This window comes from Sus scrofa, chromosome 8 (genome assembly GCF_054392235.1).
Source record: "Sus scrofa isolate SSC_HxYL_T2T_F1_AM1 chromosome 8, Sscrofa_HxYL_maternal_Yorkshire_Landrace_v2.0, whole genome shotgun sequence".
NCBI lineage: Eukaryota > Metazoa > Chordata > Mammalia > Artiodactyla > Suidae > Sus > Sus scrofa.
The window spans coordinates 66,262,911-67,416,343 of NC_139390.1; the positions used below are offsets into that span (position 1 = coordinate 66,262,911).

At 35.8% G+C, this 1,153,433-nt stretch overlaps 1 protein-coding gene, 4 long non-coding RNA genes and 1 pseudogene across 54 annotated transcripts; 4 read left to right on the forward strand and 2 right to left on the reverse strand.

Moving 5' to 3' along the window:
* The first annotated feature begins 21,228 nt into the window (after positions 1 to 21,228).
* Positions 21,229 to 833,916, forward strand: ADGRL3 (adhesion G protein-coupled receptor L3). Of its 50 annotated transcripts, XM_084972346.1 has the most exons (31): positions 51,679 to 51,889; positions 121,179 to 121,269; positions 207,311 to 207,379; positions 216,323 to 216,356; positions 262,457 to 262,512; positions 317,041 to 317,261; positions 336,729 to 336,932; positions 401,356 to 401,569; positions 485,641 to 485,750; positions 544,976 to 544,990; positions 547,423 to 548,223; positions 593,874 to 593,954; positions 668,571 to 668,873; positions 670,810 to 670,913; positions 680,991 to 681,176; positions 684,391 to 684,429; positions 708,016 to 708,199; positions 709,142 to 709,264; positions 714,171 to 714,379; positions 715,073 to 715,249; positions 735,102 to 735,311; positions 737,941 to 738,161; positions 752,601 to 752,667; positions 753,938 to 754,029; positions 782,661 to 782,687; positions 785,207 to 785,375; positions 793,859 to 793,984; positions 800,859 to 800,955; positions 819,490 to 819,618; positions 824,403 to 824,420; positions 826,367 to 833,916. In XM_084972346.1, exons 6-31 carry the CDS (start codon positions 317,207 to 317,209, stop codon positions 827,167 to 827,169), a joined length of 4,764 nt encoding a protein of 1,587 aa, XP_084828472.1. In that variant the 5' UTR covers positions 51,679 to 51,889; positions 121,179 to 121,269; positions 207,311 to 207,379; positions 216,323 to 216,356; positions 262,457 to 262,512; positions 317,041 to 317,206; the 3' UTR covers positions 827,170 to 833,916. The 50 variants fall into 50 exon arrangements, with proteins under 50 accessions (XP_084828474.1, XP_084828475.1, XP_084828516.1 ...); XM_084972348.1 differs by lacking the exons at positions 51,679 to 51,889; positions 121,179 to 121,269; positions 262,457 to 262,512; positions 544,976 to 544,990 and adding an exon at positions 21,229 to 22,655; XM_084972349.1 differs by lacking the exons at positions 51,679 to 51,889; positions 121,179 to 121,269; positions 216,323 to 216,356; positions 544,976 to 544,990 and adding an exon at positions 21,229 to 22,655.
* LOC146400820 (uncharacterized) lies at positions 65,484 to 77,071 on the reverse strand. The gene is made up of 2 exons (XR_014812614.1): positions 77,003 to 77,071; positions 65,484 to 68,144 (listed from the first exon to the last, which is right to left on the reverse strand). It is a non-coding gene; the product is annotated as an uncharacterized LOC146400820 (long non-coding RNA).
* On the reverse strand, positions 409,652 to 412,866 carry LOC146400821 (uncharacterized). Its single transcript, XR_014812612.1, has 2 exons — positions 411,186 to 412,866; positions 409,652 to 410,516 (listed from the first exon to the last, which is right to left on the reverse strand). It is a non-coding gene; the product is annotated as an uncharacterized LOC146400821 (long non-coding RNA).
* Positions 609,141 to 615,950, forward strand: LOC146400822 (uncharacterized). Its single transcript, XR_014812615.1, has 2 exons — positions 609,141 to 611,330; positions 611,396 to 615,950. It is a non-coding gene; the product is annotated as an uncharacterized LOC146400822 (long non-coding RNA).
* Positions 622,587 to 626,612, forward strand: LOC146400823 (uncharacterized). Its single transcript, XR_014812613.1, has 2 exons — positions 622,587 to 622,750; positions 622,966 to 626,612. It is a non-coding gene; the product is annotated as an uncharacterized LOC146400823 (long non-coding RNA).
* Positions 833,917 to 966,204: 132,288 nt separating the features above from the next.
* On the forward strand, positions 966,205 to 966,679 carry LOC146400824 (large ribosomal subunit protein eL21 pseudogene; annotated as a pseudogene).
* The last annotated feature ends 186,754 nt before the right edge of the window (positions 966,680 to 1,153,433 follow it).

The following is a 1,153,433-nucleotide window of genomic DNA, read 5'->3' on the forward strand; positions in this document are numbered from 1 at the left end:
TGAAGTGATGTTTCTAATTTTTTATAGAGATAAAAGAATTTAAAACCAATTTAGATTTTCCAACAACAAAATAAATACTAGTCATGGTTTGAGGCTTGCACTGAAGGGCATGAATCTCAACACAGACAGAGATGCTGATTGTAAAAGCCATCTTGAAAGGCAAATACTAGAGGAAAAGTCAAACAGCTATGATATGGGGCAGGTAACAGGAACAGCCCAACTAAGTGGTTAACCTTCATGTAGATACATACTAGTACCTCCTACTGGACTTTTTTAGTACTATTACTATGCATGTGTTTACATGTATACATGTGTGTACATACAGGTATGCCTGCATACATATATGTAGCAATAGCCAGACAGACAGGCTTACACTCAGAATTGGGTCTGTCTAACCAAGGATAGATAGCAAGACCACCTATGTAGATTTGGCCTTTAGGAGGGCTTCAGTCTGGGAAGAAGAGAGACTGTAGAGAAAGGTTGTCAAGATAAAGAAACACTCCATTTTCAGAGGAAATGAAATATGAAGATATGTTGTCTCTTTTTTATCCCAGAAAAGAAAAGCAGCCATCCCAGCTACTCTGAGCTAGAGAAGAGCAAGAACTTGTTCGGTGAATCAAGACAGAAATCATTAACTCAAACTGAAGAAAACAGAGCAGAGCTAGACTTGAAGCAAAATTGATGAAACGTTAAAATTTCCTAGTTCTTCTCTTTCAGTCTCTTTCTCATCTTTTCATCTTTGTCTTCCTTAGCTTCAATAGGAAAGAGAGATATCAGACAAATTAAGGTCACACATGACAAAAGTATAGCGTCATTTAAACAATGACAACAGAAAAGTAATGACAGGAACAATGATCATCCCAAACAACAAAGTCTAGGGAACTATTGCTATTGTGCACAAAACCAAATGCTCATCTTTCAGGCATTCAATGCAAAAGAGGAATATAATAGGATACATAGCTCTCAATAGCTAGTAAGTAGAAAACCAAATTATCAGAAAAGAGACATTGCCCTAGCTCTGAAATCTGACAAGAAACATTGCATGGATCTACACTGAAACTTTTTAAAAAACCACATAGACAGTATTGTAATACGGTCTTTCAGGAGGACAAAAAAGAAGGTATTAAAGAAACTTTGGATAAAAAATGAATTCATAGAAATAAGGTAGAAAAAAATCAACAATGCAAGTGGAAATGAGACATGTAGAGGAGACAGGCAGAAATAATTACAAAAGGTAAAGAAGCACAAAGAAGATAAAAGCAGTAGAATCATTTTCACAATTGAACTGGACATGACAAAATACAGATTTCAAATGATGTAAAATCCTAACACCAATGTCTGTTACTGTAAATGTTTACACTATATTTTCCCTAGAAATATATTCATCATTTTCATATAGGTCTCTCTGGCAGAAATCATTGTTTCAATATTATTATTTTAATGTAGTGGCTACTAAATTAAAATTTCAGCTATTTTATAAAAATTCATTATATCGCCATTCAATATCTTGCTGAAAAAATCGCTCCATTATTCTAAAATGCCATATCACTTTGTAGAGCTGATCTTTTGCTAAGGTGAAGATGTAGATGGAGGAATATAGATTTTGGAATTAGATATCTTTAGTTTGCATTGAGCTCTTCAACTTATTGGCTGTTTGCCCTTGAGCAAGTTAGCCAGCCCTTGGCCTTTTAAATTTACAATATGAAGTAAATAACTCCTATATCTGTGAGGTTTTTTTTATTATTAAATGAGATCATGCATTTAATGTTCCCAGCCAGTTTCTAGGTAAGTACTAGATAAATAATACTGCTCTGCTCTGATGGGCTTGGGATGCCATATCTTAAATGAAATTCACCTGTGTTCAGGTAGCAACAAAGAAACCGTCAAAGGAATTTCCTACGTATTTATACAGTGAAAATAACTCTATGCCCATAGTTTTTAAATTGTTTCACATTCAACAGTGCATTCATTGAACATCTATTCAATATGAAAAGCATGCTGAGTAATACATGTACTAAAATAAATTTTACCTGCTTCCTCAACAGGTAATGGAGGACAGACATATTTAACTAAATATTGAGTATTAGCCACGTTCTGAGGAAAACACATGAGGCTATGGAAGTTAGAACAAATGAGAAATTTTCTAGTATTTCCAGAAAGAGCAAGGAAATAAGAAGGTTCCTGATCAACTGTGCATTTAAATATTCTGCATATTAATAAGTACATGCCACAGTATAATGATTTTGCCTCCTGTGCAGTAACATTTCTTCTCAAAAGGGTTTCAGCGACTTTATCCCAAGAAATTCATAAGTACCAGGACTCTTCAGTACAAAATAAGCAATATTTATACCACTGCAAGTTTAACTTCAGTTTTCCCAAATCAAATTGGAGGTCTGATCTCTCCTTTTCTAATAAATACAAATCAAATTTAGTCATTTTTTTATCCTTGCTCTACCACCTGAGACCCACCAGTTTTATAGAGTTTTTTTTTATTTTCATTAAAACAAATCTCTGTAATACGGCAACCACACTAGTTTAGTTCCATAAAATTATTTTAAGGTTTTTTCATGATTTATTTTATTACTTGGAAGATATTTCAAGATAATGGTTTCTCTCACGGTACCAGCAAACTTTTTTTCTTATAATTGTTTAAGGAAGTTTTTTTTTTTTTTTTTTAATTTCAACAAATGTCTCTCATAATATTTGTAATAACGTCCTGACAGAGCATAGAACTCTCCAGTGCACCAGGGTGGGCTACAGAAAAGTAATTCCTCCAGCTCACTTACCATAAGCTTCCTGCTGTTCCCAGGAGTTGTGTAAGGTTGGAATCCTGCTGCTAGTTCAAAGGCTGGTTGGCCAATTGCAGAATTATTCTTGAAGTTTTAAGTGTTGAAGTGGAAATAACAGCACATGCAAGGTTAAGCCACACAAACCAATTTCACTAAGGGAATGGAAAACTAATTCTAATGGAAAATGAAAACGATATTTTTAGGCATTCATATGTTCAGAAAATATTTATTGAACATTGCTATATGCCAGGCCCTCTTTTACTTGTTGGGAAAATGTCAATAAGAAAAACCAAAAAAGTTCTCATCCTCCAAAAGCTTATGTTCTGATGGGAGGACAGTTATAAATTGGGGCCAAGTTATCCATTATGAACAGAGCCTAAACCCACGATACCTCCAAGGGGCCATAAAAATATTTTAATTTATTTTTAAACCAGGAGAAAAATATGAATATTATAATAATGCATCCATCCTGTGTTATATTATTCTTTATACCAAGGCAGCATAAAGCCATAAAATATAAAATATTTTTTTATGGAGGAAGGGGCAAAAGTGCCTTTAAACCACTGAAGTCATATTGCAGACTTGTATAAACACAAATGAATAAGTAATTATGTAGTATATTATGAGAAGTTCTGTAGAGGAAAAAAAAGGAAGTGTGATAAGAGTGTTGGATAAAATTATTTGTAATTTTAAACAGAGGTTAGAGAAAGCATCATGAGCAATAATGTTTGTGCACAGCGTGGTCCAAGGGCAGAGAGAGGCTTCCTGGAATGTAGAAGGAACAAGGAGGTGATTATGACCATAGCAAAGTGACATCTGGGGAGAGGAGGTAAAGATGTGGCCCTTGAGGTGATGGGAGTCAGACTGTATTGTGCCTTGTCGGACACTTAAGATTGATTCTGAGCAATGCAGGGAACAACCAGGGGATTTAAGGCAAAGCCATTGTTAGGAGTTGAACAGCATACCCTCAAAAGTTATACTGATGTGTTAACCCCGGGTACCTGAAAATTTGACCTTATTTAGAAATGGGGTCTTTGTGGATATAATCAAGTTAAGATGAATGAGGTCATTAGGGCAAGTCTTAATCCAATACAACCAGTGTCTCTATAAGAAAAGGAAAACAACACATGAAGACAGAGACACACAGGGAGGACAACATGTGAGGACAAAAGCCGAACTGGGGAGATATAGCTGCCAACTACAGAATGCTGAGGACTGACAGTCACCCTCAGAAGCAAAGAGGCAAGGAAGTACTCTCTCCAGAGTTTCAGAGGCAGCAGAGTCTGCTGACATCTTGATTTCCAACGTCTAGCAGAACTGTGAGACAATAGACTGCTGTTGTTTTAAGTTATCCAGTTTGTGGTACTTTGTTACAGTAGCTCTAGGAAACTAATACAGTCAATTTATTCCAACAGCATGTCTCTGGCTGAGGGTCAGACTGAATGTCAAGACTACAGTATAGCAAGGGTAGGAACTAGGAGGCTCCCTTAGGTCACATGTTCTGAGAAGCTGATTCTAAGATCCACAATTGCAAACAGAAGGTTTATCCACAAGTGCTTTCAGGAAAAATACAGGGTGGGAAAGGGGGTGGCAGGGGACATAATCTTGAATGAGACGTCCCCCTACAGTAAGGGAAGGAAATATTTGAGGTACTGATCTGTGGGCAGCTACTTTCTTCCGGTCATGGAGATGAATACTTTTGTCCTGGGGGAGAAGGAATATGTAAGGTGCTTTGTATCATCTCCGGAAGATACTGCATTTATGAGAGAGAAATTCAAACAGCCTGGGAGAACATGGAAATCTGTGTGTGTGAACAGTGTAATTGTGTGTGTGTGTGTCTTCCTGTGTGTGTGTGTGTCCTAGCAAGGATCCTACATTTGCATAGCACTCTATAACACACTAAATGTATAATACACCAACCTTGTAATGCAGGTAGGACAGATATTTTAAAATACTAATTTTTCCAATAGATGAAATAAAACCTAGAAATATCATCTGACTTGCTCAATACTCAGTGAGTTAGTGGTAAGGACAAGACTGAAATATGGCCTCTGAATCCAAGGCCTGAGTTCTTTGTACCACGTCATACAGCCTAAGTATTACTTCAGTTATATAGCAGTGATCAAACTCCACAATTCTGCATAGTCTTTTTGTTTTGTTTTTTTTTTGTTTTTCGTCTTTTTAGGGCCGCAGCCATGGCATTTGGAGGTTCCCAGGCTAGGGGGTCTAATCAGAGCTACAGCTCCCAGCCTACACCACAGCCACAGCAAAGTGGAACTCAAGCCGCGTCTGTGACCTACACCACAGCTCACAGCAATGCCAGATCCTTAGCCCATTTTGCGGGACCAGGGATCGAACCCACAACCTCATGGTTACTAGTCAGGTTCATTAACCACTGAGCCACGACGGGAACTCCCTCTGCATAGTCTTTAATTATTTCAGAACCACCAAGAGAGTGTGTGCCAAGCACTGCAGAGTTGTTTATCGAACTCACATCCATTTCTTCCTGGATCTAAAGCTACACCTCATTTCCAACCTCCTTTACAATGTAGGCATATGACTGAGTTCTTGTGAATAGAAACTGAGCAGTGAATGATAAGAATCATACAGGCTCATAAATAAAATGCTAAGAAGTTGTCCCTCTCCTCTGTTGCCCATGATCTTCCCAGTACAATGACAAAAGCCAAGCATTGAAGATGGTGAGTGTCCATTAGTGTGAATCTCTGAATGTTTGAAAGGGACAAAGAGACCTGTATACCAGCCCCCACTACAGTGAAATAGAGTCCTAATTCAGGGTTTTTCCTAACCATTAGAGAATCAGAAACACAGTAGGCATATCTTAGTGTAAGATGTATAGCATAGGCTTGGAATTTTATTTCGTGATAGTCACATAAACATAACTAATATATCTTATTCAAATCCAATATTAAATAACAACAATATACCAAGTTGTTGACATGTACACACGTAATCTGTTCTCCATTTTGTGGAAAAAATATTACTTTATTTTTCTGGTTGTTAAATCCCTGAGACAGCTTGAAATAACATAAATACCTAATTAGCAAATAAATAAATACTTGAGGTTTATATCATTACAATTTGACAACATACCAGAGAAGGAGGGAAATTTTCTCTATTTAGTTGTTCATTATTTTAATTTACTTTAAATAAAATAAATATTATATTTTACTTTATTTATTTATTTTTTATTTTATGGCTGGATGCACCTGTGGCATATGAAAATTCCCAGGTTGGGGGTCAAATCGGAGCTGCAGCTGCTGGCCTTTGCCACAGCCACAGCAATGCCAAACCCAAGCTGCATCTGTGAACTGCACTGCAGTTTGAGGCAATTCAGGATCCTTAACCCATTGAGCAAGGCCCAGGATCAAATCACATCCTCAAGGACACTATGTCGGGTTCTTAAGCTGAGCCACAATAGAAACTCTCATATGTTCGTATTTTAAAAATTGCAGGGAAGGACTCTCAATAGTCTGGCTTAAGTCACATGGCCATCCATAACCAATCACTGGTGTAGAGCTGGTTACACTGTGTGATTTAGCCTGGATGATCTGCCTTCTCTAGGTGGGCTGGGTACCACAATGGGCAGATCATTACCAATATTTAAAGTGCAGAGGAAAAGGACACCCAAGGAGGAGGTATTATATTTCCAGAAGTAGGAAGAGGGAAATGACAGACAAAACCCATTGATAACTATAACAAAGTTATGCTGGCTTCATTAAAAAGGAGAATATGCTATAATACCTTAGGGGCTGTTTTCCAGAAACTAGGTACCATAATTTGTATCTGGATCTTAGGAAGGAAACAGAACCCAGGTCCACAAAGCTATCCAAAATCACTCTATGTATTTCATGTAGGCTTTTCATTCTGTATGTATTTTATATTTCTTTCTGCAGATTAGGATTCTCGTCATTTCTGCAGGGTGGCTAAAGACAAGTTCAACTGATGATAGAATAGTCCAGGTCTTCCATCAAAAGCAAACTATCTTTGAAGGAAGGATCAAGATGGCAGGAAAGTAAGATGTCGTGCTCAGCTTCTCCCACAAACACATCAAAAAAACACATCTACATGTAAAATATTTTACAGAGAACATCTACTGAATGCTGGCAGAAGAATTTAAACCTCCAAAAAGGGCAAGAAACTCTTGACATAACTGGGTAGAACAAAAGAAAAAAAGAGAGAGAAAAGGAATCAGGCTGGGACTAGCATTTCTGAGAGGGAGCTGTGAAAGAGAAAAGGAACCCACACCCTGGGAAGCCACTTAACAGATCAGGAGAACAGTTGAGGTGGTGGGACCTCAAAGTCACCAAGAAAAGTGCAACAGCGGGCCAGAGGAGGGCAAAGTAGAGTGAAAGCCACACAGATCATCTGAACCACCACCCCAGACACCGCAGCCTGAGACATTCAGGTGGGGGCTGGGCACTGAGATTCAGGCTCTGGAGGTCATTGCCAGAGAGAGGACTAGGGTTGGCTGTAGAGACAGCTTGAGGGGCTAAGGAGTGGTGTGTCACAGGTGGGGGGAAGTGTGCTCTGGGCTAGGGAGTGGAACCCCATGGTGGAGAGAACCTGGAAGGAGGCCTGGGCCCACAGGAGAAGCAAGGCACCATTGTTGGTGAGGGTGAGAGGAGGAGGGGTGGACTGCCATAGAAAACTCCCTGTGCACGTGCGCATGTGGACTCTCAGAGTGCAGTGTGCCTCTGGTGCAGGCTACAGGTGGCTAGAAATCTTCAGCTAGAGCTACAGGAAACCCAGCACTTCCTGTGCTGGTTATGGTAGCCAGGCACCTCTTGTATGGGCAGTGGGAGGCCAAGTGCTATGTGGTGCATCTTGCATGATCTACAGGCAGCAGGGACAGATCACAGTGGTCATCTCGGAGACCAGAGGAAGGTGTGGCCTGCCACCACCAGGGGCCTGTGAGTGGGCTCCAACTGCGGCCCCAGTCACCTCAGGTGTTGGCAAAAAAAAAAAAAAAAAAAAATATATGGCACTGCAACAAAGCACCACCCACTGTTGCTCTCACTCTCCTGGGAACACACCCACCCTTCCACCCTGCTGCCGCCACTGCCAAATGCTCACTCTGGGCAGTACCCAGAGGCTTGATCACTAACCCTTCCCAAGACCCTGTAACTAGGAGCAGCCTGTGCATCACCTCCTGTATGGGCTAAGCAGGATGTTGTGCTTCCTGCATAGTCTACAGGTGTCGGGGGCAAACCACTGCAGTTATCTCTGACTCCAGAGGTAGGTGTGACCAGCCACCACTAGGGGTCCATGAAGAGGCACCACTTGCAGCCCCAGTCACCTCAAGGGCACCACAGAGGAGGGCATTGTGACTGAACACATCTGTTGTTGCACCTGCACCCCTGAGAACACCCCAGCCCTGCTGCTGCCACTGCCCACATTCTTGATCATTGTTACTTCCCAGGATCCTGCAACTAGGAGCAGCCTGTGCAGCACCTCCAGTGTGGGCTAAGAAGGAGGAATTGCTTCTTACATAGTCTACCAGCGGCAAGGTCAAACCACCCTAGTTATCACTGATTTCAGAGGTGGGCGTGGCCAGCTACCATTAAGTGGTCCCTGAACAGGCACCACGTGCAGCCCCAATCACCTCAGAGGACGGCATTACTTTAGAACACTACATGTTGTTGCTCTCACTCCCTTCGGAACTCACACACCCTGCCACTGCATTGCCAAATGCTCTGGGCACCTCAGTAATCTGCCTAACGCACATTACCACTTACCAGGGCCTTGCAGCTAGGAGTAGCCTGTGCAACCAACCTGCAGGTCCTTGCTGCTGTTAAGAGTCCAGCAACCAGGCACTGATTACTAGCCATACTCATTGCCTCCTTCTCCCTGGAAACACACTCAGCACCTTGAAGATAACAGCCTGCTCACACCAAGGAAAGAGATGGAAAACATCTAAACTCCCACACCAAAAATAAATAGTAACCGCCCACAAAATACAAAAGGGGTGCTCTTGCATAGAAGTAGCCCTCCAAGACTACAGTTTGGCTTCCCTAAACTCACAGAAAAAGAAAAATGTAAGAAGATGAAAAAGCTCAGGAACCACTTCCAGTTAAAAGAACAGAAGAATTCATCTGAAGCAGCAAACAATGAAACAGACCTCTGCAGTCTGACAGACACTGAGTTCAAATAGGAGATAATGACAATACTGAAGAAATTAAAGCTGAATATCAAAGAATTAAGAGTGGATATGAACAATAATACAAATTACTTTAGAAAGGAACTAGAAAATATAAGAAGGAATGTGGAAAAATTATAAAATTCATTTGCAGAGATGCAAATTGAGCTAAAGGCACTAAAGAGCAGAATGAATAATGCAGAGGAACGAATTAGTGACATGGAAGATAGAATAATGGAAATCACCTAATCAAGACAGCATACAGAAAACCAAATGAAAAAACACAAAAGCAATGTAAAAGATCTATGGGATAATATAAAGCAGGCCAATCAAGACATAATAGTAATTCCAGAAGGAGAAGAAAGAGAAAAGGGGATGGAACATATATTTGAAGAAATTATGTCTGGAAACTTTCCAAATATAAAGGAAACTGATATCAAGATACAGGAAGCACAGAGGGCCCCAAAGAAGTTGAACCCAAATAGGACCACAGCAAGATATGTTGTAGTAAAAATGGCAAAAATAAAGATAAAGAAAGATTCTAAAGGCAACAAGAGGAAAACAAAACATTGAATATAAGGGACTCCACATAAGGCTATCAGCTGATTTCTCTACAGAAACACTATAGGCCAGAAAGGAGTGGAAAGATATATTTAAAGTGCTGAAAGGAAAAAATTTGCAGCCTATAATACTCTATCCAGCAAAAATATCATTTAAAATAGAAGGAGAAATAAAGAATTTCTCCAACAAACAAAAGCTAAAAGAGTACAGCAATACTAAACCCATTCCAAAAGAAATACTGAAAGGACTTCTTTAAGTAAAAAAAAAAAGGTAAGACGAAATAGGATAGAGGAAACCACAAATGAAAAGCAATCACCTAAATAAGCCAGCATATAGATCTAAGAGTGGACAAACAAACAAACAAAAAAAACCCAAAAAACTACTATAAAAAACAGAACAACTGGAAGACAAGGTTTAATGGCAATAAATGCATATCAATAATTACTTTAAATGTCAATTGACTGAATGCTCCAATCAAAAGACACAGAGTGGGAGATTGGTTAAAAGAGCACAAACCGGAGTTCCTGTCGTGGCGCAGTGGTTAACGAATCCGACTAGGAACCACGAGGTTGCGGGTTCCGTCCCTGCCCTTGCTCAGTGGTTAACGATCCGGCGTTGCCCTGAGCTGTGGTGTAGGTTGCAGACGCGGCTCGGATCCCGCGTTGCTGTGGCTCTGGCGTAGGCCGGTGGCTACAGCTCCGATTCGACCCCTAGCCTGGGAACCTCCATATGCCGCGGGAGCGGCCCAAGAAATAAGCAACAACAACAACAAAAGACAAAAAAAAAAAAAAAAAGAGCACAAACCTATAATCTGCTGTCTACAAGAGACCCAACTTGGGGCAAAGGACACATACAGATTGAAAGTGAGGGGACGGGAAAAGCTACTTCATGCCAATTGACAAGACAGGAAAGCAGGAGTTGCAATACTCATATCAGTCAAAATAGACTTTAAAATGAAGGCCATAGAGAAAGACAAAGATGGACACAATTTAATGGTAAAAGGATCTATTCAAGAAGAGGATATTATAATTTTCAATATATATGCATCTAATATAGGAGCACCCAGATAACCTATGACAATTACTAACACACATAAAAGGAGAAATTGATGGGAATACAATCATAGTAGGAGACTTTAACACCCCACTCACATCAATGGACAGATCTTCTAGACAGAGAATCAATAAGGCAACAGAGATCCTAAATGACACAATAGAAAAGTTAGATTTAAATGACATTTTCAGGGCTTTACATCCAAAAAAATCAGAATATACATTCTTCTCAAGTGCACAGGGAACATTCTCAAGGATTGATCACATATTGGGGCCCGATGCTAACTCAAAAAATTTAAGAGTATAGAAATTATTTCAGGAATCTTCTTTGACCACAATGGCATGGAACTAGAAATCAACCACAGGAAAAGAAATGAGAAAAAACCCCAACTACATGGAGACTAAACAACATGTTACTAAAAAACCAATGGGTCAATGAAATCAAGAAGGAAATTTAAAAATACCTCTAGATGAATGATAATGAAGACAAAACCACTCAAAATCTATGGGCTTCCACAAAAGCTGTGCTCAGAGGGAAATTCATAGCTATACAGGCCTTCTTCAAAAAAGAAGAAAGATCTCAAATCAACAACTTAACCCACTACCTAAATGAATCAGAAAAAAGAAGAACAAAACCTAAAGTCAGCAGAAGGAAGGAAATCATAAAGATTAGAGAGGAAATCAATAAAATAGAGATTCAAAAAATAATAGGAAAAAACCAATAAAACCAAGAACTCGTTCCTTGAAAAGGTAAACAAAATTGACAAACCTCTGGCTACACTCACCAAGAAGAGGAGAGAAAAAACCCAAATAAACAGAATAAGAAATGAAAAAGGAGAAATTATGACAGATGCTTCATTAATACAAAAAACCATAAAAGAATACTATGAACAAATATATGCCAACAAATGGACAACTTTCTAGAGACATACAGCCTGCCAAAACTGAATCAAGAAGAAACAGATCAACTGAACAGACTGATCACTAGAAATGAAACTGAATATGTCATAAAAAACACTCCCTACAAATAAAAGTCCAGGACCAGATGGCTTCACAGGCAAATTCCACAAAGCATACAAAAAGGAACTTTGTACATCCTCCTTAAACTTTTTCAAAAGGTTGAAGAAGGAACACTCTCAAAGACCTTTTATGATGCCACCATCACCTTAATTCCAAAACCAGACAAAGATTCCACCAAAAAAGAAAACTATAGACCAACATCTTTGATGAATATAGATGCAAAAATTCTCAACAAAATTTTAGCCAACCGAATCCAACAACATATAAAAAAGATCATACACCACGACCAGATGGGATTCATCCCAGGTTCACAAGGATGGATCAATATACATAAATCAATCAACATCATAAACCACATTAACAAAAGAAGAGTCAAAAACCACATGATCATCTCAAAAGATACAGAAAAAACCACTTGACAAAGCCTAACATCCATTCATGATAAAAACTTTTACCAAAGTGGGTATAGAGGGAACATACCTTAACATAATAAAAGCCATTATGACAAACTCACAGCAAATAAAATACTCAGTGGAGAAAAGCTGAAAACCTTGCCCACTAAAATCTGGAACAAGAGAAGGATGCCCATTCTTACCACTTTTATTCAACATGGTTTGGGGAGTACTAGCCACAACAATCAAACAAAAGAAATAAAATGTATCCAGATTGGAAGAGAAGAGGTAAAACTGTCACTGTATGCAGATGACCATATACTGTCTATAGAAAACCCTAAGGACTCAACCCAAAAACCACTCAAATTGATCAACAAATTCAGCCAAGTAGTAGGATAATAAGATTAACATTGAGAAATCAGTCTAATTTCTTTATACTAACAATGAAATATTAGAAAAGGAGTACAAAAATATAATACCTTTTAAAATTGCACCTGGGAATACACCTCACCAAGGAGGTAAAAGACTTACATGCTGAGAACTATAAAACATTAATCAAGGAAATTAAAGAAGATGTAAAGAAATGGAAATCTAGTCCATGCTCCTGGGTTGGAAAAGATAATATTGTAAAAATGGCCATACTACCCAAAACAATCTACAGATTCAAGCAAATCCCTATCAACTCACCCAGGACATTTTTCACAGAAATACAACAAACAATCCAAAAATTTATGTGGAACCACTAAAGACCCAGAATTGCCAAAGCAATCCTGAGGAAAAAAACCAAGCAGGAGGCATAATTCTTGCAGACTTCAGGCAATATTACAAAGTCACAGTCATCAAGACAGTGTGGTACTGGTACCAAAACAGACATACAGACCAAAGGAACAGAATAGAGAACCCAGAAATAAACCCAGATACCTATGGTCAATGAATCTTTGACAAAGGAAGCAAGAATATAAAATGGGGAAAAAACAGTCTTTTCAGCAAGTGGTGCTGGGAAAACTGGAGGGCTGGGTGTAAATCAATGAAACTGGAATGCACCCTCACACCATGCACAAAAATAAACTCAAAATGGCTTAAAGACTTAACTGTAAGACAAGACACCATTAAACTCCTAGAAGAGAACATAGGCAAAACATTCTCTGACATTGACCTTACAAATGTTTTCTCAGGTCAGCCTCCCAAGACAACAGAAATAAAAGCAAAAATAAATCAATGGGACCTAATCAAAGTGACAAGCATTTGCACAGCAAAGGAAAGCATAAAAAAAAAACCAACAAGACAGCTTACAGAATGGGAGAAAATCATTTCAAATGATGCAACTGACAAGGGCTTAATCTCTAAAATATACAAACAACTTATACAATTCAATAGCAAAAAAGCCAACAACCCACTTGAAAAATGGGCAAAAGACCTGAATAGACATCTCTCCAAGGAAGATATACAGATGTCCAACAAGCACATGAAAAAATGCTCAACATCACTGATTATTAGAGAAATGCAAGTCAAAGCTACCACCACCTCACAATAGTCAGAATGGCCATCATTAATAAGTCCACAAAATCAAATGCTGGAGGGGGTGTGGAGAAAAGGGAACCCTCCTGCACTGTTGGTGGGAATGTAAGAGGGAACAACCACCATGGAGAACCATATGGAGGTACCTTAGAAAACTGTACATAGAACTCCCATATGACCCAGAAATCCCACTCTTGGGCATCCATCTGGACAACATTTTCCTTGAAAAAGACACATGCACCTGCATGTTCATTGCAGTTCTCTTCACAATCGCCAAGACATGGAAACAACCTAAATGTCCAACACAGATGATTGGATTAGGAAAATGTGGTATATATACACACTGGAATACTGCTCAGCCATAAAAAGAACAAAATAATGCGATTTGCAGCAACATGGATGGAACTAGAGACTCTCATACTGAGTGAAGTAAGTCAGAAAGAGAAAGACAAATACCATATGATATCACTGATATCTGGAATCTAATATATGGCACAAATGAACCTTTCTACAGAAAAGAAAATCTTGGACTTGGAGAATAGACTTGTGGTTGCCAAGGGGATGGGGGAGGGAGTGGATGTACTGGGAATTTGGGGTTAATAGATACAAACTATTGCCTTTGTAATGGATTAGCAATGAGATCCTGCTGTATACCACTGGGAACTTTATCTTGTCACTTATTATGGAGCATGATAATGTGAGAAAAAAGACTGTATACATGTATGTGTGACTAGGTCACCATGCTGTACAGTAGGAAAGAAATAATATTTGGGGGAAATAAAAAAATTAAGTAAAATTTTTTTTTAAAAAAAGAAAAGGAATGAATATGTGTATATGTGACTGGGTCACCTTGCTGTACAGTAAAAAATTGACAAAACACTGTAACCCAGGTATAATGGAAAAAAATAATTAGGAAAAAAAAGGAAACGATCTTTGGTTCTTGAATTAAAATAGGGCCACACCTCAGCTTGTTGGCTCATGTGCCCTATTCACAGAAAGAAACAGTGACTCTCTCAACTCAAATCCCAATTTCTCTGGGAAGAATATTGATTATTCTGCTAATCAAGCAACTTATCTCCTCTCCGCTTCCTGATTCAAGGATCTCTAGCCAAGTCAGAAGGTTTTCATTGTAAAAACTTTCTTTTAGGATCTCAACCACTCTAGGCAGAGGTTTAGGAAGATACAGTTATCTAAAATGTATACTCTACTGAATAGTCATCCTTGAGAAAGCTATTATACTGTCAGAATAAAGTAGAAATAGTACCTAAAGTAGAAATAGTACCTAAATTTCTAGTTTCTTAGGAGGATTAGGCCTCACGATAGAAGGTGAGGGTCATTATTTAAAGGAGTTGTCTGAAAAAAAAATTGTGGGAAATTCAACCTCTCAGAAACGGACAAACCAAGTTAAAAAAAAATCAAAGTAAAAGTAAAGACATAGGGAATGAATAACAATAAAAAATAAATAAATTAATTAAGGAGTAGTCTGCAATTTATCCATATAAAATTAGTTATACTTTATTTATTTTGAACAAAATTTATTTTTCTTCTCCTGACTTGATAACTAATTAGATGATTTCTAAACTCTTTTTCATTGCTTTAGTGCAAGTGATTTTTGTTTCCAGTTGATATTAAACCATTAGAAAAAAAAATACTTTAAAAGCAAGAGATTTGGTAACATATTAAGGATATTGTAAAGCATGCTATAGCATAAAATTATTTCAAAAAGGTTCAGTTTATTTTGAGCAATGGCATCCTCCTCTAGTCAAGGTGACTGATTTAAATTTGGTAGCTCTCATACAGATGTATTCATTCTCTATTAATATATAATCTTAATAGACTGATATATTAATATTAATCAGATATAGTTTAATAGCTATACCTTATGTATTTTATAACATATAACACTTGCCTTGAATTATTTTATTCTCCAAACATTTGTTGAATATCTTGTTGAATACCTAATATGGTCTTGTGCACTATATTTTTAAATAGGCAATAATCATAGCTTTTCTTACCTATCTTCACTTTGCTTTTATAAGAAAAGAGGTGAGGTGTATGATTGAAGCAGACAATAGAAACGGGAAAATCATCTAACTGGGAGGACTGCAAATACCAACACTCTGAGAAGAATAATACAACACACCTCCTATGAGCTCTGCTTTTAGGAAAATCCAGCAGACAATCTTATAAGGAACCTAATTTCTTAGATATCACCATAATACAGATTGTATGTTACCACTACAACAACATGTCCATATAGAATGTTCCCTTTGTGTACATCTTATTTGGGAGTTTAGATACTAGACGCAAAAGAAAAAGGAATTCCTAATTAAGGCTAGTAATTTACACACACACACACACACACACACACACATTTTATGGCCTCACCTGCAGCATATGGAAGTTCCCAGGCTAGGGGTTGAATTGGAGCTGCAGCTGCTGGCCTCCGCCACAGCCACAGCAACATCAGATTTGAGCCGCATCTGCAACCTACACCACATCTCACGGCAATACTGGATCCTTTAATCCTCTGAGCAAGGCCAGGGATTTGACCTGCCTCCTCATGGATACTAGGTGTGTTCTTAACCCTCTGAGCCACAATGGGAACTCCAGGGGTAGTGATATTTTTAAAATCTGATTGTTTTCTTCAGGAAACTATCTCACTAAGTCAGATTTGACAGCACCATAGAGCAGCAAATGTAGCCATGAGCTTTTTCCACCATTGGGGATGGTGAGACCTTGTGTGGTATAGTCTGCAAAGTTCTAGAGAAGGATTCTAGTTAGCTAAGTGTGGGTCAGCTGCCCTTACCTGGACCAAACATGGCCAAGGGACGGTCCTACTAGTTTGGGCAAAGCCTCCTCATGCACACAGGTATGGAAACCATTCTCAGAGATTTGGGAGTAATTATGAGTCCAGTCTCTCCTATTGGTGTCCAGTATAGACTTAAAAGAATGAGGTTAAGGAGCAGAGCCCATCAGCGTGGCAATATTTTACAAAGGAACAAAGAGTCTTTCCCTTCTGTTGCAGGCCAAGACAGTCATTATTAAACATCTGGTTGAGCATGATATTTTCATTTGTAAAGTTTAAGCACATTTGCTTTCACAAGAGGGAGACCTAAAGAAAACAGTGTTGGGTTTTTGAATACTTCCGTATTTCTACAGTCCAGAGTCTAGACACTGTGATGTGATGCTTTTAAGGCACATATGTTTGTATGAGTGCTGAGTACTTCTCCAAGAATCAGTTTTCTATTGCTAACACTTATAGTAAGTGGCTTAAAACATTTGGTGTTGAACCTAATTTAAAGTTATGAAAGGTAATTTAATTGTGGGATCTAAGACAAAGTAGCTGGGAAAGTTACAGGAAAAAAAAGAAAAAAGAAAAGAAAAGCTTATTGTTCATTTCATAGTGGCCCAGAACTGGTCTGCAGGTATGCAAACATTAGAAAAATATGAAAAAGAGTTCTAAGCAGACTCTTCCCTTGAGAAGAAAAAGTCAGGATATAAACAAAAATGTTAAATACCTAATTAGGAGAAGATTTTCTTTTTTAAAATATCTAGATCTAGATTTATGTTAGTTCTGTAGATAAGCTATCAGGTCATCAAGAATGTAGAGTACACAGATCCTTTTTGGATGAAAAAGAGTAAAGGCAAATTTCTTGAATCAAGACGAGAATACACAATTAGAAATTAGCAGCACTATATAACCTGGGTAAGATTTTAGTCTTTTAAAATGGTTCCTTTGAGGTACATTCCAGGGAATACAGACCACCACTGAAAACGCCTTAGAATTAAACTATCCCTTAGGTCAGTCAAATATGTCCTGATAATATATACAATCTACATGAGTCATTATTCCAGGGAAGCCCAAACCTCTTAAGATTTTAATCATACTGTGGCATGCTAGGAACCTTAGTGCTATGCTGTCTGCTTTGCAGATGTGATTTAACCCAGCTTAACTTGTCAGTGTATCTAGACCCAGTTGTACCTAAGATAATAACTGTCTTCTGATAATTGATTGAGTATCAGAGAGTATTTTTTTTCCCCAATGACAAAAGCTCAGTAATCTGTAATCTTGTGAAAATTTATGTCTGGTTCAAATAGAAGGTCATTTCATGTGAAGGTGGCACTGTCTAGTGTCTGCAGCAGCTATTCATTAGGTTCCCGAAAATCTAAAGTAAGCATAGCTTAGCCAGGATGGTGCCCAATGTTAAGTCATAGGCTGAGGAAGAGCTAAATCACTAAAGAATTCTGATTTTCAACAGGACACATGACCGCCTGGAACAGTCAACATTTCCTTAGCCTTGTAGCGAACTGTTACCAGCTCACCATTTCTGAGGATGAAATGAAAGGGTAAGTATTTCTGCAACTTTAGGAAAATGTCCACGGGTGTGTGTATGCCTTTCTTTTCCTCCTTTGCTTCTTTGGCTCCTGCAATGTAGGCATGATTGCTAGAACTGGAGTTGGGAATAAAGGCTGTGGCTGGCTGAGCAAGAAGATAAAAGGAGGTGCCTGTTTCAGGCTGGAATGCTTTGTAGGGTCACAACAGCTCAGGATCACTAACTACTAGACTTTCACCTGAAAAAGAAATAAACTTGTTTACTGTTACTTCCTGTTTCTTTTGTTTGCAGCCAAAAAGAGTCCTAACTAATATAGAAATATGGATCATTCAAAAAATTTTTTTTTCTTTAACCAACTTCCCCCCCCCACTAACTGAATACCTACCAATTCCAATCAGGGAAGAGGGCATCTATTGAGTCTGATAAAATAAGATATCATACACACTTATTTCACTTATATAACAGTTACAACCGAGATTTGTATCACTGTACAAAATCCTTGTTCTTGACCCCTGAGGCATATGGAAGTTCCCATATGGAATCCAAGCTGGGTCCTTAACCCACTGTGCCACAGTGGGAACTCCATACTTTTGTTTATTTCTGAAGGAGTGATGTCTGTAAATAGAAACTGTGGATTAATGACATATATATTCTATAAGGAATAGAATGTCATATAATGTCAGCTTTATTTCCAGAAAAATTGTCAGTATATATCACTAGCATAGGAGCAGTCCTGTCTCAGCACACTTTAGTAGTAAGGAACAGCTACTTTTCAGCTAAATTCATGAGTAAAACATGAAACATGATAGATCTAGTAATTGTACAGATTTTTATGTGTTAGATTTATAAAGGCAGGATGTATTTCCTTTCATACATTGATCATTTGTACTTAGTTTGTGAACATGTCATCCATGTTCTTTTCCTAATTTTCATGATGTTAGATATTTTAGTATATTTTTATTAATTTCTTTTTGGTCAGGAAATTTTAAAAGTCATTAAAATATTTCAATTATGGTTATATTATTTGATTGGATACTCAGATTTTTAAACATTTTTGAGTAGGGGTTCTTTTCCATTTGATAAATATTATTTTTTTTTATTTTAATGGAGTTAAAGCCAACTGTGCAATCTTTTTCAAAAACCACTCTAGCAAAGAACTACCATGTATGATAGCATCTTTGCTCAAACATCATCTGTTATACTACCTTGAGCCTGAGAAGAAGGTATTAAATAGAGCTGTGTGGCAAAGAGGGCACAGTATTTTATTTGATTTTATTTTTTGTGGAAAGTTCACCTTAGAAAAATATTGGCAAGTCATGGATTTCCTGGCAGTGGAGTATTGACACTTTGTATCTTAAATCAAATATATAAGACTATGCCCATCAGGTTTAAAATGATTTTAAAGCATGAAATTTCCACCTAAAATACAGGTAGCTGCTGTAAAAATTGCTACCTTGACATTTAAATTGTCCAAACTAACCTACTATTTTTTTCCCTGCTTTTTGTTAACCATCAGTTATTTATTTTATTCACATTTTTTCCTTTTTGGTTCTTTATCCCTCATTATTCTGTTTGTAATTTTGCTTACTTGTGGTCAACTCCTCTGGTGAATACAGCTAATTATTCATTTCACCTAATATACTTAGTTTTCAGTTAATATACTTCATATTTTGATAAATACATCTACTATATTTTGAAATTTTATTCCTTTCACATCTCCTACCAGGCCTGCCATCTTGTGATGTCTGATTCTAAAAACTGGTCTATAGGTGCTGTTTATTTATATTTCTGCTGCTACCATTAATAACATTTAATATATATACAGCACTTTTCATTCTACCTTCTATTATTTTATTACTTTTCTACATATATCCATTTGGGAGATGAATCGATTAGTTTCCATTTTGCCTCCCTTACAAATAAGAGCCTCTTGTCACAATTGGCTAGAGTCTACTCTTTCCAAAATTATTTAAGTAACCAGTGACTCCAGATGTCAGCTTATATTTTAAGTACTCAGAGTCATGGATGCCCCACATTAGGCAATTCAAATAACCTACCTTGAGTCTGTGAACATTTAATTTGTCAGAATTCAGCAATACCATTAAATCTATTTCCCATTTTTTTCAAAATAAAAAGAATTATAATGTGCAAAGAGTAATCTTACACAGATGATTAAAATTTGCAATTTACATTTCAGGAAGAGCCTATAATGTGAGGAGGCAAGGAAACAAGCAGCTAATGATTTTAAAAGAACAAGAAAAAAGCAGAATGAAATAGGTGTTTTTGTAGTGACACTATTAAAGTGCTAGGAGAATATAATGGAAGGGGTTATTTATTTATTTATTTATTTTTGAATGGGGTCGGTGAGAAAAGGCTTTTTGGAGCAGTTGATAGTAGAACTGAGCTTTGAAGACTGAATGGGATTTTGATAGTCCCTTGTATTGGGAATGGTTTGTTAATTGGAATGAGGTTTTATGTTCTTCAAATGTGTTGGGGTGGATTTTTACCTAAGAACTGGCAGGACATTAGATCTTTCTGAATATATACATTCTCATATAATTTGGGTATAAGGTGCTTGTTGGATGCATATAATAAATCTTGGTATCTCTTATAATTGTAATCAGAATATACTGATAAAAAAATAACACCTTATTCATTTCAAACCATGAAATTTTAGAGCAGGAAAAGACCTTAGAAATTACCTACTTAACCCTCTCATTTACAAGGCAGGCATAAAAGGGTTCAGTAATTGACCAAGGTCACTCAGTTAACTTGAGCAGACTTTTTCAGAAGGCATTGCTTTGGAATCGGCACCTTTCTATATCTATTATGGGAAATTTTATTTATGTGAAATAAAATCATTGAATCCCCATATCCGCCTATCAGAGAAGGATACTTTAACGGCTGTAATGAACTCGCACGCTGAGGTAAGTTTAAACGAACATAAAATGGACCAAAGGCAGAAAACGCACTGGGACTCGGTACCTGCATAATGAAAATATGGAATACTCTGCACCTGTAAAAAGAGACCCAGGCAGTACTTTTCATCTGACGTCGCTTACTCACCTGAGGTGCAGAGAAGGGGGAAGAGAAGAGAGGGAGAAGGGGAGGGGGAAAGAAAGAGAGAAAGAGGGGAGACAGGGAGAGAGAAGAGGAAAGCTGAGGAGGGAGGGAGAGAGAGAGCGCCTGCCTCAAAGCCGCGAGGAGAGGTACCCTTTGTTTGACAAACCCTGAAAGGAAAGCCTCTCGTAGCAGCTCTGTTCCCACCTCCAAGCGTGTGCCGAGCTGCTAGGTGGAGCCCGCGCGCACTCCAGATCCGGGTTTTGCCTCCCGCCACCCCTTCCCCGGCACGAGCCCCCTCTTCGGCTCCCAGCGCGCTCGGCGCTCGCCCGCCCGCGGTTCATTCTGGCTTCGGCTCGGGCCCTGGCTGCGTCCACCGCACGCAGGCTGCACGGCCCCGGCGCGCCCGCGCTCCCACCGGCTTTCGGCGCGTCGCCCGGTCGTCGGCTCGCCGGGCACCGCTAACCCCAGTTCCCTAGAGCGGGGATGCAGATGCTGCCGCCAGTCCGGGTGGGCGCCGCCGCTGCCGCTGCCGGTTTTGCCCGGACTGCTCGCCGCCTCCGCTCCCGCAGCTGCCGCTGCCGCTGCCGCCGCCTGTGACTCGCCCCCTCCCCTTTCTTTCTTCTCTTTTTGCCTTGGTCCTCTTTCTCCGGGTGTGCGCGCGCGCGCGGGGTGCACGGTTGGCTTTGGCAGAAGCTCGCTCGTGTGTGCGCGTGTGTGAGTGTGCGTGTCTGGAGAGCGCCAGAGCCTTGCTCGCTCTCGGAGAGTCGAAGAAGAGAAAGAACCGAAGAGGCGGCGGCGGCGGCGCGGCGCGGAGCCCGGGGCCGCGCGATGAAGCTCCCACATGTCCGCAGCTGCCCAGCCCGGCCGGCCAGCTAATCAGCCATCCCCCGGGCTCGGGGCCCCGCGGCCCTTGGGACGCAGCCCTCGGCCGCCCGGCGCCCGCTCCGCCCGCGCGCCCCCGCGGTGCACCCGGGAAGGAGTTTGTGTGGCCCTCGCTCCAGCTCACGGCGCAGGTTGCGGGCGCGGGAGGAGACCCTCGGAGGACCGAGAACCTCGGGAGAAGGAGGAGGGATTGGCGGAGAAGAAGCCACCCCTGGCCCTCGCGGCTCCCCCTACCTATTACATCGCTCCCGCTCCCAGGCGGAAAGGGGAGGACGAGGAAGAAGAAGAAAAAGAAAGAGAAGGGGGTGGGGTGGGGGAACTGGATATAAAGATCGACTGGGGGGATGGTGGAAGATTTTTGGTCTCTTCAGCAGCGTCTTTTCTTAAGCGGCAGCAGCAGCAGGAGGAAAAGCAGCCCCAGCTATGACTGCCGCATGTTAATAGCTGCCGCTTGGGTCTCTCGGCTGCTGGAGACCGAGCCTGACTCCGAAGTTGTGCAACTGTGGACTCGGAGAGACATTTGAACCCTCCACTCTTTTTGCTCCGTTTTTACCCCCTTAGTGTGTGTGAAGCGAGGAACGTAAAGGAAGACAAGCATTTGGTTCTTCTCCCCCCACCCCACCCCCTTCCCCTTCTCCATGGCTGTGTAGCAGAAGAAAGGGGGAAGGAGAGACTTTTTGTTGTTTCCTTGGCTGGGGTCTCCACCCTCCTGCCGCCTTCTCTGCGCTTTGGTTACCATTCTTGGACGCGGGTGGTGGGGGTGTCTTCGCAGGGGCTGCTCGGTCTGCTGCCCCAGGCTCCATGGCTGGATTGTGGAAATTGCACCCGGCTGCAGGTTGTTGAGCAGCTGATGGGACGATCTCAGGGACCGGCGGTTGCGAAAGGTAATTTATTCTTCTCACTCTCCCTAATACCGGTGGCCCTGGCCGGGCGCAGGCGTCTGCGTCCGCGGGGCAGACGACCGAGGGGGTGCAGGGTTCACGCGTACTCACCCTCCCACTCACACACTCGCCCGCACACACACTCATCGGATCGTGATGCGGGGCGGGAAGGGAACCTCAAGGCTGCTGGGCACTGGGGGTTGGCACGGGTTCGAGGTTTTTCCAGCTATTGGGTGGTTTGTTGGCTGAGAGGGATGAGAGGGAGGGTGGACTGGGAGCCTTCGCAGTCCAACACTCTGGGGGGTAGAAATGGTTTCCACCCTGGGAATTTTCCCTCCTCTCTCACCCCGGTGTCATCCTTTGGTGGGCGCTGAAAGCAGACCAGGGGGCGCCTTCTCTCCGCCGGCCCGGAGCCGGTGCCTCTGGAGGCGGGAGAGGGTTGGAAGACCGACAGGGACCGGGTGAGGAGCTGGCTCAGGGGTAATGGGGACTGCCGGGCGCTCAGCCCGCCGCGATCCTCTCTAGACGCCGGCCTGGAGCATCCATGGTGGCTTCGTTTGCCCAGGTCGCGCCCCTGAGTCGTGGAGCCAAGCTCCTTCCCCACACCCCGCCCGTTGTGTCCCCTTCACGGCGGTTGGTTTGGATCTGCTTGCTCGGGCTTTGTTAGGCGGTTTCGGCTGGAGAAAGCTGCCACTTTCGTGGGTGGCCCGGGGCGGCGCGGTGTTGGAAGTGGGCACGGGGTTGGGGGCGGTGTTGCACGAATCGGGGTGGTCTGGGCACCGGGGAGGGGTGGGCAGAGCACTGGTGGCCGCGGTCGGCTGGGGTACAGGTAGGAAGGCAGGCACCCCTCGTCTTCTCACGGGAGAAGGGGAGGATCCGGGCTGCAGCGAAGTGTCGGTGCCGCCGCGCGCCAGCCGGCGGTCCCAGGTCGGAGCTTGGGGGTTAAACGCGTCAGGCCCCCTAGCAGTTATAGGTGGGTGGGTGTGTATGCAGGAGGCGGAACCTCTGCTACCAGGGTTAGTTGGCAGCGGGATTGGCGTGTGAGTGTCTGTGTGTGCGCGTTCGTGCGCCCGGGGGGTGGCCCAGAGATATTTGCGGGGATGGCACAGCTGATGCTACTTGAGCTGAGCTTGCTTATCAAAATCGCTTGGGATCCGCTTAACTGGAAAACCTGGTTTGAGGAGGCTCGGGAGCGCGATAGAGGTTATGAGGAAGCCTCACTGTGTCCCCTCTCCCGTAGTGAGCACCTCCGCGAGATGCGTGCGGCGCGTGAGTCTCTGGTGCAGCGTACGATGCACCCATAATTGCCCCTGATGAGGACCAAGGGATAGAGTCTTCTCTTGGGCAGATTAAAATAACAAAGTCAAGTCAGCATAAGCTCTGGTCTCTGGAATTCTTTGGCCACTTTCCGATAGAAACGTGCGCTACTTTATTTATGGCCAGAGATATCATAGCAATTGGGCTAACTCGAGGCGTGCGAGCCACCTCTGGGTGTCTCCTCCCTGTGCCTGTGTGTGATTCTGCCTGCGGTAGTTAGAGCACATTGTAAACAACGGTGTAAGCAGCCCTGCCACAGTCTCCTTTAGGGCCGAACCTGGTAATGTCTGTTGTGTTTACTTTCCTGGGTGGATTACTCATGAGGAAGTATAAGCCTTCTTGCACCTCTGATTCTACATCCTTTCAGCCAGCTGCTGGGGAAATGAGGAGACACATCGACTCTGGCAGGAAGGAAAAATTACCTTATGTGTTTTGCTCTGAAGTAAATAGGCGGTCTGCTAGTTTAGCGTCATGTGGACTATCAATACTAAAGAATGTCATTGCAGAATCTACAAGAAACAGTTCTTTAGTAATTTTTCATTTGGAGAATGCACTTTATTTCGCTATGAGAGTAAATAGAATTCATCTAGATTTCCCTGGTGTATTTGATAGTCTGTAATGGTACTCAGTGGCCTGGCATTCTGGAGCCCAGTTTGTTGGTCCGTGGATTACAGACAGAGTTGTCAGCTCTTTTTTAGTGTCAGCAAAAGAGATTTCCACATAATTTGTGTAAAAGTTAAAAGGATATTTGTATTGAAATCTCTCTCACCTTTGTTTCATTCAATTTTTTCTTTTTTCTTTTGGTAACCAAGGGTTAAAAATGTACAAAGATAAACAGCTTTAAAAAGTTGGAAAACTAAATTGCTTTTCAGTTTTAATAATTAAAAAGACATTAAATTCCTTAACTGAAGATTAGCTCTGACTGCTTTAGTGTTTTTTGCAAATGGCTATTTTTGTTGTTGTTGTTGAAAAAAGTATATCACTGTAAATGTAAAAGGGTACTTTGTTTCTGGGTGCCATGAATTCTACATTTCTTTCAATTTTAAGATCTTGACTTATTGAAAAAGCTTAGATTGCCAAAAAAATACTCAATCATTGATGCCTGATTTTGATTGTTACATTTTATGGGATAGTGCTAGTGGCAGTCATCTTAATAGAAAACTTGGGGAATTGTGATTTTACCCTTGAGAATCTAGCTTTATTTGTTTCTTCCCTTTCCAGAGGGTGTGTGTTAAAATCTTTGTACTTGCAGTATATCTGAAGATTAAAGAATACTTGCCTTCTTATTTTAGAAGATCTAGTCACAGTGATTCCCAATCCTTATTGTTAGAAGATTTGATCAGATCTGTTCTTTGTTTCCTAGCAGCATGTGTTTCCTAGCAGTCATACATTCCACAGGTCCTGATGTCATTAGAACTGTGTCTGTCAGTGTATTGGGCTGTCTTTAGCTGAAGGTGAATGTATCAGAAGTGCTCAAATGCATTCCCTAGCACTTCATAACCAAATGTTCAATAATCTGCTCCATTGGTGTATTGGTTGACTGGACTAGCTCTATAAACTTGGGGTAGGAGGCATGATTAGTATAAAGGTTTATATGAACTATTGAAATTTTTTCAATAGGCATGTTAGGCTGCTCCAGGCACCCTGGCCTGTAGAGTGATAAGCAGCATATGATTTGCTTGATGGTTAAATGCTTTTGATGTCTCATTTTAAGTTGCTTGGTGTGATTATCCTGCTGATTGAGAGCCCGTCACGAAAATGTGAATGGAAGGTCTTTTAGAAATGATTTTCTTGCTGATGATCCTCTTGCATTTCGGAGATTTAAATATTCCTTTCCACAGGGAATAATAGTGAGTATGAGACTTACTGGCTCCAGCTACTGTGCCTGGCATTGTTTCTAGTAATTAGAAAAGGCAAAATTTTTATGGACTGGTTTTCCTTTCAATCCCTTGGTGAGCTATCGCCAAACTAATCCTAAATAGAAGATCAAAAAGGTTATCAAATCAAAAGAATGAAGTCAATCAGACAATCAAACAATGTAATGCTAAACTGAGTTGTTTTTCAGATTTCATTTGGACCTCTTTAACTACTGGTTGAAACTCTCCTTGAAAAGAGCTGCCAAGTAGGAGTGACAGTCACTTTTAGAAGTGGGGCATTTTTGCCCAGAAATCAGCAGGGAAAACTGATTGTGTATTTAAAAACAAAGAGGGAGTTTGAGCAATGCCATGCAGCCTCAATTTAGCATGGTGTGAATGGCTAGAGCAGTTGAAATTAGAGGGAGATGATCTTTCCTTAAGTTTTGCAAATGGCTATTTTCCCTTTGATTTCTTAGATTTGCATTACATGCAAAATAAATGCAGTTGCTCACAGAGAGAGGAACCCTAAAGACAGAGGCTGTGTTGTAATTTAGCATTTATTTGCCTTCAAGGACATATTTATGCTTAGATTACTATTGCATTTATGTCTTTTTCTTTTATGCAAATGAATTTCTATATAGAATACCCTATTTTATAATAAAATGTAAACTAAACATTCAAATATGAGTAAGGGCCTCCTGAAAATTTTCCTTCCTTTTCGGTGTGTGCATGTGTGTCTCTGTGTGCAGCTGTGTATTTGTTGATCAATGGGAAGAAAAATCCAGATTTTTTGTTGATTGTGATTTTGATATTGATGCTTACTAGTCAGTATAAGAGAGTAGTGCAAACATGTCTATGAATAGCATTTATGAGACCAAAGATGTGCATTTTGCCCCCAAATATTTTAACGTCATTACCTGATCTGAGTGTCTGTGTGGCCCAAGAAAATTAACTCTTCTACCGCATAAGTAGTCAGGTGTCATTTTTTTCCTTAGAATTGTTAAGAGTGCTCATGCACTCACAAATACAAATATAAACACATATTAGCTGTTCTACTCTGAATTCATTTAAATTCTTCATTTGTTTTAGGGAGTGGGTGAGATGGTTGAGTTTCTCCTACATTTAATCATAACAGATCCAGTAGTTCTTAATGATTTATTTCTTACTAATGTCTTATTGACACTTAAAAAAAGAATTTAATATTAATGAATTTCTTAGTGAGAGTGGTTATATATGTATGTTATAAGTTAATATTTGGTCCATATTATTCAAGAACTTCAATGGAATCTTGTTGGTGGTTATCCTAATTGTTGTGAACATTATCTCTGTGATGGAAAATTAAATCAACCAGCTAAATATTACTCTCTGGTAAAACTTTTCTGTCAGTTATTCTGCAGAGCAGACAGTCCTCTCAAAGTGTGTTGTGGGAAAATCTGTGGGTCTTTGAGACCTTTTAAAAGGTCTATGAGAAGAAAACATTTTCATAATAATGCTAAGATGTTTTACCTTTCACTGTCATACTTTAACATGTGTACAAGGAAGTTTTCCAGAAGGTACATGATATGTCTTTGGCATCATTGCTTTGAGGACACATGGTGTGTGTGCTGGTGTATTTTTATGTCTTAAAATTTTAGCAGTTTTACTATTAATATATAAATATTGATTGTTATAACCAATGTAATAAAAAAGTTCCTTTAGGTTTCAATTTTCAAGTGGGTTAAAGGGTCCTAGAACCAGAGAATTTGAGAACCACTGATGTTGACTTTTCAAGATTTGCCTGCTTGTACTCAAAGTTCACCCCATAGGACCATATGACGAGCCATCCAGGATGAGAAAACAAGTAGATCGCTCAAGCTGTAAAAAGACACACAATGGATGGGTATTTTATTCATTATTTGACATGTTCATTTTTCTGTTCCCAATGCAGAAAGCTTGTTTTTTCTATTTTTGGTCCTCAATTAGTGAAACAGCAGTTTTAAACTGCAGGTCTCCATCATGATGCTTCTGGGGAAATTTAAAATCTAGGCCCCAGGTCTTGATATTCTGGTACCTGGAGAGTAGGAATGGTGTGGTGGTGAAGAGACATGACTCTGATGTATTTGCTGAGGTATGATAAGTTATTTGACTTTGGGCAAGATACTGGATCTCTCTATGCCTCCCTCAATTTCCTGATACATTTTAATGGGTATAACACATGTACCTAATCTATAGGTTGTTGTGAAAATTTAATGGAAAAATATATGCAGCGTGTTTAAAACAGTTCCAGGCACATAATAATAGGATTGTAACAATTTTCTGCTGTCATTATTATTTATTAGGTCTCATGAGGGTCTCAGGAAACTTTAGTCAATTCCCCAAGCGAATATGTGATTCAGATATGCAATTAATGTTTTACCTCATTTCTTGAGAGCATGTCTTAAAATGTTATTAAATTTGAAAATTTCATAAAAAAATCCTCTTGGCTTCATTTTACCCTTCCACTTGAAAACTCATGAAGAGTTATTGGGATTTTTTTGGGGTGGGGTATAGTAAGAATTCCTAAAACACCTTCTTAGCCTGGGCCAAGTCTGAGGTTTGGTAGAATATGACTGCCCAATTGAAAGTAGATTTCAAAGCCCCTAATTGAATATTTATGTATCTTGGGAATTATTAGGGAGGAAATCACTTTTCTGAAGTGATATCAAGAAGATTCACCACACTCTTAGTCTGTTAATCACTTTTAGCATCACAACAGGCCATTTTCAGGGAAAACCATCCTTGGGGTAATTATACATTGCAGTTCTCTTGGTTTGTGAGTGGTGATATGCCTAATGAGTAACTGAAGCTCCACAAGAGATTAGTTTTAATAGATGCTAAAGTTTGAAAATGACCCGTAATACTTCTGAATGGCACTTTTACATCATTTGAAAACTGTGTGTGTGTGTGTGTGTGTGTATCTTTGTGTATCTATCTTTCATGGCTAGTTTAATTTCTGACTTGGACCTGCCACTGTGAAATTTGTGTTGTAGCACTCTTCTCCAGCAGTTAGAGCTAATCTTGACTTAATATTGCAGAAACTAGTTATACTCCTTAGATGGGCATAGCTGAGCACTGCCCCTCATTATGAACTGCTCAGATATGGCCTTTGGAATGAGAGGCACTTGAATACAATCCCAATTCCACAACTTTCTAGCTCCATCATCTCTATTTGTGAAATAAAAGTGATAAAATTGGAGTTCCCATTGTGGTGCAGCAGAAACGAATCTGACTAGGAACCACGAGGTTGTGGGTTTGATCTCTGGCCTTGCTCAGTGGGCTAAAGGATCCGGCGTTGCCATGAGCTGTGTAGGTAGCAGACATGGCTCGGGTCTGGTGTTGCTGTGGCTGTGGTGTAGGCCGGCAGCTGTAGCTCTGATTAAACCCCTAGCCTGGGCACTTCCATATGCTGCAGGTGCTCCTCTAAAAAGTGAAAAAAAAAAAGAATAAAATTTACATTGCTGGTTTGGAGTGAGGAATAGGGAGTCAATAGAAAAGTACCTGATAGAGTGAGCTTTTAATAAATGGTACCTGTTATTATTAGTCATAGTATTATTAAAAATGTCCTTAATTGCTGGTATTACAAAGACCTAGCTAAATCAAATAGCATTTTTTTTATTGAAAAGTTGCTGATGAGCTATGAAAATAAATAGCATTTTTTAAGTAGTAGAGAAAGTTTTCACATGTATTTTTGTCTTTGCGTGTTTTTTTCCTCTCTCCTTTTTCAACCTTTTGTTAAGTACCTATTTCTGAGCTCTTCCTCATAATCTTAAAATGTTATGCTCTATTACTATTTCTCCCCACCAAATCCTAATCCTGACAGGAAAATATTTTTGACAGCTACCAAGGGCCATGTCTGAAGATTGACTTTAAATCAGGTATAAAATGAAAGTAGCAATTTAACTTAAGACATTTTAAATTAAACTCCTGATCATCTTTTCACATGGCATTAGCAGCTCTTTAAGCTTTAACTGCATCAGCATATTCTACAATGTTGTAACTACCTAAATCATCACAAACTTCTAAGATTTAGGATTTCCCATACTTTTAAAAGGTTTATAATTCCAAAGTTCAGGTCCTCATAAGATTGCTTTAAATGAAGATGAACCCTTAAAATCCAGATCCCAAAATTGCCTTAAAGACTGGAAGTATGGAAAGGGTTGCAAATAAGTGCAGATTTTAGAATTAACATCTGTATGTCAGTGACAGTTGCCAATAAGAGAAGTTATTAAAATGTGTGACTTTTAAGTGTGACTTTTAAGTCTAATCATTCAGCGTTTATGTTAAAACGGAAAGAGTACAACATGGTAGCTGGTAAAAATGAATGAAAAAATAAGCTGCACATTGGACGGCTGACTTGCTCAATTGTACCAGACTTAAGTATTTTAAAGTATGACTCAAGAAAATGAAAGCCAAGTAGGAATGGCACCCTCTTCTGTTTGATCAGCTTGTGTTGGTGTTTATGCATCCCGCAGAGGCAAAGTGTGTTACTATTCAAGACAGCCCCAGTGGCTCCACAGTAGCCTGAGCCTGTGAGAATAGGGGAGAGACTCAAGCCCAGTTTTTGATGTTCTGCATGGGTGGGTAACCTGAATACTAAAATGCATTCCATTGACAGCTGACCCTGTAAGAGGTTTTTCAAGTCTCTGGTTTTGTTTTTGTTTGGTTTGGTTTTTCTTCCCCTTTTCCTTTCCTCAAAGTTCTTCTGAATACTTTTGGGTGAGAGGAAATGGTCCTGATGGATGGTCATCTTTTTGAACGAGATTTTATTTCTGGCAAGAACAGAAGGGCTTAACTAGTTTACATTTCTGTCTTTTGTTTTTTCATATCTTCAGTGTTCTTGATTTGTCAATGGCTGATGGTTGTTGTTTGAACCTTTACTCAGAATACTGATCATGACTTCAAGGAGTAGACAAAGAGTCTATTGAGAAATAGTTTTGTGTTAACATGAGGCATGTGCATAGCTATAAACTTTCCCTCTTTATATTGGCTTTAACTCTTTAGCCAAATTTGTCTAATGAACTTTAATGATATTATTAACTAGATGTGAAGAAGAGCTTAGGCATCTATTTTCTTTAAAAATAATATGTGGTCTTTTTTTTTTTGAATTTTAGGCATGTTTAGTTAACTGTTTAGTTAAATTTCACTTTAATTTTCACTAATTTTTATGTATGACTGTTAAATATTATTTTGCAGTCATTCCAAAATACTGCATATTTTCTTATAACATCTCAGTTGTCATATGGATTTAAATTCAACTTAAAAGATTTAGTGAATGGGTGTATTCATTCTCTTTGAATTGCAAAGACCTCCAGCTAGCTTTAGGCCATAATGATTAATTTATTGAGAGGTTATTGGTTTTTCCTCTAAAGAATCTTGGGTAAGGATAGAAGTTTACCTAGAAATCAGGAACAATAGCACCTTGAATACCACTAGAATTCTGCTCCAGTTCCATGCCTTTTCTCAGACTACCACTTTTCCTTCTCACTGCGTCCTGATTCTTAACCTTTCACCACAGTCTGAATTAGGTACCCAGTTTTAGACCAATCTACTCTCACTAGCTGAGTGGAGGCATCAAGGACATTGTAGCTCTTCTGTGGATGGACAGATAGCTTGAGGAAGAAAAGCCTCAATTTTGAGAGGAATCTTGTCTACAGAGAAAGGTAGAGGGGCTGTCAAACCTGAATGTGTACTACTGTGATCCTTTGTTAACCCAGACGGATCAGGCATTAGGAGAACTGGTTAGGAAAATTATTAAAAGTGTGTGTACTCTTTTCCTTCAAGCAGCCAAAGTGATCTTGTTAAATGATTTCCTACTCACTTGACCCAGAAAACCCAAAACAAACATGCAAATCAAGGGATTCAAATTTTCAGAATCAAGAACACCTGTGAAACCATCCAACTTTTCAAGGCTGTGCATATCTGAAAATCGATCAAGTATCTGAAAGATGTCATTTACATAAACAATGTATGCCATTCCATCAAAGTTACCATCATACAATGTCAAACGGGAGCACTGAAGACAGGTTCAGTGTTGTGAAGGGTGCTGAATTTTTGCAACTCTTGCTTAAAAATGCTGATCTTACTGATTTAAGTGTTGATGGTTTAGGCATTGAGTACACCCAGGTGAAAAAGCCCCGAGATGTGCCATTGAGCATGGAACTCATAGTTGAATTAACTTAGGTCTGTGTTCCACCAGCCACGTTTAGGTGGTCCTTAATGAAAAGCAACAACTTGTTCCTAACCAAAAGTGGAGGTTTCACAGAAGAAAAACTTATCCCAACACAAACTGAAGAAACAAAACTTGGGGCATGAGAAAAAAAATATAGCATAAAATAAGTGCAAAAAGAAGGAAAAGTGGAACAAATGGATTTACAAATATGAATTCACCCATCTGTTTGAGACATCTAATTATCTCACACTTACTGGTATACTCATTATATTAGGTTGCTGATGGGCATATATGTTTATTCAAATAAGCCTTGTTTAGATGCAGAGTATTCAAAAGTACATCATGTAGGATATTTCAAGTAATTGAGTATGGATAACTATTAGCTAACAAATCCAATGAAGATATATTTCATCCTATCCAATAATAATGTTATTGAAATGACAGATATCTCATATGGATACATGATTACAAAAACTAGAGATGGGTAGTGTTTAATACTGACACTTGACCAGTTGAAGTTAAATGGTGCTTTTAGAGCTATTGTTTGTATAAGTTGAGAAACCTCTTAAATTTAGTATTTTTTTAAAAAATTTTTCATTAATTACAACAGAAAGTAGTGTTGACTCTTCATTTTGAATTACCAACTCAGTATAAAGAAGATATTTTGGGAGACTTTTTAAAGGTTAATAGAAACCTTAATTAGAAGAAATCCTGTGTACCTTCCCCATTGTTGCAAGTCCTTGAAGAAGAAAGACCCTTAAAAATTTGTAGGCTGTCAACATTTTATTTTTATGATTTGCTATTATTAAGCAAAGTTTGGGAGTATTTCTTTTTTTGGTGCATTTGATTAAATGTGTGATCTTATCTTGGTGAAATAGCCTACTGGGCTGCAGACAGTAGTGTTTAGAAATGAAATTTGCTTAGAGCCTCTGAGCAGACATTTATTCAATGAGACCCTTACTGAATAATGGATGATAGTGAAATTGCAGTAGTGTTTTCTTCCTTGAATATAGGAGTTGAGATAGAGCAACAGCAAAAAAAAAAAAAAAAAAAAAAAAAAAAAAAAAAAAAAAAATGGTGTATGAAAGAAAGCATTAGATTTATGAGAAATTAACCTACATTATTATAATGAATGAACTCTCTGTATGAAGGGCTCAGACTCACTGTCAGAGGATGGTGTGCTAGTCCACTGGCTTTGTTTTATTAATCTTGCTGAGTTACTTCCTTTTCTGCTGCTGTCTCTTAGCTTGGGAGATGCTATTCTGGGGTTTGTGCTACAATCCCAATGTATTTCATTTATATGTACACTTTTGATTCTACTTGGGTACCAGAGATAGCTGAATTTTGATTCCATTTCATTTTTCCCTATGCAATTTATTTTACATTTTCAATGATCATGTTTTAAAAAGTCATTTTTTTTTCTGATTGTAGTTTATGCCCATGTTGAGTACTTATGAAACATGGAGATACATAAAGTCAAAAATGAAATTGACTGGTATATCATAATACAATGGTATGTTGCACTGTTCACAGGGGTTATTCCACATATATATTTAGCTTGATCATTCATGTATAATTCTCTTCAGTTTCCCAATGAGATTAATTTTTGAGAACATCATTTTTAATATTGTGAAATCATAGTGTGGACACAATATGATTTATTTAAATATTTCCTTAAATAGGAACATAAAGCTTGGCTTATTCTCTGATGATTTCTGTAGCACAAATTCCTTGAAGTACAGTTATTAGGACAAAGAATGAATAATGACTGACTTTTACTACTTGGTGACAGTGATCTACATGCATCATCATCCGTTGGTCTCCTTTTTGGGAAATTTTTAAGAATTATTGACTCTCAGTTGTATATAGTTAGTAGTTATTAATGCTTCACTATTTATAATTAGTAAGGTTAGTCATTTATCAATTGGTAATTCTTAAGAATTACCAATTGATATCAAAGTATAAAAGCTAAGGTCAATAAAATAGTAATAAAAATAAAATGTACTAGATATTAATATTTAACTAGGACTGTGCCTAATGTCTTTGAATTTAATATAATATTAAAACAAAACCATACAGTGAAACTAATTTATGAAGAATTAAGACATCCACCGTCCACTTTATGTCCCCATAAATTTTCCTATAGTTTTGTTCTCTGTTCTGAGTGGACTTATCTCTTAAGTTTATCTGAAAACATCAATTTAACAAAGCTGTTCCATACCAAACTTCTCACGGAACAAGAAAATTGGTGGGCTTGGTTTGGACTGTTCTAAAATTTAAGGATGAAAAGGAGGAATAAATTGTCAATGAACACATTTATAGCAATCGAAGATCAGTAAAGAAAGGTAATGAAACAGAGCTTTATGACTCATAATTAGTAAACACGAACTCCAGTTTTGCTAGGTTTAAGTTGTTAGAGATCTGTCCATAGGAATAAGGGTGAGGTACAAGATAGTAACACTTAAATCAGATACAGAAGCTGAGCAGCAGGCATAGAATGCAACTTTTTAATCGTTTTTACAATAATGCCAGGACCTACTGAATTTAATTTCATTAGTTTGTTGTTTGCTCAGAGGGACTAACAGTTCTCCTTTAAATTCCATCTTTGTGATTTCTGTTTCCATTCCTAAAGATGTGTATTTAAGGTACGCTTCTAACAGTCAAGTCAGAAACTTTCTTACTTCTGTATTTTCTTTAAATCTGTACCAGAACATAGTTTTGGAACTGAGTTTAATGCAAGATTAATAATGAATGTATAACTTCACGAATGTGCTTTATGGACCTAGAAGAAACAATTGAACATGAAAGGAGTTTTTGAAGTTACTGTTGCAAGATAAATTCAAGTGCCATTGAAAATTGCTGTGAACCTGCATGTGGAATAATAAAGACATAGAAGGAATCTCAAAAGGCACACTCTTGCATACTTTGTTTCCTCAAAAAAAATTAAATTGTTGATTAGCAACTCCCCATTTACTAATCTATGGGTATAAAGTTTTAGTTATGCAAAATGAGTAAATTCTAAGGATTTTCCCTATAACATTGTGTCTATTGTTAATAATATATTGTCCACTTAAAAGCCTGTTAAGAGGGTAGGTCTCACGTTAAAGGTGCTTACTGCAGTAAACATCAAACAAAAAGTTAGTTATCAGAAATTGAACTGACCTGTGTAACGTAACGTGGTTGGTTTTTAGCATTTGCTGCCGTTTATCAAGTAGTGTCTTGGCCTTGCTCTTGAGAATTCTATTTTCTGATTTCAGACCTTGTCTCTTTGTAGCTATATCACATTGATCATGTACTTTCCTAGTTCCATTTCATTGTAAATATTGGGTAGGACCAAGTGTTCTTTCTAAAACATCCATGAGATAAAATAACATGGATAAAGTTCATTAGAATACCTTTATTTACAAATTAATTTTTAAAAACATTTACCTTAATAGGTTGTTGATTTTGTAAGAATGTTCATATTATGTTCTTAAAGAGCTAAGCTATTGCATGTGGTATTAACATATTTAAAAAAATAAAATAAGTTAGACATTCTTTTTTGTGAAGGTTTTAAAAAGAAAGGGACCTGATGAAGATACTTTACATTCTTTAAAAATGGTAAGGGATCAGAGAAAAAGTTTTTCTCCTATTTCTCTATATTCTATTGCCCTACTATTAAGCATAGCAATAAATTTTCTTTTATAGTAAATCATTTGGGGTTATGATATGGGATTTGATAGTTTCTTATATCAGCTTTCTTTCCCTGTATTTACATATCAAATAAATTCTATAGCCAGAGCTTTGGGCTCCCAGTACCATTATCTTGTATCAAGACAATTTCAACATCTCTTCATTTATAAAGCAGAAGTGTATACATTAATATACTTAGTGTATACTTAGATGTATACTTAATGTCCCTTTCACTCCTTTTTTAATCACATGGCTGAATTTATCTACATAAAGTTGTTACAAATTATTGTAGGGTTTAAGCATTAACTTGCATTTAGTTCTATATTATTGATCTTTATTCAAAATAAAAAACACACTTGTGGAAAACTACAAAATACAGAAATATAATGTATATTAATGAGAAGCAGAGAAGCAAAGTAGAAAGCAGAAGTTTGAGAGTTAGAAGTGCATTATTTCCAACCCACTCTCTGTAAGAGTTATTGTAAAGATTAAATGAGATTATATACAAAAAGCATAGAGCACACTGATAGCTTTTATGCTTTGTGTTAATTTTTTCATAGGTCTTTAAAGTGGATATCCTCTGTAAACTGGAATTCTAAATTGTTCTGCTTTTTCTGTAGTTGTTAAAAGTCTAGCTTTATGAAGTCATTAATTTTGTCATTCACTGTGTTTTTGTTAGCACCAGATGTCTGCAGGATGCTAGGGATGTGGAGCATAACATAACAGAGCCTCTGACTTTAGTACTTGCAAAATCATGAAAATAGATATGAAGCAATGTATCTACCAGGAATTATTTGTTAAAATTATGGTAAGTGCTACAGAGGTCAAGGCCAGGATCCTATGAGGTAGCAGCAGGATCAGACCTTGTCTGAGTTAGGGAGTGAGTGGGTCTGCAGAGACTTCCCAGAGCAAGTGACATTTGAACCGAGATACGAAGGTTGAGTAGGCAGCCTTAGAGAGGATACTGGTTCACTGCTCCCATCACATTCTGTCATCAGAAGAGCTCATCACAGACACAAGCGTGTTCTAGTGGAAAAGGTTAATAGAGGTGAGGAAAGGGAAGAAAATTGAGCGTAGTTACCTTGATGTGGCAATAGGGGCAATGCACCTGAATTTTTCATTTTACAGAGAAACTGAGTTAACACAGAGAATGATTTACTATCAGTTTTCTCCCTGTAATATTAAATTCAGAATGTCATAAAATAAACTCTCTGACCACAAACAATGATCAGGCATGGTAGATTTGAGATAAGAGTACGTAAAATCTACACAGATTTTGAAATCATGATTTCTCAGTTTCGCTTTAGAGATGTATATCTGTGTGTTTGTGACTGGGAAGGAGTTCTAGTCCAGAAAGTAGGTTTCTATTCACTTTTATCCTAACTTTTCCCCGTATCCACTGGCTTAGTTAAGTGTCTGGTGTCTTTTTCTGAGAAACTGTGGAAATGACAGAACTGGCTTTAGGAATACCAGCACTTAAGTTTAACAGTGTTAAAGTTTATTATTTAATTTTTTGATGGCTTTCCACAGTATGTGATGATAAAACTGATTTTATTGTTTTTGAGAACAGATCATTGAATGTTAATGAAATAATGGTAAAGCATGGTCTAGAAAACAAATGATATCAGTTTAAGAATCTATCGGAGTTCCCTTTGTGGCTCAGCGGAAACGAATCTGACTAGGAACCATGAGGTTGGGGGTTCGATCCCTGGCCTTGCTCAGTGGGTTAAGGATCCTTCATTGCCATGAGCTGTGGTGTAGATTGCAGATGTGGCACGGATCTGATGTTGCTGTGGCTGTGGTGTAGACTGGCAGCTATAGCTCCAATTAGACCCCTAGCCTGGGAGCCTCCATATGCCATGGGTGTGGCCCTAAAAAGACAAAATAAATAAGTAAAAGAATCTGTGAGCAAAAGGATAAATAAGTGTGGTTTAAGAAAATTATTTTAGCAGAATAAAATTTTTAATATAGGAAAAATAATAGAATATGAGATAATAAATTTAGAATCATTAGTCTTTTTCATCCATTTATCCACAGTTATTTTGTGCCTCCTATGTGATAAAATTTAGCACAATTGTGATAGAGATTAGAAAAAGGAAAAGAACGGAGTTCCCGTCGTGGCGCAGTGGTTAACGAATCCGACTAGGAACCATGAGGTTGCGGGTTCGGTCCCTGCCCTTGCTCAGTGGGTTAACGATCCGGCGTTGCCGTGAGCTGTGGTGTAGGTTGCAGACACGGCTCAGATCCCGCGTTGCTGTGGCTCTGGCGTAGGCCGGTGGCTACAGCTCCGATTCGACCCCTAGCCTGGGAACCTCCATATGCCGCGGGAGCGGCCCAAGAAATAGCAACAACAACAACAACAAAGATAAAAAGACAAAAAGACAAAAAAAAAAAAAAAGAAAAAAAAAAGAAAAAGGAAAAGAACAAGTTTTATGGGAATATTTGCCCCAAGGATCTCAGGAGCTCCAGATAAGAGGTTTTCTTATTGTACTGAGCCCTGGAGGATATGTAGGGTTGGCCAAGCAGACACCCTTCCTGAAGAAGGGAACCTGCAGTCTCAGGGCCCAGAGTAAGATGGAACTCAGCTTATTCAGCAACTCTGGGAGGTCCTAGTAGCTGAATGGAAGGGTTGAGAGAGGAAGTGGCCTGAAACCTGTCTAGGGAAGTGAATAGGAATGTGTAATGTTTCTTGTAAGTATTTTGGACTTTATTTTGGGAGCAATGGGATGTCACTAAAGGTTTGAAGCTGGGCAGGGAGAAGATCCGATTCTCATCTTATAGAGGTCATGTGGGCTGTTCTCCGTGGATGTAATTAGAGGAGGCATCAGGAGGGGTGTGGGGAGACCAGTGAGGTGAGAATCTGAGCTTCCCCTGCACCTCTTCTCAGCTGTGCAGTGTGGCCAGAGCTTCCTGTATAAGGAAGAAAGGGGCTTGTGTTAAATAATAGTTCCTTTCAGCTCGAATATGCTGTGCTCTGATTTGAGGGTAAAGACACGGGGGAGCTAGGTGGTAATGACCTTTATTTCCATTACTTTATCAGAGCTCGTTACTAGTTTTTACTCATCTACCTGTTGTTACAGTGTTATAATGCCACATCCAGGTGTTTAATCAGATTTATTTATTTATTTTATCTAAAAGTTAAAATCCATTCTTTTGGAGCCCTAGAATTATAACTCGAATTTTTAGATGTTTGTATTTTAAATGCTACACAAAAATCATAAAATGAGATGTTGGGAACTACATTTAATTTAGTTACGAGGGTTTATACCACAAAATTCATTTTGGTCAAAGCAGTTTATTTGTAAATCCTTATTACTGAAGTCATTCAAAGAAATTCCTGTTTTAGTGATACCTGAAAAGAGAGTAATGCATGTTTCTTGCAACGAATGCAGAAGAGTTGGCTGTGTATTATTTACAAATTTCTGAGACATTTTACCTCTTATATCTTTCATTAATAATTAAAATATTATATTTACCCCTTGTGTTCTGTTTTCTAATTCCCCATAACACCCTTTAATATCTCTTTTATGACATTTATGACTTTGTGCCATGGCTTTTGATTATTTCTCTTCTTGTTTGGTACTTCAGTGGAAATGTAATTTCATTGAGGGCTGATACTGCTTTTAGCCTTTTCATAACCTGGAGTACCTGATTATACAAATGGAGTTTGTGTTTTATGTTGATAGGTTAATTTTTTAAAGAAAGGGGGCAGAGTATGTTAGATAAGCATCATACATAAACTAGGTCTTGCATGATTTAAAAAATTAACAGCACAGGCTCTAATAACTTGGCTGTGTCTGTGGGACCTAGTGATTTAGAACATGGGCTTTAGGGTCAGATGACCTTGAGTCTAACCCTTGGAACAATATACCATGTAATGGCTGTGTGACTTTGCATCTTTTTCTAACCCTTGGTTTATTGTCTGTATCATTGGGCTAGTGATATCTATTTCATAGTGGGATTATGAGGATTAAAGTAGTTCCTGCAGTATAATGCACTGTCAGAAGTTCGGTTATTGTGTGTAAGAGTCGGACGGGAAAATAGGTTCTGTCACCCTTGTATGTAGCAGGAAGGAGTGAAGCATGGTGACTCAGGCCATCTCTTTTCATCATTGGCTCCCATGCTTTTTGCAAGATTGACATCACTTTATATCTGTTGCCTTCAATCTTCACGGACTAACATTTGGAATCATTTTGTCATGTTGCCTCATGGACATCAGACTTTCTTATCTTTGACTTATTCTGAAAGGAATGATTATCTAGCAATTTATGAGATACAAATGGAAACCTGAACACTTGCAGGCACTGTCAGATAACAATGTCAGAAATGCCTTTATTACTTCTTTCTGACACATTCCGTAGGCCTATCTACCAAATGCACAGAGGCTGTAAAATACCTTTTGTTTACTTAGTATTTCAGGGCAGACATAGTCTTCCCCTTTTCCCAATGTACAAGGACCCCGAAATCAACTGTTTTTAGAATTTATCCTGCTGTGTAGCACTGGGAACTGTGTCTAGTCACTTATGATGGAGCATGATAACGTGTGAAAATAGAATGTGTATATGTATGTGAAACTGGGTAACCATGCTGTACAGTAGAAAAAAAATCGTATTGGGGAAATAACTATTTAAAAAATAATAATAAAAAGAAAAAAATTGCTTATTTTAAAAGGGACATCATTAGAAAAGAATATTACCATCACAAAGAATTCACTAGTAAGAAGGCCAGGATATGAGCGCAGAGTCCTTTATCTTGAATAAACTTCTCTCAAGTTGAATGCAATACAGTTTTACAAAAACATGAACCAGTGAAGAATTATAATTAGGGAATAGTCAGGAGAATTATTGGGGGTTTTGAGAAAGAAGTATCCAGTTGGCAAACATAATAAAAGTAGTATAGTTTTAAAAAATATAGTTGTATAGTAGTATAGTATATATACTGTGTATATATAGTATATATATAATATATGTAGCAGCATAGTATATATGGGGTAGTATAGTATATATACAGTATTTATATAGTATATATAGTAGTATAGTATATATACTGTATATACAGTATATATTATATATAGAAGTATAGTATATATAGTGGTATAGTGTATATACTGTGTGTATATATTATATATATTATATATATAGTAGTATAGTACATATATTGTGTGTATATATAGTATATATATTATATATATAGTAGTATAGTAGTATAGTTTTCAAAGGTAATAGTTTTCAAAAATATTTTTTAACCAAGTATTCTGAAAGCAGTTGCAGCTGGGTGTGAACGAGGACTTGGTGCCTTTCTGCTTGGCCTCTGAGGACTTGCTCTTCAGAGACCAGCTTGCAGGGGATGGCAGTATTTGTGTCCTCTTGAAGAACTGCTCTCTCAATGTTTGATACTCTCTGTTCTCTAATAGTATGTAGAACAGATACAGTTCTCTTGACTGCTGAAAGGACATTATTAAAGAATATAAAAACGCTGAAGTTCTTGTTCTGGGTGATCACATATATTACTTATAATCCTGACTGCTCTAAAAGTGAATGAGTAATTTTTCCATGAATTTTGGAGTCTATTACTGGAATTAATACTTCCATAATTAAGTTGTTTTATTATTTATTTTCTTCTGAATGTTGTATTAAAAAGAACTGTTAAACACAGTGTGACATAGTTAAGCATATAAAAAAAAAAACCTTATTTTGAATAACTGTGGGTAATTGTGGCAAGCCAGATGTTGCTAAGTTCTTATTTAATCAGAGATTAAAAATATTCGCAATATAGTTTTGTCTAGCTGTCAGCTTAGATAAATGAATCCATTTCAGTCAGCATGCTCCTAGTGGAAAAGGGAGGGGATATAATAACATTTTTCTAGCTACATTTGCTGAAAATAAATATTAATCTTCTATGTGGTTAAAGCCATGCTGTGCCAATTTCATCATAACCATAATTGTGGAGAAGCTTTTTCGATTTTTTATTTTTATGAAGTTCGCTTCCTTTTATCCTCTGGAGGCATTGAGTTAGAGTCTACTTTTCATTTAAATTATACGTCCATGTAGGTTTGTGTTAATCTTATATTATCTTGAGGCTACTTCTTCAGACACTATTGGGTGGCTATTATCCAGACATAACTGCTGTGACATGGTCAAAACTTTTCTTCCTCCCATTCTAATCCTCTGTCTTTACCTTTCTTTAAAAGTTATTGTAAGTCATGGGAGAAATTTAAATATTAGTATTTTATAGATTCCTTGTTCTCTTTTGTTCTGCAGCATTAGTTGAGATAAACTGCTTCTGGAGCTATGCTGACTTCTCAGAAAATGGTGCATAAAATAAAACACTAAAGGAAAACAAAAACCAAACTAAAAACCAAAACAAAATAAAATAAAGCATAAAGCCAGGACAAATAATGCTCATTTCAAGCTCCATTAGAAATGCCAGTGAGAAGAATAGCAGGGAAGGATGATAGGTTCAGGCACCGAATTGGTAGGGAATGAGTTTCTGTATTTTTGTCTTCTTGTGCAGGGGGAAAGGTGGGAGGGAAATGTGAGACCAGCAACTGAATAATTTCCTCTTAAGCTAATATCAGCAGCATCACTTTTCTATACTAATAAAAGGTTTGAGTTTATATGCTGTCTAATGGGACTTTACTATTGTTGTCTACAGGGCTTGTAGTAGGGGTTTGATATCATGGTGGATATTGTTGATTTTTGTCAAATTATGGAAAGTTTGTAGGGAAAATTGTTAGCATAGTAGAAAACCACTATGAATTGTTATAATTACCAGATCTAATTGATTGTTCCAGTTTATGTGGATGTTTGTCTAGGCTATTCATCGAGGAAATATGGAAAGTGAAGTTTGAAGTTGGAATTTTATTTCTACTTCTGAGTACTTAAGGATGTGTCTCTGATTTTTTGTTTGAAAGTTAGACTATTACCTCAGTTTTATTCATACCCTCTTTAGTAAGCAAGTTTTGCAAGTGTTCTTAATTGGTAGATAGAAAATTGGTTGGACACATTTCACAAAATTCTCTTCAGAGAACAGAATGCCAAGGATGAAGGGGAAATCATCAGGATAGTTTTATCTCTTTTGCTTTTATTATGGCATTTTGAGGGAAGAGTGGAAAGCATATTTAATGTTCTCTCTGCAGTAATGGATGCTGTGTACAATATGAGCAGTGAAAAGAGAGTGATGCAAAATTATCCTTTTATGGATTTCTCATTGGTCTTCCTGCTTCAGTGACTTGATGAGAGAGAAATAAAATAATTCTTTCAGCTTCCTCTGGAACACAGTGGTTTTGACTGTAGGTGTAGAACCAGATTGGTGAGTGTAGTTGTCAGTCAAATGCCTCCACTTGTGTTTAAAATTTATGTGTCAACATTGTAGATGTTTTGCCCACACACTATGGGGTAACAACCTGTATTTGATTTTGATTTTTTTTCCTGCTGTGCTGAGGGTGTGTGTCCGAGTGTTTGTGACTTAGTAATTGTTCAGGCAGAAGAGTAAGTTGTTCTGAATTACCTTGTCATTCTTACATCACCTAGTTTCTGTCTGCCTTCCTATGACTTTTCTAAGCTCGATAGAGATGACAATCCAGAAGGAAACGAAGAGTTTCCAAGGACAAAGTGCTGACAGATCCTAGGCTTTAAATGTGTCATTTGTGGAAATCTTCAAATATTATAGTCAGAAATGTGAGTTCACAAAGTACTAGGTAAGTGTCTTTACATTGTTAATCTTTCATTTAAAATTCTTGCTGCATTTAGTGGTTAATAATTTTTCTACTCATAAAATACCTGTATTGGTGAATTAGAACTTATTTTTGCAATACCGTTTAAAATCATATTTTAATTTTTAATTTCCACAAGGAATCTTTGTCTATACCTGAGTGGGGTCTCAAAGACAGAGCTGATGAAAATTTCATATCTAATAAACTACCTTTATCATTACTCTTTCTTCCTGCTTTCAGAAAGCTTTAAATGTGTTTATTTTCCATAACTATAATTTTGAGGGTGGGCTTCTGTGTGTCTCAAGTTTATGTGTCTTTATTTGGGTTTTTTGGACATTAGTGTGGATGCCGTGTGAACATGGAGGGTGCTCTTTTATTCTTTTAAGACTGGTTACAGTTTTGATATAGTTGTGGTCAGAAAGTTGAAATGTATAGATGTCCCTTTGGACATCTATACATGTTGTGATCTTAGCCATTTCCTGGATGGTACTGTGAGCTAGTTAGTTCCCAGTCAAGCCCACTTCCCTGGAGCTGATGGTTCCACAGGTGAGAGGCTGTGTAAGACTGACCCTTTTAGAAACACGGCCGGTTTTATGAAATCACTGGGTAACGTCTGGCCTTCCTATTTCTCCCCTTGCTCTCTACTGCTAGGGACATTGTCCTTTCTACCTCATCTTCTCTAACCTCAGTGTTGTCCTGGAGCATAAATATAATATCATTTAACCATCAAGTAGTTGGACAAGATAGTCCTAATACTATAGTCCATATTTATCTGTGCAGATAACTATGAATATTTTCCCTTGTGGTTCAGCAAAATAAAGGTTAATGCTTTTCACCAGGTATCTGTTTAATAGGCATATTTTCTTTTGCTTCCTTCTCCTCTAATGGCATCAGTTGAATTCCAAAGCCGAGCTAATTAATTCATGGCCCTTTCTTCTGAGCCTTGGTCATCAGTCAAAACTGGTCCTTCAGTGACAAGCCCAGCTCATCCAGTTCTTTGGGTTCAGTCCTGTGTATCTGTTTTCTTTCCTGGCTTGGGGTTGGAGCAAAAATCCTGTGACTATTTCCCTGAGTTTCGGTTAACATCTTCTCCATCACTGCTTTCTACCTTCTTGTTCTCTGATTTTTTTTTTTTGTTGTTGTTGAAAGCTCTCTAGTTCTCATTTTTCTTTAACAGCCTCTCATAATGCTCCCCACCCCCAGTCTTTGTCTCCCCAAGAATTATCAGCTAGAATTTATGAGGACTTGTCCTGGGTTAGAGGTGAGTCACTTTGCCAAGCTTAGATTTCATTCTCTATTGTTCATTTTCAGCTCAAATATTAGCATAAACATGAACATTTCTATATCCAATTATAATTATCATACTTCCCATCAGATGTTAGAGCAACTCTTCCTTTTAGTTTGGTGAGGGGTGTCTCAGAATCTGTGTTTAGCTCAGTGGTTGAGATTAATTGCCACTTCTCTGAAAGAAAACACTGCAAGTTTATGTTAGCTATAGCTTTATGGACAATCTGTAGAATTTGTAACTGTAAATAAATCATTTCATTTTGAAATGTGGGAGACAAGGAAAATCTCTCTCTCTTTTTAAAGATGTCACCTGGCCTTCTACATTATCAGAAATCTCTTGTTTTCTGTGCATGTGTTATGTTTTAACTTTAGGGCTGTTAATAAAGCTGAGATTTTGGTGAGGAGTGGTAGTGGAAGAACATTCATTTTATGGGACTCTTTTTAGATTCTTGAAATGTGAATACCACTCCTGAGATGAATGATCTCTGAATTATAAAATAGAATATGTTTGACCTTTGTGTATGGGCCTCACTTTACGGGGAGATGAAGGAGGTCAAAACCCTGAGAGATCTTCTACTTCACATCGCCCAGTGAACAACTTGAGGAGTGGCTCAGGTGGGACAGGGGCATGGAGTTGTGATTTCCTCTCACTGTGGAGATATGTAGGTGTTAGTTAAAAAACTGATGGAAAGTGGATATTCTACAAAACCCAACTCTTCTACTCAGAGTAAATAAAAGCTATATGAAAGTAGAGCCTCATTATCTTCATAAATTGAGATTATTTACATTCTTTTTTGTAAATAATATATTTATATATTTATGTAAATAAATAATTGTATTTAATAATATATATTTAAATATGTATATTTCATTTTTTGGCCACCCCGCTGCATATGGAGCCCCCTGGGCCAGAGGTCAGATCTGAGCTGCATTTACAACCTAAGCTGCAGCTGCAGCAAAGCTGGACTTTAACCCATGGTGCTGGGCCAGGGATTGAACCTATGCCCCAGTGTTCCCAACATGCCACCCATCCCATTGTACCACAGTGGGAACTCCAGAGTTAAATTCTTAAGGAAGAAGAAACAAAATATATCCTACTAAGAAATCATACCTCACCTCTTGCAGATATTTAGAACTAGATTATTTTACTACTCTATGCTAAGTTGATATCTAAATCATCATAAAATCTTTTTATTTAAATTTTGTTTGCTAGAGCTCAACATGCATTGCAATGCCAGCACATAATACCTGCTTCATGAACGCACATTGCATGAAGGAATAAAGCTTTGTTTTGCCTTCACAAAGATGTCTGCTAAAGATGGCTTGGAAAATTTTTACCTTATGGCAGCATGTTTTCATGTAGTGTTTCTTATCTTTTAGAATTATATCACAGTCCTAACAGAAAGAATCATCTGTTTTTTAAATTTGTTCCTTAGCTAAGTCTTGGATTTTATTTTATTTTATTTTTTGTCTTTTTGTCTTTTGAGGGCCATACCTATGGCATATGGAGGATCCCAGGCTAGGGACTGAATCAGAGCTACAGCTGCCAGCCTACACCATGGCCACAGCCATGCCAGATCCAAGCCACGTCTGTGACCTATGGCACAGCTCACGAAAAGGCTGGATCCTTAACCCACTGAGCGAGGTCAGGGATTGAACCTGCAACCTCATGGTTCCTAGCCAGATTCGTTTCTGCTGTGCCATGATGGGAACTCCAAGTCTTAGAATTTTATAACTGATGGAAGACAGTGTTTTTCTTCTCAGGTTCAAATGTAGCACTTAGATTTTCCTTTTCATTCATAGATCTATCTTTGCAATACCATTCTTTTGTTAAAAATCAAAGGTTAATAAGCCCTAATTGTTAAACACAGTCAGTAGAAGCTTTGATATGCTGATAGTCTAAAGCTCTGACTATTTGAAATGGTCATCATTTGATGTTCTGTGACACCTGGTCTGTTTAGCAAGCTACTCTAAAATTTTATGTCAAAAGAACTGGGGATTTTTCCTAAATGTTTTATTTTGGATCCATTTCAACTTAGAGAAAATTTGTAAAAATAATTCAAAGAGTTCCCTTATACCCCTTAATTAGTGCCTCCTAATGTTAACACTTATGCAAATGCTGTGGTCTGAAATTGTCCTCTAAGATTCCTGTGTTGAAATCCCAGTGCCCAGTGTGATGGTGTTAGGAGGTGTGGCCTTTGGGAGGTCTCAGGTCATAAAGGTTGCATCCTCATGAATGGGATTAGTGCTGCCATGGAGCAGACCCCCAGAGCTTCCTAGTTCCGTTTTTCTGCCAGGTGAAGACAGAGTGAAAAACTGCCATCTGTGAACAAGGAAGCCCACCAAACACCGAATCTGTAGCACCACAGTCTTGGACTTTGAGCCTGGAGCATTGTGAGAAATCAATTTCTACTGTTCATAAGCCACCCAGTCTCTGTAATTTTTGTGATAGCAGCCTGAACATACTAAGATGGTACCTGTAGTTCAGTTATCAAAACCTGAAAATTAACATTGGTAAAAATACCATGAATTAATTCTGAGTTGCAGATCTTGTTCAAATTTTACCAGCTCTTTCACTAATGTACTGGGGATGTTTTAAAATTGGAGGAAGTTATAGTTGGAACTGTGTAAGACTGATAATTTTTGCCATTATTTATTTGTTAAGATAGTAACGGCATCATGCCTCTTTTATTACATGATAATGGTGTTCCTTCTTTCTTATCTTGAAGTTCATATTTGGATGCTAGTGTATGAGGGGGAATGCCATTATTATTTAGGAAATCATTAAATGTTACTGATGTTAACACTTTATTTGTATGACCATTTCAATGATCTTTTCCATAGCATGATAAATTCTGTACTTCAAAAAGTCATTGTGGCTATAGCATCAAGTTAAATACCCTAGTTTGATGTTTAGATGTGTACTATAAAAATTATATATTTCATCAATCTCATCACTCATACAACCCACTGTTCTTATAGTAGAATGTAGTAAGTGGTAAAATGTAAATGTTCCAGACTAAAACAAGACTGAGAGGAACTTTAAATATAACAAAACCTGATAGAGGAAAATTTTGATTATTTGTCAAAGATATTCTTAGTCCTGAACATGTTAACAGTCCATTGTATGGGGAAATTTCTCTTTATGTCTGATTGTATGCTACAGAATAGATTAAATCCCTCTTTGTCAGAAGAAGTTATTAATTGATTATCAACTCATTGAGGACAGGTTCATTTCCTATTTATCTTTACATGCTTCAGCCAAAGATGGTATCTGGAAAATGGACAGATGCAATGAAAGTCCCCCCACTTGAGGGAGATGATGAAGTGGAGGCAATGCCAGGGCTTTAGCCATCTGCTCTGATGCCTTCTAGCATGAAGGCCCAGCAAGCCTGAAGGCCCAGCTTTGACCATTTACCATGGTCTCTGCAACATTCTGCTCTCTCATCCAGTCATGTTAAATTACTAGCTGTCTGCCTACTTGTTCAGCATTTCATGTGTTCCTGTCTTTGCTTATGTTCTTGTTGATTCCTTATTTATCTGTTTATGAATAATGAGCATTTGTAAAGTGGCCTATGCCAAGTGAGTTGTCTAGCTAGTATATGTTTAAGGTAAATATTTCCAATGGGTAGCAATAAGGCAATGAGCAGAATTTCCCTGGTAGCCCTATCTATTACTTGCTTCATAAATATCATTTCCAGAAAACTTGAATTTGTGGGTGGGATTTTTACATTTGACTTTTAATGTGTATATTAGATGGCTGGATCTTTGGATTGACACTGTACATATGGCTTTTTGTTTTAACTTTTTTTTTTCTTTCCACAATACATTATTAATTTTTTTTTTTACTTTTTTAAATTTTTTAATTTTTTTTTATTTTTTATTTTTTTTATTTTCCCACTGTACAGCAAGGGGGTCAGGTTATCCTTACATGTATACATTACAATTACATTTTTTCCCCCATCCTTTGTTCTGTTGCAACATGAGTATCTAGACATAGTTCTCAATGCTATTCAGCAGGATCTCCTTGTAAATCTATTCTAAGTTGTGTCTGATAAGCCCAAGCTCCCGATCCCTCCCCATCAGGCAGCCACAAGTCTCTTCTCCAAGTCCATGATTTTAATTTGTAGATGCATGACAAAAAGCCAGGCTAACGTCAAGTGACTTTATGAATCAAAAATTAAGAATGCATTAAAAAATGTATTTCAGCATCTGATATTTAAGTGAGGGCTAAATAATGTTTGGAAGTCAGAATGTCTAGAGTGTAGATTTTGGCTCTAGTAGTTACTAGTTAAGTGATATTGGCACATTCCTGAGTTTCTCGAAAATTGGGGATACTAAATAGTACTTACATCAGTAGTATGAAGATTCATGATATATTGTATCTAAAGCACAGAGCACAGTTTGGTTCACAATAAAAATAAATATTAATTACTATAATTCTTTAAAGATGGCATCATTTTAGGATTTTAAATCATCATGTACCATATGATAAAATTTTGAGAGAGGATTGAGGATAAATTATCAGAAGTATCATTGTTAGGCAATTAGAAGTTACATTGTTAAAACTTATATCACTTAATTTTGGGATATGCTTGTTATTTTCATTTTGTCTAGAGAAGAGATTTGTTTACTTTTGAATGAATTTAGAGATTATCAGAACACATAAGTGCTTTATCCAAGAGTGGGTAGATAATCAGGCAACTTTAGGAATAAAGAAAGTAGAGAAATGGGAATAAACTAGGAGTAGTATAACAATTAGAGAAGAAGAAAGCTATTTAATAATGGTGACTTTAAATATATTTCCCCCTTACTACTATAGTAGTAAAAATGCTGCCATAGAGGCATGTCAATTTTTCTAGGCTCCTAGAATAAGACTATTACTGAGTTCTTGGAGTTCCTGTGTGGCTTAGTGGGTGATGAACCCAACTAGTATCCATGTGGATGTGGCTTCGATCCCTGTCCTCCTTCGGTGGGTTAAGGATTCAGTGCGAGCTATGGTCTAAGTTGCAGATGTGGCTGGGATCCTGTATTACAGTGGCTGTGGTGTAGGCCAGCAGCTGTAGCTCCAATTCAACCCCTTGCCTGGGAACTTCCATAGGTTGCAGGTGTGGCCCTAGGAAAAAAACAAACGAAAAAGATTATTACTAAGTTCAACAAAATAAAAGTCCATTTGAGATAATGCATGCAAATATGCCTGAACAGTTTTAACCAAATAGCTTGCTTTTGTTTATTTTTTCATGCAAAAATAATTCCAGAGGTGAGCAGTCCAAAACTCGTGTAGCAAGTTTGTGCTGGTCATGTTGCCCTTCCATCCTGTGCATCCTCGTGGTCATAACATGGATGCTGTCCTTTCAGCCCCTCACATTCCAGGTGCTCATCTCAGCTGTGGGAGGGAGGAGAAAAAGCTATGAGGAGGAAAACTTTCCTAGAAAATACTCAGCTTTTTGTCTTTGATCAGTGGTGAGTCACAGGGTCAGCCCGAGTGACAAGGGTGTCTAGGGAGTCCAGTCATTTTTAAATAAGTACATTGTTATCCTGAGCCATAGTAAGTTCCTGTTACTTAGAAAAAGGCTGGTGAAGGATAAGCAGTGGTAGTGTCTGCAGGAGCCCTCAGCGCAGTTCTTGGCACAAGGTGAGTCCCCCATGCCTGGTTTTGCTGTTGTTAGTATTGTTACGACACTGCTTTAGATCATGGATAGTTCCAAGCTGGTTAAATGAAACAGTGCCTAACAGAACACTCAACTACTGTAAACATTCGTCATGTTGTAGCCTTTCATCTTTTCTGAGTTTGTAATGTAGGGTTAATTGCAGAAGTTAAGAAGCTGTAATGAGATTCTACCCCCCCCCCATTTTAAAAATGTTTTCACACCCATTTTTTTTTTGCCTGTAATGTTTATAAAACTACATATTACTGTTGATCCCAGCCACTTGTCACATGAGTTTTATAGTAGTATAGCTTTAGTTACCCATTCCACAAAATATTTACTGTGCACTAATTAGAAGTTTATATCCTGATATGCCTAATACTATCTTTGAGGCTTATCAAACTTGTCCATCAGTCCCAAAGATTTTCATCTTAGATGAAAGCCACAAGTCTCCTGGGGAAGAGTGCTGATAAGAACTAAGCAGAGTGGTCAGGCAGGCTTCTGTCCTAGGCAGCCGTCAGTCCGCACTGGTGATGCTGCTGTTCCACAGAGAAACTGAGGTGATGGCCCAGTTGTGTGCAGTGGCCCAACACAACGAGGATTGATGGAAAGATCTCTAGGAGAAGGGGGTCTCAATGTGTGCAGGGCTGGACCCCCATGCGCTGACTAAGTGGTTTGACGCAATAAAAAAGCAAATCCACATAATGCCCGTGGGTGGACCGAAGCTGCTGATCTACTTGCAATCTTCTCTGGCAGTTGGGTGGAGCAGAAACTGAAGCTGGAAGACATCCTGTGATTCCAGGTGAGAGGTGTGAAGAATGGAGAGGCCAGCAGTTCGCTAGTGAGTCATTCACACAGGGAATCATTTATGGACGTTGCCGTGAGGGGACAAACCGGAAAACACATCGTCTCCCAGAACCGGCCCCGGGCCTTTCCTTTCTTTGGGAATACTGTAGTTCCGTCTCCCCATCCTTCCCTCCTCACTTGGTGATTTCCGGCTTAGGGCTCAGTTTTCACATCACATACCTCTGCCCCCCGCCCCCCCCCCACATCTGAGTAAGGTTGTCCTTTTCTGCATTTTCTTAGCAACTGCAGTCCTTTGCTATGGGACTTGGGGCTGTTTGTAGCTATCTCCTTGCTTTATTTCCCCCAACTAGCATCTGTGTTCTTCGTTTTATTCTCTGGGGCTATGTCACCGCCTGGGACATTGTAAATGATAAGCATAAGAGAATCAAAGATATCCGTCGTCTGAGATAGCTGCCCTGCAATGGATAGTCGTGGGGTAGGAGTGCATTGGCCGTATCACTCCGCGGGGCTTAGGACTCTGCTGTGCTGTTACAATGCCAAAGCAGCACTACGAGCTTAGAGGGGAGCGGTGCTAGACAGGTGGACAAGGAACATTTGGAGATAGGAACGTGTGCAAGTTCCTGCCCTCCCAGAGCCCCCATTTTCTAGTTTGAAAACAGTGGACGGATGGGGATAGCTCCCTCCTGCGAATGTGTGAAGATGAAATGTGATCCTTTGTTTGGAGAAACCAGAACGAGGCTTGTTGCAGAGTAAGTGGTCGGTTATTGCTGTAGGTATTCTATAACACTATCTTATTTGTTCTTATCTGTATTTAAAGAGAATGTCGATTCTAGAGTCTGTTTGCCTAGGACACTGGCAGTGTCACTTTGGAAAGGTACGTTTATTCGTCTTGAAACTGGGCGAATGATAGTGGCTGCCTCACAGGGCTGTTCTGAGAATCAAATGGCCTAAGGCATGTGAAGTGTTTAGAACAGTGCCTGGCATGTGGAAAAATGTGCTTTAAGATACTTAGTGATTATTATAGGTAAAGACTCTGAATATACTGTGTTAAGAGACAGGCCATTTGCTTTCATCAGGGCATTCCCCAGAGGTAGCCAAGGGAGGCCAGGCCGTGGAACTGCCGCCAACACCACGACTCACCCGAAGCTGTCATCAGTCAGGACCATCTTGCCTCTTTGTCAGCTTGAATGTGGGTAGTGGCAGTGTCTCAGTGGTTATATGATATAGCTCTATTGCTGAATTACGTGCTTGAGTATTATTATAGATGCTTAAAACACATGTTTACTTTATAATTAACACTAAAATTCATTATGAATAAAGTCAGCTGGTTTTTTTTAATACATTAATGAAAATATAAATATCCCCTAATAATTATAATAAAATCGTATAGTCAACATATTAAACTTAGTTTGATTTCAGTGCTTCCTGCACCCTTATTTCCACTTAGGACCATGCCATCTATTTAGACAGTTGTGAGTGATTGAAATGATGTGGGTTAAACTCTTATAGTTCGTCCTTTGAAATCTCCTTTTTCTTTATTTTAGTTTCCTGTGCTTCTGCCTTCTTTCTTTTTAAGGCCATTGCTCTCCCTGCTCTGCTTTATGCCATGCAGTCCTTTTAAATTTTTTCTTCCTTCATCCTTTTAGTTGCAGGAGTATTAGTAGTTCTTCCTAGGATAGTCTGCTAAAATAATACAGTGTATTTACCATCCAGAGGCTTCATTTTATAGACCAAGAAGTTGAAGTTGGTGAAAGGCAAAAATAACAGAGTACTCAGATGAGCGAACAACAATTATGAAGTTAGCCTGAAATCCCTGTGTCCCCTGCTCAGTCAGTAGCCCCTGTGACTGTGCTTTCTCTGCTGTGGGAGGTGGAACTCTTTGGACTGAGCTCAGGAGCCCTGGAGAAGGGTAGTGAGGGGAGTTCTCAGGGTGGCCCAGGTGATATGTGAAAAGATGCAGTGAGGTTCAGTCCTGTGGTCCTGACCATGGGAATATTCCTATGTTACAAGTATCATTGTCATATTCCTATTCTGCTTATTGTCAGGTAATGAGACAAACAGATGGGCTAAAATTGTGTACTCGACATTCAACAAATACATATTCGAGTACTTATTCAAAATCAGGCATTGGCCTGGTTATTTGGGACCATAAATGAATAGCAGCCAAAGATTGCTATCCTCCTGGAATGTTTTTCTGGGGAGGAGGAGGATGTGTACATATACACATGTATACACACATACACATTTATTTTTATTACATGTATATATATAATGCCTACTAAACAACACATGAGTAAATTCCATTGCCTTTTGGAAGGTAAGAAATGTTCTAGCAGAAAGACAGCAGAATAAGGAGGTTAGAGTGATAGGTTGGGGGGAATGGATGGCAGATTGTACTAAACAGTTTAGGCTTCAATGAGAAGATAGCATTTGCAGAAAGACTTGAAAGTTGTCAGAATATATAAGGTTTAATCCAAATTCCTATGCAGATTTTAACTGTATACAAGTTAGAAAATGAATAAGGAAATAAAAGCATGTTACTTCTACTCTCTATAGTTTGAGCATTGTGACACATAATCCATACCTATAGATAATATATAGACACATAATAACATGTATAGGCACATAATAACATATATACAGACACAAAATAACATATAGACATACAATAACATATATAGACAATCTATACCTATAGAAAAGAGGTAAGGTCTGGATGTAAGTAGTAAATTTCAAGGACATTTGTCAGAGAAAACTTTATTTTACCTCTACTAGGAATTTACTTCTTTTTTTTTCTTTTTTTGTCTTTTTGCCTTTTTGAGGGCCACTTCCCAAGGCATATGGAGGTTCCCAGGCTAGGGGTCTAATCGGAGCTATAGTCATCGGCCTACAGAGCTACAGCAACGCGGGATCTGAGCCGTGTCTGCAACCTGCACCACAGCTCACGGCAACACCGGATCCTTAACCCACTGAGCAAGGCCAGGGATTGAACCCGCAACTTCATGGTTCCTAGTCAGATTCGTTAACCACTGCGCCACGATGGAAACTCCTAATTTACTTCTACTGGTAGATAAATTGGTCTACTGAGGTTAAGAATTTTGACATCCTCCTTACTCCCACATTGGAAATGGTCTCTTTGGGAAGGAAACAAATGTTTCTTTTGAAAAAAATTACATTTTCTTCACTTTCATAGTACATTCATTATATGGTAAAATATGCTTTGTATAATGGGTATTGTATATATATTTTAATGATACTTGTGTCAATTTTGGTATCCAGTTGCACATGAAAGGCAGTGTCATGTTATCTGAGTGACCCTAAAGGCTTCCCTCAAGATTCAGCATCAAGTTTGTTTCTTGATGAGAAAGTTATAGAAATATGGAAGTGCTTATTAATTACTCTGTATCCACACATTGAGTATACATGGTCTGAGAAACATTAGCACCATACTGTTCATGTAGGTGTTCATTATCATCAGCTAAAACTGCAAGGTAATTCTCAAGTCTGGGAATAGTAACGTATGAGCCCTGTTATTACTAGCGGATGTAGATAGAAAAGCTTTTTGTGACAGTGAAGAACATGATAATAACATTCATTCAAAATTCTTTTTCTGGTGGAAGTTGTGGTTTGGCAGTTGTGGTTTGGTTGCTCTGAACTGGCAAAGTGAGAATTATATCTGCTGACACTTAACTGAGAGGAGAACTCTGTTAATTTAAATAAACATATTCTGGTTTTAAAACCTGTTGTGGATCAGGTCAGTCAACAAAGAAGTTGACATTGGTTTCTTGAGACTGTATTAAGCGTTGGATCAATGTGGTACTGATCTGAATATTGTGCTGAATGGTGTAGCAGAAAGAGGATGAACTTTTGAATAAATCGTGTGTATGTGTGTGTGTGTGTGTGTGTGTCTGGGGGGAGTGTTGTGTTTGTGGTTTTCGAGAGGAGTTGGGAATTCTGATGATTAAAGCTAGAGAGGTGGGTGGGAGCCAACTTCTGTGTCTTGACACTGTGATAAAGAATGTGAACCACAGTTGGAGGGTGCAGGATGTGGAGGATGGGTGGTTCTGCAGGGCCAGCCATTTCTAGATGCTTCTTGAAAAAATGTTTAAGGACTTAACCAGGCAGTAGCCATGGGAATGGTGAGAAATGTACTGATCTATGAGGTTATAAGGAAGTTAAATATTTAGGAGTTAATGACTAAGTCAGGGGTGCACAGTAAAAGAGAAGAAATCTAGGTTGATTTACATGTTATGTAACTGGGGGGGGGGTGGTGGTCTTAGAATAACATGACAGAATTAGTGGGAAAAGTATTGCATTCTGTATGGGAGATTTATTTCCTTTCCACATGGGTGTGGGTTGCTTTTGGTAATGGTCTGGCTATAGATTTGGAGCTACAGGGAAGATTTGGGCTAGAGATATAGATTTTGGCATCTCTGGGTGGCGTTTGAGGCCAAGGTTATGGTTGACATTACTAGGAGGAATCATACAGCGTAGGCATAGTGCATAGCCAAGGGTGAATTCATGGGGAACTGTAACATTGAGGGATCGAAAAAGGGAAACAAGAAGGAGTGGGCTTCTTTGGAGGAGGAACACTTTAATTTTGAAATAGAGGCAAAGAAAATATGTTTCAGAAATTCTTGTTCCCTTGTCATTAGTGACCTTTTTCCAGGGCAGTTTTAGTGAAAAGTGGTGCTGGCCAAAAGATGATTACAGTGGGCTGGTGATTGAATGAAGGGTGAATAAGAACAGACAGGGAGTGAAATTTTTTCCCCATTTGTTGGGAAGAAGAAGAGAAAACTTTGGCAGTGTCCAAAAGAGAATTATAGACAGTTGTGAGGGTTGGTTTTTTGTTTGCTGCATTGCTCACTTGAGCTTTTCAGATGAGAGAGCCTGGAAAGTGATGATGAGTTTAAGTCAGTCTGAAGAGAAAATGTGCATGAAAGACCCACTGAACTAACAGAGCAAGGGCCCAAAGACGGGGAAGGAGAGGGTTAGTTTATTCTTCTGCACATGGAGATAACAATGCTTACCCTGTGGCTGTCAGGAATGAATGAGAGAAGATGTTCTCATGTAGTTAAGTACCTAGTGGCAAGAGATACTCAGTAGATGTTAGGTCCATTGTCTCTAGATCCTCACTTCTGAACTGTGCCTTGCTAACCTGGAGTTTGTACTAGCAGCTATGTATTAAATGAAAGAATTCAACTATACTATGTGCTTACTCACCCTACGTTTTAAAAAGAGTGGAACTAGTCCATCTGCATTTTTCTTTTTTTCCACTGCACCTGAGGCACATGGGCCAGGGATCTAACCTGTGCCACTGCGGTGCTGATGCTAGATCCTTAATCGGCTGCACCACAAGAGAACTCCAGGTTATCTTAATTCTTAATTTGCAGTTCAAACCTATGATCTAACTGTTTTTTTTAAATTGCCACACCTTTTATGTCTATCACTGATTGTATAAAGCTTTCCAAGTATAATGCTTATAGTTCAGAATGATAGCGCAGCATGTGAGAGCTTGTGGACCAGTGTGGTGCTTATGAAGGTAAGAAAGAAAGGAAATAAAAATTCCTCAAATGGTGAGATAAGCATTGAATAGACCAAGTATAGATGTGTAAAGCCATTTCAGAGTGACTGCATTGCTGTCTAGCCTGAAGTTCTTTGCTGGGTTGATATGACTAGATGTGATGAAATACTGTGTCATTCGGAAGAAGAGCCGGTTAACTGTAGGTGTGCAGGAAAGAAATTCTTCTCCTGTTGGTGAGGCTGTCACTTATATGAGCTAGACAACCTTGGTGGAGTGCTTTAAATGTTTGAGTCAATTGATTCTCCTTTTCTGATTCTGGGTTGTTTGGCTTCCCCTGAATTCTGCCTTTAGGGAGAGAATGAACTGAGGCACAAGACCTCTAGTGTCTGGGTCTCTGTAAAGGTTATTTCTCCTTGTAAATTAGTAAGTTGACATTCTTTTTCTGTTGATCACTCTCTGTTGGCTTAGATATAGTGAATCTGCTCCTGAGAGACTTTCCCTGCCCACCAGATGTGCAGCTTTCATCTATGTTTTTCAGCATGTGAGAATGAATCTTGCTCTCTGCACTGTGGTCAATGAGGAGACAGGATGCAGCTTTTTCTTTGGTGAATCCATCAGCCATTTTTTTTTTTTTTTTTTTGCTGTCTGCATCATGGAGATGAAATTTATACCATTGAAACTTCTTATTTATTCTTCAGTATTATATGGAAATAGTCTTTAATACATATGAATATTATTCTAATAAAGCTTTTTAGGGCTTATGCATATAAAATGAATTTTTGTCAGCATCCATCAAGATTATTATTGCAAACTAATTATTTTTAGTGATTTTTAGCCTCTATAAGTGGAGGTCATTGTAAGATGTATAGGTTCCTGTGGTCTGTCTTATTAAGTTTAAGAAAAGCATGATAAATTCTCATAATAATTCCTCCAAATTACAGTTGTCACATGAAGTTGTTTTGGAAAAAGTATTATTTATTTCATAATTCAATAAAGTGAATTAGAGCTAAGTTTCCTCAGCATGGTATATATCAAGACTCTTTTTGTTTACTCAGTGAAATCATTATTATAAATCTGTCTAGGCCTGCGTTCATCCTATCTTCCTAGATAAACAAGTCTATGAATTTGACCTTCTAGTTCAGATTTTACTACATCAATATCTTTTGCTCTCTGTGTGAATTTACATGTAATTCTTTACTCATTTATTTTTCAAAATGAAATGTATTCATCTATAGTTGTATTCTATCTGAGTTTATAGTTTTATGTTTTACTTTATCGTTGTTGCTGACTTGCAAGAAATCACTTGTTTATTTTCTCTAAAGTTCTTTTTATTTATTTATTTATTTATTTATTTATTTATTTATTTATTTATTTTAATGCCTGAGCAGTACATTCTGAAAATGTTAGGAATTTTCACATGTTTCAAATATCTATTCATTGGGGCTGCTAGCATTTTTAGGCACATTAAATTTTTAAAATTTAAGAAATTGAAAGTATTATGTAATAAATTTTGTATATCTTACTATCTCATCTCTATATATATCACAATTTTTAGTTTTGCGGGGTGGGTTCCTATAGAGGGTTTAAATATTCTTTTGGCTAACAGAGCTAGGTTTGCTGCATTTTCCTCCACCAGGGGCACACGTGTGTGTGTTTGGGAGGGGGGATTGTGAGGAGTGGAGAAGGTGGGAGGGGGAAGCAGAGAGCCAGAGAGCACAGGTTCCTTTTAGTCTCTATTCTTTGACACAGGGAGGAACACAAAATGAGATGGAAGCGATTACTGCTAACAAAATCCTAGAGTATTTTGTCTGTGACAGCTCCATGAGAGAAGCTGAGAAATGCCTTTTTTTTTTCTTTTACCTGAAGTATAACCCCATCTGCATTTTAAATGGTCTGAATGTTGATAAAAGATCATAAAAGATAGACCTATTAGTTAGCTTTAAAAAGCAAAACAAAAAATTTAAACCAGATTTAAGACAATTAACGCAGCTGAGCTTTTCCTTTTATTTTGTTGTATTCTGGAAATATCTCACTAAGTTGCATTAGCTTTTTGAAAACTCTGCAATGTCTATTTAAAAAATCTGGTCAGTAATCACATCTCTAGTGCATTAAATGTAAAACAAAGTCTCCTTAAAAGCCAGATGATGTTACATATAAAAACAATATAAGTGAATGGTCAGGACGGAAAAAAGGAAACACAATAGAAAACATTTCTGAGTAACTTTTGTAACAATGTGAATCCGTGTAGCTGAGGCATATAAATTGACACTAGCTCTTTTGAACTCCTGAGATTGCACTGGTATCAATTCATCGGATGCTGACAACTTTCTCCTTTCAGCTGATTGATTTTGAATTTTTCAAACTGATTAATGTTTTCATTTGAATGGTAATGCTGACTTTGCAGAAGATGTGATCTTTTAATTAGCAGATGCTGAGATTAGCATTAGGCTGAACAGTAATTAGCATTTGTTCTTATAGTACAAGAGACAAACTGAGTGCTGAAGCAGATAGAGCCTCTGTGTCTTCTTTCCATTGCCTCTAGATCTTCTTTATGAGAGAGGTTAATAATTATTGAAATGCGTAATCACTGTGGTATTAAAAACATTTTAACAAATTGAGGATTCATTTCAGATAAAACATTTTCAGTTCCTTTAGATGTTCTGTGTGTATCTAGGACTCTGTTTTCAGGATTTACCTAAAAATTTTATAGTGAAACTTGAGCATTACTTTGTGAAAGTGTAAGTTCTTACTTATGTGTGTGTGCAGTAATTGGAAATAGTCTAAAGTCTTGGTTTCTAGACTGCACTCATTTCGGTAACACTCAGTCTATTTCCAAAGCTACTTTGGGTATCAGCTTAAAATTTTGAGTGTCAACTAGAGACAGGGAGTGACAGGGTTAATAATTGGGGTTTGGGTTCCAGCAAACTTAGACTCAAATCCCAGCTATGCAACTTCCTAGGACATATTACTTGACAGTTCAGTTCTCAGTGTCCTCAGCTGTAACATGAAGATTGTAATAGGATTGCTATTAAGATTAAGGCTAGTATTTTACATAAAGTGTATAGTGTACATTAAATAATGAGTATTGGTGTTTTTATAAACCTACTATGTATATTACGTAATACTCCTTATGACCTACATTTTAAAAATAAAGAAAAGAGGAGTTCCCGTCGTGGCGTAGTGGTTAACGAATGCCGACTAGGAACCATGAGGTTGCGGGTTGGGTCCCTGCCCTTGCTCAGTGGGTTAAGGATCCGGCCTTGCCGTGAGCTGTGGTGTAGGTTGCAGACGCGCCTCGGATCCCGCGTTGCTGTGGCTCTGGTGTAGGCCGGTGGCTACAGCTCCGATTCGACCCCTAGCCTGGGAACCTCCATATGCCGCGGGAGCAGCCCAAAGAAACAGCAAAAAGACAAAACAAACAAACAAACAAAAAAAAAAAAAGAAAAGAAAAGAGGTTTATCTTAGTTAAGCTTTGCAAAGAAAATAATTACTAAACATGTATAGGGTAACTAAACCCCCTTTAAATAAATATTTCTTCTTATTCCAGATAGGCAGGTTTTTTTTAACACTATCTTGTATGCATCATATAGCCTCTACCTCTTCTCCAGAAAGCCCTGTCCTGTTAGTCATTGTGTCCATTCTAGCTCTTTGTACAGGAATTCGGTACAGATAGGCTGAAGTGTCCTCTCTCCAAATGTAGCTGAGCAGTGGCAATTTTTGTTTTAGATTTAAATGGTTTCTGCAACAAATGATAGGAAAAAATCAAAGCGTGAATGATGAAATACTTACATAAATTCAAGGTGGTTTGTTCACATATAACATGTGGACTTTGATTTCAGGTTGAAGGCAGAGAGTGGGGTGATAGTTTATTTGAATGCTAATGAACACATGGCTGCCTGCTTAATGTATATCCAACTTCAAATTTAGTCAGTGTTATTTAAAGAGGAAATCATTGCTAGTTCCTATTGCCCAGACAGGCATGTTCCTATTACATTTTTTTTTTTTTTTAACTAGGGATGTCATGTAAAATAGCCCTAAAGTAAGTGCTTTTACATCTGTTACTGTGGATGTTACTATCTCCCAGGAGACATCAAACAGATCACTTAAATTCTGAGTGAAGAGAATAATTGACATTCAAATCTCTATCCTCACTGTTTGCTGCCTGCCCACTTAAGTACAAACACAGGGAAAGAGTAAAAAAAATGAGTCAAAGTAGATTTATAGAGAAGCAAAAAAAAAAAGAAGAAGCTGCAAGATGTAACACTTTATTTCTTTGAGAGGGTTTAAGTGGTACTTGAATGTAATGAAATTTTAACATGAAGAGAATAGGATTTTTTTCAGGGTATCACTTCCACTGAAAATAGGTAAACTAAATATGACATTGAAGTAGGAACGTTGTTACTTTAGAATTAGAAAATAGTTGAAAAAGACATTCTTGAGAAAGAACTGTCTGTTCTAAGTTCATAAACTGAAATATGTTTGCTTAAGTATGTATTTAGTTGAGTGGCAGAAGATAATAAGGTGACTGATTATTTGGCAATCACTTCCATTTTAAGATCTAACTAATTAGGGTGTTTTCCAAATAGATCTCAGAAGATTTTCTTTTCTGCCATCTTTACAAGACCTTCTGTTCTACAAGTTCAATATCAAGAAAAGTCTATCTTCAGCTGTATGTAAATCAGGGAAGTTAGAATACTCCCTAACACCATACACAAAAATATACTCAAAATGGCTCAAACACTTAAATATAAGACCTGAAATCATAAAACTCCTAGAGGAGGCTATAAGCAAAATATCCGATTTATTCTCTGACATAAATCATACCAGTGTGTTCTTAGGTCAGTCACCCAAGGCAATAGAAATAAAAGCAAAAATAAATAAATAGGACTTAATCAAACATAAACTTTTGCACAGCAAAGGAAATCATAAACAAAATGAAAAGACAGCCTATGGAATGGGAGAAAAATATTTTCAAATGATATAACCAACAAGGGATTAATCTGCAAAATATACAAGTAGCTTATACAGCTCAGTAACAAAACAAAACAAACAAACAAAAACCCAGTCAAAAAAGGGGCAGGAGACCTAGTTATTTCTCCAGAGAAGACATGCAGATGACCAGTAGGCACATGAAAACATGCTCAATATCACCAATTTTTAGATAAATGCAAATCAAAACTGCAATGAGATACCCCCTCAAACTGATCAAAATGGCCCTTGTAAAAATCTACAAATAATAGAAGCTCCCACTGTGGTGCAGTGGCTTTACGATTGAGTTTGTCTCAGAAGAGGCTCTGGTTTGATCTCTGACTGACGCAGTGGGTTGAAGATCCAGCGTTGCTGCATCTGTGGTGTAGGTTGCAGCTCTGGCTGGGATTCGATCCCTGGCCTGGGAAACTTCCATATGATGCAGGTGTGGCTGAAAAAGAAGCAAAAATCTACAAATTATAAATGCTAGTGAGGGTGTGGAGAAAAGGAACCCTCCTGTACTGTTGGTGGGAATGAAATTGGTGAAGCCACTATGGAAAACAGTATGGAGGTTCCTTAAAAAACTAAAAATAAAGTTGCCGTATGATCCAGCAATCCCACTCCTGGGCATCTATCTTGAAAAAACTCCAATTTGAAAAGATACTTGCACCTTGGTGTTTATGGCAGAACTATTTACAATAGCCAAGACTTGGAGTTAACCTATATGTCCATCAGTAGATGAACGGATAAAGATGTGGGTTATGTGTGTGTGTGTGTGTGTATGTGTGTGTGTACACACACACAGTGGAATACTGCTCAACCATAAAGGGTGGAATAATGCTATTTGCAGTAACATGGATGGACCTAGAGATTCTCATACTAAGTGAGGTAAGTCAGAGAAAGACAGAGACCAATGATATCACCTATATGTGGAATGTAATATATGATACAAATGTACTATGTACAAAACAGAAGCAGACTCACAGACAGAAAACAAACTTATGGTCGTCAAAGAGGAACAGTGGGAGGGAAGGATATATTAGGAGTTTGGTTGTACACTAGAAACTAATATATAACATTGCAAATCAACTATACTTCAATTAATTTTTTTCTTTCAAATAAAGAACTTACTTTAATGTACATAAAATAGATGTAAAGTTCTTAATCTGTAAATTTTTTTTTCCTTCTTAATGCTGAAATAAAATTTAGTTGAATGGGTGGTAGTTTTTTCTATGTTAACTGACTTTGTATTTTAATGGCAAATTTTAGGGAAGTTCCAGGGATCTGTAGAGCTATATACAGATTTTATATATATATATATTCTTTTTGCCTTTTCTAGGGCCGCACCTGCGGCATATGGAGGTTCCCAGGTTAGGAGTCTAATCGGAGCTGTAGCCGCCAGCCTACACCAGGGCCACAGCAACATGGGATCCAAGCCATGTCTGCAACCTACACTATGGCTAACGGCAATGCCAGATCCTTAACCCACTGAGCAAGGCCAGGGATCGAACCTGCAGCCTCATGGTTCCTAGTTGGATTTGTTAACCACTGCGCCATGATGGGAACTCCTATATACAGATATCTTGATAGGTATATATATACTCATGAGCTCTCAGGAGTTTCTTCATACATGCTCATTTCTTTCTTAATATTTGTCCAACATTGTAATAATTTTTTTCTTCATTTACTTATTTAATGTACATGTTGAAACTGAAGATGGTTATGATTTTCATGCTATTACATCTATACATAATGTATCATACTTGATGTTTCATCTTTCATCCATTATTTCCTTTAAATCATACAAATTATGTTGTTATACTTATTTTTAACATGGAAAACATGTATTTATACACACACATCCATACAAAACATGGTGAGATTTATAGTGAAGTAGTGAAAGTATGTCTTTGATAGGAATAATCTCGTAAGTTAATGAGTGGAGCAGATGTAGCTCTGGGACCTTAAAGGATGGAACTAGCATAGAAATGAGCTGAATAAGTAGATAGGATGGGTCAATAAAGATGACCAAGACATTTAGGGTAGTTTTTATAAGCATGTAGGGTAAAAGTTTTAGAAGAAGCTCGGTGGTTTAAGATAGATTACAGAAAATCTTAATGACAAGCATAGGAATTTCTCCCTCATGAAGAAATTGGATACCATGTGGATCCTTGATTTAGGCATCAATATATTGAAATTACTTTAATCAATACCCGTTTTAGTCAGATTAATCTCTAAGTGGCTCAGACATGCTTTTGAAAGGAGATGACTTTTCTTATTTTTAAGAGGGTTAGTATAAAGAAAAAAAATTTAAATCATGCATTATTCTGTATTTTGTTTTTATAGAATTTATAAGGTACTCAAAAGCAGAATCTGTAGTTTGAATTGGAAGCGACCTCACCTCCATGGTTGTCCGTGTTTAATCAGATTCTTTCTGAGATTTTAGTAAGCATCACCATACTTATCACTTGATTACAGCATACAGTAACATTTTTAATTGTGAGCACAAAAATACATTCAGATACACCATTCACTCTTAGCATAGTTTGAATTTTTTTTTTTTTTTGGCCATGTCCAGGATCCCAGGTCAAGGATCAAACCCAAGTCACAGCAGTGACAACACTGAATCCATAACTGCTAGGCCACCATGTGACTCCCTAGCTTAAATTTTACATTCCCTTATTTTGCTTAGCAATATACTACTTGAGAGAAATATATATTTAATAATATATGTACGTGTTAAAATTATTAAATTTGCTATGGCATGTGGCAGGATTTGGATTATTGGACTATATCTGATCATGTAACTCCTTGCTCACCTCTCTCACCTAAATTCTTTTTTTCTGGGCAATACTTAGTCATGATTTTATTGACTTGATTATCTGTTTAATGTTTAGTACTTTGCACCAATTGTAATCCCAGTGAGGATGGAATCTGTGTCTATTATGTTGCACTGCTGTAACTCCAATCCCTGCAAAGGACAGGGCATGTGTGTGTTGTTCAGTTAATATTTGTTAAATGAAGTGAGTGAATGCCTTCTAGATTGATGAAATTGTGCTTCAGCATTTTTAAACATATAGGATTGTTAATTGCCATAAGGAAGCCTATGTATAGCTATCAAGAGTGCTTTTGCAATTTTCCTTTCTTTTTTCTGTTCTCTCATACACTAACTTATTTTTGAAGCAAAGGGCATTTGCATTATTTAAAAAAAATCTTTTATCTATATGTAAGCATAAAATTAGGATTAATGTCTGAAATCTCAAGAAAAACCAAGGCCTAGGTTTATCAGTGAGGACTTTGCCAGTGAAAGTTGCATGCATTGTTCATGAACATTCAGAGTAGCAGTGCAGAAATTCCCAATGCACAAGTTATCTTCACCTGAAGGCTGTTGGCTAACAGTTTCCCCTGAACTATTTAGGAATGTGCTCTTACTTGTTGCATAAATAGAATATATATGATGATTTCATTTTTGCAGGCTGTCATTCTCTTCACACGTCATGAGTGTATGCTTAAGTTTAATATCTTAACAGGGAATATATGAATTTTAGAATTTAACAGTTATTGAACAGTTTTGTGCAAGGGACTGTTCAAAGAGCATACATTAATACAGTAATTCATTGTCTCTGGCTTTATTTGTCAGTGAGTGAGGAAATAGGGCAGGTGTTATAAGCAAACTGCAGAGTGTCATGGGAGCATTGAGGAGAAGCAGTCTCAACAAGGAAATCAATTAAACATTCACCGAAATAGTTGATATTAGACATGATGAGTAGAATTGATGAGTAGAATATTGGGTGTTTGGTCTAGGGAGTTCATTTTCAACCCAAATGGGAAATAAACACAAGAATCAGAGATCAAATTATCAATTTTATTATTGGTAGATCTCCATTAGAAACCATGGTCTAGACTTGCAGCTAAATGGTGTTTCAAGTATTTCTCCCCTGGAGTAAGACATATCCAGATCACGTGAGAAAAGAGACGCAGGTCATGCACAAACTTTGTACACCTTTTCCTTTGCTAAATTGAAATATGTAGATATCAGCGACCGACTCTCAAAGTCCTATGCACTGTGTAATCTCTGCTTCTCCCACGGCAGCAGTCACTAAGCAATGAAGAGATGGGCAAATGTGTTTTCCTCTCAGGAGTAGAAGTTTCTGCATAAGAGAGGGGATTGGGGTTCCCCGAGCAGTGTATATCTTCATAGAAACTAGCTTAAGTTTTTTTTTTTTTTTGTCTTTTTGTCCTTTGTTGTTGTTGTTGTTGCTATTTCTTGGGCCGCTCCCGCGGCATATGGAGGTTCCCAGGCTAGGGGTCGAATCGGAGCTGTAGCCACCGGCCTACGCCAGAGCCACAGCAACGCGGGATCCGAGCCGTGTCTGTAACCTACACCACAGCTCACGGCAACGCCGGATCCTTAACCCACTGAGCAAGGGCAGGGACCGAACCCGCAACCTCATGGTTCCTAGTCGGATTCGTTAACCACTGCGCCACGACGGGAACTCCCCTAGCTTAAGTTTTAAATGATACTTAGTGGCAATATTTAAATATAGTCTTGTTCTAATATTGGCTTTTCTTTAAAACTATCACTTTGATTTGAAGGAAAACTCTTTAATATCCATTTTAGTTTCTCTTCCTTCAAAGACTTGTAAAGGGAAGTTATGTTTGTATGAGTGGAAAACGTTGGCAGATAATATTAAAAGGCTGTTATGTCTGATTGGTGAATGAAACCCAGGGTTGTATTGACTTTAATAACCCAGTAAGTTAAAGGACATTATTTCACTGTGATATCTAATGAAGCTAACCACACTGTTAAAATTGATTTAAATTCATTTTACTTTACTATCAAAATATTTTCAGGAAATACAATGGACTTATGATTTTCTTCCATATTGAAGGTGAATTTGTATTGGCAATTCCAAATACAGTTCATTAATAGAATACAAAAATTAGGATCCCCAGTTGCTATCCAGATCTACCTAACTTTCCCAGCCTGTCATATTTTATAGAGCAAATATTTGTGGATTATGGAGTTCAGCATGAGACCTTTGGCCATGAAGGTTTATTAGCTGACTCCAGTTACACTGATTTATGCAGTAGTAAATATGATGAAAGGGGAGGAATTGTGTTTTACTGATCAGAAAACAGATTGGGAATTAAACTTGTATTTCAGGTCATCTATTCTCTGGGGAATATTTAAGTAGATGTTCATGTGTTTAAATAAATGTATGTATGTGTAATATGTATGACATGTTCTCTTATTTCACTTGAGTTTAAATCTGTAATACTTAGTAAATAAAACTAGCATTTAATCTTTTAGGATTATTGTGTAATAACAAAGTAAATTCATAAAATGTAGCTACAAAAATCCCATTCTTGGATTTCTTGCTGTGGAGGGGACGTATATTGAGTTGGTAATTATGACGACAGGTGAAATCATCCCCCATAAAAGCCAGTCTCAAGCCTGGTTGAACCCATGGGCTCTGGGAGAGATAGATGGATATTGGGAATATTGAGCAATGGCTGGAAGAGTAGGCATCTTGCTAATCCACATCTGAGGGTTTGCAATTCACACTGCAATGGGGTTTCTCTGGGTGGCTTCTGAGCCGTCTTTCTGATCCGCTTTTCTCCTCTCTTCTTGCCACCCCTCCTCTTTGCTTATTAGACCTGATACTGTGTATTTTTTTAAAGAAAAGAATATTTGTTCAGAGAGAAGTGAGAGATTTATTAAAAGGGGCTCTCTCTGCAGTTCCCATGTGGCTCAGTAGGTTAAGGATCTGGCATTGTCACTGATGAGGCTCTGGTTACAGCTGTGTTACAGGTTTGATCCCCGGCCTGGGAACTTCTGCATGCCCTGTGCCTGGCCAAAAAGAAAAAAAAAAAAGTGTGTGTGTGGGGGGGTCCTCTTGACGTAATCCTCTCCTGGCCCCGATGCTTCTGCAGGTCTTTATGTGAAGATCTGTCAACTGGAGAGGTGGCTGGGCGGTGGTGGATGCGGTGGCAGCATCCTGGGATTGCCTTTCTCTCTTTCTCATCCGCTCTCCTCTGAAGTATATTTGCTTTCAGTGTCCTTACTTCTGTTTTCTTTGCCCCACTGTCAAGGACAGCTGAAAAAAAAACCAAATAGACTCATGGATCAGTGCTATTACATGTGTAAGATTTTTAGCTGCCGCCGAACCTCAGCAAATCCTTCCTCTCGTCAGCTTCTTTTCCCATCTGTCATGCTCTTTATATTTGCATGTGCTATTCTTTTCCTGAAATGTTGTCTTAAAAACTTCCTCTTTAGGTCCACCCTAGTCATCCTTCAAGGCCTGCAGGAATGTTCCCTCAGTTTCTGAAGCTTTGCATTCTGCCCCTTCTTCTTGTCCATCTTTGCCAGGTAGTTTCCCCATCGAGTTACTGTCTTTCCTTGGCACACGTTTAGCATCACAGGTAGCATTGTCCTTGGTGTTCAAGCCTTTCTCTCCCACATGCAGATCCTGGAGGCCATGTCCTTGCCTCATTCATTGTCGTCCAGCCTGGTGGGTGGCAGATGGTTGACATTAGTATAGGTTTGCTGAGTCAATCGATGCCTGGCAATGGGTTGTTGGTCTCAAAATGCAGTCTGCTGGGGATGCCAGAGCCATCACTTCTTGACATTTATCACAAATATCTTCCTGTTTATAATTATCATACTTTAAGATACATCACTGCATGGTAATAGCATCAAGTGGTAAACAAATGGAAAGGTGAGGAAATAGTTCTAATGATAAGCTAGTTTTCCTCCTCTCGATAGGGCAATAAAATACTTTCAGGTGGATATCTGTTTCTTTCTTTCTTTTTTTTTTTTCTTCTTTTTCTTTTTTCTTTTTTAGAAAACAGCTCTTCTAAGATTATAGGCTCCCATGATTTCTGAGTAGTTCCTGCCATGGTGTGTTAGTATCGTTAGGGTAACCATTTCTGTGTTTCTTTTCTACCCTCATTTTCTCTTTGCTACTCTCTGTTGCCTCCTAACCATGAATCTCTTCTAAAAATTATAAAAATCTACAACTCCTTTCAGATCTCATTTTCGTCGGCCACCTGCCAGCTATTAAGGCAACAGCTGATTTTTGTTATGTAGTGAACGGTTGGGGCCAGTGGTTCACAGCTGCCAAGCTTCTGGTTCTTTTCTCTCACCACCTTGAAAACTCAAGTCCCTTGTTACATAAAACAGCCCAGCTGCTCTCTGTCTTGTAACAGGTGATTTGGGAAGAGTTTTCTATAGAATGATTAGTAGTGGGACTAGTTCTGAGGGAAGCTAGGTGATGCCTAGCTAACCAGAAAACTGTTAGAGCTCATCACTAAATTTGGCAAAGTTGCAGGATACAAAATTAATATACAGAAATCAACTGCATTTCTATATACTAACAACGAAAGATCAGAAAGAGAAATTAGGGAAGCAATCCCATTTACCATCACATCAAAAAGAATAAAATACTTAGGAATAAACCTACCTAAAGAGACAAAAGACCTGTACTCTGAAAACTGTAAGATGCTGATGAAAGAAATCAAAGATGACATAAACAGATGGAAGGCCATATCGTGCTCTTGGATTGGAAGAATCAATATTGTCGAGATGACTATACTACCCAACACAATCTACAGGTTCAGTTCAACCCCTATCAAATTACCAAGGACATTTTTCACAGAACTCGAACAAAATATTTTAAAGTTTGTTTAGAAACACAAAAGCCCCAGAATAGTCAGAGCCATCCTGAGAAAGAAAAATGGAGCTGGAGGAATCAGGCTCCCTGACTTCAGACTATGCTTCAAAGCTATAGTCATCAAAACCATATAGTGCCAACACAAAGACAGAAATATAGATCAGTGGAACAGTATAGAAAGCCCAAAATTAAGCCCATGCAGCTACAGTCAACTAATCTGTGATAAAGGCAAGAATATACAATGGGGAAAAGACAGTCCTTTCAATAAGTGGTGCTGGGAAAACTGGATAGCCACATGTAAAAGGATGAAATTAGAACATTGTCTAACACCATACACAAAATAAACTCAAAATGGATTAAAGACCTAAATATAAGACTGGACACTATAAAACTTTTAGAGGAAAACAGGCCAAATGCTGTCCAACATAAACCACAACAATATCTTGTCAGATCCATCTCCTGGAGTAATGACAATAAAAACAAAAATAAACAAATGGGACTTAAAAATTTCTGCACAGCAAAGGAAACCCTAAACAAAATGAAAAGATGACTAACAAAACTTATACAGTAGCATTGGGGTTAGTTTAGTCGTTCTACCCTGTGGCAATTTGGAGCTCTTAAAGGGCATTCTTTATGAAAAATTCTCAACCTTCAGGTCCTAATTATTTGCATCTAGAGTTGTTAGTTTCTCCATATATTTAAACTTAAATATGTATTTAGGTTGGAATTTAGCAGTATTGGGTTTGAAGATGTCCCAGTCTGATGCAGATTTCACTTTTTTTTTTGTCTTTGTCTGTTATTATTATTTATTTATTTATTTGCCTTTTTAGGGCTGCGCCTGTGGCGTATGGAGGTTCCCAGGCTAGGGGTTGAATTGGAACCGTAGCCACAGGCCTACACCACAGCCATAGCCACAGCAACACAGGATCTGGGCCATGTCTGTGACCTACACCACAGCTCACGGCAATGATGGATCCTTAACCTACTGAGAGGCCCAGGGATGGAACTTGTGTCCTGGTGGATACTGGTCAGGTTTGTTTCCACTGAGCCACGATGGGAATTCCCCTTTCTGTTATTATTTTAATTTTATTTTGTTCAGAACAAATGAAAATTTGTCCTAAATAATAGACTTATGCTAATAATCCTTTTCCTATATAATATTTTAACCAAGATGAGTTTTCAACTCTTTGGAGGGGTGTTGGATCAGAATTGGGGTGAATGCTTTTTACTTGGATTACCTATTATGGGGCATCAAATTTCATCATGTGCTTACAGGAAAGAAACTCAATTTACAGTATATAAGACAACACAATTGAGTGCACAACTGATTATCTTTCAGGCAAATATTGTAATAATATAACAATCTGATATTGAGATTTTTTTTTGAAAGAAAAATAAAACTTAATTTTTTTCTGTACGCATTAGTTTCACATATCTTTTTCATGAGCATATTGGCTTTTTAAAACATGATGGAAAGCAGTCACTTTTAGTTTTAGCTGAATTCATTGAGCCATTAATATAACATATAATGTTCCAGACACTGGAGCTACATCCTAGGGAGATAGAAATGATTACAGCCACAAAGAGCCTTCATTGTATTCAGTTGCAGTTCAGGGGTGCTTTTATAAATAGAAATCCTGCCTGTATACGCCCTCCTGTAGGCAGAACAAGATGCATATAGCAGTTTATGCGTTGTGAGTTCTCTAAACTGTTTAGCTCTTTTGTAAAAGTTCACAGGGCATTCACTTTCTGGTAGTGCAGACGGTAAAACGAAGGGAGGTTTTTAAATACCTCATCTGCATAGTTTGTTATGGGAGTTAAAAATACCTCAAAAGGCTTATTTTCCACCGAACTTCCTACCTAAAGCCATAGTTCACTGTTGTCCATTTCCCTGCCCCAGGATGGCATTTAAATAATGACACTTTGGGCAAATTTCAGTCAGTTGTCTGGGTTGAATAATGAAAGAATAATTCTGCTTTCACTTGCATTCTGCAGAGTTTTATATTTTTACTGCATTTTCACATAAAAAATCTGATTGCATCCTCCCAACCTCCGTAAAATTTATACCAGAAATTACTACTCCTTTTCTAAGATAGTACAGTGTTACTCAAAGATGTCATTAATTATAATAATAGCTGTCATTTATGATCAGGAACAAATATTTGTCAGGAACAGTACCAGGAACTATACATCATATGGGCCATAGAAGTTGGGCATTATTCACCTCCTTTCACAGGTGAGAAACTGAAGATCAGGCATGATAAACACCCTCTCTATTGCCTGGCTACATTAGGATTTGAACCCAGATCTGCCTCTAAAACTTGTTGGGAGTGTTTCTGCTGTACCACTGTGATCCCCTTGTATGAATTAATCAAGTCCTTCAGTCAATTATCAGAATTATCAGAGCTGGAATATCCAGATCTTGTGGAACATAATCTGGTGCATCCTCATTCACTGACTCATTATTCATTCAAAAATTAGTTATTGCATGCTGACTTTGTTCCTGTAACTGTTTCCTTGCTCACAAACTTAAGAGCAAAGAAACCAATTTGAATTTGCAGTTTATTAGTAATGCTTTAAAGAAACATGAAATGATTCAAAATAGAATTGATGTGATTTATGTTTCAGAGCTTTTCTATTTATTCCCAACATCCCCCACAAGGAGAGAAGCCACTTAGTTTGAATACCATTGAAAACTTTCAGAGGGGCAAACTGCTATATGTGTGAAATGCACTGTTGACTCTCTGAACTGAAACATTCTCATTTACTGGTCTTTGCTTCCTGAGCAGCTGGATCAAGTGGTACTGTAGAGTAAATTTTTTTGTCATTCTTATAGATTTTCAGATTATCTTTTAAAGCAGACCCATGGTGAGTTGTTGAAATGCTTCATTTTAGAAAGTTACATATGATTAAGCATGCTTCAAATTGAAAAGTTAAATTACTACTTATGTAACATTTCTTTCCAAGTGTGTGGACTTTGATTTCCATTCCTCAGCAACTCATCAGTGATTTTATTTCCACTGCCTTCGTCCATTTATTATTTGTTTAAAGTCCTTTAAAAAACAAATTTCTCTGCTGATTTTATAATCAGTTGATGAAATAGCAAATACTGGGTTAATACTAATATACTGATTGTTTTACCTTTTGGTAAAACCTAATCGACGTGATTTGTTTGTAGGTTGCTGACACATGGGCATAAATGGGTAATAGCTAAAGCATCTAAAATTATCTGTCTTACATTTGTCTAAAATACTCTTAGAGACACCAACCAATTTTTCTTTTAAAGCACAGCTAGTCAATTTCAAAAGTGAAGAAAAATAAAGCCTGGGTCAGTTTTGCAAATTATTCTCCTTGAAATGTTCTGAGTGCTGGAATTTATTTTACAGTTCTAGCTAAGCAGGCTTCTAGACTGAAAAGAAAGGGGATGAATAGTGTCTAAATCAGCTTTAGGAAAGAGGTTGTTTATTGAGCTACACCTCATTTTCCTTTATCTGTCACTGCCTAAATAATAGGTAGAATTTCTTGGTTGCTTGTACTGTACGTGCATAGCATAAAGCTCAGAATCAACTAACGATAGCCTTTCTGATTCTTCCTTAAGCCATCTTTTACTTGCTAAGCTCCCTTTCCCATCTCACCTTCCTGCCTGCAATATGATCCAAACAGAATTATGCAGTTGAGACAATTATAGTCTTTAGCATCTATGTTTAAATTTGGACATTCAGCCTCTAAATGAAGTATAGATCCTCTGCAGGATGAAATAGGAATTACGGTGAAGTAGACTCTTAGGTGGAAATTGATTTTAAATTTTTTTGGGAGCTTTCAACATTTGTGTTTGGCAATATTTTTCTGTCAAGGTAATACGTTAGTAAGGATTAGCTGTGTCTCATAGCATTTATCAGAAACCCCAACATATTAGAGGCTTAAACAGTATAGAAATTTCTCTCTCAGAAAAGAAGTCTATCAGTGGGCAATGCCTGGCTCTAGGTTGTCTCCATGGTCTTCAGAGAGCAAGGCTCCTGCCTCCTTCTTCCACATTTTGACTCTGGCTCTCGTGCCCAGGGGCACCTCATGTTCTAGCATGTCTTCTGGAGCTGAAGCTGTCTCATCTATATTCCCTATTGCAGTAAGGAAGGCTGCAGGGAGCATCAAGGGAAAATGCATTTTTTTCAGCTGAACCAAAAGCCTTCTAGGAAATTCTGCACAACACACATATCCCATTGGCCTGAACGTGATAACGTGGCCACACCTAGCTGAAAGGGTGCTTGGGAAACCTGGTCTTTAACTGGGTACGTTGCCCCCTTAAACGAAACAAAAAAGAGAATGGATTTTATGTGCCACTGCCATTGTTCATATACATAATGGTTGCTTTTCCAGTTTTCAGTTTTCTCACCTGTAAAATGGGCAAAAGAGTATTCTTCTAATGGTGTTTGTATGAGGGTTAAGGGCAATGCTGTGTGAATGATATTTAGTTCTGGAACAAAGTAAACATTATCATGGTTGCTTTTCTAATTCTCACTTCCCTTGTCATTATTGCAACATTAGAGCAGCAGGAAGTCTCAAGGCTTTATGGATACTTAAGATATGATGATCTACATTAACTTGTGAATTACCTCACTTTCGGGACTAATATGTGCTTTGTTTGCAATTGGTGTCTCCTTGTATCGTCTCTCTTCTATAATGCTTTACACAGCATGGGGCGGTCTGTCCCCATGCCCTAAATATAACTGAGAACTGGGGATTAGTCATCCTTTGAAGTGGAAAAGGATTAGCCACAGCAACGATTAATCTATTCTGAAATTTTGGGGACCACAGAGTTCACTGAAATAATAATCAGTCTCCTTAAAGAAACAGGCTGCTCCTTGGTCAAGGGTATAAATGAGTGTCAGAGAAGAAGGGCAGCCTTGGGAAAGTCACATAGCTAGTCTCCTTGTCAAAGGAGGCATTGGATAGGTTGATCCCCAAGATCCTTCTTACTTTTAAATAACTGTGGGAATGACTGTAGGAATCCCATTCTTTTCAGGTCTTTTAAGACCATGCAGGTTCCTGTAGTGCTTTCCGCCTTTTGTATGAAGATGGAGAGTGAAGATGAGCCAATCTAGTGGGCTTTATGGAGCCCTTACAGTTTGATAATATTGAGTTTGCTGCCTGAGATACCAACCTCTTAAATTAATTTTCCTCTCTTGTGTGCTAAGAATTGCAGGTGATTCCGAGTTGAGATATTCTAAGTAAATACTCTTGAGAGTGAAATAATTTAGTGATGCTTACCTTAATACTCTTCTGTTGTTGTAAAATGGCTATAGATTATACCTTCCTTTCCATTCATGCATTGTCAACATGCACCTTTGTGAAAAAGGAACTGGACTTTTTTTCCTCCCAAATTGGCAGTGCATTACTAACAACTAAATTCTTCCAAATAACTCCAAGCAGCTACATCCTTTGATACTTGTTAGTTCTGTGGCTTTGGGAGATGACTTACATTCTTACTTTGAAGATAGGAATATTTATTATACCTGTTTTATAGGTCAAAGAGGGTGAAAAATCATGCATGTGATGTGTTAACTGTTATCCAGAGCAAGAGACTATGTCAATTTTACTTTATTACTGGTAGTACTACTGTTACTGTTACAGAAATGGACTTTGATAGCTAGCTAATTTAACTAGGCTGATGGTCTACCTGTCTATTGATTGCTCCATCACAGACTATCAGTAACCAATGTGTTATGCAGTAACATTGTATTGTGTGGGCAGAATTTTGACAGGGCACAGTGGGCTTGTCTGTGCTGCACACTCATCAGGGCCTCAGTGGGGAGATGCCAAAGGCTGCAAGTGCCTCAGGACCGAGCCCTGGACTATCCTTCCCTCTGTCACTCACGTCTGGTTTCTGGGCTCTGGTGATCTGAAGGCTGTGTCCAGCTGCACGACTGACTAGAGAACCTATGCACAGCCTCTCCGTGTGGCTTGGACTTCTCCCAGCATGACAGCTGTGTTTGGAGGGGGGCATTCCGAGATCAAGTGTTCCAGGCGACCCTGGGGAAGCTGCCTGGCACTTTCTGACCTCACTTCAGAAGGCACATAGCCACATTCCTCCTTCAGAAGGCACTCCTGCCATATTCTATTAGTTGGCATGTTCACATACCCTCCCAGCTTCAAGGGGAGGGATGTAGACCTTCTGTGTCATTGGAAGGAGCATCAAAGGATGGGGGAGCCATCCCCAGTGCCCTACTGTTCTTATTAGAAGGATGAAAGGTGACAAAGAATAAACATAATTTGGCTTGAAAATAGTTTTTCTGTAAATTATCCTCAAAATTAATGAAACTTTAATCTGTCAACATTTAATACGACCACGCAGTTAAAGGTTTTTATCAAAGGCCTAAAATCATTATGAACATAATCCTAGCTTTTTATCCTGCTAATCTTGGACTTTATACTCTCAACTCTAGGATAAATCTTTCTTTTAAAAGTTTAAAAGTCATCGTGGTTCTCAGGCAGGCGCATTTTATTTTTCTCCCATAGGGATGATCTCTTCCTAAGGATTTTTTTTTTTAATTAAAAATTTTTGTTTAAATTTTATTTTGTGGCCACACTTGTGGCATATGGAAGGTCCTGGGACTGAATCTGAGCTGCAGCTGCAATCTATGCCACAGATGTGGCAATGACAGAGCCTTTAACACACTGTGCCGGGCTGTGAATTGAACCCGCACCTCCACAGTGACCCTAGCTGCTGCAGTTAGACTCTCAACCCACTGTGCCATAGTGGGGACTCAGGTTTTTATGAAAATTAAACTGCCTATTTTTAAAATGTTTATAACAGAACTGACTATATATACCAAAAGTACAAAATAAATGTTCATTACATTAAAAAAAATGCTATCCCCTTTTAAAATGCTATAAGGAATAATAGGAAGCAAATTATTCTTAAGTCAATATAGTATTTATCAATATTGCACTGTTAGGATTATCACTACAGTCTGTAACCAAAAGATTTGAAAAGCAAACAGAAATGACTGATAATTTGTTTTAAAGGTCAAAATTTATTGTCAACAAGTTAGTGATTCAAATTTTTTAATTACAGTGACTTAATATTCTTTCTGGGGACTGTGGTTACCATTATATATTTTGGATGTGGAAGTCCCATTAATTTTCCAACTTGATCTCTGTTATTTATTGGAAGCAACAGCATAGCATCAAGCTGAGTTTATAGCTCCCTTGTTCAGATATTTTTGAATCATTTCTTATTTTGGATCAACTATAAACTACTTATTTGTAGTTTAGTTGTCTCAAATGTAGGGAACATTTTTTTGAGGGGCCCCAAATAGCTTGTTTCAAGACCTGAGATTATAGCACCCACTGGTTAATGATGTTATTCTAAACTTACTAAAAGCAGAAAGCAAATATATTTACATCTAAATGACCATGCTCTCTTCTGCTCACTCTCAAGCCTGCTATTTCATATTTATTTATAGTGACCTCATACTAGGGGTACCTTGCATAAATAGGAATCTAAAAAATGAAGAGCCAGGATAAATATGTCTTTTCTTGCTGCTTGATTTCAAAGTGAAGTAAGGACACTGAGGTTGAAGAGTATCATGCACCTTTCTTAGTTACCCATTCTCAGTCGAAGCCAGGTATATGAGCAGCTCTGACAGTTAACTTTGTAAATCATTCAGAAATCTGACTGCTTTCTCAAAACATACCTGGGTCTTCAGGCAGGAGTCTCCAGGTGATTGCCTCTAGATGTTTGCCTGAAGATGAATTAGAAAATTGGTTGGAAGCTTTGCTTTTCCCTAGCTATCAAAAATTAACCTGCTCAGAAATTTGCAGACACAGCAACGTTATGTTAATGATTCTGTGACTCATCCACAAGACTTTTTTTTTTTTAAGCTGGCTATTCCAAATTCCAAAGATTCAGCATTTGTTATTCGGTAATTTACCTTTGCATCTGTGCTATGAATAGGACATTCATTATGAGGCTCCTAAACCGCCTCAAACCCTTAGGGTATTCAGTGTATTTATTGGAGGCAGGTATCCAGTGTTTTCTTATTCCAGTGGTGAAGCTAGATCTCATTTGCTGGGGAAAAACGAGATGAAAATTCTTTGAACCAGAGACTTAATTCCAAGAGGGACTGTTGTCTGATTTCCACACAGGCCAGTGAGTACACTGTGCTGCAGGATCCCCGTGGGTATTCATTAACATGTCCAGACTGGGTTGCAGCGTGAGAGCCCAGGGAGCTGAGAGGGGCCTGGTCTGTGACGTGTATCCAGCCAGGTCTTTATAGTCATATTCATTCATACATCTATGTATTGATGGTTTACTATTTAGGCATGGCCTTTTATGAAGTTATAAATTACAAAGTTCATTTCTAGAATTGTTAGGTACTTTCTACATGTTGCGTACTTTCTAAAGTCATCTCAAATGCTTTGAGATTTTGTGCAAAAGTTAATTCTTAAATCTGTGAGGGTTGAATCAGATGATCTCCAAAGGCAGTTCTAAATCCCTATGATTCTGTGATACTGATTGTTTGTTCTAAACGTGAGCCTCTACTTTTATTTTTTGTCTTTGCTTAACATTATCCTGATCAAAGTGTTGTACATGCAATCAAGTAGCATAATCAATATTAATGGTGAGGGGCTCCCTTGTGGCGCAGCGGATTAAGGATCCAGCATCATCACTGCAGCAGCTCTGGTCACTGCTGTGGTGCAGGTTCAGTCCTGGCCCGCATGCTATGGGCAGGGCCAAAAAAAGAAAAACCCAAAGAAGCAACACACAATTTTAAGGGTAAGAAAAGGAAAGCTTTCTACTTTTAGCTTTTCCTATTTTAACCACTTCTCAACCTCATTGTGCATTTCTTTTGTTCCAGTTATGGGAGTTCATTTACATTGAGAATCTTTGGTTTTAGTCAGAGTTCATTGTGTTTACTGTCCCGTCCCCCATTTGCTCCATATCACACAGATGGTTCAGGCCTTTGAAAGTTTGTTTTCTGGGATCATAAATGCAGAAGCTTCAAGGGCCTGGCAGATATTCTTAACGAGTTAGGCATATGTTGCCTAAGTGCTTCCAGACCCTCAAATTAATTTTTCTAGAAACCCAGATTTTTATTATTAAATATTCCATCTTCTTAGTGCTGTTTGAAATTATTTTAAAACTCTGAGGGAAAAAAAGGAAATAAAAGTGTGATATGACGCTGCATGACCAGTTCCAGTCATCTCGTAACTGCTCCTATAAAACCAGGCAGGCTCTTCAGCCTTGTTCTGACAGCTCTTCTGCTGTGGCTTCTTCCCCCAGATAGACCCCTCCCGGGGGAGTGCCCTGCTCACTGCCCTGCTGAACAAGTGTGAGCTTGCCTGGGAACTACAGTTACCCCTGGATTGTGACAAAGGGCCTTCAGTAGTAGTCACTATGCTGACTCGGTTCCTGTGCACATTTCTATCCCTTGAGCTAACAAGCCTTCCAGGATTGGTGCTGATCCCTGGGTTCTCCTCACGCTCAAACCTCTTCCTTTGTGTGAGTCGCTTTTCTCGCTTTCTTGTGGATCAGCCCACAGCTTTCCACATGTTTTCTGATGTATTCTTCATGTTTTTTTTTTTTTTTTTTTTTTTTTTTTTTTTGGCCGCACCTTCAGCATTTCTGTCTTAATGTGCAATGTATGGAAGTTCCCAGGCCAGGTGTCGAATTGGAGCTACAGCTGCCAGCCTACACCATAGATAGCCACAGCAACGCGGGATCCGAGCCATGTCTGCAACCTACACTACAGCTCACAGCAATGCCGGATCCTTACCCCACTGAGCGAGGCCAGTCCTCATGGACACCAGCTGGGTTCTTAACCTGCGGAGGTACAATAGGAGCTCCGTATTCTTCATCTTTGAGAGGTACTGCAGCTCTTGTCTCTGCCCATCTCAGCACCAGGGCTTTGCTTTACTTTTGTTACATTTTCTTTTCTTATCTTAATGTGCTCCTTCCTAGCACTCTTACCACTCTTGCACTTTTTACACTAAAATGGAAAGAATGGGTTGGGTAATATAAACAGGGTAGTTTTATGTATAACCCAAGTATAGTAACCGCACATGAGATCAAGAACCATGCCCTAGACTGGCATTAGAATGACACCACCTTCTCAATCCATTTGTCGTTGGCAGTCAGGCTTGAGACTCCGTTGTTCTTCAACACACACTGGCTCACTTCTGTGAAGTTTTTTAAATGGCATCTTCTCAAGAAAAGAGCTTCTGCGGAGTTCCTTTTGTGGCTTCGTGGTTTAAGAGGCCCAATTAATATCTGTGAGATGTGAGTTCGATCCCTGGCCTTGCTCAATGGGTTATGGATCTGGCGTTGCTGTGAGCTGTGGTGTAGGTTGCAGACTGTTGCTGTGGCTGTGGCTCTGGCCAGCAGCTGTAGCTCTGATTCCACCCCTAACCCAGGAACTTCCACATGCCACAGGTGCAGCCCTAAAAAGAAAATAAATAAATAAATAAATAAAGTCTTAAAAAAAAGAAAAGAAAATAGCTCCTGTTCTGAAGTAGCTCTTAATGGCACAGAAGTTATGGTCTACACAGACTGGTGCACCTGAGTTCCTGAAATGGTTCAGCTGGTCCTCTAAAAAGTTTTTTGGGTTCGTCTTGCTAAGCATTGGTTTGATTTTATCTCTGCATGTCCCAGGGTGTGGATAAAACTGCCATGAATGATCCTTCCAGTTGCTTCGTAGAACTTGTTACATGCAGTCTTCTGCATCTGCATTTCCCTTCTTTACATGTCTGGTAGGTTCAGAAAGGATGCTCTTGTACTTAGAGATGCCTTCTTTTGGTTATTTCCTCTGAGGAAGATGTGCATTATTGTCTTATGTTGTTGTTATGAAGATCTATTAAATACATTTATTTTTTACAACAGTGTTCTGAAGTGGTGCTAGTGTTATCATTTTACAAATGGGAAGCCAAGTTGTAGGAGTGGAAATGACTCCCCCAGATGGCACAGGTTATGAACTAGTCCTTGGAGCTCTCACTGTTAACCACTGCACTCTACTGTCTGTGTCTCATCACTTCATTTCAGGTAACTCATGGTTTGTGTAGCCAGAGTGGCCACTGGGAAACAACCAATCCTTTTCTAGGACCATCAAATCAATTCCTAATAAGTTTTTATGGAAGCTTTTAAAAGAATAATGTGAAACTCTTCTGTCAATATTTTCCAGAATTGACTGTTCTCATCTTTTGCAAACTGAAATTGCATTTATCTGAGTTGGCCTGCTGTCTTCCGGCCCCCTCTTCAATCTTTTAAGTTCCTTCAAAGATTATGCATTTTTTGGATCTATTTTGCAAGTCCTCTCAAAAAAGCTGCTCTTGAGTCTGATGGTCTAGGGATTGGACTACTTTTCCAACAACAGTGCATTTCTCAAAACACATTTTCTTATCTTTAGCTTTACTTTTCCTTCTGCTCTTTCCACTCAAGTGGTTATTCGCTGACCAAATTCTGAGATGGTGTGAACATTAGTTGTTTGGCCATCTTTAATCATGCTTTTAATTATCCCTTATTTCTTATACTGTTTCAAAATGTATGCCTCTTCTGTCCTTGTTTGTGGGTATTTGCCCGTTGCTTTAAATTATTGCAACACGTATTTAGTATTTAGTTGGTAAAGAATTTAAAAGTAAATCAGAAATTATCTTTATGGCAAGTTGAATAAATTTCCCTAAAACTCTAAGAGTTTTCCCTGAGGTAGTGTTAGTAATTATTAACGTTTTTTTTCCCTCTGCATGAGCCAGTAGAAGTACTTGACATTTTTAGGAACATCATTCATATCTTTCAAAATAAATCTCCAAAGTTTAACTTCTTTTGTTTGTTTTGTATGAAGAAGTATTGTGAGTTAATGAACACTAAATCAAACAGAGAAAGCACATTTTTACTCTGCCAATGATTTACTTTATGTTAATTTTTACCTTTAAGTAAGTGTAATCCAAAAGAAACTGAGTTTATAAATTCTAAGGATGGTGAGGATATCCAGGATAGAATCACATTTTAAAAATGCAAAATTGTTGAAGTTTGTGGTGCATTTATTTGACTATGTGTAGTCTCATATCCCGTAATTTGTATTTGTGGGAATAGAATCTATGTCTTTGAAAACCTGAATCTAGTATTTTTCTTATTAAAAATTCCAACATTTTTGTGATTACTTTTCTTATTTCCTACACAGGGAGTCTTTTACACACACACACACACACACAAAATCAAATGTTAGTATAAATTAAAATGTGAAAATGATAACATAATAGTCCCAGCTGAACACAAAAGCATACTGAAAGTCTTAACATTATGTTCCATAAAGCCAGTGACAAATTGTGCCCTTAGTTCTTTGAGACAGTTTCATTGTAAAATATATTCAGTGCTTTTATTTCACCTTTCAATATCTTGAATTCCTCAGGATTGAAATGCAGTATTTCTATTAGATCCAGGTTCCCAAGTCTATCTCTGACACATTTGCCCTCCTGTGAATAATATCACCATGGGCCATGATAGATCACAATGACAAGAAACTGATCTTGGTCCAATTTTTAGTTTTGTTGGAAAAAATAAAAAATTCTATTTATTTCCAAATTTTGAAGATAAGAAAAGTTACTCAAAACAATATCTTTAATATTTATTCATAATTTCTAATAGTGCTATTTATTTATTTATTTTATTTTATTTTTTTCCTGTGGCTTTTTCCCCCTAATTTATTTTTTTTGGTAGTGCAATATACATATCATAAAATTTACCATTTATAAGTGAACAATTTAAATATGTTTACATTGTTGTGCAACTATCACCACCATCCACTTTCATAACTTTTTATCTCACAAAATGGAAACTTTGCACCTGTTAACAAATAACTCTCAATTCTTATCTCCTCCCATCCCTGGAAACCACCATTCTATTTTCTGTCTTTATTAATCTGACTACTGTAGGTACCTCATATACATGGAATTACACAGTATTTCTCTTTGTGACTAGCTTATTTCATTTAGAAAAATATTCCTTAAGTTTTATCAATGTTGTACAGTGCATCAGAATTTTTCTTCCTTTTTAAAAGGTGAATAATATTCCACCATCTATGAAAAGCACATTTTCTTTTATCCATTCATCCATTGGTAGATACCTGGGTTGTTTCCACCTTTTAGCTGTTGTGAGTAATGCTGCTGTGACTATAGGTTGCAGATGTTTCTTCAAGATCCTGCTTTCAATTTCTTTTTTTCCACAATGTCATCTTTTATTTTTTATTTATTTATTTATTTTATTTTTTTTTTTAGTTTTTGTCTTGTATTTATTTTAGGGAGTAGGTAAAGGGGCAATACAGTTGCTCAGTATCAGGAAGCATGGGGGATGGGGGTGGGTATTGGTCCAGGACCACCCCTGCCCCCCCCTTGGATACCAAAGTCTGTGGATGCTCAAGTCTCTTACATAAAACAGCATAGTATTTGCATATAATCTATGCACATCCTCCCATATCATTTTATTTATTTATTTTATTACTCAAATGAATTTATCACATCTGTAGTTGTGTAATGATCATAACAATCTGATTTCACAGGATTTCCATCCCACAGCCCAAGCACATTCCCCCACCCCCCAAACTGTCTCCTCCGGAGACCATAAGTTTTTCAATGTCTGTGAGTCAGCATCTGTTTGCAAAGAAGTTCCGTCTGTCCTTTTTTCAGATTTCACATGTCAGTGAAAGCATTGGATGTTGGTGTCTCCTTGTATGGCTGACTTCACTTAGTATGATAGTTTCTAGGTCCATCCATGTTGCAAAAAATGCTGGTATTTCGTTCTTTTTGATGGCTGAGTAATATTCCATTGTGTCTGTGTACCACCTCTTCTGGATCCACTCCTCTGTCGATGGACATTTAGGTTGTTTCCATGTTTTGGCTATTGTAAACAGTGCTGCAATGAACATTGGAGTACATGTGTCTTGTGAGTCGTGGTTTTCTCTGGATAGATGCCCAGGAGTTCTCATATCATTTTAAAATCATCTCTAGATTACTTGTAATACCTAATACAATGTAAATACTAAATAAATAATTGTAAATACAGTGTAAATGCTATGCTATGTAAATTGGTGGCATATGGAAAAATTTGAGTTTTACTTTTTGGAACTTTCTAGATTTTCTTTTATTATTATTATTTTTTTTTTTTTAGGAAGAATGCCTGTTCTTTAATTTTTTTTTTTTACAAAATAAAATACATATATTTAAACACAATTACATCCACACAGATTATTACATCATGGATCTTAAGAAACCGAGTAAGTGACTCCCTCTGGAGAAGTGGAATGGAAAATATGCTGAGACAAATAGGAAATTTATTCTATACTTTATCCCATTTTGTATGGCTTTCATCTTTACTATTTAGTATTATCTATTACATTTCAATTTTTCTTTAAAAATTAGCACTATATTAAAATTTTGTATATTCAACTAAAATTTATAAAGAAGAAAGCCTTATATACCAATAAATATTTTATATAGCATAATAAAAAGAATAACTTAACTGGTAAGAATAACAAAAATAATACACCCTCTGAAAATAAGTAAAATATAAAATGCATAAATTGGTTAAAAAACAAAGTAACTATATAAATATGTCCTCACAATTTGTTACATCTTCTTGATTCTTCAATAATGGCATTACACCATTCTAGGTGATGTGATAAACAAGACATTATAGACTTTACATTGTACCATGGAGAGAAATGGTTATTAATAATACAATTGTAGAATTATATTATTTAATTATAATGATCATAAATTCTTTGATGGAGAGGAAATCAGAATCAGTTCCAACAAGACTTCAGTATTCCAAGAATGATGTCAAATGACCCTCTTAGTGGTGAATTATGCACTTATTTACTATGAGATATATTTCTTCTCCAGAGATTCCTTGTTTGTTTATCAGTTGTAGATTTTTGGTTTGCAGTTATTCTGAAGTTTTGATATAAGAGTCTATATGTATATGAGATTGTTTTAAGTTGTTCTCTTAATTGCAAGTTCATCTCCAGTGTTCTGCATTTGTACCCACCTCTTCTCATGATTTCTGATTGTGGTGGTATAGTCGTGCATGGATGATTTTGTATCTTTACTGTATATATACCTTTACTGGTGAGCCTTGTGATTTGTGGTATTTTTGTTTCCTGTTGCTGTCTTGTCTTTTCTGCCTAGAGAAGTTCCTTTGGTATCTGTTGTAAGGCTGGTTTAGTGTTGCTGAATTCTCTCAACTTTTGCTTGTCTGTGAAGGTTTTGATTTCTCCTTCAAATCTGAATGAGAGCCTTGCTGGGTAAAGTAATCTTGGTTGGAGGTTTTTTCCTTTCCTCACGTTAAGTATATCATGCCACTCCCTTCTGGCCTGCAGAGTTTCTGTTGAAAAATCTGCTGATAACCTTATTGGGGTTCCCTTGTATCTTATTTGTTTCTTTTCCCTAGCTGCTTTCAAGATTTTCTCTTTGTCTTTAATTTTGGTTAATTTGATTAATATGTGTGTGGGTGTATTCCTCCTTGGGTTTATTGTATATGGTCCTCGTTGTGCTTCCTGGATTTGAGTGAGTGGTTCCTTTCCCATGTGAGGGAAGTTTTTGGCTGTTATCTCTTGGAATATTTTTTCTGTCCCCTTCTCTCTCTCTTCTCCTTCTGGCACCCCTATAATACGGATGTTGCGTTTCATGTTGTCCCAGAGCTCTCTGAGACTCTCTTCATTTGTTTTCAATCTTCTTTCTCTTTTCCGTTTTGCATCCATAATTTCCACTAATCAGTCGTCCACCTCACTTATTTGTTCTTCTGCCTCTTGTATTCTGCTGTTAGCTGCTTCTAGTGAATTTTTTATTTCAGTTATTGTATCTTGCATCTCTTCTTGTTGAAGTTTTCTGTCTTGTATCTCTTTGCTCAGTGTTTCCTGTAAGTTATCCATCTTTGCCTCCAGTTTATTCCCAATGTCTTGCATCATCTTCAGCATCAATAGTCTAAAATCTTTTTCCTGGAGGCTGAGAATCTCCTCATCACTTAGCTGATTTTCTGGGGTTTTTCCTTTCTCCCTCGTCTGAGTTATAGTTCTCTGTCTTTTCATTGTTATAGGTTTTTGGTGTGGTGACCTTTTTACAGATAATAAAGTTGTAGCCTCTCTTCCTTCTGGTGTCTGCCCTCCTTGTGGCTGAAGTAGGTATGGGGGCTTGCTATAGGCTTCCTGATGGGAGGTGCTGATGCCTGCCCACTGGTAGGTGGAACTGATTCTAATCCCTCTGGTGGGTGGGGCTTTGTCTCTGGCTGGGATTAGAGGCAGCTGTGTGCCTGAGGGGTCTTTAGGCAGCCTTTTTACTGAGGGGTGGGGCTGTGATCCCACCTGGCTTGTTGTTTGCCCTGGGGCTTCTCAGCAGCTGATTGATGGGTGGGGCCAGATTTTCCCAAAATGGCCACCTCCAGAGAAAGGCAGCTGCTGAATATTCCTGAGAGCTTTGCTTTCAAAGTCCTTCCCTCACAACAAGCCACATTCACCTGTTTTCCCAGGATGTCCTCCAAGAACTGCAGTCAGCTTTGACCCAGATTCCTATGGAGACTTTGCTTTGCCTTGGGACCCAGTGCATGTGAAAGTCCGTGTGTGCCTTTTAAGAATGGGGTCTCTGTTTCCCCCAGTCCTATGGCACTCCTGAACAGAAGCCCCACTGGCCTTCAATGCCAGATGCTCCAGGGGCTCTTTCTCCCAGTGCCGGATCCCCACACATGAGGGTTTCATGTGGGGCTCAGAACTCTTACTCCTGTAGGTGAGTCTCTCTCTGTGGACCAGTTAGTTTTCAGTCTGTGGAGCTTTCCATCCGGGAGGTATGGGGTTGTTTATATCGCGAAATTGCCCCTCCTACCTCTTGATGTGTCCTCCTCTTTTTCTTCTGGAGTAGCATATCTTTTTTAAGGTTTCCGGTCCATCTGGGTGGGGATTGCTCAGCTTTTAGTTGTGAATTTTGTTGTTTTTAGGAGAGAAGTTGAGCTCCAGTCCTTCTATTTATTTATTTTTTAAAAAAACAGTAATCCTTTAGGAGCAAGTTTATGTTGTGTGGATCAAGGAATCTATTTAAGTTGATAGACCAGGTATGTATTTTAAAAGATCAGTGCTGTTCGAACTTGGTTTTAGTCACACTAAATAGAATAGCTCAGGGACACTTTAAAAGTATGCTAGGAGTGCCATTTTAAATGATGGAGATAATATTAAAATTCAATTAAAAATCCACTATATACAGTCACTTGTGATGGAACGTGATAGAATATGAGAAAAACCATATACATATATATGTGTTTAGCTGGTTCACTTTTCGTGCAGCGGAAATTGACAGAATACTGTAAATCAAGTATATTAAAAAATTTAAAAAAGTCTACTACTGGTGATAGCTACATAGTTATTTAGTTGAACTAGAAAACAAATAAAATATTGTAAGAATATTATGTTGTCACTGATGGCCTGTAGTTAGCTTATATGAAGTTATTCAAGATTATTTCACTTCATACCATTTTTGGGTCCATTTTGCTTAAATGGGGTAGGTGTGTGTGGTGCACGTGTGTGTACATTTGCACTCTTGGGAGAAGGCGCAGTGGTTTGTTGCGGGGGTTTGTGTATGTGGTTTGCCTTGCCTGTTTTACCCTAGAGTAAGAAGAGGTGTGTGAACAGGTTCAGGTTACAGCCCCTCAAGTTCTTTGTTTTAGCTATCAACCCTCTTGTTACCCTCAGAACAAATATTTTTTGTTAACCTTAGTTTGGGTGTTACAGTTTCTACCCCAGTGGGAGCTAAAATACTGGGAATCCCAAGGGATCTTGCTTGTTAGCACTGAATGGACTCATGGACTAGGTCCTTCGATAAAATTTGCTCTGGGTCCCAGTAAAAAAGGCCTCCTTCTTATAACATCAGAGATTCCCCAAATTAAGATACACTTTGCTCTGCAAGCCACCATGATTTTGGTACTGATGATAATCTTTCCAACTGTAATAGAATCCTCTCTACATATAGCTCTTGGAGTATTTAGGACTCACCAGAACCCCTGGGATGTGTAAGCAGGTGTTATATGTTACATCATCATAAGGTGGTTCATGAGACTTTAGGGTCAAGTTTTTTATCTATTCTTCTGGGATATGTGACCTTGGGGATGTTACTTTACCTTCCTGATCTCTTCTTGTAGTCGGACTATACAAATACCTTCTTCCTGATTGTTATGCTAAATAACAGAATGCACATCAAGTACTTAGTTCTGTATCAGGCATGTAGTAAGTGCTCAATGTTACTGAATTCAGTTAATTTTCAATGATATTCCTGTTGTCTAACCAGTGGAAGAGTAAACTCGAAGTGCTAGTTTACCATTCCTTGTAGCTCCTAAACCTATGACATCACTGTCTATATAAATAGGAGATAAGTTAACTACCTCAGTAGTAATCACATATTATTCATATGTACATATATGTATAATAAAAATAAAGTAGCTGAGTTTTGAAAGTATAGTTAACTAATATTGAGCATTGCAAATACAAAAAAAAAAAAAATAGCTGTTATTTACTTTGCTTCCTTAAATCCCATGTCTAAGATTAAAAGATACTAATTTGGCCTTTCTTCTGTGTCATGCCAGGATTTTTAAGCATTCCCACATTTGCCCCATTAGCTCCTAATACCACTTCCAGCATGCTTCTTCATCAGTTTCACTTATCTCAAAACTAATTGATAATGTATTCCAACAACGTCTTTCACCAACAGCTTCCCATTGTCACCATATTTAATTAATTTAAAATCAAGACAAATAGCATGACGTTTTGATCGAAGACCATCCCTACTCAGAGCTGATCAGGCTTCTAACTAAATGTAAGCAATTAAACAAAGCCATTTTTCTCACAACCTAAAGTCGTAAGGTTTATCCTCACAGTGTATTGCTTGGAGTCTCACTGAGCTTTGAGTTAGTCCTTGTCTCTCACTCAGGTGGTGAGAGAAAGGAGGAAAACTGCATCATTGACTTTTTGTATCTTTCTCATGTACTTTTTTTTTTTTTCCTTTAAACATGTTTATATTATGAAACATTCACTTTCACTGGAAATCCATGAGATGCTGTTATAAACTGATGCAAATCAATACAGACTCAAACAGTTTACCAAGATTTATGGCATTGATGTATTAGATTTCCCCTCTACAATTTCAAAAATCATTATTATTCAATTTAGGAAACATTTGAATAAATACTAATAAGTGCTTAGTATCTAAGACTGTGCTAGAGTCTGCAAAGATACCCAAAGGAGTGTAAAAATGATGCTTACAATCAAGGGACTTCACATTTCATTGGTGTTCAGGAGATGTGTGTGATTAAATGTTGAAATGTATGATGACCATAGTAGATATCAATACACACAAGGTCAGAGGTGGAAGAGATCAGACTGATTGTGATACTTGAAGACTGTTTCATTGAATATTAAACCTGTAAAGATACAAAACTTTTGAAGAGTGTTGAGAACCTGGTGATGGTTTGGCCATTTTATACTTTATGGCTGCGAAATAGAGTAGATAAAGGCTCAAATGAACTGTATACATTTTATACCTCCTACCAGAGTATTTAGCCAATAGCTGTTTATAGAAAGAACCAAGAGTGTGCCTTTCTATTTTTTCTTTTCCCTAGATTTACTTGTTAATAAATAATGAACATTACACAGTGTAGTGTAGTACAGTTTTATGTTAGAAGAGTTTAATGGTAAGGACAAAGACATGATGTAAACAATGTGATTTTGCTCTTATTTTTGATACTTTTCTGATTTTGGAAAAGTCATTTAATATCACCACGTCTCTTTTTTTTCTTTTTTCAACCGTAAATACTATTTCATGGGTGGGTGTGAGAATTAAGTAAGGTAAGTGAAAAGTGCTTAATCTAGTGTCTAGCATAGACTACACCTCAGTGCATACAAATTTAAGTATGACTTGCATTAAGAAACTTGCGTGAGAGCATTGTAATCTTGTGTAACCAAGATTGGTAAAACAGCAATTTACAAGACTTTTTAAGGATTTCAATAATTGGTATGGAAATCGGCCATGGTGTGTCTGGGAGAGTTGGGGGGCGGGGCAGATGTGTTTTTCCTCTGAAATTGACAAACACTATAGATCAGGGATCTTTATTTTTTCAAGAGCTTGTTTAGAAGTACAGTGCTGAATAAAAGATACAAAAGATTATATAATTGCAGTAAAGTATGATACAAAATAATACAGCGTTTTAATTTATTATTTACAAGGACCTTGAAACCAGCCAGGGTTGTCAAGGACAGCAGCTTCTTTGAAAAGATGTAACATCTAAATTGAATTCTGTGAGATCTAGGATTTGGCATGTAAAATGTGAGGACAGAAGTGCTGCAGAAGGAAAGAACAGGTAAGAGGTCCAAAGCTAAGAGAGGATTTTTCTTTCAGACAATGGAGTTTAGAGGGCTTGTTCTTAGACTTCTATGGAGGATCTAGATGTTAGGGAAGGATAGATTAAAGAGGTAAAAGAGATGTCAGGGAAGGGAAGCCATGGTGAGATGGTTCAGCTTTCTGCATCATTCCATGTTGAAGTAATCCAGGCTTACCTCTGAGTGTCATCTTTAATATGCAGTGGTTATGAAACTTATTTCAGTTTTTTAGCAGTGCCATGGATGCTGGGAAATCTGTGGTCATTCATAGCCATCTTTGTGGTGTAGTTGTTCAGCCAGCTCCAGGGATGTAATTGTGATATATTTTTCATTCTTTTGTATTATGTGCTTTGTTTTTAAAATGAAGGTCTTTATGAAATTTCAGTATATGGGTATCAGAATTCTCCCTGATAATAATAGCTCTCCATTAGTTTGGCATGACTTTAATAGGAATCAACACTTTACTCTGTAACTGCTAATTCTATTTTATGTCTGTTTCACTAATTGCCCAGAAGAAATATTGACTTCACCATTGTGCTAATTCTAGGCTTCATTGTTTTCAAAAAATTCAGGCAATTCTTGCTTTCCTATTAAACAGAATATCAGTGATCACCAGTATCAGATCTTCGACCAAGCTGGGCTGCTTCTTCCGTGGCCCAGCACCCTGGATTAAAAACTGACAAACAAAACTCCTTTGGTTTCTTTCCATTATCTTCTCAATTTGGGGCCCTAATCATATTTGTTTTATGATATTTAGTATCAGGACCCTCTACCTTGATAGTAAAAAAGAGGAAAAAAAGAAACATGGAGGATTTATGTCTCCTCTAAATTTGCCCTGTTCACCGAGAACCAGACTTCTTGTCTTTTTTATTTTGCATAATGAGGGACCAGTTTATTATTTTTGTCCTGTGATGCAGTACTGCCATTCTTAAAAACTGATACAACTCAACCATAAAATGGTATGTCTTTTAAAATATTTCTGGACAAACAACCAGCACCTCAACTTTCCAGTGGTAATTCAAGGAAAGATTTATAAAATAGTTCCCAGATGTATTAGGAACCGTATGTATTAGATGAGCTTAAAGTGTAAAGGTAAAAATTCCACATTTGAAGTTTCTGAAAATTGTTAAATACAGTCTTGATATAAATAGTCATTGAATAGATAATAGCTAAACTAAAAAGTTAGGTAAATGTAAAGTCATTGCAGAAACTACTCATCTTAAATTTGCTTTCTGCTGTATTGTTTTCTAAGTATTATACATATATCATTTTGTTAACGTTATTTAATGAAAGTAATTGGAATGAGATTGACAGTATATAAAATATTATTTAATAGAAACTGAGCTTTGTAGTAAAGATACCCCTCCTTTTCCTAGAAAGAAGGGATTTAAAATAATTCATTAAGTCACTTTGGCATTTAAAAAATTTAGGAAATTCCTAAAAGGAGGAATATGTCAGTTGAGGTTCAATCCTTTTAATTTTAGCTGTAATTAAATAGAAATTATAAAGCCATTGTCATTATATCTAGTATCTTAAAAAAGAACTGTGGAAAAGTCTGATCTCTTTGAATTTTTATCGATTATTCTAGCCCTTCATTTTGCAGGAAGAAAAAAATACTTCTAAAACTTTCTTATTTGGATGGAGGGTCTGTCTTCTACGAAGTGCCAGAAAAAGCCTTAAATGATACGTGATGTGCTGCTAGTCATCTAATGAGGCATTCAGTGCAGCATGATTATGACTATGTTACCTGGTCATTTCAGGTTCTATCCATCAAAACCATGGGGACTAGTTTCTTAAATGAATCAAGAACGTTTCCAGGGCTAGGGGAACACAAGTACTGAAAGAGTAAGGAACAAACACGCCATCAAGTAGCAGTGACTGGCCAACAGCAAACATAGAGAGTGTTGTGACTGTAGGTAAAGGAGACTATATTTATCCATCTTGGGTAGATTTTTCTCATTTGTTTCAGGTTAATTTTGACTTTCTTTGAAATAAATGGAAATAATTTTGAGATAGACTTGTGGGTATCCTTGATTATCTGTGTGGTGTCTGCAGGAAGGAAAAAACAGGTAGATTTCAGGAAGTTTCCATAACAGTTACAGGCCTAAGCAAACTGGCCCATATTGGGAATTCCTGTTCCATAAATAATTGTGGTTGGTTTCCAACTTTGATTTTATTCTCTCTAATAACAAGTGTTGCTCTAAAGATAATTGTTGATGCTTGTAGACACTGATTTCATTCAATTAAGCTGGTAACCTTTTTAAGAAACTGCCTGGGAGAAAGCCAAGAATTCCAGTCAACTGATTTCTAAGGGAACAGAATTGAAATTGTTTTAGCCTAGAAAATGTGCCATGTAGACCACATCTGTGTGAATTAACCTTTACCTTAAGCTGCCTTCTCTATGCACAACTCCAGATGGGGAGCATAGTGGAAGACCACGTTATCTGGGTTCAGATTTTGCTCAGGAGTGATGATAGAATAGGATAATTGACTGTTGACCTGTACTACCAGTACTAAAATTTTGTTGTTTATCTTTTGTGCTTTGCAGAATGGGAGAGAATTGAAGATATGTACATTATATCTGGGGGAAAAAAAAGTTTCTTTAAATAAACAAAGCACCAATACAAGCTAGGAATGCCAAGTAAGGGGCATCTTAATGTGTCATAGCTACAGCCAGTCAGCTATAAGGCTGTATTGTTGATCACGCTAGTTAGAGGCAAGAAAGTATTAATGGAATTTCATACCATCCATTTCTACCTGGGTAAGGCAGGAAGACAAAATGATAAATTCTTCAAAACATACTTATTTGAATGCTCAGGTAGTACTTGTTATCTTTATATGTAGAATATTTGAGCTATTTTTGTTATATCCACTTGATTAATATTTTTATATATCTGAAAAAATAGAGTCTACCAAAGAAAAGCTTGCTAACAAACCATTCCTGACATTGCTACAGATACTGGGTGTTAGTAAGTCAGGCTTCCTCATCTGCTGATGATCTTTGTTCATCAGGTTCACAATTAAATGTTTAGGTCCAAAGTGTTCGCCCTGGTTCCCTGGCAGGGTTGCCATGGACCTAACAATTCTTGGCTGTAATGTCTAGGTTTTGTGTGAACATCATGACAACAACAGTTGTTTCCTGTCTTTCTGGGCTAAGTCAAAGGAGGAAAAAGTAGTTGATGAAGTGACTTTGAACAGTGGCCCAAGTATGTATTGTAAGCAATTTATAATCTCTGTGGGTAAAAGCTAAGTAACATAAGATAAAAAGTATAACAACAAGAGTTTTGCTAAGGGGGGAAAAAGGAGATAATTGGTAAAATGGACAAGTTTTGAAATTGATGGAAAGTGCCAAATCAAATTGACTTTTGGATAATGTGGAGATGAGTCATTTCCAGTAAGTAGGAGGTCTTGGCACACACATGGTAAGATAATGTGAACAGTTAACTTCAGTCTAAGATTTTTGACCTTCGATGCAATTTTAGTTGAAGTTACAAGAGATTAACTTAAAATAATGGTCTTTAAAATTTGCATTTTGGAATTTTTCTTATCCTTTGTCCTTATAGAAGCACTTACATTGATGCACATAGATTTTTTGGGAAATTATCTACAGTGATGCAAATATAATAAGGAATTTAATCATATCAACTTTGTTATGTTGACATCCTTTTCTCTTGATGTATTTCCAAAGTTCTTATTCAGGCAGTTGTAATTTGATAACAAGTTCAACAATTTGTGCCATCTCAGGTTAGATTTTTGTTTTTGGAGTGAGGTTTATTTTATGGTGATCCCATTTTCAGAGCAGTTCTCTGCGCTTCCTCCTTCACGCCTGTTGGTGCCAACCGGCACAGTAACATCCTGAGGTGCTTTCTGCTCTGGACTTGATTCTCCATTGCATGGTCTTTCTGACTTGGGACTACTTTATACAGAGCTTCATTTTCTAGGCTTTTTCTGTGCCTCACTACAATATTACCTTTTTTGAATTCATTTAGGGATACTTTAGAAAGATTAAATTGTACTCGTACATATTCATAAGGCAGAATAAAGAACTGACTCTTACTTGGGGAGACTTTTTTAGGTAGTAGGGATTCTGGATACTTAAGAACATGCCATTCAAGTTCAACATTATTTCTTTTGGAAAAAAGAGATTTGTCATGTATTGCTTTGATTCACTAAATCCTTACTGGATGTTTTTAGACATCTTTGGACAAGAATTTGTGCACGGGGAATGTTCTGTGGTGGATCCCATATTGAGACTTGTGCTACATACATTTTTACAGATTGTTCTAAAAATGTAGGGAAAAGGATTTTAAGGAAGTAATTTTTCTGCTCTAGTTGTTCATTCTTATAGAATGAAAATGGTTTTATATGTAACAAGAATCTAATATTCCAGAAATATTTTATGCCTGACTCAAAAATTGTTTTGATCCAAATTACAGTAGTCCAGTAATCAGAGTAAATGGTGGACCAGTGTCAGAGCCTTTGTTGCACTTTAACAGTAACTCGTAGGAACATGTTTGTGGTAAGGCCATGGGGGTTAGGGCTCCAAATTGTATGTTCAGTAATGAAAATGCATTGGACTACTGCTAATGAATGAATTTTAATTTAGTTTGGAATAGTGTTTTTTGCAAATATTCTTAATTTTGATGTATTATATTTTGTCAAAGTATTGTAATTTTGCACTTAATAGCACTTTTGATGTGTTGAATGCCATATTTTAAAATGTATTTAAAGGACTTCAACAAACTCAAACAAGTTGCGTAAATGAAAGCAGTCACAGTTCTAATTGGAAAGTTAAGCTTTCAGCTCTGTTGGGATATGTTCATAATAACCTTTTCTAAAAAAAATAACCATGTTGTGTAATAAATTACTGGCCTGTAATGTTTAAGAGGCATCACTCAGGATTTCTTTTTTCACTGAGGGTCACAGCTGCAACTTAGCAAGCATGGAGGTCTCTGCCCCCTCCTCCTAAAAAGATTTATGTGTTTTAAGTAAGAGTTATATAGCGGAGTACTCGTAACAGCACTGTACCATCATTGATCCACTGATCACAGAGACTGGCCAACCTGCAGACCCCTTTCTCCTGTCTGTGGCTGCATCAGTCCTGGAGAACTGAGACAGCCCAGATTTGATGGATTTGCACCAGCAGTTTCAGATTTCATCATCTTCCTTTAGATTGTAGCTCACCAAAAACTTGTCAACGTTCCATGAGACCTGAAAGAACGTTTCAAGTGAGTTGATGTAAGCTGGTAAATAAAGATGCTATTCCTCTCCTAATATCATGGTTCAATACAAAGAAAAGAAAAAATACCTTCTTTTCTCTCTCCCTTATTCTTATGAACTGGCTCACAAAAACTGTGAGCTGCACAATTAAAAGGCAGGCTGTCCATGGACTAAATCTCAGTATTTGTTTCAGTGAAGAAATTATTGGCCTCAAATTGGAATAAGGCATGGAGTATTTTAGTTGTCTTCACTTTCTTTGATTATTTGGTTGAAGTATTGCAATTATAAGTAGGACACTGGTATCTACAGGGAGGTGTTGAAGTGCTTTTGAAAATATAAAAATCTTAAGTTTTGTGGAAGTACACGAGCATGCTCCTAGTCCAAAATGCAGGAAAATTGCTAGCTGATTTTAGAAGCTACGAATATGTTTAACTATCAGATTGACCACCATGCCATTATTTTAAATGATCCTGTGTAAATGTATGATTGATTTCCTAAAACATAAGGGATTCTTTTTTTAGAGAGGGTCCATAAAATTTAGTTTGCTACTCTTATGAATCCAATTTATTAACTGACCAAAATGAAAACTAGTATAATGAATTTAGGGAAAAATAAGTGTCTTAGTAAGATAATATTGCTTCAGTTCTTTTGAAAGTTATTTATATTTTGAGTGGACAAAGTCACCTTCTTAGTGTAGAAGTCACCAGGCTAATATTCCAGTTTGAAATAATTGCAGGTTTTATTCCCTGAATTCATTTTTCCCTCTTTGCAGATGCAGAATGGAGCACTTCATCTCAAAAATAGTTATCTGTTTTACTTGCTGATTTACCAAACTTCTATCTTCTCACTATCAGTTATGTTTTAGTCTAGCGTCTATAAAGTGTGTAAGAATTTATTGGGCTCAGTCATGTTTTTGGTGGCAGGTAAATTCTCTGATAATTCCCCATGGAAATGCCCTGTGAACTATTTAACATCAAGTTGTTAGCTTACCTTGTTAGTGGTAATAACGTACTCAAAGAAATGGCCTTCCTTTTCATTTTATTCTGGTGTGTGACATATTACAATATGATACATATTTAATTTTTTTTAATTTTTTTTTTTTTGCTATTTCTTGGGCCGCTCCCATGGCATATGGAGGTTCCCAGGCTAGGGGTCGAATTGGAGCTGTAGCCACCAGCCTACGCCAGAGCCACAAGCCACGCGGGATCCGAGCCGTGTCTGCAACCTACACCACAGCTCACGGCAACGCCGGATGGTTAACCCACTGAGCAAGGGCAGGGACCGAACCCGCAACCTCATGGTCCCTAGTCGGATTCGTTAACCACTGCGCCACGACGGGAACTCTTGATACATATTTTAAAAAAGACATTATGTAAAATTAAATGTTAGATTTCTTATCCATCATTTATTAATTGGCCAAGATAATTTCTTGAGAAACACTGCTACTATACTATAGAAAATATGATAAAAATGATAATTCTTTAAAAATAAGGACATTTATTTGGAGAGAACTTTTGGGAAAATGAATAATTTTGTCACTTCATTCATTATTTGACCTTTGTACTTAGAGTTTTAAGAAGTAAATGGTAAGTGATAGTGTACCCACTGCTTCTTGGGCATTCAGATAGTAACTTGTTCAATTAAAAATTCTTGTTAGGTCAGACATAATGGATTCTTGTTGTGACTTTAGTATTTATTCAGTGAAAGGGATCAATATTTTTGGCCCCAAGGGAGCCACACTGATAAGAGACTCTGCAGTAAGTGTCTCTGTTCATTATAAACGTTTGGCTGGCAGGTGCAGTGTCTGCTGTATGACTAATTTTAATTAGTGATCAAGGTGGAATAAAAATGCACACATTCTTTTTCTCCCTTTTTTGATAGTGCACATGCTTTGTTGGTGCATTTTACCTCTTCTCCCTGTTCTCTTGTGTGTGTGCTTTTTAGCAGGGATTTTCTGAAAGAATTTGAGAACAATGAGTCTGATTTTGAGAAATTTAACTATCATGCACTTGAACTCTGTACAGAGCCCATTTGTTTTGAGTTTGACTAGACTAAATCTTACCATGGTAATATACACGCTGGTGGTACCAGATAGGTAGAGAAGTAATCATTCTTCATTAGCATAGTCACCTTTGCCAAGCTTTAAATATATCTTTGTTTAAATTTAATGAAACTGATTTGTGATTTTTCTGAAGCATGGCATTAAATAAAGCTATAACAAAATCTATTTTGCTTTGCTACTTGAAGTACTCTCCAAATATGGCCTAATGCTCTATTCAAGTAATAATGTCATTTACAGAACAAGCTGTCAGATTCCACTAGCTCTAAATTTGGCAAGAGCTATTATTTAAAAAATTAAACCAAAATGCAAGTCCTTGCCATTCCCCAGCAAAACCTTACTCAGACCATCACATTTAATCTAATAGATGATTTATTAACTTGCCATTTAATTCATCTGAGTAAAAGATTTAAATGAGATCATCGATCTGAGCGCTGGCAGGAACCTTTCCAAAGCATTTAGTTCTGCTCCCTTGTTTTACAGATGGAGAAACTGAGACCAAGAGAAATTAAGTGGCATGCCCAAAGTTACATGTCAAATTGTTGCCAGGAAAACCAGTTGTCGCAACCCAGTCTTCTTTTCAAAATAACATGTCAAAGAGATTGGTTACTGTTTATAAGAAATGGTAATTGTTTAAAATTTATTTATGTAAACCAATTTATTTTCAGATCCCAATTTACTTAGAAATATCAGAGTGTAAATAATTTAGGGCTGTGCAGCTTCTAAAAACAATACTATTTAAAGGTCAGAATATGTAAAGGTTAAATGTTAGAGACCTAGAAATGATAGGTATAGCTTCTAGGCCTAAACTTAAAACTATAAGCTCCTGAGTGGGGCCACCCTGTTTACTTCTATGTTTTTATGAAATAAAACTTTTAGGGTTAAAGTACTTACAGAATGTTGTTGCATGGCTTATTAAATTCCATAGAAGGTAGGAATTTGAAAGAATTTTACATGTGACTAACACTGCTATTTCCCACACCAAAATCATATTGTTTGTATTACCTTTCAGTTACTATTCTTAATAAGAAAAAAATCTATTTATCAGATATCAGACATTCGTGGGAGCATCTATCTGTCTAATCATGAAGGTCCTAAACGTCTTAGAAGAGGGGCAATTATAGTAGGTTAGATTTGCTTGTAAGATAACACTGCATCAGAGGAAAGTATAAAATGCAAAGGCAGCTGGAGAGGTTGTCAGGAAATTGATGTTATCCGAAGCATGTTTTTGCTATTGCTGCCAATAGGCAAACGAAATGTAAGAATGGCCAAGAAAAGCAGAATGTCCTAAACACCTGCCATTTATGGCAACTAATACAGTAAGACAGCAAGCATTTCCTTAAATACAGAGTCCAGCCCTTGCTATGCTTGATTTTCTTTTCATGATTTCTAATTAATTCCTTCGTTGACCACAGTTGTGTCAAGACTTAATTTTGGGAGACATGATACTGCTGGGTTCTAACTCTTCATATCGTGTGAATAGGAAATGACAATATTTGTATGGTACATATATTCCTAGAAAACACTTGTGATAGACTGAGGAAACCTATTGTTAAAGGAAACAACAGAAAAGCAATAGCATTTATTGGGCATTTCTTAATATGAGAGGAATAAGAGACCTTCTTGTAGAAAACATCAAAGAGAGGTATTAGTTTTCTTCTTCTAAGAAAACCGAATGCCCAGGAAATAGTTGAGAAATAGTAGAACCAGAATTCAAATCCAGGTCTTTAGCATCTAAGTTAGGAGCCAAGAAAGCAAAACGAAACTGAAATTGGTCTGTGTGGCAAATCTTTGCTCTTCACTGTTGTATAGTATTGAATATCCAAGTCCTTGCCCTTCACAAATTTGACAGAGTCGAATGTTACCCAACTTTTCAAATATCTTATCTCATATGAGGTTATGCTATGGCATTAAGAAATCAATTGAGCTTTTGGTGGCTCAGACTAAGTATTGTTAAGCTTTTGTTCCTATTTTGGATATGAAAATGAATGAGGAAAATTTGCAAAATGAACTCTGTCTTATATTGATAGCACTTTCATGTACATATCAATGTGAAGTAGGTCTTATAAGATGGATTTTGTGGCATTTAAGGACAAAAGTAAATTACTAAAGTCTGAAATGAGTAAGGAAGCAGAGAAGCCTGCTTCTCTTCTGAACTCTTTGCTGAAGGCACCTGAGCCCCTGAGCTCGCTAATTTATAGGAGAATATTCACTTCTTTTGAGCTTCAGATCATTCCGAAGGAACATTCGAGGTCAGCCTAGAATTAATGTGTAAGTGACCTTTCTCAGAACCAGGGCAGAGGAAAACGTCACTTACCATTGGAAGAGGTAGGTTTTTAGATGTCATGAACCTCTCTTGCTTCCATTGGAGCTAAATGGTAGAAGGGTTTCCTTTTCAGACATGTTCATTTTCATTAGGGAATGAATGGGTGATATATAGTTCCATGTAATTCTGGATTGTTGCTGATCATTTGTGTGATGTTTAATTCAGAGCAAGAGGGGAGAAAATGATGTGTCTGTTTAACAAAGAACCTTTCAGTATGTATTAAATTTACCATTAGAGGTGAAAATAGGTTGTTTTTTAAGTGCTTGATCTTTGTGAGATCTTCAAGTAACAGGATGAATTCATAGTCAAGTCCATGCAATTTGGATATTTGGAAATTATTTAGCACATTTGCTTTCTCTAAGTAAAGGCATCCCCTAGGACCCTAAAACATTTTACTTTCTCTATAAATTGGTGCTTATGCTAAATTAGAGTGTCCACAGTTTCAAAAAAGAGATGGCTTTATGATTCTGAGTTTAAACTTTTTGTGTTTCCACTTTTGATTTACTGACAAACTTTAAAAATTTTAATGAAAAAATCTAATACTCAGAAATATAAGTATATTCAGAAGTTATTTTTAAAAATAAGCAAAGTAAATCTAAAAAGAGGGCAATAAGGTGATATCTTATTTTTCAAATGAAATTAAAGATAATTTATTGGTAAGATTAACATTGCATTTATTTGTATAAATCAAATATTGAGGTAAGCCCTGCATTTTATCTTATGATGTCTGCAGGATAGAGTTTACTTTTTGAATAGTCTTTTTAAATTAAAAAAAAATGCAGTCATGATTTTCATTAAGTAGAAATGCCCTATTCTAACATTTTCCCAGACAGCTTTGGGTGCACTGCTCATGAGAAAATTACTATGGCCTCTTCAAGGACTCTGGGATGCCAAATTGACTAAAAGCAACATGGATGCTGCTGTTTTTTATGGACATACGTAATATTTAGAATGAAAAGTATCTTTTCGAATGACCTTAAGTCTCAATAATATTGAATTTATTTTAATATTTGTGAGGCATGAACCTTCATTTAAAGTAAAGTTAGGAGTTCGCCTGTGGCTCAGTGGGTTAAGGATCTGGTGTTGTCACTGAAGTGGCTCAGGTTGCTCCTATGGCTTGGGTTCAATTCCTGGCCCTGGGAACCTCCACATGTCGCTGGTGTGGCCAAAAAAATAAAGTTCGGGAGATTCTGTGAAATGAAGTGCCCACTGAAGATCATGCAGACTGCTTTATGCAGTATATAAAACATGAGTTGAAGATACAATTTGCTTTGAACTATTACATGGTATTATGTTAAATGCTGTAGATTCTAGTGTCAGAATCTCTAGATGTGCTTTCTTTCTCTACATGTGAGCTGTGTGACTTTGAGTCAGTTGCTCAGTTTAGTCTGGATATCCTCATCAATATACAGAGGATAATTGCAAGATACACTTTTTTCAGGGGGTGGATGGAATGAGATGGTGCATGTCAATGCTTAGTACAATTTCTGGCATAAATGTTAACTCACTTTTTATTTTTGTTGTTGCTCTTGCTTTTAACAGAGAGTAAGGATGCAGGTTGACTCACTTAGGACCAGATTTTAGTTTCCTGTGTTGATTTTATTTGCTTTGGAAAGCAACATAAATATTTAAGGAAGAACATTCTCATTAGTCTGAGGCTTTCTTTTCCTAAGGAAGATACTTGAAGGAGATAATGCAACATAGTGCCTCTCAGCAGTTGGCAGAGGCGAGTCTCTGCAAAAAGGCCCTGTCGTGGATGCGGAGAGAGTGAGCCTCATCCTCTGACTCCGTGCGAGCAGCCGAGGTGCCACTCCTGCCCTGACGGTGCCTGGCACCTAGCCATCTCTGCAGGATTGGACAGAGGTCCTGTACTTGCCGAAAAAGATGCTTGTATGGAAAGGCCTTGTGCATATTTTGTGGCATTGAATTTCTACCATCTCTTTCTTAGTGTTGAAAGAAAAAAAGGCAAGTGGTATTAGAAAATGCAAGTGTAGTTTTCTAGAAGCCGAGGCGGAATTTTTGTTTGTGAACCACTCCCCACCCCATGCGCATGAGGGGAGAATGGCTTCCATGCTATGGTTTCAAATTTACCAGCTTGCGATGCATGTCGTAATAACATTTGGAGGTTTTAAAGACTAATTTCTCTCTTAACTCTCCCTGCAAGTGGAATTTGTGGTACAAATCTTAATGGTTCTTTGTTGCTTACCTAGCGTATATTTATACTAGGTTTACCTAGTATATATTAGTATATCTTGGTTATAGTGAAAGATGCTAAAATGACCTTCATCTTTTTAATAAAAGTGAAGCTACATGGAACATAATAAATGAGCAAATAATTACGAAACCGTAAAGTGCATATGTAGCAATATTAGAGGAAGAAGCTGCTATAATTTGAATAGCTTTGGCAAGACTAAGTTAGCTAAAGTGTGGAAGTCTGAGAAATATTTGATGACAGAGTTCTGGCATGAGTAGATTTTTCCTACCTTTCAACATGAAGAGCCTCTAACAGTTTAACGAGCAAATATAAAGATGATAGATGTTCGCATTATTGTATAAACCAGGGGAGAGACTGCCATCTCCAGTATGAAATTGAGGGGTTCTAAATTGTATCCCATTAGCAGAAGACAAGAAGGGAAGAGATGTGAGCCCAAGTTGCAGGCATCTCATTCCCATGGCACTGCATTTCTACAAGGGCATGTCTCTTGATGCTGTGTAGCAGCTTATATACCTAAGGTCTAGTCTGCAGTCCTCGGTCGAATGTGTTGATTGGGTGACTATCTTTATCAGAATAAATGATTTAAAACTAACACATATAGGGTTCATAATCCATGTTCTCTGTATGTTTCTTTGGTTATCAGAGTTGGACTGCTGATCAGTAAAAAACACGAGATGGACACTTAGAAATCTGACTTTGCTCCTAACTAGTTTTGTGACCTTGAACAAGTCACTTTCTTTTTCTAGGCTTTGCTCTCCTTCCTGGAAAACGATGGTCTAGAATTACAGCTGAGGACACTGTTGGCCTTCTGACTTTAAAAGAGGATAGGGTGAACCTGCTCTGCTGTCCCAGACAGCACATACTGTCCCTGTGGCTGGAACAGAGTAATGATTCTTTGCTGTCACTGTTGCCCGCCGTACTTTTTAAACTGGCACTTTCCTCCCTTGCCTTATCAGCTATCTCCTCCATTACACTGCAAGTTTGTCTGAGGCCAGGAATCTTGCCTTCATCAACCTTGAATGGCGCCTGTCATTGTGCTTTTTTATACCCGAGAAGACGCTTTCTTCACTAACAATAAAAAGGAACTTGTTAATAGTAACTTAGTTTTTCCAAGAGCATCTGACCCGTGTAGGAGCTGAAGGGTATTTGCTTCTCCTTTATCAGGCTGTGCACAGACTGGTTCATGCTGATGAGGGTCTACGATCCTGTCACTGTGTTATCGGAAAGGAAGCATGGAGCCTGTGGTTCTTCTCTATTCTCCAAGCATCACAGAATGTCTTGCAGGGTCTCTGCAGTCTGCAAAGTTTGTCTCTGGGTGCTCTTTACAGATCATTTTAATTAGATCCCCATGGAGGAGCATGCACACTTTAGTTTACCTTAGCTCTCACTGCTTCCCATTGCTTCTCCCCAGCCCACTTGACTCATTTATGTAACCTGCCTGGCTCCCGCAGGCTCTTGAGTTTGAACCTTGTCTAGACAGATGGGGTGGGCATTTAGTTACTTACATATCTAAAGTAAAAGCAATGTCTGTTGGCCTCAGGCGAGACCCTGTTGACTCTGTTCTCTTACAAATAGAAGTAAAAAGCTAAATAGGGATGAAAGAAGTAAGGGTTTGTGACTCTTTTTTTTTTTTTTTTTTTTTTAAGTATTAGGTCTGAGACTGGACCACAGGCCCAAGAGACAGAGCTTAGGGATTTAGGGAAGAGACAGTCAGCTGCCTTCCGAGCTCGTGATGTAAGAGTGTGGGCCCAAATCAGAAGGATGGGGGTTGTTCTACCAAATGAGGGAGTAGCACCTGAGGGAAAAGACCATTAGACCAGTGAAGTTGATTATCCTATTCTGCAAACCAGTACATTTCAGTAAAGGTCATGCTGCTGGGCAGAAAGGAATATATGATGTTATTTGCAACAGCTTTATAATGTTGCCATCCACAACAAAATGCTCTCTCCTCATCTTAACTTCAGGTCTTTCCCTGACAAAGCTCATCAACGGCATGTCATCCTTAAATCTAAACATTTTAAGCCATTTATGGTTAAAGGTTGCACACCTTCTTGTGTTTGCATGTAATGGTTGCAATAGAGAGAATTTATGTCTGTATTTGCTATATATTTATCTTTTTCAAACTTAAAAGAATAACACTCAATTCTACTATAATTGGCGTTAGTAGATACCTCTCTGCTAATTAGGATCTTACAGATTTTGACTATATTGTTTCTTTGTTTTTGGCTTTCTGGGCTATAAGGTATTTCATTCTTTAGTGGAGTTTCCACAGGTGTGTTTAAATAATCATTTTGTATTTTAGGTTTTGGAATTCTTGCTGTTCATTTCTAATTCCTTTTAGTCAACTTAGTTGGCATTGTGTAACATAATTTTATGTTGGTTTGCCTATTTTTCTTATTTAGATGCCGTTCACTTTTTTTTTTGCAAGCTAGTACAACTGTAAGATGGCAGCTCAAATTTAGAAAAAATTGTATTTTAAGTACTTTTTCTAAAATTTTTAACCATGATATCTTAACTTTTTAAAACTTTTTAAAACTACAGTGTACTCATCTATAAAATAGGGGTAACATATGTACTATTATATACTATTATATACGTAATATACAATAATAGGTAATATACATGATAGATATACTCAATATACATAAGGCACATAGCAGATCCTATTGTGAGACTCAAATGGTTGATGATTGTGAAAGAAACAGGAAACCTTGAAGTATTAAATAAGTTTAAATTTTTATGTCTTTTTTATTGTAGCTATTAGAAAAGATATCCCCTAGGTTTTATTTATTTATTTAAAAAATAATATCTGGACATTAAGCAAGTGTTTTTTGGATGGCTTCTGGCTTCCCGTGGGCAGGATTTATAATACATCACTTATATTTTCCCAGACTTTCCTCGAGTCCACAACTTGATGTCAATTTCTGACTTTGCCATAGAATGGATATGCCATTTTAGGGAAATAAGCCATTTAACTTCTTCAGCCTCAGTTCTACATTTTGCAGGTGATAATATAGGTCTGACCGAGTTCTTTGGGTTAGAGTTTTGCATATGAATCTTAGAATAGCACATGGATTAAAGTACCTCAGTATGGGGTTGATATTACTGATGATTGTAGGTAACATGTAAAACACCTGGCATAGGACAAGATCCAGCGAGGCATATATCAGCATCAATGTTCTCCTTAATGTTAAATTATAGCATACTTTTTTTTTTTATTTTAAATACCACTTTTTGGTTAAATTTCAGTTACTTAGATAAAAGTCAATGTCTTAGCATAGAATTTGACTAGACTCTGCAATCTAAAGTCCCAGGGATAGAGTAGAAGGAATGTTTGACTAGAGACTAGTCTCAAGGTCTCTTCCAGTGCCAGAGCCACTCCTTCCCAGCTGTGTTGTTCTGAACAAGTTACTTAAACTTCCTGGAATCCACCTCACCTTGAAGGTAATAATACCCATCCTGTGCACCAGCCAAGACTGTTGTGAAGATCAAATAAATGAATACGTGTCAAAATATATGGTCAGCTCCACAGCACTAAAAAAGTAAATGATGCCACTGTTCCTATTAGGTCAAGCAATGTACATATTAGAAGACAGACAGACCCTCACATCTATAGAAGAAGCAGGCATGGTCTAACCCTGTGAGGGAAGCCAGCCAGGAATTTATTCTCACTGGGTAAATTCTCAGTTGTAAGGCCTTTGACTGTGAGGAGTGAACAATTTCCAAGGGGAGGGTCAGGAAATTAAGAGAACAGATTAAAGTAAAATTGAGTAGTGTTTCTCCTGGTTCTTTGTACTTGAAAATTTTCAAGTGAGACGTAGCTGGTCCTTTCACTTTTTTTCTTTTTAAACTATTGTAGCAGGGTTTGGCTGCCTGTAGTCATGCATGAATCATGTTTATATTCTGAAAAGATAGTCTCTTTCATCTGCCCTTTCTCTTGCCCCACAACACTCAGCTAAGATCTAAAAGTATTTTTTTTTTCTCAAGGGAATTTTCTCAGATCAAAACTCGAGTTCTGAGCAAAGATAATTAATGAGCTAGTAACAAATTGAAGTTCAGCTTTTCTAGGACTATTGAACAATCTCTTATGTTATTTCAGGTAGTCTTTAGAAGTGAAAATAAGAAATGTGACATCAAATTGCAAGATATCTTAGGAAACATTGCAGTGATGTTTCAAAGGGAAAAAGAAACAGTTCATCAGTAAGAAATGGTTTTGAGTACATACACAAAAGAATAGATGTACAGTATCAAAGTCTGATTTATACCTTGGGTTTTGGTATGTTTTTCATGCAGACATGCCAACTCTTAATTCACACTGAACAAAACTCCTTTAACAATAAAGTCCTTATGTGGCTACAATTTAGTGTCTTAAGTGTGCTGCTGCTCCATGTCTGTTCATGATTATAAAAAACTATTTCAGACTCCAACAGATTGCGTTTGTCTAGACTGGGTTCAAAAAAGATATTGCATTATTTGATAATGGAAGTTGTAATATTTCAGCTTAGAGGCAGCTACTTTTAAAATATAGTTCTGTTTGGACTGAGTCTTGAAGCCAAAAAGGTAGTCACTTCTGGAAGTTAGTTTCTTGGTGCATAACTCAACTGTTGTATCAAAAACGTGGTGTTCATGGACCTTTCTGAGTGGTGTTTTGTTTTGTGTTTATTAGGTGAAAATATTTGTTTCCCTGGACTAGATTCCTTGCTTCTGATCAGCCAGCTGAATGTCTTCCGTTTCAGCCATTCAGAGTACAATATCCTGAATCCCATGTACAAATGGTATCGTAGGAGAGATTGCTGGGAGTGCGATCTAGGAACACATCTTTAAGTAGATGACATTGAAGCTCAGGCTGAAAACATCAGAGCTAGCCTCTCTCCTCTATAAAGCTGGACTTAGTGGTATCTAAGGTCACATCTGTGATTCTGTGTGTGCATGAGTAGTATAATAATCTCCTCTGATTGGCTCTACCATGCTTGTTCATGACTTTATTTTCCAGTTTAAGAACTTAAGAGTTTGTTGCTGCAGTTTTTATTAACCTCCTTTTCCATCTGTTATTTATTTTATCTCATCTCCCTTCTCTACAACCTGTCCTTGCCTTAAGAAAGCACTTGACTTTAGGAAATAGATGTCCAATGTGTTGTTCTTATATTGGTTTTGTTACTGAATGTGTGATTATAACCAAATCAGTCAGCCTCTTTGGGACAAAGAGGAAAATGAAGATAATTATGTGTTGTAACTACTTCAGAGTGCTAGAAGTTTATTAATATTTCAGTATTACATTTACATATAAAGGACCCTGAGAAGGATAAAATATGTGGGTAATATTGATTTATTGCTCTCTAAAGTAAGTTTAAAGTATTTTCTTAAGAAAAAAGATAAATTAATGGAAGTAAAGTAGGTTTCTGTATAAAGTGCTATTCGTTGTCTCTTAATACACGTATATACTATGTTGTCCTTCAATATACTCTATCACTTTGGGAGATATTAATAGGTATTAAATATTGGATAGTGGTAAATTAAAATCCCATCTCCAAAGTATAGCTTTTTATTATCTGAGGTTATTTTTCCTGAGCAGATTATTTCAGAGTTCATAGGTTTTCTAAATTACAGTGTTGTTAATTGTTTAATGATTAAAAAGGTATTGCATATTTTAACCACAAAAGTTCATGAGAGGATATGTATTTTAATAGCAAGATATCAGAATCAATTTATATGTCTAACAAAAAGAGATTAAATATATTGTGAGAAATTCACTTTGGGATGCTTTGCCACAATTCAATCTTTATGATGCAAAATTTACACCTGTTGACCTAAAAAATAGCTGCACTATTTTACCAAATAAGAAAGCTGGGTCACGTAATATGACCTACTTTTATAATAAAGGATATTGATATTTATGATAATACAGAAAGTTTTGGAGTATTGTGAATCAAAGCATTATTTTAATTAAATATTCTGGTAATTTCTGTCATTTTTCATTTTTATATGCCTTTACATTAGAGTTTTGAAAGTTAGTGACTACTGCTAACTTTATTGTTATAAAGCTATTTTCAGGTATTTTTTTTTTTTTAAGATGAGATTATTTGAATTACTTTTCCTAAATGAGGCTGTTATGCCAAAGACAAGTAAGAGTGTGATATTCAAAATCAAATTTTTAGCTATACTTATTGCTGCAACTATTTTTAAATTTTTACATGTAAATTTCCATTTGTTAGGAATCTGGTAGTATTTCTCTGACCTAACCTTTTGGCCCCTTAAGAGCAGTATCTCTTGCATGTAAAATTGCATTCTAATGGGGAGGTAAATATTTTAAGAGGACTTACGTACTTGGGTAGCTCTATTTTTTGCAATAAGAAATTGTTAATCATTAATCATATCTATAGGGACTTGATTCTTGGATGGGGCATGAGGTTACGACACGAGTGGAAAAGAAAGCAGGATTTAGAGTTTAGAATCTTCAGGGTGAAGCCCTTCTTCCATTTGTTTCCTGCTAAATGCCTTAAGGCCGGTGAGAATAAAGAAATTCTGTAGAATTTCATTTTTTGATCTGGGTGTGTTGGCTGACCTTGATGGAGCAATGGTTGTTTGTCTGGTGACAGTCTAATTGTATAGCAGTCCATTTTTTTTTTTTTTAACTGACAAAATGATAACATTAATTTGGGCAAAAAAATTTCTAATAGAAAATATGAGATTAGAAAAGTAGATATTTTTCAAGGTTTAGAAAAAATTTTCAGTTTGTTATTGTCAGTATCTTTCTGTTGTCACCAATGTGAACGTGACTTCCAAACCTCCATTTTTTTCTATTTGCTGATAAGGCCCTTGGCCCTTGTCTCTAACTTTGGGAACTACATAAAATCTATTTTTCATTTGCTACCTGGACTCTAAATTGGGTAGGATTGCTGCTTTTGCTTGCCTTCTAAATATGGAGCATCACAATAAAATAAAATGTAATAAAATAAAAAATGTTGAGTTCAGCTTCCTCTAATCATTCACTGAGATGAAGCTTGGGAATAATTTGCATATCTTGACATTCTAAGTAGCAGGTTTCATGAGTAGTTTGTAAAGAATACCATTAATATGCCTTCATTGTTTCTCTAAAATACTGGCAGCTGATAATCAACTTTTTCAGTTTAAGAGGATTAGTTTAAGGTAAGTCTCTTAATTTTAAAGACTACTACTTTCACGAGATTGAAATCAGGTCTGTATAACGAGGTTTTACGTCACATTACAAATCCACATTTTGTTATTAAATTGGTTGGTAATCATTTTAATATTCATATAAGATAATTTTGTGTGAGGGTTTTTTTGTATATGTTGTAGTGTAGCCTAGTGGAAAGTTGGCTTTGGGAATAAGGAAGTTATATTCATAATGCTTTTAAATTCATAACGTTTTATGAGTTTTTTGAGTAATTTTTTGGATTTGTGTCTTCATTACAAAGATTTCCACACCTTTTATAATTAACATTCTAAATCTTTTTTTTTTAAGTTCCTGTAGTTATACAGCTTTTTATCACTTAATGCTTAGAACTGTTTATTGAGGGTGAATATTGATAATAGTTTTGAAATAGTGTTGCTACAAATACAATCTGAGATTGCACAGTGATTGAGATTTGATTTTCATCTTCAGACTCAGAATTTAAATTTAATGAATAGTTGAAACCTGTTGCCTGGAGTGTGACAACCAGTAGTCATTTCATTCATTCACAGTAACTTAGCAGTTCCAAAGTTTTTGTTATCCATTGAAGATTTTGAAAGTGAAGAACCACCTCTTAATGTGAAACATAAATCTTCATACTAGAGATCAAGTCTGTTTTGTTGAATCATGGTCCAACTACTTTAAAAAATTGACATGGCTCTTCTTTGGAGTATGTTCTCCCGTCAAAGAGTCATAATAGAAGGTTGCATTTAGCTAAGTAGCCAGTCTCTTTTTGTAAGGGGCTTTCATAAGGCCACCAGTAATTCTATTACATACTGCCTAATATAATTTGGAAAAGTAAAAGTACTCCTTTTCTGTTTCTTTTGTGTTTATGTTTTCTTTACAAGTCCAGAAACAGACGTTACAACTTGAATATGTAGGAATTGATTCACCTTTCTGCTTTTGATAACTCGAGCTACCACTGGCTTAATGGCTAAAGCTTCGTCTTCCCCAGAAATTGCCATTAAGAACTGAAGTTTGTTTTTTTTTTTTTTTTTTTTTTTTCCCTCAGAGATTTCTCTTCAGTGGGGCTCATGAACAGAACCTTTAAGTTCTTCAATTCCAACTTTTTTTCTTTTTCCTTTCTTTCTCTTTCTATTTTTTTCTTTTTGCAATAGCTGCCTCTGGCGCTCATGACCCCATTGAGATTTGCCCTTGTCTGTCCTGTCACCTCTGCTTTTTACAAATACTCTTACTTTGTGCCTAGGTTCCTACGCTCCCTATTTGTACCTGCCTTTCAGAAATGGTATAGACTCTCTTCAATTCTCCAAAGTCTAACAGAGATCAGACTGCAGTAGTTTGACTTTCCTGGTAAAGTTCAGGGATAACAAAAGAAAAATAACACATGGTAATTTACAGATGTGAAAGAAGTCTCAGATCTCACAGGCTGAGGTTTATCCTCAGGGTTTTCCATTCTAGATCCTTACATGCTTTCCAAACTTAGGACAGCTTACTCTACCAAGCAGAGTACTTGCAGCACTTAACCTCACAGCTCTACATTCTGGTCTAGGTTTGAGGGAGCCATGCCCAGAGTCCTTGATCTCCTCTGATAGTGACATGATTCCTAGAGCTAAGGTCTATACTCAAAAGTGTCCCCTGCCATAAAGTCTTACAATCCTTTACCTATACCTGCTGATCTACAATTACACAGTCATGGTCCTAGTCCCAGTATGTCAGTGAACCCAAAGCATCCTGGATTGTTTATCCTTGATGACATATCCTGCCTATTTCAGTGTCTTTCATGGCCTCTTACTTGAGGGGAAGGGACACTGTCTTTAACTCCATATCTCCTATAAACCAGTACTCAAACAAGCAATAATTTTCAGTTATAGGGCTTTTTCCAGAAGTAGAAAACACCATAACATTGTCACACATTTATAAGTGTTAACTCATTTAAAGGTATAATGAATTTTCTTAGCTGAAGTCCGCTGACTCTCCTTCTAAAATATCTTGTATCAGGTGTTCTGCTGCTTTTAGTTCTCCCTAAAAGAAAAAATGGGCAGGTGCCTGCCTTATATTAACCTAATAGGCCAGAGGGACCTCCTCCATACATACAGAAAATGGTATTGCAGATATAAATAAAAGCTCAGCACCTACTCTTTACCAAGGCATCTTACCACATGATATTTATCAGCTGCATATGAAGGATGGATCCAGAGATGTATATTTCCTCTTTCTAAAAGTACGCAGTGTTTTTATTAAATTTTTTTGACTACAAAAGAAATTAGTTTCTTATTTATAACAATATTTTGATTTAATTAATACAGAAATTTTGGAAGTCCATAACTAATTGCTCATAAATAAGCTTGTCTAGCTGTGAAAATAATTGGAAGGAAGTGTTCAAAATTTTAACATTGGGGTATTCAATGATCATATTGCACAACAGAGAATTCTCATTGAAAGAATGTGTGCTTTCTTTAAAATACCTAAACAAATGGCTAAATTGCATCACATTGGAATAGGGTGGGAAATCAAACTGGAAAATATATTAGTATATCTGAACTGACAAAAATCATAGTTTCTGCTTCCTTTCCTTTCTTTCTTCCCTTTCTCTGTCCCTTAACTCTTTCTCCTTCAAATTATGCTTCCTTTCTTAGTCCTCTTTATTTGTGGTACATTTTACCAATGGCTTTTTAAATATTTCCTTAATTAATGACCTAAGTGTTCAAAAATATGTATTTGTGAGATGGTTGGCTATGGTTTCTGACAATGAGGGAGAATTTACTTAATCTGTAGAGAAAGAAATATGACTCTGGCTTTATTTAGTATAATGCTTTAACCAACGGGGATATCACACATAAAAATACCACATGGCTACAGCAGAAGGTTTTACCACCTATGCTGATTAAATCAACCTTTAAAAAATAAATTATAGGTTTATTCTATAGGTAAAAAATACAGAATATTTATCAACAAATGGAAGAGCAGATATATATGGTTTTAGTTCTCATTCCTGGTATACTGCTGAGTTTCAAGTAATATATATAATGAGGGGTAGCTGTGTATATGTCTTGTAATTTTCGTAGGTGGCTAGAAATAGTGAAGTAATTTTCCAGGTAATAAACTTGACAAATACCTGTATTTTCTAAAAGGCAAAATATTTATCAGTACTTCTTTTTTCAGTTTCCTTGACTGTGCACCTAGGTTGGTGATGAGTCCATTTTCTTGATCTCCTGTATTTCCGTTTTTCCTGGGCAGCACTGTCTCGAAGTCACGCTTTGCAAGTCCCAACGTCACTGTCTTGCCCACTGCTCTTCTGTGCCCCTTGGTATACTGTGCTTCAGAGGTGGTGGAGCAGGACAGGCATTCACTGTTGTAAGCAGGGGAAACCATGTGCTCCCTTACCTCCCTTTGAACCTGTTCATGCTCTACTTAGATGTTTAAAAGGAGTCCAGTCTGGAGCCCTGACATCGTGCTAAAAACTTGGAGTTTTGTGAAATGCTTCGTCCGTTGGTGCTCTCCCCACGTTCCAGTGAACTTGAATTTATTAATACAGTACCGTTAAGAACAGAGAGGGGCTAGTCCCTCTTGGGAAACTAAAAACAACCCTTTGCTTTGTCTTGACAGCTTTGTTTCAGGGTCTACTTTACCTCTTTTTTTCTTTGTTGTGTTTACGTGCAACTCTTGCATGGGAGGACTACAAAAGTTGGTTTAATTTCCTCCGAATCCTTTAAAAAAATGAAACAAGATTTTAAATATATTTAAATACTTTGATTTACTCTGCTGTAAAATTAATCCTCTTTATGGTCAACTATTTCACAGCGTCTTGGCATGGGGATATACAGCATGTTTTTAAAAATACAATTATTTGAAACTTATCTTTTTGGCTCAAATATGTGACCCCTTAGAATATTTCACATGGATTGCAATGCCAAATTCATGTCAACATCCTCCTGAACAGAACAATGAAGTTTGTTTTTTGATTCGAATATGGAGTCAGTTGTTTAGTACTTTTTTCGACAATTAAGATTTTCACTTTGTCATGAAAGCAAAGTGAAATTTTGCTTGAAATTTTAAAGAAAATTAGCAATGAAATTTTAAAGAATGTTTGATTTTTTTACAATCATCTTTCTTTTGGAAATAAAAGTTTTTTTCTCGAATATTTTAGAGCATTGAGATGGTGACAGAAGTAAATGAGAGAAGGTAAATTATCTGACACTTTAAGAAGGTGTCTGTGTAACTAAGGTAAGTTGGTAAATTATATATAACAGCGAATTGGGAAACTATGCAAATAGTTAAATATAATAATTCTGTCCAGCATGAATTTTTCCCTCATCTGTAGACCCAGATAAACTTTGTAGTTAGTTGTAAATTCTTATGTAAATTTATCATATTCATTGAATTTTTTTAGCAGTATGTTCTTTTTAGAAACCCTAATTTGAATAAGAAAGGGGAAAGAAGCCCTTCCAAATTCAGTACATATAGACCTAGCCATAGACACACACATTCTCTCTCTCTTTCCAGCTGTATAATATTTAGAATAATATCTCTTTCAAAGTTATAAAACCTGTAGTTTTTCATTTTAAATAAAGGTCACTAATTTTATGCACATTTTCTTTTTTTCAAATTTTATCCTCTTACTCTTCGTAAACAGGGCATCTGTATTCTCTTGTAATTTTAAAGATCAAAGGCCTCTCTTGATTTATAAGAAGAAAAGCAGTGTCCAGCTTTACACTGACCCATGTTTAATGATTGAACATCACCAACAAATATGGTGCTCTATGTAGTAGAGATTTTCTGTAAGTAGATGAGACCGTATTCTCTGTACTTGAGTAGAAAATACAATTTAACACACCAAGGTAGAAACAATCCAAGAACAAATTTCTTGTAGATATTGTAGTTATATTGTAGAAGTATAGTTGGGTAGAAGTTACACTGATGACCATTTGCTCACTTTCCCAGTTGAGGGTTTTAATAATAAGCAGTTGCTAATGTGGTTGTCTTCTATGCTGTGGTTTTACACTAAAAGCATAAATATTTTTGATATTATTAAGGTGACACATTCCATTCCAATACATTGACATTTAGTGCATTGTACCTGTCTTGAGAGGATAATTTAATATACTCTTGAAACTCTTAAAAAAAAATTCCCTGGAAAGTAAAAGTATCCACTTTAAGGGATTAGAGGTAATTTAACTCCCTATTTTTTTTTTTCTGTATTGTAGAAAAATGATTGTTTGAATAAATGTCACTGTTTTGTGTACATTCGTTAAACTGTATGAGATCAGTAAACCACTTTCTGAGTTGTAATAGTAGCATAAAAATATGGGCTACGTTTGCGTGACTTTTTTTTTTTTTTTTTTTTCCTGCTGCAAATCGTGGCATATGGAGGTTCCCAGGCTAGTGGTTGAATTGGAGCTACAGCTGCCATTGTACACCACAGCCACAGCAGTGTGGGATCTGAGCTACATCTGTAACCTACACCACAGCTCATGGCAAAGCTGGATCCTTAACCCACTGAGTGAGACCAGGGATCGAACCCACATCCTTGTGGATCCTAGTCGGGTTTGTTAGCCACTGAAGCCCATGTAGGGAACTCCTTTTTTAAAGGTATTGTTTATATCTCTACCTCTTTATGAGTAATTGATAATATAGGATTGTGGATTCAGATATTTTGTTAATTTAAGAAAAACTTCTCCTTGAGGAATAATAGCTGTCTTTTGACATATAACTTTAGTAAGCTAGAATAATTAATTAATCTGGATTAACGACATAAGTTTTGAGATATCATAGTTGAAGATGGCGATGACGATTTTAGGGAGAGACATCAGTCTGACCCAAATGACTTAATAAAATATGTGGATGTATTGATTTTACTAATGAGTTGTAAGGGCATGTCTGGCTTCCAGCAACAGCTTAAAGCAACATTTAAGAATATGATCAGAACAAAATTTTTCTTTCTTCATTTCTTGGTCCTGCTGCCTTAGTGTTGACTATTCTCTAGTGATCCAAAGCTGGTGGCCACAAACTCTGGGACTGCATGATTTCTCTTTACAATTTTGAGGGAAGGAGCAAAGTTTGTTTGCCATGTTTTTGAATAAATGTCCTGGAATCGATGCCATTGACTCTGACTGGCCTGATTTGGAAAGGATGCCTACCCCAGTCTGTGTGCAGAGCAGAGAGGATGGCATGTACTAGTTGACCTCTGTCAGTAAAGGCTGATGTGTACATGAGTGGAAGACCAGTTTTGTTATTTCAGAGTACTGTTTAAAAAAGGTACTGGATGCTGGGCTGGCAAGCACAGATGGTCCCTGCAATATTGTTTCATTTTTGGAGCTTTGGACTCTGAGACTATTGATGGGTTGAGAGGGTTAGCCATTATGTTATAGAAGGCACTCATTTAGAGATAAGTTCTAACATAACAGTTTTTTCTCTCATCCCATCACTTTCAGAACTTCTAAATCATTTTTTTTTTCAAACTTTCATCTAGGCAAATATTTGGATGTTGCTGTACTAAAGATTTTCATCCTGATTGTTTTCTTTGTTCAGGTGGGATAAATTTTTTTAAAAAGGAGTGAAGGCAAATTTAATGGTTCCAATATAATTTAAGGCGATAGTAATAGAATACCCAAGACAGAGTGTCTAGTCAGCTAACCCTGTTCATCACCATGTGATCCTGGGCCACTTACCTTAGCTCTTTGTTCCTTGGGTTGCTTTTCTATAAAATGACTGTTTGGAAGATGAAATTGAAATTATCCATAAGCACTTAGCATAGTCCTTAAAATATGATAAACACTTAATAACTATTAGCTTTTGTCATATTTAATCTGTAAAACTTGTGGAAGTGATACTTAAATTATATCTTGAGAAATGGATAATGAACAGACCAAATATACCTGCCCTGTGGTTACCAGAGAGGCATTGTGGCTCTTCATGTGTCCAAGAAATATTCCCTTGTACTTATGAAAAGATTTGAATACTTACTAGGCTCCATAATTATATTTGATCATTAAATGACATTGACTAGTACCTTATTTCTCATATCCATACATCCTAATCAGTTACAATTTTTGTAATTTTTACAAAGTGTGTCTGAGATTAATTTAGAGTAGATAACCTCTTGGAGTTGTTATTTACATATTATCACAGCATGCACTTTGTTTGGCCAATAAAACTTAAAAGATTATTTATAGAGGTCTCCATTCTAATTACATGACATCATATAATTACCATTTTAATGCAGCAATATACTTTGTCTCTCTCCCTATTTAACTCTCTGTGTTTACACACACACTCACATGCATTCACAATGTTAAGGAACATGGAACTATGTTTAAGTTATTTTTATCCTTATATGTGATTTTATTTACAATGATTTGGGTCTTGGCCAAGTTGACTATTTTTTTAATATATTTTTTAATAGTTCTTTCCCTAATACAATTTTTTTTTCTACTGTGCAGCATGGTGACCCAGTTACACACACATGTACACATTCTATTTTCACATTTTATCATGCTCCAACATAAGTGACTAGACATAGTTCCCAGTGCTACACAGCAGGATCTCAGTGCTAATCCATTACAAAGGCAATAGTTTCTATCTAATTAACCCCAAGCTCTCCAAGCACCCTACTCCCTCCCCCTCCCCCTTGGCAACCACAAGTCTATTCTCCAAGTCCATGATTTTCTTTTCTGTTGAAAGGTTCATTTGTGCTGTATATTAGATTCCAGATATCAGTGATATCATATGGTATTTGTCTTTCTCTTTCTGACATACTTCACTCAGTATGAGAGTCTCTAGTTCCATCCCTGTTGCTGCAAATGGTATTATTTTGTTCTTTTTGATGGCTGAGTAGTATTCCAGTGTGTATATTTACCACATCTTCCTAATCCAATTGTCTGTTGATGGACATTTAGGTTGTTTCCATGTCTTGGCTATTGTGAATAGAGCTGCAAAGAACATGCAGGTGCATGTGTCTTTTTCAAGGAAAGTTTTGTCCAGATGGATGCCCAAGAGTGGGATTGCTGGGTCCTATGGTAGTTCTATGTATAGATTTCTAAGATATCTCCATACTCATCTCCATAGTTGTTGTACCAGCTTACATTCTCACCAACAGTGCAGGAAGGTTCCCTTTTCTCCACACCCCCTTCAGCATTTGTTATTTGTAGACTTAAACATGATGGCCAATCTGACTGGTGTGAGGTGGTGTCTTGTGGTAGTTTTGGTTTGCATTCCTTTAATAATCAGTGATGTTGAGCATTGTTTCAAGTGCTTGTTGGCCATCTGTACATCTTCCTTTGAAAAATGTCTATTCAAGTCTTTGGCCCATTTCATGTTTTCTTAGGTGTAAATCTGTAGCACATCATTAATTCTTTTAGCTCCAGAAGTTATATTTCTAAATAAAACATGATGCAATAGATTACTATTGCAACATATAAATGGATAAACTTTTTAAAGATGTGAATGCTCAATTTCTTAGCAGTGGGCTGCCGCCTTCCCAAGTCACCTGGAGTCACTGGTGAGGATGACAGTGGAAGTATGATGTCATTTGTAGCAGAAAGGTCATTGCCTATATCATTATGTTTCCTTCTAAATAGGAATGGGGCTTATTTATTCTGAATTTCAAAGGTCAAGAATTTGAGCTGCGTTCATACACGTTTGTGTGTGTGTGTGTGTGTGTGTGTGTGTGTGTGTGTGTGTGAGTAAATGAATGAATGGTTTGATACAGAGGCCAAGACATAACTTCTCATGAGAGGTGCAATTTGTCCTTATGTCATTTTTGGTATATAAAAAATGACTACTGTTGTGACAGGAATATACAATGAAGACATAATAAGACTAATATAATGACTGTTTTCAAATTAGGAGATTTTGTCTCTTTTACAATAATCTGCATCCTTTAGACTAGACCTTTACATTGTTATGGCCAGTATTTTTTTTTTTTTTTTTTTTTTTTTGTCTCTTTGCCTTTTCTAGGGCCGCTCCTGCAGCATCCGGAGGTTCCTGGGCTAGGGGTCTAATTGGAGCTGTAGCTGCCGGCCTACACCAGAGCCACAGCAACGCGGGATCTGAGCCGCGTCTGCAACCTACACCACAGCTCACGGCAACGCCAGATCCTTAACCTACTGAGCAAGGCCAGGTATTGAACCCGCAACCTCATGGTTCCTAGTTGGATTTGTTAACCACTGAGCCATGACAGGAATTCCCCAATAGTTTTTGGTAGTTGAAAATATACTGCTTTCTACTGTTGAAAGTATCAGTTTTAAGGTCTGATGTTAAATAGTGAGAGCTTTAATCACCAGTAATTTTTACATCTTACCACTAAGAAGCGAGGAGCAAATATCGCCCCCATTAGAGGAGAGTAAAAGAGATTGGAAATGGTTTTTCTTCAGTGTCTGTTGACTGCTCTAGAGTTTGTAGGGTCAAAAGTATAGAGCCACAATGAATAATGTAGTCACCACGGACCTCAATAAATAAACAGGTGTAATTTATAGAGAGCCCAAATTCTCTTCTTAATTAAAACTACCATATGCTTACTGAAATATACTTATTTTTCATTATGGCTGAAGTATAAAATGTCATCCTGGGATATTTGATTTAGTTTGTTTAGTTCAAAGAAAAAGTCTTTTAAATTTGATGACAAAATGAAATATAATCACATAAAATAATCTCTGGCAGTTTGGGGCTATAGTTATAAGACTAATAACATTTACTATAGCTCATCTGGAAGCCACTGATGGTGTTTGGGAATCAGATTATTGTTCAACTAGATGGCGAGCTTGTACATGTTTGTAATCACCTTTTGTTTATATGGAAACATGCTTGTGTGTGTCTGTATAACTGTGTATCCATAATTTCAACATTAAAAAAAAAAAACTGTACTCTTCATACTGCCTTCAACATCATCTCTTCTTGAGGATGCAGTGCCTACAGTGAGAGCAAGGTAGTACTGGCATGAATAGTACACATGAAGAAGGTCGCCTGGGGGCTTTTCTTTGTTAATAGCAAAGTTAGAAACCTGGAACTAGAGGAAATCTTGAAAGTTGCGAGGGAGCTGGCAGGCAGGAAATAATTTAGCTGACAGAAGTGGAGAATTTTAGATGCTTTGCTATGTTCTCTGAGATGCCTGTTCTTAAAATGCTCCTCTTTCTTTGATTGAATCGCTGGGAAGACAGATAGAACCTCCTGACCAGCAACCAAGACTCATCATAACAAAATGTGTACCTGAGTGTCCTGACTGTATCTTCTGACTTGTAATTTCCTGAGATCTCCTATCTCATTTCAGGCCCCAACAGAAAGGGAAGGGGGTGGGGGGTGGGGTTCACAGATCATGCAGGTGAACCTTCTCTGCTTCCTCTGTTTCAGCCCAAACACAGCTAGTTAGTGATCAGACACTGAACACTTGCCTTAGCAAAGAAGCTAGAGATGAGCAGGCAACAGGGTTGGTGAACTGCTGTGGTGTCCTGTGTCGCAGTGTGGTGTTCTGTGGAGTGGAAGACATCAAAGTCAAACCCAAGCGCTGGTTATATTGAGGGAGGGACCATGGTGCCATCTCATCAGGCAGAAGGGTGAGGATGTCGGGAGTGGAGAGAGCAGCTGCATTCCCTTCCTCTTCTGTCTTTTAAGCCATGATTCTCAAGGGCTCTGCATGAGGCAGGATTTCTGCTAGATTTATATTAAATATGATTGTGGAATAAAGCTGTCTTGATTCACTTGCAAACCATATGATTTAAAGCAGTTGCTCAGACATTTCCAAATGGATTTATTTTCATTTCCTCACAATGATTTGAAACTCTACCTTTTCCTGTAAATGGAAGTATATAAATAGCTGAGGTACTCAGAATTTAGACTTATGACTTATTTTACTTATTATGATATACACAAGAGTGCTGAATATAATAGGATCCTGTGTGTGTATATCATAACTGCATTTGTTAATCAGAAATTAATAGATTCTTGAGTTCTGTGTGGCTCAGTGTGTTAAGAATCTGACTGTAGTGGCTTAGGTCACAGGAGAGGCCCAGGTTTGATCCCTGGCCCCGTTGGCAGTGGGTTAAAGAATCTGGCATTGTTGTAGCTGTGGCTCAGATTCAGTCCCTGGCCTGGGGAACTCCTATATGCCATGGGTGTGGCCATTAGAAAAAATAAGAAATTAGTAAACTCAGATAAGACTGTTCTGATTAATGCCATACCGGTTGATAATACTTAGAAGAAATGATAAAATAGAGAAGCATATTCTGTTGGCCCCAAATATTTGTTTACTCACTTTTAAATAAGCGAGTCTAATTTCAAGTCTGTTGATAAGAATCCAAATCTATAAAGCAGTGAGAACCAAGGAGGGTTCAGCCAGTGTGGGATTAATTTTAAATCCCAGCTCTGACCTTCCTAGCTGTGTTGCTAGAGCAAGTAGCTAAATTGCTCTCGTCCAGTTTCTCCACTTCCTAGATGTGAAAAGCTCTCTTGTGGATGTTAAGGATAAAGACGGGAGTGCACTTAAGAGTTTTGCCCGGTGACTGGAATATGCTATAATTTATCCATTCCAAGGCCCACATTATATTCATATTTTAACATACCTGAAAATGGATGCATCATAATATTTGATAATCTACCAATTTTATTGGCAACATGCATTTTTCTTTAGTAGTACATAAAATTATGTTCTGTCTTACAATCAGATGCATCTTATATTTTTTGAAATATGATTCATAAAATGGCATCCAAATTGATGGTCTGTCCTTTAATTAGTGGTGATATTGTTAATATTGTATGAATATGGAAATGTGTTCCCTGTTAGTTTCCTTTTCTTCTGTATAACTATTATTTGGTCTCCTCAGCTGTTGTTCAGTACTTTTGGCTATGTAAGTCACAATCTAGACTCCTTTTTTTTCCTTTTTTTGGGCACCCATGCAGCATATGGAAGTTCCTGGGGGCCAGGGATCTAATCTGAGTCACGGCTGAAGCCTACGCTACAGCTGCAACAATGCCGGTTCCATAACCCACTGGGCCTGGCGGGGGAACAAACTGGTGCCTCCACAGAGGCAAGCCAGATCATTAACCCACTGCACCACAGTGTGAACTTCTAGGGCCCTTTTATGACTTTTCAAATTAAATATATTTTTAATCAAAAATAATATATGTATAGACATCACAAGTGTACAGCAAATAATAAAAGTACTGAAAGTTTTGTAACTGAACAAGTTAATAATTGCTGTGATTTGGCTAAATATATTTCCAGACATCACCAAGATTCCAACAAAAACCTGATCTCTACCTAATACATAGGGGTTAAAAAACTGAGACTCCATCCAGTATCGAATTGATAGTATAAATGTTTTTAAATGGACTTTCCCATAGTTTCTCATTTAAGGGAGACTGCTTTTTGTGGCCAGATAGTATGGATGTGTGTCATTACTACATGCAGTAAAAAAAGGATGCTGTGACATAGAGGCTATTGAATTTTTCTGATAAGAAACAAAAGCACAGCTCGCTTAATAACACTTTTTTTTTTTCCTTCTGCTTCAGCAAATGATGTGATGAGGGTGAATTGAGTGCAGTGATGAAAAGTCAAGACCAGAACATGACAGGTTGAGAATCACAGGAAATGAAACAGAAGGTAGACCGCCTCTCTTAACTCAGAACAAATCTCAGGTTAACTGAAAGTCTGGGGCAGGGAACAAAGACAAACGCATTGCCCTTTCATGGTGAATGTCTTCAAACCCAGTCAGGAGGGAGCTTTTGATGCCCTGGTGTACCTTTCAGCAGATTTGTAAATTCATTCGATGTATGAAATAAAAATCAGCAGTTGGGAGTCAGTACCTTGCCTTCTATTTTGATGGATAAATTGCTTAAGGATTTAAAATCCTTCCACAGTAAGGATAATACATACTGGATTAGAATTAGGGGATTTATTTGGTCTTCTTTTCCCAGAAAACCAAGATGACTTCATGTCGAAACAGTGTCTTGAGAAAGTGTAAATAGCAAAAGGCTTTACTTGAAACTCCATTTGGAAATGAAGACTCGCATATTTCCAAAATATATTATCATTGTAAGATACGATTTTGTGTACCTATATTTCTGACATTAGGTACCTTGCTTTACACAAACAAAGCTTGTTAAATTGTGTTTATAAAATATGGCTTTGTGAAAGTAGCAATACTCAAATATGTAATTTGTATCTCTATTCTTTGGCCTATTACTTTCAAGTTATATTAATTATATCTAAGTAATTAAAAATGCATTAATGTGGTATAGTTGACATATTCATACTATTTGAAAACTCTCACCAAGATATTTGAAAAAGATAATATCAGTTTTATGGCAGCTGAGATTCCCCTTACTTGTCCTCAAGAAACTCTAAACAGGAGTTCCCATTGTGGCTCAGTGGTGATGAACCAACTAGTATCCATGAAGATGCGGGTTCAATTCCTGGTCTTGCTCAGTGGGTTAAAGGATCCAGTCTTGCCGTGAGCTGTGGTGTAGGTTGGAGACGTGGCTTGGATCCACATTGCTATGGCTGTGGTGTAGCCTGGCAGCTGTGGCTCTGATTTGACCCCTAGCCTGGGAATTTCCTTATGCATCACCTGTGGTCCTAAAAAGCAAAAAAAAAAAAAAAAAAAAGCAAAGGAAAAAAAAGACTGTAAACAACATAAAAACAGTGGATTGGTATATAGGAACATAACTGGTATTTATTGATAATTTCTGTTTTACTCTTTGATTGCATAAGTAACAGTTTATTTTAAAACTGTCTCTTTTATTTCCTAGATAAAATGGATAATTCTGATCTCAGAGTCTATATGCTGCAAACGTTTACTGAATGGATACCAGAGATAATTTTGGTGTTCCTTTAATTGCATTCAGTAGTCTGTGACCTAACCAGTTTGAGTTTGGCCCTATGTCTTCTGTGATGTATGCCAAATTACAGATTTCAAGCCTTTGTCAGTGGAATGGGAAGTTTATATGTACTCTGAAAAACTGTAGGACAAACAAACACTGAAAGTTCTAATTTATTGATAATGATGACAAAAATCTGCTACATTTTTAGTTTCTACCTTGAATTTTTGTAAAGTGTCAGTGTCCAGTTCTCATTCCTAACAAAAAATATTTTATTGAATCATATTTCTGTAGTTGAAGGCACATGATATCTTGGGGAAAAAGAGGGCTTTTGGGTGAGACAGAACTCATTAAATTCCCACCTTAATTTTTGCCTCAGTCAGGTTCCCCATTCTCTCATATCTGATGTGGGGGTGTAAGGGAAGAAAATGATTTTCTCTCTACCTTTATGAGTCCTTTGTAATGAAAGACTAACAAGAGAAAAACAAAAGTTTATTAACATGTGTAACTTGTATATGCATGGGAGCTACCCAGGGACCCTGGTGGACACTCCTCCAGGTGGCTTAGAATTCAGTCTGAAATACCATCCTAATAGAGCAGGGCAGAAGTAGGCCTACAGGTTGGGGAGAAGAGATGCTTTTTAGGCAAGATGGATGGAGCTTTACAAGAATAGATAGGAGGGATGGTCTTTAGTGACAAAGTTTGGGTGTGGTGTCGACTTCCAGTTTCTGCTGTGTCGAGTGTCAGTCTTTGCTGGTGATGAATCTCCCTGGAAGGGAAGGGGTTTATGACCCGGAGTGTCTTGTGGAGGATCTGTCTTTATGTAGATAAGCAAAGTTTAGAGAAAGCTTCTTCTAGCTTTTGCTGCTTTGCATGTTCGTTCAGCTCCAAGTGGTCAGTATTCCAGAGCAGCATAATTTGGGGTAAGTTGTCCTGAACTCCTTCAGTCATATTTTGGGGTGATATATTCTGCTACCCTCTGAGGGTTTGCTTTAATTATCTGAAGAGACTCTTATGGGGGTTAAGGGTTAAGATACCCTCTGGAATGATCCTTAATGCTTATATTACTCTTACCACAACCACCCAATTAGTAGCACGCTTATCATTTGCCAGGCTTTCTGTTATGTGTTTTATTTGTAGAATCTTGTATGAATCTGGAATGAATCATTAACCTGTCCATGCAAATTTAAATGGTTCCTATTTCTATGTGCTGCTGCTGTTTCTGCTGCTGCTTCTGCTACTGCTGCTTCTCCTTCTTCTCTTCCTCCTCCTTCTTCTTCTCTTTGCAAAAGCATGAAGATTTTAAGAAAGCTGTCATGAGAATATCATCATAATATTAAGGGGGATAGAATCAGATTAATTTCATTTATACCGTGTTAACCAGCCTGTATTTATGGTCCATCTACTTGTGCACACAAGCTGCTTGCTGTACTGCACCAGTACAGATAACCCTTAATTCCTCTCTATCCTGTTTTTGAATCATTTCATTAAACAAAAGCCTTTGAGTCTTCTTTTGTGGCTGAGAACAAATGGTTAGGCACTGTAGCTACTTTTGTTATTCACAAATTCCAGAGCCTTTCAGAATTTATCATTCACATTCTCAGCTCTGCACACAATCAGTCATTATGTCAGCAGCTGCCCAGGGAGCCTCACTTCAATTCATTCAGCCAAATAATAACCATCAGGACAACCATCGCTACATTAAAAATAATAATAAAATGAAATCCTGAAATAGCCGAATTCTTCTGTAGTTAAAAATTAATTACTTATATTCAGTAGCAATCCCATTGTACATTTTGACAGGAACGGGAAAAACAATATCTGTGTTGAAAATTAAATTGATGAGATTGATATGTTTTAATAACAGGAGAGGTTATAAAGGGTCCCATTTCCAAATAAATGGCTTCAAATGATTGATTACAGGGAACCATAACGAAATCAGGTGCTGGCTTTTGTTTTTGTAATTTGGTGAGTGAGCAATCAAAAATCGGTAACCATTTGAATAATTATAAATTTTGAAATGACTTTAGTGCATCCACATACTGTGAGATCACTTCTCTCCACTAGTGACAATGAGCACAGGACACGTCAAACATTTAGTTTGCTTTCGAGTATGTGACATCATCTATTTGTGATTAAATTATTCAGAAAATAATTATTTTAAATTACAACACGAGTGTTCTCGTCCATCCTTCTCCCAGTCTGCAAACCCTCCCCAGCCTTTTCTGTCTCTTTCCTGTGATGTGTCACTTCTGGCATTTCACAGCATATCACTGTTCAGAATGTTGAAGTGACACTTCGTATACTGCAGTCAAAGCATAAATACGAATTTATCCAGCATCACTGTGAGGCTGTGTCGGAGACACTACACAGAACGCATTTGTGTAATGTCAGGTTTTCCTTATTTTAAATGCCCTTGATCATTTCTTCCCTACTAGTGTCTTCAGTGAAAGCCCATGTTTTTGTCAACATCCTCACTTAATTTCCTTCTTATTCTAGAAATTTAAAAAATGAGATGAAAAATGATCAGTTGGCTGGCAGTTTGCTTTTAAGTCACAGGGAATATAGGCATCAATCTAGGTACTACCTTTTACTGAAAACTTTATATCTTTGGAAAGATCTGTTTTACTTTTGGAGGGACTTTATCTGGATTTAAATTCAGTTTTGATTATTTGAAAAAAGGTACACATATCAGGTGACCTGAAGACTTGTTTCTGTTTCTTTGATGTGTATGAGGACTGCTGCTAAGAGTCTAGATAACTTCCCTTGACAACTTATGCTGTATGTTTTCTCAGTTATTGGCAAAAGCTTATTAGTTAACAATTTCACTGTTCACTAACAAATCCAGTGTAATAAATGTGATTTCTTACAAGGCTCCCAAGAAAGTTCTGGTGTTGACAGTAGAAAATATATATATCATCCTTTTTTATTATTATTTTTACCTTTAGGTTTTCACTTGTCTCATTTATTATCAGGTATTGAGATCCAGCTTCCTTCCTTCCTCCCTCCCTCCTTCCTTCTTTTTAAGGCCACAACTGCAACATATGGAAGTACCCAGGCTAGGGGTTGAATCAGAGCTGCAGCTGCTGCCTACATCACAGCCACAAGGGATCCCAGCCACATCTGTGACCTAAACCACAGCTCACTGGATCCTTAACCCACTGAGTGAGGCCAGGCTTCAATCCTGCATTCTCATAGATACTAGTCAGGTTCTTAACCCACTGAGTCACATATATTTAGCTTACAATTATTAATTCTGGTTAATTCTTTTCTTTTTTTAGGTGTGCATTTTTTTATTTTTGTTATTTCCCCAGTACAATTTTTTTCCCTACTCTACGGCATAGTGACCCAGTTACACATACATGTATACATTCTTTTTTCTCCCATTATCATGCTCCGTCATAAGTGACTAGACATAGTTCTTAGCGCTTAACAGCAGGATCTCATTGCCAATCCATTCCAAAAGCAATAGTTTGCATTAACCCCAAGCTCCAAATCCATCCCACTCCCTCCCCCTCCCCCTCCCCCTTGGCAACCACAAGTCTATTCTCCAAGTCCATGATTTTCTTTTCTGTTGAAAGGTTCATTTGTGCTGTATATTAGATTCCAGATATCAGTGATATCATATGGTTTTTTTCTTTCTCTTTCTGACTTACTTCACTCAGTATGAGAGTCTCTAGTTCCATCCCTGTTGCTGCAAATGGTATTATTTTGTTCTTTTTGATGGCTGAGTGGTATTCCAGTGTGTAAATATACCACATCTTCCTAATCCAGTTGTCTGTTGATGGACATTTAGGTTGTTTCCATGTCTTGGCTATTGTGAATAGAGCTGCAAAGAACATGCAGGTGCATGTGTCTTTGTTAAGGAAAGTTTTATCCGGATATATGCCCAATAGTTGGATTGCTGGGTCATAAGGTAGTTCTATGTATAGATTTCTAAGGTACCTCCATATAGTTTTCTATAGTGGATTCTTATCCTTTTCTTATATTTATTTGAATGAAAGAAAGAACTTATTTAGTTGAAATTTAACAAATTCTTAAAAGTCTTGTTTTCTGAGTAGCTCATTTTTGTAATATTTTATCTCCATTTAATCTCAGGTTACTGGTGGCATAGCCTTCATTCAGTGTTTCAATGCAGATGTTTCTAAAGAATTACTATGATTTTGCAAATACTTTAAAATCTTCCAAACAAGTATACATGCTCTAAATGCATCAATCTTCCAAGCAAATCTGATATAGCATTAATATGAAACTATAATGGGCCAGCCTAATGAATGCCAAGCTTAATGTACAATCTTTTTTTTCAATAAATCATACAGGGAAATTGCAGAGTGTGTAAATTACATAGCCATCATCAATCAATATTCTTTAGATTTCACTGCCTTCGATAAGGGTAGCACTGCAGAGGCCGTGACATAGTTGCAAGTGAATGAGAGGAAAGCAGTTAAAGTGAGAGAGGAACACCCATTAAGGAAAGAAAATGCTTAGACAATTATAAAAGTTGAGTACACAAATTACACATTCCTGGGCACTGGTGACTTTAAGCTGAGTCCGTGGATGAGTGAGATGGCTCATGCTGATTTTCATTCTGTGACTGTTACGGAATTAAGATGTTTGAACTATTGCCACAAATGTACCCTAGTGGTTAAGAATGAGTTCTCAAGTCTTAGCACTGCTGATATAGTTCTTAATAAAGATTTTGTACTCACTGGTAAAACTATAGATCATGGTCTCTGTTCTAATCTCAGTTTGGTGTAAAAAAATTCACTTCCATGGGAGATACTGGTAATCTCTTAAAATTATGTCACTCTGGACCATCTAATCATTGTATCATAAAAACTTGCTTTGCTGTCCACTTTACATGATGTGTATTGACTAAATGAAGAAAAGTTTTAGCCAGCAATAAAAACATGGTGAGTATAAAATACCACTTTTTAAAATTTCATCTATACTGGCAAAATAAGTTTTGTGAAGAGATGTGAGCACTTTTTTAAAAAATGCTTTTTCACAGGATCAAATTAACTGCCAGGAAGTTTTGCCAAACAGATTTTAAGGGGAAAATCAGGCTATCCTAACTGTCCAAATGTTTTCTCACGTTTCAAACAAGCAGCTGCTGGGAGTTCGTGCCAGTAGTAAACCTTTCAGGCAGAATGTGAGCAGCTGCCAATCTTGTGTCAATATTTTAAATTCACTTACAACCATCTTAACTGGTGTAAAAATTTCTCTTTACCCCCAAAAGGGCCAACAGATAATTCTTTTTGACATTTTGCCTCCTTTTTCTCCCCAAGTGGTAAAATAGCCAAATAAGCAGTTTTGATAAAGAGAGATTTCTTTGAATATTAGGAATAAGAACAAATCTCAGTTTGCCTGTCAGTGAGGACATATCTGAGATAAAACAGTAACAACAATACAAAAAGTGTTAAAAATGATAATCTGTGAATAGTTCAGCAAATACTTGTATAATGCATTTATTTATTTAGCCCTTTATAGCTAGACCAATTTCGTTGAAGAAGAAAAGTCTAGAGTTTGACCTTTAGAAACTCAAAGATGGGCAGAGGCAAGAAATAAATGCCTAGAAATTCATTTGAAGATATTTATTAAGCTTAAACGCTGCTGGGTAATTATCTAGTTGATTGTAAGATTATATCATAATTCATGGTCTAAAGGAGTTTCTTTATATCTTTCTCTCTCTCTCTCTCTCTTTTTTTTTTTTCTTTTTATGGCTGCACATGTGCCCTGTGGACGTTCCCAGGCCAGGGGACGAATTGAAGCTGCAGCTGGGGCCTACACCACAGCCACAGCCCCACCGGAACCGAGCCACATCTGCGGCTAAAACTGCAGTTTGCAGCAACTCTGGATCCTTGATCCACTGAGTGATGACAAGGATTGAACCTTCGTCCTATTGGTCCTTAACCCACTGAGCCATGACCGAAACTTCCTAAAGGAGTTTTCTTAAAAGTAGATGCAAGTCAAAAGTGTCTGATGTTATTGCAAATCTAAATGAGAGGAAAAAAATGCCATACAAAATTGTGCTTGAGATAATATTGGATAAAATCTTTCTTTCCTAGAGTAGAAGCATTTTATTAAAAGCTTGATGAGTAATAGTGGAGTGGGACCAACAAGGGAAGAATTGAAGGAATAGCCAGGTGAGGCCGCTTGTTTGTTTGGAGAGTGAGAATTTGTCCAGAACTGAAGAGGGTGGAGTGGAGGCTACGAGCAGAGACTTTGAAACAAATGGTTGCATTCCATTCTCTTTGTGTTTTCATTTAATGAATAGATGTTGAGAATTTTTTTATTAAAAAATACAGTTATTACTAAAAAATAATATAGTTTGTGGAACTGTGTATTGTTTGCTTATCCTTGAATAATCTTTGATTTTTTTTTCTCTCCCCCCCTTTTTTTTTGCTTAGCCCTGAAAAAATTACTTTAGTCATGGGTATTTTTAATAAGATTTAATTTAACCTCTAAAGTTGTTTTGATTATTTATGTTCAAAAACCTCTAACATATATCGTTATGCCTATTGAGAATGATTAAAAATACCCATAAAACAAAATCCTAACTCATTATTCATGTTAGATTGTGAGATATAATTACATGGTAATGTGATTTTTAACACCAAACTTTCAGAATTGTTACAATTAATGTAAATAAGGCAATCTTTCATTTATTTACTAATTTTTGTCTTTTTGCCTTTTCTAAAAGGGCCACTCGCATGGCATATGGAGGTTTCCAGGCTAGGCATCCAATAGAAGCTGTAGCTGCTTGCCTATGCCAGAGCCATAGCCACGTGGGATCTGAGCCGTGTGTGCAACCTACACCACAGCTAACGGCAACACCAGATTCTTAACCCACTGAGCAAGGTCAGGGATCGAACCTGCAACCTCATGGTTCCTAGTCGGATTTGTTAACCACTGAGCCACGACAGGAACTTCAGGGCAATCTTTTAAAATAGTCATTTTGGAAGATGATGCTCTTATTCTAGTGATAACTATATTGCTAAATCATCTTTGAAACTTCTCACTGAAATTGTCTTTATAACCAATAATGGATAAAAAAGTAAAAACCACTGTTTTGTCAAAAGCATATGAACTATTTCTTTCTGTTACGTTGATGGCTTGGCTTGGCTCAAAATACATTTAGCTTTTCTTTCTTCCCCCCCCCCCTCTCTCCTTTTTTGACCCCACCCTTGGCCTATGGAAGTTCCTGGGCCTAGAGATTGAATCTGAGCCACAGCAGCCACCTGTACCACAGCTTGTGATGACACCACATTCTTAACTCACTGCCCTGCACAGAGATTGTACCTGCTGCTGCAGTCAGATCTTTAACTCAGTGTGCCGCAATGGAAGCTCCATATTTGGCATTTCAAGTAATGAAATCCACTCCTCACAGATAGTCATACACTGTGAAATGTAGTATGGATCTCATCCTTACTCCCAAAACATAATCAGTAATGTATATGAAAGTGAATTGTAATAGAGGTGCTAAATTGAAAAAGAGGTTCTAATATATCTTTTTCTTTAATTGGAAATTTTGCTGTATTATTCCATGCTTTTTTTTTTGCATATTTTTTTTTTTTTTGGTCTTTTTGGGGCCATACCTGTGGCATATGGAGGTTCCTAGGCTAGGGGTTAAATTGGAACTGTAGCTGTTGGCTTACACCACAGCCATAGCAACACGTGGGATCCAAGCCATTTCTGCAACTTACACCGCAGCTCACAGCAACGCTGGATCCTTAACCCCCTGAGCAAGGCCAGGGATTGAACCTGTGTCCTCATGGATACCAGTCGGGATCATTAACTGCTGAGCCATGCCAGGAACTCCAATTGCATAAATCTTTAAGGTTCATTGTAATGAATCATATTCCCTACTGTGTATAAATTCTAAAAGTTAGTTTATTTTATATCAAATCTGTGACTATCCAAATTTATAACTTTCCTTAATGGAGTTAAAAAAAAAAAAAAAGCAGTTAGCTTCTTGGGAGCATAGTTTAGATACTAGTTGCACAGTAGTTAGACACTCAGAGCCTCGGAGATAGAACTCCTGCTTGGGAAGCCTAGCTTCAGTGCTTACTTTCTGTAGGTCTTATGGGAAAAAAATCACTTCATCTTCTTGTAACTCAGTTTCCTAATCTATATATTGGGAATAATAATATTATCTCCCTTGTTGATTTAAAGATTCATAACTCAGTGCATGTGAAGGTTTAGGATGATGCCCTGAGCATGGAAAAATCTTATCTAAATGTTAATATTAATACGGATGCATTTGAATTTATCCTGTCTTTTTTTTTTTTTAATTTGTCACCAGTACATTTCATATTAAATGGTCCTATTTGTGATTTTTCACCTGAAAGTAGTTGTGATAGAAACTGTTTCTGGAAGAGTACTTCTTTATGATTGAACCTGTCATTTCTTTGGTTAATTGTTAGGAGTCTTACACTTTTATAATAAAGACCAGTTAATGAGACGTTTATACATTTTGCATTTCAGGTGGCATCCTTAATGTCTGAAATGTGGGATTTTTAAGGTTAGCAAAGCTTTCTTTCTCTGAATTTTTGAAGTATGTGATTCTGTGTTCTTAAATGTGAGTGGTGAATTTTGTGACTAGTTCCACAGACTACCCAGTATAGTCTGAGTCCCTCATTTAATTTAATAAATACTAAAGAGTACATGGCAGTCTTGGATGACCACATAAAACCTAGATGCAATGGAAAAATAAAGATATATTAAATCTTGAAAAAAATCATAATTTAACTCAACACACAATCTTTGCTCTGTTCATAAGGCATCATGTTCAGTATTAGCAGATGATAATAAATAGCTTGTTTTTCCAAGGGTGTGAACAGGTTCCTTCTGTGCCTTGGTTAGCAGCTGTGGCTGCTGTGCACAGATGTGACAGACTCTCCAGGTAAATGAGAGCTACAAGGTTGTTTGTGTAGCTGCTGCTGCTAATGTAGAATATTTGTGCAGTAGCCCTCCCACCTGGCTCCTCTGCTGAAATCATTGTGGTAAAGACCTCATTGGGTGATTTTTTTTTTTTGCCTTCAGGTAATTGATTCAATCCTTATTTTGTGTTTTGTAGTGAAATGCTTTTGATTTTTATCCAATAGTTGTACAATACAGTGGTATTCCCCACTGTACCATTGAAGGTGAAATTTTCCCTGTGCACTTCAGGTCAAGAGGCTTCTTCCAGCTTGTTGTTCATATTAGTGCATAAAGTGATTAACTACCCCATCTCACATTTGGGTTTTGGGTTATGGGTTATGCCACTGAAAAACAAACTCCTGACTTAAGACAGGTACTGAGGAGGCCTTTTTTTTTTTAAATCTTTAAACTTTGTACCTGGCTTTTTTTACTTTGCATATTCTTACACTTAGTAGTATCTGAAGGTTTTTTGGCACTTGTATGCTTATTAGTGCTTTCGTCATGTTATGTTTGTTATAATTTTCAGGTTTTCATTTAGCAGAGATGTAGAGAGAGAAAGAATGTGTATGTGTGTGTGGCTTCCGTGTAATAATGTGTTTCTGATTATGTCTGTTTTAACAAGCTCCTAAGGACGTTGGTATATTTTCTCCTGGTGTCTTATTTAAATCTCATAAATGAGTGTTACCAATACAGTGAGTGACTACTGAAATCCCAGAGCATTATGGACCTTTGATAGGAAGTTTGTTCCCATCTTAAGATGGAAATTACCTGAAATAATTCTGGCCATCTTAAAAGTGAATCAGTTTCAATAGTGAAGCACTTGTGCTTACCTTAGAGTCCATTGTCTTTGGATACAGCTTAAGTTGCTGTCAAAGAAAGCACAGTTCTGGGTCATATTCATTAATTGCTGAGACAAGATTAAATTATTAAATTATGAAGACGGATTTTGTTATCCAAGATCAAACAACTATCTGTCATAAATAAGCCTTGTGCCTTGGGTAAACCTAAACCGTTTGCAGAGATAATTTGAATCATTTAATTCTTTGAAACAGCAGATTTTGCAAATGACTTTTTGAACTGTTTCACTTTTGGTCTATGATAAACAAGATATACTTTTCCATTTTTCCTTGGAAAAATGAGTTTTAAGCCATATTTTTGTTTTTAGTAGTAGACATATGTATGAGAATTTCTACCTTATTATTATTGTTACAGAACTTATGTAGTATCCTGTGCTTCCCTCTGAGGTGAGTTCAAGTCTAAAGTAACAAAACAGATATATTATGTATGGTGTCATAGAATGGATTGTAACATCAAATCGGGGCTTCTGTTTACATAAGTATGTGAAGTTGGTGTAGGAAATGCTAGAGTTGGTAGAGCCTGAGGCCAACTGTCAAAGATTACCTTTCATTTACCTTTAGCGATTGTTTTCTTGAGGAACTGTAGGTTCATTCATACCAGATCTTCTAATTTTTATTTTATTTTTTGTCTCTTTGCCTTTTCTAGGGCCACTCCCATGGCATATGGAGGTTCCCAGGCTAAGGGTCTAATTGGAGCTACAGCTGCTGGCCTATGCTACAGCCACAGCAATGTCGGATCCAAGCCGCGTCTGCAACCTACACCACAGCTCACAGCAACACCAGATCCTTAACCCACTGAGCAAGGCCAGGGATTGAACCCGAAACCTCATGGTTCTAGTCGGATTCTTTAACCACTGAGCCACAACCAGAACTCCCAGATCTTCTAATTTTTAGCAGAGAAGTAGGGCATCTAGGAGTTACTGCTCTGGTGCATCAGGTTAAGAATCCAGTGTTTTTTCTGCAGTGGCTCTAGTCCCTGCTTAGGTGCAGCTTCAGTTCCTGGCCCAGCACAGTGGGTTAAGGATCTGGCGTTGCTGCAGCTGTGGCTAAGATTTGAACCCTGGCCAGGAACTTCTGTATGCCACAGGTGTGGCCAAAAAAAGAGAGAGAGAGGTAGGGCATAGAGGTTTCCAGGTAAATTTTCCTAGTTTTTAAATGTTGCATACTAATTCAAACTTTTTCCTATAATTATTTAATAATATATGGCTCATAGAAGAAAAGATAAACTGTAGCCCTCCATAATGTCTTTGGCTTTCTAACTCTCAAATTAGCCTGGATTTTGAAACACTCAGGCATAATTAGCATAAAATATACACAGCTAATGTGTTCTCTTCAATGATTTTTTTTAACAAATTTTACTGAAGTGTAGATGACTTACAGTCTTCAATGATTTTTGACACTTAGATACAACTGCATAACCACCACCTACAACAAGACTTAGAACATTCTCATCACCATGTAAAGTTCCCTGGCACCCGATCCCATCAGTTCCCCAAGTCTCACATGTTCAGCTGTTTTCTAGAACTTTATTATTTTTTTTTTTTTGTCTTTTGTCTTTTTTGTTGTTGTTGTTGTTGCTATTTCTTGGGCCGCTCCCGCGGCATATGGAGGTTCCCAGGCTAGGGGTCTAATTGGAGCTGTAGCCGCCGGCCTACGCCAGAGCCACAGCAACGCGGGATCCGAGCCGCGTCTGCAACCTACACCACAGCTCCCGGCAATGCCGGATCGTTAACCCACTGAGCAAGGGCAGGGACCGAACCCGCAACCTCATGGTTCCTAGTCGGATTCGTTAACCACTGCGCCACGACGGGAACTCCTAGAACTTTATTTTAAAGAGCAAAAAATCTCTGTCTACGCCACATGAAGCCCAAGGGCTATGACTGTCATTGGTGATCTCCTGCTATAAAGCAAAGAAAATGAACTCAAAATGAACTTCCTTTGGTCAAGAGAAGGAGGAAAAGGGAAATAATATTTGTTTAATGTGTAATCTGTGCTGACCACTTTATATCCATCATTGAATCCCCGTGTGCAAAATTCTGCAGTTTTTAAAGCATCTTGATGCAGGGATTGAGGCTCATAACAAAACAGTGAGTTGTCCATTTCAGTGAGTCACTAAGGTGAGAAAGAAAAACCGAAATCATAGGTTTAAAGATTTTCTACTACTATAAGCCTGGAAATGTATTTTTGAACGTTAATATAATAAAGAAGAATGGTTGTATGTGATAAGATTACCACATGATGACAATGGCATCTAAAATATCTTCATTTATTAATAGCCTGGCATCATTCTGAGATCGACCCCGCATTTGGATTTACGAGGTAGTATTTTTATTGCTGTTTCGTGGATTAGGATGTTAAGGTTCCAAGATGTTAAGTACCCTGACCAACTTCACATACAAAATGAATCATCCAGCCAGAAATTAAATAGGTATTTCTAAGGACTCTGCATTTATAAAACTATTTTATTTTTTATACTTTAATGGTTTAAGGTTACTGATTTTTATTTTCAAAGAAAACTTGATGCGTTGTTCTGTGACAAATACCTGTATGGATTACAGATATCCATTAATGGATATGAAGTATGAAAGCATGCAGACAATGTAAATGTTTTCAAAAGTGTGGAAACAGTATGGCTGAAAAATGATACAGTTTATGTATAAACATAACACAATAGTAAAAGAAAACCCTCAGTTTTTAAAGTGCATTTAAAACATATACCATATTTTACTGAAGGGTAAGATATGTAGTCCAGAGATTGAATAATTAGCAAATTCAACTTGTCCCATTGGTTGGTGGTTGAACAGTACACATTAATCACACGCATTAATCTCTCTTTCATTCTTCTTTCCTTCCTTCCTTCATTTCTTCCTTTTTTCCTTTCCTTCCTTCCTTCTTTTTTGCTTTTTAGAGCTGCACCTGAGGCATATGGAAGTTCCCAGGCTACGAGTTGAATTGGAGCTGCAGCTGCCAACCTACACCACAGCCACAGCAATTCAGGATCCCAGCCTTCTCTGTGACCTACGCCACAGCTCATGGCAGTGCTGGATCCTTAAGTGGGAGGGAGGTGGGCAAATCCCAGCTTCTCCTCGGAGGGATGGCCCTGAGAAGAGAGGGAGGGAGGGTCCCATCTTTATTAACTGTTGCTAATTGTTTTCTTGCACCTTGAGGTTCCACTGGGAATAACAGTAAAATGTTTGTGTACTTGTACTTCAATTTTTTTGTTTTTGGTCTTTTTGCCTTTTCTGGGGCTGCTCCCACAGCATATGGAGGTTCCTAGGCTAGAGGTCTAATCAGAGCTGTTGCTGCTGGCCTACACCAGAGCCACAGCAACGCAGGATCCGAGGCGCGTCTGTGACTTACACCATAGCTCATGGCAATGCCGGATCCTTAACCCACTGAGCGAGGCCAGGGATCGAACCCACAACCTCATGGTTCCTAGTCAGATTTGTTAACCACTGAGCCACGATGGGAACTCCCATGTACTTTAATATTTTTAAGACTTCCCTAAGGGATGCTTACTGACTGAAGTTGATTCACTTCAGTCAGCTGCTAGTGTGTTAATTCATCCTGGCACCATACCTGCATTTGAGTTGCACAAAGAAATAAAAACCATTAGTGAAGATTGTCAGTCAGTACTAAAAGTAAGGTCTGTAAAACTTGTGCTTTAATTAAAATAGGGGCTGTTGAAAATGAGAGATTAATGGAGTCATAAAGTAGAAAAATTAAAATGCATATGAAAAACTGAATGAAATAATAGTTCTGAAGATTTGCCTTGTCTTAAAATGTTCCTGTCATCATCAGATTGTGATTCTGAAGGTCAGGAAGTCAAGGAAAGAAGAATTTGCACAATCATTACTGGATTGATGATAGCATTTACAGTTTACTGTCTTACGTTAAAAGAGAATACAGTGGAAAATAGTATTATTTTGCTCTTCCACTTTATTTTCTTTAACACAAAGCGAATATATATATATATATATTTGTTTGGCATGTTCTTTAATTATATTGTTGCTGCACATGTAGACAAAGGAATACTCCTTCAAATTATATGACCTCAAGTTAATATAAGAGATCAAAATATTTTGAGTCATGAAAATGTAAGGCTTTAAATGTTGCTCATTTCTAATTGATTTTCCAGAGAGAAGAATGAGAGGAAGGAAGAAGGAAAGTCACACCTGTCAATTATTTTTCTGGAAATCTATTTGAATTCAGTAAATTAAGAGATAGCTTGGTTTACTATGAGGTTCAGTATCTGATGTCAGGGCACCCAGTACCCTAATGTGGCTCTGCCATTGTTGTACAGCGGGGGTTTGTGCCACATTATTTAAACACCATTCCTCTCCCCTTCCCACCAGCCAAGCCTCTACAAATTAAAATGCTGGCGAGTACAGGCTGGGGTATGTTGCTAGTGTCTTTTCTGTTCCTTGTCTGTGTGAAAATTAGCAAGACAGTTACTTCCAATGTAAATGCTTCCTTACTGCTCTGTAGCAATGATCATTCATTTACTAAAAAATCTCTTTGCTACGAACCCAACTCTAATAAATCATGTTTAGCATAGCTGTATCTTCAGATAAGAAAATCAACCTCAGCTTTAAAGAGGTGAGAAGGAAAAGGAAGGTAGATTGCTGATAATTCATTGGTTCTGAGTGTTGGTGTTCAGGTGTTTTCAGCCATGGACTTAAACAGATGGACATTCTCCCCAAAAACCTCCACTACTACAGCCTTCCACCCCCCAGAATGAAAGATATGATTCGGCTGTCCCATAAATCATCTTTCCAAGAAAGCGAGCTGTTCTTGCAATAGGATGGCAGATGGAACAGCTTTTTACCAGTGGGGGGTTTTGTTCTCTGCTGCCAAGGATATTGAGGAAAGAAGGAATTATGTTAATTTATCTGTTTTTCTCCTTTGCAAGTAATTTTACATGTATGAGGAGCTCACTCATTTTGGGATCTAAGTTATTATTTTTGGCACTAGGTAGGTAGCACAAATTGTGTGCTGAATATATATACACTGGTTAACCTTTAAAGAGATATAAATGCATTATACTGTTAAAGGGTCTTCTGCTTGTTGAATTTCAAAAAGTCATGGGAAGGTTAAGGTCTAGAAAACACTCCAGGCAATGTCTATTGCTGCCCAGTTTTTAGGATGTGCCGAATATGAGATCTCTTACAAAAGGAGAGATTTTCTTTTCCCTGGCTAAAACCAGATTAATATATAAACGTGGAACAACTCTTATTATCATTAGGCATTCAAGGCTTATTTATTAAATGACCAGATTTATAGAGGAATAGAATGCTTACACTCTTGGTAAACTTTGCTAATGGTTTTGACTTTTGCTGTATGTATAGATAGTTTTGCTGTCTCCCTTGACCTTATACCATGACTGCCCAAATGCAGATTCTGTTTTCTCTCTGTGAAGAACAATACCCATTTCCCATTCTTTGCCAAAGGCATCGGTTATTCCAGGGTGTGGTCAAGTCATCAGTCCTTTGGGATGCATAATTATATCCTGCTCTTTGGTGCCTTCAAAGAGAATATTTTGAGAGAATTATTAGTTTTCTCGAGCAGTCACACATGTATTGAAATAGCAAGATCAAATCCCCAATCCTTTGAGTTTTTTGGAATAGAGATAGCATGTGAAAATGATGAGTATCCTCATAACAATGACTTCTTTCTTAGCAACCGTTTTTCCATATCCTCTAAGAGCAGCTTAATATTTTTAGAGTTTCTTTCTTTCCTTTTCTTTCATCTGCTGTTTTTCACCTGCCCCACTTCAAGGGAAGATAATTGAATCACCTCAGGCTGAGTGCTTATGGACCTTATGAATTTAATGGCTCTAAATAAAATTAGGTATGTTAAATAACATTTAGAAAGAGTAAAATGGGTATATTCCAGTCTAGGTAGTACTTTCAGGTGAGTAGTTAATATTTTAGGTGTTTTGTATTATTTTGATGGAAAGGAAATTAATAAAATGATTATCCAGATAGGCCGGGATATTCTACTTTGTACCAAATTTCAACTTCAGGTAAAATTATGTCTTCCATGTTGTGATACTGATTAAATGATATTGATTCCATGTTCTCATACTAATTAAATGATACTGACCAAAAACCAAAACCCAAAACCATCCTACTGTTTTTAGTATATTATTCAGGATAGTATAAGCTATGTTGCAGTGACAAAGGTTTTTAACACTAAATATTTCTTGCTTGTGTCCAGTGCATATCAGGTGATTTTCTTGGGTGGTACTTCTCTAAGTCATGATATGTTTTTTGTTGTTGTTGTTGTTGTTGTTGTTTTGCTTTTTAGGGCTATACCTGTGGCATATGGAGGTTCCCAGGCTAGGGGTCCAATTGGAGCTACAACTGCTGGCCTATGCCACAGCTACAGCAACACAGGATCCAAGCCACGTCTGTGACCTACACCACAGCTCACAGAAACTTCGGATGCTTAACCCACTGAGCGAGGCCAGGAATAGAACCTGCAACCTCATGGTTCCTAGTTGGATTCATTTCTGCTGTGCCACGATGGGAACTCCTACATTATATATCTCAGTGTTCATAAAATGGTAAGAGAAAATCAGAACTGAAGACTGACACTACCTAATTTCAAGATTTTCTCTAAAGCTACATGAATTAAGATTACATGGTATTGGTGAAAGAACAAATTGTTTTTGTCAAAAGATTAATGGAACAGAAAAAAAGAATCCGGAAACAGACCCACACAAATATGGTTAACTCATCATCTACAAAGGAGCAAAAGCAATTTAGTGGAGAAAGGATAGGTTTTCAACAAATGGCACTGCAAAATTGTATGTCCACATCCAAAAAAAGTGAAACTAGAAACAAGTTTTAAACCTGTTACAAAGAATTACCTCAATAATGGATCAAAGACTTAAATATAAAACACAAAACTATAAAACACAGCATAATTTCTATATGACCATTAGTGTGGTGATGAAGTTTTATACACTTAAGCATGGTTTAGGTAAGAAAAAACATTTAAATGTAGGACTTCCTTAAAACAAAAAAAATCTGCTCTGTGAAAGACACTTTAGAGAAATGAAAAAAGGTCATATCTGGGAGAAGAAAATCTATAAAACCCATATATGGTATACAGCATATACAAAGAATTCTTAAAAATACAGTATAAAAGCAAATATTCCAGTTAGAAAGTGGCCAAGAGATCTGAACCAACAACTCACCACGTATGATAGTCAGTTGGCAAATAAGCATATGAAAATAGGCTGAGCATCATTTGTCATTAGGGACTTGCAAATTAGAACAATAATATGCTACTATACACTTATTAGAATGACTGAAATCTAAACTGACAACACCAATTGTTGACAAGGCTGTGGAGCAGCAGGAATTCTCATTCTTTGTTGATGGGAATATAGAGTAATACAACTACTTTGGAAGACAGTTTAACAGTTTTTTTTTTTTTTAAAAAAACTACATTATTACTGTATTATCCAGCATTCATGCTCCTTGGTATTTATCCACATGAATTCAAAACACACGTCACATAAACCTGCACACAAAGTTTGTAGACCCCTCATTCATAATTGGCAAAGCTTGGAAGAAGCTCTTCAAATAATGCATGGGTTACCTGTGGTACATGCAGGCAATGGCATAATATGTACAGATAAAAAGAAATGAACTACCAAGCCTCAAAAAGACATGGAGGAGTCTTAAAATGTGTGTTGCCCAGTAAAGAAGCCATGCTGTCTGCATCCATACTGTATGATTCCAATAATGTCACATTTTTGAAATGCAAAAGTTTAGAAACAGTAGAAGTATCAGTGGCTGCCAGGGACTCAGGAGTATGGGAAAAGAATCGAACATGTGAGCACAGGGGTAATTTTTAGGGCAGGGGAACTATTCTGTAGGACAGTATATTATGTGGATACATGTCACCATATACGTATAAGAGTGACAGTTCTGAGAGTGAGCTGGGGAAGCGTGTGGAGTGGAAAGAGCATTCAAAACAGAGCTAACCCTCTCAGAGATTGGTAAGAATTAGGCTAGACTTCCCAAGAGGAAGGATTGCTCAATTCCCTCCCAAGGTCTCACAGGTACCTTGTCCCTGGATTCCCTGCCTTACTTTTGATCTGGTATCTAGTCCCTTTATTGACTATGCACAGGATTTGCTCCTCCCTCTATCCCAGTTCCAGAACACAGAATTCATGCCTATTCTGTAAAGGTCCCCTCACCCCACTCACAGGTTGCGTGGAAGTTCTGATGTCTGACCTAGACCCACCACAAGCTCCGAGGGGGTGAGCTTCAGGATGTGAGGCGGGGACTCTGTACAGAGCCCCATCTATGTGGCCAGGGACTAAGTCTCCAAGGACAGTGCTAAAAGTGTAGTTCAGGTGATCTTGAAGGAGGGGATGCAGGGCAAGCACCCAGGCTGCTCTTGATTTTTAAGTCCTAGACACCTAGGTTTAATAGTACCTTCCTCCTACCAGCAACTTTTGGAAATCATGAAAGAAGGTGAAGGACCCAGAGACATGACAGGGGTCAGACTTGGTTGGATTTTGTGGGGCTTTTGACTGCTGTTTTCTAAACTACCATGAAACCATTTTCAAATCTCAGTCTAGAAACTAAAGAATCCTCAAGATGAAACTACTTTTTTGGCATCAAGTTGAATGCTAGTTGAACCTGTAGAATAGGTTTGTATCATTTTCTTCCCATTTTCCAGATATGTACCATATGTAAAAGTACAGTTTTGAAGTATCAAAATTTACACTTTTCATCAATATTTAATGAGTACCTACTGTGTCCCAGATTTGTATGAGGCACTGCAGTGTGACAGTAAGTGGAAGTTTACCCCTGCTGTCATGAAACTTTACTTGGGGGGACAGACCATGGAAATAATTTCTGAATAATCTAATGAATAATTCCAGATAGTATCAAATGTAATTAAAATAGTACACAGTAAAGGAACATAGAGTGATCCAGGAATGAGGCTCACCTAGGCACCATTAAACAATAAGATTTGGGTGAGACTCAAATATTAACAAAGAAAAAGCTTCTTGAGGATATGAGGGAGTAACAGGTGCAAGGACCCTGGAACAAACAAACTTGGCTTATTTCAGGGGCAGAAGGGGTTAGTATGGTTGGCATGGTAAAATAAAAAATTAAAAAAAAGGCAGAACCTCAAAATATATAGGATTCTAAGCTGCCATGGTAAGAAATTTGATTTTTCTTCTGCTGTCTTACAAGTCGTTTTAGGGAGTTATAGAAGGAAGAATGGCATATTGGATTTGCCTTGTAAAAGATCAGTCTGATCACTGGATGGATAATGAACGAGGGGTGAGTTGGGGCTAAGAGTTGAAGGCAGGAACTCAGTGACAAGACCTTTGTAGTTTTCTAGGTGGTAGGTAATGGCAAGAGCTAAAACTGTGTAGTGAGCTACAAAGAGAGCTAGTTTGATTCAGGAAATGGTTTGGAAGTGTCCCATTCAGCTGTGTGTCATTTTCACGTTTTTAGGAATCTTTACCCTGGGATCCTTTTAAATAATTGAGTACATGTTTGCCAACATAACAAGTGTCTTATATCAATATAACACATACACATATATGTACACAAATATACACACAGACACATACATATTTTGATATACATATATGCGCACACTCAATTATATACACGTGTGTATATGATATATACACATATATTAAAATGTGACATATTTTATTATACATATATACACACACTCAATTATATACATGTGTATATATATATATATATACACACATATTAAAAATGTGACTTCTTGCTCTCTTTTCTATATTTCTGGGAACTATGTAAAAGGAAGTAGCAAATGTTAGGCCATTTTGCTAATGTCATTTTTTCAAGATGTGTCATGTTAAAGATAGTAATAAAATTCCTGATAATAGAAAAACAGGAGTATAAATGATATCCTTTGAAATTTTTATTAAGGCTTTGAAACTTTTAAGTGTCCACCTAGACTTACCTTTTGGGGGTATTTATTTTATTATCGCAAAAGTCATGAGGGAAGTAAACTCTAAAACCTGTGGAAATGAAAGCACTGCTGATTTCCAAATTTCCTTAAACTCTGAAAACTTCAGTAACTTTCTGATTGTGTGATTGTTGTGTTATAATCGTGAGCTTGGGTTATGTGTTCCTTGAACTCATTGGTACATTTCTTAGCGCTAAATCTGTGAGAGGATCTGGAAGACCAATATACTGATATTTGCTTTTAAAAAAAGCAATGTTTTCACTTTTTAAAATGTGAAGCAGATTTTTAGTGCAAGCCTATGCAAGTATCCTAGTAGATTTTAAAACACTTTTGACCCAGAAATTAATGGGATCTTACAAAGGCTTTCACCATATTGTAATTTTAAGAATAGTCAGAGTGTATTCATTATGTACTGCCAGGATCCTTAAGGGGTTTTCAAGAGGGCTGGAAATGTATCTCCCTACATCAAAAGCTATTAACTTATTTTTTTTCCTTCTTCCATAAGGCATACATTAGTATTTTTTTAAAAAATGCATTGTGTTTGATATTTTTTGAAGGGCAAAGTAAGAATGGATTGAAAATGTGAATGCAGATTAGTGGATAGCGAAGTAGTTTATTTCCCAATCATATTTTTTGATTGGGGAGGAAAAGGCAGAAGTGCACAGTGTAGCTTCTATCTTTATGGAGTAACCAGGGCTTAGAGTCTGCCACACTAGCAATTTAAATAGCAAAATGCCACCTTAAAATCATTTTATTCTTTTCCATCCTGATGTAAACCCTTAAAATGAGAGCTATTATTTCTGGGTATTATAAAAATTAGGATATTGTAAATAAATGATTTTTTTTTTCAAATTCAGACTACTTAACTTTGGAAGATTATTAGAAACAGCACTGCGCAAGAAGACACAAGAGAAGAATTTTAGGAGTTCCTGTTGTGGCTCAGCAGGTTCAGAACCTGACATAGTATCCATGAGGATACTGATTCAATCCCTGGCCTTCCTCATAGGGTTAAGGATCCGATATTGCCACAAACTGTATAGGTCACAGATATGGCTTGGATCCAGGTGTTGCCATAGTTGTAGTGTAGTGTAGGCCTCAGCTGCAGCTTTGCTTCAACCCCTAGCCCAGAAACTTCCTTCCATATGCCACAGGTTAAAAAAAAAAAAAAAAAGTCAGCTTTGGTTTTGCTAATGGGCCAAAATTTTACCTTCTGAGAAATCCAGTTCCCTAAGCAACAAAAGGGCCATAGTCTTGATGTGAAGGCAAGGCAGAGCCTATTTTGAGGATCAGATGAGGTAATGCTTGGAAAATTTTGTGCATCATGAAGTAGTGTAATGTCATTAGAGTTCTCTTGATTTGAGTCATCACTCCTTTTCCGAAGAATTAACTGCACACCCTGTCTGTTGAAGTTTTGTCCCTCTGTTCTGTGGCGTTAACCCGTGCTGGTCTACAGACTAACACAGGTGCTAGAGATCAGCGTCACAGGCCCTCATCAGGATAATAGCCTTGCATCACCCTGGGGCACAGCAGCCACCCTGCAACTGGTGTTCAGTTTTGTCCAGTTACAGACCCCGGGATTTTATGGATATGACAGCTCCCTCAGTTTGAGTCTCAGTATGTGATGTTAACATATGAACAGTATGGCTCAGCAAGTTAAGGATCTGGTGTTGTCACTGCAGTGGCTCAGTTCGATGCTGTGGTGTGGGTTAGATCTGTGGCCCAGGAACTTCCACATGCTGCAGGCATGGCCAAAGAAAGGAAAAGTAAAATCCAAAACTCCTTTAATTAAATTTTCTCTCTCTCTCTTTTTTTTTCCTGGCAAATTTAATAGTGCAAAGATTTTAAAATATTTTAAATAAAATTATTATGTTGACAGTCACAATGCTACTTACATGTCATATTTATTTAGCAATTACTAGTGTCAGATATTTGGCAAGTTGTATGAATTCTCAAATTTATTCCTCACAATAGTCTTGCATTATTATACCCATTTTAATGAAAAGAAATATGATACTTAGAGATATTAAATAACTTGTGCAGGTTACAACTGATTCTTCTTCTGTCCTTTTGCATGTTGTAATTAAGAACATCTCCTCAGAAAAGAAAAACATGGACTTGGAGAAGAGACTTGTGGTTGCCTGATGGGAGGGGGAGGGAGTGGGAGGGATCGGGAGCTTGGGCTTATCAGACACAACCTAGAATAGATTTACAATGAGATCCTGCTGAATAGCATTGAGAACTATGTCTAGATACTCATGTTGCAACAGAAGAAAGAGTGGGGGAAAAACTGTAATTGCAATGTATACATGTAAGGATAACCTGACCCCCTTGCTGTACAGTGGGAAAAAAAAAAAAAAGGAAAAAAAAGAACCAGGCTGCCTTGTTTTAAAACATCTGCTGAGATACTACTTTGCACTATCCTCCCAGGGTCTCTTTTGGTAAAAAAAAGTCTAAGAAAAATTTTAGGGTAGAAAAGTGCCATTTTCAGAAACTCAAAATACCACTTAAGAAAAACACATGAGAAGTACCCATCATGGCTCAGCAGAATCGAACCTGAAGTGTATCCATGAGGACGGGGGTCAATCCCTGGCCTCACTCAGTGGGTTAAGGATCTGGCATTGCTGTGGCTGTGGTGTAGGCTGGCAGCTGTAGCTCCAATTCAACCCCTAGCCTGGGAACTTCCATATGCCATGGGTGTGACCCTAAAAAGACGCGCGCGCGCACACACACACACACACACACACACACACACACACACACACACACACAAAAGGAAAAGAAGATAAAAACACATGAAATGCTTCACTTTTTTCATTTTGGTGAAAGAAAATTTCAGTCATCTCTGCAACCACTTGGAATAGATTACTAGGTAGTGTGATAAAAATATTCGCATCAGTATTGCTTTCAGTCCAGTATGCCCAAGACATTTAAAGTTTATTTTATATTTCATTAGGGACCCTGGATATATTTACATGTTTATATTTGGGGCTGAGTAAAGGATGGAAAATATAGCTAAATTGACCTGAAAATTGATCTTAACATAATGTGTCAGTCGATAAATTATTCCCCATGTGTCATAGTTGATGACCAGTTCTGCATGTGCAAAGCCTATAACATTTACAATCCATAGGTATAGGTTCAATCCCAGCTCAATGTTTGTGAGACTCTAGCAGTGACCCACACTATGATCATGTCAAATGGGACTCAAAGTTTTTGTAATTTGTGTGAGAATGTTTTGTAAACTATCAATGATATATAAATAATTATGCTTTTAAGTAACAAAATACAGATCCCTAGGAATTGAGTAAAGTAAGGTACTCATATCTGTGTAACTTTCTTAAATTTTAAATACGAAAGCTAGTGAAATGTGTGCATATTCTTTGAAGAACTGTGTCTCATCTGCTGTGGGCTGAATTCTTCTGTCCTTTTGCATGTTGAGGTCCTAACCCTAATAATGTGACTGCATGTGGAGATAGGGCCTGTGAAGGACTAATAAATGGTAAATGAGGTCGCAAGTGTGGGGCCCTAATCAGCTAGGACTAGTGCCCTAAAAAGAAGGGGGAAGACACCAGTTCTCTCGTGGATATGAGGACACAGTGAGGAGGTAGCCGTTCTGCAAGCCAGGAGGAGAGTCTTACCAGAAGCTAAATAGGTTGGCACCTTGATCTTGGACTTCCCAACCTCCAGAACTGAGATTAATAAATTTCTGCTCTTTAAGCCACCCAGTCTGTGGTATTTTAGCAACCCAAGCTCACTAATATACCTTATTCAGTATACTCATACACCTAAGGATAGTGGTCCTGAAGAGAACTAGTAGCAGGTCACTAGCAGTAAGTTATGCTGCAGATGGTGAGGGGTTGAGGTTGATTGACTTCAAGGCATTGGCTTAACTGGAGAGTCAGGTTAGAGTTGGTATTATGGTCTTGAATCTCAAGGCTGGTCACCTAGAATTTCTGTGTTGCTGCCTAGAGGTAGAATATTTTATTCCTTGGCAAACCTTGGTGTTTACTCTAAAGGCTTTCAACTTACTATGTCAGGCCCACCCCTGTTATGAAGAATATTCTATACTTTAAGTCAATTGATTACAAATGTATATCACATCTATAAAATACCTTTCCAGGAACATGTAGACGAGTGCTGGCCAAACAGTTGGTCGTGATTGTTTGGCCAGGATAACATATAAAATTAACCACTACATTGCTATAACAAATTACTACACGTTTAGTAGCTTAAAACCACACAAATTTCTTGCCTCACAGTCTGGAGGTCAGAATTCTGAAATGCTTCTCAGTGGTCTAAAGCCAAAAAGTTGGCAAGACTGAGTTTCTTCTGGAGGTTCCAAGGGAAAATACACTTCCTTATCGTTTCCAATTTCTGGAGGCTGCCCTCTCGTTCTATCACTCTAGGCCACATTCATCTATCTTCAAAGCCAGGTATCTTCTGATTGCTATTTCCTTAGTTCTCTCTTACACCTTTTTCTTCCATCTGTAAGGGCCCTTGTGGTTTCACTGGCCCCTATGGATAATCCTGGATACTGTCCCCATCTAAGCAGATTAGCATCTTTAATAACATTTGCATTCTTAACTCCCTTTGCCATGTAACATAAGATAGTCACAGGTTTCTGGGGTTTGGGACATGGACATCTGGGGGTGTGTGGCATTCTTCAGTCAAAAGAGCATATGGTAATTGTTGATGCCAGACCTCTAAGTAAAACCACCTGAGCTGCCAGTCCTAGCTCTTCCTTTGAGCTCATTTGACAGGTGACTTCATTTTGTCACAGTTTGCTCATCTTTAAGTTGAACAAACAGTTGTGGAAAGGATTAAGTGGGTTGATAACTTACAAAAGCACTTAGAAGAGTGATTAGTACATAATCAAGAAATCGACTCATTTTTCTGTTATTATTTTGATTATAGATTTTGATTGTGGTTGTTTTAAGGAATTAAAAGTTATATAAATTGGTTAGAGGGGAGGAGAGATGTATAGTAATTATCACTTTGCTCCACGGCTTTGCTTTGTGTTTTGTGCAAACCAAGGTACTTTTTCTGTTTTATCTTGAAATCTAGAGACACAGTGATATTTTCTATATGTTCATATGTACCTACTAAATAAAAGTTACTTCATGCCTGACAATGGAAACAAATAGACACAACATCAGTGGGAAAGTTAGTGAATAGATTAAAATAAGAATTTCATTGAGCAGTTGATTGTGTCCTGACTTTCCTCTGATTTAAAGAAGGAGGTGGAATTTTTTTCCAAAAAAAGATAGTAAGGTAGGATTGATTAAGAATATATATATATAACCCTATAATTAAATATTAAATATTCTCAGAAAAATCAAAAGCAAACCCAGATTAGATTATAAAATCAGCTTTAGGAATAGATATGTGTGTGTGTGTGTGTGTGTGATTTTTATTATTGCAAATGAGAAGTAATCTGCCAGATATTTCACCAGTGAGGATCTGTCAACTCAACAGGCAAATATTCGAAGCAGCAAGTAAGATATATCTTCTTTACATTGAATTTGAAAATATTTACAGAACATTTTGGTATCCACTCTTTAAGTTTTTTGACACCAGTGGCCACATATTAAACTTTTCTGAATTTTTTTCTTGGCCTGACAATTCCTCCTCATGAAAAATATTGTGAATTTAGTAGTTACATTGGGAAAGATAGAAGCTAAATTTTTAACCAAGAACCTGGGTAATAAAAGACATTAAATCATACACGAAGTAGACTGTTAAATTCTGAAAGCCTCAAATAATAACCTTATTATCATAATTATAATGGATCTCTTATTGCGAAGTGTGAACTCTCACTTTACAGATTACATTATGCATTGCTTAAGAATAATGTATACAAAATTTATAACATTGAAGTTCCTGTCGTGGCTCAGTGGTTAACGAATCCGACTAGGAACCATGAGGTTGTGGGTTCAACCCCTGGCCTTGCTCAGTGGGTTAAGGACCCGGCGTTGCCGTGAGTGGTGGTGTGGGTTGCAGACGTGGCTCGGATCCCTCGTTGCTGTGGCTCTGGCATAGGCTGGAGGCTATGGCTCTGATTAGATCCCTAGCCTGGAAACCTACATATGCTGTAGGAGCAGCCCTAGGAAAGGCAAAAAGACAAAAAAAAAAAAAAGATTTTGTGCTGTTATTTATATTGTAGTGCAATATCTGGATATTAACATATGTTCATATTCTAAGGCAAAAGTACTATTGAAGTGTGAATAGAAAGAACTTTTCAGTAGCTTTTTAAAACATTTTTTTGTTATAGTTGGATTACAATGTTATGCCAATTTCTGCTATACAGCAAGTCACCCAGTCATACATATATATATTCATTCCCTTATGTTATCTTCTATCATAGTCTATCCCAAGAGACTGGATATAGTTGTTCCTTGTGCTATGCAGTAGGATCTATTGCTTATCAGTTCTAAATGCAATAGTTTGCATGTACTAACCCCAAACTCTGAATCCATTCCACTCCCTCCACCCTTTTCAGTAGCTTAATAGGAAACTATCACTTTGAAAGTTGCATATGAATTCTCATTTTACAATTTCTTTTCATTTTCCTTTACAATTTTTTTTCATTTAACAAATATTTATTGAGCATGTTCCAATATACGTTCTAGTTGTTGAGTACAAGTTAGCAAAACAGATTCTTTTCCTGTGTCTTATGTTCTAGCCTTAAAAAAAACACAAAAAAACTAATATGCTTTTGTCTTTTCCATTAATTTTATGGTAGTATTCTTTTGTTACTGGATATTTGAAATAAATTAGAAGAGTAAAAGTATATTTAATAAGTCACTATAAAAAAGTTAATTTCGAACTTATAAAATTAAATATTTTACTGTGAAATAGAAAACAAAGGGGGTCATTAAGTGAATAAGTAGTTGCTGTATTGCCTATTGCAGAGAATTATGTCCCTTTAGGAATACTAGAACCTGGTACATTGAACAGTATAACTTCCTTCTAGCACGTTAAGAAAGAGGGGCATATGGAAACTGGGACTTTACAGAATTAAATAGTTTGCCTGTGGTCATCCCGGTGAGGAAGCCGGGCCCTCAGCTGAGTCTGAAAACTGAGTGTATATTTCATTCCAACATGAGTACTCTTGACCCAAAGGAAACGTGTATTGGTTTATAAGTTACTCATTCTCTGAGCGAGAGGTTTTGGTGTCTGTATGAAGTTAATATCTACTCTGGTAGGAGGGGTTTGAAGTCTCTTTGGCTACCTCGTTTGTATTTATTTCACACAGAAGGAATCCCCTCTGACTTCAGAATCATTATAACCTACTGTAAGCCACATGGTGGTGAAAAGACAGATTCATATGCCTGCATCTCAGTGGGAATTCTAGGAAATACATGATTTGCATAGGCTTCAAATGAGCACTTAAATATTTGAGAATTGTATAGGAAAATAAACATTTATTATTTAATTGTTGCAGAAAAATAAATTTTCTATAAACTGTTTTTAAATCAAGAAATATAATTTTGAATCTCCATAACTGCAAAATCATTTTCTGTAGTTAAAATTTACCTCTATTTTTTATCGTTAATTTTCACATACATGCAAAATTTTTGTCAATGTAATAAATCTTTATTTTGTTAATATAAAAAATATCACGTACTAAATAAATAAGATCTTAAAATAAGCATTTCTTGAGTAGTTAGTATTTGCTGTGTGCTGAGTATAAGAGGATGAATTTACTGGTCTCTTTCATCAGGAGTGAAATATTTAGAGATAGAGTCATTTCATTTAAATGAAATTTAAATTAGACACATTAGGACATACCTAGTCATTTGCTATGTTTTATTATATATTTTCACCAGAGAAATTATTTATAATCATAACTCTTTTATAATTTTAAAATCATTGTAAAAGATAGAAACTAAGAAAAATTTAGATAGCCAACTAACTTTACTTCTAATAGTAGCTACAATTATTTGTTGAATGTGGCAGAATTCATGAATTTTTATTAGATTTTCTTTAGAAGAATTTAATTATAAATATTTCCCAGTGTTACTGATCTCCAGATAGATAGTTATTCCAGTTCAAAAATCTTACTAGAAAAAAAATGAGTTTGATATTAGAATATATTTAGCCAAGAATTATCTGAAAATGGGTTTTGTTTGAGAATGGTATTTTTTTCCAAACTATTTTCATATTTTATACTGTAAGCTCTAAATTCAAACATGAATTTAAATTTATATGATCTAAAACTTTGGAAAATATTTAAAACAGAAATTTGAAGAAATAAGGCACAAAAACATGTTTAATACTCTTTTTTGTATTGAAAATTATCCATTGTCAACAGGAAGTTGTATAAAGTAGTGTATTTTGCTAAGCACAAGACTGCTAAGCTATCAGTGAATTTTTTAGTGAAATTTCTAATTAAAATATTTAGAAGAGTTTCTCTATGAGGTTAATATTAATGGAGTACAGAGCCATTATTAAAATTTTCCACTAAATTACTTCATTTTTTCCTTTGAAGATAGAACAGCAGTTGTTGGGGGGAAATGTATATTCTGAGTTGGAGAATGGTGAATGGGTAATTATACCAAAAAAAGATAGATTTGTGTTAGAAAATTTTAAATTTTCTTTCTTTGGGGGAGCTTTTACTCAGATGCTTTGGGGTAAATTGTCAAAGCAGTATGTGTTGAGATTGAACCATGCAACTCTCACTAACGTTAATGGGAATCTCTAGGCTAAATCTGCTCATGCTGTGCTGAAAATGTACCCCCTAATGTTTAGTTTTTCAGCTATCATAGATGCTAAAATAGAGTGATTATGGTCCACAGTATAAATATATATTTAGATAGTTTTAAAAATATTTACTTGAAATACAGTTATGTGAATTGTTATATAGCGCTCCTATCTAATACACTATGGCTTAATATTGAAAATAGTGGTGTTCAGTGAACTAAATTACACATTTTACTTCAGCCTGGACAGGGATGCTATGCTTCATTTTGACTTCATTAACTCCTTGCTATGATTCTGAGACGAAGCCACTATGGCACAAAGTGAGTGCACCCAACGGGTTGGTTTATGGTATGCCATGCGCTAGGAGTGTTCTTAGAGCTTCCTCCCTTTTACCCTTTGTCCATATTTCTAATCTAAGGACATCCAAGGCTTCAGAAACCAGCTGTTACACTGAATTTTGCTTTTTTTCCCCTTCATTTTGCTGGTTGAAGCCAAGTACACGAGTATTTCCTATCAAGTGTGTTCCTAGCTTGTGTTCTTTTTCTCCTTAGGTACAAGTAGATGCTTTATCATTAAAATGCTTGCTATTGCATCTTTTTAAAATACTTAATTTAGAGATATCCATACGTATTATAACACTAATTTGTCAGATATTTGCTGTATTATATACTGTTTTTGGATGGTATTTTATAGTGATAGAACCTTGTACCTCTTTAAAGAATAAACAAATACAACTTTTTTTTTTTTGTTTTTATCATCAAAGAATGATTATAGAATGTTTCTTTTCTGGTTAGCAGGGATCAAGTAAGAAACATCCTAAACTTTGCTTGGTTAATGTTTAACACTTGCTTCAAGAAACCTTGATATAAGAAGATTCAGAAGAAATAAAAGAAGGAAATGGAAGCTGAGAATATACCTAAATTAAACAATATGTGTGTGTGTACACATATATCTCATAGTGATATAACATATAAAAGTAAGGAAAGGAAATGGATTGGACTAAAGTTTTTTTTTTTTTAACTTTGGTAGATGAACCAGACTAATTTCATAACTTTCCTAATTTTAAAAGTTGGGCTTTCCCTATGTTAACAGCACTTTCTCTTTCATTCACTTTATTGAGGTTATGGACTATTATTCTCTAGGGCTAAAGCACCATTACACTGTTAGATGCTCTCCAAATTAGAAAGATGAATAAAGGACTTGGATTTGGAGTGAGATTATACGTTTACGAGTGATGGAAACTAGTTTGGACTTATTAAGTTCATCACACCTCTATATGTCATGAAGAAGGATCTTCAGGTCAGATTAAAATTGAAAGTGTGGGGATTGGGAGAGGAAGCAGTCCATAGGACAGACTTTGGTGTCATGATCATAGAGGTGGAAGCTGTGATTCCTGGGTTAGAGTGGACCACTAAAGAATACAGATAAAACATATATAGAAAAAGAGATGAAAAGTCTGGAGAAATCATACAAATAATGAGAGAGAGAAACAGAGAAAGACAAGGAGAATGTGAAGAGCAAAGAGATTGTGAAACAATTTTAAGAACGATGACAAGATCAGATATCTACTGTTTCATATTGTTGTTGGCATATTGACTGAGAAAAGGCAATTTATTAATCTATGAGTATGTTCAGTAGTTTTAAGTAGATAGAACTTGAACTCTAAAATGCTGAGGTCCGAATGGAAAATGAATTGGAAGCTGCCATTACGACTATCAAAAATGATTTCAAGAAATTGGCCGTAAGAAGAAGTATGATGATCTATGATATGGTGCAGGAGTTACAGGAGGCTGTTTGGTTCTTGATTTGTTGCTTTTTCATGAGCAAGATTTGCATCTATTTTTCACAAGAAGAGGTATTAATTTATAGTCCAAACTGGAACAGAGAAAAGGGGCTACCAGTACTTCCTCTAGGAAGCTGGCTTACATAGGAACTGTGCCTAACAAACTGGGACATAGTATCTCCCTATTTACAGGGAGAGGGAATTCAACCTAATAATTTTCAATTCTAGGCTGCACAGGCTGGGGTAGCATAGAAAGCTTTTAGCATTATGGATGATACAGAAAGCAGAAACATTGTGACATTCATTCCTGGGATAATTGGATCCAGTGACACTTTCCCAATGATTGGATATAAAGCAGAGGCAAAACTTGTAAGGCCGATGGCAGCAGTTTCATTTTGTATTAAAGAGTCTCTTCCTTGCAATGAAAGGGAAAGAAAGAAAGATAGCATATCTCTAAACAGCTTTTACAGAGGCCTGTATACACAACATGTAAAAGAATATGACAAAGAGAATACCATCTGTTACAAAAGAAAATAGCCAGATTTGCAGGGTGTTTTAAGTTCAGGTTAACTTTTTGGAGGTATATTAAATGTGACTCTATGAGATTTAGATGACACTTTATTTGCATATTTTATTATTATTTTTTTTTCTAAAGCAGAATATTTTCCTGATCAGAATGGTAGGAATGTTATATGATATGACTGGCCTCTCTTTATACTAAGAGGCTCTGATTTGGTTTGGTTTGTTACATTATTGAATTATCCTGGACCTCCTCTTGTCTCACTGTGTACTGTTCTCCATAGTCCCTCAAGCTGAAAATTGATCTCCAGTCAGTAGTGTGCAGCAATTCGACCTGCTCAGTAATCAGTCACACTTGGTGAATGAAAGTCATCGTGGGAGACTTGATTCCTATCTCTGTTAGGACTGACCTGGTTGAAAGCCCTGTCAAGCTGCCTGAAATTTGGATGCTTTGGATGTTTGCCGTAAGGAATTCTTTGCTCACCAAAGGAGCTAAATTGAGCAGAGATGAAGGACTGGTGTTTATTGATTTCTTTTTCCCCCTTGCCTCTGAACGGCTTAAAGGACAGGATACACATTTAAACGTTATACCCTTAGCATTTAAGTAAAATATTCTCTACTCTTGCAAGTCTTCCTGATGTGGTTTCATATAAGTTTATCTAATAAGTTACATAGTTGGAAAAAAAATGTTCCTGGCTAATATAAATTCAAGTAAACCTTTGACGATATTCTATCATTGCTTGTACCTGCTCTTGAAAGCTGATAGTAATGACAATTTCCTTCCTATAGGGATCAAACCATCCTTTATTTGAAAAATCAGTCCTTTGATGTTTCACGGAACATTTTCTTGCTTTTGCTCTTTCCTTTTTAAAAATTTCTATTCTGATGAATTTTAAATGCAGCTATTTGATTTTTCCTCATTTGTATTTTAAAAAAAGATGCTTGGGGAAAAGCCAACACTACAGAAAATTATAGAGGAGAATAAAATCACCTGACATCGTTGCAAAAATTAATTTTTCTACATTTAGATCACTATCCTTTCAAGATATCTCTCAGTGCATGTATATTGAACTGATGGTGTTCTGCAAGCTGCTTTTATTTTACTTTTTTTTTTTTACTCAACTGTATGTTGTGACCATTTTTAAGAACAGTAACTATAGGTCTGTGTTCTCTTTATATGACTGTATAGGATTCAGATATTTAACTGATTTTCTAAAGGTGGATATATGGAGGTGTGTCCAGTTTCTTAAAATCATAAAGCAGAGGAGTAGCTTTGTCCTGTTCATTGTTTGGTGTCTAGAAGAAAGCTGTTCAAGTCGTCATCAGAGTACACGGGCCGGACGTGTTAGCAGGGGGACGCGGTGCCTCAGAGAACCTCAGGGTATTCGGTGCAGACGGATCTCCTTTAAAGCCCGGAATCAGGAAATAAATTGGGGTCACTTTGGGGCACATCTTATTATCTCTGCTTCTCTTAGGCATCTGCTGGCAGTCTGATATCTCTACTGTGGTGGGAACTATGTCTATAGTCTTATACATGCTCACAATTTAAGGTGGATTAAAGTTTTTATTTCTAGATTCTATGGAGAGGACCAGTATTTGGTTAGCGTGAGTCCCATGGCTTCAGCTTTTCTGATTGATTAGATTCGAGGAAAGGGGTAAAGGAGACTGTCCACTCAACAGGGACAATAGAGAAATCATGTGTGACAGTTTTCTAAAGAGAGGATGTCATGATGGTGGAGACACTTTCTCATGTACCTTAGTACTCATCTCATGATTACCCTGAGATAAACACATCAAATCCCATTTCAAGATTACAACACACACTTTAGGTTCTAACATACCCAGACAATTTGTTTATCAGAAATGTTGTGGGCATTCCTTCCAGTAGTACCCGAAATGCTGTTCTTCTTTGGGGCTTAGCTCTCAGTCTTTTAACTTTGAACCTGCACCAGAGCCAAAAGAGTATAGCCAACTACATTTTGGTAACATTTATTTAAAAGTGAAGTAAAAAGTATTTTACAAGAGTTCTCTTGTGGCACAGTGGAAAGGAACATGACTAGCACCCATGAGGATGCAGATTCCATCCCTGGCCCTACTCAGTGACTTAAGGATCTGGTGTTGTCTCGAGCTGTGCTGTAGGTTGCAGACGAGGCTTGGATCCCGCATTGCTGTGGCTGTGGTATAGGCCGGCCTCTTTAGCTCCAGTTGGACCCCTAGCCTGGGAATTTCCATATGCTGCCAGTGTGGCCCTAAAAAGAAAAAAAAAAAAAGTACTTTATGTATTGTCCCAGTGGTTTTTCCACCTTTTTAAATTTTCATAGATGAATTTTTCTATGATCATCTTTGGCTCAGTTTGTAGGAGCTTTTTCTTAACATATGGGTTATTAATACCTTGTCTGTTATTGATTAGAAGTTATTGCCCACTTAGACCTTGTTTATGATGGTTTTGCTATACAGGCATTTAACTTTTTTAATTAGACAATTATTAAGCATTATGGGATTTTGGGTTGGAGGACTATACATATCAAATAAAAACTAACTCTAGCTGTAAGTAATAGTTTCTAACATTGCTAGGTGAAAATTGCTAGTGCATAATCACTGGCAGGATTTAGTCATTTTTCTAACTCGAATGCACACATTGTAATTTCAGGTCAGTCTTCTCTTTCTTGATTTGGGGAAATAGGAGCACAAACATTGAAGCTCCCTTATGATTCTGTTGCTTGAAAAGGTGGGCACCCTCACTGCTCTTTCGGAGTGGATAAGTCACTAAGATACTGTAGGCTTCATTTCCCCTGCTCTAAAGCAAGGCATTTGGAACTGTAATTTCCACAAATGTGTATTGAGCATCTATAATTTATCAGCCTATTTACATGTACCCTTTTATTTATTCATCATTTCCACCCTGTAAGATAGGTGTTATCGCCTCCTTTTTATGTGTGGAGAATCTGAGCTTCAGAGAAATGAACTAAGCTTCCTTATCATCATGTAGTTAGTATATGATAGAATTGAAATGTGAATTTAGTTCTTTCAGAATTTAAAATCTCTTTTGTTTCCCTGATTATGTCACATATTTATATTAAAGTATTATAGATCCTGTCCTCCAAAAACTTGGTTTCGAATTGGGAAGAGGACATAGTGATTCAGACTAGTGATTCTTAACCAGAATTGTGCCATCCTTGGAGCATATAAAAGAAAGCACATGAGAACAGGAGTTCCTACTGTGGTGCAGCAGGTTAAGGATCTGGCATTGTCTCCGTAGTAGTGCAGGTTCGATCCCCGGCCTGGCACAGTGGGTTAAGAATCTGGCCTTCCCGCAGCTGTGGCTCAGTTTCAATTCCTGGCCTGGAAACTTCCATATGCCAAGGGTGCAGCAGAAAGAAAACAAAACAGACATGTGAGAACATTTTCGTTTGTCACATTACTGAGAGTTGGCATTTGGTGATTGAGGCACAGGTATGTTAGACATTTCGCTACACTTACCTCAGACTCCTCGAGAAAAAGAGTTTTCTCCCACATTTGCTCTGGGTGTCCTCGTTGAGAAACTGTTTTTGTTTGTTTGTTTGTTTGTTTGTTTGTTTCTCTCTGTGATATCCATGAGGGCAGGGGACATTCCTTCTTCTTGTGTTATTACTGCCTCGTAGAAAGTATAATGCCTTTTAGCTTTAGTTTCTTATCACATGTTCTGAAAACTTCCTAGTCATAGCCACACATAGGAGCAGTGTTATTATCATTTACCACCCAGCCCAGAATTTCAATACTGAGCACATTTGTTTATTAAGAGAATACTCAAAGCCTCATGGAGTTATAGGTTTTACACCACAATCTGCTCCTCAGTCTGACTTGTTCTCTGTTAGAACATCTCACCTCGCACTTAAATTCGGTTCTTGCTCTCTGCTCTTTCACCTTATTCTCTCTTGGGTCTTGATCTTTTCTCTGCTAGGAATGCCGTTCCCATTTTTATTTACCTCTGTGGATCTCACTCACCATTACTCAGTACAGGTATGCTCTCCTGGAAGCCTTCCCTGAAGTATGGGGTACTGGCGTGAGTGTTTCTCCTCTACGGTTCCCTCTTCACATTGCTGTTAAGGTGCTAACCATGGTGCCGTATTTTAGTTTTCTGTTCTTGTTTTCCCTTAGCCTGTCAGCTCTCTCAAGGTGAGGAACTGTGTTTACTTCAGTAGGTAAATGATCATAGATTACGTTCCCTGTAATTGGAGTTTAATGAATGTTTGAACTATTCTTGATGACTATAACACCAAGGTAAGAACCTTGAGAGCAGTTTTGGAACAAGCTGTTCTTCCACCAGTTCAGACTATGCAAACATTGGATTAAGTCTTGGCATTCTCTTCACTGGAATGAATCTTGTGAGAATCTTAGTATATGTCCTCTTCACATAAGAGGTATTTATATGGCTTTAAATCTATCATGGGTTTCTAAATCCATCGTCAAGTTTGGCAGGAGACACTTTTTTTTTTTTTTTTTGGCTTAATAAGGCTGAATTTTTGTTAAAATTTACTCTCTGAAAAGGCTTCATTCCAAAAAAAAAAAAAATTAAATCATTTACTGTAAATAAGCATTTAACCAAAGTAGAATATAATCACATATACTTTGCAAGTAAAGTAGGAACAGGAATTAACACCTATGAATAGAACACCTGGAAATTTATTATTTCTATTTTGTACTACCATCACAAATTGATTTAAAAGCAAACTATATCTTTTTTTTTTTTTTTGTCTTCCTACGGCCACACCCATGGCATATGGAAGTTCCCAGGCTTCGGGTCAAATCAGAGCTACAGCTGCCAGCCTACACCACAGCCACAGCAACGCTGGATCCAAGCTGTGTCTGCAACCTACACCACGGCTCACAGCAATGCTGGATCCTTAACCCATTGAGTGAAGCCAGGGCTCAAACCAGCGTCCTCATGGATACTAGTCGGATTTGTTTCTACTGTGCCATGCGGGAACTCCTTAAAAGCAAACTGTATCTTGATTAAACTCTAAAAAGAAACTTTTTAGTGGGCCTGTGCCACTATACAAAATGCAAATATTTGAAATTCATACTTGCAAGAAATCACTAATAAATGGAATTCTTGGGTAATTAAGTATTCTGATTTAAAGTAGCTTCATATTTGTAAAGTGTGGACTATTTACCTCAATTTTCCAGTTGTATTAAAAATAGTTCTAGGAGTTCCTGTCATGGCTCAGTGGTTAACGAATCTGACTAGGAACCATGAGGTTGCAGGTTTGATCCCTGGCCTTGCTCAGTGGGTTAAGGATCTGGTGTTGGCGTGACCTGTCGTGTAGGTGGCATATGAGGTTTGGATCCCGAGTTGCTGTGGCTGTGTCGTAGGCCAGTGGCTATAGCTCCGATTAGACCCCTAGCCTGGGAACCCCCATATGCCGGTCCTAGAAAAGAAAAAAAAAAAAGTTCTAAAGTTCTTTAACCTATTAATTTATAGGTGGAGAATTAGAAAAATGATATGTCCTCTTTGATAATAGGCTATTAGAGTACCTAAGAATCATTTTTTGAAATACCAGGTTGTTAATTATAGTTATGGATTATGAATGAAATTATGGGACAAATCTCCTGAGTCCAGGATATACACTGGGGGTAGTAATGTTTTAAGAATAGTGATTTATAGTATGTTTTCTTGTGATTTCTCTTTGTCTTTACAATTTTATACAATAAGAAAGAGTTTAACTTAGTTCAGGTTTTGTGGATAATTAAGGTTTTAGTGAATCTTTTAAATATAACTTTTTTTTGCTGATCATTGTTGATGACCAAAATGAACTATGGAAATATTAGTTCAAATAAGTATGTGGTTAAAGGTTGGGAGAGAAAATAAAATCATCACTAAATTAATGAAGTCCTCTTTCATATTATCATGTATATCTGAGCTTGCTTGTAGCTTATATATAGATATATATACTTATAGTAATGAAGAAAATCAAACTATTCCACAGTTTTATTAAAAATGATATATTATTTTATTCTATTTTTCATATAGTTAAATTGAAAAATGTATACAAACTAAACTTCAGTGAAAATAAAGCTGGCATCTTAAGCTTTGTAGCTTTCATCTTGAGAAAACACAATATTAACATGTTAGATCAAGGTTAAAGAATTTATTGTCTTTGAAGGCTCTGACAGTTGGGTTGCTGCATGGTAAAAGAATCAGTGTTTCATTAATGCGGGAACTCCTCACCCATGTGATAAATAGTATACTTTACAAAGAAGTAAAATGAAGAGATTTATTTCCCTGCTTTAGGGAAGTGAGGCAAGGTGCGTATGGCTGTTGTGACTTAAAAAGCTGTCTCGTATCAATAAAAATGGCTTGTTTGAATCCAATTCATAAGCACATGGTAACATTAAATTGAAACTTTGTTTTCTTTGGATTCATTTGTAAATTAAATGAAAAATCATACATTGTGAAATTTTAACTCTGATATAAATAATACTAATATCCCTGATAGAACTAATGTCTTCATTATAAACTAGATATATTATACGTCATAAATACATAGAACTGTAATGACTCAGGGGACATGATTTGAACTCTGGAACTTTTTTTCTTTTTTGGCTGTCCTTGTGGCATTTGGAAGTTCCCGGGTCTGAGCTGGAGCTGTGACCTATGCCGAGGCAACTCTGGATCCTTAACCCACTGTGCTAGCCTGGGATCGAACCAGTGCCTCCAGGGAGGCAAGGTGGGTTATTAACCCACTGTGCCACAGTGGAAACTCTTTTTATTTCTTTGAACTCTGGAACTTTTGAATCCATATAATTATGAATTAATGGGATTCTACTTAATATTTGCTCTGTTGTTCAGGGAACAGTTAAAATATCACACAATATATAGTACACTATCCTAGGAATGTACTGCATTACAAACGGATGATTTTATTTGGAAATGTCACTTAAATGTGTTTTATTTAGTCTGGATATGTTTAATTCTTTTTTTTTTTTTTCTTTTTATGGCCATACCTGTGGCATATGGAAGTCTCCAGGCTAGGGGTCAAATCAGAGCTGCAACTGTCGGCCTACACCATGGCCACAGCAATGTAAGATCCAAGCCATGTCTTGAACCTACACCACAGCTCACAGCAACACTGGATCCTTAACCCACTGAGCAAGGCCAGGGATCAAACCCACATCCTCATGGAGACAAAATTGTGGTGGATATGTTTAATTCTTATATAACCTTTCAACTTTATTAAACTTTATAATCATATTATTATCAAAATATCCTTCAATGTAAATTTCATTTGCCCAAAATTTTAAAAAATTCCCATAGTTTGCATTTAATTAAAATTTATTTCTTTTTTTGTGGATCGACATGGATTTTTTGGAGCATTGGGGAGAGAAGTTCCATCCTTGGAACTTTTTTTTTTTTTTTCTTTGTGCCTTTTCTAGGGCCGCTTCCACAGCATATGGAGGTTCCCAGGCTAGGGGTCGAATTGGAGCTGTAGCCGCTGTCCTATGCCAGAGCCACAGCAACTCGGGATCCGAGCCGCGTCTGTGACCTACACCACAGCTCATGGCAACACCAGATCTTTAACTCACTGAGCAAGCCCAGGGATTGAACTCGCAACCTCATGGTTCCCAGATGGATTCATTAACCACTGCGCCATGATGGGACTCCCATCCTTGGAACTTTTTGTAAGTTGCTCCCCTTCCTCTGGTGTAATCAGGAAAGTAACTCTGAGAGTCACAACTGTGTTGTGTAGAGGTCTTAACTATGGGTTCAAAAGGGTATATTTGACATGAAATGAAGTGAAAGCAAGCATTTTAAACTTTAGATACCCAATTCTTTCAAAGGAACAAACAGAGTGGTCACTATCAAGAGCCATCAGTAGGTGTTGTCGGGACAATTGTGCTTTCCTACATAAACTGTGATCCTCTCCCACAGGTCTAGGAAATTTGCCTTAGAAGCAAGGTTTTTGTAGTCATATTTAGGACATTTGGGAAGCTTTTACAGATATCTCTACTTGCATTTTACTATATCAATCTCCTTTTTTTTTTTTTTTTTTTTTGGTTAGGTACAGCAAACATGAATGGAATGTGAATGTGATAGATAGATTTTAAAAAGACTCCTAGACCAGACTATAAAATATAGTCTTTTTCAAATTGAGTCGAGTTAGATTTGTAAGACAGCTTTGGTAGCATTTTTCTATTCATCAAATTGGATTTAGAAAGAGATTTGTCATCCTAATTGGTTAAGTGGGGACACAATCTAGTCTTAGGTTGAATTCATTGAATAAAATTTCTCAAATTTATATAGTAGATACAGTATTTGCTTCCTCATTAAACATAAAAGAATGAGGAGTTGTGTGATTCAGTAGAAATGAACCTGACTAGTATCCATGAGGTTGTGGGTTCAATCCTTGGCCTTACTCAGTGGGTTAAAGATCTGGTGTTGCTATGAGCTGTGGTGTAGGTCGCAGACATGGCTGGGATCCTGCATTGCCGTGGCTGTGGTGTTGGCTGGCAGCTGCAGCTCTGATTCAACCCCTAGCCTGGGAACTTCCATATGCTGCACCTACAACCCTAAAAATTAAATAAATAAATAGATAAATAATCACTATTATTATCCATCTGACTTAAAGTCATAACTCTTCCTTTTAAATGCACATGTATAATTTATCTTTGCAAAAAGTTGAATGATTTCTACTTTTTCTTGGAAGAGATTGCTTAAAATAATAAAATTGTTTTATCGTACACTAATAAAATGTTCAACTACTAACCGATTATCTATTTTTTGAAGAAAAGACATCTGACAACCTCATCTCTTTATGAAGAATTTGTATCTGGGATTATGAAGCTGGATATGTTTCACTTTGTGTGGGATACCTAGAAAAGCATAGCTTCCTTTTCATTCCGTTTTCATCTTAAAAGTTATTCAACTTTTAAAGAAATATCATTACTCTTAAGATTATCCCTGTAATGAGAAATCACAGCATGCATCTTGAAAAATGGTTCCTCTTCATCTTTTCTCATTCATCTGCTAGTGGAATTATAAATGCACGCATGCAGAGTATGGCTATTCAGGTCAAATTCTCTTTCAGGACTGATGTTCCTGTTATACGGTTTATCCATCTATTAACATGCTGAAATGTCAAAAGCTTCATTTTTTTAAGAGTAGAATGTCAGTTTCTTTTTCACTGAGAGCAATTTCCTCAGCAACAAAAAGCAAGAGGTTTGACAGTTGCAGCCATCAGGGCAAAGACTGGCTAATGATTTGGGGAAATAGGAGTAAATGTTCAACTCTGTATCAGAGTGACCAAAGTTTAGATGTTTCTGCAGCAGTGCATAAGGTAGAAAGGAGAGAGTGTGAGCTAAAATGGTAGCACAGATGAGAAAGATCTGTGCCTGTGTATATAAAAGACTGCATCTCATTCTTTCAGTTTTTAAGACATTTTTCTTCATTCCTATAAACTCTTTTTTTCAAACTCTTAGTTGACTTTTGTATTGCAACCAAGGGTATCATTGTGATTGCATGACTATAGAGGAGTTTTTCATTTAACTATTGTTTACATCTGGTTATTTGAAACTGTGATTGGATGATTTTCATCGATAATTATAATTAAATTTATTGTATATATATATATTGATAATGAAGAATCCCAGGATAGCATATGTATGTGGAAAAGAAGTTGGAGAGTTCCTACTGCAGTTTAGCAGGTTAAGAACCTGACAGTGTGATGAGAATGTGTGTTTGATCCTTGGCCTCGCTCTGTGGGTTAAGGTTCCAGCATTGCCTCGAGCTGTGGCGTAGTCATAGATGTGGCTTAGATCAGGTGTTGCTGTGGCTGTGGTATAGGCTGGCAGCTGCAGCTCTGATTCGACCCCTTGCCTGGGAATGTCCATATGCCACAGGTGTGGCTGTAAAAAGAAAAAAAAAAAGAAAAGAAATAAAAAGGAACAAAATTGAATAGATAACAAGGAGTCTGTATTTATTGTAATGTATAAACAATATGTTACAATAAAGTCTGTATTGTAATATATAAAATGCATATTGTACACCATTGAATTACTTTAAACTACTGTAAATATGACTGTTAATTGTGGCAATCCTTTCACAGTGTACACATATATTGAAACATTACATTGTACACCTTAAAATATGTTTAAAATTTTTTGATTAACAGTATTTAGATTAATAAAAGACTACACAAGTGCAGCTTTCAAATTGACAGTAAAATGCAAACAATAATCTTCTCAAATCTCTGAAAATTCCCCTTTTGTGAGAGAATGGATTGGGGTGGCTATTTTTCTTTTCCATGTCAAAAATGATTTGGACCTGAGGATGGTGTGCTGGTTATCCACATTCCATATGGATCAAAAACACCGTCCTACATGCCCGCGTTATGGATTCCTGTGGGTCCCTGCAGTCATGTAAGTTATGTGAGGCTGAGTCTCAACTCTTTTCTTTCTCTGGATAAAACTGTGCTGTCTTGAGAAGGTTGTCTGTTTAGAGTTTTTCTCCCTGAAAGGGAAGGAAAGAGCATGGAAGCTAGCAGGTTATTTTGGAGGCTTGCTTGCCTCAGTGTTTAAGTGTGTGGGGAGGTGTGAGGGTGGCAGTTGGACTCATTATGCCTTTCAGTTTATTCGTTTGTTGGTCCCCTGTCAACCTGCCAGCCCTCTCTGTGGGATAACTGCCCTTTGTATCATAATCTGCCAACATTCATGGTGGTTGTATTCACTGTACCCGTTCTGCTGTGGAACTCCATTAACAACTGGGGTTTGAATGCAAAGCTTCATGATATCTGGATGTAGAGACAGTGTGCTCAGCCACAAAGACAGCCTTTGTACTTCTTAGGCTTCTTATAATCCTTTAAAAAAATACAAAACAAAACAGACCCCCACTAGCTTTGAAGAGGGGCTTTTCTGGGAATAGGAAGGAAAATACAGGCATTCACCACGCTGTTCCATACTTTCATAATGCAGTGTTTGAAGAGAGGGGAAGTTTCTAATTTGAAAACCTGATTTGTTTCTTTGGCTAAGGTGGGCTAAGTTTCAGACTAATGTTCTACCTGTGGAGGTGCGGGTGAATTGGTCTTTGTTTTCTGGCTGAAACCTTGCCTGGCAGGTGGCTACATCAATTCTTCTTGGCTTGTGCTCTGGAAGTGCCTCTCTGATCTCTCTAAGCTCCTGCTTTGTCTGAAGAATTCTTAACCCTAGAGTCCCTTCTCGAAGGAACATGTGCCTCAACCTCTTTACCTGCTCTGAGCCTCCTGATTATTCTCTCTTGCCTGTGGGAGTGTGAGGGGGGGCAAGAATAGAGAATGACAGGATCCTCAATCTGCAGACAAGTGACAGTTACAAATCAAAGCAGGAAAGCTTGTCTTCCTTTCCTCCACACCCCCACCCATTACTTGAGAGACAGAATTCAATACCTGAGTTGTGAAGACAAGCAACACTGTTGGGTTGATGCAGCAAACTGAAGAGATGCTGCACTTCTGCTTCTGTCCCTCTGCTCTGGCACAGGCTTGTGAGCCCTCAAGGCACTTTCTTCCTTGTTTCCATTTTGTCGAACCACTTGAGTAGGTGGAAATGATACCTTTACTCTTTTTGTGAAAAATCAGTGTGAACTGTTATTGAAATGATTGCAGTAGAGTGTTGAGCACTTGCTCAGAATGCTGCTTCAAATGTATTTTCTCATTTAACTGTCCAACTTGTATATGACCATGGAGGTCTGAGCTTCTTTTGGAGATCCTTTGTCTTTTTAAGAATCATAGGTCTATTCATATTACTGTATCCTGATGGTTTAGGCAGAGTGTTGACTTGCATAAATTCAGACACACACACACACACACACACACACACACACACACAAATGATAGCAATGCCTGCTAGGATCTTAATGAGTACAAATGAATACAAGGCAAGTCCTACATCTTTTAGCTACTGTAATCAAAAGAAGAAGAAAGTCCCTGTTATACAGTGGTCTCTCTAACCTTGAGTTTTCACATATCTTCAGAGTAGCATTTTAAGAACTTCCATGATGATATAAAATAGGGGAAACATCCTGTACTTCATGCTTGTAAGTGGTTCTCAAAATTTAGGGTGCACATGATTTACCAATGTTACAGTGTCTGCTAGAGACCCCATGAGGAGAGGTCAATTTGTTTTAACAGGTATTGTGGTGGCACAGATATAGGCATACTCGTGTAGCGATATCGGCAGAGAGATATGTATATGCATAGTTGATTTTCATACAAGAGACTCAGAAACCATTGTTTGAGGACCACTGAGAAGAGTAATCCTCTATGGCCTCTAATGTTATAAATGTATCATTGTGTGATGCATTTCTAATTTTGAGCACCAGAAGAACAATTTTATATATAATCATTTTTGTACATCTGTAGTTCAATATTTATATTTCAGATAACACTATACATTGTTTTCCATTCATAATTCAAAATTATTAAATAACTATTGAGAGTCCATGGATAAAATCATAATGAAAATTTTATATGAATGTGCATTATTGTAATCTGACAAATTTCAGGTAAACTAAAAGACTATAACAGTATTATGAAAGTATATCTTATATTAGTTAGAGCTTATCAAGTAACCCTATTTCCATGTGTCTGCAAACTTAACTCATGATCATTGTATTTCTCACGTGTGTAGTGATTCCTAATACACGCCACTTCTGACGTTAATGAGTCCTCATGGAAATATTGCAACGATTTTATTGTCTCTGTGTAGGCTCACCAGTATAGTTAAGTACATGCTTTTATCAGGCTACCTCTAGCAATGATTGATCAAGGTCACTCTTTATTCCAGATACTTAACTTCTCAGTACTTGTCATTAAACAATTATGAGAATAGTTCCAATTCATAGGTTTGTTTTGAGACCTGATGAAAACATATATGCACAGCCCTTAGCACAGAGCTTCACACATCCTAAACCTTCCATAAACATTTAGTTAGGTAGTCAGAAGTACCAAGGAAACACATACAGTTTCCAGATTGGTTAATTGTGGGTATCATCAGTTGTGTTTTATTTAGGTGTTTGTTAAACTCAACAAGGCAGTTAGATTAGTTTATTTTATAACAAAGGAGATTTTAGAGATTTTTAAGTAAATACCCATGCCACCATCTTTCATTTCAGAAACTGAGGAAGTATACAGAATAATGAATGAGCTGGCACTGGAATTGGTTTACTTGCTCCAGCTATGGAATACACAGCTCTAGACTCACAGTTTTTGTTTATTTGTTTGTTTGTTTTGTTTTTGCTTTTTAGGGCTGCATCTGTAGCATACGGAAGCTCCCAAGCTAGGGCTCAAATCAGAGCTGCAGCTGCTGGCCTATGCCACAGCCAAAGCCATGTCAGATCTGAGCCACATCTGCAAGCCACACCACAGGTCACAGCAACACTCGATTCTTAACCCACGGAGAGAGGCCAGGAATCTAACCCATATCTGTTGGGATACTAGTCGGTTTCATAAGTCTCTGAGACACAAGGGGAACTACCTCACTGTAGTTTTGAATATTAAATTATGGTGCCTTAACTCATAGAAGGTGAGTTACTGTCATCAGATAGCAACCATTTGAAAATCACTTTTACTATGTAAGAGATTTCCTGTGTACTTTAAATGTTAGCAAGAATATGAAGCCTTTTTATACTAAATTCTTAACATTTTTTCTTTTGAGTTGGATCTAGTAACAACATATAGCTGATATATAAACAGCCATGTAACTAAAACTGTCTTGCACTTTGTATATTAATATAAATTGGCAAAGCTGTTTCTGTAGTTTGGCAGTGGTTCTACATGAAGATGGAGACCATGGGGCAGTCTTAGATCTCTTGGTCCTTGGGTTTGTGAAGCTTAGGTGTTTTGCAGCCAGTCTGCTGCCAGCTGGCTTATTCTTAGAGGAGGTGTCCTGGCAGTAACTATTCAGGGAGATAGAAGCAGTCAGATTGGTCAAAATGATTGCAAACTAGTGTTACTAGAATCCTTATTAAGAATAATTCTTTTTAGCCAACCCTTGCTGCTTTGTAAAGAGGAGTATAGAGTTGGATTTGGCATCTAACAGTGCTTGTTCTGCACTTCATAAGGTAGCTCCATCTAGGATGCAGTCTTTCTTTTGGCAGCTGTGATGTGATGATTAGGCTTGTGTTTTAGATAGAACATGCATCAGAGCCATCATCCGTCAGATTCAAACTAAATTGGACATTTTGCTCTAGGGAATAATTCTGCTCTACTCACATCTGACTGCTTGCTGCTTACCAGAGGGTGGCCCAACTGGCCCCATTAATCCTCATTTTCAAGTCTGGGCCAAAATACTACCTTCTCAGTCAACCCTTTCTCACCTTCGCCTTTTCTGCCATATCTCCCATACTTCTCTGTATTATAATCACTAGTGTTTTTTTTCTCTCTCTCTCTCTTTATTTTATTTTATTTTTTGGTGTCACTTTTGGAGGGTGGGGGGGGGGGCGGGGAGTGAGATGGGTATTCTCATATTCTTTTGGCACAGCTGTATTTTTTCAAGTCCCCAGTACCATATTAGGCACATACGAAGTGCTTCATATGAGTGGGGTGAAAGAGCATGTCATTTGGATTCTTCCTTGTGAGGTAGCCTTTAGTATGTATCACTGGATCTGTGTGAACAATGTGGCTGTTGTCCGGTGTAACTAAAGTAATTTAGACCAGTTCATCCCTCTCAAACTATCAGGCGCTGAAATACGTCTACTCATCTTCAGAGTTCTGCTCAGCTTTCTCCTTTAAAGACACTTTCCAAAGCTGTTTTTCACTAGTATAATAGTAGGAGCCCAACAACATTCTTTAGGTTTGTTTGCTGGCTTTTAGAGTTTTCTTTTTCTCTCCCCTATTCAGTGTGTCTGTTTGTGAGGGGTGGGTTGAGACGTGCAATGGTGGCAGTTGTATTAGTTTGAGGAATCAAGGTATCTTTGAAGTGAGAGACTTAATAACAATATTTTAAAAAGAGATTGCTTTAAGTGCACCCTAAAGAAAATTATGGAAAAATAACTGAGGTTTTTAAAATGTATGTATGTTTGCTTCTTATATTTAGTATAATGAGATACAATGAGTTGTGAGGGGTTTTTTTGCACTTGTTTTTATTGCAAAACTATTTTGTTAAATGTATAATCTATTGAAATCAATTTAATGTTGAGGAATAGCTACATTTTATATTTTCAAAATTGTTAATCTAAAGAAATATTTTTTAGCATGAAGATATTAGTTACTGTTTTCCTCTGGTTACATTTTATTTTAATATAATGCATAATAACCACAAGAGTAATTTTTGAATCCTTATTAAAAAAATCAAGGACTACAGAGGCACATATCAAGTTAAGAATGAAAAACCCGAACTCCTCCTAATGCCCATAATTAAATATGGTAAATGATTTGGTATGTATTTTTCTAGACTTTTTTTCTGTATTTACAGTCATATGTAGGATAACATGTATACACTGTATTTTTTTTCACCATGTTTTTTGGACTTTTTAGGGTCCTATCTGTGGCATATGGAGGTTCCTGGGCTAGGGGTCGAATCAGAGCTATAGCTGCCACATCTGTGACCTACACCACAGCTCATGGCAACACCAGATCCTTAGCTCACTGAGCAAGGCCAGGGACTGAACTGCATCCTTATGGATACTAGTCAGGTTTGTTAACCACTGAGCCACAATGGGAACTCCTAGAGTGTATTTATATATGCAGTATATGTTTATGCATATATATGATAAAATATTCTTTAAAATTAGAAATATAGCCGTTATTCAGAGTGTTCTCAGATGTTTTTGTTACTTCAAAACTTATCTTAGAAATCTTTATTAGTGTATATAAATTTCTTTCCTTCTTTATCAGTTCTATAGTGATCTTTTTTTATATGCCAAGTCTGTAATTTAGTGATTCGATCTCCTTTTCTTGGCCTTTGGCATTATTTTCAGTTTTTTTCCTGTTCGGAACATTGCTGCACCAGACATCATGGGCATACTTATTGGTGCATTGGTACAAGCATTTGGGGGGATTATAATTGTGGAAATGGAATTATAGGGGAAATTTTGGCATAGATAAAGATGTTTTGCTAAATATTGCCAGAACACTCTTTAAAATGCAGGAGGTCTTTCTTATATGCGGTTATTTTAAAACCAGGATCTTGTTGTTTTCAAGTAAGTACATTTTTTTCTAATTATAAAATAATGTATATTCATTGTAGAAAATTTAGAATTATCGAGCTGTTAAATAATAAAAAGTAAAGCTTAGTAGTCCTACAATCTAGGAGTAGGCATCATTGCTCTTTTGGTACATTTACTTTCAGTCCATGTTTTCCTATGGATAATTTTCACTGTGTTGGTATCTCAGATTTTCTTATTTAGCTTTACAGTGTGTGCGGTTGTACCCCCATCATTAGAAATGCTGAAACACTGATATACTGATTACCTCATTGTTTATTGTACAGCACCAGCAGGATACTTTAACTATATGTTGAACAACGTAACTAATTTATGTTGACATTATACATGTCTCTATTTTCAGCAATCATAAATAATAAGAAATGCCTTTTGTATAAAGCTTTCTCTGTATTTCATATTGGTCTCCTAGTGCATATTAAAAGTTATATAAATATTGGGTTAAACAGTAGTAATAATATAATGCATTTCGTTGTCCTTTGCAAACTTATTTCCTACAAAGATGGTAGCAATTACAGTGCTCCTCTAGGATTTAAATATGCCTATTTCAGCATTCCCATGTTGCCGTTAAAGGGTTTTTATGATGCTTGGAGGGCTACAATCCCTTTCACTCCTTTGAGTCTCAGAGTATTATTTCTTATTTGTTGTAGTGACTTCTTTATAGTTTTGGTTAAAGTTACAACTTGGGGTTAAACCTCTTGAGCCTGCTGGTTGGCTCAAAATGACTAGTTACTTCATAACTTACTGTGTACTTTTACATGTATTGTGTGTGTGTGTGGTAACCAGTGATAAACTAATTATATAAATATTGAGTGGTGATAATGAAAATTTAGACTGTTCCCCCATAGAAATGTCATACACATAAAATTTGCTTTCAGCTTTGTGTATTTCTGGATGATCCCTGAGGAGACCATGTCTTCTGCATCCATTCCTCACACACACCGTGTACCTCAGAGAAGGAAAAAGGAGTCAGTATCTTCCTTGGTTGCCATTTCTCTTTCATAGTTATCTTATTTTTGTGACAAACTCTGTTCTTTTGAAGCTCATGCCATTGGGCTTTACCAACTTCTTCTCTCTTATTGCTGACTTGACTGATTTCATTTTCTCATTCAGGGAAACTTGTAGGGTCAATCTCATAATTTTACTCTTACCAAACCTTTAACTTTGAGCAGTTGTGGTTTAGCTCAGTTTTGAAGCCTATTGCCTGTAAACTTACCCAGCTGCTGTGAACATCCTGAATTGTATCATCACCAGATATTGCAGCTTTCAAAACCACCGACTGAAATCAGAACGACCTCTGAGCACAGTCTTTTCTTCTTCTAGCTTTCTCAGATCCTCTCACAGCATCAGAACTATTAATGCATTGATTTTCATCCTTATCCATGTTTGATTCCTGATCATCTATTTTCTTACAGCCTTGCATATATTCTCAAAACCTTGCCCCTCTCTCCATCATACTAGCCTGGCAAGATGCCTTAGCCTGTGTCAAAATGATGTGTTGGAAGGAGCATGGCAACATTAGGCTTTAGCCCTTGCTCTTGTGCTGACTAGCAGTATAACCTTGGCAAGTCATTTCACTAACCTAAGCTATATAAATTGTAGTGTTTGGACTAGATCATAATTTTCTAGAATATAATGGACAGTAGACCTAGATGTTACATGTAAAAAAAAATGAAACAGAAAAGAGTTCCACAGTCAAATGCATTTGGCAAACAACGTATCATTCGCTCTTACAAATTTACAGTACATAATATAAAGGCTCTGAGAATTCCTATAAGAAGAAGAAAAAAAAAATTTTTTTTTTTTTTTTTTGGTCTCCCTTTTTAGGGCCACACCTGTGGCTTATGGAAGTTCCCAGGCTAGGGGTCAAATCGGAGCTACAGCTACCTACACCACAGCCACACCAGATCTGAGCATCATCTGCCACCTATACCGCAGCTCACGGCAATGCTGGATACTTAACCCACTGAACAAGGACAGGGATCGAACCCGTGTCCTCATGGATACTAGTTGAGTTCATTACCACTCAGCCATGGTGGAAAGTCCAAAGAAATTTAACATTATTTATCCTGGTATTTCTCAAACTATTTGACCGTGGAGCCTCACACACTTAATTTATATCTGCAGAATTTGGGTTGAATGGAACACACTTTGGGAATTGCTAGCCCAAATTATCTTTGGCATTATTTACTTTCGATCTTTAATTTCCTGATTCTGTAACTCATTTTATGTGCTTGTTCTGTCAGTAGGCATATCTAGGATAGATACAATTTAGCATCTCCATAATTCAGCAAGATGGATTTATGCTGAATATCACAGGTAAATAAATAGTGCATTGACAGTGGTCCTTCTTTAAGAAGTATTCTTTTGAGATCAGTAGTATTTTATATGCTGCATCGGAGAGACAGAAGAAAACAATTCCTACGATTTATTAACTACAGTGTGGCAGGTAATCCCTTATTTCACAGCCATCTCTTAGTGAAAATGAAGGTTTCTTTAAGACCTTACTTCAAAGTCACTTAAATGAAAAGTTGAACCTTTTTTTTTTTTTTTTTTTTGAGGGAGAAATGCATGTATGTAAGAATTGCCAATACTGGCTTTGCATAATTTAGTGATTCTGATAGGTTGCTTGAGTAAGAACAAGTTAAACAGATATATGCAAGTACAGGATTGTAAAGTTCAAAGGAAATGCAAACTTGATTAACAAAAGTCACTGTCAGAGACTAATTGTAATTCAGCAGCATATGAATCCTTGAAAAATGTCCCCTAAAAGGTTAGCCAAAAGTCCTGCTTCTGTCTACTGTTCACTTGAGAATTTTCAAATTTAGGTATTTCCTGGCATCGTAAAAGCCAAAAGAGCTATGGGACATTTTTTTTTTTTCTTTTATACGTTACATCCCCTTATTTTTTGTTTCTGTATTTCATTGTCCCGAGTTTATTTTTTTTGAGAAAATTTTCTGAAGTTGACCTTTTTCATATATTGCATATTAAAGAGTCATGTGAGTATTATTAGTTATGCATTTTTAAATAATTATGTTGGTTTTATTATAAATATGGGATATAATTCCCCAAGAGCATGGCAGAAATAATGAATTAGTACTTACATATTTTTCTAGCTCTAATGATTAAATGATTGCTTCAGTAGTGTAATTTTTCAACTCTACATAATTAGTGACTCTGAATAAGCAATTAAATTATGTTTAATTTTGATAACTGTTATGATTAAATAATTACATATTTTGTTATTTCTAAAAATTAATTGTTTTATTGGCTGTGATGTTGACTGAGTTCTCACTTAATTTACTGATTTTTGTTTCATAGAAAATATTTTCTAAGTCAAACAAAAAGCCCATGATACAGGATGGCAAAATCTCTATATGTTTATTTCATGGCCAAGAAGAAAAACTCTGGTCCAAATGCAAGAAGAGTTAAATGCTTAACTGATTCATGAACTATACTAAGAGAATGATCATTGATATTTTCGAAGAGGAAGTTTTTAGTGGCATACTGCCCTTTTCTGTCTCTTTGTCCTCTTAGAAAATGTTCAACATTTTATTAATGACTTGAAGAAAGACATCAAAAGGGAATTTACCCAAATTTGTAGAAGACACTTGTGGGGAAGCAAAATATTATATTTCAGAAATAAATTACAAAATTAGTCCATTAAGGCTGTAAATTTTGCATGAGTTATAGAATAAGAGGTTTATGGTATCTTGTTTTCTTTGAGAAATCATCTGAGGAAATGCTATGTCATGGGTTAGGAGCTGCTCAGTGGGATAAGGCTGAGGGTGTTTTATTCATTTTCAGACCTGATTGAGCACTGACTACATGCCAGGTTCAGCTGCTTTTGTGCCCTGCCAGAGACTTACAGTAACAGCTAAAATAGAGGCACACTAATTAGTGATGTTTAATAGTATAGGTACACTGTCAACAGTAGCGGGTTTCCATAGAAACTGAAATCATTTTTTAAAATGGACATCTTTTGGAAGTTTGGGTTTCACTTTCTTCCTTACCACAGTGTGACATTGCACTGGTTATCACTGGGACAATTACTATTATCCAGAAAAAGGCAGTTATATGTGGTGTTGAAAGGAAAGAAACTTATGAATGGAGGCCATTCTTATAGACACTAATTATGAAAAATTATGATGGTGAAGAATGTCAGACTATATTATATAAAGAGATACTGAGAGACTCTTTAGCCCAAGGAAGAAAATATTTGGAGATATGGCAACTTTGTATTGATTTCTACAAATGCAGTAATCCAAAATTTACGACTCTATGCCCAGAATATATGTGAGAGTTAATGCAAGTTTCAGAGTACCCTAAATTATATACACTGGGAGTATTAGGAGCCTTAAGCTTCCCCACTGGTGTGTGAAACTTCCTTCAGCTGGTTATGAGGAGAATTGTTTAAACACTTTATGTACCTTTCATTATACCACAGTGAGTATTTCCAGCTTTAGATAGAAAAGAAAAAAAAAAAAGAGATAGATATATTTTTCCTGCTCTCAAGTATGAAGAAGTTATATTCAATTTCATTCAACCTGGTAGTCACTTCCTATAGCTGTAGGAAGGTGCATTAGCTCTTTCAGGCCAGCAGGCATCATTTAATGCATTATTCCCATAATAGAGCCCATTGTGTTATGAATACACCAACCTGGTTTTCACTACATAACCCACAACTGCTTAGAACAGTGTTTTGAACCACATAGTTCCTACAGTTTGATGTCTGAATTCACCCAAACAAACCAGAAAAGCCAAGGTAACGTGTGCCTGTGTTACACATCTTGATTCATGTGCAAAGTCCCAGAGGCAGTGATGATATGGTTCAAACGAAGATCTATCACAAGTACTTGAAAACCTTGCATGTTCTGTGAGAAAAAAAAAATGTTGAAGTTTTGTACTCGTGCAAAACAAGATTCAAGAGCTGGCTTCGCCAGTTTGGTCTGTGGTATATTTCTCCATTAACCCACATTTTGTACCTCTTATATATGGAGGGTTTGCATTTATTTGTGTAATGCAAAAAAGTGTGCTGGAAATACTTGTTAAAATATTATTAGAAAATTTATATCTTTATCCTTTCTGTATATATCTAAATAGACTATATTCAGAATTTTTCTTATTTCTCACAAAGACTTTGTTAGTGAATTATTCTGTCCATAGTGGATCATATCTTGTCTATCATTTATAAAGACAGAAAAACCGACTCATTAATATTTCTTCATCATTTAAATATGCCAGAAAATACTATTAGATAATTTTAGCACTTTTCTAAGCTTGTAATGAAAGCAAATATTATTGAAAATATATAAAATATGATTTCCAAAGAGAAGAAACTAAATCAAATCAAACTCCCAAACCCAGACAGACACTTTTTATTCCTAAATGCACATACAAATGTTTTCATCAAAATGATTATAAAAAGATTTTTTTCTATGTAATTGATTATTTTGCATATATCTATATCATGTCATTTGAAATTACTTGGAGGGTAGTTTTTGAATATGCATCGAGACATTTGTTAGTGTTTTTATTAATAAAAAAGCCACAGCTTGCTCTTTCAGTTTTTTTGGAATTACTCTTCCCAGAGTACTTCAATGAGATCATGTAATAAATATTCTTTATTATTGCAAAGCTGATCTTTAGGAAAAAACATGGCATATTCAAACGAGTATCCTGGCAGTAGTACTGCCAGAGCAAATGTATATTCTTAAAATGTTAACAAAACTTATATTCTTTGGAACGTGGATGCACAGTTCTCAAATTAAGCTTTTACAAGACAGAATTAAGGTTATTTAATGGGTGAAAATAAATTTCTATAATACCGAAAGCTTTAGTGTGAGAAAAGGACTAGTCACAGGCGTAAAATATGGTAGATATAATAATGCATTTAAAAACCTTAGTAAATCATGACTGTGCCATTATATTAGACACTGTTTCATAAACTAGAAGACATGACAATCTGATAAATCTGCCTTTTAATATTCAGTGGTTAATTCTTTAAATAAATTATTCCTTTGTCTTCTGCAGTAGTTCGCTAAATCTGTCTAAAGGAATGTGGAAGTCCACAGTCATGGCAAAGTAATAATACAAATGCCAGGAGAAAGTTCTGGACTTCAATCCAGAACTATTATTTTAACCAAACTCTTTAAATAATTTCACAAGAGAAGTTTGAAGTGAAGGTGAATGGGTTGGGAGGCTCGTAATTTAAGATATATACACTTCATTTAACGGCCTTAAAATAGTTATCTTATTTCTATAAGAACTGATTATGATTGAATGCTAAGTAAAAAAAGTTTTTACCATAAGTTACTAGTTTCACATATAAAATGGAAGTGCAATTTTTAAAAATAATGTTTTGAATCTTATAAAGTAGTGAAACTTAATAAATAAATAACCCTTTTATTTTGGCATTTAGAGACATGGCTTCCTTTCCTCTGTTCTCTGAATAGCAGAAAACAATCACAATTTTTAAATATTTTCATTCCATGGGGAACCATTTATGATATGTTTTTACTTTAAAGGTAATTAAGCATTTGGCTATTGCTTTTCTGTGAGTGATTATGGAAAAACAACACAACAACAACCACCTATGGTTATTTTAGCAATAAATCTCTTCCTAAAATGCTACACCACAATTCTCTATATTCTCTCATAAGATATAGGCCCACCACACTATAAGACAGAGTGTCCCTTTATAAACTTTGATCAGATCCAGACTTCTGGCTGCAATGTACACAAGGCTGTAAGATTTAACCTGTTTTACCATCTGTTAAATGGCATATTAGTACTTGTCTTATAGGTTGTAGTGAGGATGGATGAAATAATGCTTAACAAATACCAGTGCCTTTATGTGAAGTAAGAAGTCAACTTGTTAGATGTCATTATTTTCCATTAAATTATGGCGTCCATAGGGCTTTGTTCTCTATACTGTTTATCCATGACTCCTAAAACTGGACCATCTCTCAGTCATGGTTTGTTAAATGAATCAGTAAATAAATGAATTAATGTTTCATAGATGGCCTTTTCACACTATACCTCACTTCTACTTGTGTTTGAGTTTGTCACTGAAAACTTAAAACATGTATTACTTCTTTCATTTGTTCTGCAAATATTTATTGTGTAAACTCTCAGAACCAGGACACTCTCTGAGGCTGTCAGTCAGTTAGGATGTACTTAGTTGTTTTTTTAGGTTCATTAGTTTCACGAATGCGTATTTCGTACTTACCCTAGCAATTGGCCAGGTGTTGTGGAGAACGTTTCAGAGGGGCTCAGATTGGAAGCAGGGAAACAAGTTCAAACACAATACTGATAATAATTAGAGACAGTTATTTAAGATCTAACATCCATTGAGCATGAACCCATATGTATAATATTATTGTTTTTGGCTATGCCTAGAGCATGTGGAAATTCCCAGGCCAGGGACTGAACCCAGGCCTCAACAGTGACCCAAGCTGCTGCTGTGACAAAGGCAGACCCTTAACCTGCTGTGCCACAAGAGAACTCCCAATTAAAAAAAATAAAATTATAGAGTTCCCGCTGTGGTGCAGTGGGATCAGTGGCATCTCTGGAATGTTGGGATGTGGGTTTGATCCTCGTCCTAGTATACTGGGTTAAGGATCCAACATTGCTTCAGTTGCAGCTGTGGTTCAGATCTTATCCCTGGCCCATGAACTCCATATGTTGCAGGTGGCCAAAATAGAAAAAAATAATTGTTTTCAGTTAATACAGTCTTCATTTTTCTTTTTGGATTTTGAATTCTATATTGAAGAGTAATTATGAAGTAGAGAGTATAATTTTTATGAAAAGGTATGCCTCCGCCCAGATATTCTCATGCGGAGTATCTTTCTGTCTAGGCAAATCTATACCTTCACAATAGCTATCCTATGGAAATTAAAAGCAGTGATATGGTGTTCTTTCTGTTATTCACAATTACTACTTTAGTATGTTCAGGTACCTAATGATTTGAATCATAGTTAGGAACTGAAATTATTCAATGCCTGTTGGTTCCCCTACGTGTTGTTCAGCATGATTGGGAAGGACTGGAGTCTGTCCATCTCCTTGGTCCTGGTTCAGAAATCGTTTAGGTCTGGCTGGGTCCTGCAGCTTAGGGAGGACTTCCAAGAAGGAGGAGTTTGCTGATGTTCTGGGCAAAGTGATCCTGGTGATCTAAGCTGTCACTTATTGTGAGCTGTTTTGAATTGGTAAATAAATCTGTGGTCTGTGTATATATTTGTGTGTGGGTATATATATATATATATATATATATACGCATAATCTGCATTATTTATACATGTATATATTTGTGTGCATATGTATACGTGTATATATAATGTGTGTACATACACAAACATATATAAAATACTACACTGTGCTCTTTTACAGAGTTTCTATGTTTAATGCGTTTACATTATGAGTTGTTTCCATAGAAAATGTGGTTAAAAAGCCCATATAGTTGTTGTGATATTTATATTCTTGGGGATTTAAAAAATCAAGTGAAAGGACAGTTAGTATGTTCTCAGTTGTATCCTAAGGAGATACCTTAATATGTAGCTTTATCTTTCAAATCATTTTCATATAAAGGTCTATTTTACTTAGGCATTTTGTAAAATGTATAAATAATCTACTTACAACTTTGAGAGTATTAAAAGGGAAGCAGTTTATTTCTCCACACATTATTTTAATGTTTCTATTTAGATTTTGGTATTAAATTAGTTAATGGATAATAGGCACAGAAGGAATTTGATATGTGACATTAATGGATACAATTAGTGAGAGTTGCAAAATTTAAGTTATGGGTAAAAACAAGAAACTGTGTCTGATACTGTTTTGCAAAGTTGTTCTTTTGGCAGAAGTATTGAAATAAGTGAAAAACATGGAACAATTTTGAAAGGATTTATGATTAATGAGTCTGAACAAAATATATAATACAAGATAATAGTTGCTGGCTATGGTGCATTAATAAGCTAGTTAAGATTAACATATTAAAGGTGCAAGTTAAAAATGTACTGCTCTGGGAGGGGGTTTCTCCAGATTAAAAGATCATTAAAAACTGTACTTAAATATTGAATGTGGACCATTATTATTAGATAATTTTTGAATAAATCAGAACTAAAACACGATAAATTGAATAGTGGGTGATATTAAGTAGTGATTATTAAATCAGGTGTAAAGATAGAATAGTGGTTAAATCGAAAGCATTCTTATTTTTTGGTGATAGCGAATGAAAGACTTTCTGAGTGTAGTTAATTTTGAAATACTTCAGCCTCCAGCCACCATCCTAATAGATATGAAAAGGGAAAATACTTTGCAGTTTTTAATATGTAGATAATGAATATAAATGTATGCTTTGCATTTTTCTCTTTGCTTTTCTAATTGGAATTAATTTTTTTAAAGTAATGAAGTTTAGCAGTATGGTTTCTTACTTTCCTTTCTGATACCATAAATGAGTTTAATAGTCCCATTTTCATATTCTAGGTTGCCACTTCCCCCAGCCATATTTTGAATTTGTGTCTCTCTTCCTTTTTCTCTAAAACATATGCTGTATAAGTAATAACTGTGATAGCAAATCTTTATTGGTTGCTCCCAGTGTGCCCTGTGGTCTCAGTGGTTGACTTACGTTAAATCTCTAAATCCTCCTAACAACTCTGTGATATAAGTAGTGATATATATTATAACCTTTTCATAGGGAAATACACTGAGGTATAGACAAGTCAAGTGGCTTGTCTTAGGTCTCACAGCTAGAATTTGGAGCATCAGAGATGGGATCCTTGGCCATCTATATATATCGCTCATGCCATTAATTACTGAAGTGTGCTGCTCCTCTCAAAGAGTTTATTCCAAATACCTGGAAGTTATAAGTATACTACTACAATATAAAATGGACTTTCAGAAACAAAATTAAGAAAAATTATGTTAAAGACAATACAAATAGTTACAGAAATGAAGGAAGGGTCATTTTGAGAAGAAATTATACTGGCTGAGATTGTTTATTTGAGAAATGAAACATGATGACATATACATACTTCATATCAAGTCTTCTATTACCTGGACCTGATAAGATTTTGTGTGTGTGCTTTAGTGACCCAAATAAAATTCATGCTTTAAACTTTGACTCCATAAGCTATTGTAAGATATAGAACATTTTTGAAATTATTAATCAAGGATGTGAATGATCTGCCCATTGCCTCTGGGTTCAGAGAGGCCAGGGCAGTGAGTTCTGAAGAAATTAGCATGATTTATTTGTAGTTCCAAGTGGTATTCATTTCAATTTATCAGCACGACCTTGTTGAGGCTCTTAAAAAAGCTCCTAAGTTTCACCTTGAGTCTCTGTTCTGCCTTAGTTTGAACAGTGGTATAGTTTTATGGCCTCTTTTCTCTTTTCAGTTTCTATTTGCTGGAGCAGGTCAGTCTCTGGTTTCAACCTTTCCTCTGACACAGTCTGAATTGATTGGAATATTTAAGGTCAGTGGATCAGAATAATTTATCCTTGGCTCTTTCTTGAGTTCTTTAAAAGTTAAAATACAAAGACTAGATTTATTTTAGGAAAATAGGAGCATAGGGATCTCTTTTCTGTTGCCAGTTCTTTAACTGCCTGAAGAGTAATATACTAGATGAGGCTCTTAACTAAGGTTTGATGTCCTCATCTGGAAATTTGGCAAGATGAAATTTAACCTGTTTACTGTTGAGAAATAGAAAAGTCATTAAGATAAAACATTTTCACCAGCTACAAACAGATCCCGCATCACATCATTGTTATAACTGATTTTTTGTTAATATTCATGTGTTAATTTTTAAGCCTCATCTAAAAAGGCTTTCCCTCAAACACATATATTTTACTCTTAATATCCACAGTCCATCATTTTGGACAGTTTTTCAGTCCTTACATAATAATAAGGTATTATTCACTACACAGAAATTGAGATGGCTCCTATACTGTAAGTACAACTAGTGCACTTGGTTTAAATGCATTTTCTAACTTGGGTGAAGAAGGTACATATCAAACTATGGAAAGCTCCATGGGTAAAATAGAAGGGTAACGGTAATGTTTTTCTAAAAGTGGTCATTTGAAAATTAAATTGGGTGTTTTAATTTGTGTAGGGCATGCGGCTGAGCCCTTTGTGACCACGTGTCTGTAGACAGAATATGCCCTGGAGGTCAGAGCAGACGGTGGCCCATTCTCCTTAAATATGTATGCACAAGATTTTAGATGTTGCCCGTTTCACCCTGCAGCACAGTTGTGCTGACCTGCCTATGGGAATTATGTATCTAGCTGAGAAGAAGAGAAATGGCAGAATTCCAATAAATGCTGTGTTAAATAAATGAAGAATAAATTTATGTTTCAAGGATAGTCTTTTGGCTTCAGAGGTAAGGTTCATATTGATATTCAAGTTTTGAAGTATAATCCTGAGTATCTTAGTTAATGTGGTATTAACGGTTCTTTTTAAAAACCTAAATTAGAGATAATAATAATTTAATAATCATTCAATATAATTGTTAAGATATACAATCATCTCTGAGCACAAAGATACATGTGCAGCTATTTTTGCTGTTTACATGTATATGCTATTTAATATAGGAAAGCTTTGATGCCAGATTCATATATGTAGAATATGATATTTCTGACTGGTGGATGGAGGAGATTATACACATTTGACCACATTTTTGTTCCTTTTGTTATAAATTTCTTTTGTTTTTTCTAAAAATATAACATTTGGAGTTCCTGTCGTGGCGCAGTGGTTGGCGAATCTGACTGGGAACTGTGAGGTTGCGGGTTCGGTCCCTGGCCTTGCTCAGTGGGTTGAGGATCCGGCATTGTTGTGAGCTGTGGTGTGGGTCACAGACGAGGCTTGGATCCCGAGTTGCTATGGCTCTGGCGTAAGCTAGTGGCTGCAGCTCTGATTGGATCCCTAGACTGGGAACCTCCATGTGCCGTGGGAGTGGCCCAAGAAAAGGCAAAAAGACAAAAAATAAAAAAATAAAATAAAAATAAAAATATAATATTTGCCACTACTTACATTCTCATTGGTATCTAGATCAGGCTATAAATGTCTGCATTCCAAAACAGTGATGCTGGAAAAGAGAGCATTTAAGCATTAAGGAATATATTAAGTAGGAATGTTTTCTGCAAAAGAGTTGAGACTACATCAAATGCACTGTGTTCTGGCACCTCATTAATGAAATAGTACATTATTTCTGTTAATGCAGTAAAAATGAGTCCATGCATAAAGAGGAAGAATCCAAGATTATTTTTTTAAAGAGGAAAAAATTCAGTTATGTAACTAAAAACCATATTCAGTAGCTTTTTTCATTTCCATAGTACTAATCATAGTTTTTATTTCATTTTTGCAAGCATTTTGTAATACTCTAGTGATGCAAACAATTCATCCCATGTGAAATTTAACAAGTTCATTGCATTAAATGGTTTCTTCAGTTTTTGCTTCTTAATTTTCTTTGCTTGGTTTCATTTTAAATTAAAAGCAAACATTAACGTTTTCCTTGCAGTTTCTCTTCATGAACAAAATGGCTTGCAAATGCATTTAATCATTAATCATAGAAAGGAAAAAGATAAGTGTAAAACAATAAACAATTAAAATACCATGACTGCAAAGTCCTGCCCTGAAAAGGTCTATATTTTTCTGTTTGACTCAACTGGTCAAGACATTGGGCAATTCTTCATCCTTGAACACTTTAAACTGTATTTCAGCCTACTCATTTGTATTTGGCAACTTGCTGTTGCAGTTATATAGTGCTTTATATAATTTTTCAATAAATGTTGGTTGGGTTATATGTGCAAAAATGATCGAGTTAGTCGGTTAAGTGACATTCATTTTAAACCTTGTCATCACATATTCAATTCATTATCCAATGACACTAGGGAATTTTAAAGTTCATTTTATCATGTTGCTCTGGGGAAAGTATTGACCTATAGCTGCCTTTTTATCTAATAATTATATTTTCTGATTTTACAGTGTGAATATATGAAATTGCTTATTAAAAGTTAATGTATATTTCTCTTCATATATGATGTTAATTAAAATAGTGTGGAATAGAAAAGCTTTTTTAAGGGGATGATTTTCAGTATAATTAGAATTTTAAAGTACTGTAATATTTTTTGAGTTAAACTGAATGATAATATTAGAGCAAGTTGGTATTTTTCCATTATCATATTAATACATGTCTATTAAGGAACAAATACAGGAAAGAGGAAAATGAAGGAAAATTTTCACTTACAAGGTCATGAATTTAAAAATTTTTTGATGTATTTTATTTTTATAGATATTTAAAAATATTTTAATATTTATATATATCTACCTGGGTTTCCTACTTCATTTAGGTCACATTATAGTATAAGTCTTATTAGTTATTAAGTCTGTTTTTCATTTTTCATATTGAGGATAGTTTCATTTAGGCATCAAGACCCACATTTTGTATCAGTTTGGCATGAATAATCAGGAAGCCTCTTATTGAATTTGTACAAATATAATAAATTTCAGATGTAGATGAAAGTTGTCTAAACCCAATAAATACTGTGTCCTGTTTGGGGAAAAGCAAAACTGAATTAAGAATCCAAAGAGGTAATGTTAAATATGTACAAGGTGGAACATTTTTATAACAACAATTGCCTTAAAATAAATCCTAAACAGTTACTTACAAATGATGTGTGAAGGAAACCTCAAGGTTTAAAAACAAGTATGGTTCAGTGGTTAAGGTACAGACCTTAGTTCTAATTAAGACAGTTTTCTTAGCTTCAGTTTTCTCATAGAATGTTATAGTTATAATGGTGAAAAGTGCTTCATCTTTTTAAAAATCCATTCCCATTGTACTTTATTTAATCCTGATCTTTCTACCAACACTATTCTTTTCAGTTTTCGTGTTGTTAAATTGAGAGATAAATTCTAAGTTCTCATCTTGATGTTTCAGCAGCCTTGATACTGATCATCTCTCTTACTTGAAAAACTTTTTTCAACTCTCTTCCAGGTCATCCCATTTTCCTAGTGTTTTTCTGCATATCCCTCAGCTTTCTTCAGTGGTTTGTTTTCATCCTCCCTGATTCTCAGAGCTCAGTCTTTGCTTCTTAAGTCTTCTCTTTCCATTCACTTCCTTGGTTATCTATCTCTTGTAATTTAGCATTGAATATTATCTAAATGCTGGTTATTCCTGAATTTTATCTATAGCCCAAACATTTGCACCTACTCGATGCTTACATATACAGCAACTTTTTCAAACATCACTGCTAGGAATTTTATTATATACCTTCAACTTAGTAGGTCCCAAACTAAACTTCTCTCTTTCCACACACCTAAAATGAGTTTTTCTGAAGGCTTCTCTGAAGGATTCTTTCATCATACTCTCTAAACATGTGTAATTCTTATGCATTTTTGTTATCACTGCACACTGTGAAACATACCATATACCTTACTTATATTTTATAACCTAAGTTCTACAAAGTTAGGAATATTGGTTTTCTTTATTATATAGTTCTCGCTATCTAGAAAAATTGTTTAGCACATAGGAAATGCTCAATACATTTATTGACTTAATGAAGTATTTTTGAATGAATGAATTTTAAATCACTGTACATCTTCAGTTTAGAGTATGTATTATTGCTATCTGGCTCTCACTTTTATTATTATACATAGTATTGCTTATCATATGTATTAATCTTTAACTGTAATATTGGTTTTCCAGCTGATATTGCTTGGGACCTAGACACTTGTGATTTTAAGGATTATAAATATTTCTAAGATAGATTTAAATACTGTTTATAATATTCAATCCGATGTAAAAGGGATAATTTATTAGATGTAGGAATCCTAAAAATCACCAAAATCATTAGAAAAGATGATGTATGTAACATTTCTAAAGAAATTGATATTATTCAGCCTGAAGAAGAGAGATGGCAGCTTAAAGTATATAACAAAGTGTATTGACCAAATAGTTTCTATAACTACCAGAAACAGAATAAAGGAAATTAAGAAATTATATTTTGCCCAAATTGTAAACATTTCCTATAAGATAGAGTTGTTCAATATGAGTATATGTTACAAATAAAATTATCTTTCCATAATATATTTTTTTAAGAAAACTCTTTCCCTAAAATGGATCTATGGATTTAGGTTTTGGGTACATACAAATAGCTGCTGAATACAATACACTTCAGTGGAGTTTTCTCCCTTACAGTACAAGATGGTGCAGGCTAAAACCCTTTAGACATTTAATGAGCATCTTTTCATTATATACTGAATTCTGATATGCAACATTTTTGAATAAGTGAATTTTCAAATAGCTCTTCCAGTAGTAGATGCTAATGTCCTGTAAATAGCAATTATAATAAGAAAAGCATCTAAAATTTGTGTATCAGGCTCTTTTAGTGAGCATGTGCCTGTGTTATTTCATTTTCTCCAAACAGTACTGTGAGGTAGACACTCTTTATATGTTAGTACTCATGTGAGTGAAGAAATTGCAGCTAGGGGGTACTGTAGCCCACCAGAGACCATGAATCTAATGGCTTAAAGAGACCCAAATATGAGACCTGTGTTCCTCATCCTGTTATGTTCTTTCCAGTGGGCAGTAGAATATTGTGTGCTGTGCATGATGTGGAGGGCACAGCTTCTTAGATTGAGTTTTTAACAGCCCTGTGACTTCCTGTCACTTTTTAAATGCCTTTGGCCTGCATTTTTTACATTTATAAAGTGGGGATAATCATACTACCTATATCTTTGTGAGGTAACTCACATATAGAAATAGTGCCTAGCACATCACGAATATTTTAATATTATATAATAATATTTCACAAATATTGATAAGCATAAGGATCAGAGAATAGCTATATGGGATGAGGAGAGAGAGAAGCTTCATTTTGACTCATTGCCTGATTGTAAAAATACTTTTTTTGGAAATATCTGCTTTTTGATTTGAGCCTTGAAATGTAAATAGCATCAAACCAGTCAGTGAAAGTAGAGCAAAATGAAGTGGTTAAAAGCATGGCCTTTGGGGTTAAACGGGTTGGATTTCTAGTCTGAGCCCTATGAGTGGCTAACTAATTTCGAGACCTCTCTTGTCATATTTTAAAACAGGCAGTAATGGTAGCTACCTTCGTGATGTAGGGAAGATAAGTTTCTGTATACAGAAGTGCTTAGAACAGGGCCTAGCATATAATAAAGTTAGCTATTTTCATTATGAATTTTTTTTGTATTTTAGGACAAATACTCTGGAAACAATAAACAGTATGAATTGGCAGGAGAGTGGAGATATAGAAAATTGTGATAGACTTCTGCAAATTAAAATTAGCATAAAAACATAATAAATGTTATTAAAAATACTACAGAGCTTAGTGTTTTTAGAAAAAGATATGTATTGTGGAACATAAAAATTCAGTCATAAAATTGAAGGCAAATACACCAAAACAGTAAGGGAGTTATGAAATTAACTGTGTGTGAGCTGAAATAGAGAAGTTCTTTGAGGAAGGATGTATTTTCTTTTATACTACAAGGGTATATTTGAAAGTGTTATTTTTATTATATATAGATAGCTAGACAGATAGATAGATATCTAAGAAAAAGCGATTACTTCCTAGATTCTTCTGTTAATATTGTGAATGTCTGTTTTTCTAAGCTTTGTTTAGCTGTTTAGCAATGACATCTCATCCTACTATATTTTAATTCGGAGCATAATATATTGACATTAGTTTCTCATGACCAGTTCTTAACTACTTTTTCCTCTGACTTTAAGTCTGTATTATTGATACAACTCTACACCTTGAGGAATTTAAAATATTTCTTTTAGAAATTTATATTGAATGCCTATGATATTAGAATAGAAACTTCTCTATTTAAGAAGTCTGTGGTCATAAGTAGCATTTGTCCTAACATTAATATTAAAGGCAATTATTATGATAGTTGTCATGTAAGCCTAATGGCACTCTTACAAATCTCTTAGCTTCCTACTCTTGTGGGGGAGATTTTCTATTTCAGTAGTTGAAACAATTATTGTATTGTTGAAATTATTGTACTGTTGAAAGTCATTGTAATTATTCTTTCTCATTAAGGCTATAGAAGAAAGTTATTAGTATAAATTTAACTAAATGATTAATATAAACTTCATAAGAAACAAAAGAAAGCACATGATTTCATCTAAAATGTCATGCATTTTTATAACCAAATTTTATATGATATAGTCTTACTCTAAATGTTTTACAGATATAAATTAATGCTTTATAGGAGTTCCCACTGTGGTGTAGCAGAAATGAATCCAGCTAGTGTCCATGAGGATGTGGGTTTGATCCCTGGCTTCTCTCTGTGGGTTGAGGATCTGGGATTGCCCTGAGCTGTGGTGTAGATCACAGATGCATCTCGGATCCCATGTTGCTGTGGTGTAGTCTGGCAGCTGTAGCTCTGATTTGACCCCTAGCCTGGGAACTTCCATATGCTACCAGTGCGGTCCTGACAAGCAAAAAAAAAAAAAAAAAAAAAAAGTGCTTTTTGATAGGCATAATACAATATCATTGGAAATGATTACTTAATGTTCTTTTTTGTTTATTAATAAAGAGTGCAGTGATATCTGTATTTTATTTTTTCAGGATTACTGAGACAAGGGTCTCAATTAAAAAAAAAAAAAAAACCTCACATTAAAAGCGAGTTATATTTAGCTATTTAGCGTTTTTTGATGTTTGGAAAAATCTTGCTCTTTGTTTACTCTAGTAAGTATTTTTCCTGTAGTGATATACCGGCTTATCTTGAAATGTTTGGAATTGTGAGCACATAAATGATGATGCCCAACATAATACAAGCATGTCATTTATTTCTATCCTTTTTGAATATTATGGATATATATTGCCTTATGATTCTGCCTTTGAATAACTCTCTCATGTTGAGAATATTTTACATTCTCTATGCTTCAGATTCATCATCTGTTAAACAATGATAATATTATTTAACTTGTAAGTTTTAAAAAATCTTATGCATGTACAACATCAAGTGTAACATTTATGGCCTTGATAGCTAAAAAATTGTGCCTGCTTGTGCTAAAAACAGTTCTATGGTTTACTTTTCTAAATTTTCCCAATAACACTTTCCATAGCTCATAGTCCCATTTTTATAGATGAGCAAGTTGAAGCACAAACACTTTGAGTAATTTAGGTTCATGCAGTTAGTGTCAGAGTTGAATTTTTAATTAAGCAGCCTGGTTCCAGAGCATACATTTTATGTTTTTTTAAACTATTATTACCTAGATATTTCACATATGTGAAATTATGTGTAATCTGTGATAAATAATGGAGGAGTGATCAGACCACTCAATAAATGATATACCCTCTCTATAGGTTTATCATGTGGTGGATGATACATGAAATGCAGAATAGAGTATACGAGACAAGGTTATATTATATTTTTCTTGTATAAAACCCTATTGTGCATCTCCACAACATTTAGGGTTATTTTAAACAAAGTATATATCTCATGTTTTAAAAAATATTTATATGCATATTTCTTCCTCAGGATAATAAGCTTCTTAGTAAACATGGCTCCTGTTTTTTTGTTTGTTTGTTTTGTTTTCGTTTTTGTTTCTAACCACACATAATAGTGTAGCGACTAGAGCACAGTAGATTTTGATTAAATATTTTAGGATGACTGAATGAACCAATTAAGAAGCCATTGACATAATGTCAAAGAAGGACATTCTAAATGTGGGTCACCATATGCACAAAAAAGTTGGAGTTAGATGGGGACAGAGCATTTGAGAAATCATTGAAATTCAGCAATAATAGTAATAGTTTTACTATGATGTGACTTACAGAAGTCTCTTCAGTAATAACCATACCTTAATGTCATCATTTACATTTTAGACAGCTGTGTTTGCAAGATGTTGTATTAGATGGAATAAACAATCATTCTGCACTCAGTGTTCTTAAAACTGTTCTAGCAATCATGATAAGCCTTACTTTTAGCCTTAGGTTAAATTTCTAGAGGGAAGAGTAAGTAGTAGGATATTGAAAGTGCCTGTCTGGTAAAGGAAGTGGAAGATGAGATGGGTTTTGATGGGTATTGGTTAATCTGATATCATTATAAAGAAGCCATAAAAAAAGTTGATATTATGACTATCAGGCAGATGCCATTACCTAGCTGTCCTCCTAACTGAAGTTGGTTCCTCTAAACAGGGAAGGGGGAAAAAAGGAAACTTTTACTGGAGAGTTTCCTTGACTACTTGACTTTAGAGATCACAATGCCAAAAAAGAACCCTAAAAACTTGAATCTATCACTCAGTTTAACTTATTTTTCTGAAATGTAAGATCTCATTTTCTTTAGCTTTGCAGAGACTGCTGAAGAGATCAATAATTTGGGAAATGGTAGAGGTGTAGAGGAGACTCTCAGCAAACAGGCCACTTGATGTTCAAGATCATTTGAGCCAAACTGTCTCAAAAGGAAGGAATCCTTCCTGTCCTGGAGACAGGGGAGGGCATATTCAGTGCTGTCTTGCTCTCCTTTTTCCATTGGTCCAGAAGTGGTTTGTTGTGGTCCTCTTGCATGTCAGAAACTAAGTTTGGGGATCAGCAGAAGTTTTGAGGGGATACTTCATGGTAGCAAATCTAAAGTTTTCTGCTTCAAAATCGAGAGCAATGACTAGAACTCCTCAAACGTCCCACCCCTATATCTTCTTGTCTAAAGTGCGTAGAACTGTAAGACACCAATTAGTATCCTTAGAAGCTACAAATATTAACCAAAAAACTAAGTTCCTTCTCTTTTCTTTCTCCTTAAGTGCTAGGTGAAAAGGGAGTATTTCTGCTTTGTGTAGTAAGAGTTCTATAGAATGCCTGCAACACTTTCCATACAAAATGAATATAGATTGATTGAATAATGATGAAAGGACAAAAGATATTTGTTGGGTTGGGCTTAAGAAGCTCTTAATTCTGTCATGAAGTTCATTCAGTGTCTCAACAAATTAGACTGTTTATCAAATAACTTACTTGAACCAAGGTTTACAATTTACAGTCTGATGAAATGCGAGCTTTTTCCCCTAAAAGTAGGGTAGTAGTTTTAAGGGGGGCAGAAATTAAAGCATTTTATCTTTTAAAAAAGAAATAATGGTACTTCGTAGCTGCTTAATTTACCTCTTCTCCTTCCAATGTGTAGTAGAGTCACTAGAGATTCTGAGAAGATTCCATATTTCTGTAAAGCACAGTTTTATGGAACATTTACGGGGCAGTAGTTTGCCTAGCTTCACCACTAGCCACATACACATCAGGGTCTCTGGGCACGTTGTAAAGGCACCAGTGGAAAAGAGCCTGGCCTGCTGCTGTCTCTGCTGAGTTTTCATAGTGTGTCTCCATCGTTTTTTCCCAGTGGAAAAAAGAAAACAGGATGTTGCCCTGTAGTGGTTTTTTTTTTTTTTTTTTTTTTTTTTTTTTTTGTAACTACTGTATAATAAAATATAGCCATAATAAATAGCATCTAAGCAAATAAAGCAGATTTGGACTAAATCCATTTTGCCTTCATCACTTAGTGTAGCTCAGGCTTTTAAGCAGTTGGATATCCTAAATTGCTTAATTGGATCAAGTTGCATTTGACTTTCTTTGACTGCAGTGAAGTAGGGAAAGATTTTATTTTTATTTGTTATTTAGGTAATATTTTCAGTAAATTTTCCTTTGTAGTCTATGGTTCTGTTAACACACTTAGTCCAGGTTGTAATGTAAATTGCACTTTGATTAAGTTGGTTGACCTCTTAAGCTATTTTTGCTGTTGTTTTGATAATGTTACTCTTATTATTCTTATTCCTAATGCTAGTAATTAAACAGCTCCAAACCAAGATGTTGCGCATTGGTAAGAATCTGCACAAGTGGCTCTCAGTGTCCTGGGAGCAGGAATAATGTTTAATTCAGTTTTGTAGCTCTGTTAGCTAACCTAGCTTCAGGTTTTTAATGGCTCTGTTTATTGGTTTGATTATTGAATGAAAATGACTCAGAACAGATTTTTTCCTTGAGATCTAAATATATAAATATGTGTTCTTTTTAAATGTATTTAAAATTTTCATCTAGTTTAATAGAATGAAGGTTAAAATTATAAATTGAGATACAGAATTTAAAAGCTGTTGCCTCTTAGTAGGAATTTTGGTAAGGATTAAAAGAAAAAAATTGAGGGTGGTGAAAAAATTATTTCAGCCAAGTTTTTCAAACCTTTTCCTCTTATTCTTCCAGAAATGCCTTGTTCATCCTTGATCTTGATTTTTAACTGTAATAGCCATAACTTGCTAGGTTTACAGTTATAATACATATATGATAATCATGTAAGAGGAGATAGGTGTATGACTGTGCTTTCTATAAAGCATGGCTATTTAGTTTTAAATGCTATTTGAAGGAGTAAATGACATACAAAACATTAGTTTCATTAATAGTTGTAGATAAGTTTATATTTGTATATATTATCCAACATAACTTTGAAAATTTAACTTTATTTGTTAAAAATAAAAGTTGAAAAAAATTAGCAGCACTTCCTTCGTATCCCCTAGCGGCGTACTTCAGAGTAAATTGGTTGCATTCAGTAACAATGAAAACTAAATTCAGTACCAAGTGCCTTTTGTTTTTTTGATTTTTAATTTTTTGTTTTTGGCTGCACCCATGGCATATGTAAGTTCCCAGGCCAGAGACTGAATCTGAGCCTCAGCTGCAAACTATGCCATAGCTGCAGCAATGCCAGATCCTTAACCACTGGGATGGGTTAGGGATTGAACCTGCACCTCGGGAGTGACCTGAGCTGCTGCAGAGACAATGCCAGATCCTTAACCCACTATGCCACAGTGGGTACTCTACAAGTAAATTTTAAAAGCTCAATGTTTTAATTCAGTGATTTCCCATGTGTTACATTCTTTGACTTGTTATTCTTAAAAATACTGCTTCAGTTTGATAGACATTACTTTTTAAAGATTCGTATTGATTGCAAAGAGCATTTATTACTTGCAAAGGTCTATGAATAAGCACGCTTCCCCCATTTGCCCAAAAAAACAATTAAAACAAATTCTAGTGGATGTTGTTTAGAAGGAGTGATATGGATTTTTCCCCTCACAGGTATGTGATATTTAAGTAACTTAAAATGTGGGTTTATATGCTCTTCTTTTGATACATATAATATATAGAAATATAATAGATGTACTTAAAAGTAATGTCCTCAAAAGGGGTGGGTAAAACACACACACACACACACACACACACACACACACACACGTATCCTTTAAACTCTATCAAGAGTGTTAACTTTTAATTGTCTGTAATACCAGCATAGTTTGACCTTATTGATTGATCAATTTGAATTGCACATGAATAAAAATCCAGTTGTATAGAATCTTGTTTGGACAGGGTGTTCTTGGTGTAGGGAAAATTTTATGAAAAAATTGAAGCAAACTTCCACTCAAAGTGGCAAAGCTCCACATGTTTGATAATTTGAATAAAACAACTTCTGGGAGTTCCCGTCGTGGCGCAGTGGTTAACGAATCCTACTAGGAACCAAGAGGTTGCAGGTTCGATCCCTGCCTTTGCTCAGTGGGTTAAGGATTCGGCGTTGCCGTGAGCTGTGGTGTAGATCGCAGACGCGGCTTGGATCCCGAGTTGCTGTGGCTCTGGTGTAGGCGGGCAGCTGAAGCTCTGATTAGACCCCTAGGCTGGGAACCTCCATATGCCACGGGAGCGGCCCGAGAAAGGGCAAAAAAAGACAAAAAAAAAAAACAACTTCCGAAATTCTTTTTAGGGAGATTTCACTGTTTCTCCAAGCTCTGTGCCTGTGCGATGGTTGTTAGGCTGTCAGTATGTCCCTGTGCTGCCTCTCCAGATTTGTGCTTAACAGAATTCTACAGAAAATAAAGAATAACTAAGTGTTCACTGAGGGCCTCGCTGTGAGTCAGGTTCGTCGAGTTTTAGTGCACTGTGACTTTTTTCTTTTGTAAACATGTTTTTTGATTAAGGGCTGTATGTTAGATTGATCTGATTTCCAGATGGTGGAGCCTCAGATAAGAGACTTATTACTGTGGCATGGAAAGCACACCATTTTCAAGATCTCAGTACTGAAGGTTTTCTGCTTGAAATCTTACACAGAGTGAGAAATAAAGCTGCCTGCAATGAACTGCAGGCACTGTAAGAATAAGAAAGGGACAGAAAGCAGAGCAGCAGTGCAATGGAAATCTGATATTTGATATGTAAGCTAATCCTTTTTAGTCCTGCAGTGAGATTCCTTTTTTTTTTTTTTTTTCACTTTTGCTGAAGCATTTCTTTCTTTCTTTCTGCTTTTTGATCCCACACCCTGCCCCCTGCACAGTTGGAGTATCCCCAGAAGACTTTGGCAAAGGTCAGTTCTCAGAAGCTTTTTAAACTTTAGTTAGAATACATTTATTGATTTTTTTTAATGACCAGTGGAAGGAGGATTTTTGGAAAAAGCTCATCTTAGATTCAGTGTCTGTCTTGGCCATCCGAACTCTTTTTAAACCTTTGAGAACACTTCATTAGATGCCAGGTCGTCCTCTTTAGTAAGACTCTGAGGATTCTGGTATATTGGATTTTTCTCGGGATTGATATCAGCTGACAATTTGGCCTCACAGGCACAGGAGATAAAACTCATTTTTTTGGAACTGACATTCAGAAACTGCATAAGTATGTAAAAGTTCAATAACTCTTTTTAAAAAAAAATTCAATTGTGAGTCAGTTTAAAGTACTTGGTAGCATGAATTGGCACAATTACTTGTTCTTAGGCTATTGTCCTTATATGTAGTCATTTGATATTTAACTATTTTGCTTGTCTAAATTAGCCAGGAAAGGAAAATTCATTTTTGTGAACTGAAAACCTGATAATTAAGGATAGGATAACGTTTAAAAGAAAAATATCTTTTCATATTTTAGCTTTTCTGCTTCAATGCATTTTAAAGTTTCTGCTTTAAATTTTGAACTTGAAATAAAACATGACAAGATTTCCTACATCCATAATCCTGAGTTAATTCTCATATGTATTGGCCGGTTTACTCCCTAAGTTCATTTGGTTGATACTGTTCTAACATCCATGTTTCAGGTTAGGTTCTAGTCTTGGTTTGACAGGTGCCAAAGGAAGGTAGATCGATTGGTTGTAGAGAGTTTAGATAATATATGTTGAGAGTTGATAATTATGCATTGCATTGCAAAATGATTATATACCATATTTCAAAAATTATTTAGAGATCATTAAATAGCAAATATCTCTGATAACATTCAAAGTGATTTAATTCATATGCAATTTTTCAACAATACACATAAAAGAACAAGGTAAATGTAATTTTTTTCTTTTGTAAACCACCTTAAAATAGGAAACATTATGAGCTTTAAAAAATACATTCAAAGAAGCAGTTGCAAGCAGTATCACTTGGTTGAGGTATATTTTGAAAATGAATTCTGTATAATTTATGAATCGTAGTTTTATATTTTAAAAGGAATTCTGAGACCACATTTCTTAAAAAAACTTCTGAAGTACTCAATCATTTGTGTTTTCATCACTTAGAAAGCAAACTGTTCAAATTACTTTGAACTGTTCTGTCATAGAACATATAAATGTGTACATTTTTAAACAATTAATATTTCATTATATAAGTAGTAAAGTGGATTTCATTGCATTCTACCAGAAAAATAATTGTTTAAAATTATAAAGTAGACATTTTATTATAAACGAAAGAAGCTAAGTACCTCCTATCATTATAGAACTTGGAAACCACGATTAGGATGCAAGTATGTTATGTGTCATTTTTGAGGGTTAAAAACACAGATTAAGTTGTATGATGGCTTTTTCTGTTGATAACTTGAAAGCTGTTTTTTACACAAAGAAAAGAACCTACATTGCTTAGGAAATCGTCTTCCTGGAAGCCCACCACCTCTTAGGGTTAGAGCAGTGGGTTGCTGAGTACTTGTAATGCAGAGGTGTTAAAAGGAAAGTTGGAAACCTGTCTGCCCCCAGCCATTCATCCATCTTGCCCACACAGAGTTTCCATTATGAGCTGAGTCTTTTTCTAAGAACTGGTTCTAAACATCAGTAGTCACATCTGTTGTGTATTTTACCACCTTGTCTCCTATCATAGGAAGCTTCTCATTTTCCTGTAAAGGACAGATAGCTTGAACTCCTTCTAATGATGGATTATTCACAGTATGTCACATTTTTCTCCCTTATTATGCCTTAAGGCAATAATGGCATAGTTTCTTACATGGGACTAAGCTAAAGCATCTGTGACTCAGTTCTAGGCTAGCCCAAAGAAAGAGATGCTTGAAAACTCTGGGTAGTTCTAGATACTTGGGAGAGAAAAATATTCTTGACTTTCAGTATCGTTATCAAGGTCGAAAGAGTACAGCAGAAACAGATTCCTGGAGGAATTGCCATACTGTACAGTGTGTTAACCAAGATGGGAGTTTGGGTGTTATATATGCCATGAACCTCTGATTAATCAGAATGTTACCATTTCTGTGGGAGCAGAAACAATCTTCGTGTAATTGAATTATGAACTAAGTTAAAGGCTTATTCTTTGGGTTTGACTTTAACAAATAAAAACTGTTCTCTGTGTACACTATCCTAATCCTTGATATTTACCACAAAGGCTGGGTATACAGTAGACACGAATTAATGGTTCTTCCTTTCCCTTTTATTTGTCTGTCTTATCCTGTCCTACCCAATCCTACCCTCTGTGTGCAGACAACCAAACTAACTGTCACCATAATAATTTTTCCTCTTGCCTTGCATTAATCATAACTTATTTTGGTACTCATCTAAACAAAATGTAAGAAGTTCAGCATTTTATAAGTAAAAATACTGGGTGATACATTGATTGAGCCTTAAGAATATTCTCTATTTTGGATTACCTGCAGTCCTTTTCCTCTAATAAACTATGAGTGGTCCATGAAACTGTGTGTTATTTATAACCTTTGTAGATATGTTGGCTATTCTAAAATATATCAATTGTATTTTTTTTTTCATGGGGAGGAAGCTTTTGAGTAATTTATTCTAATTTACATTAAAAATGAAATTACTGGGAGTTCCTATTGTGGCTTATTGGGTTTAGAATTTGACTAGTATCCATGAGGATACAGATTCTATCCTTGGCCTCACACAATGGGTTAAAGATCTGGTGTTGTCGCAAGCTGCAGTGTGAGTTGCAAATGTGGCTAGGATCCAGCAGCCACAGCTCAGATTTGACCCCTAGCCTGGAAACTTCCCTATTCCATAGATACAGCCCTAAAAAGTAAAGAAAAAGAAAAATTAAGATACTAAAGGCTAGGAAAGGCAAAGGATTTTTCATAAAAAAGCAAATAATTGGTAGGAGTCTTTTCACTTTAACATTGGTCTTTGGGTCAATGTTATATATCCTTTCCTTTATTGTTCCCTTGTTTTTGTTAACTTTGCATTTAGTTAGCATTTTTTTACTTACTTTCTTTCAAGATAGAAGCTTTACTTATTGATTTATGAACATATTTTCTTTTATTATTATTATTTTTAAAAATTTTATTAGAGTATAATTGATTTACATTGTTGTGCCAGGTTCTGCTGTGCAATGAAGTGAATCAGTTTTATATACAAAAATATATATGATATATATCCTTTTTCTGATATTATTTTCCATCATGGTCTACCCCAGGAAAATGGATATAGTTCCCTGTACCGTACAGTAGGACCTCATTGCTTATCCATTCTAAATGTAGTAGTTTGTATCTGCTAACCCAAACTGCCAGTAGATCCCACTCTACTCCCTCTCCCCCTTGGCAACCACAAGTCTATTCTCATTGTCTGTGAGTCTGTTTCTGTTTTATAAGTAGGTTTATTTGTGCCATATTTTAGATTACAAATATAAGAGATATCATACAGTATTTGTCCTTATCTTTCAGATTTACTTCACTTAGTATGAGAATCTCTAGTTGTATTCATGTTGCTGCAAGTGGCATTATTTTGTTCTTTTTTATGGCCAAGTAGTATTCTATTGTATATATTTACCACTTCTTCTTAATCCATTCATCTGTCAGTGATCATCCAGGTTTTTTTTCCCATGTCTTGGCTGTTGTGAATAGTGCTGCAATGAACATAGGGGTGCATGTATCTTTTTGAATGAAGGTTTTGTTGGGATATATGCCCAGCAGTGGGATTGCTGGATCATATAGTAGTTCTACATTTTGGTTTGTGAGGAACTTCTGTACTGTTTTCCATGGTGGCTGTACCAATTTACATTTCCACCAGTGGTATTGGAGGGCGCCCTTTTTTGCCACACCCTCTCAAGCATCTCTTATCTATAAACTTATTAATGATGGCCATTCTGACCAGTGTGAGGTGGTACCTCATTGTGAACTTCTTTTCTGACATAGGTATTTGAAGGTATAAATTTGCTTTTAAGCACATTTTAGCTGTATTTTACCGTGTTGTGCTCCAGTTTTCTTTCAATTAAAATATTTAAAAAATTCTCTTGCATTTTCTTTTTGATGTATGGATATTTAGAAATTTATTATTTTATTTATTTATTTATTTATTTATTTTTGTCTTTTTGCCATTTCTTGGGCCGCTCCCTCGGCATATGGAGGTTCCCAGGCTAGGGGTCAAATCGGAGCTGTAGCCACTGGCCTACGCCAGAGCCACAGCAACGCGGGATCTGAGCCGCGTCTGCAACCTACACCACAGCTCACGGCAACGCTGGGTCGTTAACCCACTGAGCAAGGCCAGGGACCGAACCCGCAACCTCATGGTTTCTAGTCGGATTCGTTAACCACTGCGCCATGACAGGAACTCCTAGAAATTTATTTTTAATTTCAAAATGTTTAGAGATTTTTAAAACTTCTATTTTATTCTTTTTGAATTTAATTCTGTTTTGATTAGGAAACTCACTTTGTATAATTACAGTACTTTTAATTTGGGAAAGAGAGAGTAAAATTCTTAGGGAAAAGTGCTGCAGCATCCTCACTGTTGTTACCAAAAGTAGAGTAGTTTTTCTTCCATAAGCACTTAATTCATTGTATGACTAGTCAATTTTAATAGTCCTGAAACAGTTGTTTTTGGCAGTTTTGTCCAGTTTTATAATTGATTTAGAAGTCTGCTCTAAGGTAAGCCCTAAGTTTCCTTTATACAATGGCATATATTCTTGGGGCCTCTAAATTATCACATGTGGAAAATATGGTGCATTTAAAACTAAACTTCGTACCTCTGTTTTTCAAAATGCACCAGGAGTTTGGACATGTCCTTGTGCTCAAATTGTTGAAGTGAATTTCTTGTGAAGATAAGAATTTGACACAATATTAACATGGTGTTCAGGGCGTACATGTAGAGAAGTGTAGTGAGTGGACATTCTTGTAGTGTGGATTTATGTCAACAAGCTACTCTATCCACAGTAATCTAAGAAGCCAATATACCCTCTATGGAAAGCAGTATAGAGCCTCTGGAAAGCAATAGAGTGTTTTTTTTTTTGTTTGTTTGTTTGTTTGTTTTTTTAATTAGCAGAAATCCATCAGGAGGAAAATGAGATCTCAGATTATTTGGGCAATTATTTGCAAGGTAGAAGAGTAAGAGGCAATAGAATGGTCTGTAAGAATACCAAGGTGTTGTTGCAATGTGGCAGGTGTGGGCCAGTAATGACATCATGTAGTAGCAGGTGGCAAAACTAAGTGTCAAATGCTTTGGATTCTTATCTTGGCACTATTTGTTTGATAACCATGATAATCTTTATGAGTTGCAGCTTTCTTATCTGTAACATAGGAATAATTCCTCTCTGCTTTCTGCACATGATTGTGATGATTATGTTATTGTAAATAGAGATCACAAACAAATCTGAACACTCTACAGAGAGAATCACATGATGGTTATCAATAAGGAAATAAAGTAAAAAGTATTTGAAGGTAACTCATAGACTAGTAAATTGAGATAATGAAAGGGGGTGCTTGGAGAAGTGACTTGGATATCATGAATAAAGAGGCAGCACTTGAAGGGTTAGTAGAAGATAAGGTACTAGAATGTCAGAAATGCTATTAATGTATCTATTTATACATCTTTGTTTCATTTTCTTAACTTCCTCATAATTTGAAAAGGTAGATATGAAGGCCATATACTTCCTTTTACAGATAATAAATTGTAACACCCAATATTTATTTACTTAATTAAAAATGATTAAGGACTAACTCTCATAGACAAAATAGCTGCTGTATAACAATTTCTTTGCTTGATTTTATTTTTTAAAAATAGCAAATCTCGTTGATCTTTTAAAAATATCACTGTCATTTTAGGCTATAGACTATCTATTAAATGACACCCAAATTATCTTTAAAAATTTTTTTGTTGTTGTTGTTTTCTTTTTTAAATTTTTAAAAATTTTTTTTCTTTTTTCTTTTTTTTTAATTGTTATTTCCCCAATACAATTTTTCCTACTGTACAACATGGTGACCAAGTTATACATATATGTACATTCTTTCTCTCACATTACCCTCCATCATGTTCCATCACAAGTGATTAGATATAGCTCCCTATGCTATTCAGCAGGATCTCCTTGCTTATCCACTCCAAGTGCAATAGTTTGCAACTACTAACCCCAAACTCTCAGTCCACCCCCAACCTTGGCAACAACAACTTTGTTCTCCATGTCCATGAGTTTGTTTCTTTTCTGTAGATAGGTTCATTTGTGCTGTATATTATATTAACCATATAAGTAATATCATATGGTATTTGTCTTTTTCTTCCTGACATTACTTAACTTAGTATGAGAATCTCTAGTTCCTTCCATGTTACTACAAATGGCATTATTTTGTTCTTTTTTATGGCTGAGTAGTATTCCATTGTGTGTATGTACTGACCGTATCTTCTTAATCCTTTCATCTGTCGATGGGCATTTTGTTTTTTTCCATGTCTTGGCTATTGTGAATAGTGCTGCAATGGATATACGGGTGCATGTATTTTTTGAATGATATAGGTTTTGTCTGGATATAGGCCCAGGAGTGGGATTGCTGATCAAATGGTTGTTCTATATTTAGTTTTCTGAGATACCTCCACACTGTTTTCCATAGTGGTTGAACTAATTTACTTTCCCACCAACAGTGTAGGAGTGTTCTCTTTTCTCCATACCCTCACCAGCACTTGTTATTTGTAGTCTCACTAATGATGGCCATTCTGATCAGTGTGAGGTGGTACCTCATTGTAGTGTTGATTTGCATTTCTCTAATAATTAGTGTATTAAGCATTTTTTCATGTGCCTGTTGGCCATCTGTATGTCTTCTTTGGAGAAATGTCAGTTCAGGTCTTCTGCCCATTTTTCAGTTGGGTTGTTGTTTTGTTTTTTTTTTTTTTTGTTTTTTGCTATTGAGTTATATGAGTTTTTGTATATTTTGGAGATTAAGCCCTTATTGGTTGCATCCTTTGAAACAATTTTATCCCATTCTGTGGTTTGTCTTTTCCTTTACACAGCTTCTTTTGCTGTGCAATAGCTTGTCAGTTTGATTAGGTCCCACTGGCTTAGTTTAGTTTTTATATCTATTGCCTTGCAATTTTGAAGTCAGAGAATGTTTTGCCCATGTTCTCTTCTAGGAGTTTGATGGCGTCTTTCCCTATGTTTAAGTCTTTAAGCCATTTTGAGTTTATTTTTGTGCATGGTGAGGGGGTGTTCTACTTTCATTGATATACATGCAGCTGTTCGGTTTTCCCAGCATCTCTTACTGAAGAGACTATCATTTTCTCATTTTATATTCTTCTCTCCTTTGTTGGAGATCAATTGACCATAAGTGTCTGAGTTAATTTCTGGGTTCTCTATTCTGTTCCATTGGTCTGTTTGTCTGTTGTTCTATCAGTACAACACTGTCCTGAATACTATAGCTTAGTAATATTGTATGAAGTCTGGGAGAGTTATGCCTCCTGCTTGGTTTTTTCCCCCCCAGGATTGCTTTGGCAATTCTGGGTATTTTGTGATTCTATATGAAGTTTTAGATTGTTCTTTCTAGTTCTGTGAAAAAATGTCATGGATAATTTGATAGGGATTGCACTGAATCTGTAGATTGCTTTGGGCAGTATGGCCGTTTTAATGACATTAATTTTTCCAACCCAGGAGCATGGACATTTTTCTGTTCATTTGATTCCTCTCTAATTTCTTTGATTAATGTTTTATAGTTCTCAGCATGTAAATTTTTCACCTCCTTGGCTGAGTTTATTCCTAGGTATTTAATTTTTTGTGTGTGTGATTTAAAAAGGTATTGTATTTTTATATTCCTTTTCTAACATTTATTGTTAGTATACAGAAATGCAATTGATTTCTGAATGTTGATCTTGTATCCTGCTACATTGCTGAATTCATTGATCAGTTCGAGCAGCTTTTGTGTGGAGTCCTTAAGATTTTCTATATATAGTTTCATGTCCTCTGCATAGAGTGACAATTTTACCTCTTGTCTTCCATTTTGAATACCTTTTATTTCTTTTGTTTGTCTGATTGCTGTGGCTAGGACTTCCAATACTATGTTGAATAAAAGTAGTGAGAGTGGGCATTCTTGTCTTGTTCCAGATTTTCATGGGAAGGCTTTCAGCTTTTCTCCATTGAGTGTTATATTTGCTGTGGGTTTGTTGTAAATGGCTTTTATTATGTTAAAGTATGTTCCCTCTATACCCACTTTGATAAGAGCTTTTTCATGAATGGTTGTTGCATTTTGTCAAATGTTTTTTCTGCATCTATTGAGATGATAGTGTTTTTGGATTTTCTTTTGCTAATGTAGTGTATGACTTTGATTGATTTGCCTATGTTGGACTGTCCTTGTGTACTTAGGATGAATCCATCTTGGTCGTGGTATGTGATCTTTTTTATGTTGTTGGATTTGTTTGGCTGAAGTTTTGTTGAGAATTTTTGTGTCCATTTTCATCAAAAATATTGACCTGTGATTTTCTTTTTTGGTAGTATCTTTATCTGGTCTTGGTATTAGGGTGTGGTGGCTTGATAGAATGTCTTTGGGAATGTTCCTTCTTCAGTATTTTGGGAAAGTTTAAGAAGCATGGGTATAAGCTCTTCTTTGTATGTTTGGTAGAATTTGCCTGTGATAGCGTCTGGTTCTGGACTTTGTAGGAAATGTTTTTATGACATAGTTTCATTTCTTGTGATCAGTCTGTACTGTTGATCTGTTTCTTCTTGATTCAGTTTTGGCAGGCTATATGTCTTTAGAAAGTTGTCCATTCTCTAGTTTGTCAAATTTGTTGGCATATAATTGTTCATAGTATTATCTTCTTTTTTGGTTTGTTTTGTATTTCTGCAGTATCCATTGAGATTTCTCTTTTTTCATTTCTTATGTTGTTTATTTGGGTTCTTTCTCTCCTCTTCTTGGTTAATCTGGCCAGAGGTTTGTCAATTTTGTTTACCCTTTCAAAGTACCAGGTCTTGGTTTTATTGATTTTTTTCTATATCTCTATCTTACTGATTTCCTCTCTGATCTTCATGATTTCTTAACTTCTGCTCACTTTAAGTTTTTTTTTTTTCATATTTTTCTAATTGTTTCGAGTGGTAGGTTAAGTTGTTGATTTGAGATTTTTCTTCTTTTTTGCAGAAGGCCTGTATTGCTGTGAAGTTCCCTCTAAGTATTGCTTTTGTAGCATCCCATAGATTTGAATAGTTTTGTTTTCATTATCATTTGTCTCCAGGTATTTTTTAATTTCCCTGTCAATTTCCTCATTGACCCATTGGTTTTTTAGTAGCATGATATTTAGTCTCCATGTAGTCAGTTTTTTCTCATGTCTTTTCTGGTGGTTGAGTTCTAGTTTTATGGTGTTCTGGTTAGAGAGGATGCTTGAAATAATTCTATACTCTTAAATTTGTTGAGGTTCATTTTGTGCCCCAGTATGTGGTCTGTCCTTGAGAATGTTCCATGTGAACTTGAAAAGAATGTACATTCTGATTTTTTTGGATGTTATATCCTGAAAATGTCAATTAATTCTAATTTTCTTATTGTGTCATTTAGGGTCTCTGTTTAATTATTGACTTTCTGTCTAGAGGATCTGTCCTTTGATGTGAGTGGGGTGTTAAAGCTGTCACTATTACTGTATTGCCATCAAATTATCCTTTTATGTCTGTTAGTATTTGCTCTATGTATTTGGGTGCTCCTATGTTAAGGGCATATGTATTAATGAGTGTAATATCCTCCTCTTGAATGGATCTTTTTATCATTAAATAGTTTCCTTCTTTGTCTTTCTTTAGGGCCTTTGTTTTAAAGTCTATTTTGTCTGATATGAGAATTGCAACTCCTGCTTGTGTTTTCCATTCACATGGAATATGTTTTTCTATGTGTCCTTTGCTTTAAGGTGAGTCTCTTATAGGCAGCATATTGTAGGCTCTTCCTTTTTTTTATCCAGTCTCCCATTCTATGTCTTTTGAATGGAGCATTCAGTCCATTGAGTCCATTTAAGGCAATTATTGATAAATATGTATTTATTGCCATTTTAAACTTAGGTTTAATTCTAGGTTTCTCCTTTGTTCCCTTCTTTTTTTGGTTGGGTTATTTCCTCACCGCCCATAGCCCCTATCTGAGAATCCATGCTTGCGCAGAGAAAGATATTCCTATGGTGGTCCCTCCCTCTTCCTCTTGCCCTCCCCAACAATTGTGCCTTGTTTCTCCTGAGGGCCCATACCGCCTCCAGGTTCCCTCCTCCAGGTTCCCTCGGCTATGGCGATCCACTCCCCAGCCCTTGGTGCACAGCTTCCTCAGGTTATCTCCACACAGCCAACCCTTGTCCTCTCTTGGAACTGACCTCTAGAACCTGAGTCTCATCACCCAGCCCCCATCCAAGAGTCTCAGGCTGTAGTGTCCTGAGAAGTGGTACCAATGGTTTGTGTGATTCTCTCTCTGTGTCACCCTCCTTAGTCTGACTGCTGCTCTTTTCTCTGAGGCTTTGAGGTCCCTCTGTCTTGGCTGATCTCCCTGTCAGGTGGCTTCCCAGGTTATGGATTCCTTTCCTCTTTTACATCTCCCTTTCAGGATTGCTAGTCCTGTCCTGATTCCTTTTTCCTCTCTCTCTTTTTCCCCCCTTTTGTTCAACACAGTTACATGGAGGGTTTATGGCCCTTTTTGGAGATTTAAGATCTTCTGTCAGCATTCAGTAGATGTTGTGTGTGGAATGTTCTACATGTAGATAGTTTGTGTGTGTGTGTGTGTGTGTGTGTGTGTGTGTGTGTGTGTGTGTGTGTGAGAAAGAGAGAGAGAGAGAGAGAGAGAGAGAGGTGAGCACCACGTCTTATTTCTCTGTCAGCTTGATCCCCGCTCCCAAATGAACTTTTAAAAATATGTTTGTATGTATCACTTCTGTATGGCTTCATGAACCTTTCCTGGACAGTCTGAGTAGGAGATGTGAAATACTTTTGGAATTAATGTCACACAGACAAAGACAATAAAATGTCTTTTCATCTTAATTCCAGACTAATTTTACTGGGATTTTGTGGGATCTCTCTCAAATGTCAGAATGTGAAGGTGCTTTCTAATACTCATTAGTGTTTAAAAATTTTGAGATGATGATTTCCTGAAAAATTCATTTAAGGAAGCTTATTTTCTTTCTTCCATTATAAACATCCTTAGCATTTATGGATGGTAATAACCAGTATAATGCTGTTTGAGGTGTACAGATTCTGAATTTGGACTACTTGTATTCATATTCTGACTTCACCACTCAGTGTCTCAGAATACTTATTTGAAAAATAAAGAAGATAACATTAGTACCAAACCGGGAAGACTTTTATAAAGGTTGAGTATAAAAAATACTAAAGCTCTTAAAATATTTTTAAGTTAAATGAGAATATATAGTGTTAGAAATGAAGTATTTAAACTTGTTAAATATTTTTGTAAAAGTCTTAGGAAAGAAAGTCAAACTTTCTCTTTTTTTCTTTCTCTATTTTTCTCATTCTGTTCTTTTTCTCCATTGAGACTGTAAGTGTAAACTCTGTTAAGTAATATTTTTGTCTGTTTGACTCATTCTTGAATGCACAGTACTTAGAACAATGTCTTTACAGGTAGGAAATATGTAATTACTGAGTAAATGAATGAAAAGTTGCTCTGTTTTTAAACCTTGCCATCTCAGGATTAGAAAATTTACCTTGAGCATTTATCTTTATATATATATATATTTTTAGATTGGAGAATCAAACATTGTTTTATTATTTTCCATTTGATATCTTTTATATGTATTTATATTTTATCCAAAATGTAGATTAATTTTTAGTTAAAATAATCTAGTATTCTAACCAAAGTATTTTCATCTAATTCTTGAAATCTAGAATGAACTGCAATAATTGCTACTGATTGCTTTTTATATTATTTCCAGTAGTGAAAACATGAAAATATATACCTACCAAATCTTTATATCCTCCATGAGTGCTTTCCTTCAGTGTCATCACATTGCTCAAAAATAATTCTAATAGCTCTTTTAGGCAAATTTAGTAATTAGGAGAGGAATTCTCCTTATTACTTTATCCTGATAGAGCAGTATTGATATTGACACGTTTTCTTTCCCCTTTCTGCTTTCTTTTATATTCCTTTCACCTGTCTGCTCCTCTTTTCCTGTCCTGTGTTTTATCTGGGACCTGGCCTTCTTCCTCTTAGGAGGTTAAGGAACCCCATGTGTGCTTGCTCTTTCTCTGATGTGCTGTTAAGTGACTGTACACTGATTGTATACTGTGCACTGACACGGTGAAGAGCCAAACTGCCAATTAGAAAATCTCTGGTCTTCTGGATACATAGAGAAATGACCTGTAAAGATAGTCATGCAAACAAAATCAAAGATGTGTGATGGTGTGCTTTTGTTCTTGGTCTCAATTCATGTGAGGTCAATACAGACAATTTCCGATAAATAATTTTCATTTTTTTTTGTTACCTAAAAAACAATTAATATTTTGTTTACCTAGTCAGCATTTTTCAGACCCCGTTAGATGATTTGTTCTTTAGGAAGGGGTACTAGAAATTGAAGAAGTAGTCACAGTCCATGGTCTCAATCAGTCCACATTACAGTGTAGGGTTCAACAAACTAGAAGAATGCACAAAGAGGTAAAGGAGCAGGAGGATATCTGCCTGGTTCTGGGTCTGGTGGAGCCGTTCTGATGCCAGCTGGAAAAGCACTGTGGAATAAGTCATGTTTGGATTGTTGGATGTATTTCCTAAATGGGGGGAAAATATACGAAGGGTGAGAGAATATTTGGAGGACAACCTGTGCTGTCATCACTCATGATTGTTCAGCTATGTAGCATTTTTATAAGATGTGGCCTGCTTTTTCTTCAAAAAACAGAGAAAATACTTTATTGGTATTTTAGCCAATAATTTTTAAAGGAACATATTTGATTTGTTGAAAGAATAGTTGTGCAGAGAAATTCAAGAATTTGATTAAAATCTTGCTTTCAGTTGCCTGTTTAAATGGTCAAATATGCTATTCAGATATGCACTTAGATTGCTCTTGTGGTACAAAACCTCATTAATTGGCCCAGTAGAGACACTCACTAGAAAAAATACAGTGTGTTCCATTGCTTTAATATTTCAAAATCCTCAAAATGTAATGCTCTACTAGTGAATGCTTTTCCAATAATTTGTTTTCATACATATCTGATGGTAATCAATAGTGATTTTAGAACTCAACTTTAGTTTTATGCAAATTACTCTCTGCCTATATCTAACTCCTTTTCCATTTGAGAGACAAGATTCTAGAATAGATATTAGATTTTGTCATAGTTTTGGCACATAGCCAATTACTTAACCTTCTGCTAATAGCATAATATTACCAGTAGCATAATAAATACTAAGTAGCATAATAATTAATGCAGGTGATGCTTGTATAAAGCATTAAATGGGCTTACTGGAAAGTTCAAAATTTAATATGACTGGTTGCAGAACACTTAGAAAACACTGAAACCCCAAAGAAAATACTTTGAAGGACATCAACTCCTCTTTAAAACTTATTTTTAGGAGTTCCCGTCATGGCACAGTGGTTAATGAATCCGACTAGGAACCATGAGGTTGCGGGTTTGATCCCTGGCCTTGCTCAGTGGGTTAAGGATCCAGTATTGCTGTGAGCTATGGTGTAGGTCACAGACACGGCTTGAATCCCGCATTGCTGTGGCTCTGGTGTAGGCTGGCAGCAACAGCTCCGATTAGACCCCGAGCCTGGGAACCTCCATATGCCGTAGGTGCAGCCCTAAAAAGACAAAAAGACAAAACAAAAAACAACTTATTTTTATTTATACATTTTACATTATTCCTTTATTGGTAAAATGTTTGATGTATTGATATTAGTTCAGTAACAACAGAAATATGAAATATTATGGCAATTTACAGAAAATTAAGGTAAAACAACGCTTGTCAATCCAACATTTGAGTAAACTCCCGTATTATCATTTAATCCTTTCTAATATTTTTAGAATCTAAATTTTTTAACTTGTAATCACAGTCTGTATATTTATTCATAAAAACTCAGAGCATGGTCATTTTTTGTTTATGTATGATAAAGTAGTGAGACATGCTAAAGTTTTGCCCCACTTTTTTTTTTACTACAACAGTTCTAGTAATGAAAGTGATTAAACATATCCCAAAATCTTAACTAGAAAGGTCTGTTGACAGAAATGAGAAAATTTCTTAGAAATCTCTGAATTTATTTTAAAAATGTGCTAATTAGGACAATATTTAAATTTCATGACTATCAAATTCATTAACTTTTCTCAGTGAACATTTATAGTATATTAGCTGGAGTAGTAAGATAGGTCTCACGTAAATTGAATTCCATTTTTATTCATTTCTGTTGCTATGCTCCAAATGTTGAGAGTGGAAAATACTCTTGACAGGCAATAATAAATACATGAGTCTACTCAAATAGTCCTACAACTATAAAACCATAAAATTAAGTCTATGTTTTTTAATCATCTAATTAATTTTTTTTTACAGAAATGTTTAAATGTTCGATATATCGGAGGAAAAAAACATGGATTTTTAACAACTGAAGAGCAAATTAAGGTAATTATTAGATTATTGTTGCCAACCATAATTGTTAGTAATTTCAAAGTATACTTAATATATTTATATTCAAATCAGTACATGCTGTAATGAGTATCATCTTGAAAATTCAGCTTATTACTTAATGAGTTACTGAAATGAAATTTTACGTATTTTTAGAAAATAAATTGACATTTGTTTTGAACAAATATGTAAATAATATACTTCAAAGTATTTGGCGTTATAAGGAAATATACTCTAGCTGTATGAAAAATAAAATGGGTTCTAAAAATAATTTTAGGAGCTTTTTACCTCTTTCAAAACTCACATCATTATTTTACTGTCTTCACTAATATGGAATAACTATTTAGATTTTTTAAATATTAGTACATGTATATAACACAATTGACTAAATTAATTTTGTTTATTTTATTCCATTTGTTCTCAATTACATACCCATGACAGTGACTGTGAATATTAGGAAATAAAATATGTGCACTTTATAGACCAAGCTGATTAATATAAAGCAAATTCTTTTTAAAAGTAATGTTTTTATTTATCACAAATATATTTATGCAGTAAAACATAAGACTTCAAGGAGTATAACTTAGGCCAGTACACATACTTCCATCTTCTTCAGCAAACTATTTGAAGGGAAAAAAGGGCTTTATATTAATGAGTTATCAGTAAAATTAGAATTTTTTCTTCTTGAAATTATTGAAGTTAATTTTCTTAAAGTGATATTTGTAATCTCTAGAATGTAGTTTATTATATACCTACAGTTTAAATGTAGACATGTTAACTTATTTTTCTTTATATTAAAATAATTCATAATCATTTGATTTCAAATTGTTGATATAATTGGTATGTGTTATATAAACTTGGCAAAGGTTTTGCATTTTTCTTTTTACTGTAAGAATACCGAATGACTTGACTATTAAAACATTTTACTTCCCTTTGTAGGTACTCAAATTTCCCCTTAATATTCTTTCTTTTAGGTATTTTGGTTTTAATTATTTGTCACTGCTTTCTTTCTGCACACTCATTTACAAATACAAACAAATGATATTATCCCTCTTTCCACAATAGATATGATTGACTCTGCTTTATTTGTATATGCTAGCTTATCTATACATTGGCAATTTTACAGACATTCCTTTATAGACTTGATTGAAATGGGTTTTTTGGTACTTAGTGAAATAAATAAATATAAAAACAGGCTGATTCAGTCTTTTTTAAAAACAATTAATCCCAATGAAACTTGGATGTGCTTGCTTCTGAGAAATTCAATGCCGTTAGGAAAGATATGAAGCTCTGTAGAAAATATAGTATATATTTTAAAAGAGTTGATTTTCCCTTGTGGCATAGCAGGGTAGGTTAAGGATCTGGCATTTTCATTGGAGTGGCTTGGGTTGCTTCTGTGGCACAGGTTTGATCCCTGGCTCAGAAACTTCCATATGCCTTGGAGGTGGCCAAAAAAATTTTAAAAGGTCAATGGCAAACTGTGAAGGAAACAATGTTGGAAGCAGCTCACTTTTGCTAGAGACTCTTTAAACCTTCATTGAGGCTGTGAAATTCCCTTTGGGGGTTGTGGATTCAGGCATGTATGGCAGCCAATAGAATAACTTGTGAAAGCCTGCATAAAGGGGCAGAAAGACATGCCATTAAAGTGTTGATACTTCTGGTGTGGCTGTCACATGGTAGGACAGTGTTAAGAGATGAGTCTAGAAAGGTCGATTTGGAGCAGCCCACATAACATACCAATTTTACCGGACGAAAGCTGAATTTTCTAGCTTAGCTGTCTCTAGAGGGCTTACGGGTTGAGAGAAGAAATTTTGGAACCTCCCCTGATGCGAATGTTCTTTAAGAAATATTAGAAAGGATGAAAACCTTAAGATATTTTATGTAATGACTGTTACTGGCCCCCACATATGAAGCTTTTGGAAAATTATAGGTATTTTTACGGTATTAAATGATTGATGATGTTTACTTCCTTGCTTTTTAATTGAGATATAATTCATATACCATAAATTCATGCTTTAAAAATATCCAATTTATTGGTTTTTAGTACATTAACAAAGTCATGGAACTATCATTTCTATCTAATTTAGCAATTTTTTCTCATTCCTAAAAGAAATCGTACCCTCTTGAGCAGTACCTCCTCGTACCTCCCTCACCCCATCCCTGACAACCACAAATATACCTCCCACTGCTGTGGATTTACCAGATAAATGGAGTCATGCAGTATTTTTGTATGTTTTCAAGTTTCACCCCTGTTGCGTAAATCAGGATTTAGTGAATAATACTACTAATATCACATTTTGCCTATCCGTTTATCATATGATAGACATTGAATTTTTTCATACTTTTGGCTATTATGAATAATGGTGCTATAACATTTATATCCCTGTTTCTGTGTAGACATATGTATTCTTTTCTCTTGGACGTATCCCTGGGGTGGAATTCAGGGTCATTTGGTAACTGTGTGTTTTACCTTTTGAGGAACTTCCAAATCTCTTTCCAAAGTGGCTGCTGTATCATTTTGCATTCCCACCAAAGTGAATGAGTATTCTAATTTCATCATATCCTTGCCAAAAGTTATTGCAGTCATTTTGATTAGAGCCATCCTAAAGGATGTCACATGGTATCTCATTGGATTTTGATGATGCTATTTGTATTTGAGTATGTTAGTGTCCTGATGTTACATCCGTTTGGATAAGTACCCTAAGTGGGATTATCATCAATTTCAAGCTAAACTGGTTCTCACATTTATACAATAGATTTTATGAAGTTTAAATAAAATTTTCAAAATAAAGATTATTTGATTAATATATGCATGCGTCAATGATAAACTGCTACAACTAGCATTTTCTCTATTCCTATTAAGGGATATTTTCAGACTAATTATATGACACATTCTGATCATCTACTCAGATTTATTAAGGATAGCCAAAAGAGAATAATTGCATATCCTAAGTGATTAAACTTCTCCTAAGAACATACTGTCTTAAGGTATAAGTTGATGATACACAGCATTATTAATAGTACGATTTTTAATAATTTAGTATCAAGAACACAAATGTACGCCTTTCTGGGTTTTTCAGCAATGTTTAAAGTCACGCTCGATCTAGTCATTTACACATTTTCACAAAATTTATGATAAATGCTGAGAAGCCTTATTTGAGATTTCCTGAAGGGAAGGAATGAAATCATTGGAGAAACCCTAGTTCTTCCTGCTGTGATAAAAATGTTTGAATAACACAAGATAAATTATATGGCAACAAATAAAATTGTATTATTTTATCAGCAAATATTGTTGGAAGATGACATTAAAAACATAATTTTAACCAGTAAAATAATAAGTAGTAGAACAAATTATGTAGTATGAGAGGTTTTTCTGTTAGACAAAATAGAAGTATTTGCAACATATATCACTTCATGATATTTACTAGATTATTTATAATCAGGTTTATTTATAAATAATTTACAAATAGTAGCCACACTCTTTTAATGTACAATTCTATTTTGACATATAAAAAATGGGAATGTAGCACCAAAATTAAGATGGCCAGATATTCTTTTGTGCCCTTTTGTGATTATCTTCTCCCACCACTGTCAGCCCTGGGAACCTCTAGACTCTTCTTTAGTAATAAAATTCAAAAACAGAAAACAAAAACAAAACAATATCTATGAGGAAGCTGACTAGAAAGGTCAAGTTTTGAGTACAGATGTGCTGTATGACCTTCAGATGCGCTGTCTCCTCTCTGCTTCAGTTTCCTTAGTAGAAACATGGGACTGACAAAATGACCTACCACATATCATGTAGAATAGAGCTGGGGCATATTTAAGCACTTATAAGCACTTAGTATTTTTAGAGTAAACTATAATTTTTGAACTTGAAGGGAAGATATGTTTTACACAGTAAGTGACCTCTTTGAATTGATTCATCCGCAAGTATCAAATCATAGTTTTCAGAAAAATAAAGCCAATTGAAAACATCATGCTCACACAAGCTTTAGCTAATGACTCCATCCTTGCAATTTCTTAGCCATACATGCTTGGAGTGAAGCTTGAATTTTCTTTCACCTGCATTATATATTCATCAGCATATGTGTCTGATTACTGAGCACCTTGGTCTAAATCACAGTCCCAGGAGTTCTGGTTGGGGCTCAGCAGGTTAAAAACCTGACTAGCATCCATGAAGACGTCGGTTCAATCCCTGGCCTCACTCAGTGGGTTAAGGATCTGTGAACTTGTGGTGTAGGTTTCAAATGTGGCTCTGATTCTGCTTTGGTGTGGCTGTGGTGTAGGCTGGCAGCTGCAGCTCTGATTTGACCCCTAGCCTGGGAATTTCCATATGTCCCAGGTGCGGACCTAAAATCAAGACAAAACAAACAAATTGCAGTCCCTTCTTGGAGAGGGAATTATAACATTCTCCTGCTTCCTGCGCTCCACTGTTTTCACCGTACAGCTGGCACTGCCTTGTCCTCTCCTCAGCCTCCCCCGCACTCCAACTGCCTTGGCATCATTGCCATTGACTGAACACAAGAGACCCCTCAGCCAAGAACTCAGAGGCTATTGGTTCTTCTCCCGTCCCACCCTCCCAAGTTACCCCATGGTTTTCTTCCTAGGTTTCAGATAGTCTCTTCTCATAGCAGCCTTCCTTGAAAAACCTCCTTAAAATTGAAACTGCCTGGGGGTACCCCCTGCCCTCTTCTGTTTTATTTTTGCTCTAGATCACATAACACCACATCACACAGAATTCTGTTTGTCTCATTTCATTAGTTAAAATATTTTAAATATTTCCTCTTTATAGCATCCTTTTAATTTCCACCTTGATGTGTCTTTTTTTTAAATTATTATTATACTACTAGCCTTGCTCATGGATTTGAACAGTTAGAAAGTTAATTCTTGAGGCAGGCAGTGTGGGTGACTGTGACTAGGGGCAGGAGGATTATCTGGGGAATATTTGCAATATCTCATGTAAGGTATAATAAAGAGCTGGGGTTGGGTGGTAGTAACACATCTGAGAGCATGAATTACAAGTCTTAGGGACTGATTATATTTGAATAGTAAGAGTTGAAGTCTCAGTGGGACAAGTCTCAGGCTTGCAACTGCTAACCCCGTGGATGGTGGCACCATTTACTGAACCTTAGTGAGCAGAGTTCTTTGTGTGTGTGTGTGTGTGTGTGTGTGTGTGTGTGTGTGTATGGTTATTTTTATTTACAAAAATGATAAACTGGTATATAGAAATAATCATGCTTTTTTTTTTTTTTTGCAGAAATAACAGAGCTAGATGTTAATTTTTATCTCTAGGTCTCTCCAAATACAGCACCTAAACTGAGGGCCATTAATTGTCTCACTTCTTTACCCATTTGTTTGTAGAAAGTAAGAAAAAAAAAAGGAGTGTTTTGGTTTGCTATGAAATTACATTTTCTAATTAATTTCAAAACCATAGTCACAAAGTGCAGGATGTGAAAACTGGCCATGGGCAGAGTAAAAGCACATTAATTATTCAGACAGTCATCCCCGCTTATTCCATTCTTGGAGATATAGTGGCTGTCAGAATCCGTCATCTGTACAGTTAGTGCCCTTCAGAATTTACATGCATAAATGGTGACCTTTGGAAATTTGCATGAAGATAAGTCTAACATTTGAGTGATAGCTGCCAGTCAGTTTTGCAAAGCAAGAATTGTCAGCCACTATTTAAACCACAGGATGGGTGGTGAAGTGGGAATAGCAAGTGTAGTATATACAAAACAACAATAATACTTTCCCAACACAAAAAAGAGCCTGTTTTTAATAGAGTTATGTGAAGGCTAAGGAGTTATAACCAATTATTGAATATAATTTTTGTTTTAAAATATCAAAGCTTAAAATTTAATTATATAAAATATGAGAATTTAGATTATAAAATCAATGTAGACTCATTATGGAAAATTTAGAAATATTTCTTAGAAAGATTATTAATATAATCCTATACCAAGATGAAGCCGTGGTTAATGTTTTAGTGTAAAATCTTTGCTATTTTTTAAATAAATAAGTATACATAAACATTTTCATCACCTCAGAAACTGGCAAGTACTTATTACTGGCATTGTACTCTACTTTACTCATCATAGATACTACTGAGATGGATATTTAGATTGCTTCTACGTCTTGGATATTGTAAATAGTGCTGCTGTGAACATTGGGGTGCATGTATCTTGATTATATGCTGAATGGATAAAGAAGATGTGGTGTGTGTGTGTGTAAAATGTAGCATTATTCAGCCATAAAACGTAATGAAGTAATGCCATTTGAAGCAACATGATTGACCTAGATATTACCATACTAAGTGAAGTAAGCCAAAAACAAATATCTGATAGTATCACTTATATGTGGAATCTAAAAAAATGATGCAAATGAACTTATTTTCAAAATGAAAATAGACTCAAGACATAGAAAACAAAATTATGATTACCAAAGGGGAAAAAGGGGGAGAAGGATAAATTAGGAGTTTGGGATTAACATGTACATACTACTATGTTTAAAATAGATAATCAACAAAGACCTACTACTGTACCCCACAGGCAACTATACTCAGTATCTTCTAAAAACCTATGAGGGAAAAGAATCTGAAAAAAATGTATAAGAATGTGTGTGTGTGTATATATATATACACACACACACATATATATATATGAATAATTCTTACTTATATATAAGATTATGTGTAGTAAAACAGAATCACTTTGCTGTACACTTGAACTTAACAACATTGTAAGTCAACTACACTTCAATTTAAAAAAACAAAACAAAACCCAGCTCCTGGGTCACTGAAAAAAAAATCCAATAAATACTACTTAGTTAAACACATATTAATATAAATTTTTTGATACCTAAGTGATTATTTCCTTGAATAGATTTTTAGCAGTGGGATTATTGGGTTTATATTTATGACTCTTTTTAAAGCTTTTGATGCATATTGTTAAAATATCTTTCCAGAGGATTTCACTTCCATAAACTGTCAGTTTACCTAAATACCTCCTTCCTGTAATCCTTTTCAGATGCTATATTTTAAATAGCTAGCGAAAGCTTGCCATTTAGGGAATGGTGTGCTACAATCTATGTAGGGATACAGAAACAGACTCACTTCAAAAACAAACTTAATGGCTACCAATGGGGAGGAGGGATGGATTGAGGGTTTAGGTTTGGTATGTGCACACTGCTGTATATGGACTGGATAGTCAACTGGGACCTGCTGTGTAGCACAGAGAACCCTACTCCATGTTCTGTGATAGCCTGTTTGGGAAAGGATATGTGTACATGGTAGAATCACTTTGCTGTGCACCAGAAATTAATACAACATTGTAAATCAATTATGTACTTCAATAACATTAAATAATAAAAATTAAAATCTATGTAAGGTAGAAAATCTTTTTCACTTAAAAATATCTTTGATGGTTGTGACAACTTTCAATTTCTGTTTGTAGTGGCCTGGTGCTTATCACTTACCATACTTATCACCCTAAACCTAAAACATTCATATTTCAGAAAAGTGCTGAATACCTAAAATGAAAGTAAAATATAAAAACAAAATTAGAAAATAATTTTACAGAAATGGTGTGATAAGACAGATTGTCAGAGCAAGCAAAGTTTTCTCTTCATCTCATTTTTGGCAGGACGTCTCTGCCCATTTTAACACCTGTGACTGCCTGCTTTGGCAAACAAGGTAGTGATTGGTATAATATTGGAATGCAACCAGACCTCCTTTGTTTTTTTGTGTTTTTTTTTTTTTTTCATTTGAAAATACCTGAAAATTTTTTTAAACTTAGTACATAAAAATAGAACAAAAAGGCTAGTTGAGAATAAACTGTTAATGGATACACAGCTATTTTCCAGACATAATTGCTAATATTGAACTTGAGTTTGTGGGAAGTGTACTAGTCTAGTTAAACCGTTGGGATGATTGGATGCTCATTTTCCATTATTTCTTATTTTTATGGGTCACCTCTGAACTAGCAGTGTCCTGGACAGATTTTTGTGTCCTGATCCTTGTACTAGAGCAGATCTTCTTTCTCTCAAATTATCCAGTGTTGCTTCAGATTTATGACACTGAAAATATTATGATGGCTCGAAAAAGACTGCTCATTTCTGCCTGAATCAGGGATGGTACATTGAATATAGAGGGATCTGCTCTGGGCCGCAAATATTTATAATTAGGGTTTTATGCCATAGCCAAAAACTAAAAGTTGTTAATTATTGTCTATTGATTTTATTTACCTGCTGCAGGAGATGGATTTGTATAATTTTTAATTGAGTATATACATTTAAAAATTTTTATTGAGCACATATGTTTAAAATCCCCATTGTAATTACTGGAGGGATTTTTTTTTTTTTTTTAATGTGTATACCCATGCAACCATAACTATTATACGTCTGTCTCTTTATCTGACTATCTATCTCTACTTATAGTTATTCGTCTTGTCTTGTTTTCTGCATGCAATTCTATGAGATTCAAGACCTGTATAGAAATGCGTTTTTATCACCGCAAGTAGGATACAAAAGAGTTTTATCACTGAGAAATACCCTCTATGTTGCCCTTTTGTAGTTATTTTCTGCCTGTGCCTCTTACCCCTAGCAGCCTCTCTTCTGTTCTTTATGCCTAGAGTTTTAGATTTTTCAGAATACCATATAAATGAATAATACAGCAAGTGGCCCTTGGATACTGACTTTTTTCATGAATCATAATGTCTATGAGAGTCATCCTTGTTTTGGGGTGTCAGGAACTCATTTGCTCTTTATTGCTGGGCACTGTTCCTTTGTGTGAATAACTCTCAGTTCATTTATCCATCCCCTTGTTGGAGCCATTTGGGTTGTTTTTAATTTTTGGTGCAAATATAGTTGCTAGCAGCATTCATATGTGCGGGGTGTGTGTATGTGTGTGCATGTGTGTACAAATAATTTTTTTTATTTCTTTAGAGTAAATACCCATGAGTTGGATTGCTGGGTCATGGTAAGTGTATATATTAATTTTTTATTGTTTCTGTTTTGTACTTCTAGCTGTATTTTGTTCCTGTTTCTATTTTATTTATATTTTATGTGAAATTCTTATATAAATTTGTGTTGTGTAAAACCTTTAATCTTCAAGTGTTAAGTTGTTTTTAATACTAGCTTGACTATGGGCAGACCTGCTTTTATTGGTCTCTGAATTTAAGTAGAAAAAAGTTATATCATCCAAGTGGAAAATGCTGCTTTCATAACTTTACCTTCTGTGGTATTTTCCACTTTTCTTTAGGAGTGTGTCTTGTTTTCCTTAGCAAATGATCCCCAGACAACTAACCACAGGAACCACAGCTTAACTGTTTCTACAGTGGATACAGTATTAGTTATTTTATTCTAACCAAAGCATTTTTTTACTTATAAAACACTCTCATTGAGAAAATAGTTTATATATGTTCTGACAAATTTGGTGATCTAGCATTCAAGACCCACCAGATAAAAAGTTTAAAAATTATAAAAGTAAAAATACTAAACACGAATCTGTGTATTAAGGATGGGAACCAAATAACCACTGAAAATTGTCATAAAATTTTTAGTACATGTAGCAGTGTAGATCTATTACATGTCAGAGCAGTGTTTCCCTGTGTGTCTAAGAGCCTTTGAATTATACACATTTTACAAACATGGTTCCTATTAGGAATAACTGTGGATCAGGTTACCTTCCCTCTAGGCCTGGTCTTGCCATTAACTCGCTGTGAGACCCAGGGCACATCATATAATCTCTCTGGATTGTAGTATTCTCATTTGTCCAATTAGTGAGGGTGGTATGAGATTATCCATAAAGGACCTTCTTGCTCATAAAAAAAAGAATGGTGCAATTCTGTGGTGATCTTGGGTCATTGAGAAGAAAAAGTTCGGGTGTGTGTGTGTACTTCATAAACTTTGTTAGAAGGCAAGGCTATACAGTGCATTTTAAAAGACTTTAAAACTATTCATAACTTTAAAAAACAGTTTTGGTGCTTGGAAAAAATCTGCTAAGTATTCTAGGAGCTTGACTATTATAGAATCATTAATTTCCTTCTGTTTTTCAAAATTTAACTTGAAAAATTTTAGATTTTATATTAAGTATTTACGAGTCAAAGTAAATTGATAGGCTCAACATCAGTGTTGTAGATCTTTATTGAAAATTGTATTGTAACATTTTTCAGAATTCCAGAGGTCAATAAAAATTTATTGAATTAGTGCCTCATCTTAATTAGGAAACATAGGCTTCACAATAAATTCTTATGTTTTTCTAGAGTAAATGTGCTTTTTTCCTAAGCAATTTCAAGCTTATATAATCAGGAAAAAAGGAGACTGATTAAAAACATCATTTTTGGTTATTAAATTTACTTAATGAAAAATGCTACTTAGATTTCTTATTATTTTTAATACTACTTCATTAAGTAACAGAGTTCATATTCTAAAGAATGTCATCTTAAATCTTGAAGAGGAGTGAAGATTGAAACATTGATTTTAATTTGTTTCAAAAAATTATTTAGTCCGTATTATATTAGTTCCTGGTGTGGATAAGACCTCTGCTATGTTCTGGAGTGATGGTGTTGTCTTGACAGAGAGAAAATCACAAGTCCATCTGGGGACACAGACATATGTAGAACTAGCTGTACTATAATGTGCTAAGTGCTATAATAGACACATGAGAAAAAGGGAGGAGTTAACTCTGAATCAAAGGGCTTAGGAAAGCTTTGCAGAATTGGTCGCATGTGAGGATTTTACTCCTGGAGAACAGAAAATAGACATTCTAAGAGAATGGATATTCTAAGAGTATTCATCAGAAAATAGTAAATATTCTGTTTGGGGGAATATAATTTTCCTGGGTGATAGGTAAAGATACTTGAGGAAATTTCAGGATATTAATATATATATATATGTATATATATATATATAGTAGAGACCTAATTATACAAGGTTATATTGTACTATTGATAGGTAAAGATACTTGAAATCTGAAGATATTAAGAGGTCATTTTAATATTGATATATACATCGCTTTTATATATATATTATACACATATGTATTTTATATATACATACACACTCTATGTTACATATAGATATATCTATAGTAGAGACCTTAATTATACAGGTATTTTATGATATATATTTTTCAAAGAGTACCATTTATTTGAAACGTGAGAGTTGTATTAAGGTGGGATGAAGCCCTCAGATAAGAAACATGAAGTGGAGGGCTAGAGCTGGTGACTACTACGGTGTTCTGTGAACTGTTCACCAGCCCCAGTGCTCTCAGCATTGATACAGTTTCAAATCCAGAACTCTCTCCACTGAATTTTTACATAAACCTTTGAAATATATCCCTTTAGAACTTATTTAGCTCAGGAGGACTACATTTTTTCTTCTTTGAAACATTATAAATTTTATACTTAAATAAAAGTTTCTTTTAAATCTTTCCAATCCATCTCATATACGTTATATGCATTTTTTTCTTGAGTCCTAAAATGTGTTAGTGGAAGAGAATTTAATTGCTTAAGAAGAAAGAAAGAAATTGGATTTCTTGGTTTGGCTTAGTGCTGCCTTCAGTGTTCTGAGAACAATAATGCAATTAGCTAAAATGTTTATCCACAAAATTTAATTCCTGGGGAGTAACTTCTCAAATTGCCTCTTACAAGTGTAATGGAAGCAAGCAGTTGTTTTCTGGCTTTGTTGCCAAAAATTGTGAATGGTTAGATTCTTATAAAACTTGGTGGTAATGCATGTATAATCATGTAAACTCTCCATTGTCAATTTGAATGAAGAAACTGAATTTTGTGGACAAACACTTTTTGTTATATTGTGTCTCAGTGTTTTCAGCCATGAGTGAAGAAATCCTTGATGTTATTAATTATTCCACAAATGAAGTTTTTAATGGATTTCTTTTTCATTTCAATTTAATTTCATCCCTGATTAAATGCACTGAATTAGCAATATTTGTCATTTTGGGGATAATCTAGCAATAATTAGTTGAAAGTGAAAGTTTGATGTTTATTCTTGGCATATGTAAATCCAAATAAAATAAATGCTTCTTATCATTATACCTGTTTCAGTAAATATTATAGAAATAATTCTCTCTGATACTATCTTTGAAAAGAGTTGCTAATAGGAAAAGAGTAGAGAAAGTATATTATAAACTCCTTTGCTGAATATATAGCTTCTGAAAAGTTATTCCCGAGCAAAAGTTTATACAAATCATTTCTAACAACTTAGCTTTGCTCTACTATGTTATTTCAGGTGCTCTTTCTCTCAACTGGACTATTTTCTAGCTGCAGTTAAAGCATACTATTAGGTTAATCCTATACAATAAATATAATAAAATTATGTGGGTTATAATAGGTTATTAAATCCATTCAGCAAACTATCACAACAAATTAAAATTTTCATTAAAAAATAGCCAGTCACAACCCTTCTGTAACCGATAAGCAAGTGATAAGTTATTTTATCTGGCCTGGACTTGAGTAGAATGCCAAGGAATACATTTAATACAAAATAATTTGGAAAACATTGACATGGAGGGAAATAGCTCAAATGTTGGTTTAGAAGGAGTAATACTAAACTTTATTTTATCCAACTTCTTAGAGCACCTTGTGCTAATGCTGGCAAACAAACAAGGATAATGGAATCTCCACCAAACTACGTTCACAATAAATTGAAGACCATGTCTGAGTTGGGATCAGTTACAAAGTGAATTATTATAGCTCTGCTAGCTAAAGAAGGAAAGGATTCATTTGTTCAGTGCTACTTATGGTGTGCCTTTCACTCAAGTCCTGCATGGCATTTGATAGGAAGTGACAAAATTCTTTTAACTTCAATTGTAGCAGAAAATAAACTTCTAACAAAGTTTAAATTAATGAAATAACATTAGATTTTTTCCCATTAAATATATTCATCTCTAATATATTTAAAATGCAAACTCAAATTTCTGGCCCATTTCTGCCATTAATGATGATAGTCTTTAAAGTATTTTTAAAAAAAAAACATTTTTACTATCTTTGATAATGCCACACATCAGTAAAAATTGGGTACTTTGAAACTTTTTAAAGAATGTGTATATATCAAATTACATTTAAACACATTTATTGGGTTAATCTGGAAGGAAAGATTTCTTATTTTGACTTACATTGGAATGATATTGCCGTCGTAACTCATTGGAACTTGAGTATTTTTTCATTGGAAGGTCTTTGATGTCTGACAAAAGATAAAAATGAAGGCTAATCAACATACTTTTGGTTTTCCCAGTCACTGACTCCTCTGTCACATCCAAGTTTAACTCATCCAAGATGAAAACTTTTATTATTGTATTAATGTATAATGTAGCTACTATAAATTGACTGTAATTGTGTATTTTTCAGCTAATACATTATAAATTGACACTAATAGCATATTTATACAATGTTTTGACTGATGTTTTTTCATAGTTCTCACATTCAAATTCACATCTTCACCATGAATTGAAGACCATGTCTGAGTTGGGGTCAGTTACAAAGTGAATTACTATAGCTCTGCTAGCTAAAGAAGGAAAGGATTTATTTGTCCAGTAAGTGTCTATTATCCCAGGTACTAGTAGACATATTTTCATGAAATTTATTTAATAATTCACTGACCTTACAAAGAAGAGATTAGCACTCTTCACTGAGAAGAATAGAAATCTGATTTAGTAGAATAAAAGTTTTATATTTCATAATTAGTTTCCAATAGAAATTTGTTAAAACTTTAAAGTAATATATAACAACAATAATAATGCAGTTTCTAGGATTTCAATTATTTTGAAAAGTCATCATCATTCAGCAATTGTTACAAAATTATATAAAAGTTAGCTTTTTAAACAACAAACTTTTTCTTTCTTGCATATTAATATAGCCTCGTTGTTTTCCCCCATAACAATTTTGCATTCTTGTTCTCCTCACAGAACTTTCTGAATTTCAAATACCTTTACAAGAGAAATTAAGGAACAGGACAGATGTGACTGAAGCAGAATTACCCTCTATTCCTGGAGTCTGGCCAGCATTAAAAACCAAAAATACTCAAGATATACAAAGGGAAATGGGCCAAACATGGGATTATGAAAATGTGAAAGCACATGCTCTCTGGAGGTTTTCTATTTTAAAATTACTTCAGAGACCACCTTAATCCTACAGAGCATTGTGAATTTCACAGCATCTTTAGGACTTCCTGTCTCTTTCCCCACCAGCTTTTCTTCCCTCATTGTATTGTAGAGCTGGAACACTGGTGTCTCTAAGATGACAGGTTGAGACTAGTCCTGTTCTGTGTCTTATGTTTCCTGAGTGCCACATCTGAATACCCATCTTGGGAAAATTTAAGTAACTGCAGGAATTGCTAAACTCCAGTAAAACACTTGAAAGTAGTAACTGGTCTCTTCAGGCTCCAGATGTTGAATCTCTTATCTCTTAAGAATCATTTATTGAAGAAGAGAGCTTCTTAAATCTGAGTCTACTTCTTTTCTATATTTTGTTCCAAAGATGGTTTGAGTGTATAGTTGTGGAAATAGAATGGATGAGTAATAAATCAGTCACTGGAGAACCATACTGAACCATATTTTGAACAAGTAAGTAAATCTGGAACTGTTGAAAGCTCTGGAGTGAACCATTCTTCATATTATTTCAGAGGACTTTATCACACTCAGCAGGCAAGACTCTGAATGATGAAATAATAAAGTGATGTTAGTTTTGGTATATTTTATTTTGCCTTGAAAAAGAAGAAAAAAATCATTGAACAATGTTTCACTGAAAGGACAATCCTGAAAATTTGTCATTGTCCTTTGTGAAATGTTAAGAATTTAAATTAAGGAATAGTCGAATGTCATAAAGTAATTTATTAAGTATGAAATCAGCCTAAAGTTCCATGTACAGAATGAGATTTTACCCTTGAATTTTGGATTTTGATTGATTGAAAATAACCATTTAAGCAGACCCTTCATAGATATCAGAGGGTGAGAATTATCAGCCTCTGCAAAGGTATTGACAGGAAATGGCACCACAATTCAATGTGGACTCTGTATTTTTTTTATTGAAATAAATTACTTTATCTTTTTTCTTGTCTATTGATATTTAAAACATCACAAAAATTCCATTTTTAAAGTCATCATTTGGAATTAGCAAGTTTAATTCATGATAATCCTGTTCATCAGTTTTAATCTGATTCAGTAATACTAGAAAAATAACCTCTTTCTGCCTTTCCTGGCCTCTGTAGGTTAGCTGACACCTCTAGCTTTTTAGCTTCCTCTGTACTTTTGTCCTTTAGCACCGTATATGGAGGCTCTGGTGCAGAACACCTTTAAAACACAAAACAAAACAAAACAAACACACATTTGACTTCCTTGGTATACTCCTGAAATATGAACCAGTATATTCAAAGGGTCTGTCAAAATCTAATATTGTTTAAATAAGCAAGTCAGGTCTGATATAGAGAACATTGAAAGAAAGGAATCTCTTCTTTTTTGTCCTCTTTTGCATGTGCTTCTTCTCATTCCACAAGTGTCTCCCTAACCCTTGGCCTCCTTACACACACCACACACACACCACGCACACACACACACACACACCCAGTCCTTTTTTATCCTTTATTTTTTCTTACTGCAAAGGAAAGAATAACTTATATTAGGGTTACTTGAATTTATTCACATAGTCTAATTAGAAATAAAAGTACTGAGTGGACCATTTATAGGATAGCACAATCCCTTAGAAAATATGAAGAAATAGAAATTGTCCATATGATCAGACATTACTAAAATAATTATTTATTCAAATGTCAACATAGTATTTGAAGTGAAAATTGCTTACTTTAGTTACTATTCAGATCTTTGCTAATAGATAACTAACATCAAATGAACTGGTGAAACTCTCAAGAATAGTTTTTTATATTTTTATATTGATTTATTACTATTTCATCTTTTGGGCTAATGCCATTAACTTTCAAGACCTATTTTACATATGTATATACTTTATATTTTTTAAGTATTTACATTTGTAAATAAAAGTGGAAAAATGTGTCAACTAATAAGAGAAATGCCACTCTTTGTAATGAATAAAAATACTAAATGAGTAATTAAATCTACCAATACTGTTTCTATCACTAGATGTATTAAGGATAGGATTTTGTTTCCATGGACCTGAATTTCTGCCCTAAAATTTGAGAGCATTGGACTTAAGGATTAAGATATCTTCCTGCTGATAAATGTTTAATATTTAAAATCTTCCCTCTTGCTCTAAAACTTAAACTCTTTCCTTTGGGATTTTAGAATTGAGAAGGAACGTCATTCATGTTTGCTCTTATGCATGATAAGGTAGACAAGAAGCTCATTTGGAATGACAGGGTATAATTTCTAAATTTAAAATGTTGTGTTGACGAAAGCAATAAATTTGTACTTAGTTATGAGTAGAGGCAGTGAGTACTAGGCACATGATCCATGCAGGTGTGCCCCGGAGACAATATACTTTTCTGCAAATCAAAATAATCAGCAAGAGAGCATATACTCCCTTAATGGAGTACTGAGAATTTATCAGCTTCTATTAGAGTGTTCATTTTAAAAAACGAAGAAGGAGGAAAAGATCCAGTTGAATTTTTAAACAGTTCAATAAAAAGTTTGTGTGTATGTTATATATCTTAATCCTCTTGTAGAGGAGACTAGAAAGTCAACAAGAAATAATTTCTGTTTAAACCTGACATTTTGTAAAGAGAACCATCACTGTATATTGTCCATGAGAGCCTTTGTGAATAACTGGCAATGTGAGGCTATAGTAAGTAGTCAGAGCTCTTTCTTCCTTCCAAACCAGTTATTGTGCTGCTAATTAGAATTGGATATTGGTGGTAGTGGAAATGAGGGAGACTATCAATGTTACTTTGTGTTAAATTTTAATCACACAAGTTAGGACATTCAGAATTATGGTTTCCATGGAAACCACAACACTGAGCCCTGTGTGAAGGCATTACAGTGGGGGTCTTTGATTAAAAGAAAGTAAACCAGAAATGAAACAAAATGCTCCATATGTGCAGCTAAAGTTACAAAAAAAAAAAAAAAAGAAAAGTCCAGCTCCCTTGTCCTTAATTATATTTGCTTAATAGCATGTCACGTGTTTGTGCAATACACTGAAAGGGGTCTGTTGTAATTCTCATGAGGATGCTGTGTTTTCATTAGGTTTTAAATGAATATTTTTATAGCACCCTTTGCATTTAAAAATTTTCTTTCAGTTTATGATTTTCATGTTTTAATGTATCTGCAGCGTGACTTCAGGGAACTCACAATAATTTACATGGAAGAGGACATTTTTTCGCAGAATTTTTTTTTTTTTTTTTAAATGCACAGATAGAATTGTAGTCTGGGCTTTTTCTTATAAGCTTTCACTTTGAATATGTGGGTTAAGACAGCTATTTAAAATTCCATTTTTATTGAGTTAATGTTGATCATCAACACAAGAAATGTCTCAAGGAAGAAGTAGATTGACTAATTGAGTGCATGGAAGATCATTGGACCCGTAAAGAAATCGGTACAGTGAGAAGTAGTTGGAGATACTAATCACTAAAAAAAAAAAAAAATCTTATTTGGAGAAGATTTACTTTTGAAGAGTACATTTTAGTCAAGCATGGGGATAATAATTATTAAACCATTATGTTACATTCTTATCATTTTTGATAGAATTATAATATTTAGCATATATTAGAAAACAAATATTTTTCGTGCAATTAAATATGTATATATAAGCATAACTGGGTTATATTTGCTTTATAGAAACTGAAGAGACTTGGAGTTTTCTGTGGCACAGCAGGCTAAGGATCCGTCATTGTCGCTGCCGTGGCTTGGGTTCACTGCTGTGGCATGGGTTCATTTCCTAGCCCAGGAACTTCCACATGCCATAGGCATGTCCAAAAAAAGAGAGAGAGAGAGACAAGAAAGAGGAAGAAAAGATATCTGCCTAGATAAGGATTTTTTTTCCTTGTATTATGGTAGTGCTTTTTTGAACATCTATTATGAACTTAGTTATAAGTTTGTCATTATCTGAATTTATATGTTATCTGGTGACATTTTTGACAAGTAAATATAGGAACAGGTGTTTTTCTACATTTTTATCTTTAGATATAGAAAATGCTGTTCAGACTAATACTTCTCATAAAATAGTTCTAAAGCTTGTAACATATTCAAATCAATAACATAGATTAAGTACTTTTTTGTGAACACTTAGTCATGGAAGAATGCCAGTGGGTTAGACTTTCAAATCAAACACTTTTATAGACCATTAGTCTGTTGCAGATATCAGTACACGTTTTCCATAAAGGACCTGATAGTAAACATTTTAGGCTTTGCAGGACAAGTAGTATCTGTTTTAAGTGCTGAACCCTGCTGTCATTAGCGCAATGGCCTCTACAGTCAATATGTTAAAAAATGAACATGGCTCTGTTCCAATAAAACTTAAGTAGACACTGAAATTTGAGGTTCATATAATTATCACATCATGAAATCTTCTTTTAGCTGTTATAAAATGTAAAAAACCTTCTGAGCTTGTGGCCTGTGCAAAAACAGACTGTGTGGCAGATTAATCTTTTGGGCTGTAGTTTGCCAAACCCTGGTCTTTTTGACTTTCTGATTTTTGTTTTATTTTTTTTTGGGGGGGGTTTGTTTGCTTATTGAAATACAATGTATAATATCTACCTTCATGACAAAAATTAGTACTTAAATACTAAACATTTAATGCATCCAATGTCTTTTTTTTTTTTTTTAAATTCTACCTCAGTTTCCATTGATAGTCCATTCTGTTTTGAAACAATGGTAATATCACCTACGTGGGTTTGATAGTAGCACAGTTTTCCATATGAGAGGTTTAATCAAGGGGATAATAGGCAAGTATTTGGGTAGATGGAGATTAACATGTTAATAAAATGATTGGAGAAGGTAGTTTACTCATATAGCTGTGATGGGTTCCCTAACATTGCATCCCAGAATTAAGCCACATCAAGCCTAGAGGGATCCATGTGGGGTGATGCCACTGTAAAATTTACAGTATGGTATAATATATTAGAATCTGTGTTTCCTGTGTGTGCCTGGCTGCCCACAGATGGAAGGGGGAAAGAACCTAGACAGCTATGTCAGTTTCCTTTCTAAAACTCATAAGTTAGATGTCATGTTTTTTTTTTTTTTTTTTTTTTTTTCCCTTCAGCAGGGTGAATAAAGGCTGGCAAGTGCCAGAAAGAAACATCATGCTGGTTTTTGGCTTTTTTGTTTGTTTGTTTTAATGCAAAAATGAATTTAGAGGAAAGTTGTTTTGTTTTTCCTATTTTTTGATCAATTCACTCATCCAGTCAATCATTCAACACATCTTTTTAATTACCCTCTGTATTAGTCAGCTCAGACTACTGTAAGACAATACTGTAGTCTAGTTTGGAGGCTAGAAGTCCCATCTTGCAGTGCCTGTCTATTTGGTTCCTCATGTGGGGGCCCTCTTTCTGGCTTGTAGGTGGCTGCCTTCCTACTGTCCTCACATGACCTTTCCTCCAGACATGTTACTGGGGAGAGAGAGGGAGTGAGCACCTTGCCTTTTTTTTTTTTTTTTTGCAGAGACACTAGTCCTATCAGACCATGACTTTATCCTCATTATCTTATTTAACCTTAATTACTTTGTGAGAGGCCCTATCTCCAAATACAATCATATATGAGCTTTGGAAGGGGATGGTTTATTCCATAACACCTCCTCTGTGCCTGGCTCTGTTCTAGTTACTGTATGTAAGTTACTCAGTATGTTCCTGGTGCCATGGTGTTTACAGTCTGTTGGCAAAAACAGACATTACTCACATAATTTCACTAATTAATGTGTAATAGCAAAATGAAATAACTTCTCTAAAAAAACAATATTTTGAGACCATTATAATAAAGAATACATGTAATAAGTAATAATTTTAAAAAAACTAACATATAATGGTTTCAATATTTTGAGACCATTATAATAATAAAGACTATATATGTAACGAGTAATAATTAAAAAAAGCCTAACTAACAGCCTTCCTGGAGATTGAAGAGCAATATTCTAGAGAGAGGAAGAAGCTTGTGAAAAAAAACCCTTGTTACCATTGGGAGCATGCCTCTGTAGTCTTTCATGTTCAGTTACTATGAGAGGAACAGTACCTTGTTCTTTTCCCACTGCAGCTTTTTGTCCTGCAAAAATACAAGAATAAATCTATTTTCTGTAAAAATTATTTAATTACATTTGAAACAACTTACCTGTGTGTAGAATCACATAATTTAACATGTCTTTATCCTGGCTTTAATATTTATTGATAGATGATACCTCAACTGGGTGTTACTGCTAAGAAGTGGGAACATTATTTCAGTCCATCAATTTTTTATCATCACTCTGAATGAAATATAAAAGTCTTGATGGCATATGTAAGTAGTTTAGTCTAAGTCGATATGGTGTTCACATTTTTTGCTTTGCAAAAGGTGTCTGGTTAATATTGATCAAAGTGAAAATCTATTCATGTTTTCAATAATTAGGTAAAAAAAGTCATAATCATGATTTAATAGTAATTTAAATAAAAAAGTTTTTTTATGGTATAAGCCGACAGCTACATCTCTGATTCTGCCCCTAACCTGGGAACTTCCATGTGCCTCGAGTGTAGCCCTAAAAGGCCAATAAATAAAGAGATAAATAATTTTTAAAAAACTTTTTGTCTTTTTAGAATTCTGGAATGTTAGTATTATCCTAATGTTGCAAACAAATATAAAAATATTTGAAATTTTTATGAGAGTAACAGAAAATGAGGCCATATACGTATATAGATATCTGAGGTGTAAATAAAAATACATTAAATATGCTTACAGTGCAGTCCACTTGACCAGAATCTCGTTGATAATCTCTTTCCCTGACTTGGGCTTGGGTAGTTTTCATACTAACTACTTCCCTCTTTGAAAATAGATGAGATTAAATAAAGAGGGAACAAAGATGTTAAGAGTCTGTGGAAACGCTGCTTCTTGCTCATTATGGAGAATACAAAAATACTGGCAGTTTAAGAAACAACTTGATTTTACAGTGAATGAACAGTTCCATTTGGAAAGGAAACATAAAATTTCATAGGCTTTGATAAGTTTTTCCATGTGTGTCAGGAACTCAGCCTTAATTGCACTTGGTATTATAGTAACTCCTTCTTTCCTATTACTATATGTAAAGGGGCATAGTTCTGTAAGAATTACCATTTATAAAACTCCTAACATTTAATTTTAATTGTATCAGTTATGATCTACCTAGTCAAGATACATATCTTAAGTAATACCCAAAGGGATCTTTAATTTGAGATTTATGATGACAATAAAAACTTTTGTTAAGAGTGAATGAAGCATTCCCATAACATAAGAATATCCATTAAGCCCAGTGGAACGCCAGATTGTATTCTGGTACATATTCATTTCAGTTAATTCAAATCCTTCTAATTCTGAAGTAAAAAAATAAAATGTAAAATTATGAGTAAATACTAGTACTATGAGAGATTTGATTTTTAATTTAGGGATACAAAGTGAAATTTAGATTTTAGTCATAACTTTACCAAATTCTTATGTTGAGAGGCTCTTTGTATTAAATGCAAAACATGTTTTTCTCATTGCCAAATGCTAAGCTTTCTAAGTAATTAACATTACTCAGTGTAGTGGTCAGCCACAGCAGAAAAAGAATGCATTTTGATCTGTATAATTCAACATCTGGCCGTCACTCTAATGCTAAGCCTACCAGAAATACTCTTTGCCAGATGTGACTTATGGTTACATTCTATTTTGTTTAGTTCAGCAAAATATATTTAAAAAGAAGTCAAAGATATCACCAGGAATAAACAGCTTAAGCAGTTTATTCATTCATTCACTGAAATGGTAAAAAAACACTCATAATGGAAATATTTAACACATATTGAGAAAGACCTGCACATCTGCTATTTGCATATATAACAAAAATGTTCATGCCAACTGTGTGAGAACAGATACTGTTTGTTCTTCATGATGTAGATGAGAAAACTAAGGAAAAAAAAAATTTGTGGACAATCGCACAGCTTGTGGGCAAGGCAAGCTTTGAATCCCAGCTAAGACCAAAATACTACACAATACAGCTTCCAATCTATTCTACTATAGTTTCCAGTGTGACTTTTGAGCCTGCCCGTAAGAATAGTGATTGGTTAAATTTCACAGGTCAAATGAGGTATTTTCATAATGTTAATAAGGGGCTACATGATGCTCCTATGAATTACTAGTACATTTTAAAGATGAGATGTTATTGAGGTAGAGAATAAAATATTTTATTTTATTAAAATATTTTTCTCTGGCGAACATACAGGATTTTTTTGGGTCGCATTTAAAATTATTTTAGGAGTTCCCATCGTGGCTCAGTGGTTAACGAATCTGAGTAGGAACCATGAGGTTGCGGGTTTGATCCCTGACCTTGCTCAGTGGGTTAAGGATCTGGCATTGTCGCGAGCTGTGGTGTAGGTTGCAGACACGGGCTCAGATCCCGCTTTGCTGTGGCTCTGGTGTAGGCCAGTGGCTACAGCTCCAATTAGACCCCTGCCCTGGGAACCTCCATATGCCGCTGGAGCAGCCTAAGAAATGGCAAAAAGACAAAAATAAATAAATAAATAAATAAAAATAAAATTATTTTAATATATCTGTGTTGATAATCTACTTTTAATTTTAAAAAGTCATTTCCAGATTTATATTATTTTAAATTTAAATCTTTTTTCCTTTGCTTACTTATCAAAATACAGCAGCATAGATTATGTAGCTAATAAATCATTGGAATTATTAAACCTTCGCAATACTATACATTCATGTTCAGAGAGGCAAGAATAATTCAATATTTTAACTATAATATGCTTTCAGAAGAATGTATTCTGTGCAACTTACTCCACATGTCAGGTGAGTAAAAATATAAAACACTGTTTGTATTGTTCTTTAATAGGTGAGCTTATCTCATGTAATGGCTAAATGATGTCATTGGTATTTCCTTGAGCTTAGAACAGTATGCTGTATGCCACAAATTATTCTGTGGAACCCTTGTCATAGAATAGTGTGTAAGGTTTTATATTACAGCTAAAGTTAAAAATAACCAAACAGAATGTTATGGATATGATTACTCTAGTCATATTTGTATAGGTTTCATTTCATTCCTATGGCATACAAGTTAAGCAAGTAATTGTATAAGTAATTCAGCAGGACATCTGTACTTTGGTTTCAGTGATAAAATTTATATTCAATGCCTAAACCTGATACAAGGAAGCCTCATAATACTTTATTGTCCTTTTGCAGAATTAATAATAGAGATAATTTGAGGTGATTTTTTTTCCACAATGGCCAAGATTAGAGCCCATATGGCAAAAATTATATTAAAGAATTATACTATAGTAATATGCTTAAAATAATTTGCTTTGATATTACAGAAGAGGATATGTCATTAGTCTTTCACATATTGGTTTTCTCTTTGCTCAAATCCATAATCTGAGTAATAGTCCCAGCCCTTTAAGATTTGGAAAAAATCAGAAGGCATAATTCAATAAATATCATAGTTAATCCTTTAATTTCCTTTCTTTAGATCCTATGAAACCCTCAGGCCTCAAGGCTTGAAGTTCTCACAATCTTTCTTTATTCATAACATCTTGATGGTGTCTTAGATTTGTCCACAGGAACAAAAGAAAACACCAGCTGTGTAAACCAGTTTTTAGTTTACATTGTATCTTGCTCTATCTTCCAAATGAAGCTCTATAGTAACAGTTTCTCTGCCATCATTATAGAACATCTTGAAGGATGGAGAAAAGACAATAGAGAGTCAAATCCCAAGAGATGAATAAGGCTGGATTAGCTCATATGTCATGTACATACTATACCATTAATTTCACAAACTATAAGAATTTGTTTGACTTGCATTGTCACATCCATGTGTGTGCTCTATAATGAATGAATGAATTCATTAAAGAATGAATGAATAAATTAGTAAATGAAGGGATTCTTTTTGTAAATTTTGTGGACTGTATTTATGAGGAATGCATCTGGAAAAATAACCACCTAAATAGACATGATGGTGAGTTTTAAATTACATCATATTTTGGAAAAGAGGGCAGGGGGGAGGTGGGAGAAGGAAAAGAAAATAAAGTAAAAACATTAAATAAAGATTCTTAGTACTATTTATAAGATGGATCTATGGTTCTCAGAGAAGTTTTATAAAATTTAGCATTCAGCAAGTTTCTTTTGAAGATTGCATTAAGTTGACTATTATACTCTTTGGTATGCTTTCTTTTTGTGTAGATTTTCCCTCTTGTTGCCTGCAATGAATTCCAAATGTGCCAAGATTATTAGTTTGGTCCTTACTTCTCTTCCTGGGCCCCCGTTGGCCAATGAGAAGGCTATTTTAAACTACTTACCCTGCACCTGGGTGTTTGTAGCCCATGGGGGTATTATCTGCTGTCCATTTTTTTCCCTTTCTCTACTGCTTGTAAAACCTTGCCCGGTTGTAGGCTGTCCAGAGATTAATTTGATCATTTGCTGCTTATGAGAATAGGTTACCAGAAGGCCTACATCTATTTTACAGCTCTTACTGGTATGGGGGACTGATTTTGGATTGAAGCCTAGTTTTCTGCCTTAAGCCTGTGAAAATGTCCCCTGCTTACCAGTATTTAAGTTGGAAAGTTATTTTTAACTTAGATGATTTTATCGTAAATTTAGATCATTTATAAACTACAAATGAGTCAGCATTGGTGAATTTTAAGGTTTTTGAAACTGATATTCATGGTTTTAGATAGACTGAGTTTTAAACCAAAACTCAGTGATAGCCTGATTTTTTTTTTCCTGGAAGTTCAATAAGAAAATACTGAGTTTGTATTGCCTCTTGCTAAATCTAACATGATATTAAGCTTATTTCTAGGAGTTTGAAAAATATTCTTATAGATTAATTTAAAAGAATCATTAGTAATGAAGAAAACTGTTGATTCTTCAGCTTATTTATGTTGACTTTTAAGTCTGAAAGTCTAAATAGTGCAATTTCCTTATTAATTTTATCTTTGTGACTCTTAACATGTCAAAAGAATAATGATTTTGACTGTGGATTTCTGGTACTGGCATTTTATGCCCCAAGACTAGTTCTGCCTGGTTTATTACTTTGTTTTTCCAGTTATCTTTTAATAAACTCAAAGATATGCTTTGAGAAAGGTCACTGGGCATTCCAATTTTGTTGAAAACTTTTTGATTGCTCTGTCTTCTCTTGCCAAACTTTTCATATTTATCAAGCAGGATACGTAATTCTTTTTTGATATGTCTGAAAAATTAAGCATTGTGATAACTCTGATTAATTCACAATCCCCAACCCCTAGACCACTTGAACAAATGAAAGGCATCTAAAAACCATGCCGTATAGAGATCTAAATGTTTCACTTATGTACAAAGTCACCTCATTCATTTGTATTCCTTTTAAGTAATATCTAAGAAAAGAATATTACAATAAGCCCTTTTAACCAAAATTTGTGCTCAAAAATATAATATTATATTTTCTTTTTAAAGTGACTTATAAACTTGAAATAATATATCTTTACAAAGACTCTAAAATGATTGCACTGATTTTTATGTTTGATTTATAATATTAAAATAAAAATATTGACATTGATTTGATCGATAAAGTTAACAAAAAGGAGAATGGGTTTTGCTGTGTCTTACTTTTAAGAAGTGTTACCCTGACATTTTTAATGAACTTTTTGAATACTTAGCCTTTCATACAACTAAAAATTCAGTTTATTTATTTTTAATCTGTCCCTTTATTTTTTAGATGATGTTTATTTTTTTCCATTGTTGCTTTACAGTGTTCTGTCAATTTTCTACTGTACAGAAAGGTGACCCAGTCATACATACATACATTATATAAGTTCTTTTTCTCACATTATCCTCCATCATGCTTCATCATAAGTGACTAGATATAGTTCCCACTGCTATAGAGCAGGATCTCACTGCTTATCCATTCCAAAGGCAATAGTTTGCATCTCTTAACCCTATTCTAAATCCATCCCACTCCCTCCTCCTTCCCCCTTGTCAACCACAAGTTAAGTAAGGCACAGAAAGGGAAGTTTAGGACAGAGATAACACATTATAGTTACATTTTTGGCCTATGAGTATAGATTTACTAGGTTTTTACAATAATTAATTTAGATGAGCTTATTTTTGTGTGTATGTGAGTGTGGTCTTTTAAAAAAACTGCTTACATCAACATTTTGGAAAATGTAAGGGATGAAAATTAAAACTCTAAAAGTTATTTGTTCACAACTGTGCACTACTTTAAAAGAACTGATGTTGGACATTTTAGAATAACATGTTTTTCCAAAACTTTATATTTGTAATTCTTTAAGGCTGATAAAAATGAGTAGTATGAAGAGGTGAGCTAGACAGAATATGTATTTTTCCCTTCTTTTAATTAGACATATTGCAAAAATTACATAAAGTATTTCTGTATACTCTTCAACCACATTTCCCCAAATATTAAACTTTTACCAGTTACCACAGTTGCTAAAAAAGAGCACTTAAAAAAACAATTAGCACAGTGGGATGTACATGTTCTGTTGTCCCATAGGGCTTCATATGCAAAACACAAATGCAAAGATAAAATTATGAAGAATTTCAGGATGGTAACTGAAGAGCTTTTAACCCAAAGTGTTATTCTTTTGAGTATGTTGCTCATGTGACTGCCCTGGTTTTGTGCCCATGAAACCAGTAACCATGAGATTGTGGTTCAATTGCTCATGGTTATTAGTCGAATTTCTTTCTGCTGTGTCACAGCAGGAACTCCTGAAGATGCTTTTAAACTGCCCATATCCTTATATTTGAAGTTTCTTGTAGACAGTCTATCTGCCCATCTTTATTTTTTATTTGGTGTAAAGTTAAATAACATAGTTACTTGAAATGTTTACTTGATATGTAGGGCTTACATCTTTGATGTTTTTAATGTGTTTTTATATGGTGGTTTTAGGTGTTTCATTATATATGTGACATCACAGTCTACTGTTGTCACCATTTCACCAGTACAAGTGAAGTGTGGATCCCTTTCCCCTCCCTCATTTGCAATATGGTTGTCTTATTTTCTCTATATACATTCAGCATCAAAAATTTGCTTCTAATATAAAATAGAAATTTAAGAAGAGGAAGAGACTCTATTGTATTAATTATTATTTTTTCTTACCATATGCTTTTTTTTTTTTTTGTCTTTTTGTCTTTTCTAGGGCCACATCTGTGGCATATGGAGGTTCCTAGGCTAGGGGTCTAATCAGAGCTGTAGCCGCCAGCCTAGGCCAGAGCCACATCAATGTGGGATGCCAGCCGCATTTGCAACCTACGTCACAGCTTACAGCAATGCCAGATCCTTAACCCACTGGGCAAGGCCAGGGATCGAACACGCAACCTCATCATTCCTAGTCGGATTCGTTAACCACTGTGCCACGATGGGAACTCCTTTACTATATTCTTTTTTTCCTTCCTGAAAAAAATGATTTCTACTTTCGCTATTTTCATTCAATTTAGAGAACTACTTTCAGACATTCTTTTTTTAATAATGATTTTTATTTTTTCCATCATAGCTGGTTTACAGTATTCTGTCAATTTCCTACTGTACAACAAGGTGACCCAGTCACACATACATATATACATTCCTTATTCTCACATTTTCTCACATTGCTCCCTCGTAAGTGACTAGATATAGTTCCCAGTGCTATACAGCAGGATCTCTTTACTTAGCCACTCCAAAGGCAATAGTTTGCATCTATGAACCCCAGATTCCCAGTCCATCCCACTCCCTCTCCTTTCCCCTTGGCAATCGCATTCTTTTAGAATAAGTCTTTTGCATAAATAGGTATTGTAAGAAATGCTGTGATAATGCACATAGGGGCACATATATCTTTTTGAACTAATGTTTTCATGTTCTTTGGATAAATACCCAGCAGTGGGTGGATCCTATGATAGTGCTATTTTTATTTTTTTGAAGAAACTCCACACTTTTATCCACAGAGTCTGCAGAGATTTACATTCACATCAACAGTGTACAAGTGGTTCCCTTTTCTCCACATCCTCACCAACACAGTTATTTCTTGCCATTTTGATAGTAGTTATTTTAAAGGTGTGAGGCAGTACCTCATTGTGGTTTTGATTTGCTTTTCCTTAATAATTTGTGATGTTGAATATCTTTTCCTGTGTCTATTAGGCATCTGTCTACTTCTTTGGAAAAAGTCTGTGTATCTCCTCCACCCATTTTTTAAATTGGGTTGTTGTTTTTGTTGTTGAGTTTTATGAATTCATTATGTATTTTGGATGTTAAATCTATATTGGATAGAGCTTGCAAATATCCTCTCCTATTTGGTAGGTTGTCTTTTTTTATGCTGATGGTTGCTTAATTATTTGAATAGTTATTGGTTAAAAGACATAAAATTTGTCTTTCCAATTTTAGTCATCAGTATAATAATAATGAAGTTTTTATATTAGCATCTCAGCTTTAATTATTCAACCTTTCATGGAGAATATGATATTTAAGATCATAGCTTTCTGGTTGTTGTAAAAGTAATTGGAAATGTGCAAACCAATGTTCTAAGTAGCTTTCTGAATTGCATCCAAATGGAGATGCTATATTTTTACTTATTTCCTTATTTTTTGCTTTGACATTAGAAATTATCTATATATTTTAATGGAAATAGTCTTGAATAAAATGATAAAAACCTTAAAAAAGACATTAAGATATATTACTAAATGCTTGTAATGGTAATTATTTCCCAATATATATGTATATCAAATCATTATATACTTGTATACTTTAATACAAGTCATGTGTCACTTATATCTTAAAGCTGGGGAAAACCTATTTATTAGAAGTCATATGTCAAGAAATTTACAGTTATATTACTTTAGCTTTCATATAGTGGTAATTAATCATTGAAAAATATTATTTATTTATAAATAATTGCCTTAATTCCATGAATCCTTTTTCTTTTAGAAGATATTTTTCATGACAAACTAAGTAGTTACTGAAAAAGAGTTTTTTTCCCAAGATAGTGTATCCAAAACAATTTTTATAGCATATTGATATTAAATAGTAGGGAAACTTCAAATGTAGAAATTTATCTCGTGAAGGCAACAATGACTTTAAAATTGTACTATCTAGCAGGTCATTGTTTGCCTAGGATTGAGATATTGTTTTTATAAACGCAATAAACTTAACTTCTAATGAGTAATGGTAACTCATAAAATCGACCCTTGTTAGTTTATCTCATTTTCCTCCATTCTTTGTCTCCATTTCCTCTGACCAGTCTTTTCTTCTTTCTCTCCTTTTTCCTCTTTTTATTTCTTCTCATTTACAAAAATGATCTTTATTTAAAGTATCTGTTTTCTTTTTCAGTATGGTATATATTTTCAGCTTTTCAAATAATCACTTGACAGAACCAGAAATGTACATTTCAATAATATGGCATATGATTTCTCAGTTTAGGGATGCTAGATTGAGGATGTTTTTTCCCCACTAACATTTTATTCTTGTTTTTGAGCTATTCTTGCAATAACATTGTAGAACTTAGTGTAGTCAATCCCTTTTGGAGGCCGAATCTCTTTCTTTCATCTGTCTCTTCTTTGGTGAGTTAAGTGTTCATCAAGATTCCTCAATCCCCATTGTTAAGAAATTTAGGTTGTTCTAGGATGTGCTTTTCAGAATATCAAAAATACATTTTCAGGAGATCCCATCGTGGCTCAGTAGAAACAAATCTATCCATGAGAATGTATCCATGAGAATGCATGTTCGATCCCTGGCCTTTCTCAGTGGGTTAAGGACCCTTCATTGCTGTGAGCTGTGGTATAGGTCACAGACAGAGCTCAGAGTCAGTGTTGCTGTGGCTGTGATGTAGGCTGGCAGCTGTAACTCCAATTCAACCCCTAGCCTAAGAACCTCCATATGCCTCAGGTGTCACCCTAAAAAGACAAAAAAAAAAAAACCCATAAAAACAAAACAACAACCCCCCCATTTTCAGATATTTTTTCTGTGTGCTCCTTTTTAGAATAGGTAAAAATATGTGACATATTATATAATATGTTATTTGAAGTTATTGTTAGAACATTTTCACAAGTATAATATTGACTTATATCTGTCTCACTTTTGGCTGAGAACATATGACAGGAAATAAAGCTAGTACTTTCTCACTAAAAGTTAAAATTTCAGGTCTTTAATATTTTGTATCTATTAGAAAAAATTAATAAGCTTTGCTTATTTCAAAAGCCATTGAACATTTTTTTCTTCATCAAAACTTCCCTAGTTTCCTCAAAATGATATAATTTAATTCAGTATTGATTTGTGGTCAAGTAAAAAAGGTGATTGAGCCCTAAATTGAGTCAGAGTATTTAGGAATACTATTTAGAAAAACGTTTTTGTCTTCAAATTTAGATTCCAATACAAATGATTTAGAAAAGTGGGGAAAAAAAATGTATGGGCTATGATCAGTACCAGAGTACTAATACTTGCTTGTTTCAAGTGTGCAAAGCAAGGAGAAGTTGAGATTAAATTTTGGGAAATTTTTAGAGCAATTTGGTATTTGTTGCAACATTCAAACACAGGTTCAATGGGTTCATTTTGTTGAGAAGGATACACTTCATGAAAATAAATGGTCTATGACACACTGTCTTAAAAAAGGAAAAGTCCTTCACCATCGATAGTCTGTGAAGTAGTGGCTTAGAAAACAGTCCTTTTGTCTGGTTTGCTTATTCCATGTATGGCTGTTTTTGAGAAAATTTAGGAAAGTTTCCTTAATGTTAAATAAAATGTCAATAGGTGTTTAAAGTGATTTGAGCCAACTTTCTTTTTTTTTTTTTTTCATTGTTAGGAGAGGCGTATATAAATATAACTGAGAACCGAGTTTTGTGCTCAAATTGTGTCTACTCTGTGAATAAAACATATAGATTATGAAATTTGGTGGTGGGGGGGATAATTTTAGCGGGAAACCTTTGACTGTTGATGTAACAGGTCCAAAGGGATCAGATTGATTTTATTTTGGTGGTAGAGTGGTGAAGATTTTCGGTAAACATTCTTTGAATTTTTTTAGTGAGATACGCATTTTAGGCAAGTGTATCAGCAGTTGAACTTGGTCCAAATTGACTAAAAATAAGGTTTTTAATTTTTCCTCAGGTAGGTCATCCAGACACAGGGAATGGAGGCTGGTATGGTTTTGAAGGACTAAGCTTTTCTCTTATCCTTATGTGTAACTTTCACTCTAATGCTTGCAAAGTGGTTACTAACTAGGCACCTTATTCTACCTAGAAAAAGAGAAAGGCAAGAAGCTAAAGGCGCATTTCATAGAAGACTGCCATTAATTTTGGAGATTTTCTAGATGTTGTGCTTAGTAACTTTCTCTTATATTTCATTTGACAAAATGATGCCAAGTATTCTGCTATATCTGAAAGAATGGAAGTATAATGTTTCTTTTAGGTGAGAGCAGACCCTCTGCCAGGAGAAATGAAGTTCTAAGGAGGCACTAGAGAATGGATATTGTGTAACCACCTAGCAGTTTTTGCCATACCAATGATCTGATATTACACAGTTGAGTATATTTCAAGCACTGAGCCTCTGACCTGCTTTTGTCTTCAAAGTGGCAGCAAATTTAGATAAAATTCTGTTTGGGGTTATCTCTGTGCATTCTTTCAGTGTCTTGAGTATTGTCTTTTTTTTTTTTTTTTTTTTTTTTTGTTCTTGCAGTACTTTATTCTTCCTGACAGTTTTCCTACTAATACTATTTCATTCTTTCTTTTTGTTTTTTGTTATTTAGTCTCATTAGAGCTTTGTTCTTTCATAAAATAATACACATTGATAAATTCTACAAAGAAAACAACACTTTGAATGAAAAGAGACCATTCCAGTAGGGAAGCAGCATTGTGTTCAGAGTTCTCAGTAAGGCCCAACATCTGTTTTGTTCATTTTCTGGTAAACTATTCTATTCATCATTAATGTGTGTTCATATAATATGGCTCAATACATAATTATATTAACTGTGTTGAATATTCATGCTTTTCTTAAGAGGAGTTTAAGAGGAGATACTTGCTTGGAAATACAGGTAACAGAGTAAAATTTAAAGGCTCCATAATATGTTGGAAGAAAAAAGTGTGTTTACTTAATTCAGACCTTACTTACACATTGATTAAAATAGAAATCCTATGTCATACATTTCAATAGTTTACTTGATTTAGAGTGGTTTCCATGGCTTTACGGTTTTCTAAATTCATGGCTTAGATACAATTATTGTATTAAGCAGGTATGTATAACATGTGTATGTAGATTTTTAGTATATCACTATGATTATATTTTGGTGTTTTCAGAGAAGTAAAATATATTTAGATCCTTTGAATAATGACTTTTTTACAATATTGGATAGATCTGGTTGTGCATGACTACAAAGTTAAAAAATTTAAGGCACCTGTTTCTATTTTCTTCATTTTTTTTCCTTACATAGTATCTTTTACATCAGGGAGCATTGTGATAGGAATGTGCATTAGATTTGCTAATCAGTTTTTTAAAACATTTTGGTTTCTATAGATACTTGCATGGGTTAGCACTTCTTCATACATATTTTTATCATGATAAATTCTAAAATAATAAAATATTTGCGTTGGTGAAAAATTTAGGGATTAGTTTGAAGTCTCATTTTTAATGATGAAGAAACTAAAGTGCAGAGTAATTAAGAATCATGCCTAAGTTCAAAAAATGCCATTATTGGATGAGATGAATTAGAACTTCATTCTCTAAATCTTTCTTTTTCTGTCACCTATCTGAAAGAAGACATTTGCACACCAGATGAGAAATCCCACTCTAGTTATTTTGGAATACTAGTGGAAAACCTATATTCAAGTTTGGCTCTATCTTGAGAACTGCATAACCTGGGGTAAAATACTTTTCTATTATCAGTTTTCTATAAAGCTGGAAAATGCCATCTTACTAACAAATTCACACAATTTCTGTGAAGATCAAATGATATGCATGCGAAAAGCACTCCAAATCTTATAATAGTACCAACAACAAGAATAATTTCTATCTCTGTGGTTCTTTTAGAAGTACTATTTATTATTGCTCTACTGCCCAATTCATCTGATTCGGAGGTTTTTTTTCCATTTCATACAGAAAAGTCATGAAAAGTAGTTCTACATGCTATTATAGTAAATACAAGTATGAAAATTTATCACATGATTACATTTATTAATTTATAAATTTTCACATTAAAATTAATTTATGTAAGTATTGTTATCTATAGTATCAAATGACTAAATCTTAGGAACTTTAATTAGGCCATCTAATAATAGTTCCATAGGTGCAATTGGTACCCATTAGTCAAATACCTTGATGACATTGATTTACTATCTGTTTTCAAGAAAACAAAAATACATCTTGCTGCCAAGAGAAGCATCTCTCGTATGTCTGTGGCTAAGTACTATTCACAACATTTATAATTAAATATAGACTTTCTTCAGACATCATTAATTTTCAAGGCCATTCTGTCTTGAAAACATCTATTCATCCTTCATGTCTTAAACTGATACTACCACCTTTGTGAATAATTTCCTAATTTATCTTTTGATTTCTATAACTTTTATCATTTGTATAAAGGATGTAGAAAATGCCAAAAAGTCAAGAAGAATGTTACTGCTTGGCATTTTGAGGTCTTCCCATGTTTTTAGAGAATGGTTCATCAGATTTCAATGTTTCTATTTTGAGGGCACAAAGTTTTGAGACACTGTCATTTAAAGTAGACTTGGAGAACCTTAGAATTTGAAGGTATGTATAAGCCTTTTATTCAAGTATTAGCTTTAGTATCTCTGAAAAGGTTACCAACTAGAATATCCTCCTTAAAACATCTTTCTTAAAACATGCTTCAAGATTTGGTTTTTCTAAATAATTTCCAGTTTATTTGATTTCTTATCACATATTTTTAGCTGTAATTGTAACAAAATTATGTCATTATTATACTTGTCAATACATACAAACATATTCACAAACATATCATGTTTCTGTATATACACAGATAAGACAAAATGAAAGTATTCTGGAGTGTCTTATTTTATACTTAATTATATTATGTACTAAAGTTTCCAAGATGTTTTTTGTTTTTTTGTTTTTATGATAAAAATAAAATCAGTCCAGGACATTTTTCTATGTAGTATTTGCAAATAAGTATTTTTGAGGCTAATATAGATGCTTCAGAATATCTAATTCATTTGGTATTTTAAATGTTGATAAAATTTGTCATGGGGGTGTATCAAACTCTCTTATTAATTAGTAGATACTTGGTTATATGATTTTATTTTTTATGAATAGTTTTAAGAACTTACATATTATTAATATATAAACTGCATGTAAAATTATATATACTTAAGAATCGTTAGCTTATATAGATAGAAGAAAATAAGTTAAGTTACTGTCTTGCTTTGGCCAATTAGCATTATGTTAAACAGATAACAGAAAAATTAACAATTTTCATAGTGAAATTTTAATAAATATAAAAATAGATGAAACATTAAACCCTACCCTATCATTAAGAGGTATTGCTGAGAGTTCTAAGGGGACTGCTTTATGAGTTTTGAGATTTATTTTGGTTTTGAGGAGGCATGACAGTCTTTTTAAAACTGAGAGGAGCTATGTTTTGATATAAAGCTATATGGTTTGTCTAAGTTGATTAAATCTTGATTTCTGCTGGTTTTATAGTTTTATTTTTCTGACATAGTATTTGTGTTCGAGATAAACCTTGGAGTAGAGAATCAACTACCCTAGTAAAAGAGCCAGAAAGGCATCGAGTCCTTTCACCAAAAAAATAGGAAGTTGTTAAAATTCTGCTGAGTAGAGAAGTAAAAGTTGGAAACAGGACTCAGGGAACAGCATGGGTAAAGCCAGAGGCCAGGAACTTTCATTGTTTTCCAGGGAATGTGGAATCCGGTCCGGACATTAGCAAGAGATGAGCTGAAGAGGTACCGTGAGGTTTCAGGAGTTACTGGATGTTATGGTAGGGAGTTTGGATTTCATGCCCAGCAACATGAAGTCATCTGAGACTTGATGAAGAAATAGGGAAAGATCTTTTCAAATAGGCCTGACTGGCAGCAGTGTGAAAGCTAAGTGAGGAGTCGGGCAAGAGTTCACAGGCCCTGAACTTGTGGCATGTCAGAAATAGAATGACAAGGATGGTGTTAAGAGGTATTTTGGCCTTGGGTTAAAGGGATTCACAGGCTTCTAGGAGGAGAAGAATGTTCAAGGGGGAAATCTCCACCATTATTGCAGGATTTGTGATGTGGCTGATGGGAGCCAGGGATATTATTTGAATAGATTTAAATCTCAGGACGTGAAAGAGCTGGGCACTAGGAGAGGCTAAAGATTGAGGGATGATTCAGAACTGCTGGATGTCTTGGTTGTGTTGCTCATGATACGATTGGAAATGCATTGCTTTGGAATTTAGAAGCAAAGCCACAGTTAAACTGAGATATGAAAAACTGGACATAATATCTATATCAGCCAGAAGCCAAGGAAGTATTGTTAAGGAAAGAACATGTTTAAAAATGGCACCTTGATGAGCACCTCCATTTAAAGATGAAGTAGAGGATGAGGAGTCAGTGAAGGAAGTTGCAAAGGGTTGACATTGGAGATTCAGAAGGATGCACAGAGGGAGAGGACAATGTTACAGGTGTTAATATTGAAGAAAATTTCAAGAAGAACAGTCAATAGTGTCTGAGGTTCTAAGAGTTAGGTTTTTGAGGAAGTACAGTGTAGCCTGTTGGGTGAGAGGAGAGTCAGTGCAGGAACACAAGAAGTAAACTGAATTGAAGCTTGAAAAGTTTAAACTGAGATTTAGCAAAGGAAATTGTGTTGCCCAAAGAAGTACTTCCAGTAATGGCAAAGTAAAGACTCATCTGTTATCTAAAGAAATGTCACCCTCAAGTTCTGTCCATTGCACCCATTGTGCCTCCAGAAGAGAGAGGGTGGGTAGAAAGTGTGCTGAAAAGTTAAATGTTAAGGAAAATCAATCTTATATTAAGTAAATAGGTGGAGAGAGAAAATGCTTTGGACTATATTCTTCAGGAGTGTGTGGGTGCATGTAACATATATCTTTTAATATATTTTAAGGTGCTACATGTGGCAATTTTACACTCAATGTAATTTAATTGATTTTTACCCTTACTGCTCTTGTTTATGAAGGGGGGGATAGTTTTATCAGCTTCATCCCTTTTTTCTTTGAACGTGAGAGGTGGCTCTATAAATTCTCATGTGTACATTTCAAATAGGCCAATAAATAGTTTTTTAAAAATTCCTGTTTTGTAGGCAGTATGATTTAAGAAATTAGGGCAATAGCTTGCCTGAATATTGGATATTCAGAGACTCTCAAGTTATTATAAATTACAGCTCAGGAATATGAATGGGAAATAGTCATTTTAATTAGGAAGATACACTTGGAAATGAAGTAATTTTTTAAAGGTAATTTCCTTGGTGAGTGTTCTACTGATCACTTGAATTTAGTCACCACACAGACGTCACTATGAAATAGGTATTTATGGGGCAGTTTTTAATTAGAAATAATGACTTGTAGAGCGAAAGTGATGAATCATTTTATCCGTACCTTGGCTTAAGTGGCCGTAGTGAAAGATGATCCCTCTCGGCAGCTTTGGAGTATCCTAGCTGAATGCTTTGCCTTTAAAGCACAACAAAATCTGCCATACATTTATATTCAAAAGCTATATACATCCATAGTGAGGTACAAAGATAATCAAAGCATTACGCTGTACTTTGGAAACAAACAGGTAATTTTGCCTTTCATCATAACTGAAACACTTTATAAATTAATAGAAAAATAAGTTATATGGCTACATATTTCTGAATGTAAATGGGATTGAAAGCCAATCAGCCAACCTTGTCAAATTTATGAGCATGAGTGCAGTCGTGTAGCTGATGAGATGGCTTCACAGGTATGAAGGATATGTCATTCAGAAGGACACATTGATTCGAGTTAGTTCTTTTCTGTTTGTTTGCATTTAATTATGTCCTAAAAGGATTGGTATGGAGAATAAAATATACGTGAACTAGCACTTCTGATTTATAAAAGTGTATCAATGACATTTCAATTTCGAGTGCAACCTCTGTAGGGAGAATAAGATTGTACATGCAACTTGCATTAACGATATTGAATTCAAATGAAAATTTATTCCTATTTCTCATTCATCTTTTAGCCAAGATATTTTATCCCTACTGAAATGTACATTTTCACATTGCTTGTACTTAAAACCCACAATCAATAAAAGTCAAGATACCAAGATAAGTAAAATTTGAAAAATTATGTAGTTAATTTCATTCTTTGTTCATCTCTTATGAAGGTGATGTTTTTCAATGCCTCTTAGGTAATATGAAATTAAGAAATTGAATCTACTAATTAACTGACTATGGAAAATTAAGATTTTTCTTGTGAGTGCAACAGTACCTGACATGTTGCTATCAGAATATATTCTAGCTAGTATTTTGATATTAAGGATAGCAGAATTCTATTGGCAACATTAAAAACTGGAGATCAGGAAAGCCTCAGGGTGGTTGTAAAAAGAACAATGAGTGTTAAACACTAGTTTCAAACTCAGTGTCTTTGATGTTCAAATAGTCAGTGAATGCTACTAATATTCATTCTTCTTCCATTCATCTTTTTTTTTTTTTTTTTGTGAGCTACAGCCAGGGTAAGATAAACTGGCTTTCTCTTTAATTTTAAATTACTTGTCATTATCATTATTATTATCACTTGTAACCAAAGAAAAGAGGTAGGTTGGGGAGGCAGTCTCTGTATAGTTTCTGTCATTTTCATTGAAACAGTCGATCTCTGTGAGGCATCTGAGGTAACTTGCACCAGCCGTGAAATAGGATCTTGAAGGTGCTTAGACAATTGCTCTATAAGACAATACCAATAGATGTGAGGGCCATCTGGCCATAGCAGCTGTCCCCTGCCACCCTTCCTCAATGGCTGCCCTCATTCCACAGTAAGGATCCCTTCCTTTGTCAGGGGGAGCTGTTGTTTCTTTAGAGACTGGATACTCAACAGAAGATGACCTATTGAGATAGAGGACAACCATTTTTCTGTAACAGGACTCAGTCTCAGGTAACTGGAGCTGTTTATTACCACCTCTAGCAAGTTCCATTGACATGAAACTTCTAAAATTTTCTGTATTTTGCAGAGAACATGCTAAATACACTTGACCTTTGAACAACACCAGTGTTGAACTGCGCAAATCCTCTTACACGTGAATATTTTCCAATAGTCAATACTAAATTCTACATGGTCTGTGGTCGGTTGGAGCCACAGGTGTGGGCGAATGAGGGCTACCTGGACTATATATGAATCATATATATAATTTATATATGAGGATTAACCCCTGCATTGTTCAGTGGTTAACTGTATCAACAGAATGAATTGGAATATAACGAAGTTCTCTTGTAAAGTCACCATAAAAGAAATGATGGGGAAAGAATGAAAGCAAGGAAATCTGATAAAAGATTTTAATATTAAATCTTCTTCAGGAAGGAAGCTATTTTAAGTCATATTATTAAAGTCAGTAATAGCTTATATTTGTCTAATACTCAGTATTTTTAAAATATCTTAAATTCTTCATAAATTAATGGCAATAATATGTCCTGTCTCCATGACCAGAGGTAGGTTAATGAATTTATCTCTGCTTTGGTTTCATTATATGTGAAATATGGATAATAATATGTAGATTATAGTTTTGTTATGATAATAGAGCCTACAGTATATGGAGAATATTCAGAAGGGTACTAGCACAGAGTAAGTTAAATATTTGCTATTATTTTTAATCTTTACTAATAGCAAACTGGACTTATTGGTCTTTCCTTAAGCCTTTTGCAGAATCATTTACTTTGTTGGATGTATGTAAACCAATTGATCTTTCCCCCTGAAGAATTAGTATTAGACGAAGTTCTTGAAACTGGCTTGTTTCAAGATATAATTGAAATTGCACTGCCATTTTTATCATTCCATAAATGTCATAAATTTTTGTTTGTAGTAATTGTACAGATAAAAAGTTGACTCTTAAATCAAGCTAGTATGTCATATTAACCAGGTATGATTGTTCTGCCATGACATTATTTCTTCCTTGTTTATCCATTTTTAGTCCATTTTCCACATATGTATTGCCCATTATGCACTAAGATTATAAAGCAGGCTTTAACTTTTAAAAGGCAAGAGAAGTCTGATAAATAACAAGTTCATTGGCTCTCCTAATTCTAAATTAGTGTCGCAAGTGTCTCATTAATTATAATACTTTTCTTACTGATGCTTGGTGTTTTCTGTTTCTAGTGCTTCATCTAGGCATGAAGTTACTAATTTCCTAAAGCAAAAGATCAGAGTATGCTGCAAAACCAATAACCCTATAAGGTCTTTTTAACATTTAGAAGTGGCAATTCTAAAATAAAAATGCATAGAGTAGCAAAGTTAAGTGATTATTTTTCTGAATTCCAATGACCCCTGTATTTTACTATGCACTGTTGGTAGCTGGTATTTTCAGTGTTTCTTATGCATATTTGTATCATTATGTTCTGGGCTCCTTATATATGAAGATTACATCTTGTGTATTATTCTTCTTTAAATTGCCAGCTCACAGATTGCTTGTCACTTTGTAGAAATTTAATAAATGTTTGTTAGGTTTAATTTTTGAATGTATACATGGTGTATAAGATATCCAGCTATTATATTACATAGTGAAATGTTTACAAAGGAATGACTTTTGATAATTTACAGTGTCAAGATTGTGAATAGTTTTTTTTCTATTTTAATTAACTTATCAGGCTCCCTTGCTCTCTACTCATGCTATAACTTCTGTGTTGCCAAATATGATGGATAACTTCCAGTTTCATCTTACTCAGTAGTATTCAGAACACTTAATGACTCACTTTTTTTCTGCCTTTTTGTTTTTAATGTGATGAACCAAATCACATCTCTGGGCATTTCTTTTTCAGTTGTAAGCAATGCCATTTGATTTTCCTTCTTTCTGTATTTACTGAATTCTTTCTTTGCGTTGTCTATCCTACTTGTCTTCTTAGATTCCTATTCTGTAAATAATGATTCTCTGTCACTGGCTCAGAAATTTATATCTAAAGGGACTTGGTTCCAGATTCATATGTTCAGCTGCCTCTTGACATCTCAGCTTGGATGTCTCATAGGCTTCTTAAATTAACATTTGCAGGATTTTTTTTTTTTTTTTTAATCTCTCTCTACTGGGCTTCTCATAGGCTTCTTAAATTAACATTTTTGGGAATTTTTTTTTTCTTTTTAATCTCTCTCTACTGGTCTTTTCCTTATCAATAAATAAGACTTGCTTCATGCCAATGTTGAGTCATTGATGATAATGTCTGTCTGGCTCACTCCAGAAGCTACTCTTTCATCAGGTCCTACTGATTGGACCCCCCAAACATGTCTCAAGTGGATCCAGTCTTCACTATATTTCTTAATGTGATCTGCTTAGTCCAAACCACTTAGCTTTCTGATTAGTAGTCTCCTTACCAGAAGGTAACCTCTTATGGGCAGTAATTAGATATATTTTGGTTCTTGTTATTTTTCAAGTGATTAGGCCAGCACCTAGCTCACAGTAGGTATTGGAAGATATTTGTAGAATGAATGGATTGATTTGGGCTTCCTGGAGAAGGCTTTTTTAGAATCACTGATAAATGGTACCTCTTCTTGATAAAGAGGTCTGCCACAACCATGGTAGAAGTCTGCTGGCAAATCTTGTTTTAATTTAGAATGATATTATTGGAGGTAAATTCCAGTGCCTTTTTGATGAAATCTTCCTAGAACTTTGACACAGTGATAAGTTTTGACAGAGTGCATCATGACTTAGATAAAAGCAGTATTGTGAATGCCATGTGTGCGTGTCTTTTAATTCAAAATATTTGATAAACTGAAATTTGACACGTGGTAATAAAATGAAATGATATTCTAATTTTAATCCTTTGTTTCTATAGTCAGAATAGGTGGACACACAGAGGATAATTTCTTTCTTTAACATTAATGAAAGCTTAATGATTATCCTGAATCCTGCTGTTTAGAAGCTGTTCTCAAATTTGAGATGTAATAATTTTGAATCAGAAAGAGAACTTTATACTGCTGTGTTTAGTGAATATTTATCTTCTTATTCATTGAGTAATTCTAATTAACAAAAGTACTTCAGGTATGCCTTTTTTTAAATAGTTTTTGATTAGAGCTGATTTTAAAACATACTCAGTTTGGTTTTAACTGATGTAACTTGTAAAAAAGAAGATTTATAAAATTGAAGATGTACATGTCATCACTTTCACTTTTTAAATTAAAACGGACTTTGGAAATATTTTTAATATTAATTAGTTGATAATTTGCATTTATAAAACAAAACTGATAAGACTTTGCCAATCTCATGTTGTTCCTGACATCTGCTCTGGGATGAAGGGAGATGTTGTGGGTCTTGAGAAAAGGAAAGCTGCTCTGGAAATTACCAAAGCTGAGTTCTGGTACCATAGCTACTTCTCTGAGATTCAGGTTCTAGTCTCATAAGATGGGTAGTGTGTGGCTATCAGTATTTTCCAGTTTACTCAAGTTTACTCAGGTACTGTTTACTTACCTCAGTTTACTCAAGTACTGTTTTCATGAATTTTGTCAGATCTTTAAATAGCTTTCTTTCAGTTGGTTTACTTTAAAAATTTGCCCTCACTCTAAACATACAATGCGTAATACATGAGTTTGATGTACAAATCATATTTTATCTAAGTTTAGCTGAAAATAAACTTAACTATTAATTTTAAAAAAGAATTAATATGGTAACATGGCCAATGAGATTTAAAAATGATATCACTCAAGTTCTTTGAAAGTTTTCATACATTAAATTCCAGAACATAGAATTCATAATTCCACTTATTATAAATGATGTTGAGGTAAAAACAAAGTAGCTCACATATTCAAATGTGAGAATAAATTTGCTTTCCTATATATATTTTTGAAAATATTTTGGAGTTACTGTCGTGGAGCAGTGGTTAACGAACCCGACTAGGAACCATGAGGTTGCGGGTTCGGTCCCTGCCCTTGCTCAGTGGGTTAACGATCCGGCGTTGCCGTGAGCTGTGGTGTAGGTTGCAGATGGCGGCTCGGATCCCGTGTTGCTGTGGCTCTGGCGTAGGCTGGCGGCTACAGCTCCGATTCGACCCCTAGCCTGGGAACCTCCATATGCCGCGGGAGCGGCCCAAAGAAATAGCAAAAAGACAAAAAAAAAAAAAAAATTATCAGTAATATACTTGTTTATATGCAATTCTAATATTTTTGATGAATTTTGTGCAATACGACCATTTAAATTTGATATCTTTTAGGCAGATAGGAATATTGTTTTTTTATAGAGCTATAGCCCCTGAAATTAAATCATTGACTTGGCCATTTAATTGTTGTCTTGATCAGAATTATTTTTCATTTTGAAAAAGGGTTTGTGCTTCCTAATAAAAAGAAAATTAAAAAATAACAGTAGATGTAGACAGTAAAATGTAGAGGCCCATTTCCAATCCTTTGCTTAAATTTCAACTCCTGCCAGACATTTATGAATTCATCCTAAATGTCTTCCATTTTCTGTATCGATGCATTTCTTGGTAAATGTATATGCAGTCATTTTCAATGTGAAAATAAAAAAGTTGGTTAGGTTTCTAAGTATAGGCTCAGCAAGTTACTTTATATTCTATTGTCTATATAATACCTTCTCATTCTAAAATATGTATTGATCTGATTACTTTTCACTCTCTGCTTTAATCAGTGCATAATCCAATCTTTTTATCCCTCACCTGGACAACTGTATCAGTCTCCTTTCTGATCTTCCACCTTGTTTCTTGACAGTCCTTTCTCCATAGAACAGCAGGTGAAATCATCCCAGAAGCTAAATCAAATCTCATCACTTCTTGGCTTAACACTTTCAAATTAAACATGGTTATTTGGTTATTTTGGGAGGTCTTAAAAATTGAAGTTATTAATCAGCAATTCATCTTCATCATGTGAGTTTCATTCTTATAGTTAGTATTCATACTGGACATTTATTAGTATTCACTTTTGTAATAGTCACCATTATAAAATTTTTAAAATCTCAAGATAATCATTTTTAGCTCTGACATTTCTAGGAATATTTCAGGATAAATTAAAAACCTTTGCAACACTGGACCATTTAATATTCTTTTCCAAGATTACATAGCCAATTATTTTCATTAAATTACAGATTTCCCTTTGTAGTCTATTATGTCTAAACAATAGTCTTATGTATATGTGTGTAAATAGTTGGTATACCATAAAGTGTTGAGTTTATTCTTAAGCCATTTATTTCTAAAGGTGTTATATTGGTTACATAAAATATAGGAAATAACTTTGCTAGATTAGAAAAATTCAATTGGGCAAAATTAGATCGGAGAAAAGCTCAAGAATTATTTAAAAGGATTCCAATTTACATTTGTGACATCTCGTGAAAATACATGCACTTTTTTTGTTGTTGAATTATTGCCAGGACATTTATTTCTGAAGCTTATTACTATCATTTATCTTTTTTTCTACATTTTTTAACTCAAATGAATTTATCACATCTGTAGTTGTATAATGATCATAACAATCTGATTTCATAGGATTTCCATCCCACAACCCAAACACATCCCCCCACCCCCCAAACTTTCTCCTCCGGAGACCATAAGTTTTTCAATGTCTGTGAGTCAGCATCTGTTCTGCAAAGAAGTTCAGTCTGTCCTTTTTTCAGATTCCACATGTCAGTAAAAGCATTTGACGTTGGTGTCTCATTGTCTGACTGACTTCACTTAGCATGATAATTTCTAGGTCCATCCATGTTGCTAAAAATGCTGGTATTTCGTTCATTTTAATGGTGAGTAATATTCTATTGTGTATATGTACCACATCTTCTGGATCCACTCCTCTGTCAATGGACATTTAGGTTGTTTCCATGTCTTGGCTATTTAAAAGAGTGCTGCAGTGAACATTGGAGTACATGTGTCTTTGCGAGTCGTGGTTTTCTCTGGATAGATGCCCAGGAGTGAGATTGCTGGATCAAAGGGTAGTTCTATGTTTAGTTTTCTGAGGAATCTCCATACTATTTTCCACAGTGGTTGCACCAATTTACAATCCCACCAACAGTGTAATAGGGTTCCTTTTTCTCCACACCCTCTCCAGCACTTCTTGTTTGGAGACTTTCTGATGGTGGCAGTTCTGGCTGGTGTAAGGTGGCACCTTATGGTGGTTTTGATTTGCATTTCTCTAATCATGAGTGATGTTGAACATCTTTTCATGTGATTTTTGGCCATTTGTATATCTTCTTTGGAGAACTGTCTGTTTAGATCTTTTGCCCATTTTTTGATGGGCTTGTTTGTTTTTTTGGTATGGAGCTGCAAAAGGTGTTTATAAATGTTGGAGATGAATCCCTTGTCTGTTGATTCACTTGCAAAGATTTTCTCCCATTCTGTGTGTTGTCTTTTTGTTTTGTTTAGGGTTTCCTTTGCTGTGCAGAAACTTTGAAGTTTGATTAGGTCCCACCTGTTTATTTTTGTTTTTATTGTCAATAACTCTAAGAGGTGGATCTGAGAAGATGTTGCTGTCGTTTATGTCAGAGAGTGTTTGGCCTATGTTTTCCTCTAGGATTTTTATAGTCTCTGGTCTTATATTTAGGTCTAGAATCCATTTGGAGTTTATTTTTGTGTATGATGTTAGGAAATGTTCTAATTTCATTCTTTTCCATGTGGCTGTCCAGTTTTCCACACACCACTTATTGAACAAGCTGTCCTTTCTCCATTGTATATCCTTGCCTCCTCTGTCATAGATTAGTTGGCTGTAGGTGCGTGGGTTGAGTTCTGGGCTTTCTATCCTGTTCCACTGATCTATATTTCTGTCTTTGTGCCAGTACCATACAGTTTTGATGACTGTTGCTTTGTAGTATAGTCTAAAGTCTGGGAGCCTGATTCCTCCAGCTCCATTTTTCTTTTTCAGGATGTCTTTAGCTATTCTGGGTCTTTGTTCTTCCAAACAAACTTTAAAATATTTTCTTTGAGTTCTGTGAAAAATGTCCTTGGTAATTTGATAGGGATTGCATTGAATCTGTAGATTGCCTTAGGTAGTATAGTGATTTTGATAATATTAACTCTTCCAATCCAAGAGCATGGTATGTCTTTCCATCTATTTGTGTCATCGTTGATTTCTTTCATCAGTGTCTTATAGTTTTCAGAGTACAGGTCTTTTGTCTCTTTTGGTAGGTTTACTCCTAGGTATTTTATTCTTTTGGATGCAATGGTAAATGGGATTGCTTCCCTAAATTCTCTTTCTGATCTTTCATAGTTAGTGTATAGAAATGCCGTCGATTTTTGTGTATTAATTTTGTATCCTGCGACTTTGCCAAATTCATGGATGAACTGTAACATTTTTCTGGTAGAGTCTTTAGGAATCTCTAGGTAGCGTATCATGTCATCTGCAAAGAGTGATAGTTTTAATTCTTCCTTTCCAATTTGGATTCCTTTTATTTCTTTTACTTCTCTGATTGCTGTGGCTGGGACTTCCAAAACTATGTTAAAGAGTAGTGGCAAGAGTGGACATCCTTGTCTTGTTCCTGATTTCAGTGGGAATTCTTTCAGCTTTTCCCCATTGAGAATGATGTTTGCTGCGAGTTTGTCATATATAGCCTTTATCATATTGAGGTAGGTTCCCATTATGCCCGCTTTCTGAAGGGTTTTTATCAGAAATGGGTGGTGGATTTTGTCAAAGGCTTTATTGAGAGGATCATATTGTTTTTATTCTTCAGTTTGTTAATGTGGTGTCTCACCTTATGGATTTGTGGATATTGAAGAACCAACCCTTGCATCCTTGGTATAAATCCCACTTGATCATGATGTACAATCATTTTAATGTATTGTTGGATGTGGTTTGCTAGTATTTTGTTGAGGATTTTTGCATTGATGTTCATCAGTGAAATTGGCCTATAGTTTTCTTTTTTGTGGTATCTTTGTCTGGCTTTGGTATCAGGGTTATGTTGGTCTCATAGAATGAGTATGGGAGTTTCCCTTCCTCTGCAATTTTTTGAAATAGTTTCAGAAGGATAGGTTTTAGCTCTTCTCTAAATGTTTGGTAGAATTTCCTGTGAAGCCATCTAGTCTGGGCTTTTGTTTTTGGAAGTTTTTTAATCACAGTTTCAATTTCAGTTCTTGTGATGGGTCCATTCATCTTTTCTATTTCATCTTGGTTTAGTCTTGGAAGATTGTACTTTTCTAAGAATTTGTCCATTTCTTCTAGGTTTTTCATTTTATTGGCGTATAGTTGCCTATAGTAGTCTCTTACGATCCTTTGTATTTCTGTGATGTCTATTTTTACTTCTCCTTTTTCATTTCTAATTTTATTGATTTGAGTCCTGTTTTTTTCTTGGCTGTAGTTTTCTTTTTTTTGGACACTCCCAAACTCATTCTATGAGGCCACCATCACCCTGATACCAAAACCAGACAAAGATACCACAAAAAAAGAAAACTACAGGCCAAGAAAAAAAGAGGCCCCAAATCAGTAAGTCTGGCTAGGGGTTTTTCAGTTTTGTTGATCTTTTCAAAGCACCAGCTTTTCATTTCATTGATCTTTTCTATGGTTTTCATTTTTTCTATTTTACTGGTTTCTGCTCTGGTCTTTATGATTTCTTTCCTTCTACTAACTTTAGGTCTTGTCTGTTCTTCTCTCTCCAACTGCTTTAGATGTAAAGTTGGCTTGTTTATTTGAGCTTTTTCTTGTTTCCTGAGGTGGGCTTGTATGGCTATAAACTTTCCTCTTAGAATGGCTTTTGGTGCATCCTGTAGGTTTTGGAGTGTCATATCTTCTAGGTATTTGCTTCTAGGTATTTTTTAATTTCCTCTTTGATTTCTTCAGTGATCCATTGGTTGTTTAGTAGCCTGTTGATTAGTCTTCACATGTTTGTGTTTTTTCCAGATATTTTCTTGTTGTTGATTTCCAGTCGTATAGCATTGTGGTCAGAAAAGATGCTTGATATGATTTCAATTTTCTTAAAGTTACCGAGGTTGGATTTGTGCCCCAGGATGTGATCAATCTTAAAGAATGTTCCATGTGTGCTTGAGAAGAATGTGTATTCTGTGGCTTTTGTATGGAATGTCCTATAATATCTATTAAGTCCATCTGGTTTAATGCTTCATTCAGGGCCTGTGTTTCCTTATTAGTTTTCTGTCTGGTTGATCTGTCCATTGCTGTAAATGGGGTGCTAAAGTCCCCCACTGTGATTGTGGTATTGTCGATTAGCCCTTTTAAGGTTGTTAGCAGTTGCATTATATGTTGTGGTGAACCTATGTTGGGTGCATAGATATTTAAAATTGTTATATCTTCTTGGACTGATCCTTTGATCATTATGTAATGACCTTCTTTGTCCCTTAAAATATCCTTCAATTACAGTCTATTTTTTCTGATATGAGTATTGCTACTCCAGCTTTCTTTTGACCCCCGTTTGCATGAAGTATTTTCTCCCATCCTCTCACTTACAATTTGTATGTGTCCCTAGAAGTGAAGTGGGTCTTTTGGAGACAGCATATATATGGGTCTTGTTTTTATATCCATTCAGCCAGTCTATGTCTTTTGTTTGGGGCATTTAGTCCATTAACATTTAAGGTAATTATTGATATGTATGTTCTTATTGCCATTTTATTAATTGCTTTGGATTTGTTTTTGTTGCTCTTTTTTCTTCCCTACTTTTCTTGTTCTTTCCTCTTCTGGTTTGATGAGTATCTTTAGTGTTGTATTTGAGTTTATTTTTCTTTGTGTGTGTATCAATTGTAGATTTTTGGTTTGCAGTTATTCTGAAGTTTTGATATAAGAGTCTATATGTATATGAGATTGTTTTAAGTTGTTCTCTTAATTGCAAGTTCATCTCCAGTGTTCTGCATTTGTACCTTCCTCTTCTAATGATTTCTGATTGTGGTGGTATAGTCGTGCATGGATGATTTTGTATCTTTACTGTATATATACCTTTACTGGTGAGCCTTGTGATTTGTGGTATTTTTGTTTCCTGTTGCTGTCTTGTCTTTTCTGCCTAGAGAAGTTCCTTTAGTATCTGTTGTAAGGCTGGTTTAGTGTTGCTGAATTCTCTCAACTTTTGCTTGTCTGTGAAGGTTTTGATTTCTCCTTCAAATCTGAATGAGAGCCTTGCTGGGTAAAGTAATCTTGGTTGGAGGTTTTTTCCTTTCCTCACGTTAAGTATATCATGCCACTCCCTTCTGGCCTGCAGAGTTTCTGTTGAAAAATCTGCTGATAACCTTATTGGGGTTCCCTTGTATGTTATTTGTTTCTTTTCCCTAGCTGCTTTCAAGATTTTCTCTTTGTCTTTAATTTTGGTTAATTTGATTAATATGTGTGTGGGTGTATTCCTCCTTGGGTTTATTGTATATGGTCCTCGTTGTGCTTCCTGGATTTGAGTGAGTGGTTCCTTTCCCATGTGAGGGAAGTTTTTGGCTGTTATCTCTTGGAATATTTTTTCTGTCCCCTTCTGTCTCTCTTCTCCTTCTGGCACCCCTATAATACGGATGTTGTTGCGTTTCATGTTGTCCCAGAGCTCTCTGAGACTCTCTTCATTTGTTTTCAATCTTCTTTCTCTTTTCCGTTTTGCATCCATAATTTCCACTAATCAGTCGTCCACCTCACTTATTTGTTCTTCTGCCTCTTGTATTCTGCTGTTAGCTGCTTCTAGTGAATTTTTTATTTCAGTTATTGTATCTTGCATCTCTTCTTGTTGAAGTTTTCTGTCTTGTATCTCTTTGCTCAGTGTTTCCTGTAAGTTATCCATCTTTGCCTCCAGTTTATTCCCAATGTCTTGCATCGTCTTCAGCATCAACAGTCTAAAATCTTTTTCCTGGAGGCTGAGAATCTCCTCATCGCTTAGCTGATTTTCTGGGGTTTTTCCTTTCTCCCTCGTCTGAGTTATAGTTCTCTGTCTTTTCATTGTTATAGGTTTTTGGTGTGGTGACCTTTTTACAGATAATAAAGTTGTAGCCTCTCTTCCTTCTGGTGTCTGCCCCCCTTGCAGCTGAAGTAGGTATGGGGGCTTGCTATAGGCTTCCTGATGGGAGGTGCTGATGCCTGCCCACTGGTAGGTGGAGCTGATTCTATTCCTTCTGGTGGGTGTGTGCCTGAGGGGTCTTTAGGCAGCCTGTTTACTGGTGGACGGGGCTGTGATCCCACCTTGGTTGTTGTTTGCCCTGGGGCTTCTCAGCACTGATGGGTGGGGCCAGATTTTCCCAAAATGTCCACCTTCAGAGAAAGACAGGGCTGCTGAAGTTTCTGGAGAGCTTTGCTTCCAATGTCCTTCACAACAAGCCACATTCACCCCTGTTTTCCCAGGATGTCCTCCAACATCTGCAGTCAGGATTGACCCAGATTTCTATGGAGACTTTGCTTTGCCCTGAGACCCAGTGCACGTGAAAGTCTGTGTGGGCCTTTTAGGAATGGGGTCTCCATTTCCCCCAGTCCTATGGAGCTCCTGCACACAAGCCCCACTGGCCTTCAATGCCAGATACTCTAGGGTCTCTTTCTCCCAGTACTGGATCCCCATTCATGGGAGTTTGATGTGGTACTCAGAACTCTCACATACCTGTAGGTGAGTCTCTGTGAACCATTTAGTTTCCAGTCTGTGGGGCTTCCCACCTGGGAGGTATGCGGTTGTTTATATCGTGTAATCACCCCTCCTACCTCTTGATGTGGCCTCTTCTTTGTCTTCTGGAGTAGGATATCTTTTTGAAAGTTTCCGGTCCATTTGGTTTTTGATTGCTCAGCCTTTAGTTGTGAATTTTGTTGTTTTTAGGAGAGAAGCTGAGCTCCAGTCTTCTATTCGGCCATCCTAATCCCCACTACATGCACTTTTGAATCACTTCACAAGTGGATATGGATCTATACCAGCTTAGTAGTGTTTATTTTTCTTTATGTTTGTCTCAATTTTAATAAGGCCGAGGAGACTGAGTGTTGTATGTTTGTTATGTATGTTCATTCTTCTACATCTGCTGTTTTGGTAATAAATACATAAAATTACATTTTGATTTTTATCACATATATTGATGAATATATGTACTGTTTTAATTATAGGTTTTTGGTTGCAAGTCAGTTGAGAGAGAATAGTTATTTTTAGGAGGTATGTAATAAATATGATCTCTCAGACTGAGACATATTAACAGAATGCTTCTCATGTTATGAACATTTTCATCCTTTCTACTTCTAATGTGTTTTCTTTCCTTTCCTTTCCTTCCCTTTTTTTGACAACATCCAAGGCATGTGGAATTTCATAGGCTAGGGATCAAACCTGCACCATATCAGGAACCCCAGCCACTGCAGTGGCAACACTGGATCCTTAACTCTCTGAGCCACTAGGGAACACTCACTAGTGTTTTCTTATCCCTACTCATTATCTTTTTATTTCTCCCTTCAGTCTTCATGAATTTTCTTAAAATATAAAACCAAAAGGAACCTCTCAATTCTATGTAATCTAGCACATACACTTATTTATTTATTTATTTATTTATTTATTTTGTTTTTGCCTTTTCTAGGGCTGCTCCCACGGATGTGGAGGTTCCCAGGGTAGGGGTCTAATTGGAGCTGTAGCCACCGGCCTACACCAGAGCCACAGCAACATGGGATCTGAGCTACATCTGCGACCTACACCGCAGCTCACGGCAATGCCAGATACTCGACCCACTGAGCAAGGCCAGGGATTGAATCCACAACCTTATTGTTCCTAGTTGGATGCATTAACCACTGCACCACAGTGGGAACTCCTGTAATCTTGCACATTTAAAATAATGCATTATTTTCTTTTCTGTGGAAAGGTTCATTTGTGCCGTGTATTAGAGTCCAGATATAAGTGATATCATATGGTATTTTTCTTTCTCTTTCTGATCTGCTTCACTAATGGTGAGATCCTGCTGTGTAGCACTGGAAACTATGTCTGGTACCTTATGACGGAGCATGATAATGTGAGAAAAATGATTGTATTCATGTATGTGTAACTGGGTCACCTTGCTGTATAGTAGAAAATTGACAGAACACTGTAAACTAGCTATAATGGCAAAAAATAAAAATCATAAAAACATAAAATAAAAAATAAAATAAGGCATTAAAAAGTTACATTAAAAAGTAGCTCCTAATACATAATATGTATATAAAAATGTGAACCTTGCATAATAGATATTTTCTTACAAATTTGGGGTTTATTCTAAAATTTTAATTCATGTATAAATGCTTTCAGACCTGATATACTCTGAATAACTTCATTAGTATGAAAGGACAAAAATAATTAATTTTATTTTACATGTATTCAAGACTAAGAAATATGGGTACTGAGTAAAGTTTATGGTTTCAAATGTGAGCAGCCTGTATACAGTCCTTTTTCAGTAATGATTAGGACACCATCTTTAGAATCTATTTATTTTTTGTTTAAAATTTAGTTTTTTGTTTTTAGAAAAATTAAAAATAACAATTCTAATTCATTTTTTACTTCTCTTTGAATTTTAAAATATTTCTAAATCTTGATTTTATTTATGGAATACTTTTTAGGGATATGCAATTTGATCAGCACCTCAGCCTAAAAAAGCCATAAATTATAGATCACTGGTTATGCAGATAAACTCATTCTGATTCTTACATATTCATTCACTTATTTATCTGTGGACAGTTCCTGAGTCACTCTGTGTCTGTAGTAGTGCCTCTGATGCACATCTGGCTGTACAGTTTCTGTTCTTAAGCAGCTAGCAGTTGAGTACATCTTAGTGGATTTAGGAAGACAGACATAAATAAGTAGTTGGGAACATGTAATGAGCTCCTTATGAAATGTACATACAAGGGCATTGCTGAATTTGTGAGAGCAGCAAAATCTGCCCAGGTTTACAGAGGAAAGAAGCAGGTACTGGGAGATTGTGAGACCCACAGCATTTGCAGCTTTCCCTTCCCAGGAGACAGTATGATAAATCTGAGTAGTTTGAAACAGTGTGGTGGTGCCCAGAGTTTAAGTACAGCAGTAGGGTTGTCTCCCTGAAGCTGTTGTGGCCACTTTTTTGAAAACTCTAGTGGTAAGGTTTATAGCTGAGAAAAATAATGCCTCATATGAGATGCAGGGTGGATCCAAACCATTGTGCATATGTAAGATTCTTAGCATAATGCTTCTGAGTTTGTAATATTTGACATTGAAGAGAGAGGTCTAGGCTAGGGACGGACATTGGGATTGGTCAGCATGTGGGTAAAAGATAAAATTTGGAATTGCCTGAGATTTGCAGGAATCTTGAATTTTATAGATCTTAATACTTACTAACTTTCTTGTTTCTTGTTAGTGCATAAATATCTAAATATCGCAAGTAATACTGGACTAAACAGTATTGATAGGAACCTAAAAGTAGGAAAACAGAATATGAATTTACAAAAAATATTGTTACCTATGACTATAGAAATGTTGTTTCTGAGGTGAGGAGAATAATGACCAGTATACCATTGATCTAAAACTAACAATTTGGTATAATTAAATTTTATTCAAAGATGTGAAAAGACAAGTATACGCTCACATAAGACATATGCAATGTAAGGGATACTTTAAAAAATCCCTCTAGAGTTGATGTTAAAAATGTGAATACATCCTAAGAAATATCCATTTCATTTTTTGTAATTGCTAAGTTTGTTCCATAGCAGTCTTTAATATACCATAATATTACTGCCAGTAAGACAGACATTTTGCAGTGTTTTCCTGGCAATAATCATACATTTGACAATGCCTTTTTTTCCATACTTTTTCCCTACTCATCTCTTCAGTCACCATGTCTTGTCTGTTCCATTTGTAACAATTTTCTCCATGTATTTGCTTATTGCCATTGCTATTTGCATTTACATAAAAACTATTGCCTTCTAATTGTTGTAAATTTCCTCTCATCTTCCCTTTAGAACTGCATACTGGTCTCAGTATCTTCTTTGTAAAATAAATTACTTGATGTATGCCTTGATGTAAATTCATGAACAAGATTTCCCTCAAGCAATCCTCCCTTTTGGTACCGGTGTCTCCTATAACCACTGCCCCTAGAAGGACCTCCTCAGTGCTTAGTTCATGCTCTTTCCCTCCTTCTAATTTTTCTTATCTTACTCCTCCCTTTCCAATTCTTGACCTCACTGCAAGGTCCAGGTCAAATCCTCTGGTCCTTCACTCACCTCAGTGCTCTTTTCCTCTGAATTCCTTTGGAACTTAATCCAAATGAATGGTTAACATTATTAGCAAATTTCCATCATTGACTTCTCAGGCCTATGTACTTTGCTTTCCCTGGCTACCTGGAAAACTCCACTGGGGCTGGCTACACATTTTGTACTTGGAATTTCTTATACTGAGTGTTGTGTTACTCAATATATAGTCTTTCTTTAAGCATTTTTTTTGGGTGGAGTGATAAGGCAGATGTCCCCTCAGTGAGGTGATGAATATGAATATGACAGAATGGCAAGAAAGTATGAATATTTTAATACCCATTTTAGGAATTTGCATGCTGAGATGCATACAAAAATACAAAACTGTCGGTGAGTATTTGAGCCACTCTCTTACTCTCTTTCACATTAACTTATTTCATTTCCTTCCTAGTATGAAGTATCAGAAATGAACTTAATGTTTTTTAACCTATTTCATTGCATTTTTATCTAGTTAACTATTGGTGAGGCTCTGTAGGAAACATTCTTGTCTTCACTACTGTGTCTCCAGCATCAGCATAGTACCTGGAACTTTGTATATATTAGATGAATTAATTAATTGATCAATTAACTAGGCAAAAATATATAATGTTAATACTCTAAGATGAGGCCTACTTGATATATTATTCTCTATCACTGATTGTCAAATGGAAGGAAAGAGAAACTAGGATAAAGATACTGATCTAAATAAATTAGAGTGGGCACCACATTTAAGGTACTTGTGAAAACATCATTATGTTGTAGTATTCTCTTCAAACTTCCTTATTTGGACTGTGCTTGATTAGGAAGATTTTCTGTAAATCTACATGAGATGTATTGACTCCAAGGTCACTTTTCTTAGAAATTTCTGAAAGAGTAAAACAGACCGTAGGTTGTTGAAAGACAGTATGTGGTAAGAACAACTTTTTCTAAGCTTTTATTTCTGTCAAGATCTAGTCTCAAGTAATGCTTGAGAGTAACCATAGGTGACATTTTTCTTATGAAAGGAAAATATAAATATCATATTGGCTGAATTTTAATTTTCAACAGGTTTCTTTTTATCCTAAGATGATTGTTAGAGTATACATTTCAGAAATAATATTCTACTTTTTCCTTTTCTTCTTAGATTCATCCTATACCTCCACCTCCCTTTTTTCCTCCATTTTAGAAATAATATTCTACTTTTTCCTTTTTTTCTTAGATTCATCCTATACCTCCATCTCCCTTTTTTCTCCCTTTTTTCTTCCATGAGTACCTGTTTTACTCATGCATGTGTACATAGATATATACACACATAAATTTACTATGCACACATGTTAAATGCAATAAAATTATTGCAGTCAGCTATTTCTATTTCTATAGATAATGTACCTGTCCTATATTTCTTATGAAGTTTATAGTTCTTGCGTTTAGAATATTTTTTCACACTTCATTTGGAAACTGACAAAGTTTAAAAGAAGGACTTAGTAATTGGGTTGCTCAAGTCATGTAACAGGTGATTCAAATCCTATTTATAAAACACCATCTGTTGTCTCAAGGGACTTCTCAGATGTATCCACCATGTCAGTAGATTTCTTAGAGTTTGAGTGGCTTTTCTTAAGAGAGCATGATGAGGACAATTTCATAAGAGACTAACATCTGCAGATGTTAGAAGTTGAATTGCTGTTTGAAAATTTTAGATGGAAATAATGTATAATATATCACAATATGTTGTTGACACATGATGTTCCACTCATTTTTCCTATCATGATTTGCATTTTGCTACATTTTCCTGATTGCCATTGTTTCTTGCCTTTTCTCTTTTTTCTCTTATAGTGTTGGGGGTGACGATGACGATGATAACAACAGTAGTAACAACAACAAAAATAATGGTAAAAATTACAGTTAATTTACTGTGGTCCTATTATATAATAAGTCATGTGTGATTTAAACATTCTGTCAGTTGATCATCACGGTATTCTAAGACTCAGGTTAAATTATTTGTCAATATTATACAACTAGTCAATGACAGAACCAGATATCTAAATTCAGATCTCTTTGAGAGCCTGAGTGTGACCCTTTAAACTTTTTTTTCCTGTTATTTTCTCTTCTTTTGTACTTTAACTTTCCTGCCAAAATGATTCATTCTTGCTCCATCAATTTTCATCTCTTTGTAGGTAATTCTCAAGTTGAGATCTATAATCCCATTCCTCCTTTTCATCTGACTTCTAATCTATATCTCTAAATGCCTGATCAATGCTTTGGCCTGAAAATATTCTGGAAATATCACTATATTTCTACACTACTTACCCCATGTTCTTCTTGGTTAAATCATCAGTATCCTTTTAAATACCCAGACTCACAACATTCTCTTTGTCTCTCTTGTCTCTTTTAGTTGCTATCTACAAATGCTGATTTTTATCTTGTTCCCTAGTTTCCTTCATTATCCTATATCCACAGTATTCCTGCGACACATAACATTATTTCAAATGTTACTGCTATTCGGCATGTTCTAAAGCCTGCAAATAGCCTTACAGATCACTCCTACATTGTTACTGCTGAATAATATTTTGAAATAACTGTAAAAATTCTTTTTATGCTCTTAACACCTTCATTGCCTGCACATTTTCAAAAAGAATTGGGGCACAGTTGCCATATTTCCATCTTGGTCTTCACTCTCCTTCATAATCGTGTGCCAGCAACTGTTGGTTACATCCAGAAATCTCCTTCACAAATCATAAACATCAGTCAAGCTGGACAATTGTTCATTACGTATCAGTGTCCAAGTCCTTGTTCACGACTCTTTCATCTCCCTGCAAAGTCCTGTTCTCCCCACCCCCTTATCACCTGCCTTTCTGAATTCTTCCCTTCATTCATTCTGGGAAGATAACTTTTCCAATGGGAGGTCATCTCTTCCAGGAACAAGCTGGTCATGCCTGGTTAAGCTTTCTCTTTTTTGTTGTAGATGCTCCATGAATGTTTACTGAAATGAATAATTTTTATGCAAATTCCAAGCCTGGCTGTTAAGTTATAAATAATTGTATAGGTCTAAGTTCATGGGAATCATATTGACTCTGATTATAAGCATATTGTTTGAATATGTTTTCACTTTTGACTAGATAGTGTGGTTCTAGATGATGTTCATAATAACCTCATTTAAAAATTGAGAATATTTTTATGCCATTCAAGGAAAATTATGGGTGGTAGTTCCAACTAAAGAAATTCTTTGAGTTGCAGGGAGCAAAGAGCTGTCTTTATTAAAACTGCACATATTTTATTCCTTGTTAAAGTATCCCTTAACTCTGTAAAACATATTAATTCGATTTCTTTGAGCTTTAAAAAATATTTAGAGCACATAGTAGGTGTAACGTACTGGGTGCCTGGGAGATGAAAAAGAGTCCTTGTCTGTGCTTAAAATAGATTGCCAGGTATTGACAGAAATCCTTTGATAGTAACTATAATGCTAGTTCAAATAAAGTGTTTGAGAAATAGATACAGTTGGTAATTTCACAGCAAGTGGAGTATCTGCGTTGAACCTGGAGTCATGAATCTGAGTATAGGAAAGATACTACAGGTAAAGGGGAGAGTGTTAGTCAATTTTTGGAGGAATGACTCCTGCATTGTGAAAGAGCAAGAGAGTAGAGCTGATGAGGCTAATGCGTCAGATGCCTGGAAGAAAATGGCAAGAATGTAGGTGTAAAAGTAGTTTGGAATAAGTAGAAGAGAGCCATTGGATCCTTTTAAGCAGAGAGATGGCACAGTCATATTTATGGCACTGTAAATGCTGGATTGGAGCGGGAGAAGAACCGGTCAGCAAAATCGTTTAGGAACCACTTTCAGTAATCTAGGAGAGAATGTCGTGCTTGAACTGGGATGGGGAATAAGAAGGGAAGCTGGCAAGTGTGAGAATTCAAAGAAAGTAGTACTCCACTGGGTGTGAGTTTAAAGGACCGTATTACTTAGGTGTTCATCTTGAACACAGGGTGGGTGACAGTAATATTACCAATTTAATACAGAAAGCAGAGAGGTTAGGAGAGGGAGCAAGCATAATGAATTCATCTCAAGCTTATTAAATATGTAAGCTTATTGCTAAGTCCCTTGAACTAAAATCGTGCTTGTGCATCTTAATAATTCACACTTTAAAAAAACACAACCTAACCACGTATTTTTTATTATAATTCTCCATTCCCAAGCATGGGAAATTTTTAGGTTTTGTTTTTGTTTTTATAACAGCCAGATCAAGAAAGGGAATGTAAAATATTCTTATGCAAGGCACTCGCTGCTATGGGGCTTCTTTCAATTTGAAATCATTTTTGTTCTAAATTATGTTTAGTGTATTTGGGAAACACCAAATGGACTGAAGAGCATTTTAAATAGAAGTTAGAAGACTCAGATACAAAACCATTTTGTTCTAAACCCAGTGCACTGTTTCTGACCCCTTTCTGGTCAAATTCAGCCAGTTTTGGATCAGTGAAGTCATAGTTTTCTCAACTAAAGGCCACCGGTCTTTGTTTTTATGCAACACAGTCTGTTTACCAGCAAGTGAAGTAACTTCCCAAATCCCACTGCTGCATCCACAGCTACATTCTTTACACATTCTCTATTTATTCTTAAATGTTACATAAGGATTTACTGGAACTCATGCTCTAAAGAAAATTTCAGTACTTGTTACTCAAGCTTCCTTAGATTTGAGTCATTTTTTTCCCTTTTAAAGCAGTTGGAGCCGTGCTGTTTTATGATAAATGAGGATATTATTTATTATCACTGTTCCATTTTGTATGGTTATTTTCTTATGTAAGAAAGCCTTATAAAAAGTCCAAGTAAAGAGCCTATCAACCAGCTAATATTTAAATCTGTTTTTTTAAAAATAGTTCTTGAAATATAAAGGTATGGCTGACCATTCATCATGTACACTTCATGTGATCATGATTTTCCTTTCCTCTAGACCAGTGGTGTACGAGCGATGTCGAAATTCATTAACACACTTTGGCCCTCTACACTCTGTATTCCTCACTAAAAAGCCACCTACTAATTTTTCAAAGAAAAAGCAGAATGGAGATAAGCCCTCATTAAGTTCCCGTATGAAATTCTCTCACTGTTACTCAGCAAGAGCGACAGTAGGTACAAGCACAAATTCCACTATGAATTACACGAGCTTTATATGAAAAACTGATCAATTCCCTAACCAATAGATTTAGGTGGTTTCATTCTCAGTGGGCATCACTTTAAGTACACGGCAGATATATTTGATTCTGATGCCTGAGTCAAAGTGTGCTGTTAGGTGAAAACCAAGGACAGGAATTGACTTTGTTCCATGGGATAGGCAGAGGGATGCATTTGACTGGACAGAAGGGCACTCCTTGTTCGTAGTAGCAGGTCAGCTCTATGTATTTCGTAATCAGTTTAAGGGTGGAATGCCATTCCATTTATGAAGGCCTATTTGCATCACATCTCACTTGGTGTATTTGCTAGTTTCATGTGATTTTCAGATGAGCGGCTTTTAGGCATATTAGAGCTTTGTCTGTGGTCATAGGCCTTTGATTCTATTTTCCCAGCTTATCACTTCATGAATCCTTAGTCTTGTCTCTTTTCCAGACTCCTGGATTGGCCGAGGGAGTTGTCCCACCAACCCACCCCATCCAAGAACCAAATTTGATAAATGGCTTTTGTCTTGGTGTCTGAACACAGCCTCTGATTTGAGCTCACTTTGCCTCAACCTGCTTTTTGTTCCCTTCCTCCAGTCTGTGTGTGAGGGGATCCCTAATGATTATTTTCTTTTCTAATAACTTCCAGGGATCGTGGTTTTGGCAGTAGATCTTTCTTTATGGTGATTCTTGCATCCTGTATATTGTTTGCTTTTGTAGTTTGATCTTCTATTAGAGACATCTCTTTGGGTCGCTATTTCTCCATTCTCTCAACTTGCTCTTTGTATTTTATAATCTATTCCTGGTTTTCAGCCAGCCCAATGTGGCCTGTTTTGCGCCACAGGGCATCCCATGATTATAAGCTAATTGTGAACCAGGTTTCTTAGTTTTTTGTGTTTTCTTTGTTTTTTGTCTTTCCTTCACTAATTCCTCAATTTTTCAAACAAATATTTTAGATTAGATTACTGAACCTATGAGACAGGATTGACAACTGACACATTTCTGAATGTGCTGCTTCTATGCAGGATTTCATGTTTGTAGGTTCTGTATGTTAGAAGAAAATCTAGTGCCTAACCCAGGATCACTGCTGGTAACACTGTTCGTAGGAAAAGATATATTGTGCCTGTCCTGTCTAGGGTAGCTGGAGAAAATACAGATGAGCTTACCAAAAGTCAGAGAAGAATTGTATAAAGGCAAGGGCAATCTTGTTTGTATTAAATCCCCAGACTTTTCCTCAGTGGCCTGCACAGAGCAGTAATACATATTGGTTAAAATCACTAATAGTGTGCTGATAAAATCTTCCTCTGTTTCCTTCTCAGTTGTTGGCAGCGAGGTGTGTATTTATTTAACCGAGTGTAGGCCTAGTCTAGAACAACAACAAAAAAAATGTATTTGCTAGCAAATTGTGTGCTGCCGCAAAGCTGAAAATATAACCATTAAGGAGAAGTCGACATAAGGACGATAGCAAGAGATAAAAGACTTGGGGAAATAATTTTAAGCTACCTGGCCATAAAGATGAGCCTCTCCGGGGAATTTTGGGCAAGTGATTGTACCTGCGTGTGGTTCAGTTTTTGGTCTTATTTGTGGAATGAAGATCATAATAGTGCTGTATAGCTTCTTATGAGATATGAATAACAAAATGTACGTAAAGTGCTTAGAACACTTCTTGGCATATGTATCATTTGATTGGTGTTACACTTTCCCCTTGTAGACTTCAAAGAATTAAGTTGAAATCTGATTCAAAAGTATTTCATTAATAACTTTAAAGGAAAAGGATGGCACCTGGGGTTGACTCTGTTTTTCCAACTGCCCAGGATAGTTGGGTTTCATGGGTTAACTAAAGAATTCACTCAACCTGTACTGATCATGTAATAAATTGAAGTGTTTGCTTAGTCACTTAAATTTTTCACTAGAGCTAGATTCTTAATACTATTGATAAATATTTAGTAAAACCCCTTGATAAATTATTTTTAGAATTTGTAGTGATATTGTTTGAATGTGTCAGACCAGAGAATAATGTACATTTAGGGAAAAGTCATCTATTGTTTTTCCAGTCTTTTGGATTCTTTGAACGCAGGGATTTATAATCTGTAGAATGCATAGTTTGCTAAGGATAAAGGTGTATGAACTGAGACTTTGTCTTTATTTTCCCTAAAAGGAAACAAAAAGAAAGGATTTGAAAACCTATAGACTAGTATTATTTTTTCTTTATCTCTCTCTGCTGGTATTCTATTTGATTTTCCTCAAAGCAGTGCAATTTCAAAGCCAATAAACAAAAATATTTAATCACATGATATTTGGGACAACTTTTCATGTGCGTTGCTTCTTAATATTTGCAGAGTTGTTGTGTATGATGTATGGTTTGTTTACTGTACAAGTCAAGGAAGCAAATAAAGCCTGAAATCTGCTTTATTGTCCAAGGCATATGCTCTAGTATGGGGCTGAGTGTGCAGAGATGGAGCATCTTTTTCAATTGAATTTGCACAGAGTTGTCCTATGGGCTAACAGCAGCCCTGAATATTTGGGTTTGACATTTATCTAATGTAAGCATTAGGTAATATAATTGAGTTCACTGTCAGAGTTGTGTCATGTCCTAGATTTATTCAATGATGGTTTTAATTATTCTATGGAGATACTTTTCCAAAAGGATAAGGCACATCTTTATACTCATCTTTTAATTATTTGGGGGAAAAAAAACCTCTTCTTACACATTTTATTATTCTCCTATTAACTTAGACAAATGAAGATGGATAATGCCATTGCAATCATGACTAGAATTCCATATTGTAAAGCAGATCTGGAGTTGAATATTAAGATCACCTTATTTCTCTTTATTGCTTTAGATTGATAAAATATTCAAACGGATAATAATAAAGGTCCTAGTAGAGTGTTAAGAGAAAAATGTCAGATTATAAGGCATTAATGAGTGATTTGTTTGTGAGAAAATGGAAATCTTCCACATATGGTTTCTTTCCAAGAGAAGTGAAGAGAATTTAATCCGATCTGAATATATGAAGGAGTGATTTTTTTTTTTAACATCAAACTTTCTAGAAGGAATAGGAATCCTGTAGCTTCTTTACCTTAATTGTGGATATGCTGATTTTTCAGCCTTTTTATACCACTGCTGTGGTTTGATTCCTGGCTCACTATGTGGTGGATGTATATTTACTTTGTTCATTGCTTTTGCAATTATAAAAAGAGTGTAATAATTTCAGATACCACTTGGATTTTTGTAAAGTATAAATATCAAAGTGTTCATAAAGAAATAAGAACAATGCTGGTTGAAATGTGACATTTCAAAATGTGACATATTATTCCTATATTTATAATTATTGTTTTTAATTACCTCACTCATAGGTATTCATTTACTCTTTCATCTGTATATAAGCCAATGCTTATTTTAATATTTTAATACAATTTCCTATAGTAACATGATAGGAAAAAAATATATATATATATACATACAGACCTAATACATATATTTCATTTCAGTGTCACTTTCAATTTAATGATAGAATTAGAGTTTGGGAAGACTTAAATAACAATTGGATAAATGTGACAACCAACCACGCAAAGAATTCATTCTTTAAAAGGAGACTACTATTGCATTATCATTACTGTCGCCATAATCAGTTAGTAATTTATAATGGTATATATTCTACCAGTAAAGAACTAGTTTTGGTCTTATATTTTTAGAAACTTTCTAAAGCTGTATCAAAATTAATATTTAAGAAAGATCTAGTGGTTACTTAATTCAGGGAAGTTAAAAAAACGGTTGAACAAGATTACATTATAGATTATTAAAAACATAAACGTTTATTCTCAGAGCATTCTTTGATATAGTTACTGTCTACCACATTGTTGCTAGGCAGGAACTGCATACACAAGTCTGTTGGGCTTTTAAGATTTTACTGTTTTTCTTTGTTGGCCCCATTAGACTGCTTATTGATGAGCCATAAAAAAAATAAGACAATTATTATTATTTTAGATTAGCCAAATATCATGTTGCATTTTCTAGCAGACACCTTGCCTAGAAAAACATTATTATGCACTTTTTCTTGTAAGACTACATTTTCTAAGTTAAGTGTGGTGGAGAAACAGCATTGGCATGGACTGGCATTAATTTTTTCAGCAAAGGTTTTTAATATGATCTCTTTACCATTTCCTGGTTTCTAGAGTCATTATTTAATCAACTAAAAATTTGGTAAGCAAAACAATTTTAGCTAAAGAAAGTAGGTGTTTCTGTTCTCTGTGTGATAATTTGTTGTGTGAACACACTTTAAATAACTAACATCAAGTTAGTGAATGTTACGTATGACAGAATACTATATTCATAGTCTAGACTAAGTGTCAAAGAAGTTGTGTGACTTGGGGCAAGTCATATCACTTTATTGGGTCTAGTTATTTAGATAAATAGGTGGGACCCAATTAGAAGTTTTAAACTGTATCTTCTTACTCACACAGTCCTTTCATTTATGTTTTTCATCCAGATACTGCAAATCACTAAAAAAAAGAAAAGAACTATTACATTTAGAATGGATAAGTAATGGGGTCCTACCGCATAGCACAGGGAACTATATCCAATTGCTTGGGATAGACCATGATGGAAGATAGTATAAGAAAAGAATGTATGTATATATGTATGTATATACTGGGTCACTTTATATATTACTGGGTCACTTTGCTGTACAGCAGAAATTGACACAACATTGTAAAAAAGTATAATTAAAAAAAAAAAAGAAAAGAAAAGGAGGATAATCGCTGCATTAGAAGATATGTTTAGATCCCCATCTTTAAATTCTAAGTGCCTAAATAAATCATTTTGTCTCTTAATGATTTGGGGAGGGGCTTATTTAAAAGAGAGTAAACATAAATATATATTATTAACATGGTTTTCAAAAAAATCTCCTGATTATTACTTTATTAGTCTTTGCTATTAGTCTTTTTTTTTTTTTTTTTTTGATTGAAGCCTAGATTGGGAGTTTCATAGCTTAAAAAGTATAACGTTTAAAAAATTCTTTTACATTAAATTTCTAGTGTCTTTTTGTATAAATGTGTTTCTTTTTAAAAAAATTGTGTTTCTTCTTGTTAAATAACACAGTTATAATTGACAGTGTTTAGTTTAGCCTTAGATTTTACCCAACTTATCATTCTCTGCCTATTTAAATGGCATACTTGAGTCCACTTATATTTGATATTTGTTCATAATTCATCTCAATTTATCCCATTACTTTTTGTTTTCTCAGCTCATTTTAAATGCAATTATTTATTATTAAAATCTATGTTTAATAATGTGGTCTTATAAAAAAGACATAAAAGGAGTTTATGTTGTGGCTCAGTGGTAACAAACCAGACTCGTGTCCATGAGGAGGCAGGTATGATCCCTGGCCTCACTTAGTGGGTTGAGGATCTGGCCTTACTGTGAGCCATGGTGCAGCTTGCAGACATGGCTTAGATCCCTCGCTGCTGTGGCGGCTGCAGCTCCGATTAGACCCCTAACCTGGGAACTTCCTTATGCCACGGATCTGGCCCTAAAAAGACAAAAAAAAAAAAAAAAAAAGAAAAAAAAAAGATAAAAAGCTTTCTGCTATATAAGCTAAAGAAGCTTTCTTATGTGTAAGCTAAAGAATTTTGATTTTTCCTGTAGCAATTTCTGTAGACTGTAGATTTACATGTCAAACATCTATAAATAACCCTAATGAAAAGTATTTGAGAACCAGTTGAGTACTTATTGTTTACTATTTCATTTATTATCTAACTTAATGGTTTAAATATTTTTAAAGGACTCAATTTAATACAAGAATAGACAGAAAAATCAGTGGGATAGAATAAATAGCTTACAAACAGGCCCCAGTGTATATATATGACCTGATTATGTGATAAAATAGATGACTCAAATGTATAAGCAGGAGATTGAAGTATTTAAGAACTGTTCCTCTGATAATTTTAGTTACTTCTATAAAAATCCATTTCCTCTAGTTCATACCATATAAGTAATATAATAGATTGTTAAAGATACAAATGTAAAAGATATAACATTTTTTAAATTTTATTTTTTTATCATTTATTCATATATATTTTTTTTCTTCTGTACAGCATGGTGACCCAGTTACACATACATGTATACATTCTTTTTTCTCACATTATGTAGCATTTTAATGAAAAAAAAAAAGGGCAAAGTACAATTTACTCTGAATGGTGAAGAACTTTATGAGCTTGCAGGTAATGGAAAAATACCACCAAGGCTCTACAACCACTATGTTGAATGTTAATAGATTCAGCAATTTCCAGATTGATGAATAGGCCAACTCAGATACCACTAAAGTAAATAGAAGAGTTTACTTACATAATATGTTTTTAAAAATCTAAGAGCAATCTGGATGCACTGCAGAGAGATGGTTAATATTTTTTAGTATAAATGGACATTCAGCTTTGATTTCACACTCCTCACCAAAGCATGCGGAGGTTCAGAAAGTAGCATTTGACTGAGTGAGGATTATGTTATGTCTTCTGGAAGCCTGCTGTCATCCTCAGATTCTCTCTCTGTATGTTTACAAATGTTTTAGTATACTAAGGTTAATATATACCAAATTCTGATTTTGCATTACTTTATTTTCATCCCTTGCCTTCTACCTACATAAGAGAAAGCATTGGTCAGAGATGGATGTTTTATGCAGCGTCCTGATTCCCCTTCTCAAGGGTGGGTTTTTCCAATTGCCTGGAGTGTGGGTGCTTTGGGCTGACGACCAAATATCTCTGCAGTGATTTCCTTCAGGGCCATCCTGGCTTATACTCTCTTCATTAGTAGGGTGAGGTCTCTGCAGTCTTATCACCATTAACCCTCTGTTCAGCTCTGCTTTCCACACTCCTCTGGGGTTTTGTTCCCAGTAATCTTGCAGAAATACCTTGGACTCAGATCTGCTTCCCAGGGAATCTGACCTGGAACACTGGTCATATTCATGATAATATTCCAGATCTTTCAGATATTGCCTCAGTTTTTATTGATTTCTAGAACAGGAAGACAAACTTGTTTCTTAGCTGAACTTGCAATGATAATGTTTGAGAATCCTTTAAGTGTACCTTGCTTGGTGTTTGAAATTATCCCTAGCATCTTTTAAATCATTACCAGGGCTTTAAGTCATAAAGTATGTAAGACTAATTCTGTATTCTCCTCATTCTCACTACAATTGTGGGCATAGCAATAATGAATGTAGGTCCACAATCCATTTTGAGATTTGGAGCATCTGTAATGTGAAATCTCCTGATGTACTTTCACTAGATAATGGGCTCTTATTTAGTAAAATGCCTGAAACAAAAATGGCACCATGTTAAATTAGCTTGGCAATCCATGGGCAATTAATTATTATTATTTTCCTGTTTTTTAAAAAATTTCTGTTGTATAGACTGCTCAGGAGACATTCACCCAAAGTTTAATATTAATTTTGTGATAGCTCAAACTGAAAGACATACATAGATTGCATTTTTACAAATCATATCCTAAATTATAATTAAGTGATAAAGTCCACAGAAGTATCATAGTGTGATTGGGAAGGATTCATGAAAGAGAAAAGACTAGATCAGTGGTGAAAGATTTGCAAACAGCAGTGGAGAACATTCTGAGTGTCAGTAGGGTCATGTAAGATGTGTGTAGGTTATGAAAGATTTTGAATATTTTTCCAAGCACATTGAACCTTACTTTTTAGGCAGTATGAAGTTTTAAAGGATTTAAGGAATAGGTAAATATGAGAACTATGTCACAGATGAAGAAGTGATATGTAAAATGAACTTGTAAAGCAAGAAAATGGTAGAAGAGCTCTATTTGGGAAGTGATCTCATTAAGGTGAGTACAGGTCTACCTGATTATCATATTCTCAATGCCATTATTCAGAATTCTTACAAATTTATTTGTTTCATATCCCTTAGGTTGATTGTAGGGTTACAGTTGATATGGATTATCTCAGATTATTGTGTAACTGACAAACCCCTTTTAGGAAGTCGGATATTCATGCATTTAGTCACAAAGTTATCATTTTGGTTTGTAATGGATATTATATCTATTAAAATCAAAAGAATCCCTGAAGTCCACAGATTAAAAATATTGCTTTCTCCTTATCTACACTGCCTCTAAGTTTATCCCATGAGAAAATTAAATTGGTTGGGAAGCATGGCTTTGTAAAGTATGGGAAGCATACTTTACAAAGCCATGTTGGACCTACCTGGTATCTCATGCTTGTACAGATAATTGAAAATTGATTTGAACTTGCAGGTATACATTAATCTATAACTTACAATTATTGACCACTTCTTATACAAAGATTTAGTTTACCTCTAGACTTCTGTTATCTCCACTAACTTCCTTATTTCACTTAAAAAACATTATATTAGGTATAGAAATAATATTACCTGAAATTTGCATAAATACCCGTACACATACATATTTTACACACAATATGTGCAAAGAGATATACAGATATGTTGATATATGAGTATGTATGTATATATATGTGTAGAGAGAGAATTGCTTTCAAATGGCTGTCATTGATTGTTCATTTTAATTGAGTTAGTTTTAGTGATTCAAAAAGACAGTATTTCAAAATTGATCAAATTGTTGGTATCTGCATTTATATTTCACTTATTTTATATTCTGTGAACTTCACATTTGCTAAGAAAGCTCACTGTTTCCATGTGGTTGATGGAAATAAGTACTACCACCTTTCAACTAAGACAAGCATCATTCTAAAATAGACTTGGACCTTCCTGATTCCCAGCTATTTCATTTAGTGGTAAATATGACATTATTAAAAGCTGTATGACTTATGTAATCAGAGATCCCATTTATGTTAACAAAGTTTCATTTAGAGGTAACTAAAAAGTAAAACTTGATGTATTCAGTTGGCAGAACTGAATATTTAGATAAGTCAAGTTGATTATATCATTTCAGTTTTAGATTTATCATAGAGAACTAATTTCAGTTACATTTAATACTTACTGTTCAGAAATTTTACAAACGGTAACAAAACCATGAACTATATATATAGAGAGAAAAAATTTAAGAAAACTTATTCATTCTGTCTATTAACACTGACTTTTCTTGGTTTAATTTATATTGTGAAAGATATTAAACATAAATAGTATTATTGTTTTTAAATTATTTTCTTGCCTCAGCTTTCCTTTCTTTTTCCATATTCCTATTCTTTCCCCAAGTAATAATCTCTAGGGTCATTGCTGTATTTAGAGTGTTAGATAAGAAAGAGTTGCATGGATGACCTTGGTAGCAATTACTATAAAATCAGTTATCATTGAGAAATAAGATTTTTATGTTGAACACATAAAAGAAAGAATAAAACAAAACATAAGGTTTATTTCTGCAAATACATATGTTGTGATTGTTTATTTGCAGAACTTTTGCTTTCTTATAACTTGTATTTATTTTTATTTTCAAATTGTTATTTATCTTGAAAAATTATTTTGAATCAGTTTCTTCAATTTGAATATTATCTTTTCTGTATGGAGCGTGTGGTAGACTCTCACTCTGGGTTTGATTGATGAATTTTGTATTTATTTTTTAAATTTATTTTATTTTATTTTGGTGTTTTGTCTTTTCAGGGCCACACCCACAACATATAGAGGCTCCCAGCCTAGGAGTCCAATGAGAGCTGTAGCTGCCAGCCTACACAACAGCCACAGCAATGCCAGATCCAAGCCACATCTGTGACCTATACCACAGCTCATGGCAACTCCGGATCCTTAACCCACTGAGTGAGGCCAGCGATCAAACCTCTCTCCTCGTGTTTGCTAGTCGGGTTCATTAACCACTGAGCCACAACAGGAACTCCAATTAATGAATTTTTTAAATGAGCATTTTTAATTTTTATTACTGTAAGTTTAAATCTAATGAATATATTGTGTACTAATCCTGTGTAGTTAACCTTTATCACACACATGACAGTGGTTATATATATATGCACACATACATACAACTTATTCCTCCTACATAGAATTTTTAGCAATTGTATACATATACCTAAATACTTATATGGTAATCAATATAGTTTTCAAATGTTAATTTGTTACATGCATCATATATTTAATGTAAGTGATAAACACTTATAAAAAGCACATGCTTCTCAACCTTATAGATCAGCTGATTTCAAATCACTTCACTCTTCAATGTAAATTACATTTGTCTTTGTTTCTTGATTTATTATTGTGGCTTTCTGAAACAAGCTTTTTTGGAAGTTCTTTAAGATTTGAGATGATATTTATTTATATTACAACACATTGATAAGTGATTTTAAATCTACTGGGCAAACACATCACATATTTTTTACTGTGAATCTATATAAATAATGTTTATTTGCAAAATTTTATCTTAACCCCTTTCTTCGTCTGTCCCACACTTACAAGGAGGAAATGTTGCTAGACACAATGAAAATATTCATTGATGGAGTGTTCTAATTGGATTTTTTTTTCCTTCCGGTAGTGAGATTTGGAGTTTAAGCCAGGTTAAGCTGTAGGCTGCTTTCTTTCTCTGAATGATCATTTCTAATAACAAAAATAGAAAATTTAGATGATGTTAATGTATTTTAAAATTAGTAACCTATAACATAAATAAACTGACCTGTTTTGAGGATCCTGTGCAGCTGGATACTTTCTATGTGACCCTCTATGAGCAGGAGGGGGTGCTGTGAGCTGAAGGACAGCTGTCAGGCTTGCTATGACACTTCAGAGCTTGCTGTTTTCCACAGCTTCATCTAAAAACAAAGCAGCACATTTTATACTATTTTTTTGAACACTCCATTAATTTTATGTATAACCCCAAGTTGGAATTCAGAGTTATTAATGCTCACATTTGTTAATAGAATATTTTAGGCAGCAATTTAATAAATTGCTCTGAGGAAACTAACTTCCAGGATTTAAAATTACCTTTAGAGATAGTAGTAGCTTTCTCCTTGCAATTTATAGATCATATTGGAATAGTGACTGATAGGTAGACCTTAAAATGTTTTGAAGCTTCTTGTGGTGAGAAATCTATTATTGCTCAATTTTTCTGGAGAAGAAAGTACTTGAACATGAAAAGACCTAAAAACTCATGTCTAGACATGTCAACTTATTGTGAAGAACAGTTAAAGTAAGATATTCTTAAAAAGGAGCTGAATATGCAGGACAAGAGAAAGTTGAAACTGATATATAACTGGTAAGAAACATGCATAATGAAGAATAAAGTGTAGGGGAGTTCCCATTGTGGTGCAGTGGTTAACGAATCCGACTATGAACCATGAGGTTGCGGGTTTGATCCCTGCCCTTGCTCAGTGGGTTAAGGATCCGGCGTTGCCTTGAGCTGTGGTGTAGGTTGCAGACGTGTCTCTCGGGAGCGGCCCAAAGAAATAGCAGAAAGACAAAAAAAAAAAAAAAAAAAAAAAGACAGGTTTCAAATCTTTGTCCTGCCAGTTACTGGGTGAGTGGCCTTGTGCAGGTACTTAGGATCTCATTTCCATGGCTAATTTACATACAGATTAAGGACACTAAAAGAGTGTATACTTTCTAGGGTTGTTGTGAATATTTAGTGGATTCGCATATGTAAAGTGCTCAGCCCAGTGCCTGGTAGGAAGGAAAACTTCAGCTATCCAGATGGCCTACTGTTCTTCCTACAACTCTTCATCACCATGAGGTTTTAATTCAGTAACTCCTACAACTATAGCTAAGCCTCACTTAACTTAATGGCCTTAGAAAACAAGTTAAGAAAACCCGTATTTCTGCTTTCTGAATGCAGGTTTCACTGAGAGAAAGAAAAAAAAAAAAAGATGTATTTAAGAAAAATGTGTGCTTTTGGTCATTGTTTCTTGTGGTTTTTTAAATTATTTATTTACTTATTTACTTATTTTTACTTAAATTGTATTTTACTCCTACCTTTCTTTAAGGGTAAGTTTGAAATAAATTATAACATGATAAATATTTTGCATTTTAAATTCACTTTACAGTAATAATTTATTTTTAAAGCAAAACAATGAGAATATATTGCAGATAGGATGGGTTTTTGGTAAAAAAAAATATGGTATATTATTATATCATACTGGAGTGTGAAGAGCTTGATTTACTGTGGATAGTAAATATGAATAAATCATACATTATAACAGTAAGTCTTTCTGAGATTTAGAATACATTATTTTGCATAGAGTCAGAAGGAATTTGGCTGAATAAGTAGTAGCTTTTTGTGTATGTATGTATGAATATATGTACATACGTTTGTTTTTGATTTCTCTCTTTCTTAGGGCCAGTGCATATGGAGGTTCCCAGGCTAGGGGTCGAATTAGAGCTGCAGCCTCTGGCCTACACCATAGCCACAGCAATGCCAGATCTGAGGCATGTCTGCGACCTACACCACAGCTCAAAGCCACACCAGATCCTTAACCCACTGAGAGAAGCCAGGGATTGAACATGCATCGTCATGTTACCAGTCAGATGTGTTTCTGCTGAGCCATGTTGGGAACTCCTTACTTGCATGTGCAGGAAACTAATAACACTCTCATTGAGAGAGAGACGCACACTCTCCTTGAGAATTCTATGGCTGAATGATAGATACCAAAACAATGTGAGATTTTATTTTAAAATGATTTTCCATACATTTATCTTGTTTAAGACACACTTTGTTACTTCCACAACTAATTTCCAGTAATAAATCAACACATTAATTGTTTCAAAATTATCACTGAAAGATGCTGTTGCTAATCTTTGTCAAAGATTATCACAATATGGCCAATATTTTGTGTGCCACCCTACCTAAAACTTGGAAAGAACATATTTCTAGTGCAGACCTTGATTAGGTACATGGAGTATATATGTTTGCCAACAAAACCAACTAACTGTATGTATATACACCTATACTCTTTAGTCATTTGTCCATGTAAACTCATACACAAATATTTTTTAACCCAAACTAAGTCATACAAATATATGGTTTGACAGAATGGAAAAATTCTTCCCCCTAATCTGTAAGCGAGAGGAGTATTTATCTTTGGAATTTCTCTTGTTTAGAGTTCCCTTTACCTGGAAGGCATGAATGGTTTTCATGTTGGAAATCCTTCCTCAGTGACAGTGGTATTATAGATTAAAGATGAGAAATTTCATTATGTGGCTTGTAATATATTTTACCTGTTTGTTAAAGCAAGGAAAGTAGCACTCTTAAAAAATAACCACTTTATAATCTTGGACTGAAATTCAGTTAGTTCTCTTTTTGTGTATCTAAATGTAATCACTCAAAAGTAGTGGTGTTGGGGCTTGGGGAAAGATGTGTTTTAGATTAGAAACACTTCCAAGAGGTTATTTTCCAACTAGTGATGACTGTTGAAGCAGAAAAAATACCCCATGAAGGCTGGAGGAGTGGACAAGGCAGTGGGAAAAGTATCAAAGCTGTATTATTAAAAATGAGAAAGAAGAATTAATCATAACTTTGGAATATTTTCAAAGTTGAAAATATTTTTCTCTGATGGGGTTATGGATGAGGACACTTATAACTAGAAAAGGTAAAAAATATGGTCAGAGCTTAGCTATGTCTTTAGGCTGGATCCTGAGGCCAGAGTGTTCTAAATAAGTCATTCATTGATTCAACAAATTTACTGAGTATCAGCCATGTGCCTGGCCCAGAGAATGTAGTAGGTATGAACAGAACAGATAGAATATGTTGTTTCCCTGGGGGAATTAGACAATTATAAGAATAATAAATAGCGTTATTATTAATAGTCTATAACTATTCATCTATGCTATTCTACTCTACCTACCCTACTGTACTCTACCTGACCCTATTCCACCCCATCCCATCCCATCCTATCCTGTTCTATTCCAACCAATCCCATCCCATCCTATCCTATTCTATCCCATCCCATCCCATCCTGTCCCATCCCATTTATTTTATCCTATCCTGTTACATTGGTCTGATCCCTATTCTATCCCATTCTATTTTATACTATCCCATCCTCTTCCACCACATTCTATTTTTTACTTGAGTCAGAATTAAGAAATATTTCCAGATAATAACCCAACTCTACTTAAAGAAACACATTCTTTTTCATCACTGAAGTATTTGAAAATGAATAAATCTGTATTAGAATTTGATCAGTAACAACATAGAGATAAGTGTTTACTTATTTGTTAACACACACACACACATGCACACACAATTTTGACACAGCGACTAGGAGTTGTGGCTGTTTTATTCATTTGATCTCTATCAAATTGTCTATTAGTTTCACATGTATTTGTAATAAAATAAAAGCTATTTGAAGAAAATATTATAAAACAAATGCTAAAGGAACTCAGTGACTTAATAAAACAGCCTTTATTCCATACCTACTACCTTTCTTTACTTTGTAACTTAGGCAGATCAATTGTAGAGTAAAGCACCGTCCCTGGAGTTTGGGGAACAAGTAAGGACAAAGAAAATGATATGTGGATCAGGTTAAAAACTATGTAGGTTTACATTGGGGTCTAGAAGAGGTAAATAAGAGTTTTGAAATCTGTTGTATTGAGGTAAGTTTCAAAATAGGCATAAAAAGTTATCAGAGAGGATCAGTGACTTTCCATTTATTGGTCAAAATCTAGTTATATAGATTTTATTATATGGTAAATTGAAGGGTGTTATATAATTAATTTCTCTTCTAAATTCCTTTTTGATGTCTTTCTACTAGGGAATATCATTTATTCATACTTTTATATACTTTCTTTAAGTATTTTGAAAAAATACCTGTGATTTTTTTTCTGATACTTAAGGACAAGAATACATACACTATCTCTGTTTTTTATGTAAATTAATACATCATGAGGTACTCTCCTTTCCCTTAAATATCTCTCAGAATGTGATTCAGTGGCTCTTTTTATTATTTCTAAAAAACAGTTCCCCCTTTATTAATCCATGGTTTGAAAGTATATAATTGATCAAGTTAATTGTAATTTTTTCAGGTATAAATAGTTATTTAATAGTTAAGAAAGTTACTTTACTAGGTTGTGTGTAGTTATCCTTAAATATTTAAGTGTTGGTACCTGGTATTCTTAGTGCTTAATTTGGAAGATATTGGGAAAATTGGTATTAAAATAATAAAAATATGATTTTCATTAAATCACTCACCATCTAAAATATTAAGAAAAATTCAAGAGAAATTTAAAATTCATAAAATTCTGTCCATTGGCTTATTCTTTTTTTTAAATACAATTTTGGTAGCAAAGCTCTCAGCTGAAATCATGTAGTAGCCGTGTTCTGTAGTAGCTTAGTTTGAAAACCTCTGTTAAAATGCAAATTCATATAGTTGAATAGTGGGAATTTAATCAAATTAATGGGGCTTTAATTTACATTTTTCATCCCTTCTGACTTGTTTCTTGTTCTTTGTGATTGGTCAGATTCAGTATATTATTCTAGAATGAGACCTAAACTGACAATTAAGATTCATGGGTTCCCTTTTAAGGTCTTCTACTATATGTGTGAATTTTAGGAAGGTCATTTAATGTTTCTCGTTTTATTGACTTATAAAATGATTAGATTGGACAAGGTTGGAGTTTCTTAGTTACTCCTGAAGAATTTTTAATTTCTGTATAAAATCATGTGCATCTATATATGCATATATATATATATATATATATATAAAACACACGCGTGTGCGTGCGCGTGCGCGCACACACACACACACACATACATACATATATTTTGTTCTGGAATTCCTCATCTCCAAAACTGATTAAACAACCATTGATTTTTAAGACCTCTTGCAAATAAAGAATTCAGTTTTTCAGAGAGTCTTCAGATTTGTGAAATATTTTTCTGCCGCAGATTTGTCAAGCTGCTTTATTATTGAGTTAACATGTTTGTAGATAGTAAATATCTAAAGATAGGTTGCATATGATAGATAGTATTTTTCCTTGTGTCATAATACTTACAGTTATTTGTGTTATGATTTTGGACCACTGCTAATTGATTTGTATCTATTTCATGGGAAGTGCAAATAAATAACTAGTTATATCCATAGATAGAAATGCTACTATTTTAGTTCATAAAAATGTGATGAAAAATTTGTAAAGTATCTTTAGTTCACCTATAAAAATTCAAATTTATTTATTTTCAAAATCTGAGTTAAATTACTTTGCTTGATTTTCAAGTTGATTTCTAAAAAAGCAGTAACTAAAATTTTCATTAATACCTGGTCAGAAGGATTAATATAACTTCAAGACTAGAAATATGACCTCCAGTGATTTTTTTTGGTACTAAATATGTGCTAGATACATGATTTATAAATCAACTTAAGATATGAGTGATCTACTAATATTCTTGGTAGCTTTCAAATAGTGATTTGTCTTAGCAGAAATTCGAAAAATAAAAGGAATAGAAATAAATTCCTAAATTTTGATCTTGAAGACCCAGTTATTCTAACTTTTAAATAAGACCATATAATGCTTTCTTGCCAAGTAACTGAATTTACCTCATCAAATTATCCAACAAAAAATGTTCAGGTTACCTTATATTAATGACCCAAATTAATTAACATTAGATGGCAAATACATTTTAAATTATGAAGTATTTATTTCCTTTTTGGGAACCTGTTATCGGTAGATATTCTTGAGACATTTTATAATATTTACTTATTTATTTTTCTTTTATGGCCATCCTGTGGCATATGGAGTTCCTGGGCCAGGGATCAGATCGGAGTCTAAGTGGCAGCTGAAGCTATACTGGATCATTAACCCACTGTACCTGGCCAGGAATTGAACCTGTATCTAGCCCTCCCAAGACTCCACTGATCCCTTGCACCACAGCGGAAATCCCTTATTTTTTTGAAATAGTGTAATTGCAATATGATTTGCTTGACACTGGGATCTCAGAATTTCCGTTCCATGTATTTTTCTAACTCCTATTTGTCACATTTTCTTTTAAAGGATTTAATACATGTATAATATCACCAATAAGGTATTCATTCAAAAACACTGTAAACCAGCTATAATGGAAAAAAAATAAAAATCATTATATAAAATAATAAATTAAATAATCCATTTAAAAAACACATTAATATTGGAGTTCCCATCATGGCTCAGTTGTTAATGAATCCGTCTAGGAACCATGAGGTTGTGGGTTCAATCCCTGGCCTTGATCAGTGGGTTAAGGACCCAGCGTTGTGGTGAGCTGTGGTGTAGGTTGCAGACGCAGCTCGAATCCCGTGTTGCTGTGGCTCTGGCGTAGGCCTACGGCTACAGCTCTGATTAGACCCCTAGCCTGGGAACCTCCATATGCTGCGTGAGCGGCCCAAGATATGGCAAAAAGACCAAAAGAAAAAAAAATTAATATTTCATGACTTAACTAATGGTGATTTTTTTTTTTAGGAGCTCTGTTGAATGTTAAACACAACATCACATTTTAAAGACTAGATTATTTTTCTTCACATTCCGTTAAATAATATAGAGGGTAAATTTTTTTTAAAAAGTCTTCTCAAGTTTTAAAAATGTGTATTCAAATTATTTTTGTACAGAGATTATATTTTAGCTATCTTTGTATCCCCATTCATTTATTATTGAGTTAAAATATGTTTAATGGTATCTGATGAGATACTTTTTTTAGGTGCTTAGTTTTTATATGGGGTGAAGAATAAAATCGGTGTTCTCCTGGACTGAATATTCTAACTGGAGAGATAAAAATAAGCACTATATTAGAAATAAAATAATATGTCACTCATTGAAAAACTCTAAGGAGGAAACTTAGGTATCGAGCCTTATATGTAGGGTATTAATAAACATGCATTTACTAAACGGAAAGCATGAACTTTATATCACAGTCAAAAATAAATTTTAATTTGTCTTATTTAGCTCTTTTTCTATTATATATGACTTATCTTTGTAAATTTGTCTCATGAGATATTGAGGGCACACATTTAATCTTAAGTTTTAAACCCATTCTCACTCATTGACACTAAACTTTTAGGCACTTACCTTAAAACCCAGTAATAATTTTAGAAATTATTTGAAACTGAATTGTTGTTTCTTTTCAAGTCACCAGCACAGATCTTAGTGGATTTTTTAAAATAGATTTGTATATTACATTGTGTAGTGACAAATTAAATCTAGGCCTAATCAGTGATTTGCCTCAAGATTTCGGCTAGTTCTAGTTCCTTGCCTAATGGCTGGTGTGAGTCAGCTTAACAGTACATCTTTTATTTTTTTGTTATTCATTTGTTCAGTGAGGCTGTCTTTCCCTAATTCAAAAAAATAGTAATTAAAAAGTCAGAAAAACAAAAACATCATAAATGCCTAGGCATGTATTATTAATTGTATGAGGTGTAATAAAATATAATGTTTATATATGTAATTAAGTAGCATCTTGTTATAAAATGTATACTTGTCCCTTCATTTTTATAGCCCTTTTAGGAACCTGGTTATCTCCATTGGATGTGTTGGAGATAGGAAGAAGTATGATTTCATCAAGTGTTTCTAATTTGAGCTGAACTTAATAATAGGCGTAGTAAATTTTGTCTATATATTGTTATTTCAAAAGTGCCAGAAAGCCCTGGGATCCACTAACCTCTTACTTTGCTGATGAATTAAATCTCAAAATGATCAATTCTTGGCTTTTATTGAAATGCAGATATTCCTGGGAAGGATTAACAACTTGAGCCCTAGTAGAGCTATATGCTTCAGATAAAGGATCGTTAGCACATTGTTTTCTAAGTAAAGCAGGTAAGAAGAAGTAAGAGTTTGAGAAAAAAGTGCCTCTGAAGGAAAAAGAAGACATTAGTGTGGAGACAGTAACTTCAAAATAGAAGAGCCTGGGAGGCAGTCTCCTGGATGCTTTTGGCTTGGTTTGGCCCAGTTGACTGAATCTGTGGAAGAATTCATTATACACTAAAACCTAATTAGTAAAGCACATGTTAACTTGATAGCGTCCTTGTCCCTTGATAACCTGTTTCTTAAATGTCAACGGAAGGTTGTAATAGATCGGAGTATTTTAGAGAAATAAAAAAGAGAAAAGGAAGATAGTACTCTTGAGTTCTTTCCACCTTAGCCGAGTATATTGGGCCAATCAGCCTTGCCAGGGGTCACAGCCATTGACCAGGATGGTCAGGATACACAGCCATTGTTTGGTAAGTATAATGTTGTACAGACCCCACTTCTTGGCAAAAGATAGAGGGTCAAAGCCAAACAGCGCAATTCCTACACCAAGATTAAGGATTAGTCACCTTTGGACCTAATCTGAGCTGTTTCTTTTTTTTTTTTTTTTGTCTTTTTGCTATTTCTTGGGCCGCTCCCGCGACATATGGAGGTTCCCAGGCTAGGGGTCGAATCGGAGCTGTAGCCACCGGCCTACGCCAGACCCACAGCAACGCGGGATCCGAGCCGCGTCTGCAACCTACACCACAGCTCAATGCCAGATCGTTAACCCACTGAGCAAGGGCAGGGACCGAACCCGCAACCTCATGGTTCCTAGTCGGATTTGTTAACCACTGCGCCATGACGGGAACTCCCTGAGCTGTTTCAATGGCCCCCTGCTCAAATGTTTGCTTGTTTCCACCATCAGGGTGTTTGTAGAAAAATATAAGTCTCAGTTACAGAGCAAATATTCTCCCCAAGGTGGAATAGATTAAAAGTAGAATGACTGTAGAAAGGAAATGACAACGGAACAGACGTAGCAATTTTTAATTTTCCTTGCTCCCAGGTATGGTTAAAGGGGGCAAGAAGGGTATGTATGCTGACTTGCAATACTCCATACGTACTGATACTATTAAAATATATGTGGATTGTCTGAAATTCAAATTTCACTGAGCATCCTATATTTTTTACTTTATTCTGGCAATCCTCATTTAGGGCCCGACACTCAAAAACTTCATCAGTGACATATTAAAAAGGAAAAAGGGACATAATAAATAGAATAATGTGGTGCTTTATCTTGAAACTGAGTTCAAGTTTGTTGTGGAAGTGAATGTGAGCTTGTGAGTTAGTCTGGGGAAGGAGCAGCTATAAAGGTTATCTGAAATTGAATGCAAAGTTCCAATACCAGAGGTAGATAAACTGAAATTGCCAGTGGACATTTGAAGGTGTGTTTGTGCATTTTGTCTGTTCTTCTGTGGCAGCGTTCAGTTGAGTGTAGCCATTTTACTCAAGGGTTAGAGATAGTCTCTTACAATTACTCTACTCTACTTTTGAAGCCTGAAAGCAGTCATAGGCAATACATAAAAAGGTGAGTATGGATGTCTTCCATTAAAGCTTTATTTACAGGAGTTCCCATCGTGGCTCAGTGGTTAATGAATCTGACTAGGAACCACGAGGTTGCGGGTTCAATCCCTGGCCTTGCTCAGTGGGTTAAGCATTGCTGTGAGCTATATTGTAGGCCACACATGGGCTCAGATCTGGTATTGCCATGGCCGTAGCATAGGCCGGCAGTTGCAGGTCCGATTTGAACCCTAGGCTGCGAACTTCTATTCATTGTAGGATGGCCCTAAAAAGCAATCAAAACCAAAAACAAACTGTGTCTTGTTTTGGATTTGAGGACTGGCTCTTGAATGGTAAAGCCATATATATAAATTACATATGGGGTACATGTTTTTGTTATATAATCACAATTCAATAAGAATAAACCAACTCATTTTTTAATGTGAAAGCTGAAAGGACTTAACAGATGATATTAACATTTAAAATAATTTCCAATAACTGATCCCTTTCAGTCTTTATTTCTAGGTTATCTCATACACTAATTAGTCAGTATCAGAAAGCAAAGACTTGGGGAGATTTGTCATTTCTAAAATGATCATAAAATACATTTCAGTTCACCATATTTTTTAAAAAATTTTTTATTTTTTAATGATTTTTATTTTTTCCATTGTATTTGTTTTATAGAGTTCTGTCAACTTTCTGCTATAGAGCAAAGTGACCCAGTTCATGCATACATGTATACATTCTTTTTCTCATATTATCCTCCATCATGTCAATTCACTATATTATTTTCTTATGTGAAAGATCAGTTTTAAAAAACCCTAAACATTTTATATCATTGGTATTTCATATCGGTACCAAGAATCAAATGTCACTGGATAATTCTACTATAGAAATTGTCTTTGGTCTGGATTGAGTAGATAAAAGGGGATGCAAAAATCAGATTATGCATGAGTGTGTTTTACAGTACCTGCTTCATGCCATTTAATTGCCAAACAATGTATCTGGTACTATTTAGAGAATTAAATATCCTCAAGATATTGTATATTCTATAAAATCAGAGACTGCTGGCCTTGTTCCCCAGTCTTAGAATGTCTGGTACAGTGTAGGTTCTGAATATGTGTTGAATGAATGATATTTTCTTATGTTTGTTAAACCAACAGGGGTTTGATTAAACCAATAATCACTTAGGAAAATTTGTTATGTAAACATTAAGAAGCTGAATTTAATATCAAACAGAACCCAGCTTGAATGTCAGCTTTGGTGATTTTAGACAAGCACCTTTTCTCTTTTTGATCCTGAGTGGCTACGTTAATAAAATGTGGATGATGATACCTAAATTAAAAAAAAATATTAAAAAGAATGAATGATGGGAGTTCCCTTGGTGGCTCAGTGGTTAACAAATCCAACTAGGAACCATGAGGTTGCCGGTTCGATTCCTGGCCTTGCTCAGCGGGTTGAGGATCTGGTGTTGCCGTGAGCTGTGGTGTAGGTTGCAGACGTGGCTCGGATCCCGCGTTTCTGTGGCTCTGGCGTAGGCCGGTGGCTACAGCTCCGATTAGACCCCTAGCCTGGGAACCTCCATATGCCACGGGAGTGGCCCTAGAAAAAGGCAAAAAGACAAAAAAAAAAAAAAAAGAATGAATGAATGAAAAAATTCAGCTACGACACTTGGCACAATGCGTAGAAGATAGAAACCACATTTTAAAAGCACTTATTTTTTAAACTGTATGTCTGAACAGTTTATTCGTCAACCATGGTTGACGAACAGTTTATTCGTCGTCATGGTTTATTCGTCAACCATGTGATAATCACTTGCTATGCCAAGATTTGGTGTAGGTCCTGGGGATGCAGAAATGAATACAACTTAGCCAGGAGGTGTTCAGAGTCAAGCAGAAGCAACAATTATAAAAATAAATAATTACAATATAAATGTTTAGTGCCCATAATAGAGGTATGAACATTAAAGTGTTAATGGAGACGTGCATTTTGTCTTTAGATATGTTTTGTTCCAATGTCTCTTACTTATCAATATGAAAGCTTGATAGCTGCTTAAAGCACTTGAGAATATTCCTGTTACATTTGACTTCATGCTCTATTCTTAAAATTATTTTTATGGTATTGTAGCTCTGTTAAAGACTAAGTGGTTAACGTACCTCTAGTTAAAGAAATTCAGTGTCTGCTCTTCTATAATTAATTGCTGAATGGATGAGTAAATGAACACATCGATGAGAAGTTTGATCACATTTCAGGTGTGAACACACATATATGTGAAATAAAAGAAGACTGAGGTAGATGTTGGAGAACAATTCCTTGAAGAAAAATGGCAGTGAACTGCACTCTGATTTCAAGTTGAAACACTCTAGAATAGATGTGATCTCTGGTTTTCTTGTCACAGTTTGTGTGAATTTATGGCTAAATCACCTCCTAATTATGTGACGCCTCATTATCCCATTTGTGATTTTACAGATCGTGCCTTCCTTCCGCACTTTCCCTTTTTCACTAAAACAGTGTTTAATTCTCATTCTCCATTTCTCTTCCTCTCCCCCTCCTCACCTCCTCCATTCTTCTCACCTGTTTTTGATTTTTGGAGCATTAAAAATATTTATGAATACCCACATATATTCTCTTCTCTGTGTATGATCATGGCTGCATGCCTCTCTAGTTTTCTCTGTCTTTTTAATCACTGAATTGACTGGTATACCAGGGGGAAATATTGTAATTATTGTAGAAAATTATATTCTTGTTACCTAAATGTGTTTTGTCATACCTTTGGCTCTGTCAAAGGGAGGATAAATTAGACCTTGGGTAACTCGAGTATTCCGTGATATCTCAGGCAACATAGATTGAAAATGACATGGAAAGAACATGGTGTCCAGAGAAGAAAATGTGAGTTTCCCTGGGTTGGGGTGGTGAATTGGAAAAAGAAGCAGCTACCTTGGATGTGATTTATCAAGTGTTAGTTGGTAAACTAGTGTGAGACGAATGCTCATGTTTTAAACGTTGGAATAACTGAGCTGCTCAGATTACTTCTTTATGTGAAGAAGCCAGAGCTGTAGAAACAAGTCAAGAAACAATTTGAAGAAACTTTAAAACGGCAACATTGAATTTGATGCAAAAGTTCTAATGGTAACAGATTATTTGTCTTTATTTCTTTGAATGTCTCTTGCCATCCTCATAAAATATTGCTTTGTGGAGTTCCCGTCGTGGCGCAGTGGTTAATGAATCCGACTAGGAACCATGAGGTTGCGGGTTCGGTCCCTGCCCTTGCTCAGTGGGTTAACGATCCGGCGTTGCCGTGAGCTGTGGTGTAGGTTGCAGACGCGGCTCGGATCCCGCGTTGCTGTGGGTCTGGCGTAGGCCGGTGGCTACAGCTCCGATTCGTCCCCTAGCCTGGGAACCTCCATATGCCTCGGGAGTGGCCCAAAGAAATAGCAAAAAAAGACAAAAAAGAAAAAAAAATATTGCTTTGTAAAAGTCCTCATGTAATCGTTTTCTGCCATGTATAATGTACAGTAATTGAGAATTACGTAATTTAACACATACGAACTTTTGTTCTGACACATTCATACACATACTGCTTTCCTTTACTTGTGTGCTAAGGAGGCAATAAATTGCCAGGCTCTAACAGGCTGTCCCCTGTAGTCTTTAGCATTAGAAAAATTACTTCAGGCTAACAGCTCTCTAAATCATGGCAGCATATATTGCAACAGGTGCTGCAAAGGAATTAAACATAAAAGGAAATAAAGCAAAGACCCCATTGTTGAAAAGTAGTCATCACAGGCAGAATTTCTTCTGTCCCTTGCCCTAAACGGCTGCCCCCACAGCTGCCATCATCTCTTCAGCAGCAGTCAGGTAACTGTAAAACTGTGTCTGTGTTTTACTCTCTGGCATATAAATACAAGGTAGCTCAGCTTCAGGAGTTGTTCTCCAGATTTGTGGCTTTGGTGCATCATGCTGAGGTGCATCTGGGAGACCAGTGCTAGAGGACTAGAGAGGGGTCTCTTTTTTTCAGACAGGTCTGCCTTTGTCCAATCACCCTGGAAGAAACTATTTTTCTCTAAGAGACATTTTCAGAGTGTCCTAAATATTCTGTAATATAAGGATGAATAGAGTTTAGATAAGATTTTAGTTTATCAAGACTTTAACTGAATTAAAAATTCTTTCTCTTTGTCTAGAATATTAGTGTCTTATGAATCTGTGTGTTGAGAGCAAACTGACTCCTGGAGTAGAGACTGGGACTAGGATAATTATTGACTAGGATAATTATTAATAACCGTGAGAAGTCACTGGGTCTTGTTTAATGGACTTAATAAGAAAGGCTCTATTGTAGTGGCTCGTATATAAGAGGGGGAATATTATTTAGTAGAATCTACACTGCAGACTAAACCAGGGAAAGAAGGGCGGGACTCCCCATTGTGGCTCAGCGGAAACAAATGTAGCTGGTATTAGTTTATATGAGTATGCGGGTTATATCTCTGTCTTTGTCATTGCTGTGAGCTGTGGTGTAGGTCGCAGATGCGGCTCAGATCTGGCATTGCTGTGATGTGGTGTAGGTCAGCAGCTGCAGCTTCAATTCAACCCCTAACCTGGGAACTTCCACATGCCATGGGTGTGGTCCTAAAAAAGGCCAAAAAAAAAAAGCACGTAACATCTCTAGTTCAGTCATTGACTATCAACTCAACCACCCCTTGGTATTGACAGTTTCCCATTTCTCTAGTAGTAGGTAAAATAAACTAGGTTATGAGAATATGTATAAAATGTTACAATTAAACTCTTTCTACTTGTGTCCTTTGAGACAGACTCAGAGTTTGGACTGTCTGCTCTCCTTGGCTGGGCTTTGTCAGCTAACTCTTTCCCTCTGTCCCAGTGCCAGGGAACTTGGAATTTTTCTCTGTTCTTAACAGAGGTCTACCTGCTATTATACCTAGTTGACTCCTATTCAGCCCTCAGATCTTAGTACTGTTTGCATTTTGAATTCAGGTCTGGAGTCAGTCTGCCTAGTTTAAATCCCTTTTTTACTATGTCTATCTTTGTGAACAATGATGTCTTCCTGGGAAATTTTTGAATAGTTCTATGACTCAGTTTCCTCATGGGTAAAAATGATGGTATTAGTGTATAACTTAATTATTATGAACATTAAGTGAATTAACCTTTTGCCTCATGTTTTGAATGAAGCTGAGTACATAGTATTTATTCAGTATGGGGAAGGCTTTCCTAAGAGAAGACCTCTGTTTATAACCGCTCACACAGCCCCCCACATTTCTCTTTTTTTTTTTTTTTTGTCTTTTGTCTTTTTTGTTGTTGTTGCTATTTCTTGGGCCGCTCCCGAGGCATATGGAGGTTCCCAGGCTAGGGGTTGAATCGGAGCTGTAGCCACCGGCCTACGCCAGACCCACAGCAACGCGGGATCCGAGCCGCGTCTGCAACCTACACCACAGCTCACGGCAACGCCGGATCGTTAACCCACTGAGCAAGGGCAGGGACCGAACCCGCAACCTCATGGTTCCTAGTCGGATTCATTAACCACTGCGCCACGACGAGAACTCCCACATTTCTCTTTTAGAAGGTTTGTTCAGAGTTTGAGTTTTACCTTTGCGTGTGTGTGGGGGGGGGAGGGTCTAATTCAGCACTCTCTCTTCCTTTGAAAGCTCTGCTTTCAGACATTAAAAACTTTTCGTATTAAAACTTGTTTTTACATCATCCTAATAACATTTTATCCCTTGTAAAATATGCTTAGTCACTCTTTTGAGATTGAATTTGGAAAGAAAAAGAAATAAATAGTTTTGGCCATGTGAAGGTTCATAAGTTCTAAATATTATTCATTTTCAAAGCCAATTATAGTTTAGAGCATGAGAATATTGCACAAAATACAGGTACCAAGAGAATATATAATATGGAAATTATTTTATGGTATATTTATTTCTATATAAATTGAGAAATCAAATAAAACGACAAGGCCTCTAATTGTATATACCAAGGAAGGAAAAGAAAACAATGTTTTTTGTCATGGTTATGTCCCCAATAAAATTAGTTTCACTGTGTCTTCTTTGTTTAAACAAAAAAAAAAATATCCTAAAGGAGAGTATGCTTTCTACCAGGTAGGTGTTTTTTTTGTTTTTTGTTTTAAATTGACTATATATGCTGATTAGATAAGGCTAATTTCAATACTGCTTTCCATTCTGATCACTTTGTCACACTTTGAAATAGTACATCATCCCATTCTGGATGGCAACAACAACAAAAAAGACAAAAGACAAAAAAAAAAAAAAAAAGAGAAATGTGGGGGGAGAATTTTCAGTGAGTGAAGGAGACTGAACCTCGAATGGAAGTAGTTAGAGATTGAAGTGGCTGTGAGCTAATGGAACCACCATTTATTAGTTCCTAAGGTGAGAATTTTGGCAGTGAAATGAAAAAGACACACCTCCTCACTTCAAATATTGAGTATGTGTCTGTGTGTCTTATTTTAAGCATGAGAGACTTTCATATATTTCTAAGAAAGGTGGAGACCAGGGGTACAAAGGACCCACCCCTTCTCAGCTTTGTACCTTAGGTACTCTGTGCAGTGCCTGGAGCCAAGCAGACACAAGGCAAGGTCTGGCAGAGAAATGAAAGCAGCTTTTCCTTCTCCTGTCATCAGAGGCAGGGGCATATGGCTGAGAGTAGGCTCTAGGTTGAGACTGCTTGGATTAAATCTGGCTCTCTCACCCTGCTTCTTAGTTTGGTGACGTGAGCAACTTCCTTAATGTACTTGTGGCTCAGCTTTTCCATATGTAAAATGGGTATCATTCCAGATTAAATAGGAAATCAACAAAGATAGAAAAGATAAATCCCAAACATATAAGGTGTTTATAAACAGGGCTTAGTGCATGTTAACCCTTCTCATTAACCAGTTTTATTTGGGAAACAACATTTTCTGTCATTTCTGTGGGACCTCACCAATTCTAATTTCTTGGTTATCTGGAACCTCAGTCATTGACTCGTTCTATTACAATTTAGTGAAGCAGAAATTTATTGACCTTCTGTTAGATACCAAGCCTTGTGCTAGCTGATGCGAACATAAAAATGAATAAAATATGACCTTGTCCTTTTGGGCCTTATTGTCCAGGAGGAGAAAGACATATGTGAACAAATGAAAGTGCCAAAGTGTTCTTGACCTTGTAATAGAGTCATGAATAGATGTTTTTAGTAATAGTCAGGAAAGCCCTTTGCAGGGAAAAAAAAAAAAATCCTTGAATATTATACTAATAGGGCTTATTTTGTGATGGAAGAGCTTAATGAATGCATTAGCAATATAGATGATTAGGGAGCTCATGTCTGAATCTTCACTTTAACAATAGAACCTGCAGACAGAATAGTTTACAACAGTAAGTTTTGGTGTACAAGAAGAATGCTAGGAAAACTTGTGCAAAATCCCTCTAAAATATTCAGAATGTAGTCTTGGCACTTAAGTACAAGTGTCTTATATGCATAACAAAGTAAGGAAAAGAAAGGATGTGAAGATCCTATCACATTTGTGAATGTCAGTGAAAACAACCGATTTGAGTCTTTTCTGTGAAGGCTTTGTTCTGTGTCCCAACTATGTGAGGTTCTAAAAGTTAAGGGCAGGTGACAAACAAACAGCTCTCACTGAGTGTTATGATAAATAGCACTTTGGGGCCACAGCTAATTTATTTACATTATTTGTTGAATACAGAGATTCTATAGAACACCATTAATTTCCAAATTCATGAAACAAAAGCCACAGACATCATTGCCCTAAAGTATTGACAGTTTGTTGAGGGAAAATATGTTAAAATAGTCATTTGTCTGATAAGAAGGAATAGTGAGAACACTTCAGATAGCAAAATAAACTAAAAATTAGAAATGTCCTTATTTTGTTTCTCTTATAATTTTTTTTCACAATAAACACTAATGAGTATGTTAACTGCATGAGGAGTATAATAGATTTTATTAGCAGGCAAAGCCTGTATATCTCAAAGCTTTAGCACTAAGGAATTACCAGCTCTTTAGTATCCAAAGCATAAATTTATTTCATATAAGAGCTATTATGTTTCACTCTTTATCCAAATGTAGTGTAGCTCCTCGGAAGATAAATCTTTTTCCCCTACAAGATTTTGTTGCTGGTTGAATTGGTATAAATTACTGTCCACCTCTCATTAAATCACTGTTGCCCAATTATACCAAGTTACGTTTTTAATTTAAAATGATTTATCTTTCACCAAAGAACGTGTGCACCTCATAACAATCAGCTAAACTGTTTTAGAAAATAATGACTGCCTTCTGACTGTGGTCTAAGTGAACGTTCTGAACAGGATTTTCCCTCACTGGGACATATTCGTGTGCCTCTTCATTTACTGTAGGTTTGCTCCATGGTAGTATTTACTGCATGTCATAGCTCATGGGTCCCCTTACTTCTCCATGGAAAAAAAGATGGTATTTCTTTGAATCAAGAAATTTTAAGCATGTTTTATCAGAACATAAAGGAGATGAAATGAGTTGGAATGCTATTAACAAGACCATGTTACCTCAGCCAAGAGAAAAATTAATCCAGTCCATTTTGATGGAATTCAGAACTCGTTTCTGAAAGTGACAAAGATTTATAGTTTCTTTTCTGTCAGTCCCGCTTAGTCCCCATGGTACTAGATCTTTCTTGAAGTACATAAGAAACAGTAACTGCTAATGCAAGATATTTTCTATAAAGATGGATTTTAAAGGTGGATTTGGGAAATGGTAGCAAAGCCACTGTGATTTTTTGAAACAGTGATGAATTATGACTACCAAGTATAGGTCTTGATTAATATTCATAAAATATATCTTACATTTTCTTCGTTTTGTCAAAATACCTGCCAAGATCTTGTGTTAACTACGACAACCATAGAGATTCCTCAGGAGCCTTGATAATATTTCAAGGATTTAACTTCAATACAAGAATATTAAATAAGGGATAAATGAAACTTCTAAATTCTATTACCTCAGTAGATTTATAGACTATGTGCATTAGTGTTGAAATCTATAGACATCATCTTATGCACTGTGAAGCAAATCTGTAGATGCTGTACTGATGAAAGAGTAATGACAGCCTTTAATTTCAAAAAGTACATGACGTTACACAAGCAGTTAAGTTAAGAATTTAGACTTTACTCTTAAAAGATAAAGTGGCTGTTCAGAAAAACGTGAATGGATTAGCAGCATTACAGTCTGTCTTGGCACAAGGGCACTTTTGGGGGGTTCTGCTCAGTTTGTGTCATGGGATTCATATTTATCATTGTATTTTGTAAGTCAGATTTTTCTGTTGTGCAATAGCTACTATTCTATTTTCTAGTTAATTCCTTTCTAAAATAAGTATTTGAAAATCTTTGTTACCATAGTTAAGTATTCAACAAATATCCTTCAGTATCAGTAGTTTATAAGGGTAATTATTGTTGCTAGACATGTTCTTTCCCACCTATGCCTTTCCATTTTATTTATTAAACAATGGACTTGAACTCAGTTCATATGAAAGCACTGCCGAAATATACAGAAAGGAATGAAAAGATACTGCAACAAATCACTCTTTGTGGTTTGAAAAAGAAGGGTACAGTAATATATCTGGCACATAATTAAAAAAAACAACTTTCACAGATTTCAAGTTTTTCTAAACTAATTTCAACTATAATTTGGACCTTCATACAAATAATATAAAATGAAAGAGTCAACTACCCTAGAGAAATTAACAAGATTCCCCATTATTATGTTAGTGTTTTCATGTTCAGAATTTTTATCTGTCAATATGGTCAAGCTTTGGGGAAGCAGTCATTTCTAGTTTGTTATTATTAATCTGTAGTAGCTTTTTTTTAAATAGTGATACTTTATTCAAAATAGCAATGATTATAAAAATTACATCAAAAAACATAAAAAAGGAGACGAACCAAAAAAGTCTACTTTTTTTTGTAAAAAAAAAATTAATATTCCAAGACCGAGTGAATTCTCTGGACAAAACTACTTGGTACAAAAATGTGTGGAATCAAAAATTTGAACTGTACCTTTTAGCTCCTTGCAAACAGAAAGTTACTCCCACTTCTCTTTTACATTTTCTTAGTTTCTCTAAGATATTTGGCAAATGTATCCCAGCCCTAAGAAGTGTGGGTGGGGAGAGATGCAGAAGGCTTAGAGAAGTGTGCAGTGTAATCTCCTCCTCTTGGCTCAACGGGTTGAAGATACATGCGTACATGGTACTGCATGTAAAACAATAAACAATAAGGACCTACTGTATATACAGCACAGGGAACTATATTCAATATCTTGTAATAACCTATACTCGAAAATAAAAAGAAGATCTCTATATGTATGTGAAAAAGAAGATCTCTATATATGTATGTGTATATATAATATACATATATATAATTAGTTTCATATATATATGAAACTGAAAAAATTTGCTGTGTCCCTGAAACTAACCAAACATTGTAAATCAACTATACTTTGATGAAAAAAAGAAAATGTATTTTGAAGTATGTTTTAGAGTTGGAGTTACTACTTTCAGCCTTAATACTGTGGTCCTTTTGTATTATATTAAAAAGCTTTGATTATTTTGGTGCAAAAATATATTACTAATAGGGCATTCATTCAAAAAACTTAGCCACTTTTAAATTTTTCATGCAATATATTTCTCCTCTTGAACAAAGCTTGAAGATGATGATTTCGAGAGTTTTCCTTAGTTGTGACTACCCAAATATGGACTTTGTACTTTATATCTATATTAAACTATTTTAGTTAATTTCTCCATAAAATGTTTTAAGAGTCACATGTTTCATTTTTATTTCTTTATAAATTTTCTTGGAGAATAGGACATAAAATAATAATTACTTCATTTGGAATAGAATTTCCCAAAGCCAATAAAAAGTTGATCTGTGTCAGAGTAATTTTTATGGATATCTAGGATGAACTCTATGCTACAAGTATTAATGCTACATTTCTTTCCAGCTAATTTTGTATCTTCTTGTTAAATTTAAGATTCACACAGTCACATTGAGATATGTGTTTGTATAAAAGCATTTGCATCGATAGAAGGGTGATTCTGGTTACAGTGTTAGTGATCCTTGCTTTCTTGAATAGACCACTGTAGGTCACAAAAGCAAAAGAGAAAGAAAAAAGGAGACTTAGTGGGGTCACATCTGAGAGGAGCTAATGGATGCTTTTGGTTTAATGATATCTGATATGTATTTTTTAATGCTCCTTTAGAATTCACAGAAACTTTTCTATGACATTAACTGTTTTAATCCCTGGAAACACTGCCAATCACATTTCTTTTGGGTCTCTGCTATGTATCTTAATTTCTGAATCTTTAAAATATTTAGGGCATCATGCGTGGGGCTACTTTGGCTCTTTTTATATGAGATAGAATCATTATTATATCTGTATCTTGGATTTAGATAATGAAGATGTTTTATAGTTTGATATTTAGTGACAGTATTTAGCAGCTTTACCCAAATTTTTCTTTTTATTAGAAGAAAATTGATATTAATAAGCCACATATTCATCAGTTTAAATCAAATACCTATGCTAGGAAACTTACATGTTTAAAAAAGGACCTGATGAGAGGATATTTAAAATAATCTAATGCATAAACCTTACACATGTGGAATACACACACGTGCACAAATGCACACCCTGGTGGAAGGATAGATACTCAAAAATATTTGGTGATATTACCTACCTATCTTTCTATAGAGTTCCTTGGTGAAAAAGACACTAGGACCACAAGGCACTCCTCAAATCTGCAAAAAGGTAAAATGTAGGGTACCATTCTTTTTTGCTGACTGCTATTATTGACTCTTAATGGGATCTATCCTTTGGAAATTTTTAAAAATTGATTTATTATTATGAGTAAATAATAAAACATTTAGGAAAATAGAGAAGATTTAAACCAGAAACTATTTATTGAGCCCAACACTGGGGAAAACACCATGGTGCCTAAGTCTTGATTAAGGTGATAAAGGAGATGTGAAGGGTAAAATATAGTGTAAATTCACTGGAAACATGTCCATCAAAGATGAACTTACCATACAGTGTTTACATGACATTTTTAAAATTTGAGGTCCATATTAATATTGTTCCCAGTGATATAATTTCTCCTTTTAAAATTTTTTAAATTTTATTTAATTTTTTTGGCTGCACCCAACATGCAAAAGTTCCTAGGCAAGGGATTGAACCTGCATCATGGCAGTAACAATGCCAGATCCTTAACCCACTGAGCCACAAGGGAACTCTCTCCTTTAAAAAAAATTAACACTGTTGTTACTTTCCATTCGTGCAGAATTCTTAATTTTAAATCATAATGAGGAACTTTAGAAGAATTACCTTTTCCTCTGAATAGTTTTAGTGGTTAGTATTGATTTTTTTGTATATAAGTATAAAATTCAAATATACTTAACACACCTCTAGTAATGCAATGGCTATTGTCATGAACATTTACTTCAAAAAGCTGGAATCTGAAATGATATAATTGTCAGTGACAATAAATAGTAAGCTCAGAGATTGAGGTTTAATCAAATTAAAGGATTTTACACATTTCTTCATTCTGGCTAAAGTGACTTGGTGATTACAAAGTTTTCTTTGCACAATAAACATATTAAAGGATAGCAATAAACGGGCAAAGAATGGGGAGAAAAAGTAGGAGGATGCTCTGTAGATCGTATGAACTAATTCACCATGCCACTCTCTAGGCTTTGGTTTTTTCACTTTCCTCAGGTGTAATGAGGGAGTTGGAGGGAGATGAACTTTGGAAATACCCATCTCCAACAGATAAACAAGATCCACTGGAAATGTACACGTCCTTCATGTGGGAAAACTGATGTAGTTTGTGGGAATAAAAATATCCCTCATGACAAGATTATGAAAAGGCATTAAATATAATTAACCTATTGAGCCTTTATGTTAGGAATAATTGGACTTTTCTATTTAATTAAGTTCTTTTATCAAGACTGTGGGGAATTTTGAGAATATATTTATCTGTGACATTTTTCCTTCCAGTTTTATTGAGATATAATTGACATACAGAACTGTACATGTTTAAGATGTACAGCACAATGATTTGACTTGAATGAATCACGAAATGATTACAACAATAAATTTAGAGGACATCTGTCACCTTATACAGATATAAAATTTAAAGAATTTTTTTTTTAATGAGAACACTAGGATTTTCTTTGCTAGTAACTTTCATAACTAGTATACAACAATGTTAATTATATTCATCCTTGTATATATTATATCTCTAGTACTTAATTTTAACTGGACGTTTATACCTTTTGACCATCTTTGTCACCACACAAAGATCATACATTATTTTTGGCTATATTCACCATTCTGTACATTTCACCCTTGTGATTCCTTAATTTCATAACAGAAAAAATCATAAAGTATACACTTTTCTTAAAGGTTAAAAAGTAAGATATATCATAAAAAAGAAAGAAGAACCTCTTTCACTATTTTAGTTGACTAAATAATTGTACTGTTTCATAGAGAGAAATTACTTATCCACCTTTTAACAACTTTAGGAAAAAAAGGCAAAGGGTATAAGCTTTGTGTTTAAACTGTGTTGTGTTTCATGCATAGCATTAAAAACTTATTTCAATGGTAAATCTTCATAAAAGCAAGAGTGTGTTTCTTTGGACATGTAAGTTCTTAAGATATTTCAAGAAATACCTATTTTTAAAAAGTCGCTAAAACATACATTGAAGTCTCAAATGCAAGGAGAAATCATTTTTGGGGTACTTTCAACTATATCTTACTCAGTAGTCACAGACAAAGCCGAACCAGAAAACATAGATAACTGCTGACTCTTAAAAAGATAAAAGATTTGTAATTGTTCTAATTCGCAAAATCTTTAACATCTCCAATATTAGCACAGATATAGTTATTGTTTTAAAAGATGTTTTTAACTTCAAGCTGTTTCAGCATTTTCCATGATAGACAGTTATCTGCTTTGGCTCTTTATCTGCCATCACTGTGAAAGGTATTAGAAGAATATTTAAAAGTGAGTTCCAGATATCATTGCGTATAATAGCATGCTAGCTTGGTTGTTTCTGATGGATATTCCATCACTGTTGATCTGTGCTCCCTTACTTTATTTCTAGCTAGAGCCAAGTGTTGAACAATGACACTATACATCTTTCTGTACAATTTGCCAATTTTAGTTATTTTAGAACCTAGGTTCTCCTAAATTGTCCCTGTGACTCATTACCATTCTGCAGAGAAAGGACTGAACAAGGAAATGATTTATGTACTGAAACATCAATTTGATTTTTAAAATACATAACTCAAAGATATTTTTACCAAAGGCGGAGAGAAGGGCTTTTTTGTAGAGAATCAAAACAGTGGTACCTTTACATAAATAGGAGCCATTAAGTCATTTTAGATGCCTTAATCTTTAAGATAATCAAATTTTATGAGAAAAGCTTCTTACAGGAATTTGTCTTTAATAATAATATTTGCCAAAAAAATTGTGGACAGTCATTTTTGTACTACTCTTTTTCAGGTTTTCTTTCCTTGTGCTTTTCAGTTGCATAGTCTCTAGAATGCATTTCTTTTTTTATGGATGCACCTGCCGCATATGGAAGTTCCCAGGCTAGGGGTCCAATCAGAGCTGCAGCTACCAAGCTACACCACACCACAGCAACGCCAGATCTGAGCTGTATCTATGACCTGCACCATAGCTCAAGACAACACTAGATCCTTAACCCACTGAGCAAGGCCAGCAACAGAACCCGCATCCTCACAGATACTATGTTGGATTCTTAACCCATGAGCCACAATGGAAGGTCCCTAGAATGGATTGCTATTTAGCCTAATTTCATTTAAATATAACTTGGAGATAATTATATAAAATATCCTCTTACCTAATAGGAAATGGTAAACAGTAACCATATAGAAATATCTTGCTCAAATCACTGAGGTGATTTATTGATGTGTAAATGTTTTGAACACTTTGGAATATCTACCCAGAGTATGCACTGTAAAGACCTTTAGCTAGATGTATATGCTGTTTGTGTGATTAGGTCTTCATACATTCTACATTTCTTTTTTTTCCTTTTTCTTTTATTTTTTTAAAATCTTTGTCTTTTGTCTTTTTAGGGCCGTACCCATGGCATATGGAGGTTCTCAGGCTATGGGTGGAATTGGAGTTGCAACCACAGGCATACACTACGGCCACTGCAACGCCAGATCTGAGCTGCATCTGTGACCTACACAACAGCTCATGGCAACACCGGATCCTTCACCCACTGAGCGAGGCCAGGGATTGAACCTGCTTCCTCAGGGATGCTAGTCAGTTTCATTTCAACTGACCCACAATGGGAATTCCATTCTACACTTCTTAATGAACCTGTTCGTTTTCAAAAATCAAAAAATCAACGTGGCTATTCTTCCCATTAGCCAAGATTCTGATTTATTTTTGTTTTTGTCTTAAGTCACTGTATTTGATTGGTTTAATTATTTTTCTGTATCAGAAAATGTAGTACTGTTATTTGTGTAGACATATTTAATAGTTATTCATTTTAATTTTTGAAGGAGAAAGTGCTAGACATTATATAATTTTAGGTAGCATTTATTTTTACCATTATAACATGTACTAAATATACAGAAGGTACACTGAGAAATAGCAGTTGACTAATGATAACTTTCAATTATGTATTCATAGATGTTCTCTTGCTATAGTAGGTTACTAAAATCACAAGAATTTTAAGTTACAATATTTATTGGATAAAATATGAATGATATGATAAAAGATTATGATATTATAGTTAATTGTACATTTGTATAAATTATATATTATATATGAATGAACAGATTAATTATTAATAATTAGGTATAATAAGTTCTGTTATAAAGTTATTTAATTATGGGAATCTGAATAGGGCCTGACTTACATGTTCCTTCTCTAAATACATCTTTTATTATCATGTATTTAAATATATTAACCAAAGAATTTTAGTGACTCATTTTCCTTTGATGTACTATCACTAAGAGATTTGCCTTTTTTTTTTTAATATTTTCTTTCCTCACAATCTTTTACTTACATATCCTTAGATCTAATTGATGTTTTTTAGTTTTTCCTAATGCTCCAGGTTAGTTGCTACAGTAATAGGATTAGAAACAAGGTGAATGGAGCAGGAAGATGTTTTCATTCTGATTTTGTTTTACGTCCTGTTTGCCATTTTGCCTGTCAATTAAAACCCTAGAATTTGAGGAGATGTTTTTGATGTGAAAATGGGCTTCTTTAAACTAAACAGCAATGCCAGAATCTCTATCATATACTAGTTTTATAATTCCTGAAGAATAGATGTTATGATGATTGTTATTTCTACTAAATTATATACATTTTACTATAAAGATTCCATTTACATTAGGTACTTGTTTCTTCCCTATGAAGAATATTCTTTGAAGTCTAAACAGCCATCTTAAAAGTTAAGTATTGTAAAATGACCCATTTCACAATTTGGTAGCTACCTGTAAGTGCTAATTATCAAAGCATTACTATAAAAATGTATGGGTGCATTCATATTTTTAATCTGTGACTTGGGGTTATGCTGAACCTCACTATGGTAGCTATTGATGTTCAAAGCATAAACATGTATTTAGATAAACTCCCAGTCAGGCTAAAGTTACAGCTACATATATTGCATCATATGATACAACCTTAGAAACTCTCCCTTGGCAGTAATGGTCCCTGGCTCCCTTTGGGTATTTTAGGCATTGATACTCCATAATAGGCCATTAAGGAAGATGTTTAATTTGAGACCTACCCAGGTGCACCATACTGAGATGAGATAATTTCAAAACCTGTGTACTTTCTTTCCCACTGGTTACTACTGAGCCTCCAAGGAATGAAACATAGCAAAGTTATCTTCATATACATTATGAATCACAAAAGATAATACATTTCTTTCATAATATCAAGAACAAAGTATTTAAAATATATAGATATCCTTATGTGAGGAGGTTCTAAATAATTAGTTTTAAATATTATCTGGTATGTATTTTTTAAATTTTCTACTGTATTATTATTTTTAAACTTCTTTTGAAAAAGAGACATTGAAATTTTTTAAAAAACTGTGAATAGCAAGGGTTTCAATTTAAAGTGTTTATATGAAAGAGATGAATAGGACTGAATAGTCATGATAACTAAACCACAGCGAAACTCTTGATATAAACATCTAGCTCATAATGAGATTTAACTTCCTTTCCTCTCCTCTTGGTTTTGGGGAGCCTTCAAAGAAATTGTTAAGTAGATGCGTGTTTTTTTCTTATCTCCCTGAAGGAATTGGAATAGAATGAATTTGACATTAACGCTTCAGTTCTTGTAGCTTTTCTATCATAGGCTTTATTTTTAAGTCAGTTATTTAGTAATTTGTCATTGTTTTCAGAGAAATCCTGTGAAGAAATGAGATTTTCCCCCCTCTGATCCAGCCCCTGAACCCATGCTGTAGCTTGATATGATTTTGGCCATCTAATTTCACATTTAAAGTTCACTGTTCTCAGCTATGAAAATAACTGTTTCACCAGTCTCACTGTAGAGCTATCTGCATTGATGGTGATGCTTTTAGGATTTACTGCAGAAAATGTGATATGTTGGTTTTAACTCAAACCCTAGAGCTTCACGTATAACACAGACTCATACTTACGTGTTATATATTGTCATGATTGTCGATTATGAAGTACCCAAGTGATTTCAGCTGTAAAATTGTCAAAAAGGAAGCCAATTAAGGCAGTCCTTGTCTATCCTGATCATGAAACTTCAGTAGATAATAAAAATCCAATAAATATTAGAAATGTATGAGGTTAGCTTGATTGATCATTTGTTAATTAGATTCTTGAATTTAAAATAAGTGTGATAGATCAAAAAATAAGTATGATAAAGTCATAAATAACTCTACTTTGAAGATATATTTGCTGCTTCTTAGTAACATTCATAGTTCCCTTTTTGGAAAAATTACTGACGGAATTAAATAGTTATGCTGACGGGAATTAAATTGTTAGATTTAAAAAGCCTTCAGAATTTCATTTGGGAGATATTTAATTATTTCCTGTTTTCGATTTTTTGCATAATTTAAGAAGGGCTTGCTTAGCTCTTAAGAACTTCAAGATCATCATCGCTAGGTTACTCGCCTAATGGAGTCTGGGGTGTTGCTGCTCACTTAACCCTAAACAAGCATGAACGAAATGGATAATTGGGATCTATTCAGATATTCCAGAGATATATGATGCTAGGTAGTAATTATTCAGAAGTGAACGTAATGAAGGCCTTTGTTGATGGCATGATCTCTCCTAATCTGAAGTTTGTTGGAATATTTTAGTGTACCACCAAATCCTAGATCGTGTCTCACTTCCTTCAACCCATAATCACTGTCATGCCTAGCTAAAAGCTCCTTCCACTTATATCAGGTCTTGTCTTATCCTAGGCTGCTGCAAGAAAAATGCCATAGGCTGGGTATCTAAATAAACACATGCATTTATTTCTCACAGTTCTGGAGGTTGGAACTCCAAGATGAGGGGACCAATATGGGTGAGTCCCGGAGACAGTCCACTTCCTGATTTAGAGACAGCTGTGCTCTTGCTGTAAGCTCCTGTGGTGGAAAGAGCTAGAAAACTCTGGGGTTTCTTTTCTAAGGCACTAATCTCCTTCATGAGAATTCAGTTCTCATGACCTAATCATCTCTCAAGAGCTTCGCCTGTAAATTTCATCACATTGGGATTTGTACTCAGCATGTGAATTCTGCAGGGGAACTGAACCTTCAGTTTATAGTAGGTGTGCTATAGAGTCATAGAATCTGGGGTCAGTAGAAGTGATGAGAGTCAGTGGGCTCTAATGCGTGAAAGCACATAGCCTGGGTTTAGACTATTGAGGTGCCAGTCTGGGCTTGTTCATTTTTAGCTATGTGATCTCAGCAAGTTCTTTAACTTCTTGGTTCCTCGGTTTGTTTGCCAGTTAGAAATTATAATAGCCCCTTCCTTTGGAATTGTTATGAGATTAACAATAATGTTTACCTTGAAGCAATTATATGATTTATGTGGGAATAAATCATTTAAAATCAAAAGATTTATTTATTAAATTTATTAAAGAATTCATTTATTTAATTTGTTAAATAAACCATTTAGTTATGTAATTATTTATTAATAAAGATCATTTAATTAATTACATATAATTATCTTTTTGTATGTGTTTGCCATTTCTTGGGCCTCTCCTGCGGCATATGGAGGTTCCCAGGCTAGTGGTCACATCGGAGCTGTAGCACTGACCTACACCAGAGCCACAGCAACGCGGGATCTGAGCCTCGTCTGCAACCTACACCACAGCTCATGGCAATGCCGGATCCTTAACCCACTGAGCAAGGCCAGGGATCAAACCCGAAACCTCATGGTTCCTAGTTGGATTTGTTAACCACTGACCCACAACAGGAACTCCTACATATAATTATCTTTTAAATATATGTGGGAAACTCTTACAACAGCATGAAATACTAAGGGCTCAATAAATGTTAACTGTTGTTATGAGGACAGATGTTATTTTTGCCTCATGCTCTAGATTTTGAAATAGATTCACATGCTCCTGTTAGACATGGGATTATTTACTTTGAAGTAGAAACTTCTTATATTCTGTATGTGTTAACCATATCTTCCTTGTCTTACCTAATCTTTACTTTCCTTTATACAGAAATCAGTCCTTGGTTATAGATCATAAATGACATGTTGCAAAGCAGTTGTGGATTTTTTGAATATCCTTTGAAATAATGGCTATGTTCATTCAGACCTGTTTTTTTCACAGTTAATATTAATGGTAAAAATTTGAGGTTTTATGAGTATTTTCATTTGTGAAGAGCAAAGGATCTTTTTCACAAATAACATACATGGAAAGAGATTGATACTCACTTTTTAGTTAGTTGAACTCTCTCATTTCAGGCAATAGAGTTATTTTCCAAATTCGTTGCCTTAATGTAATTATTTATACATAGCTTAATTTTAAACTCATTGATTTCATTTTCTGTTGAACCTATCCATGGAGGAAAATGTTATCTTATTCATAGCCTATTGGAAATGAACTCCAACCAAATGCTTTGTGGGAGCTCAAGGAGAAGGTTAACTCAGGGCCAAGTCACAAGAAAATAATCCTCAGTAAAACATCACTCTATTTCAGGTTAAGTAGTATGCTGCCCTAAAGCCCAAAATATCATTGTTCATTAAATCCAACTTTGTTCCTAAACATTAATAGACACTTGTTAGACATAATGTTATGTGAAAGACAATTAGATGGGACTTTTACTCTAGAGAACTTTCTTATTAAAATTCCTTTCCTAGATTACTTGCTTTCTAACATAGCATCAAATTATGTTTGAAATATAGGGGGATGTGTGTTTTATTTAAGCAATAAAAAATATCGTTTGTGAGTGTTTCAGACAATGTGTGGAAATTGAGCGTTTCATTGCTTGAAAAGTGTTGCGGGTAACTTTTAACATGTTTTTAAATTGAATACAAATAGGTATTTCTTTGCTCTGATTGCTCTGAAAATTGTGGAGGAGAGAGTAGGGAAGGAATGAGAAGGAATGAAGACTTATGTCAAAGCTCCAACAGATGTGGAGTTTTATTCCTGAGCTGTTCTCCCTGCCTCTTAGTGGATTTGATTTTTCCTGTGTCTTCGGTACCCATCCTCTGTTTTCACCTTTCTTTTTCATCCTGATTTCTTTTTCTTCCACCCTGACCAAACATATAACTTTGATATTTCTGCCACTGGAAAAACTGTCTTGACTTTCTTCAGATAATCTATATTTTAAATCCCAATTCTGCTGCACTGGTAGGCCACTGTGAACTACCAGCGTATAACTCTGGCTAATGCTGTTACAGATATCACGAGCCTATTTTTCTTTCCTCCTCATTTTCCTTCCTGAATACCAGGACCATTTTAATCTTCAAAAAGCATAGTGTTTACATTGTACCTTCTGATCCTAGCCCCTTTCCCACCCACTCACAAATCCCTATCAAATGTTCTTCTGTCCCACTCACTATGGAATATAATCTCATTTACCATTTATAACCCTACTTTTATATAAAACCCTTCATTTAATGAGGGCAAGGGTTTTTCTCACTTATTGAATGCCCACTCTTGCCAGGAATCTTTATAGGTCATATAAATATATGTATATGTAAAGCTATTATTTAAGTCTTCTAGACATCTGGTGGAATAAGTATTAATTTTAAATATGAACATTAGGGCATAGAAAATTTAAGTAATCTGCCTGTAGTCTTACAGCTCACAGCTTGAAGAGCGAGGACTTCAATGCCTTTTCTAACTCCAAAGCTGATATGCCTTCTATTCATGCTGATTTTCATGGTTCTGACTTATGCAATGTTTAATACTTGATGACAGGAGCTTAGATTTTTTTCAAAATGTGCAGAAATAAAGGACTAAGAAAGATATGACCACCTCCAATTCTAGGTCAAGGCAAATACATATTTGGCGTATCTGAAATTTCCTCCTGGATGTATTTGTCTTGAATGTGTTATCAAATATGCATCTGTACATGCAAGTAGCACAGTTATAGTCTGGTTTTTTTTTTTTGGTAGAAATACACTGCCAAGTGCGCACCAATACCATTGTCTATAAAAATGTAATTTTCTGGAATCAATATTTGATCTCAAATAGCATAATGGCTGCTTAGCAATGTTATGCAAGTTTGGAACCCTGACAAAAGTATCATGTGATGAAAATGCAAAGATGTCATTATTTTTGTGTGATGTCGTGTGAGGTACTATCTAAATGATTCACTTAATATCTCTATTTCAACTTAATGTCTTTATTAACTTCGGCTCTTTCTTTCACACAAAAGATCACTTACACAAATTAAATTCAGAGCGAACTGTTCAAGTTTTCAGGAGCAATATAGATGATTATAAAAATTTTTAGCATATACTCACTATAAATGTCTACCCTCATTCTTAAAGTACAGAGTTTGCAGTGATTTTTATTTATTTCTGTAATTTGTGCTTTTAAAAATTAAAAAAAAATTCTTTACATTTTATAAAACTTATACCTGGAAACTGAGCAAATTTAATTCAAATTCCTGTATATAATCCTCAAAACCTTTCCTATTCTGCCCAATGCATCGTCTCTGTGATTTTCTCTCCTTCCTTACTTATTCAGGAGACCTGATATACCAGATAACTTGCAGTTCTGTCATTTGCTGTGTTTTCTACCTGCCTTTAACTTTTTTTTGTAACAAACCTCAACCCAAAATAATTCTTTTCCAACAACTGTTGGATGAAATTTTGTGTGTTCTTCATATTCTAGCACAAGTATCACTCTCTTGTTTCAGGTCTTCCAGATCTTCCAAGCTGTGTAATCGCCTTTATTATTTTAGCTCCCTTCCTTATCATGTTTGGATTTATATTTTATTATTTTTATTTTTTGGCATTATCACTTTTCCTCTTCTTTCCTGTCCCATTGTTGTCCTCCTGGTACTCCTTTTCCTCCCCTTCCTCCTTTAGTTTGAGGACATGCCATAAATATATATATATATGTATATACAAATACATTATATATACACACACACACATTTTATATATATATACACACACACACACACACACACACATATATATATATATATATATATATATATATATAATAGCATATCTTCTATGACCACAGTTCACATTATCTATATTAAATAACAATCTCCTGGAGCACATTGATGAATAAAAACATGCGTGAGTAGGAGTTGCCTAGTGGCCTAGTGGTTAAGGACATGGTGTTGTCACTGCTATGGCATGGATTCCATCCCTGGCCTGGGAACTTCTGCATGCCATGGGTGTGGCCAAAACACACACACACACACACACACACACACACACACACACACACCACACACACATGCAGACCCACACCTGAAATGGGGTTGACTGAACTTAATATTTCTTGAAAATATTAAGCAAGATGATTGAGAATTTGTTCTCTATGAATCTCCAAACGGAACTAATTCTATTTAAAAGTTTTCATTGCTAGAACATTCAGCTCCTTATTATTAGCAAATAGACTCAACAGTTAATATGTTTTAATAGTTATTTAATGTTATGTTCTTTGATTACATAAACATTGAAGAAAGTATGATCCTTGAGCCTTATTGTACTGCTTTGGTTTCTAGGGTCAAAATGTTGAGAAAGTGTTTTAAGTTTTAAAAAATAGGTCTGATCAATAGTAGGACCCAAACCAATAGTACTTTACAATTCCATAGAGCATGCGCACTGACTCTCAGTTGAAAAATTATATGTATACTTTTTTTAGCAAATAAGAATACTTTAGAACAAGAGTATGTTTTAGGTTATAGATATTGTAAGTTATAGCTAACATTTAAAGACATTGTATATTTTGCTCAATCTGAATTACTTTAAAACTTATTTTACTTCTACCTAGTGATCTTTATAGCAGTCATTTTCACATTTTATTGAGCAGTAATGGAGGGAGTTGTATTGTAGTCATCTGACTTTTCTTCTTGCTACTCCACTTCTTTCTTTAAGAGTTAATTATATCATAGAGCTTCCATTTACATCAGGATTTTTCCATGTATAATGACTTTTGGAAAGATTTTTTTTTTTTGGAAAATAGATGACATCCATGATTTTGGATAGCTTGAACTATGGAGCATTGACGTATATGTGCTTATGACTATGCATTTGTAGATAATGGAAATATTGCCATCTTAATTTGAATAATGAGCATTAGAGCTCCTCATCTAAGCATCTGTGCATAATTAAACATTCTAGTTGAATACATTTTCCATCCTTATTAAATGAATATTTCTTAGAAACATTTGGCCCATTTTGGTTAATATGGTTAGATCTTATTTATAAATGTAGCGAGCTATCAGCAATTAAGTAATGTTTACCTAGATGTTCTGTTATGATAGCACAGATTTGCTTTACTTGTTAAGGTGGCGACAAATGTTACAGTAATTAGGTTAAACTTTTTTTTTTTTTTTTTAAACTGTTTATTTATTTTTATTTATTTATTTATTTTGTCTTTTTGCCTTTTCTAGGGCCACTCCCAAGGCATATGGAGGTTCCCAGGCTAGGGGTCGAATCGGAGCTGTAACCGCCAGCCTACGCCGGAGCCACAGCAGCGCCAGATCCGAGCCACATCTGCGACCTACACCACAGCTCACGGCAACGCCAGATCCTTAACCCACTGAGCAAGGCCAGCGATCGAACCCCCAAGCTCATGGTTCCTAGTCAGAGTCGTTAACCACTGCGCCAGGACGGGAACTCCAGGTTAAACTTTTATATCACTTCATAAGTTATCATTTGTCAATTTTATATTGCTAAAAGGTTAATATTTGATTTGTTAAAGAATGTAATTTCAAGTCATTCAAATTTCAAATTCGATCAAACAACTCTGGAAGAATAACGATAGCACTCAAGTAATATTTATAAATACTTTTAAAGTAATATCTTTTTTGAGGAAATAGCTAGAATTTTCCTATTTGAAGTGAGGAAAAACATGCTAAATGGGAAACTGTGTTGTTATAATTAGCAATGAGGTTATAAGACTATATACCAATTAACTATTAAAATAGTGCTACAAGGCATTTTATACATCTGGCATGTGCCAAACATGTAAAAAACCCTCAAACTCTAAGAGTTATGTAGCAAAAACATGTAATATACAGAATGAAGTATGGTTTGATAAAAACTTGGAAAGTTGATATGGAGTAAACTTTGTAGTTATCAGAATTTGAAATGTCAGCATTTAATAGGTGGCAAGATGTAAAAATATTATAAAGATATCATATCTTGTCTAGGTTATTATGAGGGGAAGGGTATAATAACATGTACTTTACTTTGGGAAAAGTTTGAAAGTTATTTTACAGATATGTGATCAAGAGTAGGTAAAATCAAAGTTACAATTCCAAGATGAATGGCATTTAGATTCTAATAGTAATCTTTTTTAGACTGTAGAAAGAAAATAAATATAAAAGTAAAACAGGAGCTTTCAAATATGATTTAAGAAGAAAATACATGAAGAAATTAAATAGGAAAAAAGTCATGACATCAGAATTTTTTTATTTTCCTAAAAATTTTAGCATAACTGCATAGCACTCTGCTTTATGGAGTTGCCATGTTTTATTCAGATACTGCAATATTTAGCAGTTATAAACAGTCCTGCAATGATTAACCTTGTGCATATATATTTTTGTTTTGGTGGAAATGAATCCTCAAGGTAGAGTGGGCTTGCTAGGTCAGAAAGCAAATTCACATGCAGTTTTTGTCAACTGTAGCCAAATTCCCCTCCATAGGAGCAGCACCAGTTTCCATTATAATCAGAAATACAAGAGAGTACCCGCTTACTCACGGCTTCAGCAGCAGGGTTGGTTTTTATACTTTTTATTTTTTGCCAATGTGATGACATCTGAACTTAAGGTCTCAGTTTCCCTAAAGTAAAATCCATGTCTTAAGTTTAGAAGAACTTTTGTTTCAGCAATAAGTAAATTTAAAATAGTTTCAGAGTATACTTGTGCTATATGGTTGAATTTTAGTCTAAATGTATCAAATAATTTTCCATAGTTTTTAAGAGAGACTTTATTTACATAAGCTATTTGTAGGATATCTTTCCATGTTCTGATTGTTTTAATTTTTAGTGGCACTTGAGTCAAATCACACAATTTCATAATTAACTTAAATATTAATGATGTAATAAATTAGGACATTGTAATCAACCTCACTTTTAAAATTTGAGTATTTTGAAGAGTAGTGCAGTTAGTTGGTTTTGTTGGCAGACATATATACTCCATGTACCTAATCAAGGTCTGCACTAGAAATATGTTCTTTCCAAGTTTTAGGTAGGGTGGCACGCAAAATATTGGCCATATTGTGATAATCTTTGACAAAGATTAGCAACAGCATCTTTCAGTGATAATTTTAAAACAATTAATGTGTTGATTTATTACTGGAAATTAGTTGTGGAAGTAACAAAGTGTGTCTTAAACAAGATAAATGTATGGAAAATCATTTTAAAATAAAATCTCACATTGTTTTGGTATCTATCATTCAGCCATAGAATTCTCAAGGAGAGTGTGCGTCTCTCTCTCAATGAGAGTGTTATTAGTTTCCTGCACATGCAAGTAAGGAGTTCCCAACATGGCTCAGCAGAAACACATCTGACTGGTAACATGACGATGCATGTTCGATCCCTGGCTTCTCTCAGTGGGTTAAGGATCTGGTGTGGCTTTGAGCTGTGGTGTAGGTCGCAGACATGCCTCAGATCTGGCATTGCTGTGGCTATGGTGTAGGCCGGAGGCTGCAGCTCTAATTCGACCCCTAGCCTGGGAACCTCCATATGCACTGGCCCTAAGAAAGAGAGAAATCAAAAACAAACAAACAAAAAAACATGCAAATGAGATGGATGGGAGTCAGGCATATGGTCTCATCCTCAATTTTGAAGAAATTAAGGAAACAAAGAATTGGTGAATGACTGACATGCAGTGACAGCCATGCACAGTGATTGACATGACATTTCTGCATCAGATAGTCATCAACCTTACTGACAGTCCTTACCACCAACCTACGAGTTGAACATTGTTCTCTATTTTGGAGTTGAAGAAACTGAGGTTGAGAAAAATTGACCAACTTGCCTAGCACTAGAATATTCTAAGCATGCTTTTAAACCCCTTGCTGTTACATACAAATGGAAATATGGCAGTTTTTAAATGTTGTGTTTATAGAATATCTCATGTAACATATATCAATCACATTTTGCACAGCCTTGTAATTACTGTTGAGTAGCCCTTCTAGAATCCATATTTTACTGCAAGTTTTTTGAAAATGGCAATTGTATTTTGGACTCACAGCCACACTGTCCTCATTTGACCTATAGTTTTAGCACAGAGCTTCATGTGTAGAAAAACTAAAGACATTTTGTTGGAGATGGAAATATATGTTGAAATTGACTTATTAAGTGCTTGATATTATTAAGAACTCTTTTATATGAATAGTTATCTTGTCATAGGTGACTTGAATTGCTAATGTTTATTCTTGATTTTTCTTCTGTATTGTTTTTGAAGAGCTGTGTTTCAGAAATGAAGATTCCTTTTCTCTGAAAACTGATTGATTTGGTTAAGTTAATGACAACACATAAATTGGAGAAGAAATATCCCCCAAATTTTCTTTTTTTAGTGTTGACATTTAAAGAGTGGTGGTTTATGAGCAATAGGATCTTACAAGTTATCTGTTAACATTTATATAATTTACTTATTGCAGTTGTAATAGATATCCCCCCAAATTAGCCCATTAATGGAGCTGTGAATAGAGGTCCACAAGTGGCCAGGCTGAAGAATGAGAACTTCTACCCTCCTCATGTAATAGTGTCTATTCATTTAAATTCCTTTCCCCACCTCTGTTTACATAGCAATCATGAAAACCAGTTCTTGTGCCCAAATCAAATGCAGAATAATCGTAGTAGACATGGCCTCAGGCACTGCTGTGATAACTTAAAATAAGCCGTTATTGGAATTCCCCTTGTGGCGCAGTGGAAACAAATCCGACTAGGAACCATGGGGTTTCTGGTTCCATCTCTGGCCTTGTTCAGCAGGTAAAGGATCTGGCATTGCTGTGAGCTGTGGTGTAGGCAGAGGACACAGCTGGGGTCTGGCACTGCTGTGGCTCAGGCATACATAGGCTGGTGGCAACAGCTCTGATTGGACCCCTGGCCTGGGAACCTCCATATGCCTCAAGTGTGGCCCTACAAAGACAGAAAAGGCAAAAAAAAAAAAAAAAAAAAAAAAAAAAAGCCATTATTATAAATAGTAAATAAGCAGTTTCTTATCCTTCCTATGAAGTGCCTTTCCCCATTACTTCATCACGGTAAAAATATATCATATGAAATAAACTATTGTGTTTTTCATCAAAAGTAGACTTAAGTTAACAATAGTAGTACTCATATTTTAGTATGGAACTAATTTTCCGGTTACTCCAAAAGGTACAGTGCTATCATTAGGCTGATTTTCTTTCTAATTATGTCTTTCTTCTCCTTTTTCTTTGTGCCTCTACTCTTATCTCATACATCCATGCCATTCCCATGTTCTCCACTCCTCACATTGGGTAACAAACACAGTTATTTTTATTCTTTATTTTATTTTTATTTTTTTGCTCTTTAGCTCCACACACGGCATATGGAGGTTCCCAGGTGAGGGGTCCAATCGGAGCTGTAGACACCAGCCTACACCACAGCCACAGCAATGCAGGATCCAAGCCGCATCTTGCACCTACACCACAACTCAGGGCAATACCAGATACTCAACCTACTGAGTGAGGCCAGGGATTGAACCCACATCCTCATGGATACTGGTCGGATTTGTTTCTGCTGAGCCACAGCGGGAACTCCCTTTATTTTTACTTATTTATATTTTGGCCACATCTGCAGGATGTGGAAGTTCCTAGGACAGGGATTGAACCCGCACCACAGCAGCCCTCAGGGCCACTGCAGTGACCAGGTGGGATTCTTACCTGCTGAGCCATGAGGGAACTCTGGGTAATGCATTTAAACCAGGCCTGAATCTTGCTGCATTGTCCTCTTCCCTTGCATAATAATCCCCCTGGTTATGCTCATGTATTTTCCTGATAATTTCTACCACAGAGAATGGAAAGAGGACTTGTGTTGCAGTTAGATGTGTGGCTTGAAATCTTGCTGAGTGATATGTCTCATTTTCCTCCTCAGTAAACATGAGACCATATTATATACCTAATAGTCTTGTGTGGAGAATTAAATCATATAATTGTATAGTATCTAGAACACTGCTTGGCATATAATAGTAACTAAGAAATTGTCAATTATTCTCTTTATATTGGGACTTTACTTCCTGTGTTTTTTTTTTCCTATTACAGTGGGGCTCATGAGAAAAGTTGTTCTATTTTATTTGCATTCTCCGTAATATTCACCATGATAGACATTTAGTATATATTTTTGAAATAAAGAATAATTCATGGCCACTCTCCATTTTTTCTGTATACATTTATCTTATGTATATATGTGTTTTGTGTTGGTATACATCTATATACACACATATCTCTTGATGCCATAGTTACAGAGGGAAAAATAATACAATAATTGAATGTTAGGGGTGGAGTGATTGTTCACTTGTTGATTTATCTGTCAGTTTAAGTGTCCATTAATTATTAAATGCATCTTAAGAATATGATTTTAAATTAGCACTTGTTTTCAAATTTGTTTTCTGAAAGAGCTATATATGCTTATGGCACTTACGAAAGTTGAGTTGTAAATGTTTTCTTGTCTGAGCCAAAGTGTGAATAAAGAAAACAAAAGGAAAATGCTGCACATGATTCCTTTTCACATAGTCTGTTTTATCTCGACCACATTTTTCTTCTTATCAATGCTTTCCCTATTTGTAAAGTAAATCTCAGGAGAGTGTCTATTTACATACTTTGTTTTTTAATAATGTCTGTATAATTAGAATACTATTACATCTGATATTTCCAGATTCAGTGTTCTCTAAACCAACCTGCACTGTAGTGACTCAATAAATATTTGGAGTAGAATTATCAAATGGTCTTGGTTCACTCACAACCATGTTAAAGAGTATGAGTAGGATAAAAATTGAAAACTAATGAGATGCATAATAATTTTTAAGATATATAGCACATATCATGTACTAGACTGGGAATACATATTTTTATGTATTTCACATAATTAAAATGACAAATTTTGGCTCATTCTATATTCATATAACTTATGAATTATGTCATATTACTCCCCCACCATTAACAGACGGGAAACTATGGAACTGAGGGATTAAATGATTTCCCAAGGTCATAATAGTAGTTGAGATATAATTGAAATTGAGTCGTCTTGCTTCAGAATCTGTGCTCTTAATTATCATGCTATGGAATAGCAGGGACAGAAATTCAGATGTATTTGTGTAATTTTGCCTTATAATTAAGGCAAGTACTGCATAAATATTTTGGAATGTATTTTGGCAGAATTAGGCTCAATACAATCCTCGCTTAACTGTCTCTATTTTGAATATCCCTTTACAGAAAAAAATTTAAATTTGTACTTAAAATATGAAATGATTTTAGATATATACCAATCTCTGAATAGAAAATAGAAAAAGATAGAGAAGGAAAGAAAGAAATAAAAGGAAGACCCAGTTTGTATTTGGTTGATCAGTTTTAAAAATGCTGACTGTGAAAGACAACATCTTCAAAATTTGGGTCATGTTCCTTCTGCATTCTCACTTTCTAAGATAAATTTGTGCAGACTTTAAAGAGTGGGAAGCTATATTAGTTTGCTTTAGCAAAATAACATTGCAATGCTTACAGTTTTTAATGTCTTCCACATATATTTGACACGTTTAAGCAAGATTCCTCCTAATTTTAAGTTGTAATATCCTGGAGAATAGATTGAAAGGTTTACTCAGTGTTCTATAAATGTTCCTAGCCCAATGCTTTGGGTTTCTGTGGGCATTCAGTAAACTTCTACTGAATTAATTGACTATGGTTGAGCAGAAATCATTAACATAAATCTATGATCTTCAAAAATTTAATTGCAAAGATATTTAGAAAAGTAATATAGCTAATACGTAGAATGATTTCTGAATGATTATCAGTGCCTGGAATGAAAGTAAGTAAGACTCATACCTTTAACTTTTTTTGGTAATATTTATGGTAATGAATGATTTTTTAAACTTTTCTAATATTGATAAAGATATTTGTGGAAAATGTTTATGCAGAATAGCAAATCTATTTAAACATATTAATAAATTATAAAATTCATCATTAGTTATTATACAAATGAATATAATTTATTTATATTCATTTGTACAGTGAGACTGAATTATTTATTTCAGTCATTTTGGGGGCTGGGAAATGAAAACTTTGTGTTAATGTATATGTATAAGAATGTCCTTTATGTTGCCCATTTTTGTGTATGATGCATATGCATTCATTAAAATGAAGGGAGAAGGTATACAGATATTTTAGTCAGGAAAGAAACTTTCAAGGAAATAAGAAAACCTGTATTTGATAACCTTTATTTTTTGTTTGTTTGTTTGTTTGCAGGATTCGGATTTGAGATATTGGTGTTTCCGTTTTTAAGGAATATTTCTTTTTGAATTTTTTTTTTTAAATCATCGGTCTTGGAATACAGAGGAAGAACCTGAAAGACACTTATTTTGTTTCAAGTTTGCAACACTCTTGAGGCACTCTCACGCCCGGGTACACAACCATGTGGCCATCACAGCTACTAGTCTTCATGATGCTCTTAGCGCCAGTAGTTCATGGTAAGACCTTTAATTAGATTTCTGTGTGATGCTTAGTTTTGTCTCAGTTTTTTACACTTGATCCTTTCTTTTAAATCTTTGCTCTCCATTTTTTGCCCACTTTATATTAATAGCAGTAAGAAATGTATTTAAGCTGCAAAAGATATGATTTTGAATTTGATTTCCTAAAATACTGTTTAAAATGTATATTGAGGCAAACTTTTTTAAAAGAAATTTTGCATGTTTTTACCACACTTAAGGAATATCATCTGCATTGTTAATGATATCATTAATTTTGAATTTTTTTCCGTATGTATTTTTGTAAATAAAATAACTTTTTAATATAATAAGTATGCACATTTGAAAGAAAAATCCCAAAAATCTATTTCCCTGAACTAAGTAACCACTTGTTTCTGAGTGTTTACTTCTCTACTAAATTTTTTTTAATACATAGAATAAAAATCAAACCTCTCATTAAAGGAAAATTGTCATATACCTTCCAATACAGCAAAAAAAAAAGAAAAAAAGCAACATCAAACTAATATGAACTTGTGTGGAAAGGTAGTTTTCCTGAAACATGCTAATCTACTTGTAAAAGACTGTATACTTTGTCCATTTAAACATCTTGGTATACTTTGTCCATTTAAACATCTTGGTATTTATAGCATGAATATGTAGTTAAGAAATGATCTCCCTTTGCAAATTTTATAAAACATATAATCAATCAATAAAAAAGCAAGATAAATTCTATACCACTTAGTATAATATTCATTGAATCTTTCTAAAAATTGACAAATTAAAGTTTATATATATATTCCTTTACCACAGTTTAATGTTTTCCACTTATAATTGATTTTACACTATGATGAAAATAGCATACTATAGTCACTATCTCATACGTTAATGGTAATTAGAGCAAAGAAAAAGAGACACAGCTGTATTTGCCACTGCTTAGGAGGTCTCAGAATATTATACTGTAACAAGCAGCTGAAGTTAATTTTTAGCCTTTTCAGCTCACTTTTGGTTTTTAATTGACTACAGAAATCTATTGTAGTTCTTCAGTGATGCAGTTCTGAATTTGGTTTATATTCATATGTTTCAACATGAATTGCATTCTGCTGTCAGTGTAAAAACTGGATAAAACCACTTGTCTCTTTTGATGTTTTTCCCTGAAGTTCCCCGAATTTAACACCTTTATTTTAACAAATCAGTGTAAGATAGTGCTTTTTCTAAAAAAGGAAAGTAAAATTGTACAAACATCTAATTTCAAACAATGTAAATTTTTCAAAGATTTCAAAATTTCTCTTGAATTCTTATACGGATGCAGTGCTTACACATTCACACTTTTGGATACATGTAACATTTTGTGATATGGGAGAGTATAAAAATTACGTCATTTCATAAACAAGTGCTTTTCTAATTATCTGTATATCTAATAATGATTCTAATTAGGCTTTTTGATGTTATAAAAATGCCTCACTCAAGGTTATTTTGAAGATTAAAAAAAGAGCATATGATAAGAATCTAGCACAGTGTATGACAGATACTAAGTAATTGAACATGTTAATTTCCATCATCATGCTTTGGGCCCTTCCAGTTTATTTTTGCCCCAATAAATTTTAACAGCCAGGAATGAGCTAACCATTAGAGCTGTTACATTCGATGTTGATATTAAAAAAAAACTCACAACTCTATGTATATGTACAACTCGTGTTTTAAGAAGTCAGTCTAAAATTTCACTGTTACACTGTAGATAAAAAAAAATAGCAGGAATAGACATTGCAAGAAAAGACTGTCTTTTCAGAGGTGAAATTTCCAGTCTCCAAAACCTGATGCCTACTGTGTATTTTAATGGGTCCCAACATGGCTATGCCTTAGATCGTGGCTCTTGGTTTGGGGCTTGTACTGAATTCAAATAGATAGATGAAAAACACACACAGTCTCCAAGTAACTCTGAGAAGTTTTTAAAAACTCTGGATAGGGCACATAGACTATTGGCCCTGATATATAAAATATTTGGGGCTAAAAACTATTTTTTTCCATTTTATATGCACTATTTTATATTATTTTGACTTTGAACCACATCAGGCTAAACAGTATAGAAGATTTCCACCCATACACTTTACTCTTAGTACCTTCAAGCCGCACACCAGAGATAATGCAAGTCAGTTTTCTCTGCCTTCTATGGAAGGCTTTCTCCAATGCCTTTGTGACATGAATTCGGACTTGAAAATAAAGGCCTTCACAGGAGCAGCCTTTTGGAATCCAGCTTGCTTATGAACAGAGGGAGGTGTATAGCTTTGATCAGTGCTGAAATCTAATAGCATAGACATTTTTTTTAAGACTCCCCGCCAACTCTGGCTTAAAGGAATACAGTATAACTTGAAACCTTAGAGGAAGGATTCCAATAGGTGTATAAAAACCCTTATTTCCAAAACACCCCCGATAGCATCTTTTTGCCTACTGTGGTTGGTTGGGATGCTTTAGCTTCATTTGTGCTCCAACCCATAGAGAATGAACTTTTCTGGATAAGACCCCAATTGCTGGCCCTTTCTCCAGAATAAATAATAATGATGCCCACTGATTCTATAGCCATCAATACCAAATATATTGGGGCAATTATCACAGTATTCTCAGGGCTTAATGTTATTTATTATCATCATTATCATTAATATTTATGGTAAAATCATCAAGGAACCGAGTGGCCAAGGAACTTGACTGAAGTTACACGCGAGACCCAGAGGTTTTAAAATTACGGACTTGCTTTTAATGCCAGTGGATAATCAATTCCTATCAAGGCCATTCGTCCCTTCAGAAAACTCCACCTCAGCTCTCCTCGTCCTTTGGGAGCAAGTGAGGCAGAAAGGTAGATAGATTACCTGCCTCTTCCATGTGTGGGGCCCCAACAGGCTGGGCACCGAAGTCTGACGGACCTGAGGTAAAATTTCAGTTCTATGCCCTCAAGCTCTGTAACACTGTTACTTGGTAAATTAGGTAACAGATATCACAGACTGTGAGCCAGAAAACTGTACTGGCTGCTAAGATATGGTAATGAACAAAAGGTGCTTAATTCTTCCCTCAAGGGGCTTCTAGTAAACTTAAAAATTTGTAAGCCTATTTTTTATCTGCAAAAATGAACACTTCTTCCATGCAGCGACATTTTAAGAAATGGGTAGAATAATATATGTAGTTTCTAACGTAATGTTTGGCATTAGGTAAATCTTCTTTGTTTTTCTTTCCCTACCCCTAACTATCTTGAAATAGAATTAAACCTCTCAGCATTAGATAAGGAAAATGTATTATCCTTGTTGTTATCCTGGGAATTGAAATATTTTGCTACTTGAACCTTAACATTGAAGTTTTGCCAGAAGTTTTTAATACTAGTATCTAAACAAAATTATTACCAAACTAATATATAAAGGCTTAGTATATAATCATCAGTATATAATAGTATACTATAGAATATAATTGTCAGTGATGCAAAGATATAATTGTCAGTGGTAGCAGTATATAATTGGTAGTATACAATTGTCAATTATGCCTTTTTTGCATGATTTCTACATGGGTAAAATTAGAAACTAAGCTAAAGCATTAATTCCAGATAAAGTTTACATTTGTTGAATAATCTCCCACATTATCTTAGAAAGTCTGGCCAGTATTTTTTATAGGAAAACAAAGTTAATTAGCACATCCGTATTGTGTATAGATATATACACAATTTTAAAATTAGGAAATGTCTCTAGTTCTCTGTTTATCTGTCCATATTTTATGTCTCTGTGTACCTCTGTATTTCTCTTTTTCTGTTTTCCATGACTGTGCCCCTTTCCTTTACAGCCATAAAATCCTTATCTATAATGCAATGAGAGCTGGCAGAAGTAAAGAGAAGCAGCTAAAGCAGATGGCTAGTTCTTTTCTGTTAACAATGTAGCGTTGCATGAAGATAAAAGATTTTTTTGTTGTATTGATGTGGTTGGAAGTGAGGGAAAAGAAGGGAATTGGAGAATATAAATCCAGTGATAACAGGGGCATCTGGAATTCATCCTGATTGACAGTAAAGCAATACTTTCAGTTTAGAACTTGGACTAGTAGATCTGTTCCTGGGAGGGAAGTCAGCCAAGCCACAGTGAGGCTGGCAGTTAAGAAGGTGATTGAAGTGCTCAAATGTTTTAACTACATCTCATCTTAATTAACCTGTACTTAGTAACTTGTGTCACAACTTTTATGAAAAAAACAAGATCATTAAAACTTAGTGTGCATAAAAGGGAACAGTATTTATTATGGTACCTTTGCAGAAAAAAAGTAATTTAAAAGAATTAAAAAATTCTTCTATGATCACCTTATATACATTTTTCTGCAAGTCTATTTTTTCATTAAAGTTGCCTATGTATTTATATATGAATGCACTTTACAGATGAACCTGCTTTTTTATGTTCAAGAAGTTACTTATTATAAACAGTTCTTGGTACTCTTAGCACGGACAAAACAATGATCAAAGGCATATAAATTTAGTATTTTTGTCTTTTCGATAATTTCTGTTTTTTATTATTAATCTATTTTGACAGTTATAATACTATTTAATGTGTCAATGTTTTAAAATAATACCCACATATTTTTAGCCTCTAGTAAAATGTGAAGCATGAGAAAGTACAAAATTACTTTTTTAACATAACATCTTACTACATAATTTTTTTATGAAGTCATGTTTTATTATTTGTGAAAAAAACAGATTAACTTCTAAACTCTGCTTAACTTTGTTATTTTTAGAAATTAATCATGCTTTAAGGGTTTACAATATTTGCCAGCCTAGGTATTCTGTAATACGTTCAGTAATATCACCATATTTATGGTTAGGCATATTATACAGAAAAAAAATCTTTGTCGTCATCATGCTTGATAAGGTCACCACAAACATGTCTAACACCCTCTACATTAGCCTTTTGGTACTGAAATTCACAAACATGTCTAACACCCTCTACATTAGCCTTTTGGTACTGTATTTTGAAAGTTAATGATGCAATCTCTAATATCACAAAATTTACGACAAATATATATGCCTGATAGCTTTCTTTTGTAAGAATATGTTTAGCAGCCTTTCCTGCACATTTCGTATGCAGGTTGGCAATTAGAAAAGAATTTTCTTTTTGCCTTTGCACACACACTGCATGTTACATACGAAATTTTCTTGTTGTGATTTTTTTTAGGAACAGGTAAAATGCCTTGAGATTAAAGCAGCATTTTTTTAAATTTTCCAATTTTTATCTACTGTGACTAATTGGGGGTTTAGGTTCGTATCTTATTTTTGTGTTTCTTGGCTTGCAGTGGTGGACCTTGACTGCAGTAGGATGGTTGTTGTATCAGTGACAGTGAATGAATTTCAGAATATGTTGATATAATAAATAAATACTAGTTAGCTGTTTTCCTCTTCTTTGCATTGCGGTCTGCTTTCATTCTCAGTGTAAGAATAGAGTTCTTACATTTCTTACATTTCTAATTTCATATAAATAGCCATAGTACATTTTTCATACATTTATTTCCTTCATTCTGATTGGGAAATGATTCCTTAATGGCCAGTCACAAAATTGAAATATAGTAGGAAAGTGTCCTAATGATTTATCATGAAAATAAGGGATTCTATATTATATTATGATCTGTTTTAACTTGACAGTTTAGAATAAGGCCCTGTTGAAAAATAGAGTTAATTCATTCTCTGCTTTGTTTCAGTTTTTTAATCAATACATTGAAAACAAACTCTTTAAACTTTGTTAATAATTGTATTTTTGTTTTATTTGAATCTGTATTTCCCTCATATTACCATCATAGCAGAACTAATTTCTTTAAATATAGAAAATTGTCTTCCTATTAAAAATTATATATGAATGATTTAATCAAATAAGCTAGGATAGCTAAGGATTTGCAAGAGAAATATGTTAGCCATATTTACAAAAGTATTAGATACAGATCTTTGCATAAAATAGACTCTCACAGTGACATCTGATAAACTTTCTGTGTTTATTTCATCTTCACATAGTTCAGTCTGTTGTGATTTGAATATCTTGAAGTCAAGGTTGTAGCTTACTGATAGAATACAAGAACATGCTCTCATATATTTTTTTGTCATTACCAGTGTCACCTACTTTATTGTCATAGTAATTCTCTGCATGCAAATTTAAATCAGGAAGAAAAATCCAATAATCCCATGACCTAGTGGTATAATTAATATCAGTGTTCATCAGGTATTTCTTGCCATCATGTGCGCCCGTGATTTTTTTAAAATGCAATAATATTAAACATAAAATTTATATCTTTCACTTTGAGTTAACCTTAAAATTCAGACATTTCTAACATCACATTAAAGTTTCAAAAAAATATGATAATGTGTCATTTGGAGGAACTGTTACATATCTAACCCTGTGTTGATGGCTTAGCATTGAAGGTCATTGATACATTACCATTAGAAATAGCACTATACAGGAGTTCCCATCGTGGCGCAGTGATTAATGAATCCGACTAGGAACCATGAGGTTGCGGGTTCGATCCCTGGCCTCGCTCAGTGGGTTAAGGATCTGGCATTGCGGTGAGCTGTGGCGTAGGTCGCAGATGTGGCTCAGATCCCGTGTTGCTGTGGCTCTGGTGTAAGCTGGCAACTACAACTCCGATTAGACCCCTAGCCTGGGAACCTCCATATACCGCGGGAGCGGCCCAAGAAATGGCAAAAAGACAAAAAAAAAAAAAAAAAAAAAAAAAAAGAAAGAAAGAAATAGCACTATACAGGGAACACGGCTTGTATAGAAAACTTCACTGTATCTGTGTACCTATAGAAGAAGGTCTCATGAGGTATCAAAAGTAAAAGAATGATTCATTTTTAGGTTAATTCATAACTGTCTAAAATGAGTGATAATAAAAGATCAGTACAACCTTGCTTGTTATCACTACAATTTGTTTAAAACATTCCATGAGTTTTGGCTACTATAGTAATGAACAAAACATAAATAAGACTAAATATTCAGATATTAAGATGCAAATATTATGTGTAGGAGAATAACTGCAATGAAATGAAGAGTTAGGATATAGTATGAAATATATGGAAGCTATGAGAAGAAAACCCTGAAACTTATTGGGAGTTACAGAAGAAGACATACAGGAGTTCCATTGTAGCTCAGTGGGTTAAGGACCCAACATTGTTTCTGGGAGTACGTGGGTTTAATCCCTGGCCTCGATCATTGGATTATGGATCCTGCTTTGCCACAAGATGTAGCATAGGTCACAGCTTCAGCTCCCGTTTGACCCCTGGCCCAAGAACTTCCATATGCCACAGGCGCAGCATATAAAAAGAAAAAAAAAAAAAAAAGAAAAGATGATAACATGCAGTATACCATATTCCTGGATGAAAAGACTAGGAATGGTAAAATTTTAAGTCATTTCCAAGTTAAGTTTTATATCTGTTTGCACAACTGCATTCACAGTACTGATATGAGCTTTTCTATGGAGAAATTCAGTAAAATTATTCTTGAAATAAATGTGTATAGAATATTAACCGAGAAAAATTAATAAAAATGAAAAAAGTAATAGGAAGTTAAAAATTGAACATAAAATGTATACTATTATGTACCATAAAAACATAGTAATTAAAATGAAGTCTCAAAATTAGGCAAATTAATCAGTTATAAGAATGAGATCCCAGAAGTTTCCTTTGTGGCTCAGTGGTTAACAAACCCGACTAGGATCCAGGAGGATGCAGGTTTGATCCCTGTCCTTGCTCAGTGGGATAAGGATCTGGCATTGCCACAAGCTTTGGTGTAGGTCACAGACACGGCTCAGATCCTGCGTTGCTGTGGGTGTGGCTTATGCTGGCAGCTGTACCTCAATTTTGACCCCTAGCTTGAGAACTTCCATATGCCATGGGTGTGGCCCTAAAAAGCCAAAAAAAAAAAAAAAAAAAAAAAAAGAATGAGATCCCAGAGTTCCTGCAGTGAGTGGCTCAGTGATTAATGAACCAGACTAGTGTCCATGAGGATGCAGTTTCATTCCCTGGCCTTGATCAGTTTGTTAAGGATCTGGCGCTGCTATGAGCTGTGGAGTGGATCACAGATGCGGCTCGGATTCTGTGTTGCTGTGGCTGTGCTGTAGGATGGCTGCTGAAGGTCTGACTTGACCCCTAGTCTGGGATCTTCCATGTTCCACAGGTGCAGCCCTAAAAAGACAAAAAAAAAAAAAAAGAAAAAAGAATGAGAACCCAAAAATATCACTGTTCCCTATATGTTTGCGCTGTAATTTGATACGAGTGACTCCTTAGAAAATCAAATGTTTAAGACAAAAAGTAGTTAAATAGAGACCAGATCAGTTGTGTGTCTGTACGTGTATGTGTGTGTTTCAAATTATGTATTATGAAACTTCTGGAGAAAGATTATTTGAGTTACCTGCTTTAATTTCCATTTGAGCAATGTATCAGGATAAACTTAGGCTGTCATCACAATAAATTACAAAATGTATGATGACTTCTAGAGAGTATTTTCTTGTTTGCCAGACATTCCAAGACAGGTGAGTGTTTCTGACCAGATTCCTGTGTGTGTGAATTGCAGGGTGGGTAAGAGTGAGGGGATGTCATTCTTTTGCTCTCATAGTTATTCAGAGACCCACTCTCATGTCACAGAAATCCAAAAATCTTTCTGAGGGTCATTGCCAATCCTGTCATTGCCAATCCTGTCAACAAGAGGGAAGAACAAACATTAGGAAGATTCTAATGGAATCTAATGGAAAGTTTTTATGGATATGTTTGGAAGTAATGAACATTGCTTTTGCTTTCATTTCCGTTAATTAAAACTCTACCTCTACCACACCTATAAATGAGTCTGAAAAATACAGTCCTCTTGTGATAAAGGAAAAAGAAAATATTTATAAAAGATATCATGTATTTAAAAACTGGATCTGACACACCAATATCTCTTTTAATGTATACATTGAGATCAAAAAATGTCTTTACTGAGATACATTTAATATACCCTAAAACTGACCCCTTTAAAGTACTTAGTTCAGTGGATTTTAGTGTATATGCTTAGTTGTACATCCAACATTGTAATCAATTTTAGAATGTTGTCAGTCCTACAAAAGGAAATCCTACACCCAGTAGTAGTTACACCAATTCCTTTCTCCTTTTCCCCATTCTCTGAAACCAACAATTTATGTCTCTATGGGTGTTCCTATTGTTGTCACTTTGTATAAATGGAATCACACAATTTTTTATCTTTTGCAACTTGCTTCTTTGATATAACATAATATTTTAAAACTTTATGTCTATCATAACATATACCAATAGTAATTCTTTTCTGTTTCCAAATAATATCCTACTGTATCGATATACCAAATTATATTTATCAGTTGGTGGATATTTAAATTGTTGCTACATTTTGGCTCTTTTGTGTAATACTGTTAATAAAAATTCATGTACAGGTGTTTGTGAGGCCATATTTTCAAAACTTCTCTTGCGTATACACCTAGGAGTGGAATTGCCAAGTCGCATAATAACTACATTTGCATTTTGAGGAACTGCTAAACTATTTTACAGAGTTGTGGCACAGTTATTCATTCCCCACGGGAATATGAGGGTTCTTGCACCTCACCCACACTTGTAACTGTCTGTCTTTTTTTTTTTAGCTATTCTAGTCTAGATGAAGTCATTTCTCATGGTGGTTTTGATTTGCTTTTCTCTAATGCATAATATTGAGATTCTTTTCATGTATTTATTGGCCATTCGTGTATCTTATTTGAAGAAATAGTATTCAATGATTTATAAATTTTTTATTTTTATTTCTTATAAATTTTAATATTTTTAAATTTTATTTTTAAGCATTCTTTTTAAAAAAGATCTCAGGATACCATTGTTATAGTACATTTACATTTACAAATTCTTTAGACTGCATTTTCTAAGAGAGCTTTTTGCCTGTATTTACCCACTTAAATCTCATCAATTTTAAATTCACTTTGAAATTATGTATCATTTGTCTAGCCTACTCCATCTCTTCTTTTACTTACATGTTTGATTCCTGAAAATAGTTCCTTCATTTGGCTTTCATTATGATGACAAAAACTAGTAACTGACAATGTCTGGAACTTTATTCTGGTAAGAAAACTGTGGAGTGATAACTTACATACAAAGAGAAAGGTAATTCATTTGATTCCTCTAGTTAGTTTCCAATTATGTCTCCTTAAGAAAATGATAAAGAAAATTAAACTTTAAATGTCATGGCCTGGAATGTTTCTGTTTTTGTTCTAGTCTGAGTTCTTGTCCTTCCAGATTCTGAAAAATCCCACCTTTTACACTTTTTTTTGTATCATTGCTCAAATTCTATTATAAATATTGTCTTTTATTTTCATAGACTCCTTTTCTCTGAATGTTCTGCAAACAACTTGATGCCTCTTTTAATTCATTTCAAGAAAGTCATGCATGGAGTTCCTGTAATGGCTCAGTGGTTCACGAACCTGACTAGAATCAGTGAGGGTGCAGGTTCGATCCCTGGCCTAGCTCAGTGGGTTAAGGATGTGGCATTGCCGTGAGCTGTGGTGTAGGTCACAGATGTGGCTCAGATCTGGTGTGGCTGTGGCTGTGGCGTAGGCTGGTGGCTACAGCTCTAGTTGAACCCCTAGCCTGGGAACCTACATATGCCACAGATATGGCCCTAAAACGCCCCAAAAAAAAAAAAGAAAAGAAAAAAAGAAAAAAAGAAAAAAGAAAAGAAGTGATACAATTTGTTGTATTCTCTCTATCAAATCTACGTATTTTATATTAGTATCATCTGAACTCACTCATATCACATATTTAAACAAACAGAAAAAGATGAAAAATTGGAAAAAGACCTGAGTTTCTGTATGGGAAGGATGCTAGCAAACTTGCACTATTTATCCCATTGAGTTTATCCGTAATATTACTATTTGGGGAGAAAATTTGGCTAAATAAGATTATGAATGATTTATAAATGTTAATACTGAACAGCTCCTACAGTTTTAAGGAACAGTGAATAAAGGAAGATGTCACATATTTAGAAAGTAATGCTTACATGACACCCAGAATCTGAAGTTTACAGCATTTAGTTCTAATCTGAATTGCTTTAGAATCCTAATTTGCATGGTTCTGTTGAATGAAGTAGAAAGATTTCAAGCCTTAGCGTCTAATTCTAATTGTGTTACTTCCAGGAAACCTGACCTTAACCAATTTGAATAACAGTTTCCTTATTTGTTAAGGGGATAATTAGGCCTATTTTGTTATAGTATGAGGATTAAATAAAATGATGTATAGAAAGGCCCTAACACAAAGCCTCACACATTTAATCTTGAGAGAATGTGGTCATTAAAGCATACCTTTAGGAATTAGAACTAAAAACTAAACAAACTGGATACTAAGCAAAATTTAAAATACAGCACCATCTTGGGTCACTTACTTTCCATAGTGTTTTTCAAAGACTACATTGTATATTCTTAACCCTCAGATGTGACAGTTTCTCTAATTATGAACCCACACATTTGTACACACATTCTATCATTATATTCAGGACTCACCCACTGGACTGTAACTAAGTCTTTAATGAGTTACTAATGAACATCTTAAGCTTAGATCAGCAAAAAAAAAAAAAAAGAGTGTTGAAAAGCTATTCATAGTTAAGCTTGTTGCTTTTAATTAGACTGTAAGCCCAATAAAATTTCCTGTCTTCACTATTCTCTCTGGGTTTAAAGAAATTGAATAATGAGTGACAGATGTACATTCATTTTGTTATTATTAGTTTAATGTGACGTTAAAGGGGATAAATACATTGAGCAGAATTAAAGAATTTATTGTTTGATTAAACACAAAGATAATATGTTATCAGAATAACATTTTATAATTATTCTGTTTTTTTTCTTGGACTCAGATGACTTCAAAGCAGAGTAATTTTGTTGTTGCATTAGAAAATAATAGATGACATGAGGAAAAAAGATCCAGATATCATTAGATCATGTGGATTAAGAAACACAAAGACAAAACTCTCTATTTATAAAAGAACAAACAGCTTTCACACATTACTGCTTCTCTCCAAGCTGTTAGAGATACCACAAACACAGTGATCATAGACACTGCCAGAATTAGATCAGGACTATTCTTTGCTGTAGCTCTTGTTACAAATCAACAGTAGTGGTGACTATTTAGCAATGATCCTTTTTTAAAACAAATTCCTTTTGATAGTGAAGTTGGTGAAACCATGAAAACCTTAAGGGCACATGATTTAATAATGAAGGCAGATAATACATAAAATTCAAAGCCACAGGCTGGTATGATGCTTCCTCTGGGGAACCCTACATATTTGTTTAAAAGGAAGCCTTTTTTATTAGTCACAATGGCTTAGGACAGTTGGAAGAGCTGTGATAGCCCAGATGTTTTATGGGTTACAGGCTGCTGTTAGAAGCAGGTTCGAGGTCGTGCCTCTGCACACAGATTAAAAATCACTGTGACGATTTTTAAAAGTAGGGCTCCAGTAATAATCACACACGTGTATATATATATGTCACCCATATAATATAATTGATTGTTTTGACCTGTGAGCCTGTTAACATATCTGCTTTCTTGTGAACCAGCATTTAGTCATTCGTTTTGTCTGTGTGTTGAGGAGTGGGAGGAGGGCTAAATATCTTATTATTGAAAAAAAAATACATTCAAAACTTTCCATTCTTCTCAACCACCTTCAGAGATGCCAGTCATAATTAATCTAGGATGGAGAGAAAAAACGCACTAATGAAACAAATCTGTGTCAAACTATGTATGGTTTTTGCTCTTTTTTTCCCTGCTTTAAGTACCATTGGCAGTGTGGTTAAGGAAGAGTGTCCCATATCGTTATAAATATTTTTAAAGACATTATTTACTTTACAACATTCTGAAAGCACATTTATATACCATTACAATTTGAATATCCCTTCAGAGGGGAGCAGAGGAAAGGAGATTATAAGAAAGTCAGTATTCTCCAGAGAATAAATTCCAGTTTTACTTTTGTTATCATGAGTTGAAATCTGTTGGCATTATGTTTACCAAGAGACAGGTGTTTTTAGTTAGAGAAAAAAAACTATTTGTTATCACTCTTCTGAGGAACAAGATATATATAATAGGCATTTTGTTGAATTTAAATGGAAATAATATATTTTTGTCAGAAGCTGATTTTTTCATAAATTTATATCAGTGGCGGAAATTTTACTCACTGCTTACTCATTTTAACAAATCTTTGAAGTATTTACATTACAAAATTACAATCTAGTCCACTATCACAATAAATAAGCCACAATTTTTTTCTTCTATTTCTAGGACATAGAAGATGCCAAACTTGAAAGACAATTAAAAATAATCTTTTCATGTTGTTGATTTTATTTTTAATGCCAGGAGTTGAATTTCCCTTTAGTTTTATTCATGACAAGTGTTTGCTTCCTCCACTATTCTCAGAATATCTTATGTAGCATTTATAACTTGATTGTTCAGGTTTTGTATGCAGGTTGAGCCACATTATGTTTTATTTTAGTGTAACAAGCTATGCTGTAGAGAAGAAGAGCAAGGGACCAAGTTTGAAGGGAAAATTGCTAATCCACACAGGGCATACCAACACTTCATAAAACAATTCAGCCTAGAGAAGGAATCTGTTGAGTTGAATAATATCTCTGTTGTGAAGATTGCTTCATCATACACCTGTGGACAGTTCATCACTGCTGAGCCATTTTCTTATAAGACCCAGAATTAAAACAGATCTTTCTCTCTGTTAGAACATTCGTGATGTAATTTCTACCTGGTGGCATCCTCAGAGTCAGGTGCTGGAATTGGAACATTTATGATGATTGTCAGAGATTACTATCTAGCCTATAAAGGAATTATGCAGCTGTCAGGTTCACTTTAGGGGGAAATCAGGAAAGAAGTAATTTATTATATGGCCAACATGGAGGAACTGGGAGAAAAGTAGTCTTTCAGGTATGCATAAGGAAGCAGGATTGGAAAATGAGTCTTTACTTAAAAGAAATGAAAGCAAGGATCTCTCTCCCTCTTTGCCCTTCTGTTCCTTCCCTTCCTTTCCTAGATAGAGAGAGAGAGACAGAGAGATAAGGCACTCAAGTTGGATTAGACACTTTTTCTCATCAACCATTTGTAGTTATAGGTATTTCAGTTTAATTTCTGGCATTTATGTAGCACTTTGCAGTTAGCTCAACACGTCTACACACAATAGCTCAATAAATACTTATAGCAATCCCTTGATTCATAGCTAGTAGTATCAGTAACTTTAAGATGAAAAAAATAAACTTGAAACTGTCCGTCTAATGATATAGTGACATTTCAAATAGTTGTTAGAAGAAAAACTCAAGTCATACATCACTTAACCAGCTCACGGAGGCTTCTTCTAAAGGGATTTTAATAAACCATTGAGCATTGCCCTATTTCGTAGGCCTATGATTTATGTTAGAAATAAACCAAACAATATAGCATATAGAACAACAAACTAAAAACAAAAGAAAATAAAAAATGTAAACATGTAGTTTTGTTTATGAAAGAAAACAAGATTGTGTTTGTTTAAATCTTGGAATTAAAAAAGAAATCAAGATTTTAAATGTTTAGAAGAATTGAATTTTAATTTAAAATTTTAGATTTTAGTACAGAATATAAAGGAAATAGTGTGAAATTTGTTGCTGACTATATACATAGAGAATAGTTTAGTAACATTATGGGAAGTGTGACACTGGGCTTGCCGCTTGGAAAGCCTGAGCATTAGGGGGAAGAATTTCCTATTAAAGAAGGTAATTTAAATAAGAAATTAGGTAGGTATATATATAGAATAATAGGCAGAGCTCCTTAATTAGATAATTATTAAAAAGGTACAGTAAAACACTATCCCCAAACACAAAAACAAATGCCTTATGAATATGAAAGTTAAATCGCTTGTGATTCTGATAAATAACGCTCTGACAATGTCTTGTAAGCATTTCTCTCCCCTTAGAAATATCCTAGTACTGCAGTCCATTGCTCCGTCTAGATTCCTGGCTCCCTATTATGATCAATAGATGTTTGGAGGAAGAAGCTGAATAACTGACTGAATTACATAGCTACTCCCCTAAGGTGAACAAGAAAATAGAAGTGGTTGAAATTGGTTAGAAACCTTGCTTATTTAGTACTGTTATTATTTATAAACCGGTTTTGATCTCTGAAAGCACATGCCATGGACGTTTGGTATTTTTGATATTTATTTTAGTTATAAGCTCCATAAATAAGATGAAGACTCGGGTACAAACCTCACAAACACTTTACCCTTTACATGTTCATTATCTTTCCTTTTTTCACTTCTTCCTTATTTTCACCCACAACCAATACTCAGGAATTTTAGTGCTCTGATTGCCTTTGATGTTTGGAGACTACACATAAACAGAGGGGACTATTTCGATAGTTTCAGTAGTTGTGAGAAGTTAATTTTCATATTTCATGCTGGCCCCATAGGAGAGCACAATCATAGTGTTTAAATAGGAAAAATATCCAAATATGAAGGAATAATGTGGACAATTTAAGTATGGCAATAATTCACATTACTTATGAATATTTAATGTTATTTATGATTAAATCAATTCAGATTTTTAAAAAAATAGTGAATCCCTCTTTTTAAAATATGAAATCTTAATCAGATATACAGTGTTTAAAGAAGAGTGAAGTTTTTCTCTTTGAAGTGTTTCCCTCTATGAAGAAAGTCGGAAAGGAAGTAGAAAGATGTGTTTTCCTTATCGTTACTTCCTGCCCCAGAACCAAAATTACCTTTGAGACATCTTAAAATGACATACAACAAAGTTTGAAAATGTGGTCGCAAATGGAGGTGGGCTTGGCACGTAAAGAAAGGGCTTGCCTTCCTAGTACAGCTAATGTCACAACCTTGTGGGACATTTTTCATAGCTGATTTGAAAGAAACCTTTCCCTTTATGAATCTGGAGAAGAAAAGAGACATTTAGGATGTGAAGGCTATTTTCAAATAACTGAGGACAGGTACCTTTTTGCAGTACCTTTGTGTGTTTTGCATATAGTCCATTTGTATAGAATTTAGACAAGTGGGTAGAGAATGCCAGACTAGAGATGGCAGGCTTTTCTCAACATGAGGATGAATTTGCTGCTTCAGATGGAATTGGATGGTCCAAGAACAAAGTGCGTTTGGGATTGCGGTCTCTTCATGTAAAACTTGGAGATTTTTAACAGGGATGCTTTAAAGTTTCCTATCTATTGTGTGAATTGAATGATTCTTTCCAGATTTGAGATTCCATGCTTGTAATGGAACACCAGACTTTTAACTGTGATGTTTATCTTGAAAACCTATTTTTATAATAGCCTCAGGAAGACAAAATTAGATTCAGATTTATCACTCAAGTAAGCATTTCCCGAGAATTTATACAGCACCTTACATATAATATATACAATATTTTTGAAAACAGAAACTGAGATTTTGGCTCTGTTCTAACAGCCCTTCTCCATGTGGGCAGTGTAGCAACCTTTTTTCCTTTGCTTTCACTGGCTGGACACTCTGGATTCCTTTTATAGACTATGATGGTCAATTTAAAGAAGAGTCTGATCTATAAACAGACTCATAAGCTACTCGAGCTTTATGTAACATCGTGGAGTCTAATCTCCTTCAATGTAAGGGTCAAAATCTGCATAACTCCCTGGTATTTTTGTGTTCCTCAGTCTTACTGCATGAAATTGTTTTATTCTCTGATCCAAACCTATTCTTTCTAGGTCCCTAGACCTTGCTTCCTAGTTGTATCATTAATGCATTTTTTTGTTTATTTCTTAAGCTGAGATTCTTTCATTTAATGCAGACACTATTATATTTTTCAGTTGATGGTGATTCCACTCTATATGCATTTTAAATCGATTATAATTCTCTGCACACTCTACATGTTGACCTTTCTTGAATTAATTTATCTCTAGTTCAGGAGAGGTCATTATTCTATATGTTTTTCCCTATCCTGCCTAGTCTTTTTTCTGAGGAGCTTTATTCTGTATCCTAAACAGATGGTTGATTGTCCCCCAACTAAACTCTTTACCCTGGTTTGCAAAGCTTGTGATCTGGCTGTTGCTTCCCTCTCTACTCTCATTCCAGGTCCTTCTTCTCCCAGTCCACTATATACAGCTGGTCATTGGAATAGTTCTTTTTTTTTTTTTTTTTTTTTTAAATCTTTGTCTCTTTAGGGATGCACTTTGAGGCATATAGAGGTTTCCAGGCTAGGTGTCTAATTGCAGCTATAGCCACAGCTACAGCAACGTGGAATCCGAGCTGAGTCTTGGACCTATACCACAGCTCATGGCATCACTGGGTCTCCGACCCACAGAGCAAGGCCAGGGATCGAACCTGTGTCCTCATGGATATTAGTCAGTTTCATTAACCACTGAGCCACAATGGGAACTCCATCAGGCTAGTTCTTGAACAGCCTTGGCAGCAGACTGCCATGCTCTTTTACCCCTGATTTTTGTATGACTGGCAACTTCCAGTTTCACTGAGAACTCAGTTTAAATTTTACACACATAGATGAGTCTTCCATAAAAACCTAAACAGAGTATCCTTTACATATTTCCCTATTTTAATTTTCTGTAGATTACCCATATTTGTATGGTATTAAAATATTTGCATATTTGCATATTCTCTGTCTCCCATACAAGAAGGGGTGATTCACTCAAGTAGGTATATGGTCTGTTTTCTTCACTATACTCTCCAGCATCTAGAAAAGGAACTGACATATAATGGGAACTCAAAACATATTTGTTGAATGAATGAACAAATAAATGCTTGTTCCATCACTCCAAATGTCCTTATATGTTGATTTCACTGAGGGCAAAATTGTTCAAATTTAACTGAAGGTTGCAAGATAAATAACTAGCTTTATAGTCTTTTCCTAATTTTCTTCCATAGAATAGTTCTAAAGATGTTGAGGGGGGGGGAGGAAATGACTATATATATTCATGTAAGAATAATAAAAAATAATAGTTACATTGTTATTTTGGGTAACAAGGAGAATGATACTTTAGAACTCAGAAGATCAGAAAAGATGTTGCTGGAGACAGTTACTGAGAGATTTTGATTTTAACAACTTTTTTGGTCTTAAAACTTGTTTCTTTCTTTGACACCTTTTTCATTTACACAAACTATCAAAATAGCATTCAGATTACTTTTTGCCTGTATGTTTTAGTACATATACATTATAATGAGTTTAAATAAAAATGATATTTCAGAATGATGCCTTAAGAGTTATATTCTAGATTTTTTTCATTATAGATGGATTGTTTGACAGATTTCTTAGTATTAATTTTGTTTTCTATTAGAGCTATATTGTTTGTTATGTGGAGAACATGTTTTATTCTTAATTTGCAAATATTTTATATATCAAGTAATTGTAGCGCTACTGTATAAACTTCCAGTGTTAGAAATATGATCATAGAATTTTCTTGCTTTATCAAATTTCTTAGTTTTCTCTCCAGACTCTTGAATGGTAGCTATCTAGCATTATTGTCATGTTTCTTACTATGCATGTTATAATGTTAAAAATAACTGTGTAAAGCAAAATCTTTTTCCTTGTAAAGTCTTTTTCTTTCCTTTAGTAGCAACATTTTTATTATCATCCTATTTATTACCCTAGTGGCAATTAGTGTAGAGAAATGTGTATCGATGCACCAATTCACCAAAAAAACCTCCTGTACTTAAATAACTGTTTTTCATAGTATATAATGTGTAACTGTTTTGTGAATATTAAAAAATGTCGTGTGTGTACAATTTTATTTTTTCATTATTGTCTTGTTCCTCCATATATATTCATTTATGTAATATGTACCATTTGTTCGTAAAATCACTGTGTATATAAATGGCAAAAATGTATTATATCCTTTTTACCTTAATGTCCATCACAGGCCTTAATACAGCATCATTTAAAATGTTAAATGACCTAAGACATATAAATAAATATAAAACAATCCATGTAAATGTAAGAATACAAAAAACAAAACTAATAAAAAAATAAAAACCTCTCTGAAACTTTCTCCACCCATTACTTTATCAAGCTTTTCATGTGTAAAAAGTTTAATTCAATAACCAGTGTTTTTATTGACACAGATATTAATGCCCATAAAAGATAACAGAATGCTGTGAGTCTATAAAAATATAAATCACATTCTTTTTTTTTCAGATAGCTTTCTCTGATTTCATTAATTATATTTAATTATCTAATCATATTTTGGAATCAGGATGAGGTTTTTGGCTGACTTCAGATAGGGTGGAATTAGGACAGAGGTCCACGTCAGTATGACACCAGGGACCCCCTGAGCCACAGGGTTGTCTTGAGCGGGGCCTGGGGTGGAGGAGTCCGGGGCCCTTGGCCTGCCGCAGAGGGCAGACTTGGGAATAGCCCCCAACAGGGCTCCTCTGAGGCCGGCCTGAGCTGAGTGGAGTCTGATAGTGCGCCCTGCGGTCCCCGCAGGTGGCAAGCACAGTGAGCGATATCCAGCCGTCGCTGCTCCGCTGCGACACGCAGAGCGCAGCCCAGGAGGCGCTCTCCCTCCCAGACATCTGCTTCAGCAGCCATCTGCCGAGCGCGCTGCTGCTCATCGCGGACAAGGGCCCCGTGGAACTACCAGAGGAGTTCGTGGTCCAGGTGCGCCAGGAGCCCAGATTGCAGCCCAAGGTGCGGCCAGCGGTGGGGAAGGAGGGCTGGGGGCGGTGGGGCAGGGGCTCCCGGGAGGCTCAGCCCTGGGCAGTGGCCCAAATGCATGGCCTTATATGCCTAATCTGTGCAACCACTCTTTGTGGCTGATGTTGGCATTTGGTGATAGCTGGGCCTGTGTTTAACAATGCATGCTTGTCCTACTTTAAAGCCTCATCACTATTTCAAAATGTTTGACTTTAAATTTCTGATTGGGTTTGAAGTATCTTTGCACTATCACAAAAAGATTAAAATTACTTGGAGTAACAGTTTCAACTGTTGTAAATTTTGAATGGTTGTAAATGACACATTATTTCTGATCATCTGCTTGTTTGAAAAAAATGCATCAAAGGAAACTACCAAGATTTTGGAAAAGATTGTAACAAAAATGTCTTGGATAGGAATCATATACAGTCATTTAAAGAATAAAATCTGATAGGAAAGTGATGGTTACAAAAGCAACCTCATGTGGAGTTCTCGCTGTGGCCCAAGGGGATCAGTGACATCTTGAGAGCACTGGAACACAGGTTCAGTCCCTGGCCTGGCACAATGTTTAAGGATCCAGCCACTAGGTTGCCACTGCAGCTGGGGTCAAGGGTTGGATCTGATCCCTGGCCCAGGAACTCCATATGAGGCAGGGTGGCCAAAAAGAAAGAAAGCAACAACAAAAAAGCAACCTAATGTTCTTAAGAAAATGTTGGGATGTGCTCTATTTATAAAATTGCCTTTGCAGCTAGCAAGTACAGTGACATCCAGCCCTTGAAGCTCCAGTGAGGAGTATTACACAATATTTGCATAAAATTCAATGCTATTCTTTTGCTCAAAACTTATTTTTTTGTTTTAATCTTTACATAATCTTTAAGCTATACAATTTTTCTTTTTCCTCACCAAACTCCATATAGGCACTCATCCCTCCAATATCTCCCAGAGAGTGTTATATAATAAATGTATACATATACACACATGTATATATGTATATAAAATATACATACAGTATATGATATTCATATGTTATGTATTAAGTATGTATTATTTATATAAATATTTAAAATTGTCTTTGTGTGCCGCAACACGAAGAAGGCCTGAAAGTATTTGGCAGGTAGAAACATGAATATTGAGCCTTGTCCCAAAACATGGTCACCTCTCTCACACCGTAATGTATTCAGGAGGATATATGTAAGGAAATACTGCCAGAGAACATGAAGTGCCACTATATTAGATCAGCTTATCTTGTAAACCCCATTCCAGAACTCTCTAGTAAAAGAAGTTGGAATACTGTGTTTTAGTTCGGGGACGAAGGGTGATGCTTTGTAAGTCAACTTGAGATTTCAGAGACCTGGGAGAGGTTACCTCTTCAGTTAGAGCAGCCACAGAGAAGAGTGAATGAGAGACTCTGGCATTCACAGAGGCTAATTCAATAGTCTATTCACTAGTCACATTGTTGACTCATCAGTGGCCTAGAATCTTTCAATTCAGATCAGCATTTCATCCTTGGTGGTGATGATTGGGAGGCAGTGGTGGTGGATGAGTGTGTATATTTCCATAGAAACGTACAGAATTAACTCCAGCGTGCTCGGGAAAATCAGGGGAAATGTATACCAAACATTCTGTAGTAACTTCAGTGTTTTCTCTTGCATTACCATTTCAAACATGAAATTCTCTAAATGGAGTAGTCATATTCTTTACAAAATGTACCTCAGCAGTCACAAAGTTTCATTGTGATATTGGCTTTTGGTTTATATTGTAAAATAATATATGAAATTAATATTGTTTAATTTACTCAAAGGCATATATGTTCATCAACATTTCTAGTACTAATGACAAGGAAAACCAGAAATGAAGTTTAATTTTTGAGTAGCTGTTATAAATGTTTAAGTCAGCAACTAACATAAACACACACACACACACACACACACACACACACACACACATACACATAAATACATGCTTGCAATTCTGTCTTAGGACAAAAATTCAGAACAGCAGTCAGAATATTTTTTTCCTGTAATACATTTACTAAGATGTTGGCTGGACTTCTATATTCACCAACTTTTCTACCTTCCTAAGATTTATCTATATGATTAGCTTTTACTTTTTGCCATGTATGTAGCAGGTTACAGTGTAGTAATGGGATTAATTCACTTTTAAAAAAAATCAACTTAGAAATGGAAAAATTGCCTTGTATACTGTTGGGACAAAGACAAAAATGAGGGTGCAAAGCAACCTTCCTGTGATTCTCCTAAATGGAGACTGAGGTGAAGGTCATGTGACTTAAAAGGAGCCTACAGAATCATGTTAATCTGTTATGATGAGGCAATACTTTTTGAAAGTCGCTTTTGTGTAAAAGTAATTGTATCGGTGAAGTAGAAGGCAGCTAAAGGTCGTCTTTAGATGCTCCTTATGGAAAGACTAAAGAAGACAAAGTATATATTATAGGGGCATGATCTTTCTGGATATAGAAGATAGTACATACAGCCAGAGTGCTTGGACAGATTTTAAACATGAAATTAAAATAAGAGATGCCACATTACTTTGAGCTTTTCCAATTGAAAAGACATGGATGAATTCATTCAAACTAGAAAATGTAGGTGACCTCCAGTTCCCTCCCTTCCGCCCTCTATCTTTCTACAACAAAAACGAGTCTGTTATAGAAACAAGATACTTTCAGATATAGAAAACTCGGGAAAATACAAACAATAAAGATGGATATTAATGCAGTCTTTGATTGGAAAAATGAAATTGATTTTACTTTAAAAAGCTAAATAAGCAAATAGAAACGCAACAAAAACAGCAATAACAACATTAAAAAAAAACACCTTTTGTTGGTTTGAAATTAAACTTTGCCCTTGTATTTCCTTTTATCTTCATTTGAGTCTGGATAGCTAATAGCAGTTCTTGAGAGTTAACGCGTGTTTGGATTCACAGGAATTAGAACTTCACAGTAGAGCAGCAAAGCATGAAGAATTAAAAAACATTGTTCTCAGAAGACATGTTTCTCTTTAGCATATTAAGGCAGAAGGAAGTCTGAGGGCAGACTGCACAGTTAATGACTAGATATCAAGACTTTTTCTTGGAGCTAAAGTAATGTTAATGTGTTTTTTATCAGCATTTTCCTTGCTTTAATTGTGATTTTCATGCAGATGTATAAAAATTCATTGAGATCATCTGCAAATAACCCCTCTACTAGCCACACAGTGTGTGGGGTTCTTTCAGAGCACAGCTAAAGCATTTCAGTCCTGGCCAGTCATAAAAACTCTGCTGTCTGCCCACTTTTAAGCCTACCTTTCGCAAGAGCCAAAATGCTTTTCCCAGGGGCTTGTGTATGCTCTCAGTCTTCTTGGTGAATCACTTCCTACTCTGCCATCACTTTTTTTTTTTTTCATTTTCTCCCATTCTTGAGTTTTTATGTTTGTAGATAAGAATGCTTTTATGATAATTAAAGCAGGGAGAAAACTCCATTTGATTTTATTGCATTAAACAAAACCAGCCTTTAGAATTAATCTGAATTATTAACTACTGGTGCTTCCTTCATTCATTCTTACTCTCACTTATTTTGTCCAACTTTGGATTGAGTGCAGATACATGCTGGGTACTGCCCTAAGTGACAGGAAGGCAAAGATGGAGAACTCACAAACATTGATCTCTCAATGGATATTGGGAAGACAAAAATAGTACAGTATTGCAGACATTTGTAGAGGATGCCTCTCCTGTGCATCAAAGAGGCAAGAACCTTGTTTGTAAAATGGTAATTCACATACATCTTTGTGTCTATTCATGGGTGCATGAGTGCATATGTGTGTATGTGTGTTTGAATGTGTGCTAACTGTAGGAGCAGTGTATTAAGAAGATATAATTCTTATGGAAATTTAAGGACTCTTTAGTACTGGATCTTGGATATCAGTAAATAATACCAGGCATTTTTTTTTTTTTCCTTTCCTAGTTCTTCTTTTGTCCTTCTCTAACTTTCTTTGCACATTAACGTTGTAAGTGACTGCCAGCCCAGATTGTACCCTGCTGCTCTTAGCCACAGCACTAACCACCAGCTGGCACTTGTTGTCTTGCGTTTTAGTTTGTATTTCCAAAAAGAATTTAATCTCCATTGGGTTAGGCCAATATCCCTGATTTGATGATGCATGTCACTGGCCATCTCATGATCTAGGCCCACATAAAAGCAATTGTGTAGCAAAGAGGCAGTACTGGGAATGCCTGTTATAAAGGTGAATCACAGAACATGTAGAGGGACTATCCACCCAGTCTTGGAGAGTCAGAAAATGCTGCTGAAGAAAAGTGGCATTTAAGCTGGGACCTGACAAGTAGTCAGAGTAGAAGACAAAAGATGCTATTATTGACAGGAGGCCTTGTTCAGTGCGATTGTAACAAAGAGTCCAAAGGATAATTTCTAGTTGTCAGTCCAGAAATGATCTGGAGAAAAGTTGAGGATCTGATTAGGATGGCATGATATAACTTTATCAGGAGTTTAGGATTTCCCTGCTTGAAGTGAGGAAATAGTTAAGTTAATCTTAGAGCAATTAGGGGAGGAATGACCTGCCACCTGCATTTGAGAATAAACTATAGAGGCTTCAAGACTAGAAATGGGAGGTTATTCTTTTGATTCAGATAAGAAATGGTGGTGGCCTTGACTCAAAGTGTGAGTGACATTTGTGATAATGAGGACCAATGGACAGAAGTTAGAGATCCATTGGATACATGCGTAAGAGAGAGGGCAAACCCAAAGACGACTGCCAGGTTTCTGGCTTGAAAGGTTGCATGATGAATGATTAGATAAGAGAGATAAGTGGAGACAGAGAATGCTGCTAAGGAATGATGGTAATGTTACCCAAACATTTACAAATAACTTCTTGAACATACTGCTTTGAATGGAAACCCAACTTTCTGGCCCCAGGTTTGAGAACTCATAATTTAAATATAGCATATAAATCTGAAGAGAGAGAATTAAAAATTCTATTTGTTAGGCATGTTATTCTCATCAAAAAGAACAAAATTATCACTCTTTGTTAGGCATTCTATTTTGGCTTTGGTGTGACAAGATTCTGCAACAAAAGAGCATGTGCTAGGCTTTTCATTTCATCCTTCTTTCCACTTCCCAGTAATACTTAGCAGGGCTGTAGTGGAGCCCTGATTAGTTTGATTTTGAACTCTCCTGTGTTCCCATGAATCAGATGAAAGAATTCTTACTATATGTGTTCTTTTGCAATATATACTTTTCAGTAAGATGGCAAGGAGACACATTGAGGTTAAGACAGGTGATCTAAATATATTTGGCCTTCATTCACTTCTTAGTACAATGCACCAGGTCAAAATTTGGAAGGAAGTAGGAGACTAGTCTGTTCTTATTTGTGCTCATTAACAATGTAACATAGCACATGGCTTAATAAAATAAGAAGAAAAATAATTTTCATGTGTCTTGAAAATGTCTCAGAAATGAATCTTTATTTATACTCTTGCCTGATTATTGAAATAGACTATCCCTCGATGACATTGTAAAGTACTGTTTTGTCTTAAGGAAATGTTCAGTGTTCTCACTGGTTACAAGTCTAGGAAAATAAGTTGCACTCCATAAAATAAATACTTTTAAAGTCCTAGATACAAGACCCCAGTTGGAGAGTCACCTTATTATACATATGAAGGCATTAAAATAAACTGATAGAGGCAAGGAAGCTCATTTATTGGGATAGTTGTAAGACACACGTTTGGGATGGAGCACATTCTTTTGTAAACCATGAACTCACCAACATGATAGAGCAGTCATGGACACTGGAATAAATGAAGAAGAGGAAAAGGTGGATGTGGGATGCTTTAAAACCTATGAGCCTAAACTCTTACCTCCAGCACCTAAGATACATCCTTTTCTGACGTCAAACCACATCCTATGTCTTCTCCTCCAGGCCCATGGACGTTCTAGCAATTTATTAGACAAACCAGGCCAACTTCCCTCCACAGCTTTGGCAAATGAGATTATCTTTGCTGGTTGGAATGTTCTATACCATCCAAGTCCTCCTCAGCTCAGCTAAAAATTCAGTATAGGGTTGACCTGAATTGATTTTCCTCTGACTGCCCTCATCCTTGGCTCTGTTCTTGCCCAAACAATTTCCATCCTCACTCTGATTCTGAATTAGAGCGGACTTAGAGTTGTGTGTGTACTTTTGGTAAACAATTTCTCTTTACTTCCTTGTGGCTTTTATATTTTCATTTGCTGTCACTAATGATTACAGGAAAATCTGAGACTTCTTTACTCTTGACATGTTTTTAATAATGTTATTTATATTGACTTTGATGAGTTATCCTCTGGCATGTTCTCATGTTCTTACTCCCCTTACTCCCGAATTTTTGGAAAAGCTGGTTTTAATTTTGTTATCACATTAGAGTCTGAAGTGTCTAGGTAAAGTCTAGGAATTCATGGGGAGGTAGGGAGATGAAAGAGCTTGTAACAGAAGAGCAGAGATTAATGTTGCTGCACCAATGGAAACCCTCTTTTATAAGCCCAGTCTTTTGGATATAACTCTAGGTGCAAGAGAATAATTTAATATGGCCTTCAAAGTGTGTGTTAGCTTCTTATTTTATATGACCATGTAATATTATTTCAGATAAAAGCCCTTGTTCATATTTATTTGTGTCTTTCAGTGCAGTTTCAGTGAGGTTTGCCAGTTAGACAGAAATGTCAGATCTAATTGGTATGCAAAATACCTTATTTGGATATCACCTTTAGAATTCTTAGGCACATAATATTGTATTTTTGTGTGGAAAGAAAGATAACAGACATTTAGGGAAATAGGTAAAGTATTAAGGCTTAAAGTTACTAATAAACTTTGCTACCCTAAACATGATTTAAAAGCATTTCTTTAGGCTCTTGTTTACTTCCCAAATGGTTTAAAGTACCAGAATGACATATCCAATTGAAAATAAATGTGTTATTGATTTGACCTTAAGTTACTTCCAGAATAATTGTTTCTGTTGACATAAATTATGAATTCTCTCCTCTTTCCATCTGAGGAGTAAAATTTGAGTAGATTTTCAAAATGCTTTAGAAATTATATTTTTCACCATTGTATTTTTCTTATCACGAAGAATAGTGGGAAATAGATGCTAAACTTTGACATTTTGATCAAAAAAATGTTTTAATTCTTTGATTTAATTAGGAAAATGTAAGTTGGTTCATTAATTCATTAGCTGAGTATCTGCCACATAATAATCATTGTGTGTATATTCCAAAGAACCAGATTTTACCCTACCAATCATAGGTGCTTTTCAAAATATATTAATTACTAGGAAATCTCTTCCTTTTTCTCCTGTTTCCCTTCAACTCAAACAATGTGTGGTAGTAAAAGAGATTTAAAGTGTATCCCAGATACAGAGAGGAAACTTCCATTATATTTATGGAAGCCTTAACCCCAAATTAATATGAAAGGTAAGAGCAAAACAGATGTTGTTTTGCATAGATGTATGCAAGTATGTTTTGCATACTTTCATAGATGGTTTTATGTCTGTGTTTTTAGATTCTGCATTATTCACATAGGTCTCCAGAAATGCAAAAATTTGGCCAGGCACTCGAATTTATCCTTTTTCTCTTTCATATGTATATTTAATTAAATTGATGATTTCCCCCAACTGTTACTTCCTAAAGAAGCAACTTCTTTTTCTTGGTTATTAGATATATCTTTAACCCTTTACCATTTTGCTTTTATTAGTACATTGAGAGTACTATGGATTTACAGTTTGTGTATGAGCTTTGGGGTCAGACAGATTTGGGTTTATTCTCAGCTTTACTGTTTATTAACTGCCTTAACCAAGGCCAAAGACTTACATGTAAAAAATCTTTGTTAGCTCAGCTGTATAGTGTGATAATAAAAATACTTAACCTTGTTCTTATGATTAAGCATCATATGTAAATATATTAAATATGATTAAGTTCATAGTTTTGGAGAACTACTATGTGTTATCTGCTGCTACTCACCTTTTTTTTTTTCCCCCCCTTGGTTTTCTATTCTGATAATAATACCAGAGATATGCAATGGAAGATCCACAAATAATTTTCAATGAAATTTTTTACTTACTAATATTTTTGTTTAGGTTTGGAAAGAGACAAAGTGCTGTAATAAAATACTGGCTTTCTCTAAGGCTGTTTCTTTCCTCAAGGACTTACAGTCTGTTGCTGGTGAGAGAGAGAATAGGAAACCAGTAGGCATTTGACTTGATGATTTTGTGAAATGTGGTGCCATACAAATGCTGGGAGATTTCAAAGAAGGAGGGAAAGGCAGCCCTGGTATGGGATGAGGGTGGCGAGGGAGGGAGAATGAGGTGGGGGTGTTGGGGTGGGGTTGGGGGCTGAGGATGGGGAAAGCTTTCTTAGATGGTGTAGTATCTTAACCAACGCTTGAAAACTCCCTAGGATCATTTGTAAGCTTAGCTGGGAGGTGCTGGCAGAAGGAGGGTGTTCCAGAGAAGTGAATTATGTGAACAGAGTTATAATTGGGGAGGAACATGACATTTTCATCAAGCAGTGAACAGTCTGGTTTAACCGACAATAAGGGCATGAGGAAAGAAGTAGGGGGGCAGGACGTTTGCAAGGTGGTTTGTAGCCATCTTGTAGGGGGTCTTAAATGCCTGGCTGAGACTTTGTACCTAAATTTGGCCGTAGTGGGGATTCTTCGGAAGCTCTTAATCAGAGTTGCAGTTTAGAACCTGTCAGGATTATGCAGAAAATTTAGACTTAAACATGGAGAGATCAGTTAGATTGTTGCCGTAGGGCATAAGGTAATGAGTGTCTGAACTGGGGAGAGAGCAATGGGGACGGAAAGATGAGGAACCATGAGAGAGATGAACAGAGCCTGAATCTGCAATGCTTGGCTAGTAATTGGATGTAAGAGGTGAGGATGAGGGAAGAATCAAAAATGCCTAGGTGACTGGGTGGTCCCATTCATAGAATTAGGATGTCAAGGGGAAGCTTTGGTTTTCAGGAGAAATAAATGATGAATCTGGTCTTAGAAATATTGAGTTAGAGATGTCAATATGAAGCAAACTCTGAAATATTAAATTGAATATCAAGAGAGATGTTATTGCTCGTAATAGATGTTAGACATTTTTGACCTAAAGATGACCGTTAAGGTCACTGGGAATTAGGAGATTGTCAAAGCAGAGAAGAGAAGGATGGAGGAGAGAACACGGGGATACACTTTCATTTAGAGAAGGGAAAGTTACAAGCCAGTGCAGGTGATTGTATCGTGGGGTGATGAAACTGGTAAAGAAATGTTGCCAACTTCTGCCTTGTCTCTCTGGCAGCTTTGGCTAATGCTAATCCACAGAAAGTTCTTAAATAAGATGATGACTGGGCATGAGCTAAACAGATGAGGAAATGAAAATGGTTTTGATTTTCACTGATAAATATGGGATGTGGTGATCTTTCTCAAATACCTTCAAGCAAGAAGAACAAGTAATATATGATTAAGAGTGTAGATGAAGGAATTGGGGAGATATGATAATGTTTAGTGATTTTTCTTCTATTTTGGAATTATATACTTCCTTGTTCTTTTTTTGATCATTGGTTAATTGCAAATCTTCAGGCTGAAGTAGTGCTGGAATGAAGACATTTAAAAAGTATACAGAAGTTTTTAAAAGTTTAATTTCTGGAATGTTGTAATACTGTTTGAGATTAATAGAAAAGCATTGGGATATTTTGTGGTAAGACTTGGAAATTAACAATGAAGCTAAATATTGTATATTTTAATAAATTTTAACTGGATAATGTTAAATATATGCAGTCCATAAGCCAAAAAAAGTGAAGACATATACTTAAATCACTTTAAAAATTAAGAATTATACCAAATATATTGACTTAGTTTTATTTGAAACTGCTGGTCTTATAAACGTGATTTATTCCCACAGTTTCACATCTAAAAGGAAAAATATACCATTTGTTCATCTGGTATTTAAGAATTTTGTTTCATTTATATTAACTCATGTGCTTATTTATAGCATTAGGAAAATAATGTGATTATTTATAATGGGAAGATATTCTAGCAGAATTACTTGAATGGCCTATAAACGTATATATTTTGTTGGTTTATTTCTTATTTTTGCCTATATTTTGTTTTTCTTGCTATGCAGATTTGTTTGCTATCTTAAACATTTATGACAACATAGTATTGTTGAAAAGCTACTTGTATGAGATCTATTTTTGCATTTTTTACATTTTTAGTTGACATATACGTAAGTGCATATCCATAGGCTTAATATTAAAAATTACATCTGTGAAATTTAAACAAAATAGAAATGGTTAAGTAACTCAGAGATAAAACTAAATTTTAAATTAGATATGAGTACTGCTAAAAATCTTTATTTGTATTGCACTGCAGTTCAGAGAATATGGCATTTTTATAAAATATTGTCATAAATTAAAAGAAAGTTATCACTAATTGAAAATTTTAAGGCTGGTTTCATTTTCTGTGTTTCATGTCGCATGGTGTCTTCACTTATTTTCCCCTTATAATTTTGGGATGTAGACCTTTAGCTATGGGGCCATGTGACAAGGAAGGTGATAAGGTGTTTTGGTAAGGACTTTGGTATTCTCATTTTTCTGGGCTCTACCTAATTAAGCTGCTTCATCTCTTACAATTCCTCCTATCCATGCCATGTTTTAACTCTTGTGACGTCTGGCTGTTGTCGCGGTTTGGATTCTCACGTTACCATGGCCTGCTCTCCCTTTTATGCCTTTCTAACTCCCATTCATATTTTAGTTCTTGGCACCTGGGTTGATTTAAATTACACACAGTGTAATTTAGTGATTAAGGGTGATTTAGTGATTAAGAGGATAGTTTCCTGGGCCAGAATGCCTGGTGTTCAGTCCTAACTTCTCCACTTGATAGATCATGAACTTTCTATGCCTTCTTCTTCTTATTTTTCAAATAGCAGTTATAACAATAATAAATCCTAGGATTGTGCATTCAATGAATTAGAAAATGTCATGGCCTGCGGGGAGCAATGAGTGTCAGTGGGTCATTTTCCCCTTATATTCTGTTTTGTCCTATTCTGTATTCTTCCGTGTCACTTCCTCTAGGAAGTTCCCTTGATCCCTGGAGGCTGGCACTTGATAACACTATCCTATCTTGTTGTTTACTTGTCTGCTTTCCTTCTGGGACTCTGTTTAAGAACAGAGACTATTTCTTCAATTTTTATGTCTCAGGCACCCAGAGTTGAACTAGGTTCTCATGTTTGCTGAATGAGTAAATAAATTAATGGGAATTTTTAAAATATGTGCTACTTACTGTGTGGGAACGTATATCAGTGCAGTAAGAACCTCTTTGTAAACTACCAGGCAAGTCGTATCAGAGTTTATGACTGAAAGGCTCATGCACCAAGACACCAAGACTCTGGAATCCTGTTCTTTCTTTAATTCAAGAGCAGCCAAGGGCGAAGCTAAGAGGTGCGTTTACACAGTTAGGATAGGGTTCCATTGGATGGCTGGAAGGATCACACTTTCTTAATTCTGTTTTATGTAACACGGTGGTATCATAATTCGCTTTCTGCTTCATCTGCTCTTTCTGCTGTTGGTGTGGTTACAAAGACAGATAAATAAGGACGCCCAGGAGTTGGGAGGTGTCTGCAGGTAACACGAGCTCATTTTGTTGGAGAGACATAAGAATTTATACACCTAGCCACAGCTGTACTGTAGCTCACTGTTTAACATGTTGAGCTGCTATGGATTATATCTTTAGGGCCATGTGTGGCATAGGGAGGTTCCCAGGCTAGGGGTCAAATTGGAGCCTACGCCACAGCCACAGCCACGGAGGATCTGAGCTGCATCTGCGACCCACACCACAGCTCAAGGCAATGCTGGATCCTTAACCCACTGAGCAAGGCCAGGGATCAAACCCGCAACCTCATAGTTCCTAGTCAGATTTGTTTCCACGGTGCCACAACAGGAACTCTATTATATCTGTCTTTCTTAAGCAGAGGACACACGATGTCAGAAATAGGCCATAATGGGTGTTCCTGAGGAAGGGAGATTTAGAGGTGATGTGATCTGGGCTTTATGAATATTTAACCTTTATGGTCTTTACATCCCTTTCTAAGTAACACTCCATTTGTTCTATTCTTGTTATTGTTGTATTAATTCTGTACTATGTCTAAGAGTTACTAACTTACTCACTAGTCTTAGCACATTTTATGAATTCTGCCTGTATCTCCCAAGTTACTTGTCTGTACGTTATGTATATTTAATACATAGGTTTTATCTATCCTATTTGTTTATTGTATCTACAGCAGATTGAATATTCTCGATTGAAGGAGCAAATACAGGTTGCATGTGTTAGAGTTAAGCTCACCATATGGCCTGGTTTTCCCATAGGGACCTGGTTTATACCTGTTGTCCTCCAGTAATCCTTAATAGCAACCTCTTCCATTCTCACAAGTGCCCTGATTTGAGTGATAATATATAGTGCCACCTTAGTATTAATCCACCATCTGCTACTTGTAGAGCTGTGTAAATTGAGGTATATGATATATAGTATCTATCCATAAAATTAGTGGATTGGCTATTATTTGTAAAGCCCATGCCAAATTCAAAAACCTAATATTTGTAGAAAAAAATACAAGCTTTTTCCTCATAGAGTCTCTTCATGTGAGTACTATGCTGAAGATAAGCACATTTTTCCATTAAAACTGGACCTAATTTCAAGTTGCACAGAAATGTATGCATTAACTACTTCGAAATATGTAACATTGCAGTTTTAATTTATGTTTGGGGCAAAGTATTTGAGGCATTCTGACCATAGATTTTAAAGTGAAAAACTAAAAGCCACTTTTATTAATTTCTTTAAAAATGGAGTATATTAAATAAAAGCTTTTGAAATCATTATATGTAGTTTTTAAAATATTTTATGGCTGTGAGTTCAACCTATGCTTATATACCTTGAATTAAATAGTTGGCAAGGAATACTAGTTTCTGAGGAAGGTTTTAGTTTTCACTATGATATATTTTCAGATGACTGTGGCCAGCTCTGTGGAGATTTCGAGAATAATGGGAATTAAAGTAAATCAGATCTTTAGCAACAGATATGGATATCACTTACAGAGACGGAATCACACAGATATATGAATTGTCCCATAAAAGTTAGTGTAGCTATAGAAGGGAATTTGAAGAAAATCCAGTAGCATTTCTGACTCTTTTTTCTGGTCAGTTAATTCTTGCTTTGTGGGTCTTTCAAGATTGACAACTAAAACCCTTACCATATAGTAGCTGGATTTGGTTCACCCTCCAAAAATAATATTCCTAGAATATCTGGATATCTGAATTGTTTCATTTTCATGCAAAATTGCTTATTTTAGTTTTTGTTGTAGGTAGAAAATCCTATGTCCCAGCAGTGAGTTTGCTGAACATGATTGTAGGGAGAGAGATTTTGCCCTTTGAAATTTTGTACTTATATTGTTATTCCACTTTGAAGGGGATGGAGGTCATACATTCATTCATTATTCGAGTCTCCCTGCACCCTGCCTAGGTGATCTGACATCAGCGAAAAAATGGTTCCTACCATCCTGCTGTGATTCCATATTAATTTTGAAAATACCAAGAGATTTGATGGGTGATTAAATGACTTGAGTTTGGTGGGAACTTTTCTCATTTTTGTAGGTGGATGGAGAAGCAAGAATGATGGAAATATACTGGTCTGTGTATTACTGGCAGCATATAGCTTCTAGTGTAGGTGTAGATGGTGATACCTGGCCCTTAAGTTCAGTAGAGCATTTATCACACTATCATAGTAATATATGTATAGTTATATATTTATATAGTTATATATAGTTATATGGTTATATATGTATATTTATATATAGTTATATATATAGAGAGAGAGTTTTATATATAACCCTTTTCCTTCTTGATTATAAAAGTCTTGAGATCTGGAACAATGTTATTTATCACCTATTTGCCAGAGTTCTTAATATTAACTGGCATTTAACCAATAAGTACTTCTTTAATGGTGTATTAATTATATATAATGCAAGTAACAAAATATTTGTGATCAGTAGACTACCACCTATGAAAGCAAGAGGTAGCTGATAAAATATTGGGAGGCTTGTGTGGCATAGTGCTGGAGAGCCTTTTAAGCAAGTAAAATGAGTGCACGTGTTTGCACACACATCCTTTCCCAGACCTAAATCTCACTAAAGTAATTAGGTGTTTTGTTCCCACCTCTCTCCTGCCAGAGACAAGTTTTTCTCCTAGTTTTCCTTGCTTAATACAAACAGACTGCAGTTCTTGATTTCAGTTGTTTGCTTCCGGGCTTTGTGGAAGCTGCTCATTATTTCCTTTGGGGTTTTGGAGGGGAGGCCAGGTGAGCGCCTTGCATCATCCTGTGGTAGCCTCAGGGGTTCATTCAAGAACCTCAGTGGCTTGCTGAGGCAAGAGCAATGAACAGCCCTCTGGTTCCAAAGACATTATAATTAAAGCATTTCATTTCCTTCGTTCAGCAAGCATTTACTGTGAACCTACTGTGTGTAAATGAATGACTGTTTAGATAAATGATAGGAATGTGAAGCTCCTGCTTGAGAAGAAATGATAAACCAAAAGATACGATATAAGATGTAGCAGAGAGGAGAGTGACCCTGATTTAAATCATTATTGAGGGAAAGGAGATAATTGTTGGAAAAGAATTCCCATGTGTGATGTGCTCTCTAATTTTCTAATAGAATGCCTTGTGTTTCCTCCTGTCTGCATTTCTTTGCCCTTAGTAATTCTTAAGAAAAGCAGACAGTATATTTTTGTTAGCCTGTAGAAGTATATTATTTTTACCTCCCATAACCTAACTTGAATGTGTGTAATATAATGTCTGTGTTTCAAATGCAGGTGGTGTGTTTTCTACTACATGCATATAAAATAAGGAAAGGATCGTTGTGACTCCCTGGGTAAATTATTTATTTGATTCTATTTAGTTTGTTTTATAATACTGAGTAATTAACAGGCAAAAACAAAATGGTTAGCAGGGTTGATGATCCCTTTCCTTGGGAGAGATCTTGGAATCAGAGGTGTACTTCCATTCATAGGAAGGTCACCTGTATATACTGAGTGTGTGAGGAAGGGAGGTTGGCTGATATGCACGGCTCCATCCAGACAGGAAGTCTTGCATTTACAGCCACAGCAGCTCTTGCTTTATCTTCAACGTTAGAATAAAAAGCTTATATGACTTGGAGTAGGAAAAAAGTTTATCAGCAAGATCATTAATAACTTCGTACTCAGCTTTTCAAGTTACAATTAGCTGCTCAACAGCTGTGACCTTCAAGAACTACTCATTATTGTTGGTCCTGGTTGTTCACTCCCACTCTAGAGCTCTTTTCAGAAATAGTTTCTCTGACATCATTGACCCCAGGGGTCAGAGTGAGAAATGAGTCTTCAAACACTCATTTGTAAGACTTGTTTCTGCAGGCTGCTGTATGTGTGTGGATGTGTGTGTGTCTAAGGAATTCAGCCCATGGCTAATGCTTCATTGTAAATCCAGCTGTTTGGTCAGATCCCAATTAGGACAATGCCTCTCGGAAGAAGGGGCACTCCTGGGAGTAGTGAGAAGCTTTAGTGGCCTCAAAAACCGATGGTAACACAGGCTTCATTTTATTTAGATTTTTTTTCTTTAAAGGTCTCAGTGCACATCCTTGCCAGACTCTGTCATGCACTGTGTAGCATCTCAGTGGATCAGCAGGGATTTGAAACATGCTGTGTGTTTGGCATGCACTGCAACCCAAAGAGAAAGTGGGGATTAGAGACATTGTAGTGAAGTATGAAATGAAAGCTCAGCTGGAGAAGGAGGACTGGATTATGTTCAGCCTCTTTGCCTCAGTTCCTTTGGATATTAAGAACATGGGCTCTTAGGAAAAAGGGATTTGCTTTCTCAAGGTGTAGTGTGTAATTTCTGTGTTCTGAAAGGAGACTTAATTAGGCCAGAGCTATCTGTCATAAAACAAAGAATAAGCAACTCAACAAGAAGGCTGATAGAATTTGTTACTGAAAAGGACTTTTCTGGCCAATTAAGACTCAGAATTGTATCTTTTACCCTTTGGGGAGTCTGGTCAGTAAAAGGTACATTTAGTGAAGCTGGTGAACCTGCAGCCTTGGCAGCTTCAACCTAAGATCTCAAACATAGGAATGCCTTGTGACTCTGCAGAGGGGTCCCTACATAGGACAAAGCAGTCTGGGGTCTAGTTCTGACTCTTGTCCTTTCAAGCACACCTCTGGCCCATGTGCTTCTTACGTGTGGGAACAAGGTGGGACTGGAGTAGACTTGGATGGCATGTGAACTTCTTGGGAAACTGCAGTTCATGACATCGGAACCCCTCAGCACATTTGTGTTTCTCTGTCACCTTCCTTTTAACCATCTTCACTGGTTTCACTCTTCCTAGCTTGAGTGACTAAAGGAAGCACTGAATAAAATCTAAATAAATTTCGAGGGGTTTTTCCTTTGTTTTCCAGCATTAGCCTCTCTACTGCAATACTGTAACTTCTTCGCCATGTCTGATGTCAAATGGTTAGGTTATCTATTTTTTTTGAAATACATGAATTTTCTAGTATTATGATTTCTAAAGCCTATCTTCGCATTCAAATGCTTGATAAGTTTTATCTAAAACATAATTTATTAATCTTGAAATTGAAACCACTGTTGATACTTTTAGCAAAAAGAAGATAGAGATGAAAAAATAATAGCAATAACTTATTAAAAATGTACTGTGTACCAGGTACTTTTTGTTAAGTATGTCACATTAATATATGTACTTCACATATATTAATATATTTACTAGGATGTATGAACTGTTCATAACCAACCTAGGATGTAGGAACTATTATTCTTCCTTTTACAAATAGAGAAAGTGAGGCACAAAGAAGTTGGTTGACTCCTTCAAAGTCATGGCAGAAGTCATGGGATTTGAACCCAAGAAGACTATCACAAAGTCTGAACTCTTCACCTCTATAACCACACTAATACTGAGCGAACTACAGTGGACTTTCTTCAAGGAATCTAAGGTTTCCCTATGTTTTAGACATTAGAATTAGAAAACACATTCCTAAAACTGGGTTAAATATAGTAAAATCTTGAGGGAGAAGATTTGCAAGTCTGGCAGAATTGTCAAGTTCAATTCATTGTGCTTGAAGATTAACCCGAACTTAATACCAAGTTGGCATTTGAAAGCGACACTTTTAAAGAGATTATTATATCTGTGCATATTGGAAATCTTTCACAGATTACTACAACTGATTAGTGACAGGGACATCCTTGGATGTAGAAAAGAAGTTAAAATATACAGCATTCGTCTCACGAGACTTTTATCAAAGGTTACATTTGATAAAAGGGAAGTATTCCTCAAAAGGAAAATTAGCCACACCTCTTTATTCACAACATAATTAGGATGGGCTGTAATGAGCTGGGGACATAATGACCCAGAGGTGAGCAGAAATCACGAGGACATTGTTATCTGAGAAAGAGTAAGAGGAGCATCCCTCAATTCAGAGAAACTGCAGGCAGCCTGGAGAGCCGTAGGAAATGAAAGGCCCAGGGCAAATGGGCAGAGGAGTTCGTGGCCCCAGCAGCATAAAAAAAAGTACTGAAGCAGCTTGATTGCTTGGTCTTGGCTGTCTTTATTTGTTTCACCCCAGGTGAGAGTGAGAGTTCCTCCTGAGAGAACCAGGGCAGCAGGTGAGAAGAACTGAAAACAGCTGGCTGTTAGTGAGGGCAGGGGTAGAGCAGATGCTCTTTGCTGGTTTTCCCTGGCAACTGGGAAAGTCACATGTGGTTTACTCTTTGAGCCAGACATTGTAATCTGGCTAAAATTCTTATAATCCCATGCCCACCAGCCTGCCATTCTCTTGTGCTTGAAGGCTGATGTGTCTAAGGAAATATAAGTAAAGGAGGTGGAATGCTGTATTGATATTCTTCAGCAAGGCCGATTTGCTTCCAAACTCCAAGGTCATCTTGGCAGGAAAGCTGTCTCTGGAAAGAGGAAGGGCACTCCCAGCAAAGGCTGGCTACTCAGCTGCATTTCCTGGAGAGCAGGTCCTCTGCACATTTCCATAGGGAGCTCTCTGCTAAAAGAACTGGATGATTCTCCCAAGTTCCCTTGAACCCAAAAGTGTGTCCTTCCCTCTCTCTTCTCAAAGCAAACAATCTGTAATGAAAGGCAGCCAGCCAGCCAAGTGGATCTATTGAGACAGACAGACAGACAGACAGACAGACACACACACACACACACACACACACACACACACACTAGTATTTCAGGGGCAGTGCTGGTTGAGTTTTGACAACATTTTAAATTGTTTTTGTCTATCCATGGCTGTGACCGTATTTATTGATATAGGGCAATGGGATTAGGACAGATACATCCAAACTTTGACAAACTCTGAGAGTTTATTTTTTCTGATCATTTTTGTCTATGTAAACTACATAGATTTTTATCTACATAAAGATGACAATATGAAAGTAGAAATGTAATTTGTGTTTTGTCTTTTGTTTTGCTTTTTTTCTTTTTTTTTGCTTTTTGTTTTTTGCTTTTTAGGGCTGTACCCGCGGCATATGGAGGTTCCCAGGCTAGGGGTCGAATCAGAGCTGCAGTTGCTGGCCTACACCACAGCCACAGCAACATGGGATCCAAGCTGCCTCTGCACCCTATACCACAGCTCACAGCAATGCCAGATCCTTACCCCACTGAGCAAGGCCAGGGATCAAACCCGAAACCTTATGGTTACTAATCAGATTTGTTTCCTCTGTGCCACAATGGGAATTCCATTTTTTTTTTTTTTTTTGGTAGGAATGTAATTTGAATCTGGATATTCTCATAAAATGTTTAAGCTTGGCAGGACCATTTGAGATCATACCTACAATCTACTTATTTATAAATAAGGAAATTGTGGCCCAGAAGTTTCAAGTAGTTTTTCCATAGTTAATAGGCTGTGCCTATTAGTCTATTAGTCCTTAGTCCCTAATTGACAGTTAGGGACTCAGTTCCATTTCCAAACAAGTTTTACAGTTTCTTTACTATGAACACATATACATTTTTAAGTGAAATATTTCCGTTTTGATTTTAGTTATTTGAACAAAAACAATTTTGAGGAATCTCACTATGTCGAAACATTTATATTTCTGGAACTTTTTAAAAAATTCATGTTCATAATAGAATATTTGGAAAACAGAGGAAGTCTTTAAAGAATAAAAATCACTTAGACTGCTGAAAGCAACCACTATGAAGAGTTTCGTGTACTTTTTAATCTTTTTATCTATGTTATCTATGTATCTATATATTTAATGAAGTTCTGTTGTACTGTAATTTTTATCTTTCTTTTTTTTTCAAGTAAGATTTCAAAAACATCAGGCTCTTCTAAGGGGTTTAGAATAGTTGCATTTGCATGACATTCCATTAAGAGGATAATTTATGTGCACTCTGTTTTGTGACATTTTGTTTTTACTATTAGGAGATTTTTGCATAATACAAATACGTCTTGTTCTTTTGACACTGTGCTTTCTCACTCTTTCCCCACATCAAGTTCTTTCCTCAATCCACTTTAATCCTGCATTCTTTGCTACCATTGTACTCAGATGGTTTTTAAGTTCACCAAGTATTGCCATTTTGCCAACTGCAGTATTTGTTTCCTCTGTCTTTATCTTAATTGACTTCTCAGCATCGTTTGACACAGCTGACCACATCCCATCTAGTCCCCTTCTTCCTATGCTCTTTTAGGACCTCAGGCACACAGAATTGAGTTCATTTCCTTCCTCATTGATGTCACACTATCATCACTCTTCCCAGCTTGTTCAATCTTTGTCTTTATTTATTGTTATCTTTTCCTGAAGTAGGCAGAATAATGACCTCCCAAAGGCGTCCTCATTCTGATCCCTGGAAACTGCGAATATGTTACCTTGTGTGGCAAAAAGGACCCTGCAGGGGTGATTAAATCAAGGGCATTGCTGTAGAAAGAATATCCTGGATTATCTGAGTGAGTCCAGTATAATCACAAGGATCCTCAAGAGTGGACTTAGGAGGCAGAAGGAAAGGCAGATGGAGACGGGAGAAAGGTACACAAGGAACAACATTTGTTGGCTTTAAAGAAAGAGAAAACAGCCTCTAGAACCTAGAAATCTCCCTAGAAGCTCCAGAAAAGAACATGGCCCTACCAGCTACTTGGTTTTGGCCTATATAACTGCAGAGTAACAAAATTTGTGTTGCTATATAAGCTGTTTCATTTGCAGTGGTTTGTTACTGCAGCCATAGAAAACTACACACTTTTCATCCTCCTTTCTCAAGCTCATTCTCCAACCCCATTCTAGTGTATTTCATGTATATTCTTCCAGTCATACTTTCAAATGTACCTGTATCCTTAAAAAATTAGAACGTACTTTTAAAATATAACATAAATACATAGATGGTGTTGAGCTATTCATCTTCTCTGTTTATTACTTTTTCACTCAGTGCTGTTGTTGAACTCTATCCATATTGCTATGTTTGTTCAGTGATTCTAACATACTGTTAGATTACTCCATTGCTGTATCCTCTTTCATCGTATGCAACTACCCCACTTTATCCATCCAGTCTTCTAGAGATTCTGTCTGTTCATCTTAGTCCATCATGTATGTGGTTCACATTTTACTTAATCCAATGATGGGTAATTAGGATGCTTCTAATTCTTTGTGATCAAAAACTATAGCCAAACAATGCCCTAGAGATTTCTTTGTATATTAGAGTTTTCTTGGGGACACATTACAGAGGAGGTCACACTCATAGATAACTAAGTTCTCTAAGTAGGTATCACACAGATAACTAAGTTCTCTAAGCAATGACAGATTGCTTTTCAGAATGGCTGCAGCAGTTTTCATTTGAACAGACAGCTCAGAACTTCCCTTCTTAGCTTCACCAAGCTTAATGATAGAAGCCAGCTTTTTGGTTTTGTCTACTGGATGGATATTAAGTGGTATCTCATTGTTTCAATTTGCATTTCTCTGATACTAGTGAGATTGAACTTCTTCTTTCAATACTAATTAGCCATTTGCAGAGTTCCTTCTGGAAAGTGACTCTTCATAGTCAGACCTATTTTTATCTTGGGTTGCATTTTCCCCCCTAGGTTGTAAAGACTCTTGATAGTAAGTCTTTGCCATTTTTAATTGCACAAATATCTTCTTTCTCTCCATTGCCCTTTAGATAATTTTGGCCAGACATCTTTCATTGAAATACAGTCAGAATATTTCCTCCCTTTCAGTTTGTGATTTGCAGGTGTTTGAAAAACCATTCCTCACCAAATATCATACATATTTTACCTTTCACATATAGAGTCACTCTTAGAATTCCATTAGATTAACTTGAAATTTTTAGGTTAATAGTGAGAAATACAACATTTTTTGGATGTAGTAAGTCTTTTTTTTCTGTACACATTACCAAATAAAGCAAATTCTCTGCACTGGTTTGTAATGTTATTTCTGTCTAATAAATTCCTGTATACTCAAGGCCTCTTTATTCTCTTTCCCTGGTTCATTAGCCTGCCTCTAATTCAGTGTACCACCATGTCACTGAAATATTGCTTAATACATGCAGGAATAAGTTCCTTTTTTTAAAACTTCTTTTTCAAAATTGGCTTAAATATTTTTTAAACCAGATTGTCAGGTCCCTCCCAAATTTTATGATTGAATTTTGATTGGAAATTCATTGAATTTAGCTTGCTTTGTGGGACATTGATAAAGTGAATCATATTAATATGTAGTCACAAATCTAGAAATCCTCTGTGATTTCTCTTTCTGGCTGACCTCCCCCTCCTACTACATTGCCTTTAATATTTGTGAAGCTAGAACAGGAGTTTAAAAGGAAGACTGCATATCACATATCACAGTTAAAAGTTGTAAATTAACTCATCCTCAGTACACTGCCCATGTTTTCATCCTGAAATATGGAGCTAAGGAGATCCCTTCTTTGTGGGGCAAGTGCTAATAAACCTGAAAGTTGTACTCTTTTGCCAGCAGGAAATGGTAGGAAGCTGGGTTTACTCTGGATCTATCCAGAGGCAGGATTGCCATAACATAATCAAACTGTATAGGGAAACAAGAGCAGGCACTGTCTCTCCTCCATATCTCACTTTTCTAACTCAGGATTTCCAGGCAGTATTAGGCTCTTCCAAGCAGAGAGGAGGAGAGAGAAAAGTCTCTCTAGACATTGACTCCAGCTAATTTGATAAAGATAGGTGTAGGCAAAAGCAACCATTCGTTTCTCTGATTTTCTACTGCATCATCTGTGAGTCTGTCCTCTGCCCTCCCCTTCAACCACCACCCTCCCTCCGTTACTCCAGCTCTCAAATTTGCAAGCCCTCTGAAGACAGTTCAGCTCCCGTGTCCCTCCCAATAACTCTCCTTGGTAATTGAGCTTTCGAAAAATGTTCTTATGACCTGCGAAAGAATGTAAGAGTTTCTGTGAAAGTGATATATGGGTCTTAGTCTGATCTCAGGGCTATGCCACCTCCACCTCACCCCATCACTAAGTCTAGTCAAGCTACTTCCAAAACATCCTTGCGACAAGTACATTCTTCCCTGTTATTATGTCTCACCCAGGCTTTTACAGTAGCTTCTATCTGGTCTCCTTTTGTCTGTTTTTACCTTCCTGAATCAATTCTCCAGGGTACTGAGAAGGAATATTTTAAAACACGAATTGAGTCATATTTCTCTACTGATTTCAACTCTCTAGTAGTTTTTCCATATTCTTTCAATGAAATAAAAACTCCTTTTGTTGTTTACAAAACCCTTACCTGCAATGTCCCTGTTTACATCTGTAGCCTCACCTTATTTCTACACTGAAACCCCTGTGCTGAAATCAGCTTGCATTGACCTGTGAGAACCAAATTGTAAATTTTCAGAAAATTTGCAACCCAGTTGTTACAACAAACTATTAAAAATATTACATCATCTTACAATAAAGAAAACATTGTATGCAAATACAATAAATACTCTAAGCTCATCACTTCCTAATTTTATTACATTTTGCTATCATTTATGCTCTTGGGGTCTTTTCACATATAGTATATGTGTATGGTTGAAATATTAGTATTGTTTGCTTTTGCACATCTCTTCCCCAGTGTCATGGTGATAGCTTATTGCCAACTCTGGAGGGAGTACTTACACCACAGAAATGGGCAAACATTGTAAATATGGGCTTTCCTAGTGTTTTGTTGATTGTCTAGTCATAAAAAAGTGTTGGAGGAATTCGCTTTGTGGCTCAGCAGGTATCTGACTAGTATCCATGAGAATGCAGGTTTGATCCCTGACCTCACTCAGTGGGCTAAGGACCCAGTGTTGCCACAGTCTGTGTCATAGGTTGCAGATGTGGCTTGGATCTGGCATTGCTGTGGCTGTGGTATAGGCCAGCAGCTGCACTCAGAGATTCGACAGCTAGCATGGGAATTTTCATATACTGTAGGCGCAGCCCTAAAAAGAAAAAAAGAAAAAAAAGTTGGAAAAAAAGTATTAATGCAGCATAAACTTAACAGTGTGTTGTTTCTGTTACATTATGAATGACAGAAATTTGAGGAGATATTCCAGAATTTAGAAACTACTTTGCAGTACAGCAAAGAAGTTATATTACTGACAAACTAAGGAAGCTTCAACATTTGTCTTTATTGTTTTATTTTCATTTTGCTCATTAAACAGAAATATCAATCAACATTAACTTTGGAACTACATTTCTTCGTCACTTACTATCTAAACTTGGCTGTGAATATGAAAGCTCATTGAGTCAATGACCCCAATTCATGAAAATTCATTGGCTATGTAGAATTTATAACATACAGTATTGTGTATTACTGATTGCAGATTGTGTGCTAGACATCTTTTATATCACTAAAATTTGTAATAAATGTATGTTTCTATATGCACACATATTTTTCTGCAAGTGCAGTTAAATATTTATCAGCACATCACTGCTCTCCCCCCTCATCTATTAACCTCTCAATGTGGGGCCCTTGCCTTTGTTATACCATATGTCTAGATTGTTCTTCCTCCTCAGTTTTGCTTGGTGTTTCTCTACAGTCCTCAGCTTGATTGTCCCCTTTGTAGAAACCTTCTCTGACAAAAAAGTAGAATAATTATTTTTATCCCATCATCCTGTTTTAATTCTTTGCAGAAGACTAGATTTACTATTATTAATATTGTTTGTTTTGCCTCCCATATTCTATCCTTACCTCTCTAAAATATAAGATACTGTGAAATTTGGTATCTGGCTCAACCACTCTATATTCAAAGGATCTTAAACATACCTAGAATTTATTAAACACTAGGAAATGTTTAACTAAATTAATTAATGAAATTAAAACTAGATAGATTCTGTGTCTATTTGGTGATGAATAAATAATATCCCTATTTTGAGAAGTTGATAAACATTTTTTTCTTTCAGTAATCTATTGACATAAATTTAAACCTTTCAATGAATTCCTATATTTAAGTGAAATTGTCTTTGGCATTTTTCTCTTTTTCATTTATCATAGAAATTTTACATTTAAAGAGTGACTTTTGATTTTTAAATTCCATTTAAAATACTCAAATAAGGTGATATGTATCAAGACTAATATCAATTTAACTTGAGAATAATTGTAGACTTTGTATTTATCACATTGCAGTGACGTAGGAAGAGATTATTTACTGTACTGGGAATATATAGAAATATGCAGTACATCATTTGAAGATTTATTCTTTCTTAATCTGTAGGAACAGTCTAGTATATTTGTTGTGGAGGAAATCCACTGCAGTAGATATTGATGCTGGGCTTTAAATACATCAAATATGTTTGCTTCTTAAAATTCATAGAGTATCTTCATCTTTGCTTTTGATCAGAATAACTTTAATCTGGCATTCAGTTGAGGTCCAGAAGATGAGTAGATTCATGAAAGTAGATTGTTTTTCCTTCTTTTATGGTTTCTGGGATAGGAAAACTGAAGAGTGCCACAAAAGACAATACATTTATTAATGACAGAGTCAGCATGATAGATTAAAACAATTCACTTAAGTTAGAGAATTTAGAATTTGTGTACCTTTGTTGCCAACCCTCCTTGGTTGGTCCCTAGCAAGAGTCCTTCTGCCCTGTGTTGTTGGAGCCAATAGAAGGAGACTGAGTTTGATTCAGAAGCTTTATTGTTTGATCAGAGTGGAGAGGTGGAGGCTCATAGAGCACTTGCTCTGGAATCCAAGCTCTCCCAGGGCCTTGGGTGTGGCTGCTCTGTACCTTCTCCTCTGCAGGGAGGGGGAGGAGGGGGCGGAGTTCTTGCAGGGGAGTGCAGCCTGGCTGCAGCTGCTCACACTCAAGCTCCTGATTGTAATGCCTGGTGGAGCCTGGCTGCTCAGGACCCTCTGCCGCCTTCTTGAATCAAGGTGTTGTGTGAAGAGTCTCTGCGCATGTCCTGCCCAGCTGAGGTGTCAGGCTCAGCCACTTTGTACAAGGAACTGTGACCAGAAGGGCAGGGTGCAAGGAAGCCCTGCCCATAGCACCTTGTGAGCTCATACACCTAGACTAAAAGGAAAGGAAGGCCAGACTCTATCTTATTACCCAGATTCCATTTTTATTTCCCAGGCATTGTTAATAATTGTTAATTGTGACACTTTCTCAGGAAGAGGCATGCCTCATTTGTATAGTACTTCATATATACATGCACACATATGTATGTGTTCTTATTGGGTAGGCCAATAACATGTTATGGCAATAGAGATCACTTCAGTATCCTGTAATCTTTTGTTACTTACTTTATGAAGTGACAATATTTTGCCATGGTTAATTGTGAGTCAGTGACAAAAGGCAGCAATCAAGGGATAACAGAAGAAGGAATATAAGTGTGATTTCAGAAGTATTCTTACTTGCAAGGCTAATTGATTTTGAGAGGCTGGCTAAGCCATAGTTTTAGAGTTGTGATATATTTATTAATTTATGGGTCATTAATCTAGGGAGCTGGCCAACTAAGTAGTTACCCTGTTAAATAATGGCACTATAAATCCAGGTAATTCCTAAATACCTCACTATTTACATTATAAATTGAGCTAGTCATAGGACCTTTCAAAGCTCACCTGTCAGCTTATATGTATGTGTGTGTATGTATGCGATTAGACACTTGTAAATTTTTACATTGAAGAAATTAATCACATTGTAGCTGCATTGTCCTTTCTCATATCAGCTTAACTGTTAGTAGACTATAGCTAAACACTTGATCCCCGAGAGACACCATGCATATTCCTTTTAGATAAAACTAAGGATTCTGAGGATGTTTGAATGTTTTTCCGGCACCTGGCCTTGAGGCAGGTGTAACTGTTAGAAATTGTCTAGTAAATCCTGACTTCTAAACTTAATTATTTAGAAACTTGCTTATCAAGTATTAGCAAATTCCTAGTGATGTTTTGTGTTATTATAAAACCAGTTATGGTGCTTGTGGGGGAAGAAAAAATTTCCCTTCTTCCCATCTAGGCTCTTTGGCTGATCTAATAATTATGTTGATATAAAACAGATTAGCTGAAGAAAAACAAGCCAAATGATGTATGTGCAGGAGGCCCATAAAGATGAGAACTCAAAAGGCAGGCAGGTAATTGAAGTTCATATAACATCCTGAGCTAAGGAAAGGGGAGGGGCCTGGAGAAGCAAAAGAATGGAGGACCAAGCCCAGGAAGGCAGAGGAGATGTTAGAAAACAAAGATTGCCCTTTGTTTCAGATACCTTGCTTAGGTAAACCTGTATCTCTAGTAATAGCTCTCTTTGTGGTATAGACTCCCTTCCCAGTGGTTATCTAGGATGTTGAGGGGAAGGTGAAACACTGCCCCTCAATTTTTTGGGTTTTTGATTACATGCACTGAAAATAACCTCCAAGCCAAAGGGACATATTTGGGGGGGTGCCAAATCTGCTCTCCTTCACACTCAATGAAAAAAGTGGGTATACCTCAAACATCTTAATTAATCAGAAACCTTCATGTTTTCAGCTAGAGATACAAGTATTTAAAAAAGCATGACACTCTGGATGTGTTAATGTTAAAAAATATTTTGGTCATTTTCCTCTTTATTTTGCTTTCATCATAGATGAAAATTAGAAAGTGATAATTTTGGAGGAGACTGAAGGAACTGTGATAACTGAGAAATGCTAGAACATTTGATTCATAGGAGGTACCTTCAGCCTTTATATGAGCTGTGATTACATTCATATATAACACAATACAGTTGACCCTTGATCATCATGGGTTTAACTGCTCAGTTCCACTTCTGTGCAGAATTTTTCTATACTAAATGCTGTAGTATTTCACAAGCCAAAGTTGATTGAATTCAAAGGAGCAGAGCAGTGAGCCAGCTAAGTCATACACAGATATGTGACTGCCTGAAGGGTCAGTGACCCTAATCCCCAAGTCATTCAAGGGTCAACAGTGTATAAAGACTTAAATATGACTCCTTTGGTTAAGATAAGCAAGATCGTATTTTTATTCCTTGGCTTAGTAAATCCCTAATTCTAGGGTAATTTGTACAGTTTCTATAACAAGCATACTGAAGTTTTTTTAACATGTATCTCATATACACACGGGAAATTCTCAGGAAAAAGCAGGTGGCCTAGGCCACCACCCTAATACCATCTTCAGCTAAAGGTGGAAGGTGTCTGGGGTGGGAGAGGGGGGGTGGAGGGAGAGGAGATCCTTTAAAAGAAGTTACCAGGAAAAGAAGATAAACAAAAGTAGAGTGCTGTGCAGATTTTGGTTAGTGCCTCTCCATTGATAAAATTCTCTTGTGATTTAGGGAACATTCTCTTCCTGGTAGAGAGAAGGAGACACTTACAAGTGGAGATTTCCTGTATAAATGTTAATGTCCCGTACAGAAGAGTAACTTCTGTTTTCAGTGCTACTTCTGCATATGCTGTTTCTGAAAATAATGAGCCCAAAATAATCTTTATACCAAAGAGACACATATTTTGCAGTAGTGTATTCTGCTACCCTTCACAACTTTGCCCAGGCTGTAGACGTTACTAGTCCACTAAGGGAGAAGGAAAAACACCACTCTTTGTTAGGTGGATTACATTTACTTAACTTATATATTGATGATATGTTTGGAATAATGATTGTCTTGAGAATACACTCAGTAAATACAACAGCATCTGTTTAGGGACAACTGTTGACCTAAAACAAATGGACTCTCAGATATGTGACCACAAAGATGGACACATTCAGCATCAGCAGAGAATTGCAACCTGGGGTCTGTCACCCTGACCTTCCACTTGAATGCCTCTTGCAAGCCCCCATGGCAAGGGGAGGAGAGCACTTCCAGAGGGAGCAAAGGGAAGCTGGGGGGACTCAAGTAGACAGAATCCAGGTTTTTCATTGGCTGGGCCCTTGCCTGGAAAGAAGAGTGAGGCCTTCATCTTGGGTTCTTTAGGTTCTTTGGGTTCTGCTGTCCTCACAGGTCATATGAGCTCTTTCTTCCAGTTTCCTAACTCCATTTAATTGAGGTTTCTGTTTATTAATTTTTTTATACAGTAGAAGTTCCATAGATGTCATTTACTCATTATTTCATTCAAGTAAATTTATTAAGCAGCTACAGTGGTATCAAATGAAGTACTCTTTTGTCATAATCTACTATCTCAGCATTTATTACCAATTGCTCATTACTTTTTAAAAATTGAAGTATAGTTGACCGATGCTATTATTAGTTTCAAGTGTGCTTCCTACTTTCTAATCTGCAGTTTAGCTAACTGGTCACAGACACTTGATTCAGACATTTTAATTTCAATTCATCGATTTTTTTTTATTTAATAAAAAGGAAATCCTCAGAAGATTGCCAAACTTTTCATCATAGGGTAATACTACCAAACTGAATCATATTTTCTTTTTATCTGTGGAAAAACTTTTGTCACTTGTCTTTGTTATGTCAAGCCCAAGACTACATCATTAGACTTGTATGTTCAAGATATCAAAAGTTACTCCTCTGTCTAGTTTCTTTCCCTCCTGTTCTTGTTTGTTCTTCATATTCTATCCTACATTCAACTCCTCATCTTTTTCCCTAAATATTTTGAAGAGCCTGCAGTGTGTCCAAAGCCATGTCAAGTTCTGGCAAAGGAAGATGTATATACCATCAACTTTTATGTGATGGGGAAAGCCACACAGGGTTCCAGATAATTTCAGGGTAAGAAGAGGTGTTTGGTTTATTCCACCTGTTCTGTTTAAATTATAAGCAGCCTCCAGTCACTTTTAGAAGTAGGAATGGGTTATAAGTACATATTTCACATTTGAATATGTTACCAAGTTGGCCGACAAGCTTTCTCTTTATCAAATTTTATCTAAATGGGCTGTGGCAAAGTGAAATGGCTGTTATTTCACTTTTTTAGTTTGAAATTCCAAAGCCGAAGAGAGCATGTCTATGTACATAAACATTGCTGAACTTAAAATGTATAAACCAGATAAAAATAACAATAAAAATAAACATAAATACATTTTCAACGCAGTAGACAAAATGGGAAAATGGATTTTTTTAGGCAGGAGAGAAGTTTTTAGCTGGATAAAATAGCACAACTAATAATTATGCTCCTGCAAACAAACAATACTTCCCAGAATGGTAAATAAAGAAAGCTAAACTGTGTAAATAATTTATCATTAAAATAGATTCCACCTCCCCAGTTGAATACGCAAATTATTTAGCTTTCATTTTTTCCGCATATGGTCTTATCAATTCTTGGCTGACCTCACAATATAATAAAACGAACGATTACTTAGGTATTAAGAACAAGTGTAAGCATAAAAAGAAATCACAAGAATTCTAATTCATTGGGCATTTTTCTGTCAAGTGTCTGAAATAAATAGGCCACCAGATATTTCTCCAGCAAAGATGGGTTTATTAGGAATCAACAGAGAATTACAATTTGGAATCTGTAGCAGTGGTGAGCCATGGGTGAGGAGGGATGGTGGTGACAGGAGTGGGGAGGGCTGGGGGGGCAGGGGTGGGGGGTGTTGGGGGAACAGGGGTGAGGAGGGCTGGAGGGAAGGGAGTGGGGAGGGCTGGGGGGACAGGGGTGGGGAGGGCTGGGGCCAATAGAGTCCTGGCTGTTGATTGGTTGCATCTTTGCCAGGAGGAAAGAGGAGCCTCTTCCTTCTCTTGGGCTCTGTGAGCAAAGGGAGGCCAGAGAGCTCCTCCTTCTGGTCTCCTGACTCTCTTTAAGGAGGTTTCTATTTATCAATTTTTCACACTGCACTGTTCTTAACCCCTCACCTCACCCAGTGGAAGGATTTGCTTAATTAGTGGCTAGGCAACAGGATGTTTTGTAGACTTGGTGGAAATTTTCTAAACTTCTCAATTAACTTCTACAATTGACATTTTAGGGTTTTCAGATTCTCAAGCTCAAAGCCGACTTAACAGCCCATTTTTAAATTAGCTTATGCAAATGAAGAGTATTGGGGCTGAAGCAATCAGAATTTACATATCAATGTGATGTGGAATTTTCTTTAAGTTAGTGCTAGGGCACTAATTTAAATTAGTGCTTGTTGGAGGAGCACAAGCACTTGTTGGAGGACTCAGGAGAAAGTTTTTAAATGAAAACTATTAAAAACAAAGCAAACAAACAAACAAACAAAAAAACCCACTCACTTGTCAGTCGTTGTTTAGGAATCCTCATTAATTTGTCAGATTAAAGAATGCTTTTAGCCCAATTTGAAATGAAAGCTCATTAATAAGAATCTTAAGCTCATATTAGCTATCGACTTTTGCCATGAATTAGACTGGAATCTTCATTTAAATTTAAAACCTTTGGTTCTATTTACTTGTAAAAATTTTATCGTCTAATTTTAGGTTTTTAGTTCTGTCATTTATATTCACATTTTCTACCACTAATTTCCTAACCTGTCCTCTGAGTGTGTATAATCCTGAGGGAGAGAAACTGAAAGGAGAAACAGAGATGAAAAGATAAGAAAATTGATTTTGCATAGAAGTACTTAAAAAACAATTACTAAGTAATACAAGTTTTTAATTTTTTGGCATTTCTACATTTGAATTTCAGGGATACAGTGAATTAAATTTTAAGTTAATATTAACGGAGGTAAAACTTTCTGCTTTCTTAGATTCAGAGTTTGGATCCTCCACCTTAAAGTGGCGCAAAGCGTAGGAGAAAAGTTTTATTTTGTATGCATATGGGAGCATCACACAAAGGAAGTGAAAATCCATAAAATGAGTTGGACCTGGGGCCTTACATACATTTTACCAAAGCATGAAAAAGTGTGGATTAGAGACTTTTAGGGAAATGTTTGGCGGCTTCTGCGAAGGGAAAGAATTGTGGGAAGGTGACTGGGATCTGGGAGTGAGGGGCCCTTAGACAGGTTTGTTGTGCAGACTTCAGTCACCTCAGGTGCTAAGAGTGGCCTCCAGAGTAGTTCTCCTAGTCCCAGTAAAGGGGCAGAAGAGCACCTCTACAAATGGAAATTTCCTTTACAAAAGGGGAAGTGATATCCTGCTTTTAGGTAGAAAGTGGAAGGGCAGAAAGTTCCTCTTGAGTTTGCTGTTTCTTAATTGCTTTCTGCTCAAAATTACCCTTACCCTGGTGTAGCATATTTTGGGGTGATGTATTCTTTTTCATCTGCTTTAGAATGCCCATAAATGTCCAGTAAGAGAATTTCCTTCCAATGTGTATAGGCATGTTTTAATTTTAACATATTATGTACCTTAGGTCTTTGTTTCGTACCTACAAGGTTATAGAAATTTATACTTTAGGGACTGCACATGATAAATGAGGCTATTTACCTCAGTAAAGTCTGAGTTATATACATTCTATCTTTTTTCATTAAATATAAATATTAATTGACCATGCAGCAGGATTGAAATGAGTGACAGACATTTCTTGGATAAGCAGTCTAAGGGAACAGATAGAGAAAAGTAGAATTGAAATCTAGTTCAAAGGAAAAGTTTCCTCTCCCCTTCTACCTTCTCTTGGTATTACCAAACCTCACTTTGTTCTGCTTGCCTGATGCAGAGCAAAGTCAGCTTACTGACACTAGGTTGTGGTGAAGGAAAGTAGAGCATTTATTTGTAGGGCACCACCAAGTGAGGAGAGCAGGCAGTTCTGCTCAAAAGAGCCAAACTCTCTAATGGTTTTCAGGAAGGAGTTTGTAAACGCTCATAGACCTTTACCTGATTGATTATTGGTGAAGTTACAGGGTAATGTTTCTGAATCTTGATCATCAACCTTCTGGTTCCAACCAGTCTGGGGTCCGCACCAGATTGCTGTTTATCTTTTTAGTATAAACTAGGACTCTGTTTTATAGCCAAACTATTATTCAAGCTATCTTGCTTAACTTCTTTTCCTTTGCTTCTTCATTTCATCACTTCTCTAACTAGTAACTTCTTGAATCTGTTCTTTGGAATTCAGCAAAGACCTAGGAGACTGAAACTTTTTCCTACAAACTAGAAATAGGGGTGTGCAAGGATTCTGTACCTGGAGGGCTCCACAGAGACCTGTTTGGTTTCAGTCCCCTCTTTTCTTTGTTATTTCTTAATCCTGAGAAAGAGGATGAGCATCGGGGAATGGGAGAGCTGCAGTGGTGGGAGCTCATGTTGGGTGGGCTAGGAAAATGTTGTGGTTTGTGCACATGGGTTGGAAAAGAGTTTCTGGACTTGTACTGGGTGAAAAGAAAGTTTATTGAGTATGGCACGGTGGAGAAAAAGTAGGGTTTATTGAGATAAGAGATGCTGCAAGAGCAGAGGGACAGCTTTTGACACTCAGGGAGAGCTGACCCCAAAGAGAAAGAAAAGTTTAGATGAGAGATGCGGAAAGTGCAGTGGGACAAATTCCTGATGATCAGGTAGCCTAAGCCAAGCAGTGTCCCATTTGTTTTTATAGCCCAGGGAGAGGAGAGTCTCACCCTACACCACTGACCTGCTGATTGGTTGGGGAAGGGTGGAGGTCTGTGATACACTTGCTGGTTGGTTGGGCATATAATGCCCTATGGGGGGTGGGGTGGTGAGAAGCAGGCCACATACCTTTCCTAGTAAGGGCAGGAAGGAGTAGGCCAATTGCTCAAGGTGGGGGAAGGGGCATTACAATGAGACAGGTGGGGAGATGATAAGGATCTGGTAATTCTTGTCTTGGCCAGAGGCTTTGGGTTTAATCTTGCAGGGGCCTTGATGCCCAAAAGAAAATGAGAAGGCTTTGAGTAGGACTTCACTTCCCTGTTGCCAGGGATCTTCCTGCCTGCTCTGTAGAGGTGAGTGGGGAAGGGCCTCCTTATTTGGAAATGAAAGGTTTTCCTAAAAATGTAAAGCTCCAGTCAACAAAGCTGGGTGCCTACAAGGCCAGGAGGTAAGGTGAAAGAGTAAAGCTGAATAATGAAAGCAGCTGGGTGGTATGAGATAAAAAGCAATGGGTATTTAGCCTCAGTGAGGAGGTTTTTAGGGAGTGGTGAGGCTGAGGCAGATGAGATTGAAGGTGCCCAGTTTGGAGGGCCTATCATTGCTCACCTCCAGTTTTTACAGTGTAGTAACATGGACCCAAGTGTTGCTAGGTCTTCAGATTTTTTTTTTAAGAGAAGCCAAAAATATGAATTTTTAAATTAAATATACTGACCTTTAGATGTATGGTCACTAACTCATATTTAAAATACTCTGCTGTACAGCAGAAATTGATATAACATTGTAAATTAACTATAGTAAAAAATAAATTTTAAAAAATATTCAATAGTGCAATATTGTCTGGGTTGATTAAAGCATTTCTGAGCATAGGATTTAGCAGTCTTTAGTTTGCATCCTCTGACCTATTACAGCAAGATAAGGCAAGTAGATTCAAGACTGGTAAATAAGAGGTGAGACAAAAATGATGGGAGAAAAATCAGTCCTTATATTCTGATTTTTTCAAATAAAAGGCTTATCAGAATTTTCTAATAACTATTTAGTCTTAATCCAATAGTATCATCATTATGCTTTAATGATTTCCAATTTGCTTTTCAGAATATAATGATTTTTTTTTTTTTTTTTTTTTTGTCTTTTTGCTATTTCTTGGGCCACTCCAGTGGCATATGGAGGTTCCCAGGCTAGGGGTCTAATTGGAGCTGTAGCCACCGGCCTACACCAGAGCCAGAGCAACGCAAGATCCGAGCCGCGTCTGCAACCTACACCACAGCTCACGGCAACACCGGATCGTTAACTCACTGTGCAAGGCCAGGGATCGAACCCGCAACCTCATGGTTCCTAGTTGAATTCGTTAACCACTGCGCCACCACGGGAACTCCAGAATATAATGATTTTTAACACAGGCACAGTAGAATACGTCATCCTTAAATATCAGGAACTCATATATATTATCTAAAACAAATTTTCATTATGGATCCTTAGTAGATGCATGGTACGCTCATTTTTTTTTTCTTACACATATATCATTGATTCACAGACTTGTACCAAAAAATTGTTGGAATCTGTAGACTATGTATTTTGTTAAAAATAAGTCAGTAAAGGTCAAAAACCCATTTATTGTCAATGTTTACCTACCTAGAACTGGATATTTAATGATGGCACTGGCTGTTCCAGTGGACGGAGATGTCAAACAATGTCTTAAGTAATTATTAATGTGAAATTATCCAGCAGGCTCACTGCATGTCTTTTACTCTGTGATGTTACAGTGCTGTAGGTCCTGAGTTGTGGTTAATAAGAGCACTCGAAGACTAACTTTAGGAATCTCTCACAGGGTGTAGCTTCTACTTTGACTCTTTTGCCTTAAATCATTGATCAGATTTTCAGTAGTCTTTTTTTTTTCTTTTTTTTTTTGAAAATATTAAAACACTGTGATTGACTCCAGCAATCTTCCATGAGAAAGGAGTAACATGTTGTCTGGATAAGAATTTTTATAAAACAGTTGAGGTAATATGGATCTTTATCTTAAAACCCTGTGTGACGTCTAGGGGTAAAAATGGCACCCTTGATATAGCAGCTTTTGAAATATGATTTTAAAAAATAACTGAAGGTTGGGGAATATTGCTGTGTATATATAGGGGTGTGTGTCACATTTTATTAAAGTACCCCTTTTAAGTTAGTTTAGATTTTGAAGTTATTGATGTACATTTTTTCCCATCATGATATATTTAATTTTCTGGCTATAAAATCTGATGAATCTAGTTGAATGGAGTTTTGATAGAATTGTAATACTTGCACTTTGTGTTTATTTTATTTTATTTTATTTTTGTCTTTCTGGGGCTGCACCCGCGGCATATGGAGGTTCTCAGGCTAGAGCTGTGGCTGACTGCCTACGCCAGAGCCATAGCAATGGCAGATCTGAGTCACATCTGCAACCTACACCACAGCTCACGGCAATGCCAGATCCTTAACCCACTGAGCGAGGCCAGCGATTGAACCTGCAACCTCATGGTTCCTAGTTGGATTGGTTAACCACTGAGCCATGATGGGAACTCCTTTATTTTTTATTTACTTATTTTTTTTATTGTTATTTCCCCCAACACAATTATTTTTTTTCTTATGTATTCCTGGCGTCTTTCCTCATGGACTTTTCCAGTTTATGTTGGGTGCCTATTTTAAGGGCTAAGTTTAAAAAAAAAAAAAAAGTAACACTTTGAAATTGGTATTTAGCCCTTTGGTAAACTCTACTATATAATATTGCTCTTGGTTCTAATCTCTTTTACCAGTACCAGCAATAAAATCGATTTCTCTTTTTCTTTCTGGATAGCTACCTATCTGCACATCTATCTATCACTATCTATCTATCTATCTATCTATCTATCTATCTATCTATCTATCTATCACTGCCAGTAAAATTGCCTGAGGAAATTATTATTATTATTTAATTATTTTCCAGAAAACCTTTAAGATTGCTACAATGGAACTATTTTGTTTTGTTTTGTTTTATTTTATTTTTTGGTCGAGGATGCGATGTGTGGACGTTCCTGGGCCAGGGATCCAACCTGCAGCACAGCAGAGACCCAAGCCACAGCAGTGACAACACTAGATCCTTAACCCTGGAGGCCCCCAGGGAACTCCATGGAATCATTTTCTTTTAAAAAGGGATCCTGTTAAACTTCTGGCCAAATGGATACTATTTCTAGGTCACAAAGAACATATTTGACATACCCAAATCTTAGAAAAGTTCAAAGTGCTGTCGAACAGTGACTGAATGATTCGAACCTTCTCAGTCTTCTTTTCTCACTGGGAAATGCAGATTAGAATACCCTTTGGTTATCAGAAGAATTAAAAGAAAATACTCTGTGTACAACAATGAGTATATTGAGAATTAAATGAGAACAGGTTCTGCTGCAGAATAAGTGCTTAGTCATACTTAGGGATTATTATCATCACATGTTGTAATATGTAACGAATAAATGAGACAGGTTGTGTAATACATTTTGTGCTATGTTTGGCACAGAGCATGCTCTCTGAAACAGTAGCTTTTTATTAACCATTGTCATCCCTCCCATCACTATCCCTCACCATTTACACTTTCTTAGTACCTAAAATTCTGAATTTTATTCCTTGAATAATAAATAACATAATCTCTTTGTAGAAAAAGGAGACAGTGGTTATGAACTGATTTTTTTTAGTTCCCTTGAATTTTGGCATGTGACTTCAGAGTCTTCTGTCAGTTGCCCTCCCTTTGCCAACATAAGCCACTTTTGTTTATGGCTTGGCTGGATACTTAAATAAAAATTAGAAAATGAAAAAGTTTAAAAATAAAACCTTGGATTGCACCCACCATGGCATTTAGTGTGATTAGGCTGAATTTGGCTCTTACTTGTCTACTAATAGTCAGTGCATCTGACACATTGGCAGTAGGTTTTTCCAGCACAAATGTTCATGCTTTGTAATATTTTGTGCTTAGTGTGTGGACATATTTGTTATGTGTGACTTTTTTTCTGGCAGTACCATAAGGGGGATGAAAGTGTGACTAAAAATGTGGGAAACAAGAAAAGCATGAGTAAAATATTTGTGTCTTTCTTCTCTGTTTGCTTCTGTCCGTATTAGCTTGTATAGTCCACTGACTTAAAGAGGAAATAATAGGGCACATACGCACAGTTATAATCACAGTATTTTTTGGCTAGTGCTATATCAGTTTTATAGGGCAAAAATGAGCTTTGAAGGAATTGAAAAATTGATATGCTATTAGGTGCACTTGTTTCCCACACACACGCTATTTTCTTTCATGCCTATTCCCTCTATATGAGATTGTCCTCTTTCTCTTTGATCCTTAACCATCCCCCTTTGATTCACATGACAGACTCCTAATTATCTTTCAAGATTCAGCTTCAGGATTCATTCCATCCTAAAGAAGCCCTTTTGTGCTATTACTTCTTCCCTGGCCAGGCGGGATGAGAGAGCCCCCCACCCCTTGGTTCCTATGGGATCTGCCTACCTCTCACAGTTCTGTTATGACATAGCCTATTATATTGTTATTGATTATTTGCCTGAAGCAAAATAAAAGTACCAACTGGGGGGAGACTGCTAGACATGTCTTTCTGTGGTTTTAAATCTCTTATACCTCACATGGTGACTGGTTTTGATGTACAATACAGTGTTTGTTTCATGAAATAAGGCATGCTTACTATAATAGTTAATGAGGTATCTTTTATGCATTGAGAAATCACTTGCAATGTAACATCATTTCCCTACATTTCAAAGCAAGAATTGTAAAAATAATGGTAATCTGACTATATTTGACCTTTAAGTAACCAGGATAATCAAAATTTCCAAGGGTCAAATTATTATATAGTGAATTTGTTGTGGTGACTGGGTCTGTCTTTTGGGAATTAGTGTGATAATATGAGCAACTAAAGTAATTATGGTGAATACTCTGCCTTCGGAGGTCGCTAAGTGTGTAGGACAGACAAACCCAGCCATACCAAGTGGCCCCAGTATTCCAGATCCCACTGAATTGGCATCTATCTGTCTGTCTGTCTGTCTGTCTGTCTGTCTGTCTATCTATCTATCTATCTATCTATCTATCTATCTATCTATCATCATACCTACTTTAAAGAAGAGAGAATTACCTACCCCTTCATAATGACCTAAAGAAGTCTTTTATCTCCATCTGGCTGATTCCATGTGGCCTCCCGATTTAGGGGCCTGACATCTGTGGATCCCCCTTCCTGTGGCCCTAAAACATGGGAAACAGATATGCCCATTTGTTCTCCAGTCATAGGTTCGGTTTCATTGTCACTGAAATACAGATTCTTTGGTTTGTTTATGGTTGTAGCAATTTTCTTTTAGGCAAAATATCATAACTCGGGTTGCTAATAACTTAAAAAAATTGAGTAGGAAATAGGACCATAGATAAATAAAGATGGTACCTTTTATTTTCGCTTTCTCTCAAGATACTTAAAGCTATAAAGAAACTTTATTAATAATACTGATCAGTACTTGCACTGTAAGCTTTTATGTCAGTTTTTTTTGCCAACCAGGGAGGATTAAATCTCTGATTCAAGACTCATTTCTATTAGGATTCAGTGCTCCAGGTTGAATACCTTATCTGGCAGCAGATAAAAGAGGAGCTGATGCTACTAATCTTGCATTCTTTAACAATGACATTTTAAAATAATTTTAAAAGACCATATTCCATCCCCAATCTTCTGATTGAGGAAAATTGTTGAGAAAGTAATACATGTTTTGGATGGCAATAGACCTTTTAATTATCACGATTTAACTACTTCAGCCTATATCTCATAATCTCATTTAACTCTAGGTACATTAGTTTTCCTGGTACATCTTTTATCCAGGGAGGAAAATAAGTAAATTACTGTTTCAGGTGGCTGGGGAAGGAGGAAGGACTAAAGTCTCTTCAGGATAGTTGATCTGCTTTGGTAGAATTTTTGAGTATCTGATATTTCAGTAGCCTTATGCTCAATAGTATTGGCTAAGACCTTGTAGACAAAGCAAATGTTCTTTGCACATGTTTCTCTCTCTGTTATGAAACATACTAACAGGTTTCCATTTCTATTTCACAGAAACTTACAAAGTACAAACAATAAACCTCATAAAAATCTAGCAAATGAATATGTTATTTTAATTCTCAGTAAAGTTGACTTTAGAAATTATTTTTAAATATGTATCATAATGTTTGTTCTTATCTTGTCATCTCATCTGTCCTATGATTTTCTAATTCTAAACTCAGACATATCATCTTGAGAATTTATGTGTTGCTTGTAAGATGGCCTTAACTCTATGTTAGTGTTTTGAATAGTCTTATAATTTATATTTAATCACATATTATGTTGGCACTCTTGATGAGGATATCAGATTAAAAAATCTGTCTGATTGCCAACACATTGGAACTAAACTAGAAGGCCAAATCAATGGAACTTGGATATATCAGTTTATGTATGTGTTCTCTTCAATTTTCTATGATTTGGTGATGTATTATTAGCTATGATCGTGCTAAAATGATCCTTTCTTCCCCTTACTTGCTTGATTTTGTATGGATTTATAAACTATTTAATTGAGATTTATGATTTCATATATATATATATATTTATTTATTTATTTATTTAATTTTTTTATGACCGCACCCATGGCATATGGAAGTTCCCCAGCCAGGAATTGAATCCAGGCTGCACTGTGATTTATGCCAAAGCTGTGGCCAAACTGGATTCTTTAACCCACTGCACTGGGCCAGGAATCAAACTCATGCCTCAGCAGCAATTCAAACTGTTGTCAGATTCTTAACCCATAGTACTACAGCAGAACTCCTCCACATCAAAATTTTGAAAAGTCTAAAAGTATATTGTTTCTAAGAAAGTGAGATGAAATTTTCTCAGGAACATTGAACTGTAGAAAGTTTATTAGTTTATTAGGGCTGCTGTAACAAAAATGAGTGGGTTAAAAACCACAGAGATTTATTGTCTGTTCAGTCTGAAGACGAGCCTGAGATCAAGGTATCCCACGATTGGTTCCTTCTGAGGTCTGTGAGTGAAGGATCTGTTTCAGGCCTTTCTCTTTGGCTTACCCATATCTATCTTCTCTGTCTCTTCATGTAATCTTCCCTCTATGTTTGTCTCTTTGTCCAAATTTCATCTTATAAGTACTTCAGTCATATTGTATTTCACACTATCCTAATAACCTCATTTTAACTTGATTATCTTTGTAAAGATTCTGTTTCCAAATAACATTATATTCTGAGGCACTGGGGGGTGGCTTAGGACTTCAATGTAGAAATTTTGGTGGGGAGGGGGCCTAGTTCAACACATAACAAGAAGGAAAATTTTCAGGTCAGGAAAAAAAAAAAAAACAATCTGGAATTTTTTTTTTCTTTCCCAAGTAGGGAGCTACCTGCTATTTAAATTTAATTTTTTTTAAATATGAAATATTTGTCTTGATATCTATTAGACAAAATTTCAAAAATTATTTTGGCATAGACTCAATAGTTTTAGTGTGTCTGAGGAAGGCAAGACATGAATGTATTAAATAAAATTATTACATAGAATGCAATATGACAGTTTCTATAAGGAAGTTTGTTTTTAAAGAATATTTTAATAACAGTATAAAATATTAATAATTTTACTATCAGTAGCGATACACGTGTCCATTTTATTGTTTCCCTTGACTGTTGTTTAAAAACAATTCCCTTTTATTGTGTAAATCTGATCTACTTGCTCAACAAAAATATAACATCCTAACTTATGTAACATGGAATTACCCATGTTGTGTCATCAACCACCTATTGAACTTGGACTCTAAGTCTGTAGAACATTATTAATCATTTACTTCCCATGTTTTATGATAGGAAAATAGGTACCTGAAGCAGAGATGAAACTTGCCAAATGCTTTGCAATTAGTATAAAATATAGGACAGGAACCCAAAAATTTCGAGATAAAAATTCAACAAATTTTACAGCTTTATTTATTTATTTATTTATTTTTGCCTTTCTAAGGCCGCTTCCCATGGCATATGGAGGTTCCCAGGCTAGGGGTCGAATCCGAGCTGTAGCCACTGGCACACGCCAGAGCCACAGCAACGCTGGATCCGAGCCGCGTCTGCAACCTACACCACAGCTCACAGCAACGCTGGATCCTTAACCCACTGAGCAAGGCCAGGGACTGAACCCGCAACCTCATGGTTCCTAGTTGGATTCGTTAACCACTGTGCCACGACGGGAACTCCAAATTTTACAGCTTTAAATGAACTTTGAGTTCATCAGGTCTGTGATTTCCCAGACAAGGGAACTGAGGCTCAGAGAAGTTAAATGATTTGTCAAAACCATATAGTTAGATCAGTGGTAGTGCTGCCTTAACTGGTGCATTCATTTCTAAATCAGTTCAAGCCTGGTCACTGTTATGGGATGTTTTAGTGGGTATTGGGTAGCCTACACCTATCTTCATTACATATTCCTCCAAATAACCCTATATATAACTACTAAAATAGTTAACCAAATACATAGATAGGTAGGAAAATTAGGGAGAATATCTGCAATCCTAGGACTATTGAAGTCACAGCTCAATTTGTACTCAGTTGGAATAAGTAGCCAGTTATTAGGAAGCAAAATATACTAAGACTTTAGGACAAGTCCCTCTTTCTTCCCACCATTTAAATAGGCAGCTGGATCAACATTCCTTAGCCCCTTCTGCAGCCTCTGCTGAGCTCACCGATATGATCTGTACACCATTCTTGCAGAGGCAGTCAGTAAGTTCAGTCAGATTAATTTCTTTTGTTGTGGTTTTTCTACCTATTCCACTACCTTATATTTTTCCTTATTCAATTTTTACCTAACTTTTAATCTTCCTAATTATATTATTAGTGTATTATCTGACTTTACTTGAAAACTTCCTTTTCTATCAGCATTAATCAGTCTCCTATCATTTTTAATCTTCTTGCATGGCCCTGTACCAAATATTTAGAAACACCTTCAAGGCTTTTTCCAACAAGACATGCTCAAACAAGCAAACAAAGAAAATAAAGTAATAATTATGATAATTTCTAAAAGTCTCTACTACCATACTACCCTTCCACCTATTCTCTTCTGATACCTTTTCATCAAATCATACTAAAATTTTGTAACTAAATTTATTCTTTTTTACTAGGTTCAAATTCATGTTTTCCTTTCTTTCCCACTGTATTATAGAATGAATTCTTGATAAGTGGAAGCAATAGAATAAAGGCATTGTAAAATAATTGCTTACATTCATAGTTGAGACTGAAGAATTGAGAAAAGATATAATAATTATACACTTAAAAAGTGATAAAAGTCAGAATTCTATAACAAAGAATTTCCCCATAGTTTATATTAGTCCCACTATAATATATTAACACAAAGGCATTAACTAAATGTCAGTCCACTTGGTTTGTCAGTCCACAGTTATAACATAGACTGGGTGGCTTAAAAACAACAGAAGTGCATTTCTCACAGTTCTTTCAGGTAGGGAACTCAAGGTCAAGGTGCTGGCACACTCATTTGACCAGGACCCACTTTCTGGCTCATGGACAGCTGTCTTTCTGTGTCTCATGGTGGCGGAGGAGGGTTTCTCTGGGGTCTTTTTTATTAAGGCACAAATCCCATTCATGAGGGATCTGCCCTCATGATTTAATCATCTTTCAAAGGCCCCACCTCCAAACACATCATCATTGGGGTTACGATTCAATGTGTGGGTTTGGGAAGGAGGGGAAACCCATTCGGTCCATAGCACTAAAGTTAATGGTTTTTCTCAGTCTTCGTCACTGGAAATTCTGCATTATCCAATATTAACCACTAGTTCCTTCACAGCCCCCTTCACTCCATTTGATTCTGTGAAGCGTAATCATGGTTCTCCTCTTGCTTTAACAATCTTTTCTTTTCCCTTCATGATTCTTTATTCTATTTTTTCCAATTCTCCCTAATCCTTAGGATAAGCCTCAGCTATTTTATCTTCTCTAACATAGTGTTTTGTTTTGTTTTTTTTCTAACATAGGGATTATGATTGGGTTATAAAATCAATTTAATGGATTGAGACTAGAATTTTTTTCTGGCCTCACCCACAGCATGAGGAAGTTCCTGGGTCAGGACCAAACCCACACCACAGTAGGACCTGAGCCAAATCAGTGACAAACTCCAGACCCTTAACTACTAGGCTCCCAGAGAATGCTGAAAACCTAATTATTTTAATGAACCAGAATAGAGTACAATGACCCTCATATAGTGAACATTGGTATTGCTTGGCGAGACTTTGGTTTCCATTGTGTGTGTATATGAGTTTTATATTGCATTAAATATAAAAAATGTATTTATTACTATAGGGTCATGGTCAAAAAAGCTTCAGAAACATATCCCTATCTAGATTGTCTTCCTAGCAAACAAAAATAAAATAGTTTTATTTTAGAATGGATTAGCAATGAGATTCTGCTGTGTAGCACTGGGAACTATGTCTGGTCACTTATGATGGAGCATGATAATGTGAGAAAAAAGAATGTATACATGTATGTATAACTGGGTCACCATGCTGTACAGTAGAAAATTGAAAGAACACTGTAAACCAGCTATAATGGAAAAAAATACAAATCATTATATTAAAAATAAAATAGTTTTATTTAAGTGTAATAAAATTGGAGTTCCCATTGTGGCTCAGTGGGTTAATAATCTGACTAGTCTCCATGAGGATGCAGGTTCAATCCCTGGCCTCCCTTGGTGGGTTAAGGATCCAGTATTGCTACAAGCTATGGTGTAGTTCGCAGATGGAGCTCAGATCCTGCATTGCTGTGGCTGTGGCATATGCCAGCAGCTGTAGCTCTGATTTGACACCCAGCCAGGGAACTTCCAGGTGTGGCAGTAAAAATAAAAAAAAAAAGTCATAAAATTTATCCTGATAAAATATACAATTCAGTGATTTTTGATTAAGTTCACTGAATTGAGCAACTATCACCACAAATCCGGAATTTAGAATACTTTAATCATCACAGACTGAAAAACTATACCTATTAGCAGTTATTCACCATTTTTCTTCAAATTCACAAGACCTAAGAAACCATTAATGCACTTTCTTTCTCTCTAGAAGTACCTATCTGGAAATAAAATATAGGTACAACCAATTGTACCTATATTGGTACAATTGATTGTATTTTATGACAATTGGTTGTATTTTATTGCAGACTCCTTTGACTTGCACAATGTTTTCAAAGTTCATATAAGTTATAGCATGCATCAGTAGTCTTTTTTATTTTAATTTTTCTATTGAGGTGAAAGTCATAAACTCAAGCATTTAAAATTGTACACTTAGGAGTTCCTATCAAGGCTAAGCAGAAACAAATCTGATTAGTATCCACGAGGGCACAGGTTCGATCCCTGGCCTTGCCTAGTGGGTTAAAGGTCCGGCATTGGTGTGAACTGTGGTGTAGGTCACAGACATGGCTTGGATCCCGCATTGCTGTGGCTGTGGCGTAGGCTGGTGGCTATAGCTCTGATTCAACCCCTAGCCTGGGAACCTCCATGTGTTGAGGGTGCATGCCCTAAAAAGACAAAAAATCATTGTGCACTTATATTGCATTTAATACATTCACAATGATGTGCAGTAATCACATATATTAAGTTCTAAAACCTTTTTGTCACTTTCTTTATTTTTTATTATTGCTGGAAGGTCTTCCATTGTTTGAGTATTCCACATTTTGTTTATCATTCACACGTTTTTTGTTTTTGTTTTTTTTTCTCTTTTTAGGGTCACATCTGTGGCATAGTTCCCAGGCTAGGGGTCAAATTAGAGCTGTAGCTGCTGGCCTATGCCACAGCCACAGCAAAGCCAGATCTGAGCCACATCTCTGAGCTACACCACAGCTCATGGCAACACCAGATCCTTAACCCACTTATCAAGGCCAGGGATCACACCAGCATCCTCATGGATACTAGTCAGATTGGATTCATTACCTCTGAGCAACAATGGGAACTCCTCATTCATATGTTGATGGACATTTGGGTTGCTTTCATTTTTGGCTCTTATGAATATTGCTGCATAAGATTTATAGCAGCAATATATAAAGTTTTTCTTGCAACTTTTTTAACTCATGGACTTTGGGTATCATTTTTTAATTCAAGTGATTATCACTTATTATCTCCAAGATTTATATAATTACTTGAAGTTTAAGCGCTAAATAGTTATTGAAATCTTTCTGTATGTAAAGACCTACCTTAAAGTCAGCTTATCTTGTCTTATGCCCCATCAGTTTGAATACTTCTGACTTTCCCTTTTTCTCCTACTAATTCAGCTATCCCTCCCTGTCAACTTGGCTGTCGTCCTACCCTTCCTTCCCACATCCTGAAAGTAAACAGAATTTGAAGTAATTTTCACAAGTCTCTTAGGGTCACACTCTCATTTTTTTATTAACATTGTTATTTCTTATTATTTGGGTGATTGCAATTATCATCTTTTTATTTTTTTCTACTTTTTTTTTCTCTAAATCTTCTCCAATCCCTCTTGCTCATCTCAGACAGATTATTTTTCTTAATATGCAGTTATAACCAAATCAAGACTCCATGCAAAGATATCAATGCTTCATCTCTGAGACAGTTCCTTTTCCCTCACAGTCCATGTTCCCTGGACCCCAAGACTGCTGATGGCAGTGCTCTCAGCTTGGAATACCAGAGACATTCACTCAAGCCCATATTGCTTGCAGTGAGCCTCATTTCTGTCCTTGGCACCATGGTTGTGGCTGGACCAGCCCTTGTGGTTCTTACTTTGATCTCAGGATACCCTGCAGGAAAGTTCAGGGAACTCTGAGGAACAAGGTTTATTATTTACAAGTCCTGCAGAGTACACACACACGCACACACAAGGGCCGCACAGGGAGGTTGTATGTGGAGAGAGAGCAAACATGGACCCGGTGTTCTCTCTTTATTAGTGTCTTTGGGTTCACTCTTTATTGGCTAAGTTGAAATGTGAGTGGGAATTAAGGTTTGGAGAAAAGCAGGATCACTTATATGTCAAGTTTGCTGGGTAACATGGGGTTTTTGAAAGAAGGACTTTAACAGGAGGGGATGGCCTAGTTCCTGCTCTGATTGTTTTGCTAGTAGCTGTGTCATACACTGGCAATATGTTTACTCAAGATGGATGTCTTAAAAAAAAAAAAAAGATGGATGTCTTCTGAAATGAACACCTCAGCAATCAAATTTAATATCAGGCACTTACACTGCAATCAGAAATCTTAATGTCAGGAACATACACTACAGTCTTATGTTTTTTTGCCATTATACTTACCACTAGAGGACTCAACATAAATTTATGGTTCATTTTCTGTCTTCCCCAATCAGAATTTAAACTCCAAGAGGGCGATTTTTTTTTTTTTCTTCCCTGTTAGTGTATGCTCAGCTCTTTGGACTGTGTATAGGAGGTCAATAATTATTTGTTGAATGAAGTAAAACCCAAACTCAGTCCTGTCTTCAACATTACCTAATATATGTATGTATATTTTCTCTAGTAATATTTATAATTTCTTGTCTTATACCTGTAGCTATAGCAAAGCTAGAATATATTATGCATTTATTTTGTGCATAAATGTATATTTTCTTACTTCTGAGTTTAATTCAATTTAAACCAAATGGAGAAATGGGTGAGAATGGAAATGAATGAGTCTAGAGTGGTATGGCTCAGTATTTTGGGGGAGGGTTGGTCAAAGTGGTTCTGAAATTAAGGTTATCTCAAAAGACATGTTTAAGCAGTGAAGACACAGAAAAAGACATAAGACATGATATGAAAAAAAAAATGCAAAAACCAAAGGGAGTTTATACTGACATGGAGACCACAAACCTAAGATACTACATTTGTAGATGTCAAGGCAATGATTTAGAGGGCCTAGGTCAGAGGAATGTGGAGGTTTGGGGCAGCATGCATAGAGATAGTTGTTTTATTGGATGCCTGTAGGTACTTAGGGCTCCCACATGACTCTTTATGGCTTTATTTATACCACTTCATCTACTAGGAATGCTTTTGTATACAGTTCTCCTATTCACTTAAAATTCTGGCAACATCAAAATATACTAGGTGTGTAACTTTGATCAAGTACTTATTATGTGCCTGGCACTATGCTTGACAGTTGATTTATTCCTATGATGGAGGTTCAAATTATTATCCTCATTTACTACAGAAGAAAGATACTACTTAAAAGTTTGAGAAAGTTGCTCATGAATAAAGAGCTTTTGGATAGGAACCATAACATTTATATTCATTACATTCATATTCATCTCCCAGAGAATAAAGCTTATTTCTGGGCATGTAATAAAACTCAACAGCTGTTTGTTGAATGAATGGTTGAGTAGAGAGAGAAATAAATTGTATTAACTTACAAATAATAATAAGAGGTTCACATCAGATGATGTTTCCCAAATGAACTGCTTGAGTGTTTTTGAAGATTTTAATAATATTTGTTAGAGGGTTTTCAAAATTCTGTTGGCTTGTTTTAAATCCTTTTTCTTGGCAAAATTTGCTTTAATAGATTTAGTGTTATGGTAAACAAGCCCATAAACCATACAAAACACTATGATTATGCAATTCACCACTTTTTTAAAAGTGCAAATATTATCCCAGTAGAGGCTTATATTTTCTCTACAGAAACTGATCAGGGGACCACAAGTACAGAAAAAACTTCAGTTCTTCATAAATCCTATTTGTGCAATTACTCTTCCTTGTGTCATTTTTTCTTCAGTGAAAACCACAATTCACTTAGCTTTATATGGTCTTTGCTTTTGTTTTCTGAGCCAGTTTAGAGCCCAGTCTGTCCTTAGATTTAGAAGTTAAAATTCTTAGTTTATCCAGATGTTGTAATATGAGAAAAGAAAGAATTTATATGCATCTTTTTAAAAAAGAGCAATTTATGAGACATTGTGAACCCTCTAAGAGGCTACAGATGAATCCCTTTTAATATATATATTGAAAAATGCATTTACCAATCTTAGAAAATTTGTGGCAATGGCAATGCAGTATCTCAAAATACTATAAATTAAATAACATACCAGCAACTTGTGACTAATAAAAACCTCACTTATGTCGTAATTTGTTTTCCCCATACATAGCATTGCATTAATTTGTGTCATGTGAAGTTAAATACTGCAGGATTTATAAGTATTACACATGTGAAAATTCCATATGTTCTTAAGGCTCCATTCTGTGATCTGATGTCATCTTTGAGACCACCCAAATAAAGAAATACTTTTGACACTTTGAGTCTCTAAGGATCTTTATGTAAATGATCATTTTTGGCCAAAAGTTTAGATTTTTTTGTGATAAATTCTTACTGCATTTCTGGAATAAGATTTATGGGTCATCTGAGTGATGTCTTAGTGCCAAAATAAGGTTGTTGATTAGTGTAGAAAACTGGAGATATAAGAGCATTTATTCAATAACTGCATGCTAAGAATAGTGTTATATATTGGGGTCTGTTCTGTCATTTTTGGAAATATAGCCCCATAAAACAAATGTGATGTATATATGACTTATATTGGGCCTAGAATTTTACAATCTTGAATACTCTGGAGATTCAGATTTCTCTCAGTAACTTTTTCCAAGTAAGAAAATCAACTTAGATTTAAATGTTATCATTGCAGTGCATAGATTTTCAATAGATCTGCATCCCAGCTCCCTGGAGAGGAAACATTTTATTTTCATTTTTAAACTTTCAAATGTCTAAAGACATATCATACATCGTAAATAGATGTTTAATGCATCTTGAATGAGTGAGTAATTAAGTGAACCTGAATCTAATTTCTAGTTCTTCCAATTTTTCCTACTGTTCTTCTCAGAAAAACCGCTTATATTCAAAATATGATGTAATAATTTTTTTTTCCTCAACATTCATATAATACTATGTTTTGGTGAAACAGAAATCAAATCATTAATATTTTTCCATAAATTTATGAACTAGAATAGAACCTCTCACTTGGAGAGACTTTGGACAATAAAACTGTTCAATTAAATTTGATAAATACAAAGATTTATTTTAAATACCTCTACTTACTTTTATGTAACAGATATTTATAAAAAGTCTGTTAAATTGCATTCACTTGGATAGATGTTAACCAGAGAAAGCCTATTAATTGTCAAAAGTTAGAGATTATTCATACTTAATTATAGAAGGATACTTGACTTTTTGAAAATAATAAACACTGCTCTTTTTATTGAAAGTACATGTAGGAGAAAAAAAATCAATATGAAACTTTAGCCAAATAAGTGTACAAAAAAGAAAAATGAAGAAACACTGGAAAGAGCATTACTGTTTTCTTTTTTAAAAAAGCTATTTATTTAATAGTGAAATACTTTCTTTCTCAAACCAGGTGGCCTCTATCATTCAATCTAACTCTATTTTATGACTTGGTCATTTACCAGTACCCAGTTACCTTGAAAGCATACTTCAAATCAAACCAAAAGAAAGAATGTAGCTCCATCATACTAAACCATCAGCAGCACTAGAAAAAATCTTAAAAACTCACATTTTCACAAAGCAACCATATGTATGTATGTATGTGTATCTGTCTGATTTGTGATCTTTGTCTATATTGAAAAAGCAATCACAAGTAAATGCAATAATTACAAATGCAATAATTGCAATAATATAGTCCTCAATCATAAGTATCAATGCGTCACTTTTGAACTTTAAGAATTAAGTTCAAATTTTAGTGTTTAAATAATAAACTTGGCAAAATGCCTCCTGAATCACTGTCAGAATTCCATAAAGAAGGTAATTTAAAACAAAATGAAACAAAACAAACAAAAAAACTCCCTCAAATATCAAGAACAGAATCCTGTTCAAAGAATAGGGAACCATATCACCCATAGTCAACATTAAACCACGTTCTTGAAAATACTAGAGGATTCCAAGTGATAAATAAATAAGAAAATAGATGATCAGCAAAATATAATTAAAATTCAATTCAGTGACTCCAGTATGGTTGACAGAAAGACATGTCAACTTTGGAAATAATTTTGGATTTATATATTTTTAATGATGGATTTTTTTTCTTGGAACTGGGCAAATTCCTAGGCATTAAAAAGATTCTTTCTGTAAAAACAACTTTCATTTTACCTTGTAATTTTGAAAAGATGATTTGGTAACTTATTAAAATATGCAGGCTGTCTTTGCTCACATAAACTCTTTTAGAAAAAGATAAACTGGAAAATTTTTATTTGACTAACTCAATATATTATTTTTAATATTAAAAAGCTCCTCTAAATTATTTATTAAAAGTTGCATACATCTTTTTATAACTGCATTCTGAAGAATATATTACACTCTATACCAATTAAATCAAAGATCTGAAAATCTCTTTACAAATGTCAGCATTTTTTAAAATCGTGTTTGAATATATGTGTAAAATGATGTGCTTAAAGTGAGAAAATAATGCAGTTTATCCCTTCATTCGTTTTTGATATGAATCACAGAAACCCAGTTTTGAATGCAATCATCCTTTCTGCTCTCCACTTCAACAGCTTATTGATTGAAGTAAATGTAATATTTTCAAAAGCTTCCTCTGCTAAGCATTTGAGCAAGACTTAATGAATTAAGTCATTTTGAATAACATTGAGCATTATAATATTTTAAACTTGTGTTTTTAGTAATTTTAAAAACACTCTGGTTAAAATCATTTAGGCATGCCCGCCTTCCGTGGGTAGAGACAGACATGTGTTCAAGCCGCAACTGGTGAAACCACTCTTCTCTCAAAGTATCATACTTAGTCTTGTTTTGTTTTTTCATCATAGTTCTCATGGGTTAGTTAATCATTTGTACATTTAATCGTTTTTAATATTTATTCCTTTCCCCCATCTATGTTGTAAATTCCATGTTTTATTGCCCATTGAATACCCACTTCCTGGAACAGTGTCTGCTAATGCTCAGTTTATATTTGTTGAATGAATAGATGAAGTTAATCACTGATGTAAAGGATTGATACTGATCCTTCCAGCATGTCAGAGCACGTATTTCCCAACCATCACTTTTAAAATTAGTTTTTATTTCACAAATTATTTGTTTAAGGATTCAACGAAGTAGATGTTTGTTACTTTGATTTTAATCTATTTCATGAAACATTTTTTGAAATTTTTTACTGTGTGGCCCTAAAAGTGTATTATATTAAATTTTTCTATTAGGTTTTTTGTATATGAGAAAATTTTACTCACCTCAGTGGTACATTTTGTAGTTGAGCTGAACAAATACAGTAGAGGACTGCTCATACCCTATATGATTTCATGACAGTTTTCCCACTTATACAAATAATCCTGGGTAGGGCCTTTATCATTTGTTTTCCTGTGATATTTTAAAACATGATTTTTTTTTTTCTTTTTTGGCCACCCTGTGGCATATGGAGTTCTTGGGCCAGGGATCAGATCCAAGCAGAAATTGTAACCTGTGCTGCAGCTGCAGCAATGCTGGATCCTTTAACTCACTGAGCCCCACCAGCGATTGAACCTGCATCCTGATGCTGCAGAGATGCTGGCAGATCCCGTTGTGCCACAGCGGGAACTCCAAAACATGATTTCTCAAGTTAGTTCATAAGGCTTTTGAAACTTAACTTTTCTGCCTTTCAGAATATTTTTGTTTTTATTGTTGTTAGAGGAGAATAATCTGTTTATTCAAATAGAATCCTTCTGGCGGTTTTGCCTTAAAGCTGAGAAGAGGTGAGAATTCACTGATGAAACAACCCAACACAATTCACGTTCACTCAAAAGGTCTTCACTTATGTCCGGAATTTTCCAGTATGTGCCTGGTTTTTTGTTTCATGGTTTCATTTTAGCTAACTTTTTTCACATTCTAATTTTTTTTATTTTTCCTGCTTTGGAGAAAGAATTGTCATCAGTATTTATGAAAAAAAAATTTTCTGGCTACTCTTTTTATCATACAGTTTGCATATTTGCCAGATATCTGGATTTTCATAGGATTTGGTTGGTTAATACACTTATTTACTGATATCACTAAATAGAGATTTACTATACTTAAAGCCAAGATTTACATTCAGTATTTAGTATTTAGTCAACTTCTTAATGACTTTGTATTCATTTGAAAACATTGTTAATAAATGTTTTCACTGGGAATAAAGTAAAGAACCAGCATTTCATTTTGCAAGCAGCACTGTCAATTTGCATACTTATTCCTAACAAACACATTCTAGTGGAATGGATGTTAACTGTGGGCTTCTATAAGCAGGTGGTAGAGAACTTTGGCTAGAAGACATCAATGTGGAGATGCTGATTTGGTCAGGCTCTTTGTGGTTAGATTTATTGGTCTAATCTCAGGTGCATTGTGCGGACACTGATGTTCCACACTGATTGGGCAAGTTTATATATGTGAAAGCTGTTGTAAAGCTTGTGGATAAAGGATCTATAAACACTGTTGCATATATTTTTCAGTATTGAAGATTGCCAAAGAGGTTATTTACAAGGTCCTTTCTGCAGAAGATATAAGCTGCTGAATTAGAGAGAAATGTCTTAGCATTGCCTTCCTTAAAGATAAAACAAAACAAAACAAAACTTATAAGGCACTGAAAGGTCTTTATTCTTTTCAATGAATATAATGTTTGGAAGAGTATGATGAGGGGGAATGTGAGTTGGTGCTGTATGTATATTTGTGAATGGTGTTTGCAGTGCAGTAGAGTTCCTTCACTGTTTATTAATTCCTTCCCTTCAAAATTAAATATTGTTTAGTCTTGTGACGTCACTGTTTATTCAAAATGTTTATTTATCCTTCTCTAAATTTCCTTTATATTTCTTGTTAAAAATCTGTCCGACTATAGATTTTCTCTGTAGTATGACAAGAATAACATTAACTTTAATTTGGTGATTTATATTAAAGAAATGATGCATTTTTGTACAGCAATGAAAATGTAATGATTACATTTCAGAATTAATGCCATGTTTTAAAATAAAGTAGTGATTTTCCATCTTACTGCAGTAGATTTTCACACAAAGAGCATGTTCATACTCACTTTTGTGTTACAATATTAAACTGTATTAAAAGTTGGGAAAGAAATTTTGAAATTCCCAAAATAATAATAGTATCCTGTTATGTTTATGCTATTAAAAAAGTCACTGTCAGACAAGTAAATGGAATATTTAACCTTGCATTTCACATGTGGAAATTAAGTTTCATTTCACCAAAGGAATGGCAATCCATCAGCTTTATACTGTTAGTAACTAGTGTGAGATCCTCATATTGCAGTACGTATTTCCTGACAGAATTCTGCTCCCTTTGTTCTCTCTGTGATGCAGAGTCATTGCATCTTTTCTTTCACCTAAATGACTTTCTAGCTCATGCCTCCCATCTTACCATTCAGCGCAAAAGCATAGTTTCCTGGTGCACTAAATGGGGATGATGATATTGATAAGCTTTTGTAATTTGGAGTTTGAAATACAATAATACTTTAAAAAATAGAATGATATTTTTAAAATACCTGATCTGTATTAGCAGTTATCATTATCACATCTCCCTAAATAGTTTATTGCAGATTTGTCTCATCAGTTCCCAGACTCTGTTATCTTTCACTGTAACCCGTTTGACTAATCTGTTGGCTAACACTTTTTAAGATTAATTTCATTATTGTTATAACTATGTCATTCAATTATGCTATAATTTTCCACTGCCTATATAATCTTGACTATGTTCTGAATTTGATTTTAAGGCTCTTTCTGATTTGACTGTTGTTTAGTTTTGTCTGCCATCTACTCCTGAATCTCTTGGAAATATAAAATATGTCTCCTTTTTCCCAAGCTTATTGAGATATCATTGACATTTAATATTGTGTGTATTTAATGTGTACAACATGCTGATTTGATACACATGTATGTTGTGAAGAGATTGCCACAGTAGAGTTAGTTAACACATTCATCACCTCACATAATTGCCATTTATTTTTTGTGGTGGGAACATTTAAGGTCTACTCTCTCAGCAACTTTCAAATATCTAATACAGTTTTGTGAACTATAATCACCATGCTGTATATTAGATCTCTAGAACTTATCCATTTTATAACTAGTGGGAATTTAAACCCTTTAACAATTTACCTTAATCCCCAACCCCCAGCAACCACTATTCTACTCTCTGTTTCTATGAGTTTGGCTATTTTTGATTCCATATATAAGAGATATCATATAGTATTTGTCTTTTTATGGCATGACTTACCTTACTTAGCATAATGTTCTCAAGGTCCATCACTGTTATTACAAAGGACAACATTGCTTTCTTTCACATGACTGAATAATACCCCATTGTATATACCTATCACATCTACTCTATCCACTCATCCACTGATGGACACATAGGTTGTTTCCATTTTTTTGGCCATTGAGAATTAGGCTGTAATGAACACAGGGGTACAGAGAACTCTTTGAGACCCTCACTCAGGACTCTGAATATATTTTTCTTTGCTCAGAATTTCTGCCTGGAATATTTTATTATCTTTTCTCTTAGGTTTATGTATTATTTCACCTTAAATGAACATCTTGAGTTTGCTTCCTTCAGGAAATTCCATCCAAACATGTTTTATCTTTTCATTATTCTTTGTTTCACCTTTTTCATTGTACTTTATGATGGTTAAACTTTGCACAGTTTGTGTATTCTCTAACTATCTGCTGCTAGAGTGACCTGGAGACACTGAAGAAGATTCTCAGTACTTTGGCTCTGGATTATCTGTTCATCTTCTCTCCTCTGCTATGAATTTTTACGCATCTGATCTTGTTATCATTATTTTTAAAATTTTTTTATTTTAGTAAGCATGGATACTATCTTTTGGCTTTGGGGGTTTTGCCATATTCACATAATTAGGGTTTTCCAGATTGTTTTCCAGCTATATTCATGAGGGATAAAATTTCTAAACTGTCAAATTTCACATGTCACAATTATCTATATTATTTATGTCTGGATATCTATCTATAGAGAGAGAGAAAGAGAGAAATCAATATGAAGAGGTTTATTATGAGGGATTGACACACAATTATGAATGTTGAAAAGTCTCATGGTTGCTGTCTGCCAGCTGGCAGCACAGGGAAACCAATAATGTAGTTCCAGTCTATGCTGGAAAACCTGAAAATCAGGGGGCCGCTGGTATAAGTCTTGGTCTGTGTTTGAAGGCCTGAGGACAAGAACCACCAGTGTTAGAGGGCAGAGGATAGTTATTCCAGCTCAATTGGAGAGAAAATTTACACTTCCTCTGCCTTTTTGTTATCTTCAGGTCCTCCACAGCCAGCCTGAATTGGTGAGTGTGATTATTATTAGTCTACAGAATCAAATGCTAATCTTTTCCAGAGACATCCTCAGAAATAATGTTTTACCAGCTACCTGGGCATCGCTTAGCCAGTTGCATTGACACACAAAACTAACCATCACACACATGAATGTTTTGCATTTTCTTCATTTCGTACGATACTTCTGAAAGTCCTTCTGCAAGACTTTTGGAATCCATTTTGTATAAGACCACTCCTCAGCCTGAGACAATCCCCAGGGTGGATGGAGAATTTAAACAATATCCATGTCTTATGTTTAATAATTTACAGCAGTCACATTATAGTATATATATATATATACATATATATATATGCATACACACAATTAGAATTGAATTTGCATAGTTTTCAAAATTTATTTTGAATTGTATAATTCTTTTTACTGGGTTCTTATTTATCTTAAAATTATAATATTTACTCTTAAGAACACTTTGAACGGCCAGTGAAGTTTTTGACATTTAGAAAAAGACTGGGATAATTGTGATATGTGAAAGTTGACACAATTTTAGAAATTTTATCCCCCATGAATACAATTGGAAGACAGTGTAGAATATAATTTTTTTAAATGTTGAAAACTTGTAACAAGTAGATATGAATTCATTTATTCAAATACTAGCTACAATTTTTAGGAAAACTGCATGTGGACAAAACTGTCCACTTAAAGGTCACTGCTTTGTGTATATATATCCTCAAAAAGAAGCTTTATATTACAGTCATGCTGTAGCTCTGTAAGTCAAAAGGATAGCTTTGCATTGATTGTTCCATAATCTACTCATTGGAACATTTTTTTCCTATAATTTCAGGAATTCTAAATTTCGTGCTTTTCTTTTTGACCTCAGAACGTAATTACCTTTAGTTATTACTTTAGGGTGTCAGCTTTAGTTGTCGCTGTGTCACACTTAATTACATACTAAAATATTTAAATTATATGTATGTGTATATTTATATGCTTTGTTGAAATAGACTTGCTGAAATTAACTATATTAGATGCTTACTGGTAGTAGATGTACTTTTAAAGCAAATAGATGATAGGTTGATATTTCATTGGGTTTCCAGTGTTATTTTTGCTGCCAAACATTTGACTAGATTTTCAGAGTACATTTCTTAAAACTTGGATAAGTATATTGGCATGTAAAATGGCACAGAGAAAATATGTATATTAAGAAAATTATGTTATGGACTGCTGAAATTTGAAATGGGAGTATTTGTTTTTCAGCAGCGTTTAAGTAATGAAATATTTTTAAAAGGCATTGCTGATAATTTACTGTAGAAAGTAACCCACTTCTAGATATGTCAGTGTCCTCCTCCATCATTAAGAAACTCCTTTAAAATCATTAGCTTTGACTTACAATTATTTTAATTTACTTCTTTCTTGTAAGGAATCAGATCTATTTTCTTTTTATTTTAAAGTTTTCAAAAGAGTCTTTTTTTCCCCTTGTCATGATTTTTGGAATATATGGCAAAAAGTGCTTTTGACACCTATTAGTAATCTTTTTTTAGTGCTTAAAAACTAATTATTTACATGTTATATATAATATATAAAATGTAGTAAGTAATATAAAATTATATACATGTATATATATTATGTTACATTTTTAAAAACTAATGGCCTAAATGATGTTTAAGTAGAGGGGTGGTAATATTAGACTCTCTGTGTGCATGCTTCATAATATTTTTCTTTTATTGATTGGTTAATTCTTCAGTATCATCCAGCAGCTTCAATGTCTACTCTTTAACATTCCTTCAGGCTTGATTCTGCACTATATTAGTAATAAATAGCGCAAAACTTACTGGCTTAAAACAACAAACATTTATTATTGTCTATGGTTTTTTTAGCTTTGGAATCTGAGAGTAGTTTAATTTGTTGATTCTGGCTCCAAGTCTCTCATAGGGTTGCAGTTACCCAAAGGAAGGCTTTCTGGTGCCTGGAGGGTCAGCCTTCAATATTCCTAATGCACCTGCTTTGCCAGTTCATTTTGGCTGACAGCAGAGTGCTCTCCTTTTCCGGACCTCTCTCTCTCTGGGGCTGCTTGAGTGTTCTCAAGATTTGATGACTGGCTTTGTACAAAGTGAGTGATTCAAGAGAGAAATTAAAACTCCAATATCTTGTTAGTGAGTTACTCTTGGAAATTATATACTCTCATTTCTATCCAGACTATGTCCATTAGAAGTGAGTCACTAAGTAAAGTCCACATTTGGGGGAAAGGAGATCAAAATTGAGGTGTATCAAAGAATCATCATCATATTTTAAAACTGCCACATGGGGAGTTCTCATCGTGGTGCAGTGGAAATGAATCCCACTAGGAACCATGAGGTTGCAGGTTTGATCCCTGGCTTCACCCAGTGGGTTAAGGATCTGGCATTGCCGTGAGCTGTGGTGTAGGTCACAGATGTGGCTCGGACCCTGTGTTGCTGTGGCTGTGGTGTAGGCCAGTGACTACAGCTCCGATTTGACCCCTAGCCTGGGAACCTCCATATGCCGCGGGTGCGGCCCAAAAATACAAAAAGACAAAAAACCAACCAAACAAAAAAACCCCTGCCACATGGGCCTCTTTAACAAAATCCTTTCTCCTTCAAATTTGTAAAGATCTCTCTTTTAAGTCCTTGACCTGAATTCAGGTTGCTACAAGATCTTGTTCATGGCACTAGAAATGCATCACTTGCTTAAACCTAGTTGTCATTTTTGTCATTCCTCCTTTTCCCCTTCACGTCCAACCAGTCATCAAATCATGTAATTTTTTTGTCCCTAAACATAGATCAAATATGTTCTCTGTCATTATCCATGTAAAGTAACTATCTTATCTTTACTGCTACAAAATAGACTTTTAATATGCATTTTTTTATCTTTGCTTACAGTTTTTTCCTTAGTAAATTTAACTTTCTTTAATACATGGGATTTTGGGTAAGCAAAATATAAAGGTAAGGAAATGAAAAATAAATAAAAATGTAAACTATTGTTAGTGACCTTTAATATCACAATAAATACATACATAGGGCAAGCTTAATATTTTAGTTTCTACTAAGTGGAGATTAGACTGCAGCATTTATTTTTTGAGTAGATCATTGAATACGCAGAACATTTAATGGAAAACAGCAGATTTGAACAGTGCATTGAAGGGTTCGCCTGAAACTAAGTCCCTCCCCTCAGAGTAGTGGTCAGGATATTAGTCTATTTAGTCAAAATTTTCCTGGAATAGATAACATAGTGCTGTAGATGTCCAGCAACTAAATAGTATGCTCCTCTCCATTTCATCAGTGGCCACTGACGGTCCAGCTTCTCCACTTATAGTCTTGTACCTTTAAGCATTCCATGAGCTACTTCATGTTATTGATATGATATTAGTCTGTGTTCTCATCATGAATGTTTCTGAGTGTCATCCTGAAATCTTGAATTCACATCTTTAAAAACTTAATTATACAAGATTAATGCCCTTAACCAATCAACTGGCTGCATGCCTCTTGATCTGTGTTTAGTCTTTTACTTATTCTTATTGACATCCTTGTCCTAAAATCCTCTGTCTCAAGGGGCTCTTCCTGCTGTGGGCTCAGGGCCTAGAGTTATGTTAGCAAATCTTTGACCCTGTCCTTTGAATCCCAAGAGGAATCAACTGACTCTTTCTTCGGTCACCAGCTTTTATTTAGCACCTTGATACCCATCATCAGATGGTATCTTTAGTTGTAACCCACAATTCATTAGGAATTTATAGCATTTTGAGTCAGATGTAACCAAGCAGGATTGCAGTAGGAGAGCCCAAGGAGAGAGTAACAGAAAACAAGAAGTTTTAACAACAGAGTGGCTGAGGACTCGGAAAAGGAAGAATCAGAGTCATTTGCGCTGAAACAAGTGAGCAGGAATCGAGAGCTATTTTCTCCCATTCCGTAGGTTGTCTTTTTTTTTTTTTTTTTTTTTTTTTTTTATGGTTTCCTTTGCTGTGCAAAAGCTTGTCAGTTTGATTAGGTCCCATTGGTTTATTTTTGCTTTTATTTCGTTGCCTTGAGAGACTGAACTAGGAAAACATTTGTAAGGTTGATGTCAGAGAATATTTTGCCTATGTTCTCTTCTAGGAGTTTGATGGTGTCTTATCTTAAGTTTTAGTCTTTAAGCCATTTTGAGCTTATTTTTGTGCGTGGTGTGAGAGTGTGTTCCAGTTTTATTGATTTACATGTAGCTGTCCAGTTTTCCCAGCACTACGTGCTGCAAAGACTGTCTTTTTCCCATTTTATAGTCTTGCATTCTTTGTCAAAGATTAATTGACCATAGGTGTTTGGGTTTATTTCTGGGTTCTCTATTCTGTTCCTTTCGTCTGTATGTCTGTTTTGGTACCAGTACCACACTGTCTTGATGACTGTGGCTTCATAATATTGTCTGAAGTCTGGGAGAGTTATACCTCCTGTTTGGTTTTTGTTCCTCAGGATTGCTTTGGCAATTCTGGGTCTTTTATAGTTCCATATAAAGTTTTGGATTGTTTGTTCTAGTTCTGTGAAAAATGCCATGGATAATTTGATAGGGATTGCATTGAATCTGTAGATTGCTTTGTTTCAAATGATGCAACTGACAAGGGCTTAATCTCTAAGATATACGAGCAACTTACACAACTCAACAGCATAAAAAAACCAACAACCCAATTGAAAAATGGGCGAAAAACCTGAATAGACATTTTTCCAAAGAAGATATACAGATGGCTAACAAGCACATGGAAGAATGCTCATCATCACTGATTAGTAGAGAAATGCAAATCAAAACTACTGTGAGGTACTATTTCACATCAGTCAGAATAGCCATCATTAATGAGTCCACAAATAACAAATGCTAGTGAGGATGTGGAGAAAAGGGAACCCTCCTACACTAGTGGTAGGAATGTAAATTGGTACAATCACTATGGAAAACAGAATGGGGTTACCTCAGAAAACTAAATATAGAACTACCGTATGGCCCAGCAATCCCATTCTTGGGCATATATCCAGACAAAACTTTCCTTGAAAAAGACACATGCACTTGCATGTTCATTGCAGCACTATTCACAATAGCCAAGACATGGAAGCAACCTAAATGACCATCAGCGGATGGATGGATTAAAAAGATGTGGTATGTGTAAAGAATAAAATACTGCTCATCTGTAAAAAAGAACAAAATAATGGCATTTGCAGCAACATGGATGGAACTAGAGACTCTCATACTGAGTAAATTAAGTCAGAAAGAGAAAGGCAAATATCCTATGATCTCACTTACATCTGGAATATGATATATGACACAGATGAACCTTTCCACCAAAAAGAAACTCATGGACTTGGAGATCAGATTTATGGTTGCCAAGGGGGAGAAAAAAGAGGGAGGGAGTGGGATAGACTGGGAATCTGGGGATAATAGATGCAAACTATTACATTTAGAATGGATAGGCAATGATATCCTGCTGTATAGCACTGGGAACTATATCTAGTCACTTGTGATGGAATCTGATGGAGGATAATGTGAGAAAAAGAATGTGTATATAGGTGTGTGTGTGTGTGTGTGTGTGTGTGTGTGTGTGTGTGAGACTGGGTCATTTTGCTGTACAGTAGAAAGTGGACAGAATGCTGTAAACCAGCTATAATGGAAAAAATAAATCATTCTAAAATAAATTTAAAAGGGAACTCATGTCATAAAGCTTTAATAAAAAAGGAACCAATCTTAAAAAAAAAAAAAATGAATCAGAGCTAGTTCTCTTGTTGTTCATTCCCTGGTCAGGAGCACTTTAAATGAGGGATGCATTTGACATGGAACTTGGGCACCTCCTGAGGTTCTTGCTGTCTTTAGCCGTGAAGTTCAATTTCATTGGTGTCCCTTTGGCCCCATGGTCAGCAGGGAGGTCCAAAGTGCAGTATCCTACCAGACGTTTACCTGAGTTCACATCTAAAGTTTTTTGAGTTTATCCAGCCAATATCTTTTACACACCAAATAGGTGGCCCTCTCTTCCTGTTAAAATAGATAAACTCATGGAATCACAGTGGGAAGGAGCTCAAGAATATGCCTTCTTATCCCCATATTAGTTTTCCGTAGCCACTTCACAGGGTCCAGTGCTACATTACTCTGATAAAAAATATAATAGACTGTTTCACTATCTAACTTGCATTGAATTGTTGACATTTTCCATGTCTCAGTCTTTTCTCTAGTAACCAGAGTCCCTCCATTGTTAGCATGACAACTGAATGGTAAACAAAATAGCAACAAAAAACTTTTAACTTAAGCGTATTTTTCCACTGGACTTTGGTTGCTGATTAAAGCATTTAGCAATATGATTAAAAGTAATTTAAGTAGCTAATTAGATACTGTTATAGAATAGTTTCCAGTAATATATTGCTTTAAACAAAGCATTCATCATTTAGGAATGCAATTTATCACTGAGTTACTGGTGCAAATGCAATTATAAGTTAAATGGAGGAAAGCATCCACAAATCAACCCTGGTACCCTATAAAAAATTTCCATATCCATAGCTGTTGAATACTTCTTCTAGGGTCAAGAGAGATACATGAAAAATTTGGCCCTCCACATTTTAGTTGACTTTGCAACTGTCTAGTGTCTGATTCTAAATCATATTTTTGACAGTTAAAACCTGGATTAAAGCTATATTTGTGTACACATATTTTGACAAAACTGACTGATGAGTTTAATCAACCAAATTGTCCACTTAAACAAATGTTTTGACTGTATGATTTACTTATTTGTTTTTGTTTCTTTATTCAATTAACTTGGTTTTTTTTTTAACAATTTAACTTAATTGGTTAGGTTAACAAAATACAGCAAGATCAACTCAGTGTTTGGAAGCAGTTTCACTGTGATTTTTTTTTTTTTTAATGACTCTACGAAATTAAGAAACAAATCATATCTTAGGAAATGCTCAAAAGTTTGCTGTAAAACATTCTGAAAAATTCTTGAAAAAATTTTCAGAACCCTTTATAAAAAAGCAAACAAAAAACATCTATGATTCCATTTAAATTGACTGAAATCATGAAACTGGATTCCCAAATTGGAACATTTTTTATTGCAATGATTTTCTTACTTAAAATACTATATACATTAATGAAGATGTTGAATGACAACCAGAATGGAATGAACTGTGCAGTGCAGCTTGAGTGACTTGCCTGGAAATTATGTGTGAGGTCTTCAGGACATTTATAGTTTTCCAAAAATAGTATACAAATGAGGTTAAAAACTAATGTCATTCTCAATTTTGAAATACAGGTATAGTTTTACAAACCAGATCAATATTTTCTCTAAGTTTTAAGTACAAAAAATATTTATAGTAATAAAATCTCCCTCTCCCATTCCTACTCTTTTTGCACTTTCTTGCTTGTCTCCTTCCTTCTTTGCTTCCCACATTTCATGCTTAGTAAAAAAAGCATAAGAAAAATTGAATGTATTTATTTATACATTTTTATGTATGTGCACATTAGTAAGTAAATCAATCATCAATGCCAATTTATATCTATCACATAGAGATCTCTGTAATTAATGCTCTTGTGTGAAAGTCAACTTATTAGCTCTTTGGTAAATACTTAATTTCAGAATTTCAATTACATGGTTTTAAAAGAAGACGTGTTGAGATTGTACAATTAAATGTTTGACCATCTTCCAATAATGTACTGATTATGTTCACAATTATGAATGACAAAACTATTAGATCTGACTTGAAAAGATAGACAGTTTTCTGTATAAAAATGAAATATATATGCTCAACAGACATCTGAAACTAAACAGCAAACTAGAAAAACATAATTGCCACAAGTATAAAAGATAAGCTTTCAATTTCCTTGCTAGGCAAGGAACTTTAAAATAACCTATGCATACATGTAAGCAAGAAGTTCACAAATAAAATAAATATGGAACCTCAATAAACATATGAAAATATATTTCATTGTATAAATAAAATAGTGAAGAATAAAATACAGATGATTTTATCATTTTTTTGTCTATCACATTGTCAATATATAAAGGAATTAATAATATATAGTTTTGAAGAGGAAAGTACTGCTGGAGAAAGTGCCCCAATTTGTTTTAAGTTTTTGAACACCTAGCTGTTCATATCGCCAAACTTCAAATATAATTACAGTTTCATTTGTAGAAATATACCATGAAATATATATACTATGAAATATATTTGGAATAATATATTTGTAAAATATTATAGGCAAATAACACAGATATATTTATACTTCTCTGTAATATTATGATAAAAAAATACTGGGACATTTATAAATGTCCATTAAATGAGACCAATTAAATATACTATATATATACACACAAACACACACATACACATATACACAAACACATATATATAATGCAGCCATTAAAAATCAGGGATACAAGGTAGAAATGAAAAAATTTCTAGCATATATTGTCAAAATAATAGGTAAAATAAATCTAAGTATCAAACAATACCAAAGTATCAAACAATATGTGTACTGTGAAACTACCTGATTAATATTTACTTAAGTAAAATTAAAAGTGGGATCAAAAGAAACATGCAGTGTTTACTTGTTTTTTTCTGTAAAAAACTCTTATAGGAAAGTCACCACATTGTTAACTGGTTACCGCTTGACATTGGAGGGAAGGTGTGGGAAGGGAGCTGAAGGAAAACTTAATTTGTTTTCTATAAATCTGTTTTCTTAAAGAATAGTCACTATTTCTATAATTAACTCCTAAAAGACACTGATTATGTTAATTATTACTTGAAACAATGAATCTGTTTTAAATTTGAAATGTATTACTATATATATATACATATACATATATACATATACATATATATATACATATACATATATATATACATATACATATGTATATATATATACATATACATATATATACACACACACATACACACACACACTCAAGAACAGTGCTTTTTTTTTGGTAATGGTTTTCATAAAAAAACAAGACACATAATATTCCTGAGATTCATCTGAAAATCTCATTCTACAAACTGTATGATATTCTGTATAGTCTGTACCTCACATACCAGCCGGTGTTTTAGAAAATCCAGGGTGCTTTTTTCCATTTATAAGGAAGAAAAAAAAAGTGTCAGATAAAGTTTTTAAGAAATAATTGTGGTATTAGACTTTTAAAAGTCCTGTCAGGTTACTAAACTGAGAGCTATTCTATTTTTAGGTAAAATTATGAATCACACCGCTTTTTCCCTCGGTATTAGTATACCCCAGACGGGTACTTGCTTTGTAGGAAGCAGAGATGACTGATTTTCTTTTTCTTCCTGGTAGCTTTCAGCCGCGCCCCCATTCCGATGGCCGTGGTGCGCAGAGAGCTGTCCTGTGAGAGCTACCCCATAGAGCTCCGCTGTCCAGGAACAGATGTTATCATGATCGAGAGCGCCAACTATGGGAGGACCGACGACAAAATCTGTGACTCTGACCCCGCTCAGATGGAGAATATCCGATGCTATCTGCCTGATGCCTATAAGATTATGTCTCAAAGGTACGAATATCTTTTGTGCACTTAATATAAACTCAACATGCATCTCTGTGACATACTGAGTGTAGGTAAGAGCATAAATAATATTGTGTACTTTAGGATACCTTGAGCTACTTTTTCAACATCAAACTATTTTACATATTAAAATGCTGGTGCTAGAAAATTACAGATGGCATTTGGAAAATATTAAAATGTATTAGATTATTCATTGTTTCGCGGTCTACTCTGTGTTCTATAGAACTGAGTTTACTAGTTAAACTAAGTTTATGTTTCAACGGTTTTCAAAAATAGAATTTTATAATTTCTCCAGAAATTACAAATTATTTTACTGCTAATGCTGTTTTCCATCAATGTAGAAAAAAGAGTAAAATATAAATAAACAATTTTATAACCATTAATCAAAATATACTAGAGATGATTATTTGGCCTTAGAAAACAATAAAAAATTATTATTTTGATGTTTAGTATAGAAATTAATCCATTTAATATATTTAAACTATCTGATATATTAAATATATTAAATATATTTAAATATATATATTAAATATGTTAATATAAATGAGGATGCCATGAGATATCATTAGATAACTAAAAGATCTTTAATTTTAAAGAGACTAATCCAAAGAAATCCATACTATAGAATGTTTATATTAAACTTTCTTGATAAATTAGCTAAGTATTAAATCTCTCAATTATTCACTCATTATTGCTATGATTTCTAAGAAATTAGTGACAAAGTCATCCATTCACTATAAGCCTTTGTACTTTCTGACTACTTGCTCACAAAGTAATTTTTAAAATAATTAATCAGGGAGTTCTGTCGTGGCGCAGCAGAAACGAATCCGACTAGGAACCATTATGTTGCATGTTGGATCCCTGGCCTCGCTCAGTTGGTTAAGGATCTGGCGTTGCATGAGAACTATGGTGTAGGTCACAGATGTGGCTAGGATCTGGCATGGCTGTGGCTGTGGCGTGATTAGACAGCTACAGCTACAGCTGTGATTAGACCCCTAGCCTGGGAACCTCTAAATGCCGGGTGTGGCCCTAAAAGACAAAAAACAAAATAATACTACTAATAATTAATCAATAAATGATTTACTTAGTGAATTTGGTTTTTACTAGCATTTCCATTTAGGCACTTCTGTCTTTTGTTTCAGGATTTCTTAAAATATGGGGGAATCATAGCATATGTAAAAATAAACAAGTTGAATTATAAAAGCAAAAACAGATTTGAAGAATTGTCTTTCTTATGGCTTAAGAAAGCCTGTCTTATTTTAATCTTCTTGATATTTAAAATTCTGATATATACATATACATATATTCTTGTGTATGATAAATATATTGATAGCTAATATTTTTATAAATCACTGTTGTATAAATTCTTGAAAGAAATTATAACATGCCAGGATTATGACGATCAAGTCATCTGAGGAATCCTAGCAATCTCAATGGGCAAATCTGAAGGCATTTGTTTGTCTATTTCTAAAATGCTGGCAAATGCTAAGGTGAGTGTTAATGAAAAATAAGATTTTAAAATTAGGGATTCTGTTTGGTTGCATTTGGTTTATCTTGTGTGTCTCTCTCATTCCTGTGTATCTGATTGACATACATACCACCAACTATGATTCAATTCTCTGACATTATACTTAAAGGAAGTCTAATGATTTTGTTGCACATAGATATTGTAATCATCTTTCAGGAGGGGTTTTCCATAAGTAGTATGGAATGAGCACCATGACTAAATTGTTATTTTATTTGTTTTAGTCAGACCACCAAACAGAGGGTTCTTCAGATTTCATTCAGGGTGTGAGTTGAGGAGGATTTTCTTCTTTTCTGTGATTTAAAATGTAGCGGAAGCATTAACTTCACTACTTCTTTGATCTCTATATGATTTTCACCCAAAGTGTCTTAATCCTTTCATTGATATTATTAACGGCTCCCAAAATAAGCCCTTAATCTTATAATTATTGCAAAAAAATAGTTACAATAGATCCTCTGGAGCTATTGAGTTATATGGGATGCATCTATAAAGTGACAAATCTGCAGAGGAAAATTGCTTTAAGCACCCTGAGTAAATCATTTGTGCCAGCTCTCCTAGGGGGTTCTCAAGGAAGGATTGTCAGTTAGCTGAAATAACTGTGGTTATTTCTCCATGGAGGCAAGATACTAGCTTGTATTTGGACTGTTAAATGTACTACATTTACACGTGTCCAAAATAAATGCTTTGGCTTTTGGAGAGAAGAAATCTGGTTCCATTTTGTAAGCTCCCAGGAAATGGGAAGATCACATCCACCTGAGCTGCTTTTTAATGAGCTCTCACTTTCAAGCCAATGATAGCAGATTAAAGGATTCTCATAATTACTAATGAATACATCATATTAATTACTAATGGACATATATTAATTATGGTATGGTCAGTTTTAATAATGTGTTTGAATTTAAATCATATTCAAAAACATCTTTTTGTATTTCACATTATTATTGTGTTTTCTGTCATTTAAACTTCTAGAAAGATACTATATCTAAAATTTTTCATTATGTCTCTATAAGGGGGTATTATTAGGAAATACAAAAAAATTTATGTTGTACCACCTTCTTCATAACTTGCTTCAGTGTTATAAATTATGTCATAAATTACATCAATGTCACAGGTAAGGACAGACAGGAAATGTTAATTCGTGCAGATGTTTGAATCCGCATTGAATGGACACATAAATAAAACTGTATACTAACATGTTAGTTAAGTGTGAAAAAATTAGGCGCTCGAATTGAAGATTGGGGACTTGAACTGAAAAAAGTATGACATGTAATTCCCACATTTTTCCCTCAATAGAACTATGTAATCTGATATTTGCTCTAGAGAAGCCAGTTTTTTTCATTGTCTTTCAGATGGAGCTTGGTGTTTTCACATCCTGCCATTCTGCCCACATCCCTCTGTGTGTTCTGTGCTTTAGCTTTTTTTAATACTACTAGCAGGCTTGCTAAAATTTATTTATCCTTTTTGGACCTTCTGATGTCACTCACTTATTATCATCTACATCCATCTTTATTGTATCTAATCAGCAAATTTTTCATGTCATAGACGTCATAAAATATGATATATTACCACATTTTAGACAATTGCCTTGTCTAAAGTAAATTGTAAAGGGCAGACTTTCTGTTGATTTTACCTAAAACTAAGTCTGATATGGAATAATAATATATATGTGTTTATATATATATAATAAAATATATGTATAAATGAGGAAATAAACATACCACCCAATTTTGTCATGCCATTTAAAAGCTGTCTTAGGAGTTCCTCTGTGGTGCAGTGGGTTAAGGATCTGGCATTGCTGTGGCTGTGAAATAGGTTGCAGTTCCAGTTTGTATTCAATACCTGGTCTAGGAAGTTCCATATGCCAAGGTGTGGCTGAAAAAGAAAAAAAAAAAGCTATCTTAGCTTTATTATCTGAGTTATTTTTGTTTCTTTTTATTTTATGTTTATACACTTCAAAGTTTAAAAAATAGTATCCTATAGCTTTGGAATATAAATGTGAACAATGACTGTTGTCAGTTGATTACTGCAGAAATTTTACATTTTGAATAAGCTGAAGTTTCATGTTGTCTTCAGATATTAATGAAAATATGTCCATTTTTTAATTCCATGAATACCTGAAAGTCTATGATGTGAAGTTCACCATGACAATTAACTCTGGGGTTTGGTGGTTAGATAAGCCAGGCATGGTTTCTGCTCATAAAATTATAGTTTTTTGGCTGCTAAAAAAAAAGCGCTATATCATTTGTTCTGTAATTTATTTTCAGCCCGTTTATATTTGTTGAAGAGTTCAATACAAGAAGGAAAACTCTTTCACCTAGATGATATTAGGGATTGTTGACTGAGGAGGAAGTGTTAGGCTGCTCCTGGAAGGATCGCAGAAGAGAACAATGTTAGATGTTAGTTATATAGAGGTGGATGGACACCAAAAAGAACATGGTGGAGCAGCTTTTCTTTATCAACCCTCACCCTTATTTGTCATGGCTTCTCAAGCTTATTGGTGTCTGGTCAGCACCGTGTAATCCTTCTAGATCCTCTTCCACAGGTACCTGATGCCAGCCTCCACTACCAACCATCCTTATAGTCAGTGTACATGCTCTTATGATACCTTAATAATTCAATGATAAATTAGCTTGAATGCATTCCCTTATCAATAAAATCGCCTACCAGTCCCCATCTTATAAGTTGGACAATAAATTTCACCTAAATGTGGGTAGTTTGAATATCTCATATTATGACATCCCCATACCACTTTTTTAATGATAAATATTTTAAATATGTCACACAACAGCCTTGCTTTACATAGAATTGCCCATATTTTTAAGTTGAAAAGGAATTTTGAGCAAGAATATATATATGTATATGAATTACACTTATTTATTGAGGTATAGTACATATACTGAGAATTGCACACATTGTAAGTGTACACCTCAATGGATTTTCAAAAATCAAGCTCATCCAACTAACAACCAAGTGAAGACACAGAACATTAAGGGCACCTCAGACACACCACCCTGTGCTCTGTACCAGCCATAGAAATGCTCCTATTGGACTTTCCATCACTTTAAGTTAATTTTGCCCATTTTGTAAATTAAATAAATGGATTCATAGTGTATATACTTTTTGGTTTCTGGCTTCTCTTATTCAGGATATTCATTTTTAAAATATACCTTCATTGTAGCACTTTTATATATCATATAATTCACCCATTTCAAGTGTACTCTTGGTAAATTTACCACACAATGCAGTTATCACTACTGTGAATCAATTTTAAAACATTTATATCACCGCAGTGAGAGTCTGCATACTGATTGTTGTTAACTCCCATTTCCTTCCCCACCCTAGGCAATGACTACTCTATTTCAGTCTCTATAGCTATCCTTAGTTCATTATTTTTAAAGCTAAAACCTGAATATTTGAAATCAAGTTAGATTTAGTGGGTGTTTCAGTCAGGATATTATCAAAGAAATATGAGCAGTTATTTCTGAAGGCATGGACATAAATATATTGTTTGCCTTTTGAATTATCTTGGACTCAAAGATCATGAATTGAGACATTTAAAAAAAAAATACCGTTTAGAGTTTTCTACGAAGGGAAGATGTTAAATGTCTAAAATAGGAGTATTTTTCTTCTGTTTAAATGAGTGAATTAAGTTTTACTTTCGATCTCCCAGCAACATTTTAGCATATCCCTCATTTTTACGTGCCATAGTCATATCAGGAACATGCGGGGGGAAAAAAAGAGGCAGGGAGAGAGAGAGGGAATTGTTTCTCATCTTCCTGAAAAAGTTGTTTCAGTTTAAATGGGTACCACTGCAGGGCATTTTACAGCATAGAAAAAGGTCTTGTTTTTGCCATATCCAATCCTGGTGAAGTTAAGAACTCTTCCAATAGCAGCAGAAGAAATGGCAGTGGAGTTTTTGTATGTATGTAGCTGAGTCATTGTTCTGTGATAACTGTGTGTATAGACATGAATTTTTCAATGTGAGTATACTCCTTTACTCCTTTTACACACTTTTTTATGTTGCATCTTGTACTTCTCTTATGAATTATAACAGATCAAAAATAATCCTTCATTTTAGGAACTTTTCCATTGATTTATATTCTAATGCAATAAAATGAGTGAAAGAACAGATAAGCATAGAAACTAGAACTCATTTCCTTAAGTAATACTGTTTTTATGCATGTTTGTTAAGAAAACACAAAGAAAAGTGGGGCAGGAAATGGAAGAAAGAAGGGAGAGAGAAAACTCCCACTGCCAAAGTCCAAAAGTAGAAAATAGGGAGGGACTGGTAAGTTTCTGTCTGGAAAACATTCATCTCTTGCTTTCTAATATTTTGTCCCAGTTTAAACTTGAGAATGTACATTTGATAATATTCTACAAAAATACTTCCTAGTATTCCTTTCTATTAATTTACTTTTGAATGAAATTGTCACCTATGTATAGTTTGAAATTTAAAAATTTAGTTAATGATTCAAACATTTCAGGATAGTTTAGGATTAAAGTTAAAGGGAGTTGGGCTGGCTGTCTCTTATAGGCACCTTGGAGAGAATTAACCCTTTGTGCAGCTATTCTCTAAGCATCATTTATGGAAATTCAGAAACCCCAAGTCCTTTCTGGGGATTCTACAGGGTCAAACCTATGTTCATAAAAATACTGACATAGTATTTGCCTTTTTCATTGTATTTGACGTAGACATTGATGCTGAAAAAACAGTAGTAGGTAAAACTGCCAGCATCTTAGCAGGGATGAAGGCAGTAGCAACAATACGTTTTTTAAAATATCTCAGTTATTTTAATTTCCAATATGTTAAATATCGATAGATAAAACTCACATAAACTGATAGTCTCTGTGTATCTTAATAACTTTAAGTATTAAAGAGGTCATCAGACAAAAACTTAGAAAAATTGATGATTTAAGTTATTTTTCATTTTTTGTCCTCATTATTTTTATGTTGAGTAATATTTTGCTTATTTTTAAAATATCTAGACTTTCTCTATGAATGAATTATTTTTGAAGGAAAGAATATTTGTATGTTATATAGTAGCCTCAGCTAATATAGAACTAAATGAGAATTAGATCCATCGCTGGAAAATTACAAACATCATTTTCTGTCCAGACCCACTCACATGATTGGTCTTTCAAAAAATTATAAAAACCTGCTTAAAGTAAAAAATATGAGTTCCTGTGGTGGCACAGTGAGTTAAGGATCTGGCATTGCCTCTGAAGCAGCTCAGGTCAGTGCTGAGGCACTACTTCGATCCCCAGCCTGGCACAGTGGGTTAAAGATGTGGTGTTGCCACAGCTGTGGTACAGATTGCAGCCACAGCTTGTATTCAGTCTCTGGCCTAAGAACTTCCCTATGATGTGGGTGCAGTCAAAAATTTAAACAATTAAAAAATAAAGTGATTAAAACATTAGAAACTTAGAATATCTAATTTTAAAATGAAAAACACTACACAGGTTAATAAGTATGGTTTTGGGGGAGGGGAGAGACAGCCCTTCCATGATATTATTCTCAACACAAATATGTTGGAGGAACTAAATTGATAAGTGTGTACAATGGGAAAAATAGTTTTCATTTTAATGTGTCAGTTATGTCAATTTTCTTTCTGAAGAACAGTCTTGTAAAAACAGAGTTTAAGAAACTTTGGGCATCTGTTTCCTGGCATTCTTTATATTTTCTGAGTTCCTTTTAATTTAGCAATATTAGCAATAATTCCAGGGCCTGTAGCCATTAGTAAATGCATTGGCAAACAAACTAAACAAAATAAACCTTTAAAAACCCTCAATAAAAATAGAGTGAGAATGATAGATTTACCTGGAATTTGTCCTGTTTCACCTTTGATTTATGAAACAAAAGAATTATTTTTTTCATTCATAGTTTACGATCATCATAGTTGTTTCCCCACCTCTAGCTGTTTAGAAATTTTACATTCTGTGGTCAGAATGTAGGACTTGACATCTTGTATAAAATGTTTAGAAGATATTACCAGGGGAGGAAAGATAAAAAGTTTCTGAAAATTAGAGGATATAGGATAAAAATACTGAAGCAATTATCTTGAGTACAGCTTAAATTCAAATGGAAAAGAACTAAGCGGATTTGGAACATGAATGCTGTCACTGATTAATTGGCTATCACTGGACTCTGGAGGAAAATAAGTGATATTTAGCAGATATTTGGAATATATACTTCAATTTCTCTTTCATTACAATGATTTTAAGGATTGCTGAGGGAGTTCCCATCATGGCTCAGCAGAAACCAATCTGACTAGGATCCATAAGGACATAGATTTGATCTCTGGCCTCACTAAGTGGGTTAAGGATGTAGTGTTGCCATGAGCTGTGGTGTAGGTCACATATCTGGCATTGTTGTGGCTTTGGTGTAGGCAGGTAACTATGGCTCCAATTTGATCCCTAGCTGGGGAATTTCCATATGCCATACGTGGGTGCAGCCTAAAAAGACAAAAATAAACAAACAAACAAATAAGCAACATTGTTGAGGATATTGGGGGAGTGGCTTTAAAAGTATTTTGACTGCCTTTCATTTTCCTTTTTTTTTTTTTTTCTTGATGAAGAGGCTAAATATTTACACAGCATTAAGAAATTTACCTCAACTTAATTACTTATTATAAGATGATGCAGACACATATGCTTTCTTTGACTTCAAAGTCCATAATTCTCTCACCATGCTTTTTTTTCTTCTTCTAAGGCACCAAGAATTTTTTTTTTCTTGTTTTAATTGAAGTATAGTTGATTCATAATATTGTTAGTTTCAGGTGAACAGTAAAGTAATTCAATTATGTATATGTTTATTGTTACATTATTCTCCATTATGGGTTATTAGAAGATATTGAATACTGTTCCTTGTGTTATATAGTAAATCCTTGTTGCTTATCTATTTTGTGTATAGTAGTTTGTATCTGTTAATCTCATACTTCTGATTTCTCCCCCTACTCTCCCCTTTGGTAACCATAAATTTGATTTCTAAGTTTGAATCTATTTCCGTTTTGTATATGGATTCATTTGTGTTATTTTTTAGATTCCACATATATGTGATATTATATAATATTTGTCTTTGACTTCCATCCTTCGCTATGTTAATCTCTAGATCCATTCATATTGCTGCAAATAGCAATATTTCATTCTTCATTATGGCTGAGTAATATTCCATTGTGTGTTTGTGTGTGTGCATGTGTGTGTGTGTGTCCTATCTTATTTATCCATTCATCTGTTGATGGCCATTTAGGTTGCTTCCCTATCTTGGCTATTGTATATATTTCTGCCATTAACATCGTGGTGCATGTGTCTTTTTGAATATTTGAGTTTTTATCTTTCCCAGATATATGCCCAAGAGTGGGATTGCTGGGTCATATTTTCACTCTATTTTTAGTTTAGTTTTTTTTTTTTTCCCTGTCCTTTTGCCTTTTCTAGGGCTCAGGTTCCCAGGCTAGGGGTCGAATCAGACCTGTAGCCGCTGGCCTACGCCAGAGCCACAGCAACACGGGATCCGAGCCAAGTCTGCAACCTATACCACAGTTCATGGCAATGCTGGATCCTTAACCCACTGAGCAAGGCCAGGGATTTAACCTGCAACCTCATGGTTCCTAATCGGAGTCGTTAACCACTGAGCCACAACAGGAACTCCTCTATTTTTAGGTTTTTAAGGAAACTCGGAACCATTTTCCATAGTGGTTGTACCAATTTACATTCCTACCAACAGTGTAGGAGTTCCCTTTTGTCTGCACCCTCTCCATTTATTATTTGTAAACTTTTTGATGATGGCCATTCTGACAAGTGTGAGGTGATAGCTCATTGAGGTTTTAATTTGCATTTCTCTGATAATTTATGATGCACTGAGATATTTTTGGTCACAAGAAATAGTCTTTCAGAGTTCCCATCGTGGCTCAGTGGTTAATGAACCCAACTAGGAACCAGGAGGTTACAGGTTTGATCCCTGGCCTCGCTCAGTGGGTTAAGGATCCCATGTTGCTGTGAGCTGTGGTGTAGGTCGCAGATGCGGCACAGATCTGGCATTGCTGTGGCTCTGGCACAGGCTGGCAGCTACAGCTCCGATTGGACCCCTAGCCTGGGAACCTCCATATGCCTTGGGTGTGGCCCTAGCAAAGACAAAACAAAAAATAGTCTTTCACTTTTTTAATAAATCAGAAAAAGCAATTGAAATATTCAAATCCATTCACATTTTATGTAATTCAATATGTTGGTCAAACAAGAATAGGAATTTAATGAAAGCAACCTTACAAAATTGATCAATGTAGCCATTTAGTTTGTCTTTAGGAAAATACCCCTCTTGCTTTCTGATTTCACCTTTATCTAGAGTTGTAACATCTAGGATATTTTGAACTTGAATAAATAGGAAGCATATTCTGTTGTTACTAATAATAATACCTGTTAGCATGTATTGTGTGCTTTTTATTTGCCATAAACAAATAATTTACCTTTCATTATCTCATTTATTCCTCTCAATAACACTAAGAAATACACATTTTTATCTCTCCCACTATACTAATAAGTAATTAAAACACATAGAAATTAACTTGATAAAGAATTTATTTTAAGCCAATACATTTGCCTTATTTGAGGAATTTGGAGGTTTATTTACCCCAAGGATGATGAAATGGTAAAGTTTTAAGATTCATTGAAAACTGTGCTCCTGGAGTTCCCGTCGTGGCTCAGTGGTTAACGAATCTGACTAGGAACCATAAGGTTGCGCGTTCTGTCCCTGGCCTTGCTCAATGAGTTAAGGATCCGGCGTTGCCGTGAGCTGTGGTATAGGTCGCAGACGCGACTCGGATCCCGCGTTGCTGTGGCCCTGGCATAGGCTGGTGGTTACAGCTCTGATTCAACCCCTAGCCTGGGAACCTCCATGTGCCGCTGGAGGGGCCCAAGAAATGGCAAAAGAAAAAAAAAAAAAAGACGAAAACAGTGCTCCTGATTATGACCATGATGGTGAGACAAGTAACTCATTTCCTCTCATGGAAACACTTAATCAAATACTAGATTGGTTTGACTCAGGTTTTATTAATAGCCGGTTACAGTCATGCATGCATTTTCACTATTAATATTTTTGATAGAAATAATGTAATTGTTGTGAATCAGGAATTTTGCAGCCTCTCAGTCCCTTTTTATTTGAATCAACTATGTTTATAAGGTGTTTTGTATAATATTATGCTTCTTGGGAAAACATGCATGGGTATAACAAAACTGTTTACTAAATAGTCCAGTTATAACCATATATGAGCAGTATCTTTGAGAACTTTTATGAGCCAAACAGTGTTCCAAGTACTTTACATGAATTAACTCATTTAATTCTTCCTTTACTCCTGAGAAATGAATATTATTGTCATCCTTCCTTTACTGAAAGGGAAACTAAAGCACAGAGAGTTTAATTAATATCCCAAAGTTATATAGTTACATGGCAAAGGTGCAGTTTTAACCTGGGAAATCTGGCTACAAAATCCATGATAACTACTACAACCTATTGCCTAGAGTGCTTTGTCTAAAATATGTGCTATTTTTAATAAAAGGATTAACCCAGGAGACAAGGATGAACCAGTCACTATTCCTAAAAAGAAAGTACACATATGTGTGTGTATGTACAGTGTTAGTAGTTGGTTGCCATATTCACATATAAATAATGAAAACATGACATGGAGCTTGTTCAATTATATGACATTTATTTTCTGCCTTAAGATAAGTTTTCAGGAAAAATCACTCAAGTATGTATGATATAACTGTTAGTAAAAAAAAATTGAAACTGTATTTTGTAATTTTTTTAATGTTTTAGAGTTTAAACAATTTTCTATAGGAGTACTTCAATAAAGGTGAACTTATTAGTAATAATGGGGAATAAGTTGAAATTTGTATGGTGTATGGAAAAAACAGATATCACTTAATGTACCAACTTTAGAACAGTGAGAAACTAAATACATCACAATGTACTATGAAATGCTTGTAAATGAGAAAATGTATCATGCTGGCCTTTTGTAGTCAAACTTGAATATAAGTAACAGGGAACATTAAAATTTTTAATGTTTCATGTAACAACATTTATATAGCATAGATCTCTATAAAGCTTTTGATAAGTGTTATAAAAAAAGAAACAAGATCTTTATTTGTACTAATGTATGGTAACTTTATTTTAATAGAAAGTTTTATTCGTATTTAGTATTTCCATTTTATTTTTCATTTCCTGACAGATTGTGCTGAAAAGAAATGGTCAACTTGCCTCCATGCATACTCTATTAGACACAGGTTTTAACTAATTTATCGTTTCTTTATTATTAAGAATATGATTAAATAAAGTATAGTTAATAAACTACTCTTGCATAATATATTTTGAATCTTCCCATTGTGTTGGGATGATTAAATTAACTGTAAGAAAAATGTTATATCCTAAGGTATTGGGGAATAATCATTAATCTAATATTTGTTAATAGGAAAAATACATTAATTGATACCACTTTCTGTAGATTTGATATTTACTTTTTCACATGTGTTTCAGGAAAATATGTAAATCATATTTATACATAGCTAGGCTTGCCAAGTTGTAAAAGCAAAATATTTTTTTTTTCATGCATATGTGCTGATTTCCTTATATAAATATTTGTTTAAGTGCTTTGGCTCAAAAAGACTTAGGTCTTTCCAAAAATGCTAGTACCAATGACTATTAGTACTATCAACCTTGTGAAAATAAACATTTGGAGCTCTTTCTTGCACTTCTTAGTGTATTGAGGAATGAATATTTGGAAAAGAATACAATTCTACAAAAATATTACAATATAGAAAGAGAAATGCATGTTTTATTTTATCTTTTAATTAATTAATTTATTTTTTGCTTTTTAGGGCTGCACCTGCAGCATATGGAGGTTCCCAGGCTAGGGGTTGAATCAGAGCTGTAGCTGCTGGCCTACACCACAGCCACAGCAATGCAGGATCCGAGCCTTGTCTGTGACCTGCACCACAGCTCACTGGCAACGCTGGATCCTTAACCCACTGACAAGGCCAGTGATAGAAACTGTGTCCTCATGGATGCTAGTCAGATTTGTTAACTGCTGAACCATGATGGGAAAGCCAAGAGAAAAACCATATTTTAAAATTAATTTAAAAAGGCATTGCAAATAGCTATTTAATACAATATTACCTTTGTAAATAAACATGTACCTATACTTTCAAAAAAGTAATAAAAAAGACAAGAAGAGATGGTTATTACAAAAGGAGGAAACTATGGGTTTGAAGGTGACTAGATGATAATTAATCTTAAAAATAACATTTTCAGGTAAAATTATTGCTGTTGAATTATTTAGAGACACACTGAAGTTCCCAAACCTTCACCACTGATCTAAACAACTCTGTACATCTTAGATTTAATAAGTATACTCCTATAGATTTGAATTTATCAAATACAGTAGAGTAGTGTTATATGAAAGATTTATGACTCTTCTACCAATAAGAACATCTTATCAAAGACAGTATTCTAATATTATCTCCTTATTTTTTATTTCATAATAATAGTTTTTGTTTTAATTTCGTAATCATGCCCAACAAGGCCTGGCAGCGTGCTACATCCTTGAACATTTCTGTTATGAATATGTTATATGTGAGATTCTAATATATAATCTATATGTTTCTAACCTAGATACTGCTTTTTATTATCTTATTTCTCTCCCCAAACCAAAAATTTTGTCTTTCCATTAGTATATGACGTAAAAATACCTATGACTAATTTCATTGTTTACAACCTTCTAGACACTGTGAATTATATCTATGCAGTATTTTTGGAACCAGGTTCACAAAAATGTACTCTTTTTTCACAAAATTAGTCTCTGAAAAATTTGTCCTAATAAATACCCTTTCACCTTTCCAAACAATACAAGTAGATCATCCTTGTCTGAGGGGATATGATTCTGAATTACTTGCTAATAAGTTCAGTTCTCAGAAAGAAAGAAACAAACAGAGTCCTTCAGATGACTCTCCATTCAATTATTTCCTCCAATAACACTTCCCTGCTGTGGCATTAAAAAAAAATACCACACATATAACAACAAAATACGTATAATCTTTCAGTGCAAGTCATAGAAGTGGAAAAGCCTAAGTTAATAAAAGCAGCACAAGCCCACATGGATATTGGAATAGAATATGAGCCTCCTTCTGCAAACTGACAGGAACAATGTGTCTCAGTGTAAGTTGTGAGGTACATAACATATCTCAAATGCTACATCATTGTATGTAAAGGAAAAGATAGTTCTCCATTTGATATAATGAAAAATACATATTTGATAGCTGTAATTGCATTATAAAAGAATGTCAGCAACAAATGACAAAAAGGAGCTACACTCTAATTTCCTAGATCCTTTTTGTCTGTTGTACCACAATTTCTTGTGGAAAACAATTGAAAAACATGGTTATAGAATGAACTCAGTGTATCCTGAGAGTGGCAGCTTTGAAACTATTATGCCAGCAGTGTTTGCATATATATATTTATTCACACACATACACAAATACAAATAGATGAAAACATAACTTCATAATTTCTGAGTTACAGGTGTATAGAACATTTATGATACGTATTTCTTAAATGCAGATTAATTTTAAGGAAAAAGCAATGTACTTACCCTGGAGTCTATTGTTATCTAATGGTTCAAGGTTTCAGAAGATTCACTTTTTCTATCATTTATTAAGAAGTAGAGGAATATGTTTTTCATCCATTTATTTGATTGTTCAATTTTAAAATATTTTCTGTGTCAGGAAGGTAGAGCATGTTTATTTTAGTTTACTATTGGTGGTTGTGGTGCTTAAATAGATAAAATGATTAATCCAGGGTTGAATGTGGTCCTGCACCTTTAAGTCTAATTATATACACATTAATCTATTTTCATAACTATTTTATTTGGAAAGCAGATTGACTCATTTGGTATTATGAAATAAAAATATGTCTCTCATTTATTGTCAAGATGAAAAACACTTACTTTAAATTCTTTAGACTTTACATTTCAAAAATGAGATATTCAACATTGGTATAGAGGCTTTGTAAGAGAAAGGTGTCTCTTGCAAGAGTTCCAAAATGATGCTAGCTTTAGGAAGATGTTTAGAAACCGGTCCTGTACTCTTCAGATACATATGCCTCCTCTTGTAGGTTTAGAGCATGTGCTTAGAAATCTCGACAGGCACACTTTGGTTTGAAATCCAAGCCATGTGTCATGGTCCACCTCGCTTCTCTGAGCAAGTAAGAAGTAAAATACTTGCCTCGAAAAGCCTTGAGGATAGGAAAGTTTATGTTTTCTCCCATGCGTAACAGTGCAATGCTGAAGCAGTTATTTTTTTATAACTAGAGATACATGTTTTTAAATCATCCTCTATTGCTGAATAAGAGGTGTCAGTGTGGATTTTGAAGTTTGTTTTCCTATAAAAGTCACGAGAGAAGTGTTTAAAGAATCCCTGTCTCAGAAAGAATCTCTTTCCATTATGTATTTAGCAGTACATCAGCTGCATGTTCCAAAGAAATTTAAGATGCATTTACATTTGTAATTTTTTTTTGCTATACTTATTTTAATTTTTTTTTTAAATTTCATGACCTCTGGATGAAGAGTTTGGTTTTGGGAAATCCCTTAAAGCACATGAAGTTGAACTTTGAGTCAGAAAGTTTTTTAAATTTTATCTTGGGGCTTCCATTTTTTTAATAATGATTTTTATTTTTTCCACAGCTGCTTTACAGTGTTCTGTCAATTTTCTACTGTACAGCAAGGTGACCCAGTCACACATACATGTATACATTCTTTTTTCTCATATTATCCTCCATCACAAGTGACTAGACATAGTTCCCAGTGCTATACAGTAGGACCTCATTGCTTATCCATTCCAGAGGCAATAGTTTGCATCTATTAACCCCAAATTCCCAGTCCCTCCCACTCCTTCCTCCTCCCCCTTGGCTGTTCTCCATAAGTCTCTTCTCCATGTCCATGAGTTTCTTTTCTGTGGAAAGGTTCATTTGTGCCATGTATTAGATTCCAGATATAGTGACATCATATGGTATTTCTCTTTCTCTTTCTGATTTACTTCACTCAGTATGAGAGTCTCTAGTTCCATCTGTGTTGCTGCAAATGGCATTATTCTGTTCATTTTTATGGCTGAGAAATATTCCATTATGCATATATACCACATCTTCTTAATCCAATCATCTGTCAATGGACATTAAGTCTTTTCCATATCTTGGCTATTGCGAATAGTGCTGCAATGAACATACGGGTGCATGTGTCTTTTTCAAGGAAAGTTTTGTCTGCATATATGCCTAAGAATGGGGTTGCTGGGCCATATGGTAGTACTGTGTATAGTTTCCTGAGATACCTCCATACTGTTTTCCATAGTGGTTGTACCAATTTACATTCCCACCAACAGTGCAGGAAGGTTCCATTCTCTCTACATCTTCTCCAGCATTTGTGGACTTATTAATGATGACGATTCTGACTGGAGTAAGTTGGTACCTCATAGTAGTTTTGATTTGCATTTCTCTACTAATCAGGGATGTTGAGCATTTTTTCATGTGCTTGTTGGCCATCTGTATATCTTCCTTGGAGAAATGTCTATTCAGGTCTTTTTCCCATTTTTCCATTGGGTGGTTGGCTTTTTACCTGTTGAGTTGTAGAAGTTTTTTTGTATATTTTAGGGATTAAGCCCTTATCAGTTGCATCATTTGAAACTATTTTCTCCTATTCTGTGAGATGTCTTTTTGATTTTTGCTATGGTTTCCTTTGCTGTGCAAAAGCTTGTCAGTTTGATTAGGTCCCATTGATTTATTTTTGATTTTATTTCTATTGCTTTGGGAGACTGACTTGATAAAACATGTGTAAGGTTGATATCAGAGAATGTTTTGCCTGTGTTCTCTTCTAGGGGCTTCCATTTTTTTTAAGTTTTGGGACCTCAGGCCTCATTTCTCTAGTATGCATGGTCTTTTGTCCCTGCCCCTTTCCTGGCTTTATAGTCCTATGTAAGAATGCTGTCACTGTCTTACTTTGCAGTTATCTCTGAAGATAAGAATTATTCCAAGTTCAGGAGAAGCACATGCCTCAAAATGAGCCAAGGATGCTTACCTAAATTTTATCTGCATGTTCCTTACAGAGAACAAGAGAAGCAGATGCTAGAAATAGATTTTAGATCAAAACTACCCACTCTAGCTCTAAAGGCAATTCAGAATTTTATATGAAGTATCACAACATTATTTACACTTAATAGGAATAATATTAGGTGTCCTACTGTATAATACATTACAGATATAATCAAGGCTATTATTATTTCTTGAAAGTGTTTGCTTCCCTCTTAGGGGTTCTTCTACATACTTACAAGAGGCTGTGTTTTGAACCATGAAAAATGTCACCAGCTTGACAAAGACTGTGGCTTAGAAATGTTTTCACAGATTGTTTCTTTAGACTTGGGCAATGAGTAATCAAAGTTTGAAGATTTTCTCCCTTGTATATAAGTGATGTATTTCAAATAATCATCTCTGTGGATTTTTAAGGAGGTCTTGTGAGTTTGGTTTCAGCTGTGTCATTTCCTCCTGTCAATATTATTGAAAACATCTTGATAGACCACATAAAGAATAGTCACCCACACACTGTTTACATTAGAATTAACGGAGATAGAATGTTAGGAGGGATTCTAGGCAGTGTCATCACCCCAGCATTTTCCTTGTAATGAAGTAACCAGTACTGTGGGAAGCCAATTACATTTTTAAACCCAGCAGGCAAAACTGTGGAATAGAACTAGTTAATGTCAGAAGGAAGAGTTTGAACACAAAATTTGTTACTATTGAAAATGATAAATTCTCTTGTAAGGAAATGCCTCCTGGACAATCTGGTCTAGGAGCTTAGAAAAGTCAAGGAGTCTTTCCAAATTTGTAGCACCATGTGTTTTCTAGTATCACTGGACACTTTGTAGACCGAGTTTGTGAATCCTAAATAGGATCAAAATTCTCCTTCTCCATAAGACTAGGACCAGAATTATTTTTAAAAAGAAAAAACAAGGAACAATAGCCATTTGCAAAACTAAACTTGCTAAGACTAGGACCAGAATTATTTAAGTAGATACGTGCACGCACACATACACACGTGCGCACGCACACACACACACACACACACACCCCGTCTCATAGGTTTGGCAATAAAATAGCCATATCTCAGCACTGAGATATTTTCAGAAGGGAAAAAAAAAAGAAAAAAGAGGCTATGAAGCCTAAATAGGATCAGAATTCTCCTTCTCCATAAGACTAGGACCAGAATTATTTAAGTAAGCGTGCATATACACACTCACACACACACATATATACATACACCACACACACACACACACACACACACACACACACATACACACATATATATTCTCATAGGTTTGGGAATAAAATAGCCATACCTCAGCACTGAGATATTTTCAGAAGGAAAATAAGAAAAAAGAAAAAAAACAAGGAACCATAGCCGTTTGAAAAACTAAACTTGCTAACTCCAATCCCTCTTAGTTTTTTCCCTCTTTTCCCTAAAAGTCGCCTTTGGTTAAATGGAACCAATAGCTAAAAATGGTTACAAACCTGGGAGGCACATGACTAAAAATAAGAAAAGAATGCTCACCAAAAATAAATTTGTAAGTTCTTGACAGAAAACAAGAGAAATAAGTACTGGGGAGATAATCAAAACTATCAGTCCACTACTCCAAAGGAGTTCAGTATTTTATGTGGAATATGGTAAAATGGTTTTCCCTTTACTGGAAATAACGGGGCCCATCACAAAGACTGGGAATCTCAGGATCCTTCAGGTCCCTGCTCTGACCTCTCCCCCGCAAGAATCAAAGCAAACCAAAGAAGAGGAACATTGTTCCCACATGATAGTACTTCAATTTTGAAGGAAAGAAAAGCAGTGTCTCTATTTCAGTCTCATAGCTTTGGATGCCCTGTGATCTGACTGGAGATCCTGCATGGAAAAAGAGACTTTTGGCACTAAATTTGAATTCAAATTTTAGTGTTGTTGCAACTTTTGCTTAGGCCTTTGCAGATTCTCCTTCACTTTGTTTCTGACCTGAGGCTTAGGCGCTGCCTCTGTGTTGGCACCAGCCCTCCCTTCCAGGTAGTTGAGGTCAAATTGATGAAGGAAAATGGATGTGGGAAGCACTGGACAGGCTTCAAATGAACAACCTCTAAAATTAGGCATTTTTTAAAAAGTCAGTGAAAAATTAAAACTAGTGAATTCCATATCTAAAAATTTTAAATGTTTAAAATTGTGTAATATGACTTAACAGAAAAAAGTCTTAAAACAATGTGGAATCAGAAATGATTCTGTCTTCTCCCTACTCTAGTTCAAATTGCATTTTAAAATTTGATAAAACAATTCCATATGTTCCACCATAAAAATAATTGATATAGTTTTTATAGCATCCTAATATCTCTTATTAACACATATACTAAGTGTATCATTGTTAGATATTCCATAGTAAATGGTATGATTCATTTGTAACAGAAAAAAATATATATATATAATATATTGCTTTTAGTAGCAACCAAACACTTGAAAATGATTTTTCATATTAAAAAATAAAATAAAAATAAATAAAAATGTATTATAAACTCACAATGTCTATTAATCTACCAAAAATTAGGAAACTTGTAAACTGGTACAGCCACTATGGAGAACAGTTTGGAGATACCTTAGAAATCTATACATAGAACTTCCATATGACCCTGCAATCCCACTCTTGGGCATATATCCACACAAAACTCTACTTAAAAGAGACACATGCACCCGCATGTTCATTGCAGCTCTATTCACAATAGCCAAGACATGGAAACAACCTAAATGTCCATCGACAGATGATTGGATTCGGAAGATGTGGCATATATACACAATGGAATACTACTCAGCCATAAAAAAGAATGACATAATACCATTTATAGTAACATGGGTGGAACTAGAGAATCTCATCCTGAGTGAAATAAGTCAGAAAGACAAAGACAAATACCATATGATTTCACTTATAACTGGAATCTAATATACAGCACAAATGAACATTTCCACGAAAAAGAAAATCATGGACCTGGAGAATAGACTTGTGGCTGCCCTGGTGAGGAGAGGGAGGGAGTGAGAGGGATCAGGAGCTTGGGGTTATCAGATACAACTTGGAATGGATTTACAATGAGATCCTGCTGAGTAGCACTGAGAACTATGTCTAGATACTTATATTGTAACAGAACAAAGGGTGAAAAAAAAAATGTATACATGTAAGTGTATCTTGCCCCCATGCTGTACAGCAGAAAAATAAATAAATTTTAAAAAAATTAGGAAACTTACTAATTACAGGGAGAAAATACTGTGCACTAAAATGGAAATCAAGAGTTAACTATTCCAGGGAGTTCCCGTTGTGGCTCAGCAGTAACAAATCTGACACGTATCCATGGGGATTGCAGGTTTGATCCCTGGCCTCACTCAGCAGGTTAAGGATCCAGCATTGCCATGAGCTGTGGTGTAGGTCGCAAACACAGTTCAGATCCCAAGTTGCTGTGGCTGTGGTGTAGGCTGGCACCTGCAGCTCTGATTCGACCCCTAGCGTGGGAACTTTCATATGCTACAGGAACGGCCCTAAAAAGACAAAAAAAAAAAAAAAAAAAAAAAAAAAAAAGAGTTAACTATTTCAGTTTTTTGGAAGCCATTAAACTTGTCTCACTATGAAAGGAAAAGAAAGAAAAAAAGTCAGTCAAGTATTAGAGGAAAGAAAAAGGTATTTCTATCTAAAGCTCTGGCCTTTGAGAATGATACTCCTTAGCTACTTCCAAGTTACTGGTGTTGTTACCTCACTAACAGTCCAAGCCAGAAAGGGACAAGGGAAATGGAACTTTGCTTATCCTCAGGGAAGGGTAGAAGAGGGTGTCTTGTGCAGGGGAAAACTATAAACAAACACCTTCCTTTGACCTGTGTGCATCTGGCCTGAAACCGGTGTTTACAGCAGCCAGTCTTTGGCTGGTTTGTACCATCCTTCACTTCATCATTTCCCCATCAGAGATATAAATCATTTTAATTATAGATCCAAATAAATGACTGATAGGTTACATATATTGTGAAAAAATGTAAACTGGTGTATGCCAAACTATACGAAAATCATTGAGATCATCTACTCTTTGGGTCATCAGGAATTCACAGAAGATTAGGTAAAGAAACTACAATTTACTGAGGGCATTTTAATTCCTTGTTCCACCTCAACAGAACTTTTCCAGACTCTCCTCTTAACCTTTGTGGCTTGACTCTGGTTCTTTGTGGCAAGATGTGTGGGTTGGTAAAACATAAATGGAACAAATGATCCACTTAAGTGGGGAAAAAAAAAAAAAAAAGGAAAGAAAAGAAGGGATTAACTTTTGCAGAATTTGGATCTTCAAAAATAATATTTCTTCACTTTTTTTGTTTCTATGCATTGATTAAGGAAGGTGGTTAGTCTTGTTCTGTGAGAGAGAACTTGATGTTTCCTAAGAAATGTCAATTGAAAGTGTTTGCAACAACACTAAATAGATAACATGATGCTGCTTATTAAAAGGCTCTGGAAGCTCCATTTGAGTCATTTGTAATAAAAGCAAGAATAAGCACTCTCATTAATCATTTTATATTCTATACAAACAGTATGATGTACAAGTAGTTCGACTTAAAATCTAGGGATATAATTATATTATGGGTAATTCCAGTTTCCAGATTTCAATCTAAAAGCATAAGAAAAACCAAAAGGCTATTCTGTTTTTGTCAATAACATTACTTTGATACAAAAAGTGCCCCAAAAATGAAAGTTTTACTTTTTGTTGAGAAGAGTTGGCCATCACATGTGAACGTTCCCAGACCTGAGACTGAACATGAGCCACAGCAATGAAAATGCTGAGTCCTTAACCACTAGGCCTCCAGGGAACTCCACAAATTTGACTTTTAAAACATCCAACAAATACCCAGGGTCGACCAGTGAAGTCAGTCTTTATTAAAAGCTTGTATGTGTGAAGTGAGTATTGAAAACTGATGCTGAGCAAGTTTGGGCTTGATAGCACAAATATAGAGATAAGCTATTACTAAAGATGCTTCCATATACACTACTGTGCCATGAATCCTGCTAACTGCTAGGAACTTAAACAAGACTAAAATATTCCCTCACTATAAGGAGGTTTAGTGGAAAAGATTGCATAAGCAATTACATGGAATAAAATGTGGTAGATGCAGTGAGAGTGATATAGAAAACTATAAAGGACTAAATGAAAGGGTCCCTAATGTAGCCTGAAGTAGTCTGGGGAAAATAAAGGGGTGAGATCTTAGCTAAATCTTAGAGTGTATATAAGGAAAGCATCAGAAAGATATTCAAAGCTAAGGCCTAAGAGTGGACTAAAAAGAAAGATTTGATATTGCCCAGATTTGAAGGGAACTATTGCAGCTTGGTGATGCTGGAAGTTAAAAGTCAGAGACTAGGAAAAGATGAGGTCTATAGGCAAAATAGTGGCCTTGGCTTTCATGTTCAGAATGTTTGATGTTGTAATGACTATAGTAGTTTCCAAGGGCTTCAGTAACAAAACACCATAGACTAGGTGGCTTAAACAACAGATACTTAATTTCCCATCACTTTGGAAGCTAGTAGTCCAAGATCAAGGTGTAGGGAGGTTTGCTTTCTCCTGAGGTCTCTCTCCTTGACATCAGATGGCTTCTGCCTGTCTTCCCATGGCCTTTTCTCTGCACACATGCACTGCGACTCTTCCTCTTGGAAGAGTCCTATTGGGTTAGGGCCAAACCTATGACTCATTTCAATTTAATTACTTCTCCAGAGCCTCTGTCTCCAAGTATGCAGGTTAGGCCCTCCCCCATGTTATTTGGAGGGACACAAATCTATCTATACCAATAACCATAAAGAAGACCCACTGAGGATTTTTCAGTGAAAAAGTAAATTCTTTCTAGGAAAATCTGTGATTTTTTTAGATGTATCATGAAGATAGATATGAAGAGAGCAATAATGGAGGCCTGAGGATGAGTTAGAAATATATACCAACTTGTCCAGATGTGAGAGGCTTCTCTAGGACAGTTGTAGAATGGATGGAGAAGAGGGGGCTGAGTTGAGAGAAATCCATCATTAATTGGATGCAGAGGTTAAGGCAGGAAGAAAAAGCCCCAGCTTCTGTCTTAGGAAAACAGATAGTAGTTCTACCACAAAAGCACAGGAATTCATAGAAAGGGAACAAATACCAGCCTGCAAAGGTGGGCCAGTCTGCTCCATTGCCCACCTCCCACACAGCTTTGCCTCTGTGATCTTATCCCTTGTTCCTTCTGATCCAGACAAGAGGTGTCCTTGGACATGACAGACGCAAGCCACCTAATAGTGCTATTAGTTCTTCCACTGTTCAACTTAGCATAAATACTGTTCCCATTACCTTCCTGTAAATGCTGTAAACACTTTCAAAAGCATATGTAAAAAAATAGAAAAACCTTCTAAGTAGAGTCAACATTATAAATAAACTGAGAAGAAAAATCCCAAAATAATCAAACAAAATCTGAGGCAGAATTAGAAATTCAAAAAAGGAATAAAATAGCATGTTGCAGACTCATTCAGTTAAAATTTGTTTATTTATGTGTTGAGAAATACCTCAGAAAACTAAATATAGAACTACCCTATGACCCATAAATCCCACTTTGGGGCATATATCCGGACAAAACTTTCCTTGAAAAAGATACACGCACCTATATGTTCATTACAGCACTATTCGCAATAGCCAAGACATGGAAACAGCCTAAATGGCCACTGACAGATGAATGGATTAAGATGTGGTATATATACACAATGGAATATTACTCAGCCATAAAAAAACCAAAATAATGCTATTTGCAACAACACAGATGGAGCTAGAGACTCTCATATAAGTCAGAAAGAGAAAGAGAAATGTCATATGATATCACTTAGTACCTGCAGTTTAGTATGTGATACAAATGAACCTTTCCACAGAAAAGAAACTCATGGACATGGAGAACAGACTTGTGGTTGCCAAGCGGGAGGGGGAGGGGCTGGGATGGACTAGGAGTTTGGGGTTGGTAGATGCAAACTGTTGCATTTGGAGTGAATAGGTGATGGGAACCTGCTGCATAACACAAGGAACTATATTTAGTCACTTGTGATGGAACATGATGGAAGTTAATGTGAGAAAAAGAATGTGTGTGTGTGTGTGTGTGACTGGGTTACTTTGTTGTACAGTAGAAAATTGACAGAACACTGTAAACCAACTCTAATGGAAAAAATAAAAATCATTTAAAAAAAGAGAGATATAAAATCAAACTCTGGCAGCTTTGAGTGATAATGATAAGCTCTGTTAAACTAAAGATATGTACACTGTCTTGAGATTTGGTTTGGAGTGCTAGCCTGTGCAGTTTGACATATTTTTTTTTTTAATTTAAAAAAAGTCACAAATTGAATTTTAAAAAAATATCCTAAATTCAATTGTATCACTTAAAAAATTCACTATGTGGGTTGAACAAATTATATCTAAAGAAGGCATTTAACTTGTATTTGACTGGTGTCTACTAGAAGCCAGGGATACAAATATGAATTATCATGGATGATGATTATTACTTTGAGAAGTCAGTAAATAAGGTTCTGTTTAATGCATTTCTATCATTCAAGGATCTTAATTAGTATAAACAATCTCTCAAGTTCACAGAACCGACAAAGTCAGAATTTGTTTTGGTTTATTTTTCAAATTCACAGCATGCACTTAATGTTCCAAGGTTCTTTTGGGCGGTAGTTATGATGAGAGAGGCTAAAGACCATCAGGGTATAACGTTGTAAGACACACTGAAGTTATGTCAAAGCTAGATTTTCATAATCACATTTGGTCAGAGCCAGATAGTGAAATAATTATTATAGGCTTATTAGAAATGTTTTCCCTCAGACATGATGTCATTAGAATTGGTATGCCTTCACTTATTTGTAATTTGAGGAGAAGTTACCCAAGTACAGCAAATGAGGCAGGACAAATTGTCTATGATTTTCTTAGTTGAAAAATACAGAAACATAACTACTTATAAATTTCAAAATAAAACTTCATTACTTAGGAGCCAAGCACCTCAGATTTATCATAGAGATATTCTTTTGTTGATTTGGCTTTTTTTGTGGCATTTTCACGTATTTTACTCTATGTGCCTACATGTAAGGGTGAGAAGGAGGTGAGTTTTTCGTTCATTGGTTCTGTATTTTAAATATATGCCTATTTTAATTTTATGGGTTAAAACTCTTATCGGAAGCACCACAGGATCATAAACACATAGAATTTGCTATACCTTTTATTTATACTGTTAAGTGAGAATAGTCTAAATCATTGATATATTCAATAACATAAAAATACAACTTAGATCAGAACTATACTGAAGGTATTGTTAGTGGCATCACTCAGCTCAATCATGGGACATTATTTTAAAAACAAGTTTATTATCATTTTTGGGAAATTAACATTTCACTGACTTACCCATGAACTTGTAATATCTTGCTTTAGATTAAGATGAAAAAATTGCCTTTTTGTTATTTTATGTTTATTTAAGTATGGTTGATTTACAATGTGTTAATTTCTGTGTTAATTACAGAATAGTGATTCAGCTGTACATATGTATACATTCCTTTTCTTTTTTTTTTCTTTTTTCCTTTTGTCTTTTTTTTTAGGGCTGCACCCACAGTATATGGAGGTTCTCTAGCTAGGGGTCTAATTGGAGCTGTAACTGTGAGCCTACACCAGAGCCACACCAACGTGGGATCTGAGTTGCGTCTGCGACCTACACCACAGCTCACAGCAATGCCAGAACCTTAACCCACTGAGCAAGGCCAGGGATTGAACCCCCCACAACTTCATGGTTCCTAGTCGGATTTGGTACCGCTGAGCCACTATGGGAACTCCTACATTCCTTTTCTTATTCTTTTCTGTTATGGTTCATCTCAGAGTATTGAATATAGTTCCTTGTGTTATATGGTAGGACCTTGTAGTTTATCCATCCTGTATATAATACTGTATATAATAGTTTGCATCTGTTAATCCCACATGCCTAATCTATCCTTCCCAAACCCTCTCCTCCCTCTGCACATTGGCAACCACAAGTCTGTTTCTCCATATCTCTGAGTCTGTTTCTGTTTTGTAGATAGGTTCATTTGTGTCATATTTTAGACTCCATATGTAAGTGACATCATATGATATTTGTCTCTTTCTCATTTACTTAGTATAATAATCTCCAGGTCCATCCATATTGACACAAATGGCATTATTTAATTCCTTTTCATGGCTGAGTAGTATTCCTGTGTGTGTGTGTGTGTGTGTGTGTGTGTGTGTGTGTACACCATAGATTCTTTTTCCATTTATCCAACTTAAGTTGCTTCCATGTCTTGGGTATTGAAAATAGTGCTGCTGTGAACATCAGGGTGCATGTAAATTTTGAATCATAAGTTTGTCCAAATATATGCCTTGGAGTGGGATGCCTGGATCATGTGGCAACTCTAGTTTAAAAACGTGGGTTTTTTTGTGTTAGAAGTATCTTTTTTTGCACTTTACAGTTTAGCATTCTGTTAGAATGTGTGATAATACTTGATTGTTTGTGTTTATATAGATAAGCGTTATCAACTGTGAAGCTATTAACTATACCGAGGAAGTCACAGCAGCAATGAGGCAGGAAAACTTGCCAACAATATTCTTATTGGGTAGTATATTTACCGATTTTATGTGGAAAAAGATATCTGATTTATAAATTGTTTAATGTTGAGATTAATTAGAGAAATCTATACCCATGCGTTATTCCTCACTTTCTGAAATAATAAATTTTAATTCTGCAGGCTCATGCAAATACATCATTAACAAGCAAGGTACAATATGCTGTATATACCATTTTGGACTACCCCCTAAAGACTATTTTAAAACTTTTATTTGGTTTCATGAAGTCATTTAAGAGTAAGAATGTGCCTGATTAATTTTCACAGCTAGTAATATTTCATAGCATAGCTCTTAAAATTGAAGAAGTAAACATAGTTGATGGGGAAAACACCCAAAATATCTGGGATTCATTTTTAAAGAATTGTTTCATACTTTAACATAATATTTAGTTCAGTTTCTCTGTACGTATTTTGACTCTTTTAGAATTCTTACCCCTAAATTTTCTTTCCTGTATTTATTTGTACAATCCTGATTATGTAACCCAGTTTCACCTAATATTACTATGTCTTAATCCTTCCTTCCCTTTGGCATGCCCCATGTTATTTTCAAATGTGTAACATTATGATAACAAATATATCAAATTAGGACCCTCCAGCCTCTGATACGCAGTTTTGCCTGTGAGTAGTTGGTTTTAATAGACAGGATAAAATGAGCATAAATTATCCATGGTTATTTTTGCTACTTTCAATACCCCCCCCAAAAGCAACTGAAATGAAATAAATTTATAATTGTTACCAAAGCTATATCATAGGTAGGGTGCTGTGTATTTTTGTTTAAAGAAAGACCCTTTTGAAAGTCAAAGTGTACAGTTTAGTAATTATGTCAAGGTTATAGGCGAATACTGGGAGTCTCCTGGACTTACTGGGACACGCGTATGAAATTTAGCTCCCAGAACTATGTTTTTATGGGCATTTCATGTTAAAATAGAGAAGCGATACACATCTCTCTTTCATAAGAGGATCTGATTTCATTTTTAATGCAAGGAAATCTGTGATGCAAACATTTAATTGTAGAGGTATTAACTCTCTAACTTAGTACTTTTCTTCAAGACAAGTGTCACATTCCTAAAATCCATTTTTATTTTAAACTTATGTGAGTAACACATTGATTCTTCATCTTCATGGATCCTATTTCTAAAGATTGCCCAGGGGTAAGTCAGCAAAGTACAGTTGAGAAGATGTGTCGTTTCAAATTTAGATAGGTCACCTTCTTATATCAGATCTGATCTTTAAAGGATGTGATGGACAGAGAAAAATTATTTCCAACCTTGGTGAAAAACCACTTAGTGTTTTGATGCTCTAAGTGATCTGGCAGATTAGAAGAATAACGATTATGTCAGTATTTGTTGAAGAGAAATCCTCTAGAAATAATTTCACAGAGATAATAGTGAGATGGTCAAGTGATTAGAGCATATCATATTTTTCCTTGATTTTTAGCAAGAATCTAGGCAAACATTCAAATGTTCAGTTTATTCTTCTAATATTTTATCTGCTTGTCAGTGGAAAGAAAAAAAGAAAAAGATTTTAACCATGGGGAACAGAACCCCACATTAAAACATTGAAAGAGAAAGTCTTTTATTTCTTTTTGAATAGAAATTCATTTCTTAGAGTTCAAAAAATAAATACTAAAGAGATAGTGAGGTGAAGAATGTTTGCATATAATCAGCATTAGCAGTTTGACTAAAAAGTGACAACTACTTATCAAAATCTTTTAATATCCTTAGGCACAGAGAAAATATTCTTTTTCTTTTTGTTCCTCTCAAGTCCATTATGTCAAAGTGTCAGTATATGTAGGGCCATTATGTATCAGGGAGATGCTAGATGCTCTCATAAATAAACCACAGAATTTCAGTAGCTTAACACAAAGAAGTCTATTTCCTCTCCTTTTAAGATTTCAGAGTTGATGCTTTGGCAGGTGATTTTCTTTCATATAGTTATTAGAGGACCTAGGATCTCTCTAACTTGTGATACCCATTTTCACTAGGGCCTTCGAGTTTCCTGCATGCAGCTAGCAGGACAGAAAAGGGGACATGGACTAGATTTAGGGGAGCTCTAATAGCTCCTCAGAATCCTGGCCTGGAAGGTCACCCTTAGCTTCTAATTATGATCCAGGGGCAAAAACTAGTCATGTAGCCACACCTGTTAAAGGTGTTTTGCTGATCTATATTTTCTATAGGTGGCTACTTTCCACAATCCAGAATGAAGGAGAAACATTTTTATCAAATAACTTACAGTCTCTATCAAAGTAATTATAGTCAATTTAATTTGATAATGAAAGTCCATCCAAAAGATGAGGATTAACAGGTCATCCAAATGGTACCTCTAGGGACTTGAACTGGGCCCCTGAGGGGGGAAAATATCTTCCGGTAGTGTTTTTTTTTTTTTTTTTTTTTTTAAGTTTGAATTAATGTGCATGAATGTGCATGAATTAAATGACCAAGTATTAATTATATTTTTACTTTGTCTATGTAAGTTTAATGGAAAAGCATTTTAGTAATCAGTAACTCATCTATCCTTTTAGTGTAAACTTTATACATTTCTATTTACTTATTAGTATATTACAAAGTGGGAATTTGATCAGTGAAAGAGAATAAACATTAAGAACATGAAACAGGCTTTACTTAATTTTCCTTTTGGAAAAAAGTCTTGCTAATTCACAGGATGAAAAGGAAAAAAATCCCTTTATGCTTATTGGATTGAAATGTGGCCAGTTGAAGCATGCAATGAGTACACTAGAAACAAAACCAGATCTAGAACAACATAGTTGGCATGGTTTTGATATCCTTCCATCTTTCAGCCATGAGGTTATTGTGAATTTTATCAAGTGAAGCCTTTACTGGTGGAAAGCCTGCTTTCTTTACCTCTGAAAAATCTCCAAGTGATTCATTCCACTACAAGAGCCATGAGAAAACAGAAACCAAAGTCAAAGGCTCACCAGACACTCGATGGTTTTATCCCTGTGTTTTATCCTGAAAATATACACCTTTCCTTATTTGTGAATCAACTCAAAAGATGAAGTCTTTTAATCAGTTCTGCAGAGTTCCCCTTATAGCAATGACCTTTTCCGTACTTTTATCAGGTGGTCATTCCCCTTGGTAGAGATGGTAACACACTTCGAGAGAGAAGTCAAAAAATGAGGACACTCAAAAAAAAAATATATATATATATACTCCTTAAATGCAAACATCACTCTCTTTTTTCATTGGGAGAATGGATTATATTACTATCTACAAAAAAGTGATGGATTTAGGCCTTAGCAACCTAGTATGCAGAATGTAGGGCCATTTATAGATTTCACTACTTGGAGCACTGCTAGATTATTTATTGTTATACAAGGGATGTCTGGCACGTCATCCTCACCAGTTTAGTGTAACCAACATGAACGTGAAATTGACAGTCCCCCATGAGGCAACCTCAAGGACATGGCTGAGAGCTTCTGTCTCTTTAAGAGAAAAAGGAGAGAAGTCCTAAAACTTCATTAAATCTCAAGTGGGAGAATTTATTTATTTATTTATTTATTTATTTATTTATTTATTTACTTGTCATCATCCTAAGGCTTTGTAGAGGACATCTATGTACAGTTGAGACAAAGTCACTGCCATCACTGAGCTGAAGTAATTTAACCAAAATGTTAATGGAGCACATTAGCCATTAGTAATCATATTTTGTGTCTCACCATGGCCCTCAAGGCACACAAATAATGTGAACCCGAAGTCCTGTCCTTACCTCTCACCATGCCCCCATTCTGATCAAATTCCACCCGAATGTTGTTTAGGACCCTGGATTCATTCCTTTTAAGTTTTCTTTATACTGGTCAGAGGAAGCTTTGAAGTTGACTTACATGACGAACATAATTTTTATTTCTCTTTTCCTGCTTTTCTTGTTTTGAATATTTTACTACAAAGAATGATATATTTAAAACCTAGTCATCAAATTCTGAGTTCTTCAGAAAATTTTCACTGATGTCTTCTAAAGACTGTTGCCTCTTTTAAAAATTGGTTGAGAGTGGATCCTGCAGACATGCTGCAAAATTAGATTCAATTGTGATTATATAAGTATAGTGTGAAATGAAATAGATAAACTGAGATGCAAATATGGAAATATATCATGTGTAAAAATGAGCAATGGGATAGCAATGCTGCCACTTGGTACTTCTGCCTGCCCGATGCCAGCACTGAAGATGGAAGCACTTGTTAAATTCCTCAGTGGTCTATGCATCAAAATCATCAATGTGGATGTGTCCAGAATTTGTTAGTGAGGATGCTCTACGTTTAATGAATTTATTCCCCACATGTTTAATTTCAATAAAGTAGAACAAGGAGTATTTTTAACAAGGGAAATAAAATATCCAGAGCTTAAGAAAATATTGCAGAGTAAAAGGGTACTACTGCTAACTGTATTTGTCATATTCAGTCACCAGTCAGCACAGAAGTGAAAGTTATCACTGGAAGATTCAAAAGCTGCCAGCATGCTACTCAATACAGTACTCTCACTAATAACATTATGCATGCTTACATTGAGAATGATCTCAAAAAAATTGAATTTATCCCAAGTGGCAAACTTCAGAAGGATCTCTTTCCAAACTTTATAGCATGCAGTTCATGATCTTATTAAGCAACTGCTGTTGTCTGCTATGAGGCAGTGATGCTTAAGGTCACTCCTTATTCTGTGCGTCATTTATCCCTACTGTGAATATTTGCACTGAGGATGTGAGCCATCAACTGGGATCCTGATGGCTAAAGTGTAAAGGCTAGCTTCTGATAGTTTCAATAAGCCACACTAGATTTAAAGCATTGTTTGGCCTGGTAATCACCCTAGTGCTGAGAGAATTAAGATAAATTCATCAAGTGTAATGGAGAAAGAAAATCTAGGATGCCAGGAGATGACATATAGCACCTGGAATGATGCTCACTTCATGTAGTCTCTCCTTAAAACTCACCTCTTAAAGATTCCTTTTTTTTTTTTTTTCTTTTCTTCATCTTTTTAGGACCAGACTTGCAGCATAGGGAAGTTCCCAGGCTAGGGGTAGAATAAGAACTGCAGCTGCCAGGCTACACCACAGACACAGCAATGCCAGATCCGAGCTACATCTGCGACCTACACCACAGCTAACTGCAGTGCCGAATCCTTAACCCACTGAGCAAGGCCAAGGATTGAAACTGTGTCTTCATAGATACTAGTCTGGTTCATTATTTTTGTGCCACAGTGGGAACTCTTTAAAGAATCCTTTCTTGACCTCCATGTCTGAAAGAGCAGTTGACCCCCTGCTGCCAGGCATACTTATTTGGTCTCCTTCTGCTCATTTACTTTCCTTCATATATGACTACCAGTCCATGTAATTTATATAAATGTATGTATGTATATATGTATGTCTCACAGAACTGGAATTATCTTTAGGAGGGTAAGGACTTTGTCTTTTTTAGCTCACTTTAGTAGGCTGGTGTCTAAAACAGTGCATGTAATATAAAAGACACTTAAAAAAAGAGTTCTTTTTCTGGCTCAGTGGTTAAGGACCAGACACAGTCTGTTTGAGGATGTGGGTTTGATCCCTGGCATTGCTCAGTGGGTTAAGGATCCAGTGTTGCCCCAAGCTACAGGGTAGGTCACAGATGCGGATCAGATCCATTGTTGCCGTGGCTGTGATGTAGGCCTCAGCTACAGCTCTGATTAGACCCCTAGCTGGGAGCTTCCATATGCCACAGGTGCAGCTGTAATGTAAACAGAAAAATAAATGAATGAATGAATGATGTGAAAAAAAGGAACATATATATTATCCTGTTTTATCCTCACTGGAAACAAAGTAAGGAATTTTTGTAAATAATCTCAGAATTTGGAAAGAATTTTTCAGAAAACCTTTTTATAATGGAATGGAAGCTATTAATCTATAATATAATGATAAGAAATTATATTTAAAAATAAAAATTAATATTAATATGGGTATGCATAGAGATGAAGATTTTAAGAAATATAACATTATCTTGAATTATGACTGCTATACTTTGGTTTTTAATAATTATTAAATTATCTTTATGGTGCCTGACATTACACTAGACATTAGGCATAAGAAGATTAATAGAGCATATGTTCTGCCCTTCAAAGGCTCACAGTCTGGAGAGAGTTGAAAGCAGCTACACTGTATTTAAATCAATAATAATGTATGTGTTAAAAGCCAATACAAGGCTCTGTGGGAACAAAGAGTGGAAATGCCTTGCAATGTTGAGGGAAAGCTTTGAGAAGGAGACACTAGTTAAATTTAATTTGAAATATGTTAGAGATTTGTTGACTAATTAGACAAAAAGACCACAAGAAGTGAAGATGTGAGAAAAAATTTGTATATTGTGGTCAGAATTGTGTGTGTGTTTGCGTGTGCACGCGCCATGTTACAGAATGGCAGGATACTCTGATAGAGAAAGAGGGAGAAAATTATGCTATGAATACCAGACTAGAGAATGCTTATTAATTTAATTATTTAGGTTACAGGAAGCTGCCAAAGAATTTTAAGCAAGGAGATATAACTTGGATAGGCTTATGTTTTTAACAAATGATTTCTTTTGAAGTTTCTGTTGTGGCTCAGTAGGTTAAGAACCTGACCAGTATCCATGAGGATGCGGGTTTGATCTCCGGTCTCGCTCAGTGGGTTAAAGGATCTGAGAGTTACGCTGAGCTGTGGTATAGGTCACAGACGTGGCTTGGTTCGGATCTGGCATGGCCGTGGTGTAGGATGGCAGCTGCAGCTCTGATTTGACCCCTGGCCTCAAGACTTCCATATGCCACAAGTGTGACCATAAAGAAATAAAATAAAAAATGATTTCTTTGTCCAGGATGTGGTTAGTACATTGGAGTGAGACACTGTGGCCAGGCAGGAGATTGATATTTTATGTCTCCAGTGTTTCCCAAAGTTTGTTCAATGGAACACTGGTTTTAGGGGTGGCAACCATTCTCTCATTCCATTGAGAGAATGTGAAAAAAAGGAACATATGATCAGCTATGTTTTGGAAATATTAAGCAAAGATAAAGGGTTTATAATTTGCATTATTGTTTTATTACTATGAATATTGTAATTATCATTACAGAACTTCCTAGCAAATTCAGCACATTTATGTGCATCTCAAATCTCTAAGTAGAGGCTATATTTTCCAAATATGACTGACCACAGAACCATGCACCTTCCCTTCTCCAGTCAATTGCCATCTGCCCAATCTTACAACGTATGTCATTCTTTTTTTTTTTTTTTTTAGGTTTTTTGTTTTGTTTTGTTTTTTTTTGTTTTTTTGTCTTTTTTGCTATTTCTTTGGGCCGCTCCCGCGGCATATGGAGGTTCCCAGGCTAGGGGTCTATTGGAGCTGTAGCCACTGGCCTACACCAGAGCCACAGCAACGCCAGATCCAAGCCGCATCTGCAACCTACATCACAGGTCATGACAACGCCGGATCTTTAACCCGCTGAGCAAGGGCAGGGACCGAACCCGCAACCTCATGGTTCCTAGTCGGATTCGTTAACCACTGCGCCACGACGGGAACTCCAACATTCTTGAATCATCAGTAGGGCTACATAAGGTGGACTTTCTCAACTGAGCTTCAGCGAGAAAGTAAGCCCTGTAGAAAAAGGCTTATTCCAGTGAGTCTTTTGGGAGTTCTCCCAAGCCTGGTCCATAGGTGATACCATTCTAGATGAAGCTGATTCCTTAGGTACAGAGAATCCCTTTGAAAAAAAAGAAATTGATTCTTTAATGGGACCCCATTGAGAGGAACACACTTCTAGGGCTTGAGTTAAAGCCATAGGAGTGTCATTAAAGAGACTGCCTCATATACTTTAGTGAGTTGTTTTGGTTTCAGGGAGGAATTTATGGCTTGTATAGGAAGCTGTTGTCATCAGTTTTCTTTATCGAAGATATGTAAATAATGCACCAAAACTCTGGTATACAGATATATATGAATTTATAGGTTGACTTTTTTCTCCTCAGAAATACATGAAATTAAGGGCAAGTTTTATTCAAAGTGATTTAGAGACACCTTAATATAAGGAATGAACCTTTTCTATAGAAGAGAACAGTTAAGGAAAGTTTGCATCTCAAAGAGTTTGGAAACATACATTTCAGCAAAACTGAATACCAGAAAGACATAAAAAATATACTAAAGATCATACTGAAAATATTAGACACTGAGAGAAAATGGTCCAAAATATTTAGTTTTAAATGTTAACAGTATAAGTGGTAGGAAAAGAAAACATGGACTTGAATAAGTTATTCGATCAGAATGATTCATGGTTACATAAGAGCTGTGACATAGGGATATGGTGAAAACTAAAACAGTATTAGAAATAAAAATTAAAGCAGTGGCTTACTGAAAACGTTAAAGTTTGCATGGTAGATGCCTAGATGTCATATGATTAACATTTTTAGTCTAATTTAAGGCCATTTATATTTTTATGTTGAGAGTGAAAGCTGTTGAATAGTTGGGTGGGCAAAAGAGTGTTGTCACTACTGGAGATTAATTTTTACTTCAGTAGTCAGAGAAAAGAATGTACAGTTTTCTGTCCTTAAAAGATGTTGTGTAGCATTTTAAGCAACACAAAGCCTACAAGTGAAGGCTTCTCCCAAACAGCTTGATTGTTGGTGAATGATTTCTTTCTTTCTTTTCTTTTCTTTTTCTTTCTTTTTTTTTTTTTTTTGGAGTAATTAATGTTGTTTTTCCAGGGGGATAGATAATCTCTCTCCAGCTGTTGACGTCAACCTTCCCATGTTGACCAAGATCTTCTTTTTTTCTTTTAATTTTTTTTTCTGTGTAATCTTGATTGATATCTAGAGCAGGAAGGCTAGGTTTCTAATACTATGTTGTGACTTTCAGTTTTGCTATCTATACAATATGACCAAAAAGTAAATATAAGCTTTTATGTTGTAAGTGTATTCTCTTACGTTGGTACCCAGGATTAGAAAACCCCTAATGAACAAATTCTTAACATTTAATCATGATCTTACAGTTTATGATTTTTTTCCTGTAGTAAACTGTTGTCTTTTTGATACAGTGAATGTTTATTTTGTTTCTTCCATTTCATGAAAATCTGGACTTGGGGGTCTATTTTCATAGGGATAGGATTAATTAATGTTGATTTCTAAGAGGTTCAATCATAGGCACACATAGTCTGTGTTCATGAGAATGATTTTCCCCTATTTTAAATGTGTGAAAATGCAAACTTAAATAAAGCACATTGTGTTTTTATTTAATATAGTGCTTATCAATTATTATGTTGATGCTATTCAAGACAAATGCTGGCCTGTAGAGCTTTTGATGATTGCTTGAGTACATTTATATTTTCTTCTTTTTTATTTTTAACATTTCTGTCCATTATATTATTTACATTTTCCTAAGTTTCAAAAGCCAAAACACTTGTTTTCTCTAAGCCACTTCATGAACACTTTCTTTCTAGGTGTTTAATTTCTCTCATTATTTTTGGTGATCACTAAATGATTCTTCTACCACTTGCTTTTTTCCCCAAATGACTTTAAGTTCTTCCAGTAAGGCTAGCATCTTTGCTGCTCCATAAAAAAGAAGTACCTTCTTCAAAGCTGCTCCGTGTATAAAATGGGCAAGTAAGAGACAACCAAAAATCCAGACAGCATTGGCGCCTCTCTCAAGGGACTTTGTTTCTTGTTCAACAGATCTAGTTTTATTTCTTGTACAGTGAATCTTACTGATATGGCTTGTATTCTGAACACACACCCAGTATTCCCTTCCTGATGTAAAGACCTTGACCTATCGATTCTGTTAACTTTTGTTATAAATCCTACTTGAGTGTCTACTTCTGTTATCTACCCATGGTTTCTTTGACTGCTCTGAATCAGTCAAGTCAGAGAACTTGTACTAGTAGATTAAGCTCAGTAACATAATTCGGATATCTACTACTTTAAAATATTTAATTGGCCTCAGTGTTACAGGTCACTGACGCTAAGATGTCTTCTTGACTTTGAAGAGTTAAAAGTCTAGTAAGAGAAAAAGGCACATAAATGGATAATTTCAGCCTAATATTGTAAGCCCTGGAATTGAAGTTATGATCAGGATTCTTTTGGAATTCAGATAGAAATTCTTGACTTGATCCTGAAAAGAAGGGTAACTTCCTGAGAAAGATTCTATCTTGGAAAAGTAGGAAGATATTTCTAAGAGTAGAAGCCAAGTTATGAAACAGAATGACTATGAAGAAATCTATAAGTTTTGCATATATTTCTTCTTTTTTTTTTTTTGGCTACACCTGTGGCATATGGAAGTTCCCAGGCTAGGGGTCTAATCAGAGATCAGAGCTGCAGCTGCTGGCGTACATCACAGCCACAGCAACGTCAGATCCAAGCCACCTCTGCAACCTACTCCACAGCTAGTTTCAACTCTGGATCCTTAACCCACTAAGCGAGGATAGGGGTTAAATCCGCATCTTCACAGACACTGTGTCAGGTTCTTAACCCACTGAGCCATAATGGGAACTCCCAAGTTCTGCATTTTTATTTAATAAAAATTAATAAAAATTAATAATAATAAAAATTGTTGTATTATTTTCCAAATAATTATTTCAAAATGTTTTTACCCTTGTAAATTTTAATCAAAATAAGATATTGAATCCAATTACTGTCTCAGCTATTTCTATTTAACAAATCACCCTAAAACTTGAGGTCTTAAAACTAAACATTTATCAAATTCACAATTCTGTTGTTCAACTGTGTGGTTGTTTTGATCAGACTTGGCCTGCCAGCCTGTGCTGAGCCTTTGACAGTCTAGAATGTCCTCACCCACGTTTCTAGTTAGTGGCAGAGGGATTTGTTTGGTGAGAGGAGAGTTTGGGAGATCAGATGGAACTGATTATCTGTGCTTATTTTTTTTTTAATCTCCATTTCTCCAGGCTTATTTAAAAGGTGTCTCAAGGTTCCAAGGAGCGCCAATCAAGAGCAAGGTCCAATATGCTAGCACTTTTCAAATCTCTTCTTGACTCGTATATATTGAGTATATATATATATGTATACTCAAAATTATATATATATAATTTTTAAATTATGAACTATTAGTTAAAATAAGTCATATGGCAACCCCAGAAGCAATTTGTAGAGAAAGAAATTTCACCTAAGAGAATAGGTGCAATTCATGTTTTAGGCAAATTCATTAACAGGGATAGGAATAATCTTTGTCTGTCTGTGGAAATCTACCAGTCACCCTGTAGACTTTATAAAATTGTGTCATTTCTTTCTTTTCTTCTTCCTTCATTGTGTTGTTTTCCTATTGAAATGTGCATCCCATTTTGCCAGGGGACCAATTATTAGTTATAAACTTACAACAAGAAGAGCCAATCTGTTTTTTTGTTTGCTTCTGTTAATATTAATGCATTTACTTCCTCACAGATGTCCTTTTTGCCTGATCTTTTTCTAATGTAATCTTCCATAAAGAAATTCTCCCCAATACTTTTTTCCCCTAAAAGTCAGAGCAAGAAAATAAGTGTTTCCTTTGGACAGAGACATTGAAATTATTTTTTAAAGACATTTCTATGCTCCTCAGTATTCCTATTTGAAATATTCTATTTTTGTTGGTAGCTTTATCACTGGGCTTTTGCAGAGTGTGTTAGATATTGTGTGTGTGCCATGCTTTTAGATATATAGCAACTTTTATGCTATTTTTGATCCAGTTTTTCCCTGGTGCCCAAAATGCTCCTTGCTAGTAATTGAAACTCACAAGGCTCATTGCTGCTTTCTGGCCACCTGGGTGCTATTTAGAACAGAGCCAGTGGCCACTGCAGTTCACACTTGAAAGTTCTAGGGACTGAAACTTTGCTCACATTTTTCTTTCTTTCTTCACTCAAAATATACCAACTATTTCAAAAGAAACATATCCTGACAAAGGACTTTACGTTCTGTAGGGGGCAAATTTATTTTCTGGAGGTTACTGCTGACTAAGGAAAAATATGTTTCTCCTCATCCTGGTAAGAACAAATAGGTAACATTCCTCTGCATCAAGTTATGGTGGAGTTTTTAACCTGTGAAAAGAGTAAAATTATAATTAATGGTATTTAAAATATATTCTTAGGTAATTTTGAGTACTTTTCCCCCATATTTTATATATACATACATATGTATCTGTAGAGACGTATATACGCTTATATATACATATAGACGTGCTTGTACTGATGACAGTAAAGAGATTTTTAAGACAAATCATACAGCAATAGGAAGAACAGTAAAGGAAACAACTGACGATTTTGGAAGCTGGGAAGCAGATGGATGATGGATAACTAACTGAGCATAGCTGGGACTTAGCAGCTCTACACTGACATTGCAAAAGTCTAAAAGCAGCCCCTTCAGAGGTCTGAGGGAGTGATGGTGCTACCAGGTCCTTCTGAAGGTGGAAAGTAAAGAGATCTCATAGGTCAGCCTTGCAGGGATGCCTGATATGTGAATCCACACAGTGTCTCTGGGGTGCCTTTTACTCTGTCACTGTCTCTTATGCAGTCCTAGACAAAGAAAGAGTTTGGCTGCCTGCTTTTTTACTCTTGTGTATAGGAATGTAAATTATGCCTTCCTATAGAACAGTTTATTTCTGTAACTAAGTTAATGAGTTTCTTTTTTCTTTTTTTGTTTCTATTTTTCCTTTTTGTTTTTTATTTGTTTTGATTCAAACACTTAAGCCTTCCTAGGACTGTGGAATATTTCCAGCATTCAAAGAGTATATGTTGTTAATGAACAGTCTTAGGAGTTTAGGTAGGTTTTTCTTCTTCTTCTTCTTCTTTTTTTTTTTTTTAGGGCTGCACCCGCAGCATGCGAAGTTCCCATGCTAGGGTGAAATCAGAGTGGCAGGCAGCTGCCCGCCTATACCACAGCCACAGCAATGCCAGATCTGAGCCACGTCTGATGTACATCACAGCTCACAACACCATCAGATCCTTAACCCAGTGAGGCAGGCCAGGGATCAAACCTGCAACCTCATGAATACTAGTCAGGTTCGTTCCCACTGCACCACAGTGGGAACTCCCTTTTAGTTGCGATTAATGCTTTTTAATCCTTTTTTCACATTTATTCTGACTTTTTCCCTAGCTTCCTCTTTATGTATTTCCTTTCTCTAGTATATTGCTTATTTTAATAACATGGATGAATTGAAGCCTGACAATTATAATGAAATTATCACAGGTTAACTCCTTATCTGGCATTTAAGCTATAGTAATGATAACAAACACACAGTGATTTCTAAGAAAGATGTTTCACCACCACCACCCTCCAGGCCACGAGGAGACCTCATAATACAATTGGCTTGTTGTAAATTTCTTAGTGTGTATAATTGTGAAAATACTTTTTATGGTAAATTAGTAAAATCTGAAAGGAAAAGGAAATTTTATTAGTGTTTGACTGTTTTTCATTTAAAAAATCTTCAACGTTGGGATTTTATATGTGTTCATATGATAAACTCACCTGTTTAAAAATGTGCTCTTAATGAAAATCTTTATAAGTACATTAATCATTCTCAGTGTAACCAATATTACCATTTATTGCTCAGTGTGCTTAGTTAATTCTTCTAAACAGCAAATTTTGCTTTTACTTCCTGTTACCAGGACAGCAAAACTGATTAATTTGAATACAAGAAGGCAGTTTTTAGGGCATTTGGGGGTGATTTTAATTTTTGCTATGAAATTTAAAATTAAATAAGAAAAAATAGTTAGGCCTTTCATTTCTGGTCTTACAAAGGGAAAAAGACAATTAATTTCTACCTTTATAATTTATTCACATAATGACTAAGGGTAGAAGAAGTTCCTGTTTTCATCTACGTCTGTATTTGTAAGCAAAATTTTAGTCAGACAGTTAGACCATAGTAATTATTTATCAAGAGCCTGCCTGTATGTATGACTGTGGCTACTGTTGGTATATTTATATCAAACTACTCAGTATTGCTTTCAGCATTTTCTGAGCATTTACAGAACCAAGTTTGAGGCATCTGTACAAAACAAAGAAAATCTGGGCACTACATCTCTTCTACACATTGCAAAAAAAGTTGTCCTCTAAAAGAAAATAATATATAGTCACTGACAACATTTGTAAGCCAAATCTCTTCATTTTCATTCAAAAGTTTCTATAAAGTCATCTTTATTCATATTGAGGGTAGTTCGTTAGGAAATAAGCTAAACCAATATTAATATTAATATTATGGCTTTTGGGTTAAAAATTTTCCCTACGAAGTTCTCTGTGTGTATTATAAAGGGTTTATATCTTAACATGCTTATCCTCCCATTTCCCTAAAGCTTTTCTTACAAATTTATTCTGACCTAAAATATTTTTATACATGTGGCAGTATAATAATAACATAAAAATGAAAATAATAAAAATAAAAAACACTAATAATAATATGATAATTATGGCAAAGAAAATAATGATTAGCATTTATTAACTATTTGCTACAGGCAGGCATTCTGGTAGATGCATTTTGTGGATTATCTGATTTATCACTACTAAATAGATAAAATTTTGCTTCCCTTTAAAAATCTAGAGCAGGGATATGTTAAAATGTTCCCCAAATCCATACAGCTAGTAAGCAAAGGAGCTGAGATTGAAGCCAAAGCAGTTGTTTTCAAGAATTTGCTTTAACCATAACAGTTTCTTCTTCATACCCCTTAGTAATAAGTAGAGTCACGTCACAAAGTAACTATGATACTGCTGTTCTTCTCAGGAAGAATTATGTAACACTGAGGAAACCAGCTGTTCAGTTTCCAGTCTACATCTCAGAAGGAAAAAAGATTTGAAAAATTAATGCTTAATATCTGACAACGGTCATATCAATAGGCTAGTGAATAGGAAAATGTTGTAAAAGCTAATTTGAGATTGATTTTTTTAACCAAGTTATCACTCTTTCCCACTGTGGGCTAGAGTAACATTTCTCCACTTCCAGGAAATGATCCAGTCTCACCTTCTTCAAACCACATTCTACTCTCCTATTCTGTCTTCTCAACTTAAGGTCCTACCTTGTTCTTCGATGACTCATTTTATCCACTCACATCCTCCTAATAAAATAAGTCCATCAGTTAAAAGCAGTTCCCTGGTGGCTCAGCAGGTTGAGGATCCAGCATTGTCACTGGAATCCATAACCAGTGGCTCTGGTTACAGCCATGGTGCAGGTTTGATTCCCCAGCCCAGGAACTTCTACATGCCTTTGAAGTGGCCAAAAAAAAAGAAAAGAAAAAGAAATCAGCCCTTACTCAGCAGTCTTGATTTTCCAAGAGGCCAGCCCAGTCAGTGTGTGTTAGCTTTTCAAAACTAAAGATAACTTCAAAATGAAAAAGAAGAGGAATTGTATTCAAGCAGAGCTGTGTGATCACAACCCTATAATTGAAAAAATTTAATATGAATTAATTGTCTACACAAAAATCCTCTATAACCTTCTTTCATGAAGTTCGCATCTCCTAAAAAGATGTAATCCTTCTAGAAATATTTTGCAGATTTTTCCAAAGATAAAACACATTCATCCTTCAGGAACTGATAGTCATTCCCATCATTACCTGTATTTGCCTGTAATTGATATTCGGCTTGTCCCTGATCTTGATAATTTCAGCAAATATTTACTGTGTTCGTAACATGTGTTAGTCACTAACATTCAAACAAGAACCCCAACAAGTATATCACTAGGCTGATAGAAGCGCCCTGAAGAACAGGAGCACTGTTCTGAAGAGTGATTGACAAAGGAATTTGAGTGAGTCTGGGCAGTTGAGACGTGTCATGGAAAATCACCTTCAAAGGGACATGAGCTGAAACACTAGAAGGGGTCAGGAGACACATGAAGGTGAGACAGGAATAGGTTCCAAGAAGAGGAAGAGTGTGGCCAAAGGCTCTTTAAGGAACTTGGAGCCTCCCTGTAGAGTGTGCTCCAGTACCAGGTGGTGAATGAGTCCACAGAGAGGCTGGAGATGCAGGAATGTCTCAGGTCCTGCAAACCTGCACAATAGCATTTTGGTTTAAGCCTACAAACAGTAAAGATCTGTTGAATGGACCTAAGCAGTGACACAAAATATTCTGTTAGATTTGCATTTTGAAAAGATCTGACTTCGGAGTGGAGTTTTTTTTTATGATTTTTATTTTTTCCATATATACCTAGGAATAAACCTGACCAAGGAAGTGAAAGACTTATAGGCTAAGAACTGTAAAACATGAATAAAGGACATTAAAGAGGATTCAAAGAAATGGAAAGATATTCCATGCTCCTGGGTTGGAAGAACTAATATCATAAAAATGGCCATACTACCCAAAGCAATCTACAGATTCAATGAAGTCCCTTTCAAATTACCCATGATGTTTTTCACAGAACTAGAACAAACAATCCAAAAATTTATATGGAACCATAAAAGACTCAGAATTGCCAAAACAATCCTGAGGGACAGAGTGGAGTTTAAAGGCAGGATATTCAGTGTGAATCCAAATAGCTCAGGAAAAAGCTTCTGTAGATCATTAGGGCCTAAGGGAAGGACAGTAGCAGTTGCACAAGTAGTAATTGTTGAGATGTAAAATATGAGGCCATGGGATATGTTCTAGGTGACTGCCAGTTGTCATTTTTATTTTTATTATTATTTATTTCTTTGTTTGCAGGGGGTGGGGTGTTGCCTTGCATTTACATAGTAGATAAGAATAAAGAAGGAAAAACTAGGAGAGGATCCAGATTAGGGGAGAAGGTTTATTCAGAAAATATTTATTATTGACTGCCTTCTCAAGCCCTTCCGAACCTGGTTTCCATTAAAGAATTAAGCCCTAAATGACTCTCAGGCATCTATTGGGTGGATTGAATTACTTCTTTCTTATGTATGTAAAATGACACCAGTCTTGTAACATCCTTGGAAGAATTGAGAAAGTAGTCATCTGAGTCATTTTATGTAGTGTTTAATTATCTTGCAGAACCCTAGTTGAAAAAGATGGACTTGCTTCATGCCAATACTGTTTTATCTACATCTTGACTATAATGAATATGAGATGTCTTTAAGCATTTGAAGTGAAGAAAAATCATTGTCATGACAAGATTAAATACAACAACTTAGTTCTTCAGAAACAGCTTATATATTTAGTTATGAATAGATAAGAAATACCTTTTAAAAACTCATATAGCATCTCAAGATTACACTGTTATAGTAGATATGCATCATTAATGTACCCTTTTTCAGATGCTAAAAGATAAAATTTTTACTTTGTATTAAAAATGCAAATACTACATACTTACAATTCTTTTTAAAGTATGCATAGCTTACTATTTTAAAGTAGAAAAATGGAAGTTATTTTGACACATTACCCATATGGTGATAAAGACTTCAAATATTGAACATGAAATGTAGAAAATAAAACAATGGGATTTGAACTTTAAACTTTAGATGTTAATTACATTAAAATATTGTTTTTCATCCAGTCATTCAGGAGTTCCTTTTTTAGTGCTTGGAATATGCTGAGTAGTATTTATGGCACTGGCATTAATCAGTGAACAAACTAGATGAAATGAATGTTTGTGGGTAGAGTGGGCCAGATTGCTATGTGTATTAGGTTTTCAAAAAGATTCTTATAAAAAATCATAAATAAGATTGATAGTATGTGTTTCAAAAGTATATGGGCTTAGTTTGTAAACTTTAGGTACTTTTTCCTTTTGTTTTGTTCTCTTTTGGATAATAAACTCATATTGATTAGTATGTAGAGACCTAAGCAATGATTGCAATATATATTTAAAATTATTAAAAATCTATTTTTATACCATTCCTAACTTAGATGCTTCCATTATACATTTGAATATTTTCAAAGGTATATGTGGATCATTTGCCTGTTCCCAGATGTTGTAGTTGTAATGAAGTTCAGGCAGATATATAAAGATGCATAACACAAAACTAGGAATCTGGATGGGATCAACACAGGGTGATAGCAGATCACACTGATAAAGCTCTTGACTCAGAATGGCTGTGATGAAAGAGACTTCACAGAAAGAGGAATATAGTTAATTATAGATGTGGCTATGGGCACTCTAGGCATATCATTAAAACCAAGTTTTAACAGTAAATACATAATGAGAAGCATTGCATCAATTGACAATATTTTCCTTTGCTCAAAACTTTATGTGTTTTTGAATACCACAGAACAAAGATCAAGTGCTTTTGCACACAATAACTGTTTATTAAGTAGAATGCTTAAGTATTTGTAGAGTAAATTTAATGCTGTTAAATTACAGTTGACCCTGAACAACACAGGTTTGAAGTGCATGAGTCCACTCATACATGGGTTTTTTTCAATAACTGTATGTACCTTTATTGTTGGTTGAATTTATGGATGCAAAATCCCTGGACATGGAGGGCCAACTATTGGACTTGAGCATCGGCGAATTTGGGTATCCAAGCTGCATCCTGGAACCAGTTGCCTACAGATACTGACATACCACTGTACAGTTTCTCAGCATTTTGCAATTTAGAATATATGTTTACAAAGTCATTTACTTCAACTTCATATCAAATGAGAAAATTTTGGGTAGAAATATTAAATAATTTCTCACTTTAAAAATCTGAAGAGGAGTTCCCATTGTGATACAGTGGAAACAAATCCAACTAGTAACCATGAGGTTGCATGTTCAATCCCTGGCCTCGCTCACTGGGTTAAGGATCTGGCATAGCCGTGAGGTATGGTGTAGGTCACAGATGCAGCTCAGATCTTGTGTTGCTGTGGCTGTGGTGTAGGCCAGCGACTACAGCTCTGATTCAACCCCTAGCCTGGGAAGCTCCATATGCCACAGGTGCAGCTCCAAAAAGCAAAAAAAAAAAAAAAAAAAAAAAAAAAAATCTGAAGAATCAAAGAACTAATTTATTTTACATGATTGAATGGTTCATTTTATACAGAAATATTATCCTTAGTGATTAAAAAAGTCTTATACAAAATAACTTCGTAAAAAAAATTAATAACTTTTGTCAGTTCTATTTCCTCTCCTTCATTCCTCCTAATATCTATTTATTTGGATTAAACCATGCATCGTCATGTTATTCATGTTTTCATACAATTTATGATTCAGCATGTTTCTTCAAACACAGAAGCTAGGTAGGTACCAAGTTGGAGTCATTGCCTCTGTGCTGCTTATATCCTCCTCAAACTTTTTTAAAATATAAAACTTTTTCCTCTTTGATCTCTGTTGTATTATCCTGTTAGTATTGCCTACTCTCTTGCAAGGTTGAAGTAAAATTTTTTCAAGAGGGATCAGGAACAGCTAACAAATTAATCATGGATTAAAAATTGTGTTTCAGGTCTGAGGATGCTTCTTAATTTATGCTTATAAATTATATACTTTCTAATTCCATTTTCTCTTGTACCTAAGTGAAAGAAAATTCTAGAAGTAGTTGGAGCTGCTGCTCACAAGCTTTAAAGTGATATAGACCTAAGGTTAATAACAATTTTTATTTATCAGTGAAATTACCTTTGTGTAATCATCATGGTTGTTGTTGTCTTAATAGCTAAAATGGGAACACATATCAAATATATATTTTTTTATGAAAGTAAATGAAATATTGTATACTAGTCACTCTGAAATGCATCTGACATAGAAGTACTGCACAGTGATATTTCATTTTGACTTTTCATCCTCATTTATTAAATTAGACATCTACCATTATATTTGAGTGCAGTAATACACTGCATCAGTTTATGATTTTTTGTCTGGATATGTCCTTTTCCAAAGAAATTGGAAAACCCGTCTACCCTTTGTTGCATCTGATATTAAAGTTTTCATTATCATTTCCCTCATATATCAAGGGACATGATAATTCTGATATTTCATAGAATTTTGCATCTTCACTAGACCCTATATTCATTTTTCATTATTTAAAATACGTCTTTTCTGGAGTTCCTGTTGTGGTGCAACAGAAATGAATCCAACTAGGGACCATGAGGTTGCAGGTTCCATCCCTGGCCTCACTTAGTGGGTTAAGGATCTGGCGTTGCCGTGAGTTGTTGTGTAGGTTGCAGACGCAGTTTGGATCTGACGTTGCTGTGGCTGTGGTGTAGTCTGGTAGCTGTAGCTCCAGTTGGACCTAGGAACCTCCATATGCCACGGGTGCGGCCCTAAAAAGCAAAATAAATAAATAAATAAATTAATTAATTAATTAAAAATAAAATAAAGTCTGTCTTTTCTAATTTTACCTTCTGAAAAATAATAGTTGTCTTTCCCTAAGTGTTCACACACTTTCCTTTGGAGTTCTTGCATTGGTAACTGTGAATAACAAATCCTAAATCTCAGTATATTGGAATTATGATAATAGATTGCATTAGAAAAAAATAATGGCAGCATTGGGCTACTTTAAAGAGGACAGTATTCTCCTTAGACTGTTCTTCTTGCTTTTAGTGCCTTAGCTTTCCAAACATTTAAACCCATTTTTTTTGCATTAAAGTTTCTTTTAAAATATGAACACATTACTTTAAAGATTCTCTTGGAGTAACTATCACCTATTTTGTGATTAGGCAGGATAGGGTGGAGAGAGGAAAGGAGGACATGTGGACACAGGGGTACATAGGTAGTAAGTATACCTGGGTAACAGCAACCCTTAGACATACTTGGTGCATATTCCCAGTAGCTTCTTTGGGGTTAACTTGATAGCATGATAGGAAGAGGTACACACTATAATAATCATGATAAGAATAATAGAAGCGAATGCATTACATAGCTATGCATGGCTTCATGATTAGTAGGACAAAAATACTGCAGGTTTCAGATTTTTTGACAAAGTATTTGTTCTGAAACAAAGAAGTCTTGGAGAATAATGATTATTTATAATGTGGTTTACCCATGACTGAGTTCATTAAGCAATTTCATTTAGCATTATGCATCTCACTGATGATAACTTTAATTTAATTATAAATGAAGGGTACAAGTTTAAATCACAGTTTGACACTTTATCTTGCCTACTTGGAAATTTTCGGTATGTTTCCCTGACCTGAAAACAATTGCTTCTTTTCTCTCACAGGTTATTTTTTCCAGTTTTCATTGTTCTTGTTAAAGTTTTGAGGGCAGTGTTCACTTCTCAAAGAGATGGCTATAAGGAGGTTGGGAAGTGCTTTGCTAAAACTCAACTTTTCCTGCTTCAAAATATAGGGGCAGTCCTGTTTAAGAATCTTAGTATTAAAGAGAATAAAATTGGACCATGCTCTTTCAGGTAATATATAGAATGCACAGAGAGTAAGTGCTGCCACAGCATAGTAGTGGCACTTTCTGTTTACATAGTACCTACTTCTACAAAGCAAACACAGTCTTGCCTGTATGAGAGCCTCTGAGTCTCTAAAATGTGAGATCTTGCTACCTCACTCAGCTAACAAATCGATGCTGAAAACACAAGTGAGACTTTGGTGAGAATGATAGGATTTGCAGAGCAGCAAGGTGAAAATGAGTGAAACTTACCATACACAGATGGAGATTCTCTTTGGGAACCTTTTTGCCTTAAACATGTTCTGGAGATAGAAAAGGCTCATTTTCATTTCCTGAAAGGACAACTTGTAATATTCACAAACAATTGATGCTGATACTGTTTGAAATTTATAAGGCTAAAGGCATGTTTTCATGGCAATGTAGTGAGATTAGTTATTTCTGTCCCCACTGTGAACTTGTATTTTCGTTCAATAGCATACATCTTTCATAGTTATTCAGGGCCATAAATTATTAGTATCTGAAGTTGTACTGTATATTTTTCCTCCATCTTTAAAGAGTCCAAGTAATTTGAATCTATCCAAAAATCATAATGCAGATTGCCAGAATCAGAGTCATTTGCATTGAACATGTGTCCTAATTGATCCATGTGTGGGCATGATTATTCTGTAGAGACCGATTCTAGTCAATTCTGTCTAAACAGTTTGGATTTCTCATAAATTTCTGTGCTAAATCATTGACAGAATTCCTGCCAGTCTTTCAGCAGGTGTGTCCCTCTCCTGCCATTTTTGCATCCCTGAGTGAGAGCAGCATGACAGACTTCTCCATCTATGTATTCTGCATACCCACCTTATTGAAATGTGAAAGTGTACTCTGGGAAATTGCTCTTTCAAGGGCATTCTACTTTTTATGGCTTTTACTGGACTGCATGTATATTTTGAAACAGTATATTACCCTAGTTTTCTGAACTGAATTGGCAATTGAATTATTAGAGTATGTTTATACACATGAAATACTTAGGCATACTTTAACCCATCTAACTAATATGATGTTGTTCAAAATGCCAAGTAATTTTTTCACTGTTGACATTGTAATTTCATATGTTATGTTATTCATGATATTTCTGTTTTAATCATAGGTCTTTTGCTGCAAGTAATAGGATCTTAGTCAAAATAGCTTGATTGAGAAAGAAATTTTTTTAGAAATATACCGTATTGTCTCTGACTTCACATTTTCCTAGAATAAAGAACTATAAAGACTTCAGGGACTCAGAAAACTATGTCTTTCTCTCTTGCACTTGCTTTCTCATTCTTCTGGTTTTTCTCCCTTACTCTCTTTTTCACTTATTTTTCTCAATGTTAGATGTTTCCTACAGCTAATGTCTAAAAAAAAAATCCAATAGAAATCATGTTTACATGTCTGCGGTTCAAGAAATCAGCCAAAGCTGACTAACCAAGTATCCAGGCAGGAATATTTGGGTTGGGTTTTAAATCGTGGTCACAAAGTAGATACATGAATGTGTGAAAAGTGCATATATAAGGATGGAGCCTCTTTTATGGACAGAGATGTAGGTGGTAGTTGGGCAGACACTCTGAAAAATGGCTTCTTATCTTTTAGAGGATGTTTTATTCAGTCATTAAACTATGATGATTGAAATTGGATGCCAGTTTTTTCTTCACTAGCCTCTTTCCTAGTCTAAGTCATTCTGAATGCTAAATAAATATTTATTGTATGATTAAATGAATGAAGTGATGGATGTCAGGCATACCTATCAGTATCTCAATTTATGTTGATAATTCCATTATTTTCCCATCTCCCAGTTAAAAACCATGACAATTATCTTTGTCCTTTCTCTTTCAGCATCTTTAGTACTCCCTCAGCAGATTTTCTTGTTGCTGTACTTCCACTATGCTGAATGAATTTCTACCTCTCTCAGTATTTCCAGTGGCATCTCCCTAATCCTGACCTCCCCTAAATAAGCACTTTCTAAAATCGGTTTTGTGGAATAGTCATATCCAGTGAGATATTAATGAGTGTTCTGGGAAAAAATAATAAAAGACTTCTATGCTCAAATAAACTTGGGAAAGCTACATACTGTGTCACTCCTTGGAGATTCACAGTGCACATTAGTGCCTTATGAAGTTCTACAGTAAAGATACCAGTTTAGGAGTTCCTGTCGTGGCTCAACAGTAATGAACCCGACTAGCATCCATGAGGATGCAGGTTCAATCCTGGCCTTGCTCAGTGGGTTAAGGATCCAGCGTTACCATGAGCTGTGGTGTAGGTTGCCGATGTGGCTGGGATCTGGCATTGCTGGGGCTGTGGTGTAAGGCTGGCAGCTACAGCTCCAATTCCACTCCTTGCTTGGGAAATTCCATATGCTGGGGGCGAGGCCCTAAAAAGCAAAAAAAGAAAAGAAATCTGTTTAGTGGTGATTATCCTAACATTTCTTTAAACATTTGGCTAACAAATTATTTTATCAGGGTATTATCAGTTAGCATCTCGTGAGACTGCTATTCTATAGGTCAATATTTGGGAAATGCCGAGGTAGACTATTTGAAAGAGTTCTTAACCACTTTCTCTTGTTTATTGTCTTTCTGAGTCTCTGCATCCTATATCTTGCTATTGAAACAATTATTATGAAATAGCGCCATGTCATTAGCCTATAGAAAGTGGTTACTAATCCTGTCACTATATTTACCACCCAGAGAAAAAACAAAATGAGCTTAATTAAAATCAGAAATTATTTGCTAGAATGGAGCATTCATTAGTTATTTAAAATAAGGTTAAGGTCACTTCAGGAAAAGGAAGTTAACTATTACTGTTTTACCTAAAAACTAAGGGTTCTTTACATACCTGTACAGAAGGCGTCTGTAAGGGAACCATGAAGAAAAATGTCTAGACAGCTTCTTATAACGAACATAAGTATAACTCAAGCCCTAACAATAAGCCTTATTACCATTACTCAAAAGTAGTAAGTACTAATAGGACAAATCCAATTGTTGATTTTGATAATTGCTTCCTTAATTTTTATTTGCAAATAGATGTATTAATCTATTTCAATTGATGATACTGGGAAATGTTTTCCATTTTAAAATTCCTACCCAGGAAAAATATTTACTTATTTTTGTGTACTAGAAATTTTAAGGTCATGATTATATTTTTCATGTCAAATAAAATATTGACAGAAATATTATGAAAGTCACACAAAGAATGAAAGTATGTGAGTGTGTTAGAGTTCTCCTGTGGTGGAGCATGGCCAAAAAAAAAAAAAAAAAAAAGAAAAAGAATTAGAGGATGTTATTGAGTCTTTAAATCTCCACGAGTATTAGCTTGTTCTTTAAAGTTAATGAAAGGAAGCAACAGTCATCATCAAAACATGTATTGTTTAAAAATCAATGAAGGAACTGCCCTATATGTAGTTTTTTCCACTTTAATTTTTTTTTCTTCTGCCTATAAGCTTAGGAAGAGTCTTTGTTCAGCCTTTAATGTACAGTTTGGTGTCATGCCTGTTAAGTCCATGATAAAAATGAACAAGTATCCCAGATAACCTAGATACTGGTCCTTGATGTTTTATACCTGGAAGCTAATTATCATTCCCTTTTTCTCAGCCTCATTACCCCCAAGCAACTTTTCTCTTCTCATGCTTATTTTATTCTCTTGCTAAGGATAATTGCATATAGCTCTTATTGCTTCCTTTAAGGCCTAAATATAAATTATCAATACAGTGTAATTGTTGGCTGAGGTAAATGACCTTTCTGCATTTCCAGAATATTTTCACCTTAGTTGATCTACTTCTGGCATTGATGTATTATATGCTAATTCATAATTATTAACAATTCAAAAGGTTTGTTATGTTTTCCTTGGGAAATAACAGTGATAACTTTTGAAGTTTGGATCTTTTCAGTAATAACAGTGATGTTCACATCTTATATTTGAAAGTGATCTACAGGTTTGCAGATGTGTTTTAACATATATTATTTTGTCCTGGTAGCAATCCTGTGATGTCATAGATATTATTATTGCACATAACAAAGGGATGAACTGTATATTGGAGAGTCAATTACATTGTGTCCTCATATACATAGTAAGTTTTACACTTGAGACTCCAAAGCTAGTTTTTGTTACTCCTTTGCTCCTGATGTAGTAACTTGATAAAATTGGAACCATGTTGAAGTTTTAGCTTTTAAAGAATGGTTATTGTTTGGTACACCCACTTAGGCTTAACATCTCCTTCATGTATAGTCCTAAGTTTATTTTATATTTTACATGCTCCTTTTAAAATTCAAAAATTAAGTGAACAGAATCCCTTCATTAATCCTAACTGCAGATCACTTCTGTGTTACCATACTCTGAAGGCACAGAAAGGAAGCACTTGGAAGTAAGACCATTCTGTCAGTCAGACCACCTGGGTTTTAAGTCACTCCCTGCAAGCTCTGTGATCAGACTCAAGTTACTTAAGATTAATTTTTCTTATGTGTAATTGAAGTACCATTAAAGAGTTTTTCTTGTAGAATTGTTCTAAAAATAAATGGCATAATAATATATGTAATAGAATGTGTCTATTTAATAAACACTTGCTGATTGTTAGCTATGAAAAAAAATAATGGAATGGAGACCTCAGACTATATTGAGACCACTGGAATATTAAAACACACAGGCATGAAAAGAACAGGGAAATGAAAAGGAAGGGAAAGAGAGGAATGAGAAAGGGTAATTAAAAAGATGTGATAAGGCTGCTGTTTCTTTATAGGATGGACAGTGTTGCAAGAGAATGTCCCTCCTAACCTAACAGTGAAAACAAGATGAAGAAACTATAAGATCAGTTATTTTAGCCCATCAAAGAATCAGGCCCAAGGCAATTGAATACATTAAAATTCGAAATTTGACAAACCTCTCTTAGGATATGCAGTACCCATAGCTGCTTTCATTTTTGAAATGTGGGAGGAGGAAGTCACTAAAGATGCAGTAAAAATAAAGCAGCTGAACTTTTAAATTTTTAAATGCCGAGTGTGGGCTGTAGGATGTAGGAGTTTAGAATTCCCAGGAGTCCCAGATACCAGGGGATTCTTTGCTCTTTCATCTTTTCCCCGTCCGCCTTCCCTTGAGAGCTCATGAGAAAGGTTAGGGTGAGGTCAGGGGAACTCAAAGTCATCCTCTGAGGAGCAGGCACACCAAGTCTGCTGCAAGCTGAATGTGACAAATGAGAACTAGGAGAAATGCTGATACATTCTGGGGTTTGTGGTGAACAAGAGACAGTAGCAATCCTCCCTGCATCTGAGGTACATTGGCACAGAGCTGAACCCTAAGCTGAGGGAGGGTGTGGAGGGGAGGGGGCCAGAAGCTGAAACTTCCTATAGAGCCTGCTATGGTTCGAGGGCAGGAGAGAATCCCACAGGCCCTGCCCACTGACAGAGTCCATGTCTGTCTTCCACTAGGGGCTGGAGAAGAGAATTGATAGAGAAGTTCCCTGAGTCACAGGTGCAAAGACCCGGTTGAATGACATCTGAAGAGGGAGCAGGTAGAAGTGCCTCCAAGGCACTGGGTGTTGAGACCAGAACTGAGGGAAGCCCCACAGGCACTCTGGGCACTTCCCCGAGGAGCAGGAACTGGACCTATACCACTGGGACAGGAAAAGGGTTGTTAAGATACAGATTTGGGGCATCTGAAGATAGGGTAGGACAACTAAGATGAAACCTTCATCACTTAGATTCTAAAGGGAAATTTCTAATTTTACCCTCAACATTTAAGCCTGTGGTGAACTGGATTTAATGAAAACAACAGCAAAACCCTGGCCGGTGTATCAGTGTGGTAGGTGTGCCATGATGAACAGCTGCAGACTGAGTGAATTAAATGATGGAATTAATGTTCTCATGATTTTGGAAGCTAGAAGACTGAGATCAAGGTTGATGTCATTGAGATCAGATTGGTTTCATCTGAGGCCGTTTTCTTTTCCATAGATGTTGGTCTTTACCATCTGCCTTCAAATGATTTTCCTTCTGTGTTTTCCTGTGTAGACTTCCTCTTCTTATAAGGATACCTGTCATAATGGGTTAGGATCCACCCTAATGAGTGCACATAACCTCAGTTAACCATTTAAAGGCCTTTTCTTCAGCCACAATTATATTCTGAGCTACAAGGAGTTACAACTTCAGCATATGAATTCTAAGGTGACCTGGTTTAGCCTGTAACACATCTCTCAACCATACCAACATCCAGTCCACATGAGACATGTGCCCTTTTCTGTCTGTAAATATTAGTTACCTCAGTCCTTATTGCTCTTTCATACAAGGTTCGCATTCAACCAAAAAATCACCATACCATAAAAAGCAAGAAAATGTGATCCTAAGAGAGGAAAGAATCAATAGAATAGGATCCAAGATATTACAGTTATTAGAATTTTAAAATACCTCTAATAAATATAATAAGGGACTTATCTGAAAAGATGTACAACATGTAAAAGGGGAATTTCAGCAGATTGAGACTGTGAAAAAGAAATGTAAATGCTAGAGGTGAACCACACTGCTCTGGAGGTGAGTAGTTCTTCTCATGGGCTTATCAGTAAATCTGACACATGGAAACGAATAACCTGGCCAACAAAGAGCTATGGAAATTTGTCTGACTTGAAACACAGGAAGAAATGTAACAAAGTCACTGATTTCTGTAAGACTATGTTTAATTAGAGTCTCAGGAGGTGAGGAGAAAAAGAATGAGAGAAGAAATACTTGAGTAATAATTGATAATTTTCCAAAATTAATGAAAAATATCAACCCACAGATCAAAAAGCCAGAAAACTTCAAGCAGTATAAATACAAAGAAAAACATAACTAGGCATATTGTAATCACACAATGAAAATCAAAGATAAAGAAAACTCAAAGAAGCAACCAGAAAAAGAAGACGCATTAAATGTAGGGCAAGTGATTTAAATAACGTCCAGTTTTTTCATCAGATGCAGTGGAAGCCGTGAGATAATGGAATAGCATCTTTAAAGTTCTGAAAGCTAAATCTGTCAACCTAGAATTAATACCTCACAAAAGATATTTTTCAAAAAAGAAGCTGAAATGAAGACTATTTTTTCTAAATTAAAATCATTTCCTTTTTTTTTTAACAAATTATTACATTTGGAGTGGATAAGCAATGAGATCCTACTGTATAGCACAGGACACTATATCTAATCACTTGTGATGGAATATGGTGAAGGATAATGTGAGAAAAAGAATGTATGTATTTGTATAACTAGGTCACTTTGCTGTACAGCAGAAACTGACAGAACATAAATCAACTATAATAAAAAATTTTTAAAAAATCAATTTTTTTCTGAGTTTTCCACTACATATGTATTAAAGTTAAAATTTTTAAAGAAGATTCCTTAGGCTTTAGAGAAATGATACTAAATGTGAATCTAGGCCTCTTTGAAGTAAAAAATACCCCAGTGAATCAGATGTTAATAAATATAAATGAGCATATTTACAAATATGGAATATATACACATGAATATATATTTACACATATAGCAGTATGTATGTATAAATATATATGCATGTGTTTTTATATAATATACACATATTATGCTATCAATCTAGTTAAAGACATCTGTGTGATTAAGGAAAAATAATAGTGATATATTTAAAGCATATGTATAAATAAAATATGAGATAAGAGCACAAAGGATGGGAGGGTGATCACTGGAAATATACTGTTTTAAGATTTTCATATGTTTAAGTCCTAACCTCCAGTACCCCAGAATGTGCCCTTCTTTGGAAACAGCATCACTGCAGGTGTCATTAGTTAAGGTGAGATTATACTGGAATAGAGAGGATTCCTCTTTCAGTGTGACTGGTATACTTATATAAAGAGGAAATTTGGACACAGACAAAAACACACAGAGAATGCCATGTAAAGATGAAGGCCAAAACCATGGTGATGTTTCAACATGCTAAGAAACACCTTGCCAGCAACCAGAAGACAGAGGAAACACAGGACAAATTTCTCCTTCACGTTTGTAGGAAGGAACCAATCCTGCTGACATTTTGATCTCAGACTGCTAGCCCCTAAAAATGTGAGACAATTAATTTCTGTTGATTAGTCATCCAATGTGTGACACTTTGTTACAGCAATCCTAGCAAACTAATGCAGGCACAAATAAAAAGTCACTAGAGAAGATACGGAATACTAAAAATAATAGGTTAACACATGTCCAAAGCAGGAGGAAAGAAGGAAGAGAGAATCAAAATGCAGTTTGGATGAAACAAAATCAAACACCTGGATAGCAGAATTAAATTCAAACATTGCAATAATTGCATTGAATATAAATGGACCAAATACTCCAACTAAAAGGCAGAAGTTGTCAGATTGGATAATATCTGTTTCTCATGAAAATTAACATACATCAACTTTATGACTAATTCCAATCCTAAATATTTATCTATGAGAAATGAAAACACACATCTACAAAAATACTTGTACAAGGATGTTCTTACTAGCTTTAATGACAACAGCCTAAACCAGGAAATAGCCTAGATGTTTATCCATAGGAGATAGATAAACAAACTCTAGTCTATTGCTACCATATGCGATTATTCATCAGTAAATAAAGAACCAACCACCGATGCATACCACACAAAGGAAAACTCTCAAAAACATTGTCGAGTGAAGGAAATGGACCCTACAAAGTATGTGCTCTTTGATTTTTGTGTAATAGAAATCAGGTGGGTTGTTTTTTGTGTGTGTATTCCAGCAGAGAGGTGATTTAGTGAGCAAGGCATATGTGAGCCAGTTGGTAATGAGGATAACCCATATTTCATAGCAGTGTGGGTTAGGTGGATCTAGGCACTTGCCAAAATTGATTGAAAAACATCGGAGATCTCTTTATGTATGTAGTTTAGAAAACTGGGAATAAGAAACGCATTTACTTATACTGGCATGCAGTTGTTTCTCTGAGTTGATCTGTCTTTAGGGACCAATGAATACCATGTTTTAATCCACTAGTATACGACTACCACAAATATTTAATATTAATGTTTACACTAATATTAAACTTTGTAAGCTGAAACTCATCCAATGTGTGACACTTTGTTACAGCAATCCTAGCAAACTAATGCAGGCACAAATAAAAAGTCCCTAGAGAAGATACGGAATACTAAAAATAATAGGTTAACACATGTCCAAAGCAGGAGGAGTTTCAGCTTACAAAGTATTCTACATACATCGTATTTTATTCAGGCTTCGAAATCACTCTGAGTTAAACAGGAAAGGCTCAGCGTGATTATCCCTGCTTTATGGATACAATGATGTCACTCACGTTTATTTATCCAGAATCAGTGAGGTGATCAGTGGCCAAGACAAATCTTAGATGACAGTATTTTGACTCTGGCTCATTTCAGTGGATTTCTTCTACTGGAAGCTCAAAAGTACACAAATTCAGTTCTTCCTCCTCTCCTCCTCACTTCACCTGCCAGCTCTTATCTCATTTATGTGGAGTAGTTCTCTGAGCATTAGGTGGGATAAGGCTTGGCAGCTTGAAGAATTGACCCTGTGTCCTGAGTCAGTCATATTATACATCCGTGTCCCTGAATGAAACCTAGTTATTGAAAACAGCCAGGAGACAAATGACAAGAGTGAGATTGTTTCCTTTCTGCATATGGAGATTTAGAAGTAGAGGAAATGCCAACTCAAAATGTCTTTGTACTCTAAAATAGAAAATTTATTTGTTTTAACCATAGTTTTCTGCTAACCTCCTTCCCCCACATCCCCAAGGCTATTAGACATGTTAGATGATTATTAAAAGATCTGAGGTGGTTGAGGCCTTAGGTCTTTACCACTTTCTTTGGAGATATATGACTTTGAAATCATGTTTAATGTAGTATGTAAATAATGTAGTATTTAATAAATAAAATTACATGCACACATTTTTTTAAATTAGAAAATATATCTCCCCACATAGTATTAAACATTGCTGCTGTGTTCCGAAATTGGTTCTCAAAACTTATATACTTATGAGATCTTAGAAGGGACATTTTGAGAGTTACATTTATAACCCAGGAAAGGGTGAATATAAATTACAATCTCTCTGGAAAATAGGTTTATCATCCAAAATAGGACTGATTCATTAGGGATTGATTTTACTCAATTAATAAAATATAATATCCTGCTGAAGACTCTACGGAAGCAAGTATACACTGAACGAGCAGAGAGGTCATAAAATCTCATTACAAAAGATTTTAAAATTATAGTCTCAGTAGTGGGTTAAATTAAAGAAAATGAGTCTACATATTTCTTTCTCAGAATTATGTGTTCATAACCATAATTTTTAAACTTCAGTCATAGAGTCCATATTAAGTTCTAATTAATATTGACCATCTTTTCAAATAATTTTAGTATCTGTCTAGATTTTTACTTAATTCTTCATGTCCCAAATTACATGGAAAACAATTGAGACTATCTGTATTTCATAGAGGCTAACCAATACTCATATTCATTAAAGGAGAATGGGATTGTCTGAATAAATTACTTCTGATTCTCCTGCTGACATCTGGAATCTAGAGGACAGTTCAGAGTATAATATCCTTATCTCCCTAAGCAAGAAGTGGTCAGAATAGTTAACACCTCTTTTTATTTTCTGCAAACTTACTACTTAGAATCATTTCAACTGCTGTGATCACCTAGTCAGACGGGATCATGCCACTGCCACCAGCTAAATCTTTTCAAAAAGCAGAACATGGCAAAAGGAAGTAATTGCATACATCTTCATTTTGAATAGGAAAAAAAAGCAAGAAAAGTAATAATTAAATATAATACTTTGTTTTTTATCAGATATCATCTTTTGCGAATAAGTTGTGTACTTAATAAATCATTCTGCCTCTAACACTATGTGTTTTAGACTACTTTTGCCTTTCGTGTGTGAATTAAGTAGGTTGAGGGGAGTTCCCATGTGGCTCAGAGGGTTAAGGTCCCGACAGTGTCTGTGAGGATGCAGGTTCAATCCCTGTCCCCACTCAGTGGTTTGCGGATCTGGCATTGCCCCGGGCTGTGGCATAGGTCACAGATGCGGCTTGTGTTTGGTGTTGCTGTGCCTGCAGCTCTGCTTCGACTCTTCCTGGCCTGGGAACTTCCATGTACCACAGGTGTGGCCCTAAAAAAGGAAAAAAAGAAGAAGAAGAAGAGTGTTAAGGGTGCCTTACAGAAGATAATTGTTACATCATTAGCCATAACTGTCATTTTAGGGCACACAGTCTCATGATGTGGCAGTTTGTGAGCAAACTCTCCTTCACTCTGTTCTCCACATGACCTTATAATTGTGTCACATTCGCATCATACTTTTCAATCTATTTATCCATATCTACCTTTTCTCCATGGAATAACTGGGTGTGAAAACTCCTTATTAATTTATCTATCAGTGACAGCAATACCTGTCAGGACTTGACACATACTAGACACTCAAAAAATTTTTATTTGTATAAAAAATTTTTTTGTTGATTTCTTCCAGTCAGTACTAGAAAAAGAGACTATTTAAAATTATTCTTTACAGGTAGCAAGTCTTATTATCATTCTTGAGTTCCGCTTGGATGAGTTCTTCTTGTAAAGAAAAAAAATTTTTTTTTCCTAAAACAAACGTTTTATTTTGTGAATTAACCAGAGTTTGACAAAATGGACTTCTATTTAATTTTCTTAAATATTCAGTGTTTTGGATATATATAAATTTTTCATTTTTTAAAGACAGTTTTAGGTAAATAACAAAATTGAAAGGAAGGTAGAGATTTCCCTATATCTCCTGTTCCCACACATGTACAAACTTCCCCATCACCAGCCTTGCTTACCAGAATGATACACTGTTTTTTACCAAAGATGAACCTACACTGATACATCTTAATTATATGAAGTTCCTACTGTGTTTTAGTGTTCACCTTTGGTGTTATACATTCTATGGGTTTGGACAAAAATAAAATGACATATATCTACAATTATAATACCATACAAAATATATTTACTGCCCTAAAAATTCTCAGTAATCTGCCTATCAAACCCCAGCCTCCAGCAACCACTGATCTTTTTAATTGCCTTTATAGTTTTACCTTTTTAAGAATGTCATGTAATTGGAATTATACAGTATGTAGGCTTTTTAGATTCACTTATTTCACTTGGAAATATGCTTTTAAGGTATTCCTATGTCTATCATGGTTTGATAGCTTATTTCTTTTTAAAGCTGAATAATATCCATCGTCTGTATGTACCAGAATTTGCTTATCCTTTCACCTACTGAAGTCCACCTTGAAGCATGTGAATCTTGGGTCAAGCTGCTCTGTGTGCAGATTTTTGTGTGGACATAACTTTCAGCACCTTAGGGTAAATATTAAGGAATGCAATTGCTGGAACCTATGGTAAAACTATATTTAGTTTTGTAAGAAGCAGCCAAACCACCTTCCAAAGTGATTGTGTGTTGTACATTCCTACCAGCAATGTATGAGAGTTCCTATTGCTCCACATCCACATCAGCATTTAGGGTTCTATGTGTTTTGGTTTTTGATCATTCTAATGTGTGTGTAGTAGTATCTAGTTTCATTTTGCATTTTCCTAAGAACACATGATGTGGAGCATGTGGAACATCTTTTCATATGCTTGTTTGCTATCTGTATGTTATCCTTGGTGCAATCTGTTAAAGTATTTGGCTTATTTTTAAAATCATATTGTTTTTAAGAGTTTTTATATATTTGAGCTAACAATCCTTTGTCAGATGTTTCTTTTGCCAATATCTTATCCCCGTCTGGGGGCTGTCTTCTCATGCTCTTCACATTGTTGTTTGCAGAACAAAAGTTTTTAATCTAGGACTTTTATGATTGGGTTTTAAGAATTGGGGAATGACATCTGCATATATTTTTCAGCTGAAGACAACTCTTAATGAGTGACTTCCTGTTCAGCAACATTGAAAACATTCCTTTCTATGTCACTGTGTTAAACAACTTAAGTATTTGTCTCCATTACCATTTCTGTTGGTTACAGATATCATTGGGATTAGGAGAGTTTTCAATGGTTTTTTGGTTGGTTTCTGTTTTTTTTTTTTTTTTTTTTTTTTTTTTTTAAAGTCTTTGCTGATGCTGAGTAAGCCTCTTTCAAGTCTGTGAAACTAAATGTCTAATAAGCTAGGTTTCTATTCTCTAATTAGGGGAGAAAGAACAGCCTAGATATGACGCATCATCGCCTTTCACTAATGAGCAAGGGAGGAAAATGAGCAAACTGGCATTCGTGTAGTAGCTGCTAGATGCCAGATGCTGTTAAACACCTTACATATATCATTTCAATTCCTTCTCATCTAATGCAGTTTTTAAATATTGTCTCAATTTTATTGATGAAGAAATGGAGGCCTATCGGATATAGTAATTTTTTTTTCTTTTTTTTAATGGCCATACCCACAGCATATTTCAGGTCCCCAGGACAAGGATTGAATCCGAGCCACAGCTATGATCTAGATCACAGCTGCAGGAACACCAGATCCTTTAACCCACTGTGCCGGACCAGGGTTCAGACCCACACCTCCTCAGTGACCAGAGCCACTGCAGTGGATTCTTCTTTTCCTTTTGTTTAATTTTTTATTTTTATTTGTACAGCCACACCTGCAGCTTATGGAGCTCCTGAGCTAGGGGTTGAATCTGTGCTGCAGCCACTGGTCTATACCACAGCCATAGCAGTGCTCGATCTGAGCCACATCTGCAAGCTATGCTGCAGTTTCCAGCAACACTGAAACTTTAATCTGCTGAGAGAGGCCAGGGATCAAATCTGAATCCTCACAGACACTATATTGGGTTCTTAACCCACTGAACCATAACAGGAACTCCTAAAGTTGAATTCTTACTGTGCCAAAGCGGATGTGGTAATTTTTAAAAATAGTTGTACACCTTAAAAGTGCTAGGGGTATAATAACACAGTTTCCTATGACATCAGCCATTTCTTTCCCATATTCTATATACTATCTTTCTCTTAAGTTCTTTAAAGTATAGGAATAATATCTCTCAACAAAACAACATTCTAGTCCTTATAATTAACCACACTTAACAATTACATTTTAATGCTACATATATTCTTCATGTATAAGAAAATGGGATCTTAACTGATTATATTACTCTATATATAGAGCAATTAATAAATATTTGCAGTTAAAATAAACTTTGGAAATAAATGCTAGTAAAAATAGCGCCATCTCCTTTTTAATAGTTATATGTGGAGGCAACATCATTTACTAATTAATGAAAAAATCAAGATCGTAATTTATTATGATAGTATTTTAACAAGATATATATCCTTCTAGTATTTGGTATTTTATTAATAAGATGAAAGTCTATAATTAATTCATCCTTAGGAGGAGCAACATCTAAATTTGCCATTTTTTTTAAGGCTTTAGGTCTCCTTTGATACTCAAGATTGTTTATCTTTTATTTGGATAGCTTTATGCCTTACTAAATTTATAGATTGAACTTTGCTTTTTGTTTTTATATTATGCTTTATTTTCTAGAGGTCCTTTATTTCTTTTGCTAGATTTATAGGTTATTTATATACCTTGTACAGGGTTTAACCTTTTGTCATATGGCTTTATTTTAATGATTTATACATTTTTTTTTTCCTTTTTAGCACTAAGCAAAACACAGAATGTCTTTGGGCTAATCCTAATGATTGGTTATCTTATCATTTTATACCCTATGTTGTTTAACATGAAAGTTTTAGAGAAAGGCCAATCCCTTTCATATAGATGAGAAAATTAATATATCAATCTCAATGTTAACTTGTAACTAGCAAAGATAAAGCCAGAACCAAGAACTCTTTAGTCATTATCTCTAAAATGTATGGATCCAATCTCTGGATTTGAGTCCACATCAGACCTATTACAGCGATCCTTCATATTTCAGGAAAGAATTAGAACTCCTGTTCCAGTAAATGTGACTAAGATTTAGATCTAGTGATGTCTAGGCTTCACTGTGACCTTTTTCAAGATGGGCAGTTAGAGTTGGAGCTGCAATCCATTGTCTGATATCTTTTCTGCCCTTTTAGAAGAGTATTGTATCCAGTTAACAATAATACATATGTATTGTAACCAGCTAACAGTGTGAAAGTGGAGAAAGAATTTAGGGCCACTAAATCTACCAAGAGAAATAAATGCTTTTAATCTTTGCCTTGAACAATACTAAATGTATCCACATGGCCTATGTTATCAGGATGTACAAGAAAATTTTATTATAAGGCAGATAATCAATAAAATACCATTTTATAAACTGTAATCAAAATTAGACTTTGCTTGATTCTATCTCAAAATACTTATTACTTTAAAGAGGTAAATTATAACTATTGATAATGTATACTCAGTAACATTAGAAAGAAAAATGTATTGAATGGAAGTTTATTACAAGGCTTCCAAAAATTTTACCAGGTTCAGTATGCAAATATATTATCAGCAATCTTCATCTTGCTAAAGTTTCTCCATTGTGTATTTTTTTAATGATGTATTTCCTAAAACTTATAAATTCTGATTTTAATATTTTTATCACAAAGTTTATTTTAAAAGTTATGACTACTAGCCTTCATGTTTTTGTAATTTTTTGGTATTTTTATTTTAATATGTTTTATGGTAGAATTTTTTTTTTTTTGGTTGTCTGTTTTGGAATTTTGAATCATGAAGATGACTACCAAGTGAACTAAAGGAATAAGTAATATTAATTTGACCTGGATCTTTATCAGTTGAAGAAGATAACTTGAGTTTCTTGACTACAAGGTCATGATGGAGATCATCCTTCACCTTAAACATAGTATATAAAATAATTAAAATAAAATAAAATAATTAAATTAATTAAAATAAAATGAAAATTACTAATACTTCAATATTTAATATTCTAATACTTGACAAATATTTATATATGAAGCAGTAGTGAGCTTGCAAAATCAATTCTTGTGACAATGAATGAGAAACAATTTTTAGAAGGGTATTTTTTTGAATATCTATTTGATTGCCTGCTTGAGAAAAAACTAAAAAGAATAATAAAAAAAATACACACAGGGATCAACAAAAAGACAAACAATTAAATAATATAATCAACCTCAATCATTGTGATTCTTGAACAGAATGATTTTTTTCCTGCTAATTAGGTAGTTTTAAAATATTAGTGGAGTTCCACTGTGGCGCAGTGTAAACGAGTCTGACTAGTAACCATGAGGTTGCAGGTTCAATCCGTGGCCTCACTCAGTGGGTTAAGGATCCGGTGTTGCCGAGAGCTGAGGTGTTAAGTTGCAGACATGGCTCAGGTCCTCCAATTTGACCCCTAGCCTGGGAAACTCCATATGCCACAAGTGCAGCCCTAAAAAGAAAAAATATATCAGCAAGATTTCAGCTTATGGAGGCACTTTCCATGTATGAGAATGAGGTTAGAAATCTTAGCAAATCGTTAACAGTCCATTACAAAGCAGAAATGATTCTTTTTTTTTTTTTTTTTGGATCGTATTGCTAAGGCACTTGCAATCCCCAAACAATGCAAATATCAGCTGAATACAGACAAACTGATAAATGTACGCAATGACTATAAATTCCTATATCGCTAAAATACCACTAAATATATAAATATTATATATATATACTGTTTATTGAATCAGTAAAAAAAAATCACTAAATTTTAACACTTTTTGTCATTAATTGCTATTTGAATTAAATATACAGTAGCCTTATCCACCAACTGTAATTTTAAAAATATATTCTAAGTGGTAGTGCTTTTGAGATTTAGAATAAAAACTTTTCATAGGGAGGCCAGTGTTTTTTGGGGGGATGATTTGAAACTTTTACTGAGTAATGTTTTTAAAATAAATTACTTTTAGAGATAATTTTACTAATATTTTTAAAAATAAAAATTTTCTTCAAAAAATTTAAGCCAAATGAGATATTATTGTATTATTTTTTTTCTTTTCTTTTTATGTCTTTTTTGAGGACCGCGTCTGGACTAGGGGTCTAATCCGAGCTGTTGCTACCGGCCTATGCCACAGCCACAGCAACGCGGGATCCAAGCCACTTCTGCGACCTACACCACAGCTCATGGCAACGCCGGATCCTTAACCCACTGAGTGAGGCCAGGGATCGAACCTGCAACCTCATGGTTCCTAGTTGGATTCGTTAGCCACTGAGCCACGACGGGAACTCCCTGGATTATTATTTTTCAATCTTTTTGACAAAGCTTGAATATGCACATTAAAAAAAAAATTTCTTGCAAGTTCCCTGGTGGCTTAGCAGATTAAGGATCCAGCATTATCAATGCAGCGAGCGACTCTTGTCACAGTTGTGGCATGAGTTCAATATCTGGCGATGGAACCTCCACATACCACAGCTGCAGCCTAAAAAAAAAAAAAAAAAAAAAAAAAAAAAAAAAAAAAAAAAAAAAAAATTCCTTAAAACCCTCTAACAAAACTGGAAAATGTATAGGAGAGAAAACAATTTATTTATCTTTTTGCCAAGCACCCAGGGGATGGCCTTAGTCTAGACAACCTCAACGGAATATTGCAGACCATTGGAATGGTTCACTGTTGGTGGTGATGGCTTTGTTTTTTTGTTTGTTTTGTCTTAGATACCAACAAATGCATGGAATGCAAAGCTATATAATCTTAAATTGGAGAAAATGTTCAGTATTACTTAATGATGGTAAAATTTTAAATAAGTATTTTTCATCTTATTTTTTACCTAATCTGAAAGTTAACGATAGCTGTTATTGTTGAAATCAAAATAGAGGGTTCTTAAGATTGACCGATTAAATAAAGCAGGGAAGAGTCAGCAGTAGCCTTCATTCCCAAACTCAGCCTGCTGTAACACAACTTATTTATTTACTTTTTGTCTGTGAAGGCTTACTTAATAGTGATAATGAAAATGTTTATAATGAATGTAACATATTTCATTAAGAAACAATATTTGGGAGTTTCTGCTGAGGCACAGCAGGTTAAGAACCCAACTAGTACCCATGAGGATGTGGGTTCGATCCTGGCCTAGTTCAGTGGGTTAAGGATCCGGCCATGCTGTAAGCTATAGTGTAGGTCCTAGACATGGCTCAGATCCCTTGTTGCTGTGGCTGTGGCCAGCAGCTTCAGCTCTGATTCGGCCCTTAGCCTGGGAACTTCCATATACCACAGGTGCAGTCCTAAAAAGAAAAAAGAAAAAAAAAAAATTGAACTTTCTCTTAGTATCAAAAATTTAGTTATCATTATAAATACATTATTATATTAAATTGGATTCTCTTTTTCGTATTATCTGTGAAATGAGTTTTAAATATATACAGATGAAAATATAAAATTAATATGCTGTAAGATAAATACTGACTTGAAAATTAAACATTAAAATTATTTTAACACTTTCATATTTCTTAGAATTCTTCTCTATGTTCTATTGTTTCCTGAAGTAAAAATTATTATGAAATTTGTATTATGTAGTAAAATATCTGAGTCTACTCTAAAGAAAATATTATCCTTTAATTACTGTGTAAAGAACTATATGAAGAGGTTCAGAAAGGAAACAGTGGTTGTTTTTGGCCTCACACCCACAGCATGAGGAAATTCCTGGGCCAGGGATTGAACCCATGCACAGCAGTGACCTGAACCACAACAGTGGCAACACTTAGTCCTTAACTTCTAGGCCACCAGGGAACTCTAGGAAATAGTGCATTTTGAGAATATAGTTCTCCAAGAATCATTATCTTTTTAAATGAGCTGCCTTTCTTTCTTTTCTTTTCTTTTTTTTTTTTTTTTTGTAGTTCTTGCCATCAGCATTAGTAATGCCTACTTCTTTTAAGAAATTATCTTCTGGAGTTCCCGTTGTGGCACAGTGGTTAACGAATCCGACTAGGAATCATGAGGTCGCGGGTTCAATCCTTGGCCTTGCTCAGTGGGTTAAGGATCCGGCATTGCCTTGAGCTGTGGTGTGGGCTGCAGATGCAGCTCGGATCCCGTGTTGCTGTGGCTCTGGTGTAGGCTGGTGGCTACAGCTCCTATTCGACTCCTAGCCTGGGAATCGCCATATGCCGCAACAGCAGCCCAGGAAATGGCAAAAAGCCAAATTAAAAAAAAAAAAAAGAAAGAAATTATCTTCTTTGTGAGTAGTTTTGAGCTGGTACATAAGATATGATTTACCTCTTTTAATTCATATAAAAGCCCTAGGAAGTTATCTCCATTATACAGATGAGATGTTCGAGGCTTAGAGAAATTAACTTAGATAAACTTTGGTAAGTGATAATTGACCAACCCAGGGTTTATTCTCAAGTTTGCATAATTTTAAGTGGGTGTTTTTAATATATGCAAGGATGTCTCTATTGCCTCTGTCATGTAATTAGAAAATTATGCATTTGAAAAACATTATAACAAAAGCAGTAGTATATATTCATTTGAGTAATAAAAAAATGAAAATAAAAAAAAAATATGCTCTTCCAGTGCCCCCACAAAAAAAGCAATAGTATATATATAAAATCTTCATTAGCAAATCAAAATCATAAAGATTGAATTTAATAATATTCTGCTTCCTCAAGCTTACCGCTAAGTTGAGTCAGTATTAAATAAGATAAAAGAAATGAAATAAAAAATAAGACAGTTTTAAAAAGCAGAAATAACTTACATTAGGGAAAAATTAACCTGAAGTTGCTTTTATGCAAATGCACATCTTTCCTAGTTAGCATTTTTGGTTCCAGAGTGAGGTTGTGGTTGGTTAGTAGCAACTGAGATCTTCATTTTTCTCTAGATTGATTCAAAAACTTTAAATCAGTGATTTCTATAGATTGGCTAAATTATTGGCAAATTAGACTTCTGCATGTCAAGTTTCTTTCTTTTTTTTTTTTTTCTTTTTAGGGCTGCACCCGAGGCATATGGAAGTTCCCAGGCTAGGGGTCAAATTGGAGCTACAGTTGCAGGCCTATACCACAGCCACAGCAACGTGGAATCTGAGCCACATCTGCGACCTACACTATAGTGTACAACAATGCTGGATCCTTAACCCACTGAGCGAGGCCAAGGATCAAACCCGCATCCTCATGGATCCTAGTCAGGTTCATTACTTCTGAGCCACGACGGTAACTCCTGCATGAGTCAAGTTTCTTAATAAGATTTATTATAATTTTATTCTTATGGAACTCTAAGTATACAATTAACTTGAATTTAATTCAAATAAAACAAATATAATGTTGCCATAGCTTTAAATTTCAAGTAAAAACATATATTTCCTTATGATTTCTGATATTCTGGATATATGTAGACTGTATTTTACTAGCTGGTTTAAAAGAAAAATACCCTCTTTCTTGTCAATGTTAAAATTCAAGATCGGTGGTTGACTTGGTCCCAGTTGTTTGGTTTTCTCCAGTGGCTCTTGATGTACTTTTTAAATCATGTTTTTAATGTTTAAGTAAAGCGTTAAATGTTCACTTTATTTCCAAGAGGATTGTTATTGTTTTAGTGAGGCATATACTTCATCTTTCAGCAGAGACACAAATTTCATCAGTGTCCCTTTGGTGCCATGACTTGTATGTATAACTGTAAGTCAGCATCGTAAAATGTCTTTAAAAGATTAGTGTGAAGCGTTAGTTTTTCTCTATGAAATTGAACTTATATGTGACCATTTGATGAATGAAAAAAAATACTTGCAATAAATGTACATAAATTGCTTGGAACATACAAAAATATATTCTGTTACACCTTTTTTCATTGCTGCATGCAATGAACTCAAGAAATCCTTGAAGATCTGGATAAATATTTGTTGGAACCCATATCCCTTAATTTTGGAATCTGAATTTTAAAAGCACACATTACAAATGACTACATAAGTCAGTTATTTGGTTTGTGGGTAAAATATAAGTCAAGAAAAGGTTTTCTTTTTTTTTTATTTTACTAATTTTTAAATCTTGACAGGTTGAGATGTATGCTACACTCCTAGAGTAGGCCTCCACTGACGGAAAAACAACAGCAACCAAGTATAATTAGAGAGTATATGCAATGAATTTCCTTATGGTATCTGCCTCCTCACCCAACATATACTATCATGTTCATGTCCATTTAGGCATTTCAAATCCAGTTAGCCATTGTAGCTACTTAATTTTTATCCCCTGCTATTTCTTTCTTTGCTAAACCATTGATTTTCTAGTTGGCATGCTATTAATGGCAGTCTCCCAGCATTCTTTTCCTCTTGTAAAAGCAGCAAACATGTCCTTCAGTTTGGAAGTGCTTGTTAAATGTCTACTCTTTTAATACATTCTCTTTTTAAAATGTATTTATTTATCAAGTGGATTAAAAAGCTTAAAATATGGGAAGCAATATAAAGCATGCATGCTTTTCACCTTTGTTACTGTCCACTCCTGCACGTCTCCTTCAGGCTCCATTTTCTTTCCATCAGTTTTACGTAACTTGCTTTCAGCTGAGAAGCCATGAGAGCAGCTTTCCCTCAAGCTGACGCAAGTATTGCTCTATAATTAGACCATGGGGAATGCTGCAGAAACAGCCACCTTATTCCCACCTTTAGGGACTGTCAGTCATCTCTGCAACACATTCAGACTTTATAACCCTCAGGAGCTAATTCTGCAAACACACATGTATGCCTTAGGTCAATAAATGTTCATTTATAACTTCATATGTTTAAAAATTTATTGCCAACTAATAGTAACCCAAATCAATATCTGACAGTATGGGAATTTTATTCACATAGGTATTGTTCTCTCTGGAGACTCAATTTTTAAGACATGTTTAAAAAATTCCCCTTTAACAACAAAAACCAAGAAACAAAGTTGTCTTTTCATTCTGTAGCTAAATGACTGCCCAAACTACTTCCTATATTTGCTCTTCTGAGAAATGGGAGTCTTTATGACTCACTTGGAAACTGCCTTTTTCTTGGGAGAAAGAACAAACAACTACAATATCCAGTTTATGAATTTGTATATAGCACTGGAAATTGCTAACTATTTCATACTATGTATTAGAAACCCAAAGGATGGATCCGCACGTTATTTCTTTTGAAGTATGAGATTTAGGTTTATTTCTTAATCTGTTTAAAGACAACAGTAGACCCTGGAGAGCAAGGGACAGGAGTTTGTTGAACAGAATTCTGCTGTCATGCCACATTCTAGCACTGTGTAGCAGGACAACGGTGCTCCTGGGAAGGAGATTTATCAGCAGCCATTCAGAGCTCCTCCTGTATACACGTCAGCACAGAACCAGTGCTTCCTGTGTCATTTTCCTAATGTAGATCTGCCTTAACTTCTGCCCCTTCTCGTATCCTCTGCTTTTGTGGGTTCCGTCACCAGACATTCAATTTCCAAAGCCAGGGTCTGCCTTGGTTCCTCTTTCTTTGACATTCCAACCAATTATCAAGACTTTCAGTTCTAACATCTTAAATATTTTTTTTAATTCACCTATTTTCTCCAACTGTTATAGAATCCCTATGCCTGTATGCCTGTACCTCACAGATTCATTTTCTGCAACTGGCAGATTAACCTATATGAAAAGCAATGAGAGTTTATTGCTTCCTTGTTTATAACACATTCTATGATCCCACTTAACCAAATAGATCAAGTCTAGACTCCTTTAATTACTAGCTGGATAACTTTTACCTAAATCATAATTTCTCAAAGCCTTGCTTTTCTCATGTATACATGTGTATAGCATTATTAGGGTTATTGTGACGATCAGACAAGATAATGCATATAAAGCACTTTCCATAGTGCTGAACACAGAGGAAGTGATCAATATATGTTAGCTAACATGTTATACAACATCTCTGCATGTGAGCTTCTGCTTGACCCTCTGACCTGCTCTCTTGTCAACCAGAGCCTTCTGCTTCAAGAGCTCCAAATGGCTTCTGGGTCTCTGTATACCTACACTGTTTCAGTTTCCTTTCTCTTCTTATCTGCCTGAAATACCTTCTCTATTTCCCCATTAATTTCACCAAGGTGATTGCTGTTCATCTGTTAATAATAAATTCTGAGGTCATCTTCTCCAGGAAACTTGCCCTGATGTCCCTTATTCTGTGAAGGTTAGGTATCTGTATTAGTTTCCTGGAGCTACTGAAACAAAGTAACACAAACTAGGTGTCTTAAAGCAACAAAAATTATTCTATCACAGTTCTGAAAGTTGGATATGCTGAGTTGTCATTGGGCTATGCTGCCTCCAAGACTCTGGATAGAATCCTTCTTTGACTTTCTAACTCCTGGTGGTAGCCATCAGGCCTTGGTGCTCCTTGATGTGCAGCTGCCTCACTCTAATCTCTGCCTCTGTTATAATATGATGTTCTCCAACTGTATCCACATTCCCCTCTTTATAAGGATGCCTGTCACATTGGATTAAGTACGTACCCTACTCCAGTCTGACCTCCTCTGTTACCTAATTGCACTTGCTACAAGTCTCATTCCAAATAAGGTCACATTCTGAGGTCCTGAGAGTTACCACTTGTATCTTTTTGGAGGATACAATTCAACCCATAACAGTGACCTTTTTTTGTATTTTTATATCACTTTTACATACAGCTATCATTAAACCTAACTCATCGTATTATTAATGGTATTATATACCATTTCATATATCTCTTCTAATAGATTTCAAGCTCTTTAGAGCATGTGCCAAATCTAATCTGTCTTTGTCTTCCTAGTCCAGGACTCATGGTAAGCTTTTAATACATGTTGATTAAGTGAACAAACCATTGTTCACTATTTAAAAAATAGGTCTTGTGATACAAAAGATTACAAGAATCGATAATGTCACATAATACCTAATAATCTGATCTTTATTTTCTCATTATTAAAAAGAGAAAGGAAGTGGAAATACTTTGGATCAGGAACAAAGAGAATTTAGTTATTTTCCCGAGGTCCTCATTGTTACTGCAGCTTTGAGGAAATTACTTAATTTCTTTGTGCTTATCTATAAAATATAAATGAAAGAAGTTATAACTTACTGATTCATTTTCAGGTATTTATATTTTGCGCTTTCTATTCCAGAACCACCAGAGACTTGATGCAATCAGAATTTGAGGACACTTATGAAGAGCTGATATGTCATGTTTAGTTTTTAATTTGGGGGGGAACGAAGGGTCATGAAAACCAAGTGAGGATTAAGTGAAGATCTGGGCTCAAGCAGCAGTGGTGAATCTGGTTAAGAAGGGATACTGAAGTTGAGGGGAACACACATGTATGAGGCTGATTATATGATGAGAGGGAGGAGAAAGAGATTCAGGAAGCATTGTTGAATGAAGCTTTGAACCCATTATCAGATGCCAGATAAGATGCTGTAGATGCTGGAATCAAAAAATTCAGAATTTAGTAGAATGACATTTTTCAAACTATAGGGGGCTTTATGTGTCTTCCTCTGTGTTTCAGTGAGACCTCTACTGAAGTTATTTTACCTTGTAATTATAAAATATTTACACTTCCTTTCCTGTCCTGCACTTCATATTACCTTTGATGTAGGGAGGTAAAGCTCTATTACAGTTGTTTTAAACATGAGCAGAGTAAAACTCAGAAGGATAAATGGTTTGCTCACACAGTTCTTACTTTGAAAATGGTCTTTTTGATCCAGAATCTTTTTCTCAAAGCACATATGTAATTTTGGTCTTACTTTCTCTGATTCCATTCACATATATTCATTCCATTAACCACTAAAAATTAACCAGTATTTCTTTCTTAGACCTCCTTCAGGGAGGCCTCCCATGATAGTCGAAAATACCATGTGTATTTGGAGATGGACATGGTCTTAAAGTGCACCCAGTTCTCCCAAACCCAAACCAAATGGTTTCCTCATTTTATCTCTGTTAATCAAGAATATTTAATTAAACCATTCATAAGATCTAAAGGAATAGTGAAGTAAGGATCACCATATATGAATAATTTTAGTTGATGGCAATCCCTGTGAAGGAAGAAGAGTGAAGTGTTCAGTGCTCAGTGACTTCTTTTTACTGAGCAGCCTTTCTACATTGAACCCAGTTGTTCAAAAGTGGAACCAGGAGGTTTGGATATATGATGCTTTGCTTGGATGTTGGTGAATTAGCTTCATTTTATTTAGAATTCCAAATTAAAGACTTTTAAGAAAACATTTATTTTATTTTTTACCTGTTTAATAATTTAATTCTTTTTTTTAGTATAAATTACCATGTATCTTCAATTCAGTAACCTAGCATTTATTGAGTACCTATACTCTCCCGGTTACATATTGTGTTATCCTATGTATTATTAAGTCTTAAAATAATCATAGATTATAATTACAAGTAAACAGAAATTGAAGGCCTGAGAAGTTATGTCTTGTCTTGTTTCTTACAATAGTATAGGTTCAATTGTAGTCTTCTGAGATTAATTATAGAATATTTTCTATCTTGCTATTAATATCTAAACTCTTGTCCGTGGATTTTTTTAAGTACCTTAGAATTATTCCACATTATTATTATTTCAGGCATTGTCAGTAACCTGAATACTACCTTTGTACACTTTGCATCTTTTTCAAGCATGTTTAAAATTATTTGGAAAAAAAAAATGGAATTCCTGTCGTGGCTCAGTGGAAACAAATCTGACTGGTATCCATGAAGATGCAGGTTTGATCCCTGGCCTTGCTCAATGGACTAAGGATTTGGCATTGCTGTGAGCTGTGGTGTGGGTCGCAGACACTGCTCAGATGTGGTGTTGCTGTGTTAATGAAAAAATTACTTAATTAAAAATTATTTGAATAATATTCATCCATTTTAAAATAAGAATAAAATGATCACTTTCCATCATAGACTTTTAAAATAAAAAAACATAAAACTACAACTACTATTTTATGGTAGAAAATATCCTTTTTAAAAAGGAAGTCTATATTCTTAAATAAGTGAAAACCATTGGCTTACGTCACAGCATTTTCCTAGTTGCTTTATATGTGAATAATAAGAAGTCTAGTATGTAGTAGGCACATAGTAGGTATTCATTAAAAAAGAAAAAAGCTTTGGTCATTTTGTGTGTTTGTTAGTTGTTACAGGTAATTATGAAGCTTTCCTTTCTCTAAAGATAGCAATTCTTAAAGATCATGTAATGACTATTATATTGATATTTATTGATATATTCTTTCTCAAGTTTAAGATTTAAAGTAATTATTGTGTGTATTTCACTATAAAATTTTCTAAGATAGTGCATTATGCATTCTACTACACATTTATTTCATTTTATACATCTGATTTCATAATACTAAGGAAAATTTTAATAAAACAAAAGTGTTTAATCTTGTTTGGGTTTAGTAATACGAACTTCTTTCACTTAAACTTTAAGTTGTTTAGATTATTTGTTAAATATCTATCTATCTATGACTCTAACTTCAAAAAGAAACACCATGTACCCAATCACTGAAAATGGCAACCTGGAAACCAAGAAAATAGTTACGTTGTATTTACCTAACTGTTACTTTTGCACTTTTAAAGCAAGTTTTGTTTTGTTTTGTTTTGTTTTTTTTGGGTTTTCCTCTTTTCAGGGCTGCACCAGCTACATATGGAGGTTCCCAGGCTAGGGATCAAATCGGAGCTGCAGCTACTGGCCTACACCACAGCCACAGCAATGCAGAATCAGAGACACATCTGAGACCTACACCACAGCTCACGGCAACACCAGATTATTAACCCACTGAGCGAGGCCAGGGATCAAACCCACAACATCATGGTTTCTGGTCAGATTTGTTTCTGCTGTGCCATGACAGCAACTCCAAAAGCAAGTTTTTTAACACCAGATTTTGTTGTTGTTGTTCCTTTTTGTCTTTTACCACGAACCTTAAATTATTGATGGCTTTTCCAAACATGCATAAATTATGAAGCATATGTTCCAGATATTCATTGTATCAGACTGAGTATTATAGTATCACTTGAATATATTTCTCTTGGTATGGAAGAAGGACCACAACTTTGAAAAAGGCAAATGTGGAATACTCCCTGAAGACAGTGTCTGTCCTCATTGTAAATTTCCTGAGTTGTCATTAGAGTCATTCTACGATGAATCAAGTAACACTATTATCATCTTAAGGCCCTTAGCAACGGTAGTGGAGGTTATCCAGCTGTGAATGACATGTATCAAGCTAGATTTTCTTTGTGCCAGAGTTCCTAGGTGACCTATACTTGTACATTATCTCTAGAAAGAGGCTATTTCTCATTTCAATACTAAAAATAAGTGTAATATTTTTGAGGCAGAGAGATGTGCAATAAATATAGGAGAAACTTTGGAGGTGTTTTACAGAAATACAACTTCTGTGAAAACTGCATTGTTTAGATATTATGTAAAACTTTTAAAGAGTCAAAGGGTTATCATTTGAAGAAGTTATTGTGGATCGTCTTGAAAGAATTATCATCCTCTTTGAATTTTAAAAGCACTTTGGAATGATCATGCGATAGTAAATGGTCACTTTGTGTTAAAGAGGAGAAAAACTATTAAAAAACTGCAAAGTCGCAATTATTCTACATCTCTGTGATAATCACTGTTGCTACAAATCCTTCATTAGTATTCTCTAACTTATGCATACATACAGCATGCATAACTATTTTTTAATGCTTTCATTTTAAATTTCAATATGGAGGTTTTTTTTTTCAGCTTAATAAATGAAGAGTTACTTCATTATTTCAAATGGCTGTCTAGCATCACATAGTTGACATAAATTTTAATGTATTTAACCAGACTCTATACATTAGAATGTACATACCACATATATACTTTGAAATTAATATATTGTGTTTTTTTAATATATTTTTATTTTTACAGTTGCACCTGTGGCATATGGAAGTTCCCAAGCCAGGGATCGAATGGGAGCTGCAGCTCCTGGCCCACCTCACAGCCAGAGTGATGCCGGATCTGATCCTCATCTGTGACCTACACTGCAGCTTGTGGCAACACCAGATCCTTAACACACTGAGCGAGGCCACGGATTGAATCTGCATCCTCATGGAGACTATGTCGGGTTCTTATGCTGCTGAGCCACAATGGGAACTCCATAAATTGTGTTTTAAATTTGAAAAAAGACTTTCTTTTATAAGTCCCAATTTTTTTCTTGGTAACTGTGCCGAAGACTTTATAATATCTTAAATATGAGGTGCTTTTCATTAGAAAAGGGAACTTGAGAGAATAGCATGTCAGATATGTTGTTTGCCCACAACAAACCCAGCCTCACTAGCAAAATCATGATTTACTTACTCTCCTGTAAGTGGATAGTGCTTGCCAGAAGGCTGGGTGCCCCTCTGGCCCTGTGATGATGAACCTTCTTCACAGATAAAACCTGTCATGTGGATGTCCTTCCCCTTGTGTGATTGTTTTAGGCATAGGTGTTGGCTCATTTTGGTCATAGTTCTTTAAAGGCAGTCTGCTGAGTGGCTTGTTTGTGGAATGTCCTTACTCTTAAAATGAGACCCAAGATAGGAGCTTTGCTTTTTCTGGATTTTATTTTCTTGTAACATGTACAAGTGTAGTGGCCACGTGAGGATGGAAGGACACAATCCAATAAAATTTCATGGAATCCAAGTCATAGCCATGACTGTTAAATTTCTAAATTAACCAAATTGAATCAACTCATCTTGCAATTTTTCGTGTATGAGATGACACAGCCCTTGTTTTTAAGTGACTTTAATTTATGTAACTGTGTTTCTCAGCCTAAAGCATTCTGATATGAATAGAAATGTCTTTTGCATTTCTCTTGTACTTATTCCTTTCCAGTGATACCATGATTCAAATCAGGTAGGATATATGCTTGAGATGGGTCTCTATTTGAGATTATAACTGGACTTAATTCACCAGAGCCAGTCCAAAGAGGTCTGGTACCAGAAGTGAGAGATGAAGCATCTTAGATGAGAGAGACTCATGAGAATTATTGGTCTCCAGTCACTGACACATGTGGGCTTGTTTTCATAGTTTGTTATGCTGCGCCATGCACATTATACTTACAAAGCATGAAGATAACAAAAATTATTTTGTGTAATGTAAATTTTCCTACTGCACTCTTCAAAGAAAAATTTATGTATGAGGACAGAGTTAGACACAAATGTTTGTTTCTCTCTGCTGTATATTGTGCTTTGGAAGTCTCTTTATATGTATATAAAGGTATATATTCTAGTGTGTGCATGTGCACACTTGCGTGCATAACACACACACTCATAATTATTCACTTGCTTTCATTTAGCACTTTATTAAAAGCAGATGTGAAGAAGCCAAAGACATTTTCCCAGCTCATCTTATGTTGCTCCTTTCATAGGCTTTCATGTTAACTGGCTTCAGTAGCCACTATTAATAAAATTCCTCTTTCTTTCCAATTTTTTCCCCTCAAGTTTTGATTCTATTTATTTTTATTTTTCCACATACATAAATCATCTGCTTTGGAAATCACACATTGACAAGAAAAAAAGACTTAACTAAATGACTCAGTATGACATCTCTTGTCTTAGCCCTTTTAATACAGACAGAACATTCTTGTAGCTCAGGGAAGAAGAGTGCTTGCAGCATTCTTAGGAAATGTAATTATATTTGTCTCTGACCTAAAAAAAGAAAAAAAAGAATACATGTATACATTCCTTTTTCTTACATTATCATGCTCCATCATAAGTGACCAGACATAGTTCCCAGTGCTACACAGCAGGATCTCATTGCTAATCCATTCCAAAGGCAATAGTCTGCATCTATTAACCCCAAGCACCCCACCAATCCCACCTCCCCCTCCCCCTTGGCAACCACAAGTCTATTCTCCAAGTCCATGATTTTCTTTTCATGATGGAGCATGATAATGTGAGAAAAAAGAATGCATACATGTATGTATAACTGGGTCACCATGCTGTACAGTAGAAAATTGACAGAACACTGTAAACCAGCTATAATGGAAAAAAAAAATCATTATATTAAAAAAAGCAAAAAAAAAAAAGAATAGAACATAAGTAGTCTTGGAAAGTAGATTTATATATTAATGTCTAACTCTTAGCACAGTGAACGTTGTCTTAAGAAAAATACATACATATAAAATATTGTTCCTTTTATTTAGGAGAAAATAATAATACCTCTATTGGCTGTACTTTCAGATAATGCATTCAGACACACATTCTGATTTATTTGGTTAACCATACATGCAAGTAAAGAATGTTCAGCTCAGATATGCTGCTATAAGTAGATGGTAATAAACTAATACAGATGCAGTTCCAGTTATTTTTAAATGAAAAGGTTTTTTTCAGAATTCTATATAACCATTGTTATTGCATTCAACTACTAGTGGAAGATTATAGCTTAGAAATCACTGACACTTAACTCAGGACTGAAATATTTTCCCAGGCAATGATTGTAAACATGTTAATTTTAAGAGCACATTTTAATGTATTTTGAGCTCATGATTCTATGAATTGTATTCATGACTGACATAGCTCATCATTTTATTTTTAGAATGGGCTCCATAAATATTCTATGGATGCTGACTGATTATGATAATTTGTTCTATCAAACATTATCCAGAGATGTGTGGGATATTTGAAAACTGGACTTCCTTATGATTACCACATTTTCAAACATATTTGTGTTTTCACAAATTTTTCAGAATATTATTTTCAGAATATTATTAAGTCAATTTGAAAAATTTCCAAGAATAATTCCTTAGAGGTTCACAAACTTGTAAATTTATATTATTATGATAATCTGAAAAGGTTTCTATTTTTTAAACTGCCACTAAAATACTTTAGAGCTTAGGCAAATAATGTCTTTGTGGTGCAGTAGAGAATTAGTATTTTAAATTGGATTTTATAAAAATAGAATTATTGGAGTTCTCGTCGTGGCACAGTGGTTAATGAATCCAACTAGGAACCATGAGGTTGAGGGTTCAATCCCTGGCCCTGCTCAGTGGGTTAAGGATCCGGCCTTGCTGTGAGCTGTGGTGTAGGTCTCAGACGCGGCTCAGATCCCGCGTTGCTGTGGCTCTGGTGTAGACTGGCGGCTACAGCTCCGATTCGACCCCTAGCCTGGGAACCTCCATATGCCACGGGAGTGGCCCTAGAAAAGGCAAAAAGACAATAAAATAAAATAAAATAATTTATTTAAGTCTGGAAACATGAAATAGTCACTTGTTATTATGGAAATGTGTACTTAACACTGAAACATAAATTCAACTTAATATGAATGAATTGTGTTTTATTAATTCCTTAATGTTTTATATTTCACATTTATGGATTTTTATGTTTGATATTTCACATTTTACAAGAGTCTAAAATTGAAATAATGTCCCAATTTTTATAAAGCGCTTTAAAAGTTACATTTATTAGGCAATTCTAAATAAGTTTCTTGCATCTATTGCAATAAGCCTTATGTATTTAAAATTCCTTTATGATCAAACAAAACAAACATATAATAGGTTTTTTACCCAAAGTATAATGAAAGCATTTGTTTGTTCTGAAAGATAAAAATGTAAGTAGAGTCCTATGCATCCTTTTAATAAATAAAATTGTATGCTATGGAGAAATCATTAAACACCTTAGCCATGCTCAAATGTAGTGACATATATCTTCCTGTATAAGACTTTTTCACAGTGACCACCTCAGGAGACACAGTTTCAGTATGTCTTTTTGCTTAAGTGCTTGGGGTGGGCTGAATGATGGCTCCCCAGTAATTTTGGCATCTTTATCCATAAATTCTGTGAATTTTACTTTATAATGCTAAAAGAACTTTACATATATGATGATATTAAGGTTCTTAAGATGGGCACGTTATCCTGTATTATGGAAGCAATTTTATATGTCATCTCAAGAGTCCTTATGAAAGGAAAGCAAGAACGTCAACGAAGGAAAAAGGTAATGCCATGTCAGAATCAGGGTGAAAAAGGTGATGTGATGAGGAGCCACAAGTTAAGGAATTGAGGGTATGGCCTCTAGAAACTGGAAAGAAAAAAAAAAAAAAGGTAAGAAAACAGATTGTCCCCAGAGCCTCACTAAAGAACCAACTCTGCCAACATCTTTGTCTGAGCTATAGAAGACTGATTTTGAACTTCTATCTCCAGACCTATAATAGAATAGATTTGCATTGTTTTAAACCACTAAGTTTGTGGTAATTTGTTCCAGAAGCAACAAGAAAACTAATACAAGAACCAAGTTTCTGTGGTCCTCCTCACTCATTTTGGTCGTGTTTTCACTTGCTTGTCTCAAACTGCATTTTTTCTAATGTAAAGAATGTTTGTGCAATGATAAAAAAGAATACAGAAAATGAAAGACATGAGGCTAGAGAATCACATTATGAATCACAGAACTTGGCTTACATGCATTGTCACAATATGTTCTCTAAGATCCTACACTATTTTTAGTTTATGATTTACAATTAACTTTCCTTAAAATAAGAACGCCAAACTAGGGCCTTATCACGTGTTACTCTTCTTAAATTACCACTTAAATTGTACGTGGTAACACTGGAAAATTCCTTTGTGAATGCTAGGTGTAGAGCTATCATATTAGAAGTAGAGAATTTTGTAATATTTATAATGCTGATTTTTTTTCTCTGACCATTTAGCTCTCATTAATTGAGATCTACATGATTCATTTATGACATATACTACCATGAGATGTTGCTTTATCCTCTTCAGGCTTCTAAGTCCAAAAGAAAAGACATATTAGTGGGTTTCAGAGTGACAGGCAGAGGAACATAAGGAAAGTATTGCCTTGAGGAAAAGAGCACTATCTTGACATTGAGCAAAATGCTGTTGATATTCACATATGAGTTTATGGGTTTTTTAATATTATTAGTTCTATCCTGAGAATTAAAAATATCTATGTACTCTTCATTATAAAATCTGAAAACCATTTTCAGATTTTAAACATTAATGTGTTATGATGGTGGTTTGTTTTTTTGCATAAAAAGTATCTTTATTTTCCTCTTACAACATAATGCCTTATTCTTATATGATTCAAACACTGATTTGCCATATTTTAGATGCTATAAATTACTTAAGTATACTAAGTGGATACATGTTTTTTCATCAATCATGCCTTTGTATAAGTGCTATTTGATAGGTACTAATATAAATGCATATGGCTAATTTTGTTAACAAAAAGACACTCACGAAATACTTTTTTTACATGATCATATCTATTTTATCCCAATGAATTTAAGGTTTATATATTTACGTGATATGTATAATGAAGCATTGATCAAGTTTCTGAACACTCCTAGGATTGGAATTTTAGAGCATAGTAAGATTTTAGAGGAGTTCCTGTCCTGGCTCAGTGGAAACAAATCTGACTAGGAACCATGAGGTTGCATGGTCAATCCCTGGCCTCGCTCAGTGGGTTAAGGATCTGGCATTGCCATGAGTTGTGGTGTAGGTTGCAGACCCAGGTTGGGTCTTGCATGGCTGTGGCTGTGGCTCTGGCATAGGCCAGCAGCTACAGCTCTGATTAGACCCCTAACCTGGGGAACCTCCATATGCTGCGGGTGCTGCCCTAAAAAGACAAAAGACAAAATTAAAAAAAAAAAAAAAGATTTTAGAGAGTAGTAAGAGTATGTAATTGAGGCAGTTCTTGTTGTGGCTCAATGAGTTGGTGACATGATGTCTCTGTGAAGATGTAGATTTGATCCCTAGCCTGGCTCAGTGTGTTAAGTTTCCCACATGGCTGTAAGCTGTGGCGTAGATTGCAGATGTGACTCCAATTCAACCCCTAGCCGGGGAACTTCTATATGCAGCAAATGTGGCCATAGAAAGAAAAAAAAAAGAATATATAATTAAGTTAGATAATAGATAATCCTATAGATTACACTCCTAATACATAAATAAAACAGTATTTTATTTAAATTATTTTAATGGTACTGTATTGGATTGCTACAGCTTCGGAACCAAACGATAGAAACCATATAGGTCTATTATATCAAATGTTTTAAAATAGTTACATGTAAGATTCACTTGTATATGCTTCATCTATAAATATGTTGTAACTAAACAAGAGATAATGGAGTGCTAACTTTTATCTATATAATAGAAGTTTAAAAAAATCACTTTATTAAATTTAGAAGAGACTGATTATTTTATATATGACAACTTATTGAATAATTAATATGCACACAAACCTAGCAATATCATTTTTATTATATGCTGCAGTATGTTGTGGCAAATAAAGAAAATTTTTGCCAAAGAGATGGCTTTTTAATTATCTTATGTGACAAATTTTGTTCTTATACTCATATGAATCATATTGAAATTAATAAGTTAGCAGCATAAGATTCTCTGATTACTAACCCAGTGATTATCTGTATCTTCCCTAGCAGTCGTCGTAAGACATCATTTTAGGTTAAACAATACTGTTTTAAAAGTAGTGCTGATAACCAATAGCATTCGACATATTAAGTAACATTTATTAAATAATCTTTATCAATATATTATATAGATATAGATATAGATATAGATTTTATATATATATATATATATATATTGCCGCTTTGTATGTGGGTTGAATTAAAACAGCATTTGTTTTTCCTTTGGAATAGTCTATATATAAATAAATATTCATTTAGCCTATCACTCCCTCTACCTTATGTTCAGAGATTGATCTTTCTGATTGCTGCATGCCAGTTTGAATTGAGAGAGCCTGGTTATGTAATATTAATTTAAATTCAGCACCTCCTTAGAAAGCCTGATTCACAATATTACTGAATGAATCCTGGGCCAGCTAGCTACTTCACAGCTGGGCTTTACTTCTTCAGACTATCAGAGTATTCCTGACAACCTATAAGAGTGAATTAAATTAGTTTCCAGAGTGACCATGAAATGTATGACTCATACTCTCAGAAGACAATGGGATCATGGCCTTTAGGTCACTGTTCTGGAGTCCAGTGACTATTATTTGATTACTGAGAGTCTGAAAGTTATTCAACATCACCACAACTATTCCTTCCTTTGCGAAACTGGGAATAGTAATATTCATCTCAAAAAGAATTGGCAAGTAGAATATATGTGAGCATGTTTAAGGGGTTACCTTAAATCTCAAACTTCTGGTATTCCAGGTAAAGTGCTTTGAGTACAACTAATTTACTTGCCTTTTTTTTTTTTTATGTGAGTCTTTTTCTTTCCTGTCTCTATTGTCAACCCAAAGCATTTAGTGCTTGTCTGTGTGTCACTTCTGTGTTACAGCTTTCTTTCCAAAGACTCAGCCTATCTGGAATGAAGTGTTATTAACCCATTCCCAAACCAATGACTAATGTTAATAATGATAATAAGGAGAAAGCTACAGCAACAAATAGCATTGTGCATTGTCTGATAATCATCCTTCAACACTAAATCTACACCAGAGAACTTTAGAACACGTTGACTCTCTGGATTAGCTATTATGCTAAATTGCCTGTTGAGTATTGAATATTGGCTTTTATTAATTTTTCACTGATAACACCAAACACATTTTTCAGTTTAACAATCCATTAATGAATCAATTTTAATTTAGGGACTAAATAAAATTCTCATTAAGCCTGACAAATGGTAGCCTCAAGTAAACTCAAAGCATTTCCATTCTAAATCAAATGAGTTTTGCCCTAAATGTTTCTTCTCCAGCTAGCATCCTAGCAAGAATTCCAAAGTATAAGTTATATCAAGAATGAAGCATCTATTTAAGACAGCACCAAATTAAAAAAAGAGAAAGTAACAGAAAATCTATTTTGAGATACTCTACTTCTGAGATGAATAAACAAGAATATAAAAGAAAGGACAACTAGAGTGTCTCATACTATTCATTTAGTGCCAATATTTTGGGTGGTAGAAACCGTTATTTTTACATAGAAATGTCTACTTATTGATATATTATTGTCTAGAAAGTTTCTGAGTGTCATTGGCTGTAGATAGTCCGCCCTGAACTTAGATGTCTTTTGCTGATTAAGAATTAAGTTCATTTTATGTATATTTATCCATGATTAAGTCTATATAACCCAGATCCATTTAGCCCAATTGCCACAAAGGATGTCTAGTTTGTGTTTCTATCTCAATAGTGATATCCGATGATTCTCTTTGGAGATTTAAAGTTATTTTAAATTATAGAATATTGGCATTTGTGATTAGCAAACTGTTAGGTTGGTGTCATTATTTTGCTGAACATGAGGAACATAAGACTCAATTATTAAAAATTATTTTCTTTATGAGCTTAGTTATATTAATTTATGTAAATTAATATTTTGATATATTTTAATATTTAAATATTAACTTTTTACTTACTCTGTTTTTTGAGTTTGGCTGAAAGCATTTCAATACCATATGTTCACTGACTTTAAAATAAATGATATGATAATCAATGAGTTTATTTTACTATTGCATAATAAAACTCTGGTTATATTGTCTTAATTATTTTTTTATGGTGAGAGTGAGTCTTTCCTACTGTATAATCCTGTCTTCACATCGGCAATATCCTATGTGTCAGTTAATGTTGCTTAAGCAGTATTTAACTTCTAAATCAAAATCATGCTGTGTTCAATCCAATATTAAATTAGTTAATATGAATAAACTGATTGGATTTTTAATGTCTAGTATTTTTAAAAGATATTTTAAAATATCTAGTTTTTAAATAGATGTCATTAATAAGTCTAAAACCCTAGATTAACCAAAATCATATTTTAATCTGTATAATTAATAATTAAAACTAGTATTGATGTTAGTAATGATTTAACTATGTAGAAGCTTATTGTTTTTTTCTTTTCTTTTCTTTTGACTTCAGGTGCAATAACAGAACCCAGTGTGCAGTGGTGGCGGGTCCTGATGTTTTTCCAGACCCATGTCCGGGAACCTATAAATACCTTGAAGTGCAGTATGAATGTGTTCCTTACAGTATGTATATTCCTGTACCTTCCTTTTGAAAAAAAATTAAGCTTTGTTTTGCATGCATTGACATCATTTTCTCTATGAAAACATAAAAATAATCACATAAAGTATATGAGAAAAAACTGGGTAATTTCAGCTTTTCAGGATCATAAACTCTCCCCACCATTGAAGAATTAGATGTTGCCTGCATGCTTCTGCAGCATTTAATTTTGACTCTGCATTTCTATATATCAATACCTATTCTAAAACTCTTTTCTCAATGAAAGAATTTAAAATATTTAGGAAAAAAGATGAAAGAATGGTATGCCAATACCTCATTCCTCAGGTCTAAGAAAACACAAGTGAAAGTGAGTAATCTACTTGTATATATCGTAGTATAGAAGTGGTTAAATATTGAATTTGATAGAAGCACTTAAATCTCAGCTGCCTGTGTTGCCGTTTTGAGAATTAGAAATACATTTATCCAGAGGGAGTAGACTAGAAAGAAAATACAAGGATTATGCGAACTACAACACGCTTTGGAATGCATCTTTGACAGCCTCAGGAAGTATGTCTTTGTAGATTCTATGTCAGAGATGATATATACCAACGACATTTTTTTTTTCTTCAGGAATGGTGAAGAATCAAGCAATAAAAAAATGAAGCATTTTTCAGACTTTTTGTCCAGAGGTAGACTCCCCATCTCAAATAAAAATATTTTTAATCTGATTAGTTAATTATTCATGGATACTTTGGGGAAGATCACTAAGGAAATCCTGTATTCTTGTATTAAATATGCAGCTCATTCCAGAGGTAGAAAAGGACTGGGATCATAAATAAATCCCAGGTTCCAACTTCCTTAGTCATCTCAGAAGAAGCAAAGTACCTGGGGATTAGCAAATTTACTGTGTCAATAGGTATTTCTGGACTTGCCTCATTTCTGTTTATTTAAAAAGTGATATTTTGCTCATGAGCTGTAAGTATGCGTACTCTAATATCAGAGGGAAATTTTGACAGCGAGAAATGAATTGAAATTTAAAAGCAGTCATGGAACAATCAGGGGAAAATTTTATTTTTCTTTTATTTACAGTGTGGTTGATTAGAGAAAGTTTATCTAGTGAAGTTTTGTAGGATAATTTTCTTTGTTGTGAAAAAGCATAAATGTATAGGTTTTATGGAAATCTCAACTGTAGTTATGCTTCTTAGACTGTTATCTCTAAGGACACGTCTATAAAAGTATAAAGCTAAATGACCATTAATTGTTCATTAGTGATATTTTAAAGAAGTGAAATTTGTATTCCATTTTGGAACTAGGACAGTTGTACTTGTCTTGTATAATAAGATCTTTGTGAAATATGTAGAATAGATATTTCCATAAGCATTTTATAAAAATATAAAGAAAGGTGTGCCTCATTTTTAAAGACAGTTTTAAGAAACTTACAATAATATTATTGAAATTTGAAAGCTGAAGTAGTTTTGCCAAATATTTGTTTGGTTTTTAATCCACAAATTTTAAAAAGTAAAGAACTCCACAGCTGTTTCTTCAATTTTTTCTGTATACTTTCAAAATCCCTTTTAAGGGTCACTATACCAAAATCTTCTGGCAAACTCATTCTTAAATCATTTCAATATAAATAGGAACTTGCTCATACTTTTGTATAAAAGGATTGTGGTTTACCACAGATTTCCTCTCTCTCTCTCTCTCTCATAAATTTTTAGAGATGGGCAATCTGATTCTTGAATATCCTGTACTTGCAGGATTCTAATAATCCTAAAAATCCACTGATTGCCTTAGAAGTATGTTCATATTACATAAAAATATGTATCTGATGATCTTGTTAAATAAGAACTATAAACACAGGTGCAAGTACTTGCCAGTTTATACATGGTTTAATTTATATGATATAGTATGATTGTATTTGTTTAAATTATCTTTAGTATATTTCAGTTAAAAATGTGATTCATAGCTGGGAATTCATGTAGTAAACAAGGTGAATTTTTAAAAAATTATCAAAAGAAAGTAGAAATCATAAAATAAACTATAGTGACTCATTTGAAAAGTAGGCTGGTTTAGTAGAAAAATGACCAGGAGGCTTGCTTTCTTAACAAAAAAACCTGGATCCTTTAGCTCAGGTGAGCTATTAAAATTTTCTGGATCTCACATCTATAGTACAGCTGTGCCCTGTTATCTCTGGTTTCATTTTCCTTGGTTTCAGTTACCTGTGGTCAACCCCAGTCTGAAAATATTACATAGAAAATTCCAGAAATAATTCAAAAGTTGTAAGTCACTTGCCCTGTTGAGGTGTGATGAAAATTGCTGTCCCGGCCCAGACATGAATTTTCCCCTCATCAAGCATATCAACCATATATGCTACCTGCCTGTTGGTCACTTAGTAGCCATCTGGGTTATCACTTCATCTGTCACACTATCACAGTGCTTATGTTCAGATAAGGCATATTTTACTTAATAAATGGTCCCAAAGAGCAAGAAGAGTATTGCTGGCAATTTGAATATTTTCTTACTGTGCCTAATTTATTAATTAAACTTTATCATAGGTATCTATGTGTAGGCAGGAAAACAGTATACATAGGGTTTTAGAACGTATTTCCCATGGGTGGGGGGACTATTTTAAGTCTTGATTTAGATAATAATAAGCTCTTTTTCCTTTCTCCAACATAAAAAAAATCACTGATTTTTCCAGTGTTATAAAGATTCACTTATTAAAATAGCTATTGTTTATTAGCATTTACTACATGTCATCTACTACCTGGGTTATATGTTTATATATGTTATTTTATTTAATTCTCACAGTCTCCTCCCTGTTACCTATGAGTATCACTATTTTACTGAAGGGGAAGCAAACACAATAGGATAAGTAAAATCTCTCATGTAAAATGTGGAATAGCTAATAAAATGGCAGAGTCAAGAACTGAGTCTGCTGCAATCCCTGTTTTTCAGGGCCCAGCTGTAGATTTCCCAGTATATTTTTCCCTTTATATTGAAATGAGTTTTTCAGTGATGCTCAATATTTAACTTTCATCACTATTGTGAGCAAGTGCTTCAAAGGCCCAGACCCTTTTTCTTTGCTCTTTTGGTCTTACTTTTAAGAGGTTTATATGCTTTTCTTAAAGCAGCTGCATCACTGCAAACTCCAAACACATAATGAAGCTTGATGGCAGAGATGAATATGTGCTATAAAAATACCATCCATAATTTAGAATGAGGCTCTTGTCTAAGTGGTAACATAAAAGTTGTTTAAATTACCTGTGTTATAGGAGAAAATCTTTGTATTTAATTAATATGCTTGTTAAAAGATCCCATTGTATTAGTAGAAGATGAGCTTCATTTTTAGGTTTCAGTATTAATATTTGAAAGTTTTCTGACTGAACAACTGAATAAACAACCAAACAACATAGAACCATACTTTAGGTTCTATGTGTAATACAATTTTAATAAGCTATTTTCATTTTGAATTTAAGATGATAAATTGCAGTGTATATGGTGATACATTTAGTATTTATGAATAATTCTCCTTAATATTGATATGTGGGAAAATCTCATTGATATTTTCTTTTTTTGTACATACTCTGTGTATGTATTTCCATGGTAATATTGATTTTTAAGTGATATTTTTTCATGGAAAAATATAGAAAAACAAAAATATGCAGGAAAACATGCCAATATTAATGACATATAACATATTAGAGGTAATACAGAAAAAATTCAACAAAGTTTATTGTATCACACAGGAGAAGGAAGTTAAAAAAATCTAAGGTATGCTTGCAACAATTTTTGCACAGTTTTAGGAGTTAGCAAATAGGTACATAATTGATCAATAAAAATTTAAAAAGGAGCTTAACCTGAAACAACCAAATGGTATAACTTTGAAAAGATATCAATAGGAAAGAAAATAAAAAAAAATAGTTAATGTAAAGAATTTAGTGAGGGCCTAAATTTGTCTTATATTCAATTTTTTTTTTAATTGTCTCATAATCATTTTTTTTCCCAAATCGCTAGAGCTGTATTTAATCTTTTCTTCCTACTTTCTGTATTTTCTTGTTAGGGTTCACAGATGCTGTGTTTGTGACCACATTTGGGGCAGGTGAATCAATACTTTTCTCTGTTCCTTTCACTCCTTAGTTCCAGTGTGACTGTTACAGCCTTTGCATTTTCTTTTGAGGTTTGATTTTCCTCTCTTGTGATATTTCCTCCCCAGGAAGTGACCTGAATATGCAAGAGGTTAAACCTCAACATGTTTACCAATGTCACATTTTTGCTCTCACATCTTCCTTCTCCTCACCCCATCCCATCACCTCTCTCAGGATTTGGGATGGAAATTGTGGCATATTTAAGTAGAGCTCCCTTCACCTAGCCAGTTTACAGGGATGACTTGTGTTAGGGAGAAACAAAAAATAGCTAACCACCTACTTACAGTATTTTAGAGCAAAAAAAATCTTTATATCCTGCTGACAATTTGTCTCTCCCAAGACATACAGTTTCACGCACATTACCCTCGAAAAGTGCTTGTCTTCTCTCACAATCCAGCTTTTCTCTTCAGTTCTTTGTTTCTTCTTTTCAGAAATACAAAGCGCACATTACTTATTCTAGCAATCTTCTCTCCTGGTAGCTTTCCTTAGAAAATAGATTGGGGAAGCCCTCAATTAGAGATCTACTCGAAATGAATGTTTGGTTAAACCAGTCTTATGTTATAGCATTTATAGACTTTCTTACCATTCACATTAGCCATCTGAAGTTATGTATGTGATTCTTTTTCTGGAAAGACATGCAAAATAAGTAATATTGGAAAGTAATGTTTATAATTAATTATATAATCTATTTTATATTTTACTATAAGAAAAAAGTATTATACTTATGGCATTTAAAATAAATACATATTTAAATATTAATTGTAAGTAACTAATTACTTATCAAAATTAGTAATCAATTTTATGACTACTATTCAAGTGATTGCATATTTTAATATCTGCATCGTTCCTATTGTGTAAATAAATAATGACATATTTTACAGCTCATCATGATGAAATTAACCCGTATGTTTAATTTTTAAAATATCACAGTATGTCAAGATAGAATTAGATTCCTAATGCCTTCGAATCTTTTCCAATTTTTGATAAATAGGAGACATTCAATAAATATGTATTGAATGATTAAAAGAAAAAAGGAAATATGGTCAAAATGTAATCCTCTAAATGTATTATATTTATTGCTAGAATGATACAAAAAAGAAACTATTTCTACAACAAGACAATGATTTAAAGGGAAGAATTATGGTAAAAATATAGATTATATGAATTTCTGTTTCTCCAAATTGTTTGATGATTGTGATTGTATTCCTCAAGAGTATTACTAGCAGCCAATTTGTTTTCTGTATTCTTTTGTATGATTCCATATAGTGGAGCAAGTGTTGCCCCTCTATAAGAGGACATTTTTTAGAATACTTACAACAAGAACAACAAAATTCTTTCTTTGTCGTATATCTTCCCACCACAGTTTCTTTCCCTGTTATATAGTTTCTACCTGACAGTATCTTATAATTCATAAAGCTTTTGCAAGTGAATCAGTGATTACTTTATAGTTAATGTAAACTTTTCTTGTATGCCCAAAATATGGAATATTCATAAAAATAGCTGTTATCAGTTTGGAAAACAGAAATACAGGTAGACTATATGCTTAGACATCCTTATCCTAAACTCTCTTATACTTTAGTCTGGCTGCTTCATCTGCTTAGAAATTATTCTCAACTAGATTATCTCATTTGCTTTCAAGACCCCTTCCTCTTTTATCTTCCTCCCATCGCTTAACAATTATTGCAGACGAGGCACTATGCTAAATATTAGGAAGAAAGCTAAGATAAAAATACTGCCCTTGAGGAATTTATCCACTTGAAGCTCAGATCCCCTAAATTACAGTGTAACTAGTCCAGAAAAGCAATTGAGCATGTCATACAAGCAGTGCGAGAAGACCCGCACATCCCATAGGCGCTGATGTTTGTATGTGGTGAGTGTGAGGTCATATATATTCAGGGAAGGTTTCCTAGAGAGATGACCCTTGAGCTGAGTCTTAAAGAATAAGTAGACTTTAGTCAGAAGGGCAGTCATATTTGGCCTATGGGACACTGTAAAATAAGAAGCTGTTATTGCGAATATAAAACCAAAACAGTTTGGTGTTTGCATAAAATGCAAAACAAAAGAGTGATAGGAGATGAACACATAGATAGGCAGTGTAGAAATCATGACTTCCATGCATGCTGGGATTCTTGTGAGACTTCATACTCATCAGACTGTGGAGAACAAAGATAAACCATTATCTTTTTTTATTAAAATATAATTGATTTACAATGTTGTGCCAATTTCTGCTGTACAGGAAAGTGACTCAATCATATATATATGATTCTTTGAAAAAAATATGATTTTCCATCATGACTTCTGCCAGGAGATGGGGTATAGTTACCTATACAGTAGGACCTTTGTTTATCCATTCTTAATGTAATAGTTTGCATCTACTAACCTCAAACTGCCAGTCCATCCCACTCCCTCCCCTTTCACCCTTGAAAACCACAGGTCTCTATGTCGATGGACATTTAGGTTGTTTCCATGTCTTGGCTATTGTGAATAGTGCTGCAATGAACATATGGGTGGGTGTATGCATCTTTCTGAATGAACGTTTTGTCAAATAGATGCCCAGGAGTGAAATTGCTGGATCATATGTTAGTTCTATATTTAGTTTTCTGAGGACCCTCAATGCTGTTTTCCATAGTGGCTGTATCAATTTACATTCCCACCAACAGTGTAGGAGGATACACTTTTCTCTATACCCTCTCTAGCATTTGTTACATGTAGGCTTCTTAGTGATGGCCATTCTGACTGGTGTGAGTTGGTACCTCACTGTAGTTTTGATTTGCATTTCTCTAACAATTAGCGATGTTTAGCATGTTTTCATATACATACTGGCCATCTGTATGCCTTCTATGGAGAAATGTCTATTTAGGTCTTCTGTGCTTTTTTTTTTTTTTTAATTGATTGATTGTTTGGTTTTTGTTGTTATTGTTGAGTTATATGAGTTGTTTGTATATTTTGGAGATTGAGCCCTTGTTGGTTGCCACCTTTCCAACTATTTTCTTCTATTCCTTAGGTTGTCTTTTTTTTATAATAGTTTCCTTTGCTGTGACAAAGATTGTAAGTTTGATTAGTTCCCATTGGTTTATTTATTTTTTTTTATTTCTACTGCCTTAGGAAACTGATCTAAAAGGCATTTGTAGTTTATGTCAGGGAATGTTTTGCCTATGTTCTCTTCTAGAAGTTTAATGATGTCTTGTCTTATGTTTAAGTCTTTAAGCCATTTTGAGTTTCTTTTTGTGCGTGGTGTGAGGGTGTATTCTAGTTTCATTGATTTAAAGGCAGCTGTCCAGTTTTCCTCTCACCACTTGCTGAAGAGACTCTCTTTTTCTCATTTTATATTCTTGCCTCCTTAGTTGAAGATTAGTTAACTGTAGGTGTTGGGGTTTATTTCCCAGTTCGCTATTCTGTTCCATTGATCCATATGTATGTTTTGGTACCAATACCACACTGTCTTGATTACTTTAGCTTTATAATATTGCCTGAAGTCTGGGAAAGTTATGCCTCCTCTTGTTCTTTCTTCCTCAGGATTGCTTTGGCAATTCGGGGGGGGGGGGAGGTTGGGAGGGCATTCTATGTATATGTTTGGATTATTTGTTCTAGTTCTGTGAAAAATGTCATAAGTAATTTGATAGGGGTTGATTAAATCTGTAGATTGCTTTGAGTAGTATGGCCATTTTTAACTATATTAATTCTTCCAATCCAGAAGCATGATGTATCTTTCTATTTCTTTGAATCCTCTTTAATTTCCTTTATTAATGTTTTATAGTTTACCATGTATAAGTCCTTCACCTCCTTGCTCAAGTTTATTCATTGACATTTTATTTTTTTAGTTTGATTTTAAAAGTTGTTTGCTATATTCCTTTTCTAATGTTTCATTGATAGTATACAGAAATGCAACCAATTTCTGAATGTTTATCTTGTATGCTGCTACTTTGCTGAATTTGTTGATAAGATCAAGTAGTTTTGTATGGAGTTTCTTTTTTTTTTCATAATGCTTTTCATTTTTTTCATTATAGCTGGTTTACAGTGTTCTGTCAATTTTCTACTGTACAGCAAGTTGACCCAGTCACACATACATATATACTTTCTTTTTTCTCACATTATCATGCTCCATCATAAGTGACTAGATATAGTTCCCAGTGTATACAGCAGGATCTCATTGCTTATCCAATCCAAAGATAATCGTCTGTATCTATTAACCTCAAATTCCCAGTCCATCCCACTCCCTCCCCTTCCCCCTTGGCAACCCTTGAAAATCCATGATTTTCTTTTCTGTGGAAAGGTTCATTTGTGCCATATATTAGATTCCAGATATAAGTGTGCTGTGCTTTTCTTTGAAGTATTGAGGACCATCTCCATCTTGGCTGATCTCTCTTTCTCAGTTGACCTCCCCAAATGCAGATTCCTTTCCTCTTTCACAGCTCCCTCTCAGTAGTGCTGCTTCCATCTTGATTCCTTTTTTCTTTTCTTTCTCTCTCTTTTTTCCCATATGATTCTATCCAGTTACATGGAGGCTTTCTCCTCTTTTTATAAGTCTGAGGTCTTCTGCCAGCATTCAGTAGATGTTCTGTGTGAATCATTCTACATTTAGATTTTTTTTTTTTGATGTGTTTGTGGGAGAAGGTGAACTTTACATCCACCTACTCCACCATCTTGATCCCAGATCCAAAAATAAATTGTTTTTTAATGTAATAAACTAATATATTAATAAGAAATGTGTTTTCAAATATGCAGAAACCAATTTTGACTAATTTCTGTTGAAGAAGAAGCTTTTTAGTGGGGAGAGAGGGTGGGAAATACAAAGTTATAGTTCCAGAATCAAAAGAAAAGTGGTGAAAACCAGTCTGAAAAAATAAGATCCAGCAAGAACAAGAGATAGTGAAGAGTTTCAAGGATTAAATGCATGCACTTCAGTATCAAGGTGTTTCCAAGGAAGGAGAAGGGGGCTGGCCAAGAGCCTGTGTATGATTAGAAAGAATCAGATCCTCCAATGGACTTTAGAGCAAAGGCTGTAGGTAGTAGTCTTGGGCCCTATTTCAGCCTACAGAGGGTTTCCTTAGGCCTCCCAAATGTCTGAAAGTCATATTAGAATGAAGTCTGGAGAAATAGTGCATTGTATTCCCTTGGGCAATAGTAGACTAGAACTGAGTGTTTGCTGTACCTTTTCAATAAGGTCTGTTGTTTGCTAGTACTTATTGTATTATATTGGGTTCATTATAATCTTTTAAAATATCTACTGGTTTCTGTACATACTTACATTTGAACTCTAGTTATAGAGTTTGTATCTAATCAGTATTAATAGATGTAAGAGAAATCTAAATTGTTACTTTTTTAAAATTTTCAAAATATATAATATTAAGATCTTGCACCAATGATCATTCTACCAGTCAAAGTTTATCACTTACTATGGGTCATTTACTGTGTTAAGTGCTGAGGAAAAGTTGATTTGGACCTTATGGATCTGGTGGTCTTGTGGGAAAGGCAAATAATAAACACATGAACAAATACATAATCATCAATGATAAAACACAAGAAGAAAACAAACACCATTGTACAATGGAAAATGATACAAATGGCCGGCTAATATAAGCATGATAAAATACTGTTCTCAGTGGAGGATTTTTGAGACCTAAAGAATGAGAATGAGATAATCAGGCAAAGAGCCTGGGAAAAAAACTTTCAAAGCTTCAAAGCAGAGAGATAATTAGCTCCAAAAAGCCTGGGACCAGGAAAAGTTTGCCTTGTCCTAATACCTAGTAGACAGTCCGTATGACTACAGTCCAGTTGAGATAGGGTAGAGGGACCTGGACAGGTAGCAACCAGCAATTAGTGTATTAATAGCATTAATAATGAAGCAGCACTGTCTTTCAAATTTCTAGGATTTATTAAGAATCAAAATATATTTGCAGAATGAAACTGGGTTAAGTGGCATTTCCTATAAAATATATATTGTTGAAAATATTACATTCTATAGTAACATAAAGGTAAACTTATATCAAATAAACCAAATATCAAGCTACATCAACAGCTAGATGGGATTTTTATATATTTACAATGGATTTAATATATGTAAATATTCACACTGATGCGAACTCTAAGGAAACAAGATGAATTGAGAGTATGAAAAATTAATCAGATTGGCAGTTAAGAAAATACTTGATTTAGGAAATAAAGTGTTATTATAGACATAAGTAAAGTTTGAGGTATTAGCTTACCCATTCTCACTTGCTGTATTTTAAATAGTAAGATTATAGCATTAATGCATTTAAACTTAATTCAAATAATTTTTTATAAGATCTTCAAATTGAATAGCATAAATGTGGGATTTAAAGAGATATGGAATATAACATTCTCTTTTTAAAATATACTGCATATGAATAGAAAAGTTGTAAAAATATGTAAAGGTGAGTTTTTTTTTCCCCCAAAGTGTTTATCGCTAAAAAGATCTTATAACAAACATCATTATATTATAGCAATCATCAAGATCTATGGAGTTAATTTTCCAGATAAAATTTTCCAAAATTTCTATGAAATCAGTTAAAATACTATGAAAGAGCATTGTTAATTTTCTCGTATTCTAATCATTAATCTTATGAAGCTAGGAAAAATTAGCCAATATGCTTTAAAGTACTTTGTTTAAATATTTACGCTTTAACATAACACCACCTCGTTAATGGTGAGTAATTAGTAAAAGGAAAAAAATCTACATCAATTTTTTTTTATTTTTAAGGAATGCTATAAAATTGGGTTGTGATGATCATTGTACAACTATAAATGTAATAAATTCATTGAGTAATATTAAAAAAAGAATTTTCTCATTGGTAGGAGATTATAATTCATGTGAATACTCTAAACATTTTCTTATATAATGATTTTTATATTTTTCCATTATAGCTGGTTTACAGTGTTCTGTCACTTTTCTACTGTACAGCATGGTGACCCAGTTACACATACATGTATACATTCTTTTTTCTCACATTATTATCCTCCATCATAAGTGACTAGACATAGTTCCCAGTGCTATACAGCAGGATCTCATTGCTAATCCATTCCAAAGGCAATAGTCTACATCCATTAACCCCAAGCTCCCCATCTATCCCATTCCCTTCCCCTACCCCTTGGCAACCATAAGTCTATTCTCCAAGTCCATGATTTTCTTTTCTGTGGAAACAAAAAGTCAACTTACAGAATGGGAGAAAATAGTGTCAAATGATGCAACTGACAAGGCCTTAATCTCTAAAATATACAAACAACTTAGACCACTCAATAGCAAAAAAGCCAACAACCCAATTGAAAAATGGGCAAAAGACCTGAATAGACATTTTTCCAAGGAAGATGTACAGATGACCAACAAGCACATGAAAAAATGCTCACATCACTGATTATTAGAAAAATGCAAATCAAAACTGCCATGAGATATCACCTCACACTAGTCAGAATGGCCATCATTAGTAAGTCCACAAATAACCAATGCTGGAGGGGGTGTGGAAAAAAGGGAACCCTCCTGCCCTGTTGGTAGGAATGTAAGCTGGTACAACAACTATGGAGAACAGTATGGAGGTACCTTAGAAATCTACACATAGAGCTTGGGCTGTGGGATGGAAATCCTGTGAAATCAGATTGTTATGATCATTATAAAAAAAAAAGAAATCTACACATAGAGCTACCATATGACCCAACAATCCCACTCTTGGGCATATATCCAGACAAAACTTTCCTTGAAAAAGACACATGCACCCATATGTTCATTGCAGCATTTTTTAATTGCTTAAAGTTTTTCAGAACCATCCTATAAAACCCAAATTCTTATAGCAATTAAATACTTATATGGTAGATCCAATAATGGTGCCTCATAGAAATCCATATCCTAAGCCCCAGAATCTGCAACTATGTTATTTTCAATGGCAAAGAGAATTTTGCAGACTTGATTGAATTAAGGATCTTGAGATGGAGTTATTATCCTGGATTATCCATGGGGAACCAGTATAATCACACATATCCTCGTAAAAAGGAGGCAAGAGGGTTAATGTTTGAAAGAGGAGATGTGACAACAGAAGCAGAGATTGGGGTTGAAAATGGGAAAGGTGTCTCTGGCTTAGGAGTGTAGGTGTTTTCTAAGAAGCTGGAAAGAGCACAGATGTAAATGTTACCGTGGTCTCCAGAATGAACATAACTCAGCCAACCTCTTGTCTTTACCTCTTACGTTTCCAAACCTCTGAAAATTTGTTGTTTCAAACCACTAAGTTTGTGGTAATTTGTTCCAGCAGCAATGGAATACTCATACAACCTGTTCATACTTTTTTCCTAGAATAATTAATATAGATGAATTCATTGTTTATTTAGATACAAACTTATAAAGCCATAATTTGTTTTCTAAATAAAGATCATCATTTTTTTGTAATCTTATTTTAAGAAGGTAAACATACAAATCTTCTCTGTCATGAACTGGCTGAATGGGGGATGCACAGCATGTTGTTACAGACAAAAGTCACTTTAATTCTCTGAATATGTCAAGCTCAAGACAAACCCAAGTCAAGATAGTGTTATCTACTATTTATATGAAGCAGCAGAAATAGTCAATGGGGAAATAAGGGGTTGATAGTAAATATGTGAGCTTGATAGGATGAATAAATATGAATCTCCATTTAAATTTTCATATACAGACAGGAATTTCTCTCGATAGCTGACTTGTAATACTTGAATTAAATCCATGTTTATGGACTTTCAAGGCTACTCTTTATGTATTAATTTACTTTAGTTTTATCAGTACTTAATGGAAACCTAGTTATCTTTAAAACATTGCACAAATTCTAAATGCCTACAGTAGTATAAATATAACTGTTTTCTAACTTCTAAGACTCCATAATCTTATTATTCTCTCATTGTTGGAATAATCATATCAATAGAATCAGACAAGGAAAGGAACTCAGTACTTCTTGGTTTTTATTAATATACATTATAACTATATTTTCTTCTTTCTGTAATAATTGCTTTTCTACTTCAATTAGAACAGAAGCCAATGCAGAATAGAATCATGAGTGAAATGGAAGCCAAAGAAGTAGCTATTAACAAGAATTTTCCATGGCAATGACATGTTTCTAATTGTTACTTAGGCAGGTGGTGAGTGCTACCATATTTTCCCTATCTTTGCCTTAGCTCTTCTCTCAATCATTAGAGTATAATACAGTTGTTAAGGAGAGAGCCTTAGGATTTATGTTCTGATTTTGCTAACTAATAGCTGTTTTCTAGTAAAGTTGTTTCATTGCTGTGTGAATGAGTCTCTTCACATAGAAAATAGGGATAATAATCAGTTCACACAGTTTCCATGAAAATTAAAATTAAATATGTGTAATAAGCTTTGTACAGTGATGGTCATATTAGAAATTCCCAGTATATCATAGGTATTCAAATTAAAGTGGCTGTTGCATCACACCCATTTCTGAAGTTTCTTTACAGTCAGTACTGTGGTAAAACAAGGCTTAGAATCTTGTAATGCTGTTAATGTACCCCAGGATTTGGGTGCCCCAGATATAGAGTAACAGCCTTCTGTAGTACTCTTGACTATTGGTATAATTTTTTTTTTTTTTTTTTTTTTTTTTTTTTAGGACCACACCTGGGGCATATGGAGGTTCCCAGGCTAGCGGTCAAATTCAGGCTTTAGCTGCTGGCCTAAGCCACAGCCACAGTAACATCAGATCTGAGCTGTGTCTGCCCGGCAATGCCAGATCCTTAACCCACTGAGCGAGGCCAGGGGTCGAACTGGCATCATGGTTACTAGTCGGATTCGTTTCCACTTCACCACAATGTGAACTTCAACTATTGGTATAATTTCATAGACAAGACTTTGGTGATAATTCTTCATTTTCTATTTCAGATCACCTCTGAATTTTTAATCCATCCCAGAGCTGGTTGCATGGGCATCTGCCATGAGATTTAGCTCTTAAACCAGTTCTCTCTAAAGGGGTTGCTCTCTTAATCCACAAGTGATACTAAACATATCAAGCAAATTTTCTGAATCCACACCCAGCTGAGTCTGTATGGATTCTTTTATCACTTAAATTTTGTGCTCTGCATCCTCTTTGGGCTTAACCTACTGGGGCTGGAAATTATGTCAGTCACACCAAGCTTGCCATGGACTTTGGGCATTGTGTCTTTTATTTTCATACTGTCCTCACTGGTGCCAACTTTTAGTACCCATTTATTTACATCCATACCCATTTCTACCATAGACAGCATTACATAATGTGTGCCAGTGTCCTCAAATGCCTCCAGGTGTATCCTGGCTGTGTTCATTTATTTCTTTCACCAAATATTGGTTCAGCTCTTACTATTTGAGTTTTCATATACTGTCTCTATGTAATAACAATGCAGTTTAATTATAAAGCAATCTAAGCCTATCTTTTAATTTTTTAGGTCAATAAACTAAGATACAGAATAAATGAAATAGTTAATGATTGTATAGTTAGAACTCATTGACTCTTTTCTTCATGTGCTTCAAGAAATTCTTTCATAGTTGAATTTTTACTGGTTGGTGTGAGGAACATTCACAGACATTTCAAATTGTACACAATTCTTAATATACATACCCAAAATCTAAAAAATCATATAGTTGTGATTCTTTTCTGAACAGTTATTCCAGTGACTTTCAGCTTAAAATCTGGAGGCACATTTTCCCCAAGTACCAGTATCATCAAAAGTTGAGATACTTTTATAAGTCGCACTAATTCACAATGTAATATCATATACACTACATATTCAAATTTTCAATCGTTCACAGCACATTAACAAAATTACCGGGAAAACTGGATTACCACGACCAAGCCGTTACAGAGTGCACAAAATTCTGACAAGAAGAGCCAAGATCAAGGAGAAGTCTGCTTGAGGAAACAGGTTTACCAGAAACAACATGGAAAGAGAAGTAATGTAAAGTGTTCAAGACACTAAATGCACAACTTACTCCAAATTGCCATTTAGGATGCGTAGTATTATAGGATATAAAAAATACCCTATCTATGGAATGTTAAGCTGACACCAAAGACAATCAAAGCCTCCCATTTTCAATATCCCACTATTTTCTGGTTATACCAAAAAATAAACAGCAAATGATTTCACCTCTTAAAAAAAAAAAAAAAAAGCATTTACACTTAAAAAATGGGATGAGGTAGGATACCCTCCTTCTTAAAAATGTTTCTAGAGTTACTAAAAAACTTGCACTTACAAGATAGTTGATAAAAATATTTCTCTGGATTGTACAAGAAAGGATACTAGACCACTGACAGGACTGGGCGTGTGGTGTTAATTGGACTTGGCTTCTTTCTCTCCTGCTTCATCAGAGGCTAGGCTCTCCTCTTCACCGTTTTCTGCAGGTGTCTTGGTTAGATACTTGGAAGCTTCCTTTTCTTTTCTTTGTATTAATTCTGATTGTTCAAGCACCAATGAAACTGGCATCTCATTACTTGTGTGTGTATCAGAGTCTACAGGTTTATGGGCCGTACTTTGGTTTTATCCTGACCTCTTACTTACCAAGCTATACACCCAGACTCATCAAGGTTTAACTTCAAGAAAATGCTAATCTAGTAAAAAAATATTATCAGGGATATTATCAGGAGAAAGCTCTAAGAATTCCTCATTTCACTTTATCATGCACTAGCTAATACTCATATAAAATTGGTTCAGATGTCAAGCTCAGATCTCCTACATTGTTTATGGCTTCCCTACAAGAGAAGGCAAGTGTTACTCTTTAAGAATAAGTGAGAAATATAAAGTGAGAAACATTAGCTGTTCTGTCTTTACGACCCAGAAATCTTTCAGTCATTTGTCAACATTGGCCTCCATTTGTGATTAGCCCTCATTCTAATACAAAATTCAAGAATTTACAGTGAGTTATACTGCTTGATTGAATCCTACCAGCTCCTGCTCCTTGAGGGGATCAGATGATATTTTCTGAAATGTTGAAATGCTTATCTTTATCTTCAGGCAGTAGCTTGGATGCTGGTAGAAGCTGTTCACTAAAAATCCCATTTATTTTTTATTCTAAAAGTACTAAAGATTCAGAACTCAGAGAAACCCTTCTATAAAGGCCATTTTATTTTACCTACATACTGGAAAGCCAGGGTCTTTTATTTTCTTTTCATTAAGGGGTAATAGAGGTGAAGAGCCTCATTGCTAACTAGAAATAGTTTCCAGCATGCAGTTAGCACTTGATAAAATTTTGCTGTTATTATTATTTTTGTATTATTATGCTATTATTAACAACTAGTGAATCACTGAAGAAATAAAATTGAAGAGGAAATTAAGAAATTACCAAGAGATAAATGAAAACGAAAACACAATGATCCAAAGTGTTTGGCATGCATCAAAGCATTTGAGGGAACTGTGAGGGAACATGTGAGGGAATTTGAGGGAACATGTGAGGGAATTGTTTGGTGATGCATGCTTACCTCAGGAAGCAAGAAAAAAAATCTCAAATCAACAACCTAATCTTATGCCAAAAGAAACTAGAAAAAGAAGAACAAACAAAACCCAAAGTTAGGAGAAGGAAAGAAGACATAAGGATCAGAGCAGAAATAAATGAAGTAGAGGCTTACAAAAGTCATGAAGAGGTCAGTGAAACTAAAGGATAGTTCTTTGAAAAAATAAATGCTACTACAAGAAACTATATGCTGATAATGGACAACCTAGAAGAAATGCACAAATTCTTAGAAAGGTACCGTCTTCTGAGTTCCCATTGTGCTCAGCAGTAATGAACCCAGCTAGTATTCATGAGGACATGGGTTCCATCCCTGGCCCTCCTCAGTGGGTTAAGGATCCTGCATTGCCAGAAGCTGCTGCAATGTAGGTCACAGACACGACTCAGATCCTGAGTTGCTGTGGCTGTGGTGTAGGCTGGCAGCTATAGCTTCAGTTCAACCCCCTAACCTGGGAACTTCCATATGCGGTAGGTGGGGCTATAAAAAGACAAAAAAAAAAAAAAAAAAAAAAAGGTACAATTTTCCAAGACTAAACCAGAATAAATAGAAAATATGAGCAGATCAATTATTAGTATTGAAATTGAATCAGTTTTTTAAAAACCTCCCAACTAGCAAAAGTCTAAGATCATAGGAGAATTCTACCAAATGTTTAGAGAAGAGTTAACACCTATCCTTCTAAAACTATTCCGAAAAATTGCAAAGGAAGCAACAGTTCCAAACTCATTACTTGAGGCCTGAAACCAAAACCAATCAAAAAAAAATATCACTCAAAAAAGAAAATTACAGGCCAGTATCACTGATGAACATAGATCCACAAATCTTCAATAAAATTCTAGCAGACTAAATCCAACAGTGCATTAAAAGTATCATACACTGTCTGCAAATTAAGCAATGTGATGCACTACATTAACAAATTGAGGAATAAAAACCATATGATCTTCTCAACAGATGCAGAAAAACTTTTGATAAAATTCAGTATTCATTTATGATAAAAACTCACCAGAAAGTGGGCATAGAGGGAACCTACCTCAACATAATAAAAGCCATACATGACAAACCAACATCTTAACGTCAGTGGTCAAATGCTGAAAGCATTTCCTCTAAGAACAGAAACAAGACAAGAGTGCCCACTCCTCACCGTTTTTTTTTTTTTGTCTTTTGTCTTTTTAGGGCCATGCCTGCGGCATATGGCGGTTCCCAGGCTAGGGTTCTAATCGGAGCTGTAGCTGCCAGCCTACACCACAGCCACAGCAACATGGTATCCGAGTCGCAACTGGGACCCTCACCACAGCTCAAAGCAATGCTGGATCCCCAACCCGCTGAGCAAGGCCGGGAATCGAACCCTTATTCTCCTGGATACTAGTTGGGTTTATTAACCACTGAGCCACGATGGGAACTCCAAACCACTTTCATTTAACACAGTTTTGGAAGTCCTAGCCATAGTGATCAGCAAAGGAAAGGAAACCAAAGGAATCCAGGAGTTCCCTGGTAGCTTAGTGGGCTAAGGATCCTGTATTATCTAGTGCTGTGTTTTGGGTCAGTGATACGGCAAGTGTTCAGCCCCTGTCGCCAAAATTTCCATGTGCTATGAGTATGGCCAACCAAAAAAGGAATCCAAATTGGAAAAGAAGAAGCAAAACTGTGGCTGTTTTCACATGACATAATGCTATCTATATACTTAGAAAATCCTAAAAACATTACCAGAAAACTATTAGAGCTCATCAGTGAATTCAGTAAAGTTGCTGGTTACAAAATTAATATACAGAGATCTATTGCATTTTGATACAAAATATCAGAAAGAGAAATTAAGGAAATAGTCCCATTTAGCATTGCATCAAAAATAATAAAATACCTAGGGAAAAAACCTACCTAAGAAGGCAAAGACATGCACTTCAAAAAACTATGAGACCCTGATGAAAGAAATTTAAGACAGCACAAACAGATGGAAAGATAAACTGTGTTCTTTGATTGGAAGAATCACTATTGTTAAAATGATCATATTAACCAAGGTATTCTACAGATTCAGTACAATTCCTATCAGATTACCAATGGCACTTTTCAGAGAACTAGAACAAAAATTTTGAAATGTATATGGAAACACAAAAGATACAAAATAGCCAAAACACTCTTGAGAAAAAACAGAGCTGGAGGAATCAGGCCCCCTGACCTCAGACTATACTACAAACTACATTAATTAAAACAGTGTGGTGCTTGTACAAAGACAAATGTAGGGATCAATGGAACAAGATATAAAGCCCAGAAATAAACTCATGCACCTAACAGTTAATTTATCTAAGACAAAGAAGGAAAGAATATACAGTTACAAAAAGGCAATATCTTCAATAAGTGGTGCTAGGAAAACTAAACAGCTACGTGTAAAAGAATGAAATTAGAACATTCTCTAACACCATCCACAAAATAAATTAAAGACCTAAATATAAGACCTGATACTATGAAACTCCTAGAGCAACACATAGGCAGAACACTCTTTGCCTTAAATCATTAATTAGAAATTAGTTATTAGAGAAATGCTAATCAGAACTACAATAAGGTCTTACCAGTCAGGATGGCCATCATTAAAAAGTCTACAAATAATAAGTGCTGGAGAGGGTATAGAGGAAAGGGGAGACCTCTTATGCTGTTGGTAGGAAAGTGAACTGGTACAGCCACTGTGGAGAACAATGTAGAGGTTGCTTTAAAAATAGTTACTGTATGATCCAGCAGTTCCACTCCTGGGCATATATCAGCAAAAGCTCTAATTCAAAAAGTGTATAAATGCACCCTAGTGTTCATTGCACCCAATTTACAATAGCCAAATCCTGAAAGCAACCTATGTGTCCATTGACAGATGAATAAAGAATATAAACACATACACACACAAATATGTATACACATAATGGAGTATTAGTCATAAAAATGAAGTAATGTCATTTTCAACAACATGGATGGATGTAGAGTTTATCATATTAACTGAAGTAAGTCAGACAAATATAAATATCCTATGATACCACTTTTATGTGAAATCTAAAAAATCATATAAATGAACTTATATACAAAACAGAAGTAGACTCTCAGACATGGAAAACAAACTTATGGTTACCAAAGGGGATGGAGGAGAGGAGATAAATTAGGAGTTTGTGATTATCATATACACACTACTATATATAAATTAGGTAAACAGTAAGGGCCCACTGTAGCACAGGGAACTATACTCGATACCTTGTAATAACCTATAATGGAAAATAATCTGAAAAATAATGTATATATATATATATTTATGTATAATTTAATCACTTTGCTGTACATTTTAATACAACATTGTGAATTAACTATACTTATAAAGAGAAAGTTTGCTATTATTTTAGTATGTCTCGTATAATATGGATACAGTATTTACCTTATTTTGTTTAAAACACAAAATAATAAAATTCTGAATACCAAGCCATAAATAATATTGCCCATTCCCGATTTAGGCTCTTGAGATATTTCATCTGGATGTGTTTTTAAGTTAAAATTCTGTCATGGCCTAGTACTCATCTATTTTTGAATTCTTTTAGTAGATTATGGACTTTTATAGAAACTCAAATCTAATTTTATATTAGTGATGGTTGCTAGGTAACTATTTGATGCAAATATTTCATTAAACATTTAGCAGATCATTCTCTGATTGGAGTGGAAACTGGAGTGACTTGGAAACTGGCAGCCCAGGAAACAGTTGATTGAGAAAGCATATCTTGGAGTGTTTAATAAAAAAAGACTATAACTCCTCTACTTGATTTTCTTCTTCCTTGTCAAAACTAGAATATAAAGGAGGGAAATTGCTAGGGAAAATTTCTAATCGAAGGCATTGTTCTCTGAGCAAGTACCAAGTGCTAAGTCTATGCTAAATACTTTGTATACGATATCAATTTATCCTCACAGCAATCTGTTTATTGATGTAGTATAGTTCCAATTTAAAAAAATATGGAACACAAGAATATAAAGTAAGTCCTTAGTTTAAGTTCCTATGCCTAGGAGATGGGAGTGTAGGGGTGCGATTTGAATACAGGTCCCTTTGACTCATGTGATGCTGTTCATTTTGTTAAAGGCTGGTGAAAAATTTCTTCCTGTCTGAGAACTGAGAAGGCTAACCAGGTATCTTTTGCAAAATATTTCACTACCCTCTAGCCTGATGCCAACAAATTAGAGTCACGTATGCTGAAGTTAACTTGGCTTCAAAAGAATTTCCATCAGGAAGTAGGATTCCTTTTTAGGAACCTATGTTGATACAAGAAGAGAGCGACGTGGCAATTAGGGAGTGCAGTGATCACTATTGCTTATTCTTTACCTCTTGCTCTGAACTGAGTCTGATTTATAATGCTTTGCTGCTGTTAAAATTGTCAAGCTTTTGCATTAGTTTTCTACAGCTACTACATCACATTACCACCACATGGGTGGCTTAAAATAAAACAATTTTATTTTCTTACAGGTGGAGAGGTCAGAAGTCTAAAATAAGAGTATTGGTAGGGATCTATTCTTTTGGGGGAAACTGTTTCCTTGGCTTTTCCATCTCCTAAAAGCCACCTGCATTCTGTGGCTTGTGACTTTCCTCCATCTTCAGAGCCCATCATTCCAACCTCTCCTTCTGTCCTCAGGTCCTTTCTCTAACCTTGACCCTCATGTTTCTCTTTCGTAAAGACCCATTGTGGGTCCACCTGGATGGCTCAGGCTTAGCTGTTCATATCAAAATCCTTTACTTAATCCCATCTGTAAGTTTGTTTTACCATGAAAGATAAAACCTTCATGGGTTTTGGGGATTAGGGCCTGGACATTTGAGGAAGAAGGCATTGTCCAGCCTTCTACAAGTTTGTTTTAATTAAAGATTGGATTTTTATTTTAAAAACAGTACAATATATACAATATAGAATATATATAGAATATATAAATGTAAAGAATATATACAATATAGAATGTATACAATAATGATTCTATAGAACACATGTGAACCTCTCTTGCTGTATTTCTTAGTGACCAAGTATACCTGATTGTCAAGTATCAACGATCACGGAATGTTCGTAATATCCAGGAGAAGATGGGCAGTGTGTGGCTGATTTCAGACTTACGGATTAAACTGGACCCAATCCCCTTACTTTTTCTTCTACAATAGAATGTCCTTTTTTTCCTGGTTACATAAAAAAGAATAAATGACCACATAATAAAAAATATTACAAAAATAGAAGTGAAAAGGAAAGTAAAGTTTACTTGAGTTTCTATCACTGGAGATAAAATGACCATTCTTGTAGGCATTGCTTTATGCATATATGCACACATGTATGGTTTTACAAGAATAAGATTTATATATGTGTGTGTGTGTATGTGTCTTTACAATACACACACATATATAAACATAAAATTTAGTATATGTTTGTCACAGTTTTTCCTGTACTCAGGTATCCTTTGGAGATCTTTACATGAATATATTTGTATGTGTCTTGGTGTGTGTGTATGTGTCTTTAAAAAAATGGGATTATATCATACATACATCTTACTTTTCTCATTATGTTGTATCTTGTGAAATTTGCCAGAGTCAGCTGGTATTTTGATTCTTTTTAAGGAGGTTTTTTTTTTTTTTTTTCATGGATTGATGTGGACAGTATATTCAGTCATTCCTCTATCTATGGAAATTTTTGTTTTGCTATATATGTGATAAGGTGAATTATGTTTAATAAATCTTTACTAGTAAGATGATCTTCATTGATTTACTAAGAAGCATTTGTTTTATCTTTAAAACAGCAGTAAGGCACATGCCACTTGATACAAGAGAACCTGACTGCTGACTGGAGTTATTGGTTCAAGCTGTAGAGTCAAGCTGAATGGGCTGGAACCTGTAAACTTTAATTCTCCACTAAAGTGATTGACTCATTACCAGTGACAAATTTTAGGTTTTACTAAAATTTGAGGCTTGCATTTTTTTTTTTTTTGTATCTGTACAGTCACTTTATTTGGAGAGTTTTCATTAATAAACTTGGGTAGTATCTGATAACATCTGTCACAGCTGGTGCAGCTCACTTAATCCAAATACCTATGATAAGAGAACCAAAGTAACCTTGAGCTACTCAAAAGCAGAGGGACTATTATGCATATCAACTAATTTGTAGTGGCAGCAAGGTGAGAAGTGTTTTTGTTCTTTACTTTCATGATATTCTTAAGCATTTGGTAACTAACTACCAGTTCACCATCTTTTTCTTACATCAATTTCCTGGTAATATTTCATCAAAAACCATCTGACACTTTCCTTTGAGTCAAAGTTTATTTTCTCAGAATTTATTCTTCAATATCTTTGCAGTAGCTGTGACCATTTACTATCTCCTTCTTTACTAAGCTCTTCCTCTGACTTATATAAAAAAAAATATATATATATATATATATTTTAAAGGGCCAAACCCTCAGCATATGGAAATTCCCAGGCTAGTGGTTGATTCAGAGCTACAGCTGCTGGCCTACACCACAGCCACAGCAACACGAGATCCTTAACCTACTGAGAGAGGCCAGGGATTGAACCTATATATATCCTCATGGATACTAGTCGGGTTTGTCACCACTGAGCCATGATGGGAAATCCCAAAATATTACCTTTTACATAATATTTCATTAATCCTATCATCTCAGTTCTTTCTTACTTTGTTTTGGCATTCTTTCCTTCCCTCTTCTCTGTATTTCCTTTCTTTCCCTTCTGTTTGTCAAACTCCATGTGAAGAACTATATGATCGAGTACTGGTTGAGTTTTGTTTGCCTTCTATATCTGACTAATACTCATTCAGTCTGTCTGTCTCTCGCACACATGTAGACTCATACACACACGTTGAGAGTGTCAATACTTTAAATTTTGGAAAAAAAAAACCAATTCAATCTCATATTACAATTATTATTTTGTTTTGTTGAATTTCTTCTCCTTGGAAGAATTCAGTGATCCTAATTCTTCCACAGACATGTAGTGGATATCTTCAATATGTTCCTGACTAGTTATCGAAAAATGTTGAGTTCTTATCTTGAAAATTAATATTCTCCAATCCTTTTGTTCCTTGGCAATTTCTTCATGTGCACAAACTATTATATAATTTCATTTCTTATAAAGCTTCCCTTTTTGAAAGTAATTTAGAACTCAGGGGAAAATGCCAAAACCCATGAACAAAAGTACTTATAGTTAAGGACAGTTTTTTTTTTTTTTTTTAATCTTTCATTCTTAGTTTTGTGAGATTTAATAATCTTTCCTTTTGTAACAGGAAAGCAATAATTGGAATAATAACAGAAAGTGTATCCTTTTGTTTTATGCATTTTTTTTTTTGTCTTTTTGCCATTTCTTGGGCCACTCCCACGGCATATGGAGGTTCCCAGGCTAGGGGTCTAATCAGAGCCATAGCCACCAGCCTACGCCAGAGCCACAGCAACGTGGGATCCCAGGCGTGTCTGCAACCTACACCACAGCTCACGGCAACGCCAGATCCTTAACCCACTGAGTTAGTCCAGGGACCGAACCCGCAACCTCATGGTTCCTAGTCAGATTCATTAACCACTGTGCCATAACGGAAACTTCTTATGCTCTTCTATTATTGCATTTTAACTCAATAGTACCACTGTTATTTAGTTTCTTACATAAAGTAACCAGATTAACCTTTAAACTGTCATATTCATTTTTCTAAAACTTCAAAGGAAATGGGTAAGTTTAGCTACAACCAAAATTTATTCTATTTTTTAATGTGAGTTTTAGGCCAACCAAAGATTTAGCATACCAGAATTCTAACTGGCATCCCCAAAGCTTATAATGTCATACCCTTAAATTGAGTATTATTAAATCACCAAGAAGTTTCAAAGTGGTAGAATAAAGATTATGTTAAGTCTGAGATTAAGCTGTCACATCAGAGTAATTTGATTTTAAGTCTGGCTCCACCACCTCCATTAGTAATCACATCCTTGACAGAGACAAAGTTCATCTAATATGAGTTCTCATTGCAGATGAAGTATTGATGTTTTCGTGTTACTTTGGTCAGTCAATAAGGTTAAAAGGATAAAGTTTATTTAGTTTTCAACATTGCCTTCGTGAAGTCAAATGTCTATTTAATTAAATTTTCCTGTATTTGGCAAGGGAGGACCGGTCATGTCAGCTTTCTTCAGCTTGATATTAAATAGCATATTGTAAAATTTGGTAGAGACTATCTACAATAATATGAAACAGATAAACTTGAAGTCTACTTAGAAGAACATTAGGAAGTCCAAATTCTTTGTCAAGGTAGTCAATAACTTCTAAGAGTGTCCTAATGTTAAATGTTTGAATTACGTCTGCACCTTTAAAGTATGATATTTTCTAGCTGGCTTATGGTAATCTGTAATACTTTATCTCTTCAAATATTGAACAAAAGATATAGAGATCATGCAATTCACAAAATTACTTCTGAACCAAGCAGGTGATAATGATTTCAAAAGAGTATGTCTTCTGCATTTTATTTCTAATTGAGGTACCTATCACATAATTTTCACATATTCCCTGCCCTCCTGACAAATGTACAGCTGCTTTTTGAATATGCTGAATACATGTCTAAAGAAAAAATAAATAGAAATTTAATTTATGAAAAATTTGGCCACATTTGAAGTTTAACTTTTTATTTATTCAACAAGGTTATCTTCTTGTTTAACTCAAAAAATTACAAAATTTACTCAACAATTGAATTGTGTTAATTATGTACAGTTAATATGGGTACTATATTAAAGACTCAGCATGGACCAATGAATAAGATGGATGAGATTCTGGCCATTATGATATTTTCTTTCAAATGTAGCATATAAGTCATTAAATACATTCAATAACTGTATTTATGATAAACATTACAGAAGAAACCTCTAACAAAATATGTGCTCTGGTGGTAAATTTGTGAGGGTGGAATTTCTTGCTCAAATTTATTTTATGTGGATTCCTGAATCTACATCTGACTTAAACCCACAAAGTTGGAGGGAATATCCTATTCCAGAAAGGAGTGTGTTTCCCTGGATAGGGCTTTGCTTGGCTACGAATTTTACCAGTTACCTGCAGATGATAATTAATCTTCATGGTTATTTTTCTTCCATAAGAAAATCGTTGATGAACTGTAATTTTAATTATATTTATTTCTTTTTTATCAGTGTTATAATGGATTTAAGTGATGTATTAATTTAATGAAATAAAGTCCAACTAGCATATATATTAATTATAATTGCAACAGATTCTATATTTTAAAACCCACCTACCACAAAATACTTTTCTCATGTACGTTCAATGAATATTTATTGACTGCCTTCTATCTGAATATTAAGTAATATATTCTCCAATTTCTATGTGGTCAGGAACTATATATTTCTTGTCTGTTTTCATATCCTGTTATATATACATTGCTCAATATATAGAAAATTCTAAGTAGTATTTGTTCAGTAACCAATTGAAGACTAAAGAGAAATATAAACTCAATGCTCTTAAAAAGCTTATCACCAAATAGGTGAGCTAATACAAACTCACAAATAGCTGTTACAATGCTATCTATATAAAATCAAAATTATCATGTACCAGGTTCCAGAGAAGTAGAAAGAAATACTCATGGTGAATGAATTAAAAAATAATCCTCAGCAATGTTTTAAGTCAAACATGTTTGATTTACTTGAAAATTGATTAAAAAATAGGTGGGAACATCCAAAAGTTCATCGAAACATCATATAAGAGGTACAAGTGACAGAAGTGTTTCCATGAAAACACTGTCAACTGTATTTCTGTCCATTTCTGGATTATCCAGCAGCTAGCCTCGTGACTGTACCATACTTAGGGAACTTTGCCGTGTCTTTGAACTTAAGCCTGGGCCCTCTTTGGAACCCACAAAGCTTCTGCACTAGTTTTCCTGAGAGAGCTTATGCTATTAGCATGGAACCTCACTTACAAATCTCAAAGTAGCCTGTTATTAATTATCTCTTAGCCAAGAGAAATTTCTGCCCCGTAAAGTCCAAGGGCAAATACTTGGGCTACAGTAGATAATTCTGATAGATACCCTTCTCTCTCATTTATGGAGTAATATTTAGACTTACCAAACACTGTGCCAGGGTTGTCCCACCCTTAGGCACCGAGCGCCATCAAGGAGGGTGTCACTTACCTGAGTTTTCTCTATTGGGTTTCTCACTCTTCCTTTGAGGCACTAGTATCAAAATTTATGTGTCAATGTGAAGTTATAAAGTATTAGTTATTGTGAACTTTATGATTTATTCAAAGAGCATTTATTGAGCTTCAGTACTATATGCTAGGCATTCAATGAAAAGCTGAAGCTAAAAGTGAGAAAAGAATGGGTCACTGACCTGAGGGGTAGAAAAGAGATTACTTAACACACATTCAAATTCTTGTGACATCTCAAATACTTAGTTCTAAAATTCCACTAATTGTACATTAAATAAATTATTTATGGATGTTTTAGTAGTATGTGAGACTATATTAAGAAAATATGTGATTAAGTATTATAATCATTTTGCTGAGTCACTCTTCATTTAGTTACAATGTATTGCCATCTTTGATTCCAGCCACTTCTTATAAACTGGGACAACTGCATATTACATAGGCTTCCAGAAAATCCACTTTAAAATTATATTGTATGTAAATGGAAGACTGTGCTTTTGTGATGGGTGGCATTATTTAATCCAGTTAAAATGACTTTCTTTTTAACTCTGGAGCTTTGAGTTAAATTAGTTTATCTTGAGGCTTCATCATCTCACTTAAACCATTAGTGTGCTTCTTCCTTTAGGGACTCTCAATTATACCTTCCCATTTGGAATGTAATCCTATCAGAAATGGTAATAATACCTTGTACCTGGTAACGTGTTTCATCCAAAAAGTCTTGAGCACTTTTAAATATGGCTTTGTCAATGTTTGCCACATCCCTGAGATGCAGCCACTAGCTGAGGAGGATTTCTTCAGTTTTATAGATGGAAAAATGAAGTGAAGGATAAAAGTGGTGTTCTCCAAATGTGGTTTTAGAGGAAAATTTGATATGAAGTAATGAGCATCTTAAAATGATGGAAAAAAAGTGTGAGGAGTAAGTTGAAAACCAGAAATACTCCAAAAGAATGTAAATTTTTAGAAGTACATTTATAATAGTTAATTTTAATTTTAAAAATCATTTTCCAGTAATTATTTATTAACTGGCTACTCTGGGTCTCTGGTGTGCTCTGCACTGAGAACAGCAAGAAACAAAATAGAACCAACTGAGGCTGGGAGCTCCTGTCATGGCACAGCGGAAATGAACTTGAGTAGGAACCATGAGGTTGCGGGTTTGATTCCTAGCCTTACTCAGTGGTTAAGGACCTGGTGTTGCCATGAATCGTGGTGTAGGTTGCAAACATGGTTCAGATCCCGCCTTGCTGTGGTGTAGGCCAGCAGCTGTAACTCCAATTTGACCCCTAGCCTGGGAACCTTCATAAGCTGCCAGTGCAGCCCTAATAAAAAGCAAAAGAAAGATAGAAAGAATGAACCAGGTGAGGCTGGATGGTCACGGGGTTCAGATGCTACAAGGCGTGTGGGCCGGGAGAGGCTTTTGGGCTTGGTCTGATTTTGTTGAAGGTCTTAAAGCATGTTTTAAGCTTAAAAATAAATCACTCTCTGTAGATGTCAAATAGAAGCTTTAAAAGAATATACAGGGAAAACCCATTCGGATTTTTATTTATAATCTTGCGTATTTGTTGTTTTTGCTCTTTTCTCTTAATCACATATTTAGTGGTTCCTAAACATATAGTAATGACTTGTAGAAATATGTATGATTATATGTAGGGAATAAGTAATATTGAATGTATTGAATATGCTATTTTTGCTTATTCAAGAGCTACTTGAACACTACCTAACTTAGAAGGAAGTATTGTGATAAATAATGCTTCTAAGAAGCTACAGTCTGATAGGAAAGTTTAGATCTGTGCTCAGGTAAAAGAATCTATCTACCTAGCTACCTCCCTACATAATCTGTCTGTTCTGTGGGCTAGATAAGGTATTGTAGGAGGAGTTCTAAAGAGAAAGCCATTAATTGAGGGGGAAATGACCAATGAGGGAGAAAGAGGCTATATATGATATGAGTCAATCCATGAAAATGGATATAAATAGGTTCACAAATAACCGTGTCATTTATTTCACAAACACTATGGCAAGTTATTAAGAAGATATAGATGTGAATAAGACACTGTGTTTGTATTCATAATGCACATAGTCTGTTAGAAAAAATTAATACTTGCATTAAAAAAAATACTAGGTATAGTGCCATTAAGTACCACAAAATGGGATATGAAAAAGGAAATTTAGTCCCACCACCGAACCCCAAGCTAGTTTTAAATTTGAGAATAGTATACAATAAAATAGCAAGTTTTTACTCAAGAGAGAACAGATCTTCCCTTAAATACCAGTTTAAAAGACATATGCATCAGAGAATTTTAGGAAATACTATTACAGTTAGGTTCAGATGCCTTTGATTCCAGAAGGAATATGTAACTAGATGAATGCCACAGTCTAGATACTGAGTGATTCCAGCTGAACTAAGGTGCTGATGATGGTGTTGGGGAGAAATGAGATTGGAATGAAGTGGTGAACAAAATTTGACAGAAGCTAACAAATTTTTAAATGTGGTAAAAAGTCAAGAGCTAAGTTTTGAGGCATAGTGATTGTTCAAGTGGTAGTATTATTTACAGTAGGGAATGAAGACATGTTGAGTTGTAGAGTTCAGTGATGCGGGGTTGAAAGTACGTCTTAACACAGTAAGTTTGGGGTGCAGGTGCATCAGTGCTCGGAAGTAATGATGACCTCAGAGTCAGAAAAGAGGTTGGGTTAGGAAAGAAAAATAATAGCGCACAGTAAGGATTTGAGGCATTTTCCCTGAAACCTAACTTAATTCTCAAAACGTGTTGAGCAAATACTGCTAAAACCCAAGGTCATGCAGCTAATATGTAGACCAGATGTTTGAACTCCTTCAGAGTCATTTCACTGAATCAAACCCCTATGTTGCCACTAGGAAGGAATTAAATATCTGACAATCATTTGTAAAGAGGGACAAGTGGAATTTTGAGAGTGTAAATATCTGAAATTAAGCGGAGAAGAAAAAGTAGGGAACCCACATTTGGAAAATAGAATGGAGATATACAGGAGAAGCTATGTCCAAATTGAAAGAAGCTAATCCTGAATCTAGGACAAAAGATATTGTTACAAAAACTAGGAGAAAGAATTTTAAAGCAAAAGAAACATATTAGCTTATAGAATTCTGTAGCACAGCATTTCTCCAAGTATGTTCTATGGAACATTAGCTATACAGCAAATTTGAGGGGGAGAGAGGGAAGACTCCATCATCAGGTAAGTTTGTAAGACACAAAGTAATAGGCTACCATGACCCTCCCTTCCCTCATCTTCCAGCATCGCAGTGTAAATGAGCACATTAAAGGTATAGGGAAACAATTAAAGGGAATCATTAACTGCATGGTAGCATAGAAGGCACCTTTTTTTTTTTAATTTTTTGAATCTAGAAAATACAGATTTGAACATAATTTCAGCAAAAAAAGTTAGGGATAGGATGAAGATTCTAAAAGAGAGGGCTCTTGAATTATTAGGATCTAAGACATGTTAAAAGCAGTGTTGTGCAGAAAAAAAAAAAAACACTTTAAATCTGGACATGAGGATTAGGAATAAAAGATGGAAGAGAGCTGTGGAATTGTAAATTTGGATGAAAGGGTGAGGCCCCTTAGTTGAGTGACTGTGTTTTAGAACCACCCTGGAACCAGCTGGTGACAGAACTGACTTACTGTAGGGGATCTGGATATGCAAAGGGTGGGAGGAATACCAGGCCCTGAATTTTTTTTTTTTTATTTTTTTTTCCTGCTAATAACTACAGTTTCTTTGTGGTTTGTTTTTTGCTTTTTTTTTTTTTTTCCTCATAGTTTCTAGATCCCACTCCGTTCTGGTCTTAGTCTTTTTACTGTCCCACCTTGATGATATTGGCCTCAAAATGTGTTTCTCAGAACTGAAAACAGTTATGCAGTTGCCTTTTCTAGGGCACTGTGTGTTTTATGTCTTCTGACAACATAGTCAGAGGGCTTCACTCCTTTTGAATTTCAGTCAATTGTATTCAATCTATATGCATTTTTAAAATTCTTCTAGTAACTATACAACTTTTTACATGAGTGAAAAACCTTTTTAAGTTTATAACTTTAGAATTTCCATTTACATTTTATTGCTATCAGCTTTTTATTCTTGCCTTGTATTTCAAGGACTTTTTCAATGTTCATTTTGACTTCCTTTTTATTAGAGCCCCTAGCTTTGTGTGAGTTGCAGATTTTACTTTTATGCCTTTGATTTCTCCAACTGAATATCAATGTTAGAGTGGTCAGTATGAAGGGCAGAAGTTTGCTGAAAGCTGCTAGAAGTCATTTTCAACCTTAACTTACCTAGGAATCTCTTTGGATGCTATTATTAATTGCATCAAGCTCGCTGAGGATAGCTTCAGGTCCTTTTAAGTGAATCATCAGTGCTGTTTTTATTTCTACAATCTGTTCACTTTTATATCCAGGATAAACTTTGTTAAAACCATTTGGTGTCCAGTAAAATCTTAACTCCTGCATTTCTGATTTTCTATCAAGAGAGTGGTATTAATTTGATATAATTTGTGATTCCATTTCAAGTACTTAGAGCCATCTCTTCAATCAGTCTGAAATCTAGCTTGTGCCCTGACTCAGAATCACTAATTTGTTTCTCTAGACTTCTATTTCCTCCATTTCTGCAAAAGGCATGTGTCTTTCCTGTTGCTCTCCACAACTTTCCTTTGTGGTTTACCATTTTATCTGTAGAAGTGTTTATCCTATTTGCCTTTGGATTAGTGAGAAATTTACTCAAATTCTTGGTACCTCAGTTTCCACATCTATAACACAAGAATATTGATCATATCTACTTTATAACATTGTGAGGATTAAATAAACTTAAGTGCTAAAAACATACTTTATATGATATAAATACTCAACAAATCCTATTATTTTTTTGGTATCCTAGATCAAGAAGCATGATCCATTTACAACTCTAGTGTGAAAGTATTTTTGGGAACTGTAAGTCGTTGACTAAATACAAAAGTGTCTTTCAATTACTAAGCTTGAGGAGTGCAAGGCTTATGCTAGGAAGCTAGCATTTAATTATCTCTACATAGCTTCTGAGAGACATCTATCCATTTAAAAAATATGTAATAATGAGTTCTGTTTACCCATTCAACATGTAAAATAACTTTCTGAATTTGAAGTTACAATGCCAAATATCCGAAAAAATAGGGTATGGCTTTAGGAAAAATGGATCAATTTATAAAAGAGATAGACATCAAGACTGTTATTTCTATTGTTAGAGAGAGCAAATTAGGACGGTCTTGCTGGGCAGTGACTCAGAGAAGCAGATGACAGAGAAAATGGGTGCTAAAAAAAGACCAAACCCTGTGACCACAGAATCTGTATCCCCTTCCTCCATATAGGATGTTCCTTTATGATATTCCTTCTATTGTGTGCTTTGATGTTTATTTTAACCATTTTTCTTTTTTACATAAAATGGTTTGTTTAGAGGCCAGATTGGGGAAAAGATGAGGAATAGAACCTGCACCCTAGGAGGTGATCACTTGTCATTTGAGGCTCAAAATCACCTGATTCAAAAGTGCTAAGCAAGCTACCCTTTCTTTGGGGGTAGCACCTGTGTTCTGTAAAAGATGTGTGACACTCTTTAAAATCTATTAACAGTATTTCATGGGGCAACACTATTACAAGCTGAAGGATTTTCATGGGAACACAGAAATTATAATTGCTAAAGAAGGTCAAGTGTGCCCAGGCCTTGTATCTTTGTTTCACCCCAAATCCAAGATTGACTGCAAAACAGTGTATCAAAGTTTCTGAACTTACCAATAAGTAAACATTTCCATAGGAAGTGCCCTTTTGTGAGTACAAATACTTAGAAGGATAAAATATAGAGTGAGTGGCACTGTATTGATTTCTTTTTAATGTGTTAATTTTGCTATCTTTTCCATGATATTAAAGGTGTTTGCTTGACCTTGATTTTTTTAAGACTGTGTTAGTTTAACTCTGTTCCAATACATGAACATTTTTAGCTATCAGATCTTAGAAATACTTTCCAGTATGTATGAGTGTACCGGGAATCTTTTTAAGCAAATGAAGAAGAATTATGGAAAAGGAATAAAAGCCCTAGAGTTCCATGTGCTTGTCTTTCTTCATTAGTATCACAGCAAGTACTCCTTGGTATGTAAAATCATCTGCTGCTGTAAGACCCCCAGGAGTTCCTGTCATGGCTCAGTGATTAACGAATATGACTAGTATCCATGAGGATACAGGTTCGATCCCTGGCCTCCGTCAGTGGGTTAAGGATCCGGAGTTGCCATGAACTGTGGTGTAGGTCACAGACCTGCCTCTGAACTGGCGTTGCCATGGCAGTGGTGTAAGCCAGTGGCTGCAGCTCTAATTGGGAACCTCTATATGCCACAAGCGTGGCCCTAAAAAGACAAAGACAAAACAAAACAAACAAACAAACAAAAACAAAACCCTGATGCCAGACCCCTAGCTTGCGTATCTACCACAGGTCTGCCAGGACACCCGTTCGGGCACAGTGGAGGGTTTAACTCATCCTGTTACTGCCTGTATTACTTTATTCCAAACTTAGTGTGGGTTACCCCATCTCACCTTTATTCTTTCCCTTCTTTTGTGGCTATAATGTATACTTTAACTGTGTTTTTGTCGGAACAAGGCATTCAACTTACCCACATTTTAGACATTCTTTCCTGAAATTCAAGTTTCATGGGTCATTTGGTACGGTTATTGGCTTATTTTCAAACTTGCCATCACCCTTTGTTTAGACTTGCTGACATTTTCATGTTTATTCATGAAAGATGTCATGTGAATTTACACTGGCACTGGGAGAGGGCGGCCACGGTGCCAACAATAAGTGTCACTTGGGATGTCAAGGGATTTAGAGTCATAATAAAGTGTCTCATTCTAGGTAAAGTAATATATAGAGTCATAAATCTTACCTTTCAAATGCCGTTCTTTAATTGCACTTGCTGGTTGCCGTTTCTACACCAATACCAAGAAAGCCTTGAGTATTCTTAATATGTCTAAAGACAGTTTAAAACAAGCTTTTAATGGTAATTGTTTCCCCTAAGTTACTGGTTATTTAAGATCTTAGAGTTTTTTAATGCAGAATTTCCAAGTTGAAAATTCAGAATTTCTTCTTTCTTTCTTCCCTTTTTTTTTTTTTTTTTTTTTTTTTTTAGGAAGCATCTGTGGCATGTCTAAGTTCCCAGCCAGGACTTGAATCCGGGCTGCACCTGAGGTAACTGTAGATCTTTTAACTCACTGCGCCAAGGCCAGAGATCAAATCCGCACCTCTCAAGTGACGGGAGCCACTACAGTTGGATTCTTAACCCACTGTGCCGTGGTGGGAACTCCAAAATTCAAAATTTCTTAGATTTTTTTTTTTAAGGTAGAAACTAGAAAACTCAGTAAAACTCAATCTGGAAATGCCAAGAAACTTGTGGTGTTTTATACTTTTTTTTTTTTTTTTTTAGTTATAAATGAAAATTGATGAAAGGTAAAAGATTACCTATTCCATTTTTAATAATTGTTAAACTTCCAGTTTAAGCCTCATGTAACCCATAGAACATTTCATAAAGAGTCATATGGATCTTGATATTAACCCTCTGACGGACCATTTGTAGCACATTGGATCTGCTTAAATTCAGCCCATTATTTTAGCCCTTTTTATTTTAGCCCAGTTTACATTTAATCTGGTACTTTATTTCATATGTAAATATTACGGAAGTGGCTCATGTATTTAATTTTCTAATTATTCAATCAGTAGAAGGCCTGTCTTTAGCAAAATTATAAAAACCATGAAAGCAAGGAAACTGTGTTTGTCTTCTGTTTGCCAGTGATCCTTCAGTCATGTTAGTCATTATAACAACAATAAAGGCAATAATAATAATACCAAGTAGTTACCAAGCATTTATTCAACCCCTATTCAAGCTTTGTAATGAGCCAGAGAGGTGGAGACCACTGAAATATTATGTAATTCACCTAGTGATACATAGCTATTCAGTGGTACAGCCCAATGAATCCATTTGAAACTATGTGACTCAAAACCCGTTCTCTTCACCACTGCAGTACTCTGCCTATTAAAAAAGTACCGTGTAATGAACTATTTGTAGAATTAATTATTTTTAATGGATAAATCTGGATTCTGCCAGTAATGATTAGTATGTATTTTATTAATGATAGCAGTTAAATTTCTGGTGTATGCAGGGGAGTTAATACTTGAGCATAAAGGAATACACACCACAGAATAAAACTGAAGTAGGCAAATACACCTGAATTCTCGGAGTGACTTCTGAGTCCTCATGACCTTTATCAGGGTGTGAGCGTGCTATCTGTAAGGCAACAGTAATTCAAAGAAGCACAGGCTTTTTTACTGTAGCCAAGTTAGCTTTTCTATGGCTAGAGCTTTGAAGTAATTAACATTACTTCTTAAACTGAACTTGGTTAATGGACACTGCTCTTACAGATGTTTAAAATGGGATGGGTTCTTAACTTAACCAAATATCTAAACAATGGCATTAAAAGCCGTTCTGAAGTCAATGACTGGATATGAGGTTTTTTCCAGGCTTCGGAGTCAAAGCTTTTATGAAATTCTAGATTACTATGTTTATAAAAGAAAGATAGGAGTTCCGGTCGTGGCTCAGTGGTTAACGAATCCAACTAGGAACCATGAGGTTGTGGGTTCAATCCCTGGCCTCGCTCTGTAGGTTAAGGATCTGGCGTTGCCATGAGCTGTGGTGTAGATCACAGACGCGGCTCGAATCCCGCATTGCTGTGGCTCTGGCATAGGCCGGCGGCTACAGCTCTGATTCGACCCCTAGCCTGGGAACCTCCATATGCCGCGGGAGCAGTCCAAGAAATGGCAAAAAAAAAAAAAAAGACAACAACAACAAAAAGATAATTAATGACTTTGTTCTTCAGAAAAAAAAATAATGCTATTTGCAGGAAGAAAAGCCAGGGGTGAATGGCCATGGATCCAGTCTTGAGTTTTGAAATATCCTTCAATTTACACCAGGGGAGGCCTTTCTTCTCAGTGTCCCTTCACTGTCCTGGAGACCTTTATGTGTAGGATGTCACTGCCTTTGCCCTGAATGGTGGTGAATCCTTTAATTCTTCAGCCCGGGTGGCAGGCCAGTAGAAATTCAGCAGGTTGGTGAATCTCTGAATTCCCAAAGCGTATTTTGAAAGAATTATACTGAGTAAAGTTATTGTAGATTATGCTTAGAGTATATATGTTGAGTTCAATGGTCCTGAACTCATGTGTGTACATGTGTATATTAAAACACATCCAAATACCAGAATCTTGGTGGTTCTCTTGAATGAATTAAATTTCCTTCACAGATAGACTGCCATGTCTACACTTACTGTATTACCCTCTCACATAACTATTTTCTGACCTCCTACTTTTGTAAACTTGTTTATTTGGGAGGGAGTTTTGTTTTGTTTTGTTTTGTTGGCATTGGCTGTGCTTTGAGTCAGTTGTTCCAAACATGTTCCCATCTGACCGTACTCACGTAATCACCCAGCAGACAGGACACTTCTCGGTTGTATTAATGGTAACAATTTTGCTCATCAGTCAACATTTAGCACCACATCTGTGAAAGATTTGTGATATATTATGAATTATATAGACTTTTTCAGACTATCCAGGAAAGCCAGCCCCAGGAAGGCCTTATCCAAGGGAAGACCAATCTCATGACTTCAGAGATCTAATTAGATACATTTAAAAAAAAATACAAAAAAAAAAACCAGCCTCTTCTTATATCAGAAATTGCTTTGCTCTTAAAACACATTGTAGCACGACTGTCAGCATTTACAAACAATGTGAGCAATATTTTTTGCCTGTTATAATTTTAATGGAAAATGTATTTTACTGCAAGATTGAGTTCCTCTTAAATAGAGTATGCAATGATCGCTGCTGCTTTTTTCTGTTCTTTTCATCTATTACTAAAGTTAGGATCCATTTGGCACCAAGGAATGCTATGAACCTAACAGTGCTGTCTTAAAACATATGCTTCAGTGATTTTGCTGTAATAGTACGATTATAGAACTAATAGGCACAACTGTTTCAGTAAGTCAGTTAGAATACCACTAGCTTTGAACAGTGTCAGGAAAAACATATTTGAGAGTTTTTGGAAACATTGCATGTAAAAGTATATTTTACATTTGCATTTCTTTTTCTTTCCCATGGCATGCGGCAGCTTGATGTAGGATCTCAGTTCCCAGACCAGAGATTCTGGGCTGTGGCAGTGAAAGTGCTGAATCCTAATCACTAAACTACCAGGAAACTCCCTGCATTTCATTCTATACTCTGTTATATCCACAAATGAGAGAGAATCAAAGCATTTTGATTAGAATATAAGTTTTATAATCTTATAAATCTGGATTTAAATCCTGAGCTTGTCAATAACTTTTTTATGATTTGTGTCCTTGGGCTGTTCAGTTCACTGAGCGTTCATAAGGAAATGAAGACCCTAATCTGAGTGTTTTTATGGAAAGTTTGATAAACAGTAGAATGTTGTGGGAAAGCATAGGTGGACAAAAGGTATGAGTGAAGGTTGGTAAACTGGGAGAAATTTAGACTGCTTTTCTTGGATTCTTCTCAGCATCCCTCCATCTTCATAAATAAGGATGCTCCTTTCTTCTGGGCATAGGGAGGGCCCTTCTCACAAGAGAGTCTGATGACCTGCTTCAGAGGATAAGGGGACAGTCAGAGATTCCTGCCTGCACCTGTTCTTTCTCACATTCTTTCAGCTTGAAATAGTTACTATGCCGGGATGCCAATTTTAGGGCCTCATACTCTGAACCCCTTCATGGTGTACACATAGTTGATGCCGGTACATGAACATACTTGCCGTCTATTTAATTCAAGAGATGGCTTCATCTGCACAGAGGCAAATGGTACCTTATTCTTCACTGTAATTTCAGTTCCTTTTGTCTGTTGATGTAGCATCCTCCGTAGATCTTTATGTTCTCTTTCTTCATTCACACTTCATTGAAGTGTGTTGGTTTCAAATTAAAATTGCCCTTTTTAACAAAAGTGACTGTGGCATGTCTTCAAAATTGTCCATCAGTTACACCTGGATATTTGAGGTGCAGAGCACCCAGGTATGGGGGAAATGCTGAGGGCTGATATGCAGCTACTCCCAAGTACCCGGCTCATTAAAATGCAATTATATATACAGTAATGAAGACTTTTTATCATTTTAGTACATAAGTATGAATGCATATTATGACATTGCTAGCTTGATTCTGTAGCTACTTTTACATTAATAAACATACTGTCATTTTATATTAATTATAAAGTAGTTAATGGTCGTTTGTGCTCATTTCCTCCAATGAAGAAACATTTTGGAGCCAATTATGCCTGTATGATGAGCACTGAGTATACTCATTTTTTTTCCTGTATGTTCTTTCTCCATCTAGAAATTAGTTCTTATTAACTTATCATTATGTTCACTAAGTCAATAAATCAGCAAGTATTTATTGTGTACCCAGTGCTCACCAAAGCATACATTTTGTTGCCTTTAAATTGCTTATAAATATTTCAGATTGCTTCCTAATTTACTGTGTTAGATTAATTGACCTTCATCTACTTCTAGGTTTAAATTATGTTCTCTCAGAATCTTAAAAGTTGCAAGGGTTCACTTTTCTGTATGTAAGTTAGTAAATGAAAATATATGAGTTAAAATTGCAAGTATTGAAATTCCCATTGTGGCTCAGTGGGTTAAGGACCTGACATAGTTTCTGTGTGAATATGGGTTCCACCCCTGATCTTGCTCAGGGGGTTAAGGATCCAGCATTGCTGCAAGCTGCAGCTTTATGGGGTAGATGTGGCTCTGAACCAGCATTGTTCTGCCTCTGGCTTAGGCCTTCAGCTATAACTCCGATTTGATGCCTAGCCTGGGCACTCCCATGTGCCTCAGGTGTGGCCATAAAAAGAAAATTTTTTAAAAAATTGCGAGCATTGCCCATCCTTTCATACTCATTATTCAAGAATTTTGAACTCATTTTAACTATTCTGAACTACAAGTGATTTATTAAAATAACTTTGCATGCTTTATTTTAAAAGGCCAGGAAATAGGACCCCCCAAAATGAATCATGGTTTTTACATAGGAAGTATTTTAATAGTTTCTCAGGATGACGTTCTATTTAAATACATTTTCTCTTATCAAAATAGGAAAGACTCTCACAAGGCTAAATTTAAATGAATGTTACCGTATAAAGTAGCAGAGAAGAACTAGTAGTTCTGCCAAAGCCCCACTTGTCAAATGGTTCTTAGCTGCCTGTGAACTTAGGATATGATCTAGCAATTTAGCTTTTTATTTCTCCATTCCTAGGATTGACGTGAGAATAAACAGAATCAGCCACAACAAGTTCTATTTTCCCCTTTGTGTGCCTGCAGCAGGAGTTCTGTGGAATGTGTAAATTTTAGACCTCTGGCTTCAATTCCTTTTTGAACTTGGTACTCTCAGCTATGTGTAACTGGGAAGGATGTTATAAAAATAAGCTAGTAATATTACAGTAGTAAAAAAAAGTTGGAGAAAGACTGAAGAAAAAGTGACTGCTAAATAAATGTGAAACTAGTGTTATGAGAGAATGAATAGAAGTTAAAGATTAAAGTCTAGGGAGTTCCTGCTGAAGTAGAGCTGGTTAAGGATCTCATGTTGTCTCTGCAGCAGCAGTATGGGTTCGATCCCCGGCCCAGTGCAGTGTTGCCATAGCAGCTGTGGCCCAAACCCTGCTAGATTTGATCCCTAGCCCAGGAACTTTCACATGCTGTGGGTGCAGCCAAAAAGGAAAAAAAAAATTAAAAATAAAATCTAGGTGCTGTTTTATTTATGTGTGCTTGCGTGCACACACACACACACACTCTCTTGGCCAATGCCTCTGACCTCTGACCCACAACCAACATCCCCTTGGCTCAACTTTGATTTTACCTACACCTGAAGTGAGCTGTTTTGTGGAACCTCAGGCCTACCCCAGCTACCCCATTCTCCATGCAGATGGCCTCTCTCTGGCATTTAGCATGTTGCTATAAGACTTTTCCCAAGCCCAGAAGCTTGTTTGGCTGACACCACCATTTATTCTTAGGCGAGGGAGTTCAGCTGATGAGGGTTGTCTTTAACCACTGGCAAGAAAGGCCCTAAGTACCGTTACCTCAGATTTACATTTCTCAGCAGAATATCTCAGCGATCTGGACAGACTTTGGTCCTCCTTGCCAATGGTGGCAGCTGCAAAAAATATGCATATTGTGACTTTTCTTGCTTTTTAGGTTCTGTCTCCCTCTTTCTTCACACTTGCCTCCCAGGATCATCTCCCAAATAAACTCCCTACGCCAAAGTTCTTGTTTCAGGCTCTGCTTTTCTGAGAATCCGAAATTAGGAAAGTATGCCATGTAAGGATGTTTGGATTTATTATGTTTAAGTAACTCAAAGCATCCGTAGGCACCATTAGTCATTATCTACAACTATTAGTTAATCAGTTAGTGTCATGATAAAATATTATATAGCCTTTTGTATATCTGATTTGGCAAATTGTTAATCATCTTAACACCTTTGTTAGAATTTAAGATATTATTTACCTTCTTAGGAAGTAGCTACAGGAGTTCCCGTCACAGATCAGTGGTTAACGAGTCTGACTGACTAGGAACTATGAGATTGTGGGTATGATCTCTGGCCTTGCTCAATGGGTTAACAATCCAGTGCGGCTGTGAGCCATGGTGTAGGTCACAGACGCGGCTCGGATCTGGCGTTGCTGTAGCTCTGACATAGGCCAGCGGCTATAGCTGATTAGACCCCTAGCCTGGGAATCTCCATATGCCGCAGGAGCAGCCCTAGAAAAGACAAAAAAAGAAAAAAGAAAGTAGCTATAATTGTGTTGGTGAAGTAAGATTTACATGTTTGAAACAATTGGCTGCTATTATAGAGAATCTGTTCCTTTCTGGCATTTCACTGATTCCTGAATTTCTTGCTAACATACTCACTGGAGTGATGTCTTACTCTAGATCTCCCAAAAGGAGCATCTTCAGCAAAACTCTTTTCCTTAAGGCTTATTTTTCAAAAGTAGGCCTTTGTGAAAGCTGTGACTCACATAGGAAGTTGTTGTTGCAAATTTCATGCAAGAAGTAGGATTTCAAAAAATCATGGATAAATATATCAGATGTTGTGAAGGTCAGAACACAGGTGTGGGGAGACTATGTTTCACTCACTCCAAAAGAGATGGTTTGGGAAAAGTGGCCCTGTAACCTGCTTGCTTTTTCTTGTGTAAAAAGGGAAGTTTGTGTGCAAGAAAAGAGTATATAAAAATGAAAGCAAGGCATTAATTCTCACACAGCTTTTTAGAAGTAAATTCTAACATGGCACCATAAAAATTCTGGCATTTATCTATGGAGAGATTTTTTTTTTTGTGCTTGTGGTACGTGTGTAAAGCATGCAGTGTGTCTGTTTTACAGTTATGGGCATGATGGGATTGAATAAACATCAATATCTTTCTTCCATTGTATTGTCATAGCCAATGATAAAGTAATCACCACGTAGAACTGGTAGAGACCAGGCTGAGTTATCCGTGAGCATCATGATGCATGCTTGACCAATTGGTAAGAATGACTCTAGGGGGTTGATTTTATAGGCCATATCCACATCATCTTCTGTGGGAGATAAGGCATTGTCATCAGGAAGAATTTGTCTTTCTTCACAGTAAAGAATATTTTCCACTACAATACTGTCAAGAGAGGTACTGGCTATTTCCAGCATTTGGTTTTACCCCTTAATTATCAGTTTAAGAATATTAGACTAAAATTTGCTTTTATTTTCACTTGTCCAAATGGAAGTAAACTAGGTTTGTTAATACGCTCTTTTTCTGGCAGTAAATTTAAGAAAAGCATCAAACTAACATAATTTAGCCAGCTGACTTCAGCTATCTTGCCTCTTTTGATACTGAAGAAACAAAAGACACAAATCTTTCAAAGTCTTGACGTAGCCCTCATTGACCCTTTCCTAAATATTCCCCAGTATATATCAGAAATATAGATCTGGTTTATTAAACTGCCATTTATTAACCTTAACAAAGTAGCACTGCTGCCAGGGACAAAAAAAGGAAAACATAGACTATCTCTCTGCCTTTTTGAAGTTTGCAGGATAAATATGTCCTGATTTTAAATGAAAATGAACATCAGTTAACTAGATGGATTTATTGAGTTAGCTTGTAGCAAAATGAGCTTGCTCCATTTTCACATAGTTTTTCTGGTAGTGAATGTTTTAATCTATTGATGCCACAGAGAAATGCTGTATTAGCTATAAAACAGAAAGAGAGCCCTGTTCAGTGACAGAACCAATAATATGTGGAGTGCAGCAAATACTTTGCAGAATTTAATGGCCGTGAATTCAAATAGACAATATATAGTTTACTGAGTTGAAAGAGAAGATCCATAGAAGACGGCTGCATTCTCCAAATACATAAACTTAACTTAGATGTGGCATTAAGACATTAGTTTTACAGTGGTAGAAGAAACTGTGTGATGTGAAAAAGAAGGAAAATCCATTGTCATAACACAGCTACACACTAGAATTTTACGGTCTGTTCTTCCTTTGGTAGGATAAGCATTTGACTTTGACTTTCATTGCTAAGGAGTTGTCATTTCCTGTCACAAATCTTTCCTTTTCTCTAAAATTGGTGGACATGGTGGAGTATAGATTCTCACCATGGTCTGATGAATCCATGCTGCAAAAGCACTCGAATGAACTGATGCTATGAGAAGACGTGTGCGTTAAGATGCTATTGTTTGTGACGAGAAAATGTCAACTTGAGAAACCTAAAAAATCTTAAAACTTACTTCATACTCTCTGTCAAAATATGTCATTTATCTGAAAGTAGGTACTTTGGGGTTTAGTAGGTGCAAACTCTTATATTTAGAAGGTCCTACTGTATAGTGCAAAGAACTATATCCAGTCTCCTGGGAGAGACCTTAGTGGAAAAATTCAAAAAGAATGCATATCTATGTATGACTGAGTCACCTTGTTCTTGCAGCAGAAATTGGCACATCATTGTAAATCAACTATACTTTAATTTAAAAAAAGAAAAAAGATTCATTTGTGCCATATATCAGATTCCAGATAAAAGTGACACCATATGGTTTTTGTCTTTCTCTTTCTGACTTACTTCACTTAATATAAGAGTCTCTAGTTCCATCCCTGTTGCTGCAAATGACATTATTTTGTTCTTTTTATGGCTGAGTAGTATTCCGTTGTGTATATTGCCTTTGGAATGGATAGGCAATGAGATCCTGCTGTGTAGCACTGGGAACTATATCTAGTCACTTATGATGGAGCATGATAATATGAGAAAAAAGAATCTATACATGCATGTGTAACTGGGTCACCATGCTATACAGTAGAAAATTGACAGAACACTATAAACCAGCTATAATGAAAAAAAACATTATATATAAAAAAATAAATAAAAAGAAAAAAGAAAAAAAAAAGTAGATACTAGAATCTACAGGCCACATAGTTTTTATACAAGCAGCAAATCAGTCAGAAGTCACAACTTGAGATTTCATTCAAAACATCATACTTTTGAGTCTATTTTTCAAATTTATTGACATTTAAAATAGAGTATCAAACTGTCATGTTACTTGATTTTCTGAGTGAGAAATAGTCATTATAAATGGATAAGTAATCTTGAGAGACTATGGAGACTATCTGATTAGCATATATTTTAGAGCCAGGTTGTCCTTTGGCAAATCCTAGCCTTGTTTCTTAACTAAATCTGTGACCTTAGGCAAGTAACTTAATTTCTCCTCCTTATACTTTCATCACCTGATGAGAAGCATACTTATCTTAAAGAGCCATTTTAATAATTAAATGAATTAATAGTAGGAGTTTCCACACAGTAAACATCAGTAACTGTTAGCTATTGTGGTGTAAATGCTTCTTCTTTCAAAATTATGCTTATTTTCATGTTTTACAATGCCAAAAAATGCAAATGACTATGTTTTCATGTTCATTATTTTAAAATGTAGCATGATGGAGCAGAGTATAGTAATTGTTTTTTTAGTCACTAGATATCAACCTAAAATATTAAATGGGTTTATTAATTAAACATATGCAAAAAATGTTTACTTCAGCATAGCAATTATACAATCCACATACACATATCATTTTAAATGTTTTCCTTTATTTTGCCTTTGATAATAGGAATAAAGCTATGCCAGTTATTTAAGAGCATCATAGATAGAGACCCCTTATATTGACTTAGCAGTTCAAAATCTTTATTGAGTAACTTTTATATTCCAAGCACTATTCTAGGTTCTGGGACACAGACTCCTTAGTAAGTTAATAGAATATGTCAGAATATGGGGCTTCCTGAAAAAATAGTTTCTATTTGAAATTTACTTGGTCTTTAGTGTTGTATTTTTTAAATTGCCTTATGTGGTAGATGTAATAATAATATTTTCACTACTCACAATTATACCTGTAAACACGAAATTAAAAATTTAAATGAATACCATCTACAGTCAGTTTACTAGATCAATTATGTTTCGTTTGTTTACAGGAAGTTTCTTTTTTTAATTAAAAGAGTGAGAAAATTATACATAATAATGTTATATTGTTGATAGTTCTTTCCTCAATGCTCTAAGCAGCAAATTGATTTGTAGGATCCTTCTACAAATAGCTTTTAAGGCAAAATTAACTAACAAACAAACAGTTGGAAGCTAGTTAGTTTAAATAGACTGTAAAGAATCTTGTGAGAGGTCCACTAGAGCAAAGAATAATGTGATCATTTATTGCTTTCTCTAAAACTTGCTTTTACTCTAATTTGACATATTTTACTAAAACAAAAATATATTTAGTGAATTACTGAGCAGATGTTGGCTGAGGATTATAAAGAATGGAAGGGAAAGCCCACTTTGTGTTGTTTGTTTTAATTTAATTTAATTTATTTTATTTTATTTTATTTTTTCTTCATGTTTTTTTTTTTTTTATTTTCCCACTGTACAGCAAGGGGGTCAGGTTATCCTTACATGTATACATTACAATTACAGTTTTTCCCCCACCCTTTCTTCTGTTGCAACATGAGTATCTAGACATAGTTCTCAATGCTATTCAGCAGGATCTCCTTGTAAATCTATTCTAAGTTGTGTCTGATAAGCCCAAGCTCCCCATCCCTCCCACTCCCTCCCCCTCCCATCAGGCAACCACAAGTCTCTTCTCCAAGTCCATGATTTTCTTTTCTGAGGAGATGTTCATTTGTGCTGGATATTAGATTCCAGTTATAAGTGATATCATATGGTATTTGTCATTGTCTTTCTGGCTCATTTCACTCAGGATGAGATTCTCTAGCTCCATCCATGTTGCTACAAATGGCATTATGTCATCATTCTTTTTTATGCTGAGTAGTATTCCATTGTGTATATATCCCACATCTTCCGAATCCAATCCTCTGTCGATGGACATTTGGATTGTTTCCATGTCCTGGCTATTGTGAATAGTGCTGCAATGAACATGCGGGTGCATGTTTCTCTTTTAAGTAGAGTTTTGTCTGGATAGATGCCCAAGAGTGGGATTGCAGGGTCATATGGAAGTTCTATGTATAGATTTCTAAGGTATCTCCAAACTGTTCTCCATAGTGGCTGTACCAGTTTACATTCCCACCAACAGTGCAGGAGGGTTCCCTTTTCTCCACAGCCCCTCCAGCACTTGTTATTTGTGGATTTATTGATGATGGCCATTCTGACTGGGGTGAGGTGGTATCTCATGGTAGTTTTGATTTGCATTTCTCTTATAATCAGCGATGTTGAGCATTTTTTCATGTGTTTGTTGGCCATCTGTATATCTTCCTTGGAGAAATGTCTATTCAGGTCTTTTGCCCATTTTTCCATTGATTGATTGGTTTTTTTGCTGTTGAGTTGTATAAGTTGCTTGTATATTCTAGAGATTAAGCCCTTGTCAGTTGCATCATTTGAAACTGTTTTCTCCCATTCTGTAAGTTGTCTTTTTGTTTTCTTTTTGGTTTCCTTTGCTGTGCAAAAGCTTTTCAGTTTGATTAGGTCCCATGGGTTTATTTTTGCTCTAATTTCTATTGCTTTGGGAGACTGACCTGAGAAAATATTCATGATGTTGATGTCAGAGAGTGTTTTGCCTATGTTTTCTTCTAGGAGTTTGATGGTGTCCTGTCGTATATTTAAGTTTCAGCCATTTTGAGTTTATTTTTGTGCATGGTGTGAGGGTGTGTTCTAGTTTCATTGCTTTGCATGCAACTGTCCAGGTTTCCCAGCAATGCTTGCTGAATATATTTTCTTTTTCCCATTTGATGTTCTTGCCTCCCTTGTCAAAGATTAATTGACCATAGGTGTCAGGGTTTATTTCCGGATTCTCTATTCTGTTCCATTGGTCTGTCTGTCTGTTTTGGTACCAATACCACACTGTTTTGATGACTGTGGCTTTAAAGATCCCAAATTGACAACTTAACCCTCCACCTAAACGAATTAGAAAAAGAAGAACAAAAAAGTCCTCAAGTCAGCAGAAGGAAGGAAATTATAAAGATCAAAGAAGAAATCAATAAAATAGAGACTCAAAAAACAATAGAGACAATTAATAAAACCAAGAGCTGGTTCTTTGAAAAGGTGAACAAAATTGACAAACCCCTGGCCAGACTCACTAAAAAGAGGAGAGAAAGAACCCAAATCACCAAAATTATAAATGGAAAAGGAGAAATCACAACGGATACAGCAGAAATACAAAAAACCATAGAGAATACTATGAACAACTATACGGCAACAAGTTTGACAATCTGGAAGAAATGGACAATTTTCTAGAATCTTACAGCCTGCCAAAACTGAATCAAGCAGAAACAGACCAACTGAACAGACCGATCACTAGAAATGAAATTGAAGAGGTCATAAAATCACTCCCTACAAATAAAAGTCCAGGACCAGATGGCTTCACAGGTGAATTCTATCAAACATATAAAGAGGAATTGGTGCCCATCCTCCTTAAACTCTTTCAAAAGGTTGAAGAAGAAGGAATACTCCCAAAGACATTCTATGAGGCCACCATCACCCTCATTCCAAAACCAGGCAGAGATACCACCAAAAAAGAAAACTATCGGCCAATATCATTGATGAATATAGATGCAAAAATTCTCAACAAAATCTTAGCCAACCGAATCCAACAACATACCAAAAAAATTATACACCATGACCAGGTTGGGTTCATCCCACGTTCACAAGGATGGTTCAACATACGCAAATCAATCAGCATCATACACCACATTAACAAAAAAAAGGTCAAAAATCATATGATCATCTCAATAGACGCAGAAAAAGCATTTGACAAAGTTCAACATCCATTCATGATCAAGACCCTTGCCAAAGTGGGTATAGAGGGAACATTCCTGAACATAATCAAAGCCATTTATGATAAACCCACAGCAAATATAATACTCAATGGGGAAAAAATGAAAGCCTTCCCACTCAAATCTGGAACAAGACAGGGATGCCCACTCTCACCACTGCTCTTCAACATCGTTTTGGAAGTCTTAGCCACAGCAATTAGACAAACAAAAGAAATCAAAGGCATCCATATAGGAAGAGAAGAGAGAAAACTGTCACTGTATGCAGATGACATGATACTATACCTAGAAAACCCTAAGGACTCAACCCCAAAACTCCTTGAACTGATGAATAAATTCAGCAAAGTAGCAGGATATAAGATTAACATTCAGAAGTCAGTTGCATTTCTGTATACCAGCAATGAAACATTAGAAAAGGAATACAAAAATACGATACCTTTTAAAATTGTACCTCACAAAATCAAATACCTCGGAATACACCTGACGAAGGAGGTAAAGGACCTATATGCCGAGAACTATAAAACTTTAATCAAAGAAATCAAAGAAGATGTAAAGAAATGGAAAGATATTCCATGTTCCTGGATTGGGAAAATCAATATTGTAAAAATGGCCATACTACCCAAAGCAATGTACAGATTCAAGGCAATCCCTATCAAATTACCCATGACATTTTTCACAGAACTAGAACAAACAATCCAAACATTTATATGGAACAACAAAAGACCCCGAATCGCCAAAGCAATCCTGAGAAACAAAAACCAAGCAGGAGGCATAGCTCTCCCAGACTTCAAGAAATGTTTTAATTTAATTTTAAATTTAATATCTCAGCTTTGGGTGTTGCACCATACCATATCCATTTGAAGGACTGCCTGCTTAATATTTCCTTTCTCAACTCTCACCTGGCTAATTTAAAACCATCTTTTAAATAATGTTTAGGGAGTTCCTGTCGTAGCGCAGTGGTTAACGAATCCGACTAGAAACCATGAGGTTGCGGGTTCGGTCCCTGTGCTTGCTCAGTGGGTTAACGATCCGGCGTTGCCGTGAGCTGTGGTGTAGGTTGCAGACACAGCTCGGATCTCACGTTGCTATGGCTGTGGCTCCGATCTGACCCCTAGCCTGGGAACCTCCATATGCCGCAGGAGCGGCCCAAGAAATAGCAAAACAAAACAAAAAAATTAAATAATGTTTATTTCTTTTGTCACTGTCTCTCAAAGGAAGAACATACATTCAAAGGGAAAATAAAAAGCATATGATTCTCATGTCAAATATTATAACATTGCAGAGCTAAACTCCATCATGAATGTTTTCAACTATGACTGAGAAAAAAGTAGCAACTGGAATTCCCATGGTGGCTCAATGGAAACGAATCTGACTAGCATCCATGAGGACCATGAGGTTCCATCCCTGGCCTTGCTCAGTGGGTTAAGGATCTGGCATTGCCATGAGCTGTGGTGTAGGTCACAGATGTGGCTCAGATCCTCTGTTGCTGTGGCTGTGGTGTAGGCTAGCAGCTATAGCTCTAATTCAACCCCTAGCCTGGGAACCTCCATATGTCATGGGTGTGGCCCTAAAAATACAAAAAAAAAAAAAAAGCCAAAAACAAACAAACAAACAGTAGAAACTATTCACTATAGAATTAAGTGTGTCTGGCTAGGTCAGTGGTACTTTTCTCTGAAATCATCATACACACACTCTGATAGACACTGAAGAATTAAGAAATAGGATCTCTCCCATGAGAAATCTTCTATGTCTAGAGTTTACCCTAGGATGCCTAATTAATAAAACATGTTTTTCCTTCCCATAGGAAAAAAGTAGCCAATATTTTTATGCATGTTACCTTTATTTTTGCATACTTAATTCTTCTACCCTTGCATTTCTTCCAACTCTGTCACATATTATTGATTTAAGTCAAATGCTGGCTCCTGCCTTTACAGGTGACAAGTATGTGTCTCCTAAGTCTGGAATGTGACACTGCCCTAAAAGGTGTCCAAAAAGAAACCTTCTTGTCTGAAAAGAGATCTTAAATAGATGGCTCTGAGAAGAGATTGTTTAGCAAAAATCAGCCTAATACTTATTTTCAAGATAAGTTATCTCTAGTTATTAATACTAACTTTAAAATGTTTTGTTTCTTGAAATCACAATCACATATTTTCCTTGAGATCAGGTTATCAAATTATTTTCTATACCTGGTAAATATAATTTAGTGAATAAAGTGCTATTGGCATTTAGAAGGTAATAGCGGTAACTGAGAACTCTGTTCCTCACTCAACTGATGGAATCACTCAACAGCAGTAGCTTGCACTTGAGAGATACTGGTTTAGTCTTGGGTTCTTGTGTAGGATGCCTACCACTGGATCCTGGGTTTGCCACTTACTATTTAACTTTTCTGTATCTAGTTTCCTTTTTTGTAATATTGAAATAATAATACTGTCTACTTTATAGGGATATTACATTGCATGGATAACATATGTTAAATTATTTTAAACAGTGGATCACCTAGTAATCAATAAGCACTTAGATGATACAGGTTATCCTCATTATTTTCATCATCATCATCACTTTCTTGTTAGCCAGAGAATGTAGTAGACAAGTTAAGAATGCAGGGTCAGAAGTTTGAATAGTAGCTCTACCAATTGCTAATTATAAGAACTTTCAACTCCCCCTCTATGTAACAGTGACAACATTCTCAACAGGCGTGTTGTGAGAATTAAATAAGATAAAGTATTCAGCAAATAGGACATAGTGTAAATGCTAAATAAACAGGACTAAAAATAGCATAAGTTTCATTATGATTAAGGAGAAATTCCACAGGGATTATGAAATCTTTCTTAACAAGGGACTGTAGAAAAAATATTTCTCAGTGTACAATCATGTAAGTAGATAGTGACGGTTATGATGGACTCCGTTATAGAGAAGTAAGAAGTGGTACCTCAGGGGGATTTCATGTGCCTGTTTAGCAAAAGAACTTTATCTTCTATAAGATTTGTCTCCTTTTCCTTTGTTTACATCATCGAACATCACACCAGATTTATACTTGGAGCCAGGTGCCTGTAAGTTTAGTTATTTATTTGCTTTTTAGGACTGCACCCATGGGATATGGAGGTTCCCAGGCTAGGGGTCCAACTGGAGCCTACGTCATAGTCATAGCAACATTGGATCCAAGCCAGTTCTGCAACCTACGCCACAGCTCAAGGCAACACCGGATCCTTAACCCTCTGAGAGAGACCAGGGATGGAATGCACAACCCCATTGTACCTAGTCAGATTCATTTCCACTGTGCCATGATGGGAACTCCCCTGCCTGTGAGTTTAAAAGCACTTCTGGGCCACTATTTATTGACCAGCAGTTATAACACGACTGTAAGATAAGACTTGATAATGTGTGAGTGAATGATAAAGATTTCCCTGCCTTCAGGAACCTTTAAGTACAGTTGATCCTAACCAACTCAGGAGTTAATCTGAGCATAATTTATAGTTGGCTCTTCATATTTACCAAGTCAACCAGTGATGGGCTGTGTATTATTGTAGTATTTACTATTGAAATATATGTGCGTTTAGTGGACCTTCACAGTTCAAACTCACATTGATCAAGGTCAACTATGCTTCTAGAAAAGGAGAGAAGGTGAAAATACCATGATGTGTGGATAGTAAATGAGATACTGTAAGTGAAATGAACTAGGAAAGATTTTGGCAAACTATGGCAAAGGAATAAACATCCAGTAGGTACTTTTTGTACTGGCCCATGAGCTGAGAATTTCTTTTACATTTTTAAAGAGTTGTTTTAAAAATAAGATGATAGCAGCTGTGTGACATGGCCTGTATGTGGCCCACAAAACCTAAATTATTTACCAAGTGGCTCTTTGCAGAAAGTTTATTAGTCCCTAGACTGGGAGATTATGAATACTCACCCCTTTATAAATTATGTTAGGAAAATCCATTTATTCAATATGGAGCCAAAAAATAAAAAAAGTCTTCATGAATAAATAGCTTAGAACACAAAGATAGAGTTTGGGAATTTTCAGTAGAGGCTACAGAGTGAGTGAGAGTTGAGTGGAATATATGAAGTAAAATTAATAAACCACTGCAAAGAATACGGTTAGCATATAGAATTAGACACAAAGTTAGAAAAATGTTATAAAAATACATTTTTGGAAAATTATAGCAGTGAATCTAAAGACCTGAAATTTATTCAGATGAATTGGTATTTTGTCAAATGCCAAAATCTAAATGAAGAAGGATTTTAAATCTGTTTTTCAGGAGATTCAGCTGACATACATAGGATATATTTGGTGTACATGTTCTATTAATAAATGATGGAATTAATTTTATTTTTGTTTGTAATACTAGAAATCATTTTGCATTATTAATCTTGTTTTTATTAACCATTTAGTACTGAGTACAGAATACGTTCTGCTCTTTGGCTTGTGAATCTAGTCAAGTTGTTTGGGGTATTTGGAAGAGTTCTACCAAGTGTCAGAATATGTAGTAGTGCTTCAGATTCCTGAGCTGTTCTTCAGAATGTTTTCTTTTTTCCTTACTGAAAACCCACTGCAGGTTTTGTTGTCCCATTCTCTTGCACCAAGTGAGGATAAAAACTTTCAATTCCAGGAAAAATTCACAAGATGTTAGGAACTCTGGGAAAGAATGAAAGAACAGAATTTAGTCAAAACTAAAATAACTTGACTCCTTCGGCTTCTGGTTTTTCTCATCAGTAAAATTAGGATAGCCATTCCTGCCCGCACAATGCCTAATGTTGTTAAATGACTCCAAAAAATCACATTCCTTAATAATTTTTTTTAATACTAGTAAGAATTCAAAAGTAAACTGATTTGGGGTAATATATTGATTCTCTGGCTTCATTTTTCTTATTTGTAAAATATTGGCTGAGACTAAATATCTTAAAAAAAAAAACAAAAAACAAACCCTTTCAGCTCCAGAACTCTGGGAATATTAATAATAAGATATTTCTTAAATACGTGGGACTAGATTTAGATTCATTTTGAATATCTTTTTTTTTTTTTTTTTAAGTATGCAGTGCTGGATCCATAGAACCGAGTAACAGGCATTGGTCAAAAATATATTTCTCCCGAGCAAACTGATGACATTTTTCATAGGAAGTTTGATTGTAGTCAAACTGTTCTGCCTTGTGTTGCTAACTTCAGCTTCTCTTAACAGTTCTCCCTCTTTCTGCCTTTCGCATCTATTCTTGTCTATTTTTAATCTCTTTATACTAATTCCTTTGAAAGCATTTAAAAATAACTTGTTGGTAAATGAGTAAACTGAAAATCACCAATTATTAGATCGTAAGCTTCCCTAAGGCAAAGGTCCATTCCTTCTTTGGAACACATTCATAAATAGTACCCCCAAATCCTCAGTTTTTTGAAGATTAAATAAAATGATCCACTGGGTGATTATTCACATAGGACATGTTTAGTAACTGTTAGGTATTACGGTTGTTATTACTTATCTCTGTATTCACAGCTCTAAGGACCTTGCACATGACAAATGCATTCAGGGGATCTGATATATAAATATGCATCTATGGTTTAATATACTCAGAGGGGGCGCTGCCTTTGTTTTTTGTTTAGCAACTCTATACGCCACATGGTTGTTACATAATGATGACATATCATCAACAAGAGTATCTCCTAGATGAGTCACATGTGATGTTGACTTTAACTGTACCAATAATAACTTTAAGAAATTATTATCTTTACTAGACACTATTACCAATAGATTCACGAAAGAGTCGACTAATAGCACCCTTTTCTTTTAAAAGGCTAAATTAACAGTTTGAAGAATTTTACAGATCCATCCGTGGAATGGAAACTTAATACAAAATAAAAGGAAGTCTCACCCTGCAGCATCTATAGATATTGTATTTAAGTGCTTAGATGAGATTGCAGCTCCTGAAAGCATTTTATGAATTATTGACATTTTCAATCTACACACTCCAGGATGAAATTCATTAGGAGGTGATCGTTTTGGAAACACATTAGATAAAGCCATTGTAATACAAGGTACTTGAGTGGCATTTTTATTCACTGATGCAAGGGTATCATTTGAAAAACATAATTTAGAAGCTGAGCTGCAGAGATTACCCTTGTCTTTTGTTAAATAAAGGATTAGCACTTTATTTACTGAAAGAGACAGATGTCTGTCAGAATTTTTGATGTGCAATATACCAAAAAAAATTAATGAACCTCACAGATCTTTTTATTTCTATTTACTGAAGTGCTTCTGTATTTTCTTGGTGGGTATGAAATGGAAGAAGAGAGACTTTCCTCTGCTTCAGAATAATAATTAATAGGACACGAGGTATTCAGCACCAGTTTGTTTCTGCTGATAAGAAATATCTTGTTCCTTGGCCAAGAAATGAGGAACCCATTTTTTTTCTATTATTTTATCTTCTCTGGAGAGTTGCTCTGCATCACGGTTCTCAGGGTTGATAGCACTGAAAAGTATGTCATTCAGTTCCTTTCTTTGAAAATACCACAGTGCAATTCATCATTGCTTGGAGATGTAAGAAATATTAATTGAGCTCTTTCTGTGTGCTGGGCATTGAAGATGCACTAATGAGTTGAAAAACTTGGATTTGAATTTCAACTCTCCTATTTATTACCCAAAGAACTGTGTAGCTTTGTACCTGTTTCATCATTTACCAAGTTAAGGTAATAAGAATATCTACCTCATAAGGTTTCTTGGAGATGGTTGAATTAGTGCTGTATGTTTGCACACCAAAGTTCTGCTTTAGTGTGATATGTGGCATATGGCACATGCTTAATGAATGTTAGTTTTTATAACAGACACGGTGCCTATCCTCAAGGAGAGTCCACTTATGTTATTTATCTCCTCTAAAATGCAATACTGCTTGGATTTGGTGACAGAAAGGAAACAGAGCAAGAGCACAACAAACTGTGTTTCATTGGGTTTGCATGTTGTGAGACTTGGTATATCAAATTAGACAAATGACAGGACTCTGCCACTTACCAGTGTTGACCTTTGTCAAATCCTGTAACCTTTGAATTCCAGTGGGCTTATCTCTGATATGGCAATAACTGGTACCATATCAGTGTCGTTTGAGGAATTAAATCATGTGAAAATAGTTTGTTAAGTTAGAAAGTACAAATATAAACATTATCATGAATTTTGGTTAGCCAATTATTAGATGATTCAGTTAGTAGATAATGTACTAGCAAGTTTTCATCTAAGACTGATTGTTTTTTTCTTTTATTACTGACTTAGTTTGCCTTTCTGCCATCTGCTAAACTGCCCAGCTGGCCTGTGATTAGTGTACCCAAGTGTATTTTAATAATCTAAGGCAATGTAACCAAGAAAATGCTTCTGTTTCAAATACTACTATATTTCAATGATAAGATATTTTAGTAAATTATTTAATATTTTATAACTATCTTATGCTCCCCATAAGTGTCTTTGTATTTATATATTGCAGAAATATAGAGGCATCATTGGATTAGAGCATTCTACTCATCTGGAACATTTAAATTGTAGATAGACAATGTGTTGTGTAACTTGCAGTTTAAAAGAAAGGAAATTTTAAGCTACATTAGAATTAGATACAATTTCATAGTTCTTAGTTATGGCAATTTAGTTCTAACAATTTTTGGCATGCAGCAGTTTTATTTCTCTGTCATTTGCAATACAATTTGAAGAAGCTGGCAATGCATGCATATGCTCTCTCATCCATACCTTTACTAATTAAAGAATGCAATTCAAAAGTGTTGCATATGGTACAGATATGGATAGAACTAATAACATCTTATTTTTCTAAACAATAACATGACTGCACATTATATCTATCTGATGAACTGTTGAGGAATGAATGGAAAATTTACTAGTCTTTTTTCCCCCCTATTTCTTCCTGTTATGTAGAATACAGTCACACTTCATTTGAATTGTCATTTACTCCATAACCACAGGATAGAGCTTATGACATTAAGTTTGACAAAGAACAAGGAAATCACTTTAAGGAAGTATATAAACATATTTATGGAGGTTGAATGGACAATCAAAATAGTTTGGGGATTAAAAGTGAGGAGAGAAAATGAGAGAAACTAGTTCCAAAGATGCTCGGAAATGAACAACAGCTATAATGTCAGAATTCAGGATATTGGACCAGACTTAAAGACAGGAGGTCCTGAAGAAGGCCCAGCAGAGTTGTCATCATTTAGTTCATTTATTTATGATCTCATTACAGAGAAGAGAAAAGGGAGTGTTTTCAGCCTGTGTTTTTAGATTGTCACAGGCTGTTTTATAGTAACAATATTTTCTTGCCAATCTGACCCTCAAGACCATTCATATACTTTTTCTTCTTTTTTTTTTCCCTCTGGTTTCACATTTAATGAGTTGGAGATACAAATTATTCATAAATATCACTTTCCTCCCCATCCATTAAAATGTTCAAAGATGGAGTTCCTGTCATGGCTCAGCGGTTAACAAACCCAACTAACATCGATGAGGACACAGACTGGCTCCCTGGCCTCGCTCAGTGGGTTAAGGATCTGGCGTTGCATAAACTGTGGTGTAGGTTACAGATGCGGCTCAGATCCCATGTTGCTGTGGCTGTGGTGTAGGCCAGGGGCTACAGCTCTGAATGGACCCCTAGCCTGGGAACCTCCATATGCCTCGGGTGTGGCCCTAAAAGACAAAAAAGACAAAGAGAAATATTCAAAGACATCATGCAGATAATGCATTGCATGTATGATTCCACCTAGAAAATCCAGATTCTTTTCTGCCACTCTTTTCTTTTTACTACATGCTTAAAATATCTAGAAGCAGAAGAATCACCTCGGTGTGGACTATGTATTAATTCAGTAGCTGTTCATTGAGTATCTACTATGTGCCCAGCACTGTGAAGTTGTGAAGGGGTACAGTGGTAAGCATATTTTTTTGTATGCACACAATTTGTTTGTTTGTTTTCAGGTGAGGAAAGCTTCTAAAATCAGAATTAGATGATGGACAATGACTGGCTAATCCTAAATGTCACTGAGCTTTTTAGTGACAAATTATGTTTGCCTTGCTAGTTTTTGTTATGGGAATATGATTTGTGTGTACCTATTTCAACTTAAATTATAGAATGTTTTACTTCAGTCTTGAAAATAGCAAATAAATGATGAATGAGCTACAGCGAGTCATGACAAAAGCAAGACCATAACAATTTTCTCCAAAGTAGAACTGCCAAATAAATCTTAATTTTGAGTTACGAGCAGTAACAGAGGCACCCTTTATTTATGCTACAGTTTATGCCAATTTCTTCAAATTAGACCACGAGTAGAGAATTAAAGTTTTACCTAATGACAATGGAGAAAATAGAGGTAAAACTTCTTCGAAAAATAAAAATGTCCATTAAATTTTAAGATGATATTTACAGACTACGCCAAGTACCTTATCAATACTTTTTTACCATATCTCATCTTCCTCATTATTTGTTAAAAAGAGAAATACTAGTCAACAAGGAGTTAGGACAATTGAGCTCAAGAATAATATAAAGAATTTTATGTGGAATAAGACTAAAATTGTGTGCATGTACGTTTTATGTTGGAGAATATAAATACCTTCATGTATAGTCAAACAGATGTATATTTTTTTATATCAAGGAATGAAATTAGTTCTGAAAATTTCTTGGTGGACCAGTCCTTGAAAAATGTCAACTTTAGTATAACATCCCACTCCCAGTTTCCACCTTCACTGTAAAATGGGCCTTCAGTCCAAACTTTTGACACTACTGATTAAATAATTTTTTAAGGTGCTTAGTTACGCTTTCTCTAGTTGTCAGTCTGTTAGTTAGTAACTCAGGTTTGTTGGTAATCTAGTCATAGCATGAAGTGCATCTCTTAGGTAAAGCTTTTAACTGACCTATAATGAGGCAAATAGTCCAGTGAATGCAACAGTTACTTGATAAAGAATTGAGGATGTATGATAAATTATAGCCATGTAAGAGTATCATAGAGTTTTTTTTTTTTTTTTTTTTTTTTTATTATTTTCCCACTGTACAGCAAGGGGGTCAGGTCATCCTTAGATGTATACATTGCAGTTACAGTTTTTTCCCCCACCCTTTCTTCTGTTGCAACATGAGTATCTAGACATAGTTCTCAATGCTATTCAGCAGGATCTCCTTATAAATCTATTCTAGGTTGTGTCTGATAAGCCCAAGCTCCTGATCCCTCCCACTCCCTCCCCCTCCCATCAGGCAACCACAAGTCTCTTCTCCAAGTCCATGATTTTCTTTTCTGAGGAGATGTTCATTTGTGCTGGATATTAGATTCCAGTTATAAGTGATATCATATGGTATTTGTCTTTGTCTTTCTGGCTCATTTCACTCAGGATGAGATTCTCTAGTTCCATCCATGTTGCTGCAAATGGCATTATGTCATCCTTTTTTATGGCTGAGTAGTATTCCATTGTGTATATATACCACATCTTCCGAATCCAATCATCTGTCGATGGACATTTGGATTGTTTCCATGTCCTGGCTATTGTGAATAGTGCTGCAATGAACATGCGGGTGCATGTGTCTCTTTTAAGTAGAGCTTTGTCCGGATAGATGCCCAAGAGTGGGATTGCAGGGTCATATGGAAGTTCTATGTATAGATTTCTAAGGTATCTCCAAACTGTTCTCCATAGTGGCTGTACCAGTTTACATTCCCACCAGCAGTGCAGGAGGGTTCCCTTTTCTCCACAGCCCCTCCAGCACTTGTTATTTGTGGATTTATTAATGATGGCCATTCTGACTGGTGTGAGGTGGTATCTCATGGTAGTTTTGATTTGCATTTCTCTTATAATCAGCGATGTTGAGCATTTTTTCATGTGTTTTTTGGCCATCTGTATATCTTCCTTGGAGAAATGTCTATTCAGGTCTTTTGCCCATTTTTCCATTGATTGATTGGTTTTTTTGCTGTTGAGTTGTATAAGTTGCTTGTATATACTAGAGATTAAGCCCTTGTCAGTTGCATCATTTGAAACTATTTTCTCCCATTCTGTAAGTTGTCTTCTTGTTTTCTTTTTGGTTTCCTTTGCTGTGCAAAAGCTTTTCAGTTTGATGAGGTCCCATGGGTTTATTTTTGCTCTAATTTCTATTGCTTTGGGAGACTGACCTGAGAAAATATTCATGATGTTGATGTCAGAGAGTGTTTTGCCTATGTTTTCTTCTAGGAGTTTGATGGTGTCCTGTCGTAGGCAGATTGTCTCTGATGAGACAAATGTGTATAAGGAAAAGATGCTGCTTGATGAGTTTCATGAACATGTCATAATTTCAAAGAATTTTCCCTCACTTATGTTGATCAATACCTTAAAAATAATAATAGAATCAAATTTGAAAGGTATATAACCATAACATGTTTGAGGATATCTATCTATTCTTATAAGATTTTGTGGAAAGTCTCAGCTAAGAATTTCAGAAAAGGCCAAGGTCGGTAGCTCATTTTTTTTAATATCAACCTTCAGATACAGATTTTTTTGAAAAGCATTATCTTTCCACAATAATATAAAATACTGATGAGTGGGGGGAAAAGAAATGTCTTCAGTGAGGATTATAAACCCATTTATTTAGGATGAAAACTTTCCGTTAAGGTATTGCCTCATGACGTACATTTCTCTTAAGACCAGCAAGCTATAGAAAATATTCGGTCTTAGGAAGTGAGTTATGCTGTAGTTTTTCTTCTGAAGAGATCAATTCTTGAGATGGCTAAAAAGCAAGACTATTATATTAAATAGCAGTATAAACTATGATATTTAATACACGAGACAAGCCAGACTATCTGAGAGCTTTCTTTGTATAATTACCAACCTATCTTTCAAATGGAAAATGTTGCTGTTATTATTATGAATATTGTGTTTCCTATGTCTATAGTTTGGAATGGTATGTTTATTCAATCTTAACTTGATTAACTTTCACCTTGTTTTTTTCCAAGTTTGTACTGTATTTTTAAGCTTATAATGTGATTGCTTCTTAAAAATAATTTTACAGGGCAATGGGTTTTTTAAAAAAAAAAACATGATGTTCAATAAAGCAAGTATGAGTGAAATAAATTATTTACTTTCAGTTTGGAAGAGGTGAATAAAAAGTGCTTGGCCAATATCGTACCATTAATCTATTCTCTTTTCTCCTTTCTCTCTTTACTTCTCTCTCTCCAATAGAAGTGGAACAAAAAGGTAATTAAATACCTTTCATAAATTATATACTATTTATAGGCTAAGTTATTTAACAGTTTAACATCTAGTTAAAATAATTTTGTTATTAATTCTTATCTATTTTATGAAAATTTATTTACTACTGCTGCTGCTCAACTTCACTTTAATCTGTTGTACTGACCAGTGCTGGTTTGATTTTTTTTTTTTTTTTGATCTTAAAACAATTTAACAGTGTAAAACTTTCAACTGTGCATTTTGTTCCTCTTTCTTTAAAAATAAGTAGTTAGAAATCCAGTAGATGGTGATGGATAGTGGGCACTTCAGATACGTTTTTAATTTCCATGCTAGATGATTTTCCGTAGATCTGGTGTTTTTCCCCTCTTCCTTTAATTTATAACTATTGGGGGGAAAGGGCGATTGGTTTTCTGAGATACCTTAAAATAAATTGCTTTAGTAACCAAGGGCTGATTATTAACTAACGAAGTTTATATATAATTTTGACAACAATACCTGCCCATCCTTTATGATAATAGATATCATATTAGAATCCTGAGACAGTCTTCTAATCAATTCTGTTATCAAGTATGATTTGTTGATGGCCCTCCCTGTATCCTTGCTAAGGAAGATTTTGATAGTTAACTTTTCCCCTAAACTTTTCATTTTTTCAAAAGTAAAACCTTGGGCATTTTAACAATGTACTTTCCTTTTTAATAACCTGCAAACCCTAGCTGAGTTTTATTCGAGATCATTTTCCATTTGATATAGGCTTATAGTTGCTGTTAAGGGGATAATCACTAATATCAAGAGATTTTAGGAATTCCCATCATGGCTCAGTGGTTAACAAACCTGACTAGTATTCATGAAGACCTGGGTTTGATCCTTGGCCTTTCTCAGTGGGTTCAAGATCTGGCGTTGCTGTGAGCTGTCATGTAGATTGCAAACTCGGCTTGGATCCCCTGTTGCTGTGGCTGTGGTGTAGGCCAGCAGCTACAGCTCCGATTCAACCCCCAGCCTGGGAAACTCCATATGCTTGGGGTGCGGCCCTAGAAAGACAAAAGAAAAAAAAAAGAGAGAGAGAGAGAGAGACTTAATCATTAAAATCTGAGTCAACAATCAAAAATTTTGTGATGTCCTAATTTCTCCTCTCAATGCAGTTCTAATCGTTCAAACATAACAGTGGACTGCATGATTATTTTTCAGTGTATTTGCTCTGCAAAAAAATATTAGAGCAGTGTTTCCCATAGCAGGTTCAGCAGAACACTATGCCCCAAACAGGTTCGAGGAAAGGGGTCCCATGATCAAATTAGTTTGTGAAATTTGCTCACTGTCCCCAGGTCTGCCTTGGAGATTTGCTAATGTACCTCAGCTATTAGGATTCCCACACAATTGTGTTTAATACGATAGTTCTTTAACACATGCGGCTAGGGGTCCCTGCTTCCTTTGTGTGTAGCATGTAGCTAAACCACTTACAACAGGTGCTTCAAGGACCTCCCTTTGGGAAACATTGCTTTACAGCCCCTTCATTGCAGAGGAATCAGCCACGCTTTCTTACCAACACTCACATGACATGCTACTGAATCATACTAAAAACCTAGCGAATCAGATAATTCCTGGCCATTTTCAGTCTGAAGTATGAGCAGCACAATATTGTAGCAAGTAATCTTGTTTTTTAATGTTCTTCTCATGTAACAGTAGAAGGTACATGTTTTTAAGTTCCAATACTACTGTATTTAACAGGACATTTTTAACTGATTAAAATCAAGATCTTGGGTTCTTCTCTGTAACCTTTCACCTTTTCTTCTTTCCTTATTCCTGCTTTCCTTTCTTTTTCTTCCTTTCTCTTTTTCCTTCCAGTATCCATCCATCACTCATTTTTAATTGTGTGGGTTGCATGCTCTGTGTGTGCTATAGCAGCTTTAAGAGCTTTTTTTCCCTCAGAAGAAACAGTGGCCTCTATTACAGGACTTTTCTTTTCTCTTATTATTATGTTTTAATTACTCTTGGATTTTCATTGGCTTCTTAATGATAAGTATAGAATAGTTAATAGCATCTGAGTGAAAACAATATTTATAAACATTTCCAAGTAAGGTGTATAAACCATCACATATAAACATTTATATTTGTTATAAGTCTATGGAATACATAGACCTAAATCACATCTATGTACATAGTATATCCAAAATTATTTTAACACATTTGCAAAGGTAAATGTCAAAGGAAAGCACAGCTACTCATTAAAAGGCCAATTTTTTCAGTAAATGAAATCAAAATGATTCTGAACAAATGTCAAAATTAATGTGGAAGACTATGTTCTCGGAAGAATGCAGCAAAATAATTAAGTGGTAGTGGGTATTTCTTGTTAGAGTTGCAGCCCACTTGGTGAAAAATAGGAATGAAAGACAAAAATATTAACATTAATATATTTATTTTTTTGACTTCTTCCCTTCCAACAGTTTTTCTTTGTCCCGGACTGCTCAAGGGAGTCTACCAGAGTGAACATTTGTTCGAGTCCGACCACCAGTCTGGGGCTTGGTGCAAAGACCCCCTGCAGGCTTCTGACAAGATTTATTACATGCCCTGGACACCCTACAGAACTGACACCCTGACTGAGTACTCATCCAAGGACGACTTCATTGCCGGAAGGCCAACCACAACCTACAAGCTGCCCCACAGGGTGGACGGCACCGGGTTTGTCGTGTACGACGGAGCCCTGTTCTTCAATAAAGAGCGTACCAGGAACATAGTGAAGTTCGATTTGCGGACTAGGATAAAGAGCGGAGAGGCCATCATAGCCAATGCCAATTACCACGATACCTCGCCTTACCGCTGGGGAGGCAAGTCTGACATAGACCTGGCAGTGGATGAGAATGGGCTGTGGGTAATCTATGCAACAGAACAGAACAATGGTAAAATCGTCATTAGCCAGTTGAACCCTTACACCCTACGGATTGAAGGGACGTGGGACACTGCATATGATAAAAGGTCGGCTTCTAATGCATTTATGATATGTGGGATTCTGTATGTGGTCAAGTCTGTATACGAGGATGATGACAACGAGGCCACCGGGAATAAGATTGACTACATTTACAACACCGACCAAAGTAAGGATGGTTTGGTGGATGTCCCCTTTCCCAATTCCTATCAGTACATAGCCGCTGTGGATTACAACCCCAGGGACAACCTTCTCTACGTCTGGAATAACTATCATGTCGTGAAGTATTCTCTGGATTTTGGACCTCTGGATAGTAGATCAGGTAAGCGTGACTTTTGCTGGTGCTCAAAGGGGAAATAGGTATGGTTTGCTCTCAGTAAGTTTATTGTATATTTTGATTATACATCCTTTTGTGGTCTTTCTTTTGGTCTGTGTATTTAAAATTATTCAGGGTATTTTCAGCTCAAAAACAGTTTCAACTGTAGAAAAAGTGTAGGCATAAGAAACTATTTCTCCTCTGCGCAGCTAATCTCCAACCTTCAGCCCTTCTGTGAAGGGCATTTTTATTATCAGTGAGTTAGCTCTTTGTGTAGTGAGGTACACAAAACCTTTGTGAAAATAGAATGCCATCCCATCTAATTAACTGTGACATGCCCTGGGAAGTACTCTCCACTTGGAAAATGTCAAAGGGTTGGCTTGATAGAACGCTTCAGGAACCCTACACCAATATATTCAAATCCCAAAGAACATCGTGTCTGACCACCCCAGCTGGGAATATTATCAGTTTGATGGTACACATGTCTGCGTTCATATAATTGATATATACAGAAAAAAATGTTCATAAATGATAAGGAGAAAAAAATAGATCTCAATTTTATAAGAAACGGCAATGCAGAAATTGGCTTTGAAAAAAATCGAGATAAGCTTTGATTCCCATTCTTCAGTAGTATCTTTTTCCCCTCCAGGACATACTGTTTGCTTTTAATATTGTTTAAAGACGGTCATACATTGCTTTGCCTTTTGCATTTTTATTTGTACAACTGAGCAGAATTATCTTAATTTAGAAATTAAGCTATTTTAACTAGCAATAATAGTGTTCTCCCTGATAAAGTATAATGGAAAACTAAGATACGGGTGTCTGGATTTTGATAGTAACATAGCAATTCAAAGTTCAATTTTTTTTTCTTCTCGTGCTTACCTGCTAATATTTCTTCCTTTCTGCCTTGCATTTACCATGCTTTTACTAGCGTGTCATTCTGCTTACTAACTTACTTCATTATATGTGTATCTTCTTTTACAACTAGATTCTAGTTGTCATATAATCAATAAACTTGCCATACCCATCTTTTTATTATTTTTCATCTAGCCACTATTTATGCCTTCTTAGACACTAATGTAGTATATGACATATAGAAAATAAAGGCTCAATAATTCTTTGTTGAATGAAGGAATGGATGAATGAATGAAAGCTTTTCCACTTCTCACTGGGATGGAATGTCAAATTAGGTGGCATTTTCTCTAACCCCTGGGAGGCTTCTGGCAGAGTGACAGACATTCTTTCCATAGCCAGCAATGCTGATGTTATGTCAAATTGCCTTTTGTGGAAGGAGAAGCCTAAATATGCAACAGCAGCAAAAGCAACTTCTCTTTATCAAGTCCTCAAAAATCTTCTAGATCTGACCAACTTCTGTACAGGTAGGGTTTCTCAGTCCAATATGCCCTTCAATTAAAAAACCTAAGCAAATCATCTGGAGTATTGTGTTCAGATCAATGATATTGTTAAACCAATATTCATATTTTGGCAGTGAAAACTCTCTTGATGAGTGGTTCTTAGCCTTTTTTGATGTTTAATTGGAATCAGAGTGATTTCTAATTGCCTCCAAAGAAAGAATACATCATAGCTTATCTTTTGATGTTAGTGAATAAGAAGCAGTAGCATTTTAATTTTGTTTATCAGAAATATCATGCCTTATTTTTATTTAGAATAATAGAAAGGTTAACATTAATTAGTACTCCAGGTTTTGAGTTGATGGACTCAAATTCTTAGCTTCATTTTTATAAATTATTCCTACGGGAAAAGATGATACCATAGCCTCATGAATTTTAGAGACTTGCCAAAAAATATTTCTAATGAACATTAATAAAAGTCTATGTGTGTATCCATATATATGATCGATCACTGAAACTTTGCACATAAGAAAAATTATACCACTCATTTTATTTTATTTGTTTCTTTGTTTATAGGAGTTAAATTATGAGCCATAGTGCTCATGTTGGTTAAAAGGATGTTATTAAAGGGGTAAACACTAATAAATGACAAAGTTCAGTTTTTGAAATAAATCCCTAACTTAAGCCAGAAGATTCAGTTTTCAGTCTTTTAAAATGACAGTGAAGATCTTCCCTGTTTTGCAAACAGTGAGATTCCAACTGTATTAAATTTGTAGATATAATCACAGAAAAGTATCAGTTTTCATGCATGAATGCTTAAATTAAAAAGCTGGTACTTTGGCGTGGACTGACTGCAATTTAGAGGTAGAAAGAATAAGTGAAGTAATTTTATGCATGATATGTGTGGCTATGAGAACTTCATTTAGCATTAATAGAAGCTGTTCAATTTATTCTGCACAGTTTCAGTTGAGTGTTTTTCTTTAGTATATATTGACATTTTTCAAGGAAATTGCCTTTAGTGAATTTTTATTATGGATCTTCTTAGGTATATATGTCTGGAAACCAAGTTACTATAAATATGTTAAGGTCAAAAGACTAATTCTGAGGGTTCCCACTGTGATGCAGCAGAATTGGCAGTGTCTCTGAAACACTGGGATGCTGGTTTGCTCCCCGGCTGCCACAGTGGTTGCAACTGGGGCTCAGATCTGATTCCTGGCCCGGGAACTCCATATGCCACAGGGCAGCCAAAACAGAAAAGACTCATTCTAAGTTTGTCTATACAACGATCCCGTGAAGAAAAAAAGCAAAATGCTATCTCGAAAGATTACTGTTAGAGTTTAATGAGATGATTTATGTAGTGGGCATAGCAAAATTAGCATAAAAGCTGCATACCAAAAGTTCCAGGACCATTATTATCCACATTATCTGAATGAGGTGCCTAAGGCACTACAATTCATACAATTTACTTAAAAATCACCCAGCTATCAAAATGCAGCCCAGCTTCAGAGCCACGCTCCTTTCTGTGACACTAGTAGTGGAAAGTATGCTTATTGAGGCTGTGTGTCTAGATTCATTCATTTGATAGAATTGATCTCAGTGTCTGCATGTGCCAGGCACTCTCCAGATACAAATCTCATTCGTAGTTCTCATGATTAGACAATTACCATAGGTCTGCACTGCAAAAAATTGCCTCTATTCTTCAACTGTGAAATCAAATATATGTATACACACACACACATAGTCAAGATTTGTTGACTAGTTTAAGAAATAAATGAAGTATATATATATATTTTTTAACGTCCCTATTTAGAATAATATGGACATGGGCATCCTAGCCCTGACCTCTGTGTCGTTAGGATTACACATGTAGTTCTCGAGTAAGGCATCTTTACTGTTTGCTGAGCACTCCTGTCCTCTAGACGTGTCACCTCCATGGTTTCCCACCCTGGCATACACAAGTGCCTCTTTACTCAGATCATGTGATGTTTGGTGACCTAAAAGACGTTTCGTGTATATGGAGAAGAGCCAAGACCCCTAAATACCTGTTGCATTTTATTCCAAAAGAAGTAATTAGAGAAATTAAAGTCAGTGGTTTTACAAGGGAAAGAAAGTGAGCCACTTTCTTTGATGAATTTTATTTCTAGGACATATTCTCAAATTTTTTTCAGTTGATGAATTACAGGAAGGTTTTCAAGTTAGAGAAAATGGAAAATGCATTATATTCAGAAATGAATAATAAGCATATTCCTTTGGAAAGGCATTTTGTCTGTAACAAAGTATTACGTTTTGGACACCAGGACAGGAAATGCTTGTAAGCACTATCGCCTGAGGATAAAGTAAATGCAAAAGTGCTTTTTCTTTTTTTTTTCTGAGTAGAGAACTATCAAATCTAGAATTTCTTCAACTATGCTTTTAACTGAGCCTTTTTCCTAACATAAAATATGTTGTCAGCTCTACATTCCATCACTGCCTTCAGTTGGCTATCTTTCGTAAGATATACATCAAAACCTCCAAACAATACTTGGCTATTTCACGAGTTGAGTGATTTTCATGTTGGTATCATAATTCTAAAATTTCACCTGATATACTGATGTGTCTGCTGTGAAGGAATCAAATAGTTGCTTTACTTGCCTTGCTCCAAACCATCTTGTACTGAGTTCATTATTCATTAGGAAGTAGATGGGAGGTGTTTTCTTAGACTCTTTGTTTGTGTCTAAACTGGCCACTGAGCAATCTAAACTTTCCTTGCCAAATATATTTTCCACTATTTCCTACTGAAGGAAGAAGAAATAGGCTCAGGTTGATAATAAAAATATACAGAGATGTCTAGTCCCCCAAATTTCCTAAAACTAGTATGTCTGACAGATCTAAACATGTCTTGGTTGAGACTTAGTGAAACACATCAAGCAGTAGATATGAACAGCAGACGATGAGAACATGGGAGCTACCATCTAGTGCCTGTTCTTCAGCTTCCCGGATGAAATCCACATTTTCTTGAAAGCTGTTTGAGATTATGTCAATGTAATCATCCTTGTATATGCTGAAGATAGTAGAATCTAAAAACCACGAAAAGCCTACACAGAACAGTTTAACAGTGCAGATAAGGTGAACTTTCTGTCCTTCTAATATGCTAATTAAGTGCATTTGTGTCTCCAGTAAAAGCGGTGGCTATGTAGTGATGAATAAGAACTTTAAACACACATGACACCTCGTTAAAATGTAATTTTCACATCATATATCTGAGCCCTTAACTTTGACAGCTGAGTAATGTGAGCGCTGGGCAGAGAATCTTGAACATTTTGAAACTGTCACGTGTTTAATAGGTAGCTGAATTTGCTTCCTGAACGGTTTAGTTAAATATGTTGCACCCTAGTCACAAAATAGAGCCTGAAAATAGTGGGATCTTAAATCAAACTTGTCCTCAGCCTGTGGGTTGGGATTGCTTCACAGTTCCACTTGATATGCCACATTGTCTCCAAAGTTTAATTTACATCTATCTTAGTAGCTGAGTGAACTTTACAAAAAGAAAAAATAGTCAGCTACTTGTTGCTAATTTCATCCAGGTCTTTATTTTTATGCATCAGCTGTTTGCCTGTCTGCCGAGGCACCCCCTCTATTTCTTTCAATGCTTCTTCATTGCCTGTAGTGACAGCTGCTTCCCAAAGGGCATTGCTGCTGATGATTTCTCAGGGAGCACAGCCAAAACCTGCAAAATTTGCAGTAGTGATTCCATTGCCACTTAGCATCAGCTGAATTCTCTTATACTTGTTTTTACATTTCTTGTATTTTTTTTTCTTCGTAACTAAAGGCTAAACCTTTTCAGAAGGGCACCTTCTGCTTTTCAGGCTCTGAATATCAAAATCACAGTCCTGCACAAAGCAAAGCTGGACCGGAGTTTTTACAGCTGAGCCCAATGTTAACTATTCATCCAACATATAGGTGACCTTCCTAATAAAGGGTATTAGCTGCAAGGGATAAAAAGGTTCACAAATGTTACTAATGTATCATTTCTTTTTCCTACAGAGTGATGTCCCTAATAAATGCATAATTGTTAGAACAGTAATCAGAATTATTTCTGCATGTAGCTCACAGTCATAAAAGATGACTTACTTGTGAATAGGCTTCCCACTCACACCAGCTGTCTTTTCTGTAGCCATTTCATCACTCATTAGCACGTCCACCAGAGGGCAGGCAGGTGGAACTGAAATAGTTTGGCTGCTCATTATTAGCACATCTTGTTAGGGTTGGCAGTAGTGATTAAAATGGGATTTCTGGTTTTCTAGGGTTTCTGCTTGAGAATACTCTGCTCCTACCTAGGTTAGAGAAGTGAGAATGGATGTTATTATACAGCCAAGCCTAATCTTTGCTTTATTTCACTTTTTAAAAAAGTTTTAGACAATGTTCAAATACCTTACAGTAGGGTTGCCAAGCAAAAATATGATTTTAAGCAGAAAGGTATTTCCCTCTTACTAATTACTTTTCTACCAGAAAACCAGATTCTCAGATAACAATGATTAATGACCAAAAATTTAAGATACTTAGATTAAGGTAAAATCTACCTTGCTGTATAATTTTATGGGATGAGAAATGTCAAATTTCCCTGAAAACAAATAGAGATTTGTTGTTGTTGTTTAATAAGAATAATTAATAAGAATTTTGCAGAGTTCCCATTCTGGCTCAGTGGGTTAAGAACCCAACACTGTCTCTCAAGGATGCAGGTTCAATCCCTGGCCTTGATCAGTGGGTTAAGGATCTGATGTTGCCACAAGCTGCTGCATAGGTCACAGATGCAGCTTGGAACCTGTATTGCTGTGGCAGAAGCAGGGAGCTAACCTGTGCTTAAATCAGAAGTCCAGTGATTAACTGATCAATTCTTTCTTCCTCTTTCCTTTCCTTCCTTTCATCACTTGGGAGATACATCTTTAGGTAGCTGAAGCCAAGCATTGTGCTATGCTCTGTCATTACAACTGCACATGGGGCTCATGGAGTTTACAGAATAATGAAAACAGGTGAAGAGAAATAGAAAGAGAAAGGGAGTTGCCGGAAAATAGTAGTATTGATTAGCTACTATTTATTGAGTGTTTTCTTGCCTTTCACATAGGTTATCAAATTTAATCCTAACAAAAATCATGCAAAGACAGCCTTATCCTCATTTCCAGCTAATAAAGATGTTTAAGATCAGAGAAGATGAATAACGCAAATGTCACATATCATATACATAGTGCAGAGCTGCAGTTAGAATCTTTGTCTGACTTTCTGCATTGTCATGTTGCCCCCATCAGTAATTGAAAAGAATGTAGGTGCCATTGCTAAGGAGCAAGGGGAAAGCAGGACAGCAATGCACAGGTATGAAGGTAAGGGAATTGGGTGAATGAAGTCTCAAACACAAGTCAGCAAGGCCACATCAACCTCCAGTAGAGTAAGGACAAGCAAACAGCAACTGCTGTTACAAAGCACCTCCCAGACACAGCCCTGCATCTGGCCATCTGGGCAGCGAGGTGAAGGGCCCTCTTTAGTATGTGCCTCACCCCAGTGCTTGGCAAACAGTATCCACTTTTGACAGCAGGTTGGGGGCGGGGGCCAGTGGACAGGCAGGTCTTCCTCCCCTTTGTCTCTGGTCTCCTTAGGCTGAAGACTCAGAGCAGCAGCTTCCACTGCTCTGCTGTGCATTTCCCACCCCCAGCCAAGACCTGCTCTAGCAAAATGGAGGTGCAGCAGGCTTGTCAGGAGGGTGATGCAAGGTGAGGAGATACAGGTGTTTCTGGACAGGGCTTTGGCTAACTGGAGGGATATTTCCAGAACACTTCTGTTAAAAAAAAAAAAAAAAAACCACATGCCTTAACTCTTAAAAAACATAAATGCTATGAAGAAAACTAAATGCTATGAAGTTTAGATATGGAACCAAAGACTCTGCCCAGAGAAACCTAGTATGTAAATGTAGACATGAACTTCAAAGAAGCCCAGGTTTGTCTGACTAAATCATGAAGCTGTATCACTTTATATTTACAATGGAAAAGATGATAATGCACACAAACCTACAACAGAGTATGGTATAACAGTGCATGGATTTGTGTGGTGTGTGTGTTCTTAGAAATGTTTGTAGAAACATTTAATTATTGGAGAATTAGAAGACTTTGAAACTTTTGCAGAAATTCTGAGCAATTTAAAAGATTTTAGAAATTTGAGGACTGGCTCTTTATTAGATTTCATTCTACTTATATTATTTCCATTATCTTATTCTAGAAGTTTTGCTAACAACACTTTTGGAGTTACTATCTATAAGCAAGATTGGGGAACTAGTGAAAAAGAGAAGAAATAAAGAAAAAGTTATCTAGGCAAGAAATGAGGGAAATAAATATTTTTTCCTAAAAATAAATGGACAATAAGTAAATGAGTCCCCTTTCTTCAAAGAGAAGGTGATGAAAGAGCACGCATTAATTTTTTTTTTTTCCTGAGCATTCTCATTGTGGCTCAGCAGTAATGAACCCTAATGGGATCCATGAGGACACAGGTTTGATCTCTGGCCTTGCTCAGTGGGTTAAGGATTCTTCATTACCTTGAGTTGTGGTATAGGTCGAAGATGCAGCTTGGATCTGGTATTGGCATATGCCAGTGCTATAGTTCCCATTTGACTCCTAGCCTGGAAAATTCCATATGCCACAGGTTCAGCAAAATTTTCCAAGACTGATTTAACAAATCACTTCAAGTAGTTTAAGATAAAATTAAGGACAAAGTGTGGAATACTTATACTTTGTAGGTTAGAGTGGAAATAGTTGTGAACTGTTTTTGAGAGCAACTTGGCAATATCTAATAGATCCCACATCTGGGGGATTGGCATACTTTGTGTACTAGCAAACCCCCTTCTAGGTTTACTTGCTGGAGAAACGTTCTTGTGTGTGTGCAAAGAGAGCAAGGTTTATGTGTGGTTGCCCAAGTGACTAATCAGCAGCAGGAACAGAAGATATGAATGTGTCACCAGACGTCTGAAAAGCCCTGGTCAGTGTGGAAGGTGGAGGAAAGCATTATGCAATCAGTTATCCCTTAGAAAGAAACCAACTAAGGTACTGGTACCTATGAAACGTTAAGAAGCAAGAGATCTCATATTGGAATTTACCCTTTCTAGTAACACCATTCCATTTGGCCTCAAGATGGCTGTAAGAACTCGAAGAAACCAGGGTTTCAATTTCCCAAAGCACCAGCAACTTCTAACTCCTATAACTCTTTCTCAGAAACAGTTACATTGTTAGTAAAAGAAGCCCTGTTTTGTCAGAAAAGGAAATTTTTACTCTGAAATTTTAATGGAGTAGGACCTATAATAGTAGTTATTATGTGGTTCAGCAACTGTGCATATTACATGACTCTTGAGAATTTAATTGCGTAAAAACTATTTTTATATCACCTTCACTGAATGTTTTCCTGAGTATGAATAGATTGACCTGTCATATATTCTGGATTTCAATGACAGTTTTTAGTAGAGTGATACTTTGTAAGCTTTCAGGAACACTGCAAAGTACTTCATGGGATGATCAGGACTGCTGAGTTGGTTGATCATGTAACTTGAGTTAAGAATTTGCAGTAGATTTGTGGTTGCTGAGGGGAAGTGGGATGGCCTGGGAGTTTGGGGTTAGTAGATGCAGACTTTTGCATTTGGAGTGGATAAACAATGAGATCCTGCTGTATAGCACAGGGGACTATATCTAGCCACTTGTGATAGGACATGATGAAGGATCATATGAGAAAAAGAATGTAGGTATGTGTATAAATGGGTCACTTTGCTGTACCACAGAAATTGACAGAACATTGTAAATCAACTATAATTTAAAAATTTAACAAAAGAATTTGCAATGCCATGGCATAGGTTCAAGTGCATAGTTTTTGCAAGCATGGAAAAGCTAAAATTTTCTAAATTTAATAGTTAGCTAGAAGACATGTGAATGAAGGTGGAGGTTTTAGTTCTCTGAGTTATAACTGGAAAAGATAAGTCCATCAGAAGGATTTGTGCTGTAAAAGTATTAAATTTCAAGGCAGAGCATCACAGAAGAAATTTAAAAAATAATTTTCTAGCATAAATTGAATTGTATATTGGGATTAGATTCTAAAGTCATCTATTAAAGTAAAAATTAAATATAGTCAAACTTATTTTTGAAAACTCCTTTAGTAGTTTATATGAAGTGAGTTCCTAGAAATAGATCCCTATAAAGTACAGATAAGTATTATTATGCAACGTATATTTTAGATAATAAAAAAATACCTTTCCAAAGTGTAATTTTATAATATTTTAATTATATAACAGAACTGCTTAATTAATATAAATTGAATGTTATATCCGTGATACAATTCCTCTGTATTAAAAAAAGAGTCTATAGTTATTCCTGTGTAAATTCTTATCATGATGATTTTTCCCCAAACATATATTCTTTTTTTTTTTTTTTCTGTCTTTTTGCCATTTCTTGGGCTGCTCCAGCGGCATATGGAGGTTCCCAGGCTAGGGCTCGAATTGGAGCTGTAGCCGCCGGCCTACACCAGAGCCACAGCAACGCAAGATCCGAGCCGCGTCTGCAACCTACACCAGAGCTAATGGCAACGCCGGATCATTAACCCACTGAGCAAGGGCAGGGAATGAACCCGCAACCTCATGGTTCCTAGTCGGATTCGTTAACCACTGCGCCACGATGGGAGCTCCCCATATATTCTTCTTAAATACATTGATTTGTACTTCCTCATTAAACTTACATACAATTGATAGATTATTTATTAAGTGCCTCAACAGTACAACTAAAAAAATTACGTGATGTAAGAATTTTTAATAATATGAGAAATATTCCTTATATTTTGCTATTTTTTTTTAAAGCGGGTTTAAAGGATTTGGAAGTTAGGACATTTTTCTATTTTTGTTTTTGTTTGAAAATTTTATAAAAATATTTTTAAAATGATTTATGTAGAGTATGCCTATTTATTATACTCAGTACATTATTTTTGGCCATGTCCATGGCATATGGAAGTGCCCCAGCCAGAGATCAAACCCAAGCCAGAGCAGCAACATGAGCCATAGTAGTGACAATGCCAATTCCTTAACCACTAGGACACTAAGGAGCTCCCTCAGTACATTTTTTTAACAATCATAGGACCCAAAATTTTAATGGTAGTTTATTTCTTTTTTTTTTTTCTTGTCTTTTTGTCTTTTCTAGGACCGCACCCACGTCATATGGAGGTTCCCAGGCTAGGGGTCGAATCGGAGCTGTAGCCGCCAGCCTACAGAGCCACAGCAACGCGGGATCCGAGCGGCCCACACCACAGCTAATGGCAACGCCGGATCATTAACCCACTGAGCAAGGGCAGGGATCGAACCCGAAACCTCATGGTTCCTAGTCGGATTTGTTAACCACTGCACCACGACGGGAACTCCCAGAAAGGAGAGTTAACTATTCTAATTAGAGATGAAACTTAAATATTTTACATTTAGCTTTGACGGTAAAACAGATTAATTTGCCTGTTTGAAACATTCAATATTATTTCTTGTCCTTTACACAACTATGCCCTTTTTTATGGTCATACTTATATTTCCTGAGAAGGAATAGGTAAGTATGTTTATTGTACACTGACTATGAAAAGAAGATATCCAATGAATAATTTTGATGACAGAGAAGCACTAATGGTCATTATCTTGGTGTAATGATATTTAAAACCATTCACAGAGAAAGTATTTGAGTGTTTAGCTGCAATTTTATGTCATTATTTTGGGAGACCAATAATTTTGTTCTAGTGATCAGTGGGTTTAAATATGTTGGTGAATTAAAAGCCTCTTTTTCTATTTCTTTGTTTAATAAAACTTAAGTTTAAGTAAGTAGATTTACAAGCAAGTGATTTCTGAGTTCGGTAGGATAATGGATCTCAAAGTATAGTCCAATAGGAACTTGTTACAAATGTAAATTCTAAGGTCCCATCCTACATTAAATCAAAAATTTAGCGGTGAATCTTAGTAATCTATGTTTAATAGGGCTGCTAAATTTGAGAATCACTGTGTTGTCACTGTGTTACCCCTAGGTTATATATACTCTGTGAGTATATGCTATAGAGTACAATAAAAATGTCAGACTATTTTTTTTTTCTGTGGTAATTATTGATTGCCTTTAAGTCATTGTTTCCCAACACCCTATTTAATGACTACTGTTGTATAAACCACTAAGGGAGCATGTTAAAAGGCTGATTTCCTGCCTCCTTCAAACCACAGCCCTAAAATGTTGATTCACCAGGTGAAGTGAGGCCTGGTATAGTGTATTTTAGAGGTGATTCCAGGTTTGAAAAAAATCACTACTCTAGAGTCCCTAATGTTTAAAAAAAAATTTGTGTCTTAACACAAATGTTGTCTTCATGTATTAAGAATCAGTGGAGCCATAGGTACTGTCCCCCTCCTCTCGGGGCTAAGGCTGTTCTGGCAGCAGAATGCATCACTTTGTTTTATTAAATGACCTTTTTTTGTGTTCTTGTAGAATTACTACCTGTGTGGTTGACAGAAAAGAACAGCATCCTGGTACAGGATGGACACCTGTATCAATCCTCTCAGACCGGTCATGGCAAAGCTGGATGCCATTCATCAGCACCTTGAATAGCTAGAATCAGTTAACACAGTGAGAGGAGCAATATGACCTTAGGTAGTCATGTAGTGCCTCACAACTGCTCCTGGTCTGTTTCTGTGTTTGGAAACAAACAAATTAAACAAGAGGAAAAATGGGCAGGAAAACAAATCAGACCTGTCACTATAGTTGAAGGAATGTAGTAACCAATACAATCCCATCCTTACCATGAGAGATTCCTCATACTTCTGTATTTTAAATTAAAGCTAAGTTATGTTTTATACTCAAAAGTGGGGTAGGTAGAATTCTGAATTTTTCACTTATGTTCGTATTTTCCAAGTACACTAACACATAGTCTGGATTCTGTCTATTCTCACCGACTTTCCTAAACACAGGCAGATGATGAGCTGTTTTGAAATGCTATTTTGCTGCCTGAGTCCAATCACTCTTTCTGACTGTGTTCATTTATTGCGGCTGTTCAAGGCTGGCATGAATGGCACTCAGCTTTGCCAGCTGAGACCTGAGTGCATGCAGAAAACCTGCCCATCCTCAATCAGGCTGATGTGTAACCTTTGTTTGGTCCAGTCCATGGCTGCTCTCACTTTTTTCTTTTAAGACAGAAGCATCTGGTGGCTTTGACCCAATAAGAATGTAAAATTTAAAAGCATGTTTTCAAATGTGAATCTGTTGAATTAAATATGCTAATACTCTTAAAGGGCATTCAAAAATTTATATTAATTTTTAAATTAAAAGTATGCAAGGTAGTGCTGTCTCAGTTAATGAAATAACTTTTTTTTTTTTTTTGGTCTTTTTAGGGATGCACCTGTGGCATGTGGATGTTCCCAAGCTAGGGGTCGAATTGGACCTGTAGCTACTGGCCTACACCATAGCCACAGCCACACCAGATCCGAGCCAAGTCTGCAACCTACGCTGCAGCTCATGGTAACACAGGATCTTTAACCCACTGAGCAAAGCCAGAGATTGAACCTGCATCCTCATGGATTCTAGTCAGATTCCTTTCCACTGAGCCATGAGGGGAACATCTGAAATAACTATTTTTAAGAGAAACCTTCTCTATGTTAAATTCTCCCTTCACTTTTTTTTTTTAAACTATGTGTCATTAGAGTTATCCCTAAAAATATTTGCCTTGTGATTAGGGTAAGTAGTCACTTTTTGTTCCAAAGATTTTTTGTGTAGTTTTCTCTGATTCTTATAATTTTACTCCATCTCTCCCCCCAGTTTAGAGCTGAAAATTCAGTTGTTCATTCCTATTGCATGAAGTTTGATTTATGTACTCTATTTATCCACTCTATTCTCATTAGGTTGTAGGGCAATTCTGTGGTTACTCCTGTTTAAATTAATATAAAGTAGTAAAAGGAGTAAAATAACATGAAGCTTCACACAAGCCTTGGAAGTGCTTTGCATTTCAAAACTATAGGAGAAAAGGAAAATCTCTCTCAAAGTTGGAAAATCTAAAACTCTTGTTTCACTAATAGCCACCATAATTACCTATTTTAGATTCTAAGTAGTTTCTCTGAGATAATTCAGAGGCCTTTTAGGTTTCCTTAATTATTTTACATAAAAAGGCTAAAAATTTTGCATAATTCCCTCTGTTAACCAATACTTATAAAACTCTTAATTTTGTGTCCACCTCTGTCCTCAATATCTTAAATTGATTAGAATGAATATGTGATGGAATTGATCTTTTAAATTTCAAAATTTACTAACTTTCATTTTAGTATTAAAGTGAACCAGTTATACTGTTTGAAAAGAGATGGGTAGGATATAGCTATCATTTGGAAGAGCATTGACAGGTACTATAGGCAAAGCTTCAACACTGGCTGCATCCTAGATATGTGAGCTATTTCAACATGCTCGGCTTACACTAGATTCCTTTCTTTTTTGCATTAATGAGAAGGAATAACATTCACTGACTCAGTCTGTAGCACTTGGCCATTATTTGCTGAGCTGTATAAACAATGAGCAGCTGTGTCATTGTTTTTATTACATGATTTTTGTTTATTCATTTAAAAATTTTATGACAGTAGGGTGGCTTAGCAGCATGCTTATGGTAATGAAGAAGTTAATTAGCAATAGCAATATTGAGAAAGACTTCAAGAGATGAGTTTTAATAACTAGTACTAAAAATATTACAGTAGTCATCCAAAGATAAACATAATAAGCTTCAGACAAATTGGTAAAATAGTTAGATTACCAGTAAAAAAAATCACATTATAATCCTTTGGCTTTCAGTTTCCAAAGAATAGTGCAGATAAACATATACTCATTCACATATCGTAATTTCTCTATTTTGTTTTGCTTCTTCCCTAAAAACTACAGGATGGGTAAAAAATGGAAATTTAACAGAAAATAAGCATTTGTCTTTTAATAATAAATTCAGAAGATGACTGCCAGTAAAAGAGGCAGACAGCTTATACGAATTCTGGAACTGCATGAGCTTTCCAGCCCAGAAATATTGATAGACATAGTCTGAGTGTGGTAGTCTGCTTCAGTTTAGAGCCAAAGACGTCTTAATTCAAGCACTGGGAAATCCATAATTGGAAAGAATCCCATAGTCACTGCTGATATTTCCCTCTAATTATTAGTGACTTTGTTGTATTATAAACTCACTTAAGAACTCTGGATTTTTATAAGAAAGTATTTTCAGGATCCATTTACTAGACCTGCTGTTATCAGATATTCACTCGTGCTGACTATGCATTAGGGTGTCATGTAGTATTTGAGATAGTGATATGAAAATGCTAATATTGGCTCATTTTAATACAGCTTCAATTTTGCCTATGGGCTAAACAGGGTTAAAATTACTTTTCTCTACATTAGTGACTTAGTGGATACTATGACTCATTTTGGGAATTCATTATGATTGTGGCAGTTGATGTTTCTTTATTCCTCTGTTATATCACCATTAGCAGTGTCTCCATATCTGAGCCAAGCCAACTGGGTGAATGCATATATATTCAATCCCCATAGGACTGAAGAGGTTACTATTAATGAGGATGAGAGATTTGCTTTTCTTGTTTATAATTGTCAGATATATGTGTCATATGAGTAGGAAGTGCCAAAAGTTATTAAAGCCAAGAGAAATTAGATTGGTGATAGGAGATATTTTGAAAAGAGATAGTTCCAGGAAATTGTACATAAAGCCTTCCCTTTCAAGGAAGGTTTTTAGTTGGATGAGTTATAAGCACACTCAAAATATTGGATTTATTTATTCAACATTCACTGAGTGTTTATTATGGGCAAAATTATTTACTGAATGCTGTGGAAGGTAAAGAAAGAGCCTTGGCTCCATAGGTAAAACATGTTTAATTAGGGAGGCAACACACAAAGTCAAGTCATGCCATGTAATCAAATATTTTCGTTTTTAATAAAACTTACCAAATTAATAATAATACATCTTACTAAATAAAAAAATAATAAATCTGGAGTTACCCTGTGGCCCAGTGAGCTAACGACACTAAGTTGTCTCTGTGAGGATGTGGGTTCGATCCCTGGCCTCGCTCAGTAGGTTAAGAATCCAGTGTTGCTGTGAGCTGTGGTGTAGGTCACAGAGGCACTCGGATCTGGTTGCTATGGCTGTGGCGTAGGCCATCAGCTGCAGCTCTGATTCGACCCCTAGTCTGGGAACTTCCATGTGCTGAGGGTGTGACCATAAAGAAATGATAATAAATCTTACAAAAGTCATATTCAACTTGGATTTAGCTTGATTTAAATGAAGTATTTAGCAAAGTCTTATATGATAGTCTCAAGAGAAGATGAAAAACATGGATTAGATTAGGTAGTTTAAATTATATAGAATTGCCCATATTTTTGCAGTTTTGATTTACATTACCAATTTCAAGGAGTTCCCTTGTGGCACAATAGTTTAAGGATCTAGCTTTGTCACTGAAGCAGTTGAAGTCTCTGCGGTGGCACAGGTTCGCTCTGTGGCCCAGAAACTTCCACATACCATGGGCATAGCTAAAAAAACAAACACACAAACAAACAAAAAATCAACTGGATAAATTACCAATTTCATATGACTTGACCTAATATAATGTAACATCTTAAGTGGCTTGAATTACCAACTGAGAATAAAGCAATATGTTGATTTGTCAGAGTAAGCCTAGAAGGTGGTCTTCTGGTCATGCCGACAACCTTTGTCATTGAACTGCTCCTGCTCAATATTTTTAATCAATAACTTTGATGAATATATAGAAGATGTGACAATTTGCTTGGCCAGATGACAGATTATGAAGAGGGAATATAATGATAAAATCTGGAATCAAATGGGTGGGACAACCTGAATCAGTGATCTATAATGAAAAAGAAGAAATCTGACACAGATAAGTCTGTTTGTGTATTATATAATTCCCAAATTAGAAGACTCTGATAGTTATTTGTGTGAAAGAAAAAAAAATAAAACTTTTAGTTCATTTTCAGCCAGCAGATACAAATTAATAGACTACTCTTTGCCAGTCACTGTCTAAGATACTGGCAATGCTCTGATCTAAACCCAGTCAGTTCCTATCTTCCCAGGCTTACGGGGCTTGGGGGACACAGATTTAATTTGCATCAGCAGTTTGGGGTACGGGGTAGAAACGGTGAATGCAGTCTTCAGCTGTGTTGATGATAACAACAAAATGACAACAGCAAACCACCTAGAGTAAAGGAGAAAATCTCATGCTATTCCCATTTGGTCAGACCATTTCCTAAGAATTTGGTTCTGAACATGTGGTTCCAAGCTTTTAGAAACAATGTCAGTTATGAGTTTCTTGATGGAGGATGCCTAGGTTTGTTATATATGCTGGGAACCATGATCCATTTGATGAAAGGTTGAAGGACTAGGGTATTTAGCTAAAGGCAGTGAAATCAGATTGCATGAGTTTTGAAAATGGCTCCTCCACTCACTAGCTGTGTGATTTTTTTTTTCTTTTTTTTTTTGTCTTTTTGCCATTTCTTGGGCCGCTCCTGGGGCACATGGAGGTTCCCAGGCTAGGGGTTGAATCGGAGCTGTAGCCGCCGGCCTACACCACAGCCACAGCAACGCGGGATCCGAGCTGCATCTGCGGCCCACACCACAGCTAATGGCAACGCCGGATCATTAACCCACTGAGCAAGGGCAGGGATCGAACCCGCAACCTCATGGTTCCTAGGTGGATTCGTTAACCACTGTGCCACGACGGGAACTCCCTAGCTGTGTGATTTTGCTAGTTACTTGGCCAACGTCCAACCAATGAAAAGGAAATTGTAATAGTACCTACATCTCATACTTGTACTTAATGAATTAAATATGTGATACATAAATGCTAAAATGTATAAATGGATAGAAAGGGAGAGAGAGATTATTAGTAAACAAACAGAAGGCTTAGGAGGGAAGTCCAAAGGTGTCTTTGGATAAGAGATCTGGATAACAGATCTGGATAAGAAAGTATTCATATTTCATTCTTCCCTCAGTGGTTAGAAACCGTAGGGTGAAGAAAAATAATATTCTTTTATATAATATAATTTCAAATGTTTAAATTTGGCCAGTTTTCATTCTCCAATGTTCTCTACTTTCTACATTTTGGTAAATTTCCAGTGATACAGAATTGCCAAAATTAGCTTTGACAACTCTGCAACTTGACAGCTTTCATGTGAAGTAGGTGGCAGTGTTTCTAAGGTCTAAACAACTTTCAGAAATAATTTCCAATTATCCTTATACTATTTTTCAAATATTCCAGCTTTTAGTAAATATAAAAGTCACATCATGGGTTTAAAAGAGCATAGGCACATATAACAGTGAATTTGGATTAAATAATATTTTGCCAGATCATATCTTGCACTGTGTTCTTTGAAGATCTTTATTGTATGTTCCTTCAATATGAAATAACATCCTAAAGAGTGGTTTGGGGAGTTCCCGTCATGGCACAGTGGTTAACGAATCCGACTAGGAACCACGAGGTTGCAGGTTCGATCCCTGGCCTTGCTCAGTGGGTTGAGGATCCGGTGTTGCCATGAGCTGCAGTGTAGGTTGCAGACGTGGCTTGGATCCCACATTGCTGTGGCTCTGGTGTAGGCCAGTGGCTGTGGCTCTGATTAGACTCCTAGCTTGGGAACCTCCATATGCCATGAGAGCGGCCCTAGAAAAGGCAAAAAGACAAAAAAAAAAAAAAAAAAAAAGAGTGGTTTGGGAATTTCGGTATTAGCTTACACCTATGAAAGAAGACAGTCTAGTGGAATCTAATACCTAAAACAAACCCATTCAAAATAATTCTATTTTTCTTGCAGTTTACCATTAATTGAAAGCTTGCCAGAACGCCTTATGTTATTTTCTTTATTTTGTATTAAGACCCTAACTTATTTGAAAAACAAATTTTTCAATTTTTTTCTTTTTAAAATTTGTTATGATTTTTATTTTTTCCATTATAGTTGGTTTATAGTGTTCTGTGAATTTCTACTGTATAGCAAAGTAACCCAGTCATATATATATATATATATATATATATATATATATATTCTTTTTCTCATATTATCCTCCATTATGTTCTATCACAAGTAACTAGATATAGTTTTTTAATTAAATAATAAATTACATACAGTAAAATTCTCCATTTTAGTATAGATCCCTGCAAATTTTGACAAGTGTAGTCATAAATTTATCACCACAATCAAAGTATAGAATAGGTCCCCCAAATTCCAGAAAAAGTTTAAGGTTCTCCTTTTGTACATAAAACAGAAAAGGATCACATAAATTAAGACTTGAAAAAGACTAAAAAAAAATAAAGAAAATAGTGAAGAAAGTAAGGAGGCTGAAAATGCATACTACATAATCTGACATCTGGCTAGAATTTTGACAGGAACTGTTTCTATAACTGAGAATATGATTTTAAAAAGTATATGTGTTACACGTATTTATATGTAACTGAGTTATCAAATATTGCACTCAAATGTGATCAGATGTTATTTTATATATATATATACAATATATCTCCTCTCTCACTCTCTATATAAATACCTGTTATAATTTATGTGCAGATGGCTCTCCTTTTTCTGCTTTGTATGATATGGGTTCCATTTTTGAGAATAGATTCCATAATTGAGAACTGATTCCACTGTTGCAATGTAATAAGTTCTTCCTTACACAGAATCAGTATCTTTCTCTATACATTTTATCCAGTCTAAAAAAAAAAATGTTTTCCACTTCTCTTCTGATACCATGAATCAGCTTCCTTTAAATGTAATGGTCCATCACAGATTTAATAATTGTCCTTTTCAGGCTCTCTCCAGTCTGAACATCCATTGTGTTCAATCATGTAGCATCATGACAAGGTTCTCAGGACTCCTTCTGTCCTTCCTCTTTTTGTTCCCAAAACATGGCCCAACATAGAGATATAATGTGATCATCATAGAGGTAGTTTTACTGTCATCAGTGATAATCACTAAAATTTATTCGGCTTTTCCAATCAACTGTGAGGTTTTATTTTTACCATTTTACAAATAAGGAAATTGAAAATTGCAAAGATTAAACTATACTCCACAGGAGTTCCCATTGTGGTTCAGCAGTAATGAACCGGACTAATATGTGTGAGGACTCAGGTTTGATCCCTGGGCTGGCTGAGTGGATTAACAATCCTGTCTTGCCCTGAGCTGTGGTGAAGGTTACAGACATGGCTCAGATGTGGTGTTGCTGCTGCTGTGGTGTAGGCCAGCAGCTTCACCTCCGGTTTGATGCCTAGGCTGGAAACTTCCATACCTGTGGCCCTAAAAAAAGCAATAAATAAATAAATAAATAAATAAAATAAACTATACTCCATGACTGAATAACTACTAAGCTTAGGAGCTGGGATTTTCAATCTATTACTGACTTTGTTGAGAACATTAAACCATTTTAATACAGATTGAGAGTATATCAGAATTTAAGCATCTCTGTCTTTCAATTGATTCATGATGAGTTCAAGGTTAAGAAAACCAAGGAGAATTTTCCAAAATTTAACTTCTTTTCCAAAATTTAACTTCTTTATGTGAATTATAAAACTGTCTCCTCAACCATGTATAAACATATACATTTCATAATTTCAAAACTTAAATTCAGGCCAGTTACAACATCTTAAATTAAATCATTCTTCATATTTTAAATTTAAGTAGAGAATAGGAAACATTTTAATAAATTTTGACATTGGAGCCAGGAAATCACAAATTTATGTATTGATGGCATAATAAACACATGCATTAAAGCTGTCCTGCTTATCTAGACTTTATTTTTTTTAACTTTTTTTAATATTTGTAGTAAATAAACCTTACATTTTAAAACATACTTATTGGAATGAATAGCATGTGTTTTAAATACTAAATGTATGTTTTCTTTGAATACTTACCACTAAATTATACAAGTAAAGGTTATGGATATAAGTTGACCTTTACTAACAAAAGAAGAAACTCTCAAAAGAAACATCCTAAGAGGGCTTGATATGACACACTTTAAATACATACCAATTAATTACCAAATGTGCAGAGGAAAATTATTGCTTTGAGACTTGCTAAAGGATGATTTTAGATTCTGCCTCACTTTTTCTAAGGTTTATCTAACATGTGGGCACTTATTGCAAGAATCTTACTCATTTGAAGCTTGATTTTGTTTCTTCAGAATTTAAAAATGTATTACTGTTTTAGATTCCCTAATTATGCATATGATATTATTGCTGAGTAATGGCATACTAAGCTTCCTTTTAATTGACAGGTTTGAACTTTAAGTATTTAATTGGTACTTCATAATAAAAATGACTGGATAGACCACTTTCAAAGAATTCTCTAAGGAATGAAATGTCTTCATTATCAGCAAGGAGTAATTAATTTTAAATTATTTTCACTTTTGCTGAAATTTGTTCATATACTAGAACATACACTATGTAACTCCGATTCTAAAGATTCCAAAGAGACACTGAAAAAATGTTGCATCATCAGAACCAGAATGTACAATATAAAGTGCAGTGCAGAAATGAACAGTGCCCTTTTCTCAGCACCTATTATTAAAAATAGAATGAAAGTTTTCCTGTCTGAATCCCTCAGAAAATGAGTCATTCTGAATAACTGAATTTTCCAACTAAGTGAGCATGTTTAAGCACTAAAACATTTAAGACACATTTGAATCATTTGGAGAGCTCCTTTCGATAATTTTTTTTCTATATGCCATTTTTCTATTTTTTTTCAACAATGCTTTTTCTATAGCAGAGCTAGCTCAATTTAACTTTTAACTTTTCCTTGGTCTCTCCAGATTATCATTATGCTTGTGTCTTTTGACTTGTCTTGCATATATTTCATATTTAAATTCTTGGTTTCAAAATAAATAGGGTATTTTTACCATGACATTGTGGACATTACATGCCCATAACCTAAAGCATATATTCATTGCCAACACTTTAGTTCTAAATTAAACTTTGGTAGGTCCCATGATAATTGGCTGTACATTTATGTAATCATAAATTATTTGGATTACACTGGAGGAATGCATTTGTCATATTATTGAAAATAAGCAAAAACAGAATGTTTTACAGTGTTTACACCTTAAAACATTTTACAGGATTTATGCAGTAAAATACTTGCATCCACTCTCTTCAGAGTCTTTTAGAATCACATAATCTTGGAATTTGTTTACGCTTTTTTTTTAGAATCACATAACCTTGGAATCCCTTTTTCTACTCCCACTGTCATTGTTTCAGTTCAAGCCATTGATTCTTCCTTCAGGTAGGGGAGGGGGAGGGCATTGCAGATTATGTATTATAATCACCTGGACATGCATCAAGATTCCAAAACCTTCTCTTCCTCCAGTGTTTGACTTGTTGAGAATGATTGCTGAGTGAGTCACTGTTTCTGAAGGGAGTATGTCTTTACATATTTGGAGTCTGAAAAAGCGGAATGTTGGGTTGAGGTTCCCAACATCACTGGGCTGTCATCTTGCAACAACTGGTTTAACTCCCAGGCTCCAGCCTAGGTGTACTCCGTTCCTCCCTCTTTCCCACTTTCAGTCTGTCCTCTTTACAGCCACCAGGTATTCCGAAAACTCAAAACAGTAATTTAAATCCTATAGTTTATTTTCTTGACTCCCTGTGGCCTTTAAGATAAACTCTGAAACCTCTCATGAGATGTATGACCTCAACATAGTCTGTATAAACAGTATGTTGTTATAATTTCACCTAAATTTATATTATACATGAGAATGCATGTATTTATTTAGTTTCTAGAAATATTAATTCCAGCGTAAAAAAAAATAGATTTTAAATACATTAGCAAGCTAGAGAAAGTAGAGTACCTCTTGATACTGATCAGCATCGTGAGTCATGAGAAATCTGTTTTACAAAAAAGGATGCTAGATGCCATCTCCATGATGTCATACCTTACTTTGTAGACACAGTCATCGTTGATTAGGTTATATACTGCCTTGAGAGAGCCAGGTAGATTGTATTTATTTTTGGAGTTAAAAGAATCTTAAACGCATTATCTACTTTAGTTGACAATACTCACACATCATGTCATTTAGCTGTGTTTTCTCCTTGTAAATTTGTTTACCAGTGGGGGAGTGACTCATTGTCACCTGAACATTAGCCAAGGGTACTTTGTCCTCACAAAGTAAGGATGTGAGTGGATGAATTATGATGGCATCTGTCTTTAGTATTTTTCCACTGTAAGAGTTCATACTTTTCTGATGTCCTTTACCAACATGTTCAAAACAGGAAGGAAACTGCTGCTTATAATGCTCTCTGAAAGACCAGATTGGTTGGTTTAAAGCCAATTAATCCAAAAAAGAGAACACCTGTCTCTTCTTAAATAGTGAATGTAATGTTTTCCTATGAATTCAGTTTGAGAGATAATGCAAATCAGAATCACCATGATTCATTTCTGGTTATCTCTTTCTTCCAAATTGAAATAAATAGAAGCTTCTTGTTATTGAGGTTCCTGGAAAGGAAAGACAAGTGATTGTTCACTTGCCTGTGGAGATATTCTTAGTGAAGAGGAATTCAAATGCACTTGGAGATGATTGACTGACTTAAAGAATAGGGTAGTAGAGTTTAAGAGGCACTTGCTCATTTGTAAGTCCTAGAGCTTAAATGAGGAAAACCATTAGGTGATGGCTCCTTCAGTTTTCTGTCATGTTTGCTTGTGAACTAATGACCATTTTGAGCATAGATCTTAACTGCAAATTATTCTAAAGAAAGTCACTCATTGCTGTTGCGTGCACAATTACTTCCACATGAATAATTTCTTATCTCTTAACCTCTTTTCATGCCTAAGCAGCTCAAAAAATTCCTATGCAATAAATGCATTTTACATGAATGGTTTTATGTCAGGCCACTGAAGAGAAATTGAAGAGCTATTCATTGGATTTTTCTATATATCAAATAGAAACAATAATAGCTATTTTCTAAAGAACTGAAAAAAAAATCAGTTTGAGCTTAACCTAGATTAAGAAGAGAATAGATCAAGAATGATTAGAGAGCAACTACTGATTAGAATTCTTGAGTTTCATTCCTTTCAGTTTATATGTGACCTTGAAGAAATCATTTGAACTTATTTCCATTTAACTAAGGCTAGAGAGTACATACATTATGCAAATTTTGAAAATAAAATATAGAAATATAAAGAAAGTGAGTCACTTTTCCAGCTTATCAGCTACCATCTGCAAATAAATACTTTTCAGCTACTCACAATAAATGAGTCATTTTTCCAGCTTATCAACTAACCTCTTCAAAGGAACACTTTTCAACTATTCCTGGGGGTTCTATTGTTTCTTAGAAGTGTGCTAAGTTCAGACAGAAACCAAAGATGCTTTTTGGAAAAGGATCTTTTTTTTTTTTTTATTTCACTCCCCTAAAAGATTATTCTGCAGTCATGCTGGAAAATATATTCAGAATCTGATCCTGTTTACATCTGTCTCTCTCTCTTTTTTCTTTTCTTTTCTTTTTTTTTTTTTTTTTTTAATCTTTTTGTCTTTTTAGGGTCTGCGCCTGCAGCATATGGAGGTTTCCAGACTAGGGGTCCAATTGGAGCTGTAGCCACCAGCCTACGCCACAGCCACAGCAACACAACATCTGAGACACATCTGCGACCTACACCACAGCTCACGGCAACGCTGGATCTTTAACCCACTGAGCAAGGGCAGGGATCGAACCCACATCCTCATGGATGCTAGTCGGGTTCATTAACCACTGAGCCACGACGGGAGTGCCTATTTATTTACATCTCTTATTTCATATCCCATTTCATACTCCTTAGAGTTGGACCTTAAATAGTAGACGGTTGTGTCTCTGCTATTTCATGCACACGGTCCTCGATGCATGGTGCTACCTCGATGTGGCCTCTCTTTCCTCACTCAGGAAGCAAACTCTCCGATAACTTCGGAGATTGGATGACCACAGAGTTTATCACCCACACTGGGACACTTGAGAAGAAAAGGAGAGCTAACCAGACAAAGCCTGAACACAGATGTCAGCAGGGCTTTGTGGTCCCAATATTTAAGAACCATCTAAAACATTATCTCCTCTATGATGGTTTTTCCCAAAACAGAGATGCTTGTTTCCCTTTTTTTTTTTTTTTTTTTTTTTTTGGCCATACCCACAGCAGGCAGAAGTTCCAGAGCCAGGGATCAAACCCACACCACAGCTGCAACCCAAGTCACAGCAATAACAAGGCCAGATTCTTAACCCACTGTGCCATGAGGGAACTCCCTTGTTTCCTATTTTTATTGCTGTTGTACCTCTGCTATGGACTTAACTCATTATAAACTTACTGTTTGGACACATGCCTGTCTCTTAGAAAGGGATCCTTTAGGGCAGGTTCTTAAGGCCATGATCATTTCGAACTCTCATCATACTTTCTTCACAGGAGACTCAATTTTTTCCTGCCCTAACATATCTGACAGACATCCTCCTCTCGTCAGTGTTGTTGCCAAAACTCAGCCTCTGTCCACTTGTGCCTCATAGAAATGCAGAGACAGTATTTTGGGTGAAGGAGAAAGATAGCTTTACTGCTTTGCCAGGCAAAGGAGGCCACAGCAGGCTAATGCCTTGAAGACTGTGCCCCCTTTGGGAGAGATTGGGAAGTGGTTTATAGTTTGGGAAGTGGAAAATAGGGCCACAGATAAGGATCAGGGTAGATTCAAGCTTGTGTTTTCTTTCAAAGCTGGTGTTTAGTGGCCCCACGACTTGTTCTAGTGGTCCTTCTTTTCTACAATGAAAACTGCTTCATCAGGTAGTTAACACCTTCCAGTTGGTGGGGGTTTTAGTTCTGCAGGAGAGCTCAAAGATATTGTTGTGTGTATTTCTCAAAGAGGCACCAGGACCTGCCCTAAGGCTACACTGTAGTCTCTGGACTGCCCCTCCCTGGTTTCTGCATCCCCTTCCTTCTCTGATTAGCAACTGTATGAACCTGACCTTTGGAACTCAGGGAAGGTCATGGAGACTGAAGCCTTATTCCCTAAAAACAAGAAATGGGGGACACAGAAAGGCTTGTTTGCCCAGGGACCCCACAGGGCCCTGCTAGGTTTCAGTGTCTGTGAACAGCTACCAGAATAATTCATGGTGGATATGGAAGGAAGGGCCCCCTCTCCCCAGACTAAAGATAAAAGGATCAAGTCAAAACCTGAAATCAGAGCTCTTAGGAAATTGGAAAATGCCCTGATCATGATTCTGAGGGAGATAGGGCTGGATAATCACTGGCTTAACACATTGTATGGATTTAATAAATATTTGTTGATGAATTAATAAAAGAGGTCTCTGTTATAATAATACTTGATGAAAACTATTTAATAATTTCTCCTTCCGTTTTTCCATGCTAAATCTAAATGTCTCCCCTTTTTTGTATGTTTGTTTTAGTTTCTTTCTAGTTATATACCAGATAGGATTTTAATATTTTCTTAGAGTAGTTTAAACATTAGTCTAACAAAATTGAAAAAATTTCAAAAGCGAAAAAGGAAAAAAAAGCAGTTTGCATCCCTTGGTATTTCGGATTTTGTAATGGAAGGATTTGATTTTGTGGCAGAGTTGTTTTCCCCTTTTCTTTACAATTTTTAAAGGTCAGCACTTAAACTTTCATTTTTCTTTGTTATTCTCTCAGTCTGGCTTTACCTTTTCATCTCAAAGGCAGCACCCCTTTGCTTTTCCAAAAAGCTAAAGAATTCTTAGAAGTTCTTTCCTTTTTTTCTTTATATAACCAGTTCAGTTTGGTAGTACCAATGAAATTTGGCAATACTTTCCTTCTCTCAGTTTTTGATAGCTTTTCATCCACAGAGAAGTTAAGCAATGCAAATTTATAACATAAAACAATCAAACCAGAGTTTTGGTTAGAACTCTGGTATCTAAAGGATACTCAGACTCATATTGAAACTGACAGCACTAACAGCCTGAACCTAGCCAGAACACAGACTGGGACTTGAATCCACATGTCGGACTCGAAACCAGCCTAAACCCAGACTGGGACGGGAACCACGTGCTGGGACTCGAATGCTGCTTAAACTCAGATTGGGACTTGAACCCACGGTTTTAAATTAGATTCACTCACCTGTGTCTGGACTCACTGAGGTTCAGCTTCTTCTTGTCTTCTCACAGAAGGAATTCAGCAAGAGACAAAGTGATAGGCAAGAAATAGATTTATTGAGATAGGATGCTTGCAAGAGATGTAAGTGGCCTGCATGGAAGCTCTGCTCCAAGGATCCAGTGGGCTGTAGTTTTATCCTCCAAGGGCAGTGAGGGTTGGAAAAGACCACCTCTTCTTTTCTGGTAGTAGCAGCTCCTGCTGATATATAGTAAGGTGTGTATTCAAATCAGCAGAAGGGTGGTCCTCAAACTCTTGCCCTGGGTCTGAATCTGAATGCAGGCCTCATCCCATCCCCCACTCAACAACCTCAGGCATTTCTTGCCCCTCCACTAGTCAGGCAAGCCTGTCTTGTGCTGACAGCTTTTTTGAGCAATTTATTTACCTACGGTGATCCTTTTGGATGTTTCTTGACAAGAAGAGTTGCATTTAGATAAGGATACTATTCATAAAGTTTCCAACCTCAACTGAGATAAATGCAGGTATGGCCAGAAAAATTTGATATCTGGCCATTAGTATATTGAAAATAATTGGCTCAGAGATCAGAAAATGGCAGCAGAAATTCAAGATAGAACTGGAACCACTTCATGTTTTTTTAACAAGCAATCTACGAAAGTTGAGACTTGTTCTAGCATCGTTGGTGATTTTCTAATAACGCAATAAATTTTAATGGGTTGTGAACAACTAGATTGGACTAAGCGCCTTGAAAGCCTTCCTGATAACAGAGCCAACTGTAGTTCATGAAGCATAATTCAAAGGAGAACTTTCATGAAAACAGTCCCTCCTTGTGTATAATATTGTCTAGATAATGTGATGACAGTATTCTGGAATAACAACTTTATTACTTTCTTTACAAGTACACTTTATGGCAGATGAGTCAAATTGCTTTTTTGTGACCAGTTTTTATTTTCTCAGCTGTGTTCTAGTACTCATCTCCTCCTTCCTACCAGGTTCATAGGACTGCCGTCCTACACAGTTAACTGCGCAACTTGATTAGATTGAACAGATAGTTAAGAAGGTCCACTGGCTTCAGACTTCCCATGAAGTTAGCACAGTGTCACCTCTGATATTTAGTGACAGATGATTCAGCCCATCAGTATTTACCATCACTTTTCTAGGTTTGCAACTGTAGGTAAGACCTCATGATCAAATAATCTATGTGAAAATATGCTTATTTTTAGAAATGAGGTTAGTGATGAGTACTTGGTAAAGCCACCAATGAAGTGAAAGCTATGAATATTGGCTTTTGGAAGGTTTGCATGATGTTTTTTTCTTAATGTAACATTTCTATGAGCATCAAGCATTTAGAACATCAAGGCAATTGAGTTCAGTACCAGCACCTGATATAAAATATTAATAACAAACAATGGTTTATGTATATCATAACATAGAATAAACTTTGAGTTGAGATGATTTGAATTCTATCCATTCTCTAGCTTTTAAAAAAATAGAATCTTATGTTTCATCTCATGGAAGTAAAGTGTTGAGTAATAGAAGAAAATACAAAAAGCATCATTTCTATATTGAAACCACAGCTTCTTGTTACAAGTAGAACCTTGCACTACCACATTCTAAGTCACTGTAGCAGTGACATACAAGGGGAGAAAAGTGAAAATGTTATGACGTCTCATGTTATCATGGTATTAGGCATCAATTATTCCTTCTGTACTAAAGGAAGATACAGAAACAAGTCAAATATTCCTATACAATATAAGCAGCTCACAGTTGGATCTTGATTGATGCCCAGCATCCCTAAGAAGAATTGTCAAGATATAAAGCTACTTCAAACATGTTGGATGTTGACAGAGTTAATTTCCAGAAATTATATTCTCCTAATAGTTTAACGATTTAATGCTTCTCCCTCCCCAATATATTTAGCAAGTTTCTCTATTTTTTGTAGACATTGCTGTCTAAAGTTTCTAAGACCTCTCCCCTTCATTGCTAATTAATAAATACATCAGGAGCATCGATACTGAGTAATTTTAGAATCATATATTAGGTCTCCATTCAAAAAATGATGTATTGGAGTTCCCGTCATGGCACAGTGGTTAACGAATCCGACTAGGAACCATGAGGTTGTGGATTCGGTCCCTGGCCTTGCTCAGTGGATAAAGGATCCGGGGTTGCCATGAGCTGTGGTGTAGGTCTCAGACGCAGCTTGGATCGCGCATTGCTGTGGCTGTGGTGAAGGCTGGTGGCTACAGCTCCGATTCAACCCCTAGCCTGGGAATCTCCATATGCCACGGGAGCGGCCCAAGAAATGGCAAAAAGACAAAAAAAAAAAAAAAAAAAGTGATGTATTAACATATGTTAGTTGAGTTATATGCAGCTGCATTAACTGAACTGAAACTGTATTTGTAAGCTTTTGGGAATGGCTAAGGAAGAAAAGCTATAGTGCTTTAGCTTCCTTCTGTATTGTACACTTGTTAAGGGAAGAAAATACTTCTGCTTCCCAGACACCAGGCTCATATACACTAGACACACATGAAACTTTTGTTTTAAAGTAAGAAAAGCCCTTTCCACAGAAAAGAAAATCATGGACTTGGAGGATAGACTTGTGGTTGCCAAGGGGGAGGGGGAGGGAGTGGGGTGGTTGGGGTGCTTGGGGTTAATAGATGCAGACTATTTATTGCCTTTGGAATGGATTAGCAATGAGATCCTGCTGTGTAGCACTTGGAACTATGTCTAGTCACTTATTATGGAGCATGATAATGTGAGAAAAAAGAATGTATACACGTACGTGTAACTGCTCACCATGCTATACAGTAGAAAAAAAAATTGTATTGGGGAAATAACTATTAAAAAAATAATAATAGAAGCTCCCGTCATGGCTCAGTGGTTAATGAATCTGACTAGGAAGCATGAGGTTGTGGGTTCCATCCCTGGCCTCGCACAGTGGGTTAAGGATCTGACGTTGCCTTGAGCTGTGGTGTAGGTTGCAGACGAGGCTTGGATCTGGCGTTGCTGTGGCTCTGGTGTAGGCTGGCAGCTACAGCTCCAATTAGACCCCTAGCCTGGGAACCTCCATATGCTGTAGGAGTGGCCCTAGAAAAGGCAAAAAGAGAAAAAATAAAAATAAAATAATAATAATAATAAAATAACGAACCAAAAAAAATTTAAAAAAAACCAAAAAACCCAAGTCAAACTGGCTAATGCTCAAAGAAGGAGTTGGATGTCTCAGGTAAGTGAACTTCCAAAAAGAGAGGCTTCCTTCAGAACTGAAAGGAGATGTTCATTTCTGTTATGGAGGTTCTATCTCAGTCAGTCCCTAAACTCTCCTTGCTTCTGATTGGCTCCTGTTTCGGAAGTACTTCTTCCCCATGGCAACAAGATGATCCCTGGCCTTCAAAGTTATGTTTTTCATGGAGCTCAGGTTCTCATCAAAGTAGCATACCTTCTCCCTATTATCACTAGCAAGTTCCAGGGGACATCTAATAGGGTCTTCTGATGTATTTAAGAGAACCCTCTGAGTGAGCAAACCTGGATGATGAACTCATCTTTCAGATTTTAGAGAAAATTGGAGAAAATCAGCCCTACTCAGTATATTCAGAACAGGATTAAAATTGAATGAGATATATATATATCCTGAAACAGGGATGCTGAACAAAGAAAATAAGACATATATTTCTATACAACAGCAACAAAAAAAATCATCTGAATTTACATTAGTAGAGGTGTTATTTTTTATATATAAAAATGTCCTTGGAGGGTCTTACTGCTTCTTTATTTTCCCAAATATAAATCTTAAAATACTTTATGAATAAGTATTAATACTTTAATCTCCCTTGAGGCAAACTAAACATCTCTTATCAAATGTTGTTTCCTTGAAGTCTGAAGAAAAAAATAAGACTATACTATGCAAAATTTTCACCAAAATTGAGACGTAATAGGAGCTGAGCAATTTATTGTACACTAAGTTGCAATAACGAAATAGGATGACCTTTTTAGAAATAGAAAAATAATATATATCTCTCTCTTAAAGAGAAAGCATAAAACTATGAAATAATATGGCATAACTATGAAAAATATATTTCTATTAAAATACACGTTTTCTTAGTCAAACTATAAAAAGCCAATATTTTATAAATATTTTCACTTCAATGACAATCTTCATTTTTAGATAGCTGTAATGTAAATGCCTGGCACCTCCAAATTATGCTAATAGTTTTTCCTATTCTTTGAATGTAAAGCTAAATTCTAACTTTTCCGAATTCCTTTGATTAAGACTGCAAACATAAAAGTATGATAAATCTGTCAAAAACGAACAATTTGCTCAGAGAGTTCAGATTTCTTGGCTAACAGCACTTTAGCACACAGAGGGGAGTTGTCAAAATTTCACTACAGGCAGTTTCATTCTATACAATGATATATTTTAGAATTTATTGAAAAGAATTGGGTGGTAAAATTCACTGTCTTCATCCTGGGAGAATAGAATATCCGTATCCTTTTATTTCTCAGTGTGTCAATCTGGTCTTATAACGCTTGAGTCACCCTGATCCCACTTTTGTAAACCTATGTATGCAGTACTTGTGCATATGGGATTATCTGAAATCAGGTCTTTGGGATATATATTGATCTCTGTCAGCCAACTGAACGTGCTGGCAGATCCTGCTGGGCTCTCTTCATTAGAGAGCCTCTCACAGATCACTTGGATTGATGAAAAGGGAAAAGAGATTCTGACCTAATTGTGAGGAAAATACACATCTCCCTGTCTCTTTCTTTTTTGGGGAGCGGGGGAGGGCAGTAGATTTCATAAATGAACCTGATGTATTTTCTCATAAGAAAATCTCTCCTCTGATTCTTTATTTTGCCTGACTGTATCATTGTACATATACCTCTTTGGAAACTGGATCTGCAATTAATATATTTGAATTTTTGTACTCCTCTCTAAAGTAAGTCGAGGTACATTTAGTTTGCTACTCTAGTGTCCGAAGGTCTCACTCTCACTCTAATTCTCCCAGAGGTAGTTCTTCTCTAAGATTTCCGACTCAGGAGCTCAGAGGAAAAAATGCCTGCTGGATGTCTCTTGAGAGTAACACGTGATGAGTAGCTTTTACTTTGAGACCTATGTCGTTACACTTCTCCACCGACAGTATTTATCCAGTCAAATCCAGACTGTGACTTTTTCATACTCTGCACCCTTCCTTTAGGGGTGGGGGTACTAAGGACCAGATGTTAGCATTTTGTTTCCTTCTACCTATGAACTTTGTTTCAGGTACCTTTAACATGCTTTACCATTTTTCTTTGTGAATTAGTATTACAGATTCTTTCTGATCTTTCAGCAGGGGGGACAAAAAAATTTAACATATTATGGTTTTCTTAGCATGCTAGGGTACTCTTTGAAGCAGAACTTTAAAAACATAAGCACAGCAGGCCAGCTTCCTGGCTCTGTACTCCAGGGAACAAAGCTCTTTGTTGTGAAGATCCTGGTTTAGGTTTTTCCTCTTGCTGCTTGCTGTTGTGGTTCTAGAAGCAAATTTTCACCTACTAGCTCTCCTTTGAAATAATTCTAATATCTCTTTTCAAGCACCATAACCTGTTATCCTAAACACATAGTTTCAATCTTTATGACCTTAACTATTTTCAGTTCTGTTAAATACAGATAAGTAAATGGAACTACAGTGCCAATTTGTCCATTTTTTTTCACAACTTATCATAGTGATATAATTTCTACCTACTTAATTATATTTCGAGGGGAAAACAAAATTAATAAAAATACATTAGAAGAGTATTTTTTAAAGATCTACTTTACATCAATGCATTGGGTTAAAGTCTATATTTGGAGAATTGCTGTGTGTTTCATTTGGCAGAGACTTCTTCAAGAACCTCGTGAATACTTTCTGCTAGAAATGGACATACTGAGTTATAGTTATAAAATTTGTAACTTTTTTTTTTTTATCTTTTTGTCTCTTTTTAGGGCTGCATCTGCAGCATATGGAGGTTCTCAGGCTAGGGGTCTAATCGGAGTTATAGCTGCCGGCCTGCACCACAGCCGCAGCAACACCAGATCTGAGCCATATCTGCAACCTACACCACAGCTCACGGCATGCTGGATCCTTAACCCACAGAGTGAGGCCAGGGATCAAACCAGAAACCTCATGGTTCCTAGTCAGATTCTTTTCCGCTGTACCATGATGGGAACCCCTGTAACATTTCTCAATTAAATAGAATTAGTTGCACTATGAATTTATTGCCATTTATAAAAGAAATTTTCCCGGAAGTTTACTGTTTTCCTTATGACCTGAAGTAGAGTGATTTTGACATTCGTCTTAATTTTTTTGTCATTGATGTGAATTTTCACCAGAAATTCATTGAATTCTTTCAGTGAATAAGACATTTGAGTGAGTCCTGGGATAGCAGAAAATACATAGAAACTGGAGTTGTTATGCTTCCAACCCTCACTAAGTTTTTTTTGTTTTTTGTTTTTTTTTGCTTTTTTAGGGCTACACCCAGGGCATATGGAGGTTCCCAGGCTAGGGGTTGAATCTGAGCTGCAGCCGCTGGCCTGCACCACAGCCACAGCAACACTGGATCCTTAGTCCACTGAGTGAGGCCGGGGATCGAACCCACATCCTCATGGATACTAGTCGGCCTCGTTACCACTTAGCCACATGGGAACTCCTCTCACTCAGTTTTATATCTGGATCATTCTATGTAAAGTGTCTGCTAAATGTGGTTAGCCTCCTTTGAAGGCGAGAGTTTACCTGTGGGAAGTCGTCAGGTTGATTAGATGCTATCATCTTGTCCTACTTGAATATGTAGCACCTCCATGAATTAGTTAAAATAATTAGTACATTTAATAAGAACAGGATATTTGTAGTATTAAAATTAGTACCAGTTATTAATTGTATCTTAGTTTTCTATCACCGCCAAGAGAAAGTACCACAGATCTTGAGGATTAAACAATGCTAATTTATTACCTCACGTTTCTCAAAGACAGAACCGCGGAACAGGTTTTCTAGGCTGGAAAAAGTTCTTTATGTAGACTCTCTGGGACGAATCTTTATCTTTTTCAGTTGTAGAAGCAGCCCCAGTTCCTGGATACTGGTCTCCTTTTTCCATCTTCAAAGCCAGCAATGGCTTATCTGGTGTTTCTCACATTTGCATCACTCGGACTCCCATTTAAGAATGACTGTCGTAAGGATAATCTCCTCATCTAAACCACAGTCACATCTGGAAGTCCCTTCTGCCATATAAAACAACATATTCACAGATTCTGAGGATTAGAAAAGTAGGCACGTTTGGAGGACTATTGGCTCAATCTACTACAAGCTGTAAGCCAAATATCTGAGGTGACTTCAGTTCCTATATCAGAATTGCTGTGGAAGAGAAGGAGGCTTAGGCACAGCCTCTTGTTTGTCCTGAGCTAATGGACGAACTGAAGTTATTGGCCTCTGTGTTCATTACGGTCCTGCTCATTGCTAGCATCACGGTCCCGCTCATTAGGTTTGCCTGTGTTGTTTTCTAACCTAGCTTTTCACAGCTCCCCACCTGAGCATGGAAACCTTCAGTAGAATAGGTCTGAATCTTACCTACTTTGAATGTAAAATGTTTTCTTCTTATTCTACTGTAAGCAAAACATGGGTTCAGCACAGTGGTGATAGACCATAGAAGAGGTTCGTGTGGGGAGGGTGGGCGGGGGGAGCGAGGACTGCTTCAGAGGCCTTCTTTCTTTTTTCCAGCTTTTAGAAAAAAAATCACAGTGATTCAGGGAGATTTGCATTCCTCAACCCTACCATTTTTAAGGCCTCCATTAAAATTAAAAAAAAAAAAAAAAAAGCCAGGGAAAGCTAATATAGTTAACCTATTGTTAAGTAGAACATAATGTTTTGCTCATTGTTTGAGAGAAGTAATTTTAGAATCTTAACTGTTCTGTGATTTAGTCTTTTAGTAACATAAACACTTAGTTTTAGGTTAGCCTGGAAAAGGAGAACTAAAATTTTCTAATGTTTCCAAAATTTAGATGATTTGCCTCTCTCCACCCCCATGGGTATATTTATGGGATGTGGGGGCAGTAAGCTGTGTAAGAATATGGTCTCTGGACCTGAAACCCGATTCCCACACACACTGTTGTGTAACCTTTGAAAATGTGCTTAACCTTATAAAGCCATAGTTCCTGCATCTTAAAAAGGGAAGCAATATTTACGTCACATGGAAGTTTCTTAGTATTAGACTCTTAGAAAATAACCATTTTTATTAATATGATCTTCAGTTTTCTAATGTGTTCATACCTCTTTGTTGCATGCCTATTTATTTTTGAAGGATTATAAAAACTAGAAATTCAGGGAAGATGAATGCTCTGATTACTTTTACTTTTTCTATTCTTTTTCTGGTTTATTTTTGTAATGCTTGCTGCAATAGGTTTTTGAGACTCCAAGGAATAATTTTGAAATGATGCTTCCAAAATTCGGTGTTTGTCATTTTAACTAAGTCTATTTTTCATGCTTGTGAAAGAAAGGAAAGCATTTGTATGGTTTTATAAAATACCTCCCCCTCTATGTCTGTGAGCACCTGAAATCCATCGTTAATATAAAATATTCCTCAGTCCAATACACTTTTAACCCTAGGACCAGTGTGATGCTTTGCAGGCTGAAATGTATCCTTTCTTTTAGACTGGCTGATTTCTTCCTGCCAATTGCTTCATTGAAAGTTACATTAAATCCATTTTACAATGTATCTTCTTAATTTCTAGGTGTCATGTTAGTATTGTGGTTATTTTTAAAGAACCCACATTTTAATAGACACATACTCAAATAATTCACAGATGAAATTGTATGATGTTTGAGATTTTCTCAATTCCTTATTCTAGGATGGGCCAAGAGGTGTGAGGAGAAATATTAAACAATAAAGCCCTGAGTTGAAGCTGAAGGATAGACATGTATAGAGAAAACTTTTCCCTTCCCTTCTAGGTTCTTTGGTTGGTCTGATAATTGAGTTAGCCTAAGAAAGATTAACAGGAGAAAAACAGAATTGATTTTGTATGAACTGGAGATCCATAAAAATGTGTCCTAGAGAAAGGACCAAAACAGGAAGCTTTTCATACCTTTAAACAGAGTAACAGTACATTTGCGAAGGATCTTAAGACAAGGCTTTGGGCTAGTAAGTTAGTGAAGAGGAAACAAGGCTCGTTTATGCAGCTTCTCAGCCCTGAGTTCCCTCCACCATCCTGGTGCAGAGGACACCTTTCCTGCGGAAATTTACTTCCTCCTTCCCGGAGGAGGACAAAGGAGGCTCTCAGTGTTCCTCCTGCACCAGATCTTTCTCCTGTAAACTTTAAAATAATGGCTAGGCCAAGGTGGAGTGTTTTGGTGTGACTTATTCTGCTCCCCTTCACGTGTATTCTTTATTCTTTCCTTTTTTGTATATTTTGGCTTTTTAAAAAATATTTTTAATCATCCTTTCAGCCCACCCTCCTTGGTTGTTTCCTGTCCCCCATTCTGCTCACAGGTCCGATCTGTCCCCATCTCCCCCATAGTGCTCCTCCCGAGGCCCCTCGCCTGCCTCAGTCTCTCAGCACCTGCTGTTCCCCCATTCTTTCTCCAGGTGTGTTCTTCCCTCAGTTCACTTAGGTAGATGCTGTTCTCTCACCTCCATCAAGGTACATAACTTAATTCACTATAATCACTTAACTCTGCATCTAGGCTGGACTCCCTCACTGCTGGAACATTGTATTACCTTGTTCCTAGGGTATTATTAATACTGGCCACAGAGTAGGAGCGAGTACTAAAGAAATATGTGCTGGATGAAACACACACACACACACACACACACACACACACACACACACCTTTGCTTCACATTACCCCATCTGTTTTCTATGTAGCAAGTAATATCCACTGGGGAGAAGCCCATCAGTGGCCTTTGTGCTTCCATCAATGTCTTCATATCCTCAATAAGTCAAGCATGTAGTTGTTTCACTGTTCCCTTGTATTTTACTAAAGTCACTGAAAATAAGTATGAGTTAGAAGATGAAGAGGGAGGGGGAAGCCAGACTGAAAAAGACAGATATTAAATTACCAACTTTATAACTCTTCTCTTTGATGATTGATTTTGATTGGTGTTTATATCTTCACCTGAAAACTGATTTTTTAATTGCCAGATGGTTATAGTCAGACTGGGATTAAAAGACAAAAAAGCAAGTTGTTGTAATGCTATGCACGCCCAATTTTCCATTAGCACAAACGACTCATTGACCTCTGGTACTTTTTTTTTTTTTTAATCAGTAGCTGAGATTATTTTCTACAAAGAATTAAACTTTTTTTTTCCCCCAAGGAGGCTTAGCTACCTTCAGAATATTAGAAAAACTTCGTAAAATTCCGTCTGTTCTTCTTAAATATGGTTTAATGTAGGGTTCCACATTCCACATGGAGTCATCATTATAGTAGGGCAGGGAGATGCAAAGATGTTCCTTGCTATCATTCACTCCTAAAGCTTGTAAAAGGAAAATGATAATATCATTAAAAACCCCATGAGCAAAGATGTGAGATCATTTTACTGTTTGTCAGGTGGGAGAAATGTCCTATCTCTAGAGGACACAATCAAGATCAAATGTTGAAAATTTAAAGCAAACAAACAAAACGAAGGCTTAAAGTCTGCCTAGAGGGCCATAAACTATTAAACTTGTTTACAGCACTGTATCAAAAATTAGGAAAATATGAGTTGAAAGATGGTATAACTGGAGAAACCAATGGGGACTCCATGATAGTAAAATATCTTTTAACTTTAGGAACAAAGTTGTGTCTGCTTTCCCAATTACATATCACCGTATTTCATTTATGTCTTCTTCGACTCATGGGTCATTGGTGACATTATTAATGTGTCTAGGAATATGTGTACAATTTGAAATAAATGTGTTAGGCAAAATTGTCTGATGCCGTCACATTTCATTCTTTTATTCTTTATTGTTAGTATTTGAGCTCTAATCTATACTTTTATCTTTATATAGTTTCCTATAAAAGTCAAATATTATTTCTTGCCTTCTCTTGAACTCCTTAGATGCTTTTATGGAAATTAAATTAGGCCTTTCCTGATCACTCAATTTAAAATTGCAACCCGCCCCTCACCTTCAGGTCCCCTTTAGCCTGTTCTAATTTGTTTCCATTGCCCTCAGCATCTCACACACATATTATTGATGTGTGTATTGTATTATTTGCTCACTGTCTTCCTTGTCCTATGTAAGAGTGTGAATTATCATTTATTTTATTATGTAATGTATGCCAACCACCTAAAAAGGCACCTGTCACATATTAGGCACTGAAGTAATATTAGTTGATGAATTAATGAATGAAAGCATGAATGTATAATAATAACAGCTAAAATTTCTAAGTTCTTTGTTATGTACCAGGCACTGTTCTAATTACTGCATAAGTATAATTTCATTTAATCTTTAGAACACCCCTAAGAGGTCAGTGCTAAGATAATTCCCATTATACAAATGAGGAAATTGAGGCACATAAAAGTTAAACAGCTTGATAGTTGCTGGATAATAACTTATATGGCTAGTAATTCTACGGCTCAAATGTGGCAGGGTCTGAATATCAACACAGGCAGCTCTGTTTCCTGGGCATTTTCTTACCTTTTATGCTAAACTGCCTTTAGTTTATAGACACAGCCTAATGGAAAAGAAGTATATATTTTGTAAATAAATAGTTGTCAACCCTTTTAATGTCTGAACACATCTGGTAGTCATGTTCTACACACCTTGAAAATAATGGCTTGCTAGGTAAGACTTCAGATGGAGAGAGTTCAGGGCAGTTTTCTGCAGGCTAGCTGCGTCTCCTTTCTTACTGTCTGCTGACATCACTCCTGACAGCCACCACCTTGATGTGACTTTTGAAAGTCACCAATTTCTCAAGATGTCAGTTTCCTTATTCTAAAATGTGGGCTTGGGACTATAAGCCATCAACTGTCTTTCTCCCTCTGAATTCTGTGGTTCTAAAAATGTATTTCAGTGCTCTGATGTGCAAAGTAAAGAATTGAGACTAAAAAGAGAAGGGGGAAAGGAAAAGCCTTTTCCTGTACCTAGTGCTGGTCACATCTTTTCAACTTTCGTAGATATTGCACAGGACTCCTCAATGAAACAGAAATTAAATGAAAGTTAGAAAAGAGATTGAAGATAGAAAAATAATGGCTTTTCCAAAATCCATAATGGCCTTTAGGTTTTTCGTGATAGTGCTGTAGGTTCTACTCACCAGCACCCTTAAAATTACTATATCTTTGGCATACCTAACACTGGATCGTTCACACAATTTCATTTCAGAATGTGTGCTGCTTTTTCTTTTTCTTTCTACTATCTCAGGGTTGATAAACTGTATAATTTCTGAACCAAACCTTTATCTTTCTGTGTTTACTTAGGGAGATCATATTCTTCCCAGATTTCACAATTGTCTTAATATTATTGTAAGATCTCCTCAAGTCAGACTTAACTACACTATCACCTTAAAATGTACAAACAAGCAAAGAAGCAAAAAGTCTTGAAAAACATCTCTATGATACTGGAACCCTCATACACTCCTAATGAAAGTAAAGTGGTGCAGCTTCATTGGAAATCAGGCTAACATTTCCTCAAAAGTTTCCATATAGTGTTTACTCTAAGACCCAGCAATTCCAGTTCTAGGCAAATATATTCAAGAAAAACACAACATCTATCTGCACAAAAACTTGTACATGAAGATTCATGGCAGAATTTTTCATAATTGTCAAAAAGTAGAAATGATTTCCCAGGGAATAGGGAGTGGCTGCCAATAGGCTTCAGATTTCTTTTTGCGGTGATGAAAATGGTCTCAAATCCATTGTGCTGGTGGTTGCACAAACCTGTAAATACCCTAAAAACATTGATATATAAATCAATGTTATGATGACATGTAAATTATATATCATATAGACATTTCATATATATGTACCCGTATTTACAAATATGTATGTCCATATGTGTACATCTACAAAAGCAGACATATGACATCTTCATAGAAATGTATGTTTTACCTAGGTTAAAAATTGAGTAAAATCTAGTTCATAAACCACTCACCCATTTTCTCTGCTGTCATTATTATTCTTCTAAACTCCTAATAAGCCAAGAAGCTTCCTTTTCTCCTCTTTTTTAATTCTTTGTAATTATTTTATTAAATCTATCACTAATCAATGCTCATCCTTTGTAGGTACTTTGTAGGGACTTGACGCTCCAATGACAGAGGAAGAGCAGCAACCTAAAATGCATATCTGATAAATCCAATATTTAAAATTTAAATTCTGCAGCACAAAACAATTAAATACAAGAGTATATAGATGAATATTAACCTGGGAATATATTTCATTTTTTTCTTTTTAGGGCTACACCCTCAGCATATGGAGGTTCACAGGGTAGGGGTCGAATCAGAGCTGTTGCTGCTGGCCTACGCCGGAGCCACAGCAACTTGGGAACCGAGCTACATCTGTGACCTACACCACAGCTCACAGCAACGCCAGATCATTAACCCACTGAGCGAGGCCAGGGATCGAACCCTCAACCTCATGGTTCCTAGTTGGATTTGTTAACCACTGAGCCATGACCAGAACTTCAACCTGGCCATACATTTCTTACAAGAAACAAAGATCACAGAACATAACCAAAATACTATTATCTGTCTCTAAGGAGCTAGGAAGTTAGAGTCAATAACACAATTATAACAGTAATGATCAAAAAATTTATAATGAAAATTATCAAGAAAATTTAGAAATTTTATTCAAAAATGCGCAAAATAGAACACTTAAACAGTGCAATATTCCTATAACTGAAATAAGGAAAACTTCAAAAATAATTTATTTCTGTTTATTAAAAAGTGATTAGTAGTTCCAGTCGTGGCTCAGCAGTTAACGAACCTGACTAACATCCATGAGGATGCAGGTTTGATCCCTGGCCTCGCTCAGTGGGTTAAGGATCAGGTGTTGCCATGAGCTGTGGTGTAGGTTGCAGATGCAGCTCGGATCCCTTGTTGCTGTGGTTCTGGCGTAGGCCAGTAGCTATAGCTCCAATTGGACCCCTAGCCTCGGAACCTTTATATGCTGCAGGTGCGGCCCTAAAACACACACACACACACTCAAGCCCACACACACACAAAAAGTGATTAAAACAAAAAGCAATCCATTAATATATATGAAGAAAAAAAACAAAAGGCAATTCATAATATATATGAAGATAAACTATTTAAAATATTTATTTTCCAAGTTAATTTATAGAATTAATATAATTCTAATAAAATTTCAATATGAGTGTTTTGCTTTAAAATTTAGAAAAAAAGCAATGAAATTCAGAAAGAAAAATAAGCAGATTTATATCTTTTTAATTTGGAAAGTAAGGACAAAGATAAAAGCAACACATCGCATATTTAGTTATACAAAGCTGTGGTTACAAGGACCAGGCAAGACTAGTATAAGACAGTCATGGACAAAAATATGTCAGATCTTTAAAAACATGGGTTTCTCATGCTTTTTACCTCCCTACACTCTTTTGGGCTAATCAAAATTTTTGTTTGATTATTATTCACCATAAAGTCTAAGGGAGATTTTTATGAAATTATTTATTTATTTATTTGTTTGTTTGTTTGTTTTTGCCATTTCTTGGGCCACTTCCACAGCATATGGAGGTTCCCAGGCTAGGGGTCGAATGAGAGCTGTAGCCGCTGCCCTATGCCACAGCCACAACAATGCGGGACCCAAGCTGCGTCTGCAACCTACACCACAGCTCATGGCAACGCCGGATCCTTAACCTACTGAGCAGGACCAGGGATCAAACCTGCAACCTCATGATTCCTAGTCGGATTCATTAACCACTGAGCCACAATGGGAACTCCTATTTATGGTTTTAATGAATTCATTATTATTACAATTATTTTTCCTTAAGAAACTATTTTACCTTAATTCTTAATATTCTCTATTTTTTATTTCTGTCATTTTAATTACAGTGTGTCTTGATGTGATCCTTTTTCAGTTGATCCTGTTTAGGAGTCTCTGTGCTTTTTGTACCTTTTCTTTCCCAGGTTACCGACGTTTCCTTCTGCTTCCTTTCCCAGGTTAGGGAAGTTTTCAGCTATTATATTTTCAAATATAAGTTTTGTCTCTTTCTCTCTCTTCTTCTGAATCTCCATGATGAAGATATTAGTACACTTGATGTACTAATGTAGTAGACAGGTCTCTTAAACTGTCCTCATTTCTTTCTGTTCTTTTTTCTGTCCAGCTTTGTTGATTTCCATCACTGTGACTTCCAGCTCATGATCTGTTCTTCTATATCATTTAATCTGTTGACTCAAGCCATTGCAGTTGAATTCTTAACCCACTGCACCCCAGCAGGAACTCCCCAATTTGCTGTTTTTATTTCTATGTATTGGTGAGATTGATTATATTTTCTGACCTTGAAGAAGTGGCCTTTTGTAGAAGACATTTGATGTATCTCAATAGAATACGTTCCTCTGGTCATCAGAACTATATAGTATGACATGCTCCTCTATATGCTGAGTAGGTTCTTCTGATGTGGAGGGCTGACTTGTGGGGCTCAGTAGGTGTGGTTGGTCCCTGGTTCATTTGGTGGCCAACTCTGCCTTGTGTGGAGACTGCCAGCTGCTAATTAGTGGAGCTGGGTCATGAGATGGCTGGATGAAGAACCCCAGGGGGTCCCAGGGCTAATATTGATCCACTGGTGGGTAGAAGCCAGGTCCAAGGTGGATAGGTTGGGATCTGGGGTTCCTGGATCTAGAGTTGGTCTGCTGGTAGATGGGCCAGTTCCTGACCTTACCGGATGAGCGTTATTGGATATCCCACACCTGATGTCAGCCCATTGGTGGGTGGGGTTGAATCTGGAGCCACTGGCTGAGGGGTCCAAGGTATCCCAATGTTGGTGTGCTGGTAGGAAGGACCAGATCCCAAGTTGTCCTAGGCCTGGTGCTGGTATGCTGGTGGATTGGTTGGCTCCTGGGGCTGCTGCCTGCTGATAGGCAGAGCTGAGGCCTAGGGTCTCTGGCTGCAGGAACCTGAGTGTCCTAGATCTGGTGCATGACTGCCACTGGGGTCTATATCTCTAGAGTTGCTGCCTGCTGCCTCTGGAAGCTCTCCAAGATCAACTGGTGGGTCTGACCCAGACTCCTTTCAGATTACCACTTCTGCCCTGGGTCTCAGTATGTGAGATTTTGTGTGCAACTTTAAGAGTAGAGTCTGTGTTTCCTACAGCCCTCTGCCTCTTCTGGCAGTAAGCCCCATTGGCCTTCAAAGCTAAATGCTCTGAGAGTTTGTCTTAGTGCAGGGTTTCCAGGCTGGGGAGCACAGTGTAGGGCTCAGACTCTTCACTCTTTGAGGAGAACCTCTGCAGCTGTAATTATCCTCCTCCTTGTGGGTGACCCCCCCCTGGATTTATGGGTCTTGATTCTTCCAGGACTCCACCCCTCCTCCCTGACTTGTTGTGGTTCCTTCTTTATGTCATTAGCTGTAGTAGCTTTACTGTCAGGTTCCAGTCTGTGCTATCAATAGTTGCTCTGTAAATAGAAGTAATATTGGTGTACCTGAGTATTGGTGTACCTGGGGGAGGAGGTGAACTCAGAGTCTTCTTACTGCACCATCTTGACTGAGCTCCTTGTTTAGTAATTCTTAGGGAGTGGGGCTTTGAAAGACACTGATTTTTTTTTTTTCAGACTATGCACAGCCCCCTTCTCATTTTCCCATATGTCCTCCCTGATGAAGAGTGATTTCCACCCTGAGAACTGTTATCTATGAGTTACCCCTAATTAGAAGCATCACCTATTAGAGTAGGTTTTATTACCTTTTATGTGTTCTTGTATAGATAAGTGTGTGAACACCACTGACCAAAGTGTGGCAGAAATCTTTTTTTAAGAATTTGATTAATGTAATCAACACCACCCTACCTAATTTCTAGCTTTTGTTCTGTAGGTCACAAATTTCAGTCACCAAGTTGAAATCCATTACTATATTTCTCACCTTTCTCTAAGGCTTAGCATCCCAGTCAGTTCCTACTACTGTGACTTTCCTTGCTACACCACATTCTGCAACTTGCTAGATTTCTGCTTGGACAGAGAATGGAAATTACAGCAAACCAAGTTCAGGATTTGACAGCCAATAGTCCCCATCCCGTGGATCTGCTCTTTGCTATCTCCGTTCCCCTTGGGATCTACGCATGTGATTGTGTGCTGCCTATAGCATCCCTTGTGAGCGCTCTTGAAATCACATGCTTATCTCGAGAATAGGGACAAACGTGGCATTTAAAGGGACTGTGGACTTCATTCTGAATATAGAGGTAACAGTTCCAAAAGCAGTTACTTGTCAGAGTTTAATCACTAAAATCTATACACATTATTTCTAGGTTTAGTATACCTTCTTTGAGAAAAAATGTGGTGATATAGATGAAAATGCTTCAGATTTGGAATCAAAGCACTACTGGCCTTGCTATTTACCAGCTGAAGTTAGTTACTTAATCTCCTCTGCTTGTAGCTTTGATTTAAAAATAGTTGTCTACTAATATAGTACCTACCTTTAAATTCTTATAGTGATATTGGTTGTGCAAATGGAAATGATCTATATATGAACTCGTGGTAGTTATTACTATATGTAGGTAAAAGCCATATTTCTTGATGAGACATGAAATCAATATTATTTTATATGCTGAGGTTATTTTGAACCTATATAAAGTGAAAGGTTCTGATTTTCATATATGTGATTGCTAAAGTTTTAAACCAATTCATTTGTAATGACACAGGACCTTAAAAATGTTTCTGCAACCAAGTGGGTGACATAGGTAAACATCAGGTGTTTTTATATCTAAGATAATCTGGAGTTTTAATATGCCGTAATACACATGGACTGCTAACAGTGCACGATAACTGTCATTTCTTTTATAATAGAGCTCTTAGTATTCCACTGAAACATGGCCAGTGAATGCACAATATTCTTAGTTACCATTATGAGGGGCTTTGCATATTAGAGCCTCTCCACTGTGTCTGCTGTGTGCTAGAAAAATGCTGGGAGCAACAGCAGCTACTATCAACAGGGAGCCATATTAATTATTTGAAATGTGCCTCATAAGAGGAATCAGCAGAGTTTATTACAAGTCGAATATTACTTGAAACGGGAAGGTTACTCTAACTGTTATCATAATCTATGTATCATTAACTTTCCTTGTTTAGGAAAAGAGATTAACAACCCTGTAAATTGCTGTAGTAAATGCATCAAATATAACTGCATAGCCTCATTGTAGAAAGAAAGTGGTAGGTTCTCTACTTGTAACCAAACCTTTTGTATATAAAGTAGCTTTAGAAATTGAACTCTGTAATTAGGCTTTCTTGCCTAAAAATCTTAATTGCTTACAGGGTCATTGGTATACAAACTATAGCTACTTTGAGCATTATAAAATTATTTTGTTTCTAAGCTAGCAGTTTTGTTTTGTTTTTTTCATCCCTTCAGCATCTTGGCCCTGAAATCAATTTTAGCACTTGAACTCATAAGACAGAAAGTGTATTACAAACATGTATGTGAGCTGGCGGAATGCTCAGCAGGGAATAAGGAATGAACCCCTCACCTGCTTTTTAGATTGTGTTTAGTTTTTATTTTTTCATCAGATATGGTAAGCAAATAGAAGTAGTTTTCTACTCAAATAATAAGTTAAAAAATTAAAAAGTAAATCATAATAAAATATAAATTAATTAGGGTTATAAAGCTATCTAAAAAAGTGCTATTCAAAGTGTTGTCTGATATGGATGCCAGTCTACAGATTGCGTTTTACTGATCTTCAATGAAATAAGTGTAGAAAGTGAGAGTAGGTGTTTAGAAACACTTAAACCAAATTGATACAGTTCTTAATGTCTATTTAATGGTGAAAAATGGGGACTTGGGTTTGTCTGTTTTCAGTTTTTTGCATTTCATGTTTCCCATCAAGAATTTTTATTGTATTTTTTCAAGTGTCATACTGGACAGTAAATTGTGATTTAATAGCAACAAAACTAAATTGCTTAAGAAGGACTGATCTAGTTGGATGATGTTTGGAGGACATATAATGACTGTGTGCTTGGATAGATGTCTGCACTCTGTAATGGTCTTAATTCAGTGTGGAGAGAGATGTGAGTGATTTTGATAAAAATGAAAAAAAAAAGGAAAAATTACAATGTCTTCTTATTTACTTTTGTGTCCACAGGACAGGCACATCATGGACAGGTTTCATACATCTCTCCACCAATTCACCTTGACTCTGAGCTAGAACGACCCCCGGTTAGAGGTGAGTCATTGCTTTCTTTTTTATTTCTTTTTTCTTTTTTTTTTTTGTATTTAAATAAAAGGAAACTGTATTCATTCTCTGATGAAGATAATTATTAAAGATGGTTATAAAGGAAAATGGTATATAAAAAATAAGGTAATAGAAAGAGTAAGTCTTTTTTTTTTTTTTTTTTTTTTTTGTCTTTTTGTTGTTGTTGCTATTTCTTGGGCCACTCCCACGGCATATGGAGGTTCCCAGGCTAGGGGTTGAATCGGAGCTGTAGCCACCGGCCTATGCCAGAGCCACAGCAACGCGGGATCCGAGCCGCGTCTGCAACCCACACCACAGCTCACGGCAACGCCGGATCGTTAACCCACTGAGCAAGGGCAGGGATCGAACCCGCAACCTCATGGTTCCTAGTCGTATTCGTTAACCACTGCGCCACGACGGGAACTCCAAGAGTAAGTCTTATAAACTAAACTATGAAATATTTTCTGGAAAAATGTTTGTAAACCAAAATAAGAAAGGGGGATCCGTGGTGGAAGACTAGTTGAAAACCAGCCTAGATTTAGAGATTATCAGATAATTTATGATTTTTTTTTTTTTTTTTTGCTGAAACTTTTTTCTTTTACCGTCTTTTTTTTAAAAATAAATTAGGATGATCTAAATCATAGTGACAGGTTTATTTCCTTGCAAAGTGATGTTTTATAATTTATCATTATTTTTAAAAGTCATTATAGTATTAATATGATAATTTAGTTTTAAAATGTATAAATTAAAAGTAGGTATTTAAATTGATGCCATCTGTTTAAAAGATTTTTAAAAATAACTAATCATAAAAAATAGAAGTTAAAAGTCACATCTCACAGAAGTTCCTCTTGTGGCTCAGCAGTAACAAGCCCAACTGTTATCATGAGGACACAGAACATCTCACAATCTGAATACAGAGTTTTTCTACTTTTAAAAAATTATTCCTGCTGAATAGCATTGAGAACTATGTCTAGATACTCATGTTGCAACAGAAGAAAGGGTGGGGGAAAAACTGTAATTGTAATGTATACACGTAAGGATAACCTGACCCCCTTGCTGTACAGTGGGAAAATAAAAAAAAAATTATTAATAATTTTGAATATTTTGGAATATTCATACCAAGATAATAATAGACAAAAATTTTTATTTTATAATTACCAAATATCACAAGATTAATTTTTCCATTTAAAGTAATGCAGTATATTCTTCTATACCTCAATAGTATACCATAAAGTTCATTAGATCTGACTTTTACGATGTGTCTCCTATGCATGCTGTTTCCCCTGTCAGGAGACTCTTTTCTTTTCTACGCAATAAGTTTCTACCAATGTTTGAATACTTTGTCATCAGTTTCTCTGTTAAGCCTTCCTGACTGTGTACTACACAGGAGCTAAGTATATGTGTTTGTCCTCCAAATATCCCCTGTGCTTGCCTCAGTTATTACACCTAAAACACTGCATTTGATTTTTCAGCGTGACTATTTCCCTTTCCTTGTGTAAGGTCCTTGAGGGCAAAGAGCGTCATAATTGTTACTTCTCCTCCAGCGGTTGGTCTGTGATTGGCATATAATAGGAACTCGCAATGCTTTCTGTCTAAGCGACTGAAAATGAAAATGACAACCTGGATTGTGAAGGATGCATGTTCATTTTTCAAGAGGAACATGGAGCAGGGAAATTAAGGGAATCGAACAAAGAGGAAGCATAAGGAAAGAAATTATGGATTGTGCGCAAGTTGTGATATTTTATGGAAATGTGCAGGGTACACAGTAAAATGGGAGTAGTTTTAGACTGGAAGGATGCAGTGGGCAGATCTTGAAGGGTTCTGTATAACATGCCAAAGAGTTTCTATTTTTTCCTGGGGGAGGGGGAAAATCAACTATTGTTAATTTTTAAAATATTTTCTTAAGTTAGTGGGGTGTTACATCATAACATTATCAGTTTTCTGTTCGTTTGTTTTTGCTTTTAAGGCACCTGTGGCACATGGAAGTTCCCAGGCTAAGGGTGGAATCAGAGCTACAGCTGCCAGCCTACACCACAGCCACAGCAATCCAGATCTGAGCTGTGTCTGCAACCTACACCACAGCTCATGGCAATGCTGGATCCTTAACCCACTGAGTGAGGGCGGGGATCAAACCCGCATCCTCATGGATATTAGTTGGATTTGTTTCCTCTGTGTCACAACAGGAACCCCCACATTATCAGTTCTTGATGTGAGAAAAATATCTCTGAAGTCCTTGTACATGATGAGAGACTGGCAGACGGAAGCTGCTTTAGTAATCATGGGGTGTGTTTTCAACAGTGGCGGAGTCTGAGAAATATCTCCAAGAGACATGGCATTGATGGAATAGATAACAGGGAAAAGAGCAGAGATGCCTCTACGGTTTCTAAACTGATTAACTGCTTGGCTGCTTATGACATAATTTCTCATCATGAGGAATAGATGAATGTTAAATGGATACCTTATTTTTTAAATTTGTTTATTATAGTAGATTTACAATGTTCTGTCAGTTTCTGCTGTACAGCAAAGTGACCCAAATATACATATATATACATTCTTTTTCTCATAATATCTTCCCTCATGTTGCATCGCAAGTGACTGGATATAGTTCCCTATGCTATATAGCAGGACTTCATTGCTTTGAATGCCTTATTTTAGGCATGTTAATTCTTAGTAGAATGTTGTTCCTCCCAATGATGGAGGCCTATTTGTGCAAGTTAGTGACTTTATTTTTCAGTTCTTCTGACATGACCCTGGTATGATTTGGGGAAAGTACTGTAAGATCATGGGTAGGATAGGGTAATAGTCTACTCCAAAAGTTAGTGGTGTAAAAGAAGAAACAATTTTTTGTTATTCTCAGAGTTGGTTGACTCGCATGCATGTTGATTTGACTGAGGCTGGATATGTAGTAGTTAGCAGACTGGTTGGCTTTTCAGGGGAGGAAACTCACTGGCATGTTTGGTAGTCCCCTTAAGGTCATCAGGGGTTATGGCCATGTGGCTGTCATCTGCCTGCAGCCTGGCATTGGCTTATTTCCATTGTGACAGGGTTCCCAGCAATAAATAGAAAGACCCAAAGTTCAGGTTTGTTCAAGACTCTGCTTGTGTCATATTTGCTATGTCCCATTGGCCAAAGCCAGTCACATGGCCCATTTCAGCATTAAGAAATAGACTCCATCTCTTGATGGAGGAACCACAATCCAAGGACCATGGATACAAGAAGATGAATTTGGGACATTTCAATGTACTATAGCTAAACAGCTAGGGAGTAAAATCAGTGTAAGGGTTCTCTTGTGGCACAGTGGGTTAAAGATCTGACATTGTCACAGCAGCAGCTTGGGTCACTGCTGTGGCATGGGCTCAGTTCCTGGCCCGGGAACTTGCATATGCTACAGGTGCAGCCAAAGGGGGGAAAAAAGAGTAAAATGAATTCAGAATGAATTAAGACAAAAGTTGAATGATAAAATGAAGGGATTTAGAACCAATAAACTTAAACTTGGGAATTCTAAACCTTTCTTATCTTTAGTTTCCTCAACCACTACACAGAAGGTAAGACGTAAGAATTCCATGGTGTCTTTGTGAGGATTGGGGTAGTATAGAGTAGAATCTGGCATCTGGCAGGCCCCAGATAAAATGCGGCTGTTGCTCTGTCCAGGGGACTGGCTGCTGTGACATATTGGAAGAAATTGGGCTTTGGAGCCTGGCTGACGTGTAAAACCTTAGCTTCTGTCCGTCATCAGCAAGACAAGGGTAATAATGCCACCATAGCAAGTTTATAAGGATGATTAAGTGAAATAGTGTCAACGTCCTGATAAATACTTGATGTACAACGGACCCCAAAGTGTTAGTAGGCAGGTAGACAGGTCTCTTAATAAAAGAACTTCACTTAAAACTGACATCATCTTAATAAAAGCACTGATGGTGTTGACCTGGTGAAGAATGAGTTAGTAGACTCCCACAGTGACATCTACCTCAAATTGTGCTCTCTACCTTAGAATGATTGTCTTGATAACTTTTAGTTCTCACATTGTTCTCTGCACTGATGCAGAGACCTTCCTAAACTGCTCTGTGATTAATACAATTGCAGTTATACTCATTAGCTCATGTGCCACAGTCCTGCAATTTTCAAAAAAGAAAAAGAACCTTTAATCAGGTAAATAAAAAGTTTTGTATAAATCACCAAAAAAACATTGCAAAAGATCTTGTGCTCACACCCCCCCCTTAAAACTGTCAAATATTTCATCTAAAAGCAAGTATTGGAAATGATACAGAGTTGGCAGTATCATTGCTTTGGAAGCACAAATTATTTCCTTTGAACTTTTAACCATCACCCCTCATCTTCATTTACTGTTTTTATTTATTTCTTTATTTTTGTCTTTTTTGTCATTTTAGGGCCGCACCTACAGCATATGGAGGTTCCCAGGCTAGGGGTCTAATCGGAGCTGTTGCTGCCAGCCTATGCCACAGCTATAGCAATGCCAGATCTGAGCCGTGTCTGTGACCTACACCACAGCTCACAGCAATGCCAGATCCTTAACCCACTGAGCGAGGCCAGGGATCGAACCTGCAACATCATGGTTCGTAGTTGGATTCACTTCTGCTGCCCCACACGGGAACTCCTACTGTTTTTAATTATACTGCATACTTTTGATGTTTATATGCAGTCACATTACATAAATGGCCTATACATATACCCATATCTGTATATATAGAAAGATAATCTGTCATGTGTAATTAGACAATAAGATAAATTAGGTTCTTTAAGTAATTTGGAATTCTAGTTCCAATAACTTTTGTGAGATATTTAGCAACATCCTTTGAACTACCTGAAAACCAACATGAGCCAACCATTTTAGCTTTTTACCTTTTTCTATTTTTCTTTTATTTACTTTTCTATTTGATGATGATTTTAATTTTTCCATTATCGTTGATTTACCATGTTCTGTCAATTTCTACTGCACAACAAAGTGACCCAGTCATACATAGATACATTCTTTCTTTCACATTATCCTCCACCATGCTCCATCATGAGTTCCCTGTGTCTATTTTTCCTATAATTTTATGTGTTGAGAATGACAGCTGCCCGCGTCTTGATGCTCCTGCCCCCACTGACCTACTGCCCTCTGTGTTCTTTCTCCTTCCCTTCCTATTCCAATTTCCACGTGCATTCATGTCCATGGGTTAGGAATTATTGCTTTATCTATTAATTCCATGTGCATTTGACAGACTTGACTATTTGTATAGGAAATTCATGCTTAATGTTTTTGATAGCCATCAAGAGAGAAATACAAAACCTAAACATTAAAATGTATTAATATAGTTATCAATATTAGCACAGGGAATTTTTCAGTAGAGAGCATGACTTATGTAATGTATAATTACGTATCAATTCGCTTCAGGTATTTTGCCATTTTATTCAGCCCTCATCTGAAATATTTTGGATTACTTGGTACTTTTTTTTTTAAGAGTTATTGTGCTTTGGATATTTGAGACAGTGTACTAATTATTGGTAACTTTGGAATTGTGTTTTAAACCTCTATTTTTAAAAATGATTGCATAATTATTGTCTAAAATATACATATATGACATATTCAATCCTTTTTTGTCCCTTTAAGTTCTGTGTAACCTATGAGTCATTTTGGTTTTAACCTGCAGGTCACCTTCCTACCTCCTTTTAGTTCTCCTGGGTTCTTTCACTTTTACTCTCTCTTTTTTTTTTTTTTTTTTTTTTTTTAGGGAGAAACTATTTTGTGAAACTGATGCATCTGTTTGTCATAGTATATTTCTTCTTTGGTTTTGTGCACTTTAATTGTGACCAACATACTCTTAGTAAGCGTATGGAAAATGTAGTAGCAGGTTACCAAATAACTTTGAGTAAAATGTTGAAATCTACTTTTCAAAGCAGCTGAAGTATATAAATTCAGTAGCACTTACCCACTGATAAGTAAATTTGAGAAATTCTATTCTTTAAATCTAATGTGATCATACATAGCATTTGGTCACATAATTTATGCCTATGATAGCTTTATATGCATTCTTCAATTTACAGATTTTATTACTGAATAAGGGTGTAAATTCTAGTAGTTTACTAGTGCATTAATGTCACAATACATTACAAGGTAATTAACCAGAGCTGCCACTATAAATAGAAAAATAGGCACAGCCCTCACTATAAACTACTTAATAAAAATAAGATCCTGAATCAGCATTCACCATTATAGTAATTTTTCTCACCATACATCTCATTAATCAGGACTTTAAAAAAGTAGCTTCATCTAGAAGCACTATTATTTTTAAACCTTTCATTATTAAAAAAAGTTTGTCACAATTTTATACTTAATTTAATGGAATTGATTATTCTGTATTCAAATAGGTTCTACATGCTTTTTAGACATATTTCCCAATTTTGTATATTATAACTGGAAATAAAAGCCCACTTTGGTAAATTTGTAGCAGATTTGTAAATAAGCACAATGGAATTCTTAGGAGGGCTTATTAAGGGTTGCAGTTTTGAAGATCATGTGTCCTCACCTAGGATCCTTTCCCCCCGCCTTTATTTTGCTTTCTAACTACTCACAAAATATCCTACCCAGAATTATGTCTAAATTACAGGCAGAACCATTCAATGAAGGTGTTTTTGGGTGGGAGTTGGCTTTGGAGGCTCAATCAGAATCCTAAGCAGAGACGAATATTGGGACTCAAATACACCAGTTGGAGCACACCCTTCAGCTGAAACTCTGTAGTTTTGTTTTCAGTTTTGGTTTGGTTTCATTGTATTTCTATATTTCTATATAATTTATCGACAGCCTTAGCAGTCAATGTTAGAACCCTACCTATGAATTCCTCACATCATCACTAGCAATTCAACTGAGATAATTTGTCAATAACCAAGAAAAGACATTAACTTCTGAAAAAAAATCCTCCATTTATATTACTAAGAATCATATTTTAAATATTGTGGTACATAAAAATGTGACAGTTACCAGATAATTCCACCTTCCAATATGGTAAACCAGTGGAATAAAGCTAGTGAAAATAGTATTGTATTCATTTTGTATAGTATTTTAATATAATCTTCCTTTGGGTAGGAACATATACCTGATCAGAAGGCTAGTACTAAATGCTAATTAATATATTTGCAAATTGCTGAGTTACAGTTTATACCTCGAGAAAAGACTAAACTACTTGGGCATGTGTGAAAAACTATTTTTTAAATCTTTTTCTATAATAAGATGCATAATATAAACATGATTCCATTGGCAGATAATCAATGAACTAAAATAATGCCAGGCATTAAGTTTCACGTGCAAACTGAATTACATTCAGCAAATCCATACACTGAAAATATTTTTTTAAGTTCAAAATAAACAGATGGTCCTGCCTGGTACATCTATATTAAAAATAGTCTATAGCCAAAGTTATAGCATCACAAATTCAAGATGTTGGCACATGATATTATTTAGTGAAATATAGAAATGTTTGAAATTGACTAAAATAGGAACAAGACATCTGGTGTTCTTATTGAGGAGTGCCCAGGCTTGTTCTTTAATGTGCTGTGATGGTGTTTTTCTAACTTACCTGGTTAGCAGATATTATATGGTAAAACAATTCCCTAGCTTATCCACCCTTTACCTAAGGATAATAATTAAACTTGCATATAACAGAATGCTTTGACCATGTTAAATAAACACGCTTTTCCTACGCTTGCAAATGCCAAACATTTTTTTTTTATTTTGCTGTGTTTAAATATACTGTGAACACCTATAAGAGACAGGCAGAGTGTATAGCTTGTTATTATCAATGGTAAACACCATGGGCATTCATTAAAGGTGTATCTCATCAGACACAAGGAAAAAATTTTCTACACATTGTTTCTTTCAGTTTTATAAGGATCCTATCACTTTTTTTCATTCCTGCTTATTGGCCATCATCATTTTATTTCTAGCATCAAGCATACTACTATAATACTGTAACATAATCATTAAATTTGGGTTTAATTTAATTGAAATTATTTCTAAGCTCCATGGTAAAATGTACTCTTTATTCAGTATTGTTAGTAATTAAGCAGGAAGGTTTTATAATTTGCAACATACTTTCCAAATATAAATTATTGTTTAAAATCCAGCATTTGTCATTTGAAATAATTTAGCACACTCCTGCAGGTATCTTGTGGAATATAATTCATGTGTTGAGAATAATTATTCCAGAGAGTAGTACTTTCTGTTAGTTTATCACCTTAGGTTCCTAGTCCACTTGTCTTTGTGATCTCTGAGTGAGCCTGAATGAAAAGAGAGCTTGTTGGAATTCTATTTCGCCATTGGCTGATGGGCTGATATTCTTAGTACTCAAAGGGAATTAAGTAGAAACTTGATGCCCTTGTGATGGGAACATTCTCCCACAGACTCAACATGCCTGATGGCAGATCCACTGATCTGTTATCCTTGGCTTGAATGTCATGGTTCCTCCACAGAGCTGTTGTTTAAGGCAAGGGAAGTCTCTGGGGTGAGGCTCTCTCTAGGAAGCTACTATGATCAAGGTTCAGTTCTCTGAACTTTACTGCCCACACCTCCCCACCTGGCTCTCTGCCCTCCTGATTGCTCACTGGCCCAGCTCTCTTAACATTGCTATGAAGTCCCAGTACCTCCTTATCTTTGTCTTATTTTGGTTCTAGTCTCGTTCACATAAATGGGAGTATAGATGCTTTATCTTGTTCAGAGAGGAAATATTTAGTATTTTGTAGATGTCACAACTTTTTACACTATTGCTAGTCAATAATAATCATAACAGTAATAATAATAGCTAGCATTGATTATGCAAATTAACTTTAGATCATATGTTCAAGCTAAAAATTATCCATATGATCCCCTCTCTCCCATTTCTCAAAAAGAGCCAATCATAGTATTCCTCAGGATATTCCAATAGAACCACTTTTTTAAGGTGATGTGGTATGAACACGATGTTTACAGCTACTATTTGTCTTAAGCTCTATTCTAAGCACTCAACATGGGTTATTACTTCATTATTTTTCTGAATCCCATGAATCAGGTAGTATTATTTTAACTTTGTGAATTAAAAAAAAAAATGGGACATGGAGACCTGGAGAATTTTAACTTCATAAAGGTCAGACAAGTATTAAATCCTGGAGCCAGGATTCAAACCCAGGCATCTATAAAATCTGGTATGGCAGTTTTTCATTTATCCAAAAGGAACTGTAACTTATTTTCCAAAGTATAGCAACTATAGCAAGTATTTATTAATGGACCCTTCCTCTAGCAAGGGATGGGATATTTGACCATCTGTAGTATTTTTTAAAAACTTCCTCACCATTTCCATTATTCAGTCTCCAGAACACAGTATTACACATGTAGTTTGAACACTTAGGTACTTTTTGCTGCCCAGTGACACATTTTTATGTCAATTATTTTTTCCTTTAAAATAGAATATCTTTGTTTTACTACCCTTTAATCTTCTCAAAAAATATCTTGTGGGTGTTCCCATTGTGGCTCAATGGTAATGAACATGGCTAGTATCCATGAGGATGCGGATTCAATCCCTGGTTTCACTCAGTGGGTTAAGGATCTGGTGTGGGTGTGAGCTGTGGTGTAGGTTGACAGCTGTAGCTCCCATTCGACCCCTAGCTAGCCTGGGAACTTCCATATGCTACAAGTGTGACCCTAAAAAGAAAAACAAAAGAAGAATCTTGCTGTTCCTCTCAAAAAAGGTATCTAAAATAATACCAAAAAAAAAAGGGGTCGGGTATTCTGATGATGTTTTTAAAATTGCATACAAATTAGTGTACTAAATATTGTTACACTTTGTGATGTGTTCTATTTTTTGTGTTTTTCAACATTGTTTTCCCAAAATGGTTATTATTTATGTATTCATCAAAAGTAATGTTATAACTGTATACTCAAAATAATTACCTTACTGCTGGAGCAGAGAGCTGGCTGATAGTTATGTTAGTTGCCAGGACTAGAGTCTGGTGGGGTGAAGAAGAGTCAGCTTCACCTCCACATGAAACAGTCCCATCATCCCCACCTGCTGAAAACCCAGACCTGCTGCTTCCAACTGTTTAGACAACATATGCCCCCCCCCCCACTACTCAGGAGTACCTTCTGGGTAGGACAGTTCTAACTTGACTACTTGATGGCAGATTTACAAGATAGGTGTGATACACATAAAACATATGGTAAATCCTTGAAATTTTGAATGTCTTCTACTTTTAGAGTAATTTGCCTTAGATAAGATCTCTTTTCTCTAGATTAGTCTTTTGCACCTGGATGGTGGATGTTGAGACCATTACAGGAACCACATTCACTAACATGTCACAGAATGAGGAGAATGGGGATACTGTTTCCTTTGTCTGAAAGGCATATGCTTATGTGTGGGAAGCTTTGACTTTGGGTGTTACTCATCCCATAATACCCCAAATAGCATTGCCTTCACACTAAGAGGCACTTGGCTCCCTCAATACTCAAAAGCACTTTTCTGTTTGTTGGTTTTAGCCCTGTGTCCAGTAGTTATTTCCAGTTCTTAAGAGTCCAGCAAAAAAAAAAAAAAATCAGTTTTCCTCACTGGAGCAAGTGCTTCTGTTAAGTTTGACACCAGATTCTCCTTGGTGGAAGCACACAGAAGTAGGCGGCTTAGGTTCTAATCCTTGGATTTGGAATAATCTTAATCTGCTCACCATATGATCAGGGACAAATCTCATTACCACAGCAACAACCTCTTTCCTAAGATTGTTTGAGTATCAAATACCAAATGTGATACTATATGTAGAAGTTCTTCAAAAACTATAGAATGCTATACAAATCTTGGTTAACATAATTTAGCAGCAATCTTGATGGCTCTAGTCCAAAACTCAGTATAGCTCCTACATGGGAAAATCAAGAAAGTTAAGTCTTCAAGAGAGTTTGCAATGTTCTTATCTTCCTTAAATCCTATTGGCCTAATTATGATACAGTTTCATACTTAAAATAACCATATTTTCCCTGTGAATGCTGTACACTGAAAATCTCAAACTATGTGTCAGAGCTTTTCTTTGTGCTCTCCTGAAAGACTAATTTTCACTTGGTGTTCAACAGATATTTTCTCTGCAGTTGCATCTTATGCATGAGTTAGATTCTAAAGTTAAGGGGTAAGGCCGGAGTTCCTGTTGTGGCTCAGTGGTTAACGAATCCGACTAGGAACCATGAGGTTGCGGGTTCGATCCCTGGCCTCACTCAGTGGGATAAGGATCCAGCGTTGCTGTGGCTGTGGTGTAGGCTGGCGGCTACAGCTGCAATTTGACCCCTGGCCTAGGAAACTCCATATGCTGTGGGAGCGGCCCTAGAAAAGACAAAAAAAATAAAATAAAATAAAATAAATAAAAGAAGGGTAAGGCTAAAACAAAACCAACCTTGAAATCCTCAAAATTATCCATAGAATATGGTTATCCAAAAGTTCTTTATTTCTCAATATTAGACAATGTGAATTAAAAACACCCCCAATCTCCTTTAGGAGTGAAGCTACTTACATGACGAGCGATGTGGGAAGACAGCTCGGTTCCTCTGCTCACTGAGGGTCCTGTGCTTGTTGTTAAAATGGCACATGCTTTCTTCCCTCAAATCATTTTTGAGTGTGTATGGTTGAATTTAAGTCAAATTAATTTCCATGTGACTATACTCTAGTGAATGCCTTCTATGTGCCAAACACTCTACAGGAGAAGGCAGTGCAGTGATGTACACAAGAGAAAAGTCGGCCTTGATCCAGGAGTGGAGAGGCGAACAGAGGGTCAGGTGTAAACAGGCCTGGGGGTGACTGGGTTCTGATTAGGTGTGTAAGGTGGGCAGTCAAAGAGAAGCCTCTTAAGGAGGTGACTACCAAGCTGGCTGTGAAGCCTGAAAATGAGTTAGCCATGATGGAAGTTAAAGGATGTCTAATCAAAGGCCCTGGAGTGGGAATGTCCTGGTGTGTTTATTCACTTGTTCACTAAGCATGTACTGACCAGGGCCTCACATGTGCCAGGCATTGATGACACCTGCAGTTCACAGGTCTGTCAAGACTTCCGTTCTCAGAGTTCCTGTTGTGGCTCAGTGGTAACGAACCTGACTAGTATTCATGAGAATGTGCGTTTTATCCCTGGCCACTCTCAGTGGGTTAAGGATCCGGTGTTGCCGTGAGCTGTAGTGTCCGTCACAGATGCAGCTTGCATCTGGTGTGGCTGTGGCTGTGGCTGTGGCTGTGGCGTAGGCCAGCAGCTGCAGCTCTGATTTGGACCATGCTGAGGGTGAGGCCCTAAATAGCAAAAAAAAGGACTTCTGTTCTGAAACATACACTCTAGACAAATGAAAGAAACAAAAACTTTAACAAACAAGTGGGCATGACAAATTCTGGAATGTAGTGAGAAGAGGACTGGGACTGGGGATTTAGTCAGGACTCAGAGTATGTGGGGCCTTTTCAAGGAAAAACCAGAGCTGGACACTAGTTAAAGTGGTAAAAAGTGATTCCCCCCCCCCCCCAACTCCTCCCCCGCCCAGAGCTGTTGCAATAGGGGAATGAAGACCTTGGTATAGAAGGGGCATCAACAACTCCAAATACAGCATGAACAAGTGGGAATGTATAAGCAAGAAACAGGGCAGGGGCAGGAAATGGAAAATTCTAAGAGGAAGCATCAGGGATGAGGGAGATTCTGGAATCAGCTGGATCAGATTCTTGCTGAGGCCAGGCAGGGTGATGGGACATCCCCGAGGGGTGGTGACAGAGGGGGATGATCAGATATTGGGGCGGAGGGTGGTTCTTGTTAAACCAGCTTAGCAGGGACCTTGCTAAACCTGGATTGACAAGAATGTACACAGATAGACCCCAAAGATTCAGGAGTCTAATTTAAGTTTGGTCCAGCAAAGAATCCTTGGTCAGCCTTGTAGGCCACGAAAAGAATTTGGATTTTATTAAAAGAGCTTTGAGGATCCCCAAAGAATTCCTACACAGCAAATCTGATTTTGATTTTTAATAGATGATTCTAGCTACAGGTTGGAAAATGGCACAGAAAGAGGTAAATTCAGTCATGTTGATGTTGCCTTTTTTATTATTTATTTGTTTCTTTATTTAGATGGCACCTTTATTTAACTTTAATTGAGAGATTTCCTTGTTGTCACTTAAATTTTCTCAAGCTTCTTTTTCCTTCTTTCCCTTCCACTGTCCAAGTTACTGGCCTTTGAGTAATGTGTGGCTTCTCTGATGCAGAAGTAGCAGAAGAATTTGCTGAGCCCTTTAGAAGCAGGACCTGAGGGAACTCATGCCTGTATTCCAACCAAAGCCTGAGGGTTACAATTCCTTCAGGGAATGAGGGCATTGACTGCTAATAGATGACCCCTGAAATCATTGCATTTGCCAAGCCCACCTGAGTACCTTGGATATTGACCTGTTTAAGCAAGAAGAGTCTCAGACATAGAAGACAAACTTTGGTTATTACCAAAGGGGAAAGAAGGGTTGGGGAGGGATAAATTAGGAAGGTGGGATTAACAGGTGCACACTACTCTGTATAAAATAGATAATCAACAAGGTCTTGCTGTGTAGCACTGGGAACTATACTCAATATTTTGTAATAACTTATGAGGGAAAAGAACCTGAAAAAGAACTGTGCTGTATACCTAAAACTAGCATGACATTGTAAATCAGCAATACTTCAATAAAATATATACATACATACCACTATTTTACATAGAAATGCTAACCCCAGTGCTTAGGATGCATTGGGAGCAGAGAGAATTAGTAGACTATTTCAAGAAAGGATTCTTGAGAGTGCAGACAGACTTAAAGATAGTAGCAATGGTAATAAAGACAGGATGGGTTCACAGATGCTGCAGTTAAAGCATAATAGGATGGGATGATTGCTTGGGAATATTGAAAGAGAAAAAATAAAAATAAGTCATTGATTTCTTTTTCTTTGCTTTTATTTTTGGGCCGTACTTGCGGCATGTGGAAGTTCCTAGGCTAGGGGTTGAATCAGAGCTACAGCTGCCTGCCTATGCCTATGCCACAGCACTATAGGATCCAAGCCATGTCTGTGACCTACACCACAGCTTACGTTGACGCTGGATCCTTAACCAACTAAGCACGGCCAGGGATGAAACCCATATCCTCATGGATATTAGGTGGGTTCTTTACCCTTGAGCCACAATGGGAACTCCCGAGTCCTTGATTTCTAATTTGAATAACTGGGGTGACTATTGATATTGTCCTGGAAGACAAGGGAAATTCATGTTCACACTAAAGATCACCCATTATTAATTCTTGGAAATTACATATAATATGAAATATGATTGGAAATCATGTCCTTTCAGTCTGTGGGAGATGAGAAAAATAATTTCAGGGGTGTCTGACACCTTTAGCCTTTTACAGGTAATTGAATTGGCCTTTTGGTCACCAGGTGGTTAGTTATCCCAAGATGTAATTTATTTAGAAGAGTATGACTGGTGGATTTATGTGATACTCAGTCTGATAAAGTTCCTTCCTGGAACCCAGAAGGCATGCCTGCCAAACTTTATTTAGGTTTTAATGAATGAATAAATGAAGCCAGGGCTATAGAGTGAAAACCACTTCTGGTCACCAAATGGTCCATGCCTTTCCTTTGTTTTACTCTTTTGAACAATTGTACTTCTTCATTTCAAATGTGTGTGTTCATTTGCAAGGGGCACCTCAGGGCATACTTGTTTTTTTGTTAGATAAAATCATTCTTGAAGACAGAACACAGAGTGTTCAGGCTGCACTGCAAGCACATAAAACCTGGAGTACCAGATGGAAAAATGTCTTAGCCTTGTACTTCAGATTTCTTAAAGTTTAAAAAAAAAAAAAAAAGAGGGAATAAACATTCAAATTTTGCTCCTGTTGTTTTTCCTTGTTATATAAAAATGTGATGTTGATATTTTATATAAAAGTTTTTAGGAGCAAATCCTCATAATTTTAACACCCCTCCCCCAAAATCCACAGTATTTTTTTTATAAAATCTATCCAGTTATAATCATAGTCTGATAAGTTTAAATGCATATGAGTTAATGCTCTGGAGAATTTCTTAATTGAGTACTTCATTTTGCACTTTACTGAAATGTGTATTTTGAAAACATTGGTGAAATTTGCCATTTCCCACTTGGCACCAGCAGCAGCTGGAGCCTGGACTGCTTCTGATGGCCTACACTCAGGCGGCACTAATCTAAGGCAAATGCCACATTAAAAACTACCTCTCCACCCTTTCTTCTGTTAAACACATCTAAGGTAAAAGAAAGAGCAAACAGTTTTATTTAAGCTCTGACTATTTTTCTTTGTATCCTCTTCACTTTCTGCTCTTATTACTCTAAAACTATTACTAGGGGTCATGCTCTTAACATTGAAATATTTATAGGAAAAAGATTTGTTTTGAATGAGCAGATGGGCCAGTTCTAAGACAAGCTGCTATATTAATAAACATGTGTGGTGCTTTATCAGCAAAGGAGCCTATTTTGACATTTCTTCTGGATGATTTGTATAGCCTATCACTATCACACCTGGTGCAGGGACAATAAATGGCCACTTAATAGTCAAGCAGTGTGCGAACACCTTCCATTATAACTTCATTATGTCAGATATAATCATCTATTACTGAATGTCAGGCATTTTAATTTATGATCAGTTGCCCTCCAGAATTAGTGGCCATACAAATGAACAGTCCGTTCATGTCACGTTTACTATAAATTTCCTTCTCCCAATACCGCCCCCTTTTTAAAACATGCGGAATTAATTCAATATCCTTTTGCAGTGTTAGACTCTAAGATGTTTTGTTTCTATTTATGAAATTTATAGAGGGTCAATGTGAATCACATGTGATACATAATCCCTTATGTCAATACACATAGCTATTTAAAATAATAGTACAATTCTTTAGTTCCCTTAACTTATGAACTTTAGTTTGATTTTGTGTAAAGAAGCAACAGTGCCCTTGGGAAGAAATGAAACAAAACAGAAGTTTTCCCCAGAGATCCACAATGGTACAACAATATGTATATGGTTAACGTCACTGTACTGTGCATCTGAAAGTTCATTGAAAGTAAAGTTCATCCTATGTGTTTTTACCACAAAAAAATAATAGTGATAAAGCTCCATTGGACCACATAAAACAAGTATACAGTCAGCTGTGGCATTACCTAAAGGATATGTAGGAGAGCACAAAGAAGAGAGAAGCTTAAGTTTATGAAGGAAAAACTGAGGGGGAAAAAAAGATCCAGGAAACCAATGCTTTGCAGTTTTTTAGAATTAATGTTCATACTGGTATCCGGAGAACACTCTGGCCCCTTTCTTTAAACTTCAGAAAACACGGTCAGAACTTCACTACATCTACTTTCAAAATCACCGTTAGAGTGTCTCAGTTCATATGAAGACTCCCAGTTGAAATTACTATCTATGAAAAAGTTCTTTGAGAGATGTCTCGACTGCTGTCTAATGTGGATCTTAAGGATTAACATGATGGTACAATCCACTACATGGGGAAAAGAAATCTCAAAAGCTATTAGGCTGTCAATGTAACTATTGGACCGTCCAGATTAGGAAGAAAATGAACGGTCCAGACAGGAAAATATTACCAGACTGATAAAAAAGTTGTGATCAGTTCATTATGAGAATGAATCTATATTAGTAATAGCACCATATTATGATTGCCTTTGGCTATTTGAAAGGCTGGATCTGCCAAAAAGAAGCTTCCACCTGTATCATAATATTATGGACCTGCTTGTCTTCCACCCAGTTCTAGCTTTCCGTGTAATGAGTGGTAGCACTCACACAGGAAACCAGGTGGGCGAATATTATGACCTTCTTCATTAGCGTTATAATCTTAAAGAAACCCTGCATTTTGAAATGGATGTCTTCCAACAACTGAAAGATGTCATCAAGGAAAAATGAGGAGAAGATGCTGGGTGGGAGACATTTAATTCAAATATCCTAAGGAAATAAAGATCTCTGGTAGTGTGAAAGAATGCAGTTGCAAAGCCTCACCACACTGACACATTTCTAATTGGCATGGACCTCGCTGCCTCTGATTTCTGCTTTCTAGAAACACTAGTGGTCAATAGACGTATTCTTCTAACTGAATGATCAGAAAGCTCATTAAGGGACCCAGGCTGTAGAAGATGATCTTTTAATTACCAACCCAAATAATATTGTTGAGGTTTATTTGATGAAAACCCTGACTAAAGTGACTTAGAGTGATTCTAGCTGAGACTCTTCAGGGATGCGAGCGCCCCAGTTGAACTGATCAAGACTGATGCCCTTTATAGATCTGAATCTTTGGGCCAGTGTAATCAGAATCAAGGAGAAGTTGTCATCAAGGCTTAGTTGGCTGGCCAAAAACTCCAGACCCCACAGAGTGAGCTTCAGTAGGAAAAGAATAAAGTTCAGTCAGCTGTCCAGAGCCAGGCAAGCTCTGGACAGCTGACTGAACTTTATTCTATTTTTTCATTTTTTTTTAATTACTCAAATGAATTTATCACATCTGTAGTTGTATAATGATCATAACAATCTGATTTCACAGGATTTCCATCCCACAGCCCAAGCACATCCCCCCACCCCCCAAACTGTCTCCTCCGGAGACCATAAGTTTTTCAATGTCTGTGAGTCAGCATCTGTTCTGCAAAGAAGTTCCGTCTGTCCTTTTTTCAGATTCCACATGTCAGTGAAAGCATTGGATGTTGGTGTCTCATTGTATGGCTGACTTCACTTAGTATGATAGTTTCTAGGTCCATCCATGTTGCTAAAAATGCTGGTATTTCGTTCTTTTTGATGGCTGTGTGATATTCCATTGTGTATATGTACCACATCTTCTGGATCCACTCCTCTGTCAATGGACATTTAGGTTGTTTCCATGTTTTGGCTATTGTAAATAGTGCTGCAGTGAACATTGGAGTACATGTGTCTTTGCGAGTCGTGGTTTTCTCTGGATAGATGCCCAGGAGTGGGATTGCTGGGTCATATGGTAGTTCTATGTTTAGTTTTCTGAGGAATCTCCATACTGCTTTCCACAGTGGTTGCACCAATTTCCAATCCCACCAACAGTATACTAGGGTTCCTTTTTCTCCACACCCTCTCCAGCACTTACTGTTTGTAGACTTTTGTATGATGGCCATTCTGGCTGGTGTAAGGTGGTACCTCATCGTGGTTTTGATTTGCATTTCTCTAATAATGAGTGATGCTGAACATCTTTTCCTGACTGAACTTTAGTGCCTATTCCAAACTACCAGGCTGGTGCTTGGCAGTAACCTCTGATAATTTCCTTTCCTTTCCCCATCGTCTTGTACCTGTTTTTCTCACAGCTTCATTGGGTCTGCTGCATCAGAAATTTACATCATCCAGAATCATTTTGGAAAACCTGGTTTTATAATCTCTTGACTGGTTCAGAACCACTGTTTTTCTCACCTTTCTGAGCATCACGTTTATGTAGAGCCATATATATTCCCTGTTGTGGCTTCAGGTAAGACCTTCAGTGTTTTTTTGTACAAAGTGAAAATTATTAAGAAATGTTACCACCCGGAAATTAGAAGAAAAAAATGCGTTTATTTGAATCCATATCTTCAAATTCATGTTATTTTGCTAAGACTGAGATAAGATTAGAACCATATATCATGATATATAGGTGGTAGCAAAAATATGAGTTACCCTGAAATTTTATGTAAAATAACTAGCATAATTCTTGTAAGTGCACTTGATTCAACTACATTTTTTAAAAATGTGCAAAGGTGAGAACTTTGCCTCTGTGTTTCCAGCTGTAATTACGATCTTTAAAATCCGCATTAGCAGGTAGCTTTAGTCATCCTACGTGCAGAAATTGGGCTTAACTTCTGCTAAGACAAAGCAAATTCAGGAAAATACATGAAGAAATATTTTAAATGTTTAACAAGAAAAGAGAAAATGTTAATAAAAGTAAAAATCTTTTAAAAAATTTTAATGAAATAGCACATGGTATAAAATAGTGTAACAGTAGCTTGTAATAGCAACATGGAGGAAGGCTGTGGCCTAATTATACTTGTTTCAAGGTGTGTGCAATCGCAATGAAAAGGCTATGAATAATGATATTTACAAATCTGACCTTGAACACTAATCACTCAATAAATGTTCATTGAATTCAGTAGAAAACTTTAAGATATAGCATCCATTTTAGGGCAGCAAAATATAAGTTGCTTTCAGTTGGCAAGAAAAGGAATAATTCTAAAATGTAAGCAGGTCTTTTTTCTCTCTTGGGTATAATTAGAACCATTATTAAATCAGGTCCTTTAAACTGCTGGGAATTTGATAACAATAATTAGATTTATTTGTAGACATCAAGGAATACCTAATCTAAAGAAAAATGACACAAATGTTTGAGAATTCACACTTTCACTGGTTTTATTCCTTTTCTGTGTTTCTAATAGGTTGTGACTTAATCTCTTTTCATTTTCTAAACTAGAAAAACTACTCATTGCATTAAAGCTCCAAATTCTATGACCTCTGAGAAAAACATTATATAACTAGTTTCCTATTAAACTATAGAAACTCATTATTGTGTGTACTTGTATAATATTTGTGATGCAAATAATTGAAACTTTGGAGTCATAAAGCTGTAAAAGCTACATGGAAACAATTTAAGTGCATTGTTTCCTTTATAAAATCCACTGAAGTTTTTTCCTTCTTTTTTTGTTCGTGATTTAGTATAGACAGTGTTTGATGATTGATATGAAATGTTATAGTCTCTTGTTCATTTTACCATCAAATTTGAATTGTGATATTGAGGACATTATGCATTTCTAAAACTGTATGAATCTGAAGTGTCCATTATTTTAAATCAAGAGACTTGTAAAACCCAAATGTCTTCCTTATGCTAATATTTTTCCTTGAATAAAAATATTATTCATGAATGCTTATTTTAGTACTTATTAACATTTCATTTTTAAATGACTGTATTTATCATGAAACAAATTTACTTCTGTGGAACTTTTTGATGTATTCTCTATTAAGAAAAAAATTAGTAAGTGATTTCCATTTATTCTGTCATGTAAAATCTTTGCCTTTATAAACACATAATTTAAAATATGACTTTTACTCAGCTTCTATCCAGCTGTAACTGTAGGAGTAATACTGAATAATAAAAGAAAAATTGAAATCCAAGACTTAGGAAATATCTTTAGAAATGCTATTAGCAAATAAAATCAGAACAAGAAAGGTCACCACTGACTGAATGGCAATTTTAAGTCTAGTACACTGTTTGGTGCTTTGCATAGGTTATTTCTAATTCTTAAGGAAACTTGGGAAGGTAGGTCTCTTCAGCCTCATTACAGAAATAAGAAGCTGAGGCTTAGAGGAAATGAGGTAACTCACCAGGGTTATGCAGCTCTTAAGTGCTAGAGCGGGAACTCTGGAAAAGATTCCAAACAGTAACACATTTTTTATAGTCATTACAGATATGATAAAAGTTGCAAAATACTAGCATCTCTTTGGAAACACTTTAAAAAGAAACAGTCATCATTGCCTTCTAGGAAGAAAAAATCACACATGTTGTCGGTTAATTGTTATTTGCCAGAGGTAGGGTTTAGGGGAATTTCTTGCATTATTATTTTATTTTATTTTTTATTTAAAAAAATTTTTATTATTTCCCCAATACAATTTTTTTTTCTACTGTACAGCATGGTGACCCAGTTACACGCACATGTACACATTCCATTTTCTCACATTATCATGCTCCATCATAAGTGACTAGACATAGTTCCCAGTGCTACACAGTAGGATCTCATTGCTAATCCAGTCCAAAGGCAATAGTCTGCATCCACTAACCCCAAGCTCCCAATCCACCCCATTCCTCCCCCTCCCCCCTTGGCAACCACAAGTCTATCCTCCAAGTCCATGATTTTCTTTTATGTGGAAAGGTTCATTTGTGGCCTATATTAGATTACAGATATAAGTGATATCATATGGTCTTTGTCTTTCTCTTTCTGATTTATTTCACTCAGTATGAGAGTCTCTAATTCCATCCATGTTGCTGCAAATGGCATTATTTTGTTCTTTTTATGGCTGGGTAGTATTCCATTGTGTATATATACCATATCTTCCTAATCTAATCATCTGTTGATGGACATTTGGGTTGTTTCCATGTCTTGGCTATTGTGAATAGAGCTGCAATGAACATGTGAGTGCATGTGTCTTTTTTAAGGAAAGTTTTGTCAGGATATATGCCCAAGAGTGCGATTCCTGGGTCAAATGGTAGTTGTACGTAGAGTTTTCTAAGGTACCTCCGTAATGTTCTCCACAGTGGTTGTACCAGCTTACATTCCCACCAACAGTGCAGGAGGGTTCCATTTTCTTCACACCCCCCTCCAGGATTGGTTATTTGTGGACTTATTAATGATGTCCATTCTGACTGGTGTGAGGTGGTATCTTGTAGTAGTTTTGTTTTGCATTTCTCTACTAATCAGTGATGTTGAGCATTGTTTCAAGTGCTTTTTGGCCATCTGTACATCTTCCTTGGAAAAATGTCTATTCAGGTCTTTTGCCCATTTTTCCATTGGGTTGTTGGCTTTTTTGCTGTTGAGTTGTCTAAGTTGCTTGTATATTCTAGAGGCCCTTATCAGTTGTATCATTTGAAAGTATTTTCTCCCATTCTGTAAGTTGTCTATTTGTTTTCTTTTTGGTTTCCTTTGCTGTGCAAAAGCTTTTCAGCATTATTATTTTAAAGTAAAATGAAGTGAACTGAAATCCACTTGTCATGATGTACTGTATACAGTTAGGAGTAAGCTTTAGAACTGTGTTGCTTTTTATTGATAAAATTTGTTTGTTTCTCATCAAAGCCTAATTACCGTAGATCACATTACCCATATCCCAAGCTATAGCTAAACATAAACCACACTGGGATGATATTTAGAAATAATTTCACATGATGGATTCTGTCATGGGGAGAGAGGAAGAAATGTGTTCATAAATCACTTTGAACAAAATTAAATATCAAGTTTAAAATAAAAAAAAATCTTGTGAATAATTTCTGAAAGCTATTTTAAGTGTGTTACAGTGGTTTAAAATTACTTGAATATGAACCTAGCTCTATTAAAAAAAAAAAGGAAACAGAAATAAACAGGAAAGTTTTATAGGTTTCTCATGGCAGCTTATTTAATGTAAGATTGTCAGGCAGGTATATTCAAGACCATTCTTCTACCTAAAAAAAAAGGAAACAGAAATAAACAGGAAAGTTTTATAGGTTTCTCATGGCAGCTTATTTAATGTAAGATTGTCAGGCAGGTATATTCAAGACCATTCTTCTACCTGTTGAAACTTCAAATTTTACTTACATGAAGTCAATTAGAATTACTTATCAGTGTGTATAATTGAGTCACTTTGGTTAAATATAGATGTACATATCTAATATATAAATATGTATTGAGGGTCTTACAATAGAAAAGTTGAAGGATCACCAACTCTGTGTTATAGTAATGAACGAAGTTTTAACACAAGAAAAACTATAACTTCTCTGGTTGGAAGTGAAAAAAAAATCTGTGCCTTTCATCTTTAAGAAAAGGTCTGAAGATGCTGATTCATTTAATTTCTTCCCTTTGTTATATTTTATTGTGGAGGAGATAAAGGGGTTGGTTCAGTTTATTGAAAAATAAAAGGCTCTTGTACTAACTTACATTTATTTATGAGTCTAAGTGTCTAGAGAAAAGAAAATGATCTCTTACAAAATATGAATTGAATGCTGGTAAGACGAATACAAAATGGTCTTCAGAGTCACTTAGTGTAAGGTTTGTGCTGACTGAGTGATTTGCTATTGTGGAGATCTGGGAGGTGGAGTGGGGAAAACAGGAAAGATGAGAATGTGGAGGAGTTCCCATCCTGGCTCACTGCTAACAAAACCAACTTGCATCCATGACGACACAGTTCTGTCCCTGGCCTCACTCAGTGGTTTAAGGATCCAGTGTTGCTGTGAGCTGCAATGCAGGTCACAGATGCAGCTCAGATCCTGCATTGCTGTGAGCTGTGATGCAGGTCGCAGATGCAGCTCAGATCCTGCATTGCTGTGGCTGTGGTGTAGGCCTGCAGATACAGCTCCAATTAGACCTGTAGCCTTGAAACTTCGATATGCTTCAGGTGTGGCCCTAAAAAGACCAAAAAAAAAAAAAAAAAAAAAAAAAAAGAGAGAGAGAGAGAGAGACTCTTTTAGGTAGAGTGGGGTGGAGGCACAGAAGTTATGGTTGTTGCAAGGCCACTTTCCTTTATGGGATGATAGGGGTCTGTTAGGCACATCATCTAACTAGTGTTGATCAGGTGATTCCAGGTTGACTAGTTTAAGATTCCACTTCTAAGAGCCAAAACCCTAATTAAGTCTTGGTTTAGTGACCGTGACTGGAGCTTAGCAGAAGCAACTCCATTTGGGGCCTGTGGTCTTGTTTTTTAGCTCCTATCAGGAAAGGGGAGCTCTAATGGTTTGTGAGGGGTGACAGCACATCTCGAGGGTGCACTTTTGTGAGTCCAAGTCTGAACTCACTCTCCTGGGTCAGCTAGCAGCTCCATGTGCTGCCTTGAACTGGGCCAAACATGATGGTCCTCTCTTGGTCTTCATTTTTCAATATCTTATTTTGCTAGTTACTCTGCAGGGCCTTTGGGAGCTTACAATACAGGTATTTGTTATGTATTTGTTTAGTTTTCTTGCTGCCCTATCTTGGAATGAGAATTTTTCCCTAAAAGAATAAGTTCGATAATTTGGAAAACAGCTCATGTTCCTGGGTTTATATCTGGATTTGGAGGAAAGAAGAAAGGGTCAAAAGAATTGATACCAGACTTCCCATGTGGCTCACAACATAAGTACTTGGTGTTGCTTCTACAGTGGCTGTGGCTTGACCCCTGACTTGGGAACTTCCACATGCCACAGGTGAGGCCACTTGTTTAAAAAAAAATTTTTTGATACTGCTTCTGGGTGACCCATCAAAACATGCTCCTTAAGGGCATGTTTCCCTCTTCAGGCAAAGGAGAGGGGGTGATTTGTCCATTTTTGTTTTAGACTATATATTATGTGTGTGTATTGCGTATGTACATATATTTAAGAATTGCTGGGCGTTCCTGTTGTGGCGGAGGGGAAACAAACCCGACTAGTATCCATGAGGATGTGGGTTAGATCCCTGGCCTCGCTCAGTGGGTTAAGGATGCAGTGTTGCTGTGAACTGTGGTGTAGGTCGCAGACACTGCTTGGATCTGGCGTTGCTGGGGCTGTGGTGTAGGCCAGCAGCTGCAGCTCTGATTGGACCCCTAGCCTGGGAACCTGCATATGCCACACCCGCCTCCCTAAAAAGACCAAAAAAAAAAAAAAATCACTTCCTTCCCTTCTCCCTTTTATCTATTTCAAGCCTCATAAAGGTTTTCTCCTCAAGCTTCCTCTAACCTCAAGGGAGAGCAATAACGAAATTCCAGATGTGCTTTATCATTATAAACTAAAAATGCACAGTGGATAGATTTTTAAAGGCAAATGGATCATCATTCCCCAAAAGGCAGCCATGAGCCATCCTTTCCGCCACGCCCAGCCTCTTCCTTTCTTCACTAGGGTTCTCTCTTTGTTCTCTCTCCTATTTTGCTTAGACAAAAACAGCCATGACAACAATGAAAATACTGGTTCAAACCGTAAACATTTTAAAACTCAAAGTATGAAAATGCTTAGGCATAACTGAAAGTTGTTGGTCTCCACTAGGCCTTTTCAATATGCTGGAGGCTCACTTAGGTATTTGCATATAAATTATATAGTTTCTTAAATTTTCATATACATCCTCAGGCCTCACAGTCTCAGGTGATTTTCAAATCAAAAATCACAGTAGCCAGTATCTTTAAGGAAATTATTTTAGAATTTTCTGTTCTCTCTATCTTTTCCTCTAACTGTGCACCTTAGTTGTCTTAAAACTTCGTGTCAGCACCATGTAGTAGTTGACAGAGATTTTGAGAATGAAAGATGAGGAAAAAAAAAAAGGTTAACAAAGCAAAACAGATTTGTTGCTAAGAATATTTTACAATAGACGGGTAAATTGTCTTTACAGAGAGAAAGGAACATATCTTTGAGATAATTTAAAACCATGAGATAATTTCAAAATTGTAGAATGGAAGACTTTTTTTAATTAGAAAAAGTAAATAAGTTATCATGAGGAAAAAATAAATTCCATGGTGAAGCATTTGTACCTGCTTGCTGTTTTCTGGAAAGCTTTGAGTTCCTTGCTCCCTAAAGGACGTTACTCCGCTTGTCTCTGCACACATTGCTATCATAGTAATACTTGCAGTGGGGGAAGCAGAGGGCATGGGAAGAGGCCAGCGTGAATGGAGATAAGTGACTGAATTTGGCTTTAGAAATCCCTGGTAAAAGCCAGCAAAGTTGACACTATGGGTATTTTGCAATCATGTGTTTAATTAGCTGAAACTCCTAAGGGAAAATTTTATGAAATGGCAAACTCCCAAAGCCTAATTTAAATCTGTTTTTCTGTGTATGACAGAATTTCATAATCCAGAGATGTTAAAAAGGCACCAGTGAATAAAACTCCATATAGTCAAAACCTTTTACGACCAAAAGCAACATGTGACAGAGAAATGTGAAAACACATTCTATAGGTTAAAATAATATTCACCTGGGAGAACAGGGCTGTTTGCAGGTGGCTAAGAAAATCGTATTTTGGCTAGGGGGAAATTTTAACTCCCTATTTTATTTTAACTCTTTTTTTTAAACACTCTCCATTTCCTGCCCCTTTCTTGTTTCCTGTGGATTTTTTATATAGGTAAGTATATAATCAAGTTTGCATTCAGGTCTTACCTAATGGATTTTTTGATCTACAAGATATTCACTTTTAGAACAACTAACAGCTTCTAAGTCTTCATCATTCTGCTTTAGTGCTTTCAGAGTTTAGATTTAGGTAACTAGTTGATTGGAAAAACTAGGAGCTAGGTTTGCTTTTGCAGTTTGTGACACAGGCACCAAAACACTGACTCATCCTTCCATGAGAGTAAAAAGGCAGCTGGCCACAGAGCCATCTTCTCGGGTGTTCTTAGTTGCAGGGAAAAAAAAAAAAAATCCACGGTATCATTTAGAAAATCAAAATCTTATTAATATATTGATTCCAGTTGAATAAAACCCAGCAGTTTTATCATAATCCCCTGGCTAGCGAATGACTTTATATACACTCTAGTTGAGAGCAGCTTGCGTCTTCCATGAAGCTGCATCATTTACTGTTTTCAGCAGATGATGAGTTTTCTTGAAAAGATTAGCTAAACGGAGACCTCTAGTCAGGAATACGTGTAGTCTACACCGAAGATGTTTATACATTTGAGATTGGAGACAGGTGTTCCAGCACTGGTTCTATAAGGGGGGTTACAAAATTGCTTCCAGTAGGAGGCTGTGTAGAAACACATATAAGAGAAAACAAAGAGCAATTCATAATTCTTATGATTATTACCTCATCTGTATAAGGATTGGGTGACTCAAATGGAAAAAAGAGAATAAAGAGTACCAGGGAATTAAATCTTTGAAAATGTGGGCCTAGATGGGAAGGGTCTGATAGGACAGAATCTTTTTTTGTGTCTTTTTAAGGCCTCACCCGTGGCATATGGAGGTTCCCAGGCTAGGGGTCTAATCGGAGCTGTTGCTGCCAGCCTACGCCACAGCTATAGCAACGCCAGATCTGAGCCGTGTCTGTGACCTACACCACAGCTCACAGCAATGCCGGATCCTTAACCCACTGAGCGAGGCTAGGGATTGAACCCGAAACTTCATACGGTTCCTAGTCGTATTCATTTCTTCTGTGCCACAACGGGAACTCCAGAGTCCTTTTTTATGATGTAAAATTGTTTCATATCCTTCAGAAGTTGAATCAAGGTGATATCATGTCTAAATGTATGCATATAAACGTATAGATATACAAAATCCATGTGGCAGAGACATCTAGATTTCTAGAATCTGTTTACATTTTCTTCTACAGCAGCAGAGCCCTCATTTTTAGCTGGACACTTGGCTACTGGGAATAAAGCCTTGTAGCTAAGGTACATCCTAGTCGGGAGTACATGAGTAGTGGTGGTGTGTGCAACTTCGAGGACATGTTGTTGAAGGCAGGTGGTGTTCTCCTTCCCCATTTTAATCCTTCCTGCTGGCTGATTGCAGTAGAGGAAGCATCATTAGAGGAGCCATTAGAGATCACAAAGCAGACTTTCATTATTAAAGGAGGCAAAGAACTTGATAGAAGGTGCTTGCTTCCATACAAGCCCTGGAAGCCTGTTTTCTCTAGAGAGAAAAATACAATGATCTATTGAGTTAGCCATTCTTATGTTAGATTTTCTGTCACTAACAGCTAAACCTCATCCTGTTATACTCTAGCATGCGAGCCAATACTAATTTCAACAGTAGACTGCCTATATCAATTAATGAGGGTCTCTACCGCAAAATGCATAAAAATCTGAACATTATATTTTTATGTGTTTTCTGTTTCACCTTTGCTTTCTTTTTTTGCTGTGCTAGTTTTACCAATAGCAATTGTAATAAAAAAGGGTTTCAGAAAAAGAATTAATTAAAGGCTATATATTTGCTTTATTCCTCTACACATTGGGAAAAAGACCAGCTAAAAGTGAATAATGGCAATAAACTCACTGTTCATAGTTTGAACATTACTGCTTTAAAGATCGCCATTGATGTAGCCTTCATATCCATTCCAGCTGTCCTTGCCTTTTTGCAAAACCCCTTCCTCTCTCGTTTGTGTTATTCCGAGAGACTCAGACTACACTCATTGCTTTTGGACTGTTTTCTTTGCCTTCTCTGACCAGCTTCCTCATTCCCTGTGCTATGGTATATTTATATCTCTTTACGTTTAATCACATTCTGTGTAGTTATTCTTTATATGTCACTTAAGAACAATGGAACTGTTTATTCCTCAGGGCATTTATACGTCTAGACTAATGGGCATATAGTAGCTCCCCATTAAATATTAGGGGAAAAAAGGGGTAAAGGAGGGTAGGAAAGAAAGAAGGGGTTTTTCTTAGAGTAAGCCAGCTTTCCTGTATATATTTATTTTAAAATTTTTATGTGTAAAGGTGCAATCATTATATACATTTCTAGTTTGTACAGTAAACTTTTTTTATTACAATTTGTGTTTTGATAGTTTATTTCTTCGCCTGAAATTTTCTTTTAGTCATAAATTCTCTTGGAATGCTCTTCTTTTTAAGACAATTACTTATATCGTGAAAAAGGAAGAATCTACTCAGGACAGCTGGTCACTTGTCCATTGTCTTAACAGTTACCGGTCTGTACTCTATTTAATGACCCAGAGTTTGCTCAATGGTGTCATTAACCCTTCATAACAGAAATCAGTAGCTTCTGAGGGAGGTGTGGCAGTTTTGGGGGAAAATTGAAAGAGATTATAGGGATACAGTAAGACACTTAAACTGAAACAGTGTAGATATTTACAGGATGGGATGTAAAACAATTCTTGCAAACAATTGCCTCCACCAGTACCATTCTATTAATGTGTACTTTTAAGGATACGTTTACGATATTTATTGGCATAATATTATTTTTTATCTGTGGTTGCAAAATTCTACATTTGCATAAAGTCTTTCTTTTCTTTTTCTTTTCCTTTTTTTTTTTTTTTTTTTTTTTTTTTTTTTTTTTTTTTTTTTTTTTTTTTGCTTTTTATGGCTGTACATGTGGCATACGGAAATTCTCAGGCTAGGGGTTGGAATCGGAGCTACATCTCCAGCCTATGCCACAGCCACAGCAGTGTGGGATTTGAGCCATATCTGCAGCCTATACCACAGCTCACAGTGACGCCAGATCCTTAACTCACTGAGCAAGGCTGGGGATAGAACCCACATCCTCATGGATACTAGTTGGATTTATTTCCACTGAGCCACGGCCGGAACGCCCTACATAAAGTCTTCATTAAAAATCGTAGACTTGGAGTTCCTGTCGTGGCACAGCAGAAACGAATCCAACTAGGAACCAAGAGGTTGTAGGTTTGATCCCTGGCCTTGCTCAGTGAGTTAAGGATCTGGCGTTGCCATGAGCCGTGGTGTAGGTCGCAGGTATGGCTCAGATTTGGTGTTGCTGTGGCTCTGGTGTAGGCTGGCAGCTATAGCTCCTATTAGACCCCTGGCCTGGGAACCTCCATATGCTGTAGGTGTGGCCCTAAAAAGACAAAAGACAAAAAAAAAAAAAGTTGAAAAAATGATAGACTTGCTCATGTAGAACATATTGAAAAATAGGAACGGTGAGAGTTCCCATTGTGACACAGTGAATTACCAATCCAACTGCAGTGACTCAAATCTCTGTGGAGGTGCAGATTCAATCCTTGGCCCATTGCAGTGGGTTCAGGATCTGGGATTACTGCAGCTGTGGTACAAGTTGCAGCTGCACCTTGGATTCCATCCCTGGCCCAGGAACTCCCGTATGACACAGGTGTGGCCATAAAGAAATAAATCAAAAATAAATAAAAAGAATAAAATAAAAATTCTTCATATACCTATTTTCTAGAGATTAGCAATGTTACCATCATAGTTTTTCACCACCTAGCCTTGTGTTCTGTTTATACAAGGGACAGTCTTGTACCTTCTGTTTTGCAATCCGTTTTATTAATTTCAGAATAGATCATGAAAAGTTTATATCAATAAATATTTTCTACCATATTATTTATGTTGGTATGCTATTTCATTTGTATAAGATAACATATTCAACTAATCTCATATTATGGGATACTCAGGGTAATTCTAGTTAGTTTATATTGTAAATAGCACGGTAGTGATTATTCTTGCAAATAGTTTTGCGCCCATCTATGGTTGTGTCCTTAGACTAAATTTCTAAATTAAAGGATAAGCAAAATGCTATCTCATTTTAAAAAAATGTTCACTGACAGTTGCCCTGCAGGACATTATACTAGCATACAATCCAAGCAGGGCTTTCCCCAATATCTCACCAGCTCTTTAAAGCCACTTAGAAAAATGTTTAGTAATTTAGGGAGGGTGTGTGTGTGTGTGTGTGTACGCGTATTACTTGAAAGTAGAAATTATACTATTTGTGTGAAGAATCACTAAATTTTTATCATGGAATTCTGTCCCTTAAATGTCCCAATTGGGAATTAATATTAAATTAAAATAATATTTACGTTTTAATAATAATAGAAGAAGGGCAGAGTGTTTTTAAATCAGGTACTGCATCTAAAATTTTATCTTATAAACCATACTCTTAATTTGGGGGTTGAGATATGCTAGCTCTTTCTTCTGATTCTGAAACCATATGGATCAGTTTCCTAAGTTTGCTATAATAAATCACTACATGTTTTAATTGCTTCAAACAAGAGAAGTGTATTCTCTCCATAGTTTTGGAAGCCCAAAGTCAGGATGTCAGCTGGACCATAATCTTTCAAAACCTCCAGGACAAGATCCTTCCCATACCTCTCTATGCTTCTGGCAGCACCTCCTTAGCTGGAGGCACCTGAATTCTCAGCTTTGCCTCCAACTTCACATGCTATCTTCCTGGTGAGCTCTATCTCTAAAATTCCCGTTAAAAAAAAAAAGACACCAGTCAAGCTGGATATTAGGGCTCACCCTGCTCCAGTACAACCTCATCTTAACTGGATTACATCTGCAAAGATTCTTATTTATAAAGTAAAGGCACATTCATACAGGATCAGAACTTCAATCAAGCTCTCTTTGGAGGACGCATTTTAACTCATAACCCAATATATCTTAAATTTTATCCCATAAATTATCTATTTTGATAATGAGAGAAGTAGTTCTTATTTGTATGTCAATAATTTGAATAGTTTTACCTTATGCAAGGGGAAATTAAAAGATCAAGCTTTCTAAAAGGCTTGATTTAGCATCCTGTGACTTCTGTCTATTCCAGAGACCTTATTATATACAACTAATAGGAAAATTAAAATACACTGAGGATTTTCTGAGACATGCCATTGGTGTCACAGGTGTCTAGATGATGACAGAAGGCAGTAAAGAAAATTCCAGCTCATTCAGATCTCTGTCCATACCAGTAGTTAGGAAAATGCTTTATAAATCTGTCTAACTACTTCATAATAACCAAACCAGCTTGCATAAATAGGAAGTATATGAATTTTAGCAAGTTCAGCTTTTAGCAATATACAGTAAAATTATAGTAATAACCAGCTTTCATCAGTGAAAAGTCTTAGCCACTGCTGTTAAAAAGAAAGTCATTTTTTATCTGGTCTGGATATCTTTTTTCTCTGCTTTAAGTTCTATTGATGCTTTTCTCTTTTTGAATTTCTTTTCCATGATAGCTTATTATGGGATGTCACATTCTTTTTACTAGGGCACGTACTACTATTTGTAACAGTCCTATCTGCTGATAGAGAAGCTCAAATTTCACTTTAAATCCAATGATAGTGTATTACTGATGAAGTATTGCTTCCTTAGGGCACAAACCTCTAAATGCTATCTGCTGTCTTTATTATCCAGCTTCACTTAGCCTGAAGGTCTCTGTATTATTAGGATGGATTCTAACATGTTTTCTCCCTTACGTTAAAGAGAGGAATATTTTGTGTAATTTTTGTGAGATGTGGTTCAAAAACTGACCTCCTTCTTTCATTGGGTTCAAGCTGGGATATCTGAACTCTTCCTATGTAACCCCATTAAACATTCTCTGCAGCACTTTTGGGGGGTCTTTTTAACCACTTTACATAGAAGTTATATGCAACCTTTAGAAGCAGATCTATATCTTCTTTTTCTCATCTCTGATTTTAATTGTCTTTGTGTTAAATTTCAAACTCTTTCTTGCAAGTAGTATACTCATTTAATATCTAAATGCCAGCTGAGACTTTAGTTCTCACACACAAAGAGAAAATGCAATCAACATAACCAAACATATTTAGTTTACTCCTAATTTGAGGACTTCTTAAAATATTTTCATATTCCAGTAAACATTGCCATGGGTATTTTAGGTATATGTAAACACATTACATGTAAACAGAATGCTTTTGCAAAACAGATTGACTTGAAAAATATTCACTTGAATTGTCATGGCATTATATAGTATATTTAGACAGATTTTTGGCATTATTTTATTTTCCTAATGCCTCCTTTCATGGATATTAGAATCTTGACTCCTAATAGATATGTAGTGTTCTCTAATCCAGGTCTTAGAAAAAACAATCACTAGAATAATTTCATGGAGAATATTGAATAGGTCAGTCCATCATGTGTTGAGCACATGGCACGAGCTGCATGCACTCTGCTAAAGCACAATGTGCTTATTATCTTCCTTTATCCTCAGAACAATTCTGAATTATTATTGTTGTTTCCATTTTAAAAATATAGACACTAAATCTTAGAGAACTTAAATGATTGAATTTCCTGTCCTAGTTTAAATGCTGTTATTCACTTTACTCCCATCGGTGAACTACAAAGAGTAAAATGGTTCCAGTATCAGATGTTAGCTTCTTTTAATATTCTTGGATGAGAAACTTAACTTCAGTAACTAAGTGAATAGTCCTGATTCATTTTAGATCCTTTGCCCTAATTTTGTTCTGGGCTAAAGAGTTCTGGATTATGAAGGAAAATTGTTCTGTTAATGGTAGACAAAAATGTCAGCATAACAGTGCTAGTTCTCTGGGATCTTTCTAGGCAGTGATTTCTTTGCAGCATTTTTCACTTAAAATAGATACTCTGGGCAGGGCTATTACTTCTTTATAACAGCATTAAATGTCTTCCATGTTATATTACTGTAGTTAGGTAGAAATTTAAATATAGATGGAAAAATCTTAATTTTTTTATCAATAGTCTACATGGAAGCTATCCCCTGCACAACAAAAGGGAAAAGAAAAAAAAACTCTAGATAGAGAAAAATATAAATTATTCCCTATCAAGATATTCTGCTTTTGAAAATTCTATCCCCAAATGGAATCATCTTCCCATTGGCATTCCTTGTTGAAATAAAAGCACATTTCCTAATAAAGGAAGTGAATTAAAAAGTGAGTCAAATGGCATTTTTTAATCATTCAACAGTAGAAATTTGAATGCTTCATATCTTTTATTCTAAAATAGATGTAATTTTATCTTCTTTATCTATGATTTTTATCACAGATGTTATTTTCATACCCACATCTTTTATCTGTTTCTTTTTAGATATAGTGATTTATCCAAAAGTCATATTATACAGAGAAATTATGAAAATCTTTAGTATTAACCTAAGTGAGCAAAGATGTATAGCTCAGAAGAAATATGTGTTCATTTCAAGAGCAGTAAGTACCTATAAAGTGAATAACAAATTAAGGTTCTTGATTCAATACATTTGAGTGGCACTCTTGGGGGGGCAGTTACTACACAGCCTAACGTTGGTAGAGATTTTGTTAAAAATTTCATTCTAGACACATGTTTCCTGAAATTATAAAGATTTTTTTTTCCTCTTTGAAGTATTATATAGAATAAACCTCTCCAGTGACATGTGAAACTGTGTGTTTTTGATATAATATACTGGTTACAGCAGGTTTACTTCTTTAAACTTTGAAAAGCATTGTCAACATACAACAGTATAGACTTGTTTTGCTATACGACTAAAAAATAGATTGGCATAGCTTTTAGTTTGTCTGGAACTGATTTTGTAATTGTGTACGTGTTTTTGGAGAAAAATATATCATGGCTAAAATATATATTGTCTGTGTCTAAGTTTTTCTTAAGCAATTTAAAATTTAGATCTTTAAGTTTATTATGTTGGGAGACCTCCAGGATGGAAAATAACAAATTTGAGGGTGGCCATATTATTGTGTTTTTGTTTACTTGTTAGAACAGTTTTTTAAAATATTTCAGGGGTTCTCATCATGGCGCAGTGGAAAAAAATCCAACTAGAAACCATGAGGTTTTGGGTTCGATCCCTGGCCTCTCTCAGGGGGTTAAGGATCCCACGTTGCTGTGGCTGTGGTGTGGGCCAGCAGCTATAGCTTCGATTAGACCCCTAGCCTGAGAACCTCCATATGCCGTGGGTGTGGCCCTAAAAGAAATGGAAGTTTTCTTCATTTCTCTAAACTCTGCTTAGTTAGCACTGATAGCGCCTTGGTGTATTATTTCGTACAGTTTAAAAAACCATTTTTAAAGTACAGATACCATAGTTATTTAGTCTGTTTATTGAATTTAGTTAGAATATATAGAATTAAATATAGAAAAATTTTTGTGAGTCAAGTCTCAAAATGTGTGGAATTACCAGGTCGGTATTCTTGCCCACAGAAGAATCCTGTTTTAGGACTCAGCTTCTTGCTTTTAAAAGCCACAACGGACTTCTCTCTTTAGAAATCACCAGCTATTTGTTGTCGAAGGAAGAAACTTGTTTTGTCTCCCAGAGCTGCTTGTGCCTGTCAGAGCTTATCCTCTCTTTATAATCCTGTTCTTAAATTGCACGATGTCTATCCTCCAGACTCATAGGTGCAAGATGTAATAATCCACTATTCACTGATTTACTAACCAATCACTATTTCTTAGAGAACTGTAAACATATGGAATAAATGTAAACCAGCATCTATTTAAGGACCTAGTAGTTTTCACATTGTGATGTCCATAAGAATTACCTGGGATGCAGATCCCCAGAGCTCATCTCTCAAATTCTCATTCTTTAGGTTTGTGATGGTAAAACAATTTGCATTGTTAACAATCAAATTCAGGAAATTTTGATCATCGTAGCCCAATTATCCCTCCGACTTTGGGATAGTCTCCTAACACTGCTGTCATTAGTGACAGCTCATGTTAACCAGTATTTATTAAACACTTGTCATGTGCTTGACAACTTGCATGCACTTTTTAAAGTGCTCTGTTTTTATATTCTTACAACTTTATGCAGTAGGCACTCTTTCTCCCCATTTTACAAACCTGGTAACTAAAGCCAGGAAAGTATGATTAACTTGCTCACAGTCACAAAGCTAATAGTTGATTTGTGGAAATCTTTCACTTTAAATTTCTTAACACTTTAGCAATTAATCAAGCCCCCCATGTGGTTTTCACAAGATGGTTGAAGCAAACAAGCCAATAAACCCAGACTTCTCTAACATACATATTATGCACATACAGTCAGGTATCTACAAACAGTGGACTAAGTTCTCTCATTAGAATGGCACTGATTTTTAATGCAAAAGTCAAAGATCCTCTTAATCACGTTTCCCTTTAGGTCTCACCCTCATTGGTCTAAGTCAAGATCTCTTCTTTTGTCAGTAACCAGTTCTTCACAGTCAGGGATGAGCACAGCCATGGATGGTCCTCATTGAGATTTAGCTATTATTAAGTAACTTTAAGAAATGGGGTAAATGTATTTCTTTTCAGTGATAAGTAATGCAGGATTTTTTTTTCCAGTTCTATGTTCTACCTTTGCTACCTAATCTGTTGTTACCTAATATAACCTTTGACACAGTTGACAGGAATTATCCTAACAATTCAGGTTACATGCCCTAAAGGACACGTACTTAAACCTTAACCAAATAAATACATATATACATAAATAAAGGATGAGAAACACAAGATTGACAACTTTTTTTATTTTGCTGAGTAAGGATAATATATATATGTGTGTGTGTGTGTATTAAACTATTATTGACATCATTTCCTAAGAAGAAAGAATATTTTAAACTCTTCCCCAGTGAAAAAAGGGAGAAGAAACGTCATAATCTCAGAATAAAATGCATTTTTTTGAGTTCATGGAAAAAAATGAAATGGATTGGTATACGTTCCTGGGCTGGCAATTTGCAACCACTGTTTTCAGCACTTATCTGTGCTGTCTTTTCAAGAGCTTCCTGATGACTTATTCCCTTCTTTTATTATACAGTGCTCCCCCCCCTTCAAATTTGCAACCATTCTGAAAGAATATAATATTTTAATATTCATTTAAAGTTTTGTAGCATCATAGCAGCATCATTTACTCTCTAAATGGTTATTAGCAATTTGTAATGTCTTTTAATTTCTGTAAAAACATATTCCTAGTGTTTCTCTGTTTGCTCTTTCCTTTTTTGACTAAAAACATATTTAAAATGCTCTTAGTGCCTAATAGTATCTTTTATAAAAAATAGGTTCTTAGTTGCAATTTCAGACTAATAGCAATAGTTCTTTTGTTTTTATTGGTTTTTCTTACCACTGCATTGATAGCACTAAGTCTGGAATTCGAGTATTTAGGGACCACATGGTATATTTAGGGACCACATGGTATACCTTTCCTTTTTTTAAAGTATGTTTTCATGCTGTTTGTGTGTGTTGTGTTCTAATACCGACTTGGTGTCCAATAGTTCGATTCAATACTGACACCAACTCCCAGAGTAAGAGCAGACTCCATAGGTTAAAGACTCAGGTCCAGGAACACTGTCCCCACTCAGATGCCAGCCACAAATGAGTGCCCAGGCTACCATTTGCCCAGCTGACAGTATTTCAGGGGTCCCCCTGCCTCCCTCCCCTCATCTCAGGTGCCCTGATTCCATAGAACTCGTGGAATTGCACTCTTTAGGATTACAGCTTTACGTGACACTCCAGAGCAGCCTAATTGAAGTGATCGTAAGACAGTTCGGTTCTGCCCAGCCTCAAAGTCCCCCTTGGTGTCATCTCCCTGCACATCAGTGTGTTCAGCTAACCCCAGAAACTTTCAGACTCTTAGGGCTCAAGAGTCTTTATAACCCAACTCCAGCCCCAACTCCCCCCACCCCCATGGGGTAGGGGAATGAAACTTCAGGTTCCCACCTTTAGCCCTGCAAGTTTGGTCTTTCTGTTAACCGGCCCCCTCCAATAGGCATCAAGAAGCTCCACCCTGAGTGACCTTATTAGCATAAACTCAGAACTTGTTTTAATTAACAGAAGACACTCATATCACTCAGGAAATTCCAAGGACTTTAGGAGTTCTGTGCCAGGAACCCAGGACAAAGATTAAATATATTTTTTATTTTACCTCATTTTGATTTCTGAGGAGAGTGGAATATTATGACCAGATTTCCCTCTCCTAAACCATCAGTAAGCTCTCATTGTATGTATATTGTCTCATCATCTAATTTTCTTATGTTCTACTACATAATTTCACTTTCACTGCAACATAATGGCTATGAAAATATTTGGAAAATTAAAAAATACTCTCTGGGAGTTCCTGTCGTGGCTCAGTGCTTAACGAATCCGACTAGGAGCCATGAGGTTGTGGGTTTGATCCCTGGCCTTGCTCAGTTGGTCAAGGATCTGGTGTTGCTGTGAGCTGTGGTGTAGGTTGCAGACGTGGCTCAGATCCCATGTTGCTGTGGCTGTGGCATAGGCCGGCAGCTACAGCTCCCATTAGACTCCTAGCCTGGGAACCTCCATATTCCTACGCCACAGGAGCGGCCCTAGAAAAGGCAAAAAGACAAAAAAAAAAAAAAAAAAAAAAAAAAACCTCTCTGCCATGAAGTATTATTATTACTTAAATTATTTCAAAGAACATTTCTCTCGTAGAAACATTAAAGAAGTATGTTTGCGTCCACTGCCTCTGACCCACCAAGAGTGTTACCTCAAAGCCACTGGCTAAATAAAGCACTTTTTCTTTACATAATTTGCATTCCTACAGTTGGTGTTTATGTATAGTCCCAATATTTGAGATTTCTATTTACTTTCTTGGAACCCCAGTTGCAGTCCCAAGGCACAGGTTCATTTGTAAATCTCAACAAGGGAGAGTCAAAAGTAGGAAGTATGAACGATAATGATTCTGGAAGATAACTGTATTCATTTATAGCCTCTTCTATGTGGTCTGTACTTGACATTGAAAGTCTGCCTATCTTTTCAGGTGGTTATGGACATCGATACTTTACAGTTTATCATTTGCAGATACAGTTTAGTTTATTATATAAGAAATTGTTTACATTAGTATACTTATAAGCCAGAGTACCTGGGAATTTATTGCCTCTTTAGTGGTAGAAATACGTATGTGTGGATATGCTTGTATTCATATTCATTAGAGGAAGTGATTGGAATTCTAATGGAGGGCATCCAGAAAGTTGACTGGAAAATATCTTTCTTGCAAAAGCGAAGCCGGTATTAAAAATAAAAGAAACCATCCAGTATCCAAATCTTGGTTTCTAACATGATTCTCCCATCAAAGGAATATGCTCCTTGGAGGAATGTTTGATTCTGAAACTGTGACAGAAAGTATGCAAAATGAGTCTGGAAAATCTTGTAGTGCCAGAAAATAAAGAAAGTCTCAAAAAATAAAACAATGGGAATGTGTCAAAGAGAGATGAGAGCAGACTACAGGGAAGAGCTCCCGTGGCCAAAGCTGAAATAATTTGTGCAACAGATTAAATAATGTACCATTGGATTACGGTTTAGAGCATATGGTAAATATCCACAAGCCCATACTAATACAAATAAATGATTAAGTAAATAAATATATGGAGGAGAAGAGACAAATATCCTGTGGGAAAAAAAACCCAAATAATTTGTGTCAGTGCTCCCTCCTCAAGAGGGAGAGGGAGCTTAGTTCCTACACCGTCTGTGTAGATTCCATTTAGTAACTTGCTATTCAAAAATACAATATGGAAGGAGGAAAAACATTAAAAGTAAGTTTTTTTGTTTTTGTTTTTTTTGTCTTTTTGCCATTTCTTGGGCTGCTCCAGCGGCATATGGAGGTTCCCAGGCTAGGGGTCGAATCGGAGCTCTAGCCACCGGCCTACGCCAGAGCCACAGCAACGCGGGATCCGAGCCGCGTCTGCAACCTACACCACAGCTCACGGCAACGCCGGATTGTTAACCCACTGAGCAAGGTCAGGGACCGAACCCTCAACCTCATGGTTCCTAGTCGGATTCGTTAACCACTGCGCCATGACGGGAACTCCTAAAAGTAAGTTTAAAGTGGAGAAATCTGGGAAACATACCCCAGTTAGATGAGCAATGCTACTATCATCATCAATCATGTTAATAACACTACACTTGATAGGATGTGATTAAAATGGCACTTCACCTCTGTAGCCATCTTTCCAAAAATCTACATTCCCAGTCTAATCATGAGAAAAGGACAAGAAACAAGCACAAATTTAGGGACATTCTGTACATTATCTGACCGGAACACCTCAAAATTGTCAGGATCTTCAACAACAAGCAAAGTGTAAGAAAGTATTAGAGTCCAGAGAAAGTTACAGAGACATGACAACAGAATCGAATGTCGTAGATAAGATTCTAGAACAGAAAAAAAAGACATTGAGGAAAAGTTAATATCAATTTAATAGTATCACTTTATTAGTTGTGATGAATACACTGAAGTAATGGAATGTGAACTGGAGATGGGCACTTGCCATCTGCCTCTGTGTGGATTGAACTGTGCACCGCTGCAGCTGCTAACCCTTAGCATCCCCTGAAAGGAGCTCAGGGCGGAAACCGGGAGTGAGGTGCTCTGTGGTCTGGGAAAACAGAAGAACAGGTCTTCAGTTAGCTATTTTCAGAAGATGTTATGAGCTGATTTTTTGCATCGCCTCATATCTAGAAAAGCACTAAAAATCCTTCATGACGACGTCTGCTCCCCATGGCCAGCAGTAGCCTTCATGAGACTAATAGCAATCTTCTGTAAATGTGTGCCTCGTTGCATGTACCTCCCCCTTCAGCAAAATCACATAAATACTTGACCTTCTCCCCTGGCCTCTTTGGAGGAGTTTTTCAGACCTCTCTGAAACGCTGCCTCCCGGCTCCCATCCTCATTTTTCCCCAAGGAAAACTTAATTCTCAACTTTTATTTTTAAAATTATTTCTTTATTTATTTATTTAGGGCTTCAGGTGCAGTATATGGAAGTTCCCAGGCTAGGAATCTAATCAGAGCTACAGAAGCCAGCCTACGCCACAGCCACTGCCATGCCAGATCTAAGCTGTATCTGTAACCTGCACCACAGCTCGTGGCAACTCTGGATCCTTAACCCACTGAGAGAGACCAGGGATTGAACCCACATCTTCATGGATACTAGGCAGGTTCATTCTCTGAGCCACAATGGGAACTCCCTTAACTCTCAACTTTCAGATTGTGCTTACTTTTAAGTCAACAGTACAATGTTAAAAATGGTGAAACTGAGTGCTTTATATATAGGAAAGTAATCTGTGCAAATTTTATGTAGTAACCCAGAATTTTTTTTTAATTTTAAAATAAGAAGTTAATTAAAAAGAAAAAATAAAATTACAAAACAAAAAATCTCACTCTTATGTCATTGAATGAGATTTTGTATTGAAAAATATTTTCTGAAAGCAATCAAATCCAAAAACTGAAATGTACATGGGATTTGCTTGCTTTTCAACAGATAGAAGTTCTAATTTAAAAGACATTGTTTAGTGAGTGAATTAACAATTGATACAGATTATTGACAGAGCAATAAGGAATATCAATAAAGATTATTTTTCACTTTTAAAAGTTTTCCTGGGACTTTTGAAAAGATCATCACAGATTTAATTTTGTTACTTAGATATCAGTAACTTGTTATTAATAAAATGCACAACTGACCCACACTGGGGCTTTATATCATTTTAAGCTAGTTTTATGAGGGTTATGAGCAGTCAATGAAGAAAATACTTGCCTAATAGTCATGGAAAGGTGATAGATATAATTCCTTTAGTTTTTTTTCAGCCAACATTTATCAAATGCCTACAACTTGTTAGGCTCTGGGGATACAAACTTAGTCTGTAATTTCAAGGAAGTTACAGTCTGGTAGAGGGCAATGGACATATAATCAATAAGAGTAATTAAGTAAACTATTTGCCTAGGTCCATTGAGAGCACTGAGGAAGGAGTCATTAATTCCAGAAGATAGGGCCAGTTTAAGAAGGCTTTGCAGAACAGATGATTCCAGAGCTTAAACATCTTTCATTCTGCCTAAAATGTTGGGAAACCAAAGACATGATCAGAAGCCTGAATCTGTATGTCCAATTCAGGCAACTACTAGTGTTTGATAATTTCTCAGTCCTGGTGGGAGTAGAAATTCTGTAGGAGAGAAGCCTAGAAACACGGGTATACTCCAGGATATAGGGGCTTTATAAACCTGGCCAGAATTTAATAAGGGAGTAAGATGATCAAGTTATTGTAGCAGCTGTTTATCAAGGACAATGAAGGTGGCTTGCCTCTGGGAAGATGTTGGGGCTTAATTTTAACTTCCTACCACCTAAGCACTGCTAATTTCTTCCACTATGATGAAATAATATACCTAAGAATGGCATTACAAGCAGCCATTAAATATGTCAGGATAGAACATTGAGGAAAGCGTGGAAGAGCCTAAGATTGTAGACAGCTGAGAAAGGAGTTGAATAACTGTTTTAATAGTCCACATGAGAGATCTGAATTAAGGTTCAGCAATAATGATAGAGAGGAAGACAAACAGGAGATGCTTGGGTGAGGTAGAATCATGTGAAATTTAATTATTCATAAGTGGTGAGATAATCCCAAATGACTTTTCATTATCAAAAGGAACAGAAGTTGGCTTGTGAAAGAAAATGAATTAAGGTTTAGCGTATTGAGTTTGAGATACCATGGGAGTCAGGAGTGACACACTCAAAAGATACTAAGTAAACTGACCTGGAGCAGGAGTTGGCAAACTTTTACTCGAAAGGACTAGATGTAACTGTTTTAGTGTTTGAAGGATCTGTAAGCTCTCCTTCACAGCTACTCAGTTCTGTGTTGTAGCTGGAAACCCGTCACAGACATTATGTAAACAAATGAGAGAGGCTGTGTTCTGATAAAACTTTATCAACACTAAAATCAGATTTCATGTCCTTTTCATGTCATGAAGTATGCTCTTGTTTTCTAAATATTAAAAAAAAGGAAAAAAAATCTGTTCTCATGGACTATACAGAAATAGGCAGTGGAGCACATTTGGCCCAAGGTCCTTAATTTGCTGCCCTTTGATCTAGAAAGAGGTCTGGCTTGGAGATAGGAATTTTTTGCTATCAACCTATAGAAAGAAGTCTGAAGTGATGGTTATGAAACCATCATTTCCATAGGTTGATGGAGAAAGAAAGTGGCTAAGATATGGCCAGGGAATCAGAATGTGTAGGATAGGAGTCAATAAATAAGATTCGGGAAGTAAAACAAATTCTGTACTGTTATGAATAACCCCATAATCATTACTCTATACATATTTTAACTATGAATATATGTACATATACTATAATGCTATACCTCTCGGCTCATTTTTTTCTGTGTATTTTTCAGTGTTTAGTGTATCACCTGCCATAGAGCATGCATCGAAAAAATGTCTAAAGGACAGTTGGTCAATAAAATTTGGAAATATCCTAATGTAGACCTGTTTAACATGGGAAGTTGTGGGCTGTATATTTTTCTACCTATTAATTTAGATAAGCAGAAAGGAAACTAAATGAAATGCTTAGAGCTTAGAAATAATTAGCAGATCAAGTAACAATAAAAGTATTAATAATGGTAACATCGTAAATGACTGGCTACATTTAATTTTTTCGTATTTCAGTCATGTTATGATGGTGTTAAATGTTTTTCTTTGTCTTTTTCTTTTCAAATTCCTTGATGGTGAGAAGTGATTAACTAAAAACATTTGTTAATGAAGCCCTAATCATTAGGCAGGTTTTAGTGAACCAGAGTACCATGTTTTCTCAATACTACTGTTCTCTTTCTAATTTGTAAGTTGCTAAAAAGCATGACATGGAAACAACAGTAGCCTCATGCACTTCTGTAAGAAATAGTAGGAATGCAAATGTCAAAAAATTAAAAACATTATACAATGATATTTATAACTCAGTTCTATTAAATGCTGGGAAATAACTGTGATTGTGGATCTGTGATAATGACCTGTTTCCACAGTACATAGTATTACAGTGACATTATTTTTACTAAAGATGCAACTACTAACAGAACCAGTTATCTCACAGTGAAACCAATTTTAAAGGAAGCAAGTTAGTGCCTAGTTATTCATGTTAAAGAAATAAATGACATAATTTTTTATGCCTGTCTACATTAAAGAATTATGGTCTCATTGTTTTCAGGATAATAGAATAACACTATGCTAAAAGCTCCTTTTCAAAGTACAGATCCTTAGGTTTACCTTACAAATGTAAATAATGGTACATATATGTGTGTGTGTGTGTGTGTGTGCATGTGTGTGTGTGTGTGTGTGTGTGTGTGTGTTTACTACTTTGGAACAAAGCTTCTAACTAGAAGTTATATTTCAGAATTACTTGCAGAGGGTTTTGATTCAATAGCTTCAGGGAAGCAGGTCTTTGCAGTTTTTTAAAAGCTCCCAGGGGCTTTCTAGCACGCAAGCCAAAGTTAAAAAGCACAGTTGTGTTGTATGTGTATGTACATATAGAAGCTTGTATATATATTATTTCCTTTCTTCTCTGATTCCAGCTTAGGACAATTAACCTGAAAAGAGTCCCATTCCCTTATCCTCTTTTTGTCTTTTTTTCTTAACAATGTGGAGACAAACTTAAGCTCTTTTACTGACCAGCTTTGTCCAAAATCAAATTATCAGAATTGGAGTGGTATGTGGAATTATTTGCGATGCTGATCAGAAAGTGAACAAATTTGCCCACAAGCAGAGATAGGATAACAGCAGCTGCCAACTAATCCTTTTATCTCTCTGAATCTGGGTGGAGTAGAAGACTTTTATGATGCTGGCAGCAGTGCAATGTGCCAATGCCAAGATCTGGGCCCTTTTGTCGATGCCAACCTTGTGCAAATCCTCTCCTCCACTCTGCTCCATCTGTGGTCCTTCCCCTGGATGCTACAGCTAAGAGTTGTCACTGTACGTCCAACTCCAGTGCAGTCACCGCTCAGAGCTCCTTCCTGTTATTAAGAGCTGCCATGAGAATGCCTGCCATGTGCCAACTACATTTTGGAGCACTTTATGACTTCTCATTTGATAATCATCAGAATATTACAAGACAACTATCATCATTATCCTCATTGTCATCCTTCTATTACAAATAAGAGAACTGAGGATCAGCAAGTGTAAAGTAACTTCTACAATAACAGGAAGTGATAAAGCCAGGATGAGAACCTCATTCTGCCTAATCCTTGAATCTGCTTTCTTCCCTAAATCATGCTTTCAAATATTACTGTGTTAAATCACTCGTCATTTTGTGTCAAATTAGCACACATTTCATGTGTGAAATATTAAAATTTATTTCCTAGTATAGTGAGGATATAGGGTACTGTTGGGTCAAAAGGCACAATTTTGAAATAGGATAGGTATACAGGAGCAAGTCTGTTCTCTTGTGGGTTTTTTTTAATTAAAAAAATTTTATTAGAGTATAGTTGTTTTACAGTGTTGTGTCAATTTCTGCTGTGCAGCATAGTGACCGAGGAGGCATACATACATATATATGTATATATATTCTCTTACTTATATTATCTTCCATCATATTCTATCCTAAGAAACTGGATGTAGTTCCCTGTACTATACAGTAGGACCTCATTGCTTATCCATATTCTAAATATAATAGTTTAAATCTACTAACCCCCAAACTCCCCATCCACCCCACTCCCTCCCCCTTGGTAACCACAAGTCTCTTCTCTTAGTCCGTGTCTTCTTGTTTTTTAAAAAAGCATAGTTCCAAATTAAGAAAACCAGCTTCCAGATTATCAAAGAAGAACCAAGGAAAGGTGAGAGCAGAAGAATGGAACATGATTATTGAAAGCAAGGACTTTGGAATGAAGTATGCATTTGAATTCAGAACCCAGTGCTTATAAAATGTTGACATGGGCATCATTCAGTGGGGATGAGAACATCATCCTCACAGGTGTTGTGAGGACTACATCAAATGACACAGGTTGTTAATTTAGGGTAACACCTGATGAACAGTTAGGAAATATTTGGTTAGGAAAAAAAAAGATTTTGAAAGACTAAACTAACACAGAGTGGCCAGTCCTCTTGGTTTCTTTAGGACTTAGAGAGTTACCATGACACAAACCTTTAATTTTTTTTTTTTTTAATTTTCCCACTGTACAGCAAGGGGGTCAGGTTATCCTTAGATGTATACATTGCAGTTACAGTTTTTTCCCCCACAAGCTGGAACTATCCCAGGAAAGCCAGGACAAATTGGTTTCTCTGTGGCAAGCTCACATTCAAGAGAACATTTAGAAGATACTGTTGCTCTTTTACAGTCTGCGTCAAAGAAGGAAACCATGGGGCAGAGCTGTGACTAGGACAGGCCAGAGTCCAGATCAGCCAAGCACAGGCATTTGCCTGTTTCCGCTGGCCTGACCCACTTTTAGCTGGAGTAGAATGTGGATTAAAAGAGGAGACTGACCTATGATGGGATGTGGAGGAACTTGGCCCTGGGCAAAAACAAAAGCAGACTGTTGTCCCCTCACATGTGGTCTTCGGTGTTATGTGTAGCACCACTGCCAAATTGCTGCCAACATCAAAAACCTCCACTCTGATCCTTGCTCCACAGCAGAGCAATTCAGAGCATGATTCCTGGACCACCAGTATTAGCCTCCCCAGGAGCTTTTTAGAATGTCAGATTCCTGGATGCCATCTCAGACTGACCAATACAGAATCACTGCGAGGGAACCTAGGAATCCAGGTTGAAACCAGCCCTCCTGGTGATTCTGATGTGGGAGAAAGTATGAGAATCACGGCTCCAACACAACTACTCTAAGATTAAACAATGCTACTGCTAGGTTAGTAGTTCCCATCCTGGAAGTGCATCCACGCCTTTTTTTTTTTTTTTTTTTTTGGTGGGGGAGGGGATGTATTTTTAAATCAGACTAAAATCAGTTCCATCCCCCAAATGATTCTGATGTAGTAGGTTAGGGAAACAGTAGGTAGGCAAAAGAACACAGGTCTTGGATTTTGGAAGCCTGTGTTTGCAGTCCAACATTGCCACTTAAATCCTGAGTGACTCCTCTCAGAGAAGGGTGTGTTGAGCCAGATGAACAGCAGGAGCTTTTTCTGCTCTGACATTTGAGATAGGCATGATACCCTGAACTCACTAACACACACCAATACAATATTGACTAGCAAATGTGCTGCTTCCTATAGTGTCTGCACTTCATTCCTTCTCAGTGATTCCAGTCCCACATCTTTCAGAGAAGTGTGATAAAGTCGATATTTATATTGGCAGCAGCCTACAGACAGACAGATGTGTAATGATTTTCAAATATTATTTAACATAAGCCTTACAAATGTATCACATCAGTTGTGGATGAATTTAGATATTGTATAACTTCAGGGCTAAAATTCATTGTTGGCAACAAAAGGCAAAAAGCCTCACTGCCAGGATGAGGGCACAGTTTGAAGCAATTGAAATCATACAAGCATCACTTCATAAACATTGATTTTTGAAGGGTATATTTTCAGAGAAAACTGATTTTTAAAGGATATTTTAATTATGCTCTAACAAGAGTTTGGAGTGAAATGTTATATTGCCATTATCTATATGAAGGTTTCACTAGCATTGATTGTTCTGTCTAACTTTGCAAGAGAGTAAAAACAAAAGCTTAAATAGACAAAAACTTGTGGCGTATGTTTTATATGACTAGTACTTAGGTTGTCAAAACCTTGAAAATAGTGGGTACCTGTTGAAAAGATAGTGGACACTAAGCTGTTAAACTGTATCTGTGTAGCTTGTCTTTGGAAATTAAATTACTAAATTAAAGTTCTTAGTCTTATAATAATCTGGGTTGCTGCTGAGGTGCATGTTTGATCCCCTGCCCAGCGCAGTGGGTTAAGGATCTGGCGTTTCCTCAGCTGTGGCTGAGGCTCAAATTCAAAGGCCTGGGAACTTCCATATACCATGGATGTGGCCCAAAACAAACAGTCCTTGTAATAATTCATTTAGATCTTCTTTTCAAATGAGTTTACTTTTGAATAATTACCGTGTATTGTATTCAAATTCAAATTGGCATGAAATGTTGGAAACTGATTATGACAGATAACTTCTCTAAATCAGTAATGATTTCCCCACTGACTTAAAGCTCCTGATCAGAACAGAAAGGTGAACAAACTAGTTTTCCTCTCAGTGCAAAAGGCTTTCAGGAGCCTCAGTCAATATTGGTGCTTGTAACATAAAATCCTGGTTCTTCCCAGCCTACATTTGATTTGAACATTTCAAAGTCCCCGAGTATCAGACACTTAAGTTAAACTGAGCTCACCAGAAAGCCAAGCTTTTAGATGTTATTATGACAGTCACTTACTGCCTAAAACGCATGCAGAAACTATAGTAATGCTGGCTTTAGAAGGTCAGAATTTTGATCTACTCTTCCCTTTTATTCATGGTTAGAATAACTTTATACTGCTGAGGCAACAAATAAAGCTAAGGTCACTAGCAGAAACTAGAGCAAATAATGGAATTTTCAAGCAAGAGTCTTTTGAATCTGGTGTTGAACTGACTGAGGGGAAAAAAATGTTACATTTGCTGAACTGAGAGAGTCTGTGAATAGTGCCCCAAGACACATAAAAGGAACAGGTTGGGAAAACTGGTAAAATTGTGAAGCTGTTGAACTAAAATGCACTGATCAGAAGAAGAATATATAATGTTTCATTTAATTGTATTTGGTTATGGTTTTGTTTGAGAACATACATTATCACATGTTTGGTATTTTGATCCAGAATGGCCCAAATATCTAAATAATGATGCAGAATGACTAGCACTATTTTAGTCTGTTGGGAGAAAATATAGAAAGTGCTATTTTTGTATGAATGTTTATAATTTGCCAAGTAGTTTACTTATATCTTACTGAGTTGGTTTAAACTAAGCATAAATTATGAAATAAAATTTTAGTCTGAAATAAACTGAGTATTTTAGATGAGTGGCTTATACCATCTGAGGGGGAGAAAAAAGTAGAATTTAGTGAATCAGTTTCTTGAGGGCGTAGTTAACTCTCTTGTATCCTGGCATCACTTCACTCAAGATCCAGATTTCCAGAAAGTCTAGCCAGCCCACCTTGAATCCCAGACCCACCTCTTGACCAGAGAAGGCCAGGGCATCTTGAGTGGCATTTCACAAATTTATATTTCTCAAGGCAAATTTCAGCTGCTTTCCCAAGCAGTATAAGTAAAAGCCAGGGAAGCAAAAACAATAAATATTCAACACAGAAAGCAAAGTGGGAATTTGTTTTTATTAGTCCTGCTAATGTAGGATAGTTTATACATATATAACACTTGTGTTAACAGCCAGATTGCCAAATATCCCTGAAACACACACAGTCTCTCTTCATTTGATAGCAAAAATTAATCCAAAAATGCTTAAGCCCCTTCCTTCTCCCACTTGCCAACTTCAGGGGGCAGCTTTGAGGAGGTGCTCATTTGGCACCTGGGACAGGAATCCTTGGTTGTAGGTCTGGGCAGGATAATCCTTGGTTGTAGGTCCAACTTGTACACTGTTGGGTGTTGAACAGCTTCTCTGCCCTCTATCTGCTGGAGCCCATCCCTCTTGGTTGTCAGCACCAACAACCTCTAGATAGTGCCAGCTGGGCTCTAGTGACAACATCATCCCCATGGAGACCCACTGAATTCCTAGACTAGACTGGAGGAAAATGTGTTTTTTTTTTTTCCTAATACAGACAAATAATAAAACTGTCATAATAAATGTGCTAAGACATTTCAGCTATTTAAAAGAAATTTCACCTAGAAGGTTGGCTATTATACTAATGAACATTTCTTTTTGTCGTAGTTGGTTCTTGATATTATTTTTTGAACACATCATTGACGCCATTATTTTATAGTCAGTTTTCTCTGGAGCCAAGCAGTATCTGAGAGAGATGTTTGGTTGACTAAAAACTATGTCTGTTAGCAGTTAGCAATTGCCTACAAATCTCTACCCACCCTCACCCCCCCACAAAGCTACAAAACAAAACAAAAAAACTCTAAATGTCAGTAGCTTCAAAAAAATTTTTAGGCTTTTGCCTTCTACCAACATGGAGCCAGTAGTGCTGTCCTGGCAACAGATTTTTTTTTTTTTTTTGTCTTTTTATTTTTTTTAAGGCCGTACCCATGGCATATGGAGGTTTCCAGGCTAGAGGTCGAATCAGAGCTGTAGCCACCAGCCTACACCACAGCCACAGCTAGGCCAGATCCAAACTGTGTCTGCAACCTACACCACAGCTCACAGTGACACTACACCCTTAACCCACTGAGTGAGGCCAGGGATCAAACCCACATCCTCATGGATACTAGTCCATGAGCGGTTCAATAATGGCTGAGCCACAGTGGGAACTCCAGGGGGACAGATTTTTAAAATAAAATGTCTATCTATAGGAAGGCTGTGATTGAACATTTCAACTAGTCCATAATCAGCACCTTAAGTAAAGATGCTGAGTCCAGTCATAAAACAATGTTTTTGTAATCCTACCAGATTTGTTCCTTGCCCTTATAGCCCGATTTGCCCCAAAATCATCACTTCAATCCCAAGAATAATTCAGGTTTTGAAGTTCCCTGGACAGATCCATATGATAGAAAAATTTCTAAACGTGATTTACAGTAAAATTTCTTCCATGCTTTCTCTCTCCTCAGTGCTTTAGTGGGAAGCTTGCCGTGCGAAGCAGGTGCCTAGTCTGCTTCCTGTCTGTTTTCCCACCGGATACTTCCTAGGTCTTCTGTGGCATACTGCCTCTGCTCCTAAACGGTTTAGCATTGACATTGACGGGGAGGCGGGGAGGGCCGGTCAGGCATAGGAAAGGCCTTAGTGATAGGTTTTGGTGGAATAAAAGTAGTTTCTCCATAGGAAGATGGATAAAGTTGAATCTGTCTTGGGCAGATATTTGAAAGCGGAAAGGTCCCATTGAGGACTATTTGACTGTGTTTCATGTAAAGACAAATGATGCATGTTCTTCCAGCTGGATGGCCACTTACCTTTCCTCCGTATGCCCTTGGAAATTCAGTTGTACACCTCTTCTGCTGATATCATTTTTCACCTCCAAAAATTCACCTTGGGCTTCCAGATTGCACCTCTGCTGTTCCTTGCTGTCATCTTTAGAGTAGAATTATAGCTAATTCTCTGTGCATCTTGGTCTTTCTTTCTCTGCTTTGTCCGCAGACTCTACGGCATACATATTAAGCTCCCATGAATCCTTTTTCCTTAGGCTTAAATGAGAGGGAGACAATGTCACAGCTCTTCAAAAACTTGAATACACTTGACAGTGGTGTATCTCACCCATCTCACTGTAGTATGTTTTTCAGGGTCCTAGCACTTGTATAAGCTGCAGGGGGTACAGTGGACTTTCTCAGAAATATTTGTAATCGAATGATATCTGACTGGTCTGCTCTGTAGTGACTCAGCCTGTCCTCAGCGTAAATGTTCTTTGTAGAAGGAGGAATTCAGATGCTGTTGGTACTGGCCTAAAGCTACTTCATTCTCTTCCTCCATATCCGTAGTAAGGCTGCAAAACATGCTGATCCAGGATGCCTCCAAGCTTTCCAGAATGCCTTCTGAAACCTCATAATTAAGGAACTCCCTGTACAGCCAGTCTTTTCACTGAAGATTCCTTTCACTTCCTGGCATTAACTAAAATGCATGTCTCCCCTGAGCACACCCTCAAGCCCTCTTTGAAGGAAGATTATTTTCCCATGTCTGTTGTAATTCTATTTTAGGGATTAAAGGTAGTGTCACATTGATCAATCCTTCACATGCTTGTTGAATAACAACATTACACAAGACAAAAGAAAAACTCCTCTGTTCTTTTGAAGCTCATGGCATTCAGCTGTATTCCCTGAGAGTCAACCATTGGCACAGTAGAAATTATATACAGACTCTATAAGAATCATATTGACTTTACTGCAGCTTCTTTTGATTACAATATGCAAAATTCTTATGGTACTTGGCCTTCAAATTATGTTTCTTAGGTTAAAAAACATAGGAAAGGGATTATGATACTAGCTCATATCTATTTCTTACCAGGTATACTAAGGAATATTCGCATTATTACTGGTTAGTTTAAACCAACTTACATCTAAATGTAAATTTTTTGAGATAATCATATCAGCACTCAATAGTAAGTTAAAGATTTAAGGAGAAGGAAGATCATTAGGAGGAGAATAGAATCAGGAGGTGGAAGGTAAGTGTATGAGAAGGTACTCAGCCAGGTAAAATAGGAGTAGGAATTGAGAAAGATAGTAACCAATGAAACAAGAGCAGATGTTACCTGGTTAAGTAAAGACCTCCCCTAGGAGTCAGATAGACCTTATTTTGACTCCCTGAAATATTTTTAAGAAGTTGTTTCTGGTAGTTACTAGCATTGCCCTTCCAAATTATACAGTAATATTTTTTTCCCCAAAAACATTACCAAACAAATGAATTAAGTGAAGGTTTTGGTTTTAAGGCAGATCTGGTAGAGTCAAAGATCAAACAGTATGTGTATCATTTAAAGTAGGAGCTGTAAAATGCAACTTGAATTATGCAGTGATGTGGTATACAGTCTTTTAAGCAACATATTAAACTAGTAAACTTGTTCAGTGTTTATGATAAAATATGAGCAAAGAGTTTTGTTTTGCTGTTTGAAGTTGTTCCAATAGGAAAGAGTAGTATCATTTGATTATTTTTTAAACTTATTTGAATAACCCCTATCTTAAGGTTTTACCAAATACATTTAGAGTACTTGATAAAAGGTAAGGGATTTTTGCTTCATGATAAAGGTGAATTTATGTAGCTTTTCTTCTTTATGGGAAATGTCACTTAATCAAAATGTTGCCGTTGTGTGTTTTTCATGACAGTTATTTATTTGTCTGAACATATGCCATATTCCAAAACAGAAATATAACTGAACTTATTTTATAACAGGGTGCAGCAGGGAACCTTTCAAAATTACTTTCACATTCTAAGTGTCTTTCATTTCACGCAGGTTGAGATGAAATGTCAATCTTTTATTAGGTCTGCATAATACTTGACAGATTGATTTTTGTTAACAGTTTTCTAGTTAAATATATAGGGTATAATTGAAAATACACATAATATGAATGTTACCATTTTGACAAATGCAATATTATTCTTGATAATATTGCTACATCAGGTTTTACCTGTTAATGTACTCCAATATTTAATTCCCAGTAAAGTAACTTTGAGACAAAATCCAAGAACATAAGATAATCCGTATAGAACAATTTGAAGAGTGAGATTTTTTTTTTATTACTTAGCAAATATGTGTAATTCAATCCAGAAATGTAAGGTATACCTTTTAGCATATATTAGTATTTATGCTATATTCCAGTTTTACATGATTATAGTAATTAGACACATATTGTTGAGTCTTGTACTTTTTCTTTTTTTTTTTTCTCTTGGACTTTGTATAAACTCTTAAATATCTGTTAGTTATGTATTTATCACTTTAAATTGGCAATAATTTATGGCCACTTAAGCCATTTTCACACTGTGCATAATCGTATTCTCTTCATCTCCTCCCTAATATGCAGTACACATACATCACTTTATATAAATAAATGGACTTCCTTTGTAAATTTCCTTTGTGATATAGTCCCTGAAATGCCAATATAAAGAGAAAGGGGTATAGTATTTTTTCTCAATAGCAAACTAATAATAGGACTGCATTTTAAAATATGCACAACCTTTTCTATTACCAGTGCTGTTACTATACTCTTGTCCTCTAACTCTACTGTTTACCTTAATAATGTCCAAACTGTTCTTTAAACCTCTTTTTTTTCTTTTTTCTCTTACATTCTATATTCTGTAGCCAGTTATTCCTCCTAAAAAGCAGAATGTCTCTGTTCATAAGACTTAACAGAAGTTTTAATTTCTGATTTAGTAGATAATTACAGTCCTCAGCAAGGTATTCATTCAGGTCACTGGAAAGCTCATTTCAGCTTACTCTTGCAGCTTTGCAAGCCAAATTAAAATGCCTTCCATTGATACTGTTAGCCATTAGGGTACTCCCTAGTCATTCAAGATCCATATGAAAGGCTCTTCTTTGACTTACCAAACAGTTACAAGGTGCCTACTGTGTAAAAGTCACTACAATTCAAAAATCAAACGAAAACAAAACAAAACATTGCTTCGTTTCTTGCAATACTTACTGCACTGATTTGAGACTGAAAATGAAACAGTTCTATAATTGTTGACAGCCTGAGTAGATCTTGAGTTGCTTTGAATAATGAGTAGGTACACATCAGACACAAGAAGTTAGAGGCAAGACAATTCAGTGGAAAAAGGATAGTAGTCTTTTGAACACATTGTGCTGGGACAATTGGAAATCTATATGCTAGTGAGCAGAGTTGGACTCATGCCTTCCACCAACACAAAAATTAACTCAAATTGGATCATAAACCTAAATATAAGAGACAGACTGTAAAACTTGGAAGAAAGCATAGAAAACATAGGAAAACCCTTCACAGACTTGCTTTAGATACATGTTTCTAAGATATGACACAAAAAGCAGAACAACACAGAAAAAAAACCCAGATTTATCATACTTCATCAAAATGAAAACCAATTGTTCTTTTAAGAGCACTGTCAAGAAAGTGAAGAGACACCCACATGACTGGGTAAATTATTTGCAAATCATATCTAGTAAGAGACTTGTATTCAGAATATATGAAGAAATATTACAACTTGGTAATAAAAAGACAAATACCAAGTTAAAAGTTGGACAAAGGATCTGAATAGCCATCACTCCAAGGAAGATAAACAAATGTTAACTAAGCACATGCAGAGATAACATTATTAGCCATCAGGGAAATGCAAATACAATGGTATGTCCCTTCTAACCATTGGACAGGCTATAATCAAAAGGACAGATAACTACAAGTGTTGGCAAGGATATAGAGAAGTTGCAATGCTCATACATTGCTGGGAGGGTTGTAAAATGGTGTGGCCTCTTTGGAAAACACTCTGCTAGTTTTTCAAATGGTTAAAACATCGAGCCACCGTATGACTCAGCAATTTCTCTTCTAGGTATCTACCCAAGAAAATTCAAACATATGTCCATATTTAAAAAAAATACACAAATGTTTAGAGTAGCATTAATTCATAATAGACAAAAAATAGTAACAACCCAAATGCCCATCAACATATGAATGGATGTATAAAATGTGATATTCATAAATAAGCTATTAATTCAGCACTGAAAAGGAATCAGGAACTGATTCATGGTATGACATGGTTAAACCTTTAAGGAAAATAAAGTCACAATAGTCACATATTGTATGATTCTATTTTTTATGAAATACATGCAATAAGGAAATCTGTAGAGATAGGAAAAAAAGTAGTTGTTTCTAGAGCTGGGGGGAATATGGGGAGTGACTTCTAAAGGGTATTGGGTTTCTTTTGGGGGTGATGAAATTTTTCTAAAATAGGTTATGGTGATGGATACACATTTCTATGAATATACTAAAGATCAGTGATTTGTGTACTCTAAATGGCTAAATTATATGATATGTACATTATATCTCAAGAAAGCTGTTACTTTTTAAAAGTTAAGAAAAAAAGGTTATAGAGATGCATATTCCTTTTACTGCTATTCCGTCTATATAGAATAATCTTCTCTAATTGTCTATATGGTTCATTACTTCATTTTCTTCAAATGTCACCTTATAGTTGGGCCCACCTTAATTACCAATCTAAATTTCAAAATTTTCTCCTTTGCACATATTACTATCTAGTATAAATATTGTACTTATTTATTTTGTTTATTATTTGCCTTCTCATGAAGGAAAGTTTTTGTGTATTAATTTGTTGCTGTAGCTCTAGTCTCTAGGACATAGATATTTAGTAAATATTTGTTCAAGGAGTGAATGGTATCACATAAAAAAGTGGCAGGTAAACACAGGTCTCAAACAGCCTGGTTTTTTTGGACCTTACAAATAGTTCTTAAATGGCTGGGTTGGAGAATAGCCAAAGGGATGTGATTATAACTAAGGCTCTAGTGGAAAGGAGAAGCCCTGTTTCTGAGGATCTGATATAGACACATTAAGAGTTTAACCTTACATCCCATCAACAGAAGAGTACCATAGAAAGCTGGTGAGCAGGGGATGGTGATGTTGTCATGATCTTTATATCATGACCATGTGATCCTCCTCCTCCCCTTCCCTTCCCTTCCCCTCCTTGCCCCCCAACCCCTGCCCAAGAAGGTGTCTCTAAAACTATTTTTAATTTTCCCATCCTTTCCATAATTATATATATTATTATGTACATGGAAGTACTGTTAACACTAAAGACATAACATTTGTAAGGTTATGAACATTTGTTTATTTTATTTTAGACTTTTCTTTATGGTTTAAATCAGACATGTAATCAGTTTCAAGTCAGTTTCTAGACTCAGCAGTTAACCTTATTTTAAAAATGAGTAGAAATTCAGACAGAATAATACATTTTCTCTTTGAGAAAAATCAAATCCCCCCCCAAAAAAAACCCAAAACAGAGTATTTTTCCAATTTATCTTCTTAAGAATAGTAGGTTTTTCACACTAAAATCAGGGTAACAATGTCCATAGGGTGAAAAAAGTAGTAATTTTTTTTTAATTTAGTTTTGAAATTATTATTTAGGCCAAAAAAATGTACATAAAGTTACTAGAGTTTATTTTATTTTCTTAAGGCAAAAATCTCTTTATCAACCCATAAGGAAATTACAAGCCCTGCTTTCAGTTCTTTGTTTAAAATGCACTGTAGTGCAGTATGATTTGCATGTTAATGATGTGAAACCAACTGTATAATAAATGAGAAAGGGAAAATATAAGCTAGTTTCAGAGAGCAGGTTTGTTTGTTTTTCTTGATTTCTTCCTTAAACGTTTAACTTGAGAATACATCTATGAGCTATGCTTGTATGAAAACTGATAATTTGTGATCATTGAATGCACTGGCATTGAAGCAAGAAGTTTCATTCTCAGATTTCTCACTCAGAAAGCAACTGGACATTTAGAGGCATTTGAACATCTTTGGAAGGCATACCTAATATCGTAAACAAGAGGCTTGCAGAATTTATTCTATGCAGTGTGATCTCTGAAATCAGAAAGCATGAAGCCACCACAGTTTCTCTTTCCTCTCATCAACTTCCCCTGTCCTTGACCCAATTCAAGCATGCAACTGAGATGTTTTGTATTTTGTACTTTTCTTGGTATGCTGTTATGCATGTGCTTCTTAAGTAAAACAGCAAAATAAAACCAATTTTTAAGTATTAATGTGTGATTTGTAGAAATGTGCCTTAGAAGCATAGAATCACTGGAAATTGAAAAGCATAGTCTGTATTTTTGAAAGCCATCCAATTTTCTTTTATTTACAGCCTTTAAGCCATTTCACAAATTGAAAAGCAACCATCCAGCCATTTCATGTTTAGTTTAATATATGTTTAAAAGATCCTAAAACCATTATCAGTATGCAGTAGCCCTCTCACTGAACAAATGTGGAATAGAGGTAAATGAAGAAATTCCTCTAAGTCAGTGATTATCAAATAGAGGTGATCTTTTCCCCAAAAGGGCATTTGGCATTCTCTAGAGATATTCTTGAATGTCACAACTAGAAGTAGTGAGTATTACTGGCATATAGTATATAAAGTTCAAGGATATTTCTAAACAACTTAAAATACTCAGGACAACCCCACCCCACCACCACACACACACACACACACCCCCAAAAGAATTGTCAGTAGTACCTAAGTTGGGGATTCCTACTCTTTTATTATTATTATTGTTATGTTTGATTAACAGTGTTCTGTCAATTGCTGCAGTAAACTGTACATTAAAGTGAACCAGTTACACATATATACACATTCATTTTCGCACATTATCCTATCATGTTCCCTCACAAGTGATTAGGTATACTTCCCTGTGCTATATGGCAGGATCTCATTGCTTATCCACTCCAAATGGATAGTAGTTTTCATCTACTAACCCCAAACTCCTAGTCCATCCTACTCCTCCCCCCCTCCCCTCAGCAACTAAACATCTCTTCTCCATGTCCATGTTTGTTTCTTTTCTGTAGGTAGGATCATTTATTCCATATATTAGATTTCAGATATGTGATATCATATGGTATTTGTCTTTCTCTTTCTGACATTTCATTTAGTATGAGAGTCTTTAGTTCCATCCATGTTGCTGCAAATGGCATTATTTTGTTCTTTTTTACAGCTGAGTAGTATTTCATTGTGTATACATATCACATCTTTTTAATCCATTCATCTGTCGATGGACATTTAGGTTGTTTCCATGCCTTGGCTATTGTGAACAGTGCTGCAATGAACATAGAGAGAGGTGCATGTATCTTTTTCAATGAATATTTTGTCTGGATATATGCCGAGGAGTGGGATTGCTGAGTCATATGGTAGTTACATATTTAGTTTTCTCAGGTACCTCTATACTATTTTCCATAGTGGTGGTACCAATTTACATTCCACCAACAGTGTAGAAGGGTTCTCTTTTCTCCATACCCTCTCTAGCATTTGTTATTTGTTGACTTGTTAATGATGGCCATTCTGACCTGTGTGAAGTGTTACCTTACTGTAGTTTTGATTTGCATTTCTCTAATAATTGGTAATGTTGAACATGTTTTCATGTGCCATCTGTATATCTTTGGAGAAATGTCTATTCAGGTCTTCTGCCCATTTTTCTATTGGGTTGTTGGGGTTTTGGGTTTTTTTGTTTGTTTGTTTGTTTTTGCCTTTTGTCTTTTTAGGACCAAACCTGCGGCATATGGAGGTTCCCAGCTAGGGGTCTAATCGGAGCTGCAGTCGCTGGCCTGTACCAGAGCCACAGCAACGTCAGATCTGAACTGTGTCTGCAACCTACACCACAGATCATGGCAATGCCAGATCCTTAACCCACTGAGCAAGGCGAGGGATTGAACCCGCAACCTCATGGTTCCTAGTTGGATTCGTTTCTGCTGTGCCAAGACGGAAACTCCAGATTTTTGAGTTTTTTGCTGTTGAGTTGTATAAATTGTTTGTGTGTTTTGGAGATTAAGCCCTACTTGGTTACATCATTTGCAACTATTTTCTCCCATTTTTTTTTTTTAATAGTTTCCTTTGCTGTGCAAAAGTTTGTCAGTTTCATTAGGTCCCAGTGGTTTATTTTTGTTTTTTATTTCTGTTGCCTTGGGAGACTGACCTAAGAACATTTGTACTGTTTATGTCAAAGAATGTTTTGCCTATGTTCTCTTCTAGGAGTTGTATGGTGCCCTGTCTTATGTTTGAATCTTTGCCATTTTTTGTGCATGGTGTTAGAGTGTATTCTAGTTTCATTGATTTACATACAGCTGTCCAGTTTTCCCAGCACCACTTGATGAAGAGATTGTCTTTTTCCCATTTTATATTCTTGCCTCCTTTATCAAAGATTTATTGACCATAGGTGTCTTGGTTCATTTCTGGGTTCTCTATTCTGTTCCATTGGTCTATCTATCTCTTTTGGTAGTACCACACTGTCTTGATTACTGTGGCTCTGTAATATTGCCTGAAGTCTGGGAGAGTTATGCCTCCTGCTTGGTTTTTGTTCCTCAGGATTGCTTTGGCATTTCTGGGTCTTTTGTGGTTCCATATAAATTTTTGGATTTTTTGTTATAGTTCTGTGAAAAATGTCATGGGTAATTTGATAGGGATTGCCATGAATCTCTAGATTGCTTTGGTTAGTATGGCTATTTTTAATGATATTAATTCTTCTAAACCAGGAGCATGGAATATCTTTCCATTTCTTTGAATCCTCTTTAATTTCCTTGATTAATGTTTTATAGTTCTCAACATATAAACCTTTCATCTTCTTGGTCAGGTTTATTCCTAGGTATTTAATTTTGAGAGGTGTGATTTTAAAAAGTATCATATTTTTATATTCCTTTTCTAATGTTTCATTGTTAGTATACAGAAATGCTACCAATTTCTGAATGTTAATCTTGTATCCTGCTACTTTGCTGAATTCTTTGATCAATTCATGTAGTTTTTGTGCAGAGTCCAGGATTCCTACTCTTTAAAAAGTTGTGAAACTAAATCATCTCTTAAATTTTAAATTCTAATTCACAAATTTTTACAACTGGGACAAAAGTTAGGACTTGTATTATCTGCTGGTATATAACAATGCTACCACAAACTTAGAGGCTTAAAACATGCACATTTATTATCTCAAAGAGAAACTGTGGGTCAGGAGTCCAGGCACAGCTGAGGTGGGCCTTCTATAAGGCTTAAGCCATTGCACCACACACAGGTGAGTTCTTATCTGAAGGCTCAGCTGGGGAAGAATCTTCTTTCAAGCTCATGTGGTAGTTGTCAGAATTCAGTACCTTGCAGACTGTCAGACTGAGGGCTTCAGTTTATTGCTTACTGTCATCCTCAGCACCTTGTCCCCTGGATCTCTGTAGGCAGTTCACAGCATGGCAGCATGCTTCCTCAAAGCCAGATCAGAAAATCATCTGACATGAAAGCTATCATATGCAATGCAAATCATGCATATAATCGCATACATCCCACCACCTTTTCCTATTTCTATAGGGTATGAATAAGTACAGATCTTGCCCACACTCAAGGGTAAGGAATTACACAGAAGTGTGAAAGTGCCCACTCATTGTTTGTTTTATTTTCTTTCTCTGCATTAACATTTTTCACATTATTTGGGAGTTGAAGAGTAGGAGTCTGAGAATGTAAAAGCCATCTTGGATTCTTCTTCATTACTAGGGATAGGTGAAGACCCTTCTGTATTTAAAATAGATGGTTGTAAATAGGATAAATGGAATAAACAATAACTGAAAGTTATATAAGTTACATCACACAAAAATAGGTATTGAATCTCTTTCTACCACATATTAAACTAAGCTTATTATAATAGATTTGTCTTGTTATAATACATTGTGTTTACTAGATCCTCCCTGGAGAACTTCTCTGTTTATTTTTACTTTATGTATATGCTGAATCTTCATTCTCTGATATGCAAATATGTTTCCCTTTGGCTTTAAGATAAGCCAGATTAATTTCTACAGTGTTGGAAATTATTTTCAGCAGTGCCAGTGTGATACTATACAGGTTATAATATTAGAGATACTCATTGTTAAGCAAGGATGTACAAATATTAATGAATGATAGTTTTATGATTACAATGAAACTTTTATGCATTTGCCATTCTTTTAAGATGTACTCATGACTAGTTCTTTCCATCTACTATTTGATCTATTAGATATACTGTAAGACATATTCATATTCTATGGTATTTAATACATATGTACATATGTGATAACTGATAAAATTGCATTAGGTTTGATATCAAGTGTATTTTCACTTTTTTTTCCTTGTCTAGGGCCACACCCACAGTATATGGAAGTTCCCAGGCTAGGGGTTGAATTGGAGCTGTAGCCGCCACAGTCACAGCAATGCCAGATCTGAGCCACATCTGTGACCTACACCACAGCTCACAGCAACGCTGGATCCTTAACCCCCTGAGCCAGGCCAGGGATCAAACCTGTGTCCTCATAGATATTAGTTACCGAACCATAACAGGAGCTCCTATTTTCTTCATTGGAGAATTTACAGTTTCTGTTTTATAAATTGTCCTCATAATACGTAATTTGGGGGACATTATATAGTCAAATAGATTTTTGCTTCTATCAAGTAACATCCTTGGATGTTTGCACCATTTGCATGTTTTACATGAGTATTCACTCATACACAGAATATTTATTAAGCATCCATCATGCAACAGGAACTGTGTACAGGTTGTGCAGTGTCGTTTTCTCATTCATAATTCTATTTTACCCAATTTTTTAAAGTGAAATAACAATCATCCTGGTTTAGAGGTTTGCCCAATGTCTCACAGCTAGAAAGCGAAGAGCTGGCATCCAAATGTGGATGTCCCTTTATGTGACTCTATTCAACTAGTGGTATAAAAAATGTTTACTCTCAGGAAGAATGAAATCTTAGTCTTCATCTAAATTAATGTCATAAGAAAATAAACATACTGAATAAAATTGCAAATAATCCAAAAATGACCATTTCATTCATTCATTCACCTTTCTTGCTTATATTCACTATAACTCCCTGCTATCGAAAAGATTAGTGATTTAGCCAAGTGCAGAGGTTGGGATCAGAGAGGGAAGACTAGTTAAGGCTGCAGAGAGTGGGTTCCAGAAAAAAACATTTGTATCATTGAAGATGAGAGGGACTTTTGGGGGACAGAGGAAATAAATCCAGGATGGTTAGAAGAGAGAGAACAAAGGAGCGAGGTGTCAGGGGCAGCTTGAAAAGCAGGCAGGGTGAGGATTAGAGGATGTTTAAAGCCATGTTTAAGGATTTCACATTTAGAGTAAGATCAATTGGGAGCTTTTAAAGAGCAGCAACGTCAGATTTGCATTTAAAGATCACTCCAGGTACAAGATGAAAGATAGATTATAGGTATTCATGCGATGATTCGGGGAGATAGCTTAACTGTTGATAGCTGCAACTAACTGGATGGACCTCAAGAGCATTATGCTTAGGGGAAAAAAAAAATCAATCTCAAAAGGTTTCGTGCTTATGATTCTACTTATGTAACATGCTTGAAAGGTGAAACCAAAGCGATGGAGAATAGATAAGAGATTGCCAGGATAGGGGTGTGTGGGCTGAATACAGAGAGGTGGCTCAGGCATTCCGGGGTGATGGAACAGTTCTGAGTCATCACACACATCTTCACATGAGGTACAATCACAAAGAGCTGTATGCCTATACACATAAATTAGTGCAGGCTAAAAACATGGTGAAAACTAAATAAAGTCTGTAGTCTAACAGGCACCATTGCCCACATCTTAGCTTTGACAGCATACCATGGTTATATAAGATCTCATCATTAGATCTCACCATTATACAAAGGAAGGGACTCTTTGTACTATTTTTGCAACTTCCTGTGAGTCTACACTTATTTCAAAATAATAAGATTTTTTAATAAGCTATTGTCCTACAACAGGCTTAGGTTAGAGTGGGAATGGTGGTGGAGAATCAGACAGGCAATTTTCTCTGGGCGTGGTGGCAGTCACATTTGCAAGTCCCAATGCTGGGATTTTGTAGTGAATCAAGGCACTTGTGATGTTAGGGTGCTTTTGCTGAACAAATACTAATTGAGCAAAACAGCAAGATTTTGTCACTATGGGGCTTTGCAGCCACAAAACAGTTGAAAACTTGTCTACAGAGAGTGTTATACCAATGTCTGATGCTCCTACCGGAAGACCAGTCTGTGCTACTAAGAAGTTGAGCTACTAAAAGGATTGTGTTATCACTGGTGGGCTGTCTACAAGTTTGGTTCCATCTTCATACCATCTCTTTTCATGTTGATTTAAAATGTCCTTTCTTCCCCCTCAACTCCCATTTTACTTTCGAAATGAAATGTTTGAATTTTTTGGGGAAAAAAGATTTGTTAAATCCTCGTTGCCACCGAATTTTATCACTTGAAATTCTGAAACACCACGGACCGAAAAACGACTTCGAAGAAGTGTTTTTCTCCTTATTTATGTTATTCTTACTTAAAAAAAAAAAAAAAAAAAAAAAAAGCTTTCCATTGGAGTGCAAGTAACAATATCACATATCTTTTTCAAAGCTGGTTTAGGTAAAGTAAGTGGGGTCTTAAATATTCCTTAGAAATTGAGGTGGAAAAGATAAACTGGTCAGATATATATGCTCTTATTATATAAATTCAGGAGATAGTTTAACTTTCTATCTATTTATATGGCTGTTTATAACTCTACTCAGAGTTGATGGTATCTTAGGATAGCCTGCATTTGATTATAATAACGTTACTATTACTGAATGTCTATTGTATGTCAGCATTACTGAAGTAAAAATACGAATCCATTTTTTTAAATTTACATTTTTAAAGATGAGGGCATTTTGATTTTCTGGGAAATTAACTTGCCCAAATCCACAGACCTAGTAGATGCTTATCTAATAGTTGAAGGTCAAATATATGTTTTTTACCAGTGTACCTCACTGTCTTTTATGAATTATTAATACAGGAAATACACTGTTTTATGAAGCCTTCAAGGTTTTTTCATATGTATCTGAAAATGAACATAATTCTTTCGAAAAAGAGCTCTATATAATCAGTATCCATTTTATTTATTTGTTTCTTTAGCAATTTGAAATATATATGTAATGGGCATGTAGTTGTCAGTATATGTATGAATGTGTGTGTGTGTGTGTGTGTGTGTGTGTGTGTGTGTGTTTAGGAGAGAAACCTGAAGATCATTAGCCTTTGGGCAGATTTTTTTCCTAAGCAGTTTGCTTCTCTGACCCATTTATTACCCCTGTTTAATTCATGACTCCATCTTCTTAAGAGGAAAATAATCAGGAGAAAGCAAAATGGAGAAGTGGTTACTACTCTATTAATTTGGAAGGTGCTGAGTAGGTTAGCTTGACAGTAGAAAGAAAATAAATTGTTTGGTGCATATTCGAGTGAGGAGAAGTTACTCAGTTCTCAACTTGAGAACTAATCAAAACATTTTCCTTAGAGATAAATGTCCTGAATTCTCTTCCTGAATATATAACAGAAAATGCCTTAGCCTAATCACTCAACCACTTAATTCTCTCCAATAAACAATTTCTACCCCTTTCTTTATTTTAGGGGAAATTAATTATGAATTAGTAGTATCTATATAAATATATAAATTTCTTGAGAGTCTAGGTCTGTATTTTCTGTTACTTATATTATGGCTTAATATTGTGTAAGCAAAAATTTGAAACTCTCATATACTAATCCTAAAAATTTAATCTGGAGTGTGTGATTAAATGATTTAATCTGACTTTATTAAAACCACAGTGTAATTGAGATACCATAACATATATGCATATATCTGAAAATGCTCTTCAAAATGAAATACAGATAATTATGCTATCACTCACCCATCATGAATATTTAATATATGTCTGGTATATTTGCATGGAAAACAAAGTCAATTATCAAATTTCCTGGCATTCAAGAAGAGCTGTAGAATTGTAGAGTTTAAATTATGGTTTTGAAAGAATGACTTAATTTATCTACCAAGTCTATGGACTGTATCCCGATTATTAAGTGTTTTAGAAGAATGTTTATAGTTTTATTTAAAATTAAGAATCATTTGTTTGATAATCTTGTAGCTCTCTTTCTTTTATGTAATTTGTTACTTGAAAGAAATGAAATGTTTAGCAGTCTCATCAGTTAGAGAGTTGGCAGTCGAAATAAAGAGCCAAGACTTGACTCTTGACAACTCAAAATACAATGAGCCTGCCCACCCTAGAAAGACCTTGAGGAGAGGGGCCATGTTTCACTCAACCTTGTATGCCCATTTTGGCCGCTAATTGGATCTCCTTTTTGTGTCACTCTTAGGTTTATTTGGTTAAAAAAAAATCAATGCTTGAGTTTGTTTGTTTATTTGCTTTTAAGAAAGTACTTACAAGGCAATATGATACCCTATTTTTTCCAGCAAAACAAATAACCAAGAATGGTATCCACCATGAAACAAGGCGTTACATTTTATCAGTTTCTTAGAATCTTGTGCATATATATAATAGCAGTGGGCATATATATATTATTTCAAGCATCTGCAATAGATCAAAGTTACTAAAACTGCATTCTTAAAAAAACTTGGAGCTTAAATTACGCTATCTTCTTCACTGTTCACTTGGAGTATTTCATTTCCAAATACAGCAGATAATTTTATTTTTCTTGAATTTATTTTAACTTCATACTTAATAAGTCATATATAATCCATATATTTTGATATCACTTTGTCTTCATAGGTAAAATATAATTCACAAGTTAATAATAAAACATACATCACTCCAAATATTAGGCAATAACTCCAGTGACTGGGTAACAATGATGTCAAAACTAGGGGAATAAAATATAATATTGAGGCTAGAAGTAAGGAATTATTCTAAATCCTAACACCAATTTAACCACTTATACTTCTTGAATGTTTTATTTGTTGTTAAGAAAACAGTAAACTCAAATTCAGTGGAATTTATTCCCCCAGTTTTTCTTTTGTTTCCATGGTTTTGTCACCATCAAAATTTACTTAATATTCTCATAAATCAAAACTTAAAGAAATTTTACGATAATGAGAAAAACCCACATAACTCTGTTGGTTATAACTCAGGAATTCTCAGGAATATTCTCACATGCTGTTTGAAGTCAATATGCCTATGTGGTTGTTTCAGTTTTAAATAAACAATAGCAGTTGAGATGGCGCTGAAGAAGAATTTACATATGAAGGACTAATTCTTCTTTGTTAAAGTGAAGAATCAAACATCAGCTCATTTCCACCATTATTGAAGGCCTACTATGTACCAGTGAGGATCATGGTATCCATAATTACACCCATCCATCACCTCTCTCACCCCCATGCTCTTTATATGACCCATCACCATCACCACTGCCACCTCAGAGGGACAGTCAAAAGGACACTTGCCTTTCATGTTTCCCTTCACCTCCCATTCAGTCATTCTTAAATGCAACAACCCAAGTTATCCTCAGTCAGATCTACCTTTCCCCTGCTCAGATCTTCCAGTGGCTTCCCACACCAGACAGAGTAAATGTGCAGTTCTCACCACACCTCCAAAGTCCTATATGCTCTGTCCCTCACTGCCTCTCTGATCTCCTTTCATACCAGTTTTCCCTCATGTAGCTGTAACCACACTGGCCATTGAACTGCACAGAGACCTTTGCAGATGCTGTTCCCTCTACCTGGAATGCTCCCCAGTTATTCACATCTCTTGGTCCTCCACATCCTTCAGGTATTCCTTGTCACCTGAACATCTTGGCAATGCCTGATACCCTATTAAAAATTGCAGTTCCCTCCTCTAATGCTTCCTATCACTTTGCCCTGCTTTATTTTCTTCTTCTTCTTATCCTTTGCATTTCTAATATCTAATATGCTATATATTTTATTTTTGTTGTGTTTATCCTACTAAAATATAAGCTCCATGAGGGCAGAGATTTTCATTATTTGTTGTTTTTGTTGTTTACTTCTGTATTTCCAGCATTTAGAATAGCAACTGGCACATGGTAAACAATCAGTAATCAATGGTTGTATTAGGAAATAAATAACAATATTATTTCTGATAGTAAATATTCATTAATCTGTTGTTCTCCATCATTTATTTTGCTAAATACTTTAAATCTATATTGCCACTTTTTTCTTGAATAAGTATGTATATCATTATCTTTGGTGAAAGACACAATAAGAAAACTAAAGCACGAAGAGGTATTATAATTTATTCAGTCATGTCTTTTAAATGTTTGAGTGTTTATCTCATTGTATACTATATAAGGAGATATTTTTGTTATTATAGTATTTTATCAACTCTAATATTCTCATGATTTTACCTTTTAACATTTCATTATTTCGAATGTACCTAATACTTGAAGGCATGTCAAAGTTTAAACTGCAAGAGATTTTTTTTTCTAAGTGGCGCAAAGAAAAATTAATGATCTTGTACCTTCCACAAAATATAGTAAATTAAAAACTTCTTGAGAGCAATATGCCTTGCTTCATCTCTGAATCCTTGATGCCCATCACAATGTATAGAATGAAACAAACACCAATAAATATTTACTGTATGAATAAATATATTTAGTAATCTTTCTCCTCTTGCTTTTCCTATCTTCCTCTGTAGCTTTATCCATAAAACTTCTTAGGGCTTCATGAAGGCAAGTAACATGAGAACAATCCTGAACCTTCTATTCCCAGTACTACTCATGTTGTATAGCAGTAAATATGGATGGGATTAATTAATCTAGTAGTTCCTAATAATGACCTCTCTTATAGGCAAATAATATATTTGTACTTGATACTTAAAAAAATGACTTTAAATCTTTTGTCAGATAGTTAATATGGATTACACAATGGGTTTTGGAGTCAAACTATCTGTATTAAAATCCTGGCTTTACCGCTTCTGAACTGTGTGAAGTTAGGAAATTTACTTAACCTTTCTGTACATTAGTTAAGCATGTACAGCCTTACTGCACTGCTAGGTAAAGCCAGTTAAATCCCACATTATTGTTTGCTAATTGTTTATTGCCTACTTGAATGATGGATACTACCACGGTTTCTTGATTTTATAGTTTTTTTCCTTAAGGGTTCTTCCTTTAGGGGAATTAGACAAGCCATAAACCGAAAGAAATTAGCTCAAAGAGGACCACTTCCTTTAGTCTCAGCAGCAGTGGGCAGACCACTTTTTTGTGGATAAAATTCAGGTTCTCAATATTCCTTTCAAGTTAGTGTGATTAAGTGTATGCCTAGGGTATTTCTCTGTTATGAACTTTCACCCTTTGGAAAATTACTGCATCTCTTGGTGCTTCAGCTTCACCATATGAAATTGATCATAATTAATAGTACAGATTTGTCATCAGAATTAAATGGGCCAGCTCCTGTAGTAGAACAGTCCCAGAATTATGCCAGGTCCATAATAAGTACTTAGTAACTACTCAACTAATCCAGGCCATCGTCATACCAATAAAGTATATGTGAGCAGTGGTGGCGACATTTAATTTCCAAATTACTAAGAGTTTTTACATATGTGTTTCTGTGATTAATTTTGTCAAAATTTTTAACAACGGCATAATCCTAACAGAAAGGGAGGGATTTTGATAGACTTGTTTCATCTCCAAAATGAAGATAAGTATAGCTACCTGAGCAATACTAAATTAGAGCACATACACACAACACATACAGCACAGTTCCTGGCCTGGTAGAGGCTAAATAGGTAGCATATAACTGTAAATAGATGCCCCCCAAATCTTATATTTTACCTTATTATCTTACATGATAAGGCCATTGCAAGTTGATGTTTGTTTTCTATGACAGATAGTTTCCTTTATTTATAGTAAGGATAATAATCTAGGAGAGAATCAGGTAATATAAATGGATCAAATTACACAAGTTAAGTTTACCCCCCACAGAGCTGAGAGTATGTGGAATTTTTTTTTTTTTTTCTAGAGGACACAGAACCAAGTATTAATACGTGGATTCTGAAAAGAATTGGAAAATTTTATGACTGGTAACATTAATGTTCCTTTTTAAAAACTTTTTTAATTAACCAGCTGATATCTGTAGAGGTCAGGCAGAATTTCTTTTTCCTCTACCCAGAGCGCAGCACAGGTAGCCCAAAGCCACTTGCAGCATTGTTATATTATCTTGGTTTTCTTATTTCCTCTATCAGGCCCTTGGGAAGATTTCTTCAATAGTTGACCTTGGATTTAAATAAATACTGGGAAAATGAGGACAAGTAAATGCTCCTGTAGTCAACCAAAATATTTTGGGTTGGAATGAAGTTAGCATCAAAGAAGGGTTTATAAAGGGAAAACCATGAGGGGAGGTACATGTTTTAAAGAGGAAAGGGAAAGCTGAAAGAGGAGAATCAAGAAGTTCCATTGACTCCATGAGTAGAAAGAACGCATTTCTCCTATTGTGAAGTTTATGCTATCTTTGATTCCATAGTTTATATCCTGTCTTAAGTATTAGACTTTTTTAGAGGATGACTGTATTAGTCTGCTAATAATAACATCTTGTTACATTTTCTATTACAATTCTATTATCTCACTGAATTCTGGATAAAAAATATAGAGTAATTATAGCTATGAACTCCTAATTTTACAACCAAATACCATGGACTAAGTGGCTTAAATGATGGAAATTCATTTTCTCATAGTTTTTGTGGCTGAAAGTGTAAAATCAAGGTGCTGGCAGGATGGATTTCTCCCGAGGCACCACACTGTGACCTCACATACTCTGCTCCAGTATCCTTGGTTTTCTCTCTTCTTACCAGCTCTGTTGCATTAGACCCCAACCCTTAAGAATTCATTGAATCTTAATTACCTCTTTAAAGGCAGTATCTCCAAATACAGTCACAGGTGGAACAGGGCTTCAACATAGGAATTTCTGGGGAAGACAACTAAATCCATTAACAGTGTCAATCCCGGATAATAAATATGTTTTGGGATCAGGAAAAGCAATGTTTTATTAGAATCGTTTTAGTTCCTTTAGTCTCTTCTTAAAGCGTTATGGAAGACTTGTAGTTATAGAATGCATGAAATAGTTCAGGATGCTATTTTTGAAAGTGTGTTTTGAAAAATATGGAATATGGAATTAGGGGACATTGTTTGACTTACTACTTGTGTAATTATGTTTCACTTACCAGTTGAGCCTATGTTTTCTCATTTGTAAAATTAGGAATTCATAGCTATAATTATATTTCTTAATCAGAATTCAATGAGATAATAGGGATAAAACATTACAAGATGTCATGCACTTTATAGGTGTTGGTTATTCTCACTGTTTTCCATCCATATACTCTACAGAGTATAAACTGTAGTGATATTCAAAATAATATTTATTCTTCTCAAGGCCAGCTGAAGAAAAAAATTAAACAAAATAAACCAAATCATAAGAATGAAATAAGCCATGGACAGTAAATTTCATGAGATAAGAGAATTAAAAATGTATTTTGGAAAGAGTTAATTATGAGGGAGAATGTTAATATGGAGGGTTTTTGTTGCTTTTATGAAAATACTAATCTGAATATTCACATTGAACACAATAACAATGACAAAATAATCAGAAAAATTGCACATCTTTGATAAGTGGGTTTTTTTTAATTTATTTATTTTGTCTTTTTTTTTTTTTTTTTTTAGGGCTGCACCCATGGCATATGGAGGTTCCCAGGCTAGGGGTCAAATCAGAGCTACAGCTGCTGGCCTATGCCAGAGCCACAGCAATGTGGAATCCAAGCTGCGTCTGCCACCTATACTGCATCTCATGGCAACCTCAGATCCTTAACCCACTGAGCGAGGCCAGGGATCGAACCTGCATCCTCATGGATGTTGGTCGGGTTTGTTAACTGCTGAGCCATGACGGGAACTCCCCAAGTATTTTATTTAATCATTCGCTCAAACTTACTTTCTTTTACACAGTAACCTTCCCCTGATACACAGGCTCAAGCATATGAGGCACTTAAAAACACAAAGCTTTATGAAACTGTATTGTCAGGAAAGTTTCAATAACGGAGTACACTGGGAAGGTGTCATCTTGCTTCCCCCTTGCTGGAAGACAGACAAGGACAAACTCTTTATAGCATGTGATATAGGTTGGAGCTTTGCCAAAGTGTGTTGCTGTGACTCTTTAGTGACTCAGGATCTTTTTTCACAATCTCTAGCAATAAGACAGGGTCTTTCTTGGGCACTGGTGACAACATGTATATCACTGGTGGTACTTATTCTGCCAAAAGCTGGCAGTGAGCAGAGCCCTTGGGAGTCTTACATGGCAGTAAGCACGAGGAAAGGGATAGGGGATCAGGGACAGCTTTTAAAATTGCCTTTTATTCTGCTTAAAGTCAAACGGAGTGGTATGACCCTGCTCGTGGCCATCTCTCTGTGGCACAGTTCTGAGGAAATACGTTCCAGACTGGTCCTGAACATTAGTATTTCTGTATTAGAGTCAAGTCCTTGCAGTGTATTTCAGGATGAATTGAACTTTAAAAAATATATAGCTGGGGAGTTCCTGTTATGGCTTAGCGGTAGGGAACTTGACTAGCACCCATGAGGATGCAGATTCAATCCCTGGCCTTGCTCAGAGGGTTAAGGATCCAGTGTTGCTGTGAGCTGTGGTATAGGTGGCAGACGTGGCTCAGATCCCGCATTGTTGTGGCTGTGGTGTAAGCCAACAGATATAGCTCCGATTCTACCCCTAGCTTGGGAACTTCCATATGCTGCATGTGCAGTCCTAAAAAAATAAAACAATAAAATAAAACAAATATATATCTGCATGTATATCTCTTTATCAGTGTCATTGCTTCACAAAAGTATCTTTAGTTAAAAATGATTATTCTGAGATAAGGTCATCTGGGGAAAGGGGGCTTTGAATTCTCCCTGCTTATTTTCTCTCTCAGTTACCACTTTACATTTTCTTAATTTGCATTTGTAAAGTAACTTGTCCAGTGCATCAACCATAGGGATTCTTAGCTTACCCACTTGCTACTTTCTTTCTATTTCTCCTTTCCCATCTCTTGTGAAAGTCTACAGCAGGACCATCCTCTGCTTCCTTGACCTGTTCCTGATCTTCATCTATCTTGGCTGAGAGCTTATTAACTCGTAGTCGGACACAAGGCTAAAAGTTGAGGAAATGATCGTGACAAAACTCACTGTAGTATATAACCCTGTCTTGTTAAATTTGAAAAAGTCCCTTGATGGAGATGGCTTCCAATCTAAGCCCCGCAGAATATGTAGGAATTACCAGGTGGCAATGAGGGCAGCAACACTGCAGCATACACGAGACCCCGAGGTCAAAGGAACAGAGGGCAGCTGGGAGACTGCTGGTAATTGTGGATGGTTTAAGAGAAGAGGTAGAAGGTGGAAAAGCATCATAAATGAGCTGCAGAAAGAAACTCAGAAGGGCTATAGCATGAAGAAAGGGAGTTGGCCCTTGTTTGGAGGGCAGATAGAAACCGTTTAAGGATTTTAATCTGCGGAGTAACATAGTCCAGTGTATACCCCAAGAGATGCCTCTGGCAAAAGATCGAGAATGGTTCCCATAGGGAAATTTCAGAGGAAAATATAGAACACTAATTTTCATTATGTGGTGCTAATGTTAAATACATTTTGGTGGGATACTGTCATCTTTAAAAATCTGAAATCTGGATCATTGTGCTCTACATAAGACAAATCTATCAAACTTGGCAAGTTTGTGATCACAGCCAGCAAAAATCTTGGGATAATATGTCATTGCTCCTTGTGCAGGATTTGTGTGATTGAGATAAGGGACTGGAGGATCTCTCACCTCATGTGATGGTATTTTTATCAGAGTAAAAATAATTGGAAAACAGATCTCTTCTCCCAGAGTGCTGTAGGCCAATTAAAGTATCTAACTGAGGAAGGGCGAATTTATTTAGGAAGCGTTCTTTAGTACCTGTGTAATTCTCAAGAAGAGAAGGAAGATGATTGAAAATAAGAGCTTCTATTTTACTATTAATTTTTAAACTAGTTGAAAAACTTCTTGAACAAGTAAAATTGACCATGAGATTATTTACCTAATATAGCTAACTGCCATGAATCTCCATTTTACATGATCAGACTAAAAGACAAAGTGCTTTGTTTGAAACAAAAACTATGGCTCATTAGCAATGAAAAGATTTAGAGTCCCTGTTAAAAATTTAAGTTCTTCAAAACAGTCCCTTCAAAAATACAATGGAAGATGGCATTATTTAAAATGAAGGAGTCAGAGAAAATACATGAAGTTTTTAACTATTGCCTGACTACTCCACCAAGTAGTATGAAGTCAAAAAGATTTTTTCTGTTAGCTGGAAAATTTTGTACCAAAAAATGTGCTTATATCCCACCAGTGACTCCACTGACAAATATTTTTAAAGGCTATTGCTTCGTATTCATTAAAATTATATTGTTTAATTTTAGTATTAATTAACGTTAATAGAGAATATTTAATTTTCAAGTTATTAAATTTTCTTAATTTTATATTTCTTTTTAAAACATTCATATAATTTTATGCAAAGTATATATAGAATGATTTTTATTTATTTATTGGTTTTTTTGTCTTTTTAGGGCCTCGCTTGCAGCACATGGAGGTTCCTAGGCTAGGGCTCCAATCGGAGCTGTTGCTGCCAACATGCCAGAGCCACAGCAACCGCCTGATCTGAGCTGTATCTGCGACCTACACCACAGCTCAGGACAACGCCAGTTCCTTAACCCACTGAGCAAGGCCAGGGATCGAACCTGCAACCTCATGGTTCCTAGTCAGACTCTTTTCTGCTGCACCTCAATGGGAACTCCTATATGGAATGATTTTTACTATTTATAATTTTAAGAATTCAATTTCACTTAATATTTTTAAATATGTTGTTAAACTTTTTATATTTGAATTGTGTTAAAAGCTTAGTGCCACTAGTTATTTTTTCTTTCTTTTTTTTTTTTTTCCTGGTCTTTTCATCTTTTCTAGGGCCACACCCGAGGCATATGGAGGTTCCCAGGCTAGGGGTCTAATCAGAGCTACAGCCACCAGCCTATGCCAGAGCCATGGCAACATGGGATCCGAGCCACGTCTGCAACCTACACCACAGCTCACAGCAACACCAGATCCTTAACCCACTGAGCAAGGCAAGGGATCGAACCCACAACCTCCTGGTTCCTAGTCAGATTCGTTAACCACTGTGCCACGACGGGAACTCCACTAATTTTTTTTTTTTCTAAATGCTGAATTTTTATTTTCCAAAAAGTAGGTATTGAGATATCCATATTGACATTTTGCTCTGGTGTTGCTTTTATTAGGAAAAATATTTAAAGGCTGCTGTTTTCATTCATTGGTAGTCGTGGTTCCGAACATGGATAATGCCGACTGGGGAAAGAGAAAAAGCTTTAAGTGAGACAGAATCAACCAGACCTGGCAATTTGGGGGATATAGGGGGTATGGAAAAAGAGAAAAAAGGACACTCTGCTTTCTTGCATGGACTTTGAGTAAGTGTAGTTCTGAAATCACCATTCACATAGACAGGAATGGAAGAGAAAAAGAGGAAGAGCAGCAGAGGAAACAGAAGAAGCAGCAAGAAGCCAAAGGAGCAAATAGCGTGACTTCAGAAAATGCTGTTATTTCAGTGATTAAATAAGGCTTCAAAAAATTCATTCCCTCTCCCTCTGCCATGCTATCCAGTTTTATACACACCAAATACACTGTGATGGATTTGGTGCATTCTCTGGGGCTGCTGAGTCTAGCTGACGACATAGTCAAGCAGACCTTGAATGAGAGCAAGAGGTTCATCACAGGACTCCTTTAAGTTTCCTAAACCTGAGCTACTTTGAATCTGACTAGAACCAGGCTCCCTATACTTTGTTATTGTTGTTGTTGTTGTTGTTGTCGTTGTTTAAGCAAGTTGTTGTTAAGTAAGTGAGTTTAGGAGCAGTTTTCAGTCTTACAGTTACCAATGCAGTGTATGTATGTGGAGCCCTGGTGAACTCTTGCATTCCTATAATGGGAATATGAATATATTTTACCAGAATGATGATTCTCTGCAGTGATTATTTCTATAGTATTGTTAGGATATTCCTCCAGAGGCATTGTAGATTTAATCACCTGTTAATAGCTGGTCAAGGAAATTAATCACTTTTATTTGGAACTTGGAATACATTGGGAAAATGCCACTAGAAAAATCTAGTTAGAAAATAATGTATGAACGCACTAATTGGAAACTGCTTATATTTTTACATCAGTAAATGGCAAGTTTGAAAGTTTTGATATCATGGGTCAGTCCTGAGAGCATCAGACTAAATCACCAAGCTGCTCTAGTTTGTGTTGAGATTATACTCAGAACTGCTCTTTACTTTTTAGCTTGTAAGCAATTTAATTTCTGATTTTTTTTTCCTTTCCCCTACTTGCTGCATCTTTAGCAGCATATGTTACACTTAATGTGGAAATAATGCTTTATATAGCTCTTTCTCGTCCCATAACTGAGTTGGAAAAGTCTAAGAAGAAGGCTTTAAGTTTTACTCCCCTAATTGTCCAAAAGACCTGAAGCATGAAGAAGCCTCCCAAAGAGGTGAATTCTACTGTAACTTTGTTTTTTGTAGTTGGAGTTGAGAAGAACCAAAACTAGCCTTCGTTTAGCATAAGGCAGATGACTGTCTTAATACTCAAGTGGCACTCTTGCTATTTTGGTGCTGGCTTATTTTTCCCATGTTTACAGCTCCTTGAATTGCCAACAAAGAAATGGCTTCTGAAGTATTAGGATACCTTTAGATGCCACTGTGAACAAGCCATGTAGGTGTTTTCTTTTGAATTTTATTTCAGAAATCTCTACCACAGGACCTCTTGGCGCGGGAAGCACTACCACCAGCACTACCCTTCGGACCACAACTTGGGGTGCAGGCAGGAGTACCACCCCCTCGGCATCAGGAAGGAGAAACCGGAGTACCAGCAGCCCGTCTCCAGCCGTTGAGGTACTTGATGATATTACCACACACCTACCATCAGCATCATCCCAAGTGCCAGCTCTAGAAGAGAGCTGCGAGGCTGTGGAAGCTCGAGAAATCATGTGGTTTAAGACCCGTCAGGGACAGACAGCAAAGCAGCCGTGCCCTGCAGGAACCATAGGTGAGTCTGTGCTACCTGGCCAAGCTAAAGGTGCATGTTCCTTGGGCTCGCTTTCTAGCTTGCTTTCTTTTTTCTTTTTGGTTCCTCTTTTTTTTTTTTTTTTTTCCCAGTTACAACTGTTTTTGTTTTTGTTTTGTTTTTTTTTTTTTTGTTACATCACATTTGATTAAATTCTGGACTCAACTAAATTCCAGTTTAAAGGAACGTATTTTCAGAGTTTGAGAATGCAACCTGAAGAACACAGGCAAGGATTTGGTGGGAGTACATAAGATCTTCCTTAAGCATGAGGTCTCTGAGTCACATTACGGTCAAACTATGGATGTCCCACCTAATCCAGAGAGCCAGCTCTTCTTTGCTACAGCCTGGAGTGAATCACTGGGTTGGTGGGAGCTAGTTCTCATGCTTGTCACCAACTGTCAAATATTGATGGCAGAAAACTAGGTCAAGAACTTCTCTGTTAGAAGATGGTCAGTGAAACTACCTAACATTTTACCAAAAAGAAGATATCCTTTTTACTGGTCCTCATAGCTGTCTGTTAACAGTCAGAGGCTCTTGACCTTCTTAGGGATGATGTTGGAAGGAGCCAACCTCCACTAAAGAGAGCAAGCCTGCATTGTTTTCTCCAGGGGGCACTTAAGAGCTGGAAAGCTTTTCACTCTGCCAATCTTCCTTTTTTTTTTTTACAGATACGATTCATAATATTCTCAAAAGTTTGATTTCTTATTGTTACACATATTGATCTTCATAAACTAACACTGGATACCTTGGATAAAATTTGCATTATTCTATAAAATATGTAAATAAAACAAATGCACAGTAGATGTCACTATACTAGCATTGTTAGTGACTGAGTCTTTAGGTGTTATTGATTCAATTACTCCAGCAGGTTTGTCTTTTTAGAACGTTTCGGTGTGGTTATGTCCTTCTGAATTCCATGCTGTATGATGTGGTGGGAAGATCAGAAGTTAATATTGGGCTTTATAAAAGTACATGTTCTTTTTTTTTCAGCAAAGTGTTTAAAAATAGTCTGAAACCTTCATTCCCTTTATAGAGGGGTGCAATGTTTGGTAACAAGTTTTCTGTAGTACTGGAATCAGGAAACAGCTTGAACTTCTTTCTCTCTTAGCACTGCCCTCTTCTTCCTTCATCTCTAAAAGAGAAATAACACCCTTCCCCCCCTTTTTCAGATGTCGGTTGTGAAGGTTAGTGAATACTTCATTTGAAAGCAGTCTGCAAACTAAAAGCACTATGACCCTTTCTCTAGCCTCTCTAGCCCCTCAAGCCCAGTCTCCTCTCATTTGCATTATTATAACAGCTTCCTCATCACCTCCACATCACTCCCTTGACTCATTCCATGCTGCTGCCACAGTTATCTTTCTAAACCTAAATTACCCCTCTTGTCTCCTCTGCTTAATGGTCTTCATTGATTTTCTAGCATCATAGATGCCAGACAAGGTCGTTTATGATCTGGCTCTGCCAGCCTTTCCAACTCCATTAAATAGAACTCCCCTACCCTGTAGACCTAAGTTCAAAACACTCCAGGATGCCCAGAGACAGCACATTCTTCCTCTGCCTGGAATGCTTTTACCCACCTTGTTTTCCTGAAAAACCTGCAAACGATTCCTTTAAGATTCAACTGCTGCCTTTCCTCTGAAAAATCAAGCAATAGGTCGCCTGAAGGTGGGTACCACATTCATCTAATTCATGAAGTTATTCTCTGTACCTGGTGTATTTGCCAACAAGCGCTTTAAAAATATTGAGCATTTGTTTGTTGTATTACATTCTCCAACACCAGTTGCTTGCCAGTGTTTAATTATTTCCATGTAACGATCACAATCTTACCTTTGCTCGTATTTAAACACAACCTGGATATAAAGTCATTGTAAGAAAGATGGTTTGAATATTTGAAGCATACCAATTTCTTCTATTATTTTAGGAGTGTCAACCTACCTCTGCCTGGCTCCTGATGGAATCTGGGATCCCCAAGGACCAGATCTTAGCAACTGTTCTTCTCCTTGGGTCAACCATATAACCCAGAAGGTAAATCATGGGATTGACAAAGAAGGCTTTGCCAGGTCTAGCTCCTCTGTTGATTATAAATGCTGAAAACAAAAGTCAGTATTTTTAATTAATGTAGAAAAAATTATCCCATTTTATTTTAATTTAAGATTTAATGGCAACCCTGATATGCTATGAGCTAATTCCGGAATTTTGTTGTTCTTAAAGGGCAAATTCATGTACTTCCTCTAAGACAGGCAGTATTGCTTATAATAATTTTATTATTAATAAAACTTTTATGGTATTGTGAACTACAGCTATAAAAGTCCAAGAGGTTTAATAAATCAAACAAGCAAATGCTTCTAGCACACATATATATGTATTTTCAGGTGGAAATAATACTTACTAAAAAAAAAAAAATAAGTCCACCTTTGGAATCTTAATCCATTTGATAAATGTTCTGTAACCCAATCATTTATCAGTGTTAACAGCATATACATGTGTGACAGAATCTTGCAGACTCAAATTTGCAGGGCTTATTTGGTTGCAATATGTTGAACATTTTTATTATTAATGCACTGTGGGGCTTTGAATTGATTTCATTACAAACAGAGACCAGATGTGCATTTATGCCAAAAGGGCTATGGGATGAATCCTTATTATAGCAATTTGTGCGGATTTATGCACTCCTCAAATGGAGAGTCCTTCTATGGTACATTCGTTATACCAAGGAATTTCTGAAAGCGATTTTTTCCTGAGAAATATTACAAATGATGGCCTTACTGAAAGCCTGTCTGTGCCATTTGCCCTTTTCTCTATTTGTTTTTAACCAGGCTGATCCTCAATAATATACTGCATAATAATGCATAAATATCTACCCAGTAGATCATTTAGCAGATGAGCCATAACTATCTATTTACCCTAAATCATGGAAGAACAGTGGTTATATTGACTGCAGTTCCCTCTTACATATGCATCTCCATACTTGTTGCTATTCATAATGATGCTTCTCCAATTTCAGTACTGTGCCTGCCACAGTTTTTATGTCCTTTGATTTTATTACAATGTAGCTCAGACCCCAGGGCAAATAATTCTTGCTGGATGTGATCAGATTAAAAGATCAGTAGCCAATCTCCTTACATTAGCAACTTTTACAAAATATTCCCTACATACTTAGCCCAGGGGTTAATGTTAATTCAGTAATAATTCACCTAGAAAGCTGAGTGTTTTCATGGTAATTTTTGAATATAGTTGGCCTATTTCATTACAGAAACTATTGGTGACTGTAACTGACAATGATGCTTAATTCCTTTCTTTCCTCTGCAGACCTGCTAATCTTATAACAAAAGAGACTATTCCTTGCAGAGACCAGACAGCTGTTACCCATTTAATTTAGGGATGGAATGTTTTTTGTGTGTGTTTTTTTATAACAAATATGTTCCATTCTTCCAGAGCATTTCTGTACAATCCTGTAGAGTCTGTAAAATTATATTATAGTAAGATTATACAATTTAGGTTGTCGGAATTTATAATAATACCTTAGCTTGATTACGTATAAATTTATAGACTCTTCAAAAGTATAACAGGAGGCTTTGAGCCCTGTGAATTGGGTCATTGTTGGAAATGGTGTTTAGCTGGGTCTTCCTTTATCAAGATGTCGTGTTTAATTAGTCAAAACACTTCCACAGCAAACAGGTTATATGGCCTTTATATCCCACAGCCACTTACCTAATCTCTCTTCACTTCTCTCCACTTTTACCTGATGTGTCTCTTTTACCGTCAACTATTTATGCTACTCTTTAAGCATAAATGGTAGTGGAACAGGTTACCACAAAACTCCAGTGCTTTTAAATATTAATACTGTAAACCTCTGAGAGAGAATTTGTAAGCAGTGTTCGCGGCATCATTTGTCGCTGTTTTCTCTCCCTCCTCCCCAAAACATTGTCTACAAAATTCATCCCTTGACTCATTTCCCTCCTTAGTACATGAGTCCCAATAGCAAACTGATGGAAGCTTTGAAGAGGGTTTGTTGGCAGCTGTGTTGGGCAGTAAAAGTGAACTCACCTGCAGGAAGCCAGAGCCAGTAACAGGTATGGAGCTGTTCCCATTCCCTAGGCCTGTGGATGCCAGATCAAAGGAATGACAAAAAAAATTGGAAGCAGGATGTCCCTGAGAGAGAGAGATGACCAAAGACAAGAGCCACAGCCCAACCCCAGGCACCTTTTCAGAAAAGATGTAGGGGAATACTCTGATCTCACCTCCCATCCTCCCTCTATCCACCTGCCCCTCTTCCCCAATGGCCAAACCCAAACCAAAACCAAAGAGGGGTATTCTTAGTACATCAGGTAAGTCTGCCTTCTCCTTGGGCAGAGACAAGGATGGAAGATGGCAAATGGCCTTGAACTATAGCAGGTAGAAAGTACCCAGCAGAGTTCACCCCTCCTCCCTTTCCCATCTCCCTCTCTTTCTCTCTTTACTGCCCTCTCTCTCTCTCCTTCTTCTTTCCTCATCCCACCATCCTATTATCCTGACCTCCCCACTTTAGTATATTTTTATGCCTTGTTGAAAAGTTAAAGTGCAATAGGGATCCGTAATGAGTCCTTCATTCTCCCATTGTAGTTCTGTGAACCTCAGACTTTTAAAGTAGAGAGATGCTTTTTATCCACAATGAAAACATAGAGGAAAAGAGAAAGAAAAGGTGATTCAGTCATTTAAACAGTGGATTCAGTTTCTCCTCTCCAAGAGTTTGTGCATGACAGTACCCTGGAATATGAGGCCCCTCCCATGTGGCCTCATCATGCCTATGGGGAATTCCTCAGGGCTTTAGAGGAGAGAACAGGCTGGATCTGACTCTACACCTTTCCCTTGGGGAGGAGCGTTCATTTTATTATCAGTGCTGTTCACTCACTCTATGTCAGGGATCACTGTAGGCATAAGTATACACACGTAAATGAATCCGGATGCTTACTTCAGCTGGAAAAAGCAAACTTTAAATTTTCATTTTCATTAAGAAATGAACTATGTCTTTTTTTTTTCCTCTTGCAGTTAGTCCAGGAGGGAGAAAAACAAGCAAAGAATCTTGATGGTTTCTTTTGGCCACTTATATACTGGTGAAATGACATTAAATTTTTAGTACTATTAGAGCATAGAGCATAGCTTACATTTCACTAGCCTTTAAAGTCAAAGAAATTTGTTGCAGACTGGCCAGAAAACTTTCATAATTATGAGGTTTTTTTTTTCTTTTTTTTTTTAAGCCTAATTTGTGCAGAAAGGGAAAAGCAATCAGTGTGTACAAACAGACATTTACCTCAGCAGCAATGGTGGGGTGTGGGAGCGGTGAATGAGAGAGGGGTTGGTAGGTGGACAGCAAAGTAGGTAAAAGATAAATAGATGATTGGATAGAGAGAGAGATTAGATAGATGGCAAGGTAGATACATATGTCTTCGAATTAATGTTTTTTTGCAATATTTTCCTATTTTTATTGGAACCTAAAGAATTAGATTGGAGCACTGCCTCCTGAAAAATATCCTGTTTTCTTACCTTTCTTAGGACTGTTTAATGAAATCATAGTCTTTGGCTTCAACTTGATCTCTAGCTTAGACTCCAATTTTCAAAATAGTTTTTGTTTTCTATTTTACATACCTTTAAACAACTCATTGTACTTTATAATCCCTCCTGTCTCAATTTCAATTTAAATCTCTGTGAAATTACAGTTGTGAAGAGTTTCCACATTTATTTACATGTAAAGTAAGATCTGCTTCCTACTTCATTACCTGGTCCAACTGTTATATGGAAAAGAAATGCCTGTTGTTACCAGTAGAGAGTCTTTCTATTTCTAGCAAACTGAAATATCTTTTCTTTTGTTTGCACTTAAGCTACTGACAGATTTTGAGATAATGTAGAGTCCTTCCTGCATTTTCTAAAGGATGATGTGAAGATCTAGAAATAATGCTGCTGCTTTACAGTATAAAATAAACCAGTTATCTGCTTTGCAAGACTGGTTAAATCTGTAACTCAGATCTTAATGTCTCCATGCTTTTAGCCTCCGTGAATCTACTATGGAATGGAAGTAAATTGCTTGTTAATTTTATCAGAGGTTAGTGGGATTTCCACATCTTCAGGTTCATTTAACCAACATTCAGTTGTAACACAAAAACATTTTATTGTTTATATACCTATTTGACTGAGATTTAGAGAAAAACAGAAAGATCTTTCAAAGAAATGGGAGCTTTGTACTGGAACCCTATGAACATCTTCTTCAAAAATTGTTTTGGCACCTGATTAATGATTGATGCAATAAATCTCATAAAATATCAAAGCTTATTTCAAAGAAAACTGTTTTTACTTGCGTCAAAATTTGAAACATAAATAGTATCCACCTCTGTCATAATTATTAAACTTAACTACAGCTACCAGGTTTTGCCTCCCCTGTTCAATCTCTGGATATAATCCCACTGTTTCAACACAGGCAGTAATTTACTAATCCCTACAAAACTTATAAAACTTCTCAGTGTGCATGGACTTATTTCTGAAAAATCATTTTAAAAGAATTTGATAGGAGAAATTTTAGTGATAGACATGTAATGAAGTCTTTAAGCTAGAATATGTGAAATAACTATTTCAACCCCACCTCTCTGCACAGAAGTCTTGAGGCAGGTTCAAGAGATGTGTATGTTTTGCATGGAAATAAGATAATGATAACTGTGGTGAGAGAAATAAATAAGACAGTCAGAAAGAAGAGTAGCTTCTGGATGCCCTTGGAAGGAATATGGTTCGTGAGGGCCTGGCCTGGAGAAGCAACATTTGAGCTAAGCTCTAACGTTGGGTCTCAGTGGCTGTGGGAGAATTGAGTTGATGGCACCACCACCATCAACAGCAAGAAAGCTGGAGATGACTCTTGATGCCTCCCTTTCCTTCCCCTCACTCATCCAGACAATAGGCCTGTCCCCAGCCATGGGAATCTCTCCGAAAGCAGCCACTCGTCACTTCTCTCCACTGCCACTACCCTGATGCACTGCTTCTTCCTCGGCAGGTTCATCACTCCTGAACCCTCTAATCCATCCCACGGAGTGTGATTTCAAATATAAACCTGATTAGACCACTCCTGTTGAGACTCTTAGTACCTTCACTTTGCACAGTGTCTCAATATCTGCATCATGACGTCCAAAGGGGAATGACGTCATCTGCTCCTTGCTCACCTCTTCAGCTGCCTAAAGCCCAGTCACAAGTATCCTCTGTGCAGGGCCCTTAAGGGTCCCTGCCTTTCTCTGCCTTGAAGCCCCCACCCTCATCCCAGCCTAATTCCTCTTTCCATTTCATCTCAGATTAAACATTCTTTCTCAGAGAAGTGTTTCCTAAATTATTCCCTAACTTCATATACCAGGTTCAAATGCCTTTAAACTATTCTGTCCACTGGGAGTCTATGTTGCACTCCAAAAATGAAAATGTAATAGTTGTGTAGTAAGTTAACAGCCCTTCCCACTGCTACCACAAAAGGTCCTATTGTTGGGAAACATTTTACTTGTCATTTCATCCCCAGACTTTAGCATAGCACTATTAGGAATTTAAATTTTGGTTAGGAGACAAATGAACATGTAGACTGAAGGAACAGTTGTTGAAATTATAAATAGAGACATTTTATTTATTTAAATATATGTATATAATATATACGCACACACAATTTTTGTCCTGTAGGTGTCAATATTGAATTCTGAAGGTAGAAAAGCATGCTTTACCATTCTGAGGATACTACCATTAGTATCCTCTCTTTGCCCAAACCATGGTTATTCTAAACTTCACTTTTTACAGAGCATCCTTTTGGCTCTGTCCCCACCAGTCCTCAACAGAATTTTGTCTTACCTGGTCACCCTCAACTTACTTGCTACTTTCTGTTGTTTTCCTACCTAATTTCTAGGTGTTTGGTATTATATTCCCACAACACCCCATATGCATTTCTGTCATTACAATTGCATTGTTGAATTAATATTATCTGCCTTTATGTATCCCTCTCCCCATACCAACTGGTAGAATGTGAGATTTCAAAATGCAAGAGCTGTAAATAACAACTGTCCTTATTAACTTAGGAAATAACGTGTCCAAATGATTGTTGAATTGATGAAAAAAATGTTACTACTATTTATTCAATTTTAAGAGCAAGAGAGAATCATAATGAAAAACTAGTTATATCAATTTTCATTTTACTTTAAAAACATGCTTTTCCCATTTTTGTTATAAACATCCTTATAACTTATTTGTTCTTAAGTTTGGTTTCTTAGAACTTTCTTATTGGTGAACATTGACTTCCAGAGTTCTTTTGTGGGATCAATTAGATATATTCTTCATAAATAAATTCTTCTTGATTGCAAATTGTAGTTACTACAGTATCACTGTAGATGCTCTACTAGTGATTTCCATGTTTGACTCACTGTCCTACAACACTACACTCTCTGCTATTGACACATATATAGGTGGCTTCATTGTCTTTTATATTGAGAGCAGTTATGGTTTGACTTATTAGTCATCTACACTTTAAATGTTTCATTATTGTACATAAAGAGAAAGTTAAAAATTTCCTATTAGGGAATTACACAGATCTTCTTTTTCATCTTATCAGGCCCCACCCCAATATTATAATAATTAATATTTAATAATATGTTTGTACAACTATACAAAAAAAGAAGAAATTGAATTTCAATATGAAAATACTAGTGTTGTTATTTTTTTGTTTGATAAATTATTTTGCTTTTCATAATGTTCCGTGATAGTGTAATGAAAGTCAATGCTTGCATCTTTAGTTTTGAAGACAATGTGTTAAAGAAAGCTTATCTACTTTAGTAGATCTCAGCCTGTTTTCAACAGGGCTCATGTAAGTGAATCAAAAGACTCCAGAGGTCCATGTGCCTTGACATTTTCTTATAGAAAAATTTTACATGGCAATAAAGCAGAGGAAAATGATACAGTAATATTGGTAATAATAATAATGATAATAAAAGAATAACACAAGAACACAATAGTTAACAAAGTACAACAAATACATTAATTTTTGTAAGAATAGCATAGGTGGAAGACTACAAAAATGCAAGGTTCTATGAATGGTGCATTGATTAAAAGAGTATCCCTTTGAACAACTATATGAATTCCAGCTATCTGGATGCTCATTTGCATAGGAGTTTTGCAAAGTTACAAAGGAACAGTATCAGGTATTCAGATACCTGATGGAATACTGAATTTGAATACTTCATGAATTCTAGCATTTCACCAATTTAATTAATGAACAATGAATTTTATGTTATTAATTGATGTGCTAGATTATCAGTAAGTAGCCCTAAGTTGTATATAATGATTAAAACGTATGGCTTAAGATCACATTTACATCACTTTTTGACCACTTAAAAGAACTTTCATGATCCATCAGTGAGGTCATGAATGCCACTTTGATTTATATGTACTTTGTCACAAACTTATCGTTGAACTTTATGATCTATTCCATTTGGTCTTACAACTTAGGTTTGCAGGTCTTGACCATATTTTACAAAATCAATAAACTTAGTGAAGATGTTTTTCTTTTATTTTAAATGTTTCTAGGGAGTTCCTGTAATGACCCAGCTGAAACGAATCTGACTAGGAACCATGAGGTTGAGGGTTCAATCTCTGGCCTTGCTTAGTGGGTTAAGGATCTGGTGTTGCTGTGAGCTGTGGTGTGTGTCACAGACACGACTCAGATCCCTTGTAGCTGTGGCTGTGGTGTAGGCTGGCAGCTGCAGCTCGATTCAACCCCTAGCCTGGTTACCTCCATATGCCACAGGTGCGGCCCTAAAAAGCAAAAAAAAAAAAATTATAAATAAATAAATGTTTATAGAAAGCCCCAATTAACTATATAATATTTTTTTAAAATATTCTTATTGTATTACATTAAAATAGTATTCTTGTAAAATTTAATCATTGCAGAAAAGGATATATTTATTGCATTCCATCTTTTAGATTTTGTTCTGTGTGTTTAAATATATAACATATATAAACACAAGGTATTTATATATAATATTGATTTTTCACAGATAACATGTTTCTATGCTACTCAAGTTGTATGTTTATATTTCACAAATACCATGCCTATATATTAGCATATATATAACTTTTATACTTGTATTTATTTTAATGCAACATTCCATGTTGAAGATTGAATTTAACAATATTGCTCTTCATACTTTTAAACTGTTGTATAATAGTCCATGGACTTTTAAACTGTTCTATAATAGTCCGTAGTATCTATGTACAAGAGCAGTTTTCCTTAGTCATAAGCTATATTGTTTTCTGTTATAAGCAAGCTAGAATGAACATTTTTGAGTATGTCTCTTTTATATCAGTGAGATTATTTTTTATGGTCGATAGTGAGAGATATCTCTGTCTTACACAGTCTTCTTATTTCAGAGTTTAATAGACACTGGTTATTTACTCTGCATAGGAAGTATGCAAATATACACGTCCAGTAGTTTATGATGGTGATACACATTTCCAGAAATCTTTGCCAACACTTTATGTTACTAAACTCTTTTTAGGACTTTTCTATATATGAGAATGTGGTTGTAAACAATTTAGATGTTCCAATTTCTCCAATTTATCCATTTGTTTCTTTAACATTCAGTTCTGCTACAAACATTTATTAAGCATCCGTGAGTAGATAGCAGTAATCTCTTTGACTAAGAGTTCTGGCTGTTCACCTTAGAGCTTTCTGGATGTCCATTAGGAGGATGGCCTTACAAAGAGAAGAACTTTCTGCTTTTTATCCTAAGTTCAGTATTAGACTGTGTTAAAAATAGAAACAGAGAAGAAAAGAAAGTCATTTTCTAAATAATGACACTGTCATATACGTAAGTAGTAATAGGCCACGCTAAAGTGTGTAAAGATACAAACCAGGAGTTCCCGTCGTGGCGCAGTGGTTAACGAATCCGACTAGAAATCATGAGGTTGCAGGTTCGATTCCTGCCCTTGCTCAGTGGGTTAATGATCCGGCATTGCCGTGAGCTGTGGTGTAGGTCGCAGACGCGGCTCGGATCCCGCGTTGCTGTGGCTCTGGTGTAGGCCGGTGGCTACAGCTCCGATTCGACCCCTAGCCTGGGAACATCCATATGCCATGGGAGGGGCCCAAGAAATGGCAAAAAGACAAAAAAAAAAAAAAAAAAATACAAACCAAACTGTTAAAAATCACTAGAAAGTGGGAATACAGAAAGTCAGCATAAGAAATATTCATATTTTTGCATTGCATACATATATCTAAAAAAGTATGTGTGTCATAATCTTATTTTAGTTTATTCATTTTAAAATGTTAACGTGATGCTGGAAAATTATGCTTAATTTACTTTTGTTTTCATTTCCTCAGAACCTTCTTATAAACTATTATACATTCCTATCTTCTTCTTCTTCCCAGAGCTGTCAAATTTGTTCAAGTGATCATGGGGTATTAAGTCTTTATTTCTTTTAACATATTTGGAGTATCAACAATTCGAAAAATTTTTGTAGAATATACTTGAAAATGCAGCATGTAATTTCAGAAAAGGAAAGTGCTAAACACTAAGCAATAGTTTGCTACCTAAGATATTCTCTATTAAAATCTCTATTTAGTTGATAAAAAGATAAAGATCACTTTGAAAAGCAGGGATTTTATTTAGAATAAAATTTTCAGAGAGTTTAGCAGCCAGTGAATATTCATTGTGCACTAAGTGCTAAACAAGGTGTGATGGAAAAGTTGTACTTGCCTCTGAGAACCTAGTTTGCATTGTGGAAACACAAAATCATCAACATCCAATTTAGAAACTAACTGACAAATTTCATATGGCAAACCTTAGACTTAGTCACCCAGATGAATAGTTAAAGTGAGAACAATTTCTAGAAGTTTGATTCATCAAGAAAAGGTTCCTCACTAGATGCATGGATTTCAAGTTAGGTATTAGAGAAAACTAATGGATTAGCAGGAAAACTTAGGGAATGTATTCCAAGTGAAGAGGGAGTTTAATAATTTTCTTGCCTCAATGATTATAACATATGCAAACACAATTGTTCAAAGACCAATAAAAGTACTTATTTAAGATCTCCTTCCTTTTTGTTCTGTCTTCAAAATTGTAGTTGAAATCTGGAGAGACAGCTGCCAACATCGCTAGAGAGCTAGCAGAACAGACAAGAAATCATTTGAATGCTGGAGACATCACTTACTCTGTCCGTGCCATGGATCAGCTGGTAGGGCTCCTGGATGTACAGCTCCGGAACTTGACCCCAGGGGGAAAGGACAGTGCTGCACGCAGTTTGAACAAGGTAAGGACCAAAGTTACATGCACCTCTAAAGGTGTAGTAAAATCAGTGAAACTTTTTCCTAATTTCTCTTTCTATAAAATCAAATCTTCTAAAGAGAAGTGCTAGCTATATTCAATTCACCTCAGTGTTTCATTATAATAATCAGCTTACGTGACTTTCAATCCAAGGGACAATAAATGATCATTTCTCTCTGTGAATTTTGAATTTACAATTCTCTTTTCCATAGGTCTGTTTTGTATGCTAAATTCTGACAAGGTTAATATAAATAAATGCCATTTCTTTGGTTTCTTTTATTTTCCCTTTCGAACCTTTATATTAGGATAATTAACAGTGAAACAGATGTCTAATCAATACATAGAAATGTAGGAAATGGCAATAATGCAAAAAGATATTAGCAATACATTACAGATTTTTGAAACATAATTTAACCTAATTAATCTTACATTTGAAAACTCATAGGGCAATATTTAAGCTTTAATTTTTGTTTCCTTTTGATTTTTAAATTAATTTTGCATCACTACCATTGTAATTTAAAAGGTTGAAATGTGTTTCAGCAACTTTAAATTGTGAGTAATAAAAATAAGTGATTTTTTAATTTTTAGGGAATTTATGTATTTTTATTTATATCTATAAATCTCCAAAATATATTTATATGCATTATATACTTATATATAAGCATTTTATATGTTTATTGTACATAACCTGTACACATGTAAGCATTTCAGTTATATAAGTATATAAAATGTTTCATGTATTTATGAGGAATATCATGTATTTATATAACAAACTATCACATGGTGAAAAGATATTAGAACTGCTGCCATCTGAATACCATCTTTATAGTAAAGCTGACCAATTATTGAAACTGGGTTTTAAGGCCTTGAATATCAGTGACAGTCTTACTGCTTCTTAAAAGACAAGATTTGGCAGTGACAGGCTAATATCCTTTATGGAATTCACTAAATGAACACAGTCCCCTTTAGGGTGAAAATTACTTTTCAGAATGGTCTTTATTATATTTGTTTCCCTTCTGTCTTTTTACACTAGGAGTCTCATTCATGAAGATGGAAGTAATTTTTTTAGTGATGATTTGATATTAAAAAGCTAGATGTCCTATCTGGCAGATTTTCGTGCAGTTTCATCATCAAAAAACACATTCAGTTTTATCAATTAAATTATTACTAAAGTTTTTTTTTTCATGCTGAGTGTAAAGGAGTTATTTTTGTTATTCATATCCCTGATAGAATCTCAGCCAAGCTCCTGACAGAATATAATCCACAGCTGCCTCTGTAATCTGGGCATGCTGCGATTTTAATATGTTATTACCCAAACTAAACTGGATGCTTTTAATGAATATTGCTGCCAGCTATTCTTATCAAGATGTACTGGAAGTAGTCATTTCTATTAAGGTTACATATCCATAGCATTACTTGTTATTGCAATACTTGGTATCTTTATTTAAAAATGGTGTTGATGTTTGACAATATCAGGTAAAGCTGGCAATTAATGTCACATTCTAACTGGCTGTAGCTAATCAGCTTGCCTACTCTGAATATCAAATAACTACATAATGGGCAAATTTCCATTTGTGCAGCTTTTTAATGCTCTCTTTTGTTTCTTATTTGGCACTTTTCAATTGTGTATGTACTGTGGTTTGTCATATGTTAATTTGCATGTTGGGGTAAGGAGTTGGGAGGGCAAAGGTTAGTCCCATGCTTGCTGGCTTGCTCTCTTTTCCTGCGGTTCCCACTGTTCCCTGGAACAGTTATAACCCATCAGATTTGCAAAGTCAACTCGGTACAAATCAATTGTGCTCCACATTGAAATTCTGGAGGGTTTGGAGTCCTGCTAAACCAAGATGCTAGTCACTGATCCAAATGACAGCGCTGGCAATTTACTGGCACTCATTCCTCACTTAATTCTTTAGAGGAGTAACTGCTCTATGCTGGGGAAGAATGCATAAATGAACCTTGGGAGAGGATTAGCCACACAGAGGGCATCAGAGTAACTGCTCCTTAAAACTGAGGAATTTTTTCCTTCAACAGTCCAGGCTACTGAAGGAAAAAAGTAGGGAGGAAGAGGAAAACCACCATCTAACTTATAAAATTTGCAGTCATTTATTTAAACAGAGCATTTAAATGTGTTCATTATTCATCATTTTAACTCTAGGGAAAAATGTTTGGGACTGAATATGAGTTGCTGTTAACCTTTGGCCCAGAAAAACATCATTCTGGATGCAAACAAATAAAGACATGCACAAAAACAGGCTTCTTATCCCACAAATGGTTCTAAAATGTGTAAGAATTTTTGGTCAAAACCATCAAAAGAAATTCTTCAAGAAATAGGGAGTTCCATTGTGGCTCAGCAGTAACAAAACCAACTAGTGTCCATGAGGATGTAGGTTCAATCCCTGGCCTCGCTCAGTGGGTTAAGGATCCTGCATTGCTGAAGCTGTGATGTAGGCTGGCAGCTGCAGCCCAGATTCAACACCTAGCCCAGGAACTTCCATATGCCACAGGTGCGGCCTTAGAAGCCAAAAAAAAAAAACAAAAACATAAAACAAAAAACAGAAAGACAAAACAAAAAAAAAACTCTTGAAGAAATAAAAACAGAGATAAATCATAAGATTGATTATATTCTTTTAATCAGAAGTTACATATCTCTTGGTATTTTTCCCTTAGAATTAAATAATGAAATGAAAGTTCATTTCTTTTTCCTCAATAAATAGAATTTTTTGTATGTCAGAGCACATGGTTTGTGGTTCACATTAACCATCTGAAATATCTGTAAACCACAGATAATTTACTATCTTTGAAAAATGGGTTCCAAATTTTTGACATAATTTACTTACCTTCATTCATCTTCATTTGTGGCCCATGAATTAATAACTAACCTCATGTGAACTGGATCATGGCAAATGAATGAAGTAATATGGATTTTGACTAATTTCTACTAAACTTATTCCAAGGTGTCTTTCCATCATTAACAGCTTTATACCATCCAGTTATCACTCAGGTTCTGAAAAGGTGTTGGTTCCTATTTTCCAAGCCACTGCTGACATTTTGCTGCTGCTTAGCGTTCATTCTCTTCTGTAAAGTAGCACACGACAAAATAAGGTGTTTGTGTAGATGTGTTCTTTTATTTTTCTTGTTTTCTTCTGTCACTAACTTGTTTTTTCTATTCTGTGTTTAATCTGCTGTCTTAATGGATTCAGCTTCAGAAAAGAGAGCGCTCTTGCAGAGCCTATGTCCAGGTACTTTCTGCGTTTTTATACATGTGTTAAGTTGTTGAATTGTCTCTGTTGGTATGGGCTTCTGATAGAAAGATGATTATGTATCCTGCTGACTAGAAGAATTTTGGAGATGGCATGGAGGGTGGGAACAGAAAGGTATAGGAAAGGGTATGTGCTAAAAAGAGATTGGACAATGTCAGTATTCTCTCATCCAAGAAGAACACAGACTAACAGAGGTGCAACTTTGGGGTGTGAGAATTTTGATCATCACTGAAAGGTGAGTTGGGTGTAATATTTAAATCTCTAATTTCTTCAGAGGTAGATTTGACAACATTTCATTCATACATTGATCTGGCTGCCATTTGAGTAGCAAGTCATACCAAAATGATACTCAAAGTCATATAAGACAACAAATAGTCTAGGATACATGGAATAGCAGGCTCCTATGCCAAATTGATCAAGACACACTATGATGATCTTACTCTTCCACTCATTATAAACATGTGGGTCCCAATGTAATGTAATTTTTCTCCAGTTAACATGCTGCAATTTGTTTCTAAGCATAATTAAAAAAAATTATATGTGGATGGGTTTTTTGTGAAAAAGAATCCCAGAAGCAAGCTTCAACATTATTTTTACAAGGAGGGAAGGAAGCAAGGAAGGGAGAGGATGGGAAGGAGAGGAGAGGAGAAGAGAGGAAGGGAGGGAGGGAGGCGGGAGGGGGTGGGAAGAAGGAGGGAGGAAAGAAGGAGGAAAGGAAGGGAGAGGATGGGAAGGAGAGGAGAGGAGAAGAAAGGTAGAGGGGAAGGGAGGAGGAAAGGAGGGAGGGAGGAAGGCAGAGTGGAAAGGGGGAGGGAAGGAGGGAGGGAGGAAGGAAATAAGGAGAGGGAGGGAAGAAGAGAGGGAGGAAGGCAGGCAGGCAGGCAAGAGCAAGTGACAAAATGATTAAGTAATGACCATGCTGTGCTTTATTCAAAGGCGGACAGTCCTTGGGTTGCGGAGTGCAGTGCTTCGCTGTCAGTGGCACACTCTTCCTGAGGGAGTTTTATAGAGACAACTCGGAAAGAAGGCCTGATTGGCTGGGAGGTTGGGCATTTCCTTAAGGGGCCGCCAGTCCTGTTTTCTAGGGTAAGGCGAGCTAGTCAGAACTGAGGTGGAGGACTTGTGATTGTTTCGGGAGGTTTCCTTGACAGTCATGTCTCATAAGCGCAGGTATAGATGTGTGATGCGGACCAGGCCACTGGGCGGCCTCCGTTTTGTGGCTCCCAATATACAAATTAGCTTAATCAGAAGGAAGAAAAAATATGAAACTTTGTGGCTATAAACTTTATTCTCTATGTGTATATAGCATAGCATTTTGAAAAGGGAAGGCCAGCTGCATTTGTAGAAAGAGATGGCCTCAAGGCCCAAGTTACTGGTTCTCAGATTAGTCATCCAGAAATTAAACAGCATCAGTTTATTCACAATAAGGACATTTTGTGAGAGAGTAATTTAGAGGAAAAAATAATAATAATTTGAGCATTGAACAGAGATTAGGAAAAAGAGCTTTTAATTTGTATTTTATTTTATAAAATAATGAATCCTTTTTATAAGAAGCTGTTCAGGCTTATTTTTCTAAGGTTTCAGAAAAGAAATTGCTTGGAAGGGTTCATGTATATATATTGCTTAGTGTGTGAAATAGATGGAAAAATTGGATTATTCTTCAGCATTGAAAGCTGAGGATCATTTTTGAGCAATATTAGGACTGTTTTTGATTGCAGTCTTTGCTGTCCTTTTAATGGGGCCTTGGAGATAATTAGCCTTTCGGTATTTAAATCTATGAAATGCATGGTCATTCAAACATGAATCTCTGATGGAAAATTAATAGCACAGTTTATTCAATGGCTGATTTCCTGGTGTTATAACTGACTGGCTATGAATAAATGTTTCAGCTATTGACTAAACATCAGATAACACCAAATACAAACAGAATACTGGTGAGTAGAAATGCTCACTAATACATGGCATTACTTCTGTTCCTTTTAATGTAGGTCATTATTTGATGAAATTTTAGGGAAAATAATACCTTAGTCTATTTGAATTTTGAAGACTTATGTTATCTATTATTCCTGTGTTCAGAGCACATTCTGAACTAACTATGAAATAGTATGAAATACACCTGAAATGCTTTATTGCATTAAATTTGAAAAGAAAATAATTATTTAATTATCATGAGAGTTTTAAAAATGTTTTCTTTCCATGGGCACAAGCAGTGATTCTTCTTGGTTTGATTTTGACCATCTAAATATTTAGCTTTTAATTATTTAGAACTACAGTGTCTATTTTATGAATTACCTAGACCCATTTTTAACTTCTTGCTTCCCATCTTTTGTTTATTTCACACACACACCACAGTGAAATCTGGACTGTCGGCTGTCAGCTCTGATAACTTATCTGTAAATGAACAATTAAGAGATAGTTGCTTTGATTTTTAAATAATATGTGAATCTCCTAAAACTCATTATGCTTTTGTCCCAAGAACTTTAACAAAAATGAGTAAAGAGTCTAATATGTTTAGTTTTCTTTATTTAGTTGTAATTTTAGATTACACTAAAATACTTGCGGACTATCAAACAATAGATACTGTGTCATAGTAAAAATATCATTTTCACATCTCGGACATAATACATGCCATCATTGAGAAGAAGGTTTTATGTCTTATTTCAGAGAGGATAAGAAAAGCTTGTATTACATATGATATTAAGTAGCCTCCATGATGTAATATTACCAGAAGGGACCTTAGAGATGAAGATGAGTTAGTTGCAATCTGGAGAGATTAAATGACTGGTGCAGAGTTACACAGCTAGCACCTATGGTACTAATGTTGCTATCCTGATGTGTAGCCACTACTTCATCAACACCGCGGTGAACAGTAACAGTGACTTCTTGCTAAGAATACATGCATTGATTAGGCAGTGTGATCATCACTATGCAGAGCATTTTGCATAAATTCTTATTTAATATTCACAACCCTATGATATAACTATTGCTCTTTTTAACTTAACATAGAGAAAATGGGGCACGTAAGAGGGATTAAATGACGTTCGCAAAATTATACAGAAGTAATTGAGGGGTTCCTGAATTCAAAGCCAGGTCCTCCTGAATTAGAAGCTCATGTTCCCATTCTCCAAAATACTATGACTGCAGAACTTACCTCATTATATGGCATTAGAAGTCAAGATATATCATTTGGCTTTTATTTATTGTATTTCAGGATGGTATAGAATAAAATGATTTTTTTTAAATTCTTTTTTTTTTTTTGTCTTTTTGCCTTTTCTAGGGCTGCTCCTGTGGCATATGGAGGTTCCCAGGTTAGGGGTCTAATCAGAGCTGTAGCTGCAGGCCTGCACCAGATCCACAGCAACCCGGGATCCAAGCTGCATCTGCGACCTACACCACAGCTCATGGCAATGCTGGATCCTTAACCCACTGAGCAAGGTCAGGGATTGAACCCATAACCCCATGGTTCCTAGTCGGATTCAACCACTGAGCCATGATGGGAATTCCTAATTCTCCTTTTTTTGAGATTGAGTTCAAATGGCTTTGTGGTGATCATTCTGTACCGATAAGTGCAGGTCAAAACAAACATCATTTGCTTGGAGGTCTTTGGTTTTAAGAGGAGACTGTGATTTAAAAATTATCATCTTGAGAGGAAAAAAAAAAAAGTAGAAAATATTCTAGCTCTATGATAAGGGAGGAACTGTCAAACTGTTTTCGAAAATGTCCACATCAATTTACATTTCCCCTCTATGAGGGTCTAGCTTATCTATATCCACAACAGCGCTTGTTACTGTTTTTGAATATAACCAGCTAGTTGTAATTATACAGTTGTAAGTATACAACTTAGGTGTGAATTGCACAAGTTCTTAACTCTGGTTGTGGAATGAGGGCAGGGGAAGGTTTCGGAGGGTAATCCATGAGCCAGTAAAAAGACATAATATGGCTCTGAAGAGAGATCTGAGGTTTTAATGAGAATCTGAGAGTAGAATGTGACCTCAACCAGCTTAACAACTGCCTTCATGCTCTATAAATGTAACCAGAACTTAGATTTACAATTTTTTCTCATTTTTCAATCTCAAATCTCATCTTTTATTGATTGATTGATTGATTATCTTTTTAAGGGCGCACCCTTGGCATATGGAAGTTCCTAGGGTAGGCGTCAAATTGGGCTACAGCTTCCAGCCTACACCACAGCCCAACATCAGATCCAAGTTGCATCTGTGACCTACACCACAGCTCATGGCAACACTGGATCCTTAACCCCACTGAGTGAGGCCAGGGATCGAATCTTCGTCCTCATGGATACTAGTCAGGGTCATTACCACTGAGCCATGATGAGAACTCCTCAAGTTCCCATCTTTTAAGTAGTAATGTATGTTCACATTGCTCTCTTCTTCAGCAGGAACTATTAAAAATTACTGACATTCATTTTTACTGCTTGAAAAGCAGAACATTTTCTAATTAGGAAATATAGTTTTCTTTCTATCAGCAGTTTCCTTTGTCTCCAAATATGGGAGGTGGCATGGACTCCTTGATAGTCTACAGTCCACCTTGATTAATGGGAAATATAAGTACATGCAGTTATTGATGTGAATCTCTGGAGTCATTCTTTGGAACCTACTATTATCTGCGTAGTTGAGCTGAGAACTGATCAGAAAAAAATGGTACATAGATACAAATTTTTAACAAAACACATCCACACATAGGCTTGATTTCCTTTCATCTTCCCCTTCTTCTTTCCATGTTTCTTTTTCTTTTTTTTGAAAGGCAGATAGTCTATGTGCTTTTTAAAGCTTACAAAGTATTTGAAATAAGCTCTCTTTTTGTTTCAACTTGGAATTATAATTTACTTGTTTTATTTTATTTGATTATTTTGCATTTCTTTTACCCTAATTATCCACTAGAAATCTATATCATAGGTACCATCAATGTAAAAGCAGTCTCCTTCTTCAACTGGAAGAAATATCACATAGTAGTTAACAAAATAAATATTCAAGAATGATTAGCTGTGAGAGTTCCTGTTGTGGCTTAGCAGATTAAGAACCCAACATAGTGTCTGGGTCTGTGAGAATGCAGGTTTGATCCCTGGCATCACTCAATGGATTAAGGATCCAGATCTGTTGTTGCCACAAGCTGTGGCATAGGTCACAGATGCAGCTCTGATTTGGTGGTGTTGTGGCTATGGTGCAGGCTGGCAGCTGCAGCTCCAATTCTACTCCTAGCCCAGGAACTTCCATATGCTGCAGATGCAGCTGTACAAAGAAAAAAGAGAGGGAAAAAAAAAAAGAGTTATTAGTTGAGCTCACATGCCCAGTAATTTTATCAGTACTGGGAATCCAAGAGTATGCATGACAGGCAAAAATTCCCTACTCCCTCTCCTAGGGTGAAATTTCTAGTGGCAGAATATAAACAGTAAGCTAGGTATCTGAAATATGCAATATGAGAGATGATGATAAACGTTAACAGAGTAAAGTAAAGCAAGAAATGCATCACTGAGGTGATATTTGAGAAAAATTGTGAAGGAGTGAACTGTGAAGATATACAGCAAAAAGCATTCCAGCAGAGCAAACAGAAAATTGCTGAGGTGGACACGTGCCTGTGTTGTCCAGGAAGCCAGTGCAGCCAGAGCAGAATGAACGAGAAGAGGGTAATGGGATTTGAGTCTGCAGGGCAGCAGGGCCCAGATCTGAGAGACCCATTGTAAGGACTTCAGCCTTTATCCATAAACACAGGAAACCATGCAGGCTTCTGGGCCGAGGAATGACATGATCTGATATGTTTTAAAAATGGATAATAGATGATAGCGGGAAAGTAAGGGCTGAGACCAACTGACATTTGGACAATAGTGGTAGCTTGGAACAGGACGTAAGTATGGGATGCTGAGATAATTAAATGGAATGGACAGGATGTGCTAAGGGGTTGTATATGATGTGTCAGAGAAAGAGAGCTTAAATGACACCAAGGATTTTGCTTGAGCACTGGAAGGTCGAAGTTCCCAGTTATTAAGATGGTCTATTACCAATTTGGGAGGAATACGAAAAGAACTTCACTTACGGGTGTTTTAAGTTTGAGACTCTTATTGGGTATGCAATATTGGAGTTAAATATGCACTTAGATATTTGAACTTGAAATTAATCTGAGAGACCAGGCTAGAAATAGTCATTTGGAAATGTTTCACCTGGAGTGGCATTTGCAGCCAATGCACTGGATGAATTCAAGGGAATGAGTGTTGAGAGAGAAGAGAATTGAGGGCTGAGCCCCAGGGCACTGTTGTATGATGAGGTCAGGGAGAGGAAGCAGTGGAGACGAAAGAGCAGCCTTCAGGAGGGGAGAGGATCTGGAGAATATGGCATCCAGGGTTTAGCTCAAGTTCTTGTTTCATGGAGGAGCCATGATGTCAAGTGCTGCTGAATTGGCTCTGAGATGCTGATACAGCTGTTGCATGATAAAACTGATGTCGTTTCGATTAATTTTAAAAAATTCCAAGGCCCAGATCTCTATATTATTATATGTACTACATCAACATTTTTACCTATGGCTTTCATTTTTTTTGTCTTTAATGCAGACTTTCTGTGAATCAAACTTGCTACTTGCACCTTTGACAAAGTGCAAATTGAATTATGCCAGTTTTCCTTGTGTGCCTTTGGTGCATGAGACAAGAAAGATTCTAACCTCCGTTTATATTGCTGGGAAGAAATTAATGAGTATTTTCAAGTTCCTTGTTTGGTCACTTAATTGGCTGTGTGACAAAGAGCTCCGTGGTGCATGTCAAACAACTTTCTGAGTCCTCTAATGATTTGTGCTTTGCTTGACTTGTGATACTATCCTGTCAGGCTGGATATCCTTGTTAAAGTGGCTAGAATAAATTGGCCAGTGGTGTGCATACAATGTAGTATATTAACTACAGCAACAGGGAGTACTTTTAGCAGCTCTTTCAAGAGATTTCGATGTTTGCCCATACGCATCAAAGCCAACCCAAACTTTCATTTAATATAATTAAAAGGACATCTGAAAGTAGTTTGAATCACCCCAGGTTCTAGAGGTTTGGTAACCCTTTGTTAAAACCCTGTGAACTTAATATATTTCACAGCTTGATAAATCTGCATTTGATTTGGGCCCGTAAGAGAGAAAATATAAATCTGCACCCTGCGTGTTTCTGGGCCCTGAACCTATTGCTGAAAGACATTGGGATCAAAGAAAGTGACTTCCATCTGCAAAGGAGAGTCGTTTTCTTTAGACAAAGATATAAGAATCCTTTTCTCTAAGTTGTAGTTCTTAAATGCCATTGTAAAGCAATTGTTGAATCAAAAGACAGTAAAACCACATGTAATGTAAGCAGAGTAAATTATGCAGATTTTGATTTAAGAGCTCAGACAGGTCAATTTATAAACTTAATGATTTAAAAACCCCCAACGAACAATGACAGATGTTGATGATGGAGATCCTGCTTTGACATGCAAAGAACATCACTTTGGGAATCTCTCAAAATTCCAGTGGCTAATGTGTCGGGCCAGGCAGAGATGGCTGCTTTACAAAGTCATTTTTGACTCTTCCCTTTTGCATAGTTCCTATAAACAAGATATTCCAGCTACTGTTGCATATGCACAGTTTGTAAATGCTCTAAGAAGTAATTCTAATCAGGGTGGGAAAAAAAAAGCCCTTCCATTTTTAAATAAAATATTTTTATCTAAAATAAAAGTATTTTCTGGAGTTCCTGTTGTGGTTCAGTGGTAACAAACCTGACTACTATCCATGAGGACCCGGGTTTGATTCCTGGCTTCGCTCAGTGGGTTAGGTGAGCTGTGGTGTAGGTCACAGATGTGGCTTGGATCCTGGATTGCTCTGGCTGTGGTGTAGGCTGGCAGCTGCAGCTCTGATTTGACCCCTAGCCTGGGAACTTCCATATGCCACAGGTGCAGCCCTAAAAAGAAAAAATAAATAAATAAATAAATAAAAAGTATTTTCTTACTTCTTTCCACCAAGTTTGATTCTCTTCTCTCTTATAACTTCTTGATCAAAGACTAATTTCTTGATTATATATATTTTTAATTTTGAAGTCCATACTTAAGGCATCATTGCTTTCTGAACATAAGTTTATCTTCAGAGATGCTTTAAATACATAGAATATAAATAGATATCTCTATGCAAACACAAAAAATACAGATCAATTTACTTTGCTATTTCTTTAACAGCTTTATGATCACATAGCTAACCAGAAGGAAAAATACATTAAAAATAGCATTACAGATTTCAGATCCTTTCTGAAACTTTCATTAGCTTTTCTGGTACAGGTCAGAAGAGAAATGGAAGTTTTAAGGTGTAATTTTCAGTCAAGTAGTTGCCTGATGGCTTGGAACCAAACAAATGATTTTTTAATACTGCTCCCAACTGAGTTGTAATTTTGATATTTTCCCTTATCCAGTGTATTCATTTTGTACAGCCAGTAGTAACAGAGACTTAACTATGGTAACTTAAACCACGGACTTATTTTCATAAATAAAAAAAGAAATGCAGCCAGAGCAGTTCAGGATTAGCATGAAAACTCCATATCAGAGACCAAGACTTCATCTGTTTTTCTGCACTATTATCTTTAGCAAATGGGCTTCCATCCTCAAAATGCCAAGATGATTATCTAGGTTCCATCATCACTTCATGCTAATCTCTGCACAGAAGGAAAAGGACAAGTAACGAAAATACTCATCTGTTAGAACATCCTGAAGGTCTCGTCTCACCCAGCTACATCTAACCATTTCTCCTACTCCTGACCATGTCCCTTGGGCTATTCAGTTTGCACAGCAAAATGCTTCAGTAATAGGTGTAATTCTGCAGGTGAGCGTAGTGTCCAATGATTCTTGTCTGTATCGAGAGAATTATTGAACAACTAGTAAACTTCCATGCAACCAAAAATACTTTTTTCTTAGTTAATGATACATATTGATATCTTCATCCAGTTTTGATGTGAAAACCTGCTATAGGTTTATTGACAATACCAAGGGTTACTTTTAAACCCTAAGTACAGATTAGAATGTTCTGTGGATTTTTCTGTTGTGGTTACATCATGAAGGTGATCATTTCTGTTAAAAAGGGGGAGAAAGGGTTATTTCAAATTATTTCCAGATGGTATTTTCTTCTTTTTAAGTAATTTTTTGAATAGCTAATATAGGCAGATGGTTTAAAATTCAAAAAGTAGAGTAATAGAGATGCCTCCTTCCCCCTGAAGCCACTGCATTGTTCACTCCAGGGTATGCCACTGATGTTGTGACCTGTTTCAGTGGTGCCCCCTTAGAATTGCATAGTGCCAGCAAGCCTGCCTCTCCCCTCTTCCCTCCTGATTTATTCAAATCTCCTCCCTCAATGCCATTACTGTTATCAACCTCCAGAATATCCTATCAGAGAAGACTATTGCTACTCACATCCATGTTTATATAACGTTTCTTTCTACATCTTGTCTTGTAATCACAAAACAGTTGTTCTCTTCACCTACAGTAAAGCCTTTGGGAGTAGCTAAGGCAGACCCACACAATGTGGTAACATTCTACCATTGAAAAGATTAAACACATGGAGATGAGCACAGGGTAGGCTCGTATCATAGTTTAGATCAACCAACTTGACTTCATCAGTAGGAGACTGATTGAATAAAATGGTACACCAAATAGTGGTAGACTCTTTAGCCACAGAAGGAATGAGGTAGATCTTATATTGACTTAGAAAGATGGGTAAACAGACTTATGGTTGCCAAGGGGGAGGGGTAGAGAGTGGGATGAACAGGGAGTTTGTGGTTAGTAGATGCAAACTATAGTATTTGGAGTGGATAAGCAATGAGATCCTGATGTATAGCACAGGGATCTAGATCCAATCTCTTGGGATAGAACATGATGGAAGATAGTATGAGAAAAAGAACGTGTGTATGTATATATATGTATATATATATATATATATATATATATATATATGACTGGGTCAATTTGCTGTACAGCAAAAATCACACAACACTGTAAATCAACTATATATTTTTTTTAAAGAAAGATGGGTATAATATAGAATCAAGTAAAAGGAGAAAAAAAAAACAAGGTGAAAAACCGAACGGCTGACAACACTGTTATAATGATCACATTTATTTGTGTGTATGTGTAAATATTGATGAGTTTACAGGGTCCACAACAACTAACTGTCAAAGAGATTATTTTGGGGAGAGGTGGGTTTTGTTCCATAAATAGACTTTCCAGTTTTAATTAATACACTTCTGTATTTTTCAACTGTTCAAAAGCATATACTTTTGAAAATTTCTTTCTGTAGACATTGTTTTTAAGAACAGTTTAAGTTTTATAGGGAAATTGGTCAGTTAGTATGGAGTTCCAATTTGTCCCCCCTACATAGTTTCCTTTATTACTATCTTGCCCTATAATTAATGAACGAATATTGATATATTATTTTTATTAATTAGAATGCGTAGTTAACTCAGATTTCCTTAGTTTTTACCTCTGTCGTTTCTGTTTCAGGATGCTATTAGGATATCACATATACTTAATCATCATGTCTTCTTAGGCTCCTCTAGGCCATGACAGCTTTTCAGACTTTCTTACAAAATTGTCCTTTTTAAAGTCAGAACATACATTTTCCATTTAAAGTAATTAACCTGTATAGTTAAAAATGGCAGAGAATTATTCATTCGTTCACTCTCTCCAACAGTATTTGTTGAGTGTGTGTGCTTCAGACACTGTTCCAGGTGTAAAGACAGATGAGATTACTACTTTTGCAGAGCTCACATCCTAGATTAATAGACCAGAGGTTGGGAAGGAAGTGACAGTCAGTCACTCAAAATAATAAAAGAAGGTAATGACAGAAGTACGATGCAGACTCATGTGAGTGAACGTGACTGCTTGGACCTTAGATTGTGTGTATCAGGGAGATGACAGTGAAGCTGACTCCTGTCTGTCTGAGATAAGCCATGTGACTATCAGGAGGAAGAGCACCCTAGGCTCCAGGTCCCTCCATCATGGCCGCATGAGGTTGGAGCGTTTTGGAAGTAGAAGGAAGGCCAGTATACCTGAAGTGGTGGGTTGAAGGAGAATACAGGGGTAGGAAAGCCGTGGAAAGGAGTTAAGATTTTGAGTGCCTTGAAGAGCTTAACTAGGGTTCTGATGTTAGATTTTTGCAAGAGTTTATTGGTTGCAAATTTAGTTTTTCTCTGATGTCTTTTAATATAGCTTTGCATCACCTTTACAGTACGTAAATTATGCTATTGCATTCTCCCTACTGCTGAATAATGTTTTAAAAATGCAAATCTGATCAAGACTTGACCCTACTCAAAGGGTGGCCATTATTCTCTTTTTCCCTTAAGAAAGTAATTCCCTGTTTTGGACTACAGTGATTGAGAATGTGACTTCTCTTGCTGATTTCCTTGCCTTTCACTGGTCACTTCTACATCCTCAGATTCTACACTCCCAAACCACCTAAGTACTTGTAGTTTATGTCTCTATGCTGTTCTAATCACTGGACTGTCTTCTTGGATTACTTCTAGATTTGTTTTCCTTTCTCTAGACCTTCTTCTCAGTAACTTTGACTTATCAGTCAAACCTAGTTTATGTGCCAATAAAGAAGCTCTTTGTCCCACTTAGTCTGGATAAATGCCCTCTTTTCACCCTCTGTTTTCCTTTTGGTATAGCAATTATCAAGCCACATTTTAATATCTGTTCACTTTTGTATCTCTGAGCTCCTTGGAAAGGAACAGTGCCACTTTTGTTTCTGTATCCTCAAGACCTTTTAAATTGTACTTAGCACATAAGAAGTGACCTATAAATATTTGCCATTTAACTGAGGCTCTAGGCTAATATTTCCAATTGCTTGCTGGTATGCCCCCTACAATAGAAATTCTCAAAACACTTGCCTACATGCACTATCATCAGTCCCTCACCCCCCATTCTCCCTTCTTTTCACTTCATCAGGCTTTTGCTCCTGCTGCTTTATGGCAGCTGTGCTTACTGAGGTCCTTATTGATTTCATACTGCTGAACTCAGTAGTCAGTTGTCAATCTATTGTACTTAATCAGTCAGAAGCATTAGACACAGCTGATCACTCCCTCTTTCTCCTTCTCTAGGTTTTCATCCTCTTGAGGCTTCTTTCCAGCCTCATTTGCAGGCCCATCTTCTCCCAAACCCTTGAGTTGAAGTGCCTCCTAGCTCAGTACTTAGTATTTTCTCTTTTTCCCAGCATTCTCATGGTGATCTCATTGATTTAAATATCATTTATGTGGAGCTACCATCATGGCTCAGTGGAAACGAATCTGACTAGTATTCATGCAGATGCAGATTCGATCCCTGGCCTCGCACAGTGGGTTAAGGATCTGGTGTTGCTGTGAGCTGTGGTATAGGTTGCAGACATGGCTTGGATCCATTGCTGTGGCTGTGGTGTAGACTGTAAGCTATAGCTCCGATTCAATCCCTAGCCTGGGATCTCCATATGCCACAGGTGCGGCCCTAAAAGGACCAAAAAAAAAAATTACCATTTATGTGTTGAAGACTCACAAATATTATCTGTACCACAGAGGCTTTCCACTTTCCCAAACTCCAAAATTGATTTCAAGCTAACTTCTCAAAGTCTTTCACATTTTTTTCCTAGGAGACACCACAATTCGTAATTGAATTCCGATTTTCCCTTGAACACTAACTTTATGTGCACCCAGTTGCTATGGTTCAGTCCACCCCTGCTGTTTTATATAAAAAGTTATAAACCTGGGCCTCTGTAAGGTTTGGGGACATGCAGAGTATGTTTCCACTTGTGGTCTTTTAATTCTGTTTGTTCCCTGTGATTGGTATATCAATCAAATATCTGCCTGGGTAACTCTTTAAGCGATTTTTGTCTTTTTGGAATTGTTACATTTTCAGTGATGTCTACCTGGACCATCCCAGGTAAAAGCCTAAGCCACCCTCTTCCCAACCCCACCCCAGATTTTAGATCTCTCTATTGAGTTTATTTTCCTTTTGTCTTATATGAGGGGCCGGCGGGGGGCGGTGAGGGAGAGATATAGATTTAAGTTTATATCCCTTGCCAGAATGCTCAGTTCTAGAGTTTTTTGTCTTTTTCCTTTCCACTTTAAGATGTATCTCAAGAGTCTAGAACAGTGTTGGCACATATTAAATGCTGAAGAAATACTGAATGAAAAAATGAGCTTTTAAAGGTACTTAAAATTGAACTAATTATCCCTCAGAAGGAGCCTCTCTGTAGTTTTCTCTTTATTTTACAACCATTCTACTTTACCTAGAAAAAAAATCTAGAGTTATTATTTCAAGAAGGGCTTTTTGGATACTTTTATGATCATATTTTTTCTGGATACATACTCTTTCTTCATCTCCGTTGTCAATTATTCTTACTACATTTTCTTCTCCATTGTTAGTATTTCTGGGCTATCAGTTCTTCTCCCTCTACTCAGTTTATCAGGGTAATACCAGACATATCAATGGTTCCAATGAGCTTATTTGAATTTACAGTCCCTAAACTTACTAGACAAGAGCAGATATTTGAGTAAACTGCGGACCAAAGGATTGAGAACATGCCACCTCAAAATCTGCTACCTTGGAACATTAATAATTATTTTGAACTGAAGGCAATTAACAAACAGCAGGCGAGGAAGGACTCCTGACCGCCCTTCCTTCTACTGAAAAGCAGATCATAAAATTTCCCACATGCCAGGACGTGAAGAACATTCTTAGCATCAGAGTGGGAGTCAGCCCCAAAAGGGGTCCGTGCAATGCCTCTTTTAGAAAGCAGAGCCACTATCTCATTAAATTCTCATAATGGTTTTATGAAGAAGGGGTCTTTAGACCCATTTTACAGATGAGAAACTGAGGACAGGAAGGTGACTACTTTGGCCAAGATCACATAGCAGGAAAGTGGCTAAACTAGGATTTGAAGCTCATGATATCAATGAGATTTAGTACAAAGTTCCTTCCATGTATGAACTTCAGTTACATATATTAAATATGATTTGATTTACCAAAAAAAAGAATTTTAGTGATTTTTTAAAATTGTTAGAATAATGTGTACAATGTCTGTTTCTTTTCTTTGGGGAGGTAGATATAACTGTTTTCTTTCTCTTAATTTTACATTCATGATTAAAATTTTAAAAATTAAAAAAAAGATCTGTGCAAACAAACGTGCTGAAGTAATGTTTACTTTCCACTGTCTTTCCCCTTGTTTCCCAGTCATTGTCCCACAGTTTACTGCCCCCAGAAACCTAAAGCCTTTCCGTTATCTTGTGACTTCACCACATATTTATCATTCTGTGTTTAATAAAGCCTACAAACTCTCACTCCTAACTGCTTCTTCAGGTCTTTGTTTTTCCTAAGAATGTTCCATTGTGCACATAAAAATATTAAATAAAATTTATATTTTCCTGTTATTCTGTCTTAGGTCAGTTTAATTCTCAGGTATAGTCATAGAATCTAATAGGGTCATGGAAGAGTTCTATTTCTCCCCTGCAAGGCTTCTCTGGATCTTTTAAACAAATGCCCTTCAAGTACTTTGCATTCAAATCAGGAAAACCTGAATTTATCATGTTTTGCCCACTGTCCCCCATAAGTACCTACATCCTCTACTTTTTCATGACCAAAAATTTGCTCCTCTTCCTTTATTCCACTTTTAAGTGAGGGCCCCAGGTGCCAAGCATTTCACTTCTTTATTTTCCTCACTGACCTTCATAATCAACAACTTCTTTTAGTTATCTTTGGGATCTCTCTTTTCCTCCATCCCTGGAGCCAGAATGCATGAATTCGAACCCTGATTCCACCATGTGTTAGTTAATTAGGCTTTAGCAATTTATTTAACTTCTCTGTGTCCCAGTTTTGTCACTTAAAGTTAAAAATGATAGTTTCTACCTAATTGGGTTATTGTCAAAATTAAAAGAGTTGATACCTATAAAACATTTAGATCACAGTCTGGAACACAGTCAATAAATATTAACTATTATATTTATACCACTCCTCTACTTTAAATTCTTCAGTGACTCCTTTGGGAAGAATAGTGAATATCTAGGTTTGCACATCTCTTTGAAAACTCGCTTTCACTTACTAATCTTTCCACTGAACCCTTTGCTCTCTGCTCTGCTGTAGGGAGCTTTTTCCAGATCCTCTGAGATGCTTGTTCTCTTTTCACCTTTATATCTATAGGCACATGCTCTACCCTTTGCCTGTTTGGTCAACATTATAGTTAAGCCTGAAATCCTATTTCTTGGAGCCTTTCTAATGTAAAGCTTGAGCCCTGTGTTCCCACTATTATAATGCTTGTCATGTTGTGTTCTATTTACTTGTTTAATTGCCTGGCCTCACTGTATTGTTATCATTTTGAGGAAAGGGAGAATGTCTGTCTCTCTTGCAGTGTCCTAGATGAAGGTACTTAGTTAATGTTTGTTGAATGAATGTTGACTTCGCAAGAAGTTCAAGTTTATAGCTCTATTTAAGACCTATGACACAATCTAGATTTATTTGACAACATTCAATCACTTAATTCTAAATAAGTTTTAAAAATAATACAGTCGATGACAGTATGCTAAAAACAACACTTTTTTAAATGACAAGGGGTCTCTTAAAGGAGTAGACGCAGTTTCATCTTGTTTTGCTATTAAAAGTTCTTAGTACTCTATTAAGGTCAGTTGTGTTATACAATCTAATTTTAATTAAGACTTGAAAAATGCCAGCATTTCACTGTAATATAAAAGAGAGTTCAGAGATTAGTGGTGTTAATATGCTTAGTAATATTAAATGACAGTGATTATAAAAAGATCTTTAGGTTTATTGATCAGATGTGTAAATATAAGTCACTCAACTTTACTTCTAATAAAAATCCTACAAATTTAAAACTGGTTTGAAGATTCTTATAACATTTGACCTTTAAAATTTTTATTTGCATCAATGTCTAAATGTAGATTGCAGGACGGTGTGCCCTATTTATGCAATGATTTTATGTATTTATTTACTTATTTTTAATTGTTATCAATTGTTATTTCCCCAATACATTTTTTTTTCCTGCTGTACATCATGGTGACCCAGTTACACATACATGTATACATTCTTTTTTCTCACATTATTATGCTCCATAATGAGTGACTAGACATAGTTCTCAGTGCTACACAGCAGGATCTCATTGATAATCCATTCCAAAGGCAAAAGTCTGCATCTGTTAACCCCAAGCTCCCAATCCATCCACTCCCTCCCCCTCCTCCTTGGCAGCCACAGATCTATTCTTCAAGTCCATGATTTTCTTTTCTGTGGAAAAGTTCGTTTGTGCTGTACATTAGATTCTAGATATAAGCAATATCATATGATATTTGTCTTTCTCTTTCTGACTCACTTCACTCAGTATGAGTCTCTAGTTCCATCCATGTTGCTGCAAATGGTATTATTTGTTCTTTTTTATGGCTGACTAGTATTCAATATGGAGGTACCTTAGAAAACTATACATAGAAGTACCATATGACCCAGCAATCCCACTCTTGGGCATATATCCTGACAAAACTTTCCTTAAAAAAGACACATGCACTCACATGTTCATTGCAGCACTATTCACAATAGCCAAGACATGGAACCAACCCAAATGTCCATGGACAGATGATTGGGTTAGGAAAAAGTGGTATATATACACAATGGAATACTATTCAGCCACGTAATGATTTTAAACTTTTGCTCTATTTCACTTTAGTCTCAACTGATAAACTTCATATCAAGAAATCAAAAATGAATTAAAGTTGTTTTTATTTTATAAATTTTAAATTATATATTATAACTTATAACAAGTATATAATTTATAAAATGAATATAAATATGTAATATAATTATATATTATAGTTTACATTATAAATCAATGTAAATTCTCTCTATATAAAATATACACACGCACATATATAAAATAGTCAGAAAGCAAGAAACGGGAGCAGAGAAAACGTAAAGACATTTCTCTTTCTCTGCCTATCCTGAAATTTATACATGAAATATATTTTAAAATAACTATATAATTAATATTGTAAAACAGCAGTGTTTGACATGATGATCATTGTACATATTGGTAAAGAAACATTGCATTCAGGAGAACACATCGAAAAATGAAGAAATGGAAGTAAAGAGTAAAATAAAATTTCATATTACTAGGCAGTGAATCAAAAGGATGCCAGCAATTTATTATTTTAAATTTATCTACTAATAGGAAATAATTACTTTTAACTTTCTAATGGGCTGCCTGGTGATAATTTGCGTATTTATAATTTTTGCTTTATATAACACAAAAGAGCTTTAAAAAATAATGAATGAGTTTACAAACTTAAGATCTAAACATGTAACTCTTTTGCCTAAGTATTTTTAATGGCTGTATATTTTCTATTATGGTAAAGTCTGAACTTCTCTAATACTAAGTATCTTCTAGAATCTGACTTCTACTTAAATTCCCTCACTATACTCTTCTTTTAAACTATATTTCCACGTACTATACCTTCTCCTCACCCCAAACCCAATACATCCCCTGCTTTAGTACCCTTTTTATTTATTTATTTATTTTTTTAATTTTTATTTTTTATTTTTTTTTGTCTTTTTGCCATTTCTTGGGCCGCTCCCGCGGCATATGGAGGTTCCCAGGCTGGGGGTCAGATTGGAGCTATAGCTGCCAGCCTACACCAGAGCCACAGCAACGAGGGATCCGAGCCACATCTGCGATCTACACCACAGCTCACGGCAACGATGGATTCTTAACCCACTGAGCAAGGGCAGGGATCGAACCCACAACCTCATGGTTCCTAGTCAGATTCGTTAACCACTGCGCCACAACAGGAACTCCCCCCTTTTTCTTTAAAATCATCAACTTGCTCATTAGGCCCCTCAGCTTCAAATTTCCTCATCATAGTTAAAGAAAGTTGATTCATTTCCAGTGTCCAGCTCAAAAGCAAACATCTTCTGGGATCTCTTCTCAGTCCTCCTCAGCGAAACTCCATCACTTTTTGTCCCATGTCATGTGCTTACCTTCTGCTTTGGGGCACTGGCAAATTGAGATCAGAGTCCCTGTTTTCCTACCTTCTCCTAACCTCACTCAACAGTAGCTTCCCTAGCGCTTTGCATATCATACATACTTAATAAAATCTTTTTGAGTTACTTGAAAGTGAGCTTAGGTAAATCTTAGAATATTTTGGAAAGCTTTTTGTAGACTATGTTGTCATAGTGGTCTGCATTCACTGCAATAACCTGGGGTCCTCCTTTTCTCTGTAATTTCCTGTAACTCACCCTGCCTTCCTTCTAAGCCCTGCTGATATCTGACACTCAGAAGACACAGCAAAAAAGTTATAGAACTAAAAGATGTTGTCAGTTTTCCTAATCTATTAATGATTTGATACTAGAAGTAGATTTTTTTTTTTGTTTAATGAGCATTTATTGAGTACCCTCAACATCTCAAGACACTCAAATTTACCCTGGAAAAACAGAAATGAACATGATCTCTCCCTAAGAACATAATAATCTACTGAGGAAGCCAGACCCAAGTATGGGCAATTCTATTAAAGATGAGTAAGTACTAAAATGAAAGTCCATTGTGACGTTATTGGTCCTCTGAAATGACAATGATTCAGATAATATTGGCTAGTTAATAGACTTTTTTCATTTGTACTTAGATAATCTTTGCTCTTATAAAACCAGGTGTTTGTTTGTTTGTTTGTTTGTTTTCTCCCCCTTGCTGGTGTGAAAATGGAGAAAATTCACTCATGCGTGTCTTCAATGGATGTCAATTATTCAGAAAAAGTTACTGAACACTTATGTGCCAGGCAGAGTTTTGGGGATTTAGGAATGAGACAGTCACCACCCTCATGAAGCTTACCTTTTCTTTTCTTTTTTTTAGGGCCACACCCATAGCATACGGAAGTTCCCAGGAGAGGGGTCAAATCAGAGCTACAGCTGTCAGCCTACGCCACAGCCACAGCAATATCAGATCCAAGCTGCGTCTGCCATAGCTCATGGCAACACCGGATCCTTAACCCACTGAGCAAGGTCAGAGATTAAACCTGTGTCCTCATGGATGCTAGTCAGATTTGTTAACCGCTGAGCCACAACGGGACGGGAACTCCAGTTTACCTTTCCTTGAGTGAGACATCTAAATAGTCATGTAGATAAGTAAATATCTGAGTGCCTTTACAAAGAAAACAAAACAGGTAATGGACTTAAGTCTTGGGGACTCTCCCCAGGGAAGACCCCTTTGAGCAGCTGATACCTGAACTAAAACCAAAATGAGATCATGGTTAAAAGACTTGTCTTCAGAAAAATACCATCACAATATAATTGTGTATCTTTTCACAAGGCATTCATTCTATTTGGATCTTTATTCTAGTGGTTTTCAAGCGAAAGAAGAAGGTAATTAACTCCCCAGGTATTCTGCTTACCTGGCTTAAGATTTACAGCTCATCTGGGTAAAAAGTGCCATTGATGCTTCTCGTCATAGATCCTTTTATGTATTTTGGGGAAGAAATCCTAGACTATCACAAGCATACAAGTGCATTCTCCTGGAAAAATGACAAAAAGTTATTGGAAGGATAAATAGCTGGTTGTCTCCAAAAAGTTTCCCAGTAGTTATAACAAATAAATACACTGCCCTTTTTGAGATATATAAAATGTGGTTATTCATTTTATAACATCTTTTAACAAACATACTACAGTTATATGCTCTGAGTAAAATTAGTCAAATGAATTTTCTTAAGATCTTAATTTAGTAAGAGGTCCAATAATATTGTGTAGTGCAAATATATGTCAGAAGGATATGGTATGACCATGATCCTGGTATGAATCTAAGTGACTTTTCACACTTTCTAATTCATATTTAATTTTCAGAAGGTCAAAAGTGACTTTAGGAGTTCCCTTGTAGCTCAGCAGATTAAGGATCCAGCGCTATCACTGCCGTGGTCCTGGTTACAGGTATGGCACAGGTTTGATCCCTGGCCTGGGAACTTCCTCATGCTGTGGGTATGGCAAAAAAATTTAAAAACATTTTTAAAAGTGACTTTAGAGTCTAGTCCATAAACTGTATAATGAGAAGAGTAATATCTAATATTAGTATGCCCCTAGCCACCCTCGAATTTAAACTTGGTGAGACTTATTTTCTTGGGTAGTTCACACTTGGTTGACTGGTTAGAAAACATGAGTTTGTCCAAAGGAACACAGAAATTTAGTGGCATGACCAGAATGTAAATTTCCAGTGGCCATCTCCTATTCGGTTCTAGCGTTTTAAAAACTGGAGTGAATTAACATTTAGTTTCTGACAAAGGTATTGTTGATTAAATTAACTTCTCAAAATTTTAGTTTATTTCCATCTGTCGAAACCATTAGGTAGTTTTTTGTTTATTTGTTTCATTTAATTTTTTTTTCCTTTTGGATCAAAGCATTGTGGCAAGAATATATATTTTTTAAAGATAAACTCAGAACCAATCTTATTTTCTTCCAACTTTATAATACAAAATTTAGGTCCAAAAAAATAGGTATATCAGAAAAGAGAAATTAGTGAGAACTGCTAGACCTTAAAGTGATGTCCCAGTACCTCAGTTTAGTCAAATTCTTTGGATGTTTCATGTTCAACTTTGGTTTCTAATTATAGTTAGGCTCATTTCTTTGTAATCAAATAAAATGAAAACCAACTTGTTTTTAAAGAAATGTTGTTGATCTAAGAAAGCAATGCAAATAATTAGTTTGAACCCTCCACCCCCCAAAAAAAACCCCAAAACAAACTTTATTACCAGATGTCGTTCTTGGGTAAAATGCATAGGTGTGTAAATGTATGGGGAAAACAAAATATAGATATTCTTTGACCATTGAAGATGTGTGACTATTTAATTGGCCTTCATTAAATGGTAACAGGGACATGTCAACAACCTTTGGAAAGTGTACGCAAATTGTATTAATTACAAAGCTGTTGAGATGGACTTAACTGTGCTGTCTCACTAGCAGAAAACAGCTCAGTTAGTTCACGCCTCTAAAACGCATGATGAAGTATTTAATACACATGTTCCTCCCAGGCCTCAATAGTAGTTAAGTTGTGTAACAGATCCACTTATGATGACGGCATTGTGGAAGCATCATTCTTTCCAAATCCCATTTCGGTGTGAGTATTTTACAACTGTCAGGGATAACTTGTGCTTTATTCAGTGAAGATCTGTCTTATTCCCAAGCTAGACTTTGAGAGCAAATGAAAGCAAAGGTAGCATTGCACCCAAGCACTTATGAACCAGGCAACCTTATGAAACAATTATATCATCATCTCTAACTTACAGAGAAGTAACTTGCCCAGCGGCTCACAAACGGTCAAGTGGGAGAGTCCAGCTACAAACCCAGCAGATATAGTTCCAAATCCTCCACTGATTTTAGCACAAGAAGGTTCTGTTTCAATCCTTATGTTGACATTTCCTTTCAGTTATACTTAGGCAATCATAACAGGTGCTATTTTAAGAATAAATCAACATTAGATTTGTGTCTTAACCCACCCAGGTTTTAGTTTGTTGTTTCTTCAGTAAACTTGGAAATCATTTGGGCTTTAAATAGGAAATTTCTCTAAAGAGTATGTCTTATTTGGGAAGATGCTGTTGTTGAAATGTACTCAAAATATATAACTATGAAAACATATTGCACCCTATACATTTTCAGTTGCAAAACTAAGGATAAGAGGTGTCTTTTATTTGCTGTCAATTTAAAGACATGTTATTTTAGCTAAAGCAGTCTGTCGTGAACAGTTTCCTGTTTAGAACATTCTCGGAGTTGACCATAGCTGCTTCTTTTTCTTCTTTTCTTTTTTTTTTTCTCCTCTTGCATTTTTTAAATTTAAAAATATTAAAAGTGATAAAGGAAGGACAGAAATAATTCATTAATATTAAAAGGGCTGCTTCTCAAAGAACAGGCATAATTTCCATTGCATATGGAATTTTCAGAGCATTTCTAATGAATTCAGAGGATCATCTAATTCCAAAAAAAAAAAAAAAAAATACTTCCTCGCACTCAAGAGGTCATTGACCTCTGTTTGGCTTCAGAAAATACCTAAACTTTTTTTTTTTTTTTTTTTGGTTCTCTGTCTGGCACCTCCTTTTTTGGCATATCCTGTTGGCATCACCCAAGTAGAGAACTTCCTGGAAAGCAAGTCATATTGCTGTGATCAGAAATGCTTTTGTCTGGCTTCTCGATCATACTTTAAACACAGAACAAATAATAGAGTTAAGCATACTATGTGACAGTACCCAGTCATTAAACACACGAGAGATTTTTTTTTTTTAATTGTGCAAAGTATTCAAGGTGCAAGTAAAACTATTTTACATGAAAGTCCAGTGATGTTGATTTTTGGCCAGAACATGGAATCGCTGGGAAGAATATCAAGAAAAACAACTTTTATCAAAAGGCAAATTAGTTTGTGAAGCTGATGTTAATTGACAGCCAAGGTGTTTCATTATGAAGCTGAATTTTTAACAGTTGTTCCTTGGATACTATGAAAACACCAGCCAAAAGAAAGCATTTCAGTGTAGTGGAGATTTCTCCAGTCTCTCCCAGATCCTCTGCCAACTTGTCAATAATGTGAGTCCTGCTTTACAACACCTTTATGCAGCCTGGAAAGTTCCTGTGTTGGCTGTTTATTCTGGACTCGATGCATGTTTCATAAGCAACAGGTTGAAGGATGATCACTGTCAAACCACAGGTGCTGTATTTTTCTGGTTTGCAATTCTCTATGTTTGAGTGAGACCTTTAGAAGACCTTATTGGAAGAACAGTTTTTTCTTGTAACCTGGAGCATAAAGCTAACCACAGGAAATACATAAATTGTAGCTAGAGAGATGATTCTTTTGGATAAAGCAATAAGAAATGTGGTGCTTTATCTCTATGTGTGAGTGTACCTACTGCTGACTTTTTTTTTTAAGAAAAAACACCTGAGGTTCATAGGTAGCAAGTTCCAACTGTTTATTCCCCTCCCTAATAGTAAGCAGCACAGAGTTTTCTCTCCATTTATAACACATCCAAAGACCCTGGAAGTATGTACGCTTTGATATTTTCCCCATCCTGACATTTACTAGCTGGCTAAGAAAAAAATTGTTTTGCTCAGTGAGTCCTTACCCTGTAGGCAATAGATTCTTGTATTGTCCTGTCTAGAGTCATCCTTTTGATTTCTGTTATGTTCAGCATCTTGTTTTATGTTGATGTATACAAAAAATCATGTTTTTGTGGTGATGTGATAAAAGCATTAGTTTAAATTACTTGCCAACAGTTTCCCAGCCAAATAATTTAATTATGTGATTATAGGCCTACTGAAGCCTTTGCTATTGACTTAAAGAAGCAAGCATGGCTCTATTTGTTGTCCTTCAAAACAAAAGCAGTTTTTCCCATTGCCTTGCAAAGTCTCAGCTAGGGTTTTGCAGAATGAAATCATGAATGCTTCCACTGCAGCATGTCACAGGGGAGGCTGGGACAATACCGAACCCATGCACACTGCTGATCCTTGCTTGCTGGGCAACATGTACACCTGGATTTCTGACAGCTCTCTGAGTTCACTAGAGACCTATGCCATTCTGTTCATCCTCTCGTAGGCAATGGTTGAGACAGTTAACAACCTCCTCCAGCCACAAGCCCTGAATGCGTGGAGAGACCTGACTACAAGTGATCAACTACGTGCAGCCACCATGTTGCTTGACACAGTGGAGGAAAGTGCTTTTGTGCTGGCCGATAACCTTTTGAAGACAGACATCGTCAGGGAGAACACAGACAATATTCGTAAGTGGCCTTCGTTATGCAGAAGGGCCAGAGAGGATCAAGAGAAAAGTATCACCTTGTACAGCAGAAGAGGAAAAAGAAAAAAATATCATCTATGGTGGACCAGATATTATGAGAGATACTTTATTTCCCTGCAGATAAGTTATTCCTTTCCTGTATTTAGGAGCATAATATCTGTCATTGGCTTAGAAATGTCCTCATAATTATGTCTGTATCCTCCTTAGGATGTTCTAATATTAGATGCATTTGCTGAGATCACTTACCGTGAGGTCCATTTATTTATTTTTAATTTTTATGTATGTATGTGTTTATCTCTGTATGTATGGTAGTATTTTAAATTTTATCTGTATGGGCCCCTTCAGTTATAGTAAGAATATCTCTGAATTATATAAACTATGAAGAAGTTCAGTCATTTAAGTGAAAGTAATAAAACAATTTTTGATAATTGTGTTATTGACTCATAAAGAGTATAAATCTATTTTTAGTGTGTATAAGGATATAGCTGACAGTTTTATTTTAGAAGATTTGATAAAGCTATTTCAAACTTATTAGATTTAAAGATAGATCAATATCGATACTGATATTGATACAACTCTAGACTGTAAAAGGATTTTTACTTAGTTCATAAAATAAAGATAACATTTTGAAAGTAAACTTACAGTCAGTGACAAATCATAAGGATTTGAGCTTGAGTTTTAAACTCGAGGATTTATAATTGATATTTTTCTATTATTTACCTGATTCTAATAGCATTTATCTGCTTTATTTTGAAAAAAATTAAAATATTAAGAAAAAAATTTCTAAGTGAAAGACTGAATTCCTGTAAAGTTTGGCAAATAGAGCAGTAATTCCAGTGTTCTGATTTCAGAAATATTTTTAATAATTCGATTATCTTAACTTTGGCATGTTTCTCAATGAGCACTATCTCCTTGCCATTAACAGAACTGGAAGTTGCGCGGCTGAGCACGGAAGGAAACTTAGAAGATCTGAAGTTTCCAGAGAACATGGGTCATGGAAGCACCATCCAGCTTTCTGCAAATACTCTGAAGCAAAATGGCCGAAATGGTAGGTAGAGTTTATTAAGTTTGATGGAACTGAGCTTGTCATTCATTCATAGTGTCTTCGCTTGGAATTTTAGGTCTGCTGTCTCTTCTTCTCTCCTCACTCCTTATTCTCTTTCTTCTCTTCTTTCTCCTCTTCCTTATCTCCTGAACCAACAATATTGCACTAATATTTGCTCTACAAAATTCTTGGTTAGATTTGGCAATTCTGTTATATATCAGTTGTAGAAGAATGTCAGAAACTTGGATGTGAGGGAAATTAATAAACAGCAAAATCCAGATGTTCTGGCTTTTTTCCTTGAAAGGAGTAACTCTCACCGAGTTGACAGATTTAGTTTCTAAAAATTTTAATAGAAATTTTACTTGCCATTTTAAAATGATATACTTTTTTTCATATTCACTTCTTTTTTCAGATATTTCCATGCTTTTCCTTTGCACAGCATATAGAGAATGTAAATGTAAGGAGATGGTTTTGAGAAATGGAACTGGTAGGTACAGGTCATTTAGTACTAGATTACATTCACTGAATATAGGTAAATTTACATAAATAATTAATCTATAGAAAAAGTATGTCTCAAGCCTCACTAATATTAAATTTTTTTAAACATACTTTTTGCTAAGGAAGTGAATCCTTAACCTTTTAAGTGATAGCAAGATGACCTGAGACTGTAGCAGCCAACTCAAAGACGATGTTTCAGATTACAAGGTGAATGAATAGTTTTGAAAAAAGAAGAGCCTGTGAAATAATATTGAGAAAAACAAATTATGTTTGTTGCCAGCAGAACAAAATTCTTCATAAGTGTTGGAAATCTTATAAGACTGAAATCATAAACGCTATTATATTGCTAATTTGACTGTGTGAATTTTGAGGCAGCAATAAAAGGTTCCATAGAACAACAGTTCCTGCATTAACTTCCTAACTAGTGTCCCTTCTTTGATTCTTGCCCCCAACAGTGTATCCAGTTGACAAGGGTTCTTCCAGTTGACCTTTGTATTTATGTCAAAGGTCATAACTCTGACCAGCTTGCCTCCAGTCACACTTAGAGTGAAATCAGATGATTTAATAGCCCTACCTCCTGCTCCCTGGACCACTTCCTTCCTGCCTCATCTGTTTCATTTCACTGCTGACTTCAGCTTGCTGTCTGTGATCCAGATGCTTTAGTCTTGATTCTGTTTTTTTTTAACTGAGATATAATTGACATATAATATCACACCAGTTTCAGGGATACAACATAATGATTTGATATTTGTATATATTGGGAAATGGTCACTCAGTCAGTCTAGTGAGCATCCATCACCATACATAGGAACAATTTTTTTCTTGTGAGGAAAACTTTATGATCTACTCTCTCAGCTACTTTCAACATAGAGAACATAGTATTATTAATTATGGTCACAATGCCGTATATTACATCCCCATGACTTATTTATTTTATAAATAGAAGTTTTTATATTTTGCCCTCTTCACGCATTTTGCCTACCTCCATCCTTCACTTCTAGCAACCCGAAGGCTGTTTTCTGTATTGTTTGTTTGTTTTGAAGAGCTCACATATAAGTGAGATTTTACATTTGTCTTTCTCTATCTGACTTATTTCAAATAGCGTAATACCCTCAAGGTCCATCCATATTATAGCAAATGGCATGAGTTCCAATTTTCTGGCTGAACAATATTCCATTTCCCATTTTATATCTGTCTATAATTATATATATATACATATATATATATATAAAACATTTTCTTTATCTATCATCTATCAGTGGATACTTAAGTTGTTTCTATGTCTTGGCTATTGTAAATAATCCGGCAGTGAATATAGGGATGCATAGACCTGTTCAAGTTAGTGTTGGTTTGTGTCAGTTAAATGCTCAGAAGTAGAATTGCTGGGTCACACGGTAGTTCTATTTTTAGGTTTTTATTTTCCATAGTAGTTACATTGATTGTATTTTTACCAACATTGAAGAGTGGTTCCCTAGTTTAGTCCTGATTCTCTTCCTTGAACACACCAAGAGTGTTCCTTCATCAGATGTTTGTATTTTCTTTTTTCTAGAATGCAAGTTTTGCATTTCTTTTTACAGAAGCTTCTCTGTCAGTCACTGCTCAGTATAAATCTTACCTCTAGGAAGGTTTTCCCTATCTCCCTGAAGGTAGGCAGTTCTTCCCCCATCACTCTTTTCCCATTAGCTATTTTATGCCAAGGCTCCTTCATAGCATTTATTTACTTACCATTATATGAAATTTTGTTATTATGATTATTAATTATTTTTAAGTTGCCTGCTTATTATCTGATTCTTTCTTTAGGAGATGCCCTCCATGAGAGCAGGACCTTTTCTAACTTGTTTGTTGATGTAACCCTAGTGCCAGGCACATGGATGCAAACACTAAGGACTTATCAAATAAATCTGAATTTTCAGATACAAAGCTAACAACAACTGAAATACATCTATATTAGTCTATACTATGTTTTGTGCTCATTTTATATATGTGTGTATTTTAGGACACATTTAAGCATTACTTTTGGAGTGGAGAATCTGTAACAATGACATGGGACCACTGTGACTAATTGCACTGGTAAAACAGGGTGGGCTGACAACATGACACCACTAGGCGGAATTTGTATGAATTATCCATTTATAAACCAATTAAAATACAAGTTGTTACTGTCAATAAGAAAAATATATAGTCATTCTTAAGTTTAACCTTCCAAAAATTAGCACGTTTATATGAAGTCTAGAGGGAAAGATCTAAAATTAAATGCTGTGTTGTTATAGTCAAGAAGTATGTAGTGAATTACTATTGTTCAGGTTAGAAGTTTAAGAATGCCCCTTTCCTTTAGGTAGCTCTGATCATAATTTCTGGATGACCGAATGGATAATAGATGCCTTATAGAATCACTGAGAAGGCTTGAGACCCAGGCCTAGAAAATGTCCATGATCAAGGAGATTGACAGCAGCCTGTGTCATCACACAGAACCATTGCTATGAGGTATCATGCTGCCCCGAAGGAGTGCTGCTGCTGTACTACCTCCTGCCTCCTTGAGTCACCAGCTCCTTATCTGAGATCTGGTTTTAGCTGAGGTTCCCAGGGCAGTCTAGGAAAGCCAGTCTGTGTCCATTTTGTATCATAAATCCCTAAGAATAGGGGATTTCCCAAATGTGGAGCACAATTTAGATGTGGGACAGCTCCCTCCCTCCTCAAAAAATATTATTATTATTATTATTTTGTCTTTGTTCCCACTTGACTCTAAGATACAGGGAAAAGGGCTGGGACTTCCTTGTCTCAGGTACCACAGTAGTCAGGGTAGTGCTTGTCTCTTGATGAACCAAAATGAATTTATACTGGAAGTAAGACAGAGGGCTTGACCTATATTAAGAAAGGAAATGATATGATTTTAAAAAAGCATTGTAAAATAAGATTAATTTTATGGAGGATTGATTACATGTAAGAGATTGTTATAAGGGAAAAAAATAAGATAAGCTGGAAGGAGATATGGAGATAGTGACTTTAAAAGAACATAACAATGGAGTTTTAAGACAGGTAAAGATTTTGAATCTTTGTTTTACTTTGCTTTGATTGCAATTGAGATATAATTTGCATACAATAAGATGCACATATCTTAAGAGTTTAGCTTGGTGAATTTGACAGTTGTACATTCCTCTGTGATATCACATAAAATAAGATAAAAAAAACTTTTATTACCCAGAAATCCAGGTGCCTCTTTCCAGTCTTCTCACCCCATCCCCCACCTGATGAACTATTTTTTTCATATTACTGTTTCTGTAGACAAATTTTACCTGTTCTTAGACCTCATGTAACTGGAATCATACAGTATGTACCCTTTTTTGTCTGTATTCTTTAATTCAGTGTGATATTTTTGGGATTCAGGCATTACGTTCCATCTATCATTGGTTTGTGCTTTATTAATGTATAGTAATTCTATTATTTTAATAAGCCATAGTTTATTTATTCTCCTATTGATAGATTTCTGAGTTGTTTTTAGTTTGGAGCTATTGTGAATAAGCATACTATAATCATTCATATACAACTTTATTTTTCTTTGTGGATAAATGTTTTCATGTATTTAGGAAGGGTAGATATATGATTAACTTCATAAGAAATTGCCAAACGTTTCTCCAAATTGTTGAACAATTTTACACTCCCGCCAGTCTGCAGAATGCTACTTGTTCCACATTCTTACTAACAGTAGTGTGGCTAGAATTTTGTAGTCTGGATTTTATCTAGTCTAGTGTGTATGAAATGATATGTCAAGATGATTGGAGTTTTTATTTCCCTAATTACTAAAGATGTTCATAATTTTCCTGTGTCTATTTTTAAGGGTGTGTTTATGTCTTTTGCCATCTTAGTATGTTTTAGTATATTTAGTATATTTATTATTTTACTGTTGAGCAGCAGAAATGCTTTATGTAAGTAATAGGCATATATATTTTCTAGTTTGTGGCTTGCCTGTTCATTTTCTTAATGCCATATTTTGATAGAGACAAATTTTCAATTTTGACAAAGTTCAGTTTACCGTTTTTTCTTTTATGGTTAGTGTTTTTTGGGTCTTATCCGGGGTAACTTTACCTTCCCCAAGATCACAAAGAAATCCTATATTTTGTTCCAGAAGCTCTATTGTTATAAAGACTGTGATCCTTCTTGAATTTAGTCATGAGTATGGAGTGAGAGAGGAAATGATGTCCATTTTTTTTAATACTGATGTATAGTTATTTCAGCACCATTTGACTTCCCTTTCCTCATGAATGACTTTGCACTGTTGTTGAAATGAATGTTGGAATTCCATTGTGATTATATATACCAGACAGATTTGATTACAGTCTACTTAGAACTACCTAATTTAACTGGAATGTAGAAGCTAATAAGTTTCTTCCCAATTTACATGTACTTATTTCAGGAGAGATCAGAGTGGCCTTTGTTCTGTATAACAACTTGGGTCCTTATTTGTCCACGGAGAATGCAAGCATGAAGTTGGGAACAGAGGCTATGTCTACCAACCATTCAGTTATTGTCAATTCCCCAGTTATTACAGCAGCAATAAACAAGGAGTTCAGTAATAAGGTTTATTTGGCTGATCCTGTGGTGTTCACAGTTAAACATATTAAGGTAAGAAAATAGCAGGTTAAGTTTTGTTGTCCATATTATCTGTATGTGTTATAACTTGAGCATGAAGTGTCTTACTTTTCATTTTTCCCTATTATCTGACACATAGCAGTTTGTTATCTATTAAATGATTAGTAATTTTTTTTCACTAATCACCAAAAAAGACAGAGGAGAATAAGCCTGTATGTGTATATATTTAAGGTAAAACATTCATGGATGGATTTATGCTTTTATAATTAAGAAGAGCTAGCAATATGTTCAGTGGAACTGAACATAGCGTCACATCTGATGTTACAAGTCATTATGTCTTTGTGTGTAGATTTGTTTAATATATGCAAAGATCATATTGTAAATTGAACACAAATTTTTAAAGACTGTCCTTTCAGAAGTTGGTTGTATAGAGCAAATAACTTTACTTTGCAGTATAAATTAATCAATGGGATTCTGAGACTTGATACTAGTATCCCTTCAATATTAATTTTTTTAAATAAACTTACCTCTAATGGGGTGGTGAATAAACAACATATGTTCAAATTTGCTGAGAATTGATAAGCCTCATGTAATATGAAAACACATGTAGGCATTTCCATAAAAATTGGAATGTAGTATGAAGTTGTATTAGCTGTAAAGAAAATGCCTACCTAATTTACATGATCATAAGTAGTTATTGGCTTTATTGATATTTTTTTCCTGTAGCAGTCCGAGGAAAATTTCAATCCTAACTGTTCATTTTGGAGCTATTCCAAGCGTACGATGACAGGCTATTGGTCAACCCAAGGCTGTCGGCTCCTGACAACCAATAAGACACATACTACGTGCTCCTGTAACCACCTAACTAACTTTGCAGTTCTGATGGCACATGTGGAAGTTAAGGTAAGATATATACCATAAAATGAAAATGTCTTAGCATACAGTTAAGACACTAACTGTAAAAAGCCCCAACTCAACACCTGACTTGAGAGTGCTCCTACTTTCATGGTAATGATATTCAAGAACTCTCCGGTGTTCAACCCATGTCCTACTGGATGATCAAATAACTCTTTTTTTTCTATTATCAGTATAGTTTGTAAAATTGAAATTTGCTTATAAAATAGTGTTTTGCTGATAAAACTTGTCCTGTTCATTGCTGCTTTTATTTTGTATGAATAAATATCAGAACATATCCTCACAAGCATGGCAGTATAGAACCCCAGCACCAAAGGCCAGTGTGATGGGGTTAGAAAGCTGGAATCTGGCAGGCTGAAGACCAAGGGGCTGTGCATGGAATTAAGTACTCTCAAGATGAGTCTTAGGAAAATAGATGTTAAGCAGAATACACAAAGCATGGTAATGCATAGAGCCTGGTGAATGCTAACAAAATGTAATGGTTTTGTCCATTCAAGAAGATCTTATCCTAAGGAAAAATCCAGGTGGTAGGCTGTTTCCAAAATCTGAAACATGTGCAACTTGGCTACATCAGTGTCTTTCTGGTGTGACTACTTGGCATGGAAGGCAGGAAGAGGATTTAGATTTTAGATATATTTGGGACATAAAAAGACAAAGGGATTATTACTTGGTTATAAAGATTGATAGCTAGATTAGTAACAAGAAATTATGTACATGCGAATTCTCATTTTCCTGATGTCAATAAAAATAGAGGTAGTAGCATGTCCAATACATTTTAAAACATGAAAACTGTGCCAGAGGTTCTATCTACCTGACATCGTTGATCTGGTAATTTCATCCAAAATTTTCTTTGACGCTGGTGAATTTAGAGATGATACAGGTATCCCAGAAGGAGGCTAAATCCCAGTTCAGTCAGCAGCTCAGGAGTAAATAACCTTACCCGTGTCAACACAGGCACATGCTGGTCTTTAAAGGGCTACAAGCCTAATTTTGTCAGAGCTTCACAAATTGATCAAGCTTAGCAAGATTGGCTACACTCACAAGTGTTAGATTTAAACCTGGAATGTATTGATATGGCTCTAGGATTCTATCTTGTAGCTTATAGAATAAGATCAAACCCAGAAAAATGGATCATATTTCAAGCAACAACAAAATATAATTTTTTTGCTCAGTTCACTGAATAACCACCTCTACCCAGTCCATTACACAAGAATCTTAACTGTGACTCTTATTGTGTGTCAACAAGAGATTAAAATAAATGGAAATCAATATTTTTCCTTCCATAGTCAGTCACAGAGTAAGTGTGCCCTGAATTTCATATACCACAATCTCTCTCAATTCCCTGGGTCAGTCTCATCTTGATCGCACAACATGATTTTCTAATATTTAAAATGAAAAACAATTGAGAACTATGTCTAGATACTCATGTTGCAACAGAACAGAGGGTGGGGGAAAAAATGTAATTGTAATGTATACATGTAAGGATAACCTGACCCCCTTGCTGTACAGTGGGAAAATAAAAAAAAAATAAATAAATAAAAATAAAATGAAAAACAAGTAGAATGATTATCCCTGGGGGTCCAAAAGGAAACACAGCAAGCAAACTTACGTTAGACTAATGTCTAGAAAGGAACGCTAATTTCTCCATGCACAATGAGATATACAAAAGCCAGTTAGAACAGATACCTGTGTTCGCTAGTTATCACCTTTGAACTCCACAAGAAAATCTATAAGGGAAACCAAATTATACTGGAGAATTTTTGCTTGATCTTGGAAAGAGAGCAAGAAGAGTTAGCTGAATGGTGTTGATGCTGTTGCTCTTAAGCTCTGGTGCCCTGATGCCTGGGTCTTTACTCCAGGGCCCAGAGGGGGTACTGAGTTGTGCCTTTCTGTCATCTGTGTTATCTCTGCTGTTCATTCAGTACTTCTCTCATTGTTTAATTAACGTTTTTTAAGCACCTGGGTAAAGGTATTGACATGTTGCCTGCTACACAGTAGGCTCTCAATAAATGTAACCTCCTCCTTCCTTCTCATCTGTCAGAGACATTACTAGATTCCAGCATTCTGGGGAAGCTTCTGGCCCTCATGAAATGCATGTATTTTAGAGGAAGGAAAGGGCAGAGAAGTGAAGCTTCGGTCATAATTGTAATAAGTCTTATAATTGAGGCTACACTGATTTTGGGACACCGAGAAGGATAGCGTTGGGCAGAACTGCTCAGACGGGGCTCATCAGAAGCATCCTGCACTGAGGGATGGTAGCATGTGTTTAGTAACATGGCCTGTGTAGAATTTGTATCAGCCACCTTCTTAGAACATTTTCTCAACTTTGCTTTGGGTATACCATTCTCTCTCTCTAATTTTTTTTAAATGTATTTTTTTTGGAGTATAGTTGATTTACAATGTTGTGTTAGCATCAGGTGTATGCAGCAAAGTGATTCAGTTATACATACACATATATCCATTCTTTTTCAGATTCTTTTCCCTTGTAGGTTATTACAGAACATTGAGTAGATTTCCCTGTGATAGTTAATAGGTCCTTGTTAATTATTTAATAGGTTATATGTGTTAATCCCCAACTCCTAATTTATCCCTCCCCACCCCCCAGCCTTTCCTCTTTGGTAACCACAAGTTTGTTTTTGAGGTCTGTTTCTGTTTTGTAAATAAGTTCATTTGTGCCATGTTTTAAATTCCACATACAGGTGGTAGCATATGATATATGTCTTTCTCTAACTTACTTCACTCATAGGTCCATCCATATTGTTGCACTATTTCATTTTTTTAATGGCTGAGTAGTATTCCATTGTGTATATGTACCACATCTTCTTTATCCACTCATCTGTTGATGGACATTTAGGTTGCTTCCAAGTCTTGGCTACTTTTATATAGTGCTGCAGTGAACATAGGGGTACATGTATCTTTTTGAATTGCAATTTTGTCTGGATATATGCCCAGGAGTGGGGTTGCTGGATCATATGGTAGTTCTATATTTAGTTTTCTGAGGCACCCGCCTTCTGTTCTCCTTAGTGGTTGTACCAATTTCCATTCCCACCAACAGTCGGGAGAGTTCCCTTTTCTCTGCATTCTCTCCAGCATTTTTTATTTGTAGACTTATTAAGGATGGCTATTCTGACCAGTGTGAGGTGATAACCCACTGTAGTTTTGATTTGTGTTTCTCTAATAATTAGTGATATTGAGCATCTTTTCATGTGCTTTTATCCATCTGTATATCTTCTTTGAATAAATGTCTATTTAGCTCTTCTCATTTTGGGGGATTGGGTTGTGGTTGTGTTTTTATAACTGAGCTACATGAGCTGTTTGTGTATTTTGGAAATTAATGCCTTGTTGGTGTCTTTGTTTGCAAATATTTTCTCCCATTCTGTGGGTTGTCTTTTGTGTATGATTTTGTTTATGGTTTCCTTTGTTGTGCAAAAGTTTTTAAGTTTAATTAGGTCCCATTTATTTTTATTTTTATTGCTCTAGAAGGTGGATCCAAAAAGATTGCTGCAGTTTATGTCAGTGTGTTCTGTCTATATTTTTCTCTAAGAGTGTTATATTATCCAGCCTTACATTTAGATATTTAATCCAAAGCTATAGTAATCAAAACAATATGGTACTGGCACAAAAACAGAAATATAAATCAATAGAACAAGATAGAAAGCCCAGAAATAAACCCACACATCTATAAAATTGACATCTATGGTCAATTAATCTACGACAAAGGAAGTAAGACTATACTATGGAAAAAAGACAGACTCTTCAATAAGTGGTGCTAGGAAAACTAGACAGCTCTATGTAAAAGAGTGATATTAGAACATTCTCTAACATCATGTACAAAAATAAACCATTCTCATTCCTTTCTTTCCTCAGCAGCTGGTCCATTTTAGCTTCCTTTGCAGGTTCCTCCTCATCTCCACAAACTCTCATTGTTGCTCTGGCCCAGGTGTAATCCTTGATATGGTCTAGGTCCTGTCCATTCTTTCTCTGTAGTTGATCACATATAGTCATGTGACTCTAAACTTCCATCTCCATTTCTTAACTCTACCCTCTTAGATTCAACTGCTCACTTGATAGATCCAACTAGACTTCTATTAGGTGTCATCATTCTAGAGCTACCCTTTTGGTATTCTCCCATCTGAAAATTCTCCCTCTTAGTAAATGGTTACCCTGTCCTTCCAGGTGCTCCAGCCCTAAACAAAACACCATCTTTGATTCATTTCTTTTCATGCACTCTGAATACCCAATGCTATGAGCATGTCCTGCCAGGTCCAGCCTCTGAGAACTTAGTATCTTCATCTTTATCCCCTGATTCAAGCCCCTACCATCTATCCTCTGCTCTTTTTTACAGCACTTCAATAGGCTCTCCTGCTAGCCTCCTTAGCCTTCTTAAATTTATTCTCAGCACAATTGCCAGAGGGATACTCTTAAAATGTGAGTCACTCTTCTGATTCATTCTCAAAAAGCAGTTCTGTAATCCCTTTAAAATGCAAATAAGTACTTCACACCTTTGATCCAACCTGAATAACATTTTACCTCAAAGAATGCAAAATCCCAAACTCTTTAGCAACTCTTTTTTTTTTTTTTAATTTTATTGAAGTAGAATTGATTTACAATGTTGTGATAATTTCTGCTGGACAACAAAGTGATTCAGTTATACATGTACACACATCCATTCTTTTGTAGACTCTTTTCCCGTATAGACCATCATGGAATATTGGGTGGAGTCCCCTGTGCCTTCAACATCTCTTCATCTCCCCTCCAGCTATTCTTCCCCTTGCTCACTTGGCATCCTTGACCTTCCACAAACACATCAGGGAGCCTCTGCTTAGACCTGAAAGTCTCCCTTCTCTTCACCCCTCAAATAGCCACATGGTTGGCTTTCTCAGCTCTTTCAAGTCTTTGTCCCAGGGTCCCTTCTCAAAGAGGCTTTCCGGATTCACCCAATTTAATGTTTCTGGTTACCCCACCCTACAGAATACCTTGGGGAGTAAGGCAAGACAGGTCTCCAGAATTTATAGTTTTCCAATGGAGAAAAGTGTTAAGACTGATTTTGGAATGCGTGCTGAGAACTGACCTTGGCTTGGTCAGTTTAAGCAGGTGAAAGAAGGAAAGATATGCTCCAAGATGGTAACACAGCTGAGAATGAGTTTTTTCTACTTCTCTTGTCTAAGGAAAGATTTGATTATCTTCTCTCTTAGATACACAGGTAATAATTATGGAAATTTATGCAAAGTAATTTTATACCAAAGTGTGGTAGTATTTATGGCATTTTAAAAACCTTTCCATTATTGGAATCACCTGCTGGTTTATTTGTCTGTTGTTCCGTAAAATGTCTGTCTCTTGTCTTACCAGCCATTCTCTTTGTGAACCCTTTGGTGGGAAGGGTATTTTAGTCTGCAGGATCATAAGTTTCAAATTAATTGACTAATTAACATTTCTACTGTGGTTTTGTAGAGCACAGTAACAAATGCTTTAGAAAATGTTCTGAGGATTTGTATCACCTATAGCTTTTTCTTCTACTTAAATAGAATTCTTTGGGAGATAATAAAAAAAAAAAACTCCCCACTCATTCCTGTCAGTTCAACTTGACATTGATTTTTATTATCTTTAAAAGGCTTCGCTTTCCTTAGTTTGATGCTTTCATCTTTCTCCCTCTCTATTCTTTTTAACTGAGTATATTCTATGGCCCCCACTCCAACTTTATTCAAGTCCAAGTACAGGCGATATATTTTGTTTCCTTTCTTTTTAAAATCATTGTAGTTCTTTTAAAATTTAGAATTTATTTAAGACAGTGACAACCTAGAAAATTTTAACTTCATACTGTGCATTCTGTGTTTCAAATATTTTATAGTTAAACTTTGTCTAGTTTAGAAGAAAACAAAAGGTTAACCTTAAAGACTATAAGGTGCTGCATTTGCACAGAAAGAAAAGTAATTGCTTTTCAAAAAGAATATTTTTAAAGTCCAAAAAGTCAAGATTAAAAACTTAGAAATTATTTTATTAGTGAAAAGTAAAATGTTCAAAGTATGATGCTCACTGTCATGCCTAAATTTTTATGTTCATTTTGTATTTTGCCATCTGTAGTGTAATGGGATTGAAGTGGAGTTAGAGATTAAAAGTCGAAAAAAAAAAAAAAAAAGGAGTTCCCGTTGTGGCTCAGTGGTTAACGAATCCGACTAGGAACCCTGAGGTTGAGGGTTCGATCCCTGGCCTCACTCAGTGGGTTGAGGATCCGGCGTTGCCATGAGCTGTGGTGTAGGTGGCAGACGAGGCTTGGATGCCGAGTTGCTGTGGCTCTGGCGTAGGCTGGTGGCTACAGCTCCATTTCGACCCCTAGCCTCCAGGCTAGGGAGTGGCCCAAGAAATGGCAAAAAGACCAAAAAAAAAAGTCATAACTAGTGTGTGGTACTTCAAACAACATAGTTACTTAGAAAAAATAACTGGATAACTGACAAGTTGAATAGCTTCCAACTATGTAAAATTCCATGATTGTATTAATTATCTTGAATATTTATTTTAAAAAATTGACAGCCTTTTAGAACCAGGAACTATTCTTGGATCTTCTCATTGAACAGTTTTATAATGATATGTTTCCTTCATAGATTTATTAAAATTTGAAATTATTTATTTGCTGGTCTGCTGTTTTTTTGTCTGACTCCACCATCAGACCCTAACTAAGCTCTGTCTGAGGAGCAGAGACCTCAATGAAGCTAGAGAGGCAATCTTGTAGGTCATCTGGGGAAAGATTCTTCTAGACAGAAGGAACAAGAACAAGACCCTGAACGAGGGGTGATTCTGATGTGTTTGAGGAGCTGCAGGGAGAACAGTGTAGTTGCTGTGGAAAGAGTGGAAGAAAGTGTGTTAGCAGAAAAAGCCAGAGGGTCTAGAACAGAAGGCCTCTGTGTATGGGTTTTACTCAAGTGTACTGGAGACCACCACAGTTTTGAGCAGAGGATTCACATCGTCTGTCACATACATACGTAATAGATTTCATGTTTTATATCTGCTCATTTGGTAATTTGTTAAGAAGGAAATTTCAGCCATGTTCAGATCCAAAATGATGTATATGCTTCCTAGAATGTGGATTAGTTTTTACAGTAAGCAATACATATTTTGCAAGATAACTTTTTTTACCCTCTGAATTTTAAGTTCTTAAGGACATCATATCTATTCTGAAGTCCTACATACCTAAACTAAGTCTATCACCATTTGACATTTTCTAGAGTTTTTTAATGCTTTTGCCTACACATCCCTTTTGCTTAATAAAAGGATGACAACTGCCACCTTCATCATCTAACCCCCCACCCCGTACCAGACACTTGTAAACACCTGTCTGAATTTTTTAGGTCAGAGAGTGTATGCAGAATTTTACATTACTTGTGAGCAGTGGGCAGGAACAGGTATTTCAAAATATGAATGAATTAATGGGAGAATCCCCTCCACCCCCATGGCTCTTGGAGAGTCAGACATTGAACGAATAACCAGAAATGGAGACTGCTGCCTCCATATCACTTCCCTCATTCTACAATGTGTCACCAAGCACCTGGAGCCTATTTCATTTCGTTTCTGATGAAGTTGCTATGAGAAGAGGAAATGAGTGCGGGAAAAAGAGAATTCTCCCCTCTGTTTATCTCTGTACTGGGAAGGGAGGAAAAGCCCAAAGGTAACCTACCTAGTGACAGCTAAGAAAAGTGCCCTCTGCCTCAGGGCCTGAGAAGAGGAATTAGCACAGTATCACTAAGAATTATTTTATTATTTACTTTCTTCACTCTTTTTTACAGAACTTTCAAAGAAAAGTTGAAAGAGTGGTCCAATAAGCACTCATATACCTCTTCTTCTGAATTCACATTTAAAGTTTTGACCCATTTGACTGTCAGCTCTCTTTGTATGTACATGCATATATATATCTTGCTATAATATTTGACTCTGAAAGTAAATTGCTGACTTTATGATATTTAATTCCTCAATTCAAGAACACTGTCTATCAGTAAAACACAGAAGAAATTTTTTTTTTTTTTTTTTTTTTCTGTTTTGGCCACCCTGCAATGTATGGGGTGAGATCTTAGCCTCAGTTGTGTCCTGAGCCAGGGGTCAGATCTTAGCCTCAGTTGTGTCCTATATACTGCAGCTGTGGCCACACCAGATCCTTTAACCACCCCCCCCCCCCAAATTGCCAGGCCAGGGATCAAACCTGCCTCCTAGCGCTTCAGAGACACTGCCGATCTTGTTACGCCACAGCAGGAAGCCTGTAGTAAAATTTTTAAGCAGAAAGAAAGAGACCTGCAACAGTTTTATGCATATTCCAGATCCACATCCTTACAATTTTCAGGTTCTTTGTTATTGTCAGTAAATAAATGTGGCTAAAATTAGCAGCTGGAGCTGCATTGCAATTCTAGTGGGAAATATTGCATAGGAAATAAGTAATCGTGTTTATAGAGATTGCAAAAAGGAGTGATCTGGTGAGGACTTCAAATCACAGGGAGGCCCAGAATGGTCAGTAATAATGGGAACGAATATCATTTCTTCAGTGTCTACATACATGATCTCATTTAACCCCCAACACCACAGTAGGTCTTGCCATCATAATTTATTTTCCAGGAAGTTGAAATAAGAATTAAAAGTTAGGCAGTTTAGGGTCCCCGATTCTAGTTCTATAAATAACCGCCTCTTATCATCTGAACTTCTTGTTCCCATTATTAGTCAGTTAAATGAGATGAATACAAATTTTTCTTACATTATCTCAGGATCATTTTAGGCATTGAATAACACAATTTATTAAAGTCATACTGAGAATTATGAAGTTTTCTGAAAATATGATTTTTTTTTGGTCTTTTTGCTATTTCTTTGGGCCGCTCCTGCGGCACATGGAAATTCCCAGGCTAGGGGTCGAATCGGAGCTGCAGCCACCGGCCTACACCAGAGCCACAGCAACGTGGGATCCGAGCCGCGTCTGCAACCTAAACCACAGATCACGGCAACGCCGGATCGTCAACCCACTGAGCAAGGGCAGGGACCAAACCCGCAACCTCATGGCTCCTAGTCGGATTCGCCAACCACTGTGCCACAACGGGAACTCCTGAAAATATGATTTTTTAATTCACCATATGTTTAACTGCCTTCAAAACCTTTGAGCTCTTGATTCTGGGAATAGTTAACTATCAAGACCCAAATATTTAAGTTTTTAATAATAAATAATTACCTACTTCTACCTGAAAGAAAGACATTTAAGCCAGTGTTTTACATCACTGTTCAAAGAGACAGAGATTCTTTTTTTCACAATGAAATTGTCAAATCATCAACAGATTTTCATCAAGATATTATTATAACTGCCTATAACTTCCCAGCTCTTCAAAGGGTCAGTTATTTGGACATTGTGAATTCCTACAATGCCAGCACCACCAAATTCAATTTTAAGTACAGTCCATTAAGTCAGTACTAATCATGCGTAATCTTTTTCATTGATTGGGTTTCTTCTTCATTAGTGAAATGACTTTTAGGATTGACCAACTGAATTAATTTTTAAGAAATATTTTAAATATAATAGCTTTACTCACTCAATTTACCCATGCTTCAAAAAGTGTAATCAACCAGTCAAGAAAAAGAAGCAAGCATAAAAACTTGCTCCATCCTAATACTCAAAAAAAAATCCTCACTTTCTTATACTGTTCTTACCAAGAACTAGTTGATACATTTACTAACCATAGTCTATTTGCTCTGAATCACAAAATTTTACCTTTTTTTTTTTGAAACATTCAGACTGTGCTGTGATTGTTTTTTCTTTTTTCCTGGCCTATTTCATTCCACTGTATTTAGTAAATAAAGTGATAAAACTCGAAAACTATTGGACTCTAGGGGAATTAGGCTAGATTTTTCAAAATAGTTATTTACGTAGCTTTCTAAGACAGGCAGTAAAGTCAACTTGTACGTCAGGTTTTAAAAGCATGCGAGCAAAAATATGGCTGAACTAAATCACTTTTCTCACCATCAGGGGACTGCCAATTTATTCTGTGTGTCCTTACAGTTCAGCATTAACTGCTGAAAGCTCTTGTATGGTTGGTTCCTTGATGATTTAAAAATCCAATCATGGAACTTTTAAGGTGTTAATTTTGTAAAAAGTTAATGTGAGTTCAAGTTAGGGACCTGAGGCTTGTGGGATAATTGTCCTCAGGGTTATTATGTGGAAGACCCCACATAATAGGCAGAACATTTATTCATGAGAGTAGAAAAAAGAAAACCTAATAACTGTCCCTTTTTTTTTTCCTGAAATCAATATAACTAAGAAAACCAAATGAAAACGGAGTAATGGAGTAAAAATGGAATATACGTGTGTGTACATGTGTATATATTTCTCTTCTGTTTTATTCAGTACCTGACACATAGTAGTCACCCAACTGACAATAAATCTACCAAATTTTATTAGATATTTTTTGGCTTGGTGTAGTTTCTATTTATTTGTTTTTTATAATATAGTTATGTAAAATTACATTCTCTGTTAAGCCTAATTCAGTTTGTCTCTATTTTAAAGCTTTTCTTTCTCATTGCAGTGAATTTATCTTTCCTTACATGCCAAAGGAAATGGCTCTATGAGAAGAATGACATTAAAATAATAACATTATATGTATCTGAGTAATTCAAGTCCACTATTTCTGTGGTTCCCTTTTATTGTACTTCAGTTCCTCTATCCTATTTCATTTTACCTAATCCCTTTAAGAAGTGCTTTCAAAAATTGTTTTTGTGTCTTCGTGTGTGTATATATGTGTGTTTTCATGAAAAGAATCTTAGGTGAAGCTGCCCATTTTGTCTGAGAATCAGGAAATTTGCTGAATGATCCCCAGCAAAAACCACTGTGTTTAATCAAGATACTGAGAAGACAGTCAAGAAATTTTCCCTTCAACCCTAACTCTGTTCTCTCTTAGGGGCTTAGTGTAATTGGATCAACAAAGGAAATATCGGAGAGCATCTGTGGTCCTCTCCACTGTTAGTGATATTGTTAAGAAAATGGAGTATTTGGCCACCAGTTAGCATGATCAACTTCCTAGAGAGCCAACTGGAAAACACCACTGCCAGATCAAAAAATGTACTTGACATATAATAAGTAAATATGCACTTATGTGTTATTATTACTTATCAATGACAACCAGAAGTGTTTAGTACTAATTAATAGTAGCGCTAATATTTTGTAAATGCTTCTGTCCATCCTCTGATATAGCGAAAGTCTTTATTAGCTATTTAAATGTTTAGGCTTCTATTATTCCATATTTTATAAATGTGAGAATTAAATAAGTTAGTAAAATGAAATAAGTGGACAGATGTGACCTGTAGTTAATAAAACAACTATGACTTTTTTTTTCTCTTTGTATTTTTCCTTCTTTTTCTTTTTTATAGCGTTAAAATTGAGTAGCTCAAAGGTCAAGTTCACTTGGACCTGCAGTTCTGATCTTGTCAGGCCTATACTACACTGATTCCTGGTGTCAGTTCAAAGTGATGACATCAAAATAATTATTTTCTCAACAAAAATGTTGAGTACTTAGGCTTCCACTGAATATCTTTACTTACTAGGTTTCTAGACTTGTAGGAACGAGTTCCCACCTCTCCCAAAATGCCATCCATTTTGTATCTATGGGCTTGTTTCAGTAAACCAGTTGTTTGTCAATTAGTTCTCTTGTGTCTGTGAATTCACCTTAAAGGCTTCCATGTCCAAAATATCATGGTTTATAAATATCTCCAAGTACATTGAATGTCATGATCAAATACAATCAGAGATAATGGTTTTAAAGCCCTGAGATAGTTGTATTTTATGAAATAAAGCCCGGATTGCAAATAAGATTTAGTTGTAATAAAGAATGATAAAGTCCTATATAACATGACTGCCCTTTTCTGATGATTTCTTTGGGGGGAATAGTTTTAAAGCCCCCAAATAAGTCATGTTTTTCTCTGTAACTAACGTTTGTTCTAACCTACACAGAACTCTATCAACTCGGGCAGAAAAGTGCATTTTTGGGGGTTCCCTAGAGCCTCTTCTGAACTCATCAAGCAGTTTAAGAGAAACATGTAATTGTGTCTTACAGTAATATTTTTCTCCATTCTCACTGTCATATATTTCAAAGTTAGAGAAAGCCCTTTTTCTGATCCCACACTTTGGAAATATGATTTTACAGATGGCCCATATTTTAACATTGTCCATTACCAGCCCCATTGATAGCCATCTTGAAGGAACACGTCTCAAGTGATTAAGTCTTTCCATTTCTAGACAGTTAAAAGGCTCATTAAGTACTTCTGCACATTTTGAGGAAACTTAAAAGTGACCAAATAATTTCATTATGAAACCTCGTTATCACACATAAGTCAATCACATCCCTTTTTAGCAGCCTTGGCTACAGGGTATACAGGACATTCAGTAGGTAAGAACTGTTCATGTTCTATCAGATAAGAGGTTTATAGGCTGAATGGCATTTTCTAAAATTTACATTTGCACTGTCTGCCACATATGCAGATAGATGAGTGAAGTCTGCTTTGTATCTGGACAAGGTGTCAACAACTTTTTTTGTGTGTCTTCTGAAGTTTAATCAGAATCTTTGTGGAAATCAAGAAGCTAATTTGAAACTCCATTTTTCAAATAAAAATATGTGAGAACCAGGGAAAACATTATTTTGTTGCTCTGATCCAACATATCACTTGATTTACCGATCACTAGTAAGATCTGACAGAATCAGCTCTACACAGTAAGGACCCAGAACATTGATAAACAAAATGTCCCCTTTTGTTTCCCCACAGGACATTTCAGTTGCAGCCTCTGAATCAGGAAAAGTAACTTTACTCAGGTGCATAAACAAATCAAGGGAACAAAGCAATAATGCATATTCATTCTTTTGGAATACTCAGGCTTATTAGACAACCATTCATTTTAACTGAATTGGTGCCTTGTGCGGGGCGGGGGGGGATTTAAAGGAAAACTTTGTCTTACGAAAACTTGCTTGACTCATCCTGGCTCTGTGACATTCAGCCCTCAGATGCACATTTTCACAGTCTTCTCTCTCATGCCCGGTCCCAAATTCACTTCTACATTTTGTGCAGTATGTTTTGGTTTGGTTATCTCTCATCTAATTTCATGTGTCCTTCCATGTAGCTTTAAAATAACACAACATTTAGCTTTCTTTTTAGCATTGTCTTGTTATTATACTATAGCTGTTTTTAGTTTCCTTAACAAACTCTTAGAAAACATTGTCACAATAGTCACAATATTAAAAATTAAATTAGCACCATTTAGATACAAAGCACAACAGTTAATCCAAAATCAAAGAGGAAATTAGGATCACAAGGCCCTAAAGTGCATGCCTAGGTGTTATCACTCAGAATGATGCAACAGTGTTTACTCCTGTAGTAGGAATTGCAAATCATGGTTTCCAGCATTAATAGTCAGGAGAAAGAACAATAGGAGTCACTAAGGAAGGTGAATATTCAAGGCCACAGACATTTGATACTAAAAACAGTGTTGCTTCCAACTTCCATTTTCCAGATTGTCATATGGATTTTGTACTTTCCTTCCAAAGTTCTGAATCCATCTCTCCTCTATTCCCATGTCTCAGGGCTTTCCCAGGATGCAAACATAGTATGAAAATGAGAACACTCCTGAGCAACCGTGGACAGTTGTCATCCTACCATTAATCCCATATCTACCACATTGCTAGTTGAAAGATCTAAGATAAAGTACTTTGTGCTTCAATTTCTTCACCTGTAAATTGGAGATACCTATAGTATCACATCATAGGGTTTGGAAGGACTAAGTGACTACTCTAATAAAATAAGTAAGCACTTCTAAGAGAATCTGGTATTCTGAAAGTTATGCGTTAGCTATTACCATCATGTCATCATTCTCATCATCTTTACCATCATCCTCATACTGGACTTGACTCAGAAATGTTAGAGATGAAATCTTCTATCTGCCTAGCTTCATTTCCTACCCTCACTCCAGGTACTCCTAAAATCTTTTTCTTATTTACTGTTTGAATATTTCATTTACTTTAAAATAATTGCTTTTTGTTTATCAACTTTAATCTACTTGTTTAAAAACCTATATCTGCATTTAATTATCATCTACTGTAAGATACTTAGTTTTCACCTTTCCTACTAGTTCCTTTTTCTTTCCTTTGTTGAAGTAATTATAGATCTGGTTCACCAAATATGATGTGATGCAAAAACAATTTTTATTTATTTATTTATTTTGCTTTTTAAGGCCCCCCCTGCAGCATATGGAGGTTCCCATGCTAGGGGTCGAATCAGAGCTGTAGCCTCTGGCCTACACAACAGCCACAGAAACTTTGGATCCAAGCCGCATCTGTAACCTACACCACAGCTCACAGCAACACACCAAGGGAGGCCAGGGATCGAACCTGAGTGCTCATGGATGCTAGTCAGGTTCATTTTCACTGAGCCACGACAGGAACTCTGGATTCAAAAACAATTTAATTCAAAGCAAGGAAATCTCAAATAACTTAGATGCAATGCTGTCCTTCTGAAACCAAAGAGAGTTTCTGAATTAGTTCTATTGAATCCCAAGGGCAGGTGTGTATTAATGTTTCTGTGTGCTCTTGCTTTTGCCAGTGTCTCTCAGTAATTAGAGCCTGAGAATATTTGATGGATTTTTTTCAATTTAATATAAATTTGAAGATTATTGCTGAGGTATTTGGGTTAATTTACTATAAAAATCATAAGAAATATAATCATATCTTTCTCCTTTCTGTGTTACTCAACTTTGACCTTCATCCTATTCTGCAAAGGAAATCTTAATTTCCTCAGACCATTGAGCCCTTTATTTTCCCAAGCATTTGTGGGGTGACCTTTGTGTTTGATGATCTGTTAGAGCAATGTGATGAACTTATTTCACAGAATTCTTACCACATTTATCAGAGAATAGGTCTTTTGTAACCCTACTAGCTTCAGCAGAATTCATGAATCAAAGCAATGCCTTATGCTGATATGATACATTAGTAGCAAAGTGAGTGCTCCTACGTTTACAAAAAAAACCCACCAACAACTCATTTTAGCTATATTACAACTATTTCAGAGCAAGATATGTTTAAGAGGCAATTTAAAATCATATTATTATGCCTTAGTAAATCTGACAACATTAAAATAATACATTTTTATGCAGAAAGTAAAACAGTTTCTTCAAAATTAGTGGTCCACAATTAATAATTATAATAGGGTGATTGTTCAAGCAGTATCTGGAAAACACAACTTTCTAAAAATATAAAAAAGAAAAAAATCCAGAGGGGTTAAGAATTTAATTCATATAGTTTGTATTACATCTGAAAACATTTAAGCAGTTGAAATGAAAAACATTTAGAAATCTATTTTTCCATCTTGTTTGCTGACATGCTTTTTGGACAATAAATTTAGAAATATAAAGATTTACATAGAGGTCTTAGAGTACTTGGTTGTGTTATTTTTAACTCATGAAGCAAAACTCACATTTCCCTATTCCGTAGGTCTGGGCTTAGTTTCATTAAATGTACCTATTGGTATATTTAAGAGTTTTAAATTGACAGAATGACTTTCACAAACATTATTGTTTAAGCCATCTTTTTTCCTTCAATGTAGTACTTGTTCCATTTGTGGTATTTGAGTTATTAACCCCACTGTGATAGGACAAAGAAAATTAATTGAAGTGAAAATAAGAGGAAAAACAGAACTTTCTGGAGTTTTTACTTTCTGAAATATCTTGCATTTTAAATATGAATATAAATTTCATAGAAAGGTTGAAACACAAGTATTGTTTTCATAAAAATTTCTTTCTAGAGTAGATAGTCAGTAAATTTCCTGAAAGTATATTCTGATGAATAATTCTGTCATTCTGTTTGTAGATGTTCTATTTTTTTTTTTTAATGGCCACACCTATAGCACATGGAAGTTCCTGGACCAGGGATTGAATATGAGTTGCAGCTGTGACCAGAGCTGAAACTAACTACAAAAACATGGGATTCTTGTAACCCTTTGAGCTGGGTGGGGGATCAAATCTTCACCTCTGCCGAGAAGTAAGCTGCTGCAGTCAGGTTCTTAACCTACTGCACTGCAGCAGGAACTCTTCCCCATATTCTTTAAGAAGTTAACTTCCTTGAATTTTTTGATTTTTTGTTTATTTTTATATTTTTTTGTGGATTTCCCAAGCATTTTTTAGAATAGTTTATGGTACACACTTTAAACATACATATTTAAGTACAAATAACTCCAAAAAAGACATGCAGTTGGCCAGGAGGCATGTGAAAAAATGCTCAACATCACTAATTTTTGGAGAAATGCAAATCAAAACTACTATGAGGTACCTCCTCCAGGATTTCTTGATGGACTAAGAATAGTGTGTGAAAGAGGAATCAAGACGACTTTTAAGTTTTGTTTTGTTTTGTTTTTTCCTTTCTTTTTTTCTAATGGCAACACCTGCTGCACATGGATGTTCCCAAGCTGGGGTTGAATCAGAGCTACAGCTGCTAGTCTATGCCTCAGTCACGGCAACGCCAGAGCCTTAACCCACTGATTGAGGCCAAGTATCAAACCACATCCTCATGGACATCAGTTGGGTTCTTAACCCACTGAGCCACAATGGGAACTCCCAACTTTTAAGTTTTTGACCAGAACACTTCAAGGAATAAAATTGCTGTTTACTGAAGTTAGGAAAACAGAAGAGTAAATTTGGGAGTGGGGGTGGGAGTTGGAGGTAGAAACAGCAAAAGGGGCTTGGTTTTGAACATGTAGTATTTGATTTTGCTACTTTTTAAAAATCAGCGAAGATTAAATGATGCTAAAGCTATACTGATATAAGAAGATTCAACTCTGAGGAATTTCGTCTAAGTGGAGTAGGGTTATTATAGCCACTAAAAACCACTCAAAAAATGTTTACTAACTGTTTTTTATGCATCCAACCCTGGGGGTAGGTGCTCAGATATATTACTGTTCATAAGTTGTGAAATAAGATCTCAAGTCACATAATGGTATATATTTCATGTCATAGGTGGCTGCATTATATACTGCTCACAAACATGGAATCATGGAAATATGAATACTTGATCATTAACATTTTTTAAAACTATTAACAAATAGGAGTTTTATTTAAGTGACCATCCCCTTGAAGGGGATCTGTTTTTATCATGGTTTGGCCTCCTAAAAATTCTGTTTTGACAGACTCTTATAAAGAAGGCTAAAATCATAGGTCTTATGGCATTTAATGTCCAGTGTTCTTTTTCTTTAATCTTACTGATAAAAGTGCTGAGTTATATTCAATCACAGTATAATATGTATAAGGTGGGTTCATGTTTATGTTTTCTGAGCTAGACAATAATTACTTGCTACACTTTTTTTGTTGTCTTTGAGCATTATGTACTTTCTGTGCTGATGTTTTGAACTTTGGTATTCTTAATAACAATACATGGGGTTTTTGAAAGACCCGCGAAGGCACTAAGTCAAGTAGACACATCTCTAATAATGCACCTACCCAGAAAAGGCAGGAGTTATTTGGTTTCTTTTTTTCCTTTTTTTTTTTTTTTTTTTTTTGAGGTCCTTAGGATACATTTGAGAATGTATTACACCTACCATTATGGAAGACTGCTGTGCTGAACGTTGGTGTTTGATATTCAATTACAGCATCTTTCCTTTGAGTCAGAGAAGAGAGCAAATAGCCCTCTGCTCAGGGGACTGGGTAGCAGGAGCTGCTCTCCACTGTCCAATAGTAAAGTAATTTCGTCTATCAGAGACCCAACACTACTTTAGCAGTGTCCCCGGGAGAACAAAGCAGTTAAAGCAAAATTTCATGCCGTTTTCTTTCATGATTTGAGCTCCTTCAGAGAAATATATCTAGAGTTATGCAGGGATATTTCAAAACTATTTCATTGATGGTGTCCTAGCAGAGTTCTTTGTCAAATAACAACTGTGAAGTCATATCTGGCAATATTGGAAGTGCTGTGATTCACATTACAGCCTGGTGGTTCACTTGGAAAAGAATTTCCACATTCAGAATAATCTTTGTAGGATGTTTGTATAAAACATAAAAGTACAAAGTTTGAATTAAAACAAAAATAGAGAACCTGGATATTTATGTATTTTTTAACATGACCTAACAAGGTAGAAGACAATTATATGCAGTAACCACCATCCTAAAATAGTCAGTGTGTATGATCTATACAGTTGAAAAATATATCCGTTGGAAACAAAGCATTTTTTTTCAACTAAAAAATTTCCCATGCACTTGCTGCTACACTTTTATTACTTATGCATATATCCATAAAAATCAATTTCATCAATTTGTGTCTTTAAAAAAATTTTTTTATCTTTTTAGGGCTTCACTTGCAGCATATGGAGGTTCCCAGGTTAGGGGTCGAATCGTCGCTGTAGCCGCTGGCCTATGCCATAGCCATAGCAATACCAGATCTAAGCCGCACCTACAATTTACACCACAGCTCACGGCAACACAGGATCCTTAACCCACTGAGCAATGCCAGGGATTAAACCTGCATCCTCAAGGATGGTAGTCAGATTTGTTTCTGCTGAGCCATGACGGGAACTCCTTTTTTTGGGGGTCTTATTTTTTTATGTAAATAGAATCATACTGTATAGATACTTTTGCCACTTGCATTTTTTTACAAAGAAATCTAATATTAGATTTTTGAGAAGTGTCCATGTTTGTGACTATACATCTAAAGGATTTTCCTGTTTTGGATATCATTCCATAAGTCAGCCATTATTTATTTATTCTGCTACTGATGGAAATTAGGTCTTTAAGACTTTTCAAGAAACCTGGAAAGAAAGGGATTGATAGTCATGGACAGTTTTTCAGCTCTGCTCCAGCACCACGGCACACCGATGTGATATGTGGGGTTACCAATATTTCTAAAGTTTCACAGAAATGGTTTTGGGTGGAGGCAGTCTACCATAGAGCAGTAATAGGGTTTTGAATCTTAGAACAGAAACAGAGGTGAGATAGTGGACAAATGAAAGAACATGGCAAGTATGGAACTCACAGAACTTTTAACAGAGCCAAAAAATGAAGTTTCAGCACAGAAGTTTTCATGAGCATATTTCTTTTTTGTAGCTCTACTATCTGTTTTGTGCCGCCAGTGGGTATAGTAATTCTGAATGCTGATTTCCACCTGTGTGTAACAGGCTTCATTCCTGCAAAACCTTTCAAGGATCAAACTTCCTGATCTCCTTAAGCCATTCGACATGAATATTAATCCAATGAATATCCTCGTTCTTTTAGATCTTCCACTAAATAAATGGTACACATATTGGCTGTTCTTGAGACTTAAGTGAGGACCCTTATAAATTATATACTTATGAACTCAACCTTGGAAATTCTGATAAAGGACTCTTAAGACAGAGGAATTTTATTTTTTAATGGAAATCCCTTAATGATTCAAAAAAACATTTCTGTTGAGATACCACTTCCCTGTTTAATTTTATTTTTTAAAGAAAGTATTCCCTAGCAGAACTTGTAAAGAAAAAAATAATTTAATGTGAAAATGTAATGTGGAGTATTAAAAAAAGTTTTACCTTGAAATGTTTGGTCAGAATTAAGTTGATTTGTTTCAATTATTTGTATACTGAAAGCGTACATAGTTAACATAAGTAGTTAAGAAACGTGCAAACACTCTTAACAAACTGATTTACACCTCAGCAAAAAGAAAAAATGCTTTGCCTGTGGGCTAGAACATGCAAATAATTGTTATCTTATTCATTGCGTATGTAGAAGATGATTAGTACACTCTTAAAATTATGCTTCATGACTCCAGGCTCTATGAACTTTGTCATTGGCTATGCATAATTGCAGCTTACTGCTTTTTCTGTGTGTTTCCAGCACAGTGACGCAGTCCATGACCTTCTTCTGGATGTGATCACCTGGGTTGGAATTTTGCTGTCCCTTGTTTGTCTCCTGATTTGCATCTTCACATTTTGCTTTTTCCGTGGGCTTCAGAGTGACCGAAACACCATCCACAAGAACCTCTGTATCAGCCTTTTTGTAGCAGAACTGCTCTTCCTAATTGGGATCAACCGAACAGACCAACCAGTAAGCAACTTACATTGGTATTAGAAAAGGATTTCTCCACTTCCAGCTTTCCAATACTCAAAATACTCTTGTTTGAAAAGATCACCTCTTGTAGTTGCCTAGCAGTTACTAATATTCAGATCTCATTCAGTTTTTCCTTTTTCGTGTCCCATTGTCATTAAGATATATGAATCTAGATTTCTTCAGAAATTTTGTTCATAAACTTGCCTTTCTAAAGAGCTATCTTTCTTCATTAGCTTTTTAATTTAACTGTTTAACCACAGAGCTGAATATTTAGTGAAATTAAATCATTTGGGGAATGGAAGAGCATCTTCTAACACGTAATTGTTATTATTTGAAGTCTGTAGTATACTTTTTTAAAGAAACAAGGAATATTATACTGAAAACTGCATGTCTAAAATGAGTTTTTCTAATTGACCTATTTTTGGAAAATCATTCAAACCATGTGCCATTTTTATAATTTGTAAGCTCTTCCCCAATTTTTTTTACACTTTATATTTTCTCCAAGTTCTGTTCACATCTTTTATTGCCAGCTTTGAACTTCACTGCTAATGACATTTAGCCACATCAGGAAAAGAAGGGAGGAGGGGAGAGAGAAAGGAAGGGATGGAGGGAGATAAAGGAAAAGGGAAAAAGGAATAGCACTAGCCAATTTGGTTTTGGGGTAAAACCAAGTGGAAAATATGAACAACAGATAGTATCTAATATATCAAACAGAATTTATTCCCATTCGTAATTTCTGTGAGGCCCTTTCTATTTACTTAAGATTCATGCACATAGCACAAGTCCGTTCTCATGACTAAAACTGCAAATGAAAACTTTCATTTTTTAGAAGACTTACAGATATAGTAAATAATTCATTCACTTCGTGCACTTCTCTGGTACATGTCCATATGTATAGAGTACTTTACAATAAAAATGCAGATTCATGATTGTGATTACACATTCATGATTAATGGCAGTAAAGGGTACGATTATAGTGATTATACTTTTAATTGGTTATCATATACAAATGTGACAGCTATTCCCATAAATGCATACAGATGAATAAGCAATCAAAGAGCACAGTTTTTCTCCAAAAAAGTAAAGCCTTCTGATAACAAAAATTAATAGTTGAAGTTCTAACTCTCAAAAGCAAGAAATGGAAAATGGTGTTATTTTCCAAGAAGAAATCATTTCATTCTCTTAACCTGCAATTCAAATGCTCTATGATTTCTTTTCATTTAGAAACCTTATCCTTATTTTTGTTTCCTGATGTTACATGTGGTGTGATAAACTTCACCAAATGTTGCATGCTGCACAAAAACTAATTTCTGAAAAGTAGCATTAGGAACAATGATTGCTATGAAAAAGCTTAGGTAGAATGCAGTTCAACCCAACTTGTCCTTATACTTATTGCTGGATAGGTCGCCTTTACCTGACTCTTATATAGCAGTTTGGCTCTGTTTCCTCTCCAGCCCCTTTGACACTTAACTTACTCCTCTAGCCTTCATTGTCATCTCTCCAACCAAGGAAACAGACCTGCCCATTATTCAAGGATCATACTCACCATTGAATCCATACTAATCTGATAATTTCTATAAATGTATTGCTTTTTTCTAATAGGAACTATGGATCTTAGTTAGGACTGCTTATGAAAAATGAAGACCTTCCCCACAGAGGAATGAGAATTTCAGGAACCGACATTAGAAAATTAATATGTAGTCAGCTGGAACTTGTAGAAGCTTAGAAAATATGCCAAAGTTAAGGCTGGCTGCCTCTGTTGACCAAGCTTATCTAGACCATCATTGATTACAACAGCAAAAAGTGAGATGGCAAAGGCACCTCTGGAACATGTTCCTTTAACCATGTCTGCTTTTACGCTTATGCAGTGTGAACTTTCCAGTGCCACCTTCAACCCTTTCTGAAACAAGGCAGGGGAGAAAGAAGCAATTAATAGTAGTGAATTAATAGTCTCATTATCAATGCTGTAATTATTATATTTTTAAGAGCTTTTATTCACCTTGATTTTAATGTTTCTCTTTCATTTACCACCAAAGAACTTAGTATGTAAGTAAACACATGGTTAAGGACCAGAAAAAAACTCATGAGATCTATTTTAAAACCTTTAGCCTAATTTCAGAAATTATTATCAGTAGGATCTCATTAGAAGTTTTCCCTATATGTTATGTTTTTCTTGTTATAAAATGCTCCACTGTCATCCAAAGCCATTATTAATAAAATGTTAAATATAATTTTCAAAGATAGGTTATATTTCATTAGGTTTTGATATCTGAATTTTAAGAATTTTTTCTTAATTTGTTTTTTCTGTACCCATGGCATATGGAAGTTCCTGAGCCAGGGATGGAATTAGAGCCGCAACTGTGACCTACACTGCACTTGTGGCAACGCTAGATACTTTGCCCACTACACTGGGCCGGGAATCAAATTCACACTTCAGCAGTTACCTGAGCTGCTACAGAGACAATATAGCATCCTTAATATGCTTTGCTACAGTGGGAACTCTTGATTATTTTTTTCCAGATCTATTTATTACTACAATCATGATGAATATTTATTTTAATTTTATGGCAATTAGTACTGTCTCATTTGGTAGTTATTTGACTGCCTCCTGTGCTCCTTTTTCTAGATCGCCTGTGCAGTTTTTGCTGCCCTCCTGCATTTCTTCTTCTTGGCTGCCTTCACCTGGATGTTCCTGGAGGGAGTGCAGCTCTACATCATGCTGGTGGAGGTTTTTGAGAGTGAACATTCACGTAGGAAATACTTTTACCTGGTCGGCTATGGGATGCCTGCCCTCATTGTGGCTGTGTCAGCTGCAGTAGACTACAGGAGTTATGGAACAGATAAAGTGTGAGTTTATGTTTTCTTTCCTTTTTTTTTCCCCTTTCTAAATCTAGTTGAAATAAAAGCTTTGGATTTTCTCAGAAGCTAAGTCTTTATATCACCTCACAGCAATAAACAACGGAGCTGGAGAAGCAAATGGGGATAATTCAATTCATGGATTGTGCTTTTGTCATGATGTGAAGAGAGAAAAAAATATTTCTGAGATTCCACATGTATATCACAGCTTTGAGTAATTATAAAAGTGATGGTACTTTTATATCTTTCAGAGCATTGAGACCTTTTTTAGATGAAGAACTAGCTATATGAAAGATGTGTATTTAGAGGACAGTGCATTCCTTTACAATAATGACTTCTCTTCTTCCTGACATGTCAGCTCTGAGCACTAGAAAGTGGTCTACATCATTAACAGAAAGATAAGACTATGGGAGCAGGAGAAACTTGTATTTTCCCTAGGTGGCTTTTGGGGTAGAGTGATGAATTTTATTTTCAGTGTGCCTTCAAATAAGTGAGACATACTTACAGAGGTGTTCCACGTCCTGGAAAGGAAGTCAGTGAAAAATGTTTCTATAATCCACATCAGTATAACAGTTGGGATCCTGGGAATGAATGGGATTCAATAGAAAAAGAACAGAAGGAAGACCAAGATGGTTTTCTGATGAATACTCATATTTAGGACATATATTGAAGAGAGAAAATAAAAATAGAGCAAGGAAAGGGGGAAATAGAGCCTTGAAAGAGAACCATGGGGAAAGTGAGAAGAAAGGTTCAAGGTGGTGTTTTATGTCCAAGATAATTCAAGTAGAATAAGCATGGAGGAAGAGTCATTTGTTCCTTCTGACAACTATTTAGATAAAGTGCTGGAGACAGAAGCCGAATTAGAAGGTGTGAAGAGATAAGTCAGTGGCAAGAAAGTAGAGTCTTCAAATATTAACTATAGCCTGGAAAAGTTCAACGGAGGAGTGACAGTATTAACTCATGATAGTAGCAGTGAATTAAAAATGAAGTCCTGAGAATGTCTATGATGGGAAGAACCAAGTTGGTGAGAGGGGATTAGTGAAGAGAAAGCATTTTATGCCTCGTTTGTAACAATATGTAGATACTGAATGGGAGAAAAATGTCCCGGGGGGATAGAAAGGCATAAGATTAGACATCAGATGAGGAAAACCTTACATTTAGTACTAAAAGTGGCCTTAGCATTCACTTAGTCCAAGGCATTAATTTTACAGATGAAGTAAGCAAGGACCAGGTAAATTAATAGTCTTGCCCATGGTAATAGAGGTAGAGAGTGGCAGACATATGATTAAATAAGTCAGGCTTATTTCCACTAAAACTAGGATGTTTTTGAAATAGTAAATGACCCCTGTCTTCAGAAGTGTGAAGGAAATAACAGTTAAGATAAATTTGGAAGTGGAGGAATTTTTCCATCAAGTAGGAGATGCTGACTTTTGCTGAGTGAATAGGTGAGGTCATGTTGAAAGGACAGGAGATTTGAAAAGCTTTGAAATGAGCACTATGGAAAGTGTGTTAAGGGGCCAATTAGACATTAATAAAAAGATTTCCAAGTAGTGGTGAAGGCTCAGATGAGGTTAGATAACATCAATTTGTACAGAAGTTAATAAGCCAAATTTCATGACTTTCCACCAGCAGTCAGCAGCCTGAATATGTTGGCAATAAAGCAGCTCATTTCCCAGAAGAGAGGCTTCAGAAGGAGGGAACAAGAGGACTCTAGAGTTACAGAGTTATCGGGAGCATAATTAAAAGAGAATATGCGTTGGTGTAGGACCACTGATTGTATGATTAAAAGACCATCTCACTTCCATGTTGTTGTTTTTTTTTTCCTTGAGTACAATGACAGGCTCCGTAAAGCCATTTCTCTAAATGCCAATAGCAGTAATTATTTTTTAATCCAACCTTTGCAACTTGTGTTAAATCTAAGGTCATTTTGTGTATCCTAGTTGCATTCATGGACAAGATTAGGAATAGATAAGAATATTACCGTTATTTCCCCCTAAAGACATTTTAGGGGAGGGGGATTAGAAAGATAATGGAATTTAAAAAAACCTTTATTGATATAATTAAAACACTATAAAATTCAATCTTTTATTTTTTAACTGACATTTTATTTATTTATTTATTTATTTATTTATTTAAAATATAGTTGATTTACAAGGTTGTGCCAATTTCTGCTACATAGCAAAGTGACCCATTCATACATATATACATATATTCCCTTATATTATCTTCCATCATGGTCTATCCCAAGAGATTGGATAAAGTTTGCTGTACTGTACAGTAGGACCTCATTGCTTATCTACTCTATGTTTTTAGTGATTTTAATTTTTTCCATTATAGTTGGTTTACAGAGGTCTGTCAGTTTCTACTGTAGAGAAAAATGACCCAGTCACACATATATACATTCCTTTTCTCATGTTATCCTCCATTATAAGTGACTAGATATAGTTCCCTGTGCTACACAGCATGATCTCATTGCTTATTCACTCCAAATGCAATAGTTTGCATCTATTAACCTCAAATTCCCAGTCCATCCCACTCCCTTCCCCTCCCCCTTGGCAACCATGAGTCTCTTCTCTAAGTCCATGAGTTACTTTTCTGTGGAAAGGTACATTTGTGCCATATATTAGATTCCAGATGTAAGTGATATCATATGGTATTTGTCTTTCTCTTTCTAGCTTACTTCACTTAGTATGGGAATCTTTGTTTCTATCCAAGTTGCTCCAAATGGCTATTTTTTATGGCTGCATAGTATTCCATTGTGAATATATACCATATCTTAATCCATTCATCTGTCAATGGACATTTAGGTGGCTTCTATGTCTTGGCCATTGTGAATAGTGCTGCAATGAACATATGGGAGCTTATAACTTTTTCAAGGAAAGTTTTGTCCATATTATGCTCAAGAGTGGAATTGCTGGGTCATATGGTAGTTCTATATTTAGTTTTCTGAGGTACTCCCATACTGTTTTCCATAGGGGTTGTACAAATTTACATTTCCACCAACAGTGTAGAAGGGCTTCCTTTTCTCCACACCCTTTCCAGCATTTGCTATTTTTTGAATTATTAATGATGGCCATTCTGACAAGTGTGAGGTGGGACCACATAGTAGTTTTGATTTGAATTTCTCTCATAATTAGTGATGTTGAGCATTTTTTCATGTGCCTTTTGGCTGTCTGTATACCTTCTTTGGAGAATGTCTATTCGGGACTTTTGCTCATTTTTCTTTCTTTCTTTCTTCCTTTTTTTCTTTTTTCTTTTTTTTTTTTTTTGGCTTTTTTAGGGCTGTATCCATGGCATATGGAGGTTCCTGGGCTATGGGTCGAATTGGAGCTATAGCTGCCAGCCCACACCACAGCCATAGCAACACGGGATCTGAGCCGTGTCTGTACTACACCTCATGGCATTGCCTGATCTTTAACCCACTGAGCAAGGCCGGGATCAAACCCGCATTCTCATAGATCCCAGTTGGGTTCGTTAACCACTGAGCCATGATGGGAATCCCTTGCCCATTTTTCAATTTGGTTGTTGGCTTTTTTGCTATTGAGTTCTAGAAGTTGTTTGTATATTTTAGAAATTAAGCCCTTGTCAGCTGCATCATTTGAAACTATTTTCTCCTATTCCATAGGTTGTCTTTTTGTTTTTTTATAGTTTCCTTTGCTATGCAAAGCTTGTCAATTTAGTTAGGTCCCACTGGTTTATTTTTTCTTTTATTTCTGTTGCCTTGGAAGACCGACCTAAGAAATATTTCTATGATTGGTGTCAGAGAATGTTTGCCTATGTTCTCTAATAGGAGTTTGATGGTGTCTTGTCTTATATTTAAGTCTTTCAGCCATTTTGAGTTTATTTTTGTGCATGGTATGAGGGTATGTTCCAATTTTGTTGATTTACATATGGCTGTCCAGTTTTCCCACATTACTTGCTGAAAAGACTGTCTTTTCTCCCATTTTATATTCTTGCCTCCTTTATCGAAGATTAATTGACCACAGGTGTCTGGGTTTATTTCTGGGTTCTCTGTTCTGTTACATTGGTCTGCATGTCTGTTTTGGTACTGGTACCGCACTGTCTTGATTACTGTGGCTTCATAATATTGTCTGAAGTCTGGGACAGTTATGCCTCCTGCTTGGTTTTTGTTCCTCAGGATTGCTTTGGCAATTGTGGGTCTTTCATGGTTCCGTATCAATTTTTGGATTTTTTGTTGTAGTTCTGTGAAAAATGTCATGGGTAATTAGATAGGGATTGCATTGAATCTGTAGATTGCTTTGGGTAGTATGGCCATTTTTAACAATATTAATTCTTCTAAACCAGGAGCATGGCATATCTTTCCATTTCTTTGAAACCCTTTTAATTTCCTTGATTAATGTTTTGTTGTTTTCAGCATATAAGTCTTTTGCCTCCTTGGTCAGGTTTATTCCTAGGTGTTTAATATTTTATGCTGTGATTTAAAAAGTTATTGAAATTTTTATATTCCTTTTCTAATATTTCATTGTTAGTATACAGAAATGCAAGCAATTTCTGAATTTTTAATCTTGTATCCTGCTACTTTGCTGAATTTTTTGATCAGTTCCAGTAGTTTTTGTGTGGAGTCCTTAGGCTTTTCTATATATAGTATCATGTTATGTGTATACAGTGACAATTTTACCTCTTCTCTTCCAATTTGGATACCTTTTATTTCTTTGTCTGATTGCTGTGGCTAGGACTGCCAATACTATGTTGAAAATTCAGTCTTTTAAAATATACACCAGTTGTTTTTTTACATTCAGTGTTAGGCATCCATCACCACTATCTAATATTAAAACATTTTTATCACCTTTAAAAGAAACCCATTAGCAGTCATTGTCCCTATATCATAGGATTTCACATTTCAATTACTGCATTTCTCCTCTAAGATATTAAATTGACTGATATAGTTATTTGTGATCTTATGCTACTTTAAATATAGTGCTTATGTATTTCAGTTTTACTCACTTGCAGTTCTTGAATTGCTTTTATTTTTGTTTTATGTTGTTTTTTTCTCTTCAGATATTTACAATTTTTTTCTATTACTGAACTGACAACTTGTTTACTTTATGTTTTAGTCATTTATTTTGTGAGCAATGTCATTTTCTGGATAGCAGGGATCTATCTTTCCTTAGAATCAATACTATTTAGTCTCTTGTGACTTTGTTAAAGCTTTGACCCTCATTGCTTTAATTTCCTGCACCATAACTGGAAGCTCTCATTTACTGACATTATTACTTTGTGGGAATAGAGGCTAATTTATTTCCCAGGCACTGATTTAAAACAAGCCTTAACAATAGTTCAGTTTCACCATTATGATTTTTCCCAAGACAAAGAAAAGTAAGACTGATACAGAGAAAATAAAGGCTAAATGAAAGAAGGAGAGAAAAGGATAGGAAAATTGCACTGAACCTCTATTAAGGTGGGCATAGAGCATTTAATAAGTCTCACTGGCACATTTTGAATAAATTATCCATAGAGATACCTTCAAAGTACATGGAAGAAAATGTTTACCTTCTCCCTTTGGGAATGTATCTAACCAGCTGTCCACGTAGCACTGTTTTGCCCAAAGGAAGCCAAGGTTGAAAAAGAAACATTATTCAGTCACTTGTATCTACTTGATAAGATGAAATGAACAGATCATGTTTTCATCAGGTGTTTAGTCAGGATATCTTCTTAAAGAAAAATTTAAGCAATGAATTTTTATACAAGTGGGAAAGATTTCTGCCATCATATATCTTGTTCCTTATTATTAAATGACTTTGTTTTCTGGCTTCTGTTTCTATTGTTTCCTTTTATTTTATTTCAAATGGCATTTCCCAATGCCTGCTCATCATGATTGGGGTTGTTGTTTGTTTTTTGTTTTTGCCAGTGTTACCTTCTTATGAACTGCATTGAATTTTTTTATACAAACATGTAGGGTCCACAGTCTTTTTTTTTTTTTTCCATTTATAATGATCTTTATTTTTTCTATTATAGCTGGTTTGCAGTGTTCTGTCAATTTTCAACTGTACAGCAAGTTGACCCTGTTACACATATTATGTATATATTCTTTTTTTTCCTCATCTTCAATAAACTGGAATTAGCTAGAATTCAGAGACACATCCTCACTCATTTTCTATAAATTCTTATGAAGATTAATACAATAAATTTTTACGTCTTGGGGGTCTATTTTACTTATTTGGGGAAGTTATTATTAAATTTTTATTTCTCAGTCTCAACTACTTGGATTACACCTAGAATAAAGTCATTGTATACACATTACAGTAATCCAAATAATTGACATTTCTCCCTTTTCTTTCCTCTTAATGTACTTAATGCATTTTATTCTAATAACAATGAGGTTTTATTTCTGAAACCTCAAAAATAATAATAGCTTACGTTTCTAAAAGTAGAGAATCATATCAGTATGAGATAAAATTAGAGACGGAATTGTTTTTGTAGGTTAAATAAATGTTATTTTGATATAGATAGAGGTGTTTTTCTATGAAATGTTATTAGGGCTGTTGAATTGCTTATTATGTACAAAACACATACTCACATACAAAGCATACATAATTTGATTTTGGGAAGTTGCTTAGTTTGCCATCAATTTGCAATGTTTATAAGAGAATTTCATTATTTTCTGATGTTGTTGAATGAAATCTTTGCACTGACATTCTTGAGAGAATTTACTTAGGATTACATTTAGTCACAATTATCAGACAATTAGAAAAATCAGATTAAAAGACCAATACAGCTGTTAAAAAAAAAAATCTTCTAATGGACATTAGGTCTAAATTGCACTAACTGTGGGGCGTTTACAATTTTCTCCCTGTTTTCGTATCTTCCTTTAGCCTCTCTTACAGTGTTATTCATGTGGACATTCAGTGAAGCCGTCCAATATGATGCTATCAAAAGATAAAGGCTAACATTGACTTAATAATTTAAATGGAACTGTTATGGAAAGTCTGTGTTAAATACTTTGATTTTATGACCTGAAACTAATCAGTTCATGAAAAATTTAATTACTCCCATATTACCTCAAAAAATGAAAAATTTTTGAAAAATTAATTCTTTTTAAGGTGAAAAATTGCATTGGTAGTTTATAACATTTTCCCTGAAATCTAAGTTTACAGAAGAAGAGCAGTGGTTAAGTGAGGGTAGATTAGAAAAGGCCTGGAAGAAGATTCCAAGAGGAGGAGGAGGGAAGGTGCTTAAGAAGGAGTAAAGCCTGGAAAATAGCCCAGGAATTCAGATATGGGCTCAAAAATTGGCAAGGGGCTCCTGAGAAATGTGACTAGGTCATGAACATTTAAAATGGATCAGAACATCCTTGATTTCTAGAAGCATTACTGAGCTCTTAAAAATAATTGAATCAATTTTATGATCTGAAAATTACTATACATCATCTATTAAGTCCTAGATTTGTTTTCCTACCTCATTAGCTTAACAATAGCTCTAACAGGAGTAGTTTCTCCTCTGCTAGTTAAAAGCCTCCCGGTTTCTTTTTTTCCACTTTGTTCTCTAACCAGCATAATCATTTGGGTAGAAAAGTGATTATTGCTTTTTAAGATACTAGATTATAGTATTATTCAAGAAAGAACCTAGCCAGGGAACATTAAACTTCATGGTATCTGCAAGGTATCTGCATAGGTTTATTCAGGATATTTCACAGCTTCTAAGCACTTCATTCTACTCATAGAATATTATCCATTCATGCGAAGTATTTCTCTAAGCATATTTTATATGATGTAAAATATTCCTACTTGTGACATTGCATTGACACAAAGCATTTACCTTACTGAATCTATTATTGCCAGGCATGTTAGTCTGGCCTGTGGGAAATAGTGCAGGTAATGAAGGTGTATTTACCATTAACATATAGCAGGGTAACCATTCAATATGTGTGTGGGAATACTCTGTATGTTATATGTTATGTTTAGGCCAAAAGCTTGTTTTATGTTTTTGTATATCAGAGATTGAGGGCTGGTTGTGTCATCATTTCATCACCCAGGAACCCTATGATTGGGCATAAAATTATCAACATATGTAAGAAATTCGAGGAGTTCCCATTGTGGCGCAGTGGTTAACAAATCCGACTAGGAACCATGAGGTTGTAGGTTCAGTCCCTGCCCTTGCTCAGTGGGTTAATGATCCGGCATTGCCGTGAGCTGTGGTGTAGGTCACAGACGCTGCTCGGATCCTGAGTTGCTATGGCTCTGGTGTAGGCCGGCGGCTACAGCTCTGATTAGACCCCTAGCCTGGGAATCTCCATATGCCACAGGAAGCAGCCCTAGAAAAGGCAAAAAGACAAAAAAAAAAAAGAAATTTGAGCTGAGCGTAATTTTTTTGGTTAAGGTGTTCACCATATCAGAACTATATCAGAGAACATCAGGACTTGTTATTTACGAAATGTGATTGAAGTCAAAAGTAGGTCTTAAGTTCTTACTGGAACCAATAAAGTATAATCACTTTCACAACTAGAGATTACTTTATAACTTCATCTACTAGAAGGTTACCATCAGAAAGACAGACAATAGGGTTAGTAGATGCAAATATTACATTTAGAATGGATAAACAACAAGGTCTTGCTGTATAACATGGGGAACTATATCCAAGCTCCTGGGATATATTTGTATAACTAAGTTACTTTCACAGCAGAAATTGGTACAATACTGTAAATCAACTACACATTAATATAAATAAATAGTTTTTAAAAGAAAAAACAGCAAAAAAAAAAAAGACAGGTAATTACACATGCTGGTGAGGATGTGGAAAAATCAGTACCTCATATATTTTTTGTGTCACTGTAAAATGGTGCAGCTAGCTACCTTGGAAACCAGTTTGACAGAGCTTCAAAATGCTAACCATAGCTATCAAATGACTCAGCAATTCCACTCCTAGGGATGTGCCCAAGAAAAAATGAAAACACAGGCTCATTCAAAAATTTTTACATGAGTGTTCATTGCAGCATTATTTATATTAGCCAAAAAATGGAAACCCCCATATCCATCAACTGATGAGAAGCTAAACAAAATGGGATCTGTGTGATAGAATATTATTTGGAAATGAAAACTAACGAAGTATTGATACATGCTTCAAAACGAGTATACTTTAAAACATTCTGTTAAATGAAATAATTCAGTCACAAGAGATTGTACATGTATGATCCCATTTATATGAAATGTCCGGGATACAAATCCTTAGAGACAAGAAGTAGAGACGTTACTAGGACTGGGGATGGGTAGGGAAGCCATTTCCATACCAAGGGAGTGAACTTGGTAGAGACAATGGAGAATGGCTGTAGATAGATACAGTTTTCATTCTAGTGCCATGAAAATATTCTAATGTTAGATTATAGTGATCATTTCACAACTTTTAAATCTACTAAAAGCTATTTAATTATATCCTTTAAATGAATTATTTATGGTATATAAATTATATTACTATAAAGTTTTTAAAATACTAAAATTTTTACTAACTTATCAAGAGATTGCTTTCTAATATTTATACTTGGTACATATTTCAAAAATCTGTACTTTATGTACAGCCTGTAAATTTCTCATCTACTCATTGAGAATTTATAATTATCAATAAAACTATAGCTTTCAGTAATTTTATAACTTGTATGTTTATTCTTTTTGAGAATCACAAAGCTGTCTTCAGGGACTTAAAAGTAACTTGCTAAACTATTGTAGTGTTAGGAATTGTGTGTGTGTGAATAAATATATGTATGCTTGTGCATATATATGTTTAATTATGCAATTATGTAAAATGTCTGGCATATTTAAATATTTATTATGTTAAAACTATTGTTATTACTGATATGATTATCTGATAAAAACGAAGGAATAAAAACTTTATGATTAACAATATTGTTTCAGTTATAAAATAAACTATATGAAAAGTGCCCGTAAGAGTACTGATTACAATTCTTATGCTATTGCCTTCTGTTAATTTAAGCAGCCTGAAACCATGGAAATTATTCCACCATTTAGTATTAGTAAATTATCATTGACAGCACTTTTCTTACCTTTGTAGGCCACCATAAAATTTTAGTATGTATTTTGCTGAAGAAATAGTAAAATACTTATTTTAAAAAAACATATTGGGGGTTTGAAGATATATATTTGATGTATGAGATCTAGTTTTGCATCCTAAGATCAAAAACAGTCACTGAACCACAAATACTAGCTTTGAGTACCAGTGATCACACTCCATTCTTGCATCACTCTGCCAGTGTTTTTTCCAGTTCCTGTACTTGCTTGCAGAGTATTTCAAGATTAGATGCATGAGTGTGCTGTGATGAAAATGGCATCACAAAACCATTAACAGATGTATTATGCAGTAAGCTCAGAACTAGAGTTATTATCCTTGATGTATCTATCTGTCCCCTTTCCTCTTCCTTCTTTCTTGTTCTAATTCTCTTTATTCCTCTTTTTCTCTGTCAATCTTGCCAGATATATGTTGCACAAATATAGAGAGATCTGCATATGTTAGCGAGGAAAAGAAGAATATGTGTTTTACAAACTCTTATAAACAGACTGATATAATTAAACCTTGTAAATTGCATGTCTAACAGAAGCCAAAGAATATTCAGTGGGTACATTTACTATTCACCAAGGATAGTTTAGCCTGTGATTTAGGGTCTTGTAGAAAATGTAGCTACAAAAATTGCTTCAAAAAGAATTTTAATGGCATCTTTGTATATGTAAATGGGAAAAATAAAAGTCAAGGTTTACATATGTGACAGGTTCTTCTTTGAATTCCAGAATATATCTGGTCTTAGGAGGTTTACCAGTCTTGATTCAGATAAGCATGTAGTGACATCAGAATGCACTTGCTCTTTTAATGCTAGGTTATCTCTTTTGTTACAGTATTGCTATATACATAATTTATAGATTAAATGTATGTGACAGAATTTCATTACAAAAAAGAATTGACATATCTTAAAAATTAAATAAGAATAGCCTATTAAAATTAATGATTTTTCCAAATTAAATGATGCTTAGTAGATAAAGGCAATTTTCAGATACATCATATTTTTCAATGGCAGGTCTTTCTGGCTATTTGCAAGCTGGACTTTATTGTGCTTAGAGCAGTTAGCTCTTCCTTTGGCATTTCTCTGTCTTTAACCAGTGGTTTTGCATTGTATCCAAGTGACGCTAGACTTGAATGGCTTAGATTACAGAATACTATGAGGTGTGACATATGTGCATAGGCATGTGAGAAACAGCCATATAGTGGAGTCAGCCCTCAGTATCCATGGTGTGGCGTCTGTGAATACAGAAGACAGACTTGTAAGAGACTTGAGCAGGGGATTTGGGTATCCACAGGGGGTTCTGAAACCACTTCCCCATAGATACTGAGGGCTGTCTGTACTCTCCCTCACCCTAAAGCCAAGGTGAATTCTTTCAGCGTTGGCATAGGAAGCTCAGGGCACAAACCACACAAACTTTTAAGGTTGTTAATGGGAAAGAGAGGAAGTACCTAAAGTTTTGAGAAAGCGAGCATGTAGCCAAAAACAGCAGGTATGGCCAGATGGCAATTGAATTAGGAAAGGGATTCCTGCCATATTGCCTTCCAGAAGAGCGTCAGTCCCAGGAAACCCTCGTAGAGGCATGATTTACTCCGTGCATGTAGCCTCTTTCACTGTTCACTTCCTCAGGGAATTTAAATCTATCGTACCAAATAGATATTGAAGAATTCTCTTACAGAAAAGAAGATAATGACTTCTAAAATAATTTCACTTCTATATGTAGTGATCACTATGCTGAAAGCACGTTTATTTCCAAATAGAGCATTTCCTACAAGGAAACCATTTTCAAAAAAGTATAGAAGTTTTGTAAGGCTGCAATTTAATGACATTATTTTAACAACACATTTGATGAGATTATGTATTTTTTTTAATTTCCTGCTTAATCCAAGATATTCTGTAATATTCTTAAATGTGTTATTAGTATTACATCATGTTATAATTTCGGTGTCATTCTTGGACTCTGTGTATGTGTGTGTTGATCTGGGAAAATATCCATGTTTTGTCCTTTATTGTTCTTTTTTTATGGCCACACCAGGCTAGGGTTTGAATTGGAGCTATAGCTGCAAGACTACACCACGGCCATAGCAACACCAGATCCAAGCCACATCTGTGACCTGTACCACAGCTCAACGGCAATGCCAGATCTTTGACCTACTGAGTGAGGTCAGGGATCAAACCTGCATCCTCATGGATTCTAATCGGGTTCATTACCGCTGAGCCACAATGGGAACTCCTGCCCTTTATTGTTATTATCTTGAGGAAAAGTATGGTCTTTGTTGGGAACCCAAAGAAACACATGAATATTTCCCCTGCTCTGGTCTCCCCATGATACATACGCTCCTTTATTGGGGGGTAACAAATGAACCTTGGTCAGAATGAAGACAATATTCTTGTTTCAGCCTTGGAGTTCTCCGTTTTGTTTCTGCTTATTGCCAATACCACACTCTTATTTTCCATGACCCAATTTTTTGAACAATGGCACACCAAAAAATAACATTACTCAAACAAATGAGTGGTTAATAGTTTAAGTATTGATTGCTTCCCTAATTATATTTTTAATAGAATTATGTTTATTTTGAATGAGGAGAAATTATATGTCTGTTTAAAAATATGAACTTGTATTCAGTTTCTTATTGGAGTGAAAATATTATACTTCAATTGAAATTAGATTACTATGTTTAACTTAATAGAAGAAGGCCACATTTTCTTGCTTTCAAGTTGATTTTTTTTTCAAGGAATTTAGTTACTTCTTTACTTAAAAATCTAGCTTTTAGATTCAAACTATTGCCTTTGGAATGAATAAAAAATGGGATTCTGCTGTATAGCCCAAGGAACACTTGTAATGATCACTTACAATTGATCACTTATAATGGAACATGATGAAGGATAATGTGAAAAAAAGAATGTATATATATGTATAACTGGGTCACTTTGCTGTACAGCAGAAATTGACTGAACATTGTAAATCAACTATAATAGAATTTTTTTTAATCTAGCTTTTAACCTTTTTAGAAAAAGTTTAAATTACATAAAAGAAAAAATGTAATAAACATCTCTGCCTCTATCACTCAGATGTTAAAAGTATTAGTATTTTGGCACATTGCTTTTAGTAATTATTAGAAGAAAACATAAGACTGAAACCCTTCTCTACTCCTCTCTACTCTTATATGAGAGGCAAAAACTGCTAACTTGAGTTTGGTGATTTGTTTTCCATTTCATTTAAAAAAATTACATATGTATATCTATCTGTTAAAAATATGTTCAAAAACCTAGATAGATTGTTTCTTTTTTCACTAACCTCTGTTGCTGTGTTGCTCTGATCTACCCTATTGACATGTAAAGATCTGCTTCCTCCCTCTTAACTATGTTATAGCATTTCATCACATTAGTAGGAAACATTTTATTTATTTTTTCCAGTATTGATTGACACTTATAAAGTTCCTTCTTTGTGGCTTTTCTGATATTCTGTTATTCCTGAGGTTTAAGGAACAGATACATAATAATCAGAAGTATTATTACTACAAAACAGCATATACTTCAGATTTGCTGTTTTAGACCCCTTAGCAAACCACTCTATTTTTCATTGGAGATGTTTTCTTTTTAAATTATATCTCAAATATACCCAAATGGCAAATAATTCAAGATAAGATTTTTTTTAACATCAAATGTCATTTGTTCAAAATTTACATTAATCTTTCTCATAACTAGTCACTTCCATTTTGTCTTCCTGTCATCCTGAGGAATGAAAATGTAATTTCCCAGAGGCTTTAAGAATTGGGGGAGTATTAAATGTAACTGAAATTAAGTGATTAATAATTTACTTTTGAGTCATGAATCAACTTCATGGGATGCTAAGGATCATTTGCAACCCCAGAAGTGCTAGCAGTAACAATGCACTTTTTAAGACTCAGGAACTCTCAAAGGTTGGCTGCCCAACCTAATTAAACTTCAATCTTCTGATACCAAATGTATTTCTTCTTTGTAGTGAATTTCCTCAGACCTTCTTGACAGGAAAATGTCACTTTACCTGACAGCTGATAGACAAGTTACGTACCACCATAATTGGAGAGAAAAGGATAGCTTAAAGCTACTCGATTTAATGGCCATGTGTATAGCTTTTTCTTCCTTTCTTTTTCTTTTTTAAGGTTTCTATGACAGACACAAAAGGCCTCAGCAAATAGGCCCAGTGCCATTTTTCCCTGCTTCCTCTCGGGGTAATTATCTTACTCTATCAATAGTGCTGTCAGAAATTGGGCACATAATTCAGCATTTAAATGAACAAGCACTGTAATATTTCCTGTCTCCCAGTGGAATGCTTTGCAGCTCACATTCTTCTCTGTCACCCGCTCACTCTTGATGTATGTCCCATGTCCAGTACTTGAAGGCCTTCTCTCCCTTGTGTTTCATTGCAGATGTTGGCTCCGACTTGACACCTACTTCATTTGGAGTTTTATAGGACCAGCGACCTTGATAATTATGGTAAGAATGCCTAATTAACTATGTGTTTCCCAGGTCAGGAAATAAAACTTTCACTACCCCTGTGCTGACTATCTTAGGTTTACACAGATTAATTTGGGGAAAGCATGTACTTATTTGACCCTATGTAAGTCAAGCAATTAGACACTCATTATAGTCTACTTTTATATTGTAAAATACTTAATCAAAACCCTTGGGAGAAAACATGGGCATTTGCAAGAATTTATGCAGTCTGTTTCCTCCTCAGGAGCCCCATCAGCATAATCCATTGGGTTTTATAGGTTTTGAACTGTGATGATTTTTTTTGGCAAGCATGCATTTCCTTTCTTTTTCATTTGGGTAATTTGAATTATGAGTGGAATCAGAAATTGGAAATGTGGTAACTTATCTTCCTTTTCCTTCCAGTTTTGTTTTTCTATAAATCTCTAAAATTTTAAAATTTAAGATTTCACTTGAGAATGGCACAAAGTGAATATTCTGAAATCATACTTCCTTTTTTATTTTTCAATGCGTAATATCTTGATTTCAAATTTGAATTATTTATCCAAATTTAGATACTATTGTTGGTATCATTATTTATGTTCTTCTCATTTTAAAATATAGCATTATTCCAAGTTCTGGAATATATAAACAAAGCAGGTGACAAGGGCAGTTCAACATGAGGCTTTCTATGGTTTACGTATATGTGATATATGGGATTTACACTGGAGCTTCTGTTTTGTTTTGTTTAAAGACATATGCTCTCTCTGGATGCAGTGACATAACCATGTTGCTGGGGCTTCCTTCTACTTTAATCCCAGTTTTGGTAATATCAAAATTTAACCAGCATTTTATAGTCCTTTTGAACTAGCTGTTCAAAAATAAAATGATTTTTCTATTCATGTCTTTATAGTGTAGCATTTGAACCCTAAATTAGAGGCCATGGTTAGAAGGTAGATACAAGAACACACCTGGAATAATTATTATCTTTTTTAAAAACATGTACTTGACTTCGCATGGTTTTACAGTTTCTGCAGCATCATTCCAACTGCTGCTGATTTTGTATCTGTGTGCATTTGGTGTAACAGTGCTTTGTAACTCATTGGTATCCCAAGTCCTCAGGCTGACCTCTTGCCTTTACTAAAATACAAGGCAATCATCTATAATCCAATTCCTTTATAAGTGTAGGAAAGCTAATTTCCCAGAACAACTCGCCTGTCACAGAGAGTAGACTTACTTTTTTTTTTTTTTTCTAATCCAGTTATGCTACATAACAGTACCTTTTACATTCCAGCTTAATGTAATCTTCCTTGGGATTGCTTTGTATAAAATGTTTCATCACACTGCCATTCTGAAACCTGAATCTGGCTGCCTTGATAATATCAAGTAAGTGATTTTTCTTTTTCTTTTCTTTAGTCTGCCTTACTTTGATACACTGAACTACACTAAGTTATCCCTACCTTTAATGTATTGAAATCTGAAGACAAAACGATGAAGATCAATGTGCTATCTTTGCTGATTAAGATCATTTATTGACTCCTGAGGTGACTTGATCTACCTGAACATAAATATAGTGAAGCTCTGTATTCAGAGAAACTTTTTTCCCCTAAATTCTAATTTACAACATGATAAGTTTTTTTTTTTTTTTTTTTTTTTTTTTTTAATATACAGTCATTTATTTTGTCTGGGAATAAAATACAAAGTTGGAGTTCCCGTCGTGGTGCAGTGGTTAACGAATCCAACTAGGAACCATGAGGTTGCAGGTTCGGTCCCTGCCCTTGCTCAGTGGGTTAACGATCCAGCGTTGCCGTGAGCTGTGGTGTAGGTTGCAGACGCGGCTCGGATCCCGTGTTGCTGTGGCTCTGGCGTAGGCCAGTGGCTGCAGCTCCGATTGGACCCCTAGCCTGGGAACCTCCATATGCCTCAGGAGCGGCCCAAAGAAATAGCAAAAAGACAAAAAAAAAAAAAAAAAAAAAAAATACAAAGTTGCGGTGTCTAGGTAGACTGTTTCTTCTTAGAGCAGTAACCACATCAGTACTCAACACTCCAAATTCCCCTTCACAGCAATGTGAAGAGAGTGAAAAGCTGGCACCTGCAAGTACCAGAAGGAGGCTGTTTATACCACAGGAGAGGAGCCCCCCAAATTATGAATCTGGGTGTTTGTAGAGGAGCTGGCCCTCCTCAACTCCTGAGAGAGAAAGAGAATTCTCAGCTCCCTAATGTAAAATCCTATGCTGCACAGGTATATGGCTCCAGGTCTGACCCCCTTTGAAATGTTAACATTTGAATCTTGGGAAGTATATCTATCCAGAAAATTCTCATTATGTATTCAATCATCTTTTAACTCCCAAGATTTGTCCTTTAACCCAAGTTCTACTTTTCTATGCTCAAAAACCTGAGCCATACAGAGATATGAGATTATCCAAATTCCTTTCCTCAATAGTTAGTACTTCCTTTACATATACACAAAGAAGCCAATTTACATTTTTTGAAAAGAAAAATAGTTCTCCAGGATTACCAAGAAAACGTATCTTCTTCCCTTCAAGGCTGTGGCATTTGAGAAAGAGTAATCTGAAGATATATTTTAGTTGTTAATATAGATTCTGTATTAAGTTGCATTTGTATATGACTTGCCTATGCTATGTTTTAACTTGGTTAAATGTCTTTATTGAAATGAATTCACTTTCAGAAGTTTCATGAGGTCACCTGTAACTTTTGTGTGCTACTGACATTCTCCTTAAACTACCTCAGATAGCAGCTATGTCACCCATTTTTCATCTCCCATTTGGTGCCTAGTGTAGTTCTTTGCTCATAGTAGGCCCTCTATGAATGTTCACAGGATAAAGTAATACATTAAAGATTGGGGTGACAAAAGTGTATGGACATTAAGTACTTAATTTTGTTTAAGCGATCATCTGTCTACATCAGTTGAAAAGATAGCTAAGGATTTCGAAAGAATGATAATATAATGGAGCAAACTAGGAGCTATCTACTATCAATAAATAGTCTTGTAGTTTTAATATTACCTAGTTGAGATAATAGCTGTTATATTGTTGAATTATATACAAACTAGACTGCCCTTCTAAAATTTAGTATTAGTTCCTTGGACTGTTTGTTCCTGATGAAATTGAATTTGGATAACTTAAATAGGCGCATAAAATGTAATTTATTTATCTTATCATACTTCTATTCACTTCAGTGTAAATTACCTCTTTGTATCTATTATTATGTAGTATAAAACAAAGTGTATGTTTTATTATCATTTTTGTTATGTTTTTAAAGTATGGTCAATAAATGAAACTTTAGTATTAAGTAAAAGCTTTTACCAGATTAAAAATTCTAAAAAGGTCTTGTATGTAGTACAGTCACATATTTTAAAAGATAGATTTGTTTTCTCATTATTCCCATATACTTCTTTAGGTGATATGGGTTGAATCTCTGTGATATTACTATTTAGAAAAACAAAAACACAAAAGCCAATAATGTTTAATGATATTGATGGCATCAAACTTTAGCAAATGAAGCAAAATAAAGTCTTATGAAACTATCTCAATTTGAAATCTGTTTACTGTTTATAACCTTTGGAGAGTTTATTTAATCTTACTGAACCTTCCTGTCCTCTTTAAAATGGGTATAATAATGAAACATACCCTGCCATCAAATTAGCAGAGGAATGTAATCAGACTTTGATGATGCTTTTTAAGGATAAGTCAATAAGGTGCAAGGAGAGAAATCAGATAGGTGTTAGAAAGAACATAGAGGGTGGTTTTAAGAGGGAAGAAATGTGAATATGGATATGCTGATGGGAAAGAACCAGTAAAAGAGTGATTAGAAATAGAAGAAAAGAAGTCAGTGTTATTGCCATGACCTGAGGAACCATAGGGAATGAGGTCCAAATTGTGGAAGAGCAAGGACACTCTTCTTCTGAGATAACAGAAGCCAGGCAGGAGCATCCTTTACTGCTCAGCCTGGATAAAATAAATAATAGGTGTGATGTAGCTAAGTTGGTAGAGTCAAAGTAGAGCAGTAAATCTGCAGTATATGGGGTCATGTGGGAGAGATACAATAAGCAACAATCTCAAGAAAATGGTTCTTAGAACTTTCCAGAATCTGAAGGACATTTTATTTCACTTAAAATATGTCAATGTTAACCACTTAATAATTGCTTCTAAAATATCACCAAGGCATAATTGACAAGGAAAGAAAAATTTAAGAAAGGTTTAAGTGAAACAATAGCTAGCATCCTTTTTACTTTTAACAAAAATAAGGATCTATATAATATGTATTTTTAAGAATTTAAGAATTGTTCTTGTTTTCTTTTTTTCTTTTTTGTATTTTTATAAAGTGATGAGTAAGACAGGCCACCTTGCTCTGTTTATTGAAAAAATAGCCTCACCACATAAGGCCTTTTGGAAGCCAGTGTCTTTCTAAAACCATCATTCATTAATTTATCAAATATTTATTACTTTTATTGTATACATGTATAAATATCTTCTGGAGTTCCCATTGTCGTGGCGCAGTGGTTAACAAATCCGACTAGGAACCAAGAGGTTGCAGGTTCAGTTCCTGCCCTTGCTCAGTGGGTTAACGATCCGGCGTTGCCGTGAGCTGTGGTGTAGGTTGCAGAGGCAGCTCGGATCCCGTGCTGCTGTGGCTCTGGCATAGGCCGGCAGCTACAGCTCCGATTGGACCCCTAGCCTGGGAACCTCCATATGCCCTGGGAGCGGCTCAAGAAATAGCAAAAAGACAAAAAAAAAAAAAAAAAAAAAATCTTCTTTGCCTAAATGTGTTTGCTTCTCCCCGTCTGTACCACCCCCGCTTTCTTTTAAGCATGAACTTTGGCAGAGCTGTTACATGGGTCTCCTGACATTTTTCCCATCATTTTTCCCATACTGATTCTTGCCCCTGCCTTCATCAGCTGGAGTGATCTCTTGAAAAGTTTAAATCTGATCCTGTAACTCTCTTGGGTAAAGCTCATCTGCGGTTTCCTATTAAGCTTACACTGAAGTCCAGACTCCTTACCATGCCCCAGCCAGCCTTCCTGATCCAGGTGCCTCATTCTAAGCCAGGTATCCCTCTGGGCATTCTAGATGGGCTCACTTTTGCTTCAGATGATATCTGCTCTTTTGCCTCAGACTTTCTTTTCCCCTACACCATGTGTGGCTGACTCTAATTTACCCTAATTAATTTAATGATTATTTTTAAAATAATTATATTTTAGTTCCAAATTTACTTTACAGTCATCATAATAAACACATTTTCTTGTTACTATAGAACATTCATTTGGCCAGCTCATTACTGTATTAATGATATACTCTGGGGAAAAATTACTAATAGGGTAAATTACTATAGTTAATGTAATTACAGAGGAAATGAGGTATTCCAAATCTTGGATTTAACTGAAAAGGTAATAACTAAATAATGCCTTTTTATTTCCTGTTTTCTTACTTGTCCTTTATCTTCTTTGCATCAAAATAGGTAATTATATTTGGGGAGAAAAGAAGTAATTCCAGTCATTTGACTTTCTGACTGAGTTTTAGACAAGTTGAAATTGGAGCTTACAGTAATAGTAGCAAAAATCTAACCTAATTTTTAAAATGTATATGTAAATATAAATAAAAATTATTGAATTGTTGCAAAACAGAATTAACTTATGGTATGGCTAAAGTATCATGACAAGTAAAACTAATTCTTGAGCATTTAGACCACTTTTGACATTTACCTTCAAAATAAAAATTGATCATTGCAGTAGCTATCAACTTATTTTGTTGGTGAAAAAGATTTAGCAGTATCACAAGTACTTAGAAAAATGAAAAAAGAAACAAAGAAGCTTTTAGGGCTAAGAAAGAAAATGGGTGCCCATAGGGAGAGACAAGAAATCTACTAGGCTTCTCTCTCCTGTTCTGGTCCTTTGTCTTTTCCCAGGACAAACTTCTGGATCCAGACCTCTGATTTTGACTTAGTCATGTTTCCCCCTTTCTGGTAGTTCCCCTTAAGGAACCCATGAGGGATGGGTTGGCAAACAGTCTCAGATGGTTTAAAGAAACACCTTTCGTCTTCCTTATCCCCTGAGCTCAAGTTGCTAAAGGAAGGCATGTGCTACAGGGGAGCAAGGACTATTATACACAGTTTCAGTCTGACTTCCAGTTCAGTTCTGTAATGGGTATGTGACCCTGCAAGTTACAGCATGGCACTCAGTCTCCACATCTCCTCTGGATTGGGAATGACTGATTCTATTTTGTGGAGTTTCACAATAATTAAATATAATCATATGTAAAGTATATAGCATGTGATTTAGTGCCCATACAGGATGGTTTGATTATTTTTAACCACTCTATGCAGAAATAGACTGCTGCCTTTGGTTCTTTGTGTTTCCCTAGTGAAATTTATTCAACCTCGTATCAAAACCCCATTAGAATTTGCCTGGCTTTGTTTACCACATGGTGTCATCAAGAACTTCCTTGATATGATCCTTATTTTTTTTAAGCCAAAAGTGTCCTGTTATGATGCAGTTGGCTCCGTTTGATTAATAAATAGGAAGTTCTGTAGTTAGTTCTAAGAAAAAAAAAAAAAGAAAAAAAAAGTGTCTCAGTCAACTTGGATACCTGCCATACATAGGAAATCTAAGAAGGCTTCTAAATAGTTCAGGAATGAACAGAAAAATGTTTTGCCTTCCTAGTATTCATAGTAAATTATTTGTTCCTTAAGGAGGTAACTTTTACTTTGGACTGTGTTTATAGATATTGGTAGAAACAGTTAAGTCAGAATTACATTTAGCTTGCCTAGTAAGTACATTAGTACTTGATGAAGTTAAGTGTGGTAAGGGTTTTTTTTTTTTTTTTTTAACAGTCATACCTGTGGTATATGGTGGAAGTTCCCAGACTAGGAGTCAAAACATAGCTGTAGCTGCCAGCCTACACCACAGCCATGGCATGCTATGAGTGGACATCTGTGACTTAACACTGCAGATTGGGGCAACCCCAGATCCTTAACCCACTGGGTGAGGCCAGGGATTGAACCTGCATCCTCACAGAAACAACAGCAGGTCCTAATCCCACAGAGCCGCAATGGGAACTCCCAGAGTTTTAAAATATTGTAAGCAGAAAAGCAGAATGATATGATCCTGAAAAATGCAACAATATCACAAAAATATTCCAATGCTTTAGTTTTTCTTTATATTAATATATTAAGATGGAATTATATATATATATGTATTGATGTATATAGTCTGCTTTTCAACATGGTATAATTTTTTTACTGTTGTCAGAGCAATATCTTAAGAAGAGTTTGATCCTTTTTCTGAACAGTAAATCAAGTTCTGAATTATATTTAGTAGAAATATTCATCTACTTCAATGTTTTCTGGATGAGTTTTGAGGAAAATACTTTTAGTACTTGCTCATTCTTCTTAAAATATTAGCTAGTGATGTAAAAAGGTTGAAATATTATTTTGGGTTTTTAAAAAAGGAAGGTCAGTGTAGTCTGTAGAGTCTATGTAGATTAAAAAAAAGGTATATCTCCACTTTGTTGGCTTTATTCATTGTTTACCTTCCAGCATCAAAATACTAAATTTAAATGAAAACTTAACAGATTTCTAATTATTTTATTTTTATTTACTTTTATTATTTTTTATTACTCAAATGAATTTATCACATCTGTAGTTGTATAATGATCATAACAATCTGATTTCACAGGATTTCCATCCCACAGCCCAGACACATCCCCCCACCCCCAAACTGTCTCCTCCGGAGACCATAAGTTTTTCAATGTCTGTGAGTCAGCATCTGTTCTGCAGAGAAGTTCCGTCTGTCCTTTTTTCAGATTCCATATGTCAGTGAAAGCATTTGATGTTGGTGTCTCATTGTATGGCTGACTTCACTTAGCATGATAGTTTCTAGGTCCATCCATGTTGGAAAAAATGCTGGTATTTCGTTCTTTTTGATGGCTGAGTAATATTCCATTGTGTATATGTACCACATCTTCTTGATCCACTCCTCCGTCGATGGACATTTAGGTTGTTGCCATGTGTTGGCTATTGTAAATAGTGCTGCAATGAAATTCACTAGAAGCAGCTAACAGCAGAATACAGGAGGCAGAAGAACAAATAAGCGAGGTGGAGGACAGATTAGTGGAAATTACGGATGCAGAACAGAAAAGAGAAACAAGATTGAAAACAAATGAAGAGAGTCTCAGAGAACTATGGGACAACGTGAAACACACCAACATCCATATTATAGGGTGCCAGAAGGAGAAGAGAGAGAGAAGGAGATAGAAAAAATATTCCAAGAGAGAATAGCCAAAAACTTCCCTAACATGGGAAAGGAATCACTTACTCGAATCCAGGAAGCACAACGAGTACCATATAAAATAAACCCAAGGAGGAACACCCCGAGACACATACTAATCAAACTGACCAAAATTAAAGACAAAGAGAAAATCTTGAAAGCAGCTAGGGAGAAGAAACAAATAACATACAAGGGAACCCCGATAAGGTTATCGGCAGATTTTTCAACAGAAACTCTGCAGGCCAGAAGGGAGTGGCATGATATACTCAACGTGATGAAAGGAAAAAACCTCCAACCAAGATTGCTCTACCCAGCAAGGCTCTCCTTCAGATTTGAAAGAGAAATCAAAACCTTCTCAGATAAGCAAAAGCTGAGAGAATTCAGCAACACTAAACCAGCCTTACAACAAATACTAAAGTGTAGTCAGAAAAGAACAAGAGAAGAAGGAAAGGAAAAAGAGCAGCAAAAGCAAATCCAAAGTAATTAATAAAATGGCAATAAGAACATACATATCAATAATTACCTTAAATGTTAATGGACTAAATGCCCCAACCAAAAGGCACAGACTGGCTGAATGGATACAAAAACAAGACCCATATATATGCTGTCTTCAAGAGACCCTCTTCACTTCTAGGGACACATACAAATTGAAAGTGAGAGGATGGAAGAAAATATTTCATGCAAACGGGGATCAAAAGAAAGTTGGAGTAGCAATACTCATATCAGACAAAATAGACTTTAAAATGAAGAATATTTTAAGGGACAAAGAAGGACATTACATAATGATAAAAGGATCAATCCAAGAAGATGATATAACAATTTTAAATATCTACTCACCCAACACAGGTTCACCACCGTATATAAGGCAACTGCTAACAACCTTAAAAGGAGAAATCGACAATAACAAAATAATAGTGGAGGACTTATAACACCCCACTTACAGCAATGGACAGATCAACCAGACTGATAATCAATAAGGAAACACAGGCCCTGAATGAAGCATTAAACCAGATGGACTTAATAGATATTTATAGGACATTTCATCCAAAAGCAACAGAATACACATTCTTTTAAAGTGCACATGGAAACATTCTCTAAGATTGATCATATCCTGGGCTACAGATCCAACCTCAGTAACTTTAAGAAAATTGAAATCATATTAAGCATCTTTTTCGACCACAACGCTATACGACTGGAAATCAACAATAAGAAAAAACTGCAAAATACACAAACACTTGGATACTAAACAACATGCTCCTAAACAACCAATGGATCACTGAAGAAATCAAAGAGGAAATTAAAAAATACCTAGCAGCAAATGACAACGAAGCTACGACACTCCAAAACCTATGGGATGCAGCAAAAGCTGTTCTAAGAGGAAAGTTTATAGGAATACAAGCCCTCCTCACGAAACAAGTAAAAGGTCAAATAAACAAGCTAACTTTACATCTAAAGCAGCTTGAGAGAGAGAACAGACAAGACCTAAAGTTAGTAGAAGGAAAGAAATCATAAAGATCAGAGCAGAAATCAATGAAATAGAAACAAAGAAAACCATAGAAAAGATCAATGAAACGAAAAGCTGGTTCTTTGAAAAGGTCAACAAAATTGATAAACCCCTAGCCAGACTTATCAAGCAAAAAAGAGAGAGGACTCAAATCAATAAAATTAGAAATGAAAAAGGAGAAGTAACAATGGACATCACAGAAATACAAAGGAACATAAGAGACTACTATAAGCAACTATATGCCAATAAAATGGAAAACCTAGAAGGGAAGGACAAATTCTTAGAAAAGTACGATCTTCCAAACTAAACCAAGATGAAATAGAAAAGATGAATGGACCCATCATGAGAACTGAAATTGAAACTGTGATTAAAAAACTTCCAACAAAGAAAAGTCCAGGACCAGATGGCTTCACAGGCGAATTCTATCAAACATTTAGAGAAGAGCTAACACCTCTCCTTCTGAAACTTGGGATACTCCCAAACTCATTCTATGACGCCACCATCATCCTGGTACCAAAACCAGACAAAGATTTCACAAAAAAAGAAAACTACAGGCCAATTTCACTGATTGACTTAGATGCCAAAATCCTCAACAAAATACTAGCAAACCACATCCAACAATACATTAAAAGAATTGTACATCATGATCAAGTGGGATTTATCCCAGGGATGCAAGGGTTCTTCAATATCTGCAAATCCATCAGTGTGATATACCACATTAACAAACTGAAGAATAAAAACCATATGATCCTCTCAATAGACATGGAAAAAGCCTTTGACAATATCCAACGCCCATTTCTGATAAAAACCCTTCAGAAAGTGGGCATAACGGGAACCTACCTCAACATAATTATTTTAAATATTTAGAGATGTCATATTTATAACTGTCACCTCTTGTAAAAGGGTTTCTAGACCAACATGCTGTGCTGAAGATGTGCTTTACCAGAACTTTTTTTTTTTTTATCAAATATACTTTTCAAAAACCCACACACACTAGAAATACTTCAGTTCTTACAAGAATCGGATCTAATAGTTGGTTTATTTTATTCATCATGATAAGGTAAAGCAATTTTAAAGAAGTATCTGAAAGGAATATTATTTGTCTGTTATCTCATTTACCCCACTCTTTCTCCATTTCCTTGTTCTGCTGTTAAACATTACTGGAAATGTCCAGTAGCATTATCATAAATGATCCAAGTGCATTTGAAGAGTAATACAATCTAAACATTGTTTGGAGCTCTGTATATGATTATGACACCACGAGATTTACTTCAACAAACCTCCCTTAGGTACTAGTTAGTCTTTTTCTGCTTAACTTCATTTCAACATTTAAAAGTATTTTGCAATCACTTCTTTGGAAAATGAATTTTAGCCATTGGAAAATGAATTTTGGTTCACAAAGCTGTACATGTGACCAGTGTTGTTGCCAGTCTCATTGTATCATGCATTTTAGGCAGTAGTTTTAAGTTTTCTGGAATAGTAAAAGTGTTAGTTTCTGTTTTTAGACTTTTTCTTTAAAATGCAATCATATCCCCATGTGATCTTTTTAGGAAGCATGTGTTTTATGCATCACTGTATATGGCATACCTTATACTCTAGAGCTGACGTTTGAGAGAAAAACAGTTTGAAGGATGGCTGTCTCAGGCACACTGGAACTCTAAAGCATTTTACCTTGAGATCAAATAATTATTTCACTTTTCCCCCAAATAATTAAGTTTATATCAGAATTTAGGGGATTCAATTGCAACCTAGGGACAAGAAAGCCTGAAGGACTTCCTAAGGGAAAAATAATTCTTCTTTATGATAAAAACATAGAAATTAGAAGCTCCTATGTGCTTTTTATGTGGCTTAGATTTTATTTGTATCCTTTGTGAAATGTGCAGTCAGACTTTGGGAAATCTTGGTAATCAGAATTGTTTTATGAAACCAACATTTCTGAAGTAATTGTACATAAAACAGCAGCATTAATCTAAAATAAGTAGTAAGAATAAAGTCGTAGTTTTTCCCCAAAAAGACTTAAGAATAGACATTCATTCGCTTGAACTTTCTTGAGTGGAAGAAATCTGAGAATAATTGTAACTAAATAATATTTGTATTCCTTATTATTCAAACATTTTATTTAATTTTTAATGTATAAACCTTGATTTGCTTTTTGTCCCTTAATTATTCATTAGTTTATTCAGTAAATGAGAAGTGCTAAAATTTTGGATATGTTTTAGAGATAGAACTTACAGAATTGCCAATACATGTTATATAGATTATAAGAGGAAGCAATGGATGGTGATTCCAAGCTTTTTGGCTTAGGGTAGTGAAATATGGCTCTATAGAGACAATACATAGGGATAGTCAGGAGGTTGTAGGAAGGGTGGCTAGCAGCATAACATTGAAAGACTTATTAAACATCACAGCGTAGATGTTGAATAGGGAGCTGGAGTAAAGAAAACTGGAGATTTAAATTTGGAGTTATCAGTATGTAGATTTTATCTTTGTATTTAGTGTTTTCCAGGTTTTATTTGTTTTCACTATTGATTTTGTTTTAGATGTCTTTATTACTTTCTATAATGGTAGATGATCCTGATTTTTAATTTATCACAGGGATATATTTACCTTTAAAAGATTAAGCCAAGTGAGATGATTTGGAAAAAAAAAAAAAAAGCAATAATGTAAAAGTACTATGCAGATATGGCAAAAAACTGAAATAGTGATCTTGCAGCCAGACTGGTTTCTGTCACTAGTCATTCTATGTTTGTGTTAAGGATAGCCCTACCATGAGTATTAAATGCTGACCATTATAGTGGCCAAATCGTCATAAAACTAATGATTTACAGAACATAAAATCTAGGGGTAGGTGGTTCCATATTTGATTTAATAGCTCAGTGATGTTAGTAAGGACTTAAGCTCTTTCCATCTTTCATCATTCTCAGCATGTTGACTATTGCCTTTCACAGTGTCCTTGTGGACTGAAGGTGGCTCCATCAGCTCCCACCATCATATCTTTCAGCAATTGTGTCCAAAAGCAAAAAAAAAGAAGAGAAAAAGGGCACTCTCCTCTGCAGCCTTTTCCTATGGCTTTTAAGTTCAGGGTAGCAGACGTTTCCCTAAGCCACTTGGCATCATAGGTCCATATCACATGACTACCTCTTAGTGCAAGGGGACTCGGAAAGCAGGCATTTGGGAGAGGGGACTGGCTCAGATCCCTGTGAATGGGACAGACTGGTTAAAGCACTTGCAGAGCTCAGGGCAAGAGTACAAAGTGATAAGTAAAACATCTCCTAACCTCTACTCTGACAGATACACCTTGGAAACCACCTGGAAAACCAGGGTTGAATATAGAATCCTCCATCTCCTTAGAGTTCCATGTCAGGATACATGGCCATTCACTCACTACCCATCTTCCTTCTCTCCTATCCCCCACTTCCATCTCACACCATGGGGAGCCTCAAACATAGGCATGGGGACAATTCAGCCAGCACATCCAGTTGTGTCTATCGCTCCTACGAAGAGCCACTCCTTGGCCAACCCTCAAATCTACTGGCTACAATGTTGGGAAAATGGGTCAGAGTAGATTTTATTTTAAACCTGGGAGACTGGGTAAATTAAAGGGATTGATGATAGACACATAAAAGAAGAGAACTAGGGATTGACACCCTGGGTCACTCTAACTTTTGAGATTTTGGAGATGCAGAGTCTACAAATTAGATTTAAAAAGAGCGGCCAGTGACATATGAAGAGAGTTAGAGATCTGGAAACTAGGCAGATTAAGCATTTCAATAAAGAGGAGGACTTAGAGTTGGCTACTGGATTTAAAAGCATAGAGGTTCTTGTGTCTTTGACAAAAACATTTGATTAAAGCCTCATTAAAGTGTGTTGAAGGCAGAATAGAAAGAAGTTAAACACCACATGTAAAGACAACTCTTTTCAGATCTTTTTCTGTAAATAAGAGCTAAGAAATAGAGGAGCTGGAGAGAATTTGGGGTCAAGGGCATTTTTTTGTTTCGTTGATTGGTTAGTTTTTAGGCATGATAGAGATTACAGTCTCTGCCTTTTAATCTGGTATGAATGGACAATCAATGGATGCAAGGAAGAGAAGGGGAAATTGTGTAGTTTCTGAATTTGAGTGGTCAAGGGAGATCTAGTGTACAAGTAGAAAGTAAGAAGTAATACAGACAAAACGATTCATCCTCATATGATGAAATTATGACTGAGTTCTGTTAACTAGCAGATATTTTCCTTTAGAGTAATTCAATAAATTATCATGGCTTATAGCAAGTAGTTACTGGAGTTCAGTAGTTTTTGTTCAGAAACATTCATCTACCTGGAAAGAAAGTTCTAGAATCTTGAAAAATACAACATTATTACAAGATTGCTTTAATCTTCTATTTTTCTTTTTACATTAACATTAATAACATATACTGGTTATAAATTTAATATTCTGCTAATAAAAATCTATATTTATATGTACGTATTTATACATGTATGTATATAAAAGTATATAATATACATGCTTATATATAAAATGCAAATATCCAAGTACTTTATTGATAAGAAAAAATTTTATATTTTGAATATAGTAACTTTTATATATAATATCATGAATTTAATAAAATCCAGAGTTATATAGTTTGAAGAGAATTAAACATCAATAAAAATTACTTAAGCAACAAAATTCATTTGCCTTCAAGAAATAATAAGGTACAAATTTTTATACCTTAGACAATCTTTTATTTAGCTATTTTCTTGAAAATAAAATTTAAAGCTATATATATTATAAAATTTTATTAAATACACTTTACAGGATAACTGAGCACTAATATATGTTTGGGGATAGAAAAAGGAACATTTTTATTTCTCATAAGTTCCTGATTATAAGCAGAAAAAAAAAGCTAAATAGAAATGTACTAAAAAGTTAATGGTCACCTTTTAGTGGCAAAATTATGTACAATTTAAAATGTTATTTTTTTATGGACTTGTGTGGTATTTTCTGACACCACTTCTGACACCAATTACATGTTGGTTTTTCACACACCAACTGATTCTCTAACACCAATTAAGTGTCCAGCAATTCATCACTTCTGACACTAACTCAGAATTAGAGCAGATCCCACAGGTTAAGGACTCAGTCTCAGGAGACTGCCCCCCACTTCAGATGCCAGTGACAAACACAGTGTCCGGGATACCCACAGTTGAGCCTGGAGAACTACAAATTTAGGGCTTCCCAAGCCCACCTCTTAGGCTCCACAATTCACTAGAACAACTCATAGAGCTCAGGAAAATGCTCTACTTATAACAGCAGCTTTATTAAAAAGGCTAGAACTTGGAAAAAACCAAATGGAAGCCATGCCCAGGGTGGAGATGGGAAGGCTGAGTCCACAGCTTCCTAAGGCTCCACCCTCCCAGCACTTCCAACTGTTTGCCAAACCTAAAAGCTCCTTGAACCACGTCTGCTAGGGGTTCTAGTGGAGGTTTCATTACAAAAGCATGGTTGATTAAGTCGTTGACCACTAATGATTAAACTGAGTTTCCACTCCTCCCAATGCCCCACTCCCCTGGGGATGGGGTTGTAGGTGGCAGAGACTGAAAGTTCCAGCCATTTGATCTAGGCTTTGTTTCTCTGAGGCGACTTCCCACCTTGAAGCTATATAGCCCCCACTACTCCTGTCCATTCCCTCTAGGCATCATCCCCATCATCTCATTAGCATACAAAGAAACCCTGGTATCACTCGAAAGATTTCAAAGGTTTTAGAACCCCAGCACCAGTTACTCGGGACAAAGACCAAATATTTATTTTTATTATATGGCAGCAATGTTGAATTTTGGAAGTTGGTATGATGAATACATAGTATTCTTATAAATTTTTTTCTTGAAAATGGCTTGCCCTGCATTATGTCCATAAACATTTTCGGTAATAGAATAATCTTAAAATGTCATTTCTCTAAAAGTCATTCTATATTCTAACCTTTTAAAAACTTTCAAGAAATCATGTTTAGTTATCTGTTATTAATTAGTAGGCTCCTGTGGATATAGCTACATAATGAAAATCCAATCAAGTCTTAGGAAAATGGGAGCATTAAATTACTGTAATTCATTCATCTCCAAATTCTTTGCCAGATAGAACTCATTTGTGTGTTTTTACTTGCTTTTATTTATATCATTGAAAAAATTAATTTAAGAATCTAGTTATGATTTGGGGATTAAAACATTTTTAAACTTTGTTTTTATTTTTTGGTCATTTAAATATTTAATTACCATGTATTTTTCTTGAGTGTTAAACATTTGAATAAAGATTCAAAAACAGGTATATATATCTAGCAATATTTTGTTTAATTCTGTCTGGTAAAATTAGATCTTATATACTATGGGTTAAACTCACCAATACTATCCTGAAATGATTTCATTCACTTTTAATATATTTATTTTAATGTAATTTCAGCTTATAAACAGTTATACAAGGAATGAATAGATTCAGAGCTGTAGATTTCAAATGTAGATAAAGGTACTGGAATCACTTTTGAATTATTCCCAAACAGATAATTTTTCTTGTCAATATATCAGCCAATTTTTATTCCAGTGATTACTTAAGGTCATAATTTTTTAAAGCAGTAAGTGGAAAATATGATTACTTCCAAAGGCTGAATGAAGTATCCATGAAATATCATGGATATCATAATCTTGTGGCTTTTAAGAGCTGTCTTGGTTACTACAATCAGAACCAACTAGAAATAACATTTTTTTCCTAATAAAGCTCTGTGTAAAAGGTCATCACTTATTTTTAAATTGAAAATTTTATTTAGTACAATGATTATGTTTATAAATTTGTGAAAGTGGACCACAACTTACTGATTTTAAAATACTGTTGTGAGCAACTTTGAATAAGAAATATTGAGCTGCAAGACTTAGCCTGCAAATCCTGATCCACCCACGTTTCACATGCTTTTTGAAGACATGTAAAGTAAAATGTTGTGGGTAATGTTAGTTAAATATAATATTCTATTTTGAGTCACATACTGTAAGTAAACATTTAGTCATAGATTCTGAAATAAATGAGCCATACCCTCTGGTCCTTACCTTAAATCAACTGTAATTTCTTCACTTGAACCAGTGTCAGCTTGAGACCTCTTGTGTTGTGTCTGTTTGATACTACGTGCCAAAGAATAAGACAAATAGTTAATTTATTGAGGTTTTTCTATGTGGTAGGCACAGTTCGATGTCTTCTATGTGTGTACATCTAATCTTTGTAACAACACTCCAATTTCTAAAAGGGTAGTTAACACACCTTCCACCTCACAGCTAGTTAGCTAGTTAGTGCCAAAACTTGGATCCCAACAGGCAGTCTGGCTCCAGAGTCCATTTTCTTAAGCATTACCACATATTCCTTGTCATATCACATTGCACATCTGTAAATAAACTAGGCTTCATTTAAGAGTTTTTTCATAATACTATTTGAGATTGATGACATGCTTAAAGAAGCTTTAAATTCAAAATATAGATTAGAATAGAGAGCTTCATCTTTAAATCTTGTGATTATTTTAATATTTTAAGTTATGAACTGTAAAATAAGGTTAGAAAAATGCAATTTTCAGGAGTCAGTGTCACAGCTGTCTTGTCAGAATTAGAAGTAGAGATTTCAGACTTACTAGTATTTAAAATGAATCACTAGGAGTTCCCATCATGGCTCAGTGGTTAACGAATCCAACTAGGAACCACGAGGTTCCTGGCCTTGCTCAGTGGGTTAAGGATCTGGCATTGCCATGAGCTGTGGTGTAGGTTGTAGATACAGCTCAGATTCTGTGTTGCTCTGGCTCTGGTGTAGGCCGGTGGCTACAGCTCCGAATAGACCCCTAGCCTGGAAACCTCCATATGCCGCAGGAGCAGCCCTAGAAAAGGCAAAAAGACATAAATAAATAAATAAATAAAGTGAATCACTAGAATCCAGTGTTGCCGCAATTTGTGGCATAGGTCTCAGATGTGTCTCAGGTCCACTGTTGCCATGGCTGTGGCTTAGGTCTCAGCTACAGCTCCTATTCGACCTCTAGCCTGGGAACTTCTATATGCCACACATGCAGCCCTAAAAAGAATAAAATGAAATGAAATGAAATGAAATGAAATGAATTACTGACTGTAACCACCCAAGAAGAATTTTGTCCTGGTAAAGGTGACTCAAAAAGTATAGTCGACAAGGTAAATAAAAAATTATGCCATGGAAGCCAAGAATGGTTAACTATTGAATATTGCTGAGCCAAGTAGGATAAGATGGAAAAAATTAACACTGGCTTTGGCCATGCCTGGGCCATTGTGGAGGTATTGCAAATGTATGCCTAAATAAAGAGGCTTTTATGAAAATGAGAAGTAAGTGAGTATGAATTACAAGCAAGGAAAACTTGATACATTTTTCACTAAAAGATAACACACAAGATTCTAGGAACATCTTTGAGATCTAGAAGGGTTTTTTTGTTTGTTAGTTTTTGTTTTGTTTTGTTTTTTAAGTAATAGATAATAAAGTACATTTGCTGATGGGAATGGGCCGAGATATTGAACAGTCTTTGCAGGAACAGATTCCTGAGAAGCAACAGAGTGGGTGGGTATGTTGGCTTTATGAGAACAAAGGCACCTTTCTCAATATAAAAGAAGGGAGGACAGTGTGTGTGGCTAGGGTTGAGGTAGTTGATAGATCTGGTGTGGGAAAGATGGGAACATTTCTGTCAATAGTCTTGGTTGAGTTCTCCCAGAAGTGGACTCCAAGCCAAGGACTCAGCACAGATTATTAAGGAAGTTTTTTCAGAGGAAATCAGGAAGTAAAGTGAAGCAGTACAGGTAGGAGGAAGAAGCCACGCAAAAATGTCATTTTGGGTGAAGTCTCCAACTTACCCTGATCCCAAACGGCTCTGGAGTATAAATTACAGTTGGGAACTAACCCACCATAAGACATAGGAGCTGAGACTCCACACCTGTTAGTAATTGACCACAATCTTACTGGGGGCATGGTGGTGGGTGGGTGTGAGAGCAGGATGCAAACTCCGGGCACTTCTAGCTGTATGGGCATGGAAGTTCTGGTGCCCAAAACCAGTCACCCTCAGGTCACAGCCAAGCAAGCAGCAGCTGAGGGAAAAATTCAGGAGCTGTAAAAGGATTGTGAGGTCTGGACAGTGTCCCAGTGTATTTGCAACTGTCAGATTGCTTCAATTTTTAAGGAAATAGGGGGCTAAATTCTGCTGAGGGTGGTGGGGTGAGAAGGAAGTCTGCGGTTGAAGGAAGATGTGAAATATCCCTTATGGGGAAGGGGAAGGCGTATGTGGTAGGGGAGTTTAGTTGGCATTTGGGGTACTGTTAAATGCCATTAGACGTTTGTTGCCATGAATTTAGCCTGTCTTCAGTAATCATGGTTGTGTGTTTCTTCCATCAGTTCTCACCTATCCACAGTTGGGTAATTTTTCAAATCATTAAAGATGAACGCAGATGCAAGAAAGTAAAGTCACATAATCTAGGCTGAGCAAACAGGAAAGGATGAACACAAAGAAGGTGATAAATAGTGAACAAGTGGAGACAAAAATGGGTGGTCTGGAGAAGCTCATAGATAACAAAATCAAGAGGAAATAAATGGTGGTAGTAAATATTTGATGGCAAGAACCTCAGAGGAGTTGTGGTTTTTGACAAAGGTGTGGTCATGGTTTGGCACTGCCACTTCTCCTGCCTGAATCAGTAGAGAACCAGTATTTGAGTTCATGTGGCTTTCAGGGGAGGTACTGTCGGCAGGAAGCAATTTCACTTAAAGCATGAAGGTGACAGAAACACCTAGGGAGGAAGATTAGATGGAGGGGAATTTGTTGATACTGACTGAATTTCAAAAGACAGGATGAGATTTTAGGGGGGGAAGGGGAGTGGTGGAATGTTGAATCGGATCAAGAGCTATACAAAGAAATTTCAAGATAAGTGGATGGAATAAGCTTGTAACCATTTTTGTTGTCCAAATTCATTACTTCTTACAGTCTCCTACCATCTTGGGCAATAGAGTTTCTACCAAGTAGCAGTGGATAATTCCCCTGCATGGATGGGAACACCACTTACACTGTGTCTTAGATATATACATTTTCTCCCTAAATTCTGGAAAATACCAAGATACAGAAGTTCTCATTGTGGCTCAGAGGAAATGAACCCAACTAGTATCCATGAGGATGCAGGTTCCATTCCTGGCCCCACTCAGTAAGTTAAGGATCCCGCATTGTATTGCCATGTGGTATAGGTTGCAGACACGGCTTGGATCTGGCATTGCTGTGATGTAGGCTGACAGCTGCAGCTCTGATTCTACCTCTAGCCTGGGAACTTCCATATGCAGCAGGTGTGGCCCGAAAAAGAAAGGAAGGCAGGTAGTTAGGCAAAGAAAGAGAAAAAGAAAGAAAGAGAGAAAAGAAAAAGAAAGGAAAGAAAGAGAATGAAAGAACCGGGATACATAAGCTTAAGAATCAGAACTCTGCTCTTTAACTATATTGCAGTTCATAAAAGACTAAAATGCTCTATGATGAAAGGTAATAAATAGATGATCACTGATTGGCCAACTAATCATCATAAAGGTTGTGGGCCACACAAATCGACTGAAAAACTTATCGACATACTCTGGGTGTGTATCAATTTCCCCTAATTCCAAGGGATTACTGCTCATTTAAATAAAAACATTAAGGACACAACAGTCTTTCAGACTTCAGCTTTTCTCATTCTCCTGCTTTTTCCAGGAGTGCTTTCTAACAGGAGTGCTACTTTGTTTTAAAAACATTTACCTCATATTAAAAGTGATGAAAGCATATAAGTCATAGTTATTTTAAATAAAGGACTATGCAGTAAATCCTTGGATTTGTAATTAAAACATGCAGACAGCATAGTGGAATGTTAAGTGTCTTAAGCTGCTCAGTTCACACTTGAAAATTTCCTAATCTAATTTTCTTTTGGCTGAATCCCCATTGTTGTTGGATTTTTCCACTATATACAATTATGTATTTTTGAAAGGTCTGTCATCAAAGTTCCTGGCACTTTTATAAATGTGCTATTGAGTATGCATTCTAGAGTACTCCCAAATGCTGTCTATAGAAGTTAATATTTTCAGTCAGACATTTAAACGTGTTAACTTAAAAATCCTCTCAATGCCAGAACCAAGGTTGATAATCTAAGGTTATAATTTCACACTGCTTTAATTATGAGATAATTATAATTTAAGTATGACATAATTGGATATTAATATATTACATATACAAGATGTAAGTCAAAAATGGCATGTTTTCTTTGCAATAGTCATTGTCATTCTCATGTTTCTGCCTTCTTTGAATTTACCTTATCTTGCTCAGTTAGCAATGGGAGGGTTTCTAAAATGCCAGATCTCCCATTTAGTAACTTTTGTTAATGTAATATAATAAAACAAAAAATATGCAACATCTCAGTTAACACCCACAGGAACCTTATTAGTAAAATGATTATGCTCATTCGTTTCTCTTAGATTTCTTAAATCTCTTAAAAGTGTTTTAGTTTTTTCCCATTTTTTTCTGTTAGCTTCCCTGCAAATGTCCCCTTTTACCTGTTGGTGGACAATTTGAGTGCTTTGGCTACTGCATGTGTTCTTCCCCAGTCGGCCTGGTCCCTGTTGATTTTATCTTTGTTACAGAGAAATACATACATCGGTTTTTCCCTCCATAGTGTGTGCTTGTAAGGCCTTTGGAGGACCTTCTGTGTTCCTTATATAATGAACCCAACTTCCAACATCATTTGCCAAATACTCCATCCTTTTCTCCAGATTGGTGCTGCTACACTGTCATCTGTAAAATCTCTGTTTCTGCTCTCTCTCATCTATTCCATAAACATACACTTATATCTCCATTATTACCACATAATTACTAAAACTTGCTTAATACCTGATATATTGAGGCCTCCCATTTTGATTGTTTCTTTCAAAATTGCTTCAACTACTCATAGATTTGCATTTATTTTTTTTTTACATAAACTTTGGATTCAGTTTTGAAAGTTCTTCTGATATCTTCCTTGCCATTCAGGAATAAATCTTAACTGATCATGATGTTTATGCACCAGTAGATTTTGCTATTTAATAGCTTACTTAGGATTTTCATGTAAGTTTTTAAGTAAAATGTTCTTATGTAATTTTTACTCTCTTAAATTGTCCCTACGCAGTAAGTTATAGTAGTCTCATAACTGTTTAGGCTTGACCTATATGAAAAATGGACTGTTACTTGAATATAAGATAGAACAGATTTTTAAAAATTTGGGGGTCTTGAGGCTTTTTCTGGAGCTGTGTCTTTGTTTTCTATATCTCACAATCATCAGAAAAGACATTCTGATTGGTATTGATTGTTAGGCTTTATTGAGGCTACCCTTTGGCATAAAATGATTGGTTTAAGAATTGGTATTTTAGTATTTGGAGCTTTTTATATATATATAAAATTGGATTATTTACTGTATTGCTTAAATTTTCTATAGCATTTCTTAATTTTTTCTCATTAACATAATTTTAAGGTTACATTAATTTTTATTTATTTTTTATTTTTACTTTTTTGTCTTTTTAGGGCCACACCCATGGCATATGAAAGTTCCCAGGCTAGAGGTCACATCAGAGCTGTAGCTGCAGGCCTATACCACAGCCACAGCAATGTAGGATCCAAGCCGCATCTGCCATCTACATCACAGCTCACAGCAACACCAGGGATCCTTACTCCACTGAGCAAGGCCAGGAATCGAACCTGCATCCTCATGGATACTAGTCAGATTCGTTTCCTCTGAGCCAGGATGGGAACTCCTAAGGTTAAATTTAGATAGCTAGTGATAAATTTAATTGGGAACAACAGCATTTTATAGGGCTTCTGAATTGAAAACAGAATCACGGTAGAGGTTTTGGGACATTAAGTCTATTAATTGTCCAAGTAACTAACTAGGAGCATAGACTATACTTCTCTTGCTTCCATTCAACTCTAAAAAGATCCTCAAATATTTTATTCCTGTGGAGGTAAATAAACCAAGGCCAATGAGGATTAAGTTAACTTGACCGTAATTAAACACGCCTGCTTCCTATTGTGTTTCAGTGCCTCCCTTGTTCTATTTATTAGGAACTTTAGTAAGTACAAATATGTTTTAAATACACAATTTTGCTTTTTTAATGTTTTAGTTGTTCTTACAAGCTATATAGAGCAAGCTGTTTATTCACAGAAGGGGTATGATGAATGTTTCTGTTACAAGTTGTTGAAATGAGAGGTGGTGATACCATATGGTATGAGAAAGAGTGTAACAGCAGTTCAACCTGTCAAAACACATTTGGCAAGGATATCAGAAAGTTATTAATTTCCTGACTTCTTTTACTTAACTTAAATGTTTTTGTAGCTTCCAAGTTGAAAAAAGAAACCTTGAAAGTATATAATATATTCTTTCAACTACTTCCTGTCCTTGTATTCCAATCATCAAATTTTATCAGCTCTTGTTCTAAAGAGTCGATGGATTCTATAAATCTGGAAAATATTGGCCCTTCAGTAGTGTGCCAGGAAACATGATTTTTAACTATAAGTCTTAATAAATAAAAGATGTCAATTTGTTGCCATTATTTTATGGACCTTGACATGTTTCTGACCAAAACCACAATTTTTATTGATTACAAGATAAAAGATATTAAGAAATATAGATTTCTCTTTATATAGATATTTTGTCATTTACTTTATCTTACCTATTTAATGTTTCAACTTATCAAAAAATCATAAGAAAAATATTAACGAAGTTCAGTTTTAGAACATATATCTCTTAATGAATTTTCATGAACATTTCACGTATGATTTTATGTCTTTTATTTCTTTATGGTCAAATGATTATCTTTAGTGAGACCCCTGCTGTTACTGAGTGGACTTTGTGACACTGAAAATATAATATATTTATGATTTGAATTTGAATTTCTCATGTCATCCAGAGAATGCTGGCTTTCTATATTAATGTTCATTTGGATCTGGATATACCCTCTTTCATGAGAATGTAAAGATTCATAGCATTTACTAAGCTGAAAGAAATCTTAGCATGAAACATTGTATAAACTGAAGCTTTCTAAGTGTAAATGTTAGAGATCACTTCAGAAAGAGGCAGTGACTCCTTCTTCTTTGTATTTCTACTTAGTATATGAACACTTAAGAGGAAAGCTGTGTTTGTGTTTTCCCTATAGGTTCTTTTTGAGGTCAGAAGGTCAATACCCAGCTGTAAATGTAACAGAAAATATTTATATAATACTTTTGTATATGAAAATTTTGTGTATTTGAGTATTTTTCTGTGTACAAAATAAAAGTTCCAAGCCCTTTTATTTAATGCTGGCAACAGCCCTATGAACAAAGTTCTGTATTTATCTGCATTTTGCACTTTACTTGGAGGAATGTAAGGTTCAGAGAAGTTGAATAATTAGCCCAGGGTTGCAGCATTAGTAAAATGCTCAGCTAGCATCCAAACTCAGGCAGGCTGATTGACGAATTCATGCATTCGGTCGTTATGATGGACTATCTTTCATATATTAATATTAATAAATAATCATACAGTGATCTTATTTGCTTCCAACATGATTCTGAAACTTTATATCTTATTTGCATGGAACTTACCAATTCAGTTTCATAAAATGAGTAGAGATACTAAATTTTAATAAGTTTGTAGCTATCTGTATACACTAGGATAATTCATCATTGTCTCATAATTGATACTCCTAATTTCTTTCATATATGCTAGTTATTTGACCAGATTATATTGTCATAAAAATCTGTATAACATTGAGTTGTGGAGATAATATAATTAAAGTTTTATTAGCCATTGATTTAATATTTATTTATCCTGATTTATTATACTCAATTCTGCCTAATTTCAGACTTACCCAGTTCATCAGCAGTGTGAAATCTGTGATTAAAAATTTAATATTGGTGTATGCTCTCAAATCTGCAGGATTATTAGGAGGACATCGAGGCATGGGAATGAAAATGTTTATAGTATATTCAGAGCCATTTACTTTATTTATTTGGTTCATTTCATTCTCCTCAATATTTGAATAGGAACAAAATATGGAAATATAGTTTTTAGTAGTAATACTTCATAAAATCCATAGTTGAAATAGAATTACCTTCTCTGTTTATAATTTTTATGTTTGTGTGTTGTGATTTTCATTTTTTCATTTTTTTTTTTTGTCTTTTTGCTATTTCTTTGGGGCCACTCCCACGGCATATGGAGGTTCCCAGGCTAGGGGGTCGAATCGGAGCTATAGCCACTAGCCTACACCAGAGCCACAGCAACGCGGGATCCGAGCCGCGTCTGCAGCCGACACCACAGCTCACGGCAACGCTGGATCGTTAACCCACTGAGCAAGGGCAGGGACCGAACCCGCAACCTCATGGTTCCTAGTCGGATTCGTTAACCACTGCGCCACGACGGGAACTCCGATTTTCATTTTTTCAAAGAATTTTCATTATCTTTAATACTTGGCAATTTAAGCATATGACCATGATGAAACATTATTTATATTTTACTGAAAAATACTGAATTACATTCTAGATGATTTTTCCTTTTAATCTACCTATAGTAAGGTTAAAAAAGAAAGAGAGGATTGATTTATAATTATATAATTCTAGGATAGTATAGTCCAATTAATATAAAATACTCTTGGAAGAAATATAAAGCAATCAGGATTTCTATCATGTGTTACCAACTAATTGAGCATTTTCAATACAGTGAGGTATAAACATAATCTGTTTAGATTTTCCTCTGATTATTACTCTTCTAACTATGCTAACTTAAATATCCCTAAATCACTTGGTAACGGATATCTTGATGCTGTCTTAGATTTTGCTACTTTGCCAATCTATTCTGGTTATTAAATGTCTAACCAAGTTAAATCTCGAATAATATCCCATTTAAAACATCCTTACTCCATTGGCTAGGGGGGTGGCTTATACAAATAAAGGTGATTCTTTCCTTCCTTGTCACACTGCTTTATGTATCTGATGAACATTGCAGTCCTAAAAGACCATGTCTTTACTCTTCCAGTGTTAAGAACTGAGGATCCCTGAATTGGTAGTATGGAAAGCAGTACCTCATAGATCACTTCTAAGTGAAGTCTATTTCTTGGGTTGCTAGAATATGGGTACTGAATCCTCATCCTCATTTTGAGAGCTTCATATCGATTGAGGGGCAACAAGGAAATCCCACTAACAAACAGACACATAAGTATTTATTATCTTTTTATCTTCAATGAAAAATGAAGAATGCTTTTATCTTGAGAAGCTCACTTGCATTACCTTTATCATTCCTATAGTAACCCAAACAAAATCCAAGGGGAAAAGTCTTTATTCCTTTGATATAATTAGTTTTATATTTGAGAAAGTAAATTCAGCTCCCTACTGAACCTGGAAATACTAGAATGCTAACCAGAATACACACACACACACACACACACACACACACACACACACACACACACACGATACACACACATGATCATTCTCCTTCTCACTGTTAAATATACAGTTCACTCAACAATACAAATTAGCTAATTCTCCAATAATTTCAAAGGGTCCCAGAATGTATTAATCTTGAAGTTGATGAGATCAACAATTCTGCCTAAGCCATTTATTTTCCTTTTAACTGTTGTGACGTAACCAATGACCGGATCTTTTAGCTTGGGGATTAAATTAGCAAATATGTCTCTGATCACTTCATCTTCCTTCACACTAAACCTTACCCATTCCACTCTTTGAAAAAATTTCTACACTATCTAATATAATAAAAGGGAAAGCTTTAAACTTTTAAAGAATTAATCTTTATATCTTGAATTTTAGATATTTCCTTCAAAAATTTTTTTTCAGAAAACAGCATTCTATTTGAACTAAGTCAGAGAAAGAATATCCTATAACTAACTTGATTAATTCGTACTGTTTCTGTCCATTTATTCTCTGCCTATACTGATGCTCTGTATTATGAGTATTTATATCATAGCATTAATTTATAAGTCAATGTTTGATTAAGAAATCTTCCCGAATATGTATTTTGAGATAAGCTTCTTTGAGGCTAGATTTTAATCACCCTTTTGTGTGCTTTAGAATTGTTATAGAATATATAAACATATATGTAATTATCATCAATCTATACAGAGGCCCCTGAAAATTCTGATCTTTATTGTAATGATCATTTTTAAAGATAATTTTGGCATTAATATTTAAAATTTTCAATTTTGGATAGAGGAGTAAAATGATTAAATGTATGACAAAAATATATTTGCTAAAGAAAGGAGCCTTTTTTTTTCTTATTTGTGCCTTGAAAATTGTTTGTACAATATATATGACTTCATTTTCAATGTCACCACTTGTAAATTGTAAGATAACCTGTAAGTTACTATTAACATCTGCCAAGAACATCTTAAGCCTTTGTGTCCATATTTTCATAAAACCTTAAAATAACTGCAGTAAAATTATTTTAGTTGTACCTCCTGGAATGAGGTTTTTGTTTTTTTTTTATTGGACTTTAATTGGTAAATCAGAATGAAAATTATCTAGCTTTAGAAACTAGATCTGTAGATGTTTTATAGAGATAAAAAAATGAATCAATAGCATATAGCTTTGCCACTGTACATGATGGCAACATTATCATTAATTTAATTTAGATTTGATGGAGAGACATTCTAAGACTAGATTCTCTAGGCCAATAGAGTATCTGACAAAATGATGAAAGGCGCTGACGTATTATAGATAATCTTTAGTGATCTTTAGATTATGAACCATTGTATATAATTCATGTCATTCTAGAGGTAAAAGTAACGAAAAGTTCTTTGTCATTATCATGAATTTCTATATTGAATGTGAACTGGGAGTTCTTATAGCTAAAATATACAAATTAAATGTTTTAGTAATTATTGCACAGGCTAAGCCATGGTAAAAAAAAAAAAAAAATTACTCTAAAATACAGTGGCTCCACATCAATAAACAGCTTTCATTTCTGGGTCTGAGGCTCTGCTGTCACTCTCTTAAAGCAAAAGAGAAGGAAAACATGGTAAAGGGAAGCCAAATTCCAATCCTTTAATTGGCAAAACCCAGCAATGTCACAGTTCACGTCCTGTCACGTTTCAGTGGACACTACTTAAACACATGGCTACAGCTAATTCTAAGTAAAGCTGGAATTGCGACCATTGTTACTGAGTAGAGCAAGTGGCTGATCCCCACAATTGCCACCTGAAACTTCTGAGTTGCACCCTGATACCTCTCTTTTTGGGTATTTCTCATTAAAAGCAATTATCTTACTCTATCAGTTGTAGTCCAAGTTTTGTATTTTATTTTTCAAACTTCTAGATACAATTTTGTAGAGCATTTTTGCATGTATTCCTACATGCTAACCTCTGTAACTTCCTTTACCTGACATAGTATTATACAAATTAGAGTCATTCCAATCATGCATTTGGCATCACAGGTGGAATATGCTGATGCAATGGGAATGCATATACTGGAATAGATATGTTATTATGTTCTATAACTTTTCAATGCTAATATAATTTTTAAGCACAGGATTTTCTTCCTAGGCACAGTTTACAGCTGTTAAATATGGTCAATTCTTAGAAATTCTTCCTCTTTATCTCTTCACATATCCATGACATTATTCAAATATCTCTTGGGATTCCATTTCCTGGCTTAGAACTCTCTGGCTATCCTAGTCCAGCACCATCCAATTGACCGTTCTGTGAAGAAAGAAATATTCTAGACCTGTACTGTCCAGTATGGCAGCTACTGAAGCTTTTGAGTATCTGTCATGTAACTAGTGTGATGAAGGAACTGAATTTTATATTTTATTTCATTTTAATGAATTTAAATTTAAATAAACCCATGTGGCCAGTAGTTTCCACATTAGACAGCACTGTTAGCTACTCCTTGCTCCATCTACAAACTTATTTCCATCACATCTATTTTATAGTGTAATATTACTCTTGGAACATCCTCAAATGAATTTCTGTTCAGTATTTATAATTTGGCATTTTATTCTTTGGGTGAGAAATTCTGTATTTTCAGTGTTAAAATAGTCTAACAATAACTATGTAATAGGTGTGGAACACAATATATCAGGCAGTACTCTGAGCACTCAGTATACAGTTTTCATTTTATTATCACAAGAAACTTACATTGTAATTATCACCATTTTAAAGATGTACAAACTGACGCAACCACAGGCTAATTAATTTTTGCTTAAGATCAAATAGCTAGTAAGTGACAAAGCTAGCAAGTAAACCTCAAGCAAACTAGCTTCAAATCAGGGCTTTCTTTCTCCTCTGTACCCTTTCATTACCCCAGAGAGTGAGGTTTTTAAACAAAAGGTCTCTTTGTTCAAAATGCATCACAGTTGGGGCCTTTCTAAGAGCTTTCTTGCATGTGCATATTATTAGAAACTATTGCCTCTGGCAAGAGGTAAGAGAAAAAGAGGACACAGTTTTATCTTTCTGTCCTATCACAATTCACTGAGCAGCAACTATGTAAAAAATCCATGATCCAAAACATCCCCTAACTTATCTTTACTAATGTGGCATGGGGAGTATTGTATGAGAATGACATTAAATAAATTAGTAAATATAAGTGATAATTGAACAGGTGCTGTCTGTTTGCTCCTATTACTACAAAAGATTATTCAAAAGATTTTTTTTTTCCCTCAGTGTACTACCAGAAAGAATTTTCAAGTAGTCAGGTTTATTATTTTCAAAAGGCTATAATGTTCAGATTTAACTCAGGTCAATCATCTGTGAGTTAAATTACTTAGAAGTGTACTGTCCATAATTAAGTAATCTTACCTACTAATATTATAGAATAAGGAGACCTTTAGGTGACATGAAATCTGTCATTTTAAGTATGCCCCCAAGCCTTTTCCAGATTGCTCATAAGATTTCTCATTCTCTAGAGAAATGTGATCTCTTAGAAATAAATGTCTCTGTCAAGTCACAGGTAATATGAGCACATGATGAAAAAATGGAATTTTTTAGTCTCATAAGGGATATTGCAGTATTGTAAAATTGATTTTATTCCTTGTTATTTAAGTTCTCATAGTCATTTTAGGATTGACTTTCTAGATATAAAAGGAAGGTTATGATGCTTTTTAGGGAGGTGGGGGACAGAGGCCTTTGGGGACCAAGAATATTTTTCATATGAAATTCTTTGTCATAAAATGCTAATGTTGGTGTTCTTGTCTTTATGTCTATGCATTCTTTAGCTATGAGGATAACAGACCCTTCATCAAGTAAGAATGACCTGAATGGCTGATAAATTCCATTTATCAGTGTGGTCCCATGAACCAGCTGTCAGATCAGTACTGAAAAATCATTAGAGCTTCTGTCATTCACATTGAGGCAGAAGAGCAAACTGTGCAGGAAAATAATCAGGCCTCTAACTTCTATGCAGAGTAATATGCTGCAGGTGTATTGCCACAAAAATTCTGCTTCACCTCTTTTAATTGGATATCACCTGAATTCAGTGCCACAGTAATAGCAACTTTATGTGGTACAGACTTGTTTTGCTTTTAATAGCTTTCTCCTTTCATTGTGATGTGTTCCTCTGTGCCGCATATGCCCTCATTTCTGTTGTTTGTTTGGACATCATTCATCGAAAATTATTTTATGATTTAGTGTTGTATCTTCAAATGATCTTATGGGTGTGAAACTACCCAGGTGCAATTGACATTAATGAATTTTTTTTGGGTAAATATCCAAAAAGGGGGAAAAAATACCTCCTTCAAAAATTAAATTTTACATATGCAAAATCATCTCTTTCAAGCTTGACATGTCAGTTGATTATTGATCTAATTGCTTATGAACATATCTTTTAAATTTCTGAAACAAAGCTGCAAGTCTGTACTAATGTAATAAGAATAAGCACAGATGTTAATATTTCCCTTTAAACATTTAAAAAGTACGTGTCCTGCAACAATAAACTCTAGATTGGCAACGTCTAGGTGATCTTGCTATAGACTTTCAGTTTGTTCTTCTGGTGAAGAGTCCTTTGTTTTCATTTATCCAATACCATTTCACTTCTTCATGCTCTCGCTTATTTATTTTTCTTTAGAAATTGGGCTCATCACTGTTTTATATCATTAACACTTGGGCCCATCATGTGTTTTCTAGTGGATAATAGCTGACTTGTGTATTTTATCCTATCACTTCAGTTCTAAATCTGAGTAGCAATTTTGCCTTGATTTAATAATGGCTATTCTTCCCATTTTTCCTTTTTCCAATATCTGAAAGTTCTCATGTTTCAGAATCTGCTTTTAGACTAAAATATTAACATCTAAGATGTTTTCTAATTCGTATAAGCAAACATGACACATACAATGACAGACTTTCTTTAGGGATTCATTATTCTCCAATAAGCAATGTTTTAAATAAAGCACATTAAATTTAATGGACATTTACATCTAAAATATAGTGGCTGATGGTTGTAGAAAGAAAATGGTAACGATTTGAGTTTAATTTTCATAAGACTTCGATAATATTTGACTACTTTGGGACATGTTTTTCTTAAGATATAGTTCTCTCTGAAAGAATTTATTAAACCCAGCTTTAGAGTATAGTAAACAAGTGTGATTTTTTTCCCCCTTACTTTTGCAAAGTTTTAATCCCCATAAACATTTATTCCTTAGACAGTGTAAATAGAAGATAATAGTCTGCTGAAAAGAAATACTAGTTTACCCTGTTCATGGAAGGTGTACTGAGGAAAGAAAGGGTGTGTTCATAGGAGTATAGAGATCCGGACCGGCTTGTTCCTATTCCATATACTTAGGAGTTGAGAAGATTCCATTTTCAATTATTGAATTCCCATCTATTGGAAAGCTTCATTGAATGTTGATAGTAAATACATAACACATAACCACAAATATATGGACTTTTGTCACTCATTTATTACTACTGTGAATGGCAGCTTGGAGGAAACTAAGGGGATGGAGTGAGTGAGAATTTGTCTTCCATTCTGGACTACTTCGTTCATACCTCCCCATCCCATTCTCAGCTTCATTTCCTCCCTTGAGTTTACAGACACACCAAAGACAGGAAGATGCCCTGAGCCTTTAGGCTTCTTTTCAACAAAGCTGCCAATGACCTGATTTCCAAAGTCTAGTCCAGTGTATCCCAGAAGACAGCAAACCAAGAGGTTGAAAGAGTAGATGGTGATCTAGAGGAGAACTTTTTTCCTAGCTACTTTATCTCACATTTTTTCTGCTTAACTACGGAAGCAGACAGATAGAACTTTTAAAATGTATATATGTGTTCCATATACTGGTTCCTTCTGTTTTTATCAGTAAACACTACATTTTTATGGAAAAAGAGGAAATTTGGAAAAATGGGGCAAAAGAGTATCAGATGAAGCACTAATGGAAAGAGTCCAATTCAACAAATGTTATCATACCAATGAGACCAGTGGAGACTAACACAGCCTTATAAACTTTCTCCCTTGCCATTCACCATAATTACATCTCCATATCATTTGCATATGTGCTGCAAATACATGAATAATTTAATAGTACAAATCTGCTTTTGCTTAAATGAATTGTTGTGTTCATAACATTTTCATTCATGTGTATATCCTCAAGCTTGAAAACTTGTAAGTTCCCATAAAATCTAAAGTACTGGTACCACCTGTCTTACATTTTCTGTCAATAAAACTTACTGTAACATTTTTTTTTCCAGTGTCAGTATTGTTGATATAATATGACTGTGGCAATTAAGGACAAATGATTTAATAAGCCTTGATTTTCTCTTCTCTCTGCAGGTCATGGGTTATAGGTGCAATAGCTCTTCTCTGCCTATTAGGATTGACCTGGGCCTTTGGACTCATGTATATTAATGAAAGCACAGTCATCATGGCGTATCTCTTCACCATTTTCAATTCTCTACAGGGAATGTTTATATTCATTTTCCACTGTGTCCTACAAAAGAAGGTAAGCTAGACGTCTGTTCAAGTGTAAATGGCATACATTCTGTGATAGCAAAGTACCCATAACATACATCATTCTTGATATTTTTGCCTGTAAGACATGTGTATTGCTTCATTTGCTTCATTTTTATAATAGTAAAGACAAAACAGACATAAAATGCAAGCATAAATCATCAAAATATTTTGATTTGGACAATGTATAAAAATTATATTCTTCTAGATTTGACCTTATAGACTTTGATATTTTTATTGGTAGGCATATGGAATTTGTATACTAGGGAGTAGCTTTTCTAACATGTTATGGAGGCATGGAATATATGTATGTAGGTATATACATATATGGTGTGGCATAGGAAAATTTTTTCCTCTTTTTTAAAAACTAGTTTGTATATACTAGAAAATATAAATGTCTAAATATTTTGTCATTCTTTTAATTCTTACTCTTTAATAATAATAGTTCTTTAATTATTAGTCTTTTAATGAATAGTGGAATATTTACTAAAAGTTTCTGTACTTTTCTTTAAAAGCATCTTTTATAAAATCTATGTTTTGATGATTAGAATGCAGTGTTTAATTTTTATATTGGTCTGTTGTGATTTTTCACATTCTACAGGAACCTAAAATATTCATTTTCAAAGTAAATTTTAGCAACTAGACACTTATATTGCTTTTTTTTTGAGTCTCAAGATTGATTTTTTTCATCTTACACTTTTTAATTCTATTAAAAATATGGTCTTTATAGTTCTGATCAGATAGACTCCTGAGCCAAGTCTAGGCCTCAATCCTGGTTCCTCTACTTAAAGGCTTATGTGAATTTGGGCCATTTAATTAACCTTTATATGCCCCAGTTTCCTCGTGTGTAAAATGGAGGTAATAAAAATAATTATGAGATATTAAGAAATGACTCTGAAAATGAAATGACAAAATAGATTATTTTTCTAAAAAACAGTAAGATCTTTTATTCTTTGGAAAGTAAAATAAAGATTAAACATATCTATCTCTAAATTTTTGGCTTGAGAGACTAATGGAACCAAAAATAAAAGTTGAGAGTGATGTCCACTTGTCAAGTTAAATCCAGTTTTACTCTGTTTCAGTTTTATGTGGTGGTAGGTATTAAAAATGTGTTGACATGATCTTAAATACAGGCTAGAATAATAGTGATGACTCAGGCCCTGAGTGTGGGTTACAGAAAAGAAAAGAGATTATGATGTTAGAATGGATGGATTATAATCTAATGGATTAAAATTAGTTTAGAAAAGAGGTATGTTGGAATGGATGAATCTTCCCAAATAATGCATACACACACCCCAAATACTAGCCACTTAACTCAGCAAATGTTTATTTTTTTACTCATGGCCCAATTGATGGAGGTACCTCACGGGGGACACAGGCCAAGGAAGGCTCAACTAGCCTCACTGTTAAATTTTCATAGTCACCTGGGCTGTTGACATCCAGCTGTCTGAGAAAGGATCTTGTGTAAAAGGTCTGGAAGTGGTTCCCATCCCCCCTGCTCATTTTTCATCAGAGAGGACACAACCAGTGGTACCACTGAGGCTGCAGGGGTAACTGGGAAACACAGTATACTATTTTTATCCCAGGAAGATGAGGAATTGGATATTACCAACAGCCAGAAGTCTACTACACTCTATGAGTGGAAAGAGCAGGAGACATGGGAGTGATGAGTAAGAATGGAAATGGAAGGAAAGAGCTGTCTGAGGAGAAGAATGAAGAGAAATACACTGAATTAAAGATGGGGGAAAGGTCCAGAATTAGATAGTGGTCAGTATTGTAAAACACTTCAGAGAAGTCAGAGACTAAACACATGCAAAGATTTTTGATCTTGGTAGAAGAAAGCCATAACTGATTGTCAAGAGAAATAGGTGGAAAGATGGGAGGAAAATCAGGAGATTAGGGAAAAAGGTAGCTTTTGTCTATGTAAAAAGGGAATATTGGGCCATCATAGTTATACTAATGTCTTCAAATATAGTGAACCAGATTGATCAGTTATTTTATATATTACCTAGAAATTGGACTAACAAAATTTTAAATTTTAATCTGAATATTGAAATTTTCTACAGAACAAAAAGATTTTTTTTTTTTTTTGCTTTATGCATGGATTGTTTTGATTGGGATTACTTTGACTGGGATTATCTATTTTTCCCAAGAGTTTTCACAATTATTATTTTTATTTTCTTACAAATACACATCATTGTATTTGATATCCAGGTAGAGAAACTGAACCTCAGGATCCAAAGACAAGTCTAGAGTTTTTGGGATATTGAACATATTGAACTGAAAGAGAAATTTTTAAAATATATGTCATCGAGCTCGATTTTGTGATTAATTAGAATAGAGTTGAGGGCCACATTTGTCCAGCTGCCTTTAATTTTTATAGTCACTCAGCCAAGGATGGTTTTTACATTTTTAAATAGACATATTTAAAATTTTAAATAAGTCATACACATTATCTTTAGTTTTGCCTCTTGGTTCACAAAACTGGAAAAAGTGACTACCTAGCCCTTCATAAAGATAAGCACTAGGCCCTGATTTAGAAGCTTACTTTTGTGATTAATAACTGGTAATAAGCATATTATACTTCATCCATTCTGTGTTTTGAATCTTTAATTTTGGTGGCATTTTTCTTGAGTGTCAAAAATTGGCCCAACATCAGAGAATATAGAAGACATGAAATTATCATTCACTTTTCCTTTTTTCTCCAAAAAAAAAAAAAAAAAAGAGAGAGATAACTTCCTTTAAAATTATAGAAGTGGTCTTAGGAGATTTTTCTTTTACTCTTTTTTTTTCTTTTAAATTGAGTTATAATTGAGATGTAACAGTGTATAAATTTAAGCTATACAGTGTATTGATTAGATTCAGGTATATTGTTCAGGGATTAACAATCCTAGTGTTAGAAACTTTCAAGGATAGGATAAAGTATTGTTAACTAAAATCATCATTATATATATTAGATCCCTACTTACTCATCTTATGACCAGAAGTTTGTACCCTTTGATCAACATCTCCCTGTTTCCCCCACCCTTCAGCCTCTGGTAACCTCCAATTTAATCTGTTTCTATGAGTTTGGCTTTTTTAGATTTCCCATATAAATGATACCATACAGCATTCGTCTTTCTCTGACTTATTTCACTGAGCATAATGCTCTCAAGGTCCATCCAGTGTTGTTGCAAATGGCAGAATTTCCTTCATTCTTGTGGCTGAATAATATTCCATTATATATATGTACCATGTCTTGTATCCATTTATTCATTAATGGACACTTAGATTTCTTCCAAATCTTGGCTATTGCGAATAATGCTGCAGTGACTATGGGAGTGCAGATATTTTCAACATCCTGATTTCTTTATTTCCTTTGGATCTATACCCAGAAGTGGGATCGCTGAATCATATGATAGTTCTATTTTTAGTTTTGTGAGGAACCTCTATACTGTTTTCCATAAAGGCTGTCTTCTTTACCTTCCCACCAACAGCGCACAGACTCTCTTTTCTCCATATCCCCATCAATATGTATCTCTTGTCTTCTTGATGATAACTATTCCTTTTTTTTTTGTTTTACCTTTCCTAGGGCCGCACCCGCGGCATGTGGAGGCTCCCAGGCTAGGGGTCTAATCGGAGCTGTAGCCACAGGCCTACGCCAGAGCCACGGCAACGCGGGATCCTTAATCCACTGAGCAAGGCCAGAGATCAAATCCGCAACCTCTTGGTTCCTAGTTGGATTCGTTAACCATTGAGCCAGGACGGGAACTCCAATGATAACTATTCTAATAGATGTGAAATGATATCTTGTTATTTTGATTTGCACTTTTCTAATTAGCTATATTGAGCATCTTTTCATGTTAGCCATTTGTATGTCTTAGAAAAAAAAGTCTAGGAGTTCCCATCGTGGTGCAGTGGTTAACGAATCCGACTAGGAACCATAAGGTTGCGGGTTTGATCCCTGCCCTTGCTCGGTGGGTTAAGGATCTGGCGTTGCCGTGAGCTGTGGTGTAGGTTGCAGACACAGCTCGGATCTCACGTTGCTATGGCTGTGGCCTAGGCCTGTGGCTATAGCTCCGATCTGACCCCTAGCCTGGGAACCTCCATATGCCACGGGAGCGGCTCAAGAAAACACAAAAAGATTTAAAAAAAAAAGTCTATTAATTTCTTTTGTACATTTTTAAATTGGATTTGTTGCCATTTTTTTTTTTTTTTTGGTTTTGAGTTGTATGAGTTCTTTGTATATTCTTGCTGTTAGCTCCTTAACAGATAAATAATTTGCAAATACTTTCATTTTGTAGATTTCCGTTTAATTCTGTCGTTTCTTTTGCTATGCACAAGCTTTTTAGTTTGAGGTAGTACAACGTTACTTTTGCTTTTGTTGCTTCTGCTTTCAATGTTATATCGAAAAAATTATTGCCAGACCAGTGTCCAGGAGCTATTCCTCTCTGTTCTCTTTTAGGAGTTTTGTGATTTCAGGTCTTAATGTTTTGTCTTCAACTTATTTTTGTTAAATGTTGTGGGTGATATAAGATAGGAGTTCAATTTCGTTCTTATGCATGTGTTTATCCAGCTTTCTAACACCATTTATGAAAGAGATTGTCTTTTTCCCATTAAATTTTCATGGCTTCCTTATCGAATTTTAGTTGACTGTATATGGAATGGTTTATTTCTGGGCCTTTAATCCATTTCATTGTCTATGTGTCTTACTATGCCAATTCTACACTGTTTTGATTACTATAGCTTTGTAGTAGAGCATGAAATCAGGAAACATGATACTTGCATCTCTGTTCTTGCTCAGAACTGCTTTGGCTATTTGATGTCTTTCATGGTTCTGTACAAATTTTTGGAATTTTTTTCTATATCTGTGAATAATGTCATTGGAATGCTTATAAAGATTACATTGAATCTATAGATAGCAGTGGATCTTATGGACATTTTAACAATCCTCTTTTTTGTAGGTGATTTTCCTTAAGCCATTGAATTTCAATAATATGCTCATGTTAATGTAGATGTTCCTACATTTGATTATAGAAATATGAAATATTTCATTTTTGAGATAATTTTTTATTTGTTAATTGATTCAGCTCCTTAACAAAAATCACACTTGGAGTTGTCAGTCTTTTTCTGAATGTGTGTTGTGTGATTGAGTCACAAGTATCCCTCCAATGGTGACATTAAAGTTGTCATTTTCTTTTCTTGTGTACTCAATTATGTGATACATCGCAGAAAGTTTAATAATTATTTTATTTCTAATCACTCTACAACCATATTCCATTGGTCAAGTATATTTTCTTTCCCATTTTTATATATTCTAGAACAACCTCTTGTTGAAATAAGATATTCCAACTGACTAGGATAAGTTGGAATATCATGAGACATAGTGGATTAGAATATGCAAATGATTAAGCAATCAAATAAATTTTATTGTAATCTAAAGAAAAATATCTCATGGACGTCTCCATGTTATTTTGCTTCCTTCTTTTTAAAACACGTTATTTACCATTTCAAATTTAATCATAAAAAAATGAAATCCATAATGATTCAGTAATATTGCTAAATGTGGTACTTGGTATCACTAGATATCTTGATTTACTGGTTGTTTATATAATCAGTTCAGAACAGTTAACTTTTGTTAGTAAACGTGAATAGTCCGTGATGAATTCCTGTGGCGTATACAATATCACAGTATGTCAGTATCAATACCCACTGCCTTTGTAAGTAAGAGGAATGGGAGTGGTTCACTTTCTCTCCTTTCTCTTTGTCTCTCTCTCATACTTTCTCTTTGTCTTTCTATCTCTTTATCTCTCAGTCTCTCTTTGCCTCTCTCTTTCTCCCAAAATATTTGTTTAGATTTAAATCACTTCATTATGAAACACTTTCTCTTCTAAGAAGGAAAATATCACTTGTTGAGTATATTAGAAAAAAAAAGGTGATATAGTTGATAATCAAAGTTTAGGTTCTTGGAGATGCTTCATAAATTCAGTACAAATTACTCAACTATAAATGAGAGTACTTACCTTTGGGTGGAGATTATTTTAAGCTTCCTCAAATTTTAATTAAATGTCCTAATTGTTTCCAGAGACAGAGAAGATAATCAATAGATTACTAATAATTTTAATAATAATTATGCCTTCTGTTGATCTTATATTAATATTATAAATGTGGCATCTTAATAAGAGCTTTCTGATCATAGAGCATCCATAGGATTTGGATTTTTTTCACACAAGCCACATGGCTTAACCTTTTTAGTCTTTCAGTTTAATTTCATTGCTGAACCTTTTCAGTGATCTTATCCATAAAATGTAAATAATGATTATTAATTATTTTCCAGAATCATTTTGAGGGAGGAGCCTACCATAGTTCCTAGGAAATACCAATTAAAAAGTAGAAGCTTATTCATCTCACTCTCCCAAACTCACACACATCTTGGACACATGCACAAGTCTGGGCATAGACTTATTTCTTTTAAAAAATAAACAAAAGTATGAATTGGCCTCTAAAGAGTGAATAAAAATAATTATTTATAATTATTGATAAATGTAACATAAAATAGATGGGTTGGAAAACAGATTAATATAATTTAAATACATTAACATATAATTTTGTATTACTAATCAGAGAATGGCTTCAGAGGTTAGTACATCATGCCTCCCTCTTTTGTTCACACTGAATGCCTTTTTTTCTCTTGTCTATCCTTTTCTTTCAACTTCATCCTCTAAACTGACAAATTCCAACCTGTCATTCGAAGCCCTCTTCTCTGAGAAGCCTCCCTGGGTCTTCCCACCTCCTTCCAGTAGGTGCTGGTCCTCCAAGCTTTGAGTCACCTGACTCTATCTCATTGTTCCTATCACATAATAAACACTCAATGGATATGAGTTTCTTCAGCCAAATCCGAATATAGTTAATCTCTGACTGCTGTGTCTTTGAAGAATGAACTTCATTATTTTTTATTTATTTATTTATTTATTTTGTCTTTTTGCTATTTCTTGGGCCGCTCCCGCGGCATATGGAGGTTCCCAGGCTAGGGGTCTAATCTGAGCTGCAGCCACCGGCCTACGCCAGAGCTACAGCAACGTGGGATCCGAGCCCCGTCTGCAACCTACACTGCAGCTCACGGCAACGCCGGATCATTAACCCACTGAGCAAGGGCAGGGACTGAACCCGCAACCTCATGGTTCCTAGTCGGATTCGTTAACCACTGCGCCACGATGGGAACTCCTGAACTTCATTCTTAGTTCATTAAGATACAATGTTTATAATTTTAATGTTATCATTCACACTTTTTCTTTACCTTTAATTCTAAATAGCACTTCTCAAAAAAGCATACTTATTAACTTTGTTTGAAATAACATTGTGTTGTCACAAATTCTGGACCCTATGAACTCATGTGAAATCATAAAGTCCTAGGAATAACAATGTATATTTGAATGTTAAGTCAGTAAATTGTCCTACAATGTGTTTTTAGTTGATGAACAAATGGTGGGCAATTATTTTTCTTGATTGTTCTGTTTATTTTTGTATGTCTTATTTGATTAAATAAGAAGTTATATAATTTTTTTAAACATGATCAAATTTTCCCCAAAATTGTTGCTGTATTTTCCTCTTTGAAAATGTCAGCTAAAATTTTTTTATCTCCTTTTATCCTATGATTTTTATACTATAATCAGGATTAAGAATTTAATTACAGAAGTTCCCATTGTGGCTTGTGGAAACAAATCCAACTAGTATCCATGAGGACTCAGGTTTCATTCCTGGCCTCATTCAATGGGTTAAGGATCCTGTATTGCCGTGAGCTGTGGTGTAGGTCTCAGAGGCGGCTCAGACCCCGCGTTGCTGTGGCTGTGGTGTAGGCCGACAGCTGTAGCTCTGATTTGACTCCTAGCCTGGGAACCTTTACATGCCACCGGTGTGGCCCTAAAAGACAAAAAAAAATTTTTTTTGAATTTTATATTCTTAAAGTTGAAAATATGATCTCTTTTAAGAGAAATAAACTTCAAAGAAATATACATTTTAAAAATATGCTTAGCCCAACACACTTTTTTTTATTCTGTCTTTATAATATTCTGTCTCTTCTCTTTCTCCCTCTCCTTTCTCTATCCCGTCTTCTCTCTAACTTCCTCACTAGACCTCTTCCTAAAGAACAGTTACACCAATAAGCTACTTCATATCAAATCTATGAAGCTAAAAATAATGTCCTGAGGAGTCTTAAGCTTTTGTTTTTTCAACTAAGAGACTGTCTCGTTCTGGTGTGGTTAGACATGTGCATACTTGTATGTTTTTTAAAAGGCTCCAGTTATGCAAAATTTCAGTCTTAACACTATGAATATTATTTTATATTGTAAAAAATATATAAAGTGTATGCTAAATAGGCTTTCTTGTATCTGTAGGGCAAACAATATTATATTAATTATCTAAAAATAAAACACATATATTTTATGTTTTCTAGCAGAAATGAATTACTTGCTAACAGAAATCAATATTTTTGGCCAGGTACGGAAAGAGTATGGGAAGTGCCTGCGAACGCACTGTTGTAGTGGCAAAAGTACAGAGAGTTCCATTGGCTCAGGGAAAACGTCTGGTTCTCGAACTCCTGGGCGCTACTCCACAGGCTCACAGGTAAACAATATTTATTAATTAAAATGAAATATCTTTTACCTAGATTCTGTTAGGAATCGCTATCCCTTGTTGATGAGATCTATTCTCTCTCCCAAGAATTTAACACCAAAAAATTGGTTTATTTATTTTTTTTGGTAATGACAGAAGTTTAAGCAAACAAATTACAAAAAAATTTGAAATTTAGGGTCTAAGTGTGTTTTATGATAATTAATGATTTCAGATTGTTCCTAGTTGAATGAGTAATAGAAGGTGAGGGAAGGATTTGAGCACTTCCCCCAAAATTCTAAGACAGTACTATTATATAATATATATATTAAGAAAGTAATATTGTATATATAATTGAGTTAGTTACTTTTAATTAGTATAATAATTAATAATTATTAGTATAATAATTATAATTAATATACTAATAATTATATGATTGCTGGTTATCATATAGTGAAATATTTACTTATTAATAGGTATGTTTAGTAAAATCAGTTATAGCTCATACCATATCAAATGCTGGTAAGCCAAGGAGCAATTCGGGGCAGTGAAGAATCGACCATAATAACATCATTGATTTAACTGTCCTAAGTGCTACTCCATCAGTCCAGCACTAAATATCATCCCTCACCAAGGAAATTTTAAACTTTTAAGTAACCTGTCATCCATTTTTCTCAGATCACAGTGTCAGTCCGAAGACGATTATATAGAAAGTGCAGCAACTCTAGGATGCTAAAATAAGTAGTCAAATAAAAGGCATATGTGGGTCCTGCCTGAATGAGTTTGGGTTCTGACTAGCAGACTGATGTTTTTAAGATTGCGCAGTTAGGTGGGAAGAACAATGATTATTTTCCAGTGTTGTTAATTGAAATTTTCTAAAGAAGACTTGAATTTAAATTCCTAAAAAAATTATAAATCAATAACTTAGATTTTTTACTCTTTTAGCTCAAAGTATAATCTATTTTTAAAAGTTTGGTAATTTTATACATAAAATAAAAGATCATTTCATTTGTTCTATGATTCATTCCTAATTGGCTTTTAAATTTTATAGGTGAAATTCCCCTAAACAGTTCCATCCATGTGCTCAGGAAATTAAATATCCTTATAACCTTTAAAATAATTTTCAAATCTAATATATCTTATTCTCTCAAACACACTCACTGTCAGACTGGACAGCTATACACACCTAACTAGCACTTGAAAAACTCTTACAAATCAAAGACAGTGAACAAAGTTGCAGAAACACTTTCCTCACACTAAAGGAGTTCTCTTTTATCTTACAAATAAAATAAAACCACATTTCTAATAGCAATCTAATATTTTCAACTAAAAATTTTAAAACTACCATATAACTGTCCATCCTATCAGACCCTCTTAACACTTCAGTTAACAACCACAAATTATCATAATGATCATCAAACTTATTCCTACATAAAATGTGCAATTATTAATAATTCGAATTTATTTTACTATTTCTATGCCTGAGTAATAGAGGTTGCAAGGTTGTAAATTAGGAGGAACAAATGTAACAAGTTGGGCAGACTAAGATTTCTGAGTTTTGGACTACTAAATTTGCCAGTTAGGAATCTGAACTTTCACTTAAGGGTGGGGACACACCTGGATTAAGCTTCCAGCATGACCTCCTGGTAATCCATTCCTTTATTTTTGACCTGATAATCCTTGCCTCTCTTTTTGTGACATTCTTTTCCACAATTTTCAGATTGAAATTGCTGTATGTCATTTAACTTGATTTGTTTCTGCATAACTTTCATAAAGCCAAGCTCTTCAACTATAATTGCATAGTCATTTTATTGACATATGCCCTTAATAATATTTGGGAGTTTCATTTATTATGTTAAAACAGAGTTTTGCAATGTATAGCATTACTTTTAAGCTACAAGATAGGGCAATAAGCTTAATAAAATAACCATAAACTTGGTAGACCTTGCTTTAAATTTTAGCCTTGCTATGTACAAGCTGTAACAGAAAACAAGTTATTAAATTTCACTGACCCAGAATTCCCATTTTGGCTCAGCAGGTTAAGAACCTGACTAGTATCTATGAGGATGAGGGCTTGATCCCTGGCCTTGTTCAGTGAATTAAATGTCCTGGTGCCACAGACTGGGCTCTGGTATTGCTGTGGCTGTGGTGTAGGCCTGCAGCTGCAGCTCTGATTTAACCCCTAGCAAGGAAACTTCCATATGCAGAAAGTGCAACCCTAAAAAAAGAAAAGGACAAAAAAAAAAAAAAATTCCGTTGATCCTCAGTTGTTTCATATGTAAAGTGGTGGTAATAATACTGATTTCTTATGTTGTTAGAAAGATTGAGCTAATATATACAAAACACAACAAACTGTACATGCTCAATAAATTGGAGTGGCTACCACTTAACTATTGTGTCATTATTACAGAATATAATTTCAGATATGTATTTTAAGCTGTGCCATTTTTTTCACTTTTATAGTTATAGAACCACGATTGTAATATTGGGCGAAAATCTTACATTGTTTTCTTATACTTAATATAATACTAACTCTGATTAACTATGCAATCAAACCCTGCATAAAGTGATAGTTACTTAAATCCAGTCTGTTTAGGTAAAAGTAATAAATATTTCCTATTAACTGTGAACTTCCATGAGCAAAATCTAAAACACTCACTGATATTAAGGTAAAATTCCAGGTGTATAGATGCCTTTTTCATATTAGAGAACTTTTAAAATAACAATTCTTATATTTTTGTTGTTGTTGTTGCAAAATATTGAGTTTCTCTTACAAAATGCCTAGCAGTCCTCTAAGCTATGGTGACAAACTGGTTAAAAGACAAATAACTTTCATTCTAGTTGTAAAAGGCAGGCAATTCATCAATAAACAAACCAACAGGGAGGATCAGATTATGAGAGCTGGTAAAGAACCCAATATGGTGGTATGACACAGAAAGTCCAGGTGGTTCGTGGTTTAAGGGCTAGACAAAGGCTCCTTGGGCAGATGACAGGCAGAGCACATTCAGGGAAAGAAAATTACAGGTGAGAGAACATCCAATACAAACCACTACGATGGGTGAGAACTTGGAGATTTGGGAGTAGGAAGAATGTCATTAGCCAAAGTGGTAAAAGAGTGAATTGGAGATGAAGTCAAAGAGGCTTGAGTCAGATCCTGAGGTATGTGTAAGAGTATAGAAGTTTAGATTTTATTTTGATTACTTTAGAAAGCCAATGGGATCATTTAGAAAAGGAAGTGACAGGAAATCATCCATATGTACTAAAGATCATGTGGCTACTATGTAGGCGATGGAAGGGTGTGATTGGCAAGACTGAGAAGTAAAAATCCTCTCCACCTGTTGATCCCCATACCTGCTTCCTAGTACTCATCACTTATAAAAGGTTGGCAATACCCATCATCACACAAACATGTATTCACAGAGATGTACATAGGATTGGTGTGTGTGTATTTATAAAAACTGTGGACTGGAGTTCCTGTTGTGGCACAGCGGAAACGAATCTGACTAGTGGCCGTGAGGATGTGGGTTCAATCCCTGGCCTCTATTAGCGGGTTAAGGATCTGGCATTGCCATGAGCTGTGGTGTAGGTCATAGATAAAGCTTGGATCCTGTATTGCTGTGGCTCTGGTATAGGACAGCAGCTGTAGCTCTGATTTGACCCCTAGCCTGGGAACCTCCATATGCCACAGATGCAGCCTTGAAAAACAAACAAACAAAAAAAAACCTTGGACTGAAGTAATTTCCTTTCCACTTTGACTTTCCATTAATTGTTCGATTATCTTTTATTTGCCTTACTGATTTTGTAGATGTATTTACTTTTGTTATAGAATGTTTGAAACATAAAAGAATATATGCTGCATATATTAAATTGAGAGGCATAGTAATAAAATCACCATCCAACTTAGGAAATAGAATATTTTCCACATGTTTTCCCTTCTTGAATCTACTATGCCTCCCTACCAGAGACAAGCTCCTAACTTTTGTTCATTTCCTTGATTTATTCTCACAGTTTCTTCATCTCCAGAAAAGATGTTGTTTACTTATTGTAGGTGGTCTTCTGTGACTTGCTTCTTTCACTCTTATGTTCTAAGACTTGTCCTGGTTCATTTAAGAGTTAGCTCTGTGGCCGATACTACATACTTTTCCTCTGCCTGCAATACTCTCTTGTTTTCTCCTTTTCCTCTCCAAACAGCTCACTATGCTATACGTATTCATTATTTGCTGTAGATAGTGAGTTCATATCCCAGATAAGAAGCCAGATAACTGGACTCAAATATCGATTAGGCCACTTATTAGGACTGTGATATTGGATGTGTTAATTAGCCTCTAAACCTCAGTTTTATAATGAACAAGAGTGCCTACTTCAGGGAACTCTTGGGAGGTTTCCAACGAGTCAGTACATGAAAATTCACAGAGGAAATAACATAGAAATTGTTATTTCGATTTCATAATTAAAACATTTAAATACTGTATTTATGTATATACAGATAATAATTACCCTGTACCAGGCATTATTTCAGGTGTGTAATACATCAAAGGACAAAAAAAAGGACAAAATTTCTACTTTTCTAGAGCCTTACACCTAATATAGGCATTGGACATTAAATATAAATTTAAGAAGTATATTATAATATAACATGTCATATTATAGAAGATGGCAATCGCTTAGTGGTGGAAATTGCAGAGTTGGGTGGATGGAATACAATTCTAAATAGAGTAATCAAGCTGGTCTCTTTAAGGAGAGGATATTTGAGTGAAAATTTAAAGAGATGAAAGAATTATCTATACAGATATCAAGGCACGTAACCTTCTAGGCAAAAGAAATAATTGTAGCAAACCTAAGGCAGAAGCACACTTGGCATGTTAAGGACCAACAAAGAACAGGCGTGGCCAGCCCAGGGAGGGGAGCCTAACAGAAGATGGTAACAGGAGATAGTGAGGGCAGCTCAAATGAATGTCATCTAACAACCAACATAAATTCCGTCAACTCTCAGTGGAGGTGTAACTTCTTCAGTACAGTGTCCTCAGATTTCCTAGACAAGGACGTATCCTCTTTTTACGTGCACTTAAAAGTTATTTTAATTATGTAGTAAACATTAACAAAAGCACACAAAATATAGATGTATGGCACTGTGCTTTTTTAACCATCCTAAAATCAAATATTGGAATATGGAGAGTACCTCGGAAACCCTTTGAATCCTCCTCAAATGTTTACCTCAAAACACAATTACCACTGTAACTTTTAAAGGTAGTTTTTATTTTGCATGTATTTTAATACTTATTTACATGAAATTATCCTGTACACCTCTTTTATGTCTTGCTTCTTGGGCATCTGCGTTGCTGCAAGAGGCTATGTTGCTTTTTTCTTTTCATTGCTGTATATTATTCTATAATTTATTTGTCCTTTGATAGGCAGTGGCATTTGTTCACAGTTTTCAGCTATAATAAACAATGCTTCTGTGGAGATTTGAGGGCACATTGTACTTCTGCATTTATTTCTGTTAATTTATATTTGATTAATCTGCCACGTACTAGTCTAGCAACTCCATGAAGCAAAGATGTTTGACTGCCTTTCCCCTTTGTATTTTCTAGGTTATTATTTGGCATGAAGTAGAGGGTAATTAATATTTTAAATTAATTAGCTAATAAAGCAAGTGTGAGAGATTTATTCCCAGTATTTCAGTTTAGAGTTTTGAATAGAAACATTTTTCAAATGCAGGATTTACTGAACCAGTTTTCTAATTGTACTTTTATTAGTGTGTTTGTATGTATATGTTTGCTAACCTATATAACAATGTAGAGAACAGTTCCAAGGAATAAACATGTCCCAAGATTCATAAAACTAGTTGTGTAATATTTTAAGATTAGGTACCCATCAAGTAGCTCAAATATGTTTGGAACATAGGCCATCTGTGAGCTTGGTTTCACCATTAGTATTAGTAATAGTTCTTGTAACTTTTTCATCCTCAGAAAAGCTTCTGAAAATATTGTTTCCTGCTCACAAGATTATTAATACTTTCTTGATCCCTAACTCAATAAAATAGCAGAAAAAAAAACCTCAGAGAAAAATTAACCCCCCCCCCATGGAAAAATATGTGGTGCTTTCTTGAATTGTAAGATACTTAGGAAATTGAATTTTAGATGTATATAATAATGTAAGAATTTTCAGTTCTCTGTAAAACTTTCTACTGTGAAGAAATGAATAAAGGTAAATTGACTTCCTTTATCTCCTTCAAAAGAAACAAAAAGTCAAGATAGTATGTAACTTGTAAATTAAAATGTAGATTACATTGATCTTCTTACTAAATTTATGGAAAATGCTGTTTAGTAGCATTTTAATAATACTCCATGTTTTTTTGTTGCCAAACTATTTCTTCTTGCAAGATTCTGAAATCTTAAGTATACATTTTGTTAATAAAACTTGCAATTTAATGCATATTTAACTATCCAGTTCCCATAAAAGTTACAATTAAAAAATGTCTTACCCTAGAAATCAAGTTATTAAATTCTATCTAGAGTACACTTCTGTATATCTGCATGTTTAAATTGATATTGTGCATTCAATTTATTCCTTTTAAATAGTTATAATTATTTCTAGTATGGGCAATTTTTTTTCTTTTTTTAAAAATTTCTTTATATATATATATATTTTTTCTACTGGACAGCATGGTATAGCAATTAAGAATACACTTAATAAGAACCAATTATTGTCATTAATTTAGTTTTTGATGTTTCCATGCTACTGTACTACAAGCATGTAAAAGTTGTATATTTGCCATATGCCAGAAATATAGATCTCATATAACTATAACAAAAACAAAAAAGAGGTATTTGTGTGAAAATTCACTGCGTAGTGAGTTCATTTCTTTTTTTCCTTTTCCCTCTTCCAGAGCCGAATTCGTAGAATGTGGAATGACACGGTCCGAAAGCAGTCAGAGTCTTCCTTCATTACTGGAGATATAAACAGTTCAGCATCACTCAACAGAGGTAATTAGAAATGTTTTTTATATTTACTCTTTTTGTGGTTACCTGAAGAAGTTCTTAAATGCATTGCTTTATTTGCAGCTTTTGGATCTTGTTCCATATGATAGGAATATTGCAAGGCTATAAAGCCTGGCTGAGTGTAGCAGTGTGTTCCATTATTCATAAGCCTTTTTTTTTTTTTTTTAATGCTAAATTTTCAGGAAATCTTTTCAAAAGGAAGTTAAAAAACAAGAAACTTCTTTTCTCTCGTCATCTGCCACTGCTATAAACTGGTGAGCTGTCAGGCCTCATTGCAAGCAGTGAAAATGGGCAATTATGTGGCTGTATAGTCAGCTAAGCATCATAGAGTTCCACATTGTCCCAGGATAGAGCAATTTCAAAGTCTTTGTGGAAGTAAAATTATACTGTCTAATACATACGTAAGGCAACCTGTGTATTTGGGGAAAAATCCCATCTAATCTTAACATCAAAAAGATTTGTCCAGGTAATTTTGAATGTTTAAAGATATGGAGAAAAAACCCACTATATATGTATTATATATATGTATATACATACATATACATATGTATGTATATAAATGATTTTTTTTTTTTGGTGTCTAATATGCTTTTGGTTAAAATGCTCCTGGGGCATCATTTAGTTTTTGAAAATGAAGTTCCCTTAATCAACTATTTTGTTTGTGGTCGATTTTTTTTTTTTTTTATTCTCTCTCTCTCTTTCCCCACTGCTGTGTATGTGCATGTGTGTTTGTGTGTGTGATTGGAATTAAATTGACTGCAGTAAAAATGAGTAGATATAATGTTTGTGGAGAACTAAAGTACACTATAGTCAGGGCTGGGAATTCTTTATAGTTTTATCTGGGAAGTGGTATTTGCATGAGCGTATTTTAATTGCACTGTCCTAAGAGAGACAATTTTGATGCATATGTTCAACAGTTATTTTTGTAATCAACATTGTTATTTTTTCTTAACTCCAAACTAGAATTATTTGTTTTCAACCTGTCTGTCAGATTTTTGTTATATTAAATGCTACTTAGAAACCAATAATTTAATAATTATGGCTTATGATTAAAAGAGATTCAGATGCTGGGGCTCTTAGTTAACTTTTACTCAAGTAAGTTTCATTTTATTGATGTAAAAGAAGTTACAACAGGTAGTGTTCAAGTTGAATTTGATAGAGGGATTCATCCATGTTATATGTAATCTTGATTGATTTCCTTAAGTTATTTGTGCCAGTGATAACTGCACCCTAATGATGATATTAAATTTTCTACAATGCTTTTGCTTAAGTTAGAATAGTGAGTGCAAACATTCCTCCAAGTAAGAAGATACATTAAAATAAAACAATCACCCTCTTGTGTTTTGTTTCATTTCCAGTTTATTTTATATAATATCTCTCAAGAATTCCTCTCTTTCTCTTTTTTTAAGTTTAGTTTTAATAGTTACTTTGTGAAAATTTATTTAAATATGGATACTCAACTCTTTTGTGGCAGCAACTGGCACATATTAAAATGAGTATGGCAAAGCCTTTTTTAAATGGCTTTACACCCAAGCTTTCACCAAAGAAAATGGTGAAACTTATTATGATTAGCTAATTATGTTTACAGTTTGTTGCCATACTCTCAACTTTTTGACATACTTTCTAATTAATAGTGGACAAATTACTTACAAATGCGTCCAAAATTTAGGAAGTAATTTATATTCATAATGACGTTTTCTTTTTTTCTTTAAATAATGTATAGAAATAATACATAGGAAATTTACAGTTTGTTACTAGAAAGAAAACTATTCTATTAATAGGATTTATTGTATCTTGCATCTGATGATTACAGAAACCATAGAATAAGTATTGTTGAAACAAAAGATGAGATAATAGGATTTTAACAAGGCACTATTTATTTTCCTACTGTGAAGATGGATTAAAAAATGTAAAATAACTATTTGGTTTGCCATTATGGCCAAAATTTATGAAAAGAGAGTAAGTTGTGTAGTTGTATTAAAGATTATTTCAAATGAAGTTTTCATGACCTTGATTTTAAGTTCAGTTATGTTGTTAAGCATTACTATGTGCCTTTTTAGCTCTTTCTCAAAAATTTCATCACCTTGGAATATATGCTATGTGGATGACTAGGTCAATTTGAAATATGTTTAAAGAAAATAGTAATATTTTATATTGTCTGATCATATATTTAAATCCATTTTTAAAATCTTTAGCTTTAAAATCTGTTTCTTAAAGTTATTGAAGAAAGGGTATAAAATTTCTTGTGACATCCAATAAGTTACCTTAATTATGGCTTTGGGAGGGTGTTAAGTTGAATTTGTGATTTGAAGCATGTCTGTGTTGTGGTCTTTTCCTTAAGGAGATGTATTCTTCCTGCACTCAGTGACTTTGGTGGTGGGTACAGCATAAAGTCCTCCTCATCGTCTACATTAATTTCCTGGTCCCCCAAGTCCGAAGCTCCTGGTTTTACTCTCATCTCATCATTTTTTATCTTCAACGAGTGCAGTACTTTAAAATTTTATTTCTTCATATTATATCTCTGAAGCTAGTCTTTAACTTCCTTCTTTAATCTTGTCTTATTTCCCAGGGTCCTATCTTCCCTGCATTCAGACGTGTGTATCATATTTAGGTAGGTGGCATCCAAGATTAACCTTTCTGGAGAAACACTTCAGTCACCTCAGCAACATAATTATGCCCATTTATTATTCAAAAGATGATATCCTCTATTATTAAAATAAAAACTTTAGGCCCTGCATCTTTACATCTTCGCATATTCTAACTTCCCACTCATTCCTAATTTCTTACAGCTGAAATTTTTTTAAGTCAAAACTCCATTTTTCTTTCCATATTACATCTCTTATGTTTGTCTTTGGAATACTTCTTACCTTTGAAAACTATAGGAAAGTTGTCTAAAAATTAGTTCTATTTTCATTTTAGGTTTTCTTTCCTATTCATACCACTGCCCAATTCACCAAAAGAATAATTATTTTAAAATTCTGTATGTCTTATCTATTCTTCCAAACAAGAATCCATTATCATCTTTAGGTTCATTAAATTAATCCTTCTCAATGATTTTGTTTTTCAAACCATCTCTAATATTCTGTTCTTGAACCCACTTGTTACATCCTATGTATCAGATTACCTGTCTAGATTTCCCAGTGTGACCAATTTGATTACTATTGGGACTTTTCTTCTTGGGATCAAGAAAGACCTTGGAAGATTTATTGATAATTTTCAATTCATGTAATCATTCTTATATACTCTCTTTAGGATTTTGTTATTTGGTCACCTCATCTCTAAACCCTTTAATTTCATGTGTTCTTTGAATATCTATATTTATGAAGATGTTTTCCAAGTGTCCCCTATACAGTTGCAGATATTTTTCATCTGCTGACTTGTTTGCCACAATGCTACACACTCATGCAAATCCAGAATTTCCTGGGGCCAACACCCAGTACCCCAGGACTACCCTTAAGTTAACCTCACCAATGCCACTGCATACACAGATAGAAGGCGCTTTTTGAGAGCCCTAAGATGATGCTTGATTACACAGAGTTTCAAGGAAAGTTAACGCTGATCCAAACCCAAGTTTCACAAGCCCCACAGGAAGGTTTATTCATCTATTCATTTAAATATCTACACTTGCACACACCTTGAAATCAGTCCTTAATCCCCAAGCTCCCCCCAGGGCAATGGAACTCTGATCTGAATTTCTGGTAGCTCCAACCTACTGGCAGATACAACGTGTAGCTAAAATAATCTATCCCACGTGTATTCCTACCCACTGGTCCTGCTAGCCAGACTGTTTTCTGAGTGATTTAGATTAGCAATACCTGAAAGCTTGAGTTTGATCCCAAAATGAAGCATTTGTTGAGAAATTTCTCTGGCAGTTCAGTTAACGGGTGCATATTTCCATTCTTTTTGTGGATTTGGATAGAAATTGGGATATTTTCTGAAATTATATTTTATTAGGCTTTATCATCATGACTAATATAATTGCATTTCCTGCTTTCTCTTTAATACATTTTCAATTTAATACATTGAATTGATATCAGAAATTTCAGTTGAAAATCAAGGTTTGTTAGGAAGCTGCTACCAATATGGTATTGCTGCATGAAGTACCAAAAGGTGGCTCCCACCCCCACAGCTGTGGACTGCAAAAGTGTGCCCCACCAGAGTGGCAGAATTGGCAACAAATGCGTTTCTCTTTCTGGAACAATGACTTGAACAGCATTGTGAGTTTTTATTTTCTCTACCTCATCACCCACCCAAGTTAATGCAATGTAGATTTTTTTATTCATGAAGATCTGACCAGTAAAGCTATACTTATTTAAGCCAACTTGAAGTGTTATATGGCAGAAGAATCTCAGATCTATAGATGTTCTTTGCATAGCAGGTTTTAGAATGGAGACAGTAAACTACTTAACTCTCAGAATCTGTGCAACAGGATATAAATAGTATCCACTTCAGAGGCACCTTGAGAGAGAATACCAGGAACATAATAAGTACTATTATTATTATTATTGTTATTATTTTATTCAAAAGTTCACTTATATTTCCTAACAAATGAAAACTGGGCCATGAGAGAGCTTTCAGGTAATCAGATGTTCAAATTCATCATTCGCTACCGAAGGATTCCTTTACTTTTTATTTCCTAGTAATAGGTGGGAGGAATGAGGGGCTACCTGAATGTCAAGCGAAAGAAATCATTTACCTAAGATGGTGCTTCCCTTGAGGCTAACAATACTGAATTGTCTCTCTTAAATTAGAAACTAAATGCAAATTATATCTGCCTACTTGTACTTTCCAGTTTTGATTTGTAACTCTAGTTTGGCATGGAGGAAATAAAATTAAAATATTTCTTCTCCCTTCCTTAGATAATGATATATAAGCAAGCACTGCCTCCTTTTTCCTCCAAGCCCCCCTACCCCTCAGAAGCTTAGAGAACACTGTCTCACTTTAGACAGCCCTACTAAATAAGAAATTATGTGGCAGAGAAGGGCTGTGACATATTCCCTTTTTAAACTCATGTCTCCTCACTGTATTGTCTCTCCCAGGAGGCTGATCACTGGGGCAGAAGAAACTTCACAATAAATCCCTTGCCATCTCATTAATATTCAGGCTACAAAACATATTTTGTTTTTATGTGTTTTAAGAAAAACACAAATGAAAAAGTGTAAGTGGTATTTCACTGCAATTAATGATTTCTGTAAATTAAAGCCACTAGGGTGAACCCTCATACTCAGTCACTCCACTTTATTAATTCAGTAAATATAATTTGGCTTATAGGCATAAAATGTGTCATATCGTCCAAAAGCCTTGCTATTTTGTAGGATTATAAAATCATTGGTTATAAATATTAACCAGATTCTAATGTAATCTGACATCTATTGGTGTTATTTGCAGAAATAGTTAACCATGTGCCTGAGAGTACTAGCTTAGCTAACATATCAGACTGGGCTATATAACAAATTACTTTTTGATATGGACAAGTTTTATGATGATAGGGATGCAAATATAGTAAGTATCCTATGGCATGGAGAAATTTTTCATTTGAGATTCACCATTTTTTTTGAGAAAACAAACTTAAGGTTTTATTCAAGATCATCTTGGGAGGGAAGGAGTGAGGAAGAGTAAACACTGTTCCTCTGATTTACAACAACAACAAAAAAGTAGCTTATATTTAATATTTTGGACCTTTATATTCTTGATTACATATGAGGCAATAGTAGTTTTTTGTGTTAATTTCTTTCCTTTGCATGTGTACTCAATAAAGATATAATCAGAAAATGTACAATAAAATCAGGATATAGTCTGTTTAGGAAAATCAATTTAATACACAAAAGCAAAATAGGTACAGCTTTTAAAAGTAAGATGTTGCATCAAGCCGATGATTAAACAATGCTACTAATATCTGATTCCTAACTCAAGGAGACCAAATAATTTTCAGAATGAACTTTCCATTGCAAACAGAAATATGTTAAATAATGATTTCTAGTCAACCAGGAGAAAATGTTCTTGCTATAAATTGTTTGCAGGAACTGAAAGAGAAAAACTTTTAAAATGCTTGCCTGGTGAGTCCTTCTTATGTTTTGCTCCTTGTCCATTTGTTATGAATCCTTGAAATCCTCCAGCTTCTCACAGCCAACTTCACACTAGTAACAATGGGCATTATTATTATGGCTTTCAAAGATCCCTTCACAAAGAGAGTTATTCATGTAGATTTCTCATATTTATGGTTTCTTATCTTACTGTCTTATATATAGTTAGTAACATCTTTTACCTCCATTATAAATCAAGCAAGCCACAGTGAGATACCATGATAACCTCTAAATATGATACTATAGAACATTTCAAATTAGTTTTGAAATATTACTACTGTTTTGTATAAGTTGCTGAGAATGTGATTTTTTCAAAAAACAGTATCTTTTCTGGGAACTAAATGTGAATACTTGAGTTTACCTTCAGCAATCACTGGTATTCTTTTCTCTGATAGAATACAATTGCCTCTTTATATCCTGAGAAGTTTGGGATTTCTCCTAGTATGTGTAGCTACCGTTTACCTATTATACACTGTTCATTATTTATTATCCGTTATCCTCATATCCATGAAGAACCTTGGTTTCTTGGTAACTTTGTCCAAAATCACACGGGTAATAAAGAATGAAATCGAGATTCCCAACAAGGTTTTTCTGATCACAAAACCCTACTTTCAGTAATAAAAATGTTCATTCTTTTCCTGTGATGACATTTTTTTCTTGAAGCTTGATGAAGATTAGATTTAAGATATTTTCCAAGAATGTATTTCAGAGTGAATTGTATCACCTCACATGGAAATAAGATATTCTTAAAGCACAGTTAGTCATATGTTTATTTCTTAATTTCCTTGATGTACTATTCATTTCTTTCCTCTTAATTTTGTTCTAAATACAGTTCTTTAGTGTGAATTCATTCATCCTGTTCATTTAGGGTAAGAAAAGCTTTAAAATATTGTGAATATATGGGCAGATGGATTGGCCAATAATATTTTTTTTTACAAAACTACTTGATATTGAATATGCTGGATTAATATGCATAACTGTTCAATTGTAGGACTTAGGTTGCAAGAATTTTATAATCATTCTTCTTTCCTGAAAATTCTCAACTACCAAAAATCTCAAAGATATTTTCTTAGTAGAATCCTTTTATCTTTAATTTTTAATTTCCTATATTTCAGTAAAAGAATATTTTGGTCAGAGCAATTATTGTGTTAAAAAATCTGGTAAATAGCTTCTGCCTATAAAAATTTAGTAATAGGACCAATGATATTACTTATCCAAATCTTTGTACTCCTGAATTTGATATTCCTTAATACTGCATGCTCTGTCAGGACAATATAATAATACTTAGAACAAGGAAGTATACACACACACACACACACACACACACACACACATATGAATGACTGGGTCACTTTACTGTATAGCAGAATTTGATAAAACATTGTACATCAACTATTCTTTAATAAAAGTATTTTTAAAGAAGTTAATGCTTAGAACAAATAGAAAATCTATTTGGGTTGACTTTGAGTAAGTAGTGATAATGTTATAAATTAAACTTCTCATTACTTTTATATACCGATTCCAGTTTCAAGAAAAACAGTGATCCTGCTGAATAGCATTGAGAACTATGTCTAGATACTCATGTTGCAACAGAAGAAAGGGTGGGGGAAAAACTGTAATTGTAATGTATACATGTAAGGATAACCTGACCCCCTTGCTGTACAGTGGGAAAATAAAAAAATAAATAAAAAATAAAAAAAAAGAAAAACAGTGAAGTATCTTAAATTCAAATTTGAAAAAAACAAACAACATTGGACTGTTCTTCTCATCTAGAAAAATGTTCCTACTGCCTTATAAGCATCAAGATGATGATATAAATGTAGTATAAAATGTTCAAAGTTAACTGAGTCATCACTTGTTCAGAATATTTTTTCTAAGAATAGATGATATTAACCTATATCTGCTATTTTGAAAGTGAATAAACATTCATTCATTTACATGAAAAGTTAAAATGTGGAAATGGGATAAGGTCTAAAAAGGTCTTATTAGAAAAAAGATACTTAAATTGTCATGAGTAATAATCGAGTCATATGGCCCCTGTTTATGGCATACTAAGGCTTATAGAGTTCAACCTCATGTACCATATGCCATTTAGAAATAAATGTTTTTGTGATATGCTCTCCTATGATCTTCATGATAGGCTTTTCTTATGATTTTTATTATAAGGAATGGGGGTGCTTTAAAACTAAGACAAGTTACCCCTCAAATTCATAAATAGTAATTTACAACCCCAGAAAATCACTAGAGAATTCAGAAAGATTTGAGATGTACAAACTAAAGGAAGAGAATTAGTCTTGATGTAGAGTAATAGAAACAATATGTTTCCTAAAACAGCCTCAGTCTAAACAGAACAGAGCTGATTATGATTATACGACAAAATAAGCCTCCTCTGAACGTAATCTTTTTAGAATCTATTCATAGATACCTTGTTTTAATTCATGTCTAGTTTTCTCAGACATATTTTATCAAATAAGATTCCAAATTTAAAATCCAAGTTTTAGCCATGATAGACTTTCTGTAGGCAAGTTCGTATAATTTGCAAAATATAAGAAAATTTGCCAATACAGGGCAGAAAATTTCATGAAAAGTCATATTTTTTAAAAATTGATAAAGTATTGTGTATTGTTAAATAATTATTATACTTTCCTTAGTTGTGAGGTTTTTTTTTTTTCAGTAAAAATGCACAAGCAGATATGATTAAAATAAATGTAGCCATGGGAATGACTACATACCACATACTACATACTACATTCTTACTAAAATAGGCCGTGATTTTCTGCCATTTTACCTGTGGCTAAGCACACTTGGCCAAATGATCCTTAGGCTCAGCCTTCTTTGTTTTGAGTACTCTGTCAATGTATCCAAAATATACAAGTTAAAAGCACCCAGAAACATGTCTTTAACCACAAAAGATGCTTTAGAGATGAATGACTGAGCAGTATAGATTCATCATTTCTACTGCAGACTGACCACTTCCCCAACTGGAAAGCAAAGATTTATAAAGAATTTTGTTTTCCAATCCTGCCAGTATTGGCTTGAGCAGTTAACATAAGCTCTCGGAGAAACTTTGCTTGCTGCTAATTATATATCAAAAGACAAGTCTCTAATGCCATCAGTTTCTTTATTTGTAACACAATGGGGTTGTGTTGCATTTATGGCAAAAAAAAAAAAAGTACATACATAAAATAATACTTTAAAGCTCTCAGAAGAAAATATATCTTAGATTTATTTTTTTTAATTTTACATTTATTTATTTATTTATTTATTTATTTATTTATTTTTGCTCTTTAGGGCTGCACCTGGCTAGTTCCCAGGCTAGGGGTCTAATCAGAGCTACAGCTGACGACTTATGACACAACAATGCCAGATCCCAGCAGCGTCTGCAACCTATACCACAGATCACAAAAATCCCAGATCCTAAACCCGCTGAGTGAGGCCAGGGATCAAACCCACAAGCTCATGGTTCCTAGTCAGATTTTTTCCACTGCCCACGACAGGAACTCCAATATCTTAAAAACCAAATAACAAAGATCATAAACTATAAGAACAATATAAGGTTCTTATCTCAAAACTTAAATAGTAGTACTCAAAACAGGCAAACTACTGGAAGAAGGTGTAAACAACACATATAATGAACAAAATGTTAGTACCTATACTTTATAAAGAACGTCTATAAATCAATAAATAAAATGCAACAACCTAATATGTATGTGGGCAAAAGTTAAGAACAGGCAATTCACAGAAAAAGAAGCCCTTACAACCAATAAACATATAAAAATTACTTCATCACCCTGGTAACCAGGAAAATACAAAGTATGACAGTAAGTTGAGATATTTCATCCTCTATGAAATTGGCAAGATGCCAGTCTGACAATAGGAAATCCTAGCAAGAACTTAAGAAATACACACTACTTGTGGAGTGTGAATTGATACATACACATTTGACAGCACTTTGGCAACATGTTGTAAATCGAAAACGTGGACAGCATATGACCCAGCATATGATTTCTAAGTATTTATTGTAGAAATACTCATGTATCTGGACAAGAAAACATGTATAAAGCCAATTAGTGCAAAATAAGGGAGAGGAGAATAGGTAATTTCTAGGGTTCCCAGCTCTAAAGTTCTGAATTTACATATTAAAATAGAAGCAATACCTCTACATTCAGAATATTTCATTTTATATTGAACTAACAATAACCCAATCTGTACTCTGGAGAAAACATGTCATTGACATCTGTATTAATAGATTCCCAGTGAATGAATTAGCTATTAAAAGAGGCTGAAGTATCTCAGAACCATTTGAAAGAAATTTAATAGGCAGGTTGATTAAAATTTAATAGCAAACTTGTTGGCTGTTAAAAGTGCACAGTGTGATAAATCAAGATGTCAGCTCTTCGATTTATGACTTTAGAAAAAAATGTTGAAAGAGCTCTTGGCTTTCAGTAAAAACATTTCTTCTTTGACACTTTGTAATCTCATTAATTGAATAAAAACAGGAAAAAATATAAACTTATGGTTTCCATGGCTTTAAAACTTATATAACTTTTAAGGATAGCATGCAGATTTTTTTTAGTTTTGTTTATTGTTATAAACAACCTGTTCTTGATTAATATGGATATCCTATTTTAAAACTGAACTAATCATTGCTTACACTATCTTTCTATAGATAGCATGTGCGTGCTGATATTGTTTTCTTACACAGAAAAGGAAAAAAGAGGAAACAAGATATTTAAAATAGAAAATGCCAGTTGAGTCAGTTCTTTATAGTTCTGGAAGTCTCTTCTATTTATTTTTGTTTTTGTTTATGTTATGTATAACTACATGAATACAAAAATAAAATAATTGAACATTACAGAAAAGCATATGAGAAAAAAGTAATGCACCCCAATAAGGTTCTGAATAAAATTTTGTTGAAACATATTTTGGGGAGAGGATACTTCAAAAATGTTTGAAAACTGATTTAAATAATGTTTTAAGTAAAACTACCAGAGTCATGTGTGACCTTGAATAAACTATGAATGTCTCTGAACCTGTGTTTCTCTATGTATTGTGATGATGGGACAGTAGACAATGTTAAAATCTTATCCCATTGTAAATTCTGAGTTATAACCTTTCTCCATTATGTTACATTGCAACTGACTAGGTGATACTTATATACATAAGATATATTTTGAGTACTTCTGATTTATTTTTTCCAGTTTTCTTGTTTATATTATAGGTTACTCGCTAAAGAATGAGACATATCTTTTTTCTTTTATACCACTTTTCTTAAATATTTGAAAAGAAAGTAAAAACCATGGGACCATTTCACCAGAAAGAAGTTCAGGCATGCATGTACACAGTTGTGAGCACACGAATAGGCACATACAATTTTTCACATACTTTCAGACACATACAAGTTTTCACAAAATTTCACATACAATTGTAAGGGTGTCACAGCTTCATAGACACCCTCTCCTGATGAAGGATTCCTTGCCTTACACTGAAGTTGGTATTAAAATTCTATAGAAAATACCATCATTAGTGAAGCTGTTTTTACTTGTACAGATGAAATCTGTTTGGGGACAGCCAAAATTAATGTCTGAAGACAAAAGCACAAAGGTGTCACTCAGTAACCCTGCTTTGTGTATAACTCTGACTTGTACGCATAAGACAAGATATATAATGGAAATGACTTCATCAAAGAAAAAATACGTCAAACCAGGGGGAAGAGAACTACGAGGGAGTCGAATGGAGGAGGAGGAGAGGAGGTATATTAAGGAAGAAAGAATCATGCAGCTAAAACTATTTTATTGAAGTAAAATGAACAGAACCGTAACCATCCTATGTGTTTATACATAAGAAGTTGAAAATTGAGGCATATTCGTATGTGACTGTTAAAGAATGGCTGTACTCAGTTGGTTCATTACATTGCCAAAGTCTTAAGTTATAAACTTTGCCCATTCAAAGTTATGATCAAATAAAAACCCAAGTACATTAAAAAAAAATGAAGTGAAAGCAGAGCAGAGTAACAATTCAAGTTATTTTAAGAGCTTTTCAGTATACATTTGTTAGCCTACTGTCAAGAAGAAAAGTTGTTTGAATTATGTGTCCAAATGATATCACAGAGAGTCCAGTGAGATCCACCTGTCATCTTGTTTCAGATCTGTTCTTTGCTTCACAATTTCAGAGCATTTGGAGCTGCCTTAGATTTTTCAGTCCTCTGTTATATGAATCATGCTGAACAGGGCCTCCCAATTTCCAAACACCTATTTTAATTTCATAAGGAAAGAAATGTAACAGTTTTGAGGTAAAAACTACTCATTTGATAAGAGAGTACTCATTATTCCATTCAGATTTTATTCATTCAAAAACCTTTGTATCACCCTCAAACTGGGTATAAAGTAAAAAAAGAAAAAAAAAAAAAAACCTCTTCTTAAAATGACTGTTTATGATTTTGTATTTAGTCTTTTTCAGTAGCTTAGGGTTTGACTTACAGAAAATTGTCAGAAAAACTTTCCTAAGTTTTCCAGTGTGGAATATGAAAATCTCTTTGCTTTCCATCACGCTTTCACCAGAAATAAAGGTTTAGTGCTTGGTCCTCTGTTGACAGCCTTGTTAATGATTCACATATGTTGAAATTCAATGTTAATTCCTTTTCCATGGTTCTATTACAGAGCTAACCCTTGTTACTGATAGCCAATAAGGTATGACTGTGGTTAGGATTTAGTGAGTCAGAGAATTAAAGAACAGCTATTTTTACATAGCCACTTTGAGCTTTTTGAGTCATGACAGTCTGTTCCATTTTTTTAATTTCCCCCTCTAATCGTTATCTGCAGTAAGTATTCGGGTAGAATTTTGTGTTTCCAAATAATTATGAGTGGTTATCTTTGCTTCAAATGTCTCAGTATTATGGTCCATGGTATTGGAAGGCAATACATCACATTAGGAATGAGAACTTTAAAAAATGTACTCAAATTATAGAACGACTTATAATTGATAAAATGACTTTGTTTTCGTTTTCATATTTTCAAGATACCATACATGTCACATAGATTTTTTCATTAATTAGGCATATGTTTACTGAGCTCTAAGAAACATTCTAGGCATGATATGGAGAGGTGAAAAAAGCCCTATGTACTCTTTGTCTTCCTGGGCTTTGTATTCCAGGAAATGAGCACATAAACATGCTTTTCACATACATAGTGTTGTAACTCTTCCTCACCAGCACCCCACCATCATCTTATTTGTGTCTTCAAACTGACTAACCACTAAGCTTAACTTTTCAGCTGAAAAAACAGTGACAGATGGTCTGTAAACACTGATGGTCTTGGAAGTCTTCGGCAATTTCACAGCTATTAGAAGGGAAGTTTACAAATCAGAAGCTAGTCTGAGGGAAGAGGAAGAGACAGGATGGACAGAACCTTGGAAAATCGTATCAGCATTCAAAGGCTGAGTGAACTGGAGAAACAAACAAGAGACTTCAGCAAAGACAAGTGAAAGGCAGTGCAGCTTCAGAGAAGAGGCAAAACTGTGTACATAAAAGATGAAGGAAGACAGGGTCTGAGCAGGTTTCTAGACAGAATCTAGGCATTGACAACAAGCTGTTTTTTGTTTGGTTTGGTTTTGGGTTTTTTTGTTGTTTGTTTAGCCCTCTCAGTGCTCCCTTAAGTGTGAGCGGGTGCTGGAGGTAGCAGCTTTGGGGAAAATTGCACGTGTTTGGGATGGTAACAGGAAAAGTGGTCTCTGAGGTCACTGCAAGCTTTGAGTGTCCATGAAATAGTATTAAGTTCTTACATTGGGTGAATCAAATGAGGGATGATTTTTCAGTTATTCAGACATCTCCCTCTTCTTTTCAAACTAGCAAACTCATATTGTCCATAACCTTATATTCTTTGCAAAACATTACTCACCAAACTCCACAGTCTACTCTGCAGTTCCTGGTACTAAGTCCTTGCTTGTTTTACAACTTGCCACTTTTAGAACTAAAGTCCTTGCCACTTTTAGAACTAAATGTAATTAGTCGGTGACACTAATTACATTTGTTTCACATGGTGCATGAGGTATAAAAATGATAGTGAAAAAGCCACTTCAATAGTGATTCTTTTTCTCTTGGGAAAAACATCCTTAATATCAAGGATAAAGAGGAAACAGGTTTTATTATTAAGTTTTAACTTTCTTAAGTGTTTGTGTGGGTCTAGATTTAACAGCAGGTGAATCACTAATCATGTCACTCACTGGGGCTGTAGGTCAGTAACTGATTCTGGATTGCACCTGGATTTGAGGAAGCAACCTACCAAAGCCATGCGGCTGAGACTGAGTATTGTTTCATTCCATCAATGCTGTGTCATAATACAACTGCACACCAGTCCGTTTCTGCACGTGTTGCTGACCTTTCTAGCTTAGCAGGAATTGATGGTAAATAAGTGAACTTTAAAATTCAGTCTTCCTGCATGTGTAAGTTTCACTGGTACAAGTGCTTTAAATTTAAAGCACATTCAAAAATCAGAAAAACATTAAGAAAAACTGAAAAGGAACTTTAGGCTAGGAAGTATGTAGTCAGATGGATTATTTCTACAGATTTTGATAGTTTCTTTAGGATTCCACTATGGAAGCTTTTTTGGGCTGCACCCATGGCATATGGAGGTTCCCAGGCTAGGAGTAGAACCGGACCTGTAGTCGGCAGCCTACACCACAGCCACAGCAACGCAGGATCTGAGCCATGTCTGTGACCTACACCACAGCTCACAGCAATGGTGGATCCTTAACCCATTGAGCAAGGCCAGGGATCGAACCTTTGTCCTCATGAATGCTAGTCAGATTTGTTAACTACTGAGAATTCCTAATTAAACTTCTTTGTTCTTAAACTATAAGCGTTTATGTAAACTGAATGCTAAACAGAAATCAAAATCTTGCTTGAGTCGCCTGCTTCTTGCTTACGCTTGATTCTTCTAAACTCAATTGTTTCCTTATCCTAAAGCAGAAGTCTTCTTTTTCACTTAAATCATTTTACCTTTTATTATTTTTTAAATTGAGGTAAATTGTCACATAATATTATTAGTTTCTAGGGTATAACTAATTCGATACTTGCGTGTATTGTGAAATAATCCTCAAGGTGAGTTCCTTCCCCTTTATCACCATGAGCAGTTACAGTTTTCTTTGTTCTTTCCATGAGAACTTTTTAGCAGATCATCTTGTTTTACATCAGCATAGGAACAGAACCCAAAGGAATATTTTTTTTATAAGCTTTATAAGAAGCAAGTTAAAAAAAAAAAAAAAGGTGAGCCATCCTCCCAGGCTACTGTTTGTTTTCCAATTAATTGAAATTATAAATAACGTGTAGGAATGAAGGGAAATGTGTAGAGCGGCACATGTAAGTCCCAGCCACTAGATTTTACCCTCATTTGGTCTGCGAGGAAGTATAAAGCATTGGAGCAATTTGATGCTTTTAAGGCTTATACCCTTGTTAATTTTAAGTTGCTTTCACCTTTCTTTTTTTAATTTAAAAGCTTATTTAGAGCAACTTAAGAAAGCCATTACTTGTATCAGAAGACTTACTTTCCTTTTCTACTTGAAAAAAAGTCTACAATAACAAATATTAAGTAAGCAGGTATAATTTCCAAGTAGTTTGCTTTTTGAAAATCTTGGGCAGACCAAATTCTGTCTCAAACAATTAATCTTACATTTGTATGACATCAACAGTATCTGTGTTTGACATTTAGAGTGTTCTATTTCTTATTTGAAAGGCACTATAGCCAACTCCTTTTAGCTTTTCTTACTAAATATTATATATTTAATTCATCAATGGGAAATAATATCCTGATATACCCATTAAAGTGAAGATCTGTTATCTCACAGTGAAAAGACATTTAAATGTATGTGTTTTACAATTTCAGCAAATGTTCATCAAGGACATAGTAAGTGAAAAATTCAGAGCAACTTATATGCTAATTCTTTGCATAGGATGTATAGGATACAAACATATGGCTTATATCCTGATAGAACTGAAACTTAGCAGCTTTGGAGATCTGACAAACTGTGTTGGCCTTTAAATCTAGAGTTCACTTTCTCAGTTTTGAGGCTTAAAATATTTATTTGACTGATAATTTGCTGTATATCAGAGGTATGATAAGAAAAAGTTATCTCTTCATTTTTTCAACATTTCTATGAATGACTAAATGTTTTTTATTCGTTCAGTATAGAATACTTTTTATTTTGAGGCAATTGTAGGTTCACTTGCAATTTTACAAAATAATACAGAGATCATGTACCTTTTACCCAGTTCCCCACCGTAATATCTTGTAAAATACAGTGTCACAATTAGGATATTGATATTGCTACAATCCACCAATTTGGTTTCGATTTCTTCAGTTTCGCTTGTATTTAATTGTATTTGTGTTTATATTTTTGTGTGTGTGCGTGTGCGTGTGTTAAATCACTGCAGTTCTATCGCAAGAGTAGGTTTCTGTTACATGCTGTCATAATCAGGATACAGAGTAGTTCCATCACCACAAGGAATGCTCTTGTTGCTGTTTTATGACCAGACACACTTCCCTCCCCTTTGCATTTTTAAACCCTGGCAACCACCAAACTGTTCTCCATTTCTGTAATTTTGTCATTTCAATAATATGATATATGTATGAATCATTCATTATGTAACCTTTGAAGAGGCGCTTTTACCCCATATAATTGTCTAGAAATTCCTCCAGATCATCATGTGTACTGTTGGTTGTTCCTTCTTATTGCTGAGTCATATTCCATGATATGGTTTGTGCCATAGGTTGTTTAGCTTTTCACCAGTCAAAGGACATCTGATCTCTTTCTCGTTATGGGCCATTACAAATAGAGATGCCATGAACATTCATCTGTAGGTTTTTGTGTGAGCCTAAATTTCCAGTTCTCTGTGATAATTGTCCAAGAAGGCAATTGCTGGGTAGTATGGTGATGGCACATCTAGTTTTATAAGAAAGTGCCAGACTATTTTTCAGAGTAGCTATATGTACTACATTCCCACCAACAAAGTATGAGTGATCCAGTTTCTCTTCACCCATGCCAGCATTTGAGGTCATCACCGTTTTTATTTTAAGCATATAGTGATGTCACATTATGTTTTCATCTGTATTTCCCCAATGACTAATAGCAGTTCCTTTTGTGAGCTTGTTTGCCACCTGTATCTCCTCTTCCGTGAAATGTCTGTTCACACCTTTGGCCCATTTTATAACTGAAATGCTTTTTGTTTTGTTTCCTTGTTGATTGTTTATTTTTTACTGATGACTTTTGAGAGTTCTCTAAAACCCCAGATATCCCCAATACTAGTTCTTTGTTGGATTGCAAATATTTATAAATTTGTTTGCAAATATTTTCTCCTGTTCCATAGGGTATATTTTCATTTTTAATATATATATACATTTAAATTAACATATACCTGTGTTTTCAAGTTGTCCCTATACAATTTGTATTTTCCTTTCCTCAGTCATTTTTCCATTCTTTATTATCTAACATAAATATATATTCTGCCTATCATTTCCATACATGACCAAATTATATTTAATGAAATGGGTTTTTCTAAACTTTTTTGCTTTTTTGGTTAAATGGCTATGCAGGGTGGAAGGTTGTAATAATGCACACTGAGAGTGTGTTAGAACCTAGGTACATCTGTCCATAAAGAGATGAAAGAGTTCAACTTTGTTATTTTGCTATGCCAAAGTCCAAACAACCAGTTGGAAAATGGAAAATGGAATTATATATATTGCTTGATACCATGAAGTTAGTACTTTTATTTAAAATGTTTTAAAAATAGTATCCTTATGATCATTTTATCAGATTTATAAGTTCACCTAATTAGTATACTTATTATGGTGTACTAATAAGAGTGATTGTATTTTATTTTATTTCAATTTAAACAATTCTTCATAAAATTTTAAGAAATGTCAAAATCTTCTGTTGTGTCAACAACTGCTCTCCAAATGAGTGTTTTATCATAAATGTTGCCTTTTATTATTTTCATTGAAAACAACTCAATTATTTCTGATTGAGGGAGTGTTTTGTTTAGTTTTACCTTTTCTTTTTGTGTTTAAACTTTTTTTTTTTTTTCAGCTCCTGTTCTGTGTTTTGTGTTTTGTTTGTATGGAAGACTGTAATTTTGCTTTTTTAAAATTTTCATTTTTAGCAAGCATGGGAATATATTCTTGCTTACACTCTGGGAAAGAGAACACCCTAAATGTGGCTTAATCAGCACTGTAAATCATTTTCTTTCTTTCCCATGGACTCGGATATGTGCATTGTTGGAACACGTGTGCTGTAGTGGCATATATTTTTTGAGTCTAACTAGTTGCCTGCCTGTAATCAGGACTATATCAACTGTTGTCATTCTAAATGTTTCCTTTCTTTTTTTCAAACACATTTGCCTGATTGACCTTTTTTTTTTCTCTGTCTTTCTATGGGGCTGCTCCAGGAGCCATGGCTAATCATCTCATAAGCAATGCTCTGCTTCGTCCGCATGGTACTAACAATCCCTATAATACATTGCTTGGGGAACCGGCGGTCTGTAACAACCCTTCTGTCAGCATGTACAACGCACAAGGTGTGCTGGAATTTATCTTAATTTTTTCAAGTGAGGGTCCCATTTTATGGCCACATTTTATTTTTCTTTCCTTCCTCCTGCCTCTTCTTTCTTTTGGAAGCAGACACACAGACTCTTCTCACCCTCCACTACTCTTGGTGCTTTTATTTTCCATTTTCCGTAGGTTTTCCTTAGTAAGAAAAGGATTCCTTCCTTCTGATAAACAAATGCTTGATTCATCAATATGTGTTTGTTTCTCTGTAACGTTATAAAATGTATTGTGGTTTGTCAGTACTTTCCCTGTTGTTGATTGATTTCTGTATGAAATACCTATGTGTGCATTTTGAGAAATGAGCTATTGGCCTAAGGTAAGTAAGAGAGGAAGACCTGATTCAATAATCTTAATGTTATAAGAGCAAGAAAATAATCTTACCCTGTGATACCATGAAGCACACTCTAGGCATAAAGCATCATTGTGGATGAAAACACTTTAATCAACTCCATGGAAAATTACATTGGAATGAGCTGTGGAGGAAAGAATGGTGAATGAAATGGTAGCTGATCAGGTTCCTACCTTAGGTTGGTAGCACCTGTATAAACTGGCTCAGGAAGGTCATGAAATGTTTTTTCTGCTATGGTGGCTGCACGTTAAGAACGATTTTTTTTGTTGTTGTTCTTGTTTTTGGCCTTTTTTAAGGCCACACCTGTGGCATATGGGGTTCCCAGGCTAGGGATCTAATCAGACCTATACCACAGCTCATAGCAACAACGGATCCTTAACCCACTGAGTGAGGCCAGGAATCAAACCTGCAACCTCCTGGTTCCTAGTTGGATTCGGTTCTGCTGCGCCATGACAGGAGCTCCAAAACAAGGGTTTTAAATATGGTTCCTCGGTATATGCTCCAGTGTCAAATGATTTAAAATTTTAATTGTATCTCAAACAAATAAGCACGAATCTCTTTAAAACCACTTTGCATGTGGATATGGCTTTACCTTTTCTAAGGTAAGCATATATTAGGGGCACAAGGAATTTAAATATATATGTATATATCATAAGTAAAGTGACCACATGAAAAAATTATTCAAGTAAAAGTTTCATAGAAGAACAATTTTAGTCAGTGATCCACCTATTTAAAATTATATTTGAGAGAAAATTCACTGTAACAAAGAGACTTCAGAGGTTCCTTCAAGTTGGATATGATAGATTAGCAATATTTTAACTTTCCCAGGAAATTTTGAATAAAATTTCTATCATCCTCTTTGGGAATGTGTGTGTGTGTGTGTGTGTGTGTGTGTGTGTGTTCCTTCTCAGGTAGAGGTAAAATATTAGTAGCATAAGTGTGAAAAGCATGGTATGAATGCTTATTCCAGGAAAGTGTGATTGTTGCAACATGGCTAACGGGTGTCTAAACCATCTGAGTTTCTCAGGTGACACCTTGCTAGATATGAAAAAATTATTTCAAAAATATCAAAGTCAGTAATGCAGAAGTGACCTCAGGAATATGGTCAAGTTGTCGACAGGATTAAATAATTAAGCAAACTGTTGATTTTGTTGGATTTCTTAAGACCTGTACTTTAGAATCATAGATTAGAACTGAAAGAAGGGATAGAACTCACAGAATCCACTTTGCCGTGTTGCTGACATTCTGTCAGCCGCTGCTTAAGTATTTCCTCTAATGAGGCACTTCCTACCTCAGGATTTCATATATTCCATTGTTGAAATGTTCCATTTGTCCATTATTTTTTTCTTTCTGCCAAGCTGAAATTTGCCTCTGGCCATGGTGCTTAGGTTTGCCTTCTAGAACAGAGATGAGGAAAGCATTTTTCTGCTCTCTCTGGCAGTCCGTTAAATACTTGAAGGCGGTTGATCTGGCTTCTCGTAGTCCTCCATTGCCCTAGTAAAACACCCTCAGTGCTATCAGGAGGAGAGAGAGATTCTTCATGGTTATCCCTGCCCCATTACATTGTCTAGCACTTGTCTATGTCCCTATTTCACTGTAGCCCTCAGTGCACTGAGGTGCATAATGCACTAAGTGTGGTTTGGCAGACCAATTTTGTAGACCTGATAGAGGCTTGTTTGGGTTTTTTTCTTTATTTTCACTAGGCTAAGTGACAGATAATTTTGTCATTAGAAACATTTTAAAGTGTGCTGATATATGAATAAGTCTTGAATGTGGTTAAATGAAGATGTATACCACATCTGCAAATTAAATCTGTTCTCCATTATTCATCTTACACAAAGAATTGTTAGAAATTGTTTTAAAATAAGGAATAAATTTAGGTCACATTTTGTTTAGCTTTTGTGATTATTCAGATATAATTTCTAATGTCTCATATAATGAAAAACTAACAATTATTAACCTATAGTTTTCTCTAATTCAGTATCTGCCTTCTAATTTTATTACTGGTATCCTAAATTGGGAGATTTTTCTAAGGATGGAACACTATTATAAATACTATCAAAGTGAAATTCTCACAAAAATTTTAAAATATTACCATGTAGATTCAAAATTTTCTTCCTGGGGAGCCTATTACTGAGTATTGCTATTGAGGTTTATCATTAACTACACAAAGGATTTGTCTGAATGTATTTGTTGTTTATGACAGTAAATTAAATAAATTCTACTTACTTTTCTTAAAAACAAAAGTAAATAATTTTATTATTGGTTTTCAGAGTCAGAAATGGAGTTGTTCAACTGTTTTATGTTTTAATAATTTTTGAGATGTTAAGAAACTCTGGTAGTGCTTAAAATAACTTTCTTACCACTGACCAAAAATAAAACTTGGTGATTGTCATATTGCTACTAATCTTATGCTTTCAGATGAATGCACATATATTCTTACTGGCAAGGTGAAATCTTACATGAAATATAGGTGGCTGGGTATGTACTGGAGTGGTTTATGTTGAATTACCACTTGGTTCTGTTCTCTTGGTCCTTTAATTCTGTTGTTACCAATGCCATCCAAGCAAAGAAACATTCAGATTTAAAGTCTCCATTTTTGTGTGTGATGCCTTTATTTAAAATATGTAAAGATATATTTACAGCGTTACTGATGCATATAGAGTTAGGAATAAAGATGAATAATATACCGTTGTTATATTGCATTCGTATTCTATCTGTGGAAGTATTTTAAACCTCATGTATAGTATTTCTGGACTGTTATCTTCTTGTCAGTGTTGAATGCAATTTTTGTAGGATAAATCTCATTATAGATTAAACTGTCAACAAAACATAATGTAGAGAAGTCATGCTTTTGCAAATTAATTTACATTTTAAAGTAATTTAATTCAATTCTAAAACTAAGGAAAGACATGTATCTTTAGGGTAGAATATAGTGATGAATACATTACAGTTGTCAAGAATACAGGGTTATGTTATAAAGCGAATGGATAAATATTCTGGTATGGCTTTTGAAGCCTAAGGCAGATGTGAGGAGAAGGTGATGGATAGGTCCACAGAGAAAATCGAGAGTTCCCTTCTTGGTCCCAGACCTGCCCCTGTTCGCAGAGTGGTGTCAGATAAGGCTGAGTCTCTCTTGCCTGCAGTTTCCTCATCTTGAAAAGCAGGAGTTGAACTTTGGTTATTGCTCATGTGCTCTCCAGTTCGAAAATGTTATCATTTTTTTACAGAAGGAGCCATAACCAGCCTGTAGACCATTTCCATCTGTTGCTATCCTAGTTTGGATTTTTATTTCAAATTCTTTTTCTAAACCTATTTTTAAACTTTTAAAAGAAATTGTCTCTGCATTTTGAAATATTGTTGGCCTTTTATTGAGAAGCAAATCGACTTTTAAAGTACAAATCTCTAAAGCAGTGGTCAAATTATAACAACTTGGAATCTCTTGAAATGATCTAGCCCAGTGATTTTGCTGGGTTTTATTTTGTAATGATTTAACCTTCCTGTAAACAAAATCAGCAACAGCAGGTCTTTTTGATCTGATTAAAACAAGAAGGATTTTTTGTTGTTGTTTTTTTTTTTTTTAATTTGCTAGGATTGTTTTTAAAGGGTCAACTTTTAAAATGTTTGTTTGCATATGATTGTGTAACGATCCAGAAAAAACCTGATATTGATTTTGGTGGTATTTTTCCACCCTTTCATTTTCTTGATACAGAATAATAAATGGATTTAACTTTTTTCTTTTTCCATGGTTATACAACTTTTGAATATGAGCTCCCAAAATGACAGTATCGATCAGTATTATTTACAAATGATGAGAAGCACATTTGTTATAAATTCAGAGGGAGGAAAATAACCTTTGTACCTGAGCACAGAAGACGCATAAGAGAAAAAAACACAATTGTGAAAACTTCAAAATATATTTTTTCTCTGTATATAAAGATTGTATTTATAATCTTACTGAAAAAATGTTAAAATTAAATGACGTTCCTTAGAAGCAAGTGTGTCCTACCACATCCGCAAGCACACATATCTATAATATTGAAATATAGTTGTGGGAGTGGTAATAGCTTGCCCTCAGGATTTTACTCTTTCTGGTTGGTGTGATAATTTTAACTTTAAAACAAATGTGTATTTGTTTGAAATTTACAAACTGAAGAAACACTTATTAAAGACTCATTTTATTAGCATGTCTTAAGGGGGTTTCTTATTTTCTGACTAACATTTCAGTATTTTTAATTATGATCAACCATGTAACACAGACTCATGAATTTCGGGGCAGGGGAATTATTTCCTTTGACTCTTTTTTCTGCATATCATCAATTTGCTTTTTACTCATGTTTCTTCTACTGTCGCTGTAAGCTTACTTGTTGTTTTTTCTTTCCTTTTCTTCATGCTGTCGTTTAGAGCCGTACAGAGAGACAAGTATGGGAGTAAAGCTAAACATTGCATATCAAATGTAATTTTTTTTAGTTCACTTTTATTGCATCACATATAGAAGATGTAGTTATTAAAAACAGTTCATCTCACAATTTAAAAACTAAAGAACCAATGAATTGACTTATCTAAATATATGTTAATAGAGATTAGACGCTTTTGTTGTCTGATTCTTTTACTGTGTCACATAACATAGTTGTTAAGTCTCATGTAACGTTTGTGTGAGTTAAATTGTTTTTAAATTAAGCATTTATTTTTGCTAAGTAATTCATAAACTTTTAATTTTCATTACTACATTTCATCATACAAGTACATGTCACATGCAACAGACCCACTTTATTTTACTATGGCTGGTTTCAATCCGTACCTAATGCATTGACAACAGAAATGATAAACACATGTTTCAATGCATCAGTTGCTGAACCATAACCATCAAGCATATACCATAACAGCCTCTGCAGCAGCAATCACCCATCACATACAGCCCTTTAAAAAGCATTAACTTTTATTTTTTCTTAACATTGTGGATTTGTCTACAAGATATCTTGACATGAAAATAAATCGCTTCACCCTATGTCTGTGATGGCTGCTTTTAACTGTATTTAATGCATTGCTGTCTTTGAAAACTGTGTTACTTTGAATACAGAGTGTGCATCAGAAGTCCATTTAAAAATTGATATATTTGGGACACTTTATTTAAACTAGCAATGAGATAGTTGAGTTTGATAAACATAACTGCATCACAGATATAGAATGAATGCTGTATTTTCACAAGTTAGCGATGTATTGAGAAGTTTAATAGAATTCTTCAATTAATTGTTCTATAAAAGATACCCTTTCTTATTTAGCAGTATTGGTTAAATGTTTGTGTTTTATTTTCTTTTGTGGTTGAATTTGAAGTGATTTATGGAAATATTATAGATTCATGGATTTCTGTTCATTCAAGAAAATGCAAAAACCTTGAAGAAGCATGTGGTCAAATTAATTTCACTGCAGCTGTTTCTTCCCAGAACAAGACGTTTAGTCTCTTAAACCTAAAATTTATTATGCACACAAAGTCATCACTCATTATGAAATGGAACTGTTAATATTGACACTATGGTTTTAGGAATCAGATCCCCCATATGTCCCTACACATTCCTTTGTAGAATTACCTAATGACCCTAAACAATTACTAATGGATTAATATATAATAGTAACCAAAGTGTTCATAACAGAAAAGAAAATTGGAAAGTAAATCCAAATATTTCTGTTTTGAAAAATCCCTATGTGCAAATTATTTCAATGTGCCATTTATTTAACTAGGCATTATTTCATGATTACATCATTCTGACAAATTTAACATAATCCTTTTGTGGTTTTGTGTGTAGAAATAATTTTTAATCTTACAAAATTACATATCAAATTATTAGAAACTGCTTGAATCTTTTACTTTGACCAGTATATCCAAAGTACCACACATGAATTATGTTAATATTATATCTCTTTCAGTGTTAAGATAATATGCAAAATTAAAGGTAATGAATTATTGAATTGACTTTGATGTGTATAAATTGAAAGCTATGAATAACTACAGCAAAATTTTGTCTTTTTTCCTAACTTAAAACCAAATTTGTTTCAAATACTGTCAGGCAATGTTTGGGTGGAAATTGCAAATTTATAATTTTTTTTTAATTTTCTTAAAGATTTACTTAAAATACTTATTTTCTGTTTATAAGAGTTCTACCAATTGTCCAAGTATACATACACATAGATGTGGACATACAGATTTAATAGTCTTTTTTATTTCCAAACATTTTATGCTTAATTAAATTGCTAGCAATTTATACATACTTCATAGTCGGGTGTTTTTGCTTTTGTGTTTGTGTGTATGTGTGTGTGTGTTCTATGGCCCACTGGATATAAATGTCATAGTGTTTTGTAATCTTTTTCAGAGGGGCTTCTGAACAATGCCAGGGATACAAGTGTCATGGATACTCTACCACTGAATGGTAACCATGGCAATAGTTACAGCATTGCCAGCGGGGAATACCTGAGCAACTGTGTGCAAATCATAGACCGTGGCTATAACCATAACGAGACCGCCCTAGAGAAAAAGATTCTGAAGGAACTCACTTCCAACTATATCCCGTCTTACCTGAATAACCACGAGCGCTCCAGCAGCGAACAGAACCGGAATCTGATGAACAAGCTGGTGAATAACCTGGGCAGTGGGAGTGAAGATAATGCCATTGTCCTGGATGATGCCACCTCCTTTAACCATGAAGAGAGTCTGGGCCTGGAACTTATTCATGAGGAATCAGATGCTCCTTTGCTGCCCCCAAGAGTTTACTCCACGGAGAACCACCAGCCACACCATTACACCAGAAGGCGGATCCCCCAGGACCACAGTGAGAGCTTTTTCCCGTTGCTAACCAACGAGCACACAGAAGATCTCCAGTCACCCCACAGGGACTCTCTCTACACCAGCATGCCGACACTGGCTGGTGTGCCTGCGGCAGAGAGCGTTACCACCAGCACCCAGACGGAACCCCCACCGGCCAAGTGTGGTGATGCCGAAGATGTTTACTACAAAAGCATGCCAAACCTAGGCTCCAGAAACCACGTCCATCAGCTGCACACCTACTACCAGCTAGGTCGCGGTAGCAGTGACGGATTTATAGTTCCTCCAAACAAAGATGGGACCCCCCCAGAAGGAAGTTCAAAAGGACCTGCTCATTTGGTCACTAGCCTATAGAAGATGACAGGACGTTAAGCCAACAAAACTGCGAACACCTGGTTGACTGTTCTGAGTTGATATAAGCAGTGGTAATAATGTGTGTACTCCTAAATCTTTATGCTGTTCTTGAACGACAAACACAAACTCTCAGATTCCTTTTTTTTTAAAAAAAAAAAAACAAAAAACTTGGATTTTTAGGTCAGCCCAGGGGAGACAGATAACTGCTGAAATCCCCCTGTGCCCTCTGCTTTCCTGTCCTTTCCCCCCTCAGATGGAGACTTCATTATGTTAATGAACGAGACACGAAGAAAATGGCGCTCATTGTGGCCTTGTTGAATTATGTTGTGTTTGTTCTAACATCTCTGATGCTCTGTTACTATAATTACAAGGACCTGATTTTTTTAAAGGCCAGAACGGTTGTTTGAAATGAGTAACAATGCTGCATCTAGATTGGAGTGCTGCACAAACAGAAACGCAAAGCAAACTCTATCACATAGTGGATTTTAGTCACTCACAACCTGAATTCATCATAGCAGGAATAGCTGTGGTGTGCAAAATAAAACAACAAAATCAATAATGAGATGGAGAGGAATTCTAGAATTATATGCTAAATGCATATTTTATGATTTGCTGTATTAACTGATGATAAAACTAATGGCAGAAAAAAAAATGAACAATTTCTATGTAATGTACAGATACTAGCATTGCACATGTAGTCTGCTTTCTGTTCCTCCAGAATTTGAGTCCTGTTAATGTAGTGGAAAAAAAAGAAATTTTCTTTTTCTTTCGTGCTGGTCTTGCAAGTTTGTCTACCAGTAGGAGAGCAAAGATTCCTTCCTTTCTTCTTTCTTTTCTTTCTTCTTTGTTTCCTCTTTCCTTTCTTTTTTTTTTTTTTTTTTTTGCCTTTTTTTTTCCTTTAAAATTTCATCTGGCAAAAAAATAAATAAATAAATAAATGAAGCTATCACTTTATAAAAATCATTTTCTAGTAATGCAAACAAATTATTTTTTACAAAAAAATAAATAAAATAAATAAAATTAGACTTCCTTCCCTCACTATATATCTTTATTCAGTCAGAATATTTCTGAGAGCATTTTTGCAAATTAGAGCAGGAAGAACTTTTCTGTTTACAGTGCACATCTGTTGTAATGCAAAGCATATTTGGCAAGCAGTTCATCACGAAGACAGTAGCTATGATTCTAGAAGTCAAGAGGTGTCAATAGAACTAGTGGGGCTTCTGCATGTTAAAAATGGTATCCCATAGGTGTGAAAGTGCTGAATGCTCGTCTGATCTCCACGTGGGCACCCGCACTACCAATTTTTAAAAGAAACTCACTCCCTTATAGAAAGAATCGAAAGGTCAAGTTATTTTGAAGCGATTTTTTAAAAAGCCTCTTCTGTTTATTAACAGGAAAGTTTATTTATTTGACAGGATTTTAAGTAATGTAGGAATATATGAGGTAAATTAGCACATATAATTTTTTTTTAAATTTATGATCCATTTTGTATGGTCTCAAAGTTGGATGACCTCATTACTAATATTTGTTGTAAAAGTGAAACTTGTTTGCCAACCAATAAACAACTGATTGAGATTTAGAAGATATTGTATTGATGTATGTACTATATGATTAATTATTCTTTTTCATTTTTCTTGCCTTTCTTTCTGTTTTCAATGTATAAACTTTGCTAAACCTCTATGGCCCAAATGAGCCATGCAAAAGAAATCAATCAGCCTAAATGAAAAACTAAGCACAAAATTATACAGTTTTTGCAGACAAAGTAATCCAGAAAAATGGGATGGGCATGTTTATGCTGGCTAAAATGAGATGCATAAACTTACTTTCGGGCAGGTTAATATATAGGTTACTGTGTGCTTATTTATAAACCAGCTTCAGTTGTACTGCTTATTATAAAAGTCAGCTTTAATCAGAGATTTTTAAGTATTGAATTGGGAGAGTGTGAATCATATTTTTTTCCTCCCTTATGAGCTTCATTTTGATGTTGGAAATTTAAATTCACTCAATTGGCTAACAGCTGCAAGAATAATGCAAAAAGAATATCCATTTTATAAAGACAGTTTAAGACATTTTTTATGCTAACTTTTTGTTTAACCTGTATAAGGTTAAAATGGGAGGGGAAAAGTCCTTTCAGAACAACTTTCTAGATGCCCAGTTACTGAAGAGTCTTTACCAGCAGTGTCCAAGCATAGAGACCCTCCCAGGTCTAAGAATGAATTTACTGAATTATCATTTCTATTATGGGATATCATGGTAATTTCTTTTTCTTTATTTTTTTCAAAAAAAAAAGCTAAACACCAGCCACCTATAAATTAATTTCTTAAATTATGAGGAGGAGTAGTTTAGAGAATAGTCAGTAATCTATATATGCAGTTTTAAACTATATGACAAAAGAAAAAATTCTGTTCTGGGCCAGAATACATCATAACTTTAATATCACCTCAAAATATTGTATGTGTAATTCCTCTTTAGTCACTTGAGGCATTTTTTAAGTCTACAGATCTTCTCTAAGTCACAGGAGACCCACAAGCTTTAATAGTAACTAGGTTTTCTCATGCCATATATGGCAACACTAGCCCTGGAAAGGTGGTTAGCCTATAGGTTACACAGAAGACATTTGGTACTGAAAGAATCCTTCTTAGACATGTTTAAGGTAACTTCAGAAACACCAATGTAGTCTGTGATTATGAGTACTTAGGCTTGTTATGCCAATCCAGCAGTAATTTTTACGAAAGCAGCTCCATCCATCAGAAGCAAGTTTCACAGAATAATGGGGAAACTACCTCAATTCAGGTTGCTGATGCTGCCAATTCTTGATTTTTGATATTGCTACCTCCCTGCCCATTATCTTTTGTGTTTCATTATATGGAAATTGGAAGCAGATAGCCTCCCCAGCTCTACACAGGCCAAGTTGAAGAAAATCAGTTGAGCACATAAACTGGTGCAGAAAGCCATTCAGTCCTGTTAGTGACTACCAAGCTCCTACATTAAGATGAAAGGCTGAGATTTCTGAACTTGCATTTATCATAATTGGTGTGCTTTCAGAGAGACTTAAGATCCCAAAGACGTTTTGACAGGAAGAGATTATTCTCCTCAAATTCGATGTGACTATCGTGAAAACAAAACAGTGGATAAGAGTTAATTATGTATACATTGCAATAGAAATTTGTGTATATCAAACATTCATTTAGTCCACTTTACTCATTACACTAGCAAGGATTTTATTCACTTGAATATTTCTTTTTCACATGCATTTTCATGCGTAGCAATTGATAAATTAATAACTTTAAAATTCTCTTGGTATGACCATCTATGACTCTATTTTTAATATACCCTTTGATGGTCATGATTTACTTATTTGAATATTTCTGATGTGTTTATCTGATTTTTCATTAAGAAGTAAATTTTTATCAAACATACAATATATGCATAGCACATTATTTGGATAGCTGGAGGCAAAATTTATGCCAATAAAACGAACAAATTATTATTTCCAAGTAAAATGATGTTTTTATAACATTTTACACTTGAACTTTTTTTCCTCTTTGGGGGCTATTTCCCATGATATATTATCAGGACACTAGCTAACAAACTTCATGTTTAGTTGATTCAGAAATTGTTGGGTTGTCATATCGCCCATGTTCCTAATTAATAATATTTATGGAGAAATCTAAATTTTTGATAGAGAAATATGATGGAATTCCAATTAAACTTTTTGAGCATCTGTCTTTGTTTTCACTCTATTAAAGTTAAAAATATTGTAGTTAAATAATAAATTGCTATGCTAAAATAGTCATAATGACAAAAAACTGGCATGAAAACAATTCTCTTGAGATAAAAATAATCAGAAAATATAGATACCAAATGCAGGTAATGGAGACCCCCTTAACTTCCTATAATACAAATTCAAGTTCAAATATAATTTATGATGTATATTTTTAATGTCCCCATTAATCTAAAAATGTTAACATATTGATGAAAGTTCTTTAAGATTTCATTTTTTAATATTAACTTGGCATGACAAAAGTTTTCATAAAACTAGAGTAAGTATATAAGTGAATTAGTAATATTTATAAAGAACCCATAGACTTAAAATTTAGGCAATATCTTCCCACATGTTCAAATCTGTTGATTAATTCACTTACTTTTAAAAATGACATTAAAAATTGCTTCAAAGATTGACTTTCTGCCTTATTATAGAGACAAATGGGAGAGGAAGATATTTCATCCGGGTTGTCTAAAAGATCAACTTCACACTAATCAATCGTCACTTTCTATTAGTGAAAGAATAATTCATTTTTAGAAGTTGTCCATCAGTACGGTACCAAAGTGCTATTGCTTGTGACATTTTTCAAAAAACAGAAAACACTGAAGAACTACTACACAGTCAATTCAGATTTAGAGAGAAAGAACTCAAACCCTAATTTGATTTTAAGCAATTCTGAAAATATTGACAAGAATGCTCTTTCTTCTCTAACAAATATAGTTAAGATAAAATATGTATGATCTTCCCCGTATATTATAGTATCAAGGTATTAGGATTAATTATGTTTAGTAATTCATAATTGTGGCTCACGACATAAATAATTATTATGCATTTCTAAGTAATACTTTAAATATATCTTACGTTATATCTCTGCACATCAATAAATTGGGAAGACAGAAGAACACACATGAGGCGACGACATTGCAAAATAGCTATGGAAGCATTTTTGTGCCAGTACATTCTACAAGGAAAGCTTCTTTCAGTTCCTAAAATAGATTCAGTGGATCCCAACTGTAAACTCAGTTTTGTAATCAGCATACAGGTCCCTCTTAAACCATCTGAAAAAGATTGCTAAGTATCTAAATTTTCATTTCTAGCCTAGAATAAGTTAAAGTGTTGGTAACGGCTTCTTTCCTGCTGAGGCAGTAAGAGGAATCTCTCCTATTTACTAATTAACCTGATGATTTCCTCTTTGCTTTAAAAGGGAAATCAATCTTTAGTTTCCACCTAAACACATACTTAGGCACTCCATTCCTTTTATTTTCAGTTTGCAGGGGAAATAGCTTGTTTGCAATATGACAAACTTTGTGATTTTTGTGATGAAACAGGTAGTTATTATAATTTTGCATACTCTCATTTGAAATGAAGTTACTGCTATTCCCTCTTTTTTAAAAAAAATATGTCGGCACTTTTTAACATCTAGGATCTTTATTATCCAATGCCTTTATTTCAACTATGTTTTGATGTTTCTCTCTCTTAATAGCAGGTCATGCAAATTTTTTAAATTTGTGTCCCTTTAGAGTGTTTCAGAGGTAACCACGAACTACGATTTTTAAGAAGGCAAGTGAAAGGAGAACTTTGATTTCTGTGAAGAAGTCAAGGAAGACTATACAAGATAAAAACCTCTATTGGGATAATGCAGTCTTTTTAATCATGATATCAGCAAAACCAAGCTGGCAAATTTATGGTAAGGTAGCTGAAGCTAGAGAAAAAAAATTTCCATGAAAAAATAATGAAAAACCTTAAACACTGTACCAAATTCCATTGATATGTTAAAAAAAATTAAAACTGAAGTTAAACATGTTATAATTTTAACCTGCCGATTCCACTGAAAATACTAAACACTTTTAACGCTCTTTAGATATTTTTTTGTGTAGCTACACTTTGTCTCAAAAAACATAAATATTTCTTAAATATAGGTATTTTTGCTCAATTCACGTTCACTAATCTGCTTACTCTCTTGTATGCCAACACAGTTAATGCTACGAGTAGCTTTGTACATTTTAGAGCTTTATTATGAATCTTTCTAATAAACATTAAATTAATATTAAATTGGAATTATGTACATTGTGAAAAATAATTCATAACCAAGCAATATCCATATTATAGGATAATTCATTATATATATGAGTATTACTTTGAGACTGAACAAATAATTATGCTGCTGAAAATATTACTCTCAAGTCCTTCTCTCTCTTCAATTATTGTAGTCAATTCATAAAATTCTGCAGACAGTTGTGCCCGTGATGTGTTATCAAAGTACTCCATAATCCAAATGTGTCTAAAAGTATTCCCAAGGCTTCTTTCATTCTAAAATGCTAAAGGAAAGAGCTTGAAAGAAGAGAGAGAAAGTAAATTTGTCTTCTAAGGGTCTAATTTAGATAAACGTTGTCACTGAGAATGAATAATTTTAAAATGAGAATGTTGCACTCTGTGATCTGAGGGAGAGATTATTAAAGACTTACTGTTAGTCCAATATTGGAGGACTTCAGATTTTAAAGGCGTTAAGTTTGTCTCAATGGCCCAAGACTGCAGAATCTCACACTACATTGGCAAAGAAGTATTATTTAAAATCTGTACCTAAAGTGGCTTTTTACAGGTTAATTCCTCTGAGTTTTCTGAAGGTGAAATTGGCAAAATAGTCCTTGCTTCAAAATGAAATGTATTGGTTGACCTCAAAAACAAAATGTTTGGCAAAATTCATGAGTGTCCTCAAGCCTTTAATAGAAAGTAGAGGTCTTGGGGGATGGACTCACAATACACTGACTAGAACAGAGTGTCCTCTTATGCCGACCACTGCCTAGGCCTCTGAAACCTTTTTTAATGCCTTGAATTTCAACTTGTCACAATGTCTTATGTTTTGAATGACATTATGAATCAAGAGAGATGAGGAAAAAACAATAAAAGTTGGTTTTCATGCCTCATTTGAAATAAAGATTTCCTTTACCATCCTAAGTAATAAAAGATGATATGTCTTGAAACAGCTGTGGACAATCAAAATGTGTTCATTTATAAACAAGACTTCTTTGTATAGTCTAACTCTGATCTTTGCCTATGAATTACAAAGACAAGAATTGCAGGAAGAGTCAACTTGACTTCCTTTAATGGCTTCTGTGAATGTACTGGAAAGTGGAAGAATAATTTGGAAAAGTTTTCATGCTGTTTTCGCATTTGCCTAGCATTGAATCTAATTCAAGATGCATCTTTTCAAAAAAAAAAAAAAAGATAGTTTATTTTAAAAACTAACCACTAATTAAGCTATTTCTCATTGACAAGAAAAAATCACTTTTTTAGGAACAAGAAATAGTTGTTGCAGGATTTGGTCTCTTACATTCTCATATATTTACACATGACATTAATCTCATCATAGACACCTACCAGATTTCAATATGTTGGATTTTTTTTTCCCCTTGTTCAAGCTTTCCAACATTTTTTTCTTCCTTAAATGCTCTGTACAATCACATGTAAAATCATGAGCTACAAACCTCAATAAAAACAATCTCAGTAAACAAGAAGTAATGTAGTCACTGTTATTATATGGAAAACCCAAATTTTTGGTTTGGGGACTGTGTTTAAAGCTGCAGGATAGTAACTGAAACATGGACCCCTAATATATTGTCTTAATATCTCCTCACCCTTCGACCATCTCTCACACATTGAAAATAAAATGTGAGGCTATTTTCTCTATGTTTTCTGAGAACAGCTGCCACCCAAGGTGTCTATTTATTCTTTCCAGGAAGATAAGGAAGTTAAATTGAGAACTTTCTGTTTGCCCTTCAAGTTTGCCAGTAATATGATATAGTCAAATGCATCTTGTTTCTGCTGCCTGATCAATTTATTTCTCCTCATCTCAGACCAAGGAGTAGGAGAGTCAGTCACCAATGAACCTCTGGTCCAAGGGGGAGTTTGAAGCTCTGTGCTGTGATGGGCCATTCTTCTTTTGAATAAAGGGCACCATGAATATAGTATGTGTTGTGGGCCATGAAGACAGACAGTATATAATCATCATTCCGCAGTGTCAGGGATTCTGATTATGTACTTTACTAATTCTTAGCATTAGTAAAATAAGTACAAATATCTGCTACAGAAATCTAATTTGGATGCCTCTACTTTATAATATTGAAAAATACATCTTCATAAGAAATATTCCAAAAAGGAAACAGAATTAGTAGCTCCTGACGTCAATATGTGTTTGGCACTTTACATTGCCATATTTGATCTTTCTAATAATATACTGAAATGGAATTTTTCATACTTTATGAAGGAAATGGTAATTCAGGTCTCACCGTCATAGAATAGTGAGATCTGGACCAGATCTCTCAGTCTAAAGCCTATTTTATTCTTTTTTAACTAAACAGGCATCAACTAAATGATTAGTTGAAAAGAAACTAGCCCCTCCCTTCTCATTTAAATAAAAGGAATGAAACAGGCATTCAAGGAAACCTTAAAAAAATGGAGCCTGCTTTTAAGGAGCTCAAAGTTTGTGCAAACTCCATTTTAACAGGAAGTTGAGAGAGACAGACAGACAGACAGATAGAGACAGAGAAAGAGAGACATATCATTGATTCTACATCTTTGAACAAATTACCTTACTAAGAACAGCGCTTTTCATCTCTACAGTAAGTACCATATCTAATTTGTATGTGGTATGTAATGGACTTGGCACACATGAAACCCTTGTGAAAATTCTTAAACAGATTTTTGTTAGTACCAAATAGACTCTGTGTGTGTGTCTTCTTTTTCAGCAGGTCTTATTTTATGGAAAAAAAAATGTTTTTGGGTTTAAATATACTTGGGAGATGTTGGACTAAACAAAGGAAAATAACTTTTTTATTATAAGATTTAAGAGAATTTCAGAGGATATACTACAAAATCGAAAAGAAGTGTATATTGCACTGCTTTCTAAACTTATTTGGACTCCAAATCCTCAAAGAACCTGAAGAGCAATAATTTAAAACTATTAACCCATGGAACACAATTGGGTAAAACACCACCCAAAATATTTTGTTATAACTGATTCTTTTTTTCTCCCCCTGAGTATTTTACTTAAATGAAAAGCTGGAGGTGTGACTCTTTCAATATTAATTGGTTTTATAACTCATGATACAGAAAAGTGACAAAAGTACCTCCACTAAATGGCTGGTTCCAATCTTTACGTGGAGAAAGGGCAATTAATAGAAGAATGCTGCCTTAAGAATTCCACCCTAGTCATAGAATCCCTTTATTTTAGTGTAGCTTCCCGTCTTCTAGTATTTGACTGTAGCAACTGGAGAGAGAGGTTTTACTCAACAACCCTGTTTCTGTTATCAAGTATGATGTATTAGAGGAGAATCTTGTTAAAATGCAAATTTTAACTTGTTTAGTCTTGGTGTGGGTCTGAGATTCTGCATTTCAGACTAGTTCTCAGGGCTGTCTCTGCAGCTATTGCCCTAGTACCAAGGCTCTTAGACTGTCTGCCTCTTCAGGAACACACTGTGCCTTGCTATCCGGATTTTTTTCCCCTAAAGTGGTTACTTTTAGATACTAGGATATTATGGAAAGGAGAAACAGATTTTCTAGATTGTGACCAATTTTACCAAAAGATAGATTTGTTAATATTTTTGGAAATATACACAGAATGGAGTCTCAAAATTGTTAATGAATAAGAGTGGTACCAAAGCTGAAGCCATTCCTCTTCTACTATACCATTTTAGGTTAAACATGACATGTGAATATGGTGGAGTGTCTGTGTAATTGCACACATGCATGTAATTGCATGTATATGTAAAACAAAACACACATATATAGTAATTGCTTATTATGAAAGATCTTAGAAAAGTGGTATTTTCCCCATACTCATCTAAATCACACTAGAACTAGGCATTAGAGAAATGTCAACTAATTTTGAGTGTGTAAAAGAACAATTTGTTGCAATTGGAGATACTCACTAGTCTTCCATTTGTATGTAAAGTTATTAATCACATACTTAGGTATAACAAATAGTGAAAAAATTAAAGAAAAAATAAATTCCCAAAAAGTAACATCATTTTGAATTTTATAGATAAATCTATTTCTAAAATATCAGTTATGATTATTTATTTACTTACAGTGCTAGAAAGTTTATTGCCAGTGAAGAGTCTTCTCTGAGTAGAATATCTAAGAAGATAAAATTCAACTTGCTTTTCTCTCCTTTCCTAAGATACTTCACCAGAATTTACCCTCAGTCACAGCAGCAGAAAATATAAATGTCTTATCTAAAAGGATCAAGGATGTTAATTTGGCTTGAAGACTTTTTATGTATAAATTGAAATAAAAGATCTTGTCCATACTGGTGATTGTGTGTTAAGTGTGTCAAAACACATCATAATTTTGAACAAAAATGTCTGAATAATTATGAAATAAGTAATCTTTATAATGAACACGATCTTTCAGATAATCACAATTCTCTAAAAATGACTCATGTCTGAGTCTCTAAAATATTAATTAACTTTATATTTCCAGTTGGGGAAAAACACCTCTCTAAATGCTTTTATTTTGATTTTGATAGCCATGCTTTTTCTCATATAGAATGTAAGGACATGTATTTCATATTTGGTATATAGCCTTAATCCTACCACTTAAATCATGTTCCAGAAATTAACAATTATTCTTTAATGTTGGGGGAAAAGATAAGGTTATATTAAAATATAAGCTCCTTTTCTTGTACCTTACACTGTTTAAAGCTCATAATTTCTCACATTCTTAGGAAGTCTTTAGCAGTGCTAATTTGCAACATTCTATTGCAACTGATGAAAATAGAATTTCATTAATTTTGTTATTGCAGAAAAACACACTAAGAAGAAATGGATGCAAATGGAAAAAAAGAGTACAAACTTTCTTTTTAAGCACGCTCTTTGTTCTGTTTTCATTCTTAAGTATGTGCCATTTTTTATAATCTGAAATTTTAAAATTACGAAATTGTTTTACCTATTGTAACCTATGTATATATAACTTGCTTAAAAGTTGGAAAATAATAAGTAATGACATTGTTTGGTTTTAAAAATTCAAACTGGAATGTATTTAAGATTGAGACATCAAGACCAATTCAAATTCCTAAGAAACACAAAATTGTGCTACATTTTATTCATTTATTTTGAAAAGAGTGATTAAATTTATCATGCTATTTTCATGTATATTGTTAGGGTCAGTTAAAATAGTTAGCTCAGTATTTCCCAGCCCTGGCTGCAGTCAGAATCACCTAGAACGTAGTAGGAAAAAAAGAAAAAAAAAAAAAAAGCCCAGTCCTCACTCCATAGCAATTAAATCTGAATCTCTGGGTGGGTAACCAGGTGTAAATTAGTTTTCAAAGCCCACAGGTGATTTAATGTGCATTTTGGGCTGAGGATCACAGTTAACTGTTTAATTGTATAAGTATTTGCATCAATCATGTTTAAATATTCTCAAAATATTATAAAATGTTTCCTTGAAGCAGAAAAGATGTATAGAAAAAGAAAAACAGAAAATTTCTTATCTGAGTCTGGTTAATCACCTAAATGGTTTTCCTCCCACTTAATAAAGGTGAATCATATATTGGTCAAATAAAAATCAACTGAATTATTGAATCATTTTTCATTAGTTAATTCATAGAACAAAAACTCTTGTTGAGAATATCTAGCTTTCTATCACCATTTTCAGTATCCATGAAATAGAAAGTCATTTATTAATTTTAAATCACACATAATTCACAGATAAATATCAGGAATTATTTCCATGGAATGAATCCTCTTCAAGTTTTCCCTGAAAATTTGGATATTACCAAACTATATATCTACCTGGTTTTTAGCAGTATCACAGCTGTTCAAAAATCTACTCATTGTAAAAGTGAATTGCCTGTAATTCCAGAGAATAAAGCTGCAAGTTGACGAAGGATAGTTTTTATTTTATCATTTAAAATGCAAAAAAGATAGTAAATCAAGTTTCTTCAATAGAACTCCCAGCTTATCTTTAGCATCTGTTGACCACTCAATTCACATTCTTCTTTGTGTGTTTTAGTAAACAACTCATATTGATGCCACAAGGTTTCTCTAAACAGGAATAGCTTGAAGGACCCCAAGGAAGGTAAGAGAGAAATCAGCCACCATTCGTCAAATAGAAATGAACTTCGGTTGGGTTCTCACACCTACTAGTCTTCTTCAATGGTCAGCAATAATATATAGAATTAATACATATAAATTACCTAGATACTTAACACATAACTTTCATGGATAGTAGTGACTATTTGTAGCACATCTTTAGAAGGCTGCACCTAAAAATAGGGAGAAAGAATTCCATGATGCTTTATGTCTGCTATGGTCAGGAAAAAAATACATAGGGGGTAATGGTCAGTGTGCAATATAGAGGCCATCTCTTTTTTAATACAAATATCTGATACATAATTTAGAAGAATCCAGAACCCTAACTCCTTTTTGATGATAGCTACTTCAGTTTTATGGTGATAGAAAATATTTTACAAGGAAAGCAGAAAAATTATTTATACCATTCATCCCACTTCTTTCTCATGTTTGCTTTATATTACTCATTGGGCCATGTTTAGAAAGATTGTCTTTCCTGTTATTTTCATAGAGCTACACCTAAGCTCTTTTCCTCTGTTTTCTTGTCACCTCCATCTGACCACATCCCCGACCAGTCTCCCCAGGTTCAGGCTAAATTCTATCTACTCTCATAGAAATGCAAGATCTCTTTTCTCTTCATTCTTTTCCTACCTATCAATCTCATTCTCAGTCTCCCTCTTATGTTTAATCTTAGCCTTACTCATTTTCCCTTTTTGTTTCTGGATTTCACAAAAATCATTTCTATCGTACATGATATTTCGCTCCTCCGCAAATCAGCAGCATCGTCTCTCATTCAGTCTAGAGATTTACTCATCAGCCAGTCCCTTCTTGTCTCAGTATTCTCAAACACACTTTTGTCTTAGTCCTCAGCCACATTTTTTTTTCTAGGTAATTTTCATGCATCCATCTCTGGACTTCTCCACTTATCCTTTTAAGCCATCTACTTATTCTAGGTAGAATGTAAATTCACAGAATTGCAGACCTGAAACAACACTTGAATTCATTTAGTTCAATCCCTTACTTCACAGATAAGTAAACTGAGGACAGCGGAGGACGTGTGATTGTTCAATGTCATACCTCATTCATGCTGGAGCTAATTCTTGGACCAGGGTGTCCTGATCAGCATATTTTCTACTATGTTATTTTTTAAAACAATTTCCTGGCTAAGCCTTCCTACTGTGGTATGTCTGCCTCATGGAGATCTAGCTTCTCTCTTCCTAGGGTATTTCGGGATCCTTTTGTTTTAAGTAAGAGGACCATAACTCAAATTTGCTGAAGCTAAACAAATGAAAAACATCAAATATCTTAAAGGGATTTAGTGACTCACATAATAATGGAGGAAAAGGGTGAGGCCAAGGCTAACTGGTAACCAGGGCAATGAACACAGTAAACACTTTCTCTGTATCCCACCTTTTCTGTTTTTCCCTGTGTGCCAGCTTGGTTCTTTCATTTCCTCCTGAGAAGCAGTATCTTATGGTTGCGTTTCCAGACTTTGAATCTAAGCTGCCTAAGTTAAAACCCTGCTTCTCTACTTTCTAGTCTTGTGATGATGAGCTCAGTTCACTCCTCTGTAAAAAAGGGGATGATAATAAAATCTACTGAATAGAGTTACTGAGACGATAGAGTCAAAATCAAAAGTCATTAAAGTGTGTAGAAGCGTGCCTTACACAGAATACCTGCTTAAGAATTTTTTTCCTATTCTTACTGTTGCAACAAAACAGTCTCTTTTTGGAGAGAGTCATGTTTGGCAACAGCTTTGGACTTTCGATTAAGTAGCTCTGTGAAAATACGAAAGGGCATTTTGGTTAGAAAAATCACAAAGAAGGATTCCAATTCACCATGCTTGGTTCTAACACCTTACCCTGGACGGATTTTGCCCAGGGGATTGAGGACCATGATGGAAGTGGCCTGGGTTACTGTTCATAAATCCAAAGTCTTACCAGAGGGATGCTGGATAGACACACTTGAGTAGAATCTGCTCTTGCACTGCTATGTTTCACCTAGTCCTTCCTAGACGTGAGCCTTGTGGACGTCACCCTTTCACATATAAGTGGTGCATTCACATCTGACTGACCATAACTGTCTTGGCTCAGTTCCAGTTCTATCTCACCAGTATAATGCTCACCAAAAGCACCCATTAAACCCATATTTCAATCAGTATTCCAAAGTGGCACCTTTTCATTAGTTACAATTAATTTCACTCCTCTCCTTAATAAGCATTGGATGGTGAACATTAGAAAATCAGAAGGGAATGTTTAGATCTTCTCATTCTTCTCTCAGATCAAGGTCCGGCATTTCACTCTGTAAGTTTGAAAATTTCAAGTAGAAAAATATTACTTTTGCTAAACGCTTACATGTCCTTGAAAAGATAATTAAATTGGTTTTGATGAAAACTCTTTTCAAAAAAAAAAAAAAAGGGTAGAAAGGAAAATGCTATTAGGTTTAATCCAGGATTAGCAAGAGATATCCAGAAAAGCCGTTATTCTCACCAAGCCTGAAGGCTTAGAGCTCAGGGGTGCACTCCACCACTGACACATATGTCTAAATATAAGAGTGGTTACACTGCAAAAGAACTCTGCCACCAGTCAGAGGCAGTTGTCAGAGAGAACCCTGGGGACTTTTCCCAAGTGTATGGTCAAGACACCCAAGGTAGCTGCTTCTTACATCTGCTGCCCAACCAGTGTCTGCCTCACCTGCACCCTGTGAACATAACTAACCTTACAACATACTTGCCCAACGCCCCCAGCTAGTGATTGTTTTTATTAAAGCGGCCATGAGAGGCGTGCCCCACTGGTTTCCCTGGTAACTAATGAGCCAATCTGACGTCAATCCCGTCAATTCCGCGTATATCTGGGTATTTCCCTTCCGCTTGGGAGAGAAGTCTGCTGCTAGATCCTGCTCGCCTTCTGCCGCACGCGGAGTGAGGGGTGTTGTTGCTCCAGGACCCTGCTTCAGGCATGTAAGATCCCTGGTCCATTAAACCACTGATGTTCCTGTCGCTGACTTCCGGCTGTTAGGTCTCAAAGCTGGGCAAGCATAGGCCTTGTAGCACAGGCCAGTACCAAGGTATGCCTTGAACAAAAGGCGTTTTATTTGAATATGGATTTCTGATTTTATCTTCCAACACACACACAACTATTGGAAGGAAAAATAAGTGAAATATAAGTATAAACACATTAATTCAAATCTAGCAAGCAAACGTGAATCCTATCAGTTTTCTCCCAGTTTCAGGAAGGAGAAATGTGTTTGCAACCGGCTCTGGGGTCCTCCATGTTCTCTGAGTTAAGGAAATCAATCCCTTGCAGAAAGCCATGAGATCTCCAGCTCCATGAGAAGAATGACAGAAGTGGGAAACAATTACAGTCCTGCCTCTTCTGCTCGGTGATCCATCTGACTATAAAGTTGCATTTTAGTTATCAGTGTCTTTAGTTTTAAGTGGAAGTGGTTATTGTGATTTTGGTGAATAAACAACTAGAAGTACTACTAAACTTTGATTTTTCTTCTGAAGCATTCCCAGAAATATGAAAAGCCAAACAAAAATAAAAGCTAATTGAGTGGTATCATTTAAAAAAAAAGTTTTCCAAAGCTGAGATGAATCAAAAAAATTTATTATTTCTAATAGATTTAATTTTAAAAAAAGCTACAAAGGAGACCATCATAAGAAAATGATACAAATCTTTAATTAGAATAATTAAAGTCTAATTGTGATCTAATTACAGATAAGACTAAATTTTGCCAAGTGTAAAAGTAGAGTTCAACTGAGAGGTAATGCTTTGTTGAATGTTTGCTAGATTTCAAAAGCCTAGATTTTGGAATTGTGGAACTTGATTACTAAAAATGGCCTATTCCTTTATCTATACAGGCTTTACATTAAAGCAGTTGCATAATCTTAGGACAATAAAACTGATACGACTGTTCAGCCATTTCTTGTCATCCTACATGAATCCTAACAACAGACAAAATCAACATATACCTTCACTTTTCTCAGAAGAATAACAGCTTCAAGAACAAACCAAAATACTGAGGATTAAATCACACTTGGGGCTTATACAGTTGCATACCCAAAGTGTTTGAAAACTCTTTCAAGAGAAGAGACTGCTTAAAGGGATTATAACTCTCAAGACTATTGTAACAAAGTGTATTGTGCTACAAATAAATCCTAATGTGACTGTTACAGAAAATAGGTGCTGTAAAGACCATCCTTTAAGGGAAAACACAGCTGTCTATTCAAATAATAAAACCTTTTTGATTAGATGAGCTGAAGCTCTGATGTCTCCAGAGTTTTAGAATGCTATTCAGCAATTATGTCCCTATTGAGATTAATTATCCCATTAGATATTTATTTACTGCTACATATTAAGTTACAGTACACCATTAGAGTCGGTGGACTAATAAATACATAACTGCTGCTAGACAGAAACAGCTTAGCTAAATAATTATTTCCAATTATTTCACAGACATTTAACACTATGCCCAGAAGAACCCCCTGCCCAAAATAGACATTTAAATATTTTTTTGAAATGAAAGGATGGATGACCTGATTTGAATTTTATTTGGCTGCTATTATCTGATCTCCTTTGTAATAAAGCTTATAGTGATCTCCTTAGAACTTTAAGTTGAACCTCAAACTGTACTAAGCAGGCTTGGGGAAGGAAAGTAACAGAGAAATGGAAAAATGTAGAAGGTCACTTACAAGTAACAGGAATTTTTAAATACATCATGCTAGGGTTATTTCCTCTGCGAAAGCTACCATACCTTGGCGAGAGAGTGTTTATTGTTATTAAAAACTGAGACACAAAGGACTAGAGATAAAGCTTTTGAATAACTGTTTCCATTTTGCAGTTCTTCAAAAGAAAAGGAAAAAAAAATGATCTTCTGATCTTCAACTAAGCTTAGCAGTTCTCCAGTAAATGAATGTTTATATTACACCTCTTATTCAAAGAGTTTGAAAAAATTTTCAAGCCTTCCAAATAATCTCTGTCATGATGACATTTCTGCAGCAATGAATATAAGGAACTTAAGTTCTTAATCATGCTCTATTATTAGTTTAATTAACTAATTAATTTATTGCTCTATTTTGTAAGAGCTATTGGAGAAGAGTGAATGGACTCACTCTTTGGTGAATAAACAACTGCATGTTATGCCTTGACCCTCATAGAGAGGTGGAATAGTTCTTCGTGGGGAATGAACACAGTATGGCCTGAAGCTGTTACTGGAACACAGCCATGCCTTGTTCCTTAGGTGTCATCTATGGCTTCTTTTGAATGACAGAGGTAGGGTTGAATAATTGCACAGAGATCTTATGGCAGACAAGCTTAAAGTACTGACTATCTAGCCCTTTTTAAAAGAAGATTGTTGGAGTTCCTGTTGTGGCTTAACAGTAGCAAACCCAACCAGTAACCATGAGGATGAAGGTTTGATCCCTGACTTCATTCAGTGGGTTAAAGGATCTGGGGTTGCCGTGAGCTGTAGTATAGGTCACAGACAAGGCTCAGGTCTGGCATTGCTGTGGCTGTGGCATAGACTCTGATTTGACCCTTCATTAGGGAACTTCCATATCAGCATTTGCGGTTTTTGCAGTTTTGTAATTAAGGGTACAAATTCCAGAACTAGAAACCAGTCTTCAAATTTTGGATTATTTCTGATTTAGGCAAGTTACTCAACATTTCAGTGCCTCTGTTTCCTCATCTGTAAAACATAAGTAATGCTTTACCTACCTCACAGGATTGTTATAAGGACTAAATAAGCTAATCTATGAAAAACACCTAGAACTTGAGATACCATTGTATGCCTGACACACATAAAATGTGTATAAATACTAAACTGTAATTACTGTTACTAACAAAACCCTGATATTAAGTGACTGTTACAGTGTGTTCAGTTACAAGTCAATTTAACCCATCCTTTTTTGTAGCAGGAGGTGATCAATGAAATAGAGGTGGAAATTACAGATGCAATTATAATTACTGCTTCTAAGAAGTCTCCTTAAAGGGGGTTCTCTCAGCTGGGCACTGTGTCCTTTATCCTTCTTCCTTTTCCTCCTTATTCTTGTTGGAATATAGCAATGGTGGTTGGAACTCTAGCAGCCATTTCAGACCATTAGGCAACCTTGAAAAAGAAAGCTACCTGGTAAAGAAGGTGAAGCAAGAGCTTGAAGGAGCTTAAGTCCCTGCTGACCATGCAGCTTCTGTATATCCCTGAATTATCCACCTTCAGACCTCTTTCACCTGAGCAAAAATAAATCACTATCTAATTTCAGTCATCGTTACCTAGACTTTTCTGTCACATGCAGCTAAACATAATTCCCAACTGATAGCGCAGTGAATCAATTAAAATTATTATTTTCTTTTTTTGATGGAGGTGGGAAAAGGTAACAATGCCATTTTTTTTAATAAGGAAAGTGATGGGGTTTTATATTAAACTACAAATTTGCATCAAGGTCTCATTTTCAACTGCATAAAACAGGGCAACTCAATTTAATTCTAATCTCTTCATGGATTATATATATTATGGTGGGAAAAATTTCGATATCATTTAGCTCCAGCACAGCACGATTTCTCATTACTAGTCTATGGTTATCAGAAGAGTTTCCTCTCAAGGTTGTAATCATTATGAAAATGGCAATGAAGGATTTAGTCAAAAGATTGTGGAGTATGCTTCAATTAAAACCTGATAGCAACACTGATCTTTCTTTTCTTTCTTGACTCATGCATAAAAGCTGTCTATATCAACACTTAACTACTCAATTAAAAACTAGCACTAGATAAGGCTTAGCAAGGACCACAATGGCACACACCCCATGAGATGGCTATTTAACAAATGCTGCAGTTTCCTATTAGGGGGTGATGGCTAGGTATGTGGCTTAACTTATCTCTTGATGAGGTTTTACCAAAAGATGTGAGTAAGGCATAACTCCCTATCTTAGTAATATAGGATGCACGTGACTAGCATGATACAGTCACTTATAGATGATAAGCAATTGGTTGTAAAATTACTTAATAAGCGTTGCTCGGTTGGGCCTTTCTAGATGTTTCTACATTCTCCATCTTTTCCCCACATACAGTTATCTCTGTCACTTGAAATTAAGAGGACCAAACAGGAAGGGTAAAATTAGATGTAGTGGCAGGTAGAAAAAAAAGCTAGTTTCACCAAGTGGTTACAAGGAAAAAAGATTAGAGGTAGACACATAAGGTTTGAAAAATGACTCAAGGTTTGATTTGAAAGGTCCTCAAGCAGATAACTGCCAGTTGACAGCCAAGGTAAGGCTTTCCCTTTCTGCTAATGATCAGACTTCCAAATTAAATGAAGATAACTGCAGATGTCTTTTTATAAGGATGTTTTCATGTTGAAAACAATACAAACTCATAAATCACCACAAAATAACTACATAAGAAAAATACCCAAAGCTGGCATTGCAAAAACGAGAAATGTCTGATGGTCTTTCTCATCTCACCCAGTGTCAAAAAGTCCTTACCTAGACCTATGAGATCAGGCACCTGGTCCCCTCTGACCCCATTTCCTCCACTCTTCCTTCCTTCTGTCCCCAGGCACACTGTGATCCAGGCTAGTCCTCAAAGGTGGATGGTGTGTCCTTGCGAAAGGCCGCGCAATTGCCATTCCCTCTGCCAGGGCTCCTTCCCAAGAAAACCCCACAGTTACTTCCCACGTCTCTTCAGGGAGCTTGTGCTGGCCATCCTGTCTCTCTCACCCCTTTTTGTTTATTTTTTTCTTATGACACACTGTAATTTTTACTTACTTCTCTGGCATATTATGTCTCTCCATATTTCATTTCCATAAGGATAGTGATTTATGTCTGTGTTATTCATTGGTGTATTCCTAGGACCTGGAATAGCATACTGCACAAAGCAGGCCCTAAATAAATTTGCCACTGATATCAATTTGGTGTGTATTCTTCTAAAAACTTTCTAGGGATATGCCAATGTGTATTTGTGCCTGTGTGTATATTCACACGCATATGCATATGTTTACATGCGTATTATGCACACTTTATATAATTATGTATTTTTTACTGACATACATTCAGATTTAATATGTTACTAAGAAATTGTTTTCTGCAAATGGCTTTTTCTTACATGTTAAGTAGTTTGGTAGCAGTCTTTACAATACATTTATGTTTCTATTATCTTTTTATAACAGATTTTTAGTCAGGTTCAATCTCCAATTTAATTCTAGCTTTCTGGTGTTCTTTTACACATACTCTTTACACTTATGTTAGCATGTCTGTAAATGAACTCTTAGGTGTTAAATTGCCAAGTCAAAGATATGTACACTTTAAACTTATGGACTATTTTAAACATATATTAAAAGAGATAAACACAAGCCCCCCATGGACTTAGCATCCTCCACCATCATCAACAATTGGCCAGCTTTTTTTCATCTGTATCCATATCCATCGCCTCCCTTCCCATTTTACTTTGAAGGAAATCTTTTTTATCATTTACTTTCCTTTTTATAAGGCAAATTGTGCCATCTTATATGTATTTCAATATGTCTCCCCCTACCCCGCCCCGTGTGTGTGTGTGTGTGTGTGTGTGTGTGTGTGTGTGTGTGTGTGTGTGGTTATTAAACCATGTTGTTCATAAGCCATGTTGTTTGTTTTGAGGAGTTCACAAAAATCTGGATTTTACCTGGTGTATCACCATGATGTCTTTTGCCGGGTTCCTCCACTCTCTCCATTTCCTCTATACTGAGAGCTGTATCCAAAAGCTTGGGTAGATTCAGGTACAACGGTTTAAGCAGAACTGCTTCATAGTTGATGTTTTCTTCTATCATGAAGCAAATAATATCCGGTCGTGTCTCTTTATAGGGTATTAGTAGCCACTGATAATCTCATCAATATTCATGTCAGTATCTGTCCAGTCATATTCATTACCCGAGGCTTGTTTTCCCTTGTGGACTTCTCAAGAAGCGGGATGAGAAGAGTATTTGCGGAATAATAAGTAATAAAGTCACAATTAAACTTTTAAAATGTCTATGAACTCAATTTAACTTTATTACTTGAAAGATTGTTTGGCAGGGAAAAAAATCATTGAGTCAAATTTGCTTTCTTTGAGTGTGTGAAATATGATGAATATGCTATTGTGTCTTTCCACATAAGATGTGAATCTGATGGTCTTCTCTTCACAGATAACTTGGTCTTTTTGCCTAATGTTCTCAGGACTTTGTAAAAATTTTTCTTCAAATTTCTGTGATCTTATTAAAATATATCCTCAATGTTGGCAATTCTGGGTCAAATTTTCCGGTATGCCTACCTTTTCAATGTTTTCTTTAATTTTAGGATAGTTTTCCTGAATTATAATTTTTAGTATTTTTTCTGTTTCTTTGAATTGATTTTCTTGTTGTTTCTGACATCTACTATGCAGATATTGGTGCTTATTTCCCTTCTATTTCATTCAGTTGGTTTCTTCTTCAAGGATTACTATTGCACATGTATTGTAACTTGTTTACCCATATCTTTATCTGTCTTTTCCTCACAATTTCTTATTGCTTTCTTCACTTTTTGTTTTTATAGTTTTCTTCTTCTCTTTGTATTTCTTTTAAGAAATTATCTATTGAGTTTAATGGCTTGAATATTCTTTATAATTATTTTTCATTACTCATTTTTCCTTTTATTTCTAATTTTTTGAGCTCAATCACCTTGTCTAAATATTTAAAATTCTGATCTATATTGTTCTTTCATAACTTCTATAATTTTATTATTTCTTTTAGTATATTTTAAAATCTTAGGTTATAATTTTCATCTTTTTTGAGCATATCTGGCCAGCTTTCATGTCTGTAGGAAGTTCTACTCCACATTCTTTTCTCACTGCCACAAACTTTGTATGGGTCTCATACCAATCACTTTCTGTAGCCCATTTCTATTTGAAAATAGTTTTCCTGAACTTTTAGAAGGAGAGGTGGGTCAGTATATCTTTTTTAGTTTCATAGTTCTGGAGATCCTTCTTGTTTTCACAAAGTGTTAAAAAATATGGTTTTATATATTTTTTTCTTAATTTTATTTATTTATTTTTAATAATGATTTTTATTTTTTCCATTATAGCTGATTTACAGTGTTCTGTCACTTCTATACTGTATAGCAAGGTGACCCAGTCACACACACATGGATACATTCCTTTTCCTAACATTATCATGCTCCATCATAAGTGACTAGATGTAGTTCCCAGTGCTATACAGCAGGATCACATTGCTTATCCATTCCAAAGGCAATAGTTTGCATCTATTTACCCCAAATTCCCAGTCATCCCACTCCTTCCCCTCCCCCAGCAACCACAAGTCTGTTCTCCATGTCCATGATTTTCTTTTCTGTGGAAAGGTTCATTTGTGCCAAAAATAAGTGATATCACATGGTATTTGTCTTTCTCTTTCTGAATAGACATTTCTCCAAAGAAGATATATTTTCTGAGCTTTTCTGATCTGGTACCCATCTTCTATTTTTATCCTGACATTTTATTGTCCAGGTCTTGCTCAGCTTGGATTCTGTTGCCACAATTTCTTCTCATTGTGGGACTTTGTCCTAGGTGGGAAGCTCTGACTGGTTAGTTTCAAGTGTCCACAGAGATCATATTGCTTCATCCTGTCAGACCCTACCATGGAACTCTTGCACCCGAAAATTAGAACATGCAAAAACTCTTCCATTTTCAAATACCGTGTTTTCTGATGAAAATCAGTTGGAATTTTCGGTTCTCCTCCTATCTGGTCATTTGAATCCCATTTGCTTCACTCCTAACCCTCCAATGGATGCTGTAAATTGCAGTTTTATAATTAGTGGTGGTCTACCCCCATCTGCTTGTATTTTGGAGTCCATGGAGATACTTTGCCATTTTGTTGTAGTTGCTAGCTGTGAGGTTTTGGTTTCTGCTATGCAGTTTCTGCACCTGTTTTGGATTTTGGAAGATCCGACATTATCCCACTACAACCATTGTTTTAGAATATTCTAGAAAAGAAGGTGTGTGAGTTTTCTGCTTTGATAGGGGCAAATTTCCCTTGAAAAAGTCTTAGTCATTGCACTGTCAGGTATAGCTTATGAGAGAGGTTTTTTTTTTTTCTCCCATCCCATGGCTAACATGGGATATTATTACTTTGTGTCTTTAGCAGTCTAAACAACTGAATAGTTATCATTGTTTGGTGTTGCTTTTCATGAATGCAATTAATAAGAAGGAGTAATTTAAGCTATTTCCATAGGTATACTGGGAAATCATATATGTTTTCCTATGAACTCACATTTTATATGCTTTGAACCTATTACTAACAGGTTGCTGGTCTCATTTGTATTGATTTATTATTTTAATTACTAATAAATCTACTAAATTTTTTAGAGAATTTTAATATAGTAATTCATGTGTATCCTAAGTATTCTATCATTTATTTTTTGTAAACATCCTGTTATTTAAACATTGTTATCCAAATATTCTGTTTTCTTCCATACTTTGAAACCCCACATTTATCACTCTTAAGTTACAAAACTGTACTTAGATTGATTAATATACATTTAATTCTATCTGACTAAACTACCTACTCTTTTTTTAACAATCATTTAAAATTATCTTTACAATACATTTTAATATCTATAAGGATTATATTCCTCCAAACACCCCTTTCTTAATGTTTTCTTTAAAGGAAATTTAATTGTAACTTTTACTTTCTAAGGAAGTAAGTGGCTTTCCTGAAGACACATAACTAAGGGTGATTAGAGATAGCATTTGAAATAAAATCTGCCTAGATCCAAAATAATGTTCTATATACATAGTACCTTTAAAAAAAAAATTCAGTTGATTCAGCAAGAAAAACAAATCTGTGTGGTTTATCTGTGTGCCAGATTCTGTGTTAACTGCTAAGGCTACAAAGATAAATTACTTTGTTTTTGAACTTGAGAGCTTATTGCCTAATATCCTATTGTAATCTTTTTTTTATTGCCAATTTCCCTCCAGAAAATCATATATAAATCTTTATAAAGCCTTTTAAAACTGTAGAAGTAGTCATTTTAAATATCATAAATACATCAGTTGGGCACAGAGACAATTTCTAAAATAATTTTTATTTGGATTCATTTTTATGGGAGAAGAATACTTTAAAAATATAAACAAGGTTTATGTTTTAAAAATAACAAAGTAAGTATAATCTAGTCTACAAAACATTTACTTTAGAGTTAATACATAAATATCCTAATTCACCTTCCCTCATTCCCCTTTGAAGATTATTTGATCTATTGGAAAACATGGCTCAGGTGTCAAGTCCTTCCTTTTTATATTAGTTATGTATAGCTGCATAAAGTATTGCCCTGAGACTTAGTGCCTTGAAACAACAATATTTACTATCCCACAGTTTCAGTAGGTCAGGAATCCAAGTGAGGCTAGGCTGGGGGTTCTTTTTCAAGTTACAGTCAATCAAGATATCATCCAGGACCAGTCATCTCTAGGTTCAACTGACTAAGGGTCCATTTCCAAGCTCACTCACCAAATTGCTGGCAGGATTTAGAGTCGCAGGTTGTCACTACCTCTTGGTGACAATTCTTTGAAATCTGGACTTTTCTATAGAGCAACTCACCAGTTATCTTGCTTCATCAGAGCAAGAAAGCAAGAAGACAAGAGAAAAGTATGCTAGCACAGGGCAGGCAGATTTGAATCATGTCTTGGAAGTACTACCCATCACCTTTGCTGGGTTCAATTCACTAGAAGGAGATCACTAGGCTCAACCCACATACAAGTGAAGGTGATCACTAAAGGACATGAATGGCAGAAAGCAGAAGTCATTATGGGTCATCTTAGAAGTTTGCCTACAACCCTCCTCTCTGCACTGATTCTGCTATCCTGGCTTGTTTGTAAAATAGAGAGTCATAGAAGAAAATATTTATAAATTATTATCAATGACATTAAATCTAGATATTCGTGGAATAAAATTTTCTCAATATTTTCTTTGTTTTTACTATTACTGATGATAGCTAACATCTATTAACCACTTACTGTATGACCAGTGCTGAACTAAATTTGATACAAAATTAGTATTCACTAGATTCCTAGCACAATCTCAAGAGTTAGGTAATAACTATTTCCCTTTGTTGTATTTGATGAAACGGGCACAGAGAATCAAAGTAACATGTCACACGTCACACAAATAGTAAAAACCTACCAGCCTATCTCCAGTTCCACAATTAATACCAGTACTTTGTAAACAGAAAATTGTGGGTTTTTTTTTTTTTTTTTGTCTGTCAAAATATCATGAACTGGAAAATATTTACTGCATTGCTAGTCACTAATCTGGAGATCAAAATCATCTTCTGAGCAGGATTTTGGGTGTCTGTTTGAAAAAATATAAAAGCCAGCCATGAGTTAAAGTTCACATAAATATCATGCAGTAAGGCTTTGCTGCACAGAAATTTTATAAGCCCGTAGCGGTTATTACCCTGAACTGTGAAAAGCCCTGAACAGACACAAACCGTTTGCAGATAATTGTCCTGACATTCCTACTTCATTACTTTTAATAGAATTGAATTTGTGGTGCTCTTGCCGGGGTATATGAGTGCTACCTTCAGGAAGAAAGAAAGTCATGTGTCCTTATTCCTGGTTGAATGGAATGCTTTTGGCAGGAGGTCACTGTGCAGCTCGAAGGACACTTTCACTTAACTACGGGCACAGCCTGATTAAAATAAAATAATTTTAAATGGTTTCAGATGATTCCGTGCCTCTAGCGTAGTGTCCATAAGAGGGATGGGATGGTAGAAAGCAGCATAACGGAGGTTCCTGTGCACATTTTGTATCCATTCCGGTATAAGTCAAGCCTTGACTGGATAACCTGCTCTTTGAACCTCTGAGAGGGAATGAAACCTGAGACAAGCCAAACATGCTGTTGAGAGTCACTTTTGTATTCAGTGGTAGAGGAGATTAAGAAAATTTTAAAACATTTTATAGGAATTGGCAAGACAAAACAGTGAACCATAATACTCAGGTTCCTTTGTCTATCCAAATGAACTCCTTCATAACTCTAAATCCAGTCCATTTCATCATTCAAGCCACTTTATTAATTGAATAACTGTTGAAAATTGGTTGTATACCCCTGCTGTTCTCTCATTCATTCAACCAGTGATTTCACATGTCTTGAAAAGGCCTTAAGCAATGTATTCATTGGCCATATGTTTCACAGTACCAGGTTGTAATTGATTGATTGCTACCTTTTTCCACTCGATTTTTCCTGTCATATTTCTCTCCCTGGTTGGCGAAAATAGAATGGCCATGAAAATTTGGGGGATTCTGCTAATGGGATTAGTCCTTTAGGCGTAGAGAAGTGAGTTTATACAGTTTACAGAGTTACTTTTCTGGCTATTTAATTCTTGTTTGCCAGGTTGACATAGGAACGCCTTCCAGGAGTTCTCCAACAGTGCATCACATGGTCTCACCTGGCATCACGGCACAGAATTTACGGCCCTGATGCTGAGCTTATCCTATGTCCCCAGCAACAAAAATGTGTGTGAGGTGGACAATAAATAAGTTTTGAAAAGCATAAACTTGTGTAAAATTCTTCCAATCAATGATTTAAAACTGTAAGCAGAGGGTGTGGTTCTTCTCAAAGCTTATCCAAAACAGAAACTCTGTCTTGTCAGGTATATATCCAGTAATTCACAGGGGCAATTATAAATACACACTTAAAAAAAATCTTACACAATAGTATCTATTAGATCTCCAATGTTTTGTAGGGCACAAATCTGTTGCCCTGTTGCAAATGAATATATCAGTATATTCAATTTTGTTTTATAAATCTCACATTTGGGAGCATGTTTTAGTATATTTGATGCATTTTTCCTTTAAGTTTCAAAAGTATGGTTCACACTAAAATAAAAAAGATTTCCTGCTGATGTGACCCCAAATACAAACACTGATGAATATATTATGAAATATAACATGTAATAAAGCTATCAATAATTTGGTTAGTGAGTACATAATTCTTTAATATATTTTTCTGTACAAGAAAATTTTAAATGTTCTGAAATCTCATAGCTTATATATGAAACAAACTTGGGCAGATTTCCTTAATTTTGGCAAAAAACTTTAAAAAATCTAAATGACAGTACTAAGTCATAAAGCTGAAGCTTTTTTACACTACCAATATTAAAAATACATTTTAATCATATTTTAAAAATTGGAATTACCTTTTTATTCTGCTTACTAAAAATTTTCCACAATTGTTATTATATGAAGAGCAATAAAAATATGAAGCCAAAAAATTTAGGGAATACTATTATAAAGTTATGTCCAAAAAGAAATTTTCTTAAGTTGTATTTATTTGTTTTGGCTATGGTGTTGGTGGTATTTATCAAATTTTAAAACTTGTAATTTTTTATGATTCCTTTTGACATTCTAAGTAAACACTAAATTTTATAACTAATTTCTTTTTTTTTTTTTATCTTTTTGTCTTTTTAGGGCCCATTTTAGGGCACATGGAGGTTTCCAGGCTAGGGGTCTAATCAGAGCTACAGCTGCTGGCCTATACCACAGCCACAGCAACACCAGATCAGAGCCGTGTCTGTGACCTATACCACAGCTCACAGCAAACCCGGAACCTTAACCCACTGAGTGAGGCCAGGGATTGAACTCACAAACTCATGGTTCCTAGTTGGATTTGTTTCTGCTGAGCCATGAAGGGAACTCCTATATCTAATTTCTTATTACCTATTTTTTTTAATCTCTTTAGTTTAGAGAACCCCACATTAAGTAAACCGTTAGGTTTCTTGCAAAACCTGGATTTGTGCCTATCTCTTTCTCCTGGAATGGTCTTTTTTTTTGACATTTTTAGGGCTGCACATGCAACATATGGAAGTTCCCAGGCTAGGGGTTGAATCGCAGCTGTAGCTGCTGGCCTATGCCACAGCCACAGCAATGTGGCATCCCAGCTGTGCCTGTGACCTAGACCACAGCTCACAGCAATGCCAGATGCTTAACCCACTGGGTGAGGCCAGGGATCAAACCTGCATCTTCATGGATACTAGTCAGGTTCATTACCACTGAGCCACAACAGGAACTCCTGGTCATTTATTTTAATTTTTGTCATTAATTGCATATAAAATGGTATCACTTTGATCTGTATTTGTGTTTCCCTGGTCACTACTGAAGTTTTAATTGGACATGTGAAATTTTTTCTTTGAAAAGTCTCAGTCCCTTTTGACCATTTCTTTTATCATTAGAAGTGTGTCATTTTTTGTGAATTTTTTATAACATCTTAATATTTTATTATGTATATTGCAAATGTTTCCTCCCATTTTATAACATTTTCACTTATATCTTTTGCTTAATAAGTCTTCTCATTTGTGCTATAGTTAAATTTGTATCTTCTTATTTATGGTCAACTGTTTTTTCCAAATGTATTTTAAAGAGATTTTCATGTCCCTAAATTTAAAAATTTTTTAAATAGGTTTTTCTTTCTTTCTTTTTTTTTGCTCTTTAGGGCCACAGCCATGGCATATGGAGGTTCCCAGGCTAGGGGTCAAATTGGAGCCACAGCTTCTGGCCTATGCCACAGCAACACAGGATCCAAGCTGCGTCTGCAACCCACACCAGAGCTCATGGCAATGCCACTTAACCCACTGAGCAAGGCTAGGGATCGAACCACAACCTCATGGTTCCTAGTTGGATTCGCTTCCGCTGCGCCAGGATGGGAACTCCTAAATAGCTTTTTCTGCCAGCAATTTAAAACATGTCATTTTTGACATTTAAGTCTTTAAATCTTTGCACTTCATGTTTATATATGAGATGAAGTGGCTTCAATTTTATCTTTTTTCCATATGGATAGTCATTTTTTCTCCCAGACATCTTTCCTTTTCCAAATGATGTGAAATGTCACCTCTGTCACATCAGCATGCATGGTTTTTCTTCTTAATTCTCTCCTGTGGTTTAACCTTGCTCTCCCTTATGTGTCTCACTTACTGTAGCTTTATAATAATTCCTGATAGCTCTTTGGGCAGGTCCTTCCTCTGGCTACCTTTACCCTTTACTCTTCCGTATAAGATTTTAGAATCAGATTATGTTTCATGAATACCCTTGGTATACACTGGGATTGGATTGGATGTAATCATTATCAGGAGATGTGCTATTTCTGAACATCAGCCTTTGTAGCCAAAGACATGGTACATTACCCCATACAGTCAGATGTCTTGTAATATCTGTTAACAAAGCTTTTAAAAATTTCCCCTCACAGACTTCCCACTGTGGCACCGTGGGTTAAGGATCCAGCATTGCCTCTGGCAGCACAGGTTCAATTCCCAGGCTGATGCAGTGGGTTAAGGACTGGGCATTGCCGCATCTATGGCATAGGTCACAGCTGCGGCTCAGATTCAGTCTCTGGCCCCCAGGGAATTGCCATATGCTGTGGTTGTGGCCAAAAACTGGAAAAAAAAAAAAAATCACAGTCTTCCATAAAGATTCTTTATATTATGTGATAATATTGTAAATTATAATTTGATTGTATTTTCAGAACATTTGTTATTGGTAATTAGAAATGCAACTGATATACATTTTATATGAATTAATTAAATATTAATTATATATATAGCCAATTTACTAAGATATTTGTAGTAATTAATAAACTCTTTTTGGTTTTCTGTGTAAATTATTATATCTTTTCGACTTTACATTTTTGTCTTTTTCTTTCTTATTACACTTGCTAAGACGTCTAATACAATATTGTGTAAAAGGACCAATGTTGTGCTTCCTTGTCTTAGTCCTGATTATAAAGAAAATTTTTCTAATATTTCCCCTTTCAGGATGATGTTTACCTTAGGTCTGTCCTCTTTATAAGATTAAGGATGCTCTAACTATATTCCTTGTTTACTAATAACATTTATTGACATAAGTATTGGATTTTATTAAACATTTTTTTCAACCCAAGTAGATGATCACTTTTCCCCCTTCTATCTGTTAATGTGTTGAACTAACTGTATGGATTTGAAAATATTGTTCTAATTGCACATAAGTGGGATACCATTTTGGCCAACATATATTATTTGCAAAATGTATTTGGATTATATTTGCTAATATTCTGTTTAGGATATTGCATCTGTATTAATGCCTGAAATGTTTTGTAATTTTCCTTTCTTCTATTTTCCAGGTTTAATATCAGGCACATCCATGAATGATAGAATGAGTTTAGAGGATTTTCTCTTTTTCTATTGTCTGTAATATTTGGCATCATCTGTTCCTTGAAGACTTGAGAGAATTCTATCTTCTGGAGTCCATTTTTTATTATTAAAAAGTTAACCATCTAGTTTTCATTCCTTTGAAAACAACCTGTCTTATTCTCAGTCTCACTTTACTATTTTATCTTTTTGTTTTCTGTCTGCAGATTCATCAAAAAGTTTCTATGTATAGATTTCCTTTTTTTTTTATAAATGATACATCAGACTTCTTGAATCTTGTTTGGCATCTTAAATTAGTTATAGAATATTCTTAATCATACTTTTTTTTTTTTACCAATTTCTTTCTTTCTATCTATGTGGATTAGTAATTATGTTAGACTTTCTCAGTTATTTTCACCATCTCTTAACCTCTTTCACAGTTTCTACATTTTTCTCTGTGCTACATTCTGTGTATTTTCTTCTTACCTATCTTCTGTTGTACTAACTCTTTCCCTCTATTGTGTCTGATCTGATGTGATAACCATTCACTGAGCTTCTATTTTCAATTTTCGTATTTTAAATTTCTGGAAATTCTTTTTATTTTTTTTTAGGATGCTTGTTTTCTTTATTGTTTCCAGTTCCCAGAAGATAGATGCAAATTAATGTTTTGTTTATTTAATTCCAGCCAGTGTAATTACTTTTTATCCTAATAATGTGAATATTTGATGAATTTGTGATCTATTTCTGTGGTCTGTTTTTTTCTCTTTTGTTAGTTCTAACATATAGAATCTTATTTCCTTGAATACTTGTTGATTTATTTTTTCTTAGAATTGCTTATGTTTGGGGGGTGAATTATCTATGAGAATTCTTTGAGTTCTAAGATGAAGTTTTGCTCCTCTAGAGAAGATTTTCATTTGCTTCTTCCATATCCCTGGAAGCACTAGCAATGTCCATCAACTTTATAGTAAATTTATGACAAGTTTTTATGTATTAACTGTGCAATGTGAATTTGGGGCTGCAAATCACCTCAGGACCAGTGTGAGTTAACTCCTTTACAGTTGACTCTGTTATAGATTTGCTCGTGGAATGTAGCATTGGTGATTTATCCAAACAATGTTATTGGTTGTGTTTAGGTTTTAACAACCATACTTGGAGTTTGCACTGCAGTTGGTCTAAACACTTGAGAAATAGTAGATATGCTGTTTCCTTCAGATCCTAGTTTGTAATAGCTTTATAACACCTGTGTTCCTGAAATGATCTGATTGCTATAAATATGTGAATTCAGTTTAAGATTAAGGTTAGATGGGTTTATTAGCTATTCAATTATGGAATTCATCACTGAATGTTTACAGGAAGTTGATTTGGCCAGAGCCCAAAATATGGAGATGTTTTTATGGCATTGCTTATTTGTAAACATTTTGCTTAATCAGGCTAAACTTTTAAGCTGTTAAATATGAATAGATACTATGAATAATAATGTGAGCACCAGAGTATTTTAAAATACCTTTATCTAAAAGAAAATACCATTCTGGTGCCTTTGTTAGCAATCAACATATGTAGTTAATGTAAGATTTTTCATCATTGTGATTAACTACTGAGCTTCTGAAAGGAGAAATGCATACATTTTTAAAAAGCAGTTTGCTTCAGTTATGGAAATGTAATATTCACTCTTATATGTCACTTAATAGAGTGTTCTATCATTGCACATCTGTAAGTTTAATGATTGCTATCTTCGTTTATTTAAAGCCAAATTCTAAAGCAACAGATGTACGGAAATTATATATTTGATGACAAAATTCATTACAACAATGTGCATGTGTGTAATATATATTATCATATACATACTCGGGCCTGCTTAGCACTAATTCCTAGCACTTCACATAAATGAGGCGGCTGTGATTATGATTCCTAGGCTCATGTGCTTTTAGATGTATAGAGATAAAAAACACATTACACTTCATAGTATAAAATTAGTACTCCTTAGGTCATATGAAATGAAAACCCATTCAGCTTGAGCAAAAACATAATGTATTGGAGCAGCAATGTATCTGGGCCTTGGAAATAGAATGGGAACATTCTGAAGAATCCATTACATTCCTCTCTTGGGACCTCTTCTATTTTTTTTTCTGAATGTCATGCTTTATTTTTCTCCTTCATTGCAAGACAGTTTTTCTCTTTCCTGTCCTCTAGATAGAAAATGACCACCAACAGTTGCTCTGGAATTTATGTAAAGTGATGAGGTAATTGAGAAATACTAACTTGACTCTTTCTGGGTCTCTGATCTCAATACTTGACAAGGAACTGACTGGTTGAGCTCAGTGCTCACCCGTGGGGTGTCAATCAAGTGGAGTCTTGATGGCTTCCACTGTACCACTGTTGATGCAGAGAAAAGAGAGTATTCCTAGAAAAGAGATGCTGGACAGTTTAGTAAGTGTCTCATGTATTTGGTCAGAGGCTTCATTCCCAACCCCTTGCCATTCAAAGTGTAGCCAATGGAATAAAAAGGTAGTATTACCAGGGAGCTTGTTGGAAATTTAGAATCCCAGCCGCATCTTATCTCTTATGAATTGACATTTAGCAAGATCCTCAGGTGATTTACATTCAGGTTAAAAATTAAAACATGGTTCTGGTCTCATAAAAAGTCAGGATCAGGTGGAAACTTGATTTTATTTCAAGGTACTTTTTACACCTAACCAGACATAACCCTTTAGCTTCTTGAGTTAAACTTTTATATCCTGGAAAAAATCTCCATCAACTGATACACATATATACTTAGTTATAATATAAAGGTAATCTTGAGAGTAAGTGTGTAGATCACTGCAAATTTATTTCCATTAATGGAAAAAAATCAAACAATTTAAGATTTAGATCCTAATAATTTGGGTCAATACTTCTAATTTTATATATGAAGAATAGCATAATATTGACAATATATTTCTAATATTTCTTTTACTAGTATGACACAATTTATATTCATTACCGAAAAATAAATAACAACTGATTGACAACTCAGATGGGAACAAGTAATCCATGTAACCTTGATGAAGATGAGATAATGGAAATCCTCAACTCTTAGATTTTCATATACTTGAATTTTTATGTAATCACCTTCTTGAGTAAAATATGATTAGTTGAGCATTATCAAGACTTACTACATGCCGAAAAACCTTCCTAAATAATTTACGCAGATTTTCTGGCTTATATTTGGTGGTATTCAGGTTGTGGTCTACTGTTAACTGAACTTTCACACATATAATTATTTTTAGCTAGGTTTTCTTTTCTGTTCTTGCCACTGTACTATACATTTTAACTTGATCTTGGAATGTGCAGTTAGGCTTGGATTTGAATGGCTCAATCTCTTACTAGCAACTGCATATTCTTGGGTTACTTACATCAACTCCCTAAGCTTCAGTGCCTTGTCTACAGGAGGAAATAATCATGTACAATTCCTTTATAGAGTTGTGAGGCTTGAAAGATAAGGTGCATTTATCCTGGCATAGATTTAGCATCATGTATGGTCAGGTCACTCAGGATGGTTATTCCCTTGCTCTCTATACGTCCCCTGCTTGACCAGTGCTTGCTTCACCTGCACCCTCCTTTCATGAACATGCTTGTACCCTGCAGCCCCAGTTAGTGATTGTTCTAATCCTTAGGCCAGAACAGCTCCACCTGCTAGTTTATTAAAGGAAAATATCTGCCCTTGAGGGCCCTAGCTACTGGTTTCCCTGGTAACTGATGAGCCAACCTGATGTCAATTCTCCTTATAAACAGTAACTTCCTTCTCCCCAAAGTGGTAAAGATGGTCACCATGTCCTGCTGGCCATCTGTCGTCTACAGTGGGATGATGCTCCAGGACCTTTTGCTGCGGACAGGTAAGGTCTCCTACCCCATAAGCTGTTGATGTCTCTGTCACTGTCATTGGGCACTTTCTTTGGTCTTGAGGCTGGGCTACTACACTCAGGCCTGTGGGGTGCAGCCCAGCATATTAGTGAGGATTAGTTATTATTGCAATTATTTACTGTATATGCTCATCCTTAATTTCATCTGGTTCTTGACAGCAAGTTTTTTCTTGTTGCTTTTGGAAACATTTTTACTCTCTGGAACCACTAGGGAAAAGAAGCTTTCTTCTTCGGTCGGACTGCTTTTACTGAGCCAAATGTGACTAGTTAGGGCTAGAGATTTCTTGCCTTTAGGTCACTCTCTGGAATGAGAACTTGAAAATAGTATGTGTTGCTTGTATTTGGTTATAAACCATGTATTGTCTATATTTGGTTATAACCTCCACTGGAGTTTTTGACTTGATCCTTTCTTAGGTTGACTTCATGTTGTTTTACACCATTGTATATACACCATGTCAGAAACAGGTAAGCAGAGAAATGTCAACACAGAAGACATTGTTTGATGATGTTTATGTATATTTTAAACATAAATAGAAACCTAGCTTCCTGATTCAATATTAGATTTGCCGCAGAAAATCCATACAACATTTTAGAGGTTGGACCTCCAGATTAGAAGTTTTGCGGTAGATTTATACTTTCCTATAACCATAAAGGCAATCCCTGATCTCATAAAAATTGATTTGAAAGAACTTTGCAAATATCCTTTAATATCTCTGTATGACACAGGGTTAGGTGGAATACTATTCTGATTCAATATTGTTTCTTATTTCTCATATATTTCATAAGATGAAAAATTCAGGGAGGATGTATCTCACATAAAAACACATCGATTTTCTTCTCACAAAGTTTATTCTTTTTTTTTCAAGTTTAGAACCAACTGAGAGATAGACCTAGGGGTCAAAGAACAAAATGTCACATTCATTTCTCTCATGAGTAATTGGCAAAGGTAAATTTAGATGTAAGCCTAAATTGCCTTGCTAATAATCCATCTCCGTATTAGACAAACTCACCCCATGAGTTGGAGAACTGCATATTCCCAGAGTGGACATACCAGACTTTTTCTCTAATAAATAAGACAGCAAATAGACCTGAACACTTGCCTCCTGCAGAGGAAATAGAAGCACAGAAGTTGCCAAGAGATTTAGCTTAGCTTTTTCTTCCAATATCCTCATCATCATGAAAATCATCCCTCCTTTTATCATCAAGGTAATGTGAGTTTTTTTTTTTTTTTCAAGGATGCAGTGAAATGACACAAAATCTTAATATTACTATGGAATTGAAGACATGTAAAGTGCTGGTGAATAATAGCACTCTAACACTCAGGGTAGTTTTTAAAATCTAAAGATAGGTTGTTTACCTTAAATGTATTATCATCTTATATTTTATATAAAGATTAAATAGAGATTTGTGACACCCTCAGCAAAGTAAAATCTAGTCCAAACTTTGGAACTATGAATTCAAGCTTATTTTAACTTTGAAGATTTAATGAAAATGCTGCAAGTTTTCTCTTACCACTGACAAAGAATACATTTTATGAAAACTTTCCTAAATCTCTGTATTTTCCTCTGCTCAATTTTTTTTCTAGTATTCCAATAATTTAAGGGTGGGAGGAAGCTCATTGGGTAGGATCCAAGGCAAACCATTAATTATGGTGAAATTTCATTGATAAACATCTCAAATATAAAATTTTAAATTTATTTTTACTTTTCTTCTTCCTTGGATCAAGTCAATTTGTTTCCTTCAGTTCCAAGCTCATTTAGAGTCACTACCTCATCATAAGCTAATCTCTTCCCATGACATTGTGTGTATGGAATGCATAAATAAGTCACAGAGACAAGATTTATTTGTCAGCTCTCTAGTTCTAAGGGTTCATGGGTGAGCAAAGAAGAGGGAGTTCTGCTCTCCTTTCCTTGTTTTGCTCCTATTTTCTCCTTTTTATTTATTTGTTTCCCTGCCAAAGTTCTCCTGCAGTTTCTTTTCTTTTTCTTTTTAGACAAAAAGACATAAATTACAGCTATTTATTTGTGAGATTGCACATATTTTAATGCTATGGATTTTTCAGTATGGTAACAGAATTGCTAGGCCGTAGGCAGAAATCTTTATTTTTGTGGTAATTTTTTGGTTGTTTGTTTTTTTAAACCTGCAACTTTTATCATTTGTTCTAAATGAGCATTTGGGGACATCTTTTTTTCCAATAAAAATGATCATTTAAAATACATATGTTAGGAGTTCCCGTCATGGCGCAGTGGTGAACGAATCCGACTAGGAACCATGAGGTGGCGGGTTCGGTCCCTGCCCTTGCTCAGTGGGTTGACGATCCTGCGTTGCCGTGAGCTGTGGTGTAGGTTGCAGACGCGGCTCAGATCCCACGTTGCTGTGGCTCTGGCTAGGCCAGCGGCTACAGCTCTGATTCGACCCCTAGCCTGGGAATCTCAATATGCCGCAGGAGCGGCCCAAAGATATAGCAAAAAGACAAAAAAAAAAATAAAATAAATAAAATAAATAAATAAATAAAAATAAAATAAAATACATATGTTAGGTATTAGTGACATTCTTAAAGATGATTAAACTATGCTCTGGACAGTTTAACAGCATTCTTATTGCATTCACATCCTACCATCTGGTTTACCTAAAGAGAATTTAAAGGATGATGTCACCAGAGCGCCTCATCTACATTGAAAAAACTACTCTGCACACACAACAGTTTTATTAGAAACATATGTTTCCTTTAAAAATGCCTTAAAATTTCATTCAGTATGAGCCAGATTCTATTAGAGGCAAAAATATCTCAGAAAGTTAGCTAGAACTTTAATTTATTAAATTACTACAAAAAAACCACACAATATCTTAAAACTGGTTTAAAATATTTCTTGTACCAATCAAAATACATGTCTACTCTATGAACATCTATTCTTAAACAGCAAAACAAAACATGACAACTATATTATGGCTGAGAAGCCTAGCAAAAATTTAGAGAGTCTATATACCAGCATTTATACTCTTTCATGTTTAAAGAAAGGAAGATCAAAATTTAATCTCCAGTGAAATTATGGACCTATTTCTACAGAGGGTCAAAAAAAAATTGAAAAATTGGCCTCAGAGAGGAAATACAAAAGACATAGGGGAATATTTAAAATAAATGATAGGAAAAAAATAGTTTTGGGGAGTTGACCTAGTGTTTTAAATTTTATAGAAAGAGCTGTTTATAATATTATTTTAGAGATTTCTCCTCCCAACCAATTGCTTCAGAATTTCTTTAAAAAATTTTTTTCCTGATAGACAAAAAACTAGCAAAACTCACCTTCTTTATACTTTAAAAAGTAGTCTGCACCAGCCTGGAAAAGGGGTGGTAAATATCAAACAAAATCAGATTTCTGAGAACAGAGATAAAGATGGAATGGTTTTTGGATAGGCAATCAACCAAATCTGCTTCCAAGGGATTATATAAAATCAATTTTGATGTCAAATTATTAAATGTGCTTGAAATATAATATTATTGTACTGTACATTACTGTATTAATTGTGTTTCTTGTGAAAGTCAAAACTCTGAAAACAAAAAACCCTATATTTTCAAATATAGAATGACAAAATAAAAATATACCCTAAAGTCAATGAAACTGATAAAATGGGTACAAGATATACGTGACCTAGAAATAATGTAATTCCCTAAAAGCTTTTGTTTGTTGATAAACAAGATTATATATGTATAATGGTCTTTCATTTATCAAAGGTAATACATTTAATGTCATATTGAAAATGTGGTTCATTCTATAGGCTGGTGAATATTCATGAAGTTCAAAAACTTGAAGATACTTGTAGGAGATAATGCACTAAAGTGAATGAGATATGGGTTTTGGAAAAACAAACAACACCCCCCAAAAAATGAACAAACAAACAAACAAGCAAAAAAAAAAACCTACAATACAAAACAGCCTGAGTTTTATCTTTATATATTAACTATGTGGGTCAGAATGGGTCTTATAACCTATTTGAGTCTGTTCTCAAGTCTGTAAAATGGGGAAACTTTAAGGTGATATATAAATGATATATACTTATTCCAGTTTCTAGGGCTTTCTAAAAATTCACCCCAAAACTTAATGGTGTAAAACTGTCCCAGCGTTCCATTTGTCCAGAATTCAGCCAGGGCACAGTGGGGATAGTTTTATCTGCTCTGCGATGTCCTTAATCTTAGCAGCTTTGTCTTCATATGAGCCTCTCCCTGTGAGGGCTGGTTTAGGCTTCCTCACAGCAGTGGTGGGTTATAAGGATGAGTGAGAGAATGCCAAGGGAAGTTGTCTCCATTATGCAAGCTAACCTCAGAAGTCGATAAAATTATCCTGCCATGCTCTGGTTAGAGCAGCTACAAGTCCCTGCCCAGACACAGAGGAACCCTATCTCTTGATGGAAAGATTTTCAGTCACATTATAAGAACATGAGAAGTGTTCATAAATGTACTGTATGATCATTTTTAGAAAATAAAATTTCCAACAGTACCCAACATATAGAAGCTATTAATACTTTTGTCTGATATAGTATGGCATGGTGGAAAAGGCAAGATTTGGGATCAGGATATTTTGCTAATTATAAATCCTTAGAGAATCCTTAGAGGTTCAATAGCTTAAGAATCTAACTAGTATCCATGAGTATGTGAGTTTGATCCCTGATCTTGCTCAGTGGGTTAAGGATCTGGTGTTGCTGTGACCTGTGGTGTAGGCCACAGATGTGGCTCTGATCCACATTGCTGTGGCTGTGGTGTAGGCTGGCAGCTGCAGCTCTGATTAGACTCCTAGCTTGGGAATTTCCATGTGGCACAGGTGCGGCCCTAAAAAGAAAAAAAAAAAAAAAAATCCTTGTTATTTAGTGTCTCTGACACATTCTTCACCTATCAAATTAAGATGACATGCTTATTTGGAGGATTATTGTGAGGATTAAAGAGATAATATATAAAAGTATTTGACAGATAATAAATGCTCAGTAAATGCTCCCTTCACAGCCCCTGATTTTGGCTCAACAGGAAATGGCACTAAAAATGCCTCAGTCTGTTATGAAATTAGAGTTCTCACCAAGCCAAAGCAGTTGTTTCTAGGCGAAAGGGATGGATTTCTGTTTAGAATCAAACTTTGCTGTTCTCATAAACTATAACATTTTATATGGAAAAATCCAGTGTCACCAACAGATTGAGGAACAAATTTCATCACAGACTACTAGCGAAGGAAGTAGAGAAGGAAGGTGGCTGGCAGGGCAAACTCCACATTTTACAGGTTAAAGGAATCAAGAAAGGTTAAATTGCTTGTTCAAGATTATACTCTAAGGAGCAAATCTGCAGCTGAAGTTCATGTAAGCTAACTTGTAAGTTCAGATATTTTAATAGTCACCTGTGAATATTAGGAATATTCTTTATACATTTTTGCTTCTGGAATGGAGTTCTGCACCAATTAAAACTGAGCATATTTGTATGAATATAGTAGCTAATGAATTAATGACATGAGAAGTTTTCAAAGTCTTTAATACAGTGGAAGGAGTAAAGGGAAGCAATCAGGAAACTGACGCTTAAAAAGAGCTGAAAAAAAATTCCAGTTTCCGAAAATGGACATTTCCAGCTTTGTATTTTTGACATTGGTTAATAAAAAACCCAAATATGGTTGGATTTACCACAGATATATACTGGGCAAGTTAGTTTTTCTGCCATGGAGTGGAGTGTAGTAAGTAAGGACTAGGGGTTTGGGATCAGACTACTTGGATTGGATCACTAACCTGTGCTTCCAGTAATAGTTGGTACATTGAGTGGTTGTGAGAACTAAGCGGTGTATTAGTTTCCCATGGCTGCTGCAACAAATTGCCACAATTTAGTGGCATAAAACAACTCAAACTCATTTGATTACAGTGCTAGACTCAGAAATCCTAAACAAATTTTGTTGTATGAAAATCAAGGTGTTGACAGGTTCCTCTGGAGGCTCTAAGGAGAAAATTTTTTGTTTTTTCTTTTCTTTTTTTATTATTTTATTTATTTTTTCAATTTCTAGGTGTCACCTATGTACCTCGAGATTATGTTTAGATCCACATAGATAATCCAGAATCATCTTTTCACCTCAGGGTAATTTAATTGCATCTGTAAAATCCTTTTTGTCAAATTAGAAAACATTCCCAGGTCCTAGACAGAGGTAAATATAGGAGTTTTATTCAGCTTACTGCAAGTAGGATGATGCATTCATAGTACTCTACATCTTGCCTGGCTCTTATCAAAGGCCCAATAAATACTAACAAATGCATTATTGGAGAATACAGCCAATTTACACTTATACACGTAGACATCATTTGTATCCCTCAAAGTTACACTGTTGCATAATGTTATTCAAAGAATGTGGGTGACAAAACAGTGACGTTAAACATCATCTTTGTCTCTGAGCATCACCTAATGGAATCACTGGAAACCCAGTGCATGCTGAGTCCCTTCCTTCTACTCCAAGGTCCTAAGAAGGCAACTCTCTATTCTATGGAACTTTTAAATATCAATCTTTTCTACCTCTTTCCTGATTCTCACTCTTGATCTTCAAAGATGTCCACTTTTGATTTTTCCATGCCAGTGACATTCCAGCACTGCTGCTCATACTAGCTCTGTCTCTGCCAACTGGGACACCATGAATCCTCAAGCATGGGTGCAATGCCCAACCCTTTTCTCTCTTCATCACTCTGATGATTTGATACCATTTTTGAGCCCTTCTGTCCCCCAGGTTTTCATTCTTCTTTTACCAACTTGAGTATTGTATACTCTTTTATTAACTGATATCTATAGGCCTCTTGGCCTTCTCTCGCAAGGTGCTTGAGACAGCTTTCTCGTGGCTAAAATGAAGGACATTCTGTCTCACTGACAGAAGATGTTCAAGATGAAGCCTTTCTTTCTGCTAAACACAGTTTTTTGTTAAGCGAGGACATGAATAATGATTAAAAATTTAGCATACAGCAGGCCTGTGTTGATAAACATGGAAGACACAATCTCTTGACAAATAAGTTTATAATTATTAAGTATGGGAAATAAAAACAAAACATGAAACAGATAATTATAATCCAGAGTGATATGCTAGAGAATATTTGATATTCAGGGTGATACAGGAGCACATAGGAGAGGCACCTAATCCTAATTTGGAGGTCAGAGGATGGATGGTTCCTGGAGAGAATGTTTTATAAGATGGAACTTAAAGGCTCCACTCTCCTTAGACTAATGAAGTTCAAGAGAGGATAGGACTGATGGCTGAATGAAAAATATTCATAAAAGAAGAAGGAAGAAAGAAAGAAGAAGAAAGAAGAAAGAAAAGCCTAAAGCAGAGACTTGGAGAATAAGACAGGTGGCATGTGTAACGTTCTGAGTGAATTTCAGTATGGCTGAAGCATCGGATATGACAGGAGGATGGGAAGAGAGAAGAGCAGAGAAGTGAGCCAGATCCTGCGACCTTGGTGACAGTTTAGGACATGTAGATTTGAAATCAAAGACAGAGGGAAATTCCTAAAGCGAAGTGCTATTTTAGAAGTGGCTTTAGGAAGATCGTTCTTTGACTCACACTGAAATGGAAAAAGGGCAAATAGCAAGAATGGAGACGGATTGAGTAGGGCAGCATGGCACCTACTATAGTAATATAATTAAGCTTCATTCTAAACTGATCATGCGATAGAGTAAAGTAGATAAGTTTAAGAACTATTTAGGAGGTAAATCTCCTTATTTGAAAGTGGACACTTGTTTGAAAATGATTTTGATTCTTGTTTGAATGTGGATGTCAGGGTGAAGTGAGAGAGCAGCTCCTGGTGCCTGTCATGTATGAATCCTTGGTTCTGAGGTTAACTTTCAGATTGAGGGTCCTTTCACAGTTTCTCTAAGGAGACCCTTCATTTTTGCATGAAAAGAACTGACAAGCTAGAGTTCATGGTGCACTCGGCAGATTTTGCCCTTCAACTTGGCTCACATTGCACATGTACATTTTTTTTTCTTTTATTACAATCACTATTGTTTAACCATTGCATTGGATTTGTTTCTCCAACCCTCCCATAGATTTAGATGGAACTGATTCTCACAAGCCCCACAAATCAAGAGAAAGATAGGAAACATATGGATACACATTAGTCAGAGTCTTGTTATTTAGATGAAGGCATTGTGGTGAAGCTCCTGGGAATCTTGCAACTGAGAGGCCCTGACAGTTTCCTTCTGCTCCTCAGGAGATGTCAGAGGCAATGATCTTGTTAGAGACAATGAAGCACAGTTTTCCTTCTCAACTCCTGTCTTTGGCCATTTTCAGGGTTGTTTCCTGGTGTGATTCCAGAATTTGTAAGGTGTTGAATTATTAGTAAATCCAAACAAGAAAAAGGCAGACTAAAACTTTTATATAACTAGGACATGAGAGAAAATCTTTATTGAGTGGATTATTTCTTCTCCCTTCTGAGGAATGACCTTATACTGTCAAATCATATCAAACATGACCACAGCACACACTACGAAGTCATTAGAAATTCATCTACTGTTACAATGGGAATTGGTAAGATCTGTGGTTACCGAGCTCTGTGGACAGCTAGCCTTTGCAGACAAGGTGGGAGAAGCACAATTCCTGGATTTCTACAGTGTGACAGAATTCTTTAATTTTTTATTAAAGGATGTGAACAGTTTACACAGTTGTAGGCATTTTCTAAAAGAAGAAAACCAAGCAGGTCAAATTTTATAGAGATATGAAGTACTTTTGGCACGCCAATGTGTTTTTCTTTGTATGTTCTATGGAGGACCATGAGTAACTATAATATTCCTATTCAAAAATAATAAAAACAAAAATGAAAAAACAACAATAAACAATGCAAGAATAAATACATGGATAATTTTTGATCATATTACAGGAAGGACTTTGAAAAGCACAAAACAAATGAAAGAAATCACAAATAAAGGACAGTTTTTGTACTTAGACAAATTTTTCTATACACAGAAATTGAAGAAATGTAATGACAAACTAGAATGAAAATATAAGCTTAAGAAATATACAGAAAAATAGTTTAGAGCCTTAACCTCTTATTTAAAAAAAAAATTCATAAAGAAAACATTAGTACTTTAGGGCAAAATTTGGAAATGACTTATAGAGCAATACCAATAACCTATAAGCATATTGTGATGACCATTTTTTTCCCTCCAGCAGTTATTTTCTTCTCTTCTGATATCACTTCATGAAATTCATTTGGGAACTCCATCCCAGACCCCAGTAGTGAACCATGTGATCTAGGCTCACGGTAGTCAGTAGGTCAGGGCTGAGCAGGTGTCCCTAAGAGGATTCATTCAGGTCTTAGACTCTTTCTGGGGGCTTCTAGTAAAGAGGTTTTCCCACTGAACTTGAGCCCAGGCATATCGGAAGTTGGAGTTACTGCATCCATCTTGCCACTCTGTGGAGTCCAAAAGTAAACTTTACACACAGAAGAAACAAGAGCATAACAAATAAACAAAGAGACTAGGAAAGGATAATGTTGTTGTTTGGAGCCTAGAAATCCAGCAGTTTTGAAAGCAGCTACAACCTTTTGGCATAAGAATATGTTAATAATAATATCTCATGTGACCCAGAATATGTAAATAATATACTAAAAGGCTAACATACTCATATTGCATATATCTAGTTGATACAATTACTAATGATTTTAATTTTCTTTTTTCTATATTCTATTTTCTATTTCCTAAATTTTTCTACATGACATGTATTATTTTGTTTTTAAATTTTATCTTGGATTACTTTTATAAATCAGAAAAATATGCATTAATGTATGCTAATGTCAATTAATTTGATTATTTGTTTGAACAACATGACTTAATATATGTGAATTCAATTACCATTAAAAAACATTAATTCTCGCAGATATAATAAGAAGTTACCAGAAGTAGCGTGACTGTGAGGTTTAAGGATACAGACTTCCAGACTGCTGAGTCTGCCTGGGATTTCTGACATCAACTGCAAGTTTTAGTTTTTAAAATAACCACTCTGTTTTGAATAATTAGCTGGAAGAACTCACAGAACTCAGTGAAAGCTAGTATACTTATGATTATAGATTACTACAGAGAAGACTACATATGAAACCATCAACCAAGGGAGGAAGGACACAGGACAGAGTCTGGGAGCTTCCAGATGTGAAGCTTCCCTTGTGTCCTGGATGATCTACTCTCCCGGAATTGATGTGTGACCATGCACCAGAAGTATTGCCAACCAGAGAAGTTCACCTGGGTTTCAGTGTCCAGAATTTTTTTTATTAAGGCTTCATTACATCAGCATAATTGATTGGTGGCCAATGCAGATTAACTAAGTCACCAGGTAGATTGCTCTACTTGGACTGCAATAACAGAATACCAGACTGGATGTCTTAAACAACAGAGACTTATTTCTTATAGTTCTGGAGGTTGGGGTGTCCAAGATCAATGTAAATTACATTCTGAGGGCTCCCCTCCTGGCTATTGATGGCCACGATCTTGTTGTGGGCTCATGGAGAGAGAGAGCTGTCTGGTGTCTCTTATAAGACCATCAGTCTCATCAGACCAGGGTTCCACTCTTATGAACTCATCTAACAAATAATACCTCCCCGAAGTCTCATCTCCAAAAACCATCACATTGTGGGTTAGGACTTCAATATATGAATTTTGGAAAGACCCAAATATTCAGCCCATACCAGTTGAACTGATACCATGTGATTCAAAGTTTCCATTCTACACCACATTGTTGGCCTTTCTAGCAGGACTAGCCTCACACTAAGGTCCGAAATGGCCAGAGCCCGCACCTTTAAACAAAGACATAGATACCTGGCAGAGGCTGAGGGCAAAGGCCAATCTCTTTTGGGGCAAGGCCAAATTCTTTACTACACAAGTGTGTGTGGTATATATAAATACATAAGGTAAAACAACTAGTTTTTAAAAAACAGGTTTAACTTAGTAAAGTACCTTAAAGGACCAGCATTATTCTTTATTCTTTACCCTTTTCTGTGTTCTGATATAGGCTCTTCTTTCCCCACCTCTGGCAGATCCTGTGGCTGTATATAGGCACTGTTGACTATAAAAATGGTCTTAGTTAATCTTAAGGTTTAAAACTTGTCCTCTCCTCTGCCTCACATGAAATCTGGGCCCTAGTACCTCTGCCTTCTTCCCAGTCCTCTTGATTTTGCCAAGGGAGGGCTTAGATGCAACAGCAATAGAGCAGATATTTTCATTGGCTGGATAACAGTGTCAACTGGCTCTTAATACACTCTGCCATGTCAGGCATGCATGGATTTGTGTAGCCTTATATATAATAGATAATACTTTGGGGCTGGTGTCTTTCTGTCCTTTTATTAGTACTGTCCCCTGGTGGTTCTGTACCCTAATCCATAGCTCCAGGTCAAGCCAGATACCAACAGTGGCATCCTTGCAGCCCAAGGGAACTCATGCATTCTGGCTCCACAAAATGCCAAACTTAGCCAAATTTTTCAAGTTGATAGGAAATGCTCTATTCAACATCCCATCCAATGTCCCATAACATATGGTATATGTTTCTCTGCTCATTTGCTGCCCAGAAGAACTAAGGCATATGGCTGCCTTCTTGCTGTACCATGCTCTGCTCTTCCTTCACCTTGTCACTAAGTGTTACCAAGGCTGGAATCATCATCTCCTCTGAATTTCCCAAGAGAAATGGGTACAGTCTTTCTCTTCACATTACCCCCAAGTCTGAAAGCCTCACATCAGATTTTCTTAAGAATTCTCTCATGCTTTATGTCATTATATCTGTAGTTTCATAAGCATAAGATCCAAATAGTGAGAGAATTGTTAGTCTTCTCTCTTACAGAAAGCTCTTATTTATATGAATACTTTTTTTTGGGGGGGGCACTTCTCTTTACTTGGTAGTAGTGGGACAGCAGAAATACTCTTTCATTTCTGGAGGAAGAAAAGAGTGAGGCACAGCCTTCTCTACTCATGTATTTCCTTTAAGTAATTTCCTTATGAATCTTCTAGTTAGTTTTAAGAAAGACCGGATGTGGGTGATGGTAGTTGATAGTCAAAGAACCAATTTAATCACATGTTACTAAGTTCTGTGGAAATGTGTTTGTAGCTCTCTTTGAGTGTGGGAGTTATATATCACCTCCTTTCTGCAGCTTTGAGGATTTAACCACATTTTTCAAGTAGATAGGAAATATCCCATTCAACATCCTAAAACATATGGCCCATATTACTATGTTCATTTGCCACCCAGAAAAACTAAAGAGTATTGAACCAACACAGACTTAGGGAAAATATTATCTTTGATTGATAGATCTTATTTTAATCCAGTACTTTCTAATACTTTTTTAGAGGAGGAGTTTTCTACTTGAGGGATCCTTGGGCCCCTAGCATAATAAAGATTCTGTGAAGTCACAGTGATCTGTGACCAAACCACCCCGAAATTCAATGGGTTAAAATAACATATTTATTCTTATGTATCTGTTTGACATGTGGGGCTTTTTTGATCTCAGTTGAACTTGATTAGATGGCATTCTGCAGACAGTTGTGCCTTGGGTCCTGCTTCAAATTAAAGATTGAAGGCATAGTGGGCTCTTCTGTGTCTTTCATTTTCCTTGTGTCTGAGAGGTAGACAGAGGTGTGTCTCTTCCTCTCATAGCACTGGCACAGAGGTACAAGATAACAAGCATGAACACATGTCCTTCTAAGTTCTGGGCCTGGCACTGATACACTGTTACCTCTGCCCACAGGCCTTTGGTCAGAGAAGGTCATTTGGCCACACCAAAGTCAAGGGGTGGTGAAGTAGACCCCTGATGAGGCCATGTGAAGGTGTGGATGCAATGAGGGCAGAAGAATCAGGGCAAGAGTTCAATCTAAAACACTAAAACAGCATTGTTTGATGAAGATTTTAGAAACTTTATTTAATTTTTTTTTACCATGAATTCTTTTTTTTAATGCAATACCTAATAGAATCCTAAATTCTTTGGGAAATGTTATTCTAAATCTTTCTCAAAAAGTGGACAACAAACCATCAGGTCAGAGATAAATTCTAATGGTTTACATCCACAAAACAAACTTACTTCAAACAAGTAGGGCTGAAACCATTAAACAGGCTTCAAACTTGGAGTTAGAGACTATCTGTGCCTTGCTTAATCTGAGTGACCATGGGTGAGACACTTCACTTCTCTAAAGTTTAGCTTCCTCATATGCAAATCTGAGATAAAGAATAATAAATTCCCCTTCACTGAAAAGTAGTGAGGAGTAAAAAAGACAATATGAATGATTAAGTAATTCTCAATTTTCTATATTGTCTTGTTTATTTTTTGCTGGTATCATCTGTATAGTAAATTTCATGACTACCATATCGTTTCTTAATCTATTCAATTCTTTTCAGTTTAGATAGTGTTGACTTAAAATGCACAACTGAATTTTGAGTTAAGTTTGAGTTGAGGCAAAATGAGGACAGCATTTCATATAGCTCTGAAATACCACTCCAAAGAGGCCAGGGGAATTGCCAGTATATACATAATTTTGGTGAAGGGGGATGTACATGAAACCAAACACACATTTTACTGAAGATTGCTGCTAGTCTCTGAAGATTGCTGCTAGTCATGAGGAGCAGACATCACCATGAAGGATTTTCTAGATATGAGGAGATGCAAGAATTGGGCTTATAACATCTTCTCCTAAAAGTATCTAAATACCTGAAGACCTGTTCTGCCAGTTTTCGCGGAGTATCACTCCTGATCTCCACTCTGAGCTTCTTTCAGGGTTGCTGAGGGTCAGGGGCTGCAGTGGCTCATGATTCAGTTTGTGTAGAGGCAGATGGCAAGTGCCAATCTCAAGTTCACAAAAGTATCTTTTACCTTTTTAGTGTTTTATAACCTGTATCATACAATATTTTTTCTTCCTCACCACTTCCTGCTCTATCCCAGTTGCAAGCATCTCAGATTTGGATAGTCTTAGACTTGGTCAGTCTCAATTGTTTCCTAACCTGGTTCTGCTTATATCCTGTAGCCTTACTATCCACCAACTGATTCTCCACAGTGTACTAATGCAGTGCTGTAAATAGAAATCTACTCATGTTCCTATATTTGTGCAGACACACACACCTGAGCACATGCTCATCTCATTGTTCTTACAAAGGTCAGAATCCTTATGTGAGATACAAGATGCAAAGTCTCGCATTGTATTTGATCGCTATTTTCCTCCATGTTTTGCACCATTCTTTCCCTAAGTCTTTGCACAACAGTCACATCCTCAAAAGTTTCAAACTATCTCCTGTCCTTGCATTTTTTTCTTTTTTTTAATGATTTTTTCCCATTATAGTTGATTTACAGTGTTCTGTCAATTTCTACTGTATAGCAAAGTGACCCAGTCATTCATATATATATATATATCCTTTTTCTCACATATCTTCCATCATGTTCCATCACAAGTGACTAGATGTAGTTCCTTGTGCTAACCAGCAGGATCCCATTGCTTACCTACTCCAAATGCCATAGTTAAGACTGTTTCCTCTACAGGAGAGAGGAGAGTAATCCTCCCTCCCCTTCACTGACTCTCCGTCTTCTTCACATCTCAATCACCACTTCCTTCGTCAGCCCTTCCAGGACCTCCCACCTTGGTCATTTCCTCCATTATGAGTCTGCATAGTCACTGTGTGACTTCCTGATATGTTTGTGGGATAAGGAAATTTTCTTTTCCTTTACCCATTTTAGGTTCTCTAGCTGGGATCTGTAAATTATACTGACAAAAGGCAGATTAACAAGAGAGAAACAGAAATGTATAGACATGTGCATCACATGTATACTTAAAAACACCCAAGAGTGAGTAACCCAAAGGGGTGTTTAGAACTTAAATTGACATAACGTCTTAGGCTAAACCAATGGAAAAGAAGTTTTAGGTTTCTAGGCAGGGGAGGGTGAACAGAGAAAGTATAGTTAAAACAAACAAAATGTTAGTCAAGGTTTCTTATGCAGATTTAAGTCACTAGGTGATTTCTGCATTGATAAGAGGAATACAAGTCCTCCTTTTCCTGGTGTGGGAGAGGGAGACACCTTTTACACATGGAAATGTCCTTTATAAATGGCTTTAGCACTATTTCTGCATCTGCTGGCGCTCTGTGACCTTTAGCTCAAAATAATCCTTATGCCAAAGGGACATGTCTTGTGGCATAGTCTTGTGTCCTCCTCATTACTTATTACAGTGGCAATGTTACAGTTCTTTGTGTGATCATTTAATCATGTTTCTCTTCTTGCTTGAATATAGGCTGCAAGAGGACAGGAAACATGCTGTATTTAGTCACTGTGATGTCACTAATGTCTAGCAAAGCGCCTCCCCCCAATTAAGGAAATGCATTTATTGGATTATTTTGATTATTTCCTATAGAATAGGATAAGAATAGTTCATAACACGTGGGATTATATTATTGTAACATGAAGGGGAGAAAAGGAAATATCTTGTATAGATATTCATTCTTGTCATGGAATAATTGCAACTTTTTCTTTAGAGTCTGATTTCTTTTTTAAATCAAGTTTTCTCTTAAATTATGCCTCAGTAAGGAGGTTACATCTTTGTTTAACTTCCCTTTCTTCCTTCTTTCACATCACTCTGTTGTTTCATCTTGAAAACATCTCTTATACAGAACCCAAAACTAATGTGATTCCATAGCCCCCAAATCCTAGATTTCAGTAAATCCCAAAGGCTTGCTTCTCCATGAAGCTAAAAACCCACTGATTTACATGAATGGATGAAGTCTTTACCATCTCAAATTTCTGTTATAATTAGTTTCAGGAGAACAGATCCATGTTATGTCTAGTCTGTTTCTATTCCTTTCCTCATCTGTGACAGGGGAATGAGTCATTAGAATTTTAATGTCTGAATTACATGCCAGGAGTGGTCTGTTGTTATGCTTTAACTACTTAAATATTCTGAATTCTGCCTGGGTAATCCATTCTACCTTTTCTTGTAAGAAAACAGGAGTAGGCTGCTAATCAAACAGGAGAGCAGTGAAAAGGTCAAATGAGTGCAAAATCATCTGTCGATCATTGAATAATGACAGAATTAGAAGATTTGCTTTTGTGATTAAGATTGAAATTGGAAGATAGAATGTCACCACATGAGTCCTCTAGATTGACAATGAATGTGGTTGGAGTAGAAATGGAGAATTAACTATTTTAAACAATTATATTGTGTATGAACATTCTAAAAAGACAGTTTCTTTAGCCACAGGAAATGGTTGAGATGATAATGGGGTGGTGATAGGGTGCTGTTGTCAACTCATCTGAATGCAAAAAATTTTTTTGGATAAATATTTAAAAAGAAGCCAGTCCTATTCTTGAAGCAATTCATAAATTTCAATACTAAGATAGCATGTCCTTTCAATTTGATCATGTACTTATATTTTTTAAATTCAGAAATAATTGTTCTGAGTTTATAAATTGTAAAGTGATTTTTTTAAAGAAATGAATTTGTTTCTATTTCATTTTGAGGGGCCACATTTTAAACCTCATATTTTTTTTCTTTTCCAGAAAGACTGCCAAATAATACTCCTTTAGATTTCTAATTTATTATGTATTTAAATAGACTTTCAAATAAATCATTCTACAAGTCGTCATTTCCTTTGCTGTGCATTAGTTCAAATTTGCTTTCAACTTATTTCCCATTGTTTTAAAAAGTCACAACAATAGATCTCTGCCATCCTTTCAGGATTGAAAGCTATGTACAAGCCATCAACTTAGGTTTTTTTTTTTTTTTCTTTTTTAGACACTCATATTATCTGTGCACATTTCAGAATGATTGCTTTTCCTTCCACTGTCTCCTGCAGAATTCCTTTTCCTGCTGTGCTACATTGCAAAGCCTTCATTATTGACAAAGGAGAGGAGATCAAACTGTAAGAGTGAGGTTCAGTCTAATGACTAAATGAAGTTTGTTGTGCTATCTTGAAACCAGACATGGCCCTGAGGGGCTCCCGGGCACAGAAGTCTTTCTGTGTCCCCCATTTCTTGTTCTTAGGAAATGGGCCTCACTCAGCCATTATGACCTTCCCTGAGTTCCTAAGAACAGGTACATTCAGCTGCTGATCAGGGAAGGGAAGAATAGTAGTCAAGCAACTATAGTACAGCTTTGGTTCCTTCTCCAGGGATACACATAATAATATAGGCATCTTATACACCTAAGAGAAAAGCTATATATATTATACTTCTTTTATAAATGCTTTAAAATTGGACAACTTAGAGTCCTTCCTTGTACTGCTCCCTGACTTAATTGCACCCTAAACACATTCACCCATAGGCACCCTGAGCATAATTTCCTGTGGGTTAAAGATTTTTAGCACATGGTGTTTTTCAGGAACTTTCCTAGTTTGTTCTAATCTCTGATCAATATGCCCCTTTTTGCAAGTACTGTTATTCTAGGCAATAACCCAGAATACCAACATCATGATCATAGAGAGAACTCCTAACTCCAGCTTTGATGACTACGATTCCCCCAAAGAAAGAAGAATGCATGTTTGTCCCAATCCTGATTCCTGTATGAAAGCCTATTTTTCTCCTTTTTACTATAAAACTCCTTGAAATTCTTCCCAATGGGGGCACAGTCTTTAAGGAATTTAGCCTGCTGTGACCCTTCTTTGCCTGGCAAAGCAACAAAGCTATTTTTTTTTCTTTTACCCAAACTCTGTTTCTGTTTCAGTTTGGCACCAGCAGGCGGATGCTGAATTCAGTCTCCCCTACCCCCTTTATCTTCCTAAGCCTTTGCCAATAAATTTATATATTCCTTTGCCAGGTGTTGAGACTTTTACTGAACTCAGGTTGAGCTACCCACCCTTCAGAAGACAATATTCAAGAGGCAAGTGTTGATAGAAAGGAAAGTTTGCTTTGATCAGAAGGCCAGCAATCTGGGAGAAGATGGACTCATGTCCCCAGAACCAACTCTGAAGATTCTGCCTGTTCATGACCAGTTTTAAAGGGAAAGGGAAAAGATTGTCAGTGAATCATCAAGGCAGGAAGTTAGATTCCACATCTTCCTCCATTGCCTGCAGACTGGCTGACTCCTTATTATATTTCTTCAGATGTTATGTAGACCACGTGATCTGCCTGCAGGATTACTAAGTGCTTTCTTGGGAGTAGAGAGCTAATTATTCTTTAAGTACTTACTTCTTCTTTCTTACGTCTTTTAATCTATGAAAAGAATCAACAAGTTAGGCAAGGCATAGTGTGCATTCAGTTAGGTTAAATTGCCTAGTGATCTCATTTTTATAATTAGATTCTTCTAAGGTGAAAGGGAAACAGGAAATAGGCAAAAGAGCTGCTTTCAAGACTTCTACAAGGTCATCTGAATGGATCCTTTTTTTTATAAGGATAACAACCCTAAAGTACTTGACCATTTATCATAAGTTTGATTCTTTGGCTTGAAAATTGCTTTGTTAGCCAGCAGGCTCAGAGAAAAGTTTTTTGATCATTGGTAAAGACATGCAATCTGTAACAGCAATAGAAATCTTGGAAGTTTAAAATGAGCTATGGACAGAAGTACAAGATAAATAATTGTTACTCTCATAACAAAAGTAAAGAGCTAAATTAGCTGATCCAGAAGAAAATCAGAACAACATGCTTAAGGATATAATTTTGTATTTCATGAAAGTTGAGAAGTAGACAACAAAATCTTATGTGCAAACTAATAGAAAAATAGAGAAGGCTTAGAAAATAGAAGTCACTATTAAAGCATGTGATTTATAGGTCTGCCAGAAGGGACTCTTGGATTCCTGATTTCAGTGGAATTATTTGAAAAATCTATTCAGAGATGTGCAGTGTGGAAGGCAAAGGAAGAGTGGAATAAAATTGATTCATTCACCTTCACATGCTCAATGCATGACTTAAAGTCTCAGTAAAAGTGCAATTGGCTGTATTTTAAGTCCATGATACATAAAGGAAGCTGTGCTACTGTCCTGAGTCCTCATTAAAACTGACTAAAATTCACTGTCAGATTAGGCAAGTTCAGTTTGTTCAATATGTATGTATATTGATTACAGCACTCTCTTTGTTCCTGGAGAGGGGGGAGACAGTCAAACTTGGAGAATGCCCTGGACCTAGGACTTTGTGTTTCTAATCCAATTTTCTTTTCATTATACCTCTTCTACATTGTTTTAGTCTTGAACCAGGAGATGAATAGGTCAAATAAAGCAATCGTTTGTGGCTATGTGGATTACAAAAAAAAAAAAAGAGGATGAAAAGCATAATCTGAAATGGGCAATATTTGTGATGTGGTAATAGAGTGTGACTCAAATGTGACAACACATCAAAAGATCCCTGATAATTGCAAATATCTGATTTAGTGTGCTATTTGAGCTTTACTGGGTATGAAACATGCGTAAGAGCATCTTGCAAGACTGGCAATGGTTGGGAGAGTATAGGTCATTTTTGTCAGCTGCAGCTCTTTAATGACATTAAGTTCATTGGTTCACTAAGACTGTGGTGAGAACAAGAAGTATTACAGGAGTTCATGTTTTGGCTCACCATGTTAAGGCCCTAATGTTTCCTCCAAAAAGATGTGGGTTCAATCTCTGGCCTCGATCAGTGTGTTAAGAATCTAGTGTTACCATGAAGCTGTGGTATAATTTGTAGATGCAGCTCAGACCTGGTGTTGCCCTGGCTGTGGCATAGGCCTTACCTGCAGCTCTGATTTGACCCCTGGCCCAGGAACTTCCATATGCTGCCTCTGTAGCTGTAAAAAAGGTGGGGGGGGGGAAGAAGTAATTACAAAAAGATACTATTGCTATGGTATTTCAACTTCAAAGGGCTTTTAGTGGTAGCTGAAGAAGCAATCTATCAAGAGAACTGAGTACCTATTATGCTAGAGGCAGTGTGCTGGATAAGGAAATGGGCTGCCAATAAACCATAGGCCTGTTAAAATTCTGAAGCAGCAAACTATCTTGCTTGAGAGATAAAATCTGAAGTAACAACCAAGAACAATTTAATTCTGTGAGATCCAGCCTATAAGTGCCTAGAACATATTTGACCATCATCAAATGTTGAGTAGAATTCATTTATTCATTCATTCATTTGTTCAGGGGTAGAGACCTCACTGGAGTGGGCATATTAGTACATGCCTCCTTCCCTTAGTATCTCTTGACACTGCCATATCCTCCTGAATATTGCAATTTGGGGAGTGAGAATAGGAAGTGGGAGAGGTTGCATAAGGATTGGCAAGAAGGAGCTTTTGATAATCTCTATTTAACTCAATTGCACTTGGATATATTATTGTTGAAAAATGAAGAACATAGCTGTAGGGGAGAAAAGGTAATTTTTCTTCTGTCTGAGTTCTTGGCTGTAATAAAGGAGAGATTAACAAAGGAAGATACCCAGGACAAAGTGAATAACTCTCTGAGGTAGCTTAGAATTCAGGCTTGAATATCATTTTAACTTAAAGTCAAGGAAGTGTGTGTGTTTGGGGGAGGCCAGTTATGGAGAAATTACCACTAAAATCTTGGTAAATAAGGATAAGGTTTGTTATGAAGATTTAAGTGAGTACTTTCTCTATTAATAAGATCTTCTTGTGACTTAGACTCATCCTTCTCTTCCTAGTATACAGGGAGACACACTTGCAAATGGAGATTTCATTTATAAATGTAAATTTCTCTTTCAAAAGTATAACTTCTACTTCTTTTCAGAGCTTTTCCTCTATATGCTGTTGCTAAAAATAATCAGCTCAAAATATTGCTTATGCCAAAATGCATATTCTGGGGTGGCATTTTCTGCTGTACATTATAGAAGAATAATTTGCTTACATAATTGTGTTGGTCAATATAACCTATAAGAAATTTAAAATTGTACTGTATATGTTAATTGTATTAATTTTATTTATTTTTTGGAATATACAGGAAAGGTGTATGAAAACTGTCAGGCAGTAACTAATACAAAAATTTTTTTTCCTCTCAATTTTATGTTTGTGCTACATATAACTTTTTAAGAAGTTTGTTTATTTTTCTTCAGTAGAATCCCCTGAATTATATTCTTTTCAGTCCTCATAAGTCTTTTATCTATCCATTATTCATATTTAGTAATAATAATTTAAAAAATATATTTTGTTAAATAAACATGAGTTCTTAGTCACTTAACCAGATATGTTATAATTGCGTTTTTTGACATAGTTTTCTATCAAGCTTGTGATAATGAGCCTATAAGTATTAACTAACATACAAATGACAAAAGGGGCCATAGTTGCTAGCAGGGAAGTTAGTTGTTAGGGTCATTACATAGATAGGAAACAAGCCAAAAAACTGAGGGTTTTTGAGTAGCATGTGGGTAATAATGTATTTAAAACTCACCACATATTGCATGAAAAATCTTGGTGTAGGAAAAATACATTTATCTCTGAAAATATAATTTTTGAACTCTTAGATATCATCTTCTTTGAAATAATTGACTTTCATACTTTTTCTTCATCCAGGTTCATTAATACTAAAGCTCAGTGCCTTTGTAAGAGCTCAGAAGATTTGTTAACAGAAACTCTCTCATACTTATAATAGTTTTCCAGAATATTCCGGAAGCAAAAATTCTAGAAGAATTGGTCAATACTCATTTTTTCTTACATAGGGTTATAATGTAATGCATACATTTTTTTAATAGTGGTAAACATGTCAGCCTCTAAACGTAGACTAATGGTATATCAAGGGATTTATTTTATTAATTTGAATCTATATCTACAGATGTGATTCTCTCACCTGACACTGCTCCCTATGGTAGTTCTTCCACTCTTCAAATTCTACTGCTTCAAAGACTTCTTGACTGACCCTCTTTAATTCTCTCCCCTCTGAAGTCTTACATTACTTATTGTTTTACAAATACTCTTTATAAATTATTCCTCACTGCTATCTAAATTCTTCATTTTTTTCAAGTCTAATCTCTCCAATTAGCTTTTAATCTCTATCAAGACAGGATCTGTATCTTTTGACTTCTTGGTACTACTCACAGTAATATGTAAGTAATTAAGATTTAATGTGATTGAATTTAATTTAATTGGATGTAGATTCCAATGGATTTTTTCCAGTTAGTGTGAGATTTTTATCCATTAAAAATTTGCAATTTTATTACTAATTTCAGCCCTTTGTACTTATCTAAAATATGAGCTGAGATGTTATATTTTGCAGTTTTGAGATACATTTCATGTGCTTTGCATAAAATCACTTTTCTATTCATCTTCTCCAAATTCCTGCCATAAAATATAATATGCAATTGTCTCAGCTCAGATTTACTATAAATCCTTGTTATACAAGAAACCATGTATTTATATATTCATGAAAAACATATCAATAGATATAGCAGGAAGGGTATATTGATAAATTTTTAAATATACTATTCAAGAAAGAGATGATATTGTATCAAACCAGATTTTAGTACCGAACAGAGGAGATAACTTCTAGATAGGTAGAATCCAAGACCTGGTATCCTGCCCCTTCCACTCACATTTTGACTACTCTCTTCAAACATTTAAAATATGTATACATATTTCATCACTTATGATGGAGCATGATAATGTGAGAAAATAGAATGTATACACGTATGTGTAACTGGGTCACCATGCTGTACAGTAGGAAAAAAAAGTTGTATTGGGGAAATGACAATTAAAAAATACATATACTTTTCAAACCATTTAAGGTTTATATAACCAATTGTTGAGCTGAGTTCAGTTGCTTAAAAAAGAAGCATTTTTTTTATTCAGTCTCTTACTTTGGCTTATACATCTCCATTTCTGGTCCCTTAAATAATATTTGAGAGATTCCTTATTCTTAATCACTTTCCCTTATTATAACCCGACCAGTTAGAAAGTTGAACCTTATTCCCCCCTTTTTTTAGGGCCTCACCTGAGGCATATAGAAGTTCCCAGGCTAGGGGTAGAATCAGATCTACAGCTGCAGGCCTACACCACAGCCACAGCAACACCAAATCCAGGCTGCATCTGCGACCTACACCATAGCTCATGGCAATGCCAGATCCTTAACCCACTGAGTGAGGCGAGGGATTGAACCTGCATCCTCATGGGTACTAGTTGGGTTTGTTACCACTGAGCCACAACAGGAAATCCCTAACCTTATACTCTTTTAAAATTTCATCTCCTCACCTCTGCTTAGCACAGACTAGATTCCTGGCTCCAGCACCTGAAGGGAGGGAGTCCTGAAGAGCATCTGGGATACTTCTACCTGCTCTGTGTTCCAGGGCCAAGGGTTTTTCTCTTAGGAATTGAGAGTACAGCTTAGGAGACAAGTTTACTCCTATCCTTTCAGAGGTAAATGGCAAAATCCTCTCTTTTTGGCTATTAAACTTCTCAGGACAGGTGGCAATTGGCTGAATAATGACCCTAAAAATATAGGTCCAAGTCCTAGAGGGTATTTGACGATTACTTTAAGGATATCCAGATGAGATCATCCTGCATTTATAGGATGGTTCCTAAATCAAATGATAAGCATCCTTATAAAAGAAAGAAGAGGAGAAAACCCTGAGACATAAGAGAGGAAGGCTGAGCGAAAATGGAGACAGAGACTGGACTTTTATATCCAAGGCCAAGGAGCATCATGCATCGCCTACAGCCATAAGATTCTGGGAGAGAAGCATGGAACAAGTTCTTCCTCAAAGCCTCCAGGAGGAACCAACACTTCAGACACCGTGATTTTTGACCTCTACTCATCAGAACTGTGTGGTAGGAAATTTCCATTGGTCGAAGCCACCTAGTTGGTGGTAATTTGTTATGACAGCCATAGGAAACCAATACAGACTTGTTCTTGATGTCTGTGTGGCAGACATCCAAATGTTTGCTCTGTTGGGTTGTATATGTGAGTCCTTACGAGAATCCATAGCAGTTTCCCACTGCAATTTCCCTGATCTGAAAGGTCAGCCCTGCACTCAAATTTCCCTCCTCTTAACCCCTGTATCAGGTAGTATATCCAGAAGTTTGTGCTGCTGTCATTCTCTTGCTTTGAGGTCAGTCCTCAATTATGATTTACTGTCAAGATAGCTCAGACATTTCTTTGTAGTTCCCTGATCGCTGAGAAACTCATACATTTTTAACACGACAAATACTAAAAACAGGGCACTTTAGTCCTTTCAGTTCTGTACCTCTGATTTTCTTGTCCTGCTCTGTGGAGTCTAGTGCCTAAAAGACATCCAACTGAAGGAGCGGTGTACCAGCTCTCTTTCCTGCAAGAGCCCATTTCTAAGTACTATAGATTTTTTGAGAAGCAGCACCCTCTTCCCTGTGAGGAGGGGAGTTAATATTTTTATCCAAAACCTTACAGTTTCTACAAGAAAAAGAACCTAATGTCTTTTTTTTCTTTTACTCCACATCAACCCACCCTCTTTCTTAATTTGGGGAAGAAGATAAGATAGCAGCTCATGGTAGAGTTGAGGCTGGTGTTCCAAACCCATAGTCAGCTCAGGATTCTGGGGTAGGGGCTAGGGATGGAGGGCATGGACAGTGTTTGCCTTCAGCCATTGACCCACTCTCCTTAAAGTGTTGGGTAGTTAGTGCCTCTTTGTCTTCAACTTTAGATTCTGGTCACTGATTTGGGGGCACTAGGAAAAATTTCACTCAATAACATCACATATGCTTTACATGAAATCCCTCTGCTATTTATCTTTTAAGTTTGTGGATTTAAATCTTTAGTATGAAAAAGCAGTTAGCAGAGTTCCCGTTGTGGCTTAGTGGGTTGAGGACCTGACATTGTCTCTGTGAGGATGTGGGTTCGATCCCTGGCCTCACTCAGTGGGTTGAGAATCTGGCGTTGCCACAGGCTTCAGTGTAGGTTGCAGATGTATTTCAGGTCTGGTGTTGCTTTGGCTGAAGCGTAGGCCACAGCTGCATGTCCAATTGGTCTCCTAGCTCCTAGCCCTGGCCCTTCCAGGTGTCACAGGTGCAGCCCTAAAAAAAAAAAAAAAAAGAAAAAGAAAAAAAAAAAAGTAGCGAGCAAGATTTTATTTTATTTTTTATTTGATGTCCACCTGAACTCTTCAGTTTACTTCTTTGTAAAATAAGAGAATTGTACTAAATTTATTTCTCACTCAGTGATTTTAGGAGATGGGAGAAGTAAATGCATAAAATAGTCAGATAAATGAGGGGCTGTGTAAGTTTAAAAGTGTCAGTTTTTTACCTGATATATTGACATCATTTGCCAAAAAAATTGCAGCAGGTCTTCTTGAAGCCAGTTACTAATCTCTGCTAGAGGGACTTTAATGTCCATTCCACATTTAATTATCCAAGTGACTATTCTCTTTGCCATTTAAAAAATATATGAGAGCATCTTTTCCCTGTCATAATTGGAAGTGGGTGCTACTAGTCTTTTAGTGAGAAGGGACCAGAAATATTATATATGCAAGTATCCTTAATTCCACATGATTTTCAAATGGCACACAGAGCATTTATATGGCGGAAAAACATTCTGTTCATATTTATTTGAACAGAAACTCAATTCTTTTTTTTTTTTTTAGTGAGAGTGATATAAAGACTTCTTGAATAATTTTACACATTTTTCTAGAAGCACACATTACTGTGTATGTGAGGTTCTACTGCCCTTTATTTTGTTGAAAATTTTACCCAGAATTGCCTAGTATCAGCCACCCTTTCACAAAATCATTTTATCCATAGCAAGTTATTCATAGAATTTGAGTGCCCAAAGCTTCATACCTGCATCAGGAACATTTATAGTTTTGCATTTATATAATTTTACAGACTGAGGCCAGCATTTGACTATTTCATAAGATCTCATGTAATTATACCTAAGAGTGTACATACTGAGCTTCAGAATTTTTTCCCTAACAAACTACTTTCTTATCATTTGTTCTTAAAATGCCAGATAGTTACTTGTATAGACACCCTCTATAAAACTAGGTGGATTTTCATATCTGTGATCTTTCATTTTGAGTGGTAAAGCATGTATTACAAACTATTTGCTATAAAAAGGGAAAGTTAGTGTGATAACACTGATCTACACCCGCTTTCAGAGATCGATAAAATTCTAAAGTCCCCAAAATCCCAGGTTACTTATATATGGTCGTATACAATTACCTGTTCACCGGTATGTATATCTGCAATGCCCTTTAGCTTGTCATTGTCCCCACACTATGAATTTCTTTTTTCTGAGTCCCCAGGGATTTAAAATATTCTGGTCTTATTGTAACATAGTGAAAACTTCAATCTGACACCAAGCTCCAGTGAACCTAGTCATTTGACGATTTCCTGAGTAGAGTTTTCAATTCTAGATTTAATAGGAGAGAAGTGCAGCTCCGTGAATACTGTCTATAGTCATTTTTATATTTTTATAAAATTCTTTTTTTTGCCATATAAAAACACTTATGAGAATGAGGAAATTTTAAAATTCAATCAAATAAATTGGAAACATCTTAAACGGCAAAGCATTTTCAACATTTTAAAAAGAATGTATCATTTAGTTTTCAAACACTTTTTCTTTCAAACTGAATTTCTAATTAGTGAGCACATGCCAAAAAGGTGATAATCTTAATGAGATACTCATTGATGTTTCATGGAATGAGATGGAACATCATCACACACACATATATATTTGCTCATATGTTGCCGAGAAAATCCTCATTATGCAAGATAACTGTCGCTTGTCACAACAAGTTTCCAAAGAAATTACAGGTGACATAGGGTTGCAAGAAGCCGTTTGTCTGATCTTTCCCCTTTCAGTTATTTACTTCCTTTTGTTTATCAGTGAATCTTCCTATTTGCTCACATCTTTAATTCCCTTTAATTACAAATAAAAAATGAGAGTGAGAGAGCTATTTCTACTATAGTTTTAAACTAAAAATTTGCTCATGCTACAAAAATTTGGTGAGCACCTGATAGAGATAAAAGATTGTTATTATCTATTATTGTCATGAATAGAAAGTGTGGGAGAGGACTTTTATCTGTTATTCCTCCCCATTCTGCAAATATAGAAACTGCTAATATATATTTTTTAAAGAATTTACATATATTGCACTTATTGAGTTCTGCAACAAAAATAAAGTGATTTTTAGGCCAGGCATTTCTGTATTTTCTATCTCCCTACTTTGAATTTTCATTATTTTTATATTATTTTCATCTCCTTTACACAGTTTTATATATTTGTGATATAATGGCTAAATTTGGAGACTGATAGAAAACCCAGATTGACACTGCATATAAACAGGAATAGGAGTTCCTGTTGTGGTTCAGTGGTAATGAACCTGACTAGTATCCATGAGGACACGGTTCATTCCCTGGCCTCACTCAGTGGGTTAAGGATCCAGAGTTGTTGTGAACTGTGGTGTAGGTCACAGATGTGGCTCGGATCTAGAGTGGCTGTGGCTGTGGTGTAGGCCAGCAGCTGCAGCTACAATTTAACCTCTAGCCTGGGAACTTCCATATGCTGTGGGTGTGGTACTAAAAAGCAACAAACAAACAAAGAAAATAGGAGTATAATCTAGAAGGAATACCTTTGTGTTGTTCATAACTGTTTCTATTTTGGATTATAATTATTAAGGGAATCTGCTAACAGAAGATTGTTTGTCAGAGGCTATAACCACAGTATTACATAACACACAGATTGCTCCTCCAGATAGCAACCTAGCTTGAAGAAAACTACAACTGAGGGGTGCTTAATCTAGAGTTCATGGCTGAAATTGTATGCAATATTTTAAGCATTTTTCTCTGTGTGTGTGTGTGTATGTGTGTGTGTGTGTGTGTGTGTATGTATGTATGAGATTGTTTGGCGGTGGGAGTATGGCTCATTTATTGTCTGAAATCTGATAGCCTGCGACCTTAAGGTCACTTGAAACCTCAGCTTTCTGCCTTTAGATAATTCCACAGGTAAAGATTTAATTTTCCCTATACTTTAAATATGTTGCTGAATAAACGAACCATCCCGCCTTTTAACTGATAGCTGCAATATATTGCTCTGGTTGTTAGAATCTGCCAACACTAGTGGCTTTGACAGGCTCTGCTCAAGTAAAGACTAGTTCCACTTCATTTTTAAGCCATTCAGCTTCACCCGAGTGACATTCCTGGAAGCTGCACATTTAATTTGTGCATTCTAATGATTTAATTTAGTAAACTTAATAAGCTTATCTCCAGTCAAAGATAATATGACATTTATATGACTCTAGGGTGTGTGATAGGACTGGATTCTTCTGGCTTAGGTTTCAGCCTAGACTCTGTTTTGTTGATATCAGTTACGAAAGTGAGTGTGAAACAAATCTACCCATGGAGATTTTAAAAGAAACTGATTAAGAACCTACTCTTTTATTTCTTGAATACCCTCATGTCCTTTGAGGCTCTCTAAGAGGATGACAGGGTGAAGAGGGGATTTTAGAAGAGGGGTTAGTAAAGGCATTTCTTTGGAGAGAGCTGTTGCCTTGCTTGACTATTCCATCTTCTTTTGATGGAGCAGCATTAGGAGCTGAGTTTCTTTCCAATCTCAAGCTTGAAGAGCATGGGCTTCTAGGTGCACAGTTGGTGACCTTTGAAACAGTCAGAAATTAAGCAAGTAAAGCAGAATAAGTTCTGAGGTCTTTCCTGCCCAGGAAATGCAGAGAAAGAGAGAAGACCTGACTACCAGCTTTGGTGGCTGCATTGGGATAGGCCCACCCACTCCAAGCTTGTCAAGGAAAAAGAGGTATTATTGTTTTTGGTGAACAAAGCTGGGATGTGCTATGAGGATTTTGGGGGGCTTGTCCAGCAGGGATCTGAGGAGGAAGGAATGAGGGGTGGAATATACTCTGGATGTCCCTGGTCCTGGGCAGAGGCACAAGGGGTCTACATAGGAGAAACAAAGCAACCCAGGACAAGGGCATTTCAGGCAAGAGGAGAAGCCTAAAACTATTCGGAAGCTCATAACATCAAGATCATGAGAGGAAGAGTCAGCTTTGATTATCTGCTCATTGCACTGAAGGCACCCAGAGTTTTACCCATCAATTCTGCCAAGATAGTACAAAGCCACCCAGTTAAGTATATCCTATAAGAAGACAAACAGCAGCTTGGAAGTAGAGAATGAGAGGAGCCAGGAGACAGCAGAAGGGCCAGTCACCACCCTCATCCACCTTCCTCGAGCTTTTAATTGTGGGAAGAAAGAGATTTCAAACAACATCAAGATGGGTGTTTTAAGTATAGAATGGATATTCTAATTACTGATGTGACATAGTATTTGCAAATTCAATTGAACATTTTGTGATCTATTTCCTAAGAATATACAAAAAAAGCCTTGGGACCTACCTGAACTTCCCTCCAGGACACAGGAAGATACTCTCCATTGTGTACTATTTAAAGGGATGGCGGGAGAACAAAAGAAAGTTGTGTTTTATTCATGTCTCAAGTTCTGTTTGTTCATTTTACTTGTGATGTTGCTTAAACTGGAATCCAGGCAATTAGCATTCATAGTGATAATTGATTCTTTTTTCATGCAAAATATTATTTTTTTTCAGTGCTGTAGATGACTAGATAGGTAGAGTCTAATAGTCCTTAGCTTTCAACAGACACATTTTAGTGTCCATTTTCACTATTAAAAAGATCAAGATTAAGTCACTTATGTTTAATCCTTGACATGTGTGCCATACTATTTCAGGTTATGATATGTTCATCTCAGAACTTAATGATTCTCAGAAGACTTTGGGTGCTTCTTGTGTTTGTGAGAGTGTGTCATTCAGGGTCAATTGCATGACTCCACACGACTGTGTTTCCCACCTCACTCACTGGAGATAGAAAACTCTGACTTTTAGAGACACTCTATCTGGAAGTCAAAAGGCGAAACTGGCTTCTAAATGAATTCAGCTAAATCACATTGAATATCAGATTTTAGTGACTTTCTCATGACTGTTTATCAGCTCTCTAAACTCCCAAATGACTCTTTAACTATTTGTTCCTCCTTTTTGTCTCCTTTTCTGTCAGGTCCCTTTTCTGGGATCACGGTTTCATCCCTGCATGGAGAAAGGTTGTCCACTTATTGTTAAATGTAGCCTGGTATCATTTAAGTATGTTTCCTTGATGATGGTGATGTCACTCAGGTACTTGGCCTACAAGGAACTAGCACAGTTTCACTTATTTCATTGTAATGGGTCCCCTTGGCTTTGAGGCTATAAACTAAAATACCATTGCAGTCTCCTCCAGCAATCTGAAACTTAATTATTCCATTCCAGGAAGCTGTCTGATAGCCCTGCAGAGACCTGCTTTTGCTCTAAGTGCAATCCCTTATTGTGTGACGAAATTACCTTTGTTTCTTGTTCTTTAAAAACAACAACAACAACAACAACAACAAAAAAAAAACCCACAATTATTTATAAATAGTGTTGAAAAGCATTTCTCAACACAACTTAATGGGTTATCACCACACATTTGATTTCAAGAATTTAGCTTGGATATTTCTTAGGGCTTTCTTTTTATTCTTTCCTGTATAATCATGATGAGTTCTTAAATACTATTCCAAGTACTGGGCATTGTGGGTAATGTGGTGTAAATTGCCAGGATAGCTGACTCAAGTCTTTTCTCCTCCTAAGTTTGGTATTATTTATTAAGTTTCATAGCTCAGATGACACATCTTATATGCCCATCTCTACCAATATATTTTTTTGCTGCTTAGAGCAAATTTAGTTTTCTAAACTGAAATTTCTAAGTGATTTTGCAGAAAGCAAAAGAGAGAAAGAGACAGATGAAGAGAAAGAGCCAAGATCAGAGATTTACAGTTGTTGTCATTTGCTACATAGTTATATGGAAATGGTCTCTAACATATTTAATGAGTGATGGAAATTTTCTTTTTAAATGTCACATCAATAATATTAAATGGTAAATAATAAGAATATTTTCACAATTTGAATGACAACCAAGGAAAATTCAGTTCATAGTCAAAAACAAGGTTGGAAAGCCAGAAACTCACAATATTATACAAAGGAATATTTGGGCTCTGTTCAACACTTTGGTCTATGGAGACTAATAGGAAACTTATTTCTTGCTTCTGTCTTGTATTCTTTAAAGACAAAGGGGTAGCACAAGCATGCACTGTTTTTCCTGTTAATAACATTTTCTTTCTATTGCTGGTCTCAGGCTTTGGAAAAAAATAGTGGCGAGGTTAAGAGAGAAAAAAGTGAGAGCCTGGCTTTGTTATACTCTACGTGTGCAAGTAGTTTTTGATTTTGTTCATTTCAGCCTAATGCTCTTATCTGTACAAGAAATTAAGTACATGAGAATTAATATGCTCCAGTTAATAGAGGAAGCAATAAAATATTACTGAAGAGAAAGGACCATGATCATGCACAAGCTTTATAGAAGTTTCCTTCCTATGTGGATGGGACATTTGTTTCTCTGGATTGGAGCCTCGCACAAAACAAGAATTAGATTTCCTTCATTTTCAGCTTGCAATTCTACTTCATTTAACAACTGGGGAATTGAGAAAGAAAAACAGAGACAGGGACAGACAATATTTGGAAAAAGAGCCAGAACGAAGCTGAATTCCACTTGTTTATTTTGGGTTTGGGAGAATGTGGAGAAAAAGAGATTGAATTTACACACACATAAACCGCAAACACTTTTTTTTTTTCCCTAAAACTCATTTTAGTTTATCCTCCTTGAACAAACTGAACAATATTTAGTGAAGCTGTGTCTTAGTCCCAGTGACCACTTTTAAATTACTGGATGGTCAGGGGAGAATTGATGAGCACATCAAAGACTGACAAGTCATAGCAGACCGAGCTGGTGGATGCAGGTTTCACATAATTTGTTGCTTCAACATGAAAAGTCCCCCATAAAATGAGTTGCTATACTTTCCAGACACATTAAAACATGTATATGTATTTGCATATGTTATTTTCTTAGACTTAGAGATAAACACAAGCTTATAAGATCACATATGGAAACGCCAATTTAAATAATCTTCCTAGGATCTAATATCAACTTTATGATTGAAGACTAATATATCAAAACATAAAGCCCGTATATTGTTACCACGTTATGTGAAGCATACTGTTTCCTACTCAAGGGTAACTAATAGGTTAATATGAGATAATAGCCCTGAAAGAATTTTGAAAATATTTAGAAATTTCTGTAAACCTATAGCTTTGGTTTTTATTTTAATCATACTAAATTTCTTCCTCTTACTACCTCTCTAAAGATTATTCTCCATATTCAACAAAGTAAAACTTTTAATTTTAAGCAAGTGCCTTTCTATTATGAGGGCTGATTTTTTTTTTCAACAAATACTAATTAATGACATTCAGTGCTCTGTGACTAGGTTTGCTTCACTTCTGGTCCATCGACTGGAAGGCTTTGGGCAGGCAGATACAGATTTTGTGGTGTCTGAAGTTTCTAAAATTTTTTTTTTTTTTTTGTCTTTTTTTTTGCTATTTCCTGGGCCACTCCGGTGGCATATGGAGGTTCCCAGGCTAGGGGTCCAATCGGAGCTGTAGCCACCAGCCTACGCCAGAGCCACAGCAACTCGGGATCTGAGCCACGTCTGCAACCTACACCACAGCTCACGGCAACGCCAGATCGTTAACCCACTGAGCAAGGGCAGGGACCGAACCCGCAACCTCATGGTTCCTAGTCGGATTCGAAATGGAAGTACACAGCTACAAATACATAACTCCAGAGACCCCTGCTAGGGTCTTGGAAGGGGTGTGACCTAGTGAGGGCCCTGAAATTTAATCCATGTTAACCTCCTAGTTAATCTCATCCTGATCCTTGATATCTAATGGAAAACATGGCTCTCTCATTCTTTCCAAAGAATGAGAAACAAATGGCATAAACCTGAAAAAAAAGAAAAGAATGCACACTCCTTTGGTTTTCAATATAAGTCTGAACAAAGTTTTCCTCAACTTTCCAGGAACAAATGGTGATAACTATGCCTTCGCCCACCTCCTTAGTGGCATTATTATGAGGACACAGTGTTTGGGGGTCAATTGAGCTAAATTATGGGTAGCAGGAGCTGAATCCTGCAGCAACAGGAAATGTATTATGGAGATATGGTCCAATACATGCAACTTAAGAGCCCACAAATATTGAGATAGTCTGGAGCTCAAACCAGGAGTGAACCATAAGGTATCAGAGCAGGGCAACTGAGGCCATGACAACTATTCACATGGTAACTGAGACTGGGTTTTGGTACCACACTTAGGGAACTCCTGCATCTTGGCCTTGCATTGTGCTATGACCTAAAGACATACAGAGGAGTGAATTTAAAATTCCCATTAGGGAATTTAAAACCTTGTGGAGAGGTACCTTCTTCAACAGGTAGCATTGAAATAACTGATTTCTAAATTATAAAAGCCTATGTAAAATCATGAAGTACCTTGAGTGATTATAATTTATTTACTTAATCAATTTGGAAATCACCCCACTCCTCCCCTCTACCTGAGACGTTTCTCTTGATTCAGGAGCATAACCTTGATTACCTCCATTGCCATTTAATCCAGTCTCTGGGCCATTTCAGTTTTTCACAGATTCTGGCTTGGTTCGCTTCTGGAAGTTGCACCTGGGGCAGAACTTGCTTTGCATGGTAAAGTTAGTGAGCCCAGGTTTGGATGTAAGAAAAATTAAAAATATTGCCAAGCTGCCTTCCCTATAGATGTGAAGGGATATCTCGCTTCATGATCTTGGGAAATAGGTTCTTGGCGTCCTTCTTCACAGAAGACAACCCTTCCCTAGAAGTTGCCCCATAGTCTCCAGAGAGAAGATGCCATCATAGCATTTTGGGCTCCTGGCAGCTGTGGATAACACCACTGACTTCCACGGGGTCAGGTGCAGACTTCGTCCATCAGCAGTGGAGGGGAGGAAAAAGTGTTCTACTGTCCTCTCACAGTCCCTGGCTGGGTCCGAAAATGAAACTGGAAAAAAACAATTAGCAAGAGTATACAAATTTATATAAGTTTTATGTGACATGGGAGCCTTATTTAGGAAATGAAGACCCAAAGAAACACACCTCAGTATTTTAACACTTAGTAGGTTTGATGAAGAATGCAGTCTTGTAGACATAGGTTAGGTCAGAGTAGGGGGTCAGTACAGCCAACTGGGGAAACTAAGCAAGACCTGTTCATATTCTCCTGGGTTTCCCTTTGTCTTTGGAGATAAGGATGCTCTGTTCCTCCAGGTATATAGGGAGGGCAACTGTCACATAGGGATTTCACGGCCTGTTTCAAGGAAGAAGTGAAAGAGTGGGGAGTGGAGGTCAGAGTGACCTTTCTGTTTTTGCCATTTTGTTAAACTCCTTCAGCTGAAAATATTCGGTATGGCAAGGTGACATATTTCGGGGCAGCATGTCCTGAACCCCATTGGCAGCATTTGAAACATTCGATCACTCCCTTCTCCTTAAAATGCTTTCTTCTGATTTCTGGGATGAAATTATCTCTTGGTTCTCCTCTACCTAACGAGCTGTTCTTCCTGTGATCTGCTCTGTTGGTTTCATTCTTCCTAAGGTCTACACATTGGAGTGCTCGCTGCTCAGTCTTCAAGTTTTGTCCTGTCAACTCAACTACTCACTTCCAATGATATCCTCAGATTACGTATACAGCTTCAAGTATATGGATATTGTGATGTCTCTAAATTTATATTTCCAGCCTGAACCACTTTGATGAAATCCGGGCAAATCAAGTGCCATAGATATCTCCATTTAGATTTCTCAAATTTATATATCACAAATCGTGGTCCTGATATCCCTTCTTAAATTTACTTTTCTCACCTACAGTTCTCCCTGCTAGCAAAAGTCAATTCCGTTATTCTAGCTGCTCAGCCAAAAACTTGTAAGTCATCATTGGCTTCTTGCTTTCCTTAGTTCCTACCCTCTGTCTAAACCAACTTTATCATCTCTACGTTTGCCATCTATTATAGAATGTAATTCTTAATACCTCCAAAGGTACCATCCACATCCCAAACACCATCATTTCTTACCTGGACTTTTTGCAGTAGACTTATAACTCTCTCTGGAATCACCTTTGTCTCATTACAGATTAGTCTCTTTACACAGTTAGGGTGACTCTTTCCAACATGGCAGATTTTGTTATCCCCTACACAGCTCTACAGTGATGACCCATCTCCACAAGCCTAAAATCTAAAGTCCTAGTTATCTGGCTTCCATTTTAATGCTCTCAACCTCTATTCTCCTCCTTGTTTTCATAGATCCAGATATGCTGGCCAATTTGCAATTTTTTTGAACCTGTAAAACCTATAAAACATGTTTAATATCTTTGTACTTGTTATTCTATTTCATCATATATTTGAGTAGCTTATTTCCCACTTGATTCATAACTGTCACCAGAGAGGAGACAACACAACCTGAAATTATTCATCTTACCTTGATTTATTTTTCTTCATATAAGTTATTATCATTTAATGTATTACATATATTGTTTTCAGCTTTATTGGGATATAATCAATATATAACAGCATAAGTTTAAGGTATATGATATAGTGATTCAATACATTTCATTTTGCAAAATAACCATCACAATAGGGTTACTTAACCCCTTTATCACCTCACATAATTACTGGTTCTTTTTCGTGATGAAAACATTTAAGATCTACTCTCTTAGGTATTTTCAAATATATAATACAGCATTGTTAACTATAGTCACCATGCTGTGCATTAGATTCCCAGAAAATTTTAATATTATGACTAGAAGTTTGTACCTACCCTATGACTATCATATACCACTTACCTCATCCTCAGCTCCTGGCATTTTACTTTCTTTTTCTGTAAGTGTGACTTTTTTCTTTTTCTTTTTCTAGATTCCACAAAATAGTGATATTATACAGTATTTATCTTATTCTTTCTGACTTACTTCATTTAGTATAGCCCCCTCGAGTTCTGTTCATGTTGTTACAAATGGTAAAATGTCCTTTCTCTTGGCTGAATAATATTTCGTTGTATGTATATACTTTATCTTCTTTATCTACTCACCCACTGATGAACTCTTATGTTGTTTACATATCTTGGCTATGGTGAATATTGCTGCAATCAACAGGGGAATGCAGATATCTTTTTGGGGTCCTGATTTTTTAGAAGTGGACTTCTGGATTATATGGTAGTTCTATATTTGGTTTTCTGAGGAATCTCCACGTTGTTTTCGATGGTGGCTGAACCAATATACATCCCCAGTAACAGTATTCAAGTGTTCCCATTTCCCCTCATTCTTGCCAACATTTCTTATCTCTTGTCCTTTTGATAACAGCCATTCAAAGAGATGTGAAATGTCATCTCACTGTCATTTCAATTTGTGTTTCCCTGATGATTAGTGATGTTGAGTATCCTTTCATTTATATCTTGGCCATTTGGTTGTCTTTTTTTGGAAAAATGTCTATTCATATACTTTGCCTTCTTTTAAATCAGATTGTTTATGTTTTTGCTATTGAGTTATATGAGTTCTGACATATTTTAGATGTTAGCCTCTTCTCAGATATATGATTTACAAATATTTTCTTCCACTACATAAGTTGCCTTTTTATTTTATTGATTGTTTCTTTTTCTGTGCATTTTAGTTTGATATAACCTCATTTGTTTATTTTTGCTTTTGTTTCTTGTGCCTTTGTTGTCAGCTTCAAAAACTCATCTCCAAGCCCAGTATCATGGAAGTTTTCCCCTACATTTCCTGCTAGGAGTTTTATAGTTTTCTGACTTATGTTTAAGTTTTTAATCAGTTTTGAGTTAATTCCTGCTTGTGCTATAAGGTAGAGATGTGTCATGTCATGTGATTATCCAGTTTTCTCCATCTTATATTGAAGAAGCTTATCTTTTCCTCATTGATTATTTTGGCTGCCTTGTCAAATAAATATCAGTTGCCCTTATGTGTGAAGGTGTACTTCTGGGCTTTTGAATCTGTCCCATTGTTTATGTATCTATTTTTATGCCAGTTCCTTACTGTTTTGATAAATATAGTTTTCAAATATAGTTTGAAATCAGGAGGTGCGATGCTTCCAGCTTTGTTCTTTCTCAGGATTACTTTGCTTATTTAGGATTTCTGTGGTTCCACATAAATATTAGAATTGTTTTTACTGTGAAAAATGCCATTGGAATTTTGACAGGAATTGCATTGAATCTATAGACGCCTCTGAGCGGTATGGACATTTTAACAATATTAATAATATTTGTTAAAACTATATAAAATTATGAATAATATTTATTAAGTTGTCTTAATGGATGCTTAAAAAGATTGGGAAAAATAATTCCATTATCCATCTTATATAAAACTGAGTGGTAAAGTATTTCCATGTGGCTTAGTGGATTAAGGACCCAACATTGTCCCTGGCCTTGCTCAGTGAGTTAAGGACCTGGCATTTCTTCAAGTTGTGGAGTAGGTCACAGATGTGGCTCAGACCCAGTGTTGCCATGGCTGTGGCATAGGCCTCAGCTGCAGCTCCGATTCAATTTCTAGCACAGGAATTTCCATATGCCACAGGTACAGCCATAAGAAAATAAATAAATAAAATGGAGTGTTAATATATATTCAGGAAAAGGTTTCTAAAACATCTACTACAAATGAGAGGGGCTATTTTACAGACAGTGTAGATAACACAATGAAGAGTATCTGGCTGGCTGTCTGGCTCTGCCATCTTCCACATGAAGATGCAGAAGTGTGCATGAAGACGACTGTGTCAGTTTGGTTGGTCTCTTGTTACTGTTGGTATATTTCCTTTTTAACTTTAACAGATTTTATTTGAATAGATGGCATGTGGACATATTTCTGTGATGGCCTGGTGTTGCTAACTTGGTTTACAAACACCAAGGACATTAGATTTAGAAGCTGCCAAGGCATTCAGCACCCATGAGGCTCTTTTTGGTTTGTGTCAGCTATTGCTTCTCAGGTGGGTATAATGATGGTTCTTTCTAGAACTTGACAGTTGTATTTCTAGTATATGTGGAGTGTTTCTAACTGCTTTCAGTTATAGGCTTAATCTTGGAGTAACAAAAATCTTATTTTTTCCCCTGGGGCCTTCAACACTTCAACATGTGGGATCAGAAACTGTCTTTTTTTAAGATGTGAGAGAAATTGCAAGTATAACTAAACAATTTTGGGAAATATAATCTGTGAAAACAGTTTTATTATTCAACACTTCTGAAATGTGAAAATGAAATAAATGGAAAAAAAACCCCAAAAGCACCACAGGACTGAATAGTTTGTAAAATATATGGAGGAATTAACTAAGGCTTGCATGTTCTGTGTGGCTTCAGATACTTAACATGGAGCCACTAGGGAAGAGAGTGTAAGCAAATAGCTTCATGCCTGTATGCCAGGAAAATCACCCTATGAATACTGAGTTGTCTGTATCTCACCAATGTGCAGAATTTGTCAAATTTCTTAAACTTACATTTGTACGAAGTCTCTATAGAACAGTTGTTTGACTTTCTTAGTTTTTTATTCCGTTTTAGGTATATGTTTACACATTCTGATGGAGTTGAAAGGCAATTCAAATATATTTTATAATTCCAAAATATTCTTGCAGGAGAAAATGTCACACCCTAAAGTTCAGAAAGATTGAAAAAAAAGTCCAAAAAAAATCTTTAAACTTCTTTCTAAGGAAGTGAAAATTAAGATCAATTCATCAGTCAATGATTTAAAGTCTAAATCCTAATTTAGTTAACTTTAAGTCATCAATACATATGAGCAGTTTTATTGAGTACATATTAATCTTTTAAAATATATTAAATGCTTTTAAATTTCTGGTTCTCTCTACTATAATTTAGATTAGATATTAGCTAGAGGGTAGACATAAGATGATAAGCCCTTTAATGAATATATATTTACCTCACATATGTTTTCTGCTTTCTGAAATAACCTCCAATTTATATAGATTTGCAGTATAATTTGACAATGCTTGACATAACGCTTGGCATCTGATGCTTTTTAGTCTGGATTCTAGGTCACAAGCCACAATAACAATACCTGGCTAACTTATCAGAAAAGAAATTCCTTGGAAGTACATCAGGCCATCACTTATAGACTTGATGAGAAGATTGGAGAATCAGGCTTGGAGAATGAGCAGAAAACAAGGAAACATCAGCATTAAAATTTCCAGCGCTGGTCACATTGCAGTGTTGTCCAATCTGGTCTCTGTGACAAAAGAACATTGCTGCTGCTTCCAGTTGCCCCTGGGAACATATTAGAGACCATACCTCTGTCTTCACACCACAAGCCTTTACATCCATCCCAAGAGTCAGTATCCTAGGTCACAGCATTCAGTTGACAGATACTAAGTCAAGTGCCTAGATCTTTATTGCCAAGGTTATGGAGAGACAGGATTTGATTCCCATCATCCTGACAATTTACAATCCAAACAATGCTTAAATGATGGAAGAATCCCTTCCACTAAATAAGAAGAAAGTTTTAATAAAGAGAAACTGAAGACAAACAGATATCCTCTAAACTTGGCAGTCTATGATATATAGACAGTTAATGATTGTTATTCATGGTTGTCACTTTCTATAAAGTCTCCTTGAATACTGAGTTAGCCAATATTAGTCCTTGCAATTAGGGGAAAAATACAGGGTTAAGGTTCCTGTGAGCCTCTAGTTACAACATTTCATCAGTGAATCAGTGTATAACTTTTCCTTTATTTGTTTTTGTGTTTCAAGACACCCTATTTAACATATTTTGTTGGTTCATTAACCTTGGGCTCATGGCCAGCAATCCTGTACTGATAGCCTGAATGAAGCTTGCCTAACACCTGTATTTTCTCTCTAAGGAATGTCACAGCCTTCTTGACTTTTGTAACACCAGATAGCACTTTAGCGCTATGCTTGGGGGTCATTTTAAACACCAAAATCATCAACGAAAAGCACAAAAATGCAAACAGAGTGGTGCTAAATAAACTGTGAAAAGGACAATTGTTTATAGTATGAGAACTAAAACTAGAAGGTGGAGTGTTGCCTTGTTCAATTTCCAAAGGGAATGCCAATGCTGGCAGCTGAAGATCTTCACTGCTCTGTGCTTGAGTATGTCTGCAAATGATAGAAAGAATGCCACAAGAATTGATTTTGGGGTTACAAATACATTTTAGCAAGTAGATGAATCAACAAATGTGAAATTTGTTAATAATGATGATAGACTCTGTGTGTATATGTGAATTAACAAGTAGTGCCATAATTTTTCAAACTGTAAAGCATACACATACATATAAAAATTTAAATTATAGTAGGGCAAGTCAATGATCTAACATACCTGCAATTTCTGTCTTGGCATAGGTACCATTCAACATTTAAAATTCTTGGTATATTTCTATTATTAGATAAATGTGTTAATGTGAGAAGTTATATATCTCTTCTCTATTTGGTCATCCAGGTTAACTGCTACTACTTTGAAAACCTTTTTACATCTATGAATTAACTTGACACTTTTTGAGTTTTAGTTTTGCTCCACTATGTCAAAATCTCTTAGTCATTATTAAAGTATTGATAACAAAAAGCTAGTATTCAAGTCCTGTATGCTGTCTCCAATTTCTAAACTACTCTTAAAGGTAATTATCTAATTAATTGCTCTCCTTTGTTCAAGGATACTCAGATTAAAATAATTTTTTTTTCATTTACACATCTGATGAGTTGGATAGACCTCATCAATCAAATGACTCTCTGAACATCTGGCGAATTAAAGATATCAAAATATAAATAAGGCTAATTCCTCTCCACATTCCCACCTTTGGTTTCTTTCTGGACATTGGTAGAAAGTTGGTATGGCTTAGTGCTCTCAGTACTTGAATATTTTCAATCTTTTTCAGCTTTTTCTTGGATCACTGATTTTGATCTTTGGTTTATATCAATGAAGATAATACTACAAAATTTATTTTATGATGAAATGAGAAAGAACCATCATGTCCAAAAACCATGTTCAAACCATGTTCTAACCATGTTCTGGGTAGAAAATTTGCCAGCCCCATAGTTAATGTTGGCATTGTTGGTAACTCTGGCAAAGGTGGGCCAGAAAGATAGTGTTAGGATTGATTTGAAGTGAAGGTTTGGGTCAAAGATAGAGGAGGCGGCTTTTATATCAACATGAACAGACAAATCACAATAGGTAGGAGTGGTCTGGCAGACACCTCAGTTTTAGACTCTGAAGAGACTCTACTGAAATAAACAGTAAAATTCAACATCTAAGAATTCCAGAGAATGAATACAATTGGTTTTAGAAACTGCACTCCGCTTGGCCTATGTTCCATTTTATACTACTTCCTAGAAGTGGATAGGCTCAGGTCTTGAGATAGCATTTTAAGCAAGAAAGAGGTCGGGAGCTTGCAGGGTAAGGTCAGACATGTTAAAATAATCTTTTGAAAATAATAGGTCTACAATAAAATTAGGTACAAGTGTATGAATTTCTGAAGGAAAGTGAATTCAGTTCTTGGAAAATAATAAAGAAAGATGGCAAAGACTCTAAGACCTAATATTTCATATAGTCATTTATGTGAAGTAAAAGCAATTTTTCATGTCCCAAAAGAAAAAAGAAATACCATAATTCATTAATTCTAAAATGCACTTTTTCCACATTTTTGACATTCTCTGAAACCTGGAAACATCTCACAATTTAATGGCATCCTACAATTAAAACTGAATAATTTTTTCCTTCATGAAACATAAAATAATGAGGCATATTACAATTGAAGATAATTTAGATTTGTTTAAATATGGTAATATGTCTTAAATTTAGAAACAGGTATTCATTAATCAAAGTAATATTAATAAGCTATAGAAAATAAACACTTAAAAATAAATTTAACATAACACTTTCAACTTAAACCTAGGGATCAGTGGACACTTGACCCTTTTCAAGGGTCAACTTTCTGTTATTATGTACAAATTATTTTGTATATGTGTATGTGTATTTTTCTCTATAAAGAGTCTATAGTTTTCATCCAGTTCTAAGTCAGTATTCAAAAACCAAAAAACATCTTAAATAATTAAGATGATTAATTTTAATATTCCAAATAATTACATTGTAGATATTTTATAATTATTACATTAAATAATTTATATAGATAAACTTTTTAATTTTTTTGATTCATTACTCTCCTAATATCACATAGATTAACAGACATGAATCCACCTAAATTTGTAGTAGAGGCCATAACTTATACACAGGAAAATTAGGAAGGACCCTCTACTGTTCAAATCTCAAGTATATCCCTATATTACATTATAGTTCTTAGAGAAAGTGTCAATATCATATTGGCATTTAAAAAAATAAACATCAAACTTCATAATTTAGAACAATTTCTTCTAATTTTAAAAAACTTTTTTTCCCAAAATACATGCAATGGGAAGAAAAAAAATCAAACAAAATTGAACTATATTCATGCTCTCATTTTAGTGGGAAGAGAAGCATTCATTAGGGGTAGATTTTTTGAGACAAACTTAGAATTAACAGAATTTTTTTGGTTATGAACTTCAAAAGCCAGCTTGCTTTGGAGAGGTGACAAAAATTATATATTCTTTCTTCAAAACAATAACAGGAAATTTGAGTTATTCTTTGCTTATTAAAAAGTTAAGAGGGTAGACTTTGGTTTGCCGCAAAGGACTCAAGGCATAGGGGAAAGGGTGACCCTAAAGGGGAAGGACAGTGTGAGAAACCAGGAAAAAAAGGAAAGGAACTTGACAGGAACTTGAGTAAGAGATTCTTTGTGGCTAGGAATTTAAGAAAAATAATGGCTGCCATCCCATTTTTAATCTTTGTTTTGTTGTTCTGTAGTAATGATGTTCTGGTATACCAGGGATTTGGTAGAAGTTTCAGACAACAGCATTATGTTAGTTGCACCTTGGGAATGAAATAGAGGCCATGAAGAAATGTTTGAGTGTGTAGTCCTTGTAGCCGGGCTTGCCTAGGTTCAAACTGTGGCTCCACATGTGAGTACCAGCCTCTCTGGGCTTCATTTACCTTAGCTCCAAAATGGGAGCAACGTGTGCTTAATCCATAGAGTTGTTTTCAGGATTAAATCAATTAATGCATATAAAGTTTTTTTTCAGTCATGAGGTTTTTTTTTTTTTGGCAATAGCATTCAATAACTTGATGTTGGATCTCAGTGTCCAGGGCAGGTATCAAACTTGGGCCACAGCAGTGTAAACCCACTAGACCACCAGGGAACTCCTCATACATATTCTAAAGCTCTTATACTGCTAGGGGTAATATAAAAATTATATCAAATTTTGGCGTAACATCACAGATAGAGAACTGGAGCAACCTGAGGTGGCACAGGGTCTTACTAAGTAATTTAAATTGAACCAGGAGCAAGGATTTAGAGTAAAGCATCCATGCAAGTCTAAGACTCCCTTCTGGTAGTGCCCTTTCTAATCCTGTGTGGTGCCTCAGGAAATTTTGAATAGTGGGGGGAAGAATGAACCTGTTCCAGTTTGATGGAATGGAGGCTTGAGTTCATTTTTATAAAACTATTACTAAAGGGTAACTCTGGAAGGCTGCATGACTTTAGAATGTTCTGGTTATAATATGCAACATAGAAAATGAAATACCCCAGTCATCACGCTCCTCCGCAATACCCTCTGTTGAGAATTTAATGTATAGAATATCCTTTTTTTCATAGTCCTAGTAAAATTATTTCATTTTTGAAGGAAGAAGAATATGTGGCCCTCCAGTCATTTTCATTTCGTGGAATTGACCAGTGTGAAAATACCCCTCTGTTTTCACTGCAGTTGAGGTAAGCTGCTGCTTTGAAAATTAGGAGTTAGAGTGTTACCGAACCAAACTTGGGTCGGCTCCCCCATGTGAGCACAGCCAGTGTACTGACACTGGATTACGGTGAATGAAGGTGTAGCATTTATTGCAGGACACCATCTAGGAGTCCAGGGCAACTAGTGCTCAGAAATACCTGAACCCCCGATGAGTTTAAAGGCAAGTTGAGACAGGTGGGGTTGCCAGGTATGTGAACAGCTCAGGCACAACTTTCTGGCTGATGGTGAGCTAACAGAACAGTGTTAGTGAATATTATCAAATCCTTAGGTTCTCCTAGCTGGGGTCTGTGTGCTCATGGTCATCAAGTAGTTAATGTCTCCCATTTGGTCGGGGTCAAAGTATCTGAAAAACAACTCAGGAAACTTGCATTAGATACTGTTACCCAGGTCCTTCAGAGAGGAGCTAAAGCAGAGAACGAGGGGCAGGGGTCTGTCCTGAGAAGGCCTCATAGAGTCCTGCTCAGTTATGATTGGTCTTCTGGTTTTAACCTGCATTATTCTATGTAAATGGCTTTATATCTCAAGAACTCAATTCATCAAATTTTAAATGAAAGTATTTAGCTAAATCATCCCTAAATCACCTTCTGTATGTACAATTATAAAATTTTAAGTGTTCAATAACAATTTAACAATTGTTAATTGGATTATTGGATTATAACAAAAGTGTTTTCACTTTACTTTTTCTTCTTTTTGACAATTGTTGTTTAAACGTTCATACTCAACAACCTCTAGTTTTCACCAAGTCACAAGTCTAAACATTTCAGATTAACTGAGAATGTAATTTTTAATGATTCTTCCCTATATTGGGTTGTATACATCTCGGTTGTATACATCTCATTTTTATTTATTTGCATACGTCTTCATTCTTTTAATTGTGAAAGGTTTGATGAGAGGCTGAGTTTTTAATCCATTAACTATACTGTTGTGAAGATACTCATGACAGTCTCTGTAGACTGGAGGTCATTTGATATAAGCAGACTGACTTGCCTTACTTATTTTTAAAAAGCCTCAGTCAGAACGACCAATGTATGATAAATAATTGGTGTTATTAATTTATTTATGTATTTTGTCTTTTTATTGCCACACCCATGGCTTATGGAGGTTCTCAGGCTAGGGGGCGAATCAGAGTTACAGCTGCTGGCCCACACCACTGCCACAACAATGAGGGATCCGAGCTGCATCTGTGACTTAGACCACAGCTCACAGCAACGCTGGATTTTTAACCCACTGAGCAAGGACACAGATTGAACCTGCATCCTCATGGATACTAGTCATGTTCATTACTGCTGAACTAGAATGATTACTCCAACAATTGGCCTTATAACTGGTGGTGGCAGTGGAAAAGGAAGTAAATATATCTGTAACGTAATCTGGTGAAAATAAAAGAAGGGGTTGATCAGAGATTACACTAGATAAAGCACTAATTTCTAGAAATCCTTTTTATCCAACTCCCTATAGATTTTGCCTTGGTTATCCTTTACCACCCAATCTGCAGTTGTAATATAACTTCTAGAAGCAAATGTTCTTTCGAATGAGTAGAGCATAAAGACATTATTCATTTAATTCTTGATATTTAAGTTATGATGCTTGTTTCGTGGCATCAGGACTGGTAAACTGAGCCCATTTTGGGAAATATTATGCAAATCTAGAGTTGGAAGAGCCCATGGAAACTAGACAATGGAATGAGAATTACAGACACATAGGTGGCGGTACTGTTGGGATGACGTGAATGGTGCTAGAGAGAAGAGGAGCTAATACACACCTCTCTGAAAATTTCTTCTGAGTTTTATATTTGCCCTGAAAGCTGGCCCCCAATCTAAATTCCTAAGGAAACTAGGCTAATTCAAAATGTAGATGCTCTAGTCTGAGATGCTTTGAATTTATAAATTCAGCTCAAGGCATTTGCTCTCTCTATATGTTATTTTAGGATTATGATGCCAGATGTTTCTTGTGCAGGATGCTGGCAATGAAATTCTTCACATATTTACCTTTCGATTTTTATCTGGGAGGCTTTGACTGAATGCCACATGACTGGAATTAAAATAAATACACAATCCAATTTTTTAAACTTAAAATTTAACAACTCCTCTCACAGAGATATCCATATTAAACTTAATGTCATTGATAGTAGGCAGTTTTCTCAATTCGTGTTATTTTATCTTGTCTGCAATCATACCCTGTGAAATAAAATTAAGAATATATAATTACAGTCCTCTTGGTAGACTGTTGACTATTTTGAGTTAAAAAGCATTCTGTGCTGGCAGCAGAAACACAGCAGCAGTGGTCTAATTTCCTCTAATCCACTAGGTGCCTGCTTAATTACAACCTTCCATTTACTAGCTCTTTGGCTGTGTTCCATCTTTGCTTGTATATTTTTTTCATTCAGTTTATTGTCCATTTCTATTTCACCGAGTAACATATAATACAGACTGTGCATGTTTTGTTTCCTAGCTTGCTCAGATTCAGTTGAGTCATTTCTGTATTTTGTTATGGAATTGATTTTAACTTTTTTTTTGACTCAGAGAAGAAAGACATTTATAATAAAGTTTAGTATTTAAGAGGTCTTTTTTTTTTTAAATGTCAGAACATGATGGGAAATAATAGGAGTTTAAAAATTATTTCAGCTCTCAAATTGATGAGTTAGGTGGTAGACACTGAATGAAAAAATAGAGAGATGTTGATGGAAGTGTTTTGTTGTCATAAAATGTATTTTGTTAATTAGTTTTAATGAAAGAAAAAACTCAAAACTAGTTTTCAAAACCATCTTATGTTTGCATAATAATCAGATGATTTTTCAAACAAATCAAATACTGAAGTCAATAAATGAAAAATACAAAATTTATTCATTTAATACACGATGAGTGTTTAAGTACTTATTTATTTAAGCACTTATTGTTTAGGTACTTATGCATTTAATTGTATACATAAAATATATAGAGTTTATATGCAGCTGTTTATATACACCACCATTTTGTGTGGTGTTAAAAATATACAGGATATGTTAGATTCAACAGAATCAATTATACTGGGTTTTGTTTACAATAAATTGATTCAACTTACTTAAATTGTAATCTACATGAGGGCAGGGATCTTGTCTAATATTTTTAGCACCATAGTCTGATACTGGTGATAAATAAGTGCCTGGCAGTGGATATGAGGATTTACGTAAATTTTTCCTACACAGGCATAAAGAGATATACAAGTACAGATTTAACAATAGTACAAGGCCAGATATATGCAGTTAAATTTGGCCAAATGCAGAATGAGTTTAATCTTATGAAGGCTATTGTTAGAAGTTAGGAGAAGACAAAATCAGGAAGTTTAGAGAGAAGCAGAGACCAAGAAATCTATCTAGAATCTAATAAGTCAAGTGTTAGCTTTTTTAAATTAAAAAAAGGTCAAAACACAAATGCTAGCTTTTTTTAGATTAAAAAAATGATGGCTAAGAGTTAGGGGAGGTATCAAATGGAAAGGGGACCAAAGGATTACTTTTGAGTGATGATCTCTTCTGTATCTAGATTGTAGTTGTGGTTACATGTGTATAACATTTGCTGAAAGTCCTGAACTATTCACTTAAATGATATTCATCAATATGGTTGATTTTTAAGTATTCATACATAGGTAAATAGATAGATAGATGATGCTTGATAATGTGCCTTTTAAAAACTTTAGCTAGGGAGATACCTCATGGCTCAGTGTGTTAAGGATCTGTGATTGTCACTGCTGTGACTCTGGTTACAGCTTTTGCATGGGTTAGATCCCTGGTCAAGGAACCTCCACATGCTGTGGGCATAGCCAATAAATAAATAAATAAATAAATAAATAAAACCACTTTAGATAGAGAAACATTTTGCAACCTTTCCTGACCTGGAAATAATTTGTCAACTTGGAATTTGTTGACTAGAAAATCAATTACTCTGTCATTTTCGTTTATTCTTTTGTCTTTTCTGGCTATTGGCCATTGTGGAAACAATGCACTGAAAATAGTAGAGGCTAGAGAGGGCCAAGAAATCTCCTTAAGCTCTTCAATTACTAGTAGAGAATGAGTTGGAAATAAGGGTCACTCAATATATTTCATTGTATATCTGAACAAACATTTTTATAATGACATCAAAATTCCACTTTTTTGAAGAGTTTTTTAATCTCTAATTTTTCTGTCATTGCTCATTTTTATTTAGTCAGCAACAGACTTGGCTCATTTGCTGGGACTATGCTTTGAAGGTCTGATCATAAAGTCCTGCCTGACTTCAAATTATGTGATTCTTAAAGCTTTCCCATTGGAATGCAAGCTCATTGTTCTAACTTTAGTGCTTAGCAATGAAGTCATCATGTCATATGCTGTAAATAAATAACAAGAATTAGTGAATTATTCTCTCCAGTGGATTTTTTGAACTTTCTTTAAGATAGTCTAGATGAGACAATTAGGGGTTTTGCTTTGTTTTGTTTACTACTATATAATGCAAAAAAATGTGTAATACTTTCTCAATTGATGCTTAGCCTCGATGTCTTTCTTTAGAATGCCAATTACATTTGCATCCAGGATCTATGAGTATGTAGCAATGATCATATTTCAAAATTAGTGGTTGTCCACCATATTTTGAACCCTCCTGTTCATGTTAAGGGGGAATTTCCTTCTTTATTTCCTTCTTTATTCCTTCTTGTCTTCTCAAGGAAAAATACCAGGAATTTACTTTCCCAGCCTTCCTTGGAACTAAGCCATGGAGTTAGAAATCTCTGCCAATCAGAAGTATCCATTCAAGAGTTTGATTTGGAAGGGGCATTACCATTACATGTTGGGTGTTACCTGGTGTACCAAGTTATAAATTTGGGCATGTCCAGTAACCCTCTATCATCACATAAGTTCATCTAGTCCATTGATTCACACTTATGACATTATGAGAAGCTCCCGGTGACTAAAAGAGGAGAAAAAAAAATTGAGCTTGGTTTAGTTTATAGACCATTGTCTATGGTATATCAGATGTGGACCTCTGTAGTGTTAGAATAGTATTCAGGGATGCTCCTGAAAGACAGTGGGGAAGAATTAATATCCTAATGGGAAGAATTTGGGGCTCTACCTCTCATGGTCCATTTATCTTGGAAAGAAAAAGGTACTTTTCTCAGCCATTCATAGACACCGATTAATAGTTAGACTGAATTGGCATGGATTGACCTAGAAGGAATGAAGTTGGAGGACAGCAGGCAGGGCACTTTGAGGAAGAGGTATTTAGATAGAAAACAAAATACACCTAGAGTGTGAGAGTATTTGTTTTCCAAGTCAATGATAAGTTGAAGGCTTTCACTGTGAAGGAGATTATTAATATTCACATACAAACGATGACACAGCTAATCAAAATGTCAGTAACCATGCCAGTACTTTGAATGGGTTCATGCTTGTTTTCAGTGAAGAAGATATGCACTGAATCAACATGTCCTTCCTTTAATACAATCTAGCCAGTTTCTGATGATGTTAGATTGACAGTTTGCCAATGGTAAAAACTCATAGGGTAAAACCCTGAACCCCTGATGTAGATACCATCCATATCTGGGGGAAGAGTATGAACCTGCCAAGAAGAGATAGATAACTTACCATGAACTGGACAATGATTTGGCCTTGCTGAAATACATTACTATTTTGGATTTGGATATTTAGAGTGACCTACTCGTTTCCATGAATAATATCTGTGGACTAATTGAATGCCTTGTTGTCCATTATGATATTCATGTGCCAGTGCTTCTGATCCTAGAACTGGTTTTACAGGGACAGAATTAAGGCATAGATATATAGACATTGGATTTAGAGGTCTAGCTATATACTCTGTCAACCAGAAATTGCTGGTCTTAATGTATGAAGACTATTGAAGACATATTATGGCACCATTCTTATGAGGCTGGAATGCCATCTTGCAGAATATGCATATGTTATATACCACTCAATAATATGTGGTGCTTTTTTTTTTCCCCAAAGATTGGAAACAAAGAGATTTGGAGTCAGAATATAACCTCTCACTTTTACACTGTATGATCTATTGACAAAAATGATTTTTCATGGTCTCTGATTTTTGGCTTTGTTGGTTTGGAAATCTTAGTACCCAAGAAAAGATTGCTTCCACCTTGGCACACAAGTGTATTTCCATAAAACTGGGATATGTGACTGCTTCATGGCCATTACAAGCTTCTTAGGAAAAAACCAAGAATGGGAATTAAAGTGTTGCTAGAGTGATTGACTCTGATTATCAAAGATAGTGGATACAGGGATGAATATATGAAATATAAGGGGTATGCTGGTTTTCATAGTGCCGTTATAGCTAGTGGTAAAGGCAATGGAAAACTACCATAAAGGAGACAGAAAGGCCCCTATATCTGAGGACTAACATGTGGTGTATCAGGCCAAGACCCCTGAATGCTTGAGGAGCTGGTAGAGGGAAAAAGAAGCCTAGAACATGTAGCAGAGAAAGAAAACCAAAACTTTACATAATGAACCATTTCAGAAATAAGGGATATAGTATATTCCCTGAAGCTTCTTACACATATTTACATATTTTAAAATATTTTTTCTCTTTCCCATTCTGTTGTTATTTTACATTTGTATATTTTTATTTCATAATTTAGCATATAAGAAAATATAAAGTTGGAATTCTGACAGATTTAGAAGAATAGTGACCAACTAGCGTGAGGTTTCTTAGATTTAGAATTGGATGTAGAAACTTATAAGGCTTTGGGTTTGTCATTTGTTTAGAGTTGAGGGTGCTTGTGTTTTCATTTGTATGAAGAAAGTTGCACTATGTTAGCCTGGGACATTATCTTGCTGGAAATTTAAATATGAAAGGAAGATACCTGGTGATGTTGGGATGTCAAGAAATGGATAGGAGTGGATATTTGTCATCTGTTGTGGCTGTCAGCATGTTTTGAACCCTCCTCTTCATTTTGAATTCCCAGTGTTATGATTCCACCTCTCCAAGGCAGAGATCCCCTTCCCCAGATTCTCTTATAGTGAAAATAGAGATGTGTGACCTAAATCCCTTACAGCGAAAATACAGATGTGTGATCTAAGTGCTACCAATCAGACATACCACTTAAGACTTCTGCTAGGAAGAGAGTGACATGAAGAAGGAAGCACTCATAGGATCATTCTGGCAATTATGGAAGATCCTGGTGGAGAGTTTTGTTTGTGTGTTTGTTTGGGGGGGGGGGGGTGTTGAGCATAAGTAGCAGAGTCCCTAATGGCTGTATCCACAACCAGCGTCTATTTTTTTTTCCCCTGGGAAATGCATTGGCTTTGTAGCTTTTGAGTGTGATTCCAGAGGATTAAGGGGCCATCTACTTATTAATAAACTCATTTTTCACCTAACGTGCTGAAATGGGTTCCATTGTTTTCAGTCCTGACAGAAATATACATCTAAATGTACAGCACCTGAGCATGTGTATTGTATGCATATGCAATACATGTATACAGATATATTTAGACACATACATGATACACATTTTTCCCCATATGTGTCTATATATAATATGCTCCCTGAAAATTATGGAACTCAAAAGACAATCTGGAGGAACAATTGACATACATATGTACATGTAAGTGTGTGTGTATGTGATTTAGGATTAATTCAATTTGAACATTTCTTTGTTTTTAGAAATTCTAATACATAAGTTTTCAGATTCTTTCATTTTTATATTTGATGAAATAAATTATTCACTTTCCAAGTATCTTTACTATGAAAAAATACATTATGAGATTCTCAATATCACTCAATTGAACTCTTGAAACAGTATCAGAGCATTTAAAAAAAATTTAAGTCCAATAGCAAGAGAAAATTCACAATTTCACTAAATAATATAAAAGGGTATGTATCACATGCATAACTTTTAGGATATTATTTCTTATTTAAAATAATTTTTAATAGTTTGAAGTGACTAGTTTTAGTCTTCTCTCAGTGATTTGGAAAGTCCCAGAACTTACTAATTGTTTTTTTTTCTTGGGAGGGGGTGTGTTTTTTTTGGTATTCCAATCATGCATACATAGTTTATGAAAGTGAATTCATTTTTAAATTTTTATTATTTATTTATTTATTTTTAGGGCCGCACCCAAGGCATATGGAGATTCCCAGGAGGTCCAATTGGAGCTACAGCAGCCGGCCTACACCACAGCCACAGCAATGCCAGATCTTTAACCCACTGAGTGAGGCCAGGAATCAAACCCATAACCTCATGGTTCCTAGTCAGATTGGTTTCTGCTATACCATGATGGGAACTCAAAGTAAATTTATAATTAAAAAAAATCTTTGTACATGTTTGCTATGAGTTTTTACTGCTAATCAAGCCCAAGTTACTCAGTAACTGAATTGAACACAATTCGATTGAATTAAAGAACATTTAAAATGTTTTAAATAGTTTTTTACTATTTAATCAAGTAGATTAGGCCAAAGGCAATCTTTTCATTTGTTGAATGCCCCAAGTTAATAAACTGGTGGTTTTCCAGGGTGGTGCTGGTCTCTGAATGGCCAGGATCTCATTTAGGATGTTCTTTAGCCTTGACTGGGCTCTTACACCTGAGTTAGGAATATGAAAGGCAAAAGGTCTGTGCAGGTTTATAAGGTCAAGCTACTATTGTATTTCTTTCAGATTCAGGGTAGAATCTATTCACAATCAAAGTGGGAAAATACTCCAAACAATAGACCTTCTAAAAGGTCTACCTTCAGACCTCTCAGCATTGAAGTATTTCTTCTGGACTTTCTGCCTTTATTTCTTCTGGTTTTTAGTGCTTCCATCCATTCAAGCATTTCAACAGACTAAAGGAATTGTGTTCTAGGTGAATAGATTCAAGAGCTTAGTTCCCGCATCTATAGGGCACACAGAGCAAAATAACAACAGCCTGGAAAGGTTTGGGAGACATGTAAGGAGCCTGTAAACAATCCAGCTATTCTCATCAGTGTTTGTGTGTACTCCTGTCATCAGCAGGGATTACACATGGAAAAAAAAAGAAAAGAAATTCTCTACTCTGCTCACTGGCTGCTCAACAGGCAAAGCATTAAATCTCTTAGTCCCTTCCACTTGTGAATTTTAATTGATAGGGCTGGTACACAGAATAAAGCCATTTTGGCACAAATGACACGTGTTGGCATTTAAACACGACTGGCAATTTTAATTTTATCTTCATTCCAAATTAGAAAAGAAAAAAAAAAAAGCCTGTTGTTTTGTCAAACAAAAGGTTTTCTGCTGTTATTTTTTTAAAATTTGGTTTCCAGGAGTAAAGAAAAAAATAATTAAAACAAAACTTGCCTATGTCCTTTTAAAGCAGTTGGTTAATAAGCTTTGGCTTACAATTTCGATCTGGAATTTCCCTAGACTACCCTATTTATGATAGTGGCTGGATGTTACAGCGGCGTTTTATGTGCCTGGTCTACATTTTAAAGCCCAGCCCTGTTGTTTAGGACCAGAAATGGACACAATTTAATTCTGTTTATTATAGAAATCAAGTGCTTTTGGAGAGAGACTTGCGAGCAGCTGTTTAATATTGTCTTTCTGCAAATATAGAGGTTCATTTCTCTTGCCCTCTGAGGAAATAGCAATTCATAAGATTTCTGGAGGCTCTTTTCTATAGTAATATCTATTGCTAGGATTTAGCAGCAAGAAAAGATTTGCTGTTAATCAGTGGGGCTGGCTATCTCTGACAGGTGTCAATTTAAGACCTGTTCTCCAGTAGGATTCCAGAGGATTCTGCAAAGAAGACATCAAAAATCAAAATGGAAAAAAACCCACATCATTTTGTTATACAATTTCTCAGTTATTTTTTTCATTTTCTGGAGCTAATTCAATATGAAGGCACTTTTTAGGTTTTTTTTTTTATCTTTTTAGGGCCTCACCCATGGCACATGGAGGTACTCAGGCTTGGGGTCGAATCAGAACTGCTGGCCTACACCACAGCCACAGCAAGGCTAGATCCAATCTGTGTCTGCAACTCATGGCAACGCTGGATCCTTAATCCATTGAGCAAGGCCAGGGATCAAACCCATGTCCTCATGGATACTAGTCAGATTTGTTTCCGCTGAACCACGATGGGAACTCCTGAAGGAAGTTTTTGAAATGAAGAAGGGCAAGACTTAGCTGCCTTCCTCAGAGACTTGTGTTCAACAGTTTAAGGAAATTGACAATTTTCTTTTGGAAAAAAGCATTTAAAATACTTGAGCAATTTTAAATGTACTTAATAGCGGTACATAACAGAAACAATCTCTTGAAGTGAGGTCTTGAATATAGCATTTGATCATTTACAATGATGTAAAGGAGACTATTAGACTTTTTAATTTATTTATTACTCAGTGAATTTATTACATTTATAGTTGTACAATGATAAGGAGACTGTTAGGCTTAATGGTACATTGACGTGGCATTTGGTCCTTAGACCATTTCTTTATTTTTGGTATTCATATGAGAAAAAATGTACCTCCAGGATGCCACATTCTCAGATTCTCTTATGAGCCAATTCTGGCTCTATAGTCACTATCTTAAATCTTAGGGTCCTTTTTGTTAATGTTAAGAGAGAGACAGCCAACTGTGTCTCAGAATTTCAGTGATGTTGAGCCAAAGAATAACAACATCCAGATAATTGCTTTATTTTAAAGTGAACTTTAGGAATCTAAACTTTGACAGTTGGAATAACACTGAGGAATTATTAAATGGAGGTGGATTTGTACTACACATAAATTTTAGGCCAAATGCCTGTTTAAAATATGTCTTGAGAACATACCCAGGTGGATTTCTGAAATCATGAGGGTGGTCTGGTAGGTAAAGTGTGCTTTCTGCATTAAAACTACATGGAGTGAGGTTATTTCTCTTTCTGTTCCAGATTAATCTAGATGTTATTTTGTTGTTGTACATGATTTTGGAAAAACCAGTTTGGATTTCTTCTTTCATTGGTTTTTCCTTCTATTAAAAAAATGGTATTAATTTTAAAACTTATTGCAGAAATATCACATGTTGACTGAGTTGTGTAAAATGATTCAAAGGCAAATTACTTAAAATTTAGGTAGTGTTTGCCCACTACCTGCCTACAGAGCTGAAGTATTAGAGTACAGATTTTATTTCTTCTGTAGGGAGCGCTTTGTGAATCTTCATGTCAGGATTCTGTTTTTTGTTTCCAACTCAAATACGAAGTTTACTGAATTAGGAGGTAATCAAAATATACAGGATGGTCCCATGAAAACTTGGCTTGTAAAGAATGTTCTTTGAAACAAGAGATAATAGATTTACACATATTGTTTTCTGGAAAAGAAAAATTTAGATAAGAATTTTAGTCCCTGAGACTTTCTGGATCTCAAGGAAGCATGCAACCGTAAGATCTCAGAAGCAAGGATTTGGGGATAAAAGGGAGAAAAAGACTTGGTGACTGTGTTGTTGCCACTCCACACTGGACTGCCTGTTAGAGAAAATGACAGTTTATTTATTAGCCCTGTATCTTTATTTGTGTTATGCAAAGGTGAATGTAATACTCCCTGAAACATTTATTCAGGCAAATCAGCGTGGGCAAGCAGCATGAATCTCTCTCATTCCTTCTTTCTCTCCCTCCCCCTCTCCTTTTTGTTGAGATGTAGGGTTCTCATTGTACACATACCGAAATACACTTCAGATAAAAAGAAGTAAAGCTTGACTTTAAGTTGTAGGCTCTGTATTCACACTTGTTTTCTCTACTGCACAGCTATTTTAACAGTGTTTATCATTGATGCATATGATCCTGCCCTTGTTCTACCCAAAGACGAGGGATGAGATAAGATGAGAAAACGAAACCTGACACAGGGTGGGGGGATGGGTTGGGGGTTTCGGATGGAAATGCTATAAAATTGGGTTGTGATGATCCCTGTACAACTATAAATGTAATAAAATTCTTTGAGTAATTAAAAAAAAAAGCTGACACACAACGGCAGTCAGAAAAACGTTACTTTCTCTTTCCTCTAGAAAAGGAGGCAGTGGTAGAGTTCACAGGGTTCATGTAGGGGTTGGGAGAGATTTTAAAGCTTTTTGAAGGTCCGTGTTATTCTTTTATGTGTTTTAAACTGAAATTACTGATAGTAACATGTAGTTATGCTATAGAATACTATTTGGGGAAAGGGAAGAATTAAACCTATATCTTACATTTGCAAGGCTGTTGTCCACAGCTGAGTGGAGAGAAGGATCAGATTATCTGATGACTTTTAAAAGATAGTACAATTTCTATTCTCAAGAATTTTATCATCTTTGACCAAGTAGATCTTTCTCAGCCTATAAGAAGACCGATAGTCCTAATATATATACATTAATATATATTAATATAATATATAAAAATAATTAACTATAATATTAATGTACATATTACTATATATTATATATATATATATATAATACTCCAGTATTTTACATGGGAAATGACGATTGTTGTTTCACTGTATGTGAAGAAATTGGTGGTTTTCTTAAGTTGGCTGTTTGCACAGTTTAGGAGAAAGCTGTCACCTGAACCATTCACTTACTCACTTTTCACCCTCTTGAACTGCCACGTGGGAACACATTTGAAACAACTTGAACTTTTAACCATCAGCATGATCCAACTTTAAGTCTTGTCCTGCGTTTCAAAAAAAGTAGGTAATTTTCATCAATTACTTTTGCATATGTTTCTGGTCCTCTATTTTGGCTTTATCAAGAGACAAAACTTGTGGAACTAGTCCCAGACAGTGATCCTGTTTTAATAAGATTTTCAGTCTAATTACATGTGCTCTAAAGGTTCACATAACATGTGGATCAGCTGTAAAATTTTAGGGGGTACTTAGCCGAACTGAACTTCTGAACATTTTTTAGTGCTTGAAAGAAAGACTCTTCTAGTGAAAGCAAATCTCTTGGTCTGGTCAGGATTTATTTATAATTTTTTTTACAGTCTAGCCTGCTATGTCTGACCTGCATGTTTCTTTTCTACTTAGCTTTCTACTAAGGAAGTTGAACCACTGTCAATTTCAGAAAATGGAAGGTATTTTTTTTCTAAGGTCGTGAAGACCTATTTTGGGTGTGCCCTGTTATACTCAGATTGGGAAAGAAAAATTATTCTTTTTTCATGTTTGTAGTTTATATTAAATTAGGCTGATGGCCAGATGATGTTATCTCTGACTATAAAAGATAACTTTTTCCAATTAATAATGACAACCATGCTTTATATAGATTTTATAATGCCCTCCCCATTTGTTTTAATATGCATGCGATCCTTACAACACTCTGTGAAATTTCTTATTAATCTCGTCTTACTGGAAAAGAGTCTTAGAGGTATAATGACTGACTGAGCATCTGCATTAGTTCTTGAACTGAGATCTGACTTTTGGTCCATTTTTCATTCCACTGTTCCAGTACATGGTTAGCTTTTTCCAAGAGACAGAGGAAAACACAATGAGTAATATGTAAACAGGATTTTATCTGTGAGGTACCAGTGACGAGTTTAAATAGAGCTGGACTCTGAGGTAGCTAAGCCACATGCAAACTGAAGTTGTGGGGAAAAAGTCCTGATTGAGAGGAAGTTCTTCCAAGGGGACAGAGGAGGTGGCCCTGTTTTTCTATTTCCTGGCCGGTCTGTGGTCCACCTGAGTCATGAGGTTCCTCTCTCTCTCTCTCTAAGAGAAATGAAAAGAATGACAACGCAAGAATCTGATATTCTCAAGTCATTAACAGAGTCAAAGGCATTTTTAATTTTGTTTTAATTTTTTTTTCTTTTTTTTTTTTTTAGGGCCTCACCCATGGCATATGGAAATTCTGCAGGCTAGGGGTCAAATTGGAGATGCAGCCACAAGCCTACACCACAGCCACAGCAACGCCATATCCAAGCCTCTTCAGTGACCTACACTGCAGCTCACAGCAATGCAGGATCCTTAACCCAGTGAGCAAGTCCAGGGGTCAAACCTGCATCCTCATGGATCTTAGTCAGGTTCTTATTCTGCTGAGCAACAACTGGAACTCCAATTTTGTTTTAATTCCTAGTAGAAGATTGAAAAATAGTTCTCTTTTCAACATCTACACTCAAAATTTTTAAATTCTAAAATAGTTAAAATAATTTAAGCTGAATCTAGAAAATAGCCATTCAAATCCCATCATCTATTCATTTAACATATATTATTATGAATTCCTACAATTGTTGGGAAAGCATCTTTCTGGCTGAATTCAACCATGTAAAGGAGTGTCTGAATACTAAGCTCTGGAAACTATTTCCCCTCCTCTGAGAATTCTACGGAAATTACAAAACTTAACATATGAAAACAGCAGAGAGGTGATAATGTCATTAAAAATCAAGAAAAGTGTCCCCTAGAACAACAGGAAGCTAAAGGGATTCCCCAAAAACAGAAAACAAATGACAAGACTGAGGAGGAAGAAAGACCATGGCCCTGGGCACTGGATTCTCTCTAGAAACTCCAAGGTCATTATCAACCTGCACAGGTGGGAGGACTTGACCTGGGGAGGAACCACTGCAGTGATGCATTAAGGAACTGCCTCTTTCTCATGTAAATACATAGGCTTGCAGTAATGACTTTTATCTCTGGGCTCCAGCCAGGGGTAAAACAGCTTTAGAAAAAAGTTTGTTTGTAATTGCCCTCAGGGGTAAATTTTTAAGCCCAGAGAGAAAGCACAGTGGAATTTGCGGCAATCAGATTTAAACAATGAATGCAGGAAAAAGACCCCCTATGCCCCCACTCCCCCCCCAAAAAAACAGCCAACAAAACTATATACTCTCCTTAATTTGTAAAATGTTGGAGGGAAGGGGAGCTTCCAGTTGCCTTCCTAGTGCTTCTTTATTCATATACCTATTAACAAAACTGTCAATGGGCCCAGCCAGTAACCGAAAACACCAATTAGTGTCCCCCTTTCAAGGACTTTCATGGACTCTGGTCCATGGAGAGGGAAAATCAATCAATCTGTATCTACCTACCTACCTACCTATCATCTATCTACCTATCTATCCTCTATCTGTTTTTGTCATATCTACCAGCTCTGTCTCAATACTCATCGTACCAAGGAAACTCATGTAAGCCACCTACCCTAGTTAACCTAATATTTCCTTCAAAATAGGGACTGACTCCATGTTTCATGAGTATGTTAAACAAGAAAACTTCATAGGTTAAAATCATAAAAGTGACTTTACATTTGTCTTCCATTGTCTTTTTTTCCCTTTGGTCAGGCAGAATAGATTTTCCTTACTCTTTAATGAAAACTCATGACTTTTCTATTCACTCTTTGTGGATAGAAAATTATTTTCATTGCTGTAAATAGTCTGAAGTCATGCCTTGAAGCCTCTAATTCACTATATTTATTGACTCAATATTTGTTCAAAGATAAGACTTTTCCCAGATCCTTCATGTCTGGGGTTGGCAGCCTGCTTTTAGGGAAGGCGTTTTATTTTGATTCCCCTCTCTCTCACCTCTTTCTCTTCTGATAAACTTCTCTTTCTCACCTTTCCAAGGTTTGGGATGAGAGATAATGGGAAAATATTACTTATTTCATGACATTGTTGTGAGAAATGAACTAATAAATCACATTTCATAGAATCTAAGACTGATGATTACCAACCACACTTATTTTATGTGCCTCTGGAAAAGGAGAAAAAAAATGTTGCCAATTAAACTACAATATAAGACTTTTAAAATCACTTCTACTGCTTTTTAATTATTGAAAGAATTATTTTATAGTTTTTTGACCATTCTACTATAACAAGGATATTCTAAGTGAAATAAATATATTAATACCATTCTAAAACTCCTTTACATTTAGTGTAACAGGTTTGAATCACTTTCTGACTCAGTGTGACTGATGTCTGTGTTTTTCTACATGCTTTTTTTCCATGCCATGAATGTCACTAGTGATACGGCATTTCTCAAATTAATGTCCCATTACTGTTGATGATATTTTCTTCCAACTAGATGATATCCTCCCTACAAGTTTTGATGAGGGTGTCTTATTAACTTTATCAGAAGATATCACACTGGAGTTTTAGACTCATCTTTTAAAGATAATCAGAACTCATCTTTTTTTTTCTTAAAAGAGCCTTAAACGGATTATTGATCAAAATATTTAGAGTGGCAGTTGTTCAGTTACGGCACAGGAGCAGCCAAATCAAGGTCTGACAGGCCATGACAACAGTGCTCTAACTGGCTAATTGATAGTGAATCATAAAACTCTACTGATTGTCATATACTTCTGGATTTCTTTCGGAAGTGTTACAATGTGAGAATGTAGACATCTTGAAATTGATGAAATATAATGTATGCACAATGTATGTGTGTATGTATTTGTGAACAATGTCTGGCAAATATTAAGCTGTCTATATGATTGATTATTATTACATCCTGAATTATTCTCTAGAAAAGTGATTTTTTTTTTTTTGTCTTTTTTTTTGTCTTTTTAGGGCCACACCTGCGGCATATGGAGGTTCCCAGGCTAGGTATCTAATCAGAGCTATAGCTGCTGGCCTACATCACAGCCACAGCTATGCCAGGTCTGAGCCGCGTCTGCAACCTATACTACAGCTAACGCTGGATCCTTAACCCACTGAGTGAGGCCAAGGTTCGAACCCACAACCTCATGGTTCCTAGTTGGATTCGTTTCTGCTATGCCATGATGGGAACTCCCTAGAAAAGTTATTTTGTGTGCTATGTGACTGGCATTTGTTTAAAACTAACTTATTCTATTGCAGGAAACTTTGAAGGTATTTTCAAGATTCCTTTCTTAGAAAAATTTGACCATACATATATGATTTGGTTGATGCATTTTTCTCTAGCTCCCCAACTGTCCACCTTTTTGTCTGTCTACCCCATAGATATTCTTTCTTGTAGGCTTATAGCATCCTCCTAGATAGTCCTCTAGGGAAGGATTTAAAACACCTCTTTCTTATATAAAATACACATCTGGTAACTGAGAAACACTCTGGAATTTTGTTTCCAACATTGTCTGAAATCAGACTGATCTTAAGACAATATCTTCTCTCCCTTTTCTCCTTGACCAATTTGACATCTACATCTATATTTGCAGATTGAGTCATACCCAGTTCACTGTCCCCTAAATCCACCTGTCTATTTCCACTTCCTCACATTAGAAACATCCAATAGACAAACTTTAAAGTTTTAGTGAGGATTATAGTCATGTCTTTGTGATGAAACAGCAAACTGCTCACGTTGGTAATACTCGTGGATTGGAACTTGTGGCACCTGTAAGGATAATTTTACATTTTATTTTAAACTCTTCTATATAATTTGGAAAAATAATGCCAAGTGGAATGAATGCCTTTTAAAAAATGGTATTATGTCTAAAAGCATATATTTGATTCATCTCTTGTCACTATCTTGTAAAGGGTATAATTGCCAAGTTTCATTCTGATCTGAGCTGTAGAGATACAATCTTCTTGGCTCATTTTTACCTTAATGTTTTGCGTTCCCCTGCCCCGCCCGCCCAACATCTCTGCTTCATGTGTGCTATTCTTTCTGCGTGACACCTGCTATCCCTGCTTAGGCTCTCAACACACGTCTGCTCCTTCTTCACGACTAATTTATTGTACCTCCTTCTTTTAGAAGGTTTCCCTCTCTTTGCCCTTGTGCTTTTCTTTATAATAGCCTTAAACAATCAAGTAAATCGCATGTAGAAGAATTATAATAATAATTATACCTATAAAACATTGTATTCGTTAAAAAAACTTGTGTTTTCAGGGTGTTCAGCTATCTCCTCTTAATAGAAGGCTAGGACTTGTTATTATTCATTTTTCCAATTCCAGTCCCAAGCATTGAGCCTGGCAGATAGTAAGTATAGATAGAATACATATTTATTGAGAAAATTTGAATGGATATAGTCTTGTTAAGAATACAGAATCATTATAACTCATAATTTTCCAAAATGTGGACATATAAACAGAAATACCTTCTCTATTACTCATTTGATTATATCTGTCTTATAAATTAAGCCTTAAAATGATATACGGTGTATATTATGCGTGGCTTCTTTTTTCTGTAGGTTTTTTTTGGAAGTAACACAATTCTTAGTATTAATCCTATAAAACAAGGTTATGCTCCATTCATTTATGTAACTGTAACTTCCCAAACAGAATATATTAGAATTCATGTATTTAAATAGTTCTCTGTAGAGTATCATATTTAATTAGCTCTCCCATGTTGAGTAGAAACTATTTTTATATTTGTTTTTTATTGAGAATCAGATTTCCTAGGGAATTATTTGAAGAGAGATTTTGAGAATTTTAAGAACATTGAGAATCATTTAGGTAGGAGAAACCTTAACTGGGCAAGTCCCATATTTACACTAACTTTACAATTTAAATACACAATATTGCTCTGATAGGACAAGAACTTTCTTATACAAACATTGTAACTTTTCTTGCATTGGTTTCAACTCCTTGAGCTTGTCTCTGCTCTTTCTGGAATGTCCTTTCCTCACCTCTTCAATTGGTTTTCTAAGTGTTACTTTTGTCAGAAAGCCTTCCTCACCTGCAGTTAATAAGACTCCCTATGAGGCAGGTTCTATGATCACCTAGGGAGCTACATTACAAACAAACCAAAACCTAACAGTGAAAAATTTTTAGTTTGTCCTGAAGATGAATAAAAAATCTCCTGGCTCCCCAATTCCAAATATTCTTTTAAGGTATTGCTAATTTAGATAAGACAATATAATATCGGACAAACAGACAAGTCTTGGCTCTCAGGGACTTTATGTTTTTCAATGGATTTTTGCTTAAGTGGAGTTTGTTCTATGCCTTCCCTTGTGACTTGAAAAAGTGCCTTTTCCTTAGAGTTGAACCAGGGTTTGAGTGAGACCAAGGTGTGGAAAGGTGATATAATCCTGTTCTTCAGGCAACAGGTATTTTATAAATGAGTTGATTTTCAAACTGGGGTTACGTCAGGTCACTCTTGGAGACAGGAGTGGTGAGCGAGCTCAGCACCTAGTAGCTACCACTAATACCACATTTGGGAGATTTTGCTGTGGCAGCTGAATCAACAGCTGGGATTCTAAAATCCCTAACTTGCACATAGGATTTAGCTTTCTCACCCACAAAATTACGGTCCTATATTTACCATCTGTGTGTCACTTTATATTTATGAAATTACAGAAATAAGGATTTATTGGGAAAGAAATATTTTTGAAAATAATTCAAAAGCATAAATCTGTAGCTTAGAAATACAGTTCTTCATAAGACATGGTCCATTAGACATAACAGTAGCTCATTAACAAAGAATTGCTATTAGCTAATCATTTTTGAAAGGAATCATTATTAATTTTTTAAAAAAAATCATGAACTCTTGGATAAGCTATCCATCCCCTTAACCAGTAATAACCGAAAGCCTTCTAAATTGCCGCAGAGGTCATCCAATGCTTTATTCTTTAAGTTATTCTATTTTATTATTTTATTTGTCTTTTTAGGGCCACACCTGCAGCATAAGGAAGTTTCCAGACTAGGGGTTGAATTGGAGCTGTAGCTGCCGGTCTAAAACACAGCCACAGCAACACCATATCCATGCTGTGTCTGTGACCTACACAACAGCTCATGGCAACTCCGAATCCTTAACCCACTAAGCGAGGCCAGGGATTGAACCTGCATCCTTGTGGATACTAGTCAGGTTCGTTACTGCTGAGCCACAAGAAGAACTCCTGCTTTATTCTTTTTAACTATATCAACTTCAATATATAATCAAAAGAACAATGAAAACTAATCTTGTGGCACCTTTGAATGTCCTTTGTTTTTGGCCTTATATTCAAATGGCATTTCCTTTTTGCTAGAGGGTGTGAATTGAAGGAATGACTGCCAAAATGCAGGTCACTTTGTAAGGTGGAGGACAGTTTGAGAAAGAGAGAAAGGTGATTCTACCAGGCTAATATACACAGGTGAGATGCAAATCTCCTACCTGCTCTTCCCAGCAGTGTTGTTAGCCTTCCTGTCCATAAATAAACAGCCTCTCTGAGAAAGAGCTTCAGGTATTATGCTGCTTCTTCTGCATGGTATCAATCTGCAAACAAAGAATGATAAGAAAGTGTTCTGGAATAAGGAGTGGCTGTCACCATGGGCTAAGGCCTTGTGCTGCTCTGGCAACAAAGTGCACGGCTTCTAGCTTCCATGTGTTTCTATGGAATAGTAGCATGTCAGTTCTCCTAAGGACTCTCCCCCTGATGAGGAATCTGTGAGTTATATGTCCTTCTCTCAGTATCATAATCATAGCTTCATTGTTCATGATATTTCACAGCCATGAGGGACCTTAGTCATGAACCTCTTACAGAGGAAAGACAGTTCATTTGCCTTTTTTGAGAACTATAGAGTCACATATTTTTCTTACTGAAAATGACTGAGTTCAAGTGGAATTAGAGGATTTTTTTTTTTTTTTTTTTTTTTTTTTTTAATTTGAGTCTGGCGAAATTTAAACATCCTGCTTAGTTTGGGGAAGAGAAAAAGCAAATAGAATTCTGCTTGAAATGTTTAGTTATTCTTTCTCTAGATTTTGGATATGACCTAACTTTTACAAGACACATTTTCTTTCTTTCCAAATAGCTTTAGGTTTTTAACCTGATGTTAAAGTTTATAATCAGAGATGATTTTGTTTGTTTTTCATGAGTGATTTCCAATGTCAGTAATTCCATAAGTGTATGGTACTAATTTAACCTAATTGTTCTGAAGTAAAAATAAGCAACTCTTGTCACTGTGGGACTTTAAAAAAAAGGGCAGTCTTCCAAGTGAATTATAAACAGATTGACCCTCTTAAGGTTTTCATTCTTATCTAAAAACTCATTCTTTGCCAGTAAGCCTCAGCCTTTTTTGTGGCTAGGAAAGCATGGTTCCTAATGGCCCGTTATCCTCACCTTCCTGCTGCAGACAAGTGAAAGCAAGCCCATGCCTTATGAAGAATGATTGATTTAGTTCCACGGGTGTAATTGTTCTTTAGGAAGAATCAGTTCGTTAAAGCTTTAGGGGAATTAGTACGTTAGAGGTGAGGCTGGCCGGACTTACCTTGACATGGAGATAATCAAGTGAAGAGAAATCAATTGGCATCTATTTAATACTCTATGATGTGTGAAAACTATTCCAAGAAATTAAGTTTCTTTTTTCCTTTTTTCTCTCAAAAGGGAGCAATCAGTAGTTTTAGTTAAAATTTATGTTCCATTTTTAAATAAAGGTAAGATGATTTCAAGGTATATGAAGCTACTTGAGAGACAGAACTTTATTCCAATATTTATTTTATAAATACTGCCAGGACAGACACCTTTTTGTAGCTAAGGCTGTTTTACTTAGATTTACAAGGAAAAGGTGAACATCTTACAGAAACAAGTTAATATTATAGGAGTAAAGAAAATTATATATATATGTACATATGTTTATATGTGTGTATATAATACTTATACATATATAACTGTGTTATTCTCTGGGCGGCATGCTATACATGCTATACCACTGATAGATCCATAGGTTTAATGGACAATAATAATAATGGTACATTGAATTTTGTGGGTTTTGCAGAGATATATTTTTTCACACAGACACTGCCAATTAGCCACTTTTATGTAATCCCAGTAACTCATGTGGAAACTGAGTTTCAAGGTTATCTTGTTCTTGGGAACCAGACCTGGACTTAATTCTAGACTTTTTGGACCTAGAGAATCTCTAGGTAATCCTATTATTTTATATATAATGAAATAACATTTTTGAGATTTCTGAATTGCTCAAGATCATAGATTTAATTGACTCATTAAAATAAATTTATTGAACTATTGAAGAATGTATGAATATATTTTACTATAAAGAATTTAAACCATATAGATGCAAACATTAAAATGGGAAGTCAGTTTCTTCTCTATTCTGTCTATAACCTTTGTCAGATGGCTGTAAATCACTCCAGACTCAGCTCTATGGATGTACCACAAAGTAACATGTATACATGCATATGCATAGACTCTCACACAGCGTCTGATTCATTTATTTTTAAAATTAAAAATTTTCATCTTTTTCTCTGCAACCTGACTTTTAAACTTAATACATGCAGAAAAACCTCATATTTAGAATACTATCCTATTCTTTGATATCACTACCTGGTATTATTTAATAGATAAGCCCCTGATTTATGTAACCATTTACATGTTTTGATAGGCATTTCTATAGTCTCCAATTTATTTTCTTTATAAACAAGTGGGTAGCTTGTACACTTTTATGAAAATATGTAGGATTTATTTATTTTTTTTAAATCCTGTGGCAGCACCTGTGGCATATGGAAGTTCCCTAGCCAGGGATGGAGCCACAGCCACTGTAGAGGCAAGGCAGAGTAGCAAATGCTGTGAGCCACAAGGGAAGTCCTATATAGGAATATTTTAAAGAATAAAAATTCCTAGGGGTGATAGACACTGGAAAATGGCCATTGGTGAATGTCCTACAAACATTTACTCAATAAATTGTTGGATGAGGTCATCAAGAGGCCATCACTTCAGGATGACCCTTAACCCATAACTGGACCAGGGCAATCCTAAATTCCTTGTGCCCTCCCCCGATCCTTAGAATATAAATTCTGCCCACTGTTCCCATCATTGTAGCCATTTCAAGGATGTAACCTTGAGGAAGCAATGAGTTACAAGAGCATCTGGACTCAATACTTGACTAAACCCAGTTAACATCTCTATACACTTTTAAGATTTTGGCATGTGGGTACAGAGGTCTCCTTGTCTTGGTACTGCTGATAACAAACCTCTTATGTAACTTCCATGACTTGTTAATCACCACCTGCCAATCTGGACCTGCCTGCTTCTTTCTTCCATCTCTCTGCCCCATCCCCACCACACCTGGGTCCTGGGGCCAGTTTCAGATTTCACCTCAAGCTCCAGAGTGAGTTTTCAAACCAACATAAATGTACCAACTTAGTATTTTTTTAAAAATATATTTAAAATTTTTATTTGTGCAATGGAAAATAGATATCTATTTAAAAATTATTAAGTGTGACTGAGCAAATTTTCATTTTTTGAGTGGACAAATTGAATTCCTTTCTCTGTGAAATATCTGTAAATTAACTTAGTCCATATTTTCTCTTAGATAATTTCTGTTTTCCTTTCGATTTTTACAAGTAATTTACATAGAATGTCAATCAATTGCTTAGATAAATTAAAAATATTTTTCTTTTGATAATTGGATTTTTTACTTTTATTTTTTATATTTTGCTTTTAAGAGCTGCACCTACTGTATATGGAAATCCCCAGGCTAGGGGTCATATTGGATCTGCAGCTGCAGGCCTACACCACAGCCACAGCCACACCAGATATAAGCCATGTCTGAGAGTTACACCCCAGCTCATGGCAATGCCAGATCTTTAATCCACTGAGTGAGACCAGAGATTGAACCCACATGCTCGTTGGGTTCATAAAGCCCTGAGCCGCAACAGAAACTCTGATATTAGATTTTTAACTCTTTAGTAATTTATTTTAATTTAACTTATTTTTTATCACCACACCCATGGGATATGGAAGTTCCTAGATCAGGGTTTGAATCTGAACAATAGCTGTACTAGCCTACACTGCAGCTGCAGCAAAGCTGTTCCTTTAACCCACTGCACTGGCCAAGGATCGAACCATGCCTCTGCAGCAAGCCATTGCAGCCTTAACCCACTGTACCACAGCAGGAACTCCTAACAATTTCTTGTATGTTTTAGAAGTTTTACATGTTTTTGTAACTCAGTCAGTCTATTTCTTTATGGCTTCTGGGTTTTGTGTTATGTTTATATTTTGCTACTTAAAATGAATTAAAAATAAATCATATATATCTTTCACAAATTTAGCTAAGATACCAGAATTTTTATTAGGTATAATGCAAGGTAATGTGAGGTAAGAATTTCACTATATATTTTTTTCAAAAAATTCTAAACTGTGATCTGTAATCCACTCGTTAGATAAACTGCGCAGTCCCTACCCCTTTAAAGGTCAAAACAATAATGTGCTAATTTCTTATATACAACATGAATCTGTTTCTGGATGTCTCTTCTGTTGTGTGTCTCCACTTGCCTCTATCTAAATAACTTATTTTACTCTATATTTTACTAGAATAAAGCTTTTACTAGAGCATGCTATCACATATTATTTATCCCCCTCCCCAAACGGTCTATTTTTTGTTCTTTTTTCTTATTTGTAAAGACCCTCCATTCATTAGAATCAGCTCTTCAAATTCCATTAAAAAGTTGGAATTTTGGCTGGGATTTCATTTCATCTGTACAAGAATATGGAAAGAATTCTTATCTTCATTCTGTTGACTCTTCTAATCTGGGAACATGTTACGTATTTCTATTGGGAGAGAGAGAGAATGTGTGTTTCTAAATGTGTGTGTATCCTTCAGTACATTTCATAGTTCTTTTTTATTAGTTTTGTTCCTAGAAATTTCATGTTTTAGAATTTTACTTTTTAAAAATTGCAATATAAGTGACACACAACATTGTATAAATTCAAGGTTTACAAGGTGGATATGTTAATTTGCTATATTTACACACTGCAGTGTTTTCTGTTCTATTTTATTCAGTCTTTGTTCTTTTTGCTCCATGTTTTTAAAGTTTCTTTCTATATTTCCTGAGGTTTCAGAGAATCTTCCCTCAACTATGTCCCTCTTATTACTAAGCTCATCAAAGGTATACTTCATTTCTGCTACAATGTTTTTTGATCTCTAATGTTTCTTTTTGGTTCCTTCTTAGAATTTCCATCTCTCCACTTAGATTGCCCCTCTCCTATTCTTGCATGCTTTCTACTTTACCCCTTAGAACCCTTAGCATATTAATTATCGTTGTTCTGAATCCATGACCTGATAATGACAACATCCCTGCCATGTCTGTTCTAATGCTTGTTCAGTCTCTTCAGACTGTTTTCGCCTTTTAGTGTGCATTGTAATATTTTCTTGGTAATCAGACATGATGCACTGACTAAAGGAACTACTGTTAAGTAGGTCTTTGGTAATGTGGTGGTGAGGTGTGCGGGTTGGGGAGGAAATGTGTAGTCCTCTGACTGGACCTCAGTCTTTTACTGATCATGTATCTCTGGACTGTGTACATCACAGGAGCATCTCAGTCTATTTTTCCCTGTTGGATGGGACAGGATGGCTGGAGTGGGCTGACTCTGGGTATTTCTCTTCTCTCCTATGGAAGACTTAGAGGTGCTTTAGTTAGAAATTTCTCTTCCCAGGTCAAGAAGGCCCTGATAGTACCCCGGGAGTTAGGCTTTGGTTAACTAGTTTCCCCTGGGGGCAGGCCTTGTTAAGGACAGAGTGCTCTGGTGTACTGCAGAATGACTCCCTTCTCCTTTCCTATGCAGGAAATCCAAGAATATTTTCCTCAAATATATACTGTGGGAACCTGGCCAAGCTCCTGGAGGTAAATCTCACAAGATATATTTGGGGCTCCCTGTGACAGAATCCCCTTGGAGGTTTTTGCTGTCAGAGTTGGCTGCGCTGAGTTCTAGCAGTCTGTCAGGTATAGCTCAGGTTTTCCTACCAGGGCACTGCTTCCCACAGCATGAGGGTTTTGCTCCAGGAAGCAGTCATTTCCTGTATTAACCCGTCTCTCCAGTTTTGGCAGCTGAACATTTCCCTGTATCCTCCCCTCTCTTAGGAATCCTGAGAGAGTTGTTGTTTTTGGTCTATTCAGCTTTGAATTTATTGTTAGGCTTGTTTGGCAACTTTGAGCTGATGGTATGTTTTCTTTTACATGTAGTTATTGTTGTTTATAGGAAGACTATTGATTTTCACTGCTGATTAGTATATGGCAAACCGGAAAATTTGTAGATCTAAAGGTGCTTCAGTTTATATTTTTATTTTCTAGATGAAAAGTTATATTATCTGCAAAAATAATTTTCATTTTAAGTATACATATTTTCATTAATTAAAATCCTGTTTAGTTTTATTAATATCTTCTGTTGTTCATTTAGTTTGCTTGCTTTTTTTATTTTCTTGTTTAAGAATTTGTGCTTTAAGATTTGTTTATTTCTTTTTGCATTTTTGAATTCCTTTTCTTGTATAGCCAAAAATGTCTCAATGCTGGGGTTGTTTTGACTGAATTCAAAGTTCCAAAAAAAAAAAATGTTCCTTTTGCAGTATTATGTTCAAGAATTCATTGATGAAAAGATATTATGACTCTATTTTTTTCCTCCAACCAAGTTCATTAGCTTCATTGAATAAATCACTTCTTCCAGGCCTAAGATGCAAAAAATAGCTGACCTTGAAGTCTCTGGCTAAGGAGCTACCAGGGAAGGACAAAGAAATGAAGTGCTTCCTTTTTTATTTTTTCTTTTAGAAATATTTATGTATTTAATTGAGGTATTGTTGATTCTTAATGATGTGTTAGAATGGAGTGTTTCTTGAACATTTGCCTTTGGCCATTCACTTCCCAAGGGCTACTACTCTGCTTTCTCTTTTGATTTCTGTGCTGGTTAAATGTGGCTTTCAAGATTCTGGCCAAAGTTTATTTTATTAAAAATGTTAATATTCAAAATATTTTTTGTGAAAAATTAAACATATTCAAAAGGAAGAAAATTATGTAATATATCTCCATATATTTACCCAGCTTCCATAATTATCAACTCATGTCAATTGGACCTATCTATGCTCCTATTTCTCTTTCTTTCTCTTGGGTTATTTTGGAAAAAACACCACATGTCATACTCTACTATCTACATGTATTTTCAATCTATCCCTAAAAGATGGCTCATTTTAAAATATAACCTCTATTGATAGGCAAAAGACAAATAAAGTTTCCTTAATATAATTGAACATATAAAGATTGTTTATATCCCCACAATTATGTCTTACTTTTTTTAACAATTTAATTTTTTAAATCATGATCCAAATAAATTCCATGTATAGCAATTGGTGGATATGTCTCTTCAGTCTCTTTTAATCTACAGCTTCTACCACCAACTCACTATTATATTTCTCATTATTATTTGTTGAAGAAATCTTACGGCTTGTTTTACAGAATTTCCTAATCTGAATGTTGCTTATTGCATCCTGTGGTATATCTCAATGGGTCCTTTGTTCTTTTTTCTATGAATTGATCACATTGAGGTTTTAGTTTTTTGGACAAAGCTACTTAATAGGTGGTGTTGTATTTCCATTAGAAGCATCATTGCATCTGCTTGTCTCTCTCTCTTTTTTTTTTTCTTGTGAATTTAGCAATGATCACTGCTAGGTCCATTATTTTGTAAAGGGTTGCAGAAGGATGATATTTTGATCAGTCATTCCTTTTCAGTTATTATCTGAAAAAATGTGGATGAATAAACAGTTCTCCTCCTAGCAACTCTTTGTCTCTCTGAATTCTGAGCACATAGGGGTAGGACTGCACAATACATGCTTCGGTCTTTTGCTTATTTACCAGATTTCAAGAGAATGAATTGGCCTCCTAGCATCCTTGCAAAGTAATGGATTAGTTTTTTAAAATATATTTTTAAACAGCTTATGAATAAAAACATTTGATGTGTTTTAAGCAATTAAAATTATTATTCTTATTCATGCCCAAATTTCCTAGATTTGGATGAGAGGAGTGTCTCCCAATTAGCGCCTGAGTCCTTTTGACATAATGTCAATAATGTGTGCTTCCTTACTATTGAGCTTGACAGCATGTTCTAGGCTAAACTTGCGTATTTCCCACCCCAGCTTGAAATGTAATAATTTTTTGAGGAGCTCCTGTTCCTTTGTGAGAAATGGCATTTGGATACCAAAATCTGGGTCAGATGACCGAAATTCCAGTTTTCAATGACATCATCATTACTATTCATTCCTTTTACCATGTACAGCACACAATGGGAAATAATACTTGCTCTCAAAAATATGATTGATGAAAATAGTTTGAGAATTTTTCTTTCAGTTCTTTTTCCCATTTTGTGTATATCCCATTAGGAATGAACAGTTGATTTACTGTTTTAAAAATAGTTAAAAATAGCACAAATAGTTCCCCTCAGTGTAGTTATTTTTAACACTTCCACAAGGCTGTACTCATTTTTAAATTAATCTTCTGCTGGGATTTTAAGATTTTTAAAAAGTTCTGTATTGTACTTATAGAAAATGTTTGTGATTTTATCAATGCTTTTCTTTTTTCAAAAATGCTTTTGCTTTTGGTTATTTCTCTGTTTTGAAAAAATATAAGCAAGTATTCTCTTTCTTAGATCAATATCAGGATATAAAGCATCTTTAGAGATGAATAACATCTGTGTGTGTGTATAGTGTGTGTATGGGAGAGAGAAAGAGAGGTTCAAGAATGTGTGCTGGATTTTGGCATGACAAGTAAAGCTGTCTGAATTAATGGAAACTTCTCAAGATGATTTAAATGTACATATTTATAACTTAGAGTCTGTTTAATTTGACTGTTAATAGGCTAATGTATATAATTTACCTTTTTTCTAACATATCCTCTGATATATTGTTTACGAAGTTGGTATGATTTCACTGAGTTTATTTGAGCAATTGTGACTGTGATTTTCATTTATATTCTAATGTGTAAAGATAGCTTTGACAAATAGAAGATCATTTGGAAATAATCTTTTTATTAGAACATAGAAAATAAGTAATGCATTAAATGTGACTTAATAATATTCATTTTTAACTGAGGATGAAATAAGTCTACTGAAATTATGTATCAACATTGCTATATTGATTCTTCAAATTTAATTTAGCGTAGCCCTAACCTTTGAGAATAATTTTTATTTTGCTTGTTTTAGTGACCGCCAATGATCCTTGCCTCCTGGTATTTATGTCTTTATGTTGTCTTCTTCCACCCTAGACCCAGCCTGATACAGTAAACTTTTCTCCAGTATTTTTCTTTGATTGTATTTCTTCTTATAATCTTTACACATATTGATAACTGTCAAACCAATGACATGTTAAAAAGAAGATTTTGTTTACTAGGATTCTAGGCTTTTAAAATGCTCATCTCAAGAAATGCAGTTAATGGATGATGGATGACACTTTCCAAGTGACCAGTCGTGTTTGAAAATATGTCAAGATGTGGAGGCAATGTAGTGAAAGGAGAGCAGTGTGATAGGGTAGTGACACTGGGACATGGTGGAAGGAAAGAGAAATTCTTAACATCCTGAAATGAAACTTGGGCACATGAGGGTCTAAAGAGAATTTAAAAAAAAAAAGCTTACCAGTATAATGGCACAGCCGATTATATTCTTGGCCACACTTTCAAGAAAACCTATAGTCAAACTCTTCTGAAAGGTCAGGGTATAAAGAATTAGACATTTTTTTGTGTGTGTGGTGATCCTGGGTTTTGCAACTAGATAGAGCATGCTTGCCTAGTTTTACATGGGTTTTATCTATTGTTTCATCTGTCTTCTTCCCTGAACTTATCTTTTCCACAGATTGGCTCTTCTGACTCTGCATCAATGGATGGAAATACCATCCAACTTATGACTCAAGATAGAAACAAGAGACTCATCCTTAACATTTGCCTGCCCCTTAATTTTCATAATCATTCACTGAGTCTTGTCAAGATTCTTCCTGAAATATCTCTCAAATTTGTCCTCTCTGATCACAACCTCACAGACATAGCTTTAAGTTAGAAACTCCACAGCTGTGTTCTGATCTATTAAAATAGCTTCCTGACTCTTCCGCCAATCTTCAGAATCTGTCTAGTTCTAAACTATTCTCTGCACTTCCATTAATTTTTGTTATAAAACACAGATGTAAATTCTCTGAGTTTCAGATAGAAAATCTTTAATTGTATTGAATCATGACCTGTTAGAAGTCCAGATACCTCAGGATGGCAGATTTATCCTGTTGACCCAAAGTATCTTCGGAAATTATACTGCTTTCCAAATAATTTCCTTAACTGTAAATAGAATCCATTCCTGAGGTTCTTGGTAGCATTCGGTTGGTCCAGGGATGGGCAAAGGACAATGCAAAGGCAATTCAAATCTTTTTTTGTGGGAAGTGGGAGAAATTTGGGGTTGGGTTAGAGAAATGGAGAGAGAGAAAAATAGAGATTAAAATTTGGTCTCTCTCATGACTGGACCTCTTTCATTATAAATTTAAAGGACTCCGGCAATCATCTTCCTTCTTTCATGTGACCTGAGTAATAGATACAGTAGGTATGTTGAGAAAAATCATTTGTACCGGTTATCAGAAAGAACCAGACATGAAAGATGACAGAGCTTGCTCCTCAGCCTCTCATTGCTGATCCCCTGAAACATGAGTTTCTGCTATTCTATGGAAAGAAAAAAAAAAAAAGGTGAAAAGTAGAAGACACAGTAATTCTACTAATTACTAAGTTATAAGGCTGATTTTATTAAAGTTCAATTTTAACACAAAGAATTAATGGAGCTTTTGAAATTTGTTATATCTCTATAAAAAGCTATACACACATATTATTTATAATATTGAATATTAGAGTTAGATAAGGAAAGCATTCACGGGGTAGTAACACAATTTTTCATTTGTCTTTATCTAAAAATTTAAATCTTTGTCATTTCAGAAAAAAAAACTATTTTTCTCTGTAAATGATACTTAATGTGTAATTGCAATGAGATGTATTATTTCAGCCCAATGGGAATCGAGGGAAATGATGCCCTATGCCCTGTACCCCACCTCTGCTCACCTATTCACAGTTACAGATTAGATTTTTGTTAATAACCATGTCAGCCTAAGCTATATAGAACTTCTCTGTTGTCCCAAAACTGAATATGAGTCTTAAAGCTGAAGACGAATGGGCTCTATGCACCCAATTTCTGAAACAGGCCACTGGCAATTAAGTCGAGAATCTCTCCACACTTCTGACTCTAATCCTTGGATATTAATCTTGAGGCATGTCTCCTATACTGGCTAGACTGTATTGGAGACAGATATAAATATGTAACGAATGATTTAAGAAAGGTGGTTTCAGAGAGCCGTGGGCACTCTGAAGGATATAAAAACTGACTGTGATAGAATGTGACTGGGCCAGGGACTTTGGACTGGATGGTGAGCAAAGAACTCTAAAAAAGATGACTGTTGGGCTGAGATTGGATGATGGAATAGATTCAGCTACCTGAACACTCTGAGGAAGGGCACACTGTCCAAAGGAACAAACACAAAGATCAGGAAGTGGGGACATGTCAGAGGAGTTTGCAGAACAGAAAGAAGTTCTATGGGTTCTGAGAGGCATAGATCACATTAGTATTACAACTTTTAATAAATTTGCTAGAGTATGTCTGACTGTGACCGTATAAGTAATTTGGCCTTTGAGTTTTTCAATATATAGTAACAATGAAGTATATCTCAATTTTATATTCAGTGTTGTCTTTATTTGAATTATTGTAATTAATTAGAAAAGGGTGTGAACCATTCTTAACATACTCTATGTAATGTCAAGTCATGTGTTCTAAATGTAGAATGGAGGCTTGTTTTCATAAAAAATATTGTTCATTATAGACATGAATATCCAGGAATTTTATATAAAGTTTTATCAGCACTTTATACTGAGAAAAGAACTTTAGTCAATACCATTGTAACACTTTTGTTTGAATGTAAAAGGAAGAACTATTCCTCATGTCAACTTTCCCCGATATTTCGAGCTTGCTCACCTAATGTGGCTATCAGGTGGGGTTTTTCTTTTTTTGGTCAAATCACTCATCTCTTTTCTTTTACCTAGAGGAATTGGCAAGTATATACTTTTTAACTTACTGTAAAACGTTAAGAGTCTTCACTTTGAGCAGATCTTTATTTTAAGATCTTAAGAAGACTATCAGTAACTGATGGAGTACCACAGGATTTTAATCCATTGATGACTTGCAGGAAGCTATTGTAAGTCAATATACAAGGTTCATCAGCACAGTGTCTACAGCAGCAGAAATTGACTTGTAGGCATAGGTGTACTTCAGTACTGTAGTTATTAGCTCCATTTGTCAATATGGAGAAATGAAGGCTAAGAAAGATTAATTGGCTTTGCCAAGGTTACAAAACATTGGAGTGACAGAACCAGAACAAAAGCCTATATTGTCTGACACCCAAATCTCAGCTCAGAGTCCTACATAATTTTCCTCCAGCTAAATGCGACCAGTTTGGTGGATAACAGGCTCACTGCAATGCTTTTTATTGTGACTTTTTGGTAATTAATAACTAGCGATGCCCTCTCTGTTCTTTCTAAGATGTTAAACTGTTTCTCAGTGAGTTCTCAGTCATGAATCTTTGTTCTGTACTTGCCTATATTTCTCGCCCCATTGACTTCACAGTGAGATGGAATACAGGAGAGATGTAAAGCCTCTGCCCTTTTTTCCATTAGTGACAATATTTTTCCAGTTCAGTTACAGGTTTAAGCATAGGCTCTTTGTTGGCAATTCATCTAACACCTCACTCACACACAGCCTCACACACACACATGCTTCCTAAATCTTTATGTTTTTATTCTACTAATTTCAGAGACAAAGTAATGTGATTTTTTTTTCCTGTTTTTACTTTGTATGATTTTATCATGAAATATGTGAGTTCTGCAACAACTTTTTGATAGGATGGGTTACCAAGGATTAATCCTATGCATTTGTGAACAACTCAGCTACATTTTACCTTATTTCTCATAGTCTTGGATTTGTTTCATAAATCAGATTTGCCTTTGTGAAATGTAGCAATATTTTGGGAAACATAAATAATGACATTGAAGTCTTCCATTTAAAAATGTGATATACATTTAATTAATTTTCTTAGCACATCCCAATGGCAGTCAAGATTGGAAGACTTTTCCTCTTTAAAATGTGCTGAGCACACTTGCATTAGTATATCTTGATAAGAAAAGACTATGGCAAGGTACAAAGGAAAGACAGTGCAATGAATGTCTTGTTGCTCTGGAAGCAAAAGTACCTAGGTAATAAGTTGCCACTCAATTTAGATTTCACCCCAGATAACAGACCAAGATATTAGTAACACTAAATGTGAAGAGAATATACCCAAAGCTGGTTACTAGCTTGTGATCTTGGAAACATTTGGGTGATTTCTTTATTATTTGCAGTTTTTCATTGCAATACATGTATTATAAATTCTGATTGCATTTTAAAAAATTAGAAGTGAAGGTTTATTATTTTCATAAATTTCACATATTTTGCCAATGCTTTTAACCAACATGATTTAAAATGTTAGCATGCCTGTTTCCATATGGTTTCATTTTATTACAAGTAATTCAATTATTGATATTTCAAAAAAATGAATAAAACTCATTAGTTTTTTCAGAATGTGCCCTCCTGATTATTATAAATCCTAAATTTTTCTTGCATGGAGAATATTTGGCATAACTCTATGTATCTGTTTAAAAAAGTTAACATCTAATCTAGAGAATTTCTTTCTCCTTTGATTGATGGACAATTTTTAAAGAATGTAGTTTGTCAAGAAGCCTTTTCCTTTTCCTTCCTAAAATCCCTATTTCAGATCAGTGCTAGCAATTTCCTGCCTGTGATGACATTCAAGACTTGAGATATCCTTGTCTTTGACAGCAAAGGACATTTGTTCTGTTGGAGCCTCACTCTTATCACTGACAACAATAAAATTGTCAAGTGTGTTATTTGAAACATCAAGTTCAATAAGAATCTTTGTGTAAGGGACATTGGATATAATAATATTTTCTTTCTTAACCAATGGCGCACACAGCTCGGCTTTGGAATATTTGTGGATTAAATGACAAATACGACATAGTTACAAAAGAATGTAATTACAGGGAATCAAGGAAGACATTTCTGTAAATGATTGAGTGGAATGTAAGTTATTTGTGGAACTATATATTTGGAATCAAAGGGACTCCAGCAACAAATGATTTAAAATACAAATACATTTTAATTCTCAACAGATTTGAAGTTAAATATCTGGGTTGTCACTAAAAAATGAATGAAATAAGATAAAAATTAGACTTGTGTATCTGTTTATGTACAGAATCTCCCTGCCATGTGGAAATAATAATTCATTCATTTTCTGTATTGGCTGAATCCATGTTCTTCTGACCCAATTTAGACCCCTATTTCTGAATGGATTCAATCTCTGTAAATAAAAGGAAATTTACCTAACTGCCTTGTGACTAACTGACGTAAGGTAGATGAAAAGAAGTTTAACGACTAAATTTATAGATTCACAACTTTTAAAGCCTTCCAATTTATTCCACCTACTCCTGACAAAAATCATAATTATGCTGAATCTTAGGAAAACTTCAGTTAGAATGAGATTCATAGTTCTTATAAACATTTTAAAAGTGGTAGATCTGTCACAATTACCAGATCCAACACCCAGTGTAATAGTTATGGAATTATTGAGACAGTCACCAGAAATTTTTATTTTTAGCATGTGCGAAGCAACTCTATTTTACACTAATAATTATAATTAGATCACATTTTTATTTTTCAAGCACAGAAATATCTCAGTCCTTAATTCCTTGGTTTCTGGTTTTGCACGATTCCTAAAATATAAACTTAGACAATATACCTCGAAACAGAAAATTAGTAAACATATATGATAGGGTTAAGACTACATTATAATGTTTTCTTATTTTAAATGTATTGCGGAATTCCCATGGTGGCTCAGCAGTAACAAACTGGGCTAGTATCCATGAGGTTGCGAGTTAGATCCCTGGCCTTGCTCAGTGGGTTAAGGATCTGGTGCTGCCATTAGCTGTGGTGTAGGTTGCAGACATGGTTTGTATCTGGCATTGCTATGGCTATGGCTGTGGCGTAGGCCAGCAGTTGCAGCACTTATTTGACCCTAGTCCAGGAACTTCCGTATGCCACAAGTGCAGCCCAAAAAAGAAAGAAAGCATTGCATTTCCTTGGAACACTATACAGAAGAAAAATACACAGTATTGCAATACTTACCCACAGAATTATAGGTAAGAATTGTCATACCATTTTTCTTAAGTAAAATCTATCCTGTGAAGTTCTATTCTTTTGATTGATGTGTAAGCTACATGGGTCCAAGGAGATGTAACTTCTTTTTAATAGATGGGGGATATATTGTGTTCTTTCCTGTGTGCATACACATCTGAAAGAGTGTCCAGGGTAGAATCTATTAATGCTAAAATGCATCTAGATTTGCATTAATATCTAAAATGGAGAAAAGGAGAAGATTATTCTGCAATAAGATTTACTTCTCTTCATTTTATTTCCTCTTTAGTTCCTGTCTTCCTTCCTCACTTGCTTACTTGTGTACACCCCTGATTCACATACAGTCCAAGACCGATAGCCAGATTCCTTTCTAGGTTTGCTACTGAGTTGAATCGGTTTCTCTACCAAAGAGTGAGCAAACTGCAGGAAACCATTTTAGGCATTTGGGAGATAATGATTTTATTTTTTTAAAGATTTTACTGAGAAAAAGCCTCAGCTCTGAATTAGAGGACTTTTTAGAAGTTGAAAATAATAAGTGAGTGCATAATTAAAGTTACTTAGTTTGACAATTATATATCCTTTATATTATTTCAAGCCATGGAATATTTAATTGGTATAGTGCACCAAAATGAAAAGATCTTGGAGCCACTTTCTCTTTTTAGAACTTTCATATAGTGAATTCCTGTTGTGGCTCAGTGGAAATGAACCCGACTAGTATCCATGAGGATACAGGTTCTATCCCTGGCCCCACTCAGTGGGTTAAGGATTTGGCATTGCTGTGAGCTGCAGTGTAGGTTGCACATGTGGCTCAGATCTAGGTTGCTGTGGCTATTGTGAAGGCCAGCTGCCATAGCTTGGATTTAACCCACAGCCTGGGAACTTCCCTATGCTGCAGGTACAACCCTAGTTAAAAAAAAAAAGTTAATATATATTAATAATATATATATTTATTATATATTTAGTTATTACTACATACATAATGCTGGCCAAATATCCTAGAATTCAGTTGATAAGTCACATGAGTTTTCATTCTAATGAGCAGTATACATACAGTTGGAATTCCACATGACTATGCTATATCCAGGCTTTTACCAGATTACCTTACTTTAGAAATTTTGGCAGTCTCCAGGAAAGGCATATATGTCTGCTCTGCTCACTGCTTATCAAGCAGCCTTCCAGCTCTAGAACCCTGATGTCCACTCTGTTCAGTTTACCATGGGCTCTGTAACATGTCATCTCATCCTTCGTCTCTTCTCTCAGGTGACTATTGCTTGTCCAAACTGCCTCATCTCAAGTTTGGGCTGAGAGCTGGCTTTTCAGTTCGCCCCAGGAATCATGGAGAGCAGGTTGTAATGTTTAACAAGATTTTACTGAAGACTTGGGAACAACAGAAGAGAAATATAATACAAAGAACTTTTAAGAGGATTCTCTATAGAACCACTCTCAGTACAAGCCAGAGTCAGCACCGTTCCTCCAGCATCTGCCAGACTCTGACATGTAAATGTGCTGGGTTATTATTATTATTATTATTATTGTGTGTTTGGATTTATTAATGGAATTAAATGTTTGTGAAATCTACATATTCAAATATTCAAATGTTTTTGAACCTTCAACCTGTCAGATTCATCGGGATTCAGTTTACCTCCCCTCGAAGACAGTGACTTTGAGAAGTTCTCTAATTCAGGTACCATCTTTTCAAAACTAGCACAAACTAAGCAATTTTCTCCTCCTCCTCCGAGTAGGAGGATTATTTCTAAAGTACTGATTGTTACAATACATTTATTAGTTTAATCTCTGCCATACCATGGTATTTTTAAGTAGAAAAAAATACCATTGTTTTAGTTGGTGTGACATCAGTCAGCAACTCCATTCTCTTTTTGAATTCCTCTCCTTCTTTTGTTTCTCTGACTGTCACCCATGAAACATGGTACTCTCACTGCCAGGCCCTAAACCACGTGTCTCCACAAAGTTCCCACCAGCTCCTTCCCACTTGTTCCATTTCTCCATGACCCCCTCCCTCCTGTCTGCACCCCTACCAACTCTCCAAGCTCATCTTTGGTCTGAGGAAGGGAAACATTTTGAGCAAAAGAAGGCACATTCTGTAATCAGATATTCGGCAAAATTGCTTTAGGAAATTTCCTGAGAATGTCTGTCAGGGTCAATAAACTTGCCAAAGAATTCTGACGCCTAATGAGCCCAGTTCTTGCAGAATTGGGAATTCATGCCAAGGCTGCCTGGGATGTGCTGGAGCAAAGTGAAGGGAGCAACTGAGCCTGAAGCAACTATCACCTTAGATTTAGCATGATAATAACTGATACACTGGCACACGTGTGCATTTACGTTTTACCTGATGCTTTGCTCTAAAGCACAATTATTTGTGTTTTCATAATTTCTAACACAGTGTTAATATATATAAATGCTAGTGACTTTTTGTATTATTTCTTTAAGAAACTTTGAATGTACACAGTACTTTATGTCATAAAGTTTTCATCTTTCTATAATCACGTAACAGGAAAGATGAGAGAATTACAGTATTTATCATTAATAATATTTCTTGATTTGCTTATGCACGACTCATTGAAAAAATATATCACTTATACCTATAGATTATCAAAGGAGTCATCTTTAAGCCCTTGGAAAGGGTAGTTCTGACATTCCCAGAGTAAAGTGGATTGCTGGTCAAGGTCAGAAGTACAAAAGAGCTTTTCTTTAGGGCCACACCTGCAGCCTATGGAAGTTCCCAGGCTAGGGACTGAATCAGAGCTGCAGCTGCCAGCCTACATCACAGCCACAGCTATGCCAGATCTGAGCCACATGGGTAATCTAGACTGTAGCTTGTGCCAACACTGGGTCCTTAATCCACTGAGCGAGGCCAGGGATCAAACCCTCATTCTCAAAGGGAAAAGCAATGAGTCCTTAATCTGCCAAGTCACAGCAGAAACTCCCTGAATTAGTGTTTTCACTAGTTTGAAGATAACTTTATTTTAGTGACAGCAAAATAAAATTATTTAGCCAAGGCAGTAGTGAGTATTAGAGAGTAAGGGGAAGTGCTTTTGGATTAATAGGAGCATTCTTATTTTAAAGTCAGTAAAGAAATTTTGCATTGAGGGAAGTAGGAAATACTAAAAAATTCCAAAAAGTTCCAAGAAATCAGTTTGTTAAAGAATCATAGAAATGTTGCAGCTATTGATTTAGTGAGTTGATGCTACAGCTGGCCATATTATCTACTAAAATGGCAACATTGTTATATGTTATGCTATCATAATAAAGGGGATAAAGGAATACACATGTAGGCCTTTTGCCCATTCTTGAGTTGAAATTGTAGTGGCACACGCCACTGCTCACATAAAATCCAACAGTTCTCCTGACTTAAAAATGCTACATTTGGAAAAAAATGTCCAAACCTCTGAAATAAAACTCAAGCGACAATTATTTAGGAGGCAGATCCAAAGTGTAAAGTTTTCTTTTAAAGCAAAATGTTCTGAATCACTTTCAAATATTTGAGACTAGCTATGAATCTCTTTTGTGAACTGAGAAAAAAATCTAAATATTGAAAGCAATAGAAAGTTAGTACCTACTTAAGAAAACAGAATATTCCTTTATATGTATTGTGTGTGTGTCTGTGTGTATGTACTAGATCTTGTGTTGATTTTATTACTAATATAGGAAGCACCACAGGCACTGGCATCCCAGACAGCTAGAGAGATACAACCTAGGAGCATATTGTTATTTACACCTTTGTAACAAATACTGCTGCAGGTGCCAAGGTAGGTGCAAAATTTTCAGATTATCACCTGGTTTGTTTGCAAGAAGGAAAAGCATCATGCTGCTTAGCAGAAATGTTTTAAGATTGTGATTCTAACACCTTCTCTCTGTGTAAGACAAACCCTTCAACTCTTGCATCTGTGATGGTGTCACATTTCATTGAAAAGAATCTATGCCAATTGTACAGCTGTGTGATGGCAGCCAAAAATAAAGAGATTCTGTAGTTCAAGAATTACAACCTATTAAAATACCTTAATTTTGAAAACTAGGAATGTGTTTGGGTTTCTTTAGGTCATATATTTGTTGGATTTCTAAAAACAACCCACAAACGAATTAGTGAAGAATTCAACATTCATACTGCCAGCCCTAAATTGAGCACCTATATAAAAGTAAAAAGAGAACACCATTGCCATGTTAGTTATTTTACATGAATATATTCTGCTGACTTATCCTATATACTCACATGATGGTTAATTAGCTATCTGTAACATTCCTATTTTAGAGCAGTCACTGCTGACTTTGAAAATGTTATCTGTTTCTATTTGCTTGTGTGGTGCTGTTCTTGGGAGCTCCTAATACTCATAAAAGAGGAAGAAATATAGTACAGTTAGGTGTTGGAAAATCGTAAGCGTTATGTACTATCTGATTGTAACAAGAGTGAATACTGATAAGCGGCCTATGTGCCTTGGCTGTTCCAATGGTGTGTTGGATTTAGAAACAAACCCATAAACTCATTTCATGTCAGTATAAACCTTCTGCTGAATTGTTACAGGAAACAGTCTACAAGTTGCAGTGGTATCAGAACATGTCTGTCTGGATTGAAGGGAGCAGGAGGAATCTGATATTTGAAAGTCCATATTATTTGTAGAATGGCTGGCTGTCCACCAGCTGTCTCTTCATTCCATAACCTTAATTTTGTTTTCCATGTCCTGACCCCTCATTATATTTTTTACACTTTTTTTTTTTTATTGAAGTATGGCTGATTTACAATGATTTTCATTTCTAGTTTAAAGTGATTCAGTTTTACATATATTCTATAACATATTCTTTCCATTGTGGTTTATTACAGGATATTGATTATAGTTCCTGTGTTATACAGCAGGACCTTTGTGTTTATCTATTTTATAAATAGTAAGTTGCATCTGCTAATCCCAAACTTCTGATTTATCCTTCTGCCTTCTTTCCCCTTTTGGTAAACTTGTTTTCTGTTCTGTGACTCTGTGTCTGTTTTGTAAATAAGTTCATTTGTATCACATTTTATATTCCACCTATAAATGGTATCACGTGGTATTACACATTTCTTAGTAATGACTAGCTCCGTGTCAGTAGCTCTCCTTTCTCGCCCATGAAAACTCCTCAGGCTTCTCTGTGGCTTGGGTCTGTGAGCTGCCCTCATCATCCTCATTTGTTATCCTTCCTGTGCTCCATTTCTTGCATGATCTATGTTATGCTTTCTTCTCCCTTCAACTGAATATACAGGACAAAATAAACCTGGGATCTGGATGTGTAGGGGCCAATATTCGTAGGGGCCTTTGTATTTTAGTATTTAAATTCCATCAACCAAAGCACTCATAAGTTCCTGGTTTGGTTGACATACTGTTTATATTATGATTTGCCTATTAAATGTCTATAAATTCAGTATTTTGAACACGTTGTCATACAACTGTTGCACTGACAGTAAAATAATTTTCACATCTTTATCTTTTCCCCTTATGACCCATTTTTATCTCCACCATCATTTACTATACACACACACACAGGCACAAGCACACACACACAGGCACAAGCACACACACACATGTGTGCACACACATACATACAAGCACATACATACCCTAAATACCTCAGTGAATTATGATTGGGGAAGGATCCCTTAAGTGCTGTGTAAAAGAGAACAGAAATTCTTAATACCACTGAATCGTAGTTTGGAGCCTGAATTTATTTCCTCTGAGCCTCTTGAACCACTAATTTAGTAAAGGGATAGATTATTTAATGCTAGCAATTTTCAACTATTTTTGCTCTAGACTTGTTGAATATTATTACATTTTCAGTTGCACTGGTTTTATAAATTGATCCCTGTGGAACTATGTTTTCCAAAAGTAGTGTGCCTTCTTTCAAGCCCAGATTAATGCCACTGAATTTGCCCTTTGATGTTAATAATTAAAAAAGAATAAATACTCCTTGTGGATTTTTTTCTTCAGTATAATTTAAAACTTAGTTTCTTTCTCAGTAATAGCTATCTGATTAGGTTTACATTAGTGATGATGGCTAGTTGCAATTCATGGTTCAGTTTTGAACTGTCAGGAGTAATACTAAGTATGTTTCTGTTATCTTTCTGGAATTATGAGGCTCTATACAGAAAATCTCCTGATTTTCAGTGAGTAAATTCGGTTTCATTCAATCTAGATGTATATATTGTGCATGAGCTATTTTGAATGATGCTATTTAGGAATCAAAACCAAAAAGATAAGGTATTGTTCTCAAGTTTCTATAATATATTAGGGAATAGATGACAATTGCAAATAACTGTATTAAAAATAAAACAGAAATTTTTCTAAAAATGGTAAAATGCATTGCTGGAGTATAGAGAGAAGACTTTTTTTTCATTCTATTTCCATGTAATAATACATGAATAACCATTTGAAATTTTGATATTGCAATTCATTTTAAAATCATCCTCTTCAAATTCTACTAAACAACCACATTTCTTACTTTCAAAATATTCTTGGAGAAAAGCTATTTGTAATTTCAGTGCTTCTGATTTGAGAGTATCTTGTTGTTACTTTTACATGGTTTTAGCAAATCGTGTAAACATTGTAGAATATCCTAGACATAATATATAACTCTTTGAAAAAATATTCTAATATGTGAATTTATAAAGTATAAATTTGCGAAGGTAGAGATCACTGGTCTAAGTTATTTCATCCCATTGAAAAATAGTATGATTCATTGATAAAATGCTTGGGAGTTCTCTTGTGGTGCAGCAGGTTAAGATCCAGCCTTGTCACTGCAGAGGCTTGGGTCTGATCCCTAACCTGGAAACTTCCATGTGCCAGGGGTGCACCTCCCCGGGAAAAATGCTGGGCCAGTTATTTTCAGAAGCCCAATGGTACTGAAACTGCCTCAGCTACCAGAAAAACCAGGAAAATCTTAAAAACCTGCAAAGATTGACAGTGGTACTAGAAGTTTCATTAAGTAGTCTTAGGGCCAGAAATCTGGTTAGGGAACTTAACTTTGTAGCTGTATTTATTTAGGAAGCCCATTGTTCTTCCTTAGGTATAGGTATATTGGAGTGGTGAGGGTTAATGAGGAGGGTGTTAGAAAACCCCATTTTCACAACCAGCCATGTCACAACCATGGCATAAGATCATTAACTGAAAGATTTTACTGTGTTAAATAACCTCCTTTCTTAGGATTGGTTTCTTGGGGGAATTTTCCATTGGCCTAAGCAACTGAAATTACTTGAGATGGCATTAACTGAGAATGGATTTTTGTTGCAACACAGTATTTGCTATTCTTCCTTAACAGGTATGTTTTTGACACGTATACCTCACCTGACTTTAACCTGCTCTTTGAGAAATGTGATACATTTCCTAGATGTTCATGGACAGTTTGCTCTTTAGATCAATTCTGGTTGGGGGCATGTATTAGTTTGCTAGTTCTGCTATAACAGGATACCACCGGCTGGATGGCTTAAACAGAAATTCATTTTCTCACAGTTCTGGAGGCTGTGTCATGATTTTGGTTTCTCCCGAGACCTCTTTTCTTGGTTTGCAGTAGCCATCTTCTCACGAGGCCTTGTCTCAGGTGTCTCTCTCTGGAGGAGCTAATCTCTTCTTATAAGGATACCAGTCATATTGGGACCCCTGACCTCATTTAACTGTAATTGCCTCTTTAGAAAGCTTATCTCCAAATACAGTTGTATGGGGGTATTAGGGCTTCAACACATGAATTTGATGGGGACACAGTTCAGTCCATAGTGGAGAGTTACAGGGGTTTAGATTTGCTGAACAATGAGAAGCTCTAAAAAGAGCCTGAGTTACTAGGGAAAAAGTATGTACTATGAAAAGAGGCTTTGTCTGATATTTACAGGCTGAGGTTGTGTTACCCATCAAAAATGGCAACAGTTGTTTGAGTCAAGAATCTGGAAATCATTCATTACTCTTCACTCTCCTGGTATTTGATATGTTACTTGAGAAAATAAAATCTGTCTGTCCAGAAGATCTGTCCAGTTGATCAACTTTCCCCAGTCTCAGTTTGAATATGTTATTTTGCATCTTGGCTGGATTATTATGGAAATTCCTCAAGTAGTATTTCTGCCATTCTCCCAATGTTAGCTCCTTCCAATTCATTCCCAGTTCAACATTCAGAGTGATCTTTGCATAAACTCTTCAGTGCTTTCCCTTGACCAAGGGGTGAGTGAAATTCTATCCCCTGCCTTATTTAACAAGCTTCTATTTACTTCTGTACTCTGGTCCTCTGCCGCCTTCTCCACTCTTTGCTTTTCTCATTCACCTCTTACATTCTACACTTCAGCCAGACAAAGCTGCCAGTTCTGGAGAAAGATCATGTTCCCTCCTTCCTCTGGTGCTTTGTATATGTGGACATTTTAGCCTGGAGCCCTGTCTGCCAAGAAACTTGTTCATATTTAAGGTCCTAGTTTAAATGTCATTTTCTACAGGAACCCTTTATTGACCCCTCAAATCTGGGTCAGGTGCTCTTATAAGGTACCACCCAAACCTTCTTTTTTTTTTTTTGTAATTAACCTACACTTCTCTCATGATAAAATTTGTCTCATTCCATTGGAATTACATTTTTTTTAAACAAGTATAAGTACTACTAAAATATAAGCTCTTTGAGAAACAGCAACCATGTCTTGCTCACTACTCTCATCCCAGCTTTGCACATGTAGGCCTTTAGGAGGATGAAGTTATTGAATAAATGATTAGATTATGGAAGCTCTTCTAACATATATCAGTTTTTAATTGGTCAGGGATTCATGGCATGGTAATCACTCCAAAATTATAAGTTTTCTTTAATTATATCACTTTTACTGTCTTCAATATTTTCTTCTGTTTCTATTGCTTTCTATCCTGGAGAGTTTTCTATGTTTTTGATCCCAAGAATCAGGTCATCACTTTTATTTATTATTTCACCTTGCATGATACAAAGAGAAACTCGAAAGATTCTGATAGAGTGTATAAACTGACAACTGGGATGAACTGAAAAACTGAAGCCCAGCAACCAAATTAACTGCGAGGAAGAAAGTGAAAGGACAGTTTGCGTGCCCCAGAGGAGGCTTTAGGGCAGCTGCGGCTGGTGCCATCAAGTTTCTGACTGAGAACAGAGCTGGTGGCTCTCATTACTAGATTGCTTTCAAAAGACAGGGGACTCTGCAGCAGTGTGTGCATGTGCATTTTAAGAGAAGAAATGTCCACCGAAACATCAAGGTTGTAAAGTGTCTGTGGCAATGAATTAGAGCTTTCTTCTTCAGGGAGTTCCCGTCGTGGCGCAGAGGTTAACGAATCCAACTAGGAACCATGAGGTTGCGGGTTCGGTCCCTGCCCTTGCTCAGTGGGTTAATTATCCGGCGTTGCCTTGAGTTGCAGTGTAGGTTGCTGTGGCTGTGGCGTAGGCCGGTGGCTACAGCTCCGATTCGACCCCTAGCCTGCGAACCTCCATATGCCGCGGGAGCGGCCCAAGAAATAGCAAAAAGGCAAAAATAAATAAATAAATAAATAGAGCTTTCTTCTTCAAACAATGGAGCTGAAATGTGATTGAAAGTGAGTGAAGCATGCAAAAGGAATTCACATGTTGAACACTCCTGGGAGAAAGAATGCCTATGTAATAACTGTGCGAAAAACACATCATTTCTAAATAGATGCTATTGGTTTCACCAGGAATTGGGTCCAAGTTTGTAAACATTTAGTGAAATAATTTATTTTTAAAATTTTTATTTATTTTTCTCTTTTGGCTCCCCCACAGCATATGGAATTCCTAGGCCAGGGATCAGATCTGAGCCCTGAGGCAATGCTGAATCCTATAACCTGTTGTGCAGGGCTGGGGATTGAACCTGCATCCTAGCCCTGCGTAGATGCCCACAATCATGGGCCAAAGAGACCCTTTCCTTTAGGTAAAGATTTTTACCTTACAATTACTATCAGAAATATGTGTAGTCTTCGTTCCTTATGTCTTACAAGGGCTCAATGCTTTAGAAATCTTTATGATATATTATTGTTGTGTCCCTTTAGATAAAGTATACATTGAACGCATCAAGTGCTCTGTGGACTGTGAGTGAAAATGTTAGGAAGTCGTACTTACAGATCTTGCTGCTTTTGTGAGTATAAAGAGACTGCTTAGTTGCTCCTGAGAGGAACGTTTACCTTCTGAACTATGTGGGCTGAGGTAATGCCCTGTTACTGGCATTTTACCCCCAGAATTGGAAATCTTTGGTAAACAAAGTACACATGACTAGAGAATATATTTGTTCAATCTGAAGTAACAGACCAACAGTTTAATGCATTCCACAGATAACGAGAACACCATCAAGACTAGGCTTAATGTTGCCTCCTGTGCACTGTTTTCATAACTACTTTGATATCAGTAATTAGACACACATTTCTTGAGTAATTACTATGATGTCTAGGATTGTGCTGGGCAACTGAGATGCAGAAATAAAGATTAAAGATATTACTCTTGCCATGAGCTTACTCACAGCCCCTTGGAAAGCTCATGGTTTTTCTCAATAATGTGATCTTTAAAAATTTTGATGTCGTCATGATTCTTTCTTGCTTAAAGCCTTCAATGATTTCCTTTTACACTGAGAATAAACTAAAACCAGACACCATGGTTCACAAGAGTCCAACTGACCTGGTCTAAGTTTCTGGTCTCTTCTACCATGTCCTTGTTGCTCGCTCTGCTCTTTCAGATTTTTGCGTTGTCACTCCTTCTCACTATTTTATTCTTTTATGTTCCTTCCTCAGCCTGGTTTTCCCAGTCCCTATTTCCCAGTCACTTTCCACTCCACACCCCTAAGTCAGTCAGTCTCTAGCCCCTTTCACTGTTTAATATTCTTTATAGCACTACCTGAAATATTTGTTTATGTTAAGATAATCCCAATGAAACTAAGTTCCATGGGGGAAAGACTATTTCTCATAACTGCTGAACCCATATCACATAAGTATATGGATTATGGAAGGTGCTTGATGAGTATGTGTTCTGTTGTGGCTCTCTGCATTATTTCTCTCAGTTCTTGCCCACACACAGCTAAGATTTGGAGCAGTGAGCCACCTGGCAGGGGACCAATCAGGCTGGGAAGTGCCACAACATTGCTGGGATTGAGCCAGCGGTCTTGCCAGGTAGGGATGTGAGGCAGGCAGGCTCTCAAGGCAGGAGTGTTCTGAGTCCAAGGGAATTCCACATAAAGGACAGCATGTTAGGTCAAAAGTTACAATTCCTATTAGGTGCTTTTAAGGGGCTGTTCCCCATCTGTCTACCCGAACAAAAAACACTGCTGCTATGGGTTGCCTTGGAGATCCAAAACAAGTTTGAATCAAGTTCACCGGAATAAAGTGTACGGCAAACTTATTCACACTTTTGGAAAGAGCGGGATGCTCTGGGAGTAGGGACTGGCCCCGTTCATAACTGGATTTCTCCCTATAGCCCCACTGCTGTGGACCTGATCGGGGACCTGATTTCTCCTGCTGTTGGCTCCCTGTGCCATGCATAAGGGCTGAGCATTGATTGATCGCTGATGGGGGTGTGTTTTGATCCTCTGATTGGTTTGGGGTAGGGTACCCTGTCTGCATGGGAAACAGTGATATAGAGGCAGGGTGAGGAGTGGGCCACATGCCTTCTTAGTAGGGACTAGGATGGACCATGCCAGGCTGGCCGAGGTTGGGGAGTGGCATTACAATGAGACATAGCCAGAGGCTTTGGGGTTTAATCTCCTTGAGGGGAACATGAAGCCTATACCAGTTCCATGAAAGAATGGTGTTCTGGAAAAGCCTTGGCAGTTCAACATAAGGTGCCACTATCCACCAGACAGTGGTAGTTTCCACATAACCGAAATGGTGGAAAAAGCTCAGGAAGTAATCAAAATGTTTTTGGAAGATGTTTTGTCCAGTTTCCCATTAAACACATGTTTATAAAATATAACTTGGCACTTAGACATGGGAAGAAAGACACAGGAAGAGATGCAGAAGTTCCCCTCAGCTAAGGCCTCAGTCGGCTGTGAGCTGTGGTGTAGGTCACAGACACTGTTCAGATCCTGCCTTGCTGTGGCTGTGTTGTAGGCCAGCAGCTGTAGCTCTGATATGACCCCTAAACTGGGAACTTTCATATTTCTTGGGTGGTGCCCTAAAAAGCAAAAAACAAACAAACAAAAAACTCATCCCTGAAAGAGTCTTGTTAACATGCGGTTTTCCCCATGAACCATACATCAGATGACGTCCTTAACATTCACGTCTTGAAAATGAATATGTTCCTAAAAATTTGGTAACAAAATCAATTTTTAGAAAAGTTTTTTTGAAAAAAAAAAAAAAAAGAAAAGTTTTTTTGAAGGAAAAACCCAGTAAATTTGGGGAAATAGATTTCATATTAAAGGTGATTTTAAGAACAATGTATAGATATTCAGAAAACTGTGTTTTCATGTAAGAATTATTTAAAATGGAATGTATCTGTAATAGGTATATATGTTGTAAAAAATAAAAGTAGCACTTCTGGTTATCTTAAAGCATGGCTAGGTTTTGTACTTAATAAATGCTTTACTATAGTGTGCCAAGAAAGACAGCCAATTTCAAAATATCGTTTGGAGTAAATGTATACACGTGTTAGGCACTGCACCATACATTGTTTAAGCTGCATCCCTCGTATTTTAAAGACTGCACTTGCAAATACTAAAGGTACATTGAGAATGTTTATTATCTACCAATTTCCTTTTTAGCTTGAGAGACAGTACTCAATATGATAAATTACCTTTCTGGTCGAAAATCCATTCCAAAAAAGTCCTCTAAAGTGAATAGCTGTTAAACCAGAAGATCTTTAAAATGAATACATTGTAATAATGAGAAAAAGAAATTGAAAGGCGAAGCCCTGAAATAAAATGCCTGGTGCTTGAAGGAAAAAATGAAACTGGATGACATGTAAAATTTACCTTTTTGAGTCATACCTCATTAAAAAAAAGATGTCACAGTTGAGGTAACATAAAATGGCAAATGTCATGCTCAAGATGGGTTTTGCCGTATGTAATTATATTATTTTAGTTCGTATGATTAAACTGTAGTCTTGTAGATTGCTGTGAGTTAATTTTAAAAATCTGGTATTGCAAACTGAGTTTTGGGGAAGACACAATTCATGAATAAGTGGTGAGTTGTACAACTGGGCAAACTTCAGATTAAATTCTTCCATTTCCCACCTTCTGAATTCTACCCTTCAGGCTCCTCAGAACAAATACTGTTGAAGAACACATCTCTGTAATATTTCCTTAGAAACACAGATGCTTCTGGGTGGAAAAATATATTCTACCCGTAACACCTAAATAAGTTGCTTCTGTGTAAACTTCTTTTATTCCCTTCCCCACCTCCTCACCCCCACACCTACATCTGTCTCTCTCCTCAAACTTCCTGACAAATGATCTTTAAAGTAACTCAATGACTGTTTTCTTATTCAAGTCTCAAGTCAAATGCAGTGGAGTCTGTCAGAAGGAAGTCACTCCCGAACTGCTGTAATAAGAGAAGCTCTCCTAACGTGAAGTTTGCAACATAAACGCGCTCTAGGAAGAATGAAATGGCAGCTGGGAACAGCACTTTAGGCCCTGGAAGCAATATAGCAGCTGTTAGTGGACAGCATTCCTCTTATAGACGCCTGTGTGGTTTTCTTAGCCAGGGACACATCTGTGGGGCTTTATGAATCTGCCAGAAGATTAAAAAATTCATTTACACTTATCGAAATGTCTGAGGGAACTATTTGAAGTGTGAGAGTCCTTTGTAGCTTTTACAAGGAGCCCTTTTCTGAAGCAAGAAAAGTCATGTATTGGAAAGGCCAATTTTAAATTTAAACTTAAAAAAATCTTATTCTAAGGCCAGAATAGTAGAGTGAATGTTAAAAAGTGGAGGGAAAAAAAGGAACATTCTTCTATGAGCTCACAAAATGGCTATGAGTAGAAAATTATCAGTGGACCAAATTTTTTTAGTGTTCCCACTCATGTTATCATTGATGTATTAATTTTTCCCTATGAATATGTACACATATGTTTGCATATATACACATATATTCTAAAATAACGCACATCTGAGATATCTGCTCCAATGAAGATAATTATGTAAATGATATTTATGTAGTTTTTATGCTTTTCAAAAAAATTTTAATTTAAATTATAAATTTCAAAATAGAAGATGATATAGGGCAAATATTTTGTTTTCATAGTACAGACTGAAATGGCATGAGAATTTGTTTCTGGTTCTCCTAAATTGCCACAGTAATTGAATGCAATACTTCTAAGTCCACACAATGCCTAGTACAGTACCTAACAGTGCCTAGTGCAGTACCTATCAGTACCTATCAGTACCTAGCAGGTAGATGTTCCTAGTACCTAGGAACAGTACTAGCAGTACCTAGCAGTACAAGCAGTACCTAGCAGTAACTAGCACAGAGTAGATGTTCATTTCTTTTACATGAAAGAGAAAAACCTTTCATGTTGACATTTTCAAGTGGTGTGCTGAACTAAAATTATAACATGCAGAGTCTAATTTAGTAACATTAATTATATAGCATTGGTAACACATATACAAAAATGGAAAATAAATTCAGATGGCATTTTCTTTCTAATGAGATATGAAGGGATTTTTTTTCTTGTTCTTGGAGCAAAATGTGGCCACATATTACTGCTTCATGTATATAATTAGAGGATAAAGAAAGGGAATGCAAAAGTGGAGGTCAGATAGAAAGTCATGATCTCTTGCTTGGTTCCTAGATGTAAGCCAGCTCTCAGATCCAGAAGTCATGGACTGAACAACATTAACCTCCTAACCATTAGGTTTGCTGAGGTAGGAATGCACAAGGCCAAGTTGGTAAGGCAGGAGAGATTTATTACAGCATCTGAAATGGATGGGCTGAGCACAGGATGGTACCAGCTGTGACTGCTAGGAGATGCTAGGCTTATAAAGGATGCATGGTGGGACTCTGTGGTGGGATTTTGTGGTGGGAACTTGTGACAGGAACAATAAAGAAGGAGGGAAGGATTACACAAATTAGAGGAGGGGTAGGGGGTCGAGTCCCATGACTGAGGCAGTTAATCTTTGTAGGTGGTTTATCTATGCAGGCTGTTGTTTTCCACAGGCCCTTGTTTCACACTGCCCACCTTGAGCCTCCACACTCCAGGAGGGTGTGCAAATTTCTCTCCCGGCTGTACCCATGCCCTCAGCTGGTCTCCAAGGTGAACAGCCAAATTTGGGGGAGGGGTACGGGGTAGTTCTGTCACCATCCCCTGGGAACCTATTACTTACTCCCCAAAAGGACCTGTGACCACTTATTTGGGTAACCATATGCTGGGGAATAGGGAATAATAGATCTTTAGAGGCTCATTGGATACAGGATCTGAGTTGGCTCTGATACATGGGACCCAAAGTGCTGTCAGAGAAGGGGTGTATGTGATCAGGGGATGGATAGAGCTCAGGTCCATCTCACAGTGGGTCCACTGGCCTAGCCATGGCCTAGCCATGGCCCAGCCTATGCTCATTTCTCTGGTACTGAAATGGATATTCTTAGCTATTGGCACAGCCCTCATAGTGCTTTCTGAACTGTAGAGTAACAGCTAGAAGGAAAGTTCTAGGAGTCTTGAAACTTACACTTTCCTCGAGAGAGTAAGTTAAAAAGAACTGACTGTTCACTAACTGACAGGCAGATGGGTCCAGCTGGTGGAACAGTGATACCCACAGGCTTCCTTCTTGGATCGGACTGGGCTAGTCTCTAGCTGAGACCTCACTCATACTATGCTTTTTTCCTCTGCTCTTTCCATTTTGAGTTCTCCCTTCCTTCTCAGAACACCTTCCGAATAAGTTACTGAACATTAATTCCAGACTTAGGCTCTTCCTTAGGGAATGTATAGTATGTGAAATATTGCTCCATTCTCTACCACTTTTTGTTTCTATCCTCTCACCTATTTTATCTTACTTTTTACACACCTTAAAATTACTTCACATTATATTTCTTTTTTTTGGCTGCACCCGCAGCACATGAAGTTCCTGGGCCAGGGGTTGAATCTGAGATGCACCTGTGACCTACACAACAGCTGTGGCAACTCCAGGCCCTTAACCCACTGTGCTGGGCCAGGGATTGAACCCATGCCTTAACAGCAACCCATACCATTGCAGTAGGATTCTTAACACATTGCACCACAGTGGGAACTCCTACATTATACTTCCTAATAATTAATTTTAAATTTATTCAAATGAACTCCCTAATTAGATTCTACGCTATTCTGAAATTCTTTGTATTGTTCACTGCTTTAGCCCAGACAGAATAGGACCTAAACAATAGTAGATACTCCAAAAAAAACATTCAGTGAATGAACACAATTTTGTTGTTGTTTGCTAACTTATTCTTAAAAGGGAAATGCTAACTTAACATATACTTCTTTCTATTCTTATTGTAGATAAGAATTAAAGAATTACAATTAGATTCTAATAGGTTTAAGAAAATAGCTTGAATAAAATTAAATGCATAAGTAAGAATTTAGGAGTTTATATTAATAAAGTTTAATCTAGTTTTAAACTTGGATTATTTTTCCATATTTACATAGACCTGATTTGTCCTACCAACATTGCTTTATTTAGCTGTATGATATGAGATATAAGTATTGTCATCAATAAATGATTTCTTTTGGTCATTGCTGAGTGAAAGATGATTTCTTTCCTTTTTATGTAGATAACCTATATCTTGGGCGTTCTAACCTTAAATGCTATGATATAGTTATACTCTGAAACATAGCATGTTTATAATTGCTCCCTTCTGGATGACAGTCATTTTATAAATGGAACAGTATCATCTTTAACTATCCCAAGATGCCATCCATGTGAAGAATGTCAACCTTTTGCACATTTAAGCTTCTGAAACTTGGTGCAAGGTAGTGGATGTATTTTACTATACCCAGTATGTTACAAAACCCCTATAATCTTTGGAAATGAGTAGATTTTTGAAATGATGATATTCTTTGCAGCAAGACTAAACTTATATAAAGAGTTCCTTTTTTTCCCACATAAACTGATTGAATTTTTTCACTTCATATTTTATAGTAGCCTTTAAAATATAGTGAGATAACTTAAAAATACAGCACATTAAATCAAAAAGTTGACATATATAGAGAGAAAGCAGACACTCTGAGTTTATCTCAAGCTGTCCTGCATATTAGAAAGCCTAGAGATTTAAAACCTTGAAACTATATTATCTGGTGGGAGTTTGGAGGCAGACCTGATTTATCCTACCAACACTGCTTTATCTAGCTGTATGATATGAGATATAAGTATTGTCATCAACAAATGATTTCATTTGGTCATTGCTGAGTGAAAGATGATTAAATTACTACTATGTATTTTACTTCACCATACTTTCTCCATTAATCCCATACATAAGCCCATTTCAGTCACAAGGTCACAGTTGCCAAACCAGTAAATAGAAACTGTACATAATTGACTTTTAAGTAACAGTACATGGGTGAAATTAAGAGATCTGAAAGAATACTTCCTAGATGCTTCAGGCTGTAATTCCCCAAATTTATTAAATCCTAACTCTAAATGTGATGGTATTAGGAGATGATAACTTGATGAGGGTTTTAGGTCATGGGAGGGAAGACCTCATGAATAGGATTAGTAGTTTTATAAAAGAGCCCCCCGAGAGCCCCCTCACCTCTTCTGCCATAGGGGCTTACAGCTAGAAAGAGCATCTGTGAACCAATAAGTGGGCTTTCATCGGACACTGAATTTGCTTTGATCTTGGACAGCCCAGTCTCCAGAACTGTGAGACATAAGTTTCTGTTATTTACAAGCCGCCAGCTTGTATTAGTTATAGCATCCCAAACACTCCACCCTAGGAGAGATTGCAATACTGGGCTGAATTTTCAACATGACAATGACAGGAAGCAAAGGCAGATTCTAGGGAAAGAAGAGACTCTGTGCACTAACTCCTCAACCCCCAAATGTTACCATTCAAGTTTGGGACAATAAAACTGCCAGATAAATTTGGGCATCTAAGAATTTAAAGGAGCCATGCTCTCCAAATTTGTCTGTAAAACTTGAGAGCTGCAGCCTTACAGGCTTTCACTGTGCCACTATGGCGGGAGAACAAGGGAAAATAGATGGTTATCTGAGTGAGAGAAAGGATAATTACAGAGCTTCATTTGCCCAGGACAGCCCTGATTTACATCTGCTTCTCAGTAGTATTTGTCTCAGACAACATGCCCCTGTTTCAGAGGATAAATTAGATGATCACTCTAGCTGGAAGTGGCAACCAGGGTTTGAAGTAGCCCTCCGCAGTTTCCCACAGTACTCCATTGGAACAAGAATGTAGCTTCATGTTACTGTGTCCCAGTCAATTTAAGGAGACACAACAGTTCCAAGAGGCATACGCAGGTAGACTGCATTTAACTTGGGGCACCTAGATGAAGAGAGAGATGCCTAAGACCATGTAAAAATTTACCTAGCAGTAGATACAAATGGCAGCATAGTAAACAATGCAAAAAAATATTACATATCTCCATTAATGGCACCATGGCACCATCAAATCTCTGGATAAAAGGAGCCTAAACTGACTGGTTGTAACCTGAAATGACTGTTTATCTGAGATCAAATAAGATTATGTGTTTGACTATGTTTTGAAACAAAGTTCAAACAAGTTCAGTTATAGTTAAAAAGGAAAAAAGGCATTATAGAGGAATGGGTTATCCACTACAAGTGCTTTTCAACTGTTCTCTGAGCAACTATAAGTTTGTCAGAGTGCTATCAATGGCAATAGGCTATCTTAAAAGAGGGATCTAAGTCTGAGCTCTATCAGGTTGATTCTGTTACTATTTATTCAAAAAGGTTTAATTGAAGAAAAGATTTTGCTGCTAATATAACCATATTAGAATCATCTTCATTCCTCTGTTTTTCTCACAGTCCATATCTAACACAAGCTTTATAACTTCAGTTTTCAAAAGTACGATCATTTCCTGCTTAACCCCATTGTTCATCACCATGTGAAAAACCACTATTATTTCTTCCCCAGATTAACGCAGTAACACCCCAAATTGTTCCCTTTTGCTAACTTTGTTACCCAATAGTCTATTCTCAGCAGAGCACCTGGGATAATCCTTTGAAAAAGATAAGTAAAATCAGGCCATTTTGGTGGTCGTGACTCTTGAAGAGCATCCTGTATCACTTAAGTCCTACAGACCTACCCGGTGTGGTATCTCATACTACAAGTTTCTATCTGAACTGCCTTCTTCTACCTACTTGCTTCCTGTTCTCATCCTTTTCTACTCTTCTGTATTCTCTCTGTTCTAGCTACCTTCTGGGCATCATGTGTGCACAAATATGCTAATTATTCATCCACTCCAGAGGTTTTGCATTTTCTATTCGCAGTGTCCAGCTCACCCTTCTCCCAGCATAGGCACTAAAATACATTTAATGACCACTAGACCCAGTTATTTCTACAAAATCATTTTTATGACTACAGTTCTGTCATTATAAAAAAAAATCATACATTGTGGTACCTGGGGTTGAACCAGATGTTATCTTAAAACTGTAAATTTGATGAATTCTACATCTGTTGTGGTTCCCAAGTGTCAATTTCCAAAATGTATTTGTGCCTTCTGATAGGGGAATTTTGGGCCATTGATGTCAATACCAAAGAAGTTACAAACAGCATACGTTCAACTACCAATATTTATAGGACAAAGGCATCATTTCTATCTTATACAAGGTAGCAAAAAATTTAAAAATTGCATTCATTGTTAAAATTTACAAATCTTAAAATTTTCATCAAAATAAATTCAAAGAATCCTGTCTTGTGTTCATTATGGTCTTTCCCATAATCTTCACTTATTTAGTAATTACTTATGAAATTAGTTTTATAATCATTCCCATAGCCCTCACCTATTTAGATACTACCCCTAAAATTTGTTTTAGGATCAAGCCAAAAATACTGTTCAAAAATGTTAAGCAACCATGCGTTATTCCTAGAAATAGACACTTGAATGCAAACTTGTCAAGAAAACTGGATTCTAATGATCAAGTTAGTTAACTTTTTGAGGACCCAGTTAATTCATTTTTTCTTAGGTGGTAGGTAGGCTAACTGTGGTGTCTCTCACTTGTCCTCATCTACTAGTATCCTTACCCTTGTGTAAATTTGTTGCCATGGACTGTGAGATGGATTTAAGTTTACCTATTTCCGACCAATAGAACCTAAGAAGTGATGGGTAGTCTTTTTGAGATTAAGTTATAAAAAGTCTGTGGCTTTTGTCTTGGGAGATATGCCCCCCACCCCTCTGTTACCTGGCCGGTTCTGTTAATTGCAAGTGCATCTCCAGTGTCCTGCATTTGTACCCTCCTCTTCTCATGATTTCTGATTTTGGTGGGGTAATTGTGTGTGGATGATTTCGTATCTTTGCTGTATATATACATACCTTTACTGGTGAGCCTGGTCATTTGTGGTATTTTTGTTTCTGGTTATGAAGTTCCTTTAGTATTTGTTGTAAAGCTGGTTTAGTGTTGCTGAATTCTCTTAGCTTTTACTTATCTGTGAAACTTTTGATTTCTCCTTCAAATCTGAATGAGAGCCTTGCTGGATAAAGTAATCTTGGTTGGAAGTTTTTTCCTTTCATCACGTTAAGCATATCATGCCACTTCCTTCTGGCCTGCAGAGTTTCTACTGAAAAATCTGCCGATAAGCTTGTTGGGGTTCCCTTGTATGTATTTGTTGCTTTTCCCTAGCTGCTTTCCATAGTTTCTCTTTGTCTTTAATTTTGGTCAGTTTGATTAATATGTGTCTCGGGGTATTCATCCTTGGGTTTATTTTATATGGTACTCGTTGCACTTCCTGGATTTGAGTGAGTGGTTCCTTTCCCATGTTAGGCAAGTCTTCAGATATGAAGACTTCTCTTTGAAGACTTCTCTTTGAATATGTTTTCTGTCCCCTTCTCTCTCTCTTCTCCTCTGGCACCCCTATAATATGGATGTTGGTGTGTTTAACATTGTTCCAGAGTTATCTGAGACTCTCTTCATTTGTTTTCAATCTTTTTTCTCTTTTCTGTTCCGTTTTCATGATTTCCACTAATCTGTCCTCCACTTTGCTTATTTGTTCTTCTGCCTCCTGAAGTCTGCTGTTGGCTGCTTCTAACGAATTTTTCTTTTTTTCTTTTTTTTTCTTTTTTTGGCTTTTTGGCTTTTTGCTATTTCTTGGGCCGCTCCCGCGGCATATGGAGGTTCCCAGGCTAGGGGTCGAATCGGACCTGTAGCCACCGGCCTACGCCAGAGCCACAGCAACGCGGGATCCAAGCCGCGTCTGCAACCTACACCACAGCTCACGGCAATGCCGGATCGTTAACCCACTGAGCAAGGGCAGGGACCGAACCCGCAACCTCATGGTTCCTATTCGGATTCGTTAACCACTGCGCCACGACGGGAACTCCCCGAATTTTTTTTTTAATCTCAGTTATTGTATTTTGCATCTCTTTTTTTAAAGTTTTATGTCATATCTTTTTGCCCAGTGTTTCCTGTAATTTATCCATCTTTGCCTCCAGTTTATTTCCAATGTCTTACATCATCTTCAGCATCAACAGTCTAAAGTCTTTTTTGTGGAGGCTGAGAATCTCCTGATCACTTAGCTGGTTTTCTGTGGTTTTTTCTTTCTCCCTCATCTGAGTTATAGTTCTGTATTTTCATTTTTATAGGTTTTTGGTGTGGTGACGTTTTTACAGATAATAGAGTTGTAGCCTCTCTTACTTCTGGTGTCTGTCCCCCTTGTGGCTGAAGTCAGTATGAGGGCTTGCTATAGGCTTCCTGATGGGAGGGACTGATGCCTGCCCACTGGTAGGTGGAGTTGATTTCTATCCCTCTGGTGGGTGGGGCTTTGTCTCTGGGTGAGATTAGAGGCAGGTGTGTGCCTGGGGGGTCTTTAGGCAGCCTGTTTACTGATTGGCAGGGCTGTGATCCCACGTGGATTGTTATTTGCCCTGGGGCTTCTCAGTGCTGATGGGTGGGGCCAGATTTTCCCAAAATCCAGAGAAAGGCACGTCACTGCTGAACATTCGTGAGAGCTTTTCTTCCAATGTCCTTCCCCCCAACAAGCCACATTCACCCCTGTTTTCCCAGGATGTCCTCCAAGAACTGCAGTCAGGTCTGACCTAGATTCCTATGGAGACTTTGCTTTGCCCTGGGACCCAGTGCATGTGAAAGTCTGTGTGCGCCTTTTAAGAATGGGGTCTCCATTTCCCCCAGTCCCTTGGAGCTCTTGCGCACAAGCCCCACTGGCCTTCAATGCCAGATGCTCTGGGGGCTCCTTCTCCCAGTGCCAGATCCCCACACATGGGAGTTTGATGTGGGGCTCAGAACTCTCAGTCCTGTAGGTGAGTCTCTGTGAAACAGTTACTTTCCAATCTGTAGGGCTTCCCATCTGGGAGGTATGAGGTTGCTTTTATTGTGTAATTGTCCCTCCTACCTCTTGATGTGGCCTCCTCCTTGTCATTTGGTGTAGGATATCTTTTTGAAAGTTTCTGGTCCATTTGGTTGAATATTGCTCAGCATTTGTTTGTAAATTTTGTTGTTTTTAGGAGGGAAGTTGAGCTCCAGTCCTTCTACTTTGCCATCTTAATCCCATCTCACCTGGCTGGTTCTGGGAGGTCAGTTGGATGACCTAAAGCAATGCTGTGGAAGATCCCACATGAGTGAGCTTGGACATAGATCTTCTGAGCCCTGCCAGAAACTATGTGAGTGAGTCTGGACACAGATCTTCTGAGGTCTAAGAACCGTGGGCATGGACTTGGAAACAGTTCTCCTCAGCTGACTCTTGAGTAGACAGCAGTCCTGGCTTCCACTGTGATTGCAGCCTTGTGAAAGGGAGATGCTGAGGCAGCAACATTGAGCTAATCTACTCTTGACTCTCTAAACATTGAAAACTATGACATAACAAATGCTTGTTATCGCATGATGTCATGTCTAGAGGTATGTTACCTAAGGATAATACTGCTGGTTACTAGAAAGTTCCTTCCTCTCTTAAATCTCGTCCTGCTTTACTAGGGATCATCAGATTAGACTGGAAGACTTGTTTTCTCACTCATCAGAGAGGAAAAATAATCAACTTGAGAAGAAATGTGATTTTGCAGTGTGATAAATCTCTTAAATGGCCAATTGAACCTATAAAATGTTTAGTATACATTAATTTCATACTCAAATTTTAGATTTTAAAAAGTAAATTTCCTACATCACTTGCCCAATTTTAGTCTAAAGTGATAAAATTAAGATAATCAAGCCAGAGTGGCTGCTCTAACCCTCTTGATTAGGAAAGGTCACCTAGAGGAGACTTAGTTCTGTTCAGATCCGAGCTGCCTCAAAAGGACAGCAGCAGACAGGCTGGTCAGAAGGCAGCAGCCTTGATCTTCATGACTCCTGTCCTCACATTCCAAGCTTACACCAATGCCCTTTGAAATAACATATTTTGATCCTTCTGGTCCATCCACATTGCTTTGGTTTTAATTGGTCAGTCACCATTGAGATCAGTCTGTCCTCATGGTCTTGCTCTATTGTGGCAATGGGACCAGGAGCCTCCAGCATCACTGATTCTTTTATTTGTATAAAAGTGGAAATCTTTCAACATTATTTATATAACTACACCTCCACGGCTCAAAGCAGCATCCTGCAGTCTCAGCTTTCTCCCAATCTTTTACAGCCTTTATGTGTGTATAGGAGCTTCAGTATTTTTATCTCTACCATTTTCTCATGGCTAAACTTCAATGTGCATTTATATAAATAGATACATGCAGACATATGATCATATACACATAGACACAAATATAAGACTCTTTTTCACTTTTTTTCCTGCCAAATATAGTATAATAATTATATGATCATTAATAAAGTAGGTAAAATAGTAATTATAATGTTTTTTTAACATTACACTTTTTTAAAACAGGTACACCTTATTTTACAATTCATTTAAGAAGTACCTTATCTGCAGACTAAAATTAATCTGTTTTTGTGTCCCCACAAAATAGAAAGTTGTCTATTCACATACACTCACCTATACACACTTTTCTCCTTGGAGAGCACTTACCAACAACACGCTGTTATTTGTTCAGGTATTTTCATAAGCAAATCATCTTTAGAGCTCCCTGATAATAGTCCCCAAGTACATTTCTTGGGTTATTTTTAGTTAGGTGTTGACATATTATACACTAACAATTCTCACGTCACACATGTTTGAAAAATGCTGAATTAAACCAGGTGAAATAAAATTTGTTGCCTCAGGAAATACTATATTTTAATATGCTTGTATGTAGTGTGGGTATGCAATAGGAACTAGAGGATGAAGCACTCTTTAAAAGAACTTGTAGGAGTTCCCTTTGTGGCTCAGTGGTTAACGAATCTGACTAGGAACCATGAAGTTGTGGGTTCGATCCCCAGCCTTGCTCAGTGGGTTAAGGATCTGGCATTGTTGTGAACTGTGGTGAAGGTCAAAAACACAGCTTGGATCCCAAGTTGCTGTGATTGTGGTGTAGGCCAGCGGCTGCAGCTTTGATTAGACCCCTTGCCTGGGAAGCTCCATATGTCTCAGGTGTGGCCCTAGAAAATACAAAAAGAAAAAAATTTTTTTAAATTAAAAAAAATAAAAAAATAAAAGAACTTGTAAAGAAATTATTTTTAGATAATGAAATATATTTGGGGAAAGATAAGGAAGGGAAGAAGAAAGGAAAAGAAGGAAGGAATGAAGGAAGGAGAAAGAAAAAAGGAAAGAAGGAAAGTAGGAAGGAAGAAAGAAAAGGAAAGAAGGAAGAGAAACAAGGAAAGGAGGGAGGGGGAGAAAGAAGGAAGGGAGGAGGAAAGAAGAGAAGAAAATCCCAGGGAATATGTATTAATTTTCCAATTGGTTAAAAAACAGGAAAAAAAAAAAAGATAATTCACTGGCTGAAATCTACCTAGCATGTTATTATGCTTTTACAAGTATTATAACTATCAAACTGTAAGTGGCCCTAGAGACAGCTATTAATGTGAGAGAAAGAGACAGACAAAGAGAAAGACAGAGATAGACAGAGAGAGACCAAGTAGGACTAGTTCGATGAAGCACTGAAGTGTTAGGAGAAGTCAAAAATTGTGAGAGAAGATATTTAGCTTAGCGACAGACTATTTTAACTATTCAGCAGCTGGAGGTCAGACTTGGGTGAGATCCTTAAGTGAGCATTATTCATTAGCAGCACAAAAATGAGACAATGGCCTATTAGAATACCTTGTTATATAAAAACATTTCTACCACATAAAAAAATCCCCCCATCCATGAATAGGTTCTCATGGATGAATATTGATGGGTGCAACAAATGTCAGTAAATAGTTGTTTAAAAAAATGACTGGAATCCTGAAAGTGTTCTTGTCTTCCTTTCTCTGTTGAACCTCTCTCTTAAATCCTTCTCCAGTCTTCACACCATCTCCATGGCCAATTTCAAACCTTCATTTTCCTCTTAGACATTTGTCCCTATCTCATCTTCCTGCATGCAGCTTTATCTGTCTACAACCATTTTCTATCTTATCACCAGAATATTTTTTTTCCGTTAAATGAAATCTAGTCATGTTGCCCCAAGTTTATCTGCAGTGCTCCTCTGTTACCTATAGGGAAAGGTCCACACTATTGTATTGTGTGTATATTTTATTGCAATTGTTCAGCTATTTCAAAATGTTATGCTTTTCCCTCACCTAAAATGCCCTTTCTAGTCCTGTGCATGTAGCAAGTTTCCTACAGCTATTTGGAAAAAAAAATCAAGATTTCTTGAGTCATGGCAAAAGTCCTAAAAGTGTACATTTAACCTTTTTAACAGTCTTGTTTTTAACATGAACCCTTATTTAAATTCACAAAGACATCTTCATTTCTTTTTTGTTCTTTGGAGAAAGCTTTAAATCATACACATGAATTTCAATTATAAATAACCCTCATGCTTCTTGGAAATAAAATGAAAATATGATTAACCAATTCTCCCACCTGAGAGGCATGGAAGAGTTAGAAGAGAGCAAGGACTATGAGTGTTTAATGAAGATATGAAATCTGAAATACCTGGTTAAGTAGTTCTTAATAATAATTATGACCAACACAGCATGGTCCAATTGATATTTTATTGTGCTATAAATCTTGCAACCACTTTCCTGCATAAATATTAAAGTGTGCATTTTAAACTATTTGCTGAAGGGAAGGGGCTTGCCAGATCAGAAGCTGCAAAGGAAAAACAAAAACCCAAAGCCAAACAAATAACTACGTTTATAATCAGAGGAACTCCTCCTGACATCTCACTTCCTTATTCAGCTAGTGCAGAAGAGATTCATTTTTTCCTGAGCTGGTTAAAATATGTGCACCCATAGTATTCTTGAAGGAATTAATCAAGAGGAGGGCAATGGCACAAAAAGAGAGATGATTTGGTATTGCAAGAATGTCAGTCACCAGGAGACACTGCAGAGACCGTACATAATTAAATGGAAGGTAATCCTCAATTATATCCATCAAAACATATACTCCAATTTATAAAGGCCACTTTTATGATTGTCTGGTGCAGACAAGAGCTTTGGTTTTCATTTGGCCATCTTTGCTTGACTAATCTTTTCTAAAATGGTACATCTCTCATGGTTACATTTCCATGTGCTTCCCCTCAAAATTACAGTGAAACAATAGGTGCTTTTTTATAAGTACTGAAAAATTTGAGCTCTCTTCCACAGGAACTACCATTTTCCACTAATTTGCCAAAATGACCAACTCAAAGAGAAAGAGGAGAGGCACCTGCTCAGTGTTTTCTAGGCCTCTTAGAAAATACAGAGTTGTTCTTTTGGCAACGTCTAAGCAAGTCTACAAGAAAGGCGATGCTGTAGACATGGATAGAATGGGCCCTTTTCAAAAAGGAACACCCCACACGTGCTACCATGGCAACAGCTGGAAGAGTCCCACAGGCTTGTCCGTGCTGTTGTAAACAAACAAGTTAAGGGCAAGCTTCTTGCCAAGGGAAGAATATATGTATTAAGAGGATACACTCTAAGCTTCCTGAAACCCGAGAAGGAAAATGATCAGAAAAGAAGGAAGCCAAAGAGAAGCATCCCTGGGTTCACTCGAAGCTCCAGCCTGCTCCACCCAGAGAGGCACTGGTGAGAACCAGCGGAACAGAGCTTGAGCTGCTGGAACCAGACTAGAAAAGTTGGGACTTTTCCTTAGTTGAATAGCATGTAGTGTTCCCCACCCCAGAGATGCATTTAAAACACACTTTGGGTCCTGATTCATTAGGTAATGTCTTTCTTCTTAAGATGTAGTGTTTTTCTTGCTGAAAAAGAAGTTTTAGGTAATCATTGGTATGCATAGAACAGTAGGATTCAGACATTGTGCTGCACAATAGGAATAGGAGTTCCTATTGTGGCTCAGTGGGTTAAGAACCCAACTAGTATCCATGAGGATGTTGATTGGATTCCTGGCCTCACCCAGTGGATTAAAGGATCTGGCATTGCCGTGGCTGTGGTGCAAACCTACAGCTGTGGCTCTGATTTGACCCCTGGCCTGGGAACTTCCATATGCCACAGGTGTGGCTCTAAAAAGAAAAAGAAAACAAAGTATGTTGAATGGGATAAAGCTTCCTTCAAATCACTTGACTCTTCCTATTCATAGAAAGCTTCCATTGTTTATATTCTTTTCTTATTTTTGTATTAATTTTATTAATATCTATTTTCCCTAGCAATCTCTTCCCTCCTGATTTTTATGAGATCAACTCCACTCTGGTATTATTTACCCATTCCCGGAGGTGATGAAAAAGACAAGCATCCATAACTGGAGAGATTAAAAAGATAAACTGGAGAGCTAGGGGAAGGGCTAAAGAGAAATATAATGGGACTGCAGCTAGAAACACAGCTAAAGGGTTTTTTCTCGGAAGAAAAGAAAATTCAATTCACCAATTATTAACCTGTTCGCTCATCTGCCTGGTACACACTCTTGTACATCAATGCCTGCTCAGCTCTTTCTCATAAGTTAGGACTCAGCTCATAAATTTTCTTTGAGAGGCTCTTCTTACTTTTCCAGTATAAAATAATGCCCCTCACAACTTACCTCATGTCCCCATGCTTTCATTTCTGTACATCTCCTGAAATTATCTAAATATATTCTAATTCATCATTTTGGTTGTCTCCTCCAAATAAAAAGTAACTTTCATGTGGGCAGGGTTCTTACTTTATTTGTCACTAATATCTAAAGAAAAGACATAAATTTAAAAAAGTAGTTCTTTCTCTTCATAGAAAGTTATGATTTAAATAGAGAGTGAAATAACTAGCAAAAGAATGAATAGTACAGGGTACCTTGTCGGCCATCAGCCCAGGTTCGAACATGAGAGACAGTGAGAGGGCTAAAAACATTTGGGAGACCTCAGAGATGATGCGAGCCTTCAGTGGCCCCCGAAGAACAGGCAAAGAAAGGGTATTTCCCCAGGCAGGGGTCAGCGTGCACAGAGATCTCAGTTAAGTGTTCACCTTAAATGCTGGTTTCTTTCTTTTTATTTTATTTTATTTTTTTAGAGGTGCTACTGTCATTTTTATTATCATCCTCTTCCTCCTCATTTTATTATTATTTTTTTATATAATGCTTTTAATTGTTTTCCATTATAACTGGTTCACAGTGTTCTGTCAATTTTCTACTGTACAGTATACATATATGTGTAACTGATTTCTTTCTTAGAAGAGGGTTATTTGAAATTACCCTCCTGGATTTTTTAGAAACACGAATCAGATATTTACCACTCCCTGAAGGTCCCAGGTATAAAGGCATCTCCCGTCTCTGCGCTCAGGTGTGGCACTCAGTAAGGCTATGTGCCACCCAGTGCTGTCCTGACAAGACAGGAGGCGGCGGCAGTGTGAGCAGCCATCATAGACGATGAGGGCTGTGGCTTTCACAGCGGGATTTGTCAGCCTAGTCTGGATTTCACTTGGAAAACCTTAAGCACATTTTCATGAGGATGTCTAGTGGGCTGGCGCAAGAGTTTCCCCCTATTGCCCTAGGTCAGCATATACATCCTGTCTTCTCTCACCTTTGGATTTTGAAGCTGTCAATTTATCTTTTCCATTTGGAGAAAACCCTGCCTAAGGATTGTTTTATTCCACGGGGTATTTAATTAGTGGAAAGGAGGAAACTAAGGATGAAATTTTAATACTGGAAATGGGGAAATGAGCGCAACTGATTTTTTTCTTGTGACTGCTGTTGATGTTGTCTTATATGTTTGTGACTTTGTGTGGATGCATGTATGTTTCATGTTTGTGTATGCATGAGTGCGTGTTTTCCTTCTCCTTCCTTTTCTTTTATTGCCATATTGACAGAACTGTGTCCTTCTGGATGGACAATGTCAAAATAGAAAGCAGTCCATTTTGAAATGGCTGTTTTAAAGAATTACTGACAGAGATGGAAACTGCCAGCAAGAAAGAAAAGAAATACAGATAGTAAATTACTAGAGTGTTAAGAACATTAAAAATATTGAGGTACATATATGACAATGTTTTGATTTACTAAATAACAAGGAAAACTTTGACCAGAGACATCATTTTCTTAATTTTTAGTAAGATCATTACCTCTAACCAAAAACTACAGCTGACGTGTAGAGGCAGCAGGTAACAGCATATACATCTTTGAAATCATATCTTTGAAATCTTATCTTTGAAAGTTCCTGTACTTATGAGTGATATTTTTATGGGTATTAGTGACTTCCTTAAAATTTCTGTGAAATACTAACTTCTGATGATAACTGAATATTGGGTTATTTAAAATCTTCTCCCAGTGTGTCTATAATCTTGCATATATTCAGGTATATGTTGTTGGTGGCATATTTTTATAAATGTAACATGGAGATTCTAAATGCAGCAGTCACTCAATATAAAAGGTTACTATCTACGATGGATATTGACATTAAAGAAATATAAAAATTAATAATATAAATAATTTTTATAAAACTTATTAGAAATATTTTCCTTTAAAAGAAGGCATTGTAGAAAAAGATAACTTAAGCAATGATATTTGGGTTTGCATTGAATGTGAATGATAAACCGGGATTAAAACAAACAACCTATAATGTTCTTAGTTTGGGACAAATTTGGAAATGTATCACAGGTGCATTCAAAATAGAACAACTTTGGGGTAAACATTTAAAGAAATTATGGAGCAACTACTTAATTGTAAAATTTAAAAAATTCATCCATAAATGATCTATGTTAACTTTGAAATGGTATAAAATTGCTTCAAATCTATGGGACTTGAGAAAACATAGAAAATAAAAATACTAAAAAAATTTCTAGCATTCAGAGAAATATAGCATTTCTTGCCATTGTGATAAAGATTTACAGGCTAAAATATAGAACTGTACTTAATTGTCTATTTGTTTATACCTTTATTCAATCTGGCATTCATTTACCATTTCATTGTGCTTGTTAACAGAGCATTCAATTAGCTGATTGAATAATTTGTTTATTTAGTCTAAGTTACAAATTTCCTAATTGCTCCTTGTTGGATTGAAGCCTGAATTTTCAATGCCTTCCTTTGTAAAAGAGGTTGTGTGTCTGGTTACTAGTTTGAGCTAGGTTGAAAAACAAGATATGTTTGTCTTTTGTGACCGTAGTTTCACTTTGTGAATGTTTTGTCATTGTTTGTCCATATCCCCTTCATTTACGGATGCACTAGCATCCTAAACCCACCTATTCTGCTGTTTGTTAGCCACTTCAGATAAGACAAGTATTTCAGTATCTGTAATTCTGGAATGCAACATCCTTCCCTGTTAAGAGAAAGTCAAGTTTTAAGCAGCTAGTGGGTGTAGAATTGAGGGAGCTAGGGTGTGGCATCTGAGGAGTGTCTATTTCACAGGGGAAAATATGAAAAGAAAAAGGAAAACTAACATCTGTTTAATACTATCATCACGTGCCAGTTGCCCTGCACATGCATTTATACACTTCATCTTATATGATGCTCTAAATAATCCCATGAGCTGGAACTTACTGTCATCATGTTATAAGTAATATATATTTTCGGTAATGAGATCAATACATTCCTGATATGGCTGCCAAATTTCTGACTACCAGTGTTAAGAGATTCAGGATCTATTTACTCAGGGTTCCTCCATGGCAATGCAGCCCACCTCATCAATAGGTGTCATAGGATCCTCTTAATGTTGCCCCATGGGAACAGGCAGTTGTGGAATTGGTGTAAAAATGCTGGTATTCTGGCTGCCACCAATGTTTTGAGTAATAAATGGTTCTTCATCTCTGATCCAGGAGTCTTATATGTCTTCTACCAGCATTCATGACACTGTGTAAACCTAACTTATTAGGTTCCAAACAGTAAATCCTGGACGCTTCACAGTTCTTGGCAATGATGGCATGACTTAACCGGTAGCTTTATTTTCTTAGCAGTAATGAAATAATGGATATTGAAAATTAATGACTTCTTAGATTCATGACGTGTGATATCTGAATTTATATTTCTAGGCTTACAAAGTATAGAGTCAATGGCATCCAAGCTTTCTCTCTAAGACTCTTGTCAAATTTCAACTTCTGATATTACATTGCTGACCAAAACATGGGATAATCACAATATTTTCATTTAAAATTAGAGCTGGAGAGAAACCTTTAAACCTTTGACAGCTTTAAGGGTGAACTCTACTTAACCCTTACTTGAGCTTATGTTTGGACATCATTTGACACTGGGCCACCTAATCATACTTTTATTTTCATCTTTTATTCCCACCTTGTATATAGTCTGCTGGGAAGCTTCCTTAGAAGGGGTTTTCCTGAGAAAGCTTGCTTTGGGAATGTTTTGTTGAGATACTATCTTCCTTACTCTTTCTTAATGAAATCAACAAGCTAATTTATTCCTTTCGAGGGAGGAATAAGTGTGAAGGGGCCAAGACAGAATTCCTATACATTATCTGCCTCTGGACAAGCAACACAGGAAGGCAAATCATCTTCCTTACAAGGTTTTGTGGTAGACATGAGTTAGAGTAAACAGTATGCATGTCCTTATGTTGTTGACTAGCATCTGATTGAAAAAGATAAGTAATGGTGCTGCAGTGAACGTACAAGTGCATGTATCTTTTTGAATGAAAGTTTTGTCCAGATATATGCCCAGGAGTGGGATTGCTGGGTCATGTGGTCGTTCTATATTTAGTTTTCTGAGGAACCCCCATATTGTTTTCCACAGTGGTTATACTAACTTACATTCTCACCAACAGTGCAAATCAATTATACTCTTAAAAAAAAAAAAAAAGCCACAAACCCCACTAATGTCCATTTGCTGAGATGCCTGTGCTCAGTGTAGCATTCATTGGCTTAAGTCTTATCTCAGTAGTTTCAATCAGGATAAGTGCTTTAGTTTTTGACAAAAGAAAAAAATTCAGGCTGACTGATTTCTGAAAAAGAGACACATTTCCTGCAGGTATGGTTTGGAATGGGCATTTGAAGATGGCTGGCCATGTGCAAACTATCTTCACCATATGCAAAACTAACCTGCAGACGAGGCTAAAATACTGAGACAAAAAGATGGAAAGATTAAACCCCTAAATCACCAGATGCCATTTCCGTCACTGTACAATCAGCAGATACCTTTCTTGGGTTCACTGTTTCTGTCCCTTTTTTGCCTCCCTTCCCTGGCAGGAGATGGGTGTGATAGGGGGATAGAATAGATTTGAGCAGAAAATGATGGTACATGGTCTCTCACATATTTCTTCTCACAGCTCTTCTCACTAATGTTCAGCTGAGTTCAACTCTTCCCTGAGAGAAGTCAGTTTTCTTAACTCATGCATAATCGCTTGTCTTTTTTTCTGACATCAGGTATAGAATTATTAAAATATTGAAGGTTAGAATGTACTGTTCTTTTTCTCCAATGTCTTTATGGGGGAGAGGAAAAGAGTATTGAATGGAAATTATAACAAGCCAGTTTTTGATATAACAAATTTCTAACTGCCACAAATGATTCATATGTCATATTTCTAAATATGTCATTAACGATTACACTTTCTTTATTTATAGTCTTTTGGCCATCATTTGGCTAAGAAAACTATGAGTTCATGCATATCATACTCTGTATTATATCATTTCTGTTAGTTTGGATCCATTTTATCATACTTCTTTACATTCATAGAATTATTATTACATTTATTTTATGGTAGTTGATTGAGAGTTTCAACACATCAGATAGTGAAACTCATATTTTTCAGACCGTCACTCTTAATGGACTTATTATCTGATTGAGGTTTTTTTTTCTGTTTTGTACTTTAATATTTGATTCTTCTTGATAATCACAGAAGAACTTATTTGTAAAAAATAATTTTCCCATTTTATCCATTCTAGGTGCTGTGTTTTGTAGGGAATAATTCTCTTTCATAATCACAAGAGTGCCTTCAGAGATGGTTTTTTGTACTGTTTCTTTTGAAAGGGTCTTTTGAAACACAGTATTTTCATGACCACATATAATTTCCTGAAGCCTTTTCATAAAAGGCTAAATGGTAGCTTTTATCTCACTTACTTGATAAGATTTTTCACATTTCTATCACAGGTTTTAATTTTCCTCCAGCAACTTTATTTTTAAGCTTCAAATACTGGTAGAATTCTATGTGGCTTCCAAACCATTGATCAGGCTATTGTAAGTGACACCTCATTCTTTATCATGATTCTCTGGTGCTTTTCTTCACACTCACTGCAGTTACAAATGAAAGAAGGGTCAAAGTGAGTCCATTACAATTGCTTTGGTATGAATCGATAGTGACCTCTGCAAGGTAGAGCCAAAACTTGGGATTTGAGTATAACTTCAAATACAGGTACCTGTTAATCTAAGGATGCCCACCCAAAGATGAGCCAGAATTTGTTAGGTATTTGGGTTAGTCTAAGGCCAGCAAGGCTCAAATCAGTTTGGAAATATATTTGAACTAAGTTCTAGATCCAAGAAACTGTCACAATTAATATTTAACATGGTCTGGAAAGTCTTGCCAATATTATAAGTTTGTATATAGTATGTGGTTAAAAAAAAAGAAAAAAATGTGTCATTATTTCCAAATCATGTAGCTATTTGTTTGAAATTGCATCTCACCTGAGAATCCTTAAAAACAGTGGCTTACATAAAATGAAGATATATTATTATTATTATTATTATTATTAATTCTGCACATAAAAAACACTAGAGATAGGAACTTCCTTATTGATATGAATTTTCCTGACTTCAGAGAATGAGGCTTTTAATGTTCACTACATCTTTCTTAGGGGGTGATTGTTTGTTTTCAAGATAGCTACTGGAGCCCAATTATCCTTATCTACCCTGGGTAAGAAGGATCAGGAAAAAGGGAAAGAAAGAAAAAAAATCATGGGTCAGTGAGTCTGTCCTTCTATGTCAATATTTTTTCCTGGAAGTTTCATTTAAGATTTCTGCTTGTACAGACTATGTTCCATGATCATCTCTACTCTTGAAGTGAGACTGAAAGACAGATTTTAAAGCAGCATTAATACATGAAATAACACTAGAGATTTCTTAGTAAAGAATAAGAAGATGACCATTTGGGTAGGAAAAAAAATTGTCTCTTCCCCAATAAATATTAGAAAACCAGAGAGAAGCAACTGAAAAGTCCTGGAAATAATAAGAATGTTTACTATGTTGATTATGTTTAAGACACAAAATCCACATACTTTTTTTTTTTTTTTTTTTGTCTTTTTGCTATTTCTTGGGCCGCTCCCGTGGCATATGGAGGTTCCCAGGCTAGGGTTCGAATCGGACCTGTAGCCACTGGCCTACGCCAGAGCCACAGCAATGCGGGATCCAAGCCGTGTCTGCAACCTACACCACAGTTTACAGCAGCGCCGGATCATTAACCCACTGAGCAAGGGCAGGGATCGAACCCGCAACCTCATGGTTCCTAGTCGGATTCGTTAACCACTGCACCACGACGGAAACTCCTCCACATACATTTTTGTAAGCCAGGTATACACAGGAATTGAAATGCAGAAATAATAACATGGATTACCCCAAATAAACTGTAAATATTTAGAAATGACTCTAAAAAATTAATGATACTTACTTAAAACGCTTCACACAACTCTCTTGAGAGATGTAAGGAAAGATTTTAATAATCAGAGACACATGCCATATTCATGGATGAAAAACAGAATGTTTTTTAAATATCAATTATTTCCAAATTAATTTTTGGCTTTGTATAAAGCCAATGAAATGTCATTTTCTTTTTTTTGTCTCTCTTTAAATTGATTCTCAACATTATCAGGACAAATAATAAGGAGAGAATATTAAGATATTTTTAAATTTTAAGGATATATTTGCACTACCGGATATAAAAACTTTACCATTTTATAAAAGTGAAATAATGCAATTATGAAAATAGCATAGTACTGAACAAAGTTTAGAAACCAGATCAATATAAAAGAAAAAGTGTCACAAAATACAATATATACATATATTGTATTTATCACACTCTCTATATATAATACAGGTATCATTACAAATTGTAAGGAACAAAGTTAAAATTTCAAAAAATACAAGAAAAATGGTCTTAAAAACAAATAATCAAGTCTTACTGTTAGGGGACCACTGACTGAAACTGCCTGCCTTGCAGGCATGATGATAGCTGCTTCCATGAGTTGTTTCACAGCAGAGGCCCTGAGAAGGCCCCTGAAAACTGAGGGGAGGGGGATTTAGGAGGGGCCAGTAGGAGGGTAGAGACAACCAACCCCCCAGGATCCTTGGTGCTAGAATCCATCTTGGCTGATAGATGTGCTTGTCACTAAGAAGGACCCTGAGCCAGACCAAGTACCAGGTAAGTGAGACTATTGGCTAGAGACAATCTGGAAATTCACCCCATTCCCATAAAACCTGAGACTTCGAGCCAAGTGGCAGAGCAGCTCTCCTGGTTTCTCTCACCTGCTGCTCTCCACCCCGCCCCCCTTCCCAATAAAGTCTGTTGCTTTGTTGATACGTGTGTCTCCTCTGACAATCCATTTCCCAGTGTTAGACAAGAGCCCCTGCTCCACCCTGAAGGGGTCACCCTTCCTGCAACAATGCCATTGTTATATCCAGAACACCCAAATTCCAGCTGAATTAAAGTATTCGAAGTAAAATAAATAAACAATAAAAAATGAATTAAGGGAGTTCCTGTTGTGCTGCAGCAGAAGCTAATCTGACTAGGAACCATGAGATTGTGGGTTCAATCCCTGGCCTTGCTCTGTGGGTAAAGGATCCAGTATTGCCATGAGCTGTGGTGTATGTTGCAGATGCAGCTTGGATCCCTCCTTGCTGTGGCTGTAGCATAGGCTGGCAACTGCAGCTCCGATTCAGCCCCTAGCCTGGGAACCTCCATATGCCATAGGTGTGGCCCTAAAAAGAAAAAAGAAAAAGAAAATGATAAAATAAAAGTGACAAAGAAAGAGGGCATAGAGACACAACTAAATCCCCATCACTGAACAGTGAAATGTATGTTACAGAAATCGGTCAACTGTGGAGTATTTTCTTGGTAGTACAGTATAACTAAGCACCAGGATTTGCAGAAAAGCCTTAATTTCAGCTTATGCAGGATTTACAATAGGCAGGTTCCTACACTATATCAATAGGTTTTCTCAATATGGACATATCAATGACATTTGCATAATTTCATCACCTTGAGTCATATCATCTTATGGCTTAAATCTCCTAAATTCTGATGTATCAATGCAGTAACATTAGTCCTGATGTACATATACAACATAAGGTGTACAAACTTGTTCATCTACTTTATAACCTCTCAAGTTTTCTTACTGTGTTCTTCCCAATAGTGTACTTCAGCTTATTATATCTTATTGCTTTGCTGCCATCCAAAAGATTTTACAGTTCTCATGTTTCTATTTATTCTTAAAGTGCCAGTGTAAATATATTTTATTTCAACAACTTTAAAATGTCTGCTGGCTACTTATAAATCATTACATCTTGAAAAGAAAACCACTTTTAAATCAAATTGAATATGCATGGATCTTTCAAAGGTCTGACCTTACTGAAACAAATGTTACCTTAGCTGAGCGACTGATCTCAAGGAGGATCAATTTATGATGAAATTCACTAACTTCAAAAGAGAAATTTAGTCTTCAAAACAAACATGAAATGATTTCTTTGAATTCTAATAATAGGTACACTGTTAAAAAAAATGAAATGCCTTTGCCACAGAGAAGATATGGAAATGTATGTGAGAGAATTGATGATGTAATAATTAGCTTCTTGCTCTTTTACTTCATTAATATTACTCATGGAATAAACAGAATTTATATGCTAGAGCTAGGTCTTTTTCTAAATTCTATAAATTAGTTTAAAGGAATATCTGTCTTTATTCTTAGGGGAAAATGTAGTAAGACTTTTCCTGACTCAAACAAATACTTGCTTTATTTTGGCTTCTGTTAATTCAAGACCTAAAATGATTCCTTTGCTGGATATGTTATCTTCGAACATATTAGGGGATAAACTATTTCTCAGATAAGAGAGCTATTGATGATATAAATTATTTATCTATAATTTATTATTTAAAAAGTGGCAACAATTCTGATTTGCCCTATTGTTGAAACTAAAGCGGAGTAAAGTTGAGGCACGTCCACACAAACCAATAAATTTAAGTGAAAATTTAAAAGTGTCTTGAGTCACTGCAGTGACACAGGTTCAGTCAATCCCTGGCTGGAAACTTCCACATGCCATGGGCAAAGCCAAATTAAAAAAAAAAAAAAAAATTTAAATTTTGGAGTTTGTCCTGTGGTGCAGTTGGTTAAGAATCCATCTGGTCACTGGAGAGGTGCAGGTTTGATCTGCAGCCAGTTGCAGTGTGTTAAATGATCCAGTGTTGACAAAGCTGCAGGGGAGGGGCGTTGTAGGTCTCAGCTGACGCTCGAATTCAATCCCTGGCCCTGGAACTTCCATGTGCCACAGGTGTGGCCATAAAAACAAACAAACAAAATGTTCATTTTGATTTGTGAAAACATTTGTCATTAAGTCAAATATGTAGAATTAAGAAAACAGACCCTCAGGTAACTCATTGTTCATGTTACACAAAATTTAACGGCAATTAAGTGGTTAAACCTTCATTCTCTTCTTCCATATATCCAGCTTAAACAACTTTTTACACACTTTACATTTAATAGCTCTTTTATTGAGTTAAATTCTTTTGTCTTTTCAAAGATACTCCTTGTTCATGATAAATTTTCTTCTCCTTTAAGGGAAGATATTGGTGTATATTAAGTACTCACTTCCTGTGATGCATAGACTGTCAGAATTATATGAGTTTGAAAGGACTAAATAAAAGCCCTTTCTGAGTTTATGTAGTATGAATATTGAAAAGAAGGCAATTTTAATGAGCTCGCAGAAGAAATGCCATGTGCCTGTTTGACGAGGGTGGATGTGTTTTCTGCTTGGACTTTGTAGTAGTTTGTGAGGATTGCCATTACAAAGTACTGCAGACTGCTTGACTTAAACAACAGAAATTTATTGTCTCCCATGTTTTGGGGCTACAAGTCCAAGATCAAGATGTCAGCAGGGCTGATTTATGTAGAGCCCACTCTCTTTTGCTTAGAGACACATGTCTTCTTCACATGGTCTTTCCTCTGTGCCTGTCTGTGTCCTAAATCTTCTCTTCTTATGAGGACACTAGTTATAATGAATTAGGGCTGACCCCAAAGACCTCATTTAACTTTAATTACCTCTTTAACAGCTATCTCTCCCATACAGTCACATTCTGAGGTACTGGGTGGTTAGTATTTCAACATATGAATTTTGGAAAGACATAATTCAACCCCTAACCTACCTCAAGCAAGTAATGAATCGTTCTACCAAAGGAGTTTAAACATCCCTAGCATCATCCCAGTAGGCAAAACTGTGATGATGATAATAATGCTGACTAGGGGAGAGAGAATTTAGCTTATAATTAACATAAACAGGATGAGAAAGCTGAAATTAAAGAATGTAGTGATACCAAGCCATTCTTTTCAAGTAAAGAAGCTGGCAGTCACTATTTGGATAATATATTGTAAAGAAGGAAACTGATATGATTATTTCTACTAACCTAGTGTGTGTGCTATTATATTTAATTATATGTCTGTGTATAAGAATGCCCAAATGGTTTCAGAAGACCAATAATACAATAATCAGGTGGCAATGCTTTGGCCTTCTGAAGTGCAATGCTGCATGTATGCCAGACATGCAAACAAAGAGGCCCAAACTCAATTGTGCAATCCTTGGCTCACTGTTTTACCTCCACCTCAAAGGCTGAACTTGGGAATTACCAGGAAGATTTTTCAGGAGAGGCTTATACTTGTTTGAAGAGGGTTAGGGGAGACTACTTTATGTCATTTAAATGTGATGGTCTTGATCTACGGTGCCCACAGTTTGGGAGCACAGTAAGCTTGTATCACATGCTTTCCCCACTTACATTCTCCTCTCAAAATATTTAAAGGCAAGAGGCTGGCTAAAATAACCTGCAGCAGCTGAAGAGAGTCCTGTGTTAGGACAGTAACTGTACTCCAGCTCCCAGCACAGTAGACTAAGATTATATGTTTCTTATTCTTCTGGGCCACATGCAGAAGAGAAATCTGGTCATGGGCTGACTTAGACACTATCCAAGTGCATAAGACATCTCAAATAATGGGAGAGGCCAGAGCACTGTAACTACTCTGTGGGAGAAAGAGACAGCTTCAAACACCTCCTTGATCCAGAATGTACCATGACCCTCATGATGGTACCAGTCACATATGACCTTCCCACAGCATCATGTCCAAGTCAGGGAAGAAGAGAAACTTATACTTAACATCTAACTCAGAGTCCTATTGCCTCTAATGGACATTTTAATTGTGTAAATGAGATTAAGCTCCTAACTAAAAAGTGAACAAAGAAATTTTATTTTCTGAGAGTCAGGAGATAGGTTTCAAGGCCTGCCTAAGATTTCACTTGGTGACAGGAAAGAACCAGATCTACAGGATGATTTTAATGAGCACTGGGGAGGAAAGAATGCTGTTGGTTTCTGAATTACGTACAAGTCTCATTTGTTTAATTCATACTTAAATAAAATTAAATTCTGCTCAAGTCTATGGAATTATGGAAGTATATTTGAAAGGCTCCCTTCTTGCCTGATTTCCCAAGAAACCAGAAGAGCTTTGAAAATGTGGTAAGTCCATCATCCATATTCTTGTGGATTTATCTTGCTGTGTTTCTGTGAGTTCTTACAAGTTCCATATGTTGCCATGGTTGATCCTTCATTATCTGCAGTGCATGAAATCTGTCTAGGCTCTAGTTCCCAGGAGAAGCTAGCATGATCCTTCAAAAGTGAATAATTGCATTTCATTCATGCTAGGTTCCCCAAAAGAAAGCTTTAATTAGATTGCAACCTGTGCTCTTCTGCAATTTTTAGCAACATACATAGACATAATTTCCATATGCTCTGCTTCCTGTTATGTGCCTCTATTGCTGCCATTTATCCCAGGAGGTCCAACAGGTTTCACTAGGCGACAGTTCAAGGGTGGTGCTTACTACCCCTGATTTCTTTCTGTGGAGGCTAAGTCATGTGAGCCCTGCCTACTTTCCCAATTCCCCCCTTCCCCCCCCACCCCCCCACGCTGGTTGGTATTCATGGAGAAAGGTGCAGAAAGAAAGACACACTCTCTGTTCTCAACACATCTACTACATTAACTGTGAAGAACTGGCATTTGACTTCCTGCCTTTCAACGAAGGTTTGCAAATAGCAATAAAGTCCTTAAAATAATAAATACACATCCTATTGCAAACAGCCTGATGCAAACTATAACCTGTTGTAATAGGAAGTGATGCCTTGAAAGTTTTGTGGAAAAATTTATACCGGATCAGAATAGAGAAAATGATCCTTTTTTTTTTTGGCCATGACCCTGGCATGTGGAAGCTCCCAGACCAGGGATCAAAGTCATACCACAGCAGTGACCAAAGCTGCTATGGTCACAATGCTAGATCCTGAACCCACTGCACTACAGGAGAACTCCCAGAGAGAATGATCTTAACAACACCTGCTAAAGAACATTAAATTTCCTAAGAAAGTGAAAATGAATTTGAGAATTTTCTAAATAGCAGTCACACACACACATGCACACACACACACACAGAGTGCATAGAACTCTGAACTCTAAGCATCACTTAATACATGATCATAATCTACTCAGTTTCAATAAATCCTCTTATCATCTTCATAAAGTGATAAATTAAAAAAAAATCATTGGTTTAGGTGGAATTTCTCTGTCTATTAGCATCAGACTTTGTACTTAAAGTCTGAAACAAACAGCCATACAATAATGGCTTCAAGGTTAAATTCCATCTGGTGTCAACATAGTAGAGAAATACATTCCATAGTTTTAAGCTAGAGAAATTAATTATGACTGGCAGATGAGCTTTTCCTTGAAGCCAGTATACTTTTAAATATATTAAAAATGCCAGGGGAGGTAGACAGTTATCTAAATTTGCATCTTATTTGATAAATATTAAGTGCTTTGGAAAGATGGAAAGAGTCTGCACTATGACCTAATGGATTGTAGTTAAATGTATGAAAGTCTTCACCACATGGACAAAGTTTATGTGAAGAGCTAGGACCAGGAGCAGTATGCACAATCCTCTGGTGAGTAATAGTCTCTAAGCAGCAATTAGTTCTTTTCCAGCCCCTTTGATATTTGCAGTAATGTAAATCCAACATGAGAATCAGGAGTAAAGAAAACAGGAACTAATTAAGCAAAAATAAGCATCAACAATTTACAAAGAAACCACTGGGGCTGGAGTGCCTGAAGTACATCTTGGATATTGTGTATACAACAGGATTTTCTTTATTTCTTAGATTTTTCATAGCTTTTAAAAGGAAACTAAATGTTACAGTTTAGAAAGGGAAACACCTAGGCAAAATTTGTATAGTCTTCTATTCTCTCCATTTTCAGATAATTCCCAGAAACAAATGGCAACCAAAACAACAAAATATACTTAGCAAACCTCAGTGTCGCTTCCATTATAGACCCTGAGGTAGAGAAAACAATAAACAGGTAAAGTAGAAACATATTAGTAGACAATATTTAAAAGGGGATGTAAACAAAACAGTATTCCTGAAATATTGCATGCCATTGTCACAATTTCTTCTCTATTCAAAATTTCTGTGCCCCAAGAACATTTTATAAAATTCATCACATTATTTTTGTGATGGCAGCAGCAGAACAGAGTCATGTGATCACATTTTTGACAGACTTCAGTAGCACACAAATAGCATCAGTACGTGACCCTTGGTCTAAAGGCAGCCAGTGATGATGTACCAGACAACACTAATCAATCAAAATTTGAGTTCTTTTTATTCTGACAAGGCTTCCTAATGTAAGCCATCAAAAGCAGTTTAAAACTTGGATGTCCTGCCACCCTGTTTTTAATAGAACAGGTACATACCTCAGCAGCTGTCTTTTCCTTTATTGAAAAACTGACAAAGCATTACAAAATGCATCTGCCTTAAATATTTGAGGCCATCTATAAAACAACAAGATTCATGGTAATAAATGCATCCGTGATGATGTGCTGTGAAAAGAAATATGCGTAAAACTGTCAAAAGGCCAACAAAACAAAACCACCAAAAAACGAAGAGCAGGATTGAGATTAGAAGAATAATTTTGCTAAGAAGGAAGATAATTTAGTGGAAAGAAGCCTGGACTTAGTGGACAGGAGACCTGTTTTCCAGGGCTTCCTTGGGAGCTAAAAACCTGGGTCATGTAGACAAGTTTTAAAGTCTTTCCAGCTTCCCTGCCCACATTTAGAAAATGAGGCTGGAGTTCCCATCGTGGCTCAGCAATTAACGAATCTAACATCCATGAGGACTCGGGTTTGATCCTTGGTCTTGCTCAATGGGTTAAGGATCCAGTGTTGCCCCCAGTGTGAGCTGTTGCGTAGGTCCCAGAAGAGGCTAGGATCCTGCATTTATGGGGCTGTGGCGTCAGCTGGCAGCTGTAGCTCTCATTCTACCCCTGGGAACCTCCATATGCCATGGGTGTGTCCCTAAAAAGCCGGGGAGCGGGGAGAGGAGGGGAGGAAGCAGCCTGGGTGACTTCCAAGTTTCCCTCTAAAGCCGGCATCTGATGATTTTATAGTGATGTGCAACTGTTGGGCAGAAGATAAGAAAATTCAAATTCTTGCTTAACCATCTTCAGATGAGAGCAAAAATATTTTCTCTTTTTTAACTTGTAGAAAGTGTAATTGAAATATAAATGGCCACAACTCTCTATGTATGTATTTCCTGCACCTTATTTTTCCAGCTCTTGGCTTGATATTTATTTTCATGATCAAATAATGTGTGCAGTATCATCAAATTGCTATCAGATATTTATCAAGTATGCACATGGCCATAAAACAAATGTGTATGGAATTCACAACAGACTCTTGTTTGAGATCTAATGGCTCTTAATGGCTTGTCTGTAAATATTTGTTGAGCTTCTACTATGCGCACAGGACTATTCTAAACTTTAATAGAAAAGTGGAAAACAAGACAAAAAATACATTTGATTTTCCCTCTCACATTCTAGAGGAGAATGATAAAGAATGGATTAGTAAACAGTTAAGGGAGATCACTTCACATGATGTAAGTTTTATGAGGAAAGTAAGATGAATGGGATGTATGTAGATGGGAGGATGGTTATTTCTGCTGACTCCTAATTTCTTTTATCACAGGAAAATTGGCTTCTTTAAATGTGACCAACAGCCATCGGTTTAAAACACATGCTTAACCTGAGCAACCAGACAATTCCTACACCCAACAGAGAAACCAACATAACTCAACGGATGTAACTGCTGTGGGTTTCCTCCCTGTCTTAGTATTTTCCATTTCAATTGAAAGCTAGAATTTAAGATATCAGAATGGTTCTCTAGGCAATATCTGGAGATAACATTTACCATTTTAATTAATGTACTAGAGGGTGATATATTTAATATACATGAAAGTGGCTGATTAATATTAATTTGATGTACTTTTTAAACTTGTACTGAGATGGGGTGTGTTTTGAGGTCATACTCTCCCTTACTTTTTTTTTTTTATTATTTATTTGGGTTTTCTTTACTAGGTGCTTCTTTCAGAGATATATTACCTGAAAATACGATATGATTAACAGAGAGGGAGGAGCACTGGATGAGCACCAGGCTGGATGTAGTCTCCTAAAGGCCACTGACAAGTTCTTGTTTTCTCTGTGAAAGCTGCTAGAACAAAGAGCACCTTAGGCTCCTTGCAATTCCATATTTCATTGTGTGACTAGGAGAGCTTTTCCAGGCTATGGGTCCCTGGGAACTCAGCCTGCTCTATGTTGGAACTCTCACTGCACTTGGGAAGCAATGGGCTCAGCCCTGTGGACCTAAGCAGTTAAGAGCATTCTTAATTGCAGGTGCAGCTTATACCTCTGGGCTAGGTGCCTTCCTGAATATATCTTAGTTTTAAGGGGAATTAGCATCTTCTCTAATGAGGTAGAGAAAAGATAGTTACTAGGGGTCAGAACCTGAAATCGAATCCCAATTCTCAACAGTTCGGATACTACTATTACCAAAAATAAAAATCATAATAAGAGCCAATATTAATTATCTTTTAGGCAAGAGCAAAATGCAACACATGTTATTTCAGTTACTGCTTGTAACAACCCACAGAGGTAAGCACAGCTGTTCCTTGGCATCTGCAGGGGAGATGATTCTGGGACCCCCCACACATACCCAAATCCAAGTCTCTCCTATAAAACTCATAGTGGAGGAGTTCCCTTGTGGTGCAGTGGCTTAAAGATCCAGCATTGTCACTGCAATGGCTTGGGTCCCTGCTGTGGCACAGGTTTGATCCCTGGCCCAGGAACTTCCACATGCTGTGGGTGTGGGCAAAAATTAAATACATAAATAAATAAACAACATAGTGGAATTGATACTCTGTATTCATGGATGTGGAACCCCTGGATACAAGAGGGCCAGCTGTATTATTATTATTAGCGCAGAGAGGTTAAGTAATTTGTTCAAGCTGAGAGTGGTCATTTCACTGTAAGTTTTTAATTTAAATTCTCTTGTTCTTAGCCACTATGTGTGACGATGTTACTTAGGTCTCCTTAGAGTCATAGATTTAGTTTCCTCATGTAAAGTAGGAATAGAAATGCTTCCCTCTCAGAGTTCCCATAGTGGCTCAGTGGTAATGAACCCAACTAGGATCCATGAGGACTCGGGTTTGATGCTTGGCCTTTCTTAGTGGGTTAAGGATCAGGCCTTGCCATGAGCTGCCATGAGGTTTGCAGATGAGGCTCGGATCCTGTGTTGCTGTGCCTATGGTGTAGGCTGGCAGCTGCAGCTCCAGTTTGACCCCTGTCCTGGGAACTTCCATATGCTGTGGGTGCAGCCATAAAAAGCCAAAAAAAAAAAAAAAAAGGGAAAAAAAAGTTTCCATCTTCTCATATATATGAATGTTTATATACATATTCATGCAGACATGTCTATCTCTTATCTCTGTCTTCTATCTATATCTCTATCCCATCATTTAGCACAATGCCTGATCAATGATAGGTTCTTTTTTTTTATTTTATTTTATTTTTTTTTGTCTTTTTGTCTTCTCTTGGGTGGCATATGGAAGTTCCCAGGCTAGGGGTCTAATTGGAGCTGTAGCCACCGGCCTACGCCACAGACACAGACACAGCAACTCGGGAACTTCTGCGACCTATACCACAGCTCACAGCAACACTGGATCCTTAACCCACTGAGCAAGGGCAGGGACCGAACCCGCAACCTCATGGTTCCTAGTCGGATTCATAAACCACTGAGCCACGACGGGAACTCCGATAGGTTCTTAATAAACAGTAGCTCATCTTTTCTTTGCTTGTGCAAGGGGCCTCCTCTGATGTTGAACTGAACCCAGAGAGGAAAGCAGGAAGTGAGTAGGTGTCAGTGACAGAGGCTTGTGGTTTAGTTTAGGTCTGACAAATGAATTTACTTAAGACGAAGTCAGGTCTGATCTTTTCTGATTCCTCACACAATGGTTAGACTATAAAAATGTCATTATCATCCATTCATAAATTCCTACACATTCATAATTTTTAGTCATACTGATAGCAATGCAAAACTATTATTATCATTTCCTTTTTATAGATAAAGAGAGTAAGGGTTAAAGAAATGAAATGATTTGTCCCAAGTCATACACATGGTGACAGTAAGGGTATGTGTGTGGAACTACAAAGCTCATGATATCTTTTTGTAAATCAGGTCACCTCTGTGCACACAGATTCATGATTCCTGCCCCATGATGTTCATGTCCCTTTGGTGTGGGTGGCACCTGTGATTTGCTACTAGTCAATAGAAGGTGGCAAATGTTAAGGGATTTTGCAGATGTAATAAAGTCCTAAATCACTGGATTTTGCATTAATCAAAAGAGATCATCTTGGGTGGACTTGACTTAATTGTACAAAATACTTAAAAAACACTCAGGTCCTTCCTGAGATGAAAGATTCTCTCTGTGCACTTGATGATGTAAAGGGCCTTGCTAGAAAATCCTGTGTGTCAAGGAACAGTACACAGTCCCTGGGAGCAGCATCTGACAACTGTCAGAAAAAAAGCCGAGACCCTCGGTCACATAACTGCAATGAAATGAATTCCAACAACTTCTTATCTCACAAGTGGATTCTTCCCCAGTCAAGACTCCATATAAGAACACAGGCTGGCCAAAATGTCGATTGTATTGAATTGCTGAGTAGAGGACCCATCTGTGCTGCGCCCAGACTCCTGGTGCATGAAATTGTGAGGAAATAATATGTGTGGTTTTAAGTTACTAAGTTTGCAGTAATTTGCTATGCAGCAATAGAAAACTAGTATAATATCTAAAGTATTCATTCAGCTATTATTGGTGGAGTATTTCCTATGTGCCAAGCACTGTGCTAGGCCACATTAAATGCAAATAAAGCTATTTTCTAGAACCCTGGTCCTAAAGAAAATCACAGTTGCAATAGGAGAATCACATTGACATCTAGTATCATCTGGCTTCTTTTAGGACATTTTATTAGCCTTTGTTTGTAATCCTTCTTTAATCAAAGTATGATGGCCAGGTAATAATATTTATTTCTTGAATTTTGCAAGGATTTGGCTAAGAAAAACATTTTCAAATACAAGGATATTAATTTGGACATCAGTTCTTTTCTAAGCTCACATGAAAACATACTATCCAAAAATAGCTAAATTAAATAGATATTTCTACAATAATTTTAGATTTGGCTCCACTTGAAGATTATAAAGTCTGGACAAAAGTATCTCTTGAATTCCTTTTTTTTTTTTTTTTTTTTTTTTTTTTTTTTTTTTTTTTTTACTTTTTTTTTAGGGCCGCATCTGTGACATATGGAGGTTCCCAGGCTAGGGGTTGGCCTGTGCTACAGCCCCGGCAACACCAGATCTGAGCTGCATCTTCGACCTACACCACAGCTCAAGGTAACGCCGGATCCCTAACCCACTAAGCGAGGCCAGGGATTGAACCTGCAACCTCATGGTTCCTAGTCGGATTAGTTTCCATGAGCCACAGGGGGAACTCCTTGAATTCCTTTTTTAATTTTAGAAATGTATGACTATTTATGACTGTGATAAGTCCTATTGCCCTCTGTATTTGAACATCACAGTTCTTAAATAAGAACATAAAAACAGATGAAATAAATTCAATGCTAATTTACATGGAATTATATTAATATTAGTAAGAATGTTCTTTGAATTCCAGTCATGGAACTCTTAGGGCAAAAAAGATTTCCAAATTTAATGCAAAGTCATACAGTATGAAATAGATGTGTTCTTACTGTAATCTAAATTTGTGCTTCTCAACTGCCATAGGATTTTCAACAACAATTTTCATTCAAATTTGTTTGCATACTGTAAAAATCAAGTTGTATAGGAAATTCTTATGCTGTAAGGAATTGCAATTTCAACTCCAGAAGGACCCTCCCAATTCCTATATAGGAAAGATTTTATATCTTGGGCTTTCAAGCAAGAAATAAAAAAAATGTTTCCTTATACTTTGTTAACCTCAAAATAAATACCTCTAGTAGGAGTTATTCCATGTCTGGGTCTTTACTGAAATCCAGGTATAATCTAGATAATATTAAACATCAGGATGCTCAAATTGTTTATATATTAAGCACACTAATGTCAAATATATAAAAATGCAAGCTAGCATAGTAATTTATCAATAAGAGTCGAATATTCCGAAGTGAAATTATACAATATCGGGTACACTACATACAAGGTCTCAGATAAGACATTAATTATAGTAAACAGAAGAATGGGCTTAAATTTTGTCCTATTTTAAATCTTTCTTCTTAACTCTTCTGTATTCTTAAAAAACAAACAAAAAACAGCTTTCATGGACTATTTCACTAGGGAAAAATATGCTTCCTTAATCTCTCAGAGAAAATTCTTTCCCTCTACTTCTTAATTTGCATTGAAAATTTATAGCAAAATAAACAAAAAAATTTCCAAATTTACTCTTAGAAAATCAAGAAAACTTGTAGAAAGCTTTGAAATATCTTTATAAAATGTCACTTGTTCTAGGTAGCCAATCTTAAAGGAAAACACACACACAATCATAAAAAACAAGATCCTAGTCATCAACATGATTGGCTTTCTTTCCTTTTTCTTTTTTGCAAGTGTGTCACTCCTAAAAGAGTAGCTATTAGGCTTGATTTCCTCCGTTAATGGGATCTGTTCAAGAACAGTGTATTTTTCCTACCAATTCTCTTGGAAAGCTTTTTGACTCAGCAACCCCATGCTTCAAAATTTCAGAGTTGTAGTCCATGTGTACAAACATGTACCATCAAGAGATTTCCTATCCATCAGCTCTCCTACAGTAGCGTCTGTAGTCCCTGTTAATGTTCCCTGCAGAATGAAATAAAGGAACATAAAGGAGGAATGGAAGGGAACATCTTTTTTCTTGCAGTTTATCTGCCTTTGGAAGGCTTCTCTGTCTGTGCAAAGTACACAAGAGAAAACAAGATTGTTACCTGCATTTCATTATCTTTGAGTTTTTATTTTTTGCTTGCTTTATCTTTATCATTACGGAAGTTTCTCTCTGGGTCTCTGAGTTACTGTGTTTTGCCAGTTAAATCAATACAACCCTTTATTTGAAGAAAGAATTGCATTACAGTATTGTCAATAATGAATGGTTATTGCAAGAAGGGGCTCAGAGAAAATAATTAAGAGGTGGAAATCTCTTAAGAAATTTGCAAACCAATTGTAGATATAATCTATTTATGTAAATGATAGGCTTACCTTTGTGTAGCACCTGTCAGCCAAATAGATTACTAGGTATCTAACAACGGGGACTATTCTATTCTTGAATGTAGAGTGTATTCTTTCCTTTCTCTTTTTTCATGATGAAAGGTTGGGTCTGCTTAATAAAGTTTGGTAAGGATTATTTAAGGCAAGTAATATAAAAAGAAATGGATGAACTCATGTTTGCCAAGGGTGAAGAGGAGGGAGTGGGATGGACTGGGAATCTGGGGTTAATAGATGAAAACTATTGCCATTGGAATGGATAAGCAATGAGATCCTACTGTAGCAGTGGGAACTATATCTAGTTACTTATGATGGAGCATGATAGAGGATAATGTGAGAAAAAGAATGTATATATATATATATGTGTGGCTGTGTTACTTAGCTGTAAGTAGAAAATTGGCAGGACACTGTAAACCAAATATAATGGAAAAAATGAAAATCATTAAAAAAAAAAAAGAAATGGATGATACATTTGAGGCAATTACATTGCATCAGTGTAATTTATGTGCACATGTCCAAAATGTTGGGACCTGCGAAGGCTAATATTAGGTCGAGGGGACACAAGTAACTGCGCTCCCCCTTCCCCCCTGTTATACCTCCTGTCTTGTAACCATGACTTGAAGCATTTAGCTATCACCACTACCTCACCTTTTCTTTGCTACGGGCACACTTCACTTCACTGGACCTTTCTCCATCAGAGCTGTGAGAACTTCTACTTGATAAGGTTACTGTAACTTTCTCCCCACCAAAATGCACTTGTTTCCAGTGATTTGGAGGGGGGCTCTCCTCCTTATATTTATAAAATTGAGCTTCGTTAAGATCTCACTTTGGTCCTCTATCCTCTCTATTAATAGCACCCTAATTTCTTCACTCAATTTCTTTAGTGAAAAAATAAATTTCTCTACAGGTGGTCAAATATGGAAACTTACACAGCACTGTATATTCAACACAAGATGAATTTGTAATTAAAAATAACTACAAGATGTGTTATTGCTAAATAACTTCAAGGTGTGTTATTGCTGTATGGACACGAATTAGTTGCAAATGGTTTTGGGGAAATCAATTGAAAATATGTGAAGAATGTGTGGTATTCTGAGGATGATTTGTTTAGCTGTGGAAGAAAGCAATAAGAAATAAGTGCTGCCTCTCTAAGAAGAATATTAAGGGAAGAGAAGTTATTGAAATGTTCTCTGGGAGAACCAGTAAATGAAGTGTGGAAGCTAATTGGATTCTCAAAAATTGACTCCAGCAGTATTCTTGTTGGAATATTGTCAGTGTGAGTGCAGGATATGCAGAGGCCCAGTCACTGAGGACTGACCCTGTTCTGGGCATTGTGGATAAAAACAGGAACAGGGCACAGCCTTTGCTTTGGATTAATTAGTGCATTTGCATTTATATGGCTAATTGCAGTGGTAAAGAAAATGAAGAGAAGTCCTTTATGGTTTGCGGTCACACAGAATAAAACCTATTACAGAGGATTAGAAAGGGAGAGGTAAACAGTATTATCATTTTCCTGGCTAATTTATAGTTTGTGACTTTAAATATAGTTTGATAGCAATGCAGGCATACCTTCAGTTCTAAGCTTGGAACCTTCTATAAGGCAGAGTAATAAAATTCTCTCAGGGCAGGTACATGCTTGTTTTATATCTTTCTGACTTTAAAAATTAATTGGCTCTTAAAGCATGACATTGGATATATCTCTTTACTGGAGTGGCTGAAAGGGATGATTTAAGGATAACTTGAAATTACAAAGGGCTTCACAAATTAACTTAATTCTCCTTGCAACAGCCTTTCTTGGTAGAAAAATATTGTCTTCCTATAAATGGCAGTTAAAATGGTAGTTAAAATAAATAAGTTAACATAGAAAAAAATAAGGATAAACATTATATTAGCCTTATGGCCTGATGATAAAATCTCTTCTTCCCTGTTAAAGGTAATGCCCTTTAGAGTCTTGGTTTTCTTAGGGCATGTATCTTTTTATATCATCATCATCATCCTCCTCCTCAACAACATTAACAGTTTCGTCGTTATTCCAATACTAGTCACATTAGCATTTCACAGTGAAATATTCTTAATAACACTCTCCAGATACTGCCAGTATCTGATAGAGGGGTTACTTCTAAGCAGTTGTTGTTCTAGCTTCTCTGTTCTGGTCCAAGTGTGAAAACACAGTGAAAAAGAGAGGCCTGCAAGCCAGGAGGACGCCAACTCCTCTGAGATGTCTTTCAGAATTTGAGCTAGGGTGGAGTTCCCACTGTGGCTCAGTGGTAATGAACCTGGCTAGTACCCATGAGGGTGTTAGTTCGATCTCTGGCCCTGATCAGTGGGTTAAGGACCTGGCTTTGCCACAAGCTGTGGTGTAGGTCACAAATGTGGCTCAGATCCGACATTGCTGTGGCTATGATGTAGGCCAGCAGTTGCAGCTCTGATTCTAGCCCGAGAACTTCTGTATGCTACAAGTGCAGTCCTAAAAAAATAAAAAAATAAATTTTAAAAAATGAGCTAGGGAAACAGGAAGTAAAAGTAGCTCCTTATTGACCTCTGCACTTTTTCTGTTTTTAATTTTTCTTGGCACTAATTCTGGATTTATTTTCTTATATTGTTTTGCATGAGTGATATTAGGTTTTGTCCTGAGTTTTGAGCACTGTGTAGCACTATGGACTACTTTAGCTTAGAGTCTTTTTAGTTCAAGTCTGGTGTAAAAAGTTGCTTTTATATGAAAGCCTGATGGTATACTTGTGTGGTTCTAGCTTTACTTTTTCCTCTTAGGTTTTCTGAACTTTAAGATTCAAGTGATTTGAAATGGGGCCCTTTTGGTTATTCCAATTTTAAGAATTTTGTATATTCATACTGGGAAAAATTGGTTTATGTGTTTATTATAGAACAAAGTTCTTAAAAGGACCCTATTTTCCAAACAGGTCTCAGTGATAATGTTGAACTAAGCCTTGTGATCCTGGAAGAGTGAAGGTTAAAGAAACCCCCCAGCCTTCTGTGTTCCTGAAAAGATCTTGCTTGGAAGAATCACCCCTCCCACATGACATGGATTAGACTCATGGAGGCCTTCTAGTTTCTTGATGACAAGCCAGACACAGACCTGCCAGATTCCCTCCTTTGCCCTCTAAGTGATGAGCTGAGAGGCTGGCCACACTGCTCAGCTGGAACCAGAACTGGTTCAGCTTCTCTCCTTCCCTCAGGCCCCTAAACATCAATATACTCTTAGCCAGAGCAGCATACAACCTTCCTGAACAGCCTCTCCCAAGCTATTTTTAAGGCCTTGGGATAAAATATTTTCTGATTCACTACCTACTATCCTTTCACCCCACTTTCCCACCTATTTTAACCTTATTTACTCCTTGTAAAAGAAAACCTTTTCTGCCTGACCTCTGAGATGCCAGCAATCTCCTCATCAGAGCTTTCTCCCTCTTGCGGTTCCTCTCTCACCTTTACGATAGTCTCTTTCCCTCACTTGCAATAATTTTTTTCTAAGAAAGTCTTTCCTTAGCAATGTCTAGAGTTGTCATTTGAAATCTATAAATACTTGTTAGCTGACGATGGCATTATACCCAGCTAGGCCCTTCCATGTGGTAGATTAAATAAGGTAACTAAAAAAGCTTCAGATTATTATCAAGAGAGCACATAAATGATGGTGCCAATTATCAATCTATTGTCTTTCAGCTCCAAATCGACCCTTGTTTACCTGGCTTGTTGACACTGGAGCTGAGCTCTGTAAACTCCTCTGCCAGCTGGCAGAATGTTAGGCTCCATTGGCAGAGGGCAATGTAGTGACTCTGCAAGATTCTGGCAGAAGGTAGACTCTTTCTTTCCTGGTTCAAAGTCTCCATTTTCATCATTTAGCAGGGAAGTCAGGGGCCCCTGCATGCAAACATCTCCTGTGCCCTCAGGCCCTGTCCTCCCCACCAGCGGCCCTTCTAAGGACTCCAGTTTGCCCACACCCCAACAGTTGGTTGCTTCTACAAATTATTGTCAGGCAAGCCCTCTTTCTCTTCATTCATCACTGGCAGGCTTTCTCTGGGGCAGCCATGCCTCCTTAGCTGAGGTCTGCATCTCAATATTGACTGGGCAGGGCTATCTCCTGGTTCTAATTCCTTTATTGTTTCTCATCCTAAGCCTAGTAGCTGCCCTTTTGCAGGGACTGCTTCTAGATCCCTCTTGGTAGTTCAACATTTTTTTTTTTAAACTGTTAACAATTCTTTATATTGAAATTTCTTTTCAAATAAACAGTGTAGTTTCTGTCTTCTAACTGCTTCCACTCAATGAGCAAGCAACAAAATTTTCTGCAAGTATTCTTGGTCTCAACTTTCAATATTAGTGGGCTTTAGTCTTTGCCATTCCCCCAATCTTATCCATCTCTAAAACATACCCATGTAATAAATCATTCATTCAAAACTTCAGTCTAGAAATCTGGGAATAATCCTTGACACTTGGCTTTTACTCTCCCCTTCATTTCAATTCACCACCAAGTCCAACATATTTCTACCTCCAAATATATCCCAAATCATATACCTTTCCCAATCTCTACTTTATTCTACCATCCTATATTACTAATAGGCTCTTAAATGCTTCCCCTCTGGTATTGTATCTCAATCAGCTTATACAATTCAGGCAGACTGATCTTTTAGAATACAGACTGAATCATCATTTACCTGATTAAAATATGTTAATAATTTAACTTTGCACTTAGGATAAATTAAAAATTGCTCCTATATCCTATTGGCCACTATTATGATTTGGCTACTAACTACCTCTTCCCTCATATCATATTTACATTGTCCTACTCTGTTGCTCATTTTTTTTTAATATATAGAAAATAACATTTTTAATATCAGGACAAATCAAAGCGTTATTTTTAAGAGCTATTTAAAATGTCAGTGGAATTCACCAGTCCCAACAATACACATAATTCGACCTAAGACACAACAGTGGACAGCTTGGTCATATGTTGACAATGACAACTACATGTTGAATGCTGCCTGGCTTTCCGAGATTGTAAAACACCATTGATTGTAAGACATAATAGAATGGTGAAGTACAATATAATGTAAAAAACAAAAGAAAACAAAACAACTTGTTTTAAAATTGATGATATACTACATAACATTGTTTGTGTTATTGTTTATTTACTGTTTGCCTCTTCACTAGACTGAAAGCCATGTGGCTTCTGTGGACCATTTGATTTCCAGCATCTCATGTGCTTGCAGACATTTAGGATGCGTTCCATAAATATGTTGGATAAGTAAATATGCTCAACTTTTTCTAAGGAATAAGTGATAAGATTCAAGATAATTTTTTTTTTTCTTCAAAGGTGGCTGATTTCAGCCTGTACAACCATTCACACCTCAGAGATTGACCTTGAATAATAGCCATACCCTAAGTAGGCACCACCAAGCCAGGGATCAGAAAATCAAGAAGAGAGAGTCTTTGAGTCTCGCTGAAGCTGACCTCAAAAGCATTATACAGGCTTTATATACACTGGTTGTTAGGAGACTTTCTCAACAGAGCCCACAGGCTGTGACTTTAAACCTCAAAGACAAGATACATGTCACGTAGGCTACAGAGCATTAGAGCATGTGGTTTTTGCTTTATAATATTAGTCTTGATCTTAGTTGGCATAGTAAAATCAATAGCCAAAGTCATTGTTCTACTTCATCTTGTTATTAGCTGTATTCCAGACCAAAGAAAACATTGCAGAGCTGATAACTTACTGGATGTGTTATGTTAGGCCCGTCCATTAGTTGGACGGCTACCACCCCACAGCAAACACAGGGCTTCGACTCATGGTTGATTTATTGAGTATATCATCCTTGACTGTGAATGTTGACTTCAGAAGCCAGTCAGCATATTCAACCACAGAGGAGTGGCAAGTATTTATTGATAAACAGATAAACAGAGAGGGGGCCTCTTTTAACAATAATATTAATTATTTTTTGAATGGGGGAAGTGAAACTTTGCATGAGATTACCACACATCCCAAGATCAAAGAAAGTTTGTCTGTGGGGTGCTTTTATTTTTGTGGAAAATCTGTTGGCACCAAAAGAGTATAAGAACTTCATATATCAGAGATATTTCAAGATGTTAGATGAATGACGTTCAGGAAATTATTTTAACTCTAGAAACAGCAGTAAGCACGCTGGGAAAGTGACAAAGAGTATTAGAGAAATATATTCAAAGGGAGGTAAGGTCATTGAAGCCAAACTAGATCTATATGACAGGCTAAAAATATAGATTTATTTATTCATTTAAAAAATATGTAAACACTTGCTATATTGCACAGAGAGAAAAAAAATAGCCCCAAATCCCTGCCTTTCATGAGCTCACGTTTTAGTAGATATACTAAACTGGTTGCTGTAAAAATGGTATTATAGTGGCAGCTATCTGTGAGTTATTACTGGGTTGATGTGGGTCAGAGAAACCTAACAAACAAGAAGAGTCATGATCACACGGAGTCAACCAGAGTGATGTCCCTGGAAAAGCCTGGATCTAAGGAAGTTCACTATTGAGAGGCTCCGTGTTAAACTTCAGACATGTAGTCAGTAATTACAATGCCTGGGTTACTTGTTCATTGAGCAATAGGACACATTAATACGGTGAGAAAAAGGATGTGAACCAAGCCTGAGGAGATAATCTGACATATCTTTTATCATTTTCAGATTAGTTTTAATAGGACATTTATCCTTCGATAACACTCCAGGGAAATGTCTGTGTTTAGGACTCAACGGAAGGCATAGGGAACACAAAATAGACTAAAGGGAAAGCAAGCAGGACGTTAAGAGATGGAGTCTAATCCTGGGTTAGTTGAGCATTTCATTCTAACAATAAGTCAAAAAAAAAAAAATAGTATCTTCACCCAAAAGCAAAGTGAAAAAAAAAGTACACTTCGGAGAGAAGAAATGGGACAGCTGAAGAAAATGAAAATCTGCTGAGTCTGCCTAGAAGAAATAGAAAAAAAAGAACACTAGAGGGATATCCTATTAAAGCAGAAAAATATAATTGACAAAACAAAATATTTCTGCTGTTGTCAAAGTAGTAGAATCACTCAAGATAGGAAAAATGGAAACATCGTCAAAAGGACAATTTTCGAGGTAGGTTTTTGTCCCGCTGCAAAATTTTGAGGCACGTGTTTCAAAATGAACTGTTGTACTTTGGATTCAAGGTTCTACTGAGGATAACTTTCCAGCTGGGGAAAAAAGTATGGTGAGGCTTTTCTTTAGCAGGCAGATTTCCTGAGGCTAAGGCAGTTTTCAGAGCAGGAAGCAAACGTAAGTAAGTGGTTAAAATGCCGGAAGAGGAAGCAGGAATCTTGCCATGTAAGACCCAGGGGCCCTGGGGATCACACAGAAGACTTCTGCCTTGAACATGAAAACGGGTACCACTTGCCAGGAATCGAGGTGGAGAGAAAAGGTTGTTCCTTTCCCTCCCCACCTCCTGAGGTGGAGCAAACACAGTGACATAAAAAAACCGCTTGTTTTACCCACTGATCTTAAACTTACAGATTGTGAGCTACCTCAGTCTGCATGGGCTAACTGACCCCCTGTTGCGGTGAAGCCAAGAGGATTTTCCTTTGTTCTCACAACATCTTGGTGGTCTGAACCTTCCTTGAGATACAAGGAGCCTTTGACAACATTAGTCTGGAATATGATAACACTAAGAATGAAAGATTGCATATGGACACTTGGGAATTTCCGCCGTTCTCTAAGTTTTGTGGGCATAGGGCTGCTCTTGCAATCATAAGACATGTCCTTATAATTACTGTGTCCTTTAAATACGAGGATACATACAATAATAATTTTACTAATCGTTCTTAGTATGTGCCAGGCATTGTTGTTTTAAAGTCCTAATCTAAAATATAAATATGCTTATTGTTCAATTAATTCAACTTTAAAACCTAAAAGAGCTTGTTAAAAAATTCCTGGGCAAACCAAGTCAGAGAATAATTACTGGGATTCCACGAGAACTCTCTGGCTAAAATTGAGCAGAGTAAGAAATGGAGGATAGTAATTATGGACTTCATTTCTTGAGATTTTAGTAATTTTGAAGTGGAATTAAATTTTGGACTTTAATTTCTTCCCGGACTTTGATAAATGGGACAGGAATTAACAGTATTTAAATGTCAGACATTTGAATATTTGTGTTCTTTGAGGTGTATTTCCACCATCATTGAGCCGATTACCAAATTTCTAGTAAGCTATATTTGTCCTTGGGATGAGATATCATATTTAGTATGGGAATTATTCTAGGAAGAAATTTTATTTTATTTTACTTTATTTGCTTGTAGGGGTTGTGTGGCTTTGAAATTAATTTTGTATAATATTTTAACTTAATCTAATATTTTCTTGAGGTGAAAGCTAAACCCACATCCAGTGGTCCCAGGATGATATTCTAAAAAAACTGTAGTTAGTTGAGGGCGATTATATTAGGTAGTGGGAATGGAACCAGCGTGAGAGAATAATGTTCTTCTCCACCCAGGGGCACAGCCATATCCCGGCTTTTAATTATTAAGGGTTAATTGTTAAGACCCACAGGTTAAGAGAATAAAATCCAGGGAGTGATAGAGTGTTATTCATTTCCTTGTAAATCTGTTTCCAGAGAAATCATTAATTCCAGTTCCTTGGAGAGAAGAGTATTGTGAAGTTAACTTTTGCTGTTCTTCCAACCTTTCCTTGCTAATTGCCTAGAGGAATTTAAGAGAAAACAAATTGATCAACATGGTAATTATCCTTGAGGATTGAGTCTCAGCTTCTAGCGTTTTGAACATTGGCAATTTGGTATATCATGTAGTCCTTGTAAATTATTATGGATCTCTGCTTAGTCTGTCTTAGATTCCCCAATTTTTTACTTTTTATAGTCAATTTTAAGTCATTTATACATATATATCACTATTTGTAGCATTAAAAACTTGTGCCAATTTTAATACCAGACAGTAGGATATTAGTTGGAAAATTGAAAATATCTAACTGTAATAGACTGGGTGGAGCAACTTTAACAAAAATGTCTTTATGGTAACCCTTTAAATGTTTGGCAGTTGATGGGATGCTTATGTAAAATATGATAGTGTGCCTAAAGTAAATAAAACTTAAAGACTAGAATTTGGAAATAGAAACATTAAGGTTCTATCAGTGGCAGTATTTAAACACATGAAAATATCTAGATGCTTTTTCCTAGGACTTTTTTACTTAATTATATTTTAATTATTCTGTAGGAAGTATTGCATTTGTAATAAAGAAAACTTAGAATTAATCTAAAAACAAAATTTACTGTAAAAGGAAAATAAGTAGGTTTGGGGGAATCTCAGTGATTAAAAATTATAATTCATTATAAAGCAATTATTTCACCTCTGCTGGTTTGCTGTGTTTTAATTTTATGCTTAGGTGTGAAAAACACTTAGTTTGTTCCAATTAATTCCTCTTGCTGGACATTTAATTTTACTTCCCAATTAAACTCATATTATTGGATATTGAAATTGTGCCAAATTATTTTCAGTTAACTCACTGGGCAATTGCAATGTGTAACTCCTTAACTGAAACTAAAGATTTTAATGAATTAGGATACAATTAAATAAAGCTTAAAAATCTATGTGTGCTTTTGTCTTAACTCTGCAGAATGCAGTGTTATCTTTTTGTTATTTTGATTCCATTTTAGGAACTTCTGTCTCAAAGTCACCAATACTAAATATTGATTATTGTGATAATCATTGTATATTTGTTCCAAATCAGTTCACTTTTTCTGAAAACACTTGGGTTTTCTCTAGCATTTAATGCTGTTGAAATCTTCTTGCAACTCTCTCCATTACTTTAATAGAGCCCTCAACAGCAGGCTTATTTTTCTGTATCTTGACGACATTTTACTCATTACTGTCTTCCACTGTGTCCATCACTTCTGTCTTTTCTCATTTCCCCTTTTCTCTCTTTCCAACAGTTCTCTCCTTTCCTTTCTTTCTCCTTATTTCTGCTCTTCCATTTTTACTTTCTCTTTTTGTTTCTGATTATGGTTTTTCCACTTTTTTATTTTCTGCTACTATCCTCTTTCTCTTCCTCTTGCTTTTATTCTTTAACTTTTTAAATGAAGACAATCCTTTAATTCCTAACCTCATTTATTTTGCATTTTCTCCACACCAGTAAATTTCACAACGTGGTCTAAGTTTGTCTGGGGGTCTCCCTTCTCTACTTACATGTTTGTCTGAGGCTAGAGCTTTTGCACAGACCTCAACCAAAACAGCGGGTCTTCACAACAGATTTCACTCCTGCTAGGCGGCCACATCCTAATTCATGAAACCTGTGTGTTTGCCCTTAAGTGGATCAAAGTCTTGCAGGTATGGTTAAGTTAATGCTTTTAGGATGGAGAGAAGATTCAGGTGGCCCCAATGTCATCACAGATATCCTTATAAGAAGGAGGTCATAGGTCAGCATCAAGGAAGTGAGGATGGAGTTAGATCCTGGCATGAGTTGGCCGAGAGTTAGGGAACGTGAACCCCGTCCAGAAACCAGAAAAGTAAGCGTGCATTACTTTGATTTGCTTCCTAAGAACTGTTTCAGACTTCTGACCACCATAACTGTAAGATAGTCCATTTTTATTGTTTTAAGCCATTAAGTTGGTAATCCTTTGCCACAATAGCAATAAGCAACTAACAAAGGATTTGTGTTAAGATGGTTGGGTCAGGCTGGTTGTTGAAGAGCTTTAAAGACTGTCAGTTCTTACCCTCACAAAGCAAGATTTTTTTTTCAGATACCTAAGGGGAATGGGAAATTATTATTGCTGCTTTTTTCCCCCACAGTAACTTGAGATGTCACCTTTATCATATATAAGATTTTTCATATGCACCTGAGTCTATTTCTGGGCTTTTTGTTCAATTACACTAGCCTATTTCCTGTTTGTTCTCCAGTCCAATGCTGTTTTAATTACAGAGGTTTTTTAGCATTCTTTAATTTCTAGAAGGGCTAGTCACCTCTTCTAGTTTTTCTTTTTAGTGTTTTCTTGGCTATTTTTTTGCATGCTTTACTTTCCATTCCAGGATAGACTTTATCTCGGGAAATTATTTTAAAAATTTCCCCATTTGACTCTGGAAATCGGAAAGGCTTAAGAACTGTTGGTGAAAAGCACAGATGGGAACTTAAAGGGTGGGTATTTTCTATTTAGAGAAAGGCAGACTGGATCTGTGACAGCTTCAAATTGAAAATATCAGTTAATAATAATTTGTAATACATGTGATGATGATTGATTTTAAAAATACAGTCTAGGAACTCCCATTGTGGCTCAGCCAGCTATGAACCCAACTAGTATCCATGAGGATGTAGATTTGATCCCTGGCCTCCCTCAGTGGGTTAAGGATCATGCGTTGCCATGATCTAAGGATATGTCGCAGGTGTGGCTCAGATCCACTGTTGCTGTGGTTGTGGTGTAGGCCTTGGTTGTGGTGTAGGCCTTGGGTGTAGCTCCAATTCGACCCCTAGCCCAAGAACTTCCATCTTCCATACGCCACAGATGTGGTCCTAAGAAAACCAAAAAAAAAAAAAAAAAAAAAAAAAAAAAAAAAAAAAAAAAAGCCAGTCCCGGCATAACTCTTTAGGAAATCTTTTAACCTTAATAATCTGTACTAAAAATGGAGTAGTCATTGCCATGATAATTTCCCAGGTTGATATGTGGGAAGAGTATGAAAGTTAATCTTTTTTTAGTAATCTATTCAGGGTAATTTTCCGTACATAACTACAACCATTTTTTTTTTTTCTCTTTTATCCTCTTAAAGGACAATTGATTCACAGTTATGAGTTGATGATGTTACTTGATTTAACTTGTATGGGTAAGGAAACTACAGCAGAAATGAGGAAGATTCTAGAGCAGTAAAGGAGAGTCAAAGACATCTTTTGCTTGTAATAAAAAGTGATTTTTAAAAGCAAAATCTTTGGAGTTGAAAGGAATCAATTCATTTAAGTGGACTCTCATGTTCAAAATTCTCCAGTGGCTTCCTGTAACATCCAGAAAAACTCCAAGTATCTCAAATGGCCTGCATGATCTGGATCCTGGCTCCCACTCTTCTTGCATCTCCCATAACTATTAGGCCTTATTCCCCCCAGCCAGAAAGTCCTCCTTGTCTTCTTTAAATAGATATCTCATGTTTGCTTTTTCTTCTACCTTTCATCCACAGATTTCACTTTTTTCTTCATTCATATCTCTGCTCAAACAGTAATTCCTAAGATAAGCTGTCATTTTTCTGAGTTGTATAGCAAATGGACGGTAGAAAGCCAAATGGTGAGGAAGGGAGGCCACTTTAAGCTATGATTTTTGACTAAAGAAGCCTTTATATAAGAGTTCCTGTTGTGGTGCAGTGGTGAAACGAATCCGACTAGGAACCATGAGGTTGCGGGTTCGATCCCTGGCCTTGCTCAGTGGGTTGAGGATCTGGTGTTGCCGTGAGCTGTGGTTTGGGTCACAGACGCGGCTCAGAACCCTTGTTGCTGTGGCTCTGGCGTAGGCCGGTGGCTACAGCTCCAATTGGACCCCTAGCCTGGGACCCTCCATATGCCACTGGGAAACGGCCCTAGAAAAGGCAAAAGGCAAATAAATAAATAAATAAGAAGCCTTTATACAGGTAGTGGCTAGCCTGAAAAGTTAATTTTAGAGTTACTTGTTTAGTATTATTATGTAAATAACATTAATGTAATCATTTCAATTAAATCATTTGAGGTATATCTGAATATTTTATGGGATGATTTTTATCTGATTTAAGTGGAAAAATTAGTAAAGGTGATTTTAGTCTATGTCAAATATTTTTCTGTCTTGGAAAAGTTGAATTGAGAATTTTTAAGAAAGTCTTGATATTTTAATGGCTGGTGGCTTCTAATTCAGTATTGCAAAACTTGTTCATTATTTGGTCAAAATGGATCACTTTGAAACCTAGGATGTAAGAAAGAAGAGAATGTTTTTTTCCCCAATTCAAGAATGAAAGGGTAAATAGGCAAATTGGAATACTTAAAACACATGGTGGGCCTGAGATTTATGAAGGTAGAGGCCGAAGTGGAAGCTAAGAAATTAAAGGCTCTCTTGCCAAAAAAAAAAAAAAAAAATTGCATTTTTTGTTTTTCTTCCTATGTGTGAAAGATGTTTTGTTTTGTAATGTTACCTTTTTTTTTTTTTTTTAATTCAGCTTTTCTTCTCTCCCTTTCCTGTGTGTTAAGGGGAAACTACGCTTTCCATTCATTAGGAGGTACCATTAAAGCCTGGAGAAGCCAGGGTGAGGTCTAAGGGAAATCAGGTGAAGAATTGGCAATTTAAGAAGACTATTCTAGAGTAGTAGATCCCAGAGCCTGTTTTTTTTTTTTTTGTTTTTTTTTTTTTTTGCTTTTTTTGCTATTTCTTGGGCCATTCCCGTGGCATATGGAGGTTCCCAGGCTAGGGGTCGAATCGGACCTGTAGCCACCAGCCTACGCCAGAGCCACAGCAACGTGGGATCCGAGCCGCGTCTGCAACCTACACCACACCTCACGGCAACGCCGGATCATTAATCCACTGAGCAAGGCCAGGGACCGAACCCGCAACCTCATGGTTCATAGTTGGATTCGTTAACCACTGTGCCACGATGGGAACTCTCCCAGAGTGCCTGGTTTTGACCTAGGAGAGAGCAGACAAGAGTATTGCTTGACCACTTTAATTTGGACAACTCAGTGGGTCAAAGAGAACCCTCGAATATCACAGGAGTAAGATGTTACTCATCACTCTGGGGCCAAAGGACTGCATGTTCGTGCTCCCTCGAAGACTTGAAAATATATCAGGTTGCTAGCTTAGACTTTGGGTTTCCCAACTGTTGCTTTTCAGCAGAGGCAAAATTAATGTCTTCCATGTGCCTGTCACATGGTGTGTTAATGAACCAGCTTCTGAGGATATAAAATGACAAGACCTCTGTGCCGAAAAAGGTTGTAATCTATTCAAAGAGGCATGGGAGCATGGCAGTTAGACATGTGACTTCTGGAACTAGACTCAAGTCTGGGGGTGGCTTGGGGCAAGTTATTTAACCTCACTGTGACTGGGTTACTTGATCAGAAAATTGTTAATATTAACTGACAATACTTGCAAAATCCTTGTAAAATCCCTAAAATAACACCTTGCACATAGTGAATGCTTAAGATTAGTTATGATTATAGCTATTTAAAACAGATCTCATCTTTGATGTGCCTCTGTAATAAATGCATGTGCTCTTCATTTTTCTAATATTTCTGGTCCAATTCCTAAGGCCAGGAACAGGAAATATTCTTGATTATCCTGCTAAGGGTCCAGGGACATATTTACTCATGTTTTTCTTGGTAGATGAAGACAGAGCTTAGTGGAATGATCACTTTTCTAGCCATGCAATCCTTTCTGTGCCATAAATTAGCTGTGCATCCAGAATAGGTGATTTACTATATGGTGGTTTTAGTTTACTCACTGATAAACTTTGGAAGTTTATCTTTAAAGTCTATCATTCCTGACATTTCATCACTAACGCAGTCTTGACCCACAAAATGTGTTTTATTTTAAGGAACTATGAGAAATTCAACAAATTTTCAAATACACTCTACCTACTGAAAATCTTGCAGCCAGTTGTTGCTAATTCTTGAGCTGGGAGGAAATTTTAGATCTCAAGTTTATAGTCCACTGAGCTTAAAGTTAATCACAGGGTGTTTAAGATTAAGTACTATATTTACAGAACTAACAATTCTCTTTGGAAAACATACCCCAGTTGGGTTTGCCATAGATGCCAATATTTTCTGGACCTGCAGAAATTGAAGGCCAACTATACTATGCCATTTTGCATAAGGCACTTGAGCAGCTGCAGATTTTTGTCTCTGGAGAGGGGGTCTTAGACCCAATCCTCCGTGAATATCAAGAGAAAACTGTGCTAGAATATGTGCGATCATGGGTACTACTTCGCCATGCAGATGAGTGTGTGTATGTCAGCCTATGTATAATGTATGTACATATTACAAACACACATATATGTGCACATAAGGATATGGACTGCTACACACACATTTGATACACGAACACATACATACATGGCATATGTGGAGGGATAGAGGCAATGATAACAATAGCGTCCGTGTGTGTCCTTAGAGACTTGGAATGATTAAATTATCGAAGATTTCTGATTTCTAGTAAATTTTAGACAGTGTTATCATTCTGAACTTGTGTTTGTGAGCCTTATAAAATTAGGATTTTAAACTTTAGAGTCTCAAGTATAGTACTTCTAACACAAATAACTGAAAAATTGTATTAAGTAGTTTCTAACATGCTATACTGAGGTAAAACACAAAGGGCACTTGACATTGTACTAGGAATTCTGTTCCTAAAGACTAAAACTTCAAAATGGGAGTTCCCGTCATGGCGCAGTGGTTAACGAATACGACTAGGAACCATGAGGTTGCGGGTTCGGTCCCTGCCCTTGCTCAGTGGGTTAACGATCCGGCGTTGCCGTGAGGTGTGGTGTAGGTTGCAGACGCGGCCCGGATCCCACGTTGCTGCGGCTCTGGTGTAGGCCGGCAGCTACAGCTCCGATTCGACCCCTAGCCTGGGAACCTCCATATGCCACAGGAGCGGCCAAAGAAATAGCAAAAAGACAAAAAAACAAAAAAACTTCAAAATGTTCGTAGGAATTGGTTCATATCTATACAAGAAGTGGCCTCTAGTGACTGTACAGTTTGAGGCATAGGAGGCATGTGGTGTGAGGATATAAGGCCCTAGATGGGCTTCCAGAGCACAATTGCCTTTGTTGTTTATCAGCAGTGTGGTTCTGGGCACTCCATTTCTTCCTCGGTCAAGTTCATGTAAGGGGTGTGGGGTGGTGCTTGGCACAATTAATATGGCCATAAATGTAACAAAATGACTGAGATTCTCTCAGGTCTATAATTCTATGAATTAGTAATCACATCTGTTTAAAAGAAGATACGAAGGGTTATGTGATACTGGAGAATATGAGCTCTTAATGAAATAAACACTTCCATTCTTTTTTATCATACGCATTTATAAAGGAATTACAGAACTCAGGTTGGAACTTGGCAACAGTTGGAGATGATTTGAGAATGTGTTTGTTAGGGTTCTCCAGAGAAATAGAATCCTGTTGTGAGACAAGAGAGGAGGATTATGAGGAATTGGCTCATGTTATGGTGGATGTTGTGACTTCCCATCAACTGCCATCTAAACTGAACATCCTGGAGAGCCATCCGCCTGAGTTTGAAGACCTGAAAACCAGGCAAGCTGATGTTTGGAAATTCTAGCCTGAGGGCCCCAGAGGATGAGATGAGATGTTCCAGCTCAAGCAGGAATGTAAACACACAAAAGCAAGTTCCTTCTTCCTTTACCTTTTGTACTATTTACGCCCTCGGTGGATTGATGATATCCATGCGCATTGAGCAGGGCACTCCACCGAGTCCACATGCTCAGATGCCCGTCTCATCCAGAAACACGCTCACAGACACACCCAGAAATAATAGTTAATCTGGCACACTGTGGCCAGTCAGGCTAACATACAGAATTAACCATTACTTGTGAATATGGTGATAATTGGAAGAGTTGTACCAGTTTATATATTTCTATACGTCACATGAGATAAAAGATTTGTGTAAAAGTCACTCAGGTTTTAGACACTATTAATTGAGCTTTGTACTGACTCAGACTCAAAGAATAAGTAGCTATTTGCTTAGTCCAAACTCTTTATTAAGGAGAATTATAAATCTGAACAATTAAACTATATTTAGGAAATGTACTTTCTGGAAAAGAGAAATAAGGGCTTAAACATCTAATCTCTTTGTCCTTTTCTGTAGAGAGTTAGTGTAACTTAAAAACTACTGGAGAATAGAGATACTATTTGATGATTTTAATGATATTGGCTATTGTTTTCCTAGAGCAATTCAGTTAAAGTTGCTCTATGTTGAACATCAGTGAAGCAGTTTCTATTGCCTCTTAAGCTCATGCTGTATAGAGAACTAAATGGGGGAAAAAATACATTTCAATCACTTTTAAAAGGCCAAAATTTTCTGGCAAATGTTTGAACATTGCAAAGAGTTGTGTAAGTAAAGATGACTCATTTATAGAGTGTTCTCATTTCAACAATAGCTCATTTCTTGTATTTAATTACATGATGTTCCAAATGATATCCTATCATTCCAGTAGAATAGGAAAGCTTTCTCAATCACTGTTTTGCATATTTCATCTAATTAGAGAACAGAACTTTTATGTTGTGAATATAATCTAATGTTGTAGAATATCATTTCTATTACATTATTTGGATAAGAAGATTGGAGAATAATCAAGAAAGAAATGTTTGAATAAACATTTAAAATAAGTTGAAATGCTAAAATGTGATTTCTATTAATGGGAAATACGTTATATTAGAAAATAATGGTATATTTTGTAATTTTACTTACTAGTCTTTAGGATTATATGAATAAAGACACTAAAATCTTAGATCAGAGTAACAAACCTAGTGGGAAAATTAATATGACCAATTCTGTTAGTCATTTAAAAGAACTTTAGACACAGAAAAGACCCCTACAAATACTGATTTTAAATTTTGATGAAGATGTAATGGCAACTTATTGGAGAACGGTTAGTCTTTTCCACAAATGGTGCTGAAGTAATTTAATTATAGACAAAAAAATAAACCTTGATCCATACCTCTCATCTTATCCAAAAACTGAACTCCAAATGGATAACTCAAAACTATTAAACTTCTAGAAGATAGCATACAAAAACTGATCTTGGTCAGGTGTTCTTAAAAATAACACCAAAAGTATGATGAAAGAAAAATTGTTAACTGGACTTTTTCAAAATTAAAACCTTTAGCTCTGAGACTGTTAAGATCATTAAAAGAGAAGCTACAGACTGTGAAAAGAATTACAAACCACATATCTGATAAAGATTCATATCTAGAACATAAGGACCTATTAAAACTCCACATTAAATTGAAAAAACTCCACAATAAATAAAAACTCAAACCATTTCAAATAGAAATGAATATGAAGAAACATTTCACTGAAAAGGATTTAAGGATGGCAAATGAGTGTATGAAAAAATGTCCAACATCACTATCCATTAGAGCAGTAAAAATGTAAACCAAAATGATGTAACTATTAGAAGAGCTAAAATAAAAAATAGTGACCACACCAAATGCTGATGGGGATGCAGAAAAACTAAATCTCTCATTCATGGCTGTTGGGACTGTAAAACCCTGAGTTGAGGTGATACTCCAAAACCAGATAAAATTCTTAAGATGATTTTCATTAAACCTTGACAAAATAACATGATATCTTCTCCCTGATACTACACCCTGTGTTAGTACAATATGTTAGGACATGCCTTGAGTTTAATTTCTTATGAGTTAAACTTTCAAAAATGTTATACTGTATTTAACATTTATCATACTGTATATTGTATATAAAATACGAGTTGAGCCATCAGCATTTCCACAAATTTTAATATTATAGAAACATACAATTTTACTAAATTAAAAGAACTTGTAATAATATCTATTAAAAAAGTGGTTAAGGCTAGGAATACTTATAATTTTTCCAATGATGTAGATAATACATTCACTCAATTTTAATTTTTATAATGTTACTTTAAGGTCTTAGATTAATTTTTTTTGCATTAATAGTTTATCTTTGGAGACAGTTTCTAAAAAGAAAAAGATGCAAAGCACTGGTTATTAGTCATTTTTATATCTACCCTTTATTTTTATATTATAGAATGGTTGCATAGGAAAAGTGGATGTGGTTGCTTTTGAATGATCCACCTTTAAAACTCAATTGATCAGATAAGTTTTTTACTTATGAGATAGTATTTGTTGGCATTCTTCCTTTATTCTTGAGTTTGGAAAAGATAAAGATACTAAAAATAAACTATATTTAGATAACACTTGGCTCAAGAGTTGTAGAAAAATATCAGTATATTCATTTTCCAGGGCTGCTATAACAAACTAACACATACTGGATGCTCTAATTAATGTAAATTTATTTTCTCACAATTCTGGAGGCAAAAAGTCCAAGATCCAGGTGTCAGCAAAGCTGGATGCTTCTGAGACATCTCTCCTTGGTGTTTTGCAGGCCATCTTTTCCCCACATCGTCACGTGATCTTTTTCGTGTTTGTGCTTAAATCGCCTCTTCAAAGAACACCTGTCACATATTATTGATTCAGGCCTACTTTAATTATCTCATTTACCATAATTATCACCTTAAAGACCTAATTTCTAAATCAAGGCACACTTTTGAGGTACTGGGGATTAGGATCTCAATATATGATTTGGGGGTGACATAATTCAGTCCATAATATACATATATACATACTCACATATATGAACTAATAACATACATATATACGCAATATACATAGATGTGTACACAAACGCACATGCTTATGAGATGATCAATATGCGTTGGCAAATATCCCAGTATCTTGTTCTATGGGTTTTTAGATGCGTGAAAGATCTGTTCTCTTGGCTTAATTTGGGTAGTCTTATGTTCTGGCTTATAAGAAAACTAAATAATCTGATCATGATCTTTTCTTAGTATTTACTCTGCAGTACTAAATATATGATCTCCAGCATCTTAAATGCTATTTTACAGCCACTGTCCCCAAACAATCATAACCAACAAAAATGGGGAAACCTAAGCTTTATAGAGATTGAAATGCCCATCACCAGAAACTGCCTCTGTGATCACGCTCCACAGAGAGCGGTCTAGAGCCCTTGAGGATGTTGATTTCTTCCTCAGCACAGGTATGAGAACCACAAGGGAGGGTAGAGAACTGTGGCTACATATGATAATTTGACACAACATTTTGTCCTAAGAAGCTCTTCTCCAGGAAGGTAAGCATGTAAACCAAAAAGTAACTTTATTTACCTGAGGAAATTGCTGTAAACCAATTTATCTGGGCAAACAGTTGTCTTCTCTGGGCAAACAGCTCTTCTGTCAGGAAAACTGAATGGCCAGTGGTGCAATAAGCTCACATGTCATACGATTTTACTTATCCAAACCCTCACTGTGCGGTGTCCACAAGTTCTAAATTATTATGTCACAGTCTATGCTGAATACCAATCAATTTCTTGTCCTGGACTTTGAACCTGGTCTTCCAAATTTTGTAAGTCCTTCCTTGAGCTCCTTCCCTTGAGATGCAACTGGGACTGTTAAAGAAGTATTCATTCTCTTATGGTCAAAACTCTAAGAAACTTAATTTTGCTAGAATAATACATTTTTGATGTTCTTTTGGGGACATGTGACAGTTGATACACTTTACCCCAAACTACAAATGTTAATATTATCTAGAGTAATTATTTATTTATATTGATTTAGGTTTGTTTTCATTGCCTCAGTTTGTCTTCCAAATAAATTATATTAAGTAAAAAATCCAGAATCTATGTTTTGATGATTTAATGGTTAATCCATTAAATATTGAGTTAACTTAAAAATTCCATTCAGTGCCATAATTTAATGAGGTAATTAAGCAGGGCTGTTCACTGTACCTTGATGATCTAACCATTTTTGTTTTTTTTTGTTTGTTTTTGTTATTTAATTTTTGTTAAAAGTTGCCTCTCATCATAAAGAACAGAAATATTAGTTTCAATTTCCAGCCTCCCTTACAGTAAGGCTAGGCCATAGCTCTGGCCAAAAAAATACAAAAGGTGTGTGTGTGTGTGTCTACACCTGAGTGTACAAGCATAGGTGTATCTGATATTCTCCTGATTTAAAAAAAAAAAAAAGTGTTATGAGGATAGATGCTTAATTGACTTTCTTCTTTGGGTGCTGTTGTTTGAGCATGTGATATAAAGACACACAACAGCAGCCTTGAAACCACAAAGCCACAGCCTAAAAACAGAAGCCCACTCTGTATCTTTGGAGACTTTGACACATTGGATTAGCCTTTGATGTACCTACCTTTAGACTTGTTGTTTACAATGAATACATGTTGAATTAGTTGAATAGTTTATAGCCAATAGCATCTCTGATTCAAATATTGGAATCATTATTATTTTTTTTTGAGTGAGAGGTTATTAGCTAAAAACAATGGACATTGTTTTTGGTGGTACATTAAGGGTATGTCCATAATATATTGCATAGTAATGTCCCATAATCACAACATATGAAAATACTGAGTTGTTAGACATATGAATAGATCCATTATTTAGCTTTCAGTATTGTAAGATTTTCTTTGTTTTTCACTTTTATTTCATATCTTATTAATCATTCCTATTGGAAACTCCGAGGAAAGTAGGCATTTATGTGCAATTCAACCTCTTCAGAAGGAAATCTCAATATTCTATATTTAATTTTTATTTTGGAGTTCTTTCCAAAGAAAATGTGTTTAAGTATTCAGATAAGGTAAGCACATTGACATATTTTCACATTATTTTCATTTCTCTGAACATTTTTCTTCTTCCCATTTTTCCTTTCTTTTGTATTGGAGCAGATGTGAACTTGAGCAGATCTGTCACCTTTATGAAAAGTAGACAGAGTGGGTTGTTGCTTGATTGTGTCCCTCAAATACAGGAAATGGTTCTGACATACTTTTTAAAATTAGGAGCAGTGATAGCATTCGAGCACAACTCCATGACTCCATTCAGGACAGGTTTAATGAGCAGGCCTAGCTCTGTTCTTAGAAACATTATACACAGAACTGAACACTTTGCATTACATTGAACAATATTTGGACAATATTTCACTAGGAACTTGGTAAGCTTTGCAACTTATCTGCAGTGATGTGAAATTCAAATGTGTACATGGATATAAGTGAAACTAATTTGAAAACTTTTATATAGTCATAATTTATACACAAACTTTTTGAACAGGGAAAATTTTAACTAATTATTAAGGGTACTTTAAGCTTAATAAAGGGGCACTGTCTAAGAGTGGCTCAGAAGAGTCTGTATTTTGGTTTTTCTTAGCAATTATCCAATGTATTTTTAAACACTAAGTTTATCTTTTTGGCCTATAAATCATAAAAAATGACTGATGTTCACCTTTTGTATAATTTACTTGGTTTGGAGACCTTGCCTATTTGGCATATATAGTTCTAGAAGCAAAATTAGCTGACTACAGAGATCTTGTGGTGGAAAGAAAAATTATATATATATTCCTAGTTGTTCTCGTGGGTGAATCTAGCAGAGAAAGATCTAAGATAAATAAATTCCTAAATAGTCAAATAGAGCACCAAAATGGCTACTTTAATAGAAATCAATGAGAAAAACTAGTCATTTGAGAGTCAAGCTAAAATAAAAATTGTCATGTGAAAGGACTTAGAGTAAGTACTGAACAGTTAAACCTAAATCTGCAGTTTGTAAACATAAAAATGATAACTGAATTAACATTCTGATGCTAAATTGTATTTTTTTGCTCCTGGTATTTACATTTCTATATGACATGTGTCATATTTGCTAGAAAATACTTGTGTACCTAGCCTTCTGTGAAGTAAAGAGCAGACTATTAAATTTTTTATTTTGAGACTTTGCATTTTAGGATGGACTTTTGAAATTTCTGGCATAGGTGACAGTTGGACTTCAAAATATCCAGAGTCAAAATATATACCTTGGGAGGGCCTGTTGTGACTCAGTGGTAACAAACCCAACTAGTATCCATGAGGATGCGAGTTCGATCCCTGGCCTCACTCAGTGGGTTTAAGGATCTGGTGTTGCTGTGAGCTGTGGCTTAGGCTGAAGATGCGGGTTAGATCTGGCATGGCTGTGGCTGTGGTGTAGGCTGGCAGCTGCAGCTCTGATTCGACCCTCTAGCCTGGGAACTTCCATATGCCACAGGTGTGGCCCTAAAAAGGAAAAAAAAAATAGATTTTTGGGAAAATGCATCATGAATAACAAGATTCCTGCTGTAGATATAATAAGAGGGCAACAGATTGGAGAAGACAGCAGTAGAAATTTGCCTCCTCAGCCAGGCTAAGGGCTGGGGTTGATGACAGCAGTCTGAACATGGTGGGCAGTTGAGGATAGAATGGAGACATCTCCTCTTTTCTCAGGTGGTGCTCAGAAAGTGTACAGTCTTGGAGTTTCTGTCCAAGGCAGCGGCTACAGCTCTGATTTGACCCCTAGCTTGGGAACCTCCATATGACTCAGGGGCAGCCCTAAAAAGACCCCCCCCCAAAAAAAAAGGTTTTTGGAGTCAGGCTTTAGCATGGTGCTCCCAGGAGATTTTAAATGATTCTCAAAAGCATCTTGTTACTGATGCAGTGATGCTATATAAACCTGCTGCCCTCCTCAAATTCTACTCCTAGATGCCATTGGAAAAGGTAGAGTAAAGGCCAGTTCTCTAATAATACACTTTAAAGCTGAAATTAGTAAACCTCAGAAGTTACTGAGTTTACTTTAAAAATATCTAGATTCAGTTTTTTGCAAATATGAAATGGGAGTTTGAAGTAGAGACTAATTTCATTTATAATTTTAAAATGTTCATGTACATCATTATGTCATGAGAAAATATCTGCTAAAAACTAGTTTCAAAAAATAATGAAACTACATAAAATGTGAACTATTAATAATAAAATTCTACATAATATATACAAAAAAAGTCCCTATTTCTTTGTAATTCTCAGGGAATCAGGATGCTCTTTCATCTTGTGTCTAAATATGAGTTTAAAACCTTAACATCCTTATAAAAGTAAAATTAGTATGTATATTACATAAGAATGGAGAAAGCTGAGAAAACACTGTACACAAAATAAAATATATGTAATGAACGAATAGCAAGAAAGCCCCGCAAAATAGCAAGTGCAATAAAATATAGAAAAAGAAATGTATCAACCTGGATAATAAATGTAAAAATTAAGCTTATTTATACAATAGTTCCTTGGAATGGGTTCCAAATTAAAATTCATCTATATGATACTTATGGAGCTACATTTAAAATAATACAGAAACCTGAAATGCCTAAGAATGCATAAAGCAAATCCAAAATGAAAAATAAAAGAAAAAACTCTAAACAGGTGTCAGTGTATTCTTAGGTGACAAAGTAAAACTTAGAAAACCTTAAATTGGAAAGAGACAGCCTTTCATATTTAGAAACAGTGCAGTACACAAATCACCTATATTTTTCATGGAACTATGAACAACTATGCAACCTGTAATAGAATTTTTATAGAATATAAAAATGTATAAAAGGAAAGAGAAATACTAGAGAAAGAGGCAGAAACATTCTACTAAGACATGTTACTCAGTCTTTTATGGCTTGTGGAGGTAAAATTAAAAATAACATGAAACATCCTATAGGCCATGCACTGGTTTTGAGTGCTTTGCATGTGTTTGTTTAATCCTCATAACACCTCTGTCAGGTAATGTTATTATCCTAATTTTACATGTTAGAAAAATAAGAGATAGTTTTAAACAGTGTGACTTCACAGAAGTTATTTAAAGTTGCCAAGCTAGAATTTGAACCCAGGCAACTAAACTCCAGAATATATACTTCATCTACTACATTATGGAAATTATAGGTAACTCAATAAATTTATTTAATAATGGTGTCAAATATGATCTTCAGACATTTAATATGTACCTTTCTAAGGATCAATAGGTATGTTTAATGTTAATTTCATAAGCAAAATTCAATAAACAAATTAGAAACAAAGTAGTGATTACCCCTGAGGAGAGGGAATAAGGGGCGGTAACATAGGGCTAAGAAAATCAGAGGTACAAACCATTAGGTATAAAATAAGCTACAAGAATATATTGTACAACACAGGGACTATACTCAATATTTTATTATAATTATAAATGGAGCATAAACTTTTAACAATTATGAATCACTACGTTGTACACCTGTAACTTACATTAAAAACATTCCTACCTAAGAGAGGGAGATATGGGCTTACATGTATGTGGTGAAAGCGCAGAACAGAGGTGCTCTGGTCCAGCCAGAAGTGATGAGCAAGGGGTAAAGCAGAACAGAGGTGCTCTGGTCCAGCCAGAAGTGATGAGCAAGGGGTAAGTTGAAAGAAGAGGTTGAGGAAGAATTCCTGGAGAACGCAATGTTGGTTCAGAGTTCTTCAGAACTACACATGGTAACACAGAGGTCAAGATCCCTTCACCCATGCTGGGTCAAGTAAGAGGCTTATGAAGATTGAAAGAGAGCTCTGGCTGGTCCTTTAAAAACAAAACAGGAGTTCCTGTTGTGGCACAGTAGTTAATGAATCCAACTAGGAACGATGAGGTTGTGGGTTCGATCCCTGGCCTTGCTCAGTGGGTTAAGGATTCCGCGCTGCCATTAGCTGTGGTGTAGGTTGCAGACGTGGCTCGGATCCTGCGTTGCTGTGGCTGTGGCGTAGGCCAGTGGCTACAGCTCTGATTAGACCCTTAGCCTGGGAACCTCCACATGCCGCGGGAGCAGCCCTAAAAAAGGCAGAAAGACAAAAAATAAAAACAAAACAAAACTCACAGTATTAGATAGGAGGTTATATTAATTCAGCTCATTCCAGTGACTATTAATCTTAGCTATAATCAAAATCCACCTAGAGTTAACCTCTGGGTCTGCTGGTTTAGAGTTGCCCAGCTTCCTCTCTGCTGGAGAAAGTGGTTCATTTGTTCCCCAATAGTGAATCCCTTATGTCTGACTTTCCAGTTGCTATCCAGATCTTCTGAGCTAATTATAAAGTAGTTTTCCTGCCAAACCCCAGAAAGTCACAGAATAAAAGCCAGCTAAGAACTGAAATCTTTTAGGCTGCCCCTTAATTCCCAAATAAGATTTCCTCATAGAACTGTCAGTTTTGAGATGACTCAGATGTTTTCAATTTATTGAAACTATGGTGATGCCATTATTCAGTTAGATAATTAGTCAACCCAGTATTTATTGACTGCACAATGCCAAGCTTCACTTAGGCCTAGAGGAGTCCATGATAACACAGAAGTCAAGATCCCTTCACCCACTGCAGCATCCACAGCCTGGTAAAGAATGTTATTCATGAATATAAATTCATGGTGATGAGTTTTGTCTTTGGTGTGACAAGTTCAAAGTTGAAGAGTTCAAGGAGTTCCCTGGTGGCCTAGGGGTTAAGGATTCGATGTCACTGTGGTGATGCAGGTTCAATCCCAGGCCCAGGAACTTCTGCATGGATGGGCAAGGCAAATAATAATAAAAATTCAAACCTGGTGTATGAGAGAAACTTGGACCTGAAGGGGTAAGATAATTAGGTAAAGATGCCACAGATCCAAAGAGGTGGGGAGGCAGAATGATAAAGTATGTTCTCATTGGCTGGCGATGTGCGATTGTGAGGGGTAAAAGGAAACATGACTTGTTCCAGTGGAGCTGAATGTTCAGTCCACTGCAATATAAAAATAGAGGAATGTGAGCAATGAGGCTGGCAGGGAAGCAGAGGCCCAGCAGAAAAGGCCTAACTGACCATGTTGTGGACCTTGGATTATATAATTGAGCAGGGGGGACCCACTGAAGGGTGAAAACCAGGAGTATGTTATGGAAGTAACTTAATCAGATTGGTGTTTTGAAAGCTCACTCAGAATTCTTCCTCTGTAGGAGAATAGATTGGAGTGTTGCAGGAGGAAGGCCAGGAAAACAGTGGGTTTTTGAACTCTGTCAGGCTTCCTAATTTAGGGATCACCCTTTGCTTTGCTACCCAAATCTAAATAAAATGAACCCCATCCCACCTACCCAGAGTAAGGCCACATTTTCCTTGTAGCAGTCCACACTCATAGCTCAGAATTCCTGCTTCTGGGTCCACTTTAACCCCTCCTTCCCTGTCATCTCCTGTAGCTGATGGTCTCTATCTACAGTGCTTGTTCCAACTGTTTGGGGGGAAAAAAAAGAAACAAACAAACAAACAAAAAAACCCAACAGAAATTTCCATTTTCTGACAAAGGTGAAAAATATTAACATTAAATTTAACATAATGTAATAAATATTCCCACTGTGGCATGCACAGGACTCATAGTTTGGCAACTCTACCACACAGTTCATATTTCTGGGGAAATTAAATGTGAGCTGTGTCCAGCCCTGGCGCAGACATAGGAGAAGGTGCATGTCCAAGGTGCAGGGAGCGAAATGGCCTGGGAAAAGCCACACACACACAAGAAGACAGGTTTTGGGAAACTGCACATAATTTAGTATCACTGGAACCTCGGTGCAAGATGTGAAATTGGAAGAAAAGAAAATTGTTAGAAAAGATGAACAAAGTCAGTCTTTGCTTTATCAGGCTTAATCCTGAAGGACCTATTAAAATTGAAGTATTATTTCCATCAAAATAATATATATATCAAGTTTCCAAAATAAAATTGATTATAAAATGAACAGGGCCCTGTGCAGTTCTACCTGGAAGCTTCTACGTTATAGTGTTCTTTCAACACTAACCTCTGTATTTTAAACAGCATGTATATACCAACCCTTTTTTCTTTCTTTTTAATACTTATGGATTCAAGTTTTTGGTTATGTTTAAAAAAATATTTCCTGAAGTTTGCATTGCATATTCCCCCACCTTTTCTACAGAAATAAAGACATAGAAATTTGAAAGCATTGGCCTAAAGTCATAACATATCCTTTAGGTAAAGCCAGGTAATTTTCCAAACAGAGGGAATTGAAAATAGTATGATAAGAATTAAAAGAACTACACCACCATTGGGGTTTTTTGTCTTTTCTTGCATTTGTTTTCTGAAGGACAATGATGCCACTTGTATGTGGAATCTTGCATGAACTTGTAAGTATGTTACAGTGCATCTAATAATGAATTCCTTCTTGAAGGAAAAAGTACCTAAAAATACTCTTGCACTGAAATTTATTTGAAATTAATTATGCTTTTGTGGGTTAGTAGAGTGTCAAGCCTCTGGGATTAATTTCCACAATGGATTTCAGAAAGATTTGGAGAATGTTCTTACATGGTTCCCAGTATTTGCCATAATTTTATTTGATTTAGAAAAAGTTTTAGACATTGATACCCTGTAATAAAACAAACCTTCATCTATCTTCCACCCTCCCTCTCTCATATGTACAAATTTATTTTTTCTATGGTTCCAATACACTTATAGTATAATTTCTGGTTAAATAGTCATAAAAAACTGGATTTATTTTATGGTCAAGATATATGTACCACGTACAATGATTATTTTCCTTTTATTTTACATTTCAATTTTTTAATATAGTATTATGTTTGCTTTGCTTTCTGTCCACTCTATTAATAATTTCTCCATGAGCATCTCGATAGAATCGAAAATACCTCCTGGATATGTAAAACCACATTAGATATTTTACCTGCTTAATTTTCTTTTGGCCGACAGGACTCTCAGAACATTTGTGCTCCTGCTCTAGTTTCAACTGTTTGCTCTTTAACTTGTTTTTCACACAATCCACTTGAAAGTCTCTTTCTTTGACCAGAGTTTCATCTATTATTTTTGAATTCTTGTTTCCTTTTTACTGATTTATTCTGTCTTTTTGGTGGACTACGTTCACCATTAGCTCTAGGAAAATTTCTGAGTTATGAATTGGTTAGCTTCCATTTGATTTTATCTCTAAGGGGTTTAGGTTGTAGCTTTTCCTGGTCTATTAAATCATATACTATTAGGCCAGTTACTTTCACAATTTCCTGTCTGCTATTTTTGCTTTTTTCATTCACTTTGTCCTGCTGGCTTCATTCCTGTTTTATCCTTTTACTATTGACTTGAGGGTTTTGCTAGACCATCTCTGAAATGGCAACAGATAGTCTCTGCCTTCTGGCATTCATGCTTTTATGCAATCTCTTCTCCTTAAATATGGGCTGGATCTATGATTCACTGATAAAGAATAGTATCTGACAAATGTAATAGGATTTCACTTCTGAGATTAGGTTACAAAAAGACTTTTTTTTTTTAAATTACTCAATGAATTTATTACATTTATAGTTGTACAATGATCATCAAAACCCAATTTTATAGCATTTCCATCTCAAATCCCCAGCGCATCTCCCCACCCCCCAACCTGTCTCCTTTGTAGACCGTAAGTTTTTCAAAGTCTGTGAGTCAGTATCTGTTCTGCAAAGAAGTTCAGTCTGTCCTTTTTTCAGATTCCACATGTCAGTGATAGCATTTGATGTTGGTGTCTCATTGTCTGACTGACTTCACTTAGCATGATAATTTCTAGGTCCATCCATGTTGTTGCAAATGTCAGTATTTCATTCCTTTTAATGGCTGAGTGATATTCCATTGTGTATATGTACCATATCTTCTTTATCCACTCCTCTGTCGATAGACATTGTGTTGTTTCCATGTCTTGGCTATTGCAAAGTGTGCTGCAATGAACATTGGAGTACATGTGTCTTTTCGAGTCATGGTTTTCTCTGGTTAGATGCCCAGGAGTGGGATTGCTGGATCTAATGGTAGTTCTATTTTTAGTTTTCTGAGGAATCTCCATACTGTTTTCCACAGTGGTTGAACCAATTTGCAATCCCACCAACAGTGTACTAGGGTTCCTTTTTCTCCACACCCTCTCTAGCACTTATTGTTTGTAGACTTTTTGATAATGGCCTTTCAGGCTGGTGTAAGGTGGTACCTCATAGTGGTTTTGATTTTCATTTCTCTAATAATGAGTGATGTTGAGCATCTTTTCATGCGTTTCTTTGCCATCCATATGTCTTTGGAGAATTGTCTGTTTAGATCTGCCCATTTTTTGATGGAGTTGTTTGTTTTTTTTTTTTTGTTATTGAGCTGTAGAAGGTGTTTATAAATTTTGGCACATAATCCCTTGTCAGTCAACTCATTTGCAAATATTTTCTCCCATTTGTGGGTTGTCTTTTCGTTTTGTTTAGGGTTTCCTTTGCAGAAACTTTTAAGTTTATTTGAGTCCCACTTGTTTATTTTTGTTTTTACTGTCATTACTCTAAGAGGTGGCTCTGAGAAGATGTTGCTGTTGTTTATGTCAGAGAGTATTTCACCTATGTTTTCCTCTAAGAGTTTTATAATATAGGGTCTTATATCTAGGTCTTTAATCCTTTTGAGTTTATTTTTGTGTATGGTGTTAGGGAGTGTTCTAATTTCATTCTTTTCCATGTGGCTGTCCAGTTTTCCCAGCACCACTTATTGAAGGGACTGTCTTTTCTCCATTATATATTCTTGTCTCCTGTGTCAGAGATTAGTTGACTGTAGGTGCATGGGTTTAATTCTGGGCTTTCTATCCTCTTCCACTGATAAAGGCCATATATGACAAACCCACAGCTAACATCATTCTCAATGGTGAAAAGCTAAAAGAATTCCTGCTGAGATCAGGAACAAGACAAGGATGTCCACCACTACTATTCAACATAGTTTTGGAAGTCCTAACCACAGCAATCAGAGAAGTAAAAGAAATCCAAATTAGAAAGGAAGAAGTAAAACTATCACTATTTGCAGATGACATGATACTATATCTAGAGAATCCTAGAGACTCTACCAGAAAACTGTTAGAGCTATTCCACGAATTTGGCAATGTTGCAGGATACAAAATTAATACACAGAAATCAACTGTATTTCTATATACTAACAATGAAAGATCAGAAAGAGAAATTTAGGGAAGCAATCCTGTTTACCATTGCATCCAAAAGAATAAAATACCTAGGAGTAAACCTACCTAAAGAGACAAAAGACCTTACTCTGAAAACTATAAGACACTGATGAAAGAAATCAAAGATGACACAAATAGATGGAAAGACATACCATTCTCGTGGATTGGAAAAGTCAATATTATCAAAATGAGTATACTACCCAAGGCAATCTACAAATTCAATGCAATCCCTATCAAAGTACTAAGGATGTTTTTTACAGAACTCGAACAAAATATTTTAAAATTTGTTTGGAAGTACAAAAGACCCAGAATACCCAAAGACATCCTGCAAAAGAAAAATGGAGCTGGAGGAATCAGGCTCCCTGACTTCAGACTATACTACAAAGCAGCAGTCATCAAAACCGTATGGTACTGGCATAGAGACTTTGACTTTGGCCTTACTTTCTGTCTCTCTTGCTCTCACTCTCGTTCTTGATCTCTCACTTTCTCTGAGGGAAGAAATTTTCCACATGCTGACCTGCCCTCCTGCAGAAGCCCACATGGCATGGAGTGAGGGCAGCCTCTGGTCAGTAATCACTGAGGGACATGAGCCCTCAGTGCAGTAGACAGGGAGGACTGAATTCTGCCATGTGAATGAGCTTAGAAGAAGATCCTTCCTAATTCAAGTCTTCAGATAAGACTGCCTCCCCTCTTGACAGTTTGGTTGCTGGCTTGTGAAAAACCATGAGGCAGAGATACTCAGTAAGTGGTACTCAAGTTCTTGACTTCTACAGGCTGAATTATGTGTCAAATTGATATGTTGACATCCTAACTCCTAAGGTGATGGTCTTAGGAGTTGGGGGCCTTTGGGAGATGATGAGATCATAAAGACAGAGCCCTTCTCAGAAAAGATCCCAGGGAGAGGCCTTTCCCCCTCCAACCTGTGAGGATACAGCAAAAGTGTTCTGTGAGCCAGGAAGCAGGGCTTTGCCAGTCACCAAATCTGCTGGTGCCTGGATCTTAGACTTCTTGACTCTGGAACTGTGAGGAATGAATTTCCATAGTTTATAAGCTACTCAGTTCATGGTAGTTTTTTGTAACCTGAGCAAATTAAGACACTCACAGAAACTATGAGATAATAAGCATTTGTTTTAATCTGCTAAACTGGGATTATTTTATAACCATAAATAACAAATCTATAGAGATTAAGAAAGAATAGAGATTATCATCTTATGTTTGTCATGTCTGGACAGAAATCTGAAGGGTCTTCATTAGAAATCATGGTATAATTTTTTAAAAGTTAGTAAAATGAAAGTTATTTTAAAGAGTTACTCTAACAGAAACCTTATGGGGAACATATGGGAAGGAGCCAGACTGGAGGAAATGAAGGATTGCTGTGAGAAATGATGAAGACCTGAATTAAGTCAGCATCAGAGGGTATGGAAGAGAGAAGGCAAATTTGAAAAAAATTATTTTTCCATTTTTCTCAGGGATTCCAGTGTTTTTTTTTTTTTTTTTTTTCGGTCCGCAACCATGGCATATAGGACTCCTGGGCTAGGGGTCAGATTGGAGCTGTAGTTGCAGGCCTACACCACAGCCACAGCAACACCAGATCCATGCTGTATCTGTAGCTACACCATAGCTTAAGTCAATGCTAGATCCTTAACCCACCTGGGCAGGGCCAGGGATCAACCCTATTCAGGTTCATTAACACTGAACCACAATGGTAACTCCAGGGATTCCAGTCTTGTGGGAATGAAGTGGATCATTGTTCTGTCAGTTAGGATAAAGACTAGAGAAGAGGAATTCCTGTCATGGCACAGTGGTTAAACCAACTAGCATCCATGAGGACGTGGGTTCCATCCCTGGCCTCACTCAGTGGGTTGAGGATCCAGTGTTGCCATGAGCTGTGGTGTAGGTCACAGATGAGGTTTGGATCTGACATTGCTGTGGCTGTGGTGCAGGCTGGCAGCTACAGCTCCAATTCGACTCCTTGCCTGGGAACCTCCATATGCCTTGAGTGCTGCCCTAAAAAGACATAAAAAAAAAAAAAAAAAGACTAGAGAAGGAGCAAAAGGTGATGAGGATAAAAATAAGTTTAGTTTTGGATATTCTGAGTTTGAGATGCCCTTGTATTGAAAATAATGGTAATGCAGATACTAGTAAGCATTGTGAATTACATGCTTGATGATCAGCAGACCCTGCTCAGTGCATCCTGCATGAGTTATTTTGTTTGTATCCCCATGACAATATTACCTAATAGTTATTATTATTTCCATTTAAGTGAATAATTTGGGGGTTAGAGAGTTCAATAACTTTCCCAAAGGACATAGAGTGATTTTGAGATAATAATTTAAACATAAGCAAAGCTTATATTTCTAAAGCTCAGGCTTCTTATCTCCACACTATTTTTTAGACATGCTCTAAAGAAAACTGGGCATTGTCTTCAGAAATTCTAAATTCCTTTTGGTTGCCCTAAACATTTTTGTAACCAGACAATTCTGGTTCTAATTGCATGACTGAGCCTACAGCCTAGAGGATAATCATAGGCATTTAAAATTTTCTGGTGAATTATTATATTTTATGAATCAATTACATGTAAGATGTTGTTGATAGATACGGGGAAAGACAGGCCTGGTTTTTAGTGTTAAATTTAGTCATTACAGTACAAGCCTCCTGGGTGGTGTATCTCATATTCATTTAAGTAGATTATAATAGTGACTGTTTAAATCCAGGATCTACAGTAATAAGAGGCTGCACAGGATGAAGGTCACTTTATCATAATTATACTATTGAGAAATTATGGCCCAAATAGTGTTATATAAATATCATTGAATTTGGTTTATTTTGACTTTGCTTTGCTTAAAAAAAATATTCTGCAAATGGCTGCTTGGGTGGACTGGAAAAGTTGATTATATTTTCTGAAATAATCATCCGTTTGGCAGGATATGTAAATTGTAAAGCTAAAAAAGAGATTATTTTGGGAGTTCTCTTAGGACGGCTAGAAGATGATTTTTATTATTGACACGAGTAAGTGGACTTTCCTGATGATTGCAGATACCTAAGGAGAGTATTGGAAGAAACTTGGGTAATCAAAGCTATAGAGAAATGGAATAGTCAAGGCCAGGGCTTAAGGGAAGATGTGCACATAGGCATTCACTCAAAGAATTTCAACTTATTCAATAACCTCTTCTCTATACTATTTGCATTCCTTCTTCAGTTTTTACCTCAATATCCTTAACTTATCTCAAAGCTATCACCTTATGAAGTTTGAGTGCCTCTTTTAATCCAGCTGTTATTACAAATATGTTAAAATATACAGCCAAACATAACATAGTAAACTGTAAGCTAAAAAAAATCCACAACCTGAAAGTTGAGAGTTAAGTTTTATTTGGGGTAAATTTAGGACTTAAGCCTGGAAAACAGCATCTCAGGTGGCCCTGAGAAATCTCTCTGTGGCAGTGAGGAGGAGCTAGGATATATAGGGGTCTTTGCAACAAAGGGCTGGGAGCAGCAATAAAAGAGGCCTGGGCTCACTGAGATCATTCCTTTGATATGCACATCAGCTATCAGGGCCAGTATCCTGAGTTTCTATAGCCTTTGGGACTCACCAGCCCTCACCCTTGCAGGTGACTGCTTTTATAGATGACCGTGACTTTCTTTATCCTTAGCTACAGACTGTGCCGAAATACCACCCAAGGAGGAAAAGGGGGAACATCAGGATATGGTAAAGGTGAGGGGGAGGTGCCTGCAGCACACACACATTGTACAAAAATTTGTTGCTGATCTCCTGAAGGCTACTACCAGTGACAGACATTACCATGAAGGATTTAGTGTTTTTCTAGATACGAGGAGATGCAAGAATTGGGCACATAAAATCTTCTAAAAATATCTGACTATCTGGAGACCTGTTCTTCCAGTTTTCCCATAGCACAGAGTGCCACACTCTTGGTCTCCACCCTGAGCTCTGCTCAGGGGGTGCTATGAGTTTGTAGCTGCAGTGGCTCATGTTTTACTCCATGTAAGAAGCTGATGGCAAGTGTCAGACTTCAGTTCACAGCTTCTAGTACTCTTCATCTAGGTCCAGCAATTGTTGAGGTTTGCTATGCTGGCATGTGTGCCTGCATGTGCGCACTCACGTTTGTATGTGTATTCTAATTATCTCTTGAGTATTTTAGCATGCATGTGTAGGAATAAGGAATTCTTTAGGGACTCTTTAGTGCCAATGAGAAAGGAGTTTGGTATAATGATTAAGAGCAAAAATATTTGGGAGTTCCCGTGGTGGCGCAGTGGTTAACGAATCCGATTAGGAACCATGAGGTTGCGGGTTGGATCCCTGCCCTTGCTCAGCTGTGTTGTAGGTTGCAGATGCGCCTTGGATCCTGCGCTGCTGTGGCTCTGGTGTAGGCCGGCGGCTATAGCTGTGATTCGACCCCTAGCCTGGGAACCTCCACATGCTGCCGCGGGAGCGGCCCAAGAAATGGCAAAAAGACAGAAAAAAAAAAGAGCAAACATTTGTATCCTAACCGTGCTCCTAAATAGCGATGTAAAATTTTCTGACCTCTTATAATCTCGGTTTTGTCATGTATAAAATGCGGATGAAATGCATTTCAACCTGATGGGGTTATTTTAAGATCAAATGAGAGGGTATAAGCAAAACACTTCAGCCTATTGCCTCATACAAGTGAATGCTCAGTAAAAACTGAAATTTTCATTAGGTATTTGTCATCTCTTTCCACCCTTGCCTCTGTTCCTTATTTCTACTGTTCAGGCATTTACATGGTCACAATTAACATGAAATCAAATTAAGACTGAGAATAGAAATCTGAAGAAAAGTTGGAGAATGTATAATTCTGTTGGTTAATATATCTTAATTCAATTTAAAACTACTCTGAAAAGGGGAAAAAAAGAAATGAAGGGACAGGTTTGCTTGTCTATGTTATGCTTTGCTGAGAATTAGCGAATCTTGAGTTTCCTTTTGCTTGAGTTAATTTTGTATTATTTTGGAAGACTTTCAAAGATAGGCAGGATTTGAGAGTTGTAAACAGCCCACATTCAGGTGAGTTTATAGCCAGTGATCAGTGCTTATCATTAGAAAGAAACCTTTTGTTTTTTGGCTATTCTCACACAGAACCTAATAAGAGTAATTGGGAAGCAGCTCTTAGTGAAACAAGAAAGGACGAACTGCAGAAGGATTACTAGTACTATTTTTAAGAGAAAGAGCACCTATCTTTGAATTGAGTGAGTAATACTGGCTTTGCTGAAGCCCAGAATGGAGAGGTTAGCTGTTTCTTTGTGAAAAGAACAACTGAGCTGGGAAAAACAGAGATAAAGGGATGAAAGAACGTGAACATTTATGGAATAGTTCTTTTAGTCAGATACTGGCCTGTTGTGTGTGTTTCTAATTTTGATTGAATCCCCACAACAACCCTAAGTAGTGTTGATGGCTGTCTTTCACATACACAAGTGAGGACTCTGAAGGCCTGAGACTTTGGGTCTTTGGTTTGGATTCACACAGTTAGCAAATGATGCAGCTCTAATTCAGACTGAAGCTTCTGCTTGTGGTTCTCAAGGTGTGATCCTCAGCCCAGCAGCACGGATATTGCCTATAAGAAGGAATAATGTTCAGACCCCAAACTAGATGTACTGAATCAGAACCTCTGAGGATGGAGCCTGGTAATCTGTGTATTACAGGTTCTCCAGGTGAATTTTGAGGCACCCTAAAAGTGAGACCCCTTGCACTATATTATCAATCTATCCCATTCCATTAGCATTTGAAATGTGAGGAAGGAAATAAGTGTTCAGGGTGCACAGTGCCAACTTGGCACTTACTGTTCTGATGACCCTTCTCTGAAGGCACTTAATCAGAGGCTAGATCAAGAGGAAAACTCATGGATGTCCTTGGCTGTAATCTAGGAAAGCACTAGAGAATGGAGATGGGGAGAATCCATTGATTTGGGACCCTCAGCAGAGGAGCACACTGGGGAGGGGAAAGGTGGACCATATCAGTGGAGAGACCATAAGATGGTACAGCCTGGAGACCACTCAGCACAGGCATTTTAGCTGACCCTCTGGGAACTATTGATTCTAATGATCATTAGCAAGAGTCTTCAGAGACTTCTTTGGGAAATATTTAATATGGGGCACTGTGGTAGCTGTGGAAGCTGTGATTTGCCTGGTGCAAAATACAAAGTATTTGTTTCCTTTTTTTTTTTTTTTTGTCTTTTTGCCGTTTCTTGGGCCGCTCCCACGGCATATGGAGGTTCCCAGGCTAGGGGTTTAATCGGAGCTGTAGCTGCCAGCCTACACCAGAGCCACAGCAATGCGGGATCCGAGCCACATCTGTGACCTACACCACAGCTCATGGCAACGCCTGATCATTAACCCACTGAACAAGGCCAGGGATCTAACCCGAAACCTCATGGGTTCCTAGTTGGATTCGTTAACCACTGTGCCATGACGGGAACTCCTGTTTCCTTTTTTTAAAGTCAATTTTTAATAGGAATTTACTTCTAAGCCACTGAGACTAGCATCTTGCAAGTTGGGCTACAGATGCCAACCCACTACTCTGTAAACACTGTTTGACAAATGCATATTGAAGGTCTACACTAGACAAGGCAGTGGATAAACAGCACAAATTTCCTAGCTGAGGATCTAAACCAAAAGAAGACAGACATATGCACACAAGATTTTTAAGTTTTCTTGTGGGCCTAGAGTCTTGGACAAAAGTGGAAGGGTAAAAATTTGTCTTTGGATGATGTCTACTAACTCTGAACTGTGAGCCGAAGGGTTAGACATGCGGTTGTCATGTATCACAAATCAATTAAAAATCAAGATGGCAAGCAGATGTGACATTGTAACTAGAGGAAACAGAAGTGAAAATTAGGCAATTTTACTTAAACAAATGAACAGATGTGTGGAAGAAAACAAAACCAGCAAAACAAACATTCGAAATTAGAATTTTTTAATTACAATAATGAGGTAAAAAGGAACTATGTTCCTAAATTGAGCTAGCTGTTGTGGTGAAGTGTTTTCCATTAGCTTCCTTGGCAGATATCAATTTTCAGGTCTTTGTGATCAGCATAAAGACTACTAGGTTCCAGCTAAATTTCTCCCCAATTTAGGTCTCATTCAGGCCTGGTGTGGAGGAGGCTTGCCATCGATCCAGGATTTCTGGACGTTTGCTATTCAAGATGATTACTGAATGTAGCAGAGCCTGGAATGTGGCACCATGGCCGTGTCTATGGTTCCCACACTCCTGGCAAGTCTTTGGGCTGCCAGAATACATCTGGCAGTACCAAGGTGGGTTCCTGCCAGTACATGGGTGAAGCCTTGTTTAGACCAATTTTCTGAATATCTGATTGATTGAGAATTTCCTTCTTATCACTAGCGTACTACATAAGGAAAATACAGAAATTAAAAAAAAAAAAAACTTGAAAAGATGTAGAGAAACTTTCTTAAAGATTTCTCATGAGTATAACTCTAGAGATATAGAGCTGAATCAACTCTCTTTTTAACCTCTTTTGGGCGATCTGTGTATTAACAAGTTTTCTAGGTAATATTAATACACATTAAAGTGTGAGAAACACGTGGACAGACTTACCCTTTTCAAATATCTACTTTTTCTTCTGTAATAGCATCTTTACAATATTGAATTTGCAAATCTAAGTTATAGCTCTCTAACAAAGTGACATATTTGTAGAGAAAGGTATAGTACACTAGATGTGAATACTATGGGGCAGTGTGATAGAATAGAGAAAGTACTGGGTTTGCAGTCAAAATATCCAGTTGATTTCTGCCTAGGTCACTTACTTTGCTACATTGAAAAAGTCATTTAATAGTTCTTAACACTGTTTCCGTGGTTGTAAAGTAGGATAATAATTGCTTCCAACTCATAGGGTGGTTGTGTGACAAATGAAAAAAAATTAATGTATTTCACTGATAGTCCTTGAGTCCCTACTGTGTGTCTGTTAGGCTGCTAGGCGCTAGGGTAAACAATAGAGAGTCTTTTCCCCTAAGAAACATGAGGCAATACCAATAATGTACATGGACTGATGGGGGGTAAGCTGAGAATATGATTCATCTGTGAATATAGTGGCGGGCAAGAATCAGGAAGATTTCTCAGATAAATGTTCTGTTGAGAGCAAGATGCAAGTGAAGTAGGAAGAAAAATTCTGTGAGGGAAGTAGAGCATTCTTGGTAGAGGGAATGACACGGAAAAGTCTGGAGGCAATGAGGAGCACTGAGCACTAATGGTACTGCAAGTAGCTGATGTGCTACTTGAGGCAGAAGTTGAGTCTTAAGACACGAGCATGGAAACCACAGCCAAATCAGTAAGGGCTTCATACACCATAATGTGTGGGACTTGAAGCCAGCAGTGAACATTTCAAAAAGACATAGGCACACTTTTTAAAAGACAGGGGCATTTTGTAAAGATCACTTGGCTAAATTGATAAGATAATCCAGACCAGAAACAATGATGATGAGAACTAAGAAAATGACAATGGATGAGGCAAGAAGCAGAGATAGGAGGTGTTGAGAATATAACCTAAATGGCATTTGGAAACTAATAATAGGATATGACTGAGAAAATTTACTACTACCAGTTGCTCAGACCTGGCCAGTCTATAGATAGAAAATAACTTTTAATGCCCAGACTATCATGGGCGGATCTCCCACTGGCCTAATTGTTGTCCATCCATCCTCCTCACAGTGACTTTCACCCCAGTGGTGATTTCCTCTCACTTGCTCAAGGATAAGCCCCTGAGGTCCTTCTGCTGTGTCTCTCTGTCATGCTGCCCCATGAATGCCTCTTTTGCAGATCTACCTGTGGTCTGCCTTTGGACATGCGTGTTTTCTACTGTACTGGTTGCTGTCCTCCTCACCCTGGCGGTATGGACTCTTGATTTATGGTTCAGACCCCTGCTACTGTAAGATGCGAGGAATAGCTAATTCTACACAGTGTACCTGAGACCAGTCTAAAACTTTAAGGATATTTTCCAGAAGGTCTAGAGAACCAGGCTCTAAGGACATACAATACAGAAGCTGATTTACAGCTCTGTGGATTCCAAGTCATTTTAAGTTCCTTATCTTGCCTCTCATGGTTGGGAGTATCTGAATTTCTGCTTTGAAATTTACCAAGATCTGTACACCTTGAATTCAGACCAAATCTCCTTTCACCTCTAGAGAGAAAAATAAAGTTTTCCCTCGCCCCACATTAAGGTTGGTACCCTGACTTGTGATTTATTTCTGGAGGCTATGATAGAGTCCATGTTCATTTTCCTTCAGGAGAAAGTTTGTGTCCACTCACACTTTTATGTTCTGTTCCCATGGCTTCAGCAAAATGACATGATGTAATAGATATCAGTATATTTCTCAGCATCTAGATTATTTGGCTTTAAACATGAACAGTCTTATCCTGTGGCCTAGTAAGATATAGTTTAGTTTCCTTTCTGTCTCATTTTACCAGTGTTTTACTAACCTTGGGGTTAACCCTTACTGGTGATAACCTTGTTATTTATGTATAAGTGCTTTTGCTAGCAATTGTTTAGTAATACACTAAGCAAATATAAATGTTATTACTTTTATGCAAAAAAGTCTAAATTGTTTCATATAATTCAGTGACTGCTAAAAAAATAGTCTACCCCTTATCCAGAGTATGATGATATAAAGCCCTATACTTTATTGAGTTTGATTTCATAAGACACCAGAAATAACAATATTTGAAACACAATCTGTTTATGACAGCGTACCTCTCTGTCACCAAAATCCTAAACAAACATGATTTTCACTGGAATTTGTCTGATGACAAATTTTAAGTAAGGTGAAATGAAAAGGAAATTATATCTTTGCCACTCATTCTTTTTATCTCCTCTTAGAGAATGAACATTTGGAATTTAGAAAAATTGCTCAAGCTAAAAGTAATTTTTACCTTGGTGCATCAATTATTATCAAAACTAGCACCAAGAACACCTCTGTATCATGATCCTAGCATCTGGACAATATAAGCCACATGGCCAATATTTATAGCTTTCTAGAAACCGATAGTTCAAGCTGAATAATACAAAAACAGGTTGATAAAATAATTTATTAAAAGCAAACAGAAGAAAGAATAAGATAGCAATTTGGTAAGTAAGGATAGTTAACAATTGACAGTGAATCTTACAGAGGCTCTGGAGTGGGAGGGGAAAAAAGGAGTTCCTTTATTTTGGGTTCAAATAAGAAAATTATTATCCATAGAGTCCACAGAATGTTGGAGATGTGGGCGCACTTTCTTACACTGTAAAACAGCCCTTCACCTCCATCCCCGTCAGGCTCATTTTCTCTATAAAGCTTTGGATATTACCTCTTTCCCTTGAAATCTTTGCTTACAAGTTTTCCAAACTCCTTATTTCTTTTTTCTAGATCCCTTTATCTTCTTTGTCCTATTAACTCTCAGCCCACTGAAATGATTTCCTATCCTACTGAGTCTTTTTCCAGCTCTACATTCTGCTACTATATTGAGTTACTTGGGTCCTTCCACTTCCATTGCTGCTTGCAGGTGACAGTTGGACAGGAGATGGGAAATGGTTCTCTGACCATGGACGGGACTCAGCGTGGAGTAGATAAAAGATGATTCAAGTTTTCTCAGTGTCCAGAAAATTCCTACTTTGGGGTTGCCTCTATCATATGAAAATGATGTATTTCTCCTTCTGTGTCCAAGGAGAGGGCAGGGAAGTGGGCCAAGAGCTGCTCTACCACCTCCTGCTCTGGTAGAATCCCTTCAGTCTTTACCACTCCCTCTTTCCACAGGCAATAAAAACTCACTTGAACCACTGCTTGCAGGACAACCTGCAATAGTTTCCCTGTGTCCTTAGCTAGTTGGTTTTAGGTCAACTGCCTGTGGGAACTTGTCATATATTGTTTGGCTTTATCATTTGGCTACTTTATACATTCTCCTCTGTATATACCCATTCTTCTGCAGTCATCCTGCATTCTTAATTTTTCATTCCTGAGATACAATTTTTTCCAGTGATTTCATCTGAAGCCTCCTACTTGCTTTTTTGAATGTATTTCACAGAGAGGGCTTTCCTTGACACATGTTGAGACAGAAAATCCTCCATGCCATCCTTGCTTGAGAGGACATGGCATGCCTTGCTCATCTCTAGGTCCCTCATTCTCTTCTCTTCTTCACTGTCTGCTGCATATGCCATAGTTATGGCCAGACGGTGAGGTGGCATATATTCATCTCTGATCTAATTTGTGAACATGTAGAAAGACATTTCTGTACACAGCCTTGGCAATTCTGGTTATGGATGCCCACTTTACATTACATATGAGCAAGAATTCTAGCTGTTCTAATACAAAACATGGATCTTCCTGCATTTGTCTGCTGAAATTCTTTTGTGAAACTCAGTGTCCTTTTGCAGCTTCTGATCCTACATCTGTACATCACAGAATTTTTTTTTCTGTTAGACATATAACCAAAAGCAGATGTATTTGCTGGCACCTCTCCTACACATTTTTAGGTTAAAAGAATATCTTTCTCTGCATTAGTCAAAACTCTTAATGTTGTAAACGACAGAATCCCAATCAAAATTGGCTTAAGCAAAATTAAGTTTATTGGGTCCCATAACTAGGAAGTCCATGACTTCATGATGCAAACAATGTCATTAGAACTCATTGTATCTTCCATCATTTCTTGGCTTGCTTTTACATTTTTGGTTCCAAGTGGTAACAAGATGATTGCAGGATTGCCAATTCTTACATAATCTCAGGCCTCACAGGAAAGAGTAGGAATATCTTTTCCAGAAATTAGATCAAAGTCCCCTTCCATCTCACAAGCTGTTTGGGTAACATGTCTATTTCTGAGCCGTTACTGTGGCCAGGCAAAAGCAATACCCCAAATTTTCAGGTCCAAGTCAGACAGTATTGGAAGATTGATTCAACTATAACAGATGCAAATGAACTGAGAAGAAAATTGTGATGTGGTTATCAGAATGTCCTGGGCAGCAAAAACAGGAAATGTTCACTGTAGTCATCTTAGAATATGGCAGATCCAGGAAAAAAAAAAATAGGTTGGAAAATGTCGTGACCCAAATGGAAAAAATGGCACCCTATATAATATACTTTAGCAAGAATTTGAAAAGAAGGTAACTTGGCATTGAATGATCTTCTGGACATTAAAATTTTGAAAACGACAAAAATATAAGCTTTACATGTTCAATACACGATACAATAGTTTTTAAAACTTAAAAATTGTCCTAAGCAAAAAAGATTTCCAACATCAAGAAAGAAATGTTTGAATATGATGTAATTACAATTCTTCCAGTGGTTATCTACCTTTAAATGCTCCAAATATTCTCCTTTATTGACATAAGTAACATTTAAAAATGCCATTTCCTATAAAATACAGTCTATGTATTCATTAAAAAAATACCTTTGACATATACTCTGAGGTACTGCTACAAATGGTAACTGAAAAGAAGAGATTGTCTACTTTTTATTGTATTTAGAACAATATTAAAATAGTTCCAGAGGGAGAAAGTAAAATATCAATAACAAGAAAATGTATTTTATCCATTAATAAAACATAAATCACATGAAAGGTTTTGGCAAATAAAAATCTTCCAAAGCTCAGTGATTCAAACAGACAAAGAAGATAGCATTTTTCCTCCATATACATATTTTTAATAAGTTGTTTTCTAGCAGACAGGCAATTTTTCACCCAATGTATTTTGAACTCTGAATGTTTAAACTGAGAATAAAATGATGCCACATGAATATCAGTGAAATCCTAGGTTAGGGACACCTTTATCAGTGGGAGAAACCCAAATCTTCATAATCAATAGTGAAAAGTTAGAATGTTGGTAAGTAAACCTCCAGGTTTGTTAGGGGTTGAATTGTACCCCCCCCAAATTCATATTAAAGTCCCAAACCCCCAGTACCTTAGCATGTAACTGTATTTAGAGAATAAGGTCTTTTGAAAAGGTGATTAAACTAAAATGAGGTGTTTAGGCTGGATCCTAATCCAATATGACTGGTGTTCTTAAAAGAATAGGAAGTTTAGACACACAAACCAATACCAGAAGACCATGTGAAAACAGAAGAAGCTGGCCAGAGACTAAACCCACTGTCATCTTGATCTCAGACTTCTAGCCTTCGGAATTGTGAATTAATAAACTTCTGTTTTTTGAAGCTACCCAGATTGTGTTAGTTTGTTACGGCAGCCCTAACAAACTTATACAATAATTATAACTGTGTAATTATTATACAATAAATGGCATAATAAAGTAATTAATTGCTAAATATTGCCCTGGTCAAGGTATTTTATCAATATTCACTGAGTAAGCATTCTGAGTGTATTATAATAAAAGGAAAATGGTATGAAATGAAAACAGTAAAGTAAATAACATCTAGAGCAAGTAGAGCTTTGTGGGTTCTTAAACTCAGACCCCTCAAATGGTAAAAACATACCGAAGGGAGTGACAAATTCAGATATGCCTTTAAGCAATGTGGTAAGATAATAGTAAAGGTGGATTTGATAGGGTCAAAAGCAGATTCACAGAAGACAGAAAGAAAGACATTTTTGCTAAGAAGTAAGGCTTCTCTCCCTGGAAAATAACGAGGCTGGAAAGAAAGGGAGGAATGTCAGTAGTATTTGAGTGCTTTAACAAGCTTTGGTCAGAGGAAATGAAGGATAAGAAATAATAGAGAGGGAAGAGTTGAGAGCATGGTCAGGGTCTAAGCTGGAGACCTTGGTAGACAGTACAAACATGAAATGGGAAAAACTGGAACAGGAATGAATTTTAGGAGTCATTATACATTCGGTTAAAGAGGATTAATATTAATTTCTCATAGGGTAATTAAATGTCTTTGAGAGGGAACAGCAGGAAAGATAGGAGAAATCTAAGAAAATATTTTGTTGTTAAAGCTAAAGAAAGGAAGTGTTGAAAGAATTAGCTAGTGGCAAACCACATCAAATGACACTGAGGGTGGGGCGGGGAGGGTCGAATAGGAAATGGCCTCAAAGATGACCATTAGATTGTCTTAAGAGACAGGTTGAGTTTTTTTTCTGGCAAGAATTGAGGAGTGGAAGGACGATAAATATAGACAGGAAAGAAATTAACCTGGTCAATTGAATCTCTTTTCTTAATCTGCTTCATGGATCTCTTTGCTATTTCCCTCCCTCTCTACTGGCAGATAAAGAAGGGTCATTGGTACAACTGATTAACTCAATTAGTATAATTGACCCCAGGGCATTAATTGAGTTACATCTTACTATGCAGATGGTGGGCTATGCTTTTAAGTTTAGCATCTCTGTGCAGAGTCTTGCTTTTGTACTGTCAATCCTAGGTAGGATCTACACATGAAGGCAAATCATGTTTAATCTCCACTTGTTCTCTCTATTCTGACCACAGAAAATGTTTATAAGGTAAGAAGAACAGTGCCTATTCTCCAGACCTGCCTTTCCTAATTGAGTAGAAAAAAAAAAAAAAAAAATGTGGCCTCACATGGGACTTTAGAATTAAAGCTGATTCTCCTAACCAGTTTGGAGTTTGTGAGTTAACTAGGTTATCAGATTCTTGCCCATTTGTAGTAAAGTAATATGCTGAATCTTTTTTGTCATGGTTCCTTATGTTTAGATCTTTCTGTTGAGACTCTACTTCAGAGAGTTAATAGATAAATTAGGATTTAAGCAGTCTTATGTTCCTGTTCTGGACATTCCATAATCCCAACCAAAATTTATATCCCAGCTTTTTAAAAACCACTTAAAAATGAAGTATAGTTAATTTACAACATTGTGTTAGTTTCAGGTATACAGTAAAGTAATTCAGATTTCTCTCTCTCTATATATATATATCCTTTTCAGATTCTTTTCCATTATTGGTTACTATAAGATATTGAATATAGTTCTCTATGTTATACAGTAGGCCTTTGTTGTTTACCTATTTTATATATAATACTGTATATATTTTAATCCCAAACTACTAATTAATCTCCCCCTACCCCCACTCTCCCTTTTGGTAATAATAAGTTTGTTTTCTGTGAGTCGATTCCTATTTTGTAAATAAATTCATTTGTATCATTTTTAAGATTCTACATCTAAGTAATATCTCTGACTTGAGGATCCAACTGAGTTTGGAGAACAAATGCCAGTTTTCTGTTGCTTTTTTTCTCCATTCTTGCCAAGAGGTCCTAGGAGGTATTTAGAAGGAAGGGTGGGAAAAATGACAGGTACGTAAGTGAAAACAGGAAAGGGGATGATGTATAAAAAGCAGAGGCCAGTTAAATCCCCAATCAGTTGTGAAATGACAGGTAATGAAGCATGTTAAAACAATAAAACTTGGTGATTAGGAACTAGGATGTATGAATAAAGATGACACCATTTGAATTGTCTGAATTGGAGGTAAAGGACTTTAGGATATTTTTATCAAGGGGGATTATCTAGGAGTTCCCTGGTGGCCCTGTGGGTTAAGGGTCCAGAATTATCACTGCTGTGACTTGGTTTGCTGCTGTGGCATGGGTTTAACACCTGGCTCAGGAAATTCTGCACTTTTTGGGGTCTGGCCAAAATTTAAAAAAAAAGTTGTATAAGAAATCCAACCTGCTGTGTCCAAAACCTACAGGGTCTTGTCATTACATTTATATTTCTTTTGCTTTTTTTTTTTTTTTTTTGCTTAGTGTATTTTGTTAGTCTATTTTTTATTTTTACTGTTTTAAATTTTTTTGGCTGTGCCTTCAGCCTGTGGAGATTCCCAGGCCAGGAATCAAACCCATGCCACAGCAGTGACCGGAGCTGCTGCAGTGACAGTGCTGGATCCTTAACCTACTGCACCACAAGAAAACTCCTTATGCTTACCTTTCTAACTGGATTCTCACTTACCTTAATAGTAAAACAGGGGTCATTTCCTTTTAAAAGCTGTGGCCTCCTGCCCTATGAATTTACAGCTAGAAGGTGTTATTTGTGAACCAGGTAGTAGACTCTTGCCAAACACTAAAACTACTGGCTCCTTAAGCTTGAACTGCCCAGACCCTAGAACTGTGAGAAATAAATTTCTATTGTTTATTCATAAGGAAGAAAAAAGCTGTGACTTCAGTGTCATCTTTATAATGTTGACAAAAATAATTAACACTGCTATATATTATAAGTGAAAATTGAGAGTAAATCCTAAGAATTTTCATCACAAGAAAAAAAAGTTTGTTCTGTTTCTTTAATGTTGTATCTTTGTATCTATACGACATGATATTCACTAAACTTACTATAATCATTTCTAAGTCACATCATCATGTTGTATACCTCAAACTTTATAGTGTTATATATAAATTATGTGTCTATTAAACTGGAAAAAGAAAAAATGAATCCCAAGCCACCTTCAACATAGTGGTAAAAAATGTCCTTCAAGTAATGAAGGCTATGTGATCCTAAGACGTAGTTTTTTTTTGTTTTCCTTTGTTTTGTCTTTTTAGGGCTGTACCTGTGGAATGTGGAAGTTCCTGGGCATAGGGGTCGAATCTGAGCAGTAGCGCCGGCCTACACCACATCCACTGTAACACAGGATCCAAGCCGCATCTGTGTCTACACCACAGCTCATGGCAATGCCAGATCCTTAACCCACTGAGCAAGGTCAGGGATTAAACCCACATCCTCATGGATGCTAGTCGGGTTTGTTTAACCACTGAGCCACGATGGGAACCCCAATTTTAACTAATTCTTAAATTAACAATAATTTTAGTATCAAGCAAATGCAAAAAAAAAAAAAAGCAGTGATGAAACAGTAAAACCTCTTGTGTTTGAGGGGAAAAAGTTGTCATTTATTACATGCAAATATGCCCAACCCCAGACTTGTAAAAGAATCCAGTATTTGGAATAATCTTTCAACTCTTAGACAGTCTTAAATCTTATATAACTTCTTTTTATTTTTGACCCAAGCTTTTTCCAAATGACTTCTGAACTATATATTGTCAATATTTTCCAATGTCTGTGTTTAATGAAAAATGTAATTGTACATACATATGTGCCATATATGAATAAGATGGCACCTATTTTCATTTTAGAAAAGTATTCTCTATTAAATTAGGTTTTATAGTATGCTTTGGTGTTACATAGATATGAAAAACACATATTCAGTGAAAAGTATTAGTGTCCCCCGTAAGTTATAAAAATTTAATGTAAGAGAATCTTAAGAATATATTGTATTATTTTCTTCTTTAGAAGAACCCCATTGAATATCTTTAAAGGTTGAGAGACTCTATTGCATTGTTTTGTAGTAATTAATACAGATATCTATGTGTGCATGTGAATGTACATACATATATGTTAAATTAGGCTGATGTATACATATATATACATAAAACACATTTAACAATTTAAATTATAATTCTGAGTGCTACTGCTAATAGTTCATTTTTTTAAAATTTTTATTTTATTTTTTTGTCTTTTTAGCTATTTCTTGGGCCACTCCCGCGGCATATGGAGGTTCCCAGGCTAGGGGTCGAATCGGAGCTGTAGCCACCGGCCTGCGCCAGAGCTATAGCAACGCGGGATCTGAGCCATGTCTGCAACCTACACCACAGCTCACGGCAACGCCGGATCCCTAACCCACTGAGCAAGGGCAGGGACCGAACCGGTAACCTCATGGTTCCTAGTCGGATTCGTTAACCACTGCACCACAACGGGAACTCCTAGTTCATTTTTAAAAACAAAAACACCTTAAACTTTATCCTTCCTGAAGTTTGGTCAACTCTTGCTGGGATAATATCACTGTTTCAAGCTTAGGGTTGTGTAGGAGTTACGTAGTTCATACTCATGTCATCACATATCTCAAAACTCCAATATTCTTTGATCCTCTCTTCATGGCCTCCCCTTCTACTTTTTCTGTGCTGGGATTGAGGCATCTCTGTTCTTTGCATGGTTGACTCCCTTCCCTGGTGACCTGATGGCACATACAACTTTTTCTGTTTGAGGTCCATTGCACCACTCTTAAAGGGCTAAAGAATGAATAAAAGAAAAAGTGACTATACCACTTTGAGTCCTGGAGAAGAGATCAACCATACTTGAGTTTATATTTGTTCATTAAGGAAAACATGCTTAAGCTAGAAAAGGCTGTGGGATACTAAGGAGAATGATTCACTAACCATTCCCCCTGTGGAAACCTGGTTTTGACTAATTTGGCAAAAGGGGCTGGAGTATGTTCTCTTTTTAGTAACAGCTCCCTCTGAATGCATCACATGGACAACAAAGCATCAACAGAAACTAGGTGGGGTTAAGGAACAGAGGCCACAGCTGCTATTTATTTTCTGGACGGTGAAAACCACAGAGTTCTGGATCACTGGGAGGAAAAACAAAAACAAAAACTTATAATGACTAGTAAGTGGAGGGCTGGTATATAGGACCTTATTTGTTTTGTCAAAAAGAAAAATATACACTACCCACACATTGTGTCTCATTCATGTGTGTTAACATGTTCTATCAAGTACTTCATTATCAACAGTGCTCTAAGTACTATGGATTAAATGTTGAACAAGACAAAATTTCTTCTCTCATTGAATTTATATATTAATGGGGCAGCCAGACTATAAAGAAGTAAGTGGGCATATAGCATTATGTCAAAAGTAACAATAAGTTGTTGTAAAGAATAAAAGTATATGGTGTGTTGGGGAGAGTGACTATTTTAAATACCACACACACACACACATGCACATACATATAAATGTAATGTTTTTTTAAATCTAGGTAAGCTTACGTAGAGTGAAAGCTGTTGTGCGTTTGGCAAATGCAAACCTACATAATTAAAACCCAATAAAGGCAGTGTTATGATCACCTCAAAACATTCCCACCTGTGTCTTTGCAGCAACTCTTCACCCATAAAGACAAAGAAGATCTGATTTCGGTCACCGTACATTAGTTTTGCCTCTTGAATTTCATATAAATGAAGTTATATTCTCTTACATCTGCTTCTATTCTATTGATCAAAGTAAATGTTCTTGAGATTTATGGAAGCTGTGTATTTATATTTCATCTTTTTTATTGTTGAATACAAATCAGTTGATGAATATTTCAAAATTTGTTTCTCCATTCTCATTTTGAGGGAAATTTGGGTTGTTTCCAGTTTGGAGGCCTTATGAATTAACCTGTTATGACATTCTTATATAATTCTTATTGTAGAGATAAGTTACTTGTTATTTTGGGTAAATACTTAGAATTTGATTTCTATTAAACGTGTTTAAATTTAAGAGGAACTATCAAACTATTTTTCAAAGTAGTTGTACCATTTTCCTCTCTCACTAGCAAAAGCAAAGCATGACAGTCCTGCTTTCTTCAAATCCTCTCCAAAATTCATTGTTTTCAGTCTTTTTAGTTATATCCATTCTGGTGGGTGTAAAGTGATATGTTATGATGATTTCAATTTGCATTTTCCTTGTCTAAAGATTTTAAACCTTTTCATATGCATATGAGCACATACATATTTTTCTCTTGTGAAGTATCACTTCTAGTGCCCTGTCAATTTTTTTTTAGCTACTTAGGATTTATTGTTATTATTTCTAGACTTTTTTAAAACATTGTGCATATAATCCTTTAAGAGAGGTGCATTTGCAGCAAATTGGGTGTATGTGTGATCTTATTTTTTTCCCCACTTTTGTATGTTTTCCTTTTCATCCTTTTTAGGTTCTGCTTATTTTTCTGTGTCATTGATTTCTGCTCTTTATTATTTCATTATTTCACTTACTATGAGTTTAGATTTTTCCTATTCTAGATTTTTAAATTAGAAGCTTAGAACATTGATTTTATGCCTTAAGTCATATTCCTGAAAGAAGCATTTTGAATCTGTAAATCTAGAGTTAGTGCTTCTTTAACAGCATCTTTTGTTTTGTCGTTTTCATAATCATTCAGTTAGAAAAATTTTCCTCATGATTTCTTCTTCTGACCCAGCGATCATTTAGCAACATTGTTTATTTTCAAAATATGGGTTTTTAAAAGATATGATTGTTAATTGATTTTGGATATATTTTAGTTATGACCACAAAATATTATGCACATTTTCAGGCTTTTGAAATTTATTGAGACCAATTTTACGGCACAGTGTCCTGTTTATCTTGGTGAATGTTTACTAGTGCAGGTAAAAAGTGTGTGAATATTTATCTTATTATCGTGGGATGTAGTCTTCTAGAAATATCAATTAACTCATGGTGGTTAATTCAAATCTTCTGTATCATTCCTGAATTTTCTTTCTCTAGTTGATCAAAATTACTACAAAATGATAATACCTCAAATAAAGATTTTACATTTCTTTATTTCTCCCTAGTGCTGTCAGCTTTTCCTTCTAGTGTTTTGAAGATTTATTCTTTAGGTCCTTATATTTAAAAGATTATGTTCTTCTAATGATAGTTTCCTTTTATAGTTTGAAATATACCTATTTTTCTCTGAAAATATTTGCCATCTTGAACTGTGCTTTAGTATTAATTTTGCAGAACTGTTTGGTATTTTTTTTTCCATGTTTTTTCTTTCTACACTTCATTTCACACTTTAAATGCATTTGTTAACAATGGAACATAGTTGGGTTTTCTTTTCTTTTAATCCAGTCTGAAAATCTGTCTTAAAATTGTCCTGTTTGATAGATTTATATTTAATACAATTATGTCTATGATAGAGATTTAGATAATATAATTTTGGTATTTATTTTTTATTTGTTCCATCGTTTTAAATTTTAATTTGATTGTTTCTTCCTTTCTGTATTCATTATTTCAAGTTAACAACAAAATTCCTTTTTTGAGGGATTCCATTTTAACTCTTCTAAAGCCTTTATAATTGACAATTTTTTTCTAGTAGTTGCTGTAGTTATTACAGTGTGCATCATTTACATACTAAAGTCTACTTAGAATTAATTTTGTACCACTTTATGTGAAATGTAGGAGACTTATAAACTATGATTCCATTTATGCCTTTTTACCTCTTGTTTTTGTCATAAATTTCACTCTGCAGTAAATATATGTTGGATATGTTATTTTTTTCTTTAAACAGTTTTAAATTAAAAGAAAAAAATTTTATATCTATTTATATATTTTTATGTCCTGTATTTTTTTAGCTTAATTGATAAACTTTAGCATCTACATTCATTCAATTAAGGCCTTTTGGTAATTCTTTTTTTCTTCAGTTTTTGCTTGTTTCAAAATGTTTTAATTTTAGCATCATTTGTACTAAATATATACTCCGGGGCTGGCAAACTTTAAAGTAGCTTTCCATTATTTTTGATAAGTCACATTTTGTATATAATGTGCTTTCTCCCCTGGCTATCTTTATTCTGTCTATTATAGGTCTTCAGCAATTTGCCTGATATACCTCAGCGTGTTTTTTTTTTTTTTTTTTTTTTTGTCTTTTGTATTTTTAGGGCTGAACCCAAGGCATGTGGAAGTTCCCAGGCTAGGGGTCTAATTGGAGCTGCAGCCGCAGGCCTACGCCAGAGCCACAACAACTCCAGATCTGAGCCAGGTCTGCAACCTACACCACAGCTCATGGCAACGCCGGATCCTTAACCCACTGAGCAGGCCAGGGACTGAACTTGCAACCTTATGGTTTCTAGTTGTATTTGCTTCCACTGTGCCATGACGGGAACCCCTTTTTTTAAAAAATTTCAGTTTATTTTTATTTATTTATTTTTTATCTTTTTGTCTTTTTAGGGCCACACCCACAGCATATGGAGGTTCCCAGGCTAGGGGTCAAATAGGAGTTGTTGCTGCCGGCCTACGCTGGAGCCACAGCAATGCCAGATCCAAGCCGCATCTGTGACCTACACCACAGCTCATGGCAATGCCGGATCCTTAACTCACTGAGTGAGGCTAGGGATCAAACCCGCAAACTCATAGTTCCTAGTCAGAATCATTTTCGCTGCGCTAAGATGGCAACTCCCCCCTCCCCCGTTTTTTTTAAATTATGCTTAGATTTTAGGATCTGTAGTTTGAATATTCTAAACAAGTTTTGAAAAATTTTTTCACCCAATTTTTTTTTTATTCCTCTCTTTTAGAGAGGCAAATTATGTGTATGTTAGATCACGTGAGATTATCAACATGTCACTTAGGACCTTTTTCTTGTCTTTTGTCTTTCCTTGAAATAGAATAATTTCTATGGCTCTGTCTTTGTGTTAGCTAACTATTCATTTTATTGTTTCAATATGCTGTTAAACCTCTCCAGTGAAGTTTTTCACCTCAGATAATGTCCCTTCCATCTTTGAGATTCCACCTAAGTTCTTTTATATATCTTTGATGTCTTTGTTGATATTTCCTATTTACTCTTTTTTTTTTTTTTTCCTTGCTGACCATGCCCACAGCATGCAAAAGTTCCCAGGCCAGGGATCAAACCTGTATCACAGCAGTGGCCTGAGCCACAGCAGTGACATAGCCCAATCCTTAACCACTAGGCCACCGGGGAACCCTTTGTATGTTCTTTTCATTTAATTTCTAACTCATAACAATAATTGCTATTCAAAATCCTTGTCTACCAGTTCTAAAACCTGGGTCTTCTGACCTATTGCTCTTGGCTGCTTCCTCCTACTCCTCCCCCTATACAGCCCTACTCCCTGCATTTATGTGTCATACTTTAACTCTTCTTTGCTCTTCAGTGATTGTCTTCTTGTATGCTATATATCGTCAATGTTATATTATAGAAAATTGTGCTTATTTTGTCTTCTCTTAAGGCTATTAAACTTGGTTCTAGCAGGCAGTTACTTATAGGAGAATCTAGATATCAGGCAAAATTTTATTCTTTGTGAATGATAATTTCATTTTTGCCCTAGTACTAAAGTGTGCCCATTTTTCCATTCTTGATATAGACCATTCTTTTCATCTCATTTTGATGAAAAGAGCTCAGGGAGTTATTTCTTCTCTGGCTGGGCCAGAACTTAAATACCTCCCAGCATTGCATGACCTCTGCTACCTTAGAAACATTCTTACTTAGTCTTTTACTTAGCACGTAGTGCTCACAGAGTCTTACCTTGCTGATAAGCAGCTAGCAGCTATGCCCCTGACTAAAGACTTAGAGTAAACCTCCACATGGAGTTTAGATGTCTTATTCTGTAGTACATTTCTACTACTGAGTAACCAATTACTACATATTTAGCAGCTTAAACAACACCCATTTATTAGTTGACCATTCAGTAAGTCAGAAGACCAGGCGCAGATTCCCTCCCCAGGACCTTGTAAGACTGAAGTCAAGACTTTGACAAGGTTGTGTTTCCTTCTGGAAGCTCTGGGGAAGAAGCTACTTCCAAGCACAATCAGATCATTGGAAGAATTTAGTTTTTTTGCAACTATAGGACTGAGGTCCCTGTTTCCTTGTTGGCTATCAGCTAGGGACACCTTGGCTCTGAGAAGTTGCCTGAATTCCTTACCATGTACCCACAATAGGCACTTTCACACACGACTGTGACTTTTCTTTCCAGCTGGAAAGACCATCTCTCTGACTGCTTCCTCTGTTACCAGTTAGAAAGAACTAAGGGACTCACCTAAGCAGGTCAGTCTTATTCCAGATAATCTCTTTGTTTCAAAGTCAAATGTGCCCTATAACCTAATCATGTGAGTAAAATCTACTGTATTCATAGTCCTGGTGTCTATAAAATATTTGCATCAGGGGACAGGAAACTGGTTCCACTTTAGGATTCTGCCTATCACACCCTCTATGTAGCCCCCTTCTCTCAGATACCCTACCCTGCAAATTCCATCCTTTTCTGCTACCCCGACTTCTTAGCTTAATGAGAATCTCATGCTGAGCTTAGATTCCATCTCTCTGCACTGTGGTGTGCAAAGGGCCCAGAGAGAAAGCTGATATGAATGTAGGGCTTCTCTTACCTGTTTTTTCTTCCCTCAACGATCACCTTTGCTCTAAATGCTCAAAAAGAGTTGACTTATGAATTTGATTGGTGTTTTATTTCTTTACCTCAGGAGGGCAAGTCTCATTCCAATTATTCCAATATAACTTGCAGAACCATGGGAAATACTTTTTTAAAGAGATGAGCCGTGCAAACCACTGGGAAAAAGTACATACTTGGTGCACATTTTCAAATAATTATCTGACCTTGGATAAACACGTGCACACAGAAGAGATGATACTCCTTTGGGAATACAGTTTATGTAAGGAAGTTGAATCACTTGAAAAACTTTATTTTCTATAGGCAATCTTATTGGGTCTCCCAAACAAGAGATATAAGTGTGTATATATAGACTCTCAGAACACAACCACTCCTCTCTTTGCTATTTGTGTGTACTGACAAGGTAACCCATTTAGTCCTGTGGCTCAGACCTTGTCTTTGGTTCAAATACAGATCAGGCTCAAATCTGTTTCTTCAGCCTTTATCCTTCAATAGATTTTGGCCAGTAAATCTGCTTATTCTATTCAGCATATTTTCTTGCTTGACTAAGAGGCAAATCAAAACCTCTTGATAATCTTGCCCCACCCACCAGACAGAAGAAATAATCTTCCCCAAGTCTTCCCTATTTTTATAATCTGTTCTTTCTGTTGCTCAGGCTAACAACTCTGAGAAATCCTTGACTTCTTTCTTTCACAACTCATCACACTGAGAAGCAAATCTTATTACCTTCGCCTTCAGTCTTGAATCCCTTGAAGCAGCAAGATCTATTGGCTCTGTTTCAAAATGCATTCCAAATTCTGCCCCTTCTAATCCTATCTAGAGCACAATAACCAAAATCTCTTACCTTGATTACTACAATAGACTCCAAACAAATCTACTGTTCATAGCCTAGTTCCCAGCCCCCAAATCTCTTACAATAGTCAGACGGTCCCTTATACATCAGAATTCCCGCTGAGAAACCCTCCTATATTTTCCCACCACACCTAGAAAAAGATCATGCCTGTCCTTAGTAAGATTGATAGCAACCCAGGTGAGTAGCCCCTACCTACTTTCCTAATCTGATCATCGATCTCTCTCCCTCTTCCTTTCTCTTTTACTGCAGGCACACTGATCTCGTCACTGATTTGTTCCCTTAACAAATCAAATGAGCTCCCACCATAAGGCCTTTACATTCCATCCTTTTTTTTGGACAGCTCTTCCTAGCAATTCATACTGTTCTCAGTCTTATATCACAAGGTTTCTGCTCCACAAATAGGCTTATCATGACCATCCTATCTATAGTGGCAAACTTTCCGCTCTGTTTTATTTTTTCTCCTAGCACTTGTCACCTCCTGACATTTTACTATACCTCAATTATTTGTTTATTATATTTCTTCACCACTACCACAAAAGGTCACTGGAGGCAGGGACCTTGTCTGTCTTGCTTGGTGTTGCATCCCCAGCAACTCTACCAATGTCTCGTTGATAGCAGGCAGTCAGTAAATAAATGCATGAATGACTAAACATTTTTCTGCTCTGGAAACTTTATCTTCTCAGATCTATGACCACTAAGACTCAGATAATTTATTCTCTGATAAATTGGAATTACTTTCTGGTTCAAAAAGCACGTAATCAAGCCTGATGTTTCAATAAAAAGGATTTTAAAAAAAGAATATGTGGACATTGCATTTCCCTTTCCCTTTTCATTGCAGATATGCAGCATATCACTTAGAGTACACATACACTGCTATATCAACATAATAGATACAGACTATTAATGCCATATGTTGTATGAAAATAGTGGTGCCAGGATTTTTAAGACCTGTATAAAGAATTTTCTAGAGAGTTTCTGAACAACTATTCCCCGTCAGGGAATGGCTGCTCTCCCATACCTTCTTTTTTCAACTAAACCTAAAAAATAACTGCTGTTAAGCACATATATGTATATCTGGTGTGCTTTTTAATGAAATGCTGAACTCCCATGATAATTTATGAGAGACAACACAGATTTGGGATCACCATAGGTTAAATTATCACTTTGAAGGGGCTTCCTCTTTATAAGATCAAATCTTACGTGGTTAGGTAAATTTAGTTTAAATTCTTTATTAGTCTTTCCTTTTGTTGGCATTATTGCATTTTTCTCTTTTCCCAATGAAACACTTCACTAAGTTTATTGCATTTGCTAATTAGATTAGCAATTACCAATTAAGTTAAATTTCAAAGTACCAATCAAATTTTATATCTTAATTTGTTACATTATCACTAATTATTAGAATAGCAGCTTTAGCTCAATGGATTATGTGTAAATTGAGGTGATTCAGTTAATTTTTTAAAAACCTACATATATTTTATTTTACTAATTGGTATAGTAATCATTAGCTTATACAATTTAAATTTATTATTTGATAATATGCCGTTAGTAAAAAGTCATGTGACAGTTCAAATCTATATGAAATGCAGAAAAAATTATTAAGATACACAAGAGTTAATTCAAAATTGTCTAGTTTCATCCAAGCTTGAGCTGAGATGAATAATGCTTTGGAAGACATGTATAATCATGCTTCTGAACACAGATAAACTAAGTCCTATAATAGGAATAAAAGCAGAGCTTAAAATAAACACATATTCAAATAACAGTTTTTAAGAATACAGTCCTTTCATCTGATAGTTATTTACATACTTTTTGATGGCTAGTAGCTGAGAATGCACTGGCTCTACCAGAAGTGTATAAATGAAATTAGAATTTTTAAGGTTTTCATTGGGTTTCAACATCTGGACTTTGAAAAGTGTTCAAATATCAATTTCTTTTTTACTGACTTTTAACAAATACTGTGAACAATTCTACAGCCAGATGTTTTCTAACTGTGATATTAGAGATACATCAAAGAACATATAAAATCTTAGCAGTGTAATAAAATAGATATACATCTGCAGTAAAGACAATATACTATACAAGACTATAAAATGCTTAATTATATTCACAACTTGGCACATTTACCACATCAACTGCATTAACTAAGGTCAATATGCTTTTGTCTGACTGCGCCTACCATGTTTAGTGGTTATTTCAGACAGGCACAAAAGTTCATATTGTTTAGTTCTCTAGTCCTAGGTTAAATAGGAGATGGTAGAAAGAAACATTTTAGTTAATTATAATAAACTGGTATAAATTCTGAAATTGCCATCTGGCTCACAAGATTTTTACTACTTAGTGTACTCCAGCTCTTTTTTCTTAGTTACAACCCTAGCATAATCAAAGATGATGCAAATTTATAAATTAGCAAATACATGTACTTTAATATAGTAATAATTAAAAAGGAAGTCTGCTGGCCGATTTGGGTAACATGTACAACCTGTGTTCTCTGTGTCTCAGATCAGTTACTATGTGTGCTTACTCCTGAGTCGTTGATATTTGCATATCTGTCTTTTTACACAGGAGTCTTTTATGGAATCCATCTATGAATCTGGCATGTAAATGTTAAGCAGTAGGTAAGTGATCAACTTTCCTTTTAGCAGGAACTTTCCTGTGAATGAAAGTTGACCCTATCTAATCTACTTTTAAACACATTAATGACAAAACTTTGGGCAAGCAAACCAATGATACTAGCTAGTGGAATAGTTCATATCTATAGGATGCTTTTAAAGCAGGTTGGATCAGGTTGACTAAAATAGTTTATGGTTAAAAAAAAAAAAAAATTCTGGAGTTTCCATCGTGGTTCAGTGGAAACGAGACTGACTAGTATCCATAAGGATGTGAGTTTGATCCCAGCCTCGCTCAGTGGGTTAAGGATCTGACATTGCCATGAGCTGTGGTGTAAGTCACAGATGTAGCTTGGATCCTGCATTGCTGAGGCTGTGGTGTAGGCTGGCAGCTGCAGCTCTGATTCTACCCCTAGCCTGGGAACTTCCACATGCCGCCAGTGTGGGCCTAAAAAGCAAAAAAAAAAAAAAAAAAAAAAAAAAAAAATTCAAAACTTTTAATTTATGGGCAGTTCTCTTGCAGAAAAGTGTCCCACAAGCTATAGAACTATCTGAATAGAAGGTGCAGATGTTTTATGATCCAAACAGTTTTCTAGTGTGTAAGGTATGTAGTTGATGCATGACCCTGGGTCCTTTTTGTTGGTCTGTGCCTTGCGATTATTCATCTTATCAAAACTATCAGTAAAGCTATGTTGCTGGGGCAGATCTCTGATTCCTGTGAGTGACATATGCTGTATTGATCTTTTGCATCATCAGAGTATCTAATATTTTATGTTAGCTATGTAGGAGACTATCAAAAAATTGTATGGTTGGATGAAAAATAGCAAGTCACAACCATTCAAAGTGGCTACTATGGAAGCACATGGAAAAGGCATAAGATCCTGGTCTTGGGCACAAATAGTCCTAAAAATCACCTTTTATCTAAGAATTGAATAGTTAATGCATTCTGAAAATTCTTCACCTATTAAACCTAAGTATAAATCAATTTGATTTTTATTAGGATTTGTGGAAGATGGATTACAACAAAAAAAGCCATTAGTTATTTTTTTTCTTTCATTTTGCTTGGACAGATGATAAAGAAATAGAAAAGGAAAAACTCTTAGGAACTAATTTTTGCTCATCTATTTCAATACTATTATAGCAGACTCCCCTTTGCTTTAGGTTTTGATCTTCTCTTCACTTTTACATTTTGTTTTCTTCTAGGTTTTTTTCTCTTACCTGTAGTCATAGACTCTGTTTTCTCTTACCATTTCTTATCTCTGAATCATATTCCTCTCTTACATGTTTCTCTCCCTACCAATAACTCCTGTTACATTTTTGCATGTGTCTTTCTGGTTATGTTTATGTCTATACATACATGTACACATTCACATTTCTTACTCTATTTCTTCTTTGTTTTTTCCTAAAGTCCAAAATAGGCCATTCTGTTAAGTAAGTTATTTTTTTCCTTTTAACAAATTATATTTACTATCACCAAAATATGAGCACTTCAAAAAGGGGGGGGGGGGGCTTTGTATGCAGGAAGACTCCACAACTGTGATTTGGATGAGTGATTTCCCTAATGTCATCTGACTTTCCAATCTGTGTCTTTCTGTCCCACCGCTACCCACTTCTCCCCAACAGAAGGACCCGTCTCAAAACTTACCAGTTTCCGGGGAATGTGAGTTTGCTTCTACTTCTTCACACTCTAAGTCTTCCCAGGTCATCCATTAAGTCCTAAGAGGAAAGTTTGCCTGAGACTATTTATCTAATAGTTGACTAATTTGTCTATCTAACTCTGCAGTTCACTGTTGGATTGAATATTTCACTCTCAAGCATGTACTCTGACTTAGCCCTTATTATGCTAATGACAACAAGATTGCACTCAAATATCAATCCATTCAGCAATAAAATGAGCAGAAGGGGATGGCACCTAACTAATTATTAGGTTCCTTTAAAGACCTCAATGAATCATTGTTTATTTAACCTGTGATTAGGTGAACCATTAGGTTGTTTCTAGATTTCTGTATTTACAGTAAGTTGGTAGCTCTATTTTTGGAATATTTGTAGTAGCTATATTTTTGCAGTATTTGTGTGGTTTTTTATCCCTAGGCTAAATTTCTGAAATAGAAATTGAGGAGCTAAATATTTTTGCTATTTAAAATTTTTATTGATGTTTCCAAGGTGTGTCTAGGATGTTCACTAATTTATTCTCACAATAATGTATAAAATGGTTTTCTCTATTATGACACTGGAAAAGTTGATTGCTAATTTTATTTTCATAGGGTTGAACAAAGTATCATAATATCATCCTCTATTTTTCTACAAATTTCATTTTTACATCCTATAACATGTTTTTCTACTTCTCTTTGGAAAAATTCTTTGTAAAGGCTTCTTTTATACTAAAGAAATTTATTGTCATCATATGCATGCAAATAGTATAGTATTTTTTGAGTTGTCATTTATTTTTGACTTATTCTCTATATGTCTTTACATGTATATGTTCTTTGTTTTTAAAAATACAATCAATTTACTAACCTTGTAATTTTATTATCAGCAGGCAATCCAGGCTTTTTGAGGATTCTGATTCAGGATTCTGTGTAGTTAAATTGCTTTCTGTTTTTCTTTATGGCTTTAGAACATCAGGTTTAGAAAATCCTTTTATTTATCCACTTCAAAATTATACAGTAGCTGCCATTTTCTTAACTTCTACAATTTTCTCTGCATTGAATGGGAAAGTGAGGTGATTTAGTGAGCCTGGCTATTTTCAAGTTTTCCTCCCTGTAAAAGTTGAATAATGTTTGAGGATGGATCAGAGTTAGCAGAAACTGACATAAGTTGAGCTATCTTAAGCTGCTAAAAAAAGCCAAACACAAATGCAGGAAAAAAAAAAAAAAAAAAAAAAAGACTGCATAGAGAAATCTTGGAAGAATATAGGGGTCAGAAGTATCCGATCCGTGATAGGGAGGTGTTGATAAGCTTCTCTAAGAAAAAAAAAAAAAAAAAAAAAAGGTGATTCTAAAGAGAGTTTCCTGCTATGTAACAGCTATTGAAGGAAAAGGCTGAAAATAGTGGTATTTTCCTTAACACTGACTGATGGTAAGATTGTATCTATTTTCATTTCAATTTACTCCAGTTTCCCAAACAGCTTTAAACATGGTGCTCTACTTTATTTGTAGTTCACATGCCAATAATTCAGACTTATTCAAGCACAAGGAACATCTTAACATCTCAAAGGTTCTTACTCCATCCTAGTAAATTAAGCAATAAATGTCATTTTTTTAAAAAGGAATGATAAAGTCTGGTTTGTAATCTATCATTGTAACACTAAGTTGGAATTAGCGCTAGAGCCAAAATGTACTATAATTAAAAAAATAATCATTTTAATACTTTTGCTGACATTATGACATTAAAATTTATTTTTAAATTTAATTTTAAAAATCAAGTGTTTTGCATTGGATTAAAGATTTAAATATATTTATTAACTACCTTAAGCACTAGAAATATTAGAGGAAAATTTGTATGATTTTGAGTGACAAGATAGTATGGACAAATCAAAAGCAATTTAGGGAAGGTAGACAATTAACTATATAGAACTAATTTTATTATTTTTTGTGTTTTATGTTATTTTGGCATCAGAAATAACTACCATAAAATGTTAAGTAGCAAGTAATAGAATAAATATTTAAAATGTATATGCTATATATACATATATACAGATAAATAGATATATAGAAATATATTGCAGCATAGGTTTACTGAAAAAGACAGTAAAAAATCAAATGTCTGTCAATATTTACCAAGACAGAAATCATTAATAACATATAATTATTTTGCATAATATTACAAAGCTACTATTAAAAAAGAGGTAGCTCTACAGCTAAGGTTAGGAATTCTAGAACAGCTACTTTATTCATTGTTTAAATGTTTACAAGTGAAAGATTTCTACTGTTGTCAATACCAAATAGAAATTTAATATAAGAAATGTGCAAGCAAAAGACAATTGGGATAAAGGTAAATAAGAATGATAAAACAAAAAGATTTAAAAAATATTATTATAGGAGTTCCCGTTGTGGCTCAATGGAAACAAATCTGACTAGCATCTATCAGGACACAGGTTCCATCCCTGGCCTTGCTCAGTAGGTTAAGGATCTGGCATTGCTGTGGGTTGTGATGTAGGTCATAGACATGGCTTAGATCCCGTGTTGCTGTGGCTGTGGTGTAGGCCAGCAGCTACAGTTCTGATTGGACCCCTAGCCTGGGAACCTCCATATGCCATGAGTGCAGTCCTAAAAAGACAAAATAAAAAATAAAAAATATTATTATAAATACATGGTTTGGGGGGTCCCTAACTTAGTTAACAAACAATTCTATCACGAATTGGCCATTTCCATTGAACTATTGAAGTATAAAAAGTAAATTACATGACAAAAATGTAATGTACGATTAACTTACACAGGATTTTTTTCAGTCTGTGCTAGAATGCATTCATCCTTACATTAGTTTTCAAACTAAGTTTAAAATGTACACATCATTAAAGGGTTAACAATGCACTGCTTGCTAAGGTCAATTCAGACAAATTAGAGAATAACTGCATTTAAACAGATTATTATTTTGAACTATGTTTCTTCCAATCAGGATGATTTTAAATAAAACTTGTAATTTTCTAAAATAAAAATATTTATCTAGATAGTATTGATATTCTAGTTCCATTGTATAAAATATTTTTAAAACAAAAGGAATCCTTCTTTCCCTAGGAGATCATTTGTCATGGTCTCAGTTGAGGTAGGTCTAAAGCTGGGTCAGTGCAGGACCTGCCTGGAGGTGCTGGGGCTTCTACAACCTCCTGCCCCGACACCTTCATTGGGTATTAGGAGGCTAAATGCCCAGGACCAAGGGGGAATAGAGAAAACCGTAGATCCATACCACGAAAGTTTATCCCAGTCACATCCAGTCTGAATGACAGATAAAGGCAGAACTGATTTGCTCTTCTTCTGAGGGCCTTTCCCCAAAGTGCCACATAGAAACACTTTAAAAAATCATATGTTGACAGGATAGTTATTAAAACTATAAAAGTAGAGGAAGTGTGTAAAAGTAAAACCTGGAGCCTGTCAGAGGCTTGTGTTATTCATAAGGCTTCTTCCCAATCAAACAATTGCAGGGGCCCTGCTGAGACCTGCCCCTTGGCTCTATGCCTCTGATGATAAATCCTCCACTCTGCTCACTCCTCCCACCCCTCCCCACCACCAGCACCACAGAGGAATTGGGGCTCCATGGAGCTCAGTTAAAACCACACAAAAATCACTGCTTAATTTTAGGCACAGCAAATCACAGTTGTTAGAACATTTTGAATTGGAGAAATCTGAAATTGCAAATGAAGTTGGGAGAAATATGAAATTACAACTGTTTACATGGGGTATCCCTTTTATTATTAATGGTTTTTAACTCCCATTTTCTGTATCTTATTAGACTGATAACTGACTTATTGGCTTATTCATTCATTTATTCATTAATTAGATCAAAATTTACTGTATGCATTAGAATTCTCCAGAGAAACAGATCCAATAGGGCACATACATATACACATTTGTGTGTGTCTATATCTATATTTGTCTATATATTTATCTGTCCATCCATCCACACATCTATCTATTGAGATGGATTCTAAGGAAGTATTTCATGCGATTGTGAATGCTGGCAAGTCTGAAGTCTTTATGGCATAGTGGCAGGCTGGAGACCCAAGGAGGAGTTGATAGTCTTCCTGCTTGAGGGCCCTCAGACATTTTTTTTTTTTTTTTTTTGTTCTTAAGTCTTTCAACTGATTGGACAAGGCTCACCCCCATTAAGGAGGGTAATCTGCTTTACTCAAAATCTACTGATGTAAATATTAATTACATCTTAAAAATTACTTTACAACAACATCAAGACTGACATTTTGACCTAACATCTGGGCACTGCAACCTAGCCAAGTTGACACAGACAATTAACTATCATATTAAGTTTCAAATACAAAAAGCCTAAAAATCAGTTAAGCATATAACCTCATGGTAGAGACTGAAAGGGAGGGAAGGGGTTGTGAGGGACAGACACAAGATTAACTCACTAGATTGCAATGGGAGAAGCAAAGTAACAGATACTTACAAAACATCAAGGGAGATGAGAGTAGGAAGTGGATAAATTTTCATGAATAAAAAAGAGGTGCATGGATGCTCAGGATGCCTTCCTCCTGTCTAGAAATTTGGCCCAGAAGAGCAGTTGCTCTAGTCAGAAATTTAAAGAGAAGAAGGAATCTCCACCTTGGGGCTCATGTAAAACTAGTTCTAGGCTCAGTTCCAAAATTTTTGCAAACTTAAGCTGGGATTCAATTTTGTAGTGAAACTTAATATGCATTGGGATCTTAGTTGGAGTTGTCTTAAAAAATCTCATTCCTCCAGATAAATTTTATTTTATATGCATTGTATATGACTATTTGTTTGAATAAACATGCAGAGTTTTTGGAAGCCTCTTTTTTAACTGCTTTAGACTGTGAGCTATGCAGTTTTTCCATCTGAAATTTTCATAGCAGAATCTTTGCTTCAGCAAATTGCAAAGTTTTTTGTTTCAGAATTTCGGCAGCTAAATTCATTCTGAACACAGTGGGCTGCCTTTCTCCAGCACATTGCATACAGAAAGACTTCTACACCCTGAGGGTTTTTAGAGTTTCTTTGTTCAGCAAATAATTGAATCATATTCCTGAAAGTGGATCTGTTTCTTTCAAGGCCTAACTTAAATGATCACTGACAAATCAAGCCAGACACTAATTAGCTCTCCTATTTAAATTAATGTATTTTATATGTATTAATGTGAATATCACAGGAGACACACCGTCAATCTAGATTTCATAAAAGATTGTTACAAACCGTCTAAATAATTTATACTGGCAAAAGTTTCTAGGATCCTATCTCATCCTGAACTATTCTCCTTGCTTTTTGCATTTTGGTCACACTGGCCTCCAAGTTCTTTGATCTCTTCAAGACTTTTTGCATCTTAAGGTCTTCATATTTCCTGTTCCACTGGAACTGTAAAACTAATTTCCTTTTTCTCCCATCACTTGCACTTCCTCATCCTTCAAGTCTTAACTGCTATTTTACCTTCTAAGAGAAGCTGTCTTTGGCCATTCCCTCCATAGTAAGTCTCCCACTATCCATTTCTCATTGATGGTTCACTCTATCAGAGTATACTCTTTATTTCCTTCAGGGCCATATCATAATCTTATACTGTCTTGCTTATTTATTTAATTATTCAAATAGGGCCTGTTTTCCCCTCTAGGAAGTATGCTTTATTAGAACAAAGAACTTGCTTGTCTTTTTTTCACAGCTGCATTCTTAGCACAAAATGTGAACATATTTATGTTTCTTGATGAAATGCTGGAAACAAAATAAGGTATTCAAGAGAGTTAAACAAAATGTTACTGAAAGTAAGTTTCTTAGAAAAAGTCAGATATTCTATAAAATTATACTTTCTGCATTATTTTAAATGAGATAATAATGATACCCCTCAGACTCCTAAGTAAATGTCAAATAAATGGCCATACACAGAATTTGCAAAAGGAAATGTCCCGTAATTTTGGACCCTTTGGCCATATCAAGAGAGTCATGTTGTATGGAAGGCAAGAAGACCTTGTGAAGTTACTGCTCTGGGGAAAGTTTTTGCTCTACTCGTCACCTGGCCTCCTACTTCCTTTACCCACCTCAAAACCAGACAGGGGACACAAGTAAGATCAGCCTGAGACTTGAAGAAAATATAAATCTGGAGCTGGCTAAGCCTAAGAAATCCAAAGTCTCCTGGGCAGCTGCATAAAAATGATAGCTTTGGGAGTAACTTGCATTCTCAGAAATTTTCCTTGCTGGAGGTGAACACTGTAAGGTGTAACCTCAGGGCTTAGGAAGGAACCACAAACGGTTATCCAGAATTAAAGTAGGGACACCAGCACCCAGGTCAAACAATTAGCAGGGAAAGTGTCCCTAAACATGGAACTCTATAAAGGACCTAAGAAAGAAACCACATAAGAGGAGGTGTATTCTTTAAGCATCCACCAGCCCTAAAGAGCCTAAAGCCACTCATACAAGTAAAGTAATGAGGATGAAGTAAGAATTACTTTTTCCATCTTTTCCTTTGCCTACCATCCCTCTCAACCCCCAACCAACTTCCCTTCCATGCTTCCTTCAACCTTAGCCAAAGTGCAAAGCATTGGCTAAGAAGAAGAAGAGCAGTGAGAGAGAATATAGATGCTGACTTCATATTTCCCCCAAGGCAGGCAGCATCTACTGTAAATCTTCCTTCAGAAGGGGTTGAAAAATTCTAATTTTGAATGGAGATTAAAGCATTTGAGTCATAGCTGTGTAGGACTGCAACTCGGGAAATGCATATTGACTAAGCTGGAACAGAAAATTCATGGTGTCTGACTAAATGTGTATCCATAGAAGAGAGGACTACACCCACAGAATAAGTTTGAAAGGGTCAGAGAGAAAAATAAATCTGTGTGTTGAGCTCATCTCCTGAATCAGGTATTCAAACATAGCAGTTACAGGAAATTTTGTTACTCTAATTATTCTTTTAAAATAATGGCTAAAATGTGTCTCGCTTTTGATCCATTCCCATACAGCAGCCATATTTTAAAAGCCAAGATTAGATTATGGCAATCCCCTGCTTAAAACCCTTCAATTGCCCTTTAATGCCCTTAGAATAAAATTTAGTCTCCTTACCAAAGCATATAGGATCTATATGTTTTGGCTGTTGCCCAATGCACTGACATATTTCCTTCTACCCACTTCTGCACTCCCTGTTCCTCAAACACATGGCCTTACTTTTCATTCTTGGAGTACTCCAGTCTCAGTACTGTTTCTCTAGCCTGATTTCCTCTGATCCTAGCTTTCTTCACTGTTTCGTGGACACAGAGGCATCTTATCATAAATCTTCCCTCTTCCCTGACACTTTGTCTCACTTCATAATTTAAATTGGAGTCTTTATTCTTGGACCATATGAGCCTACCCTACCATTCTCTACTTCATCTACTAATTTTTTTTCTTCATATGATTTATCACTGTGAGATTATTTATTTATTATAATGTTTGTTTGTTGTCTATGACTTGCATCAGATTATAAACTGCATGAAAATAGTGAATAAGTTGGTTGTTTGCCGCTGAATTCTTTGAGACACATTATGTACTCAATACATTTAATTGGAGGGAGAAAACCAAAACATTTAAAAAAATTAAATGTGAAATTACATCTGAATTTATTTTTTTCTTTAAAATAAATTGTGACTTTAAAAAATTATTGCAGTAATCATTACTTTTATGCCATAGTAGCTTGAAATTTGTGTCTTTTTGACATAGTTCAACTAGACATAGATGAGCTATGTCAAACATAATGATAAAATATAAAAAACCAAGCATCACTAATTTTTTACATGGTATCACTCATTTAAGTATTTTGGGACAGAGTAGATTTATGTTTATCCAGAACAGTTGGCCAGTAAGATAGTCCAGTTCATGGAATACTTTGATTGTGTTATCAGAACAGGCAATGATGAATAACTTTTCTGGAATCAGTTTAAAGAAATTAATTTCTAACTGAAGGTAGACTTCTCTGTTTTTTTTTTTTTTGATGGCTAAATGTACGCTAGAGTTTTGCTAAACGTAATTAGGAATACTCTAGGGTCACAGGTATTGGTGCTGATTAGGGTCTTGGGATCCTCTGCATCCCTAAGGGTCTGCTTATTCCTGCTTCCCAACTTCCAAGAAACAAAGTGTTATTCACAGGGGTGGAAGTGGGGGGTGTAGGTAGCACTGAAGTCCATGTTTCTTGTTTTCACATTCAAAGTGCCACACGAGCTTGACAGAACAGTCTAGGAATAGAAATGAATTAGTCTTCATAGACAAATCTTATTTCCTTCTCTTGATATCATAATAGAAATTACTTAATTTTAGGTTTTTTGTTCCTCCAAGTGTGCAAACTTCCAAAGCTGAATTAATTATTGTGTAATGGAAAGGATGAGCTTTGAGTATGACTAACAAGCAACGACATGGAAATGCCACTGGGGTGAAAACTTGCTCTTGGCATTAGTTAAATGTTAATGCCATAAATTGCTGTATGTTTATAAATGTCCTCTGAATACTGATCAAATAATGTGGCAGAAAACATCATAAAACAGTACAGTGGCTCTTTATCCACCACCTTATAGTTTTTTTTTTAATTATCTAAAACTTAATTTTATTTGATCATCTATAAAAACAGGGAAAAGAAAGCACCATACTCCATTTTACATGGGGATCAAATGATACATGATGTGTGTAACAGAGTTTTGTTCTCATAGGATACTGTTTTTTCATTTAACATGCTTAGTACTACATTGCATTCCAATTAACTTTTTAAAATTTCAGTTTGTTACAGTGGTGAATTTAGGTTATTAGGTGAGGGAAATGGTTTAATGAACTAAAAATTTTCTTATTAATGGAAGGGTGGATGGGTTTATTAATTTTGTGTATCTGTATTTTTATTTCCTTTTTTTGTGTGTGGGGGGCACACCTGTGACAAACAGAGGTTCCTGGGCTGGGGGTTAAATAACAGCTGCAACTGCTGGCCTAAACCACAGCCACAGCAACGTGTGGGCCAAGTCATGTCTGTGACCTACACCACAGCTCATGGCAACACCGGATCCTTAACTCACTGAGCAAGGCCAGGGCTTGAACATGTGTCCTCATGGATCCTAGTCATTTTAGTTTCCTCTGAGCCACAACAGGAACTCCTCTAAATCGTTTTTAAACAATGGTCATAGACCGATATTTGAGAGAAGAGAGAGTGGAAAGGGGAATGAGAACAGATCCAAAATAGTCTTTGAAGAAAAAAAGAAACACCTTATTTATAGGTGCTACAATAAGAGCAGTTCAGTACTTTTTAAGTGCAATTCATTTCCTTTTCTTAGGAAGTTGGACTGTGGAAAACGGTTCTACCTGTAACATGCTTCCTGCTGCAGGATAGGCATGCAATGCCCCTAGAGGAGGGAGCAGGGCTTAGAAGAAATCTTGGCCTGAGGGGAAGATTGAGCAGAAAACCTGCACTGTTTGACTTTCTCATTGTGCAAAGAATTGGATACAGAGGGAAGTACCCAGTGAGACATTTTTGTCATGATCCTTCTGCTTTGGGCCAAATTTCATTTTCCATGTGGGCCTCTGGGAAGAGACCAGCTGAGTGTTCCCTGACAGTGCCTGGGGCACTTGTGAGTCAGCCAGCTCACACAAACACAGCCTTGGAGTCCACTAGAGTGAAGAAATGCCTCTGCACCCACTGCTGAATGTAGACAGCCAAAAGGAGTCCCTGAGAGGGGAGAGTTATCCTACCATAACGGGTGACCAGTTGTCCTGGGGGGAAAATGGAAATTATAGCCAGGACTCAAATTGTGCCAACATGTACTGAGTTAAGGGACACTGGGGAGGGGAGAGGGGGACAATGATCATAAATTCTGATCCAGCTAAGAATCACCCACTTGTAACCAGCCCCAGATTTCAACATTAAAAGTCAGCATTACACGTAACATCCAGGTGACAGGGCGCATCACCATGGAAACCAGAGGACCCAGAGGATGGTACATGGTCTCATCATGTAGACTTGATGCATGTGCTCCCAATGGTGGGAGTTATTTCAGGTCCAACTTTGGAAGGGAAACCTCAAAGATTAAGAATTTATCAAGAAGAAAAATAAAAGTTAGCCGTGGTGACTCTTTACATTGTTTGACGAGACTAAGTTTACCAGATTGGAATAACCACATCTATCTATCTGTCTATTTAGCTATCTACCTACCTATCTACCTACGTACCTACCTATTTTCTTTTCCACACTACTCCCTAGTACCTGGTATGGTAGTTTAATACAAACAAGAAAAATATGATGAAAGATTATCCTTGATTATCTGAATTTGTCCCTGATAAATGCACTATAATAAATAGATTCACACTGGTGTAGTCTCACAAACACACAAAAAAGACATTCTTCTTTTTTTATTATTGATGATTTCTTCAGATGAACTTTAAGGTTAAAATTGGAATTGATTTGAAGGAAAAGAGCATTTCAAGAGATGGCTTTTAAAGAAAACACTTAAAATTGAACATAATCTGGTCATTTATAAAACTCTTCATCATCTTTTCTATTTATTTAATATTTTTAATTAGTAAATGACTTCTATTGTCATATACTTTATTTTTTGATTTTTTTCTATATTGCAAAATGATCACACAGCAAGTCCAGTTAACGTTTGTCACCAAACATAGCTTCAAAAAAAATTTTTTTTCTTGGAATGACTTTTAAGATTTACCCTCTTAGCAACTTTCAAATATACAGCAGTATTAAGTACATTTGCTTAAATTTTAAATGTTAATTTACTTCTTCAAAAACTTGCTGCAGAATAGGAAGTTATATTTGCAGTATACTTTTATCATTGTCCAATTATGATTACAATGGAAATTTAGTTTTCTTATTCAGCAAACCACTTGCCTTTATTGTCAAAAACATAGTATTGTTTATTAAAAGATGTCTCCCAGAATTGTACTCTATGTGGATTTGTGGGTTTGTTGGTAAATCAGCATTTTAATAACTCAGCATTTTGATTTTTCTGTCCTTTCATTGCTTGGGCAATTTCTGCACAATATGTTCCATTATTTGTGATTTTTTCCTGAGCACTTGAGCATGATCCTGCTATCTTGTTAATTTGAATATCCCCCTCAGCTTATATCTCATTTTGTTCATCTTATTTCTTTTTATTTTATTTTATTTTTTTGTCTTTTTAGGGATGCACCTGAAGCACATGGAGGTTCCCAGGTTAGGGGTCGAATCGGAGCTGTAGCCGCTGGACTACACCATAGTCACAGCAATGCCAGATCTGACCCACAACTGAGACCCACACCACAGCTCATGGCCTTTTCTTTTCTTTTTTTTTTTTTTTTCCATCTTACATTCTCAATTCAACTTTCTATGGAAACTGGAGTGGTGGTATGTATATTTGAAATCCACAGACAAATGAATTAATATATTTATTCAATAATTCACTTTCCTCTCCTTGATTAAGTCATTTCCTGGAGATGCTAATAGAATAACATTGAATTTTATTCCTAAGTACTTGGTGTAGGTGCTAGCATGTCAATAACCAAAAGAGCGTTCCCAAAGAAGAGGAGCAGTGACAGCTGACGGGAAGATGCACCCATGCATAACGAAGAGCTAGATGCATCTCATTTTAGCTGAGGACGGAAAAGCATGTCATTAGTATGTGATGATGAGTTAAAGGAGAGGTTAATTCCCATAAGCTCATCTTTCTCCATACTAACTAATAGATTCATTAAAATTATTTAGCTTATAAATATATATGAAGTTTCAATTTTGCATTCCTCCTACAGTTTGAGAATAATCCTATAGATGACACATGGAACCTATCCTACATAAAGGTACTTAATTTAAAGTATTACTTATAAATTAAATCAGCTGTACCTAATGGCTTTTCTTAAACATAGATGAGTATTTTAAATGCTTGATAGAGGACAATGAAGAGAAAGAACGTCCAGGGGAAAGATAAAGGATTACAAAAAAATAAATTGTATGTTTGCTGCAGTGAATTCTTAGCAGTTGTTAAGAAGCAAGAGCATCAGTATAAATTGAATACAAACCAAAGACGAACTTGATTGGACTTTCAGTTTTGCTGAAATATTAAGATTTATCAATGAAGCAAGCATTTATTTAATAGCCATTAAGTGCCAAACACTAAAAAAAGAAGTTGGAAATCAAAGGCAAATAAGACAAACTACAGTAGAAGTGGGGGGAGACCTCAAAATAGTGCTTACTCAACTTCGGGTATTTTCTTAGAGGTTTACCTGAATTATTTGATTTGATTCTCACCTTTATTTAATGAGATGGGTATTTCATTCCAGTTTTAGAGATGAGAAATCACTGAGCTTAAATAGTCCAGGGCTATGTGGTTATTCTATTAGCCAGGAGAGGCCATGCCACATATCGAAGAAATACCAGAATTGTTAGAGTTTAACAAAATAAAGCTCCATCAAGTCTATTTCTTGTTTCCTAGTCTTTTATGGTTGCAGAAGCCCTGCTCAGAGTGGTAGCTCAGGGATCCAGGTTAGTTCCATGCTGCAGCTACAGCACCTTAGTCACAGCGTCAGGAATGCCTAGCTCTCAAGGTCATCACAGAGGGGTTAAGGAGAGTAAGGGATCGCTCAAGGGGAATTATGACCAATCCTAAAATGGCAAACACTGCTTCCCTCTCATCTGTTGGCTGCATTTGGCACATGTTTCCAACTTAGTATTATAAAGAAACCTGAGTAATACAGTTTTCTTTCGTGTGCTCACAGAAAGGAAGAGTTTGATGAGCATCTGACAGATATCTATTGCAGTCACTGAGTAGCACAGTCAAGGTTTCGACTTGGACTTTCAGTGCACACCCACTTAATCACTAAGAGTTTTTTATGAAAAAATATTTATAATGCAACGTGGAAAGCAGCAAAAATACACACCAACATGGGAGAGTGAAAGGAGGGCACTTTGCAGTGAGCAAATCCTCATCAGACTCTCACCAAAATCACATGTGACATTGAAGTTTGGTATTTGTCCTTTTGAATGAACAAGATGGCATGTCAACATTGCACTTTGTTCTAATACGGTGTTTCTTTATAAAGGAAAAAAATATTCTTATGACTTACCTATCTTAGTTGCATAGTTTTATTGTAAGGTTGTTTATGTATCTAACCAATAAAATCTTGAGGCTTTTCTCTTATTCAACTTTAAAAGTAAAATAAAATTTACACACAAAAGGTAAGCATATCTGCAAAACCAATAAAATTCAAATTAATGTTAATTTAATCTGACAGATAAGATTCTTTTGCTGAATCTAAGTTGCAGTCCCCATTGTGACTATGGTTTTGATTGCTATGTTGCTGTTCTTTTGATTTTGGAAAAACTCAGCAGCTGCTTGCCCTCTGTGGCTTCACATTTCCTACCATTTTTTCTGATTTAAATAAGTGGGAAATTACTTGTTCATATAGCACTTTCTAGCATCATTTGGTCTTCACTTGGCTTTGGTGCAGAATCTAGTGTTCACGTGTTAAGCTGGGGTCTTTCTAGTCTTTATCTGCTTATGACTTCTAAGTAGAATTGGCGGCAGGCAGCTCAATTATAAAAATAAATGCAAATTTGAGCACTAAAATTGTCTAACAGAGCTCAAAATGGAGCAGATATCTTTTTAGAGTAAAACTTACAGATTTCTAAAAATACCTGGGGATCTGTAGGGACCTGTCCATAAACTGGTAAGCAATGTTTAAGAGGATGGGCTCTTGAAAACCAGAGAAATACAGGCACCCCTTGTTTTATTGTACTTTGTTTTGTACAATAAAAAAAGTAGGAAAGAAAAATGAAACATCTGCACTTTGCAGATGTTGTATTTTTTTACAAATTGTAGTTTTTAGCAACCCTGTGTCAAGCAAGTCTATTGGTGCCATTTTTTCCAACAGCATTCACTCACTTTGCATTTCTGTGCCACATTTTGGTAGTTCTTAAAATATTTCAGACTTTTTCATTATTATGATGATCTGTGATCAGTAATCTTTAATGTTACTATTGCAAAAAGAGTTCAGTTATGGTTAGCATTTTAAACAGTAACCTATTTTTAAATTAAGGTAAGCACATTTTTAAGACACAATACCATTGCACACTAACTTGACCACAGTATGATATAAACATAACTTTTTGTACACTGGGAAACCAAAAAACTTGTGGGACTCACTTTATTGCCATATTTACCTTAGTATGGTGGTCTGGAACTGAACCCACAATGTCTCTGAGGCATGCCTCTAGCTACCCCCCTTAAAAAAATGAGTAAACATCTCCACAGAGTTGAAGGAAAGGGCTCTATTTTTTGATTAATAGAGGCTATATGTAATCTCAGTCCACTTGGAATTCAATTCTTCATGTCCAAGTCTCAGCACTTTATTGCACCTGATTTGTAATCTTTATGCTTATTTGACATGATACAGTTTCTGAAAAACATGGAAACATGAAAAGTAATTTTGTTGAGCAGGCATTGTTAAGTTTAGAAATTACAAACCATGCTAAAACTTGAAATTCTGATGGATGCCTGCAGTAATAGAAATTTCTGTTCTAATAAAAGTCCAGGGTCTTTCATTTTCAGTAATCTGAATTATTTGAGAGAAAAATAATATATTATTCAATGATGCAGGAGTTCAAGCTCAAATGAGAACTTAAAGCAAACACCTCTGGTTTTTTATTCATTTCTTCATTTTCTTTCCTACTTTTTTAGAAATCTGTACCCTCCCTCCATCGCTGTTTCCTACTCCTTACCTTTATTCATTTCTTCATCAGTGAACAAAGATTATGGAAAGCAGACTATCTGCCCAGCATTATGCTGAGCACAGGTGATTCTCAGGTGCTTTGTAAATAGTCTTGAATTTCAAGGAGATTTCAATCTCTTGGGGGAAGTAGATGGAAAAGCAATCATTAACTTACTGAGGTGATGGGCCAAGTGCTATAGTTGCCTAGGGAAGGAAACAATTAAACAAATGGAGAAGGTTAAGTGAGGGTTAGAACAAGTCTGAGGCTAGATGATGGTCAAAGTGTTGCTAAGAGCCCTCTTTTTGGTTGAGTCTTTAAGGATGCTTAAGGCTACTCAGGTAGTCATGAAGATCTTGGGGAGAATAGCATTATAGTTCAGGATACAAAGGAAACAGAAAGCACCAATGTGGGTTATCTTTCAGATAGATAGCCTATTTGTACTGTCCAGCTTTTTCTTGATGATTTTATACTTTCATGCCCATTAAAAACATGTGTAGTGTTTAATAAGCAAGGAAGCATCTAGGTCCCTCCCCCAAAGGTCTATATCAGGGATCAGCATTTTATTTTTTGTCCTTTTAGGGCTGTACCTGCGGCATGTGGAGGTTCCCAGGCTAGGGGTCTAATCAGAGCTGTTGCTGCTGGCCTACACCAGAGCCACAGCAACGCTGGATCCAAGTGGCATCTGCGACCTACACCACAGCTCACGGCAACACGGATTCTTAACCCACTGAGCAAGGCCAGGGATCGAACCTGCAACCTCATGGTTCCTAGTCAGACTCATTTCTGCTGCACCACGACAGGAACTCTGGGATCAGCATTTTAAATAATGCTGATTGTTTCTTAAGCAAGTGGTCCAGGGACCATAGTTTTAGAAGGCATTTTACATTTGCTTTGCCAGTATAATGATACACCTATGGTTGTTTTTGGGTGTAGGGATCAAACAAATTTAAATAACTCTTCATGAGAGAATGAGAAAGATTGTTGGGATGCGGTGGTTAGGAGCTGTGAGGATACCTTTATGGAAATATAACTGGGAAAAGAGAGGAATCTCTGAGAATATGAGAAATAGGAGTGCCTACTGAGGTGAAATGAAAGAAAAAAAAAAAGTGTGAACGTTGCAGTTGTACAGAGGACGAAGTTTCCTAAAAATAGTAGTATACTATGGTTGACTTGAAGTTTTGTGTTTTAATAATTAAAAAAAAAAACCTCCATTGCTCCATCAAATCTTTAGTGGAGACCACTGCACAAGCATGGTCTACCTTGTGTGGGTGATTTTTTTTGTTGTTTTTTAAAGAAATTGAGAAAGATGTTCTGTCAGTCATGTACTGGAGCCAGACTGTACCAGCTTGGAAAAGCCAGTTTTTAATACTTCAGGGATCTTTTTGAGATAGTTGTTATATACAGCCATTATTAAAAATTATCTTAAACTTATAAGCAAATAAATCACAGTCAAAACAAACTTAATAAATACTGAAAACATGTCAATTCCTTTTTTATTTTGCTACATAAAGTGCTACTGTTGCTTTTGAAAATATTAATGTTGATTGGGTGTGTGTGTATGTGCTAGTGCACACCTCTACCCTCCATTCAAGGACCTGATATCTTGAAATCATCATGGTGGGAGAATCTGCAACATAAAAACTGTCAAACATTATAGAGAAAGTCTCTTATTTTTGGTTTGTTTTATTTTTGTTTTTTGAAAGCTAATTGTTATACATTTACCTACATACTACTGGGTTAATGGACTATTTTCTATCTTTTTTCATTTTCTCCTTCCTCTTCTCTTTTTCAGTTTGCCTTCATCTCTCCCCCCCCCCCATTCTTCGGTTCCTCTTTCCTTCTTTCTTGCTCATCCAGCATGCGCTCTTTTCTTCTTATGGGTACAATATATTCATTTTGCTTTGGGGAACCGCCTGCTTGTACTAACAGGCTTTCTACTTTGGATGACATGATTCAGCAGAGCAGAGGATTTAGGGTAAACCGATCCAAAGTTCTAACCTCAGCCATTCAAGGCTAGACACAGTTGACTTGAGTTAAGTCAGGCTAGACACAGTTGAAGCCTCTGCTTGAAATTCCAAGATTCTTGTTTTAAGGGCCTAGAAAATAGTCTATTTCTTCTCTTTGGGATATGAATCCCCAGGTAATAGCTTGGGGATTGCTAGAAGTAATTTAGTGGCTAAAAGGAGAGATGGCTTGAGAATGAAGCCAACACTGAAAAAGGAACTAAGAACACAAGAAAGTGAGGTGGGCCCTGATTGTATCATTTGAGCCCCAGATTAAGCCACATCTGGACCATCCACCTTCTTGAGCCAATAAATTTCTTTTTTTCATTAAGTAGATTTGGAGGTTTTTCTGCATAGTTACATAAAACTTTTAAGTGAAATAGACGGAGCTTTGTGTCTTAGGCAAAAGAGTAAAAAACAGAGATCATTTCTTTGGGCTGGTGAGATAATTTACAAGCTGGAGAAGCAGGAGTCCAGATAGAGCCTGTGGTGACAGCAAGGACACACAAGTGGAGAACAGAAATGGAGCTTCAGACTTGGCACTGGTGTGATCATGGAACTCACTATGTTTAACTTTACTGTCCATTAGTGGGCTTTTAAGAGTAGTTCATTTTCATTCTATTACTATACAGGTAGCGAATCTCTATTGGTTGGTTTTATGTATTTTGTATGTCGAGTTAGTTGAAATAGAAACTTACTGAAGGCAAAGACCATATGCTTTTGTTCAGCTTTTAACATCATGTCACCTGATGTCTTATTTTGAAGTATTGTGTTCGTTAAATATTTTTGACTAAGTACATCTTACTACATCTTAGAGAAATGTTAATTTCAAAAATTTCCTATATTTCCAGAGTTCCCACTGTGGTGCAGTGGGTTAAGAATCTGACTGCAAGTGGCTTAGGTTGCTGAAGAGGTGGAGGTTTGATCCCCAGCCCAGCAAAGTGGGTTAAAGTATCTGGCATTGGCACAGCTGAGGCATAGGTCACTGCTGTAGCTTGATTCAATACCTGGCCGGGGAACTTCCATATGCCATGGTGCAGCCATAAAATTGAAAAAAAAAATGCTATATTTCTACTGTTTATTATGACGCTTTTGAAAATTATATATTGCTCTAAAGTGCTTCAGTGAAAAACGGATAATAAATTGGGCAAATTAGATCAATAACCTCTATTTGTGCTAACTTAGAAGAAGGAGATTAGGGAAAATGATAGGAAATAAATTTTCCTGTTGAGAAATTCATGTATTGAGTAGGACTTAAAGTAGTTTATGCCTAAGGGGACCAGACATTCTAGTTTGCCTCTCATTCTGGAAAAGTTATTAATAGCTCTCTCTTTAATTCTCAGCAATGTTCCAGTTTGGATGATACATTACATTGATCATTCACTATGTTCAGTAGTTCCCAAACATGGATGGTGGTCTGAATTACCTGTGGATAATATTTTTTTAAATTATAAAGTATTTTATATATATAAAAAATAACATAAAATAGCAGTAATCTATATACCCACAATCAAAATTTGACAGTTAATATTTTGCTCCCATTTTCTTTCTTTTTTATTTTAGGAAAAAAAATTTTAAAAGTATGAATTTCTGAGCACGTTTTTTAGTCTGTTAATCCAGAATGTTTTGAGGTTAGGACCAGATGATTCTGATATTACAATGGACTAAGGAAATTTGATTAATGTCAGATCCCAAGCTAATTTACAATGTTTATTTACATTTGAAATATCTGGCTTGAGGGACTAGAGATCCAATATTGCCTATAAGCAGTAAACATCTCAGGATCAAATCTGATGACTTAATAAGAGGTCAATTTTTCAGTGACCTTTAAAAATATAGGCATGGTATATTTTTCCTTAATAGTATGGATATCTTAGTTTCATGTTGGTTTTCAGGGTTGTGAGAACTATAGAATATTCATTTATTATTATTATTATTATTATTATTATTTTTAGTATTATTATGGCTGTACCTGCAGCATATGGAGGTTCCCAGGATAGGGGTGGAATTGGAGCTACAGCTGCCCGCCTACACACAGCCACAGCAACACCAGATCCGAATCGCGTCTGCAACCTACACTACAGCTCATGGCAATGTTGGATCCTTAACCCACTGAGCGAGGCCAGGGATCGAACCTGCGTCCTCATGGATACTAGTCAGATTTGTTTCCACTGAGCCATAATAGAAATCCTGCATCTATTATTTTAATTCCCAAATGAAAATGGCCACTTAAACCGTTGTGGCTTCATAAGACAATATATTAAAAATTAAATTTAAGGAACACTTACATAAATAAAAGACAGTGCTAATACATAATAAGACTTCAGGAAAGTCCAAAAGATTTTGGAAACCATTAATGGTTCAGAGACTAAATGTGAAGAATATGTTCTTAATGTACTGAATAAAGACAATATAATGTGGAAAGTACCAAAAATGGGCTTTCAGAGTAGCAATAATGAAAGTAAAGTATAAAGGTATAAGTCTAAGTAAATTACTGATTTCTGGAATGCACCAAAAGGCATCTAGTTTCAAAGAGTTTACTAAACTCATTGAAATATTTACTGTACATTTAACTTCATTAATCAATAATCTCTTTATTTTTTTATTTTTTATTTTTTTGGTCTTTTTGCTATTTCTTTGGGCCGCTCCCGTGGCATATGGAGGTTCCTAGGCTAGGGGTCGAATTGGAGATGTAGCCACTGGCCTACGCCAGAGCCACAGCAACGCAGGATCCGAGCCGCGTCTGCAAACTACACCACAGCTCACGGCAACGCGGGATCCTTAACCCACTGAGCAAAGGCAGGGACCGAACCCGCAACCTCATGGTTCCTAGTTGGATTCGTTAACCACTGCACTACAACGGGAACTCCAATCAATAATCTCTTTAACCAAAACCAACTATTTCAGTGGGCTGTGATTATATGAGTGTTTAAATAGTTGTCCTTGAGCCCTAAAGCAGATTGTGGATTCATTTCATACAATTGTACTAATGATAGAAAACAGCTTAGAAGATAAATTTTGAAACTCTCCCAGAATATTTCAAGTCACACATCTTAAACACTTACATGTGTATTTACATGAAACTTTGTTAGCAGATTCTCACCACCATCCTTCATCAATCAGTCATCAATCATAGTTATCTGGAAAGACAGAGCTACATTCCCAAAATTTCATCAAAAAATATAACAGTGTTGCTCTTTGTTTCTAAAAGTACAGTGAATTTGGCACCTCATCTTTTTACTTAATCTTTTGGAGCCTCAAGACAATAGAAAGGGGATAATGGAATGGATAGGATAATTTGGGAAGAAATTGTGTTTGCAACCGAGCTATCAAATAAATCACCCTCTAAGGGAGACAGCAATAGAAAAGATTTTGGCTCCAGCAATTGGATAAAGATAAGCATTCAAAATGAGACAACCAGGGCTGAGATAGATAATAGCTTGTCCATCAGGGGCAGTGTTGCCAATTAATGGCAATAGAAGCATATAGAATTTCACAGTGTTGCTGCTAGCCATGCTTAGAATATCATTAACACAGGATGTGTATCCTTTATTACACACCTAGAATGATAAAGTGGGAAAAATTGAATCAAAGCTTACTTATGGAATGTAAGGAAGATTTTAATTGAGATTCACTTTTTCAAAAAGGGTTTTAGAAGAAAAATAAGGTGCTTTCACACATTCTTTTGTTATACAGGTGGTTCTCAATCATGGACTAACAAAAGTTTTTACCTCATTAATCTATTCATTAAATATTAAAAGTGCCTGGATCTGTACGAAGCACTAGATATACAGAGATGACTAAGACAGTTGAGGGCACTGCCAATTACTGTGTTCTGTGGTAAGAACAATGGAGGGAATTAGAGGTTCCATGAGTTCATATAAGAAATTTACTTAGCTCATGCTTGAGGGTCAGGAAATCCTTGCCAATGAGAGCTAAGTAAATGAAGAATTGAAAGAAAGCTGGGAGTTAAACTAAAAGAGTGAGGATGGGGGTGGAGGGATTAAAGTTCCTGGTAAAATGAACAACATGTGCAAAGAACTGTAATAAGTGTACTAAGCTTAAATAACTAAAAGTAGTTTGCTTTGATAGAATCTGAAGAGGAACAGCAGGAAGTAAGAGTGTTTAGAAACATAGCTGATATATTGTGCAGTGATAGATATTTGAATTTTATCATGGAAACTGTGAGTAGTTACTGAAGACCAGGCAGTAATTGGTCTTAGAGTGAGTACTTTGGTCCATTGTGGAGAATGGATTAGATGAAGGCACAAATGAAGGCAAGAGGAAGCTTTCAGCAGTCCAGGGAAGTGTAGCAACCAACCAGTAAGGTAGGCAGTTTTGACAGATATCAGCAGTAGCTGAGATAGATCTTGGTGATTAATTGGATGCAATTGATGGTGATAGAGTAAGAGGAATTAATAATAATGTCCAAGTTAAATACTGCTGTAGGTAAGTGAGGATACAGTGCTATGATGCCCTTGAATGAGGTTAAAATCATTGGAGCCAAAGATTATTGGACAAGATAAGGACCGAGTATAAGACAAATGTTCGTGATAGGATCTAAGATGTTGCTCATAAGATCTTATGCTTCTTGGCTTGGGAATATGTTTTTGAGAGACCCTGACATTCAAGTATTAACTGAAATTGTAGGAATGAATGAGATTTCTTAGTACATATAAAAAAATGGCGGCTCAGCATAAGATTTCCTTGAGAAAACATTTAACTCAGAAAAGCATATTTCCAAAAGGAAAACCCAGAATGTGGGATGAAAAGGAGAAGATTGAAGATTCCAGAAATATTAGGATGTGTAGAGAGGTTCGCTTGTTATGGGGTGGGCTTCCACAGAATGCAACAGATGGCACAGACAGGGAGGGGTCAGTTAGATACAGGGAGAAGCAGAATTGCGTCACCTAAGTCAGTTTATGTCTGTGATGCTGAGATCAGAACAGGAGGCATGATGCAATGACCTAAGCTCATGTCTTAAAAGGAATAATTTCAGTGGTTCCCTGGCAGATGATTTTGATGTCCTACTCTGCCACAGGTATTATGGTTCCAGAAACTATATAGAACTTTGATAAATACTAGAATCAATTTCATAGCTCCATTGATGTTGGTGTCCATAATGTGGTGACAGTATTTCAATAGTTAATGTCTAAAGTTTGTGCCTTTTTTTCTTTCTTTTTATGGCCACACCAGCAGCATATGGAAGTTCCCAGGCTAGGGGATGAATCTGAGCTACAGCTGCCAGCCTATACCACAGCCACAGCAATACCAAATAGAGCTGTGGCTGTGACCTGCACCAGAGCTCATGGCAATGCTGGATCCTTCCACTGAGCCCGGCCAGGGATTGAACCTGCATCCTCATGGATCCTGATCAGATTCTTAACCCACTGAGCCACAATGAGAGCTTCTAGTTTGTGCCTTTTTAATGACAGAATGTGATAGCAAAGCTATCAGGCATCAGATTTCAGAGATATTAATTTTTAAATATAAGGGATTGAATGATTTTATTAAAAGCTATAATCACCAAGATTTCATATTTATCCCATAACGTTTGTAAAAGAGAGATTAAGATTTTTGTCCTTTACTCCTTGTTTTTTTACTAAAATTTCCTAAGTATGTGAATTTTAAAATCATTATTCTTGGGAGCTCCTGCCATGCTACAGGGGATAAGAATCTGACTACATGGCTCAGGTCACTGTGGAGGTGCAGGTTTGATCCCCAGTCTGGTGCACTGGGTTAAATAATCCAGCATCTCCACACCATAGCTGTGGTTCACATTCAATCCCTACCCTGAGAACTTCCACATGCTGTGGGTGTGGCCATAAAAAATAAATAAATGTCATCATTCTTCAATGACATGTATTTTTCAAAAGATTCATAATTATCACCCAAGAATCATTTTCAAAAATTTTTTGAGTATAGTTGATTTAAAATATTATGTTAGTTTCAGGTGTACAGCAAAGTGATTGAGTTTATTTCAGATTCTTTTCCAATATAGGTTATTATAAGATATTAAATATAGTTCCCTGTGCTATATAGTAGGTCTTCATTGTTTATTTTATATATGGTAATGTGTATATATTAATCCCACACTTCTCATTTATCCCTTCCCATCCTTTTCCTCTTTGGTAACAATAAGTTTTTTTTTTTTTTTATTTTCCCACTGTACAGCAAGGGGATCAAGTTATCCTTACATGTATACATTGCAATTACATTTTCTCCCCACCCTTTCTTCTGTTGCAACCTGAGTATCTAGACAAAGTTCTCAATGCTATTCAGCAGGATCTCCTTGTAAATCTATTCTAAGCTGTGTCTGATAAGCCCAAGCTCCCGATCCCTCCCACTCCCTCCCCCTCCCATCAGGCAGCCACAAGTCTCTTCTCCAAGTCCATGATTTTCTTTTCTAAGGAGATGTTCATTTGTGCTGGATATTAGATTCCAGTTATAAGTGATATCATATGGTATTTGTCTTTGTCTTTCTGGCTCATCTCACTCAGTATGAGATTCTCTAGTTCCATCCATGTTGCTGCAAATGGCATTATGTCATTCTTTTTTATGGCTGAGTAGTATTCCATTGTGTATATATACCACATCTTCCGAATCCAATCATCTGTCGATGGACATTTGGGTTGTTTCCATGTCTTGGCTATTGGGAATAGTGCTGCAATGAACATGCGGGTGCATGTGTCTCTTTTAAGTAGAGTTTTGTCCGGATAGATGCCCAAGAGTGGGATTGCGGGGTCATATGGAAGTTCTATGTATAGATTTCTGAGGTATCTCCAAACTGTTCTCCATAGTGGCTGTACCAGTTGACATTCCCACCAACAGTGCAGGAGGGTTCCCTTTTCTCCACAGCCCCTCTAGCACTTGTTATTTGTGGATTTATTAATGATGGCCATTCTGACTGGTGTGAGGTGATATCTCATGGTAGTTTTGATTTGCATTTCTCTTATAACCAGCGATGTTGAGCATTTTTTCATGTGTTTGTTGGCCATCTGTATATCTTCTTTGGAGAAATGTCTATTCAGGTCTTTTGCCCATTTTTCCATTGATTGATTGGCTTTTTTGCTGTTGGGTTGTATAAGTTGTTTATATATTCTAGAGATTAAGCCCTTGTCGGTTGCATCATTTGAAACTATTTTCTCCCATTCTGTAAGTTGTCTTTTTGTTTTCTTTTTGGTTTCCATTGCTGTGCAAAAGCTTTTCAGTTTGATGAGGTCCCATAGGTTTATTTTTGCTCTAATTTCTATTGCTTTGGGAGACTGACCTGAGAAAATATTCATGATGTTGATGTCAGAGAGTGTTTTGCCTATGTTTTCTTCTAGGAGTTTGATGGTGTTCTGTCGTATATTTAAGTCTTTCAGCCATTTTGAGTTTATTTTTGTGCATGGTGTGAGGGTGTGTTCTAGTTTCATTGCTTTGCAGGCAGCTGTCCAGGTTTCCCAGCAATGCTTGCTGAATAGACTTTCTTTTTCCCATTTGATGTTCTTGCCTCCCTTGTCAAAGATTAATTGACCATAGGTGTCAGGGTTTATTTCGGATTCTCTATTCTGTTCCATTGGTCTGTCTGTCTGTTTTGATACCAGTACCACACAGTTTTGATGACTGTGGCTTTGTAGTATTTCTTGAAGTCTGGGAGGGTTATGCCTCCTGCTTGGTTTTTGTTTCTCAGGATTGCTTTGGCGATTCTGGTTCTTTTGTTGTTCCATACAAATGTTTGGATTGTTTGTTCTAGTTCTGTGAAAAATGTCATGGGTAATTTGATAGGGATTGCATTGAATCTGTAGATTGCTTTGGGTAGTATGGCCATTTTTACAATATTGATTTTCCCAATCCAGGAACATGGAATATCTTTCCATTTCTTTACATCTTCTTTGATTTCTTTGATTAAAGTTTTATAGTTCTCGGCATATAGGTCCTTTACCTCCTTGGTCAGGTGTATTCTGAGGTATTTGATTTTGTGAGGTGCAATTTTAAAAGGTATTGTATTTTTGAATTCCTTTTCTAATATTTCATTGCTAGTATACAGAAATGCAACTGACTTCTGAATGTTAATCTTATATCCTGCTACTTTGCTGAATTTATTAATCCGTTCAAGTAGTTTTGGGGTTGAGTCCTTAGGGTTTTCTAGGTATAGTATCATGTCATCTGCATACAGTGACAGTTTGATCTCTTCTCTTCCTATATGGATGCCTTTGATTTCTTTTGTTTGTCTAATTGCTGTGGCTAGGACTTCCAAAACGATGTTGAAGAGCAGTGGTGAGAGTGGGCATCCCTGTCTTGTTCCAGATTTGAGTGAGAAGGCTTTCAGTTTTTCCCCATTGAGTATTATATTTGCTGTGGGTTTATCATAAATGGCTTTGATTATGTTCAGGAATGTTCCCTCTATACCTACTTTGGCGAGGGTCTTGATCATGAATGGATGTTGGACTTTGTCAAATGCTTTTTCTGCGTCTATTGAGATGATCATATGATTTTTGACCTTTTTTTTGTTAATGTGGTGTATGATGCTGATTGATTTGTGTATGCTGAACCATCCTTGTGAACCTGGGATGAACCCAACCTGGTCATGGTGTATAATTTTTTGGGTATGTTGTTGGATTCGGTTGGCTAAGGTTTTGTTGAGAATTTTTGCATCTATATTCATCAAAGATATTGGCTGATAGTTTTCTTTTTTGGTGGTATCTCTGTCTGGTTTTGGAATAAGGGTGATGGTGGCATCATAGAATGTCTTTGGGAGTATTCCTTCTTCTTCAACCTTTTGGAAGAGTTTAAGGAGGATGGGCACCAATTCCTCTTTATATGTTTGATAAAATTCACCTGTGAAGCCATCTGGTCCTGGACTTTTATTTGTAGGGAGTGATTTTATGACCTCTTCAATTTCATTTCTAGTGATCAGTCTGTTCAGTTGGTCTGTTTCTACTTGATTCAGTTTTGGCAGGCTGTAAGATTCTAGAAAATTGTCCATTTCTTCCAGATTGTCAAACTTGTTGCCATACAGTTGTTCATAGTATTCTCTTATGGTTTTTTGTATTTCTGCTGTATCCGTTGTGATTTCTCCTTTTCCATTTATAATTTTGGTTATTTGGGTTCTTTCTCTCCTCTTTTTAGTGAGTCTGGCCAGGGGTTTGTCAATTTTGTTCACCTTTTCAAAGAACCAGCTCTTGGTTTCATTAATTTTCTCTATTGTTTTTTGAGTCTCTATTTTATTGATTTCTTCTTTGATCTTTATAATTTCCTTCCTTCTGCTGACTTTAGGACATTTTTGGTTCTTCTTTTTCTAATTAATTTAGGTGGAGGGTTAAGTTGTCAATTTGGGATCTTTCTTTTTTGAGAAAGGCCTGTATTGCTATAAATTTCCCTCTGAGCACTGCTTTCGCAGCATCCCATCGATTTTGAGAGGTTGTGTCTTCATTATCGTTTGTTTCAAGGTAGATTTTAATTTCCTTTTTGATTTCCTCATTGACCCATTGGTTTTTTAGTAGCATGTTGTTGAGTCTCCATGGAGTAGGTTTTTTCTCTTTGCTTTTCCCATGGTTGATTTCTAATTTCATGGCATTGTGGTCAGAGAAGATACTTGAGATAATTTCTACGCTCCTAAATTTATTGAGATTAGCTTTGTGTCCCAATATGTGGTCGATTCTTGAGAATGTTCCATGAGCATTTGAAGAGAATGTGTATTCTGCTTTTTTTGGATGTGGTGTCTTGAAGATATCAATTAAGTCTAACTTTTCTATTGTTTCCTTTAGGATCTCTGTTGCTTTATTGGTTTTCTGTCTAGAGGATCTGTCCATTGATGTGAGGGGGGTATTAAGGTCTCCTACTATCATTGTATTCTCATCAATATCTCCCTTTATGTTGTTGTATGTATCTGGGTGCTCCTGTATTTGGGGCATATATGTTGACGATAGTAACATCCTCTCCTTGGATGGATCCCTTAATCATTAAGTAGTGTCCTTCTTTGTCTTTCTTTATGTCTTTTGCTTTAAAGTCTATTTTGTCTGATATGAGCGTTGCGACTCCTGCTTTTCTGTCATGTCTATTGGCGTGAAATATTTTTCCCCACCCTTTCACTTTCAATCTATATGTATCCTTTGTCCTAAGATGAGTTTCTTGTAGGCAGCGTATTGAAGGTTTTTGCCTTTTTATCCACTCAGCCACTCTGTGTCTTTTGATTGGGGCATTCAGTCCATTGACATTTAAGGTGATAATTGATAGATGATTATTTATTGCCATTTGAACCTCGTGTTCCAGTTGATTCTATGGTTCTCCATTCTTCCTTTGTTTCTTTTTTTTTTTTTTTTTTTGGTTGGATGGTCTCCTGTTATTATCTGCTTGAGTGTATTTTTTTTTTTCATTTTTTGCAAATGCACTATTTGGTTTTGGCTTGTGGTTGCACTGTTTTTTAAGTATGCTAACCCCTTCCCATAATTGTGTGTTTTAGCCTGATGGTTCTGTAAGTTCAAACACTTCATTATTATATTAAAATTAAGAAGAGAAACATACAAACAAACAAAAAGGGTTATTTACTTCCTAACATCCCTTGCCCACATTTTATGGTTTTGATGACTCTTTTTTATTTTTTCTTTTTAATTTTATTTTGTCTGAAGCATGTTCATGATTAAATCTGTATGCTGGCTTATTTGAGTGACTGCTCTCTGATTGCAGTTTCCTCAGTCCTAGTTCTTCCTCTTCTTCTTTTTTTTTTTTTCTTTTCTTTTTTCTTCCCTTCCTTTCTTTTTGGTTTAGAGAAGCCCTTTCAATATTTCCTTTAACCTGGGTTTTGTGTTGCTGTATTCTTTAAGTTTTTGTTTGTTGGGAAAAATTTTTATTTCCCCTTCTATTTTAAATGATATTCTTGCTGGATAGAGTATTCTAGGTTGCATATTTTTTCCTTTTAGCACTTTAAATATCTCTTGCCATTCCCTCCTGGCCTGTAGTGTTTCTGTAGAGAAATCAGCTGATATTCTTATGGGGGTTCCCTTGTAGGTAGCATTCTGTTTTTCTCTTGCTGCCTTTAGGATCCTCTCTTTATCACTAACTTTTGCCATTTTTATTATGATGTGTCTTGGTGTGGGTCTATTTGGGTTCTGTTTGTTTGGGGCCCTCTGTGCTTGTATCTTGAACCCAGTATCCTTTAGATTTGGGAAGTTTCCATCGATAATTTCTTCAAATATATTTTCCATCCCCTTATCTTTTTCTACTCCTTCTGGAATTCCTATTATGCATAGATTGGCCCGCTTTATATTATCCCATAGGTCTCTTATATTGCTTTCCAGTTTTTTGATTCGGTTTTCTGTCTGTTGACCGGATTGAGTGATTTCCATTATTCTATCTTCCATATCACTGATTCGTTCTTCTGCATTATTCATTCTGGTTTTTACTGCCCCTAGTTCAGTTTGCATCTCTGCAAATGAATGTTCTAGTTTTTCTTGGCTCCTCCTTATATTTTCTAGTTCCTCTCTGAGGGTGTCTGCATAACTGTTCATATCTTCTCTTAATTCCTTCAGTATTTTCACTGTTTCTCTTTTGAACTCCAGGTCTGTCAGACTGCAGAGATCTGTTTCATTGTTGACTGTTTTAGGTGAGTTCTCCTGTTGGTTTGAGTGGGGATGGTTTCTCAGCTTCTTCATCTTGCTTGTTGTTTTCTTTCTCCTGAGGGAGTTGTACTCTCCGTGATCGGGCAGTGTTTGCCTTGTCACTGCCATGGAATATTTCCTGAGGGCTGGCGTTGTTGGTTAATCTTTTTTGAGGCAGTGTGGCTTTTCTGGAGTGTTGATGGGGCTAACAGTGTTTCTTTGAAGCAAAGGAGGGCTTCCTGAGGGCAGACAGGACTGGGAGGTCCACACCACGATGGTAGCAGATTTCACTTGGTCATGCAGAGTTGCTCTGGTGTTTTTAGGCTGTGGGGTTCTTGCAGGGGTTGGCAGTGTTGGGCAGCTGTTCCTCAGGAGTGCAGCACCCCCTGGGGGCTGGAGCAGCTATCTGGGTCACTGAGAACCTAAGAGGTTCTTCCCTAGGGCAGCCCAACTCAGAAGGATGGCCTGAGAATGTAGGCGGATCTTTTCACAGTCTGGCCAAGCTTATTGCAGCTTTTCTGGGCTGCAGGGGCTCTTCCAGGGGGCTGGTGGTGCTGAGCAGCTATTCCTCGGGAGTGGGGCACCCCCTAGAGGCTTGGGCGGGTACCAGGGCCACTGGAAACCCAAGAGGCTCCTCCCCAGGGCAGCCCAACTCAGAAAGACCGTCTGAGATCTTTTCCCGGCTCGGCCAAGCTTGTTGCAGCTTTTCTGGGCTGCAGGGGGTCCTGCCTGGAGCTGGCAGTCCTATGCAGCTGATCCACTAGGGCACCCCCTGGGCGCTTGGGCAGGTAGCAGGGCCGTTGGAAACCGAAGAGTTTCCTCCGCGGGGCAGCCTGACTCAGAAAAACCGTCGGAGAATTAGGCAGATCTATTCACGGCCTGGCTAGGCTTGTTCTAGCTTTTCTGGGCTACAGGCCTTTTCTCGGGGGCTGGTGGTGTTTGGTGCTACTCTGCGGAAGTGTAGCCCCTCCAAAGGGCAAGCAGGCCTGTGCAGGGACAGCCCCTATGGTGGTAGGCTTCAGACAATTGTTGAGGCCAGCCCTCCCAGATGGCAGGCAGCCCCAGGTTCGGCGAGAGCATAGGGGGTGGTGGGGGTGGGGGGAGGGGATGCACTGGGAAGCACAGCTTTCAGCTAGCTAGCGGGCCTGTAAGCTTGCTGTGGTGTGGGGGGTATTCTATGGGGACCCACCCCTTCTTCTCTCCCCTCCCCAGCAGGGGCACAGACCAGGCTCTTCTCCCAGGTTCCCTCTGGTGCGGCTTTCCACTTCCCCGCCCCTAGAGTATTGCTCCCTTCCTCTGTGACATCTTTGTTTTTTAGTCTCCCAGGCAGTCTCTGCCCCGTCAAATGGTTTCTAGACCTCCCAAGCAGTTTCCGCTCCGCCCCGCCCCCCCAGCCCGGGGACTAACCTCTGGAGCCGAGGTCTCGGTGCCCAGCCCCCACCCAGGTGTCCCCCAGCCCTTTCCCAGGGACTAACCTCTGGAGCGGAGGATTCGGTGCCCAGCCCCCACCCAGGTGTCTCAATTTTTGGTGACTGTGCCCATAGTTCAGATGGTCCGTTCGGTTCTTGATCGGCTTTTCCGTACTCCAACTTATTGCTACACTCTTCTCTGCATCTGGAGATTCCTCCGGTTCGTTTGATCTTTCCCCCATGTAGGTGACTTTCCAGGGTGCGGGATCCCTTTCTCCTCTGCAGTTCCCTTTTCGGAGTGCCCGTCCCGCTCGGATTCACCTTCTCTCACTCTCCTCTTTTCTCCCATTCTGCCCAGTAATGTCACGAACTTCTTGCTGTTATTGGAGTTTAGGATCTTCTGCCAGCGATTGGTTGCTGTTCTGTGCGAGTCATTTATTCTGTAGATGTGCTTTTTTTGTTGTGTTTGTGGGAGAGGGCGAGCGTGTCCCCCTACTCCTCTGCCATCTTGTCCTCTCCCATAAGTTTTTTTTTTTCTACGTCTGTGAGTCTATTTCTGTTTTATAAGATTTGTATTTGTACATTTTTTAGATTAGACATATTTGTACATTTTTTAGATTAGACATATAAGTGATAACATATTTGTCATTGTCTGGATTATTCACTTAATATGATAATCTCTAGGTCTGTTCATGTTGCTACCAATGGCATTATTTCATTGATTTTTGTGGTTGAATAATATTCCATTTTGTGGACGTGAGTGTATATATACACACAACATCTTCTTTATCCATTCATCTGTCAGTGGACATGTAGTTTACTTCCATATGGTGGCTGTTGTAAATAGTGCTGCTATGAACATTTGAGGGGATGCATGCATCTTTTCAAATTGGAATTTTCATCTTTTGTTGATATATTCCCAGGAAGACGCTGCTGGACTATATATATGGTCATTCTATTTTTAGTTTTTTAAGGATCCTCCGTATCTTTTCCATAGTGGCTGCACCAATTTACACTCCCACCAACAGTGTAGGAATGTTCCTTTTTCTCCACACTCCAGCATTTATTATTTGTAGAATCATTTTTATTGCTCCATTTGAGAGTAATGCTGTTAGGAAATATATCAAAACTTAAGCTTCCCAATGAAATACCTGGTCCCCCAAATATGTTCTGCTTCAAGATAAGATCTGCTTTAACATACAGAAGAAGAAATTCAGCCTTCCAGATAGTTTTAAAATGTTAATTTACCTTTTGATCTTACATTTCCAGTTTATCTTTTGAAATGTGTGTTGTGGTTGACAACAAACTGTACTATCACAGCTGAAATCAAAGGACTTATTATTTCTATTATCAGAGAATTAGGCATGAATGTTTCATTTCTCATAAGTGTATAATAGGAAGATGAAGACACTTGTATTTTCAGATTAGTTGGCACAGCAACAGAAGCAACAAGATCTGATCTGTGAAAGTAATGAGATTCTGACAAGTATTTTCACTGAAAATTAATATTTTGTTTTGGTCTTTAGAATATAATATATTTTTATTTCCTTCAGTATATTAAAAAAAAAACTCTCTCCTGTTTCTTGCAGGAAGCATTGGGAGACTACATAAGATACTATTGTCTAATCACATTTAGACTCAGTAAATTTATTATACTTTTATACATTTTTGGTGTATAATTTAGGGCAGACACTCATTCTGGCTAACCAAAGTAAAAATTAAACTGCAAAATTCCAGTTGCTTATTTTTTCTTATGCAAATTTAGATACAAGACGAACAGTTGTTTTTCATTGTAAGCTACATCATATGGAACACTGGGCTCCCAGGATGCTGTAAAAAGGAAAAGGAGGAATACCAGTAGTAGACTATCTTGGGCAGGAAGGAACATTCATTACTTCTGCTTATGGCCCATTGACCAGAACAGGTTAAAAGGCTGCAATTTAACTACAAAAGAGACTGGGGAAAGCAGAGGAACACATGAAATACTCACTGATCAGTAAATGCTTCTGCCATGTTACAGAATTTATAGAGCTGGAGGATTAAAGAATCCAGACTACAGAATGTCTGAAACCAAAAATCTGGGGAACCAGGGATCTTAGGAGTAGGGACTAAGTTCTTAGAGAGTGCATACCTTTCTGGTTTTTATCTTATAATTTTTCCTCATTTAGGTCTTTTCTTTGTGTGGTTTATAACTATTTTTGAATGTTTTTCCAGTATAGTTGTAGTTGCTCTTTATGTATTCTGAATGTGAGCTTTTTAAAAATTCTGTATTGCATATATACATTTGATATTCCACTGCCTTAATTAATTTTTAATAAATTAATTTGATGAACTGATTTACTAATTTTTAACTTGACCTATTTTTCATTTTTCCCATATGAGTCAGTGCCCTCTATAACTTATTTTAAAAACCATTTCCTATGCAAGAATAAGAAGGTATTTTTATATTATTTTTCAGAAGATTTTTTTGCCTTGTTCCTATTTATGCTTATAATCACTGTGAAACTTTTTTTTTTATAGACTGTAATTTATTTTTTTTCCTTGCTTTAGAATAGGCAGTTTCCCAGCAAAGACCATCCTGTCTCCATTGCCTTACAGTGCTGCTGTTATAAAAACTCAGGTGTTTGAGTAAATATTCATAGGGCTCTTTTTCTAGGCTCTTTCTCCTCTCCTCTCTCCATTTTATTTTAATGACTTTCTATGATATTTTACTTTTATAGACATTTTATCAGACTAAGAAAATTTCCTTCTGTTTCAATTTGCTAAGATTTGAATTTTACCGAATATTTCTACACATATAGAGATGATCGTATGACTTTCTCTTTAATATATTACTGAGGGAAAATGGATTATTGATCCATCTTCCCAGTCCTGCAATTAACTGAACTGGGCTGTAATGTGTTATCATTTTTTACATTACTGTTTCCAGTTTGATAATGTTATTTAGAATTTTGGCCTTTGGGATAATTTCCTCATTATCTTTTTTCTCTTTCTTTTTCTCATTATCTTTTAATGACTCTAAGATCTGTAATGATGGCTTTTCTAAGCCCAATACTGTTCTAGATATTTATACCTTCTTTTTCTTGTCCTTCAGTCTCACTAGAGCTTGGCCAATTTTATGGCTTTTCTTCTTTTCAAATAAGCTACTTTTGGCTTTGTGGATCCTGAGGTTTGCTTTCCATTTGATTAATTTCTATTCTTATTTTTCTTATTTTTGTTTCAGGCTGTTTTGTTTATTTTATAATTTTGAGATGGATGTCTAACTCATATTTTCCAGTCTTTGCTTTTTCCTGATGTATGCATCTAAAACTATAAGCTTTCTTCTATGTATTGCTTTGGTTCATCTTTCAATTTTGATACATAGTCCTTTTATTTTCAATAATTTGAAAGTATATTCTAAATCTCCTAGTGATTTCCAAACATTTGGGCATATTTTAGTTATTGTTTTTGTTATTGATTTCTAGCAAAAGTTTATTATCTAGAAAAAAACTCTATTTAATCCTTTTAAATATTTTGAGACTTGATTTATAGTTTTATAAATCTCTATTTACATATAGTTTTGGCTTATACAGTCAATTAAAAAAAATTATGTGTACTTTCACAGTAGATAAATTCTGCAATTGTTCCATCATTATGTTCTTCAAATAATCTGCTTTTCCCCGGTTCTTCTGTTATGTACCTAAATATTAACTTAACAAGCTTCTAGTGTGATTATGGATTTTTCCATTTATTCTTGTAGTTATGTCAATATTTTTTTAATATTCAAGGGCAGTTATTAGATTTAAAAATTAAAATGTTTATATGGTCTTGGTGAATTAAACTATTATCATTATGAAGTGATCCTCTTGATTTCTAACAATGCCTTTGCATTAATGCAGGTATTCACCGATATTAACATATCTATTCCAACTTTCTGTTATTTTTATATAACAAATCCTTTTCTATCATTTATCATACAACTCTATATCCCTTGTGTTTACATTAATTTAATATTTAAATATTTCTTTTATAAACAATAAGGATTTTAAATATATAGTCGACAATTTTTTTTTTTTTTGTCTTTTTGCCTCTTCTAGGGCTGCTCCCATGGCATATGGAGGTTCCCAGGCTAGGGGTCTAATTGTAGCTGTAGACGCTGGCCTACACCAGAGCCACAGCAAGGCAGGATCCAAGCCACATCTGCGACCTACACCACAGCCCACAGCAACACTGAATCCTTAACCCACTGAGCAAGGCCAGGGATTGAACCTGCAACCTCATGGTTCCTAGTCAGATTTGTTAACCACTGCACGAGGACGGGAACTCCCTACAGCTGACAATTTTAAATTTAGTACTGATATTAAATGTAACTTTTGGTAGTAGATGTCATAGTTTTTATTACAAAATGATTCCATGTGTTTTACTTAGTCTCTGTTTCATATTTCTATTCTTTTTTGATCATTTTTCCCCCTGCTGAAGTAAAGTTAAAGTCATTTTCTTTTTATTTGTTGTCGTACTGTTTATCTCGTGTTCCTTTGACTTGCCAAATCTTTAGACTAATCAGTTATTTTACTCTCTTCTGAGATAATAGTAAAACTTTAGAATAATTTGGCTTCCATTAAACCCCTCTATACATTATTGTGCTATATATACTGTTCTCTCTCTCTCTCACCCCCTCTCCCTCTCTCTCATGGATGGTTTCCTTCCGATATAACTTCCCTTGATATTTTATTATATTTGGGTCTGCTGGTGGTAAATTAACCAAGTGCTTTATTTTTTAATCTTAAAAAAAATGTCATCTTGTCCTCATCCTTGTAAAGCACCTTTGCCAGAGACAAAATTTAAGTTGGTAATTATTTTAAATCATTTCCTTGATTTTACCATTTTACTATCTTTCATTCTCTTTGTTGCTCTTGAGAAATCAGCTAGACGTCTGTTTTATTTTGGAGGTAATCTTTTTTTTTTTCTCTAATTGTTGTTAACATTATTGTCTCTTCCTCTTTTTTTTTCTTTCCTATAGTTTTACTATAACATGGTAGGTATAGATTTTGTTCCACTTACCTGCTTGAGATGCAGTAGACTAGTCATCCACAATGTCATCATAAATTGCATACCACATTTTATTCTGATATTCTAGTTGTATCCTTGTTATATGGCCCTTGACTGCAGCTCTCTTCAGAAATGGCATTCCATTATCTCTGCATCAGGTGGAAAGGCTAGCTTTCCCCTGAGACCTGCCAGGCTCAACAATGTACCTCTTTCTCTAGGAATTAAGAGCATACCACTGAAAAGTATAGATTCTCCTCAGTTTATAAGAGGAATACATCCTGATAACCCCATGGTTATTACAAGACATTGAATCTAGTTCCCTGAGCTAGACAACAGGAATCTTTTAATATGAAAAGAATTCTTGCCCATTATAAAAGAATGAATGGGTCATAGTGATCAACAGGCCAGGACACAAATACAATTTGGAAACTACAGAAATGATCCTTCGCAAGTTTTTTTAAAGCTTTTTTCTTATTATGTAAAAAATGTGTAATGTTGAGGATAGACACAAAGATGCCTTTTCACAGCTGTGGATATTTTGCTGAGTGACCTTCACCCCACCTGTTTCCCCACATGCCTTCCTCAGAGGTCCTACTGGGCTGCACTGGGAACTTATCCAGTGTCTTGGGTTACAACATGATGAAAGAGAATGAGAAAAAGAATGTACATGCGTGCATGTCTAGAAACTGGCACAACATTGTGAATCAACTATACTTTAAGTAAAAATAAGTAAATAAGGAAAAAAAATTATGAAAGAACTCTCCCCTGCTGCTCAGAGATGAAACATGAGGCCAGCTCCCTTCCCCCCCATTTTTATCTATAATTTTAAAAAATTTCTGTTGTTATAGTAAGAACACTTAGCATGAGATCGACCCTCTTGACAAATTTTTAAGTACACAGTGCAGTATTGTCAACTGCAGGTGTCATGTTGTACAGTGGGTCTCTAAAATTCACTCACCTTCATTACTGAAACTTCATACATATTGGACAGCAACTCCCCATTTCTCCTCCTCGCAGCTCTAGGTTGGCACCATTCCACCCTCTGTGTCTGTGTGTTTGACTCCTGGAGATACCTCATAAATGTGGAGTCATATTGCATTTGTCTTTATCTGTCTGGCCTATTTCACTTAGCATAATGTCCTCCAGGTTCATCTGTGTTGTCACATACGGCAGTATTTCATTTTTTTAAGTTAAAGAATATTCCGTACTATGTACTTACCACGTTTTCTTTGTCTTTCCATCTGTGGTGGGCTTTGGGTTGTTTCTTGGATACTGTGAATAAAGCTGCAGTGAACATGGTAGTATTTTAATTATTCTGGATGAATACCCAAAAGTAGATCATACGGTAGTTCTGCTTTTGATTTTTTTTTCTTTTTTTCCTTTTTTTTTTTTAGTGTTGCATCTGCAGCATATGTAGGTTCCCAGGATAGGGGTCAAATAGGAGCTGTAGCCACCAGCCTACAGCCACATCAGATCTGAGGCACATCTGCGACCTACACCACAGCTCAGGGAAATGCCGGATCCTTAACCCTCTGGGAGAGGCCAGGGATGGAACCTGCATCTTCATGGGTACAAGTCCGGTTCATTTCTGCTGAACCATGATGGGAACGCCTGTTTTTGATTTTTTGAGGAACTTCCATACTGTTTCCTATAGTGGAAACCATTTTATAGTGGCACCATTTTAACATTCCCATCAATAGAGATTCCAAATGCTCTTTATCCTTACTAATACTTGCTAGCTTTTGTTTTCTGATTATAACCATCCCAACATGTGAGGTGATATCTCACTGTAGTTTTGATTTGCATTCCCTTGATTAATGAGGTTGAGTATCGTTTCATGTATTTGTTGGGCATGTATGTCTCTTGTCACTATTTCTTTATTATTTCTGCTTCTGAGTATCTTTAAAAGAAATTTCCCTAAGATGAATTAATAGAGTCCTTCGTATGCCTTTTCTAATATTTAAAGTTTGTTCTTCACAATTTAGCTTTAAATACACGTAGAATTTACTTTCCCCATGGGGTGAAATAGGATTATAGTAAGTATAAAATATAAAGGATTTAATATATTCTCAACATATGAAAAAAATCCTTGTTATAGATTTGCCCTTAACTTTATATGTTTCTCTCTCTTCTATATTTCCAAGTTTTTTGAAAAAAATTTCTTTGGGTTTTATTTTATTAATGATTGTTACAATATTACTGGCTATATCCCCATGCTATAAATTACATCCCAGTGACTTACTCATATTATAGCTTGAAATTTTATATCTTAATCCCTTTCAATATCTCCCTGCCAACTCCCTTCTGACAACTACCAGTTTGTTCTCAGTATCTATTAGTCTATATCTGTTTTATTTTGTTTTTTAGGTTCCCCATATAAGTGAAACCCTAAGCTATTTTTCTTCACCTGGCTTATTTCCTTTTGCATAACACCCTCCAGGTCCATCTATATTGCCACGAATGCCAAAACTTTCTTTTTTTGTGGCTGAATAATATTCTACCATACCCCCCCCACCCTGCATATTCTTTATCTATTAATCTACCAATGGACACAAGTTGCTTCCATATCTTGGCTATTGTAATATTGTTGTAATTAACCGAGATGTACATAAGTCTTTTTGAATTTACACTTTCATTTTTTTTCAGATAAATATTCAGCACTATAATTGCAGCATTGTATGGTAGTTCTATTTTTCATTTTTGAGGAGCCACCACAATATTTTCCACAGTAACTGTACCAATTTATATTTCTTAAAGTAATACATGAGGGTTCCCTTTTCTCTGTATTCTCACTAACACATGTTGTTTTCTTCATTTTGATAACAACCATTCTGAGTAGTGTGAAGTAGTATGTCATTGTGGTTTTGATTTATATTTCCCTGATGATTAGTGATGTTTAGCATCTTTTCATATGCATATTGGCCATGTGTATGTCTTCTCTGGAAAAAAAAATGTCTATTCAGGTCCTATGCCCATTTTTTAACCAATCCATTTGTTTCTGTAGTATTGATTTGGATGATCTTTACATATTATGGACAACAATGTATCATTTACCAATATCTTCTCCTATTTAATATTTTGCCTTTTCATTTTGTTAGTGGTTTCTGTCACTGTACAAAAGCTTTTGAGGTCGATGTAGTCCTGTTTGTTTATTTTTGCTTTTATTGCCCTTGCCTGAAGAGATATGTCCAAAAAATATTGCAAAGACTGATGTTAAACACCATTCTGATTGTGTTTTCTTTTAGGAATGTTGTGGGTCCAAGTACTACATTCAAGTCTTTAATCCATTTTGAGTTTATTTTTTTATATGGTGTAAGAATAAAACTGAATTTGATTTTTTTGCATTATTTATTGACAAGACTGTCTTCCACAGTGTTATGTTCTTGTCTCCTTTGTTGTTGGTTAATTGACCATAAGTTTGTGGGTTTATTTCTGGGCTCTCTATCCTGTTCCATTGATCTATGTGTCTGTTTTTGTGCCAGTACCATGTCTTTTTTATTACTATCTCTTCATAATGTATTTTGAAATCAGGAAGCATGAAAGCCATTGATATTTCAATAGGGATTTTGTTGAATTGGTAAACTGCTGTGGGTAGTGTGCACATTTTAATAATTAGATTTTTTCCAATTCATAAGCATAGTATAGATTACCATTTACTTGTGTCAACTTCAATTTCCTTCCTTAATATCTTTATAGTCTTCAGAGTATAGATCTTTCACCTCATCAGTTAGTTTTATTCCTAGCTATTTTTTGGATGCAATTGTAAATGGGACTGTTTTCTTCATTTCTCTTTCTGATAGTTTGTTATTAGTGTATAGAAACTCAATAGATTTCTGTGTATTAACTTTATATTCTGTAACTTAAATAAAATATTTAAATTAAAAATTTATTGGTTCTAATAGATTTTCATGGACTCTTTAGGGTTTTCTATATATAGTATTATATCATCTACAAAGAGTGATAGTTTTATTTCTTCCTTTCCATTTAAAAAAATTTTAAGATATAGGTGATTTACAATGTTGTGTATTCTTTTCGATTTGGATGCCTTTTAACATTGTTTTTCTTGCCTAATTAGCTGTGGCAAGGACTTCCAATACGATGTTGAATAAAAGCAGTGAGAGTGGTACCCTTGTCTTATTTTTGATCTTAGAAGAAAAGCTTTCAGCTTTTCACCATTGACTATGATGTTGGCTATGGACTTTTCATATAAGGCCTTTATTTTGTTGAGGTATGCTCCCTCTGTTCACACTTTGTTGAGAGTTTTTGTCATAAATGGATATTGAATTTTGTCAAATGCCTTCTCAACATCCATTGAGATGATCATTTGATTTTAATCCTTTGTTTTGTTAATGTGGCATTTCACATTGTTAATTACACATGTCAAACTATTCTTGTCTCCCTAAAATAAATCCCACTTGATCTTGGTTTGTGATACTTTTAATGTGTTATTTGATTTGGTTTTATTTTGTTGAGGATTTTTGCAATAATGGTCATCAGGTGTATTAGCCTGTAGTTTTCTTGTTTGATGATGTCTTTGTATAATCTTGATATCAAAGTAATATTGGCTTCATAAATGAATTTGGAAGTATTTCTTCCTCTTTAGATTTTTGGAATACTTTAAGAAGAATAAGTATCAGCTCTTATTTAAATATTGGGTGATATTCATCTCTGAAGTCATTTGGACCTGGACCTTTGTTCGTTGGGAGTTTTTTTGTTTGTTTTGTTTTGTCTTTTTAGGGTCACACCCATGGCAAATGGAGGTTCTCAGGCTAGGGGTCAAATTGGAGTTGTAGCTGCCAGCCTACATCACAGCCATGTCTGCAACCTACACTACAGCTCATGGCAATGCTGGATCCTTAACCCACTGAGTGAGGCCAGGTTTTGAAGTGTGTCCTCATGGATATTAGTTGAGTTTGTTAACCACTGAGCCACGACAAGAACTCAGGGAGTTTTTTTGTTATTATTATTACTTACTTAATTTTGTTACTTGTAAATGATCTATTTAGATTTTCTATTTCTTTATGATCCAGTCTTGGAAGGTTTTATGTTTCTAAGAATTTATCCATTTCTTCTAGGTTATCTCATTATTTGGAATATAATTGTTCACAGTATTCTCTTACAATCCTTTGTATTTCTGTGGTATTGGTTTAAATTTCTTTTCTTTCATTTCTGATTTTATTTGTCCTTTCTCTCTTTCTTGATGAGTCTTGGTAGAGGTTTGTCAGTTTTATTCATCTTTTCAAAGAACCAACTCTTAGTTTCATTGATTTGTTTTCTCTTTTTATTTAGTCTCTATTTTATTTCTTTCTGTTCTAATCTTTATCTTTTCCATCTTTACACTCCTTTTGGGCTTTGCTTTTTCTTTTTTCTAGTTCCATTGTATGCAAATTTAGATTGTTTTGTTGTCAGATTGTTTTGTTGTTGTTTCTCGATGTCGGCTTGTATTAGTATGAGCATCCCTGTTAAAATGGTTTTTGCCGCATCCTATAAATTTTTAAAAGTTGTGTCTACATTTCCACTTGTCTGAAGGTAATTTTTATTTTCTCTCTTATGTCTTTGTTACCCATTGATTGTTTAATAGTATGCTGTTTAGTATCTATGTGTTTGTGTTTTTTCCAGTTTTCTTTATGAAATTGATTTTTTGTTTCATAACTTTTGTGGTCAGAAAAAAAAAATGCCTGATGCAATTTCAATCTTCTTAAATTTACTGAGGTTTGTTTTGTGGGCTAACATGTGATCTATCCTATAGAATGTTCCATGTGCACTTGAAAAAGATACATATTTTCCTGCTTTTAGATAAAATGTTCCATATATATCTATAAACTCCATCTGGTCTAATGTTTCATTTAGAACAAGATTTTCCTTATTGAATTTCTGTGAGTGATCAATACATTGATGTAAGTGGGTTATTAAAATTCCCTACTTTAATTGTAGTGCTGTCTATTTCTTCTTTTTTGTCTGCTAATATTTGCTTTATGTATTTTGATACTCCTATCTTAGGTGCATATATGTTTACAAATAGCATATCCTTTCATTGGATTAACGACTTTATCATTATTTAATGCTCTTTGTGTTTTATTACAGTCTGTTTTAAAATCTATTTTGTCAGGTATGAGCAGTGCCACTCCAGTTTCTTTTTTTCATTTGCATGGAATATCTTTTCTCATTCATCTATTTTCAGTCTGTGAGCATCTTTAGTTATGAAATGTGTCTTTTTTAGGCAGCATATAGATGGGTCTTTAAAAAAATCCATTCTGAAAAAAAATCAATTAACCCACCCTTCATCTTTTGATTGGAGCATTTACTCCATTTGCATTTATAAAAATTATTGACAGGTATGTACTGTTGCTAGTTTGTTAATTTTTTTCTGGGTGTTTTTGTAGTTAATCTCTATTCCTGTCATCTTTCCTTGATTTCTTCGTGAGTTCTTATAGAGTTAAATTTGGATTCCTTTCTCTTTATATTTTATATCTTCACTATGGGTTTCTGATTTGTAGTTGCCATGAGGTCATATACATCAACATATGTGTAGTTTATATATAACATATATGTAGTTTAAGCTGATGGTCACTTAAGTTTAAATGCATCCTAAAAAAAAGCACTATATTTTTACTTTACCCCATCCACATTTTATATTTTTGACATCATATTTTACATCTGTATTTTGTATATTCCTTAGTTATTTATTTTAGTTACATTTGATTGTACTACTTTTGTCTTTTAACCTTGATACTAGTTTTTAAAATAGCTGATCCCCTGCCTTTGCTATATATTTATCTTTATCAGCAAGGTTTTTTCTTTATATATTTTATTTCTAAATGTGGCCTTTCCTTTTCCCCTTAAAAAAGACCCTTTAAAAACTTCTTATAAAGCCAATTTAGAACTGATGAACTCCTTTAATTTTTGCTTGTCTGGGAAAATAACTCTCTTTCAATTCTAAATAACAAACTTGCTGGATAGAGTTTTCTAGGGGGTAAGTTTTGTTTTGTTTTGTTTTCCACTTAGCACATTAAATATGTCCTGCCACTCCTTTCTGGCTTATAAAACTTCTCCTGAAAAATAGAGTGATAGCCTTAAGCCAGTTCCCTTGTATGTGACTTACTGTTTTTTCTTTACTGCCTTTATAATTTCCCTTTCACAAATTAAGAATGTTTTCAGCAGTTACTTTAAGTTTTCTGTTACTTTTCTCTCCTCTTTTTCTGGGACCATTATACTGCAAATGATAATATCTTTGATGCTGTTTCACAGGTTCCTTAACTAGCCTCATTAAGTTTTTTTTTTTTTTTTTTTTTTTTTGCTGTTCTAATTTGGGCGATTTTTCACTATTTTATATTTCAGTTTGATTTTTTTTTTCATTCTTCTGCATCATCTATCTGTTGTTGGCTTCCTCTTAATGTATTTTTAAATATATTACTTTCTTAGCACTTAATGATTCTTTTTTATATTTTCTAATACTTTGCTGAACTTCTGAGTTCATCCATTCTTTTCTTAATTCAGTCAGAATTTTTATGATCATTGCTTTGAACTATTTATTAGGAAAATTACTTATCTCTGTTTTATTAGGGTTTTTCCCAAGGGTTTTATCTTTCTTTTTTGTTTGGAACATATTTATCTGTCTGCTCATTTTTTTTGCCTCCTCATTTTATTTGCCTTCCTGTATTTTTTTTTTTTTCCTATGAATTAGGAAAAAAACCCTACATCTCCCAATCTTGAAGGAGTTGTATTGTATAGTAGTGTCTGTGAAACTATGTATGATGTGCAACTTTGATAGCCTGGAGTGGGTATAGGCTGTGGGAGTCTCAGTGTACTCCTGGTCAAGGGTGCCTTTGTGACATGGCTAGAGCTGAAGCAGGCATGGCCCAAGAGAATCCTGGGGTATGCTGTGCCATGGCTGCCTTGGTGGGTTGGCTGGACCTGGAGCAGGTATGGGCCAGGGGCTGTGCTAGGGTACACTGCATTGTAGCTGCCATGACTGGAGCTGGAGTGGGTGTGGGCTGAAGGCTGTTTCAAGGGACCCAAGCATTGGTGCTTGTCAACATTCTGACCCCAGAGAGATTGTCAGCAATTTATCTCCCATTTGGCAGATGCTCTAATGCTAGTAATTTGATTTCCTTCTGTCCAGTTCAAGTGGTGTTTAACTGCTGGTGTTTTTTTTTGTTTGTTTGTTTTCCTCTGTGTTCCAGAATTAATGAGTCTGTGCTCTGACTCCTCTGATAACCCTTCTAAGGCAGGTCACTGCATATGGGTGGGCTTCCCATGGATACCTTTCCCCATCTTTCTTACTCATTTCTAGGCACTTTCTCTATGTGCAGAAGCTGTTAAATCAGCCCTCATGTCTTCTTTGGGAAGAATCCCTTTATCTTTAGGTTTAGATTCATGCTGTCAGTGGGAGGAGGTGGCTTCAGTGTCTTCCTATGCTATCATCTTAGACCCCTCCTCTCTAATCACTTTATAGAATTTCAAATTCCATACTTAAATATTCAAGCTTGGTATTCATTTTTATTTCTGAACATAACAAGAATAGCTGTTTTTTCACTTAGCTACTTGTAACTTTAGTGCTCATTGTCCTTCTGTGTCTTTTTTCACCCCAGTGCTTATTTGAAGAAATTGTTTGTAGTAATTATTTGATGATACAGTATTGCTCCTCCATTCAAGGTTTATGCTAGGTGCATGGGGACACTAGCAATTTGGTTTCTCCTTAATCTAATTTCAGATTTCAAGATTTTCTCATCTATCCAGATGATTCGAAAACTGACAAGAATAGAGTTATTTTATTTCAGTTGATCTTATTTCTATGGTATAACCATTTCAATATATCATCCCAAAGTAGTAGGAATTATTTAGCATTTCCTCTTCTTGATGAACCCTAAAGACAAAGAGGATCAAAATTTTGTTGTCCTATTCCTGAGATTGCAAAATTTGCAATTCAGCCTCCTCCTTGCATCTGCTGAAAAGGAAAATTACCTCAGAGAAAAAGTAAACTGAGTTTTGTACTCATTCCATTTCTCTGGATTCCAGAGTATCCAGTTTCACCCTAATTTTTGTGTTCTTATTCATGTCTAGTAAACCTAAACATTTTTAATTTGTCCAACTTGTAAAGTTGCTTTCAGTGGGAGGGCTGGTCAAAACTATCTAGAAAATCAATGTGATAATGGAGTTCTTTCTGGAAATTTAATTTTTCTCTTCTCAGAGTGATCAGATGATATTACTGGGAGTCAGCTCTAGGAATCTTAGCTTAGCTGTAGTTCATATCCTCACAAAGACCCAAGATCTGAACTTCTGCATCCATGGACTGTTGAAATCTGTCCTTAGATAGACCATTGACTCAGAATCAGATTTTCTGCTCCTAAGGTTATAATGGCATCACTTACTGAGCTTATCTCTCTTGCTTTATAGTACTTTCTTTTTTATTCACAGGGTAATTTTTTCCCTCATTTTCTTCCTCTCTCTTTTCTTCCTTCAACCTCATGCTCCTCCCCTCTCTCCTTCCTTCTTTCTTTTCTTCTTTCCCCCATTACACAACTAAATCTTTGTTTTTGCTGTTGTTGTTGTTCAGAACATCTGTATTTGAAGGAGATAAGAAACCGTGATATCTTGATATGCCTTATCGCCAATATCAAAAGTATCAAAGCAAGAATAAAACAATACTTAAACAAATCAGTGTTTTACTTTTGGATTATTAGTTAACTCCATAAATCTCTACAAATTATACACATTTATCAGATGGTTATTTAGGAGTGTGATATCAACTTGGCAAACTGGTACGAGCTGTTGGTTTCCTCCACCAAAATCGCTAGGGAAACCAAGGAAGTGAAAGAGATATTTGGACTCTGGGAATTAAAGCCTACATCAGAAACCACTATAAGAAGCCTCTGCAGAGACCAACGGTTGACTTGCAGTTTAGAGAAAGTAACGGATTGTGGCCTAGGTGGGGGAAATGAGTGGGAGGCAACCAGTTCCAAAACTGCGAATTCTGTCCTTTTCACCTCTGCTCCCACATCTTCTTTCAGAAGGGCAGGGGTCAGTGACCATGCTTTCCCTGAACCAAGCCTGTCCATGGGTTCAGATGACAAGTGTAATATGAGAATAGCATGAAAGTCCTGCACTTGTGAGGCATTGATGAAAGCAGTACAATTACAATGGTCCTCCTAGGACATTTACTCTTCAATGCTTCTCCCTCCCAACCTTTGTTATCAGTGAATTATTACCTAGGGAGGCTGTTTCTCGCCAAAGCCGCTTTTTCCTAAGCATTTAATGGAGCATATTTGAATATAGGAGTTCTCTATGAGTGCCACCCAAGGGGAGTGATAGTGATGTTGTCTAGGGCCTGAGGTTCTGTACTCTGAATGCATCCCTTCTGTCTTTCTAAACCCCTCAGTACTAAAACATGCTTTCTCAATATACATCACCAGACAAAATATTCATACCCTGGAAAGGTATGAACCCACATGACAAAATGAGGAGGCATCTGAAGAGTACAACACCCTCAGGGGAAAGACAGAAAACTGTTGGATTCCTATACCATCTAAAAACAAATTTTTGTATTGGAAGAATAATGTGTGATATCATTTCATTAGAAGATTGATCTTTTACGTTTTTTTTTTCTGTGTAACTTCCTTAAGACATTAAAGATAGGATACTAGAGAGCTTTATGTGTGGGAAGGTAGTTACAGTCATCTTGATTAGAGCGAGTTGCCACTAAAGGTATATCCTGATACCACAAGTGCCATTACTTTCGTAAAATTATGTGTGGAGGTGATAAAAATAGCTCCCATTCATAGAGTGCTCAAACACCAGACATTGTGCTAGGCCAATGGGGCCCATCATTTTAATCCTTAGATAAGTATTATCTGTTCAAATGAGGAACTCAAAGTTTAGAAGTTTAAGTAACTATCCAGGTCCAAATTAAGCATGGGACTTTTGACTTCTCACCCTTGCCAAAGAAATCCTTGAAGAATTATCTTATGTTAAAAGTTCAGATTTAGGGTGGTAAAGAAGATATTATTTTACTGTTCTCTGGCAATGATGGGAAATGGAAGAAAAAGGAGATTGTCAGCCCACTGGAACTAATAAAGAAAAACCTGAAGTACACATACTTAGGACTTCATAAATATATTCTATATTGCCAAGTTTTCATCTGATCTGTGGCCTCAGGTTCCATTTTGTGAATTCTCTCACTCTTCCAAACTTGCTTTCAATAGCATTTAAACCTGCATCTACCCCTGAGTAGAATTTTTCTGGGCCCTGCATCCAGCAGGAATTTCTAGTTTGTACATGGCAGGCTCAGAACTACCACTACTCAGCCTAAAATACTTGGAGCTCGACAGTGGCAGTGGGTCTGAGGGGATAGTACCAACAAACAATATAAAAATCAGAGTAGTCCTATGTAATAACTTTGCATTTCTTTGCCTCTGGCTGCTCCAAGTGAGGAAGGTAGACCATAGGCGGGATGAGTTTTCATCTATCTTAATCCTCTCTGACAGCACAATAGGTGTTTCTCTAGGCTATGTATTTCCCATATCACCACTTAAGGTCATGAAGTGAATGAAAGCAAAGTGTTACTCATTTCATATATTTTATTTAAAGAAAAATAATTATAAGTCTTAGTGCTACCAAAATGAACTTTTGAAGTTTTAGCTTCCCTTTGTAAACTTAGCTTTCTTTCTTAAAAGACTTCTAGATGCAATTGCAGTGGTTGTCTCAAGGTGGGAGAGTGTGGAGATAATATACTAAAGTCCCCTCCAGCTGTTTGTAATTACTGTATGAGTTACATAATGATTTTCATGATTTAGCCTCTTTAAAATTAAACACTTAAGGGTTACATATCAATCACACTATCCTCTGTAACAAAGTTTATGGGAAAAGGAAAACAAGGTAAAGTAAGAAATATTGGAGTATTTATCTTAGACATTCAAAAGTTGTACAAAGAAATCTCTGAAGACTGTATCCGTGAAACAATCTAATTCTGTCATCCTGGGGGTTTATTTGTTCTACAACTTTAAGATTTAAGGGAGGACAGCTTCTTTGGTAAACATCCTCTAGCAGTTGATGTTTTGGGGAATAATAAACCTAATCCTTCTGTATTGCTTTATTTTAGCCCCAGGAAGATAAGATACCTTTCTCTGGCATCAAATCTCTGCTTATATTATACCATAACACTTGTATTAATAACTGCTAAAAATAGGATTAAACTGAGCCAAACTATAGGTTGCCCTACAATTTTACTATGGTTTTCATTTTTTATACATAAAAGATAAGCTGGCCTCAAACAAACTGTTGGTAAATGTTGCTAATTTCATTGCTGGAATTGTTGTATTAAAAGTTTCAAGAAAAATGCTCACACCACTTAAGCATGAATTTTTCATCTCAGTCCCCAAAGTATGAAGCCAATTAATTAGTTTCTATCAGCAATAAGATGTTTTGGTTTCAAAAATATTACATGGCAGGAGAGAGAACTGTATAACTAAGAGTTTATATTTCCATTTTGAATAGAAATTCTTCCCCCACCCATTCCTCAAGTGTCTCCTAGAACCAGTGGTGAAAAAGGAACAACTGTGTGAAGTCCATCTTCACTTTGTAGCTTATATCGAAGACTAAATCTGCCTAGTATAGCCAGCATATTCAGAACTCTGAAGAATTACTTTGCTTTGGATTTAAGACTTCCAATTTAAATGGGTGGTGACTAAAAGGGGAAATTGTGAAACTTCCATCTTCATAATCTAATTTTGATATTCAGTAATGTCTGGACAAAAAATATTATGTATAATATATATAATATATGAAAATAAGAAAAAAATCATATATTTGATATACTAATTTGTGCTGATTAACATGTACATAAATATAATTAAAATATGTGTAAATTGTATACATGTGTCTCTTTTAATTGAACCAAAGTGTGTGTTACTTTGTTTCAGTAAGAGACTGAATTTGAGGGAGTTCCCATCTGGTTCAGTGGTTAACAAATCCAACTAGGAACCATGAGGTTGTGGGTTCGATCCCTGGCCTCGCTTACTGGGATAAGGATCTGGTGTTGCCATAACCTGTGGTGTAGGTCACAGATGCGGCTAAGATCCCGCGTTGCTGTGGCTCTGGTATAGGCCAGTAGCAACAGCTCCGATTAGACCCCTAGCCTGGGATCCTCCATATGCCGTAAAAAGACAAAAAAATAAATAAATAATGAAAAGAGAGAGAGACTGAATTTGAAACAGCAACTGTAGGAAGAAGCAACTTCTCTTCTTCCATTAGGCCAAAAAGGCAAGTTAAATGAAGGACACAATAGGTCTTTGGTATTGATGCTAATCCTTATAGTCCTCTCAAAAATGGGGCATTGTTTTTGCTTTATTACTCTGGCATAGAAGTGTGGTTTCAAAAGCTTCTACTTGCGCTTTTCTTTTAAAATAACCTTTACTTCATGGGTTAGGAAGACAATGCCATGATATTGCCAGCCCCATAAGATCACTGTAAGAAAAACTTCATTCATTATTTGACCATCATAAATTTCCACTTTCACTGCGGGAACACCGTAACTTCAATGTGGCCAGAAATTGTTAGTTTCCAGCTTAATGGCAGAATCATGAATGACCCCCCCCCCCAAAGTGCCTATATCTTACTCATTAGAACCTGTGAATGTAAAAAAGTTGTAGACAGAATAAAGTTTTCTAATTAACTGGCCTGGAGGTAGGAATATTATACTGGATTATCCAGAGACACAATGTAATCACAAGGGTCCTTATAAATGGAAGAAGAAGGCAGACAGTTTTGTGAGAGTGATGTGATGTAAGGAAGACTTGACCAGTTTTTACTGGCTTTTAACATAGAAGTGAGCCAGGGACCAAGAAAAATGGAGAGCTGCTTGAAGCTGCAAAGGCAAGAAATCAGATTCTCCCCTAGAGCCTCCAGCAAAGTAAGAAGTTCTACTGACATCTTGATTTTAGCCCAGTAAGAATGATTTCAGACTTATGATTTCCAAAACTGTAAGTTTCTGTAGCTTGTTATAGTAGGACTAGAAAAGTAATACAGAGCCTGAGTCAAATAAATCTTGAAAACTCTTGATGGTTTCTCTCTCCCAAATACAGTTATCTTTGTTAGTATCTAGTTCCTTTGCAAGAGAAAACTTGTAGCAAGAACTTGTGATGTTATTTTTTCTTTCTTTCCCAAGGTTATACATTCTCTTCTTCATTCAGGGTCTTTGGACTGACATGAAGCTTCTAGCACTCTATTTTGATTGCTGAAGTTCATCTGAACTAGAGGTTTCTCATATATATTGAAATAGCGGGACTTTCTTGGGCTTTTTGATTTTAGAAACCACCAGACATACCTGTATGCCGAACAATTCTGATTATTACTCTGCCCTTGCTCTCTATTACGGTAACAGTATCCTCCTTGTCTTGCTAGTTAAGGGTTGCTATTTGGTATCAACTTTGGACTTCACGATCCTCATGGAGCTCATTGCAATGGCATTAATCTATCATCTTTATCCATGGTCTGTACTGGAGAGCCACCATGATATTAAAAAGAAACAATCAACAAAAAACTGCCATCAATATGATTCTTAGTGACTTTGTAAAACAGAGTGTTAGGCAGCCTACCTATATCAGTTCAAGCTGATATAAGAAAATACCATAGATTGGGTGACTTAAACCATAAAATTGTATTTCTCACAGTTCTGGGGGCTGGGAAGTCCAAGATCAAGACGCTAACCTAGTCACTGTCTGGGAAGTCTGTCTTTCTGTTTTGGAAGAAGCTGCTCACTTGCCGTATCCTCACATGGAAGGGGCAAGTGAGGGAGGAGAAAGGGGGAGAAAGAGACAGAGGGTAAGGAGAGAAAGAGGAAGAGAGGGAGAGAGAGAGAGAGCACACTCTCTGGTCTCTTCTTGTAAGGGCACAAATACTATCCTGAGGATCCTACCCTCATGATCTCATCTTAACCTAGTTATATCCCAAAGCACCCACTTCCTAATGCCATCACATTAGGGTATAAAGCATCAACAAATGAATTTTAGGTAACAAAAATTTTCACCCCAAAACAGCCTTTCAGGAGAAAGGTTTAAGGGCTCTCTGTGTATGTTGTTGGTGATAACTTCTACTCCAATCACTACATCTTTGGGAGTTCAATTTTATTGAAGAATTTGGGGTATTCCGTTTCATTTGCAGCAGATCTGAAAAGTATCAGCCCATCATCCTACTTCTTGAGTTTGTATATTGAATTTAGTGAGAAGCAGCCTGCTTCTCCAGTGTTTTTCAATTCTTTGTGTTTCTCTTAGTCATCTGTCATGATGGCCATCATTCTTCCAAAGCTTTTCTTTAAGTCATTTATTTTTATGTGCCCACAGTTCAATGAAATTAAATAGCTATTTCTTATATAGCATTGGTTAACACTCCCATCTTATAATGTCAATGTATTCTATGTTCAAACTTAATTAGTTTAGAAAAATAATCCAAGTTTTCTCATGGCTTGATGATCTGTTGTTGACAATCACTTTTGTTCCTAATTGTTATCTTGATTGGTATTTTTACTTGCAGGCAACTCTTCCACTATAGCTAGTTTTACAGGTAGAGATTTATAAGAAAAAAATGAGTTTCCTGATAAAATTTCTAGGAGGATTGGGGACCTAAGTTTTTATGATGCAAGAGAAGTGTAGATATGAGAAAGCATCCAGCTGTCATGTGGCAATTCAGACAAACTATTTCTGTCATTACTGCCTACTGTAAGGGGCTGAAGAAGGACAGGGAAAATGAGAAATGGTCTCAAGTATAAAGGAAACTCTGTTACAAGTGCTGCAAAATTAAATACTTCTCCACAGGGCTCAACAGAAGAGCTAGTCATGACTAATTTATGTATAGTGCTCTTTTTGCTAATTCCAATGTAGATGTGTTTGCTTAGTAGACCCTAAGTCATCTGTAAACCCTGAGCTAAAAAAAAATTCTAGGAAATTTAGCCTTTTTTTTTGAGGGGTTGGGGAATCACATGTTGTATTTACAATTGTCTGTTATGGCAGCATACCTATTCTATGTTATCTATAATAGAATATATGTGTGTGTGTGTTCATTTATACACATATACACACAGATGCACTCACACAAATTGAATATATATTGGCATATATTCTTCTGTATCCTCATCTTTTTCCTAAGAAATATGTTTATTCAAAAGTTGTTCACTGAGCACCTACTATATTTTTGTCCTTTTCTAGATGTTGATATAAAATTAATGTACAAAACAGAAAAACACCCACCATCAATGAAATCTATTTGCATGATTTTTTCCACATTTATATGTATGTATTTATCATATTATTCTTTTTTTTTAACATCTTAATCATTTTTGAGGCTACAATTCCATGATGCTAAATGCATTCACATTGTTAAGAAACAGATCTCCAGCACTTTTTTATCTTGCAAACTGCAACTCTATTAAACAACTCCCTTTCTCCTGTCCCTCCAGCATCTAGTAGACCACCATTCTACTTTCTGTTTCTATGAATTGGACTAAATTAGTCACCTGGTATAAGTGGAATCATGTATTTGATTTTTTGTGACTGGGATATTGAAAATGAAATCTTTAGTTTTTCAATCTCCAGTGTACAGCATAGTAGGAGGAAGTTAAAGGATATTTTTGGGTTAATCTGAATTATCTTCCATAGTTTATCCTATAAATTTTCTTCATTGGAAAGAGGAAGTAAAATCAAATTTAAAAAAAAAAAAAAGAAGAAAGAAAGAAAATGGAAGCGAAAGGGGCAAATTTCATTTGGGTTCTCCCAAAGTAGACTATGAGAAGGAGTTTACCATACAAGAGATTAATTCAGAAAGTTCTTTTAGGAGAAATATGAAAGATTATAATGAAAGAGGATAGAGCAGAGGAAAAATGTGGGAAAGTTCTTTTAGGAGAAATATGAAAGATTATAATGAAAGAGGATAGAGCAGAGGAAAAATGAGGAAAAATGAAAGATTATAATGAAAGAGGATAGAGCAGAGGAAAAATGTGGGAGAGGAGTATAGCATCAACCTGATTTCATATGGAATCCTGGAGTGTGATCCCACCAACATCTTATCATGGGGTCAGTGCTGCTACAGCTTCATCTTAGTGAATCATTGGTTAGGAAAGACCCAGGAGATGGGATTTCCTATCAATCAAAGATGATATATGAGAAGATGAAAATGTGAGTCAAAATAAATATAAGTTCAATGGCAATACACACATACAACCTAGAAAGAGAGAGACAGATGAGTATGTCTTTATTTCCAGCAATGCTTAAATAATGCAACAAGAATGAATATCAACCCAGAAAGATGGTCTGAAATGGTATATCTTAGGTTTAAATTACTATCAATTTTCTGTAAATAATTTTGGCCATGACTATAATTATAAGTTATTGCTTCTATGGGAACAGTAAAAATTAAAAGCAAAATTTAAAATTATCTCATTCATTCAAAGTGAGGTCTAGGCATTTTGTTGATAAATCCTAAGCATTATGATATGTATTGAGAAAAAGTGATCATCAATATAAGCAGTGGCCCCAACCTATAAAATGAAATTTAGCAAGGTAAATGTAGAGCTCTGCATTCACATTTAAATGAATAAATGGGGGGCAGAGGTCCCATTTATGGCTCAGAGGGTTCAGAACCTGACATAGTGTCCATGAGGATGCAGTTTTGATCCCTGGCCTTGCTCAGTAGTTTAAGGATCCAGCATTGCCACAAGCTGTGCCATAAGCTGTTACAGATGCGGCTCAGATCCCATGTCATTGTGGCTTTGGTGTAGCCTGCAGCTGCAATTCCAGTTTGACCCCTAGCCTGAGAACTTCCATATGTTGCAAGTGCAGCCATAAAAAGAAAGAAAAAATCGAGCAAGTTTACACTTTTTATGGCCATGAATGCTCTTATCAGACAGGAACTCTCTAGAGATAACAAGAATAAGTTCAAGACAAATTACAAAACAAAACAAGAATGTGGAGAAAAGGAAATGCTTAAACAATTTTGGTGACTGTAAATTGGTTCAGCCACTATGAAAAACAGTATAAAAATTCCTCAAAAAATTATGCAGTACTATATAGTCCAGTTATTCCACTTCTAGGTATTTATCAAAAGAACAAGAAGACACTAATTGGAGAAGATATATGCACCTCTATGTTCATCGCAGCATTATTTACAATATTCAAGATATGGAAACAGCCTAACTGTTCATTAGTCAATGAAAGGATAAGGAAGATTGCTATATATATATATATATATACACACACACATACATACATACACACACACACTGGAATGTTAGTCATAAAAGACAGTGAAGTCCAACCATTGTGGGGGTCATGGAGAGAGACTTGAACATAAAATAGCTAAGTGAAATAAGTCAGATACGGAGAAAGATAAATAACCATGTTATTTCACTCATATATGAAATAAAAAAAAGAACAAATAAACTAAAAAACAAATTCCTAGATACAGAGAACAGATTAGTGATTACCAGAAGGAAAGAAGGATAAGGTTGGGTGAAATGGGTTAAAGGGGTCTACTCTATGGTGATGGATGATATTTAGTCTTATGGTAGTGATCTTTTGTGGTGCATATAGGTATTGAATTATAATGCTGTACATCTGAAACTTATATAATGATTAAATAATTTTAAATCATGTAGAGTATATTCTCTTATCACAGAGGAATTAAATTAGAAATCAATAACAAGAAGCTGCTTAGGGAAACCTGAAAACATTTACAAATTAAATAACACTGTTCATTCTAAATAATACATAGGTCAAGGAAGGAATTGCATAAAAATTTATAAACTACCTCATACTAGCAGAAATGAAAATAAAGCATAAGGAAATCTGGTCTCCCTAGTTTTTGGAATGCAGCCATACCCATTTGTATTGACTGGCTGCTACTCTTCTGCAATGGCAGGGACAAAGTTGGGACAAAGACCATATGGAATGACCACAAAATTTAAAGTAATTACTATCTGGCCCTTTACAGAAATAATTTGCCAACGTCTGTCTAAAGCTATCTTTCAGAACATTTACCTCTTTTGGTTATGGGGGAGTGTCTTTTAACATCTTGATTATATTGTTTCCACATCTGTACTAATTAAAAGTTACAAATGTCACTGTCAGTTGGGTGAAAATTGTGGGTTTGAGGGTATAGGAGAACAAAAAGGCCATTAAGATGTATCAAGTACTATAATGATATTAATTGATTACTGAGTGCAGACATCATTGCTGCATGGGACAGTAACTGGAAAGTCATGGCCATGTCCTATGTAAATGTTTTTGTTAATACAGATATAATTCCAATATATTTTTTGAAAAACATGAAATGCATGCAATACAGTATTAAAATCTCTACTTTGGAAACAGCTAAAAAAAAGAAAATGTTTGGAAAGAAAACTCCAAACTATGTTGGAAAATACAACTTCAAATACAGTTTTGTGTTAGAAATTGAAGTCAATTTCTTTTTTTAATTTCCTCCTAATAAGACAATTGAGACCACAATCCCAAAGCCAAAGCAAAATTTGTTTTAAGTTTTACTGAAGTATAGTTGATTTACAGGGTTGTACTTTCTGCTGTACAACAAAGTGATTCAGTCATACATATACACATATCTATTCTCTTTCAGATTCTTTTCCCACATAAATGATCATGGAATACTGGGTAGAGTTCCCTGTGCTACACGGCACATCCCTGTTGGCCAGTCATTCCATATACATCAGTGTTCATATGCCAACCCCAAACCCCTGTCCATCCTCCTACCACCCCCACCTGTCCCTTTGGTAACCATGAGTTTTTCTGAGTCTGTTTTTGTTATGCAAATAGCTTCGTTTGTATCCTATTTTTAGATTCCACATATAGGTGATAACATATGATGTTCTTCTTTCACTATGACTAACTTCACTTAGTATGATAGTTTCTAGGCCCATTCATGTTGCTGCAAATAGCATTATTTAATTCTTTGTGTGGCTGAGTAATACTCCCTGGTATATGAGTAATATTCCATTGTATATTGTACCATATCTTTATCCATTCCTCTGTTGATGGACATTTAGGTTGCTTCCATGTCTTGGCTATTGCAAATATTGCTGCAGCAAACATTGGGGTGCATGTATGTTTTCGAATTATGGCTTTCTCTGAATAGATGCCCGGGAGTGGGATTGCTGTATCGTATGGTAGTTCTATTTATAACTTTTTTGGGACACTCCATCCTCTTTCCCTTAGTAGTTGCACAAATGTACATTCCCACTAACAGCGTAAAAGTGTTCCCTTTTCTTTGCACCCTCCCGAGCATTTATTGCTTATAGACTTTTTGATGATGGCCATGCTGGCTGGTGTAAGATGGTACCTTATGTTAGTTTTGGTTTGCATTTCTCTAATAATTAGTGATGTTGAGCATCTTTCATGTGTTTTTTGGCCATCTGTATGTCTTTGGAGAAATGTCTATTTAGATCTTCTGCCCATTTTTTGATTGGGTTGTTTGTTTTTTGATATTGAGCTACAGGAGGTGTTTGTATATTTTGGATATTAAACCCTTGTCAGTTGCTTCATTTGCAAATATATTCTCTCATTTTGTGGTTTGTCTCCATTTTGTTTATGGTTTCCTTTTGCTATGCAAAGTGAAATTTGATTTCAAAACATGGATGTAACTGGATAACATTCAGTATTATATCAGAGTCCAATCGAGACAAATTTAGATATCATCCACCTTTTATGAGTTGTGCATGCTTTGAGATTATCACATACCTCTAGTGTACCTCTGACTGTCCCATGATAGACATTTAATAATTATAGTACTATTTTTTATTGCAGTTATGTTTATTTACCTCTAGCACCGTGAATCCATTGCTACCATCCCCACTACTGGTACTATGAGATTGTCTCATCTGCAATGTAAACTAGGGCAGAGAGTCTAGGGCAGTACTTGGTATGTACTAAGTATGGTTTCTACCTCTGTGGATTTTGTCCTCCTTGTGCTCACCTCTGGGAACAAGGTATTTTTAAAGCCCTAATACAAATGCTTTATTTTAACCCAACAATTAACTGCCCTAGAACAAATTAGACACATGCATATATATGTGGGACAGATTCATGATTCTTCAATATTAGAAGTGCTTTTCAGGGAAAGATGGTAAACCATAACTCCTCTGAAAGTCACAGAGCTTTTAGACAATGGATGGATTAATCCTACTATAAGGGCTAATGTCTGTGTCAGGGACATTTTACAAACAAATGAACAATGCTTCTTCTGAGGCTGCTTAATTTGAAATCAGAAAAGAAATGATAGGTAGCACTCATCATGTAGTTAAATTATGCTTACTAGCTAGTGGATGATAGGATGTAGTTTAGGCAATCAGTCAATTTTGCAGCATATTTTTAATTTCTCCAGATATTTGTGGGGATTGATTGCTATTGTTCCATTAGGTAATATCACTGCATTATTTTAAGGTTGATATCATTAGCCGCAGGCACATGTGAAATATAAGAACTTAATGTTAAAAGTAAAGGTGACCTTCCATCTTAGAACACAGATAAATAGTAAATGAGCTCTATAACCTCCAACATTGATGTTTCAAGGTAATTTAATAACAAGACCCTTAACTAAAATACTGACGTGTGATGCTATATATCACAGTTAGAGGCATTCACAGACTGTAAGGGCAATTAGTTACAGTGACTTTTCCAATCCCACCATATTAAATTCTATTAATCTATCATTGATTGAAAGATACCTTGGTTTTATTAGACATTTCTAGGCATTTGCTGTCATTAATAAAATCTATATATTTATAGTTGTAGCCTGGAGAGCCAGGTGTTTATGCATTTCTAAGGCAATAGTTCAGATATTATATTTAGATTTTATGAAGACTGTCTGCTGGTCAAGGTCAAGTGTGTGTGTGTGTGTGTGTGTGTGTGTGTGTGTGTGTTTGAAAGAGAGGTGGGGCAGAGGAGAGGTGTGGTTGAAGGAGAAGTGGTGGGGAGGGGAGAGGGAAGAGAGAGAGAGAGAGAGAAAGAGAGAAAAAATTTTATTGCTAACTTCCTTTTGACTTTGAAAATGAAAACTTCCATACCTCACCTCCACTCTGCCGGCTTTTCACATTCGATGACTGCTATCTCCAAGAAGGCAGAAACTAGATTTTGGTGTTTATCATACATTCAATACTTTGCACAGCTATGTTCTTATAGATATTAATTCTGATTCCTGAGGAGCAGCAGTTGATATTAAAACTGTTACAAAGTAAAGAAGGGAAATGCATGGAATAAGAATTCATCTCAATTATTATAAATGGCAGTCCTCCAGTGACATTTAGGTAGTGTATATTAAGCATTAATAACTCCAGCTTCAGAGTCAGAAAAACATGAGCTTGAATCCCAGCTACTCTCATCTTCTCTGTGGAGATTACTGAGATTTGCTGATATTGGGCAAGGTAATTAAATTTTATTTTCTTCATTGATGAATGGGAAAAACAAAAATACCTATTACACTGGCTTGTGTGAATTATTATCATTGTTATGTACTTATTTCATGATGTCATTGTGTTCCACCTTGAAGATGTCCCCAGGATACATAGCACTCTACCTTGTAAGTGGCAGAGAGACAGTACTAAGGAAGCAGCACCTGCTGCCGCTAGATGCCTACCAGTTAGCCATTCTTCTCATTTATTCAAATGGGATGATGAATTTATTCACATTTAGGGGAAGAATTGTGTTCAGCACAGGACATGAATACTGATTCATGTGATCAATTATACTAATTCTATGCCATTTCACCTGGTTTAGGATTGCATGTGTGACCCTCAACTGGTTAATAAGACATCAGAGCAACTGAGAGATTTGGGGAAAATTTTTCCTCTCTAATTAAAAGATAGAGGAGTGTCAGGAGGCCCTTCTTTTCCTCTCCACCTTTGCCTTTCAACAGTTGTATTGTGACTGAGGCCTGCAGCATCCTAGGGAGATTCTGAGGGAAGAGTCAGGAGAGTCATAAATGATTTGAGAGATCCTACCTGTTTGAACTGTTGAATTAACCTCTGAACTTCTTCTCCTTCAGGATTTATTCACATAACCATATATTTAAGTTACTGATAGTAGGTATGTTGTTACTTAAAGCCAAGAGAATTTTAGGGCAGCTGCTGTGGTTAAAATGCAGGATTTTATTAAATTTTTTCTTTGGGAGATCTCAAATGAAAACTTTTATAATTAGTCTAGTAATTAATATGTTGCATGTATCCACTTATTAAACACTTTTAAGCTTTAAAAGTGAAACAAACATTTATTTGGTATTGGGTGTGTGTGTTGGGGGCGGGGCTGAACAAATTAGAATAATTAATGAGCAACTTCATCTTGTCCTGAAATCCCTGGGCTTTGAAGTACAACAGAATAGAGTTTTAATCTGGGTGTCACCTAAAGTCAGCTCTATTGCCTTTGGTACAATACTTAGAGTCTCTAAAAAATGAGAAAAACATAATCCCTGCTTCTAATATTGCTTCAGAGTTTTCTGATTAAAGTTATGTAGATGAAAGATAAATCAGTTGATCAAAGAAAGAAATGGACAGTTTTATTCGAGCCAAATTTAAAGATTAAAACCCAGGAAAAAGCATCTCAGAAAGTTCTGGGAACTGTTCTACCCATTAGAAGTCAAGGCACAGTTACCTAAGTTTTTGGAGACAGAAGGCTGTGCATTCAGTGATGCATTATTGACAGTTTACCCGGTCTAGACTCAAGTGTCATTGTGGCCCCTTGCAAACTCTAGAAGGAATGTGATCTTTTAAGGGGTTGTCTTGTTGGTGCTGGGAGAATGTTGCTCTTTCTGTCTGAGCAGGTATCTGTGCTGATGGGAGGTTTGGTAGATGCATAATGCAGTTACACAATCCACAGTCTGGGGAGAAGGGAGGCCAGAGGCAGGGAAATTTTTTCATGTTCAAATTTTTCTTGCTTGCCATGAGACATGAATTTTATTTCACAGTAATCACCTACTATTTAGGTACTATTCCTAATGTCAATAAATAATAGTTGAATGAAGGAGCAAGTGGTATATTTTCTCATATGTTCCAATAATGATGTCCTTTGCTTAAAGTTTAGCTTTCTAAAAAGAAGGGAACAAAATTCATTTTAGAAAACATCACTTGAAATGACATTAAAATTTTAAATAAAGTTGTTAAAATGTTCATGAATCCAAAACCCATGGGAAGATACCATCTATGTTCTATTTTCTTGTGGACTTTCTGTTTTGTATTACTTTGCAGCCCTAGGTACATATCTTTTGGTTTAATGATGTGAGTCAAAATAAAGTGTATATATATGCACTTACTTTGAAAATAGTCTAGGACAATCCAATAAAATTTCCTCATTGTAAAAGAATTAGATAAGTATAGCTTCTCATTCAAAGCATAATTAGTGAATATAGGACATTTAACTGACATAAAACTAAATGTATATAAGAATGACTATTACAACATCAATACATGAGGGACATTAATTTTCACCTCTATTTTTTTGGCATATACACAGTAACTATATACGGGAAAATTATATACAGGTAAAGAATTTTGAGCCTTACTGAATATAACCTCAAAACAAGGTACATTCTCAAATCACTCAAACAGGTATTAATGATAGTAATCAAAGTTATCATTTGTTGACTGCCTACTCTGTGCTAGACATGTGTTCTAAGCACTGTATGTATATCAACTCACTTAAACCCATGATGGTACTGTTACTACTCCTATTTTACAGAGAAGGAAACTGAGGCACAAGAGGACTTATTAATTTGCTTAAAGGTACATGGCTGTGAAGCGGCAGGTCTGGAATATACTCTGAGATATGATCCAGGCCCTCTAGATCATTACATTACTTGGAGGAGGTAAGGTTTACATTACTAATTGTTCTGTTCCCAAATTCTCAGGGATTCTGAGAAATAAAAAATCAATGATGCTTTGAGTAAATGTCAGTGGTTGCTTTAGGAAGAAGAATCATCCTAGAAACCTGAAAACAGGCTCAGCTTTGGATGGACAGTGCATTGAAGAGGTGGGCTTTTGGGCAGGGCAAAAATGTGAGTAAAGGCACCAGTGCAGCAATAAGCTTGCAATATGTAAGGGATATTAAAGATGTGGATGAAAATAGTTTTAGGAAAAAATCTCTTCATAGCCTACTCCTTTCCTTGTTTTCATGCTTCCCTGGATTCTCTTCAGAGCCTCCTCTCAATGAAATGAGTGACAGGCTTAATAATGATGCCCCAAAAATGCTCACATCCTAACGGAACTTTTGAATATGTTCTTACAGGGCACAAGGGACTTTGCAGATGTGATTTACATCATGCATTTCAGAATAGGCAGATGATCTTGGGTTATGAGGGGGGCAGTCTTATCACATGAGCCCTTGGGAACAGAAAACTTTCTCTGGCTGGAATCAGGGAACAGCAACAGGAGGCAGTTGGGATGCAGCACAAGGGGGAATCAGAGAGGTTGATATGCTGCTGCTGTGTCTGAGCTTTCGTGGTCCCATGAGTGATGACTACAGAGAAGCTTCTAGGAGTTAAGACATCCTTGGCTGACGGCAAGTAAAGAAAGGGAATTAATCCTACAACTTTATGGAACTTTATGAAATCTGCCAACAATATGAATGAACTTGGACCAGATTCTTCCCCAGAGCCTGCAGCAAGGAACACAGCCCTGTTGACACCTTGGTTTTCATCCAATGAGACCCATCTCAAGTTTCTGATCTACAGAAACTTTGAGAAAGTAACTGTGTTGTGGGATACCATGTTTGTGGTCATTTGTTATAGCAGTATGAGAAAACTAATACAGATGATGTGAAGAAAATTATATCAGGACTGTAGAAGAGACAAGGGCAAGAAGTGATAAAATTTCTATCAACATTTCCATACTGTTCATATCCTGACAATAATGGGGATGGGTATAAATACTCCAAAAATCTTTTTCTTGGAGTACTTAGAAGCCTGATGTTGAAAATGGCACATCTCTTCTTTTCTTTTCCATTTAGATTCTTAACTAAAAGAGTTATCATTCCTTAAAGTGCTTTAAAAATGGTAAATTAAATTGATACTCTACTCAATTTTCCTTCCTTTCATAGCAGAAGTTTTCATTTGACTGGGATATTTTTATCTTCATCAATACTTATGGAAAATCAGTGGAATAAGAATTTTGCTTACTTTGAGAGTTCAATGATTTTTAGATCCTTTGTGGATTTTTATAGGCAGGGAGGAGAGAAAACAGTTTTTTTTTTTTCTTGCTGGTGTGTTGGAATATAAAAAGAAAAAGATTTATTAGTCATGAGAAAGATACTGGTAACTCAGATTAGTTGTGGCTTCTAAAATACGAGGCTACACTTCTTGCCAAGGGAAAGGATTTTAGGATTGGATATACTTTTCCTTTTTGGTGTATCTTTGTGATACTTTTCATATTCCAAGCTTTATCGTGGTCTACTGCCCTCATGTGGATCTGTTGCTGAGGATTAAAAACAACTGCCAAATTAAAGACAGTATTCATGTTAACAGTACATCTTTCCTCTTTTTGCCATTTATCAGTTTAGTTTTGTATTTATAAACATGAAAACATTTAATTTTTGAGTAGTACTTTCAATATCAAAAATGCCAAGTGTATCTAAAAGAAGTTTTCTACCTGAAACAAGGTTTCATCAGAAATTTAGGAAAATAATAAGCAAACCTAATAAGCTTAGGGCAGAAGCTGTATTTTCTTTCCTTTATTGAATTTAGATCAGGCTTTTGTTGGTTCTCAATTTTTGTTGTTGTTTTTACATTAAAATCACTAAAACCATGTTGAAAAGAAATATCTTTTTTTTTTTTTGATGATCTTGTTTCTAACATGACAGCACTAAAAGGAACAAATAGAATCTAAAGTGCTATGGTCTTAACCTTAAATAAAAAAAAAAGTTATAAGGATTGTTAGGTTGAGCTGAATTCTAATGATTTAGATTATGTTTTTCTAAATTTCTTTTGAAGATAAGGCTCATGTTTTAATATGTGGGTTTTATATCATGTTGATTCCAGAACTTAGACCATTGATTATCTCAATGTTCAAAGAACAGAACATAAGTAAATAATGTATTACTCTGGTTCAGTGTTCTCTTGTCAGGAAAAATTGTTTAGGATCTTCCGACCTTACCTGGAGCTAGTGCTCCCTTGTTGTGACTCCATGGCTCTAAAATACACACAAACACATTGTCCCTATATATACTAAATACTTACGATTTAGGGTTTTAGACTTGTAAAGTGTTTTTAATGTTTTTAACCCAGTTACAATACGACATTCTAAAGAGTTTGGGGAAAATTTTTACAAAATAGGCAATAAAATTACTTACGACACCATCAAAATGTTAATATTTTGGGTGATACTTCTTTTAAAACTCTTATTTTGCATATGTAAGAGATAACGTTTTGAAAGAAAATTAATATGATTTTAAAGGCCTTCTTGTCACAAGACCTTTCTCTTACTTGACCCAAGACATTCTTTTGTCTGGGGGAACTGTATGTATTGTTGCAGAAGATAAATAGAAAAAGAAAGAATGATAATAAACTTTTGACATTCAACATAAGACTTTTCTTATGTTGAATAAGAAAGTCTTCAAAGCCAGTCTTCACAAAAGAGAACTATTTCGTAGATTTATTTTAGCTTATGTTTAACCTATCAAGGGGCCGATTAGAGAGTTTTTAATAATTTAGAGAAGATACTTCGTCTTCCATTAAGACTTAATTAAGATGTTCGATTTGAGCAGAAGTTGGGAATGTGATCCAGAAAATGTGAACCCATGAGGAGGACATGGAAGAAAACAAAAGAGAAGGAAGAGATTGAGGTGATCAGAATCTAATTATTTCTAATTGTGTCCCCTTATTCCATTGCCCCCAATCCAAGCCAAAGGCTAAATTCAAAACAGGTGGGGGCTGAGGGGGCAGGGGGGTAAGGCATTGGTTTAAAAATACAGTTGACCTTTGTACAACACAACATAGGGTTAGGGGCCAACCCCTACAGATTTGAAAATCCACATAGAACTTTTGACACCCTAGAACTTATCTATCAATAGCCTTACTATTGACTGGAGGCCTTACCAATAACATAACCATTTGATTAATAGATTGTTTGTTGTTATGTGTATTATAAACTGCATTCTTAAAGTAAGCTAGAGAAAAAAAAATGTTGTAAAGAAAATCGTAAGGAGAAAATACATTTACAGGACTGTACTGTACTTATTGTACTGATACTGTAAATTGGGGTTGTCTGTTTGCAAGATGGATCCTCTGTCAGTATCTACATCAATGTTTCCTCATATGTAGATGTTAGACATTTTACTAACTCTACACATCAGAAATGAAGAGAGAATGTGAAAAAAATTTGCTTTATTTACCAGTGTAATGATTCATGCACTGATAACAAAGAAGCAGCATTATGATTGCTTTATGGTAGCCTAGGCTGTAGACTAATAAATGGATCATTATAAAACCATTATGCCATGTGTGATTACAGTATTATTCATAGTCCAGTATTAGAGACATTGTAACATTAAAAAAAGCACATGTGATAATAGGCTGATTCTCAGTTTCTCCAATTATAAGAGAGAGACATACTGTATGGTGATAGACTTTTCTGAAGGCAAAATTCAAAACAGTAAGAAAACTAACACATTATTAATTCTATGTTTAATTTCACTCACCTTATACCTATGTAAGGATGGACGAGTATCTATATATATTTTATGCACACGTAATTTTTCTTAATTTTTTCTATTTTCCTAGGCTATGCACTTCATCTGTGAGATTTTTCAAATTGTTGCAAACCTCCAGTATTTCTTCCAATAAAGTTATTTTTAAAAATCCACATATAAGTGGTTCTGTGAGGTTCAAACCCATGTTGTTCAAGGTTCAACTCTGGGAGTTCTCTGGTGGCTCAGGGGGTTAAGGATCCAGTATTGTACTTCTATGGCTCTGGTTACTGCTGTGCAACAGGTTTGATTCCTGAGTGGCCAAAAAAAATTTTTTAAAGGATCGACTGTAATATAAAGTGTAGGAGAGTACTGAAGGCAGAATGGAATTAAACTAAAATGAGGTAAAATGAGGAGTCAGAGCTGTGAGTAGGCAGAGAGGAAAGAGAAGGAGTGTAGTAGATGTGTAAGACTCATTTGGCCTCTCTATAGTTAACTCTACTGAATTGAGTGTGTCTATGCCAGCCGGGCCAGGCCACTGGAGGGATGGTGGAGACTTAAAATGGAGGCTACAAATGGGTCAGGAGGTGAAGAAAAATATGGTAAAACTTCAAAAATGACATTCGCCAGTGAGAATCATGAGGACGCAATGCCAATAGGAAGGGCTGCTGAGATCAGACTGAAGCGGTAAAAGGGTCTTGGGTTGTGGTATGGCCCTTAAATGCCAACAGGAAGAGGCAGGCAGGCAAGGGGAGGGGGCAGGGAGGGGGCGGTTGCTGTAGAGCTCAGAGCAGACACTGGCCACCTTGCTGATGCAGTGACCTGCCTCTTGTACCCATCAAGGTCATCCAAGCTGTTTTGCCCACATTTACCTAAACATTGTTTTGAATTGGAGCAGGAATTTGGTGAGGAACAGAAATAAGAGAAACGGAATTATTATCTAAAAAGACTGATTCATTACATTTAAAAAACACTTGGTTTAACTAAGGATCAAGTCAGAATTAAGTAAATATAGTTTTACCTGCTACTTTAAGGGTAGGGACTTGCGAGAAATATCACTTTCGTATTAAATATTTATATTTCTGATTATTCAGTTTTTAGTATAAACAAATTTTAACCCTGTTAAACAGCAGACTTTAAAATAGGCGCATAAATATATTGAAATATAGTAATTATATAAGTAAAAATATGAAGATACACACACACTAAACTATACTATATAATAATTATATAAGTAAAAATATGAAGATACACCCACACTAAACTATACAAAGGAAATCCTGTTGTTATATCTAATATTATAACATAGTTTTTTTTATCCTTTTAAGTATTGTTTGAAATTATGCATTTAAAAGCTTTATGTTTCTATTACAAAATATAATTATAAAACATACATAGATGGAATAATTCACACTTCAGATACCTGCTTAATATTCCTTCTTAGTCATAATCCTCTTCCTGCTCCAAGAAGTCTTTACTAACATACTTTTATAAAAATTATTCTCTTACCGTTATGTACACTTTGATCACCTATTATCTATTTCTCTAACAGTATGGTATAGTTTTGCTTTTTTTGATCTTTATAGGATCAAATCATACTGTATGTGTTATCTTGTAGTCTACTTTTTTAACACAACATTGTCTTAAATATGTAATCCATTGGATCCTAAAGCTAGGATTTTTATTGGTACCTAGTAATATGGGATGAGTATATCACAAATGTTTTATTTATTCTCTTATGAGTACTGTGGGTTATTTTCAGTACCTTGCTATTACAAATGATACTTCTCTGATTATTCTTATGTATATTGTTTGTGTGTGTGTGTGTGTGCATATATATATATATATATATTTTTATATATATATATATATATAATGCCAAACAGTGTGAATTTCTCTGGAGTATATAACATGGGTAGGATTGCTGTCTCACAGAGTACGCATATTTCCACTTATTAGGAATGTCAAATTATTTTCCAAATGGATTAGACGAACTAAATCATGCTTAGTAGTCCTTGGAAAATTTTTACCTGAATAAATTTGGTGTGTTTTTTGTATCCATTTCTTTAGCTTGGGATATAGGTGGTTTTCCTTTCTTTATGATTACATATGATGCTACAATGAATTTCTTTATGGACTCTACATCCTGTGTCAGTATCTATTTCTTGCCCTATAATTAGTACTTAAATACAAACTTATTTTAATCAACAATTGATATTTTCTGTGGTTCTTCATATAATTTTTGTACTTAAATATACTCTCATTAGAGACAGTTTACATATATCTTTATTTCTTTGCCGCCTTGTGAAGAGAAGTGCTGTTTCTGAAAGTCAATTGTACAATAGCACTGAAGGAGGGATTTGATGAATCAAATATACTTTCTATATCTTATGTATATCAGCTGTGTTTTATAAACAGGGGTGTTTTCTAGAAGAGTAGAAATGCTTTTCTTACTCAAATTCTTTTCATTAAGATGCTGATATTATGTTACTGATATAACATAGGAGTATCTTTTGTTCAAGAAAAAAGGCTCACATCAAAACTTCTGAGTGTCTCATTCTGAGGTACCAAAGACTCCTCCCTTTCTGTTCCAGCTAGAGCTAAGAAAGCAATAGATGTAAAATATATTTGTATAAATAATCTCAGGATTTGTAGATGAATTTTTAGGGCTACCAATATTGAAATATACTTGGAAAAAACTTCAAAGATCTCTAAAAAGGTTGTCAAATGTGTATCAAATCTACGATCATTCTCTGCTGATTTCACAGCATTTGCTATTCTTAAACGTATTTTAAATGCCACACATTTTCTATGAAATTTGCTGAGAGTTATTTCAAAGCCTATTTCATTTTGAATGCATAGTTATTTTTAAAGGGTTAACCGTGAAGAAAAGTAAGTTGTGAATCAAGAATAGCTATGCTAGGGATTAACCTCCAAGGGAAAGGCAAATCTGCTGAGACTGTACCAGACGGAACTGCACTAATGCCAGTCTATTTTATTTGGATTGAATTGCCTACAACTTGCGCTGAGTTAACCAGAGCCCTCAATTTCTTTCTTTCTTTCTTCCTTTTTTTTTTCTTCCCTTTCAGAAGTGGCCTGACTGATTTTATTTCAAGTCGCCTGGGGTTTTAAGAAACAAAATCCTTTCCCATTAAAACTGTATGGTGTTTATGACCACCACAGGGATGGTTTAAAAAACAATGAAAAAAAGTTGACTTATGAAAAATAAAGCTGGTTAATTACAGCAAATGGGCTTAATTTAAAAACCACAGGTGCCTCTTTTATAAGCTTTTGTTGAGCTCTTGCCCATGGCATGTTTATATGACATGGATGGAGCTGAAATCCTTGCCGTGGCCAGCTTTAAATGGGCAACACTCAGTTCGCCTCTCTTTACAGTTCAGACCACATGTGATGTCGTAGAAATGATAAGACCTGTGAAAGCTTATTTCTGCCTTGAGGAATACCACATCTGCTTCGTTATTTACAGACTTTAAATAATGTCAATTAATGCCTTGGCAAAGAACCCGCTTGCCATATATTTTCACTACAAATATGAAGAGTTTTACTCTGTAGTTCATATTATTTTACTTTTTATATTTTATTAATTATTTTACTTTTTCCATTATAATTGGTTTACAGTGTTTACAATTTGCGAAGTGACCCAATCACACAACACATATATATGTATGTGTGTATATATATGTGTGTGTGTGTATGTATATACATTCTTTTTCTCACATTATCCTCCATCATGTTCCATCACAAGTGACTAAATACAGTTCCCAGTGCTATACAGCAGGATCTCATTGCTTATACACTCCAGATACAATAGTTTTATTTTTAGAAATTTGTGATTTTAGAAGCATTAAGATATATTTAGTAAAAATACTTTTTGCTAAAATAATTTTAGTTATACTGGTTATCCATAAACTTATAAATAGGATGCATGTGATTTTATATTCTAGGGCCTAAAATGTTTCCTTCAGTATGGGGTATATATTTTTCATACTTATATTTCCTTGACAAATTTATTTTATTTGTTTATTTTAGTGATGTTCATCTCTTACAACTGTAATATATTCTATTCAGAAGAACCTGTGCTCTCAGAAAGAATGTCTGTTTTTCTCTTTGCCTAACTCCTGACACATAGATTTTCTTGATATATTTTTCATGGATGTGATAACTCTCAAATATCCTTACTCTAGGTGCCTAAAGTTTAGGTTAGTTCTTTGGAGCCTTTATGTTTCTAAATCAAGCAAGCATCTAATCTTGTTGTCCTTGGGTAGTTAGAACTTCTGAGCTATAATCAGATTTAGAATAGAATCTCTTAGGATCAAGGAAGAAGCCAATGAACCCCACAGATTGCCCTATTAAAATTAACCCAAAGCAGTAGAGAGAACAGCAAAATGTACACATTGCCAATTACTTGTTGATACAAAGATTGCATCAAAAACAAATCACCTGAAATTCACTAAACAGCATTTCAGGTACCCTTTTGAATTTGTGCACGGATCATAATGAACTACGAAATCCCTTATAGAGTTATAGGTGTGCATATAGTCATTTTTTACATCTTCCTGGAAAAAATCTGTGCAGACTCTTTCAGTTTGATTGTATTTTATATTAGTTTTATGGTTATGTTTGGAAAGCATGTTATGTCACAAAATGAGACCCTCAGGTTCTTCATCTGTTAAGTCAAGCTGACATTCTCTCTTGCAGAGTTCTTGGTGGAACTGTAGGGATTCAGTACATAATATAATTTGTTGTGTTAATATATGCATTTAAAGCATCTCATCTGAAAATTTCACTCTGTTTTGCAGAAATACTTTATTGACAATTACTAACTATGTGAGCTCTGGGATTCAATCTCATATGCAGGTCAAATATGTGCATATATCAATAGCAACCACTGTGACACAAATTTTAAAGTTTTATTTTAAGGAAAATTCTACATAACTTTTTTCATCAAAAGATATTTCCATCCTTATCAGTATTTATATTTTATAATAAGACAGTCCTGACTATTGAAGAAAGATAAATATAGAATTTTCCCATTTTTATAATGATTAATCATTATCTTAGCACCAGATAGAGTTTATTTAGCACTTCTTACATTACAAATGCTATGCTATGCATATAAACATATCTTTTTTGTCTTTTTTTGGGTGCATCTGCAGCATACGGAAGTTCCCAGGCTAGGGTTGAATCGGAGCTGTAGCTGCTGGCCTACACCACAGCCACAGCAATGCCAGATCTGAGCCACATCTGAAACCTACACCACAGCTCATGGTGATGCTGGATCCTTAACCCACTGAGCAAGGCCAGATACCGAACCTGGATCCTTGTGGATACTAGTCAGGTTCTTAACCCACTGAGCCACAATGGGCACCTCTGTTGTAAACGTATTATTGCTAATCCTTACAATGAAAAGATTATCTCACTTTTCATATGATGAAACAGAGTTGAGGAGGTTGTGAGATTTGTTCAAAGTGACCAAAATGTGAACACAGGTTTGTCTGACTCAATTCTTTCCCAATTTTTCTAGAAATGCAGTCATTATCTTTGATTGAATCTGGCTGAACTAGTCAAATAATGCATATATACTTCTAAGCCTAGATCTAGATTTTTGCATTTGGAAAGTTTAACCAGAAATAACTTAATATTGCTTAATCTGTTCTGTATTACTCTTGCTATAAGAATATTCAATTAACTCAGTTTTCCTTTTCCTAGGATATTGCTGACAACAGTAGAGCTTAAATGTTTTTCTAAGCAACAACAAATTTTTCCAGCATAGTTATGTAAGATACATTGATATTTCTGTATTTTCCTTTAAAGAGTAAGTCCGTTGGAGTTCCCACTGTGGCAGTGGGATAAGGACCCAACATCATCTCCATGAGGATACAGCTTCAATCGCTGGCCTTGCTCAGGGGGTTAAGGATCCAGTGCTGCCGCAAAATGTGGTATAGGTTACAGATGTCACTGGGATCCAGTGTCTCCATGACTGTGGTGTAGGCCTCAGCTTGAACTCCAATTCAACCCCTAGCCTAGGAACTTCCATATACAGCAGGGATAACTATAAAAAGAAAAAAAAGTAAGTCTGTAAAAAATTGAACTGCACAAATACTACAGTATAGCTGAGACTTTAAAAATCTGTAATAAGAGGGAGTTCCCATCATGGCTTAGTGGCAACAAACCCGACTAGTGTCCATGAGGATGTGGGTTTGATCCCTGGCCTCACTCAGTGGGTTAGGGATCTGGTGTTGCCCTGAACTGTGCTGTAGTTCATAGATGCGGCTTGGATCTGGTATTGCTCTGGCTGTGGCATAGGCCAGCAGCTGCAGCTCTGATCCAGCCCCTTGCCTGAGAACTTCCATATGCCACAACTGTGGCACCAAAAAAAAAAAAAAAGTAATAAGAATGGCATTTGATATTTAATTTGCCATACTTTAAAGAACTTAAAAAGTTGAAGGTTCACTATAAAACAGTTCAAACTCAAAACTGAGTCACAGAGGATTTGCAAAGAACTAGGACTAGAATACAGGTCTTATGCATATAAATGATATCCACTTAGAAATTTGAGATAAATGTCGGAATGCATTAAAATTCAGGCTGAATGTAAGGGTCCTTTGTTTTTTGGTACTGATTAAATGCCTTCCACATGTCAGATGTTTCACTGGAAGCCAGTTGGTGAATGAAATAGGTAAGGTCCCCGCTTTTATGGAGCATATTCTTTTGGGGAAGAGAAAACAATTCACAAGTCAGAGGACAAGAAAATGAAAATACCTTTCAGATTTTCATAAGCGCAATGATGAAAGAAATTCCTGGAGACTGAGGGGTGTGAATGTGTTTGATGGTGTATGTGGAATACTTGAGGGAAGAGCAATTCAGAGGAAGTGACAGGTAAACTGAGACCTCCTTGAAAAGATAATATTTGAGACTCAAATGATAACAACAAGCACACTATGAAAATCTGGCATCAAAGTGTTTGAGAAGATGCAAAGGCCCGGAGGCCTATAAGATTTGGAAAAAAAGAAAAGAATGTATATTTATATATATGTATGACTGTCACTTTGTAGTACAACAGAAATCGACAGAACATTGTAAGTCAATCATCATAGTTTTTTTTTTTTTGTCTTTTGTCTTTTTAGGGCCAAATCTGTGGCATGTGGAGGTTCCCAGGCTAGGGGTCTAATTGAAGAGCTATTGCTGCCGGCCTATGCCACAGCCACGGCAATGCAGGATCCGAGCTGCATCTACAACCTACACCACAGCTCACGGCAATGCCAGATCCTCAACCCACTGAGCAAGGCCAGGGATCGGATCCACAACCTCATGATTCCTAGTCGGATTCATTTCTGCTGTGCCATGATGGAAACTCCAATCATAATAAAATTTTTAAAAAAGAATTTGGAATGTGAGTAAATAGAATTAAGGCCAATATGGTTAAAAGAATCAATATCGAAGCTCAAGCTTTTCTACATAGTAGGAACCTAAGGAATACATTTGTTTGGAAGTAGAGGTTGGGAGATTATCATAAGCATTGCAACTATAGTGTTTTCACTTTAATTACCAGTGTCTTTGGGACAACTTTGGGAAGGCAGATAAAGATGACAGGGGTCTTAAAGCCTCCTCTCCCCCTTTTGCATTGGCAAGCTAGCCCTCATGTCTGCATGGGGGAGCTGTCCTCATGGTTACAGTCATATCATGTACATCTCCTCATATCATGAGGTGCATGTTCAGTCATTTAGATGTATTCTAAGTATATTGTGAAGTGACATATGTTTTACATGCTTTCAAGAATCAGTCTAACTGCTGTGTAGATTTGGAGGAGAAATATCTCTATTAAGAGATTAATGTTCTGTAATTTAATCATGTAATCATTTATTCAACACTGACTTCCTACTCTGAGCCAAGCACTCTTCTAGCCCCTGAGGAAATAGCAGTGAATAAAACACAATGAGGACACAGTCCAAAATTAGTAACACAAATATCAGATGGTGATATGTGCCTCATTCCAAACATAAAACAGGACACTAAGGTAGAGTGTAGTATGTCTTAGGAGCTCCTCTGTGTCTGAGTGGGCTAAGAGCCAAACACAGTGTCCACGAGGATGTGAGTTTGGTCCTTAGCTTCACTCAGTGGATTAAGGATCCAGTGTTGCTGTGAGCTGTGATGTAGGTCACAGACATGGCTCAGATCTGGCGTTGCTGTGGTATAAGCCAGCAGCTGCAGCTCTAGTTCAAACCCTAGTTTGGGAACCTCCATATGCCACAGATATGACCCAAAAAAGAAAAAGAAAAAGAAAGTAATAGAAAAAATGTGATATGTCTTGTTCACTTATATGGATGGGACAAGAATTTTCTGATTACATGGCACTGGAGCACAAACTAGAAGGCCAGAAGCGAGTGTTTATGAGAAGGTCATTCCGGGCAGAGGGCCACTGTGGGTGCAAATGCAGGGATTCAGGGTGTTTTTTTATTTGTTTTTCCTTACTTCTGACAGAAAATGTAAAAAAAAAAAAAGAGTCAGGATTTTGACCTTCTTTTCCTAGTATGTCTGTTAATTAAATATGGAAATATATATTTATATATCATATATCTATAATTATACATAAAATAAATTAAAAATATATTGCATAATCTTCAGTCACTGTATATTACAACATCTATTATACTTTGAAAAGATACTACTACCATTCACAAAGTGGAAGAGTGAGAGACCTAGTGTGGTAACTCCAAAATCCTCATGGCTAAAGATTGTGTTGTATATCTGCCTTTCAGACAGGAAATACTCCTGTTTGGGACACGGTTCTCTACCTGCTCTAGACCTCCAGGCCATTGTTTTTCATGGCTCTTGGCTTCTCTTTCTTGGAATTCTTTCCTTTTCTATTATTCCTCTCAGCCTCATCTAAGGAGTTTACTCAGGAACATGCCCTCTTTAAAGGCTGAGCTATATCCTGCTCATAAATATTTGGGATCTCAAACTTCCTCTTCAAATAGTATATATTTTTCAGTAATAATTTAGTTCTATTATACTGAGTGACAAATAACATTAACCTGTGATTAATTTGATATTTCTAATTGATTTTATTATAGACCAAAATATTTTTCTCTCCATAAATGTTGAAGATCAAAGTTACTAGGCATGGTGGAAACAACAAGATCTATCTTATATCTCAAAAATTTCCATGAAGGAGATTGATAAAAATATCAAAAATTATAATATTGCATATAAGTTCTTTAATATTGGTTGCATTGTGCTTTGGGAGCAGGGAAGAGTTCCAGAAATAGGTTTTTACACATGATTTTATTTTTATGAGTCCAAATAATAAAGAGTCATTAGCCAGAGAAGGAAGGAATTTCCAACAGAAAATGTATAAAAGCAGAGAGCCCTAAGAAACTGACATTCATTTGGGAAAAGGCAGATGAACTTTCATGGTTGGAATACAGTCTATCTACTGAAAAATGAGAGTTTAGTTGACATAGGTATGTTAAGCAATTTATATTTTACCTTGAGGATAGTAGGGGTGACAGCAATGTGTTAAAATAATTATCAGGCTTAGGGATGAAATAAGAATTTTCAGAGAGCTCCTGCTGTGGTGCAATGGGATTAGCAATGTCTTGGGAGCCCTGGGACATGGGTTTGATCCTGGCCCATTGCAGTGGATTAAGGATTTGGCATTGCCACTTCTGCAGCTTAGTTTGCAGCTACAGCTCAGATGTGATTCCTGGAATGGAAGCTCCTTATGCTGTGTGGCAGCCAAAAAAATAAAAAACTAAAATGAATAAATAAATTAATAACACTTTTCTGGTAGTATGAAGAGGGAGGTGATATTGGAGGCTGAAGGAAAGAAAAAGTGGATATCCAGACATTTTGCTGGACTCAATTTGAGTGGTGACAATAGGGCAATGTGGACAGACTGAGAATGTAGAGGTAAAGAGAGCTATTTGACTAAGGGAGAGGGAGAGAGGACTGGTGAAAAATTCTCAGCTTTTTTATTTCATGAAGAATATTTGAAGAAGAGGAACTGATTTTGTATATGGGACGAGATTCTTTATGCTGAGACTGAATGGCCCATATTTTATTCAAATAGAAGGGTAAGTATAAATGTGGATACAAATGTTTGGGGCTGAAGAGAAAGAGTACCACCTATATATATATGTGATGTGAACCCATGGAATAGTTCGAGAAAAAGAGACTGGTAAAGAACCAGAAAATGATAGAGAGGTAGCAGAAGTGAGAAAAGCTTTTTCATGGAAGTGAAGAGAGCAGGGGTTATTAATGGAGAATGGTGTGGAAATTAACTAAGGAAAAAGTTTAATGAACTTTACCTCTAGGAAATAATTGATGATCCTAGGGGAAACAATTCCAGGATGATGTACCAACCTATTTCTGAAAATTGAGATGGAAATGTAAGGCAAGGAAGTGAAGGGGATAAACTGGAGACAGATATTATTCTTGATAATGAGAGACAGGAGGAGAGTAGGGCAACACTAAGTTTTTCTATTTTCTTAATGCCTGGAGAGACCCTAGCACTATATTTGGCAGGTGTTGGGACATGGCGGGATAGTAGCAAGGAAGATAATGAATTAAGAAGTGGTGTTTGTTTGATCAAGGCCCTAAGGAGGTGGCATGGATTGAAGAGGGAGAAATTGGAATCAAATGAGGAAGCACAAAATAATTCATCTTTTTAAAAGGCAGTACACAGAGATATTTTAAGAATATAGTTAAGGATTATTTCTAAATTTTTATGTGGTAAAATTAAAGTTCAGTATCTTTCAATTTTAAGTATTTTTTCTTTTCACTTGATATTCAAAGACTTGTACTTTTGAGCTAAATATCAATCTGAATTCTCTCAGAAAATTTATAACCAGAAACAACAGAAACAAATAAGTATTGACTGGATATGTTAAATCTATTATTCTATCTCAGAATAGGACTAGAAAATAATTACCTTGGGGAAATACACTCTGACCTCATAAAGTACAATATAATTGTTACACTTAGCCCGCAGTTGTATTTTATGTATGTCAGGCTGATCTTCTTGAGGTTATAACTTTTCAGTTATGATTTATGAATAGTAATAATTTGATCTGTTTTTAATAACTCGTCTCCAAGTATGATGTGCAAAGTGACATTTCAGAATGAAATAGAAGTTTTACTTTTACCATATATTAAAATATACATCCAACAAATAAGTTGTAATTTGATTTTTGAAATGATTCTTCTTAGAAGCAGCAGTGCGTAGTAGATTAGACAGCAACAATGACACTATTAATAAGGTCTGTGTACCTGTCTATGCTAATGCTATATTTATTCACTACACCCTTCATAACCAATTGTACATAGAAAACACAGAAAGCAATCATGTGTTTGTAACATTTAAAAAAATATTCTCAGATGAATCAAAGACTTTAACCTATAGATCTGGGCTTTTTGTACCTAAACATGCATGGCTAGTTGAAGTGAAAGAGTTAGGAAAACTGGTGGGAAGGTACCAGTGCCAGGGCTGTGTGCTTTAGACTCTGGATATAGGGGTGAAAGGGTTCTACCACTGTTAACAGCACCTAAGATTAGGAATCTAGAAAATGTCATTCCTCAGGACTGGTCTTCTGTGGGGTCAGACCACTAATCTTATTCTAAAATGAATTACAGGGTTTATTTTCTTCTGAAGTATGTCCCATTTCCTCATAATGTTAAAAAAAAAAAAAAAAACTTTACTAGAAGACATGCTAAAAGTCTTTTGTTGTGAATGAAAGTTAACAGACCCAAAATGCAGATATGCCCAGGAAAGATTGTACTTTTATGTAACTTGGTTTTATCAGAGATAATAACCATGAATACTGGTTGATGTTAGATTAATTTTTGTTTCAAAATTTAAGGTAAATGGGTGTGAGAGGCATACATTGTATTCATGAAAGGAGAGATAATTGCATGAAAGAAGAATTTGAACTTACAGAGACAAAATTCATACTCAATTGCATCTGAGTTCCTACAGAAATTCAATAGATCAGTAGAAAGCCAAATTTGAAAGTATTTTTTGCCTCATTGAAGCAAAACAGACAGGTCTTAAGGGATATAACTTTTTTAGCTTCTTTTTAACTAGTCTCACTTTATATAATGACACTTTTATATCAGAGTTGTCAATGTACAAAAGAATTTGTCATAACCATCTCATCCTAAAACCATATTTTGTTTTGCATGTATAATGAAAGAGATTAAGTCATAAGTACATTGGCACTTTTGTCCCTCTGTCAGCCTTTTTATATTTTCTAATGTTTTACACATTGACTATAATAATAGTTATTTGCAAGTGAAGAACACACTATCCCAAATGACCACAATTTGAAATGCAAATCTAATATCCTAATGTATAATAGCACACTTTAACATTAGAAAGGGCTGTCTCTGAACTCCATTTCCACCTCTTACTAGAGTTTGAATTACCTATGGTTTCTAAGCATCAGTTTCCATATATACATAGTGGCCACATTATGCATTTTTAATGGTGATTAAATAAGATGCATATGTAGCACATAGTAAATACTTAGTAAATATTAGTAAAGAGGAAGAATCCTCCTGCCAATAATAAAATAGCAAGTTGCTTGCCTTTAATAGTAGAATTGCATTTGTTTAATATTGGTCTTTTTGTAAAATGATTTTTTTTTTTGTCTTTTTAGGGCCACACTTGTGGCATATGGAGGTTCCAAGGCTAGGGGTCAAATCAAAGCTATAGCTGCCAGCCTATGCCATAGCTACAGAAAGGCCAGATATGAGCTGCATCTGCAGCCTACACCAGAGTTCATGCAATGCCAAATCCTTAACCCAATGAGTGGGGCTAGGAATTGAACCTGTGTCCTCATGGATACTAGTCAGGTTCATTAACCACTGAGCCACGACAGGAACTCCATGATTTTTTTCTTGAATTTAAAATAGATTTGAAAGAATAACTACTAAGCCAGAAAATTTTTACTGTATATGCTCATAATATGTATACATGTATAGATATATACGCAGCACAGATTAATTAGTAATAGAAAATTAGCAGTTTTTACTAGATTCGATTGTAATTAAGAAGACATTTTTTGCTATAAAGCCCCTTTTCCCACATTCTATTGTATTTTTTTTTTTCCACAAATCATGGTAAATGATAGGAAGGAGACCACAGAAGCCCTTTCCAGGCTTCTGGGAATGGATGAGTTTAATGACAAGGGTCCTTGAGGGTATTAGGTCGAAAGTTTTCAGGAAAAAAAAGGAGTGGGATCAAGATGGCAGAGGAGTAAGATATGGCACTCACCTTTTCCCACAAACACATCAAAAAAACCCCCAAAAAAACAAACAAAAAAACACATGTTGAGTGATTGGCACAGAACATCTACTGAATGTTGGAAGAAGACCTTATACCTCCAAAAAGGGCAACAACTCTCCACATAACTAGGTGGAACAAAAGGAAAAAAAAAAAAGAGGAGAAAAAAAACAAAAGAATCAGGATGGACCAGCACTCCCAAGAGGGAGCTGTGAAAGATGAAAGGAACCCACACCCTGGGAAGCCACCTAACAGATGGGGAGATCAGCCAGGATGGTGGGGGAAACTCAGAGCCTCAGAGAAGAGCACAGCAGACAGACTGAGGAGGGAAAAGCAATGAAAGACCTGCACAGACCATCAGTACCACTTTCTGGGACACCACAGCATGAGACACTTTGGAAGGGGCTGGGCACTGAGACTCAGGCTTTGGAGGTCAGTTCTGCGGAGAGGACTAGGGTTGGCTGTTTGCAGATAGCATGAGGGACTAGGGAGCTCTGCAGGACAGCCAAGGGTGTGGAGAAGGAGGCCTCGACCCACAGGAGAACAAGGTGTGTGCCATTCTTGGGAAGGGTGAGAGGAAGAAGTGCAGGACCACCATAAGAATATCTTTGCACATGTGTGGGCTCTTGTGGTGGCACGGCACCTCTTGCAGAGGCTAGGGGTGGTGGGGACAAACCACTACAGCCATCTCACAGTCCAGAGGTGGGCACAGCCCACCACCAATTGGGGGAATCCATGAACAGGCACCGCCTGCAGCCCCAGACACTTCAAGTGTTGCCAGGGTTTGCTGCAAAGGAGGGTTCATCAACCAAGCACCATCCATTGCCCTCACTCCCCTGTGGGTTCTCTCTGCAGTCAAAGGCCCAGCAACCAGGCACTGACTATAGGCTCTGCCCATTGCCTCCATCTCCCTGGAAGCAAACACAGACCATATACAGGCATACTCCCTATCAAGGGGACAACAGCTTGCACTCACCAAAGAAAGAGACAGCAAGCATCCATACCAAAAGCAGCCCTCATAAGCTACACAGGGGCACTCTCGCATAAAACTATCCCTCTAAGACTACGGCCAATAGTTGTTTTTCCTAAACTCACAGAATAATAGAAATATAAACAAAATTAAGAAGCTCAGGAACCATGCCTGGTTAAAAGAACAGGAGAATTCCCTGAAGAAGCAATCAATGAAACAGACCTCTGCAGTCTGACAGCCACTGAGTTCAAAAAGGAGATAGTGAAAATACTGAAAGAATTATGAGCAACTATCAACAAGAATGCAGGTTACTTTAGAAAGGAACTAGAAACTATAAAAAGAGTGAATAAAAATTTAAAAATTTCTTTGCAGAGAAGTAAGCTGAGTTAAAGGAATTGAAGGTCAGAATGAACAATACAGAGAAATGAAGAAATGACTTGGAAGATAGAATATTACTAAAATCACCCAATCAGGATAGCAGACAGAAAACAAAATGAAAAAACATGAAAGCAATATGAGATATCTATGGGATAATAAAAAGAAGGCAAATCAATGCATAATATAGGTTTCAGAAGGTGAAGAAAAAGGGGATTGGAGTTCCCGTCGTGGCTCAGTGGTTAAGGAACTTGACTGGCATCCATGAGGATGCAGGTTTGATCCCTGGCCTTGCTCAGTGGGTTAAGGATCTGGCATTGTCATGAGCTGTCATGTGGGTCATAGATGTGACTTGGATCCTGAGTTGCTGTGGCCCTGGCGTAGGCTGTTGGCTACAGCTCCGATTGGACCCCTAGCCTGGGAACCTCCATATGCTGTGGTTGTGGACCTAAAAAGACAGAAAGGCCAAAAAAAAGGGGGGGGGGATTGAAAATATATTTGAAGAAATTATGACTAAAAATTTTACAAATCTAAAGGAAACAGATATAAAGACACAGGAAGCACAGAGGGCCCCAACAAGTTGAACCCAAACAGACCCATGTCAAGACATATTATAATAAAAATGGCAAGAGTTAAAGATAAAGAGAGGGTTCTAAAGGCAGCAAGAGAATAACAAATAATTAATTATAAGGGAACCCCCACAGGGCTATCAACTGGTTTCTCTACAGAAACACTACAAGCAAGAAGAAAGTGGCAAGATATATTCAAAGTGCTAAAAGAGAAAAATTTGAAGCCTAGAATCTATCCAGAAAGATTATCATTTAAAATAAGAGGGAATAAATAATTTCTCCAACAAACAAAAACTAAAATAATACAGCAATGCTAAACCCCCCATTCTAAAAGAAATAATGAAATGGTTCCTTTATGTAGGAAAGAAGTAAGGAGATATGGGATGGAGGAAATTACATTTCGAAAGTAATCACTTAAGCTAGTATACAGAACTAAAATGAAAAAAAGACAAAACTATTTTTAAAAGCTACAAAAAGCACAAGGTACAACAAAAGGTAAACATGAAAATAGCAAAAAGGACACCAAATCATAAAATGTGGGGAAAGAAAGGAAGAAAATCTAGACCCTTTTTTTTTTTTTTAAGAATGTGTTTGAGCCTATGTGACTATCAGACTAAAGCAGGCAGATATAAGAAGGGGTTAACATACTTGAAAAAGAGCAACCACAAAGCAAAACCAAACAATCCATTCACAAAAACTAAAAAGAAGAGGACACAAACATAGAATAAAAGGAAATCAATCAACCTAAAAAAGAAAGAAAGGAAGGAGGAATATAGAATCAGCTGGAAAACAAGGTTTAAAATGGCAATAAATACATTTATCAATAATTACCTTAAATGTCAATAGACTGAATGTTCCAATCAAAACACATAGAGTGGCAGACTGGATAAACAAAAAAAACAAGAGACTCCAATATGCTGCCTACAAGAGACTCACCTTAGGGCAAAGGGGACATATATATTGAAAGTGAGAGGATGGGAAAAGATATTTGATGCAACTGGAAATGACAGGAAAGTGGGCTTCACAATACTCATATCAGCAAAATAGATTTTAAAACAAAGGCCATAAAGAAAGACAAAAAAGGACACATTAAATGATAAAAGGATTAATTCTAGAAGAAGATAATAAAGTCATCAATATATATGCCCCTAAAAGATGAGCACCCAAAAAATAGAACAAATACTAACAGACATAAAAGAAAAATTAATTGGAATACAATAATAGTGGGAGATTTTAACACCCTACTCCATCAGTGGACAGATCCTCTAGATAGAAAAATCATTAGAGACCCTAAATGACACAATAGAACAATTGGATATAATTGATATTTTCAGGATGTTACATCAAAAAAAACCCCAAAATATACATTCTTTTCAGGTGCACATGGAAGAGTCTCAAGGATTGACCACATACTGTGGCACAAAACTAACCTCAACAAATTTAGGAGTATAGAAATTACATCAGACATACTCTCTGACCACAGTGGCATGAAACGAGAAATCAACCACAGGAAAAGAAATGAGAACAAACTGACTACATGGAGACTAAATGGTATGCTACTAAAAGACCAATGGCTCAACAAGGAAATCAAAAGGGAAATTTAAAAAAAAAACTTGAGACAAATGATAATGAAAACACATTATCATAATTCAAAACCCATGGGATGCCACAAAAGTAGTCCTTAGAAGAAAGTTCATAGCATTACAGGCCTTCCTCAAAAAATAAAAATCTCAAATCATCAACTGAAAATACCACTTAAAAGAATTAGAAAAAGAAGAACAAAAGAAACCTAAAGTCAACAGAAGGAAAGAAATCATAAAGGTCAGAAAGGAAAGCAATAAAATAGAGATTAAAAAATAGAAAAAATCAGCAATACAAAGATCTAGTTCTTTGAAAGGATAAATAAAACTTCCAAAATATCAGGCCAGACTCACCAAGAAAAAGAGAGAGAACTCAAAATAAATGAAAAAGGAGAAATCTCAAAGGACACTGCAGAAATAGAAAAAAAAAAAAAAAAAAAAAAGAGCGAGAGAGAGAGAATACCATGAGCAATTATATGCTAACAAATTTGGACAAGCTAGAAGAAATGGACAACTTGCTAGAGACATACAGCCAACCAAAACAGAGTTAAGAAGAAATACATCATTTGAACAGACCAATCACTAGAAATAATATTGAACATGTAATAAAAACACTCCCTACAGGCAAAACTCCAGATCCAGAGGGCTTCACAGGTAAATTCTACCAAGCATACAGAGAAGAACCTATATCCATCCTTCTTAAAATTTTCCAAAACATTTAAGAAGGAACACTTCCAAAGGCATTCTATGAAGCTGCCATCACCCTATACAAAACCAGACAAAGACACTACCAAAAAAAAAAAAAAGAAAAGAAAATTATGGGCCAATATCTTTGGTGAATACAGATGCAAAAATTCTTAGCAAAATTTTAGCCAACCAAATTCAGCAACACATAAAAAATATCACACATCATGAACAAATGGGATTCATCCAAAGTTCACAGGGATGGATCAACAAACACCAATCAATGTCATACACCATATTAACAAAAGTCAGCAACCACATGATTATTTCAATAGATGCAGAAACAGCATTTGACAAAATCCAACATTCATTCATGACAAAAACTCACACCAAAGTGGGTATACATGGAACATATCAACATCATAAGCCATTTATGACAAACTCACAGCCAACATAATAATTAACAAAGAAAAGCTGAAAGTCTTCCCACTAAAATCTGGAACAAGTCAAGGATGCCCACTCCCACCGCTTTGATTCAACATAGTATTGGAAGTCCTAGCCACAGCAATCAGACAAACAAAAGAAATAAAAGGTATCTAAATTGGAAGAGAAGAGGTTAAATTGTTACTATGTTCAGATGACATGATACTATATATAGAAAACCCTAAGGATGACACACAAAAACTACTCAAACTTATCAGCAAATTCAGCAAAATAGCAGAATACAAGATTAACATTCAGAAATCAATTGCATTTCTGTATACTAGCAATGAAATATTAGAATAGGAGTATAAAAAGTAATACCTTTTAAAATCAAAGCCCCCAAATTAAATACCTAGGAATAAACCTGGTCAAGAAGGTGAAAGACTTATATGCTGAGAACTACAAACCATTAATTAAGGAAGTTAAAGAGGATTCGAACAAATTGAAAGATATCCCATGCTCCTGGATTGGAAGAATTAATATAAAGAAAGTAAAGTGGGCATACTACCCAAAGAAATCTACAGATTTAATGTGATCCCAGTCAAATTACCCATGACATTTTTCACAGAACTAGAACAAACAATCCAAAAATTTATATGGAACCATAAAGACCCAGAATTGCCAAAGAAATCCTGAGGGGGAAAAAACAAAGCAGAAGGCATAACTCTCCCATACTTCAGGCAATACTACAAAGCCACAGTAATCAAGATAGTGTGGTACTGATACAAAAACAGACATATGGTCCAATGGAACAGAATAGAGAGTCCAGAAATAAACTCAGGCACCTATAGTCAATTAATCTTCAATAAAGGAGGCAAGAACATAAAATGGGAAAAAGACAGTCTGTTCAGTAAGTGCTGCTAGGAAACCTAGACAGCAGCATGTAAATCAATGAAACTGGAACACACCTCACCCCATGCACAAAAATAAACACAAAATGGCTTAAAGGCTTAAATACAAGACAAGACACCATTAAACTCCTAAAAGAGAACATAGGCCAAACATTCCCTGACATCAACCTTACAAAAATTTTCTTAGGTCTGTCTCCCAAGACAATAGAAATAAAAACAAAAATAAGCAAATGACATAATCAAACTTACAACCTTTTGCACAGCAAATGAAACCATTAAAAAAAAAAAACTTATGGAATGGATGAAAATAGTTGCAAATAATACAACAGACAAGGGCTCAATCTCCAAAATATACAAACAAGTCATACAACTCAACAGCAAAAAAAAAAAAAAAAAAAAGAAAAAGACCTAAACAGACATTTCTCCAAGGAAGAGAAATGGATGGCAAATAGGCACATGAAAAAGTGCTCAACATCGCTAATTATTAGAGAAATGCCAATCGAAACTACAATGAGGTATCACTTCAAACTGGTCAGAATGGCCATAATTACAGGTCTACAAATAATAAATGCTGGAGAGGGTGTGGAGAAGATGGAACCTCCTACACTGTTGATGGGAATCTAAATTGGTAAAACTGCTATGGAAAACAGTATAGAGGTGCCTCAGAAAGCTAAATATAGAACTACCATATGATGCAGCAATACCACTCCTGGGCATATATCCAGACAAACCTATAATTCCAAAAGATACATGTACCCTTATGCTCATTGCAGCACTATTAACAATAGCCAAGATGTGGAAACAACCTAAATATCCATGGACAGATGAATGCATTAAGAAAATGTAGCACATATACACAATGGAATACTACTCAGTCATATAAAAGAACAAAATAATGCTATTTGCAGTAACATGGATGAAACTAGATATTCTCATACTAAGTGAAATAGTCAGAAGAGACAAATACCACATGATATCATTATATATGGAAGCTAAAATATGGCACAAATGAACCCATCTACAGTACAGAATCAAACTCATAGAGAGCAGACTGGCAGTTGCCAAAGGGGAGGGGGAGGAGTTGGGATGGATTGATAGTTTGGGGTTAGTAAATGCAAACTATTATATTTAGAATGGATAATCAATGAGGTCCTGCTCTACAGAACAGTTAACTATATCCAATCACTTGTGATAGAACATGATAGGAGATAATATGAGTAAAGAATGTGTGTATATATGTATGTGTACATGTATACACACACAGACACACACACACACATATTTATAAAACTGGGTCACTTTGCTGTACAGAAATTGACAGAACACTGCAAATCAAATCAAATAGCAAATTTTATAAAAAGAAAGATAGTATTTGGATTGGGCAAGCTTGTTTGGTGGGAGACAACAGTAAACCTGCCTTTCATATTCAATGTCTGAAGTTAGTTCTGGGCCTCAATTTCTACCCAATAAACTGATAATACTACTTTTTTGGTATTAGAAATTAAAAGACCTCGAGAGATTGCTGATTCCTACTTTCATAGAGTCTACCTAGGTTAGGAAAACCAGAACTACACATCTTAGAGAAATGAAAGCATATGTTTTACAATGCCTTTAGACCTTGAGTTAATCTTTTAAGTAAACATTATTGCACAAAAAATGGTCTCTCTATATAAACAATGTATTTCATAACTAACCACTTACTATTTATTAACTACTACATTCTATGCATTTTTATATCATGATTCCATTAGATTCTCACAGTAAATTTCTTTTCTCTCTCTCTCTTTTTTTAAGGTGGTACCTGCATCATATGGAAGTTCCTAGTCTAGGGGTCCAATCAGAGCTGCTGTTATGGCCTATGCCAATCTGAGCTGCATCTGTGACAGCTGACAATGCTCGATTCTTAACCCACTGAATGAGGGCAGGGATTGAACTTGCATCCTCACCAGCACCATGTTGGGTTTCTAATCCACAAGCCACAACAGGAGCTTCAAATTTCTTTTTTTAAATTGAAGTAGAGTTGACATACAGTCTTAAATTAATATCAGGTATACCACATAGAAATTTGATATTTTTGTAGAATATATTCCATACGAAGTTATTATAAAACATTGACTACAGTCCCTGTGCTGTACTTGTTACTTATTAGTACACTTAATGGTTGTACCTTTTCATTCCCTTCACCCGTCTTGCCCCCTCCCCCTGTTCTTTCCCCACTGGTAATCACTAGTTTGTTCCCTATACCTCTGGGTCTGTTTCTAGTTTTGTTTTGTTCATTAATTTGTTTTACATTTTTAATGTATTTTTTTACATAAATATAGGTGAAAAAATACAGTATATATCTTTTCCTATTTGACTTATTACACTAAGCATAATAATCCACATCAATCCATGTTGTTGTGAATGGCAAAATTTTGTTCCTTTTTCCTGTTGAGTAGTACTCCATTGTGGGTGTGTATACCGCATCTTTTTTAATCTGTTCATCTGTTTTTAGACATGTAAGTTTTTTCTTATTTCCATCTCCTGGTTATTGTAAATAATGCTGCTGTGAATATTGGGGTGAAAATTTCTTAGTCTCATTTTAATGATGAAGAGTTTGAAGAACAGATAATAACTGTTTTGGCTAAGAAAGCCCAACTGGTGGATGACAAAGCAGGTTTATCCTGCTGATGCATTACCATGATTTTTTTTTTTTTTTGGCCTTTTCTAGGGCTGCTTCCCATGGCATATGGAGGTTCCCAGGCTAGGGGTCTAATTGGAGCTGTAGCCACCAGCCTACGCCAGAGCCACAGCAACACGGGATCTGAGCCACATCTGTGACCTACACCACAGCTCATGGCAATGCCAGATCCTTAACCCACTGAGGAAGGCCAAGGATCAAACCTGCAACCTCATGGTTCCTAGTCAGATTCGTTAACCACAGCGCCACAACGGGAACTCCACATTACCATGATTTTATATTCTTTCTTCTGTTCTTGGTGATAGCAGGCAAGTGGTTGTATAAAACCATTCAATGAATCTTCTCATATAAACTCTGTTCCCAGCCATTTTACCTTTTATCAAGGAAAATGCTGCAACGCAAATAAATAAATATGTATGCACATCTTTTTTAAAAAGAAGTTTGCATAAACTCATTGTTAAAGGATATTGAATTTGAAATTATTTCCTAGTATTGGTAATGTGTATTGATGAGACACTTTACTGTTCAGGACCAAAGTAAAATAATTTAATATAGTTAAAAGTTAGCTTTGGGAGTTCCAATTGTGGCTCAGTAATAATTAACCTGACTTGTATCCATGAAGCATACAATCCTTGGCCTCACTCAGTAGGTTAAGGATCCAGTGTTGCCATGAGATGTGGTGTAGGCCAATAGCTGCAGCTCTGATTTGACCCCTAACCTGGGAACTTCCATATGCTGCAAGTGTGGCCCTAAAAAGAAAAAAAAAAAAAGTTAGCTTTGGAATTCAACAGACTCAAAATCAATTATCAGTCACATTATTTCCCATCTAAATTACTAGATGAATCTTACTAAGTTTCTGAATCTGTCCGAATCTTACTATGTTTTCCTCATGTGGAAAAGAATGAGAAAGAAGGAGGAAGGGAGAGAGAGGGAGGTAGAAAATTATGAGTACTGTACCTGAGATTTTCTGTAAGTTTATAATTAGTTTAAACCATTTTTAAAGTGTTAAAGAAGAAATGAGAATGGAATGAATCATTTGTGAGCAGAAACCAGGGTTTGCTTTTCAAAGAAGAATGGAAAGAGCAGACTGCCTACAGTAGAGGAACTTAACCCAGGGGCTAGGGGCTCTAGGGAGCATGACTTCAGGAAAAAACCCTCAAATACTGATGTAATATGCTTGAAACATTGACACACAGATTATTAGAAAACAATAGTACCAGAAGAAAGACAATCGGAAATTTCAGGACAAAACAAAAACTTTATGGGGGCCAAACCATTACCTGTCTTCCAATATCTATTCTCATTTACACTGATTTGGACAAAAGGTGAAAGAGAAGAAGGGGTCAGGCAAAATAATAATTGTGATGTTCATGCAGGAAACAATTCAGTAATCTCCAAAATCAACACATCACGTAAGAGCAAGTTTAAAAACAATACTCATAATACCAATGGTACGTTTAGTGTCTCCTTTAATAAGGACCAAGTAGCATTGCTATTGGGTAACAAACGTTTTAATTTATCCCATTAGGGGTGAGATTAACTTTGATAACTTGATTGAGGTGGTGTCTGTTAAGCTCCCCTTGTCTTTCCCTCATTGTAACTGATAATTACAGATATTCCTCAATGTATGATGGATTTATGTCCCACAGTCATTATGGGGACATAACCCTATCATAAGTTGAAAATATTGTAAATCAAAAATTCATGAAATATACCTAACCTACTGAACATCATAGCTTACACTGGCCTAACTTAAATGTGCTCAGAACACTTATATTAGCCTACAGTTGGGCTAAAGCATTTAACACAAAACATATTTTATAAATCAGTGTTTCATATCTCATGTAATTTATTGAACACTGTACTGAAATTGAAACACAATCGTGTCTGAGTAGAGACGGTTGTCAGTGTGGGGTGTTTATCCCCACGATCATGTGGCTGATGGGGAGCTGTGGCTGCTGCTGCCTAGCACCATGAGAGAGGGAATTGCCATGTATCAGTGGCCTGGGAAAAGGTGAAACATCCAAATTTGAAGTTTGGTTTTGACTTATTTCTTCTTTGTACCATCATAAATTTGAAAAATTATAAGTGGAACCATCTGGACTCTCTGTATTTTGTTTGGAAGTATTTTGATACATATTTTATTCAATTGTTTAAAATTGACCACTACCACAATTTAAATACTCAGTGGTTCCATATTGGGCTTCAGTTTGGGCTTCTGTATATTTTTGTTATGTCTTCATAATTCCTTGAGCAATTACTTACTCTGTCTTAAGATATTCTGATCTTATCTTGTTTTTTTCTCTAACTTAACTCCAGAATCAACATTGCTCCAAGAATGCTTGCTTTGATTTAGTGGAGAATACTACATAGAAATAGAAATCTGGGTGCTAAATCTGCTCATTGCTATTAGGGTGTCACTACTTGCTGGTCATCTCAGTTGTCACAGTTAAGGCCCTAAGGCCTTATATGTGTATACATGCATATCTATTGCAAATTGAGACTTCTACATTAACATGGCTTACTAGTTTTAGTTTATTAATGTCATCTGCTAATATTTTGGTGTGTTCGTATACACACACACCTACATTAATTTCACTAATTTTCTATCATCTCTCTATATCTACACATCTATATCAATATTTGTACCTGTATCTAAATCCATATGTATATATATGTGTGTGTGCACATATATGTATATTTATATGTGTATGTATATACATTTAATAATAATATATACATATGTATAATTTTGAGAGTTCTTCAGGAGTTAGAAGTATTCTAACCAAATTATTTCTGGGATTGAAATAAATCCTATATCAGATTTTTTTTGTCTTTTGAGGGCTGCACCTGCTGCATATGGAGGTTCCCAGGCAGAGGGTTGAAGCAGAGCTATAGTATGAGCCTACACCACAGCTGTAGCAATGCCAGATCTGAGCCACATCTGCAACCTACACCACAGCTCATGGCAATGCTGGACCCTTAACCCATTAAGTGAGGCCAGGGACCAAACCTATGTCCTCATGGATATTAGTTGGGCTCATTAACCACTGAGCCATAATGGGAACTTCTATATCAGACTTTTACATGCCCATTAAGCACTAGGAAAAGTGAGCCACAGATGACCTGTTCCTGTGGGTCCATCTAGTACCAATACACCAGCAGTGTTTTTTTAAGAAAAGGACATCAAGGTAATAACACAGACTCCATTCTTTTTCATTTTCATGTTGAATTATTCAATTATTATTAAATAGATATTTCAAAGAATATATTAAATGTTTAAAAATGAAGATATATTAAATGTGCATAATTGTACATTCATTTAAAATTGTTTATACAATCATAAAATACATATAATAATATAGCTATATATTCATTTGTTGAATATATACTAGTATATTCACTTCTACTTTGCTTGTCTTAGTACCAATAATGTTTCTATTTCACAAATAAGGAAACTAGGCTATTGGATACTAAACGACACTTAGCAAGAGAGTGATATAATTAGGAAAATTATCCAGATCAAATTCATCCTTCTCTTTTTCTCTTTCGGCCACACCTGTAGCATATGGAAGTTCCCAGACCAGAGATCAGATCCAAGCTGGAGCTGCAGCCTATGACAGAGCTGTATCAATGCCAGATGCTTAACCCACTGCAAAGGGCTGGGGATCAAACCAGTGCCTCCACAGAGACAAGCAGATCATTAACCCACTGTGGCAAGTTGGGAACTGCTGCATTCATTTAAATTATAGTATAGTTTTCCATAATATTGTTCTAGATACTTTATTCTATCATTCTTTTATGGTTGGACATTCAAAATTTATCCTGTTTTGTTTTGTTTATTTAAATCTCAAAATTATATACACCCCATCAAAATTTAGGGACTTTTAAATTTTAATAAATTTTGCAGATGTGTTTATAGAACAATTATTTTAATATTTCTTATAAACTAGGTTATGGATATGCATACAATGATGACTCCTCCCAGGTCAAAACTAAGTGTTCATTGAATATTTTGCATTTGTAAATTGCTATGGCGTCTAAAAATAAAATTTAAGAACTCTAGGCTTTAGAAAACTGCATGTGGAATAAAGATTTAATATTATTTGCAAAGATACATTTAATGCAATGCATATTACAGCGCTACAATCATGAGTAAGAATGAGGAATAAAGTGAATTTTGAGAGGGTTACTTAGCCAAGACTTTTCAAAGGAGAGGAGTTTTTATCTTCTTTTAGTAGAAGAGGAGGAAAAAGTATAGTTAGAAATCAGTAGTTTCCAAATGTATTTTTGTCATCTTCCAGCTAAGCCAAAATCCCACCAGCCATTAAAAGTAACTTCCTTATATACATTTACTCAACACTTATGATAAATTTAATTTTGAAAAGCTATTATTTATTACCATGGAGTAATTTCCTGCAGACTTTTTGAGCAAAGCTTTCATAGATAAATTTAATCTTAGTACAGTAGCCCTTTCTCCTAGGCTATATTTGAAGCTTCCACTCATTTAAAGCATATAATTTTTTATAAAAGATTGCAGCTATGAAATAGTCTCCTGTTATAAGCAAATCATAATGATGAAAAATATCACCTCTATTTTGGTACCTGTATGAAATTACCAGCAGTATTTCATAGAGATGAAAAAGGGTACATTGACATTTAAATCTATTATATATTATGCCCCTTTTCTACATTTTTGATTTAGTAGTGTAAATCTTCATACAACTTTGTTTTTTACTCTATGTATTATAATTATAGGGAATAAATTTTGTAGTATAAATTGAACTCTTGGGGAAATTTTATTACTGGAAACATCTTCTTCTGGGGGAAAGAGGTTATATATTCTCATAACCACATAAAAAGTTTTCAAGTTTTTGAATGCTTATGGTCTCTTAATAGACAACCCTCTTCAAAAAGTAAAAAATAGTAGTAGGGGCCCTTTGGGACAAGCTCATGTTGTCTGCAGGATGGTGTGTTTAAATTGAAGCTTTGCGTGTCATCTATAGTTACAACCCTAACAAGTCTGGCACTGATGTTCTGTTCTGTCCAGATAAAATAACTTTCTGGTTCTCTTCATGATAAAGAGGTCAGCTTCATTTTTAGATCTAACCTACTGTTTGGTGATACTTGTTCCATGCACTTTGAGAATAAATTTGTTTCTCTATAGAATGCTTCGAATCTGCTATTGAATACAAGAAAGAAATATTATTTCAGTAGAAGTTGTGCTTGTGTGTAGAATAAGATAATGGTTGGCCTTCTGCGTGTGCTTTTTCCTTTGAGGCGTTTTTACCTGACTCTTGTTTCTACTTTTTGAAGTAGCCTGTGAAAGTTTAATAAGCAGTTTGTGGAATCCTTAAGGAATGCGAACCTTTTCATGTTCTGCTTTTGAAATAGAGAACTGATTCTCACTTGATGTCAGAAGTGCTACCTCTATTAATAAGTTGACAACTGTTCCAAAATACCTCTTTTTGGAGTACATTTTTGAATTGGAGGAAAAGACTAGAATAGAAATATTAAGAAAACAAAAAGTAGAACGTTAGGTAGTTTTCATTTCTCTACTTTTGCCTAGTGGCAGTGTAATACTAGGCAGCAAGTTTGTTTCTTTTAAACATACTTCTCCCAAATTCTTTTTTTTTTTTTCTAATTTAGAATTTATTTATTAGGGAAGTTTTGGGTTTATGGATTAAAAATGAGCTCTTAAGTATTGAGAATTCTTATATATTTCCTTATTCTTTCTTCCTACAGTCTCCATCAATAGTTTCTCTAATATTAACATCTTGCATTAGTGTGGTACATTTGTTACAGTTGTTGAACCAATAGTAATACACTATAATTAACTAAAGTCCATGCACTCTGTGTTGTACAGTTCAACGGGTTTTGACAAATGCATAATGTCAATATGATACAGAATAGGTTCACTGTCCAACAAATGCCCTGTGCTCCACCAATATATGCTTTTCTCCACAATTCCTGGCAACTACTGATCTTCTTACTGTCTCTACATAGTTTTGCCTTTCTCAATGTGTTATAGCACAATATATTACAATCACATAGTATGTAGCCTTTTCAGACTGGTTTCTTTCACTGGACAATATGCACTTAAGGCTCCTCAGTATCTTTTCCTGGTTTGATAGGTCACTTACCTTCATTATAGAACAGCATTGCATTGTATGGGTTTATCATGGTTTTCTTCTCCATTCACCTATTGAAAGTCGTCTTGGTAGCATCCAGTTTCTGGCAAGTATGAATAAAGCTGTTATAAACATTTGTGTGCAGGGTTTTGTGTGGATATAAGTTTTCAATTTATTTGGATAAATACTTATGTGTCAGATTGCTTGATCACATGATGAAGCTATGCTTAGTTTTATTAACCAAAATTCAGCTAAACTCTCTTTCCAAGTGGCTATATCATTTTGCATACCTGCCAACAATGACTTAGAGTTCCTGCTGGCCCACATCCTCACCATTTTGATGTTGCCAGTGTTTGGCATTTTAGCCATTCTGTAGGTGTGTAGTGCTATCTATTATTTATATTTTATTTTATTTTATTTTATTTTATTTTATTTTATTTTATTTTATTTATTTATTTTTGTCTTTAATTTTAGGGCTGCACCCAAGGCATACAGAAGTTCCCAGGCTAGGGGAACCTACAGTCCAGTCGGGGCAGTAGCTGCTGGCCTATTCCACAGGCTCAGCAACACCAGATCTGAGCCGTGTCTGTAACCTGCAAAACCTACACCACAGCTCATAGCAACACCAGATCCTCAACCCACTGACCGAGGCCAGGGATTGAACCTGTGTCCTCATGGATGCTAGTCAGATTCATTTATGCTGAGCCACAATGGGAACTCCCTATTTTGTTATTTTAATTTGCAATTATCTAATGACATATGATATAGAGCATCATTTCATATGCTTATTTGCCATCTGCATATTTTCTTTCATGAGGTGATTGTTCAGATTGCCTGCCTACATTTTCATCAGATATTTTTATTATTGAGTTCCCAGAGTCCTTGTGTATTTTGGGGATATAAGTCCTTTATCAAATATCTATTTCGCAAATATTTTCTTCTAGTGTGTGACTTATATTTTCATTTTCTTACCAGTGTCTTTGCAGAGCGGAACTTTTAAATTTTAATGAAGTACAACTTAGTTTTTTCCTTCAGGGGTCTTGGTTTTGTGTTATATCTAAAACTTCATTGCCAAACCCAAAGTTACCTTTATTTTCTATTCTGTTATCTTCTAGAACTACTTTGTTTGTTCTACACAGACAATTATGATATATGCAAAGATAGTTTTATTTCTTCCTTTCTAATATATAAGGCTTTGATTTCCTTTTCTTGTCTGATTGGATTAGCTAAACATCCAGAATGGTATTTAATCAGAGTTATGAGAAGGGACATGCTTACCTTGTTCCTGATCTTAGGGAAGATCCAGTTTCTTAGGGAGATCTTGGGGAAGTTCTTAGCAAGTGCATCCAGTTTCTCACCATCAAGTATAATTTTGCTTGTGGGTTTGTTTTGTTCTGTCTTGTTTTTTTAATGGCTATGCCAGTAGCATAAGGAAGTTCCTGGGCCAGGGGTTGAATCCAAGGCACAGCTGAGACCTACACCACAGCTGCAGCAATTCCCGATCCTTTTAATCCACTGCTCCAGAGCTGGGATTAAACCCATGCTTCTAGGGTGAGCAGAGCTACGGTAGGTGGATTCTTAACCCACTACACCACAGTGAGAACTCCAGTTGTAGGTTTTTTGATAGATGGTCTTTACCAAGTTGAGGAAGTTGTTTTCTATTATAATGGATCCTCCAGGGGGAGAATATATTTTCTTGCTTTTTCTAACTTCTAAAATTTCCTATATTTCTTCAACTTCCTGCATATTTAAAGTGCATCAATCAGAATTCTATTTCCATTGCTGCATCTAGTTTTTTAAATTTGTGATAAACTCCCTTGTGATAACATGGCCCTAACCAGACAATTGAGGTTAATCTCCTCACTTCAAGATTTTTAACTTAATCACACATGCAAATTTTCTTTTGCTACATATGGTAGTGTATTTTCAGCTTCTGTGGATTAGATGTCTTTGGGAAATCTTTATTTTGTCAACCATCTCCTTGCTTTCAATCTTTTCTATTTAAGCTTTCCAAATTCTTTTAAATTAAATTGAAATATGACTTCAATTGTGAAATATTTTCTTAACCACATATGAGACTTGTTTTCTTTTTCCTGTATATAATTTTTGAGATTTTTCTTGACTTATTATTTAAATTTTTTGACTCATGGTAACTTTCTTTTCTTTTCTTTTTTCTTTTTTTGCTTTTCAGGATCGCATTCTCAGCATATGGAGGTTCCCAGGCTCAGGGTTGCATCAGAGCTACAGCGGCCAGCCTACACCATAGCCACAGCAATGCTAGATCTGAGCCATATCTGTGACCTACACCACAGCTCATGGCAACACTGGATCCTTGACCCACTGAGTGAGACCAGGGATTGAACTTGCAACCTCATGGTTCCTAGTCGGATTCATTTCCTCTGTGCCACGAGGGAAACTCCTTTGGTAACTTTCTTCATTCTTATTATCTTCAGTATTACTTCCTCCTTTTTCGTTTTTTGTTTTGTTTTGTTTTGTTTTTTAGGACCACACCTGTGGCATATGGACGTTCCCAGACTAGGAGTTAAATCAGAGCTACAGCTGCCGGCCTACATCACAGCCACAGCAACAGAGGATCCAGGCTGCATCTGTGACCTACACCACAGCTCATGGCAATGGCAGATCCTTAATCCAATCTGCAAGGCTAGGGATCCAACCTGCATCCTCATGGATCCTAGTTGTGTTTGTTAACCACTTATCCATGAAGGTAACTCCCAGCATTGGTTCCTTTTAATAACCCTTCTTTTTCATATCAATATGATTTGAAAATACCATTCAACAAATGTTTATTGTAACCTTATTTTATGTCAAGTCCTATGATAAGCACTAGGAATAATACAGTAAACAAATGAGGTAACTTTCTTATCTTTTTTTGAGGATAATGTGTATTGATTACATAGACTATGATTGAATTATTATGAGTCCAAACTCAGAATATTAGAGGAAAAATTTAAAAACATATCTAGCATTGATTAGAACTGGAAATCTAAAAATTTCTTCTTTTTTAATTTGGGTTTTATTTACAATATGTTAGTTTCAGGTATATAACATTCAGAACTCTTACAGATTATAATCAATTTAATTTATACTTGTTAGAAAATGTGGCCTACATTTTCTGTGTTGTACAACATATCCTTGTGGCTTATTTATTGTATACATAGAAGTATATACCTCTTAATTGCCTACCACTTCTTGCCCCTCAACCTTCACTCTCCTCAACTGGTAACCACTAGTTTAGTTTACCTCTGTGAGTCAGAATTTTTTCATTATATTCACTAGTTTGTTTTATCTTTAGATTCCACATATGAGAGATATCATACAGTAATTGTTTTTCTCTGACTTATTTCACTAAGCATAATGCCCTTCAGGTCCATCAATGTTTACACAAACGGTAAAATTTTTCTTTCTTCCTTTCTTCCTTTCTTTTTTTCTTTCTAATGGCTGAGTAGTATTGCACTGTATCTGTATACCATATCTTTTTTCACTCAATCATCTCTTTATGGACACTTAGGTGGCTCCCATATCTTGGCTATTGTAAATAATGCTGCTATGAACACTGGGATACATGTATATTTTTGATTTAATATTTTTCTTTTCTTCATATATATGCCCAGGGGTAGAGTTGCTGAATCACAGTAGTTCTATTTTAGTTTATGAGGAACATCCACACTGCTTTCCACAATGGCTGTAACAATTTCAATTCCCACCAACATGAACAAGCTTCCATTTTCTGCACATTCACACCAACATTTATTATCTGTGGTTTTTTGGATGATAGCCACTCTGACAAGTATGAAATGGGATCTCACTGCGGTTTTGATTTGCATTTCTCTGATGATAAGGAATACTGAGCATCTTTTCATGTCCCTGTTGGTCATCCGTCTGTCATTTTTTGGAAAATTGTCTATTCAGATCTTCTGCCCATTTTGTGATCAGGTTGTTTGTTTTTGTTTGCTATTGAGTTGTATGAGCTGTTTATATATTTTCAGTATTAACCAGTTATTGGTCATATCATTTGTGAATATTTTCTCCCATTCAGTAGGTTGTCTTTTATTTGTCAACAGTCTACTTTACTGTGCAAAAGCTTTAATTAGGTTCCATTTGTTTATTTTGGCTTTTGTTTCCTTTGACTAAGGAGACAAATCAAAAAAAATATTGCTACAATTTATGTCAAAAATGGTTCTGCCCATGTTCTCTTTAAGGAGTTTTATAGTTTCTGGTACTGCATTAAGGTCTTTGATCCATTTTGAGTTTATGATTGTATGTGGTGTGAGAAAATGTTCTAATTTTACTCTTTTCCATTTTTCCATTTAGCTGTCCAGTTTTCCCAATATCACGTACTAAAGAAACTGTCTTTTCTCCTTTTCTCTCCATTGCATGTTCTTGCTTCCTTTGTCATGAATTAATTGACCATAAGTGTGTGAGTTTATTCCTGGACTCTATTATGTTCCATTGATTAATGTGTCCATTTTTGTGCTAGTATCATACTGTTTTTATTACTGTAGCTTTGTCATCTGAAGTCAGGAAGCTTGATATCTCCACCTCTGCTCTTCTTTCTCAGGATTTGTTTTGACTCTGTGTGGTCTTTGTGTTTCCATACAAATTGTAAAATTATTTGTTCTAGTTCTGTGAAGAATGCCATTGGAATTTTGATAGGAATTGCATGAATTCGTAGGTTCCCTTAGATGTTATGGACATTTAAAAATATCAACTCTTCCATACTTCAACATGTTATATCTTTCCGTCTCTGTTGTTGTTTAATTTATTTAATCAGTGTCTTATGGTTTTCAGAGTACAGGTCTTTTATTTCCTTAGGTAGGTATATTCCTAGGTATTTTATTCTTTTTGAAGAACTTGTGCATGTGTCTGTTTTCTTAATTTCTCTCTTTTTTTTTTTTTTTTTTTGTCTTTTTGTCTTTTGTTGTTGTTGTTGTTGTTGCTATTTCTTGGGCCGCTCCCGCGGCATATGGAGGTTCCCAGGCTAGGGGTTGAATCGGAGCTGTAGCCACCGGCCTACACCAGAGCCACAGCAATGCAGGATCCGAGCCGCGTCTGCAACCTACACCACAGCTCACGGCAACGCCAGATCGTTAACCCACCAAGCAAGGGCAGGGACCGAACCCACAACCTCATAGTTCCTAGTCGGATTCGTTAACCACTGCGCCACGACGGGAACTCCTAATTTCTCTTTATAATAGTTCATCGTGTAAAGAGATTCAACAGATTTCTGTATATCAATGTTATATCCTTCAGCTTTACAGGATTCACTGATGAGCTCTAGTAGCTTCTTGGTGTAGTCTTTAGGATTTTATAAGTATAGTATCATATCATCTGCAAACAGTGACAGCTTTACTTCTTGGTTTTTCAACTAGGATTCCTTTCTTTCTTTTTATTGCCTGATTGCTGTGTTTAGGACTTCCAAGAACAGGCTGAAGAAAAGTGAAAACATTGGGCATTCTTGTCTTTTTCCTCATCTTAGAGGGAAAACTATCTTTTAACCATTAAGTATGATTAGATATAGGCTTATCATAAAAGACCTTTATTATGTTAAGGTATATCCTTTCTGTATCTACTTTTTGAAAAGTTTTGATCCTAAATGTCTGTTGAATTTTATTGAGATTTTTATGCATCTATTGTAATGATCATGTGGTTTTTTTCTTCAATTTGTTAATGTGATTTGTCACACTGATTGATTTATGAATATTGAACCATCCTTGCATCCTTGGGGTAAATTCCACTTGACCATCATTTAGGAAACTTTTAATGTATTGTATTCAGTTTGCTAATATTTTTTGAGGATTTTTGCATCTATGTCCAACTCTGATATCAATCTATAATTTTCTTTTTATGTGATGTCTTTGGTTTTGGTATTAGGGGGATAGTGGCCTCATAGAATGAGTTAGGAAACATTCTTTCCTCTGCAGAGTTTTGGAATAGTTTGAGAAGGATGAGTATTAACTCTCTTCTAATTGTTTGGTAAAATTCACTCATGAAACCATCTGGTCTTGGACTTGTCTATTAGGAGTTTCTTTTTAATTATTCTATTTAATTATTAGTAATTATTCTGTTCATATTTATATTTCTTCTTGATTCAGTCTTGGGATATTGTGCATTCATAGTAATTTGTCCATTTCTTCTAGGGTTCCATTTTATTGGCATATGGTTGTTCCCAATGATCTCTTATGATCCTTGGTATTTCTGTGGTGTTGGTTGTAACTTCTTTTTCATTTCTGGTTTTATTCTTTTGTTCTCTTTCTTCCTATTTCTGGATGTATCTGGTTAGAAGTTTATCAATTTTGTTCAAAGATTGGTTTTCAAAGAACCAACTCTTAGTTTCATTGATCTTTTCTATTTTTTAGTCTCTATTTCATTTATTTCTGCTCTAATCTTTAGGATTTCTTTCCTTCTACTAACTTTGAGTTTGTTTGTTCTTCTTTTTCTACTTTAAGTGTAAGGTTCACTTAAGATTTTCTTATTTCCTAAGGAAAGCTATAAACTTCCTTTGTAGAACTGCTTTTGCTATGTTCCATGGATTTTAGGCTCTTGTGCTTATGTTTTCATATGTCTCCATGTATTTATTTATTACCTCTTTGGTTTCTTTAATGACCCATTTGTTGTTTAGTGTTGTATCACCTCCATGTGTTTGTGGTTTTTTGAAGTATTTTTTCTTTTTTCATTTTTTAAAGTTTTATTGAAGTTTAGTTTTGCAATTAACAGTGTTATGTTAATTTCTGCTGTGCAACAAAGTGATTCAGTTTTATATATATATACGCATATCCATTCTTAGATTCTTTTCCCATATAGCTTATCACAGAATACAGAATATTAGGTAGAGTTCCCTGTGTTATGCAGAAGGTCCCCTTTGAAGGTTTTTTTTTTTTCCCCCTTTTAGGTGATTTCTACTCACATAGTGTTATGGTTGGAAAAGATGCTTGATATGATTTCAATTTTCTTCAGTTTACTGAGATTTGTTTTTGTTTTATGGCATATCATGTGATCTATCCCAGAGAATATTCTATGTGCACTTGAAAGAATGTGTACATTCTGTGATTTTTGGATGAAATATTTTTTATGTTTCTATTAAGGCTATCTGTTCTATGTGTCATTTAAAGCCAGTGTTTCCTTATTGATTTTCTGTCTCGATGATCTGTCCATTTATGTAAGTAGGGTGTTAAAGTTCCCTTGTATTATTATGTTACTGTCGATTTCTCTTTTTATGTTTATTAATATTTTCTTTGTGTATTTAAGTGGTCCTATGTTGTATACACATATATTTACATTTTTCATATCTTTTCGTTGGAATGATTCCTTGACAATAATGTAATGTTTTTCTTTGTCTCTTGTAATAGTTTTTGTTTCAGTCTCTTTTTTCTGATATAAGTACTTCTACCATGGCTTTTTATAATTTCCATTTGTGTGGTATGCCTTTGTCCATATCCTTACTTTCAGTTTGTGTTTCTTTAGATCTGAAGTGAATCTCTTGTAAACAACATGCATATGTAACTTGTTTCTGCATCCAGTTAGTCACTCCTTATCTTTTGATTGGAATATTTAGTCAATTATATTTAAAGAAATTATTGATATGTACTTATTGCCATTTTGCTAATTATTTCCTGATTGCTTTTGTGGTTCTTTTTTGTTCCTTTCTTCTTCTTTGTTCTTTCTTTGTGACTTGATGACTTTTTAGTGTTATATTTGGATTCCTTTCTCATTTGTGTGTGTATATATCTGTTAGAGATTTTGGTTTGGGGTTGGTTACCATGAGGCTCATATGTAGAAATATATATATATATATATGTATATATATATACATATATATATATATATATATGATTTTAAATAGCTGATCTCATTTTTTTAAAATTTTATTGGAGTATAGTTGACTTACATGTTATATTACTTTCTGGTTACAGCAAAATGAATCATTTATACCTACATATCTATCTATATATAGATAGGTAGATAGATGGATAGATTTCCATCCATTTTTGTCAAATAGGTTATTAAAAACTATTGAGTAGATTTTACTGTGCCATACAGTATGTTCTTATTAATCATCTGCTGTATAGAGTAGTTTCTGTATGCTATTCCCATCCTTCCAAGTCCTTCCTCCCCACTACTCTTTCCCCCATGGTAACCATAAGTTTGGTTTTGAAATCTGTGAGTTTGTTTCTATTCTGTAAACAAATTCCCTTGTATCATTTTTTATTAGATTCCTCATGTAAATTATGTTATATGAAGTTTTTCTTCATCTGATTTACTTAATTTAGTATAATAATCTCTAGGTCCATCCATGTTGCCACAAATGACATTATTTCATTCTTTTTTGTCACTGAGCAATATCCCATTATAAACATGTACCATGTTTTCTTTATCCATTCCTTTTTCACTGGACATTTAAGTTTCTTCTATATCTTGGCTATTGTAATAGTACTGCAATGAACATAGGAGTGCATGTATCTTTATGAATGAATGTTTTACCCAGATATATGCTCAGGAGTGGGATTGCAGGATCATATGCTAGTTCTATTTTTTAATTTTCTGAGACACCTCCATACTGTTTTCCATACGGGTTTTTACCTAGTTACATACCCACTAACAGTATAGGAGGGTTCCCTTTCCTTCACACCCACTCCACCATTTATTGTTAGTAGACTTTTTGTTGGTTGCCATTCTGACTGGTGTGCCACCTCATTGTAGTTTTGGTTTCCATTTCTCTAATAATTAGTGATGTTGAGGATTTTTTCATGTGTTTTTTGTCCATATGTCTTCTTTGGATAAATGCCTATTTAGGTCTTCTGCCCATTTTTGATTGGGTGGTATTTTTTTCATATAAGGCTATATGAGATGCTTGTGTATTTTGGAGATTAATCCCTTGGCTGATTTCTTAATTTCAAATGTACGTTAACAGCTTTCCATTTTTACTCTCTTCCATTCATGATTATTGTTTTTGATAACATATTTTACAGCTATTTATTTAATGTATTCCTTAACTGCTTATTTTCAATGTAGCTAATTTTACTAATTTTGCATTTTAACCTTCTTACTAGGTTTGTACATGCTTGGTTTATTACTTTTACTGTACATTTGTCTTTACAAATGAGATATTTCCTTTTGTAAGGTTCATGTTTCTGTTTGTGGCCTTTTCTGTCTGGTTTGTTTAGACAACCCTCTTAGCTTTTCTTGTAAAGCTTATTGTGAAGCTGAACTCTTTTAGCTTTTGCTTGTCTGTAAAACTTTTGATCTCTCCATCAAATCTGAATGAAAGCCTTACTCTGTAAAGTATTTTTGGTCAGAATTGTTTTCTTTTCTTCCTTTTAAGTATATTATGCCACTCCCTTCTCACCTCAAGAGTTTCTGTTGAAAAAAGGCTGATAGCTTTGTTGGTGTTCTCTTGTATGTAACTTCTTGCTTTTACTTGTTTCTTTAATATTCTTTTTCTTAATCATTGCCATTTTAATTACAATGTGTTTGATTAGTTCCTCTGAGTTAATCCTGTATGAGAGTCTATAAATTTGCTGGACTCAGAAGGTCTGTTTCCTTTTCCAGGTTATGGATATTTTCATCCATTACATCTTCAATCGTCTCTGCCCCTTTCTCTCTCTCTTCTCCATCTGGGTCCCCTATAACATGAATGCCAATCCACTTGATGTTGTCCTAGAGGTATCTTATACTCATTTTATTTATTTTTATTCTTTTTCTCCTCTTTCTGTTCAGCTTTAATGATTTCCAGTGCACTGTCTTCCAGCTCACTGATCTGTTCCTATCATTTTATTCTACTGTTGATTCCTTCTAGTGTATTTTTTATTTGAGTTATTCATAATATATGTTTGGTTGTTCCCTATTTTTTCTAACTCTTCTTCTTTTAAATTTTTTTTTTTATTTTCCCACTGTACAGCAAGGGGATCAAGTTATCCTTACATGTATACATTGCAATTACATTTTCTCCCCACCCTTTCTTCTGTTGCAACATGAGTATCTAGACAAAGTTCTCAATGCTATTCAGCAGGATCTCCTTGTAAATCTATTCTAAGTTGTGTCTGATAAGCCCAAGCTCCCGATCCCTCCCACTCCCTCCCCCTCCCATCAGGCAGCCACAAATCTTTTCTCCAAGTCCATGATTTTCTTTTCTGAGGAGATGTTCATTTGTGCTGGATATTAGATTCCAGTTATAAGTGATATCATATGGTATTTGTCTTTGTCTTTCTGGCTCACTTCACTCAGGATGAGATTCTCTAGTTCCATCCATGTTGCTGCAAATGGCATTATTCTTTTTTATGGCTGAGTAGTATTCCATTGTGAAAAAGAAAGTCTATTCAGCAAGCATTGCTGGGAAACCTGGACAGCTGCATGCAAAGCAATGAAACTAGAACACACCCTCACACCATGCACAAAAATAAACTCAAAATGGCTGAAAGACTTAAATATACGACAGGACACCATCAAACTCCTAGGAGAAAACATAGGCAAAACACTCTCTGACATCAACATCATGAATATTTTCTCAGGTAAGTCTCCCAAAGCAATAGAAATTAGAGCAAAAATAAACCCATGTGACCTAATCAAACTGAAAAGCTTTTGCACAGCAAAGGAAACCCAAAAGAAAACAGAAAGACAACTTACAGAATGGGAGAAAATAGTTTCAAATAATGCAACCAACAAGGGCTTAATCTCTAGAATATATAAGCAACTTATACAACCCAACAGCAAAAAAGCCAATCAATCAATGGAAAAATGGGCAAAAGACCTGAATAGACATTTCTCTAAATTTTTTTTTAACTTCTCTTTTCATCGATTCTTCTCCTGAGCTTTTTGATCATCTTTACTATATTTACTTTGAACACTTTTTTGGGTAGATTGATTGTCTCCACATCACTTAGTTGTTCTTCTGGGGTTTAAATTTATTATTTCATTTGAACATGTTCTTCTGTCACCTGATTTTGCCTAAATTTCTGTTTTTATTTATATGTATCTTGTATGTTGGTTATATTTCCTGACCTTGAAGAGCTGGCCTTCTATAGAGATATCCTATGATTCCTATGACGTGTATGTCTCTGCTCTTTTAGTTACCTGGTCTGAGGCATCCTAGTACTGGTGCCTGTAGGCTTGTGGTGGGGGTAGATCTGTATGCTGAGGCTAATAAGCTGGATGAAGGATTCCAAAATGGTGCTTGCTAGCACCAGTGTCCACATAGTAGAAAGAGTTCCCATTTATAGATGCTGCCAGTGTCTATGGCCTTAGAGTGAGCTACAGTTGCATCCTACCTCTCCTGGAGATGTGCAATGATCAGCAGATAGGTCTAACCCAGGTTTCTTTTTTTTCTGATTTTATAGTAACATGAGAATTTATTCATTAGATTTGGGTTTTGACTGTGTTGGTGCAGATAATGGAAGAAGGAATTGTACTCTTGCTTTTAAATAAACACATGTATGTAAAAGCAGATAATATGGATCCACTCCTGTCACACAAGTGCTCACTTATGTGTGAATCATCACTTTGATTTTTCTTCTCTCCTCAGGTCAGCGATGGTCCATCTGCATGCCAAGGGGAAACTGTGCTAGAAAGGGCAGGAATCAAAGCCATAGTCAGTGATTTCCTACCTTGACCCTCTGCAGGCAGGTAGGGTTGGAAGCAGGGTGGAGGAAAGGTTCCAAGAGTTATTTGCAAAAGATTTGAAATCCAAATGTGCACCGACCATTGCCTACAGACAAATTAAACACTATCTCTTATACAGAGTTCCTACTTTTTCTCAAATATCTCTCTGCACACTATTGCAGTAAACATACACATATTTATCTGAAATCACTACAAAATGAATTGTAGTTTGTTGCCATCCTTTGTTTTCTTAACTGATATCAAGTGATGCCTGAGAACAGTTTTGTATAGAGAAGGTTTCCATCTTTTGAAAAACAGGGGGCCCTGCTGTTTTCATTTTTTCTTTTTTTTTCCTAGGGTTTTTTTTTTTATTACTCAAATGAATTTATTACATCTGTAGTTGTATAAAGATCATAACAATCTGATTTCACAGGATTTCCATCCCACAGCCAAGCACATCCACCCACCCCTCAAACTGTGTCCTCCAGAGACCATAAGTTTTTCAATGTCTGTGAGTCAGCATCTGTTCTGCAAAGAAGTTCATTCTGTCCTATTTTCAGATTCCACATGTTAGTGAAAGCACTGGATGTTGGTGACTCGTTGTATGGCTGACTTCACTTAGCATGATAGTTTCTAGGTCCATCCATGTTGATAAAAATGCCAGTATTTCGTTCCTTTTAATGGCTGAGTAATATTCCATTGTGTATATGTACCACATCTTCTGGATCCACGCCTCTGTTGATGAACATTTAGGTTGTTTTCATGTCTTGGCTATTGCAAATAGTGCTACAATGAACGTCGGAGTACCTGTGTCTTTGCAAGTTGAGGTTTTCTCTGGATAGATGCCCAAGAGTGCGATTGCTGGATCTAATTGTAGTTCTATTTTTAGTTTTCTGAGGAATCTCCATACTGCTTTCCACAGTAGTTGCACCAATTTACAATCCCACCAACAGTGTCGTAGGGTTCCTTTTTCTCCACACTCTCTCCAGCACTTATTGTTTGTAGACTTTTTGAGGATGGCCATTCTGGCTGGTGTAAGATGATACCTCATGGTGGTTTTGATTTGCATTTCTCTAATCAAGAGTGATGTTGAACATCTTTTCATGGGCTTTTTGGCCATCTGTATGTCTTCTTTGTCTATTTAGATCTTCTGCCCATTTTTGGATGGGGTTGTTTGTTTTTTTGGTATGGAGCTGCAGAAGGTGTTTGTAAATTTTAGAGATTAATCCCTTGTCAGTTGATTCATTTGCAAAGATTTTCTCTCATTCTATGTGTTGTCTTTTTGTGTTGTTTAGGATTTCCTTTGCTGTGCAGAAACTTTGAAGTTTGATTAGGTCCCATTTGTTTATTTTTCTTTTTATTGTCAATACTCTGAGAGGTGGATCTGAGAAGCTGTTGCTGTCGTTTATGTCAGAGAGTGTTTGGCCTATTTTTCTCTAAGAGTTTTATAGTGTCTGGTCTTATATCTAGGTCTTTAATCCATTTTGAGTTTGTTTTTGTGTATGGTGTTAGGAAGTGTTCTAATTTCATTCTTTTCCATGTGGCTGTCTAGTTTTCCCAGCACCACTTATTGAATAAGCTGTCCTTTCTCCATTGTATAGTCTTGCTTCTTTTGTCATAGATTAGTTGGCTGTAGGTGCATGGGTTGAATTCTGGACTTTCTATCCTGTTCTACTGATCTATATTTCTGTCTTTGTGCCAGTTCCACATGGTTTTGATGATTGTTGTTTTGTAGTATAGTCTAAAGTGTGTGAGCCTGATTCCTCCAGCTCCATTTTTCTTTTTCAGGATGTCTTTGGGTATTCTGGGTCTTTTGTGCTTCGAAACAAACTTTAAAATATTTTGTTCTAGTTCTGTGAAAAATGTCCTTGGTAGTTTGATAGGGATTGCATTGAATCTGTAGATTGCCTTAGGTAGTATAGTCACTTTGATAATATTAACTCTTCCAATCCACGAGCATGGTATATCTTTCCATCTATTTGGGTCATCTTTGATTTCTTTCATCAGTGTCATAGTTTTCAGGGTACAGGTCTTTTGTCTCTTTAGATAGGTTTACTCCTAGGTATTTTATTCTTTTGGATGTGATGGTAAATGGGATTGCTTCCTTAATTTCTTTTTCTGCTCTTTCATTGTTAGTGTATAGAAATGCCGTCGATTTCTGTGTATTAATTTTGTATCCTGCAAATTTGCCAAATTCATAGATGAGCTCTAATAGTTTTCTGGTAGAGTATTTAGGATTCTCTAGGTATAATATCATGTCATCTGCAAATAGTGATAGCTTTACTTCTTCTAACCCATGTTTCTTTAAATTTACTGTTTCTTCCTTGAGTCCTGGTTTCTGACACTTTCTGTGTGTCCTTTAAGAGTGGAGTCTCTATTTCCTTTAGGCCTCTGAGACTCCCTAACTTAGGCCCTGCTCTCCTCCAAAGCCAAACATTCTGGAGGCTACTCTTCTCAGCACAAGAACCTGAGGCTGGAGAGCCTGATATGGGGCTCAGAGCCCTCCATGAGAAGAATCTCTGCAGTTGTAATTTTTTCCCATTTGTTGGCCATCCACTTGGGGTTATGGTTCTTGACTGTGACTGTGACAGTGACTCTGCCCCTCCTACCTGTCTTATCATTACTCATTTTCATATC

Coding starts and splice junctions, on each gene's coding strand:
- ADGRL3 (XM_084972346.1), top strand. CDS start 317,207: ATGTGGCCATCACAGCTACTAGTCTTCATGATGCTCTTAGCGCCAGTA. Junction 336,933..401,355: donor AGCCCAGATTGCAGCCCAAG/GTGCGGCCAGCG, acceptor TCTTCCTGGTAG/CTTTCAGCCGCGCCCCCATT. Junction 782,688..785,206: donor GATAACAGACCCTTCATCAA/GTAAGAATGACC, acceptor TTCTCTCTGCAG/GTCATGGGTTATAGGTGCAA.